At 45.2% G+C, this 1153433-nt stretch overlaps 2 protein-coding genes across 9 annotated transcripts; both read left to right on the forward strand.

Annotated features, from left to right (window-relative positions):
- Positions 1-7181: 7181 nt before the first annotated feature.
- Positions 7182-673957, forward strand: SNCAIP (synuclein alpha interacting protein). Of its 8 annotated transcripts, XM_069625572.1 has the most exons (16): positions 7182-7326; positions 169773-169830; positions 220421-220466; positions 222326-222409; positions 350049-350262; positions 375918-376018; positions 425121-425193; positions 473005-473849; positions 479418-479597; positions 495465-495578; positions 569366-569491; positions 607314-607483; positions 607713-607805; positions 634945-635995; positions 645585-645655; positions 667777-673957. In XM_069625572.1, exons 6-16 carry the CDS (start codon positions 375962-375964, stop codon positions 667859-667861), a joined length of 2865 nt encoding a protein of 954 aa, XP_069481673.1. In that variant the 5' UTR covers positions 7182-7326; positions 169773-169830; positions 220421-220466; positions 222326-222409; positions 350049-350262; positions 375918-375961; the 3' UTR covers positions 667862-673957. The 8 variants fall into 8 exon arrangements, with proteins under 8 accessions (XP_069481673.1, XP_069481675.1, XP_069481674.1 ...); XM_069625574.1 differs by lacking the exons at positions 220421-220466; positions 222326-222409; positions 350049-350262 and adding exons at positions 194268-194341; positions 194763-194871; XM_069625573.1 differs by lacking the exon at positions 350049-350262.
- LOC138510790 (taste receptor type 2 member 1-like) lies at positions 303081-304088 on the forward strand. The gene has a single exon (XM_069626503.1). The coding sequence runs from the start codon at positions 303081-303083 to the stop codon at positions 304086-304088; it is 1008 nt and encodes a 335-aa protein (XP_069482604.1).
- Positions 673958-1153433: the final 479476 nt, after the last annotated feature.

Here is a 1153433-nt window from a genome sequence, read left to right on the forward strand (position 1 = left end):
TGGGCCATCAGATGCAGCAGTATGTGCCTGCAGGGAAGCCTCCATCCAAACCCACCCCCTGGTGTTGACTGTGTCCACCCGGACTCACAACCCCTTACCATCTGGTGTTGCCATTCGGGACTTTGTGCTACCCCTACATGCTGGGGTGGCAAAGCATACAGCCATCATCCATGATGGTGTGCAGGCTGCACGTAGTCTGCTTGCACATCAACACAGTGAGTTATGCCGCCTCATAACCTGGCTTGCAACATGGCTGTTACATGTTATGCTCCATGGGCTGTTCACTGATGTAACCCCCTCCTCGTCTTCCTCCTCTGTGTACCAGTCGTCCTCCGGGGTGCCTTCTGGCCCAGATACCACCAAGGCCACCTGTGCACCAGTCCCTCCCAGATTACACAGTCTGGTGGAGCCAACATCCCCACCCGAGTTGGGAGTCCAAGGTCAATCAACTGAGCTGGTCACTGTGCCTACCCAGGCACCGACAGGGTTACTGGCAATGGAGTGACAGCAGGCACCCAGAAGCAGGGCACGTGCCATGCGCCGGCGGGTATCGTCATCAGCCCGAAGAGCTGCACACAAAGCAGGCACCGGGCACTGTGGCAGTAGCTGGCAACCAGGAGGAGGCTACAATTCTCAGGGCACAACATCCAAAAGGGGCAGGTGCACAGTGTGAGGCAGGAGGCACATGTGGACCTGAGGGACAGGATGTCTTCCGTGTTCCGGAGAAATGGGCAGCAGATCGGAGCAGAGAGGCAGCGGGCTCGGGAAGCGAGGATTGTGTTGGCCAGGGCTAGGATTGCAATGGGTCGGGCGAGGAGGCGGGTTGCAATCCTGGAGGCCACTTGCAGGGAAGCCGAGGTGATAGAGATACAGATGCTGGAGACCCTGCAAACCCTCCAGGCAAGAACAGAGGCCCGCCTGAGGAGTGAGGATGTGGTGCTGGACTCAGCCCTGGTAGAGAGCCTGAGTGAGAATGGCGAGGAGGAGTTGGACTAGCCTGCTGCCTGTGTACATATTTATTTAGGTGAAGGCTTCCTTTCTTTATCTATTATTTTACCCAGACTTTGAAACATTCCTTCCCTGTTTTTATTGTATATAGTTCTTTAGGTTTAAGGATTTCATTTTTGTACATATTTTACATGTTCTACTGCCTTCATTCAAAGTTGTTTTTCGTACATATTTCTTCAATATACATAATTCTGTTTGTTAAATTCAACGCTTCGTGCACTTAAAGTGTGTCGCCCTGTTTACTAGTTCTATTTTCAGCAAGTGGATCTCTACATTGCAAGTCACTTGTCTTGTTGCGTGTATGCTTGTGTATTGTTGTTGCAGGGATGGTTGCGGATGGCAGGATGCACACGTGCCTGACATGAGGTGGTGTGTCCTTCAAACGAATGGGTGTGCACTGTATGTTTGGATTTGCATTTACCTGTGCTGCATCACTGTGTGTTTTCGCATAATTGTAGTTGGGGTGGAGGGAAGTCGGCTCACTGTGCTAGTGTTCCATGGTCACATTTCTAGCACATTACTTTGTTATTGCTGTGTAAAACACGTGTCATGCATACACCCTCACCAGCATGTCCATTCACACAATGCCTTCTCTCATGTGTTGGTCAACATCTACCACTGGAATGCAATAGTGGCACATATTTGATCTTCCTAAGTGGTTGTACAATTCACCAGTCTCTGTGAGTCCTGCTCTCTCTGACTGCCATAACATCGACCAGGCATGGACCTCTCATGTGATAGTTCCCTGACAGGTATTTTGACACCCAGCTCACTCGTGCTCAGGCTGTGACATGCCTGGCCATTGTTTGTGGATCTTGCAACAACTTTTAGTATGTTTGCTTATTTCATGGGCACACATTCTGTCACTGTGTATTGATGCCTTGGCAATGTGGCATGGGCAGCATGCACATGTTTTTGCACTCACTCATCACATGAGTATGTTGGGGGAAGATTAAAGCCCGGACGCGTGTGTGAGCAGATGCTCCACTCATGGATGGGCTTCCAGTGATTCCAGTTGTTCGGATTTGCAGAATACATGTTGAAGTTGCAATTCATGGTGCTATCACACCACGGAAGTTCAGGTGAGCAACATACATGCATGGTGGGGGTGTCCCGTCTGGAAGGGGCTGCCTGTGGGTGGTGTCACAGGTAAGGGGGGTCTAGGTGGTGGTGTCCAGTCTTGAGGGGGCTGCCTGTGGGGGGTGTCACAGGTGAGGGCTGCTGGGGGGTGGTGTCCCGTCTGAAGGGGGTGGCCTGTGGGGGGTGTCCTGTCTGGAGGGGGCTGCCTGTGGGGGGTGTTCAGTTTGGAGGGGGCTGCCTGTGAGGGGTGTCCAGTCTGAGGGGGCTGCCTGTGAGGGATGTCCCGTCTGGATGGGGCAGGCTGTGGGGTGGGGTGTCATGTTTGGAGGGGGCTGCCTGTGGGGGGTGCCCCATCTGGAGGAGGCTGCCTGTGGGTGGTGTCATGGTGAAGGGGTGTAGGGGGTGTCCACTCTGGAGGGGGCTGCCTGTGGGGGTGTCCAGTCTGGAGGGAGCTGCCTATGGGGTTGTCCCGCCTGGAGGGGGCTGCCTGTGGGGGGGTCACAGGTGAGGGGTGCTGGGGGGTGGTGTCCAGTCTGAAGGGGTCTGCCTGTGGGAGGTGTCCAGTCTGTAGGGGGCTGCCTGTGGGGGGTGTCCCGTCTGAAGGGGGGCTGCCTGTGGGGGTGTCCAGTCTTGAGGGGCTGACTGTGGGGGAAGTCACAGGTGAGGGGGGCTGGGGGTTGTTGTCCTGTCTGGAGGGGGCTGCCTGTGGGAGGTGTCCAGTCTGGAGGCGTCTTCCTGTGGGCAGTGTCACATGTGATGGGTGCTGGGGGGTGGTGTTCCATCTGAAGGGGGTTGTCGGTGGGGGGTGTCCAGTCTTGATGAGGCTGCCTGTGGCAGGCAGGGTCAGACTAGCCTATAGGGCAATAGACCCATGGCCAAACCAAAAACACAACATTTTGGTGTGGGCCATTTTGTTGGTGAAGTGGGCCAGTTCGATGAGTTGCTTCAATATACGGCTAGTAGTTTTGACCAGTGTTGCTGGATAAATATTCTTTGAAATGCACAATTTGCATCACGTTTTATCAAAAAACTCCCCCTTGGGTACTATTCAAACATTGTTGCTAAAGGAATTAATAGCCATTTGCAATGGTGGGCCACTTTTTTATAGGTGTCCCAGACAATTTTATGGCCCAATCCGACCCTGGTGGGGGGTGTCCTATCTGGTGGGGGTTGTCCTGTCTGGAGAGGGCTGCCTGTGGGGGGTGTCCAGTCTGTAGGGGGCTGCCTGTGGGGTGTGTCCCATCTGGGGGGGGCTGCCTGTGGGTGGTGTCACATGGGAGGGGGGCTGAGGACAAGCTATCCAGTCTGGAGGGGGCTTCCTGTGGGTGGTGTCCCATCTAGAGGGGCTGCTTGTGGGGGCATCACAAGTGAGGTGGTGTGTGGACTACAATGGTTCATGTGCAGTAGGGGGGGATGTGGACAGGATGGGTGCCAAGGGTGTAGGGTGGAACTCACGTTTTTGTAAGGTGTGTAGCCTACACTTACGAGGGGCATGCAATTTCGCTAGGGTACGGGCTGGTTTTGCGAGGGAGGGTATGTGTTTTCTCTGGGGTGCGGCCTGGGATTGCGAGGTGAGGTGCGCAATTTCGCTGAGGTGCGGCCTGGGATTGCGAGGTGAGGCACGCCATTTTGCTTGGGTACGGCCTGGGCTTGCGAGGGAGGGCACGCCTTTTCTTTTGGGTGCGGCCAGGGATTGCGAGGTGAAATGTGCGATATCGGTGGGGTGTGGCCTGTGCTTGCGAGGGAGGGCAAGCGTTTTCCTGGGGTGCGGCCTGCGATTGCAAGATAAGCGCGCAATTTTGCTGGGGTACAGGCTGGGCTTGCGAGGGAGGGCATGCATTTTCTCTGGGGTGCAGCCTGGGATTGCGAGGTTAGGCACGCGTTTTCTCTGGGTTGCGGCCTGGGATTGCGAGGGAGGGTACTTGATTTCTTTGGGGTGCGGCCTGGGATTGCGAGGTGAGGCATGCAATTTCACTGGGGTGCGGCCTGGGCTTGCGAGGGAGGGAACGCGTTTTCCTGGTGTGAGGCCTGGGATTGCAAGGTTAGGTACTCGATTTTGCTGGGGTATGTGCTGGGCTTGCGAGGGAGGGCACGTGTTTTCTCTGGGGTGCAGCCTGGGATTGCGAGGTTATGTGTGCAATTTTGCTGGGGTACTGAATGCTTGTCCAGGGGTGACGCTGAGGCTTGCTTCGTGTTAGCCCTTTGACTTGCTTTTTGGTGTGGTGTGGGGGCGTGTTGTAAGCGTTCCTCAATCAGCTTGTTGTCACTTGCGCGGTGGCTATTAATGCGTCTTGGAATCCATGAAAACGCATGGCGCGTGATATTTTTTCTGCGCCAAAGCTCTCGCAGGGTCCTTCTCAGCACACAGCTCTTGCACCATTTCTGCGCCGGATTTCATGAATCCGGCCCTCAGAGTATACTGGGATTGCAGACTGGAAATTAACTTTGATTGTAAACAGCGAGGTTATGATTGGATTACAAAACTCTGAATATACAGGTGTTGTGCAAACTGATAGGGCCTGATTTACAAAAGCGCTTTATGATGGCACAATCCCATTGGATAACGCTTTGTGAATCAGGCCCATAGAGTCCTGGGATTGTCAAATGGGGCGAATATAGGATTACACAATTGGGATGTTGCAATTGGGTGTACTGTGAGAAGCTAGTGGGCTTGTGCAAATGTTGGAAATACAGAGTTAGTGAAACTGAGAGTATGCAAGAGCAGCTAAACTGAGAGTGTATTTGGGGTGCCAATCTGGGATTATATGGGGAAGTCAAATGAGAATATGGTATAATTTTGAAAACTGTGGATGTCCGAGTGGGGATATACTAGAACTTCACAAACTGGAAGTGTACATGGAATATCCAACTGTGAGTGCACTGAAGTTGTCAAACTGAGAGGGTACTGTGATTGTATACATTGGTAATAAACTCATGTTGTTGCCAAACTGTTTTTTTCTGGGATTGTTCAACTTGAAATACAGTGGAATTGTCTAACTGAACATATTGTGGTTGTGCAAACAGGGAATGCACGTATACGGTCAAACTGTGAATACAGCAAGATCATGTAAACTTGTAATAGTTTTGGGAAAACTGACACTTCTCTGGATTTGTTTATGCTACAATACTGCAGAAAATCAGAACTTCTGGGGTTGTCAATATGGTAATATGTGAGTATTGAAAATCTGCAAAGAAACCTGGTTAGTAAAACTAGGAATCTACTGGGATCCGTTGCACTGTTAAATGGTAGCTACAATGGGGATGTAAAATGCTGTACTAGATTGTGATTGGCACCTTACTAGGATTGTTCAAACTGGTAGAGTACTTGGATTGTAAAAGAAGAATCTATGGTGGTTGTTTAGTTTAGTTTAGTTTAGTGTGTTTATTTATATTTTGTTTGGTCAAACTTTGAGAATACTGAGACAGTCTAACTGGGGGTATACTGGAGTTGTCAACCTGAGAATACATTGGGTGACTCAAACTGGACATTTTCTTGGATGTCCAATGGGGAATATACTGGCATTGTAAAATATGAGACTGTCAAAATTCGGGTATGATGTGATTGCCAGTCTGGAGTATACTGGGCGTGTGCAGACAGGGCACTGGGCAACTTGCGAATATACTGTCTTGTCAAACAGGTCCTACTGGGATTGTAAACTGAATATACTTTGTAGGGGCAAACTGGGAAAATACTGGAACTGTGAAACTAGCAAATGGAAACGGAAGCAAGCATAATGAAATGTGATAAGTGGGCATCGGGTAAACTGGTACTGGTGCACTAAATGAGCACATTCAAAACTACCAATAATGCTAGCTAGGCATGATGTAAACTGCTGGTGGTGTGTTGGGTGGATGCACATACATGCTATTTCACTTTTCTGGGAGACAAGAAATATGACCACATTACACGTACCCTAAACTCCTTTTTGTTTACATGGGGATGCCTTGCTTATAATGCAGTTCGTCTTACATGAACCTCATATTCGGCGGCCAATGCACACCTTTCAGTGGGCAGCAGAATCTCTCTTAGCAAGGAGAACATGTTGCACGAAATATCCAGGGTCTTTAAAGCCCAAAATCAGAAATAGGCATGTTCCTGGTTTAACCCAGGTTTCTGGAGTCGTTTATATATTCTTCATTAGAATCATACTGTCTTCGATGTCAGCTAAACAATACATTTATTAAATAACGTTCTTTCAATTTTGGCTGAGCTATTTGTACAGACTGATTTAATGGTTGAATATACTTGTAATCGGTGTGTATTCATGTACTTTAGCCCCGAGTTTCGGATGTGTCATCCAGCACTATCGTATTCTATTGTCTTAAACATGATTGTAAAGCACAGAGAAAAGGTTCCCTCTCTGTAAATGTTTGCTGATAAAATGCCATTTTATGTTACCGTGTCTTGCCACGGGTCCTGCAAGCATAGAGCTTGAGATGTGGATGGTTGAGCGGGAGCAATGGGAGGAACGCAGAGGTTGCTATTATGAACTGCTGGAAAGAATATTTATTTACCAAACTATTTGGGTCCGTATAGTGACATTGCCACATTGGTTTGACAAGTAATACAAAATATATAATGGGGAATATGTTTCTTATTTGTCAATGGCATGTATGGGTTTTGCTGATTTTACAAAAAAGTTCTACAAATAGTATTTGGTGGTTTATTACCAGGACACCAGGACTCCTTGGTGATATGAGAGCAACATGCAGGGTTGCCCATTATGTAATCTCTGCCTTTCTTTATATAGCCCTTGACCCCAGTCTTGCAGGATTATAATGCTGCAAAAAACAAGGCAGGTGTAATTATTAGACAAGGATCGGTTCTTTCTTTTCGAGCTTGGGTAAAGTACCACACAGCCTTTGGCATTTAAAACTACCACCGCGGGTTTTGCAAAGTAGGTGGATGAACTCACTCAGCTATGTCAAAATAAAAAGGAACTACTTCAAACATAAAATCCATTTGGCACTCTTTGCTGTAACCCAGAGCCATCATTGCAGGGCTCTGTGCTTCCAATAAATAATCTTGCTCTGGTTTTCTTTTTGAGGGACATTGCGCTTGCTTTCCCCCTCAGACTGGCAGCTCTGCTTACGCAGCCCCCTGGAGGCGGCGGCGCGCGGCATCTGGCAGTGTGGCGCGCGCCCTGGCTGAGCCCGTCGGTGGGATCGACGGGAGCATCCTAACTAGTGCCGCTGGAAGCGGCTCCCGGCCGGGCACGGAGGAGCGGCGAGGCACGGGTGAGTGCGGGGCAGCCCGTGGCCGGGTGTCATTGTGCAGTACATGGGGATGGCTTGGTCTGAGGAGGGGGCGCTCACGAACATGCCTAAGGGCGAGGGGCTGCTGGCTCCATGCTTTGCTCGGAGAGCGACCTCCGTGTCTGGGGATGCCAAGGCTCATCCTCGCTGGCTGGCTGCGCTCCGTGCGGGGGCAGCGGGACTGCTGCATTCTCCGGGAGTGACCGAGGATGTCAGGTAGACAAAGGGCTCAGGGGGGGAGGATGGAGCACGCTGTGGAGAGCTGACAGCCCGTGGCAGCCCGGGCACCGCTCCCATCCTGCGCCGTGTGTGCAGGTGCTGGGGGGAAGGGGGGGGGGGGCAGACTGTGGCAGTGCCACGGGGGGTATGCACGGTTCTTCTCCGCGGTGTGCGCTCCGGTGACTCTCTAGGCAGCGGAGCTGGCACCGGCATCCACTTTCCACAGGAAACGCTGCATTCTTTGTCATCTGCGCCGGAGAGGGGCTGGGGAGGAGGCGAGCAGTGTGCTTGGATTCAAAGCCGGGGATGCAGCTGGCACCGTGTCCCTCTGCCATGGGTACCGAGGTCCCACCTCTACCCCTGCTTGCCTCTTCTGTGACGATGACCCTTCTGTGCTCGTAGACATATTGCTGTTTATTGTCGCTCAGAATACAGCGGTGAACTGTTGGTCCAATCAGCTATATTCCAAGGAATGTAACCTCTGGAAGCAGCCCCCATACACCGTCCACTCCAGGTTTCTGAACGTGTGCCACTGTTACTCATGGGCGGGTTAAGAGTTCATTGTGTTGCTGTTGATGGGCGGGTTAAGAGTTCATTGTGTTGCTGTTAAAATCACGGCCTCTGTTAAGTTGTCAATCCTGAGCAGATTTGTTTTACAAACAACTTTTCATCAGCACCACCCGCCACCCACCCTTAGTTCGCCAATTGATGGCCTCTTGTCAGCTGGGCTGCTGTTTCTAATGTTTTCCACCCTCTATAAACGTGAGCATGTTTTACCATGCTAATGCCACCACACTTCCTCACACACATGCGAGTATGTTCCTATGTATTCTTAATGTGACCACCCTCCCTCTCGATTCTCAAATCACAATTACATAATGACGTGCTACTTTGTGCTTAATATATATGTTGCATGTGTAATGCTCCTACTGTATGTGGCCCTGCAAACCAGTGAACTTATGAGAGATCTGCTCATGGCAACAAACATCGGACTACTGTGATGTTATAAAAAGCCCTCTACACCCATTAAAATAGTGTATACAATCAGCAAGGAATGCAAAATGAGGCTGCCAGGCTGGGGCTTTTCCGAAGAATCAGAAACGTGCTCCTCTAAGGGAGCTCGCTACAGGGCTGCCCATTTCCGGAGTATTTGGCACCATGTGCAAAGCCTACTGCTGCATGGGACAAGTAAGTCTTCATGCGTTTGTCCACCACTACCCACCAGCATACATATACAGCATGCCTTTATATTTCATGTGGCAGAAGCATGGGTGAAGGACACGTGGAGTGTGGCTCTTGAATGCCTCCCACCCTCTGCTACCAGCAGACCCAAATCTCCTCTTCCTGAAAATCAGTCTCTATAAGCAAGTTTCCAATGTAGGATTCACACCACAGGATGCATAGCACATTACATACCTGTGTAGGCCTAGCAGTAGCCAAGTCGCCTCGGGAGGTTGCAGTGCGACGTGGTTTCCCCGATGTACACCTTGCATAGCCAGGCTGCTCGCTGACCCGAAGGAAGAGGACAGGTATATTTTATGATTACACCACGGGATCAAAATTAATATTGGATAAGCAAGCGATAAAAGCAACTCTTGGGTATCCAGCATTAACCAGGAGCTAGTACATAGCGTTCCGCAAATGTAACTGCCACATAAATGCAAACTTATCATTTTGTCCATTATGATACCTTATGCTTTAACTATGTTATGGGGTTTGTCCAAATGTTTATTCATAGATTTTCCCAAAAGCAAGAGTTACATTCACATAGGTGTGTTTGTTCGGCATCAGTTGGCCCGGGGAGCCAAACGTAGCTCCTCGTAGGTGTTGGTATGAAGCTAAATGGGAACTTATAGGGCCCGATCAATGGAATATTTTCCCGGTTCAAAGTGAATTTGCACTGCTGAAAAGTGACTTTGCACTGCCCACACAAACCCTGATTCATGGAACTGTGCCTAGGGTATTTTTGCTGGGCAGAGTCATTTTGTAGTGCAAAAATGACTATGTGCTGACTTTGCCCGGACTTTGCACGGTTCCATGAATCAGGGTTTGTGTTGGCAGTGCAAAGTCACTTTTCAGCAGTGCAAACTTACTTTGAACGGGGCAAATATTCCATGAATCAGGCCCATAGCCTACAACCAGGAGCTAAGTATCTCTCAACTCCCCCCAGTTTCTAACCTTGTAGGCAGGGATTTCATTTGGGGTGTGCTAGGGATCACAACTGTGACCCCGGGCCACCCTAGCATGACTCCTGGCACTGCATCTGCGACCCCTGGGGGCTCAGATTTCAAAAGAAAGAGTTTATTTTTCTGGACTAAAAGCAAGAGCTAAATAGCTCCAAGCTCCCCTCAATTTCCAACCTTGTAGGCAGGGATGTCATTTGGGGGTCTCTAGGGATCACAGCTGCAACCCCTGGCCACCCCCAGCATGACCCCTGGCCCTGCATTTACGCCCCCTGAGGGCTCTATTTCAAAAAGAGAATTTATTTTTGAAGTCACTCTGACTTCAAAAAGAAATTATTTCTGTTTTGATTTTCATAACAGAAAAAATAATTCTTTTTAAAGTTAGTCAGAATGACTTAAAAAATAAATTATTTCATTTTGAAATCCTAGGAACCCCTCCCCCAGGACATGGATGGCTCTGGCTTCTGTGCTCTGCTGCACATGGCACATGCTTGCTGGAGCATGGGAGCCATAGTCATGCTTGCAGAGGGGGAGCAACGGATTCTGGAAGGTAAGGACATTTATTTTTCAAATGTAAACGTCTGTTTGTGTGTGTTTGTATATTAAGTAATGTTTGTGGGTCTATATATCATGTGATGTGTCTGAATGAGTGCATGATATGTGCGTGGCTGGCCAAACTTGAGTGAGTGTATGTGTAAATGAACAAGTGGTGTGTGAATGTGTGTACTTGTCTTAAATACTTGGATTACTTACCAGTAATCTTTATTACTCCTAGTCCCACTCTTCCTCATCCCAGTACTTGCCTATGAAGCACTTGGCCTCATACATAAGTACTGGGAGGTGGAAGAGGGACTTTGAGGTAATACTGGGCAGAGGAGTGGATTTTGGGGGTTGGAGGAGGACAATGGGATGGAGAGCGGACGTGTGGGAAGGGTGATGCAGGAGAGGGGTGTGCTAATACATAAAGGTCATCAATGTTAAAGCAGGCATGATATATATTAGTGGCTAGACTGGTATTATGGTATTATGGTACAGCCAGTCTAGTCATTTCTTACTGTGGCATAACATTTTTTCTGGGCATCTATAATAAAGTGAGCGTAATAAGTGTTATTACATGTCTAGCCTGGCATTTGGGTGCAGCCAGTATTGCCTTTTCTTACTGTGTCATGACATATTTTCTGGGCATATATATATGGTATAATGAAGCATCATAACTGTTATTACGTGTCTAGTTTTGCATTTTGGTGCAGCTTGTCTAGCATTTCTTACTGTAGCTTGACAATTTGTACTGGTGGTGCCAATCTGGGGTTACATGGGGACAGTCAAATGAGAATACTCTATAATTGTGAAAACTGTAGATGTCCAAGTCGATTGTCAAAATGGTAATATGTGAATATTAAAAATCTGCAAAGAAACCTGGTTAGGAAAACTAGGAATCCACTGGGATCCATTGAACTGGACGTGTAATGGGATCATTAAATGGTAGCTATACTGGGGTTGAAAAATGCTGTCCTGGATTGTGATTGGCCACCTTACAAGGATTGTGCAAACTGGTAGAATACTTGGATTGTAAAAGAAGAATCTATGGTGGTTGTTAACCCGGGATTGTACTGGAATGATCTAATGGGAGGATATCACAAACTTTGAGAATACTGAGCCAGTTTAACTGGGGGTATACTCGAGTTGTCAACCTGGGAATACATTGGGTGACTCAAACTGAGCATTTTCCTGGATACCCAACTGGAAATATACTGGCATTGTAAAATATGAGACTGTCTAACTTCGAGTATGATGTGGTTGCAGTCTGGGAGTATACTGGGAGTGTGCAGACAGGACATTGGGCAACATGCAAATATAATGTCTTGTCAAATAGGAGGTTTACTGAATATACTTGGGATGGGCAAACTGGGAAAATACTGCCTCTGTGAAACTAGGCAATGGAAACGTGAGCAAGCATAATGAAATGTGATAAGCGGCCCTTGGGTAAACTGGTATTGGTGCACTAAATGAGCACATTCAAAACCACCAATCATTTTCCATCTAGGCATGATGTAAACTGCTGATGGTGTGTTGGATGGATGTGTCTAGATTTGCATTTTGGTGCAGCTTGTCTAGAAATTTCTTACTGTGGCTTGACAATTTATACTGGGCATCTCTGCTAAAGTAATCATGATAAGTGTAATTACCTGGCTAGACTGGCAGTTGGGTGCAGCCAGTCTAGCCTTTCTTTACTGTGGCATGCTATAAATCCTTCCCGATATCTATGATAAAGTAAGCATGATAAGTGTTATTAAATGCTTATATTGGCATTTTGGTGCAACCCAGCAAGGTATGTCTTACTGTGGCATGGGATTTTTGACTGTGTATCATCAGGTCTACAGCAAACATGATAAGTGTTATTACGTTTCTAGCCTACGTTGTGCAGCCAGTTTTGACATGTTTTCTTATAGTGGCATTGCATTTTCAATTGCAAAGCAGTAAGATAGATCAGCAGGTTGAGCACTCGCTGCTGCAATTTGTGTGTGATATGCAGTTTGCAGGTTCAAATCCCGGCATCCCGGCTCAACCTTTCATTCTTCCTAAGTTGATAAATGAGCACCAACTTCAGTTGGAATGATAATTGTATTTAAATATGTGCTATGTACAGTGCTTCTTTGAAAGTGCTATATAAATAACAATTCATTATCATTAACCAAAGCATTGATGCTGCTGTGCATTGTTGGTGACTTGCATCTAATGGATTTTTGCATACGGTAATGTTGCACCAACTGGCAATGTATGGGCTCTACTTATCATATAATGACAATACCAGACATGCAACTATAACTGGCATAATCTGGAAGTAACTGGCCATACAATGCCGAGGTGGCATATCTATGCCAGTGCCTTGGCCTATGTTGATTCTATTGGGTCTAACCCTATGATATCATGACCCCCATCCATGGCATATGAAGGCAGCACGCTTGCTAAAATGTGGTTGGTATCTGAAATATTCTTGTCTCCGTTAGTACCTATTTGGTATTTTAAAACTGGTACATTCATGTACTTTTATTTATGCACACAAGCCACTTCTGGTGATGTCAGAGTTAAAGAGGAACTGATGCCATCCAAGTCAAAGGTCATTTGGCATCACTTCCTGTGTCCCTGCTTGTAGGTGTAGTCTTCATGTTAAGCTTCTGCTTCTGGGTCATATAATCCAGAAAAAGCCAATAAAAATCTGCAAAATAGGGATTAAATTCCCCTATAGACAGCACTGTCTTAAAAAATGTGACTTCCGGTTATGGCACCTCTTACTCTTACGCATCCTGGCGGTATTTTAATTTTCCTTGGAGTGCCACCCATGCACCTCCTGCTGCATCCCTTCCTCCTCTATGTGTCCTGCCATACAGTGCTAGCCCATCGTGGGAATTCTTAAAAGCCAGATGTAAACATCACCTGCCAGCCAGTGAAGGGGCGGGCACCCCTGCCCACTATCGGACCCCAGTGGAATCTTCTGAATAATGCCACACTCAGTGTTATAGTGATGTTCTAGGCCCTAAATCCAATGTATGTCTGTCTCTGGCCTGTCTCGCTCAATGACACCCCTTCATCAGCCAGCCTTTAGTTCAATGAAAAATCCACTTCTGTTTCGTAAAGGCACCTTGCACATGAACTACCTCTAGTATCTGTATTTCCTTTTTTATTTATTTTTTTCAGTGAAAAGTGCATCCCAAAATTAAAATACATGCAAGTGTTTCCCAGAGTCCCTCTCTCCACTCCCTGTGGACAGGCAGAAAGAAGCTTTCGTATTGCTGCTAGTTCTTCTGCGTTGGTCTCACACTTTCAAATGATGTTTGTTCAGTTGTAGTAAAGTATGGTATGTTTTGTTAAAACGCTTTTACATTGTGTCCGTTACCTACTTTTTGTCACACAGGTAATTTACCTCAAACAAGTTAAGCATTTGAGTATTTTGACTTCCACATTTTTTGGCATAACTTTTTATGAAATTATCTTCCAAAATAGTTAAGCCAGGCGCTGATAACTTTCGAGCCACTGCAAGCAGAGGGCAGAAGTTACAATGCAATTCCCAGCTGTAACAAGGCAGGCCTTTTCACTACCGTGGGCGCTTTCCCAGGGGTGGGCCCCGAGCCACAACTCCACGGACCGGGAGAGGGAGCGTTCCTGGTTGTTTGGGCAGTCCTGGATGGATGCACCGCTGCTCTGGCCCAGATGGGCCCTCCGTGCTTGCTGATGGCTGGTCACCAATGTAAGTGGTATGGTGAGGCTGTCCTGTGGAAAGCAGTTATGAATATGTATGCGAGTGCAATTGGAAACTATTTGTTATTTGGAGGTGTCTGGCATCGCAGGCGTGTTATATTTGTAAAACAAGCGAATCTAACACAATCAACATTGTGCATATATCGCCCAAAGGAGAATGCATTTGCCAGTGTTTTTTTCCTCGCCCGTTTTCCCCGAGTGCTCTGAACTGCTGTCCATTTAAGCGGGCGAAATGAATGGCTCAATCTGCGATGGACCGTCCCCTGGCCCCGGGGTCGCAAACCCCCAGTCCCATGGGGGCCCTTTACTTTCCACGGCGAGCTGTTTCTCCTTGTAATGGAGACGCAGCTTAGCAACTCGTTTCTTGGCGCCGACAGACAGTTGAGTGTGAGATGATAACTTCAAGAATTGTTAAGTAATCTCCATTGCCGTTGTGCCCAAAAATAATAAGTCGTGTTCCTTGTCTCCCCGTTTAAATGGTGACATTAGGGGATGCCTGCTCTGCTGCTGAGCTGCAGAGTTTGCCTGGCTACACACCAGGGATGAGGTGCACACAGATTCTCTTGTGTTTGCTGCTACCGCAGGGTTCATCTTGCAGGGCTGGGGTTCAGGCTCAAAGGTGGTGCGTATTGGGAGGGATTCCCTGGGTAAGATTGTTGATCCATGCATGCCAGACTGATCCATTCAGGGTATTAACTTTGCATTCTGGGACTTGTAGTCCTTGATCTGCCCATTATGAATCCAGGACTACCAGTTGTAAAAGGCAAATTTAAAGGCCTGAACTAGCACCCCCAAATGCAATGGATCACGTTGCCATGCATGGAAGTTTATCAGCTTATAATGCTTTGTAGGCTGGCCCACCGCCATGTGTTTAACATTGTAGCCTGAACTGTAACAGGCCCTTGGCCATTCATAGGTGGGGTGTTTTGGGGATTCCGAATGCTCTGATGGCTTTTCCAGTTCTCTGTCACCAGACCTATACACCCATGCCATGATTTCAGGTGCAATTCCGTGGCCTTTTCACAAGCGCGGTGGAAGTTTTGTGTCTTGTCTCTCTGTGCTTCTATGTGCTATATTCCTGGCAGCAGCACAGTCAGGGCAACAGCGCCATTCATGCACCAATATGAAGCTATTCCTTTCGATTGGGGTCCTTTTACCGCAGCCCTTTTTTTGTCGGCTATCCCTGTACTTATTGCTTCTGGCGTGTGTGCGTTTTTGTGTGTGTTCTCGTTTTTTGAGCTTCCCGCTTCGCTTTTCCCCATTTTTATCGTGTGTAATAAGTTGCTTTCAAATTAAGGCTGTTGTAAGGTAACACTTCCCTGTTCGTAGGATTTACCTATAATGCGTTGCTAGTGGGTGGGTCAAACTTGGATGGCTTTGCCCCTTAGTGAAAAGCAGCGCAGCGCCCCTCCCCCATCTACATGCACATGTCAGTCAATAATTCGTATAGGCCACCGTCAAACTTTTATTGAGAAATGCCCAAGTTTTTGCTTTCAGTCATTGTGTTATTTTCCGTAGACCCAAGAAAAGGGGAGCATTTCTGCTCCACGGTTACGTTTCACATTTTGTTTTCCGAAAAGGCCCATTCCCTCACATGGAGAGTATTTCAAGACCCCACTGGAGAATAAGCCCCCCTGTTGTGTTGTAAGTTTTACACGAGCCGTTAATTGCTTTGGCACAACCTTGTAACTACCCCTAATAAACTCTGTGCAATCCTAAAAACATGCCTCTCTTTAGGGGTCGATGTCGGCTGCTATAGATTGATTCTAGGAAGCCAGTAGAGATGGTGGGATATCAAGGCTGCAGCCAGGGGGCAGTCCACGACGCCCTAATATTGAGACTGTAAATGGCCTCTTTTGGCTCCAGTTCTGGCCCAGGTCTGGTGTAGTCTGGTGGTCTTCTGACAGAAGGGGCTGGATCTTGAAGATTAGTTTGAAGAAATGGAGGCTGGTGCAGACGGCTTTTCTTCCCAAGCCACTACAAATACTAAATAAATAAATAATAAATTATACCGGGGTCATTTTCTCCTGTGTGCTAGGTTGAATTTCAGCAATGCAGTGAGATTTGTGTTCAAAGGCTAAAATCAGAAGCTCAGTTTTAAAAATCCATGCAAATGGCCGAATCACTCTGTGCATCGTGTGCTGTGCAGAGTCAGCAGCACTCTTCTAGCACAGCATGCGAGTGCCAGTGGAGGCCTGCCTGCCTGCCAGGGTACATCAGTACTTTCACCTGCACAGAGGAAGGCTCTAGCTTACTCGGCAGCAAGTTCCATCATTACCCCAGGGCAGCCCGCACACAAAGCACACATGCACTCGGTATGCGTAGAAAAAAAACGAATGGGATATTTGTTGGAATTTCGGTCGAATTAAAAGTTCGTGTGCTAGTAGTGCCGGTACCAGAAGTCCAAACCTCCATGATGCAGTTCATCTAATAGCAACCCTAGCTCTGCTGTTTCGGCTGCTATATTCCTTGCAGACCTCAAAGCACTACAGATGCCATGCACGTGGCCACGTACAGCAAGACTCAACGACCTAAGGCCAGGTGATGTCACTAGGAACCCAATACGAACTGGAAAGGAGAGGCACGCAAAGGTGGAATTAATATGTGAAAACACTGGCTTAATGATTCTGCGGTTCCCACATTGCACAGATCCCAGAGACTTTGATAAACCAAAGGAACCCAAGCAGAGTTAGTGTTTGTGCAGAGGCGCCAACTAAGAAGATTGAGCCACTGACAACATTGCCTTATGGGAGCTCGGGCTGCAAAACCTCAAGAGGCGCAGTGTCACTGCCGCAGAAAGGTGACCAGGAGGAGGTGATGCCTCCGGTGATCACTAGGGAAGTATTGAGCACTAATAACACCAAGTGAAGCGTGTTTAAGTGCACTATCGAAATAAGTGATGGGAGAGAACACGCGCTAAGAAAGCGAAGTGAGTCTACTATAAAAGAGACTATCCCAAATAAGACACTCGGGGGCGCATTCATATCGACTTTGGAAGAATGCCCCAGCTTCCGAATAGGTATGTATTTATTTATTTATTTATTTAGTGCACAAAACCCGTAGGTATCTAGGCACTTATGCTTAAGAGATTGCTTACAGTGCTTCAGGTTACAGAAAGGAAGCTCAGGAGGTGATTACATCAAAGAGAAGTGCACAGAGGTAATTACATCACCAGCAAAGTGCAAAAAGAGTTCCCGGTGAACATATTTATGGAGCCTAACCCCATGTTGCAAGGCGGCTGCGACACAGAGATGCAAAGTCAATCAGATGGGCACATCCAGGGAACACAGAATGCAAGATCATGGGGCCTTGTCTTAAGGCTTGTCTAAGGTGTCTTAAATACCCAAAAGGTTGTTAACGCTTTTAACAACCTTTTCGGTACTTAACACCCACTTGAGAATCGGGCTCTCAGTACACGGATTACAGAAGCCACTTCTCCAAGCGAGAGAATCAGAAGTGCAAGCACTGTGGAACTGGGTCACTGGTGAAAGTGCTGACCAATGAAGTAGCAGTCCCATAATAGGCCAGTGTGTGCTCTTTCCGATGTTCATGGCTAGAGTTACATCTGTTTTCTCCCCTTTGTTCTGCGCTTCCATCGACTTTTAAGCTGTTGAGGGGCCTGATCATCCTATATTCCCATTCCCATGGGATCTTCCTTGTTTTCCTGCCAACATCCCTTTTAGTATTCCAAGGTGTGCTATTGTCCTTCTAAGCGCATCTCAAATGACGAACTTTCTTTCAAACTCTCTGCAAATCATTAGCAGTTTTTGTTTCTACCACTGATGTGAAATGTGTGACATCCAAATGGAACTCCCTTGAAATCGCTAATGAGTTTGCCCCCTCAGATGCCTTTCACAAGAGAAACCCACTGTGGGTTCCCTGGCACACTATCCAAGTCTGAGAAGCCTGCTCTTATATGCTGTGAGAAAAAATATGGTCCCACAAGGCTCACTCTGCTGCCTTTTCTGAGAGCACTGCATACAAATCATTTATCTGCAGCAAAGGCAAAATCACTTTGTCTCTCCACTGAATCATCCCACTCAACTCTTTGGGACTATCGGTTAATGCTTGCCTCTTCTTTCATCCCCTTTTTATTTGACTCTAACACATTTTCCTCCTATCTAATCTAGGGGATAATTATAAATAAATTGCTAACTCACCCGTTGGTTCTCATTCCTGATAGGGTAGGTGCTATTTAAAGATCTTACCCCCACCCCTCATTTCTGTGGATGAATTTTACCCAATGTTCTGGGCTCGGTGAGTGCAGGTCTCTATACCGATGACTGTCTATACCCCGCGCTGCTCAAGAACAAAGCACAATCTGTAACCTGTCTGACCTCCAATTACAAATGCTTCCCTCTAACGCATTCTTTTTCAAGTTCTGTGACAAATTCACAAGATCCTTATGTGTCTCGCCATTTCTTTGTCAATGTAACTTTCACCTGTCTGGCAGCAGGTTCATTGTAACTAAGAACCACAGACAGGTGCCCATGTCTTTTTTCTTTGTAACCAAGTAAGCACTGCTGTAACCGTGCCACGATGCCACAGGGCCGCCTTGCACGCTTTATAAATATAAATAAATACATTACATTTTTGTCTCACCTCATCATCTGCTTAGGTCCTGCCGATCAGTTTACCCACGATTACCCTTCAGATGGCAGATGACACCTTGTGCATTCTGAAAGATGGTGGGACCGATTTACTTGGGTTTTGTGATCTCTCAATGACTTTTGGACTTGGTCAACCATGGGGATCTAAATTAAATGTCCACTGGATTGGGAGTGGAGGAAAAGGAGTGAACCATCCTGGATTGGTTTCTAAGACCTCTCCATACGCCACTATCTTGATGACACCCAATTATATCTCTGGGTGCCCTCTCTGGAGGGTGCCACCCCTGCTCACTCTACTCCTGTGGTGCAATTGAGGATTGCAAATCCCATGATGACTCCCTTCAATTTACCCCTTCTAAAACAATGTTTCTTTAGGTATCTTCTTCTCCGACAGGATGCTTACTTCAAGACTGTCTTCTGCTGTATCTTTAGTTGGCATTGCTCCCTCTTGGTGTGCTAGATTCTAATCTAGGTTCCTCCTTGTCATTATTGTTGCACTCCTCTCTTTTCACCTACATGGTCTACCTAGAATGAATCGCCTTTTACTCCCACGGCTCCCACAGAACGTTGGACTCATTTACTCTATCTAGACTACATGAAAGGGACACATTTCTAAGCGGGCTTACTACAAACGTTTTAGTACCCCTTTAATTGATCCTTCATTCTGCTGCTCAGCTGCTTGACAGTGCCTTAAGTTTTGGGGACAACGCCCATTCCTTGAACTGACTTTCTTTTCACTTTCTTACACTTTTCAAGATTTTCTAAATTATATTCTACATTATTTTTAAGGTTCTTGACCGGAGGGTAGGGGGGCAGAATATATGGCCACAAAGTTACACTTGTCCCAGATAAGAGAGTCAGTTGGAGTGTGGAAATCGCAGACTTGACATTAAATTAAATAATTTCTGCTTTGCAGGAGTACAGGGACGAGTAGTGATGAAAGCTCCTACTCAGATGCAAACTACTATTAAACCAGCAGTGACCCCAGTCATACAGATGAAACGGGTACAGCCGAAAGGTATACCTCCATCACCTCTTAGGGTGACATGGGCCAAGGACATGCTATACTCTTCAAGGGGGGTGTAAGCTAGCAAAGAAGTCTCCAAACAACAGTAGTTCTGGGGTACAAAAATAAATATCCAATCAAGGTGCTGTAAAAATAGGAAACTTTAATACTCAAACTAAAATCACAAATACACTATCACAAAACATAGATAACCCACCTCTCTGTAGAGAAGACATAGAATGTGCAAACCTTAATAGGAAAGAGACCCTCTAGCTTTGAAGACAGAGGGAGACAAGCAATATTTTATACAGCAATGTTCAGGATCAATGAAGATGATGCTAAAAATGTAAGGAGTGGGGTCCTGAATATCTTTTGGGCCCTTTCAGGAAGCCAAGGGGGAATATAACAACTTATAACACTTTTTAGGCTAGCTCTTTGAGCTTGACAATGTCAAAACTGACTTCTAGGTGTTTTCCGAAGTTCAAGACAATGTTGAGACTGGCCGAGTCAGCATGCAAGATGGGCAAGACAATTCCTTTCATGGAGTTAAGTCGGTGTCAAGACAGGGTGAGATAATGGCCTCCAGTGGACGGAGTCCATGTTCAAGACAGGGTGAGTCGATGGATTCCACTGGGTCGAGTTGGCTTTGAGACATATCACAGCAAGGACTACAGCCACTCGAAGTGCGTAGAGTGACAAAGGTGGCTCCGAGGTCATGCAGCAGCTCAAAATGACTCAAACATGGTTCATTCGGCTTGAAGAGCAGATTGAGTCCGGAGACAGCACCAAGGCTCTTCCTTTAGTTCTTGGTAGGTGAGGGATCCAGGCTAGGGCCTCCAGGAATAAGGTCATTCCTCCTTCTGCCCGGCCCAACCAGAAAAGTTGTCATAACCTGATGGGTCTGTCCCCTCCAGTGAGCAGGATCCTTGTTCCAGTGTTAATGCAGCAGATAGGGCTTGCCCCCACAGTAGTTCATTCAAATCAACTGTTCAGTTGGCATGGGTGATGGACGGATCTTTCTCGCTTCTTTGAGGCCTTCATCTTCACCTCTATGGAATAGGACTTTGGGCAGATTGTACGCCGTTACAGCTCCAGCAAAATGTTTCTTCTTCTGATGTCCAAAGGTAATGAAGGGGGGAGTCTCACCCCTTTATACAGTCCAATCAGCCACAGCTAATTGGTCCATGCCTTTTTATAAGGTTACAATCATGGCTGCTGTGATTATTGTCTGTTCCCGGCAATGCCATTCCCATAGTGCTTTGTCTGCAGGAAGTGGGGAGGGGACAGAGGAAGTGTGGGAGCCCTGGGAGGTTCCAAGGTTTTGGTTCCCTTCTATTAACTAATACTCCTCTCTTGGCTACTGTAACTCTACCCTCTCTCCTGTCTGAGCTGCATCAAAGAGTCTCTAGTAATTAATACCATGTTGTGACTTCCCTCTTGCAAGCAGAGCCTGTCATTTTAAGCACTGGACCTCTCGCTGCCTCTGGGGGTAGATCTTATCCACCTGGAAGTTGACAAGCTCTTCACAGAGAGAGCAAAGATTTCACTGGGGATGCGCCCAAACAGTCCTTTTGGGTGAAACCTACACAAAAGGCCCTGACAGAAGGAGTCACTAGAAACCCAGTGGATAATAAAATGACACCAAAGGATTTTGGACAGTAAAACTGTAGATTCCCAGAGGCCACCATGCCATAACTAGGCATGATTTATGTTTAGATTTAATCTCACACCAGGCCATGGTAGCACACAATTATCTAATTTGGATTAGGTCTGCTCATGGTCAAAGGAAGTCCCTGACTGTTAGAACATTGTGTTCCATCAGGGTGTTTGCCGGAATATACATGTTATTCTGTAACTGCCATGTTGCCAAACTACAAGGCAGCTGCTGAGGGGTGTCAGCACAGGTTTGCACTAAACATTTAATCATGGAGCATTTATGAAAGTGAGTCTGATTTGCAGAGCTCACTTTTAGAGGCAGAATTACCAGTGTCATTTTGGTTTTAAAAAAGCAAAGGCTGTGGCAAGTCTTCCCTCACAAATGCATTCTGTCACATGATATTCTCAAATTAAGGCGATCCAAGATGTCTGCTCAGCCTTATATTTCAGCAGCTCATGCGTTATTGATTTGCCTACCAGTTGCTAGATAACTTGCCCCTGCTCTTCTCCTTTCCAGAATGCTTCTGATACCCATATTATTCCCTTTCATATTAGTGATACATTTCTCTTTTTTTTTTAAAAAATGTTGGTTGTTTTATTTTGATTTGATTTTCACTACTTCTATTTGTTAGCAAAAATGTGGGAGCCCCTCTACCATGAATGATCCCTCAGGGTCAGGGTAATCTTTATGCAATTTTTACACAATATTAAAAAAATGCTGTGCTGTCTCCTTGCAATGCCTCAAAAGCTTCTTCTGGATGTAGAGGAAGAACCTCTAGGTTGTCCTCCACTACCAAACCGTACACCCATTGGGGTAAATCGTAGTCTGCAAGGCTAGGATTTTGCAGGGGAGGGTAATTTATTCACAGGCAGGTAGCCCTGAACTAACTAGCTTCAGGGGGACTAGAACCGCCTAAACATTGAGTGGTTCGTGGTCCACAAACTTTCAAGGTTCATCTGTGGTTCGCCAGGGAGGGTAGGCTACTGCCAACACGCCAAGAGGGCCCTGCTAACCCCCCACATCCCCTGCATGCAGTGGGCAATTGAAAAAACACGTGTTGGTGTTTCCAACACGATCTATGTAACATACGTGGACACCTACTACCTTGCACTACAGGTCTTCTTGCACTGTGTATGAATGTCTGAATGCATAGTATTTGTCCCTCCTCCTGAGTGGTAGTGTGATCAGACAACCCAGATTTTGACACTTTTTCTCCCTGCCCCACTGAATATCCTGATTTCTAGAAAAGACTTCCGAGGTAGAATGCTTGGTGTGGTGAATGCTTGCTGTTCTTATATTGCGCACTGGACTTCATCCTCGAAGTACTGCACCAGGACTAGGTACCAAACCCGTGCTGCTCAGTGTACAAAACCAGAGGGTTGCCCCTGAGCTGTTCTTCCTGGTCCTGAGGAAGGGAACGTGTCAATATAAGCTTCTCTTATTGCTACGAGAGGACCAGAAAGATCAAAAAGTAAAGAGAGGAGATATGCAAAACCGTGTGGGTAAGCGGTGGTGCACATATGTATCACAGGGAGAGGAGGGAATGTAAGGCAAACACAATGAAGGATGAGTTTAAGAGTAAGGCATAGATGGGATAGTACTCTGTGTGCACCCAGTGTGCCTGTCCCAAGAGAGTTCCAGATGCGTAATCATCTATTTATAATGTGATATAATTTTCACTATATACCTATCTGTGCTGTAAGCCATTATAGGGCATTTTAGGGCTCAGCTTTTGTTTCTCTGGCATTGACTTAACAAAATTGTCCATATTTTTGGTTTGTAAAATCTGGTCACCCTACACCGATGAGGCAACATGCAAGTGCTGCTTTCAGTGCTTCAGCTTTAGGTTCCATAGAAGGCCGGGAGGATGTATGAAAAATATAAGACTATTTTGAGATTTTTTTTATATCTGAATGAAACGCACATTTTCACCTTGCTTTTCGGTAGTTTGGGTTCCAACCTCCTTCAGGCGACTCGGTGTTGTGCATTCCCGTCGCGCGTGGATGTATGCAGAGTGCTTACCGCATAGGTTCTGCAAAGTATCGCAAGCTGTCAGAAGATTCAGCTCATTCCTAAAGTGAGTGCACCGGACTCACCCCTCCTCGCTTTTGGACCCCGGACAGAGCATTTGGTCACCCACTGCCAATCACTGATCTGAAGATCGCCTCCAGCTACCAGGCAGTAGATGTAACTTAAGTCTCCGGAAGCACGCTATAGAATAGGAATGGCTGCATTATGAGGTCCGCCCATTGAGTTGGGGACTCTTTGCATGTAAAGAAGTGAACAATTAAGACTTATAACTGCGAATTTAGGTGACCGTTGTACAGTACGTCTCTCCTTTTGCTACCCCTTAGTAGGCGGTGTGAGGAATGTTGTCCATCAATATTAACACTCGTTTTTATGTAATATGCAGGTTGACAGTCTGTTTTATTTTTCTTTGGGTTCACATTTTGTGTTTCACAACAAACCCCAATGATCTGCCAAACTAAATGCAAACTAATTGTTGTGTCCTGCTCCGTTGCTAGCCTTTGTTTGCGAAGGTACCATAACTTGTTCGCAGTTTTACTCAAATACCCCCTTTCCCGGATGCTTGCCACTGGGCACACACCAACGCGTTTGTTGCTCGGGCTAAAATATGTCTTTAATTAAGGAGAGTGCTGGCAGGTTAACTTGCCAGCATGTTCTGTGGTGGGTGCCCTGCGGCGCGTGCTCTGGTTGCTATGAGAATGGCACACGCTGTTCTCGTGTTACGGTTGGTAAGGGTCAGGAAATGGATACTTTCATTACTGACGAGTTGCTCATACCTCTATGCTCTGCCATTTGACACACAGGAGAAGGGGGAATTGACCTGCACGCGCGTGTGCAAAGGCCCTTCCATTTGTACGGCGAGTTTAGCCCATCCACGTTGGAGTGAAATCATTTTTAGTTTTGGATATGAACTGGCGCTAAACCGCCACCCGCAAACCAAAACTATTGCACTGGAGTAAAGTTCGGAGGGAGAGGGCATGTAAAGAGGGACGCACAGCTTGTCAGTGTTTGGGTATTAATCCACCCATTGACTGCTCATGGCCATGCTAATCCCTGCGAACATTCCCAATTGCTGCTGGCTTCCCACCACCCAAAACACGTCCTCCTGGGATCTTTTTTGAGCTAGCTCTGTCAAGCAGTAACATCAAATCGTGTGCTACAAGTGTCTGCCAGTGTTATTTCAAAGCAGTCTTTCGAGAGTTAATGGCTTAATTGCACCTATAAATGTGCCACTGGTTTAATATCAGTGTCTTAACCAAGTGTGCGTTCTGCCACTTGATTTATAAATAGCATGTGTGTTCTTACACACATGGCCAGTTAAAACAAACGCTGGCAATGCAACAGTTTTGGCTTGGGTTTAATATTTGAAAGAAACATGCTAGCTACTGCTATCATATGCTTAGGTAATCATATCATTTTACAGCTGTTGCCTTCTTACAGCCAAATAGTACCATTATGACAGCATCTGGAAAATGCCTAAACAATGGCTACAAAAATACTGTTTGCTTTGCCAGTGCTTGTTCTTTTTGTCTAAAGAGAGCATGTCTCCCCTGGCCAGTCCCCTACTGTCACGCTTTCTCTTTGCAGTGCTTATCTTTGTCTGTGATTTGTGTTGTACGTAGGTGGGTGGCGAGATATTACAGTATTTCATTGAGAGGGCAGGGTGTACAGGAACTTTTAGTAAGCTAGGGGTTGTTGCCTTTATTTTCGGTCTCTGACAGAAAGTGCCATCTGTGCCATTGAAACTCCATGCCAAAGTGCTTTGCATTTTTACTGTGTGCTCTCGGCTGGTGTAATGTCGTGACAGTGAGTGATTGGGGGCATGCTTGTATATGCTTTTATCGGTAGGTGATGCGACTCGGCTTGCTCCATTAGGACGATCGCTTTCTTTGCTATTTCTTCTAATGGGTTACCTTTCCTGGGGCCTGCTAGCAGTTGTCCAGTAACAATCACTTCCTCATGCACAATTTCTTGTATGTTCTTCTGGGTCGCGCACGCATACTCGGGGCTCGGGTTGGGGCCGATGTGGTGAAAACCAGTGCTGGAAGTATTCTATGCAGTGTTGCATGTCACCACTCCTGGCAGCATGGTAGCTCCCAGGACTTGTGCCTTTTTCACACGGTGGTAGCCATGTGACCGATCTAATCAAAGGGACGAGCCAGTTCTGTCTCATTAGTCGATCAAGAGCTGACTCATGCGTCTTTTGTTTATTGGCACATGCTGGTTGCGCACAGCCTGCTGAGGCCCTGTCCGCGTGGCCCGGCATCCAGACGGTGCCTCTGCTGGGAAACACCGTCCCAATGGACTTGTACAGCCATGTGATCATGGCCATGGTTGCAGCCTCGGCCTGGGTGCCCCCACTGCCCCCACTGCCGACGCTGCTGTGTGCCCCCATCCAAGGTATGTGGCTCTGGTGATCTGGGTGCCCCCTACGGTCCTCCCTCTGCATATCTGCAGAGCGGGTGTCTGCCTGGTAACACAGGCGGAAGGTGCGGCCTGCCTGGAAGCTCATGGCCAGGCCGCCACATTAGCGACGAGGATGGGTTCCAGGACCCCGTGCTGTGTACAGTGCGGGCTGCTTGGTTCCTGCGCGAGGAGCTGGCCCTTCATCCCACCAACCCAGCACCCTGCCACTGTGGGCTCCACCAGTTAAGGACTAGTACGATGTGGCCCCTGTTGCTCCCGGGTGCAGCTTTGCCGGCCCTTGAACACTGAACCAACGCCAATGGAAGTTGGGCTAGGCTCCTGCGGACCTGCAGGTGCTTGAAGGCGACTCAGTCATCACGTCCAAGAAGGCGGGGAGCCCGCAGATCTCGGGCACCCTTGCTGTGTTCAGGCCCTAAACTTCATCGGCGGGTCGCTACTTGTACGGTGTGCCCACCACCTCGGGGCATATCGCCTCCTTATCGCATTTCTTCGAAAATGCCTATCCCAAACTGTTGCCTTTCCCAATGCTTGTTTGTTATCGACTTTACACATTAGCTAATTAACCTGAGTTGTTGACGATGAGTCAATTTGACAAATCTAATTAAGTCATGTTATGTAGATTTTCTTTCTGGACACTTGTTTTTTCAGACAGCCTTTGTCTTATAGTTTTTCCCCTTGCTTTTTTTTGTATCTCCCTCATTACACCATGAACTATTTAAGAAGTTTATAGGAGATAAGGGGCCTCATTACGAGTCCGCCGGCCCGGAATCCAGTGATTCCGTGATGCCGGTGACACGGTTTTGCGACCGCAAGGTTGCGGAATGAACGGCTGATTACGGCATGTCGGTCGCGCGCAACACACTGAGGTGGAACCGGTGTCACCACCGTAATGTAAACACCCACGCACACGGACATAGTGCCACAACAAACGGTGCAAAACCTGTGTCCGCCCCCGCCGTCACAGACACGGAATCACCAGAAGCAGAAATACCATGACCGGGAAAAAAAAACGGAAACAGAGAGGTGGCCATTATATAAAGTACAATTCACTGCCATCCTCAGACACCACAGGTCAGAACACCTCCCTGAGACTGAGAATATATCTAACACTGTGGCATCCAGGATCCCAGCACGCAGACAGCGAAAGCAGCGCTTCAGTGAGGCTGAGCTGACAGTACTGGTGGAACATATTGTCGAGCATGCAGAAATGCTCTTTAGCGCAGACCAGCGGCACGCGACCCTGCAACGCCACAAGGAGGTGTGGGCAGAGGCAGCACACAAGTGCACAGCAGTCGGTGTGACGACATGCACTGTGAAGGACTGCCATAAGCGGTGCGATGACCTCAGGCTCAGGGTGCGCAACCTCATCGCTGCACACCGCCAGCACAGCACTGGCACCGGTGGAGGCCCTGCATCTCCTCTCAAGTTGCAATCGTGGGAGGAGCGCTGCAGCAGTGTCCTGCACCTCAAGGGCATCCACAGCATCGGAGATGCAGAGGCAGAAGTCAGCCCACCTGCAGATGCCGGTAAGTGCACAAAGTACAAAGCCATAAGTGTGAATGCACCCCAGGAGTGACCCAATGGACCCACTGACCACCCCCCCCACCCCCAGCCAGGGCAGGAGTGACCCAATGGACCCACTGACCCCCCCTAGCCAGGGCAGGAGTGACCCAATGGACCCACTGATCACCCCCCCAGCCAAGGCAGGAGTGACCCATTGGACCTACTGACCACCCCCACAGCCATGGCAGGAGTGACCCAATGGACCTACTGACCTCCCCAGCCAGGGCAGGAGTGACCCAATGGACCTACTGACCACCCAGATGACAAGTAACACATCCCCAATGCATGTCCCCAGGACATGCACACAGTGCGTGCCTGAGTTGAAGCAGAGACACACACACCTGATTGCATCAATAGTCACAAGTGTGTACATGCAAGTGGTCATGTATCGTTCAGTTTGATGCATGTGATGGACACATCAAGTAACATCACACAACTAACAGCACAACCTCTGTATACCCACAGCCATGTCAAGGGACAGCGACGACGGCCAAGAGGCAACGCAGCGGCCCCCTGCACGCGCCCAACGCAGCACTCCTGCCCATGGGGACGATGCTAGCTGCTCTGGCACACCAGCACCAGCTGCATCGGGCACACCAGCACCAGCTGCATCGGGCACACCAGCACCATCTGCATCAGGCACACCACCAGCAGCAGACACCACCATCCCCATGCAGGCACCCACCATGGACCCGGATGCCATCTTGCAGCTCATCTGCACTCCTGAGGAGGCTGCATCGAGTGATGACAGTGCCCCGGCCATGCAGGCTGAAGTTGTACACCAGGGTGAGGGGGACAACACAGATGAGCTGTCATCCATCCATGGCCTACAGTTCAGCCCCCAAACACTGCACAGCCCCATGCACTCCCCAACACCCTCCATGGCTGAGCTCAGTACTCGCATGCAGCACATTGAAGAACAACAGGCCACCCTGACGCAGCCCGTGGAAAGGCAGCTGGAGGAGGCCAGGCTGCAGCGTGAAGAGGCCATGCATCAGTGGGAGGAGGCCAGGCTGCAGCGTGAGAGCAATGCAATGTTGGTGCGTCGGCTCTCCAGGGCCATTGGACGATTTGCGACCACCATCCTCACCCTGGCACGCATGTCAGGGAAGGAAACAGTGTGCAATCCAGCACAGCAGAGTCAATGTTGCTTGCCCAGCAGGTGAATCAAGGACATGTGCCCATAGTCACACCAGCAGTCACCTCAGCCAGCACCATCTCATCCAGCTCTGCCACTGGCAGCCCACGGAGGTGCTCTAGTCGGCTGACTTGACCCGTTAGCAAGGACACTCCCGCGCATAAGCGCCCCTGCAAATAGTGTCATGTGGGGATGGCAATAAACATGACATTCGGGGACACGATGGGTGTATGGGGGTGGGTACGTTTGGGTGGTGGGGGAGGTCTATTAGGGGGTTAGTAGTTTGGGGCCTGGTTGGGGGTGGGTACGTTTGGATGGTGGGTGGGCACAGGTGTACAGCTTCCCTACCCAATGCACCTTCTTTCCTGTTTTGTTTATAATACATCACCTTTGAAAAAATCCATAATGAGTGGACATCCGTCATTTCATTTGCAGTCAATCCATTTATTCACCGGCATCGTCATATCCATGCAATGCTGTCAATGTGCAGTCTCTCAAAAGTAAATGCGAATGAGTGTATCCCGTGCTCGTTGGCCATCTTGTGCACCGCCGGGAGGGTGTGGGGCCAACCCATCCCCATCCCCATCTTCAGCTTCATCATCATCCTCTGTGTCTGGGGGCAGCGGAATGTTCCTGTGCATGCACAGATTGTGCAGCATGGCACACACAAGCACAATTTTACCCTTCTTCACTGGGTTGTAGAGCAGTGATCCGCCAGATCTGCTCAAGCAGCGGAACCTGGCCTTCAGTAGGCCAAATGTCCTCCCAATCATGCCACGTGTGTGGACGTGTGCCCTGTTGTACGCCTCCTCAGACCTCTTCCTTGGCCTCCGTACAGGCGTCATCCGCCATGGCGTGAGTGCATATCCAGCATCACCTACATGGGATGTAAATGTGTGGGACATGTCAGTGTTTGTGGTATGTCTTGATCAGATGCAGTGCAATCTTGTGTCATCATTCATTCATCCATATGGGCCAAGCAGTGGTCAGACAGGTGGGTGATTACCGATCATGGGTCATAGCTGTCGACGTTGGCATTTGGACATTGCCCAATGACTTGCTGTGCATATGTAGCTGCCCTTGCGGACATTAGTGGTTGGTAAGTATGGCATTGTGCAATGATGGGAAATTACAGAATTGAGAATTGGCTACCCCTCTCTCAGTGCTACCAGGTTAGGCCGAGTGATCTACAGGATCATGCTGAGCAACACATATCACTTACCAATTAGTGAGCTTTGTGTATACACAAAATAAAATAAAGAGCAAGAGAGAACAGAACCATCTTATTCAAAGGTTAAAATACAGTCACAAAATGACATCTTTTCTATTAATTTATTCAGTATCAAAACCAATCACAAGTAGTTAAAAAAGGGAAAACAGAATGAGAGATCCAACAACGATGCAAACGTGATATAGTGCATCGCTGACTTCTTCTCGCTTACTTATTAAAAAACACAGTATAATTCATATGGGGTTAGTCATCTTAGTCATGACCACTCTATCTATTTAGGTGGTTTACAGATACAAGACTATGTACTTTAGCTAGTCTGTTGTCATGTGTCGACATGTTTCGGCCATATAAACATACGAAACACTATCCCTAGTGTCTCTACAGACGATATATTGTTAGGCCTTCTTCAGGACAGACAAATTTCTTTGCAGATGGTAAGCCTCTTTTCCAATCCCCCGTTGCAGGATAAGTACAATCTAAAACAAACATATATACATTTATCACATTGTAAAAAAAGGTTCCATTCTCAACAGACATCTATAATTCTTTGTTTTAGGTATTTCAATGCATTGATATAGTCTCTTATGCTCATTTCATATTTTACCACAGTACAATTGAATTCTGTAGATTACTTTGGCCTTTACTTACATCCTGGTAGTATGTGAGGTTTTTGCTAGGGAAAAACTAGTCAAGGTATGATTAAATCACTATTTCCAGGCGTTCACGGATCACTTCCAGGCCCATTTGGGAATTTTCAGGCTGGATTTGGCTCTATAAGAAAGTCCAAATTATATGTTTTAGTTCTTACTTATTATAATTCATCAAATCACTCATTAGCACACCAATTTGAGTGGGCACCACAGGGGTATTGAATCTATCTGGCGTTCTCAAAGGTCTCCGGTGTAATGAGTCTTTTTTAGGAAGTTAGGTCCTATGTACAGGAGCTGACTGAAAAAGGCCTGGAGACACCCAAACCCAGAAAAACAGCAAGAGCAAAAGATTAGGTAAAAACCCACTCATGCAGCCGCTCTCTGAAATCCCAAACTGGGTTTTGTGTTAGTTGTAATTTTACTATGTACAATTTCTGTGATCCAATCTTGGAAAAAATTCGAAAGTCAAGTATATAGTGGTTTTTCAATGGTGATTTTATCCATCAGGTTGAACATTTTTAAAGAAAGGAGTGACAAGTAGCCACTAATAATGTTCTTCGTGAGGAAGAGATTGCCATAAGTCACTCTATCCGTAGACTTATATTGTGCCAATGCATTTCGGAATACAACAAATTCCTTCATCAGGGCAAGTCTAAAACATAACATTTAAATGCAATTGTGCCAACCATCCCATGGTTAATATCCATATATAATAAATCCCACATTTAGAACAACGTAAGTATGTAAACATCAACATAAACAGTCATCATCCAAATAGTTGAAAAAATATGAAGGTAAACACATACCCGACAATGTAATGAGCAGGATCAGTAGGCAGGTCAAAAAATAAAAGAAGCAAATCAGATCAGTACAAAGGTAAGTAAAGACGTCCTATAACAAAATGGAGGGAATTGGGTCCATTACCTGATGTAGGTGAGTAATGGCGAAATCTGTGTTTCAGAGGCCAGGCTGCCTCACTGTGTGCGGCGAGCAGGTACTGTAAATGGTAAAGTAAGTATATATGAAGGACCTATCCAAAATGTAGCTAATCGCTTAAAGAGAGAACAAACGTGGATTGTAGCTTACCATATGTAGAGAACGGTGCGGAGCAGTTCGCTCTGCGTCTGCCGAAAGCAGACTGTCCTCGTTGCATCGGCGCGTTGCCGAGCAACCTGGTTTTATAAGACACGTGATTAAAGGCAGAATGTTCTCCTTGCATCGGCGCGTTGCCGAGCAACCTAGTTGTGTAAGACACGTGATCACGGCTTCATGATGAAGAGCACGAGCCGCGATCCGTGTCTGTGAACAGGTCAATGAGCTTGAATCTGATAAAAATACCTAATTTGAGGACCTCCTGGGTTAGTAATGATTAAAGTCATCACCTAAAAATCAAAATGGAATTGGTAGTCTGTCATCCATGGACATAGAAAAAATACTAAGAGTGAATGAACTCAATTGGATGGTAGTAATGGCTGTTTCATGAACACCTCAGATGAGGCTATGTTGTTATGAACGTGCCTAACTTGGATGAATAGAGCTTAGGGAGCAACCCTATGGCTGTACCTTATATTGATAGTATGTGCCTTAATGCCGCTAGTGGTGTCGTCCCGACAGACGGCACCTCGGGTCCTGGAGGAGAACTCCAGGATGCGCAGCATGCAAGACATTTTAAACATGGGAAACATCTCTTATTCATATACATTCGAGTGACCCTCAACATTCAGGTTGTATGTGTACTGGTGTCAATCTAAACCAAACGATGCAAAATACAATAAAAGAAAACAATTAGAGAAAACAATTAGAGAAAACAGTGAAAGTTGATCTCATTTAATCCATTGGGTGCCAGACTGCCAAGTTTGTCAATCCAATATGTCTCTCTGCGATTCAAACGTTGGCATAAATCCTCATGAGGGCTATTCTTGGTTAGAACTTGCAAAATCACAAATTTTATTTGTGACACGTTATGTCCATTGGCCATCCAATGCCATGCTACGGCTGAATTGGTGTTTGCATTGCGAATACAGGATCAGTGTTCACCCCACCTCAACTTGGCTGTACGGGTTGACTGACCCACATAAAATTTCCCACAAGGGCATTTAATGCCATAGATGATATTACTGCTGTCACATGTGGCAAAAGTCTTTAGCATAATCTTCTGCCCCGTCCTTGGATGGTTAATGGAGTTCCCTTTAATAACAAAGTTACAGTTGACACATTGTAAACAAGGAAAAGTCCCAGTTCGCTGTGTCGTAGGTTCCCTTGCTGTAGGTTTCGTCTGCACCAGTTCATCTCTTAGGTTCCTACTGCGTTGGTATGCAAAGATTGGTTTTTCACTAAAAATATCTTGAACTCGGATGTCATTCTTGAAAATCTCCCAATGTTTCATAATAGTTTTCTTGATTTTGTTACTTTGCGTAGAGAACTTAGATACAAATACCAGTGACTTTAATTCTCTCTTATTTTTGGGATTCTGTTCTGATAATAGAGTCTCTCGTGATAAGGCATCAACTCTGTCAGATGCTAGATCGAGTTCATTCTGCTTGTATCCTCGGGCCAGAAATTTTTCAGTAGCAGCCATTCTACAGCCTCTATCCCCAGGTCGTGGTGTATAGAGGTGTATAAACTCTTCACGTCTATAGTAAACATCAGATCTTCAGGTAAAGGTTTCAATGAGCTGAGCTTTTGCAGGAAGTGGGTGGTATCCCTAGTGTAGGTGTTGGTCTCTTGTATCAATGGCTGTAGGAAGAAGTCTATGTAGATCCCTAAAGGTTGGTTAATGCTCTCTATCCCTGCGACAATTGTCTACCTGGTGGTTTGATAGCATCTTTATGGATCTTTGGCAACGTGTAAAAATTAGGTATTCTAGGATGTTCTTTTAAAAGAAATTTTTGTGTATGCTCGTTGATCCAATCCAATTCAAATGCTTTCGCTAGGAGGCTCTTCAAATTCTGTTTGATCGAAAGGGTGGGATCATAGTCCAAACTGGCATAAGTAGTCTGGTCTTGAAGCTGTCTTTTACATTCAGCATCATAGTCACATGTATTCTGAATAACCAAGGCTCCCCCCTTATATGCAGGACGAATGGTAATACTCTTGTCACTAAACAGGTCTCTAATCAATCTCATCTCGTGTGGTTTTAAGTTCCTGTACGGAAGATTTCTGTAGCTGATGCGTTCAAGGTCCCGAGTAACTAGTTTCTGAAATATTTCTATGGATGGTACTTTGATGGGTGGAACAAACCCACTTTTGACTCTAAATTCTTGAAAGTCTGGAATCTTGGTCGGACTCTCTTGTGTCTCCAATTCGTTGAAAAAGACTTTAAGTTTGAGTTTGCGAACGAATTTATATAGTTCTATCTTAGTGTCAAACAAGGTGGTACCGTAAGTCGGTATGAAACTGAGACCTTTCTCTAGAGTTTCTTCCTCTGCCTTGTTGAGTCTCCTCCCCGAAATGTTAACGACTAACTTTTCTTCTGCTGTAATCTCGTTAGAGGTTTGTTTCTTGCGCTGCCTCCTCCCTCTGCGGGTTCTTTTCGGCGGGCGCCTAAAAAAGATAGAGCAGACGGAGCTTGTGCCGAAGGGCTTGTTGTCTGTGCAAGGTTATCTATGGTTTGTTCTGCTGGAATATCAGACTCTCTCTGGGCCTCTGAGTCGGAGCTAGAGGTATTGTCGGATGTGTATTTAAAAAGTTTGTTTGGTGCTACTGGGCCGTATTTGTCCATCCAGGTGTATACCTCGTCATTAATATAATCATAGGTATCCCGTCTGAATTTCTTGACCTTCTTTTGCTCCAATTCAGACTTGTAGTCCTCAAGCTTAGTGTTAATCTCTAGTATAATTGTATCATATTCTTCTCTTCCAAGTGTGTCAACTAATTCTTTCTCTATCTCCTCAATTTCTGTATTGAGGGTTGTTAGATTCTTTGATAACTCCTGGATAGTTAGCAAGATGACGTCCAGTGAACACTTGTTCAGTATAGCTTCCCACCTTCGAACAAACTCTCTGCTCTCTTTGCACAAAGTCGGTCGGAGCTGTATGCGAAGCCCCCTTGGGATACGTTGATTTTTGAAGTATCGTCCGAGGGTAATTGCGTGTAATTTCCTGTTTATCTCCTTTCGTATGAGATACTCTAATTGTTTAATCCGTTTGGCTGATGGATAAAATCACCATTGAAAAACCACTATATACTTGACTTTCAAATTTTTTCCAAGATTGGATCACAGAAATTGTACATAGTAAAATTACAATTAACACAAAACCCAGTTTGGGATTTCAGAGAGCGGCTGCATGATTGGGTTTTTACCTAATCTTTTGCTCTGTCCTGAAGAAGGCCTAATATCGTCTGTAGAGACACTAGGGATAGTGTTTCATATGTTTATATGGCCGAAACATGTCGACACATGACAACAGTCTAGCTAAAGTACATAGTCTTGTATCTGTAAACCACCTAAATAGATAGAGTGGTCATGACTAAGATGACGAACCCCATATGAATTATACTGTGTTTTTTAATAAGTAAGCGAGAAGAAGTCAGCGATGCACTATATCACGTTTGCATCGTTGTTGGATCTCTCATTCTGTTTTCCCTTTTTTAACTACTTGTGATTGGTTTTGATACTGAATAAATTAATGGAAAATATGTCATTTTGTGACTGTATTTTAACCGTTGAATAAGATGGTTCTGTTTTCTCTTGCTCTTTATTTTATTTTGTGTATACACAAAGCTCACTAATTGGTAAGTGATATGTGTTGCTCAGCATGATCCTGTAGATCACTCGGCCTAACCTGCTAACATTGAGAGAGGGGTAGCCAGTTCTCAATTCTGTAATTTCCCTTTAATGTGTCTCCCGCTCTGAGAGACTGGCCCCCCGATAACAAAAATTGAGGGAGACTACCTCTGTTGATACAACCAAATTGTGCAATGATGTACACACAAGGAGGAGTCAATCAATAGACTGTGATGATGTGGTTGTTGCAGGATGTCTCATGTGCAGTCACCATGTGCATGGGGGTGCAGTGGTACATAGTGTGGGTGGCTATATTGAGTGGCTCAAGTTGTATGGCCTTGTGGTAGTATTGGTTGTGTGTCTCATTTGGCAGAGTGTGTACGGGTACACTGTGGCAACAGTAGCTTTGTGATGTATGGGTTATGCTGACCGTCCATTACATGGGCCAGGGGGTGATGCATGTGCAGTTGTAGCAGCCCACTCACACAGGTCATTGTCCTAGACACACACACACCCCTTCCAAAGGGCCTGTGCATTGGCAGTTTACTCACCCAATAGCCATGTGCTTTGTCCATGAAGCGTGGCAATGTCGAATTCCGCAGGACCATTGAGTCATGTGTTGACCCCGGGAAACGTGCGCAGCAATGTGTTATCACTTGTCCGGCATGGTTGCCAGTCATTTGGTCGAAAACAATTGGTCGACTGGACAACTGGTCGAATCAATTTGGTCGAAAACCAAATGGTCGATTTTTTTTTTATTATTTTCACCCCTTTTTTGTTTTTTTTGGGGGGTCCCCCCCAACAACCCTTTTTTTTCTTTCTTTTTTTTTTCTACACGAAAACCCACAAAACACATATATAAATAAAAAAATAAAAAATTCAACCATTTGGTTTTCGACCAAATGACGTCGACCAAATTGCAGTCGACCAGTTTGTAGTCGACCAAATGACTGGACAGCGTCCGGCATCACATTCCATCTGTATATTCAGTGAGTGGTACTGTTTCCTATTGCGGTACAATATCCATTGCACCTGGTACTGTCAGCTCTATGTGGGTGCAGTCTAATGCACATGAGCAATTTGGCATGGCCACAATGGCATGGAAGGCCAACTTGGTGGCAATGACCTGTGCAAGGGTACGGGGTAGGGCGATGTGTTCCGACACATGGCGCAGCAGGACATCCAGTACCTTTCCCAATATTTTAGAGAAACAGGGTTGTGAGAGCCCGTGCAGCTCACCAACTGTGTGCTGATAAGTTCCGGTGGCATGAAAATGCAGTACCGATACTACCTTCAGGAGGGGGGGGGTTGCGGTCGAAATGCCAATGTGGCTGCTGATGTCGTCCTCAATGATGGTGGTGATGTACATGATTGTTGGACGGTCCAGCCGGTATAATGTGTGGATCTGTCCTGGGGTCAGGTTCCAGGGTGAGGCCCTGATGCGGGGTATTGGAGGCTGCCTGCGGGGTCGTGCCGGCTGCACAATTGGGTAAGCATGGGTGCAGGGTTTGCTAACTGCCGCCTGCACCTCCTCCGCCTCCGCCTCATCCTCCTCTGCACCATTTCTGCCACCATGTGCATTGCTGCCTGTACGTTCAATAGCCCCATTCCCAATGCTGCTGCAGCTGCTGCCTGCATAGTTGTGTTTGGAGTTGGCCTGGGTGTGGGTGTGGCCCTTTTGTAGACTCCCAGTGGCCTGCTGGGTACATCTGGGCTCATTTGCTGCCCCTGTGGCCTGATTCAGCTCACCAGGCACTGTTTAACGTCATGTTCACGGTGGCGCCGATACAGCCTCCGTGGCCACGGTTTTTCCGCCATTTTCATGGCGGTGTTTCCATGTCCGTGGTACTCATAATGCCCATGGTGTTTGTTAGGTTTTGCCGATAACTGGGGGGGTTTCCCCGGCGACGCATTTTATGCGTCCCTTAACTCTGTGGTGGCGGTTTGTGGTGATGGTATTTCCGGGATCGTGGGCCGTAATTTGTCGGTCACGGAAACGGTGCCGGTATGGTTATACTGGTGGCGTTAAGTCCGTACCGGCAGACTCGTAATGAGGCCCAAGCTCTTCATTCATTTTACTTTGCATTTGGAACCTCTACTGTGCCATCTCTTTATTTTTGCTGTTTAATTTGTAAATATGTATCATAATCTGTACCTGATTGGTCGTGAAGGGAGACCATGCACACGCTTTGCCCTTCTGCCCCGAATGGCGAGCTGTTCAATTACTGGAAGATTTCAGCTACATATACAGCAGATTATGGTGCCGCAGACTCGCTGCAGGCGACGTCACATCCGCTCCCAGCACTTATGCTCTCAGAGGGGGCAGAAACCTCACACATACGGACCTGCGACCACGTTCATATATACAATCGTTTCTCATGCTTGATTTTGGCAGGACACTGAGTACGTTCCGTTTCACAAATAAAGGAATGTCTTGGCTAATGCAAACTTGAGAGCTTAGAGGACATTTACAGTGCACAAGGACTTCCATGTGCAATTTTGCCACACTTCACTCATAGATTTCTGTCATTTATACTATGTTGAACTGCATGGTTGAGGTCGGTCTGGTACTAAGAGGCTTCATAAAGTTTTAGTTTAAACCATGCTTCGGTGCGTATCACACCTGGGCTACGCAAACAGCTATCCACACCCAGGAAAGGCATAGAAGCCTGAAATCCTGTTAGCCAAGAAGTACTATTATAAGAAGTACTATTATATATTTGGCTAGTAACTCACAAAAAGTGATTTTACAAATTATACGCTGTTTTGAAAATAAAAATCTCAAATCCAGCAAGTCTGTTCAGGGACGCCGATTCACCAAAATGCCAGTAGCGGAAGTGACATCACACACCTGATGACATTGCAGGAAGTGGCGTCACATGACCTTTGACCCAGATGGCATAAATTCCTCTTTAACCCTCGTGACATCATGGGAGGTGGCATGCAGGCATAAAAATACATAAACATACAATTATTCAAATACCAAGCAGTTACTAAAGTAGACAGGAATATTTTAGATACCAACAACATTTTAACAAGGGTGCTGCCTTCATATGCCCTAGATGGGGTCATGATATGATAGGGTTAGACCCAATAGAATCAACATAGGCCGTGGCACTGCCATAGATATGCCACTTTAGCATTGTATGCCCAGTTACTTCCATATTATGCCAACTAAGCATGTCAGATATTGTCATTATATGATGAATAGAGCTGCTACATTGCCAGCTGCTACGATAATCCAGCACCCAAAAATCCAATAGATGCAAGTCACCAACAGTGCACAGGAGGATTAATGCTTTAATTCATGATAATGATTTGTTATTTATATCGCGCTTTGGCCAAAGCGCTATATAGAGCACATATGTGCATACAATTATCCCAACCGAACTTACTACTCATTTAGCAACCTCGGACGAATGAAAGGATGAGTGGAGTTTACTGGGATTCAAACCTGCGACCTGCAGATCACACACAGATCGCAGCAGCGAGCGCTCAACCCACTGAGCTATCGTATCACTTTGCTATTAAAAATGCAATGCCAAAGTAAGACAACATGTCAAAACTGGCTGCACAATGTAGGATGACACGTAGTAACACGTATCATGTTTACTGTAGCCTTGATGATTCAGAGTAACAAATGCCATGCCACTGTAAGCCATACCTAGACTGACTGCACCAAAATTCCAATGTAACCACGTAATAACAATTCTCATGCTTACTTTATCATAGATGCCCAGAAAAATATATGCTGCATTTTGTAAATAAATACAGCAGAGTGCCTTGCATAAAAGCATGTGTTGTCTCTCTCCTTGGTGCCTGCGTCGCCCAGTAGTGTATGTTCTAACCCAGTTCCCCACATCTTTGCAGCCTGGCTTTCCAACAGTGTAGAAGCTGCAAGCTACAGATCTATGCCTGGTGTGGTATTACAGAACCCATGCATGCAAGTGTGGCACTGACTACTCGGGGGACATCGGCCCTGTAATAGTAACCCGCTTGTGCTCCCTACACGGTCACAGGGATGCCTTGAGTGAGAGATGGATATCTTTTTTGTGGCACCATGCGCAGTTGCTTTCTTTTTATGTGATAGAAAAAGTCCCTTTTTGTTTTGAAGGAGAAACAAAGCTATTAGTGTGTGCAAGGGAGCACTGACAAAACTAAACTTATTCAAATCTGCTTTTGAATATGTTGACCCATTCGGCATTATGTGGTATGTCCAGCCTCCCGGTGCATGTGTCATCATTAATAGACCCTCCTACCAGTGCATAATACTAGTATAGGGAAAATGATTAGGCGTTACACTGTGCATTTTAATTTTTCTTTTATAACGTGCTTAATACCATGAGTGGTTTCTAAGCGCAGGATCGGGATTCAAACCTGTGTTGCGCTGTGTTGTCTTGCTTCCAAGATAAACAGGTTGCCCGATAGCTATCCTTCCTCACCACATTTAAGTGATAGAAATTGTATACAGAAAAAGATTGCGTATAGAAGCCATTATCTCCGTTTACCTTAGTGCCAATGTGTGCCCAAAGTTGGATACTTTCTGAAAGGGAGTAGCCCCAGTATTAGTTATATACCACCAACTACACAAAGCACATTAACAAAGCTGCCCTAGTCCTCTCAGCCTGATGTCCACTTTTTTTTTTGCACCTGGCCACAACACACAACGAATAGTATGAATGGACTGGCCCGGCGACAGTCGCCTCACCAAACAACTCTTCACGTATAAGCCGCTTAGCCACTCATCCATATAATTATTTATAAACGCCTACAGCTATGAAATCCTTAATTTACAAATTCACAGCCTGTGCATCCAGCTTACCGGGTCATTCATAAACACAGTTATGATATGATAGGATATGGTATTTATAACGCGCCTATACGCAAGTGTTTCAAGGCACGACGAGGCAAGGGAGGGGGAACAGAGGGAAGACAGAGACAACGATCTTACTAGGCCAGGTGTCATTGAGATCGTGCAAGTGCAGCGGAAGGGAGAAGGGGAAAGTACAGAGGGGAAGGGGGAGAGGACAGTGCAGTACATGGGATTGACCAAAAATAAATAGAATAAATAACAGCAATAAATAAAGATGCGGCCAGCTGGTGGCAAGTGCAAGGGTAAGTGCAGATAACAGGGGTCCAGTGCTGGTAGGGGACTGTAGGGATACAGAAAAACAGCCCCAAGTGTGGGGGTTGCCAGGGAGGCAGTGCAGGTGTGCAACTGGTGGGGAGGGGACTTGGGCCCGAGATCAGAGGTTGGTCAGGTAACCAGTGCAGTTTCAGTTTCAGCCAGGAGTTCAGCAGGGGAGAGGAGGAGAGAAATCAGAAGCAAAGAGGGAGGTTTTGAGGTGCTTCAGGAACCGGAGATGGTTCTCCTCAAGTATAAGGGAGGCAGCGAGGCTGTTCGAGAGGGAGGCCCCAGCCGAAGAAAGAGATCTACCATCAACCCGTTGCTTGGAGAAGCGACTGACCCTGAGGGAGTTGGAGGTGGATGAGCGAAGAGCTCGAAAAGGAAGATATTTAGGAAGAGAGAGTTGAAGGTATTGAGGCCCCAGAAGGCCTTGTGGACAATGCAGAGGGTTTTGAACTTAATCCTCGCAGCCACTCCAGTCCTGGAGAGATATGATCCTTGGGCTTGAGGCCAAGGACAAGTCTCACAGTCCTGTTCTGGATGAGTTGCAGAGGATGGAGAGTAGAAGCAGGCAGATTTAGAAAGAGGTTGTTACAGTAGTCCAGCCTAGAGAGAACCATAGCTCTAGAGACAGTAAGGTTCTGGGGGAAGGAGAGGAAAGGAAGAATACCTCTGAGGAGGTGCAGCTGGTAGTGTGACTTCTTAGAGACATCAGAGATATGAGGAGAGAAGCAGAGTGTGGAGTCAAAGATGACCCTCAGGTTTTTAGCCTCGCAGGTGGGAGCAGGAAGAGGGCCAAGAGAGGCCGGCCAGAGAGTGACAGGAAAGGAGGGAGTGGGTGTGCCGATGGATAGCAGATAGACAGTTAGAGATGAGAGGAGGAGAGTAGGTGGCTGAAGGTAGCCTGAAAAGTATCTGGGTTTGACCCCTGGGGAACACCACAGGTAGAGATAGAGATAGAGGAGAGGAAGGACACAAGTTGGACCTGGGAGGGTGGATCGGAGAGGATCGAAGAGGAAAGAAGTCAGCCAAGCCAGGGCCTGACCAGTGATACCCAGGTTATCACGGAGACGGTTGAGCAGGATGGCATGGTTGACTGGATCAAAGGCAGAAGAGAGCTCAAGTAAGAGGAGGACACAGGGGGTGTTGGAATCAAGGTTGGGAAGCAGGTCTTCACGGATGTTCATGAGAGCAGTTTCCGTGCTTCTGGCAGCTCTGAAGCCAGACTGATGGTCATGAAGCCAACCAACAGATTTAGTGTGAAGATTAAGATGGGAGATGGCCAGGTTTTCCAGGAGTTTGCCCAGGAAAGGAGTGATGGAGATTGGGCGATAGTTAGCCTGGCAGGAAGGGTTGTCAGAGGTTTTCTTAAGAAAAGGGTGCACAAGGGAGTGCTTTGGGGGGAAGGGAAGACTCTAGTGGTGAAGGAATGGTTGCAGAAGTCATCCAGAGCAGGAGCCAGTGAGTCAATGTGGTCCTTGATGGTTTTGGATGAACCTGTTTTGATGAGACTTTCCTAGATCGTACTTGTCTAGAAATCTTGTCAGGGGAGAACAGGGAAGGGGGAGGAGAGGTGGCCGAAGAAGGGCCAGAGGAAGAGCAGGGAGTAGAGGGAGGGGGGATAGGAAGAGAGAGAGGACAGGATGTCCTGAGTTTTAGAGATGAAATGAGAATCCAGAGCTGTGCAGAGGGCCTGGGAGGGGACAGGAGGCGTAGAGACTGCAGCAGGATTGGCCAGTTCCTTGCAAAGTTCGGCCAAATTGTTAGATGCCACAGAGACGTGGGCTTGGATGTGAGCTCTCTTCTTGGTGCGGACAGAGAGCCGGTATTGCCTTTGGAGCAGATGGCAGGCCAGTTTGTCAGAGGATGTACCAGAAGCATGCCATTTCGTCTCAGCCACCCTGCACTTGCGTTTGAGTGTGACGAGGTCTGAGTTGTACCAGGAGTTGCACTTGGCTTTGGGCTTCAAGCGGATCCTCAGGACAGGGGCAAGAACATTGAGAGTATCAGATATAGCAGAGTGGAGCAATGAAAGGGCTGTGTCAGGGTGTGAGTCAGCCAAAGAGGAGTGGGGTGTGAGAAAGTGGCGGTGAAAGCCTCAACTGACACATGCTTCATGGGTCGGATAACCAACAAGGTGGGTGGCAGTGTAGGGGTTGGCTAGGCCTGAGGGGTAGAGAGGGTGAGCTGGGAGGAAAGGAGAAAGTGATCACTCCAGCAGAGAGGAGTGGTGAGAGGGATAGAAAGTCGAAGGTCTGAAGAGATCAGAACATCCAGAGTGTGTCCTGCTGAGTGAGTAGGGCCAGAGGGGAGAATAAAGAGTGAGATATTATGTTATGTGGGATGTATTTACCCAGGCATCCGAGCCCTACCTCAAAACTGTGCAGTACTGACATGGAAAACATCATGATGGCCAGAGCTTCCCAGAAAATGCACAGGGAAATGCATGAAGAATAGGCTGCCACTCATTTTTGCCGATGTTATGGGCACAGAAGGACACTGCCTAAAACCACCATTGGACTACCCACACAGTAGTCTGAAACCATTGGGAGTGGCAATGCTGATTGCCAAAAGCAAACCCATAACTGTTGGGAATTCATTTTCTTAAATCCCAAAAATGGGTGCAGTACCAGTACTCACCACTATCCAAAAGCCGGCATTTTAAAACAACACCAGATTTTACTTTTTGCAAAACTGAATAAATGAACCCAAAACAGGCCAAAGAAAGACTTACTGAGAGGTGGATACAATCTAAAGTTATATTCTGAAGTTACTTGAAGGTTTATAACAAGACTGTCTGAGCTGTGGATTTCAGCAGTTTAAGTAAATTTGGACTGAAAGACATTAAAAATCTCAATGTTTAAGAGAAATGAGTGACCTACTTTTGAGTGTCACATAGGTTGCAATTGTTTAAATGTCATAGTTTTAAACTTAGAATCAGCATTCTAGCTACATATGTAAAAATGTTTAGTTTTATTTGAATGCAGAAACTGGGGAACAAAAAGTGACATTTTATCTGAAACTTGGCTTAAGGAACTGGATTCTGGCAACTACCCCCCATCAGGAGTGAAACTTGTGTCACAGCTGTGTTCCCAGGCCTATCTGCCTTTTGCTGGCCACACTAAGGATATGCCATCTCTCTGATAATTGAATTAAGGGGAGCCCCACAGAATGCAGGAGCTCTGAACAAAGCCCTGTCCTGACTCAGGCAAATGTTTTATTGCAGATGTCGTAAAACAGCTTCCTCTTGGCAGAAGCTGGGAGTGGCAGGGTCTCTGAGCTTGGCAGAAACTGGAAAGACTGGTTTCTGTACCATGTGACCTGAAAAGACACACCTCTATAGCCAGAATATGGTTTTAGAAAAAGATGAATAACTCATAGTACGGACTTGTGAAAATTATTTAAATGATACCATAATTCTTGTGATTTTTCTGCCCACATTTTAAGAGGTTTTTCGAACCGGTGGCATGTTCAGGGGGGTTTTAGCAGAAAAGAGGATATTACTCAAAATGTGTGCATGTGAAAAATCTGACACTTCATCAATTAATGTCCATACTCCTTGCGCACATGTGTGTAAATTTGGGGTAATGTCCGGAATTGCAAACCAGTTAAAAAGTGCAAAATATTGCCATTTCTGAATGCAAGCTCCCAGGAAGAGCAGAGTTTGAACAGGAGATACCTCCTGTGATATGTGAGGGGTGCATATGATTTTAAAACAATATGTACCTCTGCAAATATGTATTTGGTTCAAATCTAGATTTGTGTGTAACTTGACAGGAGGAGTGGACTTTCTGCAGGCTGTAAACTGACATCACTCTGACACAACTTAGCTCCCCCAATCAGGGGAGAAATGAAAGCTTGGCCAATGATAAGTGGAGAGGGGCTGGCTAGCGATGCTGCTCACACACACCCATTTTCAAAACACATAAAAGCAGAGAGACAGGACAGATAGGGACATTCATTTCCATTTGCAGCTGGAAGCTCTGCCGGGAAAATCCATACTTTACCTCCATCAATCTCCAGAGGAAGCTGTGCAGAAAGATCCAGACTTTAAATCCCTCAATCTTCAGAATCCAGAGAGAGAGCAGAGCTGACCCAGGCCAATGTTAGCAGAACCAGAGAGAGCTGACCCAGATCACTGTGAAGTGCAGAGACCAGAGGCGAGTCTAAAACCTGACCAGATCCGTGGCGTGGTCCATTTCACTCAAGAATATAGTGTGAGTACCTAGCAAAACTGTGCAGAACCAATCTCCTAGTTAAAATAATATAATTCAATCTAGTTTAATCTAAGTAGAACTGTCTCCTAACTGTCACCTGTCATTTGTAAAGCTGTCACTTGTCATTTTCTAGTTGCAAGCTGCACTTGTCTTTTTGAACTTTCAAATTTAAAATCTGAAAAACGACCTTTATTCAATCGCTCATATCTCCGCGACCGTTTGTGCTAGAGACTTGCAGTAACTTTCATCTGGAGGCTGAGATCCTAGGCTTTCATAGGACCCCAAAACGATGTTGATAGCCCTTGTAGTTCTTCTGTAATAGTGCCCGGCGCATTCGCATATTTTACAGCGATTTGCAAATTTCTTCACGTGTGAAAACAGAAGCTGCTTGCTTTCCAGTTGCCAAAAATTCGTTTAACCTGCTAGTTACACCCTAGATCCTTGCTAAAGTGAGCCTGGACTAATATTAACTAGATACCACTCACCCTGAACCTCTACAGGGAATTAAAAGCATTTTTAACATATTTTCACTCCATTGCCAGCACATATAAAAGCACTTTTGCCTGTGTTTTCAATTTCTGTAGTCTAAGTTGCTAGGTGAACTGAATTACATTTGAATTGCATTTCTGAGAATTGCGTGCCATCCTTCCATTTCCTTGCATTGCATAAAAGGGGGGGGGTGAATTGTCCAAGAAAGTGATTACATTGTCTGTTGCTGAAATCCTATAAAGTTATTTTCTGTACTGCATTTCATTCCACATTGCATCCATTGGAAACCATAAAAGTATTGTTGCTATCTTATCCATTTCATGTCAACTCCTTAGTGATTATCAAGAAGTGTGCTAGTGCCAGATTCTCCGTGTTAATATTTATCATATCAGATTAAGTGTGATATTCAATTATTAATTTACTATAAAGCGTGATATCTATATCTATTGTTTAAATTATCAAATAAACCTTTTAACTTGCAAAACAGAACTACTTCTTGGCTCAGTGGGGTCAGGAGGATTCCAAGAGAGGGGTGTTATATAGGGGTAGTCATCCAGAACGCATGAACTGGACATAAAGATATATCAATAAGGGTTTTCATTCAGTATTATAGACTAGGCGTTGACTTGGCTGTAGTGTTGAATTGAATCCTCTTACAAATTGGGGGCTTGTGCCGGACGTTTGGGTTAGATCTACCATTTGTGCAGATTAATACAGCGTGCCAGCTGACCAGATACACATATCCGGTCGGATCACCACGCTGTGTTACGCTGTAAAGCACTCCTCATAGGAACGCTCTAAGAAAAAGGTCTGTTTTGCAAAAATAAAATACAAATTTCTGTAAGTCAGGACAGAGACCAATCTCTAGAATGACGACCTTAGTAGACATGAAAATAGCCAGAGAGCACCTCTTACATAAACTATTTGTGAGAGGTGAATGGACTGAACAGGGCCAGGATGCCTGGTTGCAGGCCATCACGCGACAGGTCACTGAAACAGGGTCAGACCTATGGAGAGATCAGGGTCCATTACATGTGGCCCTGAGTGAACTATATATGGCTCCTAAAGCCAAAGATGAACACAATAAGATTGCCAGGATAGCAGCATACCTGTACCTATATATGGGAGACATGCAGGATAAATGCACTGAAAGCCAAGATCTGGCAAATAGGCAACAGATAGCAGTAGAGAAGGCCCGATCTGATCTGGCCTCTTCGGAGCAGAGGCTGCAGAGGAGCCAGGAGTCAGAAAATGATAGTAGGCAATATATCGTTAAAATAAAAGAGGATATGGGCATCCTACAACAGGAAAAGACAGACCAGGATACCAGATTTCTGGCCCTGCAGAAGGAGCACCAAGACAGTTTGGACTCCTTACTGCAGAACCAGAAAAAGTTGGAGCAACAGATCAATTTCAACAGGGCATGCGCGGAGCAGGTAGTCACCCTGCAAAGCCAGCTAGATAGAGAGAAAGAGGAGAGCAATAAACTGATTCTGAAAGACCTGGATACCCAGGCGGAGTTCGATGAGGAGCGCCAGAAAGCTGGTGCCTTCCAAAGGCAAAGGGACGACCTGGCGGCACAGATGAAGTCTCTTAGTCAGGAAAGGGATACCTTAGGCCAGGAAGTCTGCCACTTAAAAAAGGAAATTGAAGAAAATCACCTGGCCCTCCAGGGGCTGGGTGATCTCCAAAAAGAAAACCAGTACTTGGTAGAGCACACCAGAAGGGTGGAGGATGCTCTAGCAAGAAAGGAGCAGGCCAATAGGGACACAGCTCAGGAGGTAACCCTCCTGCAGCAAAGACTGGCCCAGTTCTCCAGGACCAACCAGGAAGCACAGAGGGAAAATGAGGCCCTCTGGCAACACAATGATAGGCTCCAACAACAGGTAGCGATGCAGGAGAGACTGATAGAGTCCAGTAAGGCCTTAACTGAGGAACTGAAGGCACAAATGCAGGCTCTTGCATTGCAACAGGGAGCAGGGGCGGATAGAGATGAGGTTCGCTGGGAAAGGGAAACTCCGGAGCATGACCTCAGGAGCCCTAGTACCAGAGGCCCTCATACCTCTCAGTCCCTGGACTCTGCCACCCCCATGTTCCCCGGCGCACATGAGCACCGGGCCACCGGGATGGCAGACTACTATCCAGACAAAAGTATGGGGCTCATAGGCCAGTACCACCCAGGTATGGAGGGGCGGGCATCCGGGTATGGGCACCCAAGCGCAGTGCAATTTAGTGGGGAACCCCAGGAGAGTAGGCCCATTAAGGGCATCCTGAAAACCTCTGCCCAGTTAGGTCAGTGGAGGGGGTACCCATCAAATCCTGGCAGCAAGGAGGAATCTGAAGACTCCTCTGAACTGCGCAGGACACAGGAGACCAGGTCCCCACATTCTGCCAGCCATTCCCAGGCTCGCAGAATCCGGGAAAACCTGGAAGAGCAGACAGGAACCTCTGGGAGCAGTGCCTCTGAGTCAGAGGATGAATGGACAAGGGTTACCCGAACCAAAAAGGCCAATAAGGCAAAAAGGGCCTTGCTTAAGGACCCCTTAAAGCAGATTAAGGCGATCAGGAGCGTCATCACGCCTTACCATAAGAACATAAGAAGTATTCTGTTTGGGAGCACTTAGAGTTGTTTGAGCAAATGATGGAGACTTTCCATTTGAAGGACAGCCAAAGCTGTATTCAATATGTAAAGTGGACCTTCTCCCCGGAATACTCCAGTTTCTTTGCAGGGCTGGAGGACCAAAATCATTTAAGATGGTCCACCTATAAGGCGGCCATCTTGAAACATTTTTCCATTCATAGAAATCCTCAAGAGGCTCGCAGACAGCCTACAATTTACAATGTGGGGAGGATCAGGCCCCACAAGAATTTGTGCAGGAGTTAAAGTGTGCTTTTGCGCAGACCACCAGAAGGGTGCGCACAGACAGTAGAGAATTCATCAATACATTCATGCCTTGCCCAAATACATAATGACCCAGCTCGTGAGGGATTTTCACGAGAAAAGATCTTTAGACTGGGTCATTGAACAGGCTACCCGGATCTATGAGGTGCAGAAACCGGTAGATAGCAAAAGTAATGCCCAGAAAAACCCCAAAGCCAACAGCATCCCTGCTGCTACCAAGGTGGCAGAGGTAAAGGTCACCCCCGTTTTGGATTTGGAGATGGGGGGGCCTAAAAACCTACCTGCACCTAATAATGCTAGGCCCAGAAGGTCCTCGGGCCAGTCACAGACAGGGAGCCAGGGAGGCAGCCCCACAAATGGGGTCCCTCACTCTCCTGATTATGTAAGCCCCCGTTACAAGGGAAACAGACCCATCCTGGGTTATGTGTGGACTCCTCCAGCCCAAGGGGGGAGATCCAGCCAAGAACCTAACCCAGGGAACTTTCCTCCTAACTTCCCACCGGAGGGCAGAAATTCTCCGAATCCTGGGCAGAACTTTTTCCCCAGGTATCCACCCAATTTTCAACCCCAAAATCATCCACCCTTCTTTCCCCAATTCCCTGAGCCCAGACAACCTAATCCGGGAGAGGGGAGGCCAAGGGTGGAGGGGTATCCAAATCTCCCCAACCAGGGGTACAACCAAAGAAGGGATAGCTACCCTTCCCGGGATCAGCCCAGGGGAGAAAACAGGGTCCCGTATCAGCCTGAGCGGGTTTCCCAGTTAGAGCGCCAGGTCCAAAATATGGCACGGGATCTGGGTCAAATACTGAGGGCACAGCAGAACCCCCAGATGGGCATGCCGGCGCAGAACGCACCCAACTCTGGACCTGGTGCTCCAGAACAATGACGGGGGCAGCACCCCGATAACTCACCGGTTCCCAGGGAGGAGGCACAAAGGGAAGGGGGGTGTAAAACCTTGGAGGAAGCTTCCTTCCTCACTTGTAAACAGCCCCTGGAAACCCAGGAACCGGAAACAAAATCTCTTGACCCTGAAAGTCTGCCTCCTAAGGAGCAGAGGGGGGGTAGGAGAAACAAAAGACCCAAACAGACTCAGTTTGAGGAGGAGGTACAGATCTTCCAATTTGAGGGAGAGGGATCCTCAGAGGATCCTGGGAAAAGGATCTTCTCCTTCAGAGAGGGGGGAACTCCTCCCAAAGAAAAATGGGTCCCTAGGGATGCAAATCCAGACTTGGGAGATGTGGAGACTGAGCTACCGCCGCCCACCATCTCATCCCAGAACCAACAGCAAGACAATCCCCTGGTTCAAACCCATCCTGGTGACTGCCTCCAAAAAGGGGGGGGCGGCCCGGAACCAGAGCCAGGGGAACCCACACTGGCTCTGATCTCCAGTTGCCAAATTTTTCTTTCAGATTCCCAAGGCTCTCCACAGAATTCTGCCCAAATCTCTTCGCTAGCGATGTCCAAAACCAGAAAATTAGCCCACCAGTTGTCGTAAAATGTACATTATCTGTGCCCCCTTGAGGAGAAGGAGGGAAGATATTATGCCCCGGTACAAGTACAGGGGCAGGGTACAATTTTGGCACTGGTGGACACTGGATCTCAAGCTACCCTTCTGTCCAGAAGGGCCTTTGACGAACTGAATGCAGGAAGGGGAGAGAATTACCAAATTCCTCTCACCTCTCTTCCTGGGCAACTCCAGAACTTTGACGGGAAGGAAATTCCCGTCGAGGGGACGGCAGATTTGGACATTAAAATTGGGCGACATAAGTTGGAACACCCGGTCATAGTTGTGACCCCAGAGGGCACCCCTTGTTTACTAGGGAATGACCTCCTGAGAAGGTTGTCACCCCTAATAGATTGTGTAAACAAGGTCCTCTGGACCCAGACTAGCCGACCAATAAAATTAAAACAGAGTGTCAACCATGTTAGTTTAAACGGCACCTGCCACATGGTTGAACAAAAATCTGACCAAGTAGAATTTCACTTCCAGAATAGCCAAATTCCAGACGTGACAGTAATAGCAGTAGGACAACAGACTGGTGATGGGGGGTCCTCTCTATTTCTGAAAATCAACCTTCCTTCCAGTTTAAGGTGGTATTCCACACTGGAAGGAAACACTCTGAAATTCTATACTAATCCACAATCAGAAACTACCACTCCTATAGTCCAGAAAGATGTGAAATCAGCTCAGAGCCTGGCTGATATTCAGCAAATTGGAGAGCAGTTGTTCATCCCTGTTCAGTTAAATGATGGGAAGGACTCTGTTCTCGCTCGAGTGTGTGTGAACAACGGTAAGAGCTTCATCAGCGAAGCCATGTTCCGCCAACTCCCAAAAGATCCAGCCATTCCCACATTCAAACTGATAGACAAATGGGAAATGGACCTGGAAGCGCCTAATTCCAAACATCTCCTGCCAAGCAGGTGTATGCTCAAAATCTCCATTGGCAACAAGAGCATAGTCCACAATTGTTGGGTCGTGCGAGACGTCCCTGCCGCCTTTTACTTAGGCAGTGACATTCTCAATCGCTTTGCCATTAGTTTGGACCTAATAAACTTCAAAGCTTGGTCCCGATTAGCGGATAATCCCATGGGCTTTGATGATCCAGAAAAAGCATTCAGGTCAGCTCAATTGCTACCTTATGCAGTTGAAATCCAGATTAAAGAGGAGGTCACCATCCCAGAAAGGACCCGACAATTCTCCCTGGAAGTGAAAGTTAAAAGAGGACAACATTTGAAAAACCCTGATGCTTACATACATCTAAACGCTTCTCTCCAACAGCAAGGGTTGGGGGTAAACCCAACTCCATTAGTCAACATAGAGCATGACACCATTCTAATAGAGGTGGATAACAGCGACTTAAAGAGTATTACTCTAGCCGCAGGCACCATTATTGGAATGGCGGTTGATGACCGACATTTTTCCATCGACTTAGTAAATGAACTGTTAGGACCAATCCCCAAGGACTGGTCTGACAGTGACAGTGATGACAATACAACACCAGACAGGATTTTTACCCGGCATGGGGGGAACTTCCTGGTGTACACTTCCTGCCCCTATGGTAAGGAAGATGTGACTTGTGACTTCAGGAGGGATGAGGTGATTTTCCAGGTCCATGAGGGCTGTCTTTCCCACCTGAAGCCTCCAGTCCAAATCAGCACTCTGACCAGGGACTTCTCCACCCAGCTGGAGGAGGCCGCTGAAATAGCCAAACCAGAAGTCTTTCCAGGCTTCAGGCAGATGGTGGAAGAGAGAGTCAACCTAGCTGATGCCTGTGTGACTCTGGAACAAAAGCAAAAGTTGAAACAAGTTTTCTTGGATTTCCAAGATCTCTTTGCGGTAGACTCATATGACTGTGGTCGCACTGACATCCACACAACAACAATCCCCACGGACCCTGGCATGACTCCTGTGTTTGTGAAGCAATATCGCTTGCCTCTCGCATCAATGGAGTCCCTTACTGAAATAATCAAGAACCTTGAGTCCCGGGGAATAATCCGTCCAGTCCACAGCACCTTCAATAATCCAGTGCTGGGAATATTGAAGCCAAACGGCCAGTGGAGACTCTGCGCCGACCTCAGGGAGGTCAACAAACGGGTCCATACTTCCCGATGGCCTCTGCCCTACATTGACCAAGGGCTGGCCCAGATTCAGGGGTCACAGGTATTCACTGCAATAGACCTGACCAATGGATACTGGACCGTGCCTGTCAGCAGGGAGGACCAATACAAACTGGCTTTTACCTTTGGGGGCCAGCAGTACACATGGACCCGGACTCCCTTCGGATACCTCAACTCCGGCAATGAATTCAACATTTTCCTACATAAGGCCATGCCCGACCTGGGTGCGAGGGGTAACCTGGCTTTTGTAGATGATGTCCTCATCAAAAGTTCATCTGTGGAGGAACACATAGCGGAGATCCGTTATGTTCTGACACAGTTGAGGGCCGCCGGAGCAAAACTTTCCTTTCAGAAAGCACAGTGGTGTAGAAGCCGTGTTAATTTCTTGGGGCATGAGATTACTCCTCAGGGCCTCTGTCCCCAGGAAAAGAAAGTGGAAGCACTTCAGAAACTGAAAGACCCCACAACTCTGCGGGAACTAAGGAGCCTCCTTGGACTGACTAATTACAGCAGAAAGTTCATTGAGGGCTACGCAGAGATCACCAGACCCCTGATTCATCTCCTGAAGGGGGGGGTCAAGTGGGAATGGGGTCCAGAACAAGCCGAGGCGGTAAAACAACTCAAAAGAAGCCTCTCACAAGCGCCTTGCCTAGCTTACCCTGTCAGAAACAAGGAGTTCTTCCTGGAGACAGGGTTCTCTAATATGTGCTTGACGGCAGTATTATACCAAAAGCATGACAAGGTCAATAAAGTAATCTCCTATGCGAGCAAAACTTTATCCTCTGTGGAGGAAAAATTCAACGATTGTGAGAAGGCACTCCTGGCAACGGTGTGGGCATTGAAGAATTACCGCCCGTTTATCCAGGGGGAACACATCATAGTGGAGACTCCACACCAGCCTCTGCAATATCTCCAAAGTGACAGAATCCGGGCCGGAAATGTGAGTAATTCCCGAATTACTTCCTGGATTCTGTCAATGCAAGGCTTTCCTGTGGAGGTCAGATATGGCCAAAACAAGAAGAGTCCCCTCGCGCAAGGTCTGGCTGACTTGCATGATTGTGCCAGAGAAAACTGTCTCGAGGACGAAAGTCTAAAAGTAAAGGACAACATGGAGACAAGTGTGAGGGAATGCCCACTGTGTATGTGGATGGATGCTCTTACCATGTTGACAACGACGGGGAGAAAGAACTGGTGGCCGGCGTAGGGAATGCATGGGTGAATGAGTCCCCAGAACCCTCCGCTGGATACAAAATTGGTCCCCGAAGTAGTCAGGTGGCAGAATTGATGGCTGTGCATCAGGCCATCCTCACTGCTGTCCAGCATCAACTCCGCAAACTGGTCATAATCACAGATTCGGATTATGTACGGAACGGGTTCGTGGAGCACCTGGTTAATTGGAAAACCAGAGGCATGTTATGTGCTAACAAAAAACCCTTGAAACATGGGAAGTTGATTCAAAACATTGATGATCGGTCACCTCGAATGAGATGACCATCTATTGGAAAAAGATCAAGGGTCATTCCAAAGTAGAGGGACCAGACAAAACTGGAAATGACTTAGCTGATCAGCTGGCCAAAACCGGGGCCATCCAAGGGGATCTAATTGAGATTGAGTCCCTGTTGGGGGAAATCCAGGTCACTGCTATCACTAGGTCCCAGACAAATGCTCACAATGACCTTTCAATTGCACAATGGAGTAAGGAGACCCCTGATGCTGATTTGATTACCGCTCAGAAGGGGGATCCAATTATTGGTAAGTTTTACCAGCACCTTGAGGACCCTGAGAACTTTCCCCTGACGGATACCGATTACATTGGGAAAGAGGACCTAAGAGTGTTGATGAAGTGTCCAAAAATGTTCCGGATCCAAGACGGTTTGTTGGTAAGGAAATCCAAAGCTGGCCATGATCAGTGGGTGGTTCCTACCTCATTCCGAAGCCTGATGTTAAGTCACGCCCATGATGCGGCCACCGCCGGTCATAGGGGGTTTCACACAACACTGGAAATCTTAAGAGAGGTTGCTTACTGGCCTCACATGGGGCAGGACCTCGACCAATACTTGAAGGGGTGTCTTGTGTGTGCACAATTTCAGCCATCATCCCTCACGCACCGTGCGCCTCTCCAAAAGAGGGGGATGACACTGCCATGGTCAGATTTACAAATCGACTTTGTAGGCCCCGTGATTCGCTCTGCTAGGGGGAATAAGTACATGTTGACTGTGACATGCTTGTTTACCAAGTGGGTGGAATGTCTCCCAGCCCCAAATTGCAAGGCAGAAACCGCAGCTGCCCTGATGATTAACCATATCTTTTCCCGTTTTGGTCTACCTCAAAGGATTGAGTCAGACAGGGGTAGCCACTTCACCAGTGAAGTAATGACAAAGATGTGGGAGATACTGGGGGTCAAAAGGAAGTTGCATATTGCTTACAGGCCAGCTTCTTCTGGGGCAGTAGAGAGATATAACCGAACCATTGTGAGCATATTAAAGAAGTTTGTGGCAGATTCTGGGCCAAGTTGGGATATCCGATTACCTCTGGTCCTAATGGCCATCAGATCTACCCCTTCATCTGCAACCAAAATGTCACCATTTGAGTTGATGACTGGGCGCAAGATGGTGCTTCCTCAGCATTTGCTCTACAGGACCCAAGAGCAGACACTGATAAATGCCTCCACAACTCATGAGTATGTGGAGAATTTAAGGAAACACCTCCAACATGCTTTTGCTTACGCTCAGCGGAATCTAGAAAGATCGGCTGATAGCATGAAGACCCACTATGACCTGAAAACTTCCAGGAAGGAATATCAGGTGGGAGACCGGGTCTATCTATACAACTTCCAAAGAAACCAGGCAAAACAGCGGAAATGTTTGCCTACGTGGAAGGGACCCTTTGAGATCATCGACAAAATCTCCCCTGTGGCCTACAAAATCCACATCCCCAAAGGTCCTTTGGCAGCGGGGGAAGACAAGTGGGTCCACATAAACCAGTTGAAATGTTGCCATCCCAGGCACACTCTGCAACAACTGGAGGAATCCTCTGGAATCATAGCGGGTACTGTCTCAGACTAATTCAGTTCCAACTATGAAACATACCACATCTAGTCTCTAAAATATTGTGATTTGCATGAAACTGTCTCTTAGTTATACTGTTTTTTTTTCAAAATAAGAATGTAATGTTTCGTTATGATGAAATGCACATGCTGCCCCACTATATCAACAGTGGTGGAAAAACGTCTATGAATAGGTATTGCCGCTCTTCCTTTGTCGTCCTAGGAGAAATAAAACCTGGAGACGGGCCAAGGACGACGATCCGGAGACCGGGAGCAGAGACGCAACGGGCCCGGGGTACCGCCCAATATTCCCATTAGGACCGGCGAGGAGAACCGATCGATCCCACCGGATGGAGGAAAAGATGCTGAACTGTGCCATCTATTGGAAGAAGATGAGGAAACATCCCAGATCTTGCGAGTCCCATCAGTGAAACCGAATGGCCATCGCAAGAGTGGGGCTTGTGGGATGTATTTACCCAGGCATCCGAGCCCTACCTCAAAACTGTGCAGTACTGACATGGAAAACATCATGATGGCCAGAGCTTCCCAGAAAATGCACAGGGAAATGCATGAAGAATAGGCTGCCACTCATTTTTGCCGATGTTATGGGCACAGAAGGACACTGCCTAAAACCACCATTGGACTACCCACACAGTAGTCTGAAACCATTGGGAGTGGCAATGCTGATTGCCAAAAGCAAACCCATAACTGTTGGGAATTCATTTTCTTAAATCCCAAAAATGGGTGCAGTACCAGTACTCACCACTATCCAAAAGCCGGCATTTTAAAACAACACCAGATTTTACTTTTTGCAAAACTGAATAAATGAAACCAAAACAGGCCAAAGAAAGACTTACTGAGATGTGGATACAATCTAAAGTTATATTCTGAAGTGACTTGAAGGTTTATAACAAGACTGTCTGAGCTGTGGATTTCAGCAGTTTAAGTAAATTTGGACTGAAAGACATTAAAAATCTCAATGTTTAAGAGAAATGAGTGACCTACTTTTGAGTGTCACATAGGTTGCAATTGTTTAAATGTCATAGTTTTAAACTTAGAATCAGCATTCTAGCTGCATATGTAAAAATGTTTAGTTTTATTTGAATGCAGAAACTGGGGAACAAAAAGTGACATTTTATCTGAAACTTGGCTTAAGGAACTGGATTCTGGCAACTACCCCCCATCAGGAGTGAAACTTGTGTCACAGCTGTGTTCCCAGGCCTATCTGCCTTTTGCTGGCCACACTAAGGATATGCCATCTCTCTGATAATTGAATTAAGGGGAGCCCCACAGAATGCAGGAGCTCTGAACAAAGCCCTGTCCTGACTCAGGCAAATGTTTTATTGCAGATGTCGTAAAACAGCTTCCTCTTGGCAGAAGCTGGGAGTGGCAGGGTCTCTGAGCTTGGCAGAAACTGGAAAGACTGGTTTCTGTACCATGTGACCTGAAAAGACACACCTCTATAGCCAGAATATGGTTTTAGAAAAAGATGAATAACTCATAGTACGGACTTGTGAAAATTATTTAAATGATACCATAATTCTTGTGATTTTTCTGCCCACATTTTAAGAGGTTTTTCGAAACGGTGGCATGTTCAGGGGGGTTTTAGCGGAAAAGAGGATATTACTCAAAATGTGTGCATGTGAAAAATCTGACACTTCATCAATTAATGTCCATACTCCTTGCGCACATGTGTGTACATTTGGGGTAATGTCCGGAATTGCAAACCAGTTAAAAAGTGCAAAATATTGCCATTTCTGAATGCAAGCTCCCAGGAAGAGCAGAGTTTGAACAGGAGATACCTCCTGTGATATGTGAGGGGTGCATATGATTTTAAAACAATATGTACCTCTGCAAATATGTATTTGGTTCAAATCTAGATTTGTGTGTAAGTTGACAGGAGGAGTGGACTTTCTGCAGGCTGTAAAATGACATCACTCTGACACAATTTAGCTCCCCCAATCAGGGGAGAAATGAAAGCTTGGCCAATGATAAGTGGAGAGGGGCTGGCTAGCGATGCTGCTCACACACACCCATTTTCAAAACACATAAAAGCAGAGAGACAGGACAGATAGGGACATTCATTTCCATTTGCAGCTGGAAGCTCTGCCGGGAAAATCCATACTTTACCTCCATCAATCTCCAGAGAAAGCTGTGCAGAAAGATCCAGACTTTAAATCCCTCAATCTTCAGAATCCAGAGAGAGAGCAGAGCTGACCCAGGCCAATGTTAGCAGAACCAGAGAGAGCTGACCCAGATCACTGTGAAGTGCAGAGACCAGAGGCGAGTCTAAAACCTGACCAGATCCGTGGCGTGGTCCATTTCACTCAAGAATATAGTGTGAGTACCTAGCAAAACTGTGCAGAACCAATCTCCTAGTTAAAATAATATAATTCAATCTAGTTTAATCTAAGTAGAACTGTCTCCTAACTGTCACCTGTCATTTGTAAAGCTGTCACTTGTCATTTTCTAGTTGCAAGCTGCACTTGTCTTTTTGAACTTTCAAATTTCAAATCTGAAAAACGACCTTTATTCAATCGCTCATATCTCTGCGACCGTTTGTGCTAGAGACTTGCAGTAACTTTCATCTGGAAGCTGAGATCCTAGGCTTTCATAGGACCCCCAAAAAGATATTGATAGCCCTTGTATTTTACCGCGATTTGCAAATTTCTTCACGTGTGAAAACAGAAGCTGCTTGCTTTCCAGTTGCCAAAAATTCGTTTAACCTGCTAGTTACACCCTAGATCCTTGCTAAAGTGAGCCTGGACTAATATTAACTAGATACCACTCACCCTGAACCTCTACAGGGAATTAAAAGCATTTTTAACATATTTTCACTCCATTGCCAGCACATATAAAAGCACTTTTGCCTGTGTTTTCAACTTCTGTAGTCTAAGTTGCTGGGTGAACTGAATTACATTTGAATTGCATTTCTGAGAATTGCGTGCCATCCTTCCATTTCCTTGCATTGCATAAAAGGTGGGGTGAATTGTCCAAGAAAGTGATTACATTGTCTGTTGCTGAAATCCTATAAAGTTATTTTCTGTACTGCATTTCATTCCACATTGCATCCATTGGAAACCATAAAAGTATTGTTGCTATCTTATCCATTTCATGTCAACTCCTTAGTGATTATCAAGAAGTGTGCTAGTGCCAGATTCTCCGTGTTAATATTTATCATATCAGATTAAGTGTGATATTGAATTATTAATTTACTATAAAGCGTGATATCTATATCTATTGTTTAAATTATCAAATAAACCTTTTAACTTGCAAAACAGAACTACTTCTTGGCTCAGTGGGGTCAGGAGGATTCCAAGAGAGGGGTGTTACATAGGGGTAGTCATCCAGAACGCATGAACTGGACATAAAGATATATCAATAAGGGTTTTCATTCAGTATTATAGACTAGGCGTTGACTTGGCTGTAGTGTTGAATTGAATCCTCTTACAGTTCTAATAACCTGCCAAACAACACTCTACAAAAGAAAGCATGCTCAGTGAAATGCTATCATGTATCTCACTAATAACATACAGACTCATTTGTGCTTCCAGCCATTAGGCTGCCCAGATGCTCATCCTATCCAGTAATTCATCAATTAGTTCCCACAGGGGAAATTTAGTTATATTTCCTTCTCTAACATTACGCCTCGTCGGGGTCTACTTTTGCTTGCCCAGAACACCCTCAGGATAGCTGAGGATGTAAAAGAGGTACTCACAGGGGTATCACATGGCAGAATGCTGCAGGTCCAACCCGTGTTCGGCCAGCGCCAGCCCATTGACGGTGTAGTGGGGTTGTTTGATATAGGACATCATAGTCCCTGCTGTTCGTGTGCTCCTGGGCAACGGTGTGGGATGCCCAGGAGCACACGCTACCCTTGCTGTCCTTGTTCTGCAGTCACCCTTGCTCAACATGAACAAGTGCATGGTTTGCTTAGCAACCATGAGTGAGTCAAGGACACTCCAGACACAGTGGTGCCAGCACCATGACCGCGCCTGCAGGAGTTTGTGCTTTTTTAAAAATAGTTTGTTGTTTTCAACTGGGGTTCCCTGTTGAAAACAAAAAATGATTTAAAAAAACACAGGGGTCGCAAAGGCCATGCCAGGGTTTGCGGGGGAGACGCCATGGGTCGCTTTTGCAAACCATGGCGACCCCCAAATGATATCCCTGAGTCTGTTTCTATTGCCTGGCTTCAGGACATTCTCCAATCAATGGACAATAAATTCATCAAATATGCCATTGAATTGGCTTGCATGCTGCTGCTTCCTACTTTGTCTCTGTTACTTTGTATATTTCCTCTCCCCTTTCAAAATTTCCATTCGGCAAAGCCACACCAGATTAACCTTGCTCACAAGTTCTGTTCATGCATTCAACTCATTGTGCAGATATTCCATGCCCTGTGTTCATCATCCAAGACTCCATTAAGATAGTTCCCCCCTTTTAGGTTAATTTAATGAATACCTTCCTCTATTCCATATTTATTCCCCCTGAGTTAATGCTGTCATGGATCACACTACTGTTAAACCCTTCTTGGACCCTTACATACCTGGTAATTTATGCACCATTGTCAACTTCCTTTTCCTCATGAAGATTCTGGAAACATTTTTGGCTATCCAACTGCAACACTTAATGGCATCCCATTATCTTTTGGGAATACACCAGTCTGATTTCTGACCTTTACATGGTACTGAAACCACTCTGCTGGTGGTCAAGGAGGGCTTACTCTGGAGTCAGGCTAAAAATCAGGCGTCTTTATTAATAATGCTGGATTTATCAGGGTCATTTGAGACACAGAATTTCCTGGTTCTTCCTCAGAGAATGTCCTGACCCCGCTCTCCATTGGTTCCTGACTTTAATTATGGACCATTGATTGTTTTTCACCTTGGCCAGGCCACTGGGTTCTGCTCTGGGTTCTGCTTGATCTCTACTATTGTTCAACATTTATGTTAAGCTCTTTTATGACTTTCTCACCAAGATGGATGTTGAATTTCTCTGCTATGCGGATGATACTCATCTATTTTTTAAATTCACAGGTTGTCTTTCCTCAGACAATGTAATCATGTCTGACATTCTTGCTCTGGTAAAGACCTGGATACAGAGTCATTGGCTGAGTCCTAACTCCATTCAGACACAGCAGGTGCTGGAACAACTCCATAGCCATTCTCGAGCCATGCCTCCTCGACACACTTATCAGTTAAATTCTTGTATCCTTTCAAAACCTAATTAGGTTAAGTCACTAGATATCTACTTTGTTACATTATTAGATGTTTCCACCCAAATCAATCAGACCGTAAGCTTTATTTTTTTAGATTAATTAAACAGATCAAACCCTTTCTTTTTTCTGACATCTGTCTGTTATCGCCCTAGCTATTATCAGATCAAAGTTGGATTACTCCAATTCACTTCACTTTATACTGGGTCGCAAACTTCAAGTCCTTCAGAAAAATAGTGCTAGAACAATTCTCAATCTTCCTTAACATGCCTATATTTTACATGTGTGACTGCACCTACAGTGGCTGCCCATCTCATATAGGTTATCATTAAATCTAGTCCCACAACGGTGGTCACAGTGGTAAAAATGCTACAACAAAAATGTATGGATTGTGGGTTTTTAGAAGAAAATCTGCCCAGGACGGAAACCGAATAAAAGTAAAAATTGTTTCACCTAGAGGACAGTCTTTTTTATGACATATAACAAAGTATTTCTGACCAAAAATCCTTTGTTGTCTTTTAGCAAATTATTAAAATAAAAATACCTGGATCTCATTGTGGGACTACCATATCCAAGGGAAGATTTGGGTACTAGACCTCCCTTTAGGTCCAGTATGTGGATACCTATAATTAAATCTAGCCACTTTGGTGCTTAAGTGCCCTCACAGAAGGGCTTCTGCCTACTTCAATAACAGGCTGATTCCTTACTCCACTAATGGACCATGTCAGGCAGCCACTATCAGTCTGTCATCTTGTTCTAGATTTTGGCTTAATTCTCTCTGTGGCAGAAGATTCTCAGCCCAGCGATCTAAACTTTGGGCTAATCTTCCGCCCTCTCTCCGGTCTGAACCTGAGCAAGGAACATTTCGAAAAACTTGAAAAACATGTCCGTTCCAGTGACATCTGTCCTACTAATGTGGATAAGCTGCTACATACTTTTTGTTTAGTATGAATCTGAAGTGCTCTCATGCCCCTGGGTTTGAACCCTCTACAAATAAATAAACCTCAACATAAACATTTGTGTTTTGATTACTAGATATTCTAATTTGTGGTATCTTTCTTGTAGTCCCCACTTGTATACTTCAGGTTAAACCTCATAACATGTTTACCAAGATAGAAAGATGTTCAATATGTATTATATACTCTGATGCGTTTCACAGACAAACAGTGACAATGTGGACTACATGGTCATGTGACACTTTTTAAGATCATTGAATTTATTTGTGAAAATACATATCATTTGTTTTGTCCCTTCCAAAAGATATACCTCTGTGGTGCCACTGAGTCTGCACCAAGAGACAATGCGTTTGTCATGCAGAGGTTTCTTGATCTTTAAAGCGCAATGAACCGCCCTTGATATCTTTAGGCCGTTGGCATAAAAAAAGATTACCGCATTTCCAGTAGCCAAGATAGGAAGATGCTGGTCCAATTTCCACAAGTGGGTGGGTAAAGAGGGCAAAGTGCTTATTTTGGAGGGCAGCTACTTCAATTTGAGCAAAACTGGACTTAAATCGGCAAGGCTAGATTTTAAGGGACGGTTTCCAGGCAGATTACTGATTCTTTGAGAAGCTGAAGAACTACACACAAGGCAACACTGGGCCAGAACAGGCCAGAGTTGGGATACAGTATGCCAGTAGCCTAGACTGCAGGTTTGCCTCTGCCTTGCCCAGTGCCAGGTGCTTAAGTGCTGAAAGACCTGCATGTGCTATGGCTACAATCTGCAAAATAGAGCATATGTCTGATGCGATAAATGAGCATTTAATGGAAAAGGTCAAATATCCCGGCTTTTACTTGAACCTGGAACTGCTCTGTGGAGAAATCGAGATGGTGTGGTCTGCGGAGAGCACTAATGCACTACACGCACACAGTATGTGAGGGTCAAAGAAATCATAAAATATAATCCCCATTTGACAGACTCATGAAGATTTGGCTCTTTCCACGATAGTTCCTCTGTTTTCTCTGTCCAGTGCCCAAGGGCCATCTAGTTAGTAGGCTATGGCTGTGACGCTCTCTTTAAAGCATGGGATAGGGAGATGTAGCGGACATAGGCTATTGGCTTTGGGGCTCTGGGGCAACCTCATCCTCTCCTACCCCGGAGTTTTTGGAAGAAGAGATCGAGGAACATCTAAAACCTGAACTGACGTTTAAAGGAGTGAAGAGAGTTCCATCTACCTGGACCCACGAGTGAGAAATGTGTATGTTCATCTGAATGAAACAATTTTGAGAAATGTATCTGTCATTAAGGTAGGGGCACATGAAGTCATGTAATTTCACCAGTTGTTCTCAGAATAAAGTGCTCGTAGAACGTCCAGTGAAGGATGTAACGCTGCTCAGCTTTCACTAATGATGTTGTCTTGCCTCCAAACTCCATCCCAGTTCCCAATCCCACCACTCATGGCTGATGCTACTAATGTGAGATCAGTCATGCCCTTTGTGCTGGCTGAAAGGGAGCCGTCTTCTGATTGTCTTGACTTCCACACTCTGACAGACCACAGAGCGTGATTGGCAAATGTAAGGCCTTTCCAGAGGGTCCAGTAAACACGGGACCTATACTCCACGGTTTCGTCATATCAGTACTGTAATTAGTAGCGTCACTAGAAGTAGTAGGGTGGGCAAACCAGGGGGCACAAATACATTAAGCGGGGTGGGTGGTGGCACACCAATAAAGGTCGACAGGCCAAGTGGTTTAAGTGTATTTATATTTTACCAAGCTGGTTTAAACAAAATGTGACATTAAGCATGTTCTGAGTCGGTTTAAGGCAATACAAGTTTTGCATCCAGTTAATATACATGCCAAAAAATTATTTACTGCTGTTCAACAGTTGCAAATATGCCCTTGTGCTCGGCCAAAGACTTCATTCTTTTAACTCAAGCAGACCTGACACCAGCACAGCTTCAAGTAATGTGTAGTTTGAGGTGGTATTTAGCAGAAGAGACATTACTTCAGCTTTAAATAATAGTTATTCAAAAAGAGTCAGTTTAACGGAAGAGATAACACCCATACTTCAGTTTCAAATGATAGGACAGTCTGTTTAACAGATGAAAATATACAGGCACCGAGTACTGGGGGGAAAAGTGCCAACTGCTCCCTTGGTTCTTTAGGAACTGGTTGCAGGAATCTCTTTGCCCCTATATAATTGTTTACATTTTCAGTTTCTAGCTGTACATTCCAGTGGTGGCTGGTAGATTGTTTAATAGGTGGGTTGTAAATATTTTGCCCAAATATTCCAGAGCGACCGTGCATAGCGAGGGAGCCCAAATAATCAAGAAGGTTTGGAGGGGGTTTCCCCCCCAGAGAGCATTTTTTAAATAATTAAAATAGTACATTTTACAGCACACACGTTATTGATTTTGTAGGGTAACACGTGAAAAAATCCAGTAGATGCAAGCCCCCAACAGTGCACAGGAGTGTTTCCACAACACATTTTTAGGATGCATTTGCCAATGATATATGCTAGTATAAAAACATTTTCATGCTAGCTGTGCGCATACATTTCCATGCTGGCTGCACCAATATATTCCAGAGTTTCCATATAAAAACATACTCATGTTTGCTTTGCGCATAATTCCTCGCTTGTTCTGCCAATATGTGGCAGTATCACCATGTAAGAACATACTCTAGTTGAGTTTACCATTAAAAATGCCATGCTGCATTATGAACAAATGTTCAAACTGGCTGCATCAAAATGCCAGTCTAGCCATGTAATAACACTTCTTGTGCTTGCTTTATCAAAGACGTCCACTACATAATGTCATACCACAGTAAGAAATGGCGAGACTGGCTGCACCAAAATATCAGTCTATCCGAGTAATAACACTGATCATGCTTTACCAAAGATGCCAACACAAAATAGCATGCCACAGGAAGAAGTGGCTAGAATAGCTGCACCAAAATGTCAGTCTAGCCACGTAAAATCACTTATAATGCTTGTTTTAACAAAGATGCCCAATACAAAATGTAATACCACAGTAAGAAATGGTGAGACTGGCTGCCCCAAAATGCCAGTCGAGCCAGGTAATAACACTGATCATGCTACATCAAAGATGCCGACACAAAATGGCATGCCACAGTAAGAAGTGGATGGACTGGCTACAACAAAATGCCAGTCTAGCCCTGTAATAACACTTATAATGCTTACTTTCTCATAGATTCCCAGTAAAACAAATTCCATGCCTGTCCCCTGAGCCTCCAAGCACATCACACATTGTGATTATGTGTGCAGGCAAGGTGATGGGGGCACATGGGGCAGGCATGGTATTTTTCACTAGGCATTTATCATAGATCCCCAGTACAAAAATACCGTAGCTGCACCCTGGAGCGCCAGGGGGCAGCTATGGCAAAGGGCGCTTCCTGGTTCCTACCCATGCACGCAAGAGCCGAGTGCTGATGACAATGCACCCTGCTCCGTTTGTATATGGAGGAAGCGCAGGAGCGCCACCTCGCACGTACAAACATGTAGTTCCCCAGCCAGCATCCCAAATGGGCAGTGTAAGGTTGAGGAAGCAAACCACCCACGGATTTGCATGGCCTATTGGACATGTGCGGCTGGGGAACAGAACTGTCGAATGGAAACCGTTTTTCCCTTTGACAGTTCAAGCCAGCCTAGGCTGCAAAAAGCAGTTGAGTGAGCATTCAGTCTTTACACTGGGCTGGCTGCTTGTGTCCTCCATAATGGGCTATGGAGCCCATGGTTTGGTGCCTCCTCACCCATTATGGACTAGCCGCCAGTTGTACACCATCAATGAATCTATGCACAGGGTCAGTGTGGCTGGATATGCAGTACTGTTGACTTTGAAGTCATGTACATGAACTGTTGGTAATGCAGCGATTTTTAGCACATTAACAATATACACGCCCTACAGTAGAAAGCTACCAGGGTAGCTCAGCAGCTTGAGTGACTGTTGCTAAGATGTTATATATTTGTAACTGGCTGTACATTTTAGGACTTTTTGCAATTCCTTATTTAAAAAATGCTATAAAATGTGTTCTCAGCACAATAGACACATTTATTTGTGATTGAACAGTTTGAGCAGCATATAACATTTTTAGAAATGTATCCTGTGATAAAACACAAAAGAAGTGGCACAAACATGACAGGGTATTTGTGTGGTAGATAAAAAATAAAACACACATTTTAGCAGGAATGGCAGCACACCAATTTGGGGGTGCGAATTTGGGGGGCAATGGTCCCCCTTTCCTCCCCTCTAGGGGCACCTTTGACTGTAATATGTCTGCACCAACAGCAATCCTCTTGCAGTGAGTGTGAGGCTCCTTTTCTGCTCATAGGAGCGGAAGGATCTGAGGCCCAGCGGGGCTGTGCATGGTCCTGTTTCCCATTCCCCGTGTGCATCACACAGCGTTACTACAGCGAGTGTGGCTCGGCGACAGGCTGGCCATGCGAGTATTACCGCACACGTCTGGCGTGTCACTCTCGGATAACATCTGCTGTTGGTGAAGTCCCGGTTTGCTTTCTCCAACAGGCAGCAGCGTGCTGAATGTCATCACGTCGCATGGTCATGCGCCCATCCCCAGCAGCTGAGTCTAGGCCTCGGCTGCATTTGAGGCTGGCCCTTGGTTGGATCTGTGGAAACATCATCTGCTGCTGACATTGTTTTGAGAATCGCGCAGACCTTTAATCCAGCAAAGGCATCTGATTACCAGGCATTAATAGCTTAAAACAACCTCCTGTGAACCAGCAGATTGCCCGGCACTGAAGCTATACAGCGCATTCTCTGTCCGTTCACCTCTGTGCAGTTTGGTGTGTTAAAAAAAATGTATGCGCTCCACCATCCGTGAAATAATTTGCGTAAAGATTGGCATTCAAAAACAGACTAATAGTAAACAAGTGACTGCAATATTTTACACATTGTTGCTGAAGTTATGAGGGACATAAAAGATACATTTAATTTAAAGTGGCAGTTGCGGGGTAATGGCTCAGCAGCCCAAGGTAACGGCCCCAGCGAAGCGAGGGCCATTAACGAGGGCTCTGGGCCAGCACTTGGAACAGGAGTTTAAGGCCATTAGCACCCTTGGCTACCAAAGCGGGAACCCAGGGTGTTTAAAAAAAAGTATTTTCAGTCATCGAACGGGACGCCTCATGCATCCCGTTCAATGACTGAAAATACTGTCTAACGATGGCTGTCATGGAAATGGAAGGCAGGGGTCCATACGCAGCACCTCTTCCCTTTATATAACGGCCGTCTGGAGAAGAGGGTTAGGTGTGGCGGCGAGTGCTGCCGCAGCCAAAATAAAATAAGTGAGGGGGAGGGGAATTAAACAAAAATATAATAATAAGGGAACGGAGGGTAGGGGGAAGTTTGCGGCAGGGGAGCCGGACGTCAGGTGGGTTGGAATGCGGGCGTTCACCGGTGGTTCAAGCCTGCGTTCCAAGCTACCTGATTAGCTGGCTCTCCCGCCAGGGTGCCAATGTACTTTATATAAAAGGTGGGGCCGGTCCAGTGCCTCCTTCTACTGGGATTGTACTAACATCTACAAAAGCGCATAATGGAGACACTCTTTACCAATTTGTTCCTGTTCCTCTCACAACATTCTCTCCATTTCCTCTCAGACATCTATTATAGGAGGAATTCAACCTGTACTATGTTTAAAAAATATATGCTTTATTCTCTTACAACAAAAACACAAATACATGGTTTCAAATAAAGTTGCCCTACAATACTGCAAAAATACATCGAGACTAGTTTAAGAACAAAATATCTTTCATTATACATTTCATGCAACTCAGAAGCTTAGAAGTGGGGTTAGTAAAGTGAGCCAATCTAGTACTCCTGCTCAATACATTTATAGTTGAGACCCTCAAAATAACAAACATTGCATAGGTCTAGATTCAAAAACAAAGTGACTCATGGGTAGCCTTTCTGAAATGCAACAATAATCTAACTGATCTACATAGGCTGAACCCTGACCAACAACACAAAACATGTCACATCTTAGACCTCATAAACCTAGTATGCAATGGATTTCATTCAGAAGAATGTCGACACTGGTGTGTTTTTCTTATTCGGGGTCCATTGAAACCGTGGAGCGCCCCTTTCATTTAATCTTTGGGCCTTCATCAGGACAGAATACAATTTTGCTCCATCTTAATTATATATGAAAAAAGTTTCTTATGTAGGTTGGGAAGAATCTTCTTCCTTCATTTTACAGCTCCTGCAAAAAATAAACACATCTATCAATCATATACTTATTCTAACATTCCATTATACCTGTGTTTTATCTTTTCTTTTTTATAATTGCACATAAAATGTACGTCATAATGTGAAACTGAGAAGAAATGAAGAATGTGAAACTGCATTAAAAGCATTAAGGGACGACATTCAAGGGTCCTCAGTAAGTCTTCTCTTCCTGTTCCTGTGTACGAAATAAAACATTGGGGGCTAATGGAATGGACATTACCCATTATTGCACTTAGCGTCAATCTCACTCTCTCAGTCTAAAGCACTCGACTTTACACAGCTCCATCTCTGCCGACAGTAGGCGAGGTGCGAATATCTAGACCGTGGCTCTCCCTAGCAGATTCTGCAGGAATAAGGACATTACCTTGAGCCCTGCCCAAGCTACCTTGGATTGCTGCTAGTGAAGGCTAATCTCTTACTCTCCAATGGCCCTGAGGCCGTGTCCATGAAATCATCCCAGTTCAGCATATCTGCTCCTAAGGAACAGAGAGGGCCTGATTCTCATGTAGGTGTTAAGTACCGAAAAGGACGTTAAAAGGCTTAACAACCTTTTCAGTACTTAAGACCTATTCTGAAGGTGGCGCATTCTTCGGAAGTCGGAAGAAATGCGCCACTTTTGGAATACATGTGGCGGTTGCTAGGATGGGTTGGAAACGCACCTAGCAACCGCCACATTCGTAAACTGGCTTTTTGGAAGCCTATTCTAGTGGCACTCTTCAAGTTTAATATGTGCGCTAAACTAGCGCACATTTACGGTAACCTTTTGGTGCCTTTAAACTGGAGGAGTGCCACAAGAAGCCGTGTTTGGTGTAAATGGAAGTGTCCATACACCCGTGTTGTATATGGACACTTTCATGTACACCAAAGCAAGCAGCTTCAACGTTGCTGCAACATTGAGGCTGCTTGCATTTGTGTACATGAAAGTGTTCATATACAACACACGGGTGTATATGAACACTTTCATTTACACCAAAGCAAGCAGCTTCAACGTGTTCATATACACTGCACGAGTTTATATGAACACTTTCATTTACACCAAAGCAAGCAGCTTCAACGTTGCAGGATGCACCGTTGAAGCTGCTCGCTTCAAATGAAAGTGTTCATATACACCACACGTGTGTATATGGATACTTTCCTATACACCACAGTAAGCAGCTTCAACATCCTGCAATGTTGAAGATGCTCACTTTGGTGTATAGGAACTGTGTTCTCGGCAGCATTTTCGTTAAATAACGATTCTGCAATCCGCCTGTTTCCATTAGAAACAACCGGATTACAGCTAAAACACTGTTGTGCTTTGCGAAGACGCCCAGGCCCACATGAGACTAGCATTGGTGCCTGGGCGACAAGAAATGGCGCAGTGAGTCGTGCTATTTAGCACGCTCACTGCGCCAAGATGAGAATCGGGGCCCAGAGTGTTGCTAAGATACTGTCTCTGGTCCAGGCAATGTGGCCAAACTCACCATGCCCTGACCCATCTCTCAATATTGTTTTCACTTCTGATTTCCGAACACTCCAAGTTGGATCGTCTATATCTACGAATAGCTCACTGGGCTCTCTAATTACCACATTTGGAACACGCCCCTCTGCGTATAGCAGATACCTGTGTCTAGCCCTACAGATGAGCGTTGTACCACCCACTCTTACTTCTGAAAACGGGCAAGTACTCCCAACAAAAAGTAGAGCACAACAACAAATGTGAGACTCCCCTCATTATCTTATCCGCACAGCAGTCCGGAAATGTTTGTATCACCTGTGCTAGCAGAGCAGTGCCACATCTTGAGGGAATTTAAGGTACAAATGCAGTATGATGGCAAAATATGTTTTAGACAAATTACTTTTTTACTCTCTGAAAAATAATTGTACCCCCAACCATGGGCGCAAGAAACCTACATTTCAGGGGCTGGGAAGCTCCCTGGTGATGGGAGGGGCCACTTCAGAAAGTGGGCAAGGCAAATCTGGAAGCTCCACCCCCCTCTGTTCTACCCAAAGGGCTGTCTGGCATGCGGCCCAATAATTAAATGGTAGCTGCCCAGCATTACACCTAAGCACACACGCACACAATTACACATTCATTCACTCATTTAAACATCCCAATCACCATACACTTGCTCATTTACATGAGCACCCAGCCGCCCATACATCATACACTCATTCACACATGCATACATGCATACATATACATGCATACATACATAATGAGCTAACATAAACACCCTTTAACACTGCTAGTTTCAGAAAAGTCTTCCCTCGCCTATCTGTCTGACAAAAAGTAAGTGTACACATCAGTCCCTTCCCATGGAATGCGAAATAACGCATAACGTTATGTTTTCTCGCATCCGTGGGGCTGAGCTGATGTGTGCATTTGATTTTTGTTGAGCGGAGAGGTGAGGGAAGCCTTTCTTGAAATTAGAAGCTTTAAACATTTGCTGCGTTTGTGCAATACATTTTTGTGCATGAAAACAGTAACACTTTAAAGCCGCCAGTTTCAGCAAAGGCTTCTCTCTCCTCCCTGACTAACAAAAAGCTATGTGTAGAAGCTCCGCCCCTCAGCTCACATTTCGGGGCTGGGGTGTGCGGAAGTCTGTATACTTCAAATTCTTAATTGATTGTAACCCTGCAGGAGGGAGTCTCCAGCAAGGGTCACCCCAAGAAATCCAGGAATAAATGAGAGCTGGGAGGAACTCCATCGTGACTTCCTCCATGTCTGTCTCTAATATTTTGTCTGATGCTCGCCACTCTGAACTCTCATCTGTACTCATCCTTTTGGACCTTTCTGCTGCTTTTAAAAACTGTCAACAACTCCCCACTCCTTCTCACTTTCCAAGACCTTCTCACCTGGTTTGCTTCCTACCTGGAAGACCATTCCTTTAAATCTCCTGAAACTCGCAAACCTCTGACCAACCCCTCTCTCTGCCAGTGACCCCAAATGCTCAATGCTTGGGCCTCACCATCTATATACCTCTGTCTTGGAAGACAGCCACTCCATCCAGCGCCGCTTAATAATCTAATGTAATTTTGTATATTTGTACAGTACACCACTTTGGCACATGCCCCCTAGGTTAATGTTATCTTTTGTAAATCACGTTTCTTTTATTTGTATTGTCTGTTTTGTCCCTTGTATATGTCACACTTGGTTCACACCCACATACACTGGCTCACCACTAGTTCTTATCTTTATGCTATTATACGGGCGCCCTTCCAGAGAATGCCTTCACCACCTGTTAATGAGCTATTCTAGCTCCTTTCTGATCTAAAGTGACATCCTTGTTCATCAAATAAATACAAATGCAAAAAAGGTATTTGGCTCCTGCTTGTAGCTTAGAAGAACTTGTAACTTAACACAAACTATTACCTGGATAACCTCTTGAATCCAAAGAAATTATTTTCGGAAAAATATGCATTTGACATTACACTTGTGTTGGCCATTTGAGATTTTCAGAAATATGCTTCTTAAATTAATTTCAAATAGTGATTTATTTTTCAAGAATAACATAAAGCCACGAGTACATTTTAGGCATAATATGCTGAAATATCTATTGATGCGTTTATTTATAGTTTCAGCTAGGACGGCACAACGGATTTCATGTCCCGGATATATTGCGCCAACCTATAACTTTGGGTATGAAAACAGACGGTTTGTTTCTCAATGCTAGAAATTTAAAGAAAGGTGGTCTCCAGTTTTACACCAAGGAGATCACTACCATGTTATGGATTCATAAATAATCAAGAATACGAATTTTCCCTGCCTATATGAACCTCGCTACTAATAATTCTCACGCAAGCATTAATTTCCAATCTCATTTGTGTGTGTATATATATATGAACGAAAAGGTGCATTTAATCACGCTTTGAGATTGCACTCATATGGATCCCACAAAAATTACCAGAAATGACACTCCGTCAGCCAAAATGATTGCCAGGGCCAATTCAGTTTATTTTCACATCACTTGGTAAAAAGGAAATACAGTACTACGCGTTTCGCAGCCTGCTGGCCACTTGTTCACATACAGTTAAAACGTTGTTCAGGTCATATTTTTAAAGAGACAGTTCATGTTCTCTATGATTCTTTGTTGTTAGTCCTTCTGTTCTTTCTATAGCTGAAGTGTTACCAGAGAAGTACAGGTAAAGCTTTTGCAAATGCAATCCGCCATTTAAATGTTTTTCTTATGTACAGTTCACATTATATATATATTTCTTCGAAGACAAAGCCACTCAAAAATGTCCTGGACTGCACTCGTGCTCTTACATGTAAAGCCCAAAACTCACGTGGAGAGTATAATGTAATTTTATTCAATAACCACAGTAAAACAGGCAGCAGAGCCTGCACATAATGCGTTTCGCCACCAACTGGTGGCTTGATCACACAAAAGCTTTGGTGTTAGGGCAAGGCATATATACATACTTCAACTCTATGGTAGGAATAGACTTATCCCTTTTCCATGTTTGCACCACATATCCTTCATTGTTTCTAGGTTTCTCATGGCTGCCATTTTGCAGTGTTATGATGTATAGTGAAAAGTTAATACCTTTCCCAAAACATGTATAGTTTAAATCATTACACATATCACCCCCTCATTCACAAGCAATGTTAATATAATACATTAGACTGCTGATGCAGATTGTGTTAAAGTGGCTATGTGCTGTGCAAAATTGCACTGTAAACACATATTACATCATAGTATGTGCAAAATACCTTAATGAGCAAATGAGCAAGTGAATCAGCAATTTAAAGTGTCCAAGTGCCTGGCATAAATGCCTAAAGCAATCTAAAACTTGCCTACCTAGAATAGTGATTTAAAATCATTACTATTTGTTCATACAATTCCTGATGAATAAAATACACTTGGTATATAGTCAATGGACCACGGACCACGATTTGGCAAAATGCTTCTCCTGGTGCCTAGAGATTTGTAAAATGACTGTGTGCCTGCAAAAATGCATTTCAACAGCTTCAATATATATATATTATACTCTAATGATACCAGGCATTTTAAATACACTCCTTCCTTGTTTGCTTCTATCTGGACAATACAATTTACTTCAATAGTAGAATTGTTGGTTATCAGGAAGTGTATTCATATTTTTCACAACTCTTCCATAATACTTGTTTTTCACCAGTATATAGACTGATATCAGAGAAAGTTACTTGAGCAATTGACATTTGTTAACATATGTTCACTCTACTTTATTCAGCTGTACAAGTGTGTAGGGTTGTGAATGTATTGGCTATGTTCAGGTCATTTAAAGGTAGACAAGAACCAGTTTGTATATGCCTTGACAGTTTTGGATTAGAAAATACTATCAAGGATTATTGCACTTTGCTCTAACATGTATGTGCAGTCTTCTCATAATATGTATGTACAGGTTTGATGAACAAGTGTGGGTAACTTTCAATGTCCACGTGTGTGTGTGTGTGTGTGCAGTCTACTAGTTACATGTGTATGTGCTGCATTACATGGACATGTGTACGCAGCTTTAAATACACGTGTGTGTGGATAGCTTTCAATATACTCCTATCCATTTGCCTACAGCTCTATACCGGTTAAGGTATAATTTTAAAATACCCCTGCCCTTTCACTTCGCACATAAATCTGCCGCAGCATTTCAAGATCAGGCACTTCAAGGGTTTAACAATTTTGCACGGGTTTCTAAGAATATCATGAATTCTTTGTGCTTATTTTGGTTGTACAGAATCTGATTTCTGACTAGACTCACCCCAGATGCAGATTGCATGATATCACATTAGATAATAGTTTGTTGCGACTACACTATGGTTTGTATTGACATGAACCATAGAATCATTTTAATGGTGCTTAATCTTACTAAAAGAATCTGCATCTAAATTCTACCAAAATACATTCAATTTTAAATTGTGCTTCTCTATACAGAAATGCATTGAGTTTTAAGGGAATCATATCTTGCTTTATATGCAATGTAAATGCACGACAGAAGGCACCATATTTCACAGCACCTGGGCCTTTGTCACATTAACATTTTCCTTTAATTCCCAGCCCCTTTGATTCCATGTATTTACCATTGACAGTCTGGAGTTACATTTGGATTTTATTTCAAATGTGGCTTCTCTTTTTGTGGAAAATCAGCAGAGAACCAGTAAGTCTGGAATTACTTCATCAGTAAACTATGTTTTCAGCTGTGTATAGCTGCGTTACAAATGCCATATCATATCATGTATGGAAACCAATTTGCATCCTGGGCAGGTCATCCCATTCTCTATTGCTCCTGTCTCCAGTCTGCGTGGGGATCAGTCATCTAGGTGGGATCTGTTCTCTTTCTGTTTGCCACCTCTTTTCAATTGTATCCAGAAAATCTTCAGTGTTCATCCCACCTATATTAATTACTCCTCCTCCTTGTGTCAAAGCTATTGTATATTTTTCAGCTCCTTCCCAGACTTGTGAATAGGTTTGGTATTCTCCAGACCCAAGCTTTAGAAAGGAGTGGTTACCTCACTGCTAATGTAAAGTGGACATTTTGTTTATGTCACATAACTCTGGATGCAAATGTGCAAGATTAATACAATCTATATTCATGGATCAAAATAGGAGCAGAAAGCAGCTCCTGGGTATCGGGAATAAACAGTTAGGCAGGAGCACCCTCTATGGAACCAGGCCCGAGTGCAGAGTGTTCAGCAAATCTAACTTTGCACAAGATGCAAACTCTAACTTTTTGTCCATTTCATGCTATTGAATATGCTCTAAATGTCCCTTAAGTGTGTTATTTATAGTCCTTTATACACATTCCCAAACATACATAGTTAAAATAACATACGTAGATTTCTATGGCACCTCTGGCCTCAGAAGTCAAAAGTTGCTCTTGATAGGTGTTGGTTTCAAGCTAACCAGGCTCCCCTTGTCTATAACCAGGTGCTAAATATCTCCCAGCTCCTGGCAATTTCGAACCCTGCTATATTATCACATTCTGTAGATCAGTGTGCATGATCACATGCACCACCAACTGTCCATGTGTGTCATATAATTTCAGAGATAAGTGTTTTCTCACATATCTCCAAATCATTCTATGACAGGTAAAATAAAATTTTCTTTCTACAGTCTGTGTCTGGTCCCACATTGATGGGGCCTTTCTTTCAAAAGATATGATTTTTCAAATTATTACATTTTTTACAAAAGAGGCCATCCATTAGCTTTCTCTTCACACCTGAGAGGGAAAGAAATGCCGTCTTCAGCCTACCAATGTCACTGTTGATACATCCCTGGGCGTTTCCTTACCTGATATGAAAATATGCCCAGCCAAGATTTCTTTTTCTTTAGTTCATGTAGATCAGATAAAGCATCCCATGACTTCAGCTAAAGGATTGTAATAGGGGGTCTGAAATGATATACGTGAGAAGTGTCTTAGAAACTGTCCTTTACCAAGCATCTGGTATTACGTTTATGAGGCCTTGCTTTTGGAACCAGTTTCTTCTACACAATAGGTCTCAATAGTTCTGTATGGCCTCTGTCTTGTGATGTACATTCCCGAACTGGGTGTAGGCTTTAGAAAAGTTAATTTTTGGACAGTATCAAGTTACTCCAAGCTACATCAGCAATATGTTCGAGCATGTTATTTTCGTATTTTAAATAATATATGACATTATTCTGAGTGAAATGAATGCATGGCAGAATACAGTTCACAAATACACCTATTCTTGTATCATTGCATTTTCCTGTAAGTTCCCCATTGCAGGGAAAGTAAAACACCTTGCACGGGTGCATAATCTTAAAAACGGCGGTGTGGAAGTGGTGAAAGTGGTCTGCTATGGACCGCTGGGGGCCGATGAGGACAGTGCGCCCATGTCCATACAGAGCAGTAAGCAAAAAAACAAAAAAGTACAGCCAATATCTATTAGTCTGGGCTAAGGGGCAAGCGTTCCAACCCTACCGCGGGCTGGAATAACTAAAGCGACAAAAAGTAAAGTGTATCTGGGTCCGTGAGAGAGTTTGAGATACTGCTATACTGTCCTCACGTCAAACATCACTCATCAATAACAACATTAATCCTCAGCTCTTTTGGAGGTTAACAACCGACAAGGTCAAAAACAGTGGGAGAAGATTTGTTTAACGGCCGCTGCTCGAATTTGTCATAATACATGCAGTAAATAGGGAACTCGTGGGTCACAAGAAGAAGTTACCTTTGCTTGGTCGAGAGACTGTGAGACAGAGATCCTTTGATCTCGGCCAGTGAGGTATCTCGGAGGAGTGTGCAGCTCAGTTGGAGAAACTGGTGGATTGTGGACGGGTCCTACCGCGTTACTGTAGGGTTAACCACGCCCACAGAAATTGTACGGATCGCTAGGCCCTAGTGTCAGCAGTAACATTCAGCCTGTGCTTGGTTGAGAGACTGTGAGATAGAGATCCTTTGATCTCGGCCGGTGAGGCATCTAGGAGGGGTGAGCGGCTCGGTTGGAGGAACTGGTGGATTGTGGACGGGTCCTGCCGCATTGTTTGGAGCGTTCGGTGTGCAGAGTTGACCACGCCCACAGAAGTCGCATTGGAGCGGCTGGATCCTAGTGCCCGAAGTGATATTTAGCCATGGAGGCAGGTTTTTTTTTATTATCCTGACTCGCAGAAGAAAGAAAACTCTCTAAAACAATTCAATGGAAACAAATATAACAACTATTTGAATACCACTACGAAGAGACAACCCTGTTCTGTTAAAGGGGAAATTAACTAAGGACAGTTGAAATAAAGAGCAATTATGAAACTACGGAGTAATTTCAGTCACAATGATAGGAGAGCCCCAGAATGGGATGGTATTACACCAGAAGTGGTTGATACTTCCAACGATTCAGCGGCAATTGACGAGTTGGGCAGCATACACTCATTTTTGAAGACAGACATAATATTAAAGCTCAAGTGAACAGAGGGGCAATATCCCTTACACCTCCAAAAAGAGGAGAGATGAGTGAAGAAGAGCTTCTTGGAAGGGATTACTGGAAAAAAGGGATAGAATTCACTGTCACAACCAAGAAAATACAAAAGAAAATATAAGACCATTTTGGGAAAAGGAGTTTGAAAAGTGCACATGATGAAGAGATGACATGGATGGAAAACAATCCTTTGAACCCCAGCAAGAGACTGAGAAGAGACAGTGGTGCATCAGATAATACAGTCCCCATATTATTGGGACTAAATATAAGTGAACTGAGCGCAGAAGAGCAAATTCTGCCCATTCTAGACAAGGTTCAAAAGTCTACAATACTGGGTAATGAAGGAAATGTGGAAGATCGGCAAAGTCGCTTAGAAGCAAACAACGCCCAACATGAGAAAACACAAGATCGCGAAAATCAAGTAAATGGAAACACACTCTCTGCACTAAACTATGCCCTGAGTTCCTTGGTCTCAGTATTCGAATTAGTAAAGGGAGAAGTGCAGTTACAAACAGGCACCCTTTTAGAAATGACAAAGGAGATGGCAAGCATGGATGTGGCAATAGTGGGCTGCAATAACGTGCTAAATATAAATGTCCTGCAGGGACTACAGGAAGTGAGAGTGGAATATACCAAACAGGGTCTGAACCTATCAGCTCTACAACAATCTCTGGCATCACAGAACAAATATGAGGAGTCAGACCTCAAGCTAAAACAGGACATTGTGTTACAACTCCAAACTTTGAATCAAAGAAAGTTAGATACAGATGGAAAAAGAGAGACAAGATTATCAAAATTCCCAGATGGACGACACCCCGTTGTCGGAATCAGTATTGGAAGAGTTTAGGAGACTGGCTAATGTAGGTGATGCTCTCTTATAGGAAGAGGTGGTGCCATCCTCTACAATGGCAAAGGCAACCACTCAGAGTGAGACCCACATGAATGGGGTGGATGAAGTCTATGACCCTTCTGCCTCACGGGGAGGTAAAAGAGAAAGGAAAAGAGAAGCAAGCTGACAAAGAAGATTGAAAGACACTAACACAAAAAAGGTAGAAGAAATCGAAACATCAAAAGAGAAAGAAACACAATAACTCAGAAACAAACAACTTCCTGAAGAAAATAACAAACATCCCGTTAACACAATCTGGGGTCGAACAGGAGGTTATTAAATTAGACCCCGAGGAGGGTCCCCGTGAGAACACAGAAATGTCTAAGAAGCAAAAAAAAAAGATGGGGAAAAAGAAAACCTGTAAAAGTCAGCCGGGTATCTCAATAGGAGATAAAAATCCACCAAAGATATCAACAGGCTCTCAAACAGAAACTGAGAAAGCTGGTCCGACACCATCTGTAGATCTAGTGAAGGAAAAGGAGAGCCTACCAATCGCTCCAATATTCTTAAAAATGAAGCAAAATGCAGGAATATTAAAAAAAACACAAAATGTCGAGACAAGTGGACAAGTGAAGACCACCCGGAAGATTGCCCCGATATTTCTGAAAAAGGCCAAAGTAGAAAAAAAAACGGTTACTACAGAAGAAATAAAGATGGGGGAGGGAAAGCACAGGATGATTGGTGACATTGGAAATGGAGCAGGGAAATCAAAAGAAGTGAGGGGGTCATCAAGTCCAGATCCTTCTACAATGGTCCCGGCAGAGACTTTAAAAGTACAGATGGAAGGAGGAGAAAAAATACCATCACCATTCGCTATGGCAATTATTTAGCTGTCATCAACTGCAAACAAAAATTTGATAAAATCATTAAACAGAGGGACGATCTTATCACTGTTTAAAAAGTACTGAGTTTGTATCTCATCAGTAGTAACGATATTGAAATTGTGACATTTCCGGACATAGAACACCTCCTGGTGGCAGAGGTTGGATGTGCCTCAAGAAAGGTATTTATGGCCATTGAAGCGGCAAAGGATAATCTGAAGAACCTATCTATTAGTCTCAAATGTAAAGCCAGAGACTCTGACTCAGCAGGGGGGAGGAGGTCTGGAAAACATTTCAAATCAGGGGAGCAAAAAATCCACCAGGATGGACTTGCAGCTTGTGGCAAGCTCAACGGTATCCCCAAATGTGTTATCAAATGGAAATGCTCTGTCTCTGCTCCCGAGCATCCTCACAGAGGTTTTGCAGAAATTGGGGTTAGGTCAAAAGCCTCTTTGAGAATGTAAGTCTGAAAATGTTTTGTTGAAACACGTGGTGTCTGAATAATTTCACATCCAGGTCAATGAAAAAGTATCTTTTTGGGGAGGGTGATGTTATCATGTTGCAGGAAACGTGGATGTTAAATCAAATTGCAGTAGAGGTTTTTATTTATAGAGGCACAAGCAGCATGCCAAAAAGCAAGAGGCCAGCCAAGCGGGGGAATGCTCACGGCTCTTAAATGTGCTAAATTTAGGGACATACACCCAATTGACTGTAAAACACCAGGGATGCTACTATGTAAAGCAACACTGAAGAGAGAACCACAGGACCTGGATGTGATAATTTGTAATATATATTGGAACCCTGCATGCTCAGGTTTGAACGTTTTTTTTGGACAATTTAGCACAATCTTTGGAAAAGGTGAAAACGCTCTTTCTGGGTGCTGAAATAATATTGGGAGGAAATTTGAACTCCCAATGCAAGTATCTGTCAAAAGAGCAAACAAAGCAAACAGGGCAGAGGGTGACGGAGATCAATCACTTATGGGTGGACTTTTTAAGGATGTGGGACCTGAAAATGTCAAATGGCAATCTCCCAGGGGATATGCCAGCAAAACCAACAAAAATTCAGGGTACTTCGGTCTCAACGCTTGATTATTTATTCTTATCAAGCAGATTATTTGAACAGAAGGCAATACTGAATATCCGGGAGGGGGGTGGCAGTGACCATCTAAGGTTAGAGCTCTCATTTTCAGAACTTTTACTGGCAACACAGATGAGAGATAAACAACAACTGGAGTGTAGGAAGGGAAGAGTGCGAATTCACAAATATAAGGCAGGGGGAGTGAAATTAAATGAAAAATTATCAGCTCTGTCTGAGTTCGTTCAACATGAGAACAGCTCACCTACAGGATTCATAAAATGTATCTGGTCAATCTGCCCGCCAAAAGTAAATGGAGATGGCCCCAAACATGTGCACAAACATGTGCTTGATGAAGAAACAATGCTAAAGAAAAAAGAGCGAAATAGGAACATATGGCTGACAAAAAAACTCAACAATGGTAATAGTGAGGTTATAAAAGAGGAGGTAATGCTATTGACAAAAAATTACAAAGAATGGTCTATGCCAAAGAAAATAGACAGACATCAAAATGATGGGGAACACATGTTAGATCTATTACCAAAAAAGAATTTGAATGAATTCTGGTCTTTTATTTATAAATTGGAGGGGAAATCGGCGACTCAGCAATGTAATCTGGTCAATGAAGAAGATTGGATTAGCCACCTAAAATCAGTTTTTGGAAAACCTATAAAAACCGTTGGCACCTGTCATTTGACGAAATGTATATTGAAGAACTGATCATGAAAGGCTCATCCTCAAAAGCAGCGGGACCAAATGGTCTCACTTATCAAGTAATGAGGAAAAGACCGGATGTATGGGCAAAACGTCTTATTTGGCTTTTTAGGGAAATTCTCATGAGAAAGCAATTGCCCCCTTCCTGAAGGTCTGCAACTATAATCCCTTTGTTCAAGGAGGGAGATAGGATGGTGGCAGCACACTACCGTCCTATCGCCCTCCTGGACATAGAAAGTAAGATATTTATGAAGATTCTGTTGGGAGAGTTGGAGACCTGGGAAAGAAAATTAAAGATCCTATCAAGATGCCGGACAGGCTTTAGGAGGGGTCTTTCTACTACCTTAAATGGTATGGTGTTAAACTTGTTAAGTGAGAAAACACAAAAGAGTGGTGAAGAACAACTATATGGGGCGTGGGTGGATTTCTCCAAAGCTTTTGATCAAGTGGATAGGGGAAGACTCTGGCAGGAATTGAGAGCAAAGGGAATCCCAGAGGGAATGTTGGTATGCTGATGGAACTAAATAGAGAGAATGACATCAGAGTCCGATTGGATGAGGAGGGCCATCTGTCAGAACCAGTGACGGTGAATTGGGAGGTGAGGCAGTGTTGCTTGGGGGCACCATTTTTCTTTAATCTGTATACAGCCGATATGGGGGATTTCCGGGCGTCCTATGTGATGGCAAGTCCAGTACTGAATGGGGTAAAACTCCACTGGCTTGCCTACGCAGACAATCTGGTAGTCCTATACAGAAAACCAATGGGATTACAATGACTGTTAAATGGACTCCATCGATATGCGAGTAAAAATGGTCTCTCACTAAATCCTACCAAATCGAAAATATTGGTTTTCAGGCAGAAAAATAAACATGTTACATCTCATCATTGGTCAATGGGAGGAGAAAACATAAATAGAGTGGAAGAACTGGTATATCTCGGTTACAAAATATATGCTAACCCAGCAGTATATAAAACGGAGCTTGAGATTTCTATGAAAATAAAACACATGGCGGCACAGATGAAACAGATACTCGGGAAGTAATAAAATGTTATCAAGCGAAAGTGGTGCTCATCCTACTCTATGGGCTGGAAGCAAAACCTCAGTTGGGGAATACACAATGGCAAAAATGGGAAGGCCTCCTGTGGAAACACGCCCTAGGGTTGCCACTGAGCCTATCAATCGATAACCTCTGAATTGGACCTCAGGTCCCTCAAGTCTCAGGCAGGGTGGACATTAATATTACTCCGGCAAAAGATCATCACTGTACAGGAAGATTAATTATACTCAGTCATAAAAGCTCATATGGAATTAGGCAAATCGACTCTATTGTAAAATCTAAATCTTGTTGTGGAAAAACGATTGTTGAATGCTGATATAGAAAGTAAATTATTAACAGAAGATCCGACGAAAGCCACAAAGAAATGGGATGAAATGGATTGGATCCATACAATTGAGAAAATAAGATCAGGACCCAACCCAGATCCCCTTCAGGTTATAGATCTGAAATTGGGCTTTTTGAGTAAGTATTTGGTACAGTTTCCTGATTGGAGAATTAGGAACACATTTTTAAGGTTAAGGCTGAGGTCCTGACAAAAAGAGGAATGGGTGATCTGGCATTAAAATTGTGCCAAGGAGGCTAGACAGCACTTCTTTAGCACATTTGCACAACCTGAACTATATTATACACAAGAATCCTTTTGGGAAAGGTTGACTGCTGGGCAATCACAAGAAATGATAATTGCGGTGATACAAATGTTAGAGAGCTGTAAAATAGAGCTGTAGCTTGTGAATTGGGAGTTAGTTTTTAGAATCACCCATTCCCACCTTTGATAGGCGGAGTTGCTATCGAGAAATGGAGGAGAGATTATCTCGAGAACATCGTGATTGTCCGGCTCGGTTCCCACAGTAAAGAGGGTGTGTGATGTTGTTATGGTTTTGATTTCTCCTGTTTTGGTTTAGAAAGGGTATGTTATTTGAGTTTTGATTGCATTTATGATTTTATTAGGTTTTAAATGTTATATGTTAGTTTTTCTATAAAAGTCTGGAATTACTGTGAACTATTTGTAAAAGGTTAATGGTAACCATATACAAAAAAAATTAAAAAATAATCTTAAAAACTGGATTTAAAGGTATTCCTATTTTATAACTACATTTGATGTCCTAGAATATGCTAAAGATATGATGGCAGTAGATTTATTATATTAGGTAGAAAAAGGTAACTTTCATTTAATCTCATGTTAATGTTCAATTTACTGCCCTCTATAAAACCAACAACCGTGGGATGACTTAAACCATATGTAAACATAAGTCCCAATAAAAAAATGCTCACCAGTCACCGTCCTATTCATACCCTAATGTTTCTGAACATGAACCACAGAAATAAGAATGTCTGTATAGAGGCCAGACCTTTCAACTGAGTCTGTGAATACATTGCAGGACATTTGTTGTCATGCCAATATACTTATTTTCATGGTTCAATTTCTGAAACAATAAAATATGACTATGACTGTTGCTAATTAGCCTGTTTGTTAATGTTGATTTTTATATGTACATTAAGTTGAAGACATCTCACAGATGATTGTCTTTTCCTCCTAACCAATGTTTTCTTTTTGTCCATTTCTGTTTTAAGAAGCCCTGATGAACGCTTTCTAATGGAAACCGGAAACAAGTACAGGCTTTGGCTTTACTTTTGTAGTTTGATCTGTTGATAAAAGTACCTCAAAGGTCAACTGGATTCAGTTCCTATTGTGTTTATGCAAATTGTGCCATTTGTAGCCAAATATCTAATTACAAGTGAAATATAACTATGCTGTCCATGACCATAAACTGCATCCGCATTCCAAAAAATAGTACCATCTTTGCACCCTGACCTCTTCTGTACCAAATAGTCCCTTCCCGTTCTCACTCAAGCACATCCTGCCCATCTCCCCATCTCTCCACCCCAGATATGTGACTCATCCCCTCTATTACACAGACCCACCCATGACCCTACTCAATTTGCCTTACATATGCATGACCCCCCTGTATCCCAGGTTAACCCTGCCCAGCCTCTGCAAATCATAATCTCCTTCCCTCACTCACCCTGCTCCCAGAAAATCATTCGTTCAGACCTGCATCCCAGGATCTTTACACCTTTCATTCAGGACCAAGTCATCTCTCGCAAACTGGATGATGGCTTACATTGTTCTCCTTTACTAATCCTTCCCTCCTCCATTTTCCCTGCAATTCTGCCTCCCATCTCACTCTGCCTACATCCTTACTGTGCCACTTTCAATGATCACTTTGCAACTTCAAAGGTCCCGTCCTCACCCATCACAATACCATGTGCCCAGTGGACAATAGCAGAGACTTCACACCAATATGCTACTTAGCGTGGTTGCCATGGCTCGCCATGACCTCTAATGATTTAGGATATGAACTCAATCAGAGATGTATGGGCCATCATGATTGCTGGCTGATAATTAAACACAGCAGACCTCTGAAAGTTGTTTTACTGGAGCAGAGCTAGTCACGTGTCTGGCTGTCTTATATGTGGTTAGCTATATTCCAACCTTGTAGACTAGTTGGAGATGCCGGCTATGTGGCAAATATTCAAATTTCTGCAGAGACTAGTTAGTCTGTCTTTGTCGCTCAAGGCCCTCTGCAGCCCACTGAATGTGAAGGCTGCTTCAGGTGAGCGACTGTCTTGTGACTCTGCTCAATGGCTTGGCTAGCTTCACTGCTCATGCTTGTCTTCCACCACTAGAAGAGTATGTTAGTTTTGCAACCATGCAACACCCAAATTGTTTCCATCACAGACTACCTACATTCAGAGCACAAAAAAAAACATTTTGCAAGTGCTCACTGTTTTAGCTTTTGCTGTTGTGCGGAAATTGGGATGTGTGGTCTATTGTTGATCATTTTTGGGAATAGTTTGTACACAGCCATGGCCATATTCTCTTACAGAATGATCTACTCCCAGAAACCAGACATACCAGCGTGCACAGAGCTGCTATGTTTGATATAGTTGACATTTGTAATGTCCGACACGAAGAGTGGTTTTGTATGTCGGCGATGTGGACAAGGTGCACCAATGATTTTGATGCACCCACCTTTTGTGCACACTGCATGCCCATTACTTACAGAAGGAGTTGTGCTCCTATTAGCAGTTGTAGAACTTTTTAATTGGGGGTCTGTAAATGTTTATTATGAATATGTGGGATCGACCAAGCGTAGTGAGTGTGCCCAAACCAACCAAGGGTGGTTCTGGAGGTGGGCAGGGAGTCTTTCTGACCCCTACCTCGAAAGAATATTTTACAAATGGGCTAAATGGTGCATTTTAGAGCACACTTTATGTGATAAATTGTCTCAAAGGACACCCAGTATGATATTTGTTTTGTACAGTAAAACGTGAACAAAATCCATTAGATTGCAACTCAACAACAGTGCACAGGAGCATTTTCCAACACATTTTCATGATGTCTTGGTCGATTAAATGGGGCATTATCAAAACTAGTGTTCATGCTGGCTGTGCCCATACATGTCCATGCTGGCTGCACCAATACAGGCCAGTATCCCCACATAAGAAAATGCTCCTGTTAGCTTTGCCAGTAAAAAATTCTATGCCACAGTAAAAACCATATCTAGACTGGTTGCACAAATATAGGCCACTACGGGCAGATAAGAACACTCATCATGTTGGCTTTACCATTGATGTCAGTATAATATGCCTTGCCACAGTAATAAAATATGTATATACTCCCAGGTCCAGACTCCAGATGCTGCTTGGCCTCACACCACTTTGTGCTCCACGATGGTGCTCTGACTCCCTTGCACCATGCAAAAGGAACCAGGAAGCAGAGAGAACTACTGGGCTCCTGTACATGTGCGGATGAGCTTTAGTGCCTCCACTTCACTGCCAGAGTTCCTCTTATGCATATTCAATGCTTCAATAACGGAACTGGCATCACCAACGGACCATGCAAGTCTTTGGAAGCAAAAGGCCCCTGGCCTTGCATGGCCAATTGGGCAGTCTTGCTGGGGTACTGAAGTGTCAATTAAAGCCAGCTGGGCTGGCTTATCTCCTCCGTAATGGGTGTGGCCTCTATTATCATGATAACTTTTTCTGCTGTGATTGCCATTTTCTAAACTCTCTCCTATACTGCACTTTCAGTGAGTGTCTATGCTCCTTTCAGCAGGCCTAAGAGAAAGCAAGATCAAATACTGCTTTTGATGATCCACAAAATGAAGTGAAAACTCCAAAATGTAAAACCTTGACAAATAATATGTAAGTGCCAAGGACGTAATTGCTCGTACTAGCTGCATGGGGAATCCCATTAGGACAATTTTTCCTGGCAGTTAACAGGAGTGGGTTCTTTGTTGTAACCCGACCTCTGCATCCTGCTTCTTTGATCCAGAACGGGATTCACAGCGGGCTGATGTTAACACTTTGAAATTCAACTGGCTTTCATTAAGAGCTGGTTTTGAGGCCGGAGGAATATATCAAATCTGAAAACACTCTTGTTAAAATATTTGCAAGCTTTTGTCACTAACATTTGTACACCGTGTGGAAATTAGGCGAACACGCGTTCGCAGCAGAAATTCAGGGGCCGGTTGAACGCTCGTAAAATATGCTAGTAAACCTGGAGCTGTAAACATTTTTCTCATGCAATCCCAACCCTTTGGGTACATTGCTCTCCTCAGGAAAGTCTTAATCCGAGCTTCCCCTATTTTATTTTTGCCTAATGCCCTACAAAGGCAGTCCAACCAATCAGATAAAATGTTTATCAGAAGATGCGTGTGAGATTCTGTGAAAAGGGTCTGCAGACCAGATACACAGGGAGGCATTCCAGACACCTCTTTGAAAGGCATGTGAGAGAACCGTTTTGAAAACTTCAGTTTGTATTCTTTCTGTAGATAAAATCTCAATGTATTGCTTCTTGACCACTTGTAAAATTGTGTTTGTACGTTTTGTGGAAGAAGATAAGCCTAGAAGTCCGGAAGCTCCCTTACTATCCCTGGAGTCAACTGTTCTTGAAGTAGTGAAGCGCATGTTAGTCCCGAAGCTCCCTTACTATCCCTGGAGTCAGCTGTTCTTGAAGTAGTGAAGCGCATGTTAGTCCGGAAGCTCCCTTACTATCCCTGGAGTCAGCTGTTCTTGAAGTAGTGAAGCGCATGTTAGTCCGGAAGCTCCCTTACTATCCCTGGAGTCAACTGTTCTTGAAGTAGTGAAGCGCATGTTGCACCATGCATCGGTGTGCAACTGAAACAGCTCTAAAATCATTGCCATGTTCACGTGAGAGCTACATAACCGGCCTACTCATCCTTTGCTTTCTTTTTTAGTTAGTATTTTATTTATGGGTTTGTGATAAAGTGTGCTGTTAGGAAATATTCTCTTTACTGCACCTTTCCTTCCATCTTTATGGAAACCCCAAACATTTTGCTTTTATTTTTGAATCTGACTTGTACTTTTTGCAGTACACTGAAGCCTTAAGCTTCACTGCACTGGCCATTGCTCATATGTTATGGGGAAACTGATATGTCCTTCAGGTTATCAGTACTGGGAAACAGTGTTTCCCTTAGGCGTGTTACTGTGTTGCTTCTTGTGGTTACTTTTGTATCACTTGTGGTAACTTTATCATTGCACAAAGCAGTTTACACTGCAGTGCAATGGGGTGCATTTTTGTTTTGCCCTAGACTAACACTCATAGGATTTTTGGTTACTCCAGATGTGCTTAAAAGATGGGCTGGTGGCAGCAGTGACTTTTCCCCACTTTTTGGGGAATTTCGTTTTAGCTTTACCACGTTTAATGCGTTTGGCTACTAACTGTGGCTACTGGTCAAACATGCCAATGCCACGAGGTTCTTTTTCCTGTTCTTTTTCCATCTTGTTGTTTAGTCTTCTTAATCCTTATAAGGACTTCCAGTGCCCGGGAAAGCAGCAGCTTTTGGCGGACTACTGGAGGGCTATGTATGTTTGCAGGCAGGATGTCGGCTGGGTCAGTCTTACTCCAATCCACATTCTAGTTTCGGTGTGTCTGAGTGGTATGCATGAATGTTCCTGCCAGCGGTCCTGATTGGACCACTGCTGCGGTATGTGTCTGGGCTAGTCCTGCTATTGACTAGTGGGAGTTTCAGCTTCTACCTGGCTTTTAGGATAAGAAGAGGACCCGTGCACCCATTCTTCAGCGATCCTGGAGAAACATGAAGGAGCCAAGTATCCTGTCTAGCAGTGAGACCCATGAAGAAACCTGAAACCTGACTGCTGAAGGAGGCCTGGCAACCAACTTCTGCTGCAACCCTGGGGGAGCCCTCTCTTGCTCTTGGTCATTAGTAGCCCTGCGAAGGTGCTACGACCCTTGGAGTGGAGGGACCATCCATTCCCGACATCTGCTCGGTGCCCAGCACAAAAACTGCCTTCGGAAGGGCCCTGGAACTGTCCTGTGGCTGACCAGCTTCGTTTTTGGGCTACCATGCTAACTTCCTCACAGCACTGAGTTTCGGCCTGAAACTTGGTGGACATTTCGGCGTCGTAGCACAAAGGGACCGGGATAGACCGGAAAGTCTGACCGCGGCTACTGAGTCCTGTTGCATAGCTGTGCGTGGCATGCACCGTCCGAAAACTGCTTACCTGACCCGAGTCCAGTCCTGAGAGGAGTGCTGCATCGAGAGTTTTTGCATTCTTTGGACGAGACTCTTTGCACCAGCAAAAGACACCAACCCGAGTGAAGCTTGAACCTGAAATCCCTGGAAATCGAAGACCGCGGATTTCGGTGGGAAAGGCAACGTAGGACACTCTTCCTTTGTTCTACCAAGTCTGGGGAAGATTTGGAGTAAGGGGGTAAGTCATTGAGATTTTAATCTACCCCTATACTCCAGTTATAACTCAATAATAAACCTAATTCTAATACTCTTAGCTTTGTCAATACTTGCCTATGCAAGACTTCTGACTGCTGGGGCTCATTTTGGGCATTAGTCTACATTGAACCTTAACTCTAAGAACCCTTCACTGGACCCCAGGGACCCTACATGCATTTTTTCCTGCATCCTAATTTCTGTTGAACTGTATCCTGAACAATAGGGCACAAGGCCCCAGGCAATTTAGAGCTGGACAATTTTAGCTAGGGATTATATTTGTGGACCTTTTTGTGTATAATACTAGTCTAACATTCCTCTGCAGGAGTGTCTGATTTGTATTATGCATTTGAACCAAGTGAATGTATATATGTATTTAGTTTAATAGTGTTCTGTGATAAGTCTACCTGCTTGTAGTAATTTTTCTATAGTGTGTTTTGCCCATAATTAAATAACTGTATTTTTGTACATCCTGTCTAAGTGCAATTAGTGATGCCTATTTTGTGACCTCATTGTGGACCCTTTACAAGCTCACCTTCTCTGAAGAACTTGGCCTAGACCGCCTGTCACTGCTACCTAAACTGGTTTAGGTACAGCCTCCCAGAGTTGTTCCTGTCATCACAGTATAGGTTGGCCTTTATACATCTGTCCACCAGGCCAGAGTATAGAAAATCAGTCCTAACATATGCTATTTGTGCCCTTTTTTTGTTACCTTTTTGCACTCTTTCCCCTCTCATGGAAATCCTGCCTCTCTCCAGAGGGTTCCTCTTGTTCAGATACATTTTAATGCCTGTCCACCTCACCCCCTACTGTGTGTAACTAATAGATCCACCCAAGTTCTTGATGTTGGGGTAAGTGGACCAGATGAGGACTGTTCTAGTGTATCTTGTCATCTGTGTAGGCTTTTTGTGCTTTTTGTCTTAAAAATATGCTTCGAAGTTTTAGCTTCTTCAGAGCTTGCTTATTTTGTGTGCTGTGGATCTTCACTCCATGTGCAGTTGTGTTTTAAATGTGTTATATTAAGATGAGAAACCGATTTCTGCTGACAGTTTTGTCTATGCTGTTTATAGCCTGATTCAAAGGAAAGAAAGCCATTGCATGGCCTGTGCAAACACACAAGGTGCCTCTTCATCTTATAAATCGCAGTGTCCCACGCAATGGAAGATCAGTGCTCACAACTATCCCATTTGCATTGGCGAGGAGATTTTATGAAGGGCGAGTACCATTTGTATGGTATTATGGGGATCTTTGCAACTTTTAGACACCGTTATTTGAAGCCTGTATTGAACGAAATGAGGATTCATTGTACAGGCAACACCATAAAGCTCTTGAGACAATCCTTACAACCACACGTCATTTTGGCAACTGCTAGATACACACATAGAGTTTGGTTGCATAGATCAAAAGTTATAAATGCCCTAGGTGCAGAAGTTCATTCTATCCTGCTTCATAATACTGACACTGGGGCTGCGAGCTCACTCTCCCCACTAGTATCTATGCAATTGATTATCAGTTCTGTTTTATGAACTATGGCCCATCCCTAATGAGGCTTTACTTTGTGAGTCTATTTATTTCGCTGGTATCCCTGTGTTTAATTATTGGTGTTGTCCTTTTAGTCACTTGTACATTTATGAATTTTACCAAGAAAATTGTGGTGTGTTTAACTGTTGTATAACTTGAAGGTTTTTACACCGAATAAAAGTCTGTTTGACTGACTGTCAACTTTTATTTGACATTTACTTCAAACTTGAAAGGCAAATAAAATTTTCATTGTGCATGTCTAGCTTTTGGGTGGCAGCATTGCACCAAATATGAAGTGTGCTGAGGGTGACCTGCACCATTTTACAAAAAGCACTTGTAAATATGTTGTCGCCAGTCACGTAGGGCTAGTGCATTTCTCGTAGGTCAAGTATGTAAACTAAGAAACTCTCCCTACAGGTCTAGTGGGATTTTGAACAATTTGTGAGGCCTGAAGACGTGTCTATGGACATTTGCTTCTATGCACCTTCTCTAGTAGAATAACTACAATCTGTACTATTTATACAGTGTGCTGTCACTGGAATGCAGTGATGCAGTGTCTATCTAGCTGAAGACTGGAAGAAGTACCCTCCCTAACATTAAAGTACTTCAAACAGTGATGGATAAAACACCACAATAATTATCTTTCCTGTATACGTCAAATAATGTAGACCCTCCTCAGTAGTTTTCCGCAGTGAGTGTCATTTGCATTGGGAATGGCTGGGCCGCTGGCAGACTGCTCTTTGCTGAAGTTGTTTGGAGACTGCCTCATTCATTAGCATGTGAAAAGCAGGAGACCACAGTTTATTGATAAATGTATTATGATTTGTTCAGAACCATTTTCAAGTTAGGCGTTTCTGGGTGCAGCTCGGCAAGTGAGTAGGTGGTGGAAATAAGCATGGAGGGAAGAGTTGATTGGATCCAAATCCCATTCTGGGTTGGATGGGTGTCACGTTCCTGGGTCTCACCATACTGAGAAGAGTGCTAGCAAGAACTTGGGCTTAATAGGTGTGGTTGTGATGACCAAAGGTCTTTGGTTTGAGTTTTGATAAACACTGCTCCTTAGCAGAAGGCTAAGTTAAACAATTTTGGGTGCCTCCTCGCAGTTGAGAAGGTTTTCATGTTTCCTCATTTATGCTCTGTCATTCCAAAGCATGGCACCTTGGATACATATTAACCTTACTCCTACGTCTATTCTCTTGGCGGAGCGGTGGGTCCCTTTGCAGTTTGGGCTCTTTTTCTGGATTTGCTTTTTGGGTCATATACAAAGATTAGAACCTTATTCTATGCTCCACTTGGACCCAGTGGAGGGAATTCTGTGCTTATGTAATGTGGGCTCTGTGTTTAGGCCAGGGTCCGCTTGGGTATTTTCGGGGACTGGGCTTGAATAGTCTATTTTGTGGCCCATTTCATCGAAGTGCAGAATGTTTGGGCACACCAGGTCAGGGCATTATTCTCAGGAGCGAATGGCAAATGGTGTAGAATAAAACCTCCAGAATGTATTGTCTTGTCAGATGAAGTCGGTGGGTTGCCCAATAATCCAAGACATTTAAAAGGTGAGTCCAATATTTCTTTTGGTTTACAAACAACAGGTTACAAGATGTTTGCATGATCTCCATCCAATATCGGATGATGACAATCGGAGATTGAGATGTTGAATCTTGAATCATCATTCATCCTCGACACCAATTGTGAATCATCTTGATCGAACTGTGAATGATCGGGATCATCGCTAGTATATGCTGATGGCATATGTAAGCACCAAACAACCTCAGTGATAAGCCTGAGCCCCTGGGCAGAGTCACAGGAAAGGGAGTTATGACTGGAAAGGAAGTTGTCCATTCTGACTTGAGTAAAATAAGACTGGCAGGAATCTATACAGTTGAGGGCTGAACCACAAACACCGTTTTCACTTTGAAATCTGTTTTTTTCCATTTAAATATCCATCATGTCGTAGGCTGTCAAGAGGTCAAGTTAAGTCAAGATTACCAGTTGATCATGACTTTAGAGTTGTTTCTCTGGTATTCATTAGAGTGTTTATTTTTTACATGTCTGGAGTGCTGCTTGTCAATCATGGGGGGGAGATGAGATCATCATCTTTGTCTGGGTGCTAAAGGATTCATAACTGATTCTTTAAGTAGTTTGAGGACCATTGTAAATTGGCAGGAGACACTACAGAGAGCCAAGGTGCAGAACTGGGCTTTCATGAGTGGTGCATGTTGAAGATGGTTTAGTGCCGCAGAGGCCTTTATCATTTTTACAACGTGGGTAATGTCTGCTGTGGACACCTTATTGAAGGATGGAAAGGTAGATGGTGTATTTGATTCAGCGGAAAGGTGTACCTGAGGTTTTCCCTGAGATTTAATATTTGTCTTACCTTTTACAGAAGAAAATGAAAATAATTTAAGGCAGAGGCTGTCAGTTAGGCCTTAGCACTTCATAGTTGGAGAGATCCTTCTTAATTTCAAACAAACCCTTCCTTCATTATTAGGTGGTTGGAAATATGTGTTTCTCTTCTTGATCGCCCATTGGCAGCATCCTGTGTGAAATTAAATCATCTTTATTTTACATTCATTTTTGTCACTTTTTTAGGTCTTCTCCCATTCTTTTCAAAATGTCAAGTTCATGAATAAACCACTTATTGGATAGTCGTGATTGAGGTTTTGTTGTTGATGTGTCCAGGGATGAAATGCTAAGGGGGCGGGGGGTTGGGCAACTCTGAGTCTTTGGCCTCAGGTATCTCATTTGGGCAGTTTTCTGTGTAGAACACACGGGTAGGTCTCAATAGAAAGCTGCCAGAGACCCGCCTTTAGAGTTTGAGGGTATTGCTGAAGTCCTGTGTCGGATGTTGGATGGTAGGACTGGAATGACCCTGGGGGCCCGGTGCCACCATTTACTTGGTGATACAGCCCACAAAGGTGGCACATGGAGTATACTTTAGACTCCACTGCCAGCCTAAACTGCCCTCACTAGACATACCTTAAGGCATTCAGATCCTAGAGGACAGGTGAAGGTAATGACTAAAGTTCCACCCTCCAGTTGGCATCTGTGGATAGCTAAGGGGAGACCTATGCTGCTTTGGGGAGAATATTTAATTGGGCCTAGATGCCACAAACACTCCTTACAGCAGATGTGCCCCATTGCGTATTCATGTGAAACTCCCTAGTAATGGTCACTGTCACTCATACTGAGAGAAATGATCCTTGTAATGCAAGAAAAGCGCTTTTTCAAATGCACGCTGACATTCTTCAACGGAGGAAAATGGGCTTTGGCAAGCAGGAGAATGCTTTTTAACAGCAATGGTTCCCAGTCTGTATCTGCTTGCGAAGCCCCTGAAACAGGTCCCTGCGAGCCAGAGAATGTGAATTTCAGTACTTGCTTTGAGCTGAGACAGTCTGCCATCAATGTGCTTTCCCACACCCCCCAGCCCTCACACACCCTCCAAGTCTGGTTTGCGGCAGATTGAGGAAGGCGACTCCACGCAGGAACTTCTACCTCGGAAAGAAAGCGAAGAATGTGCGCTCCTACTGAGTGGTCTGTTCTGAGGGCGGGGATGAGTGAAACAAAGATTGTGGCCCCGGATATGGAAACCTCATGCCTCAGAGCTGGGTTACCACTTGCACAAAGAATAGAATCAGCTGGGGATGTTGTACCCTGACATTGAGTCACCCAATCACATAGAACACATGAAATGAAAGGCCAGCTTCCTGCCATCAAGCAATAATGACAGCTTATAGAAAGGCCCATGAGTTTGGAAAAGTGTAAGTTAGGTGTTGCCAAGAGAGCAGGTGAGTGCTTGGTGGTGCAGTGAAGAGGCTAGAGGCAGAAGGAAGTGCCGCAGAAGGTGGTGGTGATGAATAAGTGGATTAGAGGAGAAGAAGGAGAATACATCTAAAAGGAAGGAGGTCAGTGATGTAAAAGAAGAGTGGAGGTGGAGGATTAGGAGAGCAACTGGGAGGAGATGGAAAGAAGAGCAAAGGAAAAAGAGGAGCAAGAGGGGCAAAGGAGCTATAAAGAGAAGGCAGAGATCGCGGTAACGAAGGTGGTGGTGGCTAAACATAACATTGTACACAGGAAAGGAACAAACATTCTTTGTAACACTTCAATACTAGGGGCAATAGCTAAGGAAGAGGAGATGACCAAGTCAAGTGTCAACATGCTAATGCTGTGGTTGAGACACAAGTATTGGGGAAGACTGTGGCAGGATGTGTGATTAGCATCAAAAGGGTTAACAATGGTCATAGCAAATCCGACTATGATCTTGGGTAAGATACAAAGGTGCCTAATGCCTGATTCATGTCTACAGAACATGAGCGAGGGCGTTGGTGCCAGTTCCATATCAAGACAGTAATTGTCCATAGCAATTCTATTGTCTCTTTGTGCAACACTAGCAGTACATATTAGCGCCCATGCAACATTTCAGATTCAGTATGACTTTTTAATGTGCAATCATTATTGAATACTGGGGTTTGGGCAGTGTCCTACAGGAGTGCGTGAAATGTGCTCTTTTGTCATAGGTAGGTTGTGTATATGCCTAAAGTAAATTTTAGGATGATGAAATGCTTTATCCCTTTACTAACCGTCTTTCCTTTCAACCACAAACTCATTCGATTGCATTTTTGTTGACTAATTATTGGCTTTTGCAATGCTTGTTTATGTTTGTATTGTGTTATTTGACATGCACAGACGCTGTCTAGCACTTTTTTCTTTTTTCTTAGTTTTTTCCTTTTTTTGCACTGATATGCCCAACATTTCTCATTCAATTTTTTTCATTTTCTCTTTAGATGTGTTACAGTAAATGAAGAAAATTAAAAAAAAAAAAATGAATAACAATTCATGGAACTCAATATCATAAACCAATTATATTATTTATTGTTATATTTTGTGACCTTTCACTATTTCAGGTTCTCATTTTCTTCTTTTATAGCCTTTCTTTGCATTTTATGCACATTGTTTCTGACTGATTACATTTCTACAAGTATACATGTATAAAGTCTATTTCAACGAAATGACAAACATTTTCTCAATACAAAACATCATAACGACATCAATCTGAACAAAATCCAGAATACATTCCTCTAACCACCTACGTGTCAACATATACAATTTGCACACAAAACGGGGTCTTTGCCACAGAGAATACAATTGTAAAGTTTCTCTTATATGTTGTAGAAAGCTAGCAGGAGGATCTGGGTGAATACTTCTGCTAATCTGACGTTTTGGTGGAGTAAGAATTAGACCGCCTTTATCTTCAAACTTATAAATGCCTGCAGAATCTTCCTCACACCAGACAGTTGAATCACCCGGACTAGGGCACTTATAGTGTCCACACTTTACTACTTCAATGCCCTGTAATAGTCGTAACCTGAAAAAACTTCAAATTCTACAAAATAATGCACTGACAGTGGCCCTCAACATCCCTAAGACTAACCATATATCAGCGGCCAGACCGAACGCCCACTGGCTGCCGGTTGTTAGGAAAGATTTCATAATTGTATGTAATTTTCCCTACATGTGTCAACCCCCAAACTTTTTGCTGCTGTTTAGAAACCATTGTCTGACTTTGCCAGAGAAGCACAGCCTTCAGCTGCACTCCTCTGGGCTTTCGCTCACTTTTTATGGGGAAACTGACATGTCCTTAAGACAGTCAGTAATGGGAGACTTTGTTTCCCTTAGTCCTTCCCTCATGTTGCAGCTTTTGTGCAACATGTAACAAGTGTGCAATGCATTTTACCATACAGCACACTTGGGTCTATAGTCATTTCCAAAGGCCCTAGATACTCTCGCTGGACATTTTATGAATGGTGCAGATGTGTCATGGACAGGACTGTGGCAGCTATCTTTTCGCATTATTTTTAACCCTTTCCTGCCATGTTAACCTCGTTCACCACGTTTGGCACAAATGGGTGGCTTAGCTCCAAAATGGCCATGCCTCGAGGTTCTTTGTCCTGTTCTTTGGCCATCTTGCCCCTTCACCTTCCCCAGGTCGAACCGACTCGGGTCAGTCCTTATTTGGTCATGCACTTTCCCGCGAATCCCAATGCTTTCGCGGGCTCCTTCCTGCCCTGTGTGTGTGCCTCCAGGATGTGGGCTGGAACATCTGGTTAGAATACACATCCTGGGTGCCAGAGAGTCTGGAGTGCCATGAATGCCTGGGACCACCGTGGTCCGTGATTGGTCCACCTATGGGGAGTGTGTGTTTGTGAGCAGATCCCCCATTGGGTCCTCTCCGTTTTGGCGCAAAGGGGACTTTGGATAAGAGGAGGCTGAAAACACCACTACCATGTCGATCTCCTGAGTTCTCACTGAACAAAGGATAGGATCCAAGTATCCTGCAACTACGAAGCTGAGTCGAGGAACCGCTAGTGACCCGCTGGAAGGTTTGGCACCCTGAGCCCGCTGTCATCCCGTGGGACCCCCTTCATCTGGTCATCCTCGAAGGTCTGTGAAGACGCTTCGACTCATTGGAATAGTGTGACCAACTATTCTCAGCACCTTTATCAAGCCCTGCAAGTAAGCTTTCTCTGAAGTGTCCCTGGGCCAAGGCTGACCAGCTTACCCAGTTGCTTTGCTCTGTCACCGCAGCCGTTTGGAGGAGGCCCTCGAAACTTGGTATACTGCTAGCTCTGTTTCCACGGCACCCTCACACTGAATTACGTACACTTGGCGTTCCCAGGTCTGAAGTGAGACGAGTGCGCCAGGCCCGGAGTAAACACGGTTACCGTGTTGCCCTGCCGCGGCAACATCCTTTGCAAGTCCGCTGCATTTGTGACCCTCTTGCCCCTGAAGCCTGCCGCAGTGAAACTGGGTCAATTCATCCACCCGGAGTTTGGGAATCATCGCTGTATCTCAGGAACTAAAAGGTGCCGAGACGTCCTTTTTGCCGCATTCGAACCTGCAAGCCAAGTGGACTGACCTGCCGAAGTTTGGGTCCACTTGTGTCGGGGACCGGTGAGTACTCAATACCCTAACTGGTGGCCCCTAGCACAAGGGCCGATTTTTACGCACGAGTGGGCCTGAGGGTCCCTCTCCTTTCCACTGCTATTGCGAAATAGCAACTCCATCCCAAACTCTCAAACTGCCTCTGCCTTCAAGTGGAGGTCCTTCTTGAATAGTGGGAATTTCTGCATCGCCTCATCCACCTTCCCGAGCTGCTAGAGACCCCTGAAGAGATCCTGTTCTGCCCATTGGAACAACCATGTGTGTTTGCATTACATGTACTATTGAGCACAAAGCTCCTCTTCCTAGGGCCTGGACTGCCTCTTAGTTAGGTGTATCGTCGATGTAGAACTGGGCCTAAAGACTATCTGCACTGTCTGTTTCCTTCCCATCTAGATTGTCGATATATTTCATGCAGTTAACCCTTTAGACCCCAATGGTCTTGAATATATATATTGTAATGCTTGTGATGTGTTGATTTACTTAGTGTTACTGTGATTCTTTTGCTATGGTCTATGTTACAAAGGCCTTGTAATAAAGGTGTATATATTTTTGATATAACACCTGTCTGGAGTAATTTGTACGTGTCCTTGCTCTGTGTGCTCATTGAGGTCCTTCAGTCACCCTCACTCCTCCTGAGACGCAGTCTTGACCGCCTGCCATAGCTACCCTGATTGGTCTGGCTTGTCCAGAGGTTACCCTGTTCCAAGAAACTAGGCTGGCCTTCTGAACCTCTGCCCCTCCAGGTCAGAGTTCAGAAATCCATCTTAACACCGGTTCAGAAAAGGATTGTGTTCAAAACACTATCACTAACCCACAAATGCCTATCTAATGCAGCGGCTAATTACCTAACCAGCAAATATAGGGCCCTAACTGTTTGGAGCCAGGAAACATAAGGGGTCGGTGATAACATGCCTCCCATGTTGGTTCCGAATGAATTATGTATAGAGCGCGTTTCATGCCAATCCTTAATAGTTGCTGTGGTTTGGTCCTATCCATTCCCTTTATACTGAAACTCTGTTCCTTTTGCTGGAAGTTCTGTTTTTTATATATATATTTAGAGATGGAATGGTTTCATTACCCTAGTTGTGTCTTACCTCTGTTGCATCCATGGCCTGTTCCTTGTGGCGTTACCCACTGATGGTCAGGTTCGTATCACTGCTGTTCTTCTGCTTTGAAAAAATGCTAGGAGCAAGAAGGACATCCTGATCATCACCACGCATAGTTATTCCGAGGCTGTTATGACTACTATTTCAAGCCCTAGCTCACCCGTTTGTTATCTTGGGTAGCCATAGCTGGGGGCTCGGAGCACTTACTCTTCGCGTATCAAAAAGCTTGTCCTGTGCTGTTGTTTGCAGTTTCGATGCACTGCTCGGGGCAACCTGACGTAGCTAAGCATGACATCTGTGATACACGTACCGTTACTATGGTAACCAAACGGTTGCCTGTGTGAGCCTAATTCCGCTTAGGGATCTCTATGGACATCACAATGTGTGCCTTCAAAGTCCTTCCTTGATTTCGTGCTGGTTTTTAAATGGTCGTACTGGATGACCCTGTACTGTTCCTGACAAGCCGACGTTTGGAATGTGTTTACAATCGACGCCGACATCCAGTGAGCTGTTGCCCTACTATTCCAACTTACATCATGCTAAAGGGTAAACTGATATGTGTCACTATCGTGAGTTCTCCTGTACATGCACAAACCTATGTATACGTGTGTGTATACAAGCCGCCGCCTACACTCATGCATGGGTGCGCATATCCAATCTTGCATTTGGGTGCGTGCATGTGCACGCATGTGCATGCACACTCATGCATGCTGACCAACACACCCACTTGCACACCCACACATGCACACATATACATACGTAGATATACATCCAACCACACGCACATCTAAATACGCATCATAGGTGATTCTGCAATGCACTGGGTTCGCTTGGCAATGTGTAGATTTCTGTTTCATTACCCAGGCCTGCCTGGGTCGGCATCCTTTTGCTGTGAACGTTAGTTGGAGAATAATACTGTGGTGCGGACCTGGTGTCTGGCTCTTTGAGTGACCATGCTTGGAGGTCATATGGGGAGGCTGCAGAGCCTAGTTACGATGTAAATGGTTTCAAGATGTTTTACTCTGGGTGCCCAGTGTGGACCTGCGTGTCCCTGGGAACATCCCATTGCATAGCCTCTTGTACCAAACACCTCAAGTGTTGAGCTCATTTGTCACCATAATTCCCTACCTGCTTCCATATGAAGGCATATTCTAGGGAGGCCTCGTAGTGCAGGGGCGGGAGTCATCTTTTATAGAAAGAGTAATTCCTCATTCAGTCCGGTAATATGGGTCCCTAGCTTGTGGATCCTCCATGCTTCCTTATGGATGTGCGCCCTGGTTGCATTAGATGAATTTTTCACTGTATCCAGGAACCACCATATTATGGCATCTGCCGAATGTTGGTGTGAGACATATTGTTCCACCAAGGACGCTGTCGGTGTTTTTCACCGAATGTGCAAGCGATGTTCCCCAATCCTTTTTGTTAGTTGGTCTGCTAGTTTTCCCCACATACATTTTGCCACCGGTGCATTGTATACAATAAATGGTGTTTGGTGTCTTACAAACCGTGAATTGTTTTAGTTGGCATTGGAGGCCTTCATTTTCCTTGTGAATCTTTACACTGTGCAGTTGCCGCATGGGTGATGTCCTGTTAATTGTCTCAAATTCCATAATGTTCTCTTCGCTGTTCTCCTGTGAAATTGGGCATGTGTCTAAAATTCCTTAAGATGTTTTGATCTTTTCAGGGCCATTCTCAGCAGTGGCTCATCTAGTAGTGCCAACTTAACCAAAGGCCGGTGTTTATTCACCATTGCCCTTCGCCTGGGTGTACTTTGACTCTAAGTTGTTACACAAGTCATTTTCAGATCTTCATTTCCTCTGTCTCTGGTCTTAGGTGTCAGGAGTATTTCACGTGGAGTGAATAATTCAATCATTTTTTAGGGTAGCCCCTGGCCTTCATCTCTGAGTGAGTGAAGCTGCATGTGTCTGTAAATCATTGAGGGAAGAGTCTTCTACGTATCCTCAAATATTGCCCATATGGCTAATTTTCTTTAGGAGGTGGGTGGAAACTGTTATATTGCAGTACGGTATTTCTACCCATTTCTTTTCTGAAGTGGGTACATTGTAGAGTCCCCTTCTAGTGGAAAATGTTCAAATCTAAGAAATCGATTTCTTGTGTCTTCCAGCTAATTGTGAATTTAATATGGGGATCCTGTTCATTGACCCAATGCCAAGATTCATCTACATCTGTCGCATTACCTTTCCATATAAATATTATATCATCAATTAATCGCTTCTAATGGTGGATATTTTCCACAAAGGGATTAATTGTAGAGTAAATACATTTCTCCTCAAAACATGCCATATAAATAATGGCAAGGTTTGGGGCAAATGTGCCTCCCATTGTGGTGCCGTTCACCTATTGGTAGAATACATTGTTGAATTAAAACAAACTCTTCGTTAAAGCTTTTTGGAGAAGGTCAATGATGAATCCAATAGGAACCCTACTTTGTAAGTCATGGGAATTCAGTTGTGTACAGGCACATTCCAGTGCCTCTTCTTGAGGAATGCTGGTATTCAAGGCTGTTTTACCCATTGTTACCAGTAATTCATTAGTTGGATCGAAGGGTTGTCCCTCAAAACAATTGTGTCCATAGTATCCCTTAGATGTGATCTAGCAAGCATGCTAGAGAGTTTTAGGAAGAAGTCTATGGATGTGTTAATAGGCTCCAGAACCGATCCACAGCCCAAAACTATTGGGCGCCTGTTTATATTCAACTCAAATTGTGCCACCTCTAAAATCAATTGTTTTATTACCCGTGTAGGGTCTCTATCCAAAGGCTGGTAGTTTTCCACATGTCAGAGAAGTTCCATAAACATACTAAGGTATTGCCCATTGGTTTGCACCACAATTCCTAGGATTCTTGTGAGCATGTGATGCAAGGAACTATTACAAATCAGAAGGCACAATGGGACTTCTTTAGGGAATGTAAGAATGTGTCATAGGGGGTGGGTTCAGTAAGCCCCTCTGGCAGGATAATGCAAAGGGACTCATCATGTGATCTATTTCATGGTTATCTCTATCGGTGATGGATTAATATAGATTGAAGGTATTTGTTGGGATGGTAGGCCCTCTTGCCAATGTGAAGGCCTAAGACTATGAACTCTAGAAGGTTTCTGGTTTGTTTTGCTTTGGTCACATGACATTGACCTATAAGAGCCAGAGGTCTGGAAGGTGTGTCTGGTTATTGTGGTCAGTTGCAGTGCTGTGTAGATGTTGATTAGTCGTATTGCAAGACCATAAAAGCTTTCTCTGTCTCTGATATAAACCAAAATGGAAGCATGAGCCTGGTTTCTCTGCCACAGATAACAGGAAATTGCTGTTCTAAAATAATGCCCAATTTGTGAGTGGCTTCAAAAGTCCTAGTTACTCTTTTGATATCTGGGCAGCAGCAGCAGAAATAACTGGTCCGTCTTTTACTATGGGACTGGGACAGTGTTTCAGACTCTGGCTGCAGAGGTCTTGCTCTCATCATTTCTTCTCCTGGCGCTTGGCCATGCACCATGACCCATTTAGGCCTCCTATGCCATGGGCGCAATTAATCTATTAATGGTTAAACCCCCTTTTGGAAAAACAGATCAACCAATCGGTGTGTATTGCCAAAGCACTACTATCTCTTTTGCACTCTATCATATCTGTTTTTCCATGTGCTCTATTTTGAGTTCGTAAACACAAAATGCGTCGGGGTAAGCGAGAAGTGTCTCTGCATCTTGAGTCGGTCCACACTCGAGCAGAAGGCCACAAGAGACTCCTCTGGGAACAACAATCAAGAAGAAAGCACCTCATCCCAGAAACACCTGGAACAAAATCAGAGACCAACCACTGATGGACTAGACAGTCAGATGACCAGAACGTGTGTCATCACTTTAGGACTCCCGAGGGGCATCCAGCCTAGGGCATCCCAGTGAATAGTGAACAGTGAAGGATGAAGACTAGATTTTGCGTTTCTTCCTGCTGCACTTCTGAGTAATTCTATCTTGCTAATAACTGTCCTGCCTCTCCACACTGCAGTACCCCCTCCAAAGCATTGTTCCTGCTGATCCTGCTGCTCTTCCTGCTCATCTCTCCATTTGCTTTCTCCAATCATGCTACAACTTCCTACTTTCCTATCCCTATCACGAAACTCACATCTTGCAACTCCCACTGCTCCATCTCTCTTGCAGCTCATATCTCCAACAAACAAATCTGACAAGTGAACTATACCTCCCCTAACACCTATCCACCTCACCTCTCTTCCACTGAAGCTGAACCTCTCTACTCTTCCTTACCTCAATTGAACATTGTACTCTGGGATGCACAGTCTGTATGCAACAAAACCTCCTTTATCACTGACTACTTTCACACCGGCTGTCCTCCCCTGCACCTCCTTGCTATCAGAAAAACCTGGATTTCTCCATCTGCCACCTTGGCGGTCCTACATGGCTCCGAACTATCTTTCCTTCCCTCTCCTCATCTAATGCCTCAATGCCTAACAAATCTCCACTGACACATGCTCTTCTACCTCTTAAATTCACCATCTCTACTATTGCTCCGCCTCACTCAGTTCACATCATCTCCATTTATCACCTTCCTGGTCCAACTGGGCCATTCTTTGATGAACTTGGGCAACTCCTTGATTTTCTTAGGTGACTTTAACCTTCCCTCTCCAACCACTTCTCAGAAATCTGAACTTCAGTCTTTTCTTAATGACCATGCTCTCAACTCTGTCCATAACCTACCTACCCACACCGGGGGTAATTCTTTGGATCTCTTATTCATCTCCACCTATCTCTCAGCCACTAATACTACTGTCACACCATCTCTATCCGATCACTCCATTGTTTCCACCACCATCTCCTTTCACCTCTCCTCACTACTTGCCTCACTTATTACTAAAAGGAAATGTAAACCTTCTGCCATTCCTCCCTTTCTCTCATACCTACTGTTCGCACTCTACTCCTTCACACCTGATGCGTCTTCCAATAATACTGCCTTCTCCAGCTTCCAATCCCTACTATATTATTCATTCTGCTCTCACTTCCCACACCTAACCTTCACTCCTAAGTCTCAGCATCAGGTCACCCCATTCATACGCTGTCTCTGCACAGACATGCGTCGGTTGCTGCACAAATGGAGGCATACCCACTCACATGAGGACCTGAAAATGTATCCCTCTCCCTTGAACTCTGTCAATTCCTCTCTTAATAGATCAAAAACTGATTTCGACTGCACCCTCATTGACTCTCACTCCAACCATCCTCGCCGGCTACAGGGCACCATAAACTCACCGCTCACTCCTCCTAAACCTAGGACTATCAACTCCACTCTTAAAGCTAATTACCTAGCTGAATACTTCAATTAAAACAATCCCAAAATTAGAGACTAACTCCTGACCTTAGTCACACTCCCTCCTTCTACATTCTACACTCCACCTACTCTACCATCATCCTCTGCCTCCATCTCCCACTTTAGTCTTACTAATACTGAAGAATTATTATCTCTACTGATGAAGGCTAACCCCTCTTGTGCACCATCATACTCTCTTGCTCCTCGGCTAGTTAAGCCTACTGCTCCTTTAATGGGCTCTCACCTTGCTGAACTCTCCAACCTGTCCATAGTCCCTTTTTGCTTTGCCTCTATTTTCAAAACAGCCACAGTTATCCCTCTCCTAATAAAGCAAAGGGCTGACCCAAATCTGCCTGCTAACTTTTATCCTGTAGTCTCCCCTTCTGCACTAAGTGCCTGAAAGGGTTGTGTTCAATCGTTTTACCCATTCCTTAGACATCCACAATCTTTGAGACCCCCTACAAGCAGGTTTCCTCTACAGTCACTCCACAGAAACTGCTCTCCTGAATGACTCCAACTTCATCCGCGATGTTAAGCACTCCAACCTATCCTCTATCCTAATTCTCCCTGACCTGTCGGCTGCCTTTGATATTGTCGATCACTCTGAGCTCCTTAATACTCTTTTTTTTCTTGGGACTCCTGATCAAGCCCTTACCTGGATTGAATCCTACCTGGCACCTCAACAATTTTAAGTCTCCCGGAGCAACGATACCTCTCAACTCACTCCTCTAACTGTTGGTGTTCCACATGTCTCTGTCTTGTGTCCTCTCCTCTTTACACTTTGCATGCCTGCTCTTGGGTCATTAATCCCCTCCTTTGGATTCTCGTACCAACTCTTCGCGAACAACACCCAAATCATCTTCTCTTTTTCTGAACTCTCCTCTGATCTCTCTATCAAAATTTCAAACTGTCTCTCTGCCATCAAACATTGGATGGCTTCACACTCTCTGATGTTAAACTCTACCAAAACACAGGTGCTCTTCCTCCCTGGAATACTCGCCATGTTGCGTAGAGATACAATTGCAAGTGCCATCACTGTTTTCCCACCTAATATCTAGTTCTAAAGAGGGTGTATTTTATTTTACTTTTATTTTTAATTTTTTACTATTTATTAGTATATGGTTTGTAAAAAACCTTTACCATCATAATAAGGTGAGTACAAAAACGAAGCCAAACAACTTCTTAAACAAATGCATCAATTAAAATACAGAGTTAAATTATAACATTTAATTTAAATACCAATACTGAAGTTTTTAAAAACGAAAGTAAAATATGGTAAGAACCAACCATCAAAGATTAATAAACCTTCACCATGGACTTATCATCCAGCTATTCTCCATGATTTTATAAAGGCTGCTACTGCTAGACCATCAGAGGTTGAGACTTTATACAGACATCTTTTCCATAAATTATTAATATCTAACCTGTGGACCCTATTTTTTTTTTAATTGAATGATCTTGCATGGTGCAAGACCGGGCACTCCATGAACAAATGTTTGACATATTCTAAAACCTCTTCATTTTTACAGAACCTGTAGGCTATCTCAGATCGATCTTTCGACCCTCTCTCCTCAAGAGAATCTCTTTTGTGGGCAGCAGGTTCCAACGAAAATGCAGCATAACGGAACGATAATACCTGTTTGTAAAAAGAAGTATGGCACAATCATACCCCTTCTTTTGTATTTGTGCAAAAGGTGCTGCAGAGAAAGGTACCCATAGAAGGACTCAATGGTGCTGTCCAGGCCCATTTGTACAGCATCTCTTTAACCTTCATTGGCTTCAATAGCAATACATCAGTGTCCACTTCAAGTGAACTTAGAAGCAGGTCACAGAGTGTTCTTAGTTTGCCAAGGAAACTAAAAGAGGTGGCTCCTGGTTGTTCCTTAGCTTGTACTACTGATTGGACTTCTGTGTATATTGAGTCTGTGACAGGTGCAAGAATCTTTCTATAAAGGGACAATGTCAGCCACTTAACACGGGCCCCAAGTGAAAGAAGCCCCAACTCTGACCTTATTGCTGCCACCGGAACAGCATTGGAAACTCTCAGTACACGTCCCCACATTTCCGCTTGAGTGTATGCAGCCAAGAGGACGATTCAGTCAACCATAGCTCCAAACTATACATACATTTTGGGATCACCTTCCCCTCGTAAAATTGAATGGCCACCTTTATTGAGAACCTACCAAATGTTCTATCAATGGTTACTAGCTGGTTGGTTAAGTTCTTTGTGGTTAGGATAGTTGAGTGTAGTGTATAAAGGAGGGTAAGTCCCAATTTTTTGGTGAAGGGGGATTGAGCTGAAGACGGGACTTGGTTCTTGCAGAGGAAACAAAGGAACACAAGCTCAATTACCCCTCTTTTTGTCCGCCTCGCAGAAGGGCAGGGACAGAGGGATTTTTGGATAGATATATTTCTTGTCTATCTAAGAGTCGCATAAAAATATTTCATTATTCAGAGGGTAGTCACAGTAAAAAACACATATTTTAATAGTATAATTTATACACTTTTGTAAGTGGTTGGTGCTTTCCACAAGGCACCTCCAGACTTAGAAAACAATACATACAACTAAAAAGTCCAAACTAACACACACATATTCTGCTTGTGGTGTCTAGGTTAGTAGAGTGACAATTCTAATGATGCACTTTGTCAATTTTAATTGTTGACTTTCGAAAAATGGGGAAACTAAGACATTAAATGTACAGCATGCAATTTTGAACGCTGCAAAAAAACACAGTTGTTTCAGTGTTAGGATGTCTACATATGTTTCGGCACATAATATGCATCAACACCATCCCTGGTGTTCTGCTATTTTAGTTGTGGCCCTCTTCAGGACAGAATGTTGTTTTTCAGAATGACAAAAGTTCAGAAAAACCCCAGGTATTCACGTTGTTTTTCAGTGCTGTAAAGGATGGAAAATATGGAATTTGTGTTAGTGATGTGTCTAGGACTCAACTTGCATTAAAAACTCTTCTGATAGAAATTTATGCGACATGGATACAGTCTTCTCCACATTCCCACTTCTCACTGACCTTTGTATGCTTTTGTGGTCGGACTTAAGATTATTATTTTTGTTCTAGGCAAGCGTCGGATTTGCTGTCATGCCCTAGATGTCATCATAAAGTTGGTTGCCTATATCTTATTTGGGCTTAGTGGTTGGTCCTTACGTCGAAGTAATTCAGACTTTCGAGCCTACGGACACAATTAAAATTTGAACAAAACGTTTATTGCGTTTATGCATGTTAGTATTTCAAGCATACAAGTTGTCTTCATTGTTTACTGACCTGAAGGTTTCGTCAGAGGATATAATTTGGTTTGGCGCTAGTTGTTTTTGCAGAGATGCATATCCCCTGCATGTGGGTTCCCAAGGGTACCTTCTTTTCCTGTTTAACAGAACCTATGGGGGCAGATGGAATAAAACCTGCGTTTAGGAGGCCAAATCTCCACATGAGCCGTAATATACTTTTTTCTCTTTCACTAGCGTGATTTCGTAGTTGTTTTTGAAGCATTAGCGTTTAGGTTTTGTTTACCTTCTATTTGATTCGATGAAACGATCTTTACGTATCGTAGTGCAGCTCCTCTCAGTTTCGACGCAGAGGTACCAACTTGTTTGAGTTTGGTGTTTCAGGAGATGAAATATGTTACTTCCGTATTACTTCCGTATTTGCATATCATGTGACTGCCAAGTACGTCTTTCGAAAAACCTGTTCATTTCTTGGCGGCGCATGCGGCCATCTTGAAGTGTATAGACAAAAAGGTGGATCCTTTATTTTTTGTAGATCTCCACATAACGTAATTGTGTTTTGTTCATTAAAATAAATATGGTGGTACATGGACACACCTTGGCAGTGTTTTCATTGTTTTCATACAGTATAGCCCATGTATTTGTTATGGTAGAAACGAAGTCTGGGCACCGGGGTCATATAGGCTCGAGATGTTCTCTTCAGAAGAAAATTCCCCACTCCACTGATGAATTAAGACCATTTTTTACTGTATCCAGGTCGAAAATCCATTTTTGTTCGCATTTGCGCAGAGCCAAATCACGGTCTCCGCCTCTGTTTGAAATTTGAACTGTTTGGATGATAAACCAAAAAATTTCACATGGTTTGTGTTTTAGTTGGAGATAGTGGGCTACAAGGGGTTTATTAGGTGTCTGATTTCTGATGTTAGTCCGATGTTCTCCTATGCGTATTTTGATGTGTCTTTTTGTTTTCCCGATATACAGGAGTTGGCATGGGCATTGGATCGCATATACTACCCATTGCGAATTGCAATTTGTGAATGATCTGAGTTGCCAGTCTCTTTCTTTCAATTTTATGTTTTTCATATTTTTCGTGAGTGGGCAAACCGAACACATGCCACATTTAAAATGTCCTGTTACCGGCGGAAGGTCCCAGAGGGTGTTCTGTAAGTCTGTTTTTTTTAATTGAGGGTATGTGTGGACCAAACTGTCTTTTAGGTTCTTCTGTCTTTTAAACGCAAATCTTGGAGGTGCTGGATTGAAGTCCTCCGTTTTTATGACATGCCAGTTCTTTAGGACTAGTTTGCGTAGCTTATGGCTAATCGGGGTGAAAGTTGTGATGCATGTCATTTTTTCCACAGTTGTTTTTTTGGGCGGGTTTAAGCATGTTTCTCGATTTTTATTTTTCGCACTTTTATAGGCCACGTTTATATACTTTTTCGGATATCCTCTTTGTTCCAGACGTTTTTTCAGTTGTTTGCCATGTATCCTATAGTCTTCTAAATTCGTGCAATTACGGCGTACTCTTAGGAATTGGCCTATCGGAAGGTTGGTCTTGAGGCTTGCTGGATGGTAGCTCTTGAATTCGAGAAGTGTATTTTTATCCGTTTTTTTCCGATATAAGTTTGTGGTGAGGGAGGCGTCTGGCTCTGTTCTGATTTCTAGATCCAAAAAAGGAATGCTCTTTGTGTTGTGGCACATGGTGAATTTGATGTTCACATTGCATTGGTTTAACCATTTTTGGAATTCTAGCAGGAGTGAATTGGAACCTCTCCATACTAGAAAACAGTCATCGATGTATCTGTACCATGCGATGATGTTGGTTTTAAACGGGTTATCGATGTGATAGATAGACTTGGTCTCTACAGAGTCCATATATAGGTTTGCAATATCGGGGGCAAATGTTGCACCCATACTGGTCCCGTGTCTTTGGTTATAGAAAGCATCTCCACAGATGAAGTAATTCTCCATAAGGGCCAGTCTTGCGCATTCAAGGATAAAGGGGGTTGGAACTGTCTTGTTGTTCATAGTTCGTTGGTTCAAATATTGTTCCAGTATTTTTAAACATTCGAGCTGCGGGATGCTGGTGTATAGAGCGGCTACATCTAATGTTGCTAGAATGTCTCCTTGTTCCGTGGTTATATTTTCTACGATCTTTATCATACTCGTCGTGTCCTTAACATATGATTTCATGCGTGATACGAAAGGTCTGAGGAACCAATCGACATAAATTGAAAGAGGTTCGAGGATCGAGTCTATTGCCGACACTATTGGTCTCCCTGGGGGTGTTGTGCTGTTTTTGTGTACCTTAGGGAGTAGGTAGAATGCTGGGATAGTAGGATTGGTTTTGATTAAAAAGCATTTTTCATCATGATCTATCCACCCTTCGGCTTCTGCATGTTGCATTAGACTCGATATCTCCTCTTTCAGGCGTGATGTCGGATCGCCTTGTAGGGGTTTATAAAATTTCTGGTCTTGTAGATGTAGTCTGATTTCCTCGTTGTATGCGTTTTTGTTCCATAAGACTATTCCCCCTCCTTTATCTGCAGGTTTAATTACGAATAGTTCATTTGTTTGTAGGTCTTTCAATGCCTGTCTTTCCATTGGGCATAGATTGTCTTTGGAGAAATTGTTGGTGCATAGTAGTTTTTTAGTTCCTTCAATTATTTTATTTTCAAAAGCCGCGATCGCCGGGCTTATCATATTGTTCGTAGGGAAGAAGGTCGACGGAGGTTTTAGGCCCGTTGTACTCTTTTCCTTTTCTTTGTTCCCTATTTTGGGGTTTCGGAAAAAATATTTTAGCCTGATTGTTCGGAAGAATTTTTGTAGTTCAATCTCTGTTTGGAAGTTTTCTGCCTTTTTAACCGGTACAAAACTGAGGCCACGGCTTAATACCTTGATCTCACCTTCTGTGAGAACGTGAGTGGAGAGATTGAAGATAGGGATTACCAATTCTGCACAGGTCCGTTCCAGTTCCGTGTCTGCATCCGTTGTGGGGCTTGGGATCGGTTGCGGCCTCCTTGTGCCCTCCCTTGAAAAAACTGTTGTCTCTGGTTTTTGCCTCCCCTCGGTGCGTTGGTATTGGTGCTGTTATCGGAGTCACTGCTTGTAGTACTATTGGTGGTATTAGAGAAAGTAACGTATTGTTTCCTTTGGTATCCATTTCTTCCTCTCGGTGGTCCTGTTTTGTTGATGTTGTCATAGTATGTTTCAACGAGATATGGATAGGTCTTTGTTTCTTTGTACATTTCAATGTCCTTTTTTAGTTTCCAGATTTTCTTATCAATGGTCAGTTTTTTGAATTTAGCCATTTCTTCCTCTATTTTTTCCAGTTTTTGTTTTATTTCTGTAATGACCTGATCTGATTTGATTTTCTCTTCTAGGATGTTGATTTCAGCTTGTTGTTCTTTTGCTTCTTCCTGGGCGATGTCAATAATTAAAATGAGCCAGTCTCTTGAACATTTGTTTCCGACACCGCTGAATTTCCCTTTGAACTTTGCGTTGTCAATGAAAACTCGAGGGATGTTTTTGACCTGGAGGCCTTCCGGGATTATTCCAGCTTTTAAGTAGGCTAACATCAGTTGTCCGTGTGATTCAGTTCTGATGAGCTTTTTCTTCTTTTGTGTTAGTATCTCAAAATCATTCCCAGCCGAATTGTTGATTGAGTTTGTTTCATCTGGGATCATTGTTAATGGTTGGTTGATTATTTTCTGATAGTACTCGTCTGTGAATGACACGAGATTCACTGTTTCCATTTTAGGGCGTTAATGGAAGCTATGTCCGATTGGAAATTCAGACAGTATGGTATAAAGGAGGGTATACACTACTTTGGACAACCCGGCTGTTGTAGGGTCCAATAAAAAGCGTTGACATAGTGTCAGCCTGTCTGAATTTCCAATCGGACATAGCTTCCATTAACGCCCTAAAATGGAAACAGTGAATCTCGTGTCATTCACAGACGAGTACTATCAGAAAATAATCAACCAACCATTAACAATGATCCCAGATGAAACAAACTCAATCAACAATTCGGCTGGGAATGATTTTGAGATACTAACACAAAAGAAGAAAAAGCTCATCAGAACTGAATCACACGGACAACTGATGTTAGCCTACTTAAAAGCTGGAATAATCCCGGAAGGCCTCCAGGTCAAAAACATCCCTCGAGTTTTCATTGACAACGCAAAGTTCAAAGGGAAATTCAGCGGTGTCGGAAACAAATGTTCAAGAGACTGGCTCATTTTAATTATTGACATCGCCCAGGAAGAAGCAAAAGAACAACAAGCTGAAATCAACATCCTAGAAGAGAAAATCAAATCAGATCAGGTCATTACAGAAATAAAACAAAAACTGGAAAAAATAGAGGAAGAAATGGCTAAATTCAAAAAACTGACCATTGATAAGAAAATCTGGAAACTAAAAAAGGACATTGAAATGTACAAAGAAACAAAGACCTATCCATATCTCGTTGAAACATACTATGACAACATCAACAAAACAGGACCACCGAGAGGAAGAAATGGATACCAAAGGAAACAATACGTTACTTTCTCTAATACCACCAATAGTACTACAAGCAGTGACTCCGATAACAGCACCAATACCAACGCACCGAGGGGAGGCAAAAACCAGAGACAACAGTTTTTTCAAGGGAGGGCACAAGGAGGCCGCAACCGATCCCAAGCCCCACAACGGATGCAGACACGGAACTGGAACGGACCTGTGCAGAATTGGTAATCCCTATCTTCAATCTCTCCACTCACGTTCTCACAGAAGGTGAGATCAAGGTATTAAGCCGTGGCCTCAGTTTTGTACCGGTTAAAAAGGCAGAAAACTTCCAAACAGAGATTGAACTACAAAAATTCTTCCGAACAATCAGGCTAAAATATTTTTTCCGAAACCCCAAAATAGGGAACAAAGAAAAGGAAAAGAGTACAACGGGCCTAAAACCTCCGTCGACCTTCTTCCCTACGAACAATATGATAAGCCCGGCGATCGCGGCTTTTGAAAATAAAATAATTGAAGGAACTAAAAAACTACTATGCACCAACAATTTCTCCAAAGACAATCTATGCCCAATGGAAAGACAGGCATTGAAAGACCTACAAACAAATGAACTATTCGTAATTAAACCTGCAGATAAAGGAGGGGGAATAGTCTTATGGAACAAAAACGCATACAACGAGGAAATCAGACTACATCTACAAGACCAGAAATTTTATAAACCCCTACAAGGCGATCCGACATCACGCCTGAAAGAGGAGATATCGAGTCTAATGCAACATGCAGAAGCCGAAGGGTGGATAGATCATGATGAAAAATGCTTTTTAATCAAAACCAATCCTACTATCCCAGCATTCTACCTACTCCCTAAGGTACACAAAAACAGCACAACACCCCCAGGGAGACCAATAGTGTCGGCAATAGACTCGATCCTCGAACCTCTTTCAATTTATGTCGATTGGTTCCTCAGACCTTTCGTATCACGCATGAAATCATATGTTAAGGACACGACGAGTATGATAAAGATCGTAGAAAATATAACCACGGAACAAGGAGACATTCTAGCAACATTAGATGTAGCCGCTCTATACACCAGCATCCCGCAGCTCGAATGTTTAAAAATACTGGAACAATATTTGAACCAACGAACTATGAACAACAAGACAGTTCCAACCCCCTTTATCCTTGAATGCGCAAGACTGGCCCTTATGGAGAATTACTTCATCTGTGGAGATGCTTTCTATAACCAAAGACACGGGACCAGTATGGGTGCAACATTTGCCCCCGATATTGCAAACCTATATATGGACTCTGTAGAGACCAAGTCTATCTATCACATCGATAACCCGTTTAAAACCAACATCATCGCATGGTACAGATACATCGATGACTGTTTTCTAGTATGGAGAGGTTCCAATTCACTCCTGCTAGAATTCCAAAAATGGTTAAACCAATGCAATGTGAACATCAAATTCACCATGTGCCACAACACAAAGAGCATTCCTTTTTTGGATCTAGAAATCAGAACAGAGCCAGACGCCTCCCTCACCACAAACTTATATCGGAAAAAAACGGATAAAAATACACTTCTCGAATTCAAGAGCTACCATCCAGCAAGCCTCAAGACCAACCTTCCGATAGGCCAATTCCTAAGAGTACGCCGTAATTGCACGAATTTAGAAGACTATAGGATACATGGCAAACAACTGAAAAAACGTCTGGAACAAAGAGGATATCCGAAAAAGTATATAAACGTGGCCTATAAAAGTGCGAAAAATAAAAATCGAGAAACATGCTTAAACCCGCCCAAAAAAACAACTGTGGAAAAAATGACATGCATCACAACTTTCACCCCGATTAGCCATAAGCTACGCAAACTAGTCCTAAAGAACTGGCATGTCATAAAAACGGAGGACTTCAATCCAGCACCTCCAAGATTTGCGTTTAAAAGACAGAAGAACCTAAAAGACAGTTTGGTCCACACATACCCTCAATTAAAAAAAACAGACTTACAGAACACCCTCTGGGACCTTCCGCCGGTAACAGGACATTTTAAATGTGGCATGTGTTCGGTTTGCCCACTCACGAAAAATATGAAAAACATAAAATTGAAAGAAAGAGACTGGCAACTCAGATCATTCACAAATTGCAATTCGCAATGGGTAGTATATGCGATCCAATGCCCATGCCAACTCCTGTATATCGGGAAAACAAAAAGACACATCAAAATACGCATAGGAGAACATCGGACTAACATCAGAAATCAGACACCTAATAAACCCCTTGTAGCCCACTATCTCCAACTAAAACACAAACCATGTGAAATTTTTTGGTTTATCATCCAAACAGTTCAAATTTCAAACAGAGGCGGAGACCGTGATTTGGCTCTGCGCAAATGCGAACAAAAATGGATTTTCGACCTGGATACAGTAAAAAATTGTCTTAATTCATCAGTGGAGTGGGGAATTTTCTTCTGAAGAGAACATCTCGAGCCTATATGACCCCGGTGCCCAGACTTCGTTTCTACCATAACAAATACATGGGCTATACTGTATGAAAACAATGAAAACACTGCCAAGGTGTGTCCATGTACCACCATATTTATTTTAATGAACAAAACACAATTACGTTATGTGGAGATCTACAAAAAATAAAGGATCCACCTTTTTGTCTATACACTTCAAGATGGCCGCATGCGCCGGCAAGAAATGAACAGGTTTTTCGAAAGACGTACTTGGCAGTCACATGATATGCAAATACGGAAGTAATACGGAAGTAACATATTTCATCTCCTGAAACACCAAACTCAAACAAGTTGGTACCTCTGCGTCGAAACTGAGAGGAGCTGCACTACGATACGTAAAGATCGTTTCATCGAATCAAATAGAAGGTAAACAAAACCTAAACGCTAATGCTTCAAAAAACAACTACGAAATCACGCTAGTGAAAGAGAAAAAAGTATATTACGGCTCATGTGGAGATTTGGCCTCCTAAACGCAGGTTTTATTCCATCTGCCCCCATAGGTTCTGTTAAACAGGAAAAGAAGGTACCCTTGGGAACCCACATGCAGGGGATATGCATCTCTGCAAAAACAACTAGCGCCAAACCAAATTATATCCTCTGACGAAACCTTCAGGTCAGTAAACAATGAAGACAACTTGTATGCTTGAAATACTAACATGCATAAACGCAATAAACGTTTTGTTCAAATTTTAATTGTGTCCGTAGGCTCGAAAGTCTGAATTACTTCGACGTAAGGACCAACCACTAAGCCCAAATAAGATATAGGCAACCAACTTTTTGATGACATCTAGGGCATGACAGCGAATCCGACGCTTGCCTAGAACAAAAATAATAATCTTAAGTCCGACCACAAAAGCATACAAAGGTCAGTGAGAAGTGGGAATGTGGAGAAGACTGTATCCATGTCGCATAAATTTCTATCAGAAGAGTTTTTAATGCAAGTTGAGTCCTAGACACATCACTAACACAAATTCCATATTTTCCATCCTTTACAGCACTGAAAAACAACGTGAATACCTGGGGTTTTTCTGAACTTTTGTCATTCTGAAAAACAACATTTTGTCCTGAAGAGGGCCACAACTAAAATAGCAGAACACCAGGGATGGTGTTGATGCATATTATGTGCCGAAACATATGTAGACATCCTAACACTGAAACAACTGTGTTTTTTTGCAGCGTTCAAAATTGCATGCTGTACATTTAATGTCTTAGTTTCCCCATTTTTCGAAAGTCAACAATTAAAATTGACAAAGTGCATCATTAGAATTGTCACTCTACTAACCTAGACACCACAAGCAGAATATGTGTGTGTTAGTTTGGACTTTTTAGTTGTATGTATTGTTTTCTAAGTCTGGAGGTGCCTTGTGGAAAGCACCAACCACTTACAAAAGTGTATAAATTATACTATTAAAATATGTGTTTTTTACTGTGACTACCCTCTGAATAATGAAATATTTTTATGCGACTCTTAGATAGACAAGAAATATATCTATCCAAAAATCCCTCTAGGATAGTTGAGACCTGTATCGCTCTCATTGATGGATACTTTGAGAAGTGGTAGCCCAAATATGTAAGGCTAACTGTACTGCGTACGGGAGAGTCTACGACAGACCATGTACGGCTCCCTCGATTCCCCCCTATATCCTCGACAGCTCCAGGATTCTAGTTTTTAAAGGATTGATTTTCAAACCGTTCTCTGGTGTATTAGCGGTGTATAATCCAAGTGACTGCAGCTAAAAAACAAAAGCTGTAACTTCAAGCACATTTCATAGCGAAAGGAATAACGCGCTAACTATAACTTTCATCAGTAAGCGAGTACGACAGTGTGGGCATAACCACTAAAACTGCAGAAAAGGACTGATGACAACACCAGAACACAGAGGGCCATGGAAATAGACAAATAATATGTCTGCTGCTATGAGTTCTGGCACTGGCAGACTGACATGCAAGAATGTCTGTCTAGACACATTCGAGTATCGCTACCATTGCAGATTCCCACTAGAGACTCCCTCCAACTTCTAAATAAAATATGTCATGATGAACTCATTTTCGCCTGAGAGTTTGGAGCTCTCAGAAAAAGTGAGAAAACAGACTGCATTGAAGCCTGTTGCCATTGCTGGAGATTTGGGCCCGCTGTTGGTCATCAGACTTCCAGTGCCTTGTTCCAGAGAGGATGGGAGACAACCTCTTACCTATGACACTTTCCTCATGAAATAGTAGTAGTGTGACCCCGTTCTTCCATGGCTTTCAAAAGTCCGCTTTTCTCAAGGCAATATTAAAAGACAGGCCAGGCTTCTCTCTTGTCTTATCTTACATTAGCAGGTACTTACTGGTGTGGGATAATTTAGGAGCGCGGTAAAGGGATCTGGCAGTCTGAAAGCAGCACTGTGCCCTCTTTATTAAGGAAAGGAAGGATTATCTGAAAGGGCCCGAGTGTGCCGCGCGCCATATATCAGCTCTCCGCGGATGAAAGCCACATTTGTATGTCTCAGTCTTAGTTTTAAAAGTAAGAGAGACTTTATCCGCTCTGCTCTCCATTTGCGTCTCACGGTCTACTTGATTGAAGGCACAGAAAAATGTTGGACCGCATGTCTATTTCTGTTAAATTTGATGGATTTCCCCATATACTGATCTGTGCTGCATCATAAATTATTCCAGCCTGCACTATTAAAAACAGATGACGATTTCACTTAGGCGTTGCGTGAGTGTATGTTATATATATATATATACACATATAGCTATAACTGCGTGTATTTATACATTCTTCATGGGGCAGCATTATGTTTCTAGGCATTGGATAAAAACACAATCTATTTTTACAACACAAATGTGTTGTGCGCATGATAGACCGTAGTTTATGTCCTGCCCAGTTGATTGTTTAAGCTGTATTCGCAAATGCATTTGATACCATTTTTTAAATTACATTTCAGTTTATATACATTTCCTGTAAAGGAGTGCTGGAACTTATTTCTACTGTTAAGCCCTCGTGTTACCTTCCGCCTTTGCACACGTTGCTCTTGTGAAATGCTGAAAAGCTGGCGGCACATCACCATCGTGCACGTAGACGGTTATATTGTTACATGAATCACTACTCATACTTTGATCATTAAATAATGAACTCATATATAAATAGCATTTTATAGAACACTGTATTTACCATTCATATACTTCATACACTGCTATTCAAATGTAGATGTTTCATTCCCAATGTGAGTGTGGGACAGAAGCAAAAGGGTGGTCCAAGCAAAAAGGAGAAACGTGCATGTGTATTTATTTATTTTAATCTACTTTATTTGTTCAATTATAATACGGTTAGCTTAATACCAAGGAGTGGTTTCTAAGCGGGGATCAGGATTCGAACCTGTGTTGGGATTCGAACCTGTATTGTGCTGCATTGTCTTGCTTCCAAGACAAACGATTGCCCCTTAGCTATCCTTCCTCCCCTGTATGAGAAGGCTGGTCAGTGAAAATACTGCTGGGCACACATTCAGCTATTTACAAAGTGACTATTCAACAGAAACACTGTTAGCTCTTAAACAGGGGATTCTTTTAAACATAGTGACGGGTGTGTCTCCTGTTACCATACTAATGACGAAATGTAGGAATATCCATAAGAGAAAGAGGAGCCAATAAGGACAGAACTCACCTCTATTTGTTGGATGATTGTCTTTGTAATCTCTAGTCCTACAGGGGAGAGTTATCTTCCTATGGTGGGCTTTAATACTGTGCTAAAAACAAAAGATTGGGGATGCAATTATATAATGTGGCTCTATGTAACACCATTTTTGCCCTGGTATGAGTGTATGATCATTACAAAAAAAGATATGGAAGTACAAATGTGGACTTGCTGATTGTTGTGTAAGGCGGACAGATGTAGCCTACTGGTTGTTGGGGCATGAAAAAGGGGAGGGGTGCCTAGAAAAAACCCGCCAGGGTCAAATCAAGATTATATTAGCTACACACTGGCTAGTAATGTAATGGGCTATGAATGGTAAAGAACCTAGACTAAGCAGGGAAACGTACCTGGCAATATGAAGAAGGTCTGCATGGCTACATGCCGATTGCTGTGGCAAAGGAGAAAGAAAGTACTGGGGTGGCAGCTCATCCAGGTTTTTCCCCAAGCACACAGATGGTGACCTATAACTGGTGGTAGGCATCAGAGATCTGTCAGGGTAGGTTTTCTAGATTTAATCTGCAAACTGCTGTCAGTATTAACTAATTTATCCTTGCTATTGGACTTCTTTTAAAGAAAAAATAGAGGCCGTGGTAGGCATGAGGGGCCTTTTTTCCAAGGTACTCTGTTTAAGAATAATCACTTTGATTGTGTTGGACATATAAGAATATGTTGAAAAAGTCCAAGTAGTCAGTTTGGGGTGGAGGGGGTGGGTCATTTAGTGGTTTGTTCTAAAAGAGCATTGTCATTGTTGAAAGCTCTTTTAAAAGATCTTTTGACGAGTTTGTTGACCAGTGTGTTTGCTTCCCTTTCAAAGTCAAATCTTTCTATATTGTTATGGTGGAATCTAAAAACTGGCCATAAGGAAGGTACATTCTCAGTGCTTGGGGATGGACCATAACTTTCAATACCACCCTGGGAGGGGGCACTTGCCAATCATGAGGCTTGGAACACAGGCTGTACTGTATGGTACAAGCCCACCTTCCGAGCTGCCTGGGCAGCCAGCGCCCCCTTCCCTACGCTGCTCCCCCTTCATCCCTTAGCACCTGTGTAGTTTCCTACACGGTTGCGAACAGTGTCTTTATTTTCTTTTTCTTAAAAACAATTTTTAAAAAACTATTTTGCATGGCCCCGTGTCTTGTAGTGATGCTATCAGTGAAGACCCTTTCGCATGTTGATGATGGCACATTCATCAACATGGAAAATGTACTACACTGACAGCAGTACTGCGCGGCACCGAGCAGCACAACAAAGGTAAACGTTGAGGGGCATCTGTTACAATTAACTAGCCCATTTGATTTTGAATGAAAGGAAAGTATGTCTACTGGGGATGCATTGGTAATGAAGCATGCAATCATGTACTACCAGGTGTTTTGTCAGAATTTGTGGCAGGGCCCGTGTGACGTTATTAATCCAAGATGGATGCCGTTACGGATACTAATTTTGCTTTTTTTAAGGGTGGTTCTATGAAACATTTTCTAAGTAGGTTTTTTCATTAAACATGACCAGATGAATAGAAAAGTTAATATAAGGAATTTTTGTATATCTTTACTGTTTCCAATATATATAGCCTTGTAAATTATTCGCAAACCTTCGACTGTATGCTCACCAAATTAGAACGTTTGAAATAATTTGCAACTTTCGTGTTGAAATGTTGGTATTGGAGAGGATCTGGGATCTTGTGGTGGCAGATTTTCACCTTGGATCTCTTTTTTTGTGAACTTCCACCAACTCATTTCGCCAATGTCTAAAATCTTTGATCCTGACGAGTAGACTTGCCAAATTAATTGCTTTATCTATCATTCATCTTCCTTCTTAAATTCTTGAAGACACCCAGGTCTTCCCAAATTTATTTTTCTGAAGTCTTGAAAACTTTCCAGAAAGATATTTTTCCTTTCCTCATAAAGCATCCGGTATCATCACACCCTGAAAGAGCATGGAGGCCTAGTAATGCCTGCACTGTTGTAGGCCCTAAGCAGGCGCACACATAGGTCAGATTTATAAATCTTCTATTAGTTCCATCTTCTGTGACAAACATGCTGTCAAATGGGAAAAACAGTGACCACCACAGTGAAATGACAAAAACATTGGACTCGGGTGAATAAATGTGGAGGGTAGTAGCATGATGAAGTGATACATAAAGGGAGTGAGTAATTATTTCTGTGTCTGCCTCTTCATGTGTGCTTTCAATGCCTCTAACACCATTTCCAGCTGATGACTTGGCTTAATTTCTCCAACTGTCTACCAGGCTTCTTTTTATCCTCTGTGCATGCAGAATTGCTTTATTTGAGAGGTAATCTGTTAACTCATCTTTAGTTTTAGAATGTAATAGTAGGTTCTCTTTGAAAATGTTTCAATATTTGTAGAATCTGTGATTTTGTACTCAACAGGTGTTGCTTTTCCTGCTCTTTTCATTTGCATGGAGTTCTTGAGTGAATTTTCTAGGTAGGTATCAAATACTAAATGAGTATCAACATACTTGAGCAGATAAGGTTCTATTTTCTTGTTGAATTCAATTGCAAGGTCATGGCATGCTGTCAGGTACGACTAGTTCTGCAGTGCTTACAATTCTGCCATTCCATCAAGGACGGCTGCTGAATATATTTGCTCTGGTACAGATAGTCTGTCCTCAGTAACAAATGAAAAAGACGTCTGTCATGTTGTTAGAAACCTCTGCATGTTGTTGCTTTTCCAGTATCTTCCTTTGCTTGCTTTTGTTTGCAGCTACAAACATTGAATTGAACATTGAAAGAGGTACTGCAGAGAATTCATTATTACCCAAGCATTCCTGTAGATCAATTTCAGTTCGACTTGTGAATCAATCAGCAAACGTGTGAACAAAGAACAATCTGCCTTCAACTGCACTATGGTGTCTGATACTTTTGTCTTATCAGCTTTGTGTCCACTTTTACACAGAGGAAGGTTCTCCTTCTTCATTGGTGCCCGCAGGCTACAACTGTCTGATTCAATCCGATCTTCTTTAAAACTGTTGTACATTTGGCAGCCTTTTTCTGTCATTCTTGATGTGTCCTTCAGAATGTTTTCATCAAAAACTGTCTTGTCGAGATGTTGAGTTCTTTTCTATCATAATTCACTGGATTAGTCCATATCATGATCCAGTTGTAGATCTGTTAATAATAATAATAATAAAAATAATTTGGCACTTATATAGCACTATGAACCCTCAGGTATCTGAGTGCTGTGCTCATTTATCATCCTAGGAAGGATGAAAGGCTGAGGTTGGCCCCGCCGGGATTCAAACCTGTGTTAGCAGGCTCTGCACGGATGTCAAAGCGAGCGCTCTAGTCGCTGTGCCACTTGACCGGTTGTTGAACATCTTCCTTTTGGCATGTTGCTTTGGATGCTGTTAGGTGGTGATGTTTTGACGGTTAGTAATCTGTGATTCCTACAATTTCTTTTGCTTCTGTGGAAAGCTTTGATAGCTTCGAGAAGCTAAAAATAATCATGCTAAAGCCTTTTTCTTTTGAGTAATATTAACCACACCTCAAAGTACTTTCATTGCCCCGTTTTCATGTTCTAGAGCTTCATCTGAACCAGAAGGCACAAAAAGGTACTTTATTCTTGCTCACTACCCGATTGCCTTTCTGAAACTCCTTCCACAAGTCCTGGTCTTTGCTTTCAAGCGGTTCAATTTCTGCCAAGTATCATGCTATCATACTTGCGTAGTTTATCAAATCAAAGGCGAAAAAGTATTTCACAAACTCTTTGAGTGATGCAAGGTGTAAATCCCAGTTTGCAGTTCACACGGATCTGATAAATAAAAGCATAATGTCGACCGTATGAATGTACTGAAAATCAATTCTGAGTGTTGGCTTTACTTCATGTTGCTTAGCCTCAAATGCTTCCATTTGTGCCATCACATTCAAATTTGTCAGAATCGTCACAATGTAATTATGGACTATTTTGTTTCTTGGGAATCATCTACTTGTAAACTTTTAAGTAACGTTTTAAGCTCAGGTTCCAACCTTTCCTTGATTTCAACATGCTCTTTGTAGAATTCATCGATGATGCATTTTAAAAGTGCATTCCTTAGTCACGTGTGTGCTTCATCTGCTCTCCATAAGTACTTCTCTGATAGAATCATCCACACAACATTTGCATCATTAAGTGTAGTTAAGGTGGCCTCAATGCCTGTACCATCCAAGAAAGAACCAATAGCTCAAAGCATTGCTAGTATTATCACCTGGTCTAAGCATCCAGTTCTTTGACAAGTCTTTTTTAGCCATAGCTAACTTTAAAATAGGCTTGCAAAGACTAAGAGCCTATGTTACAACTGTTTTTGATTCTGGAGTGACAACAGATGTTATTTTCTCGAAATCTCTTCATGAATGTGAGCTGTATTTGTGTGCTTGTTGAGCTGGCATCTGCGAGTGGGAGTACATAGATACTAGTTTCTTTAGTTGGAGGATCACTTATAATGGAATTGTAAGCGGACCAAGATGGCGAGTAGTGAGTAGTTCTGACTCTGTCTCACTTTCATCAGTCTTGGTTTCTTTAGTGAGATTACAATGTATATCCAGCAACTCTTCATCAAACCTTTCTTGAAAATCACTCAACAGCAGACTTCCGCTATCATCCAAAGTAGGTCATCAAGCCTGCTGAAATCCAAAATAACCGTATTCCTCTTTGTTTAATCAATGATTTGACTGCTTATAGGATTCTGTTGTATACACCATTTGCGAATGTTGCAAGATATGACCTCAAACAGGGACTGAGGAATCTTCTGCAGTGATCGAAGTGATGATGGTCCTGATATTACAATTGGGCTTAGGACATCTGACTCCTCCTTCTCCTGATAGACCATCATGACTGTATAGTACACAGTTCCTTTACCATGCAGAGTATCCTCAATGAAGTCAATGTTGTCAGCAGCACAATAGACAAATCTGCCTCTGACCAACTCAAACGTAGGATCCTCCATCAATGCGTTTTATTACCTCTGTGGCTATCTGTGTCTCAAATCGAAGAACTCTGGCATGATCTATAGAAGCTTCCATGCCATGCAGAAATGTAATGATCAATCTGCTGCGAGTAGCTGTGTGCATTGTGAACCCAACTGCCACCTGCAAGGGCATTTCGCGGGTATGCCATGTGGTAGAACTAATTGTGTAGAAAGCTTGTCGTGGTGATAGCATTTTATATATAAGCATCAGTGACAATTTATAAGCCCTGTTTGTTACAGTGCTATGTGATGTTTCTGAATTACGTTTCATATACATTTGTCCTTGACAGCACCACTTGTAAAAAAGATCAACTTCCTTCAGAACAATATCTGCCAAATTCACTTCTTCAAAACTTCCAGTGAATCTCCATTGTGCACATGTTAGTACAGCTCCCTGTAAAATTGTAGCTGCATCAAGAAGGGTTCTCAATATCCTAAAATGTATCTTCTGCATGAGATAGTGCCAAATCTGCTGTTACTTTCATTGAGACTCGTTATGGTTCATTTACCCTTTTGGGATTACTAAAAATAATAGCAATACCTTCAAGCTCTTCTTCTATGAAACTTTATTTTCTTGTTTTCATATGTCCTTCTTCTAAACCATTTTTAGCAGAAATTTTCCTGTAAAGCCTTTCAATTCCCCCCATTGTTAGGCTGCCCTCAAGGAGAAAAATCACTGGTTGAAGATACAAATTCAACATTTGTTGCTTTGTAAGACAATGAATTTGGCTGCATCTTTCTGCTTAGTGTTGTAGGCTTTCGTCAAAAGACATTCATTACATGTGTGTTCCAACATAGCTTGTGGTATGCAATTCCCTTGTGTGAGGGTCTCCAGGATGTGTACAATCCCTAAGAAGCATCTTCAGTGTGTCACTGTTAGACAGTTCTACTGCTCTCTTAAAACGGATCCCTGCTGAATCAGGTGCAATCCAATATAATTGATTTCTGATGCTTGTTAATCTGCTTATAATCACATGCTGTGCATATAGTCTGCCATCTAGTGGTAATCGCGGAGTATTACATCTTTCTTTCGAGGATCGGAAAGGGACGTTGACATGGGCGTGACTGTAACAATATCCCTAATGTGACGTGTAGTGTACCCAAAATCCCTCACGCGTTGAGGTCCCTCAGATTGTTTCTTTCCACCCAACTAGTTGGTTACCTTATGCGTAGCTCGTCAGTTATTATTGCAAATTAATCGTTCATTGTCCCACGACCGATGGTCATTTAGTCTTTGTCTTCTCTTCGACGACTACTTCGTTGATCTTTACTCCGATGCCATCCAACTACTGTCTCGGCGACCGGTGCATCGATCGACGTCTGTTGACCGCGTGGCCTCGGCCCTGCTGCCAGGACCTTACAGTGGGGAGAGTGGGGCCCTGGGTGGATTCTTTTCTGAGAATGCATTTCCTCTTCTCCTCTCTTTCCTTTTCTGGTCTGGCTGCCACCCTTTACCTCTGCTTTGGAGAGGACTCCATTTAAGTTTTGTCCGTCTTGCACTGGAAAATACCCTTGGTAGGACACCCATCGCAAATGCAATAGGTGCCTACCTCGTGACTACGACAAGCGATCCTGTAAATCCTGCAAACTTTTTCGGCCTAAGACGTTAAAAGATAGGCAGACAAAGCGGTGGGTGGCCTATGCGATGCAGGCCGAAAGTCATACCCCCCGTTGGCGCTGTTGCCTCGAGTGATGAGGACTCTAGCAGCAGCCATGGCTCCGAAGTGGAGGCCATATACCTTTTGGCGGAACCGTCTGGTTCCCAGGTACCCATCCCCAGCCCCCCTGCCTTACCCCAGCCCCGACAAGCAGGCCAACGGTACTGCTATGGGGAATTCACAACCCGGCGACAAGCGCACACGCGCACCACCCAAGGATAAACATACAACCCCCGAGCTTCCTTGATGGATACGTCGAAGAAGCATCAGATGCCAACAGGCCTGCCGAAACCTTCGACAGTGCCTACCAAACCTTACGGTCCAGCGCCCGCCGCTCATCGATCTTCTCGGCATGCGTCTGGGCATTCCACTCATAAGGGCGACTCTTCTAAAAAACACACGAATGCTGACACGCCGTCTACGAGCATGTCAGTTTCTAAGGTTTCGGCTGAGCCGTTAATCACAGCGACGCCTACAGGCACGTCAAAATCCCCTGGAGGCATGTCAAAATCCCACATAAAGCGACTGGAGCTACGCAAGTGTCTTGTGGCTATTGTTCTGGTGGCAGAACAACCAAAAAGCATCCCCTCCCGTCGAGATAAGAACACTGAAGGGGCCCAGTCTCTCTCTAGGGCTTTTTCTGGTAGATCCACTCCCTCTAGTGAGCCTTTCCCTCCTCCAGACACCCCTGCTTCATCCCTGTGGACCAGAGAGAAGTTTGAAAATTACATGGACAAAATGTCACAGTTTATAGACTTTTCTGAAAGGTTTACTACTCCCATTTTACCAAAGCAGCAGAAGCCAAGCTCAAATTCACCAAGAAGAGGTTTTTGAGTTCTCAGAACCTGAGAAGACATATGAAGATCTCTATAGTCATGAGGACAATCCTATAGGCAGGACAAGACTGACCAGTGTCCAGATTGGGAGCAAGATCAGCCAGCACTCCAACTGCTGACCCAGATGTTATTTGTCTGGACCCGGCCTGCTCGCCTCAACAGAGGCAGCCATCATTCATTGACGACCAAATGGCTTTCAATGCCATCCTTAAGAGGGTCGCAGACCGCTTCCAGATTGCCACACAGGAAGCTGTTCAGGACTCTGATTCTGTGGAGGACATCCTAAAGGAAAAACCTCCCATAAGTCAAGCCATACCCCTACTGCATTCCACTAAGAAGCCCCTTGCACCTTCCTTACTGTCACCTTCCCTAACTAGGGCTGTTAACCCTCGGGTCGAGAAATTGTTTTGCCCCTCCCCTTCTGATCCAATGTACATTCAAGGCATTCCACACCAGACTCCCTGGTTGTTTCCACCTCCAGGAAGAAAAACTCTATGCTCTGGGCAAACACATCACCCCGTTGGCAGCATATTCTACGAGACTTGCTAATAATACTATGCTAATAATACTACTCTTCTCACAAGTTATAGTGATGTGCAGTAAAACCTGCTTCAGGAGGGCCTCCAAGAGGTCCCTGAACCCGTATGATCACGCCTGGGAAGGAGGTGACCAACAATATCCTTAAGAACACATTATATGCTGCAGAGACGGTGGGACACAACCTGGCACAGGGCACTCTTCTCAAGAGGCATGCCCGGCTAAAGAATTCAGGTTTTAAGCAAGAGACTCGGGCCTCTTTGATAAAAAAAGCCTGTGGAAGATTCGAACTTGTTAGGTGAAGCTGCAGGCGACTCATTGGAGACGGCGAAGAAAGAGGCATGAGACACTCAAGTCTCTCAACCAAATTACAGCCAAGCCCTTTCAATAGTGTGGAGGTGCAAACTCTTGCTGTTCCTTTTGGGGCCTATCCTTCTCACGATCTCCACACAGACAGTATGGCGCAGGAAGTACCCCATGGTCCTCTGGACAAGGTTCGAATGGCAATACCCAGTACCAACAAAGGGGACAGCATAGAGGCAAGGTTAGGGGCAGAAACTCCACCCCAAGAGTCTCCCTGCCTCCACATCAAAATTACTATCCGGTCCGGGTCCCCGCTCATGCCTCCACGGTAGGGGGACGGTTAACATCCTTCCTTCATGCATGGGAGGGGTCACATCAGACCAGTGGGTGCTCAAGACCATCACTCACGGTTATTGTATCCAGTTCCACCGACCACCTCGATACCATTCACCAAAGAGCAGACCCTCTCAGCAGCACACCTGCAAATCCTGCTGGAAGAGGTTGAGATCCATCAGAAAAAGGGCACCATAAAAGTCATCCTCATTCATCAGGTAAACAAAGGTATTTATTCAGTGTACTTCCTTGTACCCAAAACGGATCTCACCATGTGCCCTGTGTTAGATTTGCACCCAGTGAACAAGTATGTAAAACTGCAGAAGTTCAGAATGACAACATTGCAGGAAGTAATCCCTCTGCTGGTGCAGGGGGATTACATGGTAACATTGGATATGAAAGATGCATACTTTCATTTTTCAATGTTGCCAGCACACAGAAAGTACCTAAGGTTCATGATAGAGGACAATCACTATCAGTTCATACTCCTTCCCTTTGGCTTTGCCTCAGCCCCACGGGTGTTCATGAAGGTACTTGCGGTTTTAGCTGCTCACCTGCGCAGGCAGTCCATCCCAGTCTACTCTTACCTCGACAACTGGATAATAACAGGATTCCTACGGAACATGCCTAACAAACACCCAAAAGACAGTAGATCTCCTCTTCAGTCTAGGGTTCACGATCAATGAAAAAAGTCCAGCCTGGACCCCAGCCAAGTCAAGCAGTTTCTGGGGTCTGTAATTTAGACCAAAGACGGTCTCGTCTTTCCCTCCAATGAGAGGGTTTAAAACATGCTGTTCCAGATTCCTCACTATGTAGCCAATATGTAGCCAATCGCCAGGTGACCGTGCGCGAATCCATTCAACTGTCAGGGATGATGGCCTCCTGCATCTACCTAGTTCCTCACGCACGTCTGTGCATGCGCCCCATGCAACAGTGGCTCTCGAGCCAATGGTGTCAGGTCAGCGGACAATGGGATGATCTAGTGGTTGTCTCGGCAGCCCTCGTTTAGTCTCTGCAGTGGTGGTCAAGGTAAAACCTCTTGCTAGGGAAGACCTTCACCACCCATGCAGTAGAAGCCACTCTCACCACGGATGCATCTCTGACGGGTGGGGGGCTCACCTCCTTCATCAGACAACGCACAGCGTGTGGTCCCAGGTGGTAGAAACCATCCACATAAACCTGTTGGAACTACTACCAGTGTTCAAGGCAAACAGACCTCCAGGGGAAGACAGACCTAGTCCACACGGACAGTACCACGGCCATGTATTACCTGAACAAACAGGGGGCACTCACTCTCCAGGGCTATCCAAACTGTCACAGAACATATGGAAATGGGCTCTCAAACACAAGATGTTCCTCCTGTCACAACACATTGCAGGGGAACTCAATCTTCTGGCGGACGTACTCAGCAGAGACTTCTCACTACCCATAGAGTACGAGTGGCAATTACACAAAGACATTAATAAACATTACCACTAGATGTCTGACTATATGCACAGCATGTGAATCCAAGCAAATCCAATCATCAGAAATGCTATTACGGTAAGTAATGCATGTCTTCTTCTTTTTCCTTCTTCATTGCAACATTGATTTATTTTGTAAATAGGGATTTTGATCTTGTAGTGTAGCTTTGTTCTACTTCTTCCTCTTCTTCATGGCTCCAGATAGACAGCTTTGGCTCACATAACTGCTCTCCATACACTCTTTTACTACAATCAATGTTTCCTTATGAGTACATTGCTTATAGCATTCCGAATGCCATGATGCTTTTTTCATTTTTCATTTCGTCAGGTATTTAGTTGCCTAATCATGGACTTAGGTTCAAGTATTCATTATTGTTCCACTCAGCTCTATTAATGATACACTCTAAAACCTTTTAATAACATTTTGGATTAACCAGGGGAGGTTTCTTTCTTTGTTGACATAAGATACACAAGGAAAAGTCAATTTTCCATTTTGTTTTTTTGGCTGATGGTGGAAGTTCTTTTAAATGACTGGAGGTATCTGGAGGTATCGATATTTTAAAAACATTGATTTTACATTTGATGGAAGGAAAAATGAAATTTCAAACTTCAACTGCTCTTAAATAATGTTCTTATTTTCTTGCCAAGTACCAGAACCTGCATCAAAATAGAAGGAAAAAATTGTTAAAAATCATGAACAACCAACTGCAAACAGAAACTTCTAAACAATAAGAGTTAAGAAATATGTGATAGGATCACTCTGAACGGAATTATAGATTGAATTCTGATTCATAAATTGTAGCAGATGTCATTTTGGGTTAATGACATCACACAGACCTGCTGCCACAAATTCAGACAAAACAACTGGTACTACATGATGATATGCAATTTGCAATGGACCCCCAGTATTCATAGTTTCCCTTCATTCAAAATATCACAGAATTACACATGTCCTTCCACAATACGTTTCTTTAATTATTTTAAAAAAAGAAAAATACTATGACCACCTGTGTAGAGAACTACACGGATGCTAATGGTCATATTCACCTAGGCGGTGGGCCAACCCTGTCGGTAATGGCACTGCTGCCCTCGTTAAGGGACCCTTGTTTCATTTGGGCTCTTAACGTGAGTGACTGGCCGTTACCGACAGGTTCGGCCCTCCACCTCGGTTAATATTGCGGTATGGGAACCAGATTCTTATATATTCTGATTTGTGCATCTGGCAAACACATATGTTATTAATGTTTCAAGCTTAGACTAGTTTTCCATATAAATTAGGGGTTCCCAAATGTATCTGACTCCCTCTCTAGTGGTGTGCCCCTCTGGGCTCTGCTCTGGATTCTGTACTATTTGTTGTATTTTCACTCCCCTCTGCTATTACCTTCTTGTTTTGGAATATCAACATTTCCCACAGGAATTTATAATGCATGTGTTGGGCCTGTCGAGTTAACAAAAACAGATCAGCGATCACAGGTCAGTAGACTTTGAACTGCAGTACTCATACAGGGCCTTAACCAGTTCTGGAGAAAGACATGGGGGAGAAAATACAAGTGTAAAAGTTGCCACCAATGACTGATACAGAAATATAGCATAGCATACCTCTGTCAGTAGTATCTAAGGTCTGTATGGTTTTCCTCAATGCAGAGAGGAGAGGAATAGATGGAGGTTGGGGGGATGCTGGGGTTTAAAAATTATGTTTACAGCCGAAATGAAAAATAAGGCAAAAGGAGCCTGGCATTTTATAGTGGGGAGAATTATAATCTCTCCATGCAGCTTGCAGGACTGGCTTAGTATTGGTAAATATTTGTTTGCCAATGATTCCCAAATTCACAAAAACAATATGTCAATTTCTTCCTCTATCGCTACTCTTCATGCCATCATCTCAGTCTACCCATCTTCTATCTGTCCATGGATGGTCCCTCATTCCAAACACTCCAATCTGAATGTAAAAGAAATGTTTTTTATTGTATCTCTTAATCTCATGCATGTCCTCTACTAGTTTCATTCCAGCAACACAACCTCCCATCCCTCCCTCTTTTGCATAGGTGTTTCATGTTCATGTTCTCTCTGAAACTTGAACATTCTAGTTATACAAAATTTGTAGTATCTGGCATTTTATTACAAGCAAACCACAAAAACTCTTCACGTTTGTATTTTTGCACATGACTACGATTCTTGTGTGGTTCTTGCTCTTCATATGTACTCTCTTGACCCAGAATCTCTTTAATTGTTATCTCCATCTACTCTTCAGACTCTCATCTGTTTCATACATTTCCCTCTACCTGTTGAACTTTGTTGGATCTCATTTCCTTTCTACATTCTACCTAATTTTCTTTGTATAGTTTGTAATTGCATACTGAGCCTATTTCACCCTTATCTTATCTTGAAAATTGTATGTGCAGTCTCTATTTGCTTCTCATCTCATTCTCTTTTTTTAGCTGCTCTTCCTCCTCGCACTGTCTCATGCATCCTCTTGCTTATATCATTTTATGTACTTATTTCTAAATTCTCCATTCTTTCATGTATGGTCAGCTAATATTCTGTCTTCCTTTCACACCCTACTGAAACATAGGCGTCTCTCCTGTTATGTTATGGTCTTGTTTGCAAATATGAACTCTAAAGATGTTTTTATCTGTATTGGATTCTTGTGTTTGGAGTGCCTTGGCACTGAAGGTTAATCTAATTCAAAGAAAATGGGCAAAACAACATGCTATTTAAAAAAGAAGAACATGTAAGGTGCACCCTGTGCACAGCATTTGGAAAACACATGTACAATATTTTCATGTCCCCTGATATCAAAATATAGGCCCGAGATAAACATCTCAAGTACAAGAAAATATCCTGAACAGCTTATCAAATTGGGAGTACTGCTTAATCTGTGGAGAAAAAGAACAGCAATTTCAAGTCATAGAGAGAAAAAAATAATTTACTTTTTCTGAGGCTGTGTGTGTTTATTTTCCCTTGCAGAAATCAAGAGTTAGGATTAGGAATCCTACAGAAGTTGAGAAATGTGGACATTTGATAGGGTTTTGATAAGTCAGTGTAATAAACTGCTGTGTTTTTGGTGGATATTTTAAATCTAAGGCAATAGAAAAAAGTTACTTTAAAAAGTGGCAATTGAGAGAAACCAACCTGAATCAAGTGTGAACTATAGGGTTGAACTCTGACATCTGGTATCCTGCTCAATTCACCCCTCCCCACAGTAAAGAGATGTAAAAACAGATTCCATGCTTTCGCTTGGAGATGAACTGGTGGAGGCTCGGCCACAAAGATAACAATTGGCCTCTTTGACTCAGTCACAGGGATGACAAAATTGCTATCAATTCTAAGGTGGCTTTTTTATGGCCTGCATTTGTGTGTGTATGTTGAGCTTAAGATAATGAACAAATAATAGGAGTTCATCTTGACCAGCAGATCTCTTTTGCCTAATCTGAGATTTCGATCTCCCAGACTGCTCCTGAGGAAAGGAACCTTGATACCTAGACAAACAAAGTATTACCCAGGGTTCCTTAGGGTGAAAGCCCAAGTTCTACAAAATTACAAAGGTACAAAGGAGTGTGGGAGCCTCTCTACTGAAAACAAACATGGGTCAAATACCCTGTTCCATGGAATTTCTTCCACTCAGAAGGATCTACAATCACGTTTCAGCTCACTACACCCTTCAGAGAGGAGAAATACCATTTGCATATCAGTCTTTGTCCCACCCACAAGGGCAGTCCAGAAACGAAATGCGAGGCAAATCTCCTCTGAACAAGAGTAACATCAGCAACCCAGACACGTGTTTCGGCTTAGTCGGGCCTCATCAGTGAGGTGAAGCTGAGCCTCTCTTAAGACACAATAAGCAAGGAGTCCACGTCTCGATTACCCTTGGTTACTTAAGGTTTATCTGAAAATCTACTAGACCCAGGAACTGGTCCAAGAGAGGCAGCAACAAAAGGTGTAAAACCCTAGAGGAATTCAAACTTCAAATACATCACCATATCCAGGCCCCGCTCATAAATAGAGGAACCATATATCTTTTTGTCTTTGATTAGTTTTGCAGAATTAGGCATTTGTATTACATACAACGACTCACAAAGACACTAAGAAAATTATTTAGGACCAAATACAGCAGGTGTTCACAAATATTGCTAAAACTAATTGGATGTTGGACATGTAGTACACAATTGCTAGTATATATCTTGTACATCTTTTAATATATTATTTTTTGGTTTTTCCACAAACTTTCCTTTCTCCGACTCAATTCTTAGAGCAAAGATTCATGGATATTTAATGGCAAATGTTTCAAAGATAAGAAAAACGTCTTCATGGGCACATTGTTATTTTGCTTGAACTTGACAAGAATGTGATGCATTGCTAGAACTTGGATAGAACTTTATGTATTAGTGATTATGCCTTGACAAAATCCCCAAATGGTGAAACACAATGCACAGGCACCATTAGGCTTGTGTCGGCAGCATTTTATGTCTGGCATTTTCTCATGTTAAAATTAAAAGCAACATTTTATGTTTGGTGTTTTCTTATGTTAAAATTAAGATTGCAATAAATCTATTGGAAAATTGCTAGTTTTTAGCCTATATTGGCGTTTATTATCACTGTAAATTCTAATATATGGAAATACACTGAGTACCAATCTGCACATATGAATGTCTCACTAATCCAGTGCAGAAAGCCATTGTAGACATACTGTTGGATTTTCACTGTGGTAAATACTGCTCTGGATAAACAGTAGGAACACCAGATACCAAGCAGAACTAAACCCAAAGATGCTAGGTAATCCATTGTGTACATTTTTTCTGCTGCATTGGATTAATATTTCTTGTGATATCTCCCAGACGGAATGTCCCAGCAAAATAATACTTTTTGTAATGCATTCCGCTTGAGCTACCCTATTTAGTGGTGTTTCTAATGTGTTTTCTAATTATGCAAGTTATGTGGATTTGCATTTTGTCACACGGAAATGGCACATGCCAGTGTGGCATATCTCCTAGTATCCGAGGTGACGAGCCCATTAGTTTGAGATAGGAAAATAATTTGTATATAATAGTAGGAGTGAGTTAAATGGAAACATCTGTAACTCAGTAATAATTTGGGATATCTTGATGAAAATGTCCTTGTTTGATTCGTGCCAGAGAGAGAAATCTATTGAGCTGAATAGTAAAGTAGTCATAAGTGTGGAATTTACTGTCTCAGAATGTTACAATATTTAGTGCAAGAAATCCCTGAGATGATATCACATTAAATGCGTGGAAAATTGAGTGTAGAAGTTACTCTCATCAGACTGCCTCCTTCATTAATACGCCCAATGACTGTGGAGGGGTATGTCTTCTGTGATGTTACTTTTAGGAAAGTATACACACCTAAAAAAGTTGTGGTTGCTATTCTATAAAGGATTCAACACACATTCACTGGGGGACCGACAAACAGACTCATTTGCTCACTCAATGACTGATGGAGAGGGGGGAAAGAAGAATTGATAAACGTAATGAGAAGGAATAGATTTCTCTCCTTTCGGACCCATTTGGATTATTAACAGTCCCCTGAACGTGGGACTTAATAGGAAGAAACAGGAGACAGGCTGTAGAGGAAAGCTGATCCCATCTTGCTGACTGATTCAACCAGTCATTAAGAGGGTTCCCACCTGTCTGTGATACAGACAAAAAGAAATTCATGTGTGAGTACCCTATCAAGAGAACACAATCCGGAGGTGAGTGATACAATAAAGGGAATAAGTTTAAATCATGGCACTGGTAAATACTGAGGGCTGGGTATATATAAACCGACTGTACACCCTGGGAAATAAATCAATATTTCATAAGCTCACGTGCTTCTGGAATTATAGATTTGATTAAATAGATCCTATGGTGTGTATACAGGGAGATCCCTTGACCCCTATTCCGTGCAATGTTCAAGCACAGCCAAGCGTAGGCCATCTCACTGTGTGTATAGTGTGAAGGCATCATGAAGCAAGACACAGACAACAGATTCAAAATTCAAACAGAAAGGTTTTATTAACTTAAATGTCAGACTGGTTAAAGGCCTAACCTGACCTATGCTAAGGTGGGATTTCCCTAACTAACAAAACTAAGGACAGTCTGATTCAGGAAGTTCAACTTAAAAGTCTGTCTGTGTCCAAAACCTATACTTGCCCTCAAACTAAAGCTAAACAACAATGTGTAGGGATGGCAATAATCAAATAAATAGTGTTCCAAATAAAGTGCCGGGTTTCTTTCGGCTCCTGGCTTATTTCCCTGCTCCCCTTCACCAGGTTCCATAGAATTCCACAAAGTCTCAGGATTCCCTTCCCAAAATTCAAGAAAATTCAAAACAAAACAGTTCACCAAGGATTGGGGTCCTGCCCAACCTGCTTACCAGGGTTACTTTCCCTAGTTTGCCGCTCATCTTGCCGTCAACACTCTAAAAAGTTCTGCTACTTTTCGATGTGTAGCACTCGGTCTAGGCGCAGTTGACAGATCAAATGGTCCACCCATCAAAGGTCACGCAGCCGATGCTCCTTTCTTGGCTGTGATTGATCAATATCACTTTTATGCAGGGGTCCCCTCGTTCTCGTTCTAGGTGCAGTTGACAGACCACTCAGTCCACCCATCAAAGGTCACACAACTGACACCCCTTTTCATCTGCTTTATCAACCACAGTTCACTGCTTTCCCTTAACAGTGTAGAGTAATGCTTGCAGCACATTTATTTTCTTTCAACGTCTTATCCTGGCTAGCTGGCTACCATTCACTTAGTTGTGTTCTTAATACTTCTCTGGCTCCTGCCTTTCCCTGGTCTCCTGAGAAGAGGATCCAAGGGGGGGTAGGTGTGAGGATACCCTCAGGTTTCTCACAATACCTAGACAAATTTAAGTATTTATAGTCACTTCCTGGATATGCCACTTCCTGGATATGCAATCAAGCAAAAAAGTATTATTAATGCTGAGTTGCTCAAGACGAAAGGCAGAGTGAATTCTCTACACCTTTTTCAATTTTTTTGAGTTGTCCATTGAAAGTGAAAAAAGGGACACTTCTGCACAGTAATTAGGAAGACACATCACTGAAGGGAATTTAGCCTACATTAATTTTGAATATACTTGTCTTTTCTACCAGCTACCTACATACACAGAGGTCTAGTTTGTTGCAATTGAATTTTTAGAATGCTGCTGAAATTCTGAAATGTCTATTCAGTAAGGGGGTGGTATTTTGAATAAAGCAGATGTAGAGAGAATTGGATAGGCAGGGATACTTTAAACTAATTTGTTGTTTTTCACAAATGAAAGATTCCTCCTCGATTCTCATACATTCAATCCATGCACGCTTAAGAGGAATTAAATGTATGGCTAGCTATGGTGATGTGTGTGTTACAAAAGTGGCTATTTCCATAATAGTAGCATTGGAAGATGAGGTGAATATTGTGCTGATTATTTCGATTCATTGGCGATTCATGAGGCAGCAATGAACATAACCTCTTCTGTGGTGCAGGGAATCTTGATTCTATTATAGACATGGAGACAAGCATTATGCTTTAATTCCACTCTTCCAGCAGATTTAAATCTCCATATTTCTTTAAAAACCCATTTTCTTTTTATCTTCAAAAAGAAACATATCTAAAACATCTTCACATCCCATGAACCCTAGTGTCTCTGGGAGTCCTATGCCTATATCCTGTCTCTGAGCTCCGTGAACCACTTCCTGCCCAGGTCCTTTCCTCTTCTTTGATGCCTTCCAACTGACATCCCGAGGCAAAACGCAAAACACACACCAAACAGCAAAACCAACACGCCACCTTCAGCCTTAATCAAACCGCCACTCCTGCCAGTGGACTCGTCGCGGCCCATGCCGCCAATTCCTATTGTGATGTGGAGCTACACCAGCTCTTGGAAACTCAGCCAGCCTTCGGGTCATCACCTGTCAGAGAAGACATATATTAGGGAGGGTCATACGACACAATGCATCATCAACACATGACAGGCATTATACAGAACTGATTACAAATGATTCACGTTGCTGGACAGTATAATGCTCGCCTCTGTGTCTTCAATAGAATCAGCAGGAGTAATCTTAATTCTATGTCAAGACCGCAAGCGAGCATTATGCTTGTTCAAAGCTTTGCACTACAGCTGCTGCCACACTCTCTTTCGGCTTAAAGTAAAAGGTCTTGAAAGTGGAGTCGCTAGACCAATCCACCGCCTTCAAGATGTCCTGCGGACTTGCTATGGCTCCAAAGGCTTTGGAAGCCATGGCGTATCGAACCGAATGTGCTCCGAACCGCGCCACATCCATGCCTGCTAGGGACATAACCTCACGCACCCATCGGTCTCTAGTCGCTACTGCCACTGCCCTATACTGCTTCCTGTGCATGATGAGCAACTGCAACTCTCACGCTGGTTCTTACCTCTGTAGTTCTCGCCTCGTATTCTTTGATCCGGTTGGCTACACACAGCTCAGGTTGTTCCCAAAAATAAGGATATAAAATAACTGACGAGTGGCTCTTTGTTCTCTTTGCTACGGAGAAGGTCACCCCTTCCGGTCCAAAGGTCTTCATATCAACTGTGAGCGCTTTTACATCTGACACTCTCCTACAGGACACTAGCCACAGCAACATCACCAACTTCCCTGAAAGGTGCTAGACTGACAAATCCCTGTTACTTGGCCAACTAGCAAAAAAACTGCAAGACCGCGCTGATGTCCCATAACTGTGCGTATTTAGGTATTGGTCGTGTGTTCAATTTAACACCGCGCATCAGCCTCACTACCGTCAGGGGTACCCCAATAGGAACCCCCTCCAATGGGTCATGCCCCGCTGAGATAGCTGACTTATGGACTCCTACCGCCCTAAAAGATATGCCGCTTCTGGCTAGGAATGTGAGAAAATTGAGGACTTGTACTAAAGGGGCTGAAAAGGGATGAAGGTTGCGCTGGCTGCATCATAAGCACCATCTCCCCCATGCTGCCTCGTAGCTTTTGAGCGTAGAGGGTGCCCAGGATTGCTTGATAAACTCTGCAGCTTGTCCCGAAATGCCTTGCATGCTCCATCTGCACCTGATACCCTGCATGCTAACAGAGGTGGTTTCCCCGTCCTCGTCAGAGGATCATAACTCCCCATCGGGTCCAACAGGAGATCCTCCCTGTGAGGGAGTACTCGTGGGAAATCCGAAGAAAGTTCCATCAGAACTGGAAACCACGCTTGCGACTTCCAGTTCGGGGCTACAATGACGGCTTCTGCCTTCTCTCTCCAGATCTTCGTTAGGACCCTGGACAACATCATGAAGGGGGGAAATGTGTAGTGCACTGCGCCTGACCATGCTTGAAGACAAGCATCTCCCCCTTGCGCTTCTGGGTCCAGTCTCCAGCTGAAAAACGTCGGCAACTGTTTGTTCAACCTGGACACGAACAGAGGGTTGCTATCCGAGCAAACAATTTTTTGCGTAGCAACCAATCGCTGGAATCGTGCCAGTAGCGAGAGTTCCATTCCGCTTCTACATTCTGTATGCCTGGAAGATACTCTGCTGACATGGAGATCTTCTACTCGAGGCAATAACACCCCAAATCTTTTGTTAGTTCTACCAGCAACCGCGACTGTGTGCCTCCCAGGTGGTTGATTTATTGGACTGCCGAAATGTTGTCCATTCTGAGTAGAATGCAACACTCTGCCCTATCCTTGGTGAAAGCTTTAATGGTAAAAGAACCTGCAAGCAGCTCTAAGCAATTGCTGTGGAGGGACATCTCCTCCTAATACCATCTGTCGCCTTTTTCCAGGTGACTGCACCGGGCTCCCCAGCCTGCTCTGCTGACATCGGACTCAAGAACGAGCTCTGGGGCGTCGCTGAAAATCACCAGTCCGATCCAGGATTCTATGTTCTAAAGACACCATTCTAGTTCTAACTTTCCTTCCTGCTGCAGGGGCATTAATTTATGAAACCACAGACCTTCTCGCAGGTGAGGTATTTCAGTCTCTGTAGGGCTCCATATTGTAGAAGGCCCGGGAAGATGGCTTCAATGGATGCTGCCAGCAGCCCAACGATCTTTGCTAGAGCTCGAAGAGATATCACAAACTTCATTAGTGCTGCCCTCCATTCTTTCTTTATTGATTTCAACTTGGGATCTGGCAGCTGCAGTGCGGCTTTTGTTGTATCCACTACAAAACCCAGGAACTGTAATGGTTGCCTGGGAACTAGTTCAGATTTCTCCCAATTTATCAAGAATCCTAGTGAGGCCAGCAGTTGAACGGCCCATCGCATCTGGTCGGTGAGCACTTGCTTGTCATCGGCCAGCAAGTGGATATCGTCCAGGTAAATGATCATGTGGATACTTCTTTCTCTCATGTAGCCTCTTCCACTGGTCTCATGACTTTTGTGAAAGCTCAGGCTAGGCTAAATGGCAGACACTTGAATTGCCATACTTTGTCCATCCCATAGGAAATTGAGAAACCTGCAGTGTTCCCTGGCAATTGGAATCATTAGATAGGTGTCCTTGAGGTCCATCACTCTCCTCATGTGGTTGCGCAAATCTCTTTGGCTTTACTGGCTGTACTGGTGCCGCAATTAACTCTATCTGAAAGCCTGCTACCGTCTGTTGTAGCCATGCATCACCTGAAAGCATTTGCCAGTTATGCAAGAATAACATTGACTTGGCCCGCACTGGAGGGTAGGTACCCGCCCTCACCCGACTGTGCTCCTGGATGACGATAATAGCCTTGTCGTCTATGTCCACGATTGCAGCACCCTCACACCAGGAAGAAGGCGTCCTGTTGGCAGGCTTCCCAGTAATGGACTCTCAGGTTCTGTGGCCTTCACTGCGAGTGAAAGCGACCAGACGTATGGCCTCTGCTGCGACCGTTCTCGGCACAAACTCTTGCTAGGAAAATGTTCTTAATGGACATCTGCGCCTTCTCTAGGGCTGCGTACATGACCACAAATCTCCCCCTCTTTTTTTTATGAAAGCTTTGCCAAAATGGAAACCTTGAGCAGCTTCGCCTGCCTCATAGGATGCTAGATCCCCTAGCTTTGAGTCTATCTTCAATAGCACGCTCCTTCTCTTTTTGGAGGACATGGCACAATTGGTGTTTCCAAGGAGGCACACTACCCTTGTGCCAAGTTAGCTAAGATCTCGGGATCCACGGGCTCCCCAGTATCCTTGGCTCGCTCCGCTAGGTCCATGATCTTAACAATGGGGCCTGCCATGTCTAACACCTTCTCCTGGCAACCTTTCCAGGCCCGGTCCATGCCTTTCGTAAAATCCCCAGAGGCTTTGGGAAAGAAAATTATCATCTTGGGGTCTAGCTCAGGGTTTACGTCACTTTCCCCGGTAGTTCTGATCTGGGACACTGAGTGCATCTGCAGTCTCGCCTCCTTCTCGATGGGCTTGCCCAGCCTTTGTGTCCTATATGATGCCACTCTTGGCAAAGGCAGTCAGACGTTCAACCTCAGGTGTACTACAGACTCGGGGTCAAACATGTCTGTTATTTCTTCTTGGTTCTCCTGCAAATGCTTCACCTTGTATTTCCTCTTACCACCTTTGGACATCTGAGAGGATTTAGAGTCAACACTGCTGAATCTGAGGAGTCGACGTTATCCCCTATATTTGGCATCCCTGAGGAAGGGGGTAGGAGCATCATGAAAGCGTATTTCAGCTTTTCAGCTTTTTGAAAGTGTCAACAGCATCAGGAGGCTTTCTGTTTCCCTCTTTGATAGGAGCCGGGGGAGTCAGAGAATGTTTTCTTGCGGGTCTGGTCTCTCTCCATAGTGGTTGCCTTGCTGGTAGGCAGTACTGAGGACGTGCTGGAGTCAACTTTGGGGCTTTTTCCTTAAGGCTGTCCCCAATCAGAGATTCCAGGGCTTTGAGCCTTTCCTGCAGTGGGCGTACCCCTTGAGATACTGCATTCACCAGAGAGTCTCCCAGTACTCTTCTGAAACTAAGAGTCTGTTCAGAATCCTCTTCAGAGAACACCTGGTCCTGGCTTCCCACACTCCCTTCATCTGAATCCATTTGATTCACTTATCTCACCAGTGCCTAAATGCCTGGACAATGCAGGCTGAATGGTATGTCCTCTGGGAGGGGGTTTAGGGTTGCTGCCTATGGGGAAACAGTTAATATTCTTAATCCTACAGTAGGATTCTTAATAGCAGGTTGCTGCTTTGTTGTACCACGTGATCTCCTAATGTGGAGTATGCTGTGCAGTCTATGTTGTACCTGCTGCAGGCCTGCACTGTAATGAAAGGCTTGTGCCTTTTCCTCTCCTTGAGATTGCCTGAGACGGATAAGTGTGGAGATCCGTAGGCTGCCACTTGCCGAGCAGGCTATGTTGTACCTGCTGCTGCCTCACATTATGCAAGCCAGAAATCTGCTGTGTATCTTTAACAAATGAAGCTCATTTAGTGCTTCTACGCTAACGGGCTCGATGAGGAGAAAAACGCACTGCCTGTGGCCCATGGTCATGCTTTCCTAAAGAGTGTCGTTTGCGAAAAAGGGACCCTCCTGCATGCACAAGCCCAGGCTCGTGTGCAGGCATGTCTAAGCTTTCGGCTCTCCCGCGGTCGCAATGAAGCTTCACCCGGTTGTGTGACACCAGGAATGCGAGCTGCCTCGGGGGGCGCAGCCGGTGTGAGCTGTGATACTCACAGGTCCGCCTGCGCTCCCTGCAAAAAAAGGTCACTGAAGTCGGTGAACATTGGGAAAACACTTGTGCTATTTATTTAAAAAAGCCAAAATATACAAAGGCAAAGAAAGGGCTTGATGGTTGTCTGGATCATTTTTCCCTGTGAACTGCCCTGCCCACTGGACAGAAAGTTCGGGAGCAGTGCTGAATAGACGTTTTTGCCCACCAAAGTTTGTCCGTAAATGTCATTGTTTCACAGTATACAGATAGCATATTGAGCTAAGAACAGTTATATGTATTGGTCTGTCTCCTCCCAGCAAGTCCTCGAAACCAGCAGACCTACTCTGCAATTTAAACTTGACAATTTGAATGGAGCTCGAAACACATTTACTACCTCTAGAGTCATGAAATGAAGGTCCTTGATTTGTTGCTGCCATGTGGTTTTATTAGCAGTTTGATTGAATGATTTACTACTGCAAGACCTCTGGCAGATTTTAAGAATCAATTGAATTCACGCAAATTCACGAAGCTCATGTTGCATTCATGACTTTGACAATGTGGAATTTACTTCCCATATGACAGTATTTTGGTTGCTCTCCAATGTGCTGTTTTTTATCTAGTGTTTTCTTTGTCTGGATTTTGTCAAATGAAGAGTGTCTCCTACGGACCTTTTAGAGAAGATGAAGTAGTGTCAGGGTGGTCCTTTATAGATTCTGTTTCTAGAGCCATTCTGCAAAGATCTGCTTCTGTATAAAATCCTCCAGTCCTTCTTCCAATGCGTTTATCGGAGCTGCAGGTCCAGAAGTGTGAAGGGTGTATGAAGTATTTCACCGCCGGATTTCACCTTAAAGATGCACTTCTTGTGTTGAACTGTTATGGTGCTGCTTTTACTGCACACATCCTTTTTCTGGAGTGGAGTACAGTGGCACCTCCTTCGTCTATAGGATGTATTATGGCGCATTGCAGAGTATGAAATCTGAATCTGGTGCCAATGTAGTACCCCCAAACTCTTGGTTGTGCCTGCCTTTTTATTGCCAAATAAGGGGAGCCGCTAGCAATTGGCTCCGGAATGAACAGACTTTTTTAGGTGTGATTGTTCAATCTGTAAAATGTATATAAATCATAAACACATGTTTGAATTGACGAACGTGAGATGGAAACACGGCATCAGAGATTATATTAGCTGCAGTTTGTAGTTTATGGATTGAAGTGCAACTGTAAAACAAAACAAAAAAAGTGAATGCTCATTTGCTGGCATCACAATCGGCAAAATGAAAATTCAGATTTTGAAACACTTTACTGCTTCAGTAATGAAGACAAACATCATTAGGTGGCTCCGTGTTTTGAACAGTGCCGCCAGTGACCCTACCAGACTGCTATGCTTTGGATTGAGCATCAAGTCAGAATCTCGGTCCATTTAGTCATTTTAGGACCAAAGTTCCATTGGGCCAGAGTATGAGTGAAGGTTACCACATGCTTCTATAAAAGGAGTATGCATGAAGTTAAGGAGACTTTTGGAAGACTAAACTACACAAGCGAGTTGACTATTTAAAACATTCTAAAGTTGTGCAGATAATGGACCGTGAGATCATTTTGAATTGCATATTTACAGTCTAGCATTTTTACATTGAAGCTATGGTGAATTTCTGGACTATATATAGCACTTAATATGATACTGGTTGGGGTCTGGTTCAAGGTCACAAACTAATGCTAAGACTTGCACATTGAATTGTATTGTTATTGGCAATGGGTGTCCCACTTAACTCAAAATGTAGTATTAATGATCGCACTTTTCAGGGCCTTGCTACCAGAACACACATTTTCGACAAGTAAATACTTAAATACCCATTGCAAAATTATACCAGTTGCGCATTTCATACGTCATCAGGACTATACAAAGATATGATGGGTGCACATTGCACGTTGGTATGCTCTCCGCGAGCACGTTGACTCATGCGAGATGAACATGGCATTTTTTATCATGCTCTATGCAATCAGTTATTTTTCCAATTTCACGCAACATTTGGATACGCTCTATGTAAGCACTTATTTCTGCATTTATCCCTCCCAAAATAGCAACATGCTTCGATGCTTAACATGTTTACAAATGACAGATTTTGTGTGAAGGTGGTAGTATAATGTATTGTAGATTTTTCCAAGCACTGTCCTATTATTCAGGACATACTAATGCTATGGATTTATCAGGCAGGTCAGATTGGATGTGCTTCTCAAAGAGATGGCGTAGGAAAGCAGTGCACATGCATGTCCTCGTGTACCGCATTCCAATGCTGGATGGTGTACATGAAGATCACTGTCCTCCATTTAAGTACAATCCGCGGAATGCATCCTGTGGCAATCTTGTTTTAAATACACAATGTATCCTTAATTTTAATACTGATGGGAAACGTACTATCATTTTCTGATTGGTCGATCAGCAGTTTTAAATGTGAAAGACAAAGAGTAATGCTTAAGCGATAGTGGGCTGTGAAACATAAGGATACAGAAACCATGAAGAAATATTCAGCAAAAAACCTCAGCCATATTCATTGGGCCAAATGTATCCCACTATGAAGAAATGCTGAACTGAACTCACATACAGCACTACACCACAAGGTTCTTGTGAACTACCTGATAAAATGATTATTATTTTTATACAGCACTTCATGTCAGATTAATCCTGCTTCTAAGCACCATACTGGCAGGAGTTAGCATTGCTCAATGTAATGGTATTCAACGTGGTGGGCGGTGGCCCTGGAAGTATGATGGGCCGAGTCAGGCCTGCTGCAGGATGCGACCTGGAGAAGTACAGACTGGCCATATTTCGGAAGCCTTCGCGAATCTCACGAGCTACCCACCCATACAGTCATTTAAAGCAAGTGTTGTGAAGTAGTGGAGCAGTGCAGTTGAAATCAATTTGAGTTGAATTTGTAGTTGGATGGACTTTACAATAAAGCTTTGAATGTTTGTATACTTTACCTCTTTGTGAAATGTAGTAACCCTCAAACTTATTAAACAGATGTTTTTTCCAACGATTTCCTAATGTTTGTTTTGGATATTAGGTGGTGCTGAAGGTGCTCCCTATTAGCTAAACCTATTTCATGGGAAGTGAGGGTCGAGGAGAGAGAGGAGAAGTGAAAAGGGGAGACACAACCTATGTTTATTTTTGGTTATTTCCCCACCCATTTACCACCTACGGCTTCGCTTATTCCCTACATTCCCATCCACTACATGGCCTCTTCCCCACACCCCAATACAAATCCCCCTGGTATCTCCTTGGGTCCAGATTTGTGTCTTCTGAGAAGCCTTCTGAAAGGTAATGGCTTAATTGCAGCTGTAAACCAGCTACTGATGTACTAAACCCGTACAATATATCTAGCCACATGATTTAAACAGTATGTGTGTCCTTGCACCGAATTCCTGTTAAAAACAAGCCTTGCCAAAACAGGTTTGGCTCTTGTATAGGCAATTGCCAGGCACTGCCATGATATGCCCGGGTACTAGCACCATGAGAGCTGTTACCATTTTTTGAACAGGGAGTACCATTATGGCAGTATCTGAAAAATACGCATCCCATGCTTACACAAAAGCTTACTGTTGGCTTTGCCAGATCTTGTTTTATCTTCCTTGTTCATATGTGTTTGCGTACTATATTTACATGTAATCTGTATGTGTCTTCCGAATGTAATGATTGTACTTACTGCATGCTGTACGGGCCTGTGTGCATAGTGTATAGCCTATGGTGTACTGTGTTTGTGTATTCTGCATAGTGTTTATGTTCACTTATATGTATTCTAAATGTAACGTACATGCATAGTGCTTGTTTTATGCATGTATACATATTACATGCATAGTGTGAGGTGTATTTTGTACTGTGCATGTGTCCCTCATGTTGGTGCATCTATTCCAAATGTAAGGCTGTTGTTTATTACATGTGTGTACATATGCTTTTTCTGTGTGTACTGTCTGTCTGATGTATTGTGACAGTGTGTGATGTGTTTGTGTGTTTTAGTCGTGTGCTTGTTTTGAATTTTGTATGTGGTTCCAATGAATATCAACTGTGGGGGCAGATTGATTATTTCTTTTGTTTGTCTTCATTATATGTCACATGATCTCATCCGTGGCACTTGTGTTCTTCTTTTGACATTAATACTTACAATAGGCTCTGTAAAATGTCTTTCTTTCCAGCTAAAGTGATCTGACGTAACATTATCAATGAATTATTATTAGTGGGTTAATGGTTTCCCGATTAAATTTACTCTCCGGACTAAACCTGCCAAGGTATCCACCAGGTAAGTAATACAAAGATGGGTTGTTTTGCAAACACACTGCGCACATTAAACAATATAAAGATCAAATGGTTTGTAATTTAATCAGAAGGTGAAGCAGCCTGACACGTGTTTCGAGCGACTGGCTCTTATACTGAGGCTCAAAACTGGAATTTCCTTTTAATCACCATTAATTGATATGAAATTGGTGTGATTATAATTATAACATGGGCTCCACTGTATAGTGCAGTTGCAAGGTAGCCATTGAATTATACGTATGGACGAACCTGCAGCGCCTCAGCTGCGTGTGAAGAACAGGAGCTCCTGTGATCAAAAAGGAAATTCCAGTTTTGAGCCTCAGTAGAAGAGCCAGTCGCTCGAACCACGTGTCAGGCTGCTTCACCTTCTGATTAAATTACAAACCATTTGATCTTCATATTGTTTGACATGCACAGCGTGTTTGCAAAACAACCCTTCTCAAAATAAGGGTAGATTGAGCCGGAGCTAAAAGTTGCTCCTGGGTATCCGGCATCACCCAGTAAGCAAGAGCCACCTCTGGGGAATGAGGATCCAGTACATAGTGAGTTCAAATCTAAATTCTACATGGGAGGCATGCTGTACACAATGTACATTTTATACGACCCATTTTTGTTTAAATGTCTTTTAGATGTGTGCTAGTGCTCCTTTAGATGCATTACCAAACACCCAGAATTAATGTCACGTGGTTAAATTTGTATGACACCAGTTGGCCTGAGGACTCAAAAGTAGCTTCTGGTAGCTGTTGGGTTTACGCTAAACAGGCTCTTCTAGGCTGCATATCAAAGGATCAGGGAGACCCTCTATGCACAGGGAATTTGGGGTCAAATAATAATTGTATTAAAATGAATACAATCGACTGCTAACAATTATTAATGAATGATACAAAAAAGATCTGCCTAAACTGCTTTCGTTTCTTCTATTAAATAGGTCCTGAAAAAATTATGCACGTGAATGTTAAAGTTTTCACATAGTTTCAATTATAACGAAACTGTGACAAAATTGTAACAAAATCACAACTCATACATTAAATGTGTAGAGAAAAGACCATAAACTGCTTCAACCAAATATTATCGCACTCAATATCCACCATGTACCAACACATGTTTGGATGTGTGGTAGGTGTATAGGTTATTTGGCCACCGCTAAAATCCGTGCCTACTTTAATTCTAAAATATCCAATCGTAGTACATCGAAACACTCCGTTGTCTTTTTCAGAGTTCAGTTAGAGTCCATTGAGCTTCCTTAATGATTTTCATCATCCCGAGCATCCTGTCTCCAACACAATGACTAATGGTGGGCTGATCTTACTCCTATTCCAATCAGAAACACTTGTGATCTAAAAAAGATGCTTTTTAAGTACAGCCTATAACTAAGTGCATAACTTTACAATCCATTTTTCAAGGAACAATCTTGCTCCCTTCATATTATATTTCAGGGGAACCCTCATTTCCCACCTCTCACGAAAATGAAAGTGCACAATTTCATTAGCCAACAATATTATAAACGTTGCCACTAGAATCTCAGAACACGGAGTATTTCTTGTAAAGACAAACGTGAAACGTTTTTCAAACCAATATACATCTTGGAATAAATAAAATGGTCCACTAAATGTGTCACTTGACATAAATAATGTTTATGTATATATATATATATATATTTATACAACAGTCTACTGATTGGGCCATTTTCATTGGAATGATGAAAGATCAATTAAATGCCTCAATATAAGTGGGTAATATGAATAACAGTGGTACTCTATCTTGCCCTTCTACCAGTTCCGATTCTTCTCAAATGAGATTTTCAATGTAACAAATTAAGGCCCAACAGTTCTTGTGTTCTTAAGTCTGAGAAAAATGAGAACACACGAACTGCTAGAAATCCCAGGAGAAGGAAAACCTGTTTGCCTTTTATTAAGGCTTCTTTAAATAAAACAAACTTTTTGGATGCATTCCGAAAAATATTTTTGAAATAATAGTGTTCCTCTTACCTATTCACCCAGGAGGTATAATATCTCCTCCCAATCAGCTTGTTGTAAATTATTGTAGATAAATCACGTGATTACTAACTGAATAAACATAGTAAGAAATACAATGAAATAAGAAATGCTCATTTTTGCACTAGCTATCATCAAATGATATGGTTAAGAATGACCACTTGTTATGTCAGGCAATATTACCTATTTATGCAGCTGCTCTGAATCAGTTGTTTGCCTGAACACTGCTTCCTTGCGTGTTTATTCTGGACGCCATGACATCTATGAAAACAACCAGGTTCAAACTTTAAAGACCAAGGTGCTTGTATAGCGCTCACATTTAATTTAGCCAATGTAATGGTGGTGTTGTTTTATATATACAAACATATGCAACATAATATTGAATGAAAATGACGAAAAAGATCATTCAAAAGGTTCACATATTTTAAGTGGGAGATAAGCAATCCTCTCTTCATTGCCTGCAATTCAGTGTTGGCCATTGTTTCTTCACATGTCAAGAAAATTCCTATGTCAGTTAATACTCTATTCTAATGATATAGATATGTATGTATGTTTAAGCAGTCATAGGTTTTTCTCTGTCATTTAAACCTTTAAATAGCATCCAGTACTTTTCTCGATTCCTTAATTTGTGTTATGTCACCCATCTGTTGTGTCAATGTCAATATTTCAATAATTGTCCATTTAAGATCCTCCAAATGTGACCTAACCACAAAATGTTGCAAATATTTTTGGGGATGCTGTATGTTATGTTAAAGGTTCTTATACCACGCACTGTCACCACCTCTGTGGTTCCTTGGTGCTCTGGTGGATCTGTAAAGTAAGAGGGTAAGGGGAGGTGTAAGTTAGTGGGACTGAGTAAGAGAAAGGAGCAAGAGAGCTGTGATGTGCTGTTGGCAACTTCAGTTTGGTTTACACCATTTGCTGATCGTATGTGTGATTTTCAGTTGGTAGGCGTCATGTGCTGTTGTGCGAGCCAATGTGTGGTTTGTTTTGTTAGTGGTGTAATGACCTGCGTGCGGTTTGTAGTGCTGTAGAGATATGGTTGTGTGTAGTTCAGAGTTTCAGAGGTGTATGCAGCAGGATGAGTTTTTTAGTAGGGTTGGTTAGTGGTGGTACCCTTTCTTTCCCCCTCGGTTTTGACTCCCTGCAGCACATATTCCTTCCCCTGTTGTATATTGTGGTAGGCGGCAATTACCACTCCTATAATATGTGCCGAGGTATGGGTAGTCAATGGGGTTATTCGGTGGCGGTACCCTCTTCACTCCCAGTGTTCAGACTAGTTGCTGCCCACATCCCTTCCCCCCAGCACATACTGGTACCAGAACCCCCACCCCCCAATGAGGGACCCTATTCCCTGTGCCCTCATGCACCTTGTGCCTCATGGTCCGTCTGTTCCACGTTTGGGACACCACTCTTTCTCCACTTTTTATCTAAGACCCTCTATCTGTGGTCCATTTAAGTAGGTCCCATCTTTCACACCTGTTTCTGGTTTGATCCTCTAAGGGGATGGGTACACCTGGGCCTCCCTCCCATTCAGAGACCTCTCTACTTCCCTGCACTTCACTCTGGTCTGGCCTACCCACCCTTCTTTTTCTGCTGTGTGTTTGATTCATAGTGGGTGGGTGATGTTCATTGGTTTTTGTCCTATTCTGAGTTGAAGAGCCATGTTTTTAAAGGTTTTCTGAATTTTAGATTGTCCTTCATGGTTCATATTTCTCTGGGAGGGAGTTCCAAAGTTTAACGGCTAGGCAAGAGAATGCTGATCCACCAAGTTTTATCTGTGTATGGTTTAGGTTGTAGGTGATGTCATCGCTGGATCTGAGTGTTTTAGTCGGCTGGTAGATGGTGATTTTCCTTTGTATGATTTCCGCTCCTAGGCTGTTGATTGCTCTGTGTGTTATGCACATTGTTTTGAAGGTGATTTGTTTTTTGACTGGAAGCCAATGTAGCATCTTTAGCGCTGGAGTGATTTGCTACCTTCGTTTGAGTTTGAGGAGATGTCTGGCAGCTGCGTTCTGTATATGTTGCAGTTTCTTCAGTAAATAATCCAGCATTCCAAGGTATAGGCTGTTGGTGTAGCCTATCCTGGACATGGTGAGGGAGATGATGGCTAGTGTTTTGTGCGTGAAGGAGAGGAATGGTAGAATCTTTTTGATCGTTTGTAGATGGAAGAAGCATTTCTTGGTTATCGCGGTTACTTGTGGTTGTAGGGTTAGCTCATTGTCCAATAGGATTGCAAGGTTTTTGACAACTTTGGATGGTGTGGGTGCTGTTCCCAGTTTTGTGGACAATGGGATGTACTGGTTGTTTCCTTGGTTGTTGGATGTAATCATGATTTCTGTCTTGCCTGGGTGGCTTTTGAAGTTATTAGTGTTCATCCATTGGTAGAGTTCTTTGAGACAGTATATTAGCTGTGTGTTCTCTTCTTGTTCATTGACGATTTTGTAGATGATTTGGGTGTCATCTGCATAGTTGTAGCAAGTGAAGACTTGTTTTTGATGAGGTTGATTAGTGGAGTCATGTAGATTTTGAAGAGGAGTGTGAATAGCGAGGATCCTTGTGGTACTCCACAGGTGGTGTCCCACAGTGCTGATTTGAATGGTTTTATCTATGCTGTTTCTGTTCTTTCAGATAGGAAAGATTTAATCCAGAGCAGCACCGTGTCAGTGATCTCTATTTCTTCAAGTCTCTGGATGAGGGTGTTGTGGCTGACTGTGTCAAAGGCTACGGCGAGGTCGGGTAGTATCAGTGCTGAAGTGCTGTCTCTGTCCCTCTCATGGGATTGAGGTCGACTTGTGCCTGGTCCAATAGCTGGTGATGTTCTATGTGTTGCAGTGTTTGTTCATAGTCATAGGTCTCTAATAGTTTTGCTGGATAGGTAATGTCTTAGATCGGTCTGCAGTTTGAGAGTTCTTCCACATTGCCCGTTGTGTCTAATGAGTGCTTTAATGTACACATATTTGAATGCTTGCAGTACTCTCCCCATTGAGTGATCGGTTGAAGAGGTTTTGGTAGCATTCCAATGGTGTGCCTTGTGTAAGGATTGATTTATAGATGTCAAGTGAGCAGGGGTCCATTGGGGAGCCTGACTTGTTGTTTTTTTCACCAGATTGAGTGAGTTTTTCTCCTCTTGACATATTTCGGCAAAGCGTTCCAGCCTGTTCTGTGGACCTGGGATGGGCGGCGAGTGGTGCACGGTCTGGTCGATTAGTTTACTTTCTATAATTCGGTGTATATCAGGGATTTTGTTGTTAAAATGATCTGCAAGATCATCGCATAATTTTTGTGTAAGTACCGGTGTGTTATTGCATCCAGTGGTATTTCTCATCTTGTTTATGATGTTGAAAAGTTCTTTCTGAGTGTGTGTGGCTTTTGTGATCTGGTCATCATAGTATTTCTTTTTGGCTTTAAGAGTTTCCTTTTTGTATGCTCAGATTTCTTTTTGATAAATTATTCTTTTGGCTTGGTCGCAGTTTTTCCTACATTCTTGTTCTAGTTTCTGTTATATTGTCTTCATTGCATTCAAGTGCTGCGTAAACCATCTTGCCACTGCTTTCTTTCATGATGGGATGAGGGGGTTTTCTGGAGAGATGCTGTCAATTGTTTCACCGATCCAATTCTGGATTAGGTCTGCTTTCTCATCTAAGTCAGTTGCGTCCAAGGTTGTGCTCGACGATTTTGAGTATTCTAGTTGTTCTTCTAAGTTACTGCTTTTGATGGAATTCCAGTTTCTTTTCCAGAACGGGGGGAACTTTTGGGGCTATTTGGATGCTTTTGAATAGATGGTAGTTCGATCACGAACGGTATAATGAGGTGGTCGCTCCATAGTATTTGTATTGGTGGTGTCCTTGAGATCAGTTTTGTGTTGGCAAAGATAGTATCGAGAGTGTGTCCTGCCACTTGTGTTGCTCCTTTCACCATCTGACATAGTCTCATTGTCTCGAGCTGCTTACTTGATGATTTCTGCAAGATTGCGTTCTCTTCTTCAAACCATATGTTGAAGTCCCTGAGGATTATCAGGTGACCATGTTTTATGGCCTGGTTCGTGATGGCTTCTATGAAGGTGTCTACGAAGGTAGTGTCGGCGGTCTATAACTAAGTATGAATGTGAGGTTTGTTTGTGGGTCCAATGTCAGGTGAAGGACAAGGGATTTGCAGTTCTGGATGTTCAGTGGGTCCGTTGTTTCTATTTTCAGGTGTTCTTTGTAGGCTACTGCAAGTCCTCCTCCTCTTCTTCCTTTTCTGTTTATCTCTTTGCATTTGAAGTTGTCGGGTAGAGACCTGTGGAGTGTAAATTGGTATTTTTCATCTAGCCAGGTTTCTGTGAATAGGATGTCAATTCCACTGTCGTAGAATAGATCATAGATCTCTGTAGCGTGTTTGGAGTTTGATCTTGCGTTGATTAGATTGCAGGGTATTTTATTGTTTATAGTGCTTTGTTTTGTTTTTGCTTTTGTCTTTGCATCATCTTTTGTGGGGTCTGTTTCGTCATTGAGTAGACCGGCTAGGTGTCGTATTGGGTCCATGACTTCTTCTGACTCCTCTTATGGATCTAATTGCCGTTGATGTAGGTCCCCTTGAGTTTTGGTGATGTATGGAGTGAGTGTGTCATTTCCCATCTTTCTCCTACTGCCCGTTTCTTGCCTTTTCCTGTGCGGCCCTGGTATACTGCTCGTATGACTAGTATTTCTTGTGGTCGTAAGTTGGTTTGGCGGTTGGTCCATTGCAAGTTAAGGTCTTAGGTATAATGATTTTTGTCTTGTTTTAGAGTTTGTTCTATTTCCTGTTGCGCTTATAGGTGTGTGCTCCGTTGCTATGTTGGTATTTGTTGGCGTGGTGGTCTGGTGTGGTTACATTTATTTTTATCCTTTCTCCTAGTTTTCTCTCTCATCATCCTGTTCTGTAAAATGGCACAGTCTGTTCTCTTTAGGTCTTCTAGTTTTCCGAGTTTGCCCACCTTCAACACTTTTCCTAGTTTTTGTTGATCTTTTGGTCCTTTTGTTTGTTTTATTTTTTGGGTCCCATTATTAGTCGTGGTTTTTTTGGTGGTTTTTGTTGTCTGAGGTTATTGTCAACAGGGCAGGGCCAAGGCGGGTGTGTCTGGGATCAATGGCTTGCGGCTTGGGTTGAGGGAGAGTTCCAAATAGGACAGAAGTGGGAGGCGGTTCCTGAGTGCGCGGTTTGGTGGCCTTACCCTTGGGTTGTTTGCAAAGTCTAAACTCTTTGGGTTATTAGACCGCTGGCAGCTTATGGCTACCTTTTGACTTTTCTGTTAGCAACCCCCTAGTGACCCCTAGATTCAAAGCAGAGAGGAGATAGTGGTGCACCTAAAAATTGTGGCCCTTTACTAGTGGGAGGATTAGTTCTGGAACACTTTCATTCGGAGCACATCTGTAGTGCTAGAGAGAGGGTGGAGCTGTACCCAGCAGTGGCAGTTGGGCACTCAGAACTGGAGACAATGCTAGAGGTGAGGCATCTTGAATTGGGGAGACAGCGATTGAGGCGGATGCCCAAAAGTGGATCCATGCAGCCAGGTGAGGAACAGCTAGGACTGAGACACAGGGGTAGTATGGAGACCCCTCATACTGACAAACACTGCTTGAGGGGAATGCAACACCTAACTTTGAGAAGCAGCAGGAGGTAAATGCAAAACATTGCAGACTCGATCTTAAATGCAAAGCACCTAGATTTTAGATACCTGGATAGAGGGGAAACACCTAAATTGCTGACAAAACAGTAAATGCAAAATTCCTAGTTCTCAAATGCCTGAATAGTGGAGAAAATGCCCAAATTGCAGATTCAACGGTTAATCCAAAGCACCCAGATGTGAGGTACCTGGATAGAGGGGTAAAACGACCTAAATTGCAGACACAACAATAAAAATAGAGACCACCTAAGGGATAGTGCACAACTGTGATAGGGAAAGTACTAAGTAGCTTAGGTTTGCTATGTTACTTCCTGTATTTTCTCAATTCTATCTATGTGGCACAAGAGATGCAAAATATGGCTGAGTAAACCAGTTAGGTTGGCTGCAAAATATGGTTACCTTACACAGCGAGGCAGATTTAAGATGGCTACTCTATACACTTAGGATTAAAGATAAACTATGTCTTATTAGCGTAAATAGGCTAAATATCTGAGGAAGTAATATAAGAGTGGTGGGGTAGTTAATCGAATACTGTAATGGCTGTACCATCTACCTAAACCATGCTTACCTTATCATTTGCTGCTGGTTGACGGCTGCAGGCTTCCTAGGCGAACATGGACAAACAAGGAGTGGAATGGGCGATACTATGTCTCATTCAATGAAGGGATGGCATCTCCGCGGAGGTTGTCTCCCCCATGTGATCCTCCGTCATATAGCCATCCCCAGGATCAGGTAGAGGCTGCCGTACCCTGGCCACATGGAAGGAGATCACCACTGGGAAAACAGTGATGACTTCATCTGATTCATCGCACATGTCTAACCTGATCAGTGTTCAGGTTGTATATAGTCACACACATTATTTTGTTTAGTGTTTGGTTGTCTCTCTAGTTTGAAGTAGATTGTTTCTATTTGTGTATGCTTAGCTCTTTTATAAGCATCTAGCACACCATTGTTGGATATCCTCTGTCTTTGTTTCTTACATTTTTGGCTTCCTTAAAAAAAAAAAATCTGAGATAATGGTGCAATTCCGTTTGTGTCTCAGGAATTGTCCAACAGGCAGTACCGTTTTTGGACTCCCTGGGTGGAAACTTGCCCAATGAAGTATGTTATTTCTTTCCGTTTTGGTATGGGACTTAGTCTTCAATACAGAGTGTCATTCCAAATGTATAAATATAAACATGTTATCCCATCCCTATTTTAGCACACAGTGAATTGTATATTAGGGGTGCAGGGATTCCCTCCCAAATCCTAAGCATGTTGTTGATATGCCTTTCACATCCCTTTGTTTGATGTTTGTGTGGGCGTAATCTGACCTTACAAAGGATCTTTCATATGAAACCATCTAATGAACAGCTGTACTAGGAGCAAGGGTCACTCACAGTCTTGTGCCTTTAATCTGATGAAATAATTCAGTCTGAAAAAGAAAGGCATTTTTTGCCCTTGCAATTTCAGTTAAATCGATCACAAATTCAGTGGGAGTTATTTGGGGCACTTCTCTCTGATTTAATGTATGTTCCCGTATTTTGATTGCTTCCCCCTGCAGAATATTAGTATATGAACTTTCCATATCTTAAAGGACCAAAGATTTCTTGAAATTGTTACATATAAAATTCTCAACTATTGTAATAACATACATAGAATATTTGATGTATGACGGAATAGGTTTAACAGAAGGTTTCATGATAAAATCTACAAAATCGGACAATGGCTCGAATTCGAATATGGAATCAGCCACAGAAGCAATCGGTCACCCTGGTGGATTGAGAACATTCTTATGACTTTCAGGATAGAAGCAGGAGCTTAATAGCTCCCAACTCCTGCCAGTTTAGAACCTGTTGGAACATGGGAGCTGCTGAGTCAGTGGTTCTGTGTGAGGCACCAGCAGTGTGCTCTAGTGCGAACTACACAGACTGAGAACCTGAGCAGGGATCAGGTGGAAAATGTCTATCCTGATTGTCGTTTGGTCAGGAGCCTTAAAAAATGATCCTGATCAGGTGATGAGCATTGTGGAGGGATCTGCTTCAAAAATAGACATTTCTGTTCTTTCTAGAATTAACTGGACGAGGGGCCTCATTACGACCCTGGCGGAAAGTTACCGCCAGGGCCGTGACTTTACCGCCATGGTGCTAACTACGTTAACACCATGGCGGTAAGGGGATTTACCGCCCCATTCCGACCTTGGCGGGGCGGTAAATCCCCAATCCCCATTTACCCTTCCCCATTCCCATTTTTGCCCCATAGGGCATAATGGGAGTGGGGAAGGCGTTAATTACGCCACCGTAAATTACGGTGGCGTAATTAACACCAAGTTCCCTTACCGCCATGGATTTTTACACCCGCTAGAAGCAGGTGTAAAATCCGCCATGGCGGAAAGGGAACTCGTGATTGGCGGTAAGGGGTCGGCGCAGCTAACGATGGCGCTAACCCCTTACCGCCAGGGTCGTAATGAGGCCCGAGGAGGGAGGACTCTCCCAGCTACTAGACAGTGGATTATGATATTCAAGTGTTTTGTTTAGATTTCAGTTTCTGTCATGGGATCGTAAATGTGGAGGACTCGCTTGCTCTTTCTCACGCTTGCTCCCTCTCACCCTATCTTGCTCTCCCTTGCTCTCTCTTGTCCTCTGACATCCTCTCTCCTGCCCTTTCACACACCCTCTCACGCTCTCACTCTCTCCCACTCTCGCTCCCTCTGAATCTGTCTGTCCTTCTCTCGCTCTCTTTCTCTCTGCCTATTTCTCTCTTTGTATTGTGACAGGGTCAGGGATCTGACACTCAAACTAGGCATTGAGGCCTACCACGATTTTCTCCAAAGCCAGACCTTCCCCAGAAGTGGGGTGTGCGAGTTGGGAGAGCCCCTGTCTCAGTCCCTTCTACATGTGCTCATGCCTGTACTTCATAATACTGGTCAGTGTTTCTGGTTCCACAGAAGTTCAACATCCAGCAAGAACGAGCAAGCAGCCTGCCAGGGAGAGAGAGACAATGGAAACCTATTATGTTGCCTGAGGGAGAATGTTCGAAAGGGTGTTTGCCCTTAGAACAAGAATGTTCTGTCTGCCTGCTGGTGGACAGGTAGGGATACCAATCTGTATAGACAGGCCTGGGGTTGAGGCAGCCTGGGGTAGGAAGGGAACTACTCTAACTAGAGGAGAGGGATAGTGACGCCTCTTAACTAGCCCCTTTTCAAATGTTCAAATACCATTGAGAGTTGCTGTTCTCTGTGACAGTATGCAGTTATTCAAATTATTCCATTTCTGTCGGCCATGGTTCCATCTGGACAAAAATGTCAGACTCGAGAGTTTTAAGCACTTTCCTTACTCAAAGAAAGAAAGTCCCCACAGGAAATAGTTTAGTATTCATCAATATTCGCTAATGCAGCAAGAATATTGCTTACAAGAAAACGTGACACCCATTGCTCTGTTTTGGAACATGCTTCTATATTTTCTAATGACTTGTTTGCTTTAAACAGACCGCATCAGATCAAAGAAGAAAAACCCCACAGTGGAACCATTTTCTTTTCTTTCCCACGCTTCCAGCCCTGATAAGCTGGTCCCCTCTCTTCTTAAACGTTTCTTTGAGCTTCTTTTGAAATTGAATCTCTGTGTTCAGCAGTATCAGCCACAATGCACACACAGCCACTGCCTGGGAATGCTCGCCTTACCCGGCCCCTCAGGAGGCTGATGGAATCTTGTCTCGGGCCGACTCCTGCAGCATGACCACAAAAAAATAACTTGATTTTCTTCTGGAGATGCAAATATTTGTTTCTTAGTTTGTCTCTGGGCAACGCAGCCTCCCGCAGTTTGCCTTTAGCTGGGGTGTGCATGCCCCATGTGGTACTGCAACATTTCATACTTTACATACAGCCGCTTCATATAAACCCTTTCCTCGTGTTTCTATAGCGCTAGGCTGCTGCATGCAGATTAGCGTGTTCATATTTTTACCCTGTAAGATCAGTTGTATTCAATATCTGTAAAACATAATTCATATTTTGGCCTTTTACTGCAGTCATTGGGAAGTCTGCCAATTCAGTAGGCCTCATTACGAGTACAATAGTAATGGCGAAATGTGGCAGTCACAAAATTGCTGCCACTTCATGCTCTGCCCCATTACAGGTACATGAAATTGATCTGGTGCTAATTGCGGCTGGAGGAATTACCAAGAACTGGTGGTAATTCCTCTGGTGCCAATTTGACCTGCAGAAAAAGTACCGGAAAATGAGATGTAACTACCACTGAATTACAATGTGGAATACTTAAAAAGTAATGCCAAAAAGAGGTAGCCATTTTGGCAAAAACAATGCAGTAAGCTCCACCCAAGATGTGGAGGTGAATGCATCCAGGTGATTCAAATGAGCCCACAAGTGCACCACGTAGGTCCTGAAAGGGCATGTAATGGCCACACCTTTCCCAAACACACTTCCAAACACCATGCAATCTACAGCAGTAGCTACCTTCCAGCTCAGGCCCTACTGCTGCTCATTGAGCTGCAAAGGTGTGCGCAGCAGAAGCGTCCCATTATTCAACCAGCACAAAGGGGGAGTATTGGCTGTGTAAGGGGGCATCCCCTGCTAGAGGTCATCATCCGAGGCAATACCTGATGGCCAGCAATGGGCAGACATGACACTAAACCGTCTAAACATGGAGAGCATAGCTGAGATATTCCATTCTTATGAAGGCAGATATAGAGAGCACCGCCTTGAACGCCCTTTCATAACAACGTGAGTCAATGACACAAATGCATAATCCCACATGTACAAAGATTGGAATACAGGAGCCACACTGCATAGGGAAACTGCACAGAGGCTGGCCCTGGCACAGATCTACAGTAGAAGATGAGAGCACAGCACAGACAGGTGGCTTTGCTTAGATGCATCAGGAACTCCTGTAAGATCAGTAAGATCTTAATCAGGCACTGTTTGTTTTTTCTTAGCGCTCCCTGCGCGTTTGTGCTGCCCTCTGCCCCCTCCCTCCTCCTCACTTCCTGTTCCTCCTCTCCCCTCTCCCTTCCCGCCTCCCTGCCCACCCACACCCCCCTCCCCTTCCTCTCCTCCTGCCTTAATTCCCACCCCCCTGGGCAGCCCCCTGCCTGACATCCCCCTCGGCTAAGGGCCCCTTAGGCAAAGGGCGGCTCCTACGGCTGCAGCTCCCTGTGTGTCTGCAGGTGTCCGCAGGGGACGCCAGGCGCCAGTTTTCACCTTGCTATCTCCACCTTCTCCCGGCCCACCCCCATCTACACCTGTTCACTTCATTCGCATGGTGTCTACACCTCACTGTGTTCCACAGTTGTGGTAAACTAGGTTTTTTCTCCCCTCGCAGGATTCTCAAACTTAGGTGGCCTCTCCAATGGGTACCTAATATGCATTTACTGTTGTTTTCTGAAATGTGGTAAACGTGGGCTTGCCGCTCACTTCCTGTCTGCTTGCTCTTGTCTCGTCTGTCTTCCCCCCCACTCCCTCCTACTCCATGGTGCTCTCTATCTCGCCTATCTTCTCTAACTGCTTCTGTATTGACTATCCTGCTCTGCTCACTAAATCTGGTAGAAAAAAGTTTAAAAAGGACATCCTGGTCTCTAACCCAGGCCTCCCTATCGCAGACACCTACACTAGTGCCTCCTTCCAGGAAACTCTCACTGACATCCTCTTTTTCGTGCCTTCGCCTGACCTATGGACCCTTCATATGGTCTCTGTGCTCTCTCCTTTCTCCTCTTCTCCCATTAATGGTGGCACCCGTTGGGATGTCCTCTTGGCCCCCTTCTGCTCCTCTAAGGCCATCATTAATGTCTACAATAATGGGACCGTCTTGGTCCAAGGCCCTCAGGCCAACCTTCACCTCTTTCATACACGCTTCCCACGCCTCATCAACTTCCTTTCCTCTCCTGCTGTCCCCCCTCCTCTGTCCTCGGCTACCTTGCCTCTACCCTCCCTCCGTGCCCCCTCTCGTGGTCCTTCGTCACCTCCTTCTTCTTCACCTCTGCAGGGCGTACCTCTGATCTGTACCCCTCCCCGGAAGTCCTTCAAGGATAGCAACCTTCTCCACATTGCCACTCTTAACTCTCGCTCTGCCATCAAACATTCCTCTGATATCTGTCGCCTTCTTGATGAACTGGACCTTGACGTCCTCGGTCTCACTGAGACATGGTTCACGGCCAGCTCTGTCACCAGCTTTGACACACTCCTACCTGACGGTTACAAGATCCTATCCATGCCAAGGCCCAACCGTGCAGGGGGGGGTGTGGCCCTCATCTTCCAGGAGTGGATTCCTGCCACTGTCACTCCTCTTTTGAATGTCTTGTCTGCCGACTCTCTCTCTCTCTCCTAGCCATTCCCTTACCGTGGCTACTATCTATCGGCCACCTGGTCAAATTTCCTCCATCCTCTCTGAGTGGGCTGACCTCTCCTCCTCACTCCTGTCCTCAACCACTCAACTCCTCTTTCTTGGTGACTTCAACGTCCACCTAGATGCCTCCTGTCCCCCCTCTGGACTCTTTCGTGACCTCTGCGACTCTCTCTCACTCTCTATTCTCCCGTCTGGGCCTACTCATTCTTCAGGGCACACTCTTGATGCTCTGATCTCTTCTGACCTTCCCCTCTCCGTCCCTCTCTCCACTCCTCTCTCCTGGAGTGATCACTTTCTCCTAACCTCCCACCTCACACTCCCCACCCCACAGGCAAAGCCACCCTCATCACTGCCACCCACCTTCTCGGTCATCCGACCCATGAAGCGTGTGTCAGTTGAGGCTTTTGCTGCCACCTTCTCGCCCCCCTCCCCCTTCGGCTGACTCCCACTCTGACACAGCCCTCTCCACGCTCCACCCTCCTAAATCTGATACTCTTGATATCCTTGCCCCTGTCATGAGAATCCGCCTGAAGCCCAAAGCCAAATGTAACTCCTGGTATGACGCGGATCTTGTCACCCTAAAACGCAAGTGCAGGGTGGCAGAGAGGAAATGGCGTGCTTCATGTTCATCCTCTGACAAACTGGCCTGCTGCCTGCTCCAAAGGCAATACCGTCTCTCCGTTCTCACCAAGAAGAGAGCCCTTATCCAAGCCCGCATCTCTGCGGCATCTAACAACTCGGCCGAACTCTTTAAAATCTGCAAGGAGCTTGCCAACCCTGGTGCAGTCTCTACCTCTCCTGTCCCCTCCCATGCCCTCTGCACTGCACTGGCCTCTCACTTCATCTCTAAAACTCAGGACATCCTGTCCTCACTCTCCTCCTATCACCTCCCTCCCTCTCTTCCCGGCTCTTCCTCTGGCCCTTCTGCAGCCACCCCTCCTCTCTCCTTCTCTGCCTTTCCCCTTTTCTCTGCTGACGAGGTTTCCAGACAAGTCCGATCTATGAAAGTCTCGTCTAAACAGGTTCACCCCTGTTCCTCCAAAACTATCAAGGACCACATCGACTCCCTGGCTCCTGCCCTGGCGGACTTTTGCAACCACTCCTTCGCCTCTGGAGTCTTCCCATCCCCCCTTAAGAACTCCCTTGTGCATCCTCTTCTTAAGAAACCCACTTCCGACCCCTCCTGCCCGGCTAACTATCGCCCAATCTCCATCACTCCCTTCCTGGGCAAGCTCCTGGAGAAGCTGGCCATCTCCCAGTTTAACCTCCATGCTGAATCTGTTGGTAGTCTTCATGACCATCAATCTGGCTTCAGAGCTGCTAGAAGCACGGAAACTGCTCTCCTGAACATCCGTGAGGACCTGCTCTCGAACCTCGACTCCAACACTCCGTGTGTTCTCATTCTGCTCGATCTCTCTTCTGCCTTTGACACTGTCAACCATGCCATCCTGCTCAACCGTCTCCCTGATTACCTGGGTATCACTGGTCAGGCTCTGGCGTGGCTGACCTCTTTCCTTTCCAATCGACCCTCCCAGGTCCAACTGGGGTCCTTCCTCTCTGACATCTTTTTCTCTACCTGTGGTGTCCCCCAGGGATCTAATCTCTCCCTGGCTGTTCACCCAGTATCTGGCACTCCTTGCCCACCGCATCGCCGCTCTCTACCCCAACTTTCACAACTTTCAGTGCTATGCGGACGATACCCAGCTCATTTTCAGGCTACCCTCGGCCTCCTCTCCTTCCCTCATCTCTGACTGTCTGTCTGCTATCCAGGAATGGTGTGCCGCCAGTGACATCTGCCTTAATGCCAGTAAGACTGAGATTCTACTCATCGGCACACCCACTCCCTCCTTCCCTGCAGCTCTCTGGCCAGCCTCTCTTGCCCCTCTTCCTGCTCCTACCTGCAAGGCAAAAAACCTCGGGGTCATCTTCGACTCCACACTCTCCTTCTCTCCTCATATATCTGACGTCTCTAAGAAGTCACACTACCAGCTGAACCTCCTCAGAGGCATTCTTCCCTTCCTCTCCTTCCCCCAGAAGCTCACTGTCTCCCGAGCCCTGGTTCTCTTGAAACTTGACTACTGTAACAGCCTCTATCTTAATCTGCCTGCCTCCACTCTCCGCCCTCTTCAACTCATCTTGAACAGGACTGCGAGACTTGTCCTTGGCCTCAAGCCCAGGGACTGTATCTCTCCAGGACTGAAATCTCTACACTGGCTCCCAGTGGCTGCGAGGATTAAGTTCAAAACCCTCTGCATTGTCCACAAGGCCTTCTGGGGCCTGGGGCCTAAATACCTTCAACTCTCTCTTCCTAAATATCTTCCTTCCCGAGCCCTTCGCTCATCCGTCTCCAACTCCCTCAGGGTCAGCCGCTTCTCGAAGCAACAAGCTGGGGGTAGACCTCTCTCTGCGGCAGGGGCCTCCCTCTGGAACAGCCTTCCTGCCTCCCTGAAACTTGAGGAGAACCATCTCCGGTTCCGGAAGCACCTCAAAACCTTCCTCTTTGCTTCTGCTTTCTCTCTCCCTCTCCCCTGCTAAATCCTTCACTGAAACTGCACTGAATCTGCAACTGGGCCACTCTCACCGACCTCGGTCCATGGCCCAGCCACTCTCCACTTGCACTGCCTCCCTGGCAACCCCTGCACTGCGGGACTGTCTCTGTATCCCTACAGCCTCCCCTTCCCAGCACTTGTCTGCACTTACCTTGCACTTGCCACCAGCTGGCCCTATTTATTTATTTTTATTCTACTTACCCTGTACTGCACTTCCCCCCTCCCCTTGCACTTTTCCCTTCCCCCTACCCCTGCACTTGCGCGATCTAAATGACACCTGGCCTAGTAGGATCGTTGTCTGTCTTCACCTTGTTCCCTCCCTCCCTGCCTCCTCGCGCCTTGAAACACTTGTGTATAGGCGCGTTACAAATGCCATATCATATCATATCATATCCTAGAGAACAATTTCAAAGAACAATTGATTACAACTACTTCACATGATGGTATATAGTCAGTGTCACCACCCTCTCCTCATTTTACGTTTAAATCTGATTTTATTTTCTGACTATAAAACTCCCTTTCCCTCCCTCCACCCTCAAACCCAGAACTCTTGCCCCCACCCGCAACCCCAACATGATTGTGTCTGGGACATGTCCTGTTGACATGACCGTTTTTTCCCATGCCATTTTGCTTAGCTAATGAGGCTGGGTATTGGAACAAACGACTGCGACTTCCGGCTAGTGAGCGTTCAGTTGTGGTGGCAGAGGGTGAGTTTTCAGAATCCAGCCCCAAGATATACTGCATTGTCAGGAGCAGTGCCTTTTGCATTGTCACTGTGTTTGAAAATATTGCCTCTGTCAGCTTGCGATCCCTCTGCCCCACCACTGCATTTGATACTGTTGCATCTCTGAGATGACCGCACTGCATGTCCATTGCCTTAGCCATCCATCAGGATGAGCCCTGCACAGCATCCCTAGTAGCATGCTGGTCTGCTGGTCTGCAATATTTTCAATGTGCTTCTGCCACTGCTCCATTCTGTTCAGCCTGCCCATATCCCTTGAAGGGTGCATTGGGGCGCATTGTCGGGGCTGAGGACAGGGCTGGGGTTTTCGTGCCCATGCTTCTCACCCACCCATCAGCATCCGCAGATCTAATGGCATCCTCACCAGTCCCGGTATCAGTGTCCTGATACCGGTGCCACTGAATGGGTGGAGCAGGTGAAGAGAGGCCTGTAGGCGGATCATGTCTTGAGCCGGGCTGGTGTTTGGCAGTGTTACATCCTGGTTGGCTGGGTGGCTGTCTGGTGGTTGACTAGTCTCCACAGGGAATTGTAGGCTTGAGGTGACTAATTAAGGAGCCGTATCGTTGGTGGTCGTGTCAGTTGCCACAACTGCTGGGGTGCTGCCAGTCTGAATGGTGAGTGGGGGACTCCTTTACAGGTACTTGCAGCAGATCTTTTCTTGCTAGGAGTCTTCCTCTGGGTGCCTCTACTTCAGGGAACAGGGGTGGTGGTTAAGGTGCTATTGCTTGATGTTGGCACCCCAGTAGTGTCAGCACCAGTTTATGCACACCCAGGGGCTCATTCCGAGTTGGGCGGTAAGGGATACTTGGCACCGGTAAGGAGACCGGTACCGATAATCATTTACCGCCCAATTCCGTGTGGTCTGACCACACGTCCTTTACGGGTCCCGCTAAGGGACCAGGGCGCTAATAACGGGCCTGCTATTCGCGGGCCCATTATTTGCGCCTTCCCCATTCCCATTGAGCCCTATGGGGGCTCAAATGGGAATGGGGAATGGTTCCCGGAATGGGGATTTACCGGGTCCTCCAGGGTCAGAATGACCCGGTAAGTCCCCATTCAGCCACACTGGACCCGGACCCAGTATGGGAGGCAGCCAGGGTGCTAAAAGCACCATGGCTACCACCCAACTCGGAATGACCCCCAGTCATGCTAGGCCCAGCTTCCTCTCCTTAGGTGGCCTGTTAACCTGTTGTTTTGGGATGAATGGCATAGGGTATATATGGCTGACAAAGACACTTATACATTTTGGAGGATGCTGACCAAAAGCCAATCCGAGGAGAGTGAGTTCACATGCAGAGGGGTGGCTCTTCGAAAATTGGTAAGTGTGCCTCTCACATGCACAGGCTTTGCTAGTTGTAAACAAGGAGGTTTGGTTTCCCAGGGTTTTTGTTGACATATTCACTTTGTGGTATACTCACAGGAGTTGACATGCTACTGTACCATCATGTTGGGGTTTGTTTTCATGGGCCACACATAATTATAACATGGTCACAGCTCTGGGCACCTATTGAGACCGTCATTTTTCATCCTGCCAAGCCATTGCTGAAGGAGAAAGACCATAATCAAATCAGATTGGTCCTACCCAAAAAGGGGTAGTCTTGCCTAAACTGCGATCTCACAGCCATTCTGCACAAGGCCACAAGCAAACACAGACATTTTTCAGCCTAATTGGGCATCGTAAGTGAGGAGTACCTTGAGTCTCTAGGGCAAGCATACTCACGACCCATGTTTGGACATACCCGTTGAATAAGGGTGACATTAGCAAAACCAAATGCAGATGTCTGGAAGGTTTGGAAATAATCATAACCACAGGCACAGCTCTAGCAAATCTTCTAGACCATCGTGTTTCAGCCTGCCTATCCATAGACGCATGCCTGCTGGTCCTAGAGACCCAAGCTACACCTCACTGAGGATTCACAATCAGACTGAAACATGTCTATGGTTTCTTCTGATTTCATGCATAAGATATGTGATCTAGCAGTTCTGGCTAGAATGCCCCTTTGGAGTTGGCACGAAGCATGATTTGCACACAATCTTTCTCCTTTCTGTAATGGTTTGGCAGGCAAATAAGGATGATCTGGAGAGTGCCCAGCGTGAAGCCAGAGATTCATTCTAAACCTTCCAGCCATCAGCTCTTTTGTTGGACTAGACCATGGAGACATGATTACTTACCATGCCAATTGTCCCTACTCTCATAGGCAGATGCATTGCTCATGTGTCATTTAGATGGATTTATTAAGATAGCGGCTGTTGTGTTTCCACTGTGTGTTTCATAGACTTGGACGTTTATGGGATGCATATGGCCACAGGGGATTTCGGTTGGCTATATGGCCATGGCCTACCCTGATTAATTGAATGCATATCCAGATTGCATGAGTGTAAAAATATATACATGCAATAGTGCATTTCTTTCATCTCAGGCATTTAGATGCTGGGTCCCTCACTGGGTATTGTATGCCTTCACATTCACCAGAATTACATCCAGGGGCTTCTGACCATAGGGTGTCTTTGGGTATTACACCCATCGGACGCCACATCCTGGCACATGACTTGACTAGGGAGGCAGGTTATGCATTCACATCAGAGATCACATTCCTTTCAGAGATCACATTCCTCTCATGCTGTACTTACCAGGCTGGGGTTGACTGGCTGCTCCCCATCCATGTGGGGGACACTGCTGACCTTGTCCTCCCCGGGCATAAGGGTGAGTGGTTAAACTGTGCCACCTCCTCAGCAGCTGTCTCCTTCTGTTGGATGGAGAATAAACTCTGCACCCTGGGCTTCAACAATTCCACCTCTTACGGCATGCATTGTCCTGATGCACAGTGCCCACAGCTACCACCCTGTCTTTTATTTCTGTCCAGATGGTGCTCTTCGTCTGGACAGTTGTTTTTTAATGATACCCTCCAATCCGTTCCTCGGCATGGCCAACCTCCTCTCCTGCAAGCACCTAGAGCTCTTCTTCGCTGAATTTTGGTTTCTGCAACCACATTTTATGCACCTTGCATTTGCCTTGCTCCCCTGGCATGGTTAACATAACTTGTGGGTTTGGATGGCAGCAGGAAATGGGTGATAATATAATTGCAATTGTAATTGTTTATTTATACAGTGCTTATACACAGGTGGAGTGCTTCAAGTGCTCCAAGGCGGGAAGGGAACAAGGGAATACAGTAATCATTCTTTGGCCATGAAGTTTCCAAATGATCTTACAGTAGGATTAGCATACTAGGCCTGATGTCATTTCTCCTAGATCAGATGCAGTGTTACAGTTGTGATCAAGCTGGGAAGGGGGATAAAAAGGGAGGTGGGGGGCAGGACAGACAAACTTACTAATCCTAATACATTAGGTCATGTATGCGTACAGACGGAGGTGCGAGGAAGGGGGGTGTTGGGGAGGGAGAACGTGTCCAGTCCAGCAGGGCCCTGGGTTAAGTGCAGAGAGATTGCCCCGCTCATGGCGCATACATTGAAAGCGCAGTAATGCTGATCATATTGCAGCGGCCCGGAGGCAAGTGCAAAAGACTGGCGGGGGGGTCTTGGACCTGGAGGTGAACCAGGCAACCAGTCAGCAAAAACTGAACAGAGGGAGTAGAAGGAGGTGGAAAGAAAAGAAAGGAGGTTAGCAGGGGAGAGGAAGAGAGAAGGAGGAAGAGAAGAGAAAAGTCTTGAGAGGTTTCCAGAATTTAAGCTGCTCTGGCTCAAGACAGAGCGAGGCAGGGAGGCTGTTCCAGAGGGAGGCACCTGCAGAGGATAAAGATCTACCCCCAAATCTCTGTTTGTGAAAGCCGCTCACCCGCAGAGAGTTGGAGGAGGACGAGCGAAGGACTCGTGGGGGAAGAGTATTTAGGAAGAGAGCGTTGTAGATAGAGCGGGCCCCAGCCCCAGAAAGCCTTGTGGATTATGCAGAGGGTGTTGAACTTGATCCTTGCAGCCACGGGGAGCCAGTGGAGGGATTTCGGCAGAGGAGAGATGCCGTCCCTGGGTTTGAGGCCAAGGATAGGTCTTGCGGTTCTGTTCTGGATGATTTGTAGAGGACTGACAGTAGAAGTAGGAAAACGGAGAAAAAGGCTGTTGCAATAGTCCAGCCTAGAGAGAACCAGGGCTCTCAAGGTGGTGAGCCTCTGGGGCAAAATGAGAAAAGGTGGAATACCTCTGAGGAGGTGCAGTTAGTAGTGGGATGGTTTGGAGATGTCTGAGATGTGAGAAGAGAAGGAGAGATTGGAGTTGAAGATGACCCCTAGATTTTTTGCCTCATTAGTAGGAGAGGGTGCATGACCAAGGGAGTCCGGCCAGTGTGAAAGTGGGAAAGCGGGAGCAGGGGTCACAATGAGGATGATCTCTGTCTTACTGGCATTCAGGCAGAGATCGTTAGCAGCACACAAGACTGAATTGCTGATAGACAGAGATGAGCGAGGAGGAGGCTGAGGGTAGCCTGAAAGAGAGCTGCGCGTCATCCACATAACACTGAAGGTTTGTGGTAAAGGTAGAGATGCTGAGGGCCAAGGGGGCCATGTAGATATTGAAGAACCAGGGGGAGAGATTAGATCCCTGTGGGACACCACAAGTAGAGAGAGTGGTAGGGGAGAGAAAGGAGTCAAGTTCCACCTAGGAGGGCTGGTCAGAGAAAAAGGAGGCGAGCCACGCCAAGCCCTAATCTCTGATGCCCAGGGTTATCACAGAGACTGGTAATCAGGATGTTGTGGTTTACCATATTGAAGGCAGAAGGAAGGTTGAGAAGAATGAGGACAGAGGGAAAGTATTGAAGTTATTATGTTTTCAAAGATGGTCACTGCTGTGCTTCCCATTTACGGAATGTTATTTTCGCTCATCCAGAATTCCACTGATTATCCACCCTCTCCAACACCCTTATAGTTTGGTGCTAATTCTGACAGATTCATGGCCGTTACGGTATTTCAACCCTGCTGAGTTAGTGCTGTGTTTTTAACACAGTTCTCATAATGGAGCCCTGTCTGTGTGATAACTCTTTAAATGGTTATCCCTGTGGGGTAAATTGTAGGGGAAAGCAAATGACCCACACGGCAAGCATTGCCCTAACATACATGCTAATAGACTCAGGTGGAAGTACATTAAGTGGGATAAGACATCGAAGTGGGTCCCTAATATGCTGCAAAACAGTTTTTGGGGACAGCATTGAAGAAATGTCTAATGGGGCCTAACAATCGCAAGTAGATAAAGAACCTTTAAAGGATGTGAGGCACATATAACTAAAGGAGTCGCCTTTGTACCTGGCATGGAAGGGAGTAAAATGTATTTTAATAGGTATGTTAAAAATAATTAACCCGCAGTGAATCTTTCACTGAAATATCAATGTTCAAATATCAAGATGAAATCAAATTAAAATAGTTTAGTGAAGGTTCCAATCCCTCAGTTATTTTGAGGAAAATCCTGGATTCTTATGTATTAACTCATTTTAGGCAACCATCCCAAGGACATGCAAAAATGTTAACAGTGTATTCTCTATTATATTTTCCCTATAGAGTGTTAAACAAATAACAAATAACCTAACTCCAATCGTCTGAAGCAGGTGATGTGTTTCTAAACATTCTAAACATAGGGCAATCTACTAGAGAAGGACAGCATAGTCTCTCGGATTCCTTACATTGAATTTGCTGCATGCGTAGATGCGATTGGGGTGCCCAGCAGAGCCTCAGTTCGAAGGCATATGTTTTACCTTATGCCAGATTAGTCATGGCTAGCCCTAGCCCACTTACAGCCTTTGCATATGAGTTTTGTTTTTCTGGTTTGATTTATTGGCATTCATGTCAGTTATTAATAATTGTATACAAGCTCCAGTCCAGCGTGTATGCAGCCCCCTCTTGTTGCTCATGGAATATGTCCATTCTATATCCTTGCAATAATACTGAGACATTTATGTCCCTAGAAATGTTGCTGGGGTAGTGAATCTCTCGCCCACTGCATTGCCACTTTCTGCTCAAATTTACAGTGCTACGCTGACGACACTCAACTCATTTTCAGGCTGCCCTCTGCCACCTCCTCTCCCTCTCTCATCTCTGATTGCCTAACTGCCATTCAAGATTGGTGTGCCATCAATGATCTTTGTCTGAATGCCAGCAAGACGGAGATCATCCTCATCGTCACACCTTCACAATCCTTTCCCCTCACTCTCTGGCCGGCCTCCCTTGGCCCTCCTCCTACCCCCACCTGCGAGGCTAAGAACCTCGGGGTCATCTTTGACTCCACCTTTTCCTTCTCCACCCACATCTCTGAGGTCTCTAAAAAGTCAAATTTCTGACTGCACCTCCTCAGAGGTACTCTGCCTTTCCTCTCCTTCCCCCAGAAGCTCATGGTATCCCAAAGTCTGGTTCTCTCTAGCTTGGACTATTGTAACAGCCTCTTTCTAAATCTACCTGCCTGTACTCTCCGCCCTCTGCAACTAATCCAGAACAGGACTGCAAGATTTGTCCTTGGCCTCAAGCCCTGGGATCGTATCTCTCCAGCTCTGAAATCTCTCCACTAGCTCCCAGTGGATGCAAGGATTAAATTCAAAACCCTCTGCATTGTCCACAAGGCTTTCTGGGGCCTGGGTCCAAAATACCTTCAGCTATCCCCCCACAAATACCTCCCCTCTCGAGCTCTTCTCTCCTCTACCTCCAGCTCCTTCAGGGTCAGTCGTTTTTCAAAGAAACGAGCTGGGGGTAGATCTCTGTCTTTGGCTGGGGCCTCCCTCTGGAACAGCATCCCTGCCATTCTAAAACTTGAGGAGAACCATCTCCGGTTCCGGAAGCACCTCAAGACCTTCCTCTTTTCTTCTGCTTTGCTCCCCCTCTCCCCTGCTGATCTGTTCTCTCTTGGCACTGTGCACCCGGCCACCCTCTGTCCTTCAGGCCCAGGTACCTGCTCACCCTGCCACCCTCCCGCACTGACTCTGGGCCACCCCTTGCACTGGGCTCTTTATCTGTACCCATACAGCCCCCCCTTTTTCTTCCTGCATTTATCAGACCTACCCTGTCTGCTGCCTTAAACCTAGCACTTGCAAATTGCTGGCTGCATTACCACTGTTTGATGCCTTTATTATTTATTTATTGTTATTTATCTGTTTCTCCTCTGCTCCTCACTTTCCACTTCTCCCCCCTTCCATGCACTTTTCCCCTCCCCGCTCTCCCATGCACTTGCGCGTTCTCAATGTCACTGGGCCTAGTAAGATAGCTGTTTTGATCTCCCCTGTTCCCCTCCCTTGCCTTGTTGCGCTCTGAAACACTTGTGTACGAGCGCGATAGAAATAAAATATCAATCAATCAATCAATCAATCAATCAATCAATCAATCCCATTCACATCCTCTTTTTACCTGCGGTCTGTAACCTAAGAGATACTGTAGGAAGGCCATGAGTTGGAGGCTCCCATCTGTGCGGATATGAAGAGGTCACCCGTATTCACATGCCTGCATCAGTGGCCCCAGGGCGCCCAGCAAAATGTTTGCCATATGGAACCATTCACCTAAGACAGCCTAAGGGCTGGCCTACATGAGAAATATATGCGTGCGTCTAAAGTTAAAAGAAATGCTAATTTCTAAAGCAAGACATTGCAGCCAGTAAACTGTGGTGAATGGAGGGAAACTATGGCTGAGTCCAATAACTGACAATCGACTTGCCAGAATTTTGCAAACGTTTTGCCAGAGCAGTTTAATGAAGAACTTAGTCTGTGGTTTTCAAGTCGCAAAATGGACCTATGCTAATGTGCACTATCTGTCTTCCCCATTCCTCAACCTTCCCTTTTCAAACCATTTACCCTAAATATATAAGACTCCTTTTCTGCTGGCTTGGCCTAAGCCACCATGCCCTTTTAGGTATTGGCTCAGAGCCCACACTGATGCATTATTGTACGATTGTAAAAAATGAAGCATTGCCTGTCGGCAAGTTCTAATGCCTAGGCTTCTATAAGGTGGAAACAAGCACATTGTCCTCCAACCTGAATACAATGGGCAAAGCAGAATAAAATAAGACTTCCCTTGTTTCACAGCAAAGCATCCATTTATCTGTGTTCCTTCTGCTCCTGACAGTCTAACATTAGTGGCTAACTGATAGCTCAAGAACTAAGATCCAGAGGGAGAAGCCCATATCCGGCCCATTAATTGCCTCTTAAAGTTTAATCCACTCCACAAGTAGGAAGCAATGTATTCTCGATTTCTAGGGCGCTGCAGTAAAAGAGCGGTTACTTTGCTCTTGTAGTATTTGGCAACTTCAAGTTTTAGACCATTCCTGAACCTTAAACCCCTGACGCACAGGTGATTTTTCCTTTTTGCGTAAGCTAATCGGGCATGCAAAGGTTTATGAAAGATAGCCTGCCATTTTAAATCACACGCCAGCTGAAAGTGGCACCTAATGAAGATGCACGAGGCCAGTTCGCATGGATTCAAACTTCCTTCATCGGTGGAACATGATCAGTGGCACATGTCTGGCTGCTTTCACGGGCTTAATGTTGGATTTAGGAAAAACGTCCAAAAAGGCATTCTTGGGATCAATTTTGGGAGTTATGAGAGTTTTAAAAAAAAGTATGAAAGTACGAGGAAAGAAAGAATGGTTTAACAGCTCTTAAAGAATTCAGATTAATCTGGTACGCCTGAACTTTGATCGTCGTAAAGAATCATGAGAAGCAGGGAACATAACCGGAAGCTGTAAAAAGAGTTGGTGTTATATGATGAACTTCAAGCTTCCTCATCCATTATCCTGACACAAGCGTTCCATTTTATGGACAAAAGCACAGACTCGGTCTTACCAGTGTTTAGCTGCAAGATATGGTTTGCTTCTGCCACTGATTGCATCACTCCTTTTATCATCCTCTGTGTCTTAGTGCCTTCATTGACCACAATTGTCAGTGTTTGGAATGGTAATATATCACTACTGCAACACACCACAGACGGAGTTAAAATTATGCAAGATGCTGCTTTTGTGACATGCACAAAACCCCAAAAGGTTGCCACCTTTGGTAAACTCATGGCAGGAGTCCAAGTCGAGGGTAGTGGCGGGGTAAGATGTTTTAATGAGAGGCCCCTAAAAATGCCACTGGTTACTAGGAATAAGGGGGACCGGGATGGCAAAAGAAGGCCAACCATCAGACAAATATTCGGTAAACATGAGTACACCCATACAACAAGAGGGAGCAACATGGGAAAGGTGGAAACGGCACAGCATGGAGGGTAACCGGGGAGAAGAGCGGGATGGTGTTATAAAGAGCGTAGAAGAGGACAATGAGAAGTAGAGACGAAAATATACCAAATCCGTGGAATCTGGTTAAATGCTGGTCCTAAGAACTGCATAAATAATTAGACTGTTGTCTTAAAAGTGATTAGTTTAGGGCTTTTTGAGAATGCTTTAGTGTTTGAGGATAGCCATGATCGGTCATGTACTGTGTCCTGTGTTACATTGTACTATCACTATATTATCATATTGGAAGATCCTACATCTTCTTCCAGTTTATGGGAGGAGTTTCATCATTCATTGGCTGTGTGCTATTTTATGATTTCTATAATTGCAACTGGCTTAAAGTGAATTGTTATTTGGGATTGACACTCCGTTTGATTGTGATAATTAATGAAGAAAAACTATTGCCAACTCATTTTTTGTTGTTGTTTGTTGCAGGTCCCTTTTGGAAATGCGTCAACCAAAGACCATGGATGTTGCATTGCAAAAATATTAGGTAAGTGTCAATCTTCCATTACATAGGGTGATGAATGCCGTTTCATGGTTCACGGGATGAGATTAACGTAGCCTTCCGATTACCATTACCGATCGGAGCGCCTAGATTCGTGGTTTGTTAAAGGTGTGTTGAATAGCTGACATTTGTCTTAGGTATGACGTTGCATCGCGGTGTCCCTGTCTGAAAGTGCAGATGCTGCACAGCTCCAGCATAGGAGAGACTGGATCCTGTATGAATGGCACCCTCGATGCTCATTGCCCATGGGTCATGACGAGCAGCTGTAAGGTGTGGTTGGAGCAGTATTCCGAACTTGTAGAGGAAACTTGGCATTGTGGCTAGACTGGGCGGAGATAGGCTGCGAGGCGAGAAGCACATGCAGTGGCCGGTGCAGTGCAGGCCCGAACCATGCAACTGGGTCCCTCACATTCCCAACCCCTGACCCCTTAGGAAGTGGGTGATGCCAGTCCAAGAGAGACCAGCTTTAGTGCCAGTGTAAGTGTTTTGAGTTAACTATACATGTATCACCTCATGACCGAGACCCAACACTGCTCTCTCATGTGGTGGGCATTTGAAAATGAATCCTGCATTTCTCAAAATGAACAGTTTGAATTCCACAGAGATTCGAAGACAGAATTAAGACAAAGTAGATGATCCAGAGAAAAGAAAAGTGATCAGGAGCAGTGGGCACAGAACGTGGCAAAATCCTCAGTATACTTTGAGTGGAATCTACATTCTAAAATATGTTAAAAAAGAACTTTGTACCTAGTCCTGCTGCTCGAAGTCACACAATATTGGGGAATAAGGGTGGGCGCACGCAGAGGCGGAGCCAGGATTGTCTAACAAGTGGGGCGTCAAGCTAATGTAGTTGGGTCCATCGCAGTGGCGGTAACATCTGTAAATGCCCACACGGTGCTATTGAGTGGGCATTTACAGATTTTGGATGGTCCTTGCCCGCTCAGGCCCTAACCTGTCTACGCCTCTGGGCGCACGTACAATGTATTAAGGATTTTACTAGTAACATATGCACCAAAAGAAAATGTAATGCATTGGTGGCCTGCAATAAGCATATAACAGCCTGTGAATAATGTCCTTACTACATAATAGTAGCGGCAACACTACTTACCTGTAATAGGAGAATCACATCACGTTGAGACGATAATAATGGGAAAAGGTGCCATATCATTTACCACTACCACTACTACCAGTCCAACTGCAATGACTTACTGCAATTGGTTTGTGACATCACAATGCCTAGTGCTGTTTCCAGCACAATGCAGAATTCCAAATGCCACTGAATAACTTAATTAAAGCTGTGACCACCATTTTAAGATTACTTTCTTCTAAAAATAGCTTTCTGTGACACCATTGATTGATAAGGAACTGTTTATGGCTGTTTATTGTGTGCACTGCTGGAGTTTAATAAAGGAGAGCAAGAATCTATCTGCAGCTTATCAATTATTTTAGACCACAAAAGGACTTTTAAATGCATTGAAGTAAACTGCTTAAATATGTTTTAAAACACTTTGCAAACTGCATTTTATTCTGAATAGATCCTACTTTGATATATATATGTATATATATATATATATATATTTCCTGAGAGTAAGCAAGAGACCAGCTTGACTGTGCTGCCATGTATTATAAGTTGTAGAATACCTCCTGTGATGCGTCAAAATGATAGTGACAATTACGGTGGAGGCCCGTCACCTTATAAAGGAACTCTACATTCCGCCCAGTTCCTCTATTTGTTCATAAAGCATCTCAGTAACTTCCAATATTCTTATGACGTGTGGTAGGGTTAAGCCCACATACTATCCTACCATCCAACAATTCTTCAACAACATTTGCCCTCCACGTGTGGGTACAGATAAGCCACAGAATAGGGGTCGTTCAGAGCTGCATAAATATCATGCATGGTTTGGCTGACCAAATGTTATCCAAATTTAGGAAGTGACTTGATTGTTTCTTTCGAACTTGGTGGAGCCCTTCATCTAGGGCATAGGCACTTTTGTGTGCTTCTCCAGATGTTTGGGCTCCAACTCCCATAGTTCTTCACCACTGACAATGCTAGCTATGGCTGTTTGGTGTTGAAATCCAAAATATCTGGAGGGCCACATAATGAGTAACCATAATTTAGAGGACTGTAGCAGCACCATATAGTTCTCAAATGTACGGATCTTGGAAAATCCAGGAGGGGGTTGCTCTCATTGAATCCCTACGTTTTCCTGGTCCATCATTCACGAGGTGGCCTACTGTAGGACTGCAGTGTGCGCTGGAATCCTCAGAGGGCTTGCTAAAGCAGAGAAAAATAAATTGCCTGGTTGCTTATATTTCTTAGGGTTTCCTGGCAAAACGAATGACAGGTAATTATAGCTTTGCCTACTGTACAGATCATGCGTGCTTGCAAAAAGGCCCCACGTGCCACCGTGCCACAATTTGTGGCTTCCTCCTGAATCATTGTGCATGCGGGTTGATAATTGTTTTAACTGAAACTGAAGCTGTAAGAGAATGATGGGCCTCTTGCTCTTCTGCTACTCAACTGGGGAGGACTTCTGCTTAAGGGAGAGAGCTTACTAAACGGACAGTGTGCGACCCATTGTATGAGTAGCATTTAAGAAAAGGTGATCCCCTTTTGTCGAATGCACCATGCAAGATGCACAACATTTTGCACCTCCCACCTGCAAATAGAGAGTGTGTAGAGTCAAGTAAAGGAAAGATATGTTTGCTGTGAGCTGTCCTTCTAAGAAGTCTTGTAGCAGTGGTAAGCAATGTTGACTTCCACAGCAGTGAAAGGTGGGGCAAACCTGTGCAAAGGACAGTCTCTATTACAAGAGCCAGAGATACATTTTCATGGAAATCTCAGGAAGGGGTTCCGTTTTATCATGTTTTGTTACTGGATTGAACATCATTGTGTTAGTGTGTTTGCAGCACCTTAAATCCCTTTTTGGGCAGTTCACAGTGTGTATTTCACAATACGATTCTGAAATGCATGACCTGCTGAAGACAATCTGTAATGTCTTGTAGCCCGTGCGTTTTCTGTCCCTGTCCCGGGGCTAAGGTGCACATTCCTTACTACAGGCCAAAGCAGGACAGGAACGGGTGATAGGCATCCTGCAGTAATAGGTGTTATATTAACAGGAGATTGACAGCACCCTGAGTTCTTACCTTATTTTCACACACGGACACGGACACCAAGAGACAGGGACCCTTATTTATTTTTTACTTCACAAAATTTACCGACTGTTTTGCTTTTTCTAAACAAAGTGCATGGACATTATCTTTCTCCCCAGTACACCGAGTGAAAAATCAATGTACACTTGAAACACAATAATTCACACATACACACTCTCAGCTAGATTATAACACTGGCTCTTTATGGCTGTTTATTAAACCAAAACGAAAGCATACGTAAGTGAATGAAATGTGATTAAAAAAAATAGATTAGATCAAATACATCACCGTTGACAAAGCGGTAAGCCGCTTCATCTAGCCAAGAACTTCACTGGACAGCTTCCAGACCAGGTTGGCAGAGAGAACCTTCACAACGGGAATGACCGGAAAAGATGCGTCCACCTTTTCTCCAGCCCTGAAGCCTTTTCTATGACCGCCTAATCTGGTGCTCTCCAATTTAAACATTACACAAATGCGTAATGGCATATTCCAGAAAGTTCACCTGCTTCTGGCATTCACGGGCATTCGGCCAAAAATGTCACATTGAACACTAAGGGGTAAACACATTCTTTTTCTCATCGGAGCACGAATGAGTCCTTAAACACAGCAAAGTAGCGTAAGAAAAAACAAGATGTTTTTCTAGTGATTCAAAGAATGCAGACAGTAGTCAGAGCTCACATTAAAATACAGTCCTAACTGAGGCTTGAGGAAAATGTCCACTGCTGCACCCAGAATGCATTTTAAATAGACTCCATGTTTTAAGATATTAGATTTTTTTAAAGCATTACACCTACTCAAACCTTAACCATGAAGAACATTCTAATAATCCTACCCTCTGTTCCCCTGGCGTGAACTCCTGATGGTCCCAATCAGCCCACCCTCACATAGAGAGGACAAAGCTAGACCTTTACGGTAGAAATTGATGGACCGGACCCCAGACAAAGGCCATAACCACACACGTGCCCTATAGAGCGAGACAGGAGATGGCCCCAGCGGATGGTCCCAACCCATGGGCCTCCTTTGGCAGGCCACCACTTCTCTTTCCTGTCTCACGCCCGGGTTCTGGCTAACACTCATCCTTATCTAACCCCTTTATATATTTAAATACATAACCACCTCTGTATACAGTCTTAACTAATTAAATACATGCCTAACTACCCATTCAACAACTGTAAATATGAACCTAAACATACATACAAAATGAAGAAGTTGTTAAATATATTGTAAGTAATCATAAACAAGTATTTACATTACGCACATGGTGTAACTCCTGAAGTCAGCCACACCGAGGCTCAGGCCAGTACTTCTGCTAGCTGTGATAGGGGTTGAGATCTGCCCAATCTGCAGACTCCCAGGCAATGCGCACTCACTGAGGTGACCTGTCCACCACTTGCGGCAGCATATCACCACCATGCAACCCAGGCGCATTTCATTGTTTCAAGTGGTTCCCCCTGTTCCTGTGAGACCCTGCGTTCACTGTTGCATTGTCTGCACATCCTTTCTGGACTTTGGCAGCCCTATCCACCATGTGGGGGCCACCATATCACCGCTGCATAGCCCGCATTCTTGTGCTCCTCTTGGCGGCCCCCTGTTCAGAGCCTTGCCAGCTGTGCAGTGAGTTCTTCATGTGGCCCTGTACCACACATGGGTCCCGCAAAATCAATGACATGCCCTGCAGCGCATTCTCTCTTCTGGTTGCATCCCGTTGCTATGGGGATGCTGCCTTTACCACCACGCATGTGTGATGCATGGGCAGGGCCCACGAGGACTCTCCAGCACTCCAGTGATCTGGAGGAGCTCTTCTTCTGGGTCATGCAGACACAGCGAACCAGGAATGTATCCACTTCACTGCCCCACCCAACGGGGAGACTTCACAACCGCACTCCACTTCATCACCGGGCCACCTCTGGCATAAGCAGCCTGAGAGGGCTTGTCTTCTGGGCCCACTCTGTCTGGTCCCTGAGTGGGTCAATATGGGGCATTCCCACTGCCCGCCTCATCTGGACTGGCCCACACGCGTGGCCAGGGCTGGGTGGCCCTGCTCTTCTCAGTCTGCACTGCATGCGCATCCTGGGGTCTTTGATGTTGGACCCCCATGGGTGCTTGGGCTGCATCGGACACACAGTCTGGGCCCCCTGGCTAAAACCGGCTGCTCCTCGCATACATAGCCCAGTTTAGGGAAGTTGATAGGCCCTGAGTGGCCGTTCACGACCACGGCCCCAAACCCCACATGGGGGCTGGTAGAATGTGCCTGCTGCTGCTTCCTTTGCATCCATTGTCCCAATGGTTTCCTCTCCAAAAATAGTCCTCTCCTCAACATTGTCACCCCTGTCCAACCCACTCCTGGGCAGGGGAGGCTTTGTCCATTGTTTTTTGGTCTCTTTCTTTCATGTATGCAGCCCCTCGGTGTGCTAGATGGTAGTTCAGAAACAGGTAAGTCTATAAACACATACATGAAGATTGGATACAATATGTTTGTATTACTCCACCCTGTTGTCTGCGCCATTATTTCTTTCATGGGACAATGAAGTAGTCCCCGCGAGCCGCTCCCAATTTGGGCTAGAGGCTACAGTCTGTATCAGAATCTAACACCAAGTTCCATGCTTGAAAAAAAGAGTCCAGGAAAGTAATCTCATCTGTTTAGCATAATGAAAGCAAAGCAAACAAATAACGCTCATTGGAACAGTTCCCATCTAGCAGCTTGCAGGCCTGTGTAGAGGGCGGTGTGTTTATTCCTGCTCTGTGGGCAATACGTCTTTCATCACGCCGCACTGCCGTTGGCTGTCACTGAAGTAGTGCACTGTTGTACTACTCCCATCGCCTCAGAAGTGTTGCATTCCAATTCCAGCGCGGAACCCTTCACCTTGCGGGGGTGTTGCATTCCAGTCCCACCGTGCACTGCCTGCGTTTAGCCTTATCTACTCATTGGTCCTTCACTCGGACAGAGTGCTGGTGAAACAGAATCACTGGCCTGCGAGATTGGAGCTTTGCAAAAACTGAATGCAAATGCGTTGTGTGGTGTGCAGGGGGGGGGGACTTCCTTTGTATTCTGTGAAAGCCCTTGCTTCCATTTATGTATTCGGGATAGTTTCTAAATTACAGTATTATGAGTGTTCCGTTACTGAAACCCAGGTGGGTATCCCTCAGTTAAGATGTGTATTCCCCCACCTTTTCTCTGCACGTGCTATTGTTCCAGGCCACATTGTCAGCAGATCCCACAAAAGTGAGGCACATTCCATTTGTCTGGGTCTTTTGCATAGTGTTTTTTTTGCAAAGAACCTAGCACCTGGAACATACTGCGGCTATTTCTGCCTTCGCGTCCCCGCAAGTGCAGGAAGGATTGTCTGGCAGACCATGGAATGCACAAATGTGGACTGAAATAGGCCTTTCATGTCTGCTGCACTCATAGTAAACAACCTTTTTTTGGACAGAACACTGGGCTCAAGCCTAAATCTCATTTTAACAAAAGTATGACTTTGTTGAGATCATCATTTTAGGGGAGGTTTGTGGGAAGGGCCCGTTTTCCAAAAAATATATAAAGACTGCCAAATGTAGACTCATGGAATTGGGTAACGTCCTGACCCCTGCAGATTTCCAGGGGGGAATCGGAGCTCACATCCAGTGTTCAGACTGCTTTATTATTTTAACCCGATGTTCAGGCATAATTCCATTAGCCACATTCAAGATGAATGCATTGGGAGAACTCTTTGGAATGGACTGTTACGGCAAATATTTTGAGTCCAGAGCACATGTCTTGGGGGCGATCTGCCCAGAGACTGCATTGAGCAGTACGCTTCATTTCCTCCACTAGACTCGCAGTGGAGCAGACGCAGGGACTTAATGCACGCGAGTTAGTCCATTGCTGTGGAATGCGCCAATGCCATTCCCTTCCTTACTTTAACTTTTTCACATTCGCATCACGCTGAGGATTTGGAAATTCCTAATGTAAAAAAAATCAAAAAGTTATGCGTTTACTGTTCTAAATGTTTAAACAATCCAGAGAAGATAACCAGATCTTTTCACAGGCGTAAGAGTGACTTCTGCCTAGGATAAAAATCATAACATATACATGGTCAAGCTACACCTGCTTTCTTTACAAAATGTTATTCTCCATGTGCAAGTATAACTTTAAGAGCGTGCGCAAGTGCCCGTGTCTCTGCACTCGTAATAATTTACTAACCTATCTGCAGAACTTGCTGTTTCAAGCTGTGCGTAAGGGAGGCGTTAATGGTCGGCACTGCAAACGTTGGTGATCACCCACCAACATTAATGTCTTGAATATTCTCAAGCATTGCCAAATACTTTCCCCACACTTGCCTGGGAAAAAGCACCACATTCCTGTGACCTTGGCAGCATGTATGCAGGAAGTGAAGTGTCGAAGAAACTACTTTACAGCAGGAAGAGCAAAGCATGACAATGTTAAAACGTCCTATAGACACGCATCCATTGCGTGCCGTGACCACACTAAGGCCGCATTTACAGGAATGAAAATGTCTTTGTTGTTACGAAAAAAGTATTCATGAAAATGACTACATGCATAGCTTGCGTGTTTGTTGGACACGGTTCTTTGTGAATACCATGTCCAATTTAATTAGATGTGTCATGTGCATGACTTAATTGTCCACATTAACTTGTGAGAATGAGTCAAATAACTGCGCCTGCAGCAGGTTCTTGGGAAGGAGCTTGTGACCCCAACATAAGCCCCTCTTAAGAGTCTGCACAGGAGACATTTGAGAGAATCTGTTGGTAAATGCACGTCAAACAAGTCAACAGCCAGGAATGCAAATGTTTAAAAACAGAAATAAGCTGTAGTGCAATATTGGTTTTGGAAAATGGCAGCGTGACAACGCTCAGGAAAAGATATATAGTTGGAGGTTGCCTGGAAGTAATTAACATTTATATTTGAAGAAACCAAATATTCTTGTGGACTTTTTCCAGGACAGAACATGTTTTTGCTGTGTGAACACTTTTACAGGAGGTTGATGTCGACAGAGCAGAGCACATTCTAAGGCAATCCAGGAATAAAATACAGATGCCTACGTCCTGCATTAACGAGCACTGCCATTATACAATTAGAAGATAGGACATTGAGGCAGCTGGAGGAAGGGGCGTGAAGGTTGGCAGGTGGCTGCTTCTTGCAGTGTGGCTTGCCTGCGTGTGCCTCTCTGGCGTTTGCTCGGGCAGCTAGACTGCTGCTGTGCTGCAGAATAGCTTGGCCTTGACTGAAGACCACCTACATCGTTAATACAGGGTCTGCAACCTTTCGCTCTCCAAATGTTTTTGACTACAACTCCCATCAGACCTAGCTAGCAAAGTCCATGGGGTGGATTTATGGGAGTCGTAGTCCAGTACATCTGGAGATGCTAGGGTTGCAGAACCCTGCCTTAGTAAATGGAAGCCTAACAGTTTACTGTGACTTCCCTGGCATAAAGTAAATGCTATTCTGTAGAAGAAAATACAATAGATTGATGCTCAAAAACAAAGAAATGTTTACTTTCTCGTTAAATATAGTTACTGCCAACCAAAGAACGCAGGTTTCAGTTTTATGCTGCACTCGGCCTCAGTGGGGTCCATAAATATTACAATAAGAATGTACTACTGCAAAGGGTCTTCTCTTCCTGCAGTAGCATGATCAGAGCTTCATTTGTTAAAAAAATAAGTGCCAGGGCCCACATATTTTCTTGCACTCTTGTGACACTGCAGTTTGGCAGTTCCCCACCACTGTTGCCACCACACATAGCTGCTCCCCACAGTCAACATATTTGGGGTTTCACTGCAGCTCGCACCAGCTTATTGCGGTTGATGAATGCACTGACTATCACTACTTCATAATCAGGGACGTCATTTCACCAAAATGCCTGGGGTAGCGGAAGTGACATCACACGACCCTTGCCCCCCTGATGACATCAGAGGAAGTGCTGTCATTTGACCCCCACCCCAAAGTGATATCACAGGAAGCCATGGAACACAACCTTTCACCCATTGACATAGCATTGTACACTATGAAAAATATGGCTACGATATCACTACAATGTGATGTACATTTCATACTTATCATTAAGATCGGTGTGTATAGGCCCATATTACCAAATTACAGTGAATTCAAGCAGACGCCCATGACCAAATGATAATGATATGCTATTATATAGCACTTACGCTTAAGCACTTTATATAGAAAAAATATACACTCAATATCACCCAACCTGTGTTGGTATTTATCAACCTCTGAAAAATGAAAGCCTGAGTTGAGGCGTTTAAGAACAGCCTACATCAGTGACTCACGCCCTGAAGTGTGCCTGAAATAAACCTTTAATGTGTCTAGAAATGATTGTATAGAATTCCGGAAAGACACATTATTTGGTATTCCTATTCTTTCTTATTTAGCGTCAGTGCTGAAAGTGTTAGACCTGTGGCCCTCCTTATTTCTTTTTTTTCTTCTTTTTTTAAGGGCCCTGAACAAGAAAGCCAGCCACTTCACAGGTAAAGAGCCACATGGTGCTGGCCACAGCCCAGGAGCTTGCATTACAAAAAAAAAGAAAGAGGTCGCAAGGGAGACCACAGAGGTTTCAAGGGAGACCTCAGAGGTTGCAGTTGCGACCTCTGGCGACCGCTAAATGACGTCCCTATTCATAATTAAAGTGAGACTGAGACAATAAGTGTCAAAATAAGTCCATATATTTGGGGTTGTGAGAATTTCAAATAACAATCAACATACCATAACATCATAAACTAGTTGTGCCTTTGAAGGGTTGGGCACATGTTTAACTGCTTCTTTAAATCACCCTCATTAGCCTTTTCATCTGATCCTATAGGTGGCAATTGGAATATGTTGACCACAAGTTCACAGAAAATAGGGCAAATGTGTTTTCTTCTTATAGGAAAGTGATGAACAGATGTAGACAACATCATTACTGAACTGATAAAGCTGCTTGTCAAACAAAGCAGCAAGATCCTCTTGTATATATTGGCAGTCAGCACAGGCGCTCCACCTCGGAAGTGACCTTTATCCTGGACCTTTCCTTTTAGTGGTGATGCTGGCTGATGACTGTCTTGTTGTCCTCTGTGTGCTTCTGTCCTGTTAACGTCCTATTCAACTGTGCAGCAATGAATGCCGCCGCGTGCTAGCAAATGGCATATGCCTGTTTATCAGGACACCCCATGCTGGCTGCACAAACGAACAGAACAGACAAGTGCCCTGTTGGATGTACCTGTTGAGTGTCTCTGCCTGCAGAGGAGAAGCACAGCCAGAGCTCTGTGCCAGCCATGCCACAAACGCTGGCACATGTGCATGCCTGCCTGCCGAGCTAAGTTGGCCCTGGTACTGCAGCTTCCAGGCTGCTGCCAGCACTGCATGCCCAATCCACCCACCCTGCCGTGGGTGTGCTGCTGCTTATTACAGTAGCACTGTGGTGGCATTATCATGCAGGCTGTCAGGAGCACTTTACAGGCATGGCCAGAACAAGTGCTGACTCATCCCAGCTCACTGTTATTCATGAAAATTGATCACTAGCAAAGCAGCACAGGAGTGATTGATCACGCTCATTAATAGCAATGAGCCAGCCAGAGATGCAGAGACATGTGGCCTGTGCACACTGTTTGTTGCGTTACTATGACTAAATGACAGTTGAATTAATACATTTGCCAAAAACTCACCCAATAACCAAACTGAGTTTGAGACAATAAGTGCCGGGGTTTAGCCCAGGCAAACATCTCCACAAATTAAGCACTGCAATAATTGGTTAGTGTAACCTGGTGAAGAAATCAATCTACATTACATTACTGCACTACATTAAGCTGCGTACTTGCTCTTGAGGACTAAAACATTTGTTTTTGATTGGTACCCCTCACCCAGTGCTTAAAGTGGGCCGGGGCCTGCCGGGGCCGGGCCCCGGTAGTCTCCAAAAAGTGGGGCTGAGCCGGGGCCCTGCCGGGGCCCCGTCCCACCGCCCGCAACATTGGCGGGATGCATTATCCCGTCGCGGCCGCAGCCGCGACGGGAGAGGCGCCTGCCATGAAGTCAGGCGATCTGACAGAAGTGGCAGCCAGCCACAGCGACGCTGTGCCTGGCTGCCACTTCTGTAAGTCATAGTAACTGCATCTGGTGACCCCTCGCGCGAGAGATCACCAGAGGCAGTTACTGTCCCTTTGTTTCCCCAGGTCGCCGAGGCGTCTTTAACCCTCGGCGAACCTGGGGATTCCTCGACATATTTCGAGGTTTATAAAAGATGGTTTTGAAAGTACACATTTCAAGCCATCTTTTATAAAGCTTTGCCGACGGACAATTTTGTCCGTAGTCAAAGCTTTATAAAAGACGGCTTGAATTGTGTACTTTCAAGGCCATCTTTTATAAACCCGAAATGTTTAAAAAAGATGGCCTGAAAACTAGGCAAACCGTAGGGTATGCACACAAATATATATATTTGTGTGCGTACCTTACTATGGTGTGTGTACTATGCAAGCCATTTTTTCTAAACATTTCTGTGTTTAGAAAAGATGGCTTGCATAGTACACACACCATAGTAAGGTACGCACACAAATATATAACATTTATATATATTTGTGTGCATACCCTACGGTTTGCCTAGTTTTCAGGCCACGCCCCTCCCACAAGCCACGCCCCCAAATGAGGGCCCCCCCTCGATTTCTTACCCCACTTAAAGCCCTGCCCTCACCCAAAACAAAACATTCCTTGGACTGACTGACCAATGTTGGCGCTGACATTTATTTTGATTATGACGAAATCAAAGCAGTCCTGCTCCGTCGTAAAACAATTTTTTAAAAGAAATTAGGAAATGGGCAGCTCTAACCCCCTCATCCTTCGCTGTGCCAATTCAATCTTATGATCAGTAATCATCTTCACTTGATACCGATATGTTTCCTTCTCTCAGTAAATCTGTGTCCACCTCTTTCACGATATCTCCAAAATAGTGAGAGGTAAGAGCAATCTGAAAAGCCTGCATTCTTGGTACATCAAGAAGGTAGATGCTGAAAAAGTATAATTACCTAGGTGTGAGTGGACATTGCAGAGCTCACAAGCAGCCGCAATTTTGTTTTGAGCACTTAAGAAAAGTATCAATCAATATAAGGTAAATATTCCTCAATAAAGTAATAACCTACAAGATGGTACATTCACAGCAGAGAACATTTCTTAAGTGCTTTTTGGTGTTCTTGTGGAACGTACATCTGCCAATGCGCTGCAGCATGTTCTCACATCTTCATTGCACCTTTGCAATGATATTGACTTCAGTGATCAAGTCAAAAAGTCTAATACAATAAGGAGCAAACTTTATTGAAGGTATCCAGACATGTAGCCATGGTAAGAGAGTGGCCAGGGGAGAGAGAAGGCCTGCAGACAAGACATTCGAAAGAGGAGTAGGCATGCGTAGGAATGACAGAGGCAGGCACCCACTCTGGGAAGTTCAAGGCTACACCCCCTCCATTCTGTGATTTGTAAGAGCAAAGATATATCTCAGTCTCTCCCATCAGTGGCACAACACCATTAAGCTGGTCGGGCTCTAGCCCGCTCTCCCGACCCCCCCCTGAACATTTTGTCTATTTTGACTCGACCCGGCTGAGCTACAGAGCTGTTGCCAGACAGAACAGGACACAGACATTAAAGGCACCTGGGCTTCAAAGCCCCAGCAATTACTAACATAAAGTATTTCACTGTCAGCACCTGCCTTCATATGCATACATTGTTAGGCAATTGAAATGGTGATGTGGTTTTAGCACTTGCATGCCCGGGGAGTCATCGGAAGGGTAGAGAGGGGACAGGAGACCACTCATTCTCCTAGCAGTCCTTAAGTGGGTGCTTTCAAAGGTAAAGGGCAGAGTTGGCTGCTTTTAACACTGAAGCTTCACCAGAATAGTCTCATTGGAATGTGCAAAGAAGTTAGATGCCCCCACACAAGTTTGCCACTCCCCCACATTCTCTGAAGTTAGCACCTACCCCAACATTTGAAGGGTTAGCCCCCCCACCCACGAAAACCTAATCTATATGCACCCCTGGAAGAGGCTGATGTGCACATCTGCTAGTGGCAGAGAAGTGAGGAGGGACAGCCTTCCTGAAACTGGCAGAATTAAGGTTTTACTGTGTTTTTGCAGAGTCAGAAAGATTTACTTGCACAAACTTTCAAGACATCCATCGCTCCTGTGTTATGTGACTAGAATAGCATTTTTCTACAGTCAGTCTAGTCTCTTATAACTGTAGCATAACATTATAGGTTTTGTAACTTTCTTTTCCATGGGCATCTGTTATAAAGTAGGCATGGCAACTGTTATTATATGGCTACACTGGCCTTTTGGTGCAGTCAGTATAGTCATTTATTACTGTGGCATGACCGTATATGTACAAGTGTTATGGTATACAATTTACTTTTTTTCCTCAAGAATATTTTAAGCTCTGTACATGGCATATACACATTCTCAAAGCAACTAAATGTGCATGTTGTCTTTAAATCCAATAACATGTTCATTCTTACTGGCATAGTGCGCTTTAAAATGTACCATTTGATACTTCCCAAACAAGACAATCCTTTCGGGGTAGAACAGAGGGGGTGAGACTTCAAGTTAACCCCGCCTAGTTTATGAAGTGGCCCCTCCCATCAACAGGGAGCTCCCCGCCCTCGGAAATGTAGGTTTTGTTGCGCCCCTGTCTCCCATTGAATCAAGTCTGTGAGAGGAGTGCAAGGCAGCCTGCATTGCCCACAAACCCTCCTCAATCTAAGGAACCTACCATCTATATTCAAGACTACCTTTAGTGCAGGGAAAAGTGGGAAAATAAGAGGGAAAAGTGACAAAAGCAGTTCCAAGGAAGTGCTCAGGGAAGGTTCTCAGCTATACGCAAAAGGAAGGTTTTGAATCTTTAACAGTACTTTATAAATTCATTATCCAGGTAACGAGAAGTGTGCGTGTAAAACCTATGAACCTTTGACTTTTGTGAACATTCTATTGCTAATAACCTTTGAATCGTTTGACGGATCTGGCTGAAATTTTTAAAAGACATTTCCTGCCACGCCCATTCCACCCCAACTTGGAAAATTCTGGGCAATGGTTCAAATGTTATTAAGCACAGAAAAAAGCTATTTTTAGATCCATTCATTTGCGCACAGATAAAATGTTGCAGAATTCACAGGTGCACAGTAAAAACCGCTGGAATGATTTGCACCAAACAAGAAACATGTAGGGCTCAAAGAAGTACATATGTGCCTGTTCATGGTTTAAGTGTTAATCCGTTTAGTAGGTCTTAAAAACTTGATGGAGAAGTGGCTCCTGCCACTTTGAACCAATGAGGGGAAAATAATATGGGCCCTACCCCCCTTATAGTAGTAATATACTGTAGCAAATCTGCCATGGCCCTTGTCTCTTTGCACCAATTATGCTGAAAGACAGTGACTCACTGTGCCCCATATTCCCTTTAGTAGTATATAATCCATTGAGATTCCGGTGGAAAGACCCCTGATGTGACCCACCACCCTTTTCCCTACTCCAAATATCATTTGGAGCACTTCTTTTGTTTGCGTTCCCATGGATACCGCAGGAATCACTTGCATCAAGCCGAAAAACAAATGGCAGATTTTTTTATTTCTGAAAAGCCTCAGTGCTACAATGCATCAGGGGAGATGTATAATATTTCTTTTGGACCAGGAGCAGCATCGTCTGTTAAATTTAAAAATAAATACTGGACTCATTTACCCCAGCCTAAAAGTAGGAATATCTTCAGAGCTTTTTAGTAAATGTATTTCTTATTTGGCGCAAATCCGTCCAGCGGTTTTGCACTGATTGCGTGTTGAATGAAAGCACCTTTTTCTCTATGGTGAACTGACTGGCAATAGACCAAAAACTGCTTCTTTTTTAACGCTCAATCACTTTTGAACAATTTGATGAATTTGCCCGAAACCTTTCAGTTTGGAGGGGCATGTGCCAGACAATATATTTGGACATTTCAGCCAGATCGATCCATAGAGTGAAATAGAGGTTTGTTTGGGGAGTTCTAATCCGTTTGTATAAAAGAAATGGGTTGCTGAGGTTGTGTGTTTATAGGCCATGCACAGCTATCTTCACAAGTTCAATTCCACTATTTGGCCCTCAGTGCGAATTTTGGAGGTAGTGGTTAAATAGGCAGGATTCAGAAATAACATCTATTTTACTGCTTTGCCTAACTTTGGGTTCTGGAACCGAAACGCAAAATTACTGTCTGGATTTGAGCAGAAAATCACAATCCCAAGAATGTGGTAATGATGGTGGTATTTGCCCATTCAGGAATACCACAGGTCTCTGATGCAACTCCAAATTGGGAATAACTACTTAGTCCTGGTGACTACACATCAAGCGGACCATTACCGCTTCCGCCTCGTTACCGCATGTGGTAACTGTAATGGAGCTTGGGGTCATCACCGGAAGTAATATCACAGACCTCGGATTGCGTCCCTTTGTTTGATAGCAAATAAATGCAGTGGCTACCTATTGGGCAATATATGGCTGCACCCTTTCACGCCCATGATGCCCTGAGTGGCATGGTTCGTGCTCTGTGGTGCTTGCATATACTTTTGTGAACTCTTAACTCTAGAGTTGTCTTAGTTGCTGTGCTGGCACTCTCTCTGTTGTGAGTGCAGCCAGGCCAATCACGCATTCATGTGAGCAAACTGTCAGTGTAACTTGTAAGATACAACTGCAGCACCGCATGTAGAATCTAGTACTGCGTAAGCCTGATTAATAATATCACATGTTCACATAGTGCTACCTGCGGAATTCCCCCCACTTGGCGCTGTAATTATAGATGTCCGTACTTGGTTTAATCCAGTGTGTCCTTTTTGATTTTGAGTCAATGAGGCTTTCTCATTCCACCCTCTGTGCCCTAGGATGCAATCGACAGACAAGCTCGCCCCATTCCTCTCCTTATGTTCTCAAAGGGCATTTAGACTTGGACATAGTTTCAGGCCTGGCGGTTTTCGTGGAATTACCATTTCAGATCTGCGGGATGGTCATATAATAACAACCAGGTCAAAGGCCTCTAACCATCCGACAAGGTGCCCTCAGCACCTCTCGAACCCATCAAGCAAACACACTCTATAAGAACGTTGCCTGCGCATTACCCCTTGAAACTGCCTCCCCTCGATGATTGAATTCAAACTAAACTTATATAACCGCCACATGGCACAGCCAGAACATCCAAATGCAGCCACTCACTCCTCCCCTCCTTCCACACCTATTGTCCATCCTTCTACACCTTCTTTACCATCCCCATGAGGGCACAGTTCGCAGCATTTCTCCAGACATGCCAGGTCCTCTGAGACCTTTAGCTCAATATAAAAGCCCCTTAACAGGATACAACATAACTCCATTAATGGCCCAATAGGGCAAACCTGTGTTCTGCAGGCTGCACAAAGATGTTTGTTACAAGTCCTTAACTCTACGAGTTATTTTTGATAACATGTTTTATTTATGGAATCCTTGTTCTATCTCCCTGCTCATATAGTCGGCTTGCTGACTATCCAGGTTTCTGCTACATGCCTTCCATGGAGGCAATTGTGAGAATCCTAGAGTTGGGCTTGCAACTCTGCAAGAATCTGGGTGAAATGGTCACCACATCAAAAGGCTGGAGTGCCCATGAGTCCAACTAGTGCTGAGCGGGGCAAGGGAAATGCCTGTCAGAGCAGGGGTGAAGGTAAAGACACATGGATGCAGGCTGGAGAAAAAAAGGCAAAGAAAGTGAGGTAAACAATAGTATTTCATTGCAAGGAGCGCCATACAGTAACCCTCAAGAAGTGAACTGCCAATGCAAATGTTCAATAAAAAGTAAAACGCATGAGAGAAACCAAACAAAATAGCCCAGGAGGTGGTAGGGGGAAAGGCCCACAGTGAATGGATGTAAAACCAAATGAACATTAAAAAAGTTGCAACCAGAAATATGGTTATTCTCATGTAGCAGGCAGGAACAGCATCCTTATGTTGAAGGCAGGAGGCTATGGCAGACCTCTGTCTCGAAGCTGAGTAAGATGAACAACTGGCAGACACAGTCACCTATTCTAAAAAGGGTTTATTATGGCTGTTTACAAGGTTGGCACACATAGTCGATGCAATGCTACTTAAAACTTAAAACAGTGGTCCATAACGACAGGTCAACAGTTCTTGATTTCACAAGTCTCCATCTGGGCTCTCCTTCTGCAGAGGTTAGTGGATTCACAGTGGCTGACAGTCCAGGCTTTATTTGCATCTCCAACACTTCTTTCTTGTCTTCTGGTTCCTGATGAGCTGGTCATCAGCTTCTCGTTATCCGTGTTGCAGGTGCTACCTCCCAGGTATATCCAGGTTCACGTATCCCTCAATGTTAAACAGGCTGACATTGGGGCACTGTGAAAACTGGCAAACTCCCAGAATCTTTAAAGGGGAATTACAACCAGACTTTGAGCTGTCTCCCATTCCATAGCTATCTGTCTCAGGGACCTAACTTTGTCCCCAAAACTCTGCTCTCCTCTTCCTCCTTGATGATGCACCATGATCCCGTTCTAAAGGGGTCCTTTTTGTCCTTGCCATCCTCTCTATCCTCTTCTGCTTCTCCTTCTGTGCTTTCTCAGATCTAGTATCATTCTCTTTTCCAATAGTCCTTCTGAACTCCTTCTCATCTCTCTCTAGCATATCACTTATGGTTCCCTACCACCTCCTCTGTTGTAGTCCTCTTAACCTTCCTGCTAATATTCCACCAGCCCTACCCTGATTATTCCTCCTCCATCTTCCTGCCGATGTCTGCTTCACATCTAACATCTTTCATTATGATGACCTTCATGGTTGTCTAAGGTGAAATGGGTTATCTCGCTCATCACCCGCCCTGTCTCAGGTGTTCAACGCTGATGTTGCAGCACATCCTGCTGCATAACTCACACAAGGCCATGGCCCGTTTGTTGAGGTTTCTGATAGAGGCAATTGGTACAGAGGCTATCTCCCTCTTCAGATGCAACGCTTTGGCGGAAAAGGCCTTGTGCTAAAAATGTTGGCTTCTGTGCACGCTTTTGCTTGGCTGGCTAGCTTCTCTGCTGCTCCTTTACAGAATCGAGCTATCTTGGCTCTCCCACTTCACGTATCGAATGTCAGCTGGTTCATGCCAACACTGTCAGTCGGTTAGGGGCTCCACCTTTCGCATTTCATGATTTTAAGACCACTCTGGTAATATAGGCTGTCATGATGCCCTCATAATAAATCAGTTCGAATTGGCTACTTCCCCAAACCTGAGCTCCCTTTTTGCGAGTGAATGGATGTTGCCTAAAAGAGTGCCACCAGGGACTCAGGGTAAAAAGGGAAAAGGGAGCGACACGTTGATAGAGGAAGAGTTACGAGAGGCGGCAAGCAGAGTGTGAGACAGCCAGGGACGATCTGGAGCAGGAGAAGGTGAATGGCGTGGTGGCAGCGTTGGCCACATCTAAAACGAAATCTGTGGCCGTGGGAAGGTGCCCTTAATCCATCTGGCATGTTCACTTGTCTTTCCCTACAAGTGTGTGAGGATAGAGGCAGTGATGGAGTAAGGACAGATTGGATGTGGTAAAGGAGGAGGTAGAGGCAGATGGAGATGTGGGAGCTGGTAAGACGATAAAAGGCTTGAGCAACACAGTGCAATCTTCTCCCCACAGCAACAAAAATTATAAAATAAATAGAAACCACAAAATTGATATTACTTGTAGTTGCTGAAGGGAGGGCACAGCATGGATGACAGGAAGGAGGAATGACATTAAGAGGACGTGTATACAGCATGAAAGGAGGAGACTACTTGAGAGGAACAAGAAAATAAAAAGGGAGACGCAGCAGTTTGGTGGCATCTTTTCTGGTTGACATGTGGGTTGAATTTGTTGCTATAATTGCGCCACAACCAGCGGTCTGCGTTCCGGGGTTTAACTCAAATTAGATGCAGACCCAGATCTGCTCATCAGAGGAAGGCAGACTGAGCTGCCAGGGTTGGAGCTATTTTTATATGACAGGCTTGTTTACATGAAAACTACACATAATAGTGTTTTGCGACTAAAGTGGATGCTTACTGTATAGCCCTTAAACTAACAGTTCAGTCACTGCGTTTGTTTCTAGCTTGACTGCCGGCTAAATGTTTGCTCTTGAATTCAGTCCTGTCTGTGGAGAGGTCCCCCTCAGATGGCTCCTGTTCAATCTGCACCTGTTATGTTGCCTCTTTATTCTCTGTGTGGTGCATGCTCCTTAGTTTGTAGGTAGCAGGGCTGCTCTGATAGAGTGAGGTTGGCACCCGGTGGTCCGTATTCTTGTCATACATCATTTTTCCCTCCATGGTTCTGCACATCAATTCATTGCTTAATTCATTTGCTGCATGTGAACCCGGATAACAGGTCCTTTAAGATGAGGTAACAGTATCTGAGATGGATGGGGATGCAGATCTTACTCAAACATCAATAATCAGAACGACTCAAGAAGTTGGCAAAAGGGTAAGCTGTTTTAATAACACATCTTTAAAACAGGGAGTACAACGGACATCAACGGATGCCGCACAGACTCGAAGCATTTTTCTAAAAAACAACACTTAAATACTAAATATTCGTCATGAGTGACGTCAGGATGCGTGGCAAAATAAGAAAAGCTACTCAGGTTTATAGTTCTACATTTACTTTCTATGGGCAACAGGGACGTGATTGGGTCTCTAAGGTCAGGTGGGCAACTAAGACCATCCCAAGTGCAAGTCATCTTCCCTGTCAGTCTCAAAACGCAACATACTATTGGCTTCTCAAACTATAGGGCTCCTTAATACGTGGCCCTCTATGATTGGTTGGCACGCTAGTACCCTTTCGAAGATTCCACACGCTAGCAGCACACAACTGGGACTCCAGGTGCTCGGGGGGTTTGGCCTGGTCATGCCTTCTCACCCAATTAGCCCAACATCCATCATCACTCCTGCGGTCTGCCATTCAATTAAAACCTTTGAACTCGGCCTTCTAGAGGCTCACTGCACCTGGGAATAAAAGGGAGTGAGGCATGGTCTTATCTTCTGGTCTCTGTGTAGCTCGACCCAAAGTCATTTGATCACATGACTGGAGACCACGTTTTCAAGCTCTTCATTGTATTTTAATACCATTAAATGAAGAAATCCTGGCACCCTCAATGGTTTTCATTCACCTCAAACAGGAGCGGAGATCGCTTCTTACGTTTTTGTATCTTCTTGAGTACATGGCTGGGCTCTCGGCAGCCCCAACTCTTGACACTGGGCCAGGCAATATTCCTTTGTTATCCACTATTATTCTGCTGCACCACACTTCCAATTCTTCCATTCACGGGGTCCAAGTTTGCTAACGTGCATTTGTGGAACATCCAGATTCTATATTCCTTTGTATATACATTGGCGCATTGCCACAATCTATGCACTACGTAGCCAGCCTTATTATTACTGCGTTACTGCGTCTGTACAATTGTAAAATGGTTTTGCATTTTCTTCGGTGCTTCTCCGCACATGCAATCTTCATTTCAGGGGCGCAAATGTTACATACTTCATTACTTCGTCACCAGGTTGTATAGGGTCTATATCTTTGCTTTATTCATATCTCTTCTGTGTGCATCACCTCTACTTCATGTGACATCACCAGTTCTTTCTTCATTCATTTTCACACTTCTTCTAGAACTTCCTTCAGAAGATCGCCAGCTACTTTGGCTGCGCAGGCCAACTGATGCCGATCAAACATACCTGTGTGACATTAACTCTGTGTGTTTGGGACAATTTATAAATAGCCTCTAGGTTATATATGCCATGTAAAGCATAATGTGTCATAAATAATAGACAATATGTTATGTTTCCACCTAATGTAAAAGTCACATTTGCATAACAATATGTACTAGCTCCTTGTTCCCCAATGGTATCTCATGCTAGCCGATTAATGCCGGATATCCAAGAGCTGCTTTTAGCCCTTGCTTATCCAGTCTTAATTTCAGTCCCTGCTTTTGTGCAATTGAATGTCGACCGTCTTCACAACCTTGTTGCAGAGTAAGAGTTAATGTTGTAATGGTTGATAGTTATCCAAATCATCCCGGTTGAGTGTGGGAGAAAGACTGCTGCTATTTTCAGCGCTTCTAAAGGAAGGTACCTTGTGTGAGAGATGCATTAATGATGTTGAAAATTATTTGGGTGCTTTAACTTTCATGACCTTCACAATAGAGTGCAGGATGAGTTGTTTTTAGTTGGTGGGTTTGAGGGCAGCAAGAGTGCTTACCAGGTCTTCTTGAGTAATTGTCATGAATTTGGTCAATTTTGATATGTTGCCCGCCGGCATAGGTGGGATGTCTATAGTATTTGGAGCTGTCGGTGTGTTGCCTTATCTTGTCTACATTGTCTGTTCAAACGCTGTTGGCATTGCATTTGTCAGAGGATTGTGGTATTGCAGGACCTGGCAGTGGGTTGATTCTGTTCTTCATGGCTCTTGTTGTATGCTTCTGTAAGGGATGTTGTGTAGTATGTTTTCTTTGGCTGTAGTGACGAGCGTTCTGCTTGCAAATGAAAGGGTGCTCTGGGTGATGAGGTTTTCTAGTTGATGGGAATTTCTCCTGAACCTTCGCACAGTAGCTTGATTGCTGTGCAGGGCCCTTCATGCATCCCCATGGTCCTGACCCCCCACATCTTATCATCCCAGCTGCTGTCTATCCTCTGCACTTGACTCGGCTCACTCTCCACCACTGGAGGATGCACTTACCTTCTTCATAGCACTTCACCTACTGCTTTTCATGAGCACCACAGCACCTATCCCATACCCCTCTCCCCTCTTCATATGCACGTTCTGAACACTCACAAGGCATAGTAGGTTTGTCTTCCTCCCCTCCCCATTGTCTCTTCTTATATGGTTGTATTAATTATTTAGCATTGTTGTAATTACATTGTCTATCATCCCTTGTCCCCTCCCTGTTGCCCTGTGGGCGCTTTGAAACAGTATTTGCTTCCTGTTTCAGCACCTAACAAGTGAACAATAAATAAACAAATAAACTCTTCTTTTCTGCAGATGGTTCAATTGTTGTTGGTGAGTTCCTGTGTGAACCCTGCTGTTGAGGGTGTATGTTTGTTCAGTACAGATGTCAGTGGTGCTTGGGTGTTGGTGGTCTTAGTAATAAGGAATGTCAACATGGGGTTGCAGTGGTTAATATGACATGTAGGTAACGTAGCGCTAAACAGCTTGTACAGGGCTAAAACACGTAAATTCAGCTGTGGAACCAGATGTTGAATTATACAGCCTTAGTTCCTGTTGCTGGGTAATAGCACTTTGAAACATGTGCTGAGGTACAGCACTTTCTGTGCTGGTCCATAGTGCTGCAATCTTGTTTTTGTTGAGCTATAAGATATATGTTTTACAAATCATACTCCTGTGCCCCTTGTGCAGAGTACCTGCCAGGTTTGTTGCACCAAAAGCAAGGGGAAACAAGCTCACCAACTTCAATTGACAACTCTTCTTCTGGTGCCTTGTAGACAAGGGTAGCACCTCAAGATCTTTCACAGGAGATGTTTATGGGCACTGCTTCACTGACAGGTGCAGTGAAACTAATTCTTCCTGCATGGTGGTAGTGCCTAGAAGCAGATTTAAGCTGCAGAATTATTTCAGCCATAGTCCCGCACACTAGTGCACTTGAGCTAAGGTATTATTGCCCCCTAAAGGAGTCATGAAGCTCAATGACCTTGATGGCCAAGTAGTCCCCAATGGGGTGAGGTTCAGTTTAGCCGTGGACAACATGCAACCTTCCAGATGCTCTGGTCCATGACTCCTTTGATGCCTCACCATTGACTATGTGACTGCAACTGAGGGGGGTTGTAGGCCGCATGTTGCCTACCACTGTTCTAGCTTATCAGGCTCTGGACTAGTACTCACACCAGAGAGATGAAAGTGGCTTCTTTGTATTTTCTTTGGAGAGAAATGGCGGGCACCGAATGATTTTGGTCAAGGTTCTAGATGACTTCATGGCTGCAGTATTTGGTGAGATTTATATCAATGAACCAAATACAAAGAGTAATACTCCCATAAAATGAAAAATTAATCGAAATTGGAGAAGAACACATGGGTGAGGAGCAGAACTAGGTATAGATAGTTGGGATGCTGGAGAAAGTATATGTCTAAGGGAGTAAAACACGACGACATTGGGTACATTGAAACCAAGCCAATTTGTTTAGAAATGTCAGGACAGCATGCAGTTGGGAACAAAAGACAAATAGTTATTTATTGTAGTGGACAGCTCCCATGGTCTGGCTTTGAGTCAGCCTGGGAAATTGCCTTCCATCCACTCTTCCCCAGAGTCGGTCCTATTTGCTCTAATTTGGCAACAGCAGGAGTGTGAACAGTGCAATAGGACAGAAGGATCTGTAGAAAGCTGCCACGGTGGTCACTTGAGGTATATTGTATAAGACTCCTCCTGGTGAGGGAGAGCACAGAGCAAATGGCCTTTCACCCATGTGCGAGAATGTGTTGACTCATCACCAGGACACCATCAAACATAGACCCGGGTAAATCCTGGCAGAGGCATCCAAGGTCTTGGTATTTTGCTCATGGAGTGTACATGCAAGAATGTGCACCTGAAAAGAACATCTTTTCTTTTGCAATTCTATAATACATTTCTGTGGTTGGATATTGAAAGCTTCAGAGAACGTGTCTATCACTTCCCGTTGGAATTTAAGTGTGGGTGGTGGAGATACAGTACAAAGATATCTAACAGCCCTCAAGCAGCCTTCAAAGTCTTCTCATATGCATCAGCCCCTTCAGTACATGCTGTAGGCTCACAGCAGTGCATCTTAATATTTGGTAGTCCTGCTGTATTTGTGGTTTGTTGTGTGCGCTAAGACGTCTCAGCACAAAGCCTGTCTGTTTATTTTAAAGGATAGTCTGATGCGTGCTTCCCTAAACTCCCTGGTGATGTGGCTTTCTAAACAATTAGTGAAAAACTGGGCAGGGGGATTGGAGTGTTACACATTATGAATAAAAGGGGTATCCACGTGTTGGACCCGAAGGGCGGTCTAGTACCCAGATCTACGCTTAGTTGTGATATTATCACAATTGGATATGGGTATTTTTATTCTGAATGGTTTTCTAAAAAACAAAGTTTTTGCAGAGCTTTGTTGTTTGTCATAAAAAAGACTGTCCTCAAAGTGAGGACATCTCAGTAAATAGATCCAGGTAAGCTTGGGAACCACGTATATGGCACCCCTTTTGGGAACTACCAGCCATTTTTCGTACAGGCATTTTGAGCAGGCACATTTAAACTGTGTCCGCTTTCTGTTCTGTCTTTTCTCTATCCAGTGCATTTTTGAACTGCCGCCCACCTGAATTGCCCTCCTGAATTACTCACTGTAGTACAGTTAGAGGCACTACAGGTCAGTCTATCCTGTTCATTCTGTATTTTAGACTAGATTCCATTCTGATTAAAAGCCACACAACAAGTTACATGTGAAACTTTCTAGTCAGCTGCATTATTATCAGATTTGATTTCTCTCTGATTCATTACCATTTACCATTCACAAAAGCCACACAACGAGTTGTATGTGTAGCTTTCAAGTCAGCCGCATTGTGCCCCGTGGATGCCTTTTTTGTAATGCTTGCATTAGGGTCCAGTACCCCTGTGTTGACAACCACCTGGTCTGGTATATGCACAATACACACACACCCAGCTATAGTTGTGTTTGTACATCTATGTTCCTTGCGAACACTGCCAATCAAAGTAATTTATGTGGGCCAGAAGTTATGTCATAAAATTAGGTACCTTGATTGATGTAAACCATTTTTTGGTCCACATAGAGGTGCTCTTTTGCAGAAGGCTGAACACCGCCAGCACCTGCAGTGGGACTGAAGCTCCACAGTCACACATTTAGGACCACTCCGAAGAGGGAAGACACCATTGTTGAGGGTAAGATGTCACCCACACAAGGCAACCTATGAACACATTATGCATCCCTGCCACAACTTATGTCTGTTCTCTCTTTACCCTCCATTCTTCCCTTCCCGTCCCCACCCCGTTCTATATCATTGCAGACTGGAATAGAAGAGATTAGACCAACCAGACCAGAGATAACATCTGATTATTGTTTAAATCATAATCGTTAACTGTTTATTTTACAAAAAACACACCAAATTGTACAGTGACAATTCTATTCATGTAAAATATGGCTCCATAAACCAAAACAACACATCCCTCCATACAAACTTCATTCACAACTTCTTCATGCACTCATCATATTCACAAAAGATAGAAAAAATTATATCTTGTTCGTATCAAAATGGCAATTCAAGCAGTTGTTAATTATACACTTGATTAATTTACAATGTGCCCCTCTGTCTATGTTCAGGGGGTTGGAAAACTGTTTGTCAACATGTTTCGGTTGAGTTCTCAGCGAGGGCAGTTGGTTCCCTCATGTAATGATTTTATGTTCAACCTTCTTCAGGACAGGAGAGCAATCGCCAATTCCGCGTTGCCTCTTCAAAGGAAAGTGGGGGTGTGAGGCAAGGAAACCTTGGGTCTAGAAAATAGTGAAAAATAATAAAAATTGATGTCATCTCTGTTTACTGAAAAACCCTTTACTGAGTAAACCAGCTAACTAGTAAGGCTGTGTAGCACAGGCTCACCTCCTCTGAATCTTTCAGTGGCTGGCAGACCAGTAAAGCGGAGTAAATCCCGTCGTGAAAGTTCTCAATTGATAAGATTCACATCGTATTGAAGTGTCCTGCAATATGAGAGGACCCGTATACTCACAGAGTTGTCAAACATGGAGTATAACAGGCTAATGTAATTAACGTTAGTGGGTTGGTACTCACTCTTGTTTTAAATGATCTTTGCCCAGTGGAGTACCAAAATGGGGCTGTAGATTCAAGCAAGAGCGTAATTTGGACGCCTGCAGAGGGGAAACAAATAACACGAAACCCGTAAACCTATGTGGTTCCTTTTACATATGTACTCAGCTAGCTATTGGTAAACTGAGCAATAGGCAATAAAAATGAAATGCTTACTTATTGCATTCACTTGTTTTTGTCCACTTTCGGCAGTATACCAATGGTCGTCTTTGGCCGTGGGAAGCAGTGCCGCGGGGCTGTAAAAATGAACGTGATACACGGCGTTACAATTTGGCTGTGTGAACATGGGCAGCCGAGGGCCTCCCCGTCCCTCATTTACTTACCTTGTACTTGCATGAACCGTCTTGAATGCCAGTAAGTCTTCACTGACTGCTCTGTAGGATTCTCATTCTCAGCATTACCCGCATGGCGTCTGGTCATGTGCTATGGGTAACGCGCGGCCGCTAGGCATTGTGGAATATGAAGTCCGCGAATTGCGGAATTTCGTAAGACCTTGCTGCTAGTGCCTTGAGTACCTCCCGGTGGTTATGTTACTTACCCAATCTCTATAAGGAGACCTCTGGGCAAGTGAGGCAACCGATCTTCTTAGTTAAATCCTAGGGGCATGATGGAGGCCAGGTAACTGACTAACTTACCTGTTTCTGTATTGCATTGCTGGTGGGCCCTTAAATTCAGACACCGGCTGGCGACTAGTGTGTCTTAAAAATGGTGGAATCTACGTGCTATTGAGGGCATTCCATTCTACCGAAATGTTTAATCCATGTTGGACCGTGTCTAAAGAATAGATCCATTTCTGTTTGAGACGGTGTAGGGCACTTGCCATGTCCCCGCCTCTTGTCTTTGTATGAAGGGTTTGAAGTCAAACCATTTCATATCTGTATCTTTGTGGTGGTGCCTATTAAAATGTTCAACCAAGGGTTTGTCAGGGGTATGATTCCTGATGCATGAGCGATGTTCTCCAATTCGTACCTTAACTTCTCTGGTAGTTTTCCCTACATATAGTAGGTGACATGGACATGATATAACGTAAATTGCATTTCTAGTGCGACAGTTGGTATGGTTTTTCATCAGCCATGCCTTGGCCCCATATTGGAAACTATGTTTGGTCTCAGTTAGGGGGCACACACTACAATTACCACATTTGTAGTGTCCAGTGATGGGAGGAAGTCCCCATTGGTTCAAGATTGAACTTTCTTTAGGTTTCTCATGGTAGGTATGTACCAATTTATGTCGTGAATTGCAATTCCATTTAAATGCAAACATTGTTTTTTTTTATAGTGTGCCAGGGTTTTTAATTAGATCCCAGTTCTGATTAATGATTTTTCCGATTGAATTACTGATTGGGTTATAAGTTGTGACGCAGACTAATCTCTCGTTGGAATTTTTGTCCTTACTTTGTAGGGTGAGTTCCCTATTGGTGTTAGCTGCTCTCCTCAAGTTCCTTTTAACCAGCTGTTTTGGGTAACCGCGGGTATCAAGTCTTTCTTTCAGTTGTGTGGCATGTATTTTATAATCATCCCTGTCAGTGCAATTGCGTCGGATCCTCAGAAATTGTCCATACGGCAGATTACATTTCAGACTCTCCGGATGGAAACTTGAGTAATGGAGTAGGGTGTTCTTGTCTGTGGGTTTTCTGTAGAGTGAAGTAACCAACCCATTCCCTTGTTTTCTAATCTTCAGATCCAGGAAACTTACCTGGTCTCTACTCCATTCAATAGTGAATTTGATATTTAAATCACACGGTTGCCAGTCATTTGGTCGAAAAAAATTGGTCGACCAGACAAATGGTGGAACCAATTTGATCGAAAACCAAATGGTCGAATTTTTTATTTTTTTTATTTTAACCCTTTTTTTTTTTTTTGGGGGGGGGTCCCCCCCCAACCCCCTTTTTTTCTCTAAAAAACCCTTTTTTAACTAAACGAAAACCCAAAAAATAAATATATAAATAAAAAAAAAAATTCGACCATTTGGTTTTCGACCAAATTGCGTCGACCAAATTGCAGTCGACCAGTTTTTTTTCGACGAGTTGACTGGACACCAAATCACACGTATTGAGCCACTTATGGAAAGTAAGTAAGGATGTGTTGTCACCCCGCCAGATGACAAACACGTTGTCTATATAGCGACGCCACATCTTCAACTGTCCGTGTGTTTTTACTTTTAGGATTTTGGCAATATGTCTCAATTCGGAATTGCCCATGTATAGATTGGCTACATGAGGGGCAAAAGTAGCCCCCATGTTTACCCCTTTTTGTTGTTTAAAGATCTGGTTTTTAAAGAGGAAGAAGTTCTCTGTCATGGCGAGTCTCGAGCACTCTAATATGAACCCTGATGGTGGTTTATGGGGTCTATTACGTGTATCTAATACCTCTGCTAGTACTTCTAGGCATGCCATTTGGGGGATCGACGTATATAGCGCCTCCACATCCATAGTTACTAACAGATCTCCTGTTTCTATCATGACATCTTGAAGAATTTTGATCATGTCCGTGGTATGCCACGCTTGGCTCAGGCTTGCCAGCCACAGAAGTAACACTCTGGCATTTAAGTTGGGGTACGATGTATAGACATGCCCGGGCGAATAAGCCACCAAACTTCCAGGATTGCCCGTCTACGCTCCCAAACCCATCATGCATCCGTCATTATATTGTGCACTAATTTACCATTCTGCAAATTTGCCTTGGAAGCACAGCCCAACTGACACAATGCTTTTGTACATACCGGCCTTCTCTCTTTTGAAAAACTATGATCCAGTGGACAGGACTGACGCACACATTCTTGCCCTGCTGCATTCCTCCTTCCATGAGTTTGTAGCCTCTATTTCACCATTTCGTATCCTCTTACCTTCTCCTGGCTTTTTAAGATCCGGATGCCTCTGGCAGTGGCACAGGAGGTCTGGCACTCTGCGGACAAGCCTGGGTGCTCTGAATCTACAACGGTGTTGATTTTGCACAGTATAAAGGCATATTAAAATAATGGTACAATGACATTAGTGACTCATATTAACCGTATGTACTCTTGAAGAGAGGTGTTCCGCATTCGTCCTGTAGATGCCATCAACCATGGAATGCGTGCCATTTGCTTGTGGCTTTGGATGAATTACTATAATTTTGTAGCATAACCTTTTTTGTCAGTTTGCAACAAAGAATCTAGAATAGGAATCCATATTGTTGCTCTTCTTCAATTGGCTTTATTACATCCCCTGAAACTCACTGACGAGGAATCACAAGGGCGCTCCTACATCACCTAAACAAACTATGGCATTCCTATGTAGGAAGTCAGGGGAGCCTATATCACACTTAATAATGGAGGTGCTCTTATATTACCTTAAAAAACCTGGTCAGGCAGAAGATTAGGAAGGCAGGTATATACCCGAACTACTCGCCCTCCCCAAGACCCCCTCCTACGAATGCCCACATCACACACTCACACCATGATGCTCCTACAGGTAGCACTACCCAGCCTGATGGCACCTAATAAAAACTGCTCCCTCATGTATTTTATCAAAAATTCTGCACAGGAAGCCACAGTGTATGAATGCGGACAATTTTGGGTAATACATTGTAAACAAAACCTAAACAGCGCACTTAGTTATACCACGTTCTCAATAAATGACATGAAATGCAGTATATTTCTTGCATAAAATGTTCTTGTATTGCTTTTGCTCATATTAAGATCATCTAAAACTTATTTAGTACACCTGACTTCTCACCAAATAGTCTTACTCAATTATCTGGACATTAGTAACAACTTACAGAAATTCACAAAACAATTGTATAACAATCAGTGCCCAGTTTTCTCAGAACTGGCCCATAGTATATCTGACCCATCTTTGTGCTCCAAAACAATCCCATGTGCTGAAACCAGTTGTTCTAATATGTTTTGGTTCGGTGTGGGTTTAGGACCTCTTGAGCGGGTATAGAATGTTGTAGTCTCTTTTCTGTTGATGGGCAGCAGAGTTATCTGGGGTGTTGGACACCGTCTGTGAAGGTCTCTGGTTCTAGCATGCATGCTTCTGATTAGCATCATGTGTTAGATTTTTACTGAGGTTTAAGTAGTTTTCATACTTTAAATCTACTTCCACTTGCATATCCCTTTCGCTGGCATGGTGGCAGCAGATGTGTTCAATTATAATCTCCCATTATTCCTTTCATGTGTGTTGGTTAATGTCACCCTTTACACCCAACTCTAATTGCAGGGGGACACATAACTATTTGAGGATTCTTATCCTCTTGAAGTGCGACCATTGTCCACTGTCTCTGTTTGTGCTGCTCTCTCAATAGGGGGGTCTTCAAAGCATTACAATAATTACTTTATAAGAGGTGTTTCTATTTTAGCGGATCTTACCAGGTATAAGGCCTCATAACATGCTTGGAGATATTACTTGCAGAAAATCATCCAGAGGTAAATAGTACAACCACTGGTGCTAATCTGAGTAGTCCATCCAAACACTGTTACCACTGCTGCAGTGGTTTTTCTGGTTTTTACTTCCAACTTTTGGGCATGAGCAAACAGGTTTGTATTTACCCCGAGTGGTATTCCTAAGGAATATTCCTAAGGGATACCACCTTATGTGAATACCTCCATGCCTGTTTGATCCACTCCTGTAAGGGTGTAATGAGGCCTATAGTCTCAAAAGCCTTTCTTGCTTTGTTTGTCTATGCGACAACAGCTTGTTATCACAGTATTCATACGCTTAATAGGTCTCTGTGCTATTTCCTCGGTTTCTGGGGTACTAGACTCTCTGGGCTGATTCCCTAGATGCTTGCCCTCTGGCCTTTGGGCACTACTTCCAGGTCGTTCCACACCTCAAGGTTGAGGAATATTTTATGCTGGCATCTTAGGCTCCATCGTTTTCTGAATGAATTCACATTGTATAGGGCAGCACTGCAAGACTAACCACACTTAAGACCGTTTCAACGGGCACAGGAGCTGCAGTGCAGTGAGATGGTGATTTGTTCAGGATCGCACATCATGATCATCAAGTCAGGAAGTTTGCACTACAATCCAGGCCTTCCTGGTCAAAGTTTGGCAATTTAGCTACTTGATTTAGTTTCTGCTTTCATCCACTTATTTTGTTCAATAGAGTCCTATCATCATTAGGAACCCATCTGCAGGAAGCAACTCTAGAATTTGAAAGATGAAGGGCAGGTGTGTGCATGAAATCTATTGCAAGTAAATGATAACAGAAAATTAACAAATGAGGTAACCTCCAATGCATTGAGTCCTGTCGAAATATTCATGGATTGCTGAAATGAGCACCAGGGTTTAATTATTAAGCAATAAGCCCTGGGGGAAGGGGCATTACCACTTCAAGTAATGCCACGGGGGTCATTCGCTCGGGCCTTAACAGAAAAAAAAAAGTTTTTAAAAATGGTCTCTGGGGAAGGGAAAACAAAGTTCATTTTCCCTTTCCATGACAGCCATTGAAAACAATACAAAAAAGTAAACAAAGAAAATCGCCGCCATGGACAGGGAGAAGAGACTACACGTAGTCCATTCTCCCTTTCCATGGCAGCCATTCAATAATAAGGAAAAAATGCAAAGGAAGAAATGGACGTGTAGTCCCTTCTTCCTTTCCATGGTGGTGTGTCGCAGATCCGGAGCGGACACGCTGCAGACAGAAGTGTTTCCAGAACGTCTGCTCCTGAAGAAGAGCAAAGCAAGAGGTAAGTGGAGGGAAGGGGGGGTCTGGGGAAGGGGCGCAGCACTTACCTCATTCCCCGGCAGGGAAGATGGCGGCCTCAAGTTGTAAGGTGGCTCGGAGCGGGGGATAACTGCTGTTAATTCCCCTGTTCCGAGCCTCCTCAATGGCTGAGAGGCTGCCACCTCCGTGGCTCTCCCACCGGGTACTAATAAAAGATAAATGCATACATGTATGGGACTGGTCACTAAGAAAGTAAATAACACATACATACATAAATGTAAGGGACCGATGGGTAAGAAAGGAAAAACACCAGGAATCACTCTTTTGTGATACCAGGTGAACAGTCTGTTATATAATTTGTTTGCTTCTTAATTATTGCATTGTATTCCTATTTGATTCTGTGTTTTTTTTCTTCCTCAGTCATCCAGAATGACACACCCATACAGTTGAATGGTTGGCATAATCATACAAACATTATATTATTTTTGCATAGGAGGCATGTATGCGCTTATGAACTTCATGCTCTTTTTGCAGACTTTGTAAAAGTTAAGACTTGTAAATGTATGTTGCACCTCGTTTTCATTCATTTGTATGGTAGAGGGGAGACTCCAGTCCTAAATTACGAATCTGCATCCCCCTTCTTCTCTGCCATACAAATATGCTACCATTTACGACTCTATGACGTTGTCATGCTGGCATGAATGCTGTTGGTTCCTATGGAATCTGCCTCTTTTTACACCAGCAAAAGGCAGACATATTCTGTATGAATTTAAATACAACAGATTCACAACCACACTGCGCATACACGTTAAGTTTAGATTAATGGAATATTTTAATGAAAGTGAAAACAGCCGACACGTGTTTCGACCACAAGGTCTTTGTCCAGGCTGATATATACATATCAAATATTACAGACAGTTAATGTACACAAAAAAAATAATAATAAATAAGAAATGTCAAAATTGGTTGAATGTACCTGAAACAAAAATTGGGGCATTTAGGTGCAGGTAAAGATGTACGGTGGACCAATAATTACATTCACAATATTACAATGAGACAATTTTAACATTCATGAGTTGACGTCAACATAGTCACCAAAGTCACCAGCAATCCATAACAGGGAGAAAAAAAGACATAAAACACAGTGTAATGGTACACACAATTAATTGTTAATTGATGACATAACTATTTTTAGTCAACCTTTCAAGGTACAACTAATGTTGTGGGAGTCCACCATGTAAACCAATTAAAAATAGTTAGCCATATTTATAGTACCCCAGTGGGTGACACGAGAGCCAAGATATCATAACACATGCTCAATAACTCAGTGAAAATCCCATATCTATGAAGATTCAGCTGATTGTATAGATTAGGGTGCACTTACATAAATCTACAGTGAGCCATTGTTTGTGACTTGTTAGGGAACAGTATGATCAATTATCATGTCGCCTACCTTGACTGTGTTCTGTTCTCCCACTTGTGGGAACTTAAAGTGCACTAAATTGAAAAAAAACAAAAGCCTTCAATCAATTAAATGCCCCCAACTCTTACTTATAGGCAACCATGTTTACACCCTCTCTGATTGGCATACCTGTTTTCAGTTAATTATATTAGCTGCAATTGCGGAGCTCTCAACTTTGTTGGGAGTCCATGGGGGTATTACAGAAACCAAAAGAAAAAAAGAAGGGCAATTTTAAAAGTAACCCTTCATTTGTGAAATGAAAACTCAGTACGTGAGTGATTCCTATCCATACAAATATAAAATTCACCTGACGTCCCTGTCAGCTTGCTGTGCATCCACTCTCCAGGGTGACTGCCCTGTAACACCGTTCTTTGAAACTGCTACAAATGACCCACAAGTAGGCCCACCTTGAGCCACCATCTTGGATTGGCATGATAGCGATGTTGCAGTCAGGTTCACCGCTACCACCGTAAAAACACATCACATTAGGAATTGAATTGCGTACGATATGATGTCATGCACCAACTCTAATGTTATTCTGACCAACTGCTGCCACTTTGAAAAATAATGGCTAGGCTGCATCATCCCACCATGTTGGAATGGGATAGGGATAATAAGGACCATTAGTCAGACGACTGTTCCAACTAAAATCTTTCCATATACTTAAGTTTCCCATTAGTGAGGCTCTGGGTCACAAGCCCAAGCCTCTGATGTTCCCCAAATAGACATTAAAGAACACATCAATTCTTTTTTTAATTTCTTTTTGTGTGTATAATATTTGACAAACCTTTCAATGAATGTAAATCTACATGACAATAAGTATGTATAGCTACCCACCGCGTGGATCTCCATTGAAGTCTTAGTTAGTTCAACAATACTATGCACTGTAGAAAGAGCAAGGAGCAGGGTGGACAGTTTACGTAGAAGATTCAATGGCATGTTTTTAGAACCCAATGTATGGACATTGTTACAGTATAATTTTATTGTGCACAGTGACTCTTGCTAACTTTCATTCCTGACAGGCCAAGTTCTCTGATTGTATATATGTAGGTTCAGTAAAAAAAACTTTGTTACAGGGACGTTATGGTTAAGTTGCGCTACTAAAAACCTATGAAATTCAGTGAAAAAACGTTGTTAAAGGGACGTTATGGTTCAAAGTAAAACCGAAAACCCCCTGAAATTCGGCAGTTATGGTAAGATAAGCAACCATAACTCGCGCCGCCACCGTGCTCTGCTAAGACTAACACCCAGGACATCAAAGATGACATCACAAATTACTGGCATCAATATTCTCATTGTTACAGAAGAACATACCAGCTCTAAGCATGAAGGCACACATGCCTCGGTTGATGACACACCTAGCAATGTTTTGCTGAGGACAAAAAACTGAACTATTGTCCCATATTGCCCTAGGTAGTAATCCAGAAAAAATTACTTTCGCATTTGGAATGATCTTCATTACGGCTTGAACCAAGCGTTCCAAATCAGCCAACAAAGTAGGGGCACTGACGTTGCCCAAATGGAAAGCACCATAGTGCAAAACTACCACATGCGGACTGTTCATCGTGGCCATATCCTCACAAACGTGTACAATTCCCTGTACATTGCAATCAGGCACAGTGCTCCACACCACCTCCACTCCTTTCACATCAAAGTTCTTTGCAACATGCCTGCATTCAGCGTACTGTTGTAAACCATGCACAAACATATCTCCGAGCACCAACACCTGACTTTCTCCACATCTGCCATCTTCACCACACACAGTCTCTTTCAACACAAATCCACAACCTCGACATCTGGTTGACTGATCCGTACAGTCTTCTTTCCATGTTGGATTTCCTGGAAAAACCCGGATGTAGCACGCCCTGTCCACGAACAGCCGCGGTGTCCGCGGAAGGCGTCCACTTTACTCTCTGTGCCATTCCCTCATTGCATACAGCTAAGCAATCACACAATACGAATAACGTCCTCAGAACACCCCCATTTTGTGAATTTTCGAACATTTCAGGACAATTATCATTTCTTTATTCAACATATTAACATTACAAATATTATACTTTCATCTTCTACTCTGCACACAATGCTATGTTTCTCCATTAGTAGCTCAGTATACTAGATAGAATCCCATAATACAATGCTATTTATATCAATGCATCGTTCAAAGCACTAATAACGGTATGATATTTATTGCAATATCCTTGACACTTTTTTCGCAACATTATAATAAAAATCCCTAGTACACAAATTCCATGAAAAGTACACATTAGTCTTAGCAGTGCACGGTGGTGGTGCGAGTTATTTTTCATAGCTTACCATAACGATTTTCAGGGGTCTTTTGGCTGTACTTAAAAACATAACGTCCTTTAAACAAACTTTTTTTAATATCATGCAAAAAATATACAAACATGGCGTGCAAAAACCAGCTTCTCACAGATGGCTTTACACAGAATGTTGCAAAGTAAGAATTTATGCTCGTTCACAGTGAAGGTCAGCTGCTTCCATTTTTTTCTCGGGCCCCGGAGAGGCTCACGAAGCGGACTATAAGGTTGTATTGTGTTTTGACCTTGACAGACAGAGATTGTGATGAAAGACTTCTCTTGAAGGAGTGTTGCTAAAACGTTAGAGAAGATAAGGATGAAATTTATGAAAGGAAACCACTTTTATATATTATATCACTATGAGAAAGATCGTTGGCACACGCGGAGTCGTATTTTGGGACTGCTCCACTCGTAGACAATGGAAATTGCAATTGTACTGTAAGTAACCCTTTAGATTATTTTATACCAAATATAATTACAATAGCGTAGCATTAAAGACCGCTCAAGTTGAAAGTGGCATAATGTTTTCTACCGCGCACTATCACTGCCGAATTGATCCCCTGTTGTTTAGAGGGCTCTGAAAAAGGCAGACGACACAGGGTGGGTTAATACAAATAATTTAACCGGTCTATAGGCGGTGAAGAGCTCTACTCGCTGTGCCACTTCACTGTAGCCTGTCAAATGGCACAGCGCGTACAACGCTCGCTTTGACATCCGTGCACAGCTTGCTAATGCAAGTTCGAATCCCGGCAAGGCCAAACTCAGCCTTTCATCCTTCCGTGGTCGATAAATGAGCACCACACAACGTGGTTAATAATAAGCACCGCTTAGATACCTCACGGTTCTTAGCGCTATATGAATGGGAAAATATTATTATTTTATTATTAACATACTGCGTTGCACTATCTTCGATAGCAAATAGTTTCACGCCCTAATAAATAAAATGATGATTTTTAATGAAGATCGGCTGGTGAGACTAATTTATGTTTTTTAAAACAGGTATGTGGCCCCATTTTGCTTATGTCACGATTTACAGACTCCAACGGATGGGGTCTTCAACTGCCAGGTGCAGGTCCAAATATGCAACTTCATGACCCTCACCATTTTATGGGACAATCGCCAAGGACCAATATGCCCTTATGCAGTACTAGCGGCTACAAACAACATACCAACCAATAGGGTGGTCTAATGGCTCGTTTTTGCACCAACCTTCCGATTATCAGAGCGACCATTTACTGCTTTTATCATAAACCAACAGCTTATCTACCGCAAAGGAACAACGCGTGGATCCAAATAAACTTTTGCTGATCGACAGCAGAGACAATAGCAAATCGCTGAACATTCACTAAACATTTCATGTGAAATAAATGTACTTTACCAAATGTACAATCCTGCTGTTTACTTTTAAACCACAGTTTCATATTCCGAATTGTGGCACGCTGTGTTGTGACATAATATGTGTTGTCTTCTGGGTTCTGTGTAAAGTCACTTAGGACTGGAGAGGACTGGGCGCGTTTGATGACGCACCCTGTAACGTCACGGAGAGAGGCGGGGAATATGAATGCTTTGATAATATCAGGTTTAGGGGCGGGAGATATGATTTAGTGTCGCAAAAGCAAGTCAGCCAGGTCAATAGCGCCAGTCATAGGATTATCACATAATGTCGGCGCACACCAGCCGGATTTATCGTTTCTTTAGTGGACAAAAAGTCAGTTGACGCCCATATGAAATTGTACTATTCAGTCTATGGGAAAAAAAAAAGTTTTGGGACCCCCCCTATAACTTTTCCCCTCCTGGACGAATCCTCACCAAACTTTGCAAAAAAAGAGTGGGCCATATACTTTATTTGCAAAGTTTGGTGAGGATTCGTCCAGGGGGAGCGAAGTTATAAGCCGCCCAAAAAGTGCTCTTCCTATGGAAATACCAACTTAACCATAACTACATGGCCGCTACCGCGGCCATGTAATACATAGTCACAAGTACACCGCGAGTGTTCATAGCTCATTTTTACCTTCCTTGCGAACAAAAATGACACATACTCCGTCCTCTAAACACCCCACCATTTAGTTTATTTACAAAATGTCAGAACAGCCGTGTTCTCCACTGACAAATCGAACGCAAACAAAACGTCTAGCACATAAATAAAATACAACTTTGAACCTATCTCATACCCCCCCATCCTCCCCAAAGAGTTCTACACACCAACACACTCTACTAAATACACATTTTGAACAAACTTTCACCGCGCTGTCCGCGGACGTCCGCAAATGCAAGATGGCGGGCGCGACAGAAAATCTGGCGCGCATCACGCACCACGCCGCCCAATCAGCGAACACATTGCATGTCCGCGGACATGACGCAAGCCGCTGGGCCAATCGGGGTGCTGTCCGCGGAGCGAACAGGGAAGTCCGTCCGTGAAGCGAACACAGATATTACTAATTTCTTTGCCTTACATTTTGGTCATTTTCTAAGAAACTACTGGACGGATTTACACCAAATTTGCAAAAGCACGTTTTCGGGACCAGGCCGCTGCTCCTGCCGCAAATTTGGTGTAAATCCGTGCAGCGGTTCGGGCTGTAGCCGTGCGCAAAGTTTTTGCCCATTCAGTCTATGGGGAAAAAAAAGTTTTGGGACCCCCCTATAACTTTTTCCCTCCTGGACGAATCCTCACCAAACTTTGCAGAAAAATTCAGAGTGGGCCATATACTCTTTTTGCAAAGTTTGGTGAGGATTCGTCCAGGGGGAGCGAAGTTATAAGCCGCCCAATAAGTGCTCTTCCTATGGAAATACCAACTTAACCATAACTACATGGCCGCTACCGCGGCCATGTAATACATAGTCACAAGAACACAGAAAATTCATTATCAGTGTTTAGACCGCAATGGACTGTCCTATATTTGCAGATAAGGTGGGATTCTAATTGCCTAAATATGAGTTCTCAGTTCCCACCCCAATGCGGTGAGGGTACCTCTATCATTCCTACAAACCTCAAGTCTTTAGTGTTGTCCATTTGATGATATCTTTGCCAATGCAAGCTAAATGAGTATCAGGCATCTTGACTGGAAATTGTACTCATCTGTTCACAAATCCTACATTTTAGAGCCCGAATTGTGCTGCCTACATAATGTGAAGCATATTCACATTCCTGAGTACAGTTACGTTTGGCTCTTATGTATTGACCTTTTGGTATGTTTTTAATGACAGATTTTTTATGACCATTCGTAGCATGTAACACTGAATTTACTGATGTGGTTTTTCGAAAGGTATGTGTCATGAAGCCAATCGGAGTAATTGTGATTCAAAGGTCCTAGACTTCTATGATGGATATGCTTATTGTGTGGGTAATGGATAGGCCCCAGTTATGTGAATTGAGATATGTGACAGAATCCGTTAAATCTCTTACTGTGCCAGTCCACACCATAATAACATCATCAATATAATGCCCCCATAAGCATATGAATCGCTGTAATAAGGGGTTGATAAATGCACATAGCTGTTATAATTGATGCATGAATATGTTAGCTAAAGCTGGAGCTTAACTGGCTCCCATGGCAATACCCACCTTCTGTTTGTAGAATGACCCATTGAATAGGAACACATTGTTATCTAATGCAAATGTAAGTAGTTCTTTCATCATCTCTATATGCTCATAGAAAGAGGCTGACTTGCCCCTGAATATATAATTCACACTCCCTATTGCTAGGTCATGTTGTATGGAAGTATATAGCGACTTCTTGTCCAGTGTGACCAAAAATTGGTTGTCAACCATTTGCAATTCATTGAATATTTGTAGAAAATACACAGTGTCCCTGATGTAGGTCGAAAAGTGTTCAACGTCTGGAATCAGACATTCATTAATGTAATGTGATAAAGGTTCAGTTACCCATCCTTTTCCACTCATTATCGGCCTACCTTCTGGAATTTGATCGTGGTCTTTGTGGTTTTCTGGAAGGAAATAGATAGTTGGGAAAGTGGGTTGTGACATCACCAGAAATTGTTTTTCAACATCAGTTAGTAACCTCTTTTTGTGCCATTTAAGGATCAACGGACTTGCCAGTGATACAATATTTTTCTTAGGGTTAGATGGTAACACAGTACAACAGCCTGGTGTGTTAAGATGATTCAGCGCCATTTGTATGTAGTTCAGTTTATCTAGGATGACTACATTACCGCCTTTGTCGGCTTCCTTAATAATAAGAGAGTTGTTTCCTAATAATTGGTTGATAGCCTTGGATTCAAAGACAGTTAGATTGAAGAATTTATTTGGGAATTCTTCTCTCCGCAATTGCATGAATATCTGTGGTGACAGCTTTATGGACGGTGTCTATCACATTTTCACCAGCAAATATTGGGGTAAAACAAGATTTACTCATTAATTCTTTAATGGTCATTTTTTGTTGTTCAATGTTCAATTCCTTTAACACATCAGGCACAGTAAGTTCTGGTTCGCCTGCCCTATCTTCCAGTGAAGCCAATACAAAAGTAGATAACAGTGTTTGCATTCATATACTAGAAGGCAGACAATGAATTTCAGATGACACAAATTGTTTTACTTGGGTTGCAAAGAATTATTTCAACTTTATTTTATGAACAAATTTAAACAAATCAATTTGAATGTCTACATAGCTGTTGAATGCTGACGGTGCAAAAGACAGGTATGTATTCAGTACTGTCACTTCCTGTGGGGAGAGCTGCTACGGGGAGAAGTTATAAACTAAATTGGTGGTCTGCTCTGATTCAGCTGTTTCAATTGTGATGCTCGAGTGACTGGACAGACAGGCAGTCAGACGACCGTTTCCTCCAGCGTTGCATCCCACCTCTACAGCTCCTACATTTGTGGCCGTTGTTATAATACTTGTGACAACGGGGTCTTGGAACCTGACCTGTTTTGAAAGCAATGGATTTGCTCAAAAAAGAGGAAGCAGTGGCTAGTGGGACGGTCTCATTTCGAGTTTCACTCAAAGTTACGGAACGTGATTTACTTGTGTTCGCTGATTGGATATCAGGTTCACTCTCTATATCTAAACTAGCCTGTGATGAGGCCATCTGCTAGCCCGTGATCTAGATATGTCATCGTATTTCGATTGATAAGTATAAGCCCTGTCATCTATTTAATCACGGTCATCTCTCAAAATAATTTTGTCCACTGACCCGACTGGATGATCATCCACCAGAGAGGAGCTCAGCAGAGAAAAGAATCCCCTCTTTGAGATGAAGTTTGTCCAGAGTCGCCAGTCCCTGTGCTGACCCTCTTCCACAAAAATGTGTTATGGGCTGTGCGTCTGTGCAGAATAATGGATGGGCAGGGATTTAGTCATATAGTAACTAGCAAACTGGCCCAGTGTACGATAGATAATGAGGCGGTTTGTGTAGTAGAACAGGTGTGCATGTTCTCTGGGTGCAGTAACATTGATGGCAACTACATTTATTTAGACTGTTTCTACAATTTGAACATTTCCTTACAAACTCGCCATTTTTCTACTATTCAGCTATGGGCACAGTAACTGGTGGACAGAGCAGTGGTGAGAGCCTTCCAAACGCCATATTCTGTAGAAAATACATTAATTTAAACACATTCTCTGAGACAGTGTTTTGTATATGGTGTGTGTAATTTCGCCTGGACAATAGGTTATGGGAGACAATATTGGTGTTTTGGCAAAGATTTTGAAACTGACATGTTCGCTACCCTTGCATCCTCTATACTAACTTCATAACGCAATACATCTGTTGTTGACATGAACATATGTTGTACTCCATATGAATAATGATTGTGTACTGTGGCAATTACATCATTTCACTGGCTCCCTTGTTCTTGGTCACAGTTTCCTGTAGAGTCCTGGGTTCTCTGGGCAGGCTTGGATTTATGTTTGGCTATAGATGAAGGAGGAGGATGGGAGAGTGGGGATGGTGTTGTGAATGAGTGAGTGGTCTGTGGGGGATCAATTGAGAGATCAGAGGTGATCATGGGGAAAGGTAGGAATATAAGATTGATGGAGTTGCCTTGGATGTAGGTCCGAAAGTTATGTAGGTTGTCTAGATCACTAGACAGTTATTAGGGAGTGGAGTCATGTTGGAGCTGACAGGCCTTAATCATATTGCAGTTGTTGAGACTTCCCACAGCAGCTGGGAACATTTGGAATATGAGATCCAGATCCAAGAGGAAGTGAATGGGGAAGCTCAGTGGGCAGTAAATGAGGAGAGTAAGAGGAGTGGAATTGAGGAGTTGAGCAGAGATATGCTCAAAGAGCCAGGTAGTGAAATCAAAAGGGGGAAGGGATGCTGACAGGGTGTTCTTATTGATCCTGAGAGCAGCATCCCCACCTTTGTCTGGAGAAATGAGGGGAGTGAATGAGGCAAAGTCAGTGGCAATGGCTGTCGGGGTGTGGGATCCACATTTCAGTGATAGCCATCACCTAGAGTTAGGGATGATGGGTATCAAAATGATTATTGAGAAAGGAGTTTTTGCAGCGGGACTAGGCATTCCAGAGACCGAGGGTGAGGTCAGTATGGGAGGTAGAGGAAGTAGTGTTATCAGTGGATGAAGGGAGGCAGGTAGGGTAGATGCAGTTGGAGTGTGTGGGATGGGAGAGGGAGGGGAGGCATTAGGGAGGAGAATGGAGTGGGGGCGCATAGGGAAAACTGGGTGAGGAGGTGGAGTGGAACAAAGAGACTGGTGGGGGCAGGTAGTCCCTGGGAGAGTGAAAGAAACAATAAGGTGCGAGTGTGTGATTGGTATGAGCATGATGTACAGGGGTCAGATCAGGGTGGAAGTGGCCTTGGGGAGCACAATGCAATATAGAAAAGAACGCAATGCAATACAGTGTCTTGGGTGATCAGCAAGTGAAAGTTAAAGACTGGGCCATAGGTGACCAAACAGTGAAGTTAACTATGCAGGGCCATGGGAGACCAATTGTGCAATGTAAAGAAGCATATGTCAGAAGAGAACAAAATACCTTTTTAAAACAGCACAGAGATGTAAGTGACCAAAAATACTGTTTTTAAAATGCACAGAATAGTTTTTAAAAAGGGAGAGCCATGGGCCATAAATGCAGAGGACCAGAAGTAAGTACTGTACAGGTTTAAAACAGAGAATTCTACAGTACATCACATAATTTGTGCCGAAGCAGAATGCAAGGTTCACATGGTAGCTATGCATTGCTATGGAACTGAATTAGGGCAGGATGCAGTCAGAACAGGTAGCCATAAAACCTAACAGAGACAAACAAACAGACCATGTCCTTAGATTGAGAGACATTTAATGTGGATGCAGACCCATGAGAATGCGGGCAGGCTGGCATCTGTGTGCCCATGAAGAAGCACCACCCACCGCTGGAGTGTGCGAGGGGCATTTCTGTGGCTGCTAGAAGTTTGTAGTAACTGCCGGCAGTATCTGGCTATTTGCGGTCATCCACTCAGTAGGCCTGCGGTTATTGTATTGTATTGTAGGGAAATGTAATAAAGCGCAAACAAAGACTGGTAAGGGCATCAAGGCACTGCAGGGGAAGCAAGAGGATAAAACCAGCATGAGTACTTAAACAAAAAAGTCTTCAATTGCTTGCGAAAGGAGAGAAGTGTGGAATAGGCCTGATCTCATCTGGGAGAGCATTCCATAAGGTATGAGCAAGCACAGAAAACAAACGACCCCCAGCCCGTGATAGACAGACTTGTGGGATGGAGAGCAAGGAGAGGTTGGCCGAACGTAGAGCACAGCAGGGCAGATACGGAATCAGCTTGGATTGTAAAAATTCAGCTACCTCTTTATGAGTTGCTCGATACACAAGGCAGCACACCATAAATTTGATGCGGCTTCGTACAGGAAGCCAATGAAGCTGTCGCAGAAGGCCTGAGAATGAGCCAATCTAGGAGCCTTTAAGGCCAGACGAGCTGCTGAATTCTGTAAAATGACTAGCCGCTGAATCAGAAATTCAGGCTGGCCTAAATAGATTCCATTGCAATAGTCAATGGACCCCCTTAATGGAGGGTGTGACATTTTTAGATCTTAATTCGGGTGGAAGAAAGGGGAGAACCTTTTTTAATGTTTTAAGTTTAGCAAACCCAGTTTGACAGATGGCCGAGACTTGGGCAGACCTAGAACCTGAAGACATCATTTTTATCCCAGACTTTTTACTGTCGTAATAGGTACAGGGCAATGTCCGAGGCAGGAGGGCCAATAATCAGAAGACCAGGCGGAGCTGGCACAGGCAGAAACGACCAGTAGTACCTCAGTCTTATCGCCTTTGAGCTTTAGCCAATTTGTTGACATCAATTCGGAAACTGCCAAAAGACCATTTTTTAGCTGACATGGAGGATCAGTTGAAGAGGCGTTAAGCCGAAAGAAAATTTGGGTGTCATTGGCATATGAAAAAAAACGAATGCTGTGACTGGCGATCAATTTGGCTAAAGCAAACATGTACAAATTGAACAAGAGAGGCGAGAGAGCCGCAATCCAAAGCCACCGAAGAAGACATGAAAGGTGGAACAAAAACAGACAGGGTCCGATTTGATAAAAAGGATGAGAACCACTTTAAAGGGGTACCAGAGATTCCCGCATCACGAAGACACTGAAGAAGTCTTTGATGATTGACAGTATCAAAAGTTGCGGAGAGGTCAAGAAGAATAAGAACAGTCACCTCTCCGTGGTCCTGAAGTCATATAACTGCATTGGCCAATCAGAGGATTGTCTGTTTGTAACATGGCAGTCCGTGCGGATGAGAGGGAAGGTAGGCTTTGTGGGGCACGGAAGAAACTCCATATCAGGTTGAAGCAGGCAATGGCCTCTTCTGGGGCAGCTGGAAGTCTGCAGCAACTGAGTGCAGTCCATGGTATTGACACTAAGCACTCCTAAATTAAGAGGTGGTGTTTTTAAGCAATTAGCTATAGGATCTACAAACTTTTCTTACAATAATGAAAACAGTTACTGTGGTTCTAGGTACAGGGGAGAAAACATCAACCCTGGCATATGGGTTGTATATAGAACAAAGAAAGGAGAATGTTCCCTATAGGGGAACCCCCGTCCCCTGCACACTGTCTAAGGTTCAAGACTAAACCAAACTTTTTTAAGGTAACTAAGTTACCTATTTGTGAACGTTTACGACTTTTTGCTGTATTCTATTTTTTTTCGCCTATCAATAAGGTACTTCCATTTTCAACAGTCGTATATCAAAATATCATTCAAATGACCATTCAAGAATGAAGTCAATACAGAATTTATATTTCATATGGCCCAATTCGATTGAGTAAACTAAACTACAATTGTTATTTTCTACAAAATATTCAAATAAAAATAAATCAATCAGTTGTTTGTCTGCATTTTTGACAATTATTCATACTTTCATGTGCAAATGTCAACTTAATTACACTAATAGGTGTTTAATGTCCGTGGAAATAGTTGGATTTATCATTATACAATTAATACCAAATTTCCTTTTCAGACTTGAATTCTGGGTACAAATTTGAATAAAACGTCATACTCAAGACTAATATAAGCTACCATTGGATAATGGTTGTAACAACCTCGATTTTGAGTGTTTTGCATTGGAACAGGGCAGAGGAATTAGCTTTCAGTAAGTAGATTCTGACCTTAATTATGATCCACATGGTTCCATGGTCTGTGGGTTTTTTTTCAACAAAATCCTGTGTCTCACTATCTATCTGTATATACAAAGAGACTGCTATGCAATGTCTAAAAGATGTAAAGAACTTTGGTATGAAGTGTCCTCCTTGTAGGGAAGTGGATCCTACCCTTTATTTCAATGGTTTGAGGTCCATTGTCCAAGTGGCTTGCTGCTTAGGTTTAATGAGTTTTTTCAACAAAATCGTGTGTCTCATGATCTAGCTGTATACAAAGAGACTGCTGTGCAATGTCTAAAATGAAAAACACTTTGATATGAAACCACCCCAGAGGGGGGAGGATCGGTCTTACCCTTTAGTTCAATGGTTTCTGGTCCATTGTCCGTTTTGTCTTGTGTATTAGTATTAGGCATTTGCCAGGCACTGCTATTATATGCCCAGGTAATCACACCATTTTACAGCTGCTATCATTGATGGCCAGATAATACCACTACGGAAGAGGCTGGCAAATGCATTTGCCATGCCTAAACAAAAGCCAAAGATATTGCCAATGCTTGTTTCGACTTGGTGCCAAGGCAAGTTCCTGGGAAAAAGGAAGTGAAATCGTAAATGAAAAAAACGCTACTTGTGTAATGCCTTCCACTCGGTAGCCAGGGTACTGATCCAAAACGTCTCTAAAAACTCGGATTGTAAAATTGATTTTTCTTGAAAACAAAAGTAACACGCGTTTCATGAAAAACAATGAGTCATAAACATCATGAAGTGGAAACTTCAGAAGAAACGGTTTTGTGCCTTTTATGTGTGTGATGCACTAACTACTGCCTGCTAAGAGTTTCAAAAGCATAATTGTGGTCCATGTCCCTATATCTTTGACCACATTAAACCATATCCACCATTTAATGTAGTAGGTGGTGCACGGTAAACGGATAGGAATTGCGTTTTCCACTCTGCAGGCTTAACAAATGTCAGCAGTTAGGCCTCCACCAACAACACGCTCAGCGTCGGACACTTTGCCAAGGGCTCCAAACTACAATTACTTAATTACTTGCCAGGGAGTGTTATATGATTGGCCCTTCAGAAAAGGCAAACTTCAAAAATCTCTTTCATACAATAAAATTATAGTTTACTCTAGTTTAACCACACTGGACTAAACTCTAAAAATAATATTACACTGTATAAAACACACACTAGGTGTAAAATGATACAGCAAGCATGATTGCAGCACAAATGACTGACACACCAGAAAAATATCGAGACAATCACAGTAACACTGATTATTCTCAGTCTGTGGGCTCTTGGGTGCAAAGGGGATCACCACAAGAAGCCTGATACTACCCTCAGTTGCTGCATACTTCCAGTGGCCTCAGAAGAGGCCATCACCTGCTTCAACCTGATATGGATCTTCTACCGGGCCCACAAAAGCCTACCTTCCCCTCATCATTACGGACGGCCATGTTACAAACAGGCAATCCCCTGACTGGCCCATGCAGTCATGTAACCGCAGGCCTGCTGACTGAGAGGATCATCACAAGAAGCCTGATACTGCCCTCAGCTGCTAAAACAGAGCAGAATGTTCCCTATAGGGGAACTCCTGGCCCCTGCACACTGTCTATGGCTCAAGACTAAGCCAAACTTTTTTAAGGTCACTAAATTACCTATTTGTGAAACTTCATGACTTTTTGCTCTATCCTGTTTTTTACGCCTATCAATAAGGTACTTCAGTTTCAACGCTTGTATTTCAAAATAGCATTCAAGGGACCATTCAAGAATTAATTCAATACAGAATTTATTTTTCATATGGCCCAACGCATTTCGAGTCAACTCTTCATCAGCGGCATAGAATCCTTATTTTCTACAAAAAATCAAATAAAAATCAATCAATCAGTTGTTTGTCTGCATTTTTGACAATTATTCATACTTTCATGTGTAAAGGTCCACTTAATTACACTAATAGGTATTTAATGTCCGTGGACAATAGTTGGATTCATCATAATACAATTAATACCAAATGTACTTTTCAGGCTATTGAATTCTTGGTTCAAAGTTGAATAAAACATCATACTCAAGACTAATGTAAGCTACTATTGGATAATGGTTGTAACACCCTCGATTTTGAGTGTTTTGCATAGGAACAGGGCAAAGGAATAAGCTTTCAGTAAGTAGATTCTGACCTTAATTATGATCCACATGGCTCCATGGTCTGTGGTTTTTTAAACAAAATCCTTTGTCTCACAATCTATTTGTGTATACAAAGAGACTGCTATGTAATGTCTAAAAGATGTAAAGAACTTTGGTATGAAGTGTCCCCCTTGTAGGGAAGTGGATCTTACCCTTTATTTCAATGGTTTGAGGTCCATTGTCCAAGTGGGTTGCTGCTTAGGTTTAATGTGATTTTTCAACAAAATATTGTGTCTCACGATCTATCTGTATACAAAGAGACTGCTATGTAATGTCTAAAATGAAAAACACTTTGATATGAAGCCACCCCATAGTGGGGAGGATCGGTCTTACCCTTTATTTCAATGGTTTCTGCTCCATTGTCCAAGCGGTTTGCTGCTTAAGTTAAACGCGTATGATGGGGTGCGCACAGCGCATCTGTGAATATAAGGGTAAGTATATTTTTTTTTAAAGGGATGGTTCCTATACATCAGTAAGCACATCCTATAGATATAGGTTCTTATATTGAAGAGGGATCTTCATATAGACTATCTGGCAAAGTTTAGGAATGTACGTACTTATCTAGTGGTCAGATAGCTCCAAATTCTGTGAGGATATCCGTGCTGCTCGCTATGTCTAGATTCAAAATGGCAGTTTATTATGGTGGCGTCTACATATGACGTCATCACGCTGCAACATGCGTGTCATTGTAAACAAGCTATGTTTGCATGCGCGCATGACTGCAGAATAAAACAAAATGTGTTAAAATCATTTAATAATTACTCTTCAGCAAAAAGTGCTAAGTATGCCTTCATCATCGTGATGACTCTGTAGAAGTTATGTTATTTGTGATGACATACAAAGTTTATACAGTATGATCTAAAAACCTGCCTAAGCATCTAGGTGTGTGTATGTTTAATAAATATTTGAGGGCATCACATGGTGCGAACGTTTATATGCAGAATGCATCAGTGTTCTTAGAAATCAAGAGCTTCACATAATGTAAAGATGATGTCATCATGTTGTAACGCGCCTGAAGTCATCTGGATGGTTGCTAACAATATGCGTTAGTCATAGAATCCTACGCTCAGTGTAGATAATAGATGTAATGGTTTTTCAGTAACATTCTGTTGGCCTATTTGGATGTGTATAACACAAGTAGGTAATAATGTCTATCAGGACCACTGCTAATAAGTTTGGTAGTGAAGTCCCAGTTATGTAATCAATGACTTGGTATTCAGTGAAATAGAGAGCTAAAGTGTGGTGTAATTCCAATTATGTATTCAATGAATTGGTGCTCTCTGAATTGAAGAGCTCAATGCATTGTACAGGTGACATCATCACGTACGAACGTGCGTGACATCATCTGGACGGCTGCTGATGTTGTGTATAGATCTTAGAAGTCTAAGCTAGAATTGATACTAAATATAAGGTTTTACCACAACACCCAACTGTTGGCCTAATTGAATGTATTTGACATAAGTGAATGTTCAAGTCCCAGGGACTGGTACTACTGTAAGGGGTAGTTTGGTGTAATTCCTGTTGCTGCAGAGGAATGTGTTCTCCCCAAGGTGTTGAGGTCCCTGGTTAGATCTGTAAACACAATTTGAGATACATGTTTTATGTTTGTTGGTACATGTGGGCTCATAATCTATAGATATTTAACTATGAACAATTGTCAGGAGAGAAGTAGAATTTCAATATTCTGTCTCAATAAGTTCCCATTCTTCATGTTTACAGAACATTTTTAACAGTCTTTAACTTATTGTTATTACACAGTCGAGGGTTCCATTTGCTGATGGAGGCTGTAACTAGTATTGCTATCTAGTAACATACAGTAATCTAGATATATGTGGCCCAGTTTTCTCTCTCAATAGAATTCACATTCTTAACTTACATCGTTCAGAGATGGTCTACATCAACTGATCATAGATGATTGTTACATTATAAGAGTGACTTGGACTGCCTCTCTGGAGTTCACAATCTAATAGATCTATGGTTCCATGATTGAATCCTCATATGAAGTCGTCAATAGGGAGACGTATTTTAATTAAAGGAATGCTATTTGTTTGTTTGTTTATTTATATATCGTACCTAACCCAGTGCAATCTGGGCACATTTACAGGTTACATATAAAGCGGGGAAACGGGCAATTATTTACCTTACATTACATTACATTGTTATAAGAGGCATCATGCAGTGAAATAATTAAATTTGCAAATAAGTACAGTTATCGCCAGAAATTGCAGAATTATACGTCAAGGAAGACAAGCCAATTTGTTGCATTTTTTCTGAAGCAGTGGAAGGAAGGCTCTGATCTCAAGGTTACAGGCAAAGAGTTCCACAGTTTGGAAGCCATTACGGGGAAACTACTTCCCCCTGCTTTCTTGAGCTTGTATCTGGGAACCCTGAGGCAGTGAGAGTGTAGGGTTTTGATGGGTCGTTCAGATGTGTTTTTGGAGAATTTGTCTGCTAGATATTTCGGGGCTAAATTGGCGAGGCATTTGTGGGTGAGAGTTAATGATTTGAAATTAATTCTATCCTTCACAGCAAGCCATTTGGCACTACGTCTGACATCGGAAATATGTTGCGATTTAGGAATGTTTAACATAGTTCTTAGTGCATTCTTTTGCAGAATTTGGAGTTTATTGACATTGTATTTACTTGACCCTAGATATAGAGCGTTGCAATATTCTATTTTAGACAAGATGTATGCCCTGGCCAGGGTGGTGCAGCTGGATGTAGAGAGGAAAGGTTTACATGCGTTAATTAGCTTGCAGGTGCATGCCGTGGCAGAAGCTGCAGCATTGACTTGTGTTTTTAGATTTAAGGCTGAGTCGAGAAAAAAGCCAAGGGTTTTTACCTCCTTGAATACTAAGATGTTGTTACCATCGATGTTGAATGATTTGAAGAGGTTGCTTAGTTTATTTAATCTTAATGTGGAGCCAATGAGCAAAAGCTCTGTCTTCTCATTAGACCGAGACCATGCGTGGCCATCCAATCTTGAATAATGAGGTAGATTTTACTGAGTAAAGTTGAGTCGGTCTCGTAGTCACCAGTAATGGGAAAGAGAATCTGGGTGTCATTGGTGTAGTTGGTGTAGGTTACGCCCAGATTGTCGAGGTCATCGAATAACGGCTTGGTGAAGATGTTGTAGATCGTAGGGGCGACACACAACCCATGTGTTACTCCACAAGTGATAGGTACCGGCTCAGCTGATGCAGTTGGGGAGGAAACCCTTGTGGTACGATTATCCAAAAAGGATTGTATCCAAGCAGTGACTTCGACGGAAAAATGGGCATCTGATTTTAAGTGATTACATAAGATTTTGTGATCCACTAAATCAAATGCTGCTGAGAGATCTAGGAGGAGTAAGAGGGCAAGTTTCCCTTTGTCCCTAATGCGTCCATTTGGTTTTTCAAATCTATTAAGGCTGTTTCTGTTCTGTTCTTAGGTCTGAATCCTGACTGTCGCAAGCCAAGGAGGTTGTTGGCATCAAGGTAAGCCTGTATCTGATGATAGGCTGCCCTATCTAGTATCTTCAGCAGAAATAGAATGGTCGTTATTGGTCTGTAATTAGTTGGGATGGAGGGATTGAGGTTTGGTTTTTTTAAAGGAGGGAGGACCCAAGCGTCTTTTAAATTAGTCGGGACAGTACACATATCAAAGGACAAATGTATTAGTGTTGTGATAAATGCACTAGATCCCTAGCTGTCTCTTTGATTATTGGTGCCGGGCAGGTATCCCGCTGGCATCTGGATGGTTTGAGGGAGGCGATTATATTCCCCACATCATGAATGGTAACTGGGGTGAATTTGAAGCGATGACATGGTTTTGTCAAAGTAGTCTGCAGTTCCCGTTGGGTGGGATACTCAGAGAGATTACGTTTTTTGTTTTCAATTTTCTTTTGTAAGAGGTCAATTTTATTCGAGAGAGCTACCTGAATCATTTTACACCAGGCTTTATCTTTAGTACAAGTGTCTGTTGGGGGGAGAAGGGGATTCTAATTCTCTTAAAATAATGAAGAGTTCTCTGGTGTTAGAGTTGGCATTTTTAATTCTACCATTATAGGTATCTCTTTTAGTTTGGAGGATCTCACATTTACATCTCTTGGAGAGTGTGGCAAGTTTATCCTTATTTTCCATTGTGGGGTTGTTTTTCCATGAAGATTCTGCCTTTCTTTTTTCATTGCGAAAGTACTTAGAGGATAGCATTGAACCAAGGATTTTAATGTGTGCAAGGCTTACCTTTGCACAATTTTAAGGGTGCTATTTTGCCCATGGCTTGGTTGACCGTGTGGTTGTAATGTTCTACCAGGACTGTGGGGTCACAACTAGTAGATGTTCAGTTGGTGATGGGTTGGAGTAATGGTAATATGTTTTCCATTGTTATATTGCGTTTGTTTCTGGTAAAAGCCATGGAGGCAATTGGGCAGACTATTTTGGGTTGTGGGCTGTCTTGTAAGGTGAAGCTAATGAGGCTTAAAAAAGCTGTTTATTTTCCAAAGGTTCCGTCCTTGGGTCCTATTGTGTGGGTAGGGGCTGCATGTGACCTGCCTATTAAAAATAATTTTTCCGATGTTTATAGGAAAGGACCTAGATAGTTTTCCTCATTGATAACTAAAGGGGTCATAGCGTCCAGTTTGTGTATCCAAAATAATTCCCGTTGTGAGAGTCTTTCGCTTGGTCTCCCCCTCTAGGTATGGGATGTATCACTTCAAGTATAATGCATCTCATCTGTGCTATACTGTGGGCCTCATTACACGGATGGCGGTAAGGATTTACCGGTACCGGTAAAATACCGATACCAGTAAATCCTTACCGCCTTACTACGAGGTCCCTTTGTGGGTTGGGGGATTTAACGCCTGCTTTTTGCAGGCGTTAAAAACCAACCCGCAAAGGGACCCAGGGAGCTAATTACGGTACCGCAATTTGCGGTACCGTAATTAGCGCCTTCCCCATTCCCATTGAGCCCTATGGGGCAAAAATGGGAATGGGGAAGGGCAATGGTGGAAGGGGGAATTACCGCCCCGCCAACCTTGGAATGGGGCGGTAATTCCCCTTTCCGCCAAGGCAGTGCCGGTATTTTACCGGCATGAACCATGGCGCTAATAGCGCCATGGTTCTCTGCCATCCGTGTAATCGGGGCCCTGTGTCTTTTTTCTTTAAAATGCCTGAACACTGGTGATTTTATATTGCCAGTTCTGATATTGACTTGTGCTCCGTCCATCTTTCTTTGGCTCTTCGGGTCGTTTTACCAGCATAATACTTGCCACATGGACAGCGTAATGCATAGATGATGTTTCTATTGTCACAAGTGGCATACTGCTTTAAAGGTATATTTACCCTTATATTCACAGATACACTGTGCACACCCCATCATACACAATAAACCTACGCAGCAAACCGATTGGACAATGTACCAGAAACCATTGAACTAAAGGGTAAGACCGATCCTCCCTACTATGGGGTGGCTTCATATCAAAGTGTTTTTCATTTTAGACATTGCATAGCAGTCTCTTTGTATACAGATAGATCGTGAGACACAAGATTTTGTTGAAAAAACACATTAAACCTAAGCAGCAAGCCACTTGGACAATGCACCTCAAACCATTGACATAAACGGTAAGATCCACATCCCCACAAGGGGGACACTTCATACCAAAGTTCTTTACATCTTTTAGACATTACATAGCAGTCTCTTTGTATATACAGATAGATCGTGAGACACAGGATTTTGTTGAAAAAACCACAGACCATGGAGCCATGTGGATCATAATTAAGGTCAGAATCTACTTACTGAAAGCTTATTCCTTTGCCCTGTTCCAATGCAAAACACTAAAATTGAGGTTGTTACAACCATTATCCAATAGTAGCTTATATCATTCTATGATGTAAGATGGTGTATGATGTTTTATTCAACTTTGTACCCAGAATTCAAAAGTCTGAAAAGAAAATTTGGTATTAATTAAACACCTCTTAGTGTAATTAAGTGGACCTTTGCACATGAAAGTATGAATAATTGTCAAAAATGCAGATAAAACAACTGATTGATATATTTTTTTGAATTTTTTGTAGAAAATAACGATTCTACACCCCTGATGAAGTTTATTCGAAACGCGTTGGGCCATATGAAAAATAAATTCTGTATTGAATTAATTCTTGAATGGTAATTTTAATGCTATTTCGACATACAACTGTTGAAATTGAAGTACCTTAGTGATAGGCGTAAAAAAAAACAGAATACAGCAGAAATCATAAAGTTTCACAAATAGGTAATTTAGTTAACTTAAAAAAGTTTGGCTTAGTCTTGAGCCATAGACAGTATGCAGGGGCCGGGTGTTCCCCAATAGGGAACATTCTGCTCTGTTTTAGAAAATTAGGGTAGTATCAGGCTTCTTGTGGTGATCCTCTCAGTCAGCAGGCCTGCGGTCACATGATTGCATGAGCCAGTCAGGGGATTGCCTGTTTGTAACATGGCCGTCCATAAGGATGAGGGGAAGGTAGGCTTTGGCGGGCCGGTAGAAGCTCCATATGAGGTTGAAGCAGGCAATGCCCTCTTCTGAGGCCACTGGAAGTCTGCAGCAATATTTTTCTGGTGTGTGAGTCATTTTTGCTGCAATCATGGTTGCTGTATCATTTTACACCTAGTGTGTGTTTTATACAATGTAATATTATTTTTAGAGTTTAGTCCAGTGTGTTTATCATATGAAAGAGATTTTTGATGTTTGCCCTTTCTGGAGGGCCAATCATATAACACTCTCTGGCAAGTGATTAAGTAATTGTAGTTTGGAGCCCTTGGCAAAGTCTCTGACGCTGAGCGTGGTGTTGGGCGAGGCCTAACTGCTGACATTTGTTAAGCCCGCAGAGTGGAAAACGCAATTCCTATCCGTTTACTGTGCACCACCTACTACATTAAATGGTGGGTATGGTTTAATGTGGTCAAAGATATAGGGACATGGACCACAATTATGCTTTTGAAACTCGTAGCAGGCAGTAGTTAGTGCATCACACACATAAAAGGCATGAAACCGTTTCTTCTGAAGTTTCCACTTCAGGATGTTTGTGACTCATTCTTTTTCATGAAACGCTTGTTACTTTTGTTTTCAAGAAAAATCAACTTTACAATGGGAGTTTTTAGAGACATTTTGGATCGGTACCCTGGCTCCAAAGTGCAAGGCATTACACAAGTAGAGTTTTGTTTGATTTATGGTTTCACTTCCTTTCTCCCAGGAACTTGCCTTGGCACCAATTCGAAACAAGCATTGGCAATAGCTTTGGCATTTGTTTAGGAATGGCAAATTCATTTGCCAGCCACTTCCGCAATGGTATTAACTGGCCATCAATGACATCAGCTGCAAAATGGTGTGATTACCTGGGCATATAATAGCAGTGCCTGGAAAATGTCTAATACTTATACACAAGACACAACTGTTGGCTTTTCCAGTGCTTGTTTTTAAGAGGACGTCAGTGAAGGACATGCATAGTGCTTATAGATCGAGTGTCTGAAGGCAGGCCTGGTTAAGACATTCTTAGTACACCAGTATCGCGTTTACAGCTCCAATTAAGTCATCAGCTCTCAGAAGACTGATTTGAAAAAACATTGGAAGGCACTTTAAGTACAAAGTTTGATGTTGAGGCTTGATAAAATTAGCTCAGAGTTCCCTTGAGGAGGTGTTTTGGGCAGGGATTTGCATGGCCATGGGCAGTCAGTGGGTGGGCAAATACAAACTACACCTACAAACTTTGTGTTCCTCCTCATATGCCATTTCTCCCTAAATGTACCCTAATGCAATAGTTTTGGTTTATAATATCCAAAACTAATCAGAGTGCTGGCCATGTATTTATGTTTGTTAAAACGATATATATTCCCACAAACACATTCAAACAGTAAAATGTGCAAGTTATGGTCACCAGGAAACCCTTGACCCGACCCGCCCCTGCCAAGGGCTGCTGAGAGATTGCTCAGAGTTGAAACGTGCATGTGCCTCTCAGTATTTCTTGACGAAACTTGTTAGAAAATTATTGTTTTCAATAAAACATGTTCTTGGATTCTTTTTATGTAAACACGTCACTTGCTATTAGGGCATATGAAGCATTCAGGACTAAAGCAGTAAAACTGTTCCCCAGAAGGGGAATGTTAATTATTATGGTTTCTAATGTTCATAATTACTAAGTTAGAGTTAATAATAATCGATATGGCAGTGCATAATAGTGAGTTGATTAATAGTGCTAATTACAGATCATAGTGTCTCTTTCATAAATTGTGCATAGTATCTACAGCCAATACCCCTTGAGAGTGTGTGGATGGGAAGTGTAGTGACTATAGATGCAGTGCTAATTTTGCGCATGGTCTAGGATACATGGCTCTTAAACCAACCACTATAAGGCATGCCATTGCTTGTGCATAGTTGTGAGGGAAAGGGGCACTGGGAAACAGACTGGCTAGGCCAAGTCCACCTGCTGGATGGATATCATCTGCTCTTTCTGAGTAGGTGGGACAAGAGAGCTGCTCCCTGCACATCAGTAAGGGAAACACCCAATGTTGGTCCTTTTGATCGGTCATTGGCTGTTGATATATGGACAATGGACCACTGTCGTTAAACCTATGGTCCGTACACAAATTGGTTGTTTTGTTGCAGAGTGAGTCACGTGTTTTGGCACAGACTCCTCCGCTCTGCTGAACATTTAATGCAGCCCACAGCAAGGATGGTTGTTGACTATCAATTAGGAAAGCAAATGTTCGCAGGTAAAATCCAGATCAGCTTCAGAATGGAAGAGGGCACTGGCGTCACTCCAGAGTCCATGCATGTCCATTTGCTATAGGGTGGCAGATGAATGAGAACTCGCTCTCCCATGCATTTTGGCTCTGAGTCTTTACTTCTGGCCAGCCTGCCTGTGCGCTGCCTCTGCCCGTGTGAGTAGGTTCACAGGTCCTTGGGGGCCATGTGTTTCGAACATCCCCTACAAGGCCAAAACCTGGCTTTTTGTATAAATGGCCCCTGTTGCTGGGTTGCCACCTGGCCACTTCATCTTGCTTACGTGTACTGCTACATTACTGTGTATGTTGTTCGTTGTTTTTTCTTGTACATCTGTAATTGTTCTCAAGCTCATTATGACAGGTTCTGCTCTCTGCAACTCTTGACCGATCCTCCATAAAGCTGTAACTAAGTAATTTGCTTGCAGCAGTGCCTCGATGCCTATGGGCTGCAGCATGCTTTACAAATTCAAAAATATATAAATAAATAAGACACAGATTGGCACAGCTAGGAAGGATTCCTTTGATCATCTATGCTTAATTGGGCGTGTCTATCCTTACTACTAGCTACAGATAATTTGCCATTAATCCTGGCATATGTAACCTTATGGTTCAATTACTAGAGCACCTAATATTTAAGCCTACTTATGAAATTCACCAGGACGTTCCAGCCAGTTTCAGACTGTGTGATTTACAGGTGGAGTATACAGTCATCCTGTATCACTTTAAGCAGCTCTGCAGTACATAACACTGTGGATGTTGACATTGTGATGCAGATTACTGAGACAAGATCGTAAGGGAAGCAGGAAAGTGAGAAGCAGCAATGCTGCCCTATGGAACAGCCGGATCAGTGCTTTGGGATGAAGCCTTCCTGACCAGGTAATTTTTAGCTGGCCATCCTCCAAGTCCTACAGAGGATGTCCTCTGTCTGAAATTCAACGTAAATAAGTGGGCAGTGACCTACATCTTGCTTGGGCTACCTTTGATTGGGAGCCTGCGGGCAGCAAATCCAACTTTACAAATGCTGTTTATTGTTACATATTGCCTTGAGCCTTGCCCTGCAAGTCGAATTGCCCATTTGAGCATCAAAAAGCTATTGCAAATGGTATGAACTATTTCAAGACTTGGCATTTTCAAGGCTAATCCTTTAAGAGATCCCTATGGACTATGACACTTACAATGGTTGCTGCTCTGCTGCCGTGTGGAAGATCATTGAGGTTACCAAGATGAATAAAGTTAATGGAGAGCCGGCATGGTTCTTTACCTTCTGTAAGCTGCGGCCGTGTTGCATGTGTGAGGATGGCCAGAAGAGAGGACATGGGAGTCTGGGATAGAAGCATGGCTTAGAGTTGTGGACCCCTTTGAATAGGAATAGAGGTCGGGCTTAGTGTAGGCCTCGGTCTGTTGTGGAACTGAAATGTAAGGCCTGAGTCTGCCCATCATTGTAGTAAGCAATACTCCAGTGAATGCCATACATGTTGCTTCTCCATGGAGTGAATGAAAGCCTGTTGCGGGCAATGAGGCCTGTCTTGATTGGGATTAAAATCTAGCAAAACGCCCCATCAGTCTCCCTTTGTGTGAGGATTCCAGCCCGGTAAGGTCATTAGGCAAGCAGGAGCCCCGCCCCTGCATGTTTGTGATGCTTAAGCATCTGAAGAGCCTCATTTTAGGAGAGCTGAGGAGCAAGGCTAAAAGCTGTCCATCTCGTTTTGCGGTTTCACCTTCCTATATTAGTTTTGAATTATACATTTACCATAATGCCACAAAAAGGCCTTCTGCAGTTCTAGGAATGCAAATATGCTACTGGGAAATATCCAGGTCTCCTGCTCCAGAGGGCACTTCTGATGTTTGTTTTTAGTATATAGTGTCGACATTTCCTCAGTCCCGGGCAGGAGCTCACTGTAGCCAAGGGACCACGCGAGAGTGTTCAGCTGATAGCGTCCTTAATGCTGTAGAGCTGCTTAATGCAGTGAAGTAGAGTGAACATTTATTTACTCGAGCTGCATTTTCCTTGCTAACTTCATGGTAAGCAAATTTGTGGTTCATCTTGTGTTAGATTGGCTGTGTCCTGGCATCCTACAGTGATATAGAGCAGCAATGCCCAGTTTCTGGGCCTAGTCGCCACACAGGTAACTGATTCATGCAAATCCTAGGCGCATCTACCAGGGGACTAGACCTCCCCCATCAAGGACGGCAATGCTGTATGCCGCGCGCCAGACACATCTTAAATTGCACAACCTCTACTCCAGTGCACCAGACAACAAAGTCCCTAAAAGACTCCCATCAGCCAGCACAGGCTCTCCCAGGCTATCACTCTGCCCTCTTGAACAGTCTCTTTGTATAGCACTGTTGAGTTCCATGTACACAAGCATTGGCTTTCTGACAAGCTAAACCTGCGCCGCTTCATCGTCGCGCATGCTGGGGATGGACATCGCCATGGTGCGTGGTCCTCCTCTTTGACATTGTTACCACTTTCGGAAATATTGTCCTTAAAGGTTGGGGCAGAACCATCCTTTCGGGGTGATGCTAGCTATGTTATATTTTTTTTGTTTTTGTTTTTTTTGTTTTTTTTGTTGGATAAACCAATTTATTAAATATTAACAGAAGAAATCAATGTAACAAAGAGATACAATAGACAATTATCCATACAACAATAATGAAAAATATATTGGAAAAAAAATAATAAAAAATAAAAAAATAAAATAAAAATAAAAGGGGGCAGAAATGATGTGATGCAAAAGTCAAAAAGCAATAGCAATTCAAAACATTGACCTGAAAACAGAAGCAAAAGACATGAACAATATAATGAGTAAATGTCTACTTATCTGAATACAGGTTAACCCGACACAGGAAGCTCCAACGACTGACTAGCCCTTATCCAAAAAGGCCTTCCATATTTTATCAAAAATACATCCTTCCCCTTTCACAGAATATATCACATTTTCAATATTGCTTGTGCAATACATCTCCTCCATCCACACGTTCAACGTCGGGTCAACATCTGATTTCCAATTTCTCAGGATCATTTTTTTCGCCATCATGTCCCCACGTAAAATCCATGTAATCTGATGTTTCCCTAAATTGTCCAGCATGGTGGAATCCCCCAGTATTAGAGTCTCAAAGTCAAATTCCAAATCTGCATTGACAACCTTGTTCATCATACTTGTCACATCCAACCAGAAATTCCTCACCCTGTGACACTCCAATAGCATATGTTCCACAGTGCCACGAAAGTGACCACATCCCCAACAGTTGTGTGACTCTGTTAAATTTCGTTCCTTAAGTCTTACTGGTGTCCAGAAAACTCTATTCAAGAGCATTACTTGTCTGGATCGCTCTCCAACATTCAGGGACATTCTTTTAACATTCCTACATAAGTCACTCCACCTCTCTGCAGTCATCTCTTCTCTCGGATAGCAAGACCATTTGTCATGGAGCTGCGCATTAGCATTAGTGAAACCACTCAACATTTTATACATTTTAGATGTTGAATGATCACTTCTGCCAATCTTTTGAATGGTTAGAGCCAACTCAGAGATAACCAAAGATTGAATGTTCACTGCCCTCCTTAAATTTCTGTATTCGCCATAAGTACCTGTAGGTAAATCAAACTCTAGTTTCAAAATCTGAAATGTTTTCCAAGCGGTCCCATCGAAAAGATCTTCGACTTTAACAATCCCTGCAGCGAACCACTCTGGCCAGAACAAGGTCTTATTGTTCAGTTTGATATCCGGGTTCAACCAGATTGATGACATACCCGTCTTACCAGGCATAAACCCGGCAGACTGTTCATATGATCTCCATGTGGTTCTAAGGAAACTTGTTAGAACAGTAACGTTTTCCCGATCTGTCGTGACAGTGGAAAGGAGAGCCCTAGGGCACAAGGGGCCAGCACCCATTGCCTCAGCCATGGCCCATTCATCTTCCATATCTTCCAAAAAGGGCAGGACATGCCTCAATGAAAATGCTTGATGATATAGTTCGAAATTTGGGACATTCAATCCCCCTCTGTCCTCTTGCAGCTGCAACTTCCATATTTTTGATCTCAGTGTTTTCTTACTCCATAAAAAGTTCTGCAGAATACTTGAAATCTTTTTCCAAATCCGTTTACAGACAGAAAGGGGAATCATATTCAGAATGTAATTTAACTTTGGAGCTAAAATCATCTTAATAGCATTAATTTTCCCGCCAATAGATAGGCCAAGCTCACTCCAACGGTCCAATTCTAATCTTAATTTTTGCAGAATTATATCCAAATTCAGGCCCATCATGATCCTCAGGTTCCCGGAGATCCAAATTCCCAAGTACTTCATTTGTGTCGGACACCATCTGAAACCAATGTTCACAAGTTCTCTACAATTAGTCAAGTGTGAACCTGGTAGAGCCTCCAATCTGGTCCAGTTGACTTTATAATTTGACAACAGGCCAAAATCTTCAATCAAAACCATCACTTCTGGAAGAGAAGAAGCCAGTTCCTGGACGACCAACAGTAAATCATCGGCATACAGCCATAGTTTCTGGCATACTCCATTGTAATTGTCATTAGATCTAATTCCCTTTGCCAAAGGTTCAATGGATATTATAAATAGCAGAGAAGATAAAGGACAGCCTTGCCTAGTCCCTCGTTGCAGTTCAAAACTTTCTGATATAATCCCATTTGTGTTGACCTCCGCAGTCTGGTTTGTATACAACAATTGAATCCAGCTTAAAAACTCGGGACCAAAATTCATCCTCTACATGGTATTCATCATAAAACTCCATCTCACATGGTCGAATGCCTTCTCGGCGTCCAGAGACAAGGCAACAGCCTCAAACTCGTTCTTTTGACATACTTCCAGGGTAAGCAGCAGCTTTCTCATGTTGACAGAGGAGTGCCTTCCTTTAATGAATCCAGCCTGGTTAGGATGAATTATTCTAGGAAGCATCGTCTCCAACCTGCTCGCCAGGATCTTTAACAGGATTTTAGAATCGCAATTCAACAGGCTGATCGGCCTATAACTACTAGCATCCAGCTCAGGACGACCTTGTTTATGCAAAAGTGATAATGTGGCATGTCTCAAAGTTGCTGGTAGCAAACCCTTCAGTTTACTATATTTAAACATCCCCCTCATCAGGTCCAATACCTCCTCCGGCATCCCTCGATAGAATTCGATCGGGAATCCGTCCTGGCCAGGACTCTTCCCCAAACTAAGCCTCCAAACAGCCTTTTTCACTTCATCAAGAGAGATCTCTGCTAGCTCTGTTATAGGAAGCACCTTGCTTCTTAGAAAGGCTTGCAGGCTGGCACCAAGCATGGCGCTGTTGCTTGCCTAGTTCTTGGCGATGGGGTTTGCCTTTTGAATCACGTTTGACGATTGACTGGAATTTGATTTTATCATTTCTACTTCTATAGTGCTTTTTCATTGTTCTTAGTATTGCATTATAATGGGAGTAACTTTAGTCTTTCCTTGCTTCATCCATCTGGGCCATTGTGGGTATGACGGTGAGCTGGAAAGCATCCATTTTAATTCTGCATGCAAGAAAAGTCTTTGCCATATGTAGACAGTGTTTTTGTTGACTATAATGCGCTCATTGAAACACTTTGCATAAAGTAATCCATGCACAAGAGTGGCTCACACCTATGTAACCAATAACTTATAACACGCTTAATACCCAGAGGTTTCTAAGCGTGGAACCGGGGATCGAACAGGAGTTGCTCTGCATCGTCTTGCGTCCAAGGCGAGCACTTTGCCCCTGAGCTATCCTCCCAAGACTTCTATTAAAAACAGCTGAACAGTCATCGTCTGGGGCAGCACACAGACCATTGCACCCATTATGAAATATTAATATACAAAATAAAATGCATCATTTTTTTTCTTCCTCGGCTTCTACCATCACTCCTTTAGTTCCACATTCTGGTAATCCTGACGGTAGAAGTGAAAAGAGCGGCGGCTATCGCAACAATATATGCCAGTGTCTCGTGCATAGCAGAAAGCACTGAGTGTGCAGTGAAACATGCTGACAGTGTCTCATGCACATAATCTTGTACTCCAGACCATCATGAGGATATTACAAAGAGGTCTGTGCCACGTGAAGCCTGCGAGTGTAGACTGCCTGCGGTATGAATCCGAGGTGATTTATAATAAGTAACCTTCACACATGCTTAATGCGAGTACATTGGGCCTCATTATAAGTGTGTTGGTATCCTGGCGGTAAATCCGCCGGCATACTGTATTACTGTTACCGGCACTCAGTCCGGCAGTATTATCGCTGGATTATGAGTGCTGGCAACGGTTGTAAAGCCTCATTCTATGGACTCCCTGGGGGATTTGCCGGTATTACCAGCACTGGTAATACTGGTGATGGTAAGGTGCCTGACTTCCCTACAGCTCTTAAATGGAGGTAACGTAGATGCCCCACCGGCAAACCTGTAGTTGGCCGTTGCGGTAACGTGCCAGCACGTTATTACCGCAGCAGACAATATATAATGAGCTCCATTGTTCTGTATAATGCCGTAGCACCAGTATTCTCTTTTTCACATTGGAAATTGATGCCTTCAATTAGGAACACTTTGCAGTTTTAGAAAGGCAATCTTGTTTTTTGTTACGAGTAGCTGACTGGGTTAATGCACATTGGCGCTTTTCCTTAGACTTAAGGCTGAGGGCTGTGCTCTCCAGGGTTTGAAATTAAGATTAGATGAGAAGGAGCTCAAATTAACTATCAGTGTGTCAGATTACACCCAGTAGGCAGGAGCTACTGCGAGGGAACCAGGAGTGAGTACCCAGCAGAGTGCAAATCTAAATTGGAACTGAGATGCAGACCTTTACTTTTTGCCCATTATCTAGCATTCAATATGGTCTTTTGTGTACCGGATTGCCCTAATTCTTCTTTATTAACATTTCCCAATTAATAATAGTTAATGGGCCTCATTACGACCCAGGCGGTAAGTTACTACGTTTACACCATGGTGGATGGCGGATTTACCGCCCCATTCCAAGGTGAGTGGGGCGGTAAATCCCCATTTCCCATTTTACCCTTCCCCATTCCCATTTTTGCCCCATAGGGCATAATGGAAGTGGGGAAGGCGCTAATTACGCCACCGTAAATTACGGTGGCGTAATTAGCACCATGGTCCCTTAGCGCCATGGATTTTAACGCCTGCAAAAAGCAGGCGTTAAAATCACCATAGCGCTAAGGGACCTTGTAATCAGGCGTTAAGGGTCGGCGCCGTTTACGGCGCCGTTAACCCCTTAACGCCTGACTCATAATGAGGCCCAATGTCCCTTACGCATGTTTGGAAGGCACCAGTTGGCCTGGGGAGCTAAAAGCAGCTCCTCGTAGCTGTTGGTTTGGAGCTAAGATGGCTCTCGTCGGCCAGAAGCAGGAGATAAATAGCTTCCTTTCTAACCCTGCTCTCCCCAGCAAGCTGCACGCACTCCCTGTCAGTAAAGGTTCACCGACACAGCACTGGAGCATTATAACATAATCAGCTAGTAGTCCTAATGTCACAACTGCAGGATCTGGGCACGTGGGGCTATATTTATCATCTTGCTATGATATTACACATGGTAATATTTCATTCAAACCACCTTTATACTTCGTTCGGTTGTTACTTGGCCGACGCCTCCAAACAATAATCATTATAATGACTTGTTTTCTGTAGAAATCATAAATCTATCATTTAAGAAAAGTGATTCTCAGGATTAGATGTCGAAAATGTTCTGCGATATAACTTTGCCACTTCGCTTGAGTGACAGTGGAGATATAGATGTCCCACTCTTTGTTTTCACAAATAATCGCCTCTTCCTGAGAAACTGCGTCACAGCGTCCGACATGTGGCCGGGACATGCTCTGAACTGTCTCCCTCCATGCCACGCCCAATTTCTGGGACCCCAGCACAGGATGACGAGTCATAGGCCACAGTCCAGGCCGGAGAACAAAACTGGCAAGAAAGCAAGAGGGACGCATCGGTTCTCATTAGGGAAGTGCAGACTTGAAGAGACATTCTATTACTTCAAAATACACAAAGGTCTTGATTTATTTACCCTAACAATTAAACTTGAGTTCATAAATATCTGAAATGTATGCCACTGTGACGGTAGTTACACATACGGTCAGTAGCATGATGCACGGGTTGTTCATTATCCAAGGTGCCGTGCGCGGCGTGTTAGCCAGCTAACACAATGCAGGGAGTATTCTCTATGCCTGTGGATTATAGCTCTGCTGCAACTGCCGGCTTCTGTGCCAGAAAATCCAAAGGTTTTTTGTAGGTGCTTAATTCATACACTTTTCCTCCCCTATGGTAAGGCTCGGAAGAGCTAGGATCTTCCCTCCAAATCCTCATATCTACTACACCTTCGATTGGGGGAGTTTTGTGAAGAGTGTTTTAAACACTGGACATGTCCACAGTACGGGTAAGGCAACCTGTTTTCCCAGACCTTCCCAGCCTATGCTGTTAAATACAGTTTGTGATGAAATAACAAATGCTCTGCAGGAGTATAAAGAGGAGTAGTGTCTAAACCTCTGACGAACCCTCACACTAAACCAGCAGTGATTCCAGTTACAAAGGTGAAACAGACACAGCCCAACAGGTACACCTCAAGCTGAGGGCAGGCTATATCTTCGAGATGAGTGCAAGCTGCCAACAGTAGCAACCCAAACTACTTAACTGCATGGTTCCAATATAAAAGAATGTCCAGTCAAGGTCCGATAACAATATAGACTTTTACTCAAACAACAAAAGGCAAGCAACTAATTAGAAATCACACAAAAAACACAACTGTAAAAGAAAAACAGATAATTCAGAGTTTGTTAGATGAGCTGGGGTGTTCAGGAAATAGACTGCCAACAATGTCACAGTCCAAGGACATGTTTCTGTAGAAAAGTTAGAGAAAGTGGACTTAAGTCACTATGGTCCCAAAAGGTGGATTAGAGGGACAGGACCTCTTGCAGTAACTTCAAGCCTTGTATTTGGTGTTCATCACGCAATACCCCTGGGTCACACTGACCACGAGGCTCTGACTCTGGTCTCACCGCTCCAAGCTTTTCCAGAAGACTTCCACACGGGGAATTCTGAACTGGTAAAGATACCATCCTTCATCCACAGTCTTTGTCTCTGCATTGGGACATTAATAATACGATTCATACTGATTTTTACAACACATCTTTCTTCCAGCCACACCTTTTTGTGATTCAAAAGTGTTTCTGGGGGTGGCCCATGGCCTGACTACCAGATGTGTCTGTGTACCTACGAAAAAGAGGTCACACAATCCACTTATCCCTGTCTAAACAACAGGGTAAGTATCCAGTGGACTCTCTTTGGTTTTTAATTTTAGGCAGGGCTAGGGTTTTTTTCAAAACATAGTAGTGTGCCGCTTTTTACTCACAATTCTGATACACATATGTATCTCCTTTCTGCTTCCCTCTGATATAGGGACAAGCAGGTCCTTCGTCCTGAGGAAGGCTGTAGGTTGATGCCGCCAATCTTGGCAAATTCGAAACGTGTTTCCATGCACATCCGTCTACTATGTAACTTCGATTAGCTTTATTATCATCACACGTTGGCAGTTTGGCAGATTAATAGACATGCTCAAAATTGAACATGAAATAGTCTAGAATAAATAAATATACCTTACCAGGATTAGCATGAAATAGTATCCTGATCTACGCTTTCAATAGTAAGAATTGTTCCACTTTGAAAATTAGACAATCTTGTCAGATGAATGTTATGAATACTTGATCAGTTTGTTTTCTCTACTGAAGTACTGATTCTAACTTTGTTTCATTCTACTTAGGATCAGCTCTATATATACATGTATGTTTCAAATTACACATGCATGTTTAACTAACTCTGATGTATGATTCTGTTCTGTGATTTTTCCTTTCTTTAATTGTATTCCCAATACATATTGACTCAACTGTAGAGTGCTTTTGCTGTTTTGTTCCCTTAGTGACTCATAGAGCACTAAAAAAGCCCTTTTCCTTAAATGCATTTAAGTATAACAATGAAATGAAAATTGTTGTAAATGTGGATTTCCTCTTTGTGAGTCAATCAGTATTTTCTACCCCCAATCCACATTAGCTCCAGGGGGTACCCCTATCATTTGTACTCTTGTATTTGGTGTTCGCCAGCATCGAGACAGGCTTTTCAGCATCCAACCCGAAGTCTGGGTGCTTCCCGTGCCAGGCCAGTGTTGAATCAGGGAAATAGTGCTGGGTCCAATGATGAGGTGCAGTTCAGCAGTGGGGATGGCTTGCAGATCGTAGACGCTGGGGATTGCAGGTGATGTCAGGTCGGTGGCGCTGGAAGACTTGGGTGCAGAGACAGGCCAGCGGAGAGCAGGTTTGGCTGGCTCAACACAGCTTAGAGCTCATACAAGCTAGTGACCAGTGGTCAGTGCTGAGCTGGGGACACTGGAAGTCTCACTGGAATAAAATTAGTTTTATTCATACACCCGATTTCCATTGGTTACTAAATGTTTATTCAACATTGGAGTTATACGCCACTCTCCTACTCTGATTGTTCATTGTTGTGGATACCAACGCATTCCTGATCTGTACATGTTTTCTGACCAGACTGACTAAGGCATACAATTATTAGCTTTGGAAGCAGAGGTGCAAAAGATTAAAAAGGCAGCCTTGCTCGTAGAAACATTTTGTTCAAGCAGTCAGGAATACACATGTGAGGGAAGAGAATTGCCAGCATTGTATGAAGAAAAATCGAAAAAGCTTGTGCTATCCCACCCTTACCAGATAGCCATTCTGTCACAGTGTTCTATAAGAAATACATTGGTAACACTTAACTACAGAGCCAGTGGGGGCTTGAATGGGTTAGTGAGGGCTTGAAGGGGTTAGTGAGTGGAAGCGACTGCTGTTATTGTGAACTGATTTAAGTTTGCTCAGCATTACAATTGTATTTGTCTTGTGGGTAAAGCATGTTTATTCAACATTGGTTAACTATTGTTAACCTTGGTAGGAAGCAAAAGAGTTCTTTCGAATCGTTTTATTGAACATAAGGTGGTCAATGCAGGGATGGCCACCAGGTGGGCATGGCTGCTTCATCAGTGTTGTCTAGTTGCTCGAACTGATGCAAATTCTTGAATCCGCATGGTCTTCAGTTCTTTGCTGAACTGCAGGAGTGATGGTGCCATGATGAAACCAGTAAGGATGGTGTTCTAGAGTGCTGGAGGATAATAGAAGAAGGCCTGTCTCCTGGTTTTCCCTTTTCAACATTTTTGATGTTATGGTTTCTTTTATTGTGTTGGCTTCCTGAGAAATGTCACTTTTCCTGCTAAATGTGGCACACGTTGTCATAGCCTTGTAAGTGATGCATGCTGCGTTAAAATGTATTTGTGCTGGAATTGGTGGCCATTGTAGCTCCCTCAGGATTGGGAAATATGTCATCAAATCTGTTGTTGCTAGTGGTTAGTTTGACTGGCGTGATGTACTCCTTCCACTGTTGCCAGGGTTGTGGTGGGAACCCAGATGGGAGTGCAGTTCCCTAGTAGAGATGAGACTGACTGGGCTGAGGCAGGCTGCAAGCTGGCATTCACAACCATTTGTTGACCCCTAAGGTCAGAAATGAGCCTTAAAGATGTATGTACAACTAAAGCATATTTGTTTGTGGTGTGGCAAAATCATAATACAGCATTGTATCGGGTCTCGGATCCGCCTGAGAGTAGTAACGACAGGACCATACCTAAACCATCCCCAAACCACATGAGACAGCACATTATAAGAAACTACCAGGTCCCAAATAACCCATGTCTTCTGAACTACATCTCTTGAAATGCATCAGGTTTAGAGATCCAAAACCTGGAGCATATTCCAGAGTGTCTTTCAGGGATTCAGGGAAAGATACGCTATGGGGAAACATAAGCACACCCAGAGAGACATCTTAGTCAATAAGTGCAGCACTTCAAAGGGAAAACATATGCCAGTCAACAGGTGGGAACTTACTAGAGGTTTGCCTGTCCATTGATATGCCCCTTTTACATCAAAAACCCTAAAAACAAATGTCTGTACAGGGTGCAGCCAGAAGGCAAAGTAGCTAGCAAACATCGGCTCCAGCACTTGGAAGCCAACTGAACGAAATCTAAGATGGCAGAAATCTTTTTCAAGACTTCCTTCCCCTGGCTTGGAATGGCAATGTAATTATTCAATCAATGCAAATGTTTGCCTCAGCCAATGGCAGAACAGTGAGGGCTTTATAATAGACGCTGGGAGTTTAGGAGAGGAGATCGCTGAGGAAGATGGAGAGGCCTGCAGTAGGGCAGGGCATTGAGCCCAGAAGAGGTATCTGCACCATTGAGGGGGAGAGAAGCTCCCTGAATTGCAGAAGAGGGGTGTGCTTCAGTGAGCAGGGCATCCCCTGAACCTCAGGGTGTGCTCCATTGAGGGGTAGAAGAGTAGCCCCAAAGCCCATAAAATGGGTCTTCTCCAGTGAGCGGGAGAGAATCTCCCTGAACCCCAAATGGATAGTGTGTTTCAGTGAAGTGGCAAAGGACCCCCCTCAACTCCAAAAGGAGGGTCTGCTCAAGTGAGGGGGAGAAGAGCCCCCAAACCCAAGAAGAAAGGTATGCTCATATGAGAAAGAGATGAGCCCTTGGGACCCACATAGAGGTGGACTACCGTGAGAAAAATAAAGTCCCTTTAGACCAGGAGACCTTGGCCCCAAGAGAAGGGAGAGGTGGGTAATAGAGATGAAGAGTGTGACTTTTGCCCCAGAAGAGGGGATGTTTAGCAGAAAAGGAGAGCCCTGTGAACACAGAATGGTGTCCCACAGTGAAGAGAGCGATTGAGCAGGGCACTACACCGCTGGGAGAGTGAGCAGGGCATTATATCCCAAGGGGCAGAGTAGTTAGCAGGACACTATATCCCTCGGTGTGGAAGGGTGAGCAGGGCATGTTATCTCTCAGTAAATTAACAGAGGAGGCGAGCCCTTGACCCTGGAAGAGGAGAATAAGTAACAGATAAGGTAGGGGAGGACTCTTTGGACACTTCACAAAGGGAGGAAGCTCAAAGGCCAAGATAGCAGAGAGGGCTTGTGATTCCCCCAGAAGAAGTGATAGACTAAATGCTATAGCAACGTAAACAGGAGAACTTACTGGCTGGAACTTTCTGAAAACATTTTTCTTTTTGCTGTCCTTCAGCAAAAAGAATCCCAAGAATCTTTATTAGAGCCAACCTAAACCAATTTCCATGCAATAGTCTTGTTTTAATTTTCGGTAATAAAACCCTTTACACTTTATCTGGTGTCAGGAGTTGTGTGTTCTTTGTCAGTATTGTTTTTGTAACAATTCATAAAGGGAGCTCCAGCCTTTAGTTACCCAGGCTATTTGTTTACTTTGTTATAGAGACTTTCCGAGAGCGACTTGATCTTGTTTGTGTTACCTGTCTGGTCAGGGTGTTCTGCATAACTACTGCGTGCAGTGAGTTCACTGTAGATGCATCCTCTTTTGGCATGCTGATTGAGGGAGTGCCCTTCAGTTGAGAGAAGAAGCAGGTCTGATACTGGAGACAGAAATGCGAGACGGACACAAAGATAACGTTTTCTCAAGGTTTGCCGTTTATTAAAGGAAAAAGGGTTGTATAATCGCTTTTCCTATTGTTATAAAGAGGTCCTTGCCTAGCAAACGAAGACTAAAGAAAAATGACCTAATGTCTAAAACATCTCTGTTCCTCACTAATAATACACACACCAAAATTATACAAGAGAGATTTGGCTAACATTTAGTTCAACAAAACAATTTCTCAATTCAAACTTAAAGGTTCTTGAAAGTACTTCTCGTGAACAGGGTTGTATTCCCTTCCCCTGGATCAACTAAGGAAAACTTGGAGCACAGTTCCGTTTTAAAGATCTTTTCAAGGTAGCAAAAAATGTCTCTTCCAACCACTGTATCCCTCCCTGAGACACAGCAAATGTCTTTTCTGCAAATGTTTGTTCACAATTGAAACCAACTGATGTTTCCTCAATATCCTTCTTTGAAAGGGAAATGTCCTTCTTTTACAACACAAGATCATAACCAAACCAATTGTTCTTTTAAAATGTTTCACAATTATTAACTTATTTTACATTCTTCAAATGAGCCACTTTTGTCAGGATAGCACAACAACTTTTCTTGGCATACCTTCAAATAAACTACTGTTGTCAGGATAGTACAGTTCATCAAACAAAAGATAGGATGAAGAGTTCTTTGCTTCAACAAAGGTCTTTTCACCACACCTTTTCATCATAGATTTACTTCATTAAACCATCTGTTTCCTGGTATACTCACCTGCCAAGACTAACTACTATGGACCCTTTCCTGGTATACTTACCTGCCAGGAAGAAAACTCCTACAACTACATTCAGTTTTGATGGCAATATTGATTCCAAGATTCTCTACACCAATCTCTCTTGGAAGAAGGGCTGAGCAACAAATGCCTTTTTCTTAGAATCTCTTGACGCTTTGTAAAGTGTGTTCCAGTTTTCCCCAGACTGATAACTTATCATAGAAGAGTCATTTTCTAAATGTGTCTTAAATGCTTCTTGACAACCTTTGAACTGTTGGCAGTTTGGGTTATAAGTTTCTCCCAGTCAGTATCCCAAAAAGGGAGAGTTGCACCCTTGTCACTTCTGTAGTGTTTCACACTCTCTTGGCTGTTGGCAATGTGTGATATTACCTTTTCCCAATCTGTGTCTCTTGAAAGGGGATTTATACCTTTGTTGGTTTATTGTATCTTTGTCACAGCCTCTTGGCTGTTGATAATGCTAATTGTAATCTTTCCCCACTTGTAATCCTCCAGGAGGGAATTCACGTTCTTGCCACTTCTCCTTTACTTCTTTAATCGCTTGGTATTTACCATTAGAAAGTATATGTTTTCTTTCACAAAGTATTCGGCATTCAAAATTATTGCATTGCAACTTTCCTCCATTAATTGTTCGATATTCAAAATTTAATAGCTTCTGCTTTCTTTCTTTAACAGTTCGCTATTCACAAATAATTCATATTTAATGACTTTCCTTTACAGAGCGCCCTGTGTTCCGCATTCACATTTAGCCAACTCACCAGTTGTATTCTGTAGCTCTGTCTTGCTGTCAGGTGTTGCAGTGGGTCCTTGTCCCCCTCTCTGCCTTCTCTTCTGTGACTGTGTACCTTAGGTGAGTTGGGCATTTGTTTCTCTGAGAGCTCTGACAACTCTGTTGATCTTCTGCAACCTTTCTCTCACGACACGCCATATGCTGAATGGGGGGCATGTCTCCTCTTCAGCTGGGCCTCTTCTTGGCACGCTGCTTCCCGTTGCATGTACTCTGCAATCTGCTGGACCTTAGCCCTTCGTGATGGGTTCTCCTGGCGTTCTTCCAGTGGCTGCTCTGGCAATACGGATCGCTTCAGCAACTATGCCTCCTGCATGGCATTCAACTTCACCTTCCTCTCCGTCCTGCTCTTTCTTCACCTGTGCCTCATTTTGGGATTTAAATAGCCTGCTTAGATGCCTAGTTCTATAAGAATTAGACCCACCTTTTGAATCTTCATTGCCTCTGGGCCCTTCTTCCTTGTCCCAGTACCATATGCATTATGGTTAATGAAGTGCATGTTAGGGAATGTTATATTAGTTTATTCAGTTTTACCTTTAGCTAGTTTAGACTATTTTAGGTACTGAGAATTATTAGAAACAGCAGAGGTTGCAAAAAAGGTCTGTGCTTTAACTTTGTAGTGCGGACTTCCATTTAAGGTGAAATAAGGATAATTCAAAGGTTTCATTTTTAGTTCATGAACCCCTAAAGCATCAACAATATTCTGTCCAGATGATTTCCCGTGACAGATTCATGGAGTATGTATATGGGAGGGACTTGCCCACTGATAACATACCATTAGATATTTAGGAATCATCCACTTTAATCCTCAGAGAAGATGAATATTGAGTCTCTCCTAGCAAAGTCACCACTTCCCCATGATAGCCGTCTCCTCCCATGTGATCCTCCCCCCTGATACCACCCCCAGGGTTGGGATCAGGTAGCGGCTGCCTTCCCTTGGCCACATGGGAGGAGACTTTAGGCTGGGGTTTGTGATGACTCTGCAGGATTCATCACATAAGGCATGCACAGTTCTGGAGAGCATCCACTATAGAACAGTGTTTCCAAGGTGCGGATTGATGGGGAGCACTGCATTTGATAATGATTGTGGATTTTTCTATCCACACGTCTGTCAATCAAGTAAATCTAGAACAGTGCTGCCTATTCACCAACATCTTAAAATAAAGCTTAATTATTAGACAGAGAAACCGTAAAGGCAACTTTGACTTTTTGATTTGTTTTTTTGGTGTGTTTGTAGACTTGAATGACTGTAGGATTTGAGGGCATGACAGATGCCCTAGCCAGCAGTTTTTGATTGTGTCTGATGGATTGTAGTTTCTACACTTCCACGACTGTCTCACTGCAGCTGTTTTGTTTGAGGGACTGCCAACATGACCATTCGGATGCCAGTCACAGAGGGTGGAGATATGTTGTTAATTGGGAAAGGGTGTTGCTCTTCCACAGAAACTTTTGAAATTAAATAGACTGTGTTGAGAGTTGAACGCCTAGTAAAGAAAAATGCATTTCTATGACGAGGAGCACATGTTGAGCAGCCCCCGTTAATGTTGCAAGCTTCTGGCGTCCCTAGAATTGGATAGCGGGGTGGGTTCTTGCTGGCCGCATTCAGTTCACGGCGTGTATGCTGGAAGCATCAGAATGAGAATGGGGGTAGCTTGAGTTTCAAATGTCTACCACCAGTAATTTCTTTAAAGTGTGCTGGCTCTAGTAACATAAAGGATCCTTTAAGCTCCAACATCTGCTCCTAATCGCACTCAGGCTTGATTTTCCTTCCATGGACTGCCGCTTTTCCCCCCTGACCCACCACCACTGGCATTGTGCTCAGCAGTCTTGGCGTGGAACATCTCGACGTTTAGAATGATGGCGCATTCTTTCCCTCTCTGTTTTGGGTGCATTTTATAACGGTCATAAAAACATGTTGACTGTTTACATAGGCAGGGGCACAATACGCCAATGTATCGAACACGGTACTAGTTTGGGAAGACTATGGTGATGAGTGATGCAGTATAAAAACGTTATAACTTCCCATATAGAAGAATAGGTGGGTAGAGATCAACGACCTGTTTATATTCACTGGGGAGAGCTGAGTGGCATCTTATAGATGAGAGTGAAGACCGCCTGTGATTAGGATATTACTTTGCAGTCCACGGGATACACCACAAGTTTAAAATCACCCATCTTTAATTTTAGTTTTTGGGTGTCCCCCACAGTATTCCTTTTCCACTCCCATCAGATGCTCAAAAGGAACAACATTTCAGGGGAGCCAGTGGGGAAACATGAGGGACCTACATGCAACATAAAGAAATAACAGGGCCCCTCTCGCTCACACCACATCAACCCCAAAATGAGAAAAAGACCGGGTAGAAAAAGTGATATGCACCCATGCCATGGTGTCACAGTAGTTTATTATGAATTCCATATTACCCTGTTACGATGTCACAGTGGGAGGATACAGCATGCAGATAAGGGAAATAGTTGCTATTGGTTTCCCATGGAAGTCCTACAAAACAGACTTTCTGTGCACTGGTATATTCCAACCAAATACCCACATGGATCCTTCCATCCTCCACCTGCCACTAAGTAACGTATGCATATGGAGGGAGCATGAATTGCCCAAGATTAAATCAGCTGTGCGAGTGTGCAGCTATTTTGTTTGTTGCTCAGTCCGCGCACCCTGCGACTACACCTTCTATGCAGGTTTTGGATTGTGTTGCAGTTGGGGCGGTGATGAATCCAGCATTTATCTTCACCCATTGGCATAGGGTATTTTCTGAAAGTAAAGAGCTAGAGTTTGCCACTGTTCACTTCATTTATCCCATTGACACCCTGCTGATACAGGGATAGCCTGGACTTTCTTGTCTGCCCCTTATGAGAGGGGTTGCAGATGTTATGAATTCTGCATGAGCTCAACGAAGACCACATTGAAGATAAATGTATTGGCATGAGATTTATTCAAAACTAAACAATACAAAGATATAGTATTTCATTTTTAAAAACCTTGTTCGAAAAAGCTAGAAGCTGCTGACACTGGTTGCTGGATAAGGTCAAGAAACTCCTCCCCTACCTTCAAGCTTGGGAGAGAAAACAGGTATTGCAAGAAGATTAGGATTCTGTGCAGCGTTTCATGCTGGATTTCTCCCAAGTCAAAGTTCTAAAATAATAGCGTTACTATTGCCCAGTTATATTGCATTCGATGTAGCTTCGAACTTGCAAAGAGAGCAAGCCTGCTCCATGTGAGATACCAGTGCTTAACCCTTGAACTATCCACTTGGAGATTATTTGTATAGTTTTTTTTTGTCATGCTTTGATGTTTTGAGCAATTGCTATAATATTTGAAAAGCGACGTGAAAATCCCCTTACCAGAGCTGAGTATAGTGAGAAAATGGGAAAACAAGTGATAAGTTACTTTAGGAGGATTACAAAACTTAACAAAACCAACGTTAAATCTCAGAGAGGCGAGCTCTTTAAAGATATGCTTACTTGGGTAGGAGAAACAATGTATCTATGTGGGGGAAAAAAAGCAATGTCATGTTTTTATGTTTGTTTCTTGCTCTTCTGGAAACATATTCACCTATAACTTGTTATTTCTAAAAATGATTACAAAGGGAGCAGTTACTTTGACAACAACAGAGATGTTCGACCCCCTGACCTGGGTCAGATAGCTGTTCCAAACAAGTTATTATAAAAATGATCTACCCTCGAATTATTTCATTTTGTACTCTTACATGAGCGTGCCCAGAATTCACAACTAAATCTGAAACCACTCGCCGTAACATGGGTTCTCCTGTTTACGTGATATTATTACGAACTAATAATGTCAAGTCTCTCCACCTCTTTTATGACACCGCTCTAGCAGGAGCCATGAGGACGTTGCAGTTTAGCCATGGTTTACGCCAATACTTTTTTTTGATTTTTATGGGAAGGTGGTGGTAAGGGCCATTTGGCGTGGCGTGATTAGGGAAGTCTGATGTGAATAGCTTGTATTGGCTTAAAATTTTCCATGTGTGTTTCACTTCCTCGATTGCAGTCTAGCCATATCAGGCGCTGTAAATTCACAGTGAATTTGAAGCCCTGTGGGGACCAAATATTTTTGGGGAATGGTCCTAGTCCCCCACATACACTCCACATCATTGTGGCTTTGAGTGAGCATGTGTATTGATAAGCATATTTATTTATGTGCCAAGTAAGATCGGTACATAGTGACTAGGGGAAGGCATAATTACAATCAGCGAAACGAAATTGATGAAATTCGCCTCCAGTTTCGTTTTGCTGACAGAGCTTCCCGATTCGCCAATTTTAGGTGAATTTAGCTTTTTTCCCAAACAAAGTTTCTGACAAAAAATGACATTTTAGGGGAAAAATAAAATTTTGAGTGAGAAAACATCTGAAAAGTCCAATTTCACTTTGCAGACCTTATTGGGGAAACAGGCGACTTTTCCCTACAATTTTTGTCATTTTGCCCACACCTAATTGTGGCATATAGACTCTTTCCCAATGCCAGTCCATAGGTGGTTACATTCTCCCCAGATACAGTTGTCTATTGATACCTCTGGCCTTATCAATACCAAAGGACACTGGTCAGTGAAAATGTTTTCATTGAGCTTTTATAGCGTTTGGCGCCGAAGTGCATTGCATAGAATCATAACTGTACAATAAAAATCACAGCATGAGTTAATTGGATTGAAGATTGTTTCAAACGAGATTTGAAGGAAAGAAAATAGATATAGAGCAAAAAGATAGTGGGAGAAATTCCAGTGCTTATGGACGAAGAGTGAGACGGAACGAAAAAGAGAAGAAGCACAGGGGGGACGAGTAGTGGACCAAAAGGAAAAGTAACTCGGTCAGAAGGGCTGAGGCACAGAGTAAAAATTGGCCAAAGAAGACAGATAGGCAGGGGCTAAACCATAAAGGCACTTGAATACGAGACAAAGGAAATGAAAAAGCAGACGAAATTCAAAAGGTAGCCAATGCAATGAGAAAAGGGCAGTAGAGATGTAATCACAAGGGGTTTGTTTACAGAGAGCGCAAACTGAAGAATGGTAGATGGAACAAAGAGGGACTAGTTGATAAGCGGGTAGACAAAAGAGCTCTTCTCAGTAGTGAGAGAACTCTCCTCTCCCAATATGATTGCTTCTAAGGTGATTCCTTTGCAGATTCTTTGTAATACTCTTTCATTTCTTTAGCGAGAAGATTACAAACATCTAGAGAGATATTTCGATCCAGACTGAGGCGACACCTGTGCCTTCTATTCTTGTTCCATCTGATGATCGTTTGGCTGATCAAGCAATTTTTTCATCATTTGCCTCTGTTACCAATTATCAGATTCATAAAACTATCCTGCAAATGAAATCCTGTTCGCCATTAGATCCCATTTCTCTGGAAGTTCTTAACAACATCAGCGGTGCGATTTCGCCCTTCATAACATTGGCTGTCAACTCTTCCTTTTTGCTTGGGAAATTTCCACCTATCTTGAAACATGCCTTAGTGACACAGCTGCTAAAAAAGCCTACTCTTGACTCTTCACTCCCAGGTAACTTTCGGCCATTATCCCTCCTTAGGTTTCTCATGAAAGTGATGGAGGCTGTTGTTACCCATCAGCTGCATACTTTCTTCGAAGAATCTGCAATCTGACATCCACACCAGTCGTACTTCCGTCCCCTAATGGGAATGGAGGCTGTGCTGGTGTCGGTGATGGACGATTTGGCTAGAATTAGAAGTCAGGATTGGGTGAGTTTTCTTATTCTTTTGAACTTTTCTGTAGCGTTTCACACCATTGATCGTACCATCTTGTGTCAGCGCTTGGAGAAGGTTTTAATTGCTGGTGCAGCTTTGGAGTGGCATAAATACTTTTTATTGGACCGCCCTCAAATGTTGCCCCCCCCCATGTTTAGATCAACTCCTGTGGCATTGTCCTGTGGGGTTCCGCAGGAATCTGCAATTTCACCTTTGCTGTTCATTCTCTACGTTCACCCACTAGCCGATTCGATACAAAATCATTTACGTCAATTTTTACGCATATGCTGAGGACACCCAAATCATTTTTTGAATTGATCCCAACCTGAAGGGAGCGGCACCCCACCTGCAAGGATGTTTCTACGGCATGGGTGCCGGATAAGCCAAAACTGTCTCCAGCTCCATGGATGTAAAACTGAGGTACTGGTGGTCGACCCTCCTCCTGCCCGATCCCTGTGGGCCAATTCATTTTGGCCTTCCTCTCTGGGTAACCTCCCCTGTTCAATCAGTAAAGAACCTTATGGTGACGATTTCTGGCAATCTTTCTCCTGACCTACAGATTAGTGGCAGATGTAGCTCTGGCTTTTTTAAGCTAAGAACTTTAAAAAAAACTGATGCCACTAATTCCTGACAATATGAATGGTCCAGTGGTTGCATGTGCAGTCATAGGAATCCTAGATTATTGTAAAGCCACATTGCTGGACCAGCCTGAATATTATCTCCAGAGGCTTCAGGTTGTTCAAAACACAGCAGCCCGCCTAGTTGCAGGCCTCTCGCGGAGTTCTCCCATGCTTCCCCTATTCTGGCTTAACTCCACTGGCTCCGCCGGCTGGAGTGAAGTTCAAGACGCTGTGTCTCATTCACTGCCTGGCTTGGGGCCTTGTATTTTCTATGCCCCCTGCAGGGCACTGTGCTCTGCAGGTCATCGCCGCCTGTGTGTACCCTGGATTTAAAAAAGCATGATTGGGGGTCGGGCGTTCTCTCTGGCAGAGTCTTGTCTTTGAAACGCTGTCTTTGAGGCTTACGGATGACTATTTTAAATTTCGGAAGGCTTTGAAAACGTTTCTTTATCTGCATTAATTCACCTGGGCTCCTCCTCTCCCACTCTTCGTCATTCCTCTGATTACCCACGTGGTATTCAGTAACAGCGTCAAGACACCATCGGTTATTAGCTCCGCTATACTAAGCTCCAAAAATAAATCAATGGAAGAGCAATAAAAAAGGATGTAAAAGGCTAAAGAAGACGTAAGGAGCTGCGTGGCTTGAAGGTAAGAAATTGACTACTTACTTGTATTAAAAAGATGAAATTGACCGGAACGAGAGATGGCCCAAATGTGAGTAGAAAAGGAAAGGGAAGTTTCAAAGAACACCCAAATTACAGGCTGAGGAAGAGATAGGAATAAAAGAGGAGTAAAGGGCAAGAATGAGGGAGGAAGGGCTTCAGAGTAGTGGAAGCAGGGAAGAAAAGAACCTCCAATCTTAGAGGGATTAAGGTGTAGATAGTGATTTGACATCGAAGTCTGTATAGTGAGCAAGCAAGCAGTGAGAAATAAGTGCATCTAGTCAGAGCGTGATGAAAAGGAGAACTTGATTTGGGAATCATCTGCACATAGGTGATAAAAGAAACCAAAAGAAGACATAATAGTGGCAAGAGGGAGGTGTAAATAGAAAAAAGAAGAGGACCTTCGACCGATCCTTGGGGAACACAATGTGTTTGTGTGAGTGATGGAGGATGAGGGGAAGTATGTTGCGCTGAGAAGGAGGCGGCGGGTGATGAAAGGGGTTTTGAGGGGGGTATATCCCTGGAAATAGCTGTCCCTAGTTGGGCGCTGGTGTATCTCCTATATAGATGAAGGGGACAGCCGAGAACTCGCCCTATCCTGGATCACTACTTTCCTAATACTCTAAAAAGCTGCACACCGTGTGGGAGTCAACAATCCTCTTTATTTGTGTTGCTGCCACTTGGTGTGACTTATCATAAAATCACAACAATATGCAGTCCAAATAAAATAAAATAGATTCTGCTCGTGATGTGGTAATAGTTATAGGGGAGGAGACAGAATCCAGTAACCCATACAACTCTTATTTGTATTGAACTATTCCTACAAATCCTGCTAGTGCAGTAGAGGGTGGGGCTTGGGGAGGCATCATCTTCCCAGGGCTTGGTGGAGGAGGGGCTGTGGGTCAAAAAGTGATATTTCAGCATTTTGAAGGCCACACAAAATCGAGTGAAATAAAGCTGTTTTTTGTATTCTGCCTTAAAAATGCAGAAATATAACATAGCACCCGGTTCAATAGAATTACAAAGCAGATCCATCCTTCCGCAGACCTGGGGTAGAAAAGGCAGTGAGTACTATCATACTTGTCACTTGTGCTGTTTGTACTGCATGCTATTGCTTGTGGTGTAGGTAAAATGGAGTCTGCAGGGAAGAGGTATCATGCTTGATCTCCCCGCAGAGGAGTGGAAGGGCCTCTCATTATGAAAACAATTCCAGGCATAGATCTAAATGCTCTTGTTTCAGGAGCTGTACTGATAGACACCAGCATCTTCTCCAAATACAGCTGAACACGCAGCGTTGAGAGGGACTGTTTCTGTTACTGTTGTGCTTGATCCTAGATGCCCCTGCCCCCCTTCTCCACTTCTTGGTAAACTGGTATGTTCCGAGCCTGAGGACAAGTGCTGCTTCAGCAGAGGAAGGGCATGTGTTCTCAGGAAAGTACTTGAAAAGGGAAATTGTGGATCAAAGGAGACGGCTTTGCATGTCATCTCGAACTTGGGTCATATTGACTCCTTAATCTGACAATGTGATGCTGTCAACCTCAGGGAACAACCTACATCTTGCTACTTCCCTGGACACTGGCGACTGATGTATCCACTGGCAGGCATTGAAGAAGAAATCCTTAATACACTAAAAACAGACTCATTGCTGCCTTCTTTCTATGTCGTATGATGGCATCATTGCAGAGTACCTCTGCAGACAATATTGATAAGAAATCGGAATTATGCCATTAAAAGAGCAAACATTGCTTATAGTTTTGCTCTTTGTCCTTGTATTGATGATAATGATGCGTAATTTATAACGCGCCTGTACAGAAGTGTTTCTAAGCGCGAAAAGACAAGGAGGGAAGCATAGGGAGGACGAAACAAACAATCGAACTAGGCCTTATGCCATTCAGAATGCGAAAGTGCATGGGGTAGGGTGAGAGAAGTGCCAGGGGGAGGGAAAAGGAAACTACGATCAGGGCAGCATTGCTCTGAGTAAGTGCAGCTGGGGGAGCCGACTCTGGGTAGTGCAAGCAGGCAGGGGACACTAGGGTTACAGATACAGACACTAAGTGCATGGGGCCCGGAGGCAGTACAGGTGCTTACAAGTTGTGGAGGAGCCTGGTGTCCATTGGGTTCAGAGGGTAGCCAGGCAACCAGTCAGCGCTGCAGACAGGTAGGTCAGTAAGAGAAAGAAAGAGAGAAAGCAGAGGAGAAAAGGAAGGTCTTGAGCTGCTTCCGGAACCTGAGGTGGTTTTGCTCGAGTTTGAGAGAGGCAGGGAGACCATTCCAGAGGGAGGCCCCTGCAGAGGAGAGAGATATACCTCCCACTCTCTGCCTGGAGAAGCGTCTGACCATCAGAGAGTTGAACGTAGCTGAGCAAAGGGCACGAGAAGGCAGGTTTTTAGGAAGAGAGAGTTATTTGTAACATGAACCTCACAGCGCGTCTGTATGTTTTTTATTGGTAGCCATTGTCACTAACACTGCTTGTTTATTCCTCTTCGGTAAGGACTGGCATGAGAGCGAATGACAAAGCGGTAGTGCTGAGAGGATTTACCGAGAACTCTCATTACTCCTAGTCCTATTCTTTCTCGTCCCACACCCCTCTCTTGGGGGACGGATATCAGTGTGTATTGCTGTACAACTTGCTTTAACAGAGGGGTGACTGATTCTTTGATCCCCTCTCTAAATGGAAGCAATTAATCATTTTACATTTTAGCTAGGCAATATAGTGTCTGTTTGAGGGTTATGACTCTCATAGGTAAGGACTGTGATGCCAAGGCATATGAGTAATGGGCATTTATTTACCAGTAAGTAATCCTTAAATGACCAACATTCATTCAGTAAAAGAAAACCAACTCGAGTGGGGATGTTCGCAGAGGCATCTCAATAGGAGGCCAAAAACAATATGTGCCTCGGGATCCTGCCCGTCTAGTAAAAAGAAGCCATTGCACATTTTTACAAAACATAACCACTTTTGCCTTTTGCCTTTTCTTTGGGGGATTGAGACACATTGATTCCTACTCTGCAGGAGTACATGGATGAGTAGGGGCTAACGTGCCTACTCAACCCTCACACCTCTAGAAACCAAGAACCAACACAATCATAATGGTAAAACAGGCACAGTTAAGAGATATACCTCCTATGCCTTTTGTGGTAACGTGGGGCGAGGGAAGGCTATATTCTCAAGAGGAGTGTGAATGCGATACAAGCAGCAAAGTATAGTTGTCCAAAATAAAGGAATGTCCAATCAAGGTTCTAGAAAATATGTATACTTTACTTAAACACACCATATGCAAGAATTACTAAATTGAAAACCCTACACAAAGCCTGCCCCTGAGGAAAGAATATAAAATATGCAAAGATAGCAAGATTCAGCACTCTGGTTCAAGAATCTGTGAGAAAGGCAAGTACAAGCCACAAAGGTCTTTAAACATATATGTTCTTGGGTTGGCGATCAAAGTGACCTAACCAGTATCTAGGGCCCCAAGATCAACCAGGGGACAGGAGGAAGGGTGCAGTTATCATGCAATACTACCTCTTTCAATGTCTTGGCAGTTCGATAGCGGCAAACCAGGCTTCTCAGTGCTGTTTGGCAGTTTGCTGCTATTCGATATGCGGCAGTGCCGGTGGTCCAGCGGCAAGCAGATGTCGAAGAATGCTGCATGTTGAATCGTTACTCAAGCTATGCAGATTGTGGTGGTCACAAGGTTTGGTTTGGTGGTCGAGGTTCGATGGCAGACGGGCTGATGATTGATGGTGCAGGCGGGTTGGTACGATGCAGGGACTCTAAGGACAGAGTTTGGTATGGGTCAGTTTAATCAGTGACAGATGCCGTGATGAAGAAACTGTTGGTTCGAACACTGGTTTGAGCAGTGCATATGCAGTAGTACTTCTTTGTTCAAGCGGAGGCAATGGTGCCCTTTCAGATGCACAGTGCAGTGGCGAACAGGTTAGAATGTGCAGGGCAGCGGTTCAAAGATGAGCGATTGCCAAATGCAGCTCTGGTGGGTGGTAGTTCGATTTATGTTGAACACGCTTGAATCATGGCTTGCAGTGACTCGACGGCGAAATTACAGGAATCCTAGCTGCCTTGGCTCTCAGGAGTTTTGAGTCCTACCCTAGGGTTAAGAGACTATATGGGTCCTTTTTTCTGTCTCCCAAACACAGGGGCAGCTGGCACACACCTTTATGGGTCCATTAACATGGTGAGGTCCTGAGCAACAGTGTGGCTGGCAGTAATAGTAATGCAGGTCTTGTTCCAGCAGTAGTTCAACCCCAATGGTCCCTGGGGATGTTTAGGGACAGAGTATGCCTCTGCATTGGAACATCTGCCTTCACCTTACATCTGGAGGAATCTGGAAATGACTGCTCTTCCAATACAGTACGAGCTTGTCTTGAAAGTTTGATGTCCACTGATGGTTCAAAGAAGTGGTGGGGACAGGAAGGAATGATAGAGGCAGAGAGAAATAAGATGATGTAATCTTCCTTCAGCTATAAAGAGCTCCCTCTGTCTACACTAACCCTGCCTCCTTCCCTCCTCAATATACTCAAAGGCCTGTGGATATGCTGCACCTTTGGGTGAGGCTTCTCCTCTTGAGGATGGGTGTGCAATTTGATTCCTGTTCTCGGGACAGCTTCCTGTAGAGTGGCTGCCCCTCTGGGGAGGATGTTACCTGCACTCACAAGGTAACACAGATGCAACCAGGAAGGCTACAGTCTTGCTAGGCGGAGAATACACAAAACGTTTCTGCTGCTGAACTGGGCTCAAAGGGCTCACATGTGGTGTCAAATTGATGTGGCTTGGATAACTGTGAGAGCTGCTGGACACCATACCCAAAATGTTGGTATCTCTTATAGTTACCGTTTTTTAATGCCCCTGGGACAGCAATCTCACAGCTATTTAGTGTTTGGAACAGGGGTGCATATCTTAAAGGCAGCCCCTGTGCTCCAGAGACTTGTCTGTCATTACGGCTATCAAATGGGCACTGGTGATCTGTAGTGTACAAAATGCTTTGGCATAGAGTTTATGAAAAGGAAATCTTGTCAGTAGATTTCCCTTCGTGAAATGAAATTACCTCCATTATTTTATTAACTAATACAAATCAAAAAAGCCAGGACTTCTACGCCCTTGCCAGATGGCAATTCCTTGCAGGGTTATGTTGATAACAAGCAATAACCAAAATTGAAATTTATATTGGTAAGTTTCGTGTCATGATGGTTCAGAATATAGAGCAGTATGTTAAGCGCTTGTTACAGATATGTGTTCATATGCCAGATCACAGATCCAAATCCTGGCAAGGAAGACTGTGACTTTCCTTTTATCTGAGTTTCATGAACTGGAGTAAATAAGCTGTGATAATAGTAACACGTATGGGTGAGCGAAACGTTGGCCCGCGAAGTGAAAAATGCAGAGTCCACACTGGAATCCGCTTCTGCCTGTTTGAAAAAGCAGCATTACGTTTCTGCTGACACTGACATTTCACCCGGTTTTCTGCGGAGTGTGGCATTTTCGTTCTTATGTTAGTTTCATTTAGTGCGATGAGAAACTTTCCACAGGTCTTTTTTTTCAGATCCGTGCTAGTTTCATGCAGCGAAACAAGAACATTTGTGTGGGTTTTTCCCGAATCCTGCTAGTTTCATGCAGCAACATGAGAAACTTTGGTCAGATCTTTTTTCGATCCGTACAAGTTTTGTGCAGCGGAATGAGAAACGTTGTATTGTCTTTTTTGATCTGTACTAGCAACACAAGAAACTTCACGTGGGCCTATTTTAGATTTGTACTAGTTTCAGGTTGCGGCATTAGATCTTTGCATGTTTTAACAAACCATGCTAGGTTCGTGCAGCCGCATGAGAACTTTTGCACAGCTTTTTGATCGATTCGTGGTAGGTTTGCGCAGCATCACAGAAACTTTGTGCTGCTCTTTTCGAATCATGCTAGGTGCCGTAGCGGCACGAGTAACTGTTTGCAGCTCATTTCAATCTGTAATAGGTTTCCGCAGAAACTTTGTGCCACTCTTTTCGATACACAGGGGTGGTGGAACAGAAGATTGTGTTGAGACAGATCAAAATCGTACAGATTTCAATTTTGCGGCTGGCAGAACAGAATTAAACAATTTCGCCCAGCCCTTGTTACATCTACTGAGTTTCACATCATGAGTAACAAACTGGATGCTTTGTCAGACAATGAACAAAGGCAGATGAACTTATCCCTTAAATCAAGCTACAGTAGAATAATCCAGACGACGTATTTTAGGCTCACACCAATTTGTATTCTGATACAGTTCGACTTCCATTTATGATTGAGAAAATAAAGCTACAATCAGTGTCCCCTTGCTCAGTCAGCGTGTTTCCCTGCAGATTTTGTTTTAAAAGATTGCCTGTCATATGTTGGTGTGTTGTGATTTGTGTCCCAAGTCAGGTCTGCAAAATAAGGTATTCTTTTTAGTTCATGTAAATCAAACATTCACAAATAATATCACTGTGCTGTATGACAAGAACTGGGAAGCAGTAAGGTTGTCAAAATAGCAGACTGGGCTTGTATCCCAGCTTCACTGCTATACCAAACTGTGTGATCCTGGGAAACTATTTCAATCTCATAGGGCCTGACCTGTCAAAAATTGCGAGACGAGACTCATACTTTTCAGAAATGTCAGCCCCTAAAAGTTATTTAGTTTTCAGGGATAGGCGCCTCAAAAACTACTCACTAGTTTTTTAACAGGCAATATTGCCTCCTATATAATAATTGGTATGGTGCACTCCACCATTTTTTCTTGGCTTATGACAACACCACTGGACAGCGATAGCCCTCTTATCTCATCTGTATGAATACGGATGTCTTCGTTTTAACTTCTAATACATGTTTATTACCTATGCTGTGGTATGTGTACCTTTCCCGCAGCTTTCAACTTGTCTTCTTTGTCCATTGATGAACACTTGTACAATCTGTGAGGCTGCTACTTTGAATTCTGTGGCTTTATTAGTTTTGACGGGCACGGACAGCTTACATTTTTCTTAGAACTTTTGTCACCCTGCCCTCTTTTTGTTAGAACTAGGTCTTCTCATCCCAGTTTTTCTATGCTTAACCAGTCCCGAAACTTGTTTGTAGCCCTAGTTCCCACAGATTCAACGTTCTTCTCGACTTCAAAATTGCCCTGTGCCTTTTCAATGAGCCTGACTAATTGAGACTCAGAAGCGATATACTTGCCTTAATTTTTAAGTGTTTTTGAATTTCCTTTTTGGTTGTCTCTATGATGAGCTCAAAATATACCTCAACCACAATGGATTCCATCCAATCATTTTTGGGCTTATTGCTAATCCGCTTAGTCATAATTGAACCCCCATCCATAATCACATCCATACTATATTGTCCTTACTAATACCAAGACAAAAAAAATTCCAACGGCATCCCATTCTGTTACATCATCTACTTTTAAAACCTATTAGGCCTATCAGCAGACGTATCTTTCTTTACATGTTCTGCAATATCGCATTCAAAGGTAGTTTTGTTGATCAAGTTTAGTTTCAATAGCATCACACTTAGTTTTAAGTACAGTAAACACATTTTCTAGTGATAGTTACATCGATGTAGAAGATCGACTATTCGCAGCTTTCATGGGACAGTAGAGTATGATTTTGGACCCCCAATTCATTATCCAGTCTGCCATCAATCGGCGGGGAGAAGACAATAACAGAGAAAGCAGTGGCGGGGTGGCAATGCCGATATCGCAATGCAAATCAACAGGTGAAACAGTGATTTGATGAATCCTTGCCAAGGTCCAGGAAGTGTTCTCTCCACACCCTGTTTCCGGTGCAATGTGCTTGGTTACAATGTCCCCTTCATTATTTGGTAAAATAACATTTATCTCAAATAAAGCAACTTCTGAGACTTCGAATACAGTCTGCACACCCAGCCCAATCACCTCATTAGAGAAAAGATCTGCCTGAGCGGATGTAAGAGTGTCGAGGATACTCTGTCATCTTAGATACAAGACAGGCCAATAATCTAGAAAGATATAAGTCAGTTGATCGTACATCATCAGAATCACCAGCCTCTTTCAATGCAAAGTACTGTGTTATTTCAGTAGATGCTTTCGCCTTGGTTACTACAGCTGGAGCCTGAATAGTTTTTGGTACACACGTTCTTGGGTGCTGTAGCATATAAGAGCATTTGGTAGACTCAACATTTTCAACAATCCTCAACAATCCTTACCAGCTCTTCATCCTCCAGAAAGTGGATATTGTGGATAGATGGAACGTCTTGCACCAGTTCAATTGCCTCCCCAGACTCCGCCATGACGCCTGACGGCGATGCAATTTGCGCACAATGCGCTGACATGCCGCTAAAGTGCCACTTCAGAACTGAACTTCTGCTTTTATCCCTCTGCTTCATGGTTCCAAGGGTCACCACCCCGCAGTTTCCGGAGAGAGGGTTGAATCCTGTAGTCCTCAAAACTCAAACAAGACAAGCCTACACACCAAAAGCCTAGGCTAGGATTTTTCACACAGTTACTGATTTTGGCTATTATGTGGTGCTGAAAGTGCTGCCTTTAAGCTGATTCTAGTTGTCAGAGAATGCCATTTTATGAGGGCAACATAGCCTGAGCTTATTTGATTTTTAATGATAAATGTGTAGATCTGCTTCTAAAAGTGAGCTCTGCTATTCAAGCTCATTTTACTCCATGCCAAAAAGTATAGTGCACACATGTACCTCTGTTGTGCCTTTCGAGTGTCATCCCTGGCAACTGCCTTGTAGTGGCACCATAACAGGTTCAAAGGTCACATTGTGCATTCCTGAACACAACCTGCTGGAACCCAATGTTCAACTAGACAAGAGCTGTCTTTTACTTTAGGTTGTCCCATCAAACTTCAATAATTGTAGGATGCTACAGTCTGGTGACAGTTTGATTAATAACTAAATAGAAGCCATAACTGGTTTTGACATGGTGGCAACTGGGTTTACGCAATTATATAACCACAAGCAATTTATGCAATTGTATTGCCAACTCAATAGACAGTGACTCATTGATGACCAGGCCTGGTGTTTAGGCAGTTGTTTGGGCTGGATTCAACCAAAATACCCATTTGGATTCCATCCATGAAATCCTCTCCAAGATCCCAATGAGAAGGCTTGTCAATGTCAACAGGGTTTCAGGACTCTTCCTGGGGAGTTGGCTGGGAACCAGTGCTTCAAAAGGTAGCCATGTCAGTTCACACCCGGGAGATAATTACTGCAGACTTTCATGTAGGCAGGCAGAAGAAGGGGCAGTGTTTGAAATGGCTGGGAACTATCTAGGTCCTGTTTCTAGCCTAGGAGAGCATTGTTAGCATGAAACCAACAGCTACCAGGAGCTTCCTTCATCTCCTGTAGGCCTACTGGTGCCTTACAAATGTGCATATGTGACATTGACTTTGGAAATGTTATTGAATAAGAATTATGACACATCTAGCACACCTTTCAACTTAATGGATCATAGATAATGGGCAAAAAGTTCAAACCTGCATCTTATGTGGAAGTTAGATTTTCTCTTAATACTCACTCCTGATTCCCCAGTCCTAGCTTCTGCCTACTGGGTGATGCCTGACACCCAGGACCTAGTTTTAGCTCCTGCTCATCGAATCTCAATAATTCTGAACTCTGAGGGGGCAAGTCAAAGTAGCCTAGGAGAGGACTCCCAGAGTAAGAAGTGTTCCACCATATTGGGATTTCCTAGGGCTCCCAAACTTCCTGTCCCGTACCCACTTCTGACAGATGGAGCACTCTAGGTTTGACATCAGAAGGCAAGGGACTCCTGTTACATCAGCAAGGATTGGACCACTTACAAAAGGCTAGAAAGGAACCAATCCACTGTGAACTTTCATCTATGTAAGGGGGGGCCTCCTCTTAAACTTGAAGAAGGATTCATGTGGAGCTGATTGGGAGTACAGCCTACTCTAAAGTCCTCTGCCATAGAGGTGAAGACCAAGATTGCAAATGAAGAGGCAATTTCTTCTCCCTAAGCATCCAAAAGGAAAACTTGAGATGCCACCTGGCACGTCAAAGCCAACTGCAACTGCAACTGAGACCACTGGTACTCAGGGGCCTGTGCACTGGAGGTGACGGAACCCTGCAAGTGCACTCTGCATTCCTTCTTGGTTGGACAGTACAGGAGAAAGGACGTATTTTGCCTTTAGATACCCTGTATGAGCTCCCACTCTCCCACCCCACCCCCCGGTAAACAGAAGTCAGGAAACTGCTTTGGACCCTTTCATTCATTTATCGAGCTGGATTGAACACTTTCAGACTCTCTTTGAGTCACTGCAAGCAACTAGCACTGCCTTTGACACTTTCTGCTTTTTATATCTGCTGTCGAACCGCCGACTCGACCCATTGCATGCCTATCATCCAGCATTTATTCGAGCCGATCGCTATTGAAAAGCCTCCTTGCATAGTGGGACACTTTATGAGCTGACGTCACTTATTGCTGCCTGGTTTCTTCATCCAAATTTGAGCTATAGGAATGCAGCACATCGTTGGACAATTTCCAGCAGACTTGACAGCCTCAATGCTTGATATCTACAGGGAATCACCATCTCGTGACCCTGATTCGGCCCATTAAAAGCATCTAGAGGTCTCGATCTGTGATGTTGAGCCCCAAAGACACATTTAAAGGTATTTCAAGTGGTTCTGCTTGACCCGCCTTAAAGTGTCCTACTGACTTGTCAGACCCCACGCTCTACCTTTAAAAGGACACCTCCAATAACCTTGACAATTGCTGCTGACATTATTACATGCGCACTCTGGTTTTCAAACCCAGTGTGCTCCCTGTATTGCAAAGTCTGCATTCAGTGTTTTCCTTTCCATGGTGTGTTTGATTAGCTGTGCATATTTTCTAGTTTAAATAAAGCACCCCATTTTTCTAGAACCTTGGTTGGACATTCTTTTATTTTGATACATCAGTACTATTGTTTGATTTGCTTCTGTACCAGCTCACAGCCCTCCTGAAGACTATGGATTGCCTTTGGCCCACATTACCAAAAGAGATAAGGGGGATATATCTGACTGTGCCTGGTTCCCCTTTATTTTTGGGATCATTGCTGGTGTAATCATAGTTGGAGGCTGAGTAAGAGTTTTATTCACTTCTCATCTCTGTTCTCCTACAGAACAGTAGATATTTCATCACGCTATTACAGAGAATCGACATAAGGAATCTCAAAACCATCCTCTTCAAGGAATGGCTCCTCTCTAACACTTAGGACACACACCCTCCACTCCTCACCTGTCCTGAGACTAAGTGATCTGCTCCTCCTGTTTCCTCCTGTGGTTGCTTGCAGATCCCTTGCTGCCAAATTGCCTGCCCTCCCCTTTTAGCTCCATGCTCCCTTGTATCTCTTCTTCCCTCAACATATACTTTCCCGTCCGATGCGTCCGGAAGCTAGCTCTTCACCCAATAAATATCCTAATAATAATAATAATAATAATAATAATAATAATAATAATAATAATAATAATAATAATAACAATGAAGGGCACTCACACAACCTGTGGGTTTTTTTTGTTTTTTACCCACTGTTTGATCACCCATGTCCACCCAAGGCCCTACGGCCATTCCCACCCACTACCTGCCCCTCATTGGCCAAACCACACACCCTTGAGATCGCTTTGAGCTTTATCTGTGCTTTCTGAGAAGTCATTTGAAATGTAATGCCTTAATTGAGGCTGTAAACTAGCTCCTGGTGTAATAAAAATGTTTCAACCAAGTGTGCCTTCATCACTTACTTTATGAGAAATGTGTGCATTTTTACTTGCACTGATTTCCAGTTAAAGCAAGCATTTGCCAAGCCAACAGTTTTGGATCTTGTATAGGCATCAGGCATTTCCAGGTACACATAATATGCCATGGTAGTAACATAATTTGCCAGCTGTTGGCATCGCATGGCCAGATAGAACCATAATGATGGTGCCTAGTAAAGGCCTATGCCATGTCTACACAAAAGCCACAACCAGTTCACTCGTCCACTGTGGTTTCAGATACATTTTTAGCCATCACATTATTTGACATTATTCATCATAAAGCTTGTTAAAAAAACACCAATTGACTTGAATATTTGAATTTGTGGGATGAAAAGGCTGCAGGATGCATTAAGATAGTACATCAAAATGATTACTATACGTTTGCGGAAAAGGAATGGAGCAAGCCACCAGCACAAGGGAAATGATCTTTTTGACCACCCTGATGGGGGGGGTGAGGTGGTTGCATTCACCCCATATATATTCAGGCTCTGCTTCCCCTCCCCTTATTCTGTTTTTCCCAGGCTGCAACACCTTAGCCATCTCTCAAGGTCATGTGCGCGTCTGTGTCAGTAAACCCCTCGTCTGAACTAAAAAGAGTGATGGTAGGCTCTGCTGGTGCTACACTTTCACCAGCAACGAGGAAGGAGAACCCTGTCTCCCGGCCATGGGCCATGATACCATGGTACACCTTGCATCTTTATGCTCCCAGCGGCACGCTCCTCATTGGATGACCCTCCTTTAAAAAAAATGTTGGCCCATCCTAGAACCTTTTGCCTGCTTCAATTTTATCGAGTTCCTGCAGCACCAGAACCTCTCATGTTGCTGGAGTATGCCAGGGGGCGTAGGGTACCATCCTGCCCCCTTGAGGCCCTCGCCGAGGTTATTCCTGTGGCCTCCCTAAAGGGAATGCCTGCTCCGGCCCTGCTAACACCAGCACAATTGTTGGCTTTACCAATGCTTGTTTTGGAATGAGTGGGACATGCGGGGTGGCTCAGGCCCCAAAATAGTTTAAGATGGTCCTGCGTATTCGTTTGGGAAATGTGTGAAACTTATTGTGGTGTGCGGTTCCGCTCCTCGCACTCTGTGATGACCTGCCACGTCAGCGCGGAGGCATGAGGGAGCAGAGCCAAGGAAGGCACGGCGAGAGAGCATGCCAGAGCAGACCGAAAGAAGTGAGAGTAAGGGGCATGGTAGTCTGACTCCAGATCGCTCCTCCAGCTGAGTACTGTCTCTATCGTAAAGTAACCAATGAAGAAAGCATAAAGATGACATTTCTGAAACAAAACCAACCTGCAGAGCCCAGGTCTTCTTGAAGGTAAGTGAAATAAATGCTTGTGTGTGAGTGAAACTAGGACTCCACCCTACTTAAGTCCCACCCACGCAGAAAAATGCAAGGGGCACAACCTCCATCAGCATTTCTACCAAGCCCAGAAAATCCTTTTATACCATTTAACAGATGGCTTAAACTGTGTGATATACATCTGGAAGCTTTGGATAGAACGCAATATTCAGATGCAGGAAAAAGACCACGCTGTTAAACAACCTAGGCTTAGAGGGTCACAGGATATTTGAAAGCTTACGCGTATTCACAGCGGCAAACGCAGGTGGGATGCTGGATGTGTTCACGGAGGCCAAAATGCACATGAACAAGAGGTTCTCAGGAGCAGCCAACAAAATCCTGCACTGAACAAGATTCTACTGCCGAAAACAAGGACCTACAAAATCTGGGAGTGACTTTGTAGTGGTGCTTAGAGAATTGGCGACTCCCTGCGACTTCGGAGTCAGAGACATGCTTGTGTCGAACTGTAGGGATATGAAACAACAAGAGAAAATGATAATCGGAATGAACCTTATACTCGAAGAAGCTAAAGCAATAGCTCAAGCAGCGGAGGAGATGGCAGTAGGAGGGAAATAGACAGAGAAACGAGCACACAGAAATCAAAATGGTATTAAGGTCTGCGGGCTACAAGAAGAATACAGTCCAAGACAGCAGGCATGCCGGCAAGGCACAAAGGCATGCACACCTTTAGTGTTTCAGATGATGGAGCTTTCACAAATAACGAAAATTAATTGTCCCACAAGAAACCTGTGCGAAATGCAGAAGAGCTGGTCACCTCATGAAGTGCTGTACGTTCAAGAAAAGGCAGGAAATAAGTGTTATAGCTCCGTCGTCGACTGACTGAAGAAGAGTCTACAGAAGGACCGACCACCTGGGCAGTACATGTTAGAAAAAGGAAGCGAGTATAAAGCTTATTGTGGCGTGATGGTCAATGAAGTGAAAGTTTCTATGCTTGCGGATTCGTGGTCGGATCTTACAAATACTTCCTTTGGAAACTTTGCAGAAATGCATACAGAGTGCCTGGGGATCAATTCCGTTGGTGACGGTGCGCTATATAAGTACCTTTAACATAACATAACGTAACATCCAGACACTCTGAGCCTCAACCCCTCGGAGGGCATACCAGGTGTTTAAGGAGTAAGTAAGATAGGTTACACCAGGTTCAGGTTGACATTCAAAGGTATAAACACACAAAGGATGCATGCGACAGACATTAGGGTCCCATCCTAGGGTTGCACAAACAGTGGAGCCTCGAAATAAAATTGGATCCCTACAAGGAAGAACAGGTCTCCAGGGAAGAGATCCTACCGCCACGAGAGGAAATATTTTAACAGTGCACAGGTTGTATGAAGAAATTCACATAGGAAATTGTGTCCAAGAAGGATGTATATCCCGTGAAGCACAAGGTAGGGCCTGTTCCGGTCATGGTGAGGAGAAAATGACAAGCTTTGCTGAATGACATGGAAGTAGAAGGTACGATTGAAGTGGTAGAGGCGACCAATTGGCTCAGCCCAATGGTCCCGATTAAAAAGAAAGAAACAGGGAAGGTGTGCATATGTGTGGATCTTGGAAGTCTGAATAAAAACATCATGCCAGGCAGCTACCCTTTACCGAATATTTCCTAACTCATGCATGTCATAGGTTATGCCAAGGTGTTTTCAAATTTCAGCATGAGAAACGCTTTATCATAAGGTTCCACTTCATGACATGTCAGCTCTGTCGATTGGGCCGGCTCTCGCCGGATCCGAGATCTGGCATCAGATGTGTAGCTGGATCTCGCGATCCAGCCAGAGTCAGCACTGGGGGGGGGGGAGCCCCCATGAGCAAACTGTAACATCCTCTGCTGACCCTGTGCAAGGGGTCACAAGAGGAAGTCACAGTCATCAGCCGGCCCTCAGCCACAACCATGTTTATTTATTTATTTATGCAATGTTTGTTGGATACATGGACTCAGATTATTTATTTATTTATGCAATGTTTGTCGGATGCACGTATCTGACAAACATTGCATACACAAATAAATATACAGGTATCTGACAAACATTGCATACACAAATAAATATACAGGTATCCGACAAACATTGCATGAATAAATAAATAGCCCTATTAACATTGAAACTATCACACAGGATGCAGCCACCCAACTGCTTTCAGAGGGGAGCTGCAGGAGCTGTGCCGGGTGTTGTTCAAGTAAAAGAAAACGTTGCTTAGGGCGAACAGAAATCACCAGGTTTGAATAGTACCCAACGTTTTATCTGCATGGTGAAGTAACTCATCACCAGTTGCATGGAAGTGGTTTAAAGTGGAATTGATATATAGTTTGGAATAGAAGCAGCATGAAAAAAGTAGCGCTGTTTTAAACAATTATTTTGGAAATGTCCTTTGATCGAGGTCAACTGCCAGCTCCGCCCCTTAACACTGCCTCCTCGGCCACCGTACCTCCAAACTCCGCCCCCACCCCAGCCCTTGTGGGATCCCCCAACAATTACTTTCCATTTCCATCACTGTGACATGTCTAAAGTGTTGACAGCATTCATAGCACCTTGCGGAGTGTTCAGTTTGCACACATACTGCTTGGTTCCTCGGAAGCATCGTTTTTTCAGCGATTAATTGATAAAATACTAAAGGGCGTTATTAAGTGCTGTATTTTCAGGACGATGTACTGGTGTTTGGCGACAGTGCTAATGAACACAACCAAACACTGCAGGACATTCTAAGCAGCGAGAGAGTGTGCTCGTGGAAGGAAAAATGCTGTTTCAGTTTCCACATGGTAGAGTACTTAGGTTACAGCATACCAAACAAAGGTATAACCCCTAAAGACCCAGTGCGAGCAATCTGAGAAGCGCCTGAGGGTGAAGAACAGCTCTAGTCATTCATTGCTGTATTGGAATATTATGCAAAGTTTGTGAGAAACCTTTCCAATAAAACAGAAACCGTTTGGAATCTGTAAATGAAAGGGGTGCCCTTTGTGGGCACAAACGACTGTCAATCTTCATTTGATATGATATATGAAAGTTTATTTATATAGCAAGAGGGGAGAGTGAATACAATTGCAGAAGTCATTAGTAACACATAATGTTGCAAGCCAGGATACAAGATGAAGATGGGAACAGCATGATTCAGGGCCACCATGAGTACAAGATGCAAAGGAAGTTCAGCATGAGAGTTGAGAAAAGGTGACAGATCGTGAATCAATGAAGTCCATAAAAGTCAAATCTAGCATTGGCCACAAGACGGTAATGGTGAAACCAGAATGTATCAGGACAGACTCCTGCAGAAGGAGACTGGAGGAGGGAGTGGGGGAGCAGGGTAGAAGAATCAAGCAAAACAGGCTACACCTGTGTGTGTGAATCATTGATTTAATCTCATCAAGGATGATCTGGTGAAAGCGCCTTGCATAAAGTCATTTGATGTCCTTCTGGAGACAATATTACGGTGGACACCAGTGCATATGGTATGGCATAGGAGTCACTCTCACACAGCAGAAGGGTCGGGAGGAGAGGATCATTGCATATGCATCCAAATCTCCAACAGCGACTTAATCAAATTACTCAGTAATGGAGAGAAATGCTTGTATGTGTATGGGGCGCCCAGCATTTCCATTGTTATCTGTGGGGCAGGGCTGGCCTTTCCTCTATTCACAGACCACAAGCCATTGGTGAGCATCCATAATCCATCAACACCCAGACTATCTTGGCTAGCGGGCAAAATGCAGGAGTATACCTATCAGGTGTACCATATTCCAGGATGGAGAAACAGGGGAACGATAGGCCTGTTGTGATTTCCTACACCAACAGGGAAAAGGAGAAGGCATCTTAACTAATGAATGCATTGTAGCATCGATAGAGGACCTCCGGGAGGGTGGAGACTCCAACATTGAGAAATGTATATGGATGAGACACGACAAAGAAGACTTGGACATAGAGAAACTGAGAACATTCTCTACCTTGAGATGTCCAGACGAGAGGAGCTTGTGACAATCACTGCAACCGTTCTGGAAAGTTGCTGATCAACTTTATATTCAAGGACAGTATATGAAGAGGGCAGATAAGTTCATCCCGCCCAGAGGAATACTTACGGGTATTGTAGCAAAGGCCCATGAAGGTCACTTGGGTGCGTCTCTAAAAAAAAAAGACACATGAACATTTTTAATGGGAGGCCATGGACAGTGACATAAAGCAGGCTCTGTTGCACTACCTTGCTTGCGCGGACAGTGATAAGGCACTGCGCACCAGACAAGCACCCCTGAGAAACATTGAAATCCTAGACCAGACATGGAAGAAGGAGAGCCTTGACTTCATTTGGCTGTTGGAAATTATGGACGAAGACAGTACATTTAGTAGCTGTTGACTACATGTCGAAGTGGATCAAACTCAAATGTGTGCATGACATTTACACCAGACAACCATTAGTTCCCTGTCGGAACTCTTCAGGAGAGAGGGATGTCCTTCTGAGCTGGTCACGAACAATTGCGTTCAACTAATTTCCCATGACATGGAGAAACTCCTTAAGTATAATAACAAGTTGAAGGGGCCAACTGATTCCTTAAAGAAAGCCTGCAATTACTGATCTTGAAGTGGTGGCAGCTCACAGAGCTACTCCCAACAGCATCACAGCAGTTTCACCTTTTCAGATGAGAGGAAGGAAAATGAGTAACAGGCTCATGCTGAATTGGCTATCAGATGTACGAGATCGTCCAAATGGCCTATATCAAGAAATCAGGTATCAGGCCGCAAAGAAACAGTCACAAAGTAAAGTGAGGTATGACATCAGAAAAGCAACAAACACTGTCAAAATATAGTCTGCCTGTAGGAGTGGAAAAAGCAGGTGAAGACTGTATGGTGATGGAGGAAGGAAAGCAATGGAACATAGAAATGGTGGCGTTACACCAACGAAGGAACGATACAAGTCAAAGGAACCAGGAAGGAAGTGTTGTGGGAGAAGGAAAAAGTCACACTCGACATATCAGGTTGGGACAGGAGAATGCACGCGTGAGCAGGCCTTAGCAGGCACAAGGCCGTCACTAAGTGTTGCCAGAGGAAAGCGTAGAAAATATTGGAGAAGAAATAAATGAGAGAATGAAAATAAGAAGATCCAGAAAGTGTACTACAACGACCTCAAAGGAGCAGAAGAGTTCCACAAAAATGGAGTGGCTATGAACTTCTTTACCATGAGGTGTGTGGAGCGCGGTTCCACTCCTCCCACATTGATGACATACAATGTCAACGCAGTGGCTTGAATGGGCACGGCAAGAGGACAGCGTGCCAGAACTGGCCGAACGGAGCGAGAGTAAGGAACACGGAAGCCCGGCTCCTCTGTAAGAAGTATAAACAACAAAGAAAGCCTAAAGATGATATTGCCATAACCAAACCAAATAAAAGAAGAGTTGTTCAACCAACTTACATGCTCTACGTCTTCCTGATGATGGCTGAAATAAATGCTCGTCTCTGGGTGAAGCTAAGAATCCACACTTACCGGGAATTAATGTATTTTACAAATGCACCCGTTTGTTGTGGCAGGAAAATGCTCTTTATTTTCAGGAATATCCATAAATTCCTGGCCGTAAGGGACCCGCTTTCAGCGTGTGCAGTCGGCGGACTTCACTTTGACTGTTGCAGATACATTCGACATCAATCTGCTGAACGGAGTGAAAAAGCAGCGCTGCTTACATTTTGTGTTGTCCCTGTCTGCAGAAAGGTTTTGTTAGATGACAGCCTTTGCTTTCAGTCCATCCGTCTTTCGAAGAAATACCATTATAAATATCTGCTCTGAACTTCTGAACTCACAGCCCTCTGAATAAACATGATAAGGGCGACGGTAATCCCGGCTGGGTGCCTGATTTGGCTGTTCACCGCAGAAGTATCACGGATGCGTTTGGGGGATGGAGGGAGAGAGGGCTTCCTTCTCGACGGCAATAGGCTGCGCCCATGTAGCTCTGACTAGTGTAATCTTTCCGGTCTGATAGAACGCCAAGGGAAGACATTAATAACAAACATCTGCAGAGAGGCTTATTAGAACCAAAGACCAGAAGCACATACCTCCAAAGGCTAACCCCGCTCCCGTAATGCCAGCGCTGTTCAATTGGGCCCTCGTTAAGCGCAGGAAGCGGCCTGCTTTTCCTCTGTGCCATTCCCTTAGCATCCCTTGACACTTCTGAGCCTCGTCTTGCCTCGTCTTCCTGACACGTGCAAATGTAATAATATTATGTTTTCGGGGATTAAACTCGAGCGGGCCTTCATAAACGAAATGGCCTAAGTGCTCCCTGCTAAACCTGAAAATGTGGTTCATGGGCGAGGGCTTCTGTGCTTATCTCAAGTGCCTCCCACCTAGAGTGTTTGGTTTTTATTTTAGGACGTCGCAAGGGGCGTGGTAGGGTTCTTTCTCTGGCTTTCTCTTTTGTCCAATCCATCCAATATTTCGACCAAAGGCTCACTGTGGTATGGTGACCAGATTTTCAAAATAAAAAAACGGGAACAGTCCATAAACATAAACGTAGGACTATGTGTGCCGCCCGCGTCCCCTCCTCTCCACTCTTCGTAATCCCATGTTAAAATATTTACACATTCAGCACTGCTTCTGGATTTAAACTGTGCAGTTTACTATGTATCTGTTTCCGTGCAGTATCTGTGGCACAGTCAATGGGACTCATTACTGGGTTGCCTGTAAAACCCACCAGTAGGCGGTGGGTTACCGGCAACACCCTAACACCCTTACCTCTGCCATCACAAGGGCGGCGGTAACAGTTACTCCCCATTTCCATGGAGCCCCATCCATGGCAATCGGGACACGGAAGCACTGACACTGTTGCTAACGGTGCCAGTGCTTCTGTGACAACCATCCCACTAGGGGCCTGAAAACATGGCAGGTCAGGCCTGCCAGGGGGGTTCCCTGGCCCCTACCGGCATCGTTGTAGTATTGCGGCCCACAAAGGGTGCTGGTGCGTTGCTACCGGCACCCTTACTTCCAGACCGCATCCTCGGAATGAGGCCCACTGTATGTGCGTTTGGTAACAGAAAGGTAAGGGGTTCAAGCCCATCAGATGGCAGAAATAATTATATAGAATTAACAAACGCTCTTAGTAAAATGAAGTGTGAAACTTTGCAGTGGTCACCCTCGCATTCCACAAAACCAAGAAACCGACACAGGATTTTTAAATAAAATAAAAAAACTCTTGGGACATGGGTTCAAAGGGTCCAATTCCAGGACAGTCCTGGCAAAACCGGTACATCTGGTCACCACCGCGACCCTAGGATCTGCAGGGCCCTGGGCTGTATAAGATGCGTGGGGGCTCCCTTATTTGCATAAATTGTGACCAGTGATCTTACAGAAAAGAATGATCCTTTAACACACAAAATATCATGGGACGTTACATTAAAAACACATTGACATGAGTAAGGCAGGAGACAAATACAATGTGATGTCCAGCATATGAATTGTCACTGATAACATTTACCTATGTGGCAATTTCAGGAGTGAGTCTTTATTTTGAAGAGCAGACAAAATTAGAAGGGAGCCTCATCGGAAGTCGTGAGGACAAAACTGTTTGGCGGGGTGCAAGAATTGAAAGGGGAAGCAGGAGATTCCATAACAGAATGTTGCAACAGCAACTAAACAGGTTAGGTTACTGTTGCTGAGATGTTATGTTTATATCTTCCTGTAAATCATATGGCTTTTTCCCATTCCTGCTGCATAATGTGCTGTAAAATGTAGTGTTTCGACTATGGGATGGGTACGGCTCCCTCACATCACTAGGTGTGGGAACTTCTGGCCTGATAGCAAAAATCAAAAGCTGGCACCTATTAATATGAGCACAGTAAGTGTACATATGAAATGTACAAGTTTGTTCAATTGACCTTTCCCCTTACAAGAAAGTGCACCAGTCAAAATAGCATTGGCATTTAAAAAACATTAATCAACACCGGAAAAATTACCTGAGAAGGGAGATTTTACAATAACTAGGCTGACAAAGTGTAAAAGGTGCTCACTTTTTAATCCCAACAATCTGTAGTTAAATATTACCAGAAAAACAAACCCCAGTAAGAGACATGTGTTTTGATTACACTTGTATGTGGTCTTATGGATAAGCGTCTGCACTTGTAAAATGACAACCTGGGTGAAATCCTTGTAGCCAAATACTTGAGCAAGTTTGCCGGACTCAAAAACACCCAAGGGGGTAGCGTCTGCCCTCTGAAAAAAGGTGTGCTCACCCACATGTATGCTCTACCTATTCCCCAAAAAAACATATGGCCACAAAGAGGGAAATTAACCTCTCTAGGATTGCAACCTTTTACCACATCCCGGGCAAATATAAATGACTTGCTTGCTTGCTCGTTTCCCCTCAGCCCCATGTTTGGCTTTGAACGGTACTCTGTTTTTATAAATATGACTTTAAAAGTACACAGACCATAGTAAGGTATTCACACAAATATATAAATCCTTATAGAAACATGTTAGGCAAATATTGTTCAGTCGTGGCATTATTCTCCCCATCTTGAATGGGAGACTACAAATACCAGAAAGCAATTCAGCAGAAGGCAAAAAATGGCCTCAGTTTTGAAAATGTACTTGAAGACAAACTATTGTGAGAAGAGGTTACCTGTTTGGATTTCAATGTTTGACAAATACAGGCTTTATATATGGTGTGATGAAAATATTAAATTCCACTAAAAAGAAACTATTTTTGGTGTATTAAATATGAACATCTGAATAAAATGTACTTAGTTCAAAACTGCTTTGAGTGATATATACTAAGTGGCCTGGAGGAGGGTGTAGCTTTAGACAGCCAACTGGTGCTTTGTGTGTGCTTCTAGAATAAAAATGACACTTTGCATTTCTTAACACGGAAACGTCTTGCCCAAAACAATGGGCTCTGAAATGATCCTTGACTTGTAAATCGCTCCTTCGTTGAAATCATGGCTAGAACAGAAAAAGTGATAATCAGTAATTATGAGGCATGCAGCGTCTGATGGGCCGCTGGGAGGGTGTATTTGTCTTTAGATTATCACAAGGGCTTGGGAGGTGACACTATGGCCTCACTCGGACAAACAGAAAAGTGCAAACCACCCAAGGAAGCAGCACAGCTGATTTTTAAAATAATGTGGCCTGTGATAGTTGAGGCAGGCACTGGTGCCTGTGTGGCCTCCCTGGCAGTGGGGACCTGTGCCACTGCACAGACTGCCCATGGCTTGGGCTGGCTCTGCTGGTCACCTTACGCTCTAGTGATTTTCTGCACAATCAGCCCACTTGGGCTTTTAGCCACTCTTTTCCTGTCCTAGCAGCCAAAAAATGGAATTCTCTTTCTGAAGAGATTCTTGGCACTGAAGATGTTGAAGGCTTCGGAAAAACGAAGACTATCTTCTTGCTGGATCATTTATTTATTTATTTGGGCACTGCGCTTCGATACAGTAGAGTTAAAACACGTCAACAAACAGAAAGATAACTTTCTTTGGGCTAGCTACAGATTAAAGTTGTAGCTTCTAGAATCGTTGCTCAAAGGACGCTGTGAGGACTTCAACTTTTTCGGTTGATATGAACCTGGGTCTCAGGCACTCCCCCAGCAGCCGCAACCCAATTCTTCTTAGTTGTGGAAATCCTGTCCCACATTTCTTTGTCTAATCATTAAACAGTAATGGATGCCAAACAAAGTGGCCAGCATGATCATGGACGGTAGTTTATCTTTCATAGTGAGGGTGATCTGTCATATAAGGGCGAGTCGCTGAATGTGTTATCAATGATAGAAAATATTTTTAAAGTGCTGCCGTTTTTTTTGCAAAAAAGTAAAAATAACAAAGAAATAGGAAAGAGCAACTTATAAACATTTTTAAAAAGGAATTGGTGCGAGTGGGGCACAGACGGGCGGGTTTGAAGGGTTTCTCCCATAAATGAACCTACCCGCCCCAAGCAAAAGACATTTTATTGCCACAAAAGTAATTATCAAAATATTGTCAGCATTTTTATTTTAAAAAAACGCATGGAACTCAAGATAAGTGGAACTGTGAATGACTCAGTTGTTCCTTCTATTGGGGTTCTTTTCAAGAGTAGATGATTGCATGACTTTGTCCATTGAGAAGCCCAGGAGCGTGTCTCCAAAGGGCCACAGAGTGGTGTGTTCCCTCCACATTGAAGGATCGGCTCTCCTCTGTGCCAGTACATAAATCATCCCTCTCTCTGCATTGCATCCACAATCCATCCTCGCTGTTGGAAAAATGTTTACTTCAGACATCGGCTCGGTATCACCAGAATGCTTTGTTGTACAACAGCTTGCTCTCCCCTCTCTACAGGACAAAGTTATGGGGGTGGGGGGCTGCGACACACTGGTTGTGCTTTGCCTCTGAATCTCACACCGATCTCAGTCATCCAAAGAGAGGTTACCCAAATGTAAACTTTTAAAAGGAGGTCAATGTAACAACTGCATACCTCTGGCTAAACGCACAATATGGATTATAATTGGTACAAGTAATTGCTTACTCTCCCCTCTACCCCAGTCAAAGTTATTAAATATTTCCTCAGCAGCTATTGGGACTCAACAATAATCCACACTAATCCGCAACAGGGCAGCCAGTCTCGCTGCTAGTGAGAGGGAGAAGAGAGGAATGACAACACTGAGGAGAGGACCAAAACCCAGAATGCTACACAGCTCCAAGACACCACGTGGACTCAACATGAGCCAGAGATCAGGCAAAATATGCATACGCACTACTGGGAGAGGGTCAGATTAAGTGGTCCCAGCCACAAAGACAGACAAAAGGAACAATGTGAAAGATGCTATTGAAAGGCTGATTTCCCGCAAACCATTAAGGATGAGATTATGCGCATGCCACCAGGTTTTGGGAATTTAGCTGGGATCCATTCCACTCGCCACAAAAGGACACTGAGAAAGTTAGGACACAACTAGGAAACACAAGATATTCCTAAAGGCTGGTTACGACAGCAGGGAAAAATCAAAAGAGCCAATAGACCTGGGAAACTGTATGTATAGGCTTATGGATGCCACTGCAGATACTGGCCCTACAGATGTATTAGCTACTTGTTAAGGAAATTATTTGACCGAATTACTGGATAAGGTAGCCGTACGAAGCTGAAAATCATTTGAGAAAGATCAATAACCAGATGTGGTTTACACCTGCCTTGAATTCATTGAAAGAAGATCAAAGACGAGCAGAGCGAAACTGGGAATAGAAGGACATGATTTGAGGCCACAAAACATTATTATGACGCCCAAATTGAGAACTCAGGGAACAATACGAAAAGACGTTTCAAAATCCTTAAACTAGAGAAACCTCATTCACAGGTGCATTTATTTGAGCCCAACAAGGAGGACTAGAGGGTAGTAGCTTGTGCTGATGGTTCGCGCTATGCCTGGATCAGTCATGGTGCGCAATGCCCCTTGTTTGGTTATTGTATCTTGTAAAAAGCTTAAGAGTCATGAGATTGCTTTGTACTATATTTATTTGAATGCTTCAATTGACCGACACGTGTTTCAACACTTGGTCGTTCTCAAGGCTGTTATTACATGCACGTTCGTAAAAAGAAATTAATTCATTATTGAATTATTAATGAAAATTAAAGTGATAACATAAAATTACATACCATATCCATCATTTTTGGGTAGCATGGTAGGTCACGATAAGAAAGAAGAACAAATGAAAACACAAGACCGTCCAATTTTAATTGCAATCATATTGGCAAAGGTAACACAAATGAAAACATAAGTGGGGTGTGGAGTCTGTGAAGCACTCCATATCTGTGCCAGGTACGTCTAAATTTGTTGTGTTAGGTAATCGGGTGCAGCCCGTGCTTCTGAATCCTTCCTTGTGATGATGTCCACTCTTTTGCTGCTTGGATAGTGTTGATTGGGGCTGCCCCCCATTATATCATCCACTAGTGCTTTATGTGCTTATTGGGGGTGCCACCCAATATATCGTCCCCTAGTGCTTCCTATTCTTATATCTCCATATATCCATGCAATATAGTGCAGGAAATAAAAGAGTATTTGCACTCACCAAAATTCTTCTAGTGGAATTCTCTGCAAAGTGAAATTGCCAAAGGTATAGCCAATGATGTTACTCATAAATTGATGATAACCTTATTTGTCAAGCAATCATGCAGGATTTGTTACAGGACCTGTTGGTCATGCTTCCATATTACAAATGAAGTGGTATGTCAATGCGTGATCGCGCAAATCTGTTGGGTCATGTAAAATTGTGCCATTGTAAGCATCCACCAATTCATGTGGTGCACTTAGTAGATATCATGAGCTGATGCCTTATCACGCAATTAAGCATGCGAATGAGTACCATTCGATTTTGTTTGTGATGTATTGATTGACATTTGCACATGGAATCAGTCACGTTGTAGTAAGTGATTCCAAAGCGTGATCGCACACATCGGTTTAGTCTTGCCAAAAAAAAAAAAAAAAAAAAAAAAAAATATATATATATATATATATATATATATATATATATATATATATATATATATATATATATATATATATATATTATTGGCAAGGGTATCTGCCTGCTATTATTCTGCAAGCAATAGATGCTATACGTGAAACCCCTATCATATACATTTTGGTGAAACTCCATGCCAATGCGAAATAGTTAATGTGAAGCAAATAGCATTTGCATATGGGATTAATACTCCCCACCAAAATGTATATATAGTTAAGAGTGGAGCAGGTACATTGCCATATACTTAGTATGCTATCAGTACCACATTAAACCACTGTCAACGAGGTGGGTCCTAAACCACCATGTATTCTATCAGTCATTGGTAAATCTATTCTCAATCAGAATGGCTGCTAAAAATAGCTCCTTACCTTGTTCTCAACTTTCTTTCAAAATAGCGGTCTGTCCCAGGGCTCTCGTGCGTGCAATGCATGCTGTTGCCATTTTGTTTGTTATTGTTTGTGTTACATGCGTGTGACGTCACATAATTTCTTAATATAATTTTTAACTCTTTTCTCCATTCTTTTCACGTTTTACTAATGCGATTTTTAGCCATAATATTGTCCCAGATATTGTTAAGAGCGTTGCAGTTAAACCTCGGCAAAAAAGCCTGGTCAAGATCCAAGGATATTCAGCAATCTGAGACCTATAACAAATGTTCCCTTTTCGTTAAAAATTATAGATAAGATTGACACCAGGCAATTTCAGAAACATTTGGATCAAGCGAATATCCTGCACCCGAAGCAATCGGGCTTCCGATCTAATTATAGGACTGAAAGTGCATTACTTGATTTACAGACCCAAATGTTGGACAGGGCTGTTGATGTGCTTTGACATATCAGCAGCCTTCGATCTTCTTGACCATAAAAAGTTTTTGAACACCCTCACTGAGATCGGAGGCTGCTCTAGAGAAGCCATTCACTGGATTGGCTCCTTTTTAGCCAATCAAAAGTCAAGAGTCTGCTGGGGCAATGCAGCGTCTGACCCGACATTAATCACATGTGGAGTGCATCAGGACACATGTCTTTCACCGGCACTTTTCAATGTTTATATTCAACCTTTGTGTGATCGTTTAGGGAATATGGGAACTCAGTTCACAAATTATGCTGATGAAACTCTGCTTCTTATTAAACTGAGTGCTAACTACATTAGTGACATTAAAAAGAGCTGTAGTATATATAAATGCATACAGGCATGGATGTCAACAGATTGGATATGCCTCAATAGCTCTAAAACAGAGCTTCTAATATTTAGCTCTCTGCAAATGAGGGCCAAATTAGATCCTCAGTACTCAATGCTTCTTTTTGGAGATCACAATATCGAGGTATTGGATAAAGTGAAAACATTTGGGGTTATTTTTGAGTCCTCACTTGGGGCAGACGCACATGTGGACAGTAGTGTCAAGAAAGCACAATATAATTTGAGGCTTCTCCGGCTAGTCAAACACTATGTCTCGGCTAAAAATTGTGAAATCTTGGTGAGGGCTACACTCTTGGCAAGATTGGATTATTGTAATGCCCTCCTGAGCGGTGCAAGCAAAAACTGTATTAGCAAGCTTCAAACCTTACAGAATGATGCAGTCCACATCATTAGAGTTTGACTAAGTGATAACACATCTCAGTACATAGAAGAGAACTTCACTGGCTACCAGTAGCAGCTCCAATTTGCTTTAAAATTAACACCTTGGGATTGGTACAACATTCCACTGTAAAATCCACCTGACTGTGTAACTCTGTATCTGAGCGGCCCTAGAGTGAAGCATGCAAGAGAGGGTGGGTGTTCCTTGTCGGTTCAGGCGACAACAGCCTGGAATAAACTACCAGTTGAACTACCCAAGGAAGAGAATATGTTCATCTTTCGTTAACGTCTCAAAACCATCATATTTAACAAAAAAACGTCTTGTCCAGGTGTTTTATGATTGTCAATGTGTTCTTTGTGCCCCCTGATGCCCGCGGGCTGCAGCGCATTAGTAATAAATAAACCACCTTTATGCAAAATTGGATAATAAACAGATGCACATGTTATACTGTGCCTTCTGTCTGGCGGGGATTATCAGTACAATTACAAAGATGTTAAAATTAGAATAGTCTAGTGGCCTCATTTCGCCTCTTTTTCTCTTTAATCAGTGAGGTACTGTTTGTAACTGCTCCCCTTGACGAGGGCATCTGCAGATTCTGCGCACCACGTGAGAGGGAATTTTGGACAGTGGTAACTTGTTTACATCAGCAAAAAGATTTCCTCTGAAGAATATCAATAAAACATGAATTTGGAAGCCACAGTTGAAATGTTCATATTTGAAGAGGATCTGATTACCTTAGAACGCCCCCGGGCTTCTTCCCAGGGATCGGTTTTCATAGAGTGTCCGGAGCTGTTCTCTATTTTTTCCTGTTATTGACAAGTTTTGCTTTAGTTTGATTTTTGTGGCTTAGCCTCTAGTTTCCAGCTGTTATCACATTCAGACGGTTGAGGAGATCGACTGGACTAAGACCACAATTCCAAATATTCTAAGCTTTGTTTATGGTGCTGCACTTGTATCTGTGTGTATGTGTGTGTGTTCCAAAAGAATGAAATACACAGGGGTTTATCTAGGGTGCACTACTGGTTCTTGTTATCTCAAAATGAATTGGTAAATTAAGTAAATACCTCATTAGATTTCTGGTGCTCTGGGCCTAACCCTCGCCACAGAGGGGAAAAAAGTCAAGAACCAACACAAAAGAATGCACACAGCACAGCCTTGTGGCACGATTGCTCTCCGAGTCAGGGGGAGAGCTACATAAATCCTGGAGGTTGAAGCTGCGAAGGAATATTTTCACTTCCCAACCAAGCTTTACAATGCATAGCCATTATGTTTATACCTAAGCATGTTATGGCACGAATTACCACATGGTAAATGCCTCGGAAGTGTTGAGGACCAAGAAGCCTCTATACACAGACACACAATAACACACCCACAGTGTGGAGTAGTGCGAACACATGTAATGCTTGTAACCTGTTCCCCTGTGAATACAGCAGGCTTCTCAAATTAGCAGTGTTCACTCCAATCAAACAGCAATAAATGCGCCAAATGTGTTTTTACTATTGTGCCAACCTGCTTTAATTAATATTATACATGCATCACTCTGTGGGAGTACACAGATTAGTGTTGTCTGTCTAAAAAGCCTACTTGGCCCCACACTACGACTAAACAGTGATCCCAATCATAAAGGTGAAACAGACACAGCCTGACAGGTATACCCCCTCCTCTTTTGGTAACATGGACCAAGGGCAGGCTATACTCTTCAGCAGTGGTCAAAGTGTATGAAAAGAAGTAGTGGAACTATGTTCCCTGCTGACCTGCCCTACTCCACACAAACCCCACTGCCAGGCCCCCTCCCGTGCACAATATATACCCACAAACAAATGCACCTGCTGTTTAAGGGAATGTTCAATGCAGTGAACTTGAGTGCATGTTTCAACTGCTTTCTACACTTTTATTTTAAAACGAAAACATTCCGGAACTGTTTTTCCTTTTAAAATAAAAGTATAGGAACAATAAAACCTCATTTAAAAAAGTAGTTGAGCACCTCTCCCAACAGTTCCCACTCTCTTCTACCACTGCTCTTCAGAAGGGTTGTGAGCTGATAGAGTTGGAACGCAATCTACAGCACTACAGTGGTACCAAAATAAAAGAATGTTCGAGCAAGGTTGTAAACAAATGGGAACATTAATTAAGCAATATGACCCAAGTGGTGGGGGCATTACCGACTCAGGTAATGCCCCGGAGCCCATAGGTATAGGCCCCGAGCAAATACCTGTCTTACTTGTCTTGAGTGCTCGACAGCATTGAGAAGGGTTTCTTGGCATTTTTCTGCAGTTGAGCTGGTGTCAAGACAGTTGTCGCGTTGATCCAGTAAGGAGTCAACAAGGAGTCCGCTTTGAGGCTGGGCTGTCTGTGGATCGAGTTACTGCTCAACACTGGCTCCGTTGATAGGTCAAAGGAGTTCGGGTCGACGGTCGAGTTTGGTCGAAATGATGCATCCGCTGGGTCAAGTCGGTGTTCAAGAATGGCAAGTCAATTGCTTCCTGCGGGGTGGGGCGAGATGATGCTTTTATTTGGTTGAGCCGGGTGCTTCTTCAGTGGCGCGCTGGCAGCCGAGTTGTGATAGTGATGCACTTCACTGTGTCCAATCTACATCGAGATAGCTTGAAAAAGCAGGTGAGTAGTAGACATTTGTAGAGGCCCAAAAGCAGGGCCACAGTGCAGTCAAACTAGATCAAAGATGCCTTGAGGCAGTAACCTGAGCTGCTCCTGGATGTATACATTGCTGGGAGACCTAGTCCAGAGTCTCCAAGGATAAGGTGAGCCTTACTTTCACTCTGGGAATAGTGTCTGGCCCCCTACAAGGGGTCCTTCACGTTCAGTGAGTCTTTCACCTGCAGTGAGCAGCATCCTTTTTCCAGTGCACAAGCAGCAGAGATGTCTTGGTCCACAGCAGTGGCACCACAAACGGTTCCATGTGTTATCATCACGGCAAAAATTGCTGTGGTTACAAAATATTGCTGCAAAAATGCTGTGGGTTTTGCCGCCGCAATCCATGTAAAGGATGCGGGGGACACCCCTGAAAACCCCAGACCCATTATACAATTTAAGAGGAGCAGGGGACACCCGGCAACCCCCGCTCCTCTTAAATGATAACGGGTTCACCTTTACCGGTTCAAACCACAGCATTTTTGCAGCGATTTTCTTTATAGGCAACATTTTTCCCCGCAGTTTTATCACTGCATACCCCACAAACGTGCCCCTTAGTTGTGTTGGGAGAAGGGCTTTCCTCTTCCTTGGAAACGTTGCAGAGGACTTTGGAATAGACTGTTTCCCAAAAGAGTTACAGGTGAATACGTCTTGAAGTAGAAAGATGGATCAACTAAGAGCAGGGTCTTCCCAGCCTCCGAGCATAAAGGCATAATGCTACAGTGGATTGTTCCAAAGCAATCCTGTTATCACGGGCCCTATCTAGGCTGCTGCAACATGTGTCCTTTGCCTTCTGATGTCACACCTAGACTACTTTACTGCAGGAAGTTGGCAGGGGCAGGAGGTTGGAGTATCTCTGAGACCCCCATGTCAGCTCTCATTAGCATGGGGGCATCTGTTAATGTGATGAGCAGTTCATAATTTGAAGCCTAGGACCCAAATAAGGCTTACCAAAGTGAGGATCTTTGCATAAGGTGGGGAAGATGAGATCACCTGGCAGGAATAACTTCGAACGAGGCAACATAAGAATCAGAGGGAAGGCTATACCTGACACCCACATATATAGCTACAAGCCTCAGCTGTAACACCACTGAAGATTTGAAACTGACCCAGATCATATTTAGGGCCCATGAGGAAGATCTGGAAGACATCCTATGGAAGTAGAACTAAATTTGTATCATCTCATATGGGAGCTCCCCGTGACTGAGAATGTCTGTCTTTTTTCTCAAAACAGTCTGCTTTGTCAGGCTGAAGGGACCCGCCTCCTCAACCGTGGAGAGCGCTCAAGGTAGCACCCCCCACAGGAGTCAGCTCTCCACTTTGCTCATCCCTCAACCGTTGTTGGCTGCCTTCTTAATTGTCCACCTGCAGAGATGGTTGTCTGTGGACATTGCAGGAGTGACCTGTATCTGAAACAATCCCAACATTCCAATGTCCCTCATCATGGTCCAAAAAATCGGTGTCTAAAATATGGCAAGACTAGCAGTGTTAACAGTCTCAAAACATGTTTGAAACACCTATGAACTAAATAAAATAAGTACATTCTCAGGGTTGTGCAAGTGTTCTCAGGTGTGTTTTGGGGTTGTGCAAGTGTTCTCAGGTGTGTTTTGAGTAGAGGTTCGAGATAACCTACCGCAATAGTTGACTATGCCAAAGAAGCTCTGTGGGTCGGATTTATTTTATACTCCATATTTCTATAACACAAATCTGAAGAATTCTAATTTGTCTCTGTGAAACTCACATTTTCTTCTGTTGAGCGTGAGGCCCAGGTCCTTCAGTGTTTGCAATACTGTTTGCATCTGGTGATGGTACTCAGCAGGGCTCTCTGCGAATATCAGGCTACCCTGACTGACACTGAATGCCTCGGGGATGCAGGCAATGAAGCCCTTGATGATGTTTTGAAACACCTATGCTGCAGAGATGCAGAGGCTTAAGCATTTGTAGCAGTGTAAGCCCACGTGAGACAAAAACGTTGTTATGTAGCAGGAGTTGTTGAACCATCCACCTTTTCAATAACTTCAGCTTCCTCAAGCTTGGTAGTTCTTCCTCCATCACAGGTCACAGATGGAAGTGGACGTGCCTGTGTTTCAGGGCCACAGGATGCACACCGTTACCTATGTGGAGGCATATCTTGTGTAATCGTAGGCACCTGATTCCATGCAATATTTAGTCCGATGTAATAATCTCTCGAGTCACTTGGCTCAGATGGATTCTCCCCTATATTTGTCGTGGAACGTGCACATCACATTCCGGGAAGAGGACCAGCCCGGGGTCCCAGGCTAGGCTGATAATTGTTAGACGCCTGCTGAACTACAGGGACAGGGATTTTGCACTTCAAAGCTCCTCTGAGCAAGGTGAGTTGACATATAAAGATGCACAGATCAAGCTATTCCCAGGCTTTTCTAACAAAGTGCATCCCTCCAGAAGGCCCTACTTACCGTGAAGTGAAAGACGTCTGCGAGACATGGGGATGAAGAATGCTATGCTGTTTCCGGCAACATTGAGAGTGGAACACAAGGGGAAAGCACTATTTTTTGTCACGCCTGAAGATGCCATGGAATGTTTGGACTTGCTGCCGCAGAGATCCCTACGTTGTGATGCGGGGAAGACAGCTGTACATTTGCTCATTCCGGACGATAGGTGAATAGCAACTGTAGTCAATTGCATGCTTAGATAAAACGTATGTTTGCCTGGAGTCACGCAATATGTCTCACTCACGAGTGGGTTTGTTGGGGCCCAAGCACCTCCAAAGTATATGCAGTTGGTACATGGAGCTAAGAGGGATTGGGGTATTTACTGGCATGTCTGGGTTGCTGGTGTGGGAGGGAGTTGGGGCGGGATTGTTGGCAGTTGTTTAGTTTTTGTTGTTCAATGAGGTGGCATCAGATACAGACAAGACACAGTCGGTTTACACTGCCCTAAGGGATGGGGGTTGTAAGCTGGGATGCACCTGGCATACAGAATGGCAGGGCTGGATATAGGATTACAGATGGGTAGACACCACCATGGATAGGGGCTTACGGTTTTTGGCTTGGAACATAAGAGTTCTTAACTGTCCATCAAAGGCTAAACTGGTTACACAGTTCTTAGCCAGTCACCATATAGGAATCACTTTTCTCCTGGAAACCCACTTGATGCCCGCTACCAAATCCAAATTTGCCAAGTCTTGGGGCTGTCATCGCTATTTTGATTCATACTTATCTTATGCACGATAGGTGTGCACTATGATTCACAGGTCTCTGGGGTTCCACTTATTAGGGGTGAAGGCAGGACCCTGCAGACAGGTCCTTGATTGTGACTGGAGTGGTCCAGAATTGTACAATGACGTTAGTTAATTATTATGGTCCCAATGTTGATACCACCGCTGCACTAGAATGGATCAAGCACAGGCTTTTAAAGTATAATGTCAACGTGATTATCTGTGTCGGGTATTTTAATGCTGTGCTGGACCTGGCATCTGACAGGTTGAGTGGGGTGCATGGGGGACGCCTAAATCCATACAAAGATTACAGCAATTGAAAGGGCGAACTAGAGGATATGTGCAGGGTAAAACATGAGGGTGTCCAGGGATTCATGTTTTGGTCAACAGTTCATGACTCGGCGTCTCGGATAGACTATATGTTGGTAACACGCAGGGCAGTAAACTGGGTTGAGAACTGTGATATTTTAGCTTGTCCCCTTTCGGATCACGTGCCTGTGCTCAGTTTGGTGGCAATTCCTGAAATGAGGCAGTTGCGGAGAGACTGGGTATTTAAAAGCAAAGGTCTATCAGATTCTGCCTTTCGTGCAAATATCTTGGATAGTATTACCAATTATGATGGCACAGTAGCGCCTGAAATGACATTGTGGGAAGCCTTTCAGTGTATCCCGTAGGGAGCCCTAAAGCCCCAAATGGGAAAGCAGATTTAGGCAGAAACACAACGTGGTTGTGTTTGAAAACACTGCGGTTTTTCTTTCTAAGTTTCTCAGACTCGGAGGAGCCTGAGAAACTTAGAAAGAAAAAACGCAGCGTTTTCAAACACAATAACATTGTATTTATGTTTGCGGTCGCTTAAAAAGCGACCGCAAACATAAATACAACGTTTTTAAAGCTGCAGTTTTATTTCTAAGTTTTCCGGGCTCCTACAGCCCGGAAAACTTAGAAAAAAAAGCAGCTAGTGCTTATTTTTAAAAAAAAATAAATAGCACTTACCGAGATGCAGCTGAGCTTTTCTGCCTGTAGTCTCCGGTCCGCGTCATCAGAGTGCCAGCACCAATGAAGGAAAAGCCACCCAGTGGTAGCTTTTGTTTACTACAGCTGGCTGGCTTTTCCTTCTTTAGTGCCGCAAAAGCAAAAGCCAGCACAGGCGGGCATCCATTTCACAAAATGGATGCGCCCATGTGCTTGCTTTTGCACATTTTTGAGCTTGAATTGCTCAAAATTTTACATAGGGACTTTGAAAAAATAAATGCCAATCGTTTTTTTTTAATATTCCCTTTCTATTTTTGAAATAAAAACAAATTTTGGGCGAACCATTCCTTTAAATAAGCCTATAGAGGTGTTCAGTTCCCCTCTTGGCTTGACTGGCTGGGCCCCCACCGCCAAATTGTATCTTCAGTTCTTTCCTATTCAAATGCTCCAGTTCTATTATATGATAGGCCCACATGGGATGCGTTGGAGCACATTCTAATGCAATTCCAAGAGGAAGTACTATCACTTACACAAGCAAACATGTAAGAAGGGACATTTTGTCAAATTCCATAATTGGGTTCAGTGTATATGTAGCAGAAAGAGCACACAGACAAACAGCTACTGCATGAGAGGTGAAACATTATACATGGCTCTGAATGGCAGGTTTTAAACTGGAAACCCAAAAGGAAAAGGAAATGGCTAGTAGTGCAGCTGACCCTGAAAATAAGACTGGTGCCCCACAAACCCAGGTGTCTTGATTTTTATCACACTATGCATGCCAGAGCCTAAACTCCACCCCACTGGTGGTCTAATTAGCCTCCAGGGGCTGTAGCAGGTTTTGCATCAGAAAATAGTGCTGTACCCGACACAAGGCTCTGGAGAGAGGGGAATTTCTGTGAGAAACACTAGCCCTGAGCACCTGACACTTGCTGCAGTATTGTTGGAGGACTTCCTCTTGTCTATGTAGTCTAGTAATCAATTCCTATTACCCTTGTGTGTATGATAAATACTAGATGTTATCAATAATTCCATACACAATGTTATCACTAAACAAGCATGTATTTACAGTGTCTTTTATACTCCAACACAGTAAGAATGTACCCACTCTCTTCTTTAGTATGCATGATTATTTATTTTCTTGTAGAGCTAATGAGCATTAGAAATAGTATAGCCAAACAATACAAAGTTCCCAATATTAGCAATAAAGTAGTTGAATAGAGTCCCAGTGTCTATTCACTTCTAAAATGTTAAAGCAACTTACAATCAATCAGCAATGTGTTTGTAGCATTGTGGATCAGTAAACCCTAAAATCATAATCACAATAGTTGCGCTGTCAGGTTTGGTGAGCCAGAGGAAAGATGAGGTTATACATACCGACCCCTGTAAAACCCATTAAAGGTAAAGGGTACAGAAAAACATTGAGTCCACGGTTTCTAGTGGCAGTCAATTAAGAGCAACCTAAAAACAATCTAAAACCATGCAATAAAAAATACAGGTAAAGCCGTTTAATTCCTCCTGCAAGGTTTCCTCTCTTCTGTCCTCTGCTCTTTGGTGGATCCACTTATCCTGGCCAAGGAAATGAGAGAGACAGCACAGGCTGATGCTATGTGCTGTGCCAAAACTCCATATCATAGTAATCTCCCTGTTACCAGCACAAGGATGGTTGAATGGCTGCCTAAAAAATGCATCATGTTGTCTCCTGATGGTATAAACATATAAAAGAAAAATATGTTGCAATAAATTGTTGTGCATTCTTCGCCCAAAATATTAACAGTAAAAAATGTGAATTTGGAAAAAGTGGGAAAAGGCCAGGTTTTAGGCCCAGGAGCAGATTCAGGGTCTCATAAAGTTTTCCGGTCTTAAGAATTTCCAGTAAAATTGCTAGTAATTCCAGCACCAGCCATTTGCTCAGACCTGCAAAACGCATGCTATTCGATGGGTGCACGGGTTTACCCCCAGTCAAGAGCTGGAGGTAAATCAGGCCCGCACTGGCAAATAAATGCCAGTTTTACCGGTGCCGATAATTCCAGCAATCCCCTCCATGGAGTCCTATTGGACTTCATGGAATGGGGATTTACTGCTGTTGCCAGCACCTAGAATATATTAGACACTGGTAACGGTAGGTGTAGTTTCTGTTTGCTTCTTTTTCAGTGTAGTAGTTCAGCCTTGCAATTTAGTGCTCCCTCCAAATTGACTCAAACATATAAAAAGAATTGGGAAGAATTGGAAAAGGGACAATTTTAGGCCCATTGACAGAGCTACTGTAATGGCAATGCATTAAATTAGCTGCTTGTTTTCTCTTACCTAGGCAGTCAACCACTGATTCAGCTATGTCCACCTGCCCTTTGCCATCTGGCTTCTTCAGGACTGTGGCCTTTAGCTGCCTCTGTGCTCAGTGTGTCACTGCTATCGTGTCCAGATAGTTACATAAAGTGTAAGTCCTCCCTATTACGCTCAACTGAACCACCCTTATTTCCTGGCCAGCCAATCCTTATGATGGTGACATTCATTTAATCACTGGTTCTGATAAGATATTGAGCGCTATGATATTTGGTCCATACGATATCAAGGATTTTTGAAGTATACATTATATTTCAAATGTTGTCCATCTTGGCAACGCCTCCAAAGAACATTGCTATTCAACTACAGACATTTATCAGCTGTTCTTGATCTGCTGCACTTTACAATGAGACTCTCTGTCCCATTTAATAACATGGGATTTGCAAACATGTTTACTTTAGAACTTCAGATAAAAGCGTACATATCCCACTCATTATTGGTCAGTTAGCACATGCCTTGTATGACGGACACCCATGACCAAGCAATTCTTCTTTCATACCATCAGATTTTTAAGATGACAGATTTTCAAAATTCATGTTTACGTGGATTACCTTAAAGCAGAATTATTTAACCAAGTGTTAAAATGTCCAAGAAAGAGTTCTGCGAGAGTGTGTCAATATGTTTTCCATTATCTACAGTGTGCAATGAATCTCTTTAAAAATAACACATTTTGCTTAACAAATAGCTTCTCCATAACACTGAATTGTATGTTCTCTCTTTTATCATAAAATGAAAATGGCATGTAACATTTGTTCAGCATGCACTCCTTTTGGCATTAAATATGGAGAAACGTTTTCACAACGAAATGCATTAAGACGTACAAGTTATTAATGAAATCGTGTGCAAGACTTCATGCTCTGTGCAATCTGCTTAAAAAGTGAATTTTAAAAGTAGCAGAGCTTTTCTGTTTATGTGAACAATTTCCATGCGTCATTTGCAGGAGAGGTGTGTTTACTTCTGCGTCAAAAGCAATTTAAAAGATTTTAAAATTAGTTCTGTGCATTACCTGTGCTTAGAAGTAACATATGCATGTCATTAGGACTCACACATGTGACTATGCATTGCTCTGTGTTTGCTAGACATTTTTAAAGTCAATCACATAGTTGATAGATTTCAAGTCATAGTTATCAAAAACCATTTAATGGCCTTGATCCATCCTTACAGGAATACCCACAACTCAATTGGTGCATCCCCTATAAAACCCCCTACATTATAGGCCGCATTCGACCTATTCGACCACTCATTATTGGTCGCCAGATTGGAGGAAGTAGACAATTTTTACTCAGCAGTGGTACGCTAGATTGCTTCATTTCTGAACAATAGAGAAAGCAATAGAGAAAGCAGAGTCTTCTGGGTCCTGCATATGATGGTTCTCAGCTGGGTGATGTCAGAACATTGGGTGTCATCTTTGACCAGCAGCTCACTATGAAGGCCCATATTGGGTGCCTGGTCTCACCGGCGGAATACTATATTAAGCTCCTAGCTCATCTCAGACCCCTCATTACATAGGCTAAGAGAGACAATAGCAAGAGTTATTTTAGGCGCAAAAACAGACCATTGTTGCAGCCTCCTAGCTGGACTTAGCCAAACAGAAGAAAACAGATTGCAAGTTATTCAAAATGGGGCAGTGAGGGTGGCCATGGGTCTCTCCCTACGAGACCACGTCTGGAACGCCAGAAGAGCATTGCATTGGCTCCCGGTGGAGGCCCGAGTACGCTTCTGCCTCCTAGTGATTACGTTTAAATGCATGCATTGCCATTATGCCCAGATATTTGCAGGATCTTATTGGGGAAAAAGTTCATAGCAGATCCCTTAGATCAGGCAATCAGAAACGTTTAACGATTCCAAGATGCAGATCTAAGAAGGCAGAAAAGGGAACTTTCTACATTGCTGCACCTAAAGCCTAGAATGATCTTCCCCTCGATCTTAGATGCCAGACTAAGTTGGAACCTTTTAAGAGAAAGCTGAAAACATGGATATTCACATTATCTCCTCTTCCGGGTTATCCCCCATGAGTCCCCCGTATGTCATTACTACTGCATTGCTTTTTTGTTTGTAAGTGCCCTAATGCCTACCGGGCCAAGGTCTGCGCTTTATAAATACTTAAAGTAAAGTAAAGTAAAACAGTGACTGTCAATTCAAGGTAACCTCTCCCAGTATCACAGCAGGGGGAAGAATATCCAACTACTCTCAAAGGTGGGGGAAATTACCAAAGACATGTTGGTACTACAGACTGTACATAAGGGTTACTATATAGAATTCCTTCAAAAATCGAAAAAATTAGAACATCTGCAATCCTAGCAAAGGGTGTAGTAGAGGAAGTACCACACAAAGAAAGAAACAGTTATATATTCAATATACTTCCTTATCCCAAAAGCATTCGAACCTCTGGCCAATATTCTATTTCATTCCTCTAAACAGGTGAAAAAGCAAAGGTTTAGCAAGACAACTTTGCAAGAGGTAATTCCACTACTTCTACAAGGAGATCACATGACTACCCTAGATGGGAAAGATGTCTGCTCTCCTACTTCAGTGTACCCAAAACATCATCAATATGAGTTTCAAGGTGTCGGCTCGGCATTAACAGTTCAAAATCTTAACCTTTCAAATAACATCAGCTCAAAGTGTGTTTGGAAAAGGTCTGAGTAGTGGCATATTCAGATAAACGTGTCCGCACATGTAAGCAAAGAAGCAGTACATGTGTATCCATACCTGGATGAATGGCTGGCAATGCGGAACACGGCTGCTTGGTGCAAGCAGCACATGATAGAGACACACTCTGCATCAACTAGGTTGTCAATGTTGGGAAATTCAGCCTAATACCTAGCAAATACAAAATGAAATCTTGGAGTGATTGTGGATATCAAGCAGACAATGACTTGCCCTCAAATGAGAGAAGATATGAGCCTTTGCGGCAATTAATCGCCTTTATCAGATGCCAGTCCCTGAGAGTGAGGAATGCATCAAAGCTGGTGGGAAGTGTGTCTCTATTACACCTAATTCCTCATGCATTCTTGCACATGAGAACTTTGCAAGATTGGTTGAATTCCCAGTGGTCATGGGCAGCGGAGGGCTGTGAGGATCTAGTGGTAGTCACTAAGATGGTGGCGTGCTCGAAACCACCAGAATGGATTGACACAGAATGCCATCTGATGAAGGTGGGATTGCTTGAGTGTTTTTGATTTGTCATGATATAATGATGCAGGTAATTCTGTTTCTGAAAGTTAGATCTGTTAAGCAGACCCAGCAGTCTGGTAGCAGTTGATACAAACTGTTGTTGCTAATGATATTACACACTTTTATAGCAACAAGCCACAAAGTAATTTTGTTGTCAGCTTGGTGAACGGTAAATCATTCATCAAAAGCGTTTTGGATTAAAGCGCTATATAAACACAATAAATACAAATACAAATTCATGACAGAGCCTCATGTGTTTTAAGTTGTCTGGACTGGCTCACCCCGCAACAACTCTTTTGATCTTACCCAGGAAGCCTTCCCCTGAGGATTACCTGGATTGTGGTACTTCAAAGGCAGCCCTGTTTTTACCAATGACCTCACTTGGTTGCGATTTCTGGAGTCCTTTTGGTGTAGACAGACAGAGGAAGGGGGTGGAGTTAGAATAGCCCAAGAGAGAGCTTCAGTCACAGAGGAATCTCACTGTCTTAGATATTGGAAGAGCTCCCAAACGTTATGTCCCCATCACACTTCCTGCAGACAAGGCACTCTGGTTACTATGTCAAAAGACAAATAACATTTGCTACAACATCCTGGATTTGACCCTTAACAACAGGCTTGCATTGTACCAATCTGCTTGTGGCATTTGCCCATATAAGGAGCTGCTCTTCATCTCTCTGGCAGAGGACTTTGGAGTAAACCATAATCCCAATCAGGTTCCATATAAATCCTTCTTCTGTAAGTGTCGTAAGATCAATCAACTAAAGGGGGCGGGGGGTGTTCCACCTTATATAGGCAAAATGCCACAAGGTGAGGAGTGTCAACAAGGCTCCTTCCTTCAAAATGATGGACACACTTTTAACCCTTACGTATCTTTCGCTTATGCAACCTTTCTTTTGCACACACAACCTTCAACTGTAATTAACTGCAGAAACACTCAGCTATCACATCTCATCCCATCCAATGTGCTGTCCATCTCCTCAGTAGTTTGCTTATTTTGAGCTCGGTTTTTTAATCATACTTCCGTTTAATGGGCACTTTTGTGTTGCCCTCTGGATAGGTGGGCTCAATAGAATAGATTTTAAAAAAGTCAAGGTTTTATAAATGTAAACTAAATAACATGACTTCTTTTTTCTTAGCTCAGCATATTTTCCCCACCTTGATAGAAATCACAACCACAAAGGGATACTTCATTTCAATCTGCTTAGATTTAGTCATACTTATTAACATAGTGATTTTGATTGGAAAACTTTTGTGTCTGACTTCCATGTCCACAATACATGTGCAGATATTTTAATATGTCAAAATCCATGACTTAGTGTGCACTTCATCTAGCTTTAATATAGTTTAATTGTATTTATAGCACACACTGCCTGCCCTACTGGAACCTGCCACTGAGGCATTAAACCATCAACTGCTAAACTTAAATTTCATAGGTTGCAAAGGGCCGTGTTTTCAAGGATGTACTCAGTATGCTGTGCTCAAAAAAAGGCCCTTAGGTTTAGTGGGAGGGGATTCCAAAGTGTTTCAATAAGGTATGAAAACGCGCAGCCTTTGGCGCTTTGACGATATTGGCAGGGTGTGGGATGTCTCAACCCACTTTTTGTTCTGCCATGCGGCATCACTCTGTTCTGATGGTGCCGGAAACATCGAAATGGCCGCAAAACCCTTGTGTGCGCCAAAACCTCTGAAAATAGCGCTTTCCAAAGCACAAAAAGATGGCTGCCCAATCTGCCATGCATGTTGTCAGTGGTGGAGATCTCACTCCTGAAACATGTTACTGGGCACTACATGTGAAGATGGAGTACAGAAGGAAAAGCAGTGTTTTGCTGGATGAAACCCAAATCTTGCTTTAAATCACTTTTTCATTGTTGCTGAAACTGCAGAATGCCGGTACAAAGCACCGTCAAGCATCCAGAATTCTTGCTGGGTGTTACAATTCACTTAGTATAAGAAACCATTGTGAACTTTCAATGTCCTGAAAAACTGAAAGCATCAAGTGATTTCCGTAGCAAAAGTGGCTCTGTGGATCTGTCAAAATCTGGCTGCAGTACCCTCGGCCGCCTGAATGACAGCTGTCAGGGGCCAGCAGAATTAAAACTTTAAACATGGATAAACTAAAATCAAATGTTTGCAAGCAAAGAGGCCTGTTATAGAGAGTAACCCATCTTGTAATTGTTTTGATTCCATGGTTTAAAATCTTGAATAAGTATTTAGCTGTGATTTGATCCCACAAGTTTGTTTTAAGCTTTGGAAAAATGCAACAGAATTAACATTTAAATTTAAGCCTGGCTAAAGCAACCAAACCAGAATAACAGCTTTCCCCACAGAGGTAAGGCCTCTCCCTCCAGCTCCCTCCACCAGGAAATCACACCTAAATGATATTTATAGGGTGTGGGAAGGACTGGTCTGCAGCCGGGGAAGGAAACAATGAACAACTGCAAAGCAGGAAAGGCTAAGTGCGAGGACCGTCGTAAATTGACTCTGCCAAGAACCAACAGGGAGGAGACTGCTCCTGAACTGAAGGCAGACAGAAGGAGGCGGAGACAAACAACCATCTGTGGCTAAACATTCATGAAGAACAGTTGGTTTAAATACATATAACTAGCCACTGAAAATTGTCAAAAACCCAAAATAACAGAATTTTAAACCTCATTTTTGGCTGCACATTTCAAGAGGCAGCAAGATCATGAGACATATGGTGAAAGGAAACGGCAGAAAATGTGATTTTACACCAAATGTATTTCTGCTAGAAGCATGAAACTTCACGCATGTATACCCATATTATACGCACACACTTTTAGAAATTTGCTGATAAATGGGACATTGTGTTCCTGATGAAAAAGGCGAAATTCTGGGAAAAGCAGACACAAGATCTTACAGCTACGGGGGTTCGAGTAGTAGCTGCTGTACAAAATATGTAATCTGTATATGTGGTTGTTATAGAGGTTGCATATGTGTAAATATGTATTGTGTCAAAAGTAGATTTTGTGTTCAAGAGGATAGGGGTGGACTCTAAGCCTCATAAACCCATACCATAAATATGACACACTGTTTTTCTCCTCCTATCAAGGCAGAGAGGAGATTTTGACCAATCCCTGTCAAAGGGGCGAGCTTAGGCTAAACCAGCAGACACACTCCCTTTAGCATAGCATAAATAGAGACAGCAGAGGGCAGAAAAAGCCAGACAGATTCACCCACTATACTAATGCTGGTGGAGCACCCTGTTGCAGAACTCCCCATCTTCCTTGCTCCAGACTCCAGAAACTTGGCAAAGCAGAACCCATTGCATAGCTGAACCACTTTCAGCTAGGCCTCAATTTCCAGAACCAACCCCACAAACCTAAGGGGAACTAAAATACAGCCGGGCTGCGCTGTACTGCTTGCCTGCTGGAATAATTATCATCAGAGCCAAAAGGGGCAGATCCAATCCAGCCCTGTGCCGTGCTGTGACCAGAGTGCATTGCAGATCAGATCCAGTCCTGTGCCGTGTCCAGAGCGCCTTGACGCTGCCAAAATCTCATGTGCCCAGCAGTCTGTCCTGACCGGAATCCCTGACCAGAATCCCTGACCAGAATCCTGACGGTTCCGTTTGAAACATATCTAGTGAGTATCTATAGATAGAACTGTGTCACTAGCATATGTACCTTGCTTAGTCCAGTCCCTATTTTAAATCCATCCTATTTTGTTTTCAGAACCTGCATTGTTAGAAATATTTTTGAATTGCCTGAACTCTCTATCCTATCCCTTCTATCTTCCTCTTTCGCTAGTGGTGCTAAAACTATCTGTGTACTGATCTTTTCTCATCTGAAGAAGGTGAGTCCCGGTCAGGCAATCACCCTGATCAAGTGGCTGGTCCTTGTGGGGATTTGTTCTATTCATAATCATCCTATTGCGTTAGAAATCCCATTTGTCACTTAAAAGCGCATTCCCGTTTTTCCCATTCTTGCACCGATCTCGAAAAACGACCTCCACTAAAACGTCCATAACTTCCTCAGTTTTTTTGCTAGAAACAAAATTTCAACTTCTGCTTGTAGCTAACATCCTTAGAGTTTTTCCGTTATCGCAATTATCGCGCAGTGAAAAGTTTGCCATGAATTTCGTTTTAGGGAAATTCTTACACGTGTAAAACAGCTTATGATTGTTCCCGACCTTAATTTTAAGATTTCAAATTGCTTCTTGGTATTGTACCATTGCTAGTGTTTGTGTGCAACTATCCAAAGTCCCTCCCAGAAGAATTATAACAATTTCATCAATTTAAACCATATTTAGTGTTTTTGCCCAATCCATCCTCAAGATAACTGTAAAAGCCATTCAGACAGCTTGACAGTCAATTCTGTTTTCTCTTATGTTTGCTGGGGAAAGTGGGGTTGTTGTTTTGTTTGAATTCTGCCATTCCTGAATACCTGCTCCCTCCTCCTATCTCTTTACATTGCCTATTGGGTGGGTTGAGGGGTGTGCAGGGGGAACTAGTAAACACTGTGCTATCTGATCTACACACGCACACAAAAGTATTATTTCTGTTCTGCATTGTTTTGCTCACTATTACTCCTTGTGTATTAAATAGATTATTCTGTGTTACATCGCCCCATTGGTGATTAGTGTATACCCATTAAAACATAGTGTGATTAAATTGTAAATACATAAATAAATATATTAACTTTGCAAACCAGCCGGATTCCTGGTTCTGTGTGACCGTGGGGGTTCCAGGAGAGGGGCGTGATATGAGTGGTACATCGTTCAGAATAAAATAACTTTTAGACAAAAATAAATAAGGATTTCAGTTGTGCATTACATGCTAGGCATTGATTTGGGTGTGTGCTGGATTGAAATCACTTACAAGGGCGTTAATAGAACAAAGTCTACATAGCCTATATTACACGTAGGAACATATATGCAAATGTTATTTAGTATAGAATCTGGTCCAGTGTCAAGGCAGGCTTGATCTACTATGCACAATGCCTTCCATTCAAAGCACATAAGAGCGAATGTAAACTCCACAGGAAACCTGAAATGTGGGTGTTTTGCTTTATGGATAAGATGAGACGAGAAGTACATTCTGAATATGCTGAAGTTGTGATTTATTTTTTTTCCTCTTGGATTCTTCCAAGTGTGTTGCATTGCAGTACTCAACTATTGAAGATAGGGAACCATTGGTTACTAAAAACCTTAATTCTTTTGAAAATAATTTTGTAAGTCGATGTACTGTGTGAAGATGGAAAGAAACATGTATTTTAATATTTGATTAAACAACAGATATGAATGGAGCACACAAACCTAGGCCACCAGAGTGAGACCAGAGCTAAAATAATTGGTACATAATAGTGCATTTCATGGCGTTGAGTTGAAATTACATTTACTTCTGTCATGAATCAAATGTATTCCACCTTCTATGCATCTAATTTACATTACCTTGTACACATGGGATTTGTCATTAGATGTTGGAACACAATCCCCCCTCAAGCTGCAGCAAGATGCTGGGATCATCTATATATATATTTATCGCAGCCCAAAGGAGTGTACCAGTTCTGAAGATATACGTTAAAGAGTAAATAGGTGTGGACAGACACCCGGGGAACCCACTGTGCATGCATATGGGGCTTAATTTGATTGGTTCAAGTGCCACTGACTCCATTATATCACTATGAAAGGTATTATTCCAAATCAAGGTTACTTGCTGAATTGCTACTTCATGGGTGTGTTGAGATATTTGTTGGTATGTTGCTCTTTTCACTAAGTGGCAATCCGTGATATAACACTCCTTGCATAAACTCACAATTCTGGGACAAGAAACAGGCTGTGTTCATAGTTAAAACTTGAATGTACTTACATAATAGAAAATCAAATGTGATTCCCTTACTTTAATCCCTGTGGATGTCATCACAGTAAGACACATGGGCGTTGCTAACTTGTTTACGCAATTAGAGTGGGCATCCCTGTGACAATCTCACTAGAAGCCGACACAATTACTCCTTGAATCAACTACATATATTTTTAAACATCTATTCCTAAATAACACAATTCTTTCCATGTCCTTGTACATCGCTTGCTTGCCAGTATATTCAAATCAGTTGAGCGATTTGTGCATCATTTTATTTTCCTTATTATCTAGCACATATTTTAGAAAACTTTATTTTCTCCAGTATCAATGACAAGTAATGGTACCAGACAAAGGTTGCAGAAATGCCAATACTATTTTTATTGAATAGAAATCAATTCCACTCTCTGTGTAAATATGGTGCTGAGGGTTGCTCGTATGTGCATGCAAGGTGAATGCAGACTACAATGAGTTACATTTAATTCTGAAGATTTGGGTTAGAGAAGCAGTGGTATCAATCTAGAATGCACATGGTATTGGTTCACAAACCCACTATACAACAATGGTATTATGATTTTCTAATTCAGGGATGAATGCCCCTCCCACTTCACCGATTGGGACCTGCAGGCTCAAAGTCCTTCCCCTACTGTGCAATGTGAAGAGCGAGGAAAAAATGTAATTTACACTGTCATCATTTTCTACAAGAATGAAAGTGACACATCTAAAATCCCTTCATCTCCCAATGTCTCTTTTTATTGTATCTATGGCTTTCACTGGTTGCATGTTTTCAAGCAATTCTCAATCTATGGAAGGTGCCATTCAACTGGTTGACTACACCTGTGAAAACACTTAGTACAATTTAATTAGATTTAACCTTAAGTGCCAAGGGCGAGGTATCTCGTCCTTGGGATTACCTCCGTGTTGCCAAGGACGAGATACCGCGTCCTTGGCACTTAAGGGGTTAATGAAACAGAAAATGTTAGAAGGCATTGAATGGCGAAATACCAAAATCACCAAAAAAGGCCTTGGCACTGGGTGGGAAAACCCATGGCAGTTAAAAGGTTAAATTTACAAGGAACTGTCTTCTGTTGCACAGATATATGTGTACCCTGCGCACACCGCACTGGAAAATGATGTTAGTTTAGTTTATTTCTTATGTAGCTCAACACGCCCATGTGCCTCAGTGTGCTGACACAAAACAAACATCAGTACAAGATATCAACAAATAATATGTCGAAAGGACAGCCAATATAAGAAGAAAAAACAATGAATAAATAGAAGAAAAAAAGAAAAACTATGGTTCATACAGGTATTGTATTGTATTATATTGCATTGTATTCGTTATTTATATAGCGCTCTTTCACCATTTGTATGACCTCAATGCGCTTTGTGGTTGGAACGCACTTGGTGACCGCAGTCAATGTTTACGAGGTTCTAAGAGTTTAGATTAAGAGATGCTTGTGTGCATTTTCGCCGGCTTAGGACTTAGGTGGCTGTCTAGGTTCCAGTAAGCAGCCTAGAGGTCAGGCACATGGGTTGGCGCTGTTGGTGGTTTAGGATAGAGTGCTATTGCTGAAGTTTCTATGTGTGCCCAGCTATACCAAATTATATTTTCGCTGGTAGTCACTATATGCTAGTGGCAGAGGTGTTGAGGTACGTCAGGGGTTTCAGTGTGGATGGCTATGTGCGCTGCTAGAATGGAATCGCACAGCCATTGCTGCATTGTATGGTGCATGGATGGATGGCCTTGCCCGCGGCAAACCTGCACAGACATGGTGTAAGGTATACGTACCGTATGCTTTCATGTAGTTCTCTGCAGCGTTCTTTTTCTTTGTCCAATGTGGACAGCATTGTCTCGTTATTTGTGGTCTCTCTGGAGCAAAGGTCTGAGCAGTGAGGCGAGTCCCAGAGGGGGGAGGGTGTGGGGGATTAGGACGACGATAGGGGGGAGGCGGAGGGCAACTGTGAGGGCAAACGTTTGTTGTTGAAAGCCTTTGTGAAAGCTGCCTGCATTTGTGAGATATTTAGTGGGTAGAAGTATTGTTTTTCTTTGGAGGAGTAAGGTTTATTGCGGTTTGCCTCTGTGAATGTGGCTGGCTTCCCTGTGGTATTGATGGGTAGGAGTGTTGTTGTGCATGGGGGGGGTGATATTTTGTCAGGGTAAACCATTGCGAAGGCTGCTGGCATCCATGCTGCAAATGGTGGCTAGAAACATTGTTGTGTTTGAGTTCAGCGATCTAGTTTTGAGAGGGGGAGGGGCTCAAGGGGATGTTGGGAAAAGCCAGGTTTTGTGGGCATTTCTGAATTTCAGTTGATTTTCAGTACTGTGAATGTGTTGGGAGTTCCAGATTTTCGGTGCTTGGACAGAAAATAGGGATCCACCCAGCCTGGAGCAGTTGTGACGTGGGACCACTAGGCGATGTGCTGTGCGAGATCTGAGACTCCTTGGGGGCTGATAGTGCAGGATTTTCTTCTAAGGAATTCCGGACCGGTGTTGTGGATTGCCCAGTGAGTGATGCAGATGGCTTTAAAGGTAGTGCGCCGACCAATCGGGAGCCAATGGATCATAAGAATATGATTTCTAAATGATTCTCAGTTTAGTGTAAAAAGACATATCATATTCTGCAAGCTTTTACATAAGTTCAGAAAAAGAGGCAAATTACTTTGACCACATCCTATGACAATACAGTCTGTATTATCTATTAACCACTAGTTACTGATCTGCACCCTTCAATGTTGGTTATTATTGCAATGGAATCTGCCTTGGCATTGAATACAGTTTGAAACTAAAGTGCATTCGCCACCAAAATATCAAGAGATTCCATTTAGATCTTGAATTTGTACAATCAAATATGAATTATTTATTATTTCTAGTTTTTATCAATTATGAATCATGCTATGCATTTCGAAATTAGACTTATTTGATAGAGGATGATCTCGCCATTGTGGCACACCCTTCTTTTGGGTTCTGAGTGATATGGTTGTGGATTTATATAAAAAACATTTCTAAATTCATGAATAGTGTTAATTCCAATGGTGTATTATATTTCTGAGGCATGATTCTCATCCTTAAGTTTAGTTTCTTAGAATTGTGAAACCCTCATGGTAGCATTGAGTCATGTAAACAGCTCTCAGAGACGCCATTGTTTATTTTCCATTACTGGGATTCTAGTCGGCTTTATTGCCTTAATGCATGCCAAAAGGTGACACTCTAAATCAGGGTTGTCCAGCTCCAGGTCTAGAGCGCTGGAAATCTAACAGGTTTTCAGGGTAGCCCTCATGAATATTCATGAGAAAAAAAGAATACATTTAGAATAATTGTATGCAAATTTATCTCATGTATATTAATGCAGGGTATCCTGAAAATATGGTATGATTACGCTCTCAGGGTCTGGATTCTGGTCGGCTTTATTGCCTTAATGCATGCCAAAAGGTGACACTCTAAATCAGGGTTGTCCAGCTCCAGGCCTCGAGGGCTGGAAATCTAACAGGTTTTCAGGGTAACCCTCATTAATATTCATGAGAAAAAAAGAATACATTTAGAATCATTGTATGCAAATGTATCTAATGTATATTAATGCAGGGTATCCTGAAAATATGATATGATTACGCTCTCAGGGTCTGGAGTTGTTTGACCATTTGGTCAGTTCAGACCTCTTTTCTTTGCGAACACAATTAATTCAGGTTTACTGGAATTTAAACATCTATTCATTAAGAATATCCTCTTGGTTATTGGTGGGATATGTTCCATTTACTTTGGGCCCTGGTCCAGATAGTCCTTTGTTCTGTGAACATAATTTGTTTTCATGATAAAAGAAAACCCTATTCACTCCAAATGGCCGTGGCAAATCTCCTGGGAAAAGTAACCTTCGTCCCATTTGATCATGTTTGCAGGGCTAAAACAGAAGAAATTAGCTTGTCAGAGATTTCACTGGCTTGATAACAAAGCACACATTTGCCAAAGCCATGTTAAAAACATTAATTTCTTATACATTTAAATAGTAATACGTTCCCTATTTTAAAATGTTACACATAAACAAATAATTGTGTAATCTAAATAGACTTCTACATGCATTAATAAAAGCATACCTTTTATCTATACATAAGTATTTTTAAACGGATAAACTGAGGTTTCAGTTTCGGTTGGAAAACGAAATACACTGTCCACATTTTTGGATATGGAGATAGGGAGTGATTATTGATGAAAGACAATGCTGCTCTGCACTTCAGACATTTCTTGTTTGTAGATTCTGGTAATGCATATTGTTTCAGTCCAGCAAAGCTGCTGTCTTTCATGAATGCAGAGTGTATCAGTGGCTTTCAGCATTTCATGTTGTCAGTTTAAAGTTTATTAAAACCCAGTCCCTGGGCCAGATCAAAGGAATGTTCCTGGTGTGTGTGAAAATATATGCCATTAGTATGGTGCGGTCTGTGAGAAACCAGAAGGTGTCTCACCCACTAATCCCCACAGATCTCTCTCTCAGGTGGCCAGGGCATGGCCAGGGCATGGCCATCGCCTTTGGATCCAGATCCTGGGGGTGGGCCAATGCGGGAGGATCACCTGGGTGAGGAGCCTTCGGGGAGTGTTGACACAGGGTATATCTTGACAAAAATGAGTTGTGGATCAAAACCTCAAATCTGTGCTTGTCATTATCATAAGAAACAGATATGCAGATTCCATATTTCACAGGGAATCGAACAGTCCAATCGCCAACTCTGTGTGATGTTGCATCGCTTTTTGGCACATTTTTGCCCTTTGTATGAGATACTTAACATTTAAAATTATGGCAATGAGTACAAATGTGCATAAGTACATTTTGCATATTTCCCCCAAGTTTCATATTTCTGCCGTTCATAATTCACCCAAAAATGCATTTTTCATGGCTGTTTCAGTTCCCCAGGTGCTAGGAACATGTGCTTACTCTCTTTTGGGTTTGTCCATAACTCACATAAACTGCTGGCATAATGTAACATTACTGCTTATTCAGGGCATTAGGAGAAATGTCTTAATATAAAAAGTTCATTAAAGTCAATGGGCTGAATTAGTCACATGTGTGGGCGGTCCTTCAAACCCCCACAGCCAAATTGTCTTCCGCTGGGTCAGTCTGAACAAAGGGTTTTCATGACGCCCTTTGAAGCCATGCAGTTGGCGCTGTGGAGGGGTGTCAAGGGAAATCACACCTCTTGGTGAAAATGCTAGTTCCCCTTGGGTCCTTTGTTGGGATGCCGGCCAGTTTGACGAAGCCACAAACTTCCACACTTTGGGCCTTTCACATGCCCATGGGGGCTGGTTCCCTTGTGGGGATAATTATTTTCCCATGGGAGGCAGGCCACCTTTGAAGTAAGTGCCTGGGCCAAACCTGTTCTGCTGGTTTCAACAACAAAAAAATGCTTTCTTTCAACAGAAACCCAGTCTTTTTGGGAATACATATCATACACATTTTATAGCAAGACCCCAATCCCCACATATTTAATCCCATTTCTGTGTGCACATAGGCTGCAATTTCATCTCACTTTCAAACAGCATTCTCCTGAGTTGCAATAACACCATTTTACACATTTGTTCATTTTTCTTTTATGTCAAGTTTACAAATGGGGTTTCTGCCACACACAGTTTCTTGTTAATTAACCTTCTGGAGGGCTTTTACAGATACAGTCAGTTTCTGGACACAGGGAGATATACTGCCAAGCATTTCTTAGAAATGTACATGGGGCAAGAGAGAGAGCCCCGCTATTGCTTTCCTTTGCAGTAATTGGAGTGCACTGATCTATTTCAAAAGGAAATCATAGCCGTGTTGACTGAAACAGAATTCTTGCTCTGCTCGTACTTTCTCAGTGAAAATAATGCTGTTCTGGAAGGTATTGCCTTACTTCATGGCAATCAGATGTAATACAAAGCAGGGCTGTGTTTAATGGAACAAAACTTTGTGGTGCTTAAAATGAAAGGAAGACAAATTGCAATGCCGTCTTGAATGCAGGTCATTTTACTTGTGTTTGATTTGAAGCAAAGCAAATGCAGCCATTCTCTGGGGTGACCGAGTTCAAAGCTTGTCATACATGTTCCAAGGAGAACACAACACAGCCGTTTTTGGGTGAAATGTTGAAATGTGGTGTTCTGATGAAGGGAATTTCTGTTAGGGCTGGTAAATGTACCCCACAGACATTCAACCAACCCATTTGAAGTTCAATAAACACCCTTGAAATGTGATCACTTGTGTCTGCCTTTTCTGTTTGATACATGCCTTCCTTACATGTCTCAAGGGAGCAGGTAACTACCTGCATCCCATAGTCACTGGTGAGTAGCACAAAACATGAATGCAGCAACGCATTATTCCGGCCCCTCTTCATTTTTAATTTTAGGAAGTCCCCTTGTCTCTTAATTCTTCCTACAGAGGTGGCCTGGGAAGATGTATATCATGGGGACAGTGTAAAAGGTTGCTGACAGGTCTACCAGTATCTGGGTTTGACACTGATAGAACCACTGATGTCATCTACTAATAATACAATGATATCTGCTCCTCCTGGGATAGAACCTGGCTTGTTAAGGGTCATGCAGGTTTAGATGCTGAATTATGGGTTGCTGTTGTTTATTCACTGCAGATTATGTCACTGTACTAGGAGTAGGGAGGGAGATGAGGGATTAGACAATAATAGGGAATGTCTCACTGCATTTTACCAGTTTTGCTCTACAAACCTCGGGGGGGCAATAGGGCTGCATTGATCAGTATGAAGGGAAGACCATACGGCTTTAATGATCTAGGTGCAATACTTTCTCGTGAGCATCAACCAGTTTCCATTGTCTTCACTCCTCCATATCAACATCTCCTTTGAGAGAACTGTGCATTTTTGTTAATGAAACTAGAATTCAGTTTCTCCATGTTGTAATTCTATATTGAATTATGAAGCCATCAATGTTTCCAACGTATGGAAATGAAATGTTCTCACACACAACTTTTATTTTCTATTTGCTTGTATGCTTGTTGACTAGATTGTGCATACAATGAAATGCATTTCAATATAGCTCACAAATTGCAAGCAACCGCAGACATTACTTTAAGTAGGAAGCAGCTTCAGATATAGACTCAAATAGCCAATCACCCCCAGTAACCCATTCATTCTGCATCTTTTTACCTTAAACCACACATAGCAATCAGCAATGACACTCACACAAGTGGCCCATTCAATTGAACATTGATTCAACCTCCAACCACACACACACACACACACATCTATATCCTCCACCTCGCTGGCCACCCCAGCAAAGTACAGTTCTCATCACATATAATTTTATAATTTCACTAAAACACAGAGAGTGGGTGCTTCCCGCCCCCATAGATCAACAGCTCAGATCTAGCCCCCCTCTCGCCCCATTAACTGCAACACCCCACCCCATCTCATTTACGGGACCGAGCACCAAATGCCACCAGAAATGATAGAAGTTGCACCAAGTTACATATACGTATTCTCAACTACAGGCACCTGTGACTTCGGTAATGTCTGTAAATAGTTAGGCCATGTAGATTGTTGAATAAATGGTAAATTTGCGGTGAGCTAGAGAATATGGGCCTGGATCTTTGAAGGGTCAGTTCTGCTGCCGGCGGAGACCTGACAGAATTGAGGTTCATATGCAGTGGTGGACTTGCCTACAGGGAACTCTGGCGATTTCTGTAAATCAGGGGCCTCTTTTGTGTGGGCACTCTGGTTTTCTGCTCCTCTTATTTGCGCTCAGTCACCTCCCCCCACACGTCCAACTTTCCCCATTCTCTGTTTGAAGAAAAGTACTTTTATAAAGCTTCCAGTACATTATCCCTCACTTTTAAGAAATGTTTTATATCACCTTTTTGCTAAGTTTAATTTATCGTTACCTTTATATGGGTAAGTGTGCTTTGAAATTAACTATTTAGATCCATTTTTAAGAATGAACTTTGGTGGAGAACTCCCTTAAGCCCCACTTAGAGGTTGGGGTTGCTTGCTACGTTTGTTTGATCAGTGTAATATGTAATATGGGGCCACTTTGAAGAATACTTCCAGGGCCACTTGTTCATATAGTTTTCTGTAGTTGGGAGATTGAAAAGTTATTTCCTGAGTATGTATATATTTTTTTATTTATAGGAGTTTTACCCTGTTTCCCAGGCTCATTGAGAATGTGTTGAACTCGTTATATTTTCTTTTCTACAGTAATTTTTCTGTGTCATCTGGTTGAGGCATTCTCTAGTGTCTGGATACACGAAATGTTGTTCTGTGGTCGTCGTTTATTATGAATGAAAACGTCAAATCGCATACTGCCCTAAATCCTTGCATTTGTTGCTGTACGAGCAGTAGGATGCATTTAAAGCCCTCTGCCTAGACCACAAATCATTCCATGGGTGTGCGTTTGCTTACCACTCCAGGGCGTTTGTACCCTTCCACCCAAGCGCCAAGCAAACCACACAACCAGACCCTTAAGGTTAGCCACCATAACAAGTCAATGCCATCACCTAGTGATGTGCAATCCTTACAGGAAAACACCAAGGCATGTTCATAGATATACTCTCCCTAAAGTAATGCAGAGGACTTAAAGCACACTACACATGTGGACTTGACTTACACTAACCCTGCTCAGTGTTGCCAATCCTTTTTATAATGTTACTGGTCTTCGTCTTACACTCGCACACTTGTAAAAAGCCAATCCAAGCGGTCCATCAGGTGGCATGGCCTCATACTAAAGCAATGACATGAAACCATAAATAAGGTTCTCCTGTGTAACCCGTTTCAACTTAGACTGGAAACCCCTCAGCTGCGGATGATTGAACAACTCTTTCTTGGTTAGAATGTCTCCCCAAAGACTTCTAGAGGACCTCAAGTTTGCCCTCATAATACAATGGCCCAAGATCTGAATCTTGTGTACATGCCAACAGACTGATATACTTCCAGATAGACCTTGAAAGTGTATTGAATGGAGGGAGGTATGATTGTGTTTATTACGTCCACCCACTGAAGCTTTTCTCCTGCCTCTTCATCCCGCTCAGCAAGTTGAGCTAGTTGGAAATGTAATGGAAATGGCATTGTATGCACAATTCTGCCACTTTGTGTGGTCTCGCTGCATGGGACTCTGTAAGAAAGAAGGTATATAAGAAGAACATACTTTTTGAGTATGCAGAGAAAAACACCACCCACATGTGTGATGCGTAGAGATGCTCTGTGCTGTATCTGAGTTTCTTAACCTCCCTGGTTGATTTTCTATATGCGTAAAGCATTCCCCTGTGAATCACTGTGCTGGGAAAGGGCTGTATTGTGCATAGACTCAGGGCTAAACATTTCAGTTTGCAAGTTACTAGCTATTCACGAAAAGTCACATCCCCTCACAGTTCTCCACATACACAAAGCACACAATTTCTTACTCACCAGGAGTCAATTATCACTAGCCAATGACTAGTGGTGAGTGCACATTTTGAGGTCTGCTGTTACTGCAGCTCGGGTTCAGTAGTGGGGGAATAGGGGTGCCTTTTAGTGTCTGACTCGAACCGTTCTAACCATGTCCCTACCTAGCACCCACTCCTCAGGAATCCTCCAGCTATATATTTTCAGAGAAAATCCCCAACAAAACGATGCATTTAAGGTCTAGAAATTGCAACATCCCTCTGGAAGAGGGAACTTTAAACAGATGCGTACATAATGCACAGTTTATTTCACTTAAGCTATCAACAGTTCACCAAATTTCCCCTGTGACTTGGCATCATGTTCCCAACAGGTTAATGCGTTTCTAGGAGATATAATTGAGTGGCTCGTGTTTTCGTCGCACTCATCTCCCATGACATTTTTTCCGCTGTATGCTCTTCGTGCAAGAAGTATTCTGTTATGAGAGACTAGATTTTGCTGCTTGGTTTTTCAATGCTTTTGTTAACTCGCCAGGATTGCCTCCTCAATTTAAAATATGCCCTCAAGCGGAAAAGAGTACCACCAAACCTGGCCGAAGACTAAAGGCTCTGGCCCAAAACAGATCTCCAGTTTTTCCTAACAACTCAGTCAACATGGAGCTTTCTGCGAGTGCTGCGGAGATAATCGCCTGCTCTGTGTTGATTGCGGTGAGCCTGGTTGGAAATGCTCTACTCATCTACTGCACATGGAGATGTATCATCAGACGCCTTCCCACATCCTTTGCACTGATATTCAGTCTTGCCGTGGTCCACCTCGCCAAGAACCTGGTGGTGAACGTCATGAACATCGTATTCAGTGCTGGAGTTGCGCTTGATGCGGCTGCTTGCAAGGTCGGTCGATTCACTGCGGCTCTCACTACTGTTCTTGCCATCTGGTTCACATTATACCTCGCAGTGTTCTACTGCACGAAGCTGAACCGCGTGGTGCACCCCTTGAGTTCCCCTCCGAACAGGAAGTGGCGCAAGCATCACCTATTGTCTGTCTTTGGTCTGTGGGTGGTGGGTGTGGCAGTGTGTTGCCCTATTTTGCTGTATGGTGAAAATAAGGTGAGTGACACTGTGGAAAATGGAACTTACCAAAACATAATTTTACTCCATGACGGATGCGAGGTCAGCTATGGACAAGAGCAGATCGAAATGATTTATGGGCAGATTTTCTTGGTTGTGATTGACCTTCTTCCATTGGCTCTCTGTCTCCTGGTCTGTTTCCGGACAGTCCAGCTCTTTTTGGAAAGGAAGAGAGCCACCTATGGCGATATTTATATTGGGGAGGATGCGTCTGAGGCGGAGGTCCTCAGAGCTTCGAAGCTTACCATTTTGCTGACTCTCCTGGTCACAGTGCTCTGGGTGGCTCACTTCGCCTTGGTCCATTTCCTGGAAGACCTGAAGTCATTTACGTTTTTCCCAGCGGTTCTGGCAGTCTTCTTTTCTGGTTACTCAGCTCTCAGTCCATACCTCATGATGCTGATTAATTACAAAGTGAGGGTGAAGCTCCGCTCCATGAGGCCCTTCTGCTGTCCACACGCACAAGAATCTACACACGCTGAGGTGAAAAAACCTATTCCAAAAATGGCTGCCGCAGAGGATACCCCATGCACGTGACCATGGACTTGTAATTCACAACAAGCCATTTCTGTGGTATTTCGTTGTACAGCCTCCTCCCACACACACAAAAAGGGCGGGTAGCAAGCAAAAGCGAATACAGTAGAGGTAAAGAAAACTGAAGTCGCTCCAGTGGCAATGTCTGAACCGAGGCAAAAAGCAGGATCTCTCCAATGTTACATGCTGTATGCACGTGTCGAACACCTGTGTTGGCGTATGGAGCAGAAGCAATTATGCTGTCGTAATGCACATACTTCATAATTTACAATAATGTACTGAACATAACTGGTTGGGCCTTTGAATCATTTTGAAATATACGACGTGGACCTTTTAGCCAACTTTGCAAACTCTTCCTGCCAGCTTTCACTCAGCGTGGATGGAAGCCATTACTGCGCTCCTTTCTTAATAATGTGCAGCTTATGCCTTGACTTGTGTTCCCAGGGAGTGCAGTTGTTCTTCTATTGCTCTTCTGGGCATCTGCATACAACACTTGGAATGCCGCCGCCGCTGCAGGGCCTAATGTACAGCTGTGTCTAAAGAAAATAAAAGGAAAATGCTTGGGTTTACTGTATTGCTTTATTTGGTTAGTATTTCTGCACTGTGAACTGTTCCATGTACACTCACTCTGCCTTGCAGACTTGTATCATTAAGAAATTCAAGGGATCTGAATAACTGTTTGTTCCCCGTGTTCCCTCCCTGCTTGAGCGCTTTGAAACACTTGCCTTTTGTATAGGCGCTTTATAAATACATATTACCATTACCATCGTGAATGGCGTTGGTGTTAGTCGGAGAACGCCCAGCCATCCCCGCCCCCCACCCCTGCCCCCCCCCATTCTTTGGCCTGTATAGAGCTGCGTCTGTAGCTTTGTCCTGTCGGTCACCCTTCATCACAGGAAGTCTTCATCTTGACAGCTTGTACTGTGATGTGTCAGATAACGTGTTAAGTAAAGCGTGTTCATTTCAAAATAGTTATCCTATTCGGGCATTCACTCTCCTTATCTGTTGCCCCTCTGTCTGTTTGAGGGGTGTTTGACTACTTTCTCATTCAAATCACTTGACTCTCCAGCGCCCGCCCACATTATTTAGTTAAAAAATAATCTACTGCTTGTACAGATTTTGCACTGACTGCAAACTAATTGGTTACTTTAGGTTTTAAAAGCAAGGCATATGTGAAATCGGTAATATTCCGAGCCTTTCACACTTCTGAATAGAATTTTACGGAGAGCTGGTGTTTGGCTGTGACTTTTCAGTCTGTTCCCGAAACCTTGCCGCATCACTCCGAGCAGTGTACGCCGCTCTTTTAGGTAACACTACCGTATTGCTTCGCAAGTCGCCACGGACTCCGGTGTCTGCGATACCTTCTTGGCTTTCGACTCCCATTGCGTGCTTGGGTGGAATCTGGTTTTTACAGCTGGAACGCTTCCCGTCTAAATGCAGCCTTCTTTCATTTGGTTTGATTTTCGTCGTGAAATCATCCTTGCACACAACCTAAATTATGGGGCTGCGCTTCCCGCGTCCCCCTGTCGCCTTTAACTATTGTATCTTATTACACAAGCAGGACCGCAAACTGTCTGCGCGGGTCAGAATATATGACTCAGCCGAGGGTGACGGTGTGGTTTCACCACTTGATCATTTCATTCCATTGCTCAAGTGAAAGGAATTGCCAGGGGTAACACAAACTGCTGCACGCTACGCAATTTCAGTCATAAACCACACATTAAACTTAAATTATGGTATTTTGCCATTCTAGACGTTCTGAGTGCAGAGTGCACTTGTGACCCCTGCGCTCTTCCTGCCCTCTCCCTTCCTTTCCTGACACCAGGCGATTGGCCACGGGGGATTGTACGTGCCTTGCGCGAGGCCGTCTGACGCAGTGAAATATTGTTCCCGGGCTTGTCAAACGAACGTGCGCGCTTCTGTCGGCATGAGGTCATGCCAGACATGGCTGGAGCAGCTTGGAGCGTGATGATGCCCGTCTGCAGAGTATAATTCCATGTGTATCGTCCACTCCTTACGATTTAGACACGCTGGGTCTGATTTACGAGGCATTTTTCAATGATTTCCCATTCAATAAGGCCCTATGACAATTGGTAAATTACCGAACCACTCATGACAGCCAAGTTGGTGCATGAGCTCCAACCTTAACAATATGGTGCTAAAATTAAATGGGAAAAAATCGCTCCCCCTAAATGGCGCCAGTGTTACACGCAATGTATATCACCCCTTGTATGTGTGTTTTTTGTCATCTGTTACGCCTAAGGGGGAAGTTACAGATGTCTACAGTTGCATCATGGAACTATTGGTGTTTGTTTTCATGTGTCAGAATGTATCCTGCAGTACTCCCCTCTCTCTATTGGGTTCCCTTCATAGAACACCCAACAATCAGCCAACAATCAGCGTCTACATTAAGCTCCCCCCTATCCCCCCGCCAAGTTTCCCAGTTCCATGCTTCATCAGTGACACCTCGAGCTAGTCCTGCTTTTTGCTTCCAATTGCATGCTGGAACTTTTAGTTTAATTTTTTCCATTGCAAGGGTTGGCCTACAAGACCCAGTACGCAGTGCGAAAAAACCCCACATTGCTCAAAGATTCTGGATGGAACTGGGAAACTTGTCAGCTATGTAAGCCGATGAACTGTAAGACAACTGTACAACTGTCCACACCAGGAGATGATGTATTGTTGACAATATAACTTTTAGGCTAAAATAGGCAGCAGTAGTTGACCACATGGTTTTGTGGGAAAATACATTTTTGCATGCTGTGTAGTGAGACATTTGTTTACAGTGATTTATCCACACCTGTGACAATTTAGCCAGAATGTCTTGCTCCAATTTGCAGAGGCTGTCATGCTGTAAGGGTACCCCAGAATTCGCTGAAACCAGCATGCAGGGCAGTTTTCCTTGTAAAGTGCAGAGGCTTTTGGACATTTGTTTTAGATTCGGCTGATTTTTGGCACAGTGACCAGTTTGCTTACTGTTGCCCTGTACATTGTGGGTACCTGAGGTGATCAATGCAACTAAGTAATGCCTCCCCAACATTCCATGCTTTGTGTTTCCCTTTTCATGCAAAGTAGTGCATTCCTAAAGGACACACAAAGCACAAAATGCTGTTTGAGAATGGAGCACGAGGCAGCGAGGCCACTCTGACTGAAAGGAGCTGAAGGGAGGTGAAGTATCGCGGGTTTCCCCAGTTCTGAGCTGCAAAACACACGCATACTTATCAAGTATCCGAGAGGGCACCGCCCCTGGTATTCAGCAAGTGGCTGCGGAGCACTGTGAATGGCAAAGCCTATGCAATTCCAACGCAAAATCCAAATATTTTGCCTATGCAAGTCTTTGTTTTGTTTCTTTTGGCACTTTGAAAACTATTAGTGATAGTATATTAAGTGTGCATGCCTGCTGTAGCATGCAGACAGACCCACTCCTTTTTTCCTCACCCTACTTCCTACTTGCCACACATGGTGGTCTGTAAGGAACTGCTGCCATAGAGCACATGCTTAAAATGAGATTTGCTCCCCCAAAGTCCTTGTCCTGGCAAGATCCTAGAAACATTTGTGTACAGGTGTGTTATAGATGCCAAATTATATCATATTATATCCCTTGAAAATTCCACCCTACTTATGATTATGGAAATCCTAAGTGCAGATGGGCCCTCCAGACCTGCGGCTCCCTGGGGTTTGACATCCAAATCAAGCATTAAACAATCCGGAATATAAACTGCATATTCCATTGTCTGAGCTATCAGTGTATATTAGCACCCCGGGTGGGGGAGGCAAGCAATCAGGTGGCTTGGATCATCGGCTAAATCCTGTGTTTCGAACAGCCTGATGGCTGCTTCCCTGCCATCTTAGCCCCAACCCTGCTGTCCCCTTTGGTCACTGTTTCCTCCTCTCCCCGCAGCCATACCCCATTCACCTTATTCTTTGGCAGCGGCAACTGCCGTCACTGCTCCAGCATCCAACCTGATCCGCTGGCCGCCAAGGAAATGGAAGAGGGGCTCCGCATGGAGCCCCGCCTTCCAGCTCCATGGCGGCCATCTTAAGTAAGTATTTTGTGTGATCATTCAAACAAAAAAAAAAACTGTGAGGACCCCGGGTTTCCAGATTTAAAATCTCGGGTGCTGATTGCAATAACACCTGATCCGGCCCACCTCTGTGCTCGGGCCTACAACTCGGGCTCTGGGAATTTACCACCCGATCTGGCCCACCAGATCGGGTGTTCTTGCTATAATAAAGACTAGAAAATCCTTTCACTTTTTCCCTTATGAACCAATGCTTCATAGTGCAGACAATATTAAATGGATTTCTGCGTTTCTCATTGCGTAAAGGGCCAAAACGATCACAGCCTTTCCATGCAGAACAGTATTGGTTTCTTATTGCAAATTGGACCGGTATGTGATTTATCAATAATTGATTGTGAAATATCCAGGTAATGATGATGCCTATTCCCACAAGCCCATCTTTCTTCTGCTCCCCCAAACTCATACTGGTCTGGTTTGTGCATACTGGAATGTTTCAGTCCTGGGCGCTATCGTTATTGGCGCCTGGGGTACAATACCACACACCAATTCCATTACACCGAAATTAAAAAAATCACCTGCAGTATTACTATCCAACAATATAAAAAACACATTAATATAAGGTGACTGGCATTATTGCATTGGACATGTGTCTTTTGCACAAAAAAATGGAGAATGTTTGAGATTGTAGGTTTACAAATGCAGCGCTCTCCAGTTCTACTTACTTAGGAAACATGGCCATGTTATGGAAAAGCACATGTATGTGCAAACTGCTTTTGCCTTTGTATTTTCAAAATATTGTAACTGATGAATCTATTTATAGTTTTTCCTACCAAATGTGAGTGCAGCCAGTTTTTTGTTGTTTTGTAGTGCAAAAATGACTTTGTACTGACTTTGCACTGACTTTGCCCTGCAAAAATACACTTTGTACAGTTCCATAAATCAGGGTTTGTGTCAGCAGTGCAAAGTCACTTTAAACCATGCAAAAAATTCCATGAATTGGGGCCTGAGTGTCCGACTTCACATTCAGCCATGCACTCAAAGATGTGATAACCTCTTTTTTTAAAAATGACTTTAAATGACTCTGAAATGTTTGCCCTGGATCCTCAGTCTTGTACTGTATCGTGGTCCCCGTGTCCGAGCTCCAGGTAGTGATGGGCATGGACGGTCCTAATTTCCTTTAGGTGTGACTCCGAAGATTGCCCAACACCAGGTCCTGCACTTTATAATGGGGAGCAGAATTTCATACAATACTGTTTGATGTCCTGTTCCCCATATGGGGTATAGAACCTGGTGCTGGGCAATCTTTGGGGCCACACCCACAAAAGAGGGTGGGACTACCAGGTGGGCGTGGCCCAGAAGTTGTCAAACACCAAGTCCTGCACTGTGCTATGGGGAGATGGATATTATACAACACTGGCTCTGTTTGAGATCGATTCCTTTTATGATCACTCAGTGGATCTTGTCTTCGCTGGTGGCACCTGAAGGGGCACTATTCTTTGGTAGGAGGGTTGAAAGCTTTAAAGCCTGGTCATTTCCAGGGAAGTATTTTCTGCCACCAGACTCCACACCTGGTTAAGAGTTTGATTATCTACTCAGTTCTCGGCCTACACAGCCTTGGTGACCATGGGCCTCATTACAAGTTTGGCGGTAGCCTTGCCAGTAAAACTGGCAGGCTGCCGCCAAACTTGCAATTTTTTCTGGCGCCCGCAAATGTGCAATTAACTGAGTGTTCTCCTTGAGGGTAGTGTTATGGGAGTACCTTCTTGGCACAGATGACTCAGTAGCCTCAGGTAGGAAAGGAACATTTGATTACTTAGTGGCAGGTTACAGATAACAGGTTACAGTCCACAAGATAGTACCAATGGAACGCATCCACCGGCCACCCACTCTCTCAGCCAGCCTCACTTCAATTGCCATTCACAGAACACTCAGCAGAGAACATTTACTCAACATTCTATACCCAGGCACTCATGACCTCACATGCAAGGGCAGGGCAATTCACAACATATCTGCCTCCTTTAATGGAACAAGAAAAAACACCCAAAAGAGACAAAGACACACAGAAGCAACAGAACACATGTACATCCCTCGTATCATCCATCCCATTCTGAAATCACTGTGCATGAAAAGCCACACTGCACCAACCCCTCATCGTCCTAGCAAACAGGAAGCAAGCGGGGCAAATCAATTCAAACCCTGCCACCCCCTGTACTACTAAGGAGAGAGGTGGCACACTTCACAAAACAAAAGGGACCACACTAAACCTCTAAGTCAACATCAGCTTCCAGCCAAACCTTACTGATCAATTCCACGCAAGCATGTCAAATATCCAGCTGAGGACTTGACGGCCTACAGCAGAGTTCTGCAGCAAACTCAAAACATAGGTTTGTAACACCTCCAATACTGGCTCAGATGAACCACACCCCCCATCTGTGCTGAATGTTCAACACCCAAAATTAAAGGCACGGTTAACCACTCCCCACAATTGTGCTGGGTGTCACATCCCCAAATGACACAGGTGAACCACACCCCAATATTGTGCCGGATGCGCAATACTCCCAGACCAAAGCACGTGTGGCCGACCCCTAAAAATGTGCCAGGTGTCACACTCCAAACAAGGCATGGGTGAACAGCCATGAATAAACATTCAAGAGGGCGCAATCTATGGTCACAGTATGATTGGTTTTGGGCATGATCACTGTGTGTGGGGGGTTGCTAAGGGCATTGGGGGCATGAGGTGAGTGATAGGTGATTGAGAGGTACGAGGGTGGTACGAACAGAGAGCCTAAGGTTTCTAGACTCACCAATAATGGGTGAAATGAAGCCAGTTGGTTGCGGGGCAGTTTCTAGGGTGCAAGAGTGTAGCTTTGAAAGTCGTTGTAGACCAATGCATGGGCATGAGAGGCCAGGGGTAGATCCTTGTTGTTGGTTGCAATAAATGAGTGGAAGAGGGGAGAGTTGGAGGGCAGGAAGGAAGAGAGTAGGAGGGGGTAGCATCAGTAAGTTGATGGATGGCCATCTGTGTGCGGCGTGCTGTGGTGGTGTGGTGAAAAGGGGAGGTAGGAAGGAGGTGGAGTAGCAAAGGGTGCATTTTGTAGCATGTGGTGAGCAGGACACACATGGAGAAAGACCGGACTGGGCCTTGAGACCCTGTTGGATGGGCCCACAATGTAAAGGCACCATAGCAGAAATCGGGTGGGAGGTGTAAATGGGGGGCAGCATAGTAGCTGGGAGTAATGATCATAATGGTGACAATTATCTGTAGAAGCAGTGATATATATTGAATGCTGTTGAGCGGTAAGTGAGGAGCTAGCTTTGGAGAGAGGTGATTTTGCAGTGGATAGGTGGCGTGGCAGCGGTAACAAAAGCATTTGTTAGGGGTCACATCGAACTGGGCAGCTGGATTAGCCAGACATACCCAGACAGGCCAAGACAGGCATTGGTGGCCTTGAGAGTGGGCCTATAGATGTGGCCAGCTAGGGAACTTAGCTTCACTTAAACCGCACGACATCCAATCGGCGCAGGTCGAGATGCACAGCCTGCAGTTCTGGAAGGCTGCATAGGAGAGGGTCCGGGATGGTGGCAGACATCTTGATATGGAGCGGATGCACCACTGACACCAGTGGAAGCCCAGCCGGGCTTCTTTGCTTCTTCTTTGCTTCATCTCCCCGTGGGGGCTGGCTATGGATGGTCAGGCCAAGACAGGCGTCAGTGGCCTTAAGAGCGGGCCTTTGGATGTGGCCAGCTTCGCCTGCTGGCTCGGGGACGCGGCTTCACTAAAGCCCCACAGCGTCCAATCAGTGTGACCATCGAGATGTGCAGCCTGCAATGGTGGTAGGCTGCATAGGAGAGGGTCTGGGATGGAATGTTGTTTTACCCCTCGCTACTCATGGCTCCCCACATTAATCAGGCCTTTTTCGCCTGTTATTATCTGATGTTGCTAAGACAAGTTAAACCGTTCCTATTCCCTGAACATTGCACCCAAATTGCTTGCTCTATAATGGGGTCTAGACTGAAAGATTGTAATGCTCATTGCACGGGCACTACAGAATACAGTAAAACTACAAATAATTCAGAATATTGCTACCTGTATAGGTTCAAACACACCTAGAGATACTCGTGTTACACCTGTGCTCCGCAAACTACATTGGCTTCCAATAAAGTCTAGAATTGCAGTCAAACCTTTGACCATTGTACATAAAGCTATTTATGGTATGGCACTTGAATATCTGAAACAAAGAATCAAAATGCATTCTTCTGCCCTCCCACAAAGATCAGTTACCAGACAGACTATTTCTATTAATCGTTTTAAGAAGTCCAAAGCATTTGGTAAATTCTGTACAGGTACCAATGCCAAACTCTGGAACTCTTTACCAGACATGTTTGCTCCACTAAAGAACTCTGTGCTTTTAGGCGAAAGGTGAAACCATTCCTATTTGAATCGCTTTCTTGTCCTCCCACATACCCCTTTCAGCCGAATGCTGAAATACGAATACCTTCGTGTGGTAGCAGCTAGGTACCGTGGGATCATGAAGGTACCATTCTACGTGGTTGTACCTTTTTACTAGTGCTGGAAATGGTAACAATGTACTGGGGGAACCTTCTCATCCTTGGATGGACAGGGCCGTGGGGAGGAAGCGGAAGGGGCGTGGTCCCAGGGCAGATCACGCAACACAGTATCTCTTCATAGCACTCAATCCAGGGGATTTGCATAAAAGCAAAGCGCATTAATGGTACATAAGTATGTCCAGAATGTTTAATTTAAAACATGTCTTATTGTGATTCAGTGAGAAATCCTTTTGAGCAAATAACAGAAGTTGGGCTCTGCAGTTTTAATTGGTCACACTACTCACCCTAATGAAAAAAATGTCTCTACATTACAGGACATATATACCAGTCTGGACAGCTACAAGTAGCGAAGCTTTGACGGTTTCTGTATTCAGTTGCCCATGCCATGTCTTCATGTAAGTGTCAGTTAAAACGTGGGTTGCTCGTGCATGTGTTAACTCGGCTTCAGGAGATATCTCGCTGGGAGTATCCTGTTCTGAAGCTGAGGTGTCACATGCATAAGCAATCCGCGCTCCATCGAGCAGACCGCTTTCAGAAGATGCCGCAGCTTTGCAGAGTCTTCTGAAAGCCGCCTGCTCGTTGATGCGCGGGTCTGAGTGTGGTGTGAAAGCCCCTGGGTTTGGGGACAGGGTGGCAAGACATGGCTTGCTGGAGCCCCCGCTCCATCGTGCTACGCCCCATTTCATGCGCCGCTTTTTATAGAAACGTTTCCAGGGCCCTCCCACCATTAGGCCTAGATAATGTCCTTAGGTGGGCAGCAAGTTCCAGAAAGTGAATTTGTGTTAAACGTTAGGAGGCTAGCCCTCTCTTGCCCATGTTTTTGAAACCTCCTTTGCCCTAGCCTTTGACTGTGCTGGTCATCTGTGGACCCGTGTGCTGTGAATTCCTTTTCTTAGACTTCATGTACCTCCCTCCCGCTTAGGTCGGGCTCCCTCGCCAATGTGGAGTAAGTATCAAAATAAACGTATCAAATAATGAGTCAGTTCGTCTCTGAGGTGCGAACAGGGTTTCTTCCTTTCCCCCAGAAACCTGATCTAGCTCGCGCTCTATTTTCTGCTTCAGCCTGCTGTTTCTTAAAATACAGGCTGCCTCCGTCAAAGAAAGATCTGACAATTGTGGGGATGGCTGGGCCACTTGGGCAGGAAGCAGAGGGCAGCACTGCTTTCCTCAGAGCAATATCTGCGGCCCTAGGATCCCGTTGAAACATGTCTGCCAACACCATAACAGGAAGGAGCTAGAGGCTCTAGGCGTAGCCATTCTTCCGTGCAGACTTGGATGAATGGCCCGGCCTGAAAGTTGCCAGTCATTCGGGTATTACCCCTGGCAACTCTGGGATTGGAGATAATGTGATAACCCTCTTGAGTTCATACATATTCACAAGGCGCTGGCATCGAAGAATTCCGCCTGGGAACCTAGGGCTCATGATAAACCCTGGGGACGTGGCAGCAGCGCTTGTCTGCTAATTGGCTTCTTCTGTATTCAGTGGAATTGTTTTGTTCATTACTTTGTGCACATTATATAGCTATGGCGCCCGATGGAAACATTAGGAATAAGTACAGTTTAACGTTAATTAAACAGACAGTATGGAATAGATTCCTGTTATGGTATCACTTTACTATTTCCACTTAACTGAGATAGTAGCATACTAACAGGTCTTATTGCCCTCAATTATGGCCAATGACGTTTAAATGTAACATGCAGTGGAATGTCCTGACTTTGCTGGCCCAATCAGCTCGCTCCAGACGATATGTATTGACACCCATGCCCTGATTTTCAATGTGACATGATAACACCCCACCAGCCAGTTAGGATGCATCCCTCAAATCTTTTGCTGCGTTGCCCAGGTCAAGGCAGCCATTAAAATGTCATACCAAAACCACGAAGGGTAATTTTCAAGACCCCTGCTGATAGCCAAAAGCTTGCTATACTTGCATTAATGAACCTTTGTTAATGCATTATCATTGGATAATTGACCTTGACTCTCGTTCTACACCCTCCTTTGCGGATCCAACCATATAACTTGTGTGGCAGGCAGTTCTCTCATGATAATTTACAAAACATTAATGAAAGTATGACATGCCAAAATTAGAACAGTCCGGTGTTAGGGGTGAATCAACCGACTTTGAATGTGGGCAATAATTACCCCTGCATGCCCTCAAAACCAAAAAACATTAAATGAGGCCACCGTCTGTCATTGAAGGGCTGTTCTGTCCGCTGTGTAAGTTCAATGCCAATAGTGAAGATACACTTTTGTCCTGTGCATGGAAGTCTAGCACAGAGCTCATAGGGCACAAAGAATGGCTCTATACCAGTGCACAGAATAAGGCCTACGCAGCGGGCCGGATGCGGCTCTCCAGAACATTATTTATAGCCCCCCAAAATCACCTCAGTTTAATGAAGTGTTGCCTGGCCTAAAGTCCGTTTTTATCTTTGCACCCTGATACCTGCAGTTTTACTTCTATTTAAAACATGATTTAATCCCCATAATACAAATAAATGAAAGTGGTAATGGCATTACAAGGCAAAGTGTCCCATAGGTTAGTCAAAAAATAGAGTAGTAAATAAAAAAAGCACCTCAAAACCAGTTTTTTAAATTTATTTTGTTACTCAAATGTGCATTCCCTTAGACAGTCTTGCCCACTGTATGAGACTTGTGTGGGACATCCCGCCCATCAGCGAAATCAGTTGCCCACCACTGCTCCATACTGATGTGACATTCTTCACAGCAAAGATTAACTCCAAAACCAGGCTCTTAATAAAGCCAGAGACCACATTTGCAGGCCTTAACAGCTGGCAAGGAAGCTTCACCCTCGTGAGCTACTCGAACTTCAATGTCTGATCAACGCCATTGCCCCTGGTTGTTGCCAATCAATGCTTGGTGCCCTGTCAATGTGTGCTCTAACATTTAAAGTTGGTACCCCAAAAAGGCTTAATTAGATTAAAAAAGACTGCATTTTCTAAAACTTTACACTGATGTCAAAGGCTTTAAATCATTGCAAGTAAAGTTAATTGAAAACACGCTTTAGGGTGCTCTATCTTCCGTGAAGTTGTTGCATTAAAACAGCTTGGCGTTAGTTGGATGTCAAACAAGTAATGGCAAAGCCAACAGTTTGGGCTTTTGTTTAGGAATGTGATAGGAACTTGCCTGGTACTGATCTAATGTCACAACCTGGCCTTAAGATTGCAACAGCTGGAACATGCTGTGATTACCAGGGCATATGACAGCAGTGCCTGGCAAATGCCTATCTAATACCTAGGCATAAGCCCCAACAGCTGACTTTGTCAATGCTGGTTTTTAACGGGACTTCAGTATAAGAACAGATAATAATCAGATGGCTGAAGGCATAGTTCCATAAGACATGTGTATTACAGGAGCAGACATTTACAGCTGCAATCAAGCCATTAACTCTCAGCAGAGAGCATAGGAAAGTACTGTCAGGCTACATTCTGATGTTACTGCTTGATAGAACAAACTCATAGAGATCCTAGAAGGATGTGTATTGGGTGGAGAGGGGCAGTTAGGGGGTGGGAATGGCCATAGGGATTAGCATGGGCTAGGGCAGGCAATGGGTGGATAAATAACCACACAACCCTCCTCACATGTCATTGCCCTCCTACCTGTACTCTAATGCAATAGTTTCTGCTTACAAGCGCCACCTAATAGTCCAAACTAAAAAAGGTGATGTACTTGTTTGTGAACAACATTTATATAATGCCTAAAACATGATCTTCGATGACATTATGAATTTTCTCTGTGTTCTCATTGGCTGCCCAATATTGATAATCGATGTTAAGATGGTTAGAATTCATATTCTTTACAATACCAACTTCACATGATGGGGAGGTTGAAGGGGAGGGTGAGAAAGGGATGGATGAGCGAAGTGAGTTGGAGGAAAGTTGGAGTGTGTGGAGGAGAGGAAGGTAGGGAAAGCATAAGGGAAAGGGAGGCAGGGCATGAGTGTGAGAGGCAGAACAAAAGAGAGACTGATAATAAGAGGGACTGTGAGACTGATACACTGTCTGGTGTAAAATAGCTTGAGTGATGGAACATGTCTTTAGGCACGGATTTTATGTGGTGCGAATGAGAGAAATGTATGTTTTCTGAGTGAAGCCCTAGGCTGGCTCACCTCCAGGGAGGATTCGTGGCTGTATAGGGTTGCCTACGTAGTGGACAGAGCGGGAACTAGGCTGACCCTGAGTTTGGCATAGAGTGCAGTAAGGCAGATGCCAGCGTTTTGCAGGATAAACGCAGGGCAACATAGAGGATGGGAATGGCTCATGTGAGAGTCAGTAAACATTAGAGCAAGTTTTAGCACGATGCTGGACCTTTCGTGAGAGTACCTTCCGTGTGTATTGGTTCAGGGGCTAGTGCCCTGGGGTCCTTTGCCTGCTATTAGGGTCAGTAACTAGCCCACCACATTTAGGAGGGAGCCAAGAAGGCGACCTGAGCCTGCAAGATTGCCTTGTTTCCCCGTGTAATGTAGCAGGGTGGTCTATGGCACGCTGCGCCAGAGGCCGGTGTAAGTATTCAGGAGAACACCTACACAAGTCTTTCTTCTCTGCTCTTGTCACCCTTGCCCCATCTCTTACTGGTCTGGTTCCTGGACCGCGGCCACCTCGGGATTGTGCCATGGTAGGATGGAGGAGGGCTGAAGGATAGCATGGAAGCAGAATGGTTTGGCAGGTGTAGGAAAAGGCCACAACTACCCTAAAGTCAGATATCAGTTCAGCACAATTGAAAGACTGCATATGTACACCGGATACCAATACCATAAAAAAGACTACTTTGTTTCAGGTATGCCTCTTCTTTTATGATTGTTTTAGTATCTTGTCTCCAGGTGGAATTTGGACAAATACTCTCTTCCGTGCACCTTTCACTATAAACAGGGGAAAGTACAAAAACAGGTCTTGTCAGTAGTCCCTATTTACGCCTAACTGTTCCATGTGACAATGCCGCTTGGAAAAAGTCGCCAAGTATGCAACTTAGTTTCCTGCACCTCCAAAAGCCTTCCCCCACATAATCTAGGACCGGTATAATGTTCTGTTATATACTCTAGTCGTAGAATATTTGGGGAAAGTGCTTGATTTTCTTTGGAGTGCACATTTGCAGAAATGTCGATTCCCCTCCGCCCCTGCCACTGGCGGCCATTTCCCAGGTGACTTCCTCACTGGATACCTGCCTAACCAGCCGGGAAGATCCCATAAACAACTCATAAGTGACGGCCATGTTGTGAGTTGTTTCATTTCCCCCTTACTCCACCATAGCCTTAGAAGCGAGCCCATAGCAAAATGATTGATGACGCTACTCGGGAAAGATTACTTTGGTGCCCACAACCATTCCCCCAGTGAGAGTGGTCTCATTCAGTAATTCTCTATGCCTTCCCATTGTTTTTGATTATCTCCTCTCAGATGTGGCACTAACACCCTAAACTGTGAGGCCCGGTAATATTCATACATGTCTGGCAGGCCCACCCATCCTTTTTCTTTAGGCTGGGTCAATGTTTCATATGCTATTCTTTGCTTTTTACCTTGCAATATGAACCTGCAGATCAACCTCTTTATTTCCACAAAATGGCATTTCAGAACAGTGATCGGGAGCATTTGATAGAGATATAGTAGTTTCGGGAGAACCACCATCTTTAGGGCGTTCACCCGGCCCAACTATGAAATCCTTAATTGCGCCCACCTCTACATGTCTTTAGTTACTTCCTTCATGAGTGGGGGAAAATTGGCCTCATAAAGTTCTTCTGTGGTTTTAGTGATATTAACTCCCAGATATTTGAGATTCCGGTGGTCTGTTGGGATTCCCTCTACTGTTGCCTCATCGTGGTTGTCACAACCCGTGTTTTTATACAAAAATAGAGTGGATTTATCAGCGTTCACTTTGAGACCTGCCCACTTCCCAAATTCTTGTATTACCTGGAGGACTGTCGGTATATCTTCGTGTGGATTGGCTAAATATAGTAGGATGTCATCTGCAAACATTGCCAGTTTGTATTCAACTGCCCCCACTCTTATCCCCCATATATCCCGATTTGTCCTAATGTTGTTCCCCAGAGCCTCCATAGAGAGTGCGTACAGCAGCGGCGATAAGGGGCACCCCTGCCTTTTGTCTTTCGTCATGATTATCTCTTCAGATATATTTCTATTTACCACCACCCTCCGCCTTGGGGATCTATACAATGCCTGCGCCCAACTTATGAATGTGTCACCAAATCCCATGTTCCTCAGCACATCCCACAAAAAGCTCCATTCCACTCTATCGAATGCCTTTTCTGAGTCCATGCTGAGCAGAGCATGGTCTCCCTCAGTTCTCATTGTGTGCTCCATTATATCCAAGGTCATTCGCATCACGTCCGCTTCCTTTCTGTCCTTTATGAAGCCCACCTTGTCTGTGTGGAACAGGCGTGGCATAATACCTTCCATGCGGGACGCTAGCACTCTTGTATATATTTTAACATCCGTATTCAGGAGCGATGTAGGCTGATATGACTTACATGACCTGGGATCCCTCCCTCCCTTGGGGATGACTGCTATGTGTGCTTTAGAGAATGATTGCAGGGCTACTCACTTCTCCCGTATGGTGTTAAAGAGGTTTGCTAAGTCTGGGGACAGGATATCTTCAAACTGTTTATAAAATCTCATGCCATACCCATCTTCCCCTGGAGCTCCCCTCAGCGGGAGTCTCTTTATGGCTGCTTGTACCACCTCTGTGGTTATGTCAGATTCCAAAAGGGTCTGTTCTGCCTCTGTCAGATGGGTCAGGCCTGCCTCTGTTATATATTCCCCCATCTCCCTCTCCCCCTGTACACTCTGCGAAGTATAGAGATTTTCACAGTATTTGGCAAATTGGCTTGCTATTTCTTTTGAGGTTCTGAGTATCCCCCCCTTCGATTTGAAGGCTTTCCACCCATCTCTCCGCCCTCTGCGCTCAGAGTCTAGCAGCAAGCATCCTATCTGCTTTGCCCCCTTTTTCGTAGAATTTTTATTTTAGGAATTTTAACTTTCTAATTACGTCCCCATTTCCGAGTTTTGTACACTGCTCCCGTTTTTCTTTAAGAGCTCATAGGTGCTCTTTATGATCTGAACCCTGGGTGTGCAACTTCCTCTCCAGTTCCGTAATTTCCCCTCTTAATTTATCTTCTATTAGTTTGCGTTCCCTTTTTCGTCTAGCTCCTTCCCTCATGAGGTGGCCTCTCCATACTGTTTTGCCCGCTTCCCATACCGTGGTCATCTCTACTTCTCCATTATTATTAATTTGGAAGTATTCCTCTATTGCTTCCCTCAACTCCCGAGCATAAAACTTGTCAAGCCATAAGGAGTCATTGCACTTCCATTTGGTACTCCTGCAATTGATCCCCCCCCCAATCTCTATGCTTGAAATGACCATATCATGGTCTGTCCATCCCACCGAGCGAATCTCTGTGTCCTGTACCCTGGCTCTATGTTCTTTGTTGACCAATAAATAATCCATTTGTGTGAATGTAACGTGAACCTCCGATTTAAATGTGTACCCCCCTTTCATCGGGGTTACATGCTCTCCACACGTCCACTAAGCCCTCCTCCTGTAATGTGGTAGCAAACCTACTAGTTTCCACCCGCTGGGTTTCTTTGATTCGGGTCTTCGTCTGCTGCCTATCCATTAGCGGGTCTGCCCAGCTTTTAAAGTCCCCTCCCACCACCACCAGGTTCTCTTCATTCCCTCCCAGTGAGGCAAGTGCCTCCTCATTGAAGGGGCCTTGCCCTTGATTGGGCGCATATATCCCACCAGTTTGATTTGTGTTGCCTCCCAGCCTCCCCGAAGTATTATCCATCTACCCTCCTCCGACCGTTCCACCGTCATGTTTTCCAGCCTGAATCGTTTACTTAGGAGAACCGCCACCCCCCATTTTTTTGCTCCCTGACGCCCAAAAACGTTTGCCCCACCCCCTTTCCCTTCATTGGTCCCTCTTCCCCCGCTTTAAGTCTGGTCTCCTGAATTAAGAGGACATCCAATTCTGCCCGAATGAATTCCCTCAACAACAGGGTCCTTTTTGTTGGGGAGTTAAGTCCCTTCACATTCAAGGTGCCCACCCTTAATACCTGCCTCCCCCCTCTTTGATCCGCCTGTTTCGACTCACCTACATTGGTTCCCATTGCTTCTTGTTACTCTCTTTATGTCCTACCCGATATTGCAATGATCTCATCATCTGTTGAGCTATTCCAATTGCATCCCCCTCCCTCCCTCCCACCTCCCATCCCCCCAACAACAACAACCTGAATTAACTGTAACAACTGAACCACAGCCATATCGGGCTGCATTGGGCCCCTAGTAGGAGATGCCCTCCCAAACTTGAGGGCCACCAGGGATTATTAGACGCCTTTTTAGGGGGTGGCATTAATTTACCTTGCCTTCCCGTCTCAAGTTATGGTCAAGGATTTTGTCCTCTTTTCGTATGTCGTTACCTCAGTACATAAAACCATCTCTTGTCTTTTCAATATGCATACCTTCCGCATGACGGTTTTGCCGGTGAGACAGGGTTCAGCTTAAAATATTTCCTTCCCATTTTCGCCCTTTGTTGGCGCGGGCCCTCTTTTGTTCTTCCACTTGCGAGCTAGACATTTCTTGTGGGCCCACAGGACCTTGCATGTCTTTTGCGTCTCTCAGCCCCTTGAGAACCTGGCTGGCCTCCTCCGAAGTAGTGACCCTGTAGTCCTCTCCCGAAACTCAAAGGTGAGGTTGAACGGGTAGTCCCATCTGTATCTGATTTTCTGGTCTGTGAGCCATATGGTGAGTGGTCTACATGCCCTTCTCCTAGCAAGGGTTAGGCTTGAGAGGTCCTGGAAAATCTTGATTTTGGTGCCTTGGTATTCAATGTCCAGTCTCTGTTTTGCTTTGATCAGAATTTCTGTCTTTTCCTTGTAGCTCAGGAATTTGACTACAATTGAGTGTGGTCCCCCTCCAAACGCTCTGCCTCCTCTGTGGGCTCTTTCGATTGTCACCAATGTTCCCCCTTCGTCCTCAAACAAGTGATTGATAATATCCTGGACCTTTCATTCCACCTGAGGCTGGATTTCACCGTCCTTTTCCCCCAGGCCGAAGATCCGTAAGTTCGATCTTCACTCCATGTTCTCCATGTCATCCATTTTCAACATAATTTCTTCCTCTCGCAGTTTTATGTCTGTCATCCTGGCGTTGAGTTTCACTCCTATTAGGTCCACGTTGGACTGATTGTTCTCAAGATTTTCCACTTTGCCTTCAATCCGTTGCATTTTCCTGCGTAATTCAGATATAGACGTCTGTATGTCTGACCGTAGCGCCTTAATCTCTGCCAGGATCCTAGGTATGTCCTCCTTCGTGCCTGCCATGCTCCTCTCTGCTGATTCCGCTCGTTGAAGTTTTGAGGTCTCCGGCTGTTCTCTTTTGTATTGCTGCAGTTATGTACTCCTCCTTCCTGGCGTGGACCAAGCATGTATTTATCTTTTCCCTACTGCGCTCCTCCCCTCTCAGGCTGATGGCCTCCTTGTCTCCTGTTCTCCTACACCCACTCCATTATTCTCTCCTGGCCAGTGTTTTCACAGTTTCAATAAGCCATGTTTGGCTCCCCCACTTGTTTTGTTCGTAATCGCCTTTGCACCCAGCCCCCTCCACCCATCTCGCTAAGCCTCTGGCAAATGGAGGCCCTGTCCCTTTCAATTCCTCGCACTTGGGTTATTCCTCTCTTCTCTGGTGCAGAGTACGCTGGGGCCTTTCCTTTCTCTTTAAGTCTGTCCCCCTATGGTCACTGCCCTACATTTGTAGGCTGCACTTTGCGCACCTTTATAATTGTGGGGTTCCTTCTCTTTCTCCTGAACAGGACCGGGCTTGATCCGTCAAAAATGTCTATGGGTTTCTTCTTTACCTGTCCACTGCCGACCCCTTCCTTCCTCTATATGCCCTTTCTTTGCACTTTGACCGTTTCTTCCCTTTCAATTCTTGGGCCAGTACTTCCTTTGTCTGTTTGTGGACTCTCTGCTCTGTCCTGTCCGTTGGGTTCCACTCCTTGTGTCTCTCCCTGTATTGCTGCTTTCAAAGGAGATGTGCGACCCCCGTTTGTTCCCCCTCCTTACCAAGTGTGCAGACCTCTCTCTCCGTGCATTGCCTCCTCCCACTTTCTGTGTTCGTCTTTCTCGCTCAGCTCCCCCCTTCTTGTCAATCGTACGGCCGGCCCGCTATCTGGTGTGGAGCTGGGGGCTGCACTCCCACCACGCTGTGTGCTGCCTGCAGGCCGCACTCGCCAAGTATCACTCCTTCATTGGGCTCGGGTGATCACAATTGGGAGCATGGGCTGGTCCTCTTTGCCCCTCCTCATTCTTCGTTACCTACAGACCACCACCGTAGCCCGTTCCTTTTCTCTCCCCGGTCACAGTGGGGCTCGAGCTTGCTCCGTCACTCTCCGAGCACGATCATCGGTCCTTCCACTATTTCATGTGCCGTCCCACTGTGTTCCATTCTGAGACACATCAGCCTCCAGGCTCTCTCCTTCTTTCCAGGTGTGTCGGACACTTTCCTGTGCGTGGCGACTGTTGTTCTCCCGTAAGCTCTGCTGACAGCTGAGTAGCACCGCTACGTTCTCTGTCCTGCTCCCTCTTGTCTGCTGTCCCCTTCAAGTGGTGTTTCTGGCGGGCCTTTCTCAGGGCGACTCTACCCCGGTCTCAGTTACCTCCGCCCGCCATTTTCCAGCGGTCCGGGGGGATGGGCGCCTTCCTGATTTCTCTCCTTCTAGCACCACATTTCCCTTCTCCCTAGGGTGATCCTGATGCTACATTCCAGAGGATTTTCCTTTTGTTTATGATCAGTTTGGATATTGGGAAGTGCTCTAAAATCATCTCATAAGTCCCCCTAGAGTGCAGAGTTATGCTTCAGGCAGCCATTGCCTTCTGCGCCACCTGGTGGTCTCCCACAAGGGTACATTTTGAGCTTGAAAGTTCCTAGGTAAGTAGAAAATGCAGTTCGGAACTGTCCTCGAAGCACAGACCCGATTGCGAAGTGCAGACGTGTTCGCGGACACATCATCATGCTGCGCGCGAGCCCATGGTCACGTGGCACTGTCCAAAAGGTCCATGATGACGTCAGACGTTCGTGGACGTCCACGGATGCAAAAACAGTGGAAAAAGTTGCAAAAAGTGTACAGAAGTGTTACAAATTATGCTAGAAGGTGGGAAATGGGAGAGTTGTAAGGTGAAACTTTGTAAATTGGACAACAATGTTGCTATATTGTGGTAAGTATGATATTAGTAAGTTGTAGGAAAATAGCATGCACTGGTATAAACCCATGAAATTCACCGAAAAAACATGGTTGTAGGGACGTTATGGTTAAGTTGCACTAATAAAACCGTATAAAATTCACTGAAAAAACTTTGTTAAAGGGACGTTATGGTTAAATTGCACTAATAAAAACCTATGAAATTAATGAAAAACCTTTATTAAAGGGACATTATGGTTACAAGTAAAACCAAAAAACCTCAGAAATTCGCCAGTTATGGTAAGCTAAGCAACCATAAATCGCGCCACCACTGTGCACTGCTAAGACTAACTACCACGACATCACAAATGTCCACAAAAAGTGAACAGGTCCCGATGAAGAATACAAGCATTCGAAACACGTTGGCCGATCTACACCAGAGTTTCACCTTAGGAGAAATAGATTGTTGAAAATGGCTATTTACACCATAGCTTTACATTGTGTGAAAAAGAGTGTTAAAAAAGAAATGTTGGGAATTGTGATTAATTTATGGTGTTACATTTTGTAAACAGAAGTAATCATCGGAAAATATTGATTTAATTATGATTGTTTGCTTAAAAAAACTGTTTGTTATACAAGCTTTAAAGATATTGATGAAGTAATCAACTATTTAAAAAGACTTTTTGCAAGTGTTGTATTTTAAAACTAGCAAAAGAACCTGTTCTCCGAACGGTTTCTGTAGAAAGACATGATAACACTCTCATTAATTGTTGAAAATGAATGATCCTGTAGGTCGCTGTTCCCCCTTATCCTGTTGTGGTAAAATTTATTGTGGTGCATTGTAGTGCAAATATCTTGGAAATCCTCGGTCCTTGGAAACGTGGTTTCGAGGTTCCATAGGGACCTTGAGTTTTATTCCTCGTGTTGGGACTGGTTGAGAAACAACATTTTTTCTTTCCCTTCCCGGTGAACATGGTTTATGGCTTTGTCGGCAGGCACCATTTTGCAAAAATCCTCTGGAAAAGTAATTTCACCTGATGCGGCAAACGGTAGGCAGTGAAAAAGTCGAAAACATTATGTCGAAAGACATAATGTCGAAAAGAAAATGTCGAAAAAAAAAATTCTAATGTTTTCTTTTTTTATTTACGTGTTTGTTTTGGGTTCCGCGAGTAAAAAAAAGGGGGTAAAACAAAAAAAAAAATGTAAAAACGGGAGTTGGGGGGGCAACCCCCCATTTCGAACAAAAAGCAATAAAAAATAGACATTTGAATTTTTTTTTCGCCTTTTTTAAAAAAAATTATGACTTTCGACCTAATGTCATTCGAATATATCAATATAAACCGCGGCAAACCTTTTTGTTTCCCTTCCCAGTGAACATGGATTATGGCATTGTAAATCTTGTTTAGAAACACAATTTAGTGTTTCCCTTCCCAGCAAACATGTTTTACGGCTTCGTCAGCAGGCACCATCTTGCAGAAATCCTCTGGAAAAGTAATTTCACCTGATGCAGCAAAAATGTGGAAACTTCCGGAATACTACATGCCTTCATCTTCGCCTCTCGGGTCTGTTCGCCTCCCATACATTTTTTGTTTCCCTTCCTTGTGACCATGGTTTACAGCTTCGCTGGCAGGCCAAAAACCCACAAACAAATGTTAACTTTAGCTGAAATCTGGGAAAATGGGTGGGGTGTCCAAATGTCATGTAGCCAGTAATGTCCAGAGGGTCCTAACAAGTATCTATGCATAATTTGGTGCAGATTGGTGAAACGGCGTAGAGTTGTATAAGGAGCAACGCTTCGTGCCACAAACCCACACAAAACTTTTGACTTATATATATATATATATATATATATATATATATATATATATATATATATATATATATATATATAGTGTTAATTTAAAGGAATACTGCTTTACTGTCTAATATTCATGTATTTAGAATGGAATACTGTTTTTACTCAATAAGAGTGTAGTAGGCTCACAACAAATGTTTTGCTGTGATTGTTTTATTAGTTTTGATATTAGTTTTCCACCTACGAGCACCAAGAATTGCTCTTGAAGATTTATAAGCATAGTGTAATTATTTTTAGGAGACATATGTGGTAGAACCTAGGGTGCCTCTAACCTATGTATTGCCTTCTGATATCTGCTCAAGTTGTCCCTGGCTGGTCTATATTAGAAGGGACTTGACAAAACTGGGGTTTTCGTCGCTCTATGTGCTTATGGAGGCCAATGATATAGTAAAACCTTGTGAGATAAGAAATCCGTTCCTACAGGCGAGGGACCAGGTGAGCGAAGAGTCGGAACTTGGAAAACCAACAGTCAAATTCTTTTTCAATCAGGGCATTTGCATAATTACTATTTGGAGTGGTTGCCTAAATGAAAGCCCAGGGCACTCCTAACGAAACCTAAAACGAATACCCTGCCACTGGGTGTGTCTAACAGCTGGTGGGGCAACCATTTTAGGAGTGATTGTAAATGCCTCTGTGATGGTTACTCGATTGAAGATATTTTGACCATTCTATGTAGCAGTCAGAAGAAAATACTTATTTCCCTTCTTTGGAAATATGGGGATCATTCTGCGTGTTATTCTTGCACCACAGGATACGCAGTGCCTACGTAATCTGCAATTTTATGGCACATGAACTTTATATCGGGATAGAAATAGAATGCTCATAACTTTAGTTATATGATTAAGTCGTTTTTCATGGAAGGTCTACTGGGAACTGATTTTATTCTTTTATTTATATTGTATTGAGAAGGATATTAATGTTATTGTATTTGTGTCTTTGTTGTGTACTTTTATGGCATTTGGTTCATGTTCTAAAATAAAGTTTATACGATACAATAAACAGGAAAAAATAGTTGTAGAAAATAAAAATGACAACAATGTTAGAAATATCCTATAAAAAGCAGGAGCCTTATTTCTAATATGCAGTTGTTTAAATCCTAGCATAGCAATGTTTCACTATGTACTACATACTTTTACATTTATTTTTAAATATATATTTTATTGCTGTGTGCAAAACACAGAGGCAATCAGACTGCACACACACCAGCGGATGCAGCCGCCCCGCCCGTTGTTGTTTGCAATGGACATTTAGTAGATGGAGCATGTTTTGTTAGTTAATCTTGTTGGGCGGAATGTATCCCTTCTAATGTTTTGGATTTCCTAGCCTTGAATGTGTGTATTTCTGTGTTAAATGAAGTCAAAAGTTCAAGTATTTTGGGAGTGGGTGGGAGGGGGCATTGTCAAACCGACCTGAAAAGCAGCACATGGCGACCTTAGTAGTTGTGTTATCGCCATATTTCTTGGAACGAATTCTAGCGGCTCTTGCGCCAAAAAATACACTTCCTGTTTATGTTGAATTTGGCAGTGATGGGGTAAGCGTCATAATGCCATGTAACACTTCAGCTTGACTGATGTTCCATCAAAACGAACATGTGAATGCACTCCAAATCGCGCAACGTACTGGGGACAAGGGCGCAAGTTGTTAACCCGCTCACTTGTCGCTGGATTGCTAAAACGTTCCTTTGTTAGTTATTGTACAGACCAGTCTACAAAAATTCAAATGTCCTAAACAATGAACTTTTGAAAAGTGCACGCTCCTGCACAGCTCTGCCTCCTTTAGTGCTAAAGCCCTTCTCAGAAGGTTCCCTCTGGCGGTAATGCTGAACTTCAGACCCACGGACAGTGCCTCTGAAACTTCTGTGGGGACACCGTGCCTTCCTCTTCTACCTACTAGGCCTCCCTAACCTGCTTACCGCACACTCGCTGTGTGACCCAGACTGTGATCAGCATTAGGGGAGAGCCAAACTTCAATTATACTCTCGAAAATGTGAGGAATTCATGCAAAATGTTCGTTTTATTTTTTGCTTATGCAAATTGGCAAAATGTTATCCCAGGCAGATTTATGTCATACTGTTCTTGCAGAAATGTAAATCTGTTTTGCATTTTCACAAAAAATGTACCCGAACATAGATAGAAAACTCAAACAACATTTTTTCCAGCAAAAATAAATCAACCAATTTTGTTTTCCAGGAACAGTTAATTTGTTGATTTTTATTTGCAGCAAAATAATGAATTGCTTTGATTATGCTAGTCCTGACGCCTAGCCTATATATGGGTACCATAGGAGTTAACAGGTTTTTAGTGAACGTGACTGGCTGCGTCTTGACTTGGTTACTGAAAATGGGGAGAGAGGTAGATACAACTAGGCTGACCAGTGACAAGTGAAAGCATAGTGCTTCATTTGGATGTGGGCTTAGAGCAAGGTTCTGCAACCTTTGCTCTACAGATGTTTTGGACTAAACCTGCCATCATGCCTAATCAGCAAAGTCAATAGTAAAGTATCATGGATATTGTAGTCCAAAACCTGTGGAGAGCCAAAAGTTGAAGACCCCTGATGAGGAGTGTCAGGAATCAGCTTGTGGTTTCACACCGATAACTGACTTCACAGGCTTCACTGCTCATTTTAGGCACAGCAAAAGTTAACCTTGTCTGATATTTCTTCACACGTGCTCATCTCTCATCTGAAGTCACAGCCAGCCTGGGTAAATCGCTGTCTGCAAAAGCTAGCCCCCTAGCTCTGCAATGTCATTTGTCATGGATCTCATGTGGGTTGTCGGGATCTCTGCGAAAGAGCTTGTCCACCCATGCCAAGATAATGATTTGTTAATTATATAGCACTTATTCCTAAGCGCTGTACATAGAACATATATACACTCATCAGCCATCCCACCCAAAATTGGTATGATATGATATGGCATTTATAACATGTCTATACGCAAGTGTTTCAAGGCGCGACGAGGCAAGTGAGGGGAAACAGAGGGAAGACAGAGACAGCGATCCTACTAGGCCAGGTGACATTGAGATCGCACAAGTGCAGGGGAGTGGGAAGGGGACAAGTGCATGGGGCAAGGGGAGGGGGCAGTGCAGTACATAGATAAATAGTAGTAGGCAATGGAGATGGCTCTTGGCGTGCCTAGTTAATGATTATTCGCCACCACTCTTCCAGGCTCACAGGCATTCCACTGCACAGCTAGCCATCCCAGCCCTATCTTCACGCCACGTGCTTGAGGGAAGATACATACCTGCTCCTGTCGTTCCAAAACGATCCCAGAATACTCCCCTTCCTGATACACCCCCTTATCCCTGAGAGAGTGTTGGGAAGGTGAGAGGATCTGTGCTGGCCGGCATTAGTACCTGTGGAATAGCAGCAAGTCCAAAGCCTGACCGTTTCTGAGGCCAACCTCTTTCCACACTCCAACAGATTAACTTTTCCACAACACCCCACAATTAACTGTGCAGCGGAGCCAAGTCCAAATAGAAGTTGCAGCCTGTCACTCAGAAACAGCTGCCAATGAGTTAACTCGCCAAGGCCTTCAGAGAAAAGCTAGATAGGATACCTGGGGGAGTAGAAGGGGCTAAAGCTAGTTCCTAATCACTCTCTCTGCCAAACTCAATCCAGTACGCACAGATGCAGCATACACTTTGCCATTAATATGTTGCTTCTATAGCTGTACGGATAATATTAATTCTACCAAATGTAGTCCCTCCTACATTTCCCCTTGAAACTTTCTGGTTTCCAAACTGCCAGTTCATAGTTCTATTCATTGTAGCACACTTGGAAGTGACATATTAGCCTTGGCCACCCATTATCAGATAGAGAATCCCATTCTTAGAAATGGAGTCAGTGCTTTCTTTAAGACAATGTTTTCTAGACTTTCTTCATCTCAACTGAGTGAAAATTCTGACTCTGAAACGGGGTACCTGGGACTTGCTTACCTGCCTTGTGCAGCTCCCGACATTAGTTAAGCAGCTCCACTTGTCTGAAAAGGTTCAGATGACTCGCTTGAAATCCAGGATCATCTTCTTCACATGCACCATGCTCCAGCCTCCATGCACCCTGCTCCAGCCTTCATGCAACCTGCTCCAGCCTCCATGCACCCAGCTCGAGCCTCCATGCACCCATCTCTGACCTCCTTGGAAGATGTGGTTTATCCGGGTCTTCAAATTGATCAGCAAACCCAGGACCACCTGTCTGAACAAAAGAAACACAAAGTAATCAAACTTTGTATCTTTTCTGGTCAAACCACCAATCGCCAATAAGATTGAGGTCATGGAAGAATCTACACCCATGGAAATTGGCAGATTCTGCAGTCTGCTTGTTTTTGCAAGAACCGAGTAAGGTGCTTGGAATACCTTTGCATGTACTGTGGATTCAACTGCCACTTTGTAGGAGACTTTCCTTTATCGAGTTTGGGAAATGCCAAAGCTCGGTTATCATGGGAAACTCATATTCGACCATATATAATTCTCTGTGCTCCCCATGTGCCTCTTCTTAGACTACTCCATCTTTGCATGCTTGAGCTCCCAATGAGATTGTAGGAGCTACAGCCTCTCAGTGCCACCTTTATTAACTATGGGATAACCAGCAACCAAATAAACGGACAGCTCAACAGAAAATACATGTGTAACCATTGCTTTGTGATTGTGCATCCTAGATTATCAGGTTCTCATCCACTTCCAACTCATTGATACACCAGTCTACACATGATTCTGAGGATGGATTGTTTATCCCATTACAGTGTCAGCATCCACTGGGCTAAGCAACAAGATACATTTGTATTCTTAACACTGCCGACAAGTCTGCTAGACTCTTGCATTTGTCCGTGAGATTGTTGCGGTAGCCGCTGCACTCTGGTTGCCACTCCGAGATTCTTCCTCAATTGTAAGCATTCACAGATGTGTTTTTACCGATAGAAGCTGAGAAGCTACATCCACACTTCTCATATGCTTATCCATATACCGGATCAGAATGTTCCACATAGAGAACCCTTCTTGTCTGAGGTCTAAGAAAAAGGGTTAGACCTGCCTGGTGGAGCTGCCCCGGGCTGGCAGACTCGTAGTGTGGCATCCGGAAACAAGGGTGGCGGTGAGTTTACCGGCACCCTTTTTTCCGGGGCGCCACACTTTTAATGAGGCCCACTGTCTTTATGCAAAATTGGAAAAGTGCTAGTTGCACTAAAAAGGAAGTGTATCTATTGAGGTATCTGCTCAGCCACATTTGGGTAAAGATGGATAACAGGAAGGAACAATTAATTAGTCCTGGTGTGGCCCCAAACTACCAAGCTCACAGATCTACAGAGATTCTTGGGATTTGCCAGATATGGTCACTGATTTATCAAAGACCTCTCTTCGTTAGGATGCAAGACACACAGAAATCCTTCACCCAACTCAACAAAGCCTTCTAGATGGCCCTCATCTTCTTCCAACCCCACGCTCCTCATCCATTTGTACTTGAAGCAGATTCCCTCATGTGGCCTGTGGGAATCATGCTCTCTCAAAAGGGAAAGAATGGGTTCCTTCATGCCACAGCCTTATAGTCATGAAAACCCTCCCCAGCAGGATGAAATAATGTCATCCAGAATCACAAACCTCTAGTAATCAAGGATGGATTCACACCGTGGTATCATCTGTTGGAGGGGGCTTTGCACCCATGTGGACTAACACCTGAGATTCTAGAAGGCCTGATGCCTCTGTTCCCAGCATGCCTGTTGGATGCAGTTTTTTTTTCACTTCTTTCATTTATACATCATCTTGGAGGTTTACCAAAAAGGGAGGCTGATGCGTTGTCCCGTACCAGTCCCAACTACACAAAACCAGTGGACCCTCTACCTATTCTGTAGCCTATTCCAGTACCCAATATCATGGGCTCTGTCGAGATTGGAGAGCAACTCAAGGTATCGCTTCCAGCCTTAGAAGTAATCAAGCATATGCTATAGCATCTGGAGTTGCAACCAGCTCCTGAAGGCACACTGTACTTGCAAGGTCACCTATATGTTCTCTCTGCCAGGTTCCTCTGCCAGAGACAGTTTACTGAGGGTATATTGCAATGATGGGTTTGGTGACCCCACACAGTGAAAGACATTGAAGCCTATGTACAAGAAAGGACAGCCTGTGCACAGCAGAAAAACCCAGATGACTACCTCCTGGCATCTAACAACTGCAGAACTGCTGGACAGACCCTGGAAGGTCGTAAGAAGGACTTTTCCACCAAATCTCCCATTACACAAGCACTCGGTTATCTGGACAGTGGCCAATCCCTATTATCAGATGGGTCAATTTATCCCATTCTCAATACTCCTGTCCACCGAAACCTCCCTGTTTAATCATTCACTTCACCTTGTTGTCTGCCTTTATGGGTTACCTGATAGAGTGGTATCATATCAGAGACCTAATATCACAATTAAGATTTTCACACTCTGGCCAACCAGTTTTCAAGTTCTGCATTCCACTCCCAAGCGGAATTAGTTAAACAGAACATTATTTCTGCTGTTTTACATCTCGCGCTCAATTAAACTGGAGTGGACTCCTTCAACAAGCCAGATATGCCTGAAACACACATCATCTTGCTTCATTTGATATGTTCCCTTTCTACTGCTTGACAAGTTGCCACTCTCGCATAGTCCCTCGCAGCACGCAATCTAGCCATAAATATAGTCTTCCCACACAACAGTGCCAACACACACTACAACAGGCCTAAAACACAAATGCCTGGACGATCGCAACCAATAGCTAGCTCCTGTCTATGTTGCATTTGGCACTCAACCAAGTACATTCGAATCCGGCAACGCGACTGCAAGCTCAGATCTCTTTGTTAGTTTAGGATCCTGAAACGTGTCTGCCCAGTAGCTGCCAACCTGCTACTGCCCAGTCATTTGTGGAAACATCCATTGTTTAATGTGTCCCTACATGAGCCTGCTCATTCTGCACTCCCACTCACCAGCAGCACTGATCTTGCCGTTTATAATTCTGCTGTGCCTGAGAATGTCTGTCCTTGATTCCTGCAAGAGAGTTTGCAAGCTTGAATACCTGATTCATTGGAAAGATGTTGTGGCCAAACGAATGCTACAGGGAACCTGTCTCTATACCCCGCACCCCCCCCCCACTCTCCTGTCCCTGTGACTTTTTCAGCTTTTAGAACAGTTCCAATCCCAACACCCTGAAAAGCCAAGCTATTTGTGGGGGGGGAACAAGTCATCAGGAATAATCTCAGGTGCTTGTGCAGATCATTCACCCACAGGCCTCAGTGCTCATTATAGGTACGGCAAAGTTAACTTAGTCTGAAATTACTCTTCACAAGGACAGCTCTTGCCAGATTAGCAAGCCAGGGTGTGTAAAGCACTGTCTACAAAAGCTGGCTCTGTGCCCATGCCCTTTGCCTTGCAAAGAGACTCGTCATTGATGTCTTGTTGGCTGATTTTATCACAGTGAAAGACCTAATTTGCCCATGCTAGTCTTTGCCACTTGTGCCTGCTGATATCTATGACGGCGTCGTCGCGTTGTCCGTCAAGTCCTGCCTGGTCATCACCAATGTTGGCCACCTACTGAACGGTCCACATTGGTGAACATGGAGTTATGCAGGAGAGCCGGAGCACCTGTGCAGTGGGGACCTCTTTGGACAAGTCGGGCTATTGAATACTCTTCATCTTTCTTCCAGGAGCTTTGGAATACCACTACGAAGCTTGCTGCCCAAACCCTTCCTGCCTCTACATGCAAGCATGAGAGGAGACAGCCTCTCCTGTCCTGTCCAGACTGTCCCGGCCCAATTGCCTTCCTGATGCACCTCATTCTCTCCTGATGGAGTATATGGGAGGGGAAGGGGTTGTGCTTGCAAACATCAGTTTCTGTGCGATATTGGAGAGTCCAATCCTGGCATAGAACACTGAAAAGGTCTTAAGGCTTCAAACGATTGCTTCAATGAATGAATAACAAGTTGTTTGGCAGAAAAGACACATGCATCCAGGCAAGGAAGGGGTGGGAATGTTTTACTTTTCACTTGGTTTGCTGAGAAACTCTCATCAAAAAGATTAGTTTACTTAAAAAAAAAAAGAATAATTAAATAACATAACTTGGAATGTTGCAATCCCAGGCAACATTTAGTTTCTTATTTACTAGAGAAATATTCCAGCAAACGTTTACTTTTGGATTTGATTTCCAGCAGAAATACTTTTGAGTCTTCGTTTCTAGCTAAAGTAAATGTTCAGTTTCCTTGAGTTTTCTAGAAATACTCCAGCTAATGGTAATGTGTGGATTAGGAAAGCTGCAAAACCTTTTTTTTTAATAAAAGAGTTTTCCCATAACTTACCTGATTGCATTCATTCAATTTGTTTGCCCAATTTTGTTTCCTACCCTAATTCATGTAAGACGTTAGGCAAACCTCAACTTATTTTGGGTGCTCTTCTGAGGCACAGAAGGGCACATTCCTAGATGGGGTTCCTTCTCCACAGGCTCTCTGCTGCTTGACCCAGCCACAACCAACAAGTCAATGTGCTTGTAGAGTTATACGCCGGTCGCTAGTGATGATTTTGATCTCCATCCAACATGAACAGGATGGATGAGCTGAACTTTTACCTTATTCTAGCCAACTACTAAAATTGGGGTTTGTGGAAACATGCTTGTGTTCTGTAATGCCAGTGTTCTTTTGGGGCTTCAGCTGTGACGTTTAGAGGCTAATTCTCTTAGTGGCTCCTATTTTGCAGCAAAATCATTTTGTAGCAATTTGATTGGGCAGTTATGTTACCTGTTGAGAAGCATTCTTTTCTGCAGGGTGCAATAATGCTTACCATAGTATTAAGTAGCCTGAAATGGCATATGGTGGACTGCTCTTGAAATCAAATCAATGAGATGTGAGTTTTTTTGTCAATGGGTCTGGGCAGGGTTATTCTGATTGGTTATTGAGAAGGGGTTGCTCTGGTAAGGTGTTACATTACAATGTACCAGGACTAGGTGTTTTATATTTCTGAACTCCTGGGTCTCCCACCTTCTGGACATGAGGAGCCAACAACACAATGTTGAAAGCAGGGGTGTTGCTAGGTCTGGCAAAGATCTGGGACTACAGTAATGAGGGGACTGTCGGGGCTAGCTAGCCTTTTGGTTGTAGCCCCCGAGCTTCTATCCAGGGTTACAACTAAAAGACCAAGCACTATAGCCCACTCATCCCCCCTAGCAACGCCTCTGGTTCAAAGGCAGATTTAGTTGTATCTGAGATTGTATAGTTCAGGGACAATCACGACAACCCATCAAGAGGGAGAATTATTCGGCAGTACACCAAGAGATACACCAGTACACTGGTAGGATTTAGATGCAGATTGTCAGTGGGTTTGTCTGACTTACACTGACTGACAGATGATGTGTTAAGTGCCAGTTTAGAATGAAAAGTATGGATGATGCTGATAAGAGGACGGTTTCCCCTTGTCACCCACAAGCCAGCATTTGGTGAGGATTACATTCAAGGACTGTCAGCAGGGCTCTTAATGCATCTCCTGAACCAGTCACTGCTTGTTTATGCAAGTATGAGTCAGTGAAGTAATTCTGGTTTAATTCATTTGAAACACCAGGACCATTCAAGAAGTTGTAGTTGGAAGCGCCTTCATATATGGTATTATATTGTGTTTGTCACTTATTTGCATCTCAAAAGCTCTCTGTTATATGCAAGGTGTTTGCCATTTGAACTTGATACTCTTTATATCCGTTATAGCCGTTTTCCTTTGACCACTTTTCAGTGCTCTGCCGCCTCACCAAAACTGGCATGGGATTTCCTTATCAGGTGAAACCATTGAAACAAAAAGTGCTATGCCAGACAACTTTTCAAAATATTTTCTGGCTAAGTATTTTGTTTTCTGTAGTCATTGGTATGCGTTGTCTGCTGGCTGGCTTACGCTCCCTATTTGGACCCATCTTTGCACCTCACTGGCCTTTGTAACATTTCGAAATGGTCAATGCATTACCAACACACTTGCCCTTTCTTTGGTGTCTGGAGATACGTGGAACCTGCAAGTATTCAACGAAAGCATGAGATGCTGAAAAGCTGCACTGCTTCTTTCAAGTGCAGTGCATTTTATTCAACTGTGATAAGAAATATTGTCCCAATAAAGTAAGCAGATCGATTTCACCCCATGAATGCATAGCACCCGAGATATGACCTGACAGGTTTTTGCCACACACCAAGAACATTCATTTGAACTGGCCCAGGTATTGGGTTTCAGCAGCTTTATATTGACACCAGAAAATGTTGAAAGCCCTATTCAAAAAGGATCTGTGATCGTGAAAAACAGTGCCCTTGCTGCACTGAAACCAGGAGCATTACTGGAATCTACAAACGAGAAATGTCGGTGAAGTGCAGAGAAGCATTGCATTTCAACAATAATAACATCCTTCCCTATAAATCATGGAACCTTCTGTCTAAAAATGTGAAAAGGTCTGTGTGTCAAATTTTCCAAGGTAAACAGAGTATATATTATGAAAGTGAGTCCTGCAGAAGCCTTTTGTGATTACACAATGATTTGTACATGTACAACTTAGAAATAGGGAATACATTACTGTTTAGATGTATAAGAAATCAATGGTTTTCTAACACGGTTTTCTAACACGGCTTTGGCAAATGCTTGTTTGGTTAGCTCTCTAGTGAAACCTCTGATAGATTCATTACTTCTGTTTTAGTTCTGTATACATGATCAAATGTGGGGAAGGTTTGAGTGTCTGAGAAGATTTGGCTTGGCCATTTGGAGCGGAGTGGTTTGTTTATCATGGAAACACATTAAGGTCACAGAACAAAGGGACATCTGGCCCACTGCCTCTGAGTGAGGGACTTGTCCCAACCACATGGGATTGTTTTAAGAAAAACATCCCTGAATAGACATTTAATTGCACTCAAGTTTTGTCTCAGAAATGTACTCTCAAGAGATAAAATCTAAATTGAAGTTATGTGGTAGGGGCTGGATATTTCAGACCAGAGCTGCGAACAAGGCATTAAAGAAGTGGGTTCCATTGTCAGATTTTAGGACCTTGCAAATTACCCATCTTGGAAATACCTCTCTCACCAGAAATCTTGCTGCCAATTCAGCATCAGGACAGGCTCAGGGACCAACCTCAAGCCACCGGGAGAATGGACAAGTCAGAACAATTAGGTATCTGAAGTTACTGCACCTCGTTATCATGTCCACAAAATCGATGTGGAGCTCCTTGAATAGACCAGAGTGCCTGGGCAAGACCCCCTCACCAACCTCATGTTATTTCCGGGATTGAACTCCTTGCACACTACACAATTCTTTATGAATCTACTTATGTGTTCTTGTAAATTAGGGATACTTACTGGAGCTCTGCTGCGATCTGTCAACGAGAAGTATGCAACGGGTAATGTAGTTGCTCTAGAGCCAAAAGAAGCAGTTCGACAGGCATGACTACCGTCCCCGTCACCTCCTGTCTCCAAAGCAAATCTGTGGGTGAGAGAACACATCCTCTCTTTTTCCAGAGCCCCTTTTCTTCACTATGGACTTTCTGTTGCAATTCTATTATCTGGAGCAGCGGGACTGCGGTGTACAGGGCAGGTAACTGTACTTGTTGGGGCAGGGTTTCCATTTTCTGGGAATCTGTGAAAGGAAACTATGCTGCTTCCTTCACAGCCTTATCTGCGGGATCATTTCCAAGAGCTAATCAATTACTGTGGCTAATATGGGCAGTACACTTTACTAGACCTATCGCTACTGACAAGGCTAACACTTCAATTAGCCGGGATAGCAGCACAGCATGCTGGACAGGGGACCTGTCAGACCTCTTAAACCCTCTTCTCTGCCATCTTGATAACCCAGAATGGACGGTGGAGGTGACATACTTAGAGTCAGAATAAACAGTGACTGCCGTCCCCTTACTCATTTCTAGCACCTCTATAAGTGTTCCGCCGCTTGTGCAGAGTAATGAGAAGGCAACCATCTCTTCAGTCTGACCCGGTACTCCCCATCTGCAAGACCCACGACAGCTGCACCTGTATGCCTCTCACCCGTCTCCTGGTTGATGGTAAAGGCCCAGCAACAAAATTCCCCTCTTTCACATTCACCCTCCCTTCCTCTTCGCCCTCATACGTGGCACAGTCGTGAACAATATCCTCAGGCTACACTGGCTCTGCAACAAATGTCACTGGATTTACTAGGTGGCTTCTCACGGGATGAATCAATGCATTTGACAAAATGACCTCATACCCTGACACTCTTTGAGTTGTTAACGTGGACTGAGACTTTTCTAGAATCGGGAAGACTGCATGCTCCAGGTACAATGTCACTGGGTGACCCATAGTAGCGGTCGAGGACTTTCGAATCGCAAAAGCTGCTGCAGCTAGAGCTTGCTCACAAGGGCACTGTCCCTACATCCCTGGGTCTTGGAGTCCACTGTAATATGCTAAAGGTATTTGGCCTAGCAATCTTTGCTGTTTCAGGACCGCTGTCAACACCTGCCCATTTGAATAGGAAAACAAAAAGAATAGGTTCTTGTAATTTGGGGTCAGCAAGACCGAAGCATTGCTGATCGCAGCCTTGAGTTCCCGTAAGCAAGCCCCCATTTCCTCAGACCACTCTATCGGACCTCTCACCTTCTTTGCTTCCTTTAGTCCCTGCAGTAAGGGCCTTACATAACTAGAGTAATAAAATATCCGCGATCTACAATAGTTACTAAGCCCCAAAAATAGATGTGTCGGGCTGATGGGTATTCTGAATTGCAGTGGCTCTCTCTGGTATTAACTTTTTTCCTGCAGTCGATATTACTTGACCTAAATTACTACCTCTATCTGACATTGCTGCAATCTTTCTTTGTCCACTTTTTACCCCTTCTCCGCGAGCAGGTTGAGGAGCATTAGTGAGTCACCTTGACACTGCTCCTCTGAAGTGCTGCAGACTAATTGATCATCCACGTACTGAATTACAGTACTGGACACATGTACATTCCCCATATCCATCTGACCCAACTTGCTAAAAATACTCTGAAATTTGCAGCACCCCTTGGGCAACCTTGTGTGCTTGAATCTCTGACCACAATATGTAAATGCCATGAGGTACTGAGAATCTGGGTGTAAGGGAACAGAGAAAAATGCATTTTTTAAATAATTTACCTTAAAGTGGATTGACCCAGTAGGGATGTTGGACCCCTTTGCTTTCTTCACAGTGTAGATATCCATATTGCATGGAGACACAGAAGGTTGTATTATGCCTTCCTTTAATAACGCCATAATTGTCTCCTAAATCCCTTCGTCCACCTACTTAGACATGGGGTACTGCTTAACCTGTGGTAATATCGCACTGTCTTTCAATTTTATCCTCACCTTTCCAACACTCCCACATCATGAGGATTTCTGGGGCACAAATGGTCTGGCACTTTTCCAAAATCCTCCGTCCAAAATGGCGATGTATTTTTAACGATGAGGATGGTCTGTGGTACTTCCCTTTGCTCTTTCGCTATCTGGCAAGGCACCCCATTTCTCTCCTGTGTCTTCAGCGTCTGCGAACAACAACGTCGGATCGATGCACAGAACTGTGTGCCATTCTCTGCCTTCCTCATCTGTGCCTTAGAGAACCACCCTGTTCTTCTTGATCACTGCAGCCTCTAAGAGAATCATAACAATGTCGCTTGGCGTTATTTCCTGCAGCACATCAGGTCGAATTAACAACTGAAATGGTACCCACCTGGCCTGATTGCTGATCCCAGGGATCCGGCTCAACAAAACCGTCACCCCATAAAGAAACAATGCTGCATGCACAGGAACCCCTTTCATCGCGCTGTCGCTACAATAGGTCTGTAAACATGCAGCTTCCCTTACCAGATACAACCCTGGGGTTGACATACAACAAGGCATAAATTAGTTTTCAAAAATGTATTAGCATAGTTTGCTAATTAAAATGTTCTTGATTAGCAAACGCTTCCATTTGATTAGCAATGTTTTACTAATAGTTTTAATGTCACCAGAAGTTATTTGCATCCAAAACATAAAATTAGCATCAATACAGCATTTGTGTGGAGTAGGATATTAGTGAGGCAAATCAGGCCTTACAAATTCTTTAAAATTCCACTAGACCTGCAGGTTAGGCAATTTAGTTTACCTACTCCACCTGAAAGAAATGCACTCTACCCATAGCAACGGGAGACAAAAAATGTAAATGCACTTTCTGTAAAATGGTGCATGTCACCACAAACCCACTTTGTTTGACATACTGCTGCCAGGTATGCACAGTGAAACGTATTTGACATTTACTGAAAAAAGTAAATGTTACTTACATAGAAGTTTCAAACATCCCTTACAAATGGTACTCGCCCTTCATAAAATATACTTGAGTGGGTGGGTGAAGTTTGCAGTATCTGGATGAGTGTCTGTGAAATGTACAGGATTAGCTGCACGAATGGACACAAATAAATACATAAATATGATCAAAAGGCAGATGCTAATATATAATGCAATCATAATATCACAGAGCAAAGTGAGCTCCGGAGGCTAACTACAGTGTGTGGTATTGCAGTAGATTTGTCAATGTACAGTCTGGATGGTACTATTGATCATTCTTTCCCATACAAATCTAGTTAGCTTTGTGTATTTATTATGTAAGAGGAAAGAAAGTGTAAGACTAAGCAGAGTAGATGGCAAAGCAGACAGAGAACTGGTCAAACTAGGTGGAATATTGTAGTTTGCTGCGATCTCATCTTCATGCGGTGAGCACCAGTTGCACAGATAAATGCAACCAGCATGTCACAACTAGATTTGACATTAAAAGCAGTATGCCATGTGATCATGTTCATTTTCAAAATTGTTCACTCTTGAATATGATGCATCTTCCACAATGACAACAAACATGTAGTTGACACTGAGATTTTGAAACACTAACCTAAACTTTACTGTAAACCATGGAGATAATGTAGTGTTTTACAGAAGCAATACTGTAGTTATGCATTATACAACAACTTCAAATTGTTAGTTATGGAATTGCATAACTGTTTTAAATAAAGTTACAAATACTTTCCAAAGAGGATATAGTTAGCTTAATAAAAGTATCATCCAGATTATTTCTGGTTATTAATTGCTAGAAAAAGAAAGAAAATATTGCCTAGGAATCGTGCACAGTACTTTGGCACTTAAGATTGAAGGAGATGATTACTATTACACTGTCTCTCCATTAGCCCCTTTGAACTTGGGAGTGAACAGAGAAGAGTGTGGCGAGAGCCTTGATAGCCAGAGGAATTCAGGGTGAGCAGTGCTTTTATTGAATAGGGCAACTTAAATAGCTAAGTTTGCTACACAAGTGTCAATTTAATTAGCAAACCTACAGAATTGCATAGCAAATTGCTGTGCGATACTGCTTATTTTATGCCTTGTACTATATCCTCCTCCGTGAAAGAAATTGTAGAGGAGCAGCCAACTGCCCCTGCAGGAAGTGCCGCCCCCCACCCACCTATATGCTGGAAACCAGAAATCGAGCCATGCTTCACACCAGCGATTGTGACTATTCTGCGTCAAATCTTTGAGAAAAGGTATCCACTAAGAAAACGCTATCAGATGTATTCCCGAAGAGATGACAATCCCTTAGAGGAGATCCCAGAAGGAATATGAAAAAGAGAGAAAGAGAAGATTGGGACGTCACAAGAAACGAGCATGACCGACTGAGAAGACTGGCTGAAGAAAAAATGTATGGACCCTATAGAAATTGATGACGAAGTAAAGAATCGAGAAAAAATTTCACATGCGCGACAAAGATTGCACGTGTGAAGAGCACTGCAGAAAATGCAAATCGTTTAATAACTGTACAGATGCAGTAACGCAAGTAGACTAAGTGATCGTAGAAGCTAGCTATACATAGTGAATAGACTGCAGGCGGAGCTGCCATTATATAGAAGCTCGATATCAGTGTCACAACTTTAGTAAGTTCAAACCCATGAAGAGAAGGGTTGAAAGCTGTGTCGCAGCAGAGAATTAGCTGGGAGCATGGAAGAATCGAGAAGGGCTGTCTGGCCTGGTGTCAAGGCTGAAGGCAGCCAAGACTGATTATCTATTCTTGAAGGCAGAGAACGTGAGACGCTGAATCATCCCCTGTTAAGGTGCAAAGTAAGAACACCATGAGTGCCAAGTTTTATTCATTTAAGACAAATGCTGCAAAATGGGCCGAATTGCGGTCTCCTGTCACATGAGCCAAGGATGAAAACAGAGCTTGCGATGTGGTTCCTGAACTATGATAGCGCGTGCTCACACGCCGATATATTCTCAGGAGCAAGGATACTTTGCAAGGCCAAGTTCAAAGTCAATCTTCATGATAGAAGGCATGGGTGATGAGAGATGTTGGGCTAATTGGGTGGGGAGGTACAGTCCACCTCCTGACACCTGAGGTATGAGCTTACGTGCTGCTAGTGAGCGGAATGTTCCAGAAGGGCACAAGTGTGCAAACCAATTGAAGAGAGCCATATAGTGAAGGGCCTTTTAGGTTGAGAGCCAATGATGTACCATGTATCTAATAACTGTTGAAGATGCCTTGCACTAGGTGTGGGCATGAGTTGTCCACCTCACTGTAGAGAACCAATCATAACCAGACCCCCTATACAAAGTATACTTAGATATTCCCTTTGAGCGTATCACAACTCCCCGTAGGTTTTTGCTTATTTGCCACATAGTATGACAAAATGTATGATGAAATATTACTATAAAAGTATGATTTTTAATGACATGCCTCAAGAGAATGCTGTGCGACATCCGTTGATGTACGTTGTAACTCCCTGTTTTTGACAATTGATAATAAAACAGTAAAAGGACTTCGACATCTTCCTGAGTTGGTTTGATTATTTGGTGTAAAGAGTTACTCTGCATCCCATCTACTGCAGGACACGCTGCCCGCCAAGGGCCATACGTTCAGAATCAACATCTGCAACCTCGCATGATATCCCTTCCCAAAAGATTTGCTAGGGCGTCTATACAATACAACAGAGGGGCTGATACATTTTGATTACCCACCTTGATACGAAGATCTTCAGTATAAGGAACCGACAAGATAGCCCTAGAGAATCTCTTTGTATTGTGAAGACATCATGAAGCAAGACACAGACAAAGGATTCAAAGTACAAAACAATCTAATTTTTTAAAGTAAATGTCAGGATGGTAGAAGGCCTAACCTGCACTATGCTAAGGTGGGATTTCCCTACTTCAACACAACTAAGGAAAGTCTGAGTCAAAGGGCCTCATTACGACCCGTGCTGTAACCATGGTGCTAGTAGCGCCATGGTTGCCGCCGGTATTTTACCGATTCCGCCATGGTGAATGGCGGATCTACCGCCCCATTCCAAGGTTGGCAGGGTGGTAATTCCCCATTCACTATTGGCCCTTCCCCATTCCCATTTTTGCCCCCATAGGGCTCAATGGAAATGGGGAAGGCGGTAGTTACAGTACCGCAAATTGCGGTACCGTAATTACCTCCAAGGTCCCTTTGTGGGTCCAATCCTTAACGGCTGGTAAAACCAGCCGTTAAGGTAGGGACCCGCAAAGGGACCTCGTAATTAGGCGGTAAGGGGTTAACACCGCCGCCACCTTTTACGGCGCCGTTAACCCCTTACCGCCTGGGTCGTAATGAGGCCCAAAGAGTTCAACTTAGAAGTCTGTCTATGGCCAAAACCTATCCTTGCCCTCACAACTAAAGCTAAACAATGTGTAGGGATGTCAATAATCAAAGAAATAGTGATTAAAGTTCTGAGCTTCTTCCAGCTCTAGCTTTCTTTTTCAGCTCCCCTTCCCCAAGTTCAAAACAGTTTCACAGAAGTCTTAAGATTACCCTCCTCCAGTCCAAGGCAATACAGTTTGTACAATCCTTAGAGTTCCCTTCCCGAATTTCCAAGCAATACAGTTCAAAAGAAACAGGTCTTGAGGACAGCACTTGCAGCTCCTCAAGTCTCAGGATTCCCTCCCCCAAGACTTTAATGTAACAACTAATATTTGCTTGTCAAAGATCAACACAACTCTTGGTCAACCTTACCCTCCTTCCCAATGGCTTTACCAGTTTGCTTACAGTGCTTCTTAGTTGTATTTCACAATGCCTATGACTTTCACAGTTTAGGGCTCACTGGTCTAGGTGCAATTGTCAGACCACACAGTCCACCCATCACAGCTCACACAACCAGGATTCCTAGGCTCATCAGCTTGCACAGGTTCTTCTGTACCTGTCTTGTGCACAGATTTACATTCACTAAATTTCTCTTTGCCAGCCTCTTGGCTTTTATTGGCGGTTTCACACTTTCTTGGGTTCTCTTGGTTTGCCTCTTGGCCTTGTCATACTGTATCACACACCTCTCGCCAGACTTTGGCTTTGCCGCACTGTATACATTCATAAAAGGTCACTTTATGGTGGTCTAATTCATGCCCACCTTTCTGTTACACTCTTTCACACTTGCACTGTTTTTTGTAGGCTACTTTTACTTGGGCACTTTCCTGTTTTGGCTTTCATCACTTACTTGCTTGGCCCATAAAGTTTCTTTTCTATTTAGTGTTCAGAATGCTCAATTCCAAGGTTTCATTCAGTTTGATATTCAATATTCGTAATTCCGCTTAGTTACTAATTTTCATTCAATTCGTTGCGCAATATGTATAATTCAACTTAGTTTCAAGTTTGTATTCGGGTCAGTATTCAATATGCATAGATCATCTTAAATTTAAGTTTGTGTTCAGTTCGGTATTCAATATGCTTAGTTCAGCTTAATTTCAAGTTTGAATTCGGTTAGGTATAACTTTACCTACATGCGATCTGCTAGGAATGCTCTGGCTTGTGAGTGTCTTCCTCTGACACTTTCCGGTCCTCAGTGTTCCTTTCTAGCAGCTCCTGCTGGTTGATGTCTTCAGTACTCTGGCAATTCCAGTGCTGCTGTCCTTTCTCTTTTACTCGCTTGCAGCTCCGGCTGCTCACTTTCCAATCCAGAGGCTCTTACACATGTGGCAAGTGCACGGCCCTCTTGCCTTGGGCCCCACAATCTCTTTGGGATGTCTGCCGGCACCCTGGCTCCTTCACAGGTCCCAGCAGGGCTGCCTCCCCACAACACAGGTTCCATGCTGGTCTCCCTGTGTCTCTCCTTGCTTGTTGCACTGGTCTCCCTTTATACACCTGCAACCCCTTGACAGGTTGCAGGTGTGGATTCCTAATTGGATCTGCCTGACTGTGATTAAAGGGATATGCCTGACCTTGCAAGTACTCTGCAGGCATCTTCTTTGTCCCAGTACGAGTGGTAAAAGGAAGGTTTAGTGTTCATTACTCTTAGTCGCCTCTTCCTCGTCCCAGTACTGTCAAAGGTTGAATTAGGGGAGATGAGTGGAGATATTCTACAATAGCTGATAAAAGCCGGGGGAGGGTTAGATTGGTCTTCGATAGTGAAAGGGGGATACCATGTTTTACCTGTGGGCACCCCACTTCCAATCCTCAAGGACCCTCTACCCAGGTGATCCTCCCTCGCTTCTCCACACCCAGGGTCAGGATCCAGAAGTGATGGCCTTTCCCTGGCCTCCCGAGAAGACGATCCTGGGGAAGTAGGAGTGATGATACCCTCAGGTTTCTCAGTGTCCACCATTTTCTGTCTGATAAGGGAACCTCACCTTCCTTGATGCAAGATTGTGAAGCCCCTGTGTCAACCATAAATGAGAATGTTTGGTAACCTACCTGCACACCTATCCAAAGTTCCTCTTCCGGATCGGTGGTAATGGACAGGACTGGACACATCAGAGACCCCTGTGGGCTGTCCTACTCCTAGAACATATTAGCACCTGGGAGAGAAAAAGGATTTCCCCGGAAAACACTTGCTCCAGTCTTTTGCGCAACTCTTCCTTGGGGTAAAGGATTCTTGTCCCATGACTTCACTGATGCTTGTGCTGGCATGGTCAGTGGGATCCTGAAGGTCTGTGCAACCCCAGTCGCTGGGGTTTGTTCAACCCAAGCCTGCTGTGATTGCACAGAGCCCAGGGCATATGGCAGGGTCGGGGGTCTGCATCTGTTGAGTTCCTATGTTGAAATACTGTGGTCTGCCACGAAAATCTCGCGACACGTGTCCCCACCTCCCACATGACCAACACTGAATACAATAAAATCCTCCATAATGATTTCCTGTTGGTCCATTAAACCGGGAAGCCATTACTCCTAACCGCCCAAATGACCCACTTCCCAGTGGAAATCCTCTGCTGGCCCTCGGAAACCCTGTCATTGGGTTTGGACCGGGAACCTACCCATCCGTCCACCCCTGTGTCATACCCAATTCACTGTGTCCCTGTTGCCCAATTGGCTTTGCTGTCCCTCCATAGCATTTATGAGTACTGCCCCTTCCAATTTCTTTTGAACACACTTAGTCTCTGCTTTTTGTGCCTGCTCTACACTCTCACTCTCTTTTTCTTGTCTTCTTTTGCAAAAATGCACAATATATGCTTGAATCTCTGGCCAACCATTGTCTGCCATCCCTACCACTTTAGCTAAATCATGCTGGACTTCTTTGAGAAGTTGCTTGTTCAGCATGTGATAATGAATTGCCACATTCCTGCTGCAAATTAACTGGATGTGTTCGTAGGATCATCATCCAATTTCATCATCTTAACTGAAATCGAATTGATATCAAGCGTATCGGGATACATAATCCGCAAGACACCACCATACCTGTGCCCTAAGATTATTAAAAGCTGCTGCATCATGGGTATTTGTATCCAACTGAACTTCCGGATACCCAGATCTCATCTAAAGCTTGTCTGACCACTCCCCCATTAGGGCTGTAAATAAGCTCTTCATGTCCCCTATGGCCAACATGACACAGGCAGTGTGTTTATCTAATGCATAAATCCACTTCCATGCTACTGCAGTGAGCGACGGGAGTGTCTTCATCAAGTTACTCCTGCCCATGTGTGACCACAGGACATAATACGTCCTTTCCAGACCCTTCTGGATCAACAGAAACAGAGTTACCCCTGTTTTTGCTGGGGCTTTCCCCGTCTCTCACCTACTATTTGCTACAGCCATGCAAGTACTGTGGGGCATCCTATGGCTCCATGGTGTGCTTTCTATCACTGCCACTGGAGCGGGAGGTAGGGTGACTATGCCCTGCTGTGCCTGCTTGACATCCCATTCCTCTCCTTCATCGTCTACTCTGGCGACTGCATCCCCTGACCCTTCTACAGGCATGGAAGCCTAATCAGCCCTACCATAGGGTGCCGTCTCCCATCCTCCCTGCTCAGCCCCTGTACCAGTGGCAGCATCCCTTTTCTCCATATCTACCTCAAAAGTTTTGATAACCCGATTTGTTCAATCTAACAAGAAGCTGCCCATGTCTCCATCTTCCTTCTTCTACATCCCTTACCTGTCTTCTCACTTCCTCCCACTCTTCATCTCTTTGCTGCCATAGCAGTACTACCCAGTGCTCTAAGTGGGGTAAGAAATTGAGGGGGGTGCCCTCGTTTGGGGGTGTGGCATCCGCTGTGGGCGTGGCCTAAAAGTGCACAAATCATAGTAGGTGCGCAAACATATATATAAATGTAGTAGAGCATTTATATATTTGTATGCGTACTAGTATGGTTTTTGTATTTTTCAGGCCTTCTTTTATAAACATAGCAATGTTACATATTTCTGTGTTTATAAAAGGTGGCTTGAAAGTGTACAAACCATAGTAAGTTACGCACACTTGTGTGCTTACCTTACTATGGTTTGTGTACTTTTCAAGCCACCTTTTATAAACATAGACATTTGTAACATATTTCTATGTTCATAAAAGATGGCTTGAAACGTACAAGCCATCTTTTATATAGCGTTGAGGACGGACAAAACCCAAGGCGGTTTTGTCCGTCGACAAAGCTTTATAAAAGATGCCTTGAACTGTGTACGTTTCAAGCCGTCTGTTATAAACTTAGAAATATTTCTACGTTTATAAAAGATGGCTTGAAACGTACACATTTCAAGGCATCTTTTATAAAGATTTGCCAAAGGAGACAGGCACCTCGGGCTCAGTGATCGCTGCTCTGAGCAGAGATCACAGAGCCCAAGGCGTCTTTCACCCTCTGGGACCCCGCGGGCTCCGTGATATAATCTACATATTAGATCATGGAGCCTGCAGGTTCACAGAGGGTCAGTGACCTGGCGACGGCAAACAAAGGAACTGTAACTTCCCTGATGACCCCTCCGATGGGGGGTCATCAGGGAAGTTACAGTGACTGACAGAAGTGCCAGCCAGCCTCAGCGACGCTGTGGCTGGCTGGCACTTCTGTCCACTTGCCTAACGTTACACTGGCGGGCGCATCTCCCGTCGCGGCTGCGGCCGTGGCGGGATAATGCGTCCTACCATGGCGCGGTGGGACCGGGGGGCCCCGGCAGGGCCCCAGGTCAGCCCCATTTTTTGGAGACTGGCAGGGCCCGGCCCCGGCAGGCCCCGGCCCACTTAAAGCACTGGTACTACCTCTTCCTCAGCTAGCCTTAGCGCTGCCTTCATTTTTTTCCTGTTCTTGCGCATCTACCACTCTTCACAGCCTATCCTCTATCGTAGCAGACAAATGCCTAACCTTTCCCTCTCATTTTAAATCCTTCCTCCACTCTTCTGACTACCAGCCTTACTCTTTTTCGCTCCTCTTCCCTTAACCTAGCTACTAACCTAGAAGTCTGGGAGTTATCCAATTCCCATTCTCCGTTTTCAACCTCTCTGTAACCCTAACCATTGAAGCAGTTATCCTTCCACTTTCCTCAAAATCCCAGTTCTTAGAAATCGTAACTGATGGAGGCATTGCCCGTGTCCGTCTCGCAACCACTGGATAGCCATTGGGGAAAATGGTGGTATGAACTGTGTACTGTGAAGGTGTCATGATGCAAGACACAGACAACAGATTCAAATTTCAAAACAAAATAGTTCATTAAATCAAATGTCGTGGATGGTAGAAGGCCTAACTTGCTGTATGCTAAGGTGGGATTTTCTTACCTGAACGAAACCAAGGAAAGTCTGAGTCAAAGGGCCTCATTACAAGTTTGCCGGTCAGGAAAAAACGGTACCGGTAAGCTTGCCAGTACCGTTGTTTCCGGACCGGCAAACTACAAGTTCTGCGAGCAGGTGCCTTTCAGCCTGCCAAGTCTGACCTGGCGGTCGCAACGGCACCCGCATGCAGAAATCGGCGGATGCACCGGCACCATACATGAATGGCGCCGGTGCATTCGTCCTGCCCATTCCCATTGAGTCCAGTAAGACTCAAATGGGAATGGGTAGTAATATTTGCCGGTGCCCGGTAATTGCCCATTCTCGGGCGCTGGTAAATTCATGACTCCTGCACGGCTGCCGCCAGGGTCATAATGACACCCATGTCTCTTCCTTGACCCTTCTCTTTTTCGTCCCCCTTTTTCTGGTGCTTCTAGAGTAGTAGAATCTCTGGATACTTTCCTGGTTAGTGAGATATGGATAGCAATATCCCATAATTGCCTTTGGGATATAGGGTTCTTTCTGGAAGGGAAATCTGGAATGCTGTGTAGGCCTCCCAATCCCCAAGGACCCTTCCCCCCAGGTGGGTGATCCTCCCTCGCTTCTCCACCCCCAGGGTCAGGATCCAAGAGTGATGGCCTTTCCCTATCCACCTGAGAAGAGGATCTAGGGGGAGTAGGAGTGAGAATACCCTCAGGTTTCTCACAGTACCCCTTTTCAGGCGATAAAGGATCCTTTTTTGGCCCTCACCCCAAAATTTAAACATTATGGCCCTTCCCACCTTTTTCATACATCATCCATAATTCCAAGATGTTTAACCGTTTCTCTAACTTCGAGTCCTTGTGCTTTGTAGTTAAAAAGGTATGCAGGTTCTACAATATCTTGTATCAAAGGTTCCCTCAATAGACCAAGAATGTATCATTTTCTGCTCTCTCTCCCTCAACTATTCTATATACTTTAACATTTTTGCCTTATAGCAGGGCAACACATGACACAAATGATTCAACAGAGTCTCCATACTCCATACTCCAACCCAAGTTATAAAAAAATAGCTTCATAAAAAATCTGATACCGGACCAAAACCACGGCACAAAAAAAAAGGTACTCAAAAGCTCAATTTTTACCCTTACCCAATTCCTTAGTTGTACGTCACACTCATTCACCATACTTGTTTATCCTGCAATTACATCACTCAGCTACTTACTTCGATTCTACTTCTCTTTTTTACACAAAAGACCACATTTGATCAAAAGCACTCGCTGGCCAATATTTCTGAGATATCCCCACCACTCGAGCATAGGAGGGGCACAATGCTTTCCATACTGCACTGCTGCTCTCGCTTCTCTCTCTTTTACTAGTACAGTCTTCTTTACTACAAGATTGTCTTTTCTTGACTACAGGAAGTTTCCCCTTCACTACTTCGTCTAACCAAGAAGACTGAGGCAAGTGTTCCTCCCGCTCAGCTAATGCAAGGATACAACAAGAGCCTACTTCAGAAAGGTATCTACTGTTGGACTTACCATAAGATACCACCCCACCCTTAGACGAGGGCTCCAGCCAACCAGACAAGCAAACTAAAGGATATCAGGAAAAGCCTCACACTGGCCGTGTAAGGTAAGATACCACCAGTGCCGGCCTTAGTGGCAGCAGCGCCCCGGGCAGAAATATAACAATTTGGCACACATACAAGGGACTCACAACACAGAACAGTTCAATCACTCAAAACATGCACTTTTCCAATCTCTCAACCTCAACTAATTTCACACCGCCACTCCAAGTCTGCCCTTACCAATACCCCTTAAATCAAGGAAACATCCCCTTGTTTACCCCTTGCTCTACACCCTGTATGTGCACTCATTGGTGGCAGTACCTGACTGATTTGCATATGGCTGGACCCCTTTTGCAATGGCACAGACAAGCTAAAAATCAGTATTGTGGAAGGTTGCCCAGAGCAATGCAAGTGGTTCATTTTAATTCAAAACCTTCCACCCATCACTTTTTTGGTTTTAGTTTGTCTCCCTATGTGAGAGAGGGTATGCCTCTAACCGTCCACCCATCACTTTTTTGGTTTCACTTAAGAAGTGAGTACACGGTTGTACATAAAGCAAGTTTATTGTACAATTCTCTGGAGAGCAGTTAGATGGTGTTGAAGGGCCAAACTTACCCAAGTCTCAATGAACCACATCCGTTCACATCTTTTATACAGTTTTGCAACAGTTAAAACACTCCCAAATACTTTATTGAAATCCACCCCCCCACAAACATGATTGGACAAAACCCTCTTCAAAGAAATCCCATCTTTTCCCTTCCCAATTCCTACATTTTCATTGTCCAGTTTTAACTTAATAGTCATCTTCAGATCATATTCATAACGCACCTCTTCTTAGGATTTGTCCGTAGTCGGTCATGACGTCAGCACATGGTTAAACATTGGTATTTTAACATAATTCATCACTAGCAATAAGTGGCCTAAGCTGTCTAACCCCTAACTCTTGATTTGCACATGGCTCGCATGAATATTCCCCGCGATATGAGCAAAGCTGGGTGAATGATTTCTCTTTGAGTTAGTGATACTATCTAATTCCCCAGGTCACCGTTCCATTGAAACTTTCCGATCTACCATGCTCCCATGTCATTGCACAACTGAAAATCCTGAATAACAAAACTCCTTCTGTCACGCTCTCAGGCATCAGGAGATTAAATCTATTCTTTACTATACTTATCAGACCATAAAACTCATGGCTATTTTCTACAGCTGTACTGACTGTGAAGGTTATGAAATTACTCATTCACTTACCCCTGGATCCTAAAACCTCACAGAACCAGTTTCAAAGTTCACTTTGCAAAACTGCCCTTGACTACTGTGTTTCTGATTCATTTGTGAGATTCATTAATTCACCATGTATTTGTTTTATTGTACATGTATGTTTTTACCTTTGAGGGGTTTAACATTTTATCTCTCTGCGCGCATATAAGCTAATATGTCTACATGGCGCCTAGCTCGCCGTTAGGCCCAGTTAGCAATACGGTGTGTGTAACATGCACCCTTCGTAATCACAGAGACATTTCCTGACCACACCAACAATACTTTATTTAAAGAATGAAAATGCTATCAACTAATTTAAAATGGTGGCAAAAACCCACCTCTGTAAAGCGAACACAGAAGATGCAGATTAATGTAGTATGGCACTTTAGGTAAATGGGCAGGGATGTACGGGCAAGAAATTGTAGCAATATCACAGTTCAAAATGGATGTGTGTTGAAGAACAAGGTGGAAAAGGGCGCTTGAAACCCTGTCTGGCCCCAGTAAGTAGACCTGGTGGGCAGGGCCTCTTAACAGTAATGTATTCTCATCATAGGACGTTTGTCTGCATTGATCCATGCTTCTCAGCGCTTTAGCTGCGGTCAAGCTGATGTTGTAGTGGTTCGTGTCGAAGCGATCCCACTGGCGATTCGTGTCGAGACATTTTATACTCCTACATACTGTCCCCTTTCCGCCATACTTTTGGGACATTCCATCCATTTGGACGGGACCAGAGCACATTGAGGCATCAAAAATGACATTTTGTCCTTCTTTTATTTTTACGTGGGGCAGATCGCACGTGGCTGTAACCAGGCCTACCTGAGCACCGCCCACACATCGCCCTCCAGTCTGTTTTTACGCACGGCCGTGGTCAGATGCACTTGCATCATGGGGATTTCTTCTTCTTTTCCCACTTGTCCTTCATCGTCCTGCTCCAGTGTCACCATCTTCTTCACATTTGTCTATGCCGGAGTGTCAGGGATTTGTGTCCTGTTCTTTGTGCAAACATCACTTCGCGAGGGAGGATCCCCATTCTCTCTGTCTGGAGTGCTTGCGTCTTGATCATAAGTGGGACGCTTGTCTCTACTGCGTCTCACTCGTCGTCCAGGCACTCCAGCGTAGGCCCAACAGGTGGGTGGAGGTGTTCCAACAGCTTCCTCCTCCACATTTACAGCAGTTCATCGATGAAAAAAGGAAACGTCCGGAAAGTTCCTTCCTTTTTAGAACACCCCGGCCAGGGGACTTCTTCCCGGGGTCTTCTGGTTCCTGTAGGGGTCCAAGTGGCTCTTGTACCAGAGTTCTCCCTGAGGTATCCCGAAAGGGATCTAACCTGGATACCAGAGTTTTCTCTGAGGTTCCCCACTAGGGGGTTAAAACGGCCTGAGTTTCCTCTGAGGTTTCTCTTCTGGGAACAAAAATTAAGCCCAAGATGTCTGGGGCAACTTCAGCCGGGGGTATTCCCAAGGTATCCCAGTCTGGAACTAAACGTACCGAGCATAGTCTCAAGGTTTCCTGTATAGTGACTAAAAATACCAGGATCACTCCTGAGGATCCCCTATTAGAGGCTATAATCAAAACCAGCAGGATCGAGGGGTCCCATTTTGGGACTTAGGCTACCGGGTGTGAACCTAAGCTTTCCCACAAAGAATCTTGTGGTCGTACCGGTCCTGCTGAGGGAGCAAAGAAGGTGGGCAGAGGCACTAAGTCTTTAAGAACGGGTCCACCCGAGGCTCCCTCACAGAGGGCTAATACCTTGCCTGAGGCTAGAGAGGCTGAAAAGCGCTCAAGGTCTTCCAGTACCGGCTGTGCCGAGGTTCCCTGTCAGTGGGCTAAAGTTGACTCCAGTGCTCCTACAATTCTTGTGGTGACAATGGCCTTACAAAGACCTGTGACGCAGATCACTTCAGGCAGTGACAAAATGGCATCTCACCCACACAACCATTTTGGCAGGTTCTAGGCCCTCATGCACTGAGACTTGATGTAGGCTTACTTTAAGGGTCTATTCAGATATATAACCTAAGCCTGTCGAGCCACAGCCTGCGCCTCCTCCTCAGCAGGTTCCGGTACTGCCGCCTCCACTTCCAGTGGAGCCTCCTCCTACACTGCCACCATTACCTCCGCTTTCATTGGTTCTTGCGACACCAGTGGTGCAAATAGCTATGCCCAAGGTGTCTGAGGTACCATGTGTCGCGGATCAGTTTTCTGTTCCCGCCAAAACAGACAAGGAAAATGCAGATGAGGATAGTGAATACCCGTCCCATTCCACCAGAGCGTTTCATGACCGGTTTTGGATATTATGGCCTTGCTGGAAAATCCAATACCCGGGCCTCCGGCTCCACAAGCAGGAGTTCTCTGAGGAGTTCTAACCCTTAATTCAAAGGAGAGCACAGGTCATCAAAAAGATGTGCTAGCTAAAGCCTGTTAGTTCTGGGAAAAACCACATTCCGGGCAGCATATAAATAAAAAGATTGACGCTCACTACAAGCTCCTATCATTGGAGGACATACCCTTGGCTGCATGCCCAGTTCCTTCATCAACGGTAGTAGCAGCAGCTACACTCCAGGTTAAACCTTCTTCAACCTCCCCCACGATTGCCTCACAGGTCTTATCCAAATAGGACATCATTCTAGATGGCATCAGGGAAAAAGGTTTTTTCTGCTGCGTCAAGTGAATACTGAAGTAATTCTGACAGCTGCCAACCTCAAGCTGTGGAGAGAGCTTTCGAAATTCCGAGATTGTATCCCATAGGACAGGCTGCGTCCCATCATAGGACACTGTACCCTCAGTGCCTTATGGTCGGAATAGACATTCCCCGCCAGGCTTGGCTTCATGCTGGAAAGTTCTCAAAGGAGATTCAGGACAAAGTACTCGACCTGCCCTTTGAAGGGAAAGAGCTTTTCCACTGCTCCACCAACGAGGAACTCAACAAGACAAAAGCAAGCACATTGACAGCTAAATCTTTCTCAGTCCTAGCAAAGCAGCCTTCAGCTAAAGCGACCTATACACAAAGGTCGGGGACCCAAACAAGATCCTTTTAAGGTTTTTGAGGTTTTCAGGAGCGTCGAGCGTGCAGAGCAGAAAGTTCCACTGGCGGTCCTCAACACAAGCACCAGAGACAGAGTGGCTGGTTTTTTTCTTGGTCCTCAGCCTCCTCGCCTGCAGCGGGTGATCTTGCCCCGATAAATCATCTAAATGATGTTTTCCATCTGTCACATGAGACTCCGGTGGGAGGACATATATCGTCTCATCTGGAGGCGTGGAAGACCATAACAGACAACAGATGGGTTTTGTCCATCGCCCAAGCAGGCTTCCAGCTTCCCCTTCCTCATACCTCACCATCTCACCCTCCTCTTCAACAGACTGGGTCTCCCTCCCTCAAAGCCGAGGTACAAAAACTCTTGAACCTCAGAGCAGTCAAACCTGTTCCCTTGAGTGGGCAAGGGCAGGGCTATTACTCCCGCCTGTTTAAGTCCCCAAACCCAGCCATGCTGGCATGTGCACTATCCTAGACCTCTCCAGCTTCAACCTTTTGTTCCCCAAGAGAAATTCAAGATGATCACACCCAGCCAGATAAGGTCCTCTCTCCCGAAGGGTGATTGGCTCAATCTGGTAGATCTCCAGGACGTTTACATGCACATCCTGATTTGGGCCCCACATCGGAAATACCTTTATTTTTCCATGGGAATGGAACACTTCCAATATCGAGTGCTGCCGTTTGGTCTCAGCTCAGCACTGCATGTCTTTACAAAGATGATTGCGGACATTGCAGCATTCCTCAGGATGCAAGGAGTTCATGTCTATCGATATTTAGACGATTGGCTTTTGCAGAGTTGTTGCCCCCAGACTGCAACAGTCAATCTTCAGTCTCTTCTCCAGCTCCCGTTCCAACTGGGGCTGTTGGTAAACTGGCACAAATTGTCTGTGGCTCAGGACCTGATATTTCTAGGTTTCCGTTGGAACACTGTCAGTGCCAGAGTTTTCCTAACGGAGGACACAATTGCACATTGGTCAACCACGTGTCATCTTTTTCTAAGCTCCTCCCTCAGGTCAGAATGGTGGTTCCAAGGACTCCTTGGCCTCATGGCCTCATGTGGTCTAACTCTGTCTCTTGTAAGACTCAAAATGAGGCGCACACAGTTAGCTCTTTCGGAACTGCTGGTCCCACGTTTTGGAGACAGACTCCAAAATGATACCAATCCCATCTTCCATGTCGTCAGAGCTTCAATGGTGGGAAACCTCCAACAACCTCCCAGTGGGAACCCCCTTCCAGGAGCATTTACCACAGGTCATGATCACAACAGACTCCTCCCTTCTGGGGCGGGGAGATACATTGGGTCACCTCGAAGTCTACAATCTGTGGACACCCGAAGACTGGATGCCTCATATAAACTACCTGGAACTCTTGGCGGTTTTCCTGGCATTGAAAGCTTTCCAGCCTTCCATCGTCAACAAGATGGCAATTCTGTGGCTATGTTCTATGTCAACGAGCAGCGTGGCATAAAGCACCTCCTCTGGTGGATCTAGCTGTCCAGATTTGGAATTGGACAGTCCAACATAATGTCTGGCTACAGGCCGTGCACATTCCAGGATGGAACAATGTTGTGGTGGATTCTCTGATCTGCCAGTCTATGGTGAATTACAAGTGGGAAATGAACAGCAATGTCCTTGCCCAACGTTTCCATCAATGGGGCTCTCCAACGATGGACCTCTTTGTGACTGCAACCAACAGGAAACTGCCACTCTGTGTCTCCAGGGACAGTCTTGGAGCATCTTCCCGGGGGGATGAGCTGGAGATTCCGTTGGACAACATGAAGGCTTATGCCTTCCCCCCTCTGCCGTTGATTCATCATTCCCTCTGGAAGCTCAGGAGAGCCTCCAACTGCACTCTCCTATTCATAACTCCTTTGTGACCAGCCAGGTTCTGTTTCTCAGAGCTTCAGCGCTTATCAATATGTGATTCAATCAGGTTACCACAGATCCCCAGTCTCCTGGACCAGAGCAATCACCAGTTGTGGCGGCCCTCCCCACAATCCCTCAACTTGGCAGCCTGGTGCCTGAGTTCAGGGCCTTAGTGCAGTTTAACCTTTCGCTAATCCAGGCGGCACGTAAGCCTTCTACAAGAGCGCAGTACAAAAGTAAAGGCCTTTGTTTTTGTCGTTGATGTCTTGCTAAACAGTTTGATCCTCGACATGCTTCTATTGACTGTGTCTTGTCTTTTATATCTGTCAGCTATTGCAGCTTATCTTTCTACAGATAATTGCTCTTTTTCTCTAACAAATCCAGTAATGAAGAGGCATTTTTCAGGTCTCCTCCACCTCTTTTCACAGGTCAGACCTCCTCACCCATAATGGGATCTAAACGTGGTCCTTACCGCTCTAATTTTAGGAGCTCCCCACAACTCTTGATTACTTTTGGGGACCCAAAAGGGAAATCGGCTACAAAAGCTTCCATTTCATGACGGCTCGCTTCCTGTATCTCAGAGACTTATACAATTTAGGGCATTCAGGCCCCACACGGTGCTTGGGAATCTGCCAAAAGTATGGAGGAAAGGGGACGGGACGTAGGAGTATAACAAAGTTATTTTGACTACCTTACTCCTATCCATAGTCCCCTTTACTCCATACGCCCGCCTGCCTTCTCCTCTAAAAAGTTTCTTCTATTTATAATGGTCCTTCATCTTTGGCGATAGAAAAGGACTGAAGGGTGATGCACGTGGTGGAGCTCAGGAAGGTGGGGTTACAGCCACGTGCGGTGGCCCCGTGTAAAAATAAAAGAAGGACAACAAGTCATTTTTGATGCTTCAAAGTGCTCCAGTCCCATCCTGATGGACGGAATATCCCAAAAGTATGGAGGAAAGGGGACTATGGACTAAGAGTAAGGTAGTCACTACGGTGAGTAACTTAGTTATTAATTCAGGCTCCGAAGGCTTGACTCAGCATTCAAGAAGGTGAGACAATGACTTCCAATAGTTCGAGCAGCAGTTGAGTCAGCAGCGAGATGATAACTTCTGCTGGGTCAAGTCAGTTTTCATAATGGCAAGTTTAAAGGCTTTCAGCTGTTTGTGTCAGCGCTGAAGTTGGTTGTTCCCACAAATATTGTGCCTTCGTTTGGGTTGCTTGAGACAGAAATGGGTCTTGCGGGCTCCTGCATGGCTTGAAATGCAGCAAATCATTCAAAGGTTGCATGAAGTGCCAAACGCAGCACTATGGGTCCTTTGTCGGCATCGGAGCAGCTTGAAGAAAGTGGCAATGAAACGGTTTTCTAGCTGTCTTTAGACTCATAGTTTGCTGGGAATCCCACTCCATGGGCTCCAGTAGGTGCGACCTACAGTGCAGGGAGTTTGGCTGGCACCTACAGGAGTTCCTTCAGTCTCACTGGGGAGCCTGGTTCCAGTGCAGCTGGTAGAGTGGCAGGCCTTGCTCCAAACTGTTCCCTGGTGATGGTTAGGGAATAGAGCTTTCCTCTGCCTAGGATGCCTTTGGTCCTCACCTCTATGGCTCTATGGCAGAGGACACTTTAATGGCTTTGACTCCCACAAGAGGTCCAGAAGTATTTTCTAACGTCCAATGGTGTATCAAATGAGTGGATGATGCCTTCCTTATAAAGGCAAAATGTCCCGAGCAAGCCTGCTACAAGGAGTCCAATCCCCATTGTTTTAATAAGTGACCAGTGGCTTATGACATCGTACCCAGAGTGTTTTGCCAAGCAGGAAATGGAGGGGACAGGAAAGAAAGCTCTGCCTGACAGAAAACCAAGATGGTGGTACCCCTCTTCGGGCCTGCTTTACCTCTCTGGCTACTCTAACTCACCCTTTCCCATGCTTGCTGTCCTCAAAAGGAACTCTGGTATCCAGTCCGCCTATGTGATGCTGTCTTTATTATTCAGGTGCTGCCTTTGAAGCACACTTTCCAGAAAATACCTCCTGCGGGAGAATTCTACACTTTGGGAGAAGGTGTGCCCTTCCCGCTTGCGATTTCAAAGCAGGCATTATCGTGGCTATTGTCTCACTTGTCATAGTAGAGATAATGTGACTAACCATGAATACACATTTCCCTCACATAGCTGGGCTTGCTTCACAGGGTTGACACTTGCATGATATCAAATTGCTTGTGGGTTTCATAATTGTATGCTGTTATTAAGCACCATAGCACAAGAGGCATGGCTTAATTTTGTGATTGCCCTGCCACTAGACAGATTAAGGCAGATAGCACAATTTAGATTAGTGATGCAGAAGTTAAAATGCTACCCATGGTGACTTTTGCAAATTGATAAAAATGAGAGCTTAGAACTGCTTTTACATCTGTTTTTTAATTCATGGCTTTTGTGTTAGAGATAATTTTTTGTTGTATTCATGTTTTGTTTGACCTTTTATAATCTTGATGCCTTTGCAGTGCTCTGATTCACTTTATAGTCTCATCTAACAAAAAATTGGAAATAGATAAATAATTAAGGTATCATAAAGCAGTTTTGTGAAAACATAAAAATTGATATGAGGCTGGGAAGCCCAAAAGAAACACACCAACACAGGTTACAAAGGACATACAAGTGCTTTATTAAAAAGCTACAACAGTTACCAAAGTCAATTGACAAACGGATAGCTATTCGGCTTTCAAAGTAACGTAACGAACTTCAACGAAGGTTCGATGCGTTAGTGGAGAGACCGTACATTCGGAATACTTGGGCTTTTATATCCTTTATCCAGCCCTTGGCCAACCCCCTCGCGGGTTAACCATTCTTAAGATCAGGCCTAGGGTTCCTTGCCAGGTCAATCCTATAATGTATGCATTTTGATCAGTTCCGCTGATACAGTTGTTCATTTACACATAGGTCAGTAATAGGACAAGGTCTCATTTCGCGACCCCGACAAGTGGCCTGTAGGCATATTAATTATTCGTGTGTGCGGAGGTCACAACGGCCAGAATCTCACTCAGAATGTCATTCAGCCTCCATTTTGATGTTCAGGGTGACTTCCACATTACAAGAGAACCTAAAATGGCGGCTAAATCCAAGATGGCGACTTACATTACTTTTCGTTAAGGTCAAGACCTTGCCGCAGAGTCTATTCACATGATATTTTAGACAACTTGGCGTAGGCCAATACACATTCAATTACTGCGATAGGAGGCATAATATTATTTCAATTCCAACAAACCCTCCTTTTGGCCTATGCCAATTGCTAATATCATTTCTAATACTTTTGCAAATAACTCCATGTATTGTCATCCGTACATCCCGAATCATTGTCTGATAGGTCATTCATCAGAACCTCTTGTAACACAAACTCTTTGGATGCTGTATCTGGGGCATACATGCATACATGCTACGCCCTATTGTGCTCACTGCTTGGGCACAACATCACCCTAGCATTCCACATATACTCAGAAGACATTGAAAACAGCAACAAAGAAATAGCAGGATCCCCGAAATAACCAGAATAACAGAAAGCACCTTCCAACCCCAAGATCATAAAGAATCCCAGAACCAGGTGCTAAGATTCCAATCTCCTACAGGGATATGTACTTCAGAACTAAGGATATGCAAGTTCTGTATTGCTTTAAAAATTGTCGGCGAGGAATCTGGTGCGAAAACACAGCAAGCGGACCCCACCAATTTGCATACTCCACCTCGTTCTGCCAAAATGACATCTAATGCCATCCGATTTTGGAGTGCTACCAATCTTATTGCTTTTTGTTCTAGTGTCATATTGTAGAGTATGTCTGTGGTCCGGTTGATCGTTCTCTCCAGTACCCTTGCTAATCCCCTAATGTTCTCAGAGTTTGTTATTTGTCCCCAAAAGGGCACAACTGATTTTGCTATATCTCCCAATACTTGCCCAGGGGTATCTCTGTTCTTGTCCCGCCGTGGGCAAGCCTTAGAAACCTCCAATGTACTAGCTACAAATACCCTGGGTAACAGGATTCCTAAATAACAGGTTCCCTGCCAATCCTTGGGCAACCAGGGAAATGCTAAACTACCACAAACAAAATAAACAGGCCCCCCTACATACAGAGGCCTGTTTTCTCCAGTCAAATTTACAGTGTTCATACAACCTTCAAAATCTCCCATTGGCCGAGTGCCATTTCTTTGTACACAAAAGGGGACCGAATCAGGGCTATGATTTATAGAGTAAGAAGGAGGCACGGCGTCCTTATTGCCTATCGGAGCCATTTTAAAGGAAATCAAAGTTTGAAAAGGAAGAGACAGTTTATCAGACGGCCTAATAGAAGCGACATTAGGTTTACTTCTATTTGCAAAAAGCGAGCATCCCAGGGGAGTTAATTCACGTTTCTCGAAATCATTCAAATTAGTTCCATCAAAGTTCCCTGAGATGCTGTCATTCCAACGGCCAAAGAATAGTGCTCTAAGAGAGGCATAGCAAGCAGTCGTTAAAGGTAAAGGGTGAATATACCATCCTAGTCCCTTGTTCCCATGTTGCGGTAAATGAGTGCAAATCCAACAATTGCTCTTATTAAAAATGGCATGCGTTGCATTCATTACTATCATTAGAGTGTTATTATGATACTTTTGTCTATGTTGGGAGTCTCTAGGGGACAGAGTGTGGAGGAGTACAGAGGGAGTCAAAGCAGTTGGTACAATCTCGGTCGGTAGTAGAGGTTTTAGAGGATAGATTTCTTCAAAGTACCAAAGTCCTACAGCAGTAGTTGCAAAAATAAAATTATCATTATCAAAACACAGTAATACGTTTTCGGGGCCCAGGCACATTGTTCATTGTCCAAGTTGGTCACCCCCTTATTCACAAGTCCAGTGCGGGGAGCAGCAGTGGAGGTGGCAGGCATTGTAGTTCCTCAATCGACGACCCCAATGTTCGTTGCTGGCGATGCTACGGTCGCGCGATTTCTTAGTCCTTCCCAACCCTAGCCAGCAGAATCCGTTTTTCTTCCTGTTGTTCAACAGAAACCTTCTTATACAAAAGAAAACTTTCAATCACTTCTCTTTCCCAAATGCACGGAAAAACCAGTGCCGTAGTTCTATTTTCTTCGTCGAAGGTTGTACCTGGTGGTACCCAAGATTGTTTGATCCGAAAATAAGGTGTCGTCACTTCCTGAGGGAAGCGACGTATCAGAGGCGACGGAAGTCGCAGAACTTGAAACAGTGTTTTCCGGAAGTGATTTTTCAAAAGAGTGCAGAGACGAAATGGACTGTTCCCCAAGCTCCACGGGCTCAGAGAAATTCTCCGACGCACTCACAGCGCTGTTTGCTACTCCAAGATCAGGGACTGTAGTATTAGCGAGGGGATCTGCTTCTTCTGTAATGTGTGGCGTCGGGTGAGGAAGTTTCTTGACATGCGTCGCGTGGATCCAGTGTTTCTTCCCAGCCACTGCTGTCTGGCTGACCAACAGCACCTGGTAGGGTCCATTCCAACGAGGAGCGAGACAGGAAGACCTTTCGTAGGCCTTCACTAGGACCCAACTTCCAGGCTGTATATCGTGTCCTGGGCCCTTGAACCATACAGGTAAAGCTGAATAGACCTGGTGATAAATGAAATACAGGTTTTTAGTTAACTGGTTACAGTAGTCTACAAACAATACATTTTCCACCTCTCTCAGGGCTTTAGGTTTTGGGAGACCCCAAATATTAGCAGGTCTCCCATTCACTACCTCAAATGGAGAAAGCCCAGTCTTAGTTTGAGGTGTGGTACGCATAGCCAATAATACAATAGGTAAGGCATCTGGCCATTTCAGCTTGGTATCGGCACATGTTTTTGCAAGCTTATTCTTTAAGATACCATTATGTATTTCCACCAACCCAGCACTTCGAGGATGTCTAGCTGAGTGAAATCGTTTCTCAATATGTAATGCTATGCATATCTGCAAAATTACTGCTGCAACAAAATGAGTACCATTGTCCGACCAAATTACCCTTGGGAGCCCAAATCGAGGAAAGAATTCTTTTACCATAATCTTTGCAGTGGTCATGGCGGTAGCATCTTTAACGGGGAAAGCCTCGACCCATTTACTAAAGGCACAAATAATTACAAGAACATATTTCAGATTGTTACACCGTTCCACCTCAATAAAATCAAAGTGAATGACCTCGAAGGGAACAGAAGGGGGCCCAAAGCTTCCCCTTGGAGTTACTGTCCCCTTACCCACATTGTGCTGTAAGCAGATCATGCAGTTCCGAACATGACGTTTTGCAGTCTCCAGAATCTTGTTATTCACCCAAACTTGTTCTAACATTTTCGTGATCTGCTGAGCACACACATGTGTAGGACCGTGTGCCATCGTAACCATTGCCAGTACATATGAAGCAGGGAGCAACCATTTTCCTTCAGATGTATCCACCCAACACCCATCATCATCTAGTTTCCCCATTCCTTCGGCCCACCTTTTAGATTCTTTTACTGTAGCATCAGTTTGAATATCCCGCACAGACCCAATACCTTCATCCATTACATAGGCATCTTTTGTTTTTCTTAGTGCGTACATGTCTGTGCTAAGGTCTGTGGCCGTTTGCCTGGCTATCAGGTCCGCAAAGGCGTTCCCTTTTCCCACATCATCTATGACCTTACGATGTGCTGCACATTTCATGAGCGCTAACTGCCTAGGGAGCGAGAGTGCCGAGAGCAATTGCACTATCAAGGGGCCATGCTGAATCTTGGTCCCACGTGAGGTCAGGAACCCTCTTTCCGACCAGAGCCTCCCAAAGTTGTGAGCCACCCCAAAGGCGTACTGGCTATCAGTATATATATTTACTATACGCCCTTCGGAGAGTTCACAAGCTCGGTTCAATGCTATAATCTCGGCGGCTTGCGCAGAGTTATGCGAAATTCTCTTAGTTTCAACAACTTTACTCAATGTAGTAACTGCATAAGCAGCTGTAGATGTACCATCTGAAAGTTTGAAGCAGGAGCCATCGCAAAACAGCTCCCCGTCTGCATTGTCCAAAGGAGTATCTATAAGATCTATCCTTCCCTTCGTTTCTTGTTCAGTGGTATACAGACAGTCATGTAATTCTTCGTCACCGCAAACAGTGTTTTGCGGGAAAGGTAAGAGTTCAGCCGGATTAAGAACACAACACCTCGTAATTTGAATGTGCGGGGCAAACAGAATTAATTCATACCTTGTTAACCGTGCAGAGGTGAGGTGTTGCGTTTGGATTTTGTTCAATAGGATATCTACAGAGTGAGGTACCATCAAAATCAAATCATGGCCTAGGACCATTCCCTCTCTCTGTTTTACAGACGCGGCAGCAGCAGCGACAGCTCGCAAACATCTTGGCAAAGCACATGCGACAGGATCAAGGGCGGAGGAGTAGTAGCCGCACAGCCTATTCTTCCCTCCGTGTTCCTGTGTTAACACAGCCAAAGCACATCCATCACATTCATGCACAAACAACACAAAGGCCTTGTCATAATTTGGAGTACCCAGAACTGGTGCAGAGCATAACGCGGTTTTGAGAAGCTCAAATGATCGTTGATGTTCCGATTTCCATGGCAGTTACAGAGAAATGCCCTTCTTCGTCAAAGCAAACATTGGTTTTATCACTAGCGAAAAGTTTGGGATCCACAACCTACACTAAGAAGCCATACCTATTAAGGCTCTGACTTCCTTCTGTGTATTTGGAACAGACATGCCAGAAATGTGTTTTATTCTTACAGGTGTCAGTCTTCTCCCCTCCTTTGACAGGAGGTACTCTAAATAGGCGACCTCCTGACAACAATATTGACATTTTTTGAGCGAAGCTTTATGACCATTTTTTGCTAGATGAACAAGCAACAGTATAGTGCCTTACTTACAAGCACTTTCAGAGTCTGCAGCCAAAAGCAAATCATCAACATATTGAAGCAGTGTACAAGTAGGTGGCAACTCAAGGGTTTCGAGCTCCTCTTTCAAAGCTCTACTATAAATGCTTGGACTTTCAGTATACCCTTGCAGTGCCCTAGTGAATGTAAATGAGCGTCCCCCCAAGGTAAACGCAAACAAATATCTACTTTCCCTATGTATAGGAATGCTAAAGAAAGCATTTTTAAATCCACAACGCTGAAGTGCGTAGCCGTAGCAGGGATCATTGTCAATATCGTCGTTACATCAGGCACGATTGGAAGTTGTGGGGCGACAACTCTGTTAATAGCACGAAGATCAATTATGAACCGTTATGGGATTGCATTGTCGCCTTTCTTATATACAGGAAAGATCGGACTGTTACACAAACTACCTGTAATCTCCTCGATCACCCCACGATGCACAAAATCGGAGACAATGCATTTCAAAGCACGCTCGCCCTCAACTGATATTTTATACTGCGGAATGCGTGGTAGTTTAACTCCATGTTTCAAAACTATTTTAACGGGCTCAACCTGTAGTACCCCGACATCATTGTCATCAACCGCCCATAAACATTCAGGGACAATGCTAAACTCAGGAGGTAAAGGTTGAATCAGAAACTGAGAATCAGGAAGTTGCTGTGGTGAAACCGTCAGCCGTACTCCATCAGAGGAACAATGAATTACTGCATTCAATTTCTTTAACAAATTCAACCCCAGCAAATTCTCTCCATAGTTCGAAGTCAGAAGAAAAGGGCAATGGTCCGTAAAGGGACCCAAAGAAACAGACACCGGTGAAGAAACCGGACAGACAATTGGTATACCAGAAAACCCTACGGAAACATTTGTTTGCCCTGACAGTGGAATGTTTGGAACCCGAGAATGATCAATGGAGCACTTCTGTGCTCCAGTGTCTATCAAAAACTGGTCTTTCCTATTCCCTACTAATAATTCAACGTAGGGGCCTTTCTGATTAACGGGAATAGGTGAAGGTTCCAAACCCTGCTTCGGGCAGTCCTAATGAAATAGAGTATCGTCAGAAGGAAGCTCTTCAGAAAGGTAGGCAGCAGAAGGGTGATCAAATATGTTCCTCGAGTCCACACTCGAGGTCTGAATTTCCCGTGAAAAAGGTTGCTGAGGATCTTGCAAAAACTGACCTCTATCAGGGCCCCCTGCTCCAGGGCGGCCCCTAGGTCGTCTACCCATACTCCCAAACGCACTGTTTGACCTTTGTCGAAGGACGGGGTACTGTGCTCGCCAATGACCTTCCTGGCGGCAATAAGCACATTGATTAATATTCACAGAACCCAAAGGAGCATTTCCTTTTGGGAGATACTGACCTCTAGTCTGTGTCGTGCCTCCTCTGGAGTTTCTAACAATTTGTTGTAATAATACTTTGGTTTTCAAATCTCCTTTCCTCTTTTCTATTTTCTCCTTCTCATTATAAACACGGTTCTCATAATACTGATCCATGTGCAAGACCTCAGATTGAGATTTTGCCTGCCAAGCGCTCTCAGAGGACATAATCTGTGACTGGATGTCGGGCAACAATCCACGTACAAATTTGTCCACAAACAACCTTTTCCCAGACTCTGTACCCAAATCCTGCCCACTGAAGTCGTAAAATACCTGCTCGAATCTGTTAAAGAATTCGGTACCGCCTTCAGTTTTCCCTTGAACACAGGCCGTAAGCTTGTCCCAAATAATTCTTTTCTCTGGAATTATAGTTTTTAATTTTGCGACAATTCTATCAGGCAAAGTAAGTATTACCTGTGGTGGTTTCTCACCTGCTGGTCTTTCCCCATCAATCCTAATCATATTAGCCCACGTATCTCCCAACCCTGGCGCATCATCTATTGTCCGAACCTGCTTCCATACATTTACGGGTAGGAGTACAGAGAATAGCAAGTCAATATCACTTAAGGTGAACACAGAGGACTGCAAGACGGACTCTATCTCTTTGTAAAACCCCGTCGGGTTTTTACTGATATCGGGAACTGATTGTCTAATCGTGTTCACTTCCTGTCGTGAAAACAGGACGTGAACGAATTGCGATACATAATGTGCAGGGATATCCACAGCGGGTGCACCAGTCCCAGCGTTGGCGGGAATCTCAACCTTTGGGACAAAGGTCGGAGGGACCTCTCTCATAGGCAACTGAGATATAGGTACCTCCGGCCGCTTACTAAGCAACAGAGCCAGGTCGAGCGCTAAGGCAGCCGAAGAAGTGTCGGGCGAAAAAGCCCTTTTACAAATCCCCAACAATTCTATGGGGCAACTAACCTTCTTTCTTACACATTTTTCTTGCAGGTACTGTACCATTACCTGAATTACCTTTCTTTGCATTTCTACTGTACACTGACTATACCTGTCATATACTTCATCTGGCGGAATCGATGAATCCAAGATCAATCGAATCGCATCTTTGGTACAAATCCGTACTTCCTCAGATGCCGATCTACGACACGAAAGGAACCGTTTCTGTACATACATACTATCGTCTTCGTCATCCTCATCTCGTGACTTTTCAAAGTCCTTCCTATACCCAAACAATTTTTCAACATGACCATATACTTTCTGCTCTGTGTCCCTCGAAAGTGCCAAAGCATTTAGATCTCTCACCCCTTGTGGAAGATCCGAATTTTGTAATCTACCCCACATCACACATAAATGAGTCCCCAAACCTTCGATAAAAACATTTTTCTCTGGAAAACTGTTCAAATTAGATAATGTGGAAAAAACATTAACTTGATCACCTTTCTCCATACAGTGTTTAGCCCATGCAAACAATTCCTGTTTCTTATCTGCAGAAACAGTATTATGAGTGACGATCTTTGATCCTGCACCTTGATCAACTTCAGTCAATACGGGACCACTCAGGAGAGGAGGTGCAGGTAAATTTAATAAAGGTGCAACTATCGGCGCAGGAGGAAGGGGCGGTGCGATAGGTGGAGGAACAACAACTAGAGGAATAGGAACAATAGGTTGTACAGGGGGAACAGGAATAACAGCAGGAACAACAGCAGGAATGGGCAAAGCGCCCAAGAAAGGATCATACGGAGGTGGCGCAGAGGCACCAGTCCTGCGTTCGTTTAACAATTTTTCAATAAATTCTTCGGAAACATGAAAATCTTTAGAGGGGTAAATTTTCTGAATTCCAAGTGAAAAAGCCCTATCCATATTTTTAACTGATTCTGAATGTTTTTCTTTGTCATATAACAACGCTTTTTCGGCATTTGTTTTATGACGGCGTGCATGTTTATCCCTACTTTTAAGCTGCTGTAACGCTTCTTTTTTCCAATTCTGTAAAACATCAAAGGCTGCAGGTCTAGCCTTCTTTTTTAGCAAGACCGATTCTAGGTATTCAATACGGGAGATCTCAAAACTGCCATTGATTGGCCACTGAAATTCGGAGGCATGTCTGGTCTGTCTGTGCCAAATATCATTAAATACTATACTACCAATGCCATACTTACAGTACATAGTACATGCCGGCGACCCCTCCTGTGGTGCCGGGCGGCTAAATTCCAAAGATTGTCGATCGCTGCGGAACAGAGCCCTAAAGCAGCTAGACAATTTCCCAGGCATTTCACAAAAAATTGGTGTTACCTGGTCAATAATTGTGTCTACAGATACAATACGCCAAATTCAAATTGTCAGGGTTAAATTAAGAGCCGGGTCACGACTGCACCTGACCAAACCTAAGGAGGACCGTACGGTTTATCAAAGAACTTACCTAACGAATTTTACCTTGTGTTTGGTGGTTTCAACAAATCTGCCCGCCTCAAAAATGGACCCTCGTCAAGATGCCGTGTCAGACCACACGACTATCGTCCAAGGATCAGATCGCGCAGCACTGCCGAGGTATCGTGTCTCGTTCGGTCGGGCCCGCAAAATCACACCGTCCGATCCCGGTTCGATAGTCTGCGTCAACCTTCAATGATCCGGCATCAATCTTGAGGGTCCCGATTCGGGCGCCAACTGTGAAAGCATAAAAATTGATATGAGGCTGGGAAGCCCAAAAGAAACACACCAACACAGGTTACAAAGGACATACAAGTGCTTTATTAAAAAGCTACAACAGTTACCAAAGTCAATTGACAAACGGATAGCTATTCGGCTCTCAGAGTAACGTAACGAACTTCAACGAAGGTTCGATGCATTAGTAGAGAGACCGTACATTCGGAATACTTGGGCTTTTATATCCTTTATCCAGCCATTGGCCAATCCCCTCACGGGTTAACCATTCTTGGGATCAGGCCTAGGGTTCCTTGCCAGGTCAATCCTATAATGTATGCATTTTGATCAGTTCCGCTGATACAGTTGTTCATTTACACATAGGTCAGTAATAGGACAAGGTCTCAGTTCGCGACCCCGACAAGTGGCCTGTAGGCATATTAATTATTCGTGTGTGCGGAGGTCACAACGGCCAGAATCTCACTCAGAATGTCATTCAGCCTCCATTTTGATGTTCAGGGTGACTTCCACATTACAGGAGAACCTAAAATGGCGGCTAAATCCAAGATGGCGACTTACATTACTTTTCGTTAAGATCAAGACCTTGCCGCGAAGTCTATTCACATGATATTTTAGACAACTTGGGTAGGCCAAGACACATTCAATTACTGCGATAGGAGGCATAATATTTTTTCAATTCCAACAGTTTGAGGACACATCCCAAGGGAAATGGTCCATGTTTAATAGAAATTCGCCTGAGAATAGAAAAGTGAGGAATCCGCCTCCACCCATTACACAAAATAAGCATTATGCTTCCACCGCCACTGAAATTTCAACCGTTTTTGTGCAGTTTCACGCAGATGGTGGCGTTTTATTCCCATGTTAGTTCCGTGTAAAACAATGAGAAACTTTGCACAAGTCTTTTTTTTTTATCCGTGTCTCTGAGAAACTTCGTGCAGGTTTTTGCAAGAGAAAGTTTGCACGTTTTTTTCGATTTGTGTTAGGTTCGCGTAGCATCATAAGAAACTTCGTGCAGATCTTTTTTCAGTTCGTGCTTGGTTCATGACACGAGAAGTTTCATGCCGGTCGTTTTTCGATCTGCACTAGTTTCGTGCAGCGGCACAAGAAACTTCACACAGGTCTTTTTCGATCAATGGAGTTTCGTGCAGCAGCACAAGAAACTTTGTGTGGTTTTCCACGATCCGTTCTAGTTTCATGCGCAGCACAAGAAACTTCACGCAGGCATATTTGGATCCATACTAGTTTTGCATTACCTCACGAGAAACTTTACACAGTTCTTTCAAACTGTGCTAGATTTGTGCAGAGACGCAAGAAACTTTGAGCTGCTCTTTAAGATTCATGCTATGTTCGCACAATGGCCCAAGACACATTGCGCGGCTCGTTTGAGTTAGCGAGATGGCACAGAAACTTTGCCCTGCTCTTTTCAATACGCTCGTGTGGCTGAACAGCTGATTTGCGGCAAAACGGATTGAAATGTTACAGATTCCACTTCCGCTACTGGTGGAATGGAATTTCACAATTTCAACAAGCCCTAATTAGGTTACCAACCCCATCCCACTTCTTGAATTGTCTTACTTAGTTAAGTACACTTCTTAGCATTGTAGCCACTCACTTGCCAAACCAGATAACTCCAGTTGAAAAATGCTGCTCCTTTGCTTCTTTGAGTAGAAAAGCAATCCACTCTGGCCTCTCTGGATTGGAAATCTTAGTAGGGTCACAACCTGTCTGCCTCTGATTATATAACCTGTAAACCTATTCTGCACGGATACTTTGGTGATAATGTACCACAAAAAGGAGAAAACACATTTCGGACCCCCTTACCATTCCCATCTGTTGTTATTACAAAAGCACAAAATATTCTATTGTTTAAGTGAGTGGGAGTGTCCAGAATCCTAATTGCACTTTTGCTTCATTTATATCATGCACCAATATCAAGGTCTTTCACCTTATGTTGTCTCAGGTGCTCTTATTCTTTTCTTTCTTCCAGGTAAGTTGAAAGTCATGACACAGGGTGATGGGTCAGCAGCCTCTTCTCACTGCCTGCCAGTATGCTCGTTGGTAGGCAGGGATGCGTGGTGTCTTTTCAGTTGGTAATACACAAGTAGGGCACCAGAAGCTTGCTCTCAATGACATTTGTTGATGAGCTGGTATATTTTAGTAACGTAAACTGGTGTTGAGAAACTGGCACTGTGATGAAATTGTCTAACTGACCACTGTAGGAAGCATAGGCCCACTTCATGTACAGAACTGACAGCAGAACCTACAACCTGCTGGGAGTGGGCAGTTAAGACCATACAATGATGAAATAACGGGCATACTGGATATGGGGCTGTGATTAACTGGTAATTTTGTGCAAAGGGCACATAATGTAAATCAGTAAGTAGGATGTATTGGAAACCCGCATGATGGTCCAACTGGATTCAATAGACACTTACAATGATCTGTAAGTGGGCTTAACACCAGTTCATAAATGGCAATAATGTAAATGGCTATATTCTAAGTGGATATACTGGGAACTGGTAATGATGTGTCAACTAGGCATGACTTAAACTGGGAACATGCTGACACTGTTCACATATACATTCGTAAGAAAACGGAGAATAATATGTATTCATCAGAATATGTTACCCTTTATGGAGTTCTTAACACTTTGAATATTATATTTTGCGTCCTGTTTATCTTCCCAGTGACCAGGTCACCGGAATTTTGTGTTTTCCCATGGTCGTGTGTTCTGACTGGGGAGAACCTGCCATTGGGTGGGTAAGGACCTTCGTGCTCATTTAGCAAGTCCCACAGATGCTGTTAAAGCCAGTGTAAGTCTGTTACAACTTTCTTAAAACTCGATTTAATGATTTTGGAGACTTTCTTTTTATTTTTGAGGAGAAGTGAGGGCAATGAGCAGACAAAACTGTGTCTGTTATGCCTCCCTGCTTCTCCTCCAAAGAACACATGGGGCCTCATTACAACCCTGGCAGTAAGCGAAAAACGATGGTGGTAAAGGATTACAGGCATCGCTTACCGCTCCGGCTGATTAGGACCTGTCAATGCGCTATTAGCAGCACCGTAATTAACGGTGCCACTAAAAGCGCCAAGGGCGCGGGCACGCACCCTCCCATGTCACAAATACCGGCATGGCGCAAAGTGGGGAACATCACGAGTCGGGCGGACATGCAATCAACGCCATTGTGAAGGGCGTAAAGTACCTTACCGCCATGGTGCTAATACCGCCATCGCGGACCAACCATAAACGGCCATGTGCAGTGTTCCCAACTGCCACATGTGCACACAATCAGCACAGGTGGAGGCCATACAGGCTAGGCAAGCACAAAAGGAGCACACCCCACCCCATCCCACACCCAGTCACACTCACCAATGACCCCAATACTACTAGCAGTGCTGGGGTTGGAGGACCAGAATGCAGTGGAAGTGCAACAACAACAAGAAGAACAACAACAACAGGCAGCACAGAGGAGACGCAGGAGGAGAAGGAGGGCAAGGCAGGGCCAGCATACCCTACCAGCACAGCCAGTGGCACCATGCAGGCATCCCCCAATCCCATGCATCAGAGCCAGTCCATTCAATCTAACCACTGAGCAGATCCACACCCTGCACCGTCTGGACCGGGACACCATCATCACCATTGCGGACATGACCCATGACCACAAACTCCAAGATGCAAGCAGCCCTACCATGTAAATGAAGCTGTGTCACAACCATTCCACAGCCATCTGCATGTGCACTGCACCAAATCAAATTGCATCCCTCCATCAAAATGCAGGTACAAGCAATGACAATGGCCAATACACAGCACCAAAAACCATCTACTGAAAGGACATTCCCCCATAACTGCGTACAAAGGAGTCACATGAGGGTCAAAAACATGAATAAACCACTACACTGACATGGAGGCCCAAATTAATTGCATGACAATATTTGTTGTGCGTAGTGAGATCATCATGAGGCTGGCATCAATGGTGCCAGGATGAAAGCATACAAATCAACGGACATCTTCAACATCACAGAAACAACCACTGTGGACTAACACAGTGCATGGGCACTCACAAAGAACTTGACCCCCTGTGCCCACAAGTAGATGGCATGCAAACCAGTCCATAAGAGGAATACATACATACCAGTCACATCGTGTGTCTCCATCCATGCATGAAAATGGGCTTGACCATAAGAGATACATGCATGCTATGTCATCACTCAATGGGGTCAATTATGAAGTAGTAACTTACACATAAATTGTTGGCCACATGCAGATGATGCAGGCTCCTTACCACAGTCTGTAACCCGCAGAACATGCACGAAGAGGACTACAATCGTGCGCAAACACGTACCCGTGTGGTGATTGAGCAGACATTTGGCCTTTTGAAGGCAGGCTTTCACTGCGTCATCAGGTCTGGTGGGGCACTCCTGTACGGGCATCATGAGGTGGGCATGGTCTTCATGGCATGTGTCATGCCACACATTCAGTGCATCTGACGGAATGTGCCACTGCCCACTGACGCTGAACTACACTCACCTGACAATGAGGATAACGAGGTTGGGGATGGGGCAGCACCTCAGGGACGTAATGATGCACAGGAGGGAAGTGCCATGCGTCTGACTCTGATCAAAAATGTATCTAGCAGACATGGACGGGGCGGGGTTACATGGAGATGGCACTCGGTACACAGAGTGTGTCCGGGACATGGACACTGTAGACTGTTAACCAATCAAGCACACTAACGCAATAAGCAATGTCCACGCATGTGATTTCTGATTAACCAAAAAGTGTATTGAATAGGGAAAACAAGTGAACAGACCCACCACCCCACACACCCACTCTGTGATTTCTGATTAACCAAAAAGTGTATTGAATAGGGAAAACAAGTGAACAGACCCACCACCCCACACACCCACTCCCCCCTGCCCCCTCTACTCCCCAACACACCCACTCCCCCTCTACTCCCCAACACACCACCTCCCCCCTCTACTCCCCAACACACCCACTCCCCCTTCCCCCCTCTTCTCCCCAACACATGGTGTGCCTATTAGCATCCCCCTCTCCCAGCACCCGGTGCTACAAAACCATTATATTAAAAAAAGACAGTCACAAGGGGGGGGACACGTGGCACCAGTACACAAGGCTGTGCCTATTAGCATCCCCCTCTCCCAGCACCCGGTGCACCCCTGTCCGATCGCCGCAGGTTCCTGCCCGACCTACACACGGGGCTGGTCCTGGTGGAACTGGCAGCCGAGGAAAAACTTGGTTGCTTAGAAGGACGCATGTCCCGCATTGTGAACCAACTCGGGCAGTACGTGCCGCACCGCGGCCAGTTCAGCAATTATGTCCTTTGAACTGGACTCTATAGCAGACCTCAGGGTAGCAGCACAATCACGCATATCCTCCTTAGCACTAGCACATTCTGTGATATGCTGTGTCAACAGGCCAGTTAGTTGTTGTTGACGCCTAATCATTTCCTGCATCTCCTCTTGGGTGTTGTGGGCTGTGGTTGATGGTTGAGGGGTCTCCATTATACTGTTACCCTCCTGCACAGGTGTGGTTGGGCTGGGAGTAGCGGGCCACGAGTTTGCAGGAGATAGCCCATGTATGCTGTTGTTGGGCTGGCTGCACGGGGACAGGTCGGGGGAATGCTGGGGGCCAGTGGGGGGAGTGTCAACATGCACAACATCCCCTTCCTCGTCGTCCGAGATTGCTGCGGTGGCAGCTCTTTCTCCAATGGTGCTGCTTTCAGCCGATGCAGTACCTTCGGCGGACAACACTGGGCAGATGCTGGATGTTGGTGGTGCCGAAGTGGTGGATGTGGAAGACATTGGTGCCTTGGCATGTGCTGTGCTCTGGGCCATTTCCTGTCTTTGGGGTTTCCTTGTTCCCCCTGAAGTGGAGGGCCGGTGTTGTGCCTCTTCGGCCCTGGCCTTCTTAGCTGGGGTTGCACCATTTTCGCCATCGGCGCTGTTTGATTGTGAGCCTGTGGTGGACCAAAGGAGGGAGAGGGTTAGTGATGGGTCTACGGGCATTGAGCATGCATTGAGATAGCTGCATTGATTTTGATTGCTGGATGAGTCACATTACAGGCAGTGACATACAGGTAGTCTCACTCTTGGGTGGGTGATGCATGGAGACGTGTGTAGCTACAGAAACAGGGTGCATTATGCATGTGTACAAGGTGAGGCTCAGCACTGCCTGTATGGAGTCTTGTGCTAATGTGTCTGGTGGACCCTGATATGCATCATTGCGCTTCCCATTCATCTGGACATCATCGTGGTGGTATTGGCATAGTTAGACTTGAGACACCTACCTGCATCGCCTGATGACGGGGCTCCTCTTCCCATGTCCCCAACTCCCTCTATACTCTCCGTGCCTATGGTGGAGGCACATATCTCCTCCCACGGCTGGAGTTTTAGAGGCGACTCGGCACCTCCACCTGTCGCCATGCCAATATTCCGGTTTGCCGTCAGTATGCTCCTCACGCGGAGATGTAGATCGTCCCACCGCTTGTGGCATTGTTTGGGGGTGCGGGGTGTTGTGCCAACAGCACTGACCCTCTGGGCGACCATAGCCCAAATCGCCTTTTTCCTCAGCAGCGCCGGTCGGGTCATCTCTGTGGCGAACAAAACGTCTGCATGTTCTTGGAGGGTTTCGGCCAACATGGTGAGCTCCTCCCTTGAGAAGCACTCCTGGTGCAGCCGATCTCCGCTTTTCTCTGCTTTTCTCCGCTTTTCTTTACAACTTTTGGCATCCTGATGTCAAAGGGATGGTGTTGGAGGTGTGTGGAAGTTGTGGGGGTCAGATGTCTCCTGGTAACAGAGGATGGCAATGGATTGTATTTTTAAAGATGGCCGCCTTGCTCTTTCCCGTTCCTGTGCGATGACACTACTTCCGGATCCGCTTATTTACGGTCATCGCTAATAGAGGTTCCCGCTATTTGCGGTTACCGCTGTTAGCGGTGACCGGTAATGTCGATAGCTAGGGTGGCGGAGGTGCTATTTGCACTGCATACGATGCTGGTAAGTTGGATTTTTCTCCTTTTAGCGGCATGGCAGTGATTTCATTACCGGCATGGCGCAATGCTCGTGCCCAAGAACTCGTAATGTGCCGCTTTTAGCGGTCTCTTGCCAGCACGGACACGTTATTTGCGCCATTCCGGTAATGACCGATACTTACCGCCAGGGTCATAATGAGGCCCATGGTTTTACACCACCATGTATCTTCATGGTGGCGTTAAACCGATTCCATTGCAGTCGATTGTAAATCTCTCCCACAATCGTGATTGTTTGAGGTATAAACACATGGAAATAAACTTTAAAGGCAAAATTGTCTGTGTTTTACTTTTTACCTTTCGACTATGCAACGAAAAGGTTTAACGTTGTACGGAGAGGAACCTTTTGCACAAAACTACAAATTAGATGGGCACCCCCATGCAATGTTCATTTCGCGGAACGCGACCCCCACTAGATATTTATTAAATTATTTTTTTTGCATTTCTTTTGGCAGGTGTTCTTGGTGTTCAAACGTGAATGTGTGAATGAATGCAAACGTTTAGTCAAAGGGCCATGAAATGTAATCTTACTGCACAGCCTGTAACCTAGAAGAGCCGTGCGCCGCGTGCGCTTCTCTGGTTGCAGTTGAAGGGTTTCGCCGTGCCATGCAGGCCTGTAAGGAAACTCACACTGCTTTCATCTTTCCTGCAGGTGTCCATTCCAACTCCTGACTTACCGAAAATGTGCAAAGAACCATGGATGCCCCTGAATACCTAGATTTGGATGAAATCGACTTTACTGATGATATTTCTGTGAGTATATATCTTTACACATGTGTATATGGCACATGATCATCGATGGAAGCAAACCGTGCCCGATTCCATAACTTTGCTGAAACCACAGGCTTTTCTGGGAACAATTTGTGTTCTCTGTAAATGAATTTTCATGCAATGGAAAATGAGTTTAGCATTGGAGCATGTTTTCTTAATTCTAAAATCTGACCGATTGTGAATCGTGATCTCTTTATTTAAACTATGACGTCTTTTCGGAGTTGGCCACACTTAGGATCACATTACTAAATGCAGACAAATCATCAAGTCATGGACCAGGAAAAGGCTAATGTCTTTACCATTGTATCCGCAGGACAATCTACCAAGCCACATTTCCGCTCTTTGGTATACACAGGCTAGGTTTCGACAGTATGCCCCAGTACACTGCTTATTACTGTCCAATCATCTGTTACAGAGTTCACTTTACAGTCAGCTCGAGCTCCACACGCGGGGCCAATGGCTTTCCAAGACATTATCCCTTCGGGGTATGTTTTTGTCATTAACAAAAAGGAAAGAATTGAACGAACGGTAATTGTCTACGCTAGTGCTACCCAATCACTTTGTGGGTTCACCTTGAAGTAAATGGTTGAATGCGATTTGGGGTCGAATGCCAGGGTGAGTGGGGAATGGTGGAGTGAATGAGTGGATGCTGGTGAAGCAATCAGTTCTACAGTGAAAAGGGCGGTAGTTGTACTCTTACAATTCCCGAAGACCAACGTGTAATTAGTTGTAAACATCAACACTGAAAGTAACCAGCTGCAGTGTGATAATCATTCTAACATTAAATAAGACAAGATGCGCCATCAGTTTGGTCCTCAGCTCTGAAGTCAGTTGTGGTAGTTGGGTATTTACAAAAATGAAAACAAATAAAATTGTAAATTAGAAATTATACTTGTTTTAAATTTAGGAGCAGTCTCTGCACCCACGATATTCAGACAGCTGCCGTGATACAACTGATTGACAAAACGCTGCTGCTTTCCCCTGTGGGGAGTGCTAAACCTCTATGGAATTCCAGCCTACTACAAGCGACTCAAAACGTTGCCACATTATTTCTGACACTTACCACATTACCATATGCCTTTATGTCTTGCAGTAGAGTGGAGGAGAGGGGAGTCTTTTTCAAAACACTGCCAGCTGAACCTGTCAGGGAGGGCATCCGAGTGGGCTGTGACATGTTCCACATGACAGAGGTTACAGAAGAACAGTTTGGGCCCAAGTAGAACAGAGTTCTGGAGAGACACCTACCTGCTCCTTGGCCAGGCATTGGGCGCTAGTCAGAGAACAGTGTCAAATGTTGACAACCTGTGAATGTTGGTGAAAAAGTTTAAGGCACTAGCTGGTGGGCTGATAAGCAGTCTAGTTGTGCGTTGTTGGAACTAATACATGATGGGTTGCTCCGGTTGGGCGATGGCTAGATTATATAAATTTTTCTTATTCAGAGATCACAATTAATCTGTGAAAATATGGCAACCTATAGTCGTATTTAATTTGCAGGTTCCATAATAAAAGATTTATCATATCTCACAAATGTAATTTTTACAAAGTTTGATTATTATATTTCCAAACGTATCAATTCAGGGTAAGAAGAACATAGATAAAGGAAAACATAAAAACATCTCCATTATGTGTATGTTTCGTTAGAAACATAACATAACCAAAGGGATATTCGCTGGCAACAGCAAGAAAGAAAAAAATAAATAAGACAAACTTAAAAGAATACATACATAAATAAACGTGCATCTATTCTTTTAACACTCTATCTGAATTTTGTATCTCAGTTCTGTTTATGTTCCATCAAAAACATATTTGGTTATATTATGTTTTTTATGAAACATACACAAAATGGAGATGTTTTATGCTTTCCTTTATGTTGTTCTTACACAAAATGTATGTGTTTGGAAATAAAATAATCGTAACTTTGAGATACGATTAATGTTCTTATTATGGAACCAGAAAATAAGCATGCAAGTATTACACTACACATCCCTCTTGTGTGCAGACCAGTTAGCCAGCTGTGGAATAAGTGCAGATGTTTAACAAATGCTGCACAATGCCTTAACTTTCATATCTCATTAAAAATCGTATTTATTCAAATCTTATTTTGAACACTCATCTAGTTCTTCAGTGATTTTGTGTTTTTTTCCAAAAAATGTAAACTTCCCGGAAAGGTGGGTGTCTACACAGGGAAGAAAACGTTCAACAGGAAATGGAAAAAAAGTGAAGTAGTATGATTGTTGGAGGTTCCATCAACAGAAGGACAAGAAGACAGTAATTAAACTGATTGGCCTAAATCCAACAGGCACAAGTAGGCTGACTAAAGAAAAGAATGTGTGACAGTAGATACTAATTTTGACCAAATGAACTATCATGAATAACCACAGACCCTAAAAGCAACAGCAAGAAAAGAAATATCCAGCATCCCTGTGTGAAAAACAAGATTCAGATTCTAGAAGAAAGACTAAGGGGTAGTCAAACGATTTGTGTATCTTGTACTTCAACTCAATGTATGTCCTGATGAAGGCCCAATTGAAAATTGTCAGAGAAAACCGCTAAGGAGAGGCGGATTCTCACTAAAGGGCCGAAACACTGTGTCAACCAAATATTGTATATTACATCCTTCTAAAAGCACGATTGAAAAATTATTAGATCTCAGCTGCTGGGGAATGTGTGCACACAGAGAACACCATTCAAACTGGTAGTTAAACAATTCCGTATGTAACATCTTGATTTAGATCTATTAACGAAACAGTTCATAATTCAGATTGTCTGTATGCTCATACCAATCTGTATCAATAGGGAAATCATCTAAATGTTGCTGCTTTGCATATGCAGCACCTCAAAGCACAAACCCCACTTTGCACTGATATACTTTAACGAGTAGGTGAAATTGACTTTTCTTTGTGCCTGCTTGATCAATGATTTATATATATTTTTTTTGCTAAATGTTATATGTATGTGAAACCTTCTACTACACATTGTTGTAATAGTTCTGTGATATTTTAGAATTTTGTATTTGTCTTAAAGATGTGTATTGTATATGTGTGTTCAGAATAAGGTTTGAATAAATACGATTTTGAATGAGATAAAAAAATTGAGGCATTGTGCAGCATTTGTTGCACATCTGCGCTTACTCCACAGCTGTCTAACTGGTCTGCACACAAGAGGGAGGAATAACTTAATACTGGCATACTTATTTTCTGATTATATCCGCCCCGTTTTTCGAATTAAGGCCCCCAAGCAACAAAATTTAGTGGATAACCCAATCTGTTACAAAACTATTATGTAAACTCCTTCTAAATTAAATATGACGATAGATTGCCATATTTTCACACATTAATTGTGACATCTGAATATGAAAAATATAATATAATCATTGTCCAACGGGAACAACTTTTCCTGTATTTGGAATTCCCCAGTTCCTGTCTGTGTAGGGGCCCCTTACCCTTCTGTATGTGGGATGTTGCAATAGAAAAGATGTGCAAGGAAGACTTTTACTTGTAAAATACTTGACTCTGGAGAAAGCGGTAAGAATGGTCCTCGGCTTAGCCAGACTATCAACAAATAAGCCTGTACCTTAAATAAACTCAACTTTGGGGGATGATGCAACCAGTGTAGTTAAAGAGAAGAAGGGGAGGGGTGTACTTGGAAGCTTCCAGGGTGCTGGAGGCCTGAAGTGCTTGTGACCACTGAGCCCTTTTTTAAAAACCTTTATTTTTGGTATTTTCAACTGGTTATACAGTAATCAAATAAATTACAATGTAAAGAAACATGGAAGTAACACGTGCCCTGTACACCACAACCCCTCCATCACCCTGACCGCCATGGCTGCATCTGTGCGTGAATTTAATAGTCAATATCAGTTTGTCGTCGATCACTGACTGGGTTTAGTGCCTGGGTTATTTTGTTGGGGTATTGTGGATGCATCCCGTGAAGAGTCACTGTTTTCGGTGGACATCAGATAGGCTATGTAGGGACTCCAGATGCCGGGAGGCCGTGCATGTAGGGGTAATAGTCTGAGAAAGTTCGATTCAATGTCCTGGCAGTAGGATCTGTCTTTAAACCATTGCTGTACGGTTGGTGTGGGACACTTTCCCCATGACATTGCAATCCTCTTGCGCGCCAGCAGCAACAGCAACCCTCCAAGTTTACATATGGGAGGGGGGGTTGTTTGGTGAGTCCCAAGAGTGTGGTCATGGGGTTGGGTTCTATGGGTACATTTATGATTGCGGCTGTCTTTTCGAGTATTGTTCTCCAGAAGTGTTGTATGGTTGGACAGAACCAGGCGAGATGGACAAAGTCTGCTGACTGGGCACCACAGCGACCACATGTCGAGGGGGTTGAAGGGTGGCAGTGATGGGTTCTGGCGGGGGTATGGTACGCTTGATGGATGAATTTTAGGTGTATTAGTTTATATCTTGTGTTTAGCGATACCTTTTGGGTTTGTGCTAGGATGTAGTCCCATTCTTCATCTGGGAATACCACCCAGAGGGACCTTTCCCACCTCACCTTGGGTGTTATCGCGTTCGGGATGTTTCTGTTAGCAGTATTTTGTACAATAACGACACTAGTTTACCATCCCCCTGTGACTGGATAACTCTGTGTAGTAGCTGCCAAGTAGTGGGCTGTTGCGGGAACGAGGGTAGTATAGCTTGGAGAGCGAGTCTGAGGCGAAAGTAGATCAATGTGTCGAGGGCTGTGGTAGCTCTGCAGGTTTTAGCTTGTTGGGGAGTTAGAAAGATCCCTGCAATGAAAAGGTCACCCATGGTTTTTAGTTTTAGTTTGTCGACCCACTTTAAATATACTTTCTCTGTAGCTAGGGGAATTCCAGGAATGAATTTTATCGGCAGGAGAGGACAGAACCTAGTCTGAAAGTCACATTTTTGCGCAATTATTTTCCATATTGCTATGGTGGAGAGGACTGTGTTTAAGGTGTTGTGTGGAGTGTGTGTTTGACCGAAGATAACTGCTCTGTGTAGCAAAGGAGATGGGAGAGCTCGCTCTAGCTGGACGTGGGGCCATACAAAACGTGACCAGTGGCCTAAAAATTGGGCTTGGGCCGCCCGGTAATAGCGTTCGAAGTCGGGGAGTGCCATGCCGCCCTTCTTTACTGGTTGGATTAGTGATTTGTATGCGATTCTGGCTGGTCTGCCTGCCCATAGAAGTTCTAGGACTAGGCTCCGCAATCTTTGGAGATGTTCCTGTGGTACTAGTAGGGGGAGATTTACGAAGAGATAGAGGAGTTTGGGGAGTATCACCATCTTCACCAATGATACTCGTCCCCAGAGGGTGAGTGGTAGTGACTTCCAACTGTCAATTTTCCCCTGGAGTGTTTGGATTACTCTACCATAATTGTCTTGAAAGAGGGTTTGGAGGTCCCTGACCATTTGGATGCCTAAGTACCGGACGTTTGTGTGTTCCCATTTGAAGCCGTAGTCATCTGGGAATTCTTGGGTCTCAGGGGTAAGTGGGAATATAATTGACTTGCTATGGTTTATTTTTAGGCCGGAGTAGTTGCTGAATTTGATTATATCACGTATTACTGGGTTCAGGTTTGTTGCTGGGTCTCGAATGTAGAGAACAATATCGTCGGCATATAGTGAAATTATTAGTTTGTGGGGGCCGAAGGTGAGGCCTCTGTGTATGTGACTGGCTCGAAGGGCGGAGGCAAGTGGCTCCATTACTAGCGCGAAGAGCATGGCGGATAAAGGGCACCCTTGCCTGGTTCCTCACTGAATGTCAATTGCTGTCGATCTGGCTTTCCCCAGAGTTATGTGGGATTTGGGTTGGTTATACAAGAGGGCGGTCAACTGGATGAATCGTTGGTCGAGACCCATTCATTGGAGGACCTCGAAGAGAAAGGGCCATTCAATGGAGTCGAAAGCCTTTTTGGCGTCTAGGAAGACCTCTGCTGCTTGTTGCGAGGAATCTAGTGCTTCCATGACTCCAACATACGTCTGATGCCGAATGTTGTATTGCGGCCTGGTACAATCCAGCTTGTTCTGCTAGTACCAGCGTGGGCATCAGGGGAATAAGCGTGGAGACCAGGATTTTCGCTAATATTTTATTGTCAAGGTTGATTAGTGAGATCGGTCTGTAGGAGCCACACTCATCGGGGGGTTTGTTGGCTTTGTGGAGAAGGAATACATTACCTTCGCGGAGTGTCAGGGGTAGTGAACCAGTCTCTTTTGCCTCCTCGAAAACCTGCAGCAGTAGTGGTGTGAGGATTGGTGCAAATGATTTATAAAATTCGCCCGTTAGCCCGTCGGGGCCAGGTGCTTTGGTGCTTGGTAAGTCTTTAATGGCCTGGAGGATTTCCTCTTGTTTGATGGGTAGGTTTAGGGGTTCTCTCAGCGTTGCATCTACCCAGTACAGTTCTATATCTGCCAGATATTGCTTCAGTTTCTCTTGAGTGGTGGTGAAGTTGGTCTTGTATAAGTTTTGATAGAAGGCGCGGAATGTTTCGGCTATTTCCTTGTCTGTATGCACCAAGGTGCCCTGAGGGTTTCAGATTTGCTCTATCTGTGTTGGTTTGTGATCCGCTGCTATCAATCTCGCGAGGAGGGCACCTAGTTTCTGTCCTTCTCCGTATTGGCGGATGCAATGGCATGTGATAGAAATTTTAGTTCTCGGTCCACAGTTGCTCTGAAGTTGTCGAGTTCTTTCTTCAATGATGTCAACACGTGTGGTTCTGGTGCTGTGATCTGTAAATGCTCAAGCTCTTTTAGTCGGGCCTCGCTTTATGCCAGTTCACATTTTATGAGTTTGAGAATGCCCTGTTCTTTGTTCAGACAGATACCTCTGATTTAGCATTTCAAGGATTCCCACAGGGTTCCGGCCGATGCCACTGAGTCTTGGTTGAGTTCGAGGAAGGAGATAATCTCGGAGCGGAGTTGGTCGGCGAATACCTGGTCTTGTAAGGATCCGGGTTCGAATCTCCAGTGTCTTCTCCCCTCTGATGGATCTGGCGGGGTACATTCGACTGTAACTGCCGAGTTATCGGATATTGTTCAAGGCAGTATTTGGCTGTCTGACCATTGGACTTGGCTGTGTGCGGAGACCAGTATGTAGTCAAGACGGGAACTTGTCTTGTGGACCCAGGAGTGGAAGGAGTAGTCTCGAGTCTCACCATGTTGGTGTCTCCATATGTCTACCAAGTGGTATGCTTTACAGATTTCGATCACCTGGAGGGCTGCTTTAGGGACGGTTGTGGATGACGGGTGGGACCTGTCTCGGTGAGGGTCTAGTGCAGTATTCATGTCGCCTGCCCATATGATTGTTGCAGACCTCACTTCTCCCAGGTGCGTCATTACCCTGTCAAAGTTATTGTATCCATCTTCGTTTGGCCCGTAGAAGTTTATGATAATGAATTCTGTGTTTTCCAGGGTCGCATGTACCAGGAGTGTCCTTCCTTCTTCATCATTTTTGACTGAGATTAGTTTGAATTTTAGGGAGCTGTGTATGAGGATTGCTACTCCTCTGGCGTATGAAGAATACGAGGCGAAGTATCTATGACAGCCCCAGTCTCTGGCCCAGCGATTCTCTGTGCCTGGGAGAAGGTGGGTTTCCTGAATCAGAGCAATGTCTATTTTGTGTCTCCGGAGATACTGTGTCATCTTCCTCGACTTGGTCGGGTTATTGCCCCCTTTAATGTTCCAGGTAGCTAACTTGAATGTTATTGGTGGTAGCCTGTTTGGTAGCCTTTGGAACTAAGAGGTAGTTGATTGTAACAAGCCAGGTTGCTACGGTATTGTGCCCAGGTTTCTGCCCACTTGTTCGAGAGCCAATTTCAGCACATCCACTAGGTGATCTTGGGTGTAGATGGGGGGGGGGTGCGGACCCCAGGTCAACACACTTCCATAACATTGAACATGATCCCTACCGGTCACGGGCAATCCCCAACTTGCCCATCGAATTTCCCCACCCAATTTCCCAAAACATAACTGAGCTGCGCTTGGGGCGCTAGGGAACTTCCAAGGTTAGGCTCACCTTAAAATTCGACGTGGTTGTAGAGTCCAGTGGTACTGTTGGGTAGCATGAGGCAGCCTGGGTATGGGCAAGAGTGGGTATCATGGTGGGTCTCTTCCAACCCGGTCTCTTCTTTGGGGTCTCGGATTGCTTCTTGCTTGTTTGCACCCCAGCTTGTCGAGGAATACATTTGCCTCTTCGGTTGTGTTAAAGAATTGTGATTTGCCATCATGTTTAATTTGTAACTTGGCTGGATATAGCATGGAATAGAGTAGTTAGTTGTCCTGTAGCCGATGCTTCTCTCCGGTAAATGTTCTGCGTTGCGCTTGGACTGACAGGGAGAAGTCAGGGAAGAATTGGATGTGGTCTCCGTCGTGTTGTAGCTTCCCTTTCTCCCTTGCAAGGCGGAGGATTGTATCCCGGTCCTTGAAGTTGAGTAATTTAGCTATTATTGGGCGAGGAGCAGACCCCGGGACAGGCCTGCTGGTCGGGACCCTGTGTGCTCTTTCCACTACGAATATGTTGGAATGCGTGGGACTGCCAAATACCTCTTTGCAAAGGGTCTCCACAAAGTCTTTAATTTTTATCGTGTTTTGTTGTTCTCTCACCCCAAGGATCCTGATGTTATTCTGGCGGGAGCGCCCTTAGAGGTCCTCGTTTTTAGCCAAGATGGCTTTCATTTGGGTTTCTAACGTTATTACCTTGGTGGATATGGAGGCCACGTTATCTTCGGCACCAGAGATATGTTGTTCTGCGGTGTCCAGCCTATCTCCATGCTTATCCAGGCGATGTTGTAGCTGGTCAACTTTTGTAGATAAGGTATCCAATTTACTGTCGATGTTTCCGATGCCGGGCTTTAATTCAAGGAGGATCTCTCTGATGTCTGTGGTCTGAGCGAGGTCTTTGTCTTGCGACATGGACTCCTCCAGGCTCTCTAGTTGATCGTTTGCTTTAGGGGTTTTGACTATGGCTCCTGCCTCGAATGTCAACTTTCTTTGTGACTTGTCAGATTTCCCCATCTTGGCGGCTTTGTTGTTCCCAGATCATGAATGGTGCACTGTCTGTGGGTTTTCCCCCCTTGTTGCTCTTGCTTCAGGGAAGTGCCTGGCAGAAATCGCGACTCGTGGGTTCGCCAGGGGTTCTTTAGCAGTATGAGATGTCTCTAGGATGGGTGGCTGTAGTGGGGGGTGTGGGGCTCTCCGTTGGTCTGCGAGTGCTCGACTCCTTAAGTAGTCTTGCTATTGGGGGGGCGGAATCCCCGCCGTTAGCCGTCTTTTTCCTCACTCATGTGGGGGTCCGCTAGTCGTTGCTTGCCTGATGTAGGGTCGGGGACCCCGGGCTGGTGAGTCCTCTGTTGTTCAGTTGGGGCTTAGGCTGCCCCTGTTGATCACTCCCGCTTGATTATTGTGCTTGACGCCGCCTCGGGCAATGGTGACTTTACTCAGCTGCTTTGTTGAGTTCCTCGTTGTCGTGGATGGCGAGCCGCAGGTGCCTGGGGACGATGCAGGTCCACTTGTTGCCCTGGGCGGCGTTGCCAGCCAGCCCGAGGCTCCCAGCAGCTAGGTACACAAGCACGGCAGCCAGGCAGACGGGGGTTCCGGGGCCTTCCTGCCTCCCGCAGCTCCCCCTCCGCGGCAGCTTGTGCGCACGGCCTACTGGGGACTGCAAGCCCGCCCGGTATGAGCGAGCCCCCGCCGCAGCACAGGCCTTCCTACCCTGCTTTTCCTCACGGGGCTGTGTGATTGGGGTGAGGGGGAGGGGTGTCCTCCTGGCAGCGGACAGGGCTGCGTTATTATGCTCTGCCCCGCGTCCGGAGCTCTCTATGTCCGCTTTGATTTCGCTGGGGGGAGGGCCGGCTCACCTGGTGTATCTGCTGCTGTCGCCGCCACTCTGCAATGGAGTCTGGGCCCTCTTGTAGTGGGGCAGGCTGGGGAAGTGGATGGCCACTGGGCGGGCTACGGTATATGCGCCTCTGGGTCCGCTTGCCCCGCTGGGTTGCTGCGTGCTGCCGCAGGGGACGCCAGTCACTGGGTCCGACCCTGTCCCAGCGCGAGGTTCTTCCGGGTGGCTGCGCGGCAGCTGCGGTTTGCGCGAGGAGGCCTAGGGATGCTGCAGGTCTTCGTGGCCAAGATCGTGGATGGATCGATCCATCCTGCGTTGCTGCTGCGCCCTGGGTGTCGCCGCAGGGAGTCGCTCCGGCGCGACCCGCTCCGCACAGGCCCCGAGCCCACCAGATGGCCACGGGAGACTCTGCTGCTGTCATGGCCCACGGGCTAACGTGTATCGCCCAGGGATGTTAGCCTTGTCTTTAGGGGTGTCGGATGGCCCCTGGAACTGTTATTTTTAAAGGATTGATTTGGTGCGCCATCGGAGCTCACGCAAGAGCCGCCATCTTGGTCGCACTCTAGCGCCCTCTCGACCGCTGAGCTCTTCACAAAAGGAAGGCGTATGAATGTTTTGTTGAGGTTGGTTTGAACATATGGCATCTCACACTCTGTGCTATTCCAGGAATATGGTGTGCAGAAAACATGTCAAGAGAGGGAATTTGGCGTGTATGATCAGGGATGGCACTAGGGAAGAGAAGAGTGTGCAGGAAGAGTTTAGGGATGAGATAAATGGTTTGATCATATCCGTCATGAATGATGACGTTCAAGCTCCCTTGTGTGAGATATTTGTAGAGAAGAATATTGCGCATGATGTCAGATTCAGGTTCTTAGTATTCCGTAGCCAGTGTGAACTCTTGGCTCAGAACAGGGAGACGTGTGGAGGATCTGGAAGCACCTGACATCAATTCTGGGGCATATGGAGGTGCTAAGACTGATGCATTACCATTTTGGTTTGTTGTTGTGGAGATTCAAAACAAGGGGAAAATTATCAGAAGCAAGTTGGATGTAGCAAACAAGGGCAACTCTACGGGGATGGCACTGCTGGAAAGTTCTGGGAATTAAGTTGGACCATAACGCACAAGACCAGGGATTTTGGTGGACATCTAGGTTTGGATATTTGAGTTAGGTATCCCAGGATGTGCAACAATAGTGTTGGCAAGCTCGAGGGTTTCAAGCATCGTATTCTTTCAAAAAGAGGAGCTGTGTCATTGGCATAAGGTGTAACCCTCTCTACCCATGCTTCAAGGGCCTTAGAAAGAGGAATTAGGGAAGTTGTGTGCTAACAATGTAATTGAAAGTGTGGAGCGGTTCAAGGAAACTTGGCATGTCAGGATGTCCATGATGAATACGGATAAGAAAAAAGTCCTTCTAGAATAAATATAGTCAGATGTTTCATACTCTTTTGGTCATTATAAAAACCCACTGGATATTACTATTCTCTGGTCTAAAATTGCAACTTGATTCTCAAGTGCAAACCTGTTTTCTAGGCTGATTAAGCACTGCATTCTCTATCTCCCTGCCTCTCATGCTCCACTTGAGCCCTTAAAATAAAATAAATGTTAGATGTAGATGCTGCCCCGTTCATTCGAACTCCTGCTGCCAGTTGCGCCTCCTCCTACACACCATGGCCAACTTGAACATAGAAAAGGGGCACTTAGAATAGCTCCCTGCTCTTTTTGTCATTGAAGCTAGTTTTGTGTGTAGTTGTATATGTGGTTGATAACCTTGTGTGGCTGTCATGTGTCAACCTGTTTGCCAAAAACAAATCATGTGATAATGGTGATTAAACGTACCTCAGTCGGCCTTGCCAGCCGGCATCGGACTTATACAACCCTCGCTAAGGGCCTTAGCTATGCTTGGACCAGTTTCTCAAAATGTGAACCATTCATGTCAAGAACAGCCCTCAGAGGCATGGTCTATAACCGCAGGTGGGAGGACGAGTGTAGCATCATGAGAAAGTAAACCTAGACAAAATTAAAGTTGGCAGCAACTCCAATGGAGAAAGTAATACCCTGAACCAAAGTGACATCAATAGGGAAGGGAAAAGCTGGCATGTGTCAATAGAAGCAAATGGTTATGGAGGCCCTGTTAATTTTAGGTGGCTCTTCAAAAGTAAGAATTTTGAAGCATTGGAAGGATTGTTACTCATTGTTTGTCTTAGTGGAATTGGTGGTTAGATTCAAGCAACATTAATGAGTAAAGAAGTTGGGGAAATAATTTGCTCTTTTTGGTGGCCACAATGATATCGGTGTCTCAAAGCTGGGGCACTGTTGTAACTGATGTATGCTATGTTGTGGTTTATAGGGAATGGGGGGTGGGCCACAGGGAGGGAAGTGCAGCAAATGCGGTAGATAGAATGGGAAACTGAGTTATGCCATACAGAGGGAGTCGTCTGAAAATAGAACAAGGAGGACAAGATGGGACTAAACTAAGGCCGGGAGGATAGCTCAGTGGCAACGTAGTCGCCTTAGAAGCAAGACGACATGGAGCAATACAGGTTCGATCCCCTGGTCCGCGCTTAGAAACCCCTGGGTATTAAGCGCGTTATAAATAACCTATCATATCATATCCTGCATGTTCCCAGATAGGCTGCTTGATGTTGGGGACCCTAAATGTCCTGAACTCTCCTTTTTAAGAGATCATCAGCCATGAGAGTATTCAAGCAGCAAGGGTTAGACATTCTATTTGTGCAAGAAACTAACCTAAGAGCAGGCAGAGAACTGATTCTGTGGGGGCCATATTGGTGACATGTTTTGGGCTTCAGGTGAGCGCAAAAAGGACGTTTGGGGATCTTGCTACCTAACCATTATGATTTGAACTAACTGTGAATGAGAGAGCTATCGGAGGCAGATTGTTGATAGTGAAGGGTAAATAGGAGGCATTAGGCTGACACTTTGTTCGGCTCACTATCCTTACCAATGTCAATGTGCATTTTGTGAAGTGAATGGTGCTGAGCAAAGCGCGGGGCTTACTCCTTTTGGGAGGAGATTATAAAATTTGGGTGGATCTGGCCATAGATAGATTGTTGTTTTGGGGGAGGGTGGCAGGCGAACTCTGCAGTATTTTTGTGTGGACAATATTTCGGAACACAATTTGAAGACAAATTATTTGTATGATGTATGGGGGGAATTTAATGACCACATACTACACATGCCTGAAAAGACTACATTCTAATGGAGAAGCAATAGCAGTATGGAGCAATGACATTCGGAAACTATCATGGTGACATCATGATATGGCAATGCTATGAATCGACATTGGAGACCTACTCCACCGGGGTTAAGAGATGGCAATGTAATGATTCCCTATTTTGGAATCCTATATTTAGAGATGAAAGTGAAAGCAAGATAGAAGATTTCTTTAAGAGGAATGATACAGGAGAAATGACAAGTGGCAGACAAGAAGCGGGGTGCATTTGATAAGGAAGGGGGCTAAAGGGAAAAAGGTGAGGAGCCTTTTGGATGGTAAATTAAAGAAGGGCTTGCAGGGGTTAGAGGACGCTGCCCTGTTATGGAGGATGTCGGAGGGGGTCCACTGTTTGATATAAAAAAAATTAAAAAAACAGGAGTTAAGGGCATTGTTGATTGAAGAGTTCTTTCTTAAACTGCATTTTCTGAAACAAAGGTTTTACAAAAAAGGTGATACGCAGACTCACTCCTGGCGAGCAGTTGAACAGCACAGAGACTAGAAAAAATGGTAGATTGCAATAGGGATGCTGATGTCCGAGAGGCGATGCACCTAGCGGAAATGGTTTGGTGTTTTTCTCAATTCTTTCAAAGATTGCAAAAGGATGAAGGGCGGGTAACAGAGGGACAGATGCATGAGTATAGGGGCTCAGCATAATAACAAACCAAGACGAAGTACAACTAGAAGCCCCAATTGAAACTGAGGAGGTATTGGTGGCAATAGGAAAGATGTCCTCGGAGAAAAGCCCTGGGAATAGATAGCTTTACTACATGCTTTTATAAGAGGTTTGCCGACCGTTTAGACCCCAACTGGCCAAACAGCATTTTGAAGGGAGAGTAGGTCCTTCCTTCTTTTTTAGAGGATCTTATAACCATTGTTTATAAAGAAGGTAAGGATCAAAAGAATTGCGCCTTCTACTGTCAGATCTCCTTATTAAATATGGACCTAAACATTTTTACTATGATTCTAGTTTCAAGGGTGGGCATTGTCTTGCCAAGGTTAATACATTCAGATCAGGTAGACTTTTATACTTGGCTTACAAGGAACAGACACAGTAAGTGAAACATTACATTTCTCTCAGACGGTGAGAAGGCATCGAACCGGGTCAGCTGGGACTTTATGATGCAGGTACTGGCTCATGCAGGATTTGGCGATAGATGAATAAGAGATATAAAGGCACCTTATTCTAACCCGCAAGCACAGATTGTGGTTAACGGAAGAATGGCTGCTATGTTTGTGTTGGGCATGTGCCATGACAGGGGTGTTCTTTGTCACCTTTGTTTGGGCTGATAATGGAGCCCTCGTTTGCATACATTAGATTGAACCCTCTCAAAAAGGGATTAGTGGTGCATGAGTTTAAAGTAGGTCTATTCACAGACGAGGTTCTTTTATGCTTGGTTGAACTTCTTATTTCCAATCCGGAAATGTTCAGGGTTCTAAGAGGAATATCACTGGATATTGGGAGTCAGGGTAAATTACGGGAATTCAATGTTGTTTCCACTTTACTCCCCCTCCCTTCTGATATACAGCTGACATCCATTAAATAGCTAGGCATTCACTTTACAAAGTCCTCCGATGGACTATATTTGGCTAGCCTCCTCCCACTGTGAAAAAAGCTGTACGTGATTGCTTGGTCCAGGTTAACCCTATAGTGTATACAAGACTATTTAAATTAACCTATTCCTAGGATCCTATTTTTATTTCAAATATTGCTAGTGAGGATCCGTGACGCCACCTTTTTGCATCTAAAGGGAAGGTGGTTTAAATTCTTATGGTTATATTTTCACCAAGGTGATGTGCTGAGCCCTTTTCAGTGGCTTCATATTCCATCATTCCTCCTATGTGACCCATCTGAGAGCTTTGCTCTGAGAAAGGTCCATCAAAGGTTAAACGTGAAGTTTTGCTAATCCGTTTGTCAAACAGAATAGAAAAAATTAAGTCAGTGATAAAGCTATGATTACCTACCTTCTTACATTCCCATAATTATGCCATGTGTGTGTGAATGGGAAGTGTGCTTTAAAACATACGTTTTCATTTGCACATTTATTGATAACAAATAATCTTCATTTTCACTTCTTGAATTAGCCACTGGTCGTTTTTGAAAACATGTATGAATAACAATTTGGTGTATATTTTTAAATTGTTAAAACATGTTTGCACGTCTTCCCCCTCAAAATAAAATAATGCATCCAGAATGATGTGTCTTCTCCAACAGTGATCTCAACCTTTTAAAACAAATACTAATAAATAATCATGCATTTGCTTTCAGAAATTTCAAATAACAATGGCAACAGTACCTTGAATTATTTCAATTCATTTTAAAACCTGTCTGAGTGTTGTGTATGTTTTGATCAAGGGTGCAGAATAGTCTGTGCTCTAATACTAAATCATTAATCCTTTCAAATGACCTCTGGCTTAAACAAATTACTGCTTCAAGAAAGTCTGTTCCTAACACATCATACACACACCGCCCTGTAGCATTTCAATCTGTTCCAAGTTATACAAACAAGGTTGTAATTCAATTCACAGAAGAAACTTGAATCCATAATAGCTCAACTTAATTATTTGCTCTAATCCAGTTTAAAGGATAGATAATCAAATACGATTGCAAGCCCTTATATGTGCCCCTTTGCTCTAATTCAGTTTACAGGATAATCAAATAAAATGCAGGCTCCCCACTGGCTCCTTGTTCTAATTCAGATTACAGGATAATCAATATAAACATATAGGCCCTTTTCTGTGCCTCTTTGCACTAATTCAGTTTTTTGGATAATCAATGTAAAAATGCAGGTCCCTTTCTGTGCATCATTGCTGTAATTCAGATTACTGCATAATCAATATAGAAAATATAGGCCCCTTTCTGTGCCTCTTTGCTCTAATTCAGTTTTATAGGATAATCAATATAAGAATTGCAGGTCCCTTCTTTGTCCCTTTGAGAATTTTTAAAGAAATTACTTTGCACGTTTGTGCTTTAAATAATAGCTTTTCTTACCCATTCAAGTTAAACCTGCACCCATTATTTGACTAGATGGTACTTGGTTCTCTGCATCCATCTTTGGCTGGGTTCTATTCAGGGCCCTGTTCCCATTATCTGAACAACTCGTTGCCTGCCAAAACGCCACAGTATTGTGCTTGTATCTGGGCCGCGCTTTCAATCAGATTGGTCTTATCAATGTACAACTTGCTGCAATTTTTTGTTTTTTTAAATACTAGCAAATGGGACATTTTGATTTATTTATTATATTGTTTAAAGCACTGGCACAGTTCGAGAGCAGTGGAGTGCTGAATAGATTGTGGGTAATTAGCGTTTGGGCTGGCATCTTTTAACAGTAGAGCAGTACTGTGTGTTGCAGTCTGTGCTTCAGTCTGCACGTTTATTGGGATTAGTCCGTGGTCAGAAGTTGTAAAAATGCCATGTTTTGAGAAGTTTACAAAACTGGGAAATTGTGGAGGCATTCTGAGCTAATACTGGGATTGAGTTCCAGAGGGTCGGTATGTGCAAGAGAAGGATTGTTTGCGGGTCCTCACTTTGCAAACGAGTTGTAATTCAAGCCGGTTGGTCAATTTGCTGCGTGAGGTGCATGTGTCACCAGATATGTAGATGACACAAGCAGTCTTAAAAAGTATCCTTGCCTCGAGAGGAAACCAAAGTAGTTTGCATAAAATGGGGGTAATTAGGTTGAATTTCTGCCCACCAGTAATAAGGTGTGCTGCGGCATGGTGGACTACTTTTAGGAGAGCCAAGTGAGTGGCTGTGAGCCCCATCCTTAGGGTGTTTTACTCCATCAGTGTGCAAGACCACAAGTGCCTGCACTGTGGTCCGGATGTCCTGTGGAGGGATGAATGGTTTGATTTTGTGATGGGTGGAGATTTGGAACCAGGCCATCTTGGCTATGTGTTTCTTGAAGAACAGGGTGGTATGGATGGTGAAGCTAAAGAATTTTGCTGAATACAAGAGTTGATGATCAAATCTTTCTAGGCACATATCACTAAGCCATTGTTGTATGAGTTGTTGTTTAGCGGGCAGACCAAGGAGGATGAATTTCTTCTTGGAGGAGTTTGAGGTAGGCAGTGGAAATCCAGGACTAGATGAAGGCCACATAATCACTGAGACGACTGATGTCCTGTGGACCTTTTACTCTGATGTACTATTGAGTATCGCCAGTGTATTGGTGGATGACTATATTGTACTCTTTGAGGGATGTGTCCTGAGGCTTCATGTACAGGTTAAAAAAGGATTGGTGATTGATGGAGCCTGGATTTTACAGCAGATTGGGAGTTAGAATGCAATGTGTTCATCTGGGCCGCCTGGTTCCTTCCTGAGAGGTAGGAAATGTTAAGGATTTCAATCAGGCGATACACCCTGGTCTCACTGTAGTATTCAGCGCACAACTGAAATGTCTATTTTGTTATATATATAGGTTCAATATTTTAGAGATACACCACTCATATCACACCCCTTATTCAAATACCCTGAATCATGATGGACCAGGAAACAGGCTGGTAGGTAAAATAAATATTTATTTATTTATTTAGAAATTCAAGAAAATCATACACTTTTTAATATATGGGGCAGCAATCACCAATGGGGTGACAATAACAAATAGGAATGTGAACAATGCACTTAAATGAATCCTTTGGCAACACAGACAGAAAACACCAGAGAATGGAGATACTTTTGAATTTTTGGAAAGATAGCACTCAAGTTAGGATTTCCCCCTGCAATATTCATCAACCCACAAATAATCAATTCTAAATAGATATAAGGAAGCAGCTGGTAATCAGGAATGAGAAATAAGAAACAAAAATCAAATCCAACCTTCCCTCCCCAAACGAGAGAAAAAAATGGATTTCCTTAAATCAGTACACATCTTTATGGGAGCGACACTGGAAAGTTACAAGCTGTCATAAGAAATAGACTGAGCAAAAACATCTGAGCAAAAACATACAATTCGAAAATGAATAGCAGATTTAAAACAGTTTTCACTCAAAAAGACATGTTGGAAATTTAGCAAACTTTGCAATTCCCGCCTGAAATAAACCACACGGTTTTTAATAAAAACTGGTGAAATTCACTGATTTGGAGTGCGGTTTTGTTTGGTTGAGGTGTAGCTATAGATCTTAGGTATAATCAGGAAGTGAAATGAAGTCTCTAGCTATTAAACTGAGGGAGATACATAATATAGAATGAGGTGTTTTTTGAAAAATCGGGTAGTGAAAACAGAAAAGAAAAACAATTTGGACAAGAACAGTTTTACTCTATACTAGAGCATTCAGGCTAGAATACCAAAGAGGAACACAGTAAGCTCCAAGGTTGATTCATGAGTTCCTGCCCTGGGGTCACCAGTCCGATCACTCAAAATAGGATTGATAGTTTAGGATTTACAAGACAAGATAAAAATGACTAAAGAAATGGCGTTTAGCAAGATAAATCAATGATAGAGTTGCAATAAGTATTCTGACAATGTTACAAGTTATTAAGGTAAGGGTAGGATGGTTTAGAGATTGGGATAGGAAAAGGCAAGGTATACTATGGTTTTTTATGGTTCCTATAGATACTTACAGTCCACTTTAGTTTTTGGATTTTGGACCGTCAAGGGTTCTGGTCACCACACGGATCTGGTCTAACAAAGGATAGCTGGGCAAACTCAGCGGGACAGATCAGCTGGGCAATTCTGGTCACCGGACTGCAATGGACTGGCATTTCTGGTTACTGGATACTACAGCTCAGCGGGATGGCAGGTTTGCAGCAGGCATGCATTTAGTGGCAGCAAACCAGGCTGGTACAGGATGCTTCCCTTGGGTATTGGGATTTTTTTTTAGAATTTTAGGTTTGAGACCTTGCTGGGTGAGCAATGCATATGCCTTGGCTTTGCAGTGAAAATCTGGAATCAAGATCAAACGGGATGAAGGAAACAGGAACCGGAGCCACGCAGAAATTCAGGAAGAGAGTCAGGAATCAGTCTTGAGTGCTAGTCAGGGGCAGGATTCACTATCCATCCCCCTAACAATAGGATTGGGCAAGGGCATAGTCTCCGCCTTGTTCACAATTGGTTGGATATCAGAAAAGTGATGTCATGTTTATGAGGTGGTTTTTACAGTATCTAGACACTCCCACATTTACTTTACTGAAAATCTAATTCTGCCATAAACAGATAATTATGCAGTTGCAACCTCTTAGTAAATCAGATACACAGGTTACCTATTTTGTGCTGCACAGATCAGTCCAATCCTCAAGTCTGTGGGACCTCGCTTTGCCTTTCTGATACATTTTGGTGATTTTAAACATGAAAGATTTGGCCTAAAATTCCCCAATTTTATACACAGATGTGAATTGTCCTGAGGGATGCATATACAAAACTTTGTTTGCAACATTAATACTTTCCCCGTAATCTGTCATATTTTAGAACTTCTGTTGCCCATGCAGTAATGAGTTCTACCAAGTTTAACATAAAGAACATAAAATTAGATTTAAAACTACGCACTTTTCATATTTTTACTAATTCTTGCTGCAGAGTTAAACGTCTTTAAAGTTCGCTTATAAAATAGCCTTTGAAACCAAAAGGAAGTCCATTGTCACTTGATCATTTTTTTTCTTTCCTCCAACTGACACCAACTGTCACTTCCTCCAAGGCAAAGTGGGATCTCCAGTCTTAATTGAAGGTTTTAGTGCCCCTTCACACTTGACAGGTGAGTGTCCCAGCCTGCTATTGTCCCAGCCTGGAGCACAGACGAATGTCTGATGAGCATGTGCATTTCCTTTGTCCTGGCCCATTCAAAGTTTTTGAAGCTGGCAATTACTGTTTTCCTGTGCTGGAAGTTTATGGTGCGCCTGCAATTCTAAAGGAAGTTACAGTGCTAACAACTGGCAGAACAGGGTTTTTTAGAGCTTGCCAACTCAGCCCAGTTGATTTAAAAGTCTTTATTTCCTGATTTCTGAGTCTTGATTTAACAAACCTCTGGAATAAAAATAGCCTATGTGTATGTTACCACCAGCCACATAATCCTTTTACATTGCTAAGTAAGCAGGCTTTCATTAACAATTTACTTTTAAATAGGCCATTTTTTCTTCAGTCAGCAAAACCCATTTTACCACATGCGTTAAAAACTGCTAACATTTCTTTCATTCATTTTGATTTGGCAGCCCCATCTGCCTTTGCAATACTGCCTTTCAGCCAAAGTCTTTTTCCTGGAAGCATGAGTTTTATCTGAACTATGGTACATGAAACTGACCAGGTTCAGATAGTTGAAGTTATTTTGAGGACAGCTAATGTTTGATACATTGTGGAGAAATATGCACGCTTTCCCGTGCGAGTGAAAGCAGAGTCTTTGGTTAATTTTTCAAAGTTACTTTTGAAAGGGGCTGTCATTCAGGAATTAGGCCCGCTTCTGCTGCAACATAATGGATGATCCTGGGCCTTGCAGGGCCCTTTTTATCACAGTGGTTTCATAAGGACTGGATGAGTTTAGCGTCAAGCAGCACTTTTAAAGGTTGAAAAAGGTGTCATTTTAAAGGGAATTTTGGGGGTTTTCAGCAAGGCAATGCTGCCTATTTCACTTAATTCCATGTTAAACATTGCAGAGCACACTGGCACACTCCTGCGGTATGTACTCTGTTCCACCCCTCCTGTAATGTGTGTGGCAGGGTGGTGCAGCCATTATTTTGGTGATTGTGAAAACGCAATTATGATATCCTGGCACGCACAGGAGCCAGCGCAGCCATACTGTTGTTTCTTGCGCAAATGCAGCATAGTGATGTGATACAGCACAGCTGAGTGGGTCAATATATCCCACACACAGACAAAAACCAATTCAGGACAGTTCCAGAGAATCTTATCCTGTCAGTGAGGAGGGAGAGCAGTATGTGGCGGTCGACTGCGTTAAATGCAGCCGAGAGGTCAAGGAGGATGTGGAGGCATGAATCACCCATATCCATGATGTTGAGGGCTTCATCCACCAACTGTATGATGACTATCTTGAGGCTGAACTTCGGGCGGAACCCCTACTGATAGTTGTTTAGGAAGTGTATTGTTTGGTTATGGTGCACAGTTGTATAGTGTCTACTTTCCCCAAGATTTTGCCTATGAACGGGAGGTTCCTAATGGGTTGGAAGTTGGCCAGGTTATCTGTGTCTAGGGTTGTTTTTTTTCAAACAAGGCCATATGCGACCAGTCTTCAGGGTGTTGGGCATGTCAACTATGGAGGAACAATATATTATCTTGTTGCTTCAGCTGAAGCAAGAGCTGAACATAGTAATGGTATCAGCTTTTATGTACCTCCAGTTGTAGGGTGTCCTTACGGCCCCTAAGTGGGCTCACGGCCTACGAAGCAATTTACCACCATTTGAGAAACCTTGGGATACAGATGTGATGTCCAATGGCCTCATAGCAATTTTTATCAGATCTTGATACTGACTGATTTCAAGTGACCCTTGAAAGTGAGAAAATGCTGGGAAGGGTACCGGGGGTTGGGTGGTGGGCTTCTCTGATGTGAGCTGCTCTGTGTTCAAAAGCATAAGTGGTGTGCCAGTACCAGAAGACAAAGTGAACTTGCTACATTGATGACAATATGTGCCAATGAGACTGTCTATGATGTTCTCAACATTGAGCCCAGGGTTTTCAAGCCATTTCTAGTTATGACATGGTAGCTACTGAGGTTACACAGCCAAATAAGCACAAGCATTTGGATGTCCTGTTATTATCAGCTTGGTGAGGTGGCCCACTCATGACAAGGCTGGATGTGTGTTAGCTATCTGGCATTGGTGTACCCACTGCAACCATGTAGCCCCTCCCTGGGAAGCTTCTCCTTTGATCATCATGAGCAATATCGACCCCTCCAGGTCACAGAAACCCTTTCCAGTGGGTTCCCAAACAACTGGTACTTCAAATACAGTCCTGACATGCCAAAAGCACCTCTCTTATCATGGTGCTGATTGCTGGACTCCTTTTGAAGTATGCAGAGCAAATAAGTAGTGGAAGTTAGAGTAGCCAAGGGGAGAGGTTTAGCCCAGAGAGTGGTTCCACCATCTTGGATTTTGCTAGGCTCTCCAAACTTCCTTTCCCCTTCCCACTTCCTGCAGATTAAACACTCTGGGTATGACATCAGAAGGCAAAGAACACTTGTAAGAGCAGCCTGGATTCAACCCCTGACACCATGCTTGCTTTGTACCAATAAACTAAAGGATGTTGCCTTCATGGGAGGAGAAAATTCCTCTTAGTTGATTCATCTTTGGACTTTGAGGCAAGGATACACCAGTGTTTCTTTTGTGGGGTGCAGTCTATTCCAAAATCCTCTGCCACAGAGGTGAAAACAGATATTTCCAAGGAATGGAAAGATCTTCTCCCTACCCAAATAAGGTACATGTTTGGGGTGACACTGCTGCAGATCAAGGCCTCTCTGCTGCCTGTACCAGGATCCTGCTCACTGGAGGTGAAGGACCCATCCAAGTGTCAGACAATCTTCCTGCAGTGGAAGTGCTGAACGAAGGACTCACCTTATCCCTGGAGACCCTAGATTGGGCCTCCCATCAACTCAGAAGTCCAGAAGCATCTCAGAACCCTGTTTACTGCCTCAAGACTTCTTTATACCAGCATGAGTGTGCTTGACTCATTTTGAGCCGCTGCAGGGCCTGCAGATTCTGGGAAAGCATAACTCAACTTTATTGACATGAAATCAACTGCAGTAATGCACCTAGAAGCCTGGCTCCATGCTGTTGAGTCCCAAAAACATGACGTCTAAAGGTATTTGACCTCCTGGTCCTCCTTAAGTTACCTTAGGGACTTTTAACCCTCCCTTCTTTGCCTTTAAACGACATAATGGAACATTGACATTGCAGTTGAAATCTTTTGCCTGCGGACCCCTGGCTATCAACTCAGAGTTCCCTTTATTCTAAAGGTCAGCATTCTATGCTATTCCTTTACAGGGGTGGTACTTTAGTGTTTTAATTAGTTGTGTGTATTGTTTGTTTTTATTAAAGTTCCTATTTGTCTAGAACCTTGATTGGACATACTTTTATTTTGGTACCAGCATATTAAAGCTGTGTGGGTTGGAGCTGTTATCAGATCACACCCCTCCTGACGATTATAACCTGCCGTTGCCCCACATTATGAAAAGAAGCGAAGGAGGAATACCTGTCACTTGTGCCTGTTTCACTGTTGATTGTGATCACTGATGGTTTTGTAGTAGTGTAAGGCTGAGTAGGTGGGTTAGCCAAAACTCCTCCTCCTACTCGTGCAGAGCAGTAGTCATGTTGTCACACTAATGCAATGCTGTGCATGTCTTGGAGCGTGCCGATGTTGGAAGCCCACTGGTCCACGAACCATTGGCTTCCGCTTTGTCCGTCGTCGCCACGTTGTTGAGTGTAGTTCACAACATAGCGGTGTCGAGAAGAAACAAGCAGACACCGCTGCGTAGGAAAAGGTACTAAATTTTCCTTTTCTCATCCCAGCAGTGCGATTTCTTTCTTCTCTCATTCCCGGGCTATTGCTCCCTTCCAGTTCCACCCTCCTTCATAATTCCACCCCCTCCCAAACAGAACTTTCTGGCCTCAACTCTTCTGTGAAGGCGGCTGAGCCAGAACCTAACAAAGACCACAAAATTCAGTTTATAGCACAGCGCAGCAGAAACTTCGTGAAGCGAAACCAGAAAAACGCAGCAGACTTGGGTCGTGGAGTTGTAGCAGGTCAATTGTGAGACTGGTTTGCACGCAAATGCCTGTCTGTATATTAGGAGCAAAGAGGCTGAGCATTGCACACATGTTGAATGTGTTTCAACACCGACGTACTCGTCAAGTGCAGATTTCTAACTTTAGCAGAATAAGCCATTTCAGATCTCGCAATTTCTAAAAACTATGCGCAGGACGCGCAGAGGAATATATTAGCTTTCGTACAGGGCTGTGTCAATAGATCTTTGCTGGAGGGTATTTGAGGAAGCGCAGGCGGAGCAGTGCGCAATGGGCTGATTATCATTCAATTACAGAGCATGTAATTATTTAACAAGCACCAGCTGGTTTCCAGAAGCTACCAGACTCCCTACGGACTTGGCGCTTCTGCAAGAACGTTACCTTATTGCCCAGAGGCCCCCCATGCGCGTGCTGAGCCTGAAGCTTCAACATGAAAACAAAATAGAAAGAGGTCGCGTCTTACTGTTCCTCCCTAAAACTGCCATTTCAACAGTAACTCTAACATCTAGACCCCTTTCCATTCCCAATGGGTTAACGCTGCCATTCTCAAGGTGAAGACAATTGTGAACACCTCAATTGTGTACTCAGCCCCCCCCCCAAGCTGAAATGAGAAACATTGAACTACTCCTTGAATTTATTAATTAAAGCCGACCTCGGGGATCGAACTCCAGTCGTTAGGTTTGCCGACTGGACACTTCATCACTGCACTATATAACCTGATAAAAAATAACAAACCACTGAAGGTGAAATGTCCCATTTCGATACAGCATGTTCTAGGGAAAACATTTGTATTGGTTCTTGGAATTTAAAACATGCACACCTTTTAACATTTTCAATAACACTATTAGAAGAAAATATCCTCTCGTGGTTTTGTGTGTGTGTGTTGATTTTATAAAAAGGCAAATGACATTCATCCTGTGCAATTTGGATGGTTATGCAAAGACAATTTAATGAAATTTACATATTTCACCTTGATATGCTAATTTCTGGCAACGTCACATCCCATTGCGTTTGTTGATGTGTCCCCCCACTTTTAATTTTAGGACTTAACCCCTGGCCATGACTGTACATTTGTTGGGACAAAGGACCACTATTGCATTCCTTTTCACTTCAATGCTTCCTCTTGTTTAGCATGACATTGTGTTGCAGTTTGGGCTTTCAGTTGATGTATGCCCTAGAATAATTCTTGCATGACTCTTGCTCTCTTGAATGCAGGTTCGTGATTGCTGTTTCATCCCTCTTTAGTACACAGGAACAAGGTGCCTCCGCTGCTTGAGACATGGTCTGATACTGAGCTGGTTAAAACAGTACCACTACATTAAAGAGTCAATTGTTCTCTTGAAAATCCAGAGTGTGTTGGGGTCTCGGGGACCTAATTTACAGATCCAGATTTACATCCTTTAGAAGTCGTTGACTTAATTGGCTCCCAATGTCCTACTGAAGCGCGTGGCAGCAGCCAGTGGCAGGAAGCATGAATTCAAAAGAACATCTCTAGTCCTGGGAGTAGCTTTTCATAGAGCTCATCCCCATTGGGGTTTCCCTACACCCATCATTCCTTGAAAGTAATGCTATGATGAAGATGAGAGGGGAATGCCTTACAACGCTTTTTGTAAAGGGTTCCTGGTTCCACTCTGGTAAATGCCATCCCTGCCTGCCAATCAAACCGAAGTTTGACTCCTCTATCAAACAAGAAAAAGAAGACATTTATGCATGTATTACAAACCTAATATGGCTGAGTTGTGATCTGCTTCCCTTGCCGGGAACTTCCGCCATGCCTTGTTTGGCGATCTTTGCGTCCCACAGCTCAGTCCATGCTCAATGAATAGCCTAATAATAGCAGGCTGTACCTAGTGTCCTGGCCTGAGTGGGACAGATGCCAAAGCCAGAATCTGAGACAAAGAGTCTGTTGCAAGTGGGTGATCAAACCTCACACTCGCTGCTGGATCAGGTTGGATAAGGGTCGTGGAGGAGGATTGCACAGGGGGGATTTGGAGCCAGAGATTTTGCGGATGGGGATCCTCTGAAGTGTTACATGGATCCAAACTTGAGTTTGCACAATCATCTAAGGAGATGGGACATTTCAGCATCTGCCATCAGAATATCCAGTGGGCGTGCTCCCTGTGGAAACAGAACTCCCCAGGTGGCTGTGCCTTACACTAGTAGGCATCTGCGGGGAGTGCTTAAAGATACCATCTCAATATAAGGACCACATGACTGGGTCTTCATCACCAATTTCAGGAACTTTGTTAATAGCCTAGTGGAGGAGGCCTGTCGTGCTATGCTTCTACACAGTGAGGTCCAGAAACGTAGGTCTATTCATTTTACATTGCGCACAGTTTAGTATTGACAACCAAAGAAAACTGATCCAATATCTTGGACCATGATAGATAAAAAGAGCTTACCATGTGTGTGGGTGTGCTATGTATTTTATTTTAGAATAACTTTTATAAGTTTTTATCTTTAATCTGCTGCTGCTGTATTCAATGGGCATACATTGTGGTTGCTTTCAAACCATATTTGATTCGCTAAAACCAAACATTGTAAAAATGCCTCCGCCCACATCTTATCTACGGAAGTAGAAGTGTGTTCAATGTACCTGATGGTAGGTAATTCATATTCGGTGCCTCGTCCTTTCAGCAGGTGTTCTCTGTAGGGTCTCCAACGTGCGCCTCTCCAGATGTTTCGGTCTTCGACACTCATTATCCCTTGCCATTAACTATGCAGGCTATGTCTGATGGGAGTTATAGGCCACACCATGTGGAAAGCCAAAGTTTGCCAACCGATGAGTACAGCATGTTGTAGGCCGAGGAGGTCTCCGATGATTAACGGATGCTCAGCTTTTAAAGAGCATGCCACCCAGGGAATGGAATTATTAAGTATTTTACAACCACATTGGTATCTGGCTGAAAACATTTCCTCACATGAGAATTTTATCATGGGGGGGCGGAATACATACTCTTGTACGGTCTCCCATTCAGTCACTTAGTGGTGCTTCAGAAAACAACCCTTTTTATGACGCTATACACTGCTTGATGAATGCCACGCTGCCAAGTCGCGTCCTCCTTGTTCCCTCATGTACAATCTAATATTTTATCTTCACCTTCTCCCAAAGCAGCATTTTGTGTTTTATTTTACCGAAGGCTGTCTTGAATTTGGTGCCAGACAGCATACATTGGCCTTTTTACCAGTAGAAAAGGAAGGTATCCCCAGACAGGCAACTCCACAAACCCCCTAGACTGGTGCTATTACCTCTCCCATCTTTAGAGGGGAATATGACTCCTCTGACTGTCCAGTATCATTTCCATCATCACGTTGTCCCATTTGTAAACCTCCACAGCATTCCAACCAATCAACCAAAATTCTTCACTTTACCTCTGAAATGTCCAGCATGCATGCCCCTCACGCCTAAATAAGTTGTCCATAATCCTTCCCAGCTTTACCCTTTAACACAGACATTTACATATCCATATATATGAAATGAGCTATTAACATTTTCAGTGCACTATACAGAGCCTCAAGTCATATATTTATTCGGGCTGTCCTCCCACACCTTTCTCATTAACAGAAATATATTATTGAATACTTAATCTGCATGTTTCCCCTTAAATCAGGTGACACTACTTAATCTGTCACAATTCACCCGTACTATTAAGTCTCGCTGAAAGGTAACGACCACCTTTCTGGCTCTATCTTGTTTTGTGTCACCTGCACACATTGCCATCTTTGTTTACCACTCGTCCCCAAACCCACTGTGTGTCTATTCCAACACATTGCAAAATGGCAAATCAAGTTTAACTTTGTCTTGCTGGCATATTAATGAAGTGCTGGTCCTACACTGGCTAGGCACAATATGGTGGTGTTGAGCTGACCAGGTTCACAGAACACCCAATCAGAAGAGCCATTAAAGTGTACAGTTCCTGGGTTTCAAATGGAAGAGAAATGGGCGTACACGATAAGTGATTTGTTGAGTCCGGATTCCAGATTTAACAGGGTTACGTGCCATGCACAGGGAAATCTGATAAGCTAAGCTGCCTGACAGGAGAACAACTTTAAGGTACAAGCAGCAACCCTCAATGTCCCCAAATCTGGAGTCCAAATGATGTCCATCTGATTTCCTTGCAGGCTTCCTTGGAGTGGTCACGCGTCCCCTTCCTTCATTGCCCAGGACGTCTGCTGTTCCATCTTTTCTCGCCAATCTCACTTGAGAGCCCCTGGTGGGGACTGGGGGTACTTTCCAGATCTACGAGCGAAAGCTCCAGAAAATGTACACAATTGACTCATTCCTGTAAATGAGAACATGGGTCATATTCGCAATAAAAACAAGTCCATGAGACTTCTGCCATATACTGGACCGACACCTAATCGTACTTTACTTCAGGGCCCAGACGTGTTATGGTTGCAGAGCATGTGTGCCCACCCTCGCTTGACAGATGAGATGAGCATGCCCTATTTCAGGGCCTGGCCTTAGACAAAGAGCAACCAGATCTCCTCACTCTCCAATGCCACACATTTCCAGTTAAATCAGGTTTCACCCCACTATGTTGCATTTCTTTCTTGCCTGTCTGTCTGTGCATTTGGGTCCCAAGGTGAGGAATGAAATATGTTTGTGATGTCATGTCAGTGTTCCATCCCTGTGTTTAATATGTTATTGTTAAGACAGTTACAACTTGACATTCCTGGGTGAGGGGTGCCAGTGTCTCTGCTCTCCTGTACTTCTCTCTGTATACCTTTCGAAAAACAAGCTGTCGCAACTGGTGACTATAAACAAAGCACCCTACCTGGAAGCAGCTGCCTTGTGTCATTACTGGCCTCCAGATTTCTGTCATTGCACTGGCGACGAACTGGTAAGACAGCCTACACAACAGCGCCTGCTATCGGGAAAGGAGAGGACACTGCATCCACAATGCTCACCGCCCCTCCTAAGAACAGAATCCTCATCCCACCAAAGCACCTTCACAAGAGTTCAAGAAGGAAATGGAACCATCTGCAATGCCATCCCCCCTTCAGGCCTCCAATCCAAGCTAATCGACCAAGAAGAAAGAGAGAAACAGTTCAAGGTGTCCAGCAAATTGGGGAGCTAGCAACTTTTTCATGCCCAGCACCCCCCAGAAAACATACCACTCTGTTTCTCACTCCAGCTTCTTTTAACATCCTACTTTCTTTACTGTATGAATGGTTAAATGGTGTCCCTACAGCATTATTCGCTGGACTGATTTCACTCCACTGCTGACTTGGTATCCACTGCGTCCTGCTCCTGCATGTCTACATTGTCTTTCTTCAACATGATTTAGGACCCGATGCTATACGTTGTTCCCTTCTAGGAACCTCAGGCCTTTCCAGGTTGCCTTTCAACTTCTACTCAGTTAGCATACCCGAGGTGCACAATTAGCCACGTTTTATGGGTGGTCCAAAGGCTCACAAGTTCTCTGATGACTGCTCTCTGCACTAGCAATCACACATTCTATGCTCCAACGTACAATATGAATGCCAACTAATTCACCTACACATGGCAACTGAGTATCCTACCCAACACACATCATACTCCTCTCCAATCAACTTATATGCAACAGTTCCGACCAATGAATCAGCTGGGAAAGATATCGCCATCTTGGATGATGTGTTATGCAGCTTGAAGAGTGAAGAACCACTAGACCAAATATCTGCATCTGCATCTACGACAAACAGAAACATTGTATAGTGGGATTGTAATGATCCTTGATACTGTGGAATCATGACAATTTGTAATTCTTTGCTTCAAGGAACTTGTGTGCCTTGCAAACAGAATTACCTTTTACTATAATTCTATTTTTTCTTTAATAACGCACTTAATACCAGCAGTGGTTTCTAAGCACAGGATCAGGATTCGAACCTTTGTTGCGCTGCCTTGCTTCCAGGACAAATGCGTTGCCCCTGAGCTAGCCCGCCTCCCCTGATAAATGAAGCACAGACAGGCGGAAGGAAGACTCTTTCTTAGATTCTAAACCTGACTCTGGAGAACCTGCGCTCATTGGGTGTTCACTTAAACAAGGTTCTAGCTTATGGAATTCATGATACACAGCATACTGGAGTGGTCGTCTGCTCTCCCAAACTGACATGCCAGGTTTGATCTATGACCTTTACAAGTGGTCCCAAAAAAGCATTGACTAAATATGAAACAAAAAGAAAGTAAACTCTAAATCGGCATGCATTCTCCTTCCATGTGTGGATGCACACGCAGCCGAGCAAGCAGTTGCTGGCAGAATAGGACGAGAGCATTGCTTCTCACTCATCACCGCATCACCCATAGGTAGCCATTGCTAATGCTGTGAAGTGATATAGGGCTCTGGCATTCTTTGGACCATGCATACTCCTTTATTTTGTATCTGCCTCATCTGCATTCTTGAGCCTTTGACAGTTCTGCTCAACCACTAGATGGCATACCTAAGTGTTGCGTTTACAGGACACTGGTTTGATATGTGTCATCTCTTTCTCCACTAAGTCCGCTCATCTCTCCAGTCCTGACTGAAAGGCAGCATTGCCAGAAAGGATGTTGGGGCTTTAGCGGAACATGGATACTGTACACAAGATTTCACCTTGCCCGTCCTCTATCCCTCGGCTCCAATTATGTCCGGTATTGGGAGTGAGGAGGCAAGTGGGGCAGAGGGATAGCAGGGCCGCTTTGCATGCGTCCCACTATCCGCAAGCTGCCCCTGACTCGTCCCCGCATCACGAGTCCCTCTTCCTTTAGAGACGTGTGGAGAGCTGAGCTCGGCAGAGGGAGTGCACTGACCTGTGCTCTATGATATCCGTTTTCGGGGCATCAGATGCGAGCAACTGGAAATTAATGGCAATGCCTGGCAGCTGAGGAATACATTTTATTTGTAGAGTGCACTTTTGCCCGAAGGGCCTCTGATTGCTAAGAGTATGGTGAGACAACAATTTCAAAATTTGGCACAAGCATCAGAACATGCAGGAGTTAATGAAGTAGAAGGTAAAAGACTGAGTGAGGGGCAAGGGAGCTGCTGGGTAATCAGATCCAGTGTTGGGTGGGAGCACCAATGTTCTTCTTTCACAGCCAAATAGGAGCTGTGATGGTGACACAGGCTACCCACAGAATTGATTTCAAGGCAGGGATAGAAGAAAAGGAAACCAGTTCGAATTGGTCTTGAAGAGGATACACTGATAGTTATTGGCCGAGTTGCATCATAGCTGCATGGCTGCTTCTCCGAAAATCATGCATCTTATGCAGCAGTTTGGATGCGTATTATCACAATAACACATCTCTAAGCTAATGGGTTCGAAATATGTCAACAATGTTGAAAAACATAATTTTGAAGCTGGGGGCGAAGGGTTAGGGATGCACATCACAAAAACCTCACTGGTAGAAGTATCATGCCAGCAGAGCTGTCTGTGGTCAACATCTGAGATGGTAACTCCAGAAGGGCAGCTCAGCAAGGGCAACTCTGTAAATGAAGGTAATTTTGTCAGGGCACAGTGACAAATCTGGCCTATTCATCCCTTCTCCCCAAATGGGAGTCATTCCCTTTGAGGCTAGGGAGGTGAGCCCACTCAACAAGACACTGCCTAGGGGCCTGGCAAGTGGAATCTCACTGAAATTGACTCCACTCATTAGGACAAGGACTGTCATTCCATTTAGGAACTGCTAGTCCAGAACATGCAACAGGGGAATCGGAAAGACTGTTGTTAAAACCGTTTTAGATTCACCAATTTGTGACATTTCTTCCATCTCTTTGGCTTCACATAATGCTGGATTATGCCTGAACACCACAGTTAAAGAAGAACAACACATCCCTTGTGTTTGTGATGGCACACATAAAACCATGACAAACCTTGAATGGGGGAGAATGAATCCTACGAAGAGGCGAGGCTCTTACGAGTAGATGTCCTGGAAGGCAGAGCCACACTAGACTGTGGAGCCAGCGGTAGCATGGAGAATGAACAAAGCGTTCACAAGACGCCGGAAGGCTGGCATCCTGACCAGCAGAGAGTCCTGGGTCAAGGTGGAGATGGGGACGGTAGAGCAACAGTCTCACCTGGTGGCGTGACCACACAGAAGCCATGGTGGGCGTGTGGCCCGTTAAACTACGCCAAGACCAGACTGCAGTGGAGAGCCTGGATCAACGAGCTCCACATGAGCAGTGATTGGCTGCCGAGGAGAGCAGTGGAAAGGTAGCAAACATTCCGAGGAAGGTAACACCATTGAGAGGGGCAAACAATGGCATTGGAGGCTGAGAAAGCCACAGGGGTTATAGGAGCTTGATAACCCTGAACAGACAGACGCCCCACTGAGCCCGAGATAAAGCAAGCCTATCAGAGGGTCCGAGGACTTAGCGAAGTTGAAGAAATATGACCTATAATGAACAGAGCAGGGGAGAGAGCACTTGGAGGGTTCTAATTATTAAGTAGAAAACAAGAACATTGTCAAGAAACAATTCGGGAATGGTGAAATTGTATCAGGAAAACGTTTTCTTCCTGGAGAGAGAAAATCATATTCGATTGAAATTTGACATACAGAACCTGCAGAGAGGTTGTGAACTGTGTTTGGATATATTGCCAAACTTTCAAAACCTTGGAAAAGAGATCCAAGTGATTGGGTTAGGCAGAAGCCAAAGACAGAGGCACTTGCTGCAGCCTCTTTTCTTTTTGTTATTTTTTCTTAAGTGGTAGGTAGGGACAGTTAGTTGAATAGGATTTGGACAAAGGACTATTTCTTTTGGACACTAACGATCACACTTACTTTTAGTTGGTTAGGCAGGGAACTTACCTCATAGCAGTAGGGCTAGATAGGTATTTTCTTTTTAATTTAAATAAATAGACAAGTAACAATGCACATCGTAGTCTGAGTTCTTTCTCTGGTTCACCACAGTACCAGCATATGGGTGACTCCACAGCTAACATTTCCATGATGGTGTGATTGCCAATGTCCTTGTGCCTTTCACCATACTGCTCCTCTCCCAGCTTCAGGCTCTCGTCTTCAGCCTTTAATTGCTCTAGCCCAAAACACTGCAACAGAGCTTTGCCAAGCCACAGCACGCTTCCACTATTTCTGTTGATAGAAATGTGCTCTTCCTCCTTCTCTTGCATCATTGTTCTGCAGATACCGATACATGGTACTTGTTAGCATATCTGCATGGAGCATATAATGTGAGTAACTGCCATTTGATGACCATGCCTAAGTTATTGTGCAAGTACCCAGCATATAATGTGAGTACCTGTGATTGATCACATCAATTGATGTGAATACCTGACATATGACGGGCATAGCTAGCAGAAAAATACAATAATATTGCAATTTTTATATCACATTTCATGCTGATTTATCCCACTTGAAAGTGCTGCAATAATAAAGCAAAATGCCCCGAGTGGCGGGGGCATTACCGACTCAGGTAATGCACTGGGGCCCTTAGTTATAACGAAGGCCCTGGGGCATTACCAGAGTCGGTAATGCCCTCGCCGCGAGGGGCATATAGCTATTAGTACCCCGGCTCGTAAAAACTGCGTGACCGGGGCACTACAAGCTTTTTTTTCTCCCGAAACGCTGCAGCGTTTCATGAAAAAAAAAAGACAACATAGAAAAGCGGCCATCGGGAGCATAATGCGCTGGAAACGGAAGCGTTTCCAGCGCGTCCGCTTCCAAAAAAAAAAGAAGGTACGTGTGGTTGGAAAGGTGGAAGGGAGCGGAAGGGGGACAAAAATGAACAAAAAACAAAAAAAACGTACCTGGGTCCCCGGCGGGGGGCGATGGAAGCATCCAGCCGTGTGGAGGCTCGGAGCGGGTATGGACCCGCTCCGAGTCTTCACACGGCAGGAGGCTACCATCGTCCCCCACAGGGGACCAAGGGATAGAAGGTAAGTGGGGTGGGGAGGGCAGGGAGGAAGGAGGGAAGGGAAAGAGAAAAAAAATACCTTACTTGAGTCCCCGGCGGGGGACGAAGGCAGCCTCTCAGCCGTAGGGAGGCTCGGAGCGGGGGTGGCCTCATTGGCTCTGGGGCTGCCACTCCCCCCCCCACCGAGGACAAGGCGGCTGGAATCCCAGCCGAAAATCGAAGGATTCTCGGCCGTGTAAGGACCCAGCGAGAGCCAATCAGAATGCGTGTTGCATTCTGCTTGACTCTCGCCGGGTACTAATCGGTATTATTATTGCTCAATGTAGTGCTATTCATTTCATTAAGCACCTGTCGGGAATGAAAGACTGAGTCGACCCTGCTGGGTCTCAAACCCGTGTCCAACAGGCTGATGCATTGCCTTCTGTGCACCTCATACCATGTACCCCTATCAAATGTCATGCACACTACTCATACTCCAGGTATTGCCAAAAAATGCCATACATAAATCATTTAGAAGGTCTTCCCACCAAATGCCAGGAAATCACATAGAATATTGAGTACCTGCTGTTTGATGAAAGTAACTAGATTTCATAGCAATATATCGCATATGGTTTTATTAGCTGGCATTTCACTGGAATGAATACCCTGCATATGATGTGCATAGCAATAGCCACCATAATTAATGTGTGTACATGGCATTTTCTTGTAAAACCCTTGTATATGATGTGGGCACCTGGGCATGCGTTGGCATAGCTTGCATATGATTTCAGAAGCTGGTATATGACTTGAGTAGCTTGCATTTGGAAGTAGGACCAGCTAACCAGAGCCCAACCCCAATAGAGTCCCAAAATTGCATTTGAGCTGGGGCACTGTTGGTTCTCCACAAGTTGATTTTCCCGTGGTGAAATAAAAATAAAATATGAAAAACAATACTGTTCTTTGCTAATAGATGTCACTATCTCTAGTATTTTGAATCCCATCAGTAGTTTTTCAGACGTTTGGCATTTGATTGTCTTGTAATCCGCTGAAGGGAAAATATAATATAGAGCATACATTGTTTAATTTTTGCAACACAAATTGAAGTCCTCTCATTGACATGATTTCATAGCAGTTATTTAAACATTAGAATCATATATTTCTTCCAAATTACTGGGAGATTGGAACCTACACTGACCGTTTCTATTTGATTTTGTTTTTATATGTACATTTTTGTTTTTTAGCTGCTGAATAATCATATTAGATTAAAAGCACCTTTTTAAAATGGATGTTACTCCCTTTCATGGCAGATGCAAAAAAGTTTGACTGCTTCTTTTATGCCACATGTCGTTTGTTAGCTACGTGTTCTTCTTAGGCTTCATGAAACCCTTCTATGATTTGATTGAATGCAATGCTTTCCATTAAATAACGCTATTCCAGAATGGCTTTACACTGAAATAGCATGTAAATTATGTGAAACAGAAAAAGTTGACTATTCAGAAAACATGTTATGTGTAAGGCTTTCATAAAAAAATACAAAAGTAACATGAACAGTGCTTCTGTATTTATACTGTGTGAGGAACCTGAGGGCGTCCTAACGTCTTTCTCCTCAACACCCTATGCTCAGGTGGCCAGGGAAAGACCATTGCTTTTCGATCCCGACCCTGGGGATGGATATGCGAAGGAGAATCATCTGGGTTGAGGGAACTTGGGGAACCTTCTGATCAATCAGCCTTTGTAGGTGACTTTCAACATTTTCCCTTTTCTTCTTTTTCAAATAGCCCTCCGAAATGCCATTTTTATACTGGAACGAAGAAGAGACCAACTAGGGCAGTACATCCTCATTTGGGCAGGATTAACACATATCAGCCTCCTCTTATTAATACGGATAAATATCAGCTCAGTACCAAAATGAGAAAGATACAACTGGGAGTTATGCACACTTCCATTCATGCAAAACACCACTTTGGTATGGAGATGAGAAAGCGGGCCTTGGAGGAGTTGGAATCCTCGGGCATGTCCATCTAATATATTTTCTTGTGGTCAGGCAATCAAAGTTAAAGACTCACACCTGAAATCATTTGCCAAATCCCAGGAGTATAAAGAGGGTGGCCACCATGCAGAGAGAGAGAGATGGCCTGAAGAGAAGGATGCAGCCTTATACAGCGGAGCGGGCTGGAGAACCGGTTTGAGAGAAGCTGTGCAGAACTGGGCCAATGCTGCCCGCGCAAGGGTCTGAAACCCTGCTGTTCTCCACATCCGGAGCTCACAGCAGGAACTGTGGAGCACCAAAGCTTCCTGGACGTTGGAAGTCTCTAAGAGAGCGAGTGAGGCTCTCAGTAGCTTCCGCTTGGGAAGAGAGGAGCTACATGCTACCGCAGTCCAGGACGGCAAACGCTGCTTGTAGAAACTCATGTGAAAGGGCGACAGAGAAATGTGGAGCTCGAAAGCAAAGCCGGGAAACCCAGGGGAGCTGCCGCACAATACCGGTGAGTGACACACAGGGAATCGCAAGCTATCATAAAGGATGTGATATGAAATAAAAGTGGAAGATACAAGTGGTGGCCAACTTAAAAGATTGCTACGAAAGCTATGAGATTTCAAATTGAATGCTGTGAGATTTGAAACTGAACACTGGTTGAATATCAAAGAACTTCAGGTTAAGAGAAAGAGAAACGGTGCTGTCAAAAGCGGAGGAGTACATGGAAGTACACAGGACAATCAGTTGTGTGACCTGTAATGGGTGGACTGTGTGGTCCGAGAACTGCGCATAGACCGAGTGACACCTACTTGGGAAAAGCCAAGGATAGCAAATGTCAAGTGGTGTATGTTTTACAACAGTTGTTGAAATTAATTATAAATGAAGAAGCAGAACAATTAATGTGAATTATTGGAAAACCTGAAGGACCAAAAACTTGAACTGGTATTGTTCTGAAAGCTGGAAGATTGGAAATGGTATTGGTTTTGAAAGTTGGGGCAGTCAAACTCTTTGGGAAGGGAACCAAAAAGGTTTGAATTGATGTTGGTTTATTCTTTTCTCATTCCTTTCTTTTCAAATTGAAAGATGGCACTCTTAGGGATGAGAACCCTGAGTTGTTATGAACTGGAACAAATTTGTACAAAAGAGAAACCCAAGACTTGGTGAATTATAGAGAACTTTTGGGGAAGGGAACTCCCAGACTTTGTGATCTGTGCGGAACTCTTGGGGAAAGGAACCCTGAGTCCTTTGTGAAACTATTCTGAACCTGGGGAAGTGGAAGCTGAGTCTAAGCTGAGAGCTGGAAGAATCTCAGAACTTTATTTTTGAACACTGTTTCTTTTGCTGTTGACATCCCTACACATTGTATGCAGTTAGATGTGAGAGCAAGCATATGTTTTGAACAGAGGCCAATTTTTGATTTGAACTCATTGACGCAGAGTATCCTTAGTTTCCTTTAGGTAGGGAAATCCCACCTTATTATAGGAAAAATTAGACCTTACTCAATCCTGACATTTTAAGAAAATAAAGCTTTCAATTAGAAAGTTGAATCTGTTGTCTGTGTCTGTGTCTCGCGCTCTGATACACTTGTGTACGAGCGTGATAGAAATAAAATATCAATATCAATACCAATTACTTCATGATGCCTTCACAGCTGTCATATGAAACGGAACATAAAGGGGACTAGTGCAACTTTATTTTTTGTATCCTCTATGAGGCAATGATAGACATTAATGTGATTGATAATAAACATGATAGATTATGATTTATCTATTGATAGACACACATATTGTCAACATGTCAATATTGGTAAAAGAAAAGTTTTAAATAGCACATTCCTGGTAAATGGGAAAAATATATCTCCTGTAGCTTTTCCATTCTTTGAATCTAAGCCGTGAACTTTGTTTTACCAAAATTTTATGTTTCTGCAAGTGTCGGCTTTCCTTAGCGGAATTTCCAGACCCATCATTCGTTCACTTTGATAAATAATTAGATGGCTAATTGGCACAACTGTGTTCAACAGAGACAATAGGCCTGTTTTCAAAATATGAATAACAAGTCAAAATGAATTCCAAAATCAGGGTTGTCATGATTCTATTTTTGTAGGCTTAGATGAACCCCATCTCCCTCTCCCCTGTAAGAGAATGGTGAATGCATTGACAGTCAGTAATTACAACTTCGAATAAGCAGATGTCTACACAGTCCCTAACCTCCAGCACAGGAAAGCAATAAGGCCTCATGAAGAATGCGTCTGTGGCTCTGTTAAAACCAAGGACAAGAGACACATGTAATTCAAGCTACAAATGTACAGTAAGAACGTGCACCAAATGATGTATTTAAAAGTGATCAGGGAAATTGGATTTCGGCTATAACAGAACTGTTTATCCGATTTGAAACATAAAGATATCCAAATTCAGTACACACATCACATTCATATAAAGAGTGCACAAAAATGTATGCATTATGTATTAATGTGCATATACTAACAGTTTTGTTATTCATGCCGTTACAACAACATAAAGGATGTCTCTGGATTTAGAATAGTCATGCAAACCTGAATATATCATTCTTTATTAACATCTTATGTCCATGCCAGGATGTATAAGAATAATAAATGTTTCAGTCCAATGTAATCATTAATTCTTGCGAGGAAGTTTACACAACTCCTAACCTTATGACACAGAGAATGAATTGGGGCATTGGAATTAAAAAGGGCAACTTTATTGGGTGTGAGTAAGTGAAGGGAACCTATCACAGGCTCTGTTCAATCCAAAAATGCTGCACCAATTGATGCTGCATGTGTGGAGTTTGATGGGTATTTAATCTCAAACACATAGGAAAGAAGAGAGAATGTAGGAAAACAGAAAGGCAATGGGGATAATCCAACAGATGAAAGGTGGTTGGGGTTCCAACTCGATGTACTGATGAGCAAAACCTTTGCAAAAGGGCCTTTTCCCACTTTGGACTGAACAGAGAAGCCTTTGCCAAGGCAGGACCATATTTCCTGGGAGGAATTTTGGGAGCAGGTGGTGTGAGAACCCTGAGGGTATCCTCTCACCTACTCCCCTTGGATCCTCTTCTCCAGTGGCCAGGGAAAGGCCATCACTTTTGGATCCTGACCCTGGGGATGGAGATGCAAGTGAGGATCACCTGGGTGAAGGGTCCTTGGGTAATGGGGAGTGTATATCTGCAGGTGAGACATGGTATCCCCCTTTTCCTCATGAAAACCAACCTCACCCTCACCCAGCAGTTTAGGCTGTTGCAAACCATCTCCCCTCATTTCCCTGCTTTCCAATCATCATAGTAATGAGATGTGGAAGTGATGACTCGGAGTAATGCACACTAGTAAGCCATTTCACCACTCTAGCACTGAGACCAGAAAGGGCCGGTAGACTGTTATAAACATCAGGCATGTCTCGAGTGTTCCACTAATTATGTTCAGGCAATTGAAACTGTAAACTCACAGTTGCAACCAGTCAAGTGGTTGCAAGTGTATAAAAGGTGGGGCGACCAGCAAGGGAGCGACCAGCAGGAGATAGGCCAGGCCAATCATTGTGGGCATAAACGGAGAATCCCGAGTACTAGGAGGCAGCCAAGGTGTGTCCTGCAGGAGAGCCAACATGCCGGCAAGCAACCCCAAGAAGCTGTGGAGCCAAGGTCTGGGCGTAATATGAGAGACCCAGAGAAGTGGGAGCCTCATTTGTCGGATAACAACAGCCGGAACAGCAAACACAGAAGAGATCTGCAAGCTGTGAGTCACCGGCAGCGTCTGCGGGGAGAAAGCAGAGCTGCCGGCAATCCACAGAGAGAAGACGAAGTGCGAGCAAGGCTGGCGGACAGCGAAAAACATGTTGGCGGAGCAGAAAGAGAGAGAACAGCCACCCAGAGAAGATGCCAGGGACCAGTGAGTGAAAAGGGAAGAGCACTCGAACCGGGGTGCTTCTGTGGGCTGCCAATATAGATGCCAAATGAAGGTAAAAGTATGTACAAGATGCAATACACCCAAAGCAATGGGTTTGACAAGATGAATTGTGAGCATCAAAGTAAACAATCAAAATCATTGAATCCAGAATTAAATGAAAGCTTTAGGCATAGCTATGAACGGATATGTTTGTGTGAAATGTACGTACCGTATATGGAAAGCAAAGCACGAACAGTATGCAATACAGTGGAAAGCAAGTCTGAAAGCAATGTGTTGAAGGAACAAGGGCACCACAAAGTGAACTGTTTGCGAAAACACGTTGTGGCAAAGTCAAGAGACTAGCAAAGAAAAGACCACATTGTGGTAAAGCCTAGAGGCTGGCAAGGAAAAGCCAAGTGAGTGTGAATCATCACACAGGTAAAGATACAGAAGAACCTGTGTTGGCTAGAATGCTTAGAGTTCCTGGTTGCTTGACCTGTAATGGGTGGACCATGTGGTCCGTCAACTGTGCCTAGACCTGGGGATACCCTATTTTTGAATACCAAAAGAGGTTGCTGAAGTGAAGCAGATGAAAGCAATCTGAATGAACTGTAAAGAAACCAAAAGGAGTGTAAAGTTTACTTGGAACTGCTTTTGAATATTTAGAGATTGAGACTAAGTACAAGTTGGCAAGCTGAAATCTTGGGGAAAGGAAACCTGAGACCATTTTTGGAACTCTGTTGTCTTGAACTTGGGGAAGGGAACCTCCAAGGGTTGAACTTCCTGACTCAGACTTTCTTTAGTTTCTTTAGGTAGGGAAATCTCACCTTAGGATAGGGCAAGTTAGGCCTTCAACCATCCTGACATTTGAGTTAATAAACCATTGCTTGTGTGAACTTTGAATCTGTTGTCTGTGTCTTGTTTCATGGTGCCTTCACAGTGGATAGACTGAATGGAAGAGCATGCCTGGTGGTATTGTCTGAAGCTGATTGATGGCCCTATCTGTCCTGGGGCTTTTGAAAGACAAGCAGAAAGTGAGTACACTGATCCCCGTTCCTTTAGATAAATGTCCCAAGATTTAAGTGAATCCTAGATGGCAATTAAAAGTGTTTTGGCTGAACTTTGTTTACAAACTGTGGTACTGAAGGGTTGATTGAATCTGTAGATTAAACTTTGATAAAGTATATTTAAAATAGATTGCCCTATGTAATTAATCAGGGCATATTTGTCTTTTGTCTATTAATTAATTACCTCTGTTTTCACAGGAATACATTATATCTGGGTTTGCAAGGAAAGTATGCAACATACCTCACAGATTTGCAAGGATTGACAAGACTGCATGACCTGTGAAAACCATAGTTTCCATTTATAAAAATCCCAAATAGTTTTCTACTCCTTAAAGTGGAATAGGAAAAGAGGATAGTTTCTCCCCTTCATTCCTAAGAAAATATTGTAAAGTAAAATAACCATCAGTTTTCCTAGTAAACTTGCACAGAAATAGAAATATTGTACCTTAAGTGGACTCCTATTGACAATTAAAATCAATTTTCGGATTATTCTTCCATTTCAATGTTATAATCTCATGCATGTGTGACAAATGAAAGCTTCTTCCTGGTAGTGATTTCCAAATATTTCTACATGAAAAATTGACCTAATTTCCCACATTTATGTTCATGGTGCTGTTGTAAAACCTGTTGCTCAGATCCCCATATGCTTGCAATGCAATTTGTCACATGTAATGAACATTATTTCGAAAGTGTGTGTGATTTAAGGAACTTCTCTTCCTCATTAGACACAATAGGTTGCTGGTACCATTTGATGAGCGCACAATAGAATCATTTTTCTCATATTAATTATAATGAACTGGTCCTTCCAAGTTATGTCATTTAAAACAGAGAATTAAGTATTTCGTTTTTACTATCCACAGATATTAAAGATCGAATGTTCATCGGGAATACTCATTTATATTTCATTATATATATCATGATATGTGTGTGTAGTTATGCCAAATATGTTGGATAATGTATAATGCAAATATATGTGAGACAACAGCAGACAGGCTTCTTTTCTGTGGACAAGCTGCCTATATTTATGTGGATTATTGTGGGTGACTTCCCCTGCAATGAATGTTAGGGGACCATCTTTAGTTCTTGATTTTTTTTGTTTTAAATAAAACACAACATTGAGATCTTTCTCCTTGTCCCAGATTGTGGAGTGAGATTGTTGTGGTGGGAGTTATAAATGTTGGGGTAGTCAGGAAAGGTCCCCATGATTACGAGTGGTTCATGTTGCGTGCACCGTATTGATGACTGGGGGTGGTAGCAAACTGAGTATGATGCTGCAATTTTGTATTCATCGAGTGTAGGTAATTATGGATGGAATATGTTACTTTTAGAGTTACCGCTGGTCTCGAATTGATACATATTAGCTTGCACATGCTCACAAAGGTAGAATGTTAAACACACCAAATGTAAAAACATACATGCACATTAAGACAAATGCATGGGTAATTCATTCATCTAAACATAGTGGGCTTATTTACAAATTAATCAAGAACATGATAGTCAGGGCTGTTTTGCAAAGTGAACTTTGAAACTGATTCTGTGAGGTTTTAGAAGCCAGGGAATCGGTGAATAATTAATTTCACAACCTTTGCGGTCAGCTCAGCTGTAGAAACTGGCAAGGAATGTTATGATATGAAAAAAATTGCAGACAGCAGAGTTAATCTCCTGATGAATGTGTGCATGACAGAAGGGGTTTCGGGGGCGTGGCCTGAGCTCATGGAGTGAAGGCGTGCTTGACTAGAGCTCATGTCCAGATCCTGGGAAAGATCCTTTAAATGCATGGCAATGGTTGCATAAAGTGCAGGGAAAGGAGTGTTGGCACATAACAAGTGTTCCTGTACCCAGTGGAGCAAACACTGACAAGAAACCTGATGAATGCCGACCCCGAACTCGCACGCCTGGTCAGGCAAGAAGGCAGGTGGTGCTGTGGCGCGAGGAGGCTGGGCCGGGCTCTGCGATGACGCATCCGGAGCTGAGTACGTACAAGGAGACAAGAGCTGCTGATTACTCAAGCTAAGCTGAGGGCAGAGTAGCTGCAGAAAGCCAGGAAAAGGCAGATGGGACAGCCAGACTGCGCCAGCTAAATCTCAAGTACATTCTGATGTACCCGTCAAGATTAAAAGTGATATACAAAGGGAGAGCAGTCTTCCTGGAGACGCCAGCAGCGGCCAACATGTGGATGGAACATAACAACATGGCGGAAGGCGACGTAGCAGTAACATAGTCCATACTGCTGGGGCACGGAGGGCGGCCTCTGACAGAAACAGAAGGACACTGGAACAAACGACAGCCAAGCCAAAATTTACATGTAGGACAGGGGAACTGCTGAGCCATCTGCCCTGGGCTGAAGGTACTCCCCCTGTGAAAGGACTGGTGCTGACCTGTTGCTGAAGCACCACAAACCGCGCAAGATGTCCCGGATGGGTCAAGACTAGCGGGGGCACCTGAGCGTTGCCTATTTAAAGCAACTGCTGGGTGCAGTTGGTTAAGTTTAACTTGTTCTTGTTTGAAATGTTTTGAAGTATTCACAGCAATTAGGGTAATGAATCAGCGGGCACTTGACAGTAAGAGCAGGGTACTACCAAATAGAGATGGCGGCTAATGTTGGGGTGTTGACATGGAATGTCAGATAGGTGGGCACTTATATGCACAGGAACAGGATTAGATCCTTCCTGAGGATAAAGAAGGTCTTTATAGCCCTGTTGCAGGAAACCCAAACCGGGGAAGCCTACGAGTGAGCGTGGTTCCTACAGGCCATTAGCAATGCTAAACTATGACGTCAAAATAGTGATGACTGTATTAGCTAAGCGCTTATCGGAGGTCATAGGGGCCATTGTACATTGGGACCAGAACGTATTCATACCGGGCCGAAATACGGTAGTTAATCAATGCAGGCTGCAGCATATTATCGCCAAAACGCAAGACTCACATGAGCCGTATGCGGTGGTATCCTTGGACGCCGTAAAAGCATTTGACTCCATATATTGGGAATGGTTAGTTTCGGTCCTGAGGCAATTTGGATTGATTGATCACTTCATTAGGTGGATCAGAATACTATACGAGGCACCAGTGGCTAGGGTGAGGACTGGTAAAACGGTATCATAACAATGGAATATTCAAAGGGGCACCAGACAGGGTTGCCCGCTGTCACCAATGTTAAATGTTCTGGGGCTAGAGCCAATAGCCATATATATCAGAAAACTGTTTTTTGATGCAGGCATCAGGGTGGGAGGAGTGTACATGTTGTCTCCTTATATGCAGACAATGTTCTTACGGGACCCACACCTAAACGCACCAGTAATCCTAGATGTACTGGAGAGGTTTGCGCAAATATCAGGGATATCCTTTAGCACAAAGAAAGCGTGCATATTCCCACTGGTGTGGCTGGCAAGGAAAAGGGAGGTGGATCTCCCGGAGGTGGGGCTCCGATGCAAACTACACATGTTCAGATACTTAGGGGTGGACATCTGGCACACACCTGAGCAGACACACAGGGGCAACACCATGCTAGCGGTGCAAGGACTCAGGAAGTCCATGAGGTTTTGGTCCAAACTCCCGCTGTCGGTGATGGGAAGGGTTGCCATCATTAAGATGATAGTACTGCCAAGGTTCCTATACTTTCTTCACAATGTTCACTACTACATTCCTGCATCATGTTTCCGGTTACTGGAAAAACTACTGAGGGAACTGATATGGGGACCTGCCAGGCATTGATTATCCCTTCACACTCTTATGCTACCATACAAAGCGGGCGGGGTCCAACTACTCCAATTTCAAGAGGTATTTTCTGGCTGCACAATTAAGCTTTGTGGCCATGTGGCCCACAGACGAGGACACCTCCGAAACCAAGCTTTTAAAACAGCTTGTAGTGCCGGCGCACCTGAAGGAAGTGCTGTGGGTCCTGCACAGTACTTGGGGGAGGCCCCAATGATCGTACAGCTAGGTAGAAGAGTTTGGAACAGGGCTCTGAAATTGTTGGCCCGGGAACACCCTTACTCCCCTGAGACCCCAATTGCTGCAGATGTCTGCACAGACAAAAAGCACCTGATAACTGTGAAGCAGTGGGAAAGACGTGGCATTTACACTTGGAGGGACACGTATGAGGGTGGTGTTTTCAGGGAATTTGAAACCATGGTGGAAAAAGAGGGCCTCCCCAATGGTCCGTTCTTATGGTAACAGATGATCTGGAAGGAGGCTAAAGGGAAATGGGCGGCGTGGCCAGAGGTGCCAGAGGCAGAACCAATGCTAACACTACTTCACAATCTGGGGGACGGATGGAAACCTGTGTCCAGGCTCTACAATCATATCACAGACAGACCTAACCCTAAAAGCGGCACACTGAAGCAGTGGTGGGAGAATGACCTGGGAATCCATATTACTGAGAAGGAATGGGAGAGGATCCTGGCATATCCCCGGGAAGTGTCAAGGAATGCTCAGTTTAGGTTGATTCAGCTGACTGTCCTCTATAGGACTTATATGACACCGACCAGAATAGCCAAATTCAGCAATAATACGAATCCACTGTGTCCCTGGTGTAGGTCGGAGGGAGCGGGAATGATGCATATGTTCTGGGCTGCCCGAAGATACAACACTTCTGGGTCAAGATAGAACAGGCCTGCAGGCAGGCGGGAATAACGCGGTACGAATAGCCACCAAAAGAAAGCCTTCTGGGAGCCTACCCAAGAATAAGCAAAATTAGACATGTAATTAAGTTGATGGACATGGTGTGTGTACCAGCCAAAAGGGCCATTGCAATGGCGTGGAAGTCAGCGGGGGGCCCGCAATACGCCAGATGGCACAGTGAACTGGAACATTGGACGTGGGCGGAAACTAGGGTATGGGGGGATGGAGTGGTTAAAGAGGGAGGGGACTCCAGTCCTGCTTATGAGGCCTGGAAGGCACTAATCTGGGACATGTTTCACCCATCAGATGATGGTCTGAACCTGCTGGGAGGTGGGCTTTTAAAATACAGTACCTTGATTTGCCACACTAAGGGCCCGAATCCCCAGAGACACCCTGAACGCCAGAACTTTCAAATGGAGCAGATTGGGTGCCCACATAAGCAAACTCGATAGTGAAGACTGTTTTCTGGTACCATAAAGTTATTTGTTTTATTGTTTATTTATTGATAATATATATACTGCAGAGATTGATAACTGAGCAGTGAAATATCAATGTATAACTTAAATGCCAATAAAAACATTTAAAAATAAATGACAGAAGGGGTTTCACTATTTGTTTTGGCTAGCAGTAAAACATGGGGTGAGCCAATGCCCAAGGCTAACTAATGAGAAACCAGGAGTTTCAATTGCATTGTCAGATGTGCTATGTGCGATAAAATGTCTTGCATTTAGAGTAGAGGTTTCCAATGAAACCAATTACCTGGGGAATGAAATAGCATCACTAACTCAAAGGGAAATTATTTACCCAGCCTTCCTCATATCGCTGGGAATATTCATGCGAACCATGTGCAAATCAAGAGTTATGGGGTACATGGCGTAGGCCAGTTATTGCTAGTAACGAATAATATTTGCATAGAAATGTTTTACTAAATAATGTCATGACCCACCACAATGAATCCTAAGAAGAGGTGTGTTCTACCCATGAGCTGAAGATGATAGTTAACATAAAACTGGCCAATGGACATGTAGGACATGGAGAAAGATGGCATTTCTTTGAAGAGGGTTTTGTCTAATCGCATGTGTGGGTTGGATTGTAATAAAGTATCTGGGAGTGTCTTAACTGTTGCTAAAATGTATAAAAGATGGCAATGCATTAGTTTTGGCCCATTTTAGGGCTCGTATCAAGAGGGGTTGCCAGGGCCTAGCCTACATGGACTCTTTGGATATGAGTTCTGCCTTTGACAGAGTCAACCACATGGTTTTGTGGATGAAACTGTTGGCAAGTCCCTCTACAATTGGTTCTTCTGCTTGAAAGTCTCCACAAAAATACATTGTTCAGAGTGAGACTCACTAAAGAGGGGACCCTTTCGGGAGCGGTCAGGTCCCACGTCGGAGTTAAGCAGGGGGTGTGTACTGGCCCCGCTACTTTCATATCCGGCATTGACAGGCTGTGGGGTGAGGAGAATACTTTTCCAGTCAGAATGGGTCACTTGAAGCTCGACTGGTTGGCTTTTGCTGACAACCTTGTTATATTTGATCGAACACCTATAGGCCTTCAGCGAAAGCTTGGTATGCTTTTCATCTACACAACCAAAAATAATCTGCTTGTAAATGTCTTTAAATCAAAGGTAGTGGTGTTCTCGAACAAGTCAAACCCTAAAACTATGTGCTGGGTAGGCAGAACAAAGGCTTGAAAGTGCTCTGACAACCCGCTACCTGGGATACCACTTGTAGAATAGCTATTCCTTGGTCAAAACTAGTGCTCGATTAAAGTTGAAAGCAAAACCATTGGTCTCGCAACTAAAAATAATTTATTCTACGATTTGCTGATTTTCTCTTCTGCCCTTAATTGAATTCTACTGTGCCAAGGTGAAGCCAATACACCTGTATGGTCTAGATCTCTCATTGCTGGACATGGGAGACATTATTGATTCCATCCAGGGTACGATCTGAAAGAAGACTTTGAACCTCCTCCATAGCTTACCTAATTAAATTTTGAGTTATGAACTAGGATTGATTTCATTGAGGTCCAGATATTAAATTTTGAGGTATGAACTAGGATTGATTTCATTGAGGTCCAGATATTTGTGGAGAAAATTGAGCTCCTGTGCTAAAATTGTTGACCCTGTGCCTGAATCCTTGTACGAAGATTTGGAGATTATTTGTCAATAGGAATCGGTCCCCTCGTTAGTCTCCTTTAAAAAATCTATGACGAGCGTTCCCTGGGAAATCAACTCGCCAGTTGAGGAATTGGTAAATAGGCCGTCTAAGACGAAGCACAAACTGTTCATGTATGATGGGGGTCAAACAATTGATAGGATGAGCATCTATCCGTCCCACACTTCATAATTTTCTGAGCGAAATTTTAGACATGCTTAAATCAAGTTCCTAAATGTTTACATTTAAATTGTATTGGTTTTATTGTGATCATTGATAAAATGTGTAATATTATGTAGTACTTCTTTTATATTGTTTGTGACAGGCTGTACTCATACACTGTTAAGCTGAAACACAATTGAAAAAAGATGTTAACTGATGTGGTTTGTTGAGACTTGCGTTTGTTTGGTCCTACGGTACCATCTAACTGCTCCCCGAATAATTATACAATAAACTTACTTTACACACAACCGTGTACTCCCTTCTTAAGTGGTGGGCCTGTTTGGTTAAGATGATTAAAGGCCCATCCGCACATTAGATAAGAGATACTGCTCCATAATAAACAAACTATTACAAAGCAGATGTATTCCATGGGTGTCATTACACCAGCCTCCACTGCCAATTATGTTTTGCTACTCATTAGGGTCTCCTTCAATGTCTTATGCCACGTAAAGCACTGGCTAGTATATCAAAGACAGAAGCATTTACAACACATTTAATGCAACACACTTTTCATTGTGATTGAAATATGTCAGTACCACAACTAGCTATTTTCCCGGTTCCAAGTAACATAACAATATGGCATTCTTGTTTTATGTATTCCTTCCCTCAGCTTGATGAGGGCATTAGAGCTTTTTCTGGAAAGTGGGGGATAAGAATTCTGTAGTCCATGCCTTTTTGCGCTCAATTGGTGGCTGAGCCACTAATCCGTCCACTGTTCTTATGTATATGGAGAGGGGTGAGTTGACAGGTTGAAGTGAAACCTGCCTTAAACACGGTGCTATTTGAATCCTTCTGCATGAGAAGTAGGACATTGCAAAAGAATGCACAGATTATGGAGTAACGGGAATACATTCTCCAGGGGGCAGAGGAGAGCCTAGACGCCATGCCCATGCCCTGGGAAAAGCAGCAGGCGAGGGACGCAGCATTCCTGCTGTGCCACAGTTCTCTCCTCAGTCCAGGTGCGAAAGGTTGACATGCACATCATATAGGGCCTCATTCCGAGTATGGCGCTAACCAATGGCGCTATTAACGCCTTGGTTGACGCCGTACCCGGACCGGCAGCGCCTTGGTGGATGGCGGAATCACCGCCCCATTCCAAGGTTGGCGGGGAGGTAATTCCCCATTCACCAAGGCTCTTCCCCATTCCCAAATGAGCCCCCATAGGGCTCAATGGGAATGGGGAAGATGCAAATAACGGTGACCGTTCATTACGGTCACCGTTATTGGCTTGGAGGCCCCTTTGCGCCCTCGACTTTAACACCTGCTCAAAGCAGGCGTTAAGGGCGAGGGCGCAGAGGGAACTCGGAGTATGGCGGTAAGGGATTACTGCCACCGGTCTCGTTACCGGTGGTCGCTATCCCTTACCGCCATACTCGGAATGAGGCCCATAGTCTTAAAATCCGAAACTGCACTACCCCGTGTGTACAGTGGGTGGCGAGGGAGTACTGTAACCGAACATTCCTATGCAAGGGCTACTTAAAATCCACATCTAATAGCTATGCCAATGATTGTTTGATTTTGATGTATTTACAGCACGCTGGATTGTCGTGTTTTGTTAATGAGATGTCCTGTTTTATTTCAAGCTCCGTATAATTTTGTAATTTCTTTCTCCCCACCAGTATTCAGTAACGTCTCTTAAAACAATCCCGGAGCTGTGCCGAAGATGTGATTCCCAGAATGAAGATAGATCAGGTATGCATCACTGGGGTGTGTCTTTTTTTTCAGTTCCTGAATTGCTTGTGAAATACCACTGCAATCTACAATCAAACGAGCAGTACGGTTTATCCCAGTAGCTGCTAACCACAGCATGTGCAACAACTTATTGGAACACAAAAAAAACATTGGTGACACGACCTAGCCGTGCAGGCGCCAATTGCAAAATGTTGGATGCTTTTGCAGCTACCCATGCAAGCAAGAGCAGTTTAGGGGGTTGATAATTTGCCAGCCCTTGAAACCCCATCCTAGAACCTACAAGATGGCGGGAGCTAATGGAAGGCATACTGTATGAGTTACGATGAAAGAAAGTTAGCATAAGCGAATACTCATGCAGTACAGATGAGGAACAGCTGGGCAGCCCTTTGTTCCTCATGATAAAACTGTGCGTCAACTGTTTTTCACTGTGCGTTTAAGGACAATCTCTCGCCCCTCTTTATGAGGAAGAGGAAATAGCCTAGTTTGTGGAAGTCATGCTGTACTTTTTCATTCGCTGTGTTACACCACATTATATATACTTGATCGATTGCAGCTGCAATTCTAACTTGTAAAACGGCAACATATTAGTGACTTGCCTAACTCGTTCTTGCAAAACTGATTAAAAGACATCAATGGGGCCGATACATGAAATTATATGCACGGAAAATAGTGATCTTGCACGCCAGACTGCATGCATAAATCCGTTCGTCGATCCATGTAATCAAATGCACAGGATTTTCCTTGGACTTGTGTGGATTTCGCAGCGGCCCAGCATGCCACTGCGAGCGGTGGAGTGCCATGCGCGAGTCACCATGCAGAGTGTGGTCGTGGCTTGCTCAAAGGGCTGGGAAGGGGGTAGAACACTGCAAATGGGAAAGAACATGCGAAACAAGGGACGGCTCGCAGGCAGTCCACCGCACACCCATAAATGCACGGAATAACAAGTATTTATGTAGCCACCCGAAGGCAGGCACAGAGGCACTTGTATATAGGAATTACAGCACAGAGGTGGGATTGCATGTCGGATTTGGGGGTGCGTGCACGGAGCCAGGGTTCCGATCTAACTTAGGGGTGAGCGTATGCAGTGTATCGGGGTGCAGGAACTGACTGCAGGGTTTTGCATGCAGATCTTATTTTTCGGAGTGCATATTGTCGGGGTGCATTTGACATTTGTGACGGACCCTGTGCAGGGTCCCCGAGATGCAGGCCTGCTTACGAGGGACCCCAAACACTGTTTACAGGGTGCATGTATGTGTGCCTGGGGGGCACACACAGGTAGCTGTTTCTGGCTGTTTTGGATTTGCGTGGTGGCGTGTCGCAGGCGTTCCGGCTATGACTTGCGTATACGGTTACATTGCGTGAACAATTCCATGAATACGCACAGCGCGTAGATTAAATTCTCCGTGCAGGTTCGCGCAGTGTAGTTCTCGGCACACGTCCATTGCGGGATCAATGCACACTTTTCCAAGAATCCTGCTTTAGGTGTCTGCAGTCCACCTTCCTGCGAGTGCTGTGAATGATGGTGGTTTATGTTCAATTCTAAGTCTTAGCACCACAAACCACTATTTGGCAGCACCTGTTTTTGACAAACCTACAAATCCTTAAATGTTTAGGCTTTATTAAAAACCTGTAGCAAGTTAAGTGCTTGCTGAGAGATCTATGTGCATCCTGCAGTCACAGTTTCGAAATTCGGAAAAGGGTCTCCATGCAAACCGCAGCGCAAGACATGCCATACCCTTCTGCTTATGTTAAATAACATATTGTCCTCCTACTCTTATGTTACTGGAATTTATACTGTGTACTGCTGATATTTGCATGGCCACGAATATTTATATGCAAAATCAATATATGAAAATCATTATATGAACATGATCCATTTTCAGAAAGCTACCGTGACCTTTTTCATTCAACTATATTGCAACTATATTCTTGTGTTTCTGCTCATCGTTTTTTAATAGTGTATATTTATAAAATGCAAACATTTTTGGCAAATATGTGCTGCATAGCTAACCCAACAACAATTGTTCACACCATTACCTATTCCGAATGATTCGAAGTTTCTAGAATTCCCAAGACTGCCTCTGGTGAAGCCCAGAAACATTTGACAAGGATCCAAAAACAGACACTTGCACACATGTCTGACTGTGCCATGAGTGAGACAGAGCGGACTGAGCATAGTCCTAATCTTTGTGGAGGTATGGGAACTCTGCACAGGTTATCAAATAATATGAACAGAAAAAAAGGTTACAACCAATAAAAAGGAGTCTTACACATCTGATATTAGAGCTTGACTCTCGGAATAGGGTTTCAACATGTTAGAAGCTGCACACTGATTTGCCCCACCTGCACAGGATTTGTTGAAATTTCTGCAGATGGACTAGAAGGGAGAACCCATATTGCAAAGGGTGGTTGTAATTTTATCAAAGCAGCCTGTATACCTGATAGCAATTTGAAAAAACGATGTAATGTGATTGGTTATTTCTAACGTGCCTAATACCCAGAGGTTTCTAAGCGCGGACCCGGGGATCGAACCCGTGTTGCTCCGTGTCATTTTGTTTCCAAGGTGATCACGTTGCCCATGAGCTATCCTCCCGAGACAGATTGCACCCCATGGGACCCAGCCAGTTTATCAACCAACTAGGGAACAACCTTGAATACCTGCTCAGGTCTGCCCCGCAGAGCACCTCTGCCCATTGAAAGCCCGCCTGCCCTGTCTCTCTCATTCATAGCACAGTCAGTCATTAAACATTGTAGAGGCCTTTGCATGCTCTAATGTGGCTGATGCTGAAGCTGAACCCATGCCCATGACCGAGATACGATTGCCTGGTTCTGTTCTTTGACCAGCAGTCTTTTCATTTGTTCTTTTCTGTATCATTCATCACTTGTGTGTTGGCTTGTTTTTTTTTAAATGATTGATTCCCCTCTGTAACCAAACTCCTATTTTGTTTTACTGATTTCTAGTTCCCTTGGCTGCTTCCTTATTTAAATGGTTGTTTGTGTCTTATTTTCTGCACTGAAAAGGCTCTGATGAATAGATATGCCTTTGCATTTAAAACAGGTAAAGTCATATGGACTATCACTTACGGCACAGATTGAATAATGTGGTTGCCTTGAAATATCTTTAGGCCACAAAACACCTTTCACAATCGGATTGTATCCATTTGTTCAACATTTTTCACATGTTGCATGACTAAGCGATAGTGGCATAAAGGGCAATAGGAGCAGTTCACAACGAGTACCTTTCCTCGCGGTCCTGGGAGTTTCCTTACTAAAGACTTAAGAGCTGCACACGGTGGCACCACTCACCCTTTATGGGTAGAGGTCAAAATCATGGGTGACTGCTGTCTTCCATGCAGGCACCCATGTGGGGCCATAAGACAGGAAGAATAAATGAGCTGTTTGTGATGAGAGCCACCTCCAGGGGATGCTTATTTTCTGTAACCAGTTGAGTGCACTAAAGAGATGGATCAGAGTGACACAAAATAGTAGGGAATAATTTCAAGCAAACCTTGGCAGTACCGCTTCTTGACAAGTAATTCTTCAAGTTAACTTGGATAATTTTTTCACAGAGGAATGGCTGTGTAACCGAAGAACCATGTGCAAACTTCTGTACAGCTCTAGAAGTCCAGAGGGTCATAATTTCATCAAATCAGAATGATACCTCCTACATTAGTAAAGTGAAACACAGAACACACTTCCATACCCTGTAAAAGCCTCATCATTACCCACAGTGATATTCATTCTCAGTCCTGGCTGAGCTTTAATACTGCATCACAGTTGACCCACCTTCCAGGGTTCCCCACTCCTAAAGCTCCCTGCTCCTTACCCCTAAGCTTCTCAAAGCAATGTCCAGCAGGTCAGTGCTTTGCTGTGCAGGCATTGCACCTATCAAACTCTGTTGCTCTCTCCTGAGTCTTGAAAAACCTACTTCACTTTAAAAGCAAAGCTGTAGAGATTCCTCTTTTTTTCTTGCGTTTCTTGCTTTTTTCAATGTCTCTACCACACTTGCCCTTCCCCTCCCCTTTACCTCTTCTCCACCTTGCTCATCTTGCCTGAAGTGCTGCATATTTGCTCATGCGTGAGTCTGCTACAAACAACCAATGCATAAGTGGCACATAGAGGTGGTCCAGGCCATAGGGGAGTTATACATAGTTTCTTTCTCTCAGTCACATGTTTGCAATGCAAGATAGCAGACAGCCTGTTGCAGGGATGAAGATTTTAGACATCGTCTCGTCACCACTGTACTTACCTTATTCTAATACAGCCATTCTCAAAGCGTTACTTTAATGCCTAGTTTCAAATAACCTATCCCTTTATCCAGAGTTTTGTTGAGGCCTCTGCTGCTAGTCCTACAATTATGACCCATTTTAAGGTTCACATACATTTCTGGTGCAGCATTGTCATGGCGTCCTCTACCTGTACTTGGACAAAAGGCAAACATGTCTTCATGAAATCACTGTCCCTATGTGGGCATCTTTAACATTTTCCAGGCATTATGGATACGGTTCTTCTTTTTTTAAATCTGGATGCAGATCTCTGTTTGAAATCCATTCCCACCCAGGCCCCAATGAATATTGCCTTTAGCTAATAAGATCCTCCCAATGGGGAACCCCTGTGAAAGGAACTTCTCAAAAAGCGGTTTTGCTCTAGAACTCTAATTAGCATCTCATGCTGGAAGAACAAATAAATGCCTCTTACAATATGCTGATTGATTTTGGAACTCCAGTGGGCTTCTGCGCACCATGATAACAAATTGGTCTAGAGCCAGGATTAGCGCATGACACATCCTTGCTGCCTGAACTTATGAACCTGATATCCCGCCAGTGTTGCAATGAGCAGTGGGATCAATCTGGATTTCTCCTTGCTGCATATGTCCTGAAATTCCACTGTGGACAAAAATGAAATGTTCCTCCACTTTGGCAATACGTATGCAATAATGATTGTCATGAATTGCGGTAAAGCGAGGTTTGGATCATGATCTGCTGACAGATTTTGTCTAGTGAAAACAGCAGATTTTTCTTGATGTAAATTATTGAACAGTTACTGTACTTCCCTGTCCATTTCTGAATGATTAAAAGAAACATAAATAAGTCATGCGATAACTTCCTTTCTAAGTTATGTCATGTAAAAACACACAATGACCCAGGTTCTGACAAGCCCCTCTGATTGGATATTAGAGGGAAGAGCAAACAATGTGGTTTCTCCATCAGTCTTCATAGTGCTGGCCAGCATGCTTGCAGGTTCAAAACCCTTGTCAATAGTAGATTAGGATTAGAGGAGCCTGTTCTCAATGGAATTTGATCTGTTACCCAACAGTGGGAGTTGGTATCCTCCCCTTCTAAGACCAGGGGAAGCGAGTCCTTAGATCTGGAGGAATCCAAGTTGTTAGAACGAAGGATTGAGCAAATAAATCTAATTAATAGGTTGAATACAAAGGCCACCACATAGGGTTTGGGATTATTTATTCTCTCGGATGTAGTCTCTCCTAAATAGATGCCTGCATCTTTGTGGTTGGGGGATGTGAGCCTTCTAGAGACCAGTAAGTGGATCCAGCCACTCCCATCAACCTGTAGGCTCTTCCTATCAGGGTCAGTACGTGCTTATGACTGTGGTTCTGCACCTCTCAACTTGTCCCCTCTGCCTAGCCTCCCCCCTCCCCTCACATGTTTTCTCTAATGGTTTGCTTCCTCTCACATCAACACTCACATTTCTGCTCCGGCTACACCTATCTTTTTTTCCAAACATTCTTTCTTATTCCTTTTCAGTTTTACTTTACACAGGATCTCATCTGCTGCCACACAACATTGTAGCTCAAACAATCATTGACACGTCAGTTGTGACCGGTGGAACCTATTTTTGACAAAAACATGCACACATGTGGAAACACACTTGCTTCCTTCTCTCCATCCCCTGTGGATCCCCACCATTATTTTCCGTGGGACACCTCTGAAACCCTGACATTCCACCCCCCCGCTGCACCCTGCCTCTCCCCAACCCCCCCTTCTGTTCCCTGACTGACCAACGCCTTCCATTTCCGCACTTACCTTTCCTCCTGTCGCTGCCTTTTACTCCAGGGGTTAGGCAATGTACATGTTTGCACTGTTGAGTGTTAAACTTTGTTTGAGCAAACCAGAAAGTATGCACAAGAGCACGTACTGATACTCTTTCTATCTCTTTTGTGTTCTATTTCTCGCCTGTGGATTCTTTTTCTTTCTATCACTCTCTCTGAAACGGTTTATCACACTTGTGGCAGAGTGACTTCTGGAGAAAGCCTAGAGGGCATCTCTAAGGGTCAGCTGAAACCACCAGCTGTGTGATGTGACTTCTGGAGGTAGTAATTGGAGGATTCCCCAAAGATCCCAGAGTCTCCCCTCAGCCAGCCTTCCAAGATCCAGTTTGCAGTCACCCGTTCCAGGAAAGGTACATAATGTATCCCTCAAGTGGATTGGGTTTGTTTTATGTTACAATTATGTATGATTCCCAGTTTAACCCTCCCACGTTAATCCAGGATACTCCATTTTTAGTGAATGTATGCTATATTCCACTATATGCTATGTTTTAGTACACCCATCACTTGGGGCGGCGGGGCAGCCCTGTGAAGCGTTCCTCACTTGTAAGACCGAAGTGAGAAATCTAGTTCCTGCTTCAGATTCAGTTTGATAGTCCATGTGCTGATCGTGTTTGAATAAAGAACAACACAAAGCAAGCATTTCTGCTCCACACAGAGATGCTGTCAGCAAGGGAGCAAACTTGCTTTCAGTTTTGACTGCCGACCGCCATGACACTGATTCCTGAATCTAAAATGGCAGACAGGCTTCTTGATTCCTTGGACCACTCGGACCAGGAAACTGTCCATATGAAATGTGTAGGAAACCCACCTGCATATACATGAAAACTGGGGCCCCAAACATAGGAGGAGGCATGACCATCAGGTGTGGACTAATTCTATGAACACAATAATGGGGAAAGTGGTCCACTCATCCCGGCTCTCAGTAGAACAATGAATGATGAGCCAACATATAAAAGGAGGTAGAAACCTTCTGACTGCGGCAGTTAGGACGGCATGTCAAATAGTTATTATGATTTCAGTGAGAAGAGCAGAAGCAGAGACCCAGAGGTGATCAAGCCAAAAAAGCCACAGGTCTTTCCCCAGTATGAGTGCATCCAAAGTCCGGACGATTGTCCGACTTTGGGATTATCTTCCAAAACCAAGAAAACTTAAAACCACTGTGAGGCTTTGAGTGAATCAAAGAACACTTTCCTGGATGTGGGGACCCTGGCGGTGTGTGAACCACAGTAGGAATGGGACCTTGGCACTAAGAACATTAGGACGTTTTAACTTAGTATCCCCTTTTACAGACTTACTACTTCAACCTGACGTTGTTTCCAAGAATCCTCAGTTTAAGATTCAGCCACCCCCTCTCTGCAGAGAACAGAAGAATAGTGGTGTACTATCTCTCTGCTATGTGGCATCTTCCTTGTTGTCCTCTTCAATATATTGGTCTCTTGTTTCTTCTCTTTAATTTTGTCTAAAATGTTCTCCTGTCTCCCTAACACTCTTGTTCTATCTCTCTCGCTCTCTCTTTTTCACACTCTCTGTTAGATCATTTGGAATTTAACTTACTCAGATTCATTGATCAGTCATCTCCCATGATCCTCATTTTAAGCTGAAGGAATGTCATTTCAATGGCATAACTGACATAAGTGGTCGATGCAGCAGATCAGGCACACTGCTCCCATTCATCTATCAAGAAAAGCTCACCAAATATGCTGCTGAAGTTGACTATTCAATAAAATAACACACAACAGAGAGCCCTTCCATAACCCCAATTCTTCAATTAATAGTGTATTAAGAGTCTTAGTTCCTGTTCGTTTCTGTTAAGGGTATCCTAAGTACAGTCCGAAACAATCCTCTGAAACTCCACTACCTGAATGAGAGGATAGCCCTCCTGTGCATGCTTAAAGGGACAAAATAGACATTAAAGACGGGCTGGACTTTTGAGACTTGATAATATTGAGAGGTGATAAATTGCTCCCCATTTTGGCTCATCTGCATCCTAACGGCGAGGGACTAAACAGATGCAAATCAGTCTGGACTCCAACCTCAAAGCAGTCTAGTTCCATCCTTTAGGACATATACATTATGCATGGCAACTCCAAATGTGTTTCTGCCATATTGGCCACATTAGTGAGCTGTAGCTTGGGTCCCAGAAAAGTAATAAACCAGAGAAACCTTTTTTGTTCCGCTAGGGTTATTTTCTCCTGTAGGCGTTACCCTATTTGACAGTATACCTTGGGGTTTTTACACCAGAGCAAAGCACTCATATTCTTGTTGCCGTAAAAGCTCTATATCGGTTGGCCTAAGGAATGTATGCATTACAGCTGGCTTGCATCTTGTAATAGACCCCGTGTAGACTGGTGCTCTCTACATGGTGTTCATGCAGATTCCACCTGAATTAGGCAAGCATCTTTGCCTTGGAAAAAGCATATCCCCGTCAGAGTAACCTTTAGGACAGTCAGCAGTATTGGTGGGATGCATAATTTAGGAATGCTGCCAAGCTTGGTCCAAACGTAATTCCAAAGATATTTACTAAGTCCCTGGTCATGTCTGTGTGGCCTTCTCTTCTTGTGCCTGGAGATAGTTTTCTAATTGTTTGGGAATGGGAGAAAGCTGGGTACAAGAGTGAGAGAGGTGCACTTATGGTGACTAAGATGTTCTTACCATACATTGTAGCCTATTTCATGTTACCAACACCCAACCTCCAGCCCATATCAACTTAACGGAAAGGTCTCCTTGCCATATTGCATCCAGTCATGAGAACTAAAGTCGGTGGACAGAGGGTGTCGAAGGAAGTAGAATCCAATTAAAATACTGTATACTAATTTGTCATAAATGCCTTACAACTGGTCCCATGATTGGACAATACAAGTTCTAAATGGTTGATATTGGGGAAAAACAGTGGATTAAAAGCACGAGTCTCCAGAGCTATCTCTCCTGTTGTTCTCGTTCAATGTTCCGATTATCTTTAGTGTTTCATTGTTCTAACATCTTTCATAAACATTGCTATTATATGAGTGCATTCGCACAGCTCCTGAGGTGGCAATTGTGAGATGTAGTACTATCTCACTGTGTCGTTGAATGTATTCCTCTCACGTAATAAGTTTGGCTATTATGCTCAACTTTCTTCAACCCGGATGCACAGAATAAGGGCAATATCAATACTGTTAGTTGGAGTTTGTTGAAATGGTGCAGGTTCTTTGGAATTAGAAACCTCTCTTACATGTTAAGGACAATCCTATCTAATATTCCTAAAGGTCTGAGTTTGGCATTTCTCCTTCTCCAATGTCAGATGCGCTGAGTTGTGTTTGCACTGTTCGCTGTTGATGCAAGTGCAGGCTGCTCTGTCCTAACCTGACCTTGTCTGGTGCTGAGCTCGATCTTTAGATGCGATTGGGACGATTCCTTATGCTCCGTGCAGTGGACTTAGTTCTTTGTTTTTATTGCAGTCGTCAGTATAATTATGGGCACTGCCCTTGACTCATTTCAGCTAAGAACTCTCCTTAAAGATCTTGGCATTGTCCCAAAGGCCTGTTTATAATAATGGTCACATATGTTTGAATTCCAGTTTCTCGTTGGGGTCAGTCTTCAAGTTGCATATGTTTTTTTCCAAGTGTCCATTGACGAGTAGTGGCCTCTTTTCGGTCGGGACACACCAGGACAGTTTTATGAACTGGAAGTAACCGAGCACCAGTTTCTTTCAAGCTTCCAAAGCTCATTTCACGCGCCATATATGCTGTGGCTATTTTTTTTGTTCTCCATCTGCCGCAGTGGGACTATCAAGAGGCGTTTCCCTGGACCCATCGCATGGATGTTAATATTTAAGCTGTGTCATTATTGCAAACAGTCAGGAACGACCCCCCTGGTCTAAGGGCAAGTGCCTCGTGGGAGTACCAAGAAGGCTACATTTTTTTGCATGGGTCAGTGGAATTTATTTACACTGGCTTTGGGGTCTCATTAAGTGGTAGCTTTGGTCTGTAATTTGCCTCAGGGTTGATCGGGACAGCAGCTTTTCCTCTTTTCCTTCCTTTTGCAGCACCCGCATTTTGCCTGTGGCTTAAGTGCCTTGCTACCACCTTTAGTATCGGGTAAATAGTTGCCCCTTTTCGTCCATTAAACTATTGTCGACATATTGTTTCATATTTCATTCTGTTATAAATGGTGGAAAAAAGTTGTACTATTTTAACAGGCATGCCTCTCTTCGTGTAAATAACATCGCTGTCTTGCCAGAGCACAGGGCAATGGGTTAATACGCTCCAGCCGCTGTGATGGTTTAAATTGCTAAAAGAAAATAAATCCCAACTGTGGAGAAGAGCAAGAAATAGAACGCAATAGGTATAGGGTCAACTTCAGCTCTGTGGTTCGAAGCCAGGGATAACTGAGAAGGGCATCAAATTGTTACTTGCTTTTTCTGGCAGCTGTCTAGACCCCTCTGTGTGGAAACGATTTCACAAGGTGCAGGCTGAGTTCACTTCCATGCACATCCTTGAATGACTCTTTTCGGAACAGAGCAGCCGGGACAGACATGTGGCACCCATTTCCCTATATCACTTGGAAAACATTTCGCATGCTATGAAAATCAACCTAATCGTTCAGCTTTCTGAAACGGGTATCTCTTACAGCATGTGGGTACATGCGCTACAATTTCTTCTATCAGTGAAGCCACTCGAGCTGTGTTGTTTTACCTGTGATTTTCGTATGCACACATCTGCCCATCAAAGCTTTCAGAAATCTCAAGACTGGAAACGCGCTTAACCGCCAGAGCTCTGTTCCATAAACAAGAGAGGAGCATGACAGGAAGTCTTACAAACTGCTGAGTGCGTCACTAGCGTGACTGAGTCTGTCCACACACACTGTCCTTCTGTCAGCTGTGAGGATGGCCGTACCCTTTTCAGGAAATGTGTCTCGTATCACGCTTACAAATGTTGTTTCGGGAGTTCTCCTCTGTACTACTTTCTGGTGGGATTTATCGAAAATGCCAGGCAGATGACCAGCACCAGCGAGCATGTGACACTGGGAATCTAAGATGGAAAACAAAGAACAAACATATAATTCCTCACATATCCTTTATAAATATTTATGAAAGAGGCTTATCCCAGGAAGACTGAGATGCTGATTATACCTAGGGCAATGTGTTGGGTCACTAAAGATTGCTCTAACAGCCCCAGGAATGTTTAGGATACTGGAAATGCTTCATACACTGCATACACTGACTGTTTGCTGCATAGGTAAATATTAAGCAGTGACATTGGATAGCCCCCTTACAGCTCATGTGCTTTGCTGAAGCATGGAAACGTTGAAATACAGTAACAATCTGCAGCTTCTGATCTGGGTGAGGATGTTCAAGAGTAAGGAGGAACGGACCACACTCAGAAGCATTTCATATGAGTGTTGATTTTCAGGAGCAGGATTGTAAAGTAAAAGTTACTGCAACTTAAAACGGTCTTCTTGGGAATTTCAGCCAAGGACTAAAATACAGGATAACCCAACGTAAACAAAATTAGCTTCTCACTGTTGTCTGGTTTCCCAAAGTGTAGAGGGTTCCAAAACAACCTGTGATTTCAGGGTCTTAAAGGTTTCTCCTGGGATCCAACGAGGTTAAAGCCCTGTTCCTCTACATCACAGGTTGGCGGACAGCCTACAAGCTATGGTTAACGCAAGAAAGAAAACATATATGCAAAACAGTATCTGTCTGGTAGTTTGCTTAAATGGATCAGCTCTTTAATTGTAAAACCCATAAGGAACAGTGACCATCACCTGCTATTATTAAATTGGAAGAGGGATTTTGTGCGTCAACAACTAATGATGAATGAGAAGGTACAGGTAAATCAGAAGGGTAATCAACTTAGAATTCTGCCCAATGATGTACCCTCTATTGTCGCTAAATACAAGCACAATTTGATAACAGCGCAGTCAGGACTGGATTACGCTGGGATTTTGTTGGAATTTCAAATGCAGCATAGAAAGGGTCCTAGATATGGGACTAAAAGACTGCGTTTCCCAAATGAAGATCTGGTAGAGGGTAGGAGAATTTATAGAGTGGATCTGAGGAGAATAAGTCAGCTACAAGAAGGTGATAGACTTGCTCTAAAAAAAAATAAGGAAGCAGCAGTATAGAAATTGGCGGCTATCTACGAAAGCACAGCGACTTCAAGTAGATGCAGAGGAAATTACCTTGGACGGTCTTAAATAATAATGAGACATATCAATTGGCTAGTACCATCCCCACAGTAACAGAGGAAAATTGGATTGCCCATTTTACGCAATTATTTGCTGGCCTGGTGACTACAGACATTTGCAAGAAGGCCAAATTAGGTGAGAAGTGGTCAATTGATTTTGATAAAGAGGATCTGCTTTTGCTAATTAAGAAACTGAATTCCTCTCAAGCTGTGTGCCTGCATGGGCTTAATAACAATGTATTAAAACAAAATCCAGAGGCATGGGCAGACTTGTGCCTCCTGTTATTTAATTAAATCTTAATAGCAAGAGAGCGATCAACGTCTTGGAAGTCGGCCCTGGTTATACCAATATTCAAGAGGGGCAATAGAGAAGATCCTAGAAATTATAGACCTATCACCCTTCTGGATACATTGGGAAATATCTTTGCATCAACTCTTCTGCATCACTTGAATTGCTGGGCTGCAAAGTCAGAACATTTGGATCCCAGGCAAGCAGACTTTGTAAGGGGGGGGGACATCTCCCACTCTCTTTCTATTAAATGTATTAAAACTGAGAGCTATTAAGACCAAACAGAAAATGTATGTAGCATGTGTGGACTTAGAACAGGTGTTCAATAGCAAATGTACAGAGAAGCTTTGGGTTAAGCTATCCGCCTGGCGATGTCCACCTTATCTTTTGGAGGCGATTAAAGCATTGTATACTGGAACGGATATCCAGGTTAGATTGTCCACTGAGGGGGTCCTGTCCAATAAAATATATTCTTTCAGGGGCTTAAAAGAAGGATGCCCTCTGGCTCCTGCACCATTTAATATTTATTTATCAGATATAGCAGTGAGCCAGGAAGAGGTTCAAGCTTTTCCCCCAAAGACATATGGCCATTCTGTGCCATGGACTATGTACGCACATCATCTGGTCATTATTGACCAGGCGGCAATTGGATTGCAGCATAGACTAAAACAGCTGGTATCATACTTTGAAGCAAACGATCTTAGGATAAATGTTAAGAAAACTAAACTAATGGTCTTATTGAAGGCTGGTAGTAGGAGGAAGCCCAATCTCAAGTGGCATGTTGCAAAGGAAAAATTCGAGTGTGTGGACTCAATCACATACTTGGGATTGAGTCCACTTGGGAGTATCAATTAACTCTAGTGTGATCGAGAAACAGTGGATGGAGGTTGTAAGAATGAAATGTATAAGGCTGACAACACAAGCGGCAATGTTACATAAAAGATTCAGAAAGTTCTCGATAGCCCCAGTGGTGACCTTCTATAGACAGAAAGTTATTCTGATACTTATATATGGGGTGGAAACATCTGTGAATTTGCCAGTAAACGTTTTGAGGGGTTAGAAGGCTATTATTGGAAACATATCCTTCAGTTGCCGAAGTCATTACCAATTGCCCTAATTAGACATAAATTGGGACTACAGTCCATCAATTCTATTGTTTGTTGGAAATCCCTATCCCTATTTTTGAAATGTCTCGATGTGGAGGATATTCCACCTTTCGTGATATTCAAAAATGAAGGGACTGGGAGTAGGGATTGGTTTTTGTATATTTGGAACTTAAACTTCAAAGAATAGCTATCTAATCTAGATTTATCAAGGAATATTCTACAACGTACCCCTGGTAAGGTGAAGAAGATGGTAAGAACATTGGTTGGGATTTCTACACAGACTAAAAGGCTAATATATAGATTGGCATTATATATGGGTTGTGAGCGAAGAGCCATTCATCAACTACTGGTATATTTAATTAATTTTCCTTACCCGCGATGCCGTGACCTGTTAATGCGGTTAAGATTGAATATCCTGCACACAAGAGAGGTGCTCAGCATTAGGAGACAGATACATGACTTGGGTCCAACCTGTAGGTTTTATAATGGAGTAATTGAATCATCAAAGCATTTGGTCACAGAATATCCAGGTCCAAATACAGTTAGAGTGAAATAAATGAGTGAAATTGGTATGCGTTTAAAAACTCGTACAACAGAAGAATGGTGGAATATGTTCGTAATTGGGGAAAATATGATGATTGCGGTAATGAAACCTATGGAAGAAGTGTTAAAATTGTAAATAGTATTAGGAGGATGTTTTTATTTTGTAATTTTTCTGTTGTTTGGTGGGAGGTTTTTTTAAGTTTGCGATTGGGAATTGCATTAAGATGAAATTACATGGATGTTAATTTTGAAATGTTTGTAATAAACCTAACATAACATTATTTTATTTTTTAAAGCAAAACGGTGCAAGGTCCTGGGATAGACCCAAAAGCCATTTGGGTTTCCTAATCTAGAGGATCTGAGATCTGTACTCCATTCCTACGTTTTTAAAGGACTGGCTGTCTGAAGTTCACCATTGTTTTAAAACACAAGACCAGGATCCAAGTGTTAGCCAAGAGTGATGCTTTGCAGAACTTGGTCACCAGGAGTGGAGATCCGTGCATACTTTTTGTGCATACTGTTTTCATTGATATCCTTACGGGGCTGGGTCCCAGTCCAGAAGTCATCCGTGGTTCAGATTTGTCAGGTTTTGATCAAGGCTTGATTGATGGCATCGTGGTCCTAAAGGACAAGGCACCAGCCTCTATCCAGACATCTTTATCCCGAAGGATGAGGCAACATCTTCTTGCAAGGTGTCTTTATCTCAAAGGGTGAGAACAGCCTTCTGCATCCATTAGGAGACTCTCACCCTATCAGGTACAGGTATTCCCCCCACCCCCTGTCATCCCGGTAGAATGTATGTGGCCTTTATGAGGGTCTGGACTCTTTCTAGCACACCTTCATTATATAGCTTATGGTTTTGTTTTCACCAGTGTCTGGGCTATACAACATGCCTATCTTTCCCCTTCTTTCTCTCTTACTCTGCTTTCATCTGACAGTGTCTGAGGGTTTATGACCCCCACTCTGTGAGCTATGGTTCAACGATTTCTCCAACTACTTTGTACCTTCGCCCTATCCTACCTCGATGGCTCTACTGGTCTAGCATGACCCCTTTCTGGAACTGGCTATGGTTGAACCTTATTTTCAGCATCACACTGCTTCACATTCCTTCCGAGACTGTACTAAATATCTCTAGACTGCTCTCTGCGCACTTCGCTCGAACCTCTGGAGCGTTGTCCTCTCTACCCAACTCTCCCTCTGAGGTTCCCCTTCCTTCTTTTTATATGGAGGCTGATTGAAGGTTGAGTCCCATGTGCTGGTTCAGTTTCTCTGCACTATTGTATGTTACTTACCTGTCCTATCCAGGTTCACCTCCTCCCCACTTTTGTCTTGGTGCCCCCCCCAGATTTGTCCTTGTACCCCAATTAGTCATTGCTATGTGATGTCCACCATGGCTACATGGGCAGAGGCTACAAATAAGTCTTACGCAGATCACGTGATTATAAGATAGCACCTGCCTGACCTGGCATTGACTCACTTAGTCCTCTCAGTCATTTCTAACTTTGGAGTATGCAGTGTCTGCAGTTGGCGACTTGCAGAGGGCACTTCTGGAATCTATTTTCTTCTGTCTAAAGAGGTAGGTTTGTGGATTCATGCAATTGGCAGTCTCTGCGAAGGTTCGTTTTGCTATTTTGTTTATGGCGCTACAGATCACATGCCTGAAGTTTATAAAGATGCAAACATTTATTGTAGATGATGGCAAACTTGATGAGAAGGTATGACTGGGGTGCGACTCCTGGAGGTCTGCTCAACTGGATGGCCTCTACCTCAACACACTCACTGTTGTTCCCTCTGGTAAAGGATTGGAGAGCTCTGGGGTTTCCACTTTGTATCCCCTTCAGGGGTAATATCAGAGTGGGCGGCTTCTTCAGCCTTTGAAGCCCTCCAATACTTTCTCATGGCCATGAAACAGGTGACTTTGTCACAGGATGCCCAAGGCATCAGCACCTCCACCCTACCCAAAATATTTTGCATATTCACATATCACATGAAGTCCCATGATTCACAGAAATGTTTGGCTTATCACTGTATCCATCTTCCTCTTCTGTGCTGGACATCTGAGCATTGTGCGTCTGTTAATGAAGAGATGCATTTCCATTTTATAGGGACTGACACTGCTCATTCCAGTCAGGCAAAATAAAGGTTACATGTGATTTTGTCGAATAAATAAAGAATTAAAACATCGAGAAAAAAATAACGATTTTTGTTTTTCGTTGTTTTTGAGGGGTCCTCCCTATGTCCCCCTTTTAAAACAAAAATACTCTTTCCACACCGCTTAAACCACTGTTCCCATTGGCGACCGTATTTAATTACCCTTCTATAATTCATTATTTTTTTCCCCGTTGTTTTGGATTCGTCCAAAAGTGCATTCTTTGTTATCTATTCGATAACATCACTCCATACCAAAATAAATCCTTCAATGCCGCTCAAACAGATGGAATTATCCAGTCAGGATCCTTGCCCAGTGAAAATACTGGAAAAGGTAGTGCTTTGAAAAAGACCACTCAACTCAATATATTGCTACTGCCTTTTCTCCCTGGACATTAGTACCCTCCATTTGAACAGCAAATGTCTTCACAACCAATCGTCGTGCCAGAGTTCAGGATTGACATTGGACGAAAGACCATCAGACATCAAATCAAACTGTATGATGATTTCTTTCTAGGTAGATAAGCCGCCATGTGCAGACACCTTTGCCTGTACCCTGCTGTGAAAAAGAAACACACTGGTTAAATGGTACTGTGGCTGCCGGCTGAATCATTTCAATACAAATTAAAAGGGTGCCAGTTAGTCAAGAAACGCGGGTCATTAGAGGTGATCACAATAAACTGCCAATGTAAAGATGACTGGAATAATGGTGAGCTCAATTAATTTCATGTATTGTTTATCCATATCACTTTGTAATCATAGCTATGATTTTGGTAAATTCATTATTACCATCTTTGTGATGGATCATTTGCCTTAAAATAGTTCATTTAGTAGCATGCAGCATGGCTTCACTGAATCTGAATACTCCCTTATGTCCTCATTTGAAGTCGCAAGATGGAGGCCGGGCAGTCCCCTTTATTTGTTCCACATGATTCTTCATTTGGGCACAAGGCCATTTCTTAAAAACAAAGTGGCAGCTGCATTGGACACACATCTTGAAACCTAAGGTCAGTATATTAAACATGTTTGCGAATTCTACAACAGTACCCACCACAAAAAACAGCTGGACACATGCAAAACCTTAGCTTTCATGTTCAGCAGGTTTTTATCAGGGTGCAGCCTGTGAAGCTGGATAGACTTTTTAATCTTACAAGGCAGTCAGTGGTCATCCTAGACAGCAAAGTAGATTCATATCCTCCCTAGCTGTACCTCTACACTCCTGACAATAGCAGGGAAGCAGCAAAGCCCCGTTCACCACGAGCGCCCTAGATGGTTGAGAACGTTTGGAGAGCTGGGAGACCATCTCCCTCAGTCTTTCCTGGGCGCATGTCAATGCCTTGGATATCAACTGTAAAGCACTACAGCAGCAATGCCCCGGCCTGGAAATGATAGAGTGGATGGAATACCCCACTCTTCCTTCCACACAGTGATAGTGAGTTACTTGAGACATCTCTGCTGTGCAACCATCTTTTGCATCAGCAACTCCAACGGAAAGAGAAATGATGTCCCTGGCCACTACAGCAAACCCCTTTTCATAGATGACCTGAGCTTACCGGCAGAGCTCTTGGCCAGAACTGCAGCACCCCAGCCCCAAACAGATTCCTGGGGAGAAAACTCTGGTTTATTAGCTCTCTTTAATCGCCCCATGAATCTGTTTTGTGAGATGACTACGTAGGGAAACACAGCTCCAAAGCCTCTGGACAGCGAGGGATAGTACCCTGGCTCAATTCTAAACCCACGCCTGGCTGATGCAGAGAGAAGACGGATGCTCCTCGTCCATAAATCTGGTTGAAACAAAACAAATAATAGGCTCATGTCCTTCGACATGCTTGGCACCAAAGGAAACAAATTGTGTCCAGCTCTGATTCTGTCCCTTACCCTGTTATGGTATAATAACTATTTTAGCACTGACAAAGGTTGGGTTAGATGAAAGACCCAGAAACATACAGCTCCCCTTACACCAGTTATCAAGTAAGGGAGGGGAGGAGTCTATCCACTTACAGTCACCTGGCCAGCAGCCATTGAGTAGACGTCTACCATCTGAGCACACACACACTTTCCAGGCATTTCTCCATGAATCTTTCTCTTAAACGCCCACATCTTATGCAGCATCCAACATCACGTCTCTTTTTCTCGCCTCCCTCTTTCAATATATACGTACTGTATATTATATATACATATTTACGATTTGTTTTATTTTTAAATGCTTAGATACATCCTTGTGTTCGCATCATGGGCACTATAAAAATAGGGACAATTATTGCAAATATTCCTAAATAATGTGGCCATTTTCGCATTGTACATGAGTAATTAGGGCTCACAATACTGTCGGGGGGAAATTCTGCCGGGGTCTGCTGGCCGTCCGCGGACCCCCGGGCAGGGAGGCCCCAACTCCTCCCGCGTATCCCAAAAATGAGTATGAGGCACACGCAAGAAGCAAGGTGGTTCTGCTGTTTATTAAAAAAAACGGCAGGGATGGGTCAAGGATCGTACGCTTCCGTCCTGACTCTCTCTCTTCGTGGGGCTCGCAGGCCCTTTTTTACCTCGGTATGACGCGCTACTCGCGTCACCTGGGAAAGTTAGCAAAAAACCTATCGCCACTCTGGATTGGTTCCTCGAGTGGTAGGGTTAGTATAGCATACGTATAGAGAACGCTGTTAGTGGTTGAGGGTCAGTCAGGTGGTATACTTGGGTTGTCCCTTCAATTAGATACATGAAAATTGTTACATGAAGACCCCTGAGGATTGGCTAATGTTAATGGCGTCAGTGATAAGTGCCCCATGTTCTGATTGGTCCACTCGCGAGCCCCCCAGTCTGGGACCATCACTGTTCCCAGCTCGCGGTGCACCTGTCATTTGCAACAATGTATAACTATGGGTATGTGCAGACAATGCGAGGATTTGTTCATATGCTGGAGGGCAGACTACTCCCACCGCCGCAGATGTCCATTGAGTCGCTTCATTGTTGCTGCCTGTGTCTCAAAACGTGGGATCCAGGCGCCTCCTTCCTCCTGGGTCTGGCACCCTGTCAGGTTCGGCTTGGTCACGTGAGGAGAGACCGTGATTGAGGCAGAATTCTGCACATTTAATATTGCATTTTCCACTGTGTGTCTGGCTTAGTTTGCAGGTGTGACCTTGGCTTCGGCTTGTGGCATGCGAGTTTGCAACATTGTGCCCTTGACTGTCTGTTCTCGCCGGGCTCACTCTGCAGGGTCAGCAATTGTACTCTTGCTCGTTCAATGTTCATGGAGGCTCTTGCTTGCGGCCTACTTGGGCCTGGTGCATAGGTGGGGATGTTTGATGCACGGCGCTTTAAGTTACGGTGTCATGTTGCTTTATCCCCAGTATCATGTCTTCGTTATATTTCTCATTGCAATGCATGGGTTAGGAGAAGCGTCAGCAAGCATTTTAGATGAGTTCGTTGTGCGTCTTGCGTTTCTGCATTTTGAAAACCTATGTGAAAAATAATAACGATGCGCGTCAGTGGGTGTGTCCGTCACCTATGTCATAGCACTGAATATGTTCTTCGTGTGGATTGGTGTGGGAGTGACCAGTGTGCATGTTTGCACGGGTGTGCTGACCGTTGGCTAGGTCGTCATGGCATCTCTAACGATGTGTTTATTTACTGTTGAATGCTTCAATCGAGTTCATCCATGCCGCAGGTGTCGGCATGGGCCGGGCAGGCTGGTGGGCAGGCTGGTGGGCACATCCGTATGTTCCTGTACCAGGGTATTTGGTCGTCGGGTAGATAGGCAAACTCCTCTCGTGGCGGGTGTCTGGGCCGCGATCCTTTAGGCCAGGGGCGTGAGGGGATTGGTGGGAGCCTTTTGTTCCATTCTCCCACTTCAATACCACACACATTAGATGAACAACTGAACTTAAGTACATTTGTCAAGAGCAGCTGTCAAAGTGATGCAACAGGCAACTCAAGATGCAATAAATAGTCCCACACCTTTATTTTTTCTTTGTGGGGCAGTTTGGGTCATTTCCTGTGGGAGGTGTGCCACTTCCATTCCCTAGAAAATGATGCAATTTTAAACACTAAAATCTTCCTCATGACATTTCATAGAGTGTGGGACGGGGGCTGTATTAGAGAGATCCACTATGCCAAGTGAAGTGGGAAAGATACTTAAATTATAAAGTCATGTTCCTGTCTTTTGCGCGAAAGTCAAAATTCTGTGCGCTCTAAAGTTGAAAGCAGGTTCCTAAACCCAAGTCTATAGACTCTTGAAGCATCCTACCATAGTTTGCACTTTATTTGCATGTATATACTAGAAGCCGACAGCACCACATATGGACATGGAAATACAATCCCAATGAGGAAATGCACACCAAGTGTAGTAAACCTGGGATGTATCTGCAACTGTTGTCTGATACCAAATATGCCGGGAATAAGACTGTCACACAGTCCAACTCGTTGGGCTGCTTGTTAAGGGTGTTTCCTCACTCACATCTCCCACACTCTACTCACAAGCATTCTGTTTCTTCAGGTTCATGAGCAGACACTTTTTCAACAATGCCTATCCACGCTCCATTCGCGGTTCTCTCCACCTTTGGTTACACAGGAAAGAATCTCTTATGCATTAATACTCATGATGACATGTCATGTGTTTCTGCCCTGTGACAGAATGCCACCTGGTAATTGTTTCAGGTAATTCCGTTTCTGAAAGGAAGGTCTACTAATCAGACCCCTCGGTCCTAATGCTCCATGCCTAAATCATTGTGCAATCATATGCATGCTGTGACCATTTCCTGACATCTTCAGAAACTACCCTGACGTGGCAGCAGGGCAGGGTCAAAGGGAACATGTTAATTCTGATAGCTGGTGGAACATAAGGTTCCAACAGAGTTGGCTTTCTTATCGTCTGCACCTCTGGTTCAAACTAAATAATTGTTTTCCCTAGTCAGCCTGATGGCACGTTAAACTGTCAATGTACGCCATGCCTGGTTATGGCATGGTGGCTACTGGGATCACACAATTGTACTGCCACAGCCTTGGATGTCATATTCGTATTAGCTTGGGGAGGTGACTCAGTCATGACAGTGCTGGTGTGTATTGTCTGGTCTGTGCTTCCCCACAAACACCATGTGGGGCCTAGCCCAGGCCTGGCCGACACCTTCTTCCAGGCCACAGGAATGCTCCCTGGGAAGCCTTGACATAACATATACACTCTGACACCAGGATGCTGATTACTGTAGCCCTTTTGAAGAAGGCTGAAATCAGAATGAGTGGTTTTAGAGTAGCCAGGAGGAGGGGTTTAGGCTAAGAGGGAGGTTCCACCATTGTGAATTCTGCAAGGGCTTAAGCTCCAGATTTCCTGCAAACAAAGCACTGTGGGTATGACCTCAGGTGGCAAAGGGCACGTTTTACAGCATCCTGGATTGGACCACTTTCGACAGGCTTGCTTTGGACCAATCCACTGCAGCATTTTGCCTTTATAAATGGGGAAACCCCAGCCCTTAGTTTATTCAACTTTGGACTTCATGACAATGATTCACCTGGCACTATGTAGGGGATACAGTCTATTTCAAAAACCTCTTCCATAGAGGTGATGACAAAAGCTACCAAGGAAGGGGAAAGCTTTTCTGCTTACCCATATGAAGGACACATTTTTGATGTGACAAGACTGTGGATCAAGGTCTCTTTTCTGACTGTGCGATGGAACTAGAATGTGGACGAATCACAAGGTATCTTCACTTCTCCTCAAGGGGGAGCCCATTCTAGGGAGGTGTGGCTGCTACCCAATAGACCCCCTAGGGGTCCTAAAATGTGGGAGGACCTCATGTGGAGGGATTCTCCCTCAGGCAATAAGGACAATCTCCTAGGGTATGGCCCGTTGACCAATGTCACACCCCAACTCCCCTAATCCCCCCACCATGCCAAATAGCTTCTTTGAGATTAGGCCCATGTATTTATGTAGTGTAGGAGAAACACTAGACATGAGGAGTACTTACTGTGCTAGTACTAGTACAATGTGGCCCTGAGGATGCATGAAGATCAATCCATCAAGAAAAACAAAGGACTTTGACAGTCTGCCAGGGCGGGACTGGCAACAATGTATAAGATGAGAAGAAGGACTGAAGACTTGGTCAAGCCCAGCGGGAGAGGCAGCAAGTGTGAAAACCATCCGGAGCGGGAGTAAGTCCTGTCGTATGACCGGTGATGCCCAAGAGCAGAGGATGCCGACGAAGTGCTGAGGGACTTCTGCATGGGCCAGCTGAAACGGACCTCAACAAGAAGCAGGTAGAGACAACCTAGCAGACCAGTAGAGCACGGAGCTGCCGCAGTGCTGCAGAAGAAGAGGAGAGAAGCCAGAAGAGTCGGAGAGGCGCGCCCTGGTCACAGGAAGCCCCAATGTCCCAAAGAAGGGAACGGGAGGTACGAGAGACCCAGAGGGGACTGAGGGGTGGATGAGAGGCAGGCTTGAGAGGCACTTCTCTGGCCCTTTGGGAAGGGCGCATTGAGCATCCGAGGAGAACTTCCTCATCATAGTAAAAGCAACAATAAGACTACTGAGCACCAGAGAAGGGTCTGGAAACGCAACACAAGTGCAACAAGCATCTGAGCAGACATCCTCGTTGCAGTGGCAGCAACAAGCCCACTGAACACCATTGAAGGGTCTGGGCCCATACCTAAGCATATTAAATATCTGAGGGGTGCATCATCGTCGCAGTGGCAGGGAAAAGTCCAGTCAGGCCCAGTCCAGTCAGGCCCAGAGAAGGACTTGGGACTTTTCCAATACCAGGAGGAGGGAGTCGTTCCCCTGGTCCAGAAAGTTGAAGTCCTTTTAAACAAGAGACACCAGGAGAAGGGAGCCATTCCCCCCGGCTCTGGTGTAAACTTGGTTGCAGTGTGTGAATCTATACCGGGAGAAGGGAGTCATTCTGTTGATTCCAAAGGTTGACTGCTGCAAAGATTTGTTGGAACCACTAGCCAGGGTAAGGGAGTCCTTCTGCCTGGCATCCTTTTTGCCAAAGAACATTTCTAGGAATACCACCCACATACCAGGATTAGGGAGTCATTCTCCTGGAGAAGGTACTTTTTCTGTTGACTTATTCTTTAGTTGTAGTGTAAGGGCTAGATGTAGGTTGTGAAACAGGATGGTGGAGTTTGATTTCGATCGACATTCGGACAGATCCTTTTGTATTTGGTTGAGTCAGGGAACCCCTCTCAGAAGATAAAGATAGTGAGGGTTTTCTTCTGTCAGCATCCTTCTTCGACACCCTTGCAGATGCTGCTCACTGGAGTAGAAGGACCCTGGATTGGGCATCCCCGCAACTCAGAAGTCTAGAAGCTGATCAGAACATTGTTTGCAGCCTCAAGAGATCTCCAATACAGCTTGACCATGCTGGACTCACTCTGGTGCTGCTTTTAGCATGTTATAACTTCACACCCCTTACCTGCTTCTCATTGCTGCGTCGACACTGACTCGACCCAGTGAACCACATTGCCATTACAACTCGACCACTGGCTGGCCACCATGGAAGCACCTGACTCACCAAATCAACTCAACAGACGCATCGTCTCGATCTGATTCGAAGCGGTGGAAGAATCAACCCATCCATCTCAAATGCCCACTCGACCCAGCGGTTGCATCATTTCAACCCCACTCAAACGCTGACTCGAACTGTTGGATCCCTGTGGTAGGTCAGAAGAAGGAGGCAGACAAAGAGGTGGCATTTCTACCGGGAATTGTATTCAGATAATATACAAAAGGCCTATTTATCCCTACGAGACAGGGTTTTTCCCTACCTAACAGAATCTAACTAGGGTACTTATCGTCAGTGAGGTCATCCAAATCAAAATACTCCATCCTCTGTCCAAAAACTACCCTTCTCTGACCCTACCACTAATTATCAACTAAGAACACAAAAATGGGATTCCAGGCGATTGACTCCCTTCTCTTGGATAGGCTTTCTCAGCCTTAATAGTCTTCCTGAGACAGTTCATTGTAATGTAGTTAATCAGTTATTTTTAATTCCTCAAGGGGACTCTTCCACCTCTTCTCAGGTATCCCCTTTCTTGACTTATTTACAGCCCCTAATTTCCCTATTTGAGGCGCTTGACTTGTATTCCTCTGGATTTCCCAGACATCAATATCTCTTTCTTGCACTTGTTTCACAGTCTCTCTCTCCCCAGAGACCAGAATCCCCGGTTTCTTTTACCACTTCATTGTCTTGTAAGTACCTCCCTTTTTGGGAGCCACCATGTAGGTTATTCTGTTCCTCTTTGCTATTGTCCTGGTCTTCCCAACCACTTAGATAAGGATTGCCAGTCTTTTGACTTTCTTCCCTATCTTGACTACTTTTTTAATCACTGGGAGGAATGTGATGAGTCCCTCTGTATTCTATGTATAGTGTGCTGTTTTCACACTTACTGGGACGAGTATGATGAGTCCCTTGAGATTTATTATATGTTCTGCGACTTTCACAGTTACTGGGATGGCTATGATGAGTCCCTTGGTATTCGTCATACTGTTGGCAGTTTTCACACTTACTGAAACAAGTATGATGAGTCTCTCTGTATTCATTATACTCTTTACTGCATTTACCGTTACTGAGACGAGTATGATTCTCTCGGTATTCGTTATACTCTGTGCTGTTTAGCGTCTGCCTGTGGCCCCTCCCGCGTCTCCTGCCATTCATGTTATATCTATCTTGTCGGGCTAGCATCACTGGTTCTTTTTGTGGGGTTGGAATCCCGCCGTCTCTAGGAATGCTTCCAGCATCTTCCTTTCCTTCTCTGCTTTCAGTCTCCGTAGCTCCACAGGGTATCTTCTTGGATTGTCTCAGCGTTGTCGGACCACGCGGTCCACCTCCTTGAGGTCACACCAAAACCTGGCAATGCTTGCCACACACACGAGTCACTCCCTGCCAGCTCCTGCACCGCTTTCCTTCTTTGTTCTCGACGTCCTCTCGACTGAAGACCTCCCGGAATGACCTGGCTTCTCTCTCCCAGGTTAGACATTCCCGGGCTTCACCTTCTCGGTAAACACGATTCTCTAATGCGAGTCCTTCTTTGGTTTTTATGCAATTTAAATGGCTCTTGCCCTGCAGAGGATCATTGTCTATCAGTGATAAAGTATTCTTTCTTACTCCATAGTTCCCACTCTTCACAGTATTCCATATTTGCCTTAGAAGAGCAATCAGCATTACTCCTCCAGTCATCTTCTTCTTCTCAGTTGATTTGTGTTGGGCTCTAATATTAGAAGTAGTATCACAATAGCACACAGTGGTCTGTTCAGGTTGTGTCTTCTGTGGCATTGATGGTCTGAGGGGTTCATAGGAAACTGTGGCAGGGAGTTCCTTCACGGAATGGGAGTCCTTATCCCCAAGAGCGGAGTCTCTCCCCGTGAGGTCCCGCTGACTGCCACTCCTACGGGGAATGTTGCGTAGCAGGCTCACCTCCCTAGCCTCACAGTGAAGGGCTCCCCTGTGGTAAGAAGTGAGGAGATCGTGTGAATCATCAGTCCCATAGACTCGACCCATTTCAAGCACCAAATTGATCTACAGGGAGCCTGGTTTCATAAGAGACTCCGTGCCGACTCGCCACTGGTCAATGTGACTTGACCATCTTGACACAGGCTCGAATGTAGGGAAGGGCCAAGAGGCCCGGTCTTTTCTTGTATATCTTTCAATTAATTTCGGTGCCCAAATCTGTGGCCTTGTTTGACTTCCTCAGTGAGGTGAACCTCAACCCAACAAGGCCAAAACGCATGTCTGGGGTTGCTGATGGTACTCTTGTTCGGTGGAGAATTGCCTCGTGTTTCTGTGCTGTACTGCTCTTGTAGGTGGGACCAGACTGATATGCAAATGGATATTCTCCTCTGTGAAGGTTCAGTGTCCTAAAAGGTGGTTGGAGACCCTCCTGAGTAGAATACCTTCCATAGAACAGGCTATTTGCTTGTTTGATGTAATTTAAATGAACCCTGAATTCATCAGAACTAGGATTCCTGATTAGCAATATCCATGTAAACAGTGTTCAGTAGACCATAAACTCCAACAAGCTAGTGGAGTACCTCAATTGGTTAATGTACCTGTGTGTTACAAAACAGCAAACTTGCAAGCAAAAGCCAATAGAGACAATGGAGGAATTCCAAAATGGGAGAGTTGGCATCCATAGGTCAGCATGCCTTCCTTTGGCCTTCTAATGCTGCCACAATTTCCACTTTGCATTAAAAGGTTTTGGATTGAATGATTATTGTCCACAGTTGGAAACGTTCTTGACTAAATACAGGGGTCAATTTTGAGCCTGGTCAGACCCACACATGTCACTCGACATCTATAGCATGTCTGTAGCATGTTTGGCACGGTGTGGGTCTATAAATGTGATTATGTGTCCCTGTATGTGGTGAGGTTCACTATTAATATTTGTGTCTGTCTTTGTGTGCTTGTCAGTGTTATTTATGACTGCGGGTCTACTGCTGTCTGCCTTTTATCACAGTGTGAGAAAAAAAAACGAGTCTGCTTAATTCTGATTCCTGCCTTAAAAACCGATAGATCAGTAGTTGAATTTGGTTACTGGTCTTCCATCGAAGATTTTCTATTGAACATCAAATGCATCAAATGTTATGCATGAAAAATGTTCCATCGAATTGCCATACATAAAGTGCAAAGTGTTCATGCATCGAAACCCTTTCTTCGAATAGGGTTTCGTTATATAAACACTTTAAATGTTTTGCATGGAAATTCGATGAAACATGAATAACGTTATAACATTACAGGGAGCTGTCCAGTGCTGAAAATGATCATTTTGACACCATACAGCTCCCTGTAACTGGTGTTATTTATTGTTTATTGCCCCCCCCCAAACCCGTCAACCCCCAGGGGTCATCCCCCAACCCCTCCCAACCACCATTTTAAAAAAGTAACGCTTGTCCAGTACTGACATCTTTAATATATTTCAGCACTGGACAGCTCCCTTATTGTTTATTGGGGGGTCCCCCTGAACCACAGGGGTCCTCTCCCCCTACCCCCAATCCTATTTTCAAAAATGTTACCCTTGTCCAGTGCTGAAATCTTGAACATATTTCAGCACTGGACAGCTCCCGGTAACTTGTGATATTTATTGTTTATTGGGGGGCTCCCCCAAGCTCCCCTCAGCCCCCAGGGGTCCTCCCCCCCTATCCTTCCCCAAACCCCATTTTCAAAAATTAACCCTTTCCTCAACCCATTGAATTTCCAACTCAAACATACATCTATTTTAAAGGTATGTTTGAGTTGGAAATCCATCGAAATTCATTCAATTAATATGCATTGCGATGGAAATGCATTTCAATGGATAATTTTCGTTGGATTTTAATTCAATGAAACATTTTTCGATGGAAAGACTGGATACCTTGAATTTGGTTAGCCCCAATTTACTTATTGGGTGAGTGTTGGATTCCTACGATATTGGCGCTTTGTGCATGAGTAGTAGGTTCAGGAGAGTTCCTATATTTTCTTGAGTCATAGTTTGATGAAAAATGTAGTCCACTTGTTATGGATTCATGCCATAAGGTCTTTGTTTTCACTATGGATGCTGACACGTGTTTCGACCACTGTGGGGTCTTTATCAAGGCAAAAGTGGTTATTCCTGCACATTGAATTGGTGTGTTGCCAGTGGTAGTTGATTGCACTGATTAGTGCCTCTTGACGGTGTAGTGCCTGCATGATGTCCAGTTCTCGAACTATGATTCAAGAAAACATAGGAAACATAGGAACTCTCCTGAACCTACTACTCATGTACAAAGCGCCAATATCGTAGGAATCCAACACTCACTCAGTTATCCCTTGTTTGGGGCAATAGAGCACTGCCCTAACGGATTCTTGCAACCGGCGGCTTCAACATCACAGAGTTCGGTGCGCTAGCCACATGTTCCTGGTGCTCTCACTCTTTGTTTAACCCAACTTACTTATTGCGTTATTCTTTGGCCAATGAAACATTCCTAACTTTAAACTATATTAACAAATAAGGTAAGAAAATCGTGTTTTAAAATTTTATGCAGTTTGGCTTTTTTTTTCTTAGCAACATTCTTGAATGTTTACTTTTTCTTTGAAAAAACACCCCTCTTTATGTTGCAGGCCCCTTTTTGTATCAAAAAGGTTTCTCTAAAGGTTTTATGGTATGTTAATTAAAAGAAAAATGACATACATTGACAACTGCATGAAGTTTAAATATTTGAATTTAAAGGAATGGTTCGGCCAAAATATTTTATTGCCCAAAAAAATGGGCAATAATAAAACAAATATACTTGCACTTTTTTCTAGTTCCTATGTAAAATTGTGAGCAATTCAAGCTCAAAAATTGGAAAAGCAAGCACATGGGCGCATCCATTTTGTGAAATGGATGCCCGCCTGTGCTGGCTTTTGCGGCACTAGTGAAGGAAAAGCCAGCCAGCTGTAGTAAACAAAAGCTACCACTGGGTGGCTTTTCCTTCATTGGTGCCGGGACTCGGAGGACGCGGACCGGAGACTACAGGCAGAAAAGCTGCAGCTGAATCTAGGTAAGTGCTATTTATTTATTTTTAAAAATGAGCACTAGCTGCGTTTTTTTTTCTAAGTTTTCCAGGCTTAAAAAGCTACCACAAACATAAATACAACGTTTTTAAAGCTGCAGTTTTATTTCTAAGTTTTCCGGGCTCCTGCAGCCCGGAAAACTTAAAAAAAAAAAACACAGCTAGTGCTTATTTAAAAAAAAAAAATATCCCTTACCGAGATGCAGCTGCAGTTTTTCTGCCTGTAGTCTCCGGTCCGCGTCCTCCGAGTCCCAGCACCAATGAAGGAAAAGCCACCCAGTGGTAGCTTTTGTTTACTACAGCTGGCTGGCTTTTCCTTTATTAGTGTCGCAAAAGCAAAAGCCAGCACAGGCGTGCATCCATTTCACAAAATGGATGCGCACATGTGCTTGCTTTTTCAATTTTTGAGCTTGAATTGCTCACAATTTTACATAGGAACTTAAAAAAAAAACAAAGGGCGAGTATATTTGTTTTATTATTGCCCATCTTTTTGGGCAATAAACTTTTTTGGCCAAACCATTCCTTTAATTTCATTTAAGGTAGCAGAATTTAAATTAAAAACAAATCTGATTATTTTGTACGCGCATCAAATTTGATGTGTGCTACAAATGCACTGTTTTGCTGCCGAGAATTTGTTATCAATAGAGGACATAATTTTACAGAAAGGTGAGCCCCTCAAATATAAAAAGTATTACGTTATGTGTGCACCCTCCCGGTTCCCTAATAGGCAGTTTTTCATTTTTTTCGGCCTTAATTCAAGTTGATGGCAGAGCCCCACCCAGGTAATCTAAGAATGGTGTGGAATTTTCTTATGGTGTAAGAGGAGGAGGTGGGGATAGGACCTTGAAACAGTGACAGACAGTTAGTGCTATCATTTTGTTGGAAGAACTGAGAGTCTGGTCTTTTTGAATACACTGCAACTGAGTAGAAGTATTGGATTTCATTCGGATTGAGCATTTTCATTCGGATTGAGCATTTTTCATTGTCTTTCCCATTGAGTATACCCAACATCTCTAGGTCTGACCTCTTTTATCGAGCATCTCGCACAAATCTGGTGTGCTTTACTCATGTTTTGTGTGTCCTAAAATAAGGACAGAAATGCCTTTTTGCTTTCAAATGGTTGGAAATTAGTGATGTCAATTCATTTTTAAGCCCCATACCAAAGTGATCCTTGGAATGTACAGGGAATTAAAAAGCGCACAGTAGGGCACGTATCACATTTGGAACAGTATCGCAATATGGCCCTGCCACCAGGTTGTACAACAAACAGAGAACTAACAGACATTAGTACCCCGGCGAGAGACAATCAAAATGCAAAAACCATTCTGATTGGCTCTCGCCAGGTCCCTACCCGGCGGGGAATCCCTCTGTCGGGATTCCACGGCCTTTGTCCCCGGCGGGGGGCGTGGCAGCCCTTCAGCCAAGTAGGAGACTCGAAGCGCCCCCCACCTGGGACTCTGGTAAGTCTTTTTTATTTTTTTTTATTTTTCCCTTCCCTTCCCTCTCCTCCCTCCCACCTGCCCCCCTAACTTACCTTCTTGATCCTGCGTCCCCAACAGGGGCCCCGCTTCACTCGGGTCCTTACTTATGGGCCCCGCCGCTCGGGTTCTATTGCTTAAATAGTCAATGAATGTATTATGTTATGTTATCCGATATTTATACTGCGCCCATCACTCCCATCATGGCGTCATGGTGCCTGGTTTTGTATGAAATGTGGCTTATTGTGATCCTGCCAGGATGTCGGGCAGATCTTACTCTGTAGAAAGGAAGATGAGGTTTGGGGATGAGGGGATGGGGAAGAGAAACTAGATAATAGAATGACCAAAAATAGAGTAGAAAAAGAATTGGGATAAGTAGGAGGGGATATGGTTGTCGAAGTAGGGTCTTTCACAAATGTGAGACGTTTTTGGTAAGCATGAGTGTAGGACTCAGTAGAGTTCAACTCAGATTAGAGCAGAGTTATATTGTGATAGCAAGATCTAGAACTGATGAAGCATGGCACTAGATAAAGTTAGATGGTGAGTGGTTGCATGTTGGCACTTAAGATGTGCTCAAGTGGGTATTAAGTAATAAAATCGCAGCAAAAATGTCACAGTAAAAAAAAATTGCAGCAAAAATGCCATGGTTTGACCCGGTAAAACTGTGCCCCATTATACCATTTGAAGGGAGCGGGGGTGTCCCCCGCTCCCCTTAAATGGTATAATGGGTCCGGGGGCTGTGGGGGTGTCCCCCGCATGTTTTACATGGATTGCGGTGCAAAATCCACAGCATTTTTGCCGCGATATTTTATTACCACAGCAATTTCTTTTGCGATTTTATCACATGGAACCTTCAAGTGGGCCCTAGTACTGTGGAGGGTTTCATAAGATTAGTTTGTAAGAAACAATCCCTATATCAAGGGAGAGCCAAGAGTTAGATGTGTATAAAAGTATGCTTGGGGAGAACTTGGGGTAAGTGGTAGGGTAGGGGAAGTGGACACATGATGCATTTGTATACAGTAATAGGTTCTGTAAGCTATGAGCTAGGTATAATTCACTGTAACAATAAAACTACATTTATAACAAAACAGCTCAAGCAACCAGACAAGCTCGGAAGACAATTACAGTCCTAAGCAGAGACTTTATAGACTCTTGCAGGAAAAACTCCAAAACACATTATATACCCAAGAGCACTATCCTCCAGATCAGACAGAAAGCAACTGCAGGGCCCTCATTTGCAATGTGAAGTTTTTGGCACAGCTCCTGCCCTCTCCCAGCTCCACCACCACACGGCCTCATATCACCTTGGCCATGATGCTGGGATCGAGGGCCCTTTTGCTGTTGCCTTCACTTATATCGGAGCATCCACTCCTTTCCATCATGGCGGACGTTGTGCCAGCATTGAAGAAAGGGCTTCACAGCCCAGGGCCCTCCTTCCCGTTTCCTGATTGGTGGTTAGACGCATCATGCCGCCAATTGGAGGGAGCTGGCAGGCGAAGCCAGCCACAGCTTAAAGATCCTCGGGCAAGGATCACTGCCCAGCTGGGCCTGTCCAGGGCTTCCAGCGGTACGGCGCAATCCGATGCGTCGCTCATCTTCTGTTGATCTGCTTCTTCACTGCTCCACTCCTGTTGTGTTGCATATTGCCACACCTGTTCGCACCAAAAGTAAGGAAGGCCTGATTTCCTTCCCGCTGTCTCACTCCCTCTTGACTGTTTCCTATGCAACATATTTAAGTTGTTGCAGCACAGCTCTGACCGTGCTGTATCCCGAACCTGGACCCTCACATCATTTGACTTGAACATCTTCTGGACAATGTAATTTCTTTCTCCCTTGGCCTCCTGCCTTTTGTTGCATAACTATCCTGGTCTTGCTGTTTGCCTGGAATATAATCTTGTTTTGCCATGTTACTTGCAATTTGATGTCCTGTGGGTGTGGCTTTTACCTCTATGCACTCTCCGCATTATGCCCGGCAGCTCTGCTTCCTTCCATTTCTCCCTTGTCGCTTCTACTCTCATGTCTCTTCTGCGTTGCTTCCTATGTGCTCCCTGTATCCCTTCCTCTCTTGTGCCCTCTGTTTTTAATATTATCCCGCTCCTTCTTTTTTCACGGTCACTTATCTGCTTGTTTGTCTCCCATCTTGCCCTCAAAGTTTTTTCTCCAACCCTTAGTCACCAACCTGTTGAACGTTAACTGTGTGTCTGCATGTCTGATGTAGCCCCTCACTCCATGAGGCGAGGCTTTTCCAGTCTGCACTCGCTCATTCCTGCTTGACATATTTGCATTCTGTTTACCTAATGTAGTCTACCTACTTGTCCATGCACTTGTGTTTTTGTCATTTTTTTTCCTCTTTCCTCCTCCCCTCTTGCACCCCCTTTATTCCCCTCTCCCCCTTCCATGTTCAGCACTTGCCCATTCCAAATCGTCTTGTGACCTAGTCAGAATGTTGTTTGTTTTCCTCCACTCTACCCCTCCTTCACCTCCTCTCCTCGCTCTCATGCTTTAGCACTTGCACGTTGCAAATGCTTCAGGTCACTTTTAAGAACGTTTTGTTTTTATTGTGTACTTCTCTCCCTCTTCCCTATCCCCCCATCTACACACCTTTTTTGCTTTATAGTACGCATTACAAATGACCAATAAATTAATAAAAATAAAATACTCCTTTAAGGCATCACAAGTTTACTCTTTGTTCTTCCAGATTCATTTAGTCAACCTCGCCAGCAAGAGGAGCAGAAGAACCACCCTTATAGACAAGATTACCTCCACAATGACAATATCCTCCACCAGCATCCCAATTATGAATGCCACCTGCATTTTAAGTAATGGATACCACAAGGATTTTATACTTGACCAGGCCCTAGGCTTCTGCTTCTGTTCAAAGTGCTTAAGGACACAAAGCCTGTCTTTAGCTCAGCCGTAGTCAGACTTGTGAGCCGTCTGCAGTGTCATGGTGAGCCTGGGCATGTTGAGGCCATGCCCAAGAAAACACAGACGACAAAGCCCAACTAATTCCTCCCCTAGGTCCCCAACAACATTTGGGAGGGGCTGTCTCCATGTAATTAAAGTTGAATAAAAATGGTGCCGCTGTATGTCTTCTTGAGGTATGACCTTTCATTGGGCACTTGGCTCTTAATTAGAAAAGTCTCTTGTCCCCTTTCATGAAAAAACCCTTGCTTTGTTGCATTAAATTAGACGCGAGGACGGTTTAAACCTGCGCGGTTTTCGTAGGCGAAGATGAACTGCCACTATTTACTTCATCTGTGTCTTATGTCAGTGGGAAGGTTATTTTGGCTCTCGCAAGTTTATTTAGAGCAGCTTTCAGTCCTGCTGTTACTGCAACAAAATCACGTCCACGGCTTACTGTGGCTGTTTGCAGGACGGTCATTTGTTTGAATGTGACATGTGCTTGCAGGATCGCTTTCGTGGAGTCTGTAACACAAATAGCCCCAAAGTCTGTCAAGAGCCTTAAAACACTTCATAGAATTAAAAGAACATTGTTCCCAGATGCTTCTGTTCGATAAATAAACACAGGCCTCCGGCATCAGTTGTTTTTCTCAGTTGGCAGGTGATGGGATCGACGCCGTGGGATCCGCTGCGTTGCTTCCTTTTCTCTGGTCTTGATGTACTTGTTCTACTCGCTTCCTTACGTTACAAGTTGGCATCAGAGCTTGGTGTTTGCGATAGTCTTGTCTTCAGGAGAAGGCTCATTTTTCATTTTCTCAGATCTTACGTTTTCCAAAGGGCTAACAGGGGCTGAAAAATCCAAAATACTTCCCTTGTAGAATAGTAAAAATGACAAGGACACATGTTCAGACATGTTTTCTTACACGGCAGAACCATATTTCATTTCCTAGGAATTGCTGTCCTCATTTTAGGCTTTGAGGGACATGGGCACAGTGGCGGCTGGTAAATGTTTTCAGTGAAGGAGCTTACATTCTTGTCACAAATGTGCACAAGCAACCGAGTGTAGCAACATAGCCCCAAAAAGCCAATAGGGGTTCAGGGAGGTTCTCACCATGAGACATTTTTTTAAAATAATGTTTTAACATTGTTCATTTTATAGAATATTATATGGGTATTTTTTAAAAAAAAAATCCAATAGCTGTCAGGTGACCAACAGGGGCAAGTTCCGACACATTTTCATGATGCCTCTGCCAATAATATAGGGCAGGGTTCTGCCCCCGTAAAAACAAATAAAAACCAGTTAATACTGGATGTGCGGATATATGCCAGCATTTGAATGTAAGAAAACACTCATGATGTTTTGCCCATAATGCACTAATGCCAAGGCAAGTAATGATATCCATGCCAGCTGCATCAGTAAATGCCAGTATTTGCTACATAAGAGCACATTTGTGTTCGCTTTGCCGATAAAGCAATAAAGCCCTTTAATAAGACTGAGAAGAGAGCTCCCTGTCAGTGCTGGAGCCTGCTCTGGCGCCCTGTTCTTCTCCAAGCACCTGCTTCCCTCTTCCTCCACATTTCCTGGCGCCGCCTGCACATGTATTACACATTAACACAGAACTCACACACACAACACACGCACACACCCCCTCGCAAGAAAATCTCCACTTACCTGCTCATGTCCACCTCAGCCGCATGAAGATTCCAGTTGGCCTGGCCGGGAGCCACCAGCTGACTGCCCATGGGCCAAGTCTGATGTCAAGTAGCAGGGCTATTGTTGTTGCACGGTTGGCACAAAGGTGCCAAGAGTGGCACAGTGTTCAGTCCTCCAATGCCAGGCCTGCCTATTTGTTTCCACTTCTTTATGAAATCTGCACAGTGCCCTTCACACAACATGCGCAAAAGAAAATATGTTACTAACATGGGACTTGCCTCTGCTCCTCAGAACTCTGAAACATCTTACGCCCCGCTGGTCACCACTCTGCCTCGCCTAGGTGAAAGATGAATATTTGGAATCACCATCACCCCTGCACCAAAACAAGCCACCAGTGATTTGGATGCAAGGAACTTGTTAGGGTTAGCCAGAAGCAATTCCTCGCTTTAAGCATTTGAAGAAAGAGCCCCTATAAGAGACATTATAGGGCAGGTTAGAGGTATGGTGGGGCCGATGGATTGATATCTTATCTGAGATCGGCTGCTGTGGGTAATATTTTGCTGTTGTTTCTTTCACACCACTCTCCAATCCAATGTCACATGTTTTCTGGTCTGCATTTCAGGCTTTTGCCGTGATCTACTACAAGGTTTTGTGTCTGTGCTCGATGTGTACGTTATCTATTGTCTGTGTGTGTGTTACTCCTGGGATGGTCTGACCATGTAAAATAATCACCATGAGGGAACCCTTCAGGAGCCTGGAGTAGTGGGAGGTGTTGGCACAAGGGATCAGGTCCCCTGTATTGGGGGTTGAGCATAATCCTCAAGCTGAAATTCATAATTTACAACTTGGAATGTGAGCGGCCTAGGGAACCCGATCAAACGGCAGAAGGTGGTTAGTCATTTACGCGGGCTGCCGGTCTCCAATGTCATAATCTAAGATACTCACCGCACAGCTGATGTGTCCCAGAAATTAAGGAGAGACTGGGTTGGGAAGTTGTAGTTTGTTCCGGCTAATGGGAGGAAGATGGCAGTACCTAGAGTGATCACAAATGGGTTAGCTCTGCAACTTCACTCAGGAGTCTGACAAGAGGCATTGTTTGCTTCTTGACATTGTCGGAGCAAACCTATCTTGGTACAAAACTTATATGACCCACAAGTGGACTGGACCCTCTTATCCGGCATGATTATGCATATTAATATAACCTCAGGACCTTTGCAGTTTGGTTATTGCCAGAGACTGCAATACTGCCTATGATATTTTCCTGGATAGCAAATCAACATTTAAAATGTCCCCATACAAAACTCATGGCATTCCTTAACTTTGAGAAGCAATTGGGTATCTATTACACCTAGTGATTGACTATACATTTCCATCCCAGGTGTATTGTTCATGTTGGACAATTTATTATATATTCATCAGTTAGAGCATTAAACAGACAATAATCAATTGTTACCTCAGTGCTCTAGTGATATCAGATCACGCACCAGTTACTGTGTGCTTGAGCCATGTTTTGAGAGAATAGTGAAATTGAAGAATTGTGGGGGCATTCCGAGATGGGATCGAGTTCCAGAGGGTGGGTGCATGACAAGAAGAAGGATTGTTTGCAGATCCTCTCTTTGCGGACAAGTTGTGATTCAAGCCGGTTGGCAGATTTGCTGTGCGAGGAGCGTGTGCCACCAGATATGTGGAGCTTAGCTGCCAGGTACACTGGTGTGCTACTCATGACCGCTTTGTAAATGATACATCCAGTCTTGAACAGTATCCTGGCTTGCAGTGCAAGCCAATGTAGTTTGTGTAGGATTGGGGTAATTCGGTCAAATTTCCGTGCTCCCATAATAAGACATGCTGCAGCTTAGTGGACTGCTTTTAGGGGAGCCAAGTGAGCAGCTTGGAGCCCTGTCAGTAGAGCATTTCAGGAGAGTGATGTGTGAGACCACAAGGGCCTGCACTATGGTCCGGAAGTGAGCCAGGCTATTTGGGCCTTCTTGGTTATGTGTTTCTGCAAGGACAGGTTGCTGTCAATGGTGAAGCCTAAGGATTTTGCAGAGTCTGAGATTTGTGGATCAAATCCTTCTAAGTGCATATCATTGAGCCATTGTTGGAAAAGTTGTTTTTTAGCCGGCGGACTGATGAGGACGAATTCAGTCTTGGATGGTTTAGTTTGAGGTAGGCAGTCGACATCAAGGACTGGATGATGGCTAGGTAATCGCGTAGATGAATGGTGTCCAGTACACATTTACTCTCATGTACAGCTGAGTATTGTGTGTGTATAGGTGGATGGTTATATTCAGACCTTTGAGCAGAGTGCCAAGCACTCTGTGCATGACACACAGGATGGAATCTATCCAGGTTGGTCAGTATGGCCTAAACCACATCTTTTTCCATTTATGGCATTACTCAGGAATCTATTTCAAATCCTGCTCCCCTCTGAAACTGATGTCTCTAGAGAGAATCCAAAGTTACTCTTAAATAGGTGGCTGAGCACCCATGACTTAACCTCATGTGTCCCACTGGAGCACACCAGAAATCTGATGTTCTGCCTGCCCTGAATTCCAGTGATCAAGAATGCGTGTATGGAATTCATACGGCATACATCGCGCTTAGAAACACGTGTTGCAGCAGGTATTCAACACTGGGAACTAGAGGCGGGCCTCACCCACCCTCTGTTTCTCTACATATTTGTTCAGAAGTCCCGGGCTTTAGAGGCAGCGGCACTGGGTCACCATGCCCTACACAAGAGAGCCACATTATTGATTTTCCCCCCTCCCCCCACCAGGATAAAATGGTGCTTTTGGAGGGGGGTTGGTTCCTGGTTACCAAAATCAGACTACAGCTACCAGAATTCCTTGAGACCAATTGAAACTAATTTGTAACACCTGAAAAGACAGCCTCCCTGAAGATTGTTAGAGACATGAAAGCGCTTGGAGGAGAACAGCAACTTGAGTTGCAGCAGGTATTCAACACTGGAAACTAGAGTGCGCGCCTCACCCACCCTGTGTTTCTCTACATATTGATTCAGAAGTCCCGGGGTTTAGAGATAGCGGTTAGAGGCAGTGGCACTGGGGTCACCATGCCCTAACCAGGAGAGCCACATTATTGGTTTTTCCACCCTCCCCCCACCAGGAATAAATTGTGCTTTTGGAGGGGAGTTGGTTCCTGGTTACCAAAAACAGACTACAGCTACCAGAATTCCTTGAGACCAATTGAGACTAATTTGTAACACCTGAAAACACAGCCTCCCTGAATTCTAAATCTGTGCGATAGTGTGAGAATGTGTTTGCTTGGATGTAGTCACTTTCCTCACTTGCGTTTCCTGGGTGGAGCTAGAAAAAATACTTTGCAAGCAAGGTGAGGGATGGTGAATCAAACTGCCTTGAAAACCAAGCAGCACATCTTGAATAAAATAGGGGAGTCAAAAGGCGGTCAATTCAATGAAAATAGATTGGGAGAAGCGGAATCACCTATAACCAAATCCACAGAGGCATAAAACCGTGAAGACCGTAAAGGGTGAAGGGTGCATATAGAGACTCCCATGAATAGTGCATTCCCCATTAATATGACCGGGAACTAGAGACTGCACAACAGACAGGGAGAGGGCAGGTGTGATGGAGGGGTTTTATGTGACAGATTTTCTTGGTGACATGCACACTCATGTAAAGCTTGCTGGAACCCAAGTCTGAATCAGATGAAACCAAAGGAGGGAGAAATGCTCTCTTTCCTCCAGAAACTCTGTCTGGGAAGATTTGCAGCCAGCTTCCAATACTCAATCAGAACCAGGCAACTCTTCAGGCAGGCGACATCTCATTTTAGGAGATCTGTAAAGTAATCTGTTGTTGCAGGGATTCTTAGGTGAAAAATTGCGTTTGACATGCAAAACGTATTTATTTGGTGGGCCAGTAGTATATAGAACATGTTATATTAAGGCAACCTCCCTGTCCCCCACCCACCCCACCTCTTGCCTTCCCTTTTCCAGTCATGAATGCAGTACCCTGGGGGATATCCCTGAATCATTACTCCACAGGGCATGGAGGGACTTTCCTTGGTAGAGTAGATCTAATATAAAGTCTTTCACGTGACAATCAAGCTGCTGGTCATCACCACATCTCAATTTCGATGCCAGTGACACTCCTATGCATTTTTGCGTACAATGGACTTAAAAAAACCGAAGACTTTTTTCATGGATCAGTTTGGCTTTGCCTGACCTTGGCCTCTGTTGCTAGGGACTTGGGAGAATATGTATCTGGCTGCCTAGCTGTGTGTTATGCAACACACATTTTTGTTTAGTGATGCAAGAAACTCAATTTGTCCCATTTACTCTATTTTATGTTTGTTTGGTGTTTGTGTGACTATTCTAAGTGCTTGTGAAGCAAATGGCTGTTGACTTGATCCTTCAGGCTTTTCCTCAATGCGCTCATTTGCAATGAAGGATTCTAGGGTTGCACCCAGGACTCCTCTCAAGCATTGGAAAGCATTAAACAGACTGGTATTATGATAAGATGGTCATTTGGGAAAGGACATGGGGAGCAAATAGCACAAGTTATAGATATAGATGCAGCCTGAAGTCTTTGAGGCTAGAAGACATGCATACACGCCCTGGAAGCCCAGGTGCTAGCATCTTCTGAAACAACCTCAAAGAGATTGTGGTCTCCAGGCTTTAGATATAGATGCAGCCTGAAGACTTTGAGGCTAGAAGACATGCATACACGCCCTGAAAGCCCAGCATCTTCTGAAACAACCTCAAAGAGATTGTGGTCTCCAGGCTTTAGATATAGATGCAGCCTGAAGACATTGGGGGTAGATGGCCATGCATACACACCCTGAAAGCCTGGGTTCTAGGATCTTCTGAAAAACCCTCAAATAGATTGTGGTCTGCAGACTTTAGATATAGATGCAGCCTGACGTTTTTGAGGCTAGAAGGCATGCATACACGCCCTGAAACCCCAGCATCTTCTGAAACAACCTCAAAGAAATTGTGGTCTCCAGGCTTTAGATATAGATGCAGCCTGAAGACGTTGGGGGTAGAAGGCCATGCATACACGCCCTGAAAGCCCAGGTCCCATCATCTTCTGTAACAACCTAAAAGTGATTGCGGTCTCCAGACTTTAGGCCTAAAGTGTGACACACAAAAAGAGTGTCATGCAAAGGCTGATGCACAGTGCCTCACAATTCAGGCCTGTGGAGTCAGGGCAGCAACATTCAACTGAGGGAAGAGCTGTAGGTAACTGGGTGGAGAGTGGTGTGGTGAAGGGTAATGCAGGGCCACGTAACAGGTTGGGAGGTTCGTGGGCGGGAGCTTGGACATGACATGGGGGAGGAAGGGAAAATAAATTGTGAGCATGACCATTTCCAGGAGGCCTTCCGCAACGTTGCTCTTTCTAAAGCTATATCTGGACCCTGACCCTCCTCAAATCCTTTATTCTCTGGCAACTTCTTTATTTTTATACCAAGGACTTACAATAATATTGTCATGTTGTTCAACTCTGTTTTTAGTTAGCTGCGCTATACTCAATGGTGCTACTATTTAGATTGTTCATGGCTTGCTGCTCTACCCCCACAGTGCTTGTTTCCATTGTTTTGTAAACCCGCTCCACTGACTGCTTTTGCCTGATATAAGTGGGTGAGCTGAATGTTTTCCACAATGCCAATTAAAGTAGCTGAAAACTAAAACCATGTTACTAGCAGGCAGGAAGACTTTGGCCTCTACTGGCCGCCCACTGAAAGGGTTATCCCTGACCTGTATGAGTTCCCCTCCAGGGCTAAAATACAGGTATGGAAAAGAAATTCTCCTTTTTGAACATTCAAATGGGCGTGTTGAGATCCTTCCATCAGCCAGGCGGTGTCAATGCACCAGCATGACTGACTCCCTAGGATTGCTGTGGGTCAGGCCCAGATCCCTAAAACAGCCTTTGGTGGATGAGGCTCTGTACAATCACCTCCTCATGGATTTAAATGTTTTGTTAGTGGCTGATCCAAATGTTGATTGCTGCATCTGAATACCTTCTTTTAGAGTTACAGACACTCTAGGGTACCAGTGTCTCAAGGTTGAACAGAATGCTATCCTCAAATCCTTTGGAAGGAATAGGCATTTGGTCACTATATGTAAGGCATCAGAGAAGGAATTCAAAGGGGAATGGTATCATTGGCTTTCTTCCTCATACCAGTCAGTTCATTTCCCAGGCTCTATTGCGATGCAAAGCTCTATTTCATCTTCTGGTCCTGTACAATCAACAGCTGGCATATTGCAACTCCATCTAAGTCATTCACATATCCATCTGCCTTAGAAATAGGAGCTCTTTGTTCGCCCTTTAAGCCATACCTCCTTCATAACCCAGCAATAGAATCCCTAGACCCAGGAAGGCTATGGATTGTGACCTTGGTCATTCTGGGTGCTTTGAAACACAATTTACTTGATGTATAAGCGCCTTAAAAATGCTAAATAAATAAATAAATACATTCTTACTGCGGATACCAAAGGGCTGCCTTGTGGAAAGAGGGCATTCCAGTGGGCCCAGAGCATGATTGTTCCGCTGTAATTGGCAGCATGTCAGGTTTTCCAAGCGCTTTGATTACTTCCCAGCTGTGCCATTTGTCAAAGGACTCTTGAGTCTAAAGGACTAACAGCTTTGGGGCTCTTTACTCATGTGATCCCATATGTATACTCTTAAGAATGCGTCAGACAGATTATGCATTTTCTCTTTTTTGCTTTTATTTTCTCTGTTTTTATGAGTATCCTTTAACCCCTCATGGTTGGTTCTGTTACGTATTTTATAGCCCCTCTTGGTTGACACGTGTTTCGGCTGCTTAGCCTTTCTCAAAACCGGGCTTCCATGTAGTTACATAGATGGTTGCTCTCGTTCATGCTGCAGTATCCGTTATCCCTGGGTTAATCCCTTCCAGCTCTCATTAGAGTGCTCGTAGCGCCGACGCTAATGGACTTACGAGAAAGAGGGGCTATAAAATACGTAACAGAGCCAACCAAGAGGGGTTAAAGGATCCTTCTAAAAAAAGAGAAAATAAAAACAAAAAAGAGCAAACGCATAATCTGTCTGGCGCATTTTTAAGAGTATACATATGGAATTTCATGAATAACGGAGCGGGTTCTATCTGTTTTACTCGAGGATAGCGACAAACGGGACAGCAACTGCAAGGATCTAGTCACATGGCAGAGTCTGACAAAGGAACCCCCACAGTTGTTCTCTTTACTCATGTATACGGTCTCCTCAGCTATGGAATGCACTTGTGACAAAGGAGGTCAACAGGGGACTTTGCTGCTTTCTGTTGAAGCACTGTCTTTTCGAGAGCTTCTTCCTCTAGCAAGTTGTGGAGAGGTTAAAACTGAACTACCAAGATGAAGGCACTCCAGCAGCCTTCCACAAATGGTCTGCACCATCTTGTAGTCCTGCACAAATCTCACCTAGGGGCGTACCTGTTTTGTATGTGTTCTTTCTTTTTTGACTTTCAGGGCTATGAAACTTCCCATGACAAGTTTACAGTACTGTAAATCTGATCAGTGCTATGAAGAGGGGGACTTAATCCGATGCTGAAGTGATTTGGGGAATCCCAAGAACCTTTGGCTACAGCTACATAAAGAGAGCTACATTCAACCTAGTTTAGAAAATACCCTTTTACTAGTCCTACCATTGCAATGCCCCCCTTCTGTGTTCCGCCTCAATCCAAGCTATGTCTAAGGGCCTTGTCTTCCAAGTACCAGGTGCAGAAGAGGTAGCGATTGTGTCTCGACTTATCCCCACCACTCCTGTGGTCGTTCCTTTGGCGAGGGAGTTGAGCAGTCTTCTTGGGCTTCTGTTCCTCCCAACATGGAGGCTAAAGTATGTTGTCATGCGGCAAGCAATGAGTCCCAACAGTGTCCTTCAGCTTTCTCAAGTTAGCTTATTTGTTCCTGCTCTTTTAGGATTAGGTGAACAAATTTGCAGAGAACGTTTTCCTCCAGAGTATGCAGAATTCCTCCTCTCAATGATGTGGTCGGCAAGGCTGCCTTTGAACTGCAGCAACGTTCCAACTTTGCGCAGACTCCCCTTCCTCAACAAGAAATATTGGCCTATGATATTTGATCTCCTAATGAAAAGAATAGCTATGTTCAGCAGCACCATGTGTCAGGAACTCCCCGAGCCCCATGAAAGACCCCTCCTCCTACCCATCGGGCACTATGATTTATCATCTCACCTGAGGAGTATGCAATCAAAATAAAAGAGCAGAGCCTTTCACTCGAGTCAGTCCTATTTTGACTGAGGTCCAGAGTTGATCCCTTGATGGGAACGCCAGCTCTTATGGGTACGGTGCATGTTATTGCCAGACACGGGGCATAGCATTCTTGGGTGATGTGAATCGATGATGTCCTCTGCATGCACATTTCTGGCATGCCTCCTTTCTTTTCCGCATACTCGGGTGGAATCTCCAGCATTTTGCACTTACAGGGTGCAGTCCTGGAATCGGACTGTACACAGAGTTTGCCTTCTATGCATGCATGCGTAATTGACATTTTAGGCAGAGTGGCTGGTGAGTCTTCAAGGTGTTTATTTGAAAATTCCCATTTAGAAAGACCACAGAGCATTATAAGTCTTTCATCAATGCCCAAAAAGACCAAGTGAGGATGAGCATCATGTGACATTCTTTGCAGTCTGATGGGTCTCTAAGCAGTAGCTCCACACTCTAGTTGAATTGAAGGGCCTTTTAATTGGTTGCTAGATGATTAATGGTTGAGAACTTCATCACTGCGGCTTTCCGTTTGTCTCTTACTAGTTCTGTTATGTTAATTAAATCAACCCAACCCCACTGTGGAGCCTGCCAAATAGCCACCAGTCACTGAGGCAATTCTATGGTTAAACCTCTTCATCCTATATAGAGGGTCCTAATCGCCACTGAACCCTTCGCCACAAACACTGTGTGTTGCTTCCACAGAGCGCCCACACTAATTGCCTCATGCCTCCATATTGTTCCACGAGTAAAACTAAATGAGCGAATATTGGGTTCAGCCATCATCCCACGGACTTCAGATGGAGGACGGCGTAGGCAGCATCAGCTCTTTCTGCATTCCATGCTGTGTGCCCACGTGAGCCAGATCATTCAGATGATTGGTAATAAAAAAGGACTTATAGTACCATGTATAAATCTGGTGCATGGGTCCTTCACAGCACATCATCGGTTTCTTGCGCGGGATAGGGAGGTTTTATCGGGGGAGAATCCAATTCTTTTTTAACACTTTGATTGAATTTGGCCCCAAATATATGTGGCGTCACGGTTAAGGGTAATAACTAATGTGTGGGGAGGTGTTTGGGGGGCTACATGGGTTCTCCCCGCATATATTTGTGGCAAAATCTACAAAAATATGTATATTTTTGTATAAATGGATTGTTTTTGACCAAATCACATAGACCCTTCTGGCGCACCTGTGGGTATATTTTCTATTCATCCTTTCAGCCACCACCTTGGTTGGAGGGTATGTTCCATCTTGTCCCTAAAGCTGACTGAGCGATTATTCTAGGTGCTTTGTTCAACTTGCCCCCACACCGTCTGTCAGTTTATTCCACCAGCTGCAACCAGCCCAAACTTCAGTGATAAGGCTGGTCCGGGTGTGTGCAGACATGAACACCGAGGACTGGACACTGGCTCTCCTTCAAAGGCTGGATCCATATTAAAAGATGCTGCCTCACACACAAAGCCCTGGGTTCATCTCCTATCAGATGAATATCGCCAGACATGGTCATGTACGCGCTTTCAGCTCATGCCCCCTTTCACTTAGCAACGACTGGATATGCAGGGCTTATTGATTCGGTGTCTCACTTTGCCCGTTAAGTCGGACTTTCAAAAAAGAAGCCAACCATCAGGCTTATTAAAAGGCCTCATGGAATTGCTCTGCACCTGTTCCTAAACTAGACCTATGACAGTCCTTCATGTTCGACTCCTTGTTGAGCCTTCATCAGCGTTTTGGTGAATCACAGAAGGTGTTGTGATGGAGAGAGGGTCTTCCGACACCCCTAGGTGATACCGAATGAGAAATAAATGCTAAGTGGTCACATCGAGGGAGCAGGGAAGAGAGGGGTGCACCTAGAAGAGGGTGCACAATCATTTTTAGCGCATGCATTATGTGCTATATAGTAGGTGCGGGTGTGAACGCCAACTTGGCAAGCGGCAGCCATTATAGAAGTTAGGTCCAAGCGCAGCAAACAGCATCTTGTATATTAGTGTTAGGCCCCTAGCATGAGAACGAACACCACCCCCACACTGGCCAAGTCTCAGAGATTCACAACAGCCTCCATTGTTCAGAAAGTTACAGGCCCTCACACACTGGGAAGAATGCGCCTAGCAAAGTCATGAGAAGGGAGCAAAGCGCCTCTTGGCAGTACCATCCCATGGAACAGATAGCGAAGCCTTCCTGCCCCCAACGATCCACACATGAGAAATACAGCATTGCCATGTTTTCATCCCATGACCCCAGCATGCCACAGTACCATCCAAACCCAGGCCACCGACCCTAAAACATTTACACCCCTCAAACGATCACTAAGATCAGAAGGCAAGGCTATCGCGCCTTCAGAAGAGGGTCATGTGATTTGTGCAGTGAGGTGCAGGGTAGCATCAGAATTATAGCCTAACACTAAGGAGGAGGACCTTGGGAGTTGCTGATCTGTCTGGGAGCGAGTGAAGTGTGTGTGAGTTAGTGTGACCTCTGCTCTCCCCCGAGCCCATCCCTGTATCTGCCAGGTGCATGGTTGCCACGATAGAATAACATTGTTTGTCGAAGTAGCTAATTAATTGTTAGGTCAGCCTCACCGCGGATGAGAAACCCAGTAGTTTGTACTTATAATGTGCCACACATGCCGCCAGAACTCAGAACATTCGGAAACAGCAGAGTTCTTTGCTGATGCATCTCTATTTTGTAGAAATAAATACTCGTTATCCTTGCAAGAGGGTCCTGAGCCTTTGTCCTTAGCGGGCTGTTTTTTTTTGGTGTGGGCTTCCATGGGGATTACTTCAAGGGCCTGGCACATCGAGCTGCGCTAAGTTCTTATGTGTTCACCATAGGAGTGCTTGCACCCACAATTTGTGCTCTTTTGTACGTCTCTCTTCCACTGCCAGTTTGTGGGAGTTGTGATCATGTAGTATTGACAGCGGAAGGTGCTTCATAATAATGCTATTAAATAAAAGCCAGGTGCTGAAGCATCCATTGCACACCCACTGTGTTCTGCCATCTTTACTGCCTCTCCGCCACCACTGAGGCAGGGGCGTGCTTCATGATCTCCTGACTCCACCTTAAGTGCTTTGGCTCAATGCTGAAGTCCTTCTGTGGTGGCTTCATTTGTTTCGCTAGTGTCCGCATGTGCAGCTGTGGATGAAGCATAACTATAAACTAATTAGAAGTCCACTGCAGTGAAATAGTGTTCAGTGGGATCTGGAGATCTGGCAACCAGGGTACTGCAGGGTGTGGAATTGTTTGTGGAGGGTTTTGAGGGCTGTCCAGCAAAGAATCTGTTCCTCAGGTTGCTTAGATTTTATTCAAGTAACCCCTAGACGTGCGTGTGAACATGGGTGTTGTCCTGGGGAGAGTGTGGGTGGCGTCATTCTGCTCTGACTGGGTTTAGAACCTCAGTGTATCTTGGTGCTTACTGGTTGACCTTGGGATGTGGTGGCGCTGGGGGACAGTGTCCAGATAGGTGGAGAAGGGCTCTTCCTCATACTCCAGCCATCCTCACTGGGACCGCTTGTCTTTATGCTAGATGTACTGTATGTGTGGCCTGCTATGCTTATGCGAAGGCGGGGAATGAATGAGCACAGGCCAAATGCATTCTTTTGAAATACACATCAAGCCAACTCTTTGGTGGAACAGCAATGCCTTCATTATTTGGCGTTTGGGCGGATCTTCTTTGTGTGCGCCTCTTAGTACAGAGCAATTCATAATGCGGGTGTTCACCAAACCCTGTGAATGCCTGATTTCCACAGGAATACACTACCTAAAGCGGTCATCCAAATAGAGGGGACATTCTCCACGCAACACGAAAGTGTGCATGGCGATAGTCTGTCACCTTTGACCTCATAACTCCTAGTCTTCTAGTGGCGTTGAAGGATTAGGATTAGTCCTACCGTTGATACTACCCCAGATACGTTTTTTGGTTGGAGAGAGATACCCCAGAGGACATCACTCACCTCGCTCCATTGGGTTTTATCCTCATTTGGGGGAACCCTGATCCTGAGGAAGGTCGAAGATCAGTGGGCCGAGTTGGCCCGAGTGCGATCGAAACATATGTAGATCTAACAGAAAAGCAATTGTAGCTATTCTTAGAAAAACATATGAAAAAATTGCTGATGGTGGAACAATATTGTAAACTGAGGGGATTGTTTTATGTTTAGATGTGATTATTTGTGTTTCACAGTGTGCTGTAAATAGGAGACACTGATTGAGTGTGTGAATAAGAATATGAATGGTGAGATAAAAAACTGCTGTCTAAAACTGTGATATACTAGAAGTTTTGAACAAACAACACTGAAAGTGTATTGGAATTTACCACAATATTTTTGATACAAATATATATAAAACATTGTTGGTATATAAATGATCTCTCTAGCTTCATTTTCCTAGGTCCATTGTGTTTTTGTTTCACATTTAACTTGCCTGGAGGACCTACGGTATACACAGGTATCCTTCTATTGAACCTATTCTAGTGGAGCCTGACATCCCTGTCAAGCGGTTCAAGTTGTAACTAATGATTTGTATTGTAAAATGATTCAGAGTTATACTTTTATATTGCATGCACTGATCATTTAGACGTCCGCTAATCTTGGTGGTCCAAATGTTCTAGCACCCCGGGGGCTGGCATCTGTAGGGCAACTGGGGGATTGGGATGGTCAGCGATAGGCGAAAGGAGCAGAAAGGAGGTGCATGTTTACTATGGAAACTGAATGTCATGTTTGTTTCTTAATGTTTTTTTTTTTTGTTCTAGTTTCTAGCACAAATTGGAGCTCTGGTGTTCCAACTCTCATTGGAAACGCGCAGAAACCAACAGGGATTGCCGACGTGTACAGCAAGTTCAGGCCGGTGAAGAGGGTGTCCCCGTTGAAACACCAGCCTGAGAACCCTGAGAGTGATGAGAGCGATGACCAGAAGGAGGAGAATGGGGAGTACTGCAAGAGCGGCGACGCCGAGGAGCCGCCGCAGCCGGGTGGACCATGCCTCGGTGGAGAGCAGGGCCTCGAGAGCAAGAAAGTTGAGCCGAGCATGCTGCTTGGGGAGCTTGAACACTACGACCTGGACATGGATGAGATTTTGGATGTGCCTTACCTCAAATCAAGTCAACAGATGGCAACTTTAACCAGGGTGGCCCCGGAGAAACGGGCTTTGGTGGCACGCTCCAATGTCAAAGGCAAGTCATGCCCCGCAGGGAATGCTGAAACCCTGCCAGCCAGTTTGACACAGTTCTGTGTCCTCTCCCCTGTAAAAAGCGGCGAGTCGAGAAAAGCACAAGCCATTGTCCCGGATCAGCACAAGCATTCAGCCGCGGGATTAGAGCTTTCCCAGGCTGGGGGCAAAAGCAGCAGCGCAGCCCATGACCCGGAAGGCCGCAGCAAGGGCTTCCTCGGTCGGCCGTTTTCCGAGTCCCAGAGAGCGGAGACCGCCATGCCTCACTGCCACCTGAGGGCTTTCCACCTGCAAACTGCCGCGGCCGACAGCAAGCTGGACGAGCAGAGTTCTAGCGCGAGCTGGGGCGCTGCAGACGAGCGCGGCGAGGATGCAAAGCGAACCAGAAGCCTTCTGAACATCGTGCGGGAAGGGCAGATGTCCTTGCTGGTAAGTCCCAGGCGTGGCAGGCAGAAATGGGCCGGGGGGTGGGGTGGGTTTATATGTGTAGGCTGTGCATTATATGTAACCTACTGTTGTTTTGATTGCGATTACATTTTAGACCTGATGTGCTCTATTAAAGTAAAAGGCACCCAGATAACAACAGAAACAATGATGGCAGCAGCCCACCCATCCCTGGTCTCGGTGATCGAATGGCGCCATTGCGCATGTTTATTATTGAATGTAGATGTTAGTTTTGCTGCTGCCGTTTTGAGTAAAATGTTCGCTCGATTCTCTGCTTTGCCAATAAAGCTGCAGCCAACTTGCTTCGACGCAGAGCTGGCGCGCACCAGCCACTTGTCATACCCTTTCCACGGGGAACAGAGGGCCCTCTGTTGTTGTGCCCTGATCATTATTCAGGAGTCCTTACGCCGGTGGCATTCAGAGGCAGGAGCTTGCCATAATGCCTGGCATGCCCTCTGCCCCCATCAGAGGCTCTCTGCTCAAACACTCGGCAAACGCGTTTCCCAGGTAACTGGGTGTGAGGTCAGCACCCAGGGCAGGGAGGGCGAGCAAAGCCCCGCCACCAAAATCCACGCGGAGACTGCTGCTCGGTGAGACACACCAGCGGAGTGGCACAGGTGTGTAGTAAGCCCCTCATGACAAAATACCCGCCACTGGCAAGGCACGTCATTCCCAGCCAGGACTGTAGCGCCAAAGTGCGATATACTGCCACCAGAAAGCACCAATCCCGAAAGCCTATAAATGTTTTTTTATTGAGTTTATAAACAGCGGGCGTCCTTTGTAGCTCGCAGTTAGTTAGTTGTCCATTTCTGGGTACCTTCCAGAGGAGCCCACCTAGAAAAGCTGCGTAGGGTGGCCATCTGCGTGCGTGCTCTGCAGAAGATGGAATGATTCGCCACGTAAAAGCGCACAGGGGCGCCACTGCACGCCTTTGCTTGCAATTAACAACGCTGCTTTTAAAGCACAGTAGTTTTTAAAGTGTGTATCTTTCTTCCTTCGGACATTCGGCCACTTCTCTTCAGTCGCAGAAATTGCATACATTCGTCACTTACCTTGCACCCCAGTGCCGATGTAGGCAGCGTCATGACCGTTGTGTCGTTTTTCCCAATCTGTTAGCTGAATGCAGGTCTAGCCAAGGTTGGCATAGTTTAGCTGCATATGGTGGCCCCAGAATGTCTTTGTTTTCCGTTAAGTGAGCATTCTCACTCGAAACTTAAACCTCTTCCTGGTTATCATGACCCTTGAGGTCATTGTGGACTCTGCTTCTCTGGACAGCAGTAGACATTTTCCTCAGCATCAGCCTGGAGCTCTCACGGGGGCCAAAGGAGCATGAGCTTGTATGAGGTCTAGGCTGCCGCTGCACCACCAGCAGGGACTGCGTCTCGGGGTGGGGTACACGGAGTGCACCCTACTGCTACCACACCAGCTGGCCTCACACGCCCTCTAAATGTGCCTTTTTAATAGGCCCTTGTTGGCCTGACAGATTTCCAGAAGCAAGACAGGACCTAAAGCACACGTGCAAGTTTGGAGGCCGCTCACATAATACAGGGCAACGCTTAATTGTAGGCATCAGGCATCTCAAATAAAGTACCTGCCCGATCCCAGACGAACAGCAGTCTTTATTTAGATGAAATACTTGCTGCGAAACTCCACACCTTCGTGTTTGAATGGAATGGGAATGCCTGCGTGTTCACCTCGACGGGAACATTGCCCTAATTGTGTTTTGTAAACACCTGAATGAGCATGTATAGGTGTATGGACTACGACTATCTTGGATAGTGCCATAAGTTCGATAGTCAAGGGTTATTGACTAGCGCACTTAGTTGTATCAACTAGGCGGCAGGCAGTACATGAACATGTTTTGATAGTGGTTAGGTTTTTTTGTGTGCAAAAGTGCTGTGTGAGACTGGATTACACTTCTTAGGTTTGGCCTGAACCACACAAGGGTTTGGTAGAATGGGGAGCTGCCAGGCTTAGTCTAAGGAGGGAGGAGGGCTGTCGCGAGGTACAAAGAACTCAGAGCATACACTTAGTCAAAGAAAACACTTATATACTTAGAATTTATATAAAACATAGTTATTTAATATACAAACTAAAGCACACTGTTGTAACTTTCAAGTAACGTAAGTACTATAACATATTAAAACAATAGAAGAACACTTGCAATATTCTTTGGTTAGTAAACCACAGTTGTAGTCACACTAGGATACATTTTTCAGTAACAATTATCTACAAACACCAGAAACATATAGGAACACTTTTCCAAACTCTTATAACTTTTAGTAACTTTGTTCCAGTCTGTCTTAAAGAGTCCATCCCTATTTTATGAGAGTCTCACAACATGCAGAGTGGCCACTGGGCCACAAGTGACCAGGGCCTGAAAGGTGGGAAGACAGAGTACAAGAGTCAGAGTGGCAGAACCAATGTACTAAGGCAGGATTAGAGCACAATGGGTTGTTCACCCTATGCCACTCTATGGAGCCCTAGAGGGTTCTGGGATACAGGCTATCTGCAGCCCCCAGGATAACAGAATAGAACAAGCAGCCTCCAGGTAAGTTTTACCAGGAGCAGGACAGTTCCTTCAATTGAAGAAACAGTTGCTGCAGGACAATTCCAGCGCTGAGGCGACAGGAGGCCCGGTCACAGGTTGCTCGGTCTTGGTGACAGAGAAAGGGACTTCGGTGAATCTGGTTACAGCTCTCATGCAGACAGATGCCCAGCAAAGGATCTTTGCGTTCTGGCTTATTGGCGTCTTTTTCAGGCTTGGATGAAGGACAGTTGTCACAGTGGTAGACTCTTCTCCTTTTCTCTGTCCTCGTCTCTAGTGAGGGGACTTTGGGGAGCTGGCTTGAGTCACTGCAGGCTTAGGAGGATGCCCACAAAGTTCCAGGCCAAAACGCGGTTCAGGCGACGATGCACAGCAATGCAGCACAGGTCGTCACGTATTGTTGAATTGCAGGCAATGGAGTTCACAGCTTTTCCAGGGATTGCACAAATTGTAGTTCGTCTTGAGACTGTTTAGGCTGAACAGTCCAAAGGAGGAAGTTGTCGTGTTTGGATCTTCCCTGTAAGTTAGAAGTTGAGGTTGAGACAGCAGCGGTTACTCGGCAGGCTCTGGCGGTCGCTGGAAGTTTCTGGCAGTGTCCTTCTTTGCACTTCTTTGAAATCTTCTGTTCCATTTGTTGACTCTGAGTTTCAGCTCCAGGACCTCAGAATGTATCCAGGGATACCGGCTGAGTCCACCAATCATGACCCATTCACTATTCAAACTCGGGGGGTGGTTGTCCAATGGGAACAGTCAGCCTCCCAGTCTGAACTGGTTTCAGTCAGGCACACTGCAGGACAAAGGACAGGGGAGTTTCGGTCATCTCCCCCGCTTCCTGTCCTGCCATTCACTCAGAGAAGCTTTGTGGGCTTTCCTTGGGAAGCACGGCGAAGACAAAGGGACCAGAGAATCATCGCCCACCCAAAAAGGTAGAAGAAGACATCAGAAAGGACAACTTACCTTGCTCAGGGCTTAGAAAAGTACAGCTACGAAGAGAGCCTGCGACAAAAGTCCACAAAAAGTTGTGCAAAAGGTACACTGCCACCAGCTTGAACAGAGAGCTTGTCACAGTAACCAAAATGTTACTGGAGAGTGTAGAAAAGGGATAGATTGGATCCCCTCAGCTCTACACATAAGGTGGGGTGTGCTGATCTCGCAAAAGAAAATACATGTAGGATAAAAAGTATCCCCCTGCCTTGCTGTGAGTTAACCAAGGGAAATAAAGAAACACTACAGTGGAAGCTCTGGGCCCAGCAACACTTCACAGAAAGTGATGTGTGCTACTTCAGTGAAATGTAGATGCCAGAAAAGTTGCAGGGCAGCATGACTCCACAAAGAAATACCAAAAAAAGGTAAAAGGGGTTCCCAAAAGCAGGGTAAAAGTATAAGTGAGTGTGAAAAAAGGTTCCTGCTTGCTCGGGAGAATTAGTCAAAAGCCAGTGGTCGAGCAAAAAGTGGTAGGGGACTCACAGGTGGAGAGTATTTCACACAAAAAGGGGCATCTACTCTAACACTAATGCAGTCACAGAGGCCATACCCACTGCTTTCACTGCATGCACATGAAAAGAGTGTGTTTTGGAAAACATCAGTGGCCGCCTAGATCACCATAAAAATACGTTTAGAAAATTACAATACTTTTTCTCTTAAAGGAAGTATGCTGTGGGGATCATGGGATTTGTTGAAATATAGGCATTGTATTAAGAACAGTGCTCCAAAGTTGCCTTATTGTGAGATTGGACCATCCATTCTCTCTATGGACATGGAGATAGCATAGATATTAAAAATGTAGGTTGTAATTCATTTATTTTAGGGTTATTGTATAGTGTTTGTACATCACCATAAACAGTCCTGGAAATTGACAACAATTTACTGGGGACCCCACTCCCCTTTGCATGTGGAAGGGGCTGATTGTCAGTGGTGTGGGTGGAACGGAAGGGTAGATCTTAGTTTTGAATGATGTTTGTCACCTGAATATAAGATGCTGGCTGCTTTGCGTTATAAAGTGCAGTTTGGGAACATAAGAATGACCACCAATTTATGAAACATGTCTGTGCTAGTAATTCAAACGTGCATTCCTTCTGAGCATGCAGTGCACACTTGGTATGGTGCTCAGTTCCTCTGTCAGGATAGTCACCCTGACAGTGTGAAAAGCATGAGACATACATACAGCTTTGGGCGGTTTCATTGTTTGAGCTTGGACTGTTGAGCAAAGGAAGACTTCCAGGCGCAGTCTGAATATGTGCAGTGCTCAACTATACATTTTGAGAAGTTTAGAAGAGACAGGGGCAGAGAGATTCCTGAACTTGGGGGTGCAGGGTTGGGGGCCTCATCGCTACACAGAATGGTGCTCTGGCAGAGCAGTTTTTGCTGGAGCACAGCTCTGTCTTGTTCAGGCCCAAATCCGCCCCTAAGGCCAATGTGGAGGGCTGACCTCTGATGCAAGGGCAGTGTTAACCCCTCACACAAAACTCTAGCTCCGGAGAGGTGCTTCTTTGAAGAGGAAACACCTTATAGTTTTCTAGGTTCATCATTTGAAACGTCTCTCTGTGCTATGAAAGAGTGACTCAGTCTCGAGCTACATGAATCTCGACACATGTCTACCGGTTGCCTATGGAAGGACAGACCATTGTGAAAGGTTTTGCCTCATGAGCAAGGGTAAGAAGTTCACCCGGGACGGGATGCTCTGAATGGTGAAGAAGGCCCCTGAACAAAATGGCAGACTCTTCACAGGTCTAACTTATTGCTGAGGAATTCGCCCAAGGTAGGGCTAAAATAAGAAATGTTGAGAGCTACATTTAGTTCGAGGGAGCAATAAAAAGAAACATTCATATGAAACGATGTTCTACTGCCTAAAATAGCTACCGAAACATATCCTCTGTTTGGCAGAAGGGCGCTATATGTGACCACTTTACATTAAGTAACATATCACAATGTAGGGTTTTGAATAACAAAGATATATCTGAGTGTTAATATTTCTTGGCTTGTCTTTTCCTCGTTGTTTGTCGCAGCCGCACATGGCAGTGGAAAACTTGGACAAAATTCACGATGAAGATGGAAGCAACCTCCTGCACATTGCCGCATCTCAAGGACACGCAGAGTGCTTACAGCATCTCACCTCTCTCATGGGCGAGGACTGTTTGAATGAGCGGAACGTGGAAACACTTACTCCAGCTGGGCTCGCAATAAAGGTACCCCAACTCAGAGATGCGGTGCTGAATGCCAGCATAGTGTTGATGACCAGTGTTGCTGACTTCTAACAAGCTTGTGGTTATGTGGGCGAGATGACGCATGCCAACCAACCTTTGAAATGTGTGGAAGGGGATGGTATTTGAATTCATTTTGATTGCTTGGTAGTAGATGATGTCTAGGACACTAGCTCTGCTAGTGTAGCCTGTTGATGTGTTCTGTTGTATGTTGTGTTGTCAGTAGTAGGTTGATTGTGGCACCACTGGAGTCACTCTGTTAGTGATGCTGGAAGTCAAGGCTATGGTTCTCAGTCAGGCCTCATATGCCTGCTTTGTTTCTGTTGCAAATCTGACGTTCAGCAAGAGACAACCGGGGCCAGGGTCGGGTGCTGTGTGGTAGATAGCTTAGGTGTTAAAGTGCACGCTTGGTTGACTGCTTCAGTTTCCACTGTATTGACCTTGCGTGAGGGCATTCTTCCATCTCTTGGTGTGTCTAGGTTCTTCATTATCAGTCATGGGATGTGTGCATCCGCCTGCAAATGTGAACACCCGAGTCACTTACACGTGCAGTGTGCAGTGTAGACTGACATTTTTGTTTTATTTGTAATTACTATCTTGGAAAATTGCAGCCCCGTTGTAGAGGATGTCAATTTTAAGTTTAGTGTGATAGGAGGTTTTTTCAGTAACGGGCAGGTGACAGCTGCTGGAGTGGAGATTGGGGATGCTATGAAAAGCGCTGAGAATGATTTGTACCAAGCGGAGGTGTGAACTGTAGGAAAGATGAAGTTAGTTCACCTTTTTCCATTGGTTCAGCCCCATTCGGGACCTGTAGTCCAGGGAAGAAAATGTATCACCATGCAAGAGACCAAAACACTCTCTCTCTCTCTCTCTCTCTCTCTCTCTCTCTCTCTCTCTCTCTTTCTCTCTTTCTCTCTCTCTCGTCACCACCCACTGCTACAGCGCTTATGTAAGCAAGCAGGCCCAATTGTTTATGGAATCAACTGTGCCTATTACAAAAGTAGATATGGCTCTGGTCCCTAAATAAGGATGATGCCAATAAAATATCATTTTTATGGAGTGCTTCATGTTGGATTCCTCCTATAATAGCTGTTATTAACGAATTCAACAGTAGTTTCAGACTTGCTACATGCAGGTTGGCCCCAATTCAGAGACATGTGATGTGCACGTGATCTATCCACATACTACCTAACTACTTGATCAGCACGTTCCAGTGTGTCGTTGCCTCCAGATAGATGCCTATGCCACTAAGTAAATTCAGTACACACGCGCATGCGCACACGCGCGCGTGTGCGCAACGAAACCTACATTTCAGGAAGTGGGGAGCTAAATGGTGTGATGGGAGGGGCCACTTCAGAAACTGGCCGAGCACACTTGGAGGATCCACACTCAGCGTTCTACCCGCAATGCCTGGTGTGGAGACCAACTATCAAATAGTACTTTTTAAAGGGCAACATGCAGAGAGGCGATGGAAGTCTTGAAAGAAGCAGCTTTAAAGTTTTACTACGTTTGTGCAAGTACATTTTTCTGCTCAACCACAGTAGAATGTAATGCCGCCATTTTCAGGAAAGGCTTCCCTCACCTCTCTGCCTAACAAAATGCAAGTGCGCACATTAGCCCCGTCCGCTTGGATGTGAAAGAACACATCCAAGGGCCCTTTGGATAAGACATATGCAATGGATGGGAATGCAGAATAACTCTGACACCAAATAATCGAACCAACTCAGGAAGATGGCAAAGGTTGCTGTTTTAATAACAATTATATAAAACAGGTAGTTACAATGGATGTTCACTCGAGCTCTCGCACAATTCACATAAAAACACATTTATATACTAAAAATGTGTCATAGGTGATGTCATTCTACGTGACAAATAAGAAAAACCTACAAGGGGTTGTGATAGGCTCAAGGGGAACGTCTAAGTATACTTTCTATAATGGGTGGGATTGTGATTGGATCTCTACTGTCAGGTGGACAACTTATGCCTCCCTCTCACAACATGTCATCTTCAACGCTGTTAAGTACACAGTATATCATTGGCTCTCAAACTATAAGTCCTTTCATTATACGGCCCTCTATAATTGGTTGGCACGCTTGTGCCATGTCTGGAACATTCGTTTCACTTAGAAGCACGTGAGCTCAGACGCAGGTGCCAGGAGGCGGACTTGACTTTACTTCCCCCCCAATTAGGCCAACATCTCATCACCCATGCCTTCTGCCATGAAGATTGTCTTTGAACTTGGCCTTGCAGAGTACTCTTGTCTCTGGGAATGTAAGTCGTTCTAGAACTCCATGTTCAACACTATTTCCATCCTTGGCTCACGTGACAGGAGACCACGATTTGGTCCATTTTGCAGCATTTAAATGTCTTAAATGACTAAAAGTTGGCAAGCTTGCTGTTATTTCCTTGAGCCTTAACAAGGGATGATTCAGCTTCTCATGTTTGCCACCTTCAAGAATCGATAACCAGTCTTGGCTGCTTCAGCTTTGACACCAGGCCAAACAGCCTCAACATTCATGTCCACGATCTCAGCTAACTCTTGCTGTGACACAGCTCTCGGCTTTTCCTCTCTTTGGGTTCGGGCTTAATAAATTCAAGACGCTGATGTCCAGTTTCTATACAATGGTGGTTTTGCCTGCGGTCTATTCACTACTTATAGCCAGCTTCTAAGATTACTTACTCTACTTGCATTACAGCATCTGTACAGTTATTGTACGGCTTGTTTTTCTGCAGTGTGTCATACACTTCCAATCTTCTTTTTACATATGAAAGTTTATCCGATTCTTAACTTCATCATCATTTTCTATGAGGTCCAGGCATTCTCTTCAGTCAGTATTCTTAAGGCATCACGCTCGTTCTTTCCTGACACCGAAAGCTCCTCTTTTGCTCTTTTTCACATTCCTTCAGGGAGTTCCTCCGTCATATTATCATCTCTTTGGGGATACATTTGATAGTGTTTTCTCAGAGGGTACCTTCTTTTCAATATTTGCTGTGGTATGTTCACAACTGCTGGTGCCAAGCATGGCTCGATCTCAGGTCCCAACATACAGGAAGTAGAGGGGGTGGGACTTCCTGCAGAGGCATTCAGTTGCTCCTCTACAACACACAACATTGTTATATGTTGTCTAACATTTGTGGGGTTTGAGGGGCTGATGTGTGTATTTGGGTTTTCCAGAGGCAGAGAGGCGATGGAAGTCTTTCTTGAAAGTAGCAGCTTTAAAGTTTCACTGCATTTGTGCAAGTACATTTTTCAGCACAAACAAAGTAAAACTTTAACCACGCCAGTTTCTGGAAAGGGTCATGGGAGAAGGGATGACGAAAGAAACCCCACCCCTAAACTCACATTTTGCTGGGAGGGAGGACTGAAGCCCAGTTAGTTCAATGGCGTTGCGCGCCTGCACACACACACGCCCCTTCCACCCACCAATGGCCATTATGTATGTTCTGCTTAAGTGCTTTTGGTCTGCCGCCATTTAACAGCTCTCATTCTTAGTACTCGTGGACTCGCAATACGCCACGCTGCAGACAAGCCTCGGCCCTGCAAGACCCCTATAGGGGTGACTGCCACAGTATAAAAGCTTAGGGACATATATTTTTACCCTAAGAAAATGCTGCACTTCTCCATCACTGAGGGTGCTCAGCATCCTGTAAATACTGCTGACATGTATTGATTACACACCCACCGAACCAACCATTGATGAGCTTTAAACAGTTCTTCCTTCAGATCTGTGTAATACGCATCTCTAAGGAAAGCCAACCATCACAGAGACTGGCAGACAAAACGCGTTACATAAAAATGCAGGCACAGATGCTTTGGTCACTGACGGTTGTGGGACAAAGCCAGGGTCGGACTGGCCTATAGCGCAATAGGCCCATGGCCGAACCAAAAACATAAAATGCTGGTGTGAGCCTGTTTTTTGTGTCAAAGTGGGCCAGTTTGATCAGTTACTTCACTGTACGGCTAGTCTTTTTGACCAGTGTTGCTGGATAAATATTCTTTAAAATGCACAAGTTGCATCACGTTTTATCAAACAACTCCCCCTTGGGTACTATTCAAACATTGTCTCAAAAGGAATGAATTGCCATTTGCAACGGTGGGCCACTGTTTTATTGGTGCCCAAGCCAATTTTATGGCCCAGTCCGACCCTGGACTAACCTCATCGTTCCTGTTCCTCTTACTGCTTCATGGGCGGGTTCTGGCATGCAAGATGACTCCTACACGTCACAATGTACAGCAATTGGGACCTGTCGAAATACTGAAGCTACTCAAGTGTTTTTTGTTCTTCCAGTTTGAAAGGCCTTAAAGAGATTATGTAACAGCTCTTGCGTGATTTTCCTCCACTTCGGAAATCTGGTGTTTAAATATTGCATTCGCATTTGTGACCTACCTATGCGTGTTTTTCTTTAAACGACTTACCTTTTAATGTTTAATAATTACACTGCCTCCCAACAGTATAGGGTATACGTTTTCCTGTAAAAATGCTAGAAATCAGAGCCACCGCACCCTATGACCTACACCATATCAGAGAGGCTGGTAGTCAGACTTCAAGCCTGTAATGCAAAGGCACTACCTTTTAAGTGTAACTCCAAGCTAAGCATGAGGAAGTAAATTAATGTGACAAAAAAACAACCTCTTTTACACCAGACTCTAAACCCCCTCACAATGGTTCCTCCTATAAAAAAAAGACAATGCCACTATATTGGCAGAAGGGGTGGGGCGAAAATGCCCAATTCCGTTCCACGGGATAATTGGACGATTCCTGGTGAATTTCACCCAATGTGCCAATTTTGCTCTCAGAGCGGAATTGGCCCCTTGGCGCTTTTTCCTATCCGAAATTTCTTTTTTTGCAAAATTACTTTTTTGTAAAACGGAATAAATTTTGCATGGGAAGGGGTGATTTGTCCCTTTATATTTTTATTTTCCAATGAAATTTCGGTTTTGGTGTATGTTTCATTCTCACAAAAACGAAATTTTGGTAAAAAAAAAAAAATTTCACCTGACAAGATCCTCATCAAAAGTGCAGAAAAAAGGTGAAAAATCGCCCTGCCAGCGGAACAGAATTTCTGTTTCACCAGTGGGATTTTCGCCCACCCCTATTTGGCACGGATTCTGGGTTCCTAGAGCAATGGCATTCTGCCCATTCCACCCTGTGTGGGGCAATCTTGCACATTCCTTTGTTTCTCAAGAAGTAATATGAAATTAATGTGTAAAAGTAATGCGTAAAACATGCAATCGTTAATTTTACGTTACTCCTCATTTTCATCCATTTGTAGGCGGAGGGGGGAACGGAACAGAATATCAGTGTACGCCTCCTGCATCATCTCCGCCATAGAATCGTGACCAGATTTATGCTAACGGGACATTCATGCTGCAATGCATCTGCTTTTTACACCAGCAAAAAGTAGGTGGAATCTATAGGAACCCATAGTAAACTCTGCCTGCCATGCACAAATGGCAGGCAGCATTTTCTCATTTTGTTCAGTGGAGTGCGAAAGGGAGGCACTTACAATTTGCACCTCAAATGAGCATTGCGACATGCAAATGATACAAATTATGCAGAGGGTGCCTGTTTTTACTGGAGTGTAAATTAGCCCCATGTTGTTTCTCCGGGTTCCCTCTCGTATAGCAGCGCCTCTTTTGGCCACGTGGCGATTGTCTTGAGTAGGAGCACAGGAATAGTGACTACAATAAGGGCATGATCACCGAAATCAGGGCCAGTGCCCCAGCAAAGGATGACCAGATGTCCTGGTTTTGTCCCGGAATTGGGCTCTCTGTCCGCCCGTCCCGAGAGATTTTTTAATTTAAAAACCCTGTCCCGGTTTTATGAGAGGGAAGGTGTTAGTTCCGGCTTTGGCGGTAAATTGGGTGACAACTTAATTTACAGGCAACAATAAACAGTATTACGTTTTTGCACTGTTACACTTTCACAACTTGCCATCGTGGGAACAGGCAATGGGATTATGCTGGCAGGATGGACCCTTGCGGGATGGACTCGAACGCCTCGTCTCACCTTTCAAACTCCACATTGCCTGTGCCACAGCGGCCATTTTGGAAACACTAACAAGTCCTGTAACATCAATCCGAGTAAAAGCTTGTTTTCTATTGGCTTTATCCACAGTCAAAAATGAACCATTTATAGGCAGGAGCAGTGCTGGAAATGCTGCGGGTGTGATGTTCTGTCCCGGCACTGCGGCGGCCGGGGGACAGAGTGTTCAAGGCCACAGAGGTAGGCCTCAGTTGCGCAGCTTCAGCGGGAGCTAATAACACAAACACACGCGTAGCTGGTCTCACTGCCCCGGAACTGCTTCCTCTCCACGGGGGCGGGGCTTTTATTTAGACGCCCTGCGTCACCGTGTAGCGGGACGCAGGGCGGATACAACATTCCTCCTTTATTTTAACCAAACTCAAATTAACAAAAACACGTCACATACATTTATGAATACTCAAACTACAAGTAGGGTGCCTCCCCTTATTAGAGTCATCATGGGGCTGATTACCTCATAAAGTCTTTGAGCCGAGCTGGTGGCTTGGTGGCACTTCTCAAACCATATCCCCCACCCCTGGAGCTGGGTCCCACTGTTTCACTGGGTGTCTCACCTTCACCGTCTGGCTCACCCATTTCTGGTTCATTCCACAGCTCCCACGTTCTGTCATCCGCTTGTTCTCCGCCATGCGGGTGCTCGGGTTCGCCCTCATTTGGCAGGTGGTCGTCGTCTTCTTGGGGACAGTCCCCGTCGGTCCATAGGTTTCTTGGCACGGCCTTAAACCACAACGCATTTCGTGTCACTTGTCGGTGTCCTATTTGTACGGTTATGATGGTTCCTTGTTTCTTACTGACGGTCCATGGGACGGCCTCATAGTGAGAGTCCATCTTGGATTTCGTCAGATTCCGCAGCATGACCACCTGGTCACCCACCCGGTGGTTGGATTGTTTCACCCTTCTCTTGGCACTCATGTGCGCGTTGGCTCCGGTTCTCCTTTCTTCTGTTCACTAATTGTCAATCCTGTCCGGGCTTCTGCTGGGGTGGTGCGGTATGGAAGACTTTATGACTGTGCCAAACATCAGGTCTGCCGGTGGAACTCCAGTTGTGCTGTGAGGTGTGACCCTATAGTTTTGCAAAAATCGATATAGGTCAACTTGCCAAGGACTAGCATTTGCTCTTGATAGCCTCAGGACCTTGTTGAGTGTCCTCATAAATCGTTCCACGTCCCCATTCGCCTGTGGCCATCTTGGCATGATGTGATGGTAACGTATGTTTAGTTCTTGCAGGTATTGTTTGAACTCCTCCCCTTGGAATGGTGGGCCATTGTCACTCTTGAGTCTTGTGGGCAGTCCATGCGTCGCAAACATTATCTCAATCGCAGGGATAACCCCCTCTGTTGCCGTGGAGTTTACAATCTCGACTTCGGGGTATCGGGAGTGGTCATCGATGGCCACTAGGAGGTGAATGCCTTCTTGCAGCTTGCAAAAGTCTATGCTTATTGCGTCCCATCTGCCAAGTCCTCACACCGCTGATTGAATCGGCTCTGGGTCAGGTGGAGCTCCGGTTATTTGAGATGGTAGACAGGTGTTAATCAGTCTCTCGACTTTCTCGTCTATCTGCGGGAACCACACTCGATGCCGGAGGCGAGCTTTGTCCGTGCCATTCCTTGGTGGCCCTCATGGGCTAGTGCCACTATTCTGTCCAGGAGGCTTGGTGGGATGATGATTCAATTTCCCCTGAGTAGTAGCCCCTGTTGGGTGATGGATAGGTCCTGCCGTATGGTGAACATCCCTGTGAGGAATGCCTTTGCTTCCGTTGTCCTATTATGGGTGTTCTTCATGAATGACTTCCATTCCCCTGACATAACAGTGTCTTTTATCAAGTTGCAGCACGGGTCTTTGTGTGTTTCTTCTGCGATGTCGTCGATGCTGACGGCCTTTGGTATCATGGTGTGCACCACCTGGCAGATATGTTCCTCTGTCTCCTCTGCTAACTGCACTTCCAGTTGAGTTGCCGCTCGAGGGTGCCTTGAGAGAAAATCTGCCGGATTTCCGCTTGCCGGCTGATAGGCCAGTTCAAAGTTGTATTGTTGGAAGTGTAATAGCCATTTGGCAATTCTGGCTAGCGGGTGGGAGGATGTGCCCATGAAAATGGGCAGTAATGGTTTGTGGTCTGTATAAGTTGTGAACCTTCTGCCATACAGGTAAAAATGGAAATGGCGACACCCCCATAGTATGGCTATCGCCTCCTTCTCAATGTGGGAATACCGTTGCTCTGTCATCGTGAGAGCTCTGGATGCGTATGCACCCAAAAGAGGGTGACCTTTGCTCACCCTCTTTTGTCACCTGTGTGAGGATGGCCCCTAGGCCTACTGGGCTGGCGTCCACATATAGTTCCGTTGGGAGTGTGGTGTCATAGTATGCCATTTTCGTGTCTGTTGACAGTGACTCTTTGAAGTTTTCAAAGGCTTCCTGGCACACCTGCCCCCATTCCCACTTTGCGTTGATCTTGGTAAATTCTTGAAGGGGTTCCGACAGTGTGGCCAAATTTCGGATGAACATCCCACAGTATGTGGCCATCCCCAAGAAACTGCGCACTATGGTCGGCGTGATGGGTGGACTTGCGGCCTGGATGTCTGCGACCTTCTGGGGGTTCAGTGAAATGCCGGTACTGCTGAACGTGTAGCCAAAAAAAGATATCTCGGTTTTGACGAATTCACATTTCTCTTTGTGAATGGTTAGTCCTGCTCCTTCTAGTCTGCCAAGGAGCATGTGCAGCCTCTTCATGTGTTCTTCTCTGTCGTTGGCATGGATCAGGATGTCATCACTCACATTTAGGACACCTGGTATGCCCCGGATGACCTCTTGAATCGTCTGTTGAAATACCTCGGCAGCTGAGGAGATCCCAAAACTCAGGCGCTTGCACCTTTGCAAGCCAATGTGTGTTGAAAAAGTGGTTATGTATCGGGATTCCCTGTGTAACTTCAGCTGATGAAAGCCTGCTTTGAGGTCCACTTTAGAGAATATCTTTGACCCTGTGAAGTCGGCCACGATTTCGTCCAGTGTCGGCGTAATGTGGCGTTCCCGCTTGATGGCGGCGTTTGGTAGACGCATATCTATACAGATTCAAACTTTTCCAGGCTGTTTTGGTTTTTTTGTGACCACCATCGGGGAAACCCATGGCGTGGGTCCTGTTACTTCTTCTATTATGCCAGCCTTCTCCAGCGCTCTGAGTTCTTTTTCCACTTGTTCTCGCATGTGGAATGGGGTCCTCCTGTGTTTTACGGCTTTTTTCTGGACCGACTCGTCAATGTGGAGTCTGATCGATTTTCCCTTTAAACATCCTATCCCTTTTAGCAGGTTGGGATACTTTCCTAGGAGCTTCTCAACTTCTTGTGAGTCCTTTACTTCGCAGATGAAGCTTACCAGTCCTAAGTCTTCCACCGCATCACCACTCAGGAGACATTTGATGCCCGCGTTCACCACGTAGATCTTGGACGGTAACATGGTTTCGGCATGGCTGAGGGTAGTGCGGAACTTGCCAACCACGGGTAAAGGTTTCTTGCACCCATATGCAAACAGCAAAGTGTCCATATCCTTCAAGTTCGGTTGTGGCTGCAGCGTCTGAAATGTGCTCATGGGCATGACATTTACGGATGCCCCCGTGTCTATGGTCATCCAAATTTGCTGATTTTGGATTGTGACCTGGCACTTGCGCCTCCCGAGTCCTTTCCTTGGCGTGGCATGTCCATGATTAAGGGCTGACACCAGATAGACTTTGCTCCCTTTTTTCCATTGTTCCTTGACGGACTCCTGTTGGGCCCCGTTCGTGTCATCCCCTTCTTCCTCAGTTCAGGAATTTGTTGTCTCCACTCGTCGGGCACTAGCCTGTTTCTTTTTCTTGCCCCCACCTTTCTCTTGGACATTTTGTGGTGTTAGTTGTTGGGCACCTGATGACCGGCACACTTTGGCATAGTGGTCCTTCCTGCCACATGCGCCATATGTGGTCCCTTGTGCCGGGCAGATTCGCCATCCATGTCGCGGTCCACCACACCAGCCGCACTCCATGGGCCCCGGGATTCGTGGCTGCCATCTGGCATGCGTGTAGTTTCCACCAGTCTCCTCCCTTGTTGATTGTCGATTGGTGACTTGGGCTACCATGGCCGTCGTGAGGGCAGGCTGTAGTTTTTGAAGTGTAGTGCCCATGTGAGCTGCTCTGGCGTGTGCTAGCTCTCTCTGACGACCCAATTCAAGAATGCGTGTTAACGAAATGCCTCTTTCACTCAGTACCATCCTTCTCAGTTTCTCTGATTGGATGCCGTTAATGAGCTGTCTCCGAATTTCTTTCTCAATGTCCGTGGACTTGCAGGATATTGCCAGTTTTCTGAGTCGGGTATGGTAGGCATCTAAGGTCTCCTCTTCTGCTTGAATAGTGGTACAAAATATAAATGTTTCGTAATCAGGATTGAGTTGTGGGAGAAAATGGGCCGTCAAGGCATCATTTGCTTGCTGGTAAATGTCCTGGCCATCATCGATGGTTAGCGAGTTAAAGATACGTAGCAATTCATCCCCCACATTTAGCAAAAGGTGCAATCTCATTTTCCTGGCGGTAGTGATATCCTTACATTCCATTGCCATTTCAAATTTTTGGATCCATAGTTGCCACCGGGGGCCAACTGACGATGGATTAGTAAATGGGTCAAGCGGCTGAATCATTACAGAGGAGCCACCTTGTGGGCGGGCTTGCAGTGTGGACACCGATACATTTGCAGCAAGTCTAGATGGCGTGCCAGGCCTGGGGGTGGATGTGCCGGTCGCCATGGCAGGGCCTTACTTTCCCCTAACAAGGTCTTCTGCCTCACCTTGGTGCGTAGCTGCAGGGGTCTGTATTCCCCTTTTCGTGTGAATTCACATGCTGGGCGTGGATGGGTCTGCTTCCTTTCCCCAGGTGCTTGAAAATGCCTAGTTGCTGCGATCATCCGTGCTTGCCGCGTGTGGGGCCTTCCAGCATTGTGCCGCGTGTTACTTCTGACCCCTAGGTGTCAAGAGTCAATGTTGGCAGTTCCCTATGGCCATGCCGTGGAGGTGGCACCTTCGTTCAGCGAAACGAGCGTATGGAAAAAGAAAAAAAAAATCTTTATTTTTTTTGGTGGGCGGGGTTTTGAGTGAGCCCCCTCCCCCACCCCCACCGGGTTTCCAAAAATTGTGGGTGTTGCTACTGCAGCAAACAGCTGAGGGTGCGTTGGGCACGTGCCTTGGGTCTCGCGTCCCTCGTCGCCAGTGTGATGTTCTGTCCCGGCACTGCGGCGGCCGGGGACAGAGTGTTCGAGGCCGCGGAGGTAGGCCTCAGTTGCGCAGCTCCAGCGGGAGCTAATAACACACACACACACACGCGTAGCTGTTCTCACTGCCCCGGAACTGCTTCCTCTCAGCAGGGGTGGGGCTTTTATTTAGACGCCCTGCGTCACCACATAGCGGGACGCAAGGCGGATACAACAGCGGGATGGGAGGGGGCAGATCGAGGGGTGGGGGTGATGGGGAGGATACGTGGGGGCATGGTTAGGGGGTAGTCCTTCCTGTATGTTGTTGGCCGTTCTGGTTTTTTATCTTGATAATCCGGTCACCCTACCGCAGCACCATCTAGAAGTCATGTTACACAAGCTCCATATGAAGAGAAGTTCTTTGCTTCACCATCCAGTTCCATCTGAGCTTCCATTGACGCTTCACGCTTTCCTCCTGCCTGTTTGTGCTGCCCAGCTGCTCCTAGGCTGTCTGCCTTCTGCACGCTCCTAGCCTGCATCAGTGCTCTGTCCAGCTGCTCTTTGGCTCTCTGGCCCTCAAGACCCCTGGCCTTTTCCATGTCCTGCACGCTTCTCGCCACGTGTCGGCTGTGTGCCCTCCTCCAGGCCACAGACCCGCTGCTCCCCACGCATTCATCTTTAAGCCTCTTTCCAGCTGTTGCTTATCAAGTGTACAGCTATGCAGGGTTATCGTCCATGTGTCACTTGCAACCGGGCGCACAGTAAACACATGTTTAGGATCCGAATAAATAGTGTGTGAATTCTATCAAATCTGCCGATTCTATCACCACGGGAGCACCGTCACTATCATTCGATCACAGTTGTAATCCTGCTGCTATAATCCATGCAGGAGAAGTTCTTAAATTCCCCACATTATTGCAATACTAGCATAAAGATGGAAAACCAGCATCTAAGTAACAAGCAGTTTAGTCTCTGCACCCGGACTTCATTCTCCTTTATCCGGCCTCCGTTTTGGTTATGTTTTAAGTTTTTTGGCATACCAGTTTATGGTGGATATGCAATTAATGGGCGGTGTTATCATTATCATTGCTGGTTCTTTTCATGTCTTCTTTATTCTTATTTTTGTATGTTTTGTCTGCACAGTGGTGGTTGTTGATGATTGAGAAGGACAGGTATTTTGAGCTATCATCACATAATTTCTTTCTTTTTTGTTATTGTTTATTTTCGATGATCCCTGATGAAGGATCTATGATCCGAAATTCATTGCCATTTTATTTGTATGGTTCTGTTTTCAGCCTCATTGATGTTGTCCAACTCCAAGCCTCAAGAGCCAGATCCATGTCGGATTTGCAGGATAACCCTCATTTATATTCATGAGATAAATTTGCATACAATGATTCTAAATGCATGCACATTTCTTGTCATGAATATTAATGAGGGATATCCTGAAAACCCTTCAGAACTATGTCCCTGGAGTCCTGGAGTTGGACAAGGACTGTTTCTGCTTCTTGCAACTGATGGAGCACTTAGTGTTTTCACTGGGCTGGGTTGGTGGCTCATCCAACATGGGTGGGTCAAAGCCCCATCGCTGAATAGGGACGAGCTGTCCCTTCCCCAGCTTGCCCAGTATAATTGTTTCCTTTGATGGTTTACAGCTGACTAGTGTATTGCACTCTCATTGGCTAAATATCCTCGATCCCCACTACAGCTGCACATTTTCATGTGGCCTATTCCATGAAGCATTTTACTCTCAGGTGAACTGACGCTTTCTCTACACTGCAACATGAGACCCCCCACACAACCCCATCCAAACCACAACATGCACAAGACAAATTGACCATCTTAAAAAGCCCTCGCTGCTTTACCCCCAATCTCAAATTAGGCAAAAAGACACAACAACAATATTCTGGTGTCCCCCAAAAGCTTTCTACTCCCAGGATCCCACTATTCCGCCCCTACACATGACTTACCAGGGACAAAGCCCTCAAATGGTCACATTTGAATATCCATACCTTACATTTACACCCTGATAATAAGGCGTGGCTTTGACTGCTTTTTGTAATAAAGAAATGGCTCAGACATGACTGCGCTTCCCGATGGGTATTGCATGTTGCCATCTTCATGCAATAGCCTGCGCACGATATTTCATAGCTTACCTGCACCATCCCCACCCTCACAACTTCATGTGATCATTCTCGCATGACTGATGCCCCCTGCCACTGACCGCAGTTCCGTGCCTCACGTTTATTATTGACGCACGTTTGCACATCTTCCCCTGCCCACCACCGGGCCACCCTTCTAGGGCTTTATATGTGTGTTTATGGGATTCACAAGGCGCACGCCTTGCTAGGAAGCAACATTTCTGTTCATGGGGAACGCACTTACCAGCAGGATGCAGGGGAAGCAGAGGTAGCTGGAATAGATGGGGAAGTGAGATCTTTCTTCAGACCAACCATCATGCTGTTTTCTGACATCTTCAAAACCCTGGTGAAAGCCAACATCTATGAATGCTGCAATGCGCTGGTCTTGGAAACAGATCTGCGCTTAGAAACCGAACACAGGAATGGTATTAGGTGTGTTTTAAAAAAAAAAATTAATAAATGAATTAAGTTGACACTTAATTACTTTCCTGCTCCATTCACAAGAAGCTTTACAAATCCTTAATTGAAAAATACCTTGCAGTGTCTTACCATCAAGGCCAACAACTGCCCCACAGCTGGCCTTTCGTACCTATCCAAGCACTGGATATTTACGAGGCTTTATTGAATCCTTCTACAGTCTCGAGTGATATGAGCATTGATAGAGTGCCAACATGGCACAGAAGCTGTCCTGTTATATACAAAGGATAACCCCTCAACTATTCTCATCCTTAGAGATGTGTTTGCTGCGCTCTAGATCAGATTCTATAGCACACTACTCTGCATAATCTATGGCACCTAGTGAGGTGTGAGACCCACACTGCAATGGTGTAGGTCCTTCCTTAGTGTCAAAGTACAAGTGTAACTGGAAACTGTGTAGGTAACCATGCAGCTGATCTCTGTTCCCACTTCCACTCTCTATGGAGTTTAAACATCTGTCTGTTTCCCTTCATACCCATGCTCAGAGCTAGAGGAAGCCACGCCAACCATTCTGAAGGTGCTGCATGGTTCCCTATGGGGGGACAAATCAATGCCAATGACACAGAGAGTCAAGTGATACTGGACACCACACACCAACAAGAACATCAGGTCAGGGAGGCATGCGTTGGTGCACAACTTGAGAACAACCAATGGGTCCGCACCAATGTTTAGCAAGTCTCTCAAAATGGTAGATTGAAATGACAACATAATGAATTGTGAATGACTTGTCTGACAACAATCAGCCTACACAGGATTAGTCTGGCCCTGACTGAGTTCTGTGTTGTGTGTATCCCACCTATAGTCACTTTCACTTGTTGGAATGTCTGATGGACTGTCTGGAGTGGATCGGTGGACAGGATTTCAGAGGTTACTGACGGGGCAGTCTGGTTTGTGTGGGCTCTGTGCATAATGGGGGCAAAAAGCTGTTAAACATTTGAACAAATTACCAATTCATTGGCCTAGACCTTTTTTTGTGGCCAAGGGCTACATAGCAATCGCGTAGAAGGTTTGCAAGGACCCAGAGATAAAACGATGTCAATCAGGTATTTTATGGTGGGTCGGGTGGGAATAGTCCTTTACACCACAGTGATGGGACATAACCGTATGGTGCCACAGTTCTCTTGTGATTTAACAGGGTCTATTGTACCAGTTAGATGCTGCATTGGTTCCTTGTGCCGAGACATTGTCACACCTGAAGGAGACCATTGGGGGACTAATTATGATTGCTAGTGGCGACGGGCGATGGTGCAGGATGTGGTTAGATCTATGTCCTTTTTTGTTCCAAGTTGCCCATTTTTCCTTTGGCCAAAACATTATTGCTATCCGTTCTCCATGGTACTCACTGAGTATACCCAGTGAAATAAAATATTTAAAAAAAATTCAAATACAATAATAATTCAAGAAGAAAGGCCCCTCTCCGAAGTCCCTTTATGAGCTGAACGTTCCCTCCGTTGTCCTTGTTTTCTTCCTTCTTTGAACGCCCACTCAGATGTGGTAAAACCAGGAGAGGGCTTGGCATAGGGCCCACCTGTAGATTCCTGGGCATCGGTGCCCGGCTCAATGTGCTCACATGAAGGACTTTCTCCAATTCAATGCAAGAGGATTTTCTCCCACTTCCTTCTGGAAGTTACGCCGTAAGGAACAGTATCCTAATCAACTCTGTGCGCTATGAGCTCACCCATCTTCTCAAAGGTACGGGAGGCAGTCTCAAGTGCCATGCCCTAGTAGTTCCCATACTCAAGGGGATCCACCTCATGACCCCGAAGAAATATGCTCTTAAAGATAATTGATCTCCCCTGTACATGCTTAACTGAGTGGATCCCATCGGCCCTGCCCAAAAGATCACAGTATGTCCCTCACTGAGTACTAGGGGCTGTCCCCGTCACAAGACTTTCCACTCCACAAAACACAATTATTACATCTTTTATACTCTGGCGGCTAGAAATCACGACTAACATATATGCCTTGTGTCTGTTTCTTTCTATTCAGAATGGCCACCTGGAGTGTGTGCGTTGGATGGTGAGTGAAACGGAAGCCATTGCAGAACTAAGTTGTTCCAAAGATCATCCCAGCCTTATTCACTATGCAGCCGGTTATGGCCAGGTAAGATCATTCTTTCGAACGTTTGTATGTTTGAGTAGTGGAAACAGGCCCCGGTGGTTGAAATTTTGTAAGGGGCCACATTAGATTATTTTGGTAACATTTACTGAGCTTGAAAATCATGCTTCTGGCTGCACTAGAAACACCAGTCTTACATTTGTCAACGTAGAAGCCTGTGTATGGTGGTGACAGTGATATTATCCGAAGGGATTACTGCTTACAGGATTACAACTACTGCATCTGGACTCCGTAAGTGGTAAATCAATCGTAGAACGGGGAACACAAAACACCATAGGCCGGATTCACAAATAAGTGCAGGGCAAAAACCAAGAGGGTAGCCAGCCCATATTTTTTTTTTATACCTAAATATGCATTACCCACACGCATCGTTGTGTGGGGGCTGGTAACGCCTCGCCCACTGTAAGGGACAACAGAGGTGTACCTTTTTACACCATTTTTTTACATTTACACCTCCTTATAAGATAAGGCAATGTAATCAAGGAATACAAAACGTTCATTCATGCCAAGCATGAGTGTTTCTTTATCGGCAGAGAAATGCTGCCTGGGGTCCAACAAGTACTGTGGCAGTCTTGGCTCTGCCATGCCACTGCCTTTAAGCAGGGAAGACCTGGCCTTGGGGAACGAGCTGCAAGTATGGTGTAGATCTAAATAATCCCTTCCTTTGTGAATTCTGATGCATTTGGATATGCAACTGACACACCTGCGGCATTCCCTCCGGCTGGATTCTTTGGGAATGCTGATTTACAGAAGTGAACCTGCACACACATCTGCTTAGCATGGCACATGCACGTGGAGAAAACATTTTTGTAAATTGGGCCAGATGTGTATTATGAAATGTATGGAAGCTCCAGTCCAGTGATACCAACAGTTCAGGAGACAGAGTTTGGGGATATTCCGTATCCTCTCAATTGATGGATATCTCCTACACTGTCTGAGAGAATGACATGCAACATTAGCTTAGCTCAAAGCTTACTTCAAATATGTGGCCTTGAAATTTGATGGCAGTGCATTTAATGCTGTACTTCTACATGCCTACCCTATCGTCTTGAGAGAAGCCCCCAAGACTAGTCCTCCCTACTTTATCCACAGAAGTGATCCCTGGTGGCCGCATGCAAACCATCATCTCATTTGATGGCCATCATGCATCCCACCCATACGCCTCTACATGAACTTTAAAATCATACTCTAAGCTAATCACCGTAACCTGATGATTTGATGCCTGTAAATAAACCTCACAACTTAAGGTCGCCCTCCTTTTTGATACTAACCACAACTCTTGGGCTTAGTAATTTGGTAATTAATTGCACTAGCTAATTTGGCCTCATATGGAACTGGTGACAATCATCTCTGTGCATTAGGGAAATGAAGCTAAGCTTAGAATGTGCTAAAACATATATGCAGAAAAAAACCTCCCAGTGAGCATCTGTAATTCCTCAGAATTCTTATTTCAGTGTAGGCTGATCAGAGAATACATCAATAAAAAGCATTAGTACCCGGCACGCACAGCGCACCGGGAATACAACGTGTGGATTGGCCTTTTTGCAATCCATACCACACGGTATTCCCTTGTATGCCGGTGCGTCCTGCGCGTGCCAGGTACTCTGTTCCGGGCGAGGGACGTGGCAGCCCCTCAGCCAATGAGGAGGCTCGAAACGGGGCAGTCCCCGCTCCGAGCCTCCCAATGGCTGGAGGGGGCCTTCGTCCCCCGCCGAGGACTCAATTAAGATTTTTTTTTCCCCCTCTCCTCCCTCCTCCCACCTCCCTGCCCTCCCCACCCCACTTACCTCTATCCCTTGGTCTCCGGCAGGGGACGATGGAAGCCTCCAGCCGTGTGGATACTCGGAGCGAGGCCATCACCGCTCCGAGCCTCCACATGGCTGGAGGCTTCCATCGTCCCCCGCAGGAGACCGCGGTACATTTTTTTCCCTTCCCCTCCCTTCCGCCCTCCCAACCCCACTTAACTTCTTTTTTCTTCTCTTCTTGGGAGCGAAAGCGCTAGAAACACTTCTGTTCCCAAAGCGGCCGCTCCCAATGGCCGCCATGGAAAGGGAAAACGTACTACGTTTTTTTTTCTGTTTCGAAACGCTTTTCGAAACAGAAAAAAAATGCAATTAGTACCCTGGTCTAGCGGGCCAGGGTACTAATGGCAATAAGACCCTCGGCGGCGGGCAAATACCCCCCACGGTAATGCACCCGGGGCTTCGTTAAGGCCCTCACTACGCTCAAGCCTGTATCTATAATACCTCGGGCGGTATTGGCCCGCCGCCTCGGGTCTTATTGCCACAATAATACAACAGATTTAAAAACATCCTGAATTATGTCAGCTGTCCTGGTGCCAGACCATTGGCAGCCGAAGGACTGAATATTGCTCCAGGGGAGAAGTAGAAGGAAAAAGGGGCAGGGCATTGAACTTCATCACTTGGAGACCCTGACAAGTGAGACACCAGTAGGCCCAGGGCAGGGATCTGGACACCAATCTGTCTTCTTTGCAGTCCCCATGCCCCAGAGATAAAACCTGCAGTTGTTTTGGTGGTATCCATATCAAAGTTCAAGAGGAATGGCCTTGCTGCATTCAGATTGTATAAGAGGCCTTCATTGCATAGTAAGGGTGTTGTACATCTTGACCTTAATAGATCATAGGCTGGGCATACAAGGAGAACATTATACAGATTTGTATCTGCCGCACACATTTTGCCCATGGAACTTTATGGATTATTGCATCTCTTCAAATTGCTCGCCAACGTTAGAGTATTGTCTCTGTCCAGAGCAAAGAGTCGTCTGATTTGGGAATTCACAAGAGTTTTCCAATAGCGTTGATGTCCACCACAAGCAACATATATTTCTGCCCATCCTTGGTGGGCCAGACGTGCCAGCTCACCCTCCTTATTTGTCCTTGCTCTTGACAATTGTTTATTTTTTAGCCTCATCAAAAGGGACCCATACGAATCGATAGGGCAGAAGAGTGGGTCCAGATAAATCCAAGACCCAATGCAGTAAGGTCTTTTGACAGCTGCTTCCTATATCAGGAGATGAAGGGTTGGGAAAAAGTATTCATACCAGATCATGTCTACCAGCTCTCTGTACTGAGATGTCGCTCTTTTAACAGTATACCCTCCTCCGTTTATAAAAATCCACATCAGCATGTAAAGTGGTATTGAGGAAACTTTGAGGAAAGTTCCCGAATTGGCGTTCGCATATGCCAACTCTTGCAGCGTTTGTGCCTCAGCACCATAACTCTTCTCCATAAGCAACTGTACCACCAAACTTCCCTTGGTAGACCATCTCAAGTTACCATCTGAAGTTGTCCATGTGCTTACGTACAAGATTGAAAATGGCTCTCCCTGCCACTGCCACGTTCCGAGTTGCTTAGGGATAGAACAATTGGCACATGTCAATGCAGTAATAGGGCAGAATGAATTACCTAGAATAAATTAATCTGAAGGTCAACTTGGAAACAAAAATGGTAAACAGAAAATGTGTTTGAGGAAATGTAATATATGGCTATGTCCCCTTTTATTTGAGGAGCATCACAAATCATATCTTCTGCAGTGTCCTCAGTCTGTCCTAATTGTTTTTGAAGCATGGCTTGTCTTGAAAGTGGGGTTTCATAGAAAGGCAGCGATCCCTGTTTTCCAGACTCATAGATTGTCAAAACATTTGAATTATCAACTCATAAATGAAAATCAATCCTATTTATTTGGATTTTTGAAAACATATCCTCATAGGGGATACAACCAATAACAGATTGCAACTTCTCATTCAAGAATTCAATTCATTCAGCCCATAAACCACATTCAATCCATCCATGTACACAAATAAACTGTACAGTCAATATGAACATTGGGTGTGCAGTCAAAATATCGAAAAAAAAATGTCGCATTTTTTATATTTGTATTTATATTTATTTTTTGGCTCTCGCGTGTAAAAAAAGGTAAAAAAACCAAAAAAAGGGGTTTTGGGGAGGAACCCCCCCATTTGGAATAAAAAACGTAATACAAAAGAAATTGACTTTTTTTTTACATTTTTTTCTCGATATTTTGACTTTCGACTATTTTGTTTTCGATATTTTGACTATAAACCTGAACATTGTATATAAAACACCAACAAAGCCAAAAGAAAAGTATTTAGAAACAATGTATGATTTGAAATTTGAAATGTAGACAGGAGAGGACTGGAGTGGTTCCATCTTGCCAATTTTGGCTTCCTGCTACAAAAAGAGCACCGACCGGTTTCGACATTGACAAAATAATTCACAACGTCTTCATCAGGGAAATTCATAGATAGTTTAGGTCGTCTAGTTCATGTACGACCAAATTAAGCAATAGTCACCAATCACGAATTTGGAAGCCTGAACATCAGATGTTGGGGGCTCCAGTGCAGACAGCTTGAAAATCAATGGGGTGGAAATGAATCCACATCAAGGTGGTGCCATCAGTGGGTATGCACCACTCAGAATGCCTCTCGGTTCGCTGGAGATGGCCAGCTGCTGGACCGGCCAATTTGCATTGGGAGGCAGTGCCGGAGTTGTAGCTAGCCGGGGCACCAGTGTGCAGATGTCGTAGAGGCCAGGCAGTGAGCTCTTATGGCATATGAATCCAGCACCGGAGCTGATCCATTAACTACTGAGCATGCGAGGTGCATGGCGTTCACGGATTTCCTCCGGAAAACCATGAACTCTGTCACATGGATGCCAGGTTCAGTCCGTGGCAGGCCCAGGTGCCCACAGGTCTACCAAACTTTGCCTGCGTTAGATCCAGTCTCCTGCTTAATTATCAGCCCATCGCTGGGCGTCATGCTAGATACCATCGGTCACTGGGAATACCTCTCTGCAGTATTCCGACTTGATCCCAATATGTGCTAAGTAAACGCATGGATCAGCTCAACGTACTGTGTTGAATTACACCAAAGCACTTCAATTGAATACTTGCATGAAAAGAGATTGTTGTGTCAAATATTGACTCTTCCTGTAATATTTTTATGGGATGTGTTACTTTGCGTGTTAGTGATATAGAACATCTAGCACCTGGCGGTAAATCTATGCTTAAATACATTGTAAGATATGTTACTTTCAAACACAATTTGGATAGGCTTGGTTTAAAGAAGGATATCTTACACTAGAAACTACCTATGAGGAAGGTACCTCGTAGTCTTCGGTAATGTGAAAAATGTGCATGGTTCTGCAAAAGGGCAACTAACATAGCAAGGCTTTGCATGAAACACACCCAAGAATGAAAATCACCTCTCGTTAGATCTCAAACTCTAGCCAGATCGCCTGATTTTTGAGGAAAACCAAAAATGTGTCTGCTTATAAAATGAATTACCTCGGCAATTCCACAAGCCACGCCCTCACACTTGAGTAGTTTCAAGCTCTCCAACGCACTGCTACCGACTGGCTACCATTGGGATGCTCTCGAGTAAGACACTGACCGCTATTACTGCAGAGGAGCCTATATAAAGGCAGAGCCGCCTCAAGGGGTGATCAAGTTGTGCTGTGGCACATGGGCGCTGCAGATAAAGGGCTCCCTCAGCTCACACAATGTAAAATGACATGTAAATGACATGACACTTTACATTGTGTGAGCTGGCTTCACCCTTTATCTGCAGCGCCCGATGTAAACTGTCAGCCGATGACTTTCTAATAGTGAGTCACTATTAGAAAGTTATTGACTGACACTTTACCTCATGCCACGCCTTTGCATTCTGGTATTGTTTTTCGTGCCTCTGCCTCTCACTCACAAATTGTAGGCTGGGTGGTACCAAAAATTGCACAGAGGGCACTAGTAGACTTTGGGCCGGGACTGTATAAAGCATGGCTGCACAATTTACGGCATGTTTTGTCCAGCCCGCCAGGCTTTCCTAATGACGGGCAGCCCGCACGCAGCATCAGCCGCCATCCATTAGGAAAAGTCTTTGTAACTCTTCCGGGCCGGACAAAACACTGACCCTCATTAGCTCAGTGCACATTCACCACGTAGCTCCTACGAGTCACATAGTGTGTGTGCTGCACCAATGGAGTGCCAGCACTACGGCTGGCGTGGTCAATAAGGCTTGATGCCAGAAGACATGTCAGCCTTGCCACGCCAGTCGTAGTAAAAGAGACCTGGCCAGCTTTGCAGCACGTCTGCGGTAAGTACCTATCTGGGAGAGGGGGGATATCTGTCCTACCTGTTTCTGTGTGTGTGGGTGTGTGTGTGTATGTTGAGAGGCGGGGTTAGGGGGGAGGTGTTGGGTCTGCCTGCCTGCATGTATGTCTGTGTGTGTATCTTGAGATGCAGTGGTGGTGGGGATTTTGTCGGGTCTGCTTAGATGTGTGTTTGTTTTTGTGTGCATGTTGAGATGCGGGTTGGGGGGGATGTGTCAGGTTTGCCTGCATGTATGTTAGTTTGTGTATGTTGAGATGCGGGGGCTTGGGGGGTTGTGTCGGGTCTGCCTGTATGTTTGTTTTTGTGGGTATGTTGAGATGCGGCTGTGGGGGGGTGCCAGGTCTGTCTGTATGTTTGTTTTTGTATGTATGGGCAGTGTATGTTGAGATGTGGGGGCGGGGGGTGTAGGGTCGATCTGTATGTTTTTTTTTGTGTGTATGGGCAGTGTATGCTGAGATGGGTTGGGGGTTCGGGTCTCTATGGGTGCATGGTGTATGCTTGTTAGTTGTATGCTGAGTTGGGGGTGGGGGTTCGGGTCTGTATGAATGAATGGTGTGTGCTTGTTACTTTGTATGCTGAGTTGGGTAGTGGGGGTTCGGGTCTGTATGGGTGCATGTTGTATGCTTGTTAGTTGTATGCTCAGCTGGGGGGTGGGAGGGTTTGAGTCTGTATGGGTGCATGGTGTATGCTTGTTAGTTGTATGCTGAGTTGGGGGAGGCGCGTTCAGGTCTGTATGGGTACATGGTGTATGCTTGTTAGTTGTATGCTGAGTTGGGGGTGGGGAGTTCAGGTCTGTATGTATGCATTATGCATACTTGTTAGTGTGTATGGTGGGGGTTCAGGTCTGTATGGGTATGTATGCATGGTGTATGCTTGTTAGTCTGTATGCTGGGGTGGTGGGGGTTCGGGTCTGTAGGTGGTAGAGGGCGAGATTGTGCGTTCGGGATCCAGAGGGGAAGGGGCCTAGGTGTGTGCCGCCCAGCGGAGTACAAAAGTCAGAACTGCTGGTGAGGTACCGGGAGGCAGCACAGACAGTGATCGTGGACTCAAGTCCACATCCCTGACCTCATGATTAGTCAGTGCCTCTCTCCCCTGTACATCACTTACCCATGGCAGCAAGGACTTAATCTGGTGCAAAACCTAGGGATGTAATTTTTGAACAATCATGTTTCTCAATAAAACTAACAACTCTATAAATGGCCCACGAATCCTACCTGAGAAACCATTGAGGAGACTTAACAGCAGACAGAGGAGTCCTGATGGCCGCTCCCAGCTCCATGGCATGCAGCTAGGGGAAAATGCCTCTCGAGATAGAGGCACACACATTTCCTTTTCATTTCTTTCTCCACGCCGTACCACCAGTGCAAAACCTATTGAATGCCTCGTGTCTATTTGACACTGCATGGCCTTTTTAATGTTCTGCTCAATGAAAAACAGTATCTATTGCCAGTGATTGACTCTGCCGTGGCCAGGCTCTCCCTATCACCAAACACAAAACATCTATTGCTGGTCATCCACCGCACCCTGACCAGACTCTCCCAATCACCAAACAGAAAACATCTAATACTGGTCATCCTCCACACCCTGAACAGGCTCTCCCAATCACCAAACAGAAAACGTCTATTAGTGTTTGGTTGGGGTGTGGAGGCCATGGGGCACAGTGTTTGGTTGGGGGTGGGGGCCATGGGGCATAGTGTTTGGTTGAGGGGTGGGGGTCATGGGGCATAGTGTTTGGTTGAGGGGTGGGGGCCATGCGGCCCAGTGTTTGGTTGGGGGTGGGGGCCATGGGGCATAGTGTTTGGTTGTGGAGTGGGGGCCATGGGGCATAGTGTTTGGTTGGGGGCCATGGAGCATAGTGTTTGGTTGAGGGTGGGGGCCTTGGGGCATAGTGTCGCAGTCCAAGAGTGAACCCAATAATAAAGCTAACACAGGCCCAATTAGGAGGTGTACATTTCCCATCTTGGCAACAGGTGAGCATGTGCATGTGACCGCCTGGCCCCCTTCAGCACCATCATGGCTGTGCCATGAAATTCGGGACCCTCGCATGCTCCCAAGCCATGTGTAAGCTTCCTCTTCCCTTATCCCGCCTCCCGCGCCCTCCTTCTGGCTCTGATTGGAAAATTCCTTCGGGTCCAGTGTGGCTGGTGGAGTCGCTGCACATCTGCTCCCTGTACCATTTCCCATCTTGGCAACAGGTGAGCATGTGCATGCCACCCCCTAGCCCCCTTCAGCGCCATCATGGCTGCGACCTTGCGGGCTTCCAAGCCATGTGTAAGCTTCCCCTCCCCACCTCCCACGCCCTCCTTCTGGCTCTGATTGGCCAATTCATCCCTTATCCTGGAACAGATCTGGGCAGCCCTCTACCCGGCAGCCCCTGCGGCTAAGGGCCCAGAGGCAACGGGCGGCTCCTACATTAGTTGCTCCAGAAAAGTTCTGCAGGTGTCAGCAGGGGAAGACAGTGAAGCCAGCCATCAACCGACAGCAACTAAAAAAGTAAGTGTGGCAAGGGTGGGAAGTAAAGCAATCACTCTTCTCCAGAAGGCCCTGCCACTCTACATTACCTTACCTAAACATAGACCAACAGGCGAACATCACTTATAACACTATTACTTAGGTTAAACTGTGACTATACACCTACGTCTATCCAAGACGGGATTGTAATTTTGCCTTGCGTCGTATCTAGACATATTTGTGCATGTTAGCAAGTTCCACACTTACATAGAATTCTGAGGGTTAGTAAGTACCACATTAGAATTGTGAACATTGGCCGACACTGGACCCGGACGGAATTGCGAATGTTAGCATGTCCTGTACCTGGATGGAAGCGTGAACATTAGCCTGAGTCGCATCTAGACAGGTTTATGAAGGTTAGCAAGTGCCACACTAAGATGGAATACTGAATATCAGCATGTGCCACTCTTACATAGAATTATGAATGTTAGCATGTGACACACTGAGATGGAATCGTGAACATTAGCCTACGTCGCACATTGATAGAAATATAAAGGTTATCATATCCCACACTAACATGGATTTGTGAATGATAGCCTGCGTCGCATTTAGATAGAAATGTGAAGATTAGCATGTCCCACACTTAGATGGAATATTGAATGTCACCATATGCCACACTTAGATAGAATTGTGAATGTTAACATGTGCCTCACTTCAAATAAATCATGAAGATTAGCCTGCGTCGCATCTAGATAGAAATGTGAAGGTTAGCATGCCCCACACTTAGATGGAATTTGAATGAGAGGATGTGCCACACTTAGATGGAATCGCGAACATTGGCCTGAGTTGCATATAGATAGGATTATGAAGGTTACCAAGTTAGCAAATGCCACACTAGCTAGAATTAGGAAGGCTAGCAAGTACCACATTTAGATGGAACTGAGAACATTAGCCTCCGGCAACCAAGAAAGATTGTGAATGATAGCAAGTAACACACTTAGACAGAAATGCCAATATTAGTATGTGCCACACTAAGATAAGATTGTGAATGTCCGTCAGTCCCACATCTAGATAGAATAATGATTGTTAGCCAGTGCAACATCTAGACTGCATCGGAAATACTATCAAGGCCAGATTTAGATACAATTGTGAATACTAGCTTGCTTCACATATAGACAGGTTTTCCGAAGGTGGGCCAGTGCCACATTTGGATAAAGTTGTTGAATATTGGTGGTTGTCATATATGGAAAGGATTGTGAATATTAGCCAGTACCGGATCTAGATAGAAAGAGAGAGATATTCACGTGCCACATCTAGAAAGAACATGTAAATCTGGAAATCTAGCACATCAGTTCTAGACAGCGATGCCATTAACCAACCCACTAACAATTTCAACCCTCTGCATACACCTCTCAAACTCTAACCAAACACAACCATATTCCTATAGCACAACAAACTGCACAAACTTCACTACACCGCAACGGCAAAACAAACCACACATAGACTCGCACAACAGCACACAACGTCTACCTAACAGAAAGCACCCTAAGGCCAGCGAATGGTGTTAACCGGGCTTAGGCTGAGAACGGCACATCAGTGCTCTCTTGCACTTTTCCCGCTTGTTCCTACTAACTCACCCCCCCATCCCTTTCCAGAGCCGCCAGAGTGCCAGGGGACCACTTCGGTGGTGATAGTGCACGGTACAAATATCCTTTAACATCAACATTAACATCCTTTGCTTTTTGCAGAAACCTGACTCAACGAAGGCCATGCTCCTTTTGGCCAGCTCAAAAAGCAAAGTATAGCAGTCCAAATAACGGAATGTCCAATCAAGGGTCAATAAAATATATATACTTTAATTAAACAGACGATATGCAATAACTAAATAGAAATAAATGATAACAATGTAAAATGTGTAGTACAAAATGTACGTTTGAAATGGTGTCCAGTCATTTGATCGAATACAAAGGATCGAATGACAAAATGTTCAAGTCAAAAGGATCGAAAAACAATGTTTTCGAATGCATTTTTTAAATGTTTTTTATGTTTATTTAATATAGTTAATGTTTTTGAAAGAAAACAGGGGGTTGGGGGGAACCCCCCCCACAGAACCCCCCCATAAAAAATGTTTTTTTAAAAAAATGCATTCGACCATTTTTTCCCCGGTCCTTTTGACTCGAAAAAATGGCATTCGATCCTTTGTATTTCGACCCTTTAACCTATAATCGTTTGAAATACAAATAAACACTGTTGCACCCCAAAAATGTATTCTTTTTCCAAGTGTTTAACGAAAAGGGGGGTTTGAAAAAGCCTCCTCGTACGCCACGCCCCGCTGCACGTACCGCCCCACCCACATTTACTTTTCAGCCCACTATAGGTATCTTGTAAGGTACTTTCGGCCCTCTGTCAAAATCCGTTGTGCACCCCATATACTATAAAGGCATACATTGTGCGCCACAAAAACACAAGATCATGTTCCTGTAAACAACAATTGGTGCAAAGCTCTTCCCAAGCCCAACCCCCATCAACCTTGCTGTCCTCTCACAACTGCAAATTCCATATGTAATCCATACTTGCCAACCCTACCGGTTTAGGCGGTAGGATATCGCTTTTTAAGCAGTCCTACCCTCTACCGACGTTCGAGGCCGAACTACGGATTCGCAGGCCTGTGCCTGAGGCCCCAGAGCACTGCAGTATCCAGGGCGTGATGGCCCATCTCAGATTTTGATTGATGACGAGGCGTGCACCTGGCCAGGCGCACGCCCCTGTCATCAATCAAAATCTGAGATGGGCCGTCACGTGACTCCGGCTCTGCCCTGTGCACGTGTCTGCCTCAGCCTGCCAGCGTCAGCGTGAAGTGTGCTGTGATCCTTCAGGCAGTGGTCACTGGTGCCTCAGCTAAAGTTGAGTCAGTTACTGTCAGTCTGGACGACTCCACTCTCTGTCAGGTAAGCTGCACATAGCGCTAAAAGGCACGCACTTCCAGGCGCCGGAATGTCATTTTCTCCCAGGTGCCATTTAATTAAAAAAAACACAAACCTTTGTTTAACTGTGAGCAGGAAAGTCAGTTTGCATATGTTTGCCTCATACTGTCTATATTGCGGGATGTGTACGCTTATACTGACCTACAAACATCCCCTTGCCCCCACCGACCACATTTCTCTAGCCTGCTCTTCTACTTTGCCGCCTGTCGCCCAACCACGCTGTCCAAGCCATCCTAAAGCACCTGCCACTACTGTACACAATACGAGATTAAATCTCTGCACTAGGGTGAACGTGCAGAAAGTGCACTCACGAAATGTACCACACTTCCCTCCTCCTCACGCCCACATCGCTGCCTGGAGCTGACCTCCCCGACTGGCGCCAAATGGCCAGCATCACAACCTCATCCGCTGCACGCAGTTCATAACCTCAGGCTGAGGCTACGTACTAGGCCAACACTGCACCAGACTTGCCCACAACTTCCAAGGTTACAAAATCGCCACCTGCAAATGTGCACAGGACCAGGCACGCCCAGAAAGTGCTATGTATCCCAGAAGACTTATGGACAATCCACTGAACCCACCGACATCTGCATACTTGCCTGTGACCAAAACGATGTGGGATTTTTCAAGTTTCAAAAATAATACAGAGCATAACAATGACATCACAGGAAATAACAAAGCATACATTGTTGGCAACATTGGAGCATTCTAAAATGCACAAGCCATCAAACAGCACAACAAGGAAAGACGCTCAAATGTTTAAAATGTATAATTGTGAATGGTAAGTTGACACGAAATTCAGTTACCTAACTTCACAGAAAATAATCACACAGAGTTGGTAGGCAATGTTTGCCACTGCTCTGTAGCAGCAGCCTGGCCAGTATATATTTATTTCTGCAATGCAGGTTGAACACTGAACAACATGGAGACTCGTACCCACCTCAGTCACTTGCCTTCACGGGTGGTTCATCTAAGGTCTGTCCCGGCAAGAGTGCAGGGCAGAGTCATGTAGCTGTCAGATCAGTGGATTGATATGAGCCCATCACTCAAATATATCACTTACCCGCCCACCGCACAGACAGATTAATTTCCTTAGAGTCACATAAATTACCTGCCCCTGTAAAAAGCAGTAGGATCTGTCACCCAAATCTGTAGGCGGTAGGATTGCTTAAAAAGCAGTAGCCTACTGCCTCAATCAGTAGAGTTGGCAAGTATGCCTTCGAAGCCCCCTAGGCTGAAAATGTTGCTGTGGAAATGTCATTCAATGATGTTGCCCTAATTACCAGAGTCAGTCATTTGCTTACTATGTTAATTATTCGGGAGCCATTGTCGTGTCCTGTTTTTAAATTCTGTTTCTGGGTCTTGTAGTCCTGGGTTTATAACGGGGAAATCCAAGACTACAAGTCACAGAATGCAAAGTTAAAACCAAGATGGCACTAGCATTTCCTGAATGGCATGGATAATGTTGGCGTGTATGCCACGAGGTTGCAGGACATTAACACCCAGTAAGGCCTGCTGGAGCAGTGATTATTTCCTCAGTAGACCATTCTTGCAGTTAACAAATGTGATCAATCCAATGTCAAGGGGAGTGAGGATTTATTAATATATATATATATTTCTGAGGCTTGTGGAATCTGCTTAGATCACATGCTGTGCATAGGCCGACATCTAGTGGAAGCTGCGGAGTATTACAGTTTGTTTTTCGAAACTCGAAAATGGGCGTCGACACAGGCGTGCCAGTAATACTATCCCTAGTGTGACGTCCACTGTACCCAAGATCCCTCACGCGTCTAGGATCCTCAGATTGTTTTTTTCCGCCATACTGGTCGGAAGCATCTTGCGGAGTCCCCTGGCCTTAGCCATACTTTTGCTAATTATTAGAAATTAACTATTAACTTCTTTATTGACATCCTTCCCCACCCCAACGTCGACCCTCCACACTCGACGACGGCTGGAGAAGACATCGACCGTCGGCTGCTGCACGACGGATCTGGGCCTCGGAAGGCCGCTGGCCTCGGCCCGGGCCTAGTAGGCCGCTGGCCTCGGCCCTGCAAGTAGGGAGAGTGGGGGGTGGTACATACTCTTCACTCTTGATATATAGGTACACCTTATATATTTCCTACACTTACCAGCCCGCTGCCTCAAGGTGCGTATGGAGGGTACCCCTTTCCAATTCTGCCCCAAGTGCAACCGCAAATACCCTTGGGTCGACAGGCACGCCACGTGCAATCTCTGCTTGCCGAGGGACCACCCCGAAGCGAACTGCAGAACGTGTAGTAGGTTTAAGCCTAAGACACTTAAGGACCGTTCGACAAAGCGTTGGGCCCACCACGCCAGGCAGGCAGCCATGGCGGCGGAGGGCGCCTTCAGCGATGGCAGCGACGCCGTACTTTCGGATGGCGAGGGCATTACGGCGTCGAAAGACTGCCGAGCGCAGGTCCCCGACCTCGGAAGGTCGTCCGGCAGGGCGGCTATGGGGAAGACCCCCGGCGACGCAAGCGCTACACACCCTACACACACTAAGCACACTAAGTCCAACCGAACCTCGACGACGTCGACTTCTCGGAAAGAGGCACAAATAGAACGGTCCGACTCGGTGTCCTCTGGGCGCTCTCGATCGAGATCGCCTCATGACGCAAGGCAATCATCCACTCTTGCCAAGAGTGCCTCGCTCCCTAGATTAACGGAAGTTCGATCGTCGGCAGACGAAGAGGACTTCCACCCCCAGGCCGCGCTCCAGGAGACCGAGGCCGCAGTTAACACCAGCGAGGCCCCACGCTCGAAACACACAGATACCTCTCCCGACCCTCGACGCCAGGCGTCGAAAGTCTCTGGGGCCTCCAAGGGGCAGGGAAAACATTTTTCCACGCACGGGGAGGGGGGGAAACAGCGGAAAGCACAGCCTTCCACTCCTGTAAGACCATCCTTCCACCCTAAGCAGACAGACAAACACAAATCTACTGGGACATCAACATCCAGCAAGGGTACCCTTGATAAGTCCTCTAAGTTGCCTACTAAAGTCATACCCTGTTCCAAAGAATGGTCCAGTGAAGACATAGACAGGGTCATGTCAAGGATGTCTTCCTTGGCTGATTTTTATGACAAAAACCCAGAACATTTCCTTTCGTATGACCCTCAAGGGGCCACACCCTCAGGCTCCTCGGATCCTATCCCACTAAGTAAAAAGGCCCGGTTCGAAAGACCTGAACTCTTCGAGGTGCAGCCTTACTCTACACCATACTCTACTCCACACCCCAGATACCAGGGACAAGCTTTCCCTGAAGGGGATCAGGAGTTTGATATTATGGAAGAACAAACCGGAACTGAATACTATGAAGATGATGAGGACCTGGAGGAGGGAGAAGATGAGCAGGAAAATTACAGAGTAGATTCCCCGGTAGAGAGCGAAGCCCCAGTTACCGACTCGCCAGTTGATAACCAGCCCCTCCTTAATGAAGTTCTTGCTCGCGCAGCAGAACATTTTCATATCGACACCCACGGTGTACAGGAGGAAAGGGACTTCGCAGAAGAGTTGGTGGGAGAGAGGAAGCCGGTCGCTCAGACCATCCCTATCCTTAAGTCCATCCAACGTAGAATAGATCCGTCCCTGGTGAATCCTAACCTCACCAGAGCCGTCAACCCCAGAGTCGAAAAACTCTTCCGGGCAGCCCAGTCTGACCCTCTTTATATAAGGGGACATCTTAAACCAGACTCCCTAGTGGTCACCAACACTCGGAAGAGGGCTGGGACACCCTTATCGTCGTCAGAAGCTCCTCCCGACAAGGAGAGCAAGAAACTGTACGGGTTTGGCAGGAAGGTAGCCTCAACGTCCGCCTACCAAGCAAGGATTGCTAACTCCACCACCCTGTTGGCCAGTTACAACTGCCATCAATGGGAAGAGGTCGCGGCGCTCATAGCCTCTGCTCCAGAACCGTTAAAGGGCCAGCTGGCTCGGATCTCGGCAGAAGGGAGAGCCGTGTCTGGTTGCATATTAAAAGCAACTTTCGACGCCGCGGACAACGCAGGAAGATTGATAGCAGAAGGTACTGTTCTCAAAAGACATGCGTGGTTACGGCAGTCGGGGTTCAAAACAGAAACCCAGGCTTCTTTAATAGACAAGCCGGTGGAACCCGATCTATTGTTTGGGAAAGCGGTCGAAGACGCACTTAAAAATGCCAAGGATGAATACGAGACTCTCAAATCCCTTGGCCAGCTTACCAACAAACCCCCTAACCAGAGGGGGAACAGTAATTTTCGTCGCCCACGCGGCCAAAATTCACAAAGAGGCAACTATGCCCAGGGACAAGGTACACAATGGAACAACAACCAGCAGTCTACCCAAAGTTACGGCAGGGGTAACAAGAGAGGTCGTGGAAGAGGCAGAGGCAGCCCCAACAAGGGAGGTGGCACGCCTCCACCAAAGCAGTGACGCTCAGTTCAGGGTCCCTTCCCACGCAACCCCAGTAGGGGGACGCATTTCCAACTTCACCCAGGCTTGGGAAGGGATCACCTCAGACAGATGGGTGCTGTCAACAGTGTCCACAGGATATTGTATAGAATTACTGCAGCGTCCCCGGAACCACCCTCCACGACAAAGAGTACACTCCCTAGAACATCAGAAGATCCTTCTCGAGGAGATCGCCATTCTGCTAGAAAAGGACGCGATAGAACTCGTCCCAGGACACCAGGTAAACAAGGGTATCTATTCAACTTACTTCCTTGTGCCAAAGAAAGATTTGACAATGCGCCCAGTATTGGACTTACGGCCTGCCAACAAGTATGTCAAGCCCCAAAAATTCCGTATGACCACGCTACAAGAGGTAATCCCCCTCCTAAAAAGGGGGGATTACATGGCAACCTTGGATATGAAAGATGCTTATTTTCATATTTCCATGCTCCCGGCGCACAGAAAATACTTGCGCTTCAAAGTGGACAGTCGCCACTACCAATTCAAGGTACTGCCCTTCGGGATAGCTTCAGCACCAAGGGTATTCACCAAGGTACTGGCGGTGGCAGCTGCACACCTACGCAGGGAGGCAATCCCAGTGTACCCTTATCTGGACGACTGGCTCATAACGGGGGAAACCCCAGGAATTTGCAGGTCAAACATTCAGAGGACTATCGACCTCCTCCACGAATTAGGCTTCTCTATCAACGAGAAGAAGTCAAGTCTGGTGCCAAGCACCTCAAAACAGTTCCTAGGAGCAATCCTAGATACTCAGAAAGGATTGACCTTCCCCTCGGAAGAGAGAATTCGGAATATACTACTGCAAATTCCACATTATCAGTCAGGTCAACAAATAACTGTACGCAAAGCAATGCGGTTACTGGGCATGATGACGTCATGCATTTACCTGGTCCCCCACGCGCGTCTGCGCATGCGTCCCATGCAGGAATGGTTAGCGAAACAGTGGTCTCAGGCAAGTGGTCAGTGGGACGATCTAGTGGTCGTTCCGCCAACACTCGTACAGAGCTTACACTGGTGGACAAGAGAGAATCTCGCAAGGGGAAAACCCTTCTACGATCCCGAAGTACAGGCAGTGGTGACTACAGATGCATGCCTGACTGGGTGGGGAGCTCACCATCTCCACCACACAGCTCAGGGTCTCTGGTCTCACTCAGTAGCCAAGAACCACATCAACCTGCTAGAGCTTCTGGCAGTGTTCCGAGCGCTTCGGGCGTTCGAGCCCCATCTGCTAAACTTGTCGGTGCAGATCCGGACGGACAGCACGACAGCCATGTTCTATCTGAACAAACAAGGAGGGACTCGTTCGCCAAATCTGTCCAAACTTGCCCAGAAAATCTGGATATGGGCACTCAGACGGAACATCTTCCTGTCATCACAACATGTTCCAGGGGAGCTCAATTCCCTAGCGGATGCCCTAAGCAGAGACTCCCTCCCAGAAGAACACGAATGGGTCCTTCACAGAGATATCGTAGAATATCTCTTCTCTCAGTGGGGTTTCCCCACTATAGACCTATTCGCCACAAGCGAAAACAAACAATGCCCAGGATTTGCATCCAGGTTCCCCCAGCTAGATTCCCAAGGGAACGCCCTGTGGATGAACTGGTCAGGGATGTTTGCGTACGCTTTTCCACCAACTCCTCTCATCAGGAAGGTGGTGTACAAGATGAACAAGGAATCAATGACGCTCATCCTAGTTGCTCCCATGTGGGCGAGACAACCATGGTTTCCACACCTACGCAGGATGGCGGTGTGCGAACCCATCAAACTCCCAGCCTGGTACAACCTACTGTCCCAGCAACAAGGTCAAACAGTGCACCAGGAACCCAACTCAATGAACCTGGCAGCATGGCTCCTGAAGTCATAGAGTTTGGCCATCTCAATTTACCACAGAGGTGTATGGACATCCTAAAAGAATCCAGGAAACCAAACACAAGGCACTGTTACTTTGACAAGTGGAAGAGATTCGTTATTTGGTGCCAGAATAAACAAATCAACCCAGTTGATTGCACTCCTTCCAACGTTGTAACATACATGCTCCACCTGCTGGACGCAGGTTTGGTTTTTAACTCTCTCAAGGTACACCTGGCAGCCCTCTCGGCTTACACCACATCCCATAACAAAGTATCGTGGTGGAAAGTACCAGTAGTTAAAGCCTTCATGGAAGGAGTAAAGAGACTTCACTTTCCTATTTCGAACCCACCGCCAGGATGGGACCTCAATGTGGTGCTAGCTAAGCTCATGGGCCCCCCCTTCGAACCCATGCATAAAAGTAGTCTCAAACACCTGACTTATAAAACGGCCTTCTTAGTAGCCATTACCTCTATAAGAAGGGTCAGTGAAATTCAGGCTCTGTCAGTGCAGGATCCTTTCTTTACTATCCACAAAGACAAACTGGTTTTACGCACACACCCTAGGTTCTCACCTAAATTTATATCTAAGTTCCATGTAAACCAGTCCATCGAGCTTCCGGCTTTCTTCCAGAACCCGCAAAGCTCAGCTGAGGTGAAACTACACACCCTTGATGTGCGTAGGGCGGTCCTCTACTATGTAAATAAAACCAGACCGCTAAGGAAAACAGATCAACTGTTTGTCTCCGTAGCTACAGGCAGAGAGGGGGATCGCGTCTCTAAAGACGCGATCTCGAAGTGGATTATCAACTGTATACAGCTGTGTTACTCTCTTTCTGAAAAAACTCTGCCTTTTACGCCAAGGGCCCATTCCACTAGAGGCATTGGGGCCACTCTGGCTTTCATTGCAAATGTTCCCCTCGACACCATTTGCAAAGCAGCTACTTGGAGCTCTATTCACACTTTTACTCAGCATTACTGCATTGACACTCATTCCAAGACAGATACACAAGTGGGACAAGCGGTTCTAAGACACCTGTTTGCTCATGACCCTTCTCACATCCCACCTCCTTCTTCTGGTACTGCTCGCTAATCTATGCACAGCATGTGATCTAAGCAGATTCCACAAGCCTCAGAAGGGATACATTACTCACCGTAATCGTATTTCTGATGCTTGTATCTGCTTAGATTCACATGCGACCCACCCTTCCTCCCCTCCGAGAGAAGGCTCATGATTGCTTGTAGTCTTACCTTTCTGTCTATCTGCTTGGATTATCTGTACTCACGCTACTCCTCATGCTTCCTCATGTCAGAAAAAATACAATCTGAGGATCCTAGACGCGTGAGGGATCTTGGGTACAGTGGACGTCACACTAGGGATAGTATTACTGGCACGCCTGTGTCGACGCCCATTTTCGAGTTTCGAAAAACAAACTGTAATACTCCGCAGCTTCCACTAGATGTCGGCCAATGCACAGCATGTGAATCTAAGCAGATACAAGCATCAGAAATACGATTACGGTGAGTAATGTATCCCATATATATATTACACGGGCCAAGGTAGTGGCCGTGTAGTTATGGTTAAATTGCTGTTTCCATAGGAAGAGCACTTTTTGGGCGGTTTATAACTTCGCTCTCCCTAGACGAACCCTCACTAAACTTTGCAGAAAATGTATATGACCTTGTCTGAATATTTTTGCAAAGTTTGGTGAGGTTTGGTCCAGGGGGGGCAAAGTTATAGGGTGGGTCCCAAAATGTCTTTTTTTCCCATAGATTGAATGGGGAAAAAACTTTGCTCATGCTTACAGCCCAAACCGCTGGACGGATTTTCACCAGATTTGTGGCAGGAGCAGTGGCATGGTCTCGAAAGCGTGCTTTTGTACATTTGGTGAAAATCCGACCAGTAGTTTTTTAAAAAATGACCAAAAAGTAGGCCCAAAAAAATGTGCGATATCTATGTTCGGTCCGCGGACACACTTCCCTGTTCGCTCCGCGGACAGTGTCCTGATTGGCTAATCGACTTACGTCATGTCCGCGGACATGCAGCGTGTTTGTTGATTGGATGGTGGAGAGCGTGGCGTGCGTCAGATTTTCGGAAACGCCCGCCATCTTGTATCCGTGTACATCCGCGGACAACACGGTGACAAATGGTGGGGAAATACAATTTTGGCAAGTGTGTTGGTCTGTAAAACTGTCTGGGGATGGTGGGGGGGTAAGAGATGGTGCAAATATTGTATCTATTTAGGTGGTAGGCACCGCTGTTGTGTTTCTTGTGTCCACGGACAGCCGCGCTGTCCTTGATGTCCGCAATCGACCCATATGGGGATGTCCTAAGGACACTATAACTGTCCGTACTGTTCATAGGCAAGTTCAACTGTTCTAAGAATACACACGGTGTCCGGGATGTCCACAATGAAACGAAAATGGGGGTATCCTAAGGACAGTATACCTGTCCGTATTGTTCTCATGCAAGTTGAAACTGTTCTAAGCACACACGTGGTGTCCGGGATGTCCGCAAATAAATGAAAATGGAGGTGTCCTGAGGACACTATACCTGTCCGTATTGTTCGCAGACAAGTTGAAACTGTTCTAAGAACACACGCGGTGTCCGGGATGTCCGAAAATAAATGAAAATGGAGGGGTCCTGAGGACACTATACCTGTCTGTATTGTTCGGAGGCAAGTAGAAACTGTTCTAAGGACACCCAAGGTGTCCGCAGACATAAAAAATGCTATGAGGCCTTGTTAAAAATGTTTGATTCTATGGGTGTGATCATAGTTAAAAATGTTTGATTCTATGGGTGTAATCTATGGGTGTGATATGCTGCGGTGGTTGCAGCCAGGGCCTAGAGTCTTGGGCACATGGGTGTGATGTATGGGTGTGATATGTTTCGGATTTGTGGCCAGAGTGTTCCCAAGACCGAAGTTATAAGTACTGAAGTTATAAGCTACTATGGGTGTGATATGTTGTGGTGGTTGTGGCAGGGTGCATGTGTGAAGACCGTAGGCTGTAGGCTATACACAAAAGACTCTAGGTCCTGACCACAAGCACTGCACCATATCACAGCCATAGATCACACTTATAGATTTGAATATCTATCAAATGGTTTCAATTATACTTACTGGTTGATTTGTTGAGATTCGATAAATTTTTTACATGAGTTTGGTACCTGGAGGAAGTATTCTTTTTCAATTTCTGTGATAAAAGAAAAGAGCATGTTAGTGTATGTATTTTATAAAGACTTATTACATTACATAATAGATATTTCAGCTTTTTTTTACCCTCATATTTGGTTTACAAACCAGTGTACTGTGCATTTTGTTCAGTTTCTGTGTTTGTTTTTAAAATCATTGGGTCTGTGGGAAAAAAATCCTTGTCGGATTAAAAAACCCTTTTTTTGTTATGCTACAGTCTATTTGTTTGTTTCTTTTCAGTGTTTACTTCTTATTTCTGGTTAATGTTCTATCTGTTGGATTGTTTCAGATTTCTGAAGCAGTTAGATACCAGTTGGCGTATTCTAACTCTCTATATTTTGTTACAATTTAGTGGTATTCTTTTATCTCTTTGGTTGTTATAGAATCTTGGGCTAGTTAAATACCTGTTGGCGTATTCTAACTGTTTATAGTTTTTTATTTGAATTTTTGTACAGATTAATTATTAAATTTTGGTTTTAAGGAGATTAAAGAAGCGTTTGTAAGATTTGCTGGTAATCTTCTTGTAGATTTTTGAAGCAGTTAGATACCTGTTGGCGTATTCTAACTGTCTATTTTTTGTTACAAGTTAGTGGTATTCATTTATTTGTTTGGTTGTTATTGAACCTTGGACAGTTAGATACCTGTTGGCGTATTCTAACTGTTTATAGTTTTTTATTTGAATTTTTGTTAATGTTGAAGTACAGATTAGTTATTAAATTTTGGTTTTAAGAAGATTAAATGAGTGTTTGTAAGATTTACTGCTAATCTCTGCTTTAGAGTAATGGTACTATAATTACATTCGAACCATCCACATTTTTGTTGCAGATTTCTGAAGCAGGTAGATACCTGTTGGCGTATTCTAACTGTAATTATTTTTTTTTATTTAGTGATATTCATTTATCCGTTTGGTTGTTATAGGCCATGCACCCAAGACTCTAGGCCCTGGCCGCAACCACCGCAGCATATCACACCCATAGATCTTTTTGCAGATTTTTGAAGCAGTTAGATACTTGTTGGCGTATTCTAACTGTCTATTTTTTGTTACAATGTAGTGGTATTCATTTATCTCTTTGGTTGTTATAGAATCTTGGGCTAGTTAAATACCTGTTGGCGTATTCTAACTGTTTATAGTTTTTTCATTGAATCTTTGTTAATGCTGAAGTACAGATTCATTATTAAATTTTGGTTTTAAGAAGATTAAAGAAGCGTTTGTAAGATTTGCTGGTAATCTCTGCTTTAGAGTAATGGTACTATCATTACATTCGAACCATCCACATTTCTTTTTCATATATGCAGTGTAGTGACCTGCATTGGTTGTGGCTCCTGCATGGTAGATTATACCTATTGTTGTGAAGGTTTTCTTACTAAGTGATACTTGACCATGTGTGAATCCAGTAAGCTTGCAGTTGTTTTTGGTACCATCTGCATTGTAACGTAGAAGCATTAGTATTAAGTATTTACTATGTGTTTGTATTAGTAAGGTGGAGCGATTATCTGAATTGCAGGTAGTACTTAATCTGCCATGGTTTGCATGTTGTACAAGTTGCAGAAATGGAATGGATGCACAATTTGGTATGGATACATACACTAAGCGCTCGTTAGGGATTTCTTCTTGTGTAACATTGTTATAGAGAGTGCAGGTATGTTTCCACATGTATGAAATCTGGAAGATTTCATTTATAGGTATGTTTTTCTTTTCCAATACTTGTAGTAAGTACATTAGAAATTCTTGTGGATCATCTTGTGAGTTTATAGTTTATAGTGAATTTCACCATTCCAGCACAGTAGTCCAATTCTTGTCTTATTCCGTGAACACTATACGTGTTGTCAGGATTATTTGTTGCGTTTCTATGAAGGACTAACATTTGCAAACAATTGGTCTGTACTGTGGAAATAAAAGTTGTCAACAATTGGTGGCAATTGAAATAGAATATTCATTGCTACATTTGCGTAACAACTTACACCAGTTACATTTGGAAATTTGAATGGCCCAGATAGTTCTGTGTCCAAGTCATTTTTTTGGAGTGTGTGTTGCTTCTTTGAAGAAGTACCTGAGTTACGTTGACTAATAGGTTCTTATTTACTTATGGTAAATGATGAATTATTAGCTTTTTTTACTCTCTTTGGAGTATTTTCAGTCAGATTCTGTTGCATTTCAGTTTGAATTAGTTTTCTTTTACAACGTTTTCCTTTTTGTGAATAGGATATGCTTTTAGATGGGGGGGTGTATAGTGTACGTAGTCTATTGTATTCTAGAATGCAAGGAATATCAGCGTTGACTTTACTTGCATCAAAGTTGATTAGAAATAGACCGTCAAGTGTACGTAAGCGTGATAGTGCTACGTAGCTCATGCCTTCTTTAAAGACTGTGTTACCAATATCTATCAATGCTTTGTCTAGGGTAAAACCTTGGGATTTATGAATGGTGACTGCATATGCAAGAGTTACAGAAAATTGTTCTCTGCGTACATACATGTCTTTGAAGAGAAGGAATCGAGCTGTTGAGCGCCCTATCCTTTTTACTTCTGAATGTTTGTCAAAGAGAATATTGACAAACTGAATGTTGTTGTCACGTGGGTATGTTTGAAAGCCAACAACTGTACCCAGTGCCCCATTAACTAGTCCTTGCTCCATGTCAAGGTTACGTTTAAGCATTCCTCTACAGTTTAAGGATAATTTTAATATTTTCTCCAAGCTAGCTGTGTTGGAGATAGAATTTTCTAAGGTATTTATGGGCTGATTCATGGAATTTGTGCGTTGAAAAACAGGGATTCGTGCGCGATTCTGCCTGCAAATCCTCATTTGTTAAACAGGGATTTGCGGGCAGAATGGTGCACAAATCAAATTTTTTAGGTGCACAAATTCCATGAATCAGCACCCTAGTCTTGTTGTGGCTTGTTGACACATTGGTAGTGTAATACCATGAACGTCCAGTTTGTCTATGGAGCAAATTTCAATTATTGGTTGCATTTCTTTTTTTAACATTGTTTCATTGAATTTGGAACAGCTTGAAAGAGTTGGCATTAAGGCCATACAATTGACATTTTTCTACGCTAATTGTTCCATAACATCAGTAGCACATGAGTTATCGCCATAAAGTGCATGGATGTGCCGGGTTTTTATTATTGTTTGTGCTTCTTGAGATAGTACACTATCTCTAATACTTTTTAAAATGTTGGCGTAGGTGAGGTCTGCAGATTGGCGCATGTTTTCTGTTAATTCTTTGTATTGGAAATGTTGCCAAAGGTTGACATTTCCTATGCTGCCAATAGTTTTGCCCGCAGAGTTTGTGTCCTAAGGTTTTAAAAATAGGTTCACCTTTCACTGGTGTCAATTGAAGAAGATCTCCGAAAACAATAATGTGTTTTCCTTCAAAACGTTCTTCGTAGTTTGTTTTAAGTACTTCTTGCAAGGAATCAAAGCCAACCTAAAAAGCTACTAATAGATGAAGTGAGACCATGCTCACTTCATCTATTAGTAGCATTTTTATTTGTTTCAAAACTCTGCGTAGCTCCATTGCAGCTTCTGTAGAAAGTTTGTAATAATCTAATTTGTTTTGGTGTTCTACTGGAAGGAGTAGTAATCGGTGTGAAGTGACACCGCCTATGTTGTAGGCAGCTAAACCTGTGGGGGCAGTTACAGCAGCTGGCAGTTTGTTGTTTGTTAATTGTTGAAGGAACTTGCGGATGATTTTGATTAACAATGTTTTGTCTGAACCAGCTTCACCACTGACGTATAGTAGTATAGGTTTGTAATTTTGGCAGCTACATTCTTTATTTTCTTGTTGTACACCATGTGCAATTTCTTTTGTTACTTCTTCAAAAATGGTGCGCTGCTCTTTGTTTAGTTTTGATTGTAGTGCAGTTAAGTCTTCTGTATCTTCTTCATAGTGACACATGGTGTTTTCTACTTCTGTCATAGCTAATTCTGCCTCATTTGCTATTAGTGGCTGTCCCAGTGGTTTTTGGCTTCCTGTTACAGAAGGTTGACTACTGTCGGGAGTGTCCTTATCTAGTTGGGCCTGGAGTTCTTCTTCATGTTGCTGTTCATTTTGAAACATTGTTTTGTACTGCATAAAGTTCACATGGGTGATAGTGCTTTCATATGCTTTGAAAGCGTCTTCATAGCAGTCATAGTCATGTAGTAACTCTTCTTCTTTTCTCCATGGTTTAAAAGGTTGTAGCAGGGACATGTAATATAGTTCTTTCTGTTGAGGAGTTTTTAATGACAATTTGATATGATTAATTAAGCTTCGTTTGGTAAGTTTCACTAAGCTGCCTTCACAATCTGTCACTCTATATCTACCTTTGTTTTCATCGGGTTTTATATTATTTTTGTATGCAAAGTTTTGGGCTATGTGGTATAGACACATGTTTTCCAAAGTGGTACCCCTGTTCGGGTAGTATGTGTCTAGTAAATTGTTTTTCAAAATGTCTTGGCTGTTGGCTATTGTTTCTATGTCATCATATGATTTGAGAACTCTTTTTCTAGATTTAGCAGGACCAAGATGTTCAAACACCTGGGAATGCACTTAATTAAACTATACCAATTTGGGTAAAAGTACTTATTGTGACATAACAGTCTATATAAATTTATTTCTAGATTATATAACTATTTCAGCCTGGGCTAAGTATTGAAGAACATAACTTCATAGAACATATTAGTATCACAACATTTTAGTAATCTAGTTATTAGTGGAGCGCGAAACACCTAGAGGTCTAAATAGATAGGTATTTAGGACCAAGACTTAGCCATACTATATTTACAGATTTTCCATACAAAGCAGTACCGGTTAAACGATATGCAGCTTCGTAGGCGCCACATTCTCTATGAGAGAGCATTTTTATGCCTAAGCTGTACAATTTCTGAGATAGTGTTTTGTCTGATGATAGGTCATTCCAGAGGTCTTGAAGCTTTGTTTTTTCTGCTTTTGTTAAGTATGCTGTAACATATCGTACAACTGCAGTGGAATTGTCTGCAATGTACTGCACATCTATGTTTGCATTCCATAAGTGGGCAATGATTTGATTGTAATCATTGATATATTTTGATTCTTCTGTTCTTTTTATGTAATACGTGTGCTTATGTGATTTACCTTTAACACTGTCTAACTGAAGACATGAAGTTGTTTACTTCACCCGTTTCTGTAACTGGTCTAAGGAAATCAAAGCGGCATTTGGTGTAGTATTTCCCTTTCTTTTTGTATTTGCGACGACAATATTGGCCACATTTGTGTCATTGAAATTGTACAATGTGTGCATGAAGGTCACTATTTGTCATTTGTGAGGGGATTTCACAAGTGACATATTTTTGGATGAACTGCAAAACAGTGGCATCACTGTCCTGACCAAATTTAGGAGCATCTTTAATCCATAAAAGCATGTGGATATGCCGTGCTCCTCTGGCTTGATATTCTTTTCTCCAAAAGAAGTGTTGCACTTCTCCGAGTGGAGGTACATGAAACAATGGTGGAAAAATCTTGAAACATTAACAGGATCTAGTGAGCAAAGTTCTCCAGGTGTTAGTATATCTATGTTTGTTTTGTTTTTGTTTGATATGCGTAGGAAATCATGTAAATCTTCCCATGAATATTCTGCACAACTTAATGTAACAAACCAAGTGGGTGGTCCAAGGTTTCTGACCATACAAAGTACATCTCTGTGACGTCGGAACTAGTATTCTTTAGTACCACGGATGTTTGCAAACAGATTTGTAATACTTGTTTGTAAAACCTCATCTTTTTCTTGCACTTTTTGTATTAAACGCATAGCTGACATATTTTGAAAGTGTGTTCCCGATTTCAATATGTGTGCAACTCTGTAACATAGTGTTGCTAGTTCACTTTCAAAAGAGTAGGTGGAATATGTATTCCACATTTTGTTTAAATCTGGGATCTTCAGAATACATTCGTAATGAACAGTATTCTGATGCTGTTATTTGAGTGGGTCTATCATCGTATCTTCCTCCTTTGCCAGTAGGAAATAGTAGAGGAAAGCACGTGCTTCTATACTTTTTTCCCATATGCTCATTGGTGATCCTTTGGTTTGTCGCATTTGGTAAGTTTCTAGTGCATCATCTATGCTGTCTTTAGAGTGCAATGGATGAATTGCATAATGATCTAAAATATCGGATACTGTTGGGTGTCCTGACCCACGTTTAAGCTATCCTGCTACAACATTTGGTGCTGTGGGCTTAGGAAATTCAAGATGGCGGAAAACCCACATGTGCGCCGAAATCCAGGAAAGCTGCGCAGTTTGTGCGCCCACCAAAATGGTTGCCTCACTTGCCACCCACCAGTGCGAGAATGAAAGGCCGGGTTGCCATGAGGGAAATGGGTTGCCAAAGGAAAAACAGTAGCGCCGGTTAGCTTCAAAGCGCTTTAAAACCACCATTGGACTACCCGCACAGTAGTCTGAAACCATTGGGAATGGCAATGCTGATTGCCAAATGCAACCTAGAAGTGTGGGGAATTCATTTCTTAAATCCCAAAAATGAGTGCAGTACCAGTACTCACCACTATCCAAAAGCCGGCGTTTTAAAACCACTCTGTGTGTTTTTCTGAAGGCAAGCAAAATGCCTATTTCAAACCTTGCAACATGTGCAAAATATTCACTGAACACCAGCAGACATTTGGCAGAATGGAGTTTTGTGTGCCTACAAAATCTGGGAAATGAAGAGCCCAAAAACAATGCTTATAACAAAAATGCTATGGAGTCAGCAGCTTAAGCCTAACTGCAACTGGATTTAAAACCACCAAAATCGAAAATGTTAAATTAAATGAGTGACCTATGTTTGGTGTCACATGCCTTTGTAACTGTTGAAATGTCATAGTTTTGCACTTAGAATCAGCATTCTAGCTGCATGTGTAAAATTACAAGTTATTTTAAAAGCAACAAAAGTTAGCTGAAGGTCTGGCTTAAGGAACTTGATTTTGCCTAGCAACTACCCATCAGGAGTGAAACTTGAGTCACCACTGTGTTCCCAGGCCAACCTTCCTTTGCTGCCCAAGCTAAGGATATGCCATCTATCTGATAATTGAATTATCTGTGCTCTGCAAGAGAGTGAACAAAGCCCTCTTCACTCAGGCAAAGGTTTTTATTACCGCAGTCGTAAATTGTAGCTTCCTCTTGGCAGGAGCTGGGAGGAGTACTGCCTGTGAGAGCAAGCTGGCTTGGCAGAACTGGAAAGAACCAGAAATTCAACCTTGTGCTGAGGGTAAACCACACCCCTTTGGAGCCAGAACATAACTTTAAAAAGATGAATAACTCATAGAGCGGACATGTGAAAATTTTATAAATGATACCATAATTCTTGTGATTTTTCTGCCCACAGTTTAAGACGTGGTAGGAACCGGTGGTATGTTCAGGGGGGTTTTAGCGGAAAAGTGGATATTACTCTAAATGTGTGCATGTTAAAAATCTGAAACTTCATCAGTTAATGTCCCTACCCCCTGCACACATGTATGTAAAGTTGGGTCCATATCGGAAATTGAAAAAGCAGTTAAAAAGTCAATTATGTACACTCTTTGAATGCGAGCTCCTAGAATGAGCAGATTTGGACATAGACATGGCTAAATTCAGCCACACCATGTATATGTAATTTTAAACAAATGTGTACCTGTGCAAATATGTTTTTAGGTCAGATATAGATTGTGTGTAAAGTTGACAGGGGTGGGTTCTCTGTATCATAAACAGACCTCATCATGATGACACTTCATTTCATTCCCCCAATCAAGTAAGGAATGAAAATTTGACCAATGACAGGAGAGAGAGGCAAGTCTAGTGATGCAACACACACACCCATTCTCAAGAAACAGATAAAAGCAGAGAGTCAGGACACATAGGAGGATTCAATTTCATCTGCCGCTGGAAGCCCTGCCGGAAAAATCCATACTTACCTCCATCAAACTCCAGAAAGCCAAACTAGAGACTTCAATCTATCCAGAGCAGAGACCAGACCAGAGAGAAAGCAGTGCTGTGCCTAGCAGAGACCAGACCAGAGAGAAAGCAGTGCTGTGCCTAGCAGAGACCAGACCAGAGAGAAAGCAGTGCTGTGCCTAGCCGAGACCAGACCAGGCGCTGTGAGCAGAATCCGGAAAGACCTGACCAGACTGAAGATCGTGACCAAGTCGCTTTCCTGTTCAAAATCTCTTGTGAGTACTTAGCAAAACTCAGAACCAATCTCTTAGTTTAAATTCATCTAATTCAATCTATTTAACCTAAGTAGAACTGCCTCCTATCTGTCACCTGTCATTTCTAGTAAAATTTGTCATTTTGAAAAAGTGTGCGTTTAAAATTTACAAAACCAAAAACGACCTTTACTAAATTACTCATATCTCCTCAACCGTTTGGGCTAGAGACTTGCAATAACTTTCATTTGGAAGCTGAGATCCCAGGCTTTCCTAGGACCCCAAAACGGTAGAGATAGTCCTTGCGGTTCCTTTGTAATAGCGCTCGGCGCATCCGCGAATTTTGCCGCGATTTGCAATTTCTTCACATGTAAAAAAAACTGCTGCTGCCTGATTTCATTTGCCAGAAATTCGTTTAACCTGCTAACTATCCCTGCATCATTGCTAGTGTGAGCCTGGACTAATATTAACTAGATACCACTCATCCTGAACCTCTAAAAGGGAATTAAGAGCGTTTCCAGCATATTTCTCATTCATTGCTAACACCTATCAAAGCATTTGCCTGTGTTTTCAAACTTCTGTTTAAGCTTGCTGGATTGAACTGAATTACAGTTGATTGCATTTCTGAGAACTGTGTGTTTTCCTTCCATTTCCTTGCCTTGCATCAAGGGGGGGAGGGGAGTAGCCAGAGAAAAGTGATTACATTGTTTGGTTGAAATCATATTGCGTATTTTCTGTACTGCATTCATTGAATATTGCATCCACCTGAGCCTACATAAAGCATCCTCTACCACATTATACTTTTGTTCCTATTTACCAGTGTGCTACCTTATCCATTTCATGTCAACTCATTAGTGATTAAAGAAGTGTGCTAGTGCCAGATTCTCCGTTGTTAATATTTACCATATCAGATTCAGTGTGATATTCAATTATTAATTTATTAAAAAGTGTGATATAAATTTTAATTTATCAAATAAACCTTTTAAACTTGCAAAACAGAATTACTTCTTGGCTCAGTGGGGTCAGGGGGATTCCAAGAGAGGGGTGTTATACAAGGGTAGTCATCCAGAACGCATGAACTGGACCTAAAGATATATCAATAAGGGTTTTCATTCAGTATTCTAGACTAGGCGTTAACTTGGCTGTAGTGCTGAATTGAATCCTCTTACAATACTGCAGCTGGATCCAGAAGTTCAAATTGACCAGTTTCTCGTGACTCTTGAATTATTTCAGTTGTTCCCCTTAAGTTTTCTTCAATATTTATTTCTTTGTAGTACTCATTATTGTCTTTTAGATATTGCAAGGCTTGTCTAACTTTATGTAAGTCGACGAGTTGTTGCCAAATTGTCTTTTGTTGGTACACCATTTACTAAGATAATTAAAGATTGTTCTATTGGACGTTGCACTCCTAGATTGTGCACATTTTCTGTCAGATCTAATGGTAAATAAACTACTTTGCCACGAATGCCTTTCACCAATTCAGAGGGAGGTAATTTTGCTGTTTTTGGTTGAAGGCGTATTATTGCTTGAAATGGGTGTACTGTTTGAATTATGATGCTCTCATATAAATTGAATTGTTGTAGGGGTTTTGGTAGTGGGAATAATTCTAAGTTATTTGTGATAGCACATGAAGGAGTTTGGTTGTTATCAAGTTTTGTAGTGCAGTAACTGCAAAGTATTAAGGGGTAAGTTATTTTGTATTTGTTTTCTGCTATAAGGTAGAGAGCTAATTCAAACCATTTAGAATCTTAATTGTCCTCTATTTTGTATGTTATGTCTATAGTTTTTGTGTTAGTTTCATAAAAAAAAGTTCTGCGGCAACACACACACACATGATTTGGTATTTCAGCGGATGTACTTTTAAATTTTAGTATTTCTTTTTTGTATGTGTGTAGTAGAAGGTTGCCATGTGTACAATTGTTGTTAGTCTGTTGTAAAGGTATTGCATTTTGTAAGTGGCTTTCACTTCTAAAATATCTTTTCTGGATATGGTCAATTTCTTCAAGTAGTTCTTTGGCTGTACCATGTAGAAGATTGTTATTTAAATTGGCTAGTGCTAATGCAGAATTTTAGTATAGCACAGTTTATAGACTAGATTTCTTATAGTTGTGTGATGTGTTGATATCATTTTGATATGATGGAAGGTGCTTTTGCAAATAGGTCCTGAAATGCAGGCTAATGAATGTCCTTGTAGCCCTGTGTATTTACGCACTGGACAGGTATCCATATTTTGCAGCAGTTTCATTTTGATTTTGTCTTTGCCTTTCACATACTGATTGATGAATTGGCGTAAAGATTTGAAAGACATTTTGGGAATGTTACACATTGACGTTCATGGCCATTTGCATTCTGGATGTTTTGGTCCAGTCGAATGGAGAGGTAATTCTGAGTTTTCTGGGGATATTTTTGTAAGCAGTATTTCTTGTTCCATTATGGTATTATTCATTTTTTCCTCACCTCGTCCACTGTTATGTATAGCAATTGTATTTGTTTGCTTTTGTGTGTATGCTTCTTCATTAAAATATGGTTCTGTGTTCTTAGTGTGGCTCCATTCACCTCCACAGATATTTAAGAAGTTATTTTTGTTGATATTTCATTTATTGAGAAGTCTTTTTTGTAATTTAGTAATTAGTTTTGTTAGTGGTTTCATTCTGTTTAACACTAAAATAAATAATTTTCTTTTGAGAAGAATGGCACTGTCTATCAAAGCTTCTAAGATTAATTTTCTATGGTACGTTTTAAGGGTTGTGTATGATTTCTCTCCTGTTTTTATAAGATTCTGAAGGACTCTGTGGCGGAACATTTTTGCTTTTTTTGATTTATAGGAGCAGTTTTAGCAGTAGTGGTAGCTGAATTCTTGATAATCGTTTTCAGTTTCGTTTTACATTTTGATAGAGGAGGCAAAGTTTCTGTACTTGAAGCATGTTTTGTATTGCTAAATGACTGTATTAGCTCTTTTGTTTGAACTTTTTGTACAAATTCTGCTAGAGATGGATGCTTATTTTGGATACTTCCTTTTTCATTTGCTCTGATTCTACGTTGTTTTCTACAGACTTGCTTTTTGGTAGGCATTCTTGCTGAAAAAAATAAAGAAGGTATGGGTTGGGTTGTTCTGCGATGCATGTGTGCTGTGTGCATGAGTGTCTGAGTATGATGGTAGAGATGTATGTGATGGTGTGTGATTGTGCATTGGGCAGCTACAACTAGTTGGGAAGACTATTCTTGTATTTGTGTGTTACTATACTGGGGTTCAGATGACAGTAGAAAGTAAGCTAGTGGTGAGGAGAAGCACAAATACTAAATCTAATGGTATAGAATTAAAACAGTTCTTTATTCTGCAATGCTAACATTCTAGAGGCTCAGTTATGTCATTTGTGCGCTGAAAAACAGGGATTTGTGGGCAGAATGGTGCACTAATCTTTTTTTTTTGGTGCACAAATACCATGAATCAACTGCACAGTGTGTTTGAATAACAGTAAGAATATTATGGTAGTATTGTACTTACTTTTTTTGTGTGGAATTATCAGAGTTGTTTGTACTTCGGATTCTGCTGCTTCTTAAGAGTGGTCTTCACTGTAACTGTAAAGGAAAGAAGTTAGTAATTTTGTGTGTATATAGTATGCAGTTTCCTTTGATTATGTGCAGTCTTTATATTCTATTTTAAATATGTTAGTTCAACATGCTTTGCAAATAAGTAGAATAGAAAGTGTATGAAACCTGTTTGGTTTTTTAAGGCTGTTTTATTGAATGTTAGGAGATAGAAAAAATAATGATATACTTATTTTGCAATTTTTAAAAGGTAAATGGCAGATACTGTATAGAAAAGCATGGAATGTATGCATTTGGGAAGGTGTGGGTAATAAATCAGAAGGATGCGATTTACAGGTAGTGGTGTTATTGCAGTTGGGAGTTTTTCAATGATAGTGTCTATCTGTGTGAGTGTATGAAGGTGCATGACCTTATCCTGGCTGTGTGTAATTTTATAATACACTACTTTTTATACAATTATACTGTTGTTTATAAAACAATGTTTAGAAATTAGGTTTGGAAGTGACAGTTATTATAGTAGATGTAAAAGATGACAATAAATTAATTTTATAGGCTATAGACGTTGAGTGGTACTTACTCTGTTATTATTCTTTTACAAGAGTTGTACATGTACTGTGCAGAAAATATGCATACCTGTAGTTTGTATTCATGCATGTGGATATGCATGCAGCTGCAAGTAGAAATCTTGGAGACTTTTACAGTAGTTTTTGTAGTAGGTGCTTTCCAATGATATGAGACTTGTAGTAATCTACAGTACATTTGAAGTGCTGAACTCTGATGATGCAGTTAAATGTAGAGGTCTTGGATGTAATTGGTGGATGGTTGTTTGACTGTTTAGCTGTATCCAATGAGGGAATGGCACAGAGAGTGAAGTGGAAATGGTAGAAGGGCTGTCTAGGTTAAAATATGTCCGTGGACATAACGGAAGTCCGTGGACACCGCGTATTTCATATGGGGATGTTGGGGTGGAGCGGCATGCAAATGAGAATGAGCAGAGGAATTGATTGGTCAGTAAAGTTTGGTGGGTGTGTTGTGTAAGGAGACAGTTTGTCAGAAGGTCTTTTTCCTGAGAGAAGAACAGTTAGCAATGGCTGTGTGTTTCAGAAAACAGATTGTGTGGATTTTGGGAAACTCATGGATACATTGGTTGGAGGTGCATGCACAACGCTGTGGAGTAGCTGCAGATCTTGGATTCCCTCATGTGGAAGTGCACTGGCATGGAGTACGCAGAATGAAGTGGCTAGACTTGCTACCTCTCTGTGCTAGTTTGCAGATAGAGCATCATCCAGACATAATTATAATTAATTGTGGAGGGAACTGTTTGGGACATGTGTCAGGAATTACTTTGCAATTTGCGATGAAAGAAGGACTTGGGAAGGTCATGGACATGTTTCCAAATTTCAGAGTAATATTTTCTCGTATTGCGCAGAGACAAATGTGTCTGCGTTCTTCTTCATTTGGTCCACAAATGGAGAAAGCGAGGCACAATGTCAATAAGGCTGTGTGTGCCTTTCTAAGAGATGTTGGCATGTCCTCTTTTCACAATGAAAATAATATGTTTCGTAGCACATACATTTTTTGTAAAGATGGAGTCCATCTTACTTATGCTGGTAATCAGATTTTTCTGAGACATGTACAAAATGCATTGCGTCCTTTTGTGGAATTACAGATACCAATTTTTCAGTAGGTGTTCACTATTTCAAGTTTTTCAAATACAAAATAAATCACCAAAAGGCTCTTTTCAGAGCCACCTCTTTCTCACAGATAAAAGTGCAATGATTTTGATAGGGCAGCACCCCAAAATGTTAGATGTTTGCAAACTATCCACGGACTTCTAAAAAAAAAAAGCAAAGTGCCCTGCACCATTTATTTGTCACTTCTATTTTTAGACTGTGAAAGGCGGCTCTGAAAATAGTCTTTTTTGGGGGGATTTTTGTTGTTTTGTATTTGTTTTGTTTTTTTACACACAACACACTAGGAGAGGAGGGGAAAGGAGGGTAAGGGGGGGACACCAACCACAGGGATAAAAAAGGGCGGATGGAGAGAGGAAAATATAGGGTGGGCCTTACTTAGGTAGTGGGCAGCTCTTCTCGTGCTCTGAGACCAGAGTCTCAAAAGCACTTCGAAGTCTCTCCCCCCTGCAGAGTACTGCGTCGCAGTACATACACAAAACTGTGACCCTCGAAAGGTAAGTGTCATCAGCATTGTGAATGGCCTGTGAGGCGTCTGGAGGGATGTGCTCTCCCACAGGAGTGTCTCTTGTGGTGAGAGGAGCGGAAACAGAGGATGAAGTAGAGGAACTCAACCTACTGCGCTCCTCGCAAGACACAACCTTGCGAATGGCCCCACCGTGGAACGACTTTAGGTGTCGCTTCATAGTAGTCGTACCAAAGCTGTACGAAACAAGCTTCCCGCGACTCAGCACCATTTTGCACTGTTTGCAGGTAACTTTGTTCGCACGAGCCTTGGATACGTTACCATGAATGGTAAATAACCGCCACACCCAAGACTCACGGCGAGTGCTGGTAATAGGAACTTCCACTACCTCATCCTCGTCATCCTCTTCATCCTCCTCTACATCCTCACGCCTGTTCCCCTCTTCAGGCCCTTGGGGGGGTGGTGGTGGTGGAGGGGGTGGAGCTGGTGCTGAGGCAGATGTAGCACCAGGTGGCAGTAGAGGAGCCATGGATGCCATCAGGTTTCAGAAATAAATCTGGAAAATTGGCAGCAAAATACACTGTGTTCTGTAAGGTAGCCAGAAACACAATGAGGATGAGTTCTGGGGTGTGGCCTTTTATAGGGGTGCTGGTGCACGGTTCGCAGTCACCCGCGCTGTCCGTGGACAGAACGAACACCCCAAAAGGGCTCAAAAAGTTCTAAAATGTATGTAGAAAGTCAGGGTTATTGTCTGGGACATGTGCTACGGTGCATTTTTCGTAAAAATACTGTGGATTGCCCGAAAAGGTACTTTTAAAATGTTCGGCGACCCGGACAGTGTCCGCAATTCAGGACACACGCTGAGCGTGGGTGCAGTCACATGATGGCGTCTCGAACATGTCCACGAAGGGAAGAGGTGTTTGCAGGACATCAAATGCACGGGAACGGTTGTGCGCATGCACGCAGGAGTTCTATGGACAGTGTTCGGGTCCTTAAATTAATTAAAAGTGCAACAGAAGCGACGTGAACAGTAACGGACAGGCACGATGTTCGGAGAACTTATGGGTGTGGTGTGCATGTGCGTAGATGTTTTTTAGGCAGTATGGACAGGTATAGTGTCCTTAGAACACCTACATTTTGGTTAATTGGACATCTCGGACACTGAGTGTGTTCTTAGAACAATTTCAACTTGCATGCGAACAATACGGACAGGTATAGTGTCCTTAGGACACCTCCATTTTGGTTAATTGCGGACCTCCTGGACACCGAATGTGTTCTTAGAACAGTTTCAACTTGCCTGCAAACAGTACGGACAGGTATAGTGTCCTTAAGTCACCTCCATTTTGGTTAATTGCGGACATCCCGGACACCGAGTGTGTTCTTAGAACAATTTCAACTTGCATGCGAACAATACGGACAGGTATAGTGTCCTTAGGACACCTCCATTTTGGTTAATTGCAGACATCGAGTGTGTTTTTAGAACAGTTTCAACTTGCCTGCGAACAATAGGTACAGGTATAGTGTCCTTAGGACACCTCCATTTTGGTTAATTGCAGACATCCCGGACACCGAGTGTGTTCTTAGAACAGTTTCAACTTGCGAACATTACGGAGAGGTATAGTGTTCTTAGGACACCTCCATTTTGGTCAATTATGGACATCCCGGACACCGCGTGTGTTCTTAGAACAGTTTCAACTTGCCTGTGAACAGTACGGACAGATATAGTGTCCTTAGGACGCCCCCATTTTCGTTTGATTACGGACATCCTGGACACCCGTGCTGTCTGCGGACACCTCAACTGCCTTTTTTTAAAAAAAACACACAAAAAAGAACTGAATTAGGACACATTTGCGATGTCATCTTTGATGTACTGGGTGTTAGTCTTAGCAGCGCACAGTGGTGGCGTGAGTTATGGTTGCTTAACATACCATAACTGGTGAATTTCAGGGGGTTTTCGGTTTTACTTGGAACCATAACGTCCCTTTAGCAAAGTTTTTTTACTGAATTTCATAGGTTTTTGGTAGCGCAACTTAACCATAACGTCCCTTTAACAAAGTTTTTTTACTGAATATATATATATCAAAACTACAGCACTGCTTCCTATTGTGGGGCAGGATAAAGGTCTCCTGTGTTTAGTTTGTGATTTCACCATCCTTTCCACAGAACTGTGCAGTCATGGGGAGAGGCGGCTGACTGTCTACTGTATACAGAGATGGAGAAGAAGAGCGGAATGTGCACCGCCAGATGTGTGTTATGTGTGACTAAATGTTAGTGCAGTAAACAAAAATCTAAACGCAGCAAATGTCTGTTTGTGTATGTGGGCAATTGCTGGAGGACAACTGGATCCTTAACACGCCTACACATGTGGCAGAGCACAAGGGCCATCTTAAGCATTTTTGGGGCCCTAGGCATGGACATCTTTGGGGCCCCCCTCCACCAAACCGAAGGAATAAAGTGATCAAGAATATCTGGTGGCACCCCCCACAAACCCCCACTGTAATCATAACCTATAGGTTGAGATGCTGCCTTGCAGCATTCAAAATAAGCATGTTTACACCCTTTAAGTCCCCTTACCCTCTTCATTCTTTATCTAATCAGAATGATAAACAAGTACCGTTTGAAGGCCATCATTAGCAATCTATGAAGAGGTTACTTCTCTTCTAGTGTAGAAACAGGATACTTTTTATCAGTAGCATCCGGGAAGGTATGCAGCCTGTAGTATTAATGCAGGACTGTATGTAAAAGGTATATGTAACCCAGACTAGGCAGAGAACTCACATTAGCTGCCTCAGAGAACGCAAAAGTGCTCAGGTATGGATAGAGTAGACCAGAAAGGAGAAAGCTATACATAGCGTAGCATGGATAGTGAATGCAGATTAGAAGCTACCAGGAAGATGTCTCTATCCAGACAGACAGAGATTAGAAGTGGGACATGGTTTTCAAATAGTGTTGCCATTGGAGATCAAGTTCCTGTGGTGTGCAGTATATCAATGCTCACTATTATAGTGCAAACAACCGTATAGCCAGTGAAACCATGAGTGAGGTTTTTTATGAAGATCTTACACTGAGAAGGAAACCACTCTGAAGGGCTGACTAGTTTGAAAGGATTAGGGACCGACAATTCTGAGAGGTTAGGCAATACAAGATTAAATGAGATGTCCAGGATCACACATTGCTTAAGGGGTGAAGCTGGGATTAGTGCCAATTTTGCAATTTCTGCATTTTAACACTTTCTTTTCCAGCTCTTACCATGTACTAAAACAATTTCATTTTATAAAACTGACTTGCAAAGTACACAAATCACATTTCTAAGCATGACCATTTTTAAAACCAAAATATTACAGAAGGGTGTTACGCACAATGGGAATGATTCTAGCTTCATTCTCTCCATCATCAAGGGAAGTATATAAGTACCAGCATACCAATCAATGTGATTCAACAGATGTAATCTAGGTATGGCTTTTGTACTTTTAAGCTTTAAATATGATATGATAGATTATTTATAACGCGCTTAATACCCAGAGGTTTCTAAGCGCGGACCCAGGGATCGAACCTGTGTGGCTCTGTGTCGTCTTGTTTCCAAGTCGAGCACGCTGCCGCTGAGCTATCCTCCTGGGACTTCCAAAACAATGGCATGTGAAATTGTCATTCATAAACGTGCAGAAAAACCTTTGACTTTTATACAAAAAGCAAAACGTTTTTTGTGTCAAACGAGCAGACCTTAAAATATGCTTGCCCAAGGCCTACAACATCTGGTCTGCTCTCTCCTGTCTACCACCCCTTCCACTCAAATGAGTCATAAGAAGAAATATCAAGTAATGAGCTAAACGATGCCACTAGCATGCAAGAAAGCAAACCTCACAGATTACAGCAATGCAAGAGACATTATGATTTGACCAGGATCACCATATCGTCTGCTGGCAAAGCCAGGATACAAGCATGGACACTTTGGTTCCATAGTCCTGAATTTGTATACTTATTGACCTCTTGGACTATTCGTTTATGCTCAAATTTTGAGGGTATTGCCTAAGTTTTAGAACGCCCCATCTGAACAAACCAATTTCTAGACGTTCACCTTATGAATGACATGTTAGTTTTTATAGCAACCCCTATCTGGTGCAGGAACATTGCTGATAATAACACCTCTTATGCTGCAAAACGAAGTACATAATATGCAGGTATGTTTATAAACTTCAGACATTGGAAATGTTCAGCCAGCCTTGCTGGAATGTGCTCTTCTAATCTTTCATATGAACACATATCTCTGCAATGAGTGCTTAACACACTGAGCTAACTGCTGAACCATTGTGGCACTCAAATTATCAATATGGATTTCAACTTTGGCTATTGCACATGATCAACATAATTCCCACAGGAAGGAAAGAAAGCTACAGAAGTTGTGCCGTATGGAACACACAAACTATGTATTCCACAGTGAACACAGAAAGCATTAGGTGATTAATTGACCAAGGCAGAATGTACTGGTCAAAACAGGCAGGCAATAGGTTTAGCGCCTCAGCAGCATGCCATAAAATCTCCTGGCGTGTGCTATTTAAGTCTGGTGAACATTGGAATCTTACTTTAGATCAGACAGCCTGGGCAATTTTCCTTTTGCCCCCCCCCCCATAAAAACATCTCAGGCAGAGCAGTGTTCGGTATGCGCGTTCTGCCAGCTTGCCTCAATACACGCAGGTCATGCTAGTGCAGGTGTCGCCTTTATTGGATAAGGGTGAGAACAGTGTACTGCTATTATGCATAGCATTTACACACGAGGGTGCTGTTCAGGCACACGCTTAGTGCGGATGGGGGACATGCTGCACCGCCTGTGCACCATGTTTCCCCACCCGCATAACATGGCACAGGGTTATCTCCAAACGTGTGCAGCACAGGAGCTTTGCGGTGCCCCGAAGGGAAGGCAAACTAAAGCTAGGCCTTGGGCTCCAGGCGGCACAGTATGGAGGCTTTGCGAGTGCTCTGTTTCTCGCTACCCCTGCGATCTATAGCTCGGGTCAATGCTGCTTTACACCGTCGATTGTGGAACACTGGCATTCTTGTTTTAAATGTTTTTTTATAGCATTGTTAAATACTCTAATAGTGAAAAAGATATTGTGAATCGTGATAGTTCAAACATTACATCAAGAACACGGGCATTCTTACAGGTTTTCGTTCACAGCTCATTAGTTTTCTTATCGTTTCATTGAATAATTACCGTTTTATGGAATAATTACAAACTATGGCCTTTTGCGGCATAAGGTGCTGATCAAAATCATGGCCGCAGCTCGTGGGTTTTCTTTAGGAACATTTAAAAAAAAAGGCATAGACGTTTTGTAACTCCTCTTCAACGCTATCCACCCTATTTAGTAGCCTTGCCTTTTTTGATGCCACCCTCCATCCTGGATTTGTACTCGTCAATCTTTAATATTCTTATCAACCCCTCTTACCCCCCATAGCTCACCTGCTATTTCATGCACAGCTGCCACCTAACGTAAACAGAAGAATTTGAAAAACAAAAAAAGAAAACATTCCTGCCTGACTCCTTCTTGCTCAGGATGATGCTGGTGGAACCTCTGGAGACGCGCTGAAAGTGCATTCGTGTGACGTGCACAGCCCTTGGTTCACACATGAGGAGGTGGCACACGCACCTTAGTCCGTTGTGCACCGATTAGACGTTGCAGCGGAGTATATCCACTTTATCCCCTGCCAGAAGTAATAAGGCTGCCCGTGAGAGTCACGCTGTGGCGGCCGCTAGAAATCCAGTGAGGAACGAGGAACTGGCCAGGCAGGAGGGGGTTAACCCGGCGGACCCGGCAGAGACACAGCTGCTGACATTTGAAAAGGGAAAGGAGTATAGGCTGTGTAGTGTGGGCTTCTCCTTGCTCTTGTTTCCTACCTCCTATACTATGGAATGACTTACAGACAGATTTGTTGTGGAAAAATGATTGGCCGTAGGCATTTATTTTCTACAGAAAATAACACAAACAAGAATCATGATAACAACATGTGTCTGTGCTTTTGGGCACACCGTGTCCAGGGTTAGCGATGCCAGCCTTCTCCTTGGTCAGTCTCGGTTACCCTCGTGCATCCGTTCCTGGACACGTGCCGTCTATGACTTTCTTCTACCGTGTACCGAAGAAAGTACTCGGCGTTCCTGCTCCTCTCTCCGCTCGTTTCCTTCTTCCTGAAGTTTTGCAGGGTGGGTTGGGTGGCAAAACGCTTCCTTCTCCTTTGCCCAGGTCCCAAGACGCCGTCTTGCCTGGTTTGTTTTTCTCCCTTGTCCCTTGGCCATACTTATACCCCCTCTGTCCTTTTGTTATTATCCTGGGGGCTGGGCCCTGCCCAGCCCCCCTGCAGATTTCCCCTCACACCTTGCCTGTTGTTAGGGGCTGTTGCCTGGCAACGCTGGGGCAGTGGCGCCAACTGGCTGCCCCTCCCCATGCTTCTTCGCGCCATCTCGCCCCCACCCCCCGCCTAACCCCCCAGGCCCTCTATCGGGCCGTACTTTGCACGGCCCGGGGCCTGGGGCATAGGCTGTGTAGTGTGGGCTTCTCCTTGCTCTTGTTTCCTACCTCCTATACTATGGAATGACTTACAGACAGATTTGTTGTGGAAAAATGATTGGCCGTAGGCATTTATTTTCTACAGAAAATAACACAAACAAGAATCATGATAACAACATGTGTCTGTGCTTTTGGGCACACCGTGTCCAGGGTTAGCGATGCCAGCCTTCTCCTTGGTCAGTCTCGGTTACCCTCGGGCATCCGTTCCTGGACACGTGCCCCACACCTGAGTGGGCGTTGCCTCGGCCGCTCAGGTTCCCCCCAAAAGTACCCGTGTCTGCGTCCCCTCTCCTCTAATGCCTTCAAATTAGTGTCTGCAAAATGCCCCATCCTATGTTCTATGTGGTATTATTGTTGACATGAAAATCTCTGTTTCCCTCAGCCTGAGATCCCTTTAGATCCCCTGTTAACCTTCCCTCTTTCCAGGCCATCCCCTGTTACAGTATTCCGGTCTACTGGCTCCCTTATTCTACAGGCCCTTTTAGTATGCTAGCGCATCCTTTTTTTTTTTTTTTCTGCCCCTTCAACCTAGCCCCAACCCTTCAACTCATACTATTATTAGCGGGCTGCTTGTTGGGTCTATTACCCCTGCTATTTTCGCGGTGCATGTAGCTGCGTCTATTATTATTTTGTAATTGTTTTTTTTTTTTTTTTTTTTACACCCGTCTAAAAATGTACATTCTGCACATGCTTTCTGCGTTGCTTACCTGTTTCGTAACTTTTTTGTGCATTCCTGCCCAGGTTTCCCTTGACTCGCCCGGTTTCCTTTAGTTTTACTTATTTCTCGGTTATCTTTTTGTTGCTAACCTTCCCTTCTCCTCCAGTGGAACCCATGCCTTTACCGGTGTGGGTGTTTATTTTCCAGCCATACCTGTGGCCATAATGTCCTTTTTCAGTCAACCTTATGGCTAACCTTTTCATTAATTCCGGTGCTTATTCGTGGAACCCATGATTTTCCTGGTATGGGCGTTTATTTTCTAGCCATACACGTGGCCATATTTTCTTTTCCAGTCAGCCTTTCTGGCTAACCTTTTCATTCTTTCCGGTGCTTATTCTTGGGACCCATGCTTTTTTTCGGTATGGGCGTTGTTTTCCTCTGCCATACACGTGGCCATATTTTCCTTTTCCAGACGGCCTTATGGCTAACCTTTTCATTCTTTCCGGCGCTTACTCTTGGGAGCCATGCCTTTTCCGGTATGGGTGTTATTTTCCTGCCATACACGTGGCCATCTTTTCCTTTTCCAGTCAGCCTTTATGGCTAACCTTTTCATTCTTTCCGGTGCTTACTCTTGGGACCCATGCCTTTTCCGGTATGGGCGTTTTTTTCCTGCCATACACGTGGCCATCTTTTCCTTTTCCAGTCAGCCTTTATAGCTAACCTTTTCATTCTTTACGGTGCTTATTCTTGGGACCCATGCCTTTTCCGGTATGGGCGTTATTTTCCTGCCATACAGGTGGCCATATTTTCCTTTCCCAGTCAGCCTTATGGCTAACCTTTTCACTCTTTCCGGTGCTTCTTCGTGGAACCCATGCCTTTCCCGGTATGGGCATTATTTTCCCCTGCTATATGCGTGGCCATATTTTCCTTCCCATAGTCAGCCTTATGGCTAACCTTTTCATTATTTCTGGTGCTTACTCGAGGAACCCATGCCTTCCCTGGTGTGGGCGTTCTCTGCCGTACGATTGCCTACTGTTGCCCCAGAGCCATCTTTTCTTCCTGGTTGGTAGGCGATTGCCATATGACTGTTCTATTTGAACACTTTGGAATTCCCCCTTTTCTGCCCTTCTGCTTATGCTCCATGCTCCCAGCTATGTTTTTCCGATATCTCCCCTGCCACGCCCTTGTGCCGTTGGTGGGTGGTATGTTACTTTGCTACTCTGCCCTCCTCTCTGTGTCCCCTATTGACTGCCACAAAGGTATTGTTCCCCTGACCTCAAACGATTCCTTGTCGTCGTTAACGTATCCCCTGTTGTCCCTGTCTTTGCTTCTATCATTATTTTCCCATTATTCCTGTTGCCCTCCTGAACTGTGGACCCTGTGGTCCCCTTTATCTTTTAATCCGTTAAACATGTACCAATAAAAACTCTCCTCGTCCCACCCTCTGTCCGGGTAACCTTTCATTTCCTTCTCACTCCCTCTCGTATTCCTTTCATGCATCCCCCCCCAATGCTTTGTATACATTCAAGACCCTTGTTGCTAAGTTTACAATGCCACTCCATCCTCTGGATATTGCTGCAATACCTTCGGTGCCTATTGAGGGCTGTGTCCCGTCTCCCCTGGGTCACCTCGTGGAAATGGACCTGCCCCTACACTCTTGCCTGCCCGTTCTACGCCAGAGCCCTTAACTCTCTCCTTAACTATTACTCCTTTCCGTTTTACCCATGCTTCCCAGGGATCCCACTGTTCCCCCCTGCTGCTCTCTACTTTGGTTGTGGAATTGGACCTGCCCCTGCACTCTTGGCTGCCCCTTCTCTTTGCGATGTGCTTCCAATCTTTCTTCTGTCCTGGTGGCAGTGCCCTCACCTGCCGCTGTCCTCCTCACTCAGCAAAGGTGATGTTTTCCCTTGCCCTGTCCTCCTTCCGCAGAATGTCCAGTACCCCTTTCGCCCCAACCTTTTTCTGCCCCTTCTGCCCTGGTCTTCTTTCAAGTGCTCCCTTTCCCCATCCTCGCTACTCTCCTCCTCGTCGGATGTTACTGCCGTTTGCTCGGCCCTGTGGTTTTTCCCTCCTGAGTTCTGGGCGACTTACCCTGAACCGTGATGCATTCTTTCAACATTTTAACAATTTTTTTTTTTTTTTTTTTTTAAATACCTTTTCTGTTGGTTTTCTTTTGCCTCTTCTTAGGCTCCTCCGGCTGTTCTTGTGGCCCACCTGCCACCTCTCTCGCCCCCTTCTGGCCTTTCTGGCCTTGCGGTATAGTTGCCTCCTCTTCGCTGCTGTTGGACTCCTCTAGTAGCAAAGGCGACATTGCCCTTGCTTTCTCCTCCTTCTGCATCAGCTCTAGCACCCACAGTGCTCCATATTCCTTTTCTGCTTTTTAGCTCCTAGTAGCACCCCTTGCCCATCCCCCTGCGTGATGGGTACCCCGCTGCCTGTCGTGCCTGAACCAACAGCTCCCTGACCACCTCCAGCCCCTTCTGTTCTTCTTCTGTCCATCTTTGCGTATTACCCCCTTCCATCTCACCCAAGCCTTTAAATGTTCTCTTTCCTCATCTTCGCTACTCACCTCCTCGTCGGATGTTACTGCCGTTTGCTGGGCCCTGTGGTTTTTTCATCTTTTCTCTTTACCCTCTTTAGCTCTGGGCGACTTACCCTGAACCATTATGCATTCTTTCAACATTTTGACAATTTTTTCCCCAATGTTATTATCAATTGTTTCCTTACTTTTTGTTGGTCTTCTTTTGCTTCGTCTTGGGCTCCTCCGGCTGTTCCTGTGGCCCCTCTGCTACTTCCCTCGCCCGTTTCTGGCCTTGTGGTATTATTGCCTCATCTTTGCTGCGGCTGGACTCCTCTAGTAGCAAAGGCGACATTGCCCTTGCCTTCTCCTCCTTCTGCATCAGGTCCAGTACCCATTGTGCTCCATATTCCCTTTGTGCTTTTTTTTAATTTTTTTTATCCCATGCGCTAAATTCCTGCGCTCTTCTTGCCCTTGTTTCAGCCATTGCTACACACTCTTTTGCTCTGGGATCTTCCTCTCTATGTTGTTCTTCTTTTGTCTTATGCTCTTCCGAGGGCTTTTTTTTTTCTTTGGAGGTCTAATCTCATGTTTCTGCGGAAATAATTCCAAAGTGACAAAGTGGTCAAAAACACTAACGACACACCTATCGTGGGATCTGAACTCTGGTCGCCTGTATTTTGAGTAGTAACCTTGCCGGCCAGCCTGTGAATAATAACTTAGCATGTATATAGCGCTACGAACCCTCAGGCATCTGAGCGCTGCTTATTACTACCCATAGTGTGTGGCGTGCATTTTATCGACCTCGGAAGTATGAAAGGCTGAGTTTGGTCCTGGCAGGATTCGAACCTGTCTCAGCAGGCTTTGTACAGATGGCAAGGCAAGCACTCCACTCGCTGCGCTATTGGTCCGGGCAAAATCCTTATCGGGTTTTCCCGCTCTCCTTGTGTCCTCCGTGAGCTCCTCCTGTTTTCCGTTTGTTCTGAGCCGTAGCTAGGGAAAAAATTAAAAAATTTTTGTTCCCTCTCCGAGGCTCGAACTTATGACCTTTAGTTTATGAGACTGATGCGCTGCTTGCAGCGCTACGAGGGCTCTGTGTTCGCAGCTCTGCCGATTTCCTGGTGTAATGTTGCAGACCCGCCTTCCTTTCTTGCTCGTGTGCGCGTTCTGTCTCCCGGTCTGTATGTATATATTTAATGGTTTGATTTTACCCAAAAAGCTGTATAAACGAAGTAGACGATCGGGTAATACCGGGTTGTTATTAGGGAGTGGACATCCTTTTGCAATTCAGCTTCATTAAAACTACTGCTTGTTTCCAAATGTGGCTACCATGCACGAAAACGAGTATTCTCGGGGGTGGCCAAGAAATGAGTTCAATAAATACTTCCACCCTGCTCAGCCCACTATACCCCAGGAGTGACACTTACAGCTGGCATCCCGGTGCATCCTTGGACTTGCAGTTCCTATTTTGTGAATACTGACTAAAGACCAAAACCATGCACAGGAGATTCCGGACATTGGATTAGAACTCAGGTCTCCAGCGTTTCAAGACCAAGCCCTTACCACTCGAGCCACTGGTGGCTATTGCTGCTGTTGGGAAACACTCCCGAATTGGCAGAAGAGGTCACACACGGCAGCGTTCCCAATGGCACCGATGTGGACGGGCAGCTTGACTTCAGGAGAAAGCGAAGGAGAATGGCTGGCATGAAGTAGTATGAGCAAGAAGACTTCCTATGGCACGCACCCCAATTCAGTCCTCCTCGGGCTCCTTGCTCCTGCCCTCAATGATTCTTGCTTCCCGGTGCGCTTCTAGGTCCTGTTCCTGCCGCTCCTGTTTCGTGGGTGCCGCCCGCAGCTCCTTCCTTCCAGACCCTCCGCCGCCCGTTGCTCCAGACGCCGCTGCAGTCCTCTCAGCTGTAGTGGAAAGAAAAAAGACACGAAAAGCCCGCAGAGGCAAAACGCTTCCTTCTCCTTTGCCCAGGTCCCAAGACGCCTACCCGTACGAGGTGAGCGTCTTGCCTGGTTTGTTTTTCTCCCTTGTCCTTTGGCCATACTTATACCCCCTCTGTCCTTTTGTTATTATCCTGGGGGCTGGGCCCTGCCCAGCCCCCCTGCAGATTTCCCCTCACACCTTGCCTGTTGTTAGGGGCTGTTGCCTGGCAACGCTGGGGCAGTGGCGCCAACTGGCTGCCCCTCCCCATGCTTCTTCGCGCCATATCGCCCCCACCCCGCGCCTAACCCCCCAGGCCCTCTATCGGGCCGTACTTTGCACGGCCCGGGGCCTGGGGCATAAACCACTGATAGTCAGCCATCCAGAGCCAGTATTAAAGACAGAACCAAACCACAGGCGGACTACGTGTCCCAGAACCCCACACGAGACACAGCATCAGGGAGGGGGGAAAACGATCAAAAATAAACGAAAACAGCATAGACTGGAAGCCGTGGGTCCACATGCTATTAAGCCCACACAGGGAAAAACGGAGGCATGTTGTAGCTCGGGACAGAATGCATGATAAGGGGAGGGAAAACCAACTGCAGGTGTGGGAGAACCATTGCTGGGACGGGCTGGGGTTAATTGGAGGGGAGGAGCGGAACAGGGGTTAAAAGCCAGGCAAACATCCTTTGAAGTGGTCCCTTCTTGCAGGAACTGAGCGTGGTTAATGAGGCAGTGCCTGAATGGAGTGAGACATATGCGTGGGCTTCTTAGCCAGAAGCGGAACGGACAACAGACCACTCCCTACCCCATGAGAGCACCCAGACCCCATCCTGGCAAGGAAGGACGGCTTACTGAGGGAAGGCAATACTAAGTGCGAGGACTGGCCCCAGAGTGTTTCTTTTCCGTTGGTGTGAGAGTTTATCACAGCAGGCAGCTGGATTGAAGGAGCGAAAGCCTGCAGCCGCCTGAACCTTTATTTTGGACATTTTGAGGGATATGCGGTGCAGGTGAAGAATCTGTGGACAAAACAGTGCACCGTGTGAACAATTTAGGCAGGCGGAGAAACTCCAAGAAAGATAACTTCTTTATATTGTTTTCTGATGTGCCAAGAGTGAATGGTATAATAATAAAATTAAGTGAACCAATATCACGGTCTCCCGCCAACTACTTTACAGTGGTGCCCCAGCCTGAAACCTTACTCTGCCTCCACTGGGTCTATTTGACCTAAAGGCAACGTGAAAGTTGACTGGGGCCTCCCCTGGTCTTTTAGCTCTAAGGAACGGGGGAAGGTGGTTGCAGAGAGTCCCACCTCCTCCAGAGTTGCTGCTGAGGTGCCCCATTATTTTTTCACATGGGAGTTAGGTGATGTGGGAGGGGGTGAGGGGGAGATGGCTATACTCCTTATGCCAGTGTAGGCTGGATTGCAGGACATAGTATTTATTTAGGGCGGTGAGAGTAATAGGGGAGGGTAGCAGGATACCCTTTTTGGAATGTTCATAGGGTGATGGGAACATGTTGGCAGAATAAATGTGGCATGAGAGTGAAGGCATTTTAGATTTGGGTGGAGACAATGGGAGTGATGGTTGTGGCACAGCACCAGGTGCAGTTCATGTATTCAGTTGTTATCCCTCCACGCACTTCTGGAGTGTGGCGAGTGGTTGGCGAGGAGCAATCTATGCCTGGGAGTCGAACGACCACCCAGAGTTGTATCCGGCCCGACTGTTCGCCACTAGGTGTTTTCCTGCAGGGGCCTTCAGAGTGTGTGGTTGACCACTTGACTTCACTCGCTTCTGAAACGTTATTATCTCTGTGGTGGAAAAAGTCTCTGTTCTGACTGCAGAGAGCCATGCACAATTCTGTGTCATTTCCTTTGCCTACCCCTTTGATGCTAATGCATGCAACCACCAGACACCACACAGTCTGAGAGGAAAGCAGTAGGACATGCGTGCGTCTTCCTCGCTCCGGTGGAGGCCTTGCCTCTGCAAAATGATCACTCTAAAACACAGAAATGGGTGCAGTGGTGAACAACACTGTTTTCTTTATTGTATAATACGCATTTGCAAAAATGCAATTCCGCAAACTAACTCTGTTATGTTGTCTGCCAGGTAGTGAGACAGGTACACGTCTTGACGGTGAGCCAATGCGTGTTTGGAGCCAGTGCCATACATGGGCCACTGTGAAAAATATAAAGCATGAACACATGTGGACATGGGTTCTGAAGAAATCATGAATTTTGACTTTTTTCTGTCCTAGTCAAGCATATCCTTCAAGTTAGCTATTCAATAGCTTGACCACAGCTACGGAGAGCACAGAGGTAAAGTCTGAAATAAAAGGAGGGGGAGGGTGTAAACTAAAGATTTGTGAACTGACAGATGAGGGACATTCATTGAGAGAACAGGTGACTTCAGCAAGAGTCCGGTTTTTTTTTTACCTTACATTTCTCGCTACCATATGTGAAAATAAGGCAACACTGCGGTTAATAGTCTGATTACAATCAGATCGGCGACTGGCTGGATCTAAATGCCAACACGTGAAAGTTGCATGCAGTGTGTTTTGCCTTAAATAATAATATCAGGCATTTATATAGAGCTACATGCCTGATCTCACCTGCTTCGAAGTGCTGTAATGTTTTGTTGTTGTAACCCAATATTATGACACTCAATTGATCAATTTAAGGTTGAAGGCCAGATAGGCCCTGCCCGTATTCTCATTTGGTTGCATGCAGGCTGGTGCCCCTGTCAGAGACACACGCACACTGTATGAGGTATTTGCCCAGACATAATACAGATACAGAGCTGGAGATCAAAGGGCATGGTAATTGGACGTTGGTCCAAGTTTTCTGCTGTGGTAAAACACGCGATTCGAGATTCCTAGAAGCAGAGAGTGAATGTTTGTTCCCAGCGTAAATAAGGAAAAACACTTCGCTTTGTTCGGCAGTCGTGGTTTGCAGGCATTCTAGAAAGTCGTTTGCATATTGGTTAGCCTTTCATCTGTGTTCATTGAAGGGGCTTTTAAGAAGGGGCTTTTAAGACCTAAGTATCTTTAATTTCAAATATGGTCCTTGACTCCGAGAGAATGTCAGTTTGCCCAGATCCGTGAGTAACTTGCCATTCAATGGCACATGCGTTAATGTTTCAGGTTCTCAGGAGTTTTACCCCTAAGCCTGAGCCCTTTTGTGACCTTTTTATAAATTTACTTTCCCACCATACTATATTTATTTTGGGTTTAATTAATAATTAGGAAGTAAACTGCATGCCATTTTTCACCATAAGGAGATGATAGAAATCATGCCCTGTGCATGTGGGTTTTCATTAGGAACATTTTAAAAAGATGGCAAACCTAATCAAATATTTATTAATGTAATGGTGTTTTGCAAGAAACCATCTGTGAGCAGGTGGCTTCATCATATCCAGAGTACAATGGGAGGAGGGGCGAGGTAAGTGATGTTCAAAGCCTTGGAACATTCGGGTTCAGGCAAGTGCATGGAAGGGGCAAGTGACAAGTGCAAGTATAACCAAAAAAGTGATGAGTGGAAGGTTTTGAATAAATCTGAAGCACTGGCACAGCTCTGGGCAACCTTCCACACCACAGTTTTTTAGCCCATCTGCACCATTGCAAAAGGGCTCCAGCCATATGCAAGTCAGCTATTGCCACCAACGGCAGTAGCCCAGCCCCAAAATGCTAGGCCAGGTCCCCTCTGCACGGAAACACAAGCAGCCCAGACATGTTTCAGCCTTGTTGGTGTTGGGCCTCATCAGTGAAGTGCAGCTTGGTTCACTATGGTGCAGTGAGCAAGGCACCCACGTCTGGGCATACCCTCTCTCAAGCAGGGAGAGAAACTATAACTATGAAAGTGATGGTGGAAGGTTCCCCTTTCTATTATGGCTTGACAGGCAAAGAACGATGGCATGGAGGGTTGCCCCGAGCAATTGCCAGAGGTTTAAGATTAATTTGAAACCTTCCAGCCATCACCTCTTTGTTTTTGCTTTGTCACCCCGAGTGGGATGGGTATGGCCAGATGTGGGTCCCATGCCTGCTGGGCCCAGAGATGAAAGCTACTCCTCACTGTTGATGCCTAATGAGGCCGAAGCATGCCTGAGGGTGCTTGTGGTCTAGTGCAGAAGGGATGTGACCTAGCGGTTTGGGCTGGACTGCCCCTTGAGGGGGGAGGGGCGGTAACCAGGACTGATTTACATATGGTCTTTCCCCTCTGTAATGGATTGGCAGGCGAAGAATGGTGGCCTGGAGGGTTGCGTTGAGCAATTGCCAGATTGCGGATTAATTCTAAACTTTCCAGCCATCACCTCTTTGTTTTTGCTTTGACAAGAGCAAGTGTTACAGATACAAAACAGAAAAACAAGTGCAAACTTTCAGTTGAGCCAGGTGCCCACCCCCCATGGGGGGACCTATACAAGACTGCAAAAGTACAAAAATGCCTGGGGGAGCACGGAGGCACGGTATGAAAACTAGTTCTGGTGAGGAATAATGTGAGCCAAAAAGGGACACAGGCATAGGGTCGTTTAAAGTGGAAAGTCATTAGTGTTTTTCTAAAAAACAATTGTCCTCTTCCAGTAGGACGTGAGTAGTGTCCTGGGCCTGCCACCCATCTTCCTCCTGTGCTGGAAGGCCGGAAGCAGGTCATGAGAGCCTGGCGCGGCAGTACTTTGACACTTTCTTCTGAAGGTATGCAGGGCCTGAACCCCAGTAAGCCCTGTAAAGGAAGCATGAACAATATGGAAAACACTTGTTTTTCTCTGCAATGTTTAAAAACATGTTTTTCCCTCAACTTGATAACATTTACAAAAGTTTTTTTTTTTGGTTTTTTCTTTTTTTTTAGAGCTGGTACCCGAGCTTTAAAAACGAGTGGACTTGAGAACGCATATATTTTCCGTTCCTTCCGTTTTGTTTGTGTACACTTGTATTTATTTAGTGAGCAGGCACAGTCACCTACAAAGCTGTACTTTATTTAAAGCTCGGCAGCACTCTGAATTCAGAACCGGGCACATTTGCTCCCGCAAAGTCTCCATACTGATGACATTATTTCAAGGGAATGTTTAAGTGATCCTCAATTACATGGACACCTGCGTGTTCCCTTAGATGCATTAGAAACGAGGGGGTGGGAGGGCGACAGCCAAGAAGGACACTACTTTTTTCATAATGTAAATATTTCTATTGTCCAGGAATACCTGTATAAGCGTGTGTTGATACTAAAGAAATTAAACGGCACGTCACTCATCCTGTATTCTCAGGCCCCTCCTGATGGAGTCAGCCCCACGTGCACGTGCACACCAGTCCCAAGTAGAACAGGGGAAGTCACACCTGTCTAGTGTAAGGAACGTCGCCATTGAAATATCACTTTGTACTCGGCTGTTTGTGTTTGGATTCTTTTTTTTTTTTACTCTCTGACTTGCGTGAAGTTTCAAAGGCGGGATATTGACTACAAATCAAGCTTTTAACGGGAACCTCGTGCATCGAGGCAAAGATTTAAAAACGCGGAATTGTTCTTGTTCTTGGCCGTTGAAGACCTGACTTCATCCATAAGAGTGACCCTAACTGCATGAGCTGTTTGGTGAATCTTGGAACATCGCGGGTATACGTTTTAGTCTGGTTGTTCAACCAACAATGTTTTTAAAACGGATAAAACAATTATTTTTTAGACTTTTAACAGGCAAGGCAATTCTGCAAGGTTACTAGTGAATAAAGCCCCTGCAATCCGAATACTGAGAAAATATAGACTGCCAATTAAAGCAAGCAGAGTCTCGAACATATTGTGCTTCAGAAGGGATTAGATCTAGCTATCACTCAGCTAACCCTCCACACTGAATCTATTGGTTGCTTCCACGACCATCAGTCTGGATTTAGAGCATCCAGAGGCACAGAAACTGCTCCTGAACACCTGTGTAGACCTTCTCTTAAATCTTGACAATAACACTCCCTCTGTCCTCATTCTCCTTGACCTCTCCTCTGCCTTTGACACGGTTAACCACAAGATCCTGATTGGACATCTCCATGACAACCTGGGAATCACAGGTCCGGCTTTGGCCTGGTTAATCTCCTTTCTCTCCGACCGCCCATCCCAGGTGGAACTCAGAGCCTTTCTCTTGACTATTGCTCTCTCAACCTGTGACGTTCCCCAGGGATCTAACCTCTCCCCCTGGTTCTTCAACATCTATATGGCTGCCTTGGCACATGTGATTGCCACTTTCACCTCTAACTTCCAGTGTTAAGCGGATGGCACGCATCTACCATCAGGCTACCTTCAGCCGCCTCCTCCTCGCTCATATCTGACTGCCTGTCTGCCATTCAGTCTTGGTGTGCTGAAAACGACCTCTGCCTCAACATAAGACTGATATTGGTCGCATTGGGACCCCCACTCCTGCTTTTCCACTTTCACTCTGGCCGGACTGCCTTGGCCCTGTGCCCGCACCCACCTGTGAGGCAAAAAACCTCGGGATCATCTTCGCCTACACTCTCTCTCTCCTCTCACATCTCTGACATCTCTAAAAAGTCTAGCTATCAACTACATCTTCACAGAGGTACTCTATCTTTTCTCACTTTTCCCCCAGCGGTTCACTGTCTCCAGAGCCTTGGTTCTCTCTACGCTGGACTATTGCAACACCCTCTTTCTCAATCTCCCTTCTTTGGCCCTGCGCCCTCTGCAACTCATCCAGAACAGAATCGCAAGACTTATCCTTGGCCTCAAGCCCAGGCACTGCATCTCTCTGGCGCTGAAATCCCTTCAATGCCTCCCCATGGCTGCAAGGATCAAGTTCAAGACCCTCTGCATTGTCCACAAGGCTTTCTGGGGCCTGGGACCTACCTGCAACACTGCCTACCTAAATACTGTCCCTCACAAGCCCAGCGCTCATCTACCTCCAACCTTCTGCGAGTGAGCCGGTTCTCCAAGCAGAGATTTGGAGGGAGATCCTTATCCTCAGCAGGTGCCTCCCTAAAGAATTGCCTCCCTGGCGCCCTCCGTCTTGAGCCTGACCTTGTTAGGTTCCAGAAACTCCTCAAGACCTTGCTCTTCTCCTCTTCCTTCGCTCTCCCTCTACCCTGCTAACCTTAGTCTCTGCTCTCTCCATCTCTCCCTCCTCTTCCCTACAGCTTGCTGACTGGCCACCTGGTGTACCTCAGAGTCTGACCGGTCCCGGTACCCCTGCCAGTCCTCTCTTGCACTTGCCTGAGGGCCCTACATTCTCTCACCTTCACGGTCCTTAGAAATGACCCAAGAGTGTGGCTCTCTCTGAACTTAGCCCAGTCTCCACCGACTGGGTGCACTTCGACCTCCCCCTTACCGTCTATGCACTTGCACGATCCAAATGCAGCGTGCCCGAAGATAGGCTGTCTCTTCTCCCCTGTCTTCTCCCCTTTTGCACAGGTAAAACTGCAGAATCGCCGTCAGGCCTATTTGTGGTGTCTCAAATGTTACATGTATTTTACGCACTTACTCTGCCTGTGCACACTATTATCGTCTCACAATTTCAAGGGCTCTGAATGACTCTTGTTTTTCACCTAGTTCCCACCCTCCTTGAGAGCGTTGAAACACTTTCCTGAGTATAGGCGCTATATAAATTAACAATACAATACTAAATTGTAGTTTGCGGTTAGTTGGACACAGGTTGCCTAGTGTTACCATTTTTAACGTGTGCATTGCATAGGTCGCCTCTGGAACATCAGGTGTGCTAAGCCACAACTCCATATTTGTAGAAGTGTGCAAACTATTATATAAAATGAGCCAATTGCTGCCAACAAGGCCCTTTGGTGCTGAAAAAAGGAATGAACATAGGCAACTCAAAAAGATTTGGCTGTGCTAAAGGGTACTCCTCTAGCTGTGCACACCTCCATCCTGGTCCCCAGAAATGACCGTGAGGTGGCTGACATAGTCAAAGGAAACCCATCACGAGATGGAAAGGGCAGCGTCTCCTGGCCTCCTGTGGTCATGCCCGCTGCGCCAGGAACAGTGCCTTTCATTGTGCATTCTTTGTAGGCTGCGTTTGTCTCTAAAAAACGAGCTGGGAACTCAAATCAATGGCAGTGCTTAAGCCCTACCAATGAGCGAATATGTGTAGCCTTTCAAACCATGTTTTCGCCAAAACTATGTAGCCTGAAGACACCTGCAGACCTTCTCTGCCTTCACAATGCCACGGTAGCCAGAAGTAAAAACGACGCATTGACTAGATATTGCTGATATTTTATTGTAGGAAGCCCAGAGCAATTATCATGCAGTATTCAGCTAGACACTCGGAGATCTAAGTCTGAATGGAAAAGCAATGTCTCTTGGTGTCATGTCATATAATATGGTTCATGCAAAACAGGGGATATAATACATTCTCAAAATATTCAAGATAAGACAGAAAATAATTTCTTATGAAGCTAAATCTTTAATGTGTGAAATTATCCATGTATTCAGCTCGGCACGTTTCGGACTGTGCCCCTTCCTCAGGCGCAATAACAGCCATTTCAAAGTTTCCAGTGTCCAAAGTTCAATCTACCATATTATTACATCTTCAACTCTTGTTTAATTTTTTGTTGTTACTATTAATAGTGTGCACGGGACGGGAGTGTCCCTCACTGTAGGACGCTTGTGCTTTTTTCCTAGATATTATACAACTTCTGTGCCTGAGTGATTTATGTTCCCCTGCACCCAAAAGCATCTTCCAGCACATTAAATGATTTGCTACTTTTAATAATTGGGGTGCGCTCATCTACAGTTCCTTTTTTTATTGTAGTGTTTCAGGGAGTGGTGCGGTGTGTGGTGAGCACCCATTTTATTTACAGTAATATGTCCTTTTCAAAGATAAATACTTTAACCACCAAACACGCAAATCCTTTAGCCTTTCGCGAGAAGGAAGCCTCCCGCATCCTCTCTCTGATCTAGGATATCGACAAAACTAATTCTGCTCCTGACAGTCCAGAATGCCTCATTAACAATCTCGAAAAGTTAATTCGCAAAGATATTTCCCAGAAGCCGCATGTGTCCACGCTGGCTCAGTATTACAAAGATCAGCATTAGGGTGTACTTCTGTTTATTCTTCAAGGAGTACTTTTCAGAACGAGCCCTACAAGTGAGGCTCTTCTATGCGTTGTCCTGGGTCTTATAAATTCTAGGTCCCAGATATAAGCGCTAGTGTACACTCCACTCGTCCCTGTCACCAGGGATGATTATCTGCTATCAGGTGCCTTTTATGAATTATAGCACCATGGGTGTAATGTGTATGCTGAGTGGGGCAGAGTAAAGAATAATAAATAAAAAATCATCTAAGAAAGATATTGCCGATATATGTGGGTAAACAAAATAACATATATTAATTGCCTCAGAACACAAAAGAAAAGGGTCCTGTATAATTTTAATCATAATTTTTTGAAATATCGTGAAAACAACAATTAGTGACCTTGATATACAATAGTGATGTGTGATCAACAAATGATAACTTAACATAAAATGATGTGAACAAATTGCTCTTGCATATACATCAAAAATCAATAGAGGTACATTGAGTTCATACAAGACAGTACATGCAGTATATAATACATTTGTGGAAAGAGAAAATAAATAGACATTTTTTACAAAGTTGAACATAAGAAAAAGAGAGAGAAACGTATATTCTGATTTCAATCTATTCCCTTATTTCTGGTGAAAAAAATCATACTTTCTTACTTTTCAAAGTTTATTCTTTTAAACTGCATGCCCCTACCTTCCGATCACAGGTAATTGGTTTCACCCTGTTTTGGAACCTTTTTCACCTTATTGTGGGTCTAGATCTCATCATCCTGGAGTCCTCTAGGATTAGTAGGAGAGATCATTGGAACCTATAGAGCCTATAGAGCCTACCGGTGTCCTATCCCATTCCTTAACCTCAGGTGTATAGTTGAGAGACACTGCAGCTGTGCGAGTCGTGTCAGCAGCGAATGCTCAAAGTGTAGTGCCTCATTTTTCATTCCTCATTCCAGGGGCATTTCATATTGAGGTGCAATGGTTTTGTTTCCAAGGTAGTTGTCCCTTCCTTGTCCTTCCTGTGATCCTGCTTATCGTTGGCGTGCTCTAGCTGGTCGTCTTTATCCGCTTGCATTCAGTGGACGAGGAAGATGTGGCATGGAAAGTTCCATCTGTAAATATGCCTGCTGGCGTTCTCCGCTGTCTGTCGGCATCTACTTGTACCTCCAAGTCCCTCTGCTGCGTTTTGCGGTCTGATGACAACGTTGTCCTGGTAACCAAACCTTGGTATTACAAAGGACAATCAGGTATCAATAGTAGACACAGACACAATAGATGCATTTTTTGAAAACCTTTATTTTGTAGTTTACTGGGGTTGGTGAAATTCCTAACTGGCTCTTACTCTAAAATAGGAGTAGGCTCGACCATTAATGAAACAATTAACGAGTCCAAGTCAGTCTAGTCAAAATAAAAAGGCCTATACTAAGAAAACCTAACCTTGCCCTCCTTCTCAAATGACAAATGTGTAAAGGGAATACAAAAAGGAAAAATAGTGTCTTAAAAGAAATGTCAGAATGGCTCAGATAACAACTCCCTTCCCCACGTTCAGAAGCACAGGGTCTCGAGAGTTTCTTTAAAAGGGTAGGTGGATGGCACAATTCTATCAGTCTTGCACACTCTGGCTTTCTGGTACAATTCAACAGTTCAGGTTTGGGCTACAAGCTTTTGACAGTCTAACCAATTATTTTAGGCGTTGTCCACCTTACCACAAATCCAAAGCTCAGTTCTTGGCTTTCACGATGCCACTATTCACCACAGGCTTCCCTCCGCTGGGCTCGAGCCTGCCTCTCTTTTCACATTCAACTTTTTACTTAATCACAGTTGAGCACAGGCTTGCCTCCACGGGCTCAAGCCTGTCTCTCTCTTTGTGGGGGTTCCCTTCCCCACGTTCTGTCCTTCACACGTTTTACTGTCAAAGACTTTTGAAACTGCAAGGATTTTAATAGACCTCTGCATCACAACTTCAGCCTTCTTTTAAACAATTTGACAGTCAACAATCTTCACAACACCAATGCGCCTTGGTACTTGTAGATTTACTTTTACCTCTTTTTTCCCCCGCATTTTATAGGCACACGCATATTGTTACATCTTTCTCTTTTGCTCTTAACACAAACCAGGCTCTTTGCTGTTTCCATAGCAGTCAAGGTCGTTACCAATGCCTCCTCTGCTCCTCCCCACTCTGTTGTTCAACCGGGAGGGCATCGGGCCGCCTGGAAGAACTTTGAATATTTCTCTTCTCTGTTCACTCATATTTGGTTGTGGTATGCTTACGGCTTCCCAAATGATTGAATTCGTGCCTGGCTCTTTCTCATTCTCTGCAGTAGCCGATCAACCCCTTGGCCTTCCAACTTCCATAGCTGGGTTTGCATCAGCCCCGAAAGAGCTATTCCTTCTCGTACCCAGCCTTGCTCGATGTCCTCTGCTTCTATGGACCTTCCAGCATCCAAACCCGTTCCAACTGCTGTTTCTGGCTGCTGCTTTTATACCCCCAGCTAGAGTTGATGACTTTCAGGTGATTGTAGTTAGCTTTAAATCCCTGACTCTGCCTGACTTCCTTAGTGGATCAATCAAGTGTTGGACTATAGGAAGTTTTTCCTTTCCCAGTGTTGTTCCTTTGTGTAGTCTTCAGCACTCCTAGTTGCCTCTTCCTCGCCCCAGTACTTTGGCAGTCAAAGGGAAAACAGGAATTATGGGAGTTGTAGTGTCCCATTAAAAGGGAAGGAAAATATGTAGATTACTGTCAGGAAAGGGGGATATCATGTATCACCCTTCGGCACTTCCTCCTCAATCCCTGAGGACCCTCTACCCAGGTAGTCCTCCCTCGCTAGTCCACCCCTATGGTCAGGATCCCTGAGCGATGGCCCTTCTCTGGCCACTTGTGTAGGAGATGCCAAGGGAGTACGGTGGGAAAAGCCCTTAGGTTTTTCACACCAAGTGTTATAAGACTTTGTCTTTAATATACAATAGGCTCACATAGGATGAAGTTGTCCTATGTTCTTCTGAATTGTCTTAAAACTCATGTATTCAGTACAGAGTAAATAAAGATTCCAATTTGCCATTCATGTATTCAGATCTACAATATAAGTTATCTGTCTTGTTGAGCTCCACAATATAAGCTCTGCAGGAAAATGCCCCAGCTGACAAGTGTTTCGACCATTCAGGTCCTTATCAAGGTCTTACATGGGCAATTTGTCCAGTTGTATCACTATCTCTACTGATGTGTATAGTTTAAATGCCCTATTCAGCGTTCTTCTATATTTAAATTCAATGCTCCTGGTGAGGAATTGTACTATGCGTGATTGATATGGCCTAGTATACGGCCTTTGGTGTCCGTTGTACTCTAATATAAGATCAGACTTCATATATATTAGGATGTCCTGTTAGGAATCATCCCAGCCACCATCTGGTGTCCTGCGTGCTATGTGAGCCTATTGTATATTTAAAAAAAGGGCCTGATCATGAGTTGGGTGGTATCCCAATGGTAATACCGCCGGAATACTGCTCAACGTTAATTGCATCATCACCAGCTGGTCCGGCGCTATCAGCACCGGATCACGGGTTGGGCGATAACGGGAAATCCCCATTCCCCATGGGGTCCAATGGGATACGTTCGGTACAATTACCACACGCTAGTACTGCAAAAAGCTGGAGGTAACACATCCCATTTACTGGCCAACTCATGATCAGTCCCACCCTTAAATGCAGCAGTATTAGCGTTATCGCTGCATTTAAGGGCTACCACCCAACTAGTGATCAGACCCAAAGTCTTAAAATACTTGGAGAAGTGCATTTTCTCTGATTTACAATTTCCTTATTGTTCTATGTAAATAGGCAAGGGCATAGCCTATGTATACCAGAAGCTGCAGCTACCACATTTTGAGTTACGAATTTTGAACCTAAGCGCACCCCTATCCTGGATAGCCCTCTATATAGTACTGTCAGTATTACAAAGCACAACGCACCCGCGTGGCCTGAGACCAACACTTTGTAAGGAGAATCAAGATTTTGTTAAGAAGTGGTAGCAAATCTTTAATAAGTGCTCCTTAGACCTCATCCTTCTGACTATTGAGGAGTTAGAGACATCTCTCACATATAGACAATGAGATCAGGGATTTAAGTTAGACTCCTAGCTACGTGATGTTGAGCAGAAAAAAATCAGGAAATTTAGGAGACATACTCTAGATTACTCAAAGAACATAGTGTACTCCTGGCAGAAGTTTTATCAACACCACAGTCAGGGTCAAGGGACACAGGCATATTTAGCGACACCACAAGTAGTGGCAGGTACAAAAGACCACAAGATAGCCCAAATAGACCCTCTATTCCACAAAGTGACCCAGATACAGTGAGTACCACCACAACATCTGTCTTTCTGCCCCTTGCACCCACATGATCAGGTCCTAATGGGTCTGTTTTTAGAAGAAAGAGAACTCGATGAGCCAATTAAAAACCTAAAACCAAAAAGGGGCTGACTCTAGTAGTTAATATATTGAGTAGATCTCTATCTGAACAAGAACTCAACATCTTGAACCAAGGTCTTTCATTCATTGCAACCTGCAATACATCCCTTTTTGAGGAGTACATTAACTTCTCCAAGCTTATACCCAAAATGAAGTGGAAGGTTTTCTTCGACTCTTGGTCTCCCATGGAAGAACTAACTCTCGTGTATGACTCACTTGAAATGAAACCCAAAAGCACATTCTATCCTAGTGTACAGAATGCGGCTTTGGATGTATTTGAAACAAAGATGTTGAAAGACCTTAAGACCATTAAGTAAAACACTGCCAAGGACTTGAACCGTAGGAAACATCAGCAAAGAATTATCAACCAATTTGCCAAAGACGCCCCTCTATAACTATCAAGCCTGCTGATAAGGGAGGGGCTAAAGTGATTATGCATTCCGGCTTTTGCACTCAGGGTTGCCTTAATCTACCTAAAGATACCAACACCTACATGCTGTTGGATAGTGACCCCACTGAAGAAATCAGGCTTATCATCAATATTACTTTAGAAAAGCATATGGAGAATAGATGGATCACTTCTAAAACCAAAACATGCATATCTAAGGATTTCCTAATGACTCTAATGTTCTCCTCTCTCCCTAAGATCCATAAAGATGTTAGTAACCCCCCATTTAAACCCATTGTAGCCGGGACTGATAGCATCTTTGACCCACTGGCAAAATAGTTGGATAAACTGCTCAACCAGGGGTACAAAAGACATAAACTTATCAAAGGGAGATCACACATTTCTTTAAGACCGGGTACCATTGTCTTTACTCCTGACGTACAGAGGTTGTACACCTCTATAGCATATCATGAGGGTTTGGAGGCCTTTGAATGGACCATATTGCACCAGGACATATTTCTTTCTAATAATGTTTTTACACTAGAATTGACTAAACTAATTCTATATAATAGTTTATTCAGATTTGACAGGAAACTCTATTTACAAATCTCAGGCACAGCCATGGGTTCAGCTATGCCTCCGGTTAATGCAAATCTATTCATGCACCATTTTGAAGAACAATATCTCTTGAATCATGATATCTGGTCAACGAAACGAGTGTTCTGGAAAATGTTTATAGATGATGTCTTTGCCCTCTGATGTGGTTCACAAACTGAACTTGTTGAATTTGTATATGTAGTTTTTCTAACGTCCACTTGAGTACACTTTAGGTAAGACGTCATAAAACTATCCTTTGGCATATGGTCCCCAACTCTTAGTATAGGTGTGTACTACCCAAAGGATGTTGGTAGAATGGCAGAGCAGCCAGGATTATCATCGGAGAAATATGCGAGCTGCAGGTCAGTAAACTGAACCCAGTAAGTACAATAGTCAAGGGAAACTCTTACACAGTAAATGATATATTAAAATATACATTTCTTCTTGATTACTATAACTGTACCTCAAATGAAAAGTGTAAATTAATATCACCAATAAGTATGTTGCTCTGAATATTTATTGTATTGTATTTATTGTTGGCTTGTAAAGCGCTTATACAATAGGAAATACTTTTTCAAAGTGCACAGAGGGCAGGCAGAGAGCAAAGGAGGGAATATACATACAAAACACAATATTTAAGAGCAATGGGGGAAAAAGGTAGATGGTACAAACCTACTATGACTTGTGAGTATTCAGAACATGCAAGCGGAGCAAAGAAAAAGGAAAGGGGTAAGTGCTGGGAGTCCGAGGTCATGAGTGAGCACAGATGAAGTGCTAGGAATGCTGACTGCTACACGGACTGGATCCACAGGAGGTGTAAGTTCAAACCTCCAGTGCGGAGGGTGTGCAGATGCAAGTGCTGTGGATAGACAGGAGCTGAGCAGGATATGTGTGAGAGGTCAGGGCCCCAAGGATGTATAAGGGCCCTGGACACCGATTCAGCAACCCCAAAAAGTCAGTTCCTAAAAGTGCCGGCACCAACAGGAACCCACAGCTATGGAAGTTGTGCAATCTGCATTCAAATAGAAAATGGAACAAAGTAAATTATGTTACCAAATGGAAGATCCCAAAGATAAGACAGTACATCAACTGCAATACGAAATATGTAATTTATGCGATCACTTGCATCTGTGGGAAAAGATATGTTGGAAGCACTATCAGATCAATGAAAATAAGACTTCAAGAACACCTGAGAGCCATCACAAATAATGATACAAGATATCCAATGGCAATTCATTATAATCAAGAACACCAACTAACTGAAATCAAAGAAATAAAATGTCTTGGCCTAGAAAGAGTAGACACACCGGAGAAAGGAGGAAACTGAGAACTCCTGTTAAGAAGGAGAGAAGCAAAATGGATATGTTCTCTGGATACGTGCCACTCAGGCCTGAATTCAGACTTTTATAACCTATTTGTTATAAAAGTCAGATTTCTGTTCCATTGTTTCTTAATGTTTCTACTGTAATAGATATTGAGTATAGTTAACGCTAAACAGTGTTTAAATGAATGTTGCAAAAGACTATATTGTGATTTGTTTTTAATAGTGTTTGACCAAATTATTAGTGATAACATATATCAATTTGAAGAATAAGTTCACTTTATTTTTTGTTTACACTGTCTATCCTGTAATTTATGGACCCTTTTTTTCATTTCGAATTATAAATCTCAAACTCCATCCTTTCTTCGATTTATTTTCTCTACACTTTCAAATTTCTATATAATTCTTTTCTTCTCTTACCGTCACAAATTAATCAGGGATTTTTTAAAACAAATAATCCCCTTATTTTCCAAAAAAAGACTGCTTTGCAATACTCACGCGGTAGTCATAACGATTATTATCAAAGAATACAATCCAAAATGGGCGCCTGCCGTTTTTTGCGTGACAGGTGAAGTCATCGCGCTATGCGGTGACGCCGTGCGTCACGCAATCGCGGGATATACAAACAAAGAACAATCAAACCAAACAGCGCAGATCCTGGCATGCAGTAGAGGCAATCGAACCAATGGACTATTATGAATTGAAAGTTAATCACACTAAAGAATAGCTCGGTAATGTTTATCTTATATTTTGTTAAAACTTCCCAGTCTATGGGAGTTATGATAGGAGATATTAGAAATTCTGTAGTCATGCACATGTACTTAAATTCTATGCTTAACGCTAAGTATGATTCAAATTCTTGGCTTAAAATTATTTTCAGATAAAAGCACTCTGAATATTTCTGAAAAAAGTCGGATAAATATTTCAAAAAAGGAAAAAATGAGAGAAATAATAATGAAAAAATATACATAAGAATTCAGAAAGAAAGACATGTATTTCTAAACCGAACAAGAAAGAATTACACTTTAGGTGGTTGAACCTAACAGGCTACATAACCTGATAAGTGTATTCTCCCACCACAACATTCCAATTATTTACCCTTATTTCAATTACTGATTCTTCTCCTTTTCTTGTCTTTTTCTACACCTTCTCCTTAGTATCTCTCCTGAAGAACCACGGGCATATACCATGGGGAAACACGTGTTGAGAGAAAGAGAGAAACAAATGTTAATAAAAGAAAGTCAGTGCATCTGTGCAAAAATTGATAAGCATATGAATTGAAAATTGGAAGTTGCATGAAAATCAATGCAAGTGAGAAAATAATTGACAAGTATGTGAATTGGAAATCAGAATTGCATGAAAATTAATGAAAATGAGAAAATTCAAATTTGAACATTGCATACAAGTTAATCAATAGAGAAACTGTCAAGTGTATAATGAAAATATGAACAAGAATATACAAAAGAACAAATAAAACTTATGTAAAAAGAATTAATTTGGTGTCTACAATATTTTTACCAGAAGTGCAACCCACAAAAGTGTTTTTCAAAAAGAAAAAACGATTTAGCAACTGTTGGATTAGCAGAGGAGAGAAGAAGGGAAGGAGGAGGAGAAGAGGATGGTATTAAGGAGCTTCTGGAAGTTGAGATGATCTTGCTCAAGGTACAGAGGCAGGAGGAGGCTATTCCAAAGGAGGGAGCCCGCTGAGGAAAGTGAATGACCCGCCACTCTCTGTTTAGCAAAATGCTTTACACACAAAGAGTTGGTGCCAGAGGAGCGAAGTGGTCTAGAGGGAAAGTATTTAGTGAGATAACGTTGAAGATAGTGTGGTCCCCGGGCCCAGACAGCATTGTGGATGATGCAGAGGGATTTGAATTTAATCTGTGCAGCATCTGGAAGCCAGTGAAGACGTTTCAGTGCAGGATAGATTCGGGCCCTGAGCTTAAGGCCAACGATAAGTCTTGTTGCCCTATTCTGGATTAGCTGAAGAGGTCGCAGAGTGGAAGATGCTAGATTCAAGAGGAGGCTATTGGAGTAGTCAAGCTTAAAGAGAACCAGGGCTTGGGTCACATTGAGCTTCTGAGGGAAAGTGAGAAAAGGTAAAATTCCTTTAAGAAGCAAGAGCTGAACGTGGGACTTCTTGGCAATGTCCAGAGTGTGAGGGAGGAAGGAGAGAGAGGAGTTGAAGATGACTCCAAAGTTTCTGGCTTCAGTTGAAGGCGCAGGGGGAGAGCCAAAGGAGGAAGGCCAGAGAGAGGGGAAGAAGGATGGATCAGGGGTCCTGATGGGAATGATCTCAGTTTTACAGGTTTAAAAGCAGAGATCGTTGGAGGCGCACCAGGACTGGATGGCAGATAGACAGGCAGGGATGATGGAGGGTTCAAGAGGGCCAGCAAGGAGTTTGAAAAAGAACAGAGTTTCGTCTGTGTAAAATTGGAAGCTGGAGGAGAAGGAGGAGATGAGGCGTGCAAGGAGAGCAAGATAGATGTTCAAGAGCCAGGGGAAGAGTATAGAGCCCTGAGGGACACCACAGGTGGAAAGGGAAGTATGAGAGGAGAAAGTACCCAGGATGACTTTGGATGAGCAGTTAGTGAGGAAAGAGGTCAGTCAGTCTAGTGCCCATTACGAGATACCAATGGTATCTTTGAGCCCTTGTATGAGGATGGAATGGTTGACTGTGTCAAAGGCAGAGGAGAAATCGAGAAGGATAAGGACAGCTGCAGACATCACACATTGAACAATGATTCTTTGGAAGGTCACTACATTTCTATACAGACCACTTGATGTTATATCTTTTGACCATATTGCAGCAATGTTCTTTTTAAGAGTATTTTTCACATCTTTTCAGATGTACACATCATTACAACAATGTCATCCTTATATAGCAACACGTTTGTTATATTTACAATCAGTTGTTTTTGTACCAGTCTTTTAACATGATACACTATTATCTTATCAAAGATTTTATATGTATCATCATATCGATGTACCCTGGATGGTATGTTCATGTTAATGAACATGCTCATACTGCATGCATGCACACATAATCCTGGCGGTTTATGATTTTTACAGTATTCCACGTATTGTTTTGACCAACGTTATATTTCTACTGATGATAGCATCATCAGAACATTGTCATTGCTTATTTATTATAATCACAACGACCAGTGAAAGATGCCCATTGAGCTGTTCATGATAACTTTGAATGATAGCATATATAACCCTGGTGGATTGGTTCCACATCTAATGAACATTGCAGAATGTTATTTTGCATTATGCCCATTAATTCTTTGTTTAAGTATGTTCTGAAATAGCCTATTCTAATTTGGATTTCTGGATGTACATAGTTTGCTAGACATTCATGTTCACATGGCTTACACTTGTGTTGGTAATTTGCCCGATTGGTTTTCCCTTGTACATGGTTCTCAAACAGACTGCTTCTTTCAGTGATGTAATTGACAGACCATTGATGTGTTTTTCTGAGAATTCAATTACTGACGACTTTGCGTTACCACCCTTGAATGACTAGAATGTTTATAGACATTATGTCCATTAATTCTCTTTTTTTAGGAGAACATTCTTAAACAACCTCTTTCATTTGGGCAATTTTACACAGTCATCTTGATTTAAATATCTATGCGACCTACACCACTGTTGGAATTTTGACCGATTGGGCTGGTTTTGTAGTTCTCTTGAATTAATTTTTATATGCAGTGATGCAATTGACAACGAAATGTGTGTGTCTCTGAAACACTACTCACTAAAATATTCGGAGTGTCATGTATTTAACTCGGCTCTTCCATAACTTGTAACCCTTTATCAGCATCCTCTCATGATGTTTCACATTCATCATGTTTCTTCATGTTTAAATATAAGCTTGCCATTTTTGTTGCGACGTTGGCATTTTACCTTTGCAGTATATTTTAAGCCTGCAAGCTTTCCTTAGCTTTGGTAAGCTATCCCGATGTATCCTCACATTGCTAGTAGTTTTTTCCTAACGGTGGGTAGTTTTCTCATTGAGTGAATTTTTTCTTTTTGACTCTTAGACACTCCGGTTAAGCTATGTCATTGGGCTTGATTTTTTAGGTGAGATTTCTTGTTAAGTTTGTAATTGATATTGGTATTGGCATATGTAATTTTGCATATTGACTTCCCTCTTTTTACATATTCCCCAGCCTCCTAATATTGGTGGGATGCATTGTGTTTATGAGGTCCCATTATTAGGGTTTGGTTAGTCTTGGCTTCTTTCTGGATTTGAACGTGTTTTGCCCATTATCAAGATACCTATACAATTGTATTTGTCTTGACAGGCAATATTTTCCTTTTGTCAACTGCCAAACCATATACTCCATTGAATTAATTGAGGTAACCACAGGAGGCATTATCCATAAGAATACATTGAATGTATACAGTGCTATTATTAGAGACCACAATTGGATCTTATGCAATCGTTTTACTATTGAAGATTGAACTTTGGACACTTGAAACCTTGATATGAACATTATTGCTGACGAGGAAGGAACACAGTCCAAAATGTGTTGTGCTTGATCCATGAATAATTTCACACACTAAATATTTTCTTTCATAAGAAATTATTTTCTATGTCTTATCTTGAATATTTTCAGAATGTATTATATCCATTGTTTTGCATGAACCATATTATTGCATCTTCAACTCAAGCTTAATTGTTAGTTGTTTTACAACTATTGATGGTGTGCACAGGGAGGGAGCACTCTTCTCACTTACATTTTGTGGCCTTTGAATATCAAAAGGCAAACGCTCTCAAACAGCAGATCATGGTGCTCCTGTAGGTCCTTTGGTATGAAACTGGCATAACAAGTCTCCAGAAGACTCAACTGAGGGCAGAAGATCAAAGAAGGTTGGCATTTGAGGATTATCCTATTCAGATAGATGCAGATTTATAGGGTGGGATAGCAGGAACTAATTTTATTAGCAAAGCAAGTGGAGACACTTGGTGATTATAAATTCAGATATGCTATTATAGTTTAGCCGATATGACAATACTTAGTGACTGTGGTGTTGATGCATGCCCCTAATCATGGCTAAAATGTAGTTCTACCTACATTATTGGTACACCTAGAGAAACAGAGTAAGGGAGAAATCTTATTTGCAGGCCATCTCAATCTGATTAAAAATTCCAATTAGGCATAGATCTGCATTGCCATATGCAGGGCCAGTCCCATAGAAACTGAAGAGGAAGCTTGCAACTATGTGGCTTTTTGATGCTTGGAGGTCAAACTACCCAAGTAATGGGGGATACATTGTTAAAGGGCATATTTTCAAGGATATAGTATATCTTTTTCACACCAACTCAAGCAAGTAGCAAGGTGGGTGTGATGGCGCTGTGAGACCATGCTAAATTAGTAGCTGAGATTGAGTTTCATCAGACGAAGGGCCCGGGAAGACTGTGACTTCAGTTTAAGGATCCAAAACAGGACAAAAGAGCTTGATCACACCATTGAATAGTTTTATACCCTTAACACCATGCCAGATATGTCTATCAACACACTTTGGGATGCAATGAAGTCTGTGGTTGAGGGTTCATTGGTTTGACTCATTTTGCAGCTTAGGGGACTGGCTGAGGAATGAACAAAAGGTCATGGAAGAGCAGCACAAGTTAAGAGGGTATTCTCTTCTACTTAGGAACATCACTGGGAAATGGGGCCAAATCAATACTCATGACAAACGGGGCAGAGGAAACTCTTCTGAAGTTGAAAAGTTGTTTTATGAACATGAAAATAAGCCGGGCCCCATTCTGCTATGATGTCAGAAAACACAGCAGAACAAGGTATACATTCAAATCACACTGCATCCAGATGAAGATGGAGGTCTGTGATGAAGGATAAACATGCAAATATGAACTCTGCTATATCATGTTGTATGCCTCACACCATTTGTACCATCCAACTCAAACAGTATTTCTTGATGATGTGCAATTTCTAGTGCTCACCACAGTGCAGAAAAATCATCTGGACTCGTCCCAACAGGTTTACAAACGAATTATAGAAGACCTGGTCCCAGCTGTTAGCCCCAACTTTAACCAAGCTCTTTAATGCTTGTCGAAGTCCATAGACCTCTCAGATATAACTTTCATCCCCAAGCTGGGGAGGGATCCTTGCCAATGCTCCTCATAGAGACCCATCACGTATATTGAGATTAATGCAAATACAAGGGAAATGGTGAATTGCATAGTTGCTGTGTTGTCATCTCAGATTGATCCTGATCAGTCAGGCTTTATCCTTAACAGGAACACATTTGAGAACATCTAGAGATTATTTAATCTTGTACATAAAGTCTCCTGATCCAAGAATCATATTGTTTTACTGGCTTTAGAAAGCACACTTGGCTGGGTTGAGTGGGGTTTCCTAGAAACTGTGTTCCGATGGTTTGGTTTTGAGAATAAGCTGAACTGTCTGGTCATAGCAAGCTGTATAAGCCTAGGGGTAAGTACACGATAGGGGTAGGGGTATATGAGTGTACATATATTCTTCATGCTGAGCCTTGCCCTCGGAAGAGGCACCAAACAGAGTTGCCCTCTACCGCCACTCCTCTCTGCCCTGGTCGTGGGAGCCCTTTGTGGCCCATATCCAGGCGCACGTACACCTCTGTGGCATTCAGTGGGATGCTGCATCTCACAAAACCGATCCATATGCAGAAGGTAACATTCTAACTTGGTCTGATAGCAATGTGATGATGCCCATGATAACTGTACACATACTACCTGTCTCAGATATTCTCCACACCACCTCCAGAATTAGAATGCAGCCATCCCCCATGACAAATCCATCCTAGTTGCACACATACCTAGTGCACACACGCACTATTTAATTCCCGGACCATTTACACTTACTTGGACTGCGGTCCCCAAGGCTGTTCAACCTACAGTGAGTTGAGACCATACCAATGGTAAAGGCGTTATACAAATGCCAATTGACATAACATAACATGATTAATATGATTGAAGCTTTTTTGCGGGTATCTTGTTGCAGGGCGAATAGCACCCAGCAGGTGGCACTTCTAAAGGGAAAGCTAGGGTTCTGGTGGACAAAATGTGCTCTTGGGTATCTGGGCCTTACCCTAACCCCTAATATCACCTCACTTTACATGACCAACCACTCAGGTGCTTTTGACGCATTGAGGAAAGGTCTAATCACAGATGCTTCATCATTACAAACCCAATGATATCCAAAGAGAGAACTTGATATCTCTTCAAAAATGAGTATTTGACATTATGGGGGTTAGGATAGAACCTTGAGTTTGTAGATTGGTTCTCTTGTGTTCCGAAGAAAAGAGGGGAATTAGGCTACCCTGATTTGTTTAAATAATTCATGGCAATGCATAGAAGGGTAATAGCTGAGAAAGTGTAAAAGGAAACAGAAGGGCATTGGTTTTAAATGAATCAGTCGGTGGCTCACACATCTGGACTCAGCTTCTGCTTCCCTCAGGAGACCGAACCGGTGAGGTACTTCTCCTTTAACATTATTGCTAGGGTCATGCTTCAGATTTGTGATGCACTTAATAGACAATGGGCCTCGTTATGGCCATGGCGCTCCCGTAATGAAGGGTGCCGGTACGGGACCGGCACCGTTCATTACGGGATGCCTGATTACGAGGTCCCCTAGCAGGACCCGGAACAGACGTCTGGTAAAACCAGATGTCCTTTCCGGGCCCCGCGAGGGGACCAAGGAACGGGCCCGTTATTGGCTCCCTCCCCATTCCCATTGAGCCCTATGGGGGCTCAAATGAGGATGGGTTTTTCCAATGAGGACTTACCGGGTCCTCCATGGTTGGAATAGCCCGGTAAATCCTCATTGGAGGAACCTGGTACTGGAACCCGGTATGGAGGCAGCCATGCCCTTATTAAGGGCATACTCGTAATGAGGCCCAATATGTCATAACATATTTTCCCTTCCCGCTTACACCTTTGTTTGTACTTTCAACTAAGACACTGTGCACTTCACAGGCCAGTTAGACCAAGGGGTAGCAGGATTTATGAAAAATGTCCTTTTAATGAGCAGCCTCCACCAAAGGCTTAATATCAAGAATGCTGGAGGCTGGTACTGGTTACAAATCGATGCAAGGATGGAAGAAAGTCCTGGGTATCCAAATCAAAGACAGAAAATGGGAACTGATAGGGTGTAAAATAGACAAAACCTGTCCCAGTGTATATTTAGCTGACCTTCAATATAACAATTTATATTGGTAGAACTGCTGTAATGGAGGGGCTGGAAGTCCCCAGTTTTAAGCAGAACAGACAGACCAGGAAATCCCGAGCCCCATCGCGGAAGAGTCAAAGTAATTGACAAAGGCCTGTTTTATAAAGAATCAGTATAAAACAGGGACGGCAGTAAACACCAAATGTCTCCACGCTCTCCAAGATTTTCATGTCAAACACCAGCTTATAATAAAAGAATATGTCGTAATTGACGTTGCATTTACAAAAACCTACAGCAAGGTGGTATTGGTTATGCAAATTTGTCTACATATAGAACTTATACTGGTCAGTGTTTTCATTGGATATAGAACATTGGTGGCCCCACCTCAGACCCTCACTAAAATGATAAGGTATGAAATACGTCATTATAATAATAATTAATTGGCTCCTGCAACAGTTGCAAGACAGCATTATCGGAGAGCAATTATTGGTTGTTCCATGCCTTCCCCAACCTTGGACATTTGGCATGTCATCAGCACATGAGCAAAATACAGTAGTAGGGAGACAGACAACGAGGAGCCGCTACTTTTAATTAACTGAGACACCATCCCTGATTTGCTAGGCTACAAGCCAGGGCTTCTGACTTTGAACTTGACCTTGTCCGGCGTCTTCACGCTGAGAACTCTTAGGGAGTTGAGGCATGTGCATCTCCGTGTCTGGCGCTAATTAATAGATACTACCCTATAATCGTGAGTCACATGTGAAGAGGTCAAATTTGGAATTAATCTGCTCAGCTTTTACCACAAATTAAGCTCCTATTTCTATTGGTGTTATTACTCTCCTCGACCTCTAGAGACTTGGTCGAGCTGCTCTTCATGCAGTATTAAGATTTTAATTAGCCAGAACCTGGCATTCGGAGGTTGTTTGTTCTTTTACTTAATCTAAGAGAAATTTGTCTCGCTCTTCGAAATTGTTATCTTCTCGTCTACTTTATAGCTGGCTGGACTTCCTTTTTCTGCAATCACCTTGGGAAGGGGGCCACGTAGCCCATGTCTGATCTGTGCAGGCCCGTGTTTCAGCTAATTCAGCCAACCTGAATTTCTCTCCAGCATCTAGGCTCCTTGGATTCTCCATTCACTCTAGTGTAGCAGCACGGTCCATTTTCTACAAAACGGTGTTTTGTAGAAAATGGACTGTTGCACTTCTGCGTTTATGCAAGCTTTATGCGTATTCTTATGCATCTTGCATCTCAGCGTATACATTGACTATGATATGTTTCTGGTGTCTATTGAATGACGGTAACATTCTCCATGTCTAAATGCGAGTTTGACCTATTGTTTGTGTATCTTCAAGGTGAGCTCAAATCTGCTTTGTGTCTCATGCGTCTATGTGTATCAATGTGGCAGTAAGGTCCCATGCTCTTGTCATCTTTACTTACAGCATGTTCATGTCTTCTAGAGCTTGCAATTTAATCTCTGCTTTGATGGTTCTAGGATAAGGTCGGTAGGGTTGCCTGAGTGAATAGCGTCTCTCGTACTTGCAATATTTAAGTGAGGAAGGGGCTAATGCCATGAATGACGTACTCCTCTCATTTCTTCGGTATGGAGGTAGGGGCGGGGCACACAGGATGAATGACGTATTCATCTTCCTCTCGACACTGCATTCCTGATAGATTCAATGTCATGAACACCGACAGGTTTAATAAATGCTTGAGAGGTTACATTTGGGTGGTGCTTGGTGGGGTTGCCATCTTTGGGCGGAATGTTTCTTTGGAAGTGAGATAGGCAATATCCAATAAAACTGGTTGACTAGTGCCTGATGGCCTGCTGTTTGTGTTTTTTGGAGTGTAAACTCAAGGGAAATAGAGCAAGGGATTGCGACACTCAATTGATATCCCACCTCCAACATGCCAATAAATGGTGCATTGCCATTCAGTTGATGGAGAAACTGTTCCTGATGCTTCATGGGGCGATTAACTATTTTCACAAGAAATGTGTTCCATTTTTTGGGCTTTGCATGTAAAATCTGTAACTTTCTTTACAATCACAAAATACTTAAGGTTCTCTGCCTGTGCTTGTTAATCTCAAGGTATCATATTGGCAATAGGCAAAGTGTACAACTTTAACACAACATATGCAGAGGATGGTTGTGAGAAGGAGGGGGCAGGGACCGTATTTGTGGCTACTAAGGTATTGCTTTTTAACTAATGACGCAGGAAATGCTGTCTGCGTAGGTTGCTCATTTTGAATCAATAACAATTGCTTGAACAAATAAAGAGAATAGACGTCCCATATACTGTTAATTGGGTCAAATCAGTAAACTTCACTTTTTTCATTATATAAGCAGCATAAGGAATCCAAAAACATTGTGTTTCTCAATTGTTAGTTTATGACGCAAGACGGACAGAGAAGAACGCCCTGCCTTCTTAGACCACGTGGAGGTCTCCATCCAACAGTTTCCACTGTTTGTGAAAAACATTTCACACTAGCAGAGTTTTTCAGAGATATGGTATTTAATATAGAGATTATTAGAGCACAGGAGAATTGGATGGTGGGAATCCTTGTCAGGTAGGTCCCTCGATCTCCTACCCCCACGTCAGAAACGAAGTACCAGTTTTAGCAATGATTGTCACAAAAAATCTGAGAACTAACCAAAGCCACACAGGCTCTTTTCACTCACTGTGACTGGCTGTGTTTGGTAATTTTTTATTGAACCGACTGATTTATTTGCTTATATTAATCTCTCGTAAATATACAGCCATGCTCTCAGACGCACACAGTTTCACCCTATTCCTAGGATATCAATTTGCAAGAAAGATGATGATCAAAGTAAGGTTCCAATTGCATTAAGATGACCCATGAAGATGATCCATACCTAAAAGTGTAATGGTGTCAAAATGTCGACGTAGCCTGCTGCTTTCATATATTTTACACTAGTATTGCTTTTTTTTAGATTTTAGACCCAGAACTAAATGTTAACTAAAAAGGATAACTATCTTGTATGGGATGCTGCACCCCCTATGTGTATAGGTGTTTAAATCAGAATGAGAACACGTGGAGTACTCTATTGAGTGGGGGGCTGGTAGCTGAAATGCATTGCTTTCTCATGTTCTTTACATAAAATGTGCCTGCATTATACCTGTCCTTTTCATTTACCTTTCTCGATGTCTTAAGACGTATCTAGCTTTCTAATTCAGTTTATGTTAATCCAATAATCATTTTTTTTTTATATTTAACTAGGAAAAGATCCTACTTTGGCTCCTTCAGTTTATGCAAGAGCAGGGCATTTCATTGGATGAAGTTGATCATTGTGGCAACAGTGCAGTCCATGTGGCTGCCCAGCACGGCCATCTCGGGTGCATCCAGGTGACGTTCTATCCCTAGTATTTATTTGATTCTCATTACTGCCTATTTTATTCGTGTTCATGCTTCTTTTCCCTCCTTATTTTCGCCTTTCCTTTTCATTGCTTTACTCTGACTATTTTGTCTAGTTTACATGTTTTTCTCTTTCTGTTATTTCTTTCTGCATTCTACTGGTGGTTATTAATCTGGATTAGATGCCCAAGGGTTTTGGGGGCTACACTCCGAGGAATATCAGTTTGGATATGCATCAGCCTGCGGTCGACACCTTCCCAAGTCTCTTTTGAAGAATAGCAACATTATGTGCCTTGTGGTTTTCAGTATTGTGCTTAGTTTTTTTGTGACATCTTACATACATACTGACTTAAATATTGTGTGATATTATTTATTTTCCCGGTTCCCTCTTTGTGCCTTTCTATATATGTTTGTGTATATTTTGTGCTATGCTTGTGTCCCGCTCCCTCAATTGCACGTCAGCAGCCATGCCATTGACTGAGAATATTCTTGAATCTGTGGCACTGGCAAAGATTTGAGACCAAAGACACATGTGTCTTAGCTCCACATATTCTGCTAACCAAGCTAACTGGGTTTTCTGCTGCTGTTCTAGTCGTATCCTCGGACCGGTTACTGCTTAGCCTAAAGGTTTTAAGGCCCAAGTGCATTGCCTTGGCCAAGTAACGAGATGGTGAAGTTAAGAAATTACTGGGACCCTTTTCCCGACACTGAAGGATTAGATAACAATGTGGGGCTGAAGAGCTGGAGAACGCCATCACTGAACATTATTGCTACCCTAACCACAAAACTCATGAGGGAAAGTATCTCTGGTTGTGTAGAAAGTTCCTTGTTTGATGCAACCTTTTTCAATTCAATGTCCAGCCTGTTTTCCTAAACAAAAACAGAGCATTTTATAAGGACTCAATATCAACCCGCCTGTCCTGCAAAGTAGTAGACGTCAACCCCACCTAGACGACAGCGTATGTGGTCCCTCATCCCATCCAATGCCTAACGCCATCTGCACCTGTTAATGCAAACCTGCAATTTATTAGGTTCTCCGGTAACCCTAATTAATGGTATCTTCACTTTTCACAAAGGCTGCAGTTCTCTGCGCCATTCTTGGACGTTTGAGGATGTGGATCAGGTGTTCACTGACTACAGCAGGTCCATGTTTACTGTAATGGAGTGCATTTTAAGAAACTGCGTATAGGGCACAAGGGGAAAGATTAAGGGTTCTGCACTGTTGCCCTGTCAATTCTTTGCTCATCCACTCATTACCTCGCAGGCATGGGAGTTCATTTTGAATTATGTCATATAAATAACTTATCCAGCTGTGATATGTGCTTAAGGTGGAAACTCAAAAGTGATATGTGGCTTTATCCTATGAGTAGGGAACTTCGTTTAACCCTTAATTTACCTCTTTTCCTGTGTGGGTGAATGATGCAATGTGGATTTATATAATATGCTTGCTATCTTAGCCATACTCCTGTGTGAACAATAAAATCAGAGTTGTTCCTTGAAAGATTGCCACTTAACGACCGTCACCTCAATCCAAAATCGGACTGATCCTCCAGAGATAGTCACACGTGCTGTGCTAGTACCACTGCCTTATTCATTCCCAAGGCACACAGACGCACTCACCAAGCGGCTTACGGAAAACCATGCATCCAAATCGGAAACAATACTCAGCAAACTGGAAATCGGAAGGACTCTGATGATTTACTTGAACAGGGCCAAAGAAGTAATGGGATTTAGCCAGGTTTATGTCACCCATGAAGAAAATGCCCCTGGCAACAAGGCATCCAGTGCATCAATGCACTCTGCCATCTGCAACCCTACAGGTAAGGGGGTGTATCAGCCATGTATACTCCCTAAAGATAGTCAAATACCCCCCAAAAAAAAACAAATAGGAAGTACAAATACTCCCAATAAAAATAGGAAACGGGCACATAGGAACCTCTCCTGGCTTTCACCCACAGACCTCCATATACAGATTTGGGCTAGTGGTGCATGGAGAGCCACAGGAAACAAGTCTACAACTATTACTGCCTGACCTGAAGAGGTAAACATGGAGATGTTAATGCGCATGACATGAATACATTGGTGCAAAGAAATGTTTATCCCCAAAAAAATGTTTTACATTTAACGCATATTTTTACTCGCTTTTTAAATACTTCTATTGGAAATTAGATTCACTTTTTTACTCTAAATACATTTTACTCCCAACTTTCAAAAATAGGAAGTAAAATACTCCCTACTTCAAAATGTTATCCGGAGCACTCGGGAACTGTCCATGCTGCTGTGTGCATGGGATTGCCCCTTGTGTAGTGCACACATGCCTACTTCTTTAGACCCTATACACATTCCGCCTCTATTCAGTGATTGGGGCTTATTGAAGTCATGCATTTGTTCAAGTTGATGTGCTTTGGCAAAGCAATTCTCACTGGACACCAGTTCCAGGCATGAAATATTTGTAGGTTGGTGCTTTAGAACATTTTTTGCTTTAATGACCTGCTTTGTAAGTTTTACGTGCATTGGAAGTTAATGGAGCTTAACATTAAAGTATGCATGTTAAACAGATGGTATTGCATACTACTAGGTGTAATCCAGCTCCACTCAAAGACATTGGACCTCATTATACGTTTGCCGGCCCAGTAACAACGGTAGCAGTAAGCTTGCAGGTATTGTTGTTACCGGACCGGCAAACTACGAATTCTGCTTTCGGGTGCCTTTTCTCCGCCAGGTCTGACCTGGCGGGCAGACCGGCACCCGCGAGCAGACCATGTTAGATGCACCGGCACCATTCACAAATGGTGCCAGTGCATCCGGCCTCCCCATTCCCATTGAGCCCTATGGGGCGCGAATGGGAATGGGGAGTATTTTTCTCCAGCGGCACCCGGGAATGGTCAATTACCGGGTCCGGTGGGGCCGTAATGCCCCGGTAATTGCGCATTCCCAGGTGCGGGAAAAAAAATGATTCAGACGACATTTGTGACGTTTTTACCAGCACGGCTACCGCCAGTCGCATAATGAGGCCCACTGTCACTTAGATGACGCATGGAATCAATGCGAATGCCAAGACCATGCTGTCTTGTGTCAGTACTTTATTTGTGGACTTTTGACAAATAGAGGCCAACTCAAAAGCAAATAGTAGGATCCTCCCAAAGCAAATAAAACTGGACGGCTTTCTGCCGAATGTCCCAAAATCTCTTGGTTGGGTTGGTGGCCCATTGGGCCGCTGGAGTAACAGATGCAGCTTGTATGATTCATCAGGGATTAAGTTCAAATGTTCCAGAGGTGTTACCTCACCCCTCTCTGGTGTTGTGGGGTTTTGCTTTTCTGAGCCTCATTGTGGAATTAATGGGGCTCGTACCTCACAACTAAAACGGTTTTGTAATCCTTTCCATGTCTTTTCTGCAATGACTTTCACGTCAGTTAGGCGAGAGGTAGAAGATGCAATTCCTACACGTCCACCACCTCAAAGCTTTCGGTAGCCTCACTGACCCCAGTAGAACGCCCTCCCACTTCCTGGACTTGCTGGGACCCAACCTGTGCCTCTAGATCCTTTCTCCTTCAACTGGTTTCTTCCTCCTCGCCCCCTGTGTTCCATCTGCTGGATTAGACCTTCAGTAAAATGTCTGTCCTTTTTCTCTATTCCTTTCCTCCTCCACCTTTCATCAACATGAATGGCTCTTCCTCCTATCTCTCTCCTCCTCCTTATCTTGAGATATCTTTCCCTGTCTCTTCTTTAAAGCCAACTTAATTAGCCATCCAGTGCTCTTCATCCTTGATTTCGGACTCTAGCTCCTGCTCCTTATCTGTAACCATCTGCTCACTGCTACTTTGGCCTGTCCTTATGGCCACCACCACTGCGCTACCACTTCATGCTGCCTACATTGCCACCACCTCGCTTCTACCACTATGAGCTCTTATGACGCTACCACCCCTCCCGACCACTTTCGACTGTTCTATTCACTGTCTCCTCCAACTCCTTTACTGCCACCCGCTTAACCACAGCTTCCTTACCTCTTACTACATCTGCTGTGTCGCCTTCCCCTCTGGTCTCACCACCTCCTTAATTACCTTCAGCCATCTGCTACTACTTCTGCCATTCCAGTTAATACCGCCACCTTCTTCCCTTTTGGTCTTACCACCTCCTTCTCCTCTGTAGATTTTACCTTCTCCTCGCTCCTGCTGTCCTCTCTCCAGTTCTATGTCCCTCCAGCCACCCCTTTCTCTGTGACTCTCACATACCAAAGTATCACAGCCACCACCTTCTCTGTGACTCTCCCCCAAAGTATCTCAGTCAACTCCTTCTCCACTGCTCTCCAATCTACAGCCTTCACCAAACTCGAGGCTCATGCTCTTGCAGTCTTTGATTGGGGAGTAACCCTTTATGGCTGGCCTGCGTTGATGGGGTAGTTGGGCAGCAAGGGGCAAGGCCCTTGCGACTTCACTGAGCTAAGGCAATGTGGCTGGACCATGCCAAATAATGGGGTCCACAGGAGATTGGCCGCCACACAAATGCATTAAAAGATGCGGTCAAAGGGTTCATGCATGCTCAACTTAAAGTACAAATTAGCAGCACTTATTTGCATTCCGGGAGGTTTCTACAAATTTCACCAGCGATTGTTCATACACTAAATAAGTGGTCTTAAAATGCAGGTAGGGCAAAGTACATAACACCACAGAGTGAGAAGTGTCCAATGCAGTCTAAAAAATCTATCACAACTTCTCAACCAGATTTAAACATAGCAAGATTTTGTTTAATGGACACATGATGATTTATGTCAAGATTTGTATTTATGTTTGTTACAATATTGGATTTAAGACTGTTTAGAAATGTTGCTACGCTAAGCATGCATCAGTCCTTCTTCTATTTTGAGGTGAGGCATGAGTAACAATGTATTGGCTAATCTGTCACCGCCCACCATCAAAGTCACCAAAATTGGTTAGTACTTTGTGGGCTACTAGTCCAATGTTTGGTAAATGAGTTTTTGCGATAGAGGCCAGAAAGGCCATGGAAATTAAGCATTATTTTATTTATAATCAAGTAGAAGTACAGGTGTTGATTTATAAAAAGGTTATAATAGCCCATTTTGGTTAATCACATAACACTGATTATCTGTCTTCATGTCAGTGTCTTTCCTTTATCTCTTTTCCAATTTGTCCACAGCCATGATAAAGAGCAGATGCTTGAATCAAGTGCCACCGTGATTTATGTGTATTCTATTTGGTTTCTGTTCAATACATCTTTGCTGAACAGAAATTGGAAAACATTCCTCGATGTTATTCACAGGATTTGAATTCTTTTTTATATCAATTCTGATCTCTTAGACACATTATTTCTCTATATGTTGTAAGCAATTCTCCTTGGAAAGTGAAAAGCTGCATTAGGTGCATAGTTCTCTAAGAATTTTTGAATATTAAGTGTGACTGGAGGTCCAACCAGTGACCTTTCCCTAGCCAAAGCTCCCTCTTGCCCTAATCCTTACAGTTATGCAATTTTCTTAAAACATCAAGAATTAAATGTGTTCTATAACTGCACAACCATGCTCATTGGATTTGCATTTTTAGAAAAATAGATTCAAGTTGGACTGCTAGCTTGTACTCTTCTGTTAACCAAAGAGAGTAGAGGAATACCCCCTTTCAGAGCCCTTTGGATATTAGTTCGGATGACATGGCTTGGTACACCCTGTAAAATGTTAATTTATCTGAGAGGAGGTGTAGGGGGGGGGAATAGTTTAATCGCAAAATACATTAACCTAAAGTTTCTTCATATATCATTCATTTCACTATATAATAGTTTTTTAGATGATTTCATAGACTAGAGCAGTGGAGTCTCGACTGGGCTACAGACATGCATGCACATTTAAGTGAGTCTGTGCTTCATGAGGGTTTGGTGCAACTTTCCGTTCTCAGTCTGCAGCTCAATTCGCTCATTGGGCATAACTGCTGGTACGCATGCCAGGGGAAGGCACACAGGGCCTGCCAAGGTCCATAACATTGTTGGTGTATTGGCATTGCCAGGTTCTACATCCCTGCTTGATGATGGCACGGTACTTTCATTGCAATGGGACTTGACAGAGCCCACACTGCCTCTTACCTGGGCGACCATTTCAAACTCGGCGATTCGTCAGCAAACTCGCCAGCCAGTTAGTGAACTGCACCATAAAGTGTTGTCTGCGCTTTTGTGCTGTGTGTTGGAGCATAACTACAAGCAGAGTCTGCTACGTCTCAGAAATAATATTGTGATTAGTGGTTGTCGGTGTTCCCTCTCATTATTTTTCTCTAAGTGCAGAACATTTTTGCTTTTTTGTGGACATTATTTTCCATTTGTGCAACAGACTAAGACGTTAGGCATGTTGTGCGTATCCATAGTTAGTGATCTACTATCTCTGTAAGGAGGATGGAAGGGAATTTCCACTGTAACAACTGCAATGCTTTAAAAATCAAATGTGCATCTAAAGCACTTTCCCAAAATATACTGGCTTAGAAAACAAGATTTATCTGCGCTTGTAAAAGAGCTCATAAACCAATCCAAGACTTCAAGGTTTGCTGCAGGACCTAGCAAAGGTACTCCTGTGCAGAATCTAGTCATGGTTATTCATTTGTCGAGTGACAAACACTGCTCAGAGGCACTGTATTGTTTGATGCTACTGTAAAAAAACAAAGCTCATCTGAAAATGCATTGAAAATATCAATTAGCAAACTCATGTCGCTTCAAAATAATTCAGCATTCAAACATACATTATTTGCTAGATGGAGTAATGTCAACCAAAATGAGGGTGCCAGAAAATATGCCTGTAAGTGTTCATGCGCAACTAGAATTAAGAAATGTAGGGGCTAGTGGAAAATGTTTCTCATAATTTGTTTGTTAGGAGAATAATTTGTGTAAGAACTGCTGCGCCACACAGTATGATAATCAGAATTGTTATGTCATTACCTATTCAACATTACCCTGGGAGCAGAGCTGTGACAACACTTCCTCATCCCAGCCATAACACAATGAGACAAATAAGAGCCTCACTAACGTGCTCACTAGCAGCACCGCTCAGAGCTCAAACAGATGCAGTGCCTTCTCCTGTAGTGAGGGGTTCTTCTTTTGCATTTCATGGCTAACAGTTAAAACGGGATGATAGGTGTTCAATACATGATTAACTGAAAGCCCTCAGTAGCTGAGCAGCAGAAAAGAAACAGAAGGTGCAATTCCCTGTATTGTTACTAGCGGTCACTGCCACTGTCGTCCAATGCACTCAACAAGCACGTTTTCTTCACTGTACTGTACTGCCAGAACATCTAAATTGGACTTTGAAAATGTCTTGTTCATCTTTCACCCCGAAATAATGTTCTCTTGCGCTCCCATAAGCCATTTGGCCCCTCCACACCGTCTCCTGTGCCAGTCTCCAATAGTAGGTGATAAGGTTCAGTGAAAAGTGAGAGGCTCTTCTGGGGATTGTAGCAGTAAAACACTAACTGAGCCATTTGCATGCACACACTACTTTGCACAAACACATATTTAAAGCCTTACCATGTTATTATTGTACAGTTTAGGAAGAGCCAGTAAAGGACACAAATCTGTACTCACAGAATGATTTTACAAGGCTAACAAGATTATTTGCAACACCCCCAACCCTAACATGGCTGAGTATTGTTACACAAGTACTCATTGAAACCACTGATTTACAGGAGAGGTCCGAGTTGCCATAGCATTCATTAATGTCCATGCCAATGGTACTCTGGACATTTGGAAAGTATGCAGATTGCATAAACATCACTGTATCTTTTTGAATATTTATTGCCATATTGCTAGTTATTAGTAGTGCCAGGAATGTTTCATACTCTATATTTGTATAAGATAATCAAAGTTATATTCCCATGTTGCTTTCCCTTCTACAGCTTAAAGTTAGCACTGCTAAAGGCAGAGCATAACATTTGCCTACCCAAAATCATCAGAGGGCTAATAAAAGAGGGGTTAATGTTAACATGGCTAGAACAGAATACCATTACTAGTTAGTATAATTGTGCCTTTTTAGCAGAGAAAGAAAATGGCAGATAGATGATCCAGCTTGTGTAATATGAATGCTTGGGATGTTGGCAATTTGCGAAGCTGGGCAAGAGCACATGCACAAAGCTTAAAGGGAACTTAAGTTGGATCTATTTGAGGTATGGGGTGAGAGGGATGTGTATTGGGATGTGACCAAGTGAGGCATGATAACCAGCCAGTGTAGGGAGTTTAGGGGGTTGGAAGAGCCAGCACTGATAACTTCTAGCTTGATGGTTAAAAGCAGAACGCCATGCAGGCAACGATCATGAGAGCACCAAAAACTCAATCTCATCTATTCCACTTAGTGTACATCAGAAAACCTCAACGCCAAGACCAACAGGTATCAGACCAAAGAAGCCTACCTTTAGGAAAATGTCAAAGAGGCTGACATAGATAGTGCAATAGTGGAACCAACAATACGAAGGTACCATGGATATCCAAACCTTAAGGCCTTTGCACCGCAATATAAACCTGTGAACCTCTTCTTTTCAGAAACTGTTCAGTCAGTTGTGGACGTGCCTCTGGAGATGCCCTGTGACATTATGTGACTGGAAAAACTGCATCAAGGAGAGAAAGGGAAGAGCAGGGTCTTTGTGGCGAAATGGAGAATTTATCGTAGTCCCAGAATGTGCTACCTCCTGGATATGAGCAGGACGGAGATAAAGGAGAGAAGATAATGTAGTGTTGTTCAGGACCATTACTGCCATGGTCCTGCTATTGCTAGCTAGGGCTGAGAGAAGTTGTGTCCACAAGACTCCTGACCTAGAAGATGTGGTTAGGAATCATTTAGGCACAACTGTGCCATAGCTACCAAAGAGATTAGAGCAGGGTAACCACATACTAGCGAGTGTTCATATTAAATGGGAGCCCAACCAAATGTCACCAGAAGGCGGCAGGAACCTTTCAGATAGTCCTTCCCTGGCTACAACCTCCACAGCTAGATTCCATGCTGCATCTGCCTCTCGGTCACAGGTGGAACAAGTAAAGGGAAAAAGAACAAATTAGTATCTGGCATACCCTCAGAGGAGCTTTCGACTTGTTATGGTTTCCCATAAAAATGACAGGAAGTGCTGTACAAGAAGACAGGCCTTGTGAAAATAAAGGGCAATATTACAGAATGGTCAGTAGTAATACCACCCTTTGAAATTAATTTCACATTAGAAAAAAGAAAAACACTGCCCGCCCGAAAGACTTGTTGTACAAGATCACTTGTGGCAAATAAATACTTAAATACAATGCAGGGCTGTATTTGCTGCCCCAAAAAGGATTATGTTCTAGCTGGTTTAAAAAAAAGTGTATCGCCATAACTATAGTAATATTATTGTTATTATTAGTGTGTTTATTGAGTGTGGACCTAGCTTTGGGAAACAACTGAGCACTTTACAATCATAGGGGGGGAGATCATGATTAGGGATGCTGAGAAACAAGGGAGTGGGGAGCTAATAGGAGCTGGGGATGGCGGGCAATTAGTCAGCAATGGATCTACAAACAGTCAGTTTAGTAAACAGTGGGGATCAGATCACCCAATTTCAGGTAGGTTGTGGAGTGGAGAGTGTGTGGACCTAGGCATTAGGGAAGAGGCAGGGTCCTTGACTCTTCCTGAACTATAGAAGCCAGGGGGCGAGTCTGATGTTAACGGGGCAGAGGTTCCAGAGTCTTGGGGCATAGACAGAGAAGGCCTTTCTTCTGGTTATTTCCATCCTACACTGGCAGAGTACACGTTGGCACATGTCCTTAATTATGGTGGATCGTAAGCCTCTCCTTTCGCAGTGAGGTAGCTTGGGGACTACAGCGTGATAGCCTTGTAGATGATGCAGCAGGATTTGAAGATGATGCAGACTTGCAACGGAAGCCAGTGTAGTTCGATGACGTTTGGCTGAATTTGGTGGAACTTGAAGAGTCCTTTAATGAGTCGTGCTGCAAAATGCAGGACACATCGCAGGGGTGCCAGGGTAGTCGGGGGACAGCCTTCCAAAAAGGCATTGCCACCACCCAGGTTGGAGAGGATCAAGGATTGGACAGCAGATATGAAGTTTATTTCTGGGATAAAGGGCTTAATTTTCCACAGTAGAGAAAGTTGGCTCCAAATTGTTTGTGTCTACTTTTATATGTGCTGGCTGAAAGAGACAGGTCTGCCAATGGTGAACCCAAGGGACTTGGCACAGGTGGCCAGCTGGGGTGTATAGCCCCTAAAGCACATAACAGGGAGCTTGATCTGGGTCTTTGGTGGTGTTGGTCAGCAGAAGGAATTCAGTCATGGAGGGGTTGACCTTCCGATAAGTACTGGACATCCACAACTGGATCAATGAGTGACAGGCCTTGAGCCTGTGGATGTCTTTGATGAAGGATATCTTGAGGCAGACCTCTGCGTCATCGGCGTATTGGTGGATGTGGATGTTGGATGTGAATGGTGGATGTGAACATCACAGGGGAGAGGATGGATCCTTGCGGTACTCCACAGGTGATGGGTGGTGTTGGTGAGGTGGAGAAAAACATTTGTACAAAATGGAGGTGATTAGCAAGGTATGATTTGAACCAGTTGAGGATGATCTTCCTAATCCCAATGCAGTGGTATAGATTGTCGATGAGTGTCTGGTGGTCTACTGTGTCGAATGGAGTCTGAAATGTCCATCTCCATGCCTCCAGTTGCTTCGATCAAGAAATCTTCTGGTCAGCGTCTGACCTCATCATGTTCCAGATCAAAGCACTGTGAAATCCCAAGACAATCTATAATCCCAAATATGTTACTGATTAAACCTAAATTTGTCACATCTTGGAAATTGAAATGTCACAACCCAGACACTTACCAAAACAAGGTTATGTTCATCTGCACACACATTTACGACACACTCTCAAGTCCAGAAATAATGTTTTACTCAAAAAGCATAGTATGTTTGGAAATAATGCAAAATAAGAAGAAATCAATGAAAAGCAGAACAAAATCATCAATACTGTACTTAAATTGGAGAAACATGAACCCAGGAGGCCTTGTCCAGCAAAACGCTAACCCAGCCAAGAAGAAGAATTGGCCCAATAGTGCTCAGGCAATGTGCCTCTGAAAGTGGAACACGATCCCCACCATTAACTAGGAGCCAGCAAATCACTGTCATGGTTGAGTGTAGGGAGGGAAACTTGCCAGAACTCTCACAGAAGAACAGTTATATGGCTAGCCAAGAATCAGACCTACAAATACTCCTCTAGTCCTTCTCACCAGCATTGTTCCAAATCCTCTACCTCCGAAAGGATCTCTCTCATTTGTGTGCACCGTAAGATGTTTTTGGAGGACCTAGCTAACATTATCAGAGCTCTGTGCTCACTCAACCATTTTTTTCTTTATTTCCCTGTGACTTTGGTGGTTCCCAGTCCCTTTTCGCATTTGCTGGTGCTTCACTCTCACTCTCCCTGTCAAAGATTCCGTTTTGCTTGCACACCCTTGGAGTGCCTGGACATGGATATTATGCTGTTTCGCCCTGAACAAGAAAAAGAAAATGCCTGTCCACTTATGGGTGCCAGGCCTGTGATAGATGCACCAAGGGGCATTGGGTGAAGTGCCTTAGTAAACCCGTTCTCCAGCATTTGATCTTTCATAGACTTGCATGATGTGAATCTTCCCCGTATAAGGCTAAAGTGCAACTGCAGCCAGCACTTCGGCCCATCCACCTCCTTTTGCTCCGTAGTCCTCCAAACCAATTGGACTTCGGGTGATGTAGTTCCACCCCAAGGACAAGTTACCTTTCGGAAGCCTGACTTTTTTTTTGCACAACTTATAAAATGATCAAGCACGCTGCTGGAGGACCTGACTTCACATGAAGACAGCATAATCATCCACCACGTGCACTGCTGGCGTACTTAAACTTGCTGTGTGTGTGCTGGCGCGAGGGGCTAGGGGAGAGGTGGTGTGCATAGGTTTGTGTGATTGTATTTGTTGGAGCTCGGATCCTATAACAGTTTTCAGACAGTTTTTGTTTTATCATACCCTTTTTAGTTTGAGTGGCTCTGTAAGCCAAAACTATTGCCGTGCTAAGAGAGGAAAGGATTGAGATGGGACGTGAGGAGGGACACCGAGTCTGTGGGTGTGACTTGAGTTTTTCCCACCCATTGACCGTCCATGGCCATGCTAGTACCCCGGCCCTTTCCCTCCCACCACTTGCGCCTCCCCCAAACACAGTCCCTTGGGAATTATTTGAGCTATCTTTCTTTTTTTCGAGTAGTCTTCTGAAAGGTAATGGCTAAATTTGAAAAGTAGGTCATTTCTGGTGTAATAAAAATGTCATAACCAAGTGTACCTTCAGTCGCTTGATTTATAAACAGTATGTGTGTCTTTTCATCTGTTCTTTGCACTGAAGTCCTGTTAAAACAAGCACTGGCAAAGTCAGCAGTGTGGGCTGTTGGATAGTCATTACATAGGCATTTGCCAGCTGCTGCCATAATGAATCTGTGTGATTTTGCCGCAACGGAAATGTTCGAGGGAGAAATGGCTGAATGAAGAGTGTTTGCTCGAAATAATCTTCGGTTTTTTCCCCCCTGAACATTGCCGATGTGCCCAAACCACTATCCAAACCCCCACCCACTCCCCTACCCTCACCCCCAACACATTCCCAACCCCTTACTTATGTTGCCTTCCATCTCGCTGGACCCTGAGACGCTGGTTCCCTTTCACTTCCGTGATCGGGAACCCGCGGCGCAGGGTCCTTGACTTTTGTTTTTTTCCCGGCAGCTCTCAGGGTGTCCCCACAACCCCTGCTCCCTATACTGTATATTATAGTGAGCGGGGCATTGCGGGGGACACCACTACAGCACCCGCAGCCTTCGTTTTTCTTTTCTTTTTTACCTACCCCACCAAAACATACATACCACAAAAGGTTCGAACTTTTGGTGTTCGAACTTTTGGTGGTATGCCTTTTAGGTCTTTTCGTGGGGTAGGTAAATTGGATTCTGTCATTTCGACCGAATCCGCCATAATATGCCCAGGTACCAATAACATTTGCCAGCTGTTTTCTCTTATGGCCAGGCTGGTACCAGTCTGTCAATGAAATGTCAATGCGCACACAAAACCCAAAACTGTTGACTTTGACAAAGCCTTTTGAAGTTGATGGGTGAAGAATATTGCGCAAGTTGGCACGCCAAGCTGCAGACCCTCGCTGACCCCACACTGGCGGCAATGCAGGTCACAGATTACCGCCAATACTTGGGGTCAGACCATGCCATGCGATTGTAGCGTGTGGCCTTTTTTTGGGAGAACATGATTTGGCCGGGCCCGTTCATTCTCTGGCCGGTCTAGTGCGCAGCACGGGCTCCCTCTTGTGGGGAAGGACATTCTCTGAGAGCGATGAAGCTCATAAATCCGTTTTATGGCCCGCCTGCCCGCCCGCCCTGCTGCGACAAGAACCTCACATACTGACTGAACTAATTGCAGTGGCGATTAATAGGCAGAACGTGTCCCATCCAGTCAGGACATCGTGTTTTATGTTCTTCTGGTGGCAAAACGCCTGAGTCCCATGTGTTTGACTTCATACATGCAATTTGAGAAGCATTAGTGCAGACTGCCCGAGCCGTGCTTACTTTTGCTGTCATCTTTGCTGGGTGCTTTGCGAGTATAGACCTCTTTGGTTTCTTGGTTAAGGCGAAGGCCGGAGCACCCTGCATTGCTTGTGATTAATGGTCTTGGGTGCGTACCTGTTTGGGTCATTTCATGCAGCAGCGGGTGCCCCTCTTGCTCGATCTCTCTCCTCGCGGGGGTGCACCTTAAAACGTGGGACAGACCGACGGGCCTTTTATTTCCTTTAATCGCACATTTACAAAGATGCATTATTATTCACTCCTAAAATGCTCTACTAACCAAGGAGGAAGGATGAACACATTTTACTCAATGATTTAGCACCTTTTCCTGTGTCATTCTTTCATCTTCTTTAACGATGAAATGGAGTTTCATGTGCAGGAGTGTGACTTAGCAGTACCAGCTGGACTGAACCTTTCGGTTTAGGACAAAGGCTGATTTGCATATGTCTTTCCCCTTCTATATTGGCATGGCAGGCTCAAAAGCAATGGTCTGGAGGGTTTTTGAGAGCAATGTCAGTGGTTATGATAAATTAAACACCTTCTAGCCCTCAACCTTCGGCGTTGCCCATGTCACTCAGAGTGGGATGGGGATGCCCACACCTGGGTCTTAATCCTGCTCTTAGACAAATAGGTAGGGGCATGTTACTTAATGTAAATAGGGTTCAAGGTTATTGTACTGCAATTTCTTGATGTGCCTAAAATAGTAAGTTCGTAGCAGCACTGTTGCAAGGCCAGCATTAACATGGAGGTTGTCCCATGACAGTTTCACATAGATCTGGGTGTCACTGGTGTAGCAGTGATACCCCATTCCAGTATCCACCAAAAGGCTGTGCACAGGTTTGAAATATATATTCAAGAGTAGTAGAGACAAAGAGGAGCCTTGTGGAATACCGCGTGTAAGAGGGCGTTGCTACTTATGTTGTTTAAGGAGACACAAGCAAACCTCGAGATAAGAAACCATGGAAACCAGCTCAGTGCACAGTCTGATACTCTGGCCACCAACCCCAGACCAAGATGAGTATCAAAAGCGCCCGGAAGCGCAAGCATTACCGGCAGAGTAGTGTCCCGATTATCTATAGTCCAGGAGAGGTTTTCTTGGCACCTGCAAGAGGGCGAGCTCAGAGCCCTTATGGGGATGAAAACCTCACCGTTTGTCACCCAGTAGGGTGTGCAATTTCACAAGGTCTTTCAGTTGCAGGGTAACCGCTTCTTGCAGGATTGTTGGAAGACAAGGGGTGTTGGCACTGAGCTGATACTTATACGGTTGATTCGGGTTCAGGGAGGTTTTCCTGAGGAGTAATCCACGAGGCCTTCAGAGGCCCAGGAACCAACCCTTGTGCGATAGCGAGCAACTGACCAAAGTACTGTAGAGGGCCACAGGATCCTCAGGGCCAGCTTTGAGGGTGTGTGGGACTAAGGCTATGTGGGCTCGGGGTTACTTTCATTGATATTCAAAAGAAAACTGCAGCAAATAAATCTGGGGACAGGATCAATGAAAAACTGGAATATTGGCGAGGGGTTAGAACTGGGGGATGTGTGACTAAAGAATTATGCACGACCTGGGTATGAATGGTGGTGATTTTGGTTTCCATAAAACCTTGTATGGATTGTGCCCCTTCTAGCGTAAGCGGGACAGTTGGGGGTAGGTATAACATTGTTTTTGAGTAATCAAAGTGCTGAAAAAATGTGACAAGATGAATTTGCTGAGGAATCGGCAGCCTGAGGGAACAAGATTCGAAGGGCCTTCTTATATAGCCTCCGGGCTCCAGACAAAAGGGCTCTATTCGGGTCGGACCAGCCCCAGCATGACATGCACATCTGCCTTTCGGCCTTGATTCTTTGTAAGGCTACACCCCCACGCCCCAACTGTGCATTTAGCAAGACTCTGATATGTGATTCACACCCCGACGATAGGAACATGTATAAGCGTTGGTAACATCAGTCCTAACGCCGGGGGTCAGTAGCTCAACGTAGGTATCTCCTGGCTGTTTTTTCCAAGCTCAACACAAAAGCACATTGTCCCACATGATCATCGTGGCAGCATGTATGGCGTTAGTTACATGTTCCTTACAAGAGCATTCATTGTTAAAAAAAACCTTCTCGTGAGTGCATATGTATCTACTTGTGCTTCTAAAGGGTTTGCGCCTCGTGTGGGGTAGGTAAAGAGGAGAGAGATGAAGAGCAATGGCTGCATGAAGCACACATGCAATAATAAGCATCTTTTTTTTAAATAAAGGGCTTCCTGCCGGATCCATCCTGCTTCTAAGCACTGTATTACTGAATGTATTGGTAAAGTATTCATCAACCAAGCCCCATGATGTGCTGGGTTAACATAGTAGTGTAGATGCAGGCCAAAAGTAAGTCAACCAGAAGAGGTGGTTGTGTAATCCAGGTACAGGTCCACGCAGAGCGATGGACTGAGTGTGCGGAGTCCTCCTCCCTAGAAACAGTCCCACTTGCATTAGTCTCATAACATGAATGGAGTGATGGTGGACTGCTATACGTCATAGGTAATATCAACTTAAGGGCGTCCGTCACGTTGCCGTCATGTGATGAGGAAGTAGTCAAGATAAGCATTCCATCCTTTTACATTGGGGAGACCCAATCCTGAAACAAAGCAAAAGGGCACTGCCAGATATGATGCACTGTTCTGTGCAATGAAGGCCCTTTTCATTTGCTTAGGACCTCATACAGAGCCTTACATTTTGCACAGGACACATTTTTATGCCATTCTGGGGTATTGGATGAAAATCCACAGTGATCGGTTTATGCTTTCCGCTAATTTGTAATCCTCTTGAAAGAGTTTTGCACCATTCATACCTGCCCTCTACGTAGGGACATGCCTCTGATTGATGGTTTGACTTCCTGACGGTTGTTTGGATCCTTAACATGGAGCTCCTTCTGATCTTACACATTTACCCAGTGCTCTCGGAGTCGCGCGACTGGCCGGTGCTGGCTGCAGTTTCGCGTCATGTGCCACACAATGGCCATTGTTGGTCCGTTGAGAGGTCTGCTTCCCACTTTGCCTCCTCACTTGAGGTGTATCCTTGTCTTTGTTGGTTAGCACCACACAAGTGCATAACACATTCTCATTCACAAAGTCCTTGCTCTTGAATTCATAAAAAGCCTTCTCATTCTGAGCAATGCAACAATAGCAATTTGGAAACATGTTTTGTTCGTGTCCGTTCTCTTTTAAGTGCATTTGTCTTCAGCAATTTCAATGTGACTTCTGAATACCCAGCGTCTGAGTGAGAAACCAGTCGTTGAGCCTTCATGACCCTGGATAGGAGGTCGTGATTTCAGCTTCCTTGAAGGCATGACATTTGGGTCAAGCAACACAAAAGATGGATAATTCGCCACATTAGACATGGAGTCATGGATCTGCCTGATCTGCATTATGGGCCTGATTCATGGAAGGTTTTCCTATGAGATTGCGCCATTATAAAACACTTCCATGAATAAGCCCCTTTGTCTTTAGGTTTAGTGACCTGGTTGCACCCTTGGCCTGCTGCTCTGCTGATATGGGTTTGCTGTGTCTACCCTTCTTAATAACAAAAATAGGTTGATGATGCTCTGCGGCCCTTTGTATGTGGCGGCACTGAACAAGAGAGGTGGTGGATTAGGATAGTGGTAAAAGAGGGAAAATGTCAGATAGCTTTGCTGTTGTGTGGATGCGTGCAGACTAGGCGTGCACTGAGCTCTGCAGAAGGATCCATTGCTACATATTCTTGATTGAGCACATAGAGGCTTTTTCATCCAAAGGGGAGGCTCGTGTACCAGAGGTACTAGTATCAACTTGTCATGGCAGTGACATGTACATTGTTTGAGAAGATGCAGTGTTCTGATGTGCAATGTCTTTTGGAACGGGTGTTGGATTGCCCTTTGTGGATCGCTTAGTTGGTATGTATATTGTGCATTGGAACGCAGAATCTGAGTGTGTCAGTGTGTTAGTTTGGGGTGTAGTCGGAGACCTAGAAGGGCAGGCTGGTAAGGGACACAGACAATCCTGAAACCACATAGAGGAAATCATAGCCTGCATAGTAATGCATTAAAAAGGGCAGAACACCCATCACAAAGCATGAGAGGTCACAGCAACCCACAGGTAAGACCTAAAAAGGACAAATACCCTGGTATCCTCCCGACGCATCTTATCACTGGCCTCTTCAGACCACTCTCATTTTAATTTTCACTTTGCTACTGTCAATCTCTTGCTCTCTCTCGCTTTTTCTCTCTCTCTTTTGCACTCTCACAAATACATTGTACACCATGTTGAAAAGGATCTTTGAATTGACAAATGAGGGAATGAGACAGCTTGGAGACACCACTCATTTCCATAAGCTAAGGGCTATGAGAGGCATAAACCTTTAGTTCAGAGAAAGGGCTGTGTGGCAAATCTGTACTATTTGTCCGTTCTCCCCAGAGGTGAGCCACCCTTTTGAGGCTAGGGAGGTGAGCCCGGTCAGCAAGACCCTCCTTAGGGGTCTGGGAAAGTGGGGCCTAACTGGGAGTCACTGCCCTCTTGTGGACTAGTACTCCCATTCGTATGAGGAACTCCCTATCAAGAATACATCGTCTGCATGTTTGAGACTCAAAAGGACTGTTGTTACTTGTGTTTTGGAATCCAGTAACTGTGGCATTACTTCAATCTCTTTGGCTTCAGGTATTGCTGGATTCTCCCTGAACCCAGCAGTCAAAGAGGAACGACACACTCCTTTCACATTGGTAACAAATATAAAAAGACGAAGAGCCTTGAATGGAGCTGAAAGACTCCTGCGCAGAGGTAAGCCTCTGACTGGGAAACCTCCTGGAGGGGTAGAGCCACGCTAGACTGCAGAGCCGGCGTTAGCGTGGAGAGCGAGTGGATCGCTAGCAAGACTCCAGAATGCTGGCATCCACAGCAGCAACAAAGCCAGAGCCGCGAATGAGACAGAGGCGGGAAAGAAACTCTCGCCTTGTGGTGCGACCACGCCAAGACCAGACCGCTGCGGGGGATCGGATCACCAATCTTCACATTAGAAGTGTGCTGACTGATGAGCCAGGCAGGAAGCGGACGCACCAAACAAGGGTATTACTGGGAGAGGGACGAGCTGCTGTGTCCCCCAGTGTTTGAAAAGCCAAAAGGGTTTACGGGAGCCTGAGAAACCCAAACACTGAACATGGCAGATGCCCAAATGAGGCCCACTGTATTAAATATATCAGAGGGTCAGAGGGCTTTGGGGAGCCCTAGAGAACAAAGTGACATTTATATTTGAGGCTGGGAAGCCTAGAAGGTTACGGGAGCCCATGAAACCTGAACAGTGGACACGGGTAGAGGCCCAATCAAGACCCTGCTGAAGTAAGCACATCAATGGGCAAGAGTGCTTTGGGGAGCCCTAGAAATACAAGCAATAAGGACAAAGACTGGGACCAGAAAGAACCTGGATGGTTCAATTGCTTGAACTCTAAACAAGAACACTATCAAATAGAAGAGCAAGAATGGTAGAATCGCACTACTAAATGCTTTTTTTGTTTGAAGAACGGAAAGTTTTCACTGTGTGTGAAGACTAACAACTTGCCCTGAAAAACCTGCAAAGAGGTTGAAGAACTGTAATTAGAACTTTAAACATTTGAAAAACCCTTCTTTGGGCAACAACCCAAGTAGTTTGGCCAAGCAAAGCCGGAATGGAGCGGCGATTGCTCTGGCCTATTTTTGTTACTTACTGGTAGGGCCAGATACCAAATAGGTTATGGACTGAGGACTATATTAATTTGGACAGTTGACAAGCACCCTAAGTTTAGTTTGTTAGATAGCAAATTACCCTCATAGCAATTACTTCAAAGGGGCACCTGCCGGCCATCTCTAGTTACATGTGTTTTTCTCCGTTCTCCACAGGAAACTCTGCAGTCTTCGGGCTGATTATGGAAGACATCAAGCATCTGAGGGTCTGGATCTTGAACCTTCCGCACTGCTACCAAAATGTGCAGACGCACTTGGAGTGTATCAAGTGCTGGACGGGATTACCATAATAACTGATTTTGGGCCCAAATAACCGGACAGACTCAAATAATATTGCAAAGTACAACTTTATTATGTGTTCAATAAAGTAGGGAAATCTGACAAGCATAACAAATCGCAGCTCACTCACTCTCGAATACATTTTGAGTTACACAAAATTTTATACCTCAATATACGTCAGCTATGATATCATCCTACGTGGCAAACAGTAAAACCTATCAGGTGGAGGGATTGGTTAAGAGAACATATATAGCTTTAGCTTATTTAGGTGTTAGTAACATCATTGGCTGCCCCTTATCTAGTAGGCATGCCTAGAACAACCTCTAACTACGAATAATGCAGCTAATAATAGAATAATAGCAGCGGATTGGCTTCCTGAACAATGTATAGTCAATCATCACATAAGCCATCCTAATTGGCTGGCACCCTCCTCTAACCTTGGACATTCTGCTCATTAGCAGCACATAAACAAAACGAAAGCCATGTGTGGGGAACAACGTCAGACAACTGCCCACTTCACCAATTAGCCTACCATCTCTCATTAGTTAGGCCTAGCCAAGGACTCTTCTTTGTAGTTGACCTTGCTGACTGTTCTCTTCTCCTGAAATTTTAAGGAAGTGAAGGTACATTGCTATTTTTGTCTGGAGCCTTATGAATAGGCCTTGTTTTCTGGTCTTGCACCACGTGTGAGGAGACCATGATTTTTCCATTCTGTCCTTTTATTTAGTGCTATTTGATTCAATACTAGGTGCTATTACTCTTCATGGCCTCTGGAGGCTTGATTGCTCCGTCTTCCATATACTTTCTGCATCTCTTAATTGTCCAATAGTTGGTACTCACAAGTGTTTACTCGTTTGCTTAATCTAAGAGAAATATGTCTTACGTACTTGGTTTATCCTCTTTTTGTATTTTGCAGTTGCTTCTCACTGTGGCATCCTTGATCCTTAACCAAACAAATATTCTTCGTTCTTGCACAAATTTGTATTCCAGTGTCTGTCAGCTCTGCAGTCTTGGTCTCTCTCCTTGGGGTTTGTAGCTTACTATTATACAAATCTGACATCTTCTCAACATGGCTGCTTTACTAGTGTTATATTTTTTCTACTGTAGCAAGCTTCTATATTTCGTATCTTTCTTGCGTTTCTACGTATATACATCTACTGCATCTCATCTCACTTATCTTCTCAGTATATATAATTTCTTCGTATTGACATGTTCATTTACTTTGTTACTTCAGTTACATCTTCATTCTTTTAAGTATTTGTATATCATTTCAGTGCGTCATCTTGTCTTCTATTCATGATGTCACTTTACACCTGCCATGTATCTCTGAAAGACGCAGGAAACCCCCTACTCTGGGCTAGGGTATTAGTATAACTAATTTGCTCAGAAGAAAGAGTCCAGAGGAGTTTACTTAATTAACAAAGTATCAAAAGAATTTGTTGTGCCTGATACAAGATTTTAAAAAACGAATTCATTGTGATTTAATCTGCACTTAGCATATTAATTACATTGCAGGAGAATTAAGAACATAGTGATCTATACAATTCATACAATTGACAATAAATGATTCACTCATTCGTCCACATAAAACCATCATACATGCACGTTCCATACAGTCCAACAACAATACATATATGGTAAAGACTGTTAAAAATCATAGCTAGCAGCTTTTAAATTTTAAGTAAAGTGCAATCAATGTACATGACCACTATAGTTGTCATAAAAAGTGGTCTACTCCAGGGGTGGGTCAATTAGATATCAAAACATGACCACATCCCCAATTTTCTCCTTTACACCTGCCAGACTTTACTTATAGTTCTTCTACGTCTAGTGGTGACTGCAGACTTCCTTCTACCACTTCAGTTCGAGGGTACATTCGGTACGGTTGCCTGAGCGCATAACGTCTTTCATATCTTTGATGCAGTATTGAGATGATGGCAGTTGTCATGCATAAGTTCTTTCTTGCTGCTTTTCCAATATGACCGCAGTGAGGGACGGGCTCCATGAGTGATGATGTGTACAGCTACTTCTCTAAAGATGTGAGAAACCCCTCCTTTTTAAAGTGTATGTCCTCAGGTGATTGGTCTAAAGCTAGCCTGCTTTAAGGGACCAGTCCCAGCTCCTGGCTGGAGTGGACTTCGCCCTGTTGATGTGACACCCAAAGTGCTTTGCTTTAAAGGAAGTGAAGGAGACAGGAAAGGGAAAGAGAGGCAATGAGAAACAAGATGGTGGAAGGCTTCTACCATCGTCTTGAGCCCTCCTGCCTATCATACTCCCTCCCCACCTTCTGACAACAAAGGGCTAAGGAGATGCATGCATCACCCTGGTGTGATGCTACTCCTCCTGAATGGGTGTGCTTCTTTGATACCTGGGCCCAGAACAGCTGCCTGCTGTGGGATGTCTCTGGGGTAGGGTGTGATCAGCCCTCACAAAGGGGATCAAAGGGAGGCTGGGTCCTCTGGGGTTTTTATACTGCCATTTGGCAGTATCTGCCCGTCTGATCCAAATACACATTCCCTTCCACAGCAGAGCCGACTCACAAGAGCTGACACATGTGCAGTATCAATTGTGAGCCTTGCTTAAACTGCAGTCGGAGCCGGTCGCGCGTGGATCATAAGGCTGGGCACTTCTGTAGCAAGAATGGTCGCTCTTCATTTTGTCTTAATGCATTCATCGGCACTAGAAGCTCTTTAAGCTTCTTTGATTATTTGCTGAACTGTACTGTGTGATATTTAAGATCATACTTTCCATTGGCTACACGTGATTTTATTGGTGGTTGTTTATGTTTTGGTTTTGCTCACAGGCTAGACCATGCCCTGAAGAAGAACCTTCATATGTCTGAAATGCATTGGCCATTTTCTTTTTAATTTTTTTTTATTTTATTCAGATTTGTAGAGCGCACGTCAGCCCGGGGGCATCGTGGCGCTTGTTACAGACAATATCTTAGTTACATAGGATACAATATTTACGTACAAGTTCAGTATTTACATTAACCATGGACGTTTGTCCCAGTTTACAATGCAGTATATTTACATAGAATCCTGAGATTATCTATTAGTTTGTGAGGAATGAGGTTTTCAGTTTCCTGCGAAAAATCGGGAGTGAGTTTTCCGCTCTATTGTCTGCAGGAAGAGCGTTCCAGGTCTTGGCGGCAATGTAGGGGAAACTTAGACCTCCGGCTTTGGCTTTTTTGATGCGTGGGATGTAGAGTAGGTTGGAGTATTGCGTCCTAGAGAGACGGGAGGAGGGTGGTTTGAGGATGGTCTCTGACAGATAGGACGGGGCAGAGAGAGAGAGGCATTTGTGAGTGAGGGTGAGGATTTTGAGGGTGATCCACTCTTTGACGGGAAGCCACTAGGCTGATTGCCTGGCATGGGAGATATGCTCTCTTCTTGGGATGCTAAGAGCGGCCCGGAGAGCATTGTTCTGTGTGACTTGGAGTCTGTTTAGGTTTTTGGCTGAAGTTCCTGCTAGGAGGGCAATGCAGTAGTCCAGTTTGGCTCCAATGGTTGCTCCAGCTATAGAGAGGCAGTTGGGTTTAGAGAGGTAAGGCTTGATGGCGTTTATGAGTTTGGTGGTAAGCGCAGATGAGGACGTGATTGCGCTGACTTGTCTAGTCATAGATAGTGAGGAGTCTAGGTATACTCCCAATGTTTTTCAGCTGTGGATATGGGGATGATTGAGTTGTCAATGGAGAATTTAGCGTACAGTTTGTCAAGTTTGTCTAGGGTGTTCTGTTGACCTAATATCATGATTTCGGTCTTGTCTCCATTGATGCAGAGGCCGTTAACTGCTATCCAGGCCTTGATGATGGATTAAATTGCGTGGAGTGCCTTGGCGTCTTCGTTGTATGATCCTGAGAGGGGTAGAAGTACTTGTGTGTCGTCTGCGTAGTTCGTGTATGTGATGCCGTATGAGTCCAGTTTGTCAAAGAGGGGCTTAGTGAACAAGTTGTAGAGTGTGGGTGCAGTCCAAGATCCCTGTGGGACCCCGCAGTGGATTGTCGTGGGAGTGGCGTTGGCAATGTCCGAGAAGACTTTCATGGCTCTTCCCTCTAGGAAGGATGTGACCCAGAGAGCTGATTCTTTGGAGAAGTTGGCTGAATGTGTGAGGTGTGAAGTGAGAGTCTTGTGGTCAACCAGATCGAAAGCGGCTGAGAGATCTAGAAGGAAAAGAAGAGCAGGCTTGTCTTTGTCCATGACTTGGGTGATCTGACTCTTCAGATCCACCAGGGCTATTTCTGTGCCATGTACTTTCCGGAAGCCTGATTGCCTGGTCCCGAGGATAGAGTGGGTTTCTAGAAAGTGTTGGATTTGGCAATGTGCAGCTTTGTCCAGTAATTTCAGGAGGAATGGCACCGTGGTTATTGGTCTGTAGTTGTTGGGTTGTGAGGGGTCGAGAGTAGGTTTTTTTAGGAGAGGCCGGACCCAGGCCTCTTAGAGGTTAGCTGGGATGATGCCTGTTTTGAAGGACGCATTGATGAATGCCGTAAAGAGCGGCGCAAAGCAGCCTGCACAGTCTTTGACAAGTTTAGGTGGGCAGATGTCGCCTTTACAGGGGGAGGGTTTGAGGTTTTTTAGTAGGTTGATAACTTCTGATTCAGTGACGTCCCTGAAGGAGAAGTCATGTATGGTGGGCTTGGACGAGGTGGATGGGGCGTTGGTAGGCTTGGTTCCTGTCTGTTGAGGAAGTGCTTTGCAGTGGTCTTTTGTTTTCTTTTGGAGAAGGTCAATTTTGTGTAGCATGGCAGCTTGAATGCTGGTACACCAGGCTACAGCTTTTATTATTTCATCCGGTGTATTTGGGGGGGAGATGAGCTCATTAAAGATGGCGAAGATCTCTTTAGAGTGTGATTTGGCATTAGAGATTCGAGTGTTGGCATTGGTGATAGCTATCTTGTATTGGTGTGAAATGAAATTGAATTTGTTTTTGGTACTGGTGCAGGGGTCAGATTGCCAGTTTTTTAGTGCTACTCTTTTGTGGGATCGCATTGAGTGCAGTTCTTCAGTAAACCATGAGTTGGTGTGTAGAGATTTCTTCTCTTTTTTCCATTCGAGTGGTGCTATTTCATTGATAGCTTTGGTGATGACATCTTTGTAGATGTCTGCTAGGGTATTGGGGTCATTGGCGAATGGGGATGCTAACTGGGGGGTATTGAGGTATGAGCGCAGGTTATCCTCTGTGAGTTTTTTAGAGCTTCTGACTTGTGCAGCGATAGCAGGGGTCAGAGTTCTGAGGTTTTTGGTGATGGGAATAGTGAACTCGATACAGTTGTGGTCAGTCCAAGGCAGTGAGGAGTTAGAGGTGATAGTGGAGAGGCAATTATGGTCCGCAATCCAATCAAGAATGCGGTCTTTGGCGTGAGTGGGACTTTCTACTTTTTGGGTGAAGCCTAGGTCATTAAGTTCCTTAGTGAGGGTGACTGCGGATTTGTCTTTAGTATCATTGAATCCGAGGTTGAGGTCTCCTAGTAGTAGGTTTTTCGTGGAGCTTTTGATATTATTGCTGAGGATGTGAACGATGTTTTCCTGGGAATCTGGGGTGATGCCCGGGGGGCGGTATAGTAGGTGAATGTTGATGGTGCTGTTGGGAGACAGTGTGAGTTTAGCCGATAGGAGTTCAGAGTTGTTGGTAGAGGGGTGACTGATCGGTCGGAGCTGGAGGTTCTCCTTGTAAATGAAGGCTACTCCGCCTCCTATTCGATCTGGCCTGTCTTGTCTGAGTATGGTGAAGCCAGGTGGAAGTGCAAGTGCAATGGCAGGGCCTGATGCTTTGTGTAACCATGTTTATGTGATGGCTAGTATGTCAATGTTATTGTTGGTTATGAGGTCATGAATATCTGAAGCATGAGCTGGGAGTGATCGGACATTGAGGAGGGCACATTTGATGTGAGGTGTGTGTGGTTTGTTTGTGGCGGTGCGAGTGGAGGTCGTATCTGATATGTTCTGTGTGGTGGTAATGACCTTTGGCGTCTGCCTGGATTAAGAATAAACAATTTTGTTTCCCGCCACCAGAAAATGTTTTTAAGGAAATGTTGATGAATAGTACAAGTGTTTGAGATTTAGCTATACTTTGTGAACAACCTACAGTTACATTACTGTTTAATAGTGTGCAGCCCTTACCATGGGCTCACAACTTGGACTTTTCGCTAGTAGATCTTGAACAATACTGTGTGCAGCAGTGTTTTGAAGGCATGCACATTGGAATATTGTTTTAGAGTGTACCGAAGTTGATTTACTGAAGACCAACACACACAAAAAGAGTGGTGCCCACTCCACTTCACTAATTCCTCACACTATCCAAGCCCCTTTTCAGTTAATGTTTATTTGTAGCGCATGCGCTGATGCTGAGGCATTCAGTGCAGAGGTCGAAGTGGGTGGAAACTAAAGGATATGATGTTCCTATACTTTTCGGGAAAGTCTGCCATCTTTTCCTTCCTGTTCCTGGACGGCAGGGAAGGGCTTTCTGATTTTTGCTTCCCTACAAATGTAAATTAGAACCTGGTTAAGGATGATATCTCAGCAAGATGTGACACTAGAATGTTATCTGCTTTTGTTTAAAATAGCCTGCGTCATGCATGATGCCAATTACCGAGCCGCCACATACTCACTCACTCACTATAGTGATCAGCATTTGTCTTCTGCAATTTAGCACTGTTAACATGACATTGCTGCAGACACAGCTGCACATGCCGGTAATGGGTGGAGGGGTAGAAGGATGGCTACAGTCCTGGGCATGTCCCTTAAGAGGTGTGAATGGTGGTGATTTGAAAGGTGAGGGTGCATAAAGCTAAATGCTAGGGGACAATGACTGAAAGTAATGGCAGTCGTTTAAGATGCATTTGCTTTTCACTGTGTTCCTTTCAGTCTTGATAGTACATTTGTTATACAGAGTATTGGGGTGGAATAGAGGATAGCCAGGACCCAGTAATGGGTTTGTATTAGATACAATTGAACGGTGGTAGGACCAAAGTCTTAATTAATAGCCCTTCTGGTGCCTCTGCAAATTGGACCTCTGATTTCTGGCCACCATCGTTGGGACTGTTGCTGGCCCCAGCTGGGATAGTCCAGAATCTTGGTGTTAAAATATCTTTCTCATTGCCAATGGGCAGCCAGATTCATTTGCTTTGTGGCCTGGGCTTCCTTAAATTGAAGCAGCTAAAAAGTTTTCCCTTTTATTCCTAAGGACCTCTATGCTCAAATTGTTGCAGCATGCCTCAAGGGCAGTATCGACTCTTGCAATGCTGCCTACCTTGCCCAGCCTGCATACTTAATCCACTGCTTCCATGTTCTGAAAATGCAGCTGTCTGTTTGGTTAGGGGTATTCGTATGGCCATCATGTTAAGAAGGCTCATCAATCTTTGCGTTGGCTGCTTGTTTCTGCACATATTAAGTTCAAAGCTGCCTGTATTATCCACCGAGCTTTGAATGGGAAAGGTGCCTGGCAATTCAGAATACATTGCAGCGTTATTGCCCAGGTTGCCACTTAGGTCTAGGTAGGCAGCACTATTGTGCATACCAAACTATTGTAAAGAGTGGCTGGGGAGCAGAGCTTTTTCTATCGCAGGGCCAAAACTTTGGAATACTCTGCCGTTAACTCTGCGACGTACCACAGACTTTGAGCTTTTCAGATGTGGATTAAAAACCCATTTGTTTGTGTGATTGATGGTTTCTCTTGCTGGTAGTGTGCACTGTGCCATGATGGCATTGGTGATAGCGCACATTATAAATACCTGATTGATTTATATTCGGGGGTGGGGGGTGAGAATGTGTATGGCCTCTGCAAGTGCCCAATGAGCACACAGTGACTATTAATCTAGAGAGAAAGAGAGATTCATCAGAGGGTAATTACGCTGGCAGACAAAACCACCATCCCACCCAGAAGGCCCACACTCAAGGCCACTTCCTGTCAGGGCCATTTCCTCTGAAGTCCTGTGGAGAGGACCCGACATGCAGGACTCCGATCCTGCAGTTTGCGAGACCAAGGAGGCCTTCCATCAGGCTTTCCATTCAGTTATGGAGCAGGAACTACCTTCAAAGATGGCAGCCTCCTTCGAGCTCATCTCGGCAAGCCCTTCTGTGCATGGGGTTCATGGCAGTGACGTTCTTGCCAGCACTGCAGCTTCTATTGCTACCCACCCTGACTGGCTACTGCTTAGTGATATAGGCAGCCCAAAAGCAAGGCAGCAGGAGAAGCCGGCGTCCCACCCAGAAGGCCCACACTCAAGGCCACTTCCTGTCAGGGCTTGTTGGGACTTGGATGAGACAGAGAGCAACCCTTTTTCCCGGCACAGAGAAATGTTTCTGCTAGAAAGGTGTTTTAGGCCTTGTCTTCTAATTGTTAAGTATGTATTTTCCTTTTTGGTATCTTTCCAAGATAGACAGTCTAGAACACTCCTGTTGTACTCTTTTGAAATACCACTTGGAAAAAGGGGACAGGGACAAGTACCACAGGTGTGGGTTCCAGACTGCTTTGCATAAAGTGGACAGCATTTGGGAAACATAAGAATGACCCCAGAATTTTAAATTTGGCAAATATATCTGTGATAAAAGGGTTTTATATTTCACTGACTAAGTATATGACACACCACAGGCTTGGTTCCTATTTCAAAACACTCACCATAACATTAAAATGCTAGGAACGCTGCACAATATATACTGATTTGGACTGATATATAGTGCAAGCACACTGTCACATCAGGTGCCTCACACAAATTTAACAAAAACCGATTACTTCCATTTGCAATTGATGTCATAGAAATGTGATTGTTGTTGCAGTGCTGGTGCTGGCACTTCGGCAGGGAGATGGTATGATGCAGCTATCATACCATCTCCCTGTCAAAGTACCAGTACGCTATTATGTGCCATCTGTAATGGCAGCAAAGTGGATTGCAGAAACCATCACGCTTAACTCCTGACGTTTTCTCGTTCACTGTCTATTCAACATGGGTGGCTTACCGGCAAAAGTTTCCACAATTATTACAAGCAGGCTACTCACCGAGGTTGCGGCTTCCTTGAAGAATGCCCCACGAGGCATCACCGTCCAGCTCACTGTACTAACTGCATTAATCTATTCTGTTTTGGAAAACAGTCCACACCACAGCACAGCCCTGAAGAAGAGCAAATGCTCGAAACACGTGTCGGCTGGGCACACACGTTTTGATTGCGAGGCTTACCATTAGCCAATTCATATAACCCCACAAATTGAAATTGATACATTATTTCATTAAATTTAATTCTCACAGCTCAAATGCATTTTATTGTGTACTAACACGTTTACCAAGTCACGGAACATATTATAAAGAGTGATTATTTTTTGTGGTCAGAATATAAATATTCATTTCTTTTACATCAATTGCAAATGTAAGTAATCATTCTTTGTTAAATTGGTGTGAGGTTCCTGATGTGACAGTGTGCTTGCACTATATTTAATTTACTTTGGATGTGTCAGGGAGAGACAACTCGTATTTGTCTCTTGCGCGACTCACAGCATTTCTCCAAATCTCTCCACTTGCTGCGCAGTAGACTGGGATTCTCCCACCTCTCTGAATTAACTGATTTGGACTGCCCAATGATTAGGGTGTGAGGAGAAAGTGATTGCCACATCAGCTGCTCCCATGGGGTCCAAGAGATAGCCAGAGAAGATGTTTCTTTTCCCAGCACAGAATGTAAGCAATGTCCCAGGGTGAGGATTGCTGTTCAGATGCTCAGTTCCCAGATGCACAGACAACCTAAGAATATATATATACATATATATTTTGTTTTTAATGTAATGCTTTTTGCAGATAATTTTAGCCATTGGCATACAATAGAAAATATCATATGCTTCTAGAAACAACAAACTATTCTCTACATTAAAAAGCAACAACAGCATAGACGAATGAGTAAAAAAGAAAGGAAAACATTACGTACAATACTAGATAGATGTATGTACTAACATCAATGTCTAAAAATCCTCAGTCTATTCGTTTACTTCCATTTGGTAGTCAACATGCATTCAGTCTTGAAAGTCTATTCACAAAGAATAAAGGGATTCCATACCAGCTCCCATCACTATATCCATATTTGGCAATTGTTCTCTGTCCGATTCATTAATAAACATTGCACTTTTCAGCTGGTTATCAAGTTCTGTTCAGTTCCAGTCCTCTTAGTTAATAAAATACATTGAATAGTCTCCAAAATGTGCATACCTGCAGCAGTAATCACAAGAGAGTTTGCGGCTACAATCGTAGACTAAAACGGATCTGTTTCAATATTGCTTGGCTGAGTGCAAAAACGCTTGCACCTTTTAGCATAGAGTTATGTTAACTTTTCACATGCAGTCAGTATGTGTCTACTAGATTCTATAGACTTTGCACACAATCGACAGATAGTTTATGCAGATAATAACAAATATCGGCTGCCCCGGGCACAGGTAATACGATATTGTCCAAGTGTTCTTGTGCTGAGACTGCCAGTTGAAGATATGCTGTATTATCCCTCTGGAAATAGCCATGTGCTGTGCACTTCAAATAGGCGTCTGGTAAGGCCGTAGTGGTGGTGGCTCCTTCAATTTTTAGAAATAGTTAAATACAGGTCACATTTTTGGATGGTACATAAAGATGTAATACCAAGTTCCATTCGCACAGCGGCCACTGGAGTATTTTCCCTTCCAACTGATCAAGCCAGCCCACATGCTTTTCTGGAATTGTTTCCATATCATATAGAATACAAGGAACTATGTATCTGGTATATACTTCAATAAGTTCCTCTATTGAGTTTCCACCCACTCTTTTAATAAAGTCCCTCTTTACCAGCCATCACTGCAGGGCTTAAGTTTTGATGTATGCATAGTATTTAGCAGAAGTGGGGGCACTAAAGAAAGGTAAGCCAAGGTAAACGTAAGTTTTAACCAACTAAATGCTGGTACCATTAATAATACCAATTAAAACTAGTAGAGGGATGACCTTTTCCCCATATGTGCATGAAATTGGTCTTTGTATAGTTGATATTTAGTTGATTGTCTTCTGCAAATTGTGCCAACCTGTTAATTGCTCTTTGCAAGCCTAGGGGTGTGCCGTCAAGTACAACCGTATCATCGTCCTACATGATCCACGGCACCTCAACCCCACCAATCCAAGGTGGGAAGCTTTGTGGCCTGGCAATAGTTTCCCTCATGTCAGCCACATATAGGTTGAACAGCAGAGGTGCCAGGACACACCCCTGCTTCAAACCCCTATTTGTGGGCATGGGGGAAGTAATGTTCCCCTCTTGCGAAAGTCGAACTGTAACTGTTGTGTCTGTGTTAAGAGCCTTTATGAAGTACAATAAATGTTTATCAATGCCCAATCTTTCCAGTTTGGACCATAGGATTTGCCGATCAACCTAGTCAGAAGCTGTTGTATAGTCGACAAAACATAAGTGAAGGTTTCCATCTGACCCCTTTAATACATCAGCTGTTAGCAGGTGCAATATCCCCATAGCCTGTATCGTGGAATAATCCTTCCTGAAACCTAGCTGATGGGGTTTAAGCAGCTGATTGTCAGTAGACCACTTGTTCAGCAATTTTTATAATATTGTCGCAAAAGGTTTACTACTTGCGCCTAGCATAGCTAGTAATCTATATTTATTGGGATCTGTACGGGAGTTATATCAAATTTTGCCAGTTAGGGGGAAGAATACCAAAAGTGCATATTTTAACATACATTTCATGCAATATTCGAGCCCAAAACTGGTGATTGGTTTTCAATACAACATTGCCCAAACCGTCTGGTCCGGAGTCCCTGGACGGTTTTAGCCTTGCCAAAATGTCCAATGTGTCCCTAAATTCGATGATTAAGGCCAGACCACCCATATTTGTAAAGGAGGATTCTTATTTTGCGTTACTATGGTTCCAGTATAGACCCTTTGCATGTACCTTCCAGTCTACTTATGCAATGACGCAAACTTCGTTAGGCACTGTTGCCGCCAAATATGTTCAATACAGGTACCAACATTTGCGAGAATCATGTGTATGAATCAGTCCGTATACCATTTTCCAGTTAGCTGATTCAAGACTGTATTTGTGGCTATGTAACCAATTCTTATGTTTAGTACTCACCGTCCCAATCTCCATTTTCTCTTTCTTGATAAGTCAAAATCTTGCTAGTCTTGATGGCCTTCACTTTCCTGCGAAACTGGTGCTTTTCTATGTGGATTTTATGGTAAATAATGATAGGGTTATCCATTCCTTGTATTTACATTTTCCCTGCCATATAAACCATAGGCTTTATTATTACAAAAAATTCAGCCAAAACTCCTTTACAATACTTAAGTACATCTTCTGGAGGACAAACTATGTGTGCAATGTATGTGTTTGTCCTTTTTTTTCTGTCCATAGTATTCTGTTGCCCTGAACATTACCTGACACTTTGCCTAGTTATATCTTCCTGTTCTTCTGATTATACACTTGGAGCATAACCTTCAGCATTCCATGGTCACTGAGTAATGAAAATTCAACTTCATACTTCATTTTCTTTACGGTGCAGCATATCAGTTACAAAGATACAATCCAAGCACGAGGCACTAGTGCCGTTAGTCTATGTGACAACCTCCAACATTGATTCATTCTTACAAGGCAAAAAAGGTATCGAGTTAAATTCAAGCAGTGCTTCCAACCACCTCAGGCGCTTCTGTATTAGTGTTCGAGTGTGTTCGGTTAATAATCTCCACTGTTCATCAGTTTGTAAATGTGTACATAGTGCATTAAAGTCACTGGCTATAATTATGTTTCCCTTAAGATTAATTAACTTCCACCTATACAGCAGCTCCAATGCCCATTTCAATAGTAAGTCTGTTTGTGAACCATCTGGGTGATCATATAAGTTGAGTATCAAGCTGCAATAGTTCCTGTTAGGGAATTTTTTGATTTGAACTGCTAGTCCATTCGTGCACACTACTCCTGAGCTGTAGGCTACCGCCGCACAGCCAAGGCGGAGGCCAATGCACAAGTTGCCCTCCAGTCTCGCCTTCTGCTCTCTAATTGCTGGTTGTACAAATGTGCGGTAGCCATCCATCATTAGAGTCGTCATCAACCAAGTCTCCTGCAAGCGAAATATGTCTGAGTTAGTCAGAGAAACATGGCCGACTATCTGTGAGGTAAATCGATCTGAAGCCCGTAGTTTTCCATGATAGAATCGGGCACAATGCAGTCTGTATCGAAGGTCAATATCCTTGTTCCTCAACAAATGGTCTACAATACTCATTGAGTTGGGAAATATTGGCCCGCCCTCTTTTTTTTCCAAGCAGATTTGCTGATAACTTTGCCCTCCATGGGGTACAGAGGAGATCTAAAGCGCTCCACATTTGTTAAGCCATAATAGAGCCGAACATAATAGCCCATAGTGTAGAATTTGTCGATAAATGGCACACGTCTTTCAACAACCATACAGCTGACAAATGTGGCCACCACTTAGTTAGTTTGGCTGTGAAAGGTGGGCAGTTTCACGCTTTTGATGTCTTGAGGCATCATAATGGATAGGTCTTCAATCTTTTTGAACAATGTCATTAAATGTCCTTTGTTTAGAAATGGGCTATGGCTGGTAGGCTCAATCTCCTCAATGCACACACACGTGGATAACAAAATGTAGATTTAGGTGGTTTGTCTCCTTGCAGGTTGTATGGTAGATTCATCGTACACAGACTGTCCACTTGTCGCACTTGAATACAGCCAGGCTGCTCTACAGGTGTCTCCATTTGATTGTTTGATCTATGGACCATACTACTCTCTATCAAAAGGGCTGCCTGTACAGCCGATTTATCTACAATGGTCTGAGGGGGAAAGCGGGCAAGTTTAGATTACATTGAGTACCCTTATCAGCTTTTGTTTGGAGGACTTCCATAGGCTGGCCTTTGTCTCCTTGCACAGATGGGATTACTCCCAAGGCTAGTGTGCCTTCCTCTGGTAATTTAAGCCATTTATCCTACGTGCCACACCTACACCCAGACAATTTAGGTTAATTGCTTCTTGTCCATGATTTACTTTTGTATTATTCGCCTATGACACAAACTTAGGTACATTGGTGATCACTGCCAATAAGAATACTTTGCAAGCTGCTTTGGCAGGGACTGCGTTGACCCGTTTGGGCTGCGGTATGGCATCGCTTTTTCTCTTTCTATTCATAGCCATTTTTGACTGGCTGCTTGGAGGCGAAGCAATAGTAATTTGAGGATGAATGCCTAACTCTTTGAGCATTTCCTTGCTTTTATTAGTTTCTGGCGAAGGCATAGAATAATCAGTAATTGAGGGCGGAGTATTGAGCATACTAAGCTCAATATGTAAATCCTTGCCCATGTCTTCTCCAATATACACGTCCACTATTTTCCCAAGGCGGGCCCTTTCAGTCCCACTATTAGATGGTATCACGGCTACTACCCTAGCGAGTATCTGCTAAATTGCCCGCTGTTCGTTGGCCACCACGGAATTTAGGCCAATAATAGCATCTATTGTAACTGCTATGGTATTCAAGCTTGCCCTAAAATTAGAGTCATCAATGCTGTCATCTTCCTGGGTAGTTGTTGCTGAACTATCAAGGCGTGTGTCTACTGCACCAGGCACGTGCCTATTTACCATATCTTCAAGGTCAGGCGCTGCAGACAAATTCGAAGGGGGTGGTGATGTAGTGAGTTGATTGTTACAGGTCTTTCCTGACAGTGATGCATGTCTAAGGTTCAGGCCCATATTCAAAAAAGAATTATTATTGTCGATGTTGGCCATCAATTTAGGCGAGCTGGCCACTACAGGAGGACATACAGGCTTTGCTGAGGAAAATATTGGGAAGAGATTGGAAGTCTTCTCTTGTTTATATGGTATTCTGTCTACAGATTGTGTGCACTTTACGATGGTCAGATCTTTACTGGCATGAACACGTTCCGAGCTCATCCTCTGTACTTCAAGTGAATGGGTCTCGCCCTCAGAGCATCGCCTTGGATCTCCAAAGTTTATGTTAACCATGGTGTCAGTGGGAACCCTTAACACCTGCTGTCGGCAGGGTTTGAAGAGACTCGGACCACTTTTAACTATGGGCTGATTACAATTCGCCAGGCTACATAGGGGATACGCGCGAAGCGACAAAGGATGGACGCTTCAGTCTAGGGCTGTCCATTCTAGGAATTAGGCTGTGAGTATGATTACAATGTACATGCAGAAGGCATTTTCCAAAAGTACATTCACAATCTAATGTGCGTGTCTGTTAATTAGCTTCAATTAAGCATATACCAATCAAGGCTATATGCTGTCTCAAAAAACCCGTTAAATTACCCCACGGCTCAGGACCAGCAGGGGCCTTCAGTTAAGTACAGTAGATGGAGATTTTCCCAGTGCTAGGAAGAAAGAATATGCCTGTGTGGGCACTGCAGGGGTGCTACTTACAATAATCACCTATGTACCCACTACTACAGTACTATAAGGTAGGGTGTCTTTTTAGGGTGCAAGCAGCTCATATGGCCCCATAGTCAATGCGCGCGCACTGTAGAACTTTCATTTAAAAAAAAGAAATTCAATGCATGTAGTGCATGTAAACACACTGGGAGCTGGCTAATATGATAAGCCAAAACATGTGCGTTCGGATGTGTATCTCAATGCTCGTAACTAGCTCGCCGGCTAGTCTCTCCTCTCCAATCTGCCACACCTACCAAATGTAACCTTAACCAGGAGCCTCCAGTGTCCCGTGTTGGGCGCGGTGCTGCAAACTCAGAACGAGGCACAGGTGCCACCAAGCACCCGTTCCCCCCTCTCCTGCTGACTGCTGACTCCACTCTCCGTATATACCTCCACCAATCCTCAGTCTCCGGCAATAGGTCCAGCAGATGCAACAAGACGTGGACAGCAGCACCAGGTAGTTTCCGATAGGGCTGTGGGCTGCTTAGAGGAAAGCACCTCAGTACACTTTGGACGTGCAGGGTCAAGCTGCACTGGCATCGATCGATGTGTTTCTCTCTGTCAGTTGCTTCCCACACACTCTGACAAAGTGCATTTTGGCGCTGTACCATTGGTGGGGACAAATCCCTCCAAAATGAAAATGCTGGTAGTTGGCTCGCAATATGGATGTCTCCACATGATCAAAGTGCAAGAGAGAGAAAGAGAGAGGTGAGTACTGGATTGATGTTTCCCAACTGACTAGCGTGTAATCATCCTAATGATGTGTTTTCACCACTGGTGTTACTGGTCCTGGGATCAAAATACCCCATGTCCAAGTAATTAAGGAAATTTTCATTCTTTTGTAGATCTGAAGATACTTAACAAAGGTGAGCAGTGGGGTCACGCCAAGGCAAGTCAGGTGTTGAAACAATAGATGTCCTGTGGAATTTCAAGCAATCAAGGTTACCCGGAAATTATTTCCGATATATCTATTACAGAAATAACGGAACTAGAAATTAAAACATTGGGAAAGAAAACTCAGTGTCACTCCCATGGATAACTTTGACATTGCCATCACTAGAATAGACTTTTCAAAGGTGTCTGCAAAACTGAAAATAAATACATAGCAAGAGTCGACATCCTTTTGCGCCTCCAAGTAGAATAGGACCATTGGGTGAATAGAGAACATTGGACCTAGAATCATTGAAAATACTGTTACATCTGTCAAGTTATACGTAATAGAAATTAATTTAGATGAAGGTGCAGGCCATAGGGATGCAGCAATGCCATATTAAAGAGAGTGGACTTAAGATGGTATTTACATTCATCCCACCGCTCACAGAAGAGTATTGCATTACCATCTTTAGAAGGGCCTGCGAGGAAGGACTTCAGCTGTGATTAACCCTTCAGTGGAGGATCTCTCACAAAGAAGTTAGCCGATCTTTAATGAAATATCTTGAAACTTGTGTTCCCTATGCCACAGAGGGTGTAAATGCACAAGGATGGTTGAACCATGTACTGTGAAACAATGTAATTCTATCATGATTAGTTTGGGTGTAGCATCTCTTTGTACTTGCTTTCATCATGAAATTGAGATGCAGTTGATAAAGTATTTTTCGTTATCTAAGACAATCAAACACGTTACTGGAAAATACTAAGTTGTGTAACTATACAATTATATTCTTGTTTAACAACCAATACTTTGTCCGGATGCCAGTAACAGGAGCAGTTATTTACACCATTCTTCTCATGTGTTTGATGTTAGCAGAAACCATGGCTGGAATAAGTACCACAAACATGCCATCATCCTACTACAATATTTAAAAGATTGGTTGCTGGGATTACAAAATACACTTAAAGTACTGTCTGAATATTTTGACATGCTCATGGAGTGACCAGATCTCCTTGAGTCTTTTCTTTTTGTGACGCTATTAGAGGCTGCCATGTGGAAGGATGAGTGCCACAACTCCACCACCTTAAGAACTTGACCTGTTTCACAGTGCAGCCAGCCCATCCAATAGGGGAAGGGCCTGCAACCTGTGTCTCTCCAGATGTGTTGGACTATGATTCCCATGATCCCTCACCATTGACTATGCTAGCTAGAGTCGATAGGGTTTATAGTCCAAAACATCTGCAGAGCCAAAGGTTGCAAACCCCTGCTAGGTATTTAAAAAGACAATAGCGTTATATCTACAACAGTTTCAAAAGTGCAAATAACCTGAATAATTTGATTACACAAGTAGAGCTGGTCCACCTGTGATCTAGGTTCTTGAAGGATTTGCTCTTTGAACATGCTGCTTTGTTGGTTGGTGTGTGTCTCCCTCTCTCCCGAGACCCCACTGTTAAAAACACAGGGCCTCATTACAAGTTGGGCAGTATTCCGGGGGTAAATCTGCTGGAATACCACCCAACTGAATTACTGTTATTGCCATTTGGTCCTGCGGAATTACTTTTGGATTACAAGTGGCGGTGTGCATCCCCATTTTGTATGAGTCCATAGTACTCTATGGGGCTTTTTTGGCAGAATTACCCCAGCAGTAATTTGTGCGGTGCTAATTCTGACAATTTTGCCAATTTTTCTGCAGATAGTTGGATGATTGACCTCAAACCCGGTGCTGGGGGTTAATCATCCACTCCATGGCCATACTCATAGAATGGTGGAGCGGGAACACTTGCAGTAATTCCGTTACTGCCAATTGTTTCCGGCTCAACCATACCTGTAATGAGGCCCACAGTGTATTAATGCAGTCATCATTTCTTTATTTAGTGTTATCTTTCTACATCTCCAAGAAATTGTGAAGGAAATGGGCTCTTAATAGGGTAATATTGTGACTGAAGTCTTGTGTACCTTTCGACAGACATTGGTTGAATATGGAGCCAACGTTACAATGCAGAATCAAGATGGAGAGAAGCCTTCGCAGAGTGCCGAGCGCCAAGGCCACACCACGTGCTCCCGATACTTGGTGGTTGTGGAAACCTGCATGTCACTGGCATCTCAGGTCGTAAAACTAACCAAACAACTGAAGGAGTAAGTTTGAGACTTTGAAATGTACCATAGAAAGATTCACGCTACCTTAATTCTCCTGCGTGTGCCTTTCCTAATCGTTTGGCATGGATCGTCTGATGACAAATTGATGTGTGAAGTTGCATGTTACAAAATTGTGCTTTGTGTTCTCTGATATAGCTACTGTTCACTTATAAACACATATGCTCATCCTGATCATTAAAGAAAACTAACAGTTCAACATTCCCTGCAGGCAAACAAATGAGCGTGCAACTTTGCAGAACCAACTACAGAATCTTTTGGAATCCCAAAAATCGGAGTGCAGGTCCTTGCCAACATCTCCCAGGTAACAGGGTCAGAATCTTTGTACTTTTAGTAGTGGCATAACACAATATGTGCCCCCCCCCTGTGAGCCACGCTGAGACGCCTTCCCCAAACAAGGCAAGAAAGCACAGGCCGAGCCTCACTACAGGCTACTCTGGAACACCACACATACCCCATGCGCATGATGATCATGCTGCTTCAGGGGCATGCCATGTACTGCAATAGGGGAAACATGTAAGTATGTGTTTTGATCGAACTTTACATCTTTCACCTAGCATAGAATTAAGGAGGCTGTGTATGACCTGTGGCACCGAAACGGACCAGCCACCTCAGTGCATGGCCAGTAATACTCTGCACAGTAATGATATCACAAGAAAAAACGTTCATGCTTGTTCTGCCAACCTATGCCAGTATTCCCATGTACGGACATACACCAGTCTAATGCCGCAGGAAGAAAACGTATTTCTGGCTGCACAAATGCTTCCTCCCACCACCATGTAAGAACGCTCTTCATGTTCAGTTTGACCTTAACATCACTAAAAAATGCAATGTCACAGAAAGGGATCATCACCTTGCTGGCTGCACAAATACCCCCCCATGTAATGACACTCATGTTGAATTGAATTTGCTCTTAAGGCAGGTAACAAAGCCATGCATCAGTAATACAAAATCTCCATGCTGGTTGCTCAAATACTCCCCCTGCGACCATTTAAGAACACTCATTATATCAACTTTGCCCTTTACGCCAGTTCAACATGCAATGCCACAGTAAGAAAGCATTTCCTTGCTTGGCTGCTCAAATGATGCCAGCCCCCCCACCCACCCTCTCCCGTCCATATACAGACTTCATATTGGCCTTGCCCTTAATGTGAGTAAAATAAGTCTTGCCACAGAAAGCACATGTCCAGGCTGTCTGCCCCATTGATAACTCCCTCACACACCATATGCTCCTCGACGTAATGTTGACTGTTGGCTTGAAAGGTTATAATGCTTAAAAAGTGGCCTATTCTTTGCACAATTCATGAATCGGGGTCAGTAACACCAACACAAATATCAACAGCCATGTTACTGTAACATTCATGAACTGTCAAAAAGCACATCACACAAAAAAGGAAAACAAGTGTTTCATCGTTCTAGCAAGTCCATGTACATGAGTATCCCCCAACAACAGGACATTGAATGCATGAGGGAACATTTGAACTCATACAATCTACATACACGTGTCCCAAACATTTTCATAATTGAATTGATGAGTATTGCCCTCTGTAAAAACTTCTTTACCTTTGATAATACATTCTTTTTGCAAACTAGAGGCATTGCCATGGGAGCATCCTTTGTCCTAAGCCTTGTTTTTTTGTCCATGTCATCATTTGGAACAGAATTCATATTATCAGACAACAATCCATTTAAGAACAACTTCTTGTCTTGGAAACATTACATAGATGAAGTTATCTTCATTTGGGAAGGAACAGAGGACAATGTATAACAGTTTTTATGTAGGCTTAACTAGTGTGACAGCAACATCTACTTCACCATGGAATAAGACTGTGACCAGATTCATTTCGCGGACCTGATTATTGATCATGAAGCAAGTCACTTAGAATGAAAACCCTACAGATAACCCAGCGACTGAAATGCTTTCTTCATATTCGAAGAAGTCATCTCAAACACATTAAGGATAATCTGCCCTACTGGCAGTATTTACAAATCAGACGCAAGTGTTTGTCTGTAACTGAATTTTACAACATTGCCAGCATGCTAGACGAGAGACTCAAAGCCTGTGGGTACCCAAAGAAACGTATCAGTGATTCCAAAAAAAGGGCCCGCTTCACACCGCAAGAATCACGGCCACAAATCAAGAACAGACCCAATTGACATGTGTGATTACACATGGCCCTAATAGGTTTGAAGTAAAAACAAATGATAAACAAATACTGCCCCTTTGTAGAACTCAATCTGCCTGAAGAGCCACCCCTGTGCTTTGCTTTCAAACGTTCCAAGAACTTACGTGAACGTCTTGTTCACTCACAATTTAAAAAGGAAATTCCTAAATCACATCTTTGGAACTTACAACCAGCCATTGGACATCTTCGCTACGGCAGTTGAGTGGTGTGCAAGTTCACAATGAAAGTGAAAACGTTCCAGTTTGGTGACAAACAATGGGAATTACACAGTTTAACTCACCACAAAACCTGACAAGTGGTATACTGCATTGAATGCCCCTGTGGTTTAAGCTACGTGGGGCAAACCTTGGCATCTGTTCATACTCACATATCGGAGCACAGATCTAATATCTGATGTAAAAACTCCTTGGTGCCACTAGTTTCCCACTATATGAAGTATCAACATACTCCAGATGAACTGTTATGGTGGGTACTAGATGTTGTTAAACTCATACCCAAATGCCCAATAGAGCTTATTAAACAAGAAGGCCCATGGGATGCAGAGGTTCAACAGGCATGTCATTGGTCTAAATTAACAGTTTCTGCCCATAACATAATTATTGACACGCCTAGTGTGCTTTGATGTCAATCCAGCCTATTCAGAACTGGCACTTTTTCAGTTCTCCATCGAGCAGATTAGTGTTACCCTCTGACATATTTTTCCAAATAGGGAGAACTCCAAGCACATGTACAGCATATGGATTTAATTTATTGTGATCCTTTGCAGACACAGGGTCTAGTCCCCACTTCCCACACTGCTAAGTCTCCTGCACGGTTTCTCTTGAACAGCTTTGAACTGGATTCAGTTTGTGGATTTACAGCTTCTCCTGCTGTCCCGTAGACATTGAATTACCAATGCTTATCATTCAACAAGGAGGCTGATGTCATTGCACCCTCACGTAGTCACGTGAACAGTCCTCCTCACCATGACTACTGTAATGATGCCATTGTTTAGCTTTTAGTCCAGAGACGACCAGCATGTCTTACACTGCACCCTCGACTTACATTAGGAAATCCGAGAATCCTCAAAGCAGGTAACTCGGCCCAGCTGAGGTTTTCTATTGCTATGTCTAATTTCACGTCCACACAGCGCTCTAGAATGGCCTTCTCGGCTGCAAGACCATAACGATTACAATGGCAATGTCCACCACGTGAACCCACATATAACCACGATTGTGTCTTTTTGTTAAAAGAACTGTTAATTTGCTTAGAGATCCATGGTCCAGGTAATTTATAATACTGGCACCATTCCAAATCACCATGTATTTGTACATATAGCGCAACAGTGATTTCTCTGACAACTTTGAACGTCTTCTTCGTTCTCTTCCCCCTTAGCCCGCATCATTTTTTTCCTGCAAGATGAATGGTTTTGCGTGCAGGTCCTAATACTAAATGCCTCATAGCAAAGCCCAATGGTTTTCCATTATCTGGCACTAGGATTTCAACAATGTGTATTTCCTTACTTTTGGCTCTTTTTCTACCCCTCTTGAAAATTTGGATTATTTTAGCTTCCTAATCCTTTAAAGTACTGTTTTCGTTTCCTTAGGGCCTCACATTATCCCAGCCCTGTGCAATGATTCCTCAGCACTCCACTACCGGTATACGGGCTTGCTGCATAGAGTTTTACATGTAGGTAAGCAGGCTTAGGCTCACCATTTCTTAGAACGTTTGAGTCATCTGCAATGCAAGCAGGCGACTTAATTTCATTTTCGTCTGTATACTATAGGGTCTTAAACTCAGTACTGAGGAAGCCGGTCTATACCAAGTAACTCTGCCGCAATTTATGAAGGGAGGTTTGCCTAATGACACACGTCCGTGACTAAACCCATACGTTGACGTCTAGAAGACCCAATACAAATGAAAATAACTTTATGAAATTGGGAAGAATGTTTAAACTTCCAGATAACTGACCAAAGTTGTATAAATAATTTGATATTGTTTCCTACGAATGCAGACACAGTGGAGAATATTTGGAATATTAGCTATGATGTGAATATTCATTGTCATGCATCCATGATGAGGTTTTGTGTGATTTGCAGCACTTGATTTAGTTCAATAATTTTGAATACCTTCTGCACCAATAACAAATAATTTGAAGAATGTGTTGCATCTTATAAGGGTGCTGATTTTTTCGCTTCTTTCTCCACCACCTATCTGGCTTAGTATTCTGTCTATACCCGGCATGTTGTCAGGGATCACCACCAATTCGGTCTTCTTCTTTGCACTATTCTGAATTTTTTCCTTGATTGTAAAAGTCGTCCAGACCTACCACTGCTTATTAAATGTGACTAATTGTAAATATGTATATGTTTAGAGATGAATAAATTCGTTTCGAATCGTCTTGACACGAAATCCATTTTCTCTTGCCTCTTGCACTTTGCAGATGCTCATATTTGGGACTCATTTTGGAGCGCCAAATGATAAAAACGTATGAATGAATTGTGTTTTCTGGTGGAAGTCGATTTCTTTCTTTAGTTTTCACTAACCCAACTTCTACTGTGATAGGGCTTTGCCCTGTGGTATAGATCTTGTTATCAGCCAGAGAAGGGTCTGCTCTTTCTGGTCTACGACTGACTTGAATCCCAGCAATGTGGGGGAGGAGCAGAGAATGTCCTTGTAAGTTGGCGAGGGGCGGATTTCTCAGCGCTATGTGGATACAAGCGAGATGATTTATCGTGAAAATGCCTCTATGGCAACTGAAGTGGTAGGGACGATGTAGAGAAGTAAATGCTTGTATGGCAAATCATGCATCCCACAAATAACCCCACTCAGGCACTTAATTGCCTTTAATGAATGAATGCACAGTGACTAACATTGTGTGTTCCATTTAGCCTATCCAACTCGAAAGGGTGGTGCTACTTGGAAGAAGTAATACATACATATGAATTCACTGAAAAGGGGACATTTCATGTTACTGCTTCACTGAAACACTCATATCTTTTCAAATACAAAATAAAAGTGCTGCATTGGAAAGCAGGCGTATCACGCACAAACTTGGGCTACTGTTGGTACAATTCATAAACTGAGATCAGTAACACCCAATCAAAGGTCCTGAGCCACTTTACTGTTACATTAGCACCCAAACGCGGACAAAAAATGTTTGCCTAACAAAATCTGTAAAATAATACTCCTCATGATAAACTATGCATATTCATACTGGTGGGATGGCCGCCACAGGTGGATTAAGGGGAAAAGGATGCATGAGTTCAGAAGCTACTCTCACCCTCAAATCGCTCTCCACTCAGTAACTAACTGATCTAATCCTTAGCAAGAACTAGGCAGAAACTGGGGCAGCACTTTGCCCTACTCATCCCTGCAGTACCGCTTCAAGTTTGCAGGGAATGCATGCACTTGGCAGGTGAGATCAAGGTTGCAAGAAGTCTGATTTCTACAGATGAACATGGGCCAACCAGGGCGGTATTGGGTGGCCTTTCAGTAGCATGACTTCACCCAAGTACCCTAGAGCTGGAAGAGAACTTTTAGAAAATGCCATTACCTGCCTGCTCTCAACAGACCAACACTTATCCTATAAATGTAAGCCAGAAACTAGCACTGTGAGTGAATGCCATCTGGCAGAGGTGCTCAAGCCATAGATCTATTAGTTAACAAAATGATGCAGGTAATTCCATTTCAGAAAGGGAAATCTAGTGATCAGATCCCCCTGTCCTAAAGCTCCATGCCAAACGCATAGTGTACACCTGTGCACAGCTGGAGTAGTAGTCTGATCTGTAGCACAGAACAGTGACAGCCAAGTCTCTGCTGTGCAGAGGCTGCATTTAAGATTTACACCCCTGCTCCAAAATACATAACTATGAGGTTGCGGTCCTGGTGGCAAGTTAAACTGTAAATATAAGCCATACCTGGGTTAGAGTATGGTAGCCAGCCTCTCTCATATCCAAGCCACAGCATCCATCTTGTTTCTCTCTGTCTCTATCTTTCTGTCCTGTCCCCTCCCCGTAGCACAAAGCACTTTGGATCTGATGTCAGAAGGCAAAGTCCACTTTTTCCTAGCACAGGGATTGGACCCCTAAAGTAGACAAGCTTTAGTCCGATCACCTGGGGACCATTGCCTGTAAAATAAGGAGTCTACCACCACTTCTTTGAATCATCATTTGGACTTCAACTATTGGAGAAGACCCTCTGGAAGGTGTGTGTCAGCCTCCCCCATGTTTGAGAGCCTGGGAAAAGGACACATCTTGTCCCTGAGACCCTGGAATGGGACCACAAGCTTCCGGAGAGCCAAGACGGTCAGGATTCCTGTCATTTTGCCATCAAGCCAACGCGAGCCATGGTTTTAACGTGTCCAACTCAGTTCGAGCCACCAGGAACCTCGGGAGCTGCTGTTGACACTCATCGCCTTTTGAACCCCAGTTTGTCCATTCAAACAAGTTTGCCATTGGTCTGCGTCAGCTGAAGTGTGTTGTTGTTGCCTCAGCTCGAACAAAGAAGTGCTGCTGCATCTGCCTTGCTCAAACTGCCATGCACCACACCAATCGAGACTGAGCAGATGCTGGTGTTCTTCCTGTACTGCATCCCTCAAGCTGCATCAAACCCCCTCACCTGCGCATCCCGGCATCAGCCCTCCTGCCATTGATCCTTGACCGTTCAACCTAATATGGTGACTTCCACAATCCTTGTCTCTCTAGGCACGTCAAACCGCAGTCTTCTTCCAGTGCAACCCGGCTTTGACACCTGCTCGACTCTTGGACGACCACGACTGCCATATTTTGAGCTGACTCGAACTACCAAACATTGCTGAGAAGCCTAGTTTTCCATTGTCAAATTGCGAGGACATTGCAAAAGGTACTATTGACTGATAACTACCCCTGGGCTCCATTTTGGGCCACAGAGTCATAACAACTGTCTAAGTCACATGAATCCCTTTTTGCAACCAAAGTTCACATTATTTTAAACATTGGGTAATGAGGTGGGGAGAAAAGGCAATAATGATCAGAGTGCTGCATCGGCTATCTTTGCATATTCTGTTCTTTCTACAGGGATGGGGTCTTGTTGTGCTTTTTATTAGTTATTATTGTGCATGGTGTGTTTGATTAAAGTATATATATATTTCATAGAATCTTGACTGGACAGTCCTTTGTTTTGGACTGTTATACCTAGCTGTTTGGGATGCTACTGAACCACATTCACACCCCTCTTAAGAGTATAGCCTTCCATCAGCCCACATTACCACAAAAGGAAAGTTGTATGTCTCAACTGTGCCTGTTGATTGTTATGGATCTTGGTTTGTAGAAGTGTGAGGGCTGAGTGGCCGGTTTAGCCTCTACTCACCCTTGTACCCCTGCAGGGCAGAAGTCAGTCACTTCATCACAGGACCCCGGCGTTAAAAAGATAGGGTGAACAACTCTTGAAAACTATATGAAAAAGAGTCCTGATCCCAATACTATCCATGTGGACTTGTTCCGTTCTCTGGAAAGCCTTTGGGCCCCACTTTTGCTCAATGTCTTTACCATATGCCGAGAAGCGGGACATTTCCTGAAACTTGGAAACATGCTGTAATTTATCCAATCTATAAAAAGTTCCCCAGATCCGCCCATGCCTCATACCGGCCACTCTCCTTACTAAACTCCCAATCTAGGGCCTGATTCACAGAAGCCTTTTATAACAGCGCAATCCCATTGAAAAATGCTCTCTGAATCAGGCCCACACAATCTTTGGGAGGGTAATATTAGCACTTCTACAATCATGTGTAGAGACAGAAAATATTATGTCCTGTACGCAACAGTCATACAGAGAGGGTTTTGGGACCGATCTGTAGGCCTTGAACTTCATATTGAATTTTTGTTTTAATAAAAAAAGAAAGGATATATTTAGCCTTTTGGGACCTTAGTACAGCTTTTGGTTGGCCAAACTATGGAATCGACAGAAAACCCTGAATTGTCCGTTGGAATTGATAAAACATTTGTCCTTATTACATGATGGCACAAGCGCTTGTGTCCGAGCTGGCAATGATGTATACTGTAGAGCATGGTTGCCAGTAAACACCAGAGTCAAGCAGGGTTGTGTCCTTGCGCCACTATTTTTCTTGTAAACAGTTTGCACAATACTCTACTCATTTTTGGGGCTGTTTCCCCCTTTAAAGTGATATGAATATCCCAGTCCTCGAATAAGCGGATGAAACAGTTTTAATTGCAAGATAACCCATATCAGTCCAACGCCTTATTAATGGTTATTGTGATTTTATGAGTGACCTTGATTTGAATGCACATGCATCCAAATCAGCAGTTATGGTCTGCACAACGAGTATAGAAATCCTTCGGCTCACCATCTTTTTACATTGAAAATCAATCTTTTAAGTGTAAACACTTCTTTTAATTGTTTGGTTACTTCTTGCTCTTCGAAATGTAATGGGCAAGCCATTTGGAAAAAAAACTAGCAGCAAACTTTATGCAGGCTTTAGGAGGTATTCACTGGTTTAGTGGTATTTACAAATCCCACCCATTGATCATGATATTAAAGGTATATAAGGCCAAAGCTACAGCCACTGCAAGATATGGAGCAGACATATGGCGACTTCTAGTGTCCCACTGTTACATATTCATGAAACAAAGGTGCTCAGCCGACCCGATTCTACTTCAAATTATCCGGTTAATTGTGAGGTTGGTCTTCCCTGTTTAGAGGAACTGAGCCAATTAACTTGTGGTCCAGAGTTTGGGCCAACCCGAAGACATCCTTGAGACATCTCATTTTGAGTCCTATCCAACTCTCAGAAGGCAATACATTAAGAATCCCCTGGTTGATTTACGTGAAAACTAATTTAGATAGACTAAACCTTGGAACTTGTTACACTAACTATTTTAATTTGAAAAAGAAAACTGGAATTGAAATCATAGACAAGTTTCTAGAATATATTATAAGTGAAAGAGAGAGTAGAGTAATTGCCATCTATTCTTAGTTACATTCTCTTGGCCCCGACTGGTCTGGTTAACTACCTCACCTGGTCCAACTACAAACATGAGCGAGTGCTAATCACTAGAGCAAGACTTATTTGATCCACTTATGATCAATTACTTCTAAACGGACACATTTGGAGAACTCTAAAACGGTCCATTCTGTACTGAATACACTGAAGATGTAATGCACTTTATTTTATATGTCTAACGTATCGGGATATACGTTGAAACATTATTGTTCCCTTCTTTCAGAATTTGGGTTTCTCAATGCAGACGTTTTTATTGTCCGTAAATAAGTCACTTGTTGCTTGGACGCTATTAACTCACATGCGACGTGACCTGGAAAGGAGAGAGCATTTGGTGAAGATTTTACTAGGGGATGAATTGACACCATGGATTGTATTTATACCAGCCCATATTGGTTTTAGAATTGTATATGTATCTTGCATATAACGATTTTATGAAATTAAGAAAGATATAGTTACTTATGTGAATTTTGTATTTAATGCTTTGTATTTTGAAAATTGTTCTTTAATAGATTTTATTATACAAATAAACTGAATGATGATGAAAAATATATGTTCAAAGCATTGTTTGTTTGTGGTGTCTTGTAAGAGAGGAGGTTGCTATAATTCTACCTTTATTAACTTGAGATTGCATCTTGACAAACACATAAAACACTGAATGTTCTTACATCAAAGGCTGAACTATCAAACATCCATTGAAATTGAAAACTACTGTAAATACGGTAGTATCCTGTGTTATATTAACAGTAAAAACATTCAACTGCGCTTATGTTGCTAATCAAACCAACATGGCCAGTGACCTTTCAGGTTAACCAGCCGGAGTCCCATGCTGAGCTCACCACCACCTTACATCTATGTGCTCACCACACATGATTTCAAAAAGATCCATGCTGGGTTGAAACATGTGTCGGCTTAAGTGTGTAAATAAATCACCCAGGAGCAGGACCCGTCCAAGCCGTTACACACTACTCGATCCCCTTCCAAGGGAGCTCCTTGACTCCAGGCGCAGTGGCCCCACTTTGGAATAAAGCTGGGTGCTCCATTCCCAGCGCAAGGTAGGCTTTGTGGCCTCGTTACCACACCTTGCGCTCGAGTCAGCGTTATTTTTGAAAATCTGGAACATCGCCTGACAATTATGTGCATGCGTTACTCAAGCATGCTAAAACATTTTTATGGCCAGGAGCTGCCCCAAATGATCCAGCTGAGCACATACCTAGTGGCACCATTGCCTCACACGAGGATGCCCCCAATGTAAGATGGCCACCAGGCTTTGCAGTGCAACTGTCTGACCTGTCTCGGCCTCCTGATCCGTGCTGGACAGCCCATTGGGCCACACTTCCCACATAGCAGCCAATCGGTCGCCGGAAGGCGAACGCCGGACCAGCCCACGAAGGACCCCACACAAAGGAGCAGGACCTGTCCTGAGCCTGTCAAGAGCATGGCTAGAGGCTAGGCCAGAACCCCTGCTCCATGATCCCCTCCACGCCGGCCCAATGAGCGACGACCTGTTGATAACACGGTAAGCGTAATAACACGCTCCCTAACGCAAGCGACACCCAGTTATCCCTTGATTTATAATCAACTCCTTCAAACTCGAATTACGAAGTGCCGCCTCTCTGAAACACCCAGTACTACAAAATCTTTAGTTTCCTCTAGCCACTCGACACCGAACTCACAATAACAAGTACTTTTCTCACATGACGCCAGCAACACCTTCCTCTGAATTTCGGCAAGGACAGATAACGGTATTGTCAGGAAATACTGCACCCTCTAATGGTTTACCGTCTGTCTATTTGCACTGCCCAGCCAAAACCACACCTACCTCGAACCTGACCTGGGCGAACTAAACGATACTAGTATACAAACTGATCTAAACTTGTGCTAAAGAGCATCTACTGCCCATATATTGTAACGCAGTCCCTCACCAACGCTGCGAAATGACATGATTCTACATTGCTCTATTCTTCTGGTTGCACGCAGAGACTAAGCTAGCACTTGCATTCTAGGTAAACTTGCACTGTCTAATTGTATCTGCTTGCACATGCCCGCCCAGCCTTACAATGACAATCGTATTTAGGTGAACCTTACTGCGCTATTGTTACATCCCAGTTTCTAATCTAGTGTGACATATTGATTTTAGCTGAATTTGTACTGTTTTACTGCATCTGTTTGCACACACATGCCTTCCCAGCCTCTTAGTGAAAATTTAATTTAGGTGAACCCTACTGCACTATTGTTACATGCCAGTTTCTAGTCTAGTGTGATCTATTGATTTTAAAGGAACTTGTACTGTTTTACTGCACCTGTTTGCACATGCCCACCTAGACTCTTAGCGAAAATCGAATTTAGGTGAACCTTACTGCGCTATTGCTACATGCCAGATTCTAGTCTAGGGTGATCTAGTGACTTTAGGCAAACCTGCACTGCTTAACTGTATCTATGTTATGTTGTAAAAAACTTAGTAAAGCGCACGTACACCCGAGGGTATCTTGGCGCTAGTTGCTGAGGGTAATAGAGGACCAGAAAGGCCAGACAATACCCTAAGAAAGAAAGGGTGGCTTAAAAGAGAGTAGTTTCCAGCAATCGACGGAATGTAAGGTGGTCTTCAGTTGCCTGAAGAGCAATAGGCAACTTATTCCAGGATTTAGCAGCAGCCACAGAGAAGGCACGGCCTCCCTCCCATACGTGACAGACGGAAGTGGGGGATAGTAAGAAGACACGCATAATGAGAACACAGCAAACAGGATGGAGAGTAGTGGACAAACTTAGTTTGAAGATACTCAGCGCCCACGCCATAAAAGGCACGATGCACCAAACATAGTGATTTAAACAAGATCCAGCTGGCCACCGGAAGCCAATGGAGTTTCTTAAGCAGAGGAGAGATGTGGGATCCAAAGGGAGGGCGAAGTATAGAACGAATGGCAGCAGTTGAAGCCTTTGGATCAGAAAGCGAGGCTGGGCCAGATAGAGAGAGTTACAATAATCAAGCGTGCTAAGGACCAAGGGTGCCTGACATTCAACAGGAATAAAAGGAAGTACTTTCCGCAACATGCTGAGTTTAAAATGCCCGGCACTACACAGACTAGCCATCTGATTATCAAGAGACAAAGATGCAGAGATTTTAACGCCAAGGTTACGGACTGATTGAACTGGAAGGGGGAGAGGACCAAAACTCGATGGCCAGAATTGCGAGGTCCAATACAGAAGGGGAGAAGAGGTACCCAAAACCAGGACCTCGGTCTTACTGCCATTCAGTTTTAACCAATTAGTCATCATCCAGTGCCCCAAATCCTCCAGACAATTCCTGAGACAAGCGTCAGTCTCAGCTTGAGTGAGGTCCACGCGGACAAGAATCTGAGTGTCGTCCGCATAAGAATAATAGCGGAAACCGTGTGAATGAATGAGAAGCAGAAGGGATTTAATATAAATGTTGAAAAGAATAGGAGAGAGTGCTGAACCCTGATGGACACCACAAAGAAGTGAAGCCAACTTAGAGCGAAAAGGAGGAAGAGAAATAGACTGAGAGCGCTCAGATAGAAAAGGTGTGAACCAGTCCAGGACCCGGCCAGAAAGACCAGCGTTGGAAAGGCGAGAAAGCAAGATGGAATGATCGACGGTGTCGAAAGCAGCCGACAAATCCAAGAGTAGGACTGCTCCGACACCACCCTCATCCACCAGGCATACCAGGTCATCAAGCACCGAGTTCAGGACAGATTCAGTACCCCTCCCGGGGCGTAAACCAGACTGCAACGGATCGAAGAAATGAGAAGACTCAAGAAAGTTAGAGAGAAGAGCGGACACCAAAGCCTCCATCAACTTCATAAGAAAAGGAAGAAGTGAGATAGGGCGATAATTAGACAGCACGTCTGGGTCAAGAGACGGCTCCTTAAGAAGGGGGAACACAAGGGCGTGCTTAAGAGAGGGAGGAATAAGCCCATTGGAAAAGGAAGTATTCACAGCAGTACTGATATGCTCGATAATGTCAGCAGATACCTCCTTTAAAAGAATAAGAGGTATAGCATCATTAGGAGAGGCAGAGTTTAGTTTAGAAATAGCTGCCAGTACGTCAGAATTAGGGAACTGCGGAAACAAGGACCAAGAAACAGTAGGAGAAGTGGAAGAGGTGACAATTTCAGGGGCTGCGAGCGACGGCAAACCAGCCTTTATGTGGTCACGAATAATAGAGATCTTTTCAAGAAAGAAGTCAGAAAGAGAATCACACAGGCCCTGCGAAGGGGAGACAGGGGCCTTTCCAGTCTCAGGGGAAGAGAGAGACTGGACAAGATCAAAGAGGGCTTTAGGTTTATTAAGCGCTGATTGAACTTTCTGGCTATAATAAGACTTTTTAGCAGTAATCAGAGCCTTATGATAAATCAAAAGGGAGCTGCGAAATGGGATCTTAGCAGAGATCATGCCTCAGTAGCCTCCTAGTGCAATTAGGGGATCTAATTAGGCGAACCTCAGCCCATTGCATCTATCTGCACAGGCTTTTCCTGCCACCACAAATGATCCCGAACTTAGGTGTACCTCACATCATGAGCAAACCCCTAACACTCAGTCCCTCCTACTCACGATGGCGCTCCTCACCACCTTGTCCGCCCTCTTTAATGCTAACCCTCTCTCGGACAGAAACAATAGACTCCGAGCAAGACTACCCCGTATCTACGAACCTAAAAGAAATAACATTACTATTGGAATCCACCCTACCCCACACCGCTTAGCCAAGTGTGCACAAGTAACCAAAAAAGAAATTCTAAACCCGGTGCCCACCCAAGTCCACACCAAGAGGCACCTTAGTCAAAGCGAACGCTCAATTAAACCCACACTGAGCTGCAACCTAAAAAGCTCCTTGACACTAACGGGGTCCCTCATTAATGCGGGATCCATGGTAGCCCACGCCTCGGAAATTTCTGACATTTTAAGCAATGGCAGTCTAGACCTACTCGCCATCACTGAGACCTGGCTCCATGAGGCGCAAGGCCCTACTCTGATGTTAGCTGTACCTGACAGCTACCATATACTCAGAGCAGATAGACCGAAAACCAAAAATACCTTACCTATCAGACTGGCTAACTCACCACCCTGCTCATCTTGTGAAATACTCACAGCCAAACTGCAGCTCTCCAATAACGGTACACTGACCACCCACCTGGTTTATAGGCCTCCAGGACCATTAGGAACTTTCGAGGAGGACCTCACAAGCCTTATAGCGAATAACACGCAAAAATCACTCCCAAACCCTACTGATGGGTGACTTTAACATCGGATTTAATGACCCAGACAACAATTATGCCCACTCCATAGCTGCTCTACTCAACGACCACGGGCTTACCCAAAAAATCCTTTCACCTACCCACATTAAGGGCAAAACCCTCGACTGGGTATCTGAACTCAATTGCAACATTACCATGACCGACATTGTCCCTCAACCCTGGGCAGACCGCTATTTAATCAACTTCACTGCCTCACTCGATCTCCTCACTCCTCAAACTATCAACATGATACCCCCCCCACCCACCAGAAGTAAAAATGACATCTCTGCTGAAAAACTCATCCCACTTCTCCTCCCCGCCATTAATGGCTTGAAGAATAACACTGATCCAGACACATTAGTGGACACCTTTAACCAAGCCATGACCAAGGCACTAGACACCATTGCCCCCATAAAATTGCATAAAAGTAAGCAAGAAGGGCATCTGAACGCTTGGTTCACCCCTCAACTAAATGAACTCAGAAAACAGAAAAGGAAACTACAAGCTACTTGCCGTAAATCGCCCACTGACAGCAATAAAGCTAAATTAGCCCAACTATCTAAACACTATAAGAAAGAAATTATAAACACAAAGAAAAACCTATTCAATGACAGAATTACGAAGGCCCAATCTAGTACAAAGGAACTCTTCTCCATCCTCTGTGAAATGGAAAACCCAATGCATCCAATCGACACTGTCCCAAAGGACAAGACATGGTGTACCAATATACAGAGCGCACTATCCAACAAAATCTCCTCCCTCAAACTCAAAATAATAAAAAAAGTCTCCCTGCCCATCGATAACCAACTACCATCACTGCCCACTGAGCACAACACTATTCCACCATTTAGCTTTAAGACTATCTCAATCATTGACACTGAAAAGGTCATTCTCTCCTTGAAACCCTCCAACTGCAAGGGTGACAGTTGCCCAGCACAAATAATCAAGGATGTGGCCAGAGACCTAGCCCCATTCATCTCAAAGCTAATCAATTCCTCCTTCAAATCAAATACGGTACCGACTAACCTGAAAGAATCCTGCGTCCTCCCCCTACTGAAAAAACAAACCCTCGACCCTTCAATACCTACCAACTATAGACCCATTACAACCGTACCCTTCTTACTCAAAATTATTGACAGAGTAGCTTATCTACAAATTCAAGACTACCTTGAAACTAATCACCTGCTAGGTTCACGACAATCAGGATTCCGCCCCCTCCATGGCACTGAAACAGCCTTGCTAGACCTCAAGACTAAAATTGAGGAACTAAAGAACAATGGAAAAACTACCCTGCTACTACTGCTAGACTTGTCAGCACCCTTTCACTTGGTGGACCACGCAGTTTTATGCAGCCACTTAAGACTCGCTGCCAACTTCACAGAAGAAGCCATTGCCCGGGCTCAATCCTTTTTAGCCAATCGGACGATGAGCGTTTTCTCTACTTCCGCGTGCGCCGACCCCATCCAAATTTCCTGCGGAGTCCCACAGGGATCCTGCGTCTCACCCACGATGTATAACATCTTCACCAAGCCACTATTGGACAAGTTGGACAGACTGGGTGTCACCTACACTAATTATGCAGATGCCACCCAGATCCTCATACCCCTTTCGGACAACTATGAAGAGGACTTGGCTCTGGTGAACAAAATATACACCCTCATTCAGGCATGGATGGCAACCCATGGCCTCTGCCTGAATGATGATAAAACTGAGATCCTACTCCTCGGATCCAATTCTAATTTTAAAAAAACGAACTCCAAACTACACATCTTTTAACATTGACAATAACATCAATAAGGTTATGCCGGAGGTAAAAACGTTAGGATTCTACGTGGACTCCTCTCTCAACCTAAAGAAGCAAGTTAACTCTCTCTCCTCTACCACTGCCTACACCTGCAAATTAATCTGAGTTGCCAGACCATTCCTGTCCAACGCCAGCTGCATTACCGTGGCCAATGCGCTCATCATGTCCCGACTAGATTACTGCAATGCCCTGTACTCAGGAGCCAACAAGTTTGTCATCGACAAACTTCAAAGATTGCAAAATAACGCTCTTAGAGCAGCTTTGAACATACGTCATAGAGAGCACATCTCTAAATTCAGGAAAGAGGCTCACTGGCTAAAAATAAAAGACAGAATCCTCCTCAAAACGATATCCCTCACCTCTAAATGTCTCAACACACTAGCACCTCCCTACCTATCGGACAAAATCACTAGGAAAATCACTGCCACCAACACCTTCCTGATCGACATTCACATATTCAAACTCGCCACGGCTGGAGGCACCAGCTTACCAGTCAAAGCCGCACAAGTATGGAACACACTCCCTATTGACCTTAGACGCCCCCTGCCGTACACTAGATTCAGAATTAACGCTGTCAAATGGCTTCGCTCTAATGGCCTATAACCTCTTCTCTCCCTGACCTGCACAGTCCAAATGCCTGTGACTTACTTTCTTCACACTCATAAGTGTAACCATAGGCTACCTAACAGATGCTTCCTTTAATAAAGAGGCACACTGGGATGGAGGTGAGTAAGAGCTTTATTCGAGGCCCCCGGGGTAGTCACAGTGGAGGCACCAACTGGCGAGGCACTCTCAAATGGAATATACATGCACGAGGTTCTAAAGAGACTCGTGCATGTATTACCATAACATCTCCCCCACCTGAGGCAAAAAGAAAAAAGAAAAACAGGGGGGGAAAAAACAGGAAAGTGAAAGGAGAAAAAAGGGGGGTCAAGTGGGAGAGGCAGAGGGAAGATGGGTAAACTGGGGTACATTAGTAATAGACATAGTCATTGTTGAAGTTTTGGATGATTTTGCGGTTCCTTCTGGACATTCTTCCAGTGGGGACTCCTTGATGCATGGAGTGAGGTCTATTATTGTCCACATGTTCACGGAGGGATTCTCTTAGGGAATGTGAGGTGTGTTGTGATGGTCTGTCAGGACTGTTGTCCTTAGATATGCGGGTCTCTTGGATGTCTTTTGTTACTTTTATGAGATCATCTCCAGACCATCTCTTTCCATCATCGAGGATGACAGACTTCCCATGACAACTCACAACTCTCTGTGGAGGTCTGAAGATGGATTCACCCTTGAGAGTTTTCTTCGGTTCTTTGACACATACCCAGTCTCCTTCACGAACCATCATCTCTTTTACTCCATGTCTGGAGTCGTATTGTCTTTTGTATTTTGCTTGTTTTTCTCTTACTGTCTTTTGAAGTAGATCCATGTTCACCCTTGCTTCTCCCGTGTATAAGAACATCCACGCCGGTCTAAATCGGTTGGTTTCAACCCTACCTCGCATGAGGGTGAAGGGCTCTATGTTTGTGGTGGTGTGTGGGGTTGTTCTATACGCATGTAAAGCTTCTTTGAGGGTTTCTCTCCACGGGAGGTTGTTGGCCGTGGCCAGTTGAACTACGCTCTTCACGAGCCTGTTCATGAGTTCCACAAGTCCGTTGGAAATTGGATGGTACAAAGATGTTGTTATGTGGCTGATGGACCTTTTCTTGAGGAATTCCCCAAATTCCATAGACATGAACTGAGACCCGTTGTCCGAAACCACTTCCTTGGGGTCTCCCTCCCTGTTGAAGATCTCTGTCAGGAAATCTGTGACTTTCTTTGAGGTCACATTGTCCTCAGCTATTCCCCATTCTGTCCATTTAGAGGTGTAATCGACAAGTACTATGATATATACTTTGACTGTTTCGAGGTTCTCGAATGGACCCATGATGTCGATTGCCAGTTTAGACCACACATGTTTGGGAGGTTCAATAGGCTGTAAGGGGGTCTTTCTTAAGATCTTGGACTTGTCACTCATTGCACACGTGGAGCAATTTTTGACCAGTTCTTCTGCTTCTTTCCACATTCCTGGCCACCAATAGTTGTTTCTCAACTTGTTTTTCGTCAAGCTCCTTCCTAGGTGACCTTCGTGTGCCAGTTGGAGTACTTTTTTTCTGAGTTGGGTGGGTGGGATTACTCGATCGCCTCTGAAGATATGCTCATCGTCCATTGATAATTCTTCCTTGAAGGGAATGAAGGTAGTTAAAGCCTCTCCCGTTTCCACCCAGTCATTAGCTATCGCTTCCCTGATTTCTCGCTGTTCCGGATCAGTATTGGCATTAATTTTCCATTCATCTCTCGAGATGGCAGCGTTTACGACAGCTATGATGTCTTCATCTGGAGATGCAATCTCAGTGTCGATGTTGGTCGATAATCTGGAAAGACAATCTGCTACTTGGTTTTGTGGACCAGGAGTATAGCATAGTTGGAGGTTGTACTGCATGATGTCGAGGAACCAACGTCTTATTCTCGGTGATATAAGGTGAGGGGTTTTGGACTGAAGGACATTTACTAGAGGTTTATGGTCTGTTTTCAGTATGACGGGTAAGCCCCAAATTAGGTTCCTGAAATGCTGAAGAATCCACCTCAGACCCAGAGCTTCTCTCTCAATGGTGGAATAGTTTAGTTCGGCTCCCCTCAGTACTCTCGATGCGAATGCGATCGTCACGATGTTCTTATCTTGTTGCTGTTCCAGGATACCACCCAGTCCGGTTTTACTTGCATCTACGGATATGATGGTTTTGGCTTTACAATCGAACATTCCTAAGGCTGGAGCTTGGTTAATTTGGAATTTGATTTCTTCGATTTCGTTCTTGCATTCAGTGGACCATATGAATTTGGCTGCCTTCTTCATGATGTTCCTCATGTTTTTGGTCTTATCAGCATAGTTGTTTATAAACTTGGAGTAGTATTCTGTCATCCCGAGGAAACTCCTTAATTGGTCTTTACTTTGAGGCTCGGCGATATTCATTATGGTGTCCATGAGTTTCCTCTTGGGGCTGATGCCGTTGGCGCCAATGGAATGGCCCAGGTATGAAACTCGGTCGCACTTTATGTTGCATTTCTCTAATTTGAGTGTGAGCCCACTTTTTTGTATGACCTGTAGGACACCCACAAGTTTTGCGTTGTGCTCTTCTTCTGTACTGGCTGATATGAGGATATCATCTTGGAAGCAGTGTATGCCATCAAGTCCTCCAAATAGATGTGACATGAGTCTCTGAAAGACTGCTGCGGCTGAAGCGAGTCCGAATGGCATTCTGTTAAACATGAATGCACCGAGAGGTGTGACAAAAGATGTTAGGTTCTTTGAGCTCTCTTCCAAAGCTATCTGGTGATAGGCTGAGGAGAGGTCCAGAGTTGTAAAGTATTTTGCAGGTTTCATGGTCGATAGGAGTTCAGATATATTGGGAAGTGGGTGTCTGTCAACCCATATGTTTTTGTTTAGGTCTCTCAAGTCGACGCACATTCTTATGGAATCGTCCGGTTTTTTTACTAAGACAATAGGGGCAAGCCATTCTGAACTCTCGATGGGCTGTATGATATTTTCATCGCAGAGGCGCTTAAAATCTTTCTTCAACGCCTCTTTTGTTCCAAAGGGAATACTGCGGACTCGGTGGGCCACTGGGACAGCACCTCTTTTGAGGATTATTCTGTGTTGGAAACCTTTTAGGAGTCCAATCTTGTCGCAGAACACCTTGGGGAATTGTTTTGCTAGATTAGATTTGATGTCCATATCATTATTGAGCACACTTAGCACGGGGATTTCTTCACCAGGGTGTATTCTTACTCGAAGGGCGGCTTGTTCTTCCCATCCCACAACGGAGGAGCCATCTTTGGCTACAAAGAGTTTGCAATATGTTTCTCTGTCATGGAACTTGAGGTTCACCCACACATATCCCATTATCTCGATGGGTGTTTTTCCATAACCGGTAGCTCTTACACAAGTGCTTCGCAGGTCATGTATCTTGCCAGAGAGTACACTCAAAAAGGTCTTGAGATCCACGATGGTGTAGGGGGAGCCAGTGTCTACCATTACGGGTAATGATATGCCGTTGATTTGCATTTTGACCCAGGGACCGTTGCTCTGTTGTTGGGATGTTACAGTGAGTATTTGTACCGTTTGTTGCATTGGACTGATAGATAACATGTCATTGTGCTCTTGGTTGCTTTCAATGACTCTCACAGAGGACGGTCTGATGAAAGGTCGCCTGGTGAGATCGCCATATCTGGTTGTCTTTCCCTGTGTGTTCTTGCAGACTTTGGCAAAGTGTCCAATCTGGCTGCACTTATAACACTCCATAGCGATGGCGGGGCATTCTTTGTCAGGATTTGCATGCTTGTACCATCCGCACCTCTGGCAGCGCGTTGGATTCTGGGAGTTGTATGGCCTTGCTCTGTTTGAGCCAAATTTCGAACCCCTTGATGGCAGAGCCTTTCTTACTGCTGCTACTATAGGCTCGTAAGGCTCGGACTCAGGGCTGACACATTTGATCTCCACACTGGTCGTGTGGTCGCGTCTTTCCCTCATGCATCGATCTCCCAATTCCATGCTCCTTGCTATCTCCGTGGCTTGGTCCAGGGTGGGATTTTTGGTTTGCCACAATTTTTGTTGGATGCGTGGATCAGCCACATTCAGCACCAATTGGTCTCTCAAATACTCATCACAGACACCTTTGAAACTGCAGGTTGACATAAGCGCTCTGAGGGACACTATGTATGAATCAATAGACTCGCCTTTGAGCTGCTTTCTGGAAAAGAACCTGTATCTTTCCAGTACTACGTTGGTCTTGTTGCCAAAATGACTGGTGAGTTTGGCCAATGCTATGTCAAACTTGCGGTTGCCATCTCCTCCCATGTTGCCGGGTTCGGGAAGGGTCCTGAAAAGTCTCAGTGCTTCTGTCCCTATACAGTTCAAAAGGGTCGCCTCCTTGAGGTCATCATTGAATTTGCTGCCCCCAATGGCTCTGAGGTAGACGTGGAATCCATCGATCCATTGTTCCCATGGGCAGGTTGGGCTCCCAGGGCATGGAAGAAACTTGGTGGGAGGCGGAACGCCCTGCATGGTGGTGTGCCTGATTCTAGGTTGTAAGTGGTGAGGAATGGCGTTGAGTGGCACCAGTTGCTGTAGTGATAGGCAGAGGTTTGCAGTACTGTTGGCAGTTAGCAAGGAGGCGCTGGGATACAGTCTTTATAGAATTGCTTGAATGGCAGGGTGGGACCCCATTCAGAGAATGCCCAGGTGAGTTAGCAAGGAGGCGCTGGGATACAGTCTTTATAGAATTGCTTGAATGGCAGGGTGGGACCCCATTCAGAGAATGCCCAGGTGTATCTGTACTGCAGAGTCTTTAGGCTTCAGTGTATGGATGGTCCTTAGTACAGATTGTGACCTCACAATGGGCTGGGAGCGCAGGTTGGCTGGTTCGGGGAAGACCTGATGGAATGTTCAGTTGTGATGTCACAATGGACCAAGATAGTGAGTAATTAGTCCCGGAAGGTCAGAGTAGCCATTGAGAGAATGAAGACTGCTAATGCTGTGTGTGCGTTGCTGGGCAACAGCTAGCAGCTTTTGAAAATGATGCAGGGTTCTGCTCAGGGCAGCGGTGAGGGTTTTACACAAAAAAATGCCAGCAAAAGGAAAGCGCACGTTTCACCTTGTCCGTTTTACACATAAAATGCCAAATGAAAGGAAAGTGTAAGTTTCACTTCGTCCTCCCCCCTCCTCTGACCTGATAGATGGACAGCTCCTGCTGTCTGAAGCACTTTTGGAGTAGGGCAGGAGTGCAATGTGCGCCGCTCTGAACTCCCAGCGGGGAGGAGCGGCACCCTTTACAGTGTAGAACTGAAGGTGGGGGGAAAGGATGTCGAGGCCTCTCTTGGCAGCGCCCGCAGCGGCCTGCCTGTCAGCTGTCAGCAGAAGTCGGCGGCAGCGAAAGGGGTGGGGGGCTGTGCTCGCAGTCAGGTGGCATGATACGCTCCCGGGGGCCTCGGGGTACGGTGCCTCGTCGCCATTGTAATAAAGAGGCACACTGGGATGGAGGTGAGTAAGAGCTTTATTCGAGGCCCCCGGGGTAGTCACAGTGGAGGCACCAACTGGCGAGGCACTCTCAAATGGAATATACATGCACGAGGTTCTAAAGAGACTCGTGCATGTATTACCATAACACTTCCCCACCTCATTTACTGTATACACTTTATAATAATTGACTATACTGTATCTTGTATTGTATTTCTTCCTCACACTGTATGTAATCTATGTACGTACGAATTATGTAACACTGTAACTAAGTTTCGAGTATTCTTGTACCACTGCGCCCGGCTGCCCAAGGGCTTGTTGCGCATGATCAAATAAATAAACCAACAAACAAACAAACCCTAAACATGAAGTGACGCAATTTCTTGTTTATTCTTAAGAGTCCAGTCTAAATAACACAGTCAACAATAAGATCTCTGAGCCAGCGCCTGGGTGACTCGCTGCGGTCTGCCTGGAGCTTGCCTACAGTCCTTAAGTAGATGCCTGGAAGGCGCGAAAACTGTCTGTACAGTGGATGTCTGTTTACTAGGAAGTCAATTGAGTTGTACCTACAGTTTAATGTTTCAGGTTATACCATTAAACCGGAATTATTTTTAAAGACATTATATTTCCCTCTTGACTCCTCGCTATCTATGGCCCTGCAGATTCATATCTAATATCACTTAGTGAATCCAGGCAAATTAGACCTTTTATCCTTTTCACACTGTGCTACTTATGCTAGAGCAATGGTGGGTGTTAAATTGGACTATTGTAATGCCTTGTGTCAGGAGCCACGTAGGCCTCAATGAACATATTGCAAAACATATTCACCGGAATTGGTACCAACACTCCTAAGCACGCACATATTTGACATGTCCTAAAATAATTGCATTGGCTACCTGTGAAAGCAAGAATTTCTTTAACCATTTTAACTATTGCACTTAAAGCAATATATGGCTGCATTGCACAATATGTTAAACATCACTTTAAACGGCATGTCGCTGCACCCTGTAAGAGCCTCTATGCACAACACCATGATTGTTCGTTTCTGCTGCTCCAGGGCACTGGGCCTTTCTGGCACAATAGAAGCAGCCAGATTATGGAATTCTCTTCCTTCTGATCTGTGTTGTATTAATGATCTCTACACATTCATGCAGCACATTGAAATGTATCCTTTTTTTAGTCATTGCTTGCAGTCCCTGTTTTTCGCTCCTCACCGACAGCCTTTCTTCTGTTTCTCCTTCTTTCTTCTCATTACTTGTTTCTCAGAATATGTGACTGCACTCTTAGATTCCTACGGGTCGTCGTGTCTACATTCCCCACTGGGATTGAGGATCCATAACAATAACGTGGCTTGAAGCAATTTCAGAGATTTCTATTGCTCTCAGGATTGGCTACACTAGAAATGTTTTTGATGCCAAGCCCACTGTTGCCCTCTGTTGTTGCCTGATCAGTCAGTTATAGATTGAAATGCTTTGCATTCAACACTCTTTATATATTTGAAAAACCCCTTCAAGGGCTCAATGCCACCCTCCTTATTTTTCTTCCATATTCTTTGTTCAAGAAAGATCATTCTTTGCATTTACCTGCTTCCCGGAAGTGCCTCTACCTTGTTTCTCCATTGTCAAGTCACCTTTGGAGGTGATATACTTCTGTTTGGTGCTTTTGAGATAAATCTAACGCCACGCAGAATGTTATTATTGCATCTTGAAGTTGTGTGCCATCTACTCAAGGAAGATGGCCAAAAATAATACCAGCGCCACTTGTTTCCTTGTTTGCAATCTCACCACAAGGATATTAGCTGCAAAGCTTGTTCAGCGTGAGTTCTACGCCATTGACCAGCAACTATGAATGAGAAGTGAGTAAGCTGTGCTGGATTCCTCCAAGTAAGATGTTGGGTACTCATTCCTCCAGTTGGCAACTTCTTTTTCAGACGTTTACCAAATTGCCTCTGATGTTTCTGAAACTGTTAGCTCTTGCACCATGTGTGCACCCTACAATAGTGTCAAATCCCTAATCACCTTAATTTGTATTGACACTCATTCCGCAACATCTTTGTCCTCAAGATCACATGTTCTGTTTCAAAGTTGATGCATTAGGACCTTCTCCTTCCACTTTTAAGATAAATCGCACATTCAAAGTTGATGCACAAGACATCCTCCCATGCATTTACAGAACTTTCATTGCCCAAAATGAATGCCAAAAAGTAGCTCATAGTCAACCAACGCCTTTGGCAACATCAAAACATGCATAGGCATTAAGGCATCTTTCGCATGGTTTTGAATTTAGGGACTCTCTCACTATAATTAGTCTTAGAGGAAAAGTAAGTGGTTCAGAGGTAAAAGTGCAAAACTCAGCACTTCAAACTGAGTGTCACGTGCAAAGATCTGTAGTATATTTGTGGGTGACAGACACATTTCAGTATTTAAGGGAAAGGTCTCCTCAAATACGAGCAGTCAGATCATTTCCTATGCAAAGTACATGGAACATCTGCTGAATATGATATTTCTCTGTTTAAATAAATGCCACTAGGGAGTCCCTAAATTTGTCTAACAAGCAACTGCAATCATTTCAGCTTCAGAGTGTCTAGACACTGAGCAATGCTGGGAATCTAGCCGCAGATGTTGCTGTCCGGGTGGAGCCTTTTTACATTAGCAGACATCCGCCATTTCCTGACATTTTGACCATAAGATAGAACATTTCAAACAGCCTCTGCTCTGATCAGGCAGAGGCAGAGAGGAAAGAACTTCTCTCATGGTCTCCTTCCCTGCAAGATGCAAGGTTCTCCAGTCATGGAACTCTGCTGGGAAAGAGACTACACCTTTGCCAATGACATAGCAAATCATCACCATCAACAAACTGACGATGGACACATTATTGGATACTGCATCCAAAGGGATGCTTGATCTGTAAAGCTTCAGTGTCTCTGCCCTGGGGATTGCACCTCAGATGTCCCATAATCAAAGAATGTTTTTTGACCTAGCTTTGCAAAGGATCCTTGGTGCCCGTGTCTGTGTTTCCGCCATGTCCAGGTGTGTGCTACCTGTACTTACTTATTTCTAAGGAAGATTAACCTGCGCACTGTATCATGAATGTTTGTCCCCTTATGGAAACTATCTAAAAGAAATGTGGCTTGCTTGCTCTTCCAGAGACCATTTCCTTATGAAAGGGAGCAGATTTCATGACAAGAGTCATTGCAACGGGAGTTGGAATGTGGACAGGCAAGGGGTTTTACCCAAATTGACCTTTTCAAATTGACCTTTTGTCCTAATTGACCTAGTAATCGTGGTCCTAATTGACCTTCTGCACAATTGACCTTTACCTGTATCTTGGTTCTTTTATATATGTGTGGAGTGGGTTTGGGGTAATAAATATTATAAGGTGATTTGGCGGGGGGGTTTCCGGATTGGGTGGAGGGTTGCGGGGGGTTTTCCCCCGCATATATGTCCTAATTGACCTAATCAACTCAATCTGTTTTCCCGCAAGATGTTCACCCACGGTCAATTGTGATTCGAGCAATTCATATACATCCAGGGCAAGGCACTATCTAGACTCAGGAAGGCGTCAATCACTGGCCCACAATTTGGTAACACCCAGGTAGAAGGTACCCACGTTATGATTACAAATGTTAAATAGTTTAATAATTGCTAAAAGCAAGGGGTCTTTCATCTTTATTTGGCAATGTCCCTCTCTCTTTTTTGAGTGAATCCAGCGCATTTTAGTCTTACCCATCTACTTGAGGTCCCTTAGCAACTTTACCAGCCCATTGTAGAACACCTGGAACTTCTTAATTATTCTGATTTCTGTTTCTAAACACCTTGGAGGGGTGGAAAATGAATAGTCCTCCTTTCACACAAGCATTTTTGCAGTTGTCGCTTATCTAAATATCGGGATCTTCATTTTGATTCTGGGCATTGATCTGATATAGACTGTAAGCTTATTTATTTGTAGTCCTCAAACATGAAGGAATCTTGCATGCTGGGGTTTTACAAGCTTTTTAAATTTGATGGCTGACATCTTTTAAATGTTTGCTATTATGCTCCCATTATGGAGCTACTGTTTGGGTGCAAGTGGTTTTTGGTGCAAATTGCAAAGTTGCATTCTGTAGGAGTTGGAATCGCTTAACAACTACCGCTAGTCACAACTGAGTAAATGAGTTGTATTGTGATCAGTTTTACTCGCTCTGGCTACAGTGGCATTTGACTGTACAAAATAAATCTGATAGTGCTTTGGTTGAAATGATAGCTCGATGCTCAACAGCAGTGCCTCCATGTTCTCTGAAGAAAATATTAACATATACCTTGTATGTTTGGAGGTATGGAGGTATGGAAAGAATTGGGAATTGGAGTCTCCCATGCGCACTGGCCCGGGTTATATATAGACAGGATTTAACAATCAATGCGACTGAGTTGAAAGCAGCTAGTGGGTATCTACCAGCACCCAGTAACCAAGAGCTACCTTGGAGGTATGAGGAACTAGTGGTGTGCCACAGCCTGACTTTCACATGAGATGCAAACTGGAACATTTTGCTCATTTTATATAGACCATTATGTGTCAAATGTCTTCTAGTGTTCTAATACTCCTTCATGCAGCCCCCATACATTGATTAAATGTTGCATACATAGGATTTTTGGTAACCTTTGGCCTCCATGTCCAATGAGTTCAGCAGTTGATGCCAAACTGACCAGGCATTTCCCTGTTTCAAGGCGCTTAATCCCAGCAAGTTTGATTCATGTATGTTTATTAATAAATACAAATTGGGATAAGTATTAGTAGGATGTTGGCATTAGCTATCCTTTGGAACAACATGCTTTTTCAGTAATAGGATATATAGGTGCTCATTTCTCACCTCTGGGGGTCTGGATCTCTGATACCGTTCTCAGACACTGCTTTTCAGCTTAATTTCTCGAAAAGGAAAATGTAACCAAGAGAAGTGTTCTTCAGAGGTGTGTATCAGAATAGGATGAGAATGTAAAATATTAATTTGACATACGTTTGTAATTGTTCCATGTAATCCTTGTTTTTAACACTATTCTAAAGGTCCCGCAAATGCAGATGTCAAATAGATGATGTTCTGATTTTTCCTTGCAAGCACAGTTTATGGAGGTCATACCATTTTCATCTTCTCCCTCTTCCTTTCTTCCCTTCTTGGTTATCCCTCCACCCCCTCCTTTTGTAGTTCGTCTTGCTCTGCTTCTGGAAAGAAACAATGGAAAACATCCGATACTGATGATTTGCCCTTGCAAAAGGGTAAACCCTGCTCCGGCACTGATGGTGTTCCAGTTCTCGGTAGTGCTGGAGTTCCGAGCCAACTTCGATCCAAGATGAAGGACGAGGACTCTGATAAAGTCTTGCGCCAGTTGTTAGGAAAGGAGATTTCTGAGAACGTGTGCACGCAAGAAAAGCTCTCGTTAGAATTTCAAGATGGTCAAAGCTCTAGGAATCTAAAGAGAACCCCACCAGAGAAGAGGGAGCTCAAGTTAGCAAGACTGAAACAAATCATGCAGAGAACGCTCAGTGAGTCTGACACGGACTCGAACCATTCGGAGGATACCAAGAACACTCCTATCCGAGCCGTGGACAAGCCTAGGCCACAGCCAATAGTGGAGAATGTGGAGAACACAGAGAGTTTGCAGCTGATGATTAAAAAGCACACTACCAGCTCATCTGGCCGCAGGTTTCCCTTCGGCATCAGGGCCTCCAAGTCTGTGGATGGCCACAGCCCCTCGCCAACTTCAGAAAGCAGTGATCCAGACAACGAATGCCAATACCAGCTGGGGAGTGTACCTCGGGGCCCATGCACGGGAGAAGCTTCTGAGGCAGTCTGTGATGGCACCACTGCCCAGAAGATTGCGACAAGCCCCAAGAGCGCTCTTAAGTCACCATCTTCAAAGCGCAGGACTGCTCAAAATCTAAAGCTCAGAGTGACCTTCGAGGAGCCAGTGGGGCAATCTGAGCTGGACATTAATGGGGAGAAGGACAAAGAAGGCTGCAAGGCCCCCCAGGCCCTCTCTCCAAATGTGGAAGCTGCTGACCAACAAAAAAGGCCTTTTGGGGCAATCCGATCCATTATGGAGACTTTGAGCGGTAACCAAAACAGCAACAACAATAACTATCAGACTGTGAATCTGCAAAAGACATCAACCACGCTGCCCTTCTCCTCAATAGGGCGGAAGGCAGCAGATGCCAGGACAAATCCTCTAAGCCTATCAAAAGGAAAGAATAAGACAGTAAGTGATGAGGCAACATATTTTAGGCTACTTGCAAAGACACTGGGATGATGTGTGTGTTATTTCTTTTTCGTAAGTTTACCTTTCCTAAATGTGTTTTATCTAGTTTTTTCCTCAATAGAAATCTGGGAGTCGCTTTTTCATTGTGATTTGTTTATGAATTTAAAATGCTTGTTAAACGATCTTTCCTGCATGTTACCATATCACGTTGCAAGAACCTTAACACAATTTCTGTTTGAGCAACCTTGAAAATGTGCTTGTTGGGGGACAATCGCAATCTCCGATTTTTAAATAGTGCTCCTTCATAGATTCCATCCCTAGCAAGTGCTGTCAGTACCCAAAGTACTGGTACTCGATGTATCCTCCTCAGAAGAATGAACTGCTGAGATGGCCTTGCCGGGATTCCAACTTGTGAAATGCCAGAGGTCAGTGCTTAGCCTGTAAGCTATCCATCAAGTACCCTGGCCTGCATTCAGTTGCTTTAGTGCTTTATTGCACCTGTGTGGGTGCAACATTCTGTAATAGAACATACTGATTCAGTCGGTGCTACTTCAGTACAATTCCTCTCTGTTGTACCATGACACCTCGCTTCCATCTTTTACATTCATAAGCGCGCGTTTTGGGTCGCTGTTTAAAAATCTCCTTTGCATTCATAGCTCAAAGGTATTCTCAACTTGGATTGGTTGCTAAAGGCTAAATGGCAGGAGCAGATTAGTGTTAGATCAGTGGTCTTCAAATATTTCTTGCCTGGGACCCCCCTGAGAAAAAATGTGGGCAGGCCAGGCCCCCTGAAAACTGCCAGATGGACAGTAAGTCCAAATGACTATGAACTATTGTGCGCCGTCACCGCACACTACTCCCAGTATAGTGCTTGTGCTCCCCCACCTACTCCCATCGCAGTGTCTGGGCTCCCTCATCCCACTCCTAACCCAGTCCCTGGGCTCTCCCCACCCTACCACAGACCCTGGGCTCGCCCACCCTGCTCCCAGCACAGTCCCAGGGCTAGTGGCGGCTGGTGATTTTTTTAAGTGGAGGGGCATAAATATTTCTCCCAGATATGCCACAGCAACTCTGTGTAGCGAGGGAGCCCGAGCCAATCAAGGGGGGTCTGGGCAGTGTTCTCCCCCTGGGATTAAAAAAAAATAATGGGTTAAAATGTTGCATTTAAAGCATACTTTAAAAAACATTGGGTACAAATCCAAACAGGTATTTTTTACTGGTAATCTATAGTAGATGTCCAGTAAAAAGATATCATCCCTGTCCCCTGGGTCTTACAGCGCCTAACACACACACACAAACAAAGTGATTATGTGTGTATGAAGGGTGCTCGGAGTTCCAGGGGGAAAGCATGATAGATGTACAGAAAAATGAATACAATCCCTGTCCCTGGGGCTCCACAGTGCCTCAGAAGGAGAGCTGATTTTGGCAGATGGGTACGGGGATTGTGCAACAAAGGCATTTTTAAAATGCCTTTGTTGTACAACACTCCCCCCACTTGTCAAAATCAGCTCCACGGACCAAGACAAACACACACACACAACCACACATTCACACACCAAGCACTCTATCATTCACACGAGCACCCATCATCATACACTCAATCATAACACAATCATACACGCATCCATACACATAAATAAATAAAAAAATAAATTAACATGAACTTACCTTCTGGCCCGATCCTGAAGTTTCCTCCCCAGCCCTCCAGGCTTTACCTCCCATTAAACCCCTTAAGAGGAACACTGATATGGCCCAGGCAGGGCTAGTTATTCACCATCTCAAGGACCAGCCGCTGTCTCCCACTGAAGTTGCTCTTAGTTGCAGCAGGTTAATAGGGCAATCCAAATGCAGCTGGCCTTTCGTGTTTTCTTAAACTCTGCTTTAAACTACCCAGACCTTTATAGCTTTCACTATAGCAGTGATTCTTCTTTAAATAAAATCCTTTGAAGAGTCAAAATGCCCAGGTGGTTTCCCATTTTGTAATTGCCATTTTGGCAATTTTACCTTCCCGGCCGTGATAACAAAAACTTGTATTTCCCTGAACTAGCCATTAAGTTTAATGAGAAACACTCCAATCTATATTACTTCTATGGTAACCATAGAGAAATAGAGATCAATGTGGTAGGCAGTCAATGTCGCAGCTATATCTCCAAGTTCCATGCAATCCTCTTCCTCCTGGACCCATGATACCTGTCTGCTCTCTTAACTTTATCCGTATACTCGCATAGTACACTGATTAATGTGCTTGGCTGTGATTGATGCGAGTACACATATTCCCCCTTCAGTCTTCCAAGGGTTTCTAAATTGCTACAGTTTCTAAACCGCTGTGGGTCCATTGTTGCATTACTCTCCTGATACCTTCTTGTTGCAAGGTATTGCATGTACATTCAAATGACCACTCTCTTATCCGTAAAAGCTGTCCACTAACATTACATATTTGTTGTTTCTTTCTCTTTAAAACATTCTGGGAACAAAGATCCCTCATTTTCTTACCAATATCATGACTGCTTAAGACCACCGCAGGAAGCCTTTAGGAGCATGGCGTAGCAAAGAGCAAGGAGGTGCCAGTCATCAAGCAGCAGCAGGGTCTCCTGGAAAATCAGACAATCTTTTTTCCTACCAACTGTTTTTAACAATATTCCCTTTTTACCTCCATTGTTTAATTAATTAATGGGAGGAATTTCAGACCATGTTCATTCGTGGTCATCTATGCAAATTAATCTATTTACCTGAACGGGAGGTGCAGACTTTTTGAATAGACCCGATGAAACACCATTTATGGGTTTTCAGTGTGGCACTTAACTCTGGCCTGCAGCATTATCTCAATGTCTTTTGCCACCTATTGAAGGTGCCGATATGCATCATTTTTCAGAACCACTCAAACACTTCTCCTAGAATTGAACGCTCAAATGAAAACCAGTTGACATTTTGTCAATGAAGTGTACAAATAGTAATGAGCATATGTAACCTTATAAGAGACATGGGGCTTAACAACAAGCTGCCATAAAAAATAACTATTAGATCCCACTGGAATAGATGCTGTTCCAAGAGAAGTAGACCATGTGAAGGGCAAGGTATTCTGTGTGCCATATGCAGCAGCTGGACTTCCATTTTGATGCCATTCACAGCAACCCAATTGTCTTGCATCCACTGCTCTATCTCTTCAAGAGAAGCCCCAAAAAGACTAATTGTGTCGCAGTTACTGTGTAGATTCAAGAAGCGCTGTAGGTCTGTTTTTCATTCTGACTTTTTTTTTTCTTGCCCTTATGTGTGGTATCTACACCACCCCTCACTCTGGGTGGGAAGATCAATGTGCTTTGCCTGTAGCACCCTTAACCTCGGCATCGTGTCCTCAAAGGATTTTCCCTACACAGTATGCAGATAGTTTTCAAATGTAAATAGGTTGATCAGGTGGTGCAGAACTGGCCTTTTCTCCTTGGCTGGTTCATAATTCTATCCCTGTCTTTATAGTAAATCATTTTGCAATAGTTGATGCGTCTAGCCCCATTTTGGTGGGGGAGAGAATGGGGGTTCAGTGGAGGGACACATCCTGGCATGGAAACAATGTTTAATTCCACCTTGATAGAACGCAGCCCACAAATCCATTCTAATGACTTCTTTAACCCACAACAAATTCCTTGTTTTTCAATACCTCACCCTCATTTGGGAAGCAGACAATTCAAATGTCTTTCCGACCTGGCGTTGATTATGCAGGCTACTTGCTGTTAAGAAGCTTTGTTTGATCGATCTAGACCTTCACCTGCTTCGCATATAGGAATCTTTGCCCTTACGTCACAACCTACAGAGTGACACTCTGTCATGTAGCAACGGCCCTGTTGAATTAGGATTTAGATTCTACTTCAAATATTCTCATCCAGATGGTTTATGTGGCCTGTATTTCTCTGAGGATGTCTGCAGTTGACACGCATTCATCCTACTGTCTGCATTGGTTGCTGATAAATCGTCAGGGCTCCACCAGTCTGCATAGTACCTTTATAGAGTTCATTGAGGATTTCCTCTCCGTAGAAGATTTTTTGTTGGAACGAAAGTGGATCTTTAAGGATTTCAAACTCTGAAGTTCATAGTAAATGCAACAGATTTTGGAAAGTACCACTCCGACTAGCTCATTTGTAGCAGCAAATCTAGGGATGTGAAAATAAGGACCTGGTTCAGAATCAGACACCCCTCAGAAAAAAGAGGTCCTGCCCTTTTATTTGCAGCCAGAAATGTCAGCTTTAAATTGCTCCTTCTTTCTGAAGCTTGTAGTGTCGCCTGAGGAGTTGGGAAGTCTCCATCTATAGGAGGATTTGTCAAGAACCCAAACTCATTTGATAGGTCAGTGTCTGAGCCTACAGACCGTTCAATGTAGTTAGACATGTTGAAACACTTCCTATGATTCATCTGTATATATCACTGTAAGCTAATTCAGAATGTGTTTCTTTGAAGGATTTGTATGTTGTTGAATCAAGCGCTGCATTAGTCACCCATTTGACAAGACGCCTTTTAAGGTAGCCACTTTCAGCATGAATATGGTTAGGATTTCCCCAGCATAGGTTCCTCCCCAGATTCTGTTGCTTTAGAATTATTTCCCAGAGATGTGCAGGATCCCACAACACCTCGGGGTTGCCCCCCTCCTAAATGCTGACGCACTCAGTTCATTTCGCGCACACACTAACTCAAGAAATCAAATAATGTGGCACAGAGACAACCAAGACTTGTTAAAAATCGTTCCATTCAGCCCACTGTCCAGGGATATAGGTACTAGTCAGCATAGCAAAACCATGTTTATAATGAATCTGCTTACATTTAACACCAAGATGGCAGCCATCTGAATGATAACCCGTGTTTCACTATCTGACTAGTCCTAGACTTGCCCTGCTTCACATGGTAACTGCCTTCACCCCACCACTCTCAACAGAGCTTTCATGCCAGTGCTAGTCTGCATGGATCATCCACACAGCATACGTACCCGGAACCCACTTTGTTGTCCACATTGTGAAGCCAGTTCATCTACCTAAAAAATTAATTGTGAAGTTTGGTTGTGTCAATCTAGTGTTACTAAGGAGCCATAGTGCAGTCTAAGAGTTCCATACTTACACTGACAATGCATAGTGAGGATGAAACATGGCTGAGGTTGCTTGGGGTCTTGTGCAGAAAGGATGTGACCTATCACTTTTGGCTGGACGCCCCTTTTTAGAGTGAAGCCAGGCCTGATTTGCATATGGTCTTTCACCTTCTGTAATGACATGGCAGCCTGAAAAACGGTGGTCTGGGGGGTTACCCAGAGCACTGACTAGGTTATGCTAAATTCAAAACCTTCCAGCCTTCATCCATCACCTTTGCACTTAATTTCACTTCTGTTTATTTATCCTATATATTCTGGAATGGCACAAGCACCCTGTCCAGTGGCAGGGTGCTAATAGCACTATTGACTCTGAGCTGGTGGGCCATATACAATCTTATGATCCCTTAGTCTTTCTTTTGCACAGGTTTTGGGGATCTTGAGCTTCTGTATTGCCCAAAGCGCCAAGCAATAATTCTCAGCTATTGCTAAACTGTTGTGCTGTGAATGATACAGTGGATAGAACTGCATTGTCTGCAATCATGAGGAGGCAGGCATGAGGGAAACTGTTGGCTCTTAACCAGAATATCAAGCCAAGGGTCTTTACCACTTGTTCAGCTGTGAAAATCTAATCTCTCTTAAAACAAGCAAGCCCTCTAGAGCCAGTCTTGATCTGTCCCTCTCCCCCCAGTGACTCTTCTCCACCCACTTCTGATGGACCTCTTCTCAAGCCTTTCATGAACGTGTGGCTATTAAACGTAAAAGGTCCTCTGAGTAGAGGTTTGAAGGCGAAGGAGCGCATTTCTTCCACTAATGACAGTTGCAGTGTTCAGCTGCTTCCCAGGTGCCTGGCACCGGTATAGAAACCGTGTCTCTCGGTTCCTTCAGTGTTGATCTCAGTCAACCAGGACACCAAAGTGCTGAGCATAGTCCACCACTTCACTGACCATATCATTCAGCCTGCTCTGATTCAGAGGCAGGCACTGGTTCAGAAGATCTTTATAAACATGGCCATCAAGTTCCTCTCATTGACATCCTGAGGCCAGAGGTTCGATATTGTTCACCAACGACATTAAAAAAAAATCACTGCCAATGCTGCAATGCATTATGTTTTTTCAAGTCATGTTCCAGACCCAAAAATAGGCAAAAGGCCAAGATCATGACTTCAGATCAGATGAGGGATTGATCAGGGGATTCCAACCTCCATTTCATGGAGTAGTTGCAATTTCCTCCGTTATGCAGCCGAGGGCCGTATACATGTTCTCCCTTTGGCATGAATGTGGTCAAAGCGTCAGTGTCAAAGTTCTGACAACAGTGGTATCCCATCTCTGCAACCAGGAAGTTCACCTTCATTTGCACTCGAGCAACTGGTTGAGTTAGGCTGTAACACTGTGATTGGTCCCTTTCCGGTCGCCATGTAAGTATACATGATCTGCACAACCTGACCCGTCCCACCACCCTGCCTGCGTGTCATCTGCAATTCTCTCTGAGACTTCAGCTTGTTAGGCCATCTTTGGAACTTAATAGACCATAGCTATTTCTCACTAGAGGGGTTTATAGGACAACAAATACAGTGCACATGTTTAATTCGCTGGAAAACCTCAGCAAAGTGGTTTTGAAAACCCCGGGTGAACCAACATGTGCTGTGCTGCCCTGCCCGTACGCCCTTAGCTAACATAGTAACTCTCATCTGTATATATAGTTTGGATGTTCTCGGGAGGATAGCTCAGGGGCAACGCACTCGCCTTGGAAACAGGACGATGCGCATCAAAACTGGTTTGATCCCTGTGTCCGTGCTTAGAAACTCTGGGTATTAAGCGCGTTATAAATAGCCAGTTACAATTGCAATATTGGATGGGGACAGTCACAGCTATATTGAGGGGATTATGGCAGCATCATATATTTTTCCAGGCTTAGTAAGAGCACATTGCTAGGCGATATATTTGTCCCACACAATCCTTGGACTTAATGTTCTTTTAAGATCATTTCCTATAGTCATGCAGTCATTTTCCAGATTTCTTTGAGTTTTGTCCGATTGGTTGAGCAACCACCAATTGATGACTGATGTCATCTACATGGCAGGGGGCTAAGGAGATCAACCTTACCAGTTACTGCACTTTCTGCATGTCATACTGTGTGTATCATTCCATGTGCAAAAGAGTAAATGGCAGAAGATGACCACATCATGCAATTCTGTGCATGGCTTGCCCCCGTGAGGCAGCGGAAGTGCAGAGTATGTCCTAAATCTTTAAATGTTAGAGATGCTCAGCAGTCATGAAGACATTTTTTCACTTCCCACTCCAGATTCTCAATACCTGGCCATTGCTGTGATTCTCTGGGAATTGCATGGTAAACCCTGGTAGGGAGTGAACACCTCCACATTTAATAGCAGCATGGCGCGCCAGAGCAAATGATGGCAGTAACTGGTGGCAACATGATGGCAATATTTGAGGTTTGCTTCTTAAGGCATATTCAAAACCCATAACTATTGGCTTCATCAATACTTGTTTTAAAGTTAGGTCCACTCCTTATCCAGAAGGAAAATAATTAGTAATGGGGAGTAGATAGGAACTGCGATTGTCCCCAAAAATTCATGAAGGACGTTGAGATAGGATATGGTAAACACACTCTTTTGGGGGGAAGTTGGCCTCAGGAAGGGGTTCATATATGGGTTTTACGTCAACTTACGGTCGGATCCCAGTCCCTTGGAAGTGGTACTAGGTTTTGGGCACATCATAAAGCTGCTCTGGGTAATATTCCTGCCCCTGTCTTTATAGACACCATGTCTTTTGCCTCCAGAGGGATTGCGCTCAATTTTTAAAACATTCAATTCAGAAGCAATGCTAAAAGTCTACTCTTACCAGTTCTTCAATATAAGATGGAAGCAGCACTTTGTGGCACTGAACGATAAGATGGATGACTCTTATGGGTGGCTTACTCAGCCAAACTAGGGTGTATTGTACATTTTGGTCCAGAATTATTGTGATTCTTTGTGGAAAGGAGCCCACTTCCGGGGTTTGAGAACTCCTTTTTTAAAGTCCACCTTGGACTCCCAAAAGGCACAGCTGCTGAGTTATTGTGTCTGGAACTTGACTTCATGTTACAAATTTCGAATATATTAGAACTTTTCCAGCACAGTATCTCACGGTACAGAAGTCACTATTCTGCCATAGGCCCTGAGATATTGAACCAGTTCAGATAATACTAACTATATTGGACACTTGGCAACTTCTAAACTATGATTCTAAGAAGGGAAGCACCCCAAGCTGTTGAACTCGCTGCTGCGCTTTAAGGAGAACCCGGCTGCGAGGGCCCTTTAAAAATGGCACAGAAGTGCAGCGCCCCCCGTCATTAACCTAATACTATCCATTATGGAAACCCACAATCTGAGCTCTGGGCCTCATTACGAGTATGGCAGTGTGGGAAAAACGGCAGTAATGCAGTGGTAACCCTGTTACCTTTGCAGCACTGCCGCACTGCAACTACTAACGCGCCCATGCCACCACTTGTAATCCAGCGGTAATTCCGCCAGACCCAGTGGCAATAACAGTAATTCTGTTTGGCGGTATTCTGGTGGATTTATCACCCAAATACCTCCAAACCTGTAATGGTTCAGGACTGTGTGTGAAACTGGAATGGTGTGGAAGCAATTTGTCATCTAGCAAAACGGGTGGGGTGAGTGGTCCCAGAGGCAGAAATGCTTCATCCAAGTGCAAGATAAACGGATTGGGGTAGATGCAGATAATCGCTTCCTTTATCGTTTAACCCTTAATGTCCTTCCCAGGATTTCAAAGCCGTTCCTCACCCACGAGGCATAAACAACACAACACAGAGGCGAGCATCCAGAACATGAATTCAAAGTAGTTAGTGTGCTACATAAGTTGAGCAGCAAGTTATAATGTACCATTGTCATGCTTTATGCCTGGGCAGGCACAGATGTGAAGGATGGAGTAGTGCCATTGTGATATTGTTTGTGTATTCTTAATAGTGATGTGTGTGTGTGTCTCTGTGTGTCTGTGTGTCTGGGACTACGAAACCTGACACGAAAGAGTAGGTAGTAACATTGCAGGCATGGATGCACTATTTTAGTATATGTCACATTTAACTGTATGGTTTCTTAAAAAATGCAAATTCTCCTTTGGTTTACTAGGAGGCCATAGCAACCACACTTAAGATAAAAATGCTTTAAAAAGAAATGCAGACACATGAAAGTAGAAACATGGGCTTAAGAGTGCATGCACTGAATAACGCTTAAGACACAGCATGCATGCGAATAGCCACTTGAATTCAAATGGATTCAGTTCTGCTGCTTTTTCAGGGGCTTCACATCAGACGAAATCTACACATAGTGGAGTATGTGGTTCCTCGCGAGCGAGCAGGACCGCACTGTGCTGCAGCACCAAGCATGGAGTAGGCCGTGTGTGACACCGTTTCATCAGCCATGCCGATGCTTGCTTGTAATGTGGCTTCATAATATGCATGTCTTACCTTGTTGCATGTACTGATTTTTGCATTGCGCTTCTCCAGGGGCCTTACATCCGCGGTGCCAGTCTGTCTTCTAGAGTCGCGCGCGAGGACCATCTGCATAACTATGTATGGTATGTGCTTTTGCCGCTTGATGCTTTTTGCTTTTTTCAGTTTGTTTTGTTGCATGTTCATTTCCCATGTTTATGATTTGTGCCTGGACACATGTGACTTTATTTTCCTCAAATCATTCAATCCGCATACCTTCTTTTGTCTGCAGTGGCTAAGTTGGTTGACAGTTTGTCTCCCGAAAAATTAAATGCGGTGTGTTTTAGTTATAAACTCCTTTTGAACATAAGCAAGTACCAGAACGGAAAAGTGGAGCCTATATTCTCTATCATGCGTCAAGGAGAATGTTTATAAAGAATGTGAGACAGAGTTGTTTTAGCTCTATACCCAACGCAGGTGTGTATGCACTATTTATCACAGGCAGTCTTTCTTTGTCTGAACCTAAATGTGAACTCATGTCCAACAATCTGCGGAAGATCTTCAGGTGTCCATTAACATCTGGGTTGAATTTGTTAATTTTACACATCTGCTTAAATTATGTAACAGGCCCTACTTTGTGTAAACTCCATTCCAAAAGCTTATACATAAGTGTTCCACGCATCGCTCACCATATCCTGCCAGCAAGAAATTAGCAAACAGCTAACCAATTCACCTGTTTTAAAAAGGAAACAACATCAGAGCATAGTAACAAAAATGTCATTGAGCAAATGTGACATGCAAATGTGGAACTATCGACTGAATTTACATAGGGTGAAGAACGGGATCACACATGGCAAATTAATGAAATGTTTCCGACCATTAGTGTTTTGCTACGCCAACTCATCCAAAAGATTTACTAACCATAACAATATTGCCTTATCTTATCTAGAATAATCGATTCTATACATTAGCAAAACATAACAGCAGAAATACCAAAGCCAGACAATACACACACAACAAAACACAAACATACATAAAGACAAAGCTCCTTATTATCTCTCTGCCCTTCACGTCATATCAACTCTTCATTATTAAGATACTTGCCTCAAGTATACAATTCATCAAATGGTCCCCAAATCTCCATATACTTTCCATCCAGTTTACTCTCTCATAACTCTCATCTTTTGAAAGTTTGGATGTTGAAGTTTATCAGCCATGTCATGTCCCCGAGAAATCTCGCCTACAAACAGTCCTCTTATTGAGCGAAATGAGATACATCCTTGAGGAGGAAACGGGTCTTTTTATGTGTGCTCCACCCCTTCGGCTGCATCAATCCCCAATGAGTGCGTTTTCTTTTTTCATTGGTAGTTAGTGAATTATAAAGTAGTTTTCTACTTTTTTGGAAGAAAATCTATATAGGTTCAGAGCTATCCCTAAATTCACAGTAACATTAATCCCCAACAATGGAAAATATGCCTTGCGCTAGTCCCAAATGTAGACGTTTTCATCGCTTTCACTATATCTGACTGATATATTCTAAAGAATGTGTAATTGTGTACATTACCATGGCATTGATTACTTTGCATGCCCTAATGATAGTAGAATTTACCCATTTTCTGCTAGATGTATGAATTAAAAGCCATCTAAAATGGCAGCTATCCGTTGATTTACACATGTTTATTAATATTTAAAACACCTACATGGGTTTTATTTTCATTTCATTAACAGGTTTTTTAATCCACCACACGCATTTAAAAAAATAATGTACTTATTGTGAGGACTACCAGCCATCTGCTCTAGTATGTTTTTACAATTAACCTGGTAAACAACGAGCTACTCTACCTGCCTGGTTTGTTTTATAGGCGGATTAAAGTGTGGGAGATGAGTTCTCCTTCAGTCACTGGTACATAAACTGCCTTATTCAAGACCCATCATTTACATGTATTACGATGAAGTACATTATTTTCGCAGTGGGTAGGTGAATGCCTAGATTTGAGATCTGGGTGTGCGTGCCCCGTCACACCATATCTTTGTGCCGCACACCTCATTTTATTTTGCCATTTTTCATGTTCTTTCTGGAGGTGTCATTTATTTATGCAGATATGAATTCGAAATCGTTGTAAGATTTATGTTCAGTAAAGCATGACGTGATCACTAAGAGTGAGGCTTGCCCCCCCCCGTGCCCCAACCCTCTAGCATTCTGGTTGTCTTGTTTGGTTCAACTAGTAGCTGATCTGAATTCGCCAGTTCAACTCCACTGTCATAGGCAGCCCTACAGATAAGGGGTGGATCGGCTACTTTTACTCCCTAAAAATAGGCAGATACTCCCCAAAAATTAAAATGGAGAGTAACAATAAAAAATAGGAAACAGACACATAGGACCTTGTGCTCCTGCTTTCCCCCACGCAGCTCCAGGGATAGGTTTGGATCAGTAGTGCACATTATACCACAGGAAGAAACAAACTACTATTATTACTGCCTGATTGGAAGAAGTAAACATGTATCTTTTTAATGTGTATGAATAGCTAGGTGCAAAGGAATAATGATTACAAAAACATTTCCATTTAAAATGTTTACTCGCTTATAAAATGCTTCCATTGGGAATTGGACTTACATTTTTACTCCCTAAAAAATCATTTTACTCCCAACTTTAAAAAATAGGGAGTACAATACCCCCACTTCAAAATCTTATCTGGAGCACTGGTTATCGGGTGCCTCATATCATCATATGGTCATGTAAATGATGTTCAAAATTGTAAAGAAATATATCTACCATAGAGAGGGGGAAGCGGCGGGCAGAAAATCAAATAAGGGTGAGATGTTGTGCAGAGTGAGGTGGGTTTTAAGGTAGATTTAAGTGTGATGGTGTGTTTGCATTGGATTCCATAATTCCGAGGGATCATTTCATCACGGAAGGACATGATTCATCTTTTGGTGATGAAAAGAATGTCTAGCTTATTGTGCGTGATATGCTCATGGATGTTGCAGTGCATGTATGAGTGGAGCATGAATTGATGAGCATGAGATTCAGAGAGGGTGAACTTTGGGATGTTGGTTGCGCATGTACGTGGATGCGGTTCTGTAGAGCATGAGGTGTCTGCAATGTAAAATGGGAATGGTTGGTTTGAGGTTGTGTAAAACACATTGGCCCTCATTACGACCCTTGCGGAAGGGGATTTACGCCGGCGTAAAGCATGGCGTACCTTTCCGCCTGACTACGAGTTTCCGTAGCGCCATGGTGATTTTTACGCCTGCTTTTTGCAGGCGGAAAAATCCATGGCGTTACGGGACTTGTTGTTAATTACGCCACCGTAATTTACGGTGGCGTAATTAACGCCTTCCCCACTCCCATTATGCCCTATGGGGCAAGAATGGGAATGGGGAAGGGCAAAATGGGGATTGGGGATTTACCGCCCCGCCAAGGTCGGGATGGGGCGGTAAGTCCGCCAACCACCATGGCGGAATTGGCAGCTTAGCGCCATGGACCATGGTGCAAATTGCACCATGGTTCTCCGCCAGGGTCGTAATGAGGGCCATTGTGTACAATGAGAGATGTGCAGGGAGACAGCGGCCCTTTCCATCCCTAAAGAGCCCAAATGATGATGTTCAATGGGGGGTGGGGGTTTAGCTGTCTTTAAATAGTCATGGGGACACTCAGGATGAAGGCCCTGGAAGTGATGGTGAGAAGGGGTGATGAGTCACGTGACTCTCATCACACAATATCTGCTTGACAAGTTGAGTGTGCGTGGGCAGGGAGATGAAGACACAGGGTCTGCTGGGAGTTTGATGAGAAGCTGTGGAGCAAGCGAGGACTGGTTGACCGGACCCTCCATAGATGGAGAACAGTAGTGCACTCCCTAGCCAAATGTATGTAAAAGAATTTGATAGCAGGCCATATTTGCTCTTTGGTGTGCACTGAGGTTTCGATCTAATGGCAATTCACAAGTGATGCAGCTTGTAAGCAGCTGGGGAATGTGACCACAAGAGCTGCTGGGAGGTGGACGAGAGCCACGGAGTGAATGCTGGCAAGTAGAACCCTTGTGAGTGGGGTAGCATTGTTGACAAAGTTAAGTTATTGCACTAAAAGTCTGAGTGTTCCCCATTCACATCTGGTGTCCCAACAGATTTGAAACCTTTCAGAAACCTTTGTTCTCTGTATTGAGACAGCCCCTGCACAAACTAGATCAGCTTTGCCAAGCATAGTTTTCAACAGATGTGGACAACACCAAAACAATTATCAATCTTAGTAGTAACCTTTTATTTTCACACTGGCTTGCTGTAAAAGTCTACCGTGGGATGTCATTTTGATTAAGAGAAATTGGCTGAGTCTCTGATGCCAAAACAATTTGATTTCTGCTCTTTAGTGCTAAAGCTCAGTGCTGCTAGATCACTTTAACTTGTCATCCAAATTCAACTATGTGAGCATCGCACGGTGGCACAGAAGAGACTCCACCAGAAAAATGGATTCCACTGTATTCATAGGCATGCAGATTAACCTTTCCCCCCTTAGTATCTGAAATTACTTCAGAAGATAAACATCTTCTCTCAAGATCACCTATCATGTGTGGCATGTAGTCATTTGCACAATGGCACTCGCATCACCCACAAATTGTTCCCATCCGAGCTGCTTGGATCGTCATGTTGACCTCTGGAATGATGTGACTACAGTGGCTAAACGGATGCATTGACTGAAGCTGAAGTCATATTTTGCAATTAAGGTTTGTTCCTTAGTAATCAGACTGTCTATAGTCTTGCTTCACTATGCTTGAGAAGGACAATTCCTTCCTACCTGGCTACTGGAGCCCTATGATGGGTGTCTCTTGGACCGAGCACCAAGAAACTGTACTTTAAAGTTCTTACACAGTTTTTATTTACAAACACAAGGACGAGGTAATAACGAAATATAAAGCTCTCTTGACAGCAAGAGAGTAAACTGAAAATTCAAAAGGTTCTCTCTACCCTTAATGTTTCTTTTCAGCTTCTTCCTGCCAACCGCCTGCAGGACCAGGTTCCAAACCGTTAGAATGACAAGGACATCCGTGTGGGACCTTGGTCTTACTTTAAGCAAAGAAAGGAGTTTTTCTATAAATACAACAAAATGTCAGGTTGCTCAAAACAACACCATGTGTGTCCTGTTCTAGTGAAAAAGGTCCCTAATCCCTTTAGGACAGCATCACTCAGTTTTAAGGCATAAAATAATCCTTGTGCATTTCTTTAGTGGGGTAGGAGGGCTATCTCGTACTCATAAACTCTGGTCAACGTACGTTATCTATGCCTTGGCTGTGTGGCTTAGTCCCCCCCCCCCACCCGCCCTGCCCTTGGAGTCTCCTTGGCTAAGCTGTCTAGCCCGTTTTATACTGTGGGTAATGTAACATCGTGTACACCCGCCACATCAGGTGATGGGGACACGCGTTAATGGTGAAAGGTTATGTGACCCAAGTAAATGTGTGCTCACGTCACGCGCCAATAAAGCAGTTCCTGTTCGACCTTTCATGGTGGTGGTCATGTGTTTATTTATGCGTGCCTCCAGCTGCGCAATATCAATGGGTCACGACCCGACATTGACGAGGCAGAGGACCCGTGCCAGCATCGCTGTCGGTGTGCACCCACTCGGCCGATCAAGCTCCATTCACTGGTGCTGAGTCGTGCGCTGAAGCCCGAGCTCACCAGGCCCAAGGGAGGCAGGGCCTCAAGGTGGGAAGCAGCGGCTTCTGGTTATGCGGTGTCACATTCCCGCCCATACATTTGCTGCTGGGCACCCTAGACTGCTGGAGGTAAGAGCTCCAGAGGCACAAAGCACACACACAGAGCATCTGCTAGGGGGCACTGCTGAGCACAGCTAAAGTGCATGCACGCAAGCAGGACCACGGGTCAGCGGACCGCTAGGACAGCGTCTCCACGCCCACTGAGAAAGGAAATGCCCTGCACCCTGTGCCAAGAACACAAAAATTAGCGCTACCGCGCAGGACTAGGAGCTCGCTGTGCCGGCCGTGCAAGGAAGAGATGCATTCCCATTGCCCTCATTGTTTCCTTTTGACACGACAGACACTGCCAACCTGGGACCCAGATGGTCCCAGTGGATGAAGGAATTCAATGCATACCTTGCTGCTGATGGCCCGCAAGAGGACAAGCGCATCATAGGGTTACTCACCCTCACATCCTGCCCGGAAGTGCAGGACATTATTTTTTTAACTACCTTAAGATATGGAATACACCTATTCGGATCTCCGACGCATACTAGGAGAACATTTTGCGATCCACAAAAACTTAGATTATGAAAGACACTTGTTCCACACTACCATGCAACTTCCATGTGAAAGCATGGATACACTTGTAAGACGACTCAGATCCAAAGTGAAACATTGTGAATTTCATCGGTACAATAATGAAGAAGCTATCAAATCTCAAGTAATTGCGGGGTGCGAGTCGATGCCACTCATAAGGAAACTACTTCAGGCATCTCACACCCTGGCAGAGATCCTCACACTAGCGAGGACGACATTGGCACTAGACCTCCAAATGACCTCCATGAGCAAAGTTCACATTTCCCCAGTGAGCGCCTAAGAAGAGCAATCCATGAACAGACCCGCAACCCAACCAGCCACGAATCATGACACAGAGAGTGAAAAGCAACAGTGCTTCTGCTGTGGCTATGACCTTCCACATGAATGCACTTGCCCAGCTATGGGCCAAATATGCTCCACATGTGGAGGTGAAGATCATTTTAGACTAATGTGCCGGAACCCAAGGACATCCAGATCACATCATTCAGACCAACGGGCGCACAGACACAAACCGCCGAGAGGCCCACAAGAGATTACAAGAGTAGATACTCCCAGAGGAGAGCCAACCGGGAATTGCACAGCACCAGAACACATCACTCTCCCTTCCCAGATGCCCACTGGAAAGGGAGATGGCGTGTACATCACCGGCGCACGACCACACCTTCGACGAGTGAGTCTGAATCTCAGTTGAGTACAGAACGAAGGAGAAAAGGATACCCCTATGCGTTAGGAAACCCAGTCACCTCAGAACACTGCCCCACATTGCCCATCACCATACAAGGACAAACATTCCAGTTCCTCATTGACTAAGGAGCAACGGTAAACGTGATACCAGAAAGCGAATATCGCAATCAAACTTAAGCCCTGAAACTGAAAGAAGCCTGGGTGGACATATATGCCTTTGGTGTGAAAAGTCTGCTCCTTTACTGAGGAACAATCACGACAACTTGCCGACACAAAGACCAACAAGATCATATTCTCATCCACGTCCTCGGCATTGAGGCATCCAGCTTCAGAGCTGCGATTCAGATGAGGTTCATTCACATACTATACAACATCATGGCAAACAAATACGTCTCACCGGCCGCCAGAGTGGAAACAACTTCCTGAACCTCTTCAAAGGTATTGGAAAACTGAAAGGGCACAAGATCCATATACACATCGACAAGACAGTAAAACCAATAGCACAACACTATCGAGAAATACCGTTCAACATTCCAACATCAAGTGGAGAAGGAACTCCTGGCCCTCCTGGAGGCGGACATAATTGAATCAGCGACTGGCCCCCCCACGTGGGTCTTACTGGTAGTGTCCCTGCCGAAAAAGGATCCGGAAGGGCACATACGGTTGTGTGTCGACATGTTCACGCCCAACCAAGCCATATTGAGGGAGCATCAATCTCCGCGTATCACAGACATGATGCTGAATGGGGCCAATGTTTTCTCTCGGTTAGATCTGAACAAAGGGTACCACCATTTAGAACTGAGCGAGGCTTCCGGTGCATCACAACCTTCTCTACACATCAGGGACTTTTTCGTTATGAATGATTATTTTTCAGAATATCATCGGCTGCCAAGATATTTCAAGAAGAAATACGGAAAATAATATGCCACATACCACATTGTATAAATTACAGCATTCTCATCTTTGGCAAGTCGCAAGAAGCCCATGACACAACACCCTTGAAGGTATGCATAGCCCTCAGTGACGCAAACCTAACGCTAAACAAGGAGAAGTGCACATTCAACAAGACAACATTCAAATTCTTTGGCCACATATTCTCCGAAAAAGGAATCCAAGCAGACCGGGAAAAGATTTGAGCACTAACAGAAGCTCCCCGACCAACAAGCATCACCCAAGTAAGGTGTTTCTTAGGTTTTGTAAGCTACTGCACATGGTATCTCCCTGACTTCCCCTCTACTAGTGCCCCGCTCTGAACACTCCTAAAAAGGACCACCCATTCCAGTGGGAAGATGTGCATCAAAAAGTATTAGACAAAATCAAGAAAGACATTGCTGTGGTGTCTGAATGTCGTACTTTGACCCCAACCTAAGCACAAAGTGATGGTGGATGCAAGCCCCATGGGATTAGGGGCCATATTGGCACAGCATTCTGGCAGTGAACACGCAAAATGAACCATAGTATCCTAAGCCATCTAGAGCCGCACGGAAGCAGAACAGCAATAATCACAAACTGAGAAGGAGACCCTGGCGGTGGTATGGGCCTGTGAACACTTTAATCTATTCGTATATGGCAAGCTGTTCACTATCATCACGGACCACCAAGCCCTCATCATCATATATGGGAAGCCATCATCGCAGATGCTGCCCAGGATTGCGAGGTCGGGACTTTGGCCTGCAGGAATATTCATTCAACATCCTACACAGGCCAGTGAAGGATGAGAACCTGGCTGATTTCCTATTCTGCCATCCACTAGCAGAGACACACACCTCGAGGAACAGAGCTGACGGATACATTAACTATGTTATCCACCAGGACATACCAGAAGCCATTCCCATGGAAGAACTGATACAATGTACAAATGACGACGTGACCTTGGACCTAATAACCACATGCATCTGGAACTTCAGGTGAAAAATCACGGAAGGGTCATTGCCAAACAATAAAACTTCAGATGCAACACTCTTCAGGACACTGGCCAGGGCTAGAGAGGACCTGTCTGTATCCCCCTTGGAATTGTTTCTCAAAGGATAGTACTGCCATCATCCATACACCAAAGGGCAGTGGACACAGCACATGAGAGTCACAGGGGAATTGTGTCCACCACATGCATGCTCGACGGACAGTGTGCTTCCCTGGCATGGACAAGATAATCAAAAGCATTCTCAAAGCATGCCACATCTGCCTCAACCTACAAACCCCAACGCTTCCTAAGCCCTTACAAATGACGTTGCTACCCAAATGAGCATGGGAGGAAGTCGCTGTTGATTTCTTTGGCCTGTTAATATCAGGAGAAAATATACTAGTGGTCCTCGACGAGCACTCAAGATACCCTGAGCCAGAAATAATAACATCCACAGTGGCCACGGCAGTAATTTGTGTGGCGGACCTAACATTCTCAGGTTACGAGATTCCCAAAGTGATGAAATCTAACAATGGCCCCCACGTTCACCAGCAAGGACTTTCAGAATTTCACAAAATACATGTGTTTCTGACACAGGACGGTTACCCCTCTGTGGCCGCAGGTGAACGGGGCCGTAGAGCGATTTATGGCAAATGTCAAAAAAAACATCAGAATATCCAGCATCATCCACATTCCGGTAACATGCTCTGTGTCAGCTCTTGCAAGACTACTGGAACACACCACACGACTCCACCAGGTCGTGTACGGCAGAATTAATGTTCGGCCGCACCATATGGTCCAGAGTTCCTCACAACACCCGAGTAACAGAAGCTAGCACAGAGGACCAGATGAAAGAATATGCAGATCGGGGAAGGCGGGCAAAAAGAGGGGAGCTGGAAGTAGGAGACCATGTCATTGTGAGACAGACGGAACAACAAAAAGGCACTCCACCGTTGGACCCAGTGCCATTAGTAGTCACTAGCATGAAAGGGTCTATGATACTGCTGAATGAGCAGACAAACGAGTGGCGCGTAATGCATCTTTTTTCAAGAGGACACATAGTAGACCCCTAGAAATGAGTGGCAGTGGGAGTGATGAAGAGGAGCGCACCATAGAAGAGTCAGGGTACACAGGAAATGAGAAGGAGTCAGAGATTGAAGGACAGACCGGCCAAGGAAAAAGGCAAAAGCATGAACTGCTTGGTCCTCAAGCTGAAAGCAGTCCACACCACATTATTCGGAGACCAAGAAGGGTATTGAGGAGATTGGGTAGAACCAGGTTATTTTTGGGGAGATGTAGCATCATGTACACTGGCCACCTCAGGTGACGGGGACGCGCATTAAAGGTGAAAGGTCATGTGACTCAAGTTAATGTGTGCACGCACCAATGAAGCAGTTCCTGTTCAACCTTTCATGATGGTAGTTATGTGTATATTTATGCATGCCTCCAGCTGTGCAATATCAACGGGTCACGACCCGACAGGTAATAAGGTGATTGGGGTAATAAGTGCAATAAGAATTCTGACTGGTTGGTTATTTCCTTCCTGGACTTCCTATCCCTGATTGGCCCTGGACTCATGTGCCCCCACCCCTTTGTGGGTAAGGCCTCTGCTTCCTTAACTCCAGGTGAGTGGAGTTTTTAATAGTTTAGTTCATGTCCTAACCACGCTCACCATGTTAGGATCTGGCAGGAAGGTCACTACTGCTTCCTAAGCCACTGCTCTGCCTGTCAACATCATGCTGAACTGGCTCTCCCTGCCTAGCAAGTTCTAAAGCAGCTAGCTGTCCCCTCTGTTCACCAGGAATTTAAAGCGGGGGCTTACAGTTGCATCCCGAGGGCTGGTGCCAGATTCCTGTATCTGCTGTGTCTTTTGCTAGGAAGACCAGTCCACAATCCATGTCAGGCTTTATTCCTCAAGTGTGCGATATTCCATTCTCCTAGACCTCTGGACCCTGGGCAGGCTAAGTGGCCATGTGTTCTAGTCTCTCCTCAGAGTCTGCATGTGGCTGTTTGAGTCGTCTAATCAAGATATAGATTCTCCACCAGTAATCTGCAGAAAATACATTGATTCTTGGGGCCCGATTCATGGACTTTTCTGTGCAGTAAATAGGGATGTTGCGCTCCAAACCATGCGCAAAATCCTGTTTGTCGATTCATGGAATCTACTGCTCTGGACTTTTTCGGACTTTGCGGGGACTTTGCGCAGGCTCGGCACGTCTCTGCGTGCAGTCGATTACCCTGCGCAAGACACATCGCACAGCATGGGCGTGGCCTGCGCATAGGCCTGAGTAGGGGGAGGAACATGTAAAATGGGGAAGAACATGGGGAAATGTGGGCATTACGAAGGACGGGCTGCAGGCAGTCCAACGCACGCCCACATATGCACGGAACAAGCGTATTCATGGATCTGACCTCATGAGCTCTCATCAGGGAAAGGCCAAAGCAAAACCCTCAATCTATCCGCCACCCGAAGGCAGGCGTACAGACACTTGCGCATAGGAATCACCTCTGCGCGGTGAGATTGCATGTTGGATTTAGGAGGGCGCAGCGTGCATGCAGGCTGGCTTCAGAACTAACTTATGGGGTCACGTACGCAGTGTAGTAGGGTGCATGGGGGTTTGCACGCAGATTTTCCAGAGTTTTACGCAAATGTTTACGCATGTTATCGGGGTGTTGGTAATAGTTACAGGGGACCCAGTGCAGTCCCCCTAAGGTGCAGACCTGGTTGCGGGGGACTCCACGCACTGTTTCAAGGATGCATGTGTTTGCGCCCGCGGAGCACGCAAAGCTAGCTGTATCTGGCTCTTTTTGCTTTGCGTGGGGGGCATGTTGGGGGCTTTCCGGCTGCGATTTTCGTATATGGTCAATTTGCGCTGACAATTTCATGAATATGTGGAGCGTGCAGAAAGACCTATGTGCGCAGGCTCACATAGAAGCGCTCTCGGCGCCTGACCTTTGCGGGATCTCTGGACATTTTTCCATGAATTGGGCCCTTGATCTCTTTGGCCATCCTTGGGAGGATAGGGGGCTCTGAGGGTACCCACATTTATTGCGGTCGCACAACAAAGCGGATGACTCACCCTGACGTCCAGATCTCTGCACTCTGGAAGACATCCAGAAAAGAAACAGTTTCTCTTCTTTTAGAAAATGGGTCAAGACCAGAGGCGTTGCTAGGGGGATTGAGTGGACTATAGCCCTGGGTTTTTTGTTTCTAGCTCCAGATAGAAGCTTAGGGGTTACAACCAAAAAGGCAAGCTAGCCCCCAGTCCAGACAGTCCCAGAATTAGCATAGCCCCGGATCTTTTCAGACCTAGCAACACCCCTGGGCAAGACCTTTCTGTTTTTGTTTACCTGGTCGTGTAGTTCACCAATTGAGTATGCGGCCGGTAAAGCATTATAACAGCAGATGTAATGAAATTAAATATTTTGCTTCCTTCCACATCACTTTGTTTCATCCTTCATGCTCCACGCTTCTCTTGCCACCTTTGAGTAGCTTAGTATTTAATGTCCTTGTTCGTATTGTTTATTCCTTTATCGTTATTAGTCATGATTAGCCCAGGACACAAATTGATCAGGGCATGTTTCAGTTTGAAGACACACACTCTGCCTTTTCAGTGTGAGCATCTTCTTTTGGGAGGCACACATGCCACATGTCGAAACAATGTGCGCACGGTGGTCAGTAATCGCCTTATAGAGCCAGAGCCTATGCTCATCCCTGCAAACGAACCCTAGGAAGATCACAGCATTGTGTATTTGTCTTTGTGTCTCCTTCCAGTGATGTGGTCATGGTCTCGGTCTCAGAAATGGTTTTGTTTTTGATGTCTGTTGTATTCAGTTGGTCTCTGCCTATTTTCAATGATTGCCGCAATTTGCAGTCTTCCCCTTTTCAGCACCTCCTATCTGGTATTCCTTTTGTCTAGACGTCTTGCCAAGTTGCTTCTGTTCTTTCCCTGAATATTACATATGTATTTCCTTTTGAGGGTTCCTCTTTAGCTTCTTTAGAATTCCATTGACAATATTAGATGTCCTCCCATTGTAATGTTTGCCCTCTTTGCCTAAACATTTTACAGTCCCGTATTAGTGCCTGTCAGACTCTTACTGTCTCTATATTTGTAGGTCATGTGACCAATGCGTAACTGTGACACGCCATATTACTATTCTGGAACGTTCAAATAGTTGCGTTTTATGTATTTACTTTTGTTCGCACACATCTTTTCTGTCTAAACATGCTTAACTTCCACTATTGCATGCCTCTGGTCTCAAGCTCTCTCACAGTATGTACTTTACACAGTACTTTTCAGACATGCACATTCTCTTACATACGCCCAGTCCCTCTTACACATAGCTGGTTCTGCTCTCTAAAACACATCCATTCTCTCTCACGCTCTTACCTGGGTAGTCTCCCTCAGTGACTGTCATGCACACACAGATTTCAGTGACATCATATGTTGAGGTCAAGGAGCATAAAATCGTAGATGTACTTCTGTACAACACAGTGCATTAAGAAACCAAACCTTTGCATTCCCACTTAGAGTCCTCGTTTTTTTCCCCAAGACACTGATTATCGTTCCATTCTGTTTGGTTTCTTTGATTTTGCAGTTAAAATGCTTTTCCCAGGGGCAGGTCCAGCCGAGTTCTGAGGAGGCTTCTCTTCTCTAGGGCTCAAGGGCTGGCTCCATCAGCCGTCCCGTGGAAGTGGAATGAGGGATGGAGGTCACCTTGCAGAGAAACCACGGAAAGGGAATTCTCTCGGGCATGCATGGGTCTTCCAACACATCTTTTAGAGAGCTGAGTAGAGCTATTTGTTGTGGAGTACCCCGACGGGTGCCAAACGCTAAAGAAGCAAAGTAGATGGGGTCTGGTCAAACTCTCCTGCCAGGGCATATGCTTGCTAGAGGCTGAACAAAAGAACAGAAGACTGCACCGCTGGGAAGCTCGCCATGTGGTGAACAGCATTGAACTAGAAATAGAGTGTGGCAAAGCTGGCTGTATAAGGACAGTTTTTATCTGTGAGTAGATATCACTGTAAAGTATTTGCCAGAAGCCCTGGAGGCTTTGATGGCCTGTGATATGGACAAATACTATTCAAGTTAAATACGAATGGCTAAGGAGGTTTCTCTCAAGGGCATTTGCCATATTGGAACCAAAAACGGCAGATTAAGATAAGAAGACAACCCAAGACAGAATCCGCAGATATGAGGACTATAGAGACTGTGGAGGTCTCCATAGAAATCATAAACACAGAAGAGTTGGCATTCCCTGTCATGAAACTCCTGTTAGGTTCAATTCAGGTACTAAGAGGGTCCTCAATAGGTTTTTAAGCTCTGCCCCTAGGATGGTGGAAAAGAGTGAGTTTGTGGAGTAGGTTGTCGCCGCAGGTTGGGAGCAACCGATGCCCATGAATTGAGATGAAAATGCAAGAGATTAAAATAATGATAATGATGCTTGGGGGACATTTCACTGCAGTACCATTACATGACTAAAAAGGTGCAACACTGTTGAGTGCTCTACAGGTCAAGCCAGAAGACCGTGTTGACACTGATAATACACTGCTGACAGGCAAGTTGACTGATGCTGGGAGTGGGATGTCCAGTCCACAGGATGGATCCTGACTGGAAAATGTAACTCATATCATATTATTGTGGAGTCAACGGGGACATTCGTGCAGCTCATCTGCTTTTCTTTAAACAGGACGATGTTATTGAAGCCAGTTACACAAGTGCAAGGAGGTGCGAAGCGGAATACTCTCCCCGTACATGCAGTAGTTTCGGTAGATATACTCAACCATATAACAATGTCGTTTAGACAAAGAGCCACGTTTTTAATGCCTTACGTAAGGGCAGTGAGAATCCTCTGCCCTTAGCGCAGGGGAAGAGCATTGCAGTGGTGCACTGCCACTGCTGGGAAGCTGGAGCCTCCTCTTCTGACTTTTTTGAAGGTTGAAGGATCAAGTTGCTGGGCGTGGATAACCCTTACTGGTATGGTGGACTTGGTTCTCACAATTGTTTGAGACAGATCTTCTGGGGCAACGTTAGCAAGACGTTTATGCATAATGGAGAGTATTTTAAAGATAATTCTTTATCGGATTGGGAGCCAATGTGCCTCCTTTCTTGCTGCTGAGATGTGATCTTTTATTTCGGGATGTTGAGTGCTGCACGTAAGGCATTGTTTTGGATTACCTGCAGTTTGGACGTTGCAGTAGTCCAGTCTCGCTCCTCTGATTGCTCTGGCGATAGTGAGGCAGCTGATCGGTGTAAGGAATTGACTGACTGCATTGATGAGTTTATCTGTGTATGCAGCTGAAGAAGCGATCACGTTCACTTGTCTGGTGAGGGAGAAGGAAGCATTGAGGTAGACACCCCGCGTTTTTACAGATGCTGAGAAGGGGATGTGAATAGCATCTATCGTGAAGGCTGAGAATTGGGTGTTGAGTTTTTTAAACGTGGCTGGGGACCTCACCAGTAGGATCTCTGTCTTGTCGTCATTAAGGCATAGGTGGTTTGTAGCCATCCAGGCCTGGATTTTTGAATATATTTTATTCATAGTAAGGGAGTCTGTGTCACAAATGCCTGAAAGTGAAAGAAGGATTTGGGTGTTATAGGCATAGTTGGTGTAGGCTATGCCAATGGAGTCCAGGAGGTCGAAGAGGGGTTTGGTGGAAATGTTATAGAGGGAAGGGCATAGGCAGGAGCCTTGTTGAACACCACACGGAATGGAGATGGGAGGGGCTCTGGCAGTCTCTGAGAAGACTCTCATTGATCTTCCTTCCAAGAAGGATGCTACCCAGGTCATGGCTTGAAGGGAGAATTTGGTGGCGGCCATAAGATAGTGACAAGGCGTTTTGTGGTCCACCAAGTCAAAGGCCACAGAGCGATCCAGGAGGAGTAGGAGGGCTGGCTTGCTTATGTCTCTGAAGGAATCAAGCTGGTGTTTCAGGTATTGAAATGCTGTTTCTGTCCCATGTCCTGGCCGGAAGCCTGATTGGCACATCCCAATGATGTGGTTGGATTCTAGGAAGGTTTGTATCTGATCCTAGGCTGCCATGTCCAAGATCTTTAGCAAGAACCAGACCGTTGTGATAGGTCAGTAATTATTTGGTACTGTCTAGTAAGGGGAGAACCCACAGTTCTTTTAGGCTGGCTGGGAGAGAAGGAGGCATTGATACATCTAGTAATGAACGAGACTAGGGCTTCCAAACAGACTTTGACTATGTTAGTAGGGCAGATATCCCCTTTACATCTAGAGGGTTTGAGCTTTCTAAGTATATTGACCGTTTCTGTGAGTTGGTGATTAGTAGAAAGGTGTTGGGTGGAGGTGGTGATAGGGGCTTGCTTCTTTTCTTTTTTCTGTTGTAGGGAGGTTATTTTGGATCGCATAGTATTTTGGATATTTATGCACCAAGTTTCATCTTTGGTGATAGTGGTGGGGGGTGGACAGTGTTTCTAATTCAACACGGTCAACCATACCATCCTGCTCAACCCTCTCCATGACAACCTGGGTATCACCGATCAGGCTCTGACCTGGCTGACCTCTTTCCTCTCTGATCGACCCTCACAGGTCCAACTTGGGTCCTTCCTTTCATCTATCTCCCTTTCTACCTGCAGTGTCCCCAGGGGTCCAACCTCTCGCCCTGGCTTTACAACCAATACCTGGCTACTCTCGCGCACCGCATTGCCATTTGGTGCTGACGACACTCAACTTATTTTCAGGCCACCTCCTCTCCTTCTCTCATCTCTGATTGGCTATCTGCCATTCAAGATTGGTTTGCCACCAACCATCTCTGTGTGAATGCCAGCAAGACAGAGATCCTCCTCATCGGCACACCTTCACCTTCCTTTCCCCTCACTCTCTGGCCGGCCTCCCTTGGCCCTCCTCCTACCCCCACCTGCAAGTCTAAGAACCTCGAGGTCATCTTTGATTCCATGCTTTCCTTCTCTGCCCACATCTCTGATGTCTCTAAAAAATCAAACTTCCTACTGCACCTTCTCAGAGGTACTCTGCCTTTCCTCTCCTTCCCCCAGAAGTTCACTGTCTCCTGAGCCCTGATTCCCTCTAGGTTGGACTATTGTAACAGCCTCTTTCTAAATCTACCTGCCTCCACTCTCCGCCCTTTGCAACTCATCCAGAACAGGACTGCGAGACTTGTCCTTGGCCTCAAGCCCTGAGATCATATCTCTTCAGCCCTGAAATCTCTCCACTGGCTCCCAGTGATTGCAAGGTTTAAATTCTAAACCCTTTGCATTGTCCACAAGGCTTTCTGGGGCCTGGGTCCAAAATACCGTCAGTTGTCCCTCCGTAAATACCTCCCCTCTCGAGCTCTTCAATCCTCTACCTCTAACTCCCTCAGGGTCAGTCGTTTTTTAAAGAAACGAGCTAGGGGTAGATCTCTGTCTTCGTCTGGGGCCTCCCTCTGGAACAGCCTCCCTGCCACTTAGAAACTGGAGGAGAACCATCTCTGGTTCTGGAAGCACCTCAAGACCTTTCCCTTTGCTTCTGCCTTTGCCCCTCCTCTCCCCTGCTGATCTTCTCTCTCTCTGCACCGTGCACCTGGCCTACCCTCTGACTTCTGGGCCCAGGCACCTTCTCACCCTGCCACCCACCCGCACTGCCTCCTGGCAACCCCTTGTACTGGGGTCTGTATCTGTAACCATACAGCCCGACCCCTTTTTCCTGCACTTATCAGACATACCCTGTCTTCTGCCTTAACCTCACCCCTTGCCACTTGCTGGCTGCACTGCCACTGTTGGTTGCCTTTTATTATTTATTTATTTTATTATTTATCTGTTTTTCCTTTGCTGCACACTTTCGACTTCTCCCCCTTTCATGCACTTTTCCCCTTTCCCTCTCCAATGCACTTGCACGTTCTCAATGTCACTGGGCCTACTAAGATCGTTGTTTTGTTTCTCCCTTGTTCCCCTCCGTTGCCTTGTCACGCTCTGAAACACTTGTGTACAAGCGCGATACAAATAAATATACCAATATCAATTCTCTAAGGATTCTGAAGATTTCTTGGCCGTTCGAACTGGCATTCTATATTCTTGTGTTATAGGCTGTCGCTTTGGCTGTAATGATGGACTGTTTGTATTCTTTGGCAATCGAGTCGAAGGAGGATGCTGACTGATCTGTTGGGTCTTTTCTCCAAATAATTTCTGCTTGCCTTTTACTCAAGCGCAGGGCCTGTAGGTCAGGGGTCTTCTGGTTTGGCTCTGCTGGGCATTAAATGGGAAGTGCGCACAAAAATGTTATTGTTCAAAAAGATGGGCAATAATCAAAAATAAATATAAAACATATTTTTAAAGAAAGTTTCTATGTAAAATTTTGAGCAAAAGAGGCTCAAAGTTTTTACACCGGGGCATCCATTTTGTGATTTGAAGCAGCCTCCTCTGTTCAGGCTAAGCTCTGCTCTGGCAGCAATAATCAAGCAGCAAAAGCCCCCTACTGGGAGCATTTGCTTACTGCAGCCAGAGCAGAGCTTAACACAGAGAGGAGGCTGCCTTCACTTACATTTGACGTTTTCTGTGCTCCTCAAGCCCGGGGAAGCACAGAAAACGTAAAATGAAAGGCAGAGCAATTATAAATACTTCTCTGGCTGCTGGCGGAGTTTTCATAATTGCTGCGACTTTTTCTAGTTTCCCGTGCTCGGGAAACTGGAAAAGAAAGTCACAGGAATTATGAATACTCTGCCGGATGCCAGCAAAGTATTCATAATTGCCTGGACTTGCCAACAAGAAAAGGCGCGGCAATTGTAAATACAACTTTGTTGTATTCATGATTGCTGTGGTTAGAAAACCACAGAATTCATAAATACAATAGGGTTGTATTTATGATTGCAGTGAGTCTCCCGTGCTCAAAGTGAAAGCCACCGTAATCATAAATACAACATGGTTGTATTTATAATTGGAGCCCATGAAACTTAAAAAGAAAGCCACGGCAATCATAAATACAACAACGGGTGTATTTATAATTGCTGTGGTTTTCTTTCTTCAAGTAAAAGTTTTTGTTTTAAAAAGCGCTTACGAGCAGCAGCCGGCGAGAAGGATCCTGACTGCATTCTCTGCTCTCTGGCAATAACGAAGCAAAAGCCACCCACTGGTAGCTTTTGTTTATTACAACCGGCTTTTGCTTCATTATTGCGTTGAGGGCAGAGCTTAACACAAGCACAGGAGCCTCATCCATTTCACAAAATGGATGCCTCCTAGTGCTTGAATTTCTTTAGTTTGAGCCTCATTTGCAAAAAATGTTACATATGAACTATGTTTAAAAATATTTTGTAGGTATATTTTTTATTATGGCCCATCTTTTGAGACAATAACATTTTTTGCGTAAACTTCCCCTTTAATGGGGCCACCAAGTGTATAGTCTTGTTCAAGGTGTTTAAGTAGATATCTGCTAGGGTCATTGGGTGCAGAGTCAAGGTTCTCAGGTAAGAGTGGTGCGAGATGAGGTGAGATGGAGTCTTTGGATATTTTGTGGGTGCTGCACGAAAGGGTAGGATGCATTACTGGAGGTGCAGGCGGCTGCTGATTCAGCATCGGGAGGGTGAATGTCACAATGTGGTGATCTGACCATGGGCAGGGTAAGTTGGAGGTGATCGGGATCTGGCTATTCAGGTCCGATACCCAGTTCAAGATTCTACCCTTATTGTGGGTTGGGGCTGAGACCCGATGAATAAAGCAGAGGTTGGAGTGTGCATTAGCGACAGCTGCGGTAGCAGTTACTGAAGGGTCATTAAGGCCTAGATTTAGGTCCCTGAGTACTATAGTCCTCGAGGTAGCATTGCAGTTTTTTCCTACCATGTGAATCAGGTCTTCCTCATAGGAGGATGGTGGGGAAATGCTTCTGGGAAACTAAGTAAAGCATAACAGATGTAGATAGTGAGTTTGCCTGTCCTGTCAAACTACTGTGCGTTAGTGGGAGAAACGAAATGGCAGTGGGCCTCATTACGACCCTGGCGGAAATCGTGGTGCAATATGCACCATGGAGCACGGCGGAAAGCTGCCGATACCGCCATGGGGGTTGGCGGATTTACCGCCCCATTCCGACCTTGGCGGGGTGGTAAATCCCCATTCCCCATTTTACCCTTCCCCATTCCCATTTTTGCCCCATAGGGTATAATGGGAGTGGGGAAGGCGTTAATTACGCCACCGTAAAATACGGTGGCGTAATTAACAACAAGGTCCCGTAGCGCCATGGATTTCTCCGCCCGGAAAAACCAGGCGGAAAACGCTCCATGGCGCTACGGGAACTCGTAGTAGGGCGGACGGGTCCGCCGCGAATACCGCTGGCGTAAACCCACTCCGCCAGGGTCGTAATGAGGCCCAGTGTGTGGAAGGATGGGCAAAGTCTCTGAACCAAAGTCATCCACCATAGCTAAGACTCCCAAACTAGTCCAGTGGGTTAAACTAATTTCTTTGGATTGGATTCATAAATAATGGTTGGATGAACTGAGCAACTCATTCAGGGGCTACGCGTTTACACATAGAACGCAATAAAGATTGGGCTGTGATGATGGGATCAAAATGGAGATATAACCAAAGCAATTATAGGTACCTACCCAAAGAGGCTCCTATTTCCTAATCTACAAAACACAGCTCTTGGGATGTAGCCCCCTGATGGCCATCTCTGTCTCTAGTGCCTGAGTTTATTTTCTTCGTATTTGTTGAGTTATTCCTTGACTCCAATATTCTCATTTAGCTTCTCCCAAGCTCGTGGGATGTGGATAGAACCTATGCCTTACCAGCAAGTATTTATTATTCTCTCCAGGCTCACGGGATACCCAACATTATTTCCATCAAGAATCTTTCCCTACCCACCAACCAAGGGTTGCCTTCGTAGACTTGAGCCCATGATAGGCTCTGAGTGTGTTTCTTCTCTTTCAGCTGTCTCTGACCCATGCTAGCTTTTTGGCTTGAGCCCAGCAAGCTGTCAAACAAATCTTCTCTGCCACCGCATTCTCTGGCCTTTGCTAGAATATGGGGAACAGTTCACAACAGTTAATATATGTGGCAGCTTGCTTTTCTTCCTCCCATTCTGGACAGGGACTGGCAATTCCCTGCAAAATCCTCCTCCCTTTCTTGCCTCCTTCAACCCCTCTCGGAATCTCTATCCTAACTCAATCTTCCTCCTTCTGCCTCTATCTATGCTGTTTGGGTGGCTCTTATAGCTGAATGTCAAACATTTCAAATACACACCAAAAATGTCAGAAAAAGAGATATAAATTTAACTTGGGTGCATGAGAGGTAAAACAAACCTAACACATAGGCTGTCAATATAAAGTGAGGAAGATGGTACACCGAGATAGCCCTGTCTCCTGCACACCTTTGTACTGGTACAGACACCAGTCAAAATGTATAAATGAGTATAGAGTTCAATTCACTTAAAGTGTGGTAGTTTAAATCAAAGCAGCTCTCAACAATCCATACATAAGTCTGGGGACTTCGATCATGGTCTGGTTATAAGGTTGCCTTGATAGCCCCAGTAAGGCTTGGGGCTGGTGGATCCATTGCTTACTAGCCCCAGGTCATGGGATGCATCAATGCTTGACAAGTTCACCTCCTCCCTGTGTCTTATTCACGGATGAATCGGATGCATGTGGTGAGATTCTTTTTATGCTGTGCTCTCTAATTCCCTAATTAGACTGGGGATCACTGGCCATGGGCTTAAAGACGGCCTCTGCCATCTTGAGTTCAGCCATACCTGCCATGGACACTGCACGGCTTTGTGACCTGGCTCCTTCCGTCTCCGGTATTGTTTCCTCCTCACTGTTTTTGTCTCTGTGCAGCTGGTGACCTCCCTGCTCTCTCCACTGTTTCCAGAGAATGGTGAGCATAGTGGACCGCAAGTAGGTGCGCAATCCATTCATCCACTCTACTATGTACCCCCACTGTGATCCGACATGCATATGCACCCCGAGTGTGATCTGGCACAGGCGCCTTAAATATGTTCCCTTTTAAAATGTTATAATCAAGTGTGTCTTCTTTCACGCAGACAACCGAACCTGGCCTGTACCTACCCTTACCTTCAGACATCATCTCTCCCATTCATTGGGACCCGCTTACAAATCCGACTGGGGTGCTTAAGCAGATTGGTGGGGGCGGGAGGATGCTGGGGTCGACCTGCCCTTTGGCACCTTCAGGTCTTGCTTCACTTAGAGTGTAACTTCCCCTGACCCGTAGAGCATCCTGGTTCCCCCTCAACCTGCTCTTTAATGGTGACTTTGTCACATATACCCACATTCCCAGTGGCGCCTACTGGTGTTTCTTCTGGCGAGAGTCCGATTTGTGTGCCTTTGTGGTTCTCCTTTTTCTTTTTTGCAGTATTACTTTCTTGATTTCATACGTTTATTCGAATGCAAGTCTTGGTAATTATTTAAACCTGTTTCCTTTCTTTATTTCTCTAGGCATAATACCGTGAACGGAAAGGTGCAGAAATCATTCCGCAGAATGAGCACTGAAGAGACAGAGCAACAAGAATTCTTCCTTTAGGCTGCATCACAGATGTCTACAGGGCCTCTCTGAGGTTGGAAGCAGTGTTAAAAGAACTCTCCCGTCACCAGCAGCACACCATATCGATTGATGCCTTAAATTTGTATTGATACGTTCAACCATGGAAAACGCCTTTTTCTTATGACATGACGTGTACAGATAACACCCCATTTTGTAAAAGTACTTCTTTGCTACTTACAACAGAGGCCATTTTGAGAACCATCAGGACCAATGAAACCTCCGCGTCACACAAATCATGCCTGGCCCACTGCATGAGCACCCTTCAATGCCAGTGTGCATAGTGTCCTAGCTTGCGCTATTCCACTACATACTACTGTGAGGCCACAGTACTGCTATGTTTTTCTTTTCCTTTGTCAAACTTTCTTTTCCGTCTTAGCTCAAGGGGTGATAGCGTCCTATCAGCGCGGCTTTGAAGGGTCTGTACAATGCCATTTGCTTCAGAATCTTCAAAATGGTTTCAGCCCAAGGCATTGGGTCTTAGACTGCGGTTTGAGAATGACAACCGTCGAGCCCTGTTGCGCAGAACCAGCCTATGTTCCAGGATATCAGTTGAAATGAGAAACAAGATGAGGATGGCAAGACATTTTAACTGGAACTGATTCAACTGTAGCCATGGCCATACATTATCTGAGAGCTATCTGCATAGTAGGTTTGCCGTAAACCTGCATCCCCCTTCATCACAGACCCCAATCCTATGACGGATGGGCCACACACCTTATGCTGTTTTGAGATGCTTCCTTTAGAAGAGATGAGCCTTGCCCAAAATCCCCAGTCATCGTTATCTCCGTAGTACTCTGAGAGCATGATAGTTTGATTTTTGAAACCAGTCTGTGCTTTAGGAAGGATATAGTCCTTGTGAACATCTCGACACTACAGAGCCTTCCTGTGGCTCGCGGGATAACCTGCATTTATGCACATTTCTGGCATTCATTTTTTAAACCAATGCACTGGCGTGGGTCATAGATGGTCTGACACCCACGGATTAATCGTAGGTTTGGCAAGAGGTCACCAGGTTCTTATTGACCGTGAGATGCATTAGAAAGTTACAATTCCTCACCTGGAGTTAGGACATGCACAAATCCTAAAGTGTTATCTGCACTTTAATAAGAGGGGTAAAGAAATGATTCATGCAGTTAATGAATAAAAGTGGGCCTTGTGTGAGTAAATCATCCCAAAAGGATACTTGTTGCATGTGTGATGCATTGTTGCAGTTTACAGGTATTAACCAGTAACTTATATTGTGCCAATTCAAAGTTAGTTCAGGGAGAAAAAGTACATCATGCAAAGGTGCAAGAAGACAGAGTGAAAACAGAAACGAAGAGAATACAATGGGGAGGCCAAGAGGTAGCACAGCCCCCTAACCCACAGAGTAGCTGCCATTGGTATTAAGAGACCTGTCTAATCACTCATGATGTCGTTTCACCAAATGCTACTCTCGTCCTTTGTGCCTCCCTTGCCATCCGTTCCTTGTTTTTTTGTTTGTTGATGATGATATAGGTCATTGTCTGATGGTTTTGGCAATCAGCCGAGATTTGGATAATTAGGTTATTTTCTGGAAATGGCGCACGCTGGCTATGTAAGATTTATCCCCGCATATCACTGTGTCCATCTTAGATTCCTCCATTTTATTTCCCCTTATTGAAACGTTTAAATATTCATGTTGTATGGCACTGATTTTCATTGACTAAGATAGAGGCACCAACACTAATACTGCCTGCAGTTTTCTCTGCTCAGCATGTGATGGACGCCATCTTTTTGATGTAAAACAGGCATCGCTGCTGCCCGATGACTTATCATAAGGGCATATTTGTTTGGGTAGAGTATCGTTTTGCGACACCATTTGTCAGCATAGATGATGATCGTGAGTGGATTTTTGACCAAGACTAATAACAAGATATGTGATCCATAGTATAAACGATAAGTCCATCACTGCGTGTATCACTTGTTCCCTGTGCTAAAGCGTGTCTCTTCCTTAAAGGAGAGCAATGTACTGGTTCCACCAAGCTCCCATGGGGGACACATCAATGTCTGCTCAGCCACATTGAACTTTTACTTGCTTGGGGCTTTTGCTAAGTAGCTGTAGCTTTGAATTTGAAAATGAGTGCACATTCCTTCCTTAATTTATCTGATGTATAAGTTCATCGTTATGCGCTATCTCACGTATGCTGTGCTTCTTTTGCATGGTGGAAAACTGGCATTCATTGGGCAAAACAAATCTCAGGTGTGGCTCGATATTGTCATAAACTCCCAGTAGAGAGAACATGCTCAGATGTGTGCATTTTCGTCAGCATGTAAAATTAGCTTGCGGAAATGTGGGCTCTTATTCGGAGGACCAAAGAAGCACATGAAATCTGTTGGCCACTTCTTCTAAAATCTCAGACTTTGACTGATTAACATTTTCTTTTAATACTGCTTTCACGGCACACCATCAAGTCACCCGTTAGGCCAGGGTTCTGCAGGCTTTGGCTCTCTATAGATGTTATAAAAAACATCTCCCAGCAACCCGAGTCAGCATAGTCAATGGTGAAGGATTGTGGCAGTCTTGGTCCAATGTATCTGCATAGCCAAAAAGTGAATACATCTACTTTGGTCTATACACTTTGCAAATGTTTGGTAAAAGGAAGCTCGGACTTTAAGCCTGATTTCATGCATTCAACTTTGTCACTTCATATCATTGTCCTTCCCTCCTGCCAGATGTGCTATCAAGCGTGTTGGTCCAATACCAGTCCACATTTAGAAGTAATGGGACCTTTTTAAACATGAAGAATCTACAGATTTCTTGATAATTCGTTGTTTTCAAACCCAACACTCCTCGTAGGCATGAAAGCGTTTCATGCTTAGCACTGTTGCCACATGTCGGTAGATAATGGTGTTTGTATGCACTGGTGGTTCTATGCACTATTCTTGGACAGTAGCCAGGTGCCTATTTTGCAGATGGTGCCATGCAGTTTTATGTCAAGACCACGATCCTGCTAAATAACAAGTAAAACTCCTCACAATTGAAATCATTAAAGTTAATTGACCTTACAGTAGCCATAATTAGGATATATCAGGCACGTTTTGCAACTTCAGTAATTACCCTACTTTAATGATGTTTGTGAGGGAGTGTATGATGTGACACTGCCCTATACCCTAGACAACTACACGCATTGTTCCCTATTGACGCTTTCCTTAAAGAAGAGTAGAGGGGACTCTCTTGCCTTTCATTCCCCAAACCCTTCCAATGAAAAATCTGTAAACTGGACCTAACTGTCCTGCTTGTTTGGTAATTTACAAAAAAGGGTCCTCCAGCATCCCAAGACCAAATGTCAAATGAAACATTTCCTACTCAAATCAGCCGTAGAAGCAGATCAGAACAAAACACTAGTACGGGTAGTAGGAGAAACCTTACTACTGATCTCTGCTAATGACATGATACTCAATATTGCTGAAAATCAAATGAAAAGATCATATTTAACTAAACACATCAAATGGTTTTATCACTTTAAACTGATTTAAAAAGTAGATGTGTTAAATATTTTTATATCTTTAAAATATTGGCAATGTTAAAGTTCTTATTGACATTTTCATTGCTGTGAACACCACTGGCAAGGGCACCAGCCAATCATGTTGCTCAGAATGGAGGCTATATTCACTGTTATATGCCTGCATTCCGAGCTGCTGGTCAAATGCACGTCCTCACCACTTCATTCCACTCCAGGTTCCCCTCTGCCTAGGGTGACCAGGCGTCCCGATTTTGACAGGACTGTTCCTGAATTTGGTGCTCTGTCACTCTTCTCAAGATTATGTTTCCATTGGAAACTGCAGTGCTCCCTAGGTCTTCATAGCTGGCAGGCAGGAATGCACAATCCCGCACAGAAGAAATGCTGCATTTTTTCAATTTAGGATAGTGTTAGTTTGTAATAAATGAAATGAATTATAATATGTGTTTATTTCAACAGTAACACTTAAATTCCCTTCTCCTTAAAATGCTACTGAAGTGTAGTGCCTTGACAGCCACTTTCAAGAGTTAGTCCTACTTTTATGTTAGTTGCCCTGTCCCTGTGTGGGTTGCTTTTTATATCTGGTCACCCTACATCTGCCTCCTCTTCCCCACAGCTACATTAGCACATGTGAAGACCATATGTGGGTGGTAAGGGCTGTAAAGAAATTTAAAATGGGGACACATGAAACTTAATTGAGGCATCTCTGGCACAGGGTGCTATCAGTCTCTTTTCCATGTTGATCATGAACCATAAGCAACACAGAAAACGGACGTAACATCAAAGGCATAACATTCAGCACTACTTAGGAACGTTTTGATTTTCATTATATTTAATTTAAAGAGTCCTTTGCACCTGGGCATGGTGTCCGATTTGCTTGTGCGCTTAACTTGGACAGAACACAGTTACTTGCCAGCAAGTTATATGACCTCACAATTAAGTGTTTTTGATTTTTGCCAAGCCAAAGGTTCCCTGTTTTTATTATTATTATTTTTTTTCTGTCAGGTAAGGTTTATGCATTTACATACACATTGTTCTTGCTCTTTCAAAATGCTTTGTAGTTTTGTGCATGGGATCCAGTGCTGTATCTATGAGGACTAGAACATGTATGGGTTGTTGACATTGCATTGTGAAATAATTAGACGCTACCAAAACGATCGTTTTACAGAGGAAGGAATTTGAGATTTCTTTGGGCTTGCATTTTCTTTCCCACAAGAGGAAAATCAGCTCAACCGGTTGGCTTGGTTATTGATCTCTTACATTTGCTTGTGAATGGTGCATAGCCGTTTCAGTAATGCACAGAATGAGCGAAGGAAGGCTGAGACATTAGCAATGCCCCATTTACACAAGTAGTTTTAAAACGTGGAATGATAACCAATCAATCAAACTGGCCCATGTTTCTGCATGACCTGAATACATGGAATGACCTGTACTTGTATGGCCTACTTTAAAGTGCACAACATGGCAATGTATTTTTTTGAAACTACGTAATCTTCCAGACCAATTATTGCCAGTTTTGATAACTACAGATCAAGGAACCTTGGATTTCAAATTGACATATACAGCAAGTCATTAATATTGCCTGGATATCTTGTTAATGGTTACCAATGCTGATAAACTTATTTGAACATTCAGTTTTTTATTTCAAGCAAATTGAAGGTATTCAATGTCTCTAAGGGAACATAAATGAGTTTATCGGATTCGGCAAATTAACAAGGAGCTATCATTCACGTAGGAAAACAATTATTGTGCTTGAAAGAGATGGTTGTTTTCGGAAACAGCAGTACGAGTTCTTCGATGACCAATTTATTGTGCAGAAAAGGTGCAGTGTGAGCCCCTGTGTTAAAACATCTTTAAAAATGAGGTGCAAAGTAAGGATTAGATATGAAAAAAAGAATCCTTCAAATCATGTCTTACATTCCATGGAGTATGCGGTGCTTGACAATGAGGAGATGCTCTGACTTCCCTCTGATGTTCCATAATTCCATGACATACTCTTTAGAGTTTTACATTAAAGTATCTTTACTGTTTACATACCATGTCTATGCTGGACGATGAGAGCTTGCTAGTTGTGTTCTGTTTCTTTGCCAACGTGGTGCAAAATTGTTTCCACTCTGGGCCATAGGATATTCGGTGATGATTCGTTGTCTTGGCTCAGATTGGAAGATCAGAAGGGTCCAGAGTGAAGACCAACATTTATGTTCACATGTTGGGCAGAGGACAACGTGATTGGTAACGAGGAAATAGTACTTTACCTATGTGTTTTTTTTTCTTAATTTTTTCATCTGTTATAGAATATGTTCAGCTGAATCCTGAGCCTCAGTAACTCAAAGTATTGATTTCACATGTCTAGGACTGTGGCGAGCATAAAAACACATACTTAACATTTTGAATTGTTTCTGTTTCTAATGTGTTGATGAGAATATTTTACAATAATCAAATGAGTACTAACTTTTGTTGTAAGAAGTATTATTTTATTTGAAAGATGAGCACTTTTGATTCCATTATCTGTATTTCTGGTGTATGTGTTTTTTTTTACTTGTACATGACACTTCTGATGAAATTAACAATTAAAGAAAAAGTGTCAACACTATATCTTTGGCTGTATCTTTTCGTAAGAACATCTCGAAAGTGGTAACATCTTCACAATTACTTATTGTTATGTTCTTCCTTCCACATATTGTAACGTAGTGCGGAACTTTTCTGCTTTGTGAACATCTTTAATTTAAAAAATGAACATCCATTTAGATGTCACACTGGTTACGTGTTTCGCATGTTTATTCAATTACACAGAAACTATTGCATTGTGCTTCCAAACAACGCACTGAGCATGGCCTGGAGGGCCTAGAATAAGCACATTCTCCCCTGTCAAACAAGGGCTAAGGTGGCAATAGTTGAGAGCGGTGAAAGCTGACAGTCCATTCACTGACCACCAAAGGAGGATATGAACCGTAGTGAACCTACCTGTCAAGTGGAAGCAGAGCTGTACTTTCATAACTGCTGCATGTTCTCCCCATCTAAGTGTTGTTTAGGCCTCAATCACTGTTTCTCTCCATTCCTCTGCTGTCATGCTTTTTCCCCTCTAGGTGAATATATTGGCCTCTATCACTCTGCCTTGCATCTCTTATGCTGTGATCTCTACTGTTGCCCTACAGGCTTTTTCCTCTCTTGGTTGAGCTGATCCTGGTTGGCTCCCATCGCATTCTTCACTCGCTGCCTGTTGCTGCCTGTGCTGCTTGTCTCTGTCTCTGCTCTGCTGTTGCCTGTTGATCCCCCTGTTACTCACGCCCCCCCCCCGTTATCCCGACTCCCCTCCTTGTGCACCCTGTAGGGTGTTGCTTTGTGCAGTGTTTTCCTTCATCTTCTCCTCCTCCCACCTTCTCCTCCTCCCACCTCTCCTTTGCCTCCCTCTATCACACCCACTGTGGTGCTCTCAATTCCCCCCATCTTCTCTAATAATAATAATAATACTTTATTGTGATATAATCCAAATTATTAGGATCTTACACAACTAAACACTTAAACATATGCATAGACATAAACATCAACATAACCACGAATACCATACCTTATTATGTCAAAGTATAAAATGTAAAAAGTCAAAAAGAGAAAAGAATAAAGTAAATAGAGTAATAAAGTTAATAATGATAAAAGATAAAAGATAATAAAATATATCAAGTTATCAGCCACTACATAGATCAATCAAACAATCAGTCAAACAGAGGCAAGGAAAAGAAGGGAAGAAGGGAAAAATGGCAGTAAGCATATCACTGTCCAGGTTCGACTGCCAATAAAGGTTTGACTTGAGACCATGTCCTAAAAATAGCCAGTTGGAGTCCCAATGACTCAGTATTCAAACAACTGATCCAAAAATCTACACTCATAATGGTCTCAAAATTGTGAACCCATTTAGAAAAGGGCACATATATACAGGGCCAAGTTTAGAGCAAAGAGTTAACACATGCCGGCTAGTTTCCAGCGCTCCTGCATTATGGCAAATCCGGCAGTTTCTAGCTTCCAATGGTATCTTCAGGCGACCCCCAGTGATAGCAAGTACCAGGAGCTGATTTGTCCTGAGGCTCAATATAAAATGCCTCACGTCAGGCGCCGGGCACAACAGCAAGTAGGGCTGGGGTTTCCGATATCTATAGGTTACATGGGCTACAGCCTCATACCCTCTCAGTTTAGCCAGGTGAATGGAATTCATGGACCAGTCCCATCTATTCAGTTTTTCTTCGAATGAGCGTTTCAAATGGATGTAAGATAACTGGGACTTATTCTCCTGCGACCAATCGATCTCCTTAAATAGGGCTTTGTTTAGAGCTTTATAGTTGGATCCCCGGGGATGCTTCTCAATCTCATAGTTCTCCCCAGCCAACCTCAAGAGTCTGCAGTGAGGATTACATAGTTTTTTATGGTAAAAAGCTTCTCTTGCACGTAATGCCATACCACTCAGGGATATGAGGCCCAATTCAAGGCGTAGGTACTGTACTGAGCAAGACGGGCCCAGTCCTAGTACCGCACGACAAAAGTGGCCCTCAAGGATATTCAGCCACTTCAAATCTTGCATAGCCAGTGCCTCTAGACCATAAAGAATGGCAGGTACAAAACACTGTTGGTAAAGTTTTAGTATTCCTGCCATACTGAAGCCTGCCGTGCCTCTGGCAAATTTGCATACCTGGAGGGTTATCAACTTGGCACGCCGTTTTTTTGTTGGAAACTATTCCCTCATAATTGGCAGGTGCTTTGAAGTTTTGAAGTCCAGCCCCAGGTAGGGATAGGATTCTACCACTGCAATAGTTCCCAGCTTAGTGTCAATGCCAGTACAGGTGGGGCCTTTGCGAGCAATAGCCATTACTTTAGACTTGTCCAGATTGATGATCAAGCGCAGTTGGGACGCATACTCTGCCAGCTCATTTAACATGAGCTTTATGCCGAATAGAGTTCGATCGAATATAATTAGATCGTCGGCATAGAGCATGCCAGTAATAGGGGTACCTCCCAGTTTGGGGGGCAGTTTGCTTTAGCGGACATGCGTTCCAGTAGATCTGCAATATATAAATTATAGAGCATGGGCGCCGTCACGCAGCCCTGTTTCACCCCTACATTGATAGGTATAGAAGTAGATAAATCACCATTGTCATTGAGGCAGACTTTAGTCGAGGTGTCACTATGTAGCTCGATTAGTATATGTAGCATCCAGGACGGGCAGTTCATACTTCTAAGTTTGCGCCAGAGGGTATCCCAGACCACCAGGTCAAAAGCGCTACTGAAGTCAATAAAAGGGATGTATAGGGTACTCTCCTGACTGCTAGAGGTGTTATTAATCAGCTGATCCAGGACCCGGATGTTTTGGGTGGTGCTGGCCCCAGGTCTGAATCCAGTTTGTGCATAATCAAGAATCTGGTTTTCAGTTACCCAGGCTTTGACTTCCTTCAGCACCAGAGTCATAAAGATTTTACTTGTCACATTTAGCATAGACAATTGTCTATAGTTGGCAAGAGATCCCATATCACCCTTTTTGTAAACAGGTATCAGGAGGGATGTTTTCCAAGACGATGGCACAAGGCGTACCCTGCAGATACGGGAATTTGTAAGCGATATAGCTGGACCAATTTTATCCTGAGTTGGGATTCAGGACTTTTAGCTTCTGTTCCCCTCTTGACTTAGCTTAGCAGTGCCATATGGCACAGGTGTTTCTGTTTCAAAGTATTTCAGTACTTTTTTGCCACTGCTCTCTCCGCTGAGTTAGGCGGTGGTGACGTAGCCAAGAGTGGAATTGACATTTTAGCTACTTAATTTGGTCCTTTATCAAGCTGCAGGCAGACCCGGTCAACAGGGACCTCCTTAGTGCTCGAATGGAGCGTCTCATCTCCCGTTTCTTATCGCGTATATTGACTTCAAAAGCAACCTATACACCTGACTTCCATCCTATCCTGGAAGCAGGGATATCCTTAAACAAAGCCTTAGAGGTTAGGGTTATCCACTGTTCGATCGCCTCAGGATTTTTTCCCCACAGCAGCTGTTTAATTTCGATGTGGCTCGGGAAGGAGATGAAGTTCATTTTATCAATTTTCCACTCGGTTCATCGTATCCTTGTTCCAGCATGGTTAGACGTGACCACTTGGCATACTCCCTTAAGAGTGGGCCTGCCTCTTCCCTCCATGCTCAGATTTAAAGTCGCATGGTTGCTGAAATTAATTAGGGAGATTTTTAAATGCAGGACGTGCCCAAGGAGGCTTTCAGACACTGCTATATAGTCAAGCACAGAGCGTTTTACTCCAGCTGCCCATGTGTAGTTGCCCGGGGAATCGCCCGAAGTGCGTCCATTAAGCAGGGTCAGATTCCATTCCCTAAGGATATCCAGCCACATTTTTCCTTTTGGAGTACTCATAGCTACAGGGAGGTTACATCTGTCGGTAACATGGGCATAATTCCCACAACCTTCCAGGTCCAAACATTTAGCATTAAAGTCTCCACACAATAGCACAGGGGTGAAGGCTTTTCCCATGGACCATGTAGTGAATATTGAATCTAGTGTATCTCCAAGGTCCTCCATGATTGTAACCCCCGGGGGATCATATACATTGACTACCAGGATGTCATTGTAACCTCCCCAACCCCTGGGGGGGGATATCTGTATAGCCAAAAGATTACCACCCGGGGAGCCCCCATGGATCAGCCTAGGATTATAAGAGGATTTGACACTGGTCAGTAAGCCACCACTAGGTCTACCCAAATTTCCCTTAGTGGCCAGCGACTGGAAAGTAACGAAGCCATCAAATTCCACTTCCGAAGTGACCCTGGATTCTTGTAAAAGAAAAAGATCAGATCCAAGAAGCCATTCACGGGAGCCACCAGCGTTTGTCCAATAGCTGAAGCCCCACATGTTCCAGCTTATTACAGTGGAAGTTCACCTTCCTTTCCCTTGGGCAAACATTTCTTGGAGCCACTCCCAGCCTTGTTCATCTGTGAATTTGGTTGCCGCTCTTCCATTTCCTGATTTCGCCGAGGCAGGAGCGACAATAAATTTACATTTACATGCATCTCTGGGTGGAGCTTTTGGAAGGGGGCGTCCAAGGTATATCCTAATTAACCCAATGATGCCTGGTGTGTCCTTATCATAGCTGCAGTTTCCGGTAGGCAACAATGAATTGATGTAAGTTTTGCTCCAGGTATCCGCAAAGATTCCACAAAGTCCACATCACTTGAGTTGAGTATACGCAACAAGGGTATTTTAGCAAACAGGGCAAACAATTTAGGACGGTTCAATTAGTGCTGGCCGTCGGCATGATTGTCACCTTTCTTAGATCGACCTTATGGCTAGGTACGTCCTGCTCCTCTGTCTCCCCCGACCAGTGTGACAGAGCAGAAACTGAAGAGTCCTCAGCATTCAGTTGTTGCGTCATATCAGGTTGGAGTGGGGGGCAGTGATTAGGGTCAGCCAGCGACGTATGTCTGGGTATCTTATCCCCTTGTTGCGTACCCGTGGGCACCGGGCCGTCTGAGTGCGGCTGTTTGTCAAACAGCCAGCTAGTTAGAGTTCCGACAGTCTGCGCAGACCTTCTCTTGCGCCTGGCTGCCCGCTTGTGTGGTTTTTTGGAGGTGTTGTAGGCCGTGGCATAGAATTTCGTGGCGGGGTGGGGCCACTTCTTGTAAACTAACTTCCAAACTCGTCAAAGCCGGCTTAGGGTAAGTGCAGCCCTTTGTGAGACGTTTGTTCGCCATGCGGACCTGCCTCCTCGATGCTGGGGCCGCGGGCGGGTTGACTCCCTTATCTCCCGCAGCCTTTTTCCCCGCATCTAAATGGGGGTCATGTGCTTTGTCCAAAACAGGTGAGATTTTCTCACCTCCGTTATTGCTCTTAGGTTTAATAGGGGGTGCGTCACCCCTCAGGTCAATGATGGGCGGACTTGTATTCCTATTCCCTTTTGCCTTAAGCAAATGCAAGTGAAGGGCAGCAATCATTTTCCCCTGATCTTTTAGATCCACATAGTTTGAGTAGAATTTTTACCGCAAAACTGAGCACCGCCTGACTTGTATGGGAGGTGTCATGTGTACTGAACTCAGTTTGTGTGGATTCATGGGGGGGGTTCGCTGAATCGGATATCATATTAGGGCTTGCAGAGAGTCTGGGACCGCTAGCCGGAGACAATGACTGGGGTAATTCATTGTGCTGATCCAATGGCGCCTCAGGAGGTGTTTCCTGCATTCCAGTTGTTTCTGCAGCTAGAGCTTCTCCAGGCAGCTTGTCTTGCAGGCTTTTTACACTCTCCGCCTCCCCTGCTTTCAGTGGGAGGCGTTCTGAAGCAGAGAGCTTGATTAGAGCTTCCTCTGCATGTACTACAGCCTGCGTGATAGGAGCAAGTCATTATCCAAGTCCAAAGGGGCATAGCTGCCCTCTCCCTCCAGTTGTGGCATGGTACAATCCTGTTTAGCAGCTACAGTTTCTGGTTTGGAGGTTTTCATGGGGAGAAAAGCATCCAGGGTGCCTTTTTTGCGCCGCCTGGGGCCTTTCCCCAGGCTCCTTTGACCCTGGGTTATCATTAGATGTAGGCAGCTTGTTATTAGAGTGCAGGCCATAGGGTTTTTTACCCCGTGTACCTGCCATTTTATTGTGGCTTGTGGGTTTCACAGGCATATTCTATCCGTTTCCCCACACAGGGACGTGCCTGGTAAGTTACTGCAAATAGATTGTACTTTATGGGCTAATAGATTGTACTTTATGGGCTAATAGTTAAGCCCTTTAGGCTTATATTATACCTCCACCCCCGTGGGCAACAAAGGAGGGGAGAGGGGGGAAAAGGGGGTTGAGCTCCCTCTTAGATATAAGCTTGCCCTGTGGCCTCACCCCTGGTAATCAAAGCGTAGTTTACGGTCACCTGTCAAACGATGGACAGGGCTCGGGGCACAGGGCAAGACGCAACCACCTTACCCGTCGCTCCTGGCTGCCCAGCTCCCGGACTGCGGGGTCCAGGTGAACGTGTCAGGTACAGTAAGCGGCCCTCTTCAGTGCCCCTCTGTCTGCCGTCTGCCGCCACCGGCGACTTACTTTTGCACACCTGTGCAGGCCTCCAGGTCTTTGGATCCCCTTTCGCCCTGGGGCGAGTTCCTCTGTGGGGCAGCCACCCGCGTCTCGCGTCCCGCATCCCACGACCGGCACAGTGAAACACACTGAGCCGCCGCTGCTACGCCAACTCGAGGAAAGGACCTTCAATGGCCCACACTAGCGCGCAGACCACGCACCAACAGGAATCAAGACGCACCTCTCACGCTCACGCTCCCAATCGTCACAGGATCTCAGAGGCCGCTTCCAATTCCTTGCATCAACCACCATCTTCTCTAATTGCTTTTCTATCTCCTATCCTTCTCTTCTCACTAAGTCCGGAAGGAAGAAGCTCAAGAAAGACACCTTGGTCTCCAATACAGGCCTTCCCATTGCTGACACGTATGTCAGTGCCTCTTCCAGACAAACTCTCACCCACATCCTCTTTGTTGTTCCTTCGCCTGAACTATGGACCCTTCATATGGTTGCACTCTCTCTCCTTCCTCCTTCTCCCCCATGAATGGTGGCACTGGATGGGAAGTTCTCATGGCCCGCTTCCAGTCAGAGTCATCATTAATGGATACCTAAATGGCACCGTCATGGTCCAGGGCCCTCAACCAACTCTCCTTCTATTTGATAGGTACCTCCCCCGCCTCATCAACTTCCTTCCTTCTGCTATTCCTTCTACCACTTCTCGGGTTACTCTATCTCCTACTCCCTCTTCTGCTCTGGCTCCCTTGCCATCCACTACATCTCTGGCTCCCAATCCACCTCTGTCCTCCTTCTCTCAGGCCCCCTTGCCATCCACTACCTCACTTGCTACCTTGGTGCCTCCTCCTTCCACCTCTCTGGCTCCTCTGCAACCCCTTTCCTCCACCTCTCAGGTTCCCTTGCCATCCTCTACCTCTCTGGCTCCCTTGCCATCTCCTTCCACCTCTCTATCTCCTCTACCTCCTCCAATGGGGACTCCTCTCCCCTGAACCCGCCAAACCCCAGAAATCTTGCAAAAGTGGCAACCTGCTCCATGTGGCTACTCCCAACTCTCGCTCTGCTGTCAAACACTCCTCTGACATCTGCCACCTCCTTGAACTTCTGGACCTCGAAGTTCTTGCTCTTTCTGAGACATGGTTCAATGCCTGCTCTGTCACAAGTTTTAACACAATCCTCCCTGAGGGCTACAAGATCCTCTCTGAGCACAAGCCCGGAGGTGGAGTTGCCCTGATCTTTCCACAGTGGATCCCTGCTCCCATCATCCCCACTGAGACCTACTCCTCCTTTGAATGCCTGATCTGCAGGCTCTCTATATCTCCTGGCCTCTCTCTTACCTTGGCCACCATCTGGCCGGGTCACCCTCTTCCTCTCTGAATGGGCTGATCGCTCTCTCCTATCCTCCTCCTCCCAACTTCTCTTCATTGGGGATCAAAACATACACCTGTACTCCTCTGGGATCTATCACAACCTATGCAACTCTCTTTCCCTTTCCATTCTACCCTCTGGTCTGACTCACTCTGCTGGCCACACCTTGGATGTGCTCATCTCTTGAGGCACCCCCCTCTCTAATCCTCTTACTACTCCTCTCTCCTGGTATCGCCACTTTCTTTTCTCTTCTCACTTGAAACTTCTTGTCCCTTTGTCAAAGGCCCTCCCATCACTGCCTCCTTCCTTCACGGTCATTCGACCTATGAAGCAAGTGTCAGCAGCCGCCTTTGCCTCCACCTTCTCCCCTCCACCTACTGCTGCTGCTGACTCCCATTCTGACACAGCCCTTACCAACCTTCACCTCTCCATCTCTAACACTCTGGATATCCTTGCCCCTGTTATGAGCATCTGCCTGAAGCCTGCCACAAAGTGCAACTCTTGGTGCGACTCCGATTTGGCTGCACTGAAATGCTACTACAGAGTTGCTTAGCGGAAGTGGGGAGCTTTGGGTGCACCCTCTGACACACTGGCCTGTCACCTGCTCCAAAGTTAATACAGACTCCATCTTCTCTAAGAAGAGGGTCCACATTCAAGCCTGCAACTCTGCATGCCTCTAACAACGCGGGCAAACTTTTCAAAATCTGCAAGGAGCTGTCCAATCCTGCTGCAGTATCCTCCTCTACACTCACCCAGCCCCGCTGCACGTTTCTGGCTTCTCATTTCACCACTAAAACCCAGGACACCCTGTCTGCCCTCTCCACCACTTCTCCACTCTCTCCCCCTGCCCCACTCAGACCTGCCTTGGCCGCCGCACCATCCTCTCCTTCTCCCCTCCTTCTCTCCTGTAACACCTGAAGATGTTTCCAGACAAGTCTGGTCGATGAAAGTCTCATCTAAACAGTTAACACTTTGCTGCTCCAGAACCATAAAGGACAACATTGATGCTCTCGCTCCAGCCTTGGCCGACCTCCGTAATCATTCCTTCGCCAATGGCACTTCCCCTCTCTTCTCAAGCACTACCTTGTGCACCCCCTACTACAAAAGCCTTCTGCCATCCCATGCATTCTGGAAAACTAATGCCCAATCTCTATCACTCTTTTCCTGGGCAAACACCTGGAGAAGTTGGCTGTCTCCCATCTAACCCTCCACACTGAATCTGTTGGTTGTCTCCATGACCATCAATCTGGCTTCAGAACAGCCAGAAGCACGGAAACTACACTCCTAAACACTGTAATGATCTGCTCTCAAATCTCGACTCCAGCTCTCTACCTCTGTCCAAATTCTCCTCAGCCTTTCCTCTGCTTTTGACAGGGTCAACCACAACATCCTGTTTACTCATCTGCGCAAAACCCTTGGCATCACGGATCAGGCTCTGGCTTGGCTGACCTCCTTCCTCCTAGACCGACCCTCCCAGGTCCAGCTTGTTTCCTTTCTCTCCACCACCTCTCTCTCTCTACATGTGTTGTTCCCCAGGGCTCTATCCTTCTCCCCCTGGCTCTTCAACATCTATCTGGCCCCTTTGGCCCACCTGATCTCCACCTTCACCTCTAACTTTCAGTGTTATGCGGATGGCACGCACCTTGCTTACTTCTTGAACTCAATATCTAATGCCCACGTGCACTTCTTGGCAATCATCTACCAATTAAGCATTTCTTCCCCTTCTTCCCCTCTTTCCTTGGGTAATTGTCAGCTTTAGATCTATTTGTACCCTCTTTTCGTGGGTTGCCATCTTGGGCCACAAAGGTATCAGAGCTCTTTATGTGCTGTTGATAAAAACCGCTGGTAGCCTTGAATGAGAGGGCTAAATTGGGATAATTCTCCTTATTAGCCTTCCCTCCTGGCCTTCTGGCCCTGGGCTCCTTGATAGTGTCCCTGACAGCCTAGATTTTTTAGTAATGGTCTGGTTTGGTTATTCGCTATTCATTTCAGTCTCATCACAGGATTGGTTATTCCCCTTTTCCCCTTGCTCAAAATCAGGTTTTTCACCCTTTTCCTAAAAGTTCTCATTTGTGGCCAGTCTTGGTTCAATGACGGTTGGTTCTGCAGCAGCTGAGGGTTTTAACTAACGCATTTGCCATTTTGAAGTCAGGCAGAAGTTAGGATTCAGCTCTGCACTGGGGTGCCCTGTCCCTTCGCCAGCTCCGATGGGTTGCACAGCTGTTTGGAATCATATTGCCTGTGTTTCTTTGCACACTATGCGTCAGAGCTGCAAATTGCGCAGGGTTCACGAGCAGGAGAATTGAAAGCAGTGATCTATGGCGTGGCTTGTGAAAGCGTCTCAACTCCAGTGGACCTGTGTGTATAAGAAACCTGCGAGGGCCTGGGCTTATGGGCAGAGGGGATAGTGAGTGATGCTCATGCTGTATGAGCTGCACATCATCTAATTCAGAAAACATACAACAGGCATGGCTAGGGTGCATAAAGGGGCTTCACGCAACCCCTCATTAAAGGAATGGTTCAGTCAAAAAATGTTATTGTCCCTACGGGTCGGCCATGTGTTTTTAAGCCTAAATCGCCCGATTTTAGAAAAATTTCCTGTGGACCTTACCCGAGTTTTCGTCCATTAAACGCATGCGAAAACAGGCATCAGGGAGCTGCCATTTTGTGATAATCCTATCATTTCCCCCATCGCCCTGGCTGACCTGCTTTTGCGGCACTAAATCATATCCCCCGCCTCTGAGCCTGACATTATCAAAACATTCATAATCCCCGCCTCTCTCCGTGACGTTTCTGTGCTGCGTAGGCAAACGCGCCCAGTCGTCTTCTACGCGACTCCACACAGAACCCGGAAACCAACACAGATCAACTCACAACACAGCGCGCCACAATTCGGAATATGAAACTGTATTTAAAATCAAACAGCAACACGGTACATTTGGTAAAGTACATTTATTTGACATTAAATGTTCATAGAATATTCAGCAATTGCCATATGAACTCTTTTATCTGTATCCGCAAATCCGTAAAAGTTTATCGTGAGTCACGCACTGTTCCTTTATGGTACACAGGGTGTTGGTTTCTGTTAAAAGAAGCACTTTGGTCGCACGTTGAACCGCAAGGCTGTTCCATCAAGTAGGCACTAGGCCAGCGTAAAGGTTGATATGTTGCTTCTAGCCGCTAGTACCGCGTAATGGCATAATGGCCCTTGGCGATCGTCCCATAAAATAATCAGAATTGTGCAGTTGTTTGCATTAAGCTGTAGCTGGCGGTTAAAAAAATTCACCCGCCGGTGTCTGAAACTGGTGGCAGTAGCAAAAGGGAAGTATATACCTGTTTTGAAAACATAAAAATTATAATTAGTCTCGCCAGCCGATCTTTATTAATATTATTCATTTTATTTATTACGGCCGAGCTGAAACTATTTGCTTTCAAAGATAGTGCAATGGAGTATGTTTGGCTCTAAAATCAATACGAAAAGTAACTAAAGAAATCGAGGTTAGTACACAATGAGAAACGACTTTTGGTCTACATGCGTGTGGAATGTGGACATGCATGCCCATGTGCCCGCTACAAGGACGATCCCACAAACGTTTTCCGAGCTCTTCATTCATTCATTTATTCATGCATCCATTCTTTAATTCTTCATTCCAGTATAAAAGCGTCTAAAGAGTTAACTTACATTATATTTGCAATTTCCATTGTGTCTCTGCGTAATGCAGTCCGTAAATCCCACTGTGCTCTTGACAATGATTTTTCGTATACTGAACTAACATGAAACTCGGTCTAGTTTCAGAATTTTCTGCCTTATCGTCTCTTACGTTATTGCACCCCCCCACCCGCCCCCCTTCAAATGAAGTTCTTTCGGCATGGTCCCGGTCTCTCAAGGTCAAAAAACAATAGAACCTCATACTGCCAGTGCGAGTTGTGGGCCTCTTCAGGGCGCAAGCTGAAAATCAAAGCCGCTGACCTTCACTAGAAATTAGCATACATTCTTTCTTTGCAACATCCCGTAGTAAAGCCATCTGTGAGAACTTGAAGTTTCGAATCCATCAATGTACTGCGCCTCAATGTGCAAATCCAAACTGGCCTCTCTCCCATCTGCAACGGCTCGCTTGGCGTGTTCTAAGGCCCCCAATTTTGTCCTCGTTGTCTGCAAGCTTTGAAGCCCCAAAGAACCACAACTATTGAGACTTTTAATTTTTTGGGGAAGGTCAGGGAAAGTATAAAGTACCCGAGGAGTTGAGTTAAAAGTGAGATTTATTGTTTGTTTTATTATTTGCAATACGCAAGCCTCCCCTCGGTTAACAGTGCGCAGCATTTACAAGAGATTGCGAAAATTAATTACATCAACAAAAATACATACATACACATATAGACAAGGTCAGCAATATGAGGTCAATTGAGAGAGAAGTCAAAGATGACACCCAGGTTGTTCGGCACCCAGGATGGTGAAGGTAGGGGTTAGGGCTACCGTACTTTGTATGCACACTGTACAATAACATTTATTTACAAAAAGACAATCGTATTACAATTATTTAAACCGGGATTTGTACTTCACAACCAGCTCTCCTTTGGGTGGACATGGCACAGTGGCAATGTTGGGTGGCAATGGAGCAGTGCTCTGCACAGAAACGTTTAAAATTCCATATCTGTGCTTCTCTAATACAGCAACAATAAGGCTTTTGACAAAGTCGAACTACATTTCCTCATAGACTGGTTTGATCACCCATTGCTTCCTTCGTTTTGAAATGGCCTTAGTGTAGCGAGGCATCCTTAGATTGTTCACGGCCGAGATTCTCGTTATGGGCCAAGACGGCAAGTAGAGTCCTATTTCTCATGCCGTGTATGCTGAAATGCAAGCGCTTTGGCCTGTACTTTAGGCACATATTGTGGAACACCTCCAAACCTCCTGTGTGACAGAATTCTGTCAGTCCCCTCAAATCTCTTGATAGAGTTTTATCGAAAACAATCTTCTCAATGGCTTTGTGTGTCGGTGAAGATGGAATCAACCACTTCTTCTTCCATGCCTCCTCTGGGGACAAAGGGCCATGTTCACATTGGTGGAAATGTAGGTTTTCTGTCAAGCGGTGAACGTTGGTACAGTGGTGCATCAGTGACCGCCATTTTTCAAGTAGGATTTCCACTGACCCTTCACAAGTTTTGGAGCTCCACCAAAGATGGTTGCTGATAGACTGGGACCACTGTGAAATACTTTCAAAACCTTTTCTTTTTCCCTGCAGCCGAGATTTTCTTATTGATGGATTTGGCAAGATGCCATACGTCAAATTGATGTTTAATATGTGGGAACTGCTCTTTCATTGTCTTGGCAATTGAAACGTGTCTGTCCGTGGCTATGAGGTCAATGTGCATTTCCCTCGATTGTAGATCTTCCACTGATTTTATAAATCCTAGTTTCTCCATGGCCACTGAGGTTGTACATTGTGTTACCTGCACGACCACCAAACTCACAATTTTCTTACTATCCATGTCCTCAAAGTGGTAGCTGCAGTACTTGGCAGAAAATCCAGGGCTGTCGCACTGTCCATCACCGGCTAGCCTGAATCGTTTGCCTTCGAATTTACTTGCTAGAGACAATTGTTCAATTTTCCAAGCATCACTAATGGCCGGAAACAGATAATCATGTTGGTATTTGTAGTACTGCGTTTTTGAAATGAAATGGAGTCCCACAAACTGAAAGAAAGACTCTAACTTTCTAAAACTGGAGCCACTAAAAAGTAAAGCAGCTGCACACAGTAGGTTGCCTGCTGGCAGTTTCCCCAGCATCGGTTGTGCAGACCATGAGAAAGTATGATTTAATCTACAGGCGGCATGTATTGTGACGTTACTGCCTTGTTTTCGATGATTCACATCCCTCAATGGCTTCCCACATACTTTCCCTCTAACGGAATGCCCACATTTCAGCATACTTATAATATCCATCAAACAACTGTCGAATACAATGTATTTGCCCTCTTTCATTAGACTGTCATCCGGCGTCAACGTTGTTTCGGCCTGTGACGTTGAGGAGATATCAAAACATTCGAAAGAAATATCGCTGATATCAAGTTTTGATGCGTCGGTGAATGCTGCTGCTGGTTCATTCTCTGTCATTTCAACATCTGTTACTTCAACATTAATGGGAGAACACAACAATGTCGACAGCTTTTTGGGTGGCAATTTTTTAACGGGTGTAGATTGTGTGAATTGATCTGCGACTACTTAAGAGCTATCTTTAATACATTCATTATAATCTTCTTGTGGTGGTGCGGTCGCACTGTAGCAATGGTCCAATTCAACTTTGCTGGTTTCTGCGGACACAATCAATTCATATTGGACAAGAGCATTTCGAGTCTCAACACGCGGCGTCTGAATTAATAGTTCTTCCATAGTGTAAATGGTCTGGCAAGCAACATCCCTCATTCGCTTCACTGTCTGTGTATGTATACTTCGGACACCCACGGGTAACTAGAGGAGGGATTGGAAAAGGGATGTTCAGTTTAAACACAAGACAAAGTATACTCCAATTGACTGGAAAAAAACATAAAATAGTCCCCAGCACAAAATAATTTCTAAAGTTATGAACTGTTTGTAACTAACCTTATTTTTGTTTCTTTTCTTTGCAACTTTTTTGACTCGACCTTCAACATCTGCACGCTGTTGCTCCGATTCGTATCCGCATGTCTCCCCTTTCTCTTGCGCTGCAACGACTATATTTTCTGTATCCGCATAGACAGCACGGAATGAGGCTCCATCGACTCCCTGAAACATAGTATTTTCATTACTGTGTATCAAAACAATGTTAGCATAAAACACACGTGAGGACGAACACACATGTACATCTCAATAGCCAAACATGATTTAAACATTATGTGGAACAATCAAACGACAAGTATTCGAGCTCTGATGACCTAGTTCGATGGAGCTGTCAGTATCCATACCTCTAGCTCTGCATGGACTGCCACGAATGATTTATTGAAGAGGAGGCATCAGCAACTCCCTGAAACACAGTACTTGCATTGGTAGGGTTTTCAATATGTCTAACCCAATGTAATTTTAATGTACATTTTGCCATGATGTAACCTGTAAGTTTCGTATTTCCTTGCCACTGCGCCCTGTTACCCCTGGGTCTGGCGCGCATAAAAAGTGAATAAAACAAACAAACAAACAAACAAACAATATTGGAAACATAATACACACTTGGGGTCGACGGCACAGGTACATATAAAGAGATAACCACAAATGATGCATTGTCTAAAAGAATCAAGGAAAATCTAAATATGATCAGATTTCATCGACTTATTTCTCTGATTTCTTTACATCTGCATCACCTACAAGGGATGTTGTGATTGTAGAGGAAGCTCCGTGGTCTCCCTGAAACACAGTACCTGCATTAGTAGGGTTTTCAACATTGGAAACGTAATACACACTTGGGGTCGACGACACAGGTACATATAAAGAGATAACCACAAATGATGCATTGTCTAAAAGAATCAAGGAAAATCTAAATATGATCAGATATCATCGACTTATTTCTCCGATTTATTTACATCTGCATCATCTAAATGGGATGTTGTTATTGTAGTGGAAGCTCCGTCGTCTCCCTGAAACACAGTACTTGCGTTAATAGGGAAGAAAGTATAGCAAATGGAATCACGTTATATGATCACGCTCGATGGAGCTGTCAGTATCCATACCTCGTGCTGCTGAAGAATATCTAGGGCTGTTGTCAGTGTGGTGCGCACTTCCGAAAGCTGTTGCGCCGATTCGTATCCACATGGTCCTGCTTCCCCTGGAATTACTTGAATGTCAGGCTCTGCATCAAGTGAGTGGGTGGACGCTTCAGCATCTCCCTGAAAGACAGTACTTTCATTAGTATGGATAACACTAATTATAACTGAAAACAAACACCAGGGGACGACAACTAAGGTGTATATCAATTGGAAAGCACTAACCAAACAATTGGTAAAATAATCACACGATACATAAAAACTATTACTTGAAATGCATAAAACAAGTCTGTAGCGGAATAGCCAAGTATGATTACCTGATACGCGCTAGAAGTGGTTGATAACTGTGAGCAAGTCACGGAAATAGAATGTTCTTGCTTCAGATTCAAGGGATAGTCAAGAAGTTGTAAAGGTAAATTATTGTTTGATAATGAAATGCCAATATTTAAAATTGCCATGTAAGGAGACAGACAGAATACTTGAGTAATGCGCAATATAGCACAGTTCCCTGTGCCCATATATAGATTTTGTTTGTGGGTTAAGAAATCTAAAAATAATATATTGATAAATGTCATTATTCAAAAAGCTATACACTCATATCAATGTCGAAAGTATTACAAATTGGAACCAACACCAAAAATATCAATGAATCAATTCGGCTACCTACACACTACCGCAAGGTCTAAAGCTAAAAACGGACACTTGACTCACCAGTGGCGGAATGTGGACGAATAGAGTGGGAATAGCATTTGCGAGCAATTTTCGTGTCGATTGCCGTTTATTCTTCTTTGTTACCCAAGATGTGGTGTACATGTTCGAGGGAAAGTGCCGGCTGCAGATGCGGTATCGATCACCCCTCTTGTCCTCAAAGACTTGTTGGACTCTACTTTCCAGCTCATCCAGTGGATATCCGCAATGTCTGACCCATTCTCTTATTCGATCAACAGTTTTCGGGAATACATACATTGTAGTGCCTTCAGATTTAGCATGGGTCTTCGAAGGGTAACCGCTAATCGAACAGGCAGGCATTGTTGAAAATTCTGAAAAGTAAATATCAAGATTATTATAAAACCTTGATGAATAAAAATGTCATAAAAAAGTAAATGAAACAATCCAAGCTCAATGCAAGGTTTGTTTTGGTCGCCGGAACTACACCAGTTCATCATGTGCGGCTTAGTATTTGCATAAGTTACAGAAATGTTTAAAATGATGTGACTAAACTCTGAACATGTGACTCGTCCCTTGGATGTTCTGTCTTGCATGAAAAGGAAACATGCTTACAATATAGACTGGACCCCCGAAGGATGCAATTCGATGACAATTGACACAGATGAAAATAAATAGATCTATTGATAGCATAACAATTGAAACTCAAGTCAATAGCAATGAGACCAATGACCATAGCTCTATTGGGTACTGTAATCGCAAATAGATAGAAATGTAAAAATGACCGAAATATGACTAGGATACAAGGCCTTACCTTCACCAACAAACAGTTGGATTCAGCAGGCCGAGCAGTATGTTGCAGGAGAACAGGTAGATGGCCACAGGTAGCACACTGACGAGTTTGCTCGAAGCGGTCACAGATAGCACGACGACGAGCAGATTAGCATAGATCTCAGTGGTTCTCAGGTAGCACGTTCAGGAGTTGACTTGCAAAGCACAAAGATGTTCTCATGAGACATATCAAGTGGTTTATAAAGTATTAGAAACAGGGGTGTGTTTGTGAATGAATGACGTGTGTATGTCGTGGTATTATGTGGTATGCCGGGGGCCGGACAGCGTGGGGGGTGGGGTGAGTCCCGGCCGGACACACGGGGTCTGAGGGATAACGTGGGATACCTTTTGAAGTGTACATGGTGTTTGGCACCTTGGCCGTTCGCGCCCCTGACAGCGCGCATCCACTGGCACGAACCGCCTTTGATAGAGGGGGGTGGGATGGATGGGCCTGGGGCGTGCAGATAAGGCACAGGAAGACTGCTGAATGGAGACACACTTATGTGGATTGCAGGGGGGCAGCCTGCTTCAGGGGAGGCCTGCCTGGAGACACGGGGTCTGAGGAGGCCATGGGAGCGATGGCCCCTGGGCGTGGGATACCTTTTGAAGTGTACATGGTGTTTGGCACCTTGGCCGTTCGCGCCCCTGACAGCGCGCATCCACTGGCGCGAACCGCCTTTGATAGAGGGGGGTGGGATGGATGGGCCTGGGGCATGCAGATAAGGCACAGGAAGACTGCTGAATGGAGACACACTTATGTGGATTGCAGGGGGCGGCCTGCTTCAGGGGAGGCCTGCCTGGAGACAGGGTCTGAGGAGGCCATGTGAGCGATGGCCCCTGGGCAAGGGATACCTTTTGAAGTGTACATGCTGTTTGGCACCTTGGCAGTTTGCGCCCGTGACAGCCCCCCATGCCAGCGCTCATCCCCGAGTGCAAACCGCCTTTGATAGAGGGGGTGGGATGGATGGGCCTGGGGCGTGCAGGCAAGTGTGTGGGAGCGAGGGGCCATCAGGCCCCTCTCATCCTTTACTTCTCAGTAGAAACTAGTACCAAGTGCCTCCAGTAGTGGGTTCGCCCCTTGCCTTTATGTGATGTTAACTTTGGATGACATTCGCGTAGATGGGACCACTGAGCAGGACACGGGGCATACATTTTTGTACCCCCTTTCCACTCCATCTTGGTGACCAGGCCTCACTGCGCAGAGCACATGGCCCCCACCCTCGTTCCCACTCTGACTGTAAAACTCCAGAGGTATTTGCAACAGCTAATAAATGTAACACATCACTCTTCCTCTGAGATCACGGTCCTGCATGTAAACCAGCCTGAACTAAGCACATAGCTCGTTCATCTCCGCGAACGTGTCCTTGCCCACGCACCCTCGCCAGTGGAAACCTTCACCCATTCGGAGCACAGATGTCTGACGTCCATCCTTGAATGGAGACACACTTGATTCATTTAAAAAATCGAAACAACCGTTGTTAAAATATATGTGGTGTTTTATTTTGTATCTTATTTTGATGACACAAATATACAAGACTTTACACATTTTACAGGTCAGGTTGCAGCACAGCGAGGGAAAATCCCCTGTACTGACCGCTGTCACTCGGGAAAGTTTCTCTTATGTCACGAACGGCACAGGCGGGTATCACTCTTCGAACTATTGAACGACTTTCATGCGTTAACATGATATGTATATGTAATTTTGGATATAGTAGAAGACCATGAAATAGGAGTGGCATGACAAGTAGAGTATACTTACTCGTTACTCGGATTACGAGGACGAACAGTTGCGTGAAGTTCGTGCATAAGCACCATCATTATCCTCAACACGGACCGTGTGAGGCAGGCTGCCCTGAAGTCTGGCAGCTCGGTGATGCATTGCGGTCGTGGCTCGCCTTCCGAAATGTAGGCCACGCATCCCGAGTTTTCACAGCAGCAGCAGTTCTCATCCTCGGTTGGGATTAGCTCGCACCGATTGCATGTGCACCAGGTGGAAACACCGTCCATGCGACTAGGCCCAGGCTCTTCAGCTGTTGAATCGTCCTCCCAACTGTCGTCCGAAGACCCATCGTTTTCGCGTGTTTCCCTTTCCAGTAGTTCCTCCTCGGTATACTCGGGCTCGTACATGTAGGGCATTATTGTAGCCATTGTGTGTTAAACAAACTAAAATATTTTATAGCGGTGGTACTGGTATCTGTTCACACGGGCTACAAGCAACGAAGGTAGCTGACCAGAGCACAGACACGAGTCACAGAATACTCAAAGTAACACAGAGAGAGGAATGGAATCGAAAATCTGCTGCTGTGTGTTGAGAAACGGTCTGTTTATACTTATTGAGGAAAGAGGGGTCCTGCCATTTCCATGGCAACACGTCATTAGCTGAAGCGCAGCGAATGTTGACACGAGACGTGCTTTGGCGTTGGGAAATGGGCGGTACGCGTCTGCTGATGTCAGGCTCAGAAGCGGGGGATATGATTTAGTGCCGCAAAAGCAGGTCAGCCAGGGCGATGGGGGAAATGATGGGATTATCCCAAAATGGCAGCTCCCTGATGCCTATTTTTGCGTGCGTTTAACGGACGAAAACTCAGGTAAGGTCCATAGGAAATTTTTCTAAAATCGAGCGACTTAGGCTTAAAATCACATGGCCGACCCGTAGGGACAATTACATTTTTTGACCGAACCATTCCTTTAAATACTTCCAAGTAGCCCATCACTCCGGTGGTGGGTGGCACCACTGTCCCTCTGAATCACAGATGAGGGGCTAACTACTGTGACTTCGTCACACATGTGCCAAGGAACAAGAAAGTTCTAGAACAGGCTAGAACGTGCAGGATCCTTAGATTTCTGAAAGTTAATATGATACATTGTATACAACTCTATACCTCTCATGAACACCTGCCCCTAGAAGCACCACAAATGCTTACTCTTCTGTAGATCTACCCCAGATCTGCGAGGTTCCAACATGCGTGCAGAATGGAGGCGTCTCCATGGCTCTGCAAGAGCAGCGCCATTAGGGAGTGGGCCATGGCGGGGGCCTCTGTTCCACTGGGGGACTTCCAGGAGGGTAAACGGGCGGGGCACGGTGGCTAGGGGTCTGCTTACCTCTATCTGGTGGGGTCAGGATATTTAAGCAGGGCACCATCCTGGTTTTGAAGTTGGGGGTGGGGGCTGTCAGACAGTAGCCCAATCAGCCCTGTGGCGCTGTTGACAGGGACCTACACAACGGATTACATAAAATGTTTGGACCATGTCTAACATGTTGAACTAACAGGAACTATGAATTTTCTACCCGGGTTGAGGTGTCCACTCGCGTCCAATAGGCCAAGCAGGCGAGGACAGCAGGGGTGGCCCCTCGGGTTGCCCATTGGGTGGATTTTTAGCCCAGGCTTTGGCATTTGGCCTGCCTGGCTGATCACTGGATTTTCTGCAATTAACCCTGAGTCAGCTCAGACAGGCAGTAGGCCAGTCATGCAGCTGGCTCGTCGGCAGGGATGCTAGGGGTCAAGGTCATGGTAACGGATGATGCACGATGAAAACAACTTTTGGGTCCTCGTCAGAAGTGTTTTGTGAATTTCTGTAATAAAATGCAGCCTGTTTACCTCCAAAAAGGGTGTCACATCATTTGTATAATGGATTGTGTGTTATGTTCAGAAGCCTTGGGCATACTTCGAGTGCACCCTATGGATTTGCTCCATGGCCCTGCAGGAGCGGCGCCATTAGGGTCTGCCTTGTGTGCCATGGTGTTGGGCCTCTGCTCCACTGTGGGACATCCGGGGGTGGCAAAGGGGGCGGGCGTAGCACCGGATGAGGGTCTGCTTGCCTGTACCCAGTGGGGTCATGATATTTAAGCAGGGCAGGCCCATGCATCCTCCTCTTTCTTTCCCGCCGCCTCCCGCGCCCTCCTGAGTTTTGAAATTAGCCCACCCGCCCAAACCCTTCTTTTCTGTGCTGGCAGTGGTTGGCGGATATTGGATAGATCAGTGTGCTAAGTGATGATATGTGTGTATTTTAAAGTTGCATTTTATGGGCGCTGTTGACGGGGTACTGAACAACGAATTATATAAAATGTTCGGACCATGACCAAAATGTTGAACTAACAGGAATTATGAATTTGCTACCTGGGTTGAAGGATCCACTCGTGTCCAATAGGCCAAGCAGGCGAGGGCGGCAGGGGTGGCCAGTAGGGTTGACATTGGGTGGATATTTTAGCCCAGGCTTGGGCTTTTGGACTGTCCGGCTGGACATTGGATATTCTGCATTTGACCCTGGGTCAGCTCGGACAGCCAGTAGGCCAATCAGGCAGCTGGCGTGTTAGCAGGGCTGCTATGGGTAAAGATCATGGTAACCGGTGATGCACAATGAAAAAGACTTCTGGGTCTCCGTCAGAAGTGTTGGTGAATTTCTGTAATAAAATGCGGCCTGTTTACCTCCAAAAATGATGTCACATCTTTCATACAATGCATTGGGTGTTATGTTCAGAAGCCAGGGGCGTACTACGAGTGCACCCCTGTGATGGTGCAGAGTAAAGTTTTCATTGCGTTGTATTGCACTGAAATGAGACTGAGGGAGTCACAAACAGTATGTGTACCTTACATACAGCCATCGAAACTACACTTAAAAATATCCTAACAAAATTTTGAGTATCAGAAATTGGTATACAAACGTACAACTTTTTAATGCAAGAAATCTGCACTGTGTAGGTTTGCGTTCTAAGTGTGTCATCTTAAAGTATGCATCTTACAATGCTTCTCGTAATCCTTCTTGTACTTTAATACACTCGGTGGAAGCAGGCATTTAGGCAATGATCCAATCAGCCCGGAGCTGAGGAAAATGCTAACATTATACAACTAAAAAGTTCTAATCAAAATGAACCAGAAACCTGGCTGGCCATGTCATCCTTTAACGGGTACCCTTCCACAGCCTTTCCCTCGCAAAGGTGTGAACAAGGCTGTCATTTCACAGCAGGAGATGAAGGGACATTGGTGCCCTATGGTTGACCTTTTTAAGCAGCAGATTCTTTTACAGTCTAACTTTGTGGGGTTGAGCTCACAATGCTCCAATCAAGGGACTTTGCATCGCTTTAAAAAAACGATAGAGGAGCACAAGTGCCAGATTTGGAGGGGGACAAACATTAAACCTGTGTACCAAAATAAAAGCAGCCAACATTTGTAAATCGGTTTTCATTACTAGCTGTAACAACAGTAATAAAGCCACACATCTATTGTCAGCAGCCAGAATAACACTGGCACGAGGATGGAAAACTGAACTAGGTCTGATAATTACTTGCTGGTGGGTAAATATGGGGGACCATGGCAATGGAAAAAATATGCGCCCTCAAATCTGGCAAATACTTAAGATTCCTGGCTATATGGGACCCTTTTAGAGAATAGGTGAAAGACAGAGAAGCTTACTTCTACAGACACGAGATTCTTAGGAAAGCCCATGTCTGCTGAAATTCTGGGAATAAAGGAAAACAATCGACAGGAAACAGCCGCAAGCTCCGCTTAAAGGACGGACTCGAAAACGAGCAAGTTGAGTGATGGGGGGGGGGTTTGTTGGGGGATAGGGGTCTTGGGTTAAGAAAGTTGATTAAAACTGCAGAACCTGCAGAGTCATCATGAATTGTACTAATGTGAAGAAAACTTACTGTGTAATGTATGCGATTTCAAGAGTAAGGGCCTCATTACACGGACGGCGGTAAGGGTTAACGGTCACCGTTAATGGCAACGGTGACCGTTAACCCTTACCGCCGTACTACGAGGTCCCTTAGCGGGTTGGTGCTCTAACGCCTGCTTTTTGCAGGCGTTAAAAACCAACCCGCTAAGGGACCTCGGAGCTAATTACGGCACCGCAAAATTGCGGTGCCGTAATTAGCGCCTTCCCCATTCCCATAGAGCCCTATGGGGCAGAAATGGGAATGGGGAAGGGCAATGGCAGAAGGGGGATTTACCGCCCCACCGACCTTGGGATGGGGCGGTAAATCCCCTTACCGCCAAGGCGGTGCCGGTAATTTACCGGCATGGTCCAGGGTGCTAATAGCACCCTGGATCACCGCCTTCCGTGTAATGAGGCCCAAAGTCTTTAATTGTTGTTTCTCTGTATCCTTCTGCAGAATAAATAAACCTTGTTAAAAAAAAAAAGAATAGTAGGGAAGCATTGTTGAAAATGTTTGCAGCAAAAAGTGTTTTTAAAGCACATTGGGGTAGTAACAGTGGTCAAACCTACGAGCTACACTGAGCACAGAGTCATGAAATTATCTCCTGAAACCGAACCACAATGGCTAGTCGGATGGACCCTTTCGTTATTATCTTGTTGCTGTAAAGGCCGGTCTCAATCTGACAAGTAAACCGAAGATTAGAGGTGCTATGGGGGGGGGCGGCAAATTTAAAGAATGGAAAGAAAAAACATGGAGCAGAACAGGAATTCACTGTAAAAGATTCCAAGATAAGACCTAAAGGATCACCCCATCAAGCAGACTCTAGAAAAAAGGGGCAGTTGTAAGATGGCAGGTTCCAATCAAAGAAATACATCTCACTATGGTATTGAGGTCAAGGTTCAAAGGGTCTTGCTCCAAGGACATAGATAGACATCCCTTGTAAGGTGAGTGGGTAGTTGGTGTGCCCACCATTCCTCTGCAGCTGGGGAACATATGTCCTACCTCAGAAGATGGGAAAGGTCCATTGGGACCTGCCGAACTACGAAGATGGAATTGAGGCCAATTGAGGACCTGAAAATCAGTCCTATGTAGATAGACCTTGTGAGAGGGGTATACGGGAGATGGAGCCTCCAAAAATGTCATGGGTGTTTGTATCATGAATTGACCTGAAGAGTCCACACAGTAATCCCAGAGCAGACATGGACTATGATAAAACTCTGATCCCTTCCAACAGACCCTTGCACATTAGCCTTTGCTACTCTTAACGAGGACCATCATATTGTCTTGCAAATTCCCCATGTTGCTATGTATTCATTTTCACTTAGGCCACCAAAAATAGCCTCTCGAAAGGGCTAGCTATTTTTTAAGGCCAAAGTGTCCAGTTGGGTAAGAGTGATGACACCACTTTGAGGCCTGATCTAGGGATCTAGGAATGTGCAGAGTTGTAGGATATATAAAGATCTTGCCCCACCCACTTAGAGGGACACACCTTTGACTGGTTACTGCATACAAATCCTAGCTTATCTTCTCTAGGTACACACTACTTGTTTGCACAGGTAATTACTTGATAGGCAGTGACTGCCCCACTTGTTATTTACAAACCTGTTCTCCTCCTGTACCCAAAGATAAGAGTAATTGCTCCACAAAGTCCTCAAACCTGAATACTTCAAACATTTGATCCAGACTGCTTTCAAGTGACCCTGTTGGTGCCCCCTTCTGTATTAATGGCATCTTATAATAAAATCATTTTTAAAATCACAGATACCATAGCTCTGCTCGTAACAAAGTTGGTATATTCCAAAGTCCAAGAAAACCTTGCTATTTCCCAGATCTGTTCACAATAATGACTGAGCTACAAAAATCCAAATGTGCTTTGTACAAATCTAACATTATAGAAAATCAAACAATGTTTACATTTATCAGGACACCACTGGAATATCAGCGGCATTTGGTGGGAGACGGCAAGCACGACACACATTTGTGTTTGATCTTGTCTGCACCCTATCACTTTGGTTATGAAGTGCAACACCCGCTCTCAGTTGCAGGGCAGGCATTCCTCCAGCCTTCAGAAACACAAGAGCAACAGGAGGTGTTCATATTGCAAGTCAGGGTGCAAAGGCAGATTCCATTCAGGAACATGCAGAGGAGAGGGGAATGCTCATTCTTGGATTGGCAGTGCTAACAAGGGCAGGAGAGAGATGGACATTCATGGGCAAAGCACCATCGCCACAAAAGGGGAAGACACAACCACTCACTTCCTTCTGCTCCCCTCACTCCCCCTCCTTTCTCTGTGTCTCTTGCAACTGAGGATATGAAAAAGCCGAGTGAGGAGATTGGGGATGCAGCTCTGGGCAGAAGGCTGCCTTTGTTAACAATTTCTTGACTTTCTTCTCCTGTTCTTCCTTATCCCCTTCTGCATGTTCCCACACTTGCTCCTACACCTATATCAACTAAGGAGGCGCAGCTGCTTCCATTCCTAAACGTGCCCCAAATTACCAGGAATGCTGGGATACTGTAGGGAAATACCTTAGGAGGGATGTGATTGACAGGGTTGCCCCAAACTCCTTGGCAGCCTTTATCTAGTGGTCTTTGCAGCCTCTGCTTCGATGGCTGCTGCGCCTCTTGATTCCTGTAGCCACTATGTTCCCACAGTGGTCTCTTCCTATTCTGAAGAGCACCTGCAACATTGTCTGCCAAGAATGGAAGGACCGTGAGAAGACAAAATTCCCTATAGCCCAGATGGGTCTAACCAAACTCCCCTTTGTTAAACGACTTGAAAAATAAAAAATAACATGTTTGCTTCAGACAACATTTTATTGTTCCTAGGGCTTTTGCCTTGGATGAGGTGGTGGTAGTGGTGGGTAGAAGGTACTTTTGGCTGCTTGGTTGGAAGGGGGAGGCGTGTGAGAGAGCCATCCTCCAGCTACCATCACTGGACCAAAAGCTTTTCAGAAAAAGGATGGATGCGTGGCTAAGTAGGCTCTGGAGAAATCGGAGCTTCCTCCCAAATAAAGGTGAAGTCCTCCTTTGCCATCAACCGTTCCCATTAAGCCTCGATTTCCCAGCAGGATGTGGTTTAGAGGTTGTTATTGAGCTGTAGGGTCTTTTCCACTTCCGAGCCCTGTCTTCCCCTGTCTCTTCCCCAGCCATTGTACTATGTGGTGTTTCATCCCCTGGCCTGCCTTTTTCAGGATCTCCCCAGGTGGGGGATACTAACCCATTTTTCCCACATAAACGGTGAAAAGGTTTGAGATGTTTTGCACACTCACTAGTCTATGAAGGGCCTCTTCATGCCCTCCACAGCAGATATAGGCCTCAAGATTATATGGCCCAGGTACCTAGTAAATGATGCTCTTCTGCAGGCTCTCATCTCCCTCCTCAGGAAGAGAGTTATAGTGGAGATTACCTTGGGGGCCTTGGGGGAACGGGGCAGTGTGTGCACTTTACTTGTTTTCATTGTTCACAAGGGTACAGGTCAGTACCGTAGAATCATCAACCTTGAGAGGGGTGAACAGCTTTCTCAGCAGGATTGATGTTGAAATGAAGACCTACCAATTCATCATCCCGATGATAGCTCATGGAGACCTGTTTTTAGTGGCTCTGGAGGGTCCTTATCTCCACATCCCTATCGGGCAGAGGGAACCGAGAGTCCCAAGGTTTGCCACCAGGGAGGGGCATTGCCAATTCAGGGTCCTTTCATTTAGCCTCTGACCAGCCCTGTGAAATTTCACCAAGACCTTGGATCCTCTGATAAGGATTTCCCACTGCCAGAACACACCCCAACCTTGATGAATGGCTGGTCCATGCATCCTCCCTTGAGAATTACCAGCAGAGCAGAACTGTTTGCCAGATCCTTGTCTGTTTTAGGTGGATCCTGAAACTGTCGGGACCATCTCATTTAGACTTCATCGGAGTACAAATCTACACCCTACAGGGCCATGTCACTCTCCCTCGGCAGAGCAGCCAAGCTTCAATTCAGACTTTGCTCTCTCGTTCTCTAGTCCGCAGCCCCAGCATGTCTCTGGCTCCTGGCTCAGGGGAACATGGCGGCTTGTCTTTTTGTTGTGCCTTGGACCAGGGCTCACCTCATGCTCATGCTGACAAACATCCTAGTCCTCAGGGCTCCTGCCTCTCTTGTGTTCTCTATTCTGGTGTGGCCCAGGGTCATCACAGATCTTCAGTGGTGGCTGAATTCCTCCAGCCCACTCCAATAACCTGAGACGCCAGTACCATGGGTCGTGGAGGCAATCTGTGTCAGGAAACAGCACAGAGATGCTGTTTACTTTGCAAGGAAGTGGCCTTGTGACCGAATGGCCATCTTTGAAGGTGGTATAGCGTGAGATTTATTTTATTTTTATTTCATAAAATAATGTGGATAGCTCTGTTTCTGGAGGTATGGCCTCCTAATTGGAGCTCACCCCCTAATGATCCATGCCTGTAAAGTTATAGTGCACCCATAGGGCTTTGCTGGAGCTGTCTCCTTCTTTGAAGTGGTAGCAGAGCAGGTTAAAAGGGCACATGCATGCTTCAGTGCACCCTGTTGGAGCCCAAAGTGCCAAGCAGCTGGGGGGATTGCCTTTATAGTTAAACACACACCTTCCCTAATTCACGATGCGTGTCTTAAGGGTCTGGTGACAAAGTGCAGTTTAACCATAATCTCTGGCTGGCTTGACAAGGTGGCCTCTAAGACTGCAAATACAGCCAGAAGCAACTGGATGTCATTGAATTTCAACATGATGACCAGTGACTCATTTGTTGCCATGCCTGGCCTTTGGCACCCAAATGTACTAGCCACCAGTGGCGGCTGTTGAATTTTTTAATTGAAGGGCTATAAATATTTGCCACAAACATGCAAGAGCAACTGAAGGAGGTTCTGGTGGGGGTGGATTCCTTCCCCGAGATCATATTTTGAACAGTGGGTTAAAATGGTCCATTACAAAGCACACTGAGAAAAACTGGGTAAAAAGCCAGACAGTTTGCAATCGGTTTTCCCGGCAATGTATGCCAGTAAAAAAAATAATGTCATACTGGTTGTGCTCATACTTTTCCATGCTGCTGCACCAATATATGAAAGTGTGCACTTATAAGAACAAACTCATGTTGGTGCATAACACCAGTAATGATACTGTAAGAAAACATGCCCAAGTTGGCTATGTCAATATTTTTTTTTTTTTTTTTTTTTAATTTATTTACATTTGTAAAGCGCACAAGTGGCCCTTAGGCATTGTGGCTCTGTTGCAGTATTCTGACGTAGTTGCATGAGTAGTACAGAGAAATTACATTTAAGACATTAAAATACAATAATGATACAGACAAAGTAGAGATACAGGTTGAGGGGAGTAGTAGGCAAAGTGTTCCATGGTTACAGTGGAACAATGTTGAAGTGTATGAAAGCTACATACATTTACAGACTAATTAAACAGTTTAGTTTTAAGAGCTTTGCGGACAATTGTGGTGTATGATGCTTCATTTCTGAGAACTGTGGGCAAGGCATTCAAGTGTTTGGGCGCTAGATGTTGGATACTGGATACTCCAGCTTCAGTTCTTTTGAATGTGGGGACATACATCATGTTCGATATATGCCAGTACTCTCACATTAAACCATACTCCTGCTGGTTTTGCCTTTAAAAATACCATGCTGCATTAAGAAACATGTCCAAACTGACTGTACAAACTTAGGCCAGTCTAGCCATGTGATAACGTTTACCATGTTTGCTTTATCATAAATGAAGTGTAAAGGTGGGCACTACAATGTAACTCATACGTTGAACATTAGATGTTGTTCAATCTTGAGAAGCTTTCGCCTGGGGCAACCAGTTATAAAGAGGTCCTGTGGCATAGGGACCAAACAATCATGGAACAAAGAGATAGAGTAATTCTGCTCTATCAAGAACTTGTGCACACAGTTGGCCCTAAAGAGGGCTGAACATTCGGAAAATAATGTATCAAATAGTTTATCCACAACCTTTATAGTAGTAAATTATCGCCATCAGATGTGATGATTTATAGAAATGTTTATTCACATCCCCTTTTCGTAGCTCTTTTTGAATATTATTCTGTCATATTCAATGAGGCTGCACCAAATCAGGTTAGGATTATATGTACAGATGCCAATGCATTTCGGTTACAAAACAACCTTCATCAGGGCGGTACATTGATTCAGTGATCTATCTACATTAACCAACTTTTCAACAATTGTCAACCATTGCGTAACAACAATGTTTCAGATGATCAAATTTAAACACATACCAAATCCAGGGGTTCAACAATGGAAAGAACATGAAAAGAAAAAAGCAAAAAAAAAAAAAAAGCTCTATGTCAATGCCTGAGTATCTGTATATACCACAAATTAACAAAACCTTGTTTATAAAAATTTCCCATACCTTAAGTTTCAAATGATCCTCAAATTTTTTTCCATATGTTTGAGAAGCAACGGGTAGAAGTGCGGGCTCCTGTAAAACCCACAGGGAAACTAATCAATAACAAGAACCGTTAATAAAAGCCGTAAGAGCGGGGAAAATGGAGTCAACCTTACCTGTCAGAGACGCTGTGTCAGTGACAACTGCATTCGCACGAGCGCGCGCGCGCTAATGCCTATTTCCGTATTTGAATGTTTCCATGGTGACCCAACGGTGTCGTGTGGATGCATGCATGCCTTGGGTCCCACCTTCGTGACGTCACAGAAGTCGGGACAGTCACCATGGGAGCAGGGAAGCTTTGCAATCCAGTACATAGAAAATATGTGCGCTTTCTCCAATGAGAAAAAGCGACTGTAGCGCTGGCACAAAATCTTACATATCTCGTAGAAAGGCTAAATAGCATTCAGGCAAACAGTGTGTTGCACAAAAAAATGTCATTTCAAGCATAGAATACCAAGAATGTCATGGGAACAAAGAATGTAGTTACAAGTAGAATTTGCAATGATCCGCAGTGGAACACAGGGAATTACCAACAGTTGCAGTTTTAAGGTATGTGTTTGTTGGCCCGGGATGGGGCATATTCTAGTGCATTTTTATGTCCACAAATAGTGAAATGTTCTAAAAAGGTGTCCATCTTAAAAAGCTTGGTGATCTAAAACAAGGAGACATGCTTAGATTACAGGGGTAACCCAGACGGCAAAACAGCAACGTTCATCCCTAGAAACAGAGGAAAAAAGTAAAAAATTACAGAATTACAAGTAGCACATATAGTTTATCTCTTCATTGACACCCTTCGGCGCCAGAGTGCCCAGTCGATCAATCCAGTACGTTTCTCGTTGGTCAAGTCGCTTTTGCAAGTTTACATATTTGTTGTATCTTTGTACCACCTCCAGGATCACAAGTTTTATCTGTGCCAAACTATGACGTTTCTCGCACCAATGTCTTGCTACTGCTGAGGTAACTGTTCGGTTCCTGATGCATGATCTATGTTCGTTCCAATGAATTTTTGCCGTGCGTTGGGTTTGACCTATATAGAAAAATCCACTACTGCATTCCAGTATGATTTTTCAATTTAAAATGTGCAAACAGTGTTTTGCTTACTGCACTTCAGCTACATTTGTAGTTCATCGCTTTACAGTAGCTCATTAAGTGTTACATAGGTTGCGTGTATTGGGAGATTTTGCTCCAGTGTGTTTGTGTCTGCCTTTCCTCTGAGTGTGCTTTGTGTTGATAGAAGTCATTTATGGGTGAAATGACTTCTACCCCGCAGGTATACAAGGATCAGTGATGGCTAAACTGCCTACTCAGCTGTCACCAGGGGAGTTGCTAGGTCTGGAAAAGATCCGGGGCTAAGATGATGTCAGAACTGTTGGGACTGGGGGCTAGCTAGTCTTTTGGCTGTAGCTCCTGACATTCTATCCGGGGCTACAACCAAAAGATCAGGGGCTATAGCCCCCTTAGCCCCCCCCTAGCAACGCCCCTGGCTGTCACACTTCTACAAGACTTATCCCAATCACACAGGTGGGACAGGCACAATCAAGAGATATACCTCCTTAGCTCTCGGTGGTAACATAGACCGAGGGCAGGCTACATTATAGGCGCAAAAAATATAACTACGGGTACGATCCTTAAAGGGAAGGCGCTAAGACGCCATAAAATAAAGAAGGTGGGAGGCTTCTAATTCCAATGGATCCAAAGGTCACCCGTAAAGGCCTATGAAAAGTGAAGTGGAAAATATGTGGGGGCTGGGTCTTGGAGTGTGAGCGCTCTACCCTACTCTGTTTATAGCACAATTATGTTATTCTGGTTAGTTTAATAAAAGGAGTCAATTTCCCATTGAGAATAGATCACAATATAACAAAAAACTTTCAGCAATGTTTTAATTGTTCCATATAGTATGGTCAATACAGCCAACACGTGTTTCGACCCCCACTGGGTCGTCCTCAACGCTGTTGTGAAACATACATTGTATCATCAACAAAAGGAGAAACGAAATTCAACATAATAAGCAAAAAACACAGTGTGAAATAATATCGCACAAAAGATATGTTACAAAAATGTTGTCACAAAAGAAAGTAAGCAAAAATCAAACAAGTTACATACCCCATGGTAATTGTCACACGAGAGAGGTATTTGAGGAAGCCGCTAGAAACCAAGAAAAGACATTGATCATATTATTATGGATTCCATATTACGTTTCAAAAGAAATGTTAGTGGTTCACTCGAAGTGAATGGTAAAAAACTCAATGGGCCTCATTATGACCCAGGCGTTAAGTGTTTAACGGCGCCGTAAAAGGCTGCAGCGCCATTAAACACTTAGCGCCTAATTACGAGGTCCCTTTGCTAGACCCGACCTTAACGGCTGGTTTTACCAGCCGTTAAAGTAGGGACCCGCAAAGGGACCTTGGTGCTAATTACGGTACCGCAATTTGCGGTACTGTAATTAGCGCCTTACCCATTCCCATTGAGCCCTATGGGCCAAAAATGGGAATGGGGAAGGGCCATGGCGGCATGGGGAATTACCGCCTCACCAACCTTGGAATGGGGTGGTAATTCCCCATTCCGCCATGGCGGACTCCGGCATGGACCATGGTGCTAATAGCACCATAGTTAAGCGCCGGAGTCCTAATGAGGCCCAATGTATTATGAAGTAAAGCAGCTGGTATGAGTGTATACCTATCTCTGCCAAGCAAAGCTGATCGTCTCCAGAGGTTGAACTATAAGATGGTGAGTCAATTTGATAGTGCCAGATAAGAGATGATTAAGATCCATTGAAATACTACAGATGCAATAGGAGAAACCCAGACATGTACCACAGTCATTGCACCTTTTTAATGTGTAAAGAGACCAAAGTCTAATGAAAACATGACATACATCAGCTCACCCAGTCCAGTTGTTGTAACAGTCCCTAAAGGAAATAGTATGTATAAATGTATGGGTTCCAAGGGTAAATATACGAAATATTAATTTGACAAGATAGTGTGATAATAAGGTAAGTAAATGACGTAACAGGTTTAGGTTTCCATGACAATGCTATAGTTTGATGGGTAGTTCTCAAAATAATCCCTGTTCTTATGTTCACGGGAGAATTCACATGCAGAACTGTGTAGAAAAACAAATTAGGTTTATGTGTATTATTGGGTCCTGACCCTAATGAAGCAACAACTAGAGATACCGATAACATCAGAACAAGAAAAAAAGTGCCAATGCACTATTACCATATAACGTGTGTTCTTATAGTTCAATAATTGTTTTCAAAAGGTGATATACAATGAGCTCAAATTTTCCGGGATAAATCCCTAGAAAAAGAAAACAAAACCAATTGTATGAAACCATGTTTACGTTATTACCAGAGGTTCGGCGACCAGTATCAAGCTGCAAAAGTAAAAGAAAACATACCTGCACAAAGTCAAGCAGATGCTTCGTCCGATGGCATTTCGTGAATGCAGGAAGTCGCCAGAGCTATAGAAAATAGGGCCTACGTCATGAAACGTGTGATATCACACGTTCGAAACGAGCGGAATGCATGGTGTCACACGTCAAGTCCGTGACATAATTTGTTGACAATCATTCCGCGCATATGCGCAACAGGTTTCCGGGTACAACGTGTCAAAAGTGAGATGCAAACTGGACCAATGACAATAATTTCGAAAGATGCGCCAAAAGCAGACTTAATAGGATCCATTCTAGGTTTTAAGAAGGTTTTGTTAACTCAAAGGAATACTGATGCACAATTGCTGATAATTCAAAGAAAGATACCGATGTGGTAATGTACTCAAGCCGCTGATGGCATTGTTCTGTAATTGATGGTACTGAGAGTTTACCATCTTTTGTCAGATTGTAAACATCCAATGTAGATAAAAACCTCCTGTGGTGTTGGAAACTGCAGTGTGTGCTTGGCTGGGAAATAGGCAAAAGAACAACCCACCCATTGCTCAAGTTAAGGGATGAATATTATTTGACATAGTTCTCACAAAAAACACATGAACAAGGAACAACAGATTCCCAGATTTCCCAGATTGGCTGGGAAACAGGCACAAGAACAAACCACCCGTTGCTCAAGTGAAGGGATGAATATCATTTAACATAGTTCTCACAAAAACATATGAACAAGGAACAACAGATTCAATTGTCGTAGGTAAATATTGTGATAGATTTAACATAAGAAAATAATAATTTCATGATCTGTGTTCAGACCTCTTTCAATGCACCGAAAAAAGACATATGCATTTACTCTCCATTTGCCTCAGTTTTGATTGGAGATCACCACCTCTCTTACCTATTTCAGCTTTCATTAACCCAACGAATTTAATACCTGCCTTATTAGCAAATTGATGGATTTCTGTCAATGTACTGCCAGCGGTACTAGTTGGTCCTGGCTACTCAAACTAGAGAGGTGCTCCCTAATCCTAATTCTGAACAGCCATATGGTACTGCCCACATAAATTATACCACAAACACAAATTAGCACGTATTCTACATGAGTAGTTCTACAGTTGATAAATTCTTTGATTGCGATTGTAATGCAAATTAATCCATGAAACGTGTACAGTCTGGTTGTGCAAACCTGCCCATTGTGCAGTTACCACATTTCTGAAAGCCTGCTTTTGGTTGGGCCTAATTAGTGCTCACTGAGGGCCTCTGCCTGCTAGTATCCAGATGTGAGGGACAAAGATGACCTTATCCGAGAGGTTGATAACTAAATCAGCCTCCATTATTTTTCCAGTCTCTTTTCTGCATTGGAGCGGGTTAGAATCCCTACTGTGCCTAAATCTTCATCTGAGCTCCCGCTTCCGCTCGATCCCCCTGCCCCTCCTGCCCCTAGTGTGGTGTGTGGGGTTGCAATATTGGTAACAAGGGTTTTTTGTAACCGCACTTGCTTGAAATTCAGTGAGGTGCCTTTTTGGTAACATCAAATCTGGTCTAAAAAACCACCACTGGGCTTCGGAGTAGGCTCCAGAGCAGTAGTCCCTCCCTCAGTAGTGGTTGAAGCTTCACCTTCCGAATCCGGATCGGAACTGGCCGAAGTGGTATTTGGTGTAGTATTTGGTGTATTGCCTCTAGATTTGGGTCCCAAATTATCATACTTCGATTGAAAGGTTTACACTCTGTCATTTCTATAATCTCTGTCATCCCTAAAGAATTTGCGTGCTTTTCTTAATTTGATCTCATCTTGATATTCATTGAGCATTTCATTCATTTTATCATAGTCTTTTTGTTTTGTGGCTTCAGCATTGGGCATGGTAGCAATCTCTTTTTTAAAATCTTCAATCTGTTTGGTAACACTGAGGTGTTCCCTCTGGGCATGAGTGATCAATATTTCAAGCATCCATTTTGAACTGTAGTTAAGATTTGCTTCCCATTTGTTGGCCAACAAATGAACAAAATTCTCAATGAATACCAAGATGATATACAATTAAGAAAAGCATGCAAATACTTCAGGGATGACAGAGATTATAGAAATGACAGAGTGTACACCTTTCAATCGAAGTATGATAACTTGGGACCCAAATCTAGATACAATACAACACATTTTTTTTTTATTGATATGGCTGATATAAATCAATGTTACAATATATTGTTCATAACATTAGAATTACAATTAAAAAAGGAAGAAGCAAATTGCAATGAAATCCATATCAACATTAATAATAAATCAATTCATAAGCAAAACAAAAGAATCAAGTCTTGGCTAGGAGTGTGCAAGAAAAAAGATAAGAGCCAAATTTGTAAAAATCAGACAACACAATAAAATGTTATAAAAACCAAGAGCAATAACAAAGGGAATTACAGCATACATAAACCCAATTGTGAGGAAAGTCATTAACTCAGTTGGTTCAGGATTGTCATACCCACAGTTAGGGTTACATTTGTTTTCTTGGATGTATATGCAATGTTTACAACTTGATATTATTTACATAGATTGCTCTCATTAAGTTTCAAGTCATGCAGAAATGCAAGTGCTCTTATTCTTGCTTGAGTGAAAAAGCCAGCATGTACTATCTTCCATAAAGTTTCTGGCAAAAGAAACCTATATAACTCCATGAGATATTTGAAATGTGTTAATCGTTGATCAGCCAAGGCAACACACTCTGTCAAAAGATGATTTAAAGTTTCTTCTTGTTCCACCTTTTGGCATAAACGACAATAGTTTTCAGACATTTTGATTATTTTACGGCAAGCTAGCATCTGTCTTGTCGGCCACAGATTAAATCTCAAACGAACAAAATTGTTTCTATGTGGTTTCGAGGGTGATTTCAGCAAATAAAGCTCAGGTTGGCCATATTTTTTAATTGCAAACCGTTCTGTGCTGAAATTGCAATAATGGGTACATTGTTCTCTATTATCAAGCCAACCTCGTTGGAATAATGTAGTCTTTACCCAGACTGGGTTCTGCAGGAGATCCAGCAAAGAGACATCTGCAAGCGCAAGGGCATCTATGGCTAACTTTCACCACTTATGAATTTGTCAGATGATGAAAGGACAAACTCGGATAGTAAGCCCAGCACAGTAGAGGTTTAAATGGCCAACAAACACTTCCGAAACAAGGTCACAAACTGCCACATATAGCAAGCAAACAAGGAGACCAACCCCAACTCATTACAAATCAGTGCTGCAGGTGTAGATTGAGGAAGTTGTAAGAGACCACGCCAATATGTGCCCATTAAACTGGACCAAGATTTCTTCGGCAGTATAGGTTTGGTCACTGAGGCATATAACAATATTGGTGTTACTTTCTGGCAATAATAAGTAATAGCCAGATATATAGTAAATTTGCCATACTTCGCTTGGATAATTTTGGCCTGATGTATTGAGGTGGTTGCCTTGTCTCGTAGTGTCTGTTGGTGTACCAAAGATCCTCCCTGACTAGTAATCAAAGAGCCTAGATATGTGTAGTGTTGAACGGTTTCAAGTTGAATGCCACTTAAAGTCCATCGTGCTGACTTCATTATGCACTTTTTTTGGGATGGAATTGCATAATTTTTGTCTTCTCCAGATTTATTATTAGAAAATTCTGTTCAGTTTAAGTGGCTAGAGCATCCAAGGCATCTTGTAAGCCTTTCAGCGTCTTTGAAAATAACACCAAATCATCAGCGCACATAAGGAACAAAATAGGCTTAATGGCTAGTCTAGGAGGATCAGTGATATACTTCAAAAATGCTCTTGCCACATCTGATACAAAAAAATTAAAGAGTGCAGAGGCTAGGGTACAACCCTGCCTTAGCTCTCTATGGGGGTAATTCATAGAATCCAGCGCACAAGTGGCGCACGCGGCTGGCGCATAGTGTGCGCGTGCGAATCCCTGCGCCAGCCGCGTGCGCCAAAATCCATTTCCGCGCACAGTGTATTCATGGATTCCAGCCACCAAAACCAGCCGTGGCTCACAGTGGCGCAGCGACCCTGCAGCAGCGCCAGTTACGCCCCCAAGAACGCCTCTTGCGCCGGGAAAAGCCATCAATATACCCAATCCAGCGCAAAGGGCTGCGCTAACCCTGTACCAGCACGGCAAGCGTGCTACGTGTATCACTGGGGTGCGCGGGAAGTACCTCACGCGATTGGCCCCGTGCGAGCAGGGTACGCGTATTTCAGGGGTGCGCGGGAAGTTCCACACGCGATTTCCGCAGGGTACGCGTATCTCAGGGGTGCGCGGGAAGTGCCACACGCGATTTCAGCAGGGTACGTGTATTTCGAGGTGCGGGGCAAGTTTCACACGCGATCTCAGCAGGGTACGTGTATTTCAGGGGTGCGCGGGAATTTCCACACACATTGGGCCCGTGCGAGCAGGGTACGCGTATCTCAAGGGTGCGCAGGAAGTGCCACACGCGATTTCAGCAGGGTACGTGTATTTCAGGGGTGCGCGGGAAATTCCACATGCGATTGGGCCCGTGCGAGCACGGTACGCGTATCTCAGGGGTGCACGGGAAGTGCCACACGCGATTGCAGCAGGGTACGTGTATTTCAGGGGTGCGCGGGAATTTCCACACGCGAATTCAGCAGGTTACGTATAGTTCAGGTTGCGGGGCAAGTTTCACACGCGATCTCAGCAGGGTACGTGTATTTCAGGGGTGCGCGGGAAATTCCACACGCGATTGGGCCCGTGCGAGCAGGGTACGCGTATCTCAGGGGTGCGCGGGAAGTGCCACACGCAATTTCAGCAGGGTACATGTATTTCAGGGGTGCGCGGGAAATTCCACACGCGATTTCATCATGGTACGTGTATTTTGGGGTGCGGGGGAAGTTTCACCAGGCCCCCACCCATGTCTCCCACCACCCCCACCCCCCAGCAGTGCAGGGGCACCCACCACCAGGCCTCCACCCATGTCTCCCAGCACCCCCACCCCCCAGCCACCAAGGGCACCCACCACCAGGCCCCCACCCATGTCTCCCAGCACCCCCACCCCCCAGCCACCAGGGGCAGCCTCCACCAGGCCCCCACCCATGTCTCCCACCACCCCCAACCACGAGGGGCAGCCTCCACCAGGCCCCCACCCATGTCTCCCACCACCCCCACCCCCCAGCACTGTGGGGCACCTGCCAGCAGGCCCCCACCCATGTCCAACTCATGTTCCCCACCACCCCCACCCCCCAGTAGTGCAGGGGCAGGTTCCACCAGGCCCCCACCCATGTCTCCCACCACCCCCACCCCCCAGCCACCAGGGGCAGCCTCCACCAGGCCCCCACCCATGTCTCCCACCACCCCCACCCCCCAGCACTGTGGGGCACCTGCCAGCAGGCCCGCACCCATGTCCAACTCATGTTCCCCACCACCCCCACCCCCAAGCAGTGCAGGGGCAGCCTCCAGCAGGCCTCCACCCATGTCTCCCACCACCCCCAACCCCCAGCCACCAGGGGCAGCCTCCACCAGGCCCCCACCCATGTCTCCCACCACCCCCACCCCCCAGCCACCAGGGGCAGCATCCACCAGGCCCCCACCCATGTCTCCCACCACCCCCACCCCCCAGCCACCAGGGGCAGCCTCCACCAGGCCCCCACCAATGTCTCCCACCACCCCCACCCCCCAGCCACCAGGGGCACCCACCACCAGGCCCCCACCCATGTCTCCCACCACCCCCACCCCCCAGCCACCAGGGGCAGCCTCCACCAGGCCCCCACCCATGTCTCCCAGCACCCCCACCCCCCAGCCACCAGGGGCAGCCTCCACCAGGCCCCCACCCATGTCTCCCACCACCCCCAACCACAGCCACCAGGGGCAGCCTCCAGCAGGCCCCCACCCATGTCTCCCACCACCCCCACCCCCCAGCACTGTGGGGCACCTGCCAGCAGGCCCCCACCCATGTCCAACTCATGTTCCCCACCACCCCCACCCCCCAGCACTGTGGGACACCTGCCAGCAGGCCCCCACCCATGTGCAACTCATGTTCCCCAGCCAACATGTCATCACAATCTAGATCCCTGGTCCCTATGGTCAGCCTCCAAATGCAAAACACCCACCCGAGTATTGCATCCACCCACTCATAATTTGCAATTACATCACAGAACAACAATTGCAAGTTCCGAAACAAACACATTTCCCTCACATACACCTAATGGGTGTCAGTGAATCTCAAAACACATATCATGAAATGCATGAAACCAATGAGATACCACACATTGAAGTTCACCAAAAAAAATATGTATTAAAGGAAACATAAATAGAATCAGAAATGAAGAAACAGAAATGTGAATGTACAAAAATGAAAAGAAGCATGTCCGTGAAAAAAGCAAAACCAAAATATAAAATTCCAAAGTTATGTTGTCCAAAGTCAATGTCCACAAAACAAAATCCAATGGGAAATAAAAAAGAAAGCCATTGCTCCATGGTTAAAATGTGAAAAAATAAATACAATCCAACAGTGAACTATGTACATGGGAACAAGCCAGGGTCCATTATCCCAACAAAATAAAGGAAACCTATCTAACTACACTAACTAATAAAATAAACTATATGCAAAAATGTGGCCAATGTCCGAAAGGTCCAAATAAAATCAAAACTAAAATGAAACCTAACACTACCTACATAACTATGTACAAGGGCAGCGGGCTAGTTTCACGGCTCACTCGTGGATGTCCCGGGCCAGGGCATCATCGAACTCCTCCTCAATGTCCCGGAGTCGGTCCTCCTCCATGGCCCCGAGGGTCCGCAGGGCCGTTGACGTGTCCATCTCCACACCCCTGCGGATTGCCTCGAGGCACTCGGCCCGCCTCAGGGCCCTCCGCATGGAGTTCTCCGCCCTGACCATTGTGAGCTGTGCCTCTTCCGCCCGCTGCCGCTCCGCATCTATGGCGTGGCCCAACCGCTGCCACACGGAAGACACTCTCTGTCCTGGGTCCTCCTGCCCTCCGGCCGATGCCTGCCCCTCCGATGTTGAAGGCCCCGAGCCTTCATGGCTCCCACCACGTTGCTGCTGCTGCTGTGCCTCTGCCCGTGCACTGCCTCCTGCTGCCTGCACATCCTCCGCCGGCTGGGGTGCAGTCGTAGATGTGGCCACCCCTGCTGGACGTCCGACTCCCGACTGTGGCAGGGATGCCTCCTCCACCAGCCTGGCCGCACCGTCAGAGGCAGCTCCACAGGGCACCCAGGTGACTGATGGGTGGGAAGATGGCACGGAGGACGACTGGTGCGTAGGGGGTCCAGTTGAGGAGGGGGTCGTAGCAAGCCCCATCAGACAGAGGAATCCGGCCTGGGTGACCTGTCCCAGCAGGCTGACGTGGTCAACGAGCCATTCGAGATGACGTGCAGTCTCCTCATGAAAAGACTGCAGGTCACCTCGCATGGCCCGTTGACGCAACGCCACACCAGCCAGGACAGGCTCAACCCAGACCCGGATAGCCACGTCCGCAGGCAGAGGAAGGCCAGTTGACGTGAGCTCATCCCCTGCCTGAAAACGGTCTGGACGTAGGCATCCCTGCTGGTGCAAGATGATGCAGGGACAGGATCAGGGACAGGATTGCACACAGGCACCTCCGCGGCAGCCTGTGCTGCCTCCTGTCCCTGGTCCTGCACTGCACTACTAGCACCAGTGGGATCCCCACCTCCAGACCCTGTCTCTGGTGCTTGCACGGCCTCCTCCTCCACCAAACCCCCCACCAACCTGGATGACTCCGTGCCATCTTCCCCTGTCGAGCCTTGGGGGGTCCCAGCTGCCCCTTCTGCTGCCGAGGAGTCCAACTCCAACCTCCGCCTCTTGGACCTCCCCCCGGCAGCTGCGGCCTGGGACGCGGCACCGGACTCCTCACTGCCCGACGAGAGCACAACATGGGAGGGGAGCCGGGCCTTGCGTCTCCGTACCTTTTCCGCCCTCTTCATCAGTTGACACTGCAGACAGGGAGAAACAAAACACAGGCATCAGGGCACTGTACAATGGACACATACACACATGACAGTTGTACATGAGTGGCATTGGCAAACCTCAGACATGTCATCACAATCCCCAACACACATGTCATTTCAACTCGCGCACATGAGCCATACCACAGCCATATCGCAACTGCCAGCACCATCCCTACCCATACAACAGCATGAGCAGCCAAAGGTGAGCCAGACATCACATGCAACACAGGAAGTGCACCACACATGTACACACACCACCACACTTGCATGCATGTGTACACCTCTGCCAAGTGTCGCAGTGTTCAGACGGGCATCCATGTCACATCTGCCAATCAGGCTTCCACATACCGCTGTCACATGCATCCATGTTGCATCACTGTTGCACCCTTGTCAAATACACACACATGCACATGTACACAGTGCTGATACATGCAGCCGAAAACAACATACATACGTGACATCACGGACATGTCTACTTACATACAAATTCATCCAAACATGTGTGCCCACACAACTGCATTTGGCATGCAAGCCTACACACACAAGCACCATCCATGTCTCACACATTCCAGCCCTCGCATGTGTTAGCCCCACGGCCCTGTACACCCCCACCCATACTCGACCCCATACAAACAGATGTGCAACCTGCACACTACTGAATAATCACCACACGCACTTCTCACAATCAGGATGCATGTACACTCACCGCTCGACTCCAGATGGGTCTGCCTCTCAAGGACCTGGACGTGGAGCGCTGGGGATATGCGTTCCAGCACCCTTATCTGTTCTTCCGACAAGTGGCCCCGGCGCCCCTTGGCATCCGCTGCCGTCAAGAGGCGCCGGGCCTTGTTCAGGGTCCTGGAACTGAAGTCCTCCCAGCGCTTCTTGACATGTTGTAAGTCGCGGACTGCCACCCCCTCCGCGTTGATGGCAGTCACGATGTCAGTCCAGATCCGAGTCCATCCTTCCTTGTCGGCGCGGGAACTTCCGAAGAGGGCATCATACTGCCCCAGGACTTGCTCCACCAGGACACCAACTTCGGTGGCACTGAAGCTGGTGCCCCTCTGCCTCTCTGGCCGGGGGTTGTCAGTGGTCTCAGATGGTGTTTGCCCCGACATGACAACCCCAGAGGCAGGAGTGGGTGGGCAACTGGGTCCTGGGGCTGGGCTGTGGAGCGATGGAATCCCAGTCGGGAGTCTTCGGTTCCAGCAGGGGTGGTCACAGCAACAGCACCCCCGGCTGATGTGCAGGCAGCAAATGGCAGGGCACGTGGGCAGCAGGCAGTCAGGCAGCAGCAGATGGCAGGTGGGAGCATGCTCGGGGCTCTGGGGGGCAGTAGTTCGGCCTTCTGGGCAGGAGCGTGGTCTTCCGTGTGCTTACGCGTGGCCAGCTTGATACGGAGTGATTTGGCACGTGAAAAATCTGCACGTCAGCGTGTAATTCGAGGAAAGGCCCTTAGTGCGTAAGCGCGTCTGCACGCATACGCATTTTCATTGGACAGAAGGCCCCTCAAGCGCAAGCGCCCCTGTGACGTGACGCATACAGACGTGCATGGGCATTTCAGCGCCAATCGTGTGTACGCTCACTCCCCTCCGATCACACGCGATGACACTCGGACCTACAGTCTTACCACGTATCCGAATACGGGAAAACCGAGCACGGCAAAAGACATGCACAGGCGTCAACGCGTCCGCCCACACGAAGGCAGGCGGAGGCGTCCCCGCGCACAGCATAAAAGTGCGCGCAAACAACAAACGCGTATATACAGCTACGATGAATGCCCCATTTGTCGCTGCACTGATCGTGGGACACCGCAGGAGGAGGAGAATAGCCAGGGCACGCATTTTCGCACCACGGACAAGCCTTTTTGGGATGCCTGACGACCAGGTCTACGGCAGGTATAGGTTTCCACCCCATATCATCCTAGACCTGGTCAGGGAGTGGGAAGATGACCTCACATCCCCCACCCTTTGCTCTCAAGCATTGAGCCCCTTGGAGAAGCTGCTCAATGTCCTGCATTTTTTGGCCACTGGGTCATTTCAGCGGACCACTGCCATAGTGGGGGGGTCTCACAGGCCATGCAGTCACGCTGCCTACACCAGGTACTGGCAATCATGACAGCGCGCCCCTCAGTCCGCAGGCACATATACATGCCCAGAACACCTGCAGAAAGGCAGGCCGTTGTCCTGGATTTTTTCAGGGTGGCACACTTCCCCAAAGTGCTTGGTGCCATAGATTGCACCCATGTGGCCCTACGTCCACCTAGGGCCATTGAGCACTTCTACCGAAACCGCAAGCACAGGCATTCCATCAATGTACAGGTGGTATGTGATGCAAAGGGAATCATCACCTCTGTCTATGCAAACTACCCTGGCTCCACCCATGACAGTTTCATATACAGAATGTCCGCCCTGAGCCGGGCCTTGGAAGCTGGGCAGCATGGCGACACATGGCTCCTAGGTCAGTACAAATGCCCTTGCACATGCATGCAAGTCACACACAGACAAATATCCAAACCCTAATAATCTCAACTATTATCACCTCCCCAGGGGACAGTGCCTACCCTCTGAGCAACCACATAATGACGCCAATCCGGAACCCCACCACACCACCCCAGGTAAGATACAACGCCGCCCATATTGCAACCAGGGGCATAGTGGAGAGCACATTCGGAGTGCTCAAGTCACGTTTCCGCTCCCTTGACCGCTCTGGTGGGCAACTACTCTATGCACCACCAGTAGTGTGCAGGATCATTGTGGCAGCATGTGTCCTGCACAATGTTGCAACACGGCAGGGTATCCCGGTGGACATGGTGGTGCCCCCAAATCCCCAACCACAGGCACAGGCGCTGCCCATGGGAGGGGACAGGGCACGTGGCGAGGAAGCCCTGACCCAGCTTGTGGCCACATTTTTCACCTAAACTCCCACCCCTGCGGAGTGCACACAGGCCTGGCACATACCAGGTGACAATCGATGATGACAAAGAGACAGTCAACTGTCACAACCCTACCACCCTGAGATAGTTGCCATGGAAATGCCACATCGTCTGCATCCCTAGCTACTTAAACACAAGCTATCCTGTGTGACCAAAATGCACACATATGACATATGACATGATATGGGCCATACACAAGTATTCCAAGGCGCAATGAGGCAGGGAGGGGGGAACAAGGGAACACAGAGAACGGTACTACTAGGCCAGGTGTCATTGAGATCGTGCAAGTGCAGGGGTAGGGGGAAGGGAGGGAAGTAGCCCCAAAAAATAATACATAGGTCGCCTGGTGGCAACTACAAAGGTAAGTGCAGACAAGTGCTGGGAAGGGAGGGCTGTAGGGATAGAGAGACAGTACTGCAGTGCAGGGGTTGCCAGGGAGGCAGTGCAAGTGGAGAGTGGCTGGGCCAGGGACCGAGGTCGGTGAGAGTGGCCCAGTTGCAGCTCCTGTGCAGTTCCATTGAAGAATTCTGCAAGGGAGAGGCAGAGAGTAAGCAGAAGCAAAGAGGAAGGTCTTGAGGTGCTTCCAGAACTGGAGATGGTTCCCCTCAAGTTCAAGTCAGGCCGGAAGTCTGTTCCAGGGGGAGGGCCCTGCTGCGGAGAGAAATCTACCCCCAGCAAGTTGCTCTGAGAAGCGGATGACCCGGACATGCAAGGTGTGCATCACACACACCTGCAAAACAGGCCATGGCCATCACTGTCATGTCACTCAAACCCTCCCAAACATCAACATGACATGGCAAGCAATACCCATACACCAACGCAGTAACGATAAGGTACACATTGCCATGTCCTAAATGTACAGTGGCATCGGACACTGCTGCCTGACCCGGAATCAGATGAAATGACAGACCAACAAAATCTCCCACCCAAAATAAGTCATTTCCAAATGCATTACAACAGTCGTAGACGTAACATCACAATGAATGCCTGTCTACATGCACATTATGCATTGCAAAATCAACACTGCAGCTCATGTGTGTAGTGTCCTACTCCTGCATCACATGTGTACACCCCAGCATGTCAAACCACAACTATCCCCTCGCACCTGAAAGGAAAACACAACACATGAACAGGCATTGATCAGCAGAACACAACATGTACATAGGATACCACCATTACTATGTCAGAGTTCCCATCGCACTGCAGGGCAAGGCAACTATCAACAACAACCCCCACCTCCCTCACAAATGACCATGACCCACTGAACAACTGCACCTGGGTCATGGAGCCTCCAAACCTCAATTCCACCTGGCCACAGGATCACCTTTACCCTTCGTCACCATCTCCCACCTTGTGTGTAAAAAGATGCCTGAACCCTCAGAATCCACACTCATTTCCAAAATCACAAAATCCAAGGCATAAAAACGAACCCAAACACCCTCCAGTAGATGACTTGACGTAGCAGTACCTCACAAAGGCCAAGTACTACCACAATGATGCAACAACCAAGGTAGCACAGCAAACCAATGTCACGATAGGATGTGAGACATGTGTGGTACATGACATAGGATTATGCACCATGAATGGATGTGTACTGTCACAGGTCCCCTGTACAGGCGCGGGAGTGTCAAGAAACAACCACCCCCACCATGTCCCGGGTGCCTGCAAGGTCAAACTCACACAGGCCCCTGAGACCCTGGTGGGGAATGAGGTTTAGGGATATGCAGTCGGGACAGGTGTTGACACACTGGATGACTGGAATGAGTGGCAGGAGAGGGGAGGAGGAATGACACATGAAACTAGGGAATGCACGAAAATGGACAACCTGCATGAACACATACACAATCCAAACAAACTAGGACATCATTGTCATGGCCTTCTGTAGTCCAGGCTCAGGAGTGGTACGAACCAACCACCCCCTCTAGGGTTTTGGCGCCTGCAAGTTCGGTGCTTACACAGGCATCCGCAACCCCAGTGGGGAAAGAGGGTCAGGGAACGTTGCTTGGATAGGCACGGGAAGCAGGAACACCGGGTAGAGGGTACAGGTTTCAAAATTGCATAGGATCACGGGTGATTAGGGAGAAAAAACATACCAAATTGAACCACACATACATCCATGCATTAGTACAATCCCCAGCAAGCCTATGCAGAGCAGTTTGAAAGAAAAACAACAAGACACTTAGCTCTGGTTTTGAGTGCTGGCCTCCTGCCTGCGCACTCTCAGGCCTGGTTACAGGAGCACTGCAATGCTGCAAAGAGAGCCACAGTCAACAACCTGTATGTGCCAATTACACAAAAACACAACACCAAACATGCCCCATAGCAACAAACTACTCTACAAACAGACAATCTGTGCTCGATGCTTCGTACCCATATATAACATCACCCCTGTGACGGGTCATACACAGTCAATGCAGTAAGTCAGCCGCTGGTGGCTGCGTGGCAAATGGAACACCAATGTGTCACAATTCACACAACATGCAATGTTCCCTGGGTAAGCAGACAGACCCATATAGCAAGCCATGACTACAGAGCAAGTTGCGTACCACCATGACCGAAACAAAGTTGGCAGTGCATTTATCATGAAGTACGTGGAAAAGACATGCACTGCACCCGAGTATGTCCCTTGCTGTATGTCCCTGTGAGCTGCCCCTTTCCATGTCTCGGAAGGCTACATGGTTGATACAAGTGCCTCAATGGACCTTGGTGTACCGGAGGGTATGTGCCACTGCCCCTGCATGTGTCCCAGACAACCCTACTATCAACAGCCATCAGTCCACAAACACATCTGAGCTGCATTGTGTGCTTCAACATCAATATTCGTCTAAGCTCACCCTCAGTGCTGTGACTAAGCCTGCATGTGCAACTCGCCTGGTGCAAGCTTTCCTGTGTCGTGGCCCCCCTGTGATGCTCACCTTGCCTGGAGTTCCTTGGAACATGTCAGCAGTTCTAGGATGTGGGTCTGCAATCACTGTGCCTCTGCTTGTGCACACATGTGCATGTGGGCACCAACAAACGGGTCCAGAATTCCGTCGTCCAATGGGCCATGTCTGCTGGCAAAGGTGCTCTGGAGGCTCATCCCCCTGCAGAAAGGGCATGAAACACATGATTAATGCTTCAAAGTCATCTGTGTGTGTCTCATCAGGCATCTCATTACTTGACCATGTCAGAGAGTCACATCACGAATCACACCATCAGTCCGTCTTTCACCTCCAAAGTGTGGAACACTATCTACAGCATGAATTGCAACAAGCACGTGTACAGGAAAGATATGAAACATACTACACAATGCATAGCAATCAATGTCCACATTAATCATGACACACCCCATCTAGCAAAAGCTGAACAGTGGACAATGACACCTAAATCATCCCCACTAGGGGTGTCAACACAAGTCACACAGCACCAGACATGCCTCAGATATGACAGTCCAAAGCCCTTGTGTAAAATTCTGTAACACCGAACCATCCTTGCGAGCCCATGGATAAGGGAGGCAGGAGTGGCATATGTGAGTCAAAGACCCCAAGCAGCAAACACATACACAAGACAACCATGAAGGGCCCAGCTGGAACAGACAGTGGATGCCTTCAAAAGCCACAAAGCACTGTACCGTCACATGAAAGCACAATAGACTAGCAATTTTAAACTAACTCAACTATTAACTAATTACACTAACTATGGAAAACCCACATTACCTATTTAAACTAACTATCAAACAGAAACTTAACTAACTAAACTAAAAGAAAAATCAAAAATGGCCACATACGACCCGGGGGGGAGGGGAGGCACCCAGGAGGGGGGAGGTACAGGGTGCTGCTCAACATCCACATGCGATGATGCTGAGCCAAAAAAAAAATCCTCCATGGGCTCAACGCCTGCACAGCACGACCTATGTGGGAGATAGATGGTCGTCCGAGTCTGGCTCATCCTGGAAAGAAGGACGTGGCACAGTAGCCTGTCCACGCCTAGCCGCAGCTTGCTCCTCGTCGGCAGCAAGTCTACCGGATGGGTGAGCCTGGTTCTGTATGGCGATGTGACGTAGGTCTGCATGCAGAACCTCACGTGATACACGTGCTTCCTCTTGCAAGGTAGCACGTGTAACACGGAGTTCCTCCTGCAAGACCTGGCTGGACAACCGCTGCACCTCCCGGCAAGCCTGTAGCTCAGCCGAGATGGTACGCTCAAGCTGTGCAAACCTCTCCTCTGCCTGCTGCCTCTGGGACATCATAAGGACACCCAGAGTGGATCTGAGGGAAGCATACTCCTCCCTCAGGGCATCCATGTGCGCCTCTGCGTGAGCAGCAATTGCTTGACACAGAGACGACATTTCAGCCTGGCGTGCCCTGTCTGAGGCCGCCATGCCCAGCCTGAGCGAGCGGGCCATGGACCGTGCCGCCTGCTGCTGGAGAAGCACCTGCCTAGCAGGGGGGAGCACAGATCGGGCCACACGCTCCATGCTCTCAGCGATGTTCTCCATTGCTGCCCCCTGCCGTTCGGAATTGGCAGTCATGTCTTGCTCCCACTCAAAATACAGCGGTTGCGCGCGGCGACCGCGTTGCCGGGCTTGACCCCTGCGGGACCCAAGGACTGGGGGTCCTCGCTGTGTTGGCACCGCCTGCGGCTGCACGACTACATGCCCCCGTCGACGTGATGTCCCAGGCACATCAGTGACTGGTGTGGAGGGTGACCCTGCGTCCCGATCCACCACGGGCGGAGGAACCAAGACTGTCTGATCCCTCAGTGCAGGTGTCGCAGACAGAGGAGTGTCCACATCAGAATCACTCACCCCTGACACATGGACTTGATGCTCATCCAACTCAACATGGATGTCAGAGTCGTCATCAAGGCTGGACTCATAGGCAGCCAGAGACAAGATGGACTGCAGCACTTGGGGGTTTTCGTGGCCTACCACCCCACGACCCCCACTAGTGCCGGGTTGATGTGGTGTTACCAACCCTGTGTCTGGCATGACAACACCATCCTCCGCCTCCATTGCGTCATCACCTGAAAAATAGAGAGAAAAAGGTCAATACACATGTCAGAAGCACACGACACACACACACACCGACAGCAAAGGCATCCGGCAGACATGTGACACACAACATATGACCTGGCATGCATGCTGGGTCTACTTTGAATAGCTTCTGTGATCAGACCTGTTGAAAGGTGGCAGTTTCCATGGAAGTGGGTCTATGCAGTGCAGAAAATGTGTAGGCCACTCACTACCTACATGTACAAGCACTACATGGTGTGTGCCAGGAAATGTGAAGGCAGTGCAATGTCAAATTCAGACATCACGTGCATTGTGCATTCAATGTGTACCATGTCTAGAAGCCAAGCACCCCTCCACCCCAGTACCAAAGCAGGGATTCCTAGCATGGTATCAAAAGGCTGACCATACACCTGTGTATTGACAGGCAGTGTTGACTGGCATCAACAGCTTAATGTGATTCAAATTACAACACTGCAAATGATGCTGGGACAGTGGGCAGGACACATGATGAAAACTCTGGAGGCCGCCCACGTGTGAAGAAGACACAAGAGTTGGACAGAGTCATTGGCCATTGAACAGGCTGAGGCCTGTGAGCCACACAGATTGTCAGGGCCTAAACATGTGTGCAACGCAGGACTGAGTCACAGTTGACATGGGGAGGCCGATGAGATGGCAGGCAATGTATGTAACCAAGCACTCATATTACAGTGATCATCCAGTCAAGGACACAAAGGGGCATGCGTGCAATGCACATGGAGCATGAATGGGCACTCATGTCCCTGTGGGACATCTGACCCATGCTCACTACAAGTGAGATACCCTGCATCGAGTACTAAGGCTGTACCACAAGACATATGTCTGGCAGTTTCTACGCTGGAAGTTAGCATCTACACAGGACACATGAACAAGAAACTACACATTGGCAAGATTGGAGCAGACCAGTGCAAAGGTGGAACTGGAGTGCAGAGTGGCGGAGGAGGGGCAAGGGAGCATGCCCACATGGAGTCCCGCATGCAGGCAGAGGAGGCATGCATGACGGTAGCATTGCATTACTTACACATCAGAACCATGTACACTTCACATGTAGCAGCAATCATGCACAACACATCCCACAAGTGAAACACACACGTCCTCAACAAGCACGCATCAACACTCACTGGACTGGGCATCAAAGTCCAGCATCTCTCCCACTCCTTCGACCAATTCAGGTGGTATGAACTCCGCAACGAGAGCCTCATGCGGAGTGAGTTCTTCCTCCTCTGGTGCAGGCCCACCGCCAGTCACCAGAGTCAAGTTGTAATTTGAGGCACGCTTGGCTTTAGTGCTGCGCTTGATGTCATTCCAACGCTTTTTGCACTCCTGCGCCGTGCGCACCTCATGGCCGAATGAACTGACATGTTCCGCAACATGCTTCCAGTGGGTGTCACGTTGGGCAGCCGTAGTCTGACTATTGGCACCCACTAGCATGTCACGGCTGTGGCCCCGCACGTAGTCCACGAGGAAGTCCAGTTCCTGCTTACAGAAAGGCTTCTTCCTCGACGTGCAGGAGGTTGTGGCTGTGTGTGGGGTCCCAGCCTGTGCTGCAGGTGCAACCTTCCTCCTCTTGGACTGTGGCGCAGACCCTGGCTGGCTAATGCCGCCCTGACCAGTATGGCCAGTGGGTTCGGTGGATTGAGCCAAGGGAGTGGCAGGTGGAGGGATGACCAAAGGCCTGACTTGTGTCAGTGGCAGCTGGGTGCCCACTAATGGACCCTGCGCAGCAACATCAGCTGTGGCAGGGTCATTGACCGCAACGGTCCTGGTTGGCAGACTCACAACCGGGGTGCTGTTGGGTGCATCTGCCCCTGCACTTGCCAACACCCGGCTGTTCGGGGCAGTAGATGACATGACTGCCCCAGGGACACGTGTCTTGGTCTGAGCAGCCCGACCTGCCCCTATGGTTTCCCCCCTGGCCTGTTGGAGATCTACCAAAGGCTCTTCAAGTGCCAACGCAGCCTGCGCTGGCAGACCCTGAGCCTGGGTGGCGGTGTCCACAGCTGCACCTGCAGCTACCACTACCCTTGGGCCTGTGGCAGTCGATGGAACGGACTGCCAGGTCATATGGGTGCCAGTGCCAGATGCAGGAGCTGCATACCCCGGAACTACAGGGGGTGGTGGCATGGATGCACCGACACATGGCACAACATTGTGCTCAAGTGGCGCACCCCTGCCTCTTCTCCCTCTGTGGCTTCCCTGGACACCCTGGAGTCCCCCTACTCCCTGGTCACCATGGCAACGTCCCCGACCACGCCCGCCACGAGGAGTACGCCCAGCTGAGGTGCCCCTCACCTTTGGTGGCCTCCCAACCATGGCACAGATGTAGTAGTGCTGGCACAGATGGAGTGGTGCCAATGGGAGATGTACACCACAATTGACCTGGGCAATTGGGGTGAAGGGGGTGGGAAGCAAGATGTTAACAGCCCCCCTGCACCTGCAAGGCTGTATGTGACCCCGGTGATGTGGTGACGGGTCACGCAACGCTCAGGCACCCCAAAACTGCAGTAAAACCGTGCACGCAACCCTGCAGCCTACGTGCGTGGATTCAACCTCCCGCAGTACGCGGTGGCACCCAGTAACAAGAATAACGCGTACGCGTGGGACACGCATGCTACTATGACATCAAAAATGGGTGCGATACACAGGGGCACCCGCAGTGGGAAAAAGAGCGTGTGCGACTCACTGTCTGACTAGCGCGATGCAGAAAAACACGCGTAGCCAATACCCCCGCCAAAAGAAGAGATCCGTCCTTGATAGCTGTGAAGTTGTGATGGCGCGCAAAACAACAGGAAGCAGCAACACACGTCGGTCTCCACGAAAGGCACGTACAGCGAACTGCTGGGCCCGCTCACCTTTAACCCGTGCTGAGGGAAACGCAGCGCGCGTCACGTCACTTATGCGCATGGGCCCTTTCCTCGTATTACACGCGGACGTGCAGTTTTTCACGCGCGCTTACGCGCAATAGCCCTTTCCTCGTATTGCACGCGGACGTGCAGTTTTCCACGCCGCTTACGCGCATGGGCCCTTTCCTTGTATTACACGCGGACGTGCAGTTTTTCACGCGTGCTGAAATGCCCATGCACGTCTTTACGCGTCACGTCACAGGGGCGCTTGCGCTTGAGGGGCCTTCTGTCCAATGAAAATGCGTATGCGTGCAGACGCGCTTAGGCGCTAAGGGCCTTTCCTCGAATTACACGCTGACGTGCAGATTTTTCATGTGCCAAATCACTCCGTATCAAGCTGGCCACGCGTAAGCACACGGAAGACCACGCTCCTGCCCAGAAGGCCGAACTACTGCCCCCCAGAGCCCCGAGCACACTCCCACCTGCCATCTGCTGCTGCCTGACTGCCTGCTGCCCACGTGCCCTGCCATTTGCTGCCTGCACATCAGCCAGGGGTGCTGTTGCTGTGACCACCCCTGCTGGAACCGAAGACTCCCGACTGGGATTCCATCGCTCCACAGCCCAGCCCCAGGACCCAGTTGCCTACCCACTCCTGCCTCTGGGGTTGTCATGTCGGGGCAAACACCATCTGAGACCACTGACAACCCCCGGCCAGAGAGGCAGAGGGGCACCAGCTTCAGTGCCACCGAAGTTGGTGTCCTGGTGGAGCAGGTCCTGGGGCAGTATGATGCCCTCTTCGGAAGTTCCCGCGCCGACAAGGAAGGACGGACTGGGATCTGGACTGACATCGTGACTGCCATCAACGCGGAGGGGGTGGCAGTCCGCGACTTACAACATGTCAAGAAGCGCTGGGAGGACTTCAGGTCCAGGACCCTGAACAAGGCCCGGCGCCTCTTGAAGGCAGCGGATGCCAAGGGGTGCCGGGGCCACTTGTCGGAAGAACAGATGAGGGTCCTGGAACGCATATCCCCAGCGCTCCACGTCCAAGTCCTTGAGAGGCAGACCCGTCTGGAGTCGAGCGGTGAGTGTACATGCATCCTGATTTTGAGAAGTGCGTGTGGTGATTATTCAGTAGTGTGCAGGTTGCACATCTGTTTGTATGGGGTCGAGTATGGGTGGGGGTGTACAGGGCCGTGGGGCTGACACATGCGAGGGCTGGAATGTGTGAGACATGGATGGTGCTTGTGTGTGTAGGCTTGCATGCCAAATGCAGTTGTGTGGGCACACATGTTTGGATGAATGTGTATGTAAGTAGACATGTCCGTGATGTCACGCATGTATGTTGTTTTTGGCTGCATGTATCAGCACTGTGTACATGTGCATGTGTGTGTATTTGACAAGGGTGCAACAGTGATGCAACATGGATGCATGTGACAGCGGTATGTGGAAGTCTGATTGGCAGATGTGACATGGATGCCCGTCTGAACACTGTGACACTTGGCAGAGGTGTACACATGCATGCAAGTGTGGTGGTGTGTGTACATGTGTGGTGCACTTCCTGTGTTGCATGTGATGTCTGGCTCACCTTTGGCTGCTCATGCTGTTGTATGTGTATGGATGGTGGTGGCAGTTGCGATATGGCTGTGGTATGGCTCATGTGTGCGAGTTGTAATGACATGTGTGTTAGGGATTGTGATGACATGTCTGAGGTTTGCCAATGCCACTCATGTACAACTGTCATGTGTGTAGGTGTCCATTGTACAGTGCCCTGATGCCTGTGTTTTGTTTCTCCCTGTCTGCAGCGTCAACTGATGAAGAGGGCGGAGAAGGTGCTGTGGAGCACAGCGGCGGGGATCCCACCGCCAGCCGGAGACGCAAGGCCCGGCTCCCCTCCCATGTTGTGATCTCGTCGGGGAGTGAGGAGTCCGGTGCCGCGTCCCAGGCCGCAGCTGCCGGGGGGAGGTCCAAGAGGCGGACGTTGGAGTTGGACTCCTCGGCAGCAGAAGGGGCAGCTGGGACCCCACAGGGCCCAACAGGGGAAGATGGCACGGAGTCATCCAGGTTGGTGGGGGGTTTGGTGGAGGAGGAGGCCATGCAAGCACCAGAGACGGGGTCTGGAGGTGGGGATCCCACTGGTGCTAGTGGCGCAGTGCAGGACCAGGGACAGGAGGCAGCACAGGCCGCCGCGGAGGTGCCTGTGTGCAATCCTGTCCCTTATCCTGTCCCTGCATCATCTTGCACCAGCAGGGATGCCTACGTCCAGACCCGTTTTCAGGCAGGGGATGAGCTCACGTCAACTGGCCTTCCTCTGCCTGCGGACGTGGCTATCCAGGTCCGGGTTGAGCCTGTCCTGGCTGGTGTGGCGTTGCGTCAACGGGCCATGTGAGGTGACCTGCAGTCTTTTCATGAAGAGACTGCAGGTCATCTCGAATGGTTCGTTGACCACGTCAGCCTGCTGGGACAGGTCACCCAGGCCGGATTCCTCCGTCTGATGGGGCTTGCTACGACCCCCGCCTCAACTGGACCCCCTACGCGCCAGTCGTCCTCTGTGCCATCTTCCCACCCATCAGTCACCTGGGTGCCCTGTGGAGCTGCCTCTGACGGTGCGGCCAGGCTGGTGGAGGAGGCATCCCTGCCACAGTCGGGAGTCGGACGTCCAGCAGGGGTGGACACATCTACGACTGCACCCCAGCCAGCGGAGGATGTGCAGGCAGCAGGAGGCAGTGCACGGGCAGAGGCACAGCAGCAGCAGCAACGTGGTGGGAGCCATGAAGGCTCGGGGCCTTCAACATCGGAGGGGCAGGCATCGGCCGGAGGGCAGGAGGACCCAGGACAGAGAGTGTCTTCCGTGTGGCAGCGGTTGGGCCACGCCATAGATGCGGAGCGACAGCGGGCGGAAGAGGCATGGCTCACAATGGTCAGGGCGGAGAACTCCATGCGGAGGGCCCTGAGGCGGGCCGAGTGCCTCGAGGCAATCCGCAGGGGTTTGGAGATGGACACGTCGACGGCCCTGCGGACCCTCGGGGCCATGGAGGAGGACTGCCTCCGGTACATTGAGGAGGAGTTCGATGATGCCCTGGCCCGGGACATCCACAAGTGAGCCGTGAAACGAGCCCGCTGCCCTTGTACATAGTTATGTAGGTAGTGTTAGGTTTCATTTTAGTTTTGATTTTATTTGGACCTTTCGGACATTGGCCACATTTTTGTATTTAGTTTATTTTATTAGTTAGTGTAGTTAGATAGGTTTCCTTTCTTTTGTTGGGATAATGGACCCTGGCTTGTTCCCATGTACATAGTTCACTGTTGGATTGCATTTATTTTTTCACATTTTAACCATGGAGCAATGGCTTTCTTTTTTATTTCCCATTGGATTTTGTTTTGTGGACATTGACTTTGGACAACATAACTTTGGAATTTTATATTTTGGTTTTGCTTTTTTTCACGGACATGCTTCTTTTCATTTTTGTACATTCACATTTCTGTTTCTTCATTTTTTATTCAATTTATGTTTCCTTTAATACATATTTTTTTTGGTGAACTTCAATGTGTGGTATCTCATTGGTTTCATGCATTTCATGATATGTGTTTTGAGATTCACTGACACCCATTGGGTGTGTGTGAGGGAAATGTGTTTGTTTCGGAACTTGCAATTGGTGTTCTGTGATGTAATTGCAAATTATGAGTGGGTGGATGCAATACTCGGGTGGGTGTTTTGCATTTGGAGGCTGACCATAGGGACCAGGGATCTGGATTGTGATGACATGTTGGCTGGGGAACATGAGTTGCACATGGATGGGGGCCTGCTGGCAGGTGTCCCACAGTGCTGGGGGGTGGGGGTGGTGGGGAACATGAGTTGGACATGGGTGGGGGCCTGCTGGCAGGTGCCCCACAGTGCTGGGGGGTGGGGGTGGTGGGAGACATGAGTGGGGGCCTGCTGGAGGCTGCCCCTGGTGGCTGGGGGATGGGGGTGGTGGGAGACATGGGTGGGTGCCTGGTGGAGGCTGCCCCTGGTGGCTGGGGGGTGGGGGTGCTGGGAGACATGGGTGGGGGCCTGGTGGAGGCTGCCCCTGGTGGCTGGGGGGTGGGGGTGCTGGGAGACATGGGTGGGGGCCTGGTGGTGGGTGCCCCTGGTGGCTGGGGGGTGGGGGTGTTGGGAGACATGGGTGGGGGCCTGCTGGAGGCTGCCCCTGGTGGCTGGGGGGTGGGGGTGGTGGGAGACATGGGTGGGGGCCTGGTGGATGCTGCCCCTGGTGGCTGGGGGGTGGAGGGGTGGGAGACATGGGTGGGGGCCTGGTGGGGGCTGCCCCTGGTGGCTGGGGGGTGGGGGTGGTGGGAGACATGGGTGGGGGCCTGCTGGAGGCTGCCCCTGCACTGCTGGGGGGTGGGGGTGGTGGGGAACATGAGTTGGACATGGGTGGGGGCATGCTGGCAGGTGCCCCACAGTGCTGGGGGGTGGGGGTGGTGGGAGACATGGGTGGGGGCCTGGTGGAGGCTGCCCCTGGCGGCTGGGGGGTGGGGCTGGTGGGAGACATGGGTGGGGGCCTGCTGGAGGCTTCCCCTGCACTGCTGGGGGGTGGGGGTGGTGGGGAACATGGGTTGGACATGGGTGGGGGCCTGCTGGCAGGTGCCCCACAGTGCTGGGGGGTGGGGGTGGTGGGAGACATGGGTGGGGGCCTGGTGGAGGCTGCCCCTGCACTGCTGGGGGATGGGGGTGGTGGGGGACACGGGTGGGGGCCTGGTGGTGGGTGCCCCACAGTGCTGGGGGGGTGGGGGTGGTGGGAGACATGGGTGGGGGCCTGGTGGAGGCTGCCCCTGCACTGCTGGGGGGTGGGGGGGTGGGAGACATGGGTGGGGGCCTGGTGGAGGCTGCCCCTGGTGGCTGGTGGGTGGGGGTGGTGGGAGACATGGGTGGGGGCCTGGTGGAGGCTGCCCCTGTTGGCTGGGGGGTGGGGGTGGTGGGAGACATGGGTGGGGGGCTGGTGGAGGCTGCCCCTGCACTGCTGGGGGGTGGGGGGGTGGGAGACATGGGTGGGGGCCTGGTGGAGGCTGCCCCTGGTGGCTGGGGGGTGGGGGTGCTGGGAGACATGGGTGGGGGCCTGGTGGTCGGTGCCCCTGCACTGCTGGGGGGTGAGGGTGTGGGAGACATGGGTGGGGGCCTGGTGGAGGCTGCCCCTGGTGGCTGGGGGGTGGGGGTGCTGGGAGACATGGGTGGGGGCCTGGTGGTGGGTGCCCCTGCACTGCTGGGGGGTGGGGGGTGGTAGTCATGGGTGGGGGCCTGGTGGAGGCTGCCCCTGGTGGCTGGGGGGTGGGGGTGCTGGGAGACATGGGTGGGGGCCTGGTGGTGGGTGCCCCTGCACTGCTGGGGGGTGGGGGTGGTGTGAGACATGGGTGGGGGACTGGTGGAGACTGCCCCTGCACTGCTGGGGGGGGGGTGGTGGGAGACATGGGTGGGGCCTGGTGGTGGGTGCCCCTGCACTGCTGGCGGGTGGGGGTGGTGTGAGACATGGATGGGGGCCTGGTGGAGGCTGCCCCTGATGGCTGGGGGGTGGGGGTGGTGGGGAACATGAGTTGGACATGGGTGGGGGCCTGCTGGCAGGTGCCCCACAGTGCTGGGGGGTGGGGGTGGTGGGAGACATGGGTGGGGGCCTGGTGGAGGGTGCCCCTGGTGGCTGGGGGTGCAGGGGGACATGCGTTGGTGGGCAGTAGTGCAAGTTGACATGTGGGTTGGCTGGGGGGCATGGCCATGGTGGATGGGGTGCCTGCAGGACATGTGCAGGGTAGGCCCCTGTGGTGTGAGCCACCTGCAGGGGCCGTGGAGGGTGAAGAGGGAACACCTGGGAGGACCCACACGTGCAATTCACGTGTGCTGCTCCCCGCGCACCCCGAAATACACGTACCCTGATGAGATCGCGTGTGTAACTTCCCGCAAACCCCCAAAATACACGTACCCTGATGAGATCGCGTGTGTAACTACCCGCACACCCCCGAAATACACGTACCCTGATGTGATCGAGGTGTGTAACTTCCCGCGCACCCCCGAAATACACGTACCCCGCTCAATCGCGTGTGTAACTTCCCGCGCACCCCCGAAATACACGTACCCCGCTCAATCGCGTGTGTGACTTCCCACGCACCCACGAAATACACGTACCCCGCTCAATCGCATGTGTGACTTCCCGCGCACCCCCGAAATACACGTACCCCGCTCGATCGCGTGTGTTGCTTCCCGCGCACCCCCGCAATACACGTGCCCCGCTCGCACAGGCCCAATTGCTGTATGTTGCCACTTTTGTGATGCGCTGGGACTCTACCGCCTGCCTTCGTGTGGCGGACGTGTTTCAGCTTGTGCGTGTCTTTGGCTGTGCATGGCTTTGCCCTATTCGATTCCATGAATACGTGTGGTTCGAGTGCGTGTGGGCGTTCCGTATGCTTCCCTGCAGTACATCCCCAGTTACGCCCTTATTTTTGCACGTTGTTCCCCATTCCGCGCGTTACGCCCCGTGTCCCGCCCACTTTCTGGTGTATGCGCTGAAGTTGTGCGCTTTCACTGTGCGTGTCGAGGCACGCCTTTTGGGATGTTGCAGTGACTTGTGCGCCATGCACGGGTTTGGCGCACATCCCGAGGTGAACACGCGCAGGGACTTCCATGAATCGCACGCGTGCGCCTGTTTTTTTCCGCTTGCGCCTGCTTACGCCTGCTTGCGCGAAGATTTTCAGCGCACGTTTGTTCCATGAATCGGCCCCTATATGTCCCTATAGGATCGGAGAGTTTTCCATCAGATTTGAGTCTCACACATATGGTGTTTTCTGTGTGGAGCGCTTCAATTAGGGAAACAATATGTATTGGACATCCCTGCTGACACAATTTCACAAACAAAAGCTCTCTAGAGATAGAGTCAAATGCTGCTCTTAGATCTATAAAGGTCAGATACAAGGATTGATTCAAGGCGCGATGATGTTCAATGATGGCGGACAGTTCGTTTGAGCGGTGTTCTTTTGAGCAATGGCACGCAACATGGCCTCTCCATGGCCTCTCCAAATACTACACCGAATACCACTCCGTACAGTTCTGACATAAAGTCGGAAGGTGAAGCTTCAACCACTACTGAGGGAGGGACTACTGCTCTGGAGCCTACTTCGAAGCCCAGTGATGGTTTTTTAGACCAGATTTGACGTTACTGAAAAAGCACTGCACTGAATTTCATGCAAGTGCGATTCCAAAAAACCCTTGTTACCAATATTGCAATGCCACACATCACACTAGGGGCAGGAGGGGGAGGGGGATTGAACGGAAGTGGGAGCTCAGACGAAGATCTAGGCACAGTAGGGATTCTAAAACGCTCCAATGCAAAAAAAAGACTGGCAAAATAATGGAGGCTGATTTAGTTATCAACCTCTTGGATAAGGTTTTATCGAAATCTGAGCATGATCTGTTGAATAAAGATCTATCCTTTGCACAAACAACACAGACTGACTTTACTGACTTCCAAGTTGATGTATTTAAGTTTACACGCAAACTTAAATTAAAAACTGTTTTGCCACTCAGGTGATTACTTTTGTGCCTAAGCTGGTTTTGAAGCCTCTAAGTATGCAAACCATTCAAGATTTGGAGGACATTAACCTCCTTTTACCCATGAATAATGATGCTCAATTAGACTCCCAACAATTGTATTCTGAACTAGGAATTCATGCGAGACATCTGGACCTGGAGGAACTAAAACCCTGATCCAGATTTACACCTAATTTGGTAAACAATAATGTCATTGAAACCTTTCAACAGGCTCTAATAAAAGACATACATAAACACTTAGACCACCAAGCAATAGGTTCATCCAAGAAACGCAATTATTTCACTAATCTGACCAGACTGAAATTGCAGCCCTCAAGAATCTTGAGCGAGACCCCCTGATCACCATCAAAGAAGCAGATAAAGGGGGATAAGTAGTTGTTTTAAATACCAAGGATCACATTACCATGGGAGAAAACCATTTAGCAATGCCAGGGTGCTATGTTAAACTTTTTGTTAACCCTACTAAAAGGATAATACAAGAGCTACACACAATGATTAACACATGGTTTGCTCTGGTGTACCTCAAAGATGATGAAAAAAGATTTCTAAGCATAAAAAATCCCATCATGCCAACATTGTATTTCTTGCCTAAAGTGCATAAAGCTTACACTGTTTTACCAGAGGTGAGACCCATACTTAGCGGAATTGGGTGGGCTACGAAGGGCATTTCTAAGTATTTGGATAATGCCTTTCAACTATATGTCCTCAGAATGCCTTCATATACTCACGACAGTACCCATATATTGGAACGTATATCCAATATTGCTTGGCAAGAGAACTATCTGCTATCTACTTTAGATGTTGTTGCCCTCTATACCAACATTGATTATGATCTTGCTCGGGCAGTGGACTATACTTTCAGAAATTCTTCATTTGTTAGACATATTGAAATGATCAAGATGTTCCTTAAATTTACCTTTATGAACAATGCCTGTACTTTTAACAACACATACTACATGCAGACTACGGTATAGCGATGGGGGCTAAATTTACCCATGCTCGCCAATTCATTCATGGCTTTTTTTGAGAAAACTCATGTGTTGAACAATACTATTCTCTCTAAAAATGTGGTCTCATGGTAGAGATTTATTGATGATGTTCTGATTGTCTGGCAAGGTACCTCATCTGGTTTTGATGAATTTGTATCATATGTCAACAATAATACTTTTGGAATACAGCTTACATGCCACTCTGACCCATATAGTATCCATTTTCTTGACCTACATATAACCATACAGAACAACAAAAATGAGACAAATACTTTTCGGAAACCCACGGAGGTTAGCTCCATTTTGCATGCTAAGAGCTGCCATTTAAGGTCCACAATCGATAATATCCCATGTGGTGAGTTCTATTGAGCCTGGCGTAACTATAGTATTTCAGAGGACTTCAATCAGGAATGTGCTTTATTGAACACCAGGTTTTTTAATAGAGGTTATCGACCTAACGTTATTAACACAGCTTTAGACAAATACAAGAGTGTGGTCAGAACCAATCTGCTTACCACTCGAATCATCAAAACAAAACGGGATCATAAATTGAGTATCATAACAAAATACACATCAGACACACGATTACTTTACACACTGGTTGCTAAACATTGGCATATCTTGCATCTTGACAAAGTTATAAGTCCTTTATTATGTGATAAACCAAAATGTGTGTACACAAGGGCAAGAACCATTAAAAAACATCTGTGTCCCTCACATCTGGATACTAGCAGGCAGATGCCCTCAGTGAGCACTAATTGGGTCCAACCAAAAGCAGGCTTTCACAAATGTGGTATCTGTACAATGTGCAAGTTTGCACAACCAGACTGTACACGTTTCATGGATTCATTTGGCATTACAATTGCAAAGAATTTATCAACTGTAGAACTACTCATGTAGTATACGTGCTAATTTGTGTTTGTGGTATGATTTATGTGAGCAGTACCATACAGTAGCTCAGAATTAGGATTAGGGAGCACCTCTCTAGTTTAAGTAGCCAGGGCCAACTAGTACCGCTGCCAGTACATTTGCAGAAATTTCATCAATTTACTCATAAGGAAGATGTTAAATTTGTGGGGTAAATGAAAACCAAATTAAAACTGAGGCAAATGGAGAGTAAATGCATATGCCTATTTCGGTGCATTGAAAGAGGTCTGAACACAGACCATGAAATTAGTATTTTCGTATGTTAAATCTATCACAATATTTACCTACGACAATTGAACCTGTTGTTCCTTATTCATGTGTTTTTGTGAAAACTATGTTAAATGTTATTCATCCCTTAACTTGATGAAGGGCTGGTTTGTTCCTGTGCCTATTTCCCAGCCAATCTGGGAAATCTGGTGTAGAGGAGGTCCCAGATATGACCTTCACCCCAGCCACCCATTTTGAAATACCAGGAACATACTCGCCAAGATATGAGACGTATGATGAGCAAATAAACCAGCACACAGATGCGCTAGCGCTTTTCCCAGTTCCCATCGGAAGAGCAATACCTGTTGAAGTGCCAATTACCAGACAACCATGGGCAGCATGGTACCCATTGAGACAACCGTACCAACATCTGACACGACATGATGACTACTTAAGGCCAAAGGGCCTTAATCGAAGGTGAATGGTGACGTCACGATGGCCCGGACAGACGTACAGATGAACGAACAACAACCAAAAGATGACACACTAAGACGAAACACCATGGATAAAGATATCACAGACATAGAAGAGACGATGTCGAAATATAAAGAAAGATAACCATAAAGCAGGATTAAAGTATGGAACCAGCTAACGCCTGTACATTGGCTTGTAACGCAAGAAGCTCAGAAAACAGTGTGGCTTGCAATGCTTAGTAGAAGAATAGAGCGGCAAGCGCCAACTATATATATCAACCTCAATGAAGCACATTATATAAGTGTAGTCCACTCTACATGAAAGCAGAATTAAGCCCAGGACAGTAGGGGTCAAACAGGCCAGGATTCATATACCCGCACAAAGCCAGACGAAAGAGCGGAATCGAAACTTAGCAAGAAGCAGCTCATATGCCTAGGAATTTGAGGTCAACCCAACGAAGGGAGGAGAGCGGCAACTCTGAAGAATCGAAACTTAAGAGCTTAGCAGCCTGCCCGTGAAGGTCGAGATAAGGAGGCCCAGGCAGATGGCGAGGCCGAAGGGAGAATCAAATACGCAAATAGATGGAAAATTAAGCAGCTTCACGGTGTACTGACCCGTGACCAGCCAAGCGCAAAGAGGTACCAATGTCTGATGTCACCCAAAACCAGAGGATGCCATAACTTTTCCCGATAAGAAGCTACAGTTTCGAAGCCATCCTTAGCCAACTAATTGACACATAGCCCTAAAGTACTGATTGATGGAAGGGAAATAGGGTGAATCTTGGGGCATGCCACATCTGGGTAACCATTCTGCTAGCTGCTAATTAAAGTGCAGATTTATGCCTAGGGGTGTAACTGACCCAATCACAATGGACCAAAAAATCTAGGGTCCTATAGCTAATAGAACCAATGAGACGTTGTACTTGTAGTGACGTCTAGCACAAGCGATGTAGAGGGATGGGCGTAGACGCCCACCGGATAAGAGTTATCCAAACCTCACACCCCATTACCATATACAGATATAGTACCTATACTTAAGTTACCTTTTCCAACAAATAGACTTTCATGACACACTTTCGAGTGTTACACGTCAATGATGATGAATTTTGCCTATAAGAATTGCTGTTTGAATGAAGATTGTGGAAGTTGAAGCGAGACGGGCGATCGCATCACTGATGATTTCCTAATGTTTCCCTGTTTTTTGTACTTGTCATTAAACGGACTTCCCTTTGCCAAACCATTGAGTTGTCTTTATTGATTGGTGTTGGAGTAAGAGAATCCCGCACCCCATCGACCTCAAGGTGCAGCTATCTCGTCTTAAAGGTACTCGAGGGTGAGCTCTGATCCCATGGGCCCGTCAGAGGTCGCTCCGCCCTCCTGTACACTTGGTAGCAGAGGATGGTAGTGACCATCAATTATTGATTATTGATTAAAATGAGACACCTATTGACCGACGACACAAAGTAACTCTAGGTCTTCGGCGATATCAGGAGTCCTCGCCATTTGGCCGAGTAGACTGTGAAGCTTCCCTTGGACACTGATAGTTTAAATCTGTTCAAAAAACTGCAGTGGGTCTGAAGGGTCTGGTTTTATGAACATAAACCCTTCCCTTCCTAAAGGCAGCGGAACAGATGAAAGACTAAAGGAGGCGGTAACGGAGGCGGTGATTCCGAGGATCCAGAGAGGAACCATGCGAGCGGTGAGTGAAACAAAAATGGAATGATTTGGCAAAAGTCAGAGGCATTAGAACAAGTAAGGGAAAAGGTAACGGAGGGAGGTGGAGAAAACAAAATAGTCAGAAGTAGAGAAGACTGTATATATATAAGGGGATAATGACTCGAGAAAAATTGAAATATTAAAGAATACAAGGTTGGACACCTGAGATATTAAAGAATACCAGGGTAGACACCTGAGATATTAAAGAATACCAGGGTGGACACCTGATAAGTTAGAGAATAACAGGGCGGACACCTGAGGAGAGAAAGGATACGCCTGATTCCTGTGCTTTAATATAGCGATCAGAAGAAACATGAACTCAGAACCCCACATAATAGGGGACGACTAGGCTACTACCACGTTTAAAGACGTCGTGAAAGGGGTTCATATAAACTCCATGTCGGGGTACAAATTAGAGGCAGAGATATTTGTGTCCAGCTGGTGTCTGTCTAGTCTGTCTAGTGTCTGTCATACGTGTTATGTTGTATGTCACATGTAAGGAATTTTTGTTGTTTGATGTTTGAATTGAATGGGATTTGACATGATTCTATAGTTGAGTGGGAATCCACTCAAATTGATGCTTTGAGTAAATTGTAGATACAAAAGTTTTGGTGGAAAAAAATTGGATTGGAGCTTGCAGTGTTTGGTGCTCGTTCATATTGTTGACAGTGTTAAAATTGCATGGAAGCATTGAAAAGTGGTGCTTAAGAGGAAAGTAGAACAGATTTAAGCATGGAACAAATTACACCATTAGCACACTTATGTAACAACTGCCGAAACATGCACCCAAGCTTCAGAAATATAGCACTGAGTGGGTTAAGGGCACCGCCCACAAGATGTTTATGCCGTGGCCACAGAATGGGTCTTTATCTAAAGCCGTTTTACAGTATATGACGACTTACTTGCATGCAACTTATACAGGAAAAAAACGAGAGAAACGCCTTGCTGTTCTAGAACTTTGGAAATGTTTGAACAGTCAAAGGAAGAAGAGCCACCTGCTGACTGGATATTAAATGTATGCACAGAGGGGGGTGAGACGCCTACCGCGCCACCTGCCCCGCTTGAAACAGAAACCGAGGGAAGTAAGCCTGAGGGACTCTACCCATTAAGGGAGCTTAAAGCAGCCACAGGGTACAGCAACCCCACATATGAGTCACCAACTTACAGTAGTGACGAAAATCGAGGGAAGGACCAGGTCCAGAATATTACCTCCGCAGTCCCAAGGGACAAGGAGAGACGCGATGATGAAAGGAAGGATCAGGCACAGACTAGTGCATCCCTTGATAAGGAGAGAGAGGGAAAGAAATGGAAAGGAAGCGAAGACAGAACTGATGAGATAGCATTTACAAAAGGTGAATGGATGGGAGGACAAATTTTATTGAAATTTCGATGGGAAAGGAAGTGATGATGTGAGACCTAGAGAGAAGTTAGATGAGGCAAAGAGAAAGGAGGAAGAAAAGGAGTTAAGGGATGAAAGGATAAGGCGGAAGGATAGACTGAGGTGTGAACAGATGTATCGCGAAGAGCAAGAAAAGCAGCAAACAGAGAGCAGCCTATGATCAAGACAGACAGAAACAGCAAAGTTTAGAAGAAGAGCAAAGAGTATGTGACAAGAAGATGAGGAGACGAAGGGAAGGAAGTTTGAAGTGAAAAAGAACGTAGAAATGAAAAGAGAAGGGAAGAAGATAAGGTCAGAGAAGAGGCGAGGAAGCGCAAAGAATTGGATGATGACATTGAACGTAAGCATAGACAGAGGGCATGCGATCTCGAATATTTGGAGCGGGAAGTTAAAAAACCCAATCCCATTGCAGAATGGGAAGACATTGAAGAATTCTTTCCTGCATATGACTCAGTACCAGCCACAACTAGGGCAAATATTGAAGATGACTTCGATACCAGAAGCATCAGGGAATCGATCGATAAAATATATGTTGAAATGGGACTAGAACAAATACCCCAAAAGGAAAGGGAAGACGAGCGCTTGGAAAGCACTCAATTGTATGACACTGGGGATGTCACCTGAAGTAGTGGGAGCGGGAGACTGTCCCTGGACAGACTAGAAATCAGTAAAAACGATGATGACACAAGGAGTTGCGTGAATTGGGAACAATCAATGTCCGACTTCGGAGAGGAAATGGAGTGTGAGACAAATGAAGAAGGGAGACGGCGCGAAAAGCGGCTCCCAAGGGACAAAGGGGTACGATGGTCAGATGTTAGTGAGTCCGCACCGAGGACATCAGAGTCTGCCACACAGTCGGACCGGCATGATGGAACACCCCATGGTCAGAGGGGGTGTCGGCACCCGCCTATGCAGACAGGTTGAGGACATTGCCAGGCAGACGGCGATGCAGGAATATTACCCCAGCGGTAGACAGGAGAGCTATGGGGGAAGAGTAAGAAGGCTGCACATTCCAATTTCCGCTATTAGAAAAGGGGGAGCAAGACCGCAATATATTCCATGGCCACACATGGATCGTGAAAACCTGAAAAATAGGCTTCCAATGCTGACATCAGGAGCCGGGAACTGGATACACGAGTTAGAAAAAATGACGGGGGGTGTCACATTGCAGAGCAGCAGTATGGAAAGCGCTACGAGTGCTTTACCCAGACCCTTCCGATATGGGAGCTATAATGACTTGAAAAATGAAGGAGTCCGAAGATCCGTTGATTTATATCCTGAATTTCCAAGATGCATGGGTGCTCGAAACGCATGAATCTTGGACGAAATCTATACCGGTGTTTAAGCACATACTGTGCCAAAGGTTGCCAGAACCAGTGCAGAAACAGCTCAAGAAATTGGTAGGGGTTGAGGTTAAACCTTGGGCAGAAATACAGTTAACTGTCGCACATTACTGTAGATTGTTGCAAGAAAAGAATCGGAAAAAGGAGGCAACTCGAAAGGGTGAGGAAGCGAAGCTGGTGCAAAAGAAATTATCAAAGTATGCTCTCGAAGGAGCCATGCTAACTAGCCCAGCTGAACAGAATTTCCAACAGGTGGCTAACCCACAGCAGAACAACCAGGGTAATGTAGGACTGCACCCGAGGGGAAGAGGATTCAGAGGAAGAGGAGGGCAGAGGAATCAAGGAGGTTTCCAAAATAATCAAGGAGGTTTTCAAAACGTGCAAACGGGCAACCCAGATATGTCAAACGGACAAATAATCCGACCACCACCAGTATGTTGGCTGTGTGGAATGACAGGGCATTTGGTGCGCACGTGCAGAAGTCAAGACGTGTGGCAGAATAGCCAAGGAATGGGAGCAGGCACGGCAAATCCACTTGCGATCTCACAACCGGGCAATGCACAGAATCACACAGTGCAGCAGCTAGCACAAGGCGTGCAGCAAGGTGCGCAACAAGGGGTTCAACCCCCGAACATGGGAAATTTGCCACAAGGGCAATTTCAACAGGCACCACCGCAATCGTCTCAGGGCACAAGCTCCGGAAGGGGAGGCAACCCAGGGAATGGAGAGAATCCACAAATGTACAGTGGACCGAACCTATATAGGAACTAGGACAGCTCACTGGGAACCCCGATGTGCTCTATCCTATCAGTGACACCAGACCCTAATAGGGAACCTAGGGTGAATGTCGTCATAGGGGGTAAAGAATATTCCTTCTTAGTTGACACGGGTGCAACACGCTCATGCATACATGAAGGCAAGTTTTCCTTGTCTGACGAGGCCATAGATATTCAGAGTTTTACAGGAGCTCACAGTCGAGTTCCCTTTACAGACACTCCCAGTCTCTGTAGCAGAGTGCAAGATGAATGTACCCTTGCTATATTCACGTCAGACCCCAGTAAATATTTTGGGTCGAGACTTAATGACAAAATTGAACATGACGATCTCGTTCACGGAGGAGGGCATAGTATGCTCCACTCCAGGAATGCATTATTCAAACAAATGATCAGGGCATACTCAGGACACATAGCCATGAGAGCTATACCATTATAGCCAGAAGTTTTTGCATATGGCATGCGTGTGCTTATGGCAGGATTACCAGGCCTCGCAGATAAAATCATGAGAACCCCTGGTGAGTTCTTATTCAGACCCAGAATACCGATGCCTGAAGAGGAGGGACAAGTATTTCCCTTAATGATACATGCTGTAGCCGTGTGAAGGAAATTAGCATTGGTCAAAGGCTACGACAATGAAGGCAGACAATGGTGCGTGATTATCGTCATTGAAGAAGGGTATCAAGTGACTGACGTCACCAATGACGATATGTTTGAAGAACAACCAGACTCAGAAGAGACAAGGGTGGAAGTGAGTCTCATAGTTTGGGTAAAAAGGATCAAAATAGAAGTGCCTCAGAGAATGATGTTGGCACTGATACGTCCGGAATACTTTGATGACGACATGGCCCAGGTGCCTGTCTCAGTATGGACTACAGGACCGTATGATGTAAGGCTCCTGAAGGGGGTGGGAGAAGTGAAAATTAAGCTGAAACCAGGGGCAATTTTACTGAGAGTGCGACAATATCCCATGTCCAGAGAGGCAATGAAGGGATCGCAAAGACAATTTCCGCCATGATGGATCAGGGCATCTTAGTGACATCAGAGTCACCCTGTAATACAGTGATTTATCCTGTCAAGAAATCAAAGGGAGGGTCTTGGTGGTTAATCCAAGATTTAAGAGAATTAAACGATATTGTTGAATCCGAATACCCTCTAGTCCCTAATCCATCTACAATCCTATGTAACATACCCATCAATGCAAAATATTTCACGGTGATTGATTTGAAAAATTCCTTTTTCTCAATCCCGTTGCACCGTGACTCTCAAGATCTGACGTCATTCACTTTCCGACAAATGCATCTGAAACGCACGAGGTTGCCACAGGGGTACTGTGAGTCTCCGTCCATTTTCAATAGAGTGCTACAGATGAACCTAAGCAATATTGCATTAGAAAGCATTGTCTTGCAATATGTGGACGACATCTTGATCTGCAGCTCCGTGGAAGAACAATGCAGACGCAATTCTATTCAGCTATTGACTGGCTGAGAAAGGTTATAAGGTTGACAAGGAAAAGTTACAATATTGTCAACAGGAGGTGCTATACATAGGCCAGCTAATCTCACATGAAGGTAAAAAGGTGACCCCAGAAAGGGTCGAAGCCATCATGAGCACAGCTAAGCCACTCACGATAAGCTAAATGCAGAGCTTTTTAGGCCTATGCAATTATGTTAGAGCATGGGTCTTCGATTACAGCTCATATACCAAGCCCTTGCTCCAGGCCCTGAAGAAGGCCCAGGTGACAAAGGAAAAGATTAAATGGACTGATGCAATAGAAAAGGGGTTTGCAGAACTCAAGAGAGTGATTTGTATGGCTCCAGTTCTCGAGATTCCTAATTATGCAAAGGAATTCTACCTGTTCTCGCAAACAGATGGCAGTGTTATGACAGCAGTGCTCACGTAAAAACCCTTGTTGGGGTACAAGCCCCTGGCATATTACAGTGGGAACCTGGACCCAGTAACGAGAGGCCACTTCCCATGAGAACAAAGCTTAGCTGCCGCAGGGTTCGCCATAGAGAAAGCTACAACCATTGTGATGGGATGTTCTATGACGTTATACATCGAGCACTCATTATTCGCCATTTTAGAGAAACCAAAGGGTACGTTGACATCTCAAAGAGCTTCGGTCTATGAAGTGATTATATCTAATCCATCGAACAAAATAGTTTGATGTAAAACAGTGAACCCAGCTACGTTCATAGCTGAGCCAGTCACTGAAGGAGAGCCGATACATGACTGTGCAACCTATGAAGAATTCTATGATGAAATCCCCAGGGTGAAAGAAAATGCCATGGTGGGAGGAGAGATCGTTTTTATTGATGGATCTTCGAGAATCGACCAAGTGGACGGACAAAGATGCACAGGCGTTGCCGTAATGAAACACATGGCCAACAGAGAATTTCGAGTACTCGTCAGCGCACGAATACCATCTCATTATTCAGCGCAGGCTGCGGAACTATTGGCGTTGATACTCGCCATAGAGAATCACGCAGACCAGGATGTTACAGTGTACAGTGACTCCGCCTATGTGATGTCCACGGTGTATGCAGGGCTAGCACAATGGAAAAGGAGGGGCTACCTCCGAGCAGAAGGCACACCAGTGCAGCATGCAGCCTTATTGGACATGCTGATTAAGGCACTACATCTCCCAGTTGGCATAGCAGTCGTGAAATGCGCCGCCCACACCAAAGGGACAGATTTCGTGTCACGCGGAAACCACGCAGCTGACACGGAAGCCAAGCGTATGGCCTCCAAAAGTGAGATGATCATGGAAGTGGAAGTGGCATGCACCCATGAGAGAATGATGGTGGCATGTACCACACCCGAAGCCTATAGCAATCTGGGGCAGACGCAACTAAAGGAGCTTCAAGGGGAGGCACCACAGGATGAGAAGAGCCTATGGAAATGTCGAGGGTGTTCTTTAAACCCCTCTGACGGATTATGGTGGCAAGACAGAACTGGTAAACTAGTAATGCCTGTAGCCCTACTAAAAATAGCATTGGAGAAATTGCATTACCCACTACATATGTCAAAAGAGAATCTAGCAGCAACGCTTGCAGAAGACTGGTTTTACCGAATTTAGCTGAGCATGTTGCATTCTTTATGGTGAACTGCATAATCTGCCAGCAATTCACTGCTGGCCACACATTAAAAGTAGTTGGAGGAGTCATTCCCCGGCCAAATGAGCCTTTTCATCACCTACATATCGACTATGTCGACATGATTCAAGTGTGCAACGGGTACAGATACTTAATTGTAGTGGTGTGTCCATTCTCTAGATGGATAGAAGCAGGTCCATGTACACACTCAGAATCTACCTGTGTGGCCAAATTCCTAGTGAGGAAAGTGTTCCCTAGATGGGGGGTATATGAAGTGATGAGATCAGATAATGGGGCTCATTCTGTAAATTCAGTCTTTGAGCAGATTAGCTTGTTGCTTGGTATAAAGCACAAGTTCTCATCAGTGTATCATCCAGAAGGTAATGGTATCTGTGAGAGGCTCAACGGCTTGTTAAAAGAAAGGATAGCCAAGTTGAAGCTTACTCTAAAGAGGGGATGGTTGCACTGCCTTCCACTGGCATTGTATGCTCTTCGTAACCAACCAGACTCCGACCATCATCTTACGCCACACGAGATAGTCACAGGAAGGAGAATGAATACTCCCCTAACCCCTCGTGACAGAGCTACATGTGATGCCCAGCCAACCTGTGAGGTCCTGGGATCCGAATTGGAAAAATATTTGAACTACATGACATCCAGTCTTACTGTAATTTCAGACCAACTGCAGCGACGACAAAAAGGGTGCAGCACCGCACAAAACACAGCAGGAGACACTGAAACAGATGCAGTTCAAGGTCTACCTGTTCCACTAGTCATTCGTGGAGATGTGGTGTTAGTAAAAAAACCACACGAGGAAGAGGTGGGATGAGCCAAGATTCAATGGCCCTTTCATCGTAGAAGACTGCACTCCTTCAGCTGTAAAACTGCAGGGTAGGAGAGCATGGATTTTTCTCAATAACATTAAGCCCTATGTCAGAGAAAACCCTTTAACTGCACCCCACCACGAAGAGACCACAGACAACAGGGAAAGACCACAGCACGTGCAGACAAGATCCATGACGAGGAAGAAGGACACATGAGCAGCAAAGCCAAGACAGAAAGAACTCTTGTGCAAGTTGTGGATTAAACTGGACATTTCCTCTAAGCAAAAGGGGATAAGGACATAACCGGACACTCTGTGCATTCTAGTTGCAGGGTGAAGAAGAAAATTGCACATTTAAGCCACAACACGTTTTGTTGACACAAACTTGTAAACCAAACCACACTTAAGCGTTGTTGAGAAACAAGACTCTAACAGACAGTGATCAAGGACTTTTACCTTAAGAGCTAAACACAGTATCCTGAATCATCAAATATCAAGACTTTGTTTGGCACTAGTTATGGTGTCCCCCAGCAGAAACATCACAAAGGACGCACTCACTTACTTCCAGTTAGTATTGGTATCATATCCGTTGCTGGTAGGGAGGGCTAGCAGTGTCGCAGACTTTATCCAGGATCCTGGCAACAAGAAATTAATCTGGCAACTACTTACCGTCATCGCGTAAGCCTTCATTGGCTGCCCGATTACAGTGATAAGGACACAAATGCTTCCACCACAGGCAATTATAGATGAACTCGTCAATACGCTTTTCTTTCGCATCATAGAGGAGTGCCCAGCTATTGTTGGGAGAACCACAGACACTCTCACGTTTATTCGAGATCCAGCAAACTCTGAACTTTTGAGCCAGCTGTGGACCAAGCTAAACTATTTGGTCGCAATCCACGCGTCCGGAAAGTGCAAGAATTGTTCACATCAAGGGAAGAGCCTGTAATCCTGAACTCAGCAAGGCAGGACAAATGTCCCTGTCACCCGAGGACAGCCGACTGGCACACAACGTCCTCTTTCGCCTAGTCACTGACTTTCCAGAAATTTTGGGGAGACCTATTGAGGTTGACGGCCTCACATTCATCAGAGATCCAGCTAATGTTGCACAGATGGGAAAGCTCCTCCATGGCATCATGCTGCAAGTGGAGCTGTCCAACTTTCAGAGAGAATATATGATGAGATTCCAGTGAAACCTTCCACCGAGGGACAGATCGAGGAAGCCGAGGCAAGCACTTCATCTTTCCACCGAGGGACAGATTGAGGGAGCAGGGACAAGAACTTCGTCTTTATTTGTTTTGATTGCCATTATTCCCATTTCTTCACATTGAACAGTGTCCAGCATGTCCTCAGGACTGAAGCAGATTTGGGGGGTGGACTGGGAACTCACCTACATTAAATATACACAGTAAAAATGACTTATCGAAGTGTTAGTCTAATCTATTTTTCCATAGTCAAGCAAGGAAACTGCATCCTGTATCAAGAGACAATCGTCACCCGCAAGAGGGGGGACACTTGTGAAGCACCAGACACTTTATGATCCAACTGTTCGAGAACAATATTGAATTGGGGGATAAAGAATAAACATTGACATTCTGTTAGGATCGAGATGGGAGCCCAGAACAGTAACCTGGTCCTCCCACAAGCAGAGGGGAGCCCTCGCTTCTCTGGAAGGAAATGCTGCCGTTTAACCTACCGCACTATCATGTATCTATGCATTGTGTTATCATTATTTTGCTGTCTTTAATGATCAGAACTACATTTTTTCTTGGTGCACGAAGCGTTCCAATTTCAGTGCACCCACCTGATGATGTACGCATGAGTCGCACAAAAGCACCCAGACCCTATATAGTTATTCCAGTCCCGAGAAAATATGATGGTAAAGTAAATGAACTGAAAATAAATGAAAGTAACAGTGACACATACACACTTGGGGTAACGAATGAAGAGAAAAGCTGGAGACAGGGTCAGCACAGAATGAATGGAAACATAGTACTGACAACTACACGCACACACACACTGAATGCACATGAACCAGGGCATGTGTCAATGGCCACAGAACCTCAAGCGAAGGCAACAGACAGCATGAGACTGCCTACTGAACAATCAGCCCCAGAAAATAATGAGAGAGTCCGAAAAGAATCGAGAAAAAGGCCAACGAAAGAAGACTTAACAAAAGCCCTTAAAAAGACAGAAGCAGCTGTAGGAGAATTCACTGCAAAGACACAAATATTAATAGATCATTTATTTCCGTTTATAGCTAGAGTGAAGAAACGGCAGGAGGAATTGCAAAATAAAACTGCAGAGACTGTACTGACAAACAAACAAGTTCCAACAAAAGGGACAAGTACCAGGCCCACGATGCAGCCATTCACTGGGCCGGTGACAGGCTGGTGGTTGATAAAGGCACTTATAGAGGGCAGGAAAAGAATGCAAGAAGAGAAGGAGAGAATCGAAATACCTCCTCCTGCCACATCGATGCAGATAAAGAAACCTGCTCCATTAACCAGCATGCCCGAGAGTCCTCTAGCAAGGAAAAGCCACACAGACGCGTTTAGAGATGTAGTTATAGCAAACTACAGGATCAAGAGGAGCCTGCATGAAGATAACAGTGAACTGAACGACTACCTGGACAGCACAGCACATCTAGGAAACAACATTTGGTACCAGCACATGAAAGAAGTTGGAAGAAGTAATCCGAAAGAGAATGCTTTGTTTGTGCACTCCTACCACACAGCATGGGGAAATCCAAGATCTTCGTGGCTGTAGAAATTGATGTCCCGACAGCACACTGTCTTTCACACGTAGCAATGTGCAACACCAGAGGACAGTTTATGGGGAGAGACGCCTCACTGATATGGGCAACCGAGACAAATTACCCCGATGATGATGATTATATACAGGACATTAAGACAAGAAACAGAGCCCATATTAGGAATCATGTGATCAGGTACGAGAAGCCTGGAGTTAAAGGAGCAGCAATCAAATGGGAAGTGAACCCAAAGCTAAATGTCCAAGGAGTAACTCCAGAAGAGGCAAAAAATTGGAAGAACAGAGGCCAAATGCAGATTTGGGGAACAGTGCTTTCACCAGATGGATGGGAAGAAGAAGTGGTGATGATCTGCCGAGCATGGATGGTCTTTGGAGCCTATAAGGAAGCAATAGAGAGCTCACAGAAGTTGTGCAAACCTTTATGGCTGAAACTCACAAGATTACTGACATGGGTTGAAGACAGAGAGGGACCCCTGCAGATAGTGCCACTGGAAAGCCCAAAATTGTGCTTCAGGAACAATGGCACGAGGAAGATGGGATTGAATCAGAACTGTGGACACATTTTTGAGGCTCCAGGAATGACGCATGGAACAGCAGTAATTATGGATCATTATTGGGCTTGTGGATCCAAAGCATACATAAGTGAACGGCATATACACAATAGTGAACGTCCACGTTCCTGCACTAGTGATCCCAAAAAGTGACCTGAATATTGACAGTTTCCCAAAAGCAGATGCTCACCTGAGGAAAAGGAGATCTGTGGAGCTGGTATCCCAAAAGAAAAGAGAGAATTACTTTTCTGCCAAATCAGAAGAAGCATTCCATGCAATCCCGTACGAACACACACTGTTTAGCCTCACCTCATCAGTGTTCACAACAATCCTCATGCCAATATTCCAGGTTGGAGCAGATACTAAATGGTTGCAAATCACCAGATGGGAATTACTGCAAACCATCAACTCGACAATAAAGGGATTCAACGCAATCAAGGAAGAGTTAAGAGCAATCCGACTGATGACTCTCCAGAACAGATATGTACTTGACATGATCACAACAATGGATGGAGGAGTTTGCACAAAAATTGGAGAAGCATGTTGCACATTTATACCATCACATGACGAAGAAAATGGAACCTTACCAGAAGCCATAGATATGCTGACAAACCTACAGAACCAGATGATCGAAGAAACTGACGAAGTTGATGATGACAGCTGGTTTGCAAAACTATTCTCATGGGTCCCACAATGGATGGCAGACATATTCAAGCTTCTGGGAGCCCTGTTATTGATGATACTATTAGGATTTTGTGTTATCAAGATAATTATCTCACAATGCCAGAAAACTGGGAAGAAAGCCGTAGGGATGAAGATCATGATTGATGTCAAACCAGGATGGAAGCCCAGAGACCTGACTGATGAAGAAATAAGAGAATGTGCGAAGGCCAGCGAATATGCACCAGAAGGAACAAAATTTGTGTATCCCAGGAAACGAAGAAAGTACGAAGGAAAATTGATTTATTGTAGCCCAAATGGACAATGCCAGCTAATGACCTGTAACAAAGACAAACATGTAAAAACAGCAGGAAGTTTGAAAGGAATGATAAGCATGTGGACTCCAAAGAGACACTCCTTCACACCATCATGTACAAACCCAGAAGATGAAAAAGAAATGAGTACAGAATAACCAAGTAAGGTGAACTCAAAGGAGGAAGCAGAAGTGGTTGATGAACCGACCAGAGGGGGGAGTGTAGAGGAGGTCCCAGATATGACCTGCACCCCAGCCACCCATTTAGAAATACCAGGAACATACTCACCAAGATATGTGACGTATGATGAGCAAATAAACCAGCAGAGAGCCGTGCTGGGGCTTTGCCCAGTGCTCATCGGAAGAGAAATAACTGTTGAAGTGCCAGTTGCCAGACAACCATGGGCAGCACGGTACCCATTGAGACAACCGTACCAACAGCTGACACGACATGATGACTACTTTGAAACTGTCCCAGAAGAGACCCAAAGGGCCTTAATCGAAGGCGAATGGTAACGTCACGGATATACAGATGAATGAACAACAACCAAAAGATGACACACTAAGACGAAACACCATGGATAAAGATATCACAGACATAGAAGAAGAGACGATGTTGAAATATAAAGAAACGTAACCATAAAGCAGGATGAAAGTATGCAACCAGCTAACACTTGTGCATAGGCTTGTAACGCAAGAAGCTAAGAAAACAGTGTGGCTTTCTATGTTTAGTAGAAGAATAAAGTGGCAAGCGCCAACTATATATATCCACCTCAATGAAGCACATTATATAAGTGCAGTCCACTCTACATGAAAGCAGAATTAAGCCCAGGATGGTAGGGGTCAAACAGGCCAGGATTCATATACCCACACAAAGCCAGACGAAAGAGCGGAATCGAAACTTAGCAAGAAGAAGCTCATGCTTAGGAATTCGAGGTCAACCCAAGGAAGGGAGGAGAGCGGCAACTCCGAAGAAACGAAATTTAAGAGCATAGCAGCCTGCCCATGAAGATCGAGATAAGGAGGCCCAGTCAGATGGCGAGGCTGAAGGGAGAATCAAATACGCAAATAGATGGAAAATGAAGCAGCTTCACAGTGTACTGACACGTGACCAGCCAAGCGCAAAGAGGTACCAGTGTCTGATGTCTCCCAAAACCAGAGGATGTCATAACTTTTCCAGATAAGAAGCTACAGTTTCGAGGCCATCCTCAGCCAACTAATTGACACATAGCCCTAAAGTACTGATTGATGGAAGGGTGGCAGGGTGAATCTTGGGGCATGCCGCAACTAGGTAACCATTCTGCAAGCTGCTAATTAAAGTGGAGATTTATGCATAGGGGTGTAACCGAACTAATCACAATGGACAAAATAATCTAGGGTCCTATAGCTAGTAGAACCAATGAGACGTCATACTTGTAGTGACATCTAGCACGAGTGATGTAGAGTGATGGGCGTAGACGCCCATTCGATAAGAGTTATCCAATCCTCCCACCCTGTTACCATATACAGATATAGTACCTATACTTAAGTTACCTTTTCCAACCAATAGACTTGCATGACAAACTTTCGAGTGTTACACGTCAATGATGACGAATTTTGCCTATAAGAATTGCTGTTCGAATGAAGATTGTGGAAGTTGAAGCGAGACGGGCGATCGCATCACTGATGATTTCCTAATGTTTGCCCGTTTTTTGTACTTGTCATTAAACAGACTTCCCTTTGCCAAACTATTGACTTGTCTTTATTGATTGGTGTTGGATTAAGAAAATCCCGCACCCCATCCAGCTCAAGGTGCAGCTATCTCGTCTTAAAGGTACTCGAGGGTGAGCTCTGATCCCATGGGGCCGTCAGAGGTTGCTCCGCCGTCCTGTACACTGGGAATCTGTTGTTCCTTGTTCCTGTGTTTTTTGTGAGAACTATGTCAAATGTTATTCATCCCTTAACTTGAGCAAGGGGTGGGTTGTTCTTTTGCCTATTTCCCAGACAAGCACACACTGCAGTTTCCAACACCATAGGAGGTGTTTATCTACATTGGATGTTTTCAATCTGACAAAAGATGGTATACTGTCAGTACCATCATTTACAGAACAATGCCATCAGCGGCTTGAGTACCTTACCACATCAGTATATTTCTTTGAATTATTAGCAATTATGCATCAGTATTTCTCTGAGTTAACAAAACCTTCTTAAAACCTAGCATGGATCTTATTAAGTCTGCATTTGGCGCATCTTTTGAAATTATTGTCATTGGTCCATTTCGCATCTCGCTTTTGATGCTTTTTACCCGGAAACCTGAATGATTGTCAACAAATGATGTCATGGATTTGATGTGTGCCGCTGCGCGTTCCGCTACATTTGGAACGCGTGACATCGCACGTTTCATGATGTAGGCCCCATTTTCTATAGCTCTGGCGACTTCCTGCATTCACGAAAAGCCGCCCGGACGAAACATCTGCTTGACTTTGTGCAGGTATGTTTTCTTTTACTTTTGCAGCTTGATATTGGTCGCCGAACCTCTGGTAATTACCTAAAAAGGGTTTCATACAATTGGTTTTGTTTTCTTTTTGTAGGGATGTATCCCAAGAAATTTTAGCTCATTGTATATCACCTTTTGAAAACAATTATTGAACTATAAGAACACACGTTATATGGTAATAGTGCATTGGCACTTTTTTCTTGTTCTGATGTTATCGGTATCTCTAGTTGTTGCTTCATAGGGGTCAGGACCCAATAATACACATAAACCTAATTTGTCTTTCTACACAGGTCTGCCTGAAGTTATTGCTGCATTGGGGTTAGGACCCAGTAATACAGATATGCCTAATTTGTTTTTCTACACAGTTCTGCATGTGAATTCTCCCGTGAACATAAGAACAGGGATTATTTTGAGAACTACCCATCCTTGGTATCAAACTATAGCACTGTCATGGAAACTTAAACCTGTTACGTCATTCACTTACCTTATTATCACACTATCTTGTCAAATTAATATTTCGTACATTTACCCTTGGAACCCATACATTTATACATACTATTTCCTTTAGGAACAGCTCCTACAACCGGACTGGGTGAGCTGATGTATGTCATGTTTTCATTAGACTTTGGTCTCTTTACACATTAATAAGGTGCAATGACTGTGGTACATGTCTGGGTTTCTCCTATTGCATCTGTAATATTTCAATGGATCTTAATCATCTCTTATCTGGCACTATCAAATTGACTCACCATTTTATAGTTCAACCTCTGGAGACGATCAGGTTTGCTTGGCAGAGATAGGTATACACTCATACCAGCTGCTTTACTTCATAATATTTTGAGTTCTTTACCATTCACTTCGAGTGAACCACTTACTTTTCTTTGAAGCGTAATATGGAATCCATAATAATATGATCAATGTCTTTGCTTGGTTTCTAGCGGCTTCCTCAAATATCTCTCTCGTGTGACAATTACCATGGGGTATGTAACTTGTTTGATTTTTGCTTACTTTCCTTGTGACAACATTTTTGTAACATATCTTTTGTGCAATATTATTTCACACCGTTCTTTTTGCTTATTATGTTGAATTTGGTTTCTTCGTTTGTTGATGATACAATATATGTTTCACAACAGCCTTGAGGACAAGCCAGTGTGGGTCGAAACACGTGTCGGTTGTATTGACCAGACCATACTACATGGAACAATGAAAACATTTCTGAAAGTTTTTTGCTATATTGCGATCTATTCTCAATGGGATATTGACTCCTTTTATTAAACTAACCAGAACATAATTGTGCTATAAACAGAGTAGGATAGAGCGCTGACACTCCAAGACCCAGCCCCCCATCTTTCCCATATTCTTAGGAGGGTTGTAGATGTGAAACAGTAGTAACCCAAACTGCAAAGTACACCAGTCCAAAATAAAGGAATGTCCAACCAAGTTTCTATAACAATGTATACACTTTAATAAAAAACACCATATGCAAAAATAACAGATTTAAAATACACTACCAAACACCTGTGTGGAAAGAACACATAATATGCAAGAGATGGAACGATGCAGCACTCTGGTAATCAAAGAGTGGTCAAACGCAATCAACCACAAGGGATTATGGGTATCATTGTGGGTTTCCAATGTCCTTACCGTATTACCCCTTATGGTATTCGGAGGGTGTTTTTTCCAGGCCAGGCTTGGTGTCATCGCATGGGCCGGATATGCTACCATTTCGATACTCGAAAAAGGACTACTATGTCCAGTGAAACAAGCATGTGTGCCAACGATGTCATCATGGGCACATTATCGTCTCATTACGTCAGCGCACGTTGCATTTGCCAGGAACCAGGAGCCGCAGCAGTTTGTCCGCTTTTCTAGGTGAGAACTAGGTGACTTTGGTGCTCCTCAATGCTTCCTTCTGGCACCCTTCTTGGAATCCGTATTTGCTTGTGGAATTGCCTTCCTCAAGAGTCCCGTGCTTCTTCCTGGTAACATTCTCTTTCTTTGTTTTGTGGATCGTTCATTCTGGATTTTGGTGTGTGTTTTTTCCGGAACCTTACTCTCAAGGATTTCTTGCCTTTACTTTTTGTGTTCTCCCCTTTTGGATTACTTGGATTACTACTTTGGATTGTGGATATTTCTCCCTTTATCTTCCTACTTGCCCCTGAACATCTTGAATGATTCTTCGGTTACTCTACACTGCTATAAATAATGGGTATTTTATAATTGTTTTAAATAATGTTTCTTTTATAATTGTTCTTTTATGACGCACTTAATACCAGAGATTGGTTTCGAAGCGGGGGATCGGGATTCAAACCTGCGTTGCGCTGCATTGTCTTGCTTCCAAGACAAACGTGCTGCCCTGAGCTATCCCCTCTCAGGTATTAGGGGAGTAATGTTTGTTGGTTGTGTTTTCTTGGTGTCATTTCCTTCATTAATCTTGTATCTTTGTCTTCATCTTCCTGCTGATGGTACGGGGCAAAATTATCCTCCCCACCTTAGGGTACCCACAGTTGTCCATAGGTTGATTATTTGAGTCCTTATGTCTGCTGTGGTCTATTTAGGGTTGTGGGGGAAGCAGCGGTCCTTTGTCATTCCTGACAATGGGTGACCTTACCAGTCTCTAGGGCCCAAAGATGGAACAAAGATGAAGCTAGCAGTCAATATTACCTTCTCGCTGTTCTGGGCAGTTTGAAAACATTGATCCAGGCTTCTTGGCAGGTCAACAGAGTGGTTCAAATAGGGTTTGGATACAGTGAGTCTCAGTGATCCAGACAGGGAGCAGGCATTGAGTCAGGTTTCAAAAGAGGCATGCAGCAGTTTGAATTATTGTGCAATGGCGTTCAAGTCGAGACAACGTGCTCAGCTGGGGGTAAACTGGTTTGAGGATGCAGCAACAGTGGTCCGAAGAGTTTGAAGAAGTGTCAAAGGTTCCATTGTTTTGAATGTATTCAAAATGCAGGAGACCAGCTGATTGGCTTCTTCGGTTGCTGTGAGCACCAATCCAGAGACTCAGAGACAAGACAGGACATTCTTCTCATTCTCCCAAACACAGAAGAGGCTGGGAAACACCTACATGGGGGCGTGGGGTCCTTCACCTGCAGCGATGTCCTTGTTATCAGTGGAGCTGGCAGAAAGGAAGGACTTGCTCCAGCAGCAGGTCCCTCCTAATGTGCCCTGGAGATGGTTAGGGAGCAGAGCTTTCCTCTGTTTTGGATCCCGTGACTTTACCTTACTACTAGAGGACGTTGGAAAGGACAGCTCACACAGCAGGGCCAACGAGTTCTTCTTGAAGGGTTAAAGTTCAAAGATTAATCAACGAAGGAGTGGGAGACCCCTTTGTTTATATGCAAAGATCCACAGGTGATACTAAGCCTGCTTTAAGGGGTCCAATCCCTGTTCTTGAGACAAGTGGTATTTGCCTTCTGACATCATACCCACAGTACTTTGTGCTAAAGGAAGCAGATGGGACAGGAATGAAAGAGATGTACAGAGAGAAACAAAATTGTAGAACCTTCCTCAAACTATGCTGTGCTCCCTCTAACTACAGTAACCCAACCGCTTTCACGCGCCCATAGTATTAAAGGCCCTTTGATCTACAACACCCTGGTGTGAAACTATTTCTTTTGTGTAGAATTTGCCCTTTGATGTTGGTTTCACAGGGCAGGGCAGCTCCTGCTCATAGGCAGTCTCCCTGTAGAGAGGTGTTAACTAATCTCACAAAGGATCAAAGGAGTGGCACATCCATGCAGTATTTTGCCCTGCTAGTGACAGGACCAGGCTGTCTGTCCAGAATACACATAACACTTCCACAACTGAGCTGGCTCACAGTGGTGACACATATGCTATCAATCAGATGTGGCTTTAATAATTATGGAAAATACTAGCCACCATACCCTAACCTCATGCATGGCTTATATTTGAAGTTTATAACTGACATTGGGTTGGTGAGTCTCATAATTATGTGGTTTGAGAACAGATGTCCTATATTAATTACAACCTCTTTGATGCAGTGACTTGGTTGTCACAGCAGCTGTCAAGCGGGGCACCTGCGACATCTGAGCCTGATCTGTGCCACTGGAGAGCAGGCACTGCAGATCAGGAGATTGATGCAGCAGTGTACAGGTATCTGCGATGCCTTTGGCATGGACCTAATGAAAGGGGGATCTGGCTAGCAGATCAGCCATTCTGGAATTGAATTACCTGCATTATTTTATTCATTTAAAAAAAGCCTGGGCTTGAGCACCCTTGCCAGATGGCAAGTCCTCACACCTTTGCAGTTATTTTAGTGCCTTCTGTAACAATGAGACAATGTTTAAAATCAGCATTTACATGTATGCACTGCTTTATCAATGTTATTTCCGCTGTGATGCCAGTGCTTATAGAGGTTTTAGTAGAGTTTACTTAAGTGATTGATTCAAAGGGCGTTTCAGACCTGTGTCCAGCCTATATGTATTTGTAATGCTCTTCTACTGTTCAGACCAGTGAGCTGATGGTTTCACTTCACTGCCTTAACAGATTTAATTAATTGCAGGGCATGATTTTAACTGTTAGTGACAATTGAGGTTTGTCTCGGGAGGATAGCTCAAGGGCAACATGCTCGCCTTGAAAGCAAGACGACACAGAGCATCACAGGTTCGATCCCCGGGTCCGTGCTTAGAAACCTCTGGGTATTAAGCGCATTATAAATAACATATATCATATCAATTAAAGATATGGTAAAAGCTGCTTTTTGCTTGGAGCTGTAATTCTTATTAGTATTTAACTCAACTTTCTTTCTATGGGAATAATGTGCATGTGTGCATAACCCTGTTTGAGAGGTACCTTGGTAAGTGGCAGGTATATTGAATTACCTTGCATTTAAATACTTATTTTAGGTCAAGAAACTCAGCCTGAAATGTTGCATTAACTTGTTTGCTGTAACCGTCAGAAGCAAAGAATGTATGAAACTGTTAACTTGTGAAAAGAAAATAGCACTCCACTGACATGACTAGCATGCTGCCAGGTAGTTACGAACACTATTATATTTATATTTAGTACCCGGCGAGGGCGCAATCAGAATTAAAGAGCCATTCTGATTGGCCCTAGCCGAGTCGTTACCAGGCTGGGAATCCCTCTGTCGGGATTCCACGGCCTTTGTCCCCGACGGGGGGCGTGGCAGCCCCTCAGCCAATGAGGAGGCTCAAAACAGGGCCATCCCCGCTCCGAGCCTCCCCAAGGCTGAGAGGCTACCTTCGCTGCAGCGTTTCGGGACAGAAAAAAATGCTTTTAGTGCCCCGGTCACGCACATAATGCGGGCCGGGGTACTAATAGCAATATGACCCTCGCGGCAGGGGCATTACTGACTCAGGTAATGCACCGGGTCCTTCGGTAAGGCCTTCGCTTCGCTCGGGGCCTATACCTATGGGCCCCGGGGCATTACCTGAGTCGGTAATGCCCCTGCCGCTCGGGTCATATTGCTTAAATAAAACATTTGGGTATGTTTCTGTAATCAGCTGATGCAATTTAGGTTGCCCTCTGCTGTCCAAATGCAAACTTCACCTCTGTGTTCCCTTTCAATTCAACAACAGCTATCATTTTACAAGAGCTATCATTTTAACAAACAGAATAAGCACGGTTCCATGCGGTTACCTTCACCTTCCATTATTGCAAACATTCGGAATAATTTCAAGTTACTTCTTTTCACTCCCACTTCTCTTCACACAGGACACGGAGGTTTCATTGTAAATGAAGAGTTAATTACCGGCTCAACGTTTCAGTCTTTAAAGAGCAAAATGCTGTAGGATGGATGCCTCCTCACGAGCTAAAACTGAAAGTAGGTGCTGTTATTATGCTACTACACAATCTTATGCCATCACAGGGACTCTGCAATAGAACCAGGTTGACAATTACATGTCTACAAAGATACATCATAGAGGCCTGTGTAATTGATGGAACTTAGATACTGTCCTTATACTGTGCATACCTCTCATTCCATCTGATACAAATATGTCTTTCAAATTTAAAAGAAGACAGTTACCTATACATTTAGCCTTTTCAATGACCATTAATAAGTTGCAGGGACTAACGCCCTCTTCTTGGAAGTGATTAGTGGTGACCATTAATAAGTCACGCGGACCTACGCCCCCTTCTTAGAAGCCATCGGTGGTAATTCTGATATTTACAAAGGGGGGCATAAGTGACCCAATGAATTAATGACCAATATTGACCTTGACCTTTAAGATATGTTAGAACGGCATATGTAATGCCGGGAATGGCTAGTCAATCTGTAAATACCTACCGCTCTACTGCCACCTCCTCAACTTGCCGCTGCCAAATAGAAGTAAAGTGTACCCTGTGATGTGACAACTGCATGTATATAGTCAGTCAATTTTCTCTTAAGGTTTGGAATCGGTCACCCTTTGTTCTACTAAGGACACAGTGCCCAGCAGAGCACAGGGGAGTTTAACGTGCTTGGAAGAGCTTCAGTAGTTTATTTCCTCCTCTTTCCCTTTGGTCAGTTATTTTGGAAGAGAAGGGGAACACCACAGCATGCTCTCACTAGTGTCTCAGCTCCTTTTGTACGCCTGAGGCTGTGGGATGTGTGGTGAGGGTCTGCACACGCACCATCTTTGTCAGGGGTTTAGTTATTCTTTTTGCTATATTTACTTGGTCAATTATTAGGCTGTATTCATATATCATATTTATGAAATCTTTGCATGGGGTCCCAGTAGACTAGCCCTGAAAATGGGTCTTTGGGGCTCACCAGAGCTCAATTTGAGGATTTAACCGAACTCCATTCCTCTTCTTGGGTGCTTTTCAATCACTCTCATCTACTACCTACCTTAACACAAATATCAAATGATACTATGGGTGAAGCTGCCAAGAAAGGGAAGAATAAGGTTTTCACAATATCTTCTGATTGTGAAGCAGTATTGGTTGTAAATGTAGGCGATTGAACACTCCTTCACCTGTTAAATGAAATGTCCCCAGGGGATGCGTGTTCCAGTTTGTAATTCAATTTCAGTGGTGAAAAGTTCTGTTTGGCGCTTCTTGAATAGTAATGATTTCCTTGGACAGGGGACAGGTGACCATCGTGGCCCATTGTCATTTTTCAACAGGAATCTCTGTGTGGGGTAAGGTTGTGGGAATGTTGGAGTTTACGGGTTTTGGGGGTAGGGAGGATGAGGGGATCTGGTATATGGAATTTGCTTGAGGGAGCTAGGGTGACCAGGGAAATTGTTTTCTCTGTTGGTGCGTTATATTGTGGGCAAGACTCCTTTGATATATTGCAATGCAAGATTTGATTCCGAGGGCTAGGGTGGACAGCCTGCATGTATGCACACTGATTGTGAAGGATTTAAACTCACTGACTAAACGGTTATTGGTAGCCAGGGAATTTTGAAGGACAGGATTGGATGTTTTATTTCTCCAAGAGAGAAGACTTTTACAGAGAGAGGGAAGGAATATTTATTTATTTTATTTATTGGCCATTTGTAAGGCGTTTTATAGAACAGAATTGTGTTTGAAAGCACCACATTCGACCATGCAAGTGTATTGAAGAGAAGTGCAAGGGAGGGGAATGTGAAGGCTGAGCAGAGGAGTGGACAAGTGCTGGAGGAGGGCCCAAGAGGGAAGTGCTAAGGGGGGCCAAGAGGAGCACCTTAGTCTACGTGCTATTACAAGCAGCTCTCAAGGGTCGTATGTGGAGCCACCAGGCAGGGGCCCACAGGGCAATGCAGTGGGGAGTGGGATGCTGGTAATGAATGGGAGGAAGGGCCTGAGATCCTGTGAGGTCCATGAGGATCAGACCACCGGTCACAGCGGCAGTGGGGTGATTAGCAAGAAAGGGTAAGAGGTACAGAAGAGCAGAGTTTTGAGCAGTTTCCAGAACTTAAGTAGGTCTGGCTCAAATCTGAAATGGGCTGGGAGGCTGTTCCAAAGGGAGGCACCAGCCACGGAGAGCGTTCTGCCCCCCACTCTCTGCTTAGAGAAGCGTTTGACAATCAGAGAGTTGGAATTTGAGGAGCGTAAGGCCTTGTGGATGATGCAGAGGGTCTTGAATTTGATGCGTGCAGCCACCTGGAGCCAGTGGAGAGATTTTAGGGCTGGAGAAATATGCTGGCTTATTCTGGATTCGTTGAAGGGGCGAAAAGAGGAGAGGGGGAGATTGAGAAAGAGGCTGTTGCAGTAGGCCAGCCTGGAAAGGACCAGAGCTCTGGAGACATTGAGCTTCTGGGGGGAAGGTGAGAAAAGGAAGAATGCCTCTGAGGAGTTGGAGCTGGAAGTGGAACTTTCTGGTAAGGAGCATGATGTGAGGGGTGAAGGAGAGAGCGGAGGTGAAGATGAACCCAGATTTTTGGCCTCACAAAATGGTGGGGGTAGAGGGTTGAAAGAGGGTGGCCAAAGGGTAGGAGGAAAAGAAGGCACATGTGTCATAATGAGGAGGACCACCGTCTTACTGGCATTGAAACAGAGATTGTTGGCTGAGCACCATGCCTGAATTGCGGACAGACAGTCAGGGATGAGCGAGGAGGAAGAGGGAGAAGTAGAGGAACGTTGGAAGGAAAGCTGTGTGTCATTGGCATAACACTGGAAATCAGAGAGGTGAGCAAGAGGGGCGAGATAGATATTGAAGAACCAAGGTGACAGTATAGAGCCCTGGTAGACACCAGAGGTAGAGAGATTGGTGGAGGAGGAGAAAGGGCACAGTTGTAGCTGGGAAGGGCGGTTAGTGAGGAAAGAGGTCCACCACTCCGGTGTCCGGTCAGTGATGCCGAGGGTGTCACAGAGTTGTTTTATGAGGATGGAATGGATGACCGTGTCAAAGGCAGAGGTGAGCTTGAGGAGAATGAGAACAGCGGGATAGTTGGACTCTAGGTTTCACGGGTGTTCAGGAGAGCAGTTTCTGTGCCTCTGGATGCCTGGAATCCAAATTGCTGGGCATGAAGGCAGCCAACAAGATCAGTGTGGAGGGTCAGTTGGGAGAAGACCAACTTTTCCAAAAGTTTACCCAGGAAGGGGGTGGTAGAGATAGGGTGATAGTTAAGGTGATTTTCTAAGAGAGGGTACAAAAGGGAGTGCTTGAGGGATAGTGGGAAAGAGCCAGTGGTGAAGGAGTGGTTACAGAGGTCTGCAAGGGCCAGTACGAGAGAGGAGATGCTGTCTTCAATTGTTCTAGAGGAGCAGGGGAGCACCTGCTTGGAGGAGGCCTTCATAGAAAGGACCACTTTAGACACCTTGTCAGGTGTTATGGATGGGAGGGAAGAGAGCGAGGAGGGTCAGGGAGACCAAGGAGGGTAGGGGAGTAGGAGTGGGCGAGGAGATGGGCTGGAGGAGATTGCGGACAGGATGTCCTGGGTTTTGAATGTGAGGTGGGAGGCAAGGCTGTGCTGAGGGCCTGGGAAGGAAAGAGAGAGGTGGAGACTGCAAGTGGATTGGCAAGTTCCTTGCAGAAGTTTTGATGTGGGCTTGGATGTGGGCCCACTTTTTGGAGCAGACAGAGAAGCGATATTGCCTTTGGAGCAGGCAACAGGCAAGTTTGTCAGAGAATGAGCCCAAGGTCTGCCACTTCCGTTCAGAAACTCTGCACTTGCGTTTCAGAGATGCTAGATCAGAGTCATACCAGCTGTTGTTCTTGGTGGCAGGTTTTAAATAGATCCTCATGGCTGTTGTGAGTGTTGGAGATGGCAAGATGCAGATTAGCAAGGACACAGAGTCAGAGGGAGAGTCCGGAGCAGGAGTGGGAGGGGGGATGAAGGTTGAGGCAAAAGCAGCAACAGACACTTGCTTCATCGTTTGAATGATGGTGAAGGAGGCTGGCAGTGATGGGGTGGCTCGGATAGCAGGACAAGGGGCCACAGGTAGGAGGAAAGGAGAGATTGGTCGGACCAGGAGAGGGGGTGGTGAGCTGATTGACAGTAAGAATGTCACCAGAGATGAGCCCATAAAGAGGGTTGGTGGCAGAGTGGGTTGGGCCGAAAGAAGAATAGCGAGAGAGATGGAGTCACAGAGGATCCGGAACTGAGATGTGGATGATTCAAGAGAGTCGAGGTGGATGTTTAAGTCACCAAGGAAGAGGAGTTTGGACAAAGAGGCTGGCAGAGATGAGGCAAGGTTGGTCCATTCAGAGAGGAAGAGGAAGATGGGGCCAGGGGGACTGGAGATAGTGATGAGAGTGAGAAAGAAAAAGAAAGAGGAGGAGACCCCCAGCCTACAGAAGAGGGATTCAAAAGAGGAGTAGGATTGAGTAGAAATGATGGAAACAGGGACTCACTCAGGGAAGATCAGAGCCACTCCACCTCCAGTCCTGATGGGTCTAGGTTTGGAGAGGATTTTGTAGCCCTTTGGAAGGAGAGTGTCAAACACAGTGACAGAGCTGACATTGAACTACGTCTCTGTAAGAGCAAGGACGTCCAGGTCAAGGTCTCCGAGAAGGGCACAGATGTCAGAGGACTGTTTCATAGAAGAGAGAGTATTCAGGGTAGCTAAGTGAAGCTGGTTACCACCTTTGAAGGTTTTCTTAGGGGGTGTAAAGGGGCGTGTTACTCCCATCAGTGGTGGTGGGGAAGTGAGGGAAGGGCAAGAAGGGGTGGCAGGAGAAAGTTTATGAGAGAAGCCAGGCGCTGGTCGATGAGGCAATTGAGATTTCGGAGGTCAACGATCATGGGGAGGGAATGCAAAGCATTTGTTAGTGGGAGGTGACCTTAACATGTGGGCTGATTCGCTGTGCCATAGATGGGTCCCGGGTGGGAGTGGTAGTGGGGTACCCCTATTGGGCTGTGGAGGCTTGAAAGCCTGCTCTGATGCTCATGACTGACACAATGCCTGACCATTATCCATCCTCAAGATGGAGGTTTCACTTTTTATTCTCCACCATATGACACCTATATTTGTTTGTCAAGAGAATTGTGAGACAATGCATTAGGCTGTGAGATAATCCTGATTAGCTGGTCGACCATGCCTTGGTATGTCTGGATTTATCATTGATGCGCCTAAGTACTCCAAATTCGCTGTGGCGTTAAAATGAATCACTCTGGAAGGACCCAGGCTTTCGAGAGGAATTTCAGGGAGACATAAAGGATTATTTTTTGACTAATGATATGGGAGAAATAGATTCATGTAATGTCTGGGAATGCCGTAAAGGTGACATGGTGTTACGTTCACCTGGTCTCTGCGGAGGCGTTGGGGCATGGTTGCAGCCCTCCCAGGAATGTGATCACCCCCGTTGGATCTCTCCCCCTGCGGATAGGTTGTGGACTGCCACAATTGATGACCCTGCTCCTGCGCGGATATGAGAAAATGTGAGTGCGCTGCTCGGGGACTATGGCACCTCTCAAACCCTTATACTCAAGGTGTGATTTCTGTGGGCATGTGCCGGCCCATGAGGCTCACCTGGTAATTATTGATGGTGAGCTCTCTGTCCTGCTACTTCTGGCAGGGGCGCTTGTTGATGGGATCCAGTTCCTTCACTGATCCCTGGTGAGAGATAGTCCAATCCAGCTGCGACTATTCTTTTCTTGATTGGTAGTAAGTGTTTCTCAATGTCTCTTGTCTTTTCCTCTTTCTGTTTTTCCCCTTCCTGCTTTCTGTCTTGCATGATTGCTCTCAATTTTGTTGTTATTTCCTTAATAACGTTTTCTCTTCTGTTTTCTTCCCAATAGATGGAATTGCGGCTCAACAGCAGCTAAGGCGGTGCGGAACACGGCCGGGAGGAAGATAGATGAAACCACAATGTCCGACAACAAGTGAGTGTTGGTTTAAGGAAAAGTGCAAGATGAGATGGGAACGCCATCTTAAACTCAATGCCTTTTTAATGTCTAACCTTGCTTTTCGCTTTTTCTTGCAGGTGGTGCGGTCGGGGATGAAGCGCGTAGTGTGGCGGTACCAAGATGAAGATTTCAACGTCCCTGAAGTCTTGAAGGTGAACTGTGGTGTTATGATGCAGAGTTCAGTGCTCCTGAAGATTTGAAGGTGAGATGCGGTGCCAGGATGTAGAGTTCGGCGCTCCGGAATATCTGAAGGTGAGCTGCAGTGCCAGGATGAAGAGTTCGGCGCACAGGTGAGAGCAGATTCCCCAGATGGTAAGTATGGAGGCAGGATTTCCAAGGTAAGTTCAAATCCCAGGCGGCGGTGAGCGTTATGCTGCATGGATGTGCAGAATACAACGAAGCGTCTGCCTCGTGGATTGAGCACTTTATATAGCTGTGAGCGTGGGCATGCCCACTAGTCCTGGCTTGCCTGCCACACCCTGCCACTCCTAGTGAGTCAGCACGTGCAAGGCAACCCAGTAAATGGCAGCCCTACCCAAGAGTACACGTGGGGCTGCTTTAAGTGATGAAAGTGCCCATGTTAAATGCATCTTGCACCTGGAATGAGGTGCTATGCTTATAATAAAAGCATTTTGTCCCCAATCAAGGTTTCTTGTTGTCTGTTATGTATGAGCCTGGCACCAAGGCACCAGGACTGTGTCCATCCGGGCCCTGTCTGTGTTCTTGGCCCGATGACCATGACGGCACTCCCCTCAAGGCCCCTCTCAAGGGTGGTCCTCCTCCCGGTCCTGGCTTGGTGGGATCATTGTGATGGAACTGCCTGATTAAACGTGGAGCATGGACGTGTTCACTGGGTTCCCATGTTCGGTCCTGAGGTCTGTAACCTTTCCAGTCTATAAGGTAATACAAGTTGGACCGAACCACCTTGGAGTCTAGAATGGATTTAACTTCATACTACGGTTCCCCATCTAGTAATTCGGGTTCTGGTGGAGGACTCATTCGTGTATTAGGTTTCATTGGTTTGAGAAGTGAGACATGAAATACTGGGTGAATCTTCATGTGAGATGGAGAACTCCAACTTCATGGCGGCAGGATTGATTATCGCTTTGATAGTATAGGGGCCCAAATATCTGGGGCGGAAGGCCCTTGGTCCTTTCATAGGTATGTACCTGGATGCTAATCAGACTCTATCACCAACCTGGTAATCGGAAGCTTCTTTTCGGTGCCGATTGGCAACCAGTTTTTGTCTCTCTTTGGCCTTAGTCAAATGTTCTGTTGCTTCCGCAAGAATTTGGGTGATGGTTTTGTGCAAGGATTTTATTCCTGGTATTTCCAAAGTATTAAGATGATCAAACACTGATGTCTGTAGATGCCTTCTGTGCACAGTATAGAATGGAGTTTGCTGACTACTCTTGTGGACGGAGTTGTTGTATGCGTAGTCGGCTACCCAGAGTATGTCTTTCCAGTAGTCCTTGGAGTGCTGCAGCATACACCTTGAATACTGCTCCAACGTCTGATTAGTTCGTTTGGTTTGCCCATCAGTTTGAGGGTGATGGCTTGTGGACAACCAGAGGTCAATCTTGGCGATTGAACAACACCTTCTCCAAAAGGTGGAAACAAACTGAGTTCTGCAATCTGATATTAATATCGATGGGAATCCATGTAACCGGACAATTTGTTCTAAAAACACAGTAGTGAGAGTCAATGCAGTTGGGAGTCCTTTCAGAGGGATGAAATGGGCCATTTTGGAGAATAAATCCACAATAACTAAGATGGTGTTATAACCATTGCAGGGGGGAAGATCCGTGATAATGTCTATTGACAGAGTATGTCAAGGTGCTGGGGATATCATGAAGGGATGGAGTAAACCAGCAGGGTTTTGCTTCTGAGACTTATGTTGTACGCAAACACCACAGGTTGCAATAAACTGGGCAATATCTTTTCTCCAAGTTGGCCACCAGTAGTTTTGCTTTATTTTAGCCTGTGTTTTGGCTATTCCTGGATGTGCTTCCACTAATGAATCATGATAGTTCGTAATGATCTGGTTCTGTAGTTTCTTGTCCTGGATATATGTGTCCTTGAAAATTTGGTAAATTGTTTTTGATGGTGTATTGGTCTCCCTTTAAAAGCCATTCCTCTTGTGTTGACTGAGTCATCTGGGACTGCAAACTGGTTTTTAAGTTGTCTCCACCCGTGGTGGTGGCGATCTTGGTTTGGATTCGTTCTTCGGGAATGATGGCCACGGGATCAGTTGTTGTAAAAGCCTCTTTTCCTTCACTCATGCGTGATAGTGCGACTGCCTTTCCATTCTGTATTCCCGGTCTGTAGGTGATAATAAAGTCGTATTCTGCAAAAAAGAGAGCCCAACAAAGTTGATGCGAGGATTGTGCTTTGGCAGACTTTAAGTATTGTTAGTTACGATGATCCGTGATGAAGGTGACTTGCCCCAAGAAGATAATTTCTCCATGCCTTGAATGCTGCCTTAATTGCCATTAATTCCTTGTCTGTGATCGCATTGTTCAATTCAAGGGCCGAACATTTGCGAGACCAGAATATGACGGGATGTAACTGTCCTGTTTCCGGGTCCTGTTGGGATAATACCGCTCCCATTGCCGCATTTGAAGCATCTGTTTCAACCACGTATGGCAGGTCTGGTCGAGGGTGTTTAAGAACTGGTGCAGTGGTAAATGCTAATTTCAGTTTCCAGAAGGCTTCCTCAGCTCCTGTGGACCAATGGAACTTCTTGTTCTTTCTCAGCAGGGAGGTAATAGGGTGTACAATTTGCAAAAACCCAGGTATAAATCGACGATAGAAATTGGCGAATCCGAACACTTTGTACTCCTTTCGTGGATGTTGGTGAGGGCCATTGGAGGATTGCATCCACCTTTTGTGTGTCCATATGTACGCCCTGTGGTGTGAGCATAAAACTGAGAAATTCGAGCTCTGTTACATGGAAGAAACATTTTTCCAGCTTGGCATACAACTGGTGTTGTCGAAGCTTCTCTAAGGCTGCCCGGACGTGACCGACATGTTCTTCTTTGGAATTTGAGAAGATGAGAATGTCATCTATCTAGAGAATTGTGCAAACGTCCAATAATTCACAGAGTACGTCATTCATAAAGAATTGGAACAGCGGGGGCGTTACATAACCCGAAGGGCATGACCTGGTATTCGAAGAGGCCATACTTCGTACGGAAGGCCGTCTTCCACTCGTCTCCTTTTTTGACTCTCACAAGATGGTAGGCCCCTTGTAAATCCAACTTTGTGTAAATCTGAGCGTGTTTCACCGGATCCAGGAGCGCCATCACAGGACCCGCCCATACCGCCTCTGCCAAGGAGCAATCCCTTAACAACAACCCGGTAATACCATCATGCAAATACCGGGCTCGTAATACCAACCCCGGAAGTAACGTCATTGCGCCAGAACGGGAAATGCTCCGGGGGCCATCTTGAAAATCACAATCCATTTCAATCCCATGGCTACAGTCACTGAAATCCAAAACTGAGATCACAGCCTGCCAGAAAATGACACAGTCCAGCCACAAAGGCACACGTCGAGTGTGCAAACAAAGTTTCTGCGACTAGGAGCTAAACGTGCTGGCTGACACCTTGCCCCAGCATGCAGATGTGGTGTTCAGCACAGACCTATGCCGTGCAACACTAATCAAGAAGAAACAGATCTGGTAGGAGGTGGCCCAGAAGGTGTCCGCAGTGGGGACAACCACACGCAATACAAAGGACTGCCGGAAAAGCTGGGACGATCTGCGGCTGCGTGTCCGCAACATACTGACTATCAACCGTCAGCAGGCCCAGGCAACAGGAAGCAAACCATCCTCGCCCATCAAACTAGCATGGTGGGAGGAAACGTGCTGCTCCCTGATACACATGGAGCCCATTGAAGAGGGTAGGCGTGATGAGACAGGAGTGACAACATCGGCTGACCAAGGTGAGTGAGCGCTGGCATCACACAAAAGTGAACACACACACCCCAACCCAAATCCGATGGCTGAGTCCAAATGCCAAGTTGATGACAGCAAGTACATTGCCCATCACCAGCCACCTAATGTCTGCCCTAACAGAAATGCCACCCCCCTGCCACGGATACACGCAACCAGCCCTACTGACACAAACCACCAGAGTCCCCAATTCCAGAACCAAGTACCATGAGCATGCAGACAAACACATGCAGCACTGCAGAGAAGCAGGCCCCACCACTGTCACAACCCACTCCATGGTGCAGACATCTCCACCAACAAGTGTACACCAGAGCCCTAGAGACACATCACATGGCACACAGACCCTGAGGCATGTAAACCGCACGCAATCCACGGCACACCCGTAAACTGCCAAGCAAAGTGCATGCACAACATGAATGCGCTAGAAGGATGCACAGACACTGCACCACACACCCAACGCCTGTAAGCACCATGTCTGCCCTTCCAACATGCAGACATCAATGCACAGGACCCAAAATGTACTGACATCAATATATGTTTGATGTCCCTACACCCATGACTCATGCCCTGCCTCTCCATCCCACACAGGCACAGTATCAGTCAGCGATGACAGGCCCACCACATTAACAAAGCCAACAGCAGCACGCAGAAGCAGAGTGGAAGGTGATGGCACCAGCCCGTCCACGTCAAGGACCGGGTGGATGAAAACCAGCACCCCCATGCGACAGCGGTCTGGTAAACAGGGGTCAAAGGCTGTAGGACCTGAGGAGCAGCCACCCCCGACACATGGGAACGGGCACTGGCTTGTGAAATTGGCTGCCATCACTGCACACCTGCCACAAGGCACACCGAGCCCCAAGCCCACAGACAAAACGACCCCTGCCCTACTGCAGCCAGCTCATGTGGACGAGGAGGGTACACCAACGGCCAGCAATGGTGAGGCGCCTCAGTCACCGGCCACTAGTGACCTAGGGGAGGTGGTCCAATCTGCAGTAAACAGTGCAGAGGATGATGTCCAACAGGACGAGGCTGACACGGCAGGCTGAAGCATGTCGGTGGCCACTGAGGGAACACCATCCCTGGGGCACACACCACAGCACTCCCTGGGACATGGATCTTGTGGCGGTAGCTTAGGGGAGGAGACGACTGGACCTGTATTCAGCCCTCAAAGCAGTCCAACTCCACCTCCGATGCGACCAATAGCAGTTCATGACATACGTGTCCTAGGGGGCCGCATCACCCGCATGAAGGAGCGTCAGCAGTCCATGGACGAGATGCTGCGACAATACATCACTGTAGGGGAAGCCATACGCCAGGCCCACCGTGACAGCACACGGGCACTCACCCGTGCTGTGAACCGTGTTGCCAGGCGGGTGCACCAGGGCATGGAATCAGTGATCCACGCACTCACACATTTGGCTGCCACCATGGCAGAACGTCCTGCAGCACCTGCCGAGTCACAACCCCCGCCATCCACGAGCAGTACCCCTGTAAGCTCTGCTCAGACGAGCCCAGTGCATAGGACGCTACGCACCATGTGCCAGCCAGAGGAGCCACAGCCTCCATACAAAAGGGGCCGACTGTAGCCGGACAAACATGCGGGATGGAGGCTGTTAGAACTCATATTGTGTGTTGGGACGTCGGTGTGTGGGGGAGTTGAGGTTTGGGGGTGTTTGGGTGGTATGTGGGGGGTAGAGGGATGAGTGTGGAGGGTGGTGGGAAGGGATAGGGGTAGGTTGCTAGACTCAGTTGCGTCATGATGTTCATCTATGTAAATAGTTTAATTGATAATTACATCTCTTTTGGAAACAAATAACATGACCGGACATTGCTTATTGAGTGTGTCACAATTTAATGCCAAACAGTGTACAGTGCCCAGAGTCCACCTATCCCAGTGCACAGCGAGTAGGAACTGATGCACTCTCTTCATCACAGTGCATCAGACAAAATTGTCCATCACTGATTGGGGCACAGCACGTCCATCATGTGCATCGGCACATGGCCGATGTACTACTATTATCCTTCATCATCCCCATCTTCACTCGGTGGTTGCTGGTCAATGTCAGGTGGCAGGGGTAAATTCCACCGGATGCACATGTTGTGCAGTATGGCACAGACCATGGAGATGTTTTCCACCTTTTCAGGCCCGTAAAGGTGTGCTCCACCAGACCTGCTGAGGCAGCGGATACGTGCCGTCAACAGGCCAGAGGCCTGCTCGATCACAACATGGGTACGGATATGAACCCAATTGTACTCCTCTTCGTGCCTGTTTTGTGGGATCAGAACAGGGGTGAGGAGCTATGGCTTCAAGGGATAGCCACCATCACCTGCATGGGAGCACAATGAGGTATGTGTGAGTCAATATCTGACCTGACACCATTTGAAATCACTGCCATGGCAGCAGCTATTTGGTGTTGACCTGCACATGTCCCTGGATGTTTGCACACAGGTTCTTTTGATGCAATGTGTACTATGGTCTGCTGGTGTGGATTGCGTTGTCTAGATGATGCAGGGTGTTTACTTGCATGCTGATGCAGATGTACTGTGGATGCGGAACAATGTCTTGCCACCCATATTGGCGATGTATGGTACTCTGTATGTATTCCCACTTGCAGCATTGTCACAGGTGTAATCATGTTTTGTCATCCATCGCTTGACATTCCCATGGTGGCCTGCTCGTGCGTCTAGCATATTGTAATTGATGAGCAGCATTGGTGTTATGTATGGCATTGATGTGTCATGTTCAGGTTGGGAGGTTCAGGGCAACAGTGTTTAGCTGTATGTGCATTGTCCACTCACCGCCCAATCACACCCAGGTGGAGTATGCATTCCCCCCCCCCAGTCTCACAACCCCACTGCACTGCCATAGGCCTGTCAGGCAACTTAGCAAGCAGCCAGGCAAGTCATCCAGCATGTCGCTCCATGTAGCGGGGTAGGGTGGAGTTCTGCTACACCATGGCATCATGTGTGGATCCGGGATATCGGGCAGAACAATGTGTGATGATCTTGCTGGAGTCACATGCCATCTGCACATTGATGGAGAGGTATTGCTTACGAATGCGGTACACAGTCTCTATGACATGTGGTGCCACTAATTCTACATGGGTGCAGTCGAGGGCACCAAAGCAATTGGGCATGCCTGCCAGTGCGTGGAAGCCAACTTTAGTGTCAGCAAGCTCCTGGGCAGTCTGTGGTACGGATATGTGGGTGCTTGCGTGGTTCAGGAGGGCATCCAGCACTTGGGTCAGTATGTATGTAAAGAGAGGTTGTGATATACCATGCAGCTGCCCCACTGTGTGCTGGTAGGTGCCTGTGGCCAGGAAGTGGAGCACAGACACTACCTTCAGTAGAGGGGGGATGGTAGTGCGGATTTCTATCAGGCTGACAATGTCATTGTGCATCATGTCCACTATGTTGGTGATGGTGTCCCGGTCCAACCGGTACAGGGTGTGTATCTGCTCAGGGGTTAGATTGAATGGACTGGCTCTGATGCGAGATATTGGTGGCTGCCTACGTGGTACCACTGGCTGCACTGGTGGGACTTGCTGGGCCTGTCTCACCCTCCTCTCCTCCTGCGTCTCCTTTGTGCTGCCTGTTGTTGTTGTAGTTGTAGCTGTTGTTGTTGGTGTAGCAGTACAGGCATGTCCTCCCGCCTCAGGATTGCAACAGCCAGTGGGATCATTTTGGTGTAGGAAGGGGTGTGGTGTGTGGGTGTGCTCCTTTTGTACTGGGACAGGCTCCATTCACTCCACCTGTGGTGATTGTGTGCACCTGTGGCAGTTGGCTTCACTGCAGGTTGCTATTTACGGGTGGTCCGCGATGCCTGTATTGCCGCCATCTTGCAGGCCCTATTTACTGCCTTCGGGATGCCGGTAAGTGCATGCCCACGAAACTTGTGATGTCCTCCTGTTAGCGGCATCCCAGTATTTACGCCACGAAGGGGCGCGTGTACGCGCGCATGCCGGTAGGAAGGGGCATGGTACAGGAGGTGGCGGTATTGCCGGGTTGTCGGCTCGCAATTGCCCAGACCGGTTAGCGATGCCGGTAATACCATTCCGCCTTTTTTTCATTACCTACAAACTCGTAATGAGGCCCAATGTCTTTTTAATGTCTAACCTTGCTTTTCGCTTTTTCGTGCAGGTGTTGCGGTCGTGGATGAAGCGCGTAGTGCTGCAGTACCAAGAAGAAGATTTCAACGTCCCTGAAGTCTTGAAGGTGAACTGCGGTGTAATGATGCAGAGTTCGGCGCTCCGGAAGATTTGAAGGTGAGCTGCGGTGCCAGGTTGAAGAGTTCGGCGCTCCGGAAGATGTGAAGGTGAGCTGCGGTGCCAGGATGAAGAGTTCAGCGCACAGGTGAGAGCAGATTCCCCAGATGGTAAGTATGGATGCAGGGAGCAGGATTTCAAAGGTAAGTTCAAATCCCAGGCGGCGTTACGCTGCATGGATGTGCAGAATAAGGCGAAGCGTCTGCCTCGTGGATTGGAGCAGCTAATATAGCTGTGAGCGTGGGCATGTCCACTAGGCCTGGCTTGCCTGCCACACCCTGCCACTCCTAGTGAGTCAGCACGTGCAAGGCAACCCAGTAAATGGCAGCGCCACCCAAGAGTACACGTGGGGCTGCTTTAAGAGATAAAAGTGCCCATGTTAAATGCACCTTAACCCCGGAATGAGGTGCTATGCTTATAATAAAAGCATTTTGTCCCCAATCAAGGTTTCTAGTTGTCTGTTATTTATGAGCCTGGCGCCAAAGGTGCCAGGACTGTGTCTATTCAGGCCCTGTCTGTGTTCTTGGCCCGATGACCATGACACATGGTGGGGACTGTAGATTAGAGAAGGGACACAGAGAAAAAGGGAGAGAACTTTATTGGAAAATAGATTGCGGAGGGCGATTGGTACCCTGGAAAAGAAAATCCACCAGGAATCAGAGACAGGCATAGGGATAGAGGAGGTCAGGTGTAAGAGGGAGGTGTTGAAATTATTGATCGAAGGTAAGGTAGTCCAGAAACTCCAGTTCTTGCAACAAAAGTATTATGAAAAAGAGGATAAGGCAGATGAGATTTTGGCTGCCTGCCTGTGTGAACATTGAGCTGAAAGATGGATATCAGCAATACAGGGGACTCATGGCAGAGTGGAAACGACATCAGAGGGGATTGTCGATATATTTACATCCTTCTATGGGGGGTTATATGCTGGAGAAGGGCAGGTGGATGCTGGAGGTCTGGAAGCCTATCTCAGTGTGATCTCTGTCTCTGTTCTAACATCTGATGACGTGGCTAGTCTATAAGCTTCTATTACAGGGGAGGAGATTGTTGATGCTATTCGCCACTTACAGCTGGGGAGAGCCCTGGGCGAAGATGGCTGCACATCAGAGTTTTATAAATTATTCTCTGCTCTACTTGTGCCAGACCTGGTGAAATTGTTTAATCATATTTTATTGACAGGGCAAGACCGCAGGTCCTTTGTGAGGGCTCTCATATCAGTAATAGCTAAGGAAGTTAATGACCATCTTTTATGTGGTTTCTACAGACCTATCTTTTTTCTCAGCATAGACGCCAAGATATTTACGTGAGCCCTTGCCTCGGAAATTGAAATACACATGCCCAGGCTGGTCCACACGGACCAGGTGATATTTATAAGGGGGAGTCGGGGAGCAGATACAATACCGAACACTTTGCACCTTATGGAATGGGCTTGGGGAAGGGGGGGTAATCCCACATTGCAGTCTATAGATGCAGAGAAGGCTTTTGACAGAGTCGATTGGGCCTTCCTCGAGACGGTTTTGTGCAAGTTTGGGTTTTGGGGGTAATATGTTGAATGGCTTTTTGGCAATATACTTTAGTCCCGCAGGGTGCGTCATGGAGTGGTCTCAGGCCCAGGTCCCTCAGCCACACACACCTGCACTGCCTTCCTGGCAACCACCACACTAGGAGACTGTTTTCTGTATCCCTACAGTCCCACTACCAGAACTTGACACCTGTTGTCTGCACTTACCCTTGCATTTGCCACCTGCTGGCCATACTTTTACCTATTGCTATTTATTCTATTATCCCATGTACTGCACTTTCCCTCTTCCCCCTTCCCATGCACTTGCGTGATCTGAATGACACATGGCCGAGTAGGATCGTTGTCTGTCTTCCCCTGTTTCCGCTCCCTTGCCTCGTCGCGCCTCGAAACACTTATCTATAGGCACGTTATAAATCCCATATCATATCATATCATATCATATCATATCATATCATGGTGAATGGGAGATTTTCCAGGTAGTTTGGTTTAGCGAGAGGTACAAGACAGGGATGCCCCCTTTCACTTTTGCGTTTTGCACTATCCTTGGAGCCACTGGCCCAAAGGTTAAGGGAGGACCCTTGAGTGGAAGGTATAATAGTAGGGTAGGTGGAATTCAAATTGGGCATATACACAGACTACATTTTGTTGCATCTTCGGAACCCACTAGATTCAGTCCCGGTGGTAGTGGAATTGATTGAACAATATGAGACGTTCTCAGGTTTTAAAATGAACAAGGCCAAATCTATTTTGATCCCTTTTAACCAAGATGGGAGTCAGATTACACACGGATTAGAGCATTTGGGACTGGAGGTGAGGGAGGACAAACTGTGTTATCTTGCGGTCCTTAGTACGAGAGAGTTGCATGGATTGTACGAGGGCTATTACCCCTGTTGATGCATAAATTGTACAATGATATGGTGAAATGGGACAGACACACTATATCATGGATGGGACGTCTTAATGCCATAAAGATGAATTTCCTCCCCAGATTGTTGTATTTATTTCAGATGCTGCCCATCGGAGTGCCTGACTCTATGTTTAGGGAAGTTAAGGGGCGAGTCTTGAGGTTCTTATGGCAGGGGAAGAAAGCATGTGTGGCCTATGATGCTTTAGTACTTCTCAAAGACAGAAGGGGAGTGGGTCTCCCTGACCTGTATCTGTATTACAAGGCGGCCAAGCTTAGGGTCTTGATACTGTACTTGCTGGAACAATTGGAGCATCAGTGTACAGGATTGGACAATTGCCATCTTCAAATCGCTTAGTTGGGGAGTGGCTATGGGTACAGAGAAACCGGATTCTGTGTAGGATTAGAGAGCATACTTGGATATATTTGGAATACTTCGTGGAAAGAACCTGAGATGAATGGGGTTACGACTTGGCCCTCTTCTTTGAGCCACTTGTGTGCCCCAGGAGTGAGAGATCATATTCCAAACCTGGGTAGGTTTCAGACTTGGTTCGAGGAAGGCTTAACGAGTGTTGGACAGTTATGGAACAGTCGAAAGTGTATTCCCTTAGTGCAGTTTGAAGGGATTTGGGAAATTGGTAAGCTATCAGCATTTTCATATATGCAATTGAAGGGAGTGATCACGGCCGAAACTTGGAAGGCGCAGACCCAACGGGATCTCACCCGAAGGAAAATGTTTTAGACTGCCAAATGGAGATGAAGGAATTGATTCCCTTCTGCATGGTACCCTGGTAGAAGCAATTAGGGGAGTACTGACATACTTTGCGGTAGTTCAGAGAGAGACTGGGGCTTGGATATAGATGGGACGAAGTGGCAGAAGATGTGTTGTAGAGGATTCAATGCTTTGATTGCCTCTCAATATAAGCTTCACGCTATTAAATTATTGCACAGATGGCAGCACGACCCTGTGCGGTTCTCTAAGATGTTTGCTGGCATGATCCCACTCTGCTGGCATAACTGTGGAATGAGGGCTGATTGCTGGTGGGGGTGTGGTAAGGTTTAGGTGTATTGTACTGTGGTGTTTGGATGGATCAAGGGGATTGATGGTGTTTCTCAAGAGCATACATCAATACTTGTGCTGTTTGGTTTGGAGGAATTTGAGGGGGAATACAAAGGTTTACCTCACTTCGCGCATTTCTTGCAGCTAGGTCATGCCTGGCCATGCGCTGGAAGAGGTTTTTGTTACCAGAGAAAGAAGAGTGGGTCAATAAAGCTAAGAGTATCTATATAATGGAATGGATCGCTGCTGCCCTTCACTGAAACAGTGTGGAAATGCATACTGAATGCAGTGGGCTTTGTAGAGGGTATATGCCCCTATGAGGTTATATGGTTTCAGAGATGGGGGGATGGACTGGTGGATGAAGCATCGCTGGAGGGGTGGAACTTGACCCTTCCCTATTAACGGATAGATTTGTTGTTTAGTAGTACGATGTATTGCATGGGGAGTGGCGTTGATGTGCCAAATGTATGCTATTCTTTCTGTATCGCACATGAGGATACGTGTTCTTCCTACTGGTCAGGAGGCTTTTGTTGACTATATCAGGGGGATGAGGGGTTGGGGGCAGCTGGGGGATGGAGGAGATGGGAGTTGCATTGTTATTCTTTCTCAGTGTTTGATGTGACTTTGACTACTCCTTCTCTTTTTGTAATCTGATACAATTATGATGTGTATCTGCTTATTAATCTTAAACTTTTACCCAGAATTGCCATGCTGTCATTGCTACTGATATTATGCACAGCTGTAGTAAAATACTTGTAATGAAGACAGGAGTCTCTGAGCTTGTAAACCTGTATTTATTCCTTCATTGGTTTCATGCAGGATGTACACAACATGTGTACCTCAATAACAGAGGCCAACGGGCCTAATGTGGCTGGGAGACAGCTGCCTAGTGTCTGTGTCCAAGTTTCCATAAGGAGCGGGCCCCGTATCGGAGGGCTCAGCAGGACGCGCCTTGTCGCATCCTCACCTCGTCCCGTAGTGCGCGCGAAGCGCGAGGGGGCGGAGCTTTGGTCCGCGACGAGCTCTCGCGAGAGCACGCGCTCTCGCGATATCTCTACACATCTCCCTTTTTCAATGCACAGCGGAATCACTGTAAAACATAGTCATTATATCTCACCGGTCTTCTGTGTTCTCTTCTGGGCCGATCATCAATTCTGGTGCAATTCTCCTGTTGCTCCTGATCGGGATCTGCACCCAGTGCTTCCGGTTCTACCTCAGTTTCCACTCTCTCTCTGTCGTCTCCTTCTGGTCCTCGTTCTTCACCTGCTCCGCAGTCTCTTTCGGTTTCCGTTCGTGATCTCTCTGGGGTCTTCGCTCTTCCCCGAGTCTTCTGGTATAGTGCCACTCTTTCAAGATTCCACGCTCGCCCGTCTTCCGTGCGAACATGATTTGTTCCTTTGTGAATCACTTTGATGGGTCGGCTAAACCGAGACCCTGTGACCTGATCTTTCTTCGGCAACTGGATTTTTACCAAGTCTCCTTTTCCTATATCGGACGCTTGCTTGGTTCTTCTTCTCCTATCACTCCATAATTTCATGCGTGACTTGTTGCTTTCGATTCTCCAGACTACTTCTGCCATGTCCACCACTTCATCTTCTCGTATTTTCGACAACCATGGTGGAATCAGCGTGGATGCCGCACTCCTCCCTCTCAACATTTTGAACAGGGATATTTGGGTGATCCCATTTGGAGTGAGTCTGTGGGCCGCTATGGCCTCCTTGGTGGTTTTGAGCGGGTCCATGCCCGAAGCCGTTGCTAATTGTATGGCGCCTTTTATGAACCTGTTGGCCCTCTCTACAAGCCCATTGGCTTGGGGGTGATATAGGGCCGCTTTCCTTTGTTTTATGTGATTTCTTTTTAAGAATTCATCCATGTCTTTTGAGACTAGTTGCACTAGTTGTCTGTAACCACTTCCTTGGGGAGGCCTTCCCTCTGAAAAATTTCTGTGAGTACTTCTATAACGGTTGCCGTGGTTATGTTCGGGACGAACGCGGCCTCCACCCACTTGGATAGATAATCAACCAGTACTATGCCATACCGGTGTTCAGGTGCCATTGCTTCCAAAGGCCCTATGAAGTCAATGCCAAGCTTTGACCACACGGCTTCTGGAATTTCCGTGGGTATTAGGGGTGCTTGGCGAACCTTAAGTCTCTTGTCGCTGTTGAGACATTCATGGTAACGTTCTATCATGGATCGAATCTCCTGGTCCATGGATGGCCACCAGTAAGCCTCTCTCACTCTGCGACGGGTCATGGTGTTTCCCAAGTGGCCTGCGTGGGCTCTACATAGGATGATCCTTCTCATTCCTGTGGGAGGAATAATCTGATCTGATTTCATAATTATCCCCTCCGTTTCAGAAAGTTCGTCCGACACCTTCCAGTAGGGTCTCATGCTCTCGGGCAACACCTTTTCAGTTGGCCAACCTTCTTTGGTCCATTTGCGAATCATGGCCATGGTGGGGTCTTTCCCATCTTCCTCTTCCCAGTGTCTCTCACTGAGTTCCAGGTAATCTGGCGCTCTGAGGTCCATGATAGATGCAACTATGCATTCTCCATGAAGGAACGTAGTGGCTTTATCCTTACCCTCCGGCAGTCTCGACATGCAGTCAGCTTGTGAATTTTTCCACCCTGAGATATGCTGGATCTCAAACGTGTACTCTTGCAGCTTGGCTGCAATGCGTGCCAATCTGGGCGTGGATACTTTTGTGCCACCCGGGCTGAGCATATGAATGAGGGGCTTATGATCAGTTACTAACTTGAATTTGGTGCCCCATACATACGTCCTGAAGTGTTCTACCGCCCATGCGCAGGCCAACATCTCTTTTTCAATGGTTGAATAGTTCTGTTCCGCTTCCGATAATGCCTTCGATGCAAAGGCCACCACGTGTCACCTTTCCTTTGTGTTAGCACTGCTCCCAGTCCATAAGCACTGGCGTCGGTGGTTACGACTGTTACCCACGCCGGATTAAACGGTTGAAGGCACGGGGCATCTATGATGTGCTGCTTTATATTCACCATCGCCGTCCTTTGGGGTTCTTGCCATACAAATTCCGAGCCCTTTTTGAGTACGTCGCGAAGGGGTGCCGTGGTCTCGGAAAACTTCGGTATGAACTTCGCATAGTATTCAGCCAACCCCAGAAATGACCTTACTTCCTCTTTGCTGTTTGGTTCCGGTGCTTTAATGATTGCTTGCATGAGATTCTGTTTGGGACTGATACCCTTTTCTGAAATCTTGTACCCAAAGTATTCAACTTCTTTCACTCTGAACAAGCATTTTTCATACCGCAACCGCACCCCTGCTTCTTGTAGCTTGTTTAGGACAATTCTTAACGTGGCGTCGTGCATCTGCTCATCCTCCGCATACACGAGGATGTCATCCTGGAAGTACACCACGTTTTTAACTTTCCTTAGCAAGACATCCATCATGCGTTGGAAAGCCGATGCTGCTGATGACAACGCGAATGGCATCTTGGTGAATTGGTAGGTGCCAAATGGGGTGATGAATGCCGTGAGGGGTTTCAACTCTTCATGTAGCTGTATTTGGTGGTATGCATTCCTCATGTCCAGTTTTGAAAATATTCTGGCTTCTTTCATTAACAAAATGAGTTCATTTATGCTTGGGAGAGGGTAGTTATCTGTGATGACTTCCAAGTTTAAACTGCGTAGATCTATGCATACTCTGAGTTCCTGTGATTGGGGTTTCTTTATAAGCACGACAGGGCTCAGCCATTCAGATGCTTCGATTTCTTCGATGACCCCCTCCATCTTCATCTTTTCCAACTGACCTCTGAGGATGTCCCTTGCCGTGGCTGGTACTTGCCTCACTCGGTGCTTTACAGGGACTGCATTCCTTTTGAGCACTATTTTGTGCAGGAAACCCTTAATGTGCCCCGGCTCCTCCGAGAAAAGTGTTGGGTAGTCGCTTTTGACGACAGGTCCGCTCGTCACCCTGACCGACAGGACCTGATCTTCGGTGCTGGGATCCAGTCTGATCTTTAGCTTGTCTTGGTCGTCCCACCCTAGCACTGCTGGGCCTTCGTGACTGAAGTAGACCCTGGTTGTGGTTTCCCTTCCTTTGAATTCTACTTTGGCTTTGATGTATCCTAACAGTTCGACTGACGCCCCTCCAAAAACCGTGGGTTTGTGCCTCGTCATAAGCACTTGCACCTTTTCCTTTTTCACCATGTCCTTATATGTGCGAAGGGGAATGATCGTTAGATCCGAACCTGAATCTGCCATGACCCTTGTTTCCATGCCATCAATCTTGATCATGCAGTGAGGTTTCTTTCTCCTTGCTCTTGTGCTGTTCACCATGATGACTGTGGGTCTTCCTTCATCTTCTGAGGATGATTCTTTCTCTGTATTGCGATTTGCATTAAGGCTGGAGACTTTCTTGTTCCTCCACCTACACACAACGGAGAAATGGCCAATGCGTTTACAAATGGAGCACTCCTTGTCTCTGGCTGGGCACTCCCTGTCAAACGCCAGGTGTTTCGTGCTGGTGCACCTGTGACACTTTAGGGGTTCTTTCCTGTTCCCTCTCCCTTCCCTCGTGTCGGTTGCCGGCCTTTCTCTTCTTGCATGGAAACCCACAGCTTGTATTTCAGCGGAACTTTGGGCCCCGGTAAGCTCCTTTCGTCTTCCCGCCATTTCCTCGACTGCTCTGGCGATCTCAATCGCTTTCTCCAACTGCAGTTCCTTTTCCACAATAAACTTATCTTGGACCTTCCGACTGTTGGTGTGGACGACCAACATGTCACATATGAGACTCTCCGCATTGTTGCCAAAATTACACAGCGCTGCTAATTCCCTCAGCTTGGTGACGTAATCGTCAACTGGTTCAGACATTTCTTGCCTTCGCGTGTAAAACCGTATCCTGTGGAGCACTGTGTTCTCTTTACTGGCAAACCTTTTGATGATTCTCCTGACTGCCTCCTTGAAAACATCGTCATTGTCGCCAGCCACCGGTATCGGGGTGAGACTCTCGAATATTCTTTGACCTTCCACTCCCAGGGCATTTAGTAACATGGCCCTGCGCCTCGCCGCTGAGAACCCTGCCCCACCTAGGGCCTCCACATATGTCGTGAATAGGGGCTGCCATTGTGGCCATGGGATGGCAGGCCTACCTGGAGTTTGGAGAAAGGGTGGTGGTGGCGTTGCTCCTTGCATGCTCTTCCGTGAGTTCTGGTGGTGATCCTCGTCGCCAATTTATGTAGTAAAATGCTTGTAATGAAGACAGGAGTCTCTGAGCTTGTAAACCTGTATTTATTCCTTCATTGGTTTCATGCAGGATGTACACAACATGTGTGCCTCAATAACAGAGGCCAACGGGCCTAATGTGGCTGGGAGGCAGCTGCCTAGTGTCTGTGTCCAAGTTTCCATAAGGAGCGGGCCCCGTATCGACTTGTCGCGTCCTCCGCTCGTCCCATAGTGCGCGCGAAGTGCGCGGGGGTGGAGCTTTGGTCCACGACGAGATCTCACGAGAGCACGCGCTCTCGCGATATCTATACAACAGCTTTGTCTGGTTGTTTTTAATGTTTGATGTAATGTAATTTTTTACTTTGATTGCATCCAGCCGAATAACGTATTATTTTAGATAATTGTAATAAAGACAACAGAGGTGTAGATGATCACCACCCTTACTCCCCCGCTGTGTTTGAGAACATCTGGGGAAGATGGTGAGAGGCTGTTGTTGATCATGGTTTTGGTTTGTTACCTGTTGTAGATGTTGCTGTCAGAGCACAGAAGAGTTGTTGATGGTGGGGCGCCAGATTTGTATAGACCACTAATGATGTTCATAACCAGTTGGGATAAGAAAAATGATATGTGTGGTTCAATAGCCATCTTATCTATGGTCATTGTCAGTACACATTCACGTTATTTAAAGTATGGTGTTGTCCCGTTGTAGTCTCTCCTGAGAGATTTTTGTTCTGGGAGGCATCGTCTGTGTTTTCTTGCCCGTGGGAGTGTACTTCTTTCTGTGTGCATGAGGTGTGATAAGAGTTCATTGTTTGGGTGAAAGGAACACGTGTGTGTTTCTGTTTAGTGTAATGCATATGTGCTGCATAGGTCGTATTGGCCTTTATTTACATGTGTTTAATTTCTTTCTGTAGTTAACACGGTGGATGTGACGAAATGACAGGAGTACAGGGCTGAGTAGTGGCTACAACGCCTACTCCTAAAACTCCTACTAAGCTCCACCCATCTTCTAAGGTGAAGTAGGCACAGCTAGACAGGTATACTTCCTTGAACCCTCCGCCCCCAATGAATGGATGGCATGTTTTAATCTTCAGGAGGGATGTGAGCAAACACAAAAGCATCCATGTATAACCCACCCCTGTAAGATAAGACACAGAACATGCAGGCTTTTTGTTAAAGAGGGCATTCTGGTTCTGAAGACAGGGTTTTACAGGCAATAATCTCCACATCAAAGTCAAGTTCATTAAAGGTAAGGCGTCGGCTCCTAAATGTCACTGAGACCCTTTAAGGTAGGTCTGGGGGACAGAACTACTTCAAATACCTTTTAGGCTTGTGCTTGGGTCTTAACAGCACTGAGGCAGGCTTCTAAGACATTTTTGGAAAGTTCAGATGGGTCAAGTCGATTGCTTTCAGTCAGCTGAGTCTGCGTCACATGGTCGGAGTCAAATGCTTCCAGTGGCTCAAATTGGTGTTTGAAATGGGTGAGTCAATGGCTTACACTGGCTTGAGTTGCCGGTCGAGACAATTCCTTCCACTGGGTGGAGTTGGCATCAAGATGGATCAAATAGCAGTGAGTGTCAAAGACAGCCCCGAGTGCTTGCAGAGTCTCAGAGTAACTCAAAGTGGGTGAGCCACCTCAAAAGTAGATAGAAGCAGGCAAACCGTGCCCAAAAAAGTTGGTTCTTGACTTGTGGTTGCAGGAGGACCCAGAATAGAATGTCCACTGGCAAGGTAGATCCTTGTTCTACACTTCCCAGCCTGCCAGAGAGCATTTAAAAGGGCTGCCACCCACAGTGAGCTGGTTCCTGGGTACCAGTGCTCCTAGCTTGCAGGTGGCCCTGTCCAGACAGCCCAACCCAAATGATCCCCTGGAATGTTTGAGGGAAGGGGTTTGCTACTCTCTTAAAAGTCTTTATCCTCACCTCTGTGGAAGTGGACATTGGGGCATATTGTACCCCAATAAAGTTCCAGGTGTAATCCTTCTTCTGTAGTCCAAAGATAATTCAGCAGAGGAGGTGGTCTTAGCCCCTTAAATAAGCAATCCGCCACAGTGGACTGTTCGCCTTCTAGCCTTCTGTAAGGGGTTCAATCCTGGTTTGTGTGTTCAGAGTCTTTTGCCGATTGGTACTTCTGGCTACTCTATACAACCCCAGCGGTAGCCGTGTCGGTAAAAATGGCAGGCTGCCGCCGGAGTTGTGCATTTGTTCCGGCACCTGGCTTTGAGGAAATGCCGGGGCATTACAGCCCCAGCGGTCCCTGAAGCCGGAAAAAGTCACTCCCCATTCCATTTCGAGTCCCATAGGACTCAGTGGGAATGGGGATGATGGATGCACCGGCACCATTGCACATAGTGCCGGTGGACCGTCAAAGTCTGCAAGTGGGTGCCTTTCTGCCCGCAAGGTCAGACCCGGCGGGCGGAAAGGCACCCGCAAGCAGACTTCGGAGTATGCCGGTCCGGTAACAACAGTGCCAGTAGCTTACCCGCACCGTTGTTACCGGACAGCATACTCATAATGAGGCCCTATGCCCTATTTCGTGTCTGTCCTGCATCAGAGAGTCTCTAGTAATTAATACCCTCTTGTGAGATCTCCATTGTACTGGCAGGGTTCACATTTGAAACAGTGGTTCTCAGACAAAACTTTAGGTATATTTACTGTTCTTTGGAAATGATGACAAGCCTTCTTGAGAGAGGAGGGTTGTGTGACCTGGTCCTAAATGGTATTTTTGGGTGACAGCCAGTCCCAGATGGCTGATACACGTAAGGCCCTGCCAGTGAAATGAGTGACTAGCAACCAAGTTGATAATAAAGTGTCACCAAAAGGTTTTGGCCAGTATCATTATAGATTACAAGATGCTAGTCTGTCAAATCAAGACATGGCTTATTTTTAGATTTTACTCTACCAGCAGGCTCTGAAAGTAAATGGTTATGAAATTGTGGATCAGGGCTATCCATGGTTAAAGGCAGTCCATGGCGGTTGGAACATTGCGTACCATCAGGCTGTTAGCACAAATGCACATGTCACTCTGTAATTGCTGTGTTGCCAAACTACAGCACAGCTGCTGTGTGATGTCAGTGAACAGGCTCAGCAGAGTTACATGTTTGCACTATGCTTTGCAGCATGTAGTATTATGAAAGTGAGGTCTGACTAGCATATGAAAAGCGCAGAGGTGGGCACCACCTACATTTGGAAAAATTAGGAACAAGTTGGATCTACTTATATAAAGTAGATAATGTTCCAAGGAGCAGACTGTGTAAAGCTCAGAGACACCTGGGCTCAATAAAGTCACCCGATTTCTTTCTTTTTGTATCTGACTAGCATATCTCACTTTCAGAGACAGATTTACCCACATCCTATTTTATTAAAAATCAAAAAATCTTTGGCTACTCCACCATCACAGATGGCATTCTTTCACAGTGGACCTGGGGTTTCATGCTGCAAAGAACAATCCCCTTACCATGCAATATTTGTGGGTATTTGGAATGCATTTTCTCGTCTCCTTCTGTGGTCCTACAGTGGTGCCTGGATCCAGGGATCTATTCTCCTTACCTCTGTGGTGGATGTATTTATGTATTTCATTTGTAGAGTGCCTAAACCCTCGGGCACCAGGGCGCTGTTGTAGACCAGTTACATTCATAGACAAGCTTGATTCATAACAGGGAGTAACATCAGTAATATATTGGGTAAAGGCATTCAGTTAGGAGAGAGGAGTTCAGAACATTGAAGACATGGAGTGCATTCAGGTTGACATTCTGGTTTATCTAGTATAAATGACACCCCAGATCATAGACATGTCTAGTATAAGTGACATCCTAGTATATCCCTCCTTCGATCATACCCTGGGTTACTTCAAGGGATGCTAGATTTGCTTTCTGTGAGTGATTGAGTTTGTGGTGTTTGTACTTTCCTCCCGTCAACCACATGACTTGCCTTCACCTTCAAGATATTGTTGAGGTGGATTTGTGAAGTGAATGCTTTGTTGTTTGTTAGGTGTCTATGTCGTATTTTCTCACCTGAGTAAGTATGGAATGTTGAGTGGGTCAGTGATGTCAGTGTGGAATGCGTACGTGAACATTTTCAGAATCAGCAGTTGGAGATAGAGATGCTGGGCTGAGGGTGCCAAAGGTGGGTGTTCCTATAATTTTATGTTTGAACCTGTTATTCTTATAACTGAAGAAACTGCTTGAAAATAAAGAACTCTTTTCTACAAAAAGTCAACAACCTGCTTTATCTACCACCTTACTTTCAATACAAGAGCTATAGCTGCATTGCAGGTTAATGGTTAATGGCTGGGATTATTCTGAGCTATGATGATGGTGGATGTGCACTTGCTTCTGTAAGGGAGGGTCTCCCAGGCCCCCCTTCATTCCTAACAATGCACATGACATGCTCACTCCAGGGTTGGCAGCGCACCTCTGGCCAAGGTGTGGGTCCACCATTGAATGACCCATAATTGTGGATGGCCTATGATCCACGAGACTCCATTTTGTTAACTACAAACTCAATTTTCTAGTAGGCTGCATGTAAACGCTGAATGCAGGCCTGCATCTCTCCCCTTCATTCTCTGTGCACAGCCAGCATGCCAACCCTCCACCTCCTCCCCTCTGCCGTCTCCGCTGCTGTCCTGTTCTCACGGAAACTTGGGCAGGAACTGTAACGAGCTAAACACTGTATCTCTCTTCTTCCTTTTACATCACTGCCCTGTGTGTGACCGGGCCGAAGCATGGTCCTGGAAGAAACCATCCATCTCCACAAATCTGCCTCTGCACTAGCAGACCCCGTCTAGAGAAATATAGACCACAAGCCCCCTAACCCCACACCTCTTTTGATGTAACAGTTGCATGCCCCTCGCTCGTGTGCCACTCCAGTTCACCCCCTATCACTAATCCCATGTGGCCATATATTCTTCTTGTACTAACAAACAGTAAAAACACCAACAATACATCTAAGGAGATACTTGATAAATGTGTTACTGATAGACTGTGCTAGATAAGACACCTGGACCCATATACCTTACTTTTTATTGTTCAGGTCAAACGTCTAATCATCTATATATTGCATGTCGGGATTTATGAAAAATGCTAAAACTTGTGTGGCAAAAAGGGCAAATGTTAGTCTGAATTTACAGCAACATAGACATCGCCTGACTCCTCACCCCTCCCAGATGAGCCCAGCTGACCCGCGTGCTCCACGAAGTTACAACCTGAAGCCGACCAATCCAGGAGCATCATCCATATGTACAACATACTGACCAGCCCCCTTCGTCCAATGAATGTTACTGACTGTATCCCCTATAGCACACATCATAGATGACCTGCTTTTGTAATATAATGTGTATTTTTCGTGTGTTGGGCAGAGCGCTCTCGGGGTAGCAGAGTCCTCTGCGTGCCCATTTTAACTTTATATAAAGTCTTTTCTTTTACCTCACTTGCACTTGGTCCTGGTCTCATTCCCTACTGGGGTGTGTCCATTAGTGTCTCTTATGTGATTATTTCACTTTAACTGTGGGCAATGCCAGCTTTCACTTCCCGTTCGATGACTGAAACCCAGTATTTAAGTTGACTGTGGGAGGAAGGAAAATGGTTTGCAACTCACACTGTGTTTTCTGTTTACACTTACTGTAGTGTTGGTTTTGCACAGCATTAGTCCTGTAATTTTGAACAGGTGTCTGTGGCATGTCCTCTAGTTCCTCAGCCAGGCCACAAGTTTCGCAACCGGCTCCAGAAGTTGCCCAGCTCTCTTGGTCCTTGGAGCAATCAAGCAGTGTGTCAAATTCTGGGGTGAAGGGAATTTAGCCTCCGGAGAGCAAGAAGTGGGAAAGACCTCCATGCCCCAGCAGTGCCCATATGATCGAGGAGGACATGTTGCCTTCTGTCTATTTAAGTCCACACACATTTGCAGCCTGTGCTCTATAACTTTTGAAAACAACCCACGTACATGTATCCTCCAGCATTCCCAACTCTGTATCTGTAGCTGATTCAGTTTGGATCCAATTGCCGCTCGGCGTCCTTGTCATGTTTTCAGTGCTGCTCATCAGAAGCGCAAACCTACAGAAATAGAGAATAGGGACTGGTCAACACAAATTGGCTTTGGACTGTGCACATTCTAGCCTCACCAGCAACCATAAAATGACATAGAGCACACCTGCGCGCACTGAAATACAGCATGCTCAACCACAGAATTTGACTGGAGAAGTCATAAGGATTCTAATAGGCTGAGCATGAACATCAGGGAGTCCTGCAGACACTAGAGAAATACCAAGACCAGCATTAGGTGCCACTTTGTGCACCCTTGCAGTTTTAATAAATCTTCACGCTTAGAACCCTTCCAGATGTTTGCATGCTATGAGATGGTTGGGGTCATGACCATGTTAGAGGAGAGTGGCGACCCCTCTAACCCTGAGGTAGGTGGCCTACCAGGGCATAGCCAGAACCTGACCTACCCCAGAGTTGGGGTGAAGAAGTTGAGAGGCACCCCAGGCCCTGACACTCCTCTGAGGTGTATATGGTGTGAAAGAATTGATACCACTGTCCCTCCCGCAATGCCAGGCAGCCTCTTGTCTGGCCAGATTTCTCATTTTGCAGGACAACAGCTCTTCTAACTCCCCAACCAGCATGATGACCCGCACCGAAGTAATAGTAGAGAGTTTGGAGAACTGGAGTGAAGAAGGTATTAGGAGTAGAATGGAGGAGAAAGTACAGTGTGAGAGATAGGAGGGAGGAAGTAAAGAAGCAGAGAAGAACAAGATGAGGAGGGAGAGAGGAATGGAAAGTAGAGGGCGAGAGGTGGATAGAGCCTAGTAAGATCAAAGGGGAGGAGAGTAGAGAGAGACATGTGTGAGAATGCATGTTGAGCTTGACACATTTTAGGAAGCACAAGGTCCGGCAAAAGCATAATAGATCACATTTTGAACTTTAGAGACTTCAGGAAGCAAAGGAAACTGAATTCTGAGCCTTACCACACACACGTGAACTTTAACACCAGTAGGGAAATTTGGATCATTTCTATAAAAAAAAACCTGGCTGTACACCAGCTCCCTGGGGAAGGGATCATGCCTTGCTGCAAGAGAAGAGCAAACTTAAGATTTCAGAGCACAAACCCTCGGCCAGCATTAAAACACTACTGCACCTCCAGAAATCCCAACAGCCCTAAAAGCAGCACAAGACTCACAGATACTAGGAGGTCATTGGGTCACATAAAGGGGCACTATAAGGAAAACCATAGTCTTCTCATTACAAGCAAGCACTACAACCACAATCCAGAGGTAGCAGCGGTACACAATTGGCGACCGGAAGCCAACTCATTCCTCTTCCAACAGGGTTGTACCATCCAACTCACCTGCAATCCAGTAACGGTTACCCAGTAATCTATGTCGCCATCAGGAGAGGAGCAGGTAAGGCGTGTGTCAGCACCTTCCCACATTGTTATGTGGGTGGGCCGCCGTTGCGGTCCCGGCAGGACAGACAAGACATGACGTAGGGGTTAGGGAGGGGGCAGGGAACAAGTTCAGCAGTAACTGCCTGTATTGAAATAAAGAAGGTTGTGTTCACTCCCGGCTCCCGCGTCTCTTTTATTAGACCAGGTTGTCCGGATCCCTGCGTGGATCTTTAACAATGGCAACGAGGGGTTGATAGATCCACCCGTGCCGCGATGAGGTCTGCTGCCTGGAGGTATAGCTCGTCTGTGCACCTCAAGCACGGACAGCAGCCTGAACACGGTGCTAACACCTCACGCCTGCAAGATGCTGCGGCGCAGAGCACAACGCGCCGCGGCCATCCAACCGACCTACGGAGGCACCATCCCATATACAGTGCGGCCACACGTGCACAGGCCTGCGCACATCGCGGAAGGTGATGGGAGCGACCGTAAACGAGAACGTTGGGGAGAGCGGCCTCACACTGGTAAGCACCAGCCACGCCCCATATCAGCCCCACGCTCTGCCACAGCACACATAGAGAAGGAGCCAGCCACAAGTACCGAAGACACGGCAGTCTGCTCCAACCACACCCCACTACAGCCCCACGTGCAGCTTACCACGTGGGAAATCCGCCAGCGGATGCAAACCGGCCCTGTGTTATACACACGAGCGCTAGCCAATGCAGTGAGGGAGGGGCAGTCAAGAGGACATTAATTCACAGAAAAGACAGGAAAGCATACAGAAGACACAAAATCACCTGGCACCAAGGCAATCAGGACCAGCAAACCCAAGCCACAAGCCCCTCCTCATACAGATATGTCGGATCCAGCAGTTTCAACAGCCTGATCCTTCGGAGGAACAGACACCACACAAGGAAACAACCAGCCAGTGCAAACAGAAGGGGGCACGTCACAAATCATGCACATGCCGGGCCCATTTGAACTAAGAGACACCTCCAATCTGGGGCCTCGCTGGGTCATATGGCTCAGGGACTTTAAATTCTACGCAGGTGCCATAGGTTTAACGGATGACACAAGGCTCAAAAACACCCTCTTCATGGCTGTAGGACCGGCAGTGAGAGATATTGCGGGAGAACTCCTAAATGTTGACACGGTAACATACAGCGAACTTCATGGCAAGCTGTCCGAATACTTCGCCCCTCACACCAACATTGGCTATGAGCGTCACATATTCCACACTACCAGGCAAGAGAGGGGCGAATCCATAGACAACTTTGTCATGCACCTTCGTATCAAGCTAAAATATTGTGAATTTCACAGATACTCCAACGAAAAGGCACTCAGATCCCAAGTGATCGCCGGATGTCTCTCGCAACCACTCAGAAAGCAACTATTGCTAAAGCAAATGTCGCTGTAAGAGATCCTAGCACTGGCACGCATGGAGGCAGCGGTAGAATCACAACTCGATAACCTGGGCAAAGTCAGCCCGCAGTCAATCCAGACATGATCAACAAACTATATGCGGCACCAAACCAAGGAGGAAAACGCCCTGATGCCACATGCTATTGATGTGGATACGAATACCCCCACATGGGCGAGTGTCCCGCGGTTGGACAGCAATGCGCCGCATGTTGCAGAATGGACCACTACAGGGCAGTGTGCAAGAACACACCAGGACCCCCTCCAAGCAGACAGCGAACTCAAGATAGGCGCAAAAGCACATGTCAAAGCCCACCAACAGAGGAGAAGGAGATCATGCGACACCCAGAAGGGAGGATAAAGACCGAAGAAGCTCCTACCCACGAGAAGACAGTTGGCCACCTGACTGCTCAAGGCGTTCTCAAAGTAGACTTTTCGTCAGGTACATTGAAATGCGATCTCCCACCAGCAGTGAATCTCCATCATCAGAAGAGGACCAGAGAAAGAAAGGCTACGTATGGGCACTCAACAATACCACGGCCACTCAACACAGCCCTATCCTCACGCTGCAGGTGAACGACACGCCTTTGGAATTGCTCATTGACACGGGGGCCACCGTCAATATCATTAGCGAGCAAGCATACAACTCGCTCACACGGCCTCCAAAGATCAGAAAGGCCACAGTGGACATCTACCCATACGGAGCAATGACCCCATTACCCTGCAAGGGAACAATCACAGAATGGTGCACACACAAATCTCATGCAGCGAAAATTCCCCTACACATACTGAAGACAGAAGCTAACAGCGGCTGCATCCTAAGTTTTAGAGCGGAAGTGGACATGGGCTTAGTGCATATCCTATACCAAATTATGGCACATAAATACTTTTCCAAGCCAGAAGCGGTGGAACAATCATTCCCTAAACTCTTTAGTGGACTCAGGAAATTGAAAAATAGGAAGATACAACTTCACATCAATCCAGACGTTCCCCCAGTGGCCCAACACTATCGAGGCATACCCATCAACATACAAAAACAGGTAGAGGACGAACTAGACAAACTTATCAAGATGAATGTTATTGAACCTGTATCAGGCCCGACACCATGGGTGTCACCCATCGTCCCAGTCCCCAAGAAATCCCCGGACGGATCCATATATCTATGCGTCGACATGCGCAGAGCAAAAGTAGCCATTGAGAGGGAGAGACACCAAGCACCCAGAATCACACACATGATTCACCTCCTTGACGGGGTGAAGATCTTCTCTAAATTAGATCTAACCAAAGGTTACCATCAAATTGAAATCGCCCCTGAATCTAGATACATCACCACATTTGTGACACACCTTGGCCTTTTCAATATAAAAGGCTCAGTTTCGGCATCTCATCAGCCACAGACATTTTTCAAGAAGAAATACACAAGGTGATTTGCCACGTCCCAAATAGTCTGAACTATTCGGACGATGTACTAGTATTTGGGAAGACCAAAGAGGAGCATGACACGGCGTTGCACCAGGTATGCATGGCTCTGGAAGCAGTGGGCCTCACGCTAAACAAAGCAAAATGTGAATTCGCCAAAAGCTCGCTAAGATTCTTTGGCCATATCTTCTTGGATAAAGGGATGCGCCCAGACCCCGACAAGGTCAAAGCCCTCAACACTGCACCGCCCCCCAAGACCACGACGGATCTACGTTCCTTCCTAGGATTGGCCAGTTACTGCTTGAGATATCTGAAAGACTACGCCACCATAAGCAGCCCGCTGCGACTGCTTACGTGCAAGGACCAACCATTCATCTGGTCGGAAGAGTGTCAAAAGGCATTTGAGGCAATCCGCAACTCCTTTTCAAAAGCGGATAATATGGCATATTTTGACACGCGACGGGACACTGAAGTAATTGTCGACGCCAGTCCCGTAGGACTCGGTGCCATTCTCACACAGAAGGACCCGGAGGTACCATCCAGCGTCTACATAGTAGCCTACGCCAAAAGGAGCCTCACCGCCACAGAACAGGCATACTCCCAGACGGAAAAAGAAAGCCTGGTGGTGGTATGGGCATGCAAACATTTCCATTTATTCTTATATGGAAAGGAGTTCACAATAATAACTGACCATCAGGCACTATTAACCCTATACGGTGACCCTAAAGCACAAATGCCTCCGAGGATAGCTTGGGGGTTATGCCTTGAGGATTGCAAATTCACCATCAAGCACCGCCCGGGCAAAGAAGAAAATCCAGCAGATTATTTGTCCCGCCATCCTACAGGACCGGCAGAATCACAACCGTCTATCGCAGACGCGTTCATAAACTACGTGATACACCACCTCCAACCACTACTCATAAGATGGGCGGATCTGACTGCACAATCGGAACAGGACCCGGCCATCCGGATTTTCAGACACTGGGCCTCATTACAACCCAGGCGGTAATTTCCCTACTTTACCACCATGGTGTAAACTCCGTTTACACCATGGTGGATGGCGGATTTACCGCCCCATTCCAAGGTGAGTGGGGCGGTAAATCCCCATTCCCCATTTACCCTTCCCCATTCCCATTTTTGCCCCATAGGGCATAATGGGAGTGGGGAAGGCGCTAATTACGGCACCGTAAATTACGGTGCCGTAATTAGCACCAAGGCGGGTTAGCGCCTTGCATTTTAACGCCTGCTAAAAGCAGGCGTTAAAATGGTAATCAGGCGTTAAGGGTTAACGGCGCCGACGGCGCCATTAAACCCTTAACGCCTGGGTTGTAATGAGGCCCACTGTATGCAAACAAACAGAAAAGCACACATGAGACAGCAGGCCCGAGAAGAGTCAGAAACCGTAAGAGACGACATCAAATGGCTAGACCAAGTGAGAGATGAACTGTCCATAGTGGACGAACACATACTACTGAAAGGCTGCAAAGTCGGAAGGGCTCCATGAGAAGATGGCCCGCTTCGCACACGAAGGACATCGAGGCGTGGTGGCAACAAAACGACTCCTCAGACAAAAAATATGGTTCCCAAGGCTCGACGCACAAGTGGAAGACATAGTGGGGGGATGCCACATCTGCGCACAGGTAGCTCCATCACCACACCCAAACCCGCTACAAATGTCACCCCTGCCGAAGCAGGTGTGGCAGGAACTGGCGGTGGACCTCTTCAGCCCACTGAGAGATGGCACGCATGTAGTCGTACTCATGGATGAGCACTCATGCTTCCCCGAAGCGCAAATAGTGGAAAGCACTGCAGCTGCCAGCGTCATCCCAGTCCTAGATCGCATGCTGTCCGCATATGGAATTCCCAAGATCATAAAGTCGGACAATGGCCCAAACTTCGTGAGCCAAGACTTCCAGAACTTTGCCAAATACATGGGCTTTCAACATCAGAAGGTAACCCCGCGCTGGCCGCAGGCTAACGGCATGGTTGAGAGGTTTATGGCCAATATTAAGAGGACACTTCAAATCGCAAACATTCAAAACAAGCCTTTCAAGCAAGCCCTCAACCAACTGTTAAGAGAGTACAGACACATGCCCCACAGCACCACAGGGATATGCCCAGCGGACCTGATGTTCCGAAGACCAGTCCGAACATGACTACCAGAAGATCCTAGGCCCCATGCGCCAATGGCCCTGGAACAAGAAGCGAAGGAGAAAGACGCCGCTGAAAAAGCAGATATGAAGGAAGTCATGGATCGCAAGAGGCGAGCACGAGAGACAACCCTAGAACCAGGAGACGAAGTATGGATATGTCAACCAAAGAGTAGGAAAGAGGATCGTTCGCACCGACCACACTCGTCCTGATGCACAAGAAAGGCACCATGATCACGGCACAGAGAGACGACTGCTCGTCAGTGACGCGCAATGCATCGCATTTCAAGCGCGTGACCGCTAACGTGGAAGAAGTCTGGGGCAGGAACAGTGACAGCGAGGAAGAAAGACAACGTGATGCGCCATACCAAGGGGATGGAGAAGAGTCTGAAGGTAAAAGAAACCCAGCGTCTCAGCCCTCGGCATGGACGACACCCCGCAGCTCTCGGAGATCGCAGAGAAGCCGCATAAAACTGCTCCGTCTCATTGAAGAAATGGGGTAGAGTGTGAGGAGGAACTGGTATGTTAAAAAGGGGGGAGATGTCAGCACCTTCCCACATCGTTATGTGGGTGGGTCGCCGTTGTGGTCCCGACAGGACAGACAGGACATGACGTAGGGGTTAGGGAGGGGGCGGGGAACAAGTTCGGCAGTAACTGCCTGTATTGAAATAAAGAAGGTTGTGTTCACTCCCGGCTCCCGCGTCTCTTTTATTAAACCAGGCTGTCCGGATCCCTGCGTGGATCTTTAACAGCGTGAGAGTCTACTCACTGGGGATTTGGTTTTGTTCCTGATATTTTTTCCTCCAGCATGTGGTTTTGTGTTTCCCTGTATATTTTGTAGGTGTCACCGTGACATCGAAAAAGGTCACTTTCTTTACAGAAGAAGGAGAAAAGAACAACCTAACACCACCACCCAGACAACAGCAAAGTATAAAGAGCTCCACCTTCTCTTGCTCACCTTGGCAAATCGAGGTGGAGAAGGGACCCCCTGCAGCACAGCTGCAAAGACCTGTCACAATCCTGTGGCAGAGAGAAGATCTAAATGGGTTTGGGAAATGATAATATTGGGCACTAACACCCAGATGCGCTATAGATATTGCTGCACCGCAAAACCTGTTCCGTAGATTTCAGATAAAAGAATTAACTAACAAATATAAATTGGGTTTCACATGCAAACGCATAATGGCTATGAATATTGAAATGCTATGTTAAAGGGTATGCTCTAAAAAGTAAACATGTTTCATTATACTGCAAATCAGTCACTCTCCCTACAGTTTGTATTTATTTATTTATTTTTTTAAATGGTAACAATAACACAAGTATTGCCTGCATCAAATAAAGATGCCACCTGTGACATCCTGTACTTTTGAGTGCTTCTTTCTTGCCACCTGCACTCACTCTACTCGGAACCCCAGCATCTTTGTCATGGACATTGTATCCAGAATGCTGAGCAGTGAGCAGGGCAGGTGGTCAGCGGAGACACCAGCCCTTCCACTGTCCGACCAGAACATGGGGACTATATCTGGTAATGGTTTGAGAACCTCAGAATTTGATAACAAAACCTACCCACTGGATGACATCACAGGGGAATTATGTGATTACCAGGATTTTTGATGGAAATACATTGAAATGCTCTTGGCACCAGAGCCTTCGATGTAATGTTGGCAATGGTGTGACTATCTGGGCTTTCGATCTCATTCAATGCTTGCCAATGGACTGGGCAGCTAGACGTTTGGTGCCAATTTCCAGCAAGGCTATGAGTACCCATGATTTTATTGACAATACCTGTCAATGGTGTAAGTACCTGGATTTTTTACTGTTATGAGTACTTAGTAATATATTGCAATGTGGAGCAATGGTTCGAACCATTGCCATATATTGCCATCAAACTCCCATGTACCTCAGCATAAGATGGCCCTCCACCACATTTGATGAGAGCACCAAAGCATATCGTACCAATGTCTAGCAAATGGTGCAAGGAAAAAAGTATTGACGTCACATCTTCATTTGCTCAAACCATTTGCCAAATCATTTGCTTTTGTGGCAAAAAATATGGAGGCCGAAAATGCTGAAATGTTTATTTTGCATTGTAACGGAATTATATGCGGGGGGGTGGGTTAGGGTAATAAATTATATATGGAGAGCAGGGGGGCCTGCAGGCGGTCTCCCCTACATATGATTGCATGGAAATGTGCGAAAATACATGGTACATAGTTTCCCTTGTGGTCAAAACCAAGACTATGACCAAGAATCAGGAATCGCTTCTCTGTTAAGTTTAAGCAAAAACATAAGAATATTTGGTTTAAGAACAAAGCGTCTTCCTTTTACAGTTAAACACAATTTCTGGGTTAGCCAAAAATCTCAGTTAACCACCAGTTTGCCTTCACACTGGAGGAAACTAAAATACTTAATGTCCTGGAACTTCACAATCCCAGTCTCGAGAGCCCTTATTAGGGCAAACGTTTGCCTCTCAGTCACTCACAGTTAGGGATGAAGGCAGCCCCACACTTCTTTTTCGGCTCCTGGTTCCACTGGTTTGGTTGTCTGATTCTCGTCCTGGACTTTTGTAAGACCCCTTCTCCTGGGTCTTGCATGTTAGCCATAGGCTCCGGCAAAAGGTATGATTGGGTAATGCCAAGCAAAGAACCAGACCTTCTTCCAGGGGGCTCGCTGTGGAAATGGCAGTCTCCACATGTGGACCCCTGACAGCCTTTACCTGTGTTTCACATATATGTCACTTGTTGTTTACTTTGGGTTTTCTGTATTTTCCATTTTCAATGTATTGCATGACTTTTCATTTTCCCAAATGTATTTTTCATCTTGCACTGTGTGACTGCACTGCATAAGCACAATACTAGGCGTACTCCCCCCAAGAATCTACCAGCCCAGATGACAGCTGCAAGCTTTTACTGCAGCTCTTACTGCATCTCCTTCCTTAGACAACTTCCTCCCCTCCCCACAGCATCTTTTGTCACTGAATATGTTTGCCTGCCAGTCTCCTCTTCACAAAGCCCATGTGGGCCCTGCAACAGCTGTGTGGGAAGCATTGTGTCCATCATGGGGTATGTTTGCCCACCTGCCTCCCCTTCCACTTTGCAGCCAGTGTAAAATCTGCAGCCTGGGGGCTGGGCCTTCCATTCTTCCTTGGACAACTTTCTTCCCTCCCCAGTAAACAGCATCTGTTGTCACCTACTTCCTGTTAATCCCGGCCCTTCCCCCTTGGACTCTGGGAAGAGCAGTGTTCATCATAGGGGTGGGTGAGCTCTAGAGTGGAAAAGCAACAGCTGTGGATGGCGCACCTGTCCCTACGTGTGTGATCTTACACCATGTGATCCCCGCCCCCTTCCTCTTGGGACCCTGTAGGTGGGCTCTATAGGAGGGGTGGAGCAACAGCATATAAGTGGGTTGAAACAGGCTCTGGGTTGTCTTTTTGGCTGCTGATGGTGAGGCCAGTATGACATCACAGGGGAATTATGTGATTACCAGGATTTTTGATGGAAATACATTGAAATGCTCTTGGCACCAGAGCCTTCGATGTAATGTTGGCAATGGTGTGACTATCTGGGCTTTCGATCTCATTCAATGCTTGCCAATGGACTGGGCAGCTAGACGTTTGGTGCCAATTTCCAGCAAGGCTATGAGTACCCATGATTTTATTGACAATACCTGTCAATGGTGTAAGTACCTGGATTTTTTACTGTTATGAGTACTTAGTAATATATTGCAATGTGGAGCAATGGTTCGAACCATTGCCATATATTGCCATCAAACTCCCATGTACCTCAGCATAAGATGGCCCTCCACCACATTTGATGAGAGCACCAAAGCATATCGTACCAATGTCTAGCAAATGGTGCAAGGAAATGATGACTCTTGCCAAGTATTGACGTCACATCTTCATTTGCTCAAACCATTTGCCAAATCATTTGCTTTTGTGGCAAAAAATATGGAGGCCGAAAATGCTGAAATGTTTATTTTGCATTGTAACGGAATTATATGCGGGGGGGTGGGTTAGGGTAATAAATTATATATGGAGAGCAGGGGGGCCTGCAGGCGGTCTCCCCTACATATGATTGCATGGAAATGTGCGAAAATACATGGTACATAGTTTCCCTTGTGGTCAAAACCAAGACTATGACCAAGAATCAGGAATCGCTTCTCTGTTAAGTTTAAGCAAAAACATAAGAATATTTGGTTTAAGAACAAAGCGTCTTCCTTTTACAGTTAAACACAATTTCTGGGTTAGCCAAAAATCTCAGTTAACCACCAGTTTGCCTTCACACTGGAGGAAACTAAAATACTTAATGTCCTGGAACTTCACAATCCCAGTCTGGAGAGCCCTTATTAGGGCAAACGTTTGCCTCTCAGTCACTCACAGTTAGGGATGTAGGCAGCCCCACACTTCTTTTTCGGCTCCTGGTTCCACTGGTTTGGTTGTCTGATTCTCGTCCTGGACTTTTGTAAGACCCCTTCTCCTGGGTCTTGCATGTTAGCCATAGGCTCCGGCAAAAGGTATGATTGGGTAATGCCAAGCAAAGAACCAGACCTTCTTCCAGGGGGCTCGCTGTGGAAATGGCAGTCTCCACATGTGGACCCCTGACAGCCTTTACCTGTGTTTCACATATATGTCACTTGTTGTTTACTTTGGGTTTTCTGTATTTTCCATTTTCAATGTATTGCATGACTTTTCATTTTCCCAAATGTATTTTTCATCTTGCACTGTGTGACTGCACTGCATAAGCACAATACTAGGCGTACTCCCCCCAAGAATCTACCAGCCCAGATGACAGCTGCAAGCTTTTACTGCAGCTCTTACTGCATCTCCTTCCTTAGACAACTTCCTCCCCTCCCCACAGCATCTTTTGTCACTGAATATGTTTGCCTGCCAGTCTCCTCTTCACAAAGCCCATGTGGGCCCTGCAACAGCTGTGTGGGAAGCATTGTGTCCATCATGGGGTATGTTTGCCCACCTGCCTCCCCTTCCACTTTGCAGCCAGTGTAAAATCTGCAGCCTGGGGGCTGGGCCTTCCATTCTTCCTTGGACAACTTTCTTCCCTCCCCAGTAAACAGCATCTGTTGTCACCTACTTCCTGTTAATCCCGGCCCTTCCCCCTTGGACTCTGGGAAGAGCAGTGTTCATCATAGGGGTGGGTGAGCTCTAGAGTGGAAAAGCAACAGCTGTGGATGGCGCACCTGTCCCTACGTGTGTGATCTTACACCATGTGATCCCCGCCCCCTTCCTCTTGGGACCCTGTAGGTGGGCTCTATAGGAGGGGTGGAGCAACAGCATATAAGTGGGTTGAAACAGGCTCTGGGTTGTCTTTTTGGCTGCTGATGGTGAGGTGTGCTGACTGTGAGGATTGGGGGGCATAGAAGCTAAGGAGGCTTCTTTTAGCAGGTACCCTTATTTCCTGTCTGCCTTCTCCACTCTCTCCTTTTCCCTCCTCCCCCACCCTACTCTATTTCTCCACCAGTATGCCTCCTGGACTTTCTGCCCACCTTCCCCTTGCTTCTTTCTCCTGGATTATCTGCCCCTGCATCCACCTGCTTCCATCTCTCTCTCTGCCTCTCTCTATCTGTGCCTCTCTCTCTGTCTCTCGCTCTGTGCCTCTTTCTCTCTATGCCTCTCTCTCTCTGCCTCTATCTCTTTCTTTCTTTCTGTCTCTCTCTCTCTCTCTCTCTCTCTCTCTCTCTGTGCCCCTCTCTCTCTGCCTCTCTCTCTGCATATTTCTCTCTGTGCCTCTCTCCCGCTCTATTTCTTTGCCTCTCTCTCTGGATGCCACTCTCTCTCTCTCTGTGCCTCTCTTTCTCTTTCGCTCTCTCTCTGGGCCTCTCTCTCTCTCTCTGCCTCTCTCTCTCACTCTGCCTCTCTCTCTGTGCATCACTCTCTCTGCCTCTCTCTGTCTCTTCCTCTTGCACTCTTCCTTTCTCCTCTCTCCCTCTTCCTTTCTCTCATTCCTTCCACCTTCTCTCAGCCCTCACCATCTCTACCAACCTCCTTCTCCCATTATCTCCCCACTGGCTCTCTCCCTCTTTCCTTCTTCCCAGCAGCCTCCCAACACAAACATCTCCCTCTTCAATGCTTTGCTTCCTCCCTTGGGGTCCCTTCCCCACCCTGCATGCATCCAAGGGTACGCCCCGGGTCCCATGCCAGTGGGTGTGCCCAGCTAGTATGCCTGCCTTCAATGCCCCACATTATGCCCGCAGCCCAGTGCAGACAATCATCTGTGCCCAATGTGCCTAACTTACTCTGCTGACAATGGGCCTCATTACGACCCTTGCGGAGAACCATGGTGCAATTTGCACCATGGTCCATGGCGCTAAGCTGCCAACTCCGCCATGGTTGTTGGCCGACTTACCGCCCGCCCCATGCCGACCTTGGCGGGGCGGTAAGTCCCCAATCCCCATTTTACCCTTCCCCATTCCCATTCTTGCCCCATAGGGTATAATGGGAGTGGGGAAGGCGTTAATTACGCCACCGTAAATTACGGTGGCGTAATTAACAACAAGGTCCCTTAGCGCCATGGATTTTACCGCCTGCAAAAAGCAGGCGTAAAAATCACCATGGCGCTACGGGAACTCGTAGTCAGGCGGAAAGGTACGCCATGCACTACGCCGGCGTAAAACCCTCTCCGCCAGGGTCGTAATGAGGGCCAATGAGTCTACTTCTCTGCCTGTAATAAATATGTTCATGATTTCTGCAAAGACTTTGGTGCCTTCATTTGTGTTCACATTTTTGGTGTAGCCTGCCTGTTATTGCCAGAGGGGGTCCCAAACCATCTGCTCTAAAAACGCATCCTGACTGGGGTCTGTTACTTCCCTGGTGCAAAACTGTGCCCTGCCTGGGGTCTCTCACACAGCCTTTCCCATTTTGGCCTACTTCCCATGTCCACAGTTTTCTGGCACCATGACCTGCATCTAGAACCGGGTCTAGGTCCCTGATCATGTGAAGAACATCTTAACATCTGAACTTTCTCTGACTGAACTCACCTCTGCTCTGCAGCCTGCACACCTCTCCTCTGTCCCATTCCTGCCTTCAGCAACAGCCATTTCCATCCATGTGGATTCTAACTTTCCCCTTTTCAGAATCTACGGACCAGAGCCCACCAGTCCCAGGGATGAGGTGAGCCTGCTCTGCAAGCTGCCTGATGTAGCTGTGCCTAGCTGACGGTCTGTCGGATCAAGTAGTAAGGTAAGAACTGACACAAGTCACACAAACTGATATTGCCAGCTTGTAGCTTGTGGGAAGGACTACCAGTCTCTGAGGGAGATGGTAACACCGAGGGTAGGTCAGTGTACGCATTCAGTTAAACCAGGTCCAACTCCCACAGTGGTGAGGTGCTAGCATGTTTCCATTGTCAGAGGAGGACCTGCACACCCACACAGCATCACACAAATGTAATGGCAAATTGTATGGTGTACCTTGCTGGATAATCTATGCAACTAATCATAGCATCTAGTTCTCAATCCCTAATTCTATGCAGTGTTCGGTTTAAACCCAGAGAGTTCCTCAGGAGAGGGGGCTAACCTGCCCCGTAACAAACTCTCCTTCTAGACCCATACTGGATGGTGAACAAGGGTAGCTGTGGCTCATTGCTCACCTTAGGGACCGGTTCACCCAGAGCCTCGTTTTTGAGTCTGCTACTTGTCATTTAATTCAGTTTACTAGAGCCAGGGCCTCCTTGTCTGTACCAAACCCATATCCTAGAAACTCACTAGGAGTGAAAAAGGTTGGTAGAGGGCTCAACCTCACCCATTTACACAGTTTAGTTGTGTCCATATTCTTGTCGTGAGCGGTGTGTTTCTTTGGGACCACGAAAGTGAGCCTCTAGAGATCGTCTTTATCTGCAACTCTTTTCTGCAGAGTGCCTAACAACGTCAAGCTTGAAGGAACTGGAAGACACTATGGTCTGGCTGCTGGGGTCAGGGTTGCAAGTGGGTGCCAGAAGAGGCACCCTGGTGTTCTTACTACTGGCTGGGGGATGCGAGGCATTGGTCTGGGTTTCCACCTGGAGTTGTCTAGGCTGGGGTGCTGGGCCAGAACCAGTGTTCTCATCTTGGGGTCTAGGCTGTGCGGGGAGCAGAAAGGGACCAAGCATGCATGGTGCAGCTAGATGCTATTGGCTCTGAGCAGACCCGGCTAGGGCCTTGTTCTGCTCAGGCTGAATCCGCTGAGGACAGTTGTACCAGTGGCCCCACTACTTACAGAAGGACTTGGGGGAGAGAGACACTTTGACTCAACTGCACATGCCCTGCTCCAACTGGATATTCTTACTCCCCATGGTTCCACAAAGCCAATCCGCAATGACTGTCATCAGCCAGTTAATAACGCTTGCACTGCTCCCTCTGCTCCTCTCGCCTGTGTTAACAGACGACCAAGAGAACTCTTCCCTCTAGATCTGCCTATTGGCAGCCTGCAAACTCCATCAGACCCACCAGCTCCTGTCTCTGTACCCATATGCCTGCCCATTAGGTCACAGAGTTTCTGTTCCAAGCCATACCTGCCAGTGTCTCTGATCAATTCAGATAAAAAGCAGCTCTAACTGTGCGGTACAAGGCCACCTTTCCTGCGTGCTTCAAGTGGGAATGTCAAGAAGGGGCAGAAGATGCGGGCACCGCCACCAGATGCCAGTCCATGGTGCTCCAGTCCCACAAGTGCCCCTGGTTATGAAGAAAATGGCAAGATCTAACCTGGACTGCCCTGAAGCACCAGCAAACTGGACGGCCTCTCCCTGTGAGAACACCTCAGCTAACTTCTTGACAACGCAGTCCCGCCTCCTACCTTACATTGTTTACCGGATATGGAAGCTACCTTTGCCTGAGTGCCAACCAACATACACCTGGTTGGCACCTGAAGACCTCTTCTGGATCTGTGGCAGGAAGTCCTACCAGCCGCTGCCTAAACTCTGGAGCGGCAGCTGCGCCCTGGGCCACATGGTGCCTGCTATCAGGGCTACCAAAGAAATAACTCTGGACAAGATCCAAAATGCTGTGACCTACAACAAGCCCCAGACATAGTGAACACCTACCCTCCTCTGATGGGCAGGCATCAGTTTGGCACCTCATTACTCCTCCATATGGATGTCAGGAGAGTGGGTTGGCCTGTATATCAGTTGCAGTCAATTCCTGAAGTGGTGGCGAATTAGACTGCTGTCTCACTGGGAAAATTAGCCACCGAGCAGAGGTAGTTGAGAAAACTGGCTCTCTAAAACCATGACATGATATTGGCTTCTCATGGCAGAGTGTGTGCATTTATTGGAACAAAGCAGAGTGTATTTGTTCCAGACTCCTCTGATGAAATCCGTGACTATGCTACTCACATCCCCTCCCTTGGGGGCACCCACAAGTATACATCCAAAGACTTTTTGGATGAATAAAAGACTGGTTCAGCGCCTTCTGTGGAAAACTGTTTTCATATGTCATGTAAGCTGTTGCGGGATTGCTTGCACTAATTGTCATCTGCAAACTACTCTGGTGTCTAATATAAAAGTGCTGCCAGACTCCTGGACCCTACTTGACGATGGCTCCTATTCCCCTCACATCCTGGAATCTGGACTCCCTAAACCAAAAACATTACACACTGGCCCAGATTGAGGTGTGATGCTTTCAGGACAAGAGGGGGGCTGTGGAAATGGCAGTCTCCACGTGCAGACGCCTCACAGCCTTTACCTCTGTTTCACATATATTTCACGTGTTGTTTACTGTGGGTTTCCTATATTTTCCATTTTCAATGTTTTGCATGACTTTTCATTTTCCCAAATATATTTTTCATCTTGCATTGTGTGACTGCACTGTATAAGACCAATCCAAGACCTGCCCCCCGGAGAAACTCCCAGCCCAGGCGACAGCTGCAAGCTTTTACTGCAGCCTGTGGAGTTAGGGGGCTGGACCTTCCATCTCCCTCCTTAGACAACTTCCTCCCCTCCCCACAGCATCTTTTGTCCCTGAATATGTTTGCCTACCCGCCTCCTCTTCACAATGCCCCTCTGGACCCTGGAACAGCTGCTTGGAAACCATTGTGTCCATCATGGGTTATGTTTGCCCACCTGCCTCGCCTTCCACTTCACAGCCAGTGTAAAATCTGCAGGCAGCCTGGGGAGCTGGCCCTTAAATCCTTCCTTGGATAACTTTCTTTCCTCCCCAGTAAACAGCATCTGTTGTTACCTAGACCCTGTGAATCCCACTTCTTCCTCCATGGACTCTGGAAAGAGCTGTGTTCACCATGGGGGTGGGTGAGCTCTAGAGGGGCAAAGCAACAGCTGCGGAGTGGGCACCTGTCCCTGCATGTGTGATCCTATACCCTTTGATCCCTGCCCCCTTCTTCCTTGGACCTTGTGGGTGGGCTCTAGAGGAGGGGAGGAACAGCAGCCTTATGAGCGGAATGAGAGAGACTCTGGGGTCCCTTTTCTTGGCTGCTGGCAGTATGATGTGCTGACCGTGGGGTTTGGGGGGATAAAGAGGCCCCTTTTAGCAGGTACCCTTCTTCCCTGTCTCACTTATCCACTCTCCCCTTTTTACTCCTACCCCAACCTGCTCTAGCCTCACTAAATGCTCAGATAGTCACTGCGCTATCAGGCATTACTATGGAACAAGGCAGGGTTTGACTTTTACGGCCTGCCATTACATATATCAGCATTAGTGCTCCAGACCGAATCAGGAGATTGGAGGAGGGGGCATTTTGACTTGTCTGCAGGAATGTCATTTGGGGGTCACCATGGGTCGCAGCTGCAGCCCCTGTGGTCTCCCTTGCTACCATTGCAGTCTCCCTTGCTACCCCTGTATTAACAAAACAGTTTTAAAACAGAAGCTCCTGGGCACTGGAGTAGTGGGTACCCCCGCAGCACCCACAGTGCAGAGGGCCCCACCACAGCAAAACTTGGAGGCCCCAGTCCAGTCCTCACCCATCAGGGTGAAGGCTGGGCTGGGGCTTGCAGCACGAGATGGAAGCGCTCAATAGGGTTTGGAGCTGACTGCGACATGTGGCACGTGTCATGCCACATTCAGCTCCAATCCCTTCTCCTCTGGCTCCCTCGCAGCTCATATACCAGAGCCAGGAAGCTGTTCCAGCTTCCTGGTTCCTTTTTGTGGGCAGCACAGAGGAGTTGAGGGTGGCCTGGAGTGACGGACCGATGTTGGATAAACAGATAAGAATGCTTCGTTTTTTTTAAATGTGATGTGTATTTTGCATGTGTGAAGTGCATGCCAGAAGTATGTATGTGCTATAGGTCAGTGAGTGGTGGGTGAATGAGAAGAAATGTGTCAGTGTGTGTTTGATTTTTCTTGGTGGGTGTGTGACTGTGTGGAGAATGCAGTGAGAGTGGATGTAAGAGAAGGTGTATGAGTGAGTGACTGGTGGGTGAATGAGTATTAATGTGATAGTGTCTTTCAGTGTTCTGGATGGGTACGTGTCTTTGTGGATAATGCAGTGTAAGTGGACACGAGAGAAGGTTTATGGGTCAGTGAGTGGTGGCTGAATGAGTTGGAATTGTCAGTGTGTGTTTGAATGTTCTTGGTGGGTGTGTGACTGTGTGGAGAATGTAGTGAGAGTGGATGTAAGAGAAGGTGTATGAGTGAGTGACTGGTGGGTGAATGAGTATTAATGTGATAGTGTGTTTCAGTGTTCTGGATGGGTGCGTGTCTTTGTGGATAATGCAGTGTAAGTGGACACGAGAGAAGGTTTATGGGTCAGTGAGTGGTGGCTGAATGAGTTGGAATGTGTCAGTGTGTGTTTGAATGTTCTTGGTGGGTGTGTGACTGTGTGGAGAATGTAGTGAGAGTGGATGTAAGAGAAGGTGTATGAGTGAGTGACTGGTGGGTGAATGAGTATTAATGTGATAGTGTGATTTAGTGTTTCAGTGTTCTGGATGGGTGCGTGTCTTTGTGGATAATGCAGTGTAATTGCACACGAGAGAAGGTTTATGGGTCAGTGAGAGGTGGCTGAATGAGTTGGAATGTGATAGTGTGTGTTTGAATGTTCTGGGTGGATGGGAGCATTCCTGTGTGGAGAATGCAATGCAAGTGGACAGGAGAGATTTATGGGTGAGTGAATGGTGGGTGAGTGAGTAGGAATGTGTGTGTGTAAACGTTCTGGGTGGGTGGATGGGTGCCAGTGTGACTGTATGTGAGAAAAGGTATATGGGTGAGTGACTGTTGGATGAATGGGTATGAATGTGATTGTGTGTGTGAATGTTTCTGGGTGGGCGGGTGCATTCCTGTGTGGTGGATGCAGTGTGAATGAATGTGAGAGGAGATGTATGGGTGGGTGAAAGGGGATGCCTGCGTGTGTATGTAAGAACCTGGGAGACTGGGGATCACTAGAGCATTGTTGACACATCCTGTATTGACTTTGCATGTTTTACTGGTATTTTCGGGCAAAGCCAAGTTCATGTGTGTCATTACCTGGCTAGACTGGCATTTTGCTACAGCCAGTCTAGCCATTGCTTACTGCAGCATGACATTTATTACTTGGCATCTTTGATAAAGCAAGCATGATAAGTAGTATTACCTTGCTAGACTGACATTTTGGTGTAGTGGCCGGTATATTTCTTACTGTAGCATGACTTTTTATTAACTGAGCATCTATGATGAAGCAAGGCTGGTAAGTGTTCTTATGGGTCTAGATTGGCTTACATTGGAACCAGTTTGGACATGTTTTCTTATTATGACATGTCACTTTTAATGGTCAACCCAGCTGGAGTATTTTCTTACAGAGGAGTACTGGTATATATTGGCAGAGCCAGCTTTGTGCCTAGTGCCAGTAAAGATAATATAAAAACCATCTCAAAGCGAACATGAGTATGTTCTTATATGGGAATACTAGCATATGTTGGTAGAGCCAGCATGAAAATGTATGGGCACAGCGAGCAAAATGTTTTCTATACTGGCATATATGGAAGGGATCGGCTTGACAATGCATTGGGAAATGTGCTTGTGCACTTTTGGTGACTTGCATCTATTTTACTTTTTTCCATGAGTTACCCTACACCCTACAAAACTGATTGCAAACTGCCTGGTCTTTACTCAAATGTTTACAGAAAGTGTGCTGTGTAATGCACCATTTTAACCCATTCAAAACATTTTCTCATAGGAGGGGGAAGAATCCCCAGGAGTCCCACAAACCTGTTTTCGTTAATTCAGGCCCCCTTGCTATGCTCGGTCACAATCACATACTTGTGGCAAATATTTATACCCTCCAATAAAACAACTCACCAACCACCACTGGTGGTTGGTAGGTTTGGGGACCAGGCACCACCCCCTCCTTTCTACGCCAGGTGAAACATTTAAGCTTTGATTAAAAAACATGTCTACTTCTTTCACTTGGAATAATGCATGCCCCTGCAGCAGCATAATCTTCATGGACATTGCACATACATGGTGGTCCGGGGCGGCCCGGGGTGTGGCGTGTCCACTGCTTTATTAAGGAGCTGGGGGGCAATTTTTGTGCTACGCCACTGATTGGGTTGTGCTTACCTTGAATGCATTCAAGTGTGACGTGAATGGTTGAGCAGGGCTGCAAACTCGACCAGGACCCTGCTCTGGTGCAACACTGTTTAAGAAAATAAGCGCTGGATGACACAGAGTCTCAGAAGTGAGGGAGCCATGAAGTGAACCACGACTCCCCACTCAAACTCCTTCTTGAAAAGAGCTTTGTGGAAGCCTGATTCACCGGTCCTGGCGTGGGGGGATGTTGAAGAATGCACCTCGCACATAGAGCTCTGAAAATCTTAGATGTATTGAGCCCCACTCTTGAAGGAAGTGCAGCCACCCTCCCCACACCTCATCCCATTAAAAAAGAATAAACAAGAGCTATGTATCAAACCCTAGGACATTAAGGTGTTATGTTGGCTCCAGGTTGTAGGGGACATGTGGTTGCTTGTCACATAACTTAAAGATAAATGCACGCAGAGACAGATGGCCTCCGCTTACACTTGCACAATAGGTTCCTTCTATCGTAGTGGTGGCAGACTCTTAGATACATTTATAACCAGGGAATTTTGTTGATACTAAATCCTGGTCAAGGGTTTCATTTTCAGGCCTTGCTCATGCAGCATTTTGTTCATGTGTAAACAGACAGTGCACGCCTCCCCAGGTCAGTGCTTTTTTGGCTTGTTTAACACGTCAATGCCACAGATAAGCAGTACTTCTCTGTCCATTGATATATAGATGTTTCATGCACTAGCTGTTGCCTGCGTTAGAGGTTTCAGTTACCCTATTAAAAGTACTGCATTATGTATGTTTTACATATAGGCCCCATGTCGAATCTGGAAAATGACATTCCCCAAATGTGTGATTGCAGACAAATCATGCCTCCCTCTGTGCCTCGGGTCTTAAATCTGGCTGAAATGAGAGTGCCTGGAAACACGGGTGTTAGACGCATCTGAAGGTCTGGGACATCACTTCATGTGATGTCACTTGGGGGTGGGGTCAAATGACATCTCTTCCTGTGATGTCATCAGAGGTCAAGGTCCACTTCCACTCCCCCTGGCATTTTTGTGAAATGACGTCCCTGCTTGCATGCACCCAGCACAGCATGCCATGTTTCATTTACTCCCTAATCTCTCTCCCTCATCCTTCCTTCCCCTTCCCCTCCCCTTCCTTCTCATATGCAAATTGTTCTACATACTGTTTTTTGGTCTAGTTCATGTATATTGTTTGCTTCTACTGTTCTATGTTTTGTATATTCTTGTTGTTAAACTGTAAAGCACCTTGAATTAAGGCGCTATATAAATACAATAAATACAAATACAAGTTTGTTGAAATAAGTACATTAATAAACTGCGTTTTAGCGAGATCTTTGTAATAAGGGAACATTTAATATTGAGTCGTCCTTTATAAATGTTACCAAATGGCAAGTTTGCTAAATAGTGCATGTAGACACGGCCCTTTCTTTTGATAGGCAGACAGACTCTCTTTGAACATCTTTTGTGTACGCCTCACACGTAGAAACAGAACTACACGTGACTCCAGTTTTCAGCAAACATATGTAGCTTCATTTCTCATGCCAACTTCATTCCAAAAACGAAAAAGCTCAGGTGGTCCAAGTAAATTAATTCGAAATGGACCCCTTTATGAGCATTTTTCAACGCTATAAACCGAATTAAAAGGATCGTCGAGTGTCGAACAATTTACCACTACCCTTATTGTAGCAGCAGAGGGCGGTGTTGTCATGCAGTTGTACCAGAAGGTGTTCACTCGGCACTGCAAGAATGCAGAGATGTAGACTGACAAAGAGGTCGTCTAATTAGAAGTAATGGGGCCATTTCTTTGGTGTGTGCCTGCATTTAGAGGCACTGTTTTAAGAATGTCCTAAAACTACCGCAGTAGCTTGAAAGTAAGCATTTTCCCCGAGAAACGCCTGTCTGGAATGTCATTTGCATGTTTGTCAGAGGGAGAGCACGAACAACCGCGAAAACTTTAATCATTCGTACGGTGGCAAATGTAGAGGTCATTTTCCTGGAGAGAGGCTTTCCCTTTAACAACATAGACCACCAAGTACCATTCAAAATGGGGTAATAATAACACATGTGAATGCAGCGATTAGAAGCTGGAGCACTCTGGCATAAAGCACTAGATGACCACACAATGTCGCTATCATTATCATTTACAAAGGAAATGCGCAGCAGGAAACCCTAGTAACATAATACACACCAGGAACAGAATCCGTTTCCTGGCACTTGGTCATTTGCAGAAAAGACTGCATAATTGTGGTATTTAAATTGGGTGATAATGCCTTCGCCCAAAGGCCAGGGGCACTGATACTGCCCCATACGGGACGCTGGCAAGGGTATTGTGGAATCCTGTCCCAGCGCTGCGGCGGCCTGGGACAGGGGGCGGGGGGGGCGAGGCCGTGTGAGTAGGCCTCGGTGACGATGCTCCGGCAGGAGACAAAGAATAGAGACACACACTTCGCTGGGTCTCTGCCCCGGAACTGCCTCCGATCCGCGGGGGCGGGGCCTTTATTAGACGCCTTGCGTCACCGCGTAGCGGGACGCAAGGCGGACACAACATTCCTCCTTTATCATAACTTTTTAAACCAAAACACAGAACATTTGCATTTACTAACAATTCTTCAACTACCCAACCGGGTGTCCCCTTTTTCATTAGAGTCATTGAGGGGCTATCTGCCACACATAGGGCCTCATTACACGGTAGGCGGTAAGGGTTTACCGGTACCAGTATTTTACCGGTACCTGTAAACCCTTACCGCCTTACTACGAGGTCCCTTTGCGGGTTGGTACATTAACGCCTGCTTTTAGCAGGCGTTAAAAAACGAACCCGCAAAGGGACCAGGGTGCTAATTACGGTACCGCAATTTGCGGTACCGTAATTAGCGCCTTCCCCATTCCCATTATGCCCTATGGGGCAAAAATGGGAATGGGGAAGGGCAATGGAGGAAGGAGGAATTACTGCCTTCCCAACCTTGAAATAGGGCGGTAATTCCCCTTTCCTCCAAGGCGATACCGGTAAATTACCGGCATGAACCATGGCGCTAATAGCGCCATGGTTTACCGCCTACCGTGTAATGAGGCCCAAAGTATTTCTGCCGGGCTGGCGGATTGGTGGCGTTTCTCAGACCGTATCCCCCACCCCTGGACCTGGGCCCCATTGTCTCTTTGGGTGTCTCACCTTCAGTGTCTGGTTCTCCCATTTCTGATTCGCTCCACAGCTCCAGGGCAGGGTCATCTGCTTCATGCAGGTGCTCGGATATGACATCACTCGGTGGGCGGTCGTCTTCTTCTTGGGGACAGACCCCATCGGTCCACAGGTTCTTTGGCACAGCCTTGAACCACGACGCAGTACGCGTCACTTGTCGGCGTCCTCTTTGCACTATTATCATGGTGACTTGTCTCTTGCTGACGGTCCACGGGGCTGCCTCATAGCGAGAGTCCAACTTGGATTTCGACGGATTTCGTAGCATGACCACCTGGTCACCCACTCGGTGATCGGATTGTTTTGCCCTTCTCTTGGCACTCATTTGTGCGTTGGCTCCAGTCCTTTTTTCTTCTGTTCGTCCATAGTCAATCCTGTCTGGGCTTCTGCTGGGGTGGTGTGGTATGGATGACTTAATGACATTGCCAAACATCAGGTCTACCGGCGGGACGCCTGTTGTGCTGTGAGGGGTGACTCTGTAGTTTTGCAGAAATCGATAGAGATTGACTTGCCACGGACTGGCATTGGCCCTTGATAGACGTAGGACCTTGTTAAGTGTCCTCATGAACCGTTCTATATCCCCATTCGCCTGGGGCCACCTTGGCATGATGTGGTGGTAGCGTATGTTTAGTTCTTTCAGGTATTGTTGAACTCCTCCCCTTGGAAGGGTGGGCCATTGTCGCTCTTGATTCTTGTAGGCAGTCCATGCATTGCAAACCTCTTTTCAATCGCGGGGATGACCACCTCCGCTGCCGTGGAGTTATCAATCTCTACCGTGAGTGGTCGTCTATGGCCACTAAGAGGTAGAGGCCTTCTTGTAGCGTGCAAAAGTCTATGCTTATTGCGTCCCACCTGCCAAGTCCACGTCCAGCCGATTGGATCGGTTCAGGGTCTGGTGGAGCCCCCATTATTTGGTAGGGCAGGCAGGTGTTAATCAGTCTTTCAACTTTGCCATCAATCTGCGGGAACCATACTCGATGCCTGATTCGAGCTTTTGTCCGCACCATCCCTTGGTGGCCCTCATGTGCCAATGCTACTATCCTGTCCTGAAGGCTTGGTGGGATGATGATTCGATCTCCACTGAGTAGGAGCCCCTGTTCCGTGATGGAGAGGTCTTGACGTACAGTGAACATCGCGGTGAGGAAGTCCTTTGCCTCTGCTGTCCTGTTGTGGGTGTTCCTTAGGAATGACTTCCATTCCCCTGATATGATGGTATCCTTGATCAGGTTGCAACACGGGTCTTTGTGCGTTTCTTCCACAATGTCTTCCAAACTGACGGCCCTAGGTCTCATGGTTCGTGTTACCTGGCAGATATGCTCCTCCGTCTCTTTGGCTACTTGAGTTTCCTGTGGTGTTGCCGCTCGTGGGTGCCTTGATAGAAAGTCTGCCGGGTTTCTGCTTCCCGGTTGGTATGCCAGTTCGAAGTTGTATTGTTGAAGGTGTAATAACCACTTGGCAATCCTCGCTGGTGGGTGGGCGGATGTGCCCATGAATATTGGCAACAGTGGCTTATGATCTTTATATGTTGTGAATTTTCTGCCGTACAGGTAGAGATGGAAGTGGCGACATCCCCACAGTACGGCAATCGCCTCCTTCTCAATGTGAGAGTAAGGTTGCTCTGGTTGAGTGAGTGCTCTGGATGCGTATGCGATCAGCCTCTGCTCACCCGCTTTTGTCACCTGCGTGAGGATTGCCCCTAGGCCGACGGGGCTAGCGTCCACGTATAGTTCCGTTGGGAATGTGGTGTCGTAGTACGCCATTGTGGTGTCTGCTGATAGCGACGCTTTTATGCTTTCAAAAGCTTCCTGGCACACATTCCCCACTCCCACTTTGTGCTGGTCTTTATAAGCTCCTGAAGGGGTTCCGACAGTGTGGCCACATTTGGGATGAACCTCCCACAGTACGTGGCCATCCCCAGGAAACTGCGCACTTCGGTTGGCGTGGTGGGAGATCTGGTGGCCCGGATATCAGCAACTTTCTGGGGGTCTGGTGAGATACCTGTGCTGCTGAATGTGTAGCCAAAAAAAGATATCTCGGTCCTCAGGAATTCACATTTTTCTTTGTGAATAATTAGTCCTGCCCCTTCTAATCTGTTGAGTAGCATGTGGAGCCTTTTTATCTGTTCCTCCCTGTTTTTTGCATGTATCAGGATGTCATCGCTGACATTTAGGACACCTGGTATGCCACGATTGACTTCTTGTATTGTCTGTTGAAATACCTCGGCAGCTGAGGAGATCCCAAAACTTAAACTCTTGTACCTTCGTAGGCCGATGTGTGTAGAAAAGGTGGTGATGTATGGGGAGTCCCTGTGTAACTTTAGCTGATGATAGCCAGCTTTTAGGTCTACTTTTGAAAATATCGTGGACCCAGTGAGGTCAGCCACAATTTCGTCCAGTGTGGGAGTGATGTGGCGTTCCCACTTGATAGCAGTGTTTGGCAGACGCATGTCTATGCAGATCCGAACTTTGCCAGGTTGATTAGATTTTTTTGTGACCACCATCGGGGAGACCCACGGCGTGGGCCCAGTTACCTCTTCTATGATGCCGGCCTTTTCTAACGTTCTGAGCTCCTTTTCTACTAGTTCGCGCATGTGGAATGGGGTTCTCCTGTGCCGCACTGCTCTTGGTTGGACCGACTTGTCAATGTGGAGTCTGATCGACTTCCCCTTCAGGCATCCTATCCCTTTTAGCAGGTTGGGGTAATTTCCTAGGACTCTCTTGACTTCTTGTGAGTCCTTCACTTCGCAGATGAAGCTCACCAGCCCCAGATCTTCTGCAGCGTCACCACTCAGGAGGCATTCGATCCCTGCATTTACCACATAGATTTTCGCCGTGCCTAAGGGTGGTGCGGAACCTGCCAACCACAGGTAATGGTTTCTTGCACCCGTATGCGAACAGCAGGGTGTCCGTTTCTTTCAGATTAGGTTGTGGCTGCAGTGTCTTGAAGGTGGTCATGGGCATGACATTTATGGATGCCCCAGTGTCTATGGTCATCCATACTTGCTGGTCTTGGATTGTGACTTGGCATTTGCACCTCCTGAGTCCTTTCCTTGGTGTGGCCTGCCCGTGATTGAGGGCTGATACCAGGTAGACTTTCCTTCCCTTCCTCGTCGCCAGTGTGCAATCCTGTCCCAGCGCTGCGGCGGCCTGGGACAGGGGGGGGGCAAGGCCGTGTAAGTAGGCCTCGGTGATGACTCTCCGGCAGGAGCTAAAGAATACACACACACACTTCGCTGGGTCTCTGCCCCGGAACTGCCTCCCGATCCACGGGGCCTTTATTAGACGCCTTGCGTCACCCCATAGCAGGACGCAAGGCAGACACAACAGGTATGATCACCATCAGCACCCACCTGTACTTGCTTCATTCATGAGGAACGTATTCACTCTGAGCACAACAGGCTCAGGGCACAGGGGTGCTCACCATAATGGGCACCGCCAGTACCCGGCCCATCGTGCAGAAGCTGCGCTGGCCCAGTGGAAACCTGGGGGGGGGGAGTAGGGCAGAAGGAATGGACAACAAAGCTAACTGCGGAAAGGAAGATTTTCTTTTCTTTAAACATATGGGAGTGGGGATGTGGGCTTTTATCAGTGGGTGAAACCCCCATCACAACCTTTCTGAGTGATCACACTGCACCACATGGTGCTAATTCAGCTGTAGAGTCCCAGTTCGAGGGCCGTACTTTGCATTCTTAGTTAAAGGCCGTAGTGCGGCAAGGACGCTTAACAAATGTTGTGGGCCAATATCACTTGATACAGACCACAGGTGGCATCTCTACAGCTGTTAGAACCCCCCTGCTGTAATTGTAGGCAGTGAGAATGGCTAGCATTAGGTCGATATACAAACTGATGAGCCACTTCCGGGCTCGGATGGCCCTATACCTTCGTGGGACACTGCATCTAAATCATTTGGATGTCTCTCACACATGAAATAGGTGGAATGGCTTAATAACGCAATCCATGCGATCCAGGGGTCAAGTGCTAGAAATTAAAGTGGGGGACTCATCAACAAACGCAATCGGATGTGACGTCAGAAATTACCATATCAAGGTGAAATATGTACATTTCAGTAAATTGGCTTTGCATAACCAGCCAAATTGAACAGGACGAATGGCATTTGCCTTTCATAAAATCAACACACACACAAAACCAAGACAGGATATTTTCGTCTAATTGTGATTTTGAAAACGTTAAAATGTGTGCATGTTTTAAACTCTAAGAACCAATACAAATGTTTTCCCTGTGACTTGCAGTACGGAAATGGGATATTTCACCTTTAGTTGTTTGTTATTTTTGATATGGTTATATAGTGCAGTGGTGAAGTGTCCGGCCTACAAACCTGACAACTGCGGTTTGATCCTTGATCCCTGAGGTCTTCATAAATTCAATGAAGACATCCATGTTTCTCTTTTAGCTGGGGTGGGGGGACTGAGTACACCCTCTGAATAAAGTGGGGGGACTCCGTCCCCCCGTGTGTACCCTCGACTTGAGCCCTGATGTGATTAGATACACAGACAGGGTTTAGGCAGGGCCTGGTCGCAAATCAGCCATGCATTGCATGTCCAGCTCATCCTTGCCACGTATGTAATCCCATGTACGCGTGTTTATGGACCGGTCGCCAGGTTTCGACCTGGTGGATTTGAGGAGATGCCAGGCGAGTCTCGATTCCTTGGGGTCCCCTCCAATGCCTCATTGGGACCCCTGAGGATTTGGAGGTGCTGGCTGGGCATGGGCCTGAGGGCCCCTGTACTGATCGTATTCCAGGAAGGAGAGGGTGCGAAGTAAGGACTGTTTCCTTGCCCTTCCTGTTTAATCTGTATATGAACGTACTACAAGCACCCCTGGATGCTGTCACCATGGATGCCCCCTTAATAGCCATCTGCAGGCTGCCAGTGCTCTTCCAAGCAGATCACGTGCTGCTAATGGCGTGCAGTCTAAATGCCTTCAATGTTTAATCGGCAAGTTTACGTCATTCACGACACTGTTACATCAGCAAGTACACGCCCTTCATGAAGGTCGGGTATCTGGAAAACTGGGACGCTCTAAATCCTGATTGTGCTTTGTATTGAATCCATCCTTTTTACTTGATTTGCGTTCTATTTTTAGCGTTCTTGTGTTGTGTATTTTACCGTAGAATGCTCCGTTCAAGAGTCACGCGTGCTTTGTTTACAATGGTGCATGCTTCTCTATATTTTGTGGATGCCATAAACTGCATATTGGTTGACTGAATGTAAACCTTAAGAACTGCAGATATAGCGTAGGATAGGTAGAGCCATCGAAGGGAGTGGCTGACTCGGCAATCCTTCAGGCGTGTTAGCAACAGAAGAAGGACCTTGGGCAGGAGTGTGACATTGAGAGAAGATGTGCGAACATGAGCAGAAGTTCCGAACATGAGCAGAAGTTCCTTTGCGGCTCAGGCCATGAAATTGAGCACAGCCTTTAAGTTGTTCCCCGTCAGGTTGAAGCTCAAATGATGTTGGGTCCTTGACCAGTACTTGTAGCTTTTGTAGTCCCCCGCTCTGAATCCTGGCCTACTAGTACCAGAATTCAAAGTGATGGAAGCCTAAACGCCAAGGCTTGCTGATCATTCTCACACCTGACGTGCAACCACAGGTGACTGCTGCCAACTCGCCTTGGGTTTAAATTTATAGACTTGAGGGACGCTCCAAACGAACCCCTCTGATGAAGAGCTCTGTGTTGCGCTTAAAATCTAGAGCACCGCCATAATTGAATTGAACAGTTTTAAGACGTTAACGATGTACCATGATTGTTCAGGGAAATATTTTTCTGGGAGCACTCACATGTTGATGGTGTACTGGGCTATGTGGGGTTTTGACATTGAACGCTAATGTGGCCATATCTCCTCTTATCACCCGAACATTCCACAATCACTGCTGTGCCTGGTGCTCTCTATATGTGAAGTCCTTAAAGCAAACGAGGCGTGAGTGCCACAGGCCAGGGGCAGAGAGGATTTATCTATTGCTTGCGTTGTAAAAAGCAATTTGTTCAGGTTTCAATCTGCTTTTCTAAATAGAGCAGAGTAGCTCGGACCAGAGGTGAGCACACTGGGTGAGCTCTGCTAGGTGAACGGCACCAGAAAGCTGTGCTAATTGAACGGAACCGGGCGAGCTGTGCTAGGTGAACGGCACCAGAAAGCTGTGCTAATTGAATGGAACCGGGTGAGCTGTGCTAGGCGAACGGCACCAGGCGAGCTGTGCTAGGTGAACGGCACCGGGCGAGCTGTGCTAGGTGAATGGCACCAGGCGAGCTGGGCTAGGTGAACGGCACCAGGCGAGCAGTGCTAGGTGAACAGCACTGGGCGAGCTGTGCTAGGTGAATGGCACTGGGCAACCTGTGCTAGGTGAATGGCACTGGGCGAGCTGTGCGAGCTGTGCTAGGTGAATGGCACTGGGCGAGCTGTGCTAGGTGAATGGCACTGGGTGAGATGTGCTAGGTGAGCACACTGGGCAAGCTGTGCTAGGTGAATGGCACTGGGCGAGCTGTGCTAGGTGAACGGCATCGGGCGAGCTGTGCTAGCTGAACAGCACTGGGCGAGCTGTGCTAGGTGAACGGCACTGGGCGAGATGTGCTAGGTGAATGGCACTGGGTGAGCTGTGCTAGGTGATCACAACAGACAAGCTGTGCTAGGTGAACTGATCTCTTGGAAACGTAAGGCAAGAAGACATTATTTGTTTTCAAATGCTTAGGACACTACAGCCTGTTGCATCTTTTTAAGCCTGTCAGATTGCTCATTGCGTTAATGCCTTGCTGCTGTAATCTGTGATCAAGCCATGGAACACCAGCTTAAATCTGGCATGGACGGCTCAGAATTTCATTCACCCAAGGGTGATTCATTCTTTAATTTGGTAAATCAAGCGTTGTTATTTTTAAATGCATAGGAAGTTATGTTATTCCAAAGTAAAATGTCTGCAAGGTTGTGAAGAGCCCTGGACAGCAGTGAGACCGTGAATGGTTGTGCACATTTGCTTGATACCCTGCATGCTGTGAGGAACCAGGAATGAGATGCGGACACAGAGGAATCATGATGATTGGTATAAACCTTTATTAAACAATAAAGGGTTTGGAAAATGCCTCACTATCCCTAATCCAGGAGGTATTTCCCTACCTCAGCCAAAACTAACGGTCTGTCAAGTGTCAAGACGTCCACAGCAGAAATGTCCTGTGTCAGAAATCCTATCCTTGCCCTCACATTCCAAAACTAACTCTGTACTGTGAAGGGTATTGCCTGTCCCTTACACCCCGGGTCATTCTTTGAAATCGGAGGCTCAAGGCCTTGTCACCTGCACTGGTGCCAAAAGAGCAAACGGACGGAGACGCTCCTTTTCCGCAAGAGCGATTCAGACTTGGAACCATCTGCTGAGCTCTCTAAAACTGCAAGAAAACTATACAGCCTTCAGAAAAAAACTAAAAACAAGTCTATTTAAGTCAAAGAATAGGTGCTGCTTAAACTAATAATCTGGATGTCCCGTTAAACTAATTGTTGTACTTCGTCTACATGTATGCACCCGCTGCCTGCGGGCTCTGGCACGATATAAATAAACAAATAAATAAAATAATAAACAAAAAGGTATAACTCCAACAAATGTTCCAAACGGATGATGTTCACAGTTCCAAAGGGAAGGACACCCTTCCCCAGGATTCTCTCCACCAAAACAAAAGTGAAAAGACTAAGCAAATTCTTGATAGCTCGCACCTATTGTGTTGAAATTCACTCGATGTTCAAACAGTGACACCAAAAATGGCTGGCACAGATGTATGCAGATAAAAGCAGATTAAATGTGAAAATGTATCACTACTAACTGAAAAATGTCAGGGAAAAGACATGATGTGCGAGTTGACAAAAAAAAATTATATTATGTTTCACATACAAAAACAACAGTGATATTTGCAAAGCCACTTTGTTTTCATGGAAAAATGTCAGCCCAAGACAAACCCTTTGATTGGTTGTGGGCAAACTTCACAAGGCAATCTCCCACTCCTAGCCTGGATGTCACATATCCCATCTAATTACCAAGTGCAATAAAGAGTCCTGCCAAAGGTGTTGAAATTCAGTGCTCTCCAGACATGCTCTGAAGACATTGACTGCAAGAGAAGTTCTCCTTGTCTGGTGCATGACTAATATGTGTGAAAATGGGGGCAACAACTTCAAAGAGCAAGCTTCCAGCACAATTGAGACTGATAAAAAAATAACTCTGGGAACAAGCGGATCCAGTGAAAACAAATGGCTGGAAGGCAGGAGGAGGGTCATGTGTCCCACACGAAGATTCACAATTAATGTAAAAGGACTGTTAATTATCATTTAGGCCTTTTTCTCAGCAGCCATAAGGTGGATTAATTTCATGTATGTACCATTTTTCACGTAATTTCCAGCCGATTGGAGTGCTGTAAAATTCCTCGACCTATGACTCAAGGAACTGTAATGGGGAGTTAATCTAGGTTTCTGGCTGTTCTGAACATGTTCCAAATGTGAGAATTGGTGAGTGGGTGGGGGATAATATTCGAGATGTGGGTAATAACTTACATATTCATAACTGTTATGCTTTTTATGGAAAAGGCAGACATGTGCCACATTGCCTTGCTACATGGTACCGACCTGGTGGATGGCTTATCTAATTCCCCATGATTAGCTGAATCGGAAAATATGTATATTATGGCAATTGCAAGTAAAATTATGAAGTTGTGATACATAACTCGTGTTTGCCAAATATTTGAAAAGAGAATAAATGATGATTACAAATGGGAAATGCCATATGTTGCTCCAGACCCCTAAGCCAATCCTGACTTGGAGGCTGGGTTTGGGAGGAGGGAGAATGGTAACTGTCCAATCTTAGTTGCGGGAATTATTGCAGGGTACTTCCCCAAGATTGTAACTTGGTGGTGTCATCGCTGGAACAGGAGAGAGACAGAGAGACAGAAGGAGACAGACAGAGACCATCAAGAAGGCTGCTGAAACTTACCATCTGACAGCTGTAATGAAACTCCATAGGAGATTGCTGAGAGTGCATCTGGCTGGAGCTGTCTATTTCTAGGAAGGCCTCAACGCTGACTGGTTCCTATGGTGGAGAGCGGGAGGCCATCTTTGAGAGTGAGTGAACAGACACCTGCCCTATCTTTCCAGAGTGTGCTGAAATGCAGCAGGATTAGCTGAACCTTAAACAGAGGCTTTCTATGCAAGTAGAACTGAGCCCTGGGAAACCAAAAAGCGGGGCAGTCTGCTTGCCTTAAATCCTTTCCCTTTATAGTGGGGGCAGGGGGCAAAACTGTGTAGATCCTTAGCCTATTTAACTAAAAATATTAATTCAATTAATTCTGAATTTGCTAGAACACAACAGGTTGAATTTTGTTAAAAAATTCAAATTAACTAAGCTCACTTCCCAGTGTGCACTGAAAACTATAGCCTATAATTTAATTAGGTAATCCTTTTTGGTCCTGCTGACCCCGACTTCTTTAAGGAAGAGGACTGTCTTTGTTCTTAAATCAGTCCAATCTTTTTGTCCAGCCTCCTCAATGCAGGCCTTTCAGTGGAGGGGGGGTCTGAAATCCAAAATTCCACAATACACTCCAATTGTTCCGTCCGACTTCCCCAAAACAGAACAAAGTAGGGGGGGTCTGAAAAAAAACCTGCTAAATCACCCTGTGTTTTTTCAAAACAAAAGTGTGGCCGAAATCTTAATTGCCATATGTATTTGTGCCAATCTTGAAATCCTACTAATAGCCTTTAAGCCTGCAGGAAAATCAAAATCGCACAACACTACATGATTATTGCTTTCATTATTTATCAGTATAATTCTTTCATGAAAAGAAATTTAAAGAAAGTGAAGAATTGTGATTGTGTTCTTTTCAACTCACCTTTGTGATTTATTTCTGCTGAGAGAAGTTGATTGTGTTGTGCACGGATAAAGTGGTGTTTGACATTTTCATGCTAATTTCTAATACTTAAAAAAAATATATATATATATTTCACGTACACCGGCCTGGTTCTTGGCTCATTGTTAGCTCAGGGGAGAGGGATCCAAGGGGCATGACATGGGTCTGAGATAGCACTAAAGAAAAGAATCTGTTAAACAGTTTGTTGCGTAACCTCTTGAGTGGAGAGGGAAGGAACTCCCTGTGTTGAAGGTGGCTTCTCAATAAATCATTACAGGGGAATGATTACTTTCCCGAAGCCTTTTCCACATTTACTACAATTCATGAATCTTTTTTTATGAATCGCTTTTCAAGAAAACACAACTTGGGTGCAAGTCCCAGACTCGCAAAACACCTGGTATACTCCCCTGCCAGGTTCTCTTATACAGTTCCTTTGCACAATTTGGGTGTGGGTCCCAAACTCGCAAAACACATTGTATACTCACCTGCCAAGTTTTCTAGCACAGTTCCATTACACAATTTGGGTGCCAATACCAAATCTGCGAAACACCTGATATTCTCCCCTGCCAGGTTCACTTGCCCAACTCCTTATATGTGTGTATCCCAGATCTGCATTTCACCTGGTATAGTCGCCTGCCAGGAATGTATGTTGCAATCTCTCTTTGTCATTCAGTACAAGGGGGTATGGGTCTTCCCCAAGTTACTTCATGGCAAAGTACTGTAACGATGAAGATGATACTGATTCCAATGAGGATTACTCTCTTCCCCACTGTTGGCAACCAATTCACTCTTTCAAAGTCTCTTTGCCTCAGTGTCAGCATTCCCTTCTCCCCTCAGGGTTTGCAGACATCATATGCATTCTCTCACTCCAATTGCACACATTCGGGTACTCGCCTCAGTATTCACTGGACGTGGGCGGCTTTCCCCAGTAAGCGGCATGGAGCATTCTCACTCCACGCACTGCACCGAGTCCTGTCCTGGTTTCTAGTTCCCGCTGTGGCTTCCTTCTTCTTCTCCTGGCATTTTCACACTCAACAGGCATCGCTTCACTAAACGGGTGGGTTGGAGCTTGCCTCTTCACCTCTCCTCTCGCAGGTAGTAGCTCAAATAAAACAGTGTCAGGGTTTTCTTTCTCTGCTTTGTGTGCGTGGAGAGCGGACAAATGATGAGTGCATGTCATGAAGAGACCTCATGTTTCAGTGGGGAACCAACTTTATTGTTGAGCACATTTCCGCAGGCAAGCAGTATTAAAACTGTTACAAAATATGATACACATTGCAATATTTGAACTCTGTATCGAAAATCATTTTAAATGGTTGGATGCAAACTCACAAAGGAGTTGTAAAAACACTGTCAGCACTATGAGATGTAAGCTACCTCTAGCCTAAGAATTAGGAACAACATGTTTGTAAACAAAATGAGCTAAACCTTATTCACCAATGAAACAATGTGGCAACCCTGCTCTATATTTACACATTGAAGGGCCTACAAACATCGGTACAACGGTGTGCAGATAAGTGCCAATCTAATGGGGGCTTTGAATCAATGATAACTTGAAACCGAATCCCTTCTGTCATCGTGCTGTGCTCGATTCCACATTTCAGTTAGTTCTTAAATATGATTCTGGGTAAGAAAAACATGCTTTATTTCTTTCTCATGTAGATTTCTCCCACAGTTTTTTCAGTTTTATGTTCAATTTATGGCCACACAGTCCATTACAAGTTATCAGCTTTGTGGCACGCCTCTACAAAATGGACACCTATAGGTTTTGTGATTGCTATATTTCTAATGCAGCTTCTGCACGCTAATGTGCCAGTCTTTATTTTGTATGCAGTTGTGTCACTGTATCTGAGGTAAGGTGCAGCCTAAATGTTGAACGTCCAAGGTGAGGTTGCAGTTAGTGCAGCTTTTCTGTTGCCACAGATGACGAAGACCAAGGTCAACTGTAGTGGACCTGTTTGTCTAGACACAAACACTATGGCTTCCACATGGTGCATGTCCTACCACTTGGGGAAAGTTGCACATCTCTGCGATTGAAGGTTGGGGCGACACATGTGTCTTCTGCCTCGCCTGCGATTGAAGGTTGGGGCGACACATGGGCCTTCTGCCTCGCCTGCGATTGAAGGTTGGGGCGACACATGTGCCTTCTGTCTCGCCTGCGATTGAAGGTTGGGGCGACACATGGGCCTTCTGCCTCGCTTCACTCTATCAGGTGAATGGGAATGGAGGCACTCCTCTTAAAGACAGGCATAGACTGTTCTATCTTGCTCGTCCTCAAACCTCGCACAGCTAAGAAATTGCCAATGCACTTTTAGAATCCTTTTTTAATACATCATATGACATATTGGAGATAATGATTTTGTTGCCTTAACTTATTTTCTTACACTAATGCTTCCCTGTTATTGCGGCATGCTCTCTTTCTGGCTCTTCTAATATGTAATTTGGATAGTCACACAGATGTTGTTTGTGAGTTAATATCTCTACTTCTTTTTCATAGTCCTGTCTCTTGAGGGTGCTTCTGTACACACTTAACTTAATTGGTCAAACATCAAACTCTTTTTGGGGACATGGAGTGAATGCCTGATAACAGAACAATGAGTTGTTATCCTTTGCCTTTTTGTATGGTCTTACTCCTGGACTGCCTCCACTGTGACATATTGCAAAGTCTGGAAAATTGATTTCAAATATGGTGTAAGTTCATGCAAATTCAAGATGGCGGCTTTGCTCGTGGATTCTTTCACAGATGGCTTTAACTGGGACTACATTGCTGGAGGTTAAAATATCATCAATAAACCTCCAGCAATTTTTAAGGTGGCCTCTTTAATGGTTCTGTTCAAAAGAAAATGCAGGTGTCCGAAAATGAGCCTATCTAAAGCAGTGGACTACATTGAGGGCCACTTCCGGCCCCCATAGCAGTGCTGAAAGGTTTCTGATACCGTTTACTATTAAACTGGAATTGAACTGTTTTTAAGTGTTCAGCAGACATCAATCATTGAACTCGATTTCAGATGAGACTAGAAGAACACAGAGAAGTGCATATCCCTGAACAATTCCAATCCGTTAACCCCACCCTTTTCAAATGAATCCCCTGTGTTGCTTTTCTGTTCCTATAGTTCCAATACAGCAAATGGACTATTGCCCTGAGGCCATCGTGGAGGGCAGGTCTTCTCCAATTAAAATAATTCCAGATTCTGTGTAGCCAGGCACCCCAGGTCAAAACTATGAGATAACTGTGCAGCTACCAGCAGAGAATAAAGTCAAGCATAGAACATTACTTAATGGTGGTAGTATGAACGTATTTATCAGAGTGCTTTACTATCCTTTTGGGTGGTGAAAGCATGTCTCTAAATAATTCTGTTGCTGCAGCACTTTCCAATGTGTGAGTAAATGCATCATCACTGGTGAAGCTTTTCCCTTCCAGTATACCGGACGATGCACCATTCAGAATAGATTTCTTTTTCTCAACTGATTTGAGTCCTAGCTTATTTAATTTACACTTTCCATGACTACATTATGTCAACTTGCAATTACATTTACCATCAACAACCTTAATGCATCTTAATTGGCATGTTTCCTCCACAGGTGTGCACCACACACGGAAATCAATTGGAAAATATCTGTCATGTGAGTGTCTATTCCATACATCCTCAATTCTTGGAATTGAATGATTCTGCAGGAAACGTGGATATTGAGACTCGGCATTCCTACTGATCAGGAATCCTTCACTGGGGTAACATTCCATCCGCTCCCTTTGTAACATTGTGTGTGTACTGCTCTTAATAGAGGAGTGCATATTAGGTACCAATTCTTGCAGAAAAAAGCCTCTGTAGACAGATGTTCAACAGTGATTCTGCAGGCCTAGTGGGAATAGGATTATACTATTAGGAGGGTGGTGGTCATTACTTTTAGCAGTGGTATAGAAAACCTGGGTGCATGGATTTTTCTGAACTAAAAAATAAGACTCTTGTAAAGGCAGCCACTCTTCTTCTAGGGCGTCATTTACTATTAGTCCACACATTAGCTGCATTAGTTCTATGGAACCTTATGTGATGGGCAAACAGCTCTCCCAGTCTTTAACACCACTTTCACATTCCTTGAATTGTATGAAAGGTTCACAATTACCTATGCTGACCGGCCCCATTGTAATGCTTTTGTTGTTTTTAAAATCGCTCAAACTCTTTCTCTCTTTAGCACTTATATCGTAATGCAATTTTTGTTGTGCTTTCTTCTTTGGCAATATCTCAAAGATCACTTTTCTCAAAGAAGTTGGCTTATTTGCACCTGGGGAGAAATCACCAGCCACACTGATGCTGAGGAACGCAGGCTGAATCTCAGGATACAAGCCTGAGTTCCTTCCAGTGGCTGGTACCTTCCTCCCTGAGTATGCGCAGATCCACAATGTCATGGGGTCCTGGTGCGCGACCCCACCACCCTGCCCACCTATCCTATCCCTCACCTGCTCCCTCCTTAATCCCCCAAGTGCACTTACCTTCTATGCAAGCCCCCTAACCGCTTATTCCTTGGGCTCTGCGTCTTGCTACGTCATGCAAATGGAAGTTGGGCTGTGTGCGGAGCCCCCCTTTTATGTATATGGCTGGCGCCACTGTGATCCCCACTCACAGGTCCTTATTCTGACCTTGGGGTTTAGCTCTGGGCTTTTCTAATAACAATAACACTCATGGAGGTGGCCTGGATCTGCTGGCAATGGCATTGGGGCCCCAGGCACTGCTCCAACCAACCACTGTGGTCGTTATTGTATTGTAATTAATGTTGATGGATTGTCCAGAACAGTGATGTTCCTTGAAATAAATGGTTGGGACTCTTCAAAGAATAACTTGAGCCTCCTTTTTCTCATACGCTACCACAGTTGGCGTGTACTGTCAACGCAACCCAATTCTTTCTGCAAAATGTGTATCTCATCTGTCATTACAAAATGATCCAGGATATTTCTGATCACCTGGTTCTTGTGAGTTGTTTTCTGATCCAATTTGCTGCACGGTGCTGGTGAGTTGGATGTTGAACGAGACGTGCATGGGTATTCTAGGAGTGGTAGCTGGAAGGTGGCTGACTGAGGTCTGCATGTGCTTTGGTAGGGTTGCCTGCATACATTATACAGGCTTTTCCTTTTGTACTCCGTGTTTCCTGAGTCGCCTAGAAACAGAGCATCGCCCAACAATGCATGCGATGGAACACTCAAATTGAAATGTTTGGCAGGAAAAACATACAACAGATGAGATGCTAAACACCAGCTCCCCTATATAATTCTACCTTACCACTATTACACCTCATTGAATGTGAGTATCCCAGAAATTCCAAAAGGATCTATGTAATGAATAACATCATGGCAGCAACATGTACAAAACAACAACACCTGCATGCCTTGTGTACAAATTAAAAATATTAGTTGATGAGATTAGGACCTCCGCGTGATCATGCGGACCATCATCTCCACCATCGGCGAGGGACAATTTGGTCCATGTGTTTACTTGATGGCCCTCAGATCGGCTAGAGTTTGGCAGCAATGCATAGTACATTGCACTCATCATTGAACTCCTAAGACCTCCTCATTTACATTGATGGTTGTGCAAGTCATCAACCCTATGCCCATTGCTGAGGAGCATCTGGTCACATACCACAGACAGAGCGATTTCACCTTAGATGACAGTGATTCTTGGCAGTCGTACTCGCTTGATTGATTTCTGGGCACCTGGTGGTGGTATCTGGGACGCATTGTGGGCAGTGTGGTTATGGCGTGCTTTTAGCTTGTCCCTGAGCTGCATGTGTGCTTCTGTTGTTACTATCTGATGCTAATTAGTTCCAGGGTTCTGGACCCATGGCAGAGTATTGACTGTCCCACCTGATAACTGAGAGCCATATCCCTGGTATAGCAGTAGAGGGCAGGCGGAGTCCCAGCATGTAATTATGTTCTAGTGGTACCGTGTATGGGTGTTGTTCATTTTAGGCATGTGTAAATGTGGCCCAGGGTTTTAAATGTGCATTTTATGGGCACATAGTGAATGCTTAAAAGGTGGTAAGTGACTGGTTAGCATTTTTTAATCTGAAGATGAGATGTCCTACGAACATGTTGGATTACCTGTAGTCTTCTCATCTGGTACACCGGGACATTGTTAGAGGTATAAGGTAGGGGTCTAAGGTGTTGGGGCACAGACGCAGCCTCCTCCTCTTGGATTAATTCTGTTTAAGGCTGGTCTGACCCACCAACTGGCTTCAATGTCTTGCAGTCCCTCAGTTATGTGGATGAACTGCGAGTGACTGCACTTCCTGGTTTTGTGAAAACAGGCCCAGTTTTTCGCAGAACCCCATCCTCCCCCATCCCAACAAGCATTTGCAGAATAGACCAATGCCCTGGTTTAGGAAAAGGCTTTCCAGCTATTGCCTTATCAGAGAACGTTTCTGATAAAGCGTGAGTGAAAATAATGTAGCAGTTACAAGGATGTTGGCCAGGGGATCCAAAAAAGGGGTACCTGACTTTTCTCTGTTTTCTCCAGGTATCAATACATCATGAACCCAAAATAGAACAGGGCGAGTTCAGACACATATAGACCCAGTTGACTTTTCTTTATATGACTTGTAGTAAATGTATTCTAGTATATAAAAATCATGTGTCAGAAGTTCAGTGATTGAGATCAATACATTCATAACATAAAACAAAATATTCTCACACAGGAATAATAGTGCAGTACATTACATGTGTAAACAATTCTAATTTAAAAAGGAATGTATTCCTACAGCTCGACGCCCCTAACACTCGACTAGGGCCATCTAAATCTGACTGCCTAACTAACTAGGCTGGTTGGGTAGTGTCTTATGTTGCCCTTCTATGATCTTGGCTTGTCGTCATGATAGTGTTTCGGCCTCCTGATTGATTGGGTCATGCTCTTGTTGTATTGGCCTTCATCAGAACAACAATGTTTTTTTCAAATCCACTTCAAGTAGGTTTCCTGTGTTCGATATGGACTCTGTACCTGAATTTCTTCATATAGCAATTCATGCTAGACATTTCTTTTCTCGCCCTCAATGGGTAACATACCATGCAATGTCAATGCTCCTCGTGCACGTCTGGCTTGGTAGCAAGGGAGTGATTTCCATGCTTGGCTGAATTGTATCTGTGATGACAAAACATAGAGTGTAGGCTGAGACCTCCTAAAGCCATACAGGAGTGTGTTGTCGTAAAAGAGGCTGTTAATTTGGTATCCAGTGATGTTATCAAATACAAAATAATGAATAACATTTTTAATGAAACTTAAATACTGAAAATCCCAGAATTTGTATTAGATATATATATTTATATGAGGGTGGGGTAAAGGATTAAAAAGGGTGGGGAGCGGGTTAGGGTGGGGTTATAGTCATTGCAAATGGGAGACTTGAGGGTGACCCCCCAAACTAAAAATAATTTTAAAAAATTGGTATTTTTCCAGTATTTAAGGATCGGTAAAAATGTTTTTGTTATAACATTTTTCGTTAACATCATACGCAACTGTAAATTTGACCTGTTATTTCTTATTTAGTGTGTCATTCACGTTTCTTCACGCAGCTTTCTAGTCACATAATCCAGCTGTGTTTGACTCTGTGGAATAACTTCACAGAGGGTGATGTGGTTAAGCACTGATAATGTGTGTGTTGAGAACATTGTTAGGTTTCCACCACCTAAACAACTGCATACCACATAAATACGGGATTCAATTCGTGGCCAGGGACTCCATTTGGTACTAACCCGTGCTAGACAAACATGAAATGCTCTAATCATTTCTACTGTAGGGTTGTTTCTGACTTTTTTCTGAAAGTTTATTGCAAAAAAGTATTATTTGCTGCTATCACGCCACTCCTTAAGTGAAGTCATGCATTCGCTAGGTGCTGGGAGAAATGTGTTGTGCAGGTGGCATATCGCCTGCCACAGGTGTTACTTTAATAAGAATATTTAGAATTTGGACATATAAAGGCAGCATCTCCAAGAAGATGTTTAAAAACAGAGAAAGGTCTGCTATTCATGCTTACTAAATAAATCTATTTTTGGGGAGAAGTGAGGGTGTGATAAAACAGCCTTTCTGTCTAATATGCACCCAAGATCTGTGTTGGACAGTGGAAACACAAGTATCTCTTATTCCCATCGCTCGATAAGATAGCTAAGCACAACCAACTCAAAAAAGTGATGAAATGGTGTGTGGGGCAGTGATGGGATGGTACCGGAAAAGGGAACGGAATGATTTAGACAGGGGAAAATATATGGTAAATATAATAAAGGATGAGTTTCAGGAGAGATGCTTGCATAGAAGCCAGAGATGGACAACCTCAGACATAGTAATGCTCACAACAGAATTCGCCATCATTTGTGTCTTTTTTGTACACTGTGGTAAAATCTCCCTAAAAATGATTCAATTATTCCAACTGCTCCTGAAATAGTTGGAGGGGTCTATCATGTTCTGCATTAAGCCATTGTGGTTGTCTGTTACATAGTTTTAATACCTTTGATGTCCCTCTTCAAGGTCTTTTTTATTCTTTTTTGCTAAATTGTCCCAGTTCTTGAGGTCATAAATCTATTCACCTTAGGTTGAACTGGTAATCATTTGACAAAGTGGGTTACTCTGCAGTTATAGCTCCCGGCTCTCACCTTTTCTTTTTTTTTTGTATTCGCATTTTTATTGAACACAATTCAGAGTTGACAATCACATTACGTTTCCAATAAGATTTAAAATACACCCCCACACCCCCTTTACAGCTTGGTGAACAGAACAGTTATTTACAACTCCAAAAACCTCCCCCAAATCTCTTCATTTAGATTGCATTTCTTATTCTTATACAAAATCACCTTTATTTGCAAAGACATTCTATGTAGATCCTCCAATCATGCTGAGGCAGAAGGCAATTCCTCACTCTTCCATTCCTGAAATACAATTTTCCTTGCTAACACCGAAGCCCTGTAGAACCAACACCTTTGCGGGTATGATAGATCTTCGCTTAGATCTTCCTCCCCCAATATGATGGTCGAAAAATCCTAGTCAACATCCTGCATTAAAACCTTATTTGTTGTCTATGTTATTTCGTTCCAGAATACCCTCATACTGCTAAAATCCCAAATCATATGCTCAAATGAACCAACCCTGTGTTTGCATCTCCAACAAGTATTGGATTCAAGCATTCCTCTTTCGTAGAGTCTCTGTGTTGTCCAGGTCACTCGGTTCAATATTTTGATTCGTAGAACCCTTGATCCTAGGTTTAGTGATGTCAATTGCACATTTCTGTATATATTTTCACACCTGGAAATGTGCATTTCAGATACAATAGTTTCTGACCACTTATTAGACAGACTTTCATTATCCAATTTGCATTTCGACAGATGTTTGTACACTTTTGATGCTACATATGTCCATCCACTGTGAATTCAATTAACCAGTCTGCAAGCTTCTTGTTTTGACCTCTCATCTACAGCCCTCTTCAATTTTCTGTATTCCGTATATATGCAAATTTGCATACTCCTTTCTGCAGTTAATTTATTCTAAGTGATCCATTTCCTGTCTCCAAACAGGTCATCAAGCCACCGGATTCCACACAGGAGCCAATTTGGCCGGAATAGTGTTTTCCCATCCAGCATGATTTCAGGATTCAGCCATATTGATGATTTAGATGAGCAAAAGACTTCTTCCTTTATTAACTCCTCAAGATTTCACCAGTATTGTCTCAAGAATTTAATCTGCGGGTAAGATTTACTTCCTCTTCCATCCTCTGTTGTTAGGAGCGCTCTGGGTGATAGAGGCATACACCTACTCATCTCAGCTAATGTCCACACATCCGTTGCATCCTCAATAAATGGAATGAAGTGCCTTGCAGAGAAGGCCAGATGGTATCTTCCAAAGTCTGGAGCTCCCAAACCCCCGTTCTCACATGGTAGCTGCAGCTTCCACAAATTCAAACAGGGTTATTTTACATCCCGAAGAAAAGATTGTAACATGCTGTCAATTTTCTTCATTTCCTTTTTCTTAGCCATCAGTGAGATTATACTTAAGATGTAAGTGATGTGTGGCGCCAAAGTCATCTTTATTGCATTTACCTTCCCCCACAAGCTTAATTTTAGCTCAGTCCATCTGTCCAGAACTTTCTTCAACTTCTTCATTATAATTCCCAAATTAACGTCCATCATGTGATCCACATCACCCGTTAACCAAATGCCCAAATACTTCATTCTCTCTTGGCACCAACCAAATCCATATCTGCTCATCTGTTGACTGGTACAGAATTCAGAAGCTGCCTTTGCTTCAGATTTTGTGCAGTTCATCTTGTAACCTGAGAAATCATGACAGGTGTCTATTTGTTTCATAACTGCTGGAATTGACTTGTCCACATCTTGAACCACCAGTAACATATCATCTGCGAAAAGCCAAAGCTTCTTTGATGCTTCTCCAAACTGATCTCTGCGAATCATTGGATCCCTTCTGATCTTTTCAGCCAAAGGTTCCATCGCAAGGACGAACAGCAGCAGGGAAAGTGGACAACCCTGTCTCGTACCCCTCCCCAATTTGAAGTCATCTGAGGAAAAGCCATTTGTATTCATGAAGCAGGTTTTGTGTACAATAGTTTTTCCACTGTATTAAATTGTCTCCAAATTCATAGCCTCTCAAAGTTTCCTTAGGAAGTTTCATTGTATGCGGTCAAATGCCTTCTCCGCATCTAAAGACAGTATTGCCACATCAGAAGACATTTTCATGCTTTTGTATTGGGTCAGGATCAACCTGCGCATGTTCACAGAAGCATGTCTTCCTTTTACAAAATCTGCCTCTCCAGCATCCACAGCTTGAGGCAGAATGCTCTCCATTCGCATAACTAGTGCCGTAGCCAATAATGTGTTGTCAGTATTTATCATACTCATAGGTCTATAGCTGACTAAATTTGTTGCAGGCCTGTCCTTCTTCAGAGTAAGTGAAATTAAGGCATGTTTAGTGGTAGACAGGATTAACCCTTTGTTCCTTGAAGAAAGTAGCACCACAAACATCATTTCATACACTGCTTCTGGCGTAACTTTGTAAAATTCGGCTGGCAAGCCATCCGCATACAGACATTTGCCAATATTTAGGCGATATGCAGCGTTCTTCAGCTCTTCCACACCTAAATCCTCATCCATACTAATTCTCGATGTCTGCTCAATTCTCATTGGGTTTCAGCCATATATGTAATTTTTCAGATCGTCTGTATTCAACTTTGCCTCTGAAGTATAAATCCTTGAGTAATATTCTCTAAATTCTTTATTAATTTGCTTTGGCTCATATGTCAGAACACCTGTCTCGCTTTTAATTGCACAAATCGATTGAAAAGAAGCCTATCTGCCCTTTCTGTTAGCATTTTTTCTAATGTATATTTCTTGTGTTTCTGCTCTGGACTTAAGCCCGCTGTTGAATCCATCATCAACTGCCTCTCCAATGTGGAGATTTTCTCCTCTAGCAACCTCATCTCCCTTCCCCTCATCTTCTGCCTCTTACTAGAGAGGCCTATTAACATACCCCTCATATAACATTTAAATTACTCCTATACAAATCCTAGAAACACATCATTCCTCCAGTTTACTATGACAAAAAATTCTGCTTCCTTCACAATTTCATCAGCACATCCATATCATCAAGTAAACTAACGTTCATTTTCCAGGCTGGTTTTCAGTATTGGGAATGACATTGACATCTCAATTGATATAGGTGCCTGGTCTGAAATCAAGATAGAACTTATACCCCCAGCTTTGAAGTTCTGAGTACATAAATGCGAGAATACATTTTATGATGTCCTGAGTAGAATGTCTTGAGGGTGATTGAGTCTCCAAATGTCTATAAACTGCAACTCATACATTAGATCTATTAAAGCCTCACGATTAACTCCAGTTTCTGGCCTTGATGAAATAGCACTTTTATCCATTTGTGGGTCCAATGTAACATTGAAATCACCTCCTACGGTAAGGTTGTCTTGGCCCACTCTGTATAAATTGTGCCAAGGAAAGAAAGACTGAACCATCCATTGCATGTTGTACATTCACGGTTATGCAGACTATCGGCCATCTTTATCCTTCTTGCTTGAAATTATAGACAATGGCACATTTTTCTGAAATAATGTACGGACCCCTCTCGAGATGTAAGTAAATGGAGAACAAAAAAACCTTCCCTACACAACCCCATTTCAATTTTTCTGCATCAGCTTTAACTAAGTGTGTCTCCTGTAACAGGGCAATATCTGCCCCCATTTCATTCAAATGATCCAACATCCTCCTTCTTTAGTTCACATAGTTATCACCATTCATGTTGCACGAGACCAGCTTCAAGCTAATCTTCGAGTTGTTCCACATTGTTAAAGCGTCTGTTCCCCACCTTGCCAAGAGATACACATACAACCCAGACAAAAAGACAAACACACAACTAATGAACATACACAAGAATAGACACACCAACTTGGTATTGCCAAACCCAACCCGAATGCAGCTCACAGATGTTCTGTTTGCCAATAGAACTCAGTTCCTCTCCTCGCCAAATGTACTAATCTTACAGATCACATTACATTGCAGTTCAAACAAGTCAAGACATATACCATAGCCAAAATCCCCAAATCCTAGCATCTCTCTATCATTTAGAATATAACCCCCTCTGATGTGGATAACACGTGCTTATTAAATACTGACATAATTTAGGTTTGTCCCTGAATACACCTGCCTAGTTCATCTTTATTAGTTCTTAGCTCAACCAAATTCCAGCACTGCACATATTCATAGAGACAAATGTATTCTTAACTAATTCTTCTACCCTCCAGTCCTAGGTCCAAATAGTCCAGATCAAAGGTGCCATTTACACAGCTTGTTCCAATTATAAGATGACGAACAGGGTCGGACTGGGACAAGAAATGGGCCTGGTCACCCAAAAAGAAGTGGCCCATGCCTCGCCTCATGACCCTTGACCTCTGATGACATCACTGAAAGTGATGTCATTTGACCCTACCCCAAAGTAACATCCCGGGAAGCGATGAAACACAACCTTTCAACACTTAACAAAACAGGAAGTGTCATCAAATAGCATTGTGCCTAAGTACACTAAATTGCTGTGAATCCAAGCAGACGTCGAAAGCCAAATGATAATATGTTATTGTATAGCACTTATGCTTAAGTTCTTTTTTATAGAACAATATCACCCAACCTGTGTTGGTACTCATTTATCGTCCTAAGAAGGATGAAAGGCAATTTGAAGAAAAAAAAGTTGAAAACAAAAAAAAGTTGAGAACATCTTTTTTTTTCTTTTCAAAACCGGCCCAGGCATGGCCAGAAACCGGCCCCCACTCCCCAGGGACGATTTGGCAGAGGGGCCAATCCGACCCTGATGACGAATTGCATGTGACATACCATGGGATCAACTGTATTTCATTATGCAGTGTAGGGCGATGATGGTAGTGCATGTGAATTTGTATTATGCTAGGAGTCATTGTATGTGGGCTAGCTAGCAATCCAACTTGAATATGGCTGTGTGCAATTAACACCTTATGTTACCCAAGTCTATTGAGCTTGTAGAAACACCAAAATTGGAGCTCCAGGTTGGATGTTTAAAAGGTGCGGTGTACCTGTCAAAACTGTTTAGATGCAGTGCTTGAACAATACATTAACTGCTCATTGTGGTCAGTGAGATCCTTATTATGAGGAATAATTGACCTTAGTCTGGAGTACCATGCCTTTACCAGCTGCTCGCTCAAACATGAGACCATGACAAATGAAGACCAAAAACCACCCTTTGTGCCTATTGGCCAACCATGGCAACATGGTACAAGCAACTACCTTTTATGCCACATTTCCACTCATATGTGCATGGAGTCTAGATGTCAAATAATGGCCTAACTGAGCAGAAAGCACTTCTTGTGCCACCTGTGTCTTATTACATCTTATTAAAGATACTACAACTCTAGGATAATAATTCAATGTTGCTATCATGGGATATGAAGGCATCACAAGCAGCAACCACTCCCTCTTTTAACCCAAAGTAGGTTAATAATTAGCGGATGTAAAGTGTTTGGCATCAAATGCTACAGAGCCAGTTGAGGCTGGACTGTACTTTACAAATTATAATTCACTGACTTCTATCTGCAAATGTACTCAGTACTAGCGGGCACCTGGGCACCTAACTTAAACTAAACCTGCCCAGTTAAAACCCCTCACCACAATGACATTCATGGGTCAGTGGAAAACATGATTAATTTCCTTTGGGCCTGATTATTACCTGATTGCTGAGACATATGTTAGTACTCGCCCTTTGCTTCACAGTTGTCTTTCGAACAATATCACGGTGTGAAGATGACAATTCTGCCATAGGGTGCTCGCAATTATAGAACCGGAGCACTGAGAGAAAACAACATCATCTCACAGCGCATTAATTCTCATCAAACCCACTGAATCTGAACTGGTGCCAATATCATGTGTGTTGGTTTCAAAGCTCTGGGTACTTTCATGTTGATAGAAAACCATATAAACACTCCTTTATATTTAACTGCATACCAGAACAAACGTACAAATGAAACTCAGGTTTTGTGTAGTTCCACTCCTTGTGAGCCGGCAAGAGCAAAAACACATACAATGTGGTGTTTAGAAGCCATATGAAAGCATTACACCTTGCCAAATGTGGTCAGGTGGTTCTCCTAAAGGTCTTCAAATGGACGACGACTTGCTCTGCGATTTTCAAAGCATGTGTTCCATCCGCATCTGGGAATGGGATGCATGAGTAAGTAAAAGCTACCCATAGTAGGGGCTGATGTAATCCTAATACCCTTTCCTACATATGCTCCCCACCCTGTAAAAATTGCCTATTACATGCCGATCAAAGGACAGAGTTAGAGCAGGGACTATGAACAAGTTTGGTCCAGTGTGTGCTGGCATGTCCATCCAAGAACCCCAGGATTGGTTTCCAGTGCTGCTGTGCATCATGCGGGGGTGCCATCTCCTCCCTGGGACCACATCCAACGAGTATGTACCAAATGTGGACACATTCCTAGACTTCATAATATTACAGTGACCTGAGCTGAAAGACCAAAGAAATATCGCGGTTTAGTACCACAAAATGAAATACGCCAATCACGGGTTCAAAGATACAAGTATATTTATTTCTGTACAGATTCGAAGGCATAATCATATAGCTATCTGGGCTCCCAACACCTCGCAGTATGTACCAGCAGACACTGTGAGGGGAGTGAGTGCTGGACATCCCAAAGTGTGCTCTATTTATACACCATCCTGGTCATTGTCCAGCCCTTCTCCAAACAAATAAGGTACATACAAGGGTTCATGCCCAGTTCACATGACAAATATGACACTATTGTTTAACACATTTAACATGTTTACTTTTCCATGAAGATTCAATGGCGATGTAGGTTCTCCAGCTTAGAGTGAGTCCAGTTTCAAGAATGAACATAAAGGGTTTCTTCCAAAGCACATGGTTTTAGTTGTTTTGCATTCTGTTCCGTTGTTTGAGTGAGGATGAGGCTGTGGGCACAGACAACACTTAGATTGCAGTTCATTTTGGTCACAAGGTTTCTTTGCGCAGAACAAACTTTCTGCTCTCAGCAGCCTTAATGCTGACAGAGCTCAAAGTTCACTCTGCTCAGCTGCAGCCGAAAACACAGCTTACTATTTTTGGACAGAAAGCAGGAGTTAGAATCAAAATGGCACATGGTTCCAAGATGGCGGCAAAGTCGACTTTATTCGGGGCATTTTAAACACAGTTTTCTGTATAATACAAATGTGCTTCGGTCAATGTTCATAACCAGACGGTATTATGCAAATATGGTTTAACAAACCCCCCTTTTGGCCTAAGCCAAGAGCATTACTCAAACATTTGTATTATTCAAAAACCCATGCATCAATGTCAGTCCATCCTGAATCACATTCTTCAAAAACATCAATCACCATTAGCTCTTTGATGGTAATATCCTGCATTACTAAGACATTAGTAGCTTTCTCAGGCATATGTATCTCAGGTCCTAGTGTACCTATTGTTTGTGCACAACATCCTACTATCATAGAACATATGACAGGGAGACATTGTATACAACAACAGAAAAACAGTATAATACCAAGAATTATCATAAGGACTGCAAAGATTTTCCAACCCCATGTTCCCAACAAGTCCCAGAACCAAGCACTAAGATTCCAGTTTCCCTCTGGGACATGTACTTCATTACTCAAAGTATCTAGATTTTGAATTGCCTTGAATATGGTAGGGGAGGAGTCGGGTACATAACACAACATGCAGATCCCACCATTTTGCATACCCCACCGAGCTCCGCTTGGATGATGTCTAACACCATCCTATTTTGGAGGGCTACTAATCTAATTGCCTTTTTTTTCTAGGGTCATGTTGTACAAAATATCAGTGGTCCTATTGATGGTCTTTTCCAGTACCCTTGCTAGTATTCTGATATCCTCAGAATTAATTATCTGTCCCCAGAATGGCACAAAGGATTTTGCAACATCACCCAAGACTTGTGAAGGAGTATCACCATTCTCATCTCACTTGGGACGAGCTTTAGAAATTTCATAGGGGGTAGCAACATATACTCCAGGCAACAATATCCCCAAGTAACAATTACCCTGCCAATCTCTGGGTAACCATGGATAGGCCTCAGTGCTGCAAACAAAATAAACCGGATCTCCTACATACAAAGGTCTGTCCTCACTGGTTAGATTTGAAATGCTAGTACAATCCTCAAAGGTACCCATTGGCTGAGAACCGTCTCTTTGTATGCAGAAAGGAACAGAGTTGGGACTATGATTGATAGTATAGGAAGGAGGCATGGCATCCCGGTTGCCTATGGGAGCTATCTTAAAGGAAATCAGTGATGGAAATGGTCTAGAGAGTCTATCAGAAGGCCTAATAGAAGCAACATTGAGCTTGCTGCTATTCGCAAAGAGAGAACATCCCAGAGCTGTTAAGACTCGCTTTTCAAATTCATTTAGATTAGTCTTGTCAAAGTTCCCAGAAACACTATCATTCCAACGGCCAAAGAATAGTGCCCTGAGCGAGGCATAGCATGCAGTAGTTAAGGGAAGGGGATGAACATACCAGCCCAGTCCCCTTTCCCCATGTTCTAGCAAATGTGAGCACACCCAGCAATTCATTTTGTTCACAAGAGCATGGGTTGCATTCATGATCATCAGAAGAATTTTATTATGGTAACCCTTTCTATGTTGGATCTCTCGAGGAGGAAGAGTGTGCAGATGCACGAAGGCTGGAGACACAGTGGGGATTTTTTCAGTGGGTAGCAGAATATCAAGCGGATGCACTTTTTCCAGGTGCCAAAAGCCGAGTGTAAATATAATGATTAAACAAAGTATTATTGTGACCAGCAAACAGTGGGTCCTCAGGGACCATGACCTTCGATGAACAGATTCATCATTAGATAAGTGACCAGTATCTTTTTCATTACGAGTGGGTTTAGGAATGGGCATTGTTTCTCAGAGTCTGTTTAGATGCCTCGCCGTTAGGCTCTTTTAGTTCAACCGTTGGTGGCTCCTGACCACGTGGCCTATGTTGCTTGAAGGTAACTTTGCCGGTTCCCGCCTCTTCTTCATTTTTCAGCGGAAGAGTGATGAGGGACTAGCTCAACAATGGTCTCTTGTAGGCACAGCCGATGCTGTGCTGTAAGTTTGGTTTCTCTGTCGCAGATCGTACCTCAAGGCTCCAGGTACGGTGTGATCTGCGAACAGAGTGTCGTCGATTCCTGAAGGAAATGATGAAGCAGAAGCAAGATTGTTCAACGGTGAAGAAAAATTCAAAGAAGAACGTGAAGACAAAGCAGCAGTCTTCCCAAGCCCCACGGGCTCAGGAAGGATTTCCGGGACACCCTCTGTGTCAATTAGCACAGGTTTGTTGTGAGCATCAAAGTGGACAATCTTCTTCTCTCCTTTGTCGTGAGGCAGAGGAAAATAAATCTTCTTGACATGCGTTGCGTGAATCCAATGTTTTTTCCCTGCCACTCGTACGGCGGTCTGTGTGGCCAAGAGGACTTGGTGCGGTCCTCTCCAGCGAGGTGTGAGACAGGAGCCTCTTTCAAATGCTTTTACGAGCACCCAGTCACCAGGTCGGAGTCGATGACCTGGACCCTTGTATTTTACTCAGAGGGCTTCTCGCACCTGTTGATGAATCAAATACAAGTTTTGATTTAACTGGTCACAGTAGTCGAAAAGAAGCAAATGCTCCACATTCTCTAACAACTTGGGTTTCGGTAGATTCCAAATATTGGATGGTCTCCCCATGACGAACTCATAAGGAGAGAGCCCTTTCTTTGATTGTGCGGTTGTCCGCATTGATAATAAAGTGGTAAGGCATCTGGCCATTTCAAGTTACTATGTGCACAGAATTTTGCAATCTTGTTCTTTAGTATGCCATTATGACATTCTACAAGTCCGGCACTCTGAGCGTGTCTGGCCGAATGGAACCGTTTATCGATCTCCAATCCTGCGCATACTTGCAGGATAACAGCAGAGATAAAATGTGGTCCATTGTCCGACTAAATGACTCTTGGCAAACCAAACCTAGGAAAATATTCCTTCAGCATGGTTTTGGCCGTCGCCATTGCTGTGGCATCTCTTAGAGAAAAAGCTTCGACCCATTTACTAAAGGCACAGATGACTACCAATACATATTTCTAATTCTGACAACGCTCCATTTCGATAAAGTCAAAGTTTATGACCTCAAAAGGCATAGAGGAGGGAGCAAAACTACCCTTTGGTGTCGATGTACCTTTCCCAACATTATGCTGTAAGCATACCATGCAATTTTGGACAAAACGCTCAGCAGTTTTTGGAATGTTTACATTAACCCAGACAGGGTCTAACAATTTACGAATCTTTTTGGCACATATGTGAGTTGGACCATGAGCCATCGTAACCATAGCGGTGACATAAGAATCGGGCAGCATCCATTTTTGTTTTTCATTATCCACCCAACAATCTTCATCATCTAAACTTGCTGGACCCTCGGCCCACTGTTTAATTTCCTCTGGAGTGGCATCAGCCTGAATTTCTTTTATGCAACCAATTCCTACATCTATTGCACAAGTGTTAGTGACCCATTTTGTCACATACATTTTGGAATGCAAATCAGTGGCAGTCTGTTTGGCTATTCTGTCAGTAAAAGTGTTTCCTTTTCCCACATCGTCCGTTACTTTCTGGTGTGCTGCGTACTTCATTATTGCTAACTGAGTAGGAAGCGCAAGTGCTGAAAGTAGCCGAACTATTAGAGTGCCATGCTGTATCTTAGTTCCATGAGAGGTCAGGAAACCTCTCTCTGCCCATAATCGACCAAAGTTGTGAACTACCCCAAAGGCATACTGGCTGTCTGTAAATATATTCACACTAAGGCCTTCAGAAAGTTCACAAGCTCTGGTCAATGCAATATTCTCTGCGGCCTGCGCAGAATATGCAGAGTTCTTTTAGTTTCCACTGTAGTGCTTAAAGTGGTGATTGTGTAAGCAGCAGTGGATGTCGCATCTGGAAGTTTGAAGCAGGAGCCGTCGCAAAACAGCTCCCCTTGTGGATTCTATAGAGGTGTGTCACTTAGATCAATTCTACCCTTAGTTTCTTAGTTTCTTGCTCTGTGGTATAGAGGCAGTCATGTGACATTTTGTCACTGCAATCAATTTCTTGTGGTAGAGGCAATAGTTCGGCCGGATTTAATAAGCAACATCTCTTAATTTGGATATGCGGTGCAAATAGAATCAGCTCGTACCTTGTTAATCGTGCTAATGTGAGATGTTGCGTTTGCGTTCTGTTTAATGGAACATCTGCATAGTGAGGTACCATCACGGTTAAGGAGTGACCCAGAACCATACCCTCACTTTGTTTTACAGATGCAGCGGCAGCAACAACAGCTCTCAAACATCTCGGCAAAGCGCATGCAACAGGGTCTAACGTGGAGGAAAAATAACTGCACAGTCTATTTTTGCCTCCATGTTCCTGTGTCAACAAAGCCAAAGCGCCTTCATCACATTCATGCACATACAACACAAAGGCCTTTTCCTAATTTGGTGTGCCCAAAACTGGCGCTGAACACAACTCAGCCTAGAGCAGATCAAAAGCTTTCTGGCAATCCATGTTCCACGGTAAAGGCAAAGAAATGCCCTTCTTTGTCAATGCCAACATATGTTTTATCATTATTGAAAAGTTTGGCATCCACTGTCTACAGTATGAAGCCATACCTATCAAGGCTCTGACCTCTTTCTGTGTATTTGGGACAGACATGCTAGAGATGCTTTCTATCTGTTCAGGTGTCATTCTTCTCACCACCTTTGACAGGAGGTAGCCTAGATAGGCGACTTCCTGTTGACAATACTGAAACATTTTCAATGAAGCCTTATGCCCATGTTCTGCTAAATCAATAAGCAGCAAAATGGTGCCCTCCTTGCAGGCAACTTCAGAATCTGCAGCTAGAAGTAGATTGTTGACATACTGCAACAAAACGTGCAGGTGGAAGGCAACTCAAGCATATCAAGCTGTTCCTTCAAAACTCTACTATAAATGCTTGGACTCTCAGTGTTCCCTTGTGGCACGCACGTAAATGTAAACGAGCATCCCCCTAGGGTGAACAGGAACAAATATCTACTGTCAACATGTACAGGGATACTGAAAAAGGTATTCTTTAAATCCACAACACTAAAATGAGTAGCCGTAGCTGGAATCATTGTTAATATCGTAGTAACATCAGGTACAATCGGAAATTGTGGGTAAACAACCTTATTAATGGGACGTAAGTCAATAATGAAATGAATAGGAATTGCATTATCCCCTTTCTTATATACTGGTAGGATCGGACTACTACACGCACTCCCTGCAATTTTCTCAATCACTCCTCGATGTACAAAATCAGAAACAATACTCTTCAAAGCTTGTTCATCATCAATCGAAATCTTATATTGCGGAATATGCTGTAAATTAACACCTGGATTCAATACAATTTTAACTGGTTTAGTTTGCAAAATACCTACCCCATTGTCTTTGACTGCCCATAGACCTGTTGGAACCTTATTCAATTCAGGTGGTAAAGGTCTAGACAATAATTGTGGAACTGAAGTTTGTTGAGGCGAAATCGTTAAATGCACTACATCCAGAGAACAGTAAATTAAAGCATTAAATTCTTTCAACAAATTTAACCCCAACATATTTTTGCTACAATTTGTCGTCAAAAGAAATGGACACGAATCAGTAAAGGGTCCCAGTGAAATTGGAACTGGCTGAGAGACTGGCGTACCAGAGAACCCTACAGAAATGTTGTTCTGCCCTGACAGGGGAATATCCGGAACCCGTGAATGATCAATAGAACACTTCTGTGCTCCTGTATCTATCAAAAATAGATGCTTTCTATTCCACAACTGCATCTCAGTGTAGGGCCCTTTCTGATCGACAGGAATAGGTACTGGTTCCAGACTCTGCTTCGGACTGTCCTAGCGGAATAGTATATCATCAAATGCAAGATCCTCAGAAAAATAGACAGTCAAAGGATTATCGAAAATGTTCCCACTATTAACACTATGTTGCTGACTATCCCAGGACGGCCTCTGGATCATCTACCCATGGTACCATATGTGCTATTTGATTGCTGCTGAAGGATCGGGTATTGTGCTTGCCAATGACCTTCCTGTCTACAATATGCACATTGGTTCATATGTACAGGACCCAGTTGCGTATTACTCTGTGGTATAAATTGGCCTCTAAACTGTGTATTTCCACCTCTGGCTCCTCTAACTATTTGTAGCAACAATACTTTTGTTTTCAATTCTCCCTTCTTCTTTTCTACCTTATCCTTTTTGGTATTAACCCTATTCTCATAGTACTGAGCCAAATGTTATACTTAAGACTGCGATTTCGCTTGCCAAGCGCTTTCGGAAGTCATAATTTCTGACTGGATTTCAGGCAACAATCCACGCACAAACTGCCTTTTCCGTGACTCTGTACTTAAGTCCTGACCACTGAAATTTGAAAACACTTGTTCGAATCGATTAAAAAATTCAGTAGCACCTTCAGACTTCCCTTGGATGCAAGCTGTAAGCTTGTCCCAAACTATTCTTCTCTCTGGAACCAGAGTTTTCAATTTAGCTACTATTCTGTCTGGCAACATCAGTATCACTTGCAGGGGTTTCTTATCAGCCTTCCTTTCTCCATCTATCCATACCAATTTAACCCATGCATCACCCATTCCTGCCCGGTCATCTACAGTTCTAATCTGTTTCCACAAATCAGCAGGTAGAATCACAGGGAACATTAAATCTATATCACCCAGCATGAAAACTGACCAATGCAAGACAGATTCAATTTCTTTATAAAATCCTGTTGGATTCTTCCTAATATCTGCAATTATTTGTCTAATGGTATTCACTTCCTGTCTAGAAAATGGGACATGCACAAATGTGCTTCAATAGTAGTAGCTGGTGTAACCTCTGCAGCATCAGCTGGAATTTGTGCTTTGGAGACAAATGTCAGAGGAACCTCCCTCATCGGCAATTGTAAAGTAGGCAAATCTGAACGCTTATTAAGCAACAAGGCTAAATCAAGTGACAAAGTAGTCAAAGCAGTATCGGGAGAAAATGCTCTCTTATAACTGACCATCAAATCTGCGGGACTAGAAACCTTTCTCTTCATAAACTTATCTTGTAGATACTCTACCATCACCTGTAACACTTTCCATTGCACAGCCGGAGCATACTGACTAAACGTGTCATGCACTTCAATGGGAGAAATGGAAACATCCGAAATCCATCTAAGAGCATCTGTTGTGCAGATGCATGTTTCTTCCCTCATTGATTTCAATGAAGGAAGAAATCGCTCTGCACATATGAGGCTTTCAGTCTATTACCATCGATTTCATTTTTCTGTAACCGATTAAGCTGCCTCTTAAACTCAAATACCATCTCAATATTCTCATGTACTTTCTCTGCAATGTCCCTTGAGCAAGCAAGGACATTCAAGTCCCTTAACCATTGAGGGACATTCATGTCCATCAAATCACTCCAAATATCAGCCAAATGCGTTCCCATCCCCTCTATCAAAATAGTCTGTTCGGGAATACTTTCTTGGACAGAAATCGCAACTAAACCAGCTGATTCTTCACCCTCTTCTAAATATTCTTTAGACCATGTATACAATTCTCTTTTTCTTGCTTTAGATACTGTGCTACGAGTGAATATTCTTGAATCAGCTTCCGCCCCTTCAACCTCTACAAGTAGAACAGAACCATTTGAAATGGAAAGTTCAGACAAATCGTGTTCAATAGGTAGTGGAGACACTACCACTGGCGGTGGAGATGGAATTAAGGGAACGGTAACTGTCGGTAAGGGTGAAGATGCAGAAGGGGGAACAACAGCAGGAAGAGAAACAACAACAGGAAGAGGAGCAACAGCAGGAGGAGGAGCAGCAACGGAAGGAAGGGGAAAAACAATAGGAGGAGGCACAACAGCGGGAAGAGGCAAAACAACAGGGAGAGTCACATAAGGAGGTGGTGCAGTGGCAACAGTCCAAGGTTCATTCAATAGCTTATTAATCAGTTCATCTGAGGTATGAAAATCCTGAGATGGATATGGAGTGGACGGAGAGTGGCAGTCCTGCAGGAGAGTCTGTTGCCCATTTCTACTGTTTTCAGCGTGGGGGAGGACCCTTATATAAACCCCTTCTACCCGCGGAGCGGACGCGGAGTGGACGGAGAGTGGCAGTCCTGCAGGAGAGTCTGTTGCCCATTTCTACTGTTTTCAGCGTGGGGGAGGACCCTTATATAAACCCCTTCTACCCGCGGAGCGGACGCGGAGTGGACGGAGAGTGGCAGTCCTGCAGGAGAGTCTGTTGCCCATTTCTACTGTTTTCAGCGTGGGGGAGGACCCTTATATAAACCCCTTCTACCCGCGGAGCGGACGCGGAGTGGACGGAGAGTGGCAGTCCTGCAGGAGAGTCTGTTGCCCATTTCTACTGTTTTCAGCGTGGGGGAGGACCCTTATATAAACCCCTTCTACCCGCGGAGCGGACGCGGAGTGGACGGAGAGTGGCAGTCCTGCAGGAGAGTCTGTTGCCCATTTCTACTGTTTTCAGCGTGGGGGAGGACCCTTATATAAACCCCTTCTACCCGCGGAGCGGACGCGGAGTGGACGGAGAGTGGCAGTCCTGCAGTCATGACTGTCAGGGCTGCAAGGGCAAACAGAGAAATGCGGGAAATTGTCATGAACCCAGAGCAGAATGACCCTCCGAGAGAGGAAGAAATGGAAGAAGAGGGCAGACGCCTGAGGAGCGCCAAACTATGCCAGAAACAGCTGAGTCAAAAACAACAACAAACACCAATATCCATGAATTACCTAGCGACATTGCCTCAAATGGGCTCACCAAAACCGACGTTCCAGCAAGAGTCAGCGAACACCATAAAGGTACATCCAACCAAAAGCAAAGTCTTCCGGCCTGCAGTCTTAGAAGACCCCAAAGCAGACCAACACGACCCCCAGGAACGACCATCCTTAACTGGAGGAGCAACTGATGATATATGGGCAAAGAGCCTGGAAATCAAGACAGTCGAGGCCTCGGCTGGCCGGAAAGACACCCGGCCGCCACTCCGAGCCGCCGTGGTTGAGCGAGACCCCGCGGAGGCGGCCCTCGAAGGGGGACCGCGGTCCGCGTGGGACGGCGAGGAGGGGCGGACGGAGAGGGAAGACACGGCTAAGGAGGACAGAGCCGCCGGGAGAGCGAGCCTCGGAGTGGGAGCTAGGCCTGCCGGTCCGGCGCAGCACCCAATACCTCCCTCCCCTGGAGCCCCGCAGGGCGCTCCCCGCCCCACGACGGGAGCTCTCGGAGGAGGGCTGCCAGACGTGGAAGTTGCTGAGGGAGAGAGGGGAAAAGAGATGGATGGCACGACTGCCTCAGGAGAGGCAGAACCAGAGGAGGTGTCGGGCACCCCACCTGAGGTGAATGGGCAGGGGGAGCCCGATAGAGAGCTGCACAGCACAGGAGTATCGCCGACGTGTTCACTAGCGGAAAGGAAAGTGAAAGTGGTGGCTCTTATTCACAAAGAGGCGGAGGAAAGTGCAGAGACCAGTTGGGTCTCAGAAAAAATCAATGTACAAGGGCCATCAAACCCCAACAAAAAGAAAAGACAGAGAACAAGTTCCTTGCCTCTTAAGAAACTCAAGAACCGTATAACAACGAAAAACAAGATCAGCAGCAGAACGAAAAAAAGGCCCCAGAAGCTCGAACAGCAACAAAAAACACCTGACCAACTGTTGGTCAAAACAAATGAAAACGACCCACAGAGAGGAGAAGGAGGGGCACTTAAAAACTCAATAAAGGATTACTTTTACGCAAACATTAGACAAAAAGCAACAAAAGAGTACCCGCAGAGGGAACTTACAGATCTCGAAATACTGGAAGCTTTAAACGACTGCCTGCCAGTAGCAAAACTACGCAGAGTTGAGCACTATGTCAGTGACAACCGGCTGCATAGTAAAAGAAGGCCCTCAGGAGAAAGTAATAAGCCACAAGGACAGTTGAGTGACAAAGTGGGGCCTGAGGGGGAACAACCGTGCCCGATACTACCCCAAAAGATTTCCACGAATTCACCAAGAGGCCAGCAAAATCTGAAGCCGACAAAAGTCACAGAGAAGGGGGAACTGAAGAGAAATCCGGGCAAAGATTCAGAAATGGGGACTGTCATGTCCGAGCACAAAGAAAGCCCCCACACCAACCAAGAGGAGAGCCTCATTATAGTTGACCCGAAAGGCCCAATGGATTTAACAACAGAAATAAAGGAAGTCTCATGCAAGCTAAATCCGGCTACACCCTCACTCCCAGAGGGTACAGCCTTGAATGTTGACAACTTCACAGGAACAGACAGAGACAAAGTTCATAAAACACCAAACAAAACGCTGGTGCCAGAAAAACTCAACCAAGCGGGGCTCTCCAAAGCCCAAAATGAAAACACGACAATAGGAAGGCCATCCACAGCAGACTCAGACGAACTAAACCAAGAAAATCTTACGAGACCCCTTATCAACCAAAACTTGAACATGGGGGGAAATGACAATCGAAGTCTCCACACCGACAAAAATCGAAAAGGAAGAGCCTCACTAGAAACAACAAGGCAAATTCGAGGCAGCTGGACAAATCAGACAACAATGTTAACTGAATCCCCCTTAAGAAAAACCTCGCCACATCATTCGACCAGCCCGACGGATCCCTCAAATAAAAAAAAAATGGACTTACTGTCAATTATGTCATCAGTGAACATTGCACTGGCACCATTCATGAAACTTTACGAAACTATCGCTGACTCCTTGAAAGACCACACAAGCATCCAAGCGATGATCCACAGCAAAGTTATCTTCTTAGAAGCATATGTCATGGCTTTGGAAGCCAGAAAATCAAGCACAGTTATAATAAATGACGAGGGTTCGTCTTCACGACAAAAAGAGCAGTATGAAGACAAAGAACAAAGACCGGTGAATAAAACCAGGGGGACTCAAACCATAGCTATTACAGGTCATACAACAAATAATCCACCAACAGAGGGTGCAAATAAAGAGGCGAATTTAAAACAAACTGAGATTCAATCAACAAAGAGACCACCACCTAGACAACCCTTAACTGGAAACCAAACTGCAGAAGGTATTTTTCAACTTTTCACACGACCAGTAAAACACAAGGAAAAACCACAAACGAAAGGCAAAGAAATAGAGTCGAGGCAAACAAAAAACCCTGAAACTTCAGAAAAAAGAACCATCAGCTTATCGCCGTCAACAATTGAAACGCCAGAAAAAAGAACCTTCACCCTATCCCCATCAACAATTGAACGCATCGAAGACGAAGAATTGATGAATCTGAGCCAACATCTGGCAGAAAACTCGCCTACGAGTCTAGCTGCACATTGCTCCAGTGAAGCACCAACTTCACAATCACACAAAGAAAAGGAAAACACAGAATTCAGAAGAAGAAATGAAGAAGTGACTGGAGAAAAAGCAGCAAAAAATTTTAGGGAAAACGCGAAGAATACAAAGAACAAGGGCGCCAGTCCAATTGATACAGATAGACAGACAAAGCCAAAAAGGATGCAGAAAGAAACAAAAAAAGAAAACGAAAGGTCGAAATCGAGACCTAGAGACAATCAGACCTCAGGAAACTGGAAAAAAGAACAAAGATACAACTCCTCCAGACAGAAAGAGGGTGAACGCGGTAAATCAAGAAGGAGATCGGCAGGTAGACGGAACGATCAAAAACACAAAAGAAAGCCGTCTAGAAACATAACACCTGGCAGACCGCGTTCCCAATCCACGAATGCCCATAACAAACCCAATACTGGAAAACGACTCAGCCCGCCACAAGACAAAGGAGAAATGATCTTTCGGTACAGATCCAGAACACAGAAATATAACCTAAAACCGAAAAAAGTGGACAAAGCTAAATGGCGTATAAAGATCACACAAGTGAAAGAAAATAGAGACGAAATAATCTTGTACCGAAACTCAGTGTTAACACTGTTTAAATACATTCGAAAGCTGAATCAAATAAAATCAGAAGATCTCCTTGTAGTAGAGCCAAGCCACGTAAATGCAAAAGCAAAAACGGTACTCTACGTAACATCAACAAAGTTGAAAAACCTGATCCTCGACTGTAGTGAAGAGCTAGACGAAATGGGCTATGAAGTCAAAGTGCAATCAAACAAAAGCGAAGAAGACAATAAAAGGGAGGCTGAAAACATAAGGCGTACTAAGCCCAGTAAAAAGGAAGTAGACAGACACCCAAAAAGTGCCTTAGGAAGAACCGGTCGCAATAAGTCGCCTGAAAAAAACAAGGACAGAGCAAAAGCCCGGGAAGTTGAAGAGAAACTGAGGGAAAAGCGACAAGCCTCAAAAGAAAACAAAAATTACGAAAGTTTCACAAAAACCAAAGATACAAAAAAACTTAATAAAGCCAAGGCAATTCCAGAAATAACAGCCAAACTTTCAACAGAAAAATTTCCCCAAAAAAGATGCAAACCCACGAAAGACATATGGTCCTGGTTGCCCAAAATCCTGAGGGAAAAAAAGCAAACATAGCAACCCGCGAGAGACGAGCACATTCTACAAGACAGACATCGCGCGACCCCCTTAAAGTGCGAACTAAAAATGTGCTCATGGAACACGAGAGGACACATCCATCTACTGTCTCCAAAAGACATGGACCTGGGATCATATGACCTTCTATGCCTCCAAGAGACCTGGCTGACTGAACCCCCTGCAATAGGGGGGTTCGAAGTCATCCTTGCTCCAGCCAAACAAGGATGTCGAGGAAGACCTTCGTCGGGCTTATTGATTGCATCTAAAAAAGATTCAGGGATCAAACTAGAAGAAACATTGATCAGCAACCAAATGATTCTGATGGTTAAGGCGGCATGGAGCCGGTGGAGTACCGTTAAAAATGCCTACGAGAAAGTCACCTTAATCGTAGCAAACACCTACTGGAACCCCGCAAGCATAGAGCCTACCGCCTACATAGAAAAAATGGAGGACGCTATAGATGAGGCACTATCGGAACACCTGGTAAAATACTTCCTCATTTGCGGAGACTTGAACGCTACGTGTATGAGCTCGGAAGAAAGAGTGGCGGACCTAGGCCACAACTCAACAAGCAAACAACGCGGCTACCTATGGGTCAAATTGATGAATTCAAGAAACCTTCACAATTTGCACGAAGCATTCCCAGACCCAAATCGCCCGCCATCATGGGAAAGGAAGGAATTGACAGGTACCATAGACTACATCTACGTCACTGAACCACTACTGGTAATAACGAAAGATTTTGTAATTACAAGAGTTACAGCCAGTGACCACAACCCCTGTCAACAACCTGGATGTCAATAAGGCCACAGAACGAGTACGTTGAGCACCAAGTCATAGCCAACACGAAGGGAAACCGTCTACACCTTACAACTGAGGCCAGTAAGGAAATAGACAAAGGATTCAGCTCAATGTCAAATCACTTGTGCAAAAATAACACAGACTATACGCCATTCCTGACGAAGTTTAAGAAGACTCGTAAAATAAAAACAAACAGTGGAAATCCCCCAAGACACGTGTATGACCTAACACTGGTGGAGAAACGTCGGGCACTGCGGAAAATACAACGCAAAGCAAAATCTTCAGGATCTCCAGGGGCTGTGAGAGCGGCAGAAGCGCAAACCAAACTCTACAAAGCATGGGTAAAAGGCCACAGACTGTCTCTCTATCAACAAGATGCTGAAAACATTCTAAAAGCGATAAGTGGCAAAAACATAAAAGAATTTTGGAAAATTTTGAGAGCGGTTAACGAAACCCAAGAAAACACAATCACAACCGAGATCGGGGAAACTACTTGGACAAAACACTACACTACTATGTACCAGGCACCAAGTACCAACTTAAAACTACAGGGCGGAATGTCTCCTGAGCCATGGATAGTCATAGATGACCCACAGGAAATCCGAATGAAAATCAGAGGCTTAAAAAACTCCCATGCCCCAAGACCCGATGGGATCACGAACTCCGATCTAAAAACACTTGAAAATGAGTGGCCAAGTCTGCTAAGCAAAATCTTTGGCAGATGCTGCAACTTAAAAACGATACCACCCTCGTGGAAACAAGCAACAATCGTTCCAATATTCAAGAAAGGAGACAAAAAGGACCCGATAAATTACAGACCAATTGCGCTCCTGGATGTCATAGGTAAAGTGTTTGGCTCAATGCTTCTCGATCGTTTCAAGATCTGGATGGAGGAATCACCCTGTAACGATCCACTCCAAACGGGATTCAAAAGAAATCTGGGCACGACAGCCAACATTCTAATGCTAAACGTGCTGAAAAACAGAGTACTGGAAGGAGGAACGAGAATCTTTGTGGCGTTCATCGATCTGACACAAGCATTCGACCGGATAGACAGGGCCCGCCTATGGTCCAAACTTGAAACCTGGGACTGTCTACCGTCTATATTAAACCCGATTAAGGCACTATACACCGATACCTCAATACGCATCCGACTCGATCAAAACGGCCTTTTATCATCACCCATCCCAACAGCGAGAGGAGTGAAGCAGGGGTGCCCGCTGGCCCCGGCCCTGTTTCTGGCATTCATTGGTGACATCCAAAACGAGGATCCAAAAATTCGAGCATTTCCCCCAAAAATCTGCAAAACCCCGATAACACGATTGCTTTATGCAGACGACTTGGTCCTAATGGACCACACACCAATCGGTCTGCAGCGCCAACTGACAAAGCTTCAAGGGTATATGCAAGAAAACAAACTGGAAATAAACGCAAAGAAAACAAAATTCTTAGTACTGGAAAAAGCGACCAGGAAAACAGAAAAACTGAAACTAACTTTGGAAGGATCACTGATCGAGCGAGTGTTCGACTTCAAATACTTAGGAGTAACCCTAGACTCCTCTTCGCAAGACAAAGCCATGCAATCGGTCCTGATGTCCAAAGCCAACAAATTGGCAGCCCAAGCTAGGGCCATAGATAAAAAGTTTGGAAGATTCTCACTGATCCCTGTGCTTGAACACTATAAGAAAAAGGTGATGCCGACATTAACATATGGGGGAGATGCTATGATGAACTTACCACGATCCATTTGGACAAAAATTGAGGCAAAGTTTTGGCGAAAAGTCCTCAGACTCCCAAACTCGACCCCAATAGCCTCAATCCGACGAGAGCTTAGTTTACCCTCTCTCAGAAGTTCAGTCTCACTATCGTCTCTAAGACTGTTCAGGAAATGCCGGATGGCTGAGCCACCATCAATATACTTTCTCATTAATCTCGAAATAGAAAGGAATACAAGCAAATCCCTTAAAAAATGGAAAGAAGAAAACTTCAGCTTGCTAGAACAGGTCAATGCAGACGAAGAAGAACTAATAAAGTACCCAAAGAGAACCTTTACCAAAATCAAAGAACTCGACTGGATAAGCACCCTGGAGACAGCAGGAAAAAATAAATTAACCTTACACCTGCCTCCAAACACGAAAAAACTCAATGAACTCCAGGAATATATAAAGAAGTTTCCATCCAGGAAAGGGAGAGACATGCTGATGAGAGCCCGTTTAAATGTCTTGCAGACAAATGAGATCTTGTCAATTAGAGGCCAGACGGGAAACAACAGTTGTCGATTTTGTGAGATACAAGAAAAGGAAACAATCCGCCACTTGCTCCTAAAATGTGCCTCAAACCAACATATAAGAAGTCGATACTTAAAATCAACCTTCACAGATTTCATCATAGAGGACGAAGAAATATGTTGGTCTCGTTTGATTGGAGGCGACAAAACATCATGGCAAATAGCATCCTATAAAATCTTGGAAGCCATAAACTGGCCGACAAAGGCACATTTTTAGAGAGCTGTTCTCATTTTCTCATTTTCTTTCTTTTTTCTTCTTTCCGTCACGCTACAGACAAAAGACAGAAACCTCAAATTTTGTAAAAATCTTTTGATTAAATACAAATAAAATAAAAAAAGAAAATATATATATATTTTCTGTACTCCAAGTTGAAAAGCCCTATCCATACTTCTAATAGATTCTGACTGTTTCTGTTGATTATACAATAATGCTTTTTCAGTATTAGACATGTGTCTATGTACATGTTTTTCTTTACTCTTAAATTGCTGCATAGCTTCCTTTCTCCAATCTTTAATTACATCAAATGCTGCAGGCCTAGCCTTTTTATTCAACAATATAGACTCTAAATACTCTATACAGGTAATTTCAAAACTACCATGAACTGGCCACTGAAGTTCGGAAGCATGTATAGTTTGTCTGTGCCAAATATAATTAAATACAATAGTATTTAGGCCATACTTACAGTACATTAAACAGGCCGGTGACCCAACGGGTGGCGCCAGTTGGCCTCGTCCCAAGGATTGTCTATATCTGTGGAATACAACCGTGAAACAAGAAGACAATTTCCCAGGAATGTCAGATTACTGGTGTTACCTGTCGTTGTTTGTACTCATGAGAACAAAACTGCAACCAATATCAGGATTCTTAAGAATCGGGGCACGACTCACCTGATTTCAAATTCTAAGCAGGTCCGATCGGATTACAAAGGATCCTCGTGTTTGGCAATTTCGGCAAAGAGCCCACCTCGATATGGGGACCCTCGTCAAGATGCCCTCTCAAACCGCTTGCTCACCGTCCAGGGATCGGATTGTGCAGTACTGTCGAGGTGTCACATCTCACACAAAGGGGCCCCTTCCCTCTCCGATCCCGGGCGGATAGCTGCGTCTTCTTTTCAGTGAGGTGACATCATTCTTGAGGGTCCCTATTCGGGTGCCATCTGAAAGATCAAAGAAATACCGAGGCTTAGTACCACAAAATGAAATACGCCAATCATGGGTTCAAAGATACAAGTATCTTTATTTCTGTACAGATTCAAAGGCTAATTCAGATAGCTATCTTGGCTCCCAACACCTCGCAGTCTGTACCAGCAAACACTGTGAGGGGAATGAGTGCTGGACATCCCAGAGCATGCTCTATTTATACACCATCCCGGTCATTGTCCAGCCCTTCTCCAGACTAATAAGTTACATACAAGGGTTCATGCCCAGTTCACATGACAAATATGACAATATTGTTTAACACATTTAACATGTTTACTTGTCCATGAAGATTCAATGGCGATGTTGGTTCTCCAGCTTAGAGTAAGTCCAGTTTAAAAAATGAACATAAAGGGTTTCTGCCAAAGCACACGGTTTTAGTTGTTTTGCATTCTGTTCCGTTGTTTCAATGAGGATGAGGCTGTGGACGCAAACAACACTTAGATTGCAGTTCATTTTGGTCACAGGGTTTCTTTGTGCAGAACAAACATTCTGCTCTCAGCAGCCTTAATGTTAACATAGCTCAAAGTTCACACTGCTCAGCTGCAGCCGAAAACACAGTTTACCATTTTAGGACAGAAAGGAGGAGTTAGAATCAAAATGGCGGATGGTTATAAGATGGCGGCGAAGTCGACTTAATTCAGGGTATTTTAAATGTGGTTTTCTGTACAATGCGAATGTGCTTAGGCCAATGTTCATAACCAGACGGTATTATGTGAATATGGTTTAACAGAGCCTCCTTTAAGTATTTCACAGTACTGCATCCCCAAGCATCTGACAGAGGCATGCTTTGAGTTTGGCTTGTGCTACCATAAGGTGAGCCAAACTGTGCTTTACCATGACAAGTTAAATCAGCTGCCTTGTTCCCTTCTTTATGTGAACCCCAGTAGATGGCTTCACACCTAACAAAGGTGTGCTTCTAGCCTCTCTTCCCCTGCAGGACCAGATTCTAGAATAAGGCATATATATAAAACACACGCAGGAATAGATGTAACATACATGTCAATATGACCCACTCCATTCGGGAGATGTTAGCCAAGCCATGGTTTTAATTTTACATTCTGGGATTGTAGTCTCAAATTGTACCTCATTATAAATGTGACTGAAATTTGTCTTTTTACATAAAACCTGCTCCACACACAGATTATATACACTCATCCCACATCCCTGGATATGCAATGCATGGTGCTGCTACTGCTCACACAAAGGATAAAATCAACTCAGCTAACAGTTATAAATACACACAACGCAGATGCTCTCTAACAAACTTCATGACCTTGGCTCCATTTTACTTGCCCGCCCAATAATGCGCCTGGGGCAAAGTTGATGTCATAGACTCCCTGTGTGTATATAGAAGTATAGATGGCCCTCTTTTCTTTTTTTCCAAACCAGGCCACCCATCACAAGTAATTTACCCTGATGCTGGGTGCAGGCAGAACCTGTTTGGTGCTTGGGCTGGGGATAGGTGGAGCAGACCGTGTAGCTGGATCAGTGCTCAAATTGACATGGGAGTAGGATACATGATTCACCCCCTGACAGACCAGTATACCTTAATTGCCAGCCTGTTTCCATATACAAATATTCTCCTCCATGATCCCCCAACAGGCACGCTGCAGCCCTGTATGTCGTGTAATCAATCTCACATTTCCCATTAGAGGAAGGCACCTGCAATGTCGTACATTTCCTAACACGCACATAGTAAAACTGCTTGTGCCCACAGCTGTTCACCTACAGAGTGGTCAAGAATAACGGTAAACATTATATAATTATGCACTTCTCATCAAAACAGTGCCAAATTAAACAAAATAAACGTTACAATGACCTAATATGAAATAACCTAAAAATGGTCTATTGAAGTTAAGGAAGTAAGAAGTGAATTGTTAATTCAGGCCATGTCAATCCTGAATTGCTTTTAGCCATATTTCAGCCTCTGCTGGGTCTTCAGTACTCCTTATGCCTCCCTCTATATATACTTTTAAAATTGCACGCTTCACCAACATAGTCTTAATAGGTTTCTCTACTGAGATAGCCTTCGCCTCCTTAAATACCTTCCTTTTTCCACAACTTCCTTAGGATAATCTGGAAAAATAGCCAGGGGTCTCCCATCCAAAATTAGATTTCTTTTGTCCATCGCAGCTTTCAGGATGCTTTCTTTGCTGCTTATCTTTGTCAGCACCAAAATGATCTGGTGTGTTTTGTCTGCTGAAATCTTACCGGCCCTGTAGGTATAGTCCAGATCATCAGAGCCTACCACATTTCTTCCCAATACTTCAGCCAGCAACTCAAGGACACGAGTATCCAGATCTTTATCCAGTTCAGCATTTTCCTGTAAGCCCAACAAGCTATGGTTCAAAGTTCTACTTGCAACCTCCAGATTTGTGTTCTTTTTCATCAGATAAGAAATCTCTCCACATAAATCATTGGAAGCTCTGAAGCTCCCTGCCACCTCTGAGGTCAAAGTTGCATTACCAGACTCCACTTTCATGATTCGGGTCTCCAGATGGTTAACCTTCGAGGTCAGCTCATTTAGGGAGAACTTAATTTCACCAACAGCCTCAGAAACCTTCACTAAAAAGGCAAACATATCACTGATGCCAGGGGTTTCTTCCAGTTCACCAACTTGCTTAGACTTTTTTGGGATGGGATTCTCAGGCACCTCAATCTTCTTTTTACTCAAACTGCTCATTGCCAGAGGCCTAGTGATTTGCAATTCACAGACAGGGGATGCAGCATGAACTGCTTGATTAAGCTGCTGCCAGGTTAGTGGACATTCCAGAATCAGCTCTCACCTTTTCTAAGATTGAAGGTCTGCTTTAGTCAATTGCACCCCTTAGTACACTGGTCATGCTGTCTCCTAGCATTAGAGCAAACAGTGAAATCCTACCGTGAGAGCCAATCAGAATATTTTTCTTAATTATGGTGATGGTTAAGCAAAAAGAGATGGTATTAATTTTCTTGCAGGACAAACAGACAGCATGCTAGCCGTTAACCTGTTCTCTCCTGACATGACATGTTGAACATTTTAGTACACCTACACCAGGACTTCTGGAACACTACTCCTGCCTCCCACCTAGAAAAAAGAAACATATTCCTTCCGATTCATAGTTGGTCGACATTGTTGAAGTAGAATGATACCATGAAAAGATGTACTTCTGGGTAAACATGGCCGCCCAGATGTACATCCAGCCCCATCGTCATTAAGAGAGGGGCGTATGGCCTCCACCCCCCCTTGAGACTTCCGCTGAAGGATTCATTATATTAACTGGCTTGTTCCGACATGATCTATTTGCTTCAGTTCAATGGCCTTGTCCCACTGCGCCACAGCAGACAGAAAGCTCATAGTCAGGGCGTTTGGCGCGCATGCACAGTCCGTTTCATTGAGAACAAGTTTTACCCAGCACTAATAGAGAAAGGGGCATCAATAGGCCAAAGTCTATTTGAGAAAAAGTAAAATAATAAACACTAAAGAGGGGACCGAGGATGATGTGGCTGGTGGACAAGATGCACACATTTTCTTGAAAAGAACCCCCGTCACTTCAATCGCCCTTACATTCTTCCACCCCATCATTCATTTGTTTTTTAGTTAAAACAATTTATGAATGCATTCTCTCACACTACTTTTGCAACATTTGTGTCTATCATTATTTTTCCTGATAAAGATTTGCTGGAAACCGCTGGTTTTATACATGAGCTCTTCCGGCTGTTTGGTCTGGCCTGCCTCTTTCAGCTGGAACCAAGCCTGATTCGCATGCATGTTTCCTCCTCTTCTGGAGTTGCACATTTGGGTTAAAACCATACAGAATTATGGCTGGGTAGCTACCAACTAAAGGGATGTATTCTATAGAGGGCTTCCAAATGATAATGAAGCTTGAGTTGCCTGACATGTCACTCAGAACTCTGAGGTGTACAGCACGCCATGGCTAAAGGCTACCCATCTCAAAATTGTTGGTGTGTATGGGCAATTTCACCATTGACCAGCGGTACAGTGAGTTGGAGAGTGGAGGTATGAGGACATTAGATAAAACATAAAAACCAGGTTCCCTCTCACCTCACATCAACCCAAAAAGGATTTTAAAAAAGGACCTGTCAGAGGAAACGGCACATTCCCCGGCTGCTATGAATTCCATAATCCTCTGGCATGATGTCACAGCAGCTGGATACAGCATTCAGAAGGCGGAAGAGGTGCTAGTAGCTGCGTGTGGAAGTCATTCACAACAATAGAATTTAAGGCAGCCAAAGAGATTGCAAGTGGATATGAATACTTCATGGCTTTCTTTCAGACACTTGTTGGTTGTTTCAATGAAATGTGTTGGGTAATTGCCTCAAATGATATCATGAAATACGGAACCCTAATGGCTAAAGGTATGGGTTTGGGAGTAGTCAGGTGATCTAAATTTTGGAAAAGCCACGAAATTTAAATGTTTAAATAATCTCTGTTCTCTCAAGGCAAATTCTGAATTTGAGGCCCACTAAATTACTGGTCATTTTGGTAGCTGAATCTGGTAACTGGTGTTTCTGTTCACAAGCACAAATAACAAAGCCCTTAGCATCACCTTCAGCGTTACGAGGCACATTCCTACGCAGGACCGCGGCATACAGGACAGATTCATCCTCCTACTCCATCTGATCCATTGAAGTTGCGAGCCCCCACGAGCACCAGATAAGGTGCTATGAGACTGACCCAGATCAAGTCTGTGAATCTATACGAACTAGGTTTTTCGTTGTAACTGTTTTCTCCTGAGGAATGTTCGTTATTTGTGCTTGTGAACAGAAACATGTTGAGACAGCTCTCTGGATTGAAAACAGAGACGTGATTATATGACATACTAATCCAAATGGAGTTTGGTACACAGCAGGTTGTCCTAGATGTACACTGTTTTTCTTGAATTTGTTTTATCTAGCATTTACTGCCTATCACGTATTCCTATGTTTTTTTGCGGAGTTTTGTATTGTGGACCGTTGAATTTAATCATGTTTTTTAACCTTTCAGACTTATTATTAAAAATGATGTTGTATTTTTTAGATGTGTCTGGTCCCCCTTTCCTTTTAGATGTTTTGAGAATAGTACCTGTATCGCTAGCTCTGTCTTCTACTTTATATTGTGGACTGGTGGAGCCATACAATTGTCAAACCCGGAAGGCTTAAAAAACGTGTTAGACCTCACACCAACCTACTGACTACTCCCTCCACATGGCACCTCGATCAGAACATGTCCATGGTCGAATTGCTAAAAGTAACATTATTTCCAAAACCAGCATGGAAAGATGGCCACTTGTGCATGAAAGTTCTCAAGAAATTGTAAAACTTATTAAGCGAAACAGAGGTGTTATAGAGGTTCTACGTGTGGAAATCAGGTGGTAATGATTCCTTCGCATGGCCTGATCAGTGGCATTGTGCATGGCAATGCTGTGTGTTGAGATCAGGTAATGGGCACATCACCTTAGGCCCTGGATAAGTAGTCCGAAGTGTGATTGAGTCCTTAGGTTACATACGAACCAATTGATAATTTTACGAAGAAGAGAACAAAATGCACACAGATGAGAATAAAAAGATCCTGTGGGATCTAATAGAATTAAGATGACCAAGGCCCTCATTCCAAGTTTGGTGATAGCCTGACGAATTACCGTTTCCACTACTTGGTCTGCAGGAAATACCGGCAGATTCCAAGTGGAGGAAACGCTGGGAAATCCACATTCATGGGGAGCATTTTGCTGGTACTACCAGCAACAGCATTTGCATGCTGGCAATACCAGCAGTTTTTAGCCAATTGTGGTCGGATTTACCTCCAGCTCTTAGTTTGGAAGTAAATCCTCCATCCTTACCAGCGAAATTGTAGTTGGCTGATCCGGAAAAAAGTGCTGGTAACCGTTAAGACCGGCTCTTTTACTGTGTCGCGGCCAACTCATGGAGCCTCAAGTCTTGCTATCCATATATGTTATGCGTTTTAATGCCCATGTCTGTTACACATGCCCACATGTATTTCACTCTTCAGAGCTTCTTCAGGGATTTACAAGGGAGTGTTAACAGTATAATGGAGTCAGAGTTGAGCGAACAGCTAAAAGAAACATGTCCAGAAGGCGGGATTTAAGACAATCTAAATCTGAATACAGTACATATCAGTTCCATCAATGCTGATCATATCAATAGCTGGTTCTGATCCGGAAGTAGGAAGGCAGAGATTGGGTTTTTAGTTTTGGCTTATTCAGAGCCAGTTCCTTCAGGCTAATTAGACAATCATGCCTTAAACTTCTTATGTGCGTCTCGTGTTCTAGCTGTTTTTTTGTTAATGAATGCAGTAAGTGTCTCAGCAGGTTCCTATTTTTTATCGGTGTGTTGTGATCCTTATTCAAATTGCTGTTCTTATTATTGTCCAGTCTTGCAATTAATTGTTGCCTTTTAAGTTGCCAGTTTTTTTGTTTCCTTATGCATTGATTTCTCTTGCTCTGTGTCTTCTGGGCACTAGGCATCATTTCATGTGCACTTAGCACTTGATTTACCTACACCAGTGCCTCGCTGGTGGTGTGGGCTGCACCTCCCACCCTCCCCTAGTGGCGAGCCTTGCCTGATGTCTCTTAGAAAGAGCATTGATGAAAAGCCTGTGTGTGATGGTTGTGCCGATCGTGCTGCTCACTGCAGAATTTCCTCTCACCTGAGCTTTGCTAGATATTGACTTCATATTTGTCAGATCCCGTCCACAGCTGAGTGTGCCCATTGCCCATTTCGGGTGTGTTTGGCGTTAGTGGTGCCCACGTCCATGTTATTATGCCTTTGTTCTTTCTACTCCACTTTCAATCTTGACTCGCTTCAGTGGTGCTTTGCTGATTCACGTCTGCCAGTGTGGGGTGGATAACTTAAAAAATCTTTGTTATTTGCTTGGCACAAACAGCAAATTAACACTTCAGCATACATTTCAGGCGGTATTCAGTCACTTTGCCACCAGGTTTTTTCGATGTAATTTTTTTACAGAATTTGCATTTAAAAATTAATCCAAAAAATGGGGAGGTGGTTAAAGGGATAAAAGGGTTGAGGAGGTGGTTGGTATAGGTATAAAATAATAAGGAAGGGTGGGGCTTGGGTGGGAACCCCCCCAAATAAAACTGAATACATTTTGATGAATTTAATGACATCGGAAAAAAACCTGGCAGCAAAATAACATAGAAGCATTTCAGGTAGGATGCTAACAGAGTGATATATATCCTGTGTTTCTTGCAATGGACTCCCAGGGACGGCACTTCACCAAAATGCCTGGGGTAGCGGAAGTGACATCACACGACCCTTGACCCCCTGATGACATCACAGGAAGTGATGTCATTTGACCCCACCCCGAAGTGATATCGCGGGAAGCGATAGAACACGACCTTTCACCAGTGGACAAAACAGGAAGTGGCATCACATAGCATTGTACACTAAGGAAAATACGGTTAGATATCACTATAATGTGATGTACATTTCATACAAGAATGGATCGCCATATGTATCATTACGATCAGTGTGTATAGGTCCATATTACCAAATTACTGTGAATGCAAGCAGACGTCCATGACCAAATGATAATGATGTGTTATTATATAGCACTTACGCTTAAGCGCTTTATATAGAAAAAATATACACCCAATATCACCCAACCCGTGTTGGTACTCATTTATCGACCTCAGAAGGATGAAAGGCTAAGTTGAGGCGTTTAAGAACAGACTAAAAATCAGTGACTCACCCCATGAAGTGTCCCTGAAATAAACCTTTAATGAGTCTAGCAATTATTGTATAGAATCCCAGAGAGACAAATTATTTGCTATTCCTATTCTTTCTTATTTAGGGTCAGTGCTGAAAGTGTTAGACTTCTGGCACTCCTGTTCTTATTTTTCTTCATTTTTTAAGGGGCCTGAACAAGAAGGCCAGCCACTCCAGAAGTCGGTCGCAAGGGAGACCTCAGAGGTCAAATTTGCGACCTCTGGCGACCCCTAAATGACGTTCCTGTGGACTCCCCCCTCAGAATGCAACCAGGTTCAGCCCCGCCACCTCCCTGAATTGTATATACAGCCCAAGTAGCCGTTCCACGCAGGGTCCTGATGGCTAATGTCCTCCACTAGAGCTTCACATAAAAGATAGTTGCTGAAGCATTGCCATACGTCTTTTGGTTTGGAGGAGCTCGGCAGCATGTCGATGTAAAGTTCGTCATTGCTATCACGCGCCCAGTTCTCAGCTGTCGGGGGTTGTTTTGATGTCCAGTTTCTTAATAAGCATCTCTCTGCCAGTAAGAACCCTAGATTTATGCATCTCTTCTTACTCAGGGGGACGTTCTAAAGGACGCCGAAGAGGCACCCCCCCCATGGTCGGGCTCTACCTGAGTACTAGTGATCGTCAATAGTTTCTCACACACTTTAACCCAGAAGTCTCACAGCCCAGAGCCCCGCCATAGCATGTGCACATAGTCTGCATCCGCTGGTTCACACCTGGGGCATTTTTCACTACTCTCGGGGTGAAATAACGTCAGTTTCGCTGTGGTGCAGTGCACTCTATGCAATACTTTAAATTGTATCAATTTGAATTTGCATTCAGTCAGAGCTGCTTGGTCAGCCCACACATTTGCCCCCATTCTTCTTCGGATATACCCGCCCCCAAGCCTGCTTCTCACTTACTCAGGGTTCTCAGAGTCGCGCTGGGTGCTTGCTCCTGCAGCAGCTTATAGAGTGTTGCGACTACTCTGCTGCAACCTTGGGACTTGGAAACATATGCAGCACATGTATCCACTTGGGCTTCCGATGGGAAGATGGACCATGTGGTCCTGAGAGCGCCCCTCGGCCTATAGTATTGCAGGATCTCTGTAGTGGTGCCAGTGTTTCCCCTGCTTAGTTTGTGTAACTGGGGGAGTACCCCATCTGGGAACATGCCTTCCATTGGATTGTGCTGTAGCGCACGCCAGTGTTTCTGTATCGCTTTGTCCATGGACGGGGGTATGTCCAGAAACCCCCATATGGGCACTTTCTTATAGTAGGGTGCTACTGTCCATGTTTTGGCAAATATCTTCTGCCATGCCAATAGTGTTGTGCCAGTCGGATCGGATGGGCAACTGTCCTTATATTTGATGCTGACCATCAGTGTTCTAATGTTCCCCTCACTGGTGGCTACTACCTCTAGCCTTCGATGGGGTGGTGACTGCTTTAGATCGGAACAGTAGGAGGAAAACTGCGCCTGGGAGGCTAGCCAATACCTTTCCAGATGCGGGCCTGTTCCTGCGGGCCAGAGGAATCATGAAAGCTTCATGTGTAGTTCACCCAAACAAACCTACCTTGCCAAATCGGTACTTTGGTGAATATATACAATAGTTTAGGCAGCACTGTAATTTAAACTAGCGCAACTCGTACCGCCAGTGACAACGGGATACACTTCCATTTTGGGAGTCTTAGGTCTAATTACTCGGTATATACCCTGTAGTTGTACTTGTAAAGTGACGCATTGGATCTCGCAATGCTGGTCCCCAAGTACTTAATCCCAACTGGGGACCATTTTAAATTATAGCTGTTTAGTGGTTCTTTTGTGTTCTCTGTGAGAGAAAATATCTCAGATTTGGTGCAGTTCACTGGGCATCCCCAATATTTCCCAGTTCAAATTGTTTGCTATATACCTCTTTCAACGTATTACTCCCTAAGTAGGTCAGCCAGGGGTTCAATGTATGCGTTAAAAGCCTGCCATATTGCCCCCAGGGCCATCAGCCTGGACACCTGTCCATTTATTCTTAGCGTGGCTGAAGGCTTGATGTATAGCAACCTCATATATTGCACAAACCAAGAACCAAAGCTGCATTTTATCAGTACCTCGAATAAAATCAAGTAACACCGCCATGGCCTTAATTTCCGGCTTGATCTGTGATTTTATATTAAATAATCCACATACATTAAGTGCTGTAGATCTTCTGGTAATGAACCCAACTTGATCCAGATGAATTATATAGCTCATGAGCAGGAAGAGTCTGTTCACCAACATCTTTGCATACATTTTTGTGTCTGTGTGATAGGGGTCTATAGGAGCCGCACTCCTCAGCTGGTTTGTCAGGTTTGAGGAATATGTTTATTGTTGCTTCTCTATGGGTTGCTGGCAGAATTTTCGCATTGAGCGATTCCTCCAAAACTCGTAGCAAATGCAGGTCTAGTATTGTATTATATGCCTTATATAATTTGGACCTAAGTCCACCCAGTCCTGGGGCCTTAACTCGGGGCAGGTCCTTAATGGGTTTAAGGATCTCATTGATTGAAAACAGCTCATTTAGTTGATTCCTGGCCTCAGTAGAAAGTTAGGGATATTTCCTCAAGAAATGAATGAACGTCCTCTATGGCCAGTCTGCTTGTGCAGTGTACAGTTTATCATAAACTACCCAAAATGTTTGCAGTGTGTCTCTATGCACCTAGAAAGTGTCCCCTGCATAATTTCCGATTGACGGACTGCATCCTGCCCCTGCTTCATGCCATGCCAGGCAGGCAAGTATCCTACCCAGTCTGTCCCCTTCACCATAGGTTTTAGCAGCTTGCAGCCTAAAGAAATACTTGGTTTTCCTCTCAAGAGAATCCTTGAACTTATCTAACACTACCTTGATTGGCTGTAAGTCACCCTCAGTCGGCAAGACAGATTACACATTTTCCAATCTGTGCAATTCCACCTCAATGACCACAATATCCCGCCTGATGGCTTTTAGCACCCATAATTTGGTTGTCAAGGACAGACTTCTTATGTTATGCTTTATAAACCTGCCATTCTGTTCCAACTGTGCAAACAGGTCTTGTGTGAAGTGCTGTTGGATATGTTCCTGAATCGTCACTTCAAACACAATGGGCCTCATTACAGGTCGGGCGGTCCGGAATTAACAGTGGCGGTAAACCCGCCGCCACTGTTAATTCCGGACCGCCCGATCCCGAGTCCTGCAGGCGGGAGGTGATCTTCCCGCCAGGTCTGACCTGGGGGGTTGAACACCTCCCGCCTGCAGGCGGACGTGGAAACACCAGCACCATCACGAGATGGTGCCGGTGTTTCCACTTCCCCATTCCCATTGAGTCCTATGGGACTCAATGGGAATGGGGATTTACCGAATTCCGCCTCCGGAATTCCCAGGACACCAGGGCTGTAATGCCCTGGTAATTCCGGGAGTCACGGAGGCGGAATGGTAATACGAGTCCGGCGGTAACCAGGCAGTTTTACTGCAGCGGTTACCGCCGGACTCCTAATGAGGCCCACTGTCTTGCAAGGCAGTGGCTTTAAATCTCCTGGACAGCCGGGGAGCGCCACATGCCCCCAGTTCCATGTGTAGTATTGCAGGGGAGTGCTCAGAGTATGTTAAAGGTAGTATCTAGACCGAGGTCGTCAAACAGTCGATCGCGGGTGACTAGTAGCTCGCCTGAGCCTTTTCAGTCGCCTTGCATTTTCCATGTTCAGGGTCCGAACCCTGGTCGTCCCAATTGCTGGCAGAGAGCTTGGCTGCTGTGCCACTTGGAGCTGCTTGTAAATCCACTGACAGATGTCAATATCACGTTCTGCTTCTGCAGGCCGCCTGTAGTACCACAGTTGGCCTTGTGTGCCCCCATGACACTGTCTTGCTTAAGCAAGCAGCTCTTGTTTTCCAGAGATGTTGGAGGGGCTGGGGCAGGATCATTGTGACCACGCAATGAAAATATCACAGTAGCACTGCTGCTCGCCTGGAAATGTTCAAAATAATACTTACAAAATTGTGCAATTTCTTTCATGTGGCTTCTTTCCAAATTCCACACTGTACATTTCCACTTTAAATCACTTCCATGACACAGGTACACCCACCTTTAGTACATTAACCGATCCATAGACACGCTGTACAATAGAAGCCTACCAGGGTAGCTCAGCAGGTTGACAGACTGATGCTGAGATGTTATATAGTCAAAACTACAGGTTGTTAATCGTATGACTTTTTGCAATGCCTTATAAAAAAAGTGCTATACAATGTGTTTGGCCAGGGTATGGGCTGGACTGGTTGCTTGCTTATATTCAGGGCTGAGGTGGGGATATTTCTGCCTCTGTAGTGAAAATCAAAAGTTGGCACCCATGAAACCACAGTTTAATTTCCTAAAAACTGCTGTCAGCATAACAGAAGCATTTATTTGTGATTAACCAGTTTGACAAGCATATAATATCTTTATAAATATAACTTGTGCGAAACACAGAGGGGCACACAAATAATGATAATGATGTGTTCTTTATATAGCTCCTTAATCCAAAGCGCTTTACAGAGCACATATTTACATGCACTATCACCCAAGCAAAATTGGTACTCATTTATCAACCTCAGAAGGATGAAAGGCTAAGTTGGCCTTGCCGGGATTCAAACCTGTGACCTGCAGATCACGCGCAGATCGCAGCAGCGAGTGCTCAACCCGCTGAGCTATCTTACCGGCAAATAATGGAGTATGTGTGGTGTCTGACAAAAAAAACATTTAAAAGAAAACTCGTGAACGCAAGTAGCATTTTTCAATTTGGAAATTACTTTTTTTTAATGGAAGTGTAAAATGCACATTTGGAAAACAATAGTGAGCCTAGCATGTAGAAAGCCTGCATAAAACGCAAAGGAAGGGGCACAAAAATGACAGGATATTTGTGTGGTAGTGCAACAAATATCTGTCTTTTTGAGACACCTACTAATAAACAATAATGCAACAAAGAGGTCTTTGAAGTTCTTAATATGTTTGTGAGGGCATATGTTATTCCATCTGTTTATAGAGGGGAAATAATCGAGCCCAAAAAATATTGGTAAAAATTCTGAGGTTTATAAATATCCCCACCCCGATATTGCCCGGTAGTAGCTCTCCACTGTTGGCCTCCACTACAAGTAGCTCTAGCTAACGTAAAGGTTGGAGACCCCTGATCTAGACTCTTTGGGTACAGTGCATTAAGGCCCCTGGAGACAGAATCAGATTGATTCGCAAGGCCTTATCATGTACAGTTGAGTAGTAGGTGTATTACCGCTGTGTAGGGTATAGACTTATCCATATGTCTATCAAGTCTCCCATGGCCTGCCCTGCAGCCCGGGCAGCTCTGGATAGTGGTTTGTTGCTATTGCCTGTGCGGTCGGCATTGAGGTCTAATATAGAATTCATTGCCGCTCCTCGGATGGTCATGGCTAATGGGTATGACTCGCACATGCTCAGGATTCACATGTAGAACTCCTGGTTATCATAGGGAGAGCTATATGTGTTAAGAAATATCTCAACTCACTCCAGCCTGTCATGAAGCACCACAAACCTTCCTTCAGGGTCAATGTCAAGGCACATTTATAGGTATATTATGTTTTTTTTTTCGGTTGTGATTTGGTTCATCCCATCTTTTTATCTGTCGCTGCATCCTTCCGGGCCAGAGATGGGCGATCTTCAGCCGGGCGGCGGAAGTAGTATGTTAGCTTCGATGAAACGCACTATATCCTCCTGTATGGTGAAAAATAGGGTTTCTCTTTGTATTGCAGCTTTAACCTAGCTGGGAAGAGCATTGTGTATGGCTGTGACCTCTCCCGCAGTAGCTTCTTAACTCTGAGGAATTTTGTGCGCTCCACCTGCACCACCATAGAGATGTCCGGGTAGGTATGTACTTCGCTTGTTTCATATTGCAACATCACAGAGGCTTAGCCAGGATTGTCTAACAAGTGGGGCCTGAAGCTAATTTAGTTTGGCCCACCGCAGTGACATTAACGTCTGCAAATGCCCACACAGCACTGCTGAGTGGGCATTTACAGATTTTGGGTGGGCCTTGCCCACCCAGGCCCTACCCTGTCTTTGCCTCTAAACATCCCCCTATCTCTTGCCAGTCACTGGATATTGTCTCTGCCCTTCTAGCTTAACAGTCTCACTACAATGGGCCTTCAACGCTTCTCTTGGCTTAGCTATAGGTGCCTGGGTGCAATGGGCACGCTCCATTGCGAGGTGTAGGGAGAAAATAATGTTCTCTAGAATTTCTTTCAGTAACTTTTCAACAAATTCTTCCATTTGCCCCTTGCTTGGGTTTTTGGGAATCCCTACTATGCGCACAACTGAACTGCATTGTATTTGTAAACAAATGTTTCTGCACGCTTCTTTCCTGCATTGTGAGCCGTGAAGGGGCTCTTGCTGGTGCCTGTGCCTGTGGTGCCGTGTCGCTTCTTGGAGGAGGTGGAGCTTACTCGGCTCACGTGACACATCACGTGATTTTGACCATCTATTTCACGGCGAGCCATCCACCCTCGCGGCGTTAAGCCCGGAGGAGTCAAGCCCACCGGCTGTTGTGCGGCTGTTTGGCACTGACGGCGTGACCAATGAACGGGAGACTGCGGAGGTATCCCCTCTTTGATCCCGGCATCGAGTAGAGGAAAAGCTCGGTGACGTGTTCAGCTTGCCAAGGAACTTTGGTTGTGTACTTTAAGAGAGGAGCTGCAGCAACGGACTCTCCTGCATTTTTACATATTATTGTTTTTTGGGTTGTGAGGAAAAACAGTTTTCTCACAGTGTTTGGCACTTGGCGCCATGATGCCTGACAGCTCAAAAACCGGTCCTCAGACACGGTTCAAATCCCTCCGCTCCCGTCGGAAACATCCGCCGAAATCCTTAAAGGAGGTAAGACAAGTGGTTCCTTCCTTAGCCTCACTGTCTTTAACATCATTGGGTGCCATCCGCAATATGCCCTCAAAGTCTTCTGACTTAAAGCTTCATCATGGCGGCAGAGGCGCTGGGAGTGAGAAGGAGTGGGCCGTGTTGCCGCCTCCGTCTGTGTATGTTGATGCTAGTGATGTGGCACAGGTTTCTCCTTTTGAACTAACGGACTCTGACCTGCTTGCTATTAATCTCCCGAATGTCTTGGGCCAGGTGGAAGAAATTGTACAGTCGCCACTACCTGCGAAGTTGAGTAACTCACATAGCTTGGAGGTGCTGCCTGAGCCTCATGCATTAAGTTCTTCCTTTACCCCAAGAAAGTTGACAGCGGTGGATTTGCCATTGCTGTATGTGACGAGTATGGCAGATAATATAGTCCCATCACATGAAAAGAGACAGGGGGAAGGGAGACACAGTGCTCCCCAAAACGCTGGACTGGTTAAAAGCACAGCGCATGACATGGTAGTGCTCAACAAGGCTAATGTCATTGTGGTGCCAGAGACCGACTTGAATCAGATGCTGCCTCATAGTTTAAAGACTATGGGCCTCATTCCGAGTCCGGCGCTAACCAATGGCGGTAGTAGCGCCTTGGTCGGCACCGGACCCGTACCGGCACCGCCCTGGTGGAATGGGAAATTACCGCCCTATTCCGAGTTGACCAGGGCGGTAATTTCCCATTCCCCAGGGCTCTTCCCCATTCCCAAATGAGCCCCCAAAAGCAGGCGTTAAGGACGAGGGCGCAAAGGGAACTCGGAATGTGGCGGTAAGGGATTACCTGCACCGGTCTCGTTAACGGTGACTGGTATCCCTTACCGCCATACTCGGAATGAGGCCCTATATCCATGGACAGGTCATCTGGACTCTAACAGATGACGTTACTAATGAATTGTCTGCACGTGAAATACGGCTAACAGCCAGATTAAAAGCTGATTTTATGGTTATGTATGAACGTCTAAACGACAGCTTCTTGCAGAATTATCAGACACCAGCAAAAACATCGGCGCACAGAAGGTTAGCTCTCCAGCAACCCCAGGTGATAAGACATTCGTGCCTCTGTCTCAGAATACATCAAAGACGACATCGCGCGCCAGATTATGTGGAGACAGGGAGACCAAAATTGTCATGGAAGTTGAAAAGCGAGCCGCGGCGAAAGATCCCAACGTGGCAGGCTTAACGCCTGAACTCTCTACTAGCAGCACACAGGATAAAGTGGCCTCAGAGGATGCAAAAACTGACATTCTTTCTAAAAGCTCCCTATCTACGGCTGCTGGTATTCAAATACATAATAATGTGCTCGCTGCAACTTCAATTGCTTTATTGCCCTTCATGAAGCTCTATGAATCCCTAAATGATGCTGTTCGTGATCAAACGGCGATGCTAGTTTCTATCAATAACAAGATCTCAACCCTAGAAGCTTTTTCGGAAAAAAATACGCAAAGACTGGATTATGAAGCTGAAACTTCCCTAAAATGGCAAAATAGATTGTGTGATCTTGCTCGGCAGTCGGACGGAGATCAAGCAGCCCTAATGGAAGCGGTCATCGAATGTACTAAATGGATGCGCTTCAACACCACTTCGAAAAAGCAAGTTGAACATGATACTCATAAAGCTCTAGTAAGACCTACAGATGCTCCAAATGGGATTTCTACAGTGGCTCATAAGGTAACTAACATGGATCATCAGATGGATGGTGTACCAATTGGTGGAGTGTGTCCAGTGAGCTCGAAGAGCAAATCAACAGCTCCCTTAAAGGCAACTTCTAGCCTTCAAACTGGCAGCTCACTGAGAGAAAAAAAAAATGGACCCAAGCATAAGCTTCCTGGCCCCTCTCATGAAATACCAACGCAGCCTGACAGTGACATATTAAGCACGGATGGAACATTACCTGCCTCATCCGCGCAGAGCTTTGACAGCAGCAACACGCTTCCTGAGCCGAGGGTGGTTGTTGTGGAGCCAGTTTCCTTAACAAAGAAACTATCGTTTGGCATTTTTAATAAATCAACCACACCGGTGCAAGCGAATGCTCATCAACTTCAACACAAGAATGGCCGTCCAAACGTCCACCAACGACGTCCAACACTGAAACAGGTGGCAAAACGAGCACGGACCAGTGGTGTTAACATTTTTTTAAGAAATATCTGTACTCCTCCTCACCCAAAGTTAGTTTCTCAAGCCGAGAAATTAAATGAGGCACCACCAAGCTCTATTAATATTCCTGAAACACTAATCTCTCCACAGAACTGTGCCAAAAGAAATAGAGACACCTTTGAAGATGAAGATGAGGCAATCTCTGATGACTCGCTAGAGCCATGCGAATACTCCACGTACTCAATTGTTGACGATGTCGAGGTTGCTGCAGTCACCGTGGCGGAAGGCTTATCTACTGCATTAGATAAAGCTAAGACTATCATACCCGTGGCTGCAGATATGCAGGTTGCCATTCCTCGAGGGGGCGGTCTGGTAAAAAAGCCGAAAACGATGCCGCTCTCCTCGTCATTGGTTGTGAAGGATGCAAAGATACAGAGTGGAGAGGTGAGAATCTCGTCCCGAGCGAACGTTCTGTGTGAAATATGGAATCCGAAACAGACGAGAGCTCAGGTTGAAAAACTTGAACAGAGTGTTAAGATCATAAAACATCACTCATCATTAAACCATGGGTTGTGGCGCGTCCAATTTAAAAACATCTTGCCGGAACAAAAAGAAGTGAACTTGAATCGGCGGAATATTTTAAATCTGCTGTATTGTATTCCAACCCTGCGTGCGACAAAATCGGAGGATATTGTAGTGGTTGAATACATGTCCGAAGATCATCTGGACTGGGTGAGGCTTCACCTTAAATCACGGTCCTTACTGTCGGCCATAAAGGAAGCCGCTGAGGATCTTCTGTTCTTTGGCTTTGAAGTTCACTGTGAGGACGAACAAGATGATGAAAGAGAGCATTGTTCTCCTGTGGATTTAACTGCGAATGAATTGAGGAGGAACGAGTTATGGGCCCAGATGAGCTTTAAGTGTACACCAAGCAGGAAGGCCCCACCCTATAACAGCAACTAGCAAAAGGAAAATAAGATGGACGCCTTTCATCAGCTTCTGTCGTGGAACACTCGCGGATTTGTGCATCTTTTTCAAGAACAATGGCTTTTCCCGGACCACGTTTCCATATTGTGCATGCAGGAGACTTGGCTACGTGAATGCCCAGCATGCGATGGCTATACTGTTTTGCTGAATCCTGCAGGCAAGAACCTGTTTGGGCGCCCTTTTTCAGGTCTTATAACACTGGTTAAAAACAGTCTGGAATGGAAGATTCTTTCCTCCAAAAACACAAATATGTTTGTACAAGTCACAACGATCCAAAAGAACGAGTCAATAAGCACACATGATCAAGTGCTATTGATAATTAACTTGTATTGGAACCCGGCAATGATTTCACAAATTGCTTTTATTGCGGTGGTTATGGCCGCAGTTGACGAGTGTCTATTGTCTTTTAGTGACCCAACAATCTTGATATGTGGAGACTTCAATTACGCTTGGCTTAACAACCAATTGATAAAAAGTAAAACATCTGATTGTAAATCAGGAACCACATCAATAGACCGAGGTTCCTGATGGATAAACAACATTTCCCAGAGAGGTTGCTCAATGTTGAATGGATGCACACGAGGCGACATCCCCCCAGGGTTTACCTGGAAATGGAGAATGAGGAAGAAGACACTTGATTATATCTGGGCGTCCAGAAACTTTTTAGATCTGATCATAAGTCTAAAAATACTAGAGACTGACAATAGCGATCATGATGCGCTGGTGTTGTCATGGTTAAAGGAACCAAAAAAACAAAACATTAAGTATAGTGCCAACATCACAGTAAATAATCGAACTAATCAATTACGAATGAATGCTCCTCAGTTGGCCCAGATGACATCGACTTTTCTACAGTCAAATTCGTCCCTCTCAAGGATAAACTATCCCATTTTGCTGCATCAATATAAGGTGATGACTAAAATCCACAATGGTAATGTGACAAAATTGAACCATCCTTATAGTGCAGCAATAGGGAGAGCAAAGAAAGAACTACGAGAGGATCTACGTGTCCTGAAGAAAACCAGCCCCAGTAACATCCTGGACCTAATTAAATCTCGGCGACAACAATACCGTAATTGGATAAAATCCTTCAAAACGATCAGAATTCAAGACCAGGCCGAACAAATGTTAAAACTAATCTTGCAAAAAGATAGTAGACACATCTGGGAGATTATCAACACAGGTGGCGTAAAACATTCTTACGCAATGTCAAATGGTGTGAACGGAGTTACATGGGTGGAACACTTCTCTAGGGTATTTGACGACCACAATTGCATTGATGTTCCAAATTTGATCTTGAATACATCGAGGTGGAACGTGGCCGACTCTGAAGAGGATATCGAGTGGGCAATCCAAAGATTAAAGTCATCACGAGCTGTTGGTAAGGGCATGGCGCAAAGACTTTGAAAGATGGGCGACCGCCGAAACAAGAGCTTGGGAGGACAGCGTGGCTAGATCCACGGACGAGTCAAGCATGGCCCTCGCTGCTTGGAAAGACACCATGTCTAGGCTGTTTCACTCCTCGGACGATAAGCCCCCCTGAACCACCCACCGGCCCTAGCACAAGACCTGAAAGATTGCCCAAGAAATTCGAGACCAGGCCCTTCCAACATCAACATTCTCGGAAGGTTCATACCCGCGTCCATGTTGCCCGGCCGCTCCCTTCCCGCCTACAACCCCATCAGTCATCAACCACCCTTGAATCGGAGATAGTTAAAGTTCTAATGTTTTTTATGTTCTTGTTATGTAAAAATTGTTGTTTAACCATAAAGGCTGAATGTCGCTGACCAATCGGTCACCTTGAAATATGTACCCATAATTAAAATGCCAATAAACAAATTTGAAAATAAATAAATCACGAGCTGTTGGTCCTGATGGCCTCTCCAATGTAACATTAAAAACCAACAGTGCCTTGTGGGCAAATTTCATGGCCATCCTCTTTGAACGAATTGTCGGTGATAAAGTGCTACCTGATTCTTGGCTGAAAGCGGTTGTGGTGCCCATTTTTAAAAAGGGCAATCGGGACGTTCCTAACAACTATCGCCCGATTGCCCTTTTGGACACAATCGGCAAAGTATTTTCATCTTTCCTTCAGAAACGGCTTGCGACATGGGCCAATGATGTGGGAGCGGTTGACGTACGTCAAACAGGATTCACGAGAGGAGTGGGTGTAGAGCTCAATTAAGTCCTCTTGAACAGTCTGAAACTTGACTCCTTGATGCAGAAAAGAATCTTGTTCTTCGCCTTCATAGATCTGAGTCAGGCGTTTGACAGCATAAACCGTAATTTACTATGGAGGAAATTATATGACTGGAAATGCCCTAATGAGTTGTTGTCTCCGCTGATTGCGCTCCACACAAAGACTTCAATTAGAGTACGGCTAAATGAGCAAGATGACTTATCTGATGAAATCTTTACTAAAAGAGGAGTGAAACAAGGTTGTCCTCTGGCGGCACAACTATTCAAGTTATTCATCTTAGACCTGTCGTTGTCCTTAAATGGTCAAAGGGTGTTTCCACCGTTAGTAAATGGGAATCAATTAAGTTGGGCCATTTACGCAGACGACATTGTACTAATAGACTCTACCCATATTGGACTCCAGCGTTTGCTTAATGCTTTCCAAGAATATTGTATGCATAATGATTTACGGATCAACACAAAAAAATCAAAGATCATTGTGATGGCTAATTGCAACTCAAAGAAATCTAATAATTTCTCTTGGAGAATAGCAGATGAACTTCTTGAGGTATCAAAGAACATTCGGTATCTAGGGGTACTGTTCAATACTTCAGTACGGGAATGGGACTGGACCCAAGATCTGTTGGCCCGTATGCAGATGTTTGCGTTGCAGGGAGCAAAATTGCAAATAGAGTTTGGAAAATTTACCCTTGGGCCAGTGTTATCATTTTACCTTCAAAAAGTGGTGCCAGCAATAACATTCGGTAGTGAAGCAGGTTGGAACATCTACCATGAATTGTGGGATAGGTTAGAAGGTAAATTCTGGCGCAAGGTTTTAAGATTGCCAAAAAACATGTAAATCTCTGCAATACGGTATGAACTATGTATTGAATCTCTTTATGGGATTGTTCAGTGGAAATCTGTGTCCACCTTAAGAAAAATGCAGTTGAATCCAGTTGCTAAACCTTATGAAATCTTGCATACAGTCTCATCGCACCACTCAGCTCGTTTATTGAATGAGTGGAAGGCAAGACTGATGTATGCCTTGGATAAAGTGGATGTCACCTTAGAATCAGTGTTGTTAAGACCGCAAGAAGCAAAAAAGAAACTGCGGTTGGGAAACTGGATAGCAAACGAAGAAAAGCGTATGAAACTCGCAACATCGCTCGATTTGGTTAGTGTCTTGAACCAACTTGATGTGCTCACGAAATATTTGAAGCAATTTCCATCTAAGTATCATCGAGATATGTTCCTTCGGTTACGTCTTAACCTCTACTACACCAAAGATATCCAAATGTTGAAACGAGACCCGAGTGTACATGACTCATGGTGCCGGTATTGCAAACAGGAAGTAGAATCTGTGAGACATTTAATCACCGAATGCGTGACGATTACAAGTCAGCGCTCCTTGTATTTAGCTCAATTTGCAACTCTATCTGGTAATATGGATGCATGGTGGAGCTATTTGATTGGAGGAGGTAATACTCAGTTAATATGCGCCACAATAAACTTTCTGGATGCCCTGATGTTAAATAATAAGGAGCAGTAAAGTTTCAATTTTAGGGAAGTAAAAGGACAATTATAATAGGTGTAAAGTCGTGTAAAGTCTTGTAAAGTCTTGAAAGAATTAATCAGAAGATATTGTTTTATAATTTAAGGTTGGATGAACTGTAACTTAAAGTTTTTCTTTTTGTATTAAAACTTTTGTTACAATAAAAAAATAAAAAAATTTAAATATGCGCACATTGCTGCACCTGGAGAAAGAATCCAAGTCATACAATTTCTGGGCAATGTGCTTCACGTTGTTGGTGAGTGCTTCAGTTAGGGTTTTATGCCACTCATCTCATCTTCCGTGCTGCTTATCTGGGATTGGGCATTGGTTATTCTAGCTCTTTCTTTGCCCAGTCTTGTTCAGAGGGATTTTTCGGATGCAGTGATCTCATCTAGTTTCCCATTCACTGATGAGAATCCAGCTTGGATGCTTTCAAGTATTTGTCACATGTCTGGGGCCTCCTCAGGCAGCCTGGGCACCTCTACTGCTTCTTCTTTGAAGGTCAAGTCCCCTCTAGGTTTTTCACCTTGCTTGGTATAGGTATCCAGCTGCCCTGCCTCTTGAAGCCCCCCACCGCCTTTTGTCCTTGTCATGAATGTGTTGAGCAGCTGGTAGAGCGCTGCTTCTGGCTTGTCAATGGGGGGTTGTTGCCTGCTCAAGTTGGTGCTCTTACCAGTGATGTTTTAGGTGCCCAGGGTCATCAGCACCCCCTGCCCCGCATCCTGCCCAGAGTCCCACCCGAGGCCAGGCTTCCATCATCCCCCTTTCATTCATGTCCAATGCTTTGGCCCTGCCAGCCTTGCCCTGTCTGCTCAAGGGCGTGTTCAGTCTCCTAAGGGCAAAGGCCGGCACCACAGCTCGAGCCATCCAGCCCCTGCTGGGGCCTTCTTGTCTTACTTGGTGCCACTACGTCGTGCTCACCTGGTGACACCCAGGCCGGCATCCCGACTCCTCCTCTCTCAGCTATGGGCTGTTCATCTCAGACACAGTGTCTGTGGGTGCCGTCCATGCAGGGATCCCCTGCTTCTCTCTGGTCCATACAGACCCCTGCTGCTAAGGGGGAAGCAGGGCCAAGTGCTTGGCCGATATGCCCAGAGAAGCTGTAGCTGCCACACGGCTTGGCACTGCAAGTGGAGGGCTGCAGATCTTTCCCAGACCGCAGTATGGGTTGCTGCAGACCGGAATGCCCTCCTTGGTGTTCTCCCACTGACCTCTCCCAGTCAGCAGCTCAATTTACAGGCTTCAATCTCTGTTCCAAAAGGATTGTGTCGGACCGTGTTGCAGGAACTGTATCAGAGTGGGCCCATCTTGGTTGCCGCCCAACAGCGCCCTCCCCCCATGGGGTGGATAACTAGATTGTTTTTGCTAGGTCCCCAACCTGGTACGCTTTTGTGGAGAGCATTTCCATGGTATCAGTGGTTTTACCTAAATCCTTGCTCCTCGCACATTCCAAGTTGGAACGCTGCTGCTACCCAGCAGATCCCATGCCCAGCTATCTGTCCCACACCCTCTAATCATGCTGCATGGTCCAACGCTCCGAATTCAGATGGGACTACTCCCATTTAATCCTTTCTACAATTATTAAGGCAGCTCCTTCTGAAACTTACCTGTCTCCTAATGGTACTCACCAAAGCCATACTTAGTCTGCGGAAGCTAAGCTAAATCATCCTTTTTTATTGTGTATATAGTTTTAAAAACTCGATTCTACATTGACATATCAAATAGAAAAAGACATAAATTAATATGTTTACATAAAATAAAAATGTTCTCCTAAAAGAGAGTGTATCTGTATTAAACAGCGCACCAATACCAGAGTCAGTGAAGTTTCAGTCCCATTAAATTATCTTCCCTAAAAATCTTCTCTGTAAAGGGAGTTATCTGAGTGAACATAACACCCCCAGAACTTCCTCTGCACATTAAAAGTGGCAACACAATCAAGTAGGAGGTGTTTTAGGGTGGGAATTACCATTTTGCAGAACCTACACAATTCTATAGATGGGGTGATATTCCTAATTGGGCCCCATCTTTCAAGGGTGCCCAATAAGTTAAATGTAAACCTCATGAACATCTGTCTAAAAGTTGGACTCAGAAACTTTAGGGAAGGAAATCAAAAGGTCTATACCTTTTGCTATATTCATATTGCAGCTTCTATTTTGTAATTAAGTCCTGATCCCTAGACCAGTTGAACATTTTAATTTTATTTTTGAGAGCATCCGGATTTTCTAACAACAAATTACGAACTAGATGTTTTAAAATTCAGATGTTGTTGCATACTTTTATACAATTATTTAGCTCACTACAATTTCCGGATTTCTCTAATAAATTCAGATCAACACATAGTTAGTGAGAAGGGGGATCTAAACATTTTCTCAGTCATTTTTATTTTTGCCACTCATAATATTGCCATGTTCCAATGCACAACGCATATCTAATGAACAACATGGGTAGTGACAAGGGAAGGCCAAGACATTTCTTCCAAAATGTGCCTTCAATGATGCAAATTTTATGCCAATCTAAAGTGCATCGCTCTAGTCCATATAAAATAGAGGGCAACTTTTTTCCACATAAAATTTCTGGAATCAGAGAATATTTACAGTATTTAAAATATACTTTCCGCATCAATGCACATAGCTGGGCACATTTAATCTCTAACCTGGAAGCTATATTGGACCATGAACTCCTGTCCGAAATATAATAGCCAAGGCAAACAATACGCTTAACTATTTTTAATTATGTTTCTTCACCATCCACAAGATTTTAGCTCTAACCCTCCTAGTAGACGTTATTAAAAGTGAGGTTTAAAAACAAATTATCATTCTTTAAATAAGAATTCAAACAATTCAATGCTCTCGACGGACCTCTTTGAGTTTTATAGAACAGATTGTTATCATATGCAAAAAAAAGAACAGGAAATATAGCATGGGCTTACTTTGGAGGAAATATATTCTGATGGAGTAAAAAAGCAGTAAAATACGATACATACAGATGAAGTAAACATGGTGCGAGGACGCACCCTTGTCGCAGATCTGTGAACGCCTGTACTGTAGTGCCCAGGAAACCCTTATTATTTACTCTTATAATCACTGATGTCCCTGTATGTAACTTCCGTTTCATCAATGCCACCAATTCCTGATGTGCTGAAGCCGTCACCTTAAACCTCACACCCATTCTCATGGACCTCCGGGGGTGCTGGAATTCGTTCTCGCCCCATCATTCTGTCCCAAGCGTACACCTGCCTCCGCTTGCCAGGCCCTGACACTTCCTCAATCTTAGAAAGGAGAGTGTTGAAGCGGGTGTTCCTCTGCGCAAGCGCTCTGTTTTCATGTGCTGGGAATCATTCATGTGATCACAGTGAATGATCTGACATTACTAACTGTATCAGAAACATGGCTTAGACAACACCCTGGACCGCAGTTAACATTCGCCCTGACAGAAGGCCATGCCATGATATTTCCCATTCAATAAGGACAGGAAATGAGGATGAGGCGGTGGCGCAGCCTCTGCATTCATAAATCATCACTGGCATTTAGGGTTTGTCCATGCGCACACACACACTGTGGCATACTAAGCACTAGGATTCTGGTTCAGGACCTTCATTTCATTCATAACGTGTTGTATTGCCTCTCCCCTCTCTCCTTAACTGTATTGTACCAACCAAGAAAGTAATCAAGAAAACCCTGGTCTTTGATATCCAATATTCAAATAATTCACACTTAGATGTCTGGAAAAATATATAGGGCCTCATTACATGTTTGCCGGTCCGGGAACTATGGTACCGGTAAGCTTGCCGGTACCATAGATCCCGGACCGGCAAACTACGAGTTGTGCTCGTGGGTGCCTTTTTTTGCCCGCTGGTGTGACCTGGCGGGCAGAGCGGCACCCGCGAGCACAGCATGCCGCATGCACCGGCACCATTCACGAATGGTGCCGGTGCATGCAGCTTCCCCATACCCATTGAGCCCTATGGTGCTCATATGGGAATCGGGAAGAATTTTTCCCGGCTCCCTGGAATGGGCAAAAACCGGGTCCGCCGGGGTTGTAATACCCCGGTAATTGCTCATTCCAGGGCGCCGGGAAAAAACGACTCTGGCGACAGCCGTGCCTGTATTACAGGCATGGCTGTCTGCCTGGGTCACAATGTGGCCAATAGTCAGTGTTATTCTTCTATATTCATATTCTACACTTTATACAAAACAATACAAAAATGAATTTCCCATATCTAAATTCACTCTTTGATGGCATATGACTCAAACAAATTCATGAAAAGATGACATTGTTGCAAAAATCAACAGTACCACAAAAACACAATTTACTTGATGTATAAGCGCCTTACAAATGCACAATTGCACAGTAAATTCAACAAAAATAAATTACATAACCATTAAAGTTTTGTGCATCAAGGTTAGTAGCAATGTGCAAATACCCACTCTCATGTATTGATTTTACTTGAATAAACCTGGAGGAAACAAAAAACAATTTGTCACTCTTCTATTTATACGCAGTTTGTTAAGGTAAGCTAGAACAACACCTATATTCACAAATTGGTTCTATGTCATATATCCGAATGCTGAAATATGATTTACTGCACCCCCGCTGCTAGCAAGGTCATCCTTAGCCCACCCCAACTTTTCCTGCTGGTTGAATTCTTAATCGGGGGGGGGTTAATCCCCGGAACTCCCCATTACCCCACCCTCACCCCCTACCCAGCACAACTCAGTCTCACTATATACACACACACATACACACACACACAGACATGCACACCCACACACATAAACACACACACACACACAAACACCTCTTCTCCCACGTCTCGTCCTTGTTCCAACGTGCCTGTCAGCCCCTGAGCACAATAGTGTGTGGCAGGGGCATGACAGTTTGATTTAGAAAGACCGCTCTGTGTAGTCGATCTTTTTTTTAATCGTTTTTTAAAAACAACCATTTAACTTAATACCCACAATTTGTATCTACTGCTTGCCAAGGTGGCTGTAGTTCAACATAGGATGCTGCAGCCCATCCTATGGCTTTGGTTTATTGTCTATGACCCATCAATTCCCAATAGGGATGTTTTCTAGTAATTACAAATGTTATTAAAAATGTCGACACTCTGTGTTTCGGCCTTATTGGTTAAGGTACACACTGGTGTCCTCTCATGTTTATGCAGCAGCCTTCATCAGGAGTGGATTGCTACAGCATTCTTTTCAACCTCAAGGGTAAACTTGCCAAAAGTGTGCCACCGATAAGGGCCGAAACCATTCATAATTATAATGAAAGCAATCTGTGTGCTGACATTATGATTTCCACTTTATGCAACACATTCAAGACCACTTATCTTAATTTAAGACTTGCTGGCCTTTCTGCACTCTATACCTCCTCCCTGACTTCTCTTGTCGACTCAGTGGCTCCTCTGAAAGCTTAAGGCATCACTAACACCAAGAAGAGCAAGGACTGGTACTCAAATGCGTATACCCCTATCCAAAGTTGGAGCTGCAGGGAGGGAATGGAGGAAATAACCTACTCACTTTCATGAGCAATGCAAAAATCCTTGTGAGGAAGAACTTGCTTCATTTGGTGGAGGCCAGAGATGGACTGGCCTAGAGGGAACTCATGGGCCTTTGTTTCCAAATTTCCAATGGAAAATCGCTTGGGCTTGCTCATAATGTGTAATATGGGTCCACTTTCAACATTATTTCCAGCGCCTCTTTTGGTTCCCAGTCCATCCCTGGAGGAGGCCAACAGATCTGGGATCCTAACGTTGCTGAATCTGTTGGCAGTCTTCAAAACGTCTGACCATCAGGTACTGATGGATAGATTTGCTTCAGAGCTAAGACTTGTTGCCCTGGCTAAGCACTGGTTTCAGTCTTTCTTTCACAGAAGATTATCTTCTGTTAAGCTTGAGGGCTTTAAATCAAATGTGCACCCTGGGAAGGGGGCTCAGCCAATCAGATGGCTGGAACAGCGGGCGAGAACAGACATTCTCTGCCTGCTGTCCAAGCCACCCATGGCCCTTCCCCAGTTGGCACCATTTCTTTTTTGTTAATGTGGGAGCAAATGGGGAGCCTCTCCCTGTTGCCTCCCCATCCTGCCCCAAACTCCTTGATGCCCTATCCCACACCCTCACTCCATCTCACTTACCTGTGGGACCAGAGCTCTGTGCTCCGGTCACGGCAGCTCCTCCCGTTTGCCATAGACAAGGGAAAGGCACTTAGTCCCTTTTCCATATGGCGGTGGCCATCTTTTTTCAATTCTATTTTCTTTTTTGCTCATGAGATCAGCTGTGCAAGCAGCGAAAATCTCCTGATGATAAATAATGAAAGCCATTCGTACCCCGGATGAACCCCGGGGTGCGAACGGCTTTCATGCGCGCTCTGGAGAGCGGACATGGCCAGACATAGCCTCTCTAGGCTTGACTACTGCAACAGCCTACTCTTGAATATACCTTCTTCCTCCCTGCGAACTCTCCAGCTAATCCAAAATAGAGCAGCAAGAGTTATCTTTGGCCTAAAGCCCAGGGACTGCAACTCTCCTGCCATAAAGACTCTTCATTAGGTCCCGGTTGCTGCATGGATTAAATTCAAATCCCTCTGCATCTTCCACAAGGATGCCTCCGGCCATGAACCACGATATCTGCAATTTGCTATCACTAAATATTCTCCTGCTAACTGCTGCATTCCTCTGTTACCAACTCTCTCTCTCTGTGAAGCAGTTCCCTAAATAGAGGGCTGGAGATCGATCTCTTGCTTCAGCAGGCTCCCTCCTGTGGAATGTAAGCGATATTCAACCAACACTACAGCTAAGTCAATGCCTAGTCTGGGATGCTGAGGAAAACCCTTATTGATGTATTTTTATGTTCAGTTCAGTACTCTGGATGACAACCCTTGTATAACACCCCCTCTTAGAATCCCCCTGACCCCACTGAGCCAGGAAGTAGGTTTGTTTTGCAAATTAAAAGGTTTATTTGAAAAATTAAACAATATATATATATCACACTTTATAATAAATTAATATCTGATAGTACACTTAGACATATGATGTTGATCAACAATGTGTAATCTGGCTATAGCACACTTCTTTACAATCAATGAGGAGTAAGTATAGGATGGATAAAGTAGCAAAAATACTTTTATGGCTTCAAGGGAAAAGCAATGAGGAACAAAATGCAGTACAGAAATACTTGATATGATTTTAGCAAAAGATAAGATAATCACTTTTTCTCTGGCAATTCACCCCCCTCCCCTATGCAATGTAAGAAATGGAAGGAGATGGAAAGAGGAGCACACAGTTCTCAGGAATGCAATCAAATACAATATGAAATTCAGTTCCCCCCCAGCAGGCTTAGAGGAAACAGGTAGGAGTTTGAAACGCAGGCCCAAAATGCTTTTTAAATGTGATGGCAATGGATGGGAAAATGTGCCAACTGATTTTAATTCCTTCTAGAGATTCAGGGTGAGTGGGAGATGCGTGTTGGTATTAGTTCAGGCTCACTTTAGCAATGCTCTATGAGTTATTACCAAGTTGCAAATGGATTTTAACAAAAGAAAGAATGGAGCTGCTATTTTGACAAGTGGAGAAATTGAGCCAAAATCGCAAATCACGGTAAATTTCGCGAGTGCGTAAATCGTGATTGTGGAAAAAGTATAAGTGTAGGAAGTCGGTTCGTTGGAAAGCCTAGAATCACAGCTTTAAAATGAAAGTTAAATTTCGTTCCTAGCCCAAACGGTTCCAGGGATACAGACGATTTAATAAAGGTAGATTTTCGGATTTAAAGTAAAACTCAAAATGACAGGTGACAGCTTGCAGCTGCAGAATTTACAGGTGACAGTTGTGCAGCTTTAAAAATGACAGATGACACGATTTCAAGGAGGCAGTTCTACTTAGGTTAAAATAGTTTGGATTAGATTATTTTAACTAAGAGATTGGTTCTGCACAGTTCTGCTAGGTACTCACAATATCAATTTGAAATAGGCCTTGTCACGGTCTGGTCAGGTTGGACGGGACTTCCGGCGGGTGGTTCTGAAGGCCCGGCTATCTGGGTCAGCTCTGCTCTCTGGGTCTGTCAAGCACCAGATCTGCTCACAACGGTCTGGTTTGTGGTTCTCTCGGGTTCCGGATACAGCACTGCTTTCTGGATACTGCTACAGGTTCTTGCAAAAATTCTTGGCAAAAATTCAAACAGCTCGGCCCGGCTGTTGAATAGTGTGGTTGGTTTTGAGGCCTGCTGAAGAGGATTCAGCTGGTGGATTCAGGCCTCTCTGCTACAAATTCTGGAGTTAATTTCTGCTACAGGTTCTGGAGATTGATGGATTTGAAGTCTGGATCTCTGGATGTGAAGTCGTCGGTCAGCATGCTCCGCAGCAAATGGAATTGAATGTCCCTACCTGTCCCAGCAGTCTCTTTTTATGTGTTTTAGAAGTGGGTGTGTGCGTGGCATAACTGAGCCTGCCCCTCTCTACTTGTCATTGGCCCAATTCTCCCCTCTCCCATGATTGGGGGAAGGAAATGGATTGTCATCATGATGAGGTCTGTTTATGGGTCAGAGGATCCTCCCCTGGTCAATTTGCCCACAAATCTATATTTGATTGAAATACAGATTCCCAGATACACAAGTGGTTGACATTACATGTACACATTATATATTCCTTATGGTCCATGCTTGTCCACCCCTGATCTTCCTGGGGGTTTGCATTCAAAAATGACAACATTTTTCGCTTTTTGACTGGTTTTGCAATATCGGACATTTACCCAAAATTACACACATGTGCGCAAGGAGTATGGACATTAATTGATGAAGTGTCAGATTTTTTAACATGCAGACATTTGGAGTGAGACCCTATTTTCCGCTAGCAACCCCCCAGAATACACCACAGGGTCCTAACGCCTCTTAAAACGTGCACAGAAAAATCACAAGAACAATGATATTAATTATATAATTTTGACCAGTCCGCACTATGTGTTATCTATCTTTTTAAAATTATGCTCTGGTCAAAAAGGGGTGTGCCTTCCCACATCACAGGGTGGAATAACTGGTTTATCCACTTCCCCCAAGCTCAGCTGCTAGCAGAGGCACTGCCCCTCCCAGTTCTCCCAAGAGGAAGCCACTTTACGCCCCCCCCCCAATATAACATTTGCCTGAGTCCTGGACAAGGCTTTGTTCAACCTCCTGCAGTCTGCAGGTCCCCTCCCTTAATTCAATCAGGGAGGTGTGAGCTCCTTTTGGCAGGGCAGCAGGATGCAGCCAGGCCTGGGAAGAGTGGCTGAGCAGGTTTCTCCTATCGGGGGTAGTTGTCAGGCAGAATTCAGCTAAATGTCACTTTAGTTCCCAGTTTAAATCAAAACTTACAATTTTTACATGTACATTAAATAATTACTTCCTTCAAGTCATTTCAGAATATAGTTTTACATTGTATCCACCTCTAAGCAAGTTTTTCCTTGGCCTGGTTCGAGTTCCTCTGTTCAGTTTTACACAAAAGTCTGGTGGTTTTAAAACGCCGGCTTTCTGATAGTGGTGAGTACCGGTATTGCAACCATTTTTGGGATTAAGAAAATTAATTCCCCACAGTTCTGAGTTGCTTTTTGGCAATCAGCATTGCCATTCCCAATGGTTTCAGGCTACTCTGTGTGTAGCCCAATGGTGGTTTTAGGCAGTGCCCTCCTGTGCTCACAACATAGGCAGAAATGGGTGGCAGCCCATTCTTCATGTTTTCCCTGTGCACTCTCTGGGGAGTTCTGGCCATCATGATGTTTTCCATGCCAGTACTGCACAGTTTTATGGTAGGGCTTGGATGCATGGGTAAAAACATCCCACAGGAACAGCCTCCCCCTTCCTCTTCATCTTGAGCCAAACGTCCTAGAATTCCGGAAGCTCCGCAAGACGTTCCTTTTCAATTCCTCATTCCCTTCTTCCCTCATCTGAAAACTTCACAAGTGCTACGATTGGTAACCAGGGCCCTTATGTTTCTTCGGGGCCCTGGCCTACCACACCCAGTCGCCTCAGCTTTTGCCTACACACAGCACTTTCCTCGGCACCCACTGGCATACCCCACTGTAGGCTTGCACTTACCCACTTACTGCAGCTCAATGCTCCCTAGCGCTTACTGTACCTGGCACTTACATCTGCTGCTCACCCACAAGCACAGACATTCCAGCACTTACCCTCCTCTCCATCCTCCCCCCTTCTCTCTCTGTACTTGCACATTCTGAATACTCACAAGGCCTAGTAGGTTCATCGTTATCCTCCACTGTAAATATTGTTTCCATCCCATGTTCCTTTCCTGTTGCCATGTGGGCACTTTGAAACACAATTTACTTGTTGTATAAGCACCTAGCAAATGCACAATTAGTACATACAAATAAATAACTGCCCACAGACCGAGCTGAGGCTCTCGCTTCGCTCCAGCCTGCCTTAGCTCGGTCTGGCGGGCCGCTACCGGCCGTGTCCGCCTTCCTGAGCGGGCATGAAAGCCACATTCTGCTCCGATGCACTGTGGGATTCTTTTCACCAGCATTCTTTAGTATTCACATGAAAACGCTCCACAACTTGCTACTCAAAGTGAGGGCAACTTTCCACAACTATGTGGACAGCCCCCAGATCCTGATAAGACTGGGAGGGAACCCTTTGGAGAATATTGCTCATATCCAACCCCTCTTTGATATCATCCAGGCCTGGATAAGGGACACCTGGTAGAGGTTCCTTCAAACAAAATAGAGCTTCTTACACTCTGCACACACTGTCTGAAGGCACAGATAGGAACTCTTTATTGTACATGGCAGGGCAGAATCCAGGATTGAAATGGCAGACAAAGTAAAATCTCTAGCTGTCCTCTGTGTCTCCGCCCTTTCCATGTCTTCACAGGCCAATGCAGTTGTAAGCACATCTTTTTACCACTTCATGTTTCTGTGTCTAATTTGCTGCCGTTTTTTGTCGGGGGTCGAGGCTGCGGAATGACGGACAGGATAGATCAAGTTACAGTCAGCAGTGTGTGTGTGGGAGAGCTAAGCAACCAGGGTGCCGTCGAGAGGGAGAATAGAGGACATGAATGGGGAGGGCAGGCAAGCGGGATGAGGGGAGTGGCGGGACATAGCGAGGGAGAAAGTGGAGGCTCCGTGTGAGAGTTAGGGAGAGGACAATGAAGGAGCCGGTTAGGTAAGCGCATGATGAGGAGGGGAAGGTGGTGAGGGAAACAAGTGGATGGGTCAGAGGAGCAAGGAGGTTGAGGGTACTCTTGTAGACCATGGCCAACAATGACAGATAAGTGAGTGACACTTTTCGAAGGCCGGTAGCAACCAGAGAATAGACCACGAGGCAAGTGTATGGCGTAATGCGGTGAGTAGGTAGTGCCGCTAGAGAGAGCGGGGGCATAGGTGATCAACATGAAATCACAATTCACAGTGCAATCAAGGTGCGACCGGACACAAGTGACCAAATTGCATTTACAGCACAATTAAGGCGCACAGGGACATAGGCGCCAAAATGCAGCCACAATTCACAGTTCAATCTGGGTACACTGGGTAATAGGTGACGAAATGCAGGTACAGTACAATCAAGGTGCACTGTGCCAGAGGTGCCCAAAAGGAGTTGCAGTGCAATCAGGGTGTGAAGTGCCATAGGTAACCGAAATGCAGTCAGAGATAACAGTACCATTAGGCTGCACTCGGCCACAGGCAACCAAAACACAGTTACCGTGCAATCAGTGTGCCCATGGTGACAGGCAACCAAATTGTGTAACAATTAAGGTAGGGTGTGCAGTGCCATGACAACCTCAATGCAGCTGCAGTACAAGAACGGTACACAGCAATGGCATGGGCATCTTACAAAGTGAGTGGCAGAGTGGGTCTCTTGGTGCTACCAGGCCCTTACACGGCCAAACAGACCCAGCTCTTACCAGTCACGCTAGCTGCAGAGATGTCAAGGAGAGTTAGCAGGAGATTTAAGGAAGACACGTGACCAGGGCAGCCTATGGAATGTGTGCCTGCTGAAGGAAATGGCCTTGATCAAAAAGGTACAAGCAGATGGTTTGGTTGCAGGCTCACAGGGCCTGTTGCTGAATTTAGCCCCCAGTGGAAGGGAGAGAGCCAGGACCTCTCCGGGGGCTCCCGAAGCCTCCCCAGAGGTTTCAGTGCAGCAACTCCTCTGACAACTCAGCATTGCTGCCTATCATTTGGCTTCTCAGCAGTGCACCTTCCTCAAGTTCCGCAAAAAGCTCTTGCTGCCCTCCTGCCCATAAGTCTCCAAAATTAACACAACAACAGGGAGGAAGTGTGAAGTAACGACCCCAGTTCATGACTATTGCCCGTGTCAGAAACGATACTGGACCCAGGAAATACAGCCGATGAATGTCCATGTTCGGAGTCTTTTCAAAGTTCTCCGATGAAGTTGGAAACCCTTCAGTCCCATGATCAGTGTATAGCTCTACCAAGCACATGGTTTTCCTCACAGGTCAGTCCAAGATGGCATTGACTGGCTCTAATCTAGCAGATGATGTCATTGGTTGAGCAAGATCCGCTTTGAGCAGAGGGACACACTGAGTGCGGCTTTCAAAAGGTCTCGAAAGATGCTATACCAAACAATCCTGAGTGGTAGACCTGTTATGTTGTGACAAGGTAATCGGGGGGTCTACCGTTTGCATGCTCAACAACTATAAATGGCGATACAATGCACTCAATTGGCAGTTTTTCAATATGCTCTAGAGAAGGAGTTGTAACAGTCATCCATGCTGGAGGCCAACAGGCATTTCTGGCGTGCGTCAGAGCTCTGGGAAGGGTACGAGTAGGGCCACAATCCAGAAGGGAACATTTCACCCTCATTTCCCAATCCAGATGCCCCTACATTTCCCCAGCAAAATACTTCACTTGCCCCTCCATCAGAAGACTCTTTCTGCTATACTCTGAGATAGTAACTTTACCAAAACCCCCTCAATTCCAGTTCATTAAGAAGGGCGTGCGATGGGGGTGGCAACTGTGCTTTTCCTTGAGGGTGACAGAGCCAGCTGGTTGGCCTTCCAGTCAGAAGTTGTTCCTCCTGTTCCTCTTTCCTTTATCCCTGTCAATGCTGTTGGTATCTCCCATCTACATGTTCCACACCCTGTGACTCAACCTCTATCTCTCTCCCGCGGTCTTACCACAGCTAATCATGCATTCCTGTTGAACCGCTGTTTATTCGCACAAAGTGGTCTATTAATTGCAGCGCTATACCAGCGAAGACAATCAGCGCCATTGAAATCAAATCCTTCAAGGTCATTGTGCCATCAACAATAGAGTGGAATAGCCCATCACCAAGAGCGAAGGCTTGTAATAAGTGGATGAGGCCAGGCCCCACCATGCTGTGTTTGAGCATTTCACTCCCTTTAGGCTACTTCCATTCGGTGGGGTACGGCCGACGGCAGCGGCTATTGTCTTCCTTAGCACATGCAAGTGGAAAAATGACATTGTTTGATGAGGACAAAAGAAGAAACAGTGGGCGGGGTCATGCCACAGAAGGGCAATGAACGCAGTTTGTTGGATTGGGAAGGAGATGAACAGTCCTCTTGATGCCTATCTGTAGCTCAAAGTAGCCCAAATGGGTGGGCGTCAGAGCATACGTGGAGCAGGCGAATGTCAAGAGGAGGACAATGGCAGGCGGAACTAAATAAAGGGGTGGTAAGCAGAGCGGCAAAAGTGGCGCTGGCTCGTTGAAAAGGCAGGCAGGGGAAAGGTGAGCTGAAAATGGCGGCTGGAAGAGCATTGAGGCTCTCACCGGGCTCGAAATGCAGGCCTTTCACTGGCAGATAAGGCCTACATTCCTAACCATCTGATTGCATGAGCCAAATCTCCAAGGTGGCAATGAAGACAAGTATTGGAGTATAACTCCCACAGCAGTGTTGTGGGGATGCTAGGTCCAATTCTGGAGGCCATATTGGATCTGCAGTGCACTATACAGGCCGGTGAGCATTTGTCTTCTATCCAGTTTCAATAGCAGTGGGACTCAAAGGGGAATGATCGCTTGCTAAATCCGCACCCCCTCGCCCCAGGTAAACACGTGCATTAAGCCCTGCCTACAGCGCTTCTCTCCCAGCTTTGTGGGTAAGCGCTGAGGTATAAAAATCCAGGCAAGACAATACATACAAATACAAACCCTGGTTTAATGGTCAAGCGCTGAGAAACCCATTGGGTAGTAGAGCCAGGATACATAGACAATACATACATGTATAAAGCACCGACATGACTTAGCAGCATTTGGGCCAGTGTTCATAGAATCATGTCAGTTGATGAGGGGCTAATGGCCCAGGTGAGCGTCACGAGGAGACTCTTGCCTTTCCCATACCTGTGAAAGTGAGCACGCTGCTTGGAATAAAATAAATTAACAGGAGTGAAGAGAGCATTGCAAAACGGTGGAAATAAAACATATTTCCATGTCATTTTCTTGTTCTGAAAGGGATGGAAATTCTGTAACTGGTGTCGTTAGTCATAACAAAGACATATATTGGACAACAGGGGTAGATTTATCACTCAGTATCACAAGACAGACTGTGTTGCTGTGTAGTGTAAAATCATACGATTTGTGCCAAAATTAACACTCCAAGGTATTTATAATTCCTTCGCGACGGTGTGAAAATTTGGCGCCGCGGTTCGACAGACACGTAGTGCGGGCAAGGAGCCAAGCTAAGTACCGACCGTTAATGGAATACAGAGTCTCTTCCCAGGGAGTTTTCGATGGCGGCGAGTCACCCACTCATGCTCAAGCACTGCTGCAAACTCTAAAGCAGATGTCAAGTGTCCCAACAATTGAGACTTGCCTCACTACTCCGGCCATTGTCTCTCGACTTCAGGGTCCCTCATCGCCTAGAGCCAGCACTTATAATCTACGCCACAAGACTGAGGACCTTCCACTCCACTCCATTCCACTCCTCTCCATTCCTTTCCATTCCACGCCACTCCACTCCACTCCACTCCATTCCACTCCACTCCACTCAACTCCACTCCATTCCATTCCATTCCATTCTACTCCACTCCATTCCTCTCCACTCCACTCCTTTCGATTCCATTCCACTCCATTCCATTCCACTCCACACGACTCCATTACACTCCACTCCATTCCATTCCAGTGAAGTGCTTCTGCCAAAGCGGTTGGCACTTAACAACAAACGGAACCAACCAAAAAAGATGAACAGAAAAAAAGCATCAACGTCCAAGAAATGTCAGGTGGAGGACCAAATGATGGCAAGTGAGATTTGAGAAGGGAACTTGAAAACACTATGGTGCTCATTTTCTATAAATGAGTTATTTGACGGCGGAGAGCCGTTATGTTTACACTGTAACGTAAGCGGCTCCCCTCTGACGAATTTTCATCATTTGCACTGCAGGGGGCAAATCTAAAGGGCAAAAGGCGGCATACAAGTGTGTACACCGCTTTTTTCCCTTCATATTTGCAATCCGGAATGCAAAGTGAGCAAACGCTGCCTTGGCATGCTGGCATGCAAGACAGCGTTTACTTTTGTTTGTGAGCACCACTTGCCATGAAATGAAACCCTCCCTGACATGGAAGCACATCGGGGAGGATTTCATGTCAATTGTACACGCTCGGGAGCTTGTACAGTGGTTCCATGTGGGGTCCGCCTGCTTTATGCTCGAGCAGATGATGGAGCAATTGTTTGACGGAATGAAAGGAGATGGTGGAAACGCAAGTTGCGTTCCGCCCCTTATCTCCACCATATAAATAGGGGAGAAAACAGAGATTGTGGATGGGAATGCCCTAATGGACCGTCTTGACTAAAAACCAAGAAGCCACAATGTTGATGTTATTAGTGACACCACGACATAGCAGCGTTAGTCATAAGCCACACTCACAGCCCTACACCGCCTTACACGAGCACACATTTGCATATACGAAGAACATGCTTACATAGTTCTATAGCTCGAGGACGGATACATATACATACTGTCAAAGCTTTCATTATTTTTCTCATTAGCCAAATGCAGTAACGCAGAAACGCAAGGCAATAAGAGATCCGGAGCAAGCTTGCAGATGCTTAAGGCAATTAACCTTATGGGACTACAGGAGTAGCTATGGAACCTGGTAGGACCATGTGTGACTGATTTATAAGTTACCTAGCGTAACCTGACTATGTGGAAATCATATTATAAGTCTAAAGAAAATTACAGTAGACCTAAAGCCACAGAGCATGAGACGAGAAGAGCTGATTCAGGCTGCACGGAGCGCAAAGCAGGCTCACAGCCAAGCTAAGAGATACACAGCCGCATTCCAAACATTAGGCGACAAGGGACCAGCTGCAAAAAAAAGGAATAAATCCTCATAAATGCAGGCTCGAGAGCTCAATTTTGTGGTCTACAAGCACGTGATGCAGCCATGCCAGAAAATGGGCTTTCGCCCATCGTGGAAAAGCAGAGCCGATCCAAGCAAACCAGATGCGGAATGAAATAAGTGTTGCAACGTAGGAGCATACTCTCAGAGGCAAAGGTGGTACACTACCAGTTACAATACAGACACATATTTTTTTCACATGACCTTGAAGAGGTGCACAGAGGGCTGAGAACCAAATTGAGTCCCAGGCCAGGGGAGATCAGCCCTAGCCAATCACAGAATAAAAAATCAGGGGTGGATGGCAAGGGGCAAGAACCAATGGTAATCCCATTACTTTGCAACAATGTAATAGATAGTTTCTTGGGGACGGGACAGGCCAGCCACCTGACATGCGAGGACCAGTAGAATAACCTCTATAGGGTACTTCCATAGGGGTTACCACCCTCGATACCCAATCATTAGTGGTGATAGTTTTTTTGGGGAAGACCCAGGGATGACGTAATTTGTCCACAAAAATGGGATGCACACCATGGAATACTGAGATGTACTAGAGAATCTTGATTGTCTTGTATGATCACTGTTGGTTTTTCGTAATAAACCACAGTTCTAACGGGCTGAGTCCTCTGTTTATTCTGGGGAAGGGCATTGGGCCCTTGAGAGTCGGGCGCATCCCCAGTCGACCTCTGCCATACCCGGGAGAATTACCCCAACAACATCTGGAGAGCTAAAGGTGGCAGACCACTGTACTTTGGTGACAGTTGTCGGAGATGTGAGTATTTTTAATTCAAGCAATGCCTTTTCCGTATTTTGGAGAAAACCATCCAGGAGTAGCAGCCTTTTATTTTGATTGTTGTGGTTATAGTAATGTCTTATTGTGGAAGAAATAAAACTAGTTACATGGATTTTATTCATTTACAAAGCTATTTCACGTTAAACTATTAAACTTTTATCCAAGTAACAAGTTGCTTAAGTTCCAAATGCACTCTGATGCTGTCCATGAAACACATACAACCCATAATACTTCACTGAGGGATCACCAGTGGTAGAAAAAAAGCTGGGGGCAAGAGATCTACCAGACACACAAGTTATATACCAGAAAAAGTAGCAATAGGGATAGTTAGAGGAAGTGGCAGAAGTGTGCCAAAAAAGAAAGTGGAACTGGGATCTCTGGGATTGGTGCATAGTGCAACACGTGTCGAGGCATTGGGGCTGGGGGAGGTTGACAGCTAGGTGCATGGAACGGTTGAAGAAGATTGCTTTTCATTATTTTATCGCTTTTGGTCATTCAGTATGACCCTTTATGTAGTGCCTCTACAGCTGATCTAAACTTCACTAAAACCCATACCCAACACCTACCCGAAGAGATAATGCTTAAAACACTTACCTAAACATTAAAAGAAATGCCTGCTGTCATGAATATAAGTATATAATTTATTTCAAAGCCAGAGCCCCAAGACTTAAACTCTTGCATTCCTGATCTGACAGAGTCCTAGTGATGAACAGTTTGATCTTGGATAGACCAACATTTCCGCAATTGAATATATTGTGCAAGGAAATCCTGGAGGTAGGCATGAGTAGCCACATAGATGCATTCCAAGATGATGCAGAGAATTGTTTCTCTACTGCAGGACGGAACAGATTCCTTCAAGCAGCCTGGACATGATCTGTTTTCCTACTCCCAGAAACCAATCAGTTGTGAACCACCTGAAGTCTGCTATTAGGTTTAATCCAGTGCATTGCAATAGTCCAACTGTCCAGTCACTATGGCTCCTACTAAAACTGCACTCTTGTCCAGCGGTATTAGGGACAAAGTCTACATAGCCGCAGATATTAAAACAGCAGCCCTTGCAAATGTCCTGGACCTTTGTCTACTATAATGTATGAGCATTTCACGTGAAATAACAACTTGACAAGATTTCAAAAATCATAGTGGGCCAGCATGGGTTGGGTTGTGCAGTGTGAGGAGAGATTTGCTCTTAGTGTTAGCAGGCCCTCCTCCATCTTCCCCTGGCTAAGAAGAGCCAGCTAGAGAATACCCAGGATGATATGCCATCCAGGGTTCCCAAATGTACAGTCAAACAGATTTAGCTGTAATTTGTGGTCAGGCAAAGACAGGAATACTGGAAGTGTGTTCTGTAACACATTCCTTTATATGGAATACTGTTTCCCATTCTCAGAGTGCAGAATCCTGGATAACCTCATCTCACGGACCGTGTTTATTTTTATTGGGGAGTAGCAGCAAAGTTAAGCACAGTTAGATGGTGGACAGGACTAAAGATCAACCAGTTGACCAGTTAGCATGCATCAGGGCAGCACACATTTCTGCTCTATTATAAACAGTGTCTTTATGTTTTTGTAAACCCATCTGGATAATATTTGGCCTTTCCCAGCAGCATAAAATTGGCTTGAGAAATGTGCATGTGCAGTACATGCTTAAAGCAGAAATTGGAGGGCTGTCTAGCGGCGGTTCTAAAGAGCTTCCAGTAATTGCCATCAGTGTAGATTCCTTTTACCCTGCCTAGGCTATATCTGGGCAAAGGGGAGACTCCTCCCTATATGTCAAATCTAGGTCTTTCTGACATGAAGGCAGCTTGTACAGCAAAAGCTCGAATCTTGGGACAGTGCTTAGAAGCTGGAGGAATCTAACGTTATATTCAACATAAGAACACACATTATTAATACATTATTATTGCTGGTTCTTATCAAACACTGAAGCGGACATCACAATGTAGACTGATCAACTACCCAACATTATGTGATGCTGAATCAGTTGTTGGAACCACAGATTGAACCAGAAAATACTGCCAGCTGAACACTGTCCCCTGAAGGTAGAGGAGACTAGAAGTCAAGAAGTGATACATCTGACAACATCTGCTAGTTAAATGTCTACACTCAAGTTCTCCCTCATTCGCTCACAAAGTGAGCTTTTTGAACATTTTGACAACAAAACAAATCCGCTGAGAAAATGCCCTCTAAATCAAGTGATTATTCCAAGGAAATGGGGTGCAGGTAAAACACACTAACAGGTTGTGGAAGATATGGGTTTGAGCAGAGCAAGTGTGTGTGAAACAACATCTTTGTTCCGGGAAGATTTGGCACACGTGCCAAGCATATTATGGACAGTAGTCCATATGATGTTGGCCTATTGAGAGGAGTAGGTGCAGTCAAAATCAAATTGAAGCCAGAAGCCATTTTGCCATGTGTAAGACAGTACCCTATGTCAAGAGAAGCAGACAAAGGCATTTATGATACCATGTCTGCTCTAGTGAAACAAGGAATATTAGTGCCATCAAAGTCCCAATGTAATACAGCAGTGTACCCAGTGAAGAAATCAATGGGGATGGGGAGTCATGGAGATTTATTCAGGACCTACGCCCCCCAAACAATATTGTTGAAGCAGAGTTCCCATTGGTCCCAAATCCAGCCACCATATTGTGCAATATTCAACCGAGTACTCCAGATGGACCTGGGAAACATACACCTTGACAGTATGGTGATACAATATGTAGATGACATTTTGGTGTGGAGCGAGACAGAAGAACAATGCAGAAAAGACTCAATACTGTTGGTGACAGTCTTGGCAGAAAAATGGTACAACGTAGACTAGTAGAAATTTCAATTTCTCGAGCAAGAAGTCTTGTACATGGGACAGTTCATATCTCAAGAAGGAAGAAAAGTGACCCCTGAGAGAGCAGAAGCAAACATGATAACAGCCAGATCAAAAACAGTGAGGGAGATGCTGCAATTTCTGGCCCTTTGCAATTACGGTAGGGCATGGGTCTTTGATTACAGTACATATGTCAGACCCCTCTCAAAAGGGCTCAATTAAGCTCAGAAGGATGGCAGTGACATAGCTTGGACAGGTGAAATGATAGAAGCCTTTGATGAGTTAAAGATGGCACTATGCATAGCACCTGTTTTAGGGATCCCCGATTACAGTGCTGAATTTTTCTTATTCTTCCATTTAAATGGAGTAGTGATGACAGTAGTCCTCACTAAAAAGACAACCCTAGGACAACAACCATTAGCCTATTACAGCAGGATCCTATATCCAGTGATAAGAGGACATTATCCCTGTGAACAATCAATGGTGGCAGCACCTTTGCAATTGAGAAATCTGCCAATGGGCTGTACAGAAATGTTATATGTGGAGCATGCCCTGTTTGCAATCCCTGAAAAGCCTAAAAGCACATTGACCACACACAGAGCATCTGAGTACAAGGTGATCATCTCAAATCCATCAATTAAAATTGTCAGGTGTAGATTATGGTACCCAGAAAGTTTCACATCAGCGCTAGTAGAAGAAGGAGCTTACGTGCACGCTTGCACCAAGTATACTGAGTACCATGATGATATACCCCATGTTTGGGAAAATGCCCTAGGAGTGGGAGTGTTCTCTTTATTGAAAGTTCTTTGATGATTGACCAGAGCACCAGTGAAAGGCCCACAGGGACAGCAGTGGTAAAAGAAGAAATGAATGACAACTTTGAGAAAGTGGCGAGTGAGAGATTGCATTTGCATATTTCAGCTCAAGCAGCAGAATTGGTAGTGCTTATTTTGGCACTTGAAACACATGAGGATGAGGAAGTAACAGTGTATGCTGACTCTGCTTACATGATGTCAACAGTACATGCAGGACTGTCCTGGTGGAAACGGTGTATCTCCCTATGCTCAGGCGCACGCCAGTCCAAAATGTGCCAATATTGGACAGGATCATAAACGCACTACAACTCCCATCGGCCATCGCCGTGGTGAAGTGCGCAGCTCACACTAAAGGCGCAGTTTTAATTTACTGCAGCAACAAAGCTGCTGAATTAGAAGTATATTTCGGTGTGGAGGGTCGGTTGGAGGATGACCAGCTTCTCCCTGAGTTTGCCCAAGAAAGGGCAGATTGTTAGCCAGGCAAAAGGGGTCAGCAGACATCTTTTTTAAAAGAGGGTGCACAATAGAGTGCTTGAGGGGATGAGGGAAAGAGCCCGTGGCAAAAGAGTGGTTGCAGAGGTCAACCAAGTCCTTTGTGAGCTTGTAGATGATTTGGATATCATCTGCATAGCCAAAGCACATGAGGTCAAAGTTATTAATAAGCTCCAGAAGTGGGGTCATTTAAGTGTTGTATTGGAGAGTAGGGAGACTAGATACTATGCATGTCACCTTTGCGAAGGCATGACCTGAAAGGGGGCAAGTGTGTTGTGTAAGTTCTGTAAAACACAAGCTGTCGATGGTAGGATAAATTGACATTTGGAAGGTAATTTCCCTTACATATTTTCTCAAGCCTTTAATTTTCTTTCTTCAAGAGATTTTTAGACCATTAAGTGCATTGTTTCTTTTGTGAGAATTCGAAGGGATCTGTTGAGGCCATGCAGTCAAGTAGTGCTGGTTAGTCAGTTGTGGATGACATTCGGTAGCACGTCCAACAGTCACATCCGTTTTTCAATTGTAGGCTGGAGGTAAGAGGCTTCAGGTTTTTTCCAGGAGTAGGTTGAGATGCATCTCTTTCCAGAGTCTGATTAGAGCTGGTGATCTTTGGTTGATTTAGCAAGAGACAGTTCTTTGGTGAAGATGCTGAATGTGATGGAGAGGTGGTCTCCCCAGTCTAAGGTGACATAAGAGGAGACAGTGGCCACCTCATCATTGCAGAATTCACCATCCAGGTTGTGAGCAGCTTCATTGGGGGTTCCTTTAACCAATTTCTTGAGCCAAAACCCGCAAAGGTTTGCAGAGAGTGACTTTGTAGCTGTCCTGCCCTCATTTGCTATCCAGAGATTGAAGTCTCCCCGTATGTTGAGGTGTTTTGCAGTCTAGCAAAGGTTAGCAACCACATAAGTCAAGTTATATGCAAAAGATGGGTTGTGATCTGTAAATGAGAAGGACTTTTAATGTGGCCATGCATAAAGTAGTGCAGATTGCGAGGAGTGTGGCGCGTTGTGAGAGGGTGATATTTTCATTTTGATATAGTCTTTATGAACAAGTAATATTTCTCCTCTTTTGGTCATTCCGTTGGCCAATTAGATTTTGTAGTTTAAGGGAATTGCTTTGGTATGGCATAGTCCTCTGAGAGATAGGTTTCTGTGATGAATAGCGGTTTTACTATGTCCTCGCAAATGAGATCATAGATGTCAGAGGAATGTTTGGCCATTGGGCGAGCATTGATGAGAAGGCATATGTTTCCTACATTATCTTTGCAATGCCTGTCCCCATTTTAAAGAAATTGGCTAGGTTGTTTTTTCCTTGGGAGGAGAACACCCGTAGTTTTGGAGTTGTAAAGGAGCATGCCTGTCCCCTGGTGCTGTGCCAACTATTTAACAGACCCTGTTGGTGGATAAAGTCTGATTCAGATCTGCAAATAGAAATGTGTTGTAGGGTTGTGGTGTTGTTATGTGCTTGTTTTAAGTAGGAACAAAAAAGCATCAGACGTGTGTTTGCATGCAAGGTTGCGTATACACACAAGCAGAGGTTTTGAGAGTGTGCAGGTATTTTTTATTGGCATACTTATAGTTTGATATAGACTTTGTATACAACAACACAATTCACAAAATAAAACCACATTAAATACTGTTCATACGTTGCGTCAGTTCAAATCTAAATGGCTTACCATATTTTAGAAGAAGCGAGAATTTAAATTCTCCATTACATAATCAAAAAATTGAACTAAATAGTATATTAAACTGATATCGTTTTTATCCATAAAACATTCCCACACCTCATTTAAAACTAGCCTATCATCTTCATTGCCATTTGCAATCAAAAATGTTCGTCGAAGTGTATTAAGACTATCACATTCTAGTAGAAGATGCTTTATAGTTTCCAGCCCAGTCTCTCCACATAATCTACAAAGTCTCTCATTACATGTTTCACCCATTTTCGCACCATCAATCTCTAGAGAATTGACCATGTTAAATTTGATTTAGGTATCGCCTTATCATGCAATTTGTAGGATAGGCACTAATTGCACTAATTGTTTTATCTGTACCCCCTTCTGTCATTGAAAGTCTGTCTTTGATAGAAATTTGTATTAGCTGTGCCCCTTTCCGACATTGAAAGTGCCTGTTTCCTTGCAAAACCGTTTCAACTTGTGTCCCCTTCCAACATTGAACGTCCCTGTTTGCCTGTAAAATCGTTTTTACTTGTGCCCCCTTCTAAAACTGAAAGTGCCTGCTGCCCGTAAAATCGTTTTTACTTGTGACTGTTTGCCCGTAAAAACGTTTTTACTTGTGCCCCCTTCCAACAAAATAATACCTGTCTGCTTGCAAAATAGTTTTGAGTTGTGCCCCCTTCCAACATTGAAAGTGCTTATTTGCCTGTAAAATCGTTTTAACTGTGTCCCCTTCCAACATTAAAAGTGCCTGTTTGCCTGTAAAATCGTTTTAGCTGTGCCCCCTTCCAACATTAAAAGTGCCTGTTGCCTGTAAAATCGTTTTAGCTGTGCCTCCTTCCAACATCAAAAGTGGATGTTTATCTGTGAAGTCGTTTTAGCTGTGCCCCCTTCCAACATTAAAAGTGCCTGTTGCCTGTAAAATCGTTTTAGCTGTGCCCCCTTCCAACATTGAAAGTGCCTGTTGCCTGTACAATCATTTTTATCTGTGCCCTTTCCGACATCGAAAGCGGATGTTTGCCTGTGAAGTTGTTTTAGCTGTGCCCCCTTTCAACATTGAAAGTGCCTGTTGCCTGTGAAATCATTTTAGCCGTGTTCCCTCCTGACATTGAAAGTGCCTGTTTGCCTGTAAAATCATTTTTAGCTGTGCCCCTTCCTGACATGAAAGTCTGTGTTTGCCTGAATAATCGTTTGTAGCTGTGCCTGTCTTCTGCATTGAAAGTCTGTGCTTGCCTAAAAAGCGTTTTTATCAGTGACCCTTCCCTGCATTGACAGTGCCTGTCTGTCGCACCCTCTGTCCCTCCTTGCATTGTAAGTGCCTGTCTTTCGCACCCTCTGTCCATCCCTGCATTGAAAGTGCCTGTCTGTCGCACCCTCTGTCCCCCACCTCTTGTATTTCTGACCCAAAACCCCCTCCCATGTACCTCAGTACTTCAGCCTGGTAAGTGTCCTCCCACCTTTGCAGTTAGCGATGTCATTACCTTTCTCTCCTATCTTCCCTAACTGCTTCTTTATTTCCTATCCCTTTCCTATCACCAAATCTGGGAGGAAGAAACTTTCGAAGGACATACTGGGATCCAACCCAGGCCTTCCTATTGCAGACACCCATGTCACGGCTTCCGCCAGAGAGACTCTCACAGACATCCTCTTTCTCGTTACCTCACGCCACCAATAGACCTGATACAGGGTCGCCTTTCTCTCTTGTCGTGCCTTGAAACATTTTTTTATAGGCCTGTTATAAAGGCCATATCATATCATATCTCCTATAGCCTCTTCTCCCATAAATGGTGGCACCCGCTGGGAGGTCCTCCTTGACCCCTTCGTCATTTCCAGGGTTATCATTAATGTCTCCGTGAATAGAACCATCATGGTTCAGGGTCCTCAACCCAACTGTCTTCTCTTTGACAGGCCCTCTTTTCCCCTTCAAACCTTACCTCTCCCCCTGTACAGGCTCACTTGCCCGCTGTGCCTTAATCCTCCTCTGCACAGGCTCCCTCGCCTGCTGTGCCTTCCTCCTCCTCTGCACAGGCTCCCTTGCCTGTTGTACCTTCCTCCTCCTCTGCACAGGCACTCTTGCCCTGCCTCACTGTCCTGGCTTCCTTGTTGGCCTTGGCCCCTCTGCCATCCTCCACTATCCAGTTGGCTCTCTTGTCACCCTCGGGGTGGGGGGAACTACCGTCCCCTGTGGCCATCTCACGGAAGACCTTAAAAGTTGGCAAGCTGTTACCCATATCACACGAGATAATACTCTCGAGATCTAATGCTTGATCCTACTGACTCAGTTAAATTGTCATTGTTGAAAAAGCTTAGAAAAGAAATTGAAGATTTTTTGTCACAGAGGGCTGAACGGAGCTTGTTCTATTCTAAGTGTACTTACTTTGAAAAGGGAGAACGTTGTGATAGATGGCTGGCATACCGGTTGAAGAAAAAGATTTCAGAATCAGCTATTGCTTCTATGGTTGACAGCGAGGGCAGAATTACATTTGATCCCGTTAAAATTAACACAATTTTTCGAGACTTCTATGAGAATCTGTATAGCAATGAGGCGGGTGTCACTGGTAGGGGCGAGGACTTTTTTGGAAATTTAAACTTGCCTAGGATTCAAGATGCTGAGCGTGATCTTCTTGGTGGTATGATAACGGTGGAGGAGATCAAGAGTGCCATTTCAGGATTGAATGTGGTAAATCCCCGGGCCCAGATGGTCTCCTTTGTGAGTTTTATCGGATCCTCCCGAATTCGGCCTTAGAACTATTGAGAGATATGTTTATTTCTAGTAAACTGGTTGGAACGCTGCCTAAAAGTACTAACCATGCGGCGATTTCAGTATTTTTGAAAAAAGGTAAGGACAGTAATCTCCCGGCTAGTTATCGTCCAATTAGCCTTATCAACACCGATAATAAGATTCTAGCCAAGGTTCTGGCTACGCGCCTAGTGCAGTTTTTACCGGCTTTGATTGGTCTAGAGCAGTCTGGACTCATGAAAAATCGGCGTACATCCAGTAATATTAGGAAACTGATACTAACCATGGAAATGGCGGAAAGAATGGATTGTGATGCGGCTGTTTTTTCTCTTGACGCAGAGAAAGCGTTTGACAGAGTCAGTTGGGATTATTTGTTTTCAGTACTAAGGAGGATGAACTTGGGTGAAGATTTTGTTTCTTGGGTTGCACTCCTATATGCCAATCCAACGGTGGCTTTTAAGACTAATGGGGTGATGTCGGAATCTTTTTGTTTGCATAGAGGTACGCGCCAAGGCTGCCCTTTTTCTCCTTTGTTATTTATTTTATCAATTGAGCCTCTAGCAGTCTGCATTAAAAATTAACCAGTTTTGCGAGGTGTTAATTGTTGGGGTGTCATGCAAAAGGCTTGGCTTTATGCGGACGATCTATTGTTGGTGCTGCAAAATTTAGAAGAGTCCCTGCCCTGTCTGATGAATATTTTGTCTAATTACCATGATTGTTCAGTATACAAGATTAACTGCTTGAAGTCATACCCCTTTGTGATAAGGCTATGGTCACGGGATTGGGGTTCTCCTGGTGTGATGTACGCATGCGCTATTTGGGGGTGTGGCTGACGCATCCGGTCTCCATCATGGTTGATGAAAACATGAGCGTAGTCATTCAGGATTGTAAGATGGATTTGGAAAGATGGTTGCTGCTTCGTCTCTCGCTGTGGGGGAAAGTCAATGCCCTGAAAAGGAATATGACGCCTCAAATTAACTTTGTTTCTAGCATGATTCCGTTGAAAATTAAAAGTGGTTACTGGAAAGATCTGGATCGTCTAGTTCAGGAATTTTTGTGGGACCGAAAACCTCCTAGACTCAGTATTTGGAAGTTGCAGCTCCCAGTCCATTTGGGTGGTCTGGGTGTTCCTAATTTTAGGGCCTACCATTTGGCCTTCTCGGCTCATTCTTTTGTTCCGTTTTTGACTGGTGACCTCGATAGCTGGGTGGTGGCAGAGTCGAGTGCCTATGGGCAGCTGGGCCCAGAAGCCTTGTTGACCACAAATGCGAAGATTCTTGGTGGCAGTATGTTGGCAATGTCATTTTTGCGTAATTCGTGGATTGAAGTTTTATCATTGTTGGGTCGGGACGCATTTAAATGTAGGAGTGCCTCTATCTGGCTGAACCCCAAGATTAGAGATAATTCACGGACAATTTTTTGGCCAGATTGGTTTTTGTTGGATATTAAACTGGTTTCTGATTTGGGGAATGAGGATCGGTGGTGGACTGCTGCAGAACTGAGGGAAAGATATAATTTTGATGGGCTTTCTGACTCTACTTATAGACGTCTGAAAAAGGCGGTTGGGGAGGTGGACTGGTCTGACTCATGGGATGTGAAGGCTTTCCTGACAGGTTCAGATGGGGAGAGGGAAGGATTGGGCAGTCGACTGTATAAGCTAATCGTGTCACATTATCAGAGTAATGAAAATTTACGTACAGTTTGGAGTGAGAGGATTGGATCTGAGATAGACATGGAAACCTGGAGGAATATGTGTGCTAATGTCTTGCTGTGTTCGCTGAATCTGTGTGAAAGGTCTCGCCAGATAAAGATTCTGAATCGAGTATATTGGTGCCCGGAAACACTTCATAAAAGAGGCATGTCTGACAATGCTGATTGCTGGGGATGTGTTCAAGAAGTTGGGTCACTGGAACACATGCTATGGAGCTGTGTGAGGGTGAGAGAATGTTGGATCAAGGTTTGTGATGTATGTGACAGGATTACTGGTGGTGGGTCTGTACTGGATTTTAAAACGGTAGTCCTTGGAGATGATTCTGGGATGGCCGATGTCAGCTCTGGACTTAAAAAGTGGTCATTTAGGGCTTTCATTGTGGCCAAGAGACTGATTCTCCGTGGGTGGAAAGGACGGGTACCTCCTTCTTTTGAGGATTGGATTCAAGAGATGCAAGGTCTGTCGAGGACCGAAAAGCTGATATATAAACTGAAATGTAAAATGTCTTCATATGAGAAGATTTGGAACTTGTTTAATGATTTCTATTAGATGTTTACTCTTTTTGTTCTTTTCTGGCATTTTCTTGTGTAGATTTAAAGGTTATGTTTTTGTATTCATGTATATATTATAAATAAATAAATAAATAAATTAAAAAAAATAATTCTTGCCTAATGATCGATAAGGGCAGATATGAATTGTCCAAAAAAAAAAAAAAAAGTTGGCAAGCTGCTCCATATTGCCACGCTTAACTCTCTCTCTGCTGTCAAACACTCATCTGACATCTGCAACCTCCTTGAACGCATGGATCTTGATGTGCTCGCCATCACGGAGACTTGGTTCAAGGACAGCTCTGTCACCAGCTTTAACACACTCCTCCCTGAAGGATACAAGATCCTCTCTGTACCCAGGCCCAAGGGTTCTGGAGGGGGAGTGGTGTTGATCTTCCCAGAATGGATACCTGTGTCTATCATCCCCACTCAGGCCTACTCCTCCTTCGAATGCCTAGTCTGCAGGCTCTCTCTCTCTTTCCTAAATCTTTTCTCCTTATGGTCCCCTTCTATCGGCCACCAGGTCAGTCCACTCTCTTTATCTCGGAATGAGACTGGCCTCCTCTCTACTCGCCTCCTCCTCTTAACTCCTGCTGGGTGACCTCAACATCCATCTTGACTCTCATGACTCCTCAAGACCTTTCCACAACCTATGCAATTCTCTCTCCCTCTCTATCTTACCTTCTGGCTCCACACACACAGCAGGCCACACTTTAGATGCTTTAATCTCTACCTGTCAAACGGGAAATTATATCATACCTCCTATTGCAACGAATATGTGTATATTGGCCTACGCCAAGCTGCTTGTAAACCACTTGCGAAGAATTCCGTGTTGCAAGGTCCTGACCTTAGAATCAATGTAAACCGCCATTTTAGGTCAATCCGCCATTTTAGGTTCTCTCTGTAAAGTCACCCTCTGAGTTAAAATGGTGGACGATGTCATTCCGAAATACAACATGGCCGCCTTGACCTCTGTGTGTAATTAATATGTAACTTGCCTGCAGGCCACTTGTTGGGGTCGTGAACTGAGACCTTGTCCTTCGCTGACCTGTGTGGAAAGGATTACTTGTGCAATGAAACGAATCCACGAGCATATGTTAAGAACAATGTATCCAAATACTGAACTAAGAACACTTGTTTAACTACATTGTATTAATGTTTGAGAAGACCTTTATGAGAAATCATAAAATATACTGGCCCTCGTTACGATACTGGCACTAAACCATGGCGCTATTAGCACCATGGTTGGTGCCGGTATCATAACGAGTCCGCCAATGTTCAATGGGGAATTATCACCCCATTCCAAGGTTGGCAGGGCGGTAATTCCCCATTGAGCATTGGCCCTTCACCATTCCCATTTTTGCCCCATAGGGCTCAATGGGACTGGGGAAGGCGCTAAGTACGGTACCGCAAATTGCGGTACCGTACTTAGCACCAAGGTCCCTTTGCGGGTCCCTGCTTTAACGGCTGGTCTAGACCAGCCGTTCAGGTTGGGTTCCACAAAGGGACCTCGTAGTAAGGCGCTCAGTGTTTAATGGCGCCGCAGCCTTTTACGACGCTGTTAAACACTTAGCGCCAGGGTCCTAATGAAGGCCACTGTTACCATGTAGGCTTATTGGCGAATGTATTAAAGGCAATCCCTATGCATATAGTGGTGCGAACTCGGCATGAACCCTAGATCAGTAATGTATTAGAGGAATATTAATCCGAAGTAGGGTTGGACATCATGTTCGCAAATGGTATAAAAGAGCAACGAATTCTAATGTACAGCCTCTCTCACTAAGTACACTGAACCACGCTGGAGTTTGTTGTGTTGTACTGAGGGCCGATAGCTATCTGTTACTTTCCTTGGAAAACTGTTCAGTATAAAATAAAGATCTTTGTATGTTCCTTTGTAACCTGTGTTTGGTGTATTTCCTTTTGGGGTACTCAGCCTCGATATTTTGATTTTGTTTTCACAGTTGGCGCCCGAATAGGGTCCCTCAAGATTGATGCCGGATTGCGAAAGTTGACGCATGCTATCGGACCGGGATCGGACAGTGTGACAAAATAAGGGGCCCCTTCTGAACGAGACACGACACCTCAGCAGCGCTGCACGACCCGATCCCTGGACGATTAGCTTGTGGTCCGAGACGGCATCTTGACGAGGGTCCACTTATCGAGGCGGGCAGATTTGCCGAAATCACCAAACACGAGGTAAGATTAGTTAGGTAAGATTCTTTGTAATCCGATCCGACCTCCTTAGGACTGATCAGGTGAGTCGTGACCTGATTCTTAAATATCCTGATAATTTGATTTTGACGTATTGTATCTGCAGACACAATTATTGACCAGGTAACACCAATAATTTGATATGCCTGGGAAATTGTCTACCTGCTTCAGGGCGTTGTTCCGCAGTGATAGACAATCTTTGGAATTTAGCCATCCAGAACCACAGGAGGGGTCGCCGGCGTGTACTACGTACTGTAAGCATGGCATTGGAAGTATAGTGTGTAATGATATTTGGCACAGACAAACCAGACATGCCTCCGAACTTCAGTGGCCAATCAATGGTAGTTTTGAAATCCCTCATATTGAGTATTTAGAGTTGATTCTAGTAAAGAAAAAGGCTAGACCTGCAGCATTCGATGTTTTGCAGAATTGGAAAAAAGAAGCGTTGCAGCAATTTAAGAGTAGAGAAAAACATGCGCGCCGTCATAAGATGAAGGCCGAAAAAGCATTATTGTATGACCAAGATAAACATTCTGAGTCGACTAGGAATATGGATAGGGCTTTCTCATCTGGAATTCAGAAAATGTATCCTTCTAAAGACCTTCATGTTTCCGACGAATTCATCGACAAATTGCTAAATGAACAAAGGCCTGGTGCCTCAGCGCCACCTCCGTATGTTCCTCTTCCTGCTGCTTTGCCTCTTCCTGTTGTTCCTGCTCCTCATAATGTTCCTCTTCCTCCAGTTACTGTTCCTCCACCTATTCCTCCACCGCTTCCTATTGCACCAGTAACAGTACCTCTATTGAATTTGCCTGCTCCCCCTCTTCCAAGTGGTCTTGTGCCGCTTGTAGCCGACCAGGGTGTGGGGTGAAGGGTTGTCACCCGCAATACTGTACCACCAGAGAAGAAACAGGATTTGATTGCATGGGCTAAGCATTGTATGGAGAGAGATGATCAAGCTAATGTTTTTGCCACACTTTTTAATATGGATAATTTTCCTGAGAAAAATGTTTTTATTGAAGGTTTAGGGATTCATTTATGTGTAATGTGGGGCAAATTAAATAATACAGATCTCCCGCAAGAGTTAAGGGATCTAAACACTTTCGCGTTTTCAAGAGACACTGTGGAGAAAGTAAATGAGCATGTCGAGAGGTTATTTTAGTAGAGAAAGGAGTTGGAAAGGTTTACAGAATGAGGATGACGAGGGGGAAAGTATGTATGTACAGAAACTATTCCTTCCTTGTCGAAAATTGATATCTGAGGAAGCACGAATTTGTACGAAAGACGCGCTTAGATGGATTTCAGATATGTCGATAACTCCAGTTGAGGTATATGACACATACAGTCAGTATATGTCAGAAATGCAGAGGAAAGTGATACAGGTAATGATAGAGTACCTACAGGATGATTGTGTAAAGAGAAAAATTAGTTGTCCCACAGAGTTATTGAGTATTTATAAGAGAGCTTTTTCACTTGACACTTCTTCGACTGCTTTAGCGCTCGACTTAGCTCTGTTGCTTAGTAAGCGTTCGGAGTTGCCTACTTCTCAGTTGCCTAGGAGAGAGGTTCCTCTGTCATTTGGTTGAGATTGCGGCTGATTCTGCAGCAAATATAGTCGCTGTGAACATTCCCTCACATTATATATCGCAGTTTGTTCATGTCCCGCTCTCAAGAGAGGAATTGAATACTATTAGACAATCTATTCCTGATATTAGGAAAAATCAGACAGGATTCTATAAAGAAATAGAGTCCGTCTTGCAGTCTTCAGTGTTCACCCTAGGCGATATTGATTTGTTATTTCCTTTACTCCTGCCCGTCGATTTGTGGAAACAAGTTAGGACTATAGATGACGTACCAGGGTTGGGAGATACATGGGCGAACATGACTAGATTCGATGGAGAAAGGCCAGCTGGCGAAAGACTGCCCCAGGTAATACTAACTTTGCCTGATAGAATTATTGCAAAATTGAAAACCATAATTCCTGAGAAAAGAATTATTTGGGACAAACTTACGGCCTGTGTCCAAGGGAAGTCTGAGGGTGCTACCGAATTCTTTAATCGGTTTGAACAGGTATTCTCGGATTTCAGCGGACAAGACTTAAGCACAGAGTCTGGGAAAAGATTATTTGTGGACAAATTTGTGCGTGGATTGCTGCTCAACATCCAGTCACAAATTATGTCTTCTGAGAGTGCTTGGCAGGTGAAGTCCCAATCAGAAGTACTGCACATGGCTCAGTACTACGAGAATCATGTCAACAATGAAAAAGATAGAGTTGAAAAACGAAAAGGCGATTTAAAGACTACAGTATTATTACAGCAAATTGTTAGAGGCCCCAGAGGGGCTAGTTCGCAGATTAAAGGTCAGTATGTTCCGCAAGGGAATGTGCCCTTGGGTCCTGTGAATATTAACCAGTGTACCTATTGTCGACAAGAGGGTCATTGGCGTGCACAATGCCTCGTCCTTCGACAGAGGTCGAATAACACATTTGGGAATATGGGTAGACGATCCAGAGGTCGCCCGGGTGTAGGGGGCCCTGGTAGACGTCAGTTTGCACAGGATCCTCAGCAACCTTTCTCACAGGATAATGAGACTCCAAGTGTGGATACTAGGAACATATTTGATCATCCTTCAGCTGCATATCTATCTGAAGAGCTTCCTTTTGATGATATTCTGTTTCATTAGGATTTTCCAAAGCAGGGTTTGGAACCTACACCTATTCCCGTCAATCAGAAAGGTCCCTACGTTGAAATGGTAGTGGGAAATAGGAAACATCTGTTTTTAATAGATACTGGAGCACAGAAGTGTTCCATTGATCATTCTCGGGTTCCAAACATTCCACTGTCAGGGCAAACCAATGTTTCTGTAGGGTTTTCTGCCACACCAGTTGTTTGTCCAGTTTCTTCGCCGGTACCTATTTCTTTGGGTCCCTTTACGGACCAATGTCCATATCTGTTGACTTCGAATTGTGGAGAGAATTTGCTGGGGTTGAATCTATTGAAAGAATTGAATGTGGTAATTCATTGTTCTTTTGACGGAGTGCTTTTAACGATTTCACCACAGCAACTTTCTGTCTTGCAATTCTTGACTAGACCTTTGCTGCCAGAATTCATTGATGTACCAGAGAGTTTATGGGCAATTGACGACAATGATGTCGGTGTTTTACAGATTGAGCCTGTTAAGATAGTCTTGAAACATGGAATTGACCTGCCACGCATTCCCCAGTTTAAGGTTTCAGTTGAGGGCGAGCAAGCTTTGAAATGCATTGTTTCCGATTTTGTGCATCACGGGGTGATTGAGGAAATTTCAGGAAGTTTGTGCAATAGTCCGATTTTACCCTTGTACAAGAAAGGCGATAATGCAATTCCATTCCGTTTCTTAATTGATTTACGTGCCATTAATAAAGTCGTCGCTCCGCAATTTCCAATTGTGCCTGATGTGACGACAATATTGACCATGATTCCAGCTACAGCTACTTACTTTAGTGTTGTGGACCTGAAGAATGCTTTCTTTAGTATTCCTATACACAGGGATAGTAGATACCTGTTCACGTTCACCAAGGTTACACCGAGAGTCCTAGCATCTACAGTAGGGCTTTGAAAGAACAGCTTGATACTCTTGAATTGCCCTCTACTTGTACATTGCTTCAGTATGTTGATGACTTGCTTTTAGCTGCAGACTCTGAAAGTGCCTGCAAGGAGGGCACTGTGTTGTTGCGTATTCATCTAGCAAAACATGGTCACAAAGCTTTGCTTAAAAAGTTTCAATATTGTTGCTAGGAGGTCGCCTATTTAGGCTATCTCCTGTCAAAGGAGGGAAGAAGATTGACACCTGAAAGAATAAAACACATTTCTGGCATGTCTGTCCCAAATACACAGAAGGAAGTTAGAGCCTTGATAGGAATGGCTTCTTACTGTAGGTTGTGGATCCCAAATTTTTCACTAGTGATCAAACCGATGTTGGCTTTGACAAAGAAGGGCATTTGTTCGCCATTGCCGTGGAACACAGAACACCAGCAATCGTTTGACTTGCTCAAGACTGCATTATGCTCGGCACCAGTTTTGGGCATACCAAATTATGAAAAGGCCTTTGTGTTGTTTGTGCATGAATATGATGGATGTGCTTTGGCTGTATTAACGCAGGAACATGGAGCGAAGAATAGGCTGTGCGGTTACTTTTCTTCCGCCCTTGATCCTGTAGCATGCGCTTTGCCAAGATGTTTGCGAGCTGTCGCTGCTGCTGCATCTGTAAAACAGTGAGGGAATTGTCCTAGGCCATGATCTAAGCCTGATGGTGCCTCACTCTGTAGATGTTCTATTGAACCGAACCCAAACGCAACACCTTACTTCCGCACGGTTGACGAGATATGAATTGATCTTGTTTGCTCCTCACATCCAAATGAAGAGGTGTTGTGTTCTTAATCTGGCTGAACGCCTACCTTTCCCGCAAGGTACTGCTTGCGGCGATGAAGAGTCACATGACTGTCTGTATACTACCGAACAAGAGACAAAGGGTAGAATTAATTTGAAAGATACTCCTTTGGACAATCCGCAAGGAGAGCTGTTTTGTGATGGCTCCTGCTTCAAACTTCCGGATGGTCCATCCACAGCTGCTTATGCAATCACCACATTAAGCATGGTTGTGGAAACCAAGAGAATCACGCATAACTCCGCGCAGGCCGCAGAAATTATAGCATTGACCCGAGCTTGTGAACTTTCTGATGGGCTCACAGTAAACATATATACTGATAGTCAGTATGCCTTTGGGGTGGTTCACAACTTTGGGAGACTTTGGTCAGAGAGAGGGTTCTTAACTTCACATGGCACCAAAATCCAACATGGCTCCCTAATAGTACAACTGCTCTCAGCGATTGCGCTCCCTACTCAGTTAGCCATCATAAAATGTGCAGCACATCGAAAGATTACAGATGACATAGGAAAAGGGAATGCTTTCGCTGATCAGATAGCTAGACAAACTGCAACCAATCTCTTTACGGAGATGTATGTTTCAAGGGAGATTGTAGATGCCTATGCAATGGATGAGGGTGTTAGGTCTGTACGGGATATCCAAGCCAATGCCACGTTAGAAGAATCCAAGAAGTGGGCTGAAGGCTTGGGGAAACTCGATGATGACGGGTGTTTGGTGGACATAGTTGAAGGGAAATGGTTGCTCCCTGATGCTTATGTAATGATCCTGGTCATCATGGCCCATGGTCCTACGCATATATGTGCCCAGAAAGATTTGGAAATGTTAGAGAAAGTTTCGGCAAATGACAAAATTTTGAAAATTGCCCAGCGCTATGTTCAGGACTGCATGATTTGCCTACAACATAATGTGGGAAAGGGGACAGCAACTCCAAGGGGAAGTTTTTGGCCACCCTCTGTCCCCTTCGAAGTCATCCATTTTGACTTTATTGAAATGGAACGGTGTAATAATATGAAGTACATACTAGTGGTCATCTGTGCTTTTAGTAAGTGGGTTGAGGCTTTCTCTGTCAAATATGCTACAGCTATGACTACTGCGAAAACCATGTTAAAAGAATACTTCCCGCGGTTTGGGCTACCAAGAGTCATCTGGTCGAACAATGGTCCACATTTTGTCACTGCTGTAATTATGCAAATATGTGCGGCGTTACAGATCGACAAACGGTTCCATTCGGCCAGACACGCTCAGAGCGCCGGACTAGTAGAAAGACACAATGGTATCATCAAGAACAAGCTCGCTAAGACGTGTGCCAGCACTAAATTAAAATGGCCGGACGCCTTACCGATCGTGTTATTAGCCATGCGTACAACCCCTCAAACTAAGACTGGGCTCTCTCCATTTGAGGTGGTAATGGGGAGACCTGCCAATATCTGGAACCTTCCTAAATGTAGATCTTTGAGAAATGTTGAAAATGTATTACTTTCAGATTATTGCAACCAGTTGACTAAAAACCTGTATTTGATTTATCACCAGGTGCGAGAGGCTTTACCTGTGCGATACGAGGGCCTGGGCCACAGCATACGGCCTGGAAACTGGGTGCTCATCAAGGCATTTGAGCGCTCTTCCTGCCTTGCAACTCGCTGGCGGGGCCCATTATAGGTCCTGTTGGTCACACAGACGGCGGTGCGGGTTTCTGGCAGAAAGAATTGGATCCACGTGTCGCATGTCAAGAAAATTCCTCACCCAGTGCCACACGATACAGAAAAAACAGAACCCTTCACTAACTCTGCAACCAATTATCCCAAATGCAGTAGATAGCGATGAGAGGGTATCGGAGAATATTCTGAGCCCGCGAGGCTTGGGAAACCTGCCATTTTGTTTCCACACTCTCCAAAAATTTTGCTTCCGAAACTGTTGTTTCAAATTCGGCATCTTCACTTGTTTCTGATACGTTGCTTCCAACGGGAAGTGACAACGCATTGTTTCCGGAGCAATCAGTACCGGGAAAAGCAAGGTACAATCTGCATCCAAGAAGATAGACTTACGGCACGGTTTTGCTGTGCATCTGATAGACTTACGGCACGGTTCGGCTGTGCATTCGGAGAAGGAAAGGATCATCGAGGGCTTGTTTTTGCCCAAGTTTGAGAAAGGGGATTCTGTTGGCTAGGGTTGTGGAAGGACTAAGAAGTCGCGCGGATGGGAGGTCGCCAGCAACGAACATTGGGGGTTTCCGTTTGAAGACTACAATGCCTGCCACCGCTACCGCTCGTATGGGACTTGTAAATGATTGTGTGACCAACCGGGATAATGGACAAAGTACTTGGGCCCCAAAAACGTATTGCTGTGTTTTTATAATAATATTTGGTTTTATAATAGTCACTGTCTTAGGCTTATGGTACCTTGAGGAAACTCATCCTTTAGAGTCCTTGTTACCGACTGAAAATGTACCTACTGTTCCTACTCCCTTTGTACATTTGCATACTCTGTCCCCTAGGGACTCCCAGCATAGACAAAGGTACCACAATAATACTCTGCTACTTATCATGAATGCCACTCATGCCATTTTTAATAAGTCCAAATGTTGGTTCTGCTCACCTTTACCGCAACACGGGGATAAGGGGCTAGGTTGGTATATTCATCCTTTACCTTTGACAACTGCTTGTTATGCTTCTCTTAGAGAACTGTTCTTCGGCCGTTGGAACGATAGCATCTCGGGGAACTTGGATGGCACTATTTTGAATAGCTTTGAGAAACGTGTTTTGACTCCCCTGGGATGCTCGCTTTTCGCAAATTGGAGTAAGCTTAACGTTGCTTCTGTTAGGCCTTCTGACAGACTGTCTCGTCCTTTCCAATCTTTGATTTCCTTTAAGATGGCTCTGATAGGCAATAAGGATGCCATGCCTCCTTCTTACACTGTTAACCATAGCCCCCATTCAGTTCCTTTTTGCATACAGAGGAATGGTACTCAGTCAATGGGAGATTTTAGAGGTTGTGCCAACGTTGCAAATTTGACTGGGGAAGACAGACCTTTTTATGTAGGCGAACCTGTCTACTTTGTTTGCGGTAATGTAGCATTTCCATGATTGCCCAGGGATTGGCGGGGAACCTCTTATTTAGGGATCCTGTTACCTGGGGTATTTATAGCTAGTACAGTAGAGGTTTCAACGGCTAGTCCACGGCGGGACGAGAATGGTGATACTCCAGCACAGGTCTTGGGAGATGTAGCAAAATCATTTGTGCCGTTTTGGGGACAGATAGCGAATTCCGAAGATATCAGAAGACTAGCGAGAGTACTGGCGAGAACCATCAACCGGACCACAGACATACTCTATAATATGACGTTAGAACAGAAAGCGATAAGACTAGTAGTGCTTCAGAACCGGATGGTATTAGATGTCATTCTGGCTGAACGTGGTGGAGTGTGTAAATGAGTGGGGTACGCTTGCTGTGTTTTCGTGCCAGATTCCTCCCCAACTATCTTCAAGGCAATACAGAATCTGCATGTCCTTAGTTCAGAAGTGCATGTTCCCGAGGGAAATTGGGATTTTAGCGCTTGGTTCTGGGACTTCTTGCGATCTTGGGGTTGGAAGATACTTTCGGTCCTACTGATCATTTTGGGAATTTTTTTGTTGTATCCAGTGTCTACCTAGTATATGTTCGATGCTAGGGGGATGTTGCGCACAAGCGATAGGTACGATAGGACATAAAGTGTATGCCCTGGATAAAACCTCCAAGGAATACGTGTTAAAGGAAATTTTAGCGAATGATCTGATGGCAATAGATATTTCTGACAGTGATTCAGGGTGCATGGACGATGATGCATGGAGTTATTTGCAAGGACATAAGAAGTAGTTTAGCACTTGGCATAGGCCAAAATGAGGGTTTGTCAAAAGGGAAATTATATCGTACCTCCTATTGCAACGAATATGTGTATATTGGCCTACGCCAAGCTGCTTTTAAGCCACTTTCGAAGAAATCCGTGTTGCAAGGTCCTGACCTTAGAATCAATGTAAACCGCCATTTTAGGTCAATCCGCCATTTTAGGTTCTCTCTGTAAAGTCACCCTGTGAGTTAAATTGGTGGACGATGTCATTCCGAAATACAACATGGCCGTCTTGACCTCTCTGTGTAATTAATATGTAACTTGCCTGCAGGCCACTTGTTGGGGTCGTGAACTGAAACCTTGTCCTTCGCTGACCTGTGTGGAAAGGATTACTCGTGCAATGAAACTAATCCACAAGCATATGTTAAGAACAATGTATCCAAATACTGAACTAAGAACACTTGTTTAACTACATTGCATTTATGTTTGAGAAGACCTTTTATCAGAAATCCTAAAACACACTGTTACCAGGTAGGCTTGTTGGGGAATGCATTAAAGGCAATCCCTATGCATATAGTGGTGCGAACTCGGCATGAACCCTAGATCAGTAATGTATTAGAGGAATATTAGCCTGAAATAGGGTTGGACATCATGTTCGCAAATGGTATAAAAGAGCAACGAATTCTAATGTACAGCGTCTCTCACTAAGCACACTGAACCACGCTGGAGTTCGTTGTGTTGTACTGAGGGCCGATAGCTATCTGTTACTTTCCTTGGAAAACTGTTCAGTATAAAATAAAGATCTTTGTATGTTCCTTTGTAACCTGTATTCGGTGTATTTCCTTTTGGGGTACTCAGCCTCGATATTTTGATTTTGTTTTCACATACCAACATCCCTCTCTCTATCCTTCTCACTAACTAGATCTCTTGGACTGACCACTCTCTTCTCTCTTCTCACTCAAAGCTCTCCTCTCCACTTGCATCGGCACACCTGCCGTGGCCACTCGGTTTCAAAGTGACTAGACCCATGAAGAGAATGACAGCCTCTGCCTTTGCCTCTACCTACTCTCCGCCTCCTACTCCTGTGGCTGACTCCCACCCAGACACAGCCCTTGCTAACTTCAATCTCTCTATCTCAAACACCCCTGACACTCTTGACCCTGTCATGAGGGTCCGACTGAAGCCTCCCAATAAGTGCAAATCTTGGTGCAACTCTGATTTGGCTGCCCTTAGGATCCGTTTACAGCATGTACATGGATGGTGAACCTCCCATCAAAATCATAGGGGTCCACACTCCAGGTCCCCTGTAAAATCAGTAGAAGGAAAAAGTGAATATGCTCCAGTAGACCTCCCTCAGATGTATAATGGGATGAGCCTTAATGTTCCAAGAACATATTAAAAAGCAATTATCAGGGTCTTTTCATAAAATGGGGTTGAAAGACCTTCGGCAACCACTGCCAGTAACCATCAACTTCCTCACCATGCTGTTGCCCATTATTGGGCCCTTGTACAATTCTTATACCCTTTCTATAAGAGCAACGTGTTGCCACTGTTACATCCTCACTCTCTTGTACCTCAGGGGGAGCTCTTAAAAATTCTAATTTGTTAAGGTCTCATAAGCTGTTTGGTCTAACATTTAGAAGCCTGTGTACGCGTAGTCTTTGCATACTTAATCCTAAGCATTTTAACCAAATTGCATTGGTATCCCTTTTTAAACACGTCTGTTTCGTAAGACATAATAAAACCTAGTAATGTCTGAGATCTAATAAACATGTTAGCAAAAAGTCATATCTCCTCCTCCACCTGATCCAATATTACAATTTCCTTTGTTATTACTACACACAGCAGTATAACACTCTGCAATATCTGAAACAGAATTGCATGATTCAGAGGAGTATGTCTGCTCTGTACGGACACACCCTGTAGTTGCAGAGCATTAAGGCAGTCTTGCTCATAGTCCTGTGGTGAAGGATTCAACCCTTCAAGTGATGCTTGACAAGCTTTGATGTTGTTATCTCTAGCGGCCCGTTGTTCGTTTGCGTCAAAGCATCAATGGTCAATTGTGCCGTCTGAAATAATGATTGATGATCTTCGAATATCTGTGTCTTGTCATCTTCCTGTAGCTGCTTTGTCTTTGCTTTGTTGTGTGGCCATTCCTTAATAACCCTACCATCGCAAAAAACAATTTTATTTACATCTAAGCAAAGCCGGAACAGCATACAAGTTTTGAAATCTCATCGCTCTCGACATTCTTATAAAAAACAATTGCTTAAGTACTACAAACTCGTCATCAATGAAGTCATGACGTAATATCAATTTACAAAACCTATGGGGAACTGTGATAGGTTAGTGGGTTTGCCTACATATAGATTCTATACAGGTTAAACAGTTTGTTGGGTACAAGTATCTGATGGCTCCACCTGGAACCACCCCTATATTGATAGAGGTTATACTACATCATCTTCACGGCAAGGGGTTGGTTGGCCTGCTACTTGATGAGTCTAAGAATTTTGATAGGTTCAACCTTGAACAATGTATAGGTTGCCAGGATATGAGCCAGAGAGTAGGGGGAGAGAGGCCCATGCTATGTTCTTTCTTCAATTAAAAGTTACCATCCCTCATTCTTAGGCCATAAGATCAGGCAATCCCTTTGTACTTGGCATTGTGTAGCACCTTGTCTCCTTCTCTGTGTTTAGGGAGTATGGCAAGTATACTATCTGTGTTTGCTTTTAATGAATGGCAAGTGATCTCCAACTATGAGTCACATGCAATGGTACCATGTTTGGAATCGATTTTCCTCCTATTTATTGAGGTGTTAGCTAATATTAATATGTGTGTTGTGTTTTCTGTTACCACTCGGTTCACCCTTGAGTTATACTAAATGTAGTCTTTTGTTTTACTGTTTCATTGGACCTTGCTAACAAAGGCTAGTTGTGCTTTTATAAAACTTTATACTACTTCCATCTTGGGAATCTCGTGCCTTCATTTCGTCATTCAGATCCTCCCTAATTTCACTGTAACCTTGGCACTAGTTGCCAGCAACTATCAGAGCTCTGCACGTATATGTATTTCTGTGGATTCAGACTTTTCAGTTTTCCTGAGGTTTTGATGTCTGTGCTCATTCAGAGACATGATGCAGCTTCCATTTTTAATAAGATGGTTGCCCCACTACACTCTTGCTTCAGTGTCAGTGAGCTATATTCGCATGCCGTTCATGTTGCGTTCACCTTATACATTGGTCAAGTTGGTGTTCTTCATGTCTGAGGATGCTATGTTAATTTTCATCATGTCTAAATGCGTACATTACCTATTGTATGTATTCTTTATGTTGACTGCATGTTTGCATTGTGTCTAATGCATGCTTTTCTACTGTAATAACATTTGTTTGAATGCTTTGACCATCTTCAGCTCCCATTGTCCCCAAGCCCTGCTGTACCTGTGGGGGATAAGGGCAGAATGGCTGTCTTAATGAGTAACGCCTCTCACCTTTGCGGTATCGGTGCGGGAGAGGGCCAGAAGCAAAGGATGACGTATTCATCTGCCTCCCAAGACTCCTCCCTCTGGTCGAGTCCTCTACCACTCTCATTCTCTCCCAAATAGGGCACTTTGGGTACCCATATTTTACTTACCCCCCCTCAAGCTACCTCTACGTCTCACCTGTTCATCAGGCCATATAGCAGCAGCCCCCCTCAGAGTCACAATATACTCAGTACTCTGTGTAATTGTTGGGGTCTTGAGGATAGGAGAATTTTGACCCAGTAGGTGCAATGGGGTTCTCCAATATTTGGGTACGCTGAAGTCATCCATCTGTGTATACTCATGCATGTGAGTATCCAGGTTTATCACTATTTTCATTGCTGCAGCCCTTTTGAATGTTTTTTACATTATCTTATGGTTCTTCTCAAGACAGAGAAAGCTACTAGTAGCAGTACCAGTATGGCCACTCATATTTTGAATGTGTTAGCCAACCAGCTGGGTATCCATGAGAAAAGGTAGGTAAACCAGTCATCATTTACAATGTTATCCACTGTTTCCACGATTTTTGTGTGCAATTCTTTCAAGGTGGATGTTGCCTCTGTGAGGGTCCCATTATCCTCATTGTGGGCAGGTTTGTGTGTGCAGCAAGATGGCCCAATTTCTGCACACACCCATCAGCCTCCATGGCTGTAATAAGGTCAAGGACATACCTGTTTTGGAGAATCAGGAGCCTGACTGCACTCAGCTCTTCCCTTATGGCATTAACGCCTTTCACAGTGGTATTTATCATCTGCAGCAGTTCCCACCATGTTATTTGCAACCATTTGGCATTGGCATGTGCATGCAAACTGGCAGTAAAGAAGGATGCAAAGAACCTTTCTGTTCTACTGAAAAATGTATGCTTGTCTGGTATGTTGTCATACGCCTTTGCTGATTTTGCCAAGGAATAGTTATCCCTCTTTGTGCGTTAAAGGGTGAGGGGCCTCCTATTTCTTAGGTGTGCATTCATTTAGGGGAAATCACCAATCTGCACTTCACTCTGGGGCACTACTAGGGGCAGTGCACTTATTACCATTAGGGAGCAAAGGCCTCCCCAAATCGGGGAAGCTGCATGCTGGTACTGGAACCAGAAGCCCAATAATTGTCATTTAATACTGGCATGCCTACCTTCATTCCAGGCACATCAAAGATCCATTTGCACCCTTTGTTTTCCCTTTTTTTATTTTTGAAGAGAGGTATGTATAGTGGGTGTGCTTCATCTTCTGCCCACAATAGTATTTTAGTGTATTTGGTCCATTGGTAAGGCAATCCTGTACCTCTGCATTACAGCTGATCCACCCTTTGACCCAGCCTTCTGTGGTAAATACCTGTCATTCTATTTGTAGCTGGGCTTTCTCTCAACATCCAGGAATTTCTCTTCCCCAGTGCATTTCAGACGTTGGTGGTCTTCTATTATTATTTCCCCTCTTCTCTGGCTTGATGATATGTAATGTATTACTTTATGTTGTGTTTCAATATTGCTCATCACTGACACTTCTTTTATGAAATTATCCTCACGTGGGGAATCTTATTTTGTTACCCAGTGCATGGATGCACTTCTGCCCTGAATTGCCCTCTGGTCATACCTGTTGCTAGGTGTGTCAGGCAGTGTGCTGTGCTACTTGTGCAGGTACGTTGGTGACTATAAATGCTCTGGAGGTAGATTAGGGGTATGAAGGAACACACAAAACAGCTCCCATCAGACGTCTCTCTCCCCACTCAGTTCATATGTCGATACCACATATTATTCGAGACATGATCAATAGTATCAAAATTCTGTCCCATAAAACATTGATCATCAATTACACTACTTTTTGACCTCCTCCCTGGAGTACTATATTTAGGATATGTCTCTGGGGTTGTTTCATTTGGCATTAATATACATATGTTACTGGTTTTAACATCATGGAGAACATGAAAGACTGGTCCTGCCTGGCTGTATGTGCTATAGTTTTGCACTGCAAACCAGTAAATAAAGTACAGACATAAAAACGGAGAAACATGCTGCTCCTATCATGATTGCTGGGGTCTACCTTTTGCAGATATCTATGGATATATGCTCTTCTAGGTGCTAAAGGAAATCTCTCATCTCGTTCAATATACACATTTCTTCTGTCAGGAGAAATATTACTTTTGTTTCTTTAAAAGAGCAAGTGTTGACAAGAAAAACCTGGTTTAAACTGAAAGGAAATTTCTTTCTCCAATATTATATGTTTTCAGATTAAATAACAACACTGTTAGGCAAATGTTCGAGGGTCATAGACAGGGATAAGTGTCCACAAAGAATGGCAGGACCAAGAAAAATAGGATGGCTACAGGGAACATTTGTTATTTCTCTTTTACTTTGGAAGGGCCACACTTTATTTTAGGTAAGCACCTTTAAATGATGTTGGAAAAATGGTTCTTATATATACAAAATTGTGCATCTTTATTATTCTTGTTGCTGATTGGCTCTCATCATTGATCTTGTCTGAGGTTTTTGCATGTCTTCTTCACCTTCAGCTCAGTATTCACGGACAGAGGGGTCTTACCTCTATATAGTTTGATGTCACTGAGGTGGATCCCAGCTCTTCAACCTTTATCCTTGACCGCATATGGAGTGACAGCTTCTACAATGTAAGGTCCTTGGAAGTGAAGCTTGTGCCACCGATAAAGATAGGGCGCAGCAACCAATCACCAGAATATAATAAAAGGGGTTTTAACAAACTATCTGGGTCAGTTGGTTCACATTCATCTTCTGTTTTCTTCAAGCCCCCTGCCATGTCTGCACCTGTCAAGACATACATTTAAGAGATTCCGTCATAGTTGTCAAATAATCGTGCCTTTCCTGTCCAAGTTCAGTGACAAAATTTTCAGCATCAGTACCGGCCCATGAGAGAGGAGCACTCGGAGTATGCATTCTATATCCCATCATCAGCTCATGCAGAGTCAGGTGATGGTCTGAGCCTGGCTGATTACATAAGGCAAACAGGGCTAAAGGAGGCAGTGTAGAAAAACCTTAAGAATGTCCTTTATTTTGGCAACACATTCTTTTAAGAGGCCGTTTCGGTGCTCACAAACGATTTTTGCTTGTAGGTGATAGGCAAATGAAAATTTGTGTTTTATTCACAAAAAGAAAGTGATGTGCTCAAACACTTAATTTACAAAGTGTGGTCCATTGTCGGAATGTCACACTTTGCACGCTCCCCACCTTGGAAATACCTCACATACAAGGAACATCACGACGGATGTAGCATCTGAATGTGTGCATTGACCAGCTTTGATCTAGCGAAAAAAAGGGCATACGACTATTATCATATACTTGTAGCTGTTACAAATTTGGAGCATATCTATTTAGTCTATATGCAAATGAATGCTGAAAGGGTCCCATAGGACAAGGTATTGCTCCTCTCATCGTTCCCAAGGTATGGCTAGTACGTCTGTGAGTCTTTCTAACAATGGTGCATGCTGTACTGATGAGCCATTCGCGTGCAGGAAGCCCCTCCTTTTACAACATGACAGTCCTGCATGTACTGTAGACGCCATATAGGTAGAGTCAGAATACACCATTACCGCCTCATCCTCTAGTGCTTCAAGCACCAAAATAAAAACTACCAACTCTGCTGCTTGTGCTAAAATATGGGCTGGCAATCTTGCACTTGTTAATATATAAAATCTGTCATTCTCACCTGCCTTCACCACTGCGGATCCACTGTGCCTTTCTCCAGAGCTCTGATCTATTATCAATGAAACATCAAGGAAGAAAATGAGCACCCCTTGTAGGGCATTTTCTTTAACATGAGGTACATCATCATAAAATTCAGTGTCGGTAGTAAAATCATGTACATGGTCTGCATCCTTTACTTCTTCTGCTATGAATCTATTCAAAACCTGACAATTTTGATAGATGGATTTGATATTATCACCTCATAGCCTAAAGCTCTATGGGCCTCATTACGACCCAGGCGGTAAGTTACCGCCTGGGCCGTCACTTTACCACCATGGCGTAAACTACGTTTACGCCATGGTGGTTGGCGGACTTACCGCCCCATTCCGACCTTGGCGGGGCGGTAAGTCCCCAATCCCCATTTACCCTTCCCCATTCCCATTTTTGCCCTATAGGGCATAATGGGAGTGGGGAAGGCGTTAATTACGCCACCGTAAATTACGGTGGCGTAATTAACTCCATGGTCCCTTAGCGCCATGGATTTTAACACCCGCTAAAAGCGGGTGTTAAAAGCTCCATGGCGCTAAGGGACCTCGTAATTGGCGGTAAGGGGTCGGCGCAGCTAACGCTGGCGTAAACCCCTTACCGCCAGGGTCGTAATGAGGCCCTATGTGTCGTCAATGTACTTTTGGGCTTTTCATGGACGAAGAAAAGAGTATGTTCAACATACAATGTAACTGAACAGTCCATAGTAATGCTGGCTGATTTCTCAATTGCAAAAGCTGCTGCAGCCAGTGCTTGCTCACATGTGTAATGGCCTCTCATTGCTGGGTCTAAGATCCCACTGTAGATTGCTAATGGTTTGTATCCGATATACGTTTTTTGTACAAGGACAGCAGTCATCACTACTCCATTTGAATGGGAAAACAGAAAAACGTATTGTTTGTAATCAGGAATCCCTAACACTGGAGCTGTGCTAATTGCTAGTGTCAATTCATCAAAGGCATCTATCATCTCGCCTGTCCACGTTCTGCCATGTTTTTCCTTTTGCGCTTCTTTTAGTCCTTTTAAGAGTAGCCTGATATATGTGCTGTAGTCAAAGACCCATGCCCTACAATAATTGCAAAGGCCAAGAAATTGCAGTAACTCTTTCACTGTCTCCGACCTGAATGTGTTGGTGTTTGCTACTGCTCTTTCAGGTATCACCTTCCTCCGTTCTTTTGATATTAACTGGCCTGTTTAAAGGACCTCCCCTGACAATATTTCAATTCTTGTTTGTCCACTTTGTACCCTTTTTCTGCCAGTACTGTCATCAGTTTCAGTGAGTCTTTCCTGCACTATTTTCTGTGGTGCTGCAGACTAATATGTCATCCACATGTTAGATGACCACACTGTCAAGTTGTACATTTCTTAAGTCCATTTGAAACACCCTTTTGAAGACCGAGGTAGATTCAAAGTACCCCTGGGTTAAACGGGAATGTTGCAATCGGATTCCGCGATAAGTGAACATGGTCAAATATTGTGACTCTTCACATAAAGGAATTGAATAGAAGGCCTTCTTTAAATCAATCACTGTAAAATATTTGGCTGTAGATGGGATGTTACATAATATTGTGGCTGGATTTGGCACCAATGGAAATGCTGCCTCAACAATATTATTCAGAGGGCGAAAATCCTGTATAAATCTCCATGACCCCCGCTGTTGCCTTCTTGATCGGGTACACCAATGTGTTGCATGGTCATTCTGAAGGCACTAACATCCCCTGTAGGCTTAAGGCGGCAGTAGTTTCATAGATACCCTTGTCAGCTTCCTTTGACATGGGATACTGTTTTACTCGTAATAAAATGTCTCCCTTCTTCAGTTTAATTTTGACTACTCCTACTCCTTTTAATAGAACAACCTCATAAGGATTACTGGTCCATAATGAACTTGGTACTCGTGCCAAATCTTCTTGGAGAAAAGATGGTACTTTCCTCACTAATGGCATTCTCTGCGGGAATCTCCCTGTCCTCAATTTGCACCTGATATGTGAGACTGATGTTAAACATCACTTCGTCATCTGAGTCCTCATCTGGAAATAATTCAGCTGTTAAGTTGATCAGTCTGTGTTTCGAGTCGAGCACTATTAATGTGTGCCAATTCACTCCTTCATTATCTACGTCATGTAAAATGACTCTGTCTTCTCTTACTATGGCTTCATCTAGCTCAAGAGTAATGATCTGCACTTCAGCCATGTCCGTGAGTACTTCTGGTCTACACAAAAACTCAATAATGTGTCCTGTATTCTTCAAAACCATGCCAATAGCACATGTGTTCCATAAAGGAATATTTCTGGAATGAGTGACACTCTTCTCTGTGCTTTCTGACCATAAAATGTGGTTATTCATTCTTGTGCATTTACATAATGGATCCCTGGAGTAGAACATATCATCCCCTTTTCAGTAAACAATATCACCATGTTAAGTTTACTCATCAAGTCTCTCCCCATTATGTTAACTGGTGTCTTGCGAGAATGTAATCATGGCATAGACATGTTGTGTTCTCCTATTGTGATAGGTAATTTGTCCGTAAAAGGAACCGTAGTAGTCACCCCAGAAAAACCTTGCATGTCCAAGGAAATGCCTTACATTGGGAACTTTACCTCTCTAACACAAGATTGAGTCACCCCATATCTACCAGGAAGGAAAATGTCTTGTCACATATAGTCACCCCAAACCTTGTTTCCTCTTGTGGGTCTGGTGTAATTGATAGGATGGAACACATCAAGTTTTTCTGTGGGCTGTCCTATTATGGGTACATATTCAGTCCAATGGCAGTGAAAATATTCCCTCTCACTACTGTTACACCCCCTATTCTTGGTGTTGGTGTCTGTGAAAATATGTTTGCCTCCAATATGTTTTCCTCCCATGGTGCCACCGTGCCACTGTTTTCTGTTGTGTTGGTGCCTGTGCCTGCATTGGTACTTGCTGTGGCTGAGGTTGCATTGCCTGTTGTGTCTGCTGTATTTGTGGCACTGGTTTCTGAAACTGTGTGGGATCTTGTGCATAATATTCTGGTAGTTCTGCGCTATACGGTGGGGCGTATGCTTGACACTCTGTTTGGTTTACTGGTTGCCAATTATGTTGCATTCCGCCCTTCTAATTGTGGTTGCCCTCCATTAAACCCTCTTCCTTGCGGAGATTGGAATCCAAACCGTCTTCCTCTGGGTGCAAACCCTTGTTCCTGGGGATAATGATTATACTCTCCTCTTCCTGCTATTTTTCCGTTCATTCCTGACTGTGCTTATTGTGCTCCTTGTGCATTATAACTTTCTCCCCCACTTGTCAATACTGCTCCTTCCACTCTCTATATTGGCATTTTTCTCTGAGCCAACCTTGCTTCCTCAATCTTTCTGTCTTCAAGTTTCTTTTTGCCCTTCTCTACTTTTCGTCAACAATGGTGAAAAATAGTGAATTGTAGTTCTGTCCATGGTTTTGCTTCCATTCCCATAGTTTTTCTCCGCTGTCTTTGTACCTCTTCAGGAAGCCCCTGACATAAAATGTGATAAAAAATTGTAATATTTTTGTCCCATGGTTCCCTTATCTCTAGTCCATTTCTCTTGAATGTCCTTTATATATGCTGCCAGATTTTATGGGTCATAATTACGCTCATATCTGATGAGTCTGCATACTGTACCCTAAGCACTCTCCTTGTGTCAGCTCAAAAATGATTAAAAGGCGTTCCATCATGTTTGGTATTTTGTGCAATCAGCCCAGGATATCCTGCTCGTCTCCAAATGTCATCTGATTGCTATCCCAATATGGCAGCAAACAGGCTTTTCATGTCACCTACTGCTGATGTCATACCAACAGTCGTTCTTTTCTATGCATAAATCCATTTGCCTGCTCCTGATGTGAGTGATGGTAGCTCACAAATAAAAATACTTTTACCCATTACAATATATCCGTGTGGCCATGGGATATATCGCGGGAATCATCCCTCCTTTTTCTAATAAAGGGAATTGTGTTAGCCCAGTGCCACATCCAAGCATGGCAGCACCCTTTGTCTTTGTCACAACATCTGTCATGCTAACTCTCTTACGTCCTGGTAGATTTCTCAGTCTTTTCACATATGGCTAAACTGTTTAAGCACACTGTCAGGTGTCTTGGCTTTTCAACGGGTTCTGGCCTCATCACTGGTACCTCTATCTCTGTCCATGTGACCTCTCTCTGTGAAGGCGTGGATGGGGTTTGTGCTGCCTCCTCCTCACTCTCCTCACCTTCTTTGTCTTCAAAATTTGTATCCTCACTATCTTTGTCCTTTTCATTGTCTATATCCTCATAATTTAGTTTACAAGGGGATTTACCCTATATGTTCCACTCATTACCTTCCAATACATGTGAGGAAAAGGCCTTCAATCACCTTAACCCAAGCAGGCCTACCAGTTAAGAAGTCAGTACACGGCTGTACATAAAGCACGCTTATTGTAAAAAGCTCTGGGGAGCGGTTAGATGGTCTTGCAGGCCCCACCTAACCCAAGTCTCAACAAACCACATCGGTTCACATCTTTTATACAGTTTTTTAACAGTTAAAACACTCCCAAATACTTTATTGCAGTCCACCGCAAACTTGATTGGACAAAACCCTCTTCAAAGAAATACCATCTTTTCCCAATTCCTACGTTTTCATTGGGCAAATTTATCTCAGTAATTATCTTCAGATTATATTCATAACACACCTCTCCTTATGATTCATCCGCAGTTGTGGATCATGATGACAACACAGGGTTAAACATTGGTATTCAAAACCTAATTGAATTCTAGTAATAACTGGCCTAAGCTGTTTAAATACTAACTCTTGATTTGCACATGCCTCGTATGGACAGTATGAGGAGTCTGGGTTAATGATTTCCCGTTGTTCATGATGCCGTCTCATTTCCTTGAAAATTCCCAATATCCAAAGCTCCCATTTTATTTCACAATTGAAACTCCTAAATAGCTTTAGGCACTGAGCTTACCCCGTGTTTTACTACGGACCAAAATAAATAACAAAACTCTTCTGCTAACACTCACAAACAGCAGGAGATTATATCTACTATCTACAAGGCTTATCAGACTGTAACACTCAAGGCTATTTGTGCAGCTGCTGATCACAAAGGTTGAGATTACTCATTTACCTGCCTACTGCCATTTGAAAACCTGTTTAGAAGACAAAGTGCATTTTGCAAGAAAGCATTAACCACTGAGTTCTGATTCATTTTGAAAAGCTTATATTGAAATTCCTGAAATCCACATGGATTTATATTAATGTGCATACATGTTTTTACATTTGGTGGATTTAATAATTTATCTTTTTGTGCACGTGCAAGCTAAAATGTATCAGATCTGGACAAAAGTAACACTCTCGCTCAGTCCACCACACCCCCAAGTCATCAATATGGTGTACGCAACATGAATCTCAAGTAACAATGAGGACCATTCCTGACCACCCCAACATACATCCCTTGCTTCACCTTTAGGGCACCATCCTCTACTCTCCCTTATATTGATGCCATCTCTCCTACTCCTGTACAGCTTGCCAATATCGCTTCGTATAGTTCCTTTGTCTTCTGTGTCTGGAAGCGTATGCTTTTTAATAAATGTCATCAACTTCCTTTCAGTGCCTCTTCTTACTTCTTTCCTTTTCTCATTGTGTTTCTCTCCTTCTCTTCCTCCAATTGTCTTTCTCTTTTCTTCTTTCCATCTCATCATTTACCTCTTTTCCTATCTTCTTCTCATCTCTTTTCCCTTTCTCTTTCTGCTTCTCATTTTGTTTTCTTTCTCCCTTTCTTCTTCGTTTCATTTCTCAAGAGGACTGGCTCACATTTTGCGAGATAGAATCGCTTTAGGGGTAACAATGTGAATTTACACACCCTGACTCAAGAATTTCCTTTGCACTTTGAGTTTTACCGCCTTCTCCTCCAGGCTCAGTTTCCACATCTTCAGGCTAGACGTGTTGGTAAAATTATAGCCTAAATATGTGATAGCCTGAACCTGTTCCACCAGGTCCTCACCCATCCTCCAACTATAGGATTTAATAGTTATTTCTTTTGTTAACACGATCGTCCGGGATTTGGATGCATTCGGTGAAAGATTATTTGCTATTACATAATGATAAAAGAGGCCATCTTTCTTCGAAGACCACGGGGGGGTATGGTCAAATAATATAAAATCATCAGCAAACGCCATCCACTCGATAGCCAAACTCCCCAAACTAGCAGGCACGATGGAAGGGCCCTGCCACATGCCCTCCACATCGCACACATATAGGTTGAAGAGCGTAGGCGCGAGTGACCAGCCCCTGCTTAACCCCTACGTTAGTTACAATGGCCTCTGAGAGAACACCTTCACTGGTCAAACGAACCCTGACCAAGGTATTCCTATGAAGCAGAGCCAAGAGTTGAACAATCTTACGAGGGATACTCATAGCTAACATTTTAGTCCAAAGTCTAGCTCTAACAACTCCGTCAAAGGCATTAGAGAGGTCTAAAGATGCCAAAAAATCTCTCCTATATTGGATTGATGAACCGTGTCTCTAAGGTGGGCCAGAATGTTCCCAAGCCCTCTCTAAACACGACCTGAAATTGACTGAAACAGTTTAATTTTTCTTCTTTTCTTTGCTCTCTTTGTCTCTCTTCCTCCACTAGTTTCTCTTCTTTTTTCCCCTTTCTTTCTCTAACTTAGCTTACTTCATCTGTAGAATCAGTGATACCCTTTCCACTCAGTTTAAGCATTATTTGCACTCCTATCCATTAATTTGGTACAATTAACGTCTCATCCCAGTCGTCCTTCCTGTGTCACTATTGCTCAAGCTTCTGTTAACTTTGCTTGAAAGACGCAGTGCTCATCATATTCTACGTTTGTGTACAATGGTGTGTACACTGGTTTTTGGTTACTTATTTTCTCTCCACTTATAATGTCATCACTACTATATGCAGGGGGCACATATGTGGGATAAGTATAACCTGCTGCTGCATTTAATGCTTGTTGTGGGTATGATCGTTGTGCAGTCGAGGTTGGATCACTGCTCTGGGGTGGAGGAGGACGAGTCGTGGGCATCATGCACCCCTCGTCATGCTGGTTAAGCATTCATTCTTTCCTATCTGACACCACCACATTTTCCCCGAACATTTTCAATAGTTTGAATGTGCCTAACCTATTACAGAACTGTTTTCCCTTATAAGCGGCATGTAAATAGGTGCAGATGTGTTGCAGTTCTGTCATTGAATTAATGCCTTCTTGTGGCTAGGGCATACACATCTTGCCTGCTATGTCTTTAACCCATTCCATGTGGTACTTGACAATTGTATCCTTATATTGGGGCAATGACTCACATAAGTGTATGATTGGGGTGTCTCCTATGATAATAACTCAAAAACACAACTTACCACAATCACCAAACTCTACTTCAATTCTTGCTCACCTTTTTTCTTCTTTACGCACCCCTCCCCACAATATTTTCCCACACATTAACATGGCCTTTGTCTGTCTTTGAGATAACGCCTCCTTCTGAGTGGCACCACAAACGCCACAGATGCTCCAAGCAGCCCCACTGTGAAAAATGCATTTGGTTCAGTGTCCCATGTAGTATGTATATTGGCCTAAGCACATTCGCATCCACATCACAATACAAAACTACTGCTGCAATAATGATGGTCTCGTTGCCATTTTGTTTTTTCGCTATTTTTGGATGCAATATTCAGTTCCCTGCTCAGTTTGCGTTTTCGCTCTGAACATGGTAGAACACTGCGGCATGAACTTTCCGATATTTACGAGACAGGAATGCACATTCTGCTGAGCGTGTTTGTCTTACATTATAGAACCTCCAAGTCCTTGCAGGAGCATAACTACTCTACAAGTAGGTACCCGTCTGTCTCGACCATGTTTTCCCTGCTGAACCATTAATTGTAATAATGTACATTTAAACCGTGCTCCTCTAGTGAAAACCCTATTCCCAAGCTTTAGAGCAGACTGACCTTAGGCTCTAGGAGAAACACAGATAAGCTGTGCAGCAAATATTACCTTGTACCAGAGAACACAATATGCTCCCACACACTGCTTTGACCTGCTTCCAGACAGTAAATTGTTAGTAGGAGGACGAGGGAAATATGCAAAACCGTTGTCTTAGTAATACCATCTGCTTGGAAAAGTCATGAACCCTATGGACCCTATCATATGAGGGGGCTCGACAAGTGTTTCATATGTGATTCTGAATGTATATATGTGTGTGATTTTGGCGACTCAGGGCTCTCTCCCGCCACTGTGTTTGTACGCATGCATCGTGGAGCGTTGAGACCCGGTCACGACTGTAATAAACTTTTTTGTTTGACCTTGTTACTGGCTATTTCCATTTCTTTGTAGTGAGCCTCATTTTGTGGTCTTAAACCACCGTGCTGCTCCCACATGGGACTACACTCCTCGATCCACACCACCACTTCATGTCCTCCACAACTATGCAAAAAAACAGTTCAACAAGATCTAAGCTCTCTTTCAATGTAAGGCTGACACCAGCAGTGATTACACCAATAAAATACAGCTGTCATCTCAACTGTCTTTGAAATATCCATATTTTGTATTATTGCCCTGTATGGAGGCTTATCATGTTATCTTTCCCAACACCTGTTGGAAGATATCTCTTTTTTCTCTCTCTTGTTTCTTCACAAACCCACAATATACAACAAACCCTCTCCCCTGTTTTGCCATGCCTGTGTCATACTTACATCCACAGATCTGCTGATGGTCTTCGGCATAGAGTCTCCCCTATCAGCCTGCTGTCCTTCATGCCCTACAGGGTGGCATGCAGAACCAGGACCAGACTTCTCTTCAAAAATGGGCTTCTGTTGACCTTCCTCGGTTGTGCGTAATGCTGCTCTCCACAGGTTGCCTCCATAGTCCTCAGTACACGACAGGGACCCCTCGACAGTCCGACGATGCTTAGCCAACCATCCCATGCTACCACATGTTAAGGTAGCCCCAAAATCCCAGATGGGCCCATAGGAATCAGAGTCAATCCAAACCAAACTCATTCATGGAGCAGACAAATTGCATGTCAAAACCCAACTTTATTTAGATTAAAACAAAGCCGGGACACCATACAAGCATTGAAATCTCTTCGCTCTCGACATTCTTATCAAAAACAATTGCTAAAGTAATACAAACTCATCATGAATTACAACATAACATGATATCAGTTTACAAAACATATGGGGAATGGGGAAAGGATAGTGGGTTTGGCTATATATAAATTCCATACAGGTAAACAGTTACTTTGGTTGCAAGTATCTGATGGCTCCACCTGGAACCACACCTATATTGATAAAGGTTAACTACATCATCTTCATTGCAATGGGTTGGTTGGCATACTACTTGATTGGTATCATGACTCTAAGACTTTTGATAGGTTGGCACATTGCTAACCAACCTTGAGCAGTTGTCAGGTCGTCAGGATATGAGCCAGACAGAGAGTAGCGGGAGAGAGGCCCATGGAATGTTCTTTCTTCAATTAAAAGTTACCATTCCTCCTTCTCAGGCCATGAGATCACGCAATCCCTTTGTATTTGGCCTTGTGTGGTATCTCATGTCTTTCTGTGAATTTAGGGAGTACGGCAGGTGTCCTATATGTGTTTGCTTCTAATGACTGTCCAGTGTTCTCCAATTGTGGATCACATCCAATGGGACTGTGTTTCGAAAAAATTAATCTCCTTTTTTATTGAGGTTTTAGCTAATATTAATATAATGTGTTGTGTTTTCTGTTGCCACCGGAGACACCCTTGAGTTATTTTTCATGGAGTCTTTTGAACTACTGTTTCATTGGAGCTGGATAACAAAGGCTGGTTGTGCTCTTATAAAACCTGTATTAATCTGGAAGTATAATGCTTGCGTCTTGGAAATTGCTATCTTGTGGCTTTGTTTTGTATTACCGATCCTGCCTAATTTCACTTGACCGCGGCACTTGTTGCGAGCCACTGTTGAGCTCTGCATGTATATGCATTTCTGTGGATTCAGCCTTTTTTAAGTGTTCCCAAGGCTTTGATGCTTGTGCTCATTTAGAGATGTGCTGTGGCTTCCATTTTTAATAAAATGGCTGCCACACTACGCTCTTGATTCTGTGTTAGCGAGCAATATTCATATGCCGTTCATGTTGTGTTTACCTTACACACTGGACATGTTAGTGTTCTTCATGTCTGTGGATGCTATGTTAATTTTCTTCATATCTAAATGCATATATTACCCACTGTACATGTTTTTCATGTGGAGTGCATATTTGCTTTTTGTCTAATGCATGCTTTTCTGCATTAGACAAAAAGCAAACATGCACTCCACATGAATGTTAGTTTGAATGCTTTGGCCATCTTCATCTCACATTGTCCCCAAGCCCTCCTGTACCTGTGGGGGATACGGGTGGAATGGCTGTCTCAATGAGTAAGGTCTCCAAGATTTGCAGTATTGGTGCAGAGGAGGGGAAGAAGCTATGGATGACATATTCATCTGCCTCCCAACAACTTGTTTTGTCAACAATGCTCTAATATCTTTACCTCCTGCTTTCTTAACAGTCTTAGCAGTAGTAACCACGGAGGTCAAGTCAGACACGCCTTGCAAGGGTGTTAAAACCCATCCCCACTTAGCTGTTCTTTTTTCTCATTTTATCAGGCTTCTTTTTATTTTCACCATAGCACATGTCATAGTTTTCTACCCTCTTCCCCTGTTCTTCCTTTGTCATCACCAAATCATGTTGGCCATGCTCATTTTTAACAGCAAATCTTCTCTCTCCCCTTGAAATGTATACAGAGAGGGGGATGACCATTATATGCCGGTCACTGGATTGTAAGCATCTAGAACACTGGTATGGTTGAATCAAATCCCTGAGATGCACTTGAGCAAGACCGTTGATGCACTTGAAAATAAGGCAAGCCACCTTGAATCTAATCCGGTCTTCAATTGCCAACCAGTACAAGGCCTGCCGTAATAGCGACACATGTGCAAATCTGCCTAGGCCAAAAATAGTTCTTACTGCTGCATTCTGGGCTTTTTGAAGGTGTTGTATATGTTTAAGCGGGATGCCGAGCAGCTGGCTGTTACAGTAGTCCAAGTGTGCATTGGCCAAGGCGCCTACCTCCACATCATGATCCTCCCTAAGGATTTAAGGTAACACCCATCGGAGGAGCCACAAAACATAGTGCACTGCCTGATCCTTTGCCCCAACTTGGCCTTCGCTGCCCAGATCATCCTTCCTGATGTAGCCCAGGTTCTTAACCTTAGAGACAAATTTCAAATTTGACCCCAGCAGTGTAGGAATAGGACATTTCTTAGCTGCTGCTAAAAGATGTTTAGGTCCATACAAAATCAGCTCCGTTTTGGCTGCATTCAATTGGAGTTGATTACTGGACCTCCAACTCATCCAGGCAATGAGCAAATCTGCTCAATGCATCGTCAAGATTAATAATTCTGATAAAGATCTGGGTGTCATCCGTATAGAAGGGGAAATTAATTCCATGACGCCTCAAGATCTCTAACAGAGGACGGATATACAAATCAAATTAAATAGCAACCGTGAGAGTGATGACCCTTGTGGCACCCCACATATCAATCTGATGGCATCCAACAGGAAGCCATCCAGCCTCACTTGCTGATAGCGATCAGTCTGAAAAGATCTAAACCAATGTATTGCATGCTCTGATACCCTTTCAACCTCCTGTAAATGATCCAGAAGAGTTAAGTGATTGACCGTGTCAAAGGCCGCGGACAGGTCCAGCATAACCAACAAGGAGAGCTCACCTCGATCCACAGCCCTAAACGGGTCATCCTGGATGTCCAACAAGGCTGTTTCCATTTCAGAACTGGGTCTGAAACCAGACTGAAATGTATCCAGCAGCAGTTCTCACTCTACAAAATCCTGCAACTGACCTGTAACCACCTTTTCCATAATTTTCTACAGGCCATGGAAGGCCAGCTATCAGTTGATAGTTCTGGAGAATCTAAGAATCCAGAGTAGCTTTCTTTAATAAAGGTGTAACTATTTAGCGTTTTAAGCTAAGGAGTACTACCCCCTGTAACAATGACTTGTTAACATTTTTTGTCACAAAAAGGGTTAAGTCAGATGACCAACGCCTAGCCACATAAATAGGACGAGGGAACAGGGAGTCATTAGTGGGCTTAATTGTATCCAACAGATTATGTATGTCTATTTCAGCTACCTATTGGAAATCAAACGTGGGCAGAGAGTCTTGCACTATTTGATCATTCACATCAATTATCAGTTGATTATTGGATGGATCACAAAAGGTCCAGTTGATCTGAAATGACAGAGGTACTAGCGGTCATACATGTCAAGTACGCATGCAAGTAATTTCCTAACAATTCTGCTGTTGTCTGGGCATCACTTCTATTCCTCAATGGATGAGTCAGATGCATTCTCATCTGCCTCCCTGTAACTAGCTTGTGGGGTGTGACATGGTGGTCTGACCCGGGCTGATTTCTTAATGCATATAATGCAAGGGGCAGGCAATGCAGCCACCCCTTCTTCAGTGTCAATTTCCGTTTTGCTATACTTTCCTTGAGAAGACCCTTGATTCTCTCACAAATCCCGTTTGCCTGCGGGTGATAAGCAAAAGAAAACATATGTTTAATACTAAGCAACAGGCTAATCAGTTCGAATACCTCATTCACAAAATGGGGTCCATTGTCAGACCTCAGCACCTCATATACTCCCCATCTAGGAAATACTTCTCAAACTAAAAACTTTGCAGTGCAAGTGGCATCAGGATGTGTGCATGAACCGGCCTCAATCCATCTTGAGAAGGGGCACACTACCACTAGCATATACCTGTATCCATTAAATACTTTCAGCATGTCAACATAGTCAATATGTAAATGCTGAAAAGGACTATTTGGTTGAGGAATCACTCCTCTGACTGTTCGCAGTGTGTGCCCAGCATTAAACATTTGATATATGATGCAATTTAATACATAAAATGCAATGTGTTCTAACAAGTTCGGTATGAACCAGTCCTCCGCGATAGACACTGCAAGGGTCTCCCTGGTTAAGTGCGCAGGGTAGAGTAGCTGTTCTAACGTCACCTTTAATAAGGCTGCAGGCATCACCAGTTTACCAGTGCTGTCCTGTCACCACAATGCTTTGGAAGGGGATAAGGAACATCCCCTCCTAGTACACAACTCTTTTTCTTCCTGTGGAGCCTCGCCTTGTACTTCCATCAATTGCATTCTTGACAAATGATTAAACCCTTCATTCACAACCATAATCGTAACCATTTTTTCTTTCACATCAGGAGTATCAAAACTGGAAATGTCTGATGAGTATGCAACCGTTTTGGCCTCTTCGTCTGTGGCTTGGTTTCCACATGAAATAAACTCAGTTCTCTTAGTATGTGCTGCGCACTTAACTATTGCAATGGCTACTGGGAGTTGTAGTGCCTTGATATGCCTGTACAATAATGCTGCGTGTTGCACTGGAGTGATGTCTACTCAGAGGTAGCCCCTCCATTACCAAAGTGCTAATCCTGTGCGCACGGTTGACATCACATAGGTGGAGTCACTGTACACCATCACTTCCTGCCCTGTGTGATTCTCGAGCACAACAATAAGTGCCACCAGCTCTGATGCCTGTGCTGAAAAATTAGACGTAGTCTTGCACTTGCGACAACTTCAAATTCCCTGTTAACTCTGTGCCTTACCACAGCTGATTCTGAATGCTTTTTTCCATCAGTTTGATGCATTTCTGAAGACCCGTCAACAAAGAGAACCTCCCCCACTGCAAGAGCATTCTCCTTTACCCTTGGCAACTCATAATAGAATTCCTCATAATTGGAGCAATCATGTACTTGCTCGTCCGCTGCCAATGTTTCGGCTACAAACATGGCAGGATTCACTATTTTACACCTGACTATTTTGATTGCTGGATTCAATATGACCACCTCATAAGGATACACTCTCTGAGACATCAATGTACCCTTAGGTTTCTCCAAGACAGCAAATAATGCATGCTCAACAAATAAAGTCATGGAACACTCCATCCATCACTATGCTTGTGGACTTCCAAATAACGAACGCGGCTGCTGCCAGTAATTGTTCACAAGGAAATGATCCTCTCATAACTGAGTCTAGAATCCCGCTATAATATGCTAAGGGTTTGTACCCTAATGTGGTTCTCTGCATGAGAACCGCTGTCATGACTGTTCCATTTGTGTGTGAAAACAGGGAGAACTCCTCAGAATACTTGGTAATTCCTAAAACTGGAACTGTGCAAATTGCTTTTTTCAATTCACCCAACCCTTCCTCCATTTTCTCAGCCCATTCAATGTTTTCCTTATTATTATTATTTTTTTTTTATTGTTTAATCAATAAGATTTTTACAATATTGTACGATCATTCTTGCATGCACATGCACATCGTGTGCTTGTAAAATCTGTTTTTGTCTTGAGTGATTCTGCTGCTGCTGATTGTTCGTTATTAGTTAGTTGTGAATGACTGCTTAACCGAGTCACAGATCAGCCGTGAGCAACTTGCTGTCAATGTGTTCTAAAATGTTTGCTGTCGCAATTTGCCAAACTGTGCGATTGGCTCCAATGAGTCTGTGCCACCATGTCTCTTCTTCTTGTAGGATATCAAGTCCAACCATGGTGGACAAATAGCATTGCCTGATTTCTTTGGTTGCTGGACACGCCATCACAAGATGTCATATTGTTTCAGTTGGGGGGGTGTAGTGTTATGGCAAAATTGGCACTGCGACGATTGACTGAGACCTCTATTATGAAGAATTTCATTAGTTTTAAAGAGATTCAGACGAGCGCGTAGGATTCAGTTGCAAGCTTTTTTGTTTAGAAATTGCTTTATTAGCTGCTGTGGCTCGTTTCGTTTTGTGGTATTGCTTGGAAGGTGTGAGATGAGTTGTAGTTTAGCTGCCATGTCATTAGTCTTGGCCCAGTCCGCGTCTTTGAGTTTGCGTAAAACTCTGCAGGGATTTTAAATTAATTCGTCTTCATCTGACACGATTGTCTGGAGCACGGTTTGATTTTCTTTTTGCCATTTGATCAGCATCTCAGATTTTTGCCCATCCATCTCCAGTTTGATCATACGGAATATTGCATTGCTGTTTTTCATTCTGCATTTTCTGAAAAGCATTATGGTGTTGCAGCTCACCGTGCATTCTAATGGCTGGAGACTTAATTTGCGTCTGATTGCTACTCCTGATGTTGAATTCGGTAGTTTAAGCACCTGTCGCCAGAACGAGGCTTCGAGTTTGGTCCATATTTGCTTGGGAATAGTTGGCATAGCTTTGGTGCCGTATGTGACGGCGGGTACAACTTTCATTCTGTAAAAATTGATGACTGGCATCATGGAAAATTTCCCGAATTTATTGTCTATGGCCTTTGCTTGGGTGGCTAATTTGTTGATTTTTGTCTGCAGCTCGTGTTGCATGGTCGTTTCGTGCTGCAAGCTGTCTAGGTGGACTCCCAGATATTTAAACGATTTAACAATCTCAATTTTTTTTTGCCCCAAGTACCAGTTGAAGTCTGTATTTGTCCTTTCGTGTTTTTGGAGGATCATGATTTTAGTTTTGTCTCTGTTGATTTCAAGATGGTTATTGTTTGCATATTGTAGAATGGCGTTTAGTTGGCGTTGCAGCCCCATTTGTGTCTGGTCAAACAACGTGAGGTCAACCGCGTAGAGCAAACGTCCTATTATGGTGTTGCCAATCTTCGGAGGAAAGGTTCCTGTAGACGCCTCAATTGATTGGATATCTCCAATGTAGGCCAGAAAAAGTGCTGATGCTAACGGGCAACCTTGCTTTACCCCGCGTGTACTTGGAATTTCAGCTGACAACTCGCCTTCACGGCTCAAGCCCACTCTCAACGTGGTGTTGTGGTGAAGTGCTTGTATTGGGGCTAGGATGTCCTCCGGACAATTCCAAGTTTTTAGTTTATCCCACAAGCGAGATCTTTCAACACGGTCGAACGCTTGAGTAAAATCAATAAACGCTGTAAACTGGCATTGGTTTCTTTGTAAGGCTTTGTCTTTTAAAATGCTGAAGGCTAAGATGTTACAGGTAGTCCCTGCATTATTTTTGAAGCCAGCTTGCAGCTCATCATTGCATTGGGCGGTACTGGCCCATAGTTGGAATTTTTTCAATAGCAGAGTGGCGTAAATATTCCCCATCTTAGCTGGATGTGTTCATCCAACTTTTTCTCATAAGGTAAATCTTACCCATGATATCCAGTAAGGCTATAGGGCGAAAATTCGATGGATCCGCAACGTCACCTTTCTTATAGATTGGTATAATTATAGCCTTAGTCCATGTTGCTGGTATGGATCTCGTGTCTGCATAGCGCTGAAACATGATGCTCAGGAAGTCAGCCCACTCATTCGGTTGCGTCTTTAGTTCAAAGTTTGTCAGACCATCTGGCCCTGGTGCTCTTGAGTTTTTTAGTTTTTTGATGATGTCCAGAACATCGTCTCTGTTTTTCGAGGTCGACCCACTTCTCGACCTCTTGGCGTCGGTCATTGGTTATGTCCCCAGTGACTGATTTGAACACCGTTTCAAAGTGCTTTTCCCAGGTTACTTGGTTGATATTGTTCAGGATTTGCTTTTCCAAGGACTTGTCCGTTGTTCTCAGCAACGACCAAAATTCTCAGATGTTGTTTGTAACTAGTGCTTTTGTGATTTGCTCAGCGTCTGCCTGGTACAGTTTATGCCTGTAAAATCTCACCCAAGTTTTGTAAGCCACTTTTAGGCCGTTGATGTTTATCTGTGCGGCTGGCGTGTCAGGTTGTTTTTTTGCTATGCGCTGAGCTTTTCTGTAAGTACGTCTTTTGTCTATGAGCTCCACATTGTAGGAGTGTTTTGTATTTTGTCTTGCGGTGTTTAAAACCTTTTTCACTTGCATGTGTGGTATTAGCAAGGGCTGGTATTCAATTGGGTTGTTTGTTTCTGATTGTGCCTTCGCTTTGTATTTTGACGTTAGGTCTATGATGGCCTCAGCACTTAGTTTTAGCCTGGTGCCTTGGGCATTTGGCTCAAATAGAAGATTAGTTTGGTTACGTTTCTTAGTTGGTAACTGCCATGTTGTCTATAGCAGGTTATGATCACTAGCTGAAGTGCACCGTATATTGAATGACTTTGTAATGTGTAAAAGTGGCTGAGAGACTAAAATGTAGTCAATTGTTGATGCAGAGTTTCCTCGCTGCCAGGTTGGCTTGCTGATTGTTTGCGGGAATGCATTGCTCAGATTGTGGAGTTCAGGAGAAGTGGTGAAGTTAAGCCATGTTTTGCCTCGCAGTTCTGAGGCAGCATTTGGATTGGATGCTGAGTTCTTTTGCTGAGGTTTACAAACTGCATTTAAGTTGCTGCATAAAATAATGTTAGTTGTGGGATCTTCTGACATTGCTTCGTCAATCGGTTGTTCGCACAGTGCGATGAAATTGTTTGTGGTTATTGCTGCCGGATTCCAATAGGTGTTTATTATTACAACTTTGTTAAACAGGACTGCGGAGTTGCTTTCAGTCTTGCAGACGAGTTCGATTGCCAGAATTGATTGATTTGCAATCATTGTTTTTTTGATGGTGACACCGGATCCATTACGACATGCCATCATTAGTCCTGAGGTTGTCCGGCCTGTGGTACCTCTGGCTGCTGGAGCTAAGATGACCTGATAGCCATTTAGAGTTGGAACGTGTTTCAACCATGTTTCTTGGAGGCAAATGATGTCATATTCTCCAAGGTTTAGCCCTCCTGGTTGAGTAAGATGCGCGTGTCCTCGCGTATTCCATGAGCAGAGCAAAAGTTCTTGTAGACACTCCACTGCCTGTGGTGTTGACGATGCCTCTGTGCTCTTGGATGGCTATTTGTTGCGTTGCATTGTGAGGGCTTTTGGTAACCAGGCCCATTTTCCTTGTTTGTCCATTTGCGGTGATTTTATCTTTTGATGCAGGGCAGCATGAACTGCTGTTTGTTTGATGGTTCTTGTCGTGTTGTTCTCACTTTTTTTTAGCCGCTGTTGTTCTTTCTCTTTTTTTTGATCAATTGGGGGGCTTGTCCTTGTATAGGTTTTCGTTCGGTGAACTTCTCTGATGTGAACTAGATCATCTGGCATATTTGAGTCCTCAACAGAGTTTTATTGATTTTCTTTTCTATGTTCATTCTTCTGTTTTTTTGTGGACTTATTCTTGTTGTACATGTTGTTGTCGAACTCAAGTATCGCATCTCTATTTGTAACTTCTTGATTTTTATTGTGTGTTTGCATGTCCACTTGTTGCTCACGTTTCGTCACATCTTCCACGTTAAAACCCCATTTGTAAATGTTGTTGTCTTGCCTCTGGATTTGTTTGTGAACACCTGAAGATTTGAAGTGGAGTATTGCTGCTGCTCCATGTCGGTTGTTCCAGGGATCGACAATGCTTATGTCTTCCGATTTTAGGCCTCTTAAACTACCAATTTGGTGTAGTATGGATAATACGGTTCTTCTGTTTAGAACAAGCTCATCTTTGTTGTTAGATCTTTGTGTCATTTTGATTGAGCATTTGAAGTTTTTCCTTTTTTGGCTAGGGTAGGTGTGGTCCGCAGACGTCTGTCTGGTTTGGAAGTTATTATCTGATTTTGTACACCGTTTGCTTGATCTTCGTCCTGTATTTTGTTGCAGGTGGAGTACTTCGGACTGGGGCTTTATTGACGACCTTGCGCTGTGTCTGTGGTGTGATTCATGATGATGTTTTTCTTTTGAATCCTGATATTGTTTATTAGGTTTGGGAGTGTGGTTTCGCGATCTCGACCTCTCTCTTGTTTGTTGTACCTTTCTTCTTTCTTCGTTTGAGTGATTATCTCTTTCGTCAGTATTGTTGCCGACAGCTTGTCTCTCCTCTTTTTTTGAAGGTCTCTCTCGCGAATGGTTATTGATTTGCCCTTGTGAGTTTCTGTGTTCTCTCATCTGCATTTTATTGAGTAATCGAATTCGTTTGTCTTCTAATGTTTCAAAATCTCGTTCTTTGTGCTCTTTGGCAGTGTTGTTATCTTTGTTTGTTCTCTTAGGTGATGCTTCACATACTGAACAATGATTCTGCAATTTTGTTTGCTTGGATAACGGTGGAGTGGATGGATGGTTTGGATCATCATATGGATGTATGCTTAAATTCATTAGTGTCTCATCTAGGTCAGAATTGTCTACTGAAATGATAGCTTACGAGGGACTGCTTGTGAGGTTGGTGTCTGCTAATGCGGTGGCACCCGGCCCCTCTTGCGAATACTTTTTTGAAAACACTGACGTTGCACCATGCCACTTGCTGGCAGTCGCGGTGGCCAATTCGGGTTGTCTGTTACTTGTCAATCTCTGATGTTTAGCGTTGGTGGCCAATATGTTGGTTGATTCTTTTAAATTGTGTGACTCGAATATTGCATATGAAGTTTCTGGAACTTCGTTATTCATTTTGTTGGTTATAGTCGGTTTGTTCAGTACCAGGACCACTTTTTCGACCTCCTTTTTTTTTTGCTCAGCCGTGACTAGGTGTGAGCTAGTTGTTTTATTTTTTGAGTCTTTGCGATGGGTCTGGGTTCCTTTAGGATCTGACGACTTGTTGTTTTTAGGACTTTTACATTGAGTCGGTAGTTTTGACTGCTCTGACTGATTGTTGTCAAACGTTAAGTCAATTAGTGTTTTCATTTGAGTGCTTGAATTTTTCGTGTTGCAGCCAATAGTGTTTTTTTATTCGAGTGATGTATTGATTGTGGGTTTGAGTTTGTCCATTAATTCACTCGTCACTTGCTTTATCACCTCCTTGTTAATGTTATTGTCTTCTCTGGCTGTTACATAACCTTCAAGATGTAGAACTTTAGTCAGGATCAAGGCTCGAGTGACCTGTTGGTCCTTGACTGAGTCATTTATCGCCTCATACAATTTACAGAAGGGATTGAGTGCGATTGTTATGGCCGACATTATGCTTAACAAGTCGTTTTTCTTTGCGGATGAATCTTGTTTGAAACCGGCATCTGTGGCATGAAACCTCTGCCAGGAGTCTGAACGCGATCACTTTGTCTTCTTCGCGGAGTTTGTGGCACGAAGGCTACTCTGGGGAGTTTAAACGGTGATGGCGTGCCCACCGATGGCAGGGAGTGTTTCCTTATGTCATGTTGGATGCACTGTGCATCCTGGTCTGCTGGGGCAGGTGCCTTGTTTGATGATTCTGCGATAATGCGAGATGCGTGAATTGATTTCTCCATTTCTTCCAGGCTTGGTAGATTTGACTCAATGATGGTGTTTATCTCCTGTGACGGACTTGGGTCATGTTGCTTGGGCGTCGGAGTGCTGGAATGTGGGGCGCTCTGGCCAGTTGTGATTTTCTGCAGAGATTTTGAATTCATGTTTTGTATTTTAGCTACAGGTTTGGAAGACGTTTCCTTAGCTGGCACGTATGGCTCATTGTTTATTTCTCTCGCACTATCGAGGGATGTGTCGTCTCTGCCGTCTTGTGGTGCGTTGAATTGACTCTGAAGTGGGGAACTGGTAAGTGATGCTCTTTGTTTGTGAGCCACTGTGTCCTTTTTTGGTACGTTTTGCTTGGCCATTGTTTCTGCAGGTTCTTCTATCAATTGGAGATCTGTGAGTCCTTCTGACTCTTGTGATGTCCCCAGTGAGTTGTTTAATTTATGTTGCTTGGCAACAGGCAATGGTTCCCTCACGGCAGCCAACATTTCAGCATCAGACAGTTCACTGTATCTTTTGGTTTTTGTAAATATCTGTGATTCGAAAAAGTCTGTCAAGTATCGCATCGTGCATGATTTCTTTCATGCTGTTACGCTTGAGTTTTTACTGGTGCTTTCTTTGTAGCATTACTGGGTGTGCTTGTTAGGTACCTGTGAATGTTGTTTTTCTTTGTTTTCTTTTATTTTTTGTAGTTATTTGACTTCTTACACTCAGAGCCGATTTTTAACTGTCTTCTCGTGATCTTTTTTTTCTATTTTTTGAAGCCGATAGTGAGTCGACTGCTTGGCCCAGACTATGCTGCGAGACTTGCTGTGGTGCTGTATCTACAACGTGTGCACTGGGCCTGTCTCCATCAGCGTGTACCTGAGCCGTCACCAACTAAACAGCTTCTTGTGAGATGACTGTGCAGGTTTTCGAGAAGTCGTTGTTGTCATTGACCATGTGCGTCACATGATCTCTGGTCCCGCATCCTAGCCCCTCCTCACGTCTGGGCTCCTGCACTGCCCCCTGCCGATCCGTGTCACAACCGGACACGGCGCATGGGGGCTCCGTCGCAGCAACAACACATCCGGGCGTAGCGCTGAACACCCGGCTGCCAACAAGCGGGGCTTCAGCGTCCACCGTAGAGCCGTCGCTGCCCTGTCTCACCTTCCCTCCGGGAGAACACGGCAGGAACAGCGTTGCAGCGCCAGGTATGGGCGCCGGGCCCTCCCGTGGCACGACGCTGGTCGCCAGTCGCCAGCACTGGAGGTGTGTCTCCTGCCTCGTGTGGCGTATCTTCCTCTTCGACATCGGGTGAGTCGGGGACCTTGGATGGAAAAGTGGGGGGGGCTGTGGGCACCAATGAAGATCATTTCTCTGTTTGCCTCTAAACATGTACTGATTTTGGGGGAGCCATTAGTACGTTGTGAGCCGCCCTTTTTTTGTTTTGAGGAACTGTGTCCTAGTCCTCCACAGCCCTTCTTTGAGCTGCGTAGACTACGGCTGTTTTCCTCATCACACTCGCAATCATTGATCACCGGTTTGGACGTTTTTGATTTTAAAGTCATTTTGCTTTCTTTGCTTGCGTTTATCTCAAAGGCTATTAAATGAAGGAGTGTATAAAAGGAGTTAGGAACAGTTTTGTGTCTTACCGTGGATCAGAGGCACGTAGCCGGTGTGAGTCGGTTGTGGCAAGCCAGCAAACTGGTCCGCTTATATTCTTTAGGCCCCTCGGCCTCCTGCCGGACCACGACAGACCACTTGCTTCTCCACTTCCTCTCCGCGCACGCTCTGCGCTGAAAATGATGTTTTATGCAGCTAGCTGGTTGTTGCCACAGTGGTTGCTCCTCCTCCAGCAGTCTCCACTGTAGACAGACTCAGAAGTCAGTGTAGTGGACCACAACAGACCACTTGCTTCTCCACTTCCTCTCCGCGCGCACTCCGCGATGAAAAATTCACCTGTGCTTCGTTCAGAGCCTGCACAAGTGGTCTTGAATATGAACTATAGTCAAATACCCATACTCTGACATAATTACATAGTTCCAGAAACTTTTGCATTTGCTTTATCGTGTGAGGTTTTAATGTTTTCAGAATTGCCTCTGCTCTTTCAGGTGTAACTTTCTTCCCTTCATGTAAAATGAACTGACCTATGTTTAACACCTTTTCCTGACAATATTACAATTTCTCCTTATCCACTTTGTATCCTTTGTCTGCTAGAATAATCATTAATTGAATCGAATCTCGTCTGCAGTCTTCTTCTGTTGTGCTACAGACAAAAATATCATCTACGTAGTGCAGCACAATGCTTGACAATGCATGACAAATCAATATTGCTTAAGTCCATCTGCGGGACACTATTAAAGATTGATGGAGACTCACAATCCCCTTGGGGCCAATGTGTGCTTTTCAGTTTAGTCTGACGGAACGTAAATGACGTAACATCTTGGGAATTCTTGTGAGAAAAACACATTTTTCCAGTCAATCACTGTGAAATATCGTGCCTCATGGGGAAATACTGCATAAAATCGTTGCTGGATTTGGAACTAGAGGAAACTGTGCATCTAAAATCTTGTTCATCAGCCTCATGTCCTGAAATAAACACCACAACCCCACTTTGATTTTTTCACAGGATACACACACAGTGACTCTGATGTCACCAAGATGCCTTGTTCCATCATAGCCAATATAGTTTTAAAAAGGCCCTCATCTGCCTTGTTCGAGGTAAAATTTCTCCTGGTTTCAGCTTAATCTTAACTTCTCCCACCCCCTTCAGCATGCCTACGTCATAGGGGCCCATAGTCCATAAAGAGGTTGGCACCTTTTCCATGTCCTCATCAAAAATGTGGGACGCTGCCGCACTATCACCATTCGCTGTGGGATTTCTATTCTTTCTATTCTAATCCATTAAGTAATGCTCATCTCGAAGACCACTTCATCATCTGACGGATCGTCTGTAAACATATCCTCGTCAGTGACGTCAGTCACTCTGTACCCTTCCCCAATGGCAATTACCGTTCTCCATGACCTGCCTTCATCATCGGTTCCTTCAAGCATAGCCAATTCTCCTCGTACTATGGCTGCCTGTAATTCTAAGGGAACAATCTGTACTCCCTCTTCATCCATAGGCACCTGTGGCCTGAACAAGAATTTGTCAGGTACCCTCATAATCTTACTCACTAAACCGGGAATCCATGTTAACAAAATGGGTACCCCATAGTGAAAAACATCCGGCTCTAATGGGGTTCCTCAGAGAGCTATTTGTCCTGTAAATGCCATGATAAATTTGCCCACGTTTAAATAATGTATTCCTGGCATGGAACACACTATACCTTCGTCAGTGAAGGAAATCATCATAATTAGCTTCGTCATTAAATCCCGGCCCACAATATTAACTGGTGCCTGCCTTGAATACAACAATGGGTCAGATATATCACATTCTCCTATAGAGACTTGTCATTTCCCAGTGAAAGGAACTGTACTTGTAGCTCCAGAGAAGCCTTGAGCATTAATGTCATTCCCTGAAAACAAAAATGTTCCCTCTTATATACATGAGCGAGTTGCCCCAGTGTCTACTAAAAAATAAAATTATTTTCCTCCTATGGTAACATCAACCCTTGGTTCCTCTTGAGGATTTGGCATCAACGATAGTATTGAACAGAAGTCACCCTGTCAGCTGTCCTATTGTGGGTACATGTTTATTCCCATGCCTGTGAAAGGACTCCCTCCCATCACAGTGACACCCCCTACTCTACGAGTCAATAACTGTCCTGTGTTTGCACTTTGCTGTACCTGTATGGGTGTGTGCTGTGACTGCTCTTGCAGCAGATTCAATGGTGCTTGTTGCAGTTGTAAAGCCTGTTCCAATTGCAGTGCTTGCCCCTGATACACTGTCTGATCTTGGGCGAACCCGTCCCAACTTTGTGGGCTATAAACTGGAGGATAAGCTGCCCCCCCCCTCTTGAGAATTGCCCATTTTGCACATACCCTTGACTCCCACATGTTTGCACAATATGCCCTGTCATTCCACATGTCCAGCACACAGGAGAGAGTCTGCTAATCTGCCCTCCCTGCATGCTTTGATTATCATTCTGTACATTCTGAAAACCTCCTTGATAATTCTGGAAAGCTCCCCTTCCTCTGAAACTAGTTCCCCTGCCTCTCGGCATGAACCCATTCCCTCCTTGATCCGATTGCTGCTGATTATTTGCCTGTGACATACCTGCTACTTGCTGTGTCTCTAACCCTTCTCTGCTTGTCTGTACCGCTCCTTCTATAGCGTATTTTGACAATGTCTTCTGAACTAATTTAGCTTTCTCAAATTTCCTAGCATCTTCCCTTTTCTTATTTTTCTCTTGCAACAATCGGCAATGATGCACAATGGTCTATTGTATTTCTGCCCTTGGCTTTGCTTCCATTCCCACTAGCTTCTTTGCTGTCTCTGTACCTGTTCTGGCAGTCCCTGACACAAAATATGATAGAATACAGGTATTGATTTCCCAAAAGTTTCTCGAGTTTCCAAAGACCACTGTTCCTGAAAATGTTTAATGTAAGCAAGCGGGTCTTCACCTTATTGCATCTTACTTGCCATAATTGCACCCATATCTGACGTATCAGAATATTGTACTCTAATCGCTTTCCAGACTGCTGCCCTACAATTATTAATTGGCGCCCCATCATGCGCTGTGTTTTGTGCTGTGACACTTGAGTAACCTGCTCTCGTCCAAATGTCATCAGCCCTTTCCCCAACGATAGCTGCCAGAAGACCCTTAATGTCCCCTATAGCTAAGGTATTCCCTCCAGTCATTTTTACCAATTCATAAATCCATTTCACCATGCCCGCGTTAAGCTGGGAAGTTTGCATCTTAAATTGTCTTTATCCATCTGGGCCAAGGGATATACTGTGGTCTGACCCCTGCTTTCTCTAATAAAGGGAATTGCAAGATCCCAAAATTGCAATCGGCTCCCATCGTCTGCCTATCCATAGCACCGACAATGGCTCCTGATCGCCTTCTACCTGGTAATGACCTCAGTCTACTCACATTTGGTGGCGATTCTCCCCTCTCACTATGAGATTGCCCGTTAGGGAGCTCTGGGTGCACAGTAGGCTCTGGCGTCCTTTCATTAGGTTTGTCTAAGTCTGACCATCTTACTTCCTTATATGTCTGGAAGCATCCCTCAGGACCGCATGCACTGACACCCTCCTCCCCACGGAAGGTTTCCCTGTCTTCATCTGACATATCTTGTCCCCAACTAGTATGGCTGTCATCTTTCTCATCACTGTTTAGAGTCAGCCTGTCCAAAGACAAGGCTCTGTGCTCGAGACTAAACAGGCTTCCCTCCTTACCTCGTGGCTGGGCAATTTCAAATCGATCTTCTTTTCCCCTGTTCCTTGATTCACTTTTTGCTCTCATCTCCTGATAAGCTTTATCGATTCTGTCTGATATTTCCTATCTCAAAATTCTCCTCTAGGTCTACTCTAGAGGATTCCTCTATGTTGCCCCATAATACTGTTCAGTTCCATTCACTCTTTCTCAATGCAATCAATATCGTGCACCCTTTGTCTTCTCTTTCGTAACATTTCTTGGTCAAATTCCCTTTGTTTCTTTGCTTCTCTAACCATTTGTTCTTCCTGTCTTTTCGCTTCCCTTCTTTCATTTGCCTTACACACCTCTTCGTCTCTGCGTCTTTGTATTCTTTTAACTCTTAATTTCTGTTCTTTCTCTTCTTCTCTTTTCTATTCTAACCTGTCTCGTTCTTCATTTGTTCTTTGTCTAATGTCGTATCTTCTCTGCTCTTCTGCTCGTTCTTCCTTTCTTAGCTGTTCTACCTGACATCTGTTCTCGTCTTTGTCTACTCTTTCTTTCATACTCATCTTCTTTCAATCATTTCTCTCGTTCCCTATCTTTTTTATCCTGCTTGTCTTGATCTTCCCCTTGCCTCACTTCCTCAATGCTCTTCCCATAAAGTTTGAGCAATATCTGTCCACCCATCCATTCATTTTGTATGAGCGCTATCTCGTCAGTTTTTGTCTCTTTCTCCTTTCCATCTCTTAATTTCTCGTTCTATTTCTAGGTTCACACTTGGTCGTTCACTCTTCTCCTTTAAGATTTTAGAGATCACTTCCTTTTCTGAGGTCCTTTCTTGACTCTTGTCACTGCTATAAGCAGGCGGTTCATGTATTGGATTACTTTACCATGTTGCTGTCTTCAGTTCCCTTAATGGATACAATCCATCATCTTTTGTACTATCGCCATTTACTTCAGGCATGGAAGGGGGAGCAGAAGCTCAACACCCCCTCTTTAAACTGGTTAAGCATCCAGTCCGCAGGAGGGGGATCTTCCTGTTCCTCCTGGTACATCTACCAAAGCTCCAAGCTAGCTAACCTTTTCTCCAATTTCTTTCTCGTGTACGCAGCGTGCAGGTATGTGGTCATGTGTTGCAAAACCGCTTTGGACAATGATCCCCCTTGCGGCCATGGCATGAACATTTTATCTGGCATGCCCTTAACCCATTCTGCACTATATTGCTTAAGTTTGGGTGAGTGTTTTGGCAGTTGCTTACACAGGTGCATTAGTGGAGAATCATCCTCCATTGCGACAAGTCTTAATCGACTGTTGATACTTACTGTTATTTTACACACAAAAAATAAGTTTCAGAAAAACAATAAATATGAGCACGCACCTCTCGGCGCCACTCCAAACCTCTATTTCACACTTTACTTCTATCTACCTATTCGGTCGGCACTGACAATGACTAAATAAATACATGTGTTACTCTCAGCCTCTTAACACAACTTATTGTTTGTTGCTATGCGACATCTCACTTTTTTCCTTATATACAAAATACATACAATACACAAACGGACAAACTGGCCGGCCCCAACATATACCTTTTCTCAGCATTCCTCACTGCTATTCTTGCCCCTAAAAATACACCAATAAGAGTGTAAGTTATTCCCTTTCATAGACCTTGTCCGTGTGTGGTCTATTTATCCACTTAGATTTTCAAATACCTTCTTCTAAACATTCCTTGAATGTAGGACTCTGAGCTAATCTGTGACGCTCCTCATCATACACCTTTATTTGAAGCTCTTTGTTATTTCCTAAACACCCAACCAACCCTCCATTACTTTATTCCCATTATCACTTTTGCCAATTATTATTCATTCATTTTTTGCCACCTTCCTCGATCTACTCACCATTTGCTTTCAGCTCCTGACCCTCGCGATCGTCTCCTCCTCAACCGGCTACTGTCACTTTTGGTCCGCTCAGCTCCTTGTGGAAACCAGGAGGGGATTTAGTCTCTATTATCTTGCAAGAACTTTTAGGTTGGCTGCTATCCACAGGAAGCCTCACGGTCCATGAGGTAAATGGCAGAGGATGGCCGATATTCCGAGACCCTTAAAAGCCTTCTTGGTCGACGGATCTTTAACCATCCTACCTCTGCTACCACGTGGACCCCGGGAACTGGGGCCCTTTAAGATGAGGTAAAAATACTTAGAGATGGATGGGGATACAGAACCTACTCATACATCAAAAATCAGACCGACTCAGGAAGTTGGCAAAACACTATACTGTTTTATTAACAATTATCTAAAACAGGGAGTTACAACGGACATCATCGGACATTCGCTAGATTTCTCTCAAAACATCACATGAAATAACAGCATTCTTAAACTAATAATTTGTCACTACTGATGCCATTCTAAGTTGCAAACTAAGAAAACCTTCTAGGGGATGTGATAGGTTTAAAGGTAACATCTAGGTATACATTCCACACTGACAGAGTTGTGATTGGGTCTCTAAGCTTAGGTGGACAACTAAGCCCATCCCAAGTCATCTTCCATGTCAAATACATGGCCCTCTATAATTGGCTGACACACTTTTACTCTTCTGAAATATTCTACTTGCTAGCATCACGCAAGCTGGTTACCCCAGGTGCTGGGGGGGTCGGCCTGGTCATGCCTCCCCACCCAATTAGCCCTCATCCATCATCACTCTTGCGGTCTGCCATTCAATTAAGGTTTTGAACTCAGCCTTGTAGAGGCTCACTGTGCCTGAGAATAAAAGAGTATGGCATGGTCTTATCTCCTGGTTTCAGTGTAGCTCGACCCACAGTCTATTTCCATCTGATCATGTGACTGGATACCATGTTTTTGAGCTCTTCATTTAATAAAATACTATTAAATGATGAACTCTTGGCACCTTCAGTGTTTTTCCATTACACCTCAACAGGAGTCTGCTTCTTTTTCACGTTCATGTAGCTTCTTGACGGATAACCAGGCTCACAGTGGCCCGACTCTTGATGCAGGGCCAGCCAGCCTTTCTTGAATTCTCCTTTACCATTAGCTGTTTTCAACTGTGCCACACTGAAGCCCTTTCCATTCACAGGGTTCAAGTTTGCTAAAGTGCATTGTGGAACTTCCAGATTCTATACATTCCTATGAATATACATTGGTGCATTGCTGCAACCTATTTACTACATAGCCAGCCTCAGGATTACTTTGTCTACTTGCGTTACAGCATCTGTACAACTGTCAAATGATTTTACATGTTCCTCAGTGTTTCTTCGCACAAGCAATCTTCATTTCGATCCCGAAATGTTGCATTTCTTTGACACCTCATCCTTAGATCTCATAGAATGTATATATTCTTTCTTCATTTGTGTCTTTTCTAGTGCGTCAGTTCCGCTTCATGTGACATCACCAGTCTCCTCTCCCATTTACACTTCTTCTGGGACTCTTTCCAGAAGACCATTATTTCTTTGTGAATGCATATAGGGTTTTCTCAATGGATACCTTGTCTCAAGAACTTTTTGCAGCATAGGCATCCTCACTGACACTACGCATGTTGCAATTTCTGGCTCCCAATATATAGGCAACATGGGGGCAGAGCTTCTGGTAGGGGTATTTGGCTCCTACTCCACAACTTCATGCCTGATGGCATGACGGCAATGTGCTTTACGTGCTCCGTATGTGGTGCTTCCACGCCGCTAATGCACCACCTCAGCGATGAAGTTCACATTTATATCAGCTGCTAAAGGGGCAGTTCATAGGGTTCCCAGACCCTGCAGTCACCGTCAAGGATGGTGGCAGTCAGCGTCTGCCACAAGTGCTTCAGGTAAAGAAAGAACAGTCCTCACTGCTCACACAGCTAAAGTGCTGCTGCAGCAATGAAGTTCAAATTTATATCAGCTGCTAGAGGGCAGTCCACAGGGACCCTGCAGTCATCACCAAGGATGTTGGTAGTTGGAGTCCACCAGAAGGGCTTTAGGTAAAGCAAAAACAGTCCTCATTGCTCACGCAGCTAAAGTGTGCAGGTATGTGCATGATATGACAGTGTGTATGCGGGTATGTGTCTGTCTGTGCATGAACTTGGAAATGTGTGCAACTGTTCGTGTGTGTGTGATTTTTTAAGCCTACCTATACCCACACACCCACTCATCCACACGTATACACATCTGTTTGAGTGCTTACATACCTTCATACATGCTAACACACCTGCAAGCACACATACCTCTGCACAAGCTCACACAATTGTGCACCTTCATGTGTGCTCACACGCACACCTTGATGCACACTGACACACATCTATGAGTGCTCGCACACCTGTGTGCATGCACACACATCCACGTGCACTCACCTTTATACTATCATGATTTCCCTTACCTCACCATGTTACTATGTGGGTACAGCGGGCGACTAGGGATGGGGTTGGTCCAACTTGTACCTGATGTGCTTCACCTAGGGTGGATGACACAGGATTCTGTTGGACCATTATCAACCCTGAAATGCAGCCTTCCCTTAGCTTGCTTTCCAGATCTTGTGTTTAGCCTAATTGTGTAAGGTAGCCTTATCTTGCTTTTAGCTCATTTGTGTTAGTCAGCCATATCTTGCATTTAGCCTAATTGTGTAAAGTAGGCTTACCTTGCTTTTAGCCCATTTGTGTTAGTCAGCCATATCTCGCATTTAGTCTAATTGTGTAAGGTAACCTTACCTTACGTTTAGCTCATTTGTGTTAATCAGACATATCTTGCATTTAGCCTAATTTTGTAAGGTAGCCTTACCTCACATCTAGCCCATTTGTATTAGTCTGACATGTCTCACACTTGGACTAGTTGTGCAGGGTAGCCATACTTTGCTTTTGCCCCTTTTGTGTTGGTCAGCCATATCTTGCATTACATTAGACACAAAAAGAGGCTGAGGGAGTGGCACTGCCCACTGCTAACCGACCCTCATTAAGGTTCTTCACCTTTATATACAAACATTAGGGTTAGACAAGCTGCCGATACTGTTTTTACAATGTGATACCATGGGCGAGCCTAGAAACCAACAAAACCTGTTAGTGCTTACACTACATTCAATTCAAAAGCACACAACAGGTCTGACTTCAAAAATAGACAATTTCATTCACATATAAAAGTAATCCTTGAAAGGTGCCACACGTGGTCACCATAAAAATTCAACACAGAAAGGAGATACACAAATAATTCAGTAGTGCTAACTGAAGTAAATATAAACAGTGCAAAAACATTACAGACAGTAAAACATTAGGTCAAGGGTATTCGATCAAATGACCTAAATTATCAGTGATGTCATGAAAGTGTCATGTGCTGTGCAAATACGCGTGGAAACTTAATCTAACACTCCATTCAAACACACCATTACTCATTCATCCACATACATACAAGTCATTCCAACATGTTTCTTTCCAAAATGTAACGGGCGCAAGAGTTGTGCATGGAAATTCATCAGGGAGTGTCAACATAGAGTAACAAACAAAGCACTGTAATTAGCAATGTGCAAAATCTGCTAAAACACAACAAGGTAAGTATCCTGTCAGTACCAAACACAATCTAAATTTGACATCAACACTCATTGGAGTGTTGCAAATGGACACTTCACGAGCCTCAGGATGCTCAATATCGGGTTAATGATGTGTCCACAGCGTGGCTGCTAGTATCACCGCGGATCACCTGAAAACAGTAAGACAATGGGAAGAATTACCATTTGTCTAATGCAATCATGTCCAATAATCGACACAAGATTGCTGAGTCCAGTATTAATAATGTGCCTATACAAAAGAGGGCATCTTAATGCCCCAAAGGGCATTTGTCGATAGGGGAACAGCGCAGGGAAACGAGAGGGAAGAGAAACCCCAAACAGGACCAAGGATAAGAAGACGGTGCCCCATTACCATCCTCGTGTGTATGGGTCCAACAACAGTGTGGTGCTCAAAGGGATAGCCAAAAGGGCTGGAAGGAGCATACTGGAACCACTCAATTGCAAGAACCACGTGGGCATGTCCAAGGTGCACCGAAAGCTCAAAACATTATTTTGCACATGCAAACTGCTTACCATATGCTGCTAAATATACTGCATGCAAGTACTTTAGGCGCTGAAGCACAGTGTAGTGTCTGCCACACATTCAATAACGCCTCCCATGGTGGAGGTGATTGCCAGTAGGACAGGTAAGCCTAGGGCAGCCCTGGTTGAGCTGCTTCGGAATGGGGAGAAGAGAAAAGCTGCAGTCAAATAATTGGTGTCAGGACGTCATCATTAGTAGCCGTATTTCATACAATATAGGGTAGAAAGATTTAAATACCTTCTCTATTCGGATAGACTGACACCTTAGGTTGATGCCGCTGAGCAAGCGCAGGTGTGGCTGCTTCAAAGGAGCAGGTGTGACTGGAAAGCCCAGTGGTGAAACAATGTTGCACTCTGTTCACGTGGGGGCTGCTGAAGAAACCGTTTAGGATAACGGTATATGCAGAACCGCTAGGGAGAAGAGAAAGGTGCGCTGAGTGAAACAGCAGAGGTTCCGCCTAATTGTGGAAGGTACAAAGATGGAGCCCAGGATGTAGGCATTGTTGTTCGTACAGCTAACCCTTTTTCCCCCTGCTGCGTGCTGCACCTTTGTAACCTAGTGGAAGGCAAAGGCTCATTCCACACACCCTGCCCTCACAAATAACACAAATACTATTGCACAACACTTCGGCTGTAAGAATGAAGCTACCTTTAATGACAAAAATTCTAACTGTAGATTCCCACAATATTCTCTGTCGCCTTAACCACATTCAACCCTGTTTAGTTCATAGTATACCTCTGCTGCGCCCATCCATACACCATTCAGACATGGGTGACTAGCAGGGTCTTGGCCACTCTCGCATATCTTTAATGGCTGAAATGCACACACGCATAATAGCACCTCCCAATTGTCCTAAATTTGGACTCAGGTCCCTCGGGGGCGTTCAACTAACAGCACGTTGGTACCATAATTATGGTGAAAGGCCCTATAAAAATGAAGGAAATTAATTAATGAGGTCCCTTTGAGAGAGAAGGTCTTTCAGAATCACACAGACCATGAGCCAGTACAGATGGTAGATGTGGTAGATGTGGAAATTAAACATTCAATGCAGTTGTTTTGAGCGTTTCACTCCATTTCGTTTTGAGTTCCCGCAAAGGCTGCTTTCATCACAAGGCGGCCTTTCGGGAAACTGCACATGCGTTTACTGCACATTGAGGAAGTGGAGATGCCGGCGTCATGGAAATTCAGGTAAGGAGGATTTTGGGGGTGTGCATGGGTATGTATAATTGTTATATCATTGTTTTAGTTGGTTATTTATAACACACTTAATACCCAGAGGTTTCTAAGTGCGGACCCAGGGATCGAACCTGTGTTGCTCCCTGTTGTCTTGCTTCCAAGGCAAGCACGTTCCCCATGAGCTATCCTCCCGAGACACGGATGCATGTATGTACATGTGTAAGGTCTGTGTGTGCGTGTGTGCCTGTGTGCCTCTGTGCCTGTGTGCCTGTGTGCGTGTGCGTGTCCGTGCGTGTGTGCGTGCGTGTGTGTGTGGTGTGTGGTGAGATGAGAGCAGGTCAGGGGATGGGGTGGCAGAGGTGTCCATGCAGAGTAGAAGATTTGGACTAGGTCTGGCAGGAGGAGGCAGGGGATGGAACAGGGGTTGTTCCCCGCATAGGGAAAGAACAGAAAGGGGGCCATGAAAAGGGAAAGAAGTTTCTCTGCTGCAGCGAATTCGGACCTGAGCAATCATGCTTCGACAAATTCGGCCTGCGGGGAAACAACATAGTTCAGTTTTGAGAATATCCCAGTTCACAAATCTATTGCATCCTAAGAGCTTGAAAAAGTTAAAGAGAACTGTCGCTTGGAAGAGACTCGAAGACTGGCACTGGCATGCACCATGCTTTGCAACACCTGTCATGAGGCCAACAGCTGAGCATTTTGGGGGAGACTGAGATGAACAGTACCACATGGCGTACAGAAAGGATTACCATAATGTACCTAACACCACTTCACATGCGATTCATCAAGACCATAAAATAGGTTACCAATCCCACAGAGAGCACTAGTGCCTTAACTAAAAAATGTTGAAGGAGTAACCAAAACAGAGCTAAGAGTCAAACAGAAATGAGAGGAAATCAAAGGGAAATCGAAGCATAGAAACGGCTCCTTGTAGAGGAGGATAAAACGACTGGGAAACCTTAATAAGAGAGAGGATATTGGAGGAGGCAGATGGCTCTGCTCGTGCTTCCTTGCTACATGGGGCGATATTGGAGGAAGCCACCTCAAGAAGGAGAGCAATGCTGTAGAGGTCAGGGAGAAGTTTGCAAGACCCAGACAGGAAGAAAACATCACCTGTGTAGCCTGTGACCCTTGGAGAAAGAAGCTAACCATGGTATTCAAGAAGGCACTCTCTCACTCTGAGAGAACTGAGAAACTCACAGCCCTAAGGCCTTTCAACAGTGACCAAAGGTACATGGCAGGTGGGTTTAAGAATGTTGCTACCTGACAAGGGTCCTATTGAGGAGGACAGAGATTTCCATTCATTCAGTGTGCTGAACCTAATGTCCAGAAGGGACCATATGAGAAACCAGTACTGAACCTAAGCTCTAGGAGTGACCATTGGAGAAACCAGAGCTGAACCTATAGTACAGGAGAAATTACTTGATAACCCAAATTAAAAACCTCAGGTCCAGGGGGCACCAAAAGAGAACCAGAACAAAGAATACGGCCCAGACGAGAACGGTCAAGAATGAATATTGAACCTATGGTCCAGGAGGAACCATTTGGTAAGCTTGAATCTAACCTGTGGTCCAGGCGGGTCCACTAGTATAACCACAATGGAACAAAAGTCTAGAGGGGAATCTGGTAAGGAAACTTGTAAATCCTAAAAGCAGCCATGGTTTGCCAGAGACCAGTAAGATGGACTTGGTGCACCCTCAGAGGTGGGAAGGATGAGAAGAGACTCTGAGAAAGTTTGAGAACAGAAAGTACATCACCAGCAGCCAGAGTGGCTCGGAGGAGCGGAAGAGAGTCTATATGCAAGACAATGAGGAGGTTGCGATCAAAGGTATGGTGTTGGGAGATTGGGGGAAAGGACAGAGGCCAGGTGGTGCCTCTGGAAGAGACAGAGACTCGTAAAAGTAAGGAATGATTCATGTTCATTGAAGAAAGAGACACTGGATGTTCTTGACATTAGCAAAAGCCTGCCCTTCTGTTATAGTGACATGTTCACTGTTTTCTACAGGTAGACATGTTATTAATTGCAGTAAGAGCCCTAGGTCACATAGGCGTTTATCCAAACCCTACCTGTATAAAAACCTTAGTAGAAGTCACAAAGGTTAAACACTAACGTTAATTTCTGGCGTTTCTTTCCTTGGCCAACCACAGTTTACATTGACACTCCCGGCGTACACTCACACGATGCATGCACACTCAGAACCTGTGAATGCATTCACTTACCTTCACACAACTAAGTGTCTGCAAGCATGCACCTGTTTTTCACATACCCACAAACACACACACACACACAAACCTTCATAGAGAGGGAGAGTGAGGCACGACTAGATAGAAACATGATTTTCAGTTAGCCTGACCTCTATGTAGTGTGAATGTGCTTGTTCACATGTGTCTTGTGTGCTCAGACATCTGCACCCACATACCTGTGAACACACTCACCTGTGCACACAAACGCTTGTGGCCAATCAAACACCCATTAAACTAATGAATTTCCATGAATGTACATGCATACACACACCTCTTTCTGTGCACATACCTGCACATGTTCACACTCACACACACTTCTCTGCATGACTGCACACTTTCAATGCACACCCACATCAGCACCCACACACACATTTCGACCTGTGTGCATCTTGATGCGTGCGTGCACATCCATACATGCTCACACATTTCAGTGCACTCTCGCACACCTCTTCATTCTTACATGCCCGTGTACAAACACCTCTAAAAGGCAAGAGGAATGCACTTAGACATTTAATTTTCAGTTATTTTGTGTACTGCATAGTGAAGTAATACAATGTAGCCCTGTGCTTATGTTCAGAAGGATGCTGACCCAGCAGAACAATGATAGCCTTCCACTAATCCATTCTTGTTATTTTGTAACCATTGCAGTGGAGTGTGAAGTATTCGTTTATATGACAGACACAGGAGTCAATTAAAGGGCTCATTTGGGATACAATGCACATTTCTATACATATCCTATTGCCATTCACAAGATGCTTCTGTTGATTACTTCCATGTTTTAAAAGAATAGATATGCACAAGACCACCAAGCAAGGGCATCTACCCAATGAGCTGAAAACCACCTTGAGTAGGGAGTCCCAACTCCATGAAACCTACACACAGCATAATAGCGGGTAGCAAGGAAAGAGTGTGGGTAGACATCTGGCCCAGGAAGAAGTCAGACATCTTTTTGAAAGACAAGTGTGGAAGCACTCCTCTATAGAGGCACAGTTGCACAGTGTGGACTATGCCACAACGCAGCCTCTTGTTGCTGCGCATTCTGTTCATATGTCACTATATCATTGGCAGCCTTGATTGATTTTCCACAAGACTTCCTCTTTTAGTGGGAACTAAGTTCAGTGGCAATGATCGGGTTCTTTTTATCAGTGACATAGCACAAAATTTGGGGGCTCCTCTCTAAGCCATGCTGAAGGGGCCCCCTCCCCAGCTCGGGAACAAACCATGGGTCGCGCCACACTGTGGGCTGGCCTAGTTTACTACGCTTGCGCAATATGCAGAATTGTGCTGCTGCAGGGGTACGCCGCACACTGCACTAGGAGAAAGATATATAAGATATATATGTGTGTGTTTTAATGCATTATGAAGCACACTTTCTGAGAAAATTGGCTAAAAAGCCAGAGCGTTTGCAATTGTTTTGTAGGGTTTCACCAATACAAAAATCCAATACATGCAATTCACCAACAGTGCAGTGGAACATTAATGCTTTAATTAATGTAATGCTTTCTTATTAAAAATGTCATGCCACAATGAAGACATGTCCAACTGGTTGCACAATATAGACCAGTCTAGACATGTAATAACATATTACAGTAAAGCATGCCAGGCCACATTTAGACATACCTAGACTGGTTGCACCAAAATGCTAGTCGAAGCAATAGCACTCATCATGATTATTTTATCACAGATGCCCAGAAAAATATACAATGCCACAGTACCAAACGGCTAGACTGGCAGCACCCAAATCCCAGTATAGCCAGGTAATAAAACTTAGCAGGACTGCTTTATCAGAGATGCCCAGTTAAAAAAAAAGTCAAGCTGAACTAAGACTACACTGGCTGCACCAAAATACCTCTCTAACCACTAATAGCCACTCTAGCCACCAACGCTGACCTAAACTTATTGATCGACACATTCAATGACTCCATGGCCAAGGCGATGGACACCATTGCCCCTCTGAAACTACGCAAAGTCAAACCAAGATCTCACCTGAACTCCTGGTACACCCCAGAACTCAAGCTACTCAGAAAAAAGAAAGCCAAAGCACAACTCACCTGGGAAACCAACCCTACCACTGAAAATAAATCAACTCTCACAACCATATCTTCCCTATACAAAAATGAAATAATTTGTTCTAAAAGAGAGGCATACAACATCAGAATTGTTCAGGCTGGATCCTCCACTAAAGAATGATTTAAAATCCTAAAAGAGTTGGAAAATCCCAATCCACCAGCAGATACCTGCTCAAAAGACAAACCTTGGTGCACCAGTATCCAAAACGCCCTTAACAATAAAATCATAGGACTCCAAACTAAAATCCAGGACAAACGCCTACAACTCTCTAACAATAAACTCACCAACCTTGGCTCACCTACGCCCAGCAATACCAAATCAGGCTTCACATTCAAGAAAGTAACTACGGTAGAAGTTCAGAAAATCATCCCCTCACTAAAGCCCTCAAACTGCAAAGGAGATAGCTGTCCCGCCCAGATCATAAAGGACGCAGACAGAGACCTCTCCCCTTTCATCACGAAACTCATCAACCTATCATTCCTCAACAATTCAGTCCCCAGTAATCTAAAACAATCATGGGTTCTTCCACTCCTGAAAAAACAATCCCTCGACCCAGCCATTCCTACCAACTACAGACCCATCACCACAGTTCCCTTCCTATTAAAAATTTTGGACAGAGTTGCATACCTCCAAATTCAGGAATACCTAGAATCCAACCAACTGCTAGGAATACGCCAATCCGGCTTCAGACCTCAGCACGGAACAGAAACTGGCCTTGTTGACCTCAAAAGCCAAATTGATGAAATTAAAGACAAAGGCAATACCGCTATCCTACTCCTATTAGACCTCTTGGCGGCCTTCGACCTGGTCGACCATAAAATCCTATGCAGCCACCTAGCCACTGCAGCTCACTATTCCTCTGCTCCTCTGCTCTTCTGCTGCAGTCACAAGGATACAATCCTTTCTGGCTAACAGAACCATGCAGGTCTTCTCATCTACAGATGCAGCAGACCCCATCCCCATCTCCTGCGGAGTCCCAAAGGCTCCTGTGTCTCCCCCAGTTTGTATAATATATTTATATATATTTACAAAGCCACTATTTGACCAACTGGACTGGACTGGACCGTCACCTATACAAATTACGCAGATGACACCCAGATACTCCTTACCATCACAGGTAACTACCAGACAGACGTCACCCGGATAAACGAGATATTTTCCATTATTCAGGCATGGATGGCCTCCTATGGCCTCTCCCTGAACGTTGAGAAAACAGAGGTCCTCCTTGTCGGCTCTCCCAGTAACCTGGCAAAATTGAATCCCAAATACAACAACATCGCTATCGATGGTCACACCATCCCTATCGCCAAAAGTGTTAAAACGCTTGGTTTTTACCTTGACCCCAACTGCAACCTTTCCAAACAAACTAACATGATTGCCTCAGCTTCTGCTTACACCGGCAAACTTATCAGAGCAGAAGACCCTTCCTATCTTCCAACAGTTGCCTTACTCTTGCAAGAGCCCTCATACAATCCAAACTGGATTACTATAACAGCCTCTACCTAGGTGCCAACCAATCAATAATCAACAAACTACAAATACTTCAAAACAACGCACTAAGTGCAGCACTTAACATTCCCAGACGGGAGCACATCTCCACTGCCAGGAAGTCCTGCAAATGGCTCTCCATCTGTCAGAGAATCGACCTGAAATCCATCTGCCTAACATACAAGGCCTTAAACCACTTATCCCCACCTTATCTGACCAACAAATTCACCTTGAAACTCGCCAGTAGAACCACTAGATCCTCCAATGCCCTATGCCTGTCCGTACCCAGATTCCTCTTAAAAAGAGCTGGAGGAGCTAGCTTCACAGTACTTGCCTCCCAAATCTGGAACACCTTACCACTCCACATTAAAACTATCGAGTCCTTCCAGATCTTCAGGAAACATGTCATCAGATGGCTCCTAAATATGTAAATTCTGTAAATGGTCATTTTTTTATATCTGTAGCTCCCCCAGTAGGGGGGTACCCTGCCATTGCTCAAACATGTCTATATACCTTGTAAACTGCTGTAATTGGAATCTGTATGCATCACAACTATGTACCAATCTTCTTAAGCGCCCTTCTACCTCTGGGTTTGGAGCGCTATACAAATAAAATAAACAAACAAACAAAACAAATACCACAAATCATGCTTGCTTAGCCTGGACATGGATAACCATTATGATTTGTCACACAATCCCTGCCCCACCCCGGTCTCCCACACATCGGCACTCCCTCCCACCTCCTGCCGCAACCCACAAAATCAGCTCCTCAGCCTAGAATTACCTCCACATCCCTCTTCCTTGTCCCAGTGCTTATGCATGAGGCACCTTGCCGCATAGGTAAGTACTGGGATGAGAAAGAGTATAACTAGCAGTAATGACAATTACAGGTAACTAAGCCAGGCATTACCTCCATATCCCTCTACCTCATCCCACTACTTGTCAATGAGGCAAAGTGTCTCCTACACAAGTTCCTGGACCAGGAAGACTACGGCTAGGAGTAATGAAGATTACCAATAACTACACATGGCATTAGACACAAGCAGTGGTGCAACCCCATTTATCTGATTGGGCTTCAGCCCTCCCCTGTTGCCCCCTTCCCTGAAATGTTGGGCTATGTTGACTCGACCTGGCTGTCCAACAGAACCGTTGCCGGACACAACAGTGCGCAGATGTTAAATGGAACCTGGGTTTTGCTGTTAAAAAGAACCTGCAATTGCTAACGTAAAGCATTTCACTGTTAGTACGTTTTTAGGCAATTGAAACCGTGATGTGGGTTTAGTACTTGTATGCCAGGGGAGTGATTGGAAGGGTAGTGAGGCGAAAGGAGACTGCTAATTCTCACAGCAGTCCACAAGTCGGTGCTTTCAACCCTAAAGGAGGGAGTTAACTGCTTGTAACATTGAAGATGCACTAGAACAGTCTCATTAGAATGCATAATGAAGTTAGATGCCCCCACACAAACGGGTTTGTCCTTCCTTCACTGCCTGTGAAATTAGCGCCGCTCCCAACATTTGAAGGGTTAGCCACCCCACAAAATGTAAGTTTTGTTGCGCCCCTGAACACAAGTACACACACCATTCACCATGCACACCCAGCCACCCATATATTTAAGTGTGTACCTTTTCACGGTTATATGTGATCTTACCGACCACAATTACAGAGTGGCAATTTCTTTGTGGAAAGAAATACCGAAAAACACTGATCTTTTTTGTTTTTTTAAATTGGGGGTCCCACCCCAAGTCCCCTGTTTTTCTGACCTTAAAACTCCACCCCAACCCCATCCCGACCCATTTTAACCCTTTTTCCTAACTACTGTTTATTTATTTAATTAATGGTCGCTGTGTTTTTCTGTGTTTTTGAAATGTACCACTTTGCTTTGCTTCAGATATTTTGACTGGATACCCCCTTTCACCATACATGCACACCAGGCAGCCACCCATACATTTAAGTGTGCACCCTTTCACCATACAGGCACACCCAGGCAGCGACCCATACATTTAAGTGTGCATCCTTTCACCATACACTCACACATGCACTCCAAGCCACCCATACATGTATGTGTGCACCCCTTAACCATACTCTAACACAGGCACACCCTGGCGACCACCCACACATCATGCACTCACTCATTCATGCACATTACATTATATACATATATATGCACACCCTTGCATGCACGCACACACATTTAAAGAAAACACATGTTCTTACCTTTAATCTGTTGGTCCAGGAAACGAGACCTTCAGCTCCCTGCAGCAGCAGGAATGATTGTTCCCGTCATCTGCAGAGGATCTGGAGGCCTCCATGTCATGGGGTGGATGGGAGCCCTATTACTTCAAAAAGAAATGGTTTCTTTTTTAAGTCACTCTGACTTCATAAAAAAATGATTTCTGTTAAAGAACCGAACTGTAACGGAAACAATTTTTTTATGAAGGCAGAGTGACTACAAAAAGAAACAATTTATTTTTTAAGTCCTAGGGCTCCCCCCACCCCATGACATGGATGCCTCCAGCCCAGAGGCTTACATGTCATGGGGTGAAGGAGCCCTCGGACTTCAAAAAGACATTGTTTCTTTTTGTAGTCACTCTGTCTTCATAAGGAAATTATTTCCATAAATAATTTCTTCATGAAGGCAGAGTGACTTCAAAAAGAAACAATTTCCATTTTTGGAACGTATTTTTTGAAAAAAATGTTTTTATTTGTTTTTTTTCGAGGGTGCCCCCTTCCTGGACTTGGGGTGCAGAGCCCCGCAAGGTGGAGGCTGCGGTGGCCCCCTCTACCCAAGTGCTGTTTATGTCTTATGTGCTAAAGATTCTTGTTCTGCTTCAGCACTTCCCAGGAGTGTTTTCTCCGTTTCCCTCTAGTAATTGACGTGCAGAGCTGTGTCTGTGAGATACAATGTTTTTTTACTTTTGTTATTGACAATGCACCCACCTTCTCTCGATTTCTTGAAGTGTGGCAGAAGGCAATCACTCACACTTCCTTAATGTTTTTATTTCTATTTTAAATGGAATGGGAAGCATTGATTTTGAAACCTAACTGCACACATGCCAAATAGCGTGTCACATTTTAAGACTGTCATGGGAGCCAAACACTGTAATTGTGTATGAACCGTGCCGGCTAATTTACGCCGCTGCGTATGATTTACTCGTCTGTTTGGCTACAGGTTGCATTATTCAGTTCTTTCATAATTTCTATCCTTTTTGTTGCAAAATCCATTTTAAAATTCTCGTTTGTTTTAGCAGCAGAGCGTTTTGTCAATAAGTTTGTCTGAAAGCAATTTAGGAACACGGCGAGCAGCAAATTGGAGAAACGGATGGTAGGGTGTAGTGCGGTCTGGCTGATTAGTAAAGAAAAATACACATGCAGTGTGTCAAGGACCGCTTATTGTAGATTAACAATCGCTGTTTAGCAAGGAATGTCATCACAAACTTCACATTCAAGTTCTCAGTGGTTTGGATATGGGTGAAATGTATGGGTATACAGGTATCAGCTAACTCAATGTTGCTGCTTGCTACCCATGTGGTCTACTTTGCAATGCTTGTGATGTAACCAATCTATTTATCTTTTAGGAGTAGCTTTTCGTTCAGCCTTTGACATTCGAGCAGCTCGTTGCATCTGTGATTGATTGCTGTTTATTAACATGCACCTGCTTCCATTATCCAATACAATATTTGTAAGGTACGATAGCCAGTTTGAGTTGGTGTTCACCGTAACGTGGCAGTAATCGGTGTGAGGGAAGGATTGGCCCATATGCGAGACAGATGGTTAGTGAGTAATTAGTGGAGGGAAGAGTTCATGGGTCCCACCTATTCTGCTGGGATGATATACTCCAAGGTCATTGCCACTCTATTGGTTACTTTGCGGTCCAGGGTACCACAGAAACCTACATTTCTACACTCTATAAGTGTTCCTTCTGTTGGTGCCCTCACCCAGGAGATCAGCAAGCTTGAGTTCACATCGTCTTATGAAAGGTCGACTGACTATTCTCTCCTTTTCCTCTTGTCGTTGCGGGTTACATTCCCAGCCATCTCTGCTAATAGGAATGATGACTCTTTTAATGCAACAACAAGTCTCTTCCAACAAGCGTCTATATATGTTGGACACATGAGCATGAAATGTTGTTAGACCTCGCAGTGGACACACCTGCATGCCTGTGAGTGAGCAGTGATCTGATTACCTAAGGATGATCTTCCTAACAATAATGCCTAATCTCCCTCATCCCAGCCATCCCTCTATGAGGGAAGTCATGCCAGGGGAACAGGCAACTAATCTAGTAAGATTAGTGCTAAGTAATGCATGCATAACTATTTTGTCCCTCTTCCTCATCAGAGTCTTTACTCTTTGAGAATATACCGGGACATGACACTCTTTGAGTGACACTCCATGGGATCCCAGCAGGAGTCATGCAACACCGATGGGCCCCTAAGGAAATGCAGGTTTCAACACAAAACACAGGAATTCTAAAGTGACTGAAGGGCCAGCCCTTGATCAGTAGTCGCAGCGGAACTGCTGACCGCACCCTGAATGGTGGAACCAAAAGCACGGTTTCCCACAGAGGAGAAGTGTCATCAGCAGTTTTACAGAATGCAGTCAAACAAGGACCTCAACGAAGATGAGGCCTTGAATAAAGATAAGAGTCTGAATCATGCCAAAAAAGCAAGAGTCGACTCACCAGACATTTATTTATTTATTTATTTATTTATTTATTTATTTATTGTTTGCTTGTTAGGCACTTATACAGTAATTACATTCTGTTTCAAAGCACCCACAGGGCAACAGGGAGGGAAAATGGGAATGGAACACATTTTAAAAAAACAAATATTAAATACAGTAGAGGGAAATAAAAGGACAAACCTACTATGCCTTGTGAGTATTCAGATTATGCAAGAGCAGCAAGGAAGTGAGGAGTGGGAGTTGGTGCTGGTGTTTCCATGATCGTGTTTGAGCCACAGATGAAGTGCATGGTATGGTAAGTGCTACAAGACCTGGAGCCGCATTGGGTGGAAAGTGCGAGCCTCCGTGGCAGATGCCGGAGGGTCCAGACGAAAGTGCTGAAGGTGGACAGAAATTGGGGCGATAGGGTGTGGGAAGTCACGGGCCCCGAGGATGCATAAGGGCCCTGGACACCAATCACAGCAACAGTGAGATTAGCAGAAGAGGGAAGAAGGGAAGGACGATGTAATGAGGAAAGTCTTGAGGAGCTTCCGGAATTTAAGAAAGTCCTGCTCAAGACGTAGAGGAAGGGGGAGGCTGTTGCATGGGAGGGGGCCAGCCAAGGAAAGCGATCGACGTCCTGCCCTCTGTTTGGCGAAGCACTTTACACATAGAGAGTTGGTGCCAGAGGAGGGTAGAGATCTAGAGGGAGAAAATTTAGTAAGAGAGAGTTGCAGGTAGTGTGGTTCCCAGCCCCAGACAGCCTTGTGGATGATGCAGAGGGTTTTGAATTTCATCTGTGCAGCAACCGGGAGCCAGTGGAGACTTTTTAGGGAAGGAGCAATGCGGTCCCTGGATTTAAGGCCAAGAATACGTCTTGCTATGCTATTCTGGATTAGCTGGAGTAGGCACAGAGTGTAAGAAGGTAGATTCAGGAGGAGGCTATTGCAATAGTCAAGCCTAGAGAGAACCAGGGCTCGGGTAACATTAAGCTTCTGGGGGAAAGTAAGAAAAGGTAGAATTCCTTTCAGAAAGAAGAGTTGAAAGTGGGACTTCTTGACCATGTCCTGAGTGTGAGGGAGGAAGGCGAGAGAGGAGTCAAATATGACTCCAAGGTTTCTCGCTTCAGAAAAAGGAGCAGGGGGAGAGCCCATGGAGGAAGGCCAGAGTGAAGGCAAGAAGGAGGGAGCAGGGATCCTAATGGGAAGGTTCTCAGTTTTGCTGGGATCTAGGCAGAGATCATTGGAAGTGCCCCAGGACGGGATGGGAGATAGGCAGTCAGAGATGATGGAAGTTGCAGAAGGGTCAGCAGGAAGTTTGAAAAAGAGTTATGTGTCGTCTGCATAACACTGGAAGTTGGGGGAGAAAGCGGAGATGAGGAGTGCCAGGTGAGCAAGGTAAATGTTAAAGAGCCAAGGGGAAAGGATAGAACACTGGGGGACACCACAGGAGGAGAAGGAAGTAGGAAAGGAGAAGGTGCCCAGGATGACTTGGGAAGAGCAGTCAGATAGGAAGGAGGTCAGCCAATCCCCGTTGCCAATCCCAGTGCCCGTTCTGAGATACCAAGGGTATCGTGGAGCCTTTGCATGAGGATTGAATGGTTGACTGTGTCAAAGGCAGCCCTTCCAGAAAACTCAGAGAAGAGGGAATTCATACAATGACCGTTGCAGGGCTATTGGACATGGAAAATGAAGTACCACGGGAAAGGAATGAAACGTGAACACCTCGGTTCAATGGCAATAGTAGGTTACTCCAAACACACAAATAATGTAGAGATAGAAAATGGGAAGTGGAGCCAAGATACTATAATCTCATAGCACAGAAAGTTTGGGTGTCATAAGACCCCAGGACCCAGTGAGCATATAGAGTATTAGCCTGCCTAAGCAACCACCACAGCCCCAACCAAGGACAAAAATATAAAGGCCGGTGTACCCCCAAACGGAAGACAATGCAATTGTTAGGATCAGACAACAAAAGAAACTGCCTTAGAATAGCTGAAAACAATAGAATAAAGGAGCAATGATGTAACTTGCTGAACTGGAGGCTCCGTACAGTCCTTTAAGATGAGTAGTGGTACCCTGGAGATGGATGGGAATGCAGATTTTATTCATACATCAATAATAAAGATGACACAAATAGTTTCACAAAAAGTTTGTCTGTTTTAATATCAAGTATTGAAAACAGGGAGTACAACGAATATCAGCAATCGCTCGATACTCTGACTCAAACTACTTCATAAAAAACTTGGGCTTTTGTACCCAAAAGTGGTCATCACTGATGTGCTGACCTGCATCATTACCAACATCATCCTATGTGGCAAACTACAAAAACCTATTGGGGGTTGGGATTGGTTCTAAGCGAATAACTAAGCATAGGTTCTATATCTGAATTGAGTAACGGAAAGAGGTAATTGGATAGTTAACATCAGGTGGGGCGACTAAGCCCTCCCTTCAAAATGGCCACCATGAACGTCGCTAAATGTACGATGTCCTATTGGCTACACACACTATAGGACTCCCCAACTACGTGGTCCCCTACAATTGGTTGGCTTCTAGCCCCCGTCAGTACTTTTCCACCTATGTGTAGCAGCACAACGACTGAACAAGCAGGTGCGGGTGAACTCGTCTTTGCACCAGCTTCCCACCAATTAAAATATCATCCATCATCAATGGTCCAGTGGCAATTAGTGCTTTGAAGTTGACCTTGAATTTGTACTGTTCTCTGAGAATTCTTAAGGAGTATGGGCACTAGCCGGCTTCCGTGCATAGGTGTGATCATCTCGTCTGTCCAACTTTCTTTGATCACATGACTGGACACCATGAAATTGATCCTTTTTGTGTATTTTATTTTATTTTCACTAGTCCTCTGACGTCTTTTGTTTTTGCTTGACCTCTCTGAAAAAGGAGCTTCTGTTCTTTCACGTTAATTGTATTCAATGTCAGCCAATTCCAGTTTGATAAAACCTTGGCTTTCTTGGCTCAGTGAACTCCTTAACTGATTTTTTATTCTGTTTAATTCAATTGCTTTTCTTAACTGCAACACTAAAATTAGGCCTTCTTGCTTCATTCAGTACTGCTTATGTACGTAGTGGATACATTTATACTTTATTTGTCCATATGTATCTATAGAGGTATATATGTATATGTTGGCGCTTGCCGCGGTCTAATCTATTTAAAAGCATGTGTCTAGCTTCATGATTGCTTTGCTGCTTGCGTTTCATTGCATCTGTACATGTTTAATCTAACTAAGTATCTTCATCAGGTCTGTGGCATAAGTCTCTTCATCTTGATCCCAAGATGTCACTTATCCTTGGCACCTTCTTGCACTTTATAAATAAATCGTCTGCCTCTTAGGTCTGGCTATCTTTTTTTATATGGGTGTCGATTCAACTTTATATGATGTCACCATTCATCCTTGTCATTTTGTTTCTTTGTTTCTTCAGAAATCTCGTTCAAATGGCCATCATATTGTCTTGGATGCAGGTATGATTTCCTCAATGTGTGCTTTACCTCCCATATTCTCTTAGGTATAGGTATTCTTATGGGTACTGCACAGAGTTCACACTCTTCTCTTTGCTGGTTTAACTGTTCAGTATACGTCACATATTTTGGTTCATACGTTTCAGGTAATTTAGGCCGGGCAATTGGTGTGGGGGTACTTGGCTCCTCTTGTACACTGCCATTGTGCAGCCGGTGATCGTGGAATACAGTAAGACATCACCCCTACATAGACACTGAAAGGATCCTGAATATGCAGGATTTGAGCTGCACAGACCTGGCTGAAAGGAAACGGATGATAAGATTGCCGAGGAAGAATGAACCCTCATGCCTCGTTAGGAGACTGCAACATGTGCACATGGCCCTCGACCATTTGCAGAACCTGATCCTTGCTTGGCCATTTCATCATGTGATCATGGCGAGCACTGTGCAGATACCTCAACCATTCAGCAACTGGGAAGGAAAATTAAAACCAGGTGAACAATCGCCGAACTGACTGTTCAGAAGATGGTGGAATCTTGTCTGGATATCTGCAGAAGATGGATCATATAATAACATTGGGGTAAGGAAGCAGAACACGCTATCCAAATATGAAAATGGAACGCTTAACATATCCAGTAAAATGAGATGCTGCAACAGAAACCTAATGTGTATGACCCGATATCAAATGGCGGTCTGCAATGCGCCACATGGAAATTAGTGACTTGTCAAAGGGAATCCTGAAAAAGAACAGAACACACACATGTATCGCAGAAACCCAGTCACAACATTAAATGAAGCATAGTCTGATCTCACTGAAGTTTACCAATAATGTCCCTACAGCTTGATGAATGTACAACATTAGGATTCTGAGCAACATGTTCAAGCCACAATTGGAGTTTGAATGGAGGACTCTGCGTTTGAGTTTACTGCGATACCCGATCCTCAGCCCAACTCCCCGGCAGAGAGTGGACTGCAGGCTTACTAATACCACTATAAACACGGGAAAACACTGGACTCTTACAGTACACGTGTGAAAAGAGGAACACAGAAGCCTGGATAGTACAGCAATAATTCAGACAGGTCCAGAATAAAATCACCTTGTTAGTGAAATTGGAGAAACTTTGACCACGCAGTACCACACAGCAAGCCACTACCCACGAAACCTGAAAAGGAACCAGATACCTAAACAGCAATAAATAAAGACTTAACTTGCAAAGACTCGAGCCGGAGGTCACATGCACCAGCAGGTTTTCATCATATCTATCTCAGAAGGTATCACACAGGTAGAGAATGTTACCTCATATTCCAGGAGGATGACACTAACTATCTGTATAAGATCCTTCCTTAGGGACTATGCCTTGAAATCCTGATCGTAGTGAAGTTTATGGGAAGCATGCAGCCCTGTGTCTTGGCCCGGGCGGAGCAGGCGATGGCCCGGGGTGCAGAGCTAAATAGATCAAGAGGTGGGCACGGTAAGGGGCCGACTCAGAAAGCTGCTTCTGAGCTCGCCGGACAACAGATTTAGCAGCCTGCTGTGCCAGTGACCGGTCCTCTGCAATGTGCTGCTGGTTGCTCTCTGCCATCTTGTGAATGACTGTGATGCAGTTCCGAATATCCAAACAAAGGAAGGCATATTCCAAACACAGCATGTGCGATGCTCTAGAGTCACACACACCTCATTCTTTGTGCTGACAGCCTTTCAACTGGGGCAATTTATAAATTTGGCTCACTTAACAAGCCATTGTTTTTACACAGTATGTACTTAAAGTTTCAGTGTTAAGAACTGAACATGGGGCATTTTTATTCACCAGGCCAGAACACGTATCAGTTAGCTGACCAAACCTATGCATTCTTCAAAGTGAATTAACATGCCACACAGAAAAGCTTTAAACTACTTTCTTTATTTTCATGTCTCTTGATTTGACACTCCAACACTTTTTTGTATATTTCTTTTTAAATGGATATGGTGCATCCCTGGGAAGGTTAACTCTAATTGTCTGGCTTAAGTATTCTAGTGACTGCTTTGGGACATTGCATAAATGCATCTGCTCAGCTTCAATGGTCTTTTAATTGTCTAAACAAGCCAGCCACTGCCTAGTGCACACACCAGAAGGCAACTCAATGTCACTAGGCACCTTGATTAGGAAAGCAGGGTTCATTCTTTGTCACCATGCAGATAGTAGTCCATGGCAAATCAATGCAATGATATGTGTGCAGCAATGATTTGTGCATTGCACAAGTCAACACCCCATTGGTTAATGACATCTATGTGGTCCTCCCTTATGTAACCGCACATATAGCTTGTTTTTGTCTGATATGCCCAATATCCATACAAGAGCCCACTGGAATGTTTTGTGCATGTGACTCTGATGAGTATGCCATACTGTGCCCACACTTAAAGACATAAAGCAATCAAAGAAGTTGCCTCAAATTGTAAATCCACTAATCCAAACGCCCTTTGTACACTGCCACACCATGATTTTCACTAGCTGCAGGCCAGCACTAAGAGCTCTGTTAGATAAAGCATGTGCCTGCTCTTTTTTGCCAAAATAAACCCTGGTGGCTGCGTAATAGTGAGGAGGAGGTAGTGGCTGAGGAACTGTGGATCCATCACCATGCATTAGAAGCCGGTTTTGTTTAAAATACTTCATCAGTTTATTACTGGGCAGGCTAAAGTTTGAAAGGGGTACAATCATTTCTGCGTAGCCATTCTGTGCATTGTTTATTTAGTCCCTCTTGTGTGGTATCCTGCCATGTCTGTAGATATAATTCCCTAAAGATGTTTCTGTATTGCGGTTGAGCATGCCCACACTGAGACCCAGCCCTTCCTCCTCTAAAATTCTTCGGAAACAAGAAGCAAAAGAGCCCTTGTACCCCATTTGAGTGGCTCATGTTGCAGTCAGTCCTTTTATACTTGCATCAAAAAACGTAAGCTGTCCAAATGACCATGTATGGTTCATGGTTACAAACATAATATTAGGATGAGTATTGTGAACCGTGATGTGAGCACCAAACCAAGCATCACTTATGCATTTAGAGATTCACACATGCAATCCTTTTATCACAAAGACTTGTTTATCAAATGCAGAGATCTCTGATCACTGTTATAGTCCCGAAATGCTCTGTTATTTAATGCAATGTATACAGGAATCCTCATTGGTGCCATTTGTCCCCTTTCCCACTCTCAGGGAGGTATTTTGAAAGAGTACAATAAGAGTGTACCAGGCTTTCCATCTTGGAATGATAACTTTCTATCAGAAAATAATTCATATGGGTAGTCTAGTATTGCCCCTTGCGAAATACAAGTGAGATGGTACGAACACAACACCTGCAACACAGGGCCAGGTTAGTGGGCCCTCGGACCCCGGTGGACTGTTCACACCGCAGTGTGCCATTATGGACAGTTTGAAACTGCACTCAGGCAAGGAGGTGACAGAAAAACTATGTACTTGGGCAGCAACAGCTGTGTTTTCACATTAGAATTCCTCTGTAAAGTACTTGAATTACAATGTAATGAAAACAGCTTCATTTGTATAGCAATTATTTATTCATATTGAGGAGGTGTTTTGCCGCACGACAGAGGTGTAGTTTGGGTGTGACGTGTGCCAGACAGGGGGGCGCAATCTGACGTTTCACCCTAGGCACCAAGTTGGCTAGGAAACTGCCCTGGAAGCATGCATGTATCCCATTACATAAAATACTAGAAGGCAACATCCTGTCTATGAAAGAGAAACGATGTGCGCTAGCCAGAAGGCCAAATCAGAAGCACACTGTCTGACTCAAAACGTAGGACCCACAGCCCTTCCAGGCCTCACAACAAATATGTATGCCGAAACATGAAGGGAACACTGTACACAACTTGTAGACAATATTGCAGCAATGACATGTCTGCAAGTCTGACTGACTTCGGACTAGGCGTGAGGAAATTAGTCATGAAAAAAGCACGTATTTCGCCTGTGGTTTTACTTGGCCAGCAGGGCGAAATTCCCACCAATTTTACTACTTCAGGTGAAATTTATTTTTTGATGCCTTTTCGCTTCGGGCACAAATTCTTTCAGCCAAGTAGAAGGTACAAACCTTTCACATCTCCTAAGTGACCGACATATTATTACCTCCGACAATACAAACATGTTTTTAAAAAGTCCAGGCAAAATGGCGGATTTTGCCCCAAATCCAGTGCTAAATTGAGCCATTTCAACCACCTCTATTTGTGATGAATGGGGGATTTGAAACAACAAGACCAAAATGATTAGTCTCAGGCCGAGATTTAGGCAGAACCCATGGCACTCAGGCTTGGAGTTCAAAACTCTGCTGAGCTAATGGGTCTCCCCGAACCAATGGTCCCCCAGATGATAGTCTCAGTCTGTATCTACCAAGTTAGTCGGCATACCAAAACAAGGAGCGCATTTATCTGAGACCAACCCTAACTGATATAGTTAGCTAATCCACAATGCAAAAGAGTTCAAATGAGTTCATGTCTTTTGATCGAATGCAAACCTTTCTTCATTTGTTTGTACAGATTTTTACCTCAAACGATTAGATGGTGGGATGGGGTTAGGCAAATAGAAATGGAGGAGTGCAGAGGCGAGAAGGTGGGGTGGGGGTTGAGGAGTGTTTCACCCCACCTTTGGCCATACAATATTTTGTGAAAAAAACAGTAAAAATGAATTCTAGCAGTTTAAATTCACACAAAAATACCTGATGGACCTCCAACCGTCCACCAGGGTATCTTCAAGAAGGTGACAAGTCAAAGTATCCGTCACTATAGATTCCTGGAATTGTAATGCAAGGAAGGAAGAGCACACACTACGAAATCCACGTTTCATAGATATGTCTAGTACGTAAAGGCAGATCAAAATGCCTCTGGTCTCACGACAGAGATCCAATGAAGCCCAACACGATTTTATGAGCCCCATCAGTCATGGTATTCAGCATAGAGGTAAAACAGGAAGCCATATAGGGAGTCCAAAGGAAGTAAAGCACACAGGCCAGATGGACTCGTCTCACCCAGACTGCAGTCAAATATCCAGGGATGATTGCAAGCGTGACTTCTCAGTCAGCTAGCATGTTATGAATCGAGCAAGACCATTAAGCTGGAGACCATGAAGCGTAGCATTGTAAAGGCAAGTTAGCACCCAGTATATGCACTAAATCATGGGAGATTCTGCACTCTAACACCTTATACACCCCACTTTCCTAGAACCTGAAATAAAATCAAACACTTATCACAGATCACTGAAAGCAGACTTACTTTCCTAGAATCTTCATCAAGGAAAGTAAGCATATCTCAGGGATCAAGGTCCCAGCGTATGGAGGAGGCCAGAGAAGCACCTCTCAGTCAGCATATTAGGCCCTGGCATTAGTGTTACAGTCATTATTGTGCATGGCATATTCATTCCACCCAAACAAGTGCCACTCGCTTGTTCTGTAAGGTGGTGGGGGGGACATTTGTTTGGAAGGTCTTGGCACTAGCACAACTTGGAAAACAGATCTCCCCCCTCCCTGGAAATGGAAGCTCCCAAACAGGAGGAATGGATTTGGGTGATCATTTAAGGTTAAAGGAGCACTGTGCTGTAACTTCTCCGAGCTTCAGAAATACGATTACTGTGAGTAATGTATGCCATATATACACACAAACACCTCAGTTGAATAACCCACCATATGTTACACACTACTCTAGAATCACAGTTATTCACACAAATGCATTCACTAAAGTAGGTACAACAGATGGTAAGTGTTTGGAAAGATGTCTCTCGAAACAGATTTTCCTCCATATTCTATGGACCTCCAAACATTTTGCTTTTGTTTTGCTCTTTGTCCTGACTTTTTGCAGTGAAGTGAAGCCTTCAGCTTAACTCCACTGCCCTTTTGCTTACTTGTTATGGGGAGCTGACTTGTCCTTCAGACTGTCCGTATTTGGAAACTGTTTCCCTTTTTCTTTTTACATGTTCTCAATTTTGGGTAACTTTCTCATGTTGCACACAGCACCTTACAGTGCATGTAATGGGGATACTTTTGTATCACCCTAGACTACACTCAGAGGATGTTTTGGTTACTTTTAAATGTGCCTAAAGACAAGCTGGTGGCAGCAGTTACTTTTTCACAATGTTTACTGTATTTTATTTTAGCTTTAGCGCATAAGGCAACTAGGCTAGTGTCCTAATATAGACAAGCCACAAGGTTTTTCAATTGTTCTTTGGCCATTTTTTCTCTTAGCCTTCTTAATGCCTTCTTAGGTCAGTTAAATCCTTTTATGGTCATGCATCTGCCCAGAAAAACAGGGCTTTTCCCAGGCTGGTGCATGGTAGGTGTGTTGGGAGCCAGGAAGTGGGCTGGGACTTGCAGGTCCCAATACACAAACTGGTTTCTGTATGTCTGGAGTGTATTCATTAGTTTCACCAACAGTTGTCCCTCATTGGACCACTGCTGCGGTGTGTGTGAGGGGTAGATCTTCATTGGTTGGGCTGAGTTTCTGTATAGCCTTGGAGACTTCGGAAGACTCGTGGACTGATCATCCATTTTTACTTGATGTTAATTCAAATAGCTGTAGTTTACTGTATATCCAGATACGGCATGTTTTTAGATGTGTTTCTGAGATCAGTTGAAAGACCACTAATATGTACAGCATCAAAATAATAAACACCTGTTCACATAAATATTTGCACTACACTACTGGTGGATGCTACCCTGATGAGATGCCATCCTTCTCTCTAAAAAATTACCCCTTTTTTTGCTAACACTGGTGCCTCCTTATTTTTCAAGAGTGCCGGGCGCTCTGTTTACATGTGACGTCACCCGCGCGCGTGCATGATGACGTCACTATGTAAACAGAGTCAGCCGGTATCCACAAACAAGTTAACAGTTGACAGCCTTAATATATTACTGGTATTAACCAAGTGGACTAAATTCCATATGTACAGACCTCTATCATTGACGCCTAACTAATTTTCTAGAGTTTAATGATATGATATGATATGATATGGTATTTGTAACGCGCCTATACACAAGTGTTTCAAGGCGCGACGAGGCAGGGAGGGAGGGAAACAAGGGGAAAACAGACAAACGATCCTACTAGGCCAGGTGTCATTCAGATCGCGCAAGTGCAGAGGTAAGGGGAAAAGGAGGAAGTGCAGGGGGGAGGAGGTGGGGGGGGAAGTGCAGTACAAGGTAAGTATCGTAGAAAATAATAATAAATAATAAATAGAAAGGGCCAGCTGGTGGCAAGTGCGAGGTAAGTGCAGAGCAAGTGCTGGGAAAGGGGCTGTAGGGATACAGTGACAGTCCCACAGTGCAGGGGGAGCCGGGGAGGCAGTGCAAGTGGAGAGTGGCTGGGCCCTGGACCGAGGTTGCTGAGAGTGGCCCAGATGCAGGTTTAGTGCTGAATTCAGTGGGGAGTTAAGCAGGATTAGCAGGGGAGAGGGAGAGAGAAGGCAGAAGCGAAGAGGAAGGTTTTGAGGTGCTTCCGGAACCGGAGATGGTTCTCCTCAAGTTTCAGGGAGGCAGGAAGGCTGTTCCAGAGGGAGGCCCCAGCTGCGGAGAGAGATCTACCCCCAGCTCGTTGCTTCGAGAAGCGGCTGACCATGAGGGAGTTGGAGACGGATGAGCGAAGGGCTCGTGAAGGAAGATATTTAGGAAGAGAGAGTTGGAGGTATTTAGGTCCCAGGCCCCAGAAGGCCTTGTGGACAATGCAGAGGGTTTTGAACTTAATCCTCGCAGCCACTGGGAGCCAGTGAAGAGATTTCAGTCCTGGAGAGATACGGTCCCTGGGCTTGAGGCCAAGGACAAGTCTCGCAGTTCTGTTCTGAATAAGTTGCAGAGGGCGGAGAGTGGAGGCAGGCAGATTAAGATAGAGGCTGTTACAGTAGTCCAGCCTTGAGAGAACCAGGGCTCGAGAGACAGTGAGCTTCTGGGGGAAGGAGAGGAAGGGAAGAATACCTCTGAGGAGGTGCAGCTGGTAGTGTGACTTCTTAGAGACGTCAGATATATGAGGAGAGAAGGAGAGTGTGGAGTCGAAGATGACCCCGAGGATTTTAGCCTTGCAGGTAGGGGCAGGAAGGGGGCCAAGGGAGGCCGGCCAGAGAGCTGCAGGGAAGGAGGGAGTGGGTGTGCCGATGAGTAGAATCTCAGTCTTACTGGCGTTGAGGCAGAGGTCATTGGCGGCGCACCATTCATGGATAGCAGACAGACAGTCGGAGATGAGGGAAGGAGAGGAGGAGGCTGAGGGTAGCCTGAAAATGAGCTGGGTATCGTCTGCATAGCACTGGAAGTGGGGGCAGAGAGCGGCGATGCGGTGGGCAAGGAGTGCCAGATACTGGTTGAAAAGCCAGGGAGAGAGGTTGGATCCCTGGGGGACACCACAGGTGGAGAAAAAGATGTCAGAGAGGAAGGAGCCCATTTGGACTGAATGAATGAATGAATGAATGAAATCGTGGTCGTGACGCCGTTCGCGCATGCGCGCGATGACGTCATAGCGATATCCCATCATAAATTCACCGCCGCTGCTCAGGGTGGAGAAGGAGGAACCTGGCTCATCCTGACTCCACGCTGATGTGACGGTGAATTAAGGTAAGTGTAGGATCCGGGCTAGCTAAAAACGTACCCATTACCTTGCCCCTTCCACAATCATGGAGAATAACACTAAACTGGGTTCTCCTTATTTCTGTTTTCTCTGTATAGAAAACGTGATTCTACAACTTCTCTTTAAGCACTGGGATCCCTCCAAAGATGGTGAAGAAGACACCCATCAACCCCTAAAATCGCTGCATACCAGCTGCTATCTTAGACCTCAGCTTACTGGACACATGTAAGTGGTAGTTATTTTTGTGCTGCCTTTCTTACTTAAATGACTCCCAGGAAGTCGTGTGGTGAACCACTGCACTATCCTTTCTCTTCCAGATTAAACCAAGGTTCCCCCTGTCTACCCACTGGCTCCAAGGAGCTTTAACTGGAGAGTCCTGCGCCTATTGCAGACATCCTCCCACTCATTTTTATGGAAACCATGACCACAAGGTTAGTCAGTGTTTTACCAGCCCTCCCTTTATTTGGCTTTCTATTACTGCCCGCAAAGATGTATTTGCAGTAAAAAACTTTTTGGGAAATTGATAAATGATCATTATTTATTTGATCTGTATTTAATTAATATTAATTTGATGTTAATGGAGAATGGGAGCCTCTTTATATAAGGATAATTTTGCAAATCAGTATATCATGTGCTCTTCCAACAATTGCTATGACGCCTCCATAATGATCACAAATTAAAAAAGTACTGAATAAATATGTTGTTTAACACATTGATCTAAAAAGTATTGTACATATATTTTCTAGAACCCTGATCTGCCCCTGATGAAGAGTGCTGTTTCACTCGAAACGCGTTGGGACTTCCACAGCTTCTACATGATGAATAAATTGAAGATTGGTTCTTGTGACCTCATCTGATTGAAAGTTTATTTTTTCAAATAATTACTTTTCCTAATCAAGCTAACCTGAAAGCTTTTGGTTTTCTAAAAAAACATGAAAATTGTATAAACCACCTATGAATTATTGATCTGGTCTTATCCAGGTATTAGAAAGTATGCAGGGGACGTGAGTTCCCTAATAGGGAACTTAGTTGTTTCATTTTCTATTCAATACAGCCTATGTGTCAAGGCTGTCACCTTCTCCTCTGCACCTCAAAAACTATCAACTTTCTCTCTCATCATTTTCTCAAACTATTAACATTTTCCTGATTTCTAACAATAGGATGTGCTATTATGGTCCAATCCTTTTCTTTGATTACATTCAAACCAACCACTTATTTTGTTGACATGTGCAGTACAGTGCCCTGTAGTGGTTGTGGTATATTATGCCTACTGTTGTGAAGGGTTTTTTGCCAAGAGATACTTGGCTGTGTCTAAAGCTAGTGAGCTTACAGTTATTTTGGGTACTATCTGCATTGTACCTTAGAAGCATTAGTATGACAGGCTATGTGAGTTTGTTTGTGTGCTGGAAAGATTGTCTGAATTGCAAAAATGGCATAATATGCCATGCTTTACATTCTGCAGAAGCTGATAAAATGGAATGGAGTAACAATTTGGTGTGGATACATATACAAATCGTTAATTAGGGATATGATCTTGTGAAATATGGTTGCAGAGAGTGCATTTATGTTTACACGTTCATGAAATTTGGAAGATTTCATTTATAGGGATGTTTTTGGTTTCCAGTACTTGTAGTAAGTAAATAAGGAATTCTTGAGGATCTTCTTGTGTGTGTATGGTAAAATGTACCATTCCTGCACAGTAGTCCAATTCTTGCCTTACACTTGAGACACTGTAAGTGCTGTCAGGATTATTTGTGGCATTTCTATAATGGACAAGCACTTGCAAACACAACTGTCCCGAGCTGTTTAAGTAAATGTTGTGAACAATTGGAGGCAATTGGAAGTGAAGATTGATTGTTACATTTGCATAGCAATGTACTCCAGTTGTGTTGCTGAAATTAAATGGACCAGAGAGCTGTATCTCTGCATTGTTTGATGGGCATGTAGAATTTATTGGAGAAGAGATATTTGTCTTTTTCTCTTCTGATGGACATACAGTTGAGTTTGTAGTAGACAGGTTTGTGGTTTTATAGAGCAGTTGGTCGTTGTTTCTTTAGTGGTATTGTTGGGAGATCTGTTATAGGTTCTGTTTGTATTCATTTTCTTTTTAAAGGTTATCTTCTTTGAGGCACAGGGTACATATCTAGATGGGAGTGTACAGTGCACATAGCCTGTTATATTCCAGGATGCAAGGAATGTTATGATTGACTTTGTTTGAATCAAAGTTAACTAGGAATAGACCATTGAGTGTATGGAGACATGAAAGTGCTACGTAACACATACCTTCTTTAAAGACAGTGCAACCAATGTCAATCAATGTGTGATCTAGGGTTAGACTTTGTGATTTGTGAATAGTGACAGCATATGCAAGAGACAGAGAGATTTGTTCTCTGCATACTTAAATGTCTTTGAAAAGAAGGAAAACTGCTATTGTGCGGCCAAATGTTTCATCTTCCACAAGTTTGTCAAAGTGGATGTTGACAAACTGAATACTGTTGTCATATGGATTTGTTTGGAAGCCAAGAACTGTACCAATTGCTCCATTGACTAAACCTTGTTCTACGTCAAGGTTACGTGTTAGAATTACTCTGCAGTATATACACAAAGTTAACATTTTCTCCAACCCAGCTGTGTTAGAGATACATTTTTCTAAGCTATTTAGTCGTGCTTGTTGACAAATAGGGAGTGTCATGCGGTGCACTGCTAGTTTAGAGCTGTAGAGCTTATATGTAGTATGGGTTGCATTTATTTTCTTTTTGTAACATTGTCTCATTGAATTGACTACAGCTTACAAGGGTTGGCTTAAGGAGATGCATTTTATATTTTAACTGTAGGAGGTCTCCGAAAACAGTAACATGTTTTCCTCCAAACAGATCTTTATAGTCAGTTTTTAGGACTTCTTGCATTCTGAGGTCATTTAAAGCCACCATGTGGTTGGAAACCATGCTTACTTAATATATCAGCAGCCCTTTCCTTTTTTCAGAATTCTACGTACTTCAGTAGAAGCTTCTGCTGATAATATGCAGTCTACTAATTTGGTTTGATGGTCTACTGGAAGGAGCAGTAGTCAGTGTAAAGTTACACCTCCTATGTTCTAGGAAGCTAAACCTGTGGAGGCTGTTACAGCGTAAAGGTTGTTGTTTGTTACGTTTTGTAGAAATGTGCTCATTTTCTTTTCTCCAAGGTTTAAAAAGTTAACATAGGGCCATGTAGTACAGTTCTCTATGTTGCAGATATTTCAATGATAACTTTATTTGATTAATTAGGCTGGGTTTGTTAAGTTTTACTAGGCTTCCTTCATACGTTGAGAGTGACTATTTGCCAGTTGTCTCATCTGGTGGGACATTGTTGTACAGGCACATGTTTCCCAAAGCAGTACTTCTGTTTGCGTAGTATGTGTCAATTAAATTGTTTTTTAAAATGTCCTGGCTTTTGGGATCATTTGTGGTGATTGTTTCTATCTCTTGGTAGGATTTTAGTACTCTTTTTCGTGATGAAACTGGACCAAGGTTTAGCCAGACGTTGGGCCTCATCACGACTTGGGCGGTAACGCTATTAGCGCGGGCGGTATTAGCCCTACCGCCGAACCCCCGGCGCTAATAGCGCCGGATCACGAGTTCGGCGGTAATGTAAGTGCCCATTCGCCACTGAGCCCATTCGGGAATGCCCCATTCCCCATTGGGCTCAATGGGGAATCTTAGCACTAATACCGCCGGTGGATTTCCTGCCGGCGGTAATAGCGCGAATTTTCGGCGGATTTCCCCCCAGCTCAGAGCTGGGGCAAAATCTGCCAAAGCCCTGATTCGGCGGACCCTTAAATCCGGCGGTAATAGCGCTACCGCCGGATTTAAGGGTTACCGCCGAAGTCGTGATGAGGCCCATTGTGTTCAGATTTGCCATATGAGGCTGTACCTGTTAAATGGTCTGCAGCTTCGTAGCACACGCATTCTCTACATGAGAGCACTTTTATACCGAAGCTGTACAATTTTTGTGACAGTGTTTTGTCAGATGATATGTCAGCCCAGAGGTCTTTTAGATCTGTTTTCTCAGCTTGTCCTGACATATCTTGCAACTACAGTGGAATTGTCTGCAATGTATTGTATGTCTATGTTTTCATTCCACAAGATGGCAATGATTGCATTGTAATCATTGGTACTTTGATACTTAGTCCCTGTTATAGGGGATTTGCCTTTTACACTGTGTCTAACAGAAGATAGCAAGCTATTATCTTGTCCCTTTTTGCAAACGGGAATAGTAAAGCCTAAGTGACATTTGGTATAGTATTTACCTTTGTTTTTATATCTATGTCAGCAGCATTTGCCACATATGCTTTGGAAGTGTACGATTTGTGTATGTAGGTCTGTGGTTTCTGAACGGATGTTGCAGGTAATGTATTTTTCAATAAACTGTAAATCAGTGACATCACTGTCATGGCCAAATTTGGGAGCATATTTTATCCACAAAAGCATGCAAATGTGTGATGCTCCTCTGGATTGATATTATTTTCTCCAAAAGAAGTGCTGCACTTCTCCGAGCGGAGGGGTACATTTATTGCAGATGAAGTGCAGCTTAGCAATGAAGCAATGGTGAAAGTACCTTGATACATTGACAGGGTCAAGAGAACAGAGTCCTCCTGGTGTTTTCATATCTATTCCATCTTTATTTTGTTTTGCAGTGCGTAAGCAGTTGTGCAAGTTATCCCATGCATACTCTGCACAACTTAAAGTAACAAACCATGTGGGTGGGCCTAGTTTCATTAGCATACAATGTACATCAGTGCGACATCGCAACCAGTATTATTTTGTGTCATGCATGCTTGCCAAGAGATTTGTGATACTTGACTGCAAAAAGCTATCTTTGTCTTTTATTTTTTTAAGCAGTTGGGTAGCGGATATGTACAAGAATTGGATCCTGTTTTAATGTGTGTGCAACTGCATAACATAGAGTTGCTAGTTCACTTTCGGAAAGGAGATGGAAAATGTATTCAACATTTTGGCTGAATCTGGGGTCTTCAGAATACATTTGTATAGAGCGATATTCTGATGCACTCATTTGTGTGGACCTTGCATCCCATCTGTCTCCTTTTCCTGTAGGAAAGAGTAGAGGAAAAGAACATGCTTCTACACTTTTTTTCCCATATGCCCATTGAGGATCATTTGGCTTGGCACATTTTATATGTTTCTAATGCATCTTCAATGGTGTCTTAGGAGTGTCCTGGGTGAACTGTATAATGGTCTAAAATGTTGGCTCTAGTAACATGATCTACACATTCACATTGGCCAGTTGCTGGTGAATCTTGAATTATTTGGAAGGTTTCTCTCAAGTATTCCTCTATGTTTATATCTTTGTAGTATTCATTGTTTTCTTTCAGATATTGTAGGGCTTGTCTGACTTTGTTTAAGTCGACTAGTTGTTGCCACATTTATTTGTCTTTTATTGGTACACCATTAACTAGTACAATCAAAGATTGACCTATTGGTTCTATTCCTAGCATTTCTATATTTTCTTTAAGATCTAATGGCAAATATGCTACTTTGCCACGGATAACCTTCAACTCAGATGGAGGTAATTTGGCTGTCTTCGGTTGAAGGAGTATTATAGCTTGAAATGGGTGTACTGTTTGTATTATAATGCTCTCATACAAGTTAAGCTGTTGGAGAGCCTTTGGAAGTGGGAAGTTATTAGTGATAGCATGTGATGACATTTGGCTATTGTCAAGCTTTGTGTTGCAGTATGTGCAACGTATTGAGGGGACACTTATTTTGTATTTTATTTCTGCTGTTATATATAAAGCTAATTGGAGCCATTGGAATTCCTCATTGTCCTCTATTTTGTAGGCAACATCTACTATTTTTGTGCTCTTTTATAAAAGGTTCTGCAACAAGACACGTACTTGGTCTGGTATTTCACAGATGTGTTTTGAAACATAGCTATTTCTTGTTTGTTTGTATTGGTGTTTGTGAGGTTTTCAGAGATGTTTTCTGAAGTTACAGATTTTTCGGCATCAACTTCAGTTCAAAGTATTTACTTTGGATGTGCACAAGATTCGGTATAGCAGAATGCTGTGTTGCTAACATTTTCATGTGGTGGAAGGTGCTTTTGCAAGCAGGTTGTAGAATGCAGGCTAATGAAAGTCCTCTACGTCCAGTGTGGCTGTGGACTGGACAAGAGTCCATGGTATGTTAAGTTTTCATTTGACTTTTATCTGTTAGTTTGACATAGTGGTTGAGGAATTGTAAAGATTTAAAAGATTGTTGGCATATGTTACACATTGGCCTCCATGTCCAATTGTACGCTGGATGGTTTGTTTGGGCGAAAGGAACATTTGGTTGAACGTTTGTTGGGGATGTTTTTTCTATAAGGGTTTCTTTTGCCATAATGGTGTCTCCTACCATTTAATACATTCGGCCATCACTGTCTATTGCACATATTTTTGGTGTGTAAGCCTCTTCATTGAAATGTGGATCTGTGCTGCTTGTCTGAATCCATTCACCTTCACAGAAGTTTAAAAAGGTATCTATATTGACATTGCGCATATTTAGAAGTACTTTTTGTAATGTAATAATTAATTTAGTTAGTAGTTTCATTCTGTTTAACATCAATATAAATAAGTTTCTCTTTAGTAGAAATGCACTGTCAGTAAGAGCTTTGAGAATTAGACTCCTGCGGTAGTTTTCAAAGGTAGATCATGACTTTTCACCTTTTGTTATAAGATTGTGTATAACTCTATGGTGGAACATTTTTTGTAACATGATTTTTTTGGATTGCTTTACGGTGGCTATGTTAACACTGGTAGATATATTGTTAGGTTCATTAGTAGGTCTGCTTTTCTTTGTACATCTTTTTTTTACTTTTAGTTTTTGCATGAGCGGCCTTACCTTTTTTATTCATGGCTGGTTTTGTTTTGTTGAGCGAGGTTACTAGCTCTTTTGTTTTAATGTTTTCTAAAAATTGTTTTAGAAATGGATGTCTATATGGCTTGCTTTTATTCTTATCTGCTCTATTTTTTTCCTTTTTATGGAGTTGCTTTTTAGTAGGCATTTTGTTGTGTCTGTTGGGAAAAAAGAAAGTTTGGAGTTTAAAGTTGTGGAATGTATATGCATGTATGGTGCATGGGTGTGTTGGTGTGATTTTAGAGATGAATAGCGTGCTGTTTGATTGTCAAGTAGCATAATAGGTATGGTTGGGAAGGCTGGAAGAGTAAGAGTCTGTAGAGGTGTGATGGGATTGGGTTAATGAGGAAGGAAGTGGTGGTGTCATTGAATAAGTAGGGACATTGTGATGTTTTGAGGAAAACAGTAAATGTTGTAATGGTATTGTTTAGATGGGAATAGAAAGAGTGTTAATGGTGCAATGTAATGAGTTAGAGTGAAATAAACGTTGATTTGAAAAGAATACTCTGGGCTAATATACAGTGGAAGTATATTGTTACAATTACAGAAATATACATGGTACATTAATGCACTTACTTTGGAGGATGTGAAGGCTATTCTTTTTTCGGCAGCTGTTTTCGTCTATCTTCTTTGTTCCTGGAATTTTAAATTAATGGGTATATGTGGTAATGGTGAAGTACTTTTAGTAAGAAAGGTTATTATTTATAAGGGTAGGAGGAGTTAATGTGAAAAAGAGTTAATTAAGTTGTGTCATAAGTGGTGTACTAAAGCGTGTTAACTATGTTGTTGGAAAATTGGAGTGGAAGTAACAAGGCAAATATGGGTGTGAGGAAAAAGTGCATATCTATGTTATTTCTGTGCTGCTGGTTTTAATAAAGGAAGTGCTCTGTTTGTGGTGCAATGTATTCTGTTGCAGTGTTTTTAAAGAATAGCGAAACCGTGTCGTAGTGGTAATGCAATGGCGGAGTGTTGTTGCAGCAGTGTTTAGTGTCTTATAGCAGAGGTTGGGAAAGAAGAGTACTTTACATATAGGGTGAAGTGTTCTATATAGATACTTTGACTGTATACAGATATGTGTGAGCAGATGCAAAATGGTAGTAGTGTAAGGGATGTAATGAGTGAGTTTGGAAAGTGTGACATTTATATTTAATGAAAAATGGAAAAAGCTGACCACTTCAAAATGTTTCTTTTTAGGAGTATTTTGATGAAAGTTAAGAATTGCATATGTGCATTTATAGGAGCTTTGTGTGCAACTTTTTTGTAAAAGAAAATAAAGGCAGATGGAAAAGATTTGTAGCACTTGGTGTGTGACGTTTTATATGTTGAAGTACATGCATACTTGCCAACATGATACATTACAGTCTGTAGGTGTGAATGTAGTCCTAGTTTTTTGTTTTGCATTCTGGAAGTTGTAGTTCCACTTTTCCCATTATAAAACTTGAACTACAAATCCCAGATTGCACATACAAAACCAGGACTGGATTAGCACCTACCAATTGGAATGGGTTATGTTAGCAAGTATGCATGTACTGCCAATATATTAAACCTCCACTTAAAAATGGTCTACAAATCTATTTTATCTCCTTTTCCTTTCTTTTAAAAAAATGTTACACACACTGCTGCTATAAATCCACGTATGAATTGCTGAGGGCCACATCTGGGTCTGTTAAGGATGCCTGGCATGGACAGGTGACTGCAGAGACTACAGACATGGATGATCATTGACATTGGGGGATAAGCTAATCAGGTTTACTGGGTGTGGTGCTCAGGAAGAGAGGGTAGCAGGAGTTTTATTTTATGATGAGTGCACTGAAGATGGCTGTGGCTATGTCATTCAGGAAGCAGACTGTATGGATTCTGGGAGATTCTTGGATTCATTGGTAGAAGGTGTATACTGAGCACTGTGGATTGTCTAAAAATCTTGGATTCAATGAATTTGAAGTTTCATGGGATGGCGTTCGAAGAATGAAGTGGGTGGATCTCCTCCCAATTTGTGAGAATATGGTTCACTTGAAGCATCTGGAAATCATTATAGTTCACTGTGGACAGTTTGGGCTATGTTACCAGAATATCATTGCAGTTTGCAATGAAAGACACATTGTGGAAGTTTATAGAACTGTTTCCACATTCAAAAATTCTTTTTCCCCTGAATATATCAGAAACAATGTGTTTGTGTTTGAATTTATTTTGTCCACCCATTGAAAAAGCAAGGCACAATGTGAATAAAGTTGTATGTGCCTTTTTGTAGAATGTTGCATGACATCGTTTCATGATGAAAATATTAAATTTGAAATTGTCAACATATAACTATGCATATAACTGATGTAGGCAATCAGATTTATATTCAAAACATTCAAAATGTATTGAAGACATGAAATATGGATTCTAGTATTCGTTAAAAGTTGCATTAAATAAAAACAAAAAATAGACAAAAAATTAGAAGTACTTTTTGTGAAAGTTACAAAAAATAATTACGTTCTGTAGAATGTTTGTTAGTTTAGTATATAAAATGAAATAATCAAAACAATGTATAAGTTCTTCTTTTAAGGGCCACCATTTTTGTGCAAATAACAATTAAAAATATTTTCATTCCCCCATCCCACGCCTGGAATTTTCCAGATGTCCATGGACTACCGTGCTGTCTACGGACTATGCAGGCTGCAAAGGCACCTGTGATTTGTTTTAATTCTATTTTTTTAAGTATGAAAGGTGGCTCCTAAAGGAACCAATGTTTTGTGTTTCTTTGATTTTGTATTTCTTTTGGCTTATTTTGTTTTGTTTCAGGAGAGGCAGGAGAGGGAAGGAACACCAACCACAGAGACGGAGGGGCAGGTGTACAGAGGAAGATGTTGGACGGACCTTAAATTTAAGTTGGGGGGCACTGTTTCTCATGCACCCGGACCACGGCCTCGAAAGCACTACAAAACTGCTTCCCCTGCAGTTTGGTGTGTGGCAGTACAAACATAGTACTGTGATCCTCGAAAGGTAAGGGTAAACAGTGTTCTGCATGGCCTGTGAGGCTGCCGCTGGGATACTCTGCCCCAGAGGAGTAGTCTGTGTGGTTGAGGAAGATGATGCAGAGGTCCACAGCCTGCTTCTCCCTGAAAACGGTACCACTTTTTTCAGCTCACCAGCGTGGTTGGATTTGGTGTGGCGGTGCATCGTGGTGGTCCCGTAGGAGTATATCCCCGGTTTTTCGTGACTGAGTACAACTTTGCACTCATTGTATCAAACCTTGACTGTTTTAGCCTTTCTTGCATCGCAACGGTGTGAAAAACTGCCACACCCAGGACTCACTTCGGTGCTGGAGGGAGGCACTTCCTCTACCTCATCTTCATCTTGCTCCTCACTCTTCTTCATCCTCACGACTGTTCCTATTTCCAGGCCCTCCAGATGGTGCTGGTGGTGGGGGTGGATTGGGAAGAGCAATGGCCAGGGCTGATGTAATTTGCAGCGCGAATGCAGCATTTTCAAGTAGCTTTGCAAAGCAGGTGCTCTCTCCTGGGTAGCTAGTTTGAGAATGTCTGGAAGTAATGGGTGTGTCCCTTCAGAGGATGTCTCCACGGCATGCGTATATCTGTCCATAGAAGGGTGCTGATTAAAACATTTCTTTTTGACCGGCAGAGTATAGGCAGGGCTGAATTAATTGAAGTTGTCAAAAATGTTCTTAGTAGAAACAGGATATGAGGTGTCACAGAGTTCCTTTCGTCTGAGACCAATAAAGAGGCCAAATACATGTATTGTAGTATATAAGACTTTTTATTAGGTGATTAGGGTGGCCAACTTAAATAGAAATGTGATCTTCTAAAACATAAAAAAGGTCACAATGGCATTGGCCAAAGCTGATCGGGTTCCTTTCCTCTTAGTGACCATTTTCTTGTCCAATGTCTCTCTAATGGGTTGGTTGCGGGGCTCCTAGGTCTCCCTGACCTCCGAAAAAATGGTGGCAGTTTGTCGAGTGCTGGATGGGTTGTCTCACACCTTTCCTGCCATTGTGGACTTCAGGGCGACCCCAAACATTTCTTTTTGGTCTGAACTAGATGCAGATTTTCTGTTATCGCAATTGTCAATACTGTCAATGATGTTCATTTTTGTGAGTATATGGGTCAGTCGACAAAGCCAGTAGGGAGACTTGGAGGTGTCACTGGCGTGTGGTCTTCTCAGGGATCCCTCCTTTTCCCCCCACTTGTAAGAACTCACAATAATCTTTCCGATACCATCCTGCTGACTGGCCCTGTCTTGGAATAACCTGGCCATTCCAAAACATTCCTGAGAAGAAGGTGGCAAAAGCTAAGGAGACGATGGAGGAGGTAATAACATCAGGTGTCATACATGAGAGGAGGTAGTGAGATGGTGAGACTTAGGGAGAAAGATACGGCGATACCATACAAAGCTGGGAGTGATCAGAGGACAAAGCATCAGGGAGAGAGAGTAATTCAGTAGTGGGGGATAACACACTCTGATATGGAGGTGGAAGCTTAGGTGTTACAAAAGAATTTTGAGGGGAAACATCCAGCGAAGAATGAATCATATCATCACGTAGATAGAACAGGAACATGAGGTCTCCACGCACTCCACAGCCCTTGTGAAATGACTCTGTTGAACTACCAGAATCTGCATCTGCAGCAACAAAACACCCACTGCCATCTTCGAGTAGAAAGAAACCATTTTCCTTTAAAGGGATAACTATCTATTTCAGTGGTAGAGTTTTGGATCTGCGTATAGGGAACTTTATGCTCTCTCCGAATAAGAGGGAAGAACCAACATTGCCCTGTGGGATATTAAAAAGGACTTTTGTGGGATTTACACTTTACTAGGATGGAGGTATGGGGAGAGTCCAGACCCCCGAGACTGGCGTATGACAGACCACTGTGATTGTTCCCTGTCAGGTGATGGGTACCAAGTTAGTGACCAGGGGTGCCTCCCCACTCGGCCTGCAAACCCAACAGCCACTGGTTAGGGGTGGCACTGGCCTCATAATTCACCACCTTGATCGTCCTCAGATCCAGGCGGGGAATCTCATCTCATGGCCATTGGATTGTTGCTGCAAATATTGTAGGTAAGGAAGAGTGTTGTCTCATCTCTGGTTCAGGGAGTTGATAACAAAATCATGCTGCCGTTGGCCACACTGCATAAGTTGCTCTCACTTGACACTCATTGATCTTCATTTAATTCTGAGTAATTGTTGTTTGGATTCTCTGACACAATGACACAAGACCCTTTGTTCAGTGTGTCACGATTCCTGAAGTTCAGTACTTTTTAGAGTGTCAGCACTCATCCATCAACACTCTTTGTTGCCAGTAAGAAAGTGCCAAACTGGAGTTTTCTGGCACCAAAGACTTTTCATGCCAGTGTGTGCCCCTCGCTTTATTCTGAACACTGGCTAGAACATTCTCAACTTCAAAATCCCATACAGCTATGCACTGCTAGACGTAAAACATGTCGCAGAGAGACACGAACCAGGATGCCATTGTTTTTCTTGAGGGTGATCAAACTGTTGCTGGAGGCCTGGTCAGGGTGAACCTCCCTGCCTCCCAGGATGGTGCTTTGGTGGTTGTGGTCCTGTGTTGCCTCATTAATAGGCATATCGAGCTGGATGATAAGCGCACATTTCTAAGTACTAGCAACATGAGGCAAACTACGTTTTGAGGGAGGGGATTCAATTAATTAGACAATGATAAAGACAACATCTCTGAAAATTGGTAGGTTTACTTACTGGTTCTGGGGGCATAAACTATTTTGTGGCTCACTCTCCTCTTCAGGGAATTCCTCTCAGACAGCATCACACCCAAGCTAGGTCGCTCTACTTCCAGCCGCACAAGGGCTGTCCTCATTTTTCACTGGTGCAAATGCTATGCAAAATCCCACTTTCCCGGTGCACATTAACTGTAATATGCCCCAGGGTGGTCTTCACCTTAGTGAACAGTACTGTACGATAATGTAGGTACAGAAACAGCATTGAAGCCTTTGGTCGTGACTAATGAAGAAAGCCCCAGCTAAGGTCAAATTGGGATTAAAGAAATAAAAAAAGAGAAAGGGTATAGAAGAATGCTATGATATTTATTATGTTTACTTATATTCCAAGTTTAATATATGAGAGTTACTAATGTGCATTGCTAGCTAATAGGGAAGAGATTCAGTTGTGCACATGCTCTTGAGAAATAGTAGTCTGCAACCTCACTGTATGGGAGATCAAAGTGCTTTATGAGTTATCCATTTGTCTGCTCCTGTTGTTGGGGGTGTGTGTGAGTGTGTGTGTACGTACGCGTGTGAGCCTCATGGATAGTGGATAAGGAAGAGATTCAGATGTACTAATGATCCTGGGAAATAGTAGTCAGCGGCGCAGGTCAGGTGCCAGGAATCGTACACAGATGCTGATCGCATGGAACGTTCTGTAATTGACATTGGGTTTCATGAGTCACTGGATATATGGGACAGTTGACATCAAAGGTGACAGTCATGGCCTTAAACTGTTCGTTTGGCTGAGAGTCAGGTAAACATGACAATAAACTCAACCCTTTGCGAAGAGCCTTGGCTGAAAGTTTCCCCCCAAGGGTGGGGGCTGGGGGGGCTCGGGCATCATCTCCCTGCAGTAAGCCAGAAGGCCCTCAAAGATAGCTGTAAAATGGGTCGTCTGACCTTCATTAATCTTTGCTTTGCACAGGAAGCCTGCTGAGGGGGATAGGGCCCGATAAATAGCTGATCACCTGCGGGCAGAGGACTGGCAAGGGAGGAAAGGGGCAATTGCCCCTCAGGCTGGCTGGAATGTTGCCCCATGGGCCAGAGCTCCAAAATGTACAAACATAATCTAAAAGACAAAGGCCCTCATTACAACTCAGGCGGTGGACCATGGTGCTATTAGCACCATGGTCCATGCCGGATTCCGCCATGGTGGATGGCGGAATTACTGCCCCATTCCAAGGTGAGTGGGGCGGTAATTCCCCATTCACAATTTGCCCTTCACCATTCCCATTTTTTCCCCATAGGGCATAATGGGGATGGGGAAGGCGTTAATTACGGCACCATAAATTACGGTGCCGTAATTAGCACCAAGGTCGCTTAGCGCCTTGGACTTTAACGCCTGCAAAAAGCAGGCGTTAAAGTGTGAATCAGGCGTTAAGGGTTAACAGCGCCGACGGCGCCGTTAAACCCTTAACGCCTGACTTGTAATGAGGGCCAAAATCCTTCAGTCTAGCCTGCCAGAAAGAAGCAGAGTGCAGCAAAGCCTGTTCATATTCAATGTGAATGGGGCGAGGCATTTGTCTTGATTTCAGAGATGTTGAAGATGTGCCTGGGTGGCTCCGGCACATGGGCATCCACAGTGAGTGGAGATGAGTCTAGGCTGTAGGGACATGTTATACCCCCAATGGCAATGTAAGGATTTAAATAACAGATACTGTGACCCTGGATGGTAATGTTGGCACCACTGCTCCCCACACACCATTGGTATGTTACAATCCACAGCAGCTTATCACAACTCCTACTTGCCAAGGAAGTAAGGGACCATATCTTATTAGAGTTTGTCTCGGTTTGATTCTGTACGAATGCTCGCCTTTGTTCTGGTGAAGTTCTTGATCACCAGTGTGTTCATACAAAAAGAGTTTAATAGCACGCTGGATAGCACCCATGGATGTTACTCATAAAGTGATTATATCAAAGGCTGTTGGACTTTTTGTGCTACTTACTTTTGGACACAGTTGAAAAACACACATAGAAGGTTGTAATATTCAGGGATTAATTATTAGAAGACTACAAACTAAGGGGGGCATTCAGAGTGTGCAGATTTTTAATATTGCTGAAAAAGGTTATGCGCTCCGACTGTGGTACTTCTGGAAATCTGCCCTACTCAAAGCTTACCACAGGCCGAGGTGGTATTTCTGTAATACCTCCAGTGCTATTTCAGAAATACCACCTCTGGTGGCGGTAATGTAAAATGTTGTTTTAAACCTTTTGTTCAGCCATTTTCATTATCAATATAACGGGAGAAGTGGATTGTGTACAGTAGTGGTTCACATCACTACTGTTCTTTATGCTCTAAAGAGTCCGTTCTGGCCCTCTAATGCATTATATGGGAAAGGTGGTGAGAAGAGGACATCTGAGATGCCCTCCGTTTTACCCCATCAACATGACATTTTGTAAGAACGTGTTTCACCCTCTTGAAGGGAAGGCCCTGTGCTTCGGTTCTGTTCATTTTTTTTTTTAATAGCATGTCTTAGTTTACAATTTTAACTTTTTTATGCTATCTTTAACAACCATAAAAAAGAGAGAAAGAAGTTGTACAACATATTAGTAATTTAAAGCAAACAAATAATTTAAAAAAACCAAACAAAGAGAAGGCATAAAAATAGTGATGGTGAATTAAAACGAACATAAGAAGAAAGGTATAAAATCCTACTAACATATGCAAATGCGTTATCACAACTTGGGAAGTCCCGACACAGTCCAGTTATCACTGTCCTTTTGTTAATTCACCTCTGGTGTGCTGGGACTCTTTTGCGGTTCCAAAAACCTATTTGAGATATCTTTAAAAAAAGCCAGTAATCCCAATGTTACGGTGGTTCTTCTCCCTTGCATCAAGAGGACTATTATTTCTTTTGTAGAGCAGTTTTTTTAGAAATTCCACTAAGTGTTTTTCCCTTGAATCTGTCAAGGCTGAGCACTCAGTCATTAAGTGCATATGTGTTTCAAAGGGATCTGCGCATAGTCTGCATGAATAGTTGCGCTCACTTTCCTGCCACCATGTCTCAGTTACCTCCTTGGTTGGAAAGAGATTCAGGCGGAGTCTCAGGAACTCTTGTCTTAGTGTAGGGGAAGGGAATTTCTTAATGTAAGTCAGTGGTCCACTCATTTCCCAGGGAGGCTTCCCAGTTTGCCTCCTATTTTAGAAGAAGTAATCCTGTCATTTCTGGTTATCCAGTCAAAGTCAAGTAATTTTCTTGTTACGAGGCCTGGATTTTCCAGCAGGGTGTTTTCCGAGAGGGCCAGCCTTTGGAGCATCTCTGAGAATATACTCTTCCACTCAATCAGGGATCTTTCCTGATTTTCCTTTAGGGCATGGTGCAGTAGGTCAAAACCTCCCACTCCCAGAGGATCCAGGCATTTACGAAGAAGGGATAGCGTTTTCCACTCCAGAGCAGCATACAAAGATGACAAACCTAGCTCTCTCCGGATTATTTCGACTGGCAATGAGTTAGGCAAATCGAGGGTTCTTCTCCAGAAGATTCCCTAAGCCTGTCACCAAGCTGTACCTGTCAGCCTTAATTGAGTTTCTGCACCATATGAGAGTATTAGCACAACCTTGAGTTTGTAGAACTCGATGACCGGAGACAAGGAGAATTTACCGTACCTCTGATTATTCTGGCCTGGGTGGCCAGATTCCTGGCTTTAGATTTTAGTATTTCCAGGCCAAAAGAGTCAATGGTGCTATTATTCAAGAACAGGCCAAGGTATGTAATTTCAGCTACTTCAGGAACTCTCTCCCCTTTACGGAACCAAGATTTTCTTGAGTGTTGTCAGCCACTAGCGTTATTTAGCGTGAAGATTTCTTATTTTTTTGGATTAATAGTTAACACATTGCCATCGACGTAGGTTGCCAGTGCATCCAACTGTCTTTGCAGACTGATCTCTGTTTGATCTAATAGTAAGAGGTTGTCTGCATAGAGCAGTCTTCCCACTGCTATTCCAGAGATACGTGGTGGAAAACATCTCACATTTACAAACTCTTCTTCGATGTCAGACATGAAGAGGGTGAAATTTGCCGGGGCCAGATGACACCCTTGCTTTAGACCCTTCGTAGGGGATATTTCCTTAGAGAGGGTTCCCCTCTTGTCCAGTCTTACTCTGATCGTAGTTGACTTGTGGAGTAATTCCAATGCTTCTCGTAGATTTAGCGGGCAGCTCCATTTTTGCAATTTGGACCAAAGAATGTTCCTGTATATGGAGTCAAAGGCGTGTGTGAGATCTATCGAGGCACTGTAAATTTTATTGTTGGACTTGGAACTTTTTATCCTATAAAGAGATTAACCAGGAATACGTTTAATGATGTTCCGGTGCCTTTTTTAAATCCCGCTTGCCAGGGATCCTGGTGGTTTGTAGCCCCACTCCATGTGTTCAGGTCCTTTAGTACAATTGCTGAGAACAATTTTCCAACCATATCGAGGAGGGTGATAGGTCTATAGTTGGAGGGGTCAGACATTTCGCCCTTCTTATAGATGGTTACCATGATGGATTTGGTCCAAGAGTGTAGGATTGTTTTAGTGGAATTGATTTTCTCGAACAATTGTACCATAAAGTCAGCCCAGTAGTCCAGATCTTTTTTTAGGAGTACATTGGTAAGGCCGTCAGGCCCTGCAGCCCTGGAACTGCTTGCTTTATCTATCAGGGTCCTGACTTCTTCCCTGTCGATGACAAAGCTGCATGCGCTGGGGCTGCACGTTACTTGTCTTGGAATTTGATCCTCCTCATTGTTGAATAGCCTCCCAAAATGCTTCTCCCAAAACCTTGCTGAAACTGGGTTACCAAGTAGCGCATCCTGGGGGGCCGTTAGGGCATTAAACAACTTCCACATACCAGCGGTGTTCTTTGAGGCTAATAATTTTAGCATGTGTTTGCCATCTGTCTGGAATAACCAGCTTCTGTAATGCTTTAGCCAGTTTCTGAAAGATTGATTTGTCCATCTGACCCCCTCTGCAGATGCTGGAGTAGGTGATTTTTTATGCTTGTGTTGCAGTTTATTCAGGGCTTTCTTCATAACTGCCACTTCTTGGTTATATGTATGTTTGGCCGTCTGGACTTGTGTATTACTGATGCCTTTTTTACTTCAAATTGTTTTAGGACCAGTGTATATTCCAGGATCAGCTATGATGTTCCTGCACCGTCTGTGATGGATCCATTAGTGACCAGTGCCTTCAGGTGGGCCAGCTCCGGTTGATTGATTCTTAGACGATTCTGACCTGGCACGAGTTCCAACGGCAAGTAAGATCGAGAATGGGTCAAATAGAAAATGGCAGTGACCATATGAGTGCCTTTTAGTTTGATTAAATCATGATCACTTTGGGAGGTTCTAATTACCTCCAAAGAACCCAACTTTCCCCAGAGGTTTTCAGAGCCAAATAAATAAGTTTTTCCTTGCTCCACTCTCTTCCAGGTTAAGTTTGGAGGAATGTCCCCCTTCATGTGTCCATTGAGCATATGTATATTTCTTTTCTTTAATTCCACTCTCCAGACCAAACCTCTTGTGACTTTTGGGGATGCATTAGTTGGGAGATCGAGTATTAGAGCCTTGAAATTGTCAAAGCATTCAACGTTCAAGTCCCCACATAAAAGGATATCTGTGTTGCTATTAGCCACCATTTCCTCATCTATGTAGGTTGTCAACGTCTCAACAAAGTTACCAGCCAAGGAAGAAGCTGGGTTCTAATAAAGGTTGCAGATCATGAGGGATCTCTGGTAGCTTTCAGATCTGGAAGTGTTTTCCAGTACTGTTAATTGGATTAAGGGGGTTGGATTCCTCGTAGATCATACTTGCCAGCCAATGGATCTGTTGACCATGGTAATCATTTAAAGAGATTAACCAGGAATAAGTGTAATGATGTTCCTGTGCTTTTTTAAAACTCGCTTACCAGGGATCCTGGTGATTCGTAGCCTTACTCGACGTGTTCAGGTCCTTTACTTCATATCCCTCCAGGATTGGTGTTTCCCTAAGCCAGGTTTCCTGGAGGCATAGGATGTCATACTCTTCAAAAATGATGTCCCCTTCCCCAAAGAGATGCGTGAAGCCCCGGGTATTTCAGGATCCAAAGGTCATTAGTTTGTATGGTTTACTGGTGATGATTTGTGGGCTATTCGTCTCTTGTTGTTCCTGCTGGTGTTATGATCTTGAAGCCAGTATGGCTGCTAGCCAACTCCAGTCCTCTCCTTTCGGTTCTTGCTTTTTATACCTAGAGACGCTGGAGCTATCTTCCTGGCCCCCAGTTCTGTCAAATGTGACCCGTCTAGTTTGCAGGAATTTCTGTCCACTGGAAACCCCGCCTGGTCGGTCGTCGGTGAAAGATTTTTTGTCCGACAGCCGCCTGGTTATCCAGGTGTCCTTGTATATGCACTCCTCGTACTCCTTACTCCTGGGGTGGACATTTGCATCCCGTTCAGTCAGGCTAAACCCCATCTGGAGTAATCTTGCTCCTTCTTTATCCAGGAGATGTTTTACTCTTAGGTCTGCAGTATGGATTGCAACGCTTGGTCTAGCCTGGAGTCGTCCGTAAACTCTATCAGCTGGAAATTCTTAGAGTTTATTGTTTTCATTTCCGGAACACTGTTTAGGAGTGTCATGACATTCACCCGATTCAGAACCAAGTTGTCATTGATTTTCAGAACCCTCTCCAGGATGTATCTATATGCGGGAGTGCTGACTGGAGTTGCGATTTTAGTTGTGATAATAAGCTTCTCGTTATCCTGTAGAATAATTCTCACTCCTGGCACGTCAGTCACAGCTTTCCTCATCCTGTGGGCCTTCCTTTTCTGGTCAAATCTCATGTATTCATCCCAAAGGTGATGATCCTGATCCGGTGTGGAAGCTTCTACTTGTTCAAAGTTCCTCATCGGTAGAGGGTTAATGTTCGGCGAGCTTCTTGCCCTTGTTGCTGGGCTTGAAATAGTGCCGCCAGTTTCAGGAGTTCTAATATTTTGTGGAGAAATGGATTTTGCGTCCTGTGCCGCAGTCCCCTCTTCTACCATCAGAGAAGCGTTATCATCTTCCTGGTACTGATCGTCTCCCTCTAGATCCTCGCTTCCAGACTCCTCCGGTGAATCAGTGTTCACCTATTCTACCATGTCCGAGTGTGTTGAAAGATTTAGAAGGATAGCCATCTCGTCCTCTGTCAGTTCAGAGTTTTCAGTGGCCTTGCTCTGTTTCAAAACCAACTTGAGAGGAGCAGTTTTCAAATTCGGTACCTCAGCGATGTGTTGTACCACTGTCTTCGGTAATCTCATAAACAACGCCGATTTGTCTGGCTTGACGATGTAACAAATTATGGTGTTGGTTTTTCTTGTTGTGGATTCACTGTTTTGATTGAGGCTGCTCTTTTGATCGGCTGCTGCTTCTTTAGTGTATTTCTGAGTGCAATGGATCCTGATGTTTTCATATTTGCCTTAAGCTCAAATGTATTTGTTTGTGGAGAGTAATTGTACACCATAGCTCCCAAGTCTCTGCTTCCCAGTTTTGAGAAGATGGCAAAGGTCTTAGGCGGTTCCTGGGGGCTCAAGTCTGTCTTGTCGGTAACTGTATCTTCCATAACTGATGGGTCCATTCCCTTAGTTAAGTCCACACATGGGGTACTGGGACCTGGAGGGGTGGGGAGCGGTTTCCTTCTCCGTGCAGGCTGATCACTGCCCATCTATGACTTCATCCACGGTTGTACTGAGATCCTTTCTTTTAGGGGTTTGTTATCCCTACTCTTCGGTGGAATGGCTGCTGAGGTGGCATTTAAATGCTGTTCAGATGTAATGCCCTCATTACCAAAATCTGCCACCAGCAGTTGGTTATTGGCCTGCGAGTTAACTATGAATCTTTCTGATCTTCTTTCTTTGTCCAGGATGATTGGCTCAACTATACTTTTCAGAATCAAAGTTTTCTGTTCAGAGTTTTTGTCCAAGTTACCTTGGATAGCTGTGATAAAACCGTCAACAAAAATTTGTTTTGAGTGAAGCATAGCTATCACTGTCGTCTAATCTTTAAGGCGGTGAGGGGCACCCAAAGTCTATGAGTCCAAGCTCAGTGCCAGCCGACAAACAACAAGTTGTCTGACCTAAATTACCAAAAGTACTATGGGCTATGAGCTATGAGCGCTGTGCAATCAGGTATCAGTTATGCTGCCTTCCCTCAGCACAGTTCAGCGCAGTTTGTTTGTTTAGTATTTATTGTGCGCTCCAGACCCAAGGGTATCAGGGCGCAAGAAAGTAAGAAGTTGTACAGCTTAGTGCATAGGTTGCAAGGTTACAAAGTCTCAGCAAAAGGCATGTAATTAACAAGCCAACAATTTAGTAATTAACAAAGTGGTAATAATAATTATATACAGGATCAGTATGTATATACAATCAGGATCAAGTTTGTGCAATCATTTGTCGTCCATCTCTATTAACCATTTGATCAAGTTTTGCCTAAATTTGGTCAAGGATTGTTCCATTCTCAGTGTGGTGGGAAGCTCATTCCACAGTTGGGCTGCTTTAACTAGGAAGCTGGAGCCTCCAATAGTGGAGAGTTTGTATTGGGGTACATGTAGGCGATTGGTGTTTGCTAGTCTTGTCAGTCTGGTGGATGCTGTTCTAGAGAATCTATCTGATAGATATTGTGGAGCTTTGTTGTTTAAGCATTTGTAGGTAAGGGAAGCACTTTTAAGTCTGATTTTCTCATAATTGGACAGCCATTTGTGCTTCCTTCTTGTCTCAGAGATATGTTCTCTCTTAGAGATGTTCATTGCGGCTGTAAGAGCATTGTTTTGCTGTATCTGTATTTTGTTGATGGTAGATTTGGTCGATCTAATGTAGAGGGCATTGCCAGTAATCGAGTTTGGATATGATCAGAGCTCTGGCGAGTGTCATGCAACTGTTAGGGGATAGGAATTGTTTTCCTGCTCTAATTAGTTTGCATGTATATGCTGTAGAGGAGGCTAGGGTGTTTACCTGTTTGGTAAATGATAGGGTGGAATCTAAGTAGAGACCTAATGTTTTTACTTACATCAATGATGAAGGATGAGTAGTTTGTGCCCAGTCTGTTGGGAAGGGGTGTAGTACCCAGGATGTGGAGCTCTGTTTTGGAGTGCAGCGCAACCAAGCAGCGCTGCCAGTCAGCCAGTCAGGCGTGAGAGATTACCAGGGGAGATTATCAGGGGGGGTGAGGGTGTGGGGTGGAAGGAGGGCTTTCACAGCGGGCCCGTCTCACCTCCTAGATACCTCTGTAAATACCTCTGTGGCCGCCACTGCACCTCACTAGACGCACACTTCCGCGGCTTCAACCCGGTTCACCCTGCTTCTGCCTTCCGTTTCGGAAGCTTCGGCCTCTGCGTTAGCTCCGGCTTGGCCCAGCTCTCCCATGTCAGTACACTTCCCAGTGACTCTCGATCTCACTCAATCAAGAAAGTTTAGAGAAAGGGACCCTCTCTATCCTCGAGTCAAGCCACACCTCCAACGCAAACTCACACAAGAAGTGAAATGAGGCCGCTTCTGACTCGCAAGCACGACAGTATTTTAAACATTTGGGAACAGTTTGGATTTTTTACCTCCACGTGCAAAGTGGAGGTAAAAATTGGTGGATTTTCTGCTAAATGTCTGCCTAAAATACCACCGTCAGTATTCCCATGGAATACCTCCGATAGTATTTGATCAAACCCTGAATTGGGTGGATGGTAAAATCAATGGTATTTGCCAAATACTGACGATTTGAATGTTACCACCCAAATCAGAATGATACCCTAAATCTTTGATTGTTTTTCATTGTTTTGTCCCCAACACTCGTCTCTTATGTGACCAACAAAATACACATATTCAAATCAACACCAGATTCAGATATGTAGATACAAAGTCACATGAACTCAGATATATCCTTCCACCTTTACTTTACACAAGACACTCAAACACATTCACCCAGTCACAGACACGGAAACACATGTACACACTCCACCTTATTTGAAAACACACATAAATATAATAGGTCGCTCTTGCTCCCTCTCAATTCCCCTGCAGTTCTCTCTTCTTCCATGAGTTGAAATATGCAGCCAGTCTTCCAAGAAAGTGCCACCTGGGAGCACTCAAAAGCTGTGCCCCCTCGCCATATTTTGCTCTGCATTATCCAAGTAAAGATGCAATAGCCACAATTACCAGCACAACCCCAACCCTGGTTTCTTGTCGTGTATGGTAGAGGCTGACTGGCAAGTCAAGGTGATGTACTCTCAAACTGTAAGCGTGGGCAATGGGAGGTGGCGAGAGGGAAGGAATAGGATTGGTGTGATGGGCAATTAAAGGGTGTTAATGGCAAGGAATTGGTGAGGAATTGGTGATTGAGCATTGTGGGCAAAGGACTGAGGTGTATGCAAGGTAAGGGAAGGGGATTGAATTAATTGTTAAAGGATGGAGCAAAAGGGAAACAAAGGTCTGAGAGTTAATTTTAAGGAAGAGGGGGCGGGATGCATGTAGAATGTGGTGCAATGGAAAGACGCCAGAGAATGATGGGTAAGGAAAATAGGGAAAATGAGACAGAGGTACACATTTGGATGGTGGGTCAGCAGAGATCGATGACCTGCATGCCGCTGCATGCAATTGTGGGACTGGCTTGACCTCCTTTCTCTTATCTGACCAAGTGATGCATACTTGCTTGATGAACATATGTTTCAATTACTACTTCTCTTAATTTTTTTCAGGTTCCTTTATCGTGTGGCTTGGTGCTTTGAAAGCACACACTTCTACAGACTTAGATTATAATTATAGTACATTTTCATTCAAATTATAATCCTAGTCTGTTTCTCAGATGTATTTCTCTCCACATACAGATTATTAATATCCTTCCACCTTGTAGATACATTTGTGCTTTGGGAACTAGATTTATTGACCAGTATACTAGTTTAGCCCTTTGAATAACAACTTTGCAGAAAACATTTGTTTTGTTTTAAATACTGATGATGGACTAGGAGAAGATGAAGTCTCCCCCAGCTTTCACAATTGGAACCTGTGCAACCACGAAGACAGGGCTCAGATTCCCACCTTCCTCACTTCATACATCATGGGATCCTGAGCAAATCACTTTTCACCACTGTGCCTTATTTACCGAGTACTATTTCCAACCCTGAGCTCACCGAACATGGAATATTGCTATTTGCAACTTCAATCCCGTGAATTCAGGGCAGCAGGGATTTGAGCACAGTTCTTTCATCATAATCCTGATGTAAGGAGCAGTTGATGTCACACAGTTGCCTACCTATCTGTAGAGGAAGCTTCACTCATGTGGGTTTATACTCTATTGTGTTACTCTATAAATAATTTTAATCATTTATGTTAAGCATAGTGGTGAGGAGGCAGGATGACAAGTGAGAGTCTTATGTTGTGGGGGTGGGTATAGAGATTGCAGGTATGGATTTTTGTGTTGGAGGGTGGAGAGGCAGGGAGCCAGGTATGATTCTTAAGACATGCCAGCTCATGTTTGACTCAGAGGGCAAACCCAGACCCCCTGGTTCATCAATGGCTCTGCTCTATATTAATTATAATTGTTCTTTTACAATGTGCTTAATACCGGGGACCAGCTTCTAAGCGTGAGCCCGGTATTCAAACCTGTGTTGCTATGCATTGTCTTGCTTCCAAGACAAACGCATTGCCCCTGAGCTAGCCTCCCAGCCCAACTATACCAATTAATTATCTAACTTTACATTGTTCTAAAACTAAAGATGAGATGGGAGGAGATGTAGCCTGCTGTTGAATTACAAACTGTAGCACATTGAAAGCTGGCCTCAAATCCAGGTTTTCCCATTTCACCAATTATACTGTCCCGGTGAAATAATGTTACCATGTTTGGTAAGTGGGAGAATTTCCAGGGGTCCGGGTTTCTACGAAACCTCAAGCATAACTGAAAAATGTGCTGCATAAAAGGAAAATATTGTCCATAATATCTACTATATATACTTGAGAATGTCTAGGAGGGGGATATGTCGGTATTGAGTTCACTTGTTCTCGACGTTGGGGGTGCTGCACTGTGGGCTTGGGTGATGCACTATGGGCCAGTAAGTAAACCTGCCCCCCCCAGGCCAAATGCTGCCAGTCCTCCCCCTGCCTGCGGGTACCTGGACATTGAACTGACTACACACAGACTGTACATATATAATTGCAACACTGCTGGTCTTACGGTATTAACATAATTAACCTAAAAACATTTGACCTAAAACATTTGATCGAATTTCTTTCACCTTTTTTTGTCGGATTTAATTAAATATATATATGGGGATGGGTAAGGGTATAGATTAGATTGAGGGGAAAAGGAGCAGTTGCAGGGGGTTTCCCCACACCCACATTTTAGCCCAAAAAAAAGGTCAAACAAATTCGATCAAATGAGATTAGGTCAAATGTTTTAGGTCAAATAGACCCAAACCGGTCTTACAGTATTGCAAGGCCAGACTTTCACCCAAATCCTACCGCAAAGAGAGACGCCAGTACATTTACTCAAATGATTGCACCATTTATTTAAAATCACCACAGTTTAATTTGTTCTTATTTTGCACTTTTCAAAAAAACCTATGACATATCAGGCAATAGTTTATAGTTGTCTTTACATGTTTCCAACAGTATCTGTAATGGTAGACACATTTTTCTAATGCATTTTATTAAAGATTGTCCTATTTAAAGATAGCCTAAATGATGAGTTCAACATACCTCACACAGTAAACAGAATCACTATTCCCTGGAGAACGTTCTCATAAATATTTAGGAAAGAAATGCGTTGGATACAAATGAGTCCACATATAGGGGATTCCCACTACTCCTTTTCGAGTACATACTCCATTTGTGAACCCTCATCTTGCACGGGACCAAGATGCTGTCTATCCTCGAAATTGTTTTCTTTTTTCACTACTGTGGCAGGGTCTGTCTGCAACCCTGTCTCGGGGGATCAGGGGCCCTCGCAAGCTCGGGCAGGCAGCCTTCCAGGGAGCTGGTCCTACCCTGGAGGTGTGGTGAGGGCGTTGCAGAGTGGGCAGCCCCTGCTAGCCTGGAGTGTGTTTTGTACATGAGTGATGGTAGCACTCCCTCTTTAATACCCACATCGCACAGTGGCTAAATGACTCCAGATCTACAGAAACAGTGCTTTGGTGCGAACTTGGCCAGATGCCTAACCACTTGGAGCATGGATTGCCCTAAAACTGCTCGAAAGTGAACCATATGCACCTACTGTATACAATAAGCATTGCCTCTTCAAAGCGGAAGAATTAAGCATGTTGCTTATCATAATGATGTCAGCTTGTGGGCAGATGGGGGTTTGCACAACTAACGTGAGGCGCACTAACCTAGGTCCCACTGGAGCTTCCGCAAGTGAAACGGAACCGTACACACAGGATTAAGCTACAGCATAGGCAGCACAGCAGGGCATGTCTACAAGGGGGCAAAAGCTGAATGACTTCTCAGGGCTTAGCTTGTCTCCACAGAATTCTGTGACACGGTGTCCCACTGTCATGTGTCCCCCGCCGCTCCCCCAGTTCTCGCCGTGCCCCAGTTGGGTAGCCTCCGCTCTGCCTACAGTGCACTTTAAGGGGCCGGTAGATTGCTTCTGCTGGATCCAGTCTGTATCATGGGACAGTTTGATCTGTGCGCGAGGAAGGGGATGCTTAAAGAGTACAAAAGCTCAATGCTGTGCGTTATCACTGACCGAAGACTCCACATAATGTTTTCAACATTGTCTGGGCTTTCCTTGGCAGAAAGTGATCAGATTTACTTTTTCAGGGTTGAAACAAATCCTCTAATGTTTAATGCAGCACATTCGGCCTGATGGCCACTGGAAAGAATGGTTTCACAAGGCCAATGGTCCTGCAGCAAATGTCTTTGGAAATTAAGTCAGACCAACTCCTTAAAATGCTTTGCACCGCTCAGCCTTTACATACGTTGGTGAAGCACCTGGAGCTGCAACCAGGCATTCCATTCAGTTTAAGGCACTGAGACTCAGGGGAAGTCCTCTCCATGAGTGTCTCTAGAGCTCTCCATGAATACAGCATCAGAGGAACCCTGTGTGCCATTATCTACAGTTACCCTGAGCTGTTGCATGCTCTGGGCATTTCTCACGTGCAGGACCAAGGCACACCCCACTAAGTCCTTCTTGATGAAGACATTGTGCATTATGACTTGGAAGATGACCATCAGTCCTGTGCCATGCTTGGAGGTGCTCATCAGGCATGGCTTTCACCGGCTGCCATGAAGGAACATACTAAGCAGGCGCCCTCTCTCCCACAACACCACCGCAACAGCATGTCTGGGAAGCGTTAGACTGTCCCGATCCAGTGTTTTGCATGCAACACTCACTTTTCCTTATTCGTGTAACGGATCTTAGGTGACACCTTAAAGCATAACAGACATTGGTCCGCCTTTACTGTAGTTTACACAAACAATGCACAGAAACTGCACAAAAATGTAGAGTTTCTTTTTTACACCCCCTAGTTACCACCACATTACATCACCAGTGCACTGACACTTTACCTAAATACAGAATTAAAAGAGCCACTGGGCAGCATTGGCCACATAAAGTCCTGTCTAACAATGGAGAGGACATAAGGGGTAGACATGAAATGTTTTACTCCAGAGCAGCGGCAGAGGACCTGTGGCTTTCAAGATGTATTTCATCTACAACTCCATGATCTTTTGACATTGATTGTACTGGGTAGTGCTGATGGAAGCTGTAGACCAACCCATCTGGGGAGATGTCAGTTTGTTAGCACTGGAGTATGCACAGTACCTTATTCTCACTAATCATGCTGTAGGTGCATTCCATAAGACTTCCCAGGAATGCAGCATTTAATACACTGTACATAAACATACACACATGACACAAACGCTGCACAGAACCAAAGTAAAGCTGCTTCATCCTCTCACTTGACTGCACCCTCAGTCCACCGGGGCATATGCAATCCCACACGCCTCAACACAGTGAGGTGCGGTGTACTGTTCCCAACCCAGAGCTCACCGAACATGGAATATTACTGTATTTGCAACTTTAATCCCGTGAATTGAGGACAGCAGGGATTTGAGCGTCGGCACAGTTCTTTCATCATAATTCTGATGTAGGGAGCAGTTGCTGTCAAACAGGGGCCTAAAAGCACAGCAAAGGAATGCTAAAGGCAATGTTAGGGGTTAGAATCATGCACGACATTTCATTTGTAAAATACTACGTTATAATGTACAATACCCCAACGTTCCCCACAGCACTGACTCATCCCAATGGGCAATCATCTTTTCCGTGGGCGTGCTAATTCCCCCCTCATTGTGGTAGTAGATGGCAGACCGTGTGAGGGAAATTCTGAGAGCTGTGGGTCATCGCTAGATTTGCCAAATGGACTAATCCATTCTGAAGCATTCCCTCAGCATGGTGCTTAGTCTCTTGGCTGAAGATGTTAGGCATGGTGCAGTGCCAGAAGACTGGAGAGCACAGCCGGGTGAAGAACTTTAGCTCACAAGTTGCAAAGCACAAAAATGAAAGTTCCTTTAAAGTGATGGAGCGCAACGGGCCATATGTCTGGGATGTGTTTCTTTGATAAGGTACCAGGTTATGTACACCAATCACGGCTTGGTGCCTAATTAATCAAGGCAATTTGGCATTTTGATCCTGGGTAGAGCAAAATCTCATATCTGAACAATGGCAATCGCACCTTGCAAAAGGCCAGATGACGCATCCTCTATGTAGCACTGCGCTCTTTGTAGGAAGTTAACACATGATTCCATATCAATGGGATGCCCCAGTCACTACTGGAATACCATACAAAATAGGTATCACAGCAAGGACAACCACCATTAAGACACCACCACGCACTACATGGGTCCTGGCTTCTGGAATAAAGCTAATTATAGGTTAAGTAAGTCGAGTGTAGCCCAGGAGCTGTATCCAACACTCAGGGTTGAGCACCGGAGTGAGCAGGCTCAGCAGCCACTAATGGCATGAATTCTACAAAGTGCATGCTGCCAAACGCGACAGCGAGAGGACAAGCAAGAGCCGGGGTATTGTGGGGTATACTTACTGCTAATCTTGATTGCTCCTAGTCCTGTTCTTGCTCGTCACATTACTTACTTTACAACGCCTCTTACCTCCGTTCAGGACTCCTTTATATTTTTTCTCTCAATCCCCTCCCCATTTACTACATATGCTATAACATCGCACCTGGCCCTGCTCCTCCAGTTTCATACCAAATCCGTTGTGGACCCAGACATCAACCTTAGAGTGGGTGTGGTGGGTCATAAGTAATGTGACGAGGAAGAACAGGAGTAGGAGTAATGAAGAATACTGGAAAATAATTCCCACATTACCTCCCTGTCATTCTCCCTTGACCCCTTACTTGCTTTCTGAGGGATGTTCCAGCAGAAAAATGTCTGGGTCAATAACCACTCGGACCACAAGTTGCAACCCTGTCCGGTTTTATTTAGTGATTACCTTAATGTGCTCAGCAACTGTCCCCAACACTTCAGTATCATGTGCTCTGAAAATATGTGAGTAAATATATAGTAATGCAAAAAGTATGTAGTAAAGGTAGATCCAATGCGCAATTCCAAAAATTACAGTCACATCAGAAAGTGAAAACAAGGTTGTCTGCTTATATGCAGGATTTATTATTCATGGACAGCCGACACACGTTTCGACCTCTCCGGTCGTTATCAAGGCTGTACTTTGAAAAACACAAGATATCAATATAGTATATTCAATGAAAAAACTTTGTTAAAGGGACGTTATGGTTAAGTTGCGCTACTAAAAACCTATGAAATTCAGTGACAAAACTTTGTTGAAGGGAAGTTATGGTTCCAAGTAAAACTGAAAAACCCCAGAAATTCGCAAGTTATGCTACGCAGCCATAACTCGCGCCACCATGGTGCACTGCAAAGACTAACACCCAGGACATCAAAGATGACATCACAAATGTCATTGATGACATCACTGATGACATCACATGTGCATTTACCTTTCATGAAAAGTCTGTACATGGGATTCTTATTGTAATGTTAAAAGTAGTGTCAAGGATCATTGGAATAAATATCATGAGGTACGTAGTGCATTAAGCAATGAATTAAGCCAAAGAGCATTGTATTATGAACTTTTTTCCAATATACTAAGGTACACATGTAGTAACATAGGCATAGTTTGCAGGAGACATGCTGGAGATGCAATATTAATAATCTTGCCATGTTAAATACTAAAATTATAAATGCTTTCTTATTAGAGTTTTGCATACTGTGAAACATTTAATAATTACCTAATAAAACCTCCTTACTAGATTATGGCATTACTGCACACAAAACACAAACAGACAACTACACATACAAATATGAGCATATACAGGGAAAGTGAAGTAACCTAACTGATTATCTTCATGCACAGAAATGATTGCTCTTCTTCAAAGCTACTACTTCCCTATGTATAACTATCACATATTGTGACTAGACCCCAAGGAAAGTAGTGTACGTGCAATGTGTACAAATATGAGCATATCCAGGGAAACTAAAAATACAACAGAACTATAAGAGAGTGTTGATAACCTTAATAATCATCTTCATACATAGAAAGCATTGCTTTCTTCCAAGTCTGTGTTTTTCCCCTTTGTATATGTTTCATATTCTGTGAGTGGACCCTAAGTGAATTACTGTAAGAACATATTTGAAGTATAAGTCTACAAGTATAGTACTTTTTGAATGTTTTGTTCCAGACTGTTACTGGCCTAGATTTATCAGTAAAGGAAAAAAGAGTGAGCCAGACATGTGATGTCATCAGTGATGTCATCAATGACATTTGTAATGTCATCTTTGATGTCCTGTTTGTTAGTCTTAGCAGTGCACTGTCGTGGCGCAAATTATGGTTGCTTAGCTTACCATAACTGGTGAATTTCTGGGGTTTTTCATTTTACTTGGAACCATAACTTCCCTTTAACAAAGTTTTTTCACTGAATTTCATAGGTTTTTATTAGTGCAACTTAACTATAACGTCCCCTTAACAAAGTTTTTTCATTGAATTTCATAGGTTTTTATTAGTGCAACTTAACCATAACATCCCTTTAACAAAGTTTTTTCTTTGAATTTCATAGGTTTTTATTAGTGCAACTTAACCATAACGTCCCCTTAACAAAGTTTTTTAATTGAATTTCATAGGTTTTTATCAGTGCAACTTAACCATAACGTCCGTTTAACAAAGTTTTTTTCAGTGAATTTCATGGGTTTCTACCAGTGCATGCTATTTTCCTACAACTTAGTAAAATGATACTTACCCAATATAGCAATATTTGTGTCCCATTTACAAAGTGTCACCTTAAAACTCTATGATTTCCCACCTTCCGGAATAATTTTTAACACTTCTATACACTTTTTGCAACTAATTTAACTAATTTTGCATCCGTAAACGTCTACGAAGATCTGACTTCATAGCGGACCTTCCGGATAGTGGCACATGACCATAAGCATGATGACGTGTCTGAGAACCCGTCCGCACTTCACGATAAGATCTCTGCTTGTCGGACAGTTCGGAACTACATTTTCTACTGATCTAGGAACTGTCAACTTCAGAATTTTCCTTGCACAGCTCCAACACCTATTCCTACTCATTATCCATTAACAATCTAGTACACAGTACATACTTTTAGCAAAACTGCTATTTATCTAAAAATGGCATCAGCTAATGCCATGCCTCCTCCCCAAGATCCACCACTGCTGTAATCAAGGTGCATGAGAAACAGTGCCCCCTAACTTAGAAATAACACACGCGCAACATTTTCTCTTCCCGGTGTAGGAAGGAAAATCCTTTTCCAAGATGTCCACCATAGAAAGGGAAGGCGAGGGTTCCATACAGGCCCCTCTTCGCTTTCCATTGCAGCCTGACGAAGGCAAAAAGAGAACCCTATGACCACATTACCACAAGCACATTTTTCTTCCCTTTCAGATCTATCCTAATTTTGAATAACTTTACCACAAAGCCAGTCCCAGGTGGACATGGCCACTTGTATCCTATGTTCTGTCCCTTGTGGTCATGGCCAGTAGCCAGATTGTCTGGATCATGACCTTATTCCATGACCCGGACAATCTGGCCACTGCCCATGGCCACAGGATACCCCTTAGTCACTTAAGGTATACTGCTATTTTTTGTAGCTACATTATGACACTTGGCAAATAATAAAACACTGGCACATTTGCAAAACCATGCTTGTAGGTCATTGCCAATGCTCCTTACGCAGGTTCGCTGGAAATCCACCCATGTTTTATTTTTTCAAAAGTGTCAAATGTATGCACATACAATCGTCATATAACCTAGCCAACACTTGACAAAAACCATTCAGACTTTACGAAAAAATCTATATCTAGATCTGTAATTGTTTTGCAAACGTTTGTGTAGATTTGTCAAATGACACCACATTTATAAGCCTTTACAATATTTTGGGAAACCCCTCTAATTTTGCTCCCTCTTGACAGAATCCCACCAAACTTCGCAAAAACATGTATATTTAGATCTATTATCAGTTTGCCAAATGTAGTGTAGATTTGTCAAATGGCACCTCATTTAGAAACCTTTACGTTATTTTGGGACCCCCTCTAATTTTGCCCCCTCTTCACAAAATCCCACCAAACTTTGCAAAAACAATCATATCTAAATATATGATCAATTTCCCAAATTAAGTGCAGATTTGTCAAATGGCACCTCATTTATAAGCCTTTACATTATTTTGGGACCCCCCCTCTAATTTTGCCCCCTCATGACAGAATCCCACCAATCTTTGCATACTCCCTCAGATTCAGGTCAGGAATATACATGCAGAATTTCATGCAGTTCCATTAAGTGGCGGCAAAGTTATAAGCCATCCAAGAACTGCATTTCATCCACCCTGTAATGCTGAGGTGTCCGCAAACTTTCACAGGACTGTTCGCGAACATCACTTTCGCGGCAAAAAACACCAATTTTTTTGCTTCTTGCAGCCATATCCCATCCCATCCTCATCAGCCCTCACCTCCCCAGAGATTATTTCATAAGTTTGACAACTGCAATGTTGTGTTTTTTAACATGTTTTTACCGCGCTGTCCGCGAATCCAAGATGGCGGGCATTTCCAAAAATCTGACGCACTTCACGCTCTTCACCATCCAATCAGCGAACACGTCGCATGTCCGCGGACATGACGTAAGCCATTTAGCCAATCAGGACACTGTCCGCAGACCGAACAGGGAAGTGTGTCCGCAGACAGAACATAGATATCACTCATTTTTTGTGACCTACTTTTTGGTCAATTTAAAAAAAAATTATGAAAGGATTTTCACCACGCTTTCGGGACCAAGCCGCTGCTCCTAGTCCAAATTTGGTGAAAATCCATCCAGCGGTTTGTGCTGTAGGGGTGAGCAAAGTTTTTTCCCCATTCAGTCTATGGGGAAAAAAGACATTTTGGGACCCCCCTATAACTCTGCCCCCCCTGGACTATACCTCACCAAACTTTGCAAAAGAAATTCAGAGTGGGCTATATACTTTTTTTGCAAAGTTTGGTGAGTTATCGTCCAGGAAGAGCGGAGTTATAAGCCGCCCAAAAAGTGCTCTTCCTATGGAAACAGCAACTTAACCATAACTACGCAGCCACTACCGTGGCCGTGTAATGCATTTGAAAACAAAGGTAGGTGTCATTGAAGAAAAGACAATTCATTCACAAGTATTACAACAAAACCATCATATACAGAGTAAAAGGAACATGCCAAAATGTCCAGGATGTTTGTAGAATGGAGGGGAAGGGGACGAATGGTAGTCCATGGTGAAATACAAAACACAAATTAATGAGAACCAAATTGGATGGCTATAAAAATTGTCAGAAAAGTTATCAAGGTACATGAGTGTGCACGTGGGCTAGTAAAACATACTATGAGTCCACTGGGAAAATAAATAGATGCTATGAGTAGTTAGAAAGTAGTAGATATATAAGCAGGATTGATACCTGAAAGAAGTAATGAATAGATTTCTAAGTGAGGCTCATACAATTAATAATGCTTAAACAAATTGTAGAAAAAGGTGGCCCAAATAAAAGGCACTTACCACCAATGGTATAACCTTGGAAAAGTCAATTGGTAAGAAGATCTAAGTAGAAAAGAGCAAAACCGGAGGGAAGTGTTAGGAATAATTCCCATTCATATTGCTGATTGCCAATAATTAAAAATAAGCAAAATGTCTGAGAATAAACATACCTATATGGCATAGATGCTAGGTGAAATCAAGGGGTCCAATCCCCATAATCCATAAATGTGGAACCCTGCTAGTGCGTGGACAAAGCCAGACAAGCCAAACATTAAATGGCTGCTGACTTTGTCGTGGAGCGCGCGTGACGTCACACGCACGTTTTGCATGTGACCTCACGCATGCGTGTGACGCGTGTGACGTCAGTCGCGTCATTACGGCCAAAATATAAACAAAAGTCCGTGGGAGCAGTTATATGAATGTGCAAGTTTAGTCAAGGCATCAGTGCTCGAGAATGACTAGAGGAAAGTTTGTACAGAAAAGAAAGAATACCCACAGCACATCATGTAATTTACGCGAAATTAATTAGCAATGTCTTATATATTTTTGTGGAATGACTAAGAAAGATTTTTTTTTTTATGTAGGATGACTAAGAAAGAAAAATTCCCGGGGCAGTATGGGAGAAATGCATTGTTGTGCCAACACATAATTCAAGAGTGAGAGCAGTGTGGCTCTCATTTCAAAACAGAGCTCCAACACTAAAGACAATCCATTCTATGTGGAATATCTAGGCAGAAAAATATATACAAAGATTCAAAGGGCAGTATAGGAGCTTGTAACAACACATAATTCAAAAAGTGATACTCATATTTCAAAACCTAAATCAAGCATCATAAGGATTAATTTAACTTTGAAAAGTCAAAGTTAGTAACTGCATAGGGTACACTGTGGTCAGATTTATATTAGTATAAGAGTTAAGCATTATTCGAGAGACACTGTATAAAGAGCAACAAAAAGATGTTCATGCGTCTATAACAGTATTAGCATGGGATTATGCCATGGTCAGACTTTGTGTTGGTATAAGAGCTAAGCATCATTCAAGAGGCACTGTGTGAAGAGCAGCAAAAGGGTGTTCATGTGTCTGTAACTGTATTAGCATGGGATCACTAATATAAAATAACTATGATATGTATCAAAGGCAAATAGCCTTAGAAGCATACAATAACATCAGACTGGTGAAAAACGGGTATTGGCAAGGTACTCTAAATACATGTTATAGCAGAGATGAAAAAATTACAGAAAAACATGCATTTCATTATCCGAGTTCAAGCCAACAGTAGTGCATCTGAAATGACAAATGAGCTTGCATTCCAATTGTCTCAACTTCATACACAAATTACCACCTCGTTTACTAAGTCTCACTTTCGCTAAACCTATAAATCGTATGTCAGATTTGGTGCTTGGTTTGCCAATGTGTAGCAAGTGGCAGGTTAACGTCAGTTTTAATGAGGCTAGAAAGATGTTCTTGAATGCGTACCCTTAATTGCCTGATTGTACTTCCTATGTAGATCTTATTGCAAACACAGATGATTGCATAAACTACAAATTTGGTTTTGCAATTAATAAATTCCCTGATTGTAGTCTTGATCCCATTAAGATCTGAAAACTGTTGACAATTCGGATAAGCATATTGACATTGGTTACAAATACCACATTTGAAAAAACCTTTGTGCTGTTGCAACCAAGTTGTTGTTCTCCCAATGTTAGGTAGGTCATAAAATGAGGGGCTCAATCTGTTGTGAAGGTTGTTCGCTTTGGTGAATGTGAATTGGGGTTTGGAAGAGATGAAAGGCGTTAGATCTGAGTCTAAGTGTAGGAGATGCCAATGCTTGGAAGCCAATTTTTAAAGGATGGAAGAGTCTCTTGTGTATTGTGTGATGATAGAGTCTGGCCTGGTTTTCATGTCATTTGAAGGCTTTGCACCCAACAGATCAACCTGGCTTGTAGATGAATATTCACGAGATGCTTTGTGTAAATCACGGGCGTCATAGCCCCGTTGCTTAAAGCGATTGATTACTCGTTTACATTCTGTTGTGAAGTCAGAATCTTTTGAGCAGTTTCTCATTGCTCTATAGATTTCACCATTCGGGATGTTCATTATTGTGGCCCGTTGATGACAGCTTTTGGCGTGTAATATAGCATTATCTGCTGTGGGTTTGTGGAAAGTTCTAGTTTGCAATTCATTGTTTTCCTCAAAAATGTCCAGATCTAAGAAGGTGACCTGAGTGGAACTGGACTGTCCTGATAAAGTAATCCCAAAGTTATTCTGATTGGCATAAGTGACAAATTCATCAAAGGAGATACTAGTACCTTGCCAAATGATAAAAATATCATCTATGTATCTTTTCCATGACACCAGTTGGTCATGAAATTGCGGTTTGTCCAATATGTGAGTTTTCTCAAAGTGAGACATAAAGTGGTTTGCCAAAGATGGTGCAACTTGGCGCCCGTGGCAAAGCCTTTGGACTGTAAATAATATATATTGTTAAAAAGACAAACATTGTTCGTGAAAGCAAACTTGAGAAAGGATTTAATCATTTGTATATGACTATAGTATGAAACAGATGTATCCCGGAATATATAGTCAATTGCCTGCATTGCTAGATCATGCCTGATGTTGGAATAAAGCGCTGTAACATCTAAACTAGCCAAACGAAAGGTGGGTTGCCATGTTATAGTTTGTAAAAATTGTAGAATCTGAGTGCTATCCCTAATGTAGGTGCTCATTTTGATGACAAATGGTTGAAACACTTGGTCAAGATATTGCGATATGGCTTCTGTAACCCATCCAATGCCACTCATTATAGGCCTGACTTCCGAAAGATCAGTAAAATGTTTATGAATTTTTGGCAAAAAATAAAGAGTGGGCATTGTGGTTCAGTGATGGACAGAAATTCTTTTTCATTGTCAGTTAAATATCCAGAGGCATGCCATTGGTCTAAAAGGGATTTCAGATCTGAATCAATTTGTTTGGTTGGATTACGGCTAAGTTGAATGTAACAACCTGGGGTTTCTAAATGCTTGTTTGCCATTGTAATGTAATCTTCTGTATTGAGTATGACAATATTGCCACCTTTGTCGGCTTCTTTGATTGTAATGGTTGGGTTTTGTTCTAATTGTTTAAAAGCTAGCAATTCTTGCTGATCCAAATTGGAACGATATGATGGTCTATGTGGTCTATCCAACAGTTTGTGTATGTCTGTAATCATAGCCTTATGAAAAGTATCAATGAAATTGTCAGTACCAAAAACTGGTGTAAATTTGGATTTAGGTTTAAGTTCAGTAATGTTCAAGTGTCTGGTTTGTACATCTAATTCTGACATAACTAGCTGTCTGTCAGGTGGTGAATCTGCTGTAAGAGATAGCAATGTCTCAATATGATCAAAATCTTGCATGGTATGCTCACTAAGAGGAGGAACTGGCGCTTTTTGAACATAAGTTTTGACTTGAGTAGCAAAAAACATTTTGAGTTTCAGTTTCCTAGTGAATTTAAAAAGATCGATTTGAAATTGAACATAGTCAGTACCAGTAAAAGGAGCATAAGAGAGGCCTTTATTAAGAACCCTAAATTGATCTCTTGTCAAAATTTGATGTGAAAGATTAACAACTAGATTCATGACATTCATTTGGTCAGTTGTTTCCTGGCGTTGGCTCTTGTCAAAATTCCTGTCTGGCCGGATTCTAGGTTTGGGTTTCCCTCCCCTACTGCCCCTGGTGTGGAAATGGGTGTTGGCGTATTTGTTAACAGAGGGTCTCGGAATATGACTTGCTTGGAATTGCCAGATGGCTGGCTGCCCTTTTTGTAGCATCTTATTTGTTCTAAAAAACCCTTTCCGCTAATAATAGTTGTGTCAGATTTAGAAGATTCAACATTGGACCTAGAAGTTTTGGTAGTGGGAGATTGTGTGTCACCATCCGAGTCAGGATCAGAGCTAGTGGGGCTAGTGTTAGCAGTACTACCTCGTGATCTGTAAGGGGCAGAGTCATATTTAGTTTGAAATGTGTAGACCCTACCCTGCCTGTAGTCCTGGTCATCTCGGAAATGTATACGAAATTTTCGGAGCTTGATCTCATCCTGGTATTCACAAAGTATTTCATCATGAGTTCAAAATTCATAGTTTTTGTAGTTTCAGGATTCGGCATAGCCTTAATGTCTTCTTTAAGGGAATCAATTTGTGAAAGCACTCTAGTATGTTCCCTTTCAGCATGCACAATTAGTAATTCCAACATGGTCTGCGAGCTTTGGGTTAGATTAGCATCCCATTTATTGGCTAGATCAGCATCTTCATCATTGCTAAAATTGGGGAAAATTAGTATGCGTAACCCTCTGGGTATTTTTTCATTTTCTAAATAATTAGTTAGGGATGCTTGTTCCCAGTACTTATCATTTCTTTTTTGGAAAGACGTTCTAATTTAACACATTTTTGTCTGAGTGTTTCTATAGAGCTGAGATTGCTTCTAAAAGCATTGGCTGTGCTGCCTCGTGGCGCAAATAGTGCAGCCCGATCATGTTCTCCATTGAGTAAGTAGTCTGCCATTTTAAAATTAAAGTAGCAGTGGCTGTCAGCAGCACTAACAAATACGAGTGGTAAAGCCAAAGGAAAACCTGGGGGTCGTGAAGTAGTAGTGCACTAGTGAATGTCACTATTGAATATAAGTATGTGGATCTGCTGTGTTGGAAACCTTATGCTGGGGCCCTCTAGTAGGCACCAGAAAACTTGAAGCAAAAAAGCATGTAGTAAAGGTAGATCCAATGTGCAATTCCAAAAATTACACAGTCACATCAGAAAGTGAAAACAAGGTTGTCTGTTTATATGCAGGATTTATTATTCATGGGCAGCTCCTCCAGTTTCATACCAAATCGGTTGTGGACCCAGACAACAACCTTAGAGTGGGTGTGGTGGGTCATAAGTAATGTGACGAGGAAGAACAGGAGTAGGAGTAATGAAGAGTACTGGAAAATAATTCCCACATTACCTCCCTGTCATTCTCCCTTGTCCCCTTACTTGCTTTCTGAGGGGTGCTCGAGCAGAAAAATGTCTGGGTCAATAACCACTCAGACCACAAGTTGCAGCCCTGTCAGGTTTTATTTAGTGATAACCTTATTGTGCTCAGCAACTGTCCCCAACACTTCAGTAACATATGCTCTGAAAATATGTGAGTAAATATACAGTAATATCTCACAAATGTGTGTGTGTGGGGCTTCCCACGTGATCACCCAATAAACGTCCTGGATAGAAACCACCTGACCTTTGTCCAGGAGGCTGCCATCCCTTTAGTAGACCTCCCCTGTAGGCCAGGGAACCCCTTCCATCTTATAAGCTTTGGCAATGGAGTCCCTAATCCATCTCCTGATCGAGGACACTGAGGCTCTCCCTACAGGAGAAGCCCTCGTAAAGGCGAGGAGCAAGCTGTACACAAGAAAACAGAGGTGTTGCTAGGCGGGACTGAGGGGGCTATAGCCCGGGTCTTTTGGTTGTAGCCCCGGATAGAAGCTCAGGGTTACCACCAAAAAGGCTAGCTAGCCCCTAGTCCCGACAGTCACAAAATTAGCAACGCCCTGGATCTTTTCCAGACCTAGCAACACCCCTGCAAGAAAACACCCTTTGTTCTATTCAAATACAATGAAACCGCTCTATTCACATCCAACCGTTGTCAACCTCCCTCTTCTGGAAAGAAAGGGAGAGGACAGAACACCGGTAATACCACCTCCGGTGACTCTTAAAACCTCAACATAGCTGTAGGAATGAACGTAGGGTCACCATGCTAAATCAAGGCCTTTGGCAGAACCGTTGAGAAAGGAGGAGCCCCGAACTCCCTGAGTCAAAGAGCTAAGCAAACAAACTTCATGTTCACAGAATCTTGGGGCTTGAAGGGTTACCTCTGCAGTGCCCTCAACACCATAGGCAAGTGACAGCTGGCATTCATGCCTGAGCCAAAGGCTGTGTTTGAGAGAAGCCTTTTAACAATTTTCCAACTAGACCTTCATTTTCTGTGTCCAGATTCCATGGCTCCCTTACTACCCTAACAGCTGCCAGCTGTGCCCTGAGAAAGGATACTGCCAGACCAAAACCAAAGTTTTTTTTAAGAATTGTAAGATAACTGAAATTAAATATTGCAGAAGATTAGAAGGCGAAGGCACCAATCAGAGAAGGATCACCAATCAAGCCCCCTGGCCTCCCGCACTCCTGCAATGCTGTAACCAGTGGAGAAGCTGGCCTTTTTTTCCACCGCCCTTCCCTTTCAACCTCCAGGCCCCCCATCATATCTGAGCTCCTGTCCTGAGAGACGCTCCTATAGCCACTCCACCCATGTACTGCTGAAAAGGAAACACCAGTTCCTTAGCCAATTCCAACAGAAGTGGAAACCAACACCTCCATGCCCATCCTGGCACAACCAAAATGGCCTGTGCCACTGAGTCTCTGATTTTCAACATGACCTTCGGTAAAAGTGCCAAGGGAGGAAAGGCATGGGCCAGCCCCTACGGCCACTGGGCTAGCAATTCATCCACCAACGCTGATCCCTGTACCGGACCCCTCGAGAAGAACCTTTGAAGCTTGGCATTTTGTGGGCAGGCAAACAAACTAATCTTTTCAAAAACTCCTCGGTTCTGCTCCCAAAAAGAAAATGGAATGATTCGGCTTAGGTGGTCTACCCTGATATAATCCACCCCCTGATGTGGGTTGCCCAAAGATAACTGAGATTGTTCTCTGCATATACATGCTGGTATTACAGTGTTGCAATGCCAGACATCTACCCAAAAACTACCACCAAACTGCAAATGAATTCAATACCCGATCTCCTCTGCCAAACGGTTTAGGGATGTTGACCGAGCCCCACCATGGTGATTTATGTACTGTTGTCCGTATTGCCTGCAGCTTCTACTAGTTAGACAATGTGCTTGTCTCCTGTGCTGCCCACCTGCCCAGAGCATGCATTTTGACTTGTTTTAGGGCTAGCACTAAGCAGAAGGACCCATTTGGCTTAGGTACCAAAGATATGATGGATTAGAAGCCTTGTCTCTTCTCTTCCTAGGGTACAGAGCAACCACTTTATCCCTTCTACCAGTGCTCTTCATCAATTTTCCAATCTGCGGAGAGATGTCTGGGTTATGCCTGAGTCCATCGACACCTAGGTGAACAGCCATCTCTCCCATTCCTTGGAGAACCCCCAGAAACAGCCCCCTACCGGCCTAGCACCAGGATTTCTGATGTCCACCTAGTTAATTAAATTTTACAGAAGGTTGTGACACATTTTCCTGGTTTCTGCTGGTCTTTGGAAGCTGTGTCTGTTATCTGATTGACTACCCACATACTTTTTCTGGTTCCTCCTGTCCGGTCTTCTTGACTCGCATTTTTTTCCTCAATTTCTCTGCATTTGTATTGGCCTTAAAGGCCTGATGAACCTTATTTTCAAGCGAGGACCCAAAGAGAAGCCGTCCTTCAAAGTGAATTTACAGTGCCATTGCTTTGTGATTAGCATCTGTGTGCGTGTGCCACTCTCTCAAGAGCAACTATCTCCTGCCTGTTATTATTGTTATTAGGGTATTTCTTGAGCGCGGACCTTGCTTCGAGAAGCAATAGAGCTCTTTACAATCATAGGGCGAAGAACATGGTGATGGGAGTAGAGGAACAAAGGAGAAGGAAGCTAACAAGAGGGGAGGTGGCCAATTTGTCAGAAAGGGATCTCCAAGCCTGTTTATACTGCCCCCTTCACCATGGCTAAGGCCTTGAGACCCTCCTGAACCAGGCCCGATAGAAAAGCCACATGTGACTGCATGCCGTGTAAAATAGGCCTGTAGTCCAACCCATCATCAAACGTCGCTGGCCAATCTGGAAGAACATCCCAATGCTGTCTCTGCTGCGTTGGCTACATAGACGCATGACCTCATAGTCAAGTGTGCCCCTATATAAGCCTTCTTCAAAGCATAGTCTGCTTTAATACCCTCCCATCCTTTATCACATCCTCAGGAGCTGCTGAAGACCCACCTATCAGGCTTGGAGGGATGCCATCTATCTGCAATGTCTGTGCCAGATCTTTTTCCACTCCTTTTATTTGGTACAATTTTGCCAGAAGTCTTGGGGCACTTTTTTGATCTGGCTCTTGCTTTAATTCCGGAAGTAATGGCAGCCCTATTGATGGTGATTTTCTTTAATTTCTTCGGCAGAGGGTGCTTGCCCTCCTCTTGCACTGCTACCTGCTTCACTGCCTTCGTAGTACTCTCCATGTCCAAGAAATGTCCTCTCTTCTCACCTTCCAGATCTGGCTGTGCAGGGGAGAAGGATGTGGACGAAGAGCGTCTTCTTTTCTTGTCCCCCCTCAAAGCTTTTTTTAGTATGGCCAGGTCCTCCTCCTCACAGACTTTTCCCTTCTCTTCCTTTCTGGGGATGACGAGGAAGAACTGAACTGCATGTGGCCCCATGTGACGGGAGCTTGGTCTACTAGACAGCTTTCCCCACAACTGCAGCAGGTATTCCAAGAACGCCATAGCCAGGTACCATGGCACTTGTATACTTCCTCTGTCCCACCACACTTTTCTTTAACTTCATGTTACATCCTCCCGATCGAGCTACACTCTGGAGTTATACTTACCTGTGAGTGCCGTCCGCTCCCTAGTCTCAATTCCCTGGACTTGTGCGCATTCAGCCCTCATCTACCTGAGACTGAATCACCCCCTACCGGCACACTCACACTGGTTCCTCAACCAGGCTCCTCGACTCTGCAGGAGAGGTCCGGGAGCTTTATGTCCGGTCCTAAACTGTGGCTCTTCTCCACTTCGGTGCACTATGGCTTCTGTCGTCGCATCTCCAAAGCCCAGCAGTAAGGGGAAGACGCATATCTATGCCGCCTCCCCCACCCAACGGGTCGCTGCATCAGCAAGAAAGAAAGAACTGGAGCAGCCGGGTCAGCTAGGGTGTTATACCATACGTAGTAAAAGGGGAGGGATGTGAGAAAAAAGAAATAGAAAGGGGTGTTGAACTGAGGCGGCAGGCCTCAGTAAGTACAGGGATAAGGAAGAAGGCCAGGGAGCTATGCTCCTCTGCCCTGGAGGTCCCAAACACCATCGCAAGTCACTAGTACAAACTATTAAACGCCAATGGCTGTAACTTGGGTGTGGAATGGGTGGTTGGGTGTAAAGCATCCGTTTCACAGATTACAATGAAGTAGCACGTATAGGCGTTGGAGAATTTAATAGTTGTGAAGGATTATCAAATCATCACACACTGAGGTTTCCCCACGCAACATTGTGGAGGGAAGCCTCGGTTCCTCGTGCGAAGCTCAGGCTCGGGTTTCTTCCGTGGTGGCGCCATTGCCGTTGGCATGGTGCGTCTGTGGGACACGAGAAAACAACAGAACTATTTAGAGACATAAATAGCCACAAAGTGTAAAACTAATTTACTGATGAATGCGGTGCCAAGTTAGAATACATTAACAAGAGAAGGCCACTGGGGTCTCAGGGCAAGATAATATATTGCTTTCATTAAAAAGCAATCTGCATGGCGCATATCCACTAACACGGGGACTCTGCGGCTGTCACCGTTATCAGCGGACCAAGAGCCAGCCACTACATTTTAATCACTGGAGTTTGTCAGGAACGAAAAACAGCCGGCTTCCCACAAATCAACAGACATGTATCCTGATAAGGAGAGTGTATTGGAAGAGGACAGCTACACCACCGACGACACCACCTCCTCTCGGGGCGACCAAAGGGCAGTCATTGCGGCAGTTTAATCTCCGGCATTGGGCATTTTGGATGAAACACCCGGCTCTTCACGGCAGGCACGTGGTCATAGGAACATTTGGTAACACGGCACGCGCTGATTTCGGTCCAATATTTCCAGTCATTAGCGAAAGTGCGTAATATACGGCACGAGTTTACAGCAGCCGGCCCCGTCAAGTAGGCCCAACTGCCCATGTGTCACTTTGTTAGCGAGTAGCATTCTGCATTCTGTGACTTATGGGTATATTATGGGTATATAATGCGCGGACGTTGGCTAAAAAAGCAGGGCCAGTTGATGATGTCACACATGAAGACATGGGGCCTCCTGACAGTAATGGTTCTGGCGGCAGTTTCCCCTGTTCATCAGGGGATCACCAATGCGGGGTGATTGATGGGGGGATGGGCCCAGAGCTGTTAACTCGTTATGGGCCGGCACGCCAGCTGTCAGAGGCCAGTGTACAGAATGACAGCAGGAAGCCAGCCTCCATCATGCAGAACACGGACCTCCTGGAAACTCTGGGTCAACGCTCCTGAAACAAGGCGGCGCTCTAGAACACAGGAGAGTGGGTGGGTGCCATGGGAGTACACAAGACAGGTGCAGGAGGATCCTATAGATGCCAACACGGCCATTCCATTTGGCAGGCTGTAGTCCAGTCGTGGTTTTAGCTTTGCATTCGGGGACTTGTCGTCCTGTATTTCCCCATTATAAACCCAGGATTACAAGTCACAGAATGCAAAGTTAAAAACAGGACTGGACTAACATCTCCCGAACATATTCGGACCTGTTGGCATGTATGGACCCTCCAAAAACAGCAGGGAGATCCGAGGTGCATCGTGTCCAGTGAGGTGGCCGAATGTTGGGCATAAGGGCCTGGTGGCCTCATTCCACCAGCATCTGGATTTAGATCCCAGTTAACCTACTTCGCTAATGTGTAACAGATGTAGGCACACCTTGACCCTTTTCGTCATATCGTTGCAATGTTCCCATGTTATGATCGTCTTTAGTCAGTCTTGGCTTTGAGTCAACAACACTTTGCATCATGGGACTTCTTGAAGTTTACTTATTCCCATTACACGAAACGCCTGCAAGCAAAGTGCTTTTGACTCAGAAACGATCGAGCAAGGGGGACCCTAGGGAGCCCGCGGTAAGTGTTGCTCCCCTGGGAGACGTTGGGCGCTGCACCCGACCAGCGAGCCAGGCCGGGGATAGATTGCCCCCTCAGGTTATTTATTGGGGTGCTGGCAAAAGTTCAGGGACATTTGGCGGTTAACGCTGTTCCGTGTTGCCTGGACCTTTGCTGGCAAAACCTGCTGTGCTGGCGTGTGGTGGCCTGAGGGGCGCTCGGATGCAGGCAGAGGGTAGGGGAATAGAGTGTAAGGAGGGGGAGAGGGTGTCCCAGCTGTTTAAAAGTAAATAAATAATAATATATATTTATTCATTTGAGGAGGGCTAAGGAGGTAGTGTTGTGTAACAACTTACCTTAACTTCCAGTTTGTCTGCGGGTCTCCGGGCCACGGCAGCATGGTTTATGCTGTTCTTGATGGGTGGCAGCAGGCAGGGAGCACTCGCTCCTCATTTTCAGGTCTGTGCCAGGGTCGTGGCCAGGAGGAGTGGGTTGGGGCACTGCGGGGCAGTGGCCATATTTTTCTCTGTTAATCATGTGAGGCTGGAGCAGAGGGGTGGGGCGGGAACCTGCCTGTGGCTCTGTTTTAGTGGTAGACGGTGGTGCGCACTGCACACCACTAGAGGGAAGTGCAGTGGGAGACCATCCAGTCCCCTGCAGCACTTATAGGTCAGCAGCCAGGATGGGTTTTGTGTGGTTTGGGGAGGGGGAGAAGACATAAAAAAAACAAATTGTAATCTGGAAGTGCACGGGTGCACTCTGGGCAGTGTGATAGTTCTCAGCAAGAGAGGGCTGCCAGGCTGCCACACATTTTAAAGGATAGCACTTAGTTGGAGCTCGGACCGCATTGGAGGGCTACAATAGCAGATGGGCAAGGCCTGGAATTAAAAAAATTCAAATTAAAAAACTTGCGGTAAATGTATTTGGAGGGTGCTATTTTATCAGTGCTGTAATTTTACATGTGATTGCCACACTATCATCACTTCTCAGCAAGACTGCCAGGATTTTAATGTGTAAGGACAGGTAATTCCCAGCTTATTAATTAATTAATGTACATATTTTCAATTATAAAGCGCACTAAACCCACGGGCGTCAAGGCGCTGGTTCTAGAGTTCCTGGTTGAGACCAGACTGTTATGGTAACAGAGGATCATGTGCAAAGAGTAATGACTCCAGGTGTTCCCTGACTGGCGGGAGGGCAGCTAGGGGAGTGGGCTGGGATGGGATGGGAGGGAGATGGGCCACAGTAGGTAGTGGGGAGAAGGGTTTGGGGAGGGTGACAGAGGGCTCAGTACGTCCCTAAATTTGCCAGTAGGGTCGAGGGGAGTTGGCGGAACGCCATCATCTCAGTGGGCGGCAGCATGGGGGAGGGTTAGGGTGGCCCTCCCCTACAACAGGAACGGGAGGGGAATAGTACGTCCCTCGGCTGGATACCATGGTGTAGGTAGATTGCCAGACGGCCGTCACCTGCAGAGAGTGGTGAGAGATTTGGGACGGCTCCCCCCGCCCCAGCGGCAGTGCAGCAGTGATAGAGTTCGCAATGAGTGGGGAGAGAGTTTGGATGGCCCCCCCAGTAGCGGAGCAGAGATTTGAACTGAAGGTGCATTGGTTTTTGGGGAGGGTAGGGGTAAGGTTGGTGGTGTGAAGGATTTTGGAGCTGTATTTGGTGGTTAAAGAATGCGATTAGATACATATAATAAACATTAAAAGAATAAAGGAAAATAAATATTAATTATGAAAGAAGAGTGGATATCCCAGGTTGGAACAGGATTGGGTGGGTAATATTGATACAAGAAATGGCATTTGGAGAACTTGAGGTACAAGAAGATGGATTGAAAGGGATGAGGAGGATGAAGAAACTGACATGGATGATCCAGCAAGGAGGATATGATATGTTAAGTCATTTATAATGCACCTATACACACGTTGTTCTGGGAGGGACAAGACGAGGAGGGAACACAAAGGGAGGACAAAACAATGATTTTACTACGTCATGTGTCATTCAGATCGTGCAAGTGTGAGACGCAAGGGGGATGGGGAGGGGAAGTGCCAGGGGGAGAAAAGGGGAAAGTGCAATCAGGGCAGCAATGATTTGAGTAAGTGCAGCTTGGGCAATGCTGCTCTGGGTAAGTGCATGGAGGAAGGAGCCTGTAGGGTTCAGATACAGCTCCTAGTGTGCGGTAGGCCTGGAGAAAGGGCAGGGTCAGGGAGAGCCTGGTACCTGTCAGACTCTGAGGGTAGCCAGTTAGCACAGTATACATGTTGGTCAGCAGGGGAGAACGGGAGAGAAAAGCAGAAGAAGAAGTGGAAGGTCTTGAGCTGCTTCCGGAGCTTCAGATGGTTCGGCTCAAGTTTGAGAGGGCCAGGGAAGTCATTCCAGAGAGAGGAACCTGCAGGGGAGAGAGATATATCCCCCACATTCTGTCTGGTGATGCGTCTGACCATCAGAGATTTGGAGGTGGCTAAGCAAAGGGCTTGAGATGGAAGGATCGAGAAGGAGGGAAGCTGAAGATAGTTTCGGGTTCTATTTTAAAGTGAGGACAGGGATTTGGTGGTAAGGTAAGAGGTAATTGGTTAAGTGAGTGCAGTAGTTAAGGTGAAATAAGGGGTGGCCTATTCTAGTGTTAGGGGGCATGAGGTATTGGGCTGAGGCACAGCATAGAGGAAGGAACAGGGGTGTTGTGCTCCTATGGCCGTTCTGGGCCTTGTGGTCTAGGAGCTCGTAGATACTGCAGGCCCGATCTGTGCCTTTTTAGAGGCCAGTTATTCATTGCCCCACCCGGGACAGGGCTGGGGGGGGGCAGGAGGCAGTAGACAGCAAGCAATCTTCAGGGGAGGGGTTGCAACAGGGGGGTAGCAGTGACCAGGTGGAAGGGGTTCTTACAAGAAGGAATAGTGGGGTTAGGCATATCGGGTCAAGAGGTTGTTGGGTTGGCGTGAACAGCAACACAGTAATAATTTTGTCGCCACTCCGTTAGTTTGTTGGCTTAAGTGAAAGTTTGGTTGGTTGACAGTGGAGTTTGGTAATAGTTAGGATGGGTGAATACAGGTCAACAAAGAAGTTTAGACTAATGGGGAATTCGGATGATCGAGGATAGAGAGAAGGTCATTTTAACTGGGAAAGTTTGTATAGGGAGGAGGAGAGTTGAATTGGTAGGGTTGAACATTATAGCAGTGCAGAGTTATATATTCTCGGCACAGGGATGGAGAGGATGGCTTCAAAAAAAGAAGAGAAAGGCTAAAAGGCAAGGAAAGGAGAGGTTTCAAGAATTTGTAAAAATAAATCAATAAATAAAGCCGGTGGGGTACGAAAAGGGGCTATATCACAGGATGTGCGCTCGGGTGAAGGGTCTGGAGCAGAGCGGCACACCGGGGGATAAAGTGGGCAGTGATGCTACGTGAAGTTGTAGGGTGTGTGGATTGAACTGCATGGATGGGGGTGATCAGACGGCCCCAGGTGCAGTGGGGCGGGACAGGATGATATTGAACATTTGCAAGGGTGAGTATGGGGGTGCACTGGCCTAGAATGAGGGATGCAGCGACACTGCATGCAGTGCGCAGAGGGAATTAAACTGCAAGGACAGAGGATGCAGGTATGGCAAATGGTGCCATAGGGAGGACAGCAGGTGAGATGCCTAACAAAGAGCAAGGGAGCAAGTAGTTACAAGGGGGAACACAGGGGTACATTGACAAATGGAGGGTGCAGGTACAGCGCCCGGTGTATCGGTGGGAGCAATAAGGAGAGGTACAGGGGTGCAGGGTAAGGAGCGGGGAGCAATTGTTATGATGGGGTGAGTACAGGGGAATACCCATGCAAGAGCACATTGGTTTGGTAGATGGCAATGAGATGCTGTTCAATATACTGGCCCCTAAGCAAATAAAGTTGGGGTTGGTCTAGGGTTACAAGGTTTTACAGTGATTGGCAGGGGAGAGGAGGGGAGACAGTTTGCAGTTGGAGTGATGAACATGGGTAAGTAAAGGGGTTACTTGCTGCAGTAGTTGTGGGTCCTTTAGGAGAGAGCATACAATTGATAGAGGAGACCGGCGCAATATCCTCAATAATACTTAATGCATTGACACCACATAGGCCGAGTCTCTTTGTGGGAAGGAAAAATAAGTAAATACATGAATAAAATAAAATAAAATAATAACAATAATGGGAGCATTGGGTTTTCAGAACAAATTTGTTGGTGGCAGCAGAGGGCTAGTGGTTAGGTGGTGTTGGGGAGTACTGAGTAAATGAGCATGGGGACTAAGGGCAAGAGGGTGTGGCTCTGAAAAATACATAAATAAATAAATATATATATATTTTTTTTAAATAGGCAATGGTTGGCTGTTAGTGTACTCTTGAGTACTTTTGTTCAAGATTACAGTGTCTCCATCCATCTCTAAAAATCAATTTGATACGGTATCACTCCAGTTTTCTGGATGCAGCGCCATTTCTCCTTTGCTCCTAATAAGTCTCAACATTCACGAGTGTGCATTTGAGAACCTTCACTCAAGGTTCCAGGAAGGAGCACAGTTTCTCTCTCTGTATCACTCTGGTTAGCCAGTGTGTTGTTTGCTGTTCCACACTTGAGAACCTTGACTCAAGGTTCCAGGAAGGAGCACAGCTTCTGTCTCTGTATCACTCTGGTTCACCGGTGTGTTGTTTGCTGTTCCACACTTGAGAATCTCCACTCAATCTTCTGGTTGGTTGCTTGCTATTCCAAAATTGATTGAGAACTTTTAGTCAAGCTTCCAGGAAGGACCACAGTTCTCTTTCTATATTACTCTGGTTCTCCGGGGTGTTGCTTGCTGTTCCACATTTGAGAACCTTTACTCAATCTTCCAGGAAGGAGCACAGCTTCTCTCTCTGTATCACTCTGGTTGTCCGATGTGCTGCTTGCTGTTCCACACTTGCTTGCTGTTCCGCACTTGAAAATCGTTAGTCAAGGTTCCAGGAAGTAGCACTGTTTCTCTCTCTGTATCTCTCTGGTTCTCTGGTGTGTTGCTTGCTTTTCCAAAGCTGAGAACCTTTAGTCAAGGAACGAGGAAGGAGCGCGGTTTCTCTCTCTTTATCTCTCTGGTATTGTGTTGGTTGCTATTCCACAATTGAGAACCTTCACTCCAGGTTCCAGGATGCAATAGGACTTATCAGGCTTTCTCTCTGCAGCCTGGACTCCCTCTATCTGTTGCTGTGTTTTAAATCTCTAGCCAGCACGTTTACTTGTTCCTATTACCTGTTCTCTGGGATCCGTTTTAACTCTGCAAAGAGGCATTCACTCTTTTACGTTGGTCCTCTTTCTCCTTTCTTCCTCCTCTTCCTTCTTAGGGTTCTCTTACCCTCGTGGTGCAGCCAACCTTTTGCTTCTGCACACTCTCCCTCCTGTACGCTGACAAATGTTTTCATCTCCCCACAAATGTCCTGGTTGTCTTCTGCTTCCCTCCACCTTTGACCATCGCTGATTCCCCCGCTGCTTATCGTCTCAGTGACAAACATCAGCTGCAAATCGCTCCTGGAAATTTCAGCAGTCTCCTTGGATGGCACCATCCATCACTTCTGTTTGCCAATCTTGCCCTCAAAGCTGCTGGTCCACTGATGTGGTGACGAATATCAAGGGAAGACAACTCAAGCTTTTGTCTACCATAATGCAATTGGGACAGTTCAACTAAACACCACAAACCGTCATCTTTTCCTTGGCCAATACATCATACTCTGACCAACAGCCCATCCACCTCCCAACAATTGCACGCAAAAAGCCCAGGATGATGCCTCCAAATGCTAACCACCATCAAGCAACTCACCACCCTGAGATCCCACCCTGATGCACACACCTCTTAATGTGTAGACGATTACTGGTACAAACAGCATGGTTTTGCTGATCTGTCTCTCCTGACCATTTTCTCAAAAGCAACAATTCTCATCCTTATATCCCACTCACAACCCTTTGCCATCTTCTTACAAGACTCAACGAGCCAAGAAGCCATGTAGATAACAAATGGTGCACTAATTAAAACCCAAGAACATACCAACATAACATTCCAGGCCTGTGTTGTGTAAAGGTATTGCATACGGCTCAGTGTCATCTTAGTATGAGCATGATTTAGCATCTTACCTCCGTTCCAGTCTTCTGCGCTTCCCCCGTAGGAGTTGTAAGTGATGGTATATGTTAGTCCCTTTCATGTTGTCACATCTTCCTCTTCTCATTGGTATCTATCTTGTGTTTTCTGCAGTGACTGATTAAAAGAAACCTGGTATAAGCTTGTAACTCATCTCTTTGGTTGAAGCCCTACAGGCCATCAAACAGCCAAAGAAAAGCTGGCTTTTTTGTACGGATGTTTGGTCACTCTGTTTTTCTGAACTACTTTTGAGCTAGGTACAACTTTTGATTACTTCTGGATGAGGAGGAAGTGTGGACCGCCAACTCTTAGTGGGGGGTGGGCGGGACGGTTGGTCTTACAGTGGGGCTCTCTTCTTGTCCCCACTCTCTGGGCTTGGTCTCATTGGGTTTCTTGCTTGACCGACAACTTCACAGCAATACATGACCCTTTGGTGTTTTTGCTCTTTGTATTGCCCCCTGGAGGCTTGGCTCATGTAGCTTCCATACCATCTTCTGCAAATAAGAAGGCAAAGAGTTCACAAACTGCTCCAGAGTCCGTCTCGTCTTCCCTACTTCAAAGGTTTTACTATTCATCCACTTGTTTAGTTGATCCCTGACTCACTAGGACATCTGGAGTGGTGCATCTCCATGTTTCAAGTGCAGGTTTCTCAGTCAAGTCCAGTAATGCTCTCGGTCCTGGTTCAGACATTCCAGTTTGCCCAGCTTCAAATCCTCATATGGTGTTCTCCAATCTGGGTTAAGGGCTTGGAAAACTTGTTGGGCCTTCCTGGTAAGCAGTGTGGCGATATACCTTTTCCAGCAATCCCTAAACCACCATGCCGTTTCTGCCACTCTTTCAAAATGCCCAAAGAAGGCAGCTGGGTCGTCTTCATTGCCCATTTTTTGTAATATAGCAGACGGAACTGAAGGCTGAACTCTTCACTCTCTAATGCCTTCCTATAGGGTAGTAAGGGTCTCCTGGTGTTTTTTGTTGCTGGCCAGTTGACCTTCCAAGAAAGTCCTTAATATGGCTTCCATGGATGCAGTAACTCTCTCTGCTGTTCTGGCACTGGATTCTTCATCTACGTGGGAGAGGTTGGCTTCCTCTTCCTCGTTTGCTCCAATGGGGTTTCTCCACTGCAAGAACGCTGGGCTCCTCATCGGTCTCTGTAGTCTGCTACCTTTGGCCTGGGATAGTTTCCACTGGTCCGTTCACTCTCCTGCTTCTCGATCTGTTCCAACAAACCTTTCTGGAATCCCTCTCCCAGTATAGTTGATTTAGTTGATTCTTTGGGATGGCTTGGTGAATCTGTCTGTGACTGTTGCCTCCACTGAGTCTTCTGCTTCCTCTGACAGAGGATCCAAACTGTAGAATTCTAACTTGACTCTTATTTCCTAAACAGCTCAGTCAAATAGTGCAGTACTCGCACTCACCTAGTTTAGTTAGTTTAGTTTTAGTTTGTTTATTTATAAAGCGCATCCGAACCCTCAGGTAGCTGGGCGCATAATCATGTGTACAGCAGAGTTACATATCGTTACACGAACATCATAAATACAACAGACAGAGCGTACATTAGTCCAGGCTCTGAATGTTTACATACAGGAGTAGAATATACCGAGAAAAGAATGTACAGATGGCAAGTTACAGTGGCTGGTGCGGACCGGGTTACAGGTTGGTCCTGAATATGCTATGGATAGAGTAAACATTACTATAGGTCGAGCGCTGCGGCTAGCCAGTCATGTCGGTGAAATTCTGGATGTTTAGGCTAGTAGCCATGATTTTACCATGGCTCTGAATGGCCAGAATGCGGTTTCCGATCTAATTGTAGTGGGGAGGGTGTTCCAACATTGTGCTGCGAGCACTGGAAAACTGGAGCCTCCTGCTGTTTTTAGGTTATACTTAGGGATCTTTAGTTGGTGCAGGTAAGGTGTTCTGGTGGGTCTAATGGGGCAGTGTCTAGAGAATTTGTCAGAAGGATAGCGTGGGGCAGTGCGTGATAGGCACTTGTGGGTGATGACCAGTTTTCTTAGCTTGATTCTATCACAGATCGGGAGCCAGTGGACTTCTTTTCTAACCGTGGATATGTGCGCCTTGCGCGGGAGGTTGAGTGCACATCTTAATGCATTATTCTGCAGGATCTGGAGTTTGTTCAAGTTTTTAGAGGTCGTGCCTAGGTAGAGTGTGTTGCAATAGTCTAATTTAGACAATATCAGCGCTCTAGATAGGGTGAGGCAGCTGGAGGTGGAGAGGAAAGGCCTACAGGCATTGATCAATTTATTGGTGTATGAGGTAGCTGAAATGGTCGAGTTTATTTGTTTCTTTAGTGATAAGGTAGAGTCGAGGTATACACCTAATGTTTTAACCTCTTTGGAGACTTTTATGATGTTGCCATCAATGGTAAAGGATTGGTACCTTTGGTCCAATTTGTTGAGGCGAGCCTGGGAGCCTACGATAAGCAATTCTGTCTTATCGTCGTTGAGGCAAAGACTGTGTGTGGCCATACAGGCTTGGATTTCTAAATAGATATCATTAAGCTTTGCAACATCTTCTTCATAGTTACCAGTGAGCGTGATGAGGACATGGGTGTCGTCTGCATAATTGGTGTAGCTGACACCCAGATCGTCAAGACGGTCAAATAGGAGCTTCGTGAAAATGTTGTAAAGAGTGAGAGAAATGCAAGAGCCTTGCGGCACTCCACATGTGATTGGGATAGGGTCCGCAGCTGCAGTGGGGGTGAAGACTCTAGTCAACCTGTCCGACAGAAATGACTTGATCCACTTAGTGGCATTCTGCGAGAATGCGGCAGCTGAGGAGAGGTGTTGAGTGAGGATCTGGTGGTCGACCAGATCAAAGGCAGCAGAGATATCCAACAGGAGCAAGATGGCTATTTTGCCCTTGTCTTTGGCGTCATCTGTCAGGACGAGGTGGGGGGGTCTGTACTTCCGCTCTCTATATGGCAGAGGAAAGGCACAGAGGACCCCAGCCGAGATTCTCTGATTTGGTAACGCTGGTCGAGCAATCAAGGCCTAGCTTCTCAGGAGGTGATACGGGCTGGTTCTTAAGTACAGTGTATCCCCAAGCCCCCACAAAGGAATGTCCACACATTGTATTACTGAAAACACAGTCTTTATATAATTAATATTCAAAGGTTATGTACACTTATCACAATAACGCACTTTGTGCTCCGGAAAATCAACAATGGTAAATATCTACAATTCTACAGTGGTACCACTAATATTCGATTAGAGTGCATTCAACAAGGCTGTGAAAATGCCACACGGATCAATAGCAATGAAACCAGCAATAGAGAGAAGAGAGAAAGCAGACGGATGAAACAATAGGCAGACGACTGGTCCTCGCTACTGGACACAGCTCTGAGTGGAGATCCCCCCACCTGGGCAACCTGTAAAATAACGATATATAAAACAAGCCCAGTCCATATATTGTTCAAGAGTCTCGTTCTCTCCCACAATGTTTTACCCCCCCAATGTACCTGGTGGAGTAGAGTTCGTCGGCGAGGCGTCGACCGATCCTTCTGGAGTGACTCCCTTTAAGGCAGGAGCCACGGATCGTCGAGAGGCGTCGCGGACTCGGGGTTCGGTGTCGGGGAATCGGCGGCCCTTCTTGAATGTCGCCCCTTTCAAGCGGAAGACACGGGGCGCCGAACGTCCGACCGTGAACCGGGTAGAACGACGTCGATGAGGCAGCAGGCTTTGATCCGAGCGGTGCTCGTCGACGACAGAGCGTTGGCGTCCTGCAAGGAAGAGGCGTGCGGGGCACCTCGGTGACGATAGTTCTGGACCGCAAAGAGATGAAGAAGAACTGTGGCCCAGCAAGGGCGTCGAGTCGTCGGCGTCTCTGCGGTCTTTGGGTGGCGGGAAACCCACCGGTGGATACTCCTCGGCGCGTCGACGGTCAGGCCTTCTCCCACAGGAGACGGCACGGCGATGCAGACGAGAGCGTCCGTTGACCAAGTTGAAGTTCTTAGGCAAACGGGAGCACGGCGGCTCCGGTCGGCGACGGCGGTCGTCGACAGTGGCGGACAACAGTCCGGGTGCTTCGCTTTGGGATTCCTCAGCAGTCCCCGTATCGGGTCGGCAGCCTGTCTTAGGTCTGTCTACCAGGGAGCGTTGGCAAAGGTCAGCTGTGCACGATGGTCCCTCGTAGCTCGGGAAGAGGGCGCCTTACCAGGTCCTCTCTGGGTCAGTCCTTGGAGACACAGCAGCCTTTAGATTGTGAAGGAGCCACGGCAATCCTTCTCTTCCAGCAGGGCCTCAAGGTCAAGCGTCAGTTACTCCAGTTACTCGTCGTAGTGGACTTCAGCTTCTGAACAATTTCCAGTGGTGAGAGGTCCCCAGATATACTATTTGGTCTCTCATCCACACTGCTGGCACACACTCAGCAGCCAATCGTACAGAAGGGCATTCATGCAGTCGGGCAGCCAATCAGGCACGCAGGGCATTCAGGCCACTCTTCTCCCGCTCAGACACTCACAACAAGGAATGTGGATTGAGACAAGTACTCAGCCATTCAACTCTACACACTGCATTCAGTCCAGTTTCGGGCAGGGCTGTCTCAGTCTTTGTCTCTCATGGCAGAAACCAGACAGCCACAACACGGAGTGCATATTGGTCACACTCCCCATTCACCCAGGTCCCACCCACAGGCGGTACCCACAACATACAGTCAGCGGGAAGGCTCCAGTAAGTCTAGCTGGGCCTTCACAACAACACCATATACGGAACTTCCACCCAACAGCCAGTCAGGGGGAAGGGACAGAGTCAGGGCTTCCCAGGACTTTGGGAAAACAAGGTATCAGGCGATAGAAAGCAAGAGGCCACCGGGGCCATCTTGTTTCCCATCAGGAATCAACTGATTCCAATGGCAGGGCCGGGGTACCCCAAAATGGCGGATACCCAGCGCACCTGTCACATTCAGCATGTAGCTGCCACCAGCCCATACCCGGCTCTGTGGGCCACCCACGGGTGCCCAAAAACATACACTAGGGGCTCAGGGTTGCACCCCTACCCATGGGTGCCATAAGGGTATCCCATGGGTCTGTTCACCAAACCAAAAGAGAGAGCTGCACCGCCAGGAGTCCCGCATGGACTTCTGCGCGGAAAACACGACAGAACACACGATAAGCACAGAAAAAGGACAAGGATACGGAGGCCCTGTCCCTCCGATGCATTTCCAGCATCACAGTCGCCCCCCCCAGACTGAGGTTAGGGTGCCTGATCTCCCACGGGATAGACACCCTCATCCAGACGGTCAACATACCTTCTGGAAAGGCCATCTGCATTATCGTGACTCTTCCCTGGTCTGTGCTCTATGGTGAAGTCTAGCCCTTGCAGGCTAATGGACCACCTGAGCAGTTTCGGATTTTCACCCTTCATCTGCATAAGCCATTTCAGGGGCTTATGATCTGTTTGGACCTTGAAGGTGGACCCCGTAAGGTAGGGCCTAAAACGCCTAAGGCTCCAAACTATACTAAAACATTCCTTTTCAACAGTAGCCCACCTAAGTTCTCTACCCTTGAGTTGTCTACTGATGAATATGATAGGATGTTCTCTCCCTTTGTCATCTAACTGGGACAAGACAGCTCCAATTCCGGTGTCGCAGGCATCCGTCTGGACGATAAAGGGTCGGCTGTAGTCAGGTGCACACAACACGGGTGCCCTGCACAGACTTTCTTTCAAGCCATCAAAGGCCCTCTGACAGTCTTCAGTCCAATTAACCTTCCTAGGCTGTTTGGGTGAAGTCAGAGCTGTCAGTGGTGCGGCTATGGTCCCATAGTCCGCCATGAAATTGCGATAATACCCAGTGAGGCCCAAAAAGGCTCTCACCTGGGTTTGAGTAGTGGGAGTCTCCCAGCTCTGTACGTCCTGTACCTTACTGGAAAGAGGCTGGATTTGACCCCCTCCTACCTCATGACCAAGATAGGTAACTTTCCCCTGAGCTATCTGGCACTTGGTAGCCTTGATAGTGAGGTTAGCCCTTTTCAAGGCCTGCAACACTTTATCCAGGTGGAACTGTAGACGGCAATGTCGTCTAGGTAGGCCACACAAAAGGCCTCCAGCCCACTGAGCGCATGATTGACCAACCTCTGGAAAGTGGCAGGGGCATTCTTCAACCCAAAAGGCATGACCCTAAACTGGTAGAGTCCCTCTGGTGTGGAGAATGCCGTCTTTTCCTTGGCATGGTCCGTCAGAGCTATTTGCCAATAGCCTGAGGTGAGGTCAAAGGTGCTCACAAACTTGGCAGCACCTATGGTGTCCACGAGCTCATCAGCCCTGGGTAATGGGTGCGCGTCAGTTTTGGTGACGGCATTGACTCCTCGGTAGTCCACACAGAACCTCCAATCTTTGGTACCCGCCTGGGAACTTGCCTTGGGGACAAGGACCACTGGACTGGACCAGGGACTGGTTGAGGGTTCAATTACACCCAGATCCAACATCTTGGCGACCTCAGCCTGGATGTGGTTCTTAACGGTATCTGACATACGGTAGCACCTGCTTTTGACAGGTACACTGTCACCAGTGTCAATTTCGTGCTTACACCACGGTGTAAGGCCCGGTGTCAGTGAAAACAGAGAGGCATACTGCTGGAGCAAAGCCCTGCAGGCCCTCTGCTGCTCTGTTGTCAAATTGGGAGAGAGCTGTACTCCCTCCACTGAGCCGTCCTGAGGGTTGCTATGCAGCAAATCGGGAAGGGGCTCACTCTCATCCTCTTCTTGCCCTGAAGCTAGCAAGAGACATGAGACTTCTGCTCGCCGGTGGAAAGGCTTGAGCCTGTTGACATGGAATACCTGGGGGGCTACCCCAGAGGCTCCCATGTCAACCAGATAATTGACTTCGCCCATCTTGGAGATGATCCTGAAGGGTCCAGTCCACTTGTCTGCCAAAGCTCTAGGCTTGGTAGGCTCCATCACAAGGATTTCCTGTCCCGGAGTCCAATCCACTTGCGACGCTTTAAGGTCATGCCAATATTTATTCAATTCCTGGCTGGCCTTAAGATTTGCTGTTGCCTGACCCATCATTTGTGTCATCCTCCGCCTGAGGCCTAACACATAGGGCCTCATTACGACCCTGGCGGAAAGTTACCGCCAGGGCCGTGACTTTACCGCCATGGTGCTAACTACGTTAACACCATGGCGGTAAGGGGATTTACCGCCCCATTCCGACCTTGGCGGGGCGGTAAATCCCCAATCCCCATTTACCCTTCCCCATTCCCATTTTTGCCCCATAGGGCATAATGGGAGTGGGGAAGGCGTTAATTACGCCACCGTAAATTACGGTGGCGTAATTAACACCAAGTTCCCTTACCGCCATGGATTTTTACACCCGCTAGAAGCAGGTGTAAAATCCGCCATGGCGGAAAGGGAACTCGTGATTGGCGGTAAGGGGTCGGCGCAGCTAACGATGGCTCTAACCCCTTACCGCCAGGGTCGTAATGAGGCCCATAGTCCCCCACTTGCTTGGCGGGACCTGGAGGTGTGGCTTCCAAGCCTTCTCGGATCAAGGCGAGGGGCCCCCTCACGGGATGTCCAAAGAGTAACTCAAAGGGGCTGAAACCAACACCCTCTTGAGGTACCTCTCTGTAAGCAAACAGCAGGCATGGCAGGAGGAGATCCCATTTCCTCCGTAGGGGCTCTTCCAAAGCACCTAGCATGCCCTTGAGAGTTTTGTTAAACCTCTCAACCAGACCATTGGTCTGGGGGTGGTAAGAGGTGGAGAACTTGTAGGTTACCCCGCACTCTTTCCACATGGTTTTCATGTAACTCGACATGAAGTTGGATCCTCGGTCAGAGACAACCTCCTTGGGGAATCCAACACGGGTGAAAATGCCCAGGAGAGCCCGGGCCACCACCTTGGCAGTAATAGTCCGAAGCGGTATAGCCTCAGGGTACCTGGTGGCATGATCAACCAAGACCAGGATGAACCGATGTCCACCTGAAGTGGGAGGGTCAAGGGGACCGACGATGTCGATGCCCACCCTCTCAAATGGTGTGCCAACCACTGGCAATGGCTGCAGTGGGGCAATGACCCTGCCTCCAGTCTTGCCAGACAACTGACAAGTGGGGCAGGTCCTGCAGTGGGACTCCACCTCTACTCCCATCCGTGGCCAGTAGAAATGGGCAGAGAGCCTCTGCTTAGTCTTCTTGGTCCCAAGATGACCAGCCAAGGGCACCTCATGCGCCAACTGCAGAAGGAAGGGCCTGTAAACCTGGGGTACCACCAACCTCTTGCGGGCACCAGGTTCAGGCTTAGTGGGCTCGCTAACAAGGAGCTCACCCTCCCAATAAATCTTGAAGGTCCTAGGCACTTCACCTTGTGCCTGGGACAGGGCCTGTTTCCTCAGACCCTCGAGAGAGTGGCACTCTCTCTGTCCCTTACAGAAGTCTGCTCGGGAGGGTCCCCCTTCAGCTAACAAGCATTGAAGGTCGGGATGATCCTCCGGGTTGAGAACCTCTCCCACAGGAGAGTCTTCTGCCTCTTCTCCCAAAGGAGTTGAGTTTGGGTTTTCCACTGGACCCAGCCCGTCCGGAGCATGGATCCCAATGGGTGCAGCAGGAAGAGAAGGTGCTCCCTCCACAGAGGTGGCCTTCTTGGTCTTCCGCCTTCTTGCCTTAGGCCTCGCCTTTGGCTCGGGTACCTGACTCACCGCCAGACCCGGTGTCACCTGTGACCTAGTGACCGCAGCAGCAGTCATGGGAAGACCATCCGAGATCAACCCCAACTCTACTAGATCATTACCTAACAGAATGTTAGCAGGGACATTGTCCTGAACCAGGACAGGAAGCTTTGCTGTCTTGTCTCCAATCATGAGTGTGACTAAGGCTACAGGCGATAATTTGGGAGGCCCACCAGCTAACCTGGTGGTTCTCAGAGGAGCACTTACATAGTCCTCTGGCTTGAGCAGGGTCCTGTCCACCACTGTCATGCTTGCCCCAGTGTCTCTCAAACCAGTAGAAGGCTGGCCATTCAAGAGGACACTTCTCAAAAACCTACGGGTGTTCTGCGGGATAGTCGCCAGTACTTCTGCGTACTGGTCCCAGGCCCCAAGGGACACTAAGGAAATCTCTACTGGAGCACCAAATGTGATTCCGGTAGAGGAGGGGAGGACGGTGGCCTCCACCTCAGACACGGGGTAAGGGTAGGTCAGGCTGACAGCCTGTACTCCAAGTGCCTTACCTTTACACTTGGAGTCACCCCTTCGGTGATCCAGAGCCCCACAATCCCAACAAGTGCTAGGAGTGCGAGGTACGGTACTGGAACCACTGGGAGCCTGCTTTGCAGCAGGTGGACCACTACTCTTATTCCCACCCACAGAGGACTTATCCCACTAGATTTTTGGTTCTTAGGAGAGGAAGGTTTTGTTTTATTCGACTGTGACTGCTTGGGGGACTCCTCAGCTTTCTGAGAGGCCCCCTTCTCTTTATCCTTGTCCTTCCCACTGGAGTCCTTAGGGGACACCCGGTGGGAGACCCACTTGTCAGCCAACCTAGCCAGCTTAAAGGGATCCAAAATGTTCTGGTCAGCAACATACTGACGCAGCTCTGGCGAACAGGCTTCAGAAAAATGCTCAAAAAACAACAGGTGGGATAATTCAGCAAAAGTTTTCACCTTGTACCCATCAATCCACCCCATCATGTTCATGTGCGCAGCACTCACCCAGTCAACCCAAGACACATTCTCTCGCTTCTTAAAATCCCTGAACCTTTTAAGATATTGGGTAGGGGTCTTGCCAAACTTGGCAATTAAAGCAGACTTCATACACTCATACTGACCCCTTTCTTCCACACTCAGCTTCAGAATACAGTCATATCCAGTTTGAGGTACTCTACTTAACAAACACTTAGCCCAATCTCTTTTATCAACATCATGAATCGCACAAGCCATTTCAAACGCTTCAATCCATTGGAGGATATCTGAACCCTCCAAAAACACACCAACCAAATCTTTCATAAACTTGGTGGCTGGGGACCTGCCACTCTCAATTGGTCTAGCTGAAGTCTCCACTCGAGCTTTCTCTAACTGGATTCTCTGACATTCAGTGTCCTTATCTTTGAGCGCAAGATCCCTATTCTTGAGTTCCACTTGCTGTGCCAGCTCCTCTTTCTTAAGTTCAGCATCGATTTCCAACTTGCGATATTCAAAGGCTAACTTCATCCTTAATAACTCAAGTTCCATGGAATTGCTGGGGTTCGGAACAGAGGCAGCAGGAATGGCGGCATTCCCAGAAACAGATTCAGCGACAACCCCAGGGGCAGAGTCCTCACTGGTTGCATCCCCCCCTTCATCAAGAGTTTCACCATCAGTCTGGTAGTCCACCAGGGCAGCTATCAGCTCAGCCCTAGACTTATCCACAAAGTCTAACTCCCTGGCTTCACAAGCACTCTGGAGAGCCTCTAAGCTCATCCGAGTCAATTTACCATTCGCAATGGTCTCCATTGCTTGTAATGCAGTTATTTGGAACACACCTAAACCTTAATTCAATAAAGTGCAGATATTTTGTAAGTGGCACGGTTATACACTGATTCTTAAAACCATAAGCATCCCACCGCTGCCACCAAGCTTGTCAGGACGAGGTGGGGGGGTCTGTACTTCCGCTCTCTATATGGCAGAGGAAAGGCACAGAGGACCCCAGCCGAGATTCTCTGATATGGTAACGCTGGTCGAGCAATCAAGGCCTAGCTTCTCAGGAGGTGATGCGGGCTGGTTCTTAAGTACAGTGTATCCCCAAGCCCCCACAAAGGAATGTCCACACACTGTATTACTGAAAACACAGTCTTTATATAATTAATATTCAAAGGTTATGTACACTTATCACAATAACGCACTTTGTGCTCCGGAAAATCAACAATGGTAAATATCTACAATTCTACAGTGGTAGCACTAATATTCGATTAGAGTGCATTCAACAAGGCTGTGAAAATGCCACACGGATCAATAGCAATGAAACCAGCAATAGAGAGAAGAGAGAAAGCAGACGGATGAAACAATAGGCAGACGACTGGTCCTCGCTACTGGACACAGCTCTGAGTGGAGATCCCCCCACCTGGGCAACCTGTAAAATAACGATATATAAAACAAGCCCAGTCCATATATTGTTCAAGAGTCTCGTTCTCTCCCACAATGTTTTACCCCCCCAATGTACCTGGTGGAGTAGAGTTCGTCGGCGAGGCGTCGACCGATCCTTCTGGAGTGACTCCCTTTAAGGCAGGAGCCACGGATCGTCGAGAGGCGTCGCGGACTCGGGGTTCGGTGTCGGGGAATCGGCGGCCCTTCTTGAATGTCGCCCCTTTCAAGCGGGAGACACGGGGCGCCGAACGTCCGACCGTGAACGGGGTAGAACGACGTCGATGAGGCAGCAGGCTTTGATCCGAGCGGTGCTCGTCGACGACAGAGCGTTGGCGTCCTGCAAGGAAGAGGCGTGCGGGGCACCTCGGTGACGATAGTTCTGGACCGCAAAGAGATGAAGAAGAACTGTGGCCCAGCAAGGGCGTCGAGTCGTCGGCGTCTCTGCGGTCTTTGGGTGGCGGGAAACCCACCGGTGGATACTCCTCGGCGCGTCGACGGTCAGGCCTTCTCCCACAGGAGACGGCACGGCGATGCAGACGAGAGCGTCCGTTGACCAAGTTGAAGTTCTTAGGCAAACGGGAGCACGGCGGCTCCGGTCGGCGACGGCGGTCGTCGACAGTGGCGGACAACAGTCCGGGTGCTTCGCTTTGGGATTCCTCAGCAGTCCCCGTATCGGGTCGGCAGCCTGTCGTAGGTCTGTCTACCAGGGAGCGTTGGCAAAGGTCAGCTGTGCACGATGGTCCCTCGTAGCTCGGGAAGAGGGCGCCTTACCAGGTCCTCTCTGGGTCAGTCCTTGGAGACACAGCAGCCTTTAGATTGTGAAGGAGCCACGGCAATCCTTCTCTTCCAGCAGGGCCTCAAGGTCAAGCGTCAGTTACTCCAGTTACTCGTCGTAGTGGACTTCAGCTTCTGAACAATTTCCAGTGGTGAGAGGTCCCCAGATATACTATTTGGTCTCTCATCCACACTGCTGGCACACACTCAGCAGCCAATCGTACAGAAGGGCATTCATGCAGTCGGGCAGCCAATCAGGCACGCAGGGCATTCAGGCCACTCTTCTCCCGCTCAGACACTCACAACAAGGAATGTGGATTGAGACAAGTACTCAGCCATTCAACTCTACACACTGCATTCAGTCCAGTTTCGGGCAGGGCTGTCTCAGTCTTTGTCTCTCATGGCAGAAACCAGACAGCCACAACACGGAGTGCATATTGGTCACACTCCCCATTCACCCAGGTCCCACCCACAGGCGGTACCCACAACATACAGTCAGCGGGAAGGCTCCAGTAAGTCTAGCTGGGCCTTCACAACAACACCATATACGGAACTTCCACCCAACAGCCAGTCAGGGGGAAGGGACAGAGTCAGGGCTTCCCAGGACTTTGGGAAAACAAGGTATCAGGCGATAGAAAGCAAGAGGCCACCGGGGCCATCTTGTTTCCCATCAGGAATCAACTGATTCCAATGGCAGGGCCGGGGTACCCCAAAATGGCGGATACCCAGCGCACCTGTCACATTCAGCATGTAGCTGCCACCAGCCCATACCCGGCTCTGTGGGCCACCCACGGGTGCCCAAAAACATACACTAGGGGCTCAGGGTTGCACCCCTACCCATGGGTGCCATAAGGGTATCCCATGGGTCTGTTCACCAAACCAAAAGAGAGAGCTGCACCGCCAGGAGTCCCGCATGGACTTCTGCGCGGAAAACATGACAGAACACACGATAAGCACAGAAAAAGGACAAGGATACGGAGGCCCTGTCCCTCCGATGCATTTCCAGCATCACAGTCGCCCCCCCCAGACTGAGGTTAGGGTGCCTGATCTCCCACGGGATAGACACCCTCATCCAGACGGTCAACATACCTTCTGGAAAGGCCATCTGCATTATCGTGACTCTTCCCTGGTCTGTGCTCTATGGTGAAGTCTAGCCCTTGCAGGCTAATGGACCACCTGAGCAGTTTCGGATTTTCACCCTTCATCTGCATAAGCCATTTCAGGGGCTTATGATCTGTTTGGACCTTGAAGGTGGACCCCGTAAGGTAGGGCCTAAAACGCCTAAGGCTCCAAACTATACTAAAACATTCCTTTTCAACAGTAGCCCACCTAAGTTCTCTACCCTTGAGTTGTCTACTGATGAATATGATAGGATGTTCTCTCCCTTTGTCATCTAACTGGGACAAGACAGCTCCAATTCCGGTGTCGCAGGCATCCGTCTGGACGATAAAGGGTCGGCTGTAGTCAGGTGCACACAACACGGGTGCCCTGCACAGACTTTCTTTCAAGCCATCAAAGGCCCTCTGACAGTCTTCAGTCCAATTAACCTTCCTAGGCTGTTTGGGTGAAGTCAGAGCTGTCAGTGGTGCGGCTATGGTCCCATAGTCCGCCATGAAATTGCGATAATACCCAGTGAGGCCCAAAAAGGCTCTCACCTGGGTTTGAGTAGTGGGAGTCTCCCAGCTCTGTACGTCCTGTACCTTACTGGAAAGAGGCTGGATTTGACCCCCTCCTACCTCATGACCAAGATAGGTAACTTTCCCCTGAGCTATCTGGCACTTGGTAGCCTTGATAGTGAGGTTAGCCCTTTTCAAGGCCTGCAACACTTTATCCAGGTGTGTCAAATGCGCTTCCCAGGTGGAACTGTAGACGGCAATGTCGTCTAGGTAGGCCACACAAAAGGCCTCCAGCCCACTGAGCGCATGATTGACCAACCTCTGGAAAGTGGCAGGGGCATTCTTCAACCCAAAAGGCATGACCCTAAACTGGTAGAGTCCCTCTGGTGTGGAGAATGCCGTCTTTTCCTTGGCATGGTCCGTCAGAGCTATTTGCCAATAGCCTGAGGTGAGGTCAAAGGTGCTCACAAACTTGGCAGCACCTATGGTGTCCACGAGCTCATCAGCCCTGGGTAATGGGTGCGCGTCAGTTTTGGTGACGGCATTGACTCCTCGGTAGTCCACACAGAACCTCCAATCTTTGGTACCCGCCTGGGAACTTGCCTTGGGGACAAGGACCACTGGACTGGACCAGGGACTGGTTGAGGGTTCAATTACACCCAGATCCAACATCTTGGCGACCTCAGCCTGGATGTGGTTCTTAACGGTATCTGACATACGGTAGCACCTGCTTTTGACAGGTACACTGTCACCAGTGTCAATTTCGTGCTTACACCACGGTGTAAGGCCCGGTGTCAGTGAAAACAGAGAGGCATACTGCTGGAGCAAAGCCCTGCAGGCCCTCTGCTGCTCTGTTGTCAAATTGGGAGAGAGCTGTACTCCCTCCACTGAGCCGTCCTGAGGGTTGCTATGCAGCAAATCGGGAAGGGGCTCACTCTCATCCTCTTCTTGCCCTGAAGCTAGCAAGAGACATGAGACTTCTGCTCGCCGGTGGAAAGGCTTGAGCCTGTTGACATGGAATACCTGGGGGGCTACCCCAGAGGCTCCCATGTCAACCAGATAATTGACTTCGCCCATCTTGGAGATGATCCTGAAGGGTCCAGTCCACTTGTCTGCCAAAGCTCTAGGCTTGGTAGGCTCCATCACAAGGATTTCCTGTCCCGGAGTCCAATCCACTTGCGACGCTTTAAGGTCATGCCAATATTTATTCAATTCCTGGCTGGCCTTAAGATTTGCTGTTGCCTGACCCATCATTTGTGTCATCCTCCGCCTGAGGCCTAACACATAGTCCCCCACTTGCTTGGCGGGACCTGGAGGTGTGGCTTCCAAGCCTTCTCGGATCAAGGCGAGGGGCCCCCTCACGGGATGTCCAAAGAGTAACTCAAAGGGGCTGAAACCAACACCCTCTTGAGGTACCTCTCTGTAAGCAAACAGCAGGCATGGCAGGAGGAGATCCCATTTCCTCCGTAGGGGCTCTTCCAAAGCACCTAGCATGCCCTTGAGAGTTTTGTTAAACCTCTCAACCAGACCATTGGTCTGGGGGTGGTAAGAGGTGGAGAACTTGTAGGTTACCCCGCACTCTTTCCACATGGTTTTCATGTAACTCGACATGAAGTTGGATCCTCGGTCAGAGACAACCTCCTTGGGGAATCCAACACGGGTGAAAATGCCCAGGAGAGCCCGGGCCACCACCTTGGCAGTAATAGTCCGAAGCGGTATAGCCTCAGGGTACCTGGTGGCATGATCAACCAAGACCAGGATGAACCGATGTCCACCTGAAGTGGGAGGGTCAAGGGGACCGACGATGTCGATGCCCACCCTCTCAAATGGTGTGCCAACCACTGGCAATGGCTGCAGTGGGGCAATGACCCTGCCTCCAGTCTTGCCAGACAACTGACAAGTGGGGCAGGTCCTGCAGTGGGACTCCACCTCTACTCCCATCCGTGGCCAGTAGAAATGGGCAGAGAGCCTCTGCTTAGTCTTCTTGGTCCCAAGATGACCAGCCAAGGGCACCTCATGCGCCAACTGCAGAAGGAAGGGCCTGTAAACCTGGGGTACCACCAACCTCTTGCGGGCACCAGGTTCAGGCTTAGTGGGCTCGCTAACAAGGAGCTCACCCTCCCAATAAATCTTGAAGGTCCTAGGCACTTCACCTTGTGCCTGGGACAGGGCCTGTTTCCTCAGACCCTCGAGAGAGTGGCACTCTCTCTGTCCCTTACAGAAGTCTGCTCGGGAGGGTCCCCCTTCAGCTAACAAGCATTGAAGGTCGGGATGATCCTCCGGGTTGAGAACCTCTCCCACAGGAGAGTCTTCTGCCTCTTCTCCCAAAGGAGTTGAGTTTGGGTTTTCCACTGGACCCAGCCCGTCCGGAGCATGGATCCCAATGGGTGCAGCAGGAAGAGAAGGTGCTCCCTCCACAGAGGTGGCCTTCTTGGTCTTCCGCCTTCTTGCCTTAGGCCTCGCCTTTGGCTCGGGTACCTGACTCACAGCCAGACCCGGTGTCACCTGTGACCTAGTGACCGCAGCAGCAGTCATGGGAAGACCATCCGAGATCAACCCCAACTCTACTAGATCATTACCTAACAGAATGTTAGCAGGGACATTGTCCTGAACCAGGACAGGAAGCTTTGCTGTCTTGTCTCCAATCATGAGTGTGACTAAGGCTACAGGCGATAATTTGGGAGGCCCACCAGCTAACCTGGTGGTTCTCAGAGGAGCACTTACATAGTCCTCTGGCTTGAGCAGGGTCCTGTCCACCACTGTCATGCTTGCCCCAGTGTCTCTCAAACCAGTAGAAGGCTGGCCATTCAAGAGGACACTTCTCAAAAACCTACGGGTGTTCTGCGGGATAGTCGCCAGTACTTCTGCGTACTGGTCCCAGGCCCCAAGGGACACTAAGGAAATCTCTACTGGAGCACCAAATGTGATTCCGGTAGAGGAGGGGAGGACGGTGGCCTCCACCTCAGACACGGGGTAAGGGTAGGTCAGGCTGACAGCCTGTACTCCAAGTGCCTTACCTTTACACTTGGAGTCACCCCTTCGGTGATCCAGAGCCCCACAATCCCAACAAGTGCTAGGAGTGCGAGGTACGGTACTGGAACCACTGGGAGCCTGCTTTGCAGCAGGTGGACCACTACTCTTATTCCCACCCACAGAGGACTTATCCCACTAGATTTTTGGTTCTTAGGAGAGGAAGGTTTTGTTTTATTCGACTGTGACTGCTTGGGGGACTCCTCAGCTTTCTGAGAGGCCCCCTTCTCTTTATCCTTGTCCTTCCCACTGGAGTCCTTAGGGGACACCCGGTGGGAGACCCACTTGTCAGCCAACCTAGCCAGCTTAAAGGGATCCAAAATGTTCTGGTCAGCAACATACTGACGCAGCTCTGGCGAACAGGCTTCAGAAAAATGCTCAAAAAACAACAGGTGGGATAATTCAGCAAAAGTTTTCACCTTGTACCCATCAATCCACCCCATCATGTTCATGTGCGCAGCACTCACCCAGTCAACCCAAGACACATTCTCTCGCTTCTTAAAATCCCTGAACCTTTTAAGATATTGGGTAGGGGTCTTGCCAAACTTGGCAATTAAAGCAGACTTCATACACTCATACTGACCCCTTTCTTCCACACTCAGCTTCAGAATACAGTCATATCCAGTTTGAGGTACTCTACTTAACAAACACTTAGCCCAATCTCTTTTATCAACATCATGAATCGCACAAGCCATTTCAAACGCTTCAATCCATTGGAGGATATCTGAACCCTCCAAAAACACACCAACCAAATCTTTCATAAACTTGGTGGCTGGGGACCTGCCACTCTCAATTGGTCTAGCTGAAGTCTCCACTCGAGCTTTCTCTAACTGGATTCTCTGACATTCAGTGTCCTTATCTTTGAGCGCAAGATCCCTATTCTTGAGTTCCACTTGCTGTGCCAGCTCCTCTTTCTTAAGTTCAGCATCGATTTCCAACTTGCGATATTCAAAGGCTAACTTCATCCTTAATAACTCAAGTTCCATGGAATTGCTGGGGTTCGGAACAGAGGCAGCAGGAATGGCGGCATTCCCAGAAACAGATTCAGCGACAACCCCAGGGGCAGAGTCCTCACTGGTTGCATCCCCCCCTTCATCAAGAGTTTCACCATCAGTCTGGTAGTCCACCAGGGCAGCTATCAGCTCAGCCCTAGACTTATCCACAAAGTCTAACTCCCTGGCTTCACAAGCACTCTGGAGAGCCTCTAAGCTCATCCGAGTCAATTTACCATTCGCAATGGTCTCCATTGCTTGTAATGCAGTTATTTGGAACACACCTAAACCTTAATTCAATAAAGTGCAGATATTTTGTAAGTGGCACGGTTATACACTGATTCTTAAAACCATAAGCATCCCACCGCTGCCACCAAGCTTGTCAGGACGAGGTGGGGGGGTCTGTACTTCCGCTCTCTATATGGCAGAGGAAAGGCACAGAGGACCCCAGCCGAGATTCTCTGATATGGTAACGCTGGTCGAGCAATCAAGGCCTAGCTTCTCAGGAGGTGATGCGGGCTGGTTCTTAAGTACAGTGTATCCCCAAGCCCCCACAAAGGAATGTCCACACACTGTATTACTGAAAACACAGTCTTTATATAATTAATATTCAAAGGTTATGTACACTTATCACAATAACGCACTTTGTGCTCCGGAAAATCAACAATGGTAAATATCTACAATTCTACAGTGGTACCACTAATATTCGATTAGAGTGCATTCAACAAGGCTGTGAAAATGCCACACGGATCAATAGCAATGAAACCAGCAATAGAGAGAAGAGAGAAAGCAGACGGATGAAACAATAGGCAGACGACTGGTCCTCGCTACTGGACACAGCTCTGAGTGGAGATCCCCCCACCTGGGCAACCTGTAAAATAACGATATATAAAACAAGCCCAGTCCATATATTGTTCAAGAGTCTCGTTCTCTCCCACAATGTTTTACCCCCCCAATGTACCTGGTGGAGTAGAGTTCGTCGGCGAGGCGTCGACCGATCCTTCTGGAGTGACTCCCTTTAAGGCAGGAGCCACGGATCGTCGAGAGGCGTTGCGGACTCGGGGTTCGGTGTCGGGGAATCGGCGGCCCTTCTTGAATGTCGCCCCTTTCAAGCGGGAGACACGGGGCGCCGAACGTCCGACCGTGAACCGGGTAGAACGACGTCGATGAGGCAGCAGGCTTTGATCCGAGCGGTGCTTGTCGACGACAGAGCGTTGGCGTCCTGCAAGGAAGAGGCGTGCGGGGCACCTCGGTGACGATAGTTCTGGACCGCAAAGAGATGAAGAAGAACTGTGGCCCAGCAAGGGCGTCGAGTCGTCGGCGTCTCTGCGGTCTTTGGGTGGCGGGAAACCCACCGGTGGATACTCCTCGGCGCGTCGACGGTCAGGCCTTCTCCCACAGGAGACGGCACGGCGATGCAGACGAGAGCGTCCGTTGACCAAGTTGAAGTTCTTAGGCAAACGGGAGCACGGCGGCTCCGGTCGGCGACGGCGGTCGTCGACAGTGGCGGACAACAGTCCGGGTGCTTCGCTTTGGGATTCCTCAGCAGTCCCCGTATCGGGTCGGCAGCCTGTCGTAGGTCTGTCTACCAGGGAGCGTTGGCAAAGGTCAGCTGTGCACGATGGTCCCTCGTAGCTCGGGAAGAGGGCGCCTTACCAGGTCCTCTCTGGGTCAGTCCTTGGAGACACAGCAGCCTTTAGATCGTGAAGGAGCCACGGCAATCCTTCTCTTCCAGCAGGGCCTCAAGGTCAAGCGTCAGTTACTCCAGTTACTCGTCGTAGTGGACTTCAGCTTCTGAACAATTTCCAGTGGTGAGAGGTCCCCAGATATACTATTTGGTCTCTCATCCACACTGCTGGCACACACTCAGCAGCCAATCGTACAGAAGGGCATTCATGCAGTCGGGCAGCCAATCAGGCACGCAGGGCATTCAGGCCACTCTTCTCCCGCTCAGACACTCACAACAAGGAATGTGGATTGAGACAAGTACTCAGCCATTCAACTCTACACACTGCATTCAGTCCAGTTTCGGGCAGGGCTGTCTCAGTCTTTGTCTCTCATGGCAGAAACCAGACAGCCACAACACGGAGTGCATATTGGTCACACTCCCCATTCACCCAGGTCCCACCCACAGGCGGTACCCACAACATACAGTCAGCGGGAAGGCTCCAGTAAGTCTAGCTGGGCCTTCACAACAACACCATATACGGAACTTCCACCCAACAGCCAGTCAGGGGGAAGGGACAGAGTCAGGGCTTCCCAGGACTTTGGGAAAACAAGGTATCAGGCGATAGAAAGCAAGAGGCCACCGGGGCCATCTTGTTTCCCATCAGGAATCAACTGATTCCAATGGCAGGGCCGGGGTACCCCAAAATGGCGGATACCCAGCGCACCTGTCACATTCAGCATGTAGCTGCCACCAGCCCATACCCGGCTCTGTGGGCCACCCACGGGTGCCCAAAAACATACACTAGGGGCTCAGGGTTGCAACCCTACCCATGGGTGCCATAAGGGTATCCCATGGGTCTGTTCACCAAACCAAAAGAGAGAGCTGCACCGCCAGGAGTCCCGCATGGACTTCTGCGCGGAAAACACGACAGAACACACGATAAGCACAGAAAAAGGACAAGGATACGGAGGCCCTGTCCCTCCGATGCATTTCCAGCATCACATCATCCATTTGGATTTTTAGATCCAAGAGGGCAGTTTCAGTCCCATGCCTTGGTCTGAAGCCGGATTGTCGCAGGCCTAGGAGGTTGTTGTCTTCCAGATGCTGTTGTATTTGGAGATAGGCTACCCTGTCCAAGATTTTGAGAAGGAATGGGACTGTGGTGATGGGCCTGTATTTTGTGGGGATATTGGGATCTAGGTTGGGTTTTTTGAGCAGGGGTAGGACCCATGCTTCTTTAAGGTTGTTGGGGACCACTGAGTTTTTGAAAGAGGAGTTGATCAGAGGGGTGATGAGAGGGGATAGCTCATTAGCACCATCTTTGATGACAGCAGCTGGGCAAATGTCACCTTTGCAGTTGGAAGGTTTGAGGCTGGCGATTATCTTGATTACTTCCTCTTCCGTGACTGGAGAGAAGTGGAAAGATGGGCAGATAGGGGTAGCGTGGCTAATTTTGCTGCTGGGATTCTGCTTGGAGGCAAGGCTAGCTTTCTTTGCTTCTATCTTGGTTTGTAGGAGGGAAATTTTGTTAGCAAGGGCGAGCTGGATATTGTTACACCAGGCCTTGTCTTTGATGCAGTCCTCTGTAGGGGGCAGTGGTGATTCAAGTTCTCTTAGTATAGAGAAGAGTTCTTTGGTGCCAGATTTGGCATTTTGTATTCTCAGGTTATAGGTCTCTTTCTTAGCATTTAAGATGGCGGATTTGTAGGTGGAGGCAGCTGAAGCAAATTTGTCTTTAGTGGAGAGAGAAGGGGCTTTTCTCCAGCTAGTTTCTGCAGTTCTTTTAATATTACGGAGAGCTTTTAGTTCTGCTGAGAACCATTTGTTGGAGTGGGCAATAGGTTTGGCTTTTCGTTGTTTGAGAGGAGCTATCTGGTTGAGGGCTAGTTCTAAAGTATTGTTATATGAGTCTCCTATGGCTGCAGGGTTGTTTTTTTGCGTGGGTAGATTAGCTTTACTGATGGGCGCGAGAAGAGGTTTGAGGTTCTCTATAGTGATGTTGCAGTTATTTCTGGAGATTATTTGATGTAACTTTGTGGGTTGTGTGGTAGATGGTAAGGATCTAGGTAAAGAGAAGGTAATAAGATGGTGGTCGGTCCAAGCACAGGGAGTGATGTCAGCCAGTGAGAGGTTGCAATTGGCATCTGCAAGCCAATCCAAGGATCTTCCTTTTGTATGTGTAGGTTGATTAATGTGTTGGGTGAAACCTAGATGAGTAATCCTGTCATTAAGGGAGGTGGCTTGGTTGTCATTTGGGTCATTGAGTCCCAAGTTGAAATCTCCCAGAATGATGATTTGGGATTTCGGTTTCAAATTGGTAGTGAGTAAGAGAGAGATATCCTCTTCAAAGGTGGAGGGGGGTCCTGGGGGTCTGTATATAATGTGGAGCAGGATGGTTTGTGTGTCAGATAATGGGAGTTTGACGGATAAAAGTTCGGCTGTAGGTAGGGGTGTACTAGTTACTTCTCTAATGTTTAGGGTGGATTTCGCAATAATTGCTATTCCTCCTCCTATTCCATTTTTCCTATCAGCTCGGATGATGTTATAATTGTCTGGAGTGGCTAGAGCTATTGAGGGTCCGGCTGCTGGGTGGAGCCATGTCTCCGTGATGGCGATGAATTCTAGGTGGTTGGTGGAAATAATGTCGGCGACATCAGTAGCGTGGGCAACCAGTGAGCGAGCGTTGATGAGGGCTCCCTTGATAGAGGTCTGTGGAGGGTTAGTTTTCGAGTGTGGTGGTGAGTAAGATGTAGTGAGGTTGTGACTAGGTGGAAGTTCAGTAAGTGAGGTATGCTGTTTGGGGCTTGTTTTGGTTCACCTAGGAGTCTTCGGTCTCAGATCTCTCACCTGTGTCCCTTTTTCTTGTGGGGCACCTCTGTATTGGGGCTTGTGGAATGCCACGATGACACAAGATGTCACAGGTGGCATAAAAAGCACTACGACTCCAAGAGATGGTTCAAGGATTTTTATTGAGTTGTTATGAAAGTCACTCTCTTTTTTAATTTTGTATTTATTTATGTATTTATAGAGCACCTTAAGCCCTAAGGTGAACAGGCGCTATAACAACACAAACATTAAGGACAGACATACATCAGAAAACCAACATCAATTAAAGCCCAATAGGTGGAAAAGACAAGGTAACACAAGGGATAAGGGGCATAGGGGAAAAGCTGTCTAAAATGGGCAAGATTAAAAATAGTAAAACCACAGAGGTGGGGGCAAAGCGGCAGAGAAAACGCTGATCATTGTGAAGGGTAAACAAAACAGACATGAGTCAAAGTCTATACATGATACAAGGCGAAAGAAAAAAAGGCTCAGGATGATAGATTCCATGCTACAGTGAGGTGCTACTCAATATCAGACTACAAGTTTCAAATTAGAGGAACCCGAGGAAGGTTTTTTGCAAAAACTAAGAAATAGTGGCAAGTTACTACCCCCACACCACACAAGTATGCGGTCCCTGTTGTTCAACGAGCATCAGTTATCTTAGTTAATCCTCTGGAGAACTTTTAAGTCAGTGGTTCTGATAGCCCCAGATCCAGTCATTTGTCTTAGCCAACCCAGAACCTTATTCCTCAGGGCTTCCATGGGCTCACCCCCCCTGATTTTCTATGTCAATGATGAGAACGTTTCTTTAGTCCATAACCAGCCCACTTAGGGTCTTATCCTCAATTTCCAGCATATGGGTTTTACGAACATGTACACTTTTAAGAGTAGCAGTTTTAGTTTTAAAATTAGTACGTCTCGTAGAGCAAGATAAGGCTTGTTTTGGTTCACCAGCTACATCTGTCATTGTTGATGTCAAGACTTGCACTCGTTCTTCAACTGCCCAAGGCGGAGTTGATAAGAATACCTGGGAGCCATGTCGAGCTTCAAGCTCCAGGCGACTGGTCTCTCATCTAGTTTAAGCATTATCCTCCCTAGTCGGAGTGTCCTTATCCCCCATGTTAGTATACAGAGCTTCTTGACCACCTACTATCTATGTCCTAGCTGTGTTTCAAGTGAGGTCCTATAGTCAATCTCCTTAACTATCTAATCTAAGGGGGGGGTGGAGTGCTAGCAGACCAAGACAACCATGACCACCTAATCGAGAAACTCCACCATCGCTGAAGCCTCCAGCCACCACGTGTAGACTCATAAGCCACCTGTCGGGTGACAAAACACACTGGTGTGGCCAGGTACTTGGGTTCAGGCACCAGAGCTGACCAAGCAGGAGCCACCAACATTGGCTCGCTCCCCGATGCTGAAGGCTACTTCCCCATGAAGCTTCTATGGTAAGGCATGCTGGGACTGTAGGCACAATCACTGAGCACAGCTGCTGGGATCATGGCGACCTAGGTGCACAGGCTTTCGACCAGCTGACCTAGAGTGGGGTGGTTATCATGGTGCAGTCCGAGCTATCAGAAGCCAAAAATAATTGCGAGTATTTGGAGCACAATAAAATCAGGTGCTTCACGGACACACCGTCTCTATCTCTGCAGCAACATTCACAATCCTATGGTAACAACAGGCCTGCGGTGACTCAAGCAGAACCCGCTGGCCACTCAGGGACAGGTAGAAATGCTGAACAGCATTGCAACATAAGCACCACTTTTATAAGCCCTAAAGAGTATGCAGTTTTGAATGGAAGTGTACAGAGAAGATTAGCCTCGCAGAGGCTGCCTGGGCTGCATGGGCAGCTCGAGACAGCGTTATTCATAGGGCTACCAGTGCAACTCCTGCAAGCCTGGGGCCCTGTGACACCTGTTAATAACCCGCAGAGGCAATAAGCCAGAGGAGACCAGCCGGAAACACACTACATTCTTAGGGATCAATTCAAAATGTAGGGACCCGCAGGGTCCCTCATGCCAAGCTGTAAAATAGCACACAGGAAGACACCAGTGTCTGTACACACTGAAAGCAAAATTACACGCACCAGCAGGAACAATAAAAAACAATCCGAACTAGGTGGCTTGGCCCAAAAAAAAAGAGTTGCAATAGCTTTCCAGGAAGATGGCAACCACAGGAGCCCTAACCACGGAAGTATGTTTAAGTTGCAGGACCATGAAAACCAATTTGAATGCGACCTTACCCTTATTGAAATGTTTAAAGATTTAAAAGTATGGAGGCCTCACAATAGGAGGTGGAGCAACTGTGGGGGCAGCCCGGGGAGGCGGAATTCAGAATTTCAGAAACCGATGCACAGGTGGATAACCATGATTCGGATATTGCTATGCTGGAGAAATAACTGTCAGTCTTAAGAGCGAGGAGCAAAGCCCCTTGAATCGAGGTCTAGAAGAAACAATATCTGAAACATAGGGATGCCGGAAAGTCCTGTAGTCGGATCTATGGAGGTCTTCCTGGAGAAGGTGCTGCCTGATGTACTTGGTAAGCTGGTGTCCTCCCAGCACTTCCTCAGTGAAAGGCAAACAGATTCCTGGGCCACACACCTACGGCTGAACCTTCCCCAAAGCCAACAATATTACGCATTAATGACAGTTATTGGGATCTAGTTCTGAAAGCCAAACCGCCAGAGAGAATTTGGAAGTTAAACACGGTGGCGCACAAATCCAAATATTTCTAGACATCAGCCCCGTGGGCCAAGCCGCTCACAAGACATTCATGGATGTGAAGAAAACCCTACGTCACAAGAACATCCAATACTAAATGCTGTTCCCAGCAAAACTGAAAATTGTGTACCAAAACAAAGCCACTATTTCACCACAACAGTCAAGGCACAGCATTACATGGATCATAAGAAGCCGCACTCCCCACTTAATTCAAGAATCTACACTCAACTGGGGCAACGTTCTGTGCGCATACGGTTTCTGCAATTCAGACTGTGCCAGGGTGGCCGCTGTTACGCTCACCTGGTTCCCACAGGAGTGTCGATCGAACCCGGACAGCTGCGGTCTCCACCAACGTGATGCGTAGTGCAGAGATGACTGTCTGGACTGGCCCGCCTAATCTTGTCTGCTGGACTCGTAGAAGTATTCTCCTGCAAGTGGAGAAAGGGATTTAGCCACCCGTGGACTTTAGTGATGGCCCCCCAACTGTTCTCGTTCTCCCCACTAATCACCTCGGATATCCCCTCTTGGTAACCTCACCTTATGTTTTTAAATGATGAGCTCTCCATCCTGCATGGCATGCAGGGGCGTGTAGATACCAGTTACTTCACTACTTTGAAGGTACTGGAGGAGTTCCGGAGGAATATGACTCCAGTGTCTATAAAGTTCAAAGAGTTCGATATGTCCGATGTTCACTCTTGTTCCATTCCCTCGTTAGGTTGCAGCTGGGTCCAAAAGAATATTGCCTGGAGGCAGCTGATGGCGTTCAGGTAAGAGTCTGTATTACCAAACACTGTCCGGTAAAAGTTGCATGAGTTTTACTTTCTGTTTTCTCTCCCTTTATAGGTGCGGCATAGGAAGATGCGGCGAATTAAAGGATAATACCTCCAGTGGTAAAGCAGGTAAGCCTATGGTGGCAAGAGATTGTCTTTGTCGGTTTTCTCGGCTCACCTTGTTATTCCTTTTGTTTTCCCCCCAGGTGCTGGGTTTCGACGAAGAAAATGATGGAGGCAGCTCCGAGTCGAAAGATGCTGTGGACTGGTGAGTATAACGTGGCGTTGCTGCTGGCGAAGCGACGCATGCTGAATTAATGTCCTTTATAGGCTCTGAGCTGTGTTGGGTCCGGAATCAGGTAAGGAATCAAATAATGTCCGTGATCTAACCTCTTCTCCTTTCTTTTCCTTTTGTCTAGGAGCTCCGGATTCGAGGCGGGCGTGGCAGAAGACTGGATGCTGACTTGCAGACACGGTGAGCGTTACGCTGCTGGATGCAGAATAACACGAAGCATGGGCTGCTGTTCGGGCGTGGTTTAAATAGCCTGCAAAGTAGTCCCAGGTAAGAAGTTCCCCAGAACCACACCCGAGTGAAAAATAGTCCCTGTAATAAAATAGTCCCATCCAGGCCTCATGTTGGCTTGGACTCATTTGCAGCATGGTCTGCATAAGGTAAGTAAAGTCTATGAGCCTGGCGCCTATGGCGCCAGGACTGATTTCTATGATGAGCCTGGCACCTAAGGCGCCAGGACTGAATCCAAACAGCCCCCAGCCAGGGCTGTTGGGGTTTTAATAAGTATCTGGATGCCTACTCCCGGGGCTGATGGACTTGATCCGGATGCCCGGGGGGAAGGCATCATGACAGCACTCCCCCCCAAGGCCCCTTCTAAAGTTGTTCTTCCCCTTAGCCCTGGCTTGTCTGGGAAGTCCCGATGGAATTTTTTCACCAATCGAGGAGCATGAACGTGGTCACTAGGTTCCCATGACCTTTCTTGTGGTCCGTAACCCTTCCAGTCGATTAAATAAAAAAGTCTTGATTTAACCATTTTAGAGTCCAGGATATTTTTTACCGCGAATTCAGGTTCTCCATCTATTAGGATTAGGTCAAGTGGTTTGGTTAATCTTGACCGGGGTTGAACTGGTTTTAGAAGTGAAACATGAAAGACAGGATGAATCCGCATATTAGAGGGTAATTCTAATTTGATGGCCACCGGGTTGATAATGGCCTTAATGGTGTAAGGTCCCATATATCTAGGATTAAAAGTCTGAGTTCCTTTCAGAGGTATATGTCTTGTAGCCAGCCAAACTTGGTCTCCGATTCGATATGGTGGGGTCTCACTTCTATGTTGATCAGCATTTTTCTTGTATTTCTCTTTTGCTTGTTTCAAATGTTTTGTTGCCTCTTTAAAAGCTTGTGTAATAGTAGAATGCAGATGAGTTACTGCCGGCATTTCTAAATGCTGGGGCGAATCGAGTTCTGAGGTTCGAGGATGATGTCCATATATGGTATAAAAGGGGCTTTGTCCGGTTCCTGAATGTACAGGGTTATTGTATGCGTATTCAGAAATCCATAAAATGTCCTTCCAATTACTTTCGGTTTGGTGGAGCATACAACGTAGGTATTGTTCAAGAGTCTGGTTGGTTCTCTCCGTCTGACCATCGGTTTGGGGATGGTGACTGGTTCATAACCTTACGTCGATTTGTGCCAATAGACAACACTTCTGCCAAAATTGCGAAATGAACTGACTACCTCGGTCAGAGATCAATACGGAAGGAAATCCATGTATTCGAACAATATTTTTGAGAAATTCCTTGGCCAAGATTGAAGCAGAAGGTAATCCTTTTAATGGAATAAAGTGGGCCATCTTATAAAAAAGATCCACAATAACTAGAATGGTGTTGAATCCATTACATGGCGGTAGATCTGTAATAAAGTCTAAAGTCAAAGTGTGCCATGGTGTGGGTGGAATATCTAAAGGTTGTAAAAGACCAGCTGGTTTCTTCTTTTGACTTTTGTTCTGGGCGCAGATGCCACAAGACAGTACAAATGACTTTACATCTTTTCGCCATGTGGGCCACCAGAATTGTCTTTTAATTTTAGCTTCAGTTTTTGCAATACCTGGGTGCCCTTCCATCAGAGCTTCATGGTAATTGGATATGACTTGTTCTTGTAGTTCCTTGTGTGGTAGAAATAGACGCCCTTGATAGTAAGGTAGGTCATTGACAACTGAATAATCTTGGCCCTTTTTAACCCAGTCCTGAAGGGCTGCTGAATCAAAAAGTTCTTGGATCTTTAAATGAATATCTTCTAAGGTCTGTAGAGTAGTTATCCCAAGAATTCTTTGTTCAGGAATTATAGGCACCGGTTCTGGGTTTGAATATGCTTCTCCCATCCCAATTCGGGATAAAGCGTCTGCCTTACCATTCTTAAAACCTGGTCGATAAGTGATCACGAAATCGAATTCGGCAAGGAATAAGGCCCATCGAAGTTGACGCGATGATTGGGCCTTGGCTGTTTTTAAATACTGCAAGTTTCTGTGATCTGTGATTACAGTAATGGTATGCCTGGCACCGGGAAGATAATGTCGCCAAGCCTTGAAGGCGGATTTGATGGCTAACAACTCTTTATCGGTAACCGCATAGTTTCATTCGGGGGGCGAGAATTTTCTGGACCAAAATGCTACTGGATGAAGTTGACCAGTTTCCGGATCCTTCTGGGACAGGACAGCCCCCATGGCTAAACTGGATGCATCGGTTTCAACTATGTATGGGAGCTCGGGCGTGGATGCTTTAAGACAGGTGCCGACGTGAATTTCAATTTCAGTTCTTGGAAGGCTTTTTCAGCCTCTTCGGTCCACAAGAAGCGTTTGTTTTTTCGCAAAAGTGCTGTGATGGGGTGTACAACATATGAGAAGTCAGGAATAAATCTGCGGTAGAAATTAGCAAATCCAAGCATGCTTTGCACCCCTTTAACTGAACTGGGTGATGACCACTTGAGAATTGCGTCCACCTTTCGAGAGTCCATTCGGACTCCTTTTGGAGTCAGGATAAATCCAAGGAATTCAACTTCTGTAGCATGAAAAACACATTTTTCCAATTTTGCATATAACTTGTGCTGGCGTAGTTTCTCAAAGACTGCACAAACGTGCTTAACATGGTCTGATTCTGAGGAGGAGTACACTAGAATATCATCTATGTATACGGCAATACAGATGTCAATGAGTTCACGAAGGACATCGTTCATAAAATACTGGAAGGCTGCTGGTGCATTGCACAACCCGAAGGGCATCACCTGATATTCGAATAATCCGTACTTGGTGCGAAAAGCGGTCATCCATTCGTCGCCCTTCTTTACACGTACCAGATGATATACCCCTCGGAGATCTAATTTAGTGTAGATGCAAGCATCCTTTACTTGGTCTAGAAGTTCGGGGATCAGAGGCAATGGATATCGGTTCTTCACCGTGATCTGGTTTAATGCGTGGTAGTCTATGCACGTTCTGAGGTCACCTTCCTTTTTGGGCACGAAGAATAAAGCTGAAGATGCGGGGGACTTAGATGGACGAATGAAGCCATTAGCAAGGTATTGGTCCAAGTATTGTCGTAGGTGACGGTTTTCGGGTTCCATACGGGCGTAGATCCTACTGCATGGAGGTTGTGCACCGGGTATGAGGTCGATTTGACAATCGTATGATCTGTGAGGTGGTAAGGTGTTTGCCTGTTCTTTTTGGAAAACATCCTGGAATTCTTGATATTCCTGAGGTAACTGCATGACTGGATTAGCGACTGTGGCCAGGCTTTTGTTCAAGGTTTTTTCCGGGTAACAGGTGTGTGCACACTCCGGGAAGGTTACTCTTTTCTCTTGCCAATCAATACAAGGATTATGTGTTTCCAACCAAGGTATCCCCAGTATTATTTGGAACTGCGGGTCTTTGATTAAGTCAAACACAATAGTCTCTCGATGCCCATCTTGACCCAACAGTGTCATCTCTGTGGTGGAATGAGTTACAGGCCCAGAGGCAATTTCAGTTCCATCGACTGTGGTGATAACATTCGAAGTGGTCTTTTTGCAGAGAGGTAGATTACTCCTAGAAGCCAATTCGTGGTCCACATAGTTTCCTACGGCCCCGCTATCAATGTATGCCCTAACTGCGTGCATACGTGATGGCTGCCTTGGATCAATAACGACCATTGGTATGATTAGGTGCAAGGTCTGAGTGTCCTTCTTTAAGCTCGGCAAGCGGACCTCTACGCTTGCCGGGCGTGGTCGTTTCCCGAATCAGGCCCTGTTTGATTTCTATCAGCAACTCCGACTACTTTCTTGGATGGTTTTATAGGGCAATCCCGTAGAAAATGTCCTGAGGCCCCACAGTACAGACGCAACTGCATCTGTCGTCTCCTATCTCTTTCTTTTTGAGTTAAGGGTCCCTTAACCCCCCCGATTTGTATTGGTTCTGATGCATCTGTTCCTTTAGGAGTAACATTGGGTTTAACCAATACCCGATTCTCGAACTTAGCTCGATCAGCTTTTCTATTCTGAAGTCGGTGGTCTAGCTGGACCACTAAGTCTATATATTCTGCGCAATCCTGAGGTGGGTTCACAACTTGGGCCAAAACATCTTTGAGTTCACCCCGAAGTCCAAGATGAAATAATGTAATTCGCTTTACCTCTGGCCATCCGGTTTCCATCACCAACCTATTGAAGGATGCGATATAAGTTAGCAGATCCTGGTTTCCTTGTCGTAGGGATAGAAGTTCGTTATCCAGGGCCTGTCCCTGTGAATGTCTGGCGAATAGTCTTTCCATGCTCAATTGAAAACCCTGAAAATCCCGAAGAAGAGGGTCATCCTGGTTGCCTAACGGAATTGACCAATCTGCTGCACTGCCACTAAGGTATGGTCGTTTGGAAAAGCTCCTGGTCTGCATAAAAAGTGCAAGCGGCATTGGTTCATGAACACGGCTAACCTTTTCGGGTCCCCAGCAAAGCGTTTGGGTGGAGCTAAAGGAATGCTCCCTGGTAGAACCACTTGCACAGGGCTGCTCGATGAAACGGGGGTTGAATTCCCCCCAAGTTCAGGTAGTGGTGCCGGTAAACCCATTGCCAACCTTATAGTGAGGGCCAATGTCCTTAACATGAGAACGGTACTAGCATATGCAAAAAGTCATAAAGTTAACATTCTTTTTGCAAGAAATCCACATAACACTGGAGCAGCATAATCGTGTGGCCAATAATTGGGGCAGAGGTAAATGGTATGCATCACACACAAGCAATGCACGAGGGGTTTTATAACACTGATTCATAAAAGCATCCCCTTCCAATTGAAAAGGCATTCCACAGATAGAAGCAGTCACTATGTGTTTGTCCACGGCACCATACAAGGCCAACCAATCATGCTGGTCAACATCTATACACCAAACCATGAGGCCCAGACCTCTTCCTGCACATATGGGACATCTGTACTCCCTACTATGGCACAAATATGCTCATACGTGGGGAGTTTAACGCAGTGCTGGCCACTACAGTTGCCAGGTCCCCTGTAACCCACAGACCTGCCACTAAGACACCATCAAGATCCTTGAGCTTATGGCCTTTTACTGTCTCAAAGACACATGCATCTCTCTGCATGTTACAGATGTACAATAACCCTACTATTCCACAATGCACGACTCCTCAAGATGCATAGACTACTGGCTAGCATCCCTTGCACTACTTAAGGCAGCCCTAGACTACAGCATATATCCGAGAACCCTGTCAGACCGCCCCAGATTACAATCCCTATCAGGCTAAGGAACCCCAGCAAGTCATGTCCTCCTTGGAGATTCAAAAGCGATTCGACCCATGACCTAGCCTTCATCACAACTCTTAAGAGTGAAATACTAGACTTTTTCAATCATAACAGAGTAAGTAGCACATTTCTGTACAGTCTGTGAGACCTTCAAGGTCTCTATTAGGGGTGTCTGCATATCGAAGGAGCACGGCATAATGACAACCATTCACAACAGAATGTGACCCACCGCACTCCCATCACACAGCACACACTATCCCATCATCAAAAGAGATGTTTCAGGAACTGGCAAATTGTGAAGTTACATTTCTCCACGCGAAGCATGATGCCATGAAATACAGAGAATCTGAAGGGCCTCGCAGAATCCCAGCAAAACTCCTGAAACAAGGACATGGCCACACAATTATAGACTTCATACGCTCAGATGCTAGACGCTTAACAGACCTCAATGCGATTAAAGAATGCTTCGAAACCTTCTACTCCATTCTGGATGGTTCTTCATCAATGTAGACCACAACAGATATGACATCCTATCTGGAAGATTTAACAATGCTATGGCTAGACAATAATTACTGGGCATGGTTGGGCCGCCCCATTACTGCAGAAGAAATGTAAGAGACCCTTAGCAAACTAGCTTTAGGTAAATCTCCCAGTCCCAAAGGGCTGACTGCAGAATTTGACTGTCATTGTGCTGATATACTAGCACCCAAACTTCTGCACCTCTACCAAAACTCCCTAGAACAGGGTATCCTTCCAGCCACACTGTTAGAGGCCAATATTACAGTTATGCTGAAACCTCAGAAGGACAGTACAGACTGATCCTCTTTCCATGTTGAGCATGAACTTCAAAAGGTTTGCCAAATTACTGGTCTGCAGATTACTACCACTGTTGCTTGACATTGTACTAGCCAATCAGCCAGGTTTTCTTCCTATCAGGGCAACTCAATATAGGTTTTTACAATACTCCACCAAATCTCACCAGATATTCTGGCAGTGTTTGTCATACTGGACATGCAAAAGGTATTTGGCACACTAGAGTGAAACTACTTGTTCTCAGTATTGCAGAAGATAGGGGTGGACAGAATTGTATGACCATGATTTCACTGCTGTACAAAGACCCCAGTCTGCGGCTCTTTACAGACGGCATAGCATTGGCCCCCTTTCCAATAGCCAGGGGCACACAGCAGGGCTGCCCCCTTTCTCCCCTGCTATTTGCTGTCACTATAGAGCCCCTGGTCTGTGCCTTCCGAGAAAGGCACATTGTTATAAGGGTGAACTTCTATGGCATTCGAACTCGTGTGTCACTGTATGCAGATTACTTCATGCTATACATCAAGAATTCTCACGGAAATGTGGAACCCCTGCTAATGGAAGTAATAGCATTTGTAGACATCTCTGACCTGAGAGTTAACCCAGCCAAATTTGAAATCTTGCCCCTCTCTGATAGTGCTAAACATACAGGCCAGAGCCATTGGTCAAGTGGCACAGCGAGTAGAGCGCCCGCTTTGACACCCGTGCAGAGCCTGTTAACGCAGGTTCGAATCCCGGCAGGGCCAAACTCAGCCTTTCATCCTTCCGAGGTCGATAAATGAGCACCACACACCGTGGGTAATAATAAGCAGCGCTCAGATACCTGAGGGTTTGTAGCGCTATATAAAAGCCTAATTATTATTGGTGACCGGAAACAGTACGCTATATGGGGGTACACCTAACGCACACTCCATCTCGCCTCATAGCACTTAACCACACGGCCCTACGGTGGCAACTTGATCAGAAGATCAACAGGCGGTCCCCTTCCTAATACGCTATTGGGGAAGATATCGATAGCTTGCAAGGTGATCCTGTCTAGATGGCTACACCGGTTTGTAAACATTCCATTTAAAATACCAACATCCTTTTTGAAAGAGCTGCACCACCTCCTTGCCAAATTGATCTGTGGCCAAACTGCCCCAGGGTAAGATGCAAAACACTTACACAGCCTCTAGACAATGATGAGCTTGGTTAACCTGACCTCAAACTATACTATCTCATTGCACAAACATCCTATGCCTGCTACTTGCACTCATCAAACCTACACTAGCACCCTAGTGGAAACCACAGGTGGGTTCACATCAGAGATGGCCCCTGTCCACTCCACTGCTTGGGCGAGTAAGAAACTACACAAATATTTGGGGATTGGCCAATGCATTTCCTCGCAGATTTTCACACATAAAATCAAAGGATTTCCTGTAACATTCGAAACAGCCTTTCAGAAGGACTTTGCGGACTTGGGGCTGGTACGAGTAGGAGACATTTTCACAGGGTGTACATTCCTAACATATGACCACTTTCGAGAGTTGGGAGGGTGGAGCAGCCTGTATGCCCTATGGTACCAGAGTCTGCAGTTCTCTTTGAAAGTCATGATAGACCTACAATTCCCAACCCCTTAACCCAATTGTTAACTTCATACTAACATCAACAGGAAGCAATCACAACATTTATTTATTTATTTGTTTACAGGAAGGAGCAGTGTTCTTTTGATCACATATGAACATGCAATAGATGCAAAACCAGATTTGATGGGAAGAAGTGAGCTTCTTTCAATGGTTTGGGTTTGAGTGAAATTCTGACCAAGTTGTGGAGTTGAGTAAATGGAACATTCACCCAGGACCATACATGGGTGGACTTACATAGATTAAGGACAATCAACATAAGACATGTTTAAGTGCAGGTAGGAAATACATCCAACTGCGTTAGGGATGTGACCATGATGGATGAAGTTCTAGAGTGGAGGCATAGAAAGTGAGGGACATAGGCAGGTTAGAAGCAAGGGAAAAATGTTAGCTAGAAGGTGGATGAGAGGTAGTGTAAGAGGGTAACTGAGGCGAGGAGGTAGGCTTTTAGTGTGGTTTTGAACACATGTGTGCCATCTCAATACTTCATAAACTCGCACTGTCCACCAGGAAGAAACCATTAGCTACTAGGAGGAAGACAGAGAGTGCACTTGGGGCACAATTATCTGACACACACTGGAGACAAGCCCAGAACCACGTTCACAAGGTATCTATGTGATACTCCCATAAACCTATACAGTTCAAATTCTTTCACCAATACTACTGCACACCACGAGAAATGGTGAAATACAGGCAGCAAGAGAATAGGGACTGCCCGACATGGCGAGAGCACGATGCTGACTTCTTGCACGTGTCCTCGTCAAGTACCCACATTGAGAAATTTTGGATTGTGGTCTGGACAAAGCTCATGAAATTAACTGATTTAGAAATGTTTTAAAACCCAAGATATGCTTATTAGCTGTAGCACTGATCTAAGCAGGAGAAACACCAAATTTGGCAGTTTGCATGTATAATATCGAAATCGCAAATCATGACAGCAAGGATGAAGAGAGCACCGCACACAGTCAATACCTGATCAAAAAAGCCTACTGTCCAAGAATGTGCAAATAGGTCCACAGGGTGGCTTGCCCAGAAGACTCTTGGGGGAAATTTTGAATTTACCTTGCAAATAAATTGCAAGAAGCTCCATCTGATATGATATGATATGGCATTTATAACGAGCCTATACACAAGTGTTTCAAGGTACGACACAGCAAGTGAGGGGGAACAGAGGGAAGACAGATACAATGATCCTACTAGGTGAGGTGTCATTCAGATCGCGCAAGTGCAGGGCAAGGGGAAGGGGAAAAGTGCGAGGTGAAGGGGTCGGGGGCAGTGCAGTACATGGGATAGGAGGAGAGAAAGCAGAAGCAAAGAAGAAGGTTTTTAGGTGTTTCCGGAACCGGAGATGGTACTCCTAAAGTTTTAGAGGCAGGGAAGCTGTTCCAGAGGGAGGCCTCAGCAGAAGAAAGAGATCTACCACCAACTCATTGCTTGGAAAAGCGACTGACCATGAGGGAGTTTCAGGCAGATGAGTGAAGAGCTCGAGAACGAAGATATTTAGGAAGAGAGAGTTGAAGGTATAGAATGCCTTGTGGACAATGCAGAGGTTTTGAACTTAATCCTCGCAGCCACTGGGAGCCAGTGCAGAGATTTCAATCCTGGAGAGATGCGATCCCTGGGCTTGAGGTCAAGGACCAGTCTTGCAGTCCTGTTTTGGATGATTTTCAGAGGGCCGAGAGTAGAAGCAGGCAGATTTAGAAAGAGGCTGTTGCAATAGTCCATTGCAGAGAGAACCAGAGCTCTGGAGACAGTGAACTTTTGGGGGATGGAGAGGAAAGGAATAATACCTCTGAGGAGGTGCAGCTGGTAGTGTGACTTCTTAGAGATGTCAGATGTGAGAAGAGAAGGAGAGTGTGGAGTCGAAGAAGACCCTGAGGCTTTTAGCCTTGCATGTAGGAGCAGGAAAAGAGAGGCCGGCCAGAGAGTGACAGGAAAGGAGGGCTGGGTGTGCCGATGAGGAGAATCTCACTCTTAATTTCATTAAGGCAGAGATCATTGGCGGCACACCACTCTTGACGCCCGAGGTTTGGAGGGGTAATTATCCCCCATGAGAAGGTCAGATTACTGGCCTTGTAACAACCCTATGAACTCAGGTAGTCCTGTATTCCTCCTGGCAGCCACCCATCACAGCCCACCCTTTTGATCCACAATCCACCCCATCTTTCAGCACATATACATGTTTTCCACTAACTGTAAATGTTAACTATTCCCTGTTACCCAAAAGGTATGCCAGTAAAGAACTCTAGGAACCGTCTAATGTATACCTTTAACTCCTACTGATGTACAGAGTTCCATTGCTTTCCGAAGCTAGGTACGCATCCAGCACTCCACTGATGGTCAGATGGTCTTTTTTTACGGAACTGCTCTTCAGGAATGTATGTGCAAGATTCCCCTGCTTCCTCCATGACTCTATGATTGTAGCTCAGAGCAACCTGCCAAGCATCACTGAGGAATGATGTCAATGCTGGGCTTGACTGCTAGGTGTGTACGTGAAATCCCACCGCTTCACAAATGCATGGTGTCAAACACGTAACCTGCTGTTTACCCTACTTCATCCCATTGTAGACATCTGGGTGAAAGCAGTGCCGGGACTCATCATCCACCGAAATTGTAGCCAAATCAATATCTTGTATTGACATTTTTAAGAGCTTTCCAGCGTTTGCATGCCAGGCCCGTATAGAATATCCAGTCCTGATCCGATTTTCTTGCGCACAAGTCACAGAATGCAAACGCAGGACTTGATGTTCCACTAAGGCCTGAAATAGGGAGACCAGAGAATCATGCATGAGGACATTGTGACACACTGCGAATCACATCTTGCAATACTGTTGTGGTACATAAAACCCCTCATAATACATGAATCTCCCACCAGACGTGTTCCAATGAATGCCTTGTCCCCCTCCTTGATATATATCTGAGTCTCACCTGTCCTCCGTGTCCTCCTGGGGAGCATGGGTCCATTCACAAAACATGAGCACAACCATTAAGAAAGCCTTTTGCATGAAAATGCCCCATAACAGGGCACGCCACACTCCTATGCCCCAGAGTGACATGCATACAATTAAATGACCACACCAACTCTGCTACTAACCAAACATTATTGCTCCTTCCCCTTTAGGCAAGGGGTGAGAAAGAAAGTCTAGGCAAGGCGGCAACAGACAAAATGTCCAGGGAGAGTTCAATGAAGGAGTAGACCAGGGTAATGTCTGTGAAAAAGATTTGGGCAAGATAACGCAATTATCAGGCAATGCATTGTAAGGAAAATCCAATGCAAATAAGAATCCAAATTGAAATGCCTCAGAACAAAATGGGACCGGGATGGGGGATTACTCCACCCCATGGCTCTGGAAGGCTATTGGGGAGCTGAAACAGTCACCTGAGGAATCAGTGGTGCTCTGGATTTTGGCCAGGGGACTGCTGGGGGGATGAGAGACCAGAAGGGCTACTGGAAGGGCTGGTGCAGAGTGTTTGAGGTGGACCCCCTTACCACAAACCTCTGCATATGGGAAGAGAGTGCACCTGGAAAGTCAGCAGCCCACTCAAAGTGACCTGAAATTGAGTAAGGGTCTGGCTGGTTTCCAACATCTGGTGTTAGAGGACAACATTGCTGTGGGGCAATTGCCACACTGTTACAGGAGAGACACAGACAGTACGGCAAGTGGCCTGGTTGTGCAAAAAGACATGCTCACAGCAGGCAAAGTGAGCATTCCCTCTATCTCCAGCCTAGGCCTCATTGCATACAGCTGAAGCTAGAGAGACATGCTCTTTAGCAGGTCAGGCATCCTCCCTGGCCCCAGCGTAGGCCTACAACGCTGCAGATTGATCTCAGGCCAAGAGAGCATTTACTCTGTCCTCAGTTTAGGCATCTGCACACGCAACTGCAGCAGTCTGTTCATGGTCAAGCTGGTTATCTGCCCTTGGCTGTTCTTCGGCCTCTGTAGTTGTAGCTGCTGCTACATCGGCAAGCCAAGCATCTTCCATAGTCTCTTGCCATGCTGCTCGTATCTCCCCAAGGAAGTTCTCCCACAGTCTATTTGCTGCATCCAACTCCTGTTGTATGGCCTCCACGGACTGTTCCAACAAGGAGCAGGTATCCAACAGTTATTTCCCATTCTCCTCTACCTTTGCTTTGGCTGCCTCCTTGGATTGCAGTCACTCTGCGTTGTCTGATAATACACGATCATCATCCATGAGGGCAGGAGTGAGAGTTAGGGGAGATTGGAGGTGGAGATTTGATGCATGTTTCTGGTTTGGGACTGATGCCTGTGTCCCTGGAGGAACAACCACCTCTCTACCTGGTAGGGGTAACAGTTGCCTCCCTGGGAGTGGCGATGTCTCCCATGACACCCACCACCTGCAAGATATCACCAGCCTTCAGCTGCTGGTCGGCAGATTGGGCCACAGTTATCACGCCTGTAGATTTGATTGTGGTGGCTTCCTGGTCACCATGGCCATACGGTTGTTTTGCTGAGCTGGTGGAGGGCTGTCTCCGGCTGGTGGCTGCAGATGGTGGGATAGTGTCTGGTGGACTAGCTGATTCTTCACTAAACCTATGTCCGGGATTCCTTGGCACCTCCCTGTGGTCTTCCTTATCACTTTTGTCCTCTCCATCATCCCATCCTCATGATCCCATCTAGGTGAGAGACCAGAATTTAGCAGGCATGGTGCAAGGCACACCTGGAACATGTAATACATGTACACCTCCTATATCTGCATTACATCTATCTGAACGGTCTATTGCCCCCTTTGTGGTACATTGAGTAACAATAATCCACAGGAATTGAGACATCAGTTTGTGGCCCTTTGCAATGAGCGACTGCACTGAATAGGGACAGTGCAGCTGCATAAACACATTGTTCTATGCAAACAGTGGAACATGCAGCTAATGAGTGGCATGCACAGTGCAGCAGATAACAGCCCGTTAATGTCGCAACCTCCTAAGGTACTGTGGTATTGGCTTTTGGCACCTATCCCTACACCTTACTTTGCTCCAGCAGAGGAACCTACACGTCATATTATACTAATCAAGATTCCCCCTTTGAATTTCTATGATCCTGACTCCTCCTGCGGCAGATGTCAGCATGTCATTGTGGTGATGCTGACATCATGTACTCTGTACATCTGCAATGTTATGCCATGCCATACTTAGACTGGTATGTGAACACACCGTCCCTCCTGCATGGCCACATATCTGTAAGTGGCTTTGTATCACATGACAGTGTGCATTATACATACCAGTGGCTGACTCCTCCTTGCCCTGTACTTGGAGTTTCTATCCAAATCTCAGTATGCCATCTGGCAACAAGGCTACAGTGGTTGGATCAGACAGCAAACTTTGTTTTCTTTCTTTCTTTCTTTCTTTCTTTCTTTCTTTCTTTCTTTCTTTCTTTCTTTCTTTCTTTCTTTCTTTCTTTCTTTCTTTCTTTCTTTCTTTCTTTCTTTCTTCCTTTCTTTCTTTCTTTCTTTCTTTCTTTCTTTCGTTCTTTCGTTCTTTCTTTTCTCTCTTTCTTTCTTTCTTTCTGTTCTTGCAAGGGGGTATGTATTTGGCAAATAAGTGATAACACTATTTCTATATATGGCCATCCTGCCATTGCACATCTGTTCTCATCCCGCAGTGCATGCGTGCACAATTGTGAACTGGTCTGTGGTCTGGCATGAGGACGCATTACATGACACCCCGAAGGAAGTCACATGGCTTCTTGCATGAAGCTGCCACTGCCTGGTAGATGGTAATCGCAGACCCTACACTATGTTAGTGGAGGCAAATACACAGTCATGCACCCCGGTCAAATATGCTTGGGTGTTCCTCTGGAAAGTGCACAGGAGTGTGGCCCAGTGGTCTCTGATGCCGAGAGTAACTTTCCCCTGGCTGGCATTTGAACTACCAACAGAACAAAAACCATGATGCAGCAGGCAATATGATCAGACATAGAATCGTTTAGGGTGTGCCAATTGACCTGCGAAACGTGACATGAGGGACGTGTCTTATGGGAGCATACATTTGTGATATTACCTGTTCAGAGTTTTTGGGACATGTGTTGACTTCAGCTCTTGTGAACATTATGTCGTAAATACCCTGGAGTGAAGTTCACCGTCCACACACAGACCAGCTGTGGAGCCATTGTAGTAAGTCCAGGTAGCTTTATTGTACATATATACATATCTCCAGTTACTTTCAGGTATTTACAGAATACATGGGTAGGTATGTAGGCACATATCAAGTTGAACAGAAGACACCCACCGGCCATCCTCTCACATCCAGCTAAGTCCCCCAACTTACATTCATAGAACACTCACACATCAGACTCACTCAACATTCCCCTGAGCTGTCCATCATGCATACACCAACATTCCATCAGCATGCATTCATGGCCAGTGAGACAGAACAGGACTAACTCATAACATAACGCCTGTTTACAGACATGCTGTCATCGTCTGGCCATATGCACAGGGCAAGTGGCAATAAGTATTCATATTCAAGTGAAACATGACAGGAGGGACATGTCTTGGGGGAGCATACATTTGTGACATTACCTGTTCAGAGCTGTTGGGACATGTGTTGACTTCAGCGCTTGTGCACATTTGTGACACAGGCAAAAGGTCATGCCCATTCATACACTTGGGAATTCAAATTACTGCTTTTTGTCATGCATGCATTCAGTGCACTCACCGACAACCTCAGTCTCGACTCCTGCGATTCCATGAAGGTTGCTGATGTTAATGACAGTGGCCGTCATAGCTCCATAGGTTGGGGTGGTGAGCCACCTCCTGTGGCTAGGCACTCGCCCCATTGGCTGGAGACCAGCTTCTGGATTCAACTCGGTCGAGCTAGCACTTCAGGATCTGCTCTATCCTACATGGGGTGGTCGCCACTCCATTAACTTTCTGCAAGATGGCCTTCCAAAGTTCATTGCACTGGAACAGTGGGGTCTTCTGATAACACGGACCTAAGTGTCGACTCCTTCACAACACCTTCCACCAGGATCTTCAGCTATGCATCAGATAACTTGGGTTGTCTTCTTCATGAAATTGTTCTTGTGGGAACCCAGGGGTGTGGGGGAAAAGAAGGAGACTGGCTGGTCATGTGGGGAGAGGAAGGGCCACAGGACCTGGCCCCTGGAGCAGGAAATTGGCAAATGGTGTGGTATTTCTGGGGGGGAGACTGAGCATGGGGAAGAAGTAACTTAGATGCCAGCCAGGGATGTTGGAACTGCAAGGGCCAAATGGTGGTACCAAGGGCAGTGGGGAAGCAGGAGCAAGAGGGAGGCGTAAGGTAACCAAGAACGTAGAGTGGCCACAGGAAAGGAGAGAGGCACAGGAAGGGATCAGTGTCCATCAAAGGGAGGCACATTGATAGGAACTAGGAAGCAGGGGCATGTATAGATGTTTTATAATTACACTAACATTTCTGTGAGAGGGCTAATGCCGGGAAAGTTACTGATGACTGGGGATGGTATTGATTGAACTCTGGGGACCTCTGGGCATCTTATGGTTCCGTGCTACATTCGCAATAAATGCAGACCCGGAAGCGGAAATGAAGCTACGCTATGCATACTGTTTAAGTACGATGCTGCTTTTCAATGCAAAATGTGCCTTCTGCTTTGAAATACCGCATCAGGCGTATATGCATGAAAGATAAAATCACGAGTAAACGCCTACCACTACCATGGGCACAGGCGGAAGGCAGCTCTCAACCATTTGTGGTGCACAGGCGGGTGAAATCACCCGATTTTGTTTTTGGCGGGTGAGACGCCCATTGGAATGAATGGGCGTGCAGGAGGCTTGGCGGGTGATACAGCCCTTTACAAGGCGGTGACGCCCGCCAAAAGCGTGTGAGTTGAGAGCTAGGACCTAGCATGTTTAGCAGCATGCTTACGGAAATTAAACATGTATTGTTTAATTAAAAGCACACTCATATCCCGGCTCACGTTCATATTACAGGCCTTTTGGCAATCCAACGAACATGCGTTGCCTGCAGATTCTGTGCAACAGGTGTGAGAGGGGTTGAGTTGCAGACCCTGATGCACCTACCTCACAGAGGTTCTGTAGAGAGCAACCCGTTAACTGAATGCAGGCGTGAGATTAGAGTGTTACAGAAGACAGCAGCGTGGCCAGATAACATAGCAGATACCATTTTATAATGAGTGTCCTTTGCAATTATGTGCAGATAAAAGATTGCCTTCCATTAATAAAGAAGAGGCGGGGCAATGGGGAGGGCGATGAACAAGCTTTCAAGGACTTTCAGAAGCAAGACGATGGCGAGTTTCCATTTCACAGTAATCCCGACAACGCGGCAGGGGTCAAAACAGAGCGGACACAAAAATAGTCTTATAGTAAATAAATTACTGTACCTGCAAATGTGTTTCATTTCATGGGCAGCATCATATAAAATGGTGTTTCGCATCTCCGAGTCACATTCTATTCGAAGCTTCACATTTTTACATTTAAACATCAAATATCTTGTGCTCACGCTAAATACACATTATAAAATGGAAAAATATTAAAGGCACGGAAGTAGCTCAGCGAGCTAAACTCTTACTCGGGACATCTGTGGTGAGCCTGGAGCACAGTGCTTCATCATTCTGAAGTCGATATAGGGTCCGCTAACGATTATTACAACCCTTAATTGAAGGAATCCAGTATGGAGCGCTGTGCACAGATGTCATACTATTATAAAATCCCAGTGTGTCTGTTCAAAGTAGCAAGACGGTGCTCGTCAAATATGACTTTATGTAGTTGTTAGAGAAGCTTATTTTGAACTAACTTTTTGATCTAATGAAAGTGACATGGAGAATTTGACCATCCACACAGCGGTTGTAAACTCGCCTGGGCTTTTTTGATTTTTGTAACGAAATTAAATGTTGCGAGATCAATCTCGGAAAATGTGTGGGGCTAAACCGCACACATTTTTCTATGCTTGGCGCACAACAAATACATAGTCACGTGTACTCTGGGTGGACGCAGCCTGCAGTCGCAGTCCCCCTGTCATGTTCAGCTAGAATGTAACAGCCACAGGTAAATCAAAGCATCTCAGGAAGGGGAAAGACAACACTTTCCTCATGCCATTGCCAGCCTAATTAAAATATCAAAGGCTCCATGGATCCCTCTTGTTCAATTGTCAATTCTGTGTGGTGGCTGCGCATACTTATGAGAGTTAATTGAAGCAAGCCTGCAAAGAGGCCTGGCCACATAACTAACAAAGGGAACAGGAAACTAACACCTCTTTGATATGCAATGAGTCAACTTGAAACTAGCTCCCACCCCTCTGTATGAAGGGCAGTGAATGTCATGTCTGGGACAACTGTTTAAAGTAGCCAACCCCTGCAGGGAGACTCCCTTTCAAAGGGAAGAAGTGTGTGATTTTATGGAGACAGAAAGTCTGTTCTCGCCACAAACTTCAAGGGAGACCTGCACTTTGATCAGGAGCCACAGAGATCTCAATTAACCAGAGAGACACTTTGATCCAGAAAAGACAGGATGATGGGTGGGACTTAGTAGCACATGTTGTCACCCCTTACCTTTCCTCTTGCAAAGCACTCTGGTTATGACCTCACACATAATAGAAGATTGTTGGTGGGGACACCGAAAAGAGGAGTGCAGGCACCCCTAACATTGTTTCATGTGTAAGGAGCTGGGCCATAGGAAAGGGGATCCTGCTTGCAATGGCTTAGCCAAGCAAGCCATAGTGAATCTTTCAGTCTACACCTCAAGCAGTACATTTCATGCGTTTAGAATTGATATGTAGACAGGTAAGCAAATGTTTGAATCCGTCGCCATAAAGTTTTGAGAGACTGTCTCTATTATCCAATCAGTTATCAGGCAAGTTAAACTCAACTAGAGTTATATACTCTGTTTTCCTTTAGATTTGGGCTTCTTGTTGCACGTTTGTGTGCTGTGATCTCCAATCTGTTTCTCAAGCAACATATCTTGTGCGCCCAGCATTATTGCTCAGACAGGTAAGCGTACTTCTTGAATCCGTGGCTTACAACGCAGCATGATTAGGCAAGTTAAATCCTAACCCAGCTTTAAACGTTTAACCCATCCCCAGATCAGGCTTTGGAATCACACATAGAGAGACTCAAACCAAACAGGAAGAAGTGACAGTTTAAATATGATCCAACCAGTAAGGACATAGCAACTTACCTCACCAACAACTTGTAAGGTACTTGAATAATGTGATCCAAACATGCACGTTATAGAGACTCCTCACTTAACACTTGGTGTTCCATAATACAACGGTGTATTTTAAGGAAAATGATATGTCATGTCGCATAAAGGTGGCTTATAACACTTATACAGTAATGTGGTCAGTTCCAAAGGGTCTTTTCATTTATTATTAAGCATGCTCCAAATAATTTGAAAACTATATGTTCACCAACATATGCAAGAATAATGGCTCAAAGCAATTTCTAATTCTTGTTTTGCTCTCTCTTCCCCTTCTCCCTTCCACCCACCCTTCTCCTCTTCTCCCCTGCATATTTTTCCCCTATTTGTGTTATTTGATTACAGACAGTTGTAATATTGTAACTTTTTTGCCCTGATGATGACCCTAAGCGGTTGAAACACGTGTCGGCAGTCAGCTATGTTGACATTTTTGGATAGCCCATTTATGTTTCAATTTGAGAAATTCAGGAAGTACTGATTGAAATCTCCTGTGTTACCATATGTATCTGCATAAAATTGATAATTTTTTCAGTACCTGTTCTGGGTTATGTGTATTTTGTATTGTATTTTGTTCATCTTTTGATGTGGTATGAAAACAAGATACCAGTATACAATACCTTTTTGATTTTTCTATCAAAATAAATACAGCCGCATAGGCAAAATTTCTTTGGTATGCCCTGTGAAATCTGTACTTTTCTAAACAACTAATTGGTATTTCTGTTGTTGAGCGCGGCAAGTAGAGGACAATCATTCCTTTGTCTGTTCTAACCCAATAGGTGACCTAGGGAAGTCAACAGATCCTCCACTACTGCAGCCACATAATTTCCCAACCCCCTTTATCTAATATAATACGAGTGTATGCACACTCCAGATTAGGTTCCCTACGCTTTGAGTTTGCCATAGTGAATCTTGAACTCATGGAAGAGGCCATCATTAGTGTGGGCATTCTAAAGGAGGACTTCCCACTAGGCCAGGGAGTGGCCAAATGTGGATTAGTTACACAGAGTGGGAATGGTACCGGGTCTCCAGAAGGATTTGTATTTCCAACACAGTTCGATAAATAATGTCAATATGTAACCTGTTGCTTTCTCCCTCATTCAGGCGCTGAGAGAAAGTATGAAGTCTCGGGAAATAATACCTCCGGTGGTAAAATCAGGTAAATCTATTGTGGTGAGGAGGGTTTCCCTTGATAGTCCCTTTGTTTCACCCTGCTGTCCTTTTGTTTCCCCTTAGGGGCCGGGGTTCGGCGAAGATGCAGTGGAAGTTGCGCCGACCCGTGAAGAGGAATAGTACCCCCAGTGGTAAAATCAGGTAAGTCTATGGGGGGGTAACTAATATTCCTCTGTGTATTCCCTTGGCTCACCTTGCTGTTCTTGTCTACTCCTTAGGTGCCGGAATGCGGCGGGAACATGCAGGAGGATGCGGTGGAATGTGAAGATGCTGCGAAGGCCGGTGAGTTCAGCGCGGTGCCGCAGCAGGCGAGGCGACGCACATAAAATAACTTCTTTCTTCCAGCTCGAAGGCGCGATGGATCGGGAATTCAGGTAAGGATCAAAGGTATTGCTCTTGTTCTAACCTTTTCTCCTAATTTCTCCCTTTTTCTAGGAGCTCCAAACTCGAGGCGGGCGTGGCAGAAGACTGGATGCAGACTTGCAGGCACGGTGAGCGTTATGCTGCTGGATGCAGAATAACACGAAGCGTGTGCTGCTCTTCGGGCGTGGTTTAAATAGCCTCCAAAGTAGTCCCAGGCAGGTAAGTATTCATCCCCAGCCCCGCCCGAGTGAAAAAATAGTCCCTAGGTAAAATAGTCCCTTCCAAGCCTCATTTGGCTTGGAGCTCTTGCAGCATGGTCTGCATCAGGTAAGCTTGCAGCATGGTCTGCATCAGGGAAGTTCTACTCTATGAGCCTGGCGCCTATGGTGCCAGGACTGACTCTACATATGAGCCTGGAGCCATAGGCGCCAGGACCGCACTCAAACAGCCCCTAGCAGGGGTTTTTGGGCTTGCTCAAAATAACTTGATGCCTGCTTCCGGGGTTGCTGGACCTGGTCTGGGTCCCCGGGGGTAGGCATCATGACAAAGAGCTGTAGCTACATCCACAACCGACCTGTCTTTATTAAAAACCGCATAGTGAAAATTAGGCGGGAATACGCCATTTTACAAAAGTTTTACACGTGTGTTTTCTCATTCAAAGTATTTCCAAACTTGCATTCTGATTCTAAGTGTGTACTGTTGCTCATATTGTAGCTTATGTTTGTTAGGAACTGTTCAGTGTTGCTCTCATAGGAATTTCTATCAATTTAGGGATTTGTGCACACTTTTTATTGTTTCACACAGCCATTTTCAACTGTCATTTTAAAAGTGTAAAAGTTCCAAAAACATTTTCTCTCTTGTTTGGGGAGGGAAGATTGTATTCAAACGCTATACACTGTTCTTTATTCCTGAATACATGCTGCTTACTTACATCTGTGTAGAATTGCTTCTTTGTGAGTTGAGAAATTTGCAGGGGGAAATCTTAACTTAAGCCTCTCTTTTCAAACCAGCCAAAATTGTTATTTTCTCTGTGTTTTACATTCAGTGTTGCTAAAAAGTGAATTCAACTGCCTTACCTACTTTCTGATTTGTATTGTCACCACTTTGGTGATTTCTGCACCATATATATTAAAACTTGCGCTTGATTTGCATTTTAAATAAATAAATAAATAAATAGTACCTGTACCAACCAGCCTGATTCCTGATCCATTGTGACCTTTGGGTATTTTGAGGAGGGGTGTGATATGAGTGGTATATCACTCAGAATATTGAACCTATAGACACAATAAAAGAAGTATTTCATTTGTGCACTGCATGCTAGGCTGAGACCCGGGTGTATTGCCTGATTGAAATCCTTAACATCACTTGGGAGAGACTAAGACATCAGACTGGTTGTCTGCTCATTTTTACTGGCCGCAGTTCAGTGTAAAGGTTAAGGAATTTGTCTGGTCCTGCCCGACTTGTCAAGCTTCTGGCAAGTCAGGCGTTGCCACAAAGGCCCCCTTAATTCCACCACCTGTGGTTGGGTGGCCTTTCTAGAGAATTGACATGGATATTGTGGGTACTTTGGACCCTCAAACCAGCTCAGGGAACAGACGCATCTTGGTGGTGCCAGACCACGCCTCAATATACCCTGCGGCTGTCCATCTGAGGAGCATCAAAGCCCCCGTGGTTGAGAAGGCTCTGATTGGGATATTCTCCCATGTTGGATTCCCGAAGGAAGTCGTTTCTGACAGGGGTTATGAAGGCCATGTGGGAAGAGTGTGGAGTCACCTATAGGTTCTCTAAATTCTTCCATCCACAAATGGGCTTGTTGAGCAGTTCAACAAGACCCTAAAAAGCATGATAGGTGGCTTGGAAGAGCACCTGATGAGAAAATGGGATATTCTCCTGCCATGCCTTCTGTTCGCCTACAGGGAGGTGTCACAGGACGTAGTAGGGTTTAGCCTCTTTGAGCTTCTGTTTGGGCCACCTGTACAAGGTCCCCTCAGTTTAGTGAAAGAGGGATGGGAAAGCAAACCCTCATCCCCTACCTGAGATGTGGTGGACTATGTACTCAGCCTTCGGTCTAGAATGGCAAAGTACATGGAACAGTTAACAAAGAACCTAAAGGCCAGCCAGAAGCTGATGAAGCACCTGCACGAACAGAAGGCCACAGTGGCAGTCTATTCACCAGGACATTGGGTGTGGATTATGGAGCCTGTCAAACCCAGTACCTTTCAGGACAAGTGACTGGGCCTTGCTGTGTGCACCAAAAAGTCAGTGAGGTGAATTACCTCATTGACATGTAAGGACCTAAACAGATGTGTAGGGTCTTTCACATCAACGGGCTAAAACCCCATTATAGCTGGGATGACTTGGCCATGGCATTGGTGACTGATGGAGAGACTGAGGAGGAGACCGATCCCCTCCCAGACCTCTTGCACACTGAAACCTCAGATGGGTCAGTTGAAGGTGTCAATCTTGCAATAACCTGTCAGAACAGCAACTGAAAGACTGTCGCAGTTTACTGTTTTCTCTGACTCCAGGTCGCGCAGATTGGTGCACCCATGATGTGGACACTGGAGACATTAACCGGTGAAGAGTAGGATTCACCGGATGTCCGATAAGTTCAGGGAAACCATCATGGAGGAAGTGTCCAAGATGTTGTGCCTAGGAGTGATAGAGCCATCTCAAAGCCCCTGGGCTAGCCCAATGGTACTGGACCCTAAAATGACCAGTGGTGGGAAGACTGAAGTTCGCTTTTAATTCATTAAGGTAGGCCTAGCCTGCACCAATCACTGGGGCCCATTTGGTTTAAAAGAGGGTTGAGCCCCTCTTTTGGCAGATCATCTGACAACGACTTTGAAAGGAGTAAGACAGACTTATTTGGACCCTGGCCCAAGGTACAGTCTGCCTTATGAAGGTCCCTAGTGACATTTACGACCCCCTGCTCCCTTGATGCTGAAACCAAATAACCTTGAACAGTTAAGACTGATAGCTTTACCAACTACCCTCCTGTCAGTATCCAGAGGGCATCCCTTTCCTACATGAAACTGTCTGTCCTCTGTGTTCCTTTGCAGGGTGGGTTGTATTTTGTATTGTGCTATAACTATTTGTTGTAATAATAATAAAGTAGATATTTTCCTACATCCTTGACTGGACAGACTCTTTTATCATTGAGTAATAATTGTATATTTGCTGTTTTGCAACTAACCAACGATCTACGACCTTGCAGAGAGAAGCCTGTCGTTCTATCCACGTTACCAAAATTGGACAATGAGGTTTATAAATTATTTGTGTTTCCACTCTGTTCAGATCCCTTCTGGTGTACTAGAGGTGTGGGGCTGATGGATTAGAAACCGAAATTCATCCCTGCACCACTGGTGCCACAGAAGTTGATTCGTTACATGCAGTATTGGTGGGCATTGTCAGTTTCCTGACTGCAGCCTTCATCATGAGTATAGTGCTAATGGCAAAATCAGGCAGCATTCAGAGATGCTGATCGTTCTTCACGCTAGTTTGATGTTGGGCCTTGTAGAATCACTACCAGTGGGTACCCATGGCATACAGTAATATTACGAGGTCAAATACCTAATTTTAAAACCCTGATTTTTACCTTCACCAAAAAGGTGAAGGTAACAATTGTAAAAACTCCCCTAACGTTTTTAGAACTTCTTTCCTGTAAACAATAGATGCACAATAGCTATCCTTCAATAAAGCAACAAAGGTTTTCTATTGGGACCTCCAAAATGGGTGAAAAGGTGGGCCCACCACCACACAACCTTTGCCATGTAATGCACAAGAGGGCCGGAATTTACTATTTTGCACATTACATTTTTTATAACATAGCAGTATAGAGCAGGAACTAGTGGTGGCTTGCCCATTAGGATAGATGTGGCAGTGCCCCACCACCTTTCCTCCACCACTTTTTGTGAGACACTCCATGAGTGAGAGGAGGCCTGATTCCCCTCTAAATATTTGTGAAACTTTGTTCTTTTTCTTACTTGTTTATTTTATTGAATTATTTAAGTGTTTGGATACAAATATTTTGGGATTTCTCTCACAAGAGTGTCTTGGCATTTCCTTGATTCATTTCAAGGAACACTTTCTTTCTCTCGATATTACAGAGTCTACCAGTGAGACTTCCACCACTCCTATTTATATTACAAAACCCAGCACTGGTGTACAGAGGGATGCCCTTAGACTTGAACTATTGAAGTTGGATCTGCAAAGAGAAACGTTGGCATTTCAGTATAAGAAGCTAGAAACAGAAGCAGAGTTAAAAAAAAGGAGGCAGTGGTAAATCAAGTGAGTCTTAAAGACAAAGACACTGAAAGCCAACGTAGCCCACTGGAAAAAGCTAAAGTAGAAACTACAGCTGGGCCAGTTGCAAATATCTGTTCTCCTGCCACCATATTCATGAAACATTTGGTGGGTGTGTATGTGGCGGGTTCAGATATTCTCCAATGAAAGATGCATTTAAGATGGCTTGTGAGATCCATGATGTTGTCAGGATTGGGCTAAGTGTTTGCTTAGGAGGGTACTGCAGACTGGTTATGACTCTATTCTTAAGCTGAGTGTGGAAGAAAGAGTTCAGCATGGGTGTATGAAAGATGCTTTGATTGCTAAGTTTGGCAAGACAAGATAAGAATATAGAGAGTATTCCTGGGTTGATTGGGTGAGAGTTGCACATATGAACATGATGGGGTGGATTGATGGTTACTAGGTGCAAGGAGTTGTTGCTTGGTCCCATCTCTTTTTAAAAAAAACAATTCTGAGGTTTGTTCACCAAACCTGTGTTAGTACACTGATGACCAGAACATCTTAAAGCCTTTTAAGTTAACTAAGCTGGCCGACAAATGGATCTACAGCAGGGTGTTCCCTTAGGATCGCAGTGGGAAGGATAAGGACAAGGACAGAGGGACTTCTCAGAAACCTGGTGAGTCCAAAAAGCAGCCACATTTGAATAAACCTAAACACCCCTCCTCTAAGGTCCACAAATCCAGTGGGGGTAAGTCCCATTGGGGTGGGAGTAACAGTAGTGGTCCCCCTTCTGTTCAGCAAACTCCCAATGGTATTAGTCCTGTTCCTCACATTCCTGGTACTTGTTGGGAGTGTGGGGCCCAGGACCACAGGAAGTGTGACCCCAAGGATGTCAGGCTGACCTACCCTTGCACTATACCTGAGGCAGAGGCCACTGTCCTCACCTCCTCTCCAGGAATCATTGTTGGTGCTCCCGCAAAGGTCTCCTTAGTTTCTCTTGGGGTCTGGGACCTGTTCTCAGACGTACTGTACACTATTCCACTGAATACCCAAATATTTTTGAGAAGTGGTCTCATTAATGGCCAACCTTCCACTGGCTTGTGAGACACTGGGGCTAGCATGACAGTGGTGGATTGGACACTGCTCAAACCAGAGGACTATGAAGGTGCTCCTCTGAGAATCACCAGGTTAGCTTGTGGGCCCCCCAAACCTTTCCCTGTAGCGCTAGTCCCAATGCAAGTGGATGACAAGAAATCAAGAATTCCTGTGATCGTACAAGGTCATGTGCCTGCCCATGTGCTGCTGAGTAATGATCTAGCTGAGTTGGGGCTGCCGCAGTCACTAGTTCTAAGGCCAAGAAGGGTCTGACTGATAGTCAGTTACACAAACCAAAGGGGAAACTGAAGGTGCCTAAGGCGGGCAAGAAGGCCACCACTGTGAAGGGGATCCTTTCTCTACCTGCTGCATCAGCAGCACACACTGTGGGCCAAGCTCATGAGGGACTAAGCCCAGTGATTACAGAGGACCCTCCTCAGGAAGAGGTACTCACCCCAGAGGATTACCCAGATCAGTGCCTGTTTGCTGAAGGTGGACCCTTTAGGGTGGAGTTTTGTAGGGGCAGAGAAAGGGTCTGAGGAAACAGGCTCAGGCACAAGGTGAAGTGCCTAGGTCCTTTAAGACACATTGGGAGGGTGAGCTCCTTTATAGTGATCTCACTGAGCCAAAACCAGGCGCATTTAAAAGATTGTCGAAAGCGGCTGGCCCAGTGCTGTTGGTTAAGTGCGGCTTGACAGTCTTGACGAGCAGCGTGTTGGTATGTTGGCGTGTTGGCATGCCCGGTGTGTGCTACTTGAGGTCCTTTCCTCGAGATTCCACAGCAGCAGCAGCAGAAATGCGGAGTGTCTGTACGGTGAAGGAATTACCCACATATAACAGTCCACAGCTGCAGGTAGAGGCCCCCTCTATACATCCCTGCTTCTGCAAGAACCCTTACCTTTCCTCTTGCAAAGCACTCTGGTTATGACCTCACACATAATAGAAGATTGTTGGTGGGGACACTGAAAAGAGGAGTGCCCCTGTCTCAGCCATCTGGCGGTAGTGGCGGCGGCCAGGGGCGTAAGTGAGGACTGACAGCTGCGTCTTGGACCAGAAGCAGCACTGAAAAAGCAAACACGTCCTAAGGTGGGGTGTGGGGGGGCGGAAGCAGTGGCCAGTAAGAGTGAGGAGTGAGCGTGAGCAAGGCTTGCACCGGATACCTCTGTGTAACTGTGCCTTTGAGCCTTTGCCCCTCCTCCATGTCTTGTGTTTTTAGTGTTCTTTGTATTCCTGTGCCGTGCAGTGTCCCGCACCCACTGTGCTATAGTGGTCTTCTTCTGGTAGGGCTACTACTGGCCAAGAAACTGGGGACTATGATACACGGCATATGTATCACAAAGACACCATACAGACACTACAAAGACACTATTTAATGAAATCTGTATATCTGGTATACCGGGGAAAATGAAAGGTGTAAGGACGCGCAGAGGTGGGTTGGGCAGTGGGACCAATAACTTGGGCAATAGCTCGAGTAAGCACCCCCAAAGCCCTGATAAGCAAACAATGTCCTCAAAGGCCATGCCACGCTCGAAAAAAGGCAAAAGGGACTCTCTGGCCCCTATTGGTAGTACCATTGGAAGGCAGCCAATGATTACTAGCTTCCTTCCAATCGCTCCAGTGCTTCCCCCATGTTTGATTGCCACTGATAGTTGACCAATTCTGCCCTCTATTTACCCTATAATTAACCGTGAAGTCCACACTGCATCTGTATCTGCATCTGCAGCTGCATCCCATTCTTTTATGGTTGATAATGATGGCTCGTTGTCTTAATCTGAAGAATAATTGATCAGGGCAAAAACCAGCGAACTATAATAGTAACAATAACAGCGGCAACAGCTCAATGGCATCCGACCCTTCAGCTAGTCTCAACCATGTAGTTTTGGCCTCAAGTCCAAAGTCTCCAGGCGAAGAAAGCTCATGTGCGGAAGTTGCGACCAGTGCACCAAACGACGCCTCTATATTGGAAATGGATCCTCATGCTTCCTTATCCTCCCATCTTAATTTTATCCTTTCCAAGGTGGAAGCTCTGTTTATTCTTTGCACAAACTTTGCAGCAGAACAACAAGAACTGAAACAAATTATTGGGAAAGCTGTGGATGTCATCCTGGCAAACACCATGGAATCAAATAACCAACTAAGAAGCCCTCGCATCATGACCCCATCTGGGGCCCATTTGCCCTCAAGGGAGAAAGGATCAGGCCAGCATTCTGCTAACATGCCCTCACTAGAAAAAATGGTAAATGTGGCAGAAGAACCACATTAGGATAGGCCATTGCTGGATCTCTCCTCGCCTTGAATGGACACATTAAATATAGTTGCGGCGACGGAAGAGGATGCAATGAAGTGCCACGCCTTGAGATTTCCCTATTAGGCTGCTCACCTGGAAAGCAAGGTGGGCACGAGAAAAGGCCCACGAGAAGGAAACTACGCCTGCGTTTGAAGAGAGTGGAGTTCGCTAACAAGACTGCAAAGCCCCTTGAGTCCCAGAACCCCTGACCCTTCATTACCAACTATTTTCTCCAACGACATGGGTAATGGCCTTATAAGGCAGGCGGAACTCAGGGGCCCCATTGACAAATGGCTCAAAAGTAATGGGAAGGTCCATGTAGAGGAGCACCCTAGCTTGTCTATGGGAAGCGAGCAGCTTGGAAAGACTGACGACCCCACTGTCAACAAACAACATTCACTCGGTTAACAGTTACAACTTCAATAACACATCTGGTTTAATGATTTCAAAGCATAATTTCAAAGCATATGTTTAACGTGAACAGTAAAGCATGTCATTACTTTAGAACGGCTCCTGACCCAGGAACTTTAAGGGCTTTTGGCCAATTGGTGAAAGTGGAAGAAATCTTCCCTCTGGCTGACAATCCTATTGTAAATCGATCCAGTCTGCTTGCAATATGGGAAGGCATTCCATGGCTTTCCTCGATTAAAAGTAATGACATGTTATGTGTTGAAGTGTCAAAATGGGATAGCCCTACAAATTGGGCATTGATTAAACTGGCTTCATCAGCTACTGCATCACTACTTGGTGCCTGTTCTGCAGCATTGTTGGAGTTGGGGTTTAAGCTAACGGTGTGCTACTGTGGGAATGGGAGGGGGTGCACGAACAAAGTAAGTTTGAGGACAAGTGCGAGCAACCTGGGGCTGGCTGGCTGCCTGACCGAATGTGCTGGGCGATGGGTTAGCGCTCGCCCACTCGCTAAAGATTCTCTCCTGAAATATAGCAGATATAAACAGAGTATTATCTGACCCGGACTGGCGCAGTTTTGTTAGTCATTACCAGGTATTGCTGTTCCAGGAAACATGACCTGTAAGCCACGTGAATTTCCAGGGATATGTGAATTATACTTTCTCAGTCACCAAGCATCAAAGGGGCAGACCATTGGGGGGCCTGCAGATATGTGTTGATGCCAGACTTGAATGGAAGGTGGTTAATGTGGAAACTCATCTGGTGGACCTCCAGCTTCTTTCAGTGGTGACGAATATGGCAGACCAGTTCTTACTAATTAAGTTTTATAATAGACCTAATGGGGTACCGGGCAGAGATATACTGACGAAATTGCAGGAGTTGAGCTGCTCAAACAATTGACTGATTCTACGCATCAAATTCAGTATTATTGCTGGAGATATGAACCTTCAGCGAGAACCCATGAAAGAAACCTTTGAATTATGCGATAACCAGCATATAGCCTGGTCTATCCTTATTCTATTGGCTGTACCCCCAGACAGGGTCCATACGCGAGCGGTGGAATCAGCCTATGTTATTGCTAACATGAACCTCAGGGTCTGTAGTGACAGATTGCCATCTGACCAGCCAGCAAAGATAACATTCAATGGCTATAATGGCACAAATTGACCAGACATGTATTACATCCAGGAGCTGGTCTAAGGTCCTGGAGTACAAAGTGACTGATAGAAGCAAGAGTGACCACTGTCCCCTTAAACTTCGCATGAGAGGTCCAACTTCGCACTTGCATCTTGGCCTGGCCAGGAATCAATCCCAGCCAAGTTTGGCCAACGTAAGGAAAACAACAAAATGGGTTAACTGGGTAGACAGGGCTGAGAAATTCAATATATATGATGCCATCAAAGATAATATGGGCAATCTCCATAGCAATTGTCTGCCAGAGTGCATGATTATTGCAGAATTTTAAACAATAGGCAGGACATTAATCCCATTTTTAGCACAACCCTTGATACGATTGTGATTTCGCACGAGCAAAGAAAGCCATTATCTTATGTAAAAGATTTGGAACAACCCCTGATAACCACGGCCTCCGCGACTCCAGGGCAAAATACAAGGCCCTACTCCTTAAGAAAAAAAGCCAATAACCAATACGTAAAAAAATCACTGTGGGAAGCACTGCATGTGGGTTTTTCATGTGCTGTGTGAGGTTCAGAGTGTTGAGATGGCAGTGGCGGTCTTCTTTCATGGGCTTGGTTGCTGGGTTGCCAAGGATGTTACAGAACAGACAGAAAAGTAACATCTTCAAACTCATCATCACCACCCTGCCCATTCTCCATCAGAGCTCTCTAAACTCTCTAAAATAGCACAGCTGTTTGGGCCATGTGGCAATCCCCTTTGACATTAGTCACATCATCCCAATCAAGCACAACCATTGGAACCCCAGCAAACAAGGTTTCAGATACTTCAATGACTTCCTGGAAGAAGCTCCAATGGAAGACCTTGCCAACCTCTACCTCACATGGGCTGATCTACCTTACACAAACCAGGACTGTGACCCGCTTCTCCATTTACTCAGCATCAAGCTCGCAACCAACATCAGCAGCCATGCCCCAGTGAAACAATGCACCCCCGTACCACACTCTGTTGAAAAATCCACTGCCATCAACTCTTTCTTCATCAGCAAGATTAGCATGATTCACCAGCACATAGATGCCAATAGCAGAGCTGACAGCACACTGCAGAGTCCATGTTTGAAAACCACCACAACCTGGACAATTTTCAAGACACTCAGCACAGAAGACCTGACTGCCACCCTAGCATCACTCAAGGCCAGATCATATGTGGATTAAATGTTCCCTGCCTCCATACTCAGGGCCCTTCTAACTGAAGAATTCCTCCTTTAACTGGAAAACATCAATAGCTTCCTCACTCAAAGCACCTTCCCCTCAACCCTCAAAAACAGACAAATCCTCCTGCTTCTCAATAAACCAGCACTGGGCCCGACAACCTCAGCAACTACCACGCTATCACAGATCTCACCTTCCTAGGTAATATCCTTGAAAAAGCGTTAGCCATGCAACTCCTCCTAAATATCAACACCAAGAACATACTTCAGTCCTACCAATCTGGCTTCAGACCCAGATTCAGCACAGAAACAGATACCATCAAGGAGATTGACAGTGCCCTTAACATCCCCAACAAGGTCCATTGAACATTGTTGGGGATGTTAAGGTCCTCATGGTTCTCATCGAACTCTCAGCAGCGTTTGAGTTCAACACAGTTAGACCTGCAGACACTCACCAACATTGTTGCATGATGATCAAGGAGACCATTCGAGCTGGTTCAGATCCTACATCTCTGAACACCACCAACTTGTCCAAATGGATTCCTCCAGATCACCAACTCTACCCAGTATGTGTGCAGTCCTGCAAAGATCCATTCTCTCCTACTTCATCTTCAACCTTTACATGGAACCTCTCTAAACCTTTCTAGATCCACACAACATCCACGTCCACCAAAACGCAGATAACATGCAGCTCTACCTCAACATCTCCCACATCAATGTCATCCCAGGTCCGCTTATCGTATGGTGGATATAGCTTTGCATGTCAAGAAAATGCCATTGTGTTCCAATTGCAGCTTTGCATGTCTAGGAACTGCCATTATTATTCTATGTGCAGCCTCATATACCCAAGTACTGCCATATTAAGCCAGGTACAGTCTCATTTACCAAACACACTTATCATATGACAGATCAATACTAGATACAGCCTAAACATGTACTCCTATAATATGCCCAGCCTCAGGGTACTGAGTGCAGTATCATTTAGCCAATTAGACCCTCACCGGTCTGTCCCCATCCTATTTTACCTTAAGGAGTTATGAAGTCATGTCAGATGGGTTGGGGGAGATTTCTGGAATCCCACATATAAGCTTCCACAGTTGGGGAGAGAGCATGAACAGTTCCCTATAGCAAACCAGCACACACAAGCACCCTTAGCCCAGAGAGTCAACGGCCCAGCAGCCACTAGCAACCTACAAAGACCCAGAGAATTATGACTTCTAAGTTTCCTATACCAAACCAACACACCTGAGTTCCAGAAATCCAGATAGAGGCTGAAAGTCTAGACTAAGGGTTGACAGAAAGGAGGAAGACCGTCCAAGGGGACGGACAAGACAATCCCAAGTCCCATACCAGGGCTGTGAGCCATCTTCACAGTCCAATAGCCTGTAAATACATATGGTAAGTTTGTAAATGGCCATGATCTTAGGGTGCAAACTCTGTATACCACTTGGAAACCGTCGTGACAGTTTTGCAATATGTTTTCTGGTCCAAGACACACTTTACTTGTGAGGCCCATTACCTGCATGCCAAAGTCCAATGAAATACCCCTTAGGGGAATTGCGCAAAAATATCTCATTAGTTCTGAATCATCCCTGTTTTGCATTGAACTAAAGTTTCATTGGCATCTACACAAAGTTCCCCACTTTTGAATGGGGTTTTGTAAACGAAGCTGAAGAATCCTTCCTTTGACTCATAGAACCTACTATTGGCTCCAGTATGTTGGGTAACTTACATCTTTAGTTCCCAAAGAGGAAAGCTACATTTTTATTTTGGAGGAGTCAGATAGGAAATGTTTGCTTCAAATGCTATTATGTCTCGACTACCATTTCAATCTTTGTATCTATGAGATTTATAAAGCAAAAACCTATCTGAGAAGCAACATGACGCTGTTTTCTTGGACCATTTAAAAGAGAAGTACACTTTTTGGAGGAATCTATACAGTGAGTGGAGCAGGACTAGAGCTCCATGGGGTGCAGTAGAGATAACTCAAGCTGTTGGTCCAGAGAGGCTTACCTTCATCGCTCAATCATCTGAGGTCAATTAACCGGATCCACTGAACAGGGTGATACCAGTGCCAACTTTTCAAGCCCATGGGGACAGTGCAGTAGGTGGTCTATGCCAGTAAAATAGTCAGTGTTGACTGCTAATAGAAGCGATGCGCTGGCATACGTGCAGCCCTATTCTGCACTGGATAGCCATTTTCTTAAGCTTTGGCTACACATTTTCACAGAATTTAACAAAAACATAACCCAATCACTCTAGATGCAGGGATGTGTTCACTGTTTTTGCTAACAGATTTAATTTAATTGGTACGTGTTCCTAACTGCAACGGATGAAGAGATTGGCATTAAATAAGAGATCGACGATGATACCAGTGGCACAAAGGATCTGAGTGCAACACTTCATACAGAAAGGTGTCCTTTTCATAATATGTCCTTCCATAGACATCTTTTTAACAGTGTGCACTTTGTGCACTTTTGCACAAAATCGACCAATTACATAACATATACGTGTATATATATGTATAAGTGTATGTGGGGGTAGGGCAGTGGGGGAATGGTGAGGTATGAGGGGGTGGGGTTGTGGACTAGAGGGTGGCAACTCCCCATTAAAAAACCTGGTTAAATTAATTTTGACAAATTGTGCACAATAAAAGGTTCATAATTATGCATATGGATCAATGAATACATGCTACACATAGCATGACACATACTGTGAGGACTGATGGATAGCGCTCCAAGACAAGCCACACCTCAAGGATGTGCTAACGTTCATGTTCGAAATTCAAAACGTGGTGGGGTCAATCCAACCCTATATCTAGTAAATAAATACATTAATTACAACGCATAGAAGGGCAAGGAATCAATCTGGGGCCCATAGTGACATAAACAGCTTTACTGGGTTCACAACTGCAGGTAAGTACATTAGGAGTAGGTACAGTATATGCAAGACAAGTTCTTGCACAGAGAGACAAGCATAGTTCTTAGGTAGAGAAGCATCCACAGGTCCCCCTGTGCTCAAGCTCCAAATCCCAACTGTCTCTTGTGGAATTCCCAGGAGCCTTGCACCATCACATTCTACATAGCCCCAACACCCCAGGATCAGACACACACAGATTACAGCCAGCTTAGGTAGAACACAACACAATGCTACATAAGGCACTATGTGGAAACACAGAGTGGAGCATCTATGCCAAATATTCATGGTTGCCATTTTACGAGTATGGCGATATAACACACATACAGCAGTTAGCATTAACCCCCTATGACAATGTATGACATCACCCACTTTGCCTGTGATGTCACAATGTTTATACTGTATATAATGGAATCCAACATGATACCTGCAGCTATCACCACGCGGGACGCTGAATCCGAGAGTCCTTGGGTAACACAGGGACTAAGAACAATTTTGATGTCTGCACATCTTATGCACAGGTATGTACTGTGTGGTTGAAGTTATGAGCAATAATTTACTACTGAACGGTACTCCATTATTTATTTAGGGTAACATTACCCCAACAAACTCGTGAAGGGAAATCCAGCCAAAAGATCTGCATGCTAGTACAAGGAGAGGAGCAGACCAGCATTACCAATATATGGACACAATAAGGGCACTGACAAACAGGTGTCCTTGGTGGCAGGTGCACGTTTAGTCACAATGGTGAGACACTACCACCTCTTAAGGTTTAGTGCATAGATCAAGCTATGACGGCATTGTCGGACCACCACATGCATGATCCATCGCCCACCTCATGTCATTATTATTCTATTACCACAATGAGGTTGTAAAATGACACTACCACATGCGGGCCACTGTGAACATGACAAGCATAAATACCCATTGACAGAGTTTTGGACATTTTTGGATTAGACTGCCAACGAGCACCGATATTATTTAACCCACAACTCTTGAGGTGCTAACTAATTACTTATATACATGATATATCAGTGACAACAATTAATTATTTATTGTTTTCGGTTTGCTCTACCTCCATTTCCTTACCATCCCTCCCATTGCCAGCCCTTCGTGTCCTTCTTTTCTTTGCCTACCTCATTAGTTTTCTTCTTACTTTTCTGTTAGCAACATTGAATATCATTTGGCATATGAATAGGATTTATTGCTAAGGATAAAAGTGACACTAACTGTATACAAATAGCCCAGCCTTGAGAAAGACTGAGATGCAGCTGAAACATGTGTTGGCTATGTGCCAGTGGCACTGTAAATAAAATAATAAAGAGATAGCTGTGGCTCTGTTAACGAATTACCTCTTTTGATCTCAATTATTGGACCTATTAAATATCTAACTAAGAATTAAGATTTGTGATGACTTGGGCCAACCAGAGGTGCCAGCTTGCCATATCATTATAAACGGTGCCTACTATGCGAACATGCTATGCAGCGTTTATTCATTTTACACAGCGGAGTGCCAAAGTGCAGGGCAAAAGTTGTCCTACATGCATGTAGGCCGTCTTTTGCCCTTCACATTTGTGCTCTGCCGTGCAAATGAACAAGATTTTCCAAGGCTATTCCAATTTTTAACTTTAGCCCGATCACTACGGAGGAACTCGCAATTGTGATTTCCCAGCTTAAGGCTACTAAATGCAAGGGCGATCCCTGTTCTTCCATCATAATTAAGACTTGCCCACCTACGCTCGTAGAGGCGATATGTAAATTCATTAACTCCTCTCTTATAACCGGCATGGTACCCGATGATTTGAAAGTTGCTTGGGTCACTCCACTGATAAAAAAACCTGGCCTAGCAGAGGATATTCGAGCAAATTATTGGCCCATAACCAATACTCCTTTCCTTCTGAAAAACTTTGATCGAGTCTCCTATTCACAGATTGCTCAACATCTTAATATTTTCCCTATCCTAAACCCGCTTCAATCAGGTTTTAGACAGAGCTTTGGGAACAAAACTTATTTAAAATCTAAACTACTGAGTAGAATGGACAAAGGTCTCTCCTCCCTTCTTATTTCATAAGATCAATCTGCCGCTTTCGACCTCGTCGAGCACACTATCTTGGCAGAGCGTTTGAAGGAAGTGGCAAACATTTCACCAGCAGCAGTACAATGGATGCTTTTCTTTCCTCTCAAATAGAGTAAGTAGGGTTAGTGCGGATGATGCTATGGCTATGCCTATCTCTGTGCAGTTTGGAGTGCCACAGGTCGCCTGCACGTCGCTGTGTATTTATAACATCTTCATGGCCCCCTTCTTTGCTCTCTAATTACACGGATGATACTGAATAAAATATTTTCTATTATTGAACTCTGGATGATGCAGAATAACTTAGTACTTAACCGAGGAAAAACAGAACTTATGATTGTGGGATCTTTAGGGACACTTGCCACGCTGGACCCGGCTTACAAGCACTTTCAGCTAGATGATGTGGATATTTCCACACTTCCCAAGGTCAAAATCCTGGGATCATTCTTTACCAGGCGTTGAACATGAAATCCTATGTGGGAAGTATGGTCTCAATAGCGATTTATTATATAAAACTCTTAGCCCATCTTAGACCGTACATCTCCCAAGACAATGCGGAAACTAATGCGCGGGAAATAATAGGGGCCAAAATGGACTATGGTTTCAGTCTCCTGGCAAGAGTAACCAAAGCAACCATCAATAGACTCTAACTGGTCCAAAATGGCACAGGTAGATTTCTCACTGGTCTGGCCTCGCGCTCTCATGTAACGAAGGGTAGACGCTCACTCCACTGGCTCCCTGTGGAAGCATGAATCACCTTCAGGCTACTAGTCATCACATTCCAGTATTGATTGGGTACTATGCCGTCCTATCTACAAAAACATATTAGGGACAAACCTAATTACAGAATTCTGAGATCCAGTAACCAAAACAACCTTTTTTTACCAAAATGTAAAACCAAGAAGGTCCAGGGAGGAGCCTTCTTCTGCGCTGTTCCCGTATTATGGAACTCCCTACCCTCCTCACTGAGAGGCTATTCCTCTTTGGCTTTGTTTAAGAAAGAGTTCAAGACCGGGTTGCTCCCATGATTAGTTCAATTCTATATCTCTCTGCGGTGCGACTTTTCCCCTGTTAACCTGGACTGCATGTGTTATTTGTTTGTGTCTGTCTTTGTTTGCACCCTCACACCCAGAGGTGTATGGATGCGCACTACAAATAAATAATGTAAAGTAAAGGAAGCCGCCTATGTGTATGTCTACGCGTTGTGGCTCCCCACCGCCAAATTACAGGCAAATCGAACTGTGGGGTGCATTGAAAGGCCCGAAACAGAAGTCCCTTTCACATGAAAAGCAGGATTTATTCAACACTGACACAAAAACTGCTTTGCTTTTGGCTACAAGTGAAAACTGAAGATCCCTTTCACCTGAAAAGCAGGACTTTTAAACACTGACCCCAAAAACTGCTTTACGTGTGTAGGTACAGTTTAAATGTAAAAATATACTACTGCTAACAGGAAAAATGTCAGGGAAAAAGACATAAATATATGTTATTTTTTACATATAAAACACCAGTGGCATTTGAAAAGACTCTTTGTTTCCATGAAGAAGTGTCTCTAGGCAAACCCTTTTGCTGGCTGTTGGACACATGTCACCATGAACTCCCCTACTGGTAAGTGACATCTCCCATCTAATTACAACTGCAATAAAGTGTGTCCTGCAAAAGATGTGGAAATCCCAGTGTTCCCCAGACTTTCTGACTCTGAAGGCAGTTACTGCATGACAAGTTTCCCTTGGCTGGTGCATGATTTAAAGGTGTGAAGACCGGGGGTTACAACTTCAAACAGGGAACCAACTTCAAACAGCAAGCTGCAAACACAAAGAGAATAATACAAACTCTGGTTATAGACTAACCTAGTGAGACCATATGGCCTGAAGGCAGGTGAATTTCCAGTTGTCCCACATGAAGATTTACAATTAATTTGAAATGATTATTATAATGTAGACCTTTTTCTCAGCAACCATAAGTCATACTGAGTACATGTATGTGTTATTTGTTATGTATTTCCAGGCGATTGTGGAGATATAAAATTCATCCACCGGAGACTCTGGGAAATGTAATGGCCATCTAAGACGGGTTTCTGGCTCATCTGAAAAGGTCCCGAATATGAGAGTCGGTAAACGGGTGGAGGGAAAATGTTTGAATATGGGTAGTAAATTAAATATTCATAGCTGTTATGATTTTTGTGAAAATGAAAGAAAAATGCCACATAGCCGTGCAAAATGGTGAATCAGAAAATATGTATATTATGGCAGTTATTAGTAAAATTATGATGTTTTTCCACATAAGTAGTTTTTGCCAAATGTTTTGATAACACATTTAATTGAATTGTTACATGTTCCTAAGTCTGCAACTGATGAAGAGATTGGCATTAAATAAGAGATCGACGATGATAACAGTGGCACAAAGGATGTGAGTTCAAAACTGAATACAGAAAGATGTCCTTTTCATAATATTCCCTTCCATAGACATCTTTTTAAAGACCAATACATATGCATATACATGTATATTACACAGCCACAGTAGTGGCTGTGTAGTTATGGTTAAATTGCTGTTTCCATAGGAAGAGCACTTTTTGGGTGGCTTATAACTTCACTCTCCATGGGCGAATCCTCACCAAACTTTGCAATAAAAGAATGTTTTTGCAAAGTTTGGTGAGGTTTGGTCCGGGGGGGTCAAAGTTATAGGGGGGTCCCAATTATTTTTTTTTTCATAGACATAATGGGAAAAAACTTTGCTCATGCCTTACACCAAATTTGCGGCAGGAGTGGCGGCTTGGCACCGAAAGCATGCTTTTGTTAATTTGGGGTAAATCCGTCCAGTCGTTTTTTTTAAAATGACCAAAACGTAAAGCAAAAAAATTAGTGATATCTATGTCTGGTCCGCGGACTGACTTCCCTGTTCGGTCCGCGGACTGGCCTCTGATTGGCCGCACTGTCCGCGGACTGGCCTCCTATTGGCCAGAAAAACTTGCGGACATTTGCGCGGCCTGTGGACACCGGGACGCGGCTGCTGATTGGGCGGTGAGAAAACGTGAAATGCGTCTGTTTTCCTGAAACGTCTGCCATCTTGGATTCACTGACTTTTTTGGGGTCCACGAACAGCGCAGTGAAAACTTTTTTTTAAAAAACAGCATTTCACTTGTCAAACTCGACAAACAATTTCTGGGGACGTGGGGGGGGGGTTGAGGATTGGATTGGATACGGCCATAAGAAGCCGAAAAATTTGTTGTTTTCATCCCCGAAAATCCACGACCACTCTGGATGTCCTGGGACAGTCCTGTGATGTTCGCGGACACTTCAGTTGTCCTAGGACATCTGTACCTATTTCTGCATTACAGGGTTGGGGAAAAGCAGTTTGGCGATGGCTTATAACTTTTGCGCCACTCAATGAAACTGCATGTAATTTTGCAATTTTATTCTAGAACTAATCCTGAATGGTTTTGGGGGATTCTGTCAAGAGGGGTCAAAATTAGAGGGGGGGGTCCCAAAATATTGTAGAGGCATATAAATGTGGTGTCATTTGATGAATCTGCACAACATTTGGCAAAACGGTTTTGGATCTACAAATAAATAGTTTTCTAAAGTTTGGTGGGATTTTCTCAAGAGAGGGCTAAATTAGAGGGGGGTCTCAACATTTTTTGATGGCTTATAACTTTGTTGCTATTTGACGAATGCGGACAAAAGTTTTGAGAAAGATTATAGACCAAACCTTCAATGTTTGTGTAAAGACTGAATGGATTTTGTCGAGTGGGGGTTAAGTTATATGACTATTGTATGTACATACATTTTGACACTTTAAAAAAATAAAACATGGGTGGATTTCGAGCAAACTCGTGAGGAGCATTGGCAAGGACATTAAATCATGGTTTTGCAAATGTGCCCTTGAAAAGTGTATTAATGTAGTTACAAAAAATAGTCATATGCCTTTGGTGACTGAGGTATAGCCTGTGGCCATGGGCAGTAGCCAGATTGTCTGGGGCATGGCATAAGGTTATGACACGGCCAATCTGGCTACTGGCCATGACCACTAGGGACGGAAAATGGTGTTAAAGTGGCTATGTCTACCTGGGACCGGCTATGTGGTAAAGTCATTCGAAGGTAGGATAGGTTTGAAAGGGAATAAAAGTGCTTGTGGCAATATGTTCATAGGGTTTTGCGGGCTGCCATGGTAAGGGAAGAGGGCCTGTGTATGGAGCCCCGCCTTCTCTTTCCATGTTGGCTGTCTTGGAAAAGGATTTTCCTTCCTTCTTACAGCGGGACGCCGCAGGAGTCCCGCTATAGGAAGAAAAATCTATGTTTTAGCAACCTGGGTTCCCGCTTTGGGAACCAGTGCTGCTAATGGCCTTTACCTGTTTCATCAAAAGAAGGGACATATACATACTCAATGACACAACATGTTACCCTCAGAAATCTGAAACCCACCTCAGCCACTCAACAAATGTGGGCTGTGTGTAATCTAATTAATAACATATACCAAATATCTTTGCTAAAATATCATATTTTAATTCATTTGCTTAATCGCACAAGTATCAAAAACATTTTAAAAAACATTTAAACCACATAAAAATATACAATGCTAAAAGTAATTATTCCACCACTAAGTTGGGCTAATTTTTGTACATAGTAGGAAGCAAGAGGAATTGAGTTGCTACTGTGTAGTGTTTCAGTTATTTGTAAAACTTGACTCTGTGTGGTGGAATAATCAGATTTCTGAGGGTAACATGTTGTGTCATTAAGTATGTATATGTCCCTTCTTTTGATGAAATAGATATTATATCCCCACTTGATAGGAGGGATTATCACCGTAGTGTGAGGCAACCCTGTGAATGAAATAACGCTAATGGCCTTTATCCGCCATTTCAGGGGCTGCAATGGACGATAATGGTCCGTAGCCCTCCTTATGTATTTATTTATAACGCACCAATGCCCGTAGACATCAGGCTGTGTGGTTACAGTATTTGTTGAGGAAGATGAGGTGGAGGAAGACAGCTTACTACTTGCTGAGAAAGGAATAACCTTTCTGAGAGCATTGCGGTCATTGGATTTGGTGTGGCGGCGCATGGTGGTGGTCCCGTAGGAGTACTGCCCAGGTACTCTGCGACTGAGTACAGTGCATTTCACTTTGGTAGTTTTAGCCTTTGGTACACTCCCACCAGTAGCAACAAACTGGCACACCCATGATTCGATCTTGGTGCTAGAAGTAGGCACTTCCTCTACCTCATCTTCTTGGTCCTCTTCATTGTCTTTGAAAGTACTGCGCTATTTTTGTTGTGAAGGTCCTCCAGCTGGTGGTGGTGGTGGCTCTTGGGGAGGAGGGATGGTAATAACAGATTCCTTTTTTAAGATGAATAGCAGTTTTGATACATTTCTTCCAAGTATGTACTTTGTACTAGATTGGTAATTGATTAATAAGTACGAAAAGGTGTAGGGGGTGTGCTAGGGAAATTTTGAAGTTGAAAGTTCCTAGATCAGTAGAAAATGCAGTTCCGAACTGTCCGCGAACGACCAATCTTATCGTGCAGTGCGGACAGGTTCTCGGACACGTCATCATGCCGCGCGCCAGAGTATGGTCATGTGGCACTGTCCGGAAGGTCCGCAATGAAGTCAGATGTTCGTAGATGTCTACGGATGCAAAACTAGTTCAAATAGTTGCAAAAAGTGTATAGAAGTGTTAAAATGATTCTAGAAGGTGGGAAATGGCAGGCAGAGTTTTAAGGTGACACTTTGTAAATTGGACACACATATTGTTATATTTGGTAAGTATGATATTAGTAAGTTGTAGGAAAATAGCATGCACTGGTAAAGACCTATGAAATTCAATGAAAAAACTTTGTTAAGGGGACGTTATGGTTAAGTTGTACTAATAAAAACATATGAATTTCAATGAAAATACTTTGTTAAGGGGACATTATGGTTAAGTTGCACTAATAAAAACCTATGAAATTCACTGAAAAAATGTTGTTAAAGGGACGTTATGGTTAAGTTGCACTAATAAAAACCTGTGAAATTCAGTAAAAAAAACGTTTTTAAAGGATGTTATGGTTTCAATTAAAATCGAAAAACCCTGAAATTCGCCAGTTATGGTAAGCTAAGCAACCATAACTCGCGCCACCACTGTGCACTGCTAAGACTAACACCCAGAACATAAAAGATGCATCTCCCCTGACAACAGCTGGCAGTGAAGGGCCCGAGGAGCAAAATGAGAATAAGACAGAGGTTGCACGTATATACCCCGCAGAAGGATAGAGTAGCTTGCAATGGAATCAAGAGCCTATATACAGCCCTGATGAAGGTTTACACCGAAATGCATTGGCTAAAAGCATATTGATGGCAAATTATGATCGCCCAACAGATCACATTCAGAATAAATTTAATTAGAAAAACAGGGATGTGAATAAAACATTCCTGGCCAAAACTGCACGGATCTAACTGATGCTTTGACTCTATGAGAACGTTGGATATAAATATTTTGGGAACTTGCAGCCCTCTCTAGGGGCCAACTGAGAAGCGCCAGTTATAATAAGGCAAAGTTGCCTTGTTTTCTTTTGTTTGTGGTTTATGGAGGTCCTTGTGCTATAGGACCAGTTTAACCTGGCAGCTCCAGGTCAAAATTATTGGAAACTAACTGAGAGAAGTACACATTGAATAGAAGTGAGTAAACATTGTGGTGCCACCTCTCTGGTATTTTTTCTAGTTTTTTCCTCAGAAAAATCTACAGCTGCCATTAATCCACAGGCTGGGGCCGAATTACATACCATGGGCCCAAATGGACAAAGCCAACTTGCTCAAACAGTTACCACCACTGTGCAGAGGCGCCAGCAAGTGGATATATGCATTTGAAAAACACACGGCTGGAGTGCCCTTGGCAGTGGGAGAGTCTGGGCGAAGGCAGAGTTTCCCGGAATAACATTGGATTGTGATCGCCATGATGGGGCCTCGTTGAACACAGTATGAGTGAGAGTGTGGGATGCCCTGAGGGAAACATTTCTAGACACACCAGATTTACAGTCGGTAATGCAGTGTACAATGGGACATGAGGAAGATGCAATGTCTTTCATTCTCCGGGTGCAGGATATGTGGAAAGCAGAAATGGGCACGGCCTGGCACCAATCAACCTCCTTGTTTTACTTCATTATAAAAAGGGAACTCCCAAAGGAAGTACAGAAGGCCCTTGATAAAATAGCTGGGATAGAAGCCAAGGGATGGCCAGAAATTCAGACCATAATAGTGCACCATTGCAAAAGGATCAAAGAGAGGGAGAAAGAGATAGCCCAGTGGTGGTTGGCAGACAAGGCTAAATTAGTACAAAGTAAACTGTTGAAGGTCAGTGTAGTAGCAGCAACTAACATGGCAGGAGGAGAGCGGGAGGAGGACAAAGGACAGATGGGAATACCAGTGCAAATGGCAACAAAGTGGACAGGTAATAGCCAGGACTCATGGCAAGGGGAGAATCAATATGAGGGACCACAATGGCTGGTGAGGGGTGGCCAAGGTAATAGAAGGAGGTTCGGGGGGTCACGGGGAGGGGGTGCTGGGTATGGAGGACCTCAAGAAGGAGGACAAGGACAATGTTGAAATTGCGGGAGGTGGGGACATTTCATGAGAGATGAGAGAGTGTCGGAGTAGGCTCACTAACCCATACTCAAATGAGCAACAGTATGGTCACCCCCACCCTGGAAGCCCATATGGATTGCCGATGGGTGGTAACAGAAGGGAAGAACAGCCTGACCCTAGGTACATGAATGAGCGCCAAATGCCCCCACAATGCACGGCACAACATGCACCACAACACCCCCAGTGTCATGAGCGCACAGCCCCCACCCACGGAAATGCATATGCCACCACAGCAAATGGAGCTCCTACCCCATGCAGAGGGACAGCAGTGGTAACAGGAAATGTTTTCGATACTGATGAACACCCAAGGTTCTCAGCATAGGACAGCTCACAGGGAGCACTTGCTTGTCCAGTACTGTCGACGACCCTTGACGCAGCAGAGGAACCACTGGTAGGGGCAGCGATAGGAAATAAACAGTTCATTTTTATGGAAGATTCGGGAACGGAAAAATCATTCCTCAAGGAAGGCAGGTTCCCGCTCTCTAGTCGGACTTTGGAAACGCATGGATTCTCTGGGGCAGTGGTCGAGGTTCCATACACTGAAGAATTAGACATAACAGTGGGGGGGGGGAAACTTTACGTGCACCCCTGTTGTATTACGAAGAATCGCCCATTAACTTGCTGGGAAGGGATCATCTCAGCAAGATCAACATGACCATATCCTTCACTGAGAAAGGAATAATGTGCTCTACACCAGAAATATGTGCAATTCGTGCCATGTTAGTGACACACACTCAAGCACATTTTCCACAAAAACATGGCATACCAGTAGATCCAGACATGTTCATACAAGGGCTGAGGATACTAGCGAGGGTGGTGCCAGAATTGAGAAGAAAGGAATGGAGAGTACCCTCAGAGTTTATTTTTCGCCCAATCACAGACCCAGAGATAGTGCCAGGATCAGTAGTGTCTATAGACATACATGCAGTACAGGTGTCATTGCAAAGAATAGTAGTTTTGCAATGGACGTGCAGGGGTGCCAGTGGAGAACAGTGGAGAACATCGATGCCAATATGGCCCTGCGTGATTTAAGAGATGAGGAACTCTTTGCTGACTCAGATGATGATGGGGAAATAGTGATGGAAATAGCAATCCCATGGGATACAATGATCCAAACTAGACAAGTGCCATTACCCCTCGTAGCGGTTATTAAAACACCACCAACATATTTCGAGGAAGATATGTCCCAAGTGCGACAGGTATTGTGGACCACAGGCCCACATGATGTAGGGCTACTACACGAAGTAACACCTGTCAAGATAAAACTAAAGACAGGAGCCATTTTACCCCGAGAGAAACAGTACCCCCTATCTAGAGAGGCAGAAGATGGAATAAAAAACACAATATATGCACTAATGGTACAGGGAATAATAGTGCCATCTAACTCACCCTGCAACATTTGCATTTACCCGATTAAGAAAGTGAAAGAAAGGGCGTGGAGGATGATCCAGGACCTACACCCTCTTAATGACGTAGCACAGAAAGAATTCCCTCTCGTCCCAAATCCTGCCTCAGTACTATGCAGCATCACAATACAAGTCACCCACTTCACTGTGGTGGATTTGAAAAATGCATTCTTTTCAATTATGCTCGACCCTGACTCGTGGTATCCAACAGCATTTACATCGGGGGGAAAAAGGTACGAACATTGCAGACTGCCCCAAGGATACTGTGAGATTCAAAGTATTTTTAACAGGATTTTACATGAAGACCTTGGAAACATACACACAACAAGTACCATTGTGCAGTACGTAGATGATTTGTTGATTTGCAGTAAGAATGAAAGAGAGTGCAGGGAAGATTGTATCATCCGACTGACTCTATTTGCACAGAAAGGGTATAAGGTAGACAAACAGAAATTACAGTATTGTCTGACAGAGGTCTTATACTTGGGCCGGCTGATATCAAAAGATGGAAAAAGAAAAATACCCGACAGAGCAGCAGCCATAAAAGCAGTAAGGGAACCTAATTCAGTAAAGGAGATGCAGAAGTTCCTCGGCATGTGTAATTTCTGCCGAGCCTGGATATTAGATTATGCAGCATACACAAGACCCCCACTACAGGCACTCAATGAAGCTCAGCGAGAAAACACGCAGTTACTGTGGACACCAGAAATGCACACAGCTTTTGACACACTTAAGGAATTGATATCAACAGCTCCAGTTTTAGTGACACCTGATTACAACAGCAAGTTCTACCTGTTCTCGCACTGCAACAGAACACGAAGTACTGACACAAAAGACATTGCTAGGTCATAAGCCTCTAGCATTCTACAGTGGTACACTAGATGCAGTAATGCAAGGGCACATTGCTTTTGAACAGGCTCTCAAGGCCGCCGAGTTTGCCATTGAGAAGAGCTCTACAATCATGATGGGTTGCTCCGTCACATTGTTTGTAGAACACGCCCTATTTGCAATATTGGAGAGATAAAAAGCACACTTACCACACAAAGAGCAACAGCATACGAGCTAATAATATCCAGTGCAAACATTCACATCGTGCAATGTAGAAGTGTAAACCCAGCCACATACCTTACAGAAGCTTGCACAGTAGAGGACATGCATCAGCATGATTGTGCCACCTATAGAGGAGAGGATGGTGACACCCCTACAGCACAGGCGAATGCACTCACAGAGGGGGAAATATATTTCGTAGATGGATCCGGCTCTATAGATCCTGAGAGAGGCGAAAGACACGTAGGAGCAGCAGTGGTTCGAGTAGAGGATGGAGAATTTGAAGTGATAGTGCAAAAGAGATTACCGCCTCACTTTTCAGCCCAAGCAGCAGAACAAGTAGCGCTCATAGAAGCCTTGCATACAGCGAAAGGGTGTGCAGTCACAATCTATATGGACTCTGCTTACATGGCAACAACTGTACCTGGAGGGCTAGCTAGATGGAGAAGGAAGAGAGTCAGAAGAGCAGATGTGTCCCCAGCCCAGCATGCAACTTTGTTAGGAGAATTAATTGATGCACTAAAATAGCCCACTCTCATAGCCGTCGTGAAGTGCCAGGCCCACACACGAGGTGATGATGTCATCTCGTTGGGAAACGTGGCAGACGCCCGCCGCCAAGGAAGCATCTTATTTACCAAAGAGCCCAGCAGGTGAGTACATACTACAAAAAGTAATTGAGGAAGGGAGTCCAGAAGGTTTCAATTCATTGCCAATTCACTTCAACTTCAGCAAGATGCACCAAGTGAGGAAAAGGAAATATGGATAAAGAGAGGATGTAGCCAGTCATCCACTTACCTTTTATGGAGACAAAATAATACTGGTAAAGTAGTAATGCCTTTAAAATTACTGGAGGTAGCATTCCAACAACTGCATTTCCCCACCCACAATGCAAAGCAACACATTATCGCAGACATACAGGAGGATTGATTTACCCCTGGATTGCAGGAGAAAATGGCAAAGTGAATAATAGAATGTGTCATGTGCCAAACATACAACTCTGGAATTACATTGCGAACATTAAGAGGGACATTACCAAAGCCAGAAAGCCCATTCAGAGAGCTGCATATAGATTATGCAGACATGGGAGAGCGGTGCAATGGGTCCCGATATTTGATCGTTGTCGTTTGCCCCTTCTCTCAGTGGGTGGAAGCAGGTCCCTGCACTCATGCACGGTCTGCCGCCAAATTCTTGGTCAGGGAAGTATTCCCCCATTGTGGCAACTGTGAGGTTATACGTTCCAACAATGGGACGCATTTTATAAATGACATGTTCAAGCATATAACAGCAATGCTGGTCATAACTCACAAACTCTGCATGATTTAACATCGGCAATTGAACAGGGTCGTAGAAAAAATTAACAGATTACTTAAAAGCAGATTGTCAAAATTGTGCCATACACTAAAAAGAACTAGGTATATTGTTAACCCTTAGCCCTTTTCGAGATGAGGAACCAACCCAGCAAGGACCACCACTTGTCACCCCATGAGATCGTGACAGGTAGGAGGATAAACACAGCTCACTCACCCTTATGCAGACAATCAGATGCACATGAAAGTACCACAGTACTAGGAGAAGAGTTCCATGAGTATCTCAGAAACCTCACAAGAGCAGCACGAGCCATAACAAAACAAATAGCACCTCCATTCACACAAGAGGTAGCTAGAGACACGACCACTCCAGACACACATAGCCCAGACTGCCAGCTGATGACAAGGTGACATGGTATATGTGAGAGGTTTTGTGCGTAGGTGTACACAGCCCCTATAAAGTAATATACTGCACCCCCACGGCGGTCAAACTGCAGGGCCTGAGGTATTGGGTGCACCTAACAGATGTCTGCAAGGCTCACAGGAGCACGGACTGCGCAGGCCAAGAAAATGGCAGAGATGAACACAGTGCACAAACACAATGAATGATGAAGCAAAAATACAGAAAATGGCTGCAAGCATAGAAAGGAATAAGTGTATAATGGAAGAGCTTGTTAGCAAAGATGCACAACATTAATGGGTACAAATGTCAAGTACAGTATACAAAAGGAAGAAGCGCTGCTAAATGTAAATAATTGTATAATGAAAATGATGGACATCCTCTATACATTCTCTCTCTCTCTCTCTCTCTCTCTCTCTCACTCTCTCTCTCTCTCTCTCTCTCTCTCTCACACACACTCTTTCTCCCTGTTGATTCTAGATTGTTAGCAAATCAACTCTCTCGATTCCTCTTTCCCATGCTCAAAGTATGAGGAGGGAGAAAGGAAGGACGCAAAATAACAAATAACATCCTGCATTAAGGGACAAAGGTAAGCACGAAAGACAGGAGTTTTAACAAAGTAAATGTGTAAATAACTGAAATATAATGTGTATGCTTAACAAATGCTTACATCTCATTTAATAGGAGCTACAATGGGCATTGAAGAGGCCCCAACGGCAAACGACGATAGAGTAGATAGAAATAGAAGAAGACTGAGTGCTTATCCTAGTTATTCGTATGAATGTGTGTTGTTTGTATGTGCAGTAGTATTTTTTGGTCAACGTTGTTTGGTCTGGTGCTGTACTGGGCAATCGCTTTTATTTCAATTGATATGAGTGAGGGGGGTGGTGGGATAAAATCGATCAAAACCGGAACCCATTTAATATGGGATGGCTTCAAGTTAATATGGGCCTACGGGAATCACAGGAATGAATCGCATGACAATAATAGCACTAATGGTAGAACTACTCAGGCCACTCATGTCTCCCACCACGTCAATTAATCTGAGTTTAGTGTCTATTACATGAATGACAGAACACCCTCAGAGCTCACGTGGGTACAGAATCACCCATATCCAACCACAATGCCAGTTGCAGATATCTCATCATCAGATAGTATAGCTGCCACAGAGGAGAATAACTATAACAAACATATGGCCGACAGCCATTTTAGTTTATACACAGAATAGGAGAGAGGAGGGAACAACAAGGTATTACGGGGCAATGAGGGGAGTGGCAGCAGAAGGAAACGGAGCGGGGCGCAACAAGAAAAATGGGAAGAGCATTATAACTTTGGCCTTGATACAGTGGATAATCCTCAGCACCCACATCAGACAAACAAATGGTACGCTGAAATGAGCAACACAGCTGCACAGACAATGAACAAAAGTTGTTACGTGTGCTCTAGCTCATGACTCAGGCATCCCTAAGGTATTGCTGCCACAAGAAATTCCATTTGCGGAGGCACAGTGTCTCCTACATCTCGCACTATGCAGAATCAAAAATACTTTTCAAGCACACACTGTCTCATTCGAACTATTGCAGAACGAGCGGACATGTTACTTCAGACCGCAAGGAGTGGTTTGTGTGAAGGAGCCTTTTTTGGTGATAAATGGAACATTACATTCAGACAACATGTGGCAGAATGAAGAAATATTAGGCAAAGCAGAAGCATTGTGAGGACTGTGTGAAGAAAAACTTTCATGGGTACAGAGAACATGCACTCCCATATGGACGGAACACATAACGAAACTCACTTGGGTTACTGCCATCGAAAAACCCTTCAAATTGCAAAAAGACATTCCATACGAACTCTGCTTTCGTGGGTAAGGGAAAAAGAACCTGGGAAAAAACAAGAACTGCAGCAAAACTCTCATAATACCTGACATGAAGAAAGGAACAGCTGCAATGATGGATACATACTGGGTTTGCAGCAACCTGACATACTTGCACTTCCCGCAATCATGGAGGGGCACGTGCTCCCTGGCAACGCTGCTGCACTCTGCCCTGATGGTGATCCCAGAAAGTCATATCCAAGGAGAAAAACCACAAGTGGCAGCACCAAACGAACTGTCACCAACACTGCCTGAAGAAGTTCCTGTGTATGTCCTAGCTGAGGAAAGTTTACAGAGCACAGTGCGGAGAAAGAAAAGGTCATCCAACTATATCTCTGCCAAATCATCAGAACTCTTGGCACAGATCCCTGATCGATTCCGGTTGTTCAACTCTGTCGAGACATTCTTTGCATCTCTCGTTCCCAGCATCCAGGCACGAGCGAATGCAAAATGGCTTCAGATCACCAGATGGGAGCTAATGCAACTGGCCAGCGAAACAGAAGAAGGATTCCACATCATCAAAGTGGAACTTAGAGCTTTACGACTAATGACCATGCAGAACAAGTATGTGCTAGACCTGTTAACAGCAATGGATGGAGGTGTTTGCCAAAAAATCGCGAGTGCATGTTGTACATTTATAACTTCTGCAGATGCGGACAACGGGTCACTTTCCCATGTCATAGCGGCGGTGCACGACCTTGGGGAACGCATGAAAGATGAAGGGGGAGCGCAGCCCAGCACCTGGTTCGACAATCTTTTTTCTTCGGTACCATCATGGCTCGGAATGACAGTGAAACTCCTTATACCACTCATCGTGTTTCTGCTCCTCATTTTTTGTGTGTGGCAATTAGGTCTCACGTGCTGTGCCAATGCGATACCTAATAGTGCGTTAATGATAGTAACAATAGGCCGTGCAAATGGAGTGGCGCAAATAAAACACGAGGCAGAAGTACAAACAGGAGAGAATTCAGAGCCAAAATATAGAATGGCCGTAGTATACAATACAGGGCACATAGTAGATAACTCATATCACACAACAATAAAGGAACCAGGAGAATTACAATGGTACAAAGAAGTATGGGTGGACCTGGAGGGAGAAGGGGGGTGCATTTATATGACCTGCACCCCAGATGAGTATGCTAGAAGGGGGGAAAGCCTCAGAGCAGTGTGTAGAGCATGGATGCCAATAAAGGGAACAACTGTGTGGGACGAAGCAGTAGCTGAGGAGGAAGAACGTAAGAGTTTGGGAGAATTACAGTATTCGTTACTTAAGTAACAAAAGGGGGGAATGATTGGAAGGAGGTGGTCCCTGAAACCCCCCATGCATTCTGAGTCAATACATACTTCCTGGTTGTATTTTAGCGCAGCTGCTTTGGGTTCAGGGCCCCGGCCCCGGAGCACCCGCACGGGAATGCCCCAGAGAACTGTGATCCGCCAGGACAGCCCAGACTAGTATCTAACATCCCATTATACAGTGATACGTCGAGAGTGTCGGAGGCGGCCTCTGAGGAAATACGTGGACGGAGGTGCGGCTTGACACGGTTCAACGTGTTGGTGGGTCCTTTCCTCGAACCCTTGAATCCGGCAGCCAGCAGCCCGTCTCGCTCGAGTGCGCGGGCAAGGCTGTGCGGAGAACAACGGAGAACAACGCCGGGAGAAAGCGGAGGAGGAAGGAGAGGCCCCGCGTACAAGGCATCAGGTGAGAGGTGAGAGCCGCATCGCAACGCGCCGCGCCGTGTTCCGGGTTGCTCCGGAATTGTGCCTAATATCGCACACCACGGCACGGCGGCGAGCGAAGCTCCCAGTGGTGTCTATCTCTCACGGCCCCACTGCCCCACTGGCATTGACTTTAAGCCAGGGGTGACCCGGGGCAATCGGCCCCCTTTATACATATAAGGAGCCTCTTGAAAGAGGTGGTGCGGTACCTCAAGCACCCCCCCAGAGCCTGAGGGGGCAGACGGCAGTTCCCTTACCTGACTAACCTCTCCCCTCGATAGGAGGAGGGGCCGGAGTCAGAGGAGACAGTGAGGCACCTACAAGTGGTGCAGAGGTACCAAGCACAATCCTACCCTACCCTGAGTTGTACCGGGAAAAAAGGGGAACCCACTATCATTACTTAGTGACTGAGGGCCTGCCTAAGAGACGGGCCCTATAGCCCCCGGGTCGATTGACAAAGGGGGGCCTATAGGAAAAGCGGAAAAGCAACTTTGCCCCCCCACGTGGACCGAGGGGAATCACCTCACCACGCAAATACCGGACCTCTCTACCTTTAATCTGGAAAGCAAAGAGAATTACAACACAGACATGCAGCGGGGCAGAAGAGCCCCCCATTCAATATACAACTTACGCAAAAATAAGTGCCCATCCATTAAGGAATCCAAAGAGTGCCCAAAGAAGGGGGGAAAACCCAAAAAGAACGCTAAAAATGCCCTACCAGTGATGCAAGGGGCTATAACCGAATTCTTCCCGGTGAATCCTCCCCCTGCCATTAACTGTACAGTAATCGAGGACACGACAGCACCGACACACAACGATGGCATCTCCTTAAACACCTCTAATTTCGATGACATAGATAATAACTCCCTTCTTGATCTATGCCTGACCATACAGAAAGGGATGCAGACCCAAACTCCGATGAAGCCAAACAGTGGCATAATCCCCACCAAAGATAGTAGCATGAATAATTCCGCAGGGGAACACCTTTCGCCGGAAAGGAGCGGACGATTGTCTGCATCCCCCAACTTAGTAATGACGTCGATGGAGGACGATCCAGATAACTTAATGGCAGACAACATCGACCTTCACCCTAGTCCATCAAAGATAATTGAGCTCCAATCATCGGTGGCGGCCCTGCAATTTGCCCTCAAGATACTGTTACAGATGTCGGGACGTATCCTGGCCAACACCAACGCTATTACTATGGCCTTAGGCTCCAAAGGCCTTCCACAAGAAGAGGCTGAAATGAATCTTTCAGCTGCACTATTTACAGCAGACGCGATTAATGAGCATGACGTGGAGATGGAAGAAAACGAGGGGCCAAATGCATCCAATAATAGCATAATTGAGATACCTCTAGAAGAGGGGGATGAACGGGAGAAGGAACATAGCCCCCAGCCCCCCCTTACACGCAAACAGCGCAGACTGGCAAAAAAGGCACTGAAGAATAAGCCAGTGGCTATAGGTGCCCAATCTCCCATATTGGATCCCAAATCAGCACCGGAGACACGGTCTAAAAAGGCCAGGAAAAGAATGGTGAGAGCAGCCCAACGGGCGGCTAGGGCTAAGGGCCCTTTATCAGATTGGTTGATACCTGAAGAGAAGGCTACTGAAGCGGACGATAATGACACATCTGTGCTGTGCGAAGAGCCTGATCAGGAAACCAGCAGTTATACACAGCCGGAGTATGTGCTTGAGACACAGGGGAGCCACCATCACTGGATCTGAAGAAAGCAGCGAATGATACAACTACTAATCGCATCTGCTTCATCAAGAACCTATATCCCAGCGGCAAAAACCCCTGGTTAGCACGCTCTGAGTTGCTCGCTAGACTATACCACATACCCCAACTGCGTGTTTTAAAATCTGAGGACTTTCTTTTCATTGAACCACTTGGCTGTCCTAATCCCAACGTCTTGGCCATACATTGTACCTTCCCGACTACGACACAGTTAATTAGGAATCACAAAGAGGACATGATGGCAGTGGACATTCAGATTGATGTGGACCCTATGGAGAAGGACCTCTCATCAAAACCAGAAGACATTACGCCCTCAGTGCCGGCTGAGACTGTACCTAAAATGGGGGAGGGGGACAACCTTGCACTGGCTGAAATACAGCAAGCCTTGAAATCACTGCTAGAACATATCCCGCAAATGCTAAAGAACCACTGATGTTTCTCATTACTTTCTTGGAACTGCAGAGGCTTTTCTCATCTTCTGAGATCTGAGGGCTCGGTTGACCTACTGTCACAACATAGCTGTATCTGTCTCCAAGAGACATGGTCTCTTGACCCTCTGTTACTTGACGGCTTTGTTATATACCAAGCGGAGGCTAAACGTGGCAGTACGGGCCGTCCCTATGGGGGGCTTTTAACTGGGGTAATGAATGTGTTTACATCTCGTAAGATACAGTGTAAAGCCGAGGAGCAGCTTCTGGCAGTAGAAGTTGAACTATACGACGAAAGAGGCCTGGGAAGATATCTAGTAATCAATCTTTATAACCCCCCAGGAGAATTGATGCGTGATTCGCTACAGGAGGCGATCCAGGACCTGTTGTCTTCCTGGTGGCTGAGAGATGGAAAGGTGGCCGTGATGGTCATGGGCGACTTTAACTGCCATATGACTGATGAAACATCCATACCCCCTAATCCTGACCTTAACACCAGGTGTGAAATGACCCATGGAAAGAGAGACGCTGAAGGGCTAGGCTGGCTGCAATTGTTTGGAGCTTGGGACATGGCTATGATCAACGGTCGCACCAGGGGAGATCGACCGGGGAAACACACTTGCAGGGTAATTCATAGAATTTCGCAGAAAAGTGTCGCAAGCGGCTGGCGCAGAGTGTCCGCGTGCGGTTGACTGCGCCAGGCACGTGCGCTAAAACCGATTTCCGCGCACAGCGTATTCATGGATTTTAGGCTCCCAAACCAGCCGTGGCGCAGAGAATCGCAGCGACCCTGCAGCAGTGCCAGTAACGCCCCCAAGAACGCCCTCGCGCAAGGAAAAGCCATCAAAATCGCTAAATCATCGCAAAGGGCTGCGCTAACCCTGGACCAGTTCACCGGGCTGGCAAACAGCAAACGCCAAGCGGGGAACGTGTATTTCAGGGGTGCGCGGGAAGTTCTACACGCGATTGGCCCCGTGCAAGGAGGGCACGTGTATTTCAGGGGTGCGCGGGAAGTTCCACACACGATTTCAGCAGGGTACGTGTATTTCAGGGGTGCGCGGGAAGTTCCACACGTGATTGTCCCAGTGCGAGCAGGGTACGTGTATTCCATGGGTGCGCGGGAAGTTCCACACGCGATTTCAGCAGGGTAAGTGTATTTCAGGGGTGCGCGGGACGTTCCACACGCGAATGGGCCAGTGCGAGCAGGGTACGTGTATTCCATGGGTGCGCGGGAAGTTCCACACGCGATTACAGCAGGGTACGTGTATTTCAGGGGTGCGCGGGAAGTTCCACACGCGATTGTCCCAGTGCGAGCAGGGTACGTGTATTTCAGGGGTGCGCGGGAAGTTCCACACGCGATTGGCCCCGTGCAAGCAGGGTACGTGTATTTCAGGGGTGCGCAGGAAGTTCCACACGCGATTGGCCCCGTGCAAGCAGGGTACGTGTATTTCAGGGGTTCTGGGGAGTACTACACGTGAATTGGCCGTGTGGGTCCTCCCAGGTGTACGCTCCACAACCTCCACGGCCCCTGCAGGCAGCCCACACCACGGGGGACTACCCTGCACCCCTGCTCATGTCCCGCAGGCAGCCCATCCACCATGGGCATGCCCCCCAGCCAACCCACATGTCACCTTGCACTACTGATCAACAATGCATGTCTCCCACCACCCCCACCCCCCAGCAGTGCAGCGGCACCCTCCACCAGGCCCCCACCCATGTCTTCCACCCACCCCCACCCCCAGCAACCATGGGCAGCCCCCACCAGGCTCCCACCCATGTCTCCCACCACCCCACCCCCCAGCCACCATGGGCAGCCCCCACCAGGCCCCCACTCATGTCTCCCACCACCCCCACCCCCCAGCAGTGTGGGGCAGCCTCCACCAGGCAACCACTCATGTCTCCCACCACCCCCACCCCCCAGCCACCATGGGCACCCTCCACCAGGCCCCCACTCATGTCTCCCACCACCCCCACCCCCAGCAGTGCAGGGGCACCCTCCACCAGGCCCCCACTCATGTCTCCCACCACCCCCACCCCCCAGCAGTGCAGGGCCACCCTCCACCAGGCCCCCACTCATGTCTCCCACCACCCCCACCCCCCAGCGACCAGGGGCAGCCTCCACCAGGCCCCCACCCATGTCCCCTATCACTCCCACCCCCCAGCAGTGCAGGGGCAGCCTCCACCAGGCCCCCACTCATGTCTCCCACCACCCCCACCCCCCAGCCACCAGGGCACCCTCCACCAGGCCCCCACTCATGTCTCCCACCACCCCCACCCCCCAGCAGTGCAGGGGCAGCCTCCACCAGGCCCCCACCCATGTCCCCTATCACCACCCCCCCCAGCAGTGCAGGGGCACACTCCACAAGGCCCCCACTCATGTCTCCCACCACCCCCACCCCCCAGCCAGCAGGGGCACCCTCCACCAGGCCCCCACTCATGTCTCCCACCACCCCCACCCCCCAGCAGTGCAGGGGCAGCCTCCACCAGGCCCCCACCCATGTCCCCTATCACCCCCACCCCCCAGAAGTGCAGGGGCAGCCTCCACCAGGCCCCCACCCATGTCCCCTATCACCACCACCCCCCCAGCAGTGCAGGGGCACCCTCCACCAGGCCCCCACTCATGTCTCCCACCACCCCCACCCCCCAGCAGTGCAGGGGCACCCTCCACCAGGCCCCCACTCATGTCTCCCACCACCCCCACCCCCCAGCAGTGCAGGGGCAGCCTCCACCAGGCCCCCACCCATGTCCCCTATCACCCCCACCCCCCAGCAGTGCAGGGGCAGCCTCCACCAGGCCCCCACCCATGTCCCCTATCACCACCACCCCCCAGCAGTGCAGGGGCACCCTCCACCAGGCCCCCACTCATGTCTCCCACCACCCCCACCCCCCAGCAGTGCAGGGGCACCCTCCACCAGGCCCCCACTCATGTCTCCCACCACCCCCACCCCCCAGCCAGCAGGGGCAGCCTCCACCAGGCCCCCACTCATGTCTCCCACCACCCCCACCCCCCAGCAGTGCAGGGCACCCTCCACCAGGCCCCCACTCATGTCTCCCACCACCCCCACCCCCCAGCAGTGTGGGGCAGCCTCCACCAGGCCACCACTCATGTCTGACACCACCCCCACCCCCCACCCACCAGGGGCAGCCTCCACCAGGCCCCCACCCATGTCCCCTATCACCACCCCCCACAGCAGTGCAGGGGCACCCTCCACCAGGCCCCCACTCATGTCTCCCACCACCCCCACCCCCCAGCCAGCAGGGGCAGCCTCCACCAGGTCCCCACTCATGTCTCCCACCACCCCCACCCCCCAGCCACCAGAGGCAGCCTCCACCAGGCCCCCACTCATGTCTCTCACCACCCCCACCCCCCAGCAGTGCGGGGGCACCCTCCACCAGGCCCCCACTCATGTCTCCCACCACCCCCACCCCCCAGCAGTGCAGGGGCACCCTCCACCAGGCCCCCACTCATGTCTCCCACCACCCCCACCCCCCAGCCACCATGGGCAGCCCCCACCAGGCTCCCACCCATGTCTCCCACCACCCCCACCCCCCAGCCACCATGGGCAGCCCCCACCAGGCCCCCACTCATGTCTCCCACCACCCCCACCCCCCAGCAGTGCAGGGGCACCCTCCACCAGGCCCCCACTCATGTCTCCCACCACCCCCACCCCCCAGCAGTGCAGGGGCAGCCTCCACCAGGCCCCCACCCATGTCCCCTATCACCCCCACCCCCCAGCAGTGCAGGGACACCCTCCACCAGGCCCCCACCCATGTCTCCCACCCACCCCCACCCCCCAGCAACCATGGGCAGCCCCCACCAGGCTCCCACCCATGTCTCCCACCACCCCCACCCCCCAGCCACCATGGGCAGCCACCACCAGGCCCCCACTCATGTCTCCCACCACCCCCACCCCCAGCAGTGTGGGGCAGCCTCCACCAGGCCACCACTCATGTCTCCCACCACCCCCACCCCCCAGCCACCATGGGCACCCTCCACCAGGCCCCCACTCATGTCTCCCACCACCCGCACCCCCCAGCAGTGCAGGGGCACCCTCCACCAGGCCCCCACTCATGTCTCCTACCACCCCCACCCCCCAGCAGTGCAGGGGCAGCCTCCACCAGGCCCCCACCCATGTCCCCTATCACCCCCACCCCCCAGCAGTGCAGGGGCACCCTCCACCAGGCCCCCACCCATGTCTCCCACCCACCCCCACCCCCCAGCAACCATGGGCAGCCCCCACCAGGCTCCCACCCATGTCTCCCACCACCCCCACCCCCAGCCACCATGGGCAGCCCCCACCAGGCCCCCACTCATGTCTCCCACAACCCCCACCCCCCAGCAGTGTGGGGCAGCCTCCACCAGGCCACCACTCATGTCTCCCACCACCCCCACCCCCCAGCCACCATGGGCACCCTCCACCAGGCCCCCACTCATGTCTCCCACCACCCCCACCCCCAGCAGTGCAGGGGCACCCTCCACCAGGCCCCCACTCATGTCTCCCACCACCCCCACCCCCCAGCAGTGCAGGGCCACCCTCCACCAGGCCCCCACTCATGTCTCCCACCACCCCCACCCCCCAGCCACCAGGGGCAGCCTCCACCAGGCCCCCACTCATGTCTCCCACCACCCCCACCCCCCAGCAGTGCAGGGGCAGCCTCCACCAGGCCCCCACCCATGTCCCCTATCACCCCCACCCCCCAGCAGTGCAGGGGCACCCTCCACCAGGCCCCCACTCATGTCTCCCACCACCCCCACCCCCCAGCCACCAGGGGCAGCCTCCACCAGGCCCCCAACCATGTCTCCCACCACCCCCACCCCCCAGCCACCAGGGGCAGCCTCCACCAGGCCCCCACTCATGTCTCCCACCACCCCCACCCCCCAGCCACCAGGGGCAGCCTCCACCAGGCCCCACTCATGTCTCCCACCACCCCCACCCCCCAGGCACCAGGGGCACCCTCCACCAGGCCCCCACTCATGTCTCCCACCACCCCCACCCCCCAGCCACCAGGGGCAGCCTCCACCAGGCCCCCACTCATGTCTCCCACCACCCCCAACCCCCAGCCACCAGGGGCAGCCTCCACCAGGCCCCCAGTCATGTCTCCCACCACCCCCACCCCCCAGCAGTGCAGGGGCACCCTCCACCAGGCCCCCACCCATGTCTCCCACCCACCCCCACCCCCCAGCAACCATGGGCAGCCCCCACCAGGCTCCCACCCATGTCTCGCACCACCCCCACCCCCCAGCCACCATGGGCAGCCCCCACCAGGCCCCCACTCATGTCTCCCACCACCCCCACCCCCCAGCAGTGTGGGGCAGCCTCCACCAGGCCACCACTCATGTCTCCCACCACCCCCACCCCCCAGCCACCATGGGCACCCTCCACCAGGCCCTCATGTCTCCCACCACCCCCACCCCCCAGCAGTGCAGGGGCACCCTCCACCAGGCCCCCACTCATGTCTCCCACCCCCACACCCCCCAGCAGTGCAGGGCCACCCTCCACCATGCCCCCACTCATGTCTCCCACCACCCCCACCCCCCAGCCACCAGGGGCAGCCTCCACCAGGCCCCCACTCATGTCTCCCACCACCCCACCCCCCAGCAGTGCAGGGGCAGCCTCCACCAGGCCCCCACCCATGTCCCCTATCACCCCCACCCCCCAGCAGTGCAGGGGCACCCTCCACCAGGCCCCCACTCATGTCTCCCACCACCACCACCCCCCAGCCACCAGGGGCAGCCTCCACCAGGCCCCCACCCATGTCTCCCACCACCCCCACCCCCCAGCCACCAGGGGCAGCCTCCACCAGGCCCCCACTCAAATGTCCCACCACCCCCACCCCCCAGCCACCAGGGGCAGCCTCCACCAGGCCCCCACTCATGCCTCCCACCACCCCCACCCCCCAGCCACCAGGGGCAGCCTCGACCAGGCCCCCACTCACGTCTCCCACCACCCCCACCCCCCAGCATCCAGGGGCAGCCTCCACCAGGCCCCCACCCATGTCCCCTATCACCCCCACCCCCCAGCAGTGCAGGGGCAGCCTCCACCAGGCCCCCACTCATGTCTCCCACCACCCCCACCCCCAGCCACCAGGGGCACCCTCCACCAGGCCCCCACTCATGTCTCCCACCACCCCCACCCCCCAGCAGTGCAGGGGCAGCCTCCACCAGGCCCCCACCCATGTCCCCTATCACCACCCCCCCCAGCAGTGCAGGGGCACACTCCACCAGGCCCCCACTCATGTCTCCCACCACCCCCACCCCAGCCAGCAGGGGCACCCTCCACCAGGCCCCCACTCATGTCTCCCACCACCCCCACCCCCCAGCAGTGCAGGGGCACCCTCCACCAGGCCCCCACTCATGTCTCCCACCACCCCCACCCCCCAGCAGTGTGGGGCAGCCTCCACCAGGCCACCACTCATGTCTCCCACCACCCCCACCCCCCACCCACCAGGGGTAGCCTCCACCAGGCCCCCACCCATGTCCCCTATCACCAACCCCCCCAGCAGTACAGGGGCACCCTCCACCAGGCCCCCACTCATGTCTCCCACCACCCCCACCCCCCAGCCAGCAGGGGCAGTCTCCACCAGGCCCCCACTCATGTCTCCCACCACCCCCACCCCCCAGCCACCAGGGGCAGCCTCCACCAGGCCCCCACTCATGTCTCCCACCACCCCCACCCCCCAGCAGTGCAGGGGCACCCTCCACCAGGCCCCCACTCATGTCTCCCACCACCCCCACCCCCCAGCAGTGCAGGGGCACCCTCCACCAGGCCCCCACTCATGTCTCCCACCACCCCCACCCCCCAGCCACCAGGGGCAGCCTCCACCAGGTCCCCACTCATGTCTCCCACCACCCCCACCCCCCACCCACCAGGGGCAGCCTCCACCGGGCCCCCACCCATGTCCCCTATTACCACCCCGCCAGCAGTGCAGGGGCAGCCTCCACCAGACCCCCACTCATGTCTCCCACCACCCCCACCCCCCAGCCACCAGGGGCAGCCCCCACCAGGCTCCCACCCATGTCTCCCACCACCCCCACCCCCCAGCAGTGCAGGGGCACCCTCCACCAGGCCCCCACTCATGTCTCCCACCCCCCACCCCCCAGCATCCAGGGGCAGCCTCCACCAGGCCCCCACCCATGTCCCCTATCACCCCCACCCCCCAGCAGTGCAGGGGCAGCCTCCACCAGGCCCCCACTCATGTCTCCGACCACCCCCACCCCCCAGCAGTGCAGGGGCAGCCTCCACCAGGCCCCCACCCATGTCTTCCACCACCCACACCCCCCAGCCACCATGGGCAGCCTCCACCAGGTCCTCACAATCCCCAATCATGTGCGTCATGGTCAGCCTCCACAGCCAAAAAGCCCAACCAAGTAACCCATTCACCCACATGGAAAAGGAAATTACATGTTACACCCCCAATGTTCATAAAGCTAATGAACCCATGTCCGTCACACACAATGGTTGCAATTGAATGGGAAAACACCCAACATGACATGCATGAAAGCAATGAGATGATACCACACAGTGAAGTATGAAAACAAAATTGTATTAAAAAAATAAGAATGCAAATGAAATGAAACAAACTACAATGGGAATGAAAAAAAGATAAGCTGCATGTCTGTTCAAAAAATAAAAACACCAAATCCAAATCCCAAAAAATGTAGTCCAAAGTCAAATGAAAAATAAAATCAATCCAATTAAGAACTATGTACAAAACATCCAAGGGTCCATGAGCCCAACTGAACAAAGGAAACTTACAAAAAACCCTAACTAAAATGCAACTATATACAAAAAGTGGAGCAGTGTCCGTCGACTCCAAATCATAACAACAAACAAAGGAAACCTAAAACTAAAGAACTATATACAAAGGCGGCGGGCAAGTCCAGCGGCTCACTCCGTGGTGTTCCGGGCCAGGGCATCATCGAACTCCTGTTCGATGTCCCGGAGGCGGTCCTGTTCCATGGCCCCGAGGGTCCGCAGGGACGACGGCGTGTCCTCCTCCAACCCCCTGCGGATTGCCTCGAGGCACTCGGCCCGCCTCAGGGCCCTCCGCATGGAGTTCTCCGCCCTGACCATTGTGAGCCGCGCCTCTTCCGCCCGCCGCCGCTCTGCACCTATGGCGTGGCCCAACCGCTGCCACACGGAAGACACTCTCTGTCCTGGGTCCTCCAGCCCTCCGGCCGATGCCTGCCCCTCTGATGTGGAAGGCCCCGAGCCTTCATGGCTCCCACCATGTTGCTGCTGCTGCTCTGCCTCTGCCCGTGCACTGCCTCCTGCTGCCTGCACATCCTCCGCTGGCTGGGGTGCAGTTGTTAATGTGGCCACCCCTGCTGGACGTCCGACTCCCGACTGTGGCAGGGATGCCTCCTCCACCAGCCTGGCCGCACCGTCAGAGGCAGCTCCACAGGGCACCCAGGTGACTGATGGGTGGGAAGATGGCACAGAGGACGACTGGCGCGTAGCGGGTCCAGTTGAGGAGGGGGTCGGAGCAAGCCCCATCAGACGGAGGAATCCGGCCTGGGTGACCTGTCCCAGCAGGCTGACGTGGTCAACGAGCCATTCGAGATGACGTGCAGTCTCTCCATGAAAAGACTGCAGGTCACCTCGCATGGCCCGTTGACGCAACGCCACACCAGCCAGGACAGGCTCAACCCGGACCTGGATGGCCACCTCCGCAGGCAGAGGAAGGCCAGTTGACGTCAGCTCATCCCCTGCCTGAAAACGGGTCTGGACGTAGGCATCCCTGCTGGTGCAAGATGATGCAGGGACAGGATCGGGGACAGGATTGCACACAGGCACCTCCGCGGCGGCCTGTGCTGCCTCCTGTCCCTGGTCCTGCACTGCACCACTAGCACCAGTGGGATCCCCACCTCCAGACCCCGTCTCTGGTGCTTGCACGGCCTCCTCCTCCACCAAACCCCCCACCAACCTGGATGACTCCGTGCCATCTTCCCCTGTTGGGCCCTGTGGGGTCCCAGCTGCCCCTTCTGCTGCCGAGGAGTCCAACTCCAACCTCCTTCTCTTGGACCTCCCCCCGGCAGCTGCGGCCTGGGACGCGGCACCGGACTCCTCACTCCCCGACGAGATGACAACACGGGAGGGGAGCCGGGCCTTGCGTCTCCGGCTGGCGGTGGGATCCCCGCCGCTGTGCTCCACAGCACCTTCTCCGCCCTCTTCATCAGTTGACGCTGCAGACAGGGAGAAACAAAACACAGGCATCAGGGCACTGTACAATGGACACATACACACATGACAGTTGCACATGAGTGGCATTGGCAAACCTCAGACATGTCATCACAATCCCCAACACACATGTCATTACAACTCTCACACATGAGCCATATCACAGCCATATCGCAACTGCCACCACCATCCCTACACATACAACTGCATGAGCAGCCAAAGGGGAGCCAGACATCACATGCAACACAGGAAGTGCACCACACATGTAGACACACCACCACACTTGCATGCATGTGTACACCTCTGCCAAGTGTCGCAGTGTTCAGACGGACATCCATGTCACATCTGCCAATCAGGCTTCCACATACCGCTGTCACATGCATCCATGTTGCATCACTGTTGCACCCTTGTCAAATACACACACATGCACATGTACACAGTGCTCATACATGCAGCCGAAAACAACATACATGCTTGACATCACGGACATGTCTACTTACATACACATTCATCCAAACATGTGTGCACACACAACTGCATTTGGCATGCAAGCCTACACACACAAGCACCATCCATGTCTCACACATTACAGCCCTCGCATGTGTCAGCCCCACGGCCCTGTACACCCCACCCATACTCGACCCCATACAAACAGATGTGCAACCTGCACACTACCGAATAATCACCACACGCACTGCTCACAATCAGGATGCATGTACACTCACCGCTCGACTCCAGACGGGTCTGCTTCTCTAGGACCTGGACGTGGAGCGCTGGGGATATGCGTTCCAGGACCCTCATCTGTTCTTCCGACAAGTGGCCCCGGCGCCCCTTGGCATCCGCTGCCTTCAAGAGGCGCCAGGCCTTGTTCAGGGTCCTGGACCTGAAGTCCTCCCAGCGCTTCCTGACATGTTGTAAGTCCCGGACTGCCACCCCCTCCGCGTGGATGGCAGTCACGATGTCAGTCCAGATCCGAGTCCGTCCTTCCTTGTCGGCGGGGGAACTTCCAAAGAGGGCATCATACTGCCCCAGGACTTGCTCCACCAGGACACCAACTTCGGTGGCACTGAAGCTGGTGCCCCTCTGCCTCTCTGGCCGGGGGTTGTCAGTGGTCACAGATGGTGTTTGCCCCGACATGACAACCCCAGAGGCAGGAGTGGGTGGGCAACTGGGTCCTGGGGCTGGGCTGTGGAGCGATGGAATCCCAGTCGGGAGTCTTCAGTTCCAGCAGGGGTGGTCACAGCAACAGCACCCCTGGCTGATGTGCAGGCAGCAAATGGCAGTGCACGTGGGCAGCAGGCAGTCAGGCAGCAGCAGATGGCAGGTGGGAGCGTGCTCGGGGCTCTGGGGGGCAGTAGTTCGGCCTTCTGGGCAGGAGCGTGGTCTTCTGTGTGTTTACGCGTGGCCAGCTTGATACGGAGTGATTTGGCACGTGAAAATCCTGCACGTCAGCGTGAAAATCGAGGAAAGGCCCTTAGCGCGTAAGCGCGTCAGCACGCATACGCGATTCTATTGGACCAAAGGCCCTCAGCGCGTAAGCGCGTCGCCAGCGTATGCGCGTCTATGAAGTCACGTGCACGTTGAATTGGGCACACGTTTGAAAATGTTGCGTGTGAAAAAAATGAAAGACACGTCCGAGTGTCAAAGCATGTAATTGGTGGAAATGGGCCTAGCGCGTACACGCGGCAGTGACAAAGCGTGTAATTGGTGGAAATGGCCCTACACGCAGAAGTGACAAAGCGTGTAATTGGTGGAAATGGCCCTACACGCAGAAGTGACAAAGCGTGTAATTGGTGGAAATGGCCCTAGCGCGTACACGCCGTGTAAGTGACGCTGGACGTGTGGGCCTGTATAAAAGGTACGTGTAGAACACCATTTCCTTGTACGTGCTTTCGTGGAGAGCGAGTGGGTGAATTCTGTACTTCTTGTCGTTTCACACGCGATTTACTTCACAGCGTTTCAAGTTCGTATTCCCTGTTACCTCTGACAGCTTTTTCTCTTTTTTCTCTTTTACTGGTTTACCTGGGCCTGTTCCCTCAAACAGTGTTCCCTTCTACTGTTGTCCTGTCTCCTCAGACAGCGTACAAATCTTCTTTTAGCGGGGGTGTTGACAACCAAACGCGCTCCTTTTTCACGCTCTTTTACCTGGCAGACGGTGAGTCACGCACGTATCTAACATCTGTGCTTGCCCCGTGTGTAGCCTACCCCTTCAGAGGTCATTCTAGGCTGCGTGTGACACGCATACGTTCATTCTTGTGTTACTGGGTGCCACAGCGTAGTGCAGGTTTTTCTTTCTGCACACGTGGTCTAGGAGGGGTTGCGTGCACCTCATCTCCCTTTTTTGGCGCTCCTGTGCGTAGCGTGACCCGTCATCTTTCCCCAGGGGTTACATTCAGCCTTGCTAGAGCACTAGGGTACAATTACTTGCAGGGTGAGCCTGTCCCCCCATGTGTGGAGGACCAGTCAAGGGCACCCATAATCCCCCCCCCCTCCCGTTGAGGCTGATGTGGCTGACACATCCATGCTCAGCCCTTGTTGGACCAGCCCATTGTGGCACCAGACCTGGCTGACTCCATGGCTGACTTCCAGGTCAGCAGGCCTATGACACGTGCGCTGGTGCACGTTGATGTCATCATGCCACGTGCATCTGGGGCAGCAAGGTCATCTGCTGCCCCAAGTAGGCAGGGCGGAGAGGCTGCAGGGGCAGCTGCGGCTCCATCCACCCCAGCTCTCACACACCCAGCCAGGACAGTGTCGGTCCTAGTCCATCCTGCTGACATTCCCCCTGACACCATTACACTTGAGCCAATGCCTGCACCAACTCCCATGCTGAGTGTGCAATCCCACACTCCTGATACAGAGTCCACCAGGGCTCCTGCCCCTAGTGTCCAGAGCGGCGCAGGACACTCAGGATCACCACCACCTTCCAAGCGGAAGAGGAAGAGTGCTCGTCCGGCACATGCTGATGCCCCAGACACGGCTACACAGTCCGGCCCGGCCAGGAAGCCCAGCTTCACGGATGACGAACTGAATGCACTTGTCGAGTATGTGTCCGCACATTATAACGAGATGGTCATTGTTGCAGGATCCAAGACCACACCTGCACAACGCCAGGCACACTGGCAGACCGTTGCGGACATCGTAAGTGCCCTTGGAATCGTGAGGCGCACAGCCAATGATTGCTATAAGCGCTGGAATGACCTAAAGCGCAGGGCAAAGAGTAAGCTGGCCTCAAGTCATGCCGCAACTCTAGTGACTGGAGGTGGATCTCCAGTAGTAGACATGGAACTCACTCCACATGAGTCAGTCGCTGGGTCCTACGTCACGGAGGAACAGATCCAAGGCATGGGAGATCTGCCTGATTACGAGGCATTGTCCGGTGAGTGCACATGCATGTGTGTGTCATCCATGTGCATGGTGTGTGTGTGAGGGCTTCTGTTTGTGTGCCAGGTGAGAGTGTGTGCGCCTGAGTCGTATGGGTCAGCCATGTGCTTCATGCAATACATCCTGCGCAGCTGCATTAGGCCATAGCAGTATCCCTTCTGCCAACAGTAGACATCTAGCCCAACTGCACGCCAGTTGCCCTTGAAGTGTCACCTTGCCACAACAATGTTGCTTATTTTTCACTGTTCATTCAGGCAGATTGTTTGCATTCCACCACTTTTACTAGGCATTTCGCAGTCCTCTAGTCACATGTCTGACATGGCTATGGTAAAGTGGAGTGACTTTGTTACCTGGATATCATTTGTTCACACATGTCCCTGTGCAATTGGACCATTTTGGACTGGCAGCTCCAGGTGAAAAATCTAACCTGTTTGAATTAGAAAAGGTATTACATGCGGGAACTGGACTGAATGAATAGGTGCTGCCCTCCTCTCCATCTTCACTCAATAGCAATGGTACATGCCATCTGTGTGATGGCATGTGTGTTTCACCTGGCAATCACAGGCCATTGTGTGATGCCACTGCCAGGCAGCATGCAGAAAATGTGTTCATCTTCCATCTTGGTGTCATCAGTGTGTGCCATTTGCCTGCCCTTCATATGCAGTGAGGGTGCATGCATGGGAGGGTTTTAGTCATGTGCGACATGTGTCAATCAAGTACTGGTTCTCTTGCTTCTCAGCCCTCATTGTGTGCCATGGTGCTAATGCCTGTTTCCATTTCTTTTTTTTTATGTCTTTGCAGGGGAAGACGCACCTGATACTGCTGGGGTTGTGGAGATGGTGCAGACCCAGGAGGGGTCCGAGGGCCGACCAACCACCAGTGAGGGACGTGGTGTGGTGGTGGGTAAAAACCCACAAGTGCTGCAGGTCGTGCTCTCAAGGGGTGTCTCTGGCTGCACCTCCCCCGAGCTGTACTCAGGTGATGATTCGGATGATGAGACCTATGTGCCGTCGCAGGTGAGTGTTCCAGGGAGGGATTCTGTTCTGTCCCACCCACCTGCACCAGGGTCAGAACCCTCAATGGGGATGTCAGTGTTGGCAGCTACGCCTTTGGTGGTTACGGATGCAGGGTCACACTCCGCGACATCTGATCCTGTTCCTGGGCCAGCAGATCAGAGGGGGAATGCAGTCCTGCAGCCTCAGGCAGTGCCGGCACAGCAAGGCGCACTTCGCCTTGCCCCAGACAGGTGTGGTGCCCGCCGACGTGGTGGCCGTACGCCACCTGGCAATACCGCATGGGAGCAATCCATTTACGGTATGGCAACCCAACAGGCAGCATCATCCGAGATGATGGCTCAGGCCATGGATAGGGTGGCCACTTCCATTGTCCCCCTGAAAGGCTGATGGAGCGACTACAGCAGGCAACCGACTCCATCTGCCAGTCACACAGGGAGGACATGTTGGCGTCCAACAGGGACTGGCGGGCGGCACTGGCGACTCTGCAGGAGGCCATCTCCATAGAGTCCCAGGGCCACAGGGAAGCCCTGAGGCAGGAGCTCCTTCACCTCAGGACGACTCTTGTTGAGCTTGAGGCTTCAACACACCAAAGGACAGAACAGCAGCTGGAGCGTCTCACCCGTACGCTCTCAGCTGAGATGCAGGCAACGAGGGCGGAGGTCCGGGCATCCCGTGAGTTGTTGCATGGGGACCTCCGCACACTCATCCTCCAGAACCAGACCTACCACACCCGCATGCTTGCAGCCATGGAGGAGCAGACTAGGGCCTTGCGTGGGCTGCCTCCCATAGTGCAACCACCTCCGGATGCAGCTGCACAGGGTGATAATAGCGACAGCAGTGATACTCCCACAATAGGGTAGCCGTGTGGGCCATGAGCCCATGGAGGTGTTTCTTTTTCCCAGGATCCACACAGGTGGGTTTTGGTGTGCACCCTGTCCTCGGACCTCCTGGGTGGCCTCCCAAACCCCCCCGGGCCCATCAATGGCCATTTTTATTTTTATTTTTATTTTTATTTTTAAATTTATTTTTCCCAATTTTTTGGGGAGAATTTGTTGCCTTCCGTGGTTCCTGTGGGCATATGCTGCATTGTGGCTGGGCACATGCAGGCTTGTCATGTATTTGGTTCAGATGCTTGGGTTTGAGTCACACACACCCCTCCTGCTTCCCGTTTCCATGGGCTTGCAAAGGGTGTGCCCAAGTGACATTGACGTACATGGTGACATTGGACTCCCACTACATGTGTGGGTAGTCTAGTCAATACTGTGTATACATTCCTAGTGCATATTGCTGTTGTGTTGTACACTGCATGTTGCATTGATGTGTAACTCATCATCTGTGTCTACCTCCCAATTTGCAGGTCCCTTCCTCATGTCTACACAAGGCCCTCTGGTTTGGAGATGGGGTCCATGTGGGCAGCAGTGCACCTACTACTCTACATGGCGCCAACACTGCACAGTTGGTAGTGGTGGGAGTGCAGGCATTTCCAGGTGGTGAGACTACTAATTTCTTACATTTGTGATGTCATGTTAATGGTAGTACCTGCTCAAGTTTGTTGTTGGTCCTGCATTACTGTGAGCATTTCAGGTGTTGCAAGTTTAAATTAGGGACACTGTACATTGTGACACTAGTGTCATGTTGTGGGGATTACTTTGTTTACCTGCAAATGGCATGACATGGCACGGTGTGTCGTGTGGCGGTGCTGGGGATGGGTGGGCTGACATGGCACTGTCCTCTTGTTGCATTTTGCAAGTGGGTATTCATTTTAGCTGCTTGGATGTGTTTCTTCACAAAACTGCATTGGTGGTGTCTGTGTGGGTAGGGATGCACACATTGTAACACTTCCAGGTGAACAATCTCAGGCTGATATGGTTTTCACGGTTGATTCTCCAGACATTCAGGATCAGTGTCAGGTTGAGTCATCATTGATTGTCAGATGGAATGTGCCAGGGCAGTGTGCACTCCACAGGGGTGTGATTACTATGTGAAGTAATTAGCCACTAGCTGTGTATGGGTTGCCTCCCCCCGTGCCCTTTCCCCTCCCATGCGCAGCGGCTGTGCATGTGGTTGGGGATGTGGGGGCACCACCATGTCCACGGCCAGGCCCCGGCGTGTTGCAACGTTGTGCAGGACACATGCTGCCACTATGATCCTGCACACTACTGGGGGAGCGTACAACAGCTGCCCGCCAGAACGGTCAAGGGAGCGAAAGCGTGACTTTAGCACTCCGAATGTGCGCTCCACTATGCCCCGGGTTGTAATGTGGGCTGTGTTATATCTTACCTGGGGTGGCGTGGTGGGGTTCCGAATTGGCGTCATCATGTGGGGGCTGAGAGGGTAGGCACTGTCCCCTGTGGAGGTGGTGATTGGTATCATTGGTGGGGTTGTGACCTTGCTCAGTATCTGACATGCATGCATGTGCAGTGGCATTCATACTCACCAAGCAGCCATGTATCGCCATGCCGCCCAGCTTCTAGGTCCCGGCTTAGGGTGGACATTCGGTAAATGAAGCTGTCGTGGGTGGACCCGGGATAGTTGGCATATACTGAGGTGATGATTCCCTTGGCATTACATACTACCTGCACGTTGATGGAATGCCAGTGCTTGCGGTTCCTATAGATGTGCTCTGATGCCCTGGGGGGACGTAGAGCCACATGGGTGCAGTCGATGGCACCTAGCACTTTGGGGAATCGTGCCACACCGTAAAAATCCAGGGCGGCAGCATGCCTTTCTGCAGGTGTTCTGGGCAGGTATATGTGCCTGCGGACTGATGGACGTGCAGTGATGATGTTCAAGACCTGGTGTAGGCAGCGTGACTGGGTGGCCTGTGATACCCCACCCACTATGGCCCTTGTCCGCTGAAATGATCCAGTGGCTAAGAAGTGCAGTACATTGAGGACCTTCTCCAGGGGGCTGAGTGCTTGGGAGCACAGGGTGGGTGATGTGAGGTCATCCTCCCACTCACTCACCAGGTCCAGTATTATGTGTGGTGGAAACCTGTACCTCCCATACACCTGGTCATCAGGCATCCCGAAAAGGCTGGTTCTGGGTGTGAATATTCTGGCCCTGACTATCCTCCTCCTCCTCCTTTGGTAGCCCACGCCCACTGCTGCTAGGAACGGTATGTTCATCCTGGGTCTGAGCTTGTTATTTTGTTAGCGCGCAAATTTATGCGTTGCGCGTGTTGTAGGCGAGCGTGTGACCCGCGCACCCCTGAAATCCAGTACCCAGTCCAATAGCGTGTGGAAATTCCCGCGCACCCCGGGATACAGGTGCGCTGACGTACTTGCGTGTGTAAGTGCCCGCGCACCCCTGATATACACGTACATGGGCCAATCGCGTGTACGCGCACTTTTGTCCAATTACACGCGATGACACTCTGACGTGCTGTCCAATTACACGCGATGACACTCTGACGTGCAGTCTTTCCACGTGTGCTCTATCATCACGTGCTGTGTGGGAAACACCCGTGCGGGTCACGTCACAGACGCGCTTACGCGCTGAGGCCCTTTGGTCCAATAGAATCGCGTATGCGTGCTGACGCGCTTACGCGCTGAGGGCCTTTAGTCCAATAGAATCGCGTATGCGTGCTGACGCGCTTACGCGCTAAGGGCCTTTCCTCGATTTTCACGCTGACGTGCAGGATTTTCACGTGCCAAATCACTCCGTATCAAGCTGGCCACGCGTAAGCACTCGGAAGACCACGCTCCTGCCCAGAAGGCCGAACTACTGCCCCCCAAAGCCCCGAGCACGCTCCCACCTGCCATCTGCTGCTGCCTGACTGCCTGCTGCCCACGTGCACTGCCATTTGCTGCCTGCACATCAGCCAGGGGTGCTGTTGCTGTGACCACCCCTGCTGGAACTGAAGACTCCCGACTGGGATTCCATCGCTCCACAGCCCAGCCCCAGGACCCAGTTGCCCACCCACTCCTGCCTCTGGGGTTGTCATGTCGGAGCAAACACCATCTGTGACCACTGACAACCCCCGGCCAGAGAGGCAGAGGGGCACCAGCGTCAGTGCCACCGAAGTTGGTGTCCTGGTGGAGCAAGTCCTGGGGCAGTATGATGCCCTCTTTGGAAGTTCCCGCGCCGACAAGGAAGGACGGACTCGGATCTGGACTGACATCGTGACTGCCATCAACGCGGAGGGGGTGGCAGTCCGGGACTTACAACATGTCAGGAAGCGCTGGGAGGACTTCAGGTCCAGGACCCTGAACAAGGCCCGGCGCCTCTTGAAGGCAGCGGATGCCAAGGGGCGCCGGGGCCACTTGTCGGAAGAACAGATGAGGGTCCTGGAATGCATATCCCCAGCGCTCCACGTCCAGGTCCTAGAGAAGCAGACCCGTCTGGAGTCGAGCGGTGAGTGTACATGCATCCTGATTGTGAGCAGTGCGTGTGGTGATTATTCGGTAGTGTGCAGGTTGCACATCTGTTTGTATGGGGTCGAGTATGGGTGGGGGTGTACAGGGCCGTGGGGCTGACACATGCGAGGGCTGTAATGTGTGAGACATGGATGGGGCTTGTGTGTGTAGGCTTGCATGCCAAATGCAGTTGTGTGTGCACACATGTTTGGATGAATGTGTATGTAAGTAGACATGTCCTTGATGTCACGCATGTATGTTGTTTTCGGCTGCATGTATGAGCACTGTGTACATGTGCATGTGTGTGTATTTGACAAGGGTGCAACAGTGATGCAACATGGATGCATGTGACAGCGGTATGTGGAAGCCTGATTGGCAGATGTGACATGGATGCCCGTCTGAACACTGCGACACTTGGCAGAGGTGTACACATGCATGCAAGTGTGGTGGTGTGTCTACATGTGTGGTGCACTTCCTGTGTTGCATGTGATGTCTGGCTCCCCTTTGGCTGCTCATGCAGTTGTATGTGTAGGGATGGTGGTGGCAGTTGCGATATGGCTGTGGTATGGCTCATGTGTGCGAGTTGTAATGACATGTGTGTTGGGGATTGTGATGACATGTCTGAGGTTTGCCAATGCCACTCATGTGCAACTGTCATGTGTGTATGTGTCCATTGTACAGTGCCCTGATGCCTGTGTTTTGTTTCTCCCTGTCTGCAGCGTCAACTGATGAAGAGGGCGGAGAAGGTGCTGTGGAGCACAGCGGCGGGGATCCCACCGCCAGCCGGAGATGCAAGGACCGGCTCCCCTCCCGTGTTGTCATCTCGTCGGGGAGTGAGGAGTCCGGTGCCGCGTCCCAGGCCGCAGCTGCCGGGGGGAGGTCCAAGAGGCGGAGGTTGGAGTTGGACTCCTCGGCAGCAGAAGGGGCAGCTGGGACCCCACAGGGCCCAACAGGGGAAGATGGCACGGAGTCATCCAGGTTGGTGGGGGGTTTGGTGGAGGAGGAGGCCGTGCAAGCACCAGAGACGGGGTCTGGAGGTGGGGATCCCACTGGTGCTAGTGGTGCAGTGCAGGACCAGGGACAGGAGGCAGCACAGGCCGCCGCGGAGGTGCCTGTGTGCAATCCTGTCCCCGATCCTGTCCCTGCATCATCTTGCACCAGCAGGGATGCCTACGTCCAGACCCGTTTTCAGGCAGGGGATGAGCTGACGTCAACTGGCCTTCCTCTGCCTGCGGACGTGGCCATCCAGGTCCGGGTTGAGCCTGTCCTGGCTGGTGTGGCGTTGCGTCAACGGGCCATGCGAGGTGACCTGCAGTCTTTTCATGGAGAGACTGCACGTCATCTCGAATGGCTCGTTGACCACGTCAGCCTGCTGGGACAGGTCACCCAGGCCGGATTCCTCTGTCTGATGGGGCTTGCTCCGACCCCCTCCTCAACTGGACCCGCTACGCGCCAGTCGTCCTCTGTGCCATCTTCCCACCCATCAGTCACCTGGGTGCCCTGTGGAGCTGCCTCTGACGGTGCGGCCAGGCTGGTGGAGGAGGCATCCCTGCCACAGTCGGGAGTCGGACGTCCAGCAGGGGTGGCCACATCAACAACTGCACCCCAGCCGGCGGAGGATGTGCAGGCAGCAGGAGGCAGTGCACGGGCAGAGGCAGAGCAGCAGCAGCAACATGGTGGGAGCCATGAAGGCTCGGGGCCTTCCACATCGGAGGGACAGGCATCGGCCGGAGGGCAGGAGGACCCAGGACAGAGAGTGTCTTCCGTGTGGCGGCGGTTGGGCCACGCCATAGGTGCGGAGCGGCGGCGGGCGGAAGAGGCGCGGCTCACAATGGTCAGGGCGGAAAACTCCATGCGGAGGGCCCTGAGGCGGGCCGAGTGCCTCGAGGCAATCCGCAGGGGGTTGGAGGAGGACACGGCGTCGTCCCTGCGGACCCTCGGGGCCATGGAACAGGACCGCCTCCGGGACATCGAACAGGAGTTCGATGATGCCCTGGCCCGGAACACCACGGAGTGAGCCGCTGGTCTTGCCCGCCGCCTTTGTATAGTTCTTTAGTTTTAGGTTTCCTTTGTTTGTTGTTATGATTTGGAGTCGACGGACACTGCTCCACTTTTTGTATATAGTTGCATTTTAGTCAGGGTTTTTTGTAGGTTTCCTTTGTTCAGTTGGGCTCATGGACCCTTGGATGTTTTGTACATAGTTCTTAATTGGATTGATTTTATTTTTAATTTGACTTTGCACTACATTTTTTTGGATTTGGATTTGGTGTATTTATTTTTTGAACAGACATGCAGCTTATCTTTTTTTCATTCCCATTGTAGTTTGTTTCATTTCATTTGCATTCTTATTTTTTTAATACAATTTTGTTTTCATACTTCACTGTGTGGTATCATCTCATTGCTTTCATGCATGTCATGTTGGGTGTTTTCCCATTCAATTGCAACCATTGTGTGTGACGGACATGGGTTCATTAGCTTTATGAACATTGGGGGTGTAACATGTAATTTCCTTTTCCATGTGGGTGAATGGGTTACTTGGTTGGGCTTTTTGGGTGTGGAGGCTGACCATGACGCACATGATTGGGGATTGTGAGGACCTGGTGGAGGCTGCCCATGCTGGCTGGGGGGTGGGGGTGGTGGGAGACATGACTGGGGGCCTGGTGGAGGGTGCCCCTGCTGGCTGGGGGGTGGGGGTGGTGGGAGACATGAGTGGGGGCCTGGGGAGTGTGCCCCTGCACTGCTGGGGGGTGGTGGTGATAGTGGACATGGGTGGGGGCCTGGTGTGGAGGCTGCCCCTGCACTGCTGGGCGGTGGGGGTGGTGGGAGACATGAGTGGGGGCCTGGTGGAGGGTGCCCCTGGTGGCTGGGGGGTGGGGGTGGTGGGAGACATGAGTGGGGGCCTGGTGGAGGCTGCCCCTGCACTGCTGGGGGGTGGGGGTGATAGGGGACATGGGTGGGGGCCTGGTGGAGGCTGCCCCTGGATGCTGGGGGGTGGGGGGGTGGGAGAAATGAGTGGGGGCCTGGTGGAGGGTGCCCCTGCACTGCTGGGGGGTGGGGGTGGTGGGAGACATGGGTGGGAGCCTGGTGGGGGCTGCCCCTGGTGCTGTGGGGTGGGGGTGGTGGGAGACATGAGTGGGGAACTGGTGGAGGCTGCCCCTGGTGGCTGGGGGGTGGGGGTGGTGGGAGACATGAGTGGGGGCCTGGTGGAGGGTGCCCCTGCACTGCTGGGGGGTGGGGGTGGTGGGAGACATGAGTGGGGGCCTGGTGGAGGCTGCCCCTGCTGGCTGGGGGGTGGGGGTGGTGGGAGACATGAGTGGGGGCCTGGTGGAGGGTGCCCCTGCTGGCTGGGGGGTGTGGGTGGTGGGAGACATGAGTGGGGGCCTGGTGGAGTGTGCCCCTGCACTGCTGGGGGGTGGTGGTGATAGTGGACATGGGTGGGGGCCTGGTGGAGGCTGCCCCTGCACTGCTGGGCGGTGGGGGTGGTGGGAGACATGAGTGGGGGCCTGGTGGAGGGTGCCCCTGGTGGCTGGGGGGTGGGGGTGGTGGGAGACATGAGTGGGGGCCTGGTGGAGGCTGCCCCTGCACTACTGGGGGGTGGGGGTGATAGGGGACATGGGTGGGGGTCTGGTGGAGGCTTCCCCTGGATGCTGGGGGGTTGGGGGGGTGGGAGAAATGAGTGGGGGCCTGGTGGAGGGTGCCCCTGCACTGCTGGGGGGTGGGGGTGGTGGGAGACATGGGTGGGAGCCTGGTGGGGGCTGCCCCTGGTGCTGTGGGGTGGGGGTGGTGGGAGACATGAGTGGGGAACTGGTGGAGGCTGCCCCTGGTGGCTGGGGGGTGGGGGTGGTGGGAGACATGAGTGGGGGCCTGGTGGAGGGTGCCCCTGCACTGCTGGGGGGTGGGGGTGGTGGGAGACATGAGTGGGGGCCTGGTGGAGGCTGCCCCTGCTGGCTGGGGGGTGGGGGTGGTGGGAGACATGAGTGGGGGCCTGGTGGAGGGTGCCCCTGCTGGCTGGGGGGTGTGGGTGGTGGGAGACATGAGTGGGGGCCTGGTGGAGTGTGCCCCTGCACTGCTGGGGGGTGGTGGTGATAGTGGACATGGGTGGGGGCCTGGTGGAGGCTGCCCCTGCACTGCTGGGCGGTGGGGGTGGTGGGAGACATGAGTGGGGGCCTGGTGGAGGGTGCCCCTGGTGGCTGGGGGGTGGGGGTGGTGGGAGACATGAGTGGGGGCCTGGTGGAGGCTGCCCCTGCACTACTGGGGGGTGGGGGTGATAGGGGACATGGGTGGGGGTCTGGTGGAGGCTTCCCCTGGATGCTGGGGGGTTGGGGGGGTGGGAGACATGAGTGGGGGCCTGGTGGAGGGTGCCCCTGCACTGCTGGGGGGTGGGGGTGGTGGGAGACATGGGTGGGAGCCTGGTGGGGGCTGCCCCTGGTGCTGTGGGGTGGGGGTGGTGGGAGACATGAGTGGGGAACTGGTGGAGGCTGCCCCTGGTGGCTGGGGGGTGGGGGTGGTGGGAGACATGAGTGGGGGCCTGGTGGAGGGTGCCCCTGCACTGCTGGGGGGTGGGGGTGGTGGGAGACATGAGTGGGGGCCTGGTGGAGGGTGCCCCTGCTGGCTGGGGGGTGGGGGTGGTGGGAGACATGGGTGGGAGCCTGGTGGGGGCTGCCCCTAGTGGCTGGGGGGTGGGGGTGGTGGGAGACATGGGTGGGAGCCTGGTGGGGGCTGCCCCTGGTGGCTGGGGGGTGGGGGTGGTGGGAGACATGAGTGGGGGCCTGGTGGAGGCTGCCCCTGGTGGCTGGGGGGTGGGGGTGGTGGGAGACATGGGTGGGGGCCTGGTGGAGGCTGCCCCTGCACTGCTGGGGGGTGGGGGTGGTGGGAGACATGAGTGGGGGCCTGGTGGAGAGTGCCCCTGGTGGCTGGGGGGTGGGGGTGGTGGGAGACATGAGTGGGGGCCTGGTGGAGGCTGCCCCTGGTGGGTGGGGGGTGGGGGTGGTGGGAGACATGAGTGGGGGCCTGGTGGAGGCTGCCCCTGGTGGGTGGGGGGTGGGGGTGGTGGGAGACATGAGTGGGGGCCTGGTGGAGGCTGCCCCACACTGCTGGGGGGTAGGGGGTGGGAGACATGAGTGGGGGCCTGGTGGAGGGTGCCCCTGCACTGCTGGGGGGTGGGGGTGGTGGGAGACATGGGTGGGACCCTGGTGGGGGCTGCCCCTGGTGGCTGAGTGATGGGGGTGGTGGGAGACATGAGTGGGGGCCTGGTGGAGGCCGCCCCTGGTGGCTGGGGGGTGGGGGTGGTGGGAGACATGAGTGGGGGCCTGGTGGAGGGTGCCCCTGCACTGCTGGGGGGTGGGGGTGGTGGGAGACATGAGTGGGGGCCTGGTGGAGGGTGCCCCTGCACTGCTGGGGGGTGGGGGTGGTGGGAGACATGAGTGGGGGCCTGGTGGAGGCTGCCCCTGCACTGCTGGGGGGTGGTGGTGATAGGGGACATGGGTGGGGGCCTGGTGGAGGCTGCCCCTGGTGGGTGGGGGGTGGGGTGGTGGGAGACATGAGTGGTGGCCTGGTGGAGGCTGCCCCACACTGCTGGGGGGTGGGGGTGGTGGGAGACATGAGTGGGGGCCTGGTGGAGGGTGCCCCTGCACTGCTGAGGGGGGGGGGGTGGTTGACATGAGTGGGGGCCTGGTGGAGGCTGCCCCTGCACTGCTGGGGGGGTGGTGATAGGGGACATGGGTGGGGGCCTGGTGGAGGCTGCCCCTGGTGGGTGGGGGGTGGGGGTGGTGGGAGACATGCGTGGGGGCCTGGTGGAGGGTGCCCCTGGATGCTGGGGGGTGGGGGTGCAGGGGGACATGAGTGGGGGCCTGGTGGAGGGTGCCCCTGGTGGCTGGGGGGTGGGGGTGGTGGGAGACATGAGTGGGGGCCTGGTGGAGGCTGCCCCTGGTGGCTGGGGGTGGGGGTGGTGCGAGACATGAGTGGGGGCCTGGTGGGTGGTGCCCCTGCACTGCTGGGGGGTGGGGGTGATAGGGGACATGGTTGGGGGCCTGGTGGAGGCTGCCCCTGCACTGCTGGGGAGTGGGGGTGGTGGGAGACATGAGTGGGGGCCTGGTGGAGGCTGCCCCTGCACTGCTGGGGGGTGGTGGTGATAGGGGACATGGGTGGGGGCCTGGTGGAGGCTGCCCCTGCACTGCTGGGGGGTGGGGGTGGTGGGAGACATGAGTGGGGGCCTGGTGGAGGGTGCCCCTGCACTGCTGGGGGGTGGGGGTGATAGGGGACATGGGTGGGGGCCTGGTGGAGGCTGCCCCTGCACTGCTGGGGGTGGGGGTGCAGGGGGACATGAGTGGGGGCATGGTGGAGGCTGTCCCTGCACTGCTGGGGGGTGGTGGTGATAGGGGACATGGGTGGGGGCCTGGTGGAGGCTGCCCCTGGTGGGTGGGGGTGGTGGTAGACATGAGTGGGGGCCTGGTGGAGGGTGCCCCTGGATGCTGGGGGGTGGGGGTGCAGGGGGACATGAGTGGGGGCCTGGTGGAGGGTGCCCCTGGTGGCTGGGGGGTGGGGGTGGTGGGAGACATGAGTGGGGGCCTGGTGGAGGCTGCCCCTGGTGGCTGGGGAGTGGGGGTGGTGGGAGACATGAGTGGGGGCCTGGTGGAGGGTGCCCCTGCACTGCTGGGGGGTGGGGGTGATAGGGGACATGGGTGGGGGCCTGGTGGAGGCTGCCCCTGCACTGCTGGGGTGTGGGTGTGGTGGGAGACATGAGTGGAGGCCTGGTGGAGTGTGCCCCTGCACTGCTGGGGGGTGGTGGTGATAGGGGACATGGGTGGGGGCCTGGTGGAGGCTGCCCCTGCACTGCTCGGGGGTGGGGGTGGTGGGAGACATGAGTGGGGGCCTGGTGGAGGGTGCCCCTGGTGGCTGGGGGGTGGGGGTGGTGGGAGACATGAGTGGGGGCCTGGTGGAGGCTGCCCCTGCACTGCTGGGGGGTGGGGGTGATAGGGGTCATGGGTGCGGGCCTCGTCGAGGCTGCCCCTGGATGCTGGGGGGTGGGGAGGGTGGGAGACATGGGTGGGAGCCTGGTGGGGGCTGCCCCTGGTGGCTGGGGGGTGGGGGTGGTGGGAGACATGAGTGGGGGCCTGGTGGAGGCTGCCCCTGGTGGCTGGGGGGTGGGGGTGGTGGGAGACATGAGTGGGGGCCCGGTGGAGGGTGCCCCTGCACTGCTGGGGGGTGGGGTGGTGGGAGACATGAGTGGGGGCCTGGTGGAGGGTGCCCCTGCACTGCTGGGGGGTGGGGGTGGTGGGAGACATGAGTGGGGGCCTGGTGGAGGCTGCCCCTGCACTGCTGGGGGGGGGTGATGATGGGGGACATGGGTGGGGGCCTGGTGGAGGCTGCCCCTGGTGGGTGGGGGGTGGGGGTGGTGGGAGACATGAGTGGTGGCCTGGTGGAGGCTGCCCCTGCTGGCTGGGGGGTGGGGGTGGTGGGAGACATGAGTGGGGGCCTGGTGGAGGGTGCCCCTGCACTGCTGGGGGGTGGGGGTGGTGGGAGACACGAGTGGGGGCCTGGTGGAGGCTGCCCCTGCACTGCTGGGGGGGGTGGTGATAGGGGACATGGGTGGGGGCCTGGTGGAGGCTGCCCCTGGTGGGTGGGGGGTGGGGGTGGTGGGAGACATGAGTGGGGGCCTGGTGGAGGGTGCCCCTGGATGCTGGGGGGTGGGGGTGCAGGGGGACATGAGTGGGGGCCTGGTGGAGGGTGCCCCTGGTGGCTGGGGGGTGGGGGTGGTGGGAGACATGAGTGGGGGCCTGGTGGAGGCTGCCCCTGGTGGCTGGGGGGTGGGGGTGGTGGGAGACATAAGTGGGGGCCTGGTGGAGGGTGCCCCTGCACTGCTGGGGGGTGGGGGTGATAGGGGACATGGGTGGGGGCCTGGTAGAGGCTGCCCCTGCACTGCTGGGGGGTGGGGGGGGGGTGGGAGACATGAGTGGGGGCCTGGTGGAGGCTGCCCCTGGTGGCTGGGGGGTGATGGGTGGTGGGAGACATGAGTGGGGGCCTGGTGGAGGCTGCCCCTGGTGGGTGGGGGGTGGGGGTGGTGGGAGACATGAGTGGGGGCCTGGTGGAGGCTGCCCCACACTGCTGGGGGGTGGGGGTGGTGGGAGACATGAGTGGGGGCCTGGTGGGGGCTGCCCATGGTGGCTGGGGGGTGGGGGTGGTGGGAGACATGGGTGGGAGCCTGGTGGGGGCTGCCCATGGTTGCTGGGGGGTGGGGGTGGTGGGAGACATGAGTGGGGGCCTGGTGGAGGCTGCCCCTGGTGGCTGGGGGGTGGGGGTGGTGGGAGACATGAGTGGGGGCCTGGTGGAGGCTGCCCCTGGTGGCTGGGGGGTGGGGGTGGTGGGAGACATGAGTGGGGGCCGGTGGAGGCTGCCCCTGGTGGCTGGGGGGTGGGGGTGCTGGGTGACATGAGCAGGTGTGCAGGGTAGTCCCCTGTGGTGTGTGCTGCCTGCAGGGGCCGTGGAGGGTGTACAGGGAATACCTGGGAGCACACAGCCAAATCGCGTGTAGATTTTCCTGCGTACCCCTGTCATACACGTGCCCAGCCAAATCGCGTGTGGAACTTCCCGCGCACACCTGAAATCCACGTACCCGGCCAAATCGCGTGTGGAACTTCCCGCGCACCCCTGTAATCCACGTACACGGCCAAATCGCGTGTGGAACTTCCCGCGCACCCCTGAAATCCACGTACACAGCCAAATCGCGTGTGGAACTTCCCACGCACCCCTGTAATCCATGTACACGGCCAAATCGCATGTGGATCTTCCCACGCACCCCTGTAATCCACGTACCCTGACAAATCGCGTGTGGAACTTCCCGCAAACCCCTGGAATTCACGTACCCTGACAAATCGCGTGTGGAACTTCCCGCGCACCCCTGAAATCCACGTACCCGGCCAAATCGCGTGTGGAACTTCCCGCGCACCCCTGAAATCCACGTACCCAGCCAAATCGCGTGTGGAACTTCCCGCGCACCCCTGAAATCCACGTACCCGGCCAAATCGCGTGTGGAAATTCCCGCGCACCCCTGAAATCCACGTACACGGCCAAATCGCGTGTGAGACTTCCCGCGCACCCCGGTATACACGCACACGTATTTTTTGTCAGCGGGTGTCCGTGTTTGTGGGTACCCCTTTGCACGTCATTTGTCCTGGAGGGCCACAGTATGGGACATTCATCATGGCAGTATATAGGTGCTATTTGTTGGCGCACCTTTTGGCGCACATTTCTTACAGGCGCAGAGACGCTACCACCTGCTTTCTTGTGGCGGTCGTGTTTGTGCCTGTGCGCTGGTTTGAGCGTGCGCTTTTTTGCCCTATTCTATTCCATGAATACGTGTTGTAGGCGAGCGTGTGGGCGTTCCGCGCACTTGTGCCCTGTACTTCCCCCGTGACGCCCACATTTTGGCAAGTTGTTCCCCATTCCGAGTGTTACGCCCCGTGTTCCGCCTACTTTTGTTGCGTGCGCCGCGCTATGTGCGATTTTCGCTGTGGCCTGTGCGATTTTCGCTGTGACCTGGCGCACGCAGTTAGATGGCCTGTGCGCCAACGTGCGCCGCGCACTTTTTTATCGCACATCCGATGGTTTTCTCGCGCACGGCCTTCCATGAATCCATGTGCGCTGCTTTTCGTGCGATTTTCGCACTTGCACTGCGATTTTCGCTATTCCACTGCGATTCGCACGTTTTTGGCCACTTGCGCCGCGCTAATTATTCCATGAATCGGCCTCTTGGTCTAACGGTGTCTCTTTTAGCACATTAGACTATATATTCATGTGCCCCGAGCTACAGACAAGAGTTACTGACATGGCCGTAAAGCATAACGAATGGAGCGACCACGCATCGCTAGAGTGCACTTTATGCATCCCTATCCCCTCATCTGTACCTCCTAATATAGGCAGTATCCAAACCAACTGTGCAGGTTCCAGAATTGTATGGTCCGAGAGAAATATAAGCTCCGCTACGGAAGCACTTAAATCTACGGCCATTCCAGATTTTCTTGAGTTTGAACACGTCAATCAATGAGATTGAGGACTGGATATCCAAATTCTCAGGCCAGCATGCTACGGCCAATAAGGGTCATATGCTAAAGATAGGGGGGTACATACCCCCATTCAACAGGGAAATTAGGGACGCTAAGAGAGGCCTCAGAACGGCTATCCGAGGCCTGAAACCGATGAACTTACCTGGAGCTTCATACCGGGAGAAACTAAAGATAATTAAAAATCGATACAGAGCAGATATCAAATATATCAAGAGCTCTGAAAAAAACATCAGGTATCAGAAGCTAGTACAAACGATCTGCACTAGAAATTCTCGCGGCATTTGGTCGCTCCTAAACGAGAACAGAGAGAAGGCCAAAGCCCCCTTAGTTAACCCAATAAGTAAGGAGGCATGGGAAAAGTTCCTATTAGATCGGAACTTAGGAGGGATAGAAACCTTGAGTAGCTCTACGGTGAAGGCTCCTTTTCCGTTGCCCTTCGACATCTCTGCAGAGGCAATAATGAACAAAATAGTGGCCCTCAAATCCTCTAGATCTCCCGGACCCAATGGACTAGCCAACATAGTGATTAAGAGCCATCCTCTATTTTGGGCCGACTTGTTTGCGCTACTTTTAAATAAAATATGAGAGCAGGGGGCAATCCCCAGATCATGGCAAACGGCCATTCTTATTCCGGTATTCAAAAAAGGTAACCGTTTGGATCCTAATAATTATAGGCTATTATCCATGTTAGATATCTCTGGTAAGCTATTTGCCTCGTTGCTACTCAGTGAGCTGCAAAAATGGGTGGACAATTCAAAAACACTCAGTAGATTCCAATGCGGGTTTAGGCGGGATTTCTCCACCGCACATAACCTCTTGGTCATGGATATACTGCGCACACGGGCACTTAGTAAGGGGCAGCCCCCGTTGTACGCTCTATACATTGACTTCAAGGCCGCATTTGACTCGATCCCCCGAGGGAGACTATGGGCCAAGCTAGAAAAATTGGGATGCCCGACAGGTTTGTTATATTACCTAAAATTACTCCATCACAACACTACTGCATGCCTTAGACTAAATCAGGAAGGACACTTGACTAGAAAGGTGACGCAAGACAGTGGGGTAAAGCAGGGATGCGTTACTGCACCCCTTATTTACAACCTGTACGTGTACGACATCCCGGCAGCCCTGGCTGAGGTCGACAATTGTCCACCTAAAGTCGGGGAAGCACCTTGCACAGTACTTGCATATGCGGACGATCTGGTTATCTTTGATAACACCATAGGTGGCTTAAGACGTTCTGCTACTTCTCTCTGGGACTACGCCAGAATTAATGGCCTAGTGATCAACCTGGATAAGAAAAAGTACTAAAATTCACGAGGAAAAGAGCAACTCGCGTGAATCTGATGGTACATGGTAACCTTATACCTTACGCTCCATCCTACCGCTACTTAGGAGTTGACATTGAGCCCCTAGGCGACTACGCACTTTGTAGACAGGGGCGAATCACAAGAGCAATGCAAGTCACCTCACTTATTTCCTCCTTTACAAACAAGCAGGGTGGTTTCACCTTATGGGGGACGCGTCATCTTTACATTCAAGTGTTTGCACCCATGATCGTTTACGGACTTGAATCACTGCATACTATGGATCTAGGGTGGTTATAAGTGCTGGAGGGTAAGTTCTAGAGACGAATCTTGGGACTACCTCCGGGGATACCGATGGCACTGATTAGATTAGAGCTGGGCCTCCCCTCCCTCAAGGCTATGGTTATGAGGAAAAGAGCTGGTTTCCACCTCAAGATGATAAGTGACTCTAGCAACCCCCTTTTATCTGTGATCCATCAGGAGGTGATCAAAAAATATTCCACCTCACCCTTCAATAAAAATATGGTTGAATTTTTTACATATATTGTTTGGATACACAGAGGCACTATGGTCACAAAAGAAACCATACATGCATTAGGTAATAAAATAGACAGATGGGACTGGCTAGAGAATTTTGCGCACATAAGTAATCTTGAGACATATCATTTTGTCAAATACCGGCTGTATAATTTCATGAAGCCTCAAGCTTACTTTTCTCTCTGCCCCTCCAGGAAACTTAGACGCTTCATCATCCTGTTTAGACTAGAGCAATTACCTACTTTGTATATCAGAGGGGCTTGGGAGAAAATCCCGATGGACAAGCGTATATGTCGTCTCTGTAAATTCCCAGACTGTCTTGAGACAGCTAGACACCTTTTCACGGGATGTCAGACACTGAGAGACACTATTCTTCGCCATTTGGGCGACTTTGTACACGATTGTGCAACAATACATGATATGTCTTTTTGGATTTATTGCAACAATACCAGCAACATGCATTTATTTATTGCACTCTATAACATTTGGCAACAAGTGGATTTTGGCCTAAAGGGAAGGGTGGAATATTCCCAAGACTGAGGAGCACAGGAAAATACTCAGAGATCCTCTATGGAGAGGGAAATTAGCTTCCCATGTAGTATATGTAATGGTTCTTCTCAAGTTATAGTATTTAATGTCGATATGCATATATGATTATATTTCTTTTTTAGGTTTATGTACATTCTATATTGAGCACAATGTTATGTATTTTGCAATATGTAAAACTGTATGTGTAAAGTCTGAATTTATTTTCATACTATATCACATTAAAGAATTTATTTAGTATCAAACAACCTTCATTTTGTGTGACCACCGACTCCATCTTGTTTTCTCATAATAGCAGGCCAGCCATGAAACTAGAAAGCAGGCCTGAAGCTCTCCCCTCAAGGTGCGCACAGCGAACAAGTTACTCCCGCAACATCCTCCCCTCTATCATCTCTGCAGCCGTCCGGTTCTAATGGGAGAATGGCCACGCGAATGCACCAAACTACGCACAGTATCTTCTATCTTCCGTCTTACCTCATTGACCCTGCCGTGGCCTGGCTCCAGGCCTGGCAGCAGAAAGTCGTTTATCTCTATAAACCTGCCCTCACCATGCAGACCCAGGCCATAAAGAATACCACCCCCATATCCTTTGAACATGTTTGAACAACTAAGAATGGCCCTCGAGTATGTAACGTTTGTTTGCGCCTTAATATAAGAAAGTAGAAGTGCCTTTCTTCACTTAATCAGAATTGTTTGTTCATGAACTGTTCCCATTGCATGCGGAATACTGAAAGGGTTGTAGTAAATAACATAGTATACCAGTGTGTTGCACGAAATATGTATAATCGAAGCACTGACGTTAGGTCCTAAAAGCAATTTAGCAATCAAATGCCATAACGATCTCATCGTGATAATATGTGTTAAGGCCTGCATGTAGAGAATCTAGTAATTGACTGATTAATCTAGTATGGAAAATAACATGTGCATACACAAGTTATCACTGTGAGTTTTATAACAATGAAAGCATCCAGCCATTCAGTGATGATAACATGTCCTAGAGGGCTATAATCGCAATGTAACAGTTATGTGCAAAAAGTATTTATGTAAAGAATGTCTCATGAGGTCCCATCCCCTCCTGCAATGCAGGATTGTACCCTGAAGGTGTTTCAATTCCTTCCCCACCCCTCATGGTGCTAGAGCAGACTAGAGGACACTTAATAATGATGTTTAGATAACTTGCCTCTAACCGCCACAGCAAGACTTATGACCATTGTGGTATGTGCCTTTTGTGACCCACCCCTTCAACGTGTAATGTAGCCTCTAAATCGAGTGCCCTCTTTGTTGTGTACCAGATGGACATTCCAGACCACACTGTGATCTCAAAGTCTTGACCCCGTAAACAGTATATCTTGTCCTTATACTAACACACAGTTAAGCTGCTCATTGATAGATCTAACACTGAGCTAAAGAAATGCACTATGACCTATGCCCAATGATAGTTAACCTGCATTTGAGAAATGTTTTTCCTTTCGTATTAAGATTTACAGGTCTTGGGATTTGCCGGACAAGATAGAGTGCAGTACTGTATGAATAAGAATATGTGGCCACAAGGGCAAATGTCAAGTTTCTATTGATATATAACACTACAAAAGTTGCCGACGCCGCATGCCAATCCGATGAGCCCAGCTGACCGATTGACCTGAAAAGCATCATCACAGCACCACGTGGATATGCACCAACCATGGCGCACCGACCTTATAGCACCTATAGGTGCCCGTCCCTAGTGACCAATCTCAACTCTTCATGTGGCCCTTAGGCCTCATCCCTCCTGGATGGCACAAAAGCTGTATAAAAATTACTTGTAACATGTTTTCTGCAGAGCGCTCTTGGTGTGAGCAGAGTAGATTCTGCTAGTCCTATTTAGATAAAGATTTTTGATCTCACGAGCACTTGGTCCTGGTCTCATTTCCTCTGGGGTGTGTCTTATTTGACTCTTATTGAGAGAATTAAGTGCATTTTTGGGGGCTTCCCACTTTCATTGCTCTACCTCCATTTCCTTACCATCCCTCCCATTGCCAACCCTTTATGTCCTTCTTTTCTTTACCTACCTCATTTGTTTTTTTGTTTTACAGAATAATGTTCTTCTTACTTTTCTGTTAGCAACATTGAATATCATTTGGCATATGTATAGGATTTATTGCCAAGGATAAAAGTGACACTAACTGTATACAAATAGCCCAGCCTTGAGAAAGACTGAGATGTGGCTGAAACATGTGTTGGCTAAATGGGCATGTGCCAGTGGCACTGTAAATAAAATAATAAAGAGATAGCTGTGGCTCTGACAACGAATTCCCTCTTTTGATCTCAATTGTTGGACCTTTAAATATCTAACTAAGAATTAAATGTTGTGAGAACTTGGGCCAACCAGAGGTGCCAGCTTGCCATATAATTATAAACAGTGCCTGCTATGCGAACATGCTATGCAGCGTTTATTCATTTACACAGCGGAGTGCCGAAGTGTAGGGCAAAAGTTGTCTTACATGCATGTAGGCCGTCTTTTGCCCTTCACATTTGTGCTCTGCCATACAAATTAACAAAATTGTCCAAGCTATTTCAAATTTTAACTTTAGCCCGATCGCTATGGAGGATCTCGTAGTTGTGATTTCCCAGCTTAAGGCTACTAAATGCAAGGGCGATCCCTGTTCTTCCATCATCATTAAGACTTGCCCATCCACACTCGTAGAGGCAATATGTAAATTAATTAACTCCTCTCTTATAACCGGCATGGTACACAACGATTTGAAAGTTGCTTGGGTCACTCCACTCCTAAAAAAACCTGGCCTAGCAGAGGATATTCGAGCAAATTATTGGCCCATAATCAATACTCCTTTCCTCCTCAAAAACTTTGATCGAGTCGACCTATTCACCTATTCTTATCTCGTAAGATCAATCTGCCCATTTCGACCTCGTCGACCACACTATCTTGGCAGAGCGTTTGAATGAAGTGGCAAACTTTTCAACTGCAGCAGTACAATGGATCCTATCCTTCCTCTCAAAAAGAGTAAGTAGGGTTAGGTTGGATGATGCTATGGCTCCGCCTATCTCTGTGCAGTTTGGAGTGCCGCAAGGCGCCTGCACATCGCTGTGTATTTATAACATCTTCATGTCCCCCTTCTTTGCTCATCTTGAACAGGAAGGGGTCCTATTCTCTAATTACACGGATGATACTGAAGACATATTTTCTATTATTGAACTCTGGATGATGCAGAAAAACTTAGCACTTAACCGAGGAAAAACTGAACTTATGATTGTGGGATCTTTAGAGACACTTGCCAAGCTGGACCCGGTTTACAAGCACTTTCAGCTAGGGGATGTGGATATTTCTCCGCTTCCCAAGGTCAAAATCCTGGGAGTCATTCTTTACCAGGCATTGAACATGAAATCCTATGTGGGAAGTATGGTCTCAATAGCGATTTATTATATCAAACTCTTAGCCTATCTTAGACCGTACATTTCCCAAGACAATGCGGAAACCAATGTGCGGGCAATAATAGGGGCCAAAATGGACTATGGTTGCAGTCTCCTGGCAGGAGTTAGCAAAGCAACCATCAATAGACTCCAACTGGCCCAAAATGGCGCAGGTGGAGTTGTCATTGCTATGGCCTTGCACTCCCATGTAACGGAGGGTAGACTAGACACTCACTCCACCGGCTCCCTGTGGAAGCATGAATCACCTTCAGGCTACTAGTCATCACATTCAAGTGTCAATTGCGTATATGCCGTCCTATCTCCAAGATCATATTAGGGACAAACCTAATTACAGAAGTCTGAGGTCCAGTAACCAAAACAACCTTTTTTTTACCAAAATGTAAAACCAAGAAGGTCCAGGGAGGAGCCTTCTTCTGTGGTGCTCCCGTAATATGGAACTCTCTACCCTCCTCACTGAGAGGCTATTCCTCCTTGACTTTTTTTAGGAAAGAGCTCAAGACCGGGTTGTTCAGATAATTAGCTCAATTCTCCTATCTCTCTGTGGCTCGACTGTTCCCCCGTTACCCTGGACTGCATGTGTTATTTGTTTGTGTCTGTCTTTGTTTGCACCCTCAAACCCAGAGGTATATGGATGCGCACTACAAATAAATGAAGTAAAGCAAAGGGAGCCCCCTATGTGTATGTCTACACGTTGTGGCTCCCCACTGCCAAATTGCAGGCAAATCGAACTGTGGGGTGCATTGAAAGGCCCTAAACAGAAGTCCCTTTCACATGAAAAGCAGGATTTTTCAACACTGACACAAAAACAGCTTTGCTTGTGGCTGAAAGTTAAAATTGAAGGTCCCTTTCACCTGAAAAGCAGGACTTTTCAACACTGACCCCAAGAACGGCTTTACGGGTGTACGTGGAGTTTAAAAGTGAAAATATACTACTGCTAACTGGAAAAATGTCAGAGAAAAAGACATGGTGCATGTTGACAAAAAGTAATATATATAATTTTTGACATACAAAACCCCAGTGGCATTTGAAAAGACACTTTGTTTTCATGAAAAAGTGTCTCTAGGCAAACCCTTTTGCTGTTTGTTGGACACATGTCACCATGAACTCCCATCTAATTACAACTGAAATAAAGTTTTCCCTGCTAATGATGTGGAAAGCCCAGTGTTCCCCAGACTTTCTGTCTCTGAAGCCAGTTACTGCAGGAAAGTAAGTTTCCCTTGGCTGGTGCATCATTTAAACGTGTGACGACTGGGGGCTACAACTTCAAACAGGGAACCAACTTCAGACAGCAAGCTGCAAACACAAAGAGAATAATACAAACTCTGGTTATAGACTGACCCAGTGAGACCATATCACCTGAAGGCAGGTGGATTTCCAGTTGTCCCACATGAAGATTTACAATTAATTTGAAAGGATTATTAAAATGTAGACCTTTTTCTCAGCAACAATAAATCACACTGATTATATGTATGTGTAATTTTTTAAGTAATTTCCAGGCAATTGTGGAGATGTAAAATTCATCCACCGGAGACTCTGGGAAATGTAATGGCCATCTAAGATGGGTTTCTGGCTGATCTGAAAAGGTTCTAAATATTGAGAGTTTCGTAAACGGGTGGAGGGAACATTTTTGAATATGGGTAGTAAATTAAATATTCATAGCTGTTATGATTTTTGTGAAAATGGCAGAAAATTGCCACACAGCCGTGCAAAATGGTGAATCAGAAAATATGTATATTATGGCAGTTATTAGTAAAATTATGATGTTTTTCCACATAACTAGGTTTTGCTAAAAATTTGACATGAGAACAAAAGGGGCTTATAATTTAAGCTGTTGTATGTCTGCTCCGGACTCTTAAACAAATCTGTAGAGAAGGCCTGGAGTGGGGAGGAGAGAGAAGGGTAACTGTCCAATCCTATTGTGTGACCTCTTGCAGGGTACACTCTCAAGATTGTAAAATTGGTGGGGTCTTCACTGCTATATAAGGGGACTGTACTAGGAAGAAGGACTGAACTGGTGAAATTTACCATCAGGAGGGCTGCTGAAACTTTCCATCTGACAGCTGTAAGGAAACAACAGAGGAGATTAATCAGAGTGCATCTGGGTGGAGCTGTGTATTTCTAGTAAGGCCTTAAAGCTGACGGTGTCCTATGGTGGAGAGCTGGAGGCCCTCTTTGAGAGTGGAGTGACCAGACCCCTGCCCTATCTTTCCAAAGTGTCCTGAGATGCAGTTGGCTTTCCTGAATTTTAAACAGAGTCTTTCTATTTAAGTAGAACTGAGCTCTGTGAAACCAAAAGATGATGGAATCTGTTTGCCTCATATCCTTTCCCCCTCACAGTGGATGGGGGTGGGGAGAGCAAAACTGTGTAGATCCCTAGACTATTTAAATAGAAATATTAATGTAATTAATTCCCCATTTGGCAGAACACTACAGAGTGAATTTTGTTAAAATTTGAAATTAACAAATCTCACTTCCTAGTGTGCACTGAAAACTATAGCCTATAATTTTATTGGGTAATCCTTTTTTGTCCTGCTGACCCGACATCTTTAAGGAAGAGTGATGTCTTTGTTCTTAAATCTGTCCAACCTTTTTATCCAGCTTCCCCAACACAGGCCTTTCAGTTGAGGGGGGTCTGAAATACAAAAATTCCCCAAATCATTCAGATTTTTCTGTCTGACTTCCCCAGCACAGACCAAATTAGGTGGGGTCTGAAAAACAAATGGCTAAATCACCCTGTGTTTATTTTAAATTAAAAGTGTGGGCGAAATCATAATTGCAATATGTATTTGTGCCAACCTTGAAATCCTACTGCTATCCTTTGAAGCCCACCATAAAATCAAAATTGCACAGCACTACATTTATAATTGTTTTGGTTATTATCAGTTTCATTATTTCTTGAAGTGAAATTAGTAGAAAGTAAAGAATTGTGATGTGTGTTTTTTTCAACTCACGTTTTTGATTTATTTATGTTGAGAGAAGTTGAGAGAAGTTGATTGTGTTGTTCCACGGATAAAGTGGTGTTGACATTTTCGTGCAAATTTCAATTACTATTAATTTAAATAAATACAAATATATTTCTTGTACACTGGCCTGGTTCTTGACTCATTTGTAGCTCAGCTGGAGGTATCCAGGGGGCATGATTTGAGTCTGAAATAGGGATGAACAAAAGAATCTGTTTAACAGTTTGTTGTGAGACACCTTGAGTGGGAAGGGAAGGAACTTTGCGTTTTGAGGGTGGTCTCTCAATAAACTGTTATAAATTGGGGGCACGTGGCCAATATTTAGCTAGCTATTTCCAACCAATGACAAAGTGCATTGGGACAGACTATTCATTTTGATGAAATTGCATTATGGTGGAGGACAAATGTTATTTGTTTTGTTAAAGAGCCATGAGGACTTGACACCTGAGTTCTAGGGAGGTGTATAGGTGAAAAATTAAAATTGTGTAAGAATTGGCTTGTGTGAGGAAATCAAGCAGGAACAGGGTGAATTTGCCCCTGCATAAGGAATGTTTTACTAAGGTGCAAAAAGCCATTGTGAAAATGACAACTGTACACATTGGTAAAGCCAGGGAGTATCTCCTAGTAAAATTATTTCTTAAATGAGAATGGGTTGAGGACAATGCAGGAACCTGGCAAACCAGAATTGTGCAGGAGGTTAACTCAGTAAGCAATGATATTTGGCTTGAAGGTGGAATATTGCACAAAGCACTTGAGGCATATTATATGACCACAACTGCTCATGATAAAAAGATACAAATGGCTGAGCTAACTGCTCAGTTCTATTTTCATTTGCTGTTAATGGAAAAGCGTTGGGAACATAGTGAGGTTAGTAGGACAAATCAGGCTGGGGACCTATCACAGGCCCAGAAGCTCATTGAACAATTAATAAACAAGTTAACAACCAAGCAGTAAAGGAGTGCAGAGTGTGAAACCTAATTTTCTGCACTGCAAAATACACATAGGGCCTCATTCCGAGTTTGGAGGTAACCACGCCACTATTTGCGGCATGGCTGCCTCCAAACTAGTTCTGATTCTGCCCTGGTGAATGGAGCAATTACCGGTCCATTCCAAGGTTGGCGGGACCGGTAATTCCCCATTCACCAGGGCCCTGCACCCATTCTGATTTGAGCCCCCATACGGCTCAATGGGAATGGGGAAGGCGCTAATAATGGTACCGTAGTTTACGGTACCATTATTAGCTCTAAGTCCCTTTGCGGGTCCCGTCCTTAACGGGAAGGAAGGACCCGCAAAGGGAACTCGTAGTAGGGCGGTAAGGGTTTAACGGCACTAGTCTCGTTACCGGTGACCATTAACTCTTATCGCCCTACTTGTAATGAGGCCCATAATGTGTGAAAAATTTGAGCACACTGAAACTTAAGTTTAATAATCAGAATATTTATAATAGATGGTTGTTAGATAAAATTGTGGGCCTCAAGCAACAAATCAAGACCGTAGAAAGGGAAAATAGTCAGTTTAAATTAAATAAATCGACTCCCAAAACGAGTTTGATGACATTCACCAAGGTATATGTACTCTGAAACAACAACGGATGCAACTGATTCAAGGAAAATACCTCTTGAATCCAGATATCAGTGTCCTATTACAGAGGATAAATCACTTGGAAATGGCAGTAGAAAATGAACAGTCAGGTTCTCAGGAACTGATCAGAATTAGAGAAGAAAGGAATGAGCTAAAAATCAGAGGCAGAGAATGGTAGGGATCAGCAAGAGAAAAAGATTAGTCTCCATAAGGAAAAGCATCTTGAATATGCACGCAGCATACAAGGCTCACAGAAGGAGAATGATTCACGTCATCATGAGGTGCAGCAAACAAAAAATCGGTTGGCAGCTCAGAGCAGGGTGCTTGACACTAATCAGGCCTTAGTGTTAGAATTGAAAGGCCAGCTCTCTAACTACCAACAGGAAAAAATAGAGGCACAGGTATGAGAACCTGACCAAGGAAATGAAAAATTATGAACAGGTCCTGAGGTACCTTGACCAATCAGGGTATGGAACAAGGCCCACTGATCAAGGCCAGGTGCCCTTCCCAACAGGGGCCTCATGTCAGTCATTTATAACCTCCCATGTACAAATGGAAACCAACCTCATGCTTGCCACCTATCTAGAACAGGGCGACATGAGGCAGTTAGACTTACCCAAGCCTAGCCCAACTGATCAAGAAGGCCAGTCCCTAGCTGATATTGATGAGTATTTGTCTTTACCACACAGAAGGGAAAGTGGCTAAACCAGTGTGTCCTGGGAAGTATGCAATAATACTGTAAGTATGTCAGACCATGAAAACTCTTATGAGGAGAATGTCAGGGAGTTAGCATTGGCTGAAGATGCGACTACAAAGAGACCACCTTGCCCGCCTCACTGAAGGAGAAAAGCCAGACCCTCAGCTTAGGAAGGGCATTCCAAAAACCTCGGTATATTCAGGGGAAGAGAGGGAATTCCCCAGACTCCCTGGTAGGAGGTATGAGGAAACTGGTTTATGTTCTTGGCCCGAAAGGAACTCCGGGGAGAGTGACCCTGAGAGTTTACTTTGGCCCAGGCGAGAGGAGTCCAGACCCTGTGGTTATGGGGGCTATTCCCAGTCTCATAGAGTTAGGGCATACCTAGAATACAGGGAAAGGAGTAAAATATCAACTCTGAGTCAGACGGTGAATGGACTCAGGTGTAGGGGGAAAGAAAGACAACGAAACAGAGCAAGAGATTTGTGACAGACCCAATAAGGCAAATCAAGGTCATAAAGATCTTCCTGACCCCATACTATAAGAATGCCAAGTTTTTGGTACAGGAACACCTGGAACTTTATGAGCAGATGATGGCATAATTCCAGATCAGGAATTATGTGAATTGTATAGCATTTGCAGGACTGGAGGACTAGGATCATTATAAATGGTCCACCTATAAGGTGGCCATTTTGAAACATCTTTCCACACATAGGAACCCACAAGAGGCCTGCAAGGCAGCATATATCTTTTGCAATGTGGGGATGATTAGGTGCCTAGGGAGTTTGTACATGAGTTAAAGCTGCATTTGCTCAGTCTTCCATGCGGGTAAACACCAATAGTAGGGAGTTCATAACTACATATTTCCATGCACTTCCCAAATACATAATAACTCAGTCGGTGTGGGATTTTCATGAGCATAGGAACCTGGATTGGGTGATTGAACAGGCCACCAGGATCTATGAGGTGCAGAGGCCTGGTGAGAGAGAAAAAAAAAAAACCATCTAACACCCCTGCTGCTGTGAAGCTGGCGGAGGTAAAAATGACCCCTCCCATTGTGTCTGGAAACAGGGGGTCCTAAAAGTAACCCTCGTGCCAACAAGCAAAATAGAAGGCAGATGAGACCCCCCAACCCGGGCACATTCAAATTGTAGTCAGGCAGGGGCCCAGAACAATGGCCCCACTTACCGTGCCACCTATATAAGTCCTAAGTACAAGGGCACTAAACCAACTTGGAGTATGTATACACTCCCTCGGCCCAAGGGGGAGCTAATCAGGTAAGTAATACCCCAGGAAACTTCCCTCCAAAATTCCTTCAAGAAAGAAGTATCGCTCCACCTCCCAATCTGAACTTTTTCCCCAGATACCCCCCAAACCAGAACTTCCAAAACAATCCTCCTCTCTCCCCTGGTTCCAGGCCAATAGATCCCTGAACCCAGGAGAAGGGAGATTCAGGATGGAAGATTATGGGGGAAATGTCCAGTACCCGAGCTACTATGGGAGAAGAGCCAGTTACCCTTTTTGGGAGCAGCACCGATATGACTAGAGATCTCCCTACCACACAGACAATGTCTTGCAACTGGAGTGACAGATCCAGCAACTGATCGACGATTTGGGGCACATGCTGAAGGCTCAGTACAACTCTCAACCTAACCCTGCTTCCCAGAATTCCCCAACACCCAAGTCTGATGCCCCAGTGTGGAAATAACGAGAGGAAACCTCAGATAAACCATGTGTTCCTGAGGAGGGGCCTGAGTGGAGGGGAAATGCCAAGGCCTAGAGGAAGCTTCCCTTCTCACCCATACAGAACCCCTAAAAACCTCCCAGCCTGAAAGAGTCTCTTCTAACCCCAACATTTTAGAACCCAAAGAGCAAAGGGCAAGTAAGAGAGGCCAAAGAAGAACCCAATTTGTGGGGGAACTCCGGATTATCCCCTTTGAGAGAGAAGAATTCAGGTAAGCAGATCTGCACTTAAAAAAAGGGGTGATCCCTTCCAAAGTAAAATGGGTCTCAAAAGACCCTGAGTCGGACAGAAGACCAACTAAGAAACAAGAACCAGAAACTATTCAACCCCAAACAAGTGAGCCAGACAAAATGGAAACAGAGGGGATGTCCTTTCTTCAAGTAGGTTCTGAGAATTGTCACTAGGTAAAAGTGGACAGGCAAGGAGCCAGGGAAAAGGAGGATTCCCAACCTCCAACACAGAACACTGCCCGAGATCAAACAGTGTAACAGTGTCAGAGTTCAATATTAAAAAAATTACCACCGGGCTATCAAATAACTGTTAAATAACTCACACTTTCTTTGTACCTTGGAGGAGAAAGAAGGACAATTTCATGCACCGGTCAAGGTTCAGGGTTAGTATGAATTATCAGCTCGGGTGGATACTGGATCCCAAGCCACCCTCCTGTCCAAAAAGGCCTTTGATCAATTAAACTAAGGACAGGGGGAGGGCCACCAAATTCCATTCACACCACTTCCCGGCCAACTATAAAATTTCGACGGGAATGATATTTCCATCAAAGGGACTTCAGATCTGGAACTAGAAATTGAACAGCATCGGCCGAAGCATCCGTTGATAGTTGTGACTCCAGAGGGCACACCTTGTTTACTGGGGAACGATCTCCTGAGGAGGCTATCACCTCTGATCGACTGTGTAAACAAGGTCCTCTGGACTCAGACTAACGGCTCTATAAAATAAAAATGAGTACCAATTATGTAAGCCTGAATGGTACCTGTCACGTAATTGATCAACGCTCTGAGAATGTAGAGTTCCATATCAAGAATAACCAAGTCCCAGACATCACTGTCATTGCTGTAGGAGAACAGACTGGTGAAGGGAACCCTTCTCCATTCTTGAAAATCAACCTTCCTACCAGTTTTAAGTGGCAATCCACACTGGAAGGCAACCTCTAAAATGTTACAAAAGTACAAAATAAGAAGAAACATTGAGTACAGTCAAACCAGACAAGGAAGAACCTGCTCAAACTTTGATGGACCTTCAGAAAAAGGGCGAGCAGTTGTTTTTCCCCATTCAATTAAATGAGGGGAGGAGCCAGCGCTCACCAGAGTATGCCTTAACATTGGAAGGAGCTTCATTAGCGAAGAATTATTCAGAAAACCCCCAAATGATCAGACCATTCCCACATTTAAATTGATTGACAAATGGGAAGTAGGTCTGCCGACCTCAAATTCCAAACATCTACTTCCTAGCATGTGCATGCTAAAAATGTCAATTGGCGACAAAAGCATAGAGCATAAGTATTGGGTCCTGAGAGATGTCCCTTCCGCTTTGCAATCAATTTGGACCTAATTAATAATAGAGCCTGGTCTCGACTAGGCTAGGCTTTGAGAAAACTTAAAAAGCATTTAGGTTGGCTCAGTTGCTGATTTATGCGGTTGAAGTTCAAGTGCGAAAAGAGGTTACTATCCCAGGGCAGGTGCGACAATTTACTCTCTACTCAAAATTAAGGGAGGACAGAACCTCAAACACCAGGTTGCCTACATAAATCTAAATTACCATCTCCAACAACAAGGTTTGTATTTAAATCCGACACCTCCAGTAGACCTAGAACACAACACCATTTGAATATTGGTGGATTAGAGCAACCCTCGAAGTATCACTTTGGGCACAGACCCCTTAACTGGAATGGCGGTTGATGCCCAACATTATTCTATTGATTTAGGTAATGAAATCATGGGAGCAATCCCAAACAACTGTTTCGATACCAAGGATGGTATTCCTCCAGAAAAGATTTTTACTAGGCATGGTGGGAATTTGATGGTGTACTCTTCCTGCGCCTACGGTGTGGAGAAGTGACCTGTGACATTAGGCGGGAGGAGATAGTGTTCAGAGTCAAGGACCACTACTTTGAATACCCTGTCCAGGTCAACACCATCAAAACAGATCTCTCCACCCAACTGCAGGATACTGCTGAAATTGCCAACCCCGAGGTCCTTCCAGGTTTCAAGCAGATGGTCAAGGAAAGGATCAATCATTCTGATTCCTGTAAAACCGAGGAGCAAAGACAAAGGCTAAAACAGGTATTAACAATTCATAAATAAAAATAGAATTTTTTACTCCAGTGATCGCAGACAAGATATCTTTTCAGTGGACTTATACCACTGTGAACGCAAATCCATTCATTCAACCACCATTCCCAGAGACCCAGAGATGGCTCCAGTATTTGTGAAACAATACTGATGACCTCTCGCGTCCATGTAGTCACTCACAGAGATTATGAAGAATTAAGAATCCTTTGGGATAATTCATCTGATCCACAGTACCTTCAATAACCTGGTAGTGGGGATACTCAAACCGAATGACCAATGGAGACTATGTGCAGGCCTGAGGGAGATGAACAAATGGGTCCATATGTCAAGATGGCCCCTTCCCTACATCGATGCAGGGCTGGCTCAGTACCAAGGGTCAAATGTGTACACTGCCATTGACTAGACCAACGGTTACAGGAGAGTACCTGTGAGTTGGGAAGACTAGTACAAGCTTGCATTTACCTTCGGGCGGCAGCAGTACATGTGGGCCCAAACCCCCTTTGGATACATAAACTCTGGCAATGAGTTCAAAATCTTCCTACATAAGGCCATGCCTGATTTGGGGGTGACAGGGGAAACCTGCCCTATGTTGATGATATTTTGATCAAGAACTGAACAGTGGAGGAACATATAGCAGAGCTCTGCTATGATCTACTCTAGTTGAAGCAAGCCAGAGCAAAACTGTCCTTTGAGAAGGCACAGTAGTGTAAGACAAGAGTGAACTTCTTAGGGCACAAGATTGCCCCTGAGGGTTTTAACCTCCATGCAAAGAAGGTGGAAGCCTTATTGAAATAAAAAGACCCTACCACTCTGCGAGAATTAAGAAGCCTTCTTGGACTTTCTAATTATAGTCGAAAGTTCATTGAAGACTACGCAGAGGTCACCCAACCCTTGGTCCATTTATTAAAGGTCAGAGTCAAGTGGTAATGGGGTCCAGAACAATCTGAGGCAGTTAAACAACTGAAAAGAAGCCTTACCCAGGCTCCTTGTTTGGCTTACCCCATACTGAACACGTTCTTCTTGGAGACGGGGTTCTCAGATACTTGCCTAATGGCAGTATTGTGCCAAAAGCATGACAAGGTCAACAAAGTAATCTCATACACGAAATGACTTTGTCCTCTGTGGAGGAAAAATGCAATGACTGCGAGAAGGCACTCCTGACAACGGTGTGGGTGTTGAAAAATTACCAACCATTCATCCAGGGAGAGCACATCATTGCTGAGACTCCTCACCAACCCTTGTAATATCTACAAAGTGACACAATCCGGGCAGGGAACATTAGTAATTCTAGAATTACTTCCTGGAGTCTGTCCATGCAAGGATTTCCTGTGGAGGCAAGATATGGCCAAATTAAGAAGAGTCCCCTAGCGCAAGGGTTGGTGGACTTGCATGACAAAAGTCTAATGACCAACAACATGGAGGCGTACCTGACTTCCCCACACAAGTTCTATGAAGAAGACACATTTCAGGGGATACTCACAGTTTATGTGGATGGGTGCTCCTACCATGTTGATAGCAACAGGGAAAATGAACTGGTGACTGGCATTGGGAATGCCTGGGTGAATGATACCCAGAACCCTCTGCTGGTTATTAAATAGGGCCTTGAAGTAGTCAAGTTGCAGAGTTGATGGCCATTTATTAAGGCACCTGTGGGATGAATATACCCACTTATGCTCCGTCCTTCGGCATCACTGTGTTCTGGTGGTGCCAGAATTATCAAAATGGTCACAAAACCCTTGTGCGTGCCAAAACCTACGGAAATCACACTTTGTAACACGAAAAGATGGCTGCCAAATCTACCGTGCATGTTGTCAGTGGTGGAACAGAGATCTCACTCCTGAAACATGTCACTGGGCTTCACAACAAGTAAAAATGGAGCACAGAGGGAAAAGCGGTGCTTTGCTGAAAGAAATCCAAAATCTTGCTTTTAAATCCTTTTTCTTGGTTGCTGAAACTGCAAAATGCTTGTACAAAACTCGCTCAAACATCAAATATTCTTGCTGGGTGCTACAAGTCACTGAGTTCAAGAAATCATTGTGAACGTACAATATCCTGAAAAGCTAAATTTGTCAAAGAAACATCCACAGCCAAAGTGCCTGCCTGTGGAATCTGTCAAAATCTGGGTGTAGTACCCTCGGCCGCCAGTATGACAGCTTTCAGAAGCCTGCATAGAATTTAAACTTGTACAACTGAAATCTAATGTCTGAAAACTAAGTGACCTGTTATTGAGAGTAACCTAGGTTGTAACTATTTAATCCCATGATTTAGAATCTGGAATAATTTTTCTAGCTGCTTGTTTTGAAATTACAAGTTTGTTTTAAACCAAGAAAAAAAATGCAACAGAATGACTTGAATTTAAGCCTGCTGAAAAGCAATCAAACCAGTCCAACAGCTTTCCCCACAGAGGCCAGACATCTCCCTTCTGCTTCCCTCCACCAGGAAATCACACCTATGTGATGATTAGATTAGGGGAGGAAAATTTGGGCTGCAGGGGAAGGGGACAATGGACATCCTCTGGCTGAAAGGAAATGCGAAGTGTGAAGAGTCATAAATGGCCTGGGCCCAGAAGGAACTGGGAGGAGAATGCTTCTCAGCTGCAAGGAGAAGAAGGAGGAGGAGACAAACCACCAGTTGTTGCTTAACAAAGGCCAAAAGCACATTTTAAAAAGACTGATAATTTACTGTGTAAAATTGTGAAAAATATGTAAACAACAGATTTGTGAATCTAATTTTTGGCAGCACGTTTTAAGAGGCGCCAGAACTCTGTGAGATGTTCTGGGAAGTAACAGCAGAAAATATGGTTTTACACCAAATGTATTTATGCCAAAAGCAAGAAACTTCATACACTTATGCCCTTATTCAAAGCGCACATTTGTACAAATGTTCTAATAAACTGGATATTGTGTTCCGGACAAATGGGCAAAATTCTGTAAAAAGCAGACACAAGATCTTAGAGCGACCGTGTTTGGAGGAGTATCTGCTACACAAAATATGTAAACTGTATATATGATTGTTATAGAGATTGCACACATGTAAACATTTATTGTGCTAAAAGTAGATTTTGTGTTCAAGGGGCAAGGGGAGGATTCTCTGACTCATAAATCCACATCATCATGGTGACACCCTGTTTTCTCCTCCAATCAAGGGAGAGAGGAGACTATGGCCAATCCCTGTGAAAAGGGGCATGTTTAGGATAAGCCAGCACACACATGCCTTTATCATAAGCATAAATAGAGACAGCTGAGGACTCCGAAACACACAGATTCACCCACTAACCGATTGCTGGTAGAGTACCCTGCTAGAGAACCATCCATATTCCTTGCTCCAGACTCCAGAAACTTGGCAAACAGAAAGGCCCATTGCATAGCTGAACTATTTTCAGCTAGGCCTTAAACTTCTAGAACCAAAATCCCACAAACTTAAAGGGGAAACAAAAGAAACAGCCGGGCTGTGCTGTACTACTTTCCTGCTAATAGAATTATCATCAGAACCAAAAGATCCAATCCAGTTGTGCCGTGCTGTGATCAGAGAGCTGTGACCAGAGCCATTGCAGACCTTGGGCCTCATTACAACCCTGGCATTAAGGGGTTAACGGCGCCGTAAAAGGCTGCGGCGCCATTAAACCCTTAACGCCAGATTCGCCTGCTTTTTGCAGGCATTATGTCCAAGGCGCTAAGCGACCTTGGTGCTAATTACGGCACCGTAATTTACGTTGCCGTAATTAGCGCCTTCCCCATCCCGATTGAGCCCTATGGGGCAAAAATGGGAATGGGGAAGGGGCAATGGTGAATGGGGATTTACCGCCCCGCCAACCTTGGAATGGGGCAGTAAATCCGCCATCCACCATGGCGCACTCCGGCATGGACCATGGTGCTAATAGCACCATGGTCCAACGCCAGGGTTTTAATGAGGCCCCTAGTCCAGTCCGGTGTGCCCAGCAGAATCCCTGACCAGAATCCCTGACCAGAAATCTTAATGGACCAGAATTCCTGACGGTTCCGTTCAAAACATATATAGTGAGTATCTATATAATAGAACTGTGTCACTAGCATATGTACCTGGATTAGTCCAATCCCTATCTAAATCCATCCTATCTTGTCTTCAGAACCTGCATTGTTAGAAATCTTTTTGAATTGCCTGAACCCTCGATCTTATCCTTACTATCTTCCTTCTGTACTAGTATTGTTAAAAATATCTTTGCGCTGAAATATTTCATCTGAAGAAGGCAAGCTCCTCGGCAGGCAGTCACCCTGATCCAGTGGCTGTGCTTCTGTGTGGTATTTGCTTCTTCATAGTCATCCCCTAGTGTAAAAAAATCACTCTTGTCTTTTAAAAGTGCACCCCAGTTTTCCCATTCTTGCGCTTATCTCAGAAAATGACCTCCACTAAAACATCCATAACTTTTTCAATTTTTATGCTAGAAATATCATCCCAAATCCATATAGTTCTCCCGCAATCGCGATTACCGCGCACTGAAAAGTTTGCCGCAAATTTTGTTTTAGGGAAATTCTGTCACGTGTAAAACAGCTTTTGATTGCTCCCGATCTCAATTTTAAGATTTCACATTGCTTATTAGTATTCAATCATTGCTAGTGTTTGTCTGCAACTATATAAAGCGGCTCCCATAAGAATTTAAACAATTTCAACAACTGAAACCATATTTAGTGTTTTACCCAATCCATTCCCAAGATAACTTTAAAACCATTTGACAGCTTGACAATCAATTCTGTTTCTCTCATGTGTTGCTGGGAGGAAATTAGGATTGCCATTTTGTTTGAATTCTGCATTCCTGAATACCTGCTCTTTCTCCTCCTATCTCTTTACATTGCCTGTTGGGGGGGGTTGGGGGGTGTGCAGGGGGAAATAGTAACCACACTGCTATTTGATCTGAACACACACAAAAGTATTATTTCTGTGCTGAATTGTTTTGCTCACTATTACTGCTTGTGATTAAAGAGATTGCTTAGAGTTACATCTCCCCATTGGTGATTATTGTATACCCATTAAACATAGTGTGATTATATTGTGAATACATAAATAAATATTTTAACTTTGCAAACCAGCCTGATTCCTGGTTCAGTGTGACCGGGGGCGTTCCAAGAGAGGGGCGTGATATAAGTGGTACATCGTTCAGAATAAAAGAACTTTCAGACACAAGCAAATAAATAAGGATTTCAGTTGTGCATCACATGCTAGGCATTGACTTAGGTGAAGTGCCGGATTGAAATCACTTACACACCCTCACTACAGTGCACTAGCAACTCAATGCACTGGTCATAATCACTGACTCTGATTATGACAGGTATGGGTTTGTGGAACACCTGATTAACTCGAAGAATCGGGGGATGCTTGTGACAACAACAAACCCCTAAAGCATGCCAAACTGATGCAGTCAATTGACGATCTGGTGACCTCCAATGAGATGGCCATCTATTAGAAGAAGATAAGAGGTCATTAAAATATAGAGGGGCCATATAAGACTGGGAATGACCTTACTGACCAGCTTGCTAAAACCAGAGCAATGCAGGGGGATTTCATAGAAACAGAATCCCTGCTTGGGGAAATCGAAATTGCTGCTCTCACCAGGTCACACACTTGTGCGAACTGTGAACTCTCAACTGCCCAGTGAAGTAATAATACCCCAGATGCAGATTTTATCACTGCACCGAAAGAGGATCTAATCATTGGGAAATGTTATCGACACATTGAAGACCCTGTGAGCTTTCCTTTAGCAGAGTCGTATTATAGCGGTAAAGAAGATCTCCGGGTGTTGATGATATTTTCCAAGATGTTTGGATCCAAGAAAGTTTGTTGGAAAGGAGAGCCCTATCTGGCTGTGACCAGTGGGTGGTACCTACCTCATTGCCAAGCCTGATGTAGAATCACGCCCATGACCAGCTACTGCTGGTCATAGGGGGTTTCACACACCATTAGAAAGCATGAGGTTGCTTACTGGCCATGCATGGCCCACAACCTCGACAAGTACCTAAAGGGGTGTCTTGTGTGTGCTCAATTCCAACCCCTTTCACTCACACACAGAGCTCCCCTTCAAAAAAAGTGGAATGATACTGCCTTGGTTAGATTTGCAAGTCGACTTCATTGAGTCAGTGATTTGCTCTTCTAGAGGAAACAAATACATGTTAACGATGACATGCTGTTTTCAAGGGAATCAGGCCAAGGAGTCGAAATTTCTCCATCTTGGTTTGGTGCCTTTGAAATTGTAGATAAAATATCACCTGTTGCCTAAAAGATCTGCATTCGAAAAGGAGATCAGACAGAAGAAAAATGGGTCCATATCAACCAGTTGAAAATCTGTCATCACAGACATGCTTTATGACTGATTGAAGAGCCAAATGAAAGTTGAGCAGAGAAACCCTCTGAAGCATGAAAGGAAGGATGAAAGAATTGGATGGAGACCAAGATGATATGTATGTATAAATTGCTAATCCCATAGGAAGAGCTCTTTTTGGGCGGTTTATAATTTGCTCCCCCTGGACGAATCCTCACCAAACTATGCAGAAAAAGTATATGGCCCACTCTGAATCTATTTACAAATTTTGGTGAGGTTTTGTGCATGGGAGGCAAAGTTATAGGGGGGGGTCCCAAAATGTATTTTTTTCCCATAGACATAATCTGAAAAAACTTTGCGTACGCCTACAGCTCAAACCGCTGGACGGATTTCCACCAAATTTGCAGCAGGAGCATTGGCTTAGTCCCAAAAGCGTGTTTTTGTTAATTTGGTGTAAATCTGTTCAGTAGTTTTTTTTTAAATGACCAAAAAGTAAGGCAAAAACATTTGTGATATCTATGTCCGCTCCACAGACACACTTCCCTGTTCACTCTGTGGACAGGACATCGATTGGCTAATCAACTTGCGTCATGTCCGCGGACACGCAATGTGTCCGCTGATTGGCTGGAGTGAGGCGTTAGGTGCGTTACATTGTTTTGATGCGCCCACCATCTTGGATCACAGCGCGGTGGCGAACAGAGGCAAAATACAATTTTGGGGAGTGTGTTGGTGTGCAGGAGTGCTTGGGGAGGGTTGGGGAGTAAGAGATGGGTCAAATACTGTATTTGTTTAGGTGGCAGGTGCCCCTGATGTGTTCGCCATGTCCGCAGTCTTCACGGCTGTCCACGGACATAATAAATGCACTACTAGCTATTTTACTTTAGGTCGATGTTGGTTTTGGGTTGTTAGTAGAGCATTGATTGTAATTAATATCCACTATAAGCAGCCCACATACCACAGTCAAAATGTTTGGTAGCATAGGTGTGTTTTGTTGTGGTGGTTGTGGCCAGGGCCTAGAGTCTTGGGTGCATGGCCAAAGGCCATAGGCCGTAGGCCATGCACCCAAGAATCTAGGCCCTAACCACAACCACCGCAGCATAACACACCCATAGAATCAAACACCCATCAAATATCCACAACCAAAATATTTGTGTACTGTTTCATCTGTAGAGTTTGTATGTGAAGTTTTGGCTAGGCTATGCAGTTACGATTGTAGAGTTTGTAACAAGGACTGCATCATAAGATACCCTTGGAAGTAAACATTTTGGATTGCGGTGTATGGTTAGATGTTTGCTTGAATGGGTGTGTTAAGCAGCAGCGTTTGTGGGTCTATTTATTTTATATTTCCTGGTTGAGGTTTTTATGGTTGTATGCAGTTTTTTCTTGACATGGGTAACTGGACCAGACATACTTTTTAGATCTCTGTGATAAAAGAAAAGATCATATGTTAGAGTAGGTAGTTCATAATTAGTTATTACATTGCATGATAGACATTTCTGTATTTTTTTGACCCTCATATGCAGTACTTTACAAGTACTATAGTTCAAACCAATGTACTGCGCAATTTGCTCAGTTTCTGTGTTTTTAAAAAAAAAATCTTTATTGGTTTAACAATATAAACAAACATCCAGTATTATCAGTGCACTCAATCAAATACAACCATCATTAATTCCCTCCCTTCCCTCCCCCCCCCAAGACAACAGTATGTGCATCAGACCTCGCTGTGCCAGCGTTCGAGTTAGGGTTGCCTGGGTCCTCTGGGATA

The sequence above is a fragment of the Ambystoma mexicanum genome, chromosome 6p (genome assembly GCF_040938575.1).
Source record: "Ambystoma mexicanum isolate Mex_15411 chromosome 6p, UKY_AmexF1_1, whole genome shotgun sequence".
In the NCBI taxonomy this organism is placed as follows: Eukaryota; Metazoa; Chordata; class Amphibia; order Caudata; family Ambystomatidae; genus Ambystoma; species Ambystoma mexicanum.

Coding starts and splice junctions, on each gene's coding strand:
- LOC138510790 (XM_069626503.1), top strand. CDS start 303,081: ATGGAGCTTTCTGCGAGTGCTGCGGAGATAATCGCCTGCTCTGTGTTG.
- SNCAIP (XM_069625574.1), top strand. CDS start 375,962: ATGGATGCCCCTGAATACCTAGATTTGGATGAAATCGACTTTACTGAT. Junction 473,850..479,417: donor AAGGGCAGATGTCCTTGCTG/GTAAGTCCCAGG, acceptor TGTTTGTCGCAG/CCGCACATGGCAGTGGAAAA. Junction 635,996..645,584: donor CAAAAGGAAAGAATAAGACA/GTAAGTGATGAG, acceptor GCGCTTCTCCAG/GGGCCTTACATCCGCGGTGC.